At 55.5% G+C, this 924,323-nt stretch overlaps 287 protein-coding genes and 4 non-coding genes across 291 annotated transcripts; 145 read left to right on the top strand and 146 right to left on the bottom strand.

The window, feature by feature from the left end:
- Window positions 1-2,679: 2,679 nt before the first annotated feature.
- Window positions 2,680-4,241, top strand: HUL5 (ubiquitin-ubiquitin ligase HUL5; the record flags this gene model as incomplete). The annotated part of the gene is made up of 2 exons (XM_083191368.1): window positions 2,680-2,684; window positions 2,705-4,241. The coding sequence occupies 2 exons, from the start codon at window positions 2,680-2,682 to the stop codon at window positions 4,239-4,241; spliced, it is 1,542 nt and encodes a 513-aa protein (XP_083052582.1).
- A 314-nt stretch (window positions 4,242-4,555) lies between these two features.
- Window positions 4,556-6,274, bottom strand: ACO1O0_001888 (glycoside hydrolase family 125 protein; the record flags this gene model as incomplete). Its single annotated transcript, XM_083191367.1, has 4 exons — window positions 4,556-4,643; window positions 4,710-5,035; window positions 5,100-5,891; window positions 5,957-6,274. The coding sequence occupies 4 exons, from the start codon at window positions 6,272-6,274 to the stop codon at window positions 4,556-4,558; spliced, it is 1,524 nt and encodes a 507-aa protein (XP_083052581.1).
- A 1,484-nt stretch (window positions 6,275-7,758) lies between these two features.
- On the top strand, window positions 7,759-9,732 carry ACO1O0_001887 (electron-transferring-flavoprotein dehydrogenase; the record flags this gene model as incomplete). The annotated part of the gene is made up of 2 exons (XM_083191366.1): window positions 7,759-9,560; window positions 9,633-9,732. The coding sequence occupies 2 exons, from the start codon at window positions 7,759-7,761 to the stop codon at window positions 9,730-9,732; spliced, it is 1,902 nt and encodes a 633-aa protein (XP_083052580.1).
- Window positions 9,733-12,882: 3,150 nt separating this feature from the next.
- tbp1 (TATA-binding protein) lies at window positions 12,883-13,827 on the top strand (the record flags this gene model as incomplete). Its single annotated transcript, XM_083191365.1, has 4 exons — window positions 12,883-13,133; window positions 13,196-13,283; window positions 13,341-13,755; window positions 13,811-13,827. The coding sequence occupies 4 exons, from the start codon at window positions 12,883-12,885 to the stop codon at window positions 13,825-13,827; spliced, it is 771 nt and encodes a 256-aa protein (XP_083052579.1).
- Window positions 13,828-14,822: 995 nt separating this feature from the next.
- On the top strand, window positions 14,823-16,235 carry ACO1O0_001885 (FAD dependent oxidoreductase; the record flags this gene model as incomplete). The annotated part of the gene is made up of 1 exon (XM_083191364.1): window positions 14,823-16,235. The coding sequence occupies one exon, from the start codon at window positions 14,823-14,825 to the stop codon at window positions 16,233-16,235; it is 1,413 nt and encodes a 470-aa protein (XP_083052578.1).
- Window positions 16,236-16,612: 377 nt separating this feature from the next.
- Window positions 16,613-19,066, top strand: ACO1O0_001884 (SWAP/Surp domain-containing protein; the record flags this gene model as incomplete). The annotated part of the gene is made up of 1 exon (XM_083191363.1): window positions 16,613-19,066. The coding sequence occupies one exon, from the start codon at window positions 16,613-16,615 to the stop codon at window positions 19,064-19,066; it is 2,454 nt and encodes an 817-aa protein (XP_083052577.1).
- A 3,609-nt stretch (window positions 19,067-22,675) lies between these two features.
- Window positions 22,676-23,714, top strand: ACO1O0_001883 (uncharacterized protein; the record flags this gene model as incomplete). The annotated part of the gene is made up of 2 exons (XM_083191362.1): window positions 22,676-22,794; window positions 22,817-23,714. 2 exons carry the CDS (start codon window positions 22,676-22,678, stop codon window positions 23,712-23,714), a joined length of 1,017 nt encoding a protein of 338 aa, XP_083052576.1.
- A 378-nt stretch (window positions 23,715-24,092) lies between these two features.
- Window positions 24,093-24,908, top strand: EFM7 (uncharacterized protein; the record flags this gene model as incomplete). The annotated part of the gene is made up of 1 exon (XM_083191361.1): window positions 24,093-24,908. The coding sequence occupies one exon, from the start codon at window positions 24,093-24,095 to the stop codon at window positions 24,906-24,908; it is 816 nt and encodes a 271-aa protein (XP_083052575.1).
- Window positions 24,909-25,516: 608 nt separating this feature from the next.
- ACO1O0_001881 (uncharacterized protein) lies at window positions 25,517-26,395 on the top strand (the record flags this gene model as incomplete). Its single annotated transcript, XM_083191360.1, has 1 exon — window positions 25,517-26,395. The coding sequence occupies one exon, from the start codon at window positions 25,517-25,519 to the stop codon at window positions 26,393-26,395; it is 879 nt and encodes a 292-aa protein (XP_083052574.1).
- A 3,982-nt stretch (window positions 26,396-30,377) lies between these two features.
- Window positions 30,378-31,616, top strand: ACO1O0_001880 (uncharacterized protein; the record flags this gene model as incomplete). Its single annotated transcript, XM_083191359.1, has 1 exon — window positions 30,378-31,616. One exon carries the CDS (start codon window positions 30,378-30,380, stop codon window positions 31,614-31,616), a length of 1,239 nt encoding a protein of 412 aa, XP_083052573.1.
- A 42-nt stretch (window positions 31,617-31,658) lies between these two features.
- ACO1O0_001879 (uncharacterized protein) lies at window positions 31,659-33,069 on the top strand (the record flags this gene model as incomplete). Its single annotated transcript, XM_083191358.1, has 3 exons — window positions 31,659-31,662; window positions 31,687-32,613; window positions 32,732-33,069. The coding sequence occupies 3 exons, from the start codon at window positions 31,659-31,661 to the stop codon at window positions 33,067-33,069; spliced, it is 1,269 nt and encodes a 422-aa protein (XP_083052572.1).
- A 1,171-nt stretch (window positions 33,070-34,240) lies between these two features.
- On the top strand, window positions 34,241-35,373 carry ACO1O0_001878 (NAD(P)H-dependent flavin oxidoreductase; the record flags this gene model as incomplete). The annotated part of the gene is made up of 3 exons (XM_083191357.1): window positions 34,241-34,283; window positions 34,351-35,162; window positions 35,236-35,373. 3 exons carry the CDS (start codon window positions 34,241-34,243, stop codon window positions 35,371-35,373), a joined length of 993 nt encoding a protein of 330 aa, XP_083052571.1.
- Window positions 35,374-35,542: 169 nt separating this feature from the next.
- Window positions 35,543-37,431, bottom strand: ACO1O0_001877 (uncharacterized protein; the record flags this gene model as incomplete). Its single annotated transcript, XM_083191356.1, has 2 exons — window positions 35,543-36,248; window positions 36,317-37,431. 2 exons carry the CDS (start codon window positions 37,429-37,431, stop codon window positions 35,543-35,545), a joined length of 1,821 nt encoding a protein of 606 aa, XP_083052570.1.
- Window positions 37,432-38,178: 747 nt separating this feature from the next.
- ACO1O0_001876 (mediator complex subunit 13 C-terminal-domain-containing protein) lies at window positions 38,179-41,178 on the bottom strand (the record flags this gene model as incomplete). The annotated part of the gene is made up of 1 exon (XM_083191355.1): window positions 38,179-41,178. The coding sequence occupies one exon, from the start codon at window positions 41,176-41,178 to the stop codon at window positions 38,179-38,181; it is 3,000 nt and encodes a 999-aa protein (XP_083052569.1).
- A 2,432-nt stretch (window positions 41,179-43,610) lies between these two features.
- ENP2 (ribosome biosynthesis protein ENP2) lies at window positions 43,611-45,548 on the top strand (the record flags this gene model as incomplete). The annotated part of the gene is made up of 1 exon (XM_083191354.1): window positions 43,611-45,548. One exon carries the CDS (start codon window positions 43,611-43,613, stop codon window positions 45,546-45,548), a length of 1,938 nt encoding a protein of 645 aa, XP_083052568.1.
- Window positions 45,549-48,621: 3,073 nt separating this feature from the next.
- On the top strand, window positions 48,622-51,331 carry ACO1O0_001874 (uncharacterized protein; the record flags this gene model as incomplete). Its single annotated transcript, XM_083191353.1, has 4 exons — window positions 48,622-49,162; window positions 49,209-49,440; window positions 49,492-49,596; window positions 49,645-51,331. 4 exons carry the CDS (start codon window positions 48,622-48,624, stop codon window positions 51,329-51,331), a joined length of 2,565 nt encoding a protein of 854 aa, XP_083052567.1.
- Window positions 51,332-53,480: 2,149 nt separating this feature from the next.
- On the top strand, window positions 53,481-54,981 carry ALT1 (pyridoxal phosphate-dependent transferase; the record flags this gene model as incomplete). The annotated part of the gene is made up of 2 exons (XM_083191352.1): window positions 53,481-53,871; window positions 53,930-54,981. The coding sequence occupies 2 exons, from the start codon at window positions 53,481-53,483 to the stop codon at window positions 54,979-54,981; spliced, it is 1,443 nt and encodes a 480-aa protein (XP_083052566.1).
- A 317-nt stretch (window positions 54,982-55,298) lies between these two features.
- RPN7 (proteasome regulatory particle lid subunit RPN7) lies at window positions 55,299-56,878 on the bottom strand (the record flags this gene model as incomplete). The annotated part of the gene is made up of 3 exons (XM_083191351.1): window positions 55,299-55,497; window positions 55,557-56,362; window positions 56,420-56,878. 3 exons carry the CDS (start codon window positions 56,876-56,878, stop codon window positions 55,299-55,301), a joined length of 1,464 nt encoding a protein of 487 aa, XP_083052565.1.
- Window positions 56,879-58,731: 1,853 nt separating this feature from the next.
- Window positions 58,732-60,356, top strand: ACO1O0_001871 (uncharacterized protein; the record flags this gene model as incomplete). Its single annotated transcript, XM_083191350.1, has 2 exons — window positions 58,732-58,790; window positions 58,895-60,356. 2 exons carry the CDS (start codon window positions 58,732-58,734, stop codon window positions 60,354-60,356), a joined length of 1,521 nt encoding a protein of 506 aa, XP_083052564.1.
- A 3,688-nt stretch (window positions 60,357-64,044) lies between these two features.
- On the bottom strand, window positions 64,045-65,540 carry ACO1O0_001870 (FAD dependent oxidoreductase; the record flags this gene model as incomplete). Its single annotated transcript, XM_083191349.1, has 2 exons — window positions 64,045-64,637; window positions 64,709-65,540. The coding sequence occupies 2 exons, from the start codon at window positions 65,538-65,540 to the stop codon at window positions 64,045-64,047; spliced, it is 1,425 nt and encodes a 474-aa protein (XP_083052563.1).
- A 4,767-nt stretch (window positions 65,541-70,307) lies between these two features.
- Window positions 70,308-70,933, bottom strand: ACO1O0_001869 (uncharacterized protein; the record flags this gene model as incomplete). Its single annotated transcript, XM_083191348.1, has 2 exons — window positions 70,308-70,405; window positions 70,636-70,933. The coding sequence occupies 2 exons, from the start codon at window positions 70,931-70,933 to the stop codon at window positions 70,308-70,310; spliced, it is 396 nt and encodes a 131-aa protein (XP_083052562.1).
- A 6,769-nt stretch (window positions 70,934-77,702) lies between these two features.
- ACO1O0_001868 (histidine-specific methyltransferase) lies at window positions 77,703-78,879 on the bottom strand (the record flags this gene model as incomplete). The annotated part of the gene is made up of 3 exons (XM_083191347.1): window positions 77,703-77,779; window positions 77,837-78,528; window positions 78,581-78,879. 3 exons carry the CDS (start codon window positions 78,877-78,879, stop codon window positions 77,703-77,705), a joined length of 1,068 nt encoding a protein of 355 aa, XP_083052561.1.
- An 8,523-nt stretch (window positions 78,880-87,402) lies between these two features.
- MEU1 (S-methyl-5-thioadenosine phosphorylase) lies at window positions 87,403-88,499 on the bottom strand (the record flags this gene model as incomplete). Its single annotated transcript, XM_083191346.1, has 3 exons — window positions 87,403-87,806; window positions 87,886-88,377; window positions 88,472-88,499. The coding sequence occupies 3 exons, from the start codon at window positions 88,497-88,499 to the stop codon at window positions 87,403-87,405; spliced, it is 924 nt and encodes a 307-aa protein (XP_083052560.1).
- A 1,100-nt stretch (window positions 88,500-89,599) lies between these two features.
- ACO1O0_001866 (uncharacterized protein) lies at window positions 89,600-92,618 on the top strand (the record flags this gene model as incomplete). Its single annotated transcript, XM_083191345.1, has 3 exons — window positions 89,600-89,829; window positions 89,886-90,280; window positions 90,370-92,618. The coding sequence occupies 3 exons, from the start codon at window positions 89,600-89,602 to the stop codon at window positions 92,616-92,618; spliced, it is 2,874 nt and encodes a 957-aa protein (XP_083052559.1).
- A 998-nt stretch (window positions 92,619-93,616) lies between these two features.
- Window positions 93,617-94,392, bottom strand: RIB3 (3,4-dihydroxy-2-butanone-4-phosphate synthase RIB3; the record flags this gene model as incomplete). Its single annotated transcript, XM_083191344.1, has 2 exons — window positions 93,617-94,254; window positions 94,329-94,392. The coding sequence occupies 2 exons, from the start codon at window positions 94,390-94,392 to the stop codon at window positions 93,617-93,619; spliced, it is 702 nt and encodes a 233-aa protein (XP_083052558.1).
- Window positions 94,393-95,309: 917 nt separating this feature from the next.
- Window positions 95,310-96,167, top strand: COQ3 (S-adenosyl-L-methionine-dependent methyltransferase; the record flags this gene model as incomplete). The annotated part of the gene is made up of 1 exon (XM_083191343.1): window positions 95,310-96,167. One exon carries the CDS (start codon window positions 95,310-95,312, stop codon window positions 96,165-96,167), a length of 858 nt encoding a protein of 285 aa, XP_083052557.1.
- A 664-nt stretch (window positions 96,168-96,831) lies between these two features.
- On the bottom strand, window positions 96,832-97,979 carry ACO1O0_001863 (SUMO ligase MMS21; the record flags this gene model as incomplete). The annotated part of the gene is made up of 2 exons (XM_083191342.1): window positions 96,832-96,954; window positions 97,023-97,979. 2 exons carry the CDS (start codon window positions 97,977-97,979, stop codon window positions 96,832-96,834), a joined length of 1,080 nt encoding a protein of 359 aa, XP_083052556.1.
- A 1,677-nt stretch (window positions 97,980-99,656) lies between these two features.
- Window positions 99,657-100,356, top strand: ACO1O0_001862 (PAS domain-containing protein; the record flags this gene model as incomplete). Its single annotated transcript, XM_083191341.1, has 2 exons — window positions 99,657-99,707; window positions 99,958-100,356. 2 exons carry the CDS (start codon window positions 99,657-99,659, stop codon window positions 100,354-100,356), a joined length of 450 nt encoding a protein of 149 aa, XP_083052555.1.
- Window positions 100,357-101,131: 775 nt separating this feature from the next.
- ACO1O0_001861 (Formamidopyrimidine-DNA glycosylase N-terminal domain-containing protein) lies at window positions 101,132-102,094 on the bottom strand (the record flags this gene model as incomplete). The annotated part of the gene is made up of 1 exon (XM_083191340.1): window positions 101,132-102,094. One exon carries the CDS (start codon window positions 102,092-102,094, stop codon window positions 101,132-101,134), a length of 963 nt encoding a protein of 320 aa, XP_083052554.1.
- A 2,590-nt stretch (window positions 102,095-104,684) lies between these two features.
- Window positions 104,685-105,311, bottom strand: ACO1O0_001860 (Clr5 domain-containing protein; the record flags this gene model as incomplete). Its single annotated transcript, XM_083191339.1, has 2 exons — window positions 104,685-105,093; window positions 105,196-105,311. 2 exons carry the CDS (start codon window positions 105,309-105,311, stop codon window positions 104,685-104,687), a joined length of 525 nt encoding a protein of 174 aa, XP_083052553.1.
- A 1,187-nt stretch (window positions 105,312-106,498) lies between these two features.
- Window positions 106,499-108,059, bottom strand: ACO1O0_001859 (uncharacterized protein; the record flags this gene model as incomplete). Its single annotated transcript, XM_083191338.1, has 3 exons — window positions 106,499-107,710; window positions 107,779-107,904; window positions 108,012-108,059. 3 exons carry the CDS (start codon window positions 108,057-108,059, stop codon window positions 106,499-106,501), a joined length of 1,386 nt encoding a protein of 461 aa, XP_083052552.1.
- A 1,348-nt stretch (window positions 108,060-109,407) lies between these two features.
- On the bottom strand, window positions 109,408-111,296 carry ACO1O0_001858 (or S-antigen, N-terminal domain-containing protein; the record flags this gene model as incomplete). Its single annotated transcript, XM_083191337.1, has 3 exons — window positions 109,408-110,908; window positions 110,976-111,119; window positions 111,232-111,296. The coding sequence occupies 3 exons, from the start codon at window positions 111,294-111,296 to the stop codon at window positions 109,408-109,410; spliced, it is 1,710 nt and encodes a 569-aa protein (XP_083052551.1).
- Window positions 111,297-115,502: 4,206 nt separating this feature from the next.
- Window positions 115,503-116,958, bottom strand: ACO1O0_001857 (WD40-repeat-containing domain protein; the record flags this gene model as incomplete). Its single annotated transcript, XM_083191336.1, has 4 exons — window positions 115,503-115,880; window positions 115,930-116,097; window positions 116,158-116,857; window positions 116,954-116,958. 4 exons carry the CDS (start codon window positions 116,956-116,958, stop codon window positions 115,503-115,505), a joined length of 1,251 nt encoding a protein of 416 aa, XP_083052550.1.
- Window positions 116,959-118,027: 1,069 nt separating this feature from the next.
- On the top strand, window positions 118,028-119,997 carry GEM1 (ERMES complex Ca(2+)-binding regulatory GTPase GEM1; the record flags this gene model as incomplete). Its single annotated transcript, XM_083191335.1, has 2 exons — window positions 118,028-118,037; window positions 118,124-119,997. 2 exons carry the CDS (start codon window positions 118,028-118,030, stop codon window positions 119,995-119,997), a joined length of 1,884 nt encoding a protein of 627 aa, XP_083052549.1.
- Window positions 119,998-120,416: 419 nt separating this feature from the next.
- Window positions 120,417-121,868, bottom strand: ABD1 (mRNA (guanine-N7)-methyltransferase; the record flags this gene model as incomplete). The annotated part of the gene is made up of 1 exon (XM_083191334.1): window positions 120,417-121,868. The coding sequence occupies one exon, from the start codon at window positions 121,866-121,868 to the stop codon at window positions 120,417-120,419; it is 1,452 nt and encodes a 483-aa protein (XP_083052548.1).
- Window positions 121,869-122,390: 522 nt separating this feature from the next.
- On the bottom strand, window positions 122,391-125,579 carry MET10 (sulfite reductase subunit alpha; the record flags this gene model as incomplete). The annotated part of the gene is made up of 1 exon (XM_083191333.1): window positions 122,391-125,579. One exon carries the CDS (start codon window positions 125,577-125,579, stop codon window positions 122,391-122,393), a length of 3,189 nt encoding a protein of 1,062 aa, XP_083052547.1.
- A 1,484-nt stretch (window positions 125,580-127,063) lies between these two features.
- ACO1O0_001853 (Sodium:dicarboxylate symporter) lies at window positions 127,064-128,665 on the bottom strand (the record flags this gene model as incomplete). The annotated part of the gene is made up of 3 exons (XM_083191332.1): window positions 127,064-127,436; window positions 127,513-128,308; window positions 128,374-128,665. The coding sequence occupies 3 exons, from the start codon at window positions 128,663-128,665 to the stop codon at window positions 127,064-127,066; spliced, it is 1,461 nt and encodes a 486-aa protein (XP_083052546.1).
- Window positions 128,666-132,607: 3,942 nt separating this feature from the next.
- On the top strand, window positions 132,608-132,859 carry ACO1O0_001852 (uncharacterized protein; the record flags this gene model as incomplete). Its single annotated transcript, XM_083191331.1, has 1 exon — window positions 132,608-132,859. One exon carries the CDS (start codon window positions 132,608-132,610, stop codon window positions 132,857-132,859), a length of 252 nt encoding a protein of 83 aa, XP_083052545.1.
- A 647-nt stretch (window positions 132,860-133,506) lies between these two features.
- On the top strand, window positions 133,507-136,830 carry ACO1O0_001851 (E1-E2 ATPase-domain-containing protein; the record flags this gene model as incomplete). The annotated part of the gene is made up of 1 exon (XM_083191330.1): window positions 133,507-136,830. The coding sequence occupies one exon, from the start codon at window positions 133,507-133,509 to the stop codon at window positions 136,828-136,830; it is 3,324 nt and encodes a 1,107-aa protein (XP_083052544.1).
- Window positions 136,831-137,878: 1,048 nt separating this feature from the next.
- Window positions 137,879-138,946, bottom strand: PCL1 (cyclin family protein; the record flags this gene model as incomplete). The annotated part of the gene is made up of 1 exon (XM_083191329.1): window positions 137,879-138,946. The coding sequence occupies one exon, from the start codon at window positions 138,944-138,946 to the stop codon at window positions 137,879-137,881; it is 1,068 nt and encodes a 355-aa protein (XP_083052543.1).
- A 6,759-nt stretch (window positions 138,947-145,705) lies between these two features.
- On the bottom strand, window positions 145,706-146,808 carry CDC28_1 (kinase-like domain-containing protein; the record flags this gene model as incomplete). Its single annotated transcript, XM_083191328.1, has 3 exons — window positions 145,706-145,970; window positions 146,032-146,707; window positions 146,772-146,808. 3 exons carry the CDS (start codon window positions 146,806-146,808, stop codon window positions 145,706-145,708), a joined length of 978 nt encoding a protein of 325 aa, XP_083052542.1.
- Window positions 146,809-147,628: 820 nt separating this feature from the next.
- Window positions 147,629-149,180, bottom strand: ACO1O0_001848 (YigZ family protein; the record flags this gene model as incomplete). Its single annotated transcript, XM_083191327.1, has 2 exons — window positions 147,629-149,015; window positions 149,068-149,180. 2 exons carry the CDS (start codon window positions 149,178-149,180, stop codon window positions 147,629-147,631), a joined length of 1,500 nt encoding a protein of 499 aa, XP_083052541.1.
- A 530-nt stretch (window positions 149,181-149,710) lies between these two features.
- Window positions 149,711-150,965, top strand: ACO1O0_001847 (S-adenosyl-L-methionine-dependent methyltransferase; the record flags this gene model as incomplete). Its single annotated transcript, XM_083191326.1, has 2 exons — window positions 149,711-149,853; window positions 149,906-150,965. The coding sequence occupies 2 exons, from the start codon at window positions 149,711-149,713 to the stop codon at window positions 150,963-150,965; spliced, it is 1,203 nt and encodes a 400-aa protein (XP_083052540.1).
- Window positions 150,966-151,331: 366 nt separating this feature from the next.
- On the bottom strand, window positions 151,332-152,560 carry ACO1O0_001846 (uncharacterized protein; the record flags this gene model as incomplete). Its single annotated transcript, XM_083191325.1, has 2 exons — window positions 151,332-152,058; window positions 152,118-152,560. The coding sequence occupies 2 exons, from the start codon at window positions 152,558-152,560 to the stop codon at window positions 151,332-151,334; spliced, it is 1,170 nt and encodes a 389-aa protein (XP_083052539.1).
- Window positions 152,561-155,275: 2,715 nt separating this feature from the next.
- On the top strand, window positions 155,276-156,223 carry ACO1O0_001845 (PhzF family phenazine biosynthesis protein; the record flags this gene model as incomplete). The annotated part of the gene is made up of 1 exon (XM_083191324.1): window positions 155,276-156,223. The coding sequence occupies one exon, from the start codon at window positions 155,276-155,278 to the stop codon at window positions 156,221-156,223; it is 948 nt and encodes a 315-aa protein (XP_083052538.1).
- Window positions 156,224-156,651: 428 nt separating this feature from the next.
- Window positions 156,652-163,362, bottom strand: CDC39 (CCR4-NOT core subunit CDC39; the record flags this gene model as incomplete). Its single annotated transcript, XM_083191323.1, has 3 exons — window positions 156,652-156,693; window positions 156,753-163,049; window positions 163,129-163,362. 3 exons carry the CDS (start codon window positions 163,360-163,362, stop codon window positions 156,652-156,654), a joined length of 6,573 nt encoding a protein of 2,190 aa, XP_083052537.1.
- A 932-nt stretch (window positions 163,363-164,294) lies between these two features.
- HOF1 (tubulin-tyrosine ligase) lies at window positions 164,295-169,173 on the top strand (the record flags this gene model as incomplete). The annotated part of the gene is made up of 7 exons (XM_083191322.1): window positions 164,295-164,301; window positions 164,364-164,468; window positions 164,522-164,808; window positions 164,860-167,077; window positions 167,133-167,203; window positions 167,996-168,192; window positions 168,243-169,173. The coding sequence occupies 7 exons, from the start codon at window positions 164,295-164,297 to the stop codon at window positions 169,171-169,173; spliced, it is 3,816 nt and encodes a 1,271-aa protein (XP_083052536.1).
- Window positions 169,174-170,084: 911 nt separating this feature from the next.
- On the top strand, window positions 170,085-171,925 carry ACO1O0_001842 (uncharacterized protein; the record flags this gene model as incomplete). The annotated part of the gene is made up of 3 exons (XM_083191321.1): window positions 170,085-171,126; window positions 171,180-171,523; window positions 171,578-171,925. 3 exons carry the CDS (start codon window positions 170,085-170,087, stop codon window positions 171,923-171,925), a joined length of 1,734 nt encoding a protein of 577 aa, XP_083052535.1.
- Window positions 171,926-172,987: 1,062 nt separating this feature from the next.
- On the top strand, window positions 172,988-174,688 carry ACO1O0_001841 (uncharacterized protein; the record flags this gene model as incomplete). The annotated part of the gene is made up of 3 exons (XM_083191320.1): window positions 172,988-173,149; window positions 173,201-174,186; window positions 174,253-174,688. 3 exons carry the CDS (start codon window positions 172,988-172,990, stop codon window positions 174,686-174,688), a joined length of 1,584 nt encoding a protein of 527 aa, XP_083052534.1.
- Window positions 174,689-175,633: 945 nt separating this feature from the next.
- On the top strand, window positions 175,634-176,319 carry NTF2 (Ran GTPase-binding protein NTF2; the record flags this gene model as incomplete). The annotated part of the gene is made up of 5 exons (XM_083191319.1): window positions 175,634-175,643; window positions 175,800-175,864; window positions 175,918-175,989; window positions 176,050-176,151; window positions 176,209-176,319. The coding sequence occupies 5 exons, from the start codon at window positions 175,634-175,636 to the stop codon at window positions 176,317-176,319; spliced, it is 360 nt and encodes a 119-aa protein (XP_083052533.1).
- Window positions 176,320-177,727: 1,408 nt separating this feature from the next.
- Window positions 177,728-178,889, bottom strand: rpl8 (60S ribosomal protein eL8; the record flags this gene model as incomplete). The annotated part of the gene is made up of 4 exons (XM_083191318.1): window positions 177,728-177,928; window positions 177,985-178,494; window positions 178,555-178,629; window positions 178,887-178,889. The coding sequence occupies 4 exons, from the start codon at window positions 178,887-178,889 to the stop codon at window positions 177,728-177,730; spliced, it is 789 nt and encodes a 262-aa protein (XP_083052532.1).
- Window positions 178,890-179,417: 528 nt separating this feature from the next.
- On the top strand, window positions 179,418-180,590 carry CTU1 (uncharacterized protein; the record flags this gene model as incomplete). Its single annotated transcript, XM_083191317.1, has 1 exon — window positions 179,418-180,590. One exon carries the CDS (start codon window positions 179,418-179,420, stop codon window positions 180,588-180,590), a length of 1,173 nt encoding a protein of 390 aa, XP_083052531.1.
- Window positions 180,591-181,953: 1,363 nt separating this feature from the next.
- Window positions 181,954-185,281, top strand: SAS3 (uncharacterized protein; the record flags this gene model as incomplete). The annotated part of the gene is made up of 2 exons (XM_083191316.1): window positions 181,954-182,575; window positions 182,751-185,281. 2 exons carry the CDS (start codon window positions 181,954-181,956, stop codon window positions 185,279-185,281), a joined length of 3,153 nt encoding a protein of 1,050 aa, XP_083052530.1.
- Window positions 185,282-185,528: 247 nt separating this feature from the next.
- ACO1O0_001836 (uncharacterized protein) lies at window positions 185,529-186,158 on the bottom strand (the record flags this gene model as incomplete). Its single annotated transcript, XM_083191315.1, has 1 exon — window positions 185,529-186,158. One exon carries the CDS (start codon window positions 186,156-186,158, stop codon window positions 185,529-185,531), a length of 630 nt encoding a protein of 209 aa, XP_083052529.1.
- Window positions 186,159-186,509: 351 nt separating this feature from the next.
- ACO1O0_001835 (nuclear protein 96-domain-containing protein) lies at window positions 186,510-192,699 on the bottom strand (the record flags this gene model as incomplete). Its single annotated transcript, XM_083191314.1, has 5 exons — window positions 186,510-186,620; window positions 186,688-188,502; window positions 188,614-192,377; window positions 192,444-192,542; window positions 192,603-192,699. The coding sequence occupies 5 exons, from the start codon at window positions 192,697-192,699 to the stop codon at window positions 186,510-186,512; spliced, it is 5,886 nt and encodes a 1,961-aa protein (XP_083052528.1).
- Window positions 192,700-193,668: 969 nt separating this feature from the next.
- CDC31 (uncharacterized protein) lies at window positions 193,669-194,309 on the top strand (the record flags this gene model as incomplete). The annotated part of the gene is made up of 2 exons (XM_083191313.1): window positions 193,669-193,794; window positions 193,863-194,309. The coding sequence occupies 2 exons, from the start codon at window positions 193,669-193,671 to the stop codon at window positions 194,307-194,309; spliced, it is 573 nt and encodes a 190-aa protein (XP_083052527.1).
- Window positions 194,310-195,017: 708 nt separating this feature from the next.
- ACO1O0_001833 (ENTH domain-containing protein) lies at window positions 195,018-196,888 on the bottom strand (the record flags this gene model as incomplete). Its single annotated transcript, XM_083191312.1, has 4 exons — window positions 195,018-196,348; window positions 196,405-196,625; window positions 196,688-196,757; window positions 196,816-196,888. 4 exons carry the CDS (start codon window positions 196,886-196,888, stop codon window positions 195,018-195,020), a joined length of 1,695 nt encoding a protein of 564 aa, XP_083052526.1.
- A 1,103-nt stretch (window positions 196,889-197,991) lies between these two features.
- On the bottom strand, window positions 197,992-199,044 carry ACO1O0_001832 (uncharacterized protein; the record flags this gene model as incomplete). Its single annotated transcript, XM_083191311.1, has 1 exon — window positions 197,992-199,044. The coding sequence occupies one exon, from the start codon at window positions 199,042-199,044 to the stop codon at window positions 197,992-197,994; it is 1,053 nt and encodes a 350-aa protein (XP_083052525.1).
- A 54-nt stretch (window positions 199,045-199,098) lies between these two features.
- On the bottom strand, window positions 199,099-200,434 carry ACO1O0_001831 (uncharacterized protein; the record flags this gene model as incomplete). The annotated part of the gene is made up of 2 exons (XM_083191310.1): window positions 199,099-199,656; window positions 199,712-200,434. The coding sequence occupies 2 exons, from the start codon at window positions 200,432-200,434 to the stop codon at window positions 199,099-199,101; spliced, it is 1,281 nt and encodes a 426-aa protein (XP_083052524.1).
- Window positions 200,435-202,034: 1,600 nt separating this feature from the next.
- On the bottom strand, window positions 202,035-203,300 carry ACO1O0_001830 (mitochondrial 2-oxodicarboxylate carrier; the record flags this gene model as incomplete). The annotated part of the gene is made up of 4 exons (XM_083191309.1): window positions 202,035-202,118; window positions 202,171-202,783; window positions 202,854-202,968; window positions 203,255-203,300. The coding sequence occupies 4 exons, from the start codon at window positions 203,298-203,300 to the stop codon at window positions 202,035-202,037; spliced, it is 858 nt and encodes a 285-aa protein (XP_083052523.1).
- A 2,016-nt stretch (window positions 203,301-205,316) lies between these two features.
- Window positions 205,317-210,072, top strand: ACO1O0_001829 (uncharacterized protein; the record flags this gene model as incomplete). The annotated part of the gene is made up of 2 exons (XM_083191308.1): window positions 205,317-205,972; window positions 206,043-210,072. The coding sequence occupies 2 exons, from the start codon at window positions 205,317-205,319 to the stop codon at window positions 210,070-210,072; spliced, it is 4,686 nt and encodes a 1,561-aa protein (XP_083052522.1).
- A 254-nt stretch (window positions 210,073-210,326) lies between these two features.
- Window positions 210,327-211,628, bottom strand: ACO1O0_001828 (ankyrin repeat domain-containing protein; the record flags this gene model as incomplete). The annotated part of the gene is made up of 1 exon (XM_083191307.1): window positions 210,327-211,628. One exon carries the CDS (start codon window positions 211,626-211,628, stop codon window positions 210,327-210,329), a length of 1,302 nt encoding a protein of 433 aa, XP_083052521.1.
- Window positions 211,629-211,968: 340 nt separating this feature from the next.
- ACO1O0_001827 (SDR family NAD(P)-dependent oxidoreductase) lies at window positions 211,969-212,989 on the bottom strand (the record flags this gene model as incomplete). The annotated part of the gene is made up of 3 exons (XM_083191306.1): window positions 211,969-212,191; window positions 212,266-212,545; window positions 212,620-212,989. The coding sequence occupies 3 exons, from the start codon at window positions 212,987-212,989 to the stop codon at window positions 211,969-211,971; spliced, it is 873 nt and encodes a 290-aa protein (XP_083052520.1).
- Window positions 212,990-214,063: 1,074 nt separating this feature from the next.
- ACO1O0_001826 (uncharacterized protein) lies at window positions 214,064-215,109 on the top strand (the record flags this gene model as incomplete). The annotated part of the gene is made up of 2 exons (XM_083191305.1): window positions 214,064-214,431; window positions 214,509-215,109. 2 exons carry the CDS (start codon window positions 214,064-214,066, stop codon window positions 215,107-215,109), a joined length of 969 nt encoding a protein of 322 aa, XP_083052519.1.
- Window positions 215,110-215,249: 140 nt separating this feature from the next.
- On the bottom strand, window positions 215,250-215,333 carry ACO1O0_001825. Its single transcript has one exon. It is a non-coding gene; the product is annotated as a tRNA-Gln (tRNA).
- A 1,567-nt stretch (window positions 215,334-216,900) lies between these two features.
- On the top strand, window positions 216,901-219,854 carry ATG13 (autophagy-related protein 13-domain-containing protein; the record flags this gene model as incomplete). The annotated part of the gene is made up of 3 exons (XM_083191304.1): window positions 216,901-217,119; window positions 217,182-217,277; window positions 217,350-219,854. 3 exons carry the CDS (start codon window positions 216,901-216,903, stop codon window positions 219,852-219,854), a joined length of 2,820 nt encoding a protein of 939 aa, XP_083052518.1.
- Window positions 219,855-220,883: 1,029 nt separating this feature from the next.
- On the top strand, window positions 220,884-223,245 carry HSE1 (uncharacterized protein; the record flags this gene model as incomplete). Its single annotated transcript, XM_083191303.1, has 6 exons — window positions 220,884-220,926; window positions 220,988-221,148; window positions 221,226-221,999; window positions 222,073-222,145; window positions 222,203-222,436; window positions 222,491-223,245. The coding sequence occupies 6 exons, from the start codon at window positions 220,884-220,886 to the stop codon at window positions 223,243-223,245; spliced, it is 2,040 nt and encodes a 679-aa protein (XP_083052517.1).
- A 660-nt stretch (window positions 223,246-223,905) lies between these two features.
- Window positions 223,906-227,251, bottom strand: ACO1O0_001822 (SNF2 family N-terminal domain-containing protein; the record flags this gene model as incomplete). The annotated part of the gene is made up of 2 exons (XM_083191302.1): window positions 223,906-224,259; window positions 224,315-227,251. 2 exons carry the CDS (start codon window positions 227,249-227,251, stop codon window positions 223,906-223,908), a joined length of 3,291 nt encoding a protein of 1,096 aa, XP_083052516.1.
- Window positions 227,252-228,091: 840 nt separating this feature from the next.
- On the bottom strand, window positions 228,092-230,665 carry PCK1 (phosphoenolpyruvate carboxykinase PCK1; the record flags this gene model as incomplete). The annotated part of the gene is made up of 7 exons (XM_083191301.1): window positions 228,092-229,435; window positions 229,890-229,923; window positions 229,990-230,114; window positions 230,187-230,228; window positions 230,291-230,366; window positions 230,428-230,476; window positions 230,542-230,665. Coding segments are annotated over 7 exons (1,794 nt in total), but the record flags the coding sequence as incomplete, so codon positions are not given.
- A 2,988-nt stretch (window positions 230,666-233,653) lies between these two features.
- SUP35 (translation termination factor GTPase eRF3) lies at window positions 233,654-235,923 on the bottom strand (the record flags this gene model as incomplete). Its single annotated transcript, XM_083191300.1, has 3 exons — window positions 233,654-233,707; window positions 233,763-235,513; window positions 235,566-235,923. The coding sequence occupies 3 exons, from the start codon at window positions 235,921-235,923 to the stop codon at window positions 233,654-233,656; spliced, it is 2,163 nt and encodes a 720-aa protein (XP_083052514.1).
- Window positions 235,924-236,769: 846 nt separating this feature from the next.
- Window positions 236,770-238,676, top strand: YRB30 (RanGTP-binding protein-domain-containing protein; the record flags this gene model as incomplete). The annotated part of the gene is made up of 4 exons (XM_083191299.1): window positions 236,770-236,949; window positions 237,005-237,039; window positions 237,092-237,328; window positions 237,692-238,676. 4 exons carry the CDS (start codon window positions 236,770-236,772, stop codon window positions 238,674-238,676), a joined length of 1,437 nt encoding a protein of 478 aa, XP_083052513.1.
- A 338-nt stretch (window positions 238,677-239,014) lies between these two features.
- ACO1O0_001818 (uncharacterized protein) lies at window positions 239,015-239,935 on the top strand (the record flags this gene model as incomplete). The annotated part of the gene is made up of 2 exons (XM_083191298.1): window positions 239,015-239,067; window positions 239,122-239,935. 2 exons carry the CDS (start codon window positions 239,015-239,017, stop codon window positions 239,933-239,935), a joined length of 867 nt encoding a protein of 288 aa, XP_083052512.1.
- A 162-nt stretch (window positions 239,936-240,097) lies between these two features.
- ACO1O0_001817 (uncharacterized protein) lies at window positions 240,098-240,844 on the bottom strand (the record flags this gene model as incomplete). The annotated part of the gene is made up of 1 exon (XM_083191297.1): window positions 240,098-240,844. The coding sequence occupies one exon, from the start codon at window positions 240,842-240,844 to the stop codon at window positions 240,098-240,100; it is 747 nt and encodes a 248-aa protein (XP_083052511.1).
- A 1,002-nt stretch (window positions 240,845-241,846) lies between these two features.
- Window positions 241,847-242,913, top strand: CKB1 (casein kinase 2 regulatory subunit CKB1; the record flags this gene model as incomplete). Its single annotated transcript, XM_083191296.1, has 2 exons — window positions 241,847-242,005; window positions 242,062-242,913. The coding sequence occupies 2 exons, from the start codon at window positions 241,847-241,849 to the stop codon at window positions 242,911-242,913; spliced, it is 1,011 nt and encodes a 336-aa protein (XP_083052510.1).
- A 697-nt stretch (window positions 242,914-243,610) lies between these two features.
- Window positions 243,611-246,921, bottom strand: PAN2 (poly(A)-specific ribonuclease; the record flags this gene model as incomplete). Its single annotated transcript, XM_083191295.1, has 7 exons — window positions 243,611-244,472; window positions 244,524-244,737; window positions 244,797-245,199; window positions 245,406-245,545; window positions 245,600-245,850; window positions 245,903-246,310; window positions 246,362-246,921. The coding sequence occupies 7 exons, from the start codon at window positions 246,919-246,921 to the stop codon at window positions 243,611-243,613; spliced, it is 2,838 nt and encodes a 945-aa protein (XP_083052509.1).
- A 1,335-nt stretch (window positions 246,922-248,256) lies between these two features.
- On the bottom strand, window positions 248,257-249,144 carry ACO1O0_001814 (class I SAM-dependent methyltransferase; the record flags this gene model as incomplete). The annotated part of the gene is made up of 2 exons (XM_083191294.1): window positions 248,257-248,938; window positions 248,999-249,144. The coding sequence occupies 2 exons, from the start codon at window positions 249,142-249,144 to the stop codon at window positions 248,257-248,259; spliced, it is 828 nt and encodes a 275-aa protein (XP_083052508.1).
- A 3,594-nt stretch (window positions 249,145-252,738) lies between these two features.
- RGT1 (uncharacterized protein) lies at window positions 252,739-255,112 on the top strand (the record flags this gene model as incomplete). The annotated part of the gene is made up of 5 exons (XM_083191293.1): window positions 252,739-253,351; window positions 253,397-253,424; window positions 253,481-253,882; window positions 254,030-254,463; window positions 254,526-255,112. 5 exons carry the CDS (start codon window positions 252,739-252,741, stop codon window positions 255,110-255,112), a joined length of 2,064 nt encoding a protein of 687 aa, XP_083052507.1.
- Window positions 255,113-256,485: 1,373 nt separating this feature from the next.
- On the bottom strand, window positions 256,486-257,922 carry ACO1O0_001812 (uncharacterized protein; the record flags this gene model as incomplete). Its single annotated transcript, XM_083191292.1, has 2 exons — window positions 256,486-257,622; window positions 257,695-257,922. The coding sequence occupies 2 exons, from the start codon at window positions 257,920-257,922 to the stop codon at window positions 256,486-256,488; spliced, it is 1,365 nt and encodes a 454-aa protein (XP_083052506.1).
- A 7,851-nt stretch (window positions 257,923-265,773) lies between these two features.
- ACO1O0_001811 (uncharacterized protein) lies at window positions 265,774-266,913 on the bottom strand (the record flags this gene model as incomplete). Its single annotated transcript, XM_083191291.1, has 2 exons — window positions 265,774-266,756; window positions 266,820-266,913. 2 exons carry the CDS (start codon window positions 266,911-266,913, stop codon window positions 265,774-265,776), a joined length of 1,077 nt encoding a protein of 358 aa, XP_083052505.1.
- Window positions 266,914-275,552: 8,639 nt separating this feature from the next.
- ACO1O0_001810 (ketopantoate reductase PanE/ApbA-domain-containing protein) lies at window positions 275,553-277,351 on the top strand (the record flags this gene model as incomplete). The annotated part of the gene is made up of 2 exons (XM_083191290.1): window positions 275,553-275,633; window positions 276,371-277,351. The coding sequence occupies 2 exons, from the start codon at window positions 275,553-275,555 to the stop codon at window positions 277,349-277,351; spliced, it is 1,062 nt and encodes a 353-aa protein (XP_083052504.1).
- A 451-nt stretch (window positions 277,352-277,802) lies between these two features.
- Window positions 277,803-279,496, bottom strand: ACO1O0_001809 (Zn(II)2Cys6 transcription factor domain-containing protein; the record flags this gene model as incomplete). The annotated part of the gene is made up of 4 exons (XM_083191289.1): window positions 277,803-278,549; window positions 278,628-278,759; window positions 278,815-279,366; window positions 279,488-279,496. 4 exons carry the CDS (start codon window positions 279,494-279,496, stop codon window positions 277,803-277,805), a joined length of 1,440 nt encoding a protein of 479 aa, XP_083052503.1.
- Window positions 279,497-280,504: 1,008 nt separating this feature from the next.
- Window positions 280,505-281,449, top strand: ACO1O0_001808 (uncharacterized protein; the record flags this gene model as incomplete). Its single annotated transcript, XM_083191288.1, has 1 exon — window positions 280,505-281,449. One exon carries the CDS (start codon window positions 280,505-280,507, stop codon window positions 281,447-281,449), a length of 945 nt encoding a protein of 314 aa, XP_083052502.1.
- A 1,272-nt stretch (window positions 281,450-282,721) lies between these two features.
- ACO1O0_001807 (uncharacterized protein) lies at window positions 282,722-286,915 on the top strand (the record flags this gene model as incomplete). The annotated part of the gene is made up of 2 exons (XM_083191287.1): window positions 282,722-286,477; window positions 286,532-286,915. The coding sequence occupies 2 exons, from the start codon at window positions 282,722-282,724 to the stop codon at window positions 286,913-286,915; spliced, it is 4,140 nt and encodes a 1,379-aa protein (XP_083052501.1).
- Window positions 286,916-287,616: 701 nt separating this feature from the next.
- On the bottom strand, window positions 287,617-292,488 carry ACO1O0_001806 (P-loop containing nucleoside triphosphate hydrolase protein; the record flags this gene model as incomplete). Its single annotated transcript, XM_083191286.1, has 1 exon — window positions 287,617-292,488. One exon carries the CDS (start codon window positions 292,486-292,488, stop codon window positions 287,617-287,619), a length of 4,872 nt encoding a protein of 1,623 aa, XP_083052500.1.
- Window positions 292,489-293,699: 1,211 nt separating this feature from the next.
- Window positions 293,700-296,222, bottom strand: ACO1O0_001805 (uncharacterized protein; the record flags this gene model as incomplete). Its single annotated transcript, XM_083191285.1, has 2 exons — window positions 293,700-295,382; window positions 295,437-296,222. 2 exons carry the CDS (start codon window positions 296,220-296,222, stop codon window positions 293,700-293,702), a joined length of 2,469 nt encoding a protein of 822 aa, XP_083052499.1.
- A 418-nt stretch (window positions 296,223-296,640) lies between these two features.
- ACO1O0_001804 lies at window positions 296,641-296,727 on the top strand. The gene has a single exon. It is a non-coding gene; the product is annotated as a tRNA-His (tRNA).
- A 434-nt stretch (window positions 296,728-297,161) lies between these two features.
- Window positions 297,162-298,451, bottom strand: MIC33 (mitochondrial carrier domain-containing protein; the record flags this gene model as incomplete). Its single annotated transcript, XM_083191284.1, has 3 exons — window positions 297,162-297,210; window positions 297,281-298,249; window positions 298,435-298,451. The coding sequence occupies 3 exons, from the start codon at window positions 298,449-298,451 to the stop codon at window positions 297,162-297,164; spliced, it is 1,035 nt and encodes a 344-aa protein (XP_083052498.1).
- A 7,330-nt stretch (window positions 298,452-305,781) lies between these two features.
- Window positions 305,782-306,841, bottom strand: ACO1O0_001802 (SDR family NAD(P)-dependent oxidoreductase; the record flags this gene model as incomplete). The annotated part of the gene is made up of 4 exons (XM_083191283.1): window positions 305,782-306,005; window positions 306,071-306,093; window positions 306,160-306,709; window positions 306,763-306,841. 4 exons carry the CDS (start codon window positions 306,839-306,841, stop codon window positions 305,782-305,784), a joined length of 876 nt encoding a protein of 291 aa, XP_083052497.1.
- Window positions 306,842-307,533: 692 nt separating this feature from the next.
- On the top strand, window positions 307,534-309,010 carry ACO1O0_001801 (Bud-site selection protein; the record flags this gene model as incomplete). Its single annotated transcript, XM_083191282.1, has 2 exons — window positions 307,534-307,722; window positions 307,787-309,010. 2 exons carry the CDS (start codon window positions 307,534-307,536, stop codon window positions 309,008-309,010), a joined length of 1,413 nt encoding a protein of 470 aa, XP_083052496.1.
- Window positions 309,011-309,229: 219 nt separating this feature from the next.
- ACO1O0_001800 (uncharacterized protein) lies at window positions 309,230-312,052 on the bottom strand (the record flags this gene model as incomplete). Its single annotated transcript, XM_083191281.1, has 4 exons — window positions 309,230-309,859; window positions 309,984-310,187; window positions 310,314-311,414; window positions 311,591-312,052. 4 exons carry the CDS (start codon window positions 312,050-312,052, stop codon window positions 309,230-309,232), a joined length of 2,397 nt encoding a protein of 798 aa, XP_083052495.1.
- A 1,047-nt stretch (window positions 312,053-313,099) lies between these two features.
- ACO1O0_001799 (thiolase-like protein) lies at window positions 313,100-314,463 on the bottom strand (the record flags this gene model as incomplete). Its single annotated transcript, XM_083191280.1, has 3 exons — window positions 313,100-313,579; window positions 313,646-314,276; window positions 314,333-314,463. The coding sequence occupies 3 exons, from the start codon at window positions 314,461-314,463 to the stop codon at window positions 313,100-313,102; spliced, it is 1,242 nt and encodes a 413-aa protein (XP_083052494.1).
- Window positions 314,464-316,156: 1,693 nt separating this feature from the next.
- Window positions 316,157-317,879, bottom strand: BFR2 (apoptosis-antagonizing transcription factor; the record flags this gene model as incomplete). Its single annotated transcript, XM_083191279.1, has 2 exons — window positions 316,157-317,766; window positions 317,822-317,879. 2 exons carry the CDS (start codon window positions 317,877-317,879, stop codon window positions 316,157-316,159), a joined length of 1,668 nt encoding a protein of 555 aa, XP_083052493.1.
- An 866-nt stretch (window positions 317,880-318,745) lies between these two features.
- On the top strand, window positions 318,746-319,119 carry ACO1O0_001797 (P-loop containing nucleoside triphosphate hydrolase protein; the record flags this gene model as incomplete). Its single annotated transcript, XM_083191278.1, has 3 exons — window positions 318,746-318,923; window positions 318,978-319,075; window positions 319,114-319,119. 3 exons carry the CDS (start codon window positions 318,746-318,748, stop codon window positions 319,117-319,119), a joined length of 282 nt encoding a protein of 93 aa, XP_083052492.1.
- Window positions 319,120-319,648: 529 nt separating this feature from the next.
- ACO1O0_001796 (tudor domain-containing protein) lies at window positions 319,649-320,600 on the bottom strand (the record flags this gene model as incomplete). Its single annotated transcript, XM_083191277.1, has 3 exons — window positions 319,649-319,734; window positions 319,788-320,496; window positions 320,553-320,600. 3 exons carry the CDS (start codon window positions 320,598-320,600, stop codon window positions 319,649-319,651), a joined length of 843 nt encoding a protein of 280 aa, XP_083052491.1.
- A 2,962-nt stretch (window positions 320,601-323,562) lies between these two features.
- ACO1O0_001795 (major facilitator superfamily domain-containing protein) lies at window positions 323,563-325,155 on the bottom strand (the record flags this gene model as incomplete). The annotated part of the gene is made up of 3 exons (XM_083191276.1): window positions 323,563-324,404; window positions 324,468-324,976; window positions 325,034-325,155. The coding sequence occupies 3 exons, from the start codon at window positions 325,153-325,155 to the stop codon at window positions 323,563-323,565; spliced, it is 1,473 nt and encodes a 490-aa protein (XP_083052490.1).
- A 598-nt stretch (window positions 325,156-325,753) lies between these two features.
- ACO1O0_001794 (alkaline-phosphatase-like protein) lies at window positions 325,754-327,094 on the top strand (the record flags this gene model as incomplete). Its single annotated transcript, XM_083191275.1, has 1 exon — window positions 325,754-327,094. One exon carries the CDS (start codon window positions 325,754-325,756, stop codon window positions 327,092-327,094), a length of 1,341 nt encoding a protein of 446 aa, XP_083052489.1.
- A 967-nt stretch (window positions 327,095-328,061) lies between these two features.
- On the top strand, window positions 328,062-329,762 carry ACO1O0_001793 (uncharacterized protein; the record flags this gene model as incomplete). The annotated part of the gene is made up of 1 exon (XM_083191274.1): window positions 328,062-329,762. The coding sequence occupies one exon, from the start codon at window positions 328,062-328,064 to the stop codon at window positions 329,760-329,762; it is 1,701 nt and encodes a 566-aa protein (XP_083052488.1).
- Window positions 329,763-330,294: 532 nt separating this feature from the next.
- Window positions 330,295-332,420, bottom strand: ACO1O0_001792 (ABC1 kinase family protein; the record flags this gene model as incomplete). Its single annotated transcript, XM_083191273.1, has 2 exons — window positions 330,295-330,339; window positions 330,402-332,420. The coding sequence occupies 2 exons, from the start codon at window positions 332,418-332,420 to the stop codon at window positions 330,295-330,297; spliced, it is 2,064 nt and encodes a 687-aa protein (XP_083052487.1).
- A 393-nt stretch (window positions 332,421-332,813) lies between these two features.
- CYC3 (holocytochrome c synthase CYC3) lies at window positions 332,814-333,924 on the top strand (the record flags this gene model as incomplete). Its single annotated transcript, XM_083191272.1, has 3 exons — window positions 332,814-332,900; window positions 332,951-333,591; window positions 333,651-333,924. The coding sequence occupies 3 exons, from the start codon at window positions 332,814-332,816 to the stop codon at window positions 333,922-333,924; spliced, it is 1,002 nt and encodes a 333-aa protein (XP_083052486.1).
- A 580-nt stretch (window positions 333,925-334,504) lies between these two features.
- Window positions 334,505-336,205, top strand: ACO1O0_001790 (uncharacterized protein; the record flags this gene model as incomplete). The annotated part of the gene is made up of 1 exon (XM_083191271.1): window positions 334,505-336,205. One exon carries the CDS (start codon window positions 334,505-334,507, stop codon window positions 336,203-336,205), a length of 1,701 nt encoding a protein of 566 aa, XP_083052485.1.
- Window positions 336,206-336,746: 541 nt separating this feature from the next.
- On the top strand, window positions 336,747-336,839 carry ACO1O0_001789. The gene has a single exon. It is a non-coding gene; the product is annotated as a tRNA-Ala (tRNA).
- Window positions 336,840-337,674: 835 nt separating this feature from the next.
- On the bottom strand, window positions 337,675-338,506 carry ABA4_1 (SDR family NAD(P)-dependent oxidoreductase; the record flags this gene model as incomplete). Its single annotated transcript, XM_083191270.1, has 2 exons — window positions 337,675-337,985; window positions 338,059-338,506. 2 exons carry the CDS (start codon window positions 338,504-338,506, stop codon window positions 337,675-337,677), a joined length of 759 nt encoding a protein of 252 aa, XP_083052484.1.
- Window positions 338,507-340,719: 2,213 nt separating this feature from the next.
- Window positions 340,720-342,507, top strand: ACO1O0_001787 (transcription factor domain-containing protein; the record flags this gene model as incomplete). Its single annotated transcript, XM_083191269.1, has 4 exons — window positions 340,720-341,114; window positions 341,164-341,601; window positions 341,655-341,671; window positions 341,828-342,507. 4 exons carry the CDS (start codon window positions 340,720-340,722, stop codon window positions 342,505-342,507), a joined length of 1,530 nt encoding a protein of 509 aa, XP_083052483.1.
- Window positions 342,508-342,820: 313 nt separating this feature from the next.
- Window positions 342,821-344,242, top strand: ACO1O0_001786 (aspartate aminotransferase family protein; the record flags this gene model as incomplete). Its single annotated transcript, XM_083191268.1, has 1 exon — window positions 342,821-344,242. The coding sequence occupies one exon, from the start codon at window positions 342,821-342,823 to the stop codon at window positions 344,240-344,242; it is 1,422 nt and encodes a 473-aa protein (XP_083052482.1).
- Window positions 344,243-344,556: 314 nt separating this feature from the next.
- Window positions 344,557-345,748, bottom strand: ACO1O0_001785 (uncharacterized protein; the record flags this gene model as incomplete). The annotated part of the gene is made up of 2 exons (XM_083191267.1): window positions 344,557-345,357; window positions 345,416-345,748. The coding sequence occupies 2 exons, from the start codon at window positions 345,746-345,748 to the stop codon at window positions 344,557-344,559; spliced, it is 1,134 nt and encodes a 377-aa protein (XP_083052481.1).
- Window positions 345,749-347,615: 1,867 nt separating this feature from the next.
- On the top strand, window positions 347,616-349,447 carry ACO1O0_001784 (uncharacterized protein; the record flags this gene model as incomplete). The annotated part of the gene is made up of 3 exons (XM_083191266.1): window positions 347,616-347,928; window positions 348,080-348,554; window positions 348,619-349,447. 3 exons carry the CDS (start codon window positions 347,616-347,618, stop codon window positions 349,445-349,447), a joined length of 1,617 nt encoding a protein of 538 aa, XP_083052480.1.
- An 860-nt stretch (window positions 349,448-350,307) lies between these two features.
- ACO1O0_001783 (uncharacterized protein) lies at window positions 350,308-350,562 on the top strand (the record flags this gene model as incomplete). Its single annotated transcript, XM_083191265.1, has 2 exons — window positions 350,308-350,433; window positions 350,488-350,562. 2 exons carry the CDS (start codon window positions 350,308-350,310, stop codon window positions 350,560-350,562), a joined length of 201 nt encoding a protein of 66 aa, XP_083052479.1.
- A 393-nt stretch (window positions 350,563-350,955) lies between these two features.
- On the bottom strand, window positions 350,956-351,857 carry vip1 (uncharacterized protein; the record flags this gene model as incomplete). Its single annotated transcript, XM_083191264.1, has 2 exons — window positions 350,956-351,718; window positions 351,775-351,857. The coding sequence occupies 2 exons, from the start codon at window positions 351,855-351,857 to the stop codon at window positions 350,956-350,958; spliced, it is 846 nt and encodes a 281-aa protein (XP_083052478.1).
- A 705-nt stretch (window positions 351,858-352,562) lies between these two features.
- On the top strand, window positions 352,563-353,249 carry ACO1O0_001781 (uncharacterized protein; the record flags this gene model as incomplete). The annotated part of the gene is made up of 1 exon (XM_083191263.1): window positions 352,563-353,249. One exon carries the CDS (start codon window positions 352,563-352,565, stop codon window positions 353,247-353,249), a length of 687 nt encoding a protein of 228 aa, XP_083052477.1.
- Window positions 353,250-354,360: 1,111 nt separating this feature from the next.
- Window positions 354,361-354,804, top strand: ACO1O0_001780 (uncharacterized protein; the record flags this gene model as incomplete). Its single annotated transcript, XM_083191262.1, has 2 exons — window positions 354,361-354,512; window positions 354,579-354,804. 2 exons carry the CDS (start codon window positions 354,361-354,363, stop codon window positions 354,802-354,804), a joined length of 378 nt encoding a protein of 125 aa, XP_083052476.1.
- A 471-nt stretch (window positions 354,805-355,275) lies between these two features.
- On the top strand, window positions 355,276-357,164 carry ACO1O0_001779 (uncharacterized protein; the record flags this gene model as incomplete). The annotated part of the gene is made up of 5 exons (XM_083191261.1): window positions 355,276-355,380; window positions 355,450-355,803; window positions 355,881-356,100; window positions 356,162-356,244; window positions 356,310-357,164. The coding sequence occupies 5 exons, from the start codon at window positions 355,276-355,278 to the stop codon at window positions 357,162-357,164; spliced, it is 1,617 nt and encodes a 538-aa protein (XP_083052475.1).
- A 233-nt stretch (window positions 357,165-357,397) lies between these two features.
- Window positions 357,398-358,605, bottom strand: ACO1O0_001778 (uncharacterized protein; the record flags this gene model as incomplete). Its single annotated transcript, XM_083191260.1, has 2 exons — window positions 357,398-357,885; window positions 357,948-358,605. 2 exons carry the CDS (start codon window positions 358,603-358,605, stop codon window positions 357,398-357,400), a joined length of 1,146 nt encoding a protein of 381 aa, XP_083052474.1.
- Window positions 358,606-359,931: 1,326 nt separating this feature from the next.
- ACO1O0_001777 (uncharacterized protein) lies at window positions 359,932-363,455 on the bottom strand (the record flags this gene model as incomplete). The annotated part of the gene is made up of 2 exons (XM_083191259.1): window positions 359,932-361,499; window positions 362,309-363,455. 2 exons carry the CDS (start codon window positions 363,453-363,455, stop codon window positions 359,932-359,934), a joined length of 2,715 nt encoding a protein of 904 aa, XP_083052473.1.
- A 3,000-nt stretch (window positions 363,456-366,455) lies between these two features.
- On the top strand, window positions 366,456-367,207 carry ACO1O0_001776 (uncharacterized protein; the record flags this gene model as incomplete). The annotated part of the gene is made up of 4 exons (XM_083191258.1): window positions 366,456-366,576; window positions 366,635-366,686; window positions 366,789-366,972; window positions 367,043-367,207. The coding sequence occupies 4 exons, from the start codon at window positions 366,456-366,458 to the stop codon at window positions 367,205-367,207; spliced, it is 522 nt and encodes a 173-aa protein (XP_083052472.1).
- Window positions 367,208-368,028: 821 nt separating this feature from the next.
- Window positions 368,029-369,520, top strand: ACO1O0_001775 (Homogentisate 1,2-dioxygenase; the record flags this gene model as incomplete). The annotated part of the gene is made up of 2 exons (XM_083191257.1): window positions 368,029-368,096; window positions 368,167-369,520. 2 exons carry the CDS (start codon window positions 368,029-368,031, stop codon window positions 369,518-369,520), a joined length of 1,422 nt encoding a protein of 473 aa, XP_083052471.1.
- A 1,269-nt stretch (window positions 369,521-370,789) lies between these two features.
- ACO1O0_001774 (uncharacterized protein) lies at window positions 370,790-373,859 on the top strand (the record flags this gene model as incomplete). The annotated part of the gene is made up of 9 exons (XM_083191256.1): window positions 370,790-370,894; window positions 370,941-371,876; window positions 371,936-371,992; window positions 372,065-372,491; window positions 372,569-372,888; window positions 372,978-373,061; window positions 373,136-373,415; window positions 373,500-373,585; window positions 373,644-373,859. The coding sequence occupies 9 exons, from the start codon at window positions 370,790-370,792 to the stop codon at window positions 373,857-373,859; spliced, it is 2,511 nt and encodes an 836-aa protein (XP_083052470.1).
- Window positions 373,860-374,096: 237 nt separating this feature from the next.
- On the bottom strand, window positions 374,097-375,951 carry ACO1O0_001773 (uncharacterized protein; the record flags this gene model as incomplete). The annotated part of the gene is made up of 4 exons (XM_083191255.1): window positions 374,097-374,829; window positions 374,886-375,022; window positions 375,082-375,544; window positions 375,608-375,951. The coding sequence occupies 4 exons, from the start codon at window positions 375,949-375,951 to the stop codon at window positions 374,097-374,099; spliced, it is 1,677 nt and encodes a 558-aa protein (XP_083052469.1).
- Window positions 375,952-377,192: 1,241 nt separating this feature from the next.
- Window positions 377,193-379,657, bottom strand: ACO1O0_001772 (uncharacterized protein; the record flags this gene model as incomplete). Its single annotated transcript, XM_083191254.1, has 3 exons — window positions 377,193-379,063; window positions 379,116-379,280; window positions 379,339-379,657. 3 exons carry the CDS (start codon window positions 379,655-379,657, stop codon window positions 377,193-377,195), a joined length of 2,355 nt encoding a protein of 784 aa, XP_083052468.1.
- A 4,185-nt stretch (window positions 379,658-383,842) lies between these two features.
- Window positions 383,843-385,689, top strand: ACO1O0_001771 (uncharacterized protein; the record flags this gene model as incomplete). Its single annotated transcript, XM_083191253.1, has 5 exons — window positions 383,843-383,979; window positions 384,041-384,707; window positions 384,851-384,902; window positions 384,964-385,442; window positions 385,510-385,689. The coding sequence occupies 5 exons, from the start codon at window positions 383,843-383,845 to the stop codon at window positions 385,687-385,689; spliced, it is 1,515 nt and encodes a 504-aa protein (XP_083052467.1).
- Window positions 385,690-386,120: 431 nt separating this feature from the next.
- UBC6 (ubiquitin-conjugating enzyme/RWD-like protein) lies at window positions 386,121-387,163 on the bottom strand (the record flags this gene model as incomplete). Its single annotated transcript, XM_083191252.1, has 4 exons — window positions 386,121-386,127; window positions 386,326-386,943; window positions 387,000-387,079; window positions 387,137-387,163. The coding sequence occupies 4 exons, from the start codon at window positions 387,161-387,163 to the stop codon at window positions 386,121-386,123; spliced, it is 732 nt and encodes a 243-aa protein (XP_083052466.1).
- A 482-nt stretch (window positions 387,164-387,645) lies between these two features.
- ACO1O0_001769 (SAM complex subunit SAM50) lies at window positions 387,646-389,367 on the top strand (the record flags this gene model as incomplete). Its single annotated transcript, XM_083191251.1, has 4 exons — window positions 387,646-387,666; window positions 387,723-387,842; window positions 387,895-388,081; window positions 388,133-389,367. 4 exons carry the CDS (start codon window positions 387,646-387,648, stop codon window positions 389,365-389,367), a joined length of 1,563 nt encoding a protein of 520 aa, XP_083052465.1.
- A 3,421-nt stretch (window positions 389,368-392,788) lies between these two features.
- On the top strand, window positions 392,789-397,661 carry CDR1_2 (ABC-2 type transporter-domain-containing protein; the record flags this gene model as incomplete). The annotated part of the gene is made up of 3 exons (XM_083191250.1): window positions 392,789-393,482; window positions 393,673-394,712; window positions 394,761-397,661. 3 exons carry the CDS (start codon window positions 392,789-392,791, stop codon window positions 397,659-397,661), a joined length of 4,635 nt encoding a protein of 1,544 aa, XP_083052464.1.
- A 5,539-nt stretch (window positions 397,662-403,200) lies between these two features.
- Window positions 403,201-406,443, top strand: ACO1O0_001767 (uncharacterized protein; the record flags this gene model as incomplete). Its single annotated transcript, XM_083191249.1, has 1 exon — window positions 403,201-406,443. One exon carries the CDS (start codon window positions 403,201-403,203, stop codon window positions 406,441-406,443), a length of 3,243 nt encoding a protein of 1,080 aa, XP_083052463.1.
- Window positions 406,444-407,262: 819 nt separating this feature from the next.
- On the top strand, window positions 407,263-408,117 carry ACO1O0_001766 (GNAT family N-acetyltransferase; the record flags this gene model as incomplete). The annotated part of the gene is made up of 2 exons (XM_083191248.1): window positions 407,263-407,316; window positions 407,503-408,117. The coding sequence occupies 2 exons, from the start codon at window positions 407,263-407,265 to the stop codon at window positions 408,115-408,117; spliced, it is 669 nt and encodes a 222-aa protein (XP_083052462.1).
- A 3,308-nt stretch (window positions 408,118-411,425) lies between these two features.
- On the top strand, window positions 411,426-413,778 carry ACO1O0_001765 (hint-domain-containing protein; the record flags this gene model as incomplete). The annotated part of the gene is made up of 2 exons (XM_083191247.1): window positions 411,426-412,051; window positions 412,116-413,778. 2 exons carry the CDS (start codon window positions 411,426-411,428, stop codon window positions 413,776-413,778), a joined length of 2,289 nt encoding a protein of 762 aa, XP_083052461.1.
- A 580-nt stretch (window positions 413,779-414,358) lies between these two features.
- On the top strand, window positions 414,359-414,739 carry ACO1O0_001764 (uncharacterized protein; the record flags this gene model as incomplete). The annotated part of the gene is made up of 2 exons (XM_083191246.1): window positions 414,359-414,557; window positions 414,639-414,739. 2 exons carry the CDS (start codon window positions 414,359-414,361, stop codon window positions 414,737-414,739), a joined length of 300 nt encoding a protein of 99 aa, XP_083052460.1.
- Window positions 414,740-414,916: 177 nt separating this feature from the next.
- On the bottom strand, window positions 414,917-415,702 carry ACO1O0_001763 (fatty acid hydroxylase superfamily-domain-containing protein; the record flags this gene model as incomplete). The annotated part of the gene is made up of 1 exon (XM_083191245.1): window positions 414,917-415,702. The coding sequence occupies one exon, from the start codon at window positions 415,700-415,702 to the stop codon at window positions 414,917-414,919; it is 786 nt and encodes a 261-aa protein (XP_083052459.1).
- Window positions 415,703-416,251: 549 nt separating this feature from the next.
- On the bottom strand, window positions 416,252-418,359 carry ACO1O0_001762 (P-loop containing nucleoside triphosphate hydrolase protein; the record flags this gene model as incomplete). The annotated part of the gene is made up of 3 exons (XM_083191244.1): window positions 416,252-417,469; window positions 417,562-417,820; window positions 417,917-418,359. 3 exons carry the CDS (start codon window positions 418,357-418,359, stop codon window positions 416,252-416,254), a joined length of 1,920 nt encoding a protein of 639 aa, XP_083052458.1.
- Window positions 418,360-419,649: 1,290 nt separating this feature from the next.
- On the top strand, window positions 419,650-421,947 carry ACO1O0_001761 (Zn(II)2Cys6 transcription factor; the record flags this gene model as incomplete). The annotated part of the gene is made up of 3 exons (XM_083191243.1): window positions 419,650-419,775; window positions 419,889-420,926; window positions 421,057-421,947. 3 exons carry the CDS (start codon window positions 419,650-419,652, stop codon window positions 421,945-421,947), a joined length of 2,055 nt encoding a protein of 684 aa, XP_083052457.1.
- Window positions 421,948-422,116: 169 nt separating this feature from the next.
- Window positions 422,117-423,781, bottom strand: ACO1O0_001760 (uncharacterized protein; the record flags this gene model as incomplete). Its single annotated transcript, XM_083191242.1, has 2 exons — window positions 422,117-422,622; window positions 422,725-423,781. The coding sequence occupies 2 exons, from the start codon at window positions 423,779-423,781 to the stop codon at window positions 422,117-422,119; spliced, it is 1,563 nt and encodes a 520-aa protein (XP_083052456.1).
- Window positions 423,782-424,862: 1,081 nt separating this feature from the next.
- ACO1O0_001759 (uncharacterized protein) lies at window positions 424,863-426,472 on the top strand (the record flags this gene model as incomplete). The annotated part of the gene is made up of 3 exons (XM_083191241.1): window positions 424,863-425,723; window positions 425,780-425,861; window positions 425,910-426,472. 3 exons carry the CDS (start codon window positions 424,863-424,865, stop codon window positions 426,470-426,472), a joined length of 1,506 nt encoding a protein of 501 aa, XP_083052455.1.
- Window positions 426,473-427,844: 1,372 nt separating this feature from the next.
- On the top strand, window positions 427,845-428,846 carry ACO1O0_001758 (DUF2293 domain-containing protein; the record flags this gene model as incomplete). The annotated part of the gene is made up of 1 exon (XM_083191240.1): window positions 427,845-428,846. The coding sequence occupies one exon, from the start codon at window positions 427,845-427,847 to the stop codon at window positions 428,844-428,846; it is 1,002 nt and encodes a 333-aa protein (XP_083052454.1).
- Window positions 428,847-429,871: 1,025 nt separating this feature from the next.
- ACO1O0_001757 (leucine-rich repeat domain-containing protein) lies at window positions 429,872-432,935 on the top strand (the record flags this gene model as incomplete). The annotated part of the gene is made up of 2 exons (XM_083191239.1): window positions 429,872-431,203; window positions 431,256-432,935. 2 exons carry the CDS (start codon window positions 429,872-429,874, stop codon window positions 432,933-432,935), a joined length of 3,012 nt encoding a protein of 1,003 aa, XP_083052453.1.
- A 1,527-nt stretch (window positions 432,936-434,462) lies between these two features.
- Window positions 434,463-436,133, top strand: ACO1O0_001756 (uncharacterized protein; the record flags this gene model as incomplete). The annotated part of the gene is made up of 1 exon (XM_083191238.1): window positions 434,463-436,133. One exon carries the CDS (start codon window positions 434,463-434,465, stop codon window positions 436,131-436,133), a length of 1,671 nt encoding a protein of 556 aa, XP_083052452.1.
- Window positions 436,134-436,693: 560 nt separating this feature from the next.
- Window positions 436,694-438,619, top strand: ACO1O0_001755 (uncharacterized protein; the record flags this gene model as incomplete). The annotated part of the gene is made up of 1 exon (XM_083191237.1): window positions 436,694-438,619. The coding sequence occupies one exon, from the start codon at window positions 436,694-436,696 to the stop codon at window positions 438,617-438,619; it is 1,926 nt and encodes a 641-aa protein (XP_083052451.1).
- Window positions 438,620-438,746: 127 nt separating this feature from the next.
- On the bottom strand, window positions 438,747-440,015 carry ACO1O0_001754 (thiolase family protein; the record flags this gene model as incomplete). The annotated part of the gene is made up of 1 exon (XM_083191236.1): window positions 438,747-440,015. One exon carries the CDS (start codon window positions 440,013-440,015, stop codon window positions 438,747-438,749), a length of 1,269 nt encoding a protein of 422 aa, XP_083052450.1.
- Window positions 440,016-440,494: 479 nt separating this feature from the next.
- ACO1O0_001753 (uncharacterized protein) lies at window positions 440,495-443,700 on the bottom strand (the record flags this gene model as incomplete). Its single annotated transcript, XM_083191235.1, has 6 exons — window positions 440,495-440,934; window positions 440,993-441,324; window positions 441,387-441,634; window positions 441,707-443,144; window positions 443,205-443,376; window positions 443,451-443,700. The coding sequence occupies 6 exons, from the start codon at window positions 443,698-443,700 to the stop codon at window positions 440,495-440,497; spliced, it is 2,880 nt and encodes a 959-aa protein (XP_083052449.1).
- Window positions 443,701-445,408: 1,708 nt separating this feature from the next.
- On the top strand, window positions 445,409-446,964 carry ACO1O0_001752 (uncharacterized protein; the record flags this gene model as incomplete). The annotated part of the gene is made up of 3 exons (XM_083191234.1): window positions 445,409-445,584; window positions 445,650-446,181; window positions 446,257-446,964. The coding sequence occupies 3 exons, from the start codon at window positions 445,409-445,411 to the stop codon at window positions 446,962-446,964; spliced, it is 1,416 nt and encodes a 471-aa protein (XP_083052448.1).
- A 387-nt stretch (window positions 446,965-447,351) lies between these two features.
- Window positions 447,352-448,137, bottom strand: ACO1O0_001751 (HotDog domain-containing protein; the record flags this gene model as incomplete). Its single annotated transcript, XM_083191233.1, has 7 exons — window positions 447,352-447,434; window positions 447,495-447,560; window positions 447,617-447,731; window positions 447,785-447,853; window positions 447,905-447,920; window positions 448,004-448,044; window positions 448,099-448,137. 7 exons carry the CDS (start codon window positions 448,135-448,137, stop codon window positions 447,352-447,354), a joined length of 429 nt encoding a protein of 142 aa, XP_083052447.1.
- A 541-nt stretch (window positions 448,138-448,678) lies between these two features.
- TFB2 (TFIIH/NER complex subunit TFB2) lies at window positions 448,679-450,278 on the top strand (the record flags this gene model as incomplete). The annotated part of the gene is made up of 3 exons (XM_083191232.1): window positions 448,679-448,811; window positions 448,872-448,959; window positions 449,021-450,278. The coding sequence occupies 3 exons, from the start codon at window positions 448,679-448,681 to the stop codon at window positions 450,276-450,278; spliced, it is 1,479 nt and encodes a 492-aa protein (XP_083052446.1).
- Window positions 450,279-452,387: 2,109 nt separating this feature from the next.
- On the bottom strand, window positions 452,388-453,428 carry ACO1O0_001749 (NRDE protein-domain-containing protein; the record flags this gene model as incomplete). The annotated part of the gene is made up of 1 exon (XM_083191231.1): window positions 452,388-453,428. The coding sequence occupies one exon, from the start codon at window positions 453,426-453,428 to the stop codon at window positions 452,388-452,390; it is 1,041 nt and encodes a 346-aa protein (XP_083052445.1).
- Window positions 453,429-453,989: 561 nt separating this feature from the next.
- Window positions 453,990-458,496, bottom strand: SNQ2_1 (ABC-2 type transporter-domain-containing protein; the record flags this gene model as incomplete). The annotated part of the gene is made up of 2 exons (XM_083191230.1): window positions 453,990-454,019; window positions 454,087-458,496. The coding sequence occupies 2 exons, from the start codon at window positions 458,494-458,496 to the stop codon at window positions 453,990-453,992; spliced, it is 4,440 nt and encodes a 1,479-aa protein (XP_083052444.1).
- A 4,252-nt stretch (window positions 458,497-462,748) lies between these two features.
- On the bottom strand, window positions 462,749-463,924 carry ACO1O0_001747 (putative methyltransferase-domain-containing protein; the record flags this gene model as incomplete). Its single annotated transcript, XM_083191229.1, has 1 exon — window positions 462,749-463,924. One exon carries the CDS (start codon window positions 463,922-463,924, stop codon window positions 462,749-462,751), a length of 1,176 nt encoding a protein of 391 aa, XP_083052443.1.
- A 595-nt stretch (window positions 463,925-464,519) lies between these two features.
- On the top strand, window positions 464,520-465,173 carry ACO1O0_001746 (cytidine deaminase-like protein; the record flags this gene model as incomplete). The annotated part of the gene is made up of 1 exon (XM_083191228.1): window positions 464,520-465,173. The coding sequence occupies one exon, from the start codon at window positions 464,520-464,522 to the stop codon at window positions 465,171-465,173; it is 654 nt and encodes a 217-aa protein (XP_083052442.1).
- A 59-nt stretch (window positions 465,174-465,232) lies between these two features.
- Window positions 465,233-466,009, bottom strand: ACO1O0_001745 (uncharacterized protein; the record flags this gene model as incomplete). Its single annotated transcript, XM_083191227.1, has 2 exons — window positions 465,233-465,847; window positions 465,992-466,009. The coding sequence occupies 2 exons, from the start codon at window positions 466,007-466,009 to the stop codon at window positions 465,233-465,235; spliced, it is 633 nt and encodes a 210-aa protein (XP_083052441.1).
- A 3,291-nt stretch (window positions 466,010-469,300) lies between these two features.
- ACO1O0_001744 (uncharacterized protein) lies at window positions 469,301-470,479 on the bottom strand (the record flags this gene model as incomplete). Its single annotated transcript, XM_083191226.1, has 1 exon — window positions 469,301-470,479. The coding sequence occupies one exon, from the start codon at window positions 470,477-470,479 to the stop codon at window positions 469,301-469,303; it is 1,179 nt and encodes a 392-aa protein (XP_083052440.1).
- Window positions 470,480-480,116: 9,637 nt separating this feature from the next.
- ACO1O0_001743 (S-adenosyl-L-methionine-dependent methyltransferase) lies at window positions 480,117-481,443 on the bottom strand (the record flags this gene model as incomplete). Its single annotated transcript, XM_083191225.1, has 4 exons — window positions 480,117-480,591; window positions 480,650-480,860; window positions 481,016-481,045; window positions 481,110-481,443. The coding sequence occupies 4 exons, from the start codon at window positions 481,441-481,443 to the stop codon at window positions 480,117-480,119; spliced, it is 1,050 nt and encodes a 349-aa protein (XP_083052439.1).
- A 4,106-nt stretch (window positions 481,444-485,549) lies between these two features.
- Window positions 485,550-487,368, bottom strand: ACO1O0_001742 (WSC domain-containing protein; the record flags this gene model as incomplete). The annotated part of the gene is made up of 3 exons (XM_083191224.1): window positions 485,550-486,152; window positions 486,265-487,009; window positions 487,070-487,368. The coding sequence occupies 3 exons, from the start codon at window positions 487,366-487,368 to the stop codon at window positions 485,550-485,552; spliced, it is 1,647 nt and encodes a 548-aa protein (XP_083052438.1).
- A 2,751-nt stretch (window positions 487,369-490,119) lies between these two features.
- ACO1O0_001741 (cobalamin-independent methionine synthase II family protein) lies at window positions 490,120-491,383 on the top strand (the record flags this gene model as incomplete). Its single annotated transcript, XM_083191223.1, has 2 exons — window positions 490,120-490,882; window positions 490,959-491,383. The coding sequence occupies 2 exons, from the start codon at window positions 490,120-490,122 to the stop codon at window positions 491,381-491,383; spliced, it is 1,188 nt and encodes a 395-aa protein (XP_083052437.1).
- A 399-nt stretch (window positions 491,384-491,782) lies between these two features.
- On the bottom strand, window positions 491,783-492,705 carry ACO1O0_001740 (lytic polysaccharide monooxygenase auxiliary activity family 9 protein; the record flags this gene model as incomplete). Its single annotated transcript, XM_083191222.1, has 3 exons — window positions 491,783-492,346; window positions 492,410-492,510; window positions 492,603-492,705. 3 exons carry the CDS (start codon window positions 492,703-492,705, stop codon window positions 491,783-491,785), a joined length of 768 nt encoding a protein of 255 aa, XP_083052436.1.
- A 2,096-nt stretch (window positions 492,706-494,801) lies between these two features.
- Window positions 494,802-496,043, top strand: ACO1O0_001739 (TB2/DP1, HVA22 family-domain-containing protein; the record flags this gene model as incomplete). Its single annotated transcript, XM_083191221.1, has 2 exons — window positions 494,802-494,830; window positions 495,182-496,043. The coding sequence occupies 2 exons, from the start codon at window positions 494,802-494,804 to the stop codon at window positions 496,041-496,043; spliced, it is 891 nt and encodes a 296-aa protein (XP_083052435.1).
- A 365-nt stretch (window positions 496,044-496,408) lies between these two features.
- ACO1O0_001738 (mitochondrial genome maintenance MGM101-domain-containing protein) lies at window positions 496,409-497,422 on the bottom strand (the record flags this gene model as incomplete). Its single annotated transcript, XM_083191220.1, has 2 exons — window positions 496,409-496,676; window positions 496,740-497,422. 2 exons carry the CDS (start codon window positions 497,420-497,422, stop codon window positions 496,409-496,411), a joined length of 951 nt encoding a protein of 316 aa, XP_083052434.1.
- A 334-nt stretch (window positions 497,423-497,756) lies between these two features.
- Window positions 497,757-498,329, bottom strand: ACO1O0_001737 (uncharacterized protein; the record flags this gene model as incomplete). Its single annotated transcript, XM_083191219.1, has 4 exons — window positions 497,757-497,825; window positions 497,929-497,993; window positions 498,088-498,119; window positions 498,211-498,329. 4 exons carry the CDS (start codon window positions 498,327-498,329, stop codon window positions 497,757-497,759), a joined length of 285 nt encoding a protein of 94 aa, XP_083052433.1.
- A 142-nt stretch (window positions 498,330-498,471) lies between these two features.
- BPL1 (biotin--[acetyl-CoA-carboxylase] ligase BPL1) lies at window positions 498,472-500,688 on the top strand (the record flags this gene model as incomplete). The annotated part of the gene is made up of 5 exons (XM_083191218.1): window positions 498,472-498,508; window positions 498,566-499,199; window positions 499,249-499,824; window positions 499,878-500,149; window positions 500,201-500,688. The coding sequence occupies 5 exons, from the start codon at window positions 498,472-498,474 to the stop codon at window positions 500,686-500,688; spliced, it is 2,007 nt and encodes a 668-aa protein (XP_083052432.1).
- A 385-nt stretch (window positions 500,689-501,073) lies between these two features.
- PAM16 (import motor complex subunit PAM16) lies at window positions 501,074-501,561 on the bottom strand (the record flags this gene model as incomplete). The annotated part of the gene is made up of 2 exons (XM_083191217.1): window positions 501,074-501,493; window positions 501,541-501,561. The coding sequence occupies 2 exons, from the start codon at window positions 501,559-501,561 to the stop codon at window positions 501,074-501,076; spliced, it is 441 nt and encodes a 146-aa protein (XP_083052431.1).
- Window positions 501,562-502,058: 497 nt separating this feature from the next.
- On the top strand, window positions 502,059-504,210 carry ACO1O0_001734 (armadillo-type protein; the record flags this gene model as incomplete). Its single annotated transcript, XM_083191216.1, has 3 exons — window positions 502,059-502,275; window positions 502,333-502,584; window positions 502,706-504,210. The coding sequence occupies 3 exons, from the start codon at window positions 502,059-502,061 to the stop codon at window positions 504,208-504,210; spliced, it is 1,974 nt and encodes a 657-aa protein (XP_083052430.1).
- A 360-nt stretch (window positions 504,211-504,570) lies between these two features.
- rpl13 (60S ribosomal protein eL13) lies at window positions 504,571-505,485 on the bottom strand (the record flags this gene model as incomplete). The annotated part of the gene is made up of 5 exons (XM_083191215.1): window positions 504,571-504,966; window positions 505,032-505,190; window positions 505,258-505,304; window positions 505,373-505,406; window positions 505,483-505,485. 5 exons carry the CDS (start codon window positions 505,483-505,485, stop codon window positions 504,571-504,573), a joined length of 639 nt encoding a protein of 212 aa, XP_083052429.1.
- A 1,171-nt stretch (window positions 505,486-506,656) lies between these two features.
- On the top strand, window positions 506,657-507,534 carry ACO1O0_001732 (cytochrome oxidase c assembly-domain-containing protein; the record flags this gene model as incomplete). The annotated part of the gene is made up of 2 exons (XM_083191214.1): window positions 506,657-506,948; window positions 507,014-507,534. The coding sequence occupies 2 exons, from the start codon at window positions 506,657-506,659 to the stop codon at window positions 507,532-507,534; spliced, it is 813 nt and encodes a 270-aa protein (XP_083052428.1).
- A 695-nt stretch (window positions 507,535-508,229) lies between these two features.
- On the bottom strand, window positions 508,230-509,155 carry ACO1O0_001731 (uncharacterized protein; the record flags this gene model as incomplete). The annotated part of the gene is made up of 2 exons (XM_083191213.1): window positions 508,230-508,964; window positions 509,027-509,155. 2 exons carry the CDS (start codon window positions 509,153-509,155, stop codon window positions 508,230-508,232), a joined length of 864 nt encoding a protein of 287 aa, XP_083052427.1.
- Window positions 509,156-511,126: 1,971 nt separating this feature from the next.
- Window positions 511,127-512,425, top strand: ARO4 (3-deoxy-7-phosphoheptulonate synthase ARO4; the record flags this gene model as incomplete). Its single annotated transcript, XM_083191212.1, has 3 exons — window positions 511,127-511,169; window positions 511,319-512,098; window positions 512,154-512,425. The coding sequence occupies 3 exons, from the start codon at window positions 511,127-511,129 to the stop codon at window positions 512,423-512,425; spliced, it is 1,095 nt and encodes a 364-aa protein (XP_083052426.1).
- A 358-nt stretch (window positions 512,426-512,783) lies between these two features.
- ACO1O0_001729 (putative MFS transporter) lies at window positions 512,784-513,441 on the bottom strand (the record flags this gene model as incomplete). The annotated part of the gene is made up of 2 exons (XM_083191211.1): window positions 512,784-513,231; window positions 513,434-513,441. 2 exons carry the CDS (start codon window positions 513,439-513,441, stop codon window positions 512,784-512,786), a joined length of 456 nt encoding a protein of 151 aa, XP_083052425.1.
- A 238-nt stretch (window positions 513,442-513,679) lies between these two features.
- On the top strand, window positions 513,680-514,894 carry ACO1O0_001728 (uncharacterized protein; the record flags this gene model as incomplete). The annotated part of the gene is made up of 2 exons (XM_083191210.1): window positions 513,680-514,504; window positions 514,568-514,894. 2 exons carry the CDS (start codon window positions 513,680-513,682, stop codon window positions 514,892-514,894), a joined length of 1,152 nt encoding a protein of 383 aa, XP_083052424.1.
- A 2,250-nt stretch (window positions 514,895-517,144) lies between these two features.
- Window positions 517,145-518,980, top strand: ACO1O0_001727 (arylsulfotransferase family protein; the record flags this gene model as incomplete). Its single annotated transcript, XM_083191209.1, has 2 exons — window positions 517,145-517,606; window positions 517,661-518,980. The coding sequence occupies 2 exons, from the start codon at window positions 517,145-517,147 to the stop codon at window positions 518,978-518,980; spliced, it is 1,782 nt and encodes a 593-aa protein (XP_083052423.1).
- A 4,133-nt stretch (window positions 518,981-523,113) lies between these two features.
- Window positions 523,114-524,949, bottom strand: ACO1O0_001726 (acyltransferase 3; the record flags this gene model as incomplete). Its single annotated transcript, XM_083191208.1, has 1 exon — window positions 523,114-524,949. The coding sequence occupies one exon, from the start codon at window positions 524,947-524,949 to the stop codon at window positions 523,114-523,116; it is 1,836 nt and encodes a 611-aa protein (XP_083052422.1).
- A 2,389-nt stretch (window positions 524,950-527,338) lies between these two features.
- On the top strand, window positions 527,339-528,313 carry ACO1O0_001725 (dihydrodipicolinate synthase family protein; the record flags this gene model as incomplete). The annotated part of the gene is made up of 1 exon (XM_083191207.1): window positions 527,339-528,313. The coding sequence occupies one exon, from the start codon at window positions 527,339-527,341 to the stop codon at window positions 528,311-528,313; it is 975 nt and encodes a 324-aa protein (XP_083052421.1).
- A 3,468-nt stretch (window positions 528,314-531,781) lies between these two features.
- Window positions 531,782-532,372, bottom strand: ACO1O0_001724 (acyl-CoA N-acyltransferase; the record flags this gene model as incomplete). The annotated part of the gene is made up of 1 exon (XM_083191206.1): window positions 531,782-532,372. One exon carries the CDS (start codon window positions 532,370-532,372, stop codon window positions 531,782-531,784), a length of 591 nt encoding a protein of 196 aa, XP_083052420.1.
- Window positions 532,373-536,233: 3,861 nt separating this feature from the next.
- On the top strand, window positions 536,234-538,253 carry ACO1O0_001723 (PEX28-32 family peroxisomal membrane protein; the record flags this gene model as incomplete). The annotated part of the gene is made up of 2 exons (XM_083191205.1): window positions 536,234-537,646; window positions 537,702-538,253. The coding sequence occupies 2 exons, from the start codon at window positions 536,234-536,236 to the stop codon at window positions 538,251-538,253; spliced, it is 1,965 nt and encodes a 654-aa protein (XP_083052419.1).
- A 1,155-nt stretch (window positions 538,254-539,408) lies between these two features.
- On the top strand, window positions 539,409-539,940 carry ACO1O0_001722 (uncharacterized protein; the record flags this gene model as incomplete). Its single annotated transcript, XM_083191204.1, has 2 exons — window positions 539,409-539,521; window positions 539,595-539,940. The coding sequence occupies 2 exons, from the start codon at window positions 539,409-539,411 to the stop codon at window positions 539,938-539,940; spliced, it is 459 nt and encodes a 152-aa protein (XP_083052418.1).
- Window positions 539,941-540,393: 453 nt separating this feature from the next.
- On the top strand, window positions 540,394-541,104 carry ACO1O0_001721 (uncharacterized protein; the record flags this gene model as incomplete). The annotated part of the gene is made up of 3 exons (XM_083191203.1): window positions 540,394-540,505; window positions 540,578-540,693; window positions 540,928-541,104. 3 exons carry the CDS (start codon window positions 540,394-540,396, stop codon window positions 541,102-541,104), a joined length of 405 nt encoding a protein of 134 aa, XP_083052417.1.
- Window positions 541,105-541,348: 244 nt separating this feature from the next.
- On the bottom strand, window positions 541,349-544,138 carry prp1 (U4/U6-U5 snRNP complex subunit PRP6; the record flags this gene model as incomplete). Its single annotated transcript, XM_083191202.1, has 1 exon — window positions 541,349-544,138. The coding sequence occupies one exon, from the start codon at window positions 544,136-544,138 to the stop codon at window positions 541,349-541,351; it is 2,790 nt and encodes a 929-aa protein (XP_083052416.1).
- Window positions 544,139-544,470: 332 nt separating this feature from the next.
- DIM1 (S-adenosyl-L-methionine-dependent methyltransferase) lies at window positions 544,471-545,670 on the top strand (the record flags this gene model as incomplete). Its single annotated transcript, XM_083191201.1, has 2 exons — window positions 544,471-544,890; window positions 544,951-545,670. The coding sequence occupies 2 exons, from the start codon at window positions 544,471-544,473 to the stop codon at window positions 545,668-545,670; spliced, it is 1,140 nt and encodes a 379-aa protein (XP_083052415.1).
- A 655-nt stretch (window positions 545,671-546,325) lies between these two features.
- On the bottom strand, window positions 546,326-549,052 carry VAC7 (vacuolar segregation subunit 7-domain-containing protein; the record flags this gene model as incomplete). The annotated part of the gene is made up of 2 exons (XM_083191200.1): window positions 546,326-547,677; window positions 547,906-549,052. 2 exons carry the CDS (start codon window positions 549,050-549,052, stop codon window positions 546,326-546,328), a joined length of 2,499 nt encoding a protein of 832 aa, XP_083052414.1.
- Window positions 549,053-553,336: 4,284 nt separating this feature from the next.
- Window positions 553,337-555,276, bottom strand: ACO1O0_001717 (uncharacterized protein; the record flags this gene model as incomplete). Its single annotated transcript, XM_083191199.1, has 2 exons — window positions 553,337-554,616; window positions 554,676-555,276. The coding sequence occupies 2 exons, from the start codon at window positions 555,274-555,276 to the stop codon at window positions 553,337-553,339; spliced, it is 1,881 nt and encodes a 626-aa protein (XP_083052413.1).
- A 1,163-nt stretch (window positions 555,277-556,439) lies between these two features.
- Window positions 556,440-557,046, bottom strand: RPL30 (60S ribosomal protein eL30; the record flags this gene model as incomplete). Its single annotated transcript, XM_083191198.1, has 3 exons — window positions 556,440-556,538; window positions 556,760-556,914; window positions 556,977-557,046. 3 exons carry the CDS (start codon window positions 557,044-557,046, stop codon window positions 556,440-556,442), a joined length of 324 nt encoding a protein of 107 aa, XP_083052412.1.
- A 2,710-nt stretch (window positions 557,047-559,756) lies between these two features.
- On the top strand, window positions 559,757-561,469 carry ACO1O0_001715 (uncharacterized protein; the record flags this gene model as incomplete). Its single annotated transcript, XM_083191197.1, has 1 exon — window positions 559,757-561,469. The coding sequence occupies one exon, from the start codon at window positions 559,757-559,759 to the stop codon at window positions 561,467-561,469; it is 1,713 nt and encodes a 570-aa protein (XP_083052411.1).
- A 1,097-nt stretch (window positions 561,470-562,566) lies between these two features.
- Window positions 562,567-562,650, bottom strand: ACO1O0_001714. Its single transcript has one exon. It is a non-coding gene; the product is annotated as a tRNA-Thr (tRNA).
- A 648-nt stretch (window positions 562,651-563,298) lies between these two features.
- Window positions 563,299-566,106, top strand: ACO1O0_001713 (uncharacterized protein; the record flags this gene model as incomplete). The annotated part of the gene is made up of 1 exon (XM_083191196.1): window positions 563,299-566,106. One exon carries the CDS (start codon window positions 563,299-563,301, stop codon window positions 566,104-566,106), a length of 2,808 nt encoding a protein of 935 aa, XP_083052410.1.
- Window positions 566,107-566,828: 722 nt separating this feature from the next.
- Window positions 566,829-568,373, bottom strand: VPS62 (uncharacterized protein; the record flags this gene model as incomplete). The annotated part of the gene is made up of 1 exon (XM_083191195.1): window positions 566,829-568,373. The coding sequence occupies one exon, from the start codon at window positions 568,371-568,373 to the stop codon at window positions 566,829-566,831; it is 1,545 nt and encodes a 514-aa protein (XP_083052409.1).
- A 1,962-nt stretch (window positions 568,374-570,335) lies between these two features.
- ACO1O0_001711 (uncharacterized protein) lies at window positions 570,336-570,836 on the bottom strand (the record flags this gene model as incomplete). The annotated part of the gene is made up of 1 exon (XM_083191194.1): window positions 570,336-570,836. One exon carries the CDS (start codon window positions 570,834-570,836, stop codon window positions 570,336-570,338), a length of 501 nt encoding a protein of 166 aa, XP_083052408.1.
- A 1,343-nt stretch (window positions 570,837-572,179) lies between these two features.
- On the bottom strand, window positions 572,180-573,644 carry ACO1O0_001710 (TFIIIC subunit 6 family protein; the record flags this gene model as incomplete). Its single annotated transcript, XM_083191193.1, has 2 exons — window positions 572,180-573,439; window positions 573,492-573,644. The coding sequence occupies 2 exons, from the start codon at window positions 573,642-573,644 to the stop codon at window positions 572,180-572,182; spliced, it is 1,413 nt and encodes a 470-aa protein (XP_083052407.1).
- A 523-nt stretch (window positions 573,645-574,167) lies between these two features.
- HIS7 (imidazoleglycerol-phosphate synthase) lies at window positions 574,168-575,870 on the top strand (the record flags this gene model as incomplete). The annotated part of the gene is made up of 2 exons (XM_083191192.1): window positions 574,168-574,290; window positions 574,347-575,870. The coding sequence occupies 2 exons, from the start codon at window positions 574,168-574,170 to the stop codon at window positions 575,868-575,870; spliced, it is 1,647 nt and encodes a 548-aa protein (XP_083052406.1).
- Window positions 575,871-576,136: 266 nt separating this feature from the next.
- ACO1O0_001708 (acyl-CoA N-acyltransferase) lies at window positions 576,137-577,124 on the bottom strand (the record flags this gene model as incomplete). Its single annotated transcript, XM_083191191.1, has 3 exons — window positions 576,137-576,344; window positions 576,411-576,873; window positions 576,977-577,124. 3 exons carry the CDS (start codon window positions 577,122-577,124, stop codon window positions 576,137-576,139), a joined length of 819 nt encoding a protein of 272 aa, XP_083052405.1.
- A 1,395-nt stretch (window positions 577,125-578,519) lies between these two features.
- On the top strand, window positions 578,520-579,728 carry GLO1 (lactoylglutathione lyase GLO1; the record flags this gene model as incomplete). Its single annotated transcript, XM_083191190.1, has 5 exons — window positions 578,520-578,563; window positions 578,632-578,660; window positions 578,737-579,173; window positions 579,222-579,495; window positions 579,553-579,728. The coding sequence occupies 5 exons, from the start codon at window positions 578,520-578,522 to the stop codon at window positions 579,726-579,728; spliced, it is 960 nt and encodes a 319-aa protein (XP_083052404.1).
- An 824-nt stretch (window positions 579,729-580,552) lies between these two features.
- On the top strand, window positions 580,553-582,271 carry ACO1O0_001706 (uncharacterized protein; the record flags this gene model as incomplete). Its single annotated transcript, XM_083191189.1, has 1 exon — window positions 580,553-582,271. The coding sequence occupies one exon, from the start codon at window positions 580,553-580,555 to the stop codon at window positions 582,269-582,271; it is 1,719 nt and encodes a 572-aa protein (XP_083052403.1).
- Window positions 582,272-583,025: 754 nt separating this feature from the next.
- Window positions 583,026-584,899, top strand: MAM3 (uncharacterized protein; the record flags this gene model as incomplete). Its single annotated transcript, XM_083191188.1, has 4 exons — window positions 583,026-583,252; window positions 583,306-583,532; window positions 583,590-584,259; window positions 584,314-584,899. The coding sequence occupies 4 exons, from the start codon at window positions 583,026-583,028 to the stop codon at window positions 584,897-584,899; spliced, it is 1,710 nt and encodes a 569-aa protein (XP_083052402.1).
- Window positions 584,900-585,133: 234 nt separating this feature from the next.
- Window positions 585,134-586,374, bottom strand: ACO1O0_001704 (carboxy-cis,cis-muconate cyclase; the record flags this gene model as incomplete). The annotated part of the gene is made up of 3 exons (XM_083191187.1): window positions 585,134-585,969; window positions 586,029-586,137; window positions 586,198-586,374. The coding sequence occupies 3 exons, from the start codon at window positions 586,372-586,374 to the stop codon at window positions 585,134-585,136; spliced, it is 1,122 nt and encodes a 373-aa protein (XP_083052401.1).
- A 649-nt stretch (window positions 586,375-587,023) lies between these two features.
- On the top strand, window positions 587,024-588,079 carry ACO1O0_001703 (Intradiol ring-cleavage dioxygenase; the record flags this gene model as incomplete). Its single annotated transcript, XM_083191186.1, has 3 exons — window positions 587,024-587,298; window positions 587,361-587,796; window positions 587,858-588,079. The coding sequence occupies 3 exons, from the start codon at window positions 587,024-587,026 to the stop codon at window positions 588,077-588,079; spliced, it is 933 nt and encodes a 310-aa protein (XP_083052400.1).
- Window positions 588,080-590,782: 2,703 nt separating this feature from the next.
- ACO1O0_001702 (armadillo-type protein) lies at window positions 590,783-593,334 on the top strand (the record flags this gene model as incomplete). Its single annotated transcript, XM_083191185.1, has 2 exons — window positions 590,783-592,305; window positions 592,362-593,334. The coding sequence occupies 2 exons, from the start codon at window positions 590,783-590,785 to the stop codon at window positions 593,332-593,334; spliced, it is 2,496 nt and encodes an 831-aa protein (XP_083052399.1).
- Window positions 593,335-596,806: 3,472 nt separating this feature from the next.
- ACO1O0_001701 (GRAM domain-containing protein) lies at window positions 596,807-597,942 on the top strand (the record flags this gene model as incomplete). The annotated part of the gene is made up of 3 exons (XM_083191184.1): window positions 596,807-596,817; window positions 597,142-597,340; window positions 597,415-597,942. The coding sequence occupies 3 exons, from the start codon at window positions 596,807-596,809 to the stop codon at window positions 597,940-597,942; spliced, it is 738 nt and encodes a 245-aa protein (XP_083052398.1).
- A 722-nt stretch (window positions 597,943-598,664) lies between these two features.
- QCR6 (ubiquionol cytochrome C reductase hinge protein) lies at window positions 598,665-599,507 on the top strand (the record flags this gene model as incomplete). Its single annotated transcript, XM_083191183.1, has 4 exons — window positions 598,665-598,760; window positions 598,893-599,055; window positions 599,184-599,297; window positions 599,443-599,507. 4 exons carry the CDS (start codon window positions 598,665-598,667, stop codon window positions 599,505-599,507), a joined length of 438 nt encoding a protein of 145 aa, XP_083052397.1.
- Window positions 599,508-601,042: 1,535 nt separating this feature from the next.
- ACO1O0_001699 (major facilitator superfamily domain-containing protein) lies at window positions 601,043-602,702 on the top strand (the record flags this gene model as incomplete). Its single annotated transcript, XM_083191182.1, has 3 exons — window positions 601,043-601,327; window positions 601,409-601,870; window positions 601,941-602,702. 3 exons carry the CDS (start codon window positions 601,043-601,045, stop codon window positions 602,700-602,702), a joined length of 1,509 nt encoding a protein of 502 aa, XP_083052396.1.
- Window positions 602,703-602,949: 247 nt separating this feature from the next.
- Window positions 602,950-604,530, bottom strand: ERG27 (3-keto-steroid reductase; the record flags this gene model as incomplete). Its single annotated transcript, XM_083191181.1, has 3 exons — window positions 602,950-603,750; window positions 603,824-604,367; window positions 604,436-604,530. 3 exons carry the CDS (start codon window positions 604,528-604,530, stop codon window positions 602,950-602,952), a joined length of 1,440 nt encoding a protein of 479 aa, XP_083052395.1.
- A 617-nt stretch (window positions 604,531-605,147) lies between these two features.
- Window positions 605,148-609,086, bottom strand: ACO1O0_001697 (uncharacterized protein; the record flags this gene model as incomplete). The annotated part of the gene is made up of 3 exons (XM_083191180.1): window positions 605,148-606,109; window positions 606,168-608,406; window positions 608,463-609,086. 3 exons carry the CDS (start codon window positions 609,084-609,086, stop codon window positions 605,148-605,150), a joined length of 3,825 nt encoding a protein of 1,274 aa, XP_083052394.1.
- A 4,420-nt stretch (window positions 609,087-613,506) lies between these two features.
- On the top strand, window positions 613,507-616,266 carry STE20 (kinase-like domain-containing protein; the record flags this gene model as incomplete). The annotated part of the gene is made up of 5 exons (XM_083191179.1): window positions 613,507-614,337; window positions 614,390-614,579; window positions 614,661-615,719; window positions 615,776-616,110; window positions 616,168-616,266. 5 exons carry the CDS (start codon window positions 613,507-613,509, stop codon window positions 616,264-616,266), a joined length of 2,514 nt encoding a protein of 837 aa, XP_083052393.1.
- A 1,526-nt stretch (window positions 616,267-617,792) lies between these two features.
- On the bottom strand, window positions 617,793-618,890 carry ACO1O0_001695 (uncharacterized protein; the record flags this gene model as incomplete). The annotated part of the gene is made up of 1 exon (XM_083191178.1): window positions 617,793-618,890. One exon carries the CDS (start codon window positions 618,888-618,890, stop codon window positions 617,793-617,795), a length of 1,098 nt encoding a protein of 365 aa, XP_083052392.1.
- Window positions 618,891-625,044: 6,154 nt separating this feature from the next.
- Window positions 625,045-627,978, bottom strand: RSC9 (ARID/BRIGHT DNA-binding domain-containing protein; the record flags this gene model as incomplete). Its single annotated transcript, XM_083191177.1, has 3 exons — window positions 625,045-625,110; window positions 625,177-627,011; window positions 627,060-627,978. The coding sequence occupies 3 exons, from the start codon at window positions 627,976-627,978 to the stop codon at window positions 625,045-625,047; spliced, it is 2,820 nt and encodes a 939-aa protein (XP_083052391.1).
- A 3,423-nt stretch (window positions 627,979-631,401) lies between these two features.
- Window positions 631,402-632,805, bottom strand: ACO1O0_001693 (SYLF and SH3 domain-containing protein; the record flags this gene model as incomplete). The annotated part of the gene is made up of 3 exons (XM_083191176.1): window positions 631,402-631,465; window positions 631,528-632,647; window positions 632,769-632,805. The coding sequence occupies 3 exons, from the start codon at window positions 632,803-632,805 to the stop codon at window positions 631,402-631,404; spliced, it is 1,221 nt and encodes a 406-aa protein (XP_083052390.1).
- A 914-nt stretch (window positions 632,806-633,719) lies between these two features.
- ACO1O0_001692 (SNARE domain- containing protein) lies at window positions 633,720-634,090 on the top strand (the record flags this gene model as incomplete). Its single annotated transcript, XM_083191175.1, has 2 exons — window positions 633,720-633,854; window positions 633,926-634,090. 2 exons carry the CDS (start codon window positions 633,720-633,722, stop codon window positions 634,088-634,090), a joined length of 300 nt encoding a protein of 99 aa, XP_083052389.1.
- A 461-nt stretch (window positions 634,091-634,551) lies between these two features.
- On the bottom strand, window positions 634,552-636,336 carry AGE2 (uncharacterized protein; the record flags this gene model as incomplete). The annotated part of the gene is made up of 2 exons (XM_083191174.1): window positions 634,552-636,149; window positions 636,219-636,336. The coding sequence occupies 2 exons, from the start codon at window positions 636,334-636,336 to the stop codon at window positions 634,552-634,554; spliced, it is 1,716 nt and encodes a 571-aa protein (XP_083052388.1).
- Window positions 636,337-636,781: 445 nt separating this feature from the next.
- Window positions 636,782-637,422, top strand: MSRB2 (peptide-methionine (R)-S-oxide reductase; the record flags this gene model as incomplete). Its single annotated transcript, XM_083191173.1, has 2 exons — window positions 636,782-637,001; window positions 637,064-637,422. 2 exons carry the CDS (start codon window positions 636,782-636,784, stop codon window positions 637,420-637,422), a joined length of 579 nt encoding a protein of 192 aa, XP_083052387.1.
- A 191-nt stretch (window positions 637,423-637,613) lies between these two features.
- On the bottom strand, window positions 637,614-638,669 carry ACO1O0_001689 (glycoside hydrolase family 183 protein; the record flags this gene model as incomplete). Its single annotated transcript, XM_083191172.1, has 1 exon — window positions 637,614-638,669. The coding sequence occupies one exon, from the start codon at window positions 638,667-638,669 to the stop codon at window positions 637,614-637,616; it is 1,056 nt and encodes a 351-aa protein (XP_083052386.1).
- A 3,611-nt stretch (window positions 638,670-642,280) lies between these two features.
- ACO1O0_001688 (uncharacterized protein) lies at window positions 642,281-643,846 on the top strand (the record flags this gene model as incomplete). Its single annotated transcript, XM_083191171.1, has 5 exons — window positions 642,281-642,595; window positions 642,661-643,138; window positions 643,200-643,290; window positions 643,354-643,490; window positions 643,572-643,846. The coding sequence occupies 5 exons, from the start codon at window positions 642,281-642,283 to the stop codon at window positions 643,844-643,846; spliced, it is 1,296 nt and encodes a 431-aa protein (XP_083052385.1).
- Window positions 643,847-644,683: 837 nt separating this feature from the next.
- On the top strand, window positions 644,684-646,160 carry POT1 (Thiolase, N-terminal domain-containing protein; the record flags this gene model as incomplete). The annotated part of the gene is made up of 4 exons (XM_083191170.1): window positions 644,684-644,690; window positions 644,751-644,842; window positions 644,923-645,284; window positions 645,362-646,160. 4 exons carry the CDS (start codon window positions 644,684-644,686, stop codon window positions 646,158-646,160), a joined length of 1,260 nt encoding a protein of 419 aa, XP_083052384.1.
- Window positions 646,161-646,416: 256 nt separating this feature from the next.
- ACO1O0_001686 (uncharacterized protein) lies at window positions 646,417-647,935 on the bottom strand (the record flags this gene model as incomplete). The annotated part of the gene is made up of 3 exons (XM_083191169.1): window positions 646,417-646,792; window positions 646,893-647,631; window positions 647,695-647,935. 3 exons carry the CDS (start codon window positions 647,933-647,935, stop codon window positions 646,417-646,419), a joined length of 1,356 nt encoding a protein of 451 aa, XP_083052383.1.
- Window positions 647,936-649,116: 1,181 nt separating this feature from the next.
- On the top strand, window positions 649,117-650,154 carry ACO1O0_001685 (dihydrodipicolinate synthase; the record flags this gene model as incomplete). The annotated part of the gene is made up of 2 exons (XM_083191168.1): window positions 649,117-649,565; window positions 649,629-650,154. 2 exons carry the CDS (start codon window positions 649,117-649,119, stop codon window positions 650,152-650,154), a joined length of 975 nt encoding a protein of 324 aa, XP_083052382.1.
- Window positions 650,155-652,449: 2,295 nt separating this feature from the next.
- Window positions 652,450-653,914, top strand: ACO1O0_001684 (uncharacterized protein; the record flags this gene model as incomplete). The annotated part of the gene is made up of 3 exons (XM_083191167.1): window positions 652,450-653,083; window positions 653,146-653,237; window positions 653,297-653,914. The coding sequence occupies 3 exons, from the start codon at window positions 652,450-652,452 to the stop codon at window positions 653,912-653,914; spliced, it is 1,344 nt and encodes a 447-aa protein (XP_083052381.1).
- A 9,339-nt stretch (window positions 653,915-663,253) lies between these two features.
- On the top strand, window positions 663,254-664,551 carry ACO1O0_001683 (RNA 3'-terminal phosphate cyclase-domain-containing protein; the record flags this gene model as incomplete). Its single annotated transcript, XM_083191166.1, has 2 exons — window positions 663,254-663,398; window positions 663,464-664,551. The coding sequence occupies 2 exons, from the start codon at window positions 663,254-663,256 to the stop codon at window positions 664,549-664,551; spliced, it is 1,233 nt and encodes a 410-aa protein (XP_083052380.1).
- Window positions 664,552-665,448: 897 nt separating this feature from the next.
- Window positions 665,449-666,805, top strand: ACO1O0_001682 (uncharacterized protein; the record flags this gene model as incomplete). Its single annotated transcript, XM_083191165.1, has 2 exons — window positions 665,449-665,540; window positions 665,602-666,805. The coding sequence occupies 2 exons, from the start codon at window positions 665,449-665,451 to the stop codon at window positions 666,803-666,805; spliced, it is 1,296 nt and encodes a 431-aa protein (XP_083052379.1).
- A 285-nt stretch (window positions 666,806-667,090) lies between these two features.
- ACO1O0_001681 (uncharacterized protein) lies at window positions 667,091-668,488 on the bottom strand (the record flags this gene model as incomplete). The annotated part of the gene is made up of 1 exon (XM_083191164.1): window positions 667,091-668,488. One exon carries the CDS (start codon window positions 668,486-668,488, stop codon window positions 667,091-667,093), a length of 1,398 nt encoding a protein of 465 aa, XP_083052378.1.
- Window positions 668,489-668,985: 497 nt separating this feature from the next.
- ACO1O0_001680 (leucine-rich repeat domain-containing protein) lies at window positions 668,986-670,620 on the bottom strand (the record flags this gene model as incomplete). Its single annotated transcript, XM_083191163.1, has 1 exon — window positions 668,986-670,620. One exon carries the CDS (start codon window positions 670,618-670,620, stop codon window positions 668,986-668,988), a length of 1,635 nt encoding a protein of 544 aa, XP_083052377.1.
- A 462-nt stretch (window positions 670,621-671,082) lies between these two features.
- On the bottom strand, window positions 671,083-671,909 carry PLP2 (thioredoxin-like protein; the record flags this gene model as incomplete). The annotated part of the gene is made up of 2 exons (XM_083191162.1): window positions 671,083-671,791; window positions 671,845-671,909. The coding sequence occupies 2 exons, from the start codon at window positions 671,907-671,909 to the stop codon at window positions 671,083-671,085; spliced, it is 774 nt and encodes a 257-aa protein (XP_083052376.1).
- Window positions 671,910-672,388: 479 nt separating this feature from the next.
- rps27 (40S ribosomal protein eS27) lies at window positions 672,389-672,910 on the top strand (the record flags this gene model as incomplete). Its single annotated transcript, XM_083191161.1, has 3 exons — window positions 672,389-672,391; window positions 672,606-672,668; window positions 672,728-672,910. The coding sequence occupies 3 exons, from the start codon at window positions 672,389-672,391 to the stop codon at window positions 672,908-672,910; spliced, it is 249 nt and encodes an 82-aa protein (XP_083052375.1).
- A 2,019-nt stretch (window positions 672,911-674,929) lies between these two features.
- ACO1O0_001677 (ribonucleotide reductase inhibitor-domain-containing protein) lies at window positions 674,930-675,679 on the top strand (the record flags this gene model as incomplete). Its single annotated transcript, XM_083191160.1, has 1 exon — window positions 674,930-675,679. The coding sequence occupies one exon, from the start codon at window positions 674,930-674,932 to the stop codon at window positions 675,677-675,679; it is 750 nt and encodes a 249-aa protein (XP_083052374.1).
- Window positions 675,680-676,126: 447 nt separating this feature from the next.
- Window positions 676,127-677,681, bottom strand: ACO1O0_001676 (SIP1 domain-containing protein; the record flags this gene model as incomplete). Its single annotated transcript, XM_083191159.1, has 2 exons — window positions 676,127-677,336; window positions 677,437-677,681. 2 exons carry the CDS (start codon window positions 677,679-677,681, stop codon window positions 676,127-676,129), a joined length of 1,455 nt encoding a protein of 484 aa, XP_083052373.1.
- Window positions 677,682-684,924: 7,243 nt separating this feature from the next.
- On the bottom strand, window positions 684,925-687,711 carry ACO1O0_001675 (uncharacterized protein; the record flags this gene model as incomplete). Its single annotated transcript, XM_083191158.1, has 2 exons — window positions 684,925-687,467; window positions 687,534-687,711. The coding sequence occupies 2 exons, from the start codon at window positions 687,709-687,711 to the stop codon at window positions 684,925-684,927; spliced, it is 2,721 nt and encodes a 906-aa protein (XP_083052372.1).
- Window positions 687,712-689,461: 1,750 nt separating this feature from the next.
- ACO1O0_001674 (flavin-containing monooxygenase) lies at window positions 689,462-691,439 on the top strand (the record flags this gene model as incomplete). The annotated part of the gene is made up of 2 exons (XM_083191157.1): window positions 689,462-690,122; window positions 690,193-691,439. 2 exons carry the CDS (start codon window positions 689,462-689,464, stop codon window positions 691,437-691,439), a joined length of 1,908 nt encoding a protein of 635 aa, XP_083052371.1.
- A 468-nt stretch (window positions 691,440-691,907) lies between these two features.
- On the top strand, window positions 691,908-693,419 carry HER2 (glutamyl-tRNA(Gln) amidotransferase subunit HER2; the record flags this gene model as incomplete). The annotated part of the gene is made up of 1 exon (XM_083191156.1): window positions 691,908-693,419. One exon carries the CDS (start codon window positions 691,908-691,910, stop codon window positions 693,417-693,419), a length of 1,512 nt encoding a protein of 503 aa, XP_083052370.1.
- A 393-nt stretch (window positions 693,420-693,812) lies between these two features.
- On the bottom strand, window positions 693,813-694,583 carry ACO1O0_001672 (PRP38 family-domain-containing protein; the record flags this gene model as incomplete). Its single annotated transcript, XM_083191155.1, has 1 exon — window positions 693,813-694,583. One exon carries the CDS (start codon window positions 694,581-694,583, stop codon window positions 693,813-693,815), a length of 771 nt encoding a protein of 256 aa, XP_083052369.1.
- Window positions 694,584-694,866: 283 nt separating this feature from the next.
- Window positions 694,867-695,488, top strand: ACO1O0_001671 (uncharacterized protein; the record flags this gene model as incomplete). Its single annotated transcript, XM_083191154.1, has 2 exons — window positions 694,867-694,924; window positions 694,998-695,488. The coding sequence occupies 2 exons, from the start codon at window positions 694,867-694,869 to the stop codon at window positions 695,486-695,488; spliced, it is 549 nt and encodes a 182-aa protein (XP_083052368.1).
- Window positions 695,489-705,216: 9,728 nt separating this feature from the next.
- ACO1O0_001670 (oxygenase MpaB family protein) lies at window positions 705,217-706,632 on the top strand (the record flags this gene model as incomplete). The annotated part of the gene is made up of 1 exon (XM_083191153.1): window positions 705,217-706,632. One exon carries the CDS (start codon window positions 705,217-705,219, stop codon window positions 706,630-706,632), a length of 1,416 nt encoding a protein of 471 aa, XP_083052367.1.
- A 1,448-nt stretch (window positions 706,633-708,080) lies between these two features.
- ACO1O0_001669 (terpene synthase family protein) lies at window positions 708,081-709,554 on the top strand (the record flags this gene model as incomplete). Its single annotated transcript, XM_083191152.1, has 8 exons — window positions 708,081-708,185; window positions 708,264-708,282; window positions 708,346-708,509; window positions 708,579-708,591; window positions 708,648-708,894; window positions 708,948-708,981; window positions 709,049-709,266; window positions 709,320-709,554. The coding sequence occupies 8 exons, from the start codon at window positions 708,081-708,083 to the stop codon at window positions 709,552-709,554; spliced, it is 1,035 nt and encodes a 344-aa protein (XP_083052366.1).
- Window positions 709,555-709,995: 441 nt separating this feature from the next.
- ACO1O0_001668 (tryptophan RNA-binding attenuator protein-like domain-containing protein) lies at window positions 709,996-710,878 on the bottom strand (the record flags this gene model as incomplete). The annotated part of the gene is made up of 2 exons (XM_083191151.1): window positions 709,996-710,217; window positions 710,273-710,878. 2 exons carry the CDS (start codon window positions 710,876-710,878, stop codon window positions 709,996-709,998), a joined length of 828 nt encoding a protein of 275 aa, XP_083052365.1.
- A 5,780-nt stretch (window positions 710,879-716,658) lies between these two features.
- ACO1O0_001667 (putative secondary metabolism biosynthetic enzyme) lies at window positions 716,659-717,790 on the bottom strand (the record flags this gene model as incomplete). The annotated part of the gene is made up of 3 exons (XM_083191150.1): window positions 716,659-716,687; window positions 717,008-717,194; window positions 717,434-717,790. The coding sequence occupies 3 exons, from the start codon at window positions 717,788-717,790 to the stop codon at window positions 716,659-716,661; spliced, it is 573 nt and encodes a 190-aa protein (XP_083052364.1).
- A 4,829-nt stretch (window positions 717,791-722,619) lies between these two features.
- Window positions 722,620-723,700, top strand: ACO1O0_001666 (class I SAM-dependent methyltransferase; the record flags this gene model as incomplete). The annotated part of the gene is made up of 5 exons (XM_083191149.1): window positions 722,620-722,747; window positions 722,973-723,110; window positions 723,161-723,420; window positions 723,489-723,598; window positions 723,665-723,700. 5 exons carry the CDS (start codon window positions 722,620-722,622, stop codon window positions 723,698-723,700), a joined length of 672 nt encoding a protein of 223 aa, XP_083052363.1.
- Window positions 723,701-724,710: 1,010 nt separating this feature from the next.
- ACO1O0_001665 (uncharacterized protein) lies at window positions 724,711-729,432 on the top strand (the record flags this gene model as incomplete). Its single annotated transcript, XM_083191148.1, is given in 9 exon segments — window positions 724,711-724,719; window positions 724,739-725,144; window positions 725,207-725,748; window positions 725,816-726,035; window positions 726,152-726,327; window positions 726,436-726,577; window positions 726,622-727,095; window positions 728,237-728,552; window positions 728,619-729,432. The coding sequence occupies 9 exon segments, from the start codon at window positions 724,711-724,713 to the stop codon at window positions 729,430-729,432; spliced, it is 3,099 nt and encodes a 1,032-aa protein (XP_083052362.1).
- Window positions 729,433-730,147: 715 nt separating this feature from the next.
- ACO1O0_001664 (Aldehyde/histidinol dehydrogenase) lies at window positions 730,148-732,155 on the top strand (the record flags this gene model as incomplete). Its single annotated transcript, XM_083191147.1, has 4 exons — window positions 730,148-730,309; window positions 730,375-730,847; window positions 730,931-731,880; window positions 731,983-732,155. The coding sequence occupies 4 exons, from the start codon at window positions 730,148-730,150 to the stop codon at window positions 732,153-732,155; spliced, it is 1,758 nt and encodes a 585-aa protein (XP_083052361.1).
- A 1,347-nt stretch (window positions 732,156-733,502) lies between these two features.
- On the bottom strand, window positions 733,503-734,279 carry ACO1O0_001663 (uncharacterized protein; the record flags this gene model as incomplete). The annotated part of the gene is made up of 1 exon (XM_083191146.1): window positions 733,503-734,279. One exon carries the CDS (start codon window positions 734,277-734,279, stop codon window positions 733,503-733,505), a length of 777 nt encoding a protein of 258 aa, XP_083052360.1.
- A 3,558-nt stretch (window positions 734,280-737,837) lies between these two features.
- On the bottom strand, window positions 737,838-738,318 carry COX16 (cytochrome c oxidase assembly protein COX16-domain-containing protein; the record flags this gene model as incomplete). Its single annotated transcript, XM_083191145.1, has 2 exons — window positions 737,838-737,921; window positions 738,052-738,318. 2 exons carry the CDS (start codon window positions 738,316-738,318, stop codon window positions 737,838-737,840), a joined length of 351 nt encoding a protein of 116 aa, XP_083052359.1.
- A 400-nt stretch (window positions 738,319-738,718) lies between these two features.
- ACO1O0_001661 (uncharacterized protein) lies at window positions 738,719-739,805 on the bottom strand (the record flags this gene model as incomplete). Its single annotated transcript, XM_083191144.1, has 2 exons — window positions 738,719-739,383; window positions 739,457-739,805. The coding sequence occupies 2 exons, from the start codon at window positions 739,803-739,805 to the stop codon at window positions 738,719-738,721; spliced, it is 1,014 nt and encodes a 337-aa protein (XP_083052358.1).
- Window positions 739,806-740,976: 1,171 nt separating this feature from the next.
- ACO1O0_001660 (uncharacterized protein) lies at window positions 740,977-743,167 on the bottom strand (the record flags this gene model as incomplete). The annotated part of the gene is made up of 2 exons (XM_083191143.1): window positions 740,977-742,113; window positions 742,166-743,167. The coding sequence occupies 2 exons, from the start codon at window positions 743,165-743,167 to the stop codon at window positions 740,977-740,979; spliced, it is 2,139 nt and encodes a 712-aa protein (XP_083052357.1).
- A 3,295-nt stretch (window positions 743,168-746,462) lies between these two features.
- Window positions 746,463-748,357, top strand: ACO1O0_001659 (Cupredoxin; the record flags this gene model as incomplete). Its single annotated transcript, XM_083191142.1, has 3 exons — window positions 746,463-746,563; window positions 746,611-747,963; window positions 748,012-748,357. The coding sequence occupies 3 exons, from the start codon at window positions 746,463-746,465 to the stop codon at window positions 748,355-748,357; spliced, it is 1,800 nt and encodes a 599-aa protein (XP_083052356.1).
- Window positions 748,358-748,649: 292 nt separating this feature from the next.
- HST2 (DHS-like NAD/FAD-binding domain-containing protein) lies at window positions 748,650-749,937 on the bottom strand (the record flags this gene model as incomplete). The annotated part of the gene is made up of 2 exons (XM_083191141.1): window positions 748,650-749,719; window positions 749,784-749,937. The coding sequence occupies 2 exons, from the start codon at window positions 749,935-749,937 to the stop codon at window positions 748,650-748,652; spliced, it is 1,224 nt and encodes a 407-aa protein (XP_083052355.1).
- Window positions 749,938-750,611: 674 nt separating this feature from the next.
- Window positions 750,612-751,672, bottom strand: NCB2 (negative cofactor 2 transcription regulator complex subunit NCB2; the record flags this gene model as incomplete). The annotated part of the gene is made up of 4 exons (XM_083191140.1): window positions 750,612-750,719; window positions 750,778-751,037; window positions 751,167-751,193; window positions 751,651-751,672. The coding sequence occupies 4 exons, from the start codon at window positions 751,670-751,672 to the stop codon at window positions 750,612-750,614; spliced, it is 417 nt and encodes a 138-aa protein (XP_083052354.1).
- Window positions 751,673-752,847: 1,175 nt separating this feature from the next.
- On the bottom strand, window positions 752,848-753,758 carry ACO1O0_001656 (uncharacterized protein; the record flags this gene model as incomplete). The annotated part of the gene is made up of 4 exons (XM_083191139.1): window positions 752,848-752,884; window positions 752,936-753,306; window positions 753,357-753,515; window positions 753,573-753,758. 4 exons carry the CDS (start codon window positions 753,756-753,758, stop codon window positions 752,848-752,850), a joined length of 753 nt encoding a protein of 250 aa, XP_083052353.1.
- A 221-nt stretch (window positions 753,759-753,979) lies between these two features.
- Window positions 753,980-755,266, top strand: ACO1O0_001655 (FAD dependent oxidoreductase; the record flags this gene model as incomplete). The annotated part of the gene is made up of 3 exons (XM_083191138.1): window positions 753,980-754,020; window positions 754,045-754,447; window positions 754,520-755,266. 3 exons carry the CDS (start codon window positions 753,980-753,982, stop codon window positions 755,264-755,266), a joined length of 1,191 nt encoding a protein of 396 aa, XP_083052352.1.
- A 350-nt stretch (window positions 755,267-755,616) lies between these two features.
- ACO1O0_001654 (uncharacterized protein) lies at window positions 755,617-757,447 on the top strand (the record flags this gene model as incomplete). The annotated part of the gene is made up of 3 exons (XM_083191137.1): window positions 755,617-755,624; window positions 755,894-756,748; window positions 756,799-757,447. 3 exons carry the CDS (start codon window positions 755,617-755,619, stop codon window positions 757,445-757,447), a joined length of 1,512 nt encoding a protein of 503 aa, XP_083052351.1.
- Window positions 757,448-757,763: 316 nt separating this feature from the next.
- Window positions 757,764-759,321, bottom strand: ACO1O0_001653 (enolase C-terminal domain-like protein; the record flags this gene model as incomplete). The annotated part of the gene is made up of 4 exons (XM_083191136.1): window positions 757,764-758,096; window positions 758,156-758,413; window positions 758,468-759,073; window positions 759,139-759,321. The coding sequence occupies 4 exons, from the start codon at window positions 759,319-759,321 to the stop codon at window positions 757,764-757,766; spliced, it is 1,380 nt and encodes a 459-aa protein (XP_083052350.1).
- Window positions 759,322-759,930: 609 nt separating this feature from the next.
- HOGA1 (dihydrodipicolinate synthase family protein) lies at window positions 759,931-760,926 on the top strand (the record flags this gene model as incomplete). The annotated part of the gene is made up of 1 exon (XM_083191135.1): window positions 759,931-760,926. One exon carries the CDS (start codon window positions 759,931-759,933, stop codon window positions 760,924-760,926), a length of 996 nt encoding a protein of 331 aa, XP_083052349.1.
- Window positions 760,927-761,036: 110 nt separating this feature from the next.
- On the bottom strand, window positions 761,037-762,008 carry ACO1O0_001651 (dienelactone hydrolase family protein; the record flags this gene model as incomplete). Its single annotated transcript, XM_083191134.1, has 2 exons — window positions 761,037-761,677; window positions 761,774-762,008. The coding sequence occupies 2 exons, from the start codon at window positions 762,006-762,008 to the stop codon at window positions 761,037-761,039; spliced, it is 876 nt and encodes a 291-aa protein (XP_083052348.1).
- A 269-nt stretch (window positions 762,009-762,277) lies between these two features.
- Window positions 762,278-763,411, bottom strand: ACO1O0_001650 (NAD dependent epimerase/dehydratase; the record flags this gene model as incomplete). The annotated part of the gene is made up of 3 exons (XM_083191133.1): window positions 762,278-763,041; window positions 763,093-763,337; window positions 763,395-763,411. 3 exons carry the CDS (start codon window positions 763,409-763,411, stop codon window positions 762,278-762,280), a joined length of 1,026 nt encoding a protein of 341 aa, XP_083052347.1.
- Window positions 763,412-764,231: 820 nt separating this feature from the next.
- ACO1O0_001649 (general substrate transporter) lies at window positions 764,232-766,182 on the top strand (the record flags this gene model as incomplete). Its single annotated transcript, XM_083191132.1, has 7 exons — window positions 764,232-764,305; window positions 764,358-764,484; window positions 764,544-765,303; window positions 765,374-765,422; window positions 765,479-765,575; window positions 765,630-765,846; window positions 765,917-766,182. The coding sequence occupies 7 exons, from the start codon at window positions 764,232-764,234 to the stop codon at window positions 766,180-766,182; spliced, it is 1,590 nt and encodes a 529-aa protein (XP_083052346.1).
- Window positions 766,183-766,817: 635 nt separating this feature from the next.
- Window positions 766,818-767,867, bottom strand: SAM4 (Homocysteine S-methyltransferase; the record flags this gene model as incomplete). Its single annotated transcript, XM_083191131.1, has 1 exon — window positions 766,818-767,867. One exon carries the CDS (start codon window positions 767,865-767,867, stop codon window positions 766,818-766,820), a length of 1,050 nt encoding a protein of 349 aa, XP_083052345.1.
- A 726-nt stretch (window positions 767,868-768,593) lies between these two features.
- ACO1O0_001647 (HET domain-containing protein) lies at window positions 768,594-770,507 on the bottom strand (the record flags this gene model as incomplete). The annotated part of the gene is made up of 1 exon (XM_083191130.1): window positions 768,594-770,507. One exon carries the CDS (start codon window positions 770,505-770,507, stop codon window positions 768,594-768,596), a length of 1,914 nt encoding a protein of 637 aa, XP_083052344.1.
- Window positions 770,508-772,476: 1,969 nt separating this feature from the next.
- ACO1O0_001646 (uncharacterized protein) lies at window positions 772,477-774,251 on the top strand (the record flags this gene model as incomplete). Its single annotated transcript, XM_083191129.1, has 3 exons — window positions 772,477-772,484; window positions 772,761-773,311; window positions 773,368-774,251. The coding sequence occupies 3 exons, from the start codon at window positions 772,477-772,479 to the stop codon at window positions 774,249-774,251; spliced, it is 1,443 nt and encodes a 480-aa protein (XP_083052343.1).
- Window positions 774,252-774,568: 317 nt separating this feature from the next.
- ACO1O0_001645 (RraA family protein) lies at window positions 774,569-775,442 on the bottom strand (the record flags this gene model as incomplete). The annotated part of the gene is made up of 4 exons (XM_083191128.1): window positions 774,569-774,850; window positions 774,914-775,084; window positions 775,165-775,339; window positions 775,393-775,442. The coding sequence occupies 4 exons, from the start codon at window positions 775,440-775,442 to the stop codon at window positions 774,569-774,571; spliced, it is 678 nt and encodes a 225-aa protein (XP_083052342.1).
- Window positions 775,443-777,124: 1,682 nt separating this feature from the next.
- Window positions 777,125-778,640, bottom strand: ACO1O0_001644 (uncharacterized protein; the record flags this gene model as incomplete). Its single annotated transcript, XM_083191127.1, is given in 2 exon segments — window positions 777,125-778,621; window positions 778,635-778,640. 2 exon segments carry the CDS (start codon window positions 778,638-778,640, stop codon window positions 777,125-777,127), a joined length of 1,503 nt encoding a protein of 500 aa, XP_083052341.1.
- An 838-nt stretch (window positions 778,641-779,478) lies between these two features.
- Window positions 779,479-780,792, top strand: LDB19_1 (Endocytosis regulator; the record flags this gene model as incomplete). The annotated part of the gene is made up of 1 exon (XM_083191126.1): window positions 779,479-780,792. The coding sequence occupies one exon, from the start codon at window positions 779,479-779,481 to the stop codon at window positions 780,790-780,792; it is 1,314 nt and encodes a 437-aa protein (XP_083052340.1).
- Window positions 780,793-790,805: 10,013 nt separating this feature from the next.
- On the bottom strand, window positions 790,806-791,260 carry ACO1O0_001642 (uncharacterized protein; the record flags this gene model as incomplete). Its single annotated transcript, XM_083191125.1, has 2 exons — window positions 790,806-791,016; window positions 791,082-791,260. The coding sequence occupies 2 exons, from the start codon at window positions 791,258-791,260 to the stop codon at window positions 790,806-790,808; spliced, it is 390 nt and encodes a 129-aa protein (XP_083052339.1).
- A 3,736-nt stretch (window positions 791,261-794,996) lies between these two features.
- Window positions 794,997-796,485, bottom strand: MCA1_1 (caspase domain-containing protein; the record flags this gene model as incomplete). Its single annotated transcript, XM_083191124.1, has 4 exons — window positions 794,997-795,022; window positions 795,081-795,250; window positions 795,307-795,745; window positions 795,804-796,485. The coding sequence occupies 4 exons, from the start codon at window positions 796,483-796,485 to the stop codon at window positions 794,997-794,999; spliced, it is 1,317 nt and encodes a 438-aa protein (XP_083052338.1).
- A 1,174-nt stretch (window positions 796,486-797,659) lies between these two features.
- ACO1O0_001640 (WW domain-containing protein) lies at window positions 797,660-798,820 on the top strand (the record flags this gene model as incomplete). The annotated part of the gene is made up of 2 exons (XM_083191123.1): window positions 797,660-797,909; window positions 797,964-798,820. 2 exons carry the CDS (start codon window positions 797,660-797,662, stop codon window positions 798,818-798,820), a joined length of 1,107 nt encoding a protein of 368 aa, XP_083052337.1.
- Window positions 798,821-799,446: 626 nt separating this feature from the next.
- On the top strand, window positions 799,447-800,232 carry ACO1O0_001639 (S-adenosyl-L-methionine-dependent methyltransferase; the record flags this gene model as incomplete). Its single annotated transcript, XM_083191122.1, has 2 exons — window positions 799,447-799,969; window positions 800,027-800,232. 2 exons carry the CDS (start codon window positions 799,447-799,449, stop codon window positions 800,230-800,232), a joined length of 729 nt encoding a protein of 242 aa, XP_083052336.1.
- A 246-nt stretch (window positions 800,233-800,478) lies between these two features.
- On the bottom strand, window positions 800,479-801,734 carry ACO1O0_001638 (glycoside hydrolase family 6 protein; the record flags this gene model as incomplete). Its single annotated transcript, XM_083191121.1, has 2 exons — window positions 800,479-800,954; window positions 801,008-801,734. 2 exons carry the CDS (start codon window positions 801,732-801,734, stop codon window positions 800,479-800,481), a joined length of 1,203 nt encoding a protein of 400 aa, XP_083052335.1.
- Window positions 801,735-805,816: 4,082 nt separating this feature from the next.
- On the top strand, window positions 805,817-808,380 carry ACO1O0_001637 (HET domain-containing protein; the record flags this gene model as incomplete). The annotated part of the gene is made up of 2 exons (XM_083191120.1): window positions 805,817-806,354; window positions 806,972-808,380. The coding sequence occupies 2 exons, from the start codon at window positions 805,817-805,819 to the stop codon at window positions 808,378-808,380; spliced, it is 1,947 nt and encodes a 648-aa protein (XP_083052334.1).
- A 727-nt stretch (window positions 808,381-809,107) lies between these two features.
- On the top strand, window positions 809,108-809,943 carry ACO1O0_001636 (NADAR family protein; the record flags this gene model as incomplete). Its single annotated transcript, XM_083191119.1, has 3 exons — window positions 809,108-809,347; window positions 809,401-809,497; window positions 809,567-809,943. The coding sequence occupies 3 exons, from the start codon at window positions 809,108-809,110 to the stop codon at window positions 809,941-809,943; spliced, it is 714 nt and encodes a 237-aa protein (XP_083052333.1).
- A 1,299-nt stretch (window positions 809,944-811,242) lies between these two features.
- ACO1O0_001635 (uncharacterized protein) lies at window positions 811,243-811,980 on the top strand (the record flags this gene model as incomplete). The annotated part of the gene is made up of 1 exon (XM_083191118.1): window positions 811,243-811,980. One exon carries the CDS (start codon window positions 811,243-811,245, stop codon window positions 811,978-811,980), a length of 738 nt encoding a protein of 245 aa, XP_083052332.1.
- Window positions 811,981-812,797: 817 nt separating this feature from the next.
- ACO1O0_001634 (uncharacterized protein) lies at window positions 812,798-813,959 on the top strand (the record flags this gene model as incomplete). The annotated part of the gene is made up of 2 exons (XM_083191117.1): window positions 812,798-813,845; window positions 813,913-813,959. 2 exons carry the CDS (start codon window positions 812,798-812,800, stop codon window positions 813,957-813,959), a joined length of 1,095 nt encoding a protein of 364 aa, XP_083052331.1.
- A 179-nt stretch (window positions 813,960-814,138) lies between these two features.
- ACO1O0_001633 (sialidase family protein) lies at window positions 814,139-815,287 on the bottom strand (the record flags this gene model as incomplete). The annotated part of the gene is made up of 2 exons (XM_083191116.1): window positions 814,139-814,520; window positions 814,584-815,287. 2 exons carry the CDS (start codon window positions 815,285-815,287, stop codon window positions 814,139-814,141), a joined length of 1,086 nt encoding a protein of 361 aa, XP_083052330.1.
- A 1,626-nt stretch (window positions 815,288-816,913) lies between these two features.
- Window positions 816,914-818,900, bottom strand: ACO1O0_001632 (MDR family MFS transporter; the record flags this gene model as incomplete). Its single annotated transcript, XM_083191115.1, has 5 exons — window positions 816,914-817,364; window positions 817,431-817,540; window positions 817,627-818,162; window positions 818,234-818,621; window positions 818,712-818,900. 5 exons carry the CDS (start codon window positions 818,898-818,900, stop codon window positions 816,914-816,916), a joined length of 1,674 nt encoding a protein of 557 aa, XP_083052329.1.
- A 757-nt stretch (window positions 818,901-819,657) lies between these two features.
- On the top strand, window positions 819,658-821,408 carry ACO1O0_001631 (uncharacterized protein; the record flags this gene model as incomplete). The annotated part of the gene is made up of 3 exons (XM_083191114.1): window positions 819,658-820,136; window positions 820,564-820,778; window positions 820,834-821,408. 3 exons carry the CDS (start codon window positions 819,658-819,660, stop codon window positions 821,406-821,408), a joined length of 1,269 nt encoding a protein of 422 aa, XP_083052328.1.
- Window positions 821,409-821,947: 539 nt separating this feature from the next.
- Window positions 821,948-822,811, bottom strand: ACO1O0_001630 (uncharacterized protein; the record flags this gene model as incomplete). Its single annotated transcript, XM_083191113.1, has 1 exon — window positions 821,948-822,811. One exon carries the CDS (start codon window positions 822,809-822,811, stop codon window positions 821,948-821,950), a length of 864 nt encoding a protein of 287 aa, XP_083052327.1.
- A 1,101-nt stretch (window positions 822,812-823,912) lies between these two features.
- Window positions 823,913-825,916, bottom strand: ACO1O0_001629 (uncharacterized protein; the record flags this gene model as incomplete). Its single annotated transcript, XM_083191112.1, has 1 exon — window positions 823,913-825,916. One exon carries the CDS (start codon window positions 825,914-825,916, stop codon window positions 823,913-823,915), a length of 2,004 nt encoding a protein of 667 aa, XP_083052326.1.
- A 1,990-nt stretch (window positions 825,917-827,906) lies between these two features.
- ACO1O0_001628 (general substrate transporter) lies at window positions 827,907-829,772 on the bottom strand (the record flags this gene model as incomplete). The annotated part of the gene is made up of 4 exons (XM_083191111.1): window positions 827,907-828,011; window positions 828,070-828,168; window positions 828,240-829,498; window positions 829,577-829,772. The coding sequence occupies 4 exons, from the start codon at window positions 829,770-829,772 to the stop codon at window positions 827,907-827,909; spliced, it is 1,659 nt and encodes a 552-aa protein (XP_083052325.1).
- Window positions 829,773-831,695: 1,923 nt separating this feature from the next.
- ACO1O0_001627 (batten's disease protein Cln3) lies at window positions 831,696-833,013 on the bottom strand (the record flags this gene model as incomplete). Its single annotated transcript, XM_083191110.1, has 2 exons — window positions 831,696-832,870; window positions 832,950-833,013. 2 exons carry the CDS (start codon window positions 833,011-833,013, stop codon window positions 831,696-831,698), a joined length of 1,239 nt encoding a protein of 412 aa, XP_083052324.1.
- A 735-nt stretch (window positions 833,014-833,748) lies between these two features.
- Window positions 833,749-835,384, top strand: ACO1O0_001626 (glycosyltransferase domain-containing protein; the record flags this gene model as incomplete). Its single annotated transcript, XM_083191109.1, is given in 2 exon segments — window positions 833,749-833,754; window positions 833,774-835,384. The coding sequence occupies 2 exon segments, from the start codon at window positions 833,749-833,751 to the stop codon at window positions 835,382-835,384; spliced, it is 1,617 nt and encodes a 538-aa protein (XP_083052323.1).
- A 3,773-nt stretch (window positions 835,385-839,157) lies between these two features.
- ACO1O0_001625 (uncharacterized protein) lies at window positions 839,158-840,600 on the bottom strand (the record flags this gene model as incomplete). The annotated part of the gene is made up of 1 exon (XM_083191108.1): window positions 839,158-840,600. One exon carries the CDS (start codon window positions 840,598-840,600, stop codon window positions 839,158-839,160), a length of 1,443 nt encoding a protein of 480 aa, XP_083052322.1.
- Window positions 840,601-841,173: 573 nt separating this feature from the next.
- On the top strand, window positions 841,174-842,079 carry ACO1O0_001624 (uncharacterized protein; the record flags this gene model as incomplete). The annotated part of the gene is made up of 2 exons (XM_083191107.1): window positions 841,174-841,900; window positions 841,973-842,079. The coding sequence occupies 2 exons, from the start codon at window positions 841,174-841,176 to the stop codon at window positions 842,077-842,079; spliced, it is 834 nt and encodes a 277-aa protein (XP_083052321.1).
- An 898-nt stretch (window positions 842,080-842,977) lies between these two features.
- ACO1O0_001623 (glycosyltransferase domain-containing protein) lies at window positions 842,978-844,675 on the bottom strand (the record flags this gene model as incomplete). The annotated part of the gene is made up of 1 exon (XM_083191106.1): window positions 842,978-844,675. The coding sequence occupies one exon, from the start codon at window positions 844,673-844,675 to the stop codon at window positions 842,978-842,980; it is 1,698 nt and encodes a 565-aa protein (XP_083052320.1).
- Window positions 844,676-847,497: 2,822 nt separating this feature from the next.
- ACO1O0_001622 (cation-transporting P-type ATPase PCA1) lies at window positions 847,498-851,070 on the top strand (the record flags this gene model as incomplete). The annotated part of the gene is made up of 3 exons (XM_083191105.1): window positions 847,498-847,570; window positions 847,595-847,921; window positions 847,988-851,070. The coding sequence occupies 3 exons, from the start codon at window positions 847,498-847,500 to the stop codon at window positions 851,068-851,070; spliced, it is 3,483 nt and encodes a 1,160-aa protein (XP_083052319.1).
- Window positions 851,071-851,448: 378 nt separating this feature from the next.
- On the bottom strand, window positions 851,449-853,407 carry ACO1O0_001621 (serine carboxypeptidase S28-domain-containing protein; the record flags this gene model as incomplete). The annotated part of the gene is made up of 5 exons (XM_083191104.1): window positions 851,449-851,881; window positions 851,939-852,086; window positions 852,153-852,261; window positions 852,336-852,435; window positions 852,515-853,407. 5 exons carry the CDS (start codon window positions 853,405-853,407, stop codon window positions 851,449-851,451), a joined length of 1,683 nt encoding a protein of 560 aa, XP_083052318.1.
- A 1,917-nt stretch (window positions 853,408-855,324) lies between these two features.
- ACO1O0_001620 (uncharacterized protein) lies at window positions 855,325-857,493 on the bottom strand (the record flags this gene model as incomplete). The annotated part of the gene is made up of 3 exons (XM_083191103.1): window positions 855,325-856,327; window positions 856,628-857,242; window positions 857,372-857,493. 3 exons carry the CDS (start codon window positions 857,491-857,493, stop codon window positions 855,325-855,327), a joined length of 1,740 nt encoding a protein of 579 aa, XP_083052317.1.
- A 2,277-nt stretch (window positions 857,494-859,770) lies between these two features.
- On the top strand, window positions 859,771-861,119 carry IPI3 (WD40-repeat-containing domain protein; the record flags this gene model as incomplete). Its single annotated transcript, XM_083191102.1, has 2 exons — window positions 859,771-860,106; window positions 860,220-861,119. The coding sequence occupies 2 exons, from the start codon at window positions 859,771-859,773 to the stop codon at window positions 861,117-861,119; spliced, it is 1,236 nt and encodes a 411-aa protein (XP_083052316.1).
- Window positions 861,120-861,903: 784 nt separating this feature from the next.
- On the top strand, window positions 861,904-862,584 carry ACO1O0_001618 (LYR motif-containing protein; the record flags this gene model as incomplete). Its single annotated transcript, XM_083191101.1, has 5 exons — window positions 861,904-861,957; window positions 862,123-862,287; window positions 862,355-862,417; window positions 862,469-862,518; window positions 862,575-862,584. 5 exons carry the CDS (start codon window positions 861,904-861,906, stop codon window positions 862,582-862,584), a joined length of 342 nt encoding a protein of 113 aa, XP_083052315.1.
- An 820-nt stretch (window positions 862,585-863,404) lies between these two features.
- Window positions 863,405-865,614, top strand: ACO1O0_001617 (uncharacterized protein; the record flags this gene model as incomplete). The annotated part of the gene is made up of 4 exons (XM_083191100.1): window positions 863,405-863,416; window positions 863,469-863,520; window positions 863,568-864,298; window positions 864,349-865,614. 4 exons carry the CDS (start codon window positions 863,405-863,407, stop codon window positions 865,612-865,614), a joined length of 2,061 nt encoding a protein of 686 aa, XP_083052314.1.
- Window positions 865,615-865,947: 333 nt separating this feature from the next.
- Window positions 865,948-869,253, top strand: ACO1O0_001616 (ER membrane protein complex subunit 1; the record flags this gene model as incomplete). The annotated part of the gene is made up of 3 exons (XM_083191099.1): window positions 865,948-865,954; window positions 866,265-869,155; window positions 869,209-869,253. 3 exons carry the CDS (start codon window positions 865,948-865,950, stop codon window positions 869,251-869,253), a joined length of 2,943 nt encoding a protein of 980 aa, XP_083052313.1.
- Window positions 869,254-869,773: 520 nt separating this feature from the next.
- Window positions 869,774-874,753, bottom strand: ACO1O0_001615 (uncharacterized protein; the record flags this gene model as incomplete). The annotated part of the gene is made up of 1 exon (XM_083191098.1): window positions 869,774-874,753. One exon carries the CDS (start codon window positions 874,751-874,753, stop codon window positions 869,774-869,776), a length of 4,980 nt encoding a protein of 1,659 aa, XP_083052312.1.
- Window positions 874,754-875,596: 843 nt separating this feature from the next.
- ACO1O0_001614 (uncharacterized protein) lies at window positions 875,597-876,610 on the top strand (the record flags this gene model as incomplete). Its single annotated transcript, XM_083191097.1, has 3 exons — window positions 875,597-876,041; window positions 876,104-876,450; window positions 876,521-876,610. 3 exons carry the CDS (start codon window positions 875,597-875,599, stop codon window positions 876,608-876,610), a joined length of 882 nt encoding a protein of 293 aa, XP_083052311.1.
- A 2,399-nt stretch (window positions 876,611-879,009) lies between these two features.
- ACO1O0_001613 (Metallo-dependent phosphatase-like protein) lies at window positions 879,010-880,906 on the bottom strand (the record flags this gene model as incomplete). Its single annotated transcript, XM_083191096.1, has 2 exons — window positions 879,010-880,675; window positions 880,734-880,906. 2 exons carry the CDS (start codon window positions 880,904-880,906, stop codon window positions 879,010-879,012), a joined length of 1,839 nt encoding a protein of 612 aa, XP_083052310.1.
- A 1,523-nt stretch (window positions 880,907-882,429) lies between these two features.
- On the top strand, window positions 882,430-882,818 carry ACO1O0_001612 (uncharacterized protein; the record flags this gene model as incomplete). The annotated part of the gene is made up of 3 exons (XM_083191095.1): window positions 882,430-882,448; window positions 882,504-882,641; window positions 882,712-882,818. The coding sequence occupies 3 exons, from the start codon at window positions 882,430-882,432 to the stop codon at window positions 882,816-882,818; spliced, it is 264 nt and encodes an 87-aa protein (XP_083052309.1).
- A 649-nt stretch (window positions 882,819-883,467) lies between these two features.
- Window positions 883,468-884,715, bottom strand: ACO1O0_001611 (uncharacterized protein; the record flags this gene model as incomplete). Its single annotated transcript, XM_083191094.1, has 1 exon — window positions 883,468-884,715. One exon carries the CDS (start codon window positions 884,713-884,715, stop codon window positions 883,468-883,470), a length of 1,248 nt encoding a protein of 415 aa, XP_083052308.1.
- A 1,282-nt stretch (window positions 884,716-885,997) lies between these two features.
- Window positions 885,998-889,053, bottom strand: ACO1O0_001610 (uncharacterized protein; the record flags this gene model as incomplete). The annotated part of the gene is made up of 3 exons (XM_083191093.1): window positions 885,998-888,214; window positions 888,270-888,872; window positions 888,922-889,053. 3 exons carry the CDS (start codon window positions 889,051-889,053, stop codon window positions 885,998-886,000), a joined length of 2,952 nt encoding a protein of 983 aa, XP_083052307.1.
- Window positions 889,054-891,109: 2,056 nt separating this feature from the next.
- Window positions 891,110-892,081, bottom strand: ACO1O0_001609 (uncharacterized protein; the record flags this gene model as incomplete). Its single annotated transcript, XM_083191092.1, has 1 exon — window positions 891,110-892,081. One exon carries the CDS (start codon window positions 892,079-892,081, stop codon window positions 891,110-891,112), a length of 972 nt encoding a protein of 323 aa, XP_083052306.1.
- A 1,076-nt stretch (window positions 892,082-893,157) lies between these two features.
- ACO1O0_001608 (uncharacterized protein) lies at window positions 893,158-897,290 on the bottom strand (the record flags this gene model as incomplete). The annotated part of the gene is made up of 4 exons (XM_083191091.1): window positions 893,158-895,655; window positions 895,724-895,942; window positions 895,991-896,062; window positions 896,117-897,290. 4 exons carry the CDS (start codon window positions 897,288-897,290, stop codon window positions 893,158-893,160), a joined length of 3,963 nt encoding a protein of 1,320 aa, XP_083052305.1.
- A 3,938-nt stretch (window positions 897,291-901,228) lies between these two features.
- Window positions 901,229-901,819, bottom strand: ACO1O0_001607 (GFA family protein; the record flags this gene model as incomplete). The annotated part of the gene is made up of 2 exons (XM_083191090.1): window positions 901,229-901,479; window positions 901,768-901,819. 2 exons carry the CDS (start codon window positions 901,817-901,819, stop codon window positions 901,229-901,231), a joined length of 303 nt encoding a protein of 100 aa, XP_083052304.1.
- A 1,783-nt stretch (window positions 901,820-903,602) lies between these two features.
- ACO1O0_001606 (D-isomer specific 2-hydroxyacid dehydrogenase family protein) lies at window positions 903,603-904,843 on the top strand (the record flags this gene model as incomplete). The annotated part of the gene is made up of 4 exons (XM_083191089.1): window positions 903,603-903,940; window positions 903,994-904,046; window positions 904,103-904,190; window positions 904,252-904,843. 4 exons carry the CDS (start codon window positions 903,603-903,605, stop codon window positions 904,841-904,843), a joined length of 1,071 nt encoding a protein of 356 aa, XP_083052303.1.
- A 406-nt stretch (window positions 904,844-905,249) lies between these two features.
- ACO1O0_001605 (uncharacterized protein) lies at window positions 905,250-906,455 on the bottom strand (the record flags this gene model as incomplete). The annotated part of the gene is made up of 3 exons (XM_083191088.1): window positions 905,250-905,594; window positions 905,666-905,975; window positions 906,043-906,455. 3 exons carry the CDS (start codon window positions 906,453-906,455, stop codon window positions 905,250-905,252), a joined length of 1,068 nt encoding a protein of 355 aa, XP_083052302.1.
- A 2,017-nt stretch (window positions 906,456-908,472) lies between these two features.
- Window positions 908,473-910,373, top strand: ACO1O0_001604 (Zn(II)2Cys6 transcription factor; the record flags this gene model as incomplete). The annotated part of the gene is made up of 4 exons (XM_083191087.1): window positions 908,473-908,512; window positions 908,637-909,332; window positions 909,406-909,814; window positions 909,881-910,373. 4 exons carry the CDS (start codon window positions 908,473-908,475, stop codon window positions 910,371-910,373), a joined length of 1,638 nt encoding a protein of 545 aa, XP_083052301.1.
- Window positions 910,374-910,514: 141 nt separating this feature from the next.
- On the bottom strand, window positions 910,515-912,020 carry ACO1O0_001603 (flavin monoamine oxidase family protein; the record flags this gene model as incomplete). Its single annotated transcript, XM_083191086.1, has 3 exons — window positions 910,515-911,272; window positions 911,374-911,641; window positions 911,703-912,020. 3 exons carry the CDS (start codon window positions 912,018-912,020, stop codon window positions 910,515-910,517), a joined length of 1,344 nt encoding a protein of 447 aa, XP_083052300.1.
- Window positions 912,021-912,860: 840 nt separating this feature from the next.
- ACO1O0_001602 (NAD-dependent succinate-semialdehyde dehydrogenase) lies at window positions 912,861-914,470 on the top strand (the record flags this gene model as incomplete). The annotated part of the gene is made up of 3 exons (XM_083191085.1): window positions 912,861-913,155; window positions 913,228-913,829; window positions 913,883-914,470. The coding sequence occupies 3 exons, from the start codon at window positions 912,861-912,863 to the stop codon at window positions 914,468-914,470; spliced, it is 1,485 nt and encodes a 494-aa protein (XP_083052299.1).
- Window positions 914,471-914,694: 224 nt separating this feature from the next.
- ACO1O0_001601 (Mpv17/PMP22 family protein) lies at window positions 914,695-915,441 on the bottom strand (the record flags this gene model as incomplete). Its single annotated transcript, XM_083191084.1, has 3 exons — window positions 914,695-914,865; window positions 914,904-915,284; window positions 915,346-915,441. The coding sequence occupies 3 exons, from the start codon at window positions 915,439-915,441 to the stop codon at window positions 914,695-914,697; spliced, it is 648 nt and encodes a 215-aa protein (XP_083052298.1).
- A 1,342-nt stretch (window positions 915,442-916,783) lies between these two features.
- On the top strand, window positions 916,784-919,317 carry ACO1O0_001600 (uncharacterized protein; the record flags this gene model as incomplete). The annotated part of the gene is made up of 5 exons (XM_083191083.1): window positions 916,784-916,832; window positions 917,496-918,044; window positions 918,100-918,625; window positions 918,713-918,908; window positions 918,985-919,317. The coding sequence occupies 5 exons, from the start codon at window positions 916,784-916,786 to the stop codon at window positions 919,315-919,317; spliced, it is 1,653 nt and encodes a 550-aa protein (XP_083052297.1).
- A 225-nt stretch (window positions 919,318-919,542) lies between these two features.
- ACO1O0_001599 (uncharacterized protein) lies at window positions 919,543-924,043 on the bottom strand (the record flags this gene model as incomplete). The annotated part of the gene is made up of 2 exons (XM_083191082.1): window positions 919,543-923,604; window positions 923,657-924,043. 2 exons carry the CDS (start codon window positions 924,041-924,043, stop codon window positions 919,543-919,545), a joined length of 4,449 nt encoding a protein of 1,482 aa, XP_083052296.1.
- Between the last annotated feature and the right edge of the window lie 280 nt (window positions 924,044-924,323).

Below are 924,323 nucleotides of genomic sequence, written 5' to 3'. Positions count from 1 at the left end.
CGATACTTTCGTCTCCGCCCAAAGGTAGGCACGACGGGTTCTGCAAAACAATAACAGCAAGTCCATCAACAGCATGCTCAACCCCTCGACAATTACGACATACTTCCAAGGTTATCATTCCGGATGTCCTGGTGCACGAACTCAAAAATCTCGCGTCCCTTACCTAGGTCCTAGTCAGGAAAAATCCTCGTGTCCGTACATAGCAGACAATGAATATTTACATCCAGAAGCTGGTGGGGATTTGGGAACCCAGTCGTCAGGATTTGACGTGCCTTGGCACCTGCTTACTTATCTTATCAGGCAACCCATTATCCATACCTAACTTAGGTACTCCGTACTACGTAGAAACTTGGGAACGAGCACCCAGAAGCTGTGGGTCACCTCAGGTCGCACTCACTCCACTCCGTACTGACCTCATCCCAAGTCCGACCAGCCCCACCAACAGCTGTAGTATTCGTAACGCTGCCGTCGCCATACACCAAACGAGGCATCCATCGGCCTTGCTGACTGAGGCCACTATCTGAACCTTCTAGAACAGAGCCACCTACCAACAGCTCAAACCGCTCCAACCGCCATAGGGACATGTCCCCCCCGTTCTCGCTCCACTAGTCGGTCCCATCACGAACGGCGGCCTCTGTCACATCGGGATCATGTTCTCAACCTTCACCGGCGCCTCGCGACGCCCGCGCAACGTCAACCTCAGCGGGCAGGCGGGGAACCCGTTCTCCAACACCTCATGGAGTCCATCATCAGTCTCGAACGCCACCAAGACCGTATCGAACGCACAGGCCGATCGCGAGAGACGGCAGGCAGAGCGCCAACGCCTGAAAGCTGCCGGAGAGATACAGCGTACCTGGAGAGGGCATAGAGCAAGAAGTGAGCTCTCCAACTCGAGGAGAAGCTCATTTGATAGGCTCTATACCAGCAGCAGTCACGCGACTACCGAGAGACTACCTTTTGCCTTCAACCTACTCCTCTCCTTCTTCTCTCCTCGACGCCATGACGACATCCATCGCCTCTTTCTTTTTGTCCGCGACTGTGCGACAATTGAAGTCTCACGGATACCTCCCTCGGATTCCCATCCTTCCCGAATGAGTCGCTTTGTACAAATATTGTCCGAGGCTTTGAACACGGTGGTTGGTGGGACGTACGTTACGCTCCAGTGTTGCTTAGCGAAGAGATCTCTAATATATCACAGTCTTCGCGAACCTCAAGAAGTACTTGAGCTACTAAAGTTGACCGCTCGCATAATATCAGCCTCTCCCAGCACCCTGGGTACAGTGGTGGATGGTTATTACACAGCCCTAGCAGGCATTCTCCAGTACTACCATCTGGATGAAGCATCGTTGGAATGGCTAGCCGATGCGTTTGCAATTCCCCTCACGACAGCCAATACTCCAGGTGAGTCCTTACGGCTAAGATTACTAGATCCACGTTGCGATGCTGACAGGGAGGCAGAGCTCCAGCTGGATGTTTACAAAGCCCTAGCATTTAGCTTCTTGGTGCATGAGGACTTGCGTCTTTTCGAAGGCAACATCGGTCTATTCGCGAAGAACATTGATTCTTCTAACCTGAGTTCAGCGGTGTTACATGGGTATACAGGCAGTCCTAAAGTATCGAACGACCAGTTGCTCTGGCTGTTGGCACACTATATCGATTTGGGATCAGCTGCTGCGAGTAATGGGCAAGTATTTGGCTACTTAGAGGCTCTCCATATGCAGCTGTCTGCCTTATCATCCGATATTAGCCTTCGTCTTCGACAACCATCGGAACAGTCGGTAGAAGCAAGCCCTGGGGTTTCCAAAGTTGTACCTTTGGATCCTTACGTGAGCCGGCAGCTTCTTTCTCTGGTCAACAACGAGGGCATTTCAAGGCTGTTGCGAGATCTCTCGGACAAAGCCGTCACCCAGTCTTCGGAACAAGGGCAGCAAGGGACAAGTCTCCTGGCTGGCTACACATCAACGCTACTCCTCTGCTTCCCGAGCCAAGCTGACGACATACGCATGCGACTATTCCTAGCGACTATACCAACCCCAGAAGGCGAAATCCCCACGCCCAAGTTTTTGTGGCAAGATGTTCGTCGTAGCGCGCTATTTTGCAAGCTAGTAACAGAGTCAGAACGGCCTGTTAACATCTTGCGAAATTACGTCCACGGCACCTTCCCTGCATCAAGGAGAGCATCGGAGGAACGGGAGTGGCGGGTGGTCTTGATGTTCCTCGAACTTTACATATTTGTCTTGAGGCTCAGCGACGACGACGATTTCTTCAGCAGTATCCACCCCGGGATTTTACAAAGCAACCAGCAGCCTTCGCGAATTCGAGCATGTAGTCTATCGCTAGAGGACCTAAAGTCCCTAACGACGTTTTTGAAAAACACTGCTTTCGCGCTACATTACAAGGCGCGCGAGATTGCCTCAAGTCCATCTAGATTCGAGACGTCCACTCCCTCTCGGTTGGACTCATACTTGAGTTCTGGTTTCGGGAACGACCCACACTCTGCGAGATCCCCTTCCGACGAAGCTGGGACGACCCAAAGGGTGTCTACGAGGCTGAGCCTTGAAAGTCTTCGAGAATTAATGACGACGGCGATAAAAATGCTTTATGAGAGAGACTCTCGGAAGCAGTTTCTTCCTCCTAATCATTGGTTAACGGATAAACTTGAGGGGGAAGATTTCATCAATGCCGTACTTGCGGAATACGACAGACAATCACAAGAAGACTTGGACGACAGCGACCTCGATAGCGACAACGAGGATTCCCCCGATGCCTTTACTTCCTCTAGGATGGGTGCACTGAGTTCCAACACATACGCCAGGATGGAGAGGATGCGCATTAATCAGAAGAGGGCTCAGAGGGAGCGCCGACTAGCTGAAATGGGGCCGAAGCTGGAGATACTAAAACACATGCCATTTGTTGTCCCCTTCGAGACACGAGTCAATATCTTCCGTCAGTTCATCGCTCTTGATCGTTCTGAGAGAAGTGGCAGGGCTGCTAGAGACGAGAGGATGTTGATGCCGTTCGGCCCAATGCTTCCATCTGCCAGGCACCATGCCGAGATCCGGAGAGGCAAGACGTTTGAAGATGCCTTTGAGAACTTCTATCAGCTTGGAGACGGGTTGAAGGATACGATCAGCATTACCTTTGTTGATCAGTTTGGTGCCCCTGAAGCAGGTATCGACGGCGGTGGTGTCACTAAGGAATTTCTCACGAGTGTAACAACCGAGGCTTTCAGTCACGACGAAAATTCTCTACGCATGTTCATCTGCAACGAAAAAGGTCTCTTATTTCCCGATCCTATAGCTGTTGACGGACTCCGCGAAAGAATGCGCAGCCGGGGTCTGACCGAACTAGATCCGGATTGGAAAGACACCATTAGCAAACTTCTCAAGCGCTTTGAATTTCTGGGTCGTATCGTGGGCAAATGCTTATACGAAGGCATTCTCGTCGATCTTGCGTTTGCTGGATTTTTCCTACTCCAGTGGCCGTCCACGGGGTCAGGCGAGAGCAACACGTACAAGGGGAGCGTCAACGACCTCAGAGACATGGATGAGGATCTTTACAAAGGGATGCTCAGGCTCAAGAACTACCCGGGCGATGTCTCTGACCTAGGAATCGACTTCACGATCAACGACCAGGTTTCTCCTCCGGGTCAACCGCTCAAGACAACAACAAGGAACCTAATGCCTAACGGCGACAAGACACTTGTGACAAACGATAATCGTTTGCTTTACATCTCTTACGTTGCCCGGCATCGTCTAGTTATTCAGCCTGCCCTCCAGACATCCGCCTTCCTGCGAGGGCTGCGTCAGATTATTCGCCCGTCGTGGTTATCCATGTTCAACCAGTCAGAGCTCCAGCGGCTTGTTGGCGGTGACTCATCTGAGATCGACATCGAGGATCTCCGGCGCAATACCGTCTATGGCGGTGTATATGTCATTGGAGATGACAACGAAGAACATCCCACAATCAAGCTGTTCTGGAAGGTTATGAAAGGTTTCACGGATACACAGAGGCGGGACGTGCTCAAGTACGTGAGCTCCACGCCGCGGGCGCCGCTGCTAGGCTTCTCCCAGCTCAAACCCAAATTCAGCATCAGGGACGCTGGAAGGGACGAGAGCAGGCTGCCAAGCACGAGCACGTGTGTCAACCTGCTCAAGCTTCCGCAATATACATCGGAAGCAACCATGAGGGACAAGCTGCTCTATGCCATCACGTCCGGGGCCGGGTTTGACTTGAGTTGATGAGATTATGAGAGAGGGCAAACATTGCCATATAGAACGGTTTGTTGGTGCCAATATGCATAGGGGCTTAGGAATGACGAAACGAATAAAACAAAATGGCTGCCGCAGATTGCCTTTTTTTGGTTGAATCAGTAGGCACCCTCACCGGCGACGAAGAAGGCCATTTAAAGGGATTTGTATAGCCACGCATAGCTCCATGGAATTTGCGCTGTACCATAGCCCAGATAAAAGGGTATGCTGGAAACCTGCAGAGACAGAACAGCCCATGCCACTGTACCTATCCTATGAAAGCTGTATTAAGGCACAAAGTGTTACTACTGGTAGCTCTTTCGGAGCAAGTGGGGTTTGCGGTCCGCCAGATCGAGAATCATTTGGCCGAATAGGCCGTTGGTCCACGCAAACCTAGGGTATATCCATTAGCTTTGGGCCCAGGATCCCGTGTCTCGGGGCTGGCCAAAGACGACTTACCAAGGCCGCGTCCACCGGGTGTCGTCGTGGCTGTTTACCGTCTCGTGCATCAGACCGAGGCCGCTGGTCGAGCCCATGAGCTGCCTGATACCGGTCGTGATCTCGCCGTCGTCGTCGGACGTGAGGATCTGCGTGATGACGCCCATGGGCCAGCCCATGCCGGGGCCAAGGTGCGGGCCGCCGGTGGCGTTGATGACTGGCCCATGGGCGAAGTAGGGGTTCCAGTTGCTGAGGGCAAAGTCGCGGGTGTTCCTGTAGACCATATCCGTGTTCTTCTTAAAGCCCAGGTGAGGGATGCTGAGAAGCGAGGGGAGGTTGGCGTCGTCCTTGCATGGAAGTCAGTACCGGTAAGGAGTATTGGTGGTAGAAAAGGGGGCATGAGCTTCGTACCATGAGACTGTGTGATCCATAGCCGTTAACCTCATAGGCATACACATGTCCAAATTTGGGGTGGCGGACAATGGCATGCTCCTTGATGCCGTGCTCAATGCCCTGGGCAATGTCCCTCATTTCCTGCGCCGTACCCTCGTCGATGGTGTCCATAATGTCCGCAGTGGCCCTGACGTAACGGGCAAACATCATGTTGCCGGGGATAAAGTACTGAAAGATGCACGAATCGTCAGAGGGCCGGAAGAAACTGCGGATAAGGCCAATGTTGCCATTGACAGGCTCGCCGGTGCCCCTGTTGGCCACCGTCTCGGTAGAGGCCGTGGACTTGCGTGCCCAGGTGTAGGGAGACTTGTTGACGCTGCCGTCCGGAGCGTAGGTGCCCGCCATGAGGCCCTTGGCCACGTCGAGAATAGTACGTACGGCCTCCTTCCAGCTGAACTTGGCGAAGAAGTTGACATCGTCGGTGGCGTGGTAGTAGTCGTAGGACAGCTGGAAGAAAGCAGCGAGAGAGTCGATCTCGTACTTGCACTCAAAAACAAAGTTGGGGTCGTACTCCGGGGTGACGACGTCGCCTTCGGCATGGTCAAACGTAGGCGGGATTCCCGACTCTGGGGGAGGCTGGAAGGCGTTGCAGTAGGGGCTCTTGCGCATATAGCGGGCTTGCAGGTTGATGGCGCCGCGGTAGAGCTTGGCCACCTTTTCATCTTGGAGGACGGATTTGTAGGACTGCAGCTGGTTGGAGCTGTCGCGCATCCACATGGCATTGATGTCACCGGTGATGATGAAGGCAAGCTGCGTACGGAGTATCAGTGAGTGCCATGAGGGTCCTCTTAAGGGGCCTAGCAGCGATGGCTTACCTCTTCATCAGGATTGTCGTCAGAGTAGCCCGTCCACTTGACGGTGGTGTCGACAGTGTTGGGCCATGTGTTGGCAAACAGCCTGTAAAGATCCGGGTCTGATATGGACTTGTTCATGTCCCGGCCGATGACCTTCTCGATCTCGTCGACATTGTAGGTACGGCAGTCCTGGCTGGGACGCTGGTAAGGATATTCGTAAACACCAGGTGAGAAAGGCGGGTTTCGTTTAGAGAAGTACTCGACATAATCTGAGGGGCATTCCTGGGCCAGTGCCGAGGCGGCGATGGTGAGGAGCAGGATGGGGAGGGAACGCATCATGGCAGCTTGGGTATGAGGATGAGGAGGGAGATTCAACGGCGTCCATCGCCATCATGCCCAACGGCAACGGGGGCGCCTATATAGGTATGTAGTACCATAACAGCTATCGCAGGATGCTCCAAATCGCGGAGAAATGCTACCTCAGTTGTCATAGTTTATGCGGGGTTGGTATGGAGCGTTGGATCAGAGGTGGGAGCACGCGACGCGATGTTGAATTGTTGATCGGAGAGGGGTTAGCTTCGGGATGATCAGTCAATGTTCCTCCGACATCCCATGGGTGTGTGGCCTATGCGGCTCTCGCCAGTGGGCATTGGGCAATTCTGATTGCTGCCTCTGGCCATGAATTGTGACTATGAATGCGGGGAACTTGAATCAAGTGTCTGTGGTTAATATTTGTTGGTTGTGATGGAGGTACGAAGTACATCTCCTGCCGTTACGAGCGAGGAGTGCAGGGTAGCACTGTTGCACATGGCCACCACGACGCACAACTCAATGCAAACTGGTTTTCTTTCTTCCAACAAGCAAGTCTCACACCTATTCTAGGACAGGATATACCACGAGTACTCCTGCGAGCGTACACGCAAGCGGCTTTTGTACGCTGTGAATGTGAACATATCAAGCATAGGCAGCCATTCAGATGCAATGTGCGGAATCCCCATCACAAACTCCAAGCAGCATGTTGTACGAGTTACTGGCGCTGCAACAAATCTATGCGGGGTGTGGTCTTTACCCACATTGTTCCAGCATCTCCGCAGAAGTGCCATTGATAGTATCGCAGCAAGTATTTATACTATTATCCGTCTCCTGGTCACACTACCTTGCGCTGATCAAGTCCCATCAAACGCACAATGTAGAGTCACATGTGGGAGAAGATGCGTACTCGTAGGTACCTACGGTCCTGCCGCTATCGGACCTTATTTGCACCAGTACAAACAAGAACGCAGAGGACCAATGCTGAGGGATAAGCTGGTTCGGCCTCTCAGTCCCCACGGTCGGCTTCATGCCCGCCTTCTCCGTGTCGCCGTCTGGAATCGTCGGATTGCCCCGGACGGACCCCCGTTGATGGGGTAGACGACGAGATACATGCAATGTACTAGGGAGACTGGGGGGACTCGGGAGTGTTGGGGGGAGGCCACCACAGAAGCAGGTATGACCGAGGTACCTCCCCACAGATCCACGGCTTCAGTCGGCTATAGCATCTCGGTAGGCTCAATTGCAGCCGGCGCAGTCGCCCACTCGCCGTCGGAGGTTTGGACCGAGTCGACCCGCAGCCTCAGAGGTACGTCAAGATTTGGAGCTTGACTAGGCCCACAGCCAATTGCCTGCCACTTAATTGTCACTCCCCGGCCTCGATACCTCGAGGCTGATACGAATAACCTACCACGAGTACTCCGCACTCTTCTCGACTCCCCTCGAAACTCACCTCGACCGCACTCGACCGCACTCGACCGACAAAAGCCCTCTCGAGAGGCATTCGCTCCACCATGTCGGCCCCGGTCCCTGTGTCGAGATGCGTCCAGCGCAGCAGCCGCACATTTGCGCGATGCCTGCCGAAAGGCACCACCATCCGCCCTGCCTCCCTGGCCGCCGGCTCAAGGCGAGCCTCCCCCGTCGCCCGGGCTATGCTGAGCATGCCAATGACCCGCGGTGTGACCGGCCGCCTCTTCAGCACCACCTCGAGGCTCCGCTCCGCCGACGAGGAGGCCTTTGACCCCGCTACCATTGAGCGCGAGTCGGACGAGGTCGATGTCTGCATCGTCGGCGGTGGGCCCGCCGGTCTCAGCGCCGCCATCCGCCTCAAGCAGCTGGCCAACGAGGCCGGGAATGAGGACTTCCGCGTCCTCGTCCTCGAGAAGGCCGGCGACATGGGCGCCCACATCGTCTCCGGCGCCGTCATCCAGCCCTCGTCCATCAACGAGCTCATCCCCGACTGGCTTGACGAGTCTAACCCGAACCGCTTCGAGCACGCCACGCCCGCCGGCACCGACCGCATGCGATTCCTCACCAAGACGTCCGCCATCCCCATCCCCGCGCCCCCGCAGATGAGCAATCACGGAAACTACATTGTCAGCCTCAACCAGTTCGTCAAGTGGCTGGCCGAGCGGGCTGAGGAGCTGGGTGTCGAAGTCTACCCCGGATTTGCGGCCGCCGAAGTGCTGTACAACGCCGATGGCTCTGTCAAGGGCGTTGCGACCAACGACCTGGGCATCGCCCGGGACGGCAAGCCCAAGGATACCTTCGAGCGTGGAATGGAGTTCCATGCGCGCGTTACCATGTTTGGCGAGGGATGCCACGGCAGTCTGAGCAAGCAGGTCATCAATAAGTTCGACCTCCGCAGCGACAGCCAGCATCAGACATATGGCCTGGGCCTGAAGGAGGTCTGGGAGGTTGATCCCGCCAAGTTCGAGAAGGGCCTTATTGTCCACTCCATGGGCTACCCGCTGCCCAAGGACGTGTATGGCGGCTCCTTCATGTACCATTTCGGCGACAACATGGTGTCGCTGGGCCTGGTCGTGTCCCTGGACTACGAGAACCCGTGGCTGTCTCCTTACCAGGAGTTCCAGAAGCTCAAGAAGCACCCTCTGTTTAGCTCCGTCCTCGAAGGCGGAAAGTGCATCTCGTACGGCGCCCGAGCTCTCGTCGAGGGCGGGTTCCAGTCCATCCCCAAGGTCGCCTTCCCCGGCGGCGCCCTGATCGGAGACTCAGCCGGCTTCGTCAACGTGCCCAAGGTCAAGGGCACGCACAACGCCATGAAGTCGGGCATGCTGGCCGCCGAGGCCGCCTGGACGGCTGTGAGCGAGAGCAGCCAGGGCACCATCTTCCTGTACGACTACGAGGACAAGCTGCGGAAGTCGTCCATCTGGAAGGAGCTCAAGGAGGTGCGCAACATGCGCCCGTCCTTCCACAGCCCCCTCGGACTGTACGGCGGCATCATGTACTCCGGCCTCGAGGCCTACGTCCTCAAGGGTATGGGCCCCTGGACCCTGAAGCACAAGACGCCCGACTACGCCGCAACCAAGCCCGCCGACAAGTTCCCTAAGATCGAGTACGAGAAGCCCGACGGCAAGATCACTTTTGACATCCTGACCAGCGTCTCGCGTACCGGCACCAATCACGAGGAGGACCAGCCTGTTCACTTGCAGGTCAAGGACTGGGACGAGCATACGGATAAGGCATATCCGCCTTTTAAGGGCATGGAGAACAGGTTTTGCCCCGCCGGCGTCTACGAGTACGTCGAGGACGAGACAAAGCCGCACGGTGTCCGGTTCCAAATCAACTCGCAAAAGTGAGCCTCCCTCCCTTCATCCCATCCCTTCCTTATCCTGATATATTGTATGCTAATGCCATGTTCCAACAGCTGCATCCACTGCAAGACGTGCGATATTAAGGCCCCCCAACAAGATATCAACTGGCAGGTGCCACAGGGTGGCGAGGGACCCAAGTATTACATGACTTGAGGCGCCCGCTTACGCTAAATGATATCCCCAGAGCTTTACATACACCTGGTGACCTGCCAGACCTTGGGCATATAGGCTTACACATTGCATTTATCGGAGTTGGGGGCTTTGACATAGACGCTGGGAAGAAACAAGCCAGAAGAGTCGGAAGGCCGGAAAGCTAAAATGCTTGAGGGCCCAGCCCGGGGCTAGGGGTTGTACTTTGTTGTTATGAGTTTACCGTGGCAAGCATTCCAAGTATCGTTCCAGCACCGATGGTGTTTGCGTTGCTCCCTCTCGCCGCGGGACGTTGTGGATTCAGAGACCCAGATTTGGGATATACAAGGGGAAAACAAAAAGGGCAGCAAAATTTGGGATCTGTCATATTGCGGACGGTGGTTGGGTACTAGTAGTGAGATCGCGATACTACTTAGCATCCAAAGTACAAACTGAATTTAATATTTCCCACCGGGCAAACAAAGTCCACGGACCAGGTGCGGTTCTGGTCGGGACTGGAGATTGATGAGCCGTATGCTCCTCGGATTTTTGTGCAAAGGCCTGACGGGTGGGGTTGGAGGTTGGTGGAGGAAATTGTTAGTGCGGTACTTTGATAAGACTGGGTCGATACCTGGCCGGGTTCGTCAAAAGTAACTATACCTGACGATCCTGCCACCATCAGAATTTTCTGACCTCGTTTGTGATGACATCAAATTGGCACGGTCCCCTACAGGCGCATGCATGCTGCCCAGAAAAATGGGCACAGGGAGCGCTCGGGCATGATAAATATCCTTACTGTGTCTGCAGGGTCGACGGACCCGAGTCGCCGAGCTTTTCTGGCCGCCCTAAGTCGTCGAAGGGAGTTGTGATGCTGGGCCGATTGTGCAAGGCTCCAAGTCACCAATACCTGAGCGTCCCGACCACTCAGCGGCCGCAAGCGGCAAGGCTGGGCGCCAACCAAATTACTTGTCCCGAATAACGGGAGAGTCAATGACTCATACGAAGACTCGTACAGTGAGAGCGGCCAAGACTCAACGACGCGTCGAAAACGACGAAACCAGGGCATATTGAATTCCCAAGTTCTGGCGTCGAATCGAACAATCGGTCGGCGTCGTCTGGGGGTGCCACGAAAGCAAACATCTTGACCTGTGGACGAGTGTACTCGGCGTTCTGCCCTTCTGTCGTCGTACAAGACTGTGCACTGTGCGTGACAGTGCCTAGCTGTCGGACACCAGCACAGGGCGCCGATGGGAAGAAGATGGGAAAATTTGACGACAAAGAGCGCGCTGGCGACAAAAATAAAGAAGCGAGACGTCAGGGGAAGAAGAAAAGAAAGAAAGAGACGAAGGGAGCGCAAAGCAAGGAGGAGATTTAGAAGTGAAGGGCATGACGGTGTTTCAGGCGCGTGAATGTGTGAAATGTGTGCATTTGGTGGCGGGAAGTGTATCAAGGGGGCGATTGTTGAGGGTGGGAGGGCAAGAAGTCGCGGCCACTTGGCGCCCCAGCATGACCACAAGCCGCCGAGCCCCATAACAATTTCCAGTCCCACCGGCGACTTCCAGGTTCGTTGTCAGCACAACGCGTCCCGGCCCTCTCACCTCTTCTCAACTGGACTGTCCCATGTTGCCTCCTCTTTTTGACGGGTCCGTTGTTGCGTCGTCGTTCTTTCGATCCTCTCGCATCCAGTGCAGCGCTCCGTCAACATATCATCGCTCGTAGGCATCGGCGACGACGCTTGGCCGTGCTCTGTATCGTGCGGTGTCGTTTAGATCTCGTCTCGCGGAGTCGTTGCTTCGTCGGTCATCCGACTATTGAAGAGACGGGAGCTGCACAGGACGACGTGAGGTGCCCGCTCGGGCGCAAGAAGAGCACCATCATCAGGCAACTCAGGGGCTGATACGGGGGGACCTCCTGCACGCTCCAGCGGTACCTCAGGGGCTGCGGTGGCCTGGCCGGCGGCGCTGGTGGGAAGAACGAGATCAAATCGTCGTCATCCCGTGTTGTGATTGGCTGTAAAATTTTTAGCGCCACCACTAGACCAAGGCGAAGCCTGCCACAGGCCGCACGACGGGTAGTGCGGCTGCCTGGGTGGCCTGTTTGCCCCTGTGAGGGCAGCGATTATAAGAACCCGGCCTTCCCCTCCGGTCTACCATTTTCGCCCGATTATTTTGCCTGGAATCTCCGACCGCCTTACGTACTGTACCCCCCCAAACAGACGTTCGGCATTACAGTTTTTCCTTCCCTTCCCTCCACAAAAATCCACCCCCACTTCTCGACCCTTGCCCCGTTTTTCTTTTGCCCGCCGACGGCGCCACCCAATTTCCACTTCCTCACCACAGATTTTTTTTGTGTGTGAAGTAAAGTGAAGGCATCGCAGATTTCACATCTGGCGGTGTGCGCGATCGTTACTAAGAGAAGTGCCGACGCCTCCTCATTGCGACCCAACCGAGTGAACTGGAAACGTTCCTTCGAGTCGTCGCTCTCCACCCGCACACGATTCCGTTGATATCGACGAAGGGCAAACACGAAGACCATCGTTGTCGTCGCCATCGGGTCGTTGCGCTGCGTAGTCTACCCCATAGAAGAAGTTGATTGAAGTGAACCGACGAGCTGTCTGGTTGTCGTGTGTTGGGTTCTCCGAGCGAGCGCGAAGGAAATATTGCGACCTTCGAGCATCCGACCACATCCACCGTCGTCTCTCGACAGCATCATCTCGTCCTTGAGCTCGCCATCGATATCGCGCGTGCAGCTCAAAAGACCCAGTACCCGCTTGAGCAGCGATTTGTAGGGGAGACATTCACTTGTTCATCTCCCACGATTTGGTAGGTGATTTGTCTCTTTATTGTTGTTATTGTTCACCTCCTTCCCTTGCCCGTTTTGCTCTACAGTCACGCGACCACCGCCACACCGTTCAAGTGGCATTCACAGCCACATGGCACATGCATGCTGCCTCAATCACAGCAAATTCCTCTGGTATCAGTGCTTATTTTGCATTTTCATCTGGGCTCTTTCGCGAGAGCGTCGCAATTATCCGAGCAACGTATCAGCTGTCGTCGTTGGCTCGCACGATGGCATATCATCAGAGTTGAGTCGGTTGCTAACGTGTGGACTTGCTCAGATCTGCTCGGCCTCTCTCGCAGATTTAGACCGCGTTCTGATCTACACACCGTCATCATGGAAGGAATCCAAACGCACCCTTCGAACGCCGCGCAGGCTAAGGCGTTCACAGCGCCAGGCTCGCTGTCGTTTCCCGGAGCGACCAACGAGCTGACGCCTCCTGGGGGAAATGGGGATAATACCCAGAAGCCTTCTCCCAACGGCCAGCAGGCGGCGAACGGAAATGGGGTGACTCCCGCTACTCCTGCCGCAACGCCTGCTGCCACCAACCAAAACCAAGGCCCAAGTGGCATTACTCCAACTTTGCAGTATGTATCCTCCTGGGTAACTTGATATTGCTCGGTGAGGCTTATCTCGCATTTACTTCAAGGAACATCGTGGCCACGGTCAATCTTGATTGCCGTCTGGACCTGAAGACGATTGCCCTGCACGCGAGGAATGCGGAGTACAACCCTAAGGTACTACAGCTCTGCCTCAGCTATTCATGGTTGTTCAACAGATGCTAACCCCGTCAGCGTTTCGCGGCCGTTATCATGCGTATCCGTGAGCCCAAGACGACCGCTCTAATCTTTGCGTCCGGCAAGATGGTTGTTACGGGTGCTAAGTCGGAGGATGACTCGAAGCTGGCGTCGCGCAAGTACGCTCGTATCATCCAGAAGCTCGGCTTCAACGCCAAGTTCACGGATTTCAAGATCCAGAACATTGTTGGATCTTGCGATATCAAGTTTCCTATTCGTCTGGAGGGTCTGGCATCGCGCCATCACAACTTCAGTTCTTACGAACCCGAGTTGTTCCCTGGTCTCATCTACCGCATGATCAAGCCCAAGATTGTGCTCCTAATCTTCGTGAGCGGCAAAATTGTTCTTACCGGTGCCAAGGTCCGCGAGGAGATCTACCAGGCCTTTGAAATGATTTACCCTGTGCTTCAAGGTATGTTGTATCATCTACATGTGCAACTCAACATGATACTAACTGAGACTTTCAGACTTCCGCAAAGTCTAGATGCGCTGGGCCTGGGCTGAGACGCCGAGGCCTATCTTGTCTCAGCGCAAGCCGCTCACTCCTCCGTGTATGAGTAGATCGTTTTACGATCCCTATGGTGGATATGCTTTGCGCACCACCGCGACTGGGGCTGGGGGCATGCTCATTTGCAAACGTGCTCCCAGACTCGGTCTGTACCATTTTGATTTTACTGCATTGCATTGGCGTTGGCAAGGATGGAATGGCGGGGTGTTATTTCTGCGATGGATTGATTCAAGGCAAAAACAAGACTACTTTCTCCCACGACAACTTGATAGATTGCAGGGGGCCTGTCCATGGCTGGCGGTCGACTGGTCTGGCTGGCCTGGTTAATGCTAAAGGGAGAGTCGGAGTGGTGAGCAGGGTTGGGCGGAGCACCTTGGGAGGAAGGGCAACGGTGAGGAGGTGCGAGAAAAGAAGCAGGTGCCGCTTGGACCTGTTGAAAACGGTTGAGATGTTGCTGGCATCATCATACCTAATTTTGATACCCAGGAAGCTGGACCGGGACGTTGTCCTCTGAGGACCCTCAGACGGATATCCCACTGAGCGTGTTCTAGCTTACTACAATGCCAATATCTTTACTCATCGTGATTGGGCCTAATGTGCCATGTGAGGTAAAACAGTGTGTGGTGGCGCACGGAGGTCCCCTTCGCTCTTGGCACACCGTCTCTTCAATAGTCGGAGGGGTAGGAGGGGCATGGCATGTTTTCATTTTCAAAAGCCATCCGATGATCGGGGCCCCATCGTGTAAGCCATACTTATGCGATGTCCCCACCGCCTAATGGGGAGTACTAGTACGTGACAGGGGCGCACATCACATTAAGCTCTTTCGTCGTTCTGTTTAAGCTTTCTTAACCCATCCATTGGCGTTGTTGATACTCATACAGCATTCTCTCGTGTCTTTCACGTGTCGTCTCCCACGGCCCAAGGCAGCTCCGAGACATTTGGCAGCGTTAACTCCTAGTACTCCTCCCGTCATGGACAAGACACCCGAAAGTATTCTCATCGTTGGATCGGGCGTCTTCGGCCTCAGCGTAGCCTGGGCTCTCACCAAGCGCCCGCGGTTTGCCAACACGGCCATCACAGTCGTGGACCACGTCCGCGGTGGGCCGTTCCCTCCCGAGGACTCTGCCAGCGTGGACTCGTCGAGGATCATCCGCGGTGACTACTCGGACGCCGACTACACCGTACTGGGCGACGAGGCGCAGGCGGAATGGAGGAAGGAGGGGGACCACATGATAGGAGGCCAGGGGAGGTACTTTGAGAACGGAATCGTCGTCCTGGCCAACGATCCGGGGACGACCAAGCCCGGAAAGAAAACGGGCATGTACTATGCCCTGACAAGCTGCGAGAACGTCAAGGATATTGCCCGTAGGAGCGGGGTTCCTGAAAAGATTGTGCCGCTGCCGAGCCGGAAGGCTCTCCAGGACTATGTCGGCACGGACGGGTACCCTGGCGACTGGGGGTATCTGAACAAGCTGTCGGGGTGGGCGGACAATGGCGCGGCGATGAGGTGGACGTACGGGCAGGTCAAGAAGACGGGCCGGGTCAACTTTGTCGACGCCGAGGTGAGGCAGCTGGTCACGGAGGGGAAGAAGGTCACGGGCGCTGAGCTCAAGGACGGGCGGGTTCTCAAGGCGGACATGGTCTACGTGGCTGCGGGTGCGTGGACTGGGTCCCTGATCGATCTCAGGGGCCGATGTGAGGCGACGGGCCAGATCGTGGGTTACGTCGACATTACCGAGGAGGAGCAGAAGATCCTGGAGCATCGAGCAACTGTCTTCAACGTCACGACGGGTCTCTTCATCATCCCCCCAAGGGACCGCCTCCTCAAGGTGGGCAGGCACTCGTATGGGTATCTCAACCCCACGACCGTGACGACAGCCCTGCCACCGTCGCCGTCGCACGAGCGCAAGCCCATCGTCACGTCGGTGCCATGGACGGCGCGGGATAATGGCGTCGAGTCGTTCCCGGCCGAAGGTGAAAAGGACCTGCGGTGGGCGATGAAGAACATGCTCCCGATTAAGGGCGTCGAGAATCGCCCGTGGAAGAAGCAGAGGATCTGCTGGTACTCGGACACACGTGACGCCGACTGGCTGGCGGACTGGCACCCAGGATGGGAGGGCTTGTTCGTGGCGACGGGCGATAGTGGGCACGGGTTCAAGTTTCTTCCCGTACTTGGGGACAAGCTGGTGGATGTCATGGAGGGCAAGGGCGGCAAGCTGGGCGACAAGTGGAGGTGGAGGCCCATGGAGGACGATGGGGTGGGCAAGGAGACGAATGGCGTGTTCAAGGGGCTGATGACTGAGGATGGGAGCCGAGGGTATAATACCATGATTCTGACTGACGACTTTAAGAAAGAGGGCGGTCGTCTTCAATCAAAGCTGTAGCCTGCAAGCTGAGGAGGCGTGCTGCTTTCTAGAGACGGAGGACGAAAAGGCGTGGTATCTAGATATATCAGCTAAGCACATGCGACTAAATTAGAACAGAGATAGACATTAGAAAGGTCCCTGATTTGGTTAGACACAAAATTTCATTTCCGTGGCCAATGACTGCCGGTGATGAGCGAAGGCTGATGTACCGTGGTCGTCTGAAGCTGCCTTGCAGTATGCACTTAGTGGGGTGGATCAACTACTGAGATCATCATGAGCCACTCGTAAGATCGATACCTAGCTTGCTTAGGAGTTTGCCCATTATCCATGCGCCCAAACGCAGAGCCAACCACATCCCACCATGATACCGCCTTGATACAGGGCCTCCACGAACCATGTCCTCCGGAAAGGACCTCTCTGCCTTCCCCGACGTGCGGGCGAAGCTGCAAAAGCCGACCAAGCAATCCGCCTTTGAGAAGCAAAAGGCCGAGGCTGAGGCCAAGCGACAGCGCGAAGCGGCCGAGACAGCCGCCGTCTACAAGGATTTTGTTAAGAGTTTCGATGACGACGACGGAGACGACGCCCACAACGATCGACCGTTTGGCGGGCGGAACGCGCCTCGCCCGCGACCCGGCTTGGGCGGCCCGCCCTTGGCCCCAATGGCCTCCAGACGCCATTTCGGAACATCTGCGCTGAAGAGCGGTCCGGGAAGCTTGGGACCGCCGCCGGCGTCGTTTGGAAAGAAGCGTTCGTTCCAGGACTTCTCGCGCGGGAACCGGGATGCGCACGACGACCGCGAGACGAGTTCGCTGTCGGTACCTAAGGCGTTCAACACCAGCGACGACGAGGACGCGGAAGTCACGAAAGATCGCGCCGAGGAGAAGGCTATAGCGAGACCGACCCTGCGGCTGGCCAATCTGCCGCCTGGAACGTCCCCTGCAGCTGTCAAGGCCCTGATTCCCGTCAACCTGACCGTGGAGAATGTCAAGGTCCAGGCTCCTTCTGGCCCTTCTGCGTCGGACAGGAAGTCCACGGTTGCTATCGTGACCCTGTCACAAGAGACCCCTGGCAATGAAATTGAGGCCGCCGTGAGCTCGCTACAGAACAGATATCTGGGCTATGGGTACTATCTGTCCCTGCACCGACACCTGTCCTCCGCCGTGGCGGGTTCCTCAGTTCTGGGGAATCTTGCCTCATCAAACACCGCGACATCTCTTCCCTTCGGCGCCCAACGTGTGGAGCTGCCCTCAGAGTCGGATGATAGGCGAGGGCAGCCAGGGTTCCACCGGGGATTTGCACCTCCTTCCAGTTATAATCAGCCTATCGGGGGTATCAACCGAGGAGGCTTGTTGCACGTCCCTGTCAAGACGCCCAGCGATATTAGAATTATTCAGCTGATCAACATGGTCATCGAACGTGTCCTGGAGCATGGGCCGGAGTTTGAGGCGCTCTTGATGTCACGTCCAGAGGTCCAACGCGAGGAGAAGTGGGCGTGGATATGGGACGCTAGAAGTGAAGGCGGGGTTTGGTATCGTTGGAGACTATGGGAAGTTGTCACCGGAGCCCAAGATGGAAAATCTAGAGGGAAGTTCGTGCCGCTCTTTGATGGAAGCAATGCATGGAAAGTTCCAGAGAAGAAGCTTCCTTTCGAGTACACGACGAAACTGGATGAATTCGTCTCAGATTCGGACTACAACTCGTCTGATGATGAAGACATGGATGGCGAAGCTCATGCTGAGGGTCAAGCGAACGACAACGAGAAACCATTCCTGAATCCGCTGGAGAAGGCCAAGCTCACACATCTCCTAGCGCGCTTACCTACAACACTATCTAAAGTAAGAAAGGGCGACATTGCAAGAGTCACGACATTTGCCATTATGCACGCAAGCCGCGGCGTCGAGGAGGTCGTTGACATCATTGTATCAAACGTCGAGAAGCCTTTCTCGCTGACGGCGGCGAACCCGGACTGGAAACAGGAGCCTGCCCAGAATGCTGTAACAGAAGATGCGCATTCAGGGGAAGGGACCGATATCAGTGGTGCCACCCTAGTCGGCCTCTACGTCGTGAGCGATATCCTTTCCTCCTCGTCTACGAGCGGCGTGCGCCATGCGTGGCGGTTCCGACAACTCTTTGAAGGGGCTCTACGAGATCGCAAGGTCTTTGAGCGCCTAGGAATGATGGCTGAGAAGCTTGGATGGGGTCGCTTGCGAGCTGAGAAGTGGAAGAGGAGCGTGACCCTTGTTCTTAATCTGTGGGAGGGTTGGTGTGTGTTTCCCGCCGAAAGCCAGGAGCTGTTTGCGCGCAGCTTCGAGCACCCGCCGTCGCTCAAGGTGGAAGTCAAGGCGGAAGACTCGCAGAAGAAAGGCAAGTGGAAGGCTGTGGAAGCAGCAGAGCCAGTGGGACTCGCGCCGGGACTCGGGAAGCAGCCGGAACTGGTCATCACCGCCGAGGATGATGATGTGGACGGCGAGCCGATCGAGGACGACGACGTAGCTGGGGAGCCTATTGAAGAAGACGACGTGGCTGGGGAGCCTATTGAAGAAGACGACGTGGCTGGGGAGCCAATAGAAGAGGACGATGTGGCCGGCGAGCCGATCGACGAGGACGATGTCGAAGGAGAACCAATCTTGGACGAGGATATCGAGGGAGAACCAATGGATGAAGACACCGCTGCGGATGACCTCGCGCTACGCACTAGCAAGCTGCAAGACAAGGGTCTTGCGGAGGAGGACAAGAAGGGGGAAGCTGGCCCCGACCGGTCGGAAACGTTGAAAGGCGGCGCTCGTAAGCCCAGGATGCGAGCTGTGGACATGTTTGCAGACTCAGACGAGTCCGATGGTGGCCAATGACTGGAACCGAGGGAGGCAAGATAAGACACAAGCTCTTGAATATACCGCATGCCTAGCAACTCTGCTTTCCATGGCAAGGCACGTTGGCGGGCCTCAAACTGCAGTACTGCCTGTACGTATTTAGGGCAGGGTTGTTGCCTGGACGGAGTCCGCATAGCTCAAGGATCACAACAGTGGGCTGGCACGTTGAGACGTGCACGACGTTGTCACATATGAGGTTGGGATCCCGTCTTAGCTAGCGGACGCCATGCCGCTCGCGCGGGGCGAGCATAGATAGGGTTGGCGGTAGTGAGACTAGATGATCCATATCTCACTAGAGAAGAAGACAATAAGCATGTGCACCGTTGGGCATGTCATGGTTATTAGCTGAGGCTGCAGAGGTCGGGACGACGTGACAGTGGCCGGAGACGGGTAGACGGGGCGCCGCCTCCTGGCCAATAGAAACTTGCTCACCAGCCTGGTCTGATGGTCTGGAGGGCCACCACTTCTTTCCAGACTTTGTGCCACTTGGGATGATGAGAAGAGCCTGCTGCAAGGGGTCCAATACTGGTTTACTGTTTGCCTCATAGTTTGATGTTTGCGTGTTGTGATGGCATTACCTTTCGAGTTGACGGTGATGAGCGTACCTTGGGGGACGCCACCTTGAGTATATCAAATGGTTTCGCAGAGAGGCTTAAATCCCCCCAGAGGACCAAAGCATACGGCGCAAACCCTTGGTTGTGAAGATCAATACCCATGCATTTCATGCATGCATAAGGTGCTTTTATTCTATGTAGGCGCATCATCTGAGAGGCCGCTGTATGCTTGTGAGGTTGCCGGATCGGAACGAGGGACTCGGCCGGTGCTTAGGCCCATTAGTGCGTTATCAGGACCCGGCGAATATAACTCGTGGGGAGGATAGTGTCCCATTCCTGTGCTCCAAGCGACAGGTACTGCCGAGACTCGCCGACGTGGGGCGATCCTCCACAGCGCAGCGCTGAAGGCGGGCGCGATTACTTCCCTACCAAGTTTTGGCTCACGTTGGATCTTGGTCTCCAAGTTGACAACTTCCTTCTCTCACTCCACCTCTACACCCACGTTCACTCGCCTTTTGGCCTCGCTATTTGTGAGTGTTCGATCGCACGTCATTCGACAACTGCCTCTGTGCTGCTGGGGTCGCTACAGCGGAAAACGACCGTCAAATCTCCAATCCTCACTTCCGAAACGCCGTCTCCCCACGTCATCTCAGTTGCGTGCTCAGTCACTGCCGGAGACATCCGAGTCAAATCTCACCACCACGTTTTTCTCCGCAGCGCCTTCATGCTCGCCCCGACGCTCTGACGATTTGGAATTCCAAGGCCCCTGGGCGACCTCCTGGGCCGTCCATCGCCGCCGCCGCCGCCGCCGCAAGTCCCCCGTGTTGATATCTTGCTGGTCGTAGCTCTCTGAGCTTCCATCTCATCATGCCTCTCATCAACGGCCAGAAGATGGCTTGGTACGTGGAACCTTATTCCAATCCAGTGGATTACCCCACACGTAATCTGAAAGCCTTCGTATCCAACGTCTATGGCTGACTTTTGATCATTTCAGCGAGCCTTGCATCCGTGGCCACCGTTCCACCAAGTGCACACACGCCAATGAGCGCCTCATGGTGCCCGTCCGGAAGCCTGGCCGCCCTCTGAGCTCGTGCCCTCACCCCTCGTCAAAGTCGTGTTCGTGTGGCGCCGTCACTGCCGCTATCCCCCGGAAGCAGAAATGCAGCTGCGGATCGTCTGACAAGGCGATGGTAACCAAGACCGAACCCGAGGACTCCAATCCAGTGGCTACCCCACCAAGCGATATCAAGGCCTCAAGCTCCAGTTTCAGAGTTCAAAAGACGACCTCCAGGAGGGGTTCGGCTATGAAGCCGTCCATCGACCCTGCGGGGCTGGAGAGGATGGATTCGAGCCAGCTTAATATCGTGTCTAACCACGACACAGCGCAAACCCCCATAGAGATGGCTAGCACCCATATGCCCTCTATAGAAGAGATGCACTCGTACGGTGCCGCGGGAATGACAACCGCGGAGAACTCGTTTAGTTCTCACTCCATGATGTTTCCCATGTTTTCTCAACCTATGCAGTCTTCTATGTTGCATGCGGGATCCTCTAACCCGAGCACCAACGGCCATACATCGCCAAAACCGAATGGCGTGTCAGTGCCAGCACGAGGAGGATGCTGTGGAGGTGGAGCCAACGGAGACAAGAGCCAAGACTCATCTACCTCGAGGGGACCATCTACGCCTGTGTCGAATGGCAACAACTATTCGACAAAGCAGACTGGGAGCTGTTGCTCTTCCAATACTGTTGACTCGGATAACAGATCCGCCCCTAATGCCACGAATCAACCTCAAGGGCCACATCCATTCCATGGTATGATGATGCCGCCTTTCCAGGGGCCTATGCCGATGGTGAATGGCATGTATCCCTTCTTCCCACAACCAACCGTCTTCACCTATCCACCTCAATACGGCACGTACATGCAACCATTACAACCCGAGCAATGGAGGCAAGTCATGGCAGCACTCAGCTTTGGCCATCCCCCGCAGTCGAATGCTTTCAACAACATGACTGGAGCTGGAGTCGGAACCGCCCCATACACACCTCCTCCACAAGATTCACCCAAGAACACCGGAACTTCGCATCAATGCGACTGTGGCGAGGGATGCCAATGTGTCGGTTGCGCTGCGCACCCGTACAACGAGGCTACGCAGAACTATGTTCGGTCAGCCTGGAACAGTATGATGGAGGAATATCCTAATGGAAACGGGAACTACTCCAGCAATGGAACTTCACAGGACGTCTCCGCAAACCACACGCCCAGCGAGACGAGGGCAGCATCAACAACACCGGCTGACGTCAGTGGCAATGGGACGACTCCGAAAACACCGTCAGACGCAGCGTCTGTCCTGACCGAGGAACAAACCCTATCAGCAAACGACTTTTTCTTCGTCAGCTACCCGTTTGGCGACCCTTGTGCTGGAGACACGGCCAGTTGTCCCTGTGGGGACGACTGCCAGTGTATTGGCTGTGTAATACACAGCAACCCAGACCCGTCACAACCGTCACAAGCCTCGGAGCAATAGTTGAATTACCGGGATTAGTAACTCCTATATTGGCTAATCTCTCTAAATATGCGGTATATGTTGGGATGTGCAAGGCAATGTAGATAGGCATGGACTGGCAATTGTTAAGCTGAGATACCCCAGGGATACTGTGAGCAAGAGTCATAGATATTTCCAAAGCAGAGAATGGAAAATTACCACTCAATATCCACAGTTTCTCAAAGTGATATAAAACGCTGTGAATTGGTGTATTTGTATTGTCGAGTTTAGCATCCCCAGTGGTGTGGTGATATCCACACAGTGTCTAATTATTTTGACACTGTATCTTTGATCACATCTAAAGGTGGCACTGACGACGGTTCTTCCTACCTCCTAATAATATCCACTCAACTTTACCATCAAAGCCTCGCGGTGCCAAGAACCAAGGGTATCAAAGTAACCATGGCAAACAACTACGAGACCTTAGAAAGGCACGTGCCACAACAAGGCTCTCCATCTCAAGGATCGCGCAATGATAGATCGCGTCGATGGGACAGCCCAGACCAGATGAGCCGCGACAGGCCTTCTCGAAGTCCGGCACACAAGCGAAGGAGGACTTCCCACTCACCAGAAAGGAGGCGGTCACGATCGCCGGGGTCGAGTCACCGTCACCATCACCACCACTCCAGGAGACACCATCACTCGTCCCACAAGCACCGGCACCGCGAGAGGAGCGAGCCTGCGGCCGCAGACGTGTCCCTCCCATTCTCAGCGCGCGCCCTGAAAAAGGGGGACTTGCCGATGTTTAGGCCCCTCTTTGCCTACTTTCTCAGCCTGCAGAAGCAGATTGAGCTGGAGGATCTGGACGAGCGGGAGGTCAAGGGCCGGTGGAAGAGCTTTATCGGCAAATGGAATCGTGGAGAGTTGGCAGAAGGGTGGTACGACCCGGACATGTTCTCGCGCATCGCCGAATGGGAGCCCGAGTCTCGACCAAGGAGCCCCGAACCGCCAAGCAGGCGGGACGTCCGCGGGGAGGAACATGAACCGCCGGTCAATGACAGCGATGATGACGACTACGGGCCTGTTCTGCCAGGCTCGGCGGCTGAGTCGGCGCGTCGTGCCGGTCCGGGAATCCCGTCCTTGCAGGACCTGTCTGTCCGCAACGAGATGCTCGAGGAGGACAGGGAGGAGGATCGCCACGCGCTACGGGCAGCGCGAAAAGCCGACCGGGCCATACAGAAGGAGCGTCTCGACGACATCCTCCCGCGGGCGGACGCGGGCACGCGCGAGCGCAAGCTAGAGAAGCGCCAGATGGTCAACGACAAGATGCGCGAGTTCCGGGACAAGAGTCCCGGAGGGGTGGAGGGCGCCACCGAGGGGGAGCTGATGGGGGGCGGGGACTCGCTGGAAGAGTACAAGAGGGCCAAGCAGAGGGAGCAGAGGAAGAAGTCGGAGCGGGAGATTCGGCGCGAGGAGATTGAGCGGGCCAAGAGGGAGGAGATAGAGGAGAAGAGGAGGGCTTGGAGGGAGCGAGAGGAGGGGACGGTGAGCATGCTGCGCGAGATTGCCCGGCAGAGATTTGGGTGAGGTCCATCAATCCTTGGTCGTGGGCAGACAATATACAGCGTGATGAGAATGAATGCCTTGTTGGCAGGTGTCGCTGATCGATGTGAGCCTCAAAGTGAGGCTTCGCACTGTGAGAGCGGGTCTCATGGCAACCTTCTCTCAAGTGCCTCAAGGTCAAAAACTTGCAGACGACAGATGTTACTAAAACTCCAGTCAACAGCCAGCTTTCACGCAGCAGAACGACGGGGATTTACTCAGCATCTCGGTTCCTCGGAAATTTTGCAACAAGCCGGGATCTGTAACATCCGGCGGCATAATTGACTTCGCTTTGCCCAACCACAGCGACCCCTCCTCACATCAAGACCGGCAAAAAGAGAATCTTGAAAGACAACATAAGCGATGGATGACAATGACGACTATGGAACTGGGGGCCTCATGGATGACCCGGAAGACTACTACCCCCCCACACCACCGCCCACGCAGCAGACGTACACCATGCGCAACGGCAAGCCGGTGACGCTGCACCTCGTGGGCGCCAGCCCCACCGAAGCCCACGTCCTCTGGAACGGGGCCAAGATCATATCTGACTACTTCGAGGACGACCCGTCACGCGTGAGGGGAAAGACGGTGCTGGAGCTGGGCGCGGCGTCCGGACTGCCTTCGCTCGTGGCAGCGATCCTGGGCGCCAACAAGGTCGTCATGACCGACTATCCGGACGTGGACCTCGTTGCCAACATGCAGAAGAACATTGACGAGTGCGACGAGACGACAGAGCCGCGGGGACGCATAGCGGAGGTGATCGACGCCGTGGGATTCGTCTGGGGTGGCGACCCGGAGCCGCTGCTGGCACGCCTCCCCAGTAGCGAAGGTCCCGAGGGTAGCAGCGGCAAGACGACACCCGCCAAGTTCGATGTGCTCATCCTCGCAGACCTCCTCTTCCGGCACCGGGAGCACCCGGACCTGGTCAAGACGATCCGCGAGACGCTGCGGGCGGGCCCGGATAGCGTGGCGTACGTCTTCTTCACGTCGTACCGGCCGTGGAAGAAGGACCTGGACATGGCCTTCTTCGACGTGGCGCGGGATGCGGGCTTCGAGGTGGAGCAGGTTGAGGAGAGGAGGCTGGAGAAGCCGTTGTTTGAGAATGACCCAGGCGATCTAGACGTTCAGAAGACGGTCAAGGGGTTTACGGTGAAATGGGCGGCGTCTGCGTACTAAGGGGGAGTTGAGACCACTTGATCTTATTGTAATGAGGTTTAGACATCATCTCTGAAGAGATGTCCTATCTGGATAGAACAATGCCATAGATCCAACCCGGACATCTTTTCCACCCGTCACTGCCAGACCGTGGATTATTCTCATGATAGCTGTTATCATAGCCAAGTAGCCAGTTCCCTCAGCCCAACCGAGCATTTGAAGAGTCCTTGCCACACCAGAACAGAAGGGGGCGTCTGGACAGAGGTCAGATCGGAGATCTTCGATGAGAAATCGCCTGACAACTACGAACTATTACACGCACATGTATCAGTACCTACTTAAGTATGTGGGGAAACGATGCGATCTATCCGCAGCTCCGACTGCAACGTTGCGTATATATTCTGACGATAATGCAGCAGACTAACGCCACAGCGAAAAGAGCCGACGCTTATTTATTTGCATTCATTATGTCATATCGTGAGGGCGCAGTGTTCTGTGATACCATGTCGCCTCTCGCAACTTGATATAAGTTCCCCTCTTCACACCCCTTCCCCTCTCCTACCCCTCAACCCACTCGACTCCAGAACACCAACGTTAAACATCCAAGCATCCATCGCCAAACCGCCAACATGCCTGCCCAGAAATCCACGCCCCATCTCGACCAGCTGGAGCGCGACGGCTTCGTCGTCATCAAGTCCATCTTCAGCGGCGAACAGCTCGCCGCCCTCCGCGAGGCCGCCACCAAGGCCACCGAGCTGGGGCGCAAGGGCCAGTGGCCACATGTGCGCACCGTGGGCAAGCAGTTCCCGCCGTGGGACCCAGTCTCCGAGAAGGGCATCTGGGGTGTGCAGCACCTGATGAACCCAGAGCTGCCCGGGCACGCCGTCTTCACCGAGGCGTACTTCTCCGAGGAGATCCTGCGCATCGTGCGCGAGCTACTACAGTGCAGCGACGAGGACCTGATCATGGAGCTGTTCAACATGCTGGTGCGGCCCGAGGAGGAATTTGAGCTGCGCTGGCACCGCGACGACATCTCCGCCGACGCATCCGCGGCCGACGAGATGGACCGCCTGTCGCGCCCGGCGTTCCACGCCCAGTACAACCTGGCCCTGTTCGATGACGACTCGCTGATCCTGGTGCCCGGCTCGCACCGCCGCGCCCGCACCGACACGGAGCGCGCCGCGGGGCCCTTCGAGAAGACGCTGCCCGACCAGTTGGTGGTGCGCCTGGAGCCCGGCGATATCGCCTTCTACAACAACAACATCCTGCACCGCGGTGTCTACAGCTGCGCCAAGGAGCGCATGACGCTGCACGGGTCAGTGGGCCACGCCGGCGGGAGCAAGCTGCGCGCGCGCAACGTGCTGCAGCACGGCGTCGGGCCGTGGGTCGGCGGGTGCGACTTTGGCCGCCTGGGTGAGGGGGACAGGAAGAGGGCTGAGGCCATGCGCGAGAGGCTCGTCAAGCTGGGGGGCGAGAGCGGCGAGGTCGGTTACTCGCTCCAGGGCTAAGGGACCAGGCGGGCGATGGGACTTACGAAACAGGCATGTTTGCTACCTATGTATGAAATATACCTCGGGCTGGAGAGTTTCAGTTCTCCTAGGAGCCCTAGATGGGATGTATTTAGCTTGAATGATTTGCAAGGCTCGCTGTGTTCATCATGATGGTCTCTCTGAAGGTCGTGGTGAAGTGCCCATGACTGGACTTACTAGTCCAGCTAGGATCCCCAGAGATGCCAATGCAAGGAGGGATGGCAATCAAATACTGATGGCATTGTGATTGCTTCCCAGCCCAAAACAACCAGAGGATGGGTTATGCCGTGGACAAAATTAGAGATTTAACCCTGTATGTACTTCGTACAGGGGACCCTTTGGACATCGGTCCGACCAGGCTTCCATTTTCTTCTTCTTCCATCGATAGCATCCGTGAACCCGACAACTCGATCTGGGGGTCCCTGTTGGGACCCGTGCCGATATTCTTGCGGGGCTTAGAAACAAAGTCCTGAGAAGGAACCTGCTTCCAGATAGCTAGACCAATATTCGTGGTCCCATCCCCCCAGGAATTACTCTTAACCTTACGACTTGTGAAACAGGAGTTGCCCGTCTCCCCGCGGACATACAATTCACGGTGTCATTGATTCCAAATTCGGCAGGGAATAGTCAGACTAGTTTGGAGAAGCAGGGCTCACATGCTTCTCCGACGGGTCGCTGGCACAAGAGAAGGCTGTTCGCAATAAAAAAAAATTTGTTGCCTAGGCAAAAAAATATTCCCGAGGGCGGGAAGCCCCCGCTCCCTTGTGAAGTTTCGCAACATTTGTCAACTCGGGCAGATATCGCGGCGAGATCTGGCCGTCGTCGATACCTCTATGCGCCGCGCCGTATAAGCGACCCAAACATGAGAGCAGAAAGGGGAGAGTGATATCTCCAGCCCCCAAGCGTCCGGAGAATTCTGGGCCGCGCGGAAGTAAAAAAGCCCATATGGTACGGTAATAAGGCGTGGATGAGGGCGCCCGGGATTGTGGAAACGGGGGAGAACACCCCAGGAGCGAAACCAGAGTACCTTACGTATCCGTATTGGTATTCTGCACCAATGACAGGGGTATGAGGAGGGGAGAGGTTTGGGTTGGTGTGGTGAGCCGTGCGATGCGGGGATGGTTGGAGCGATTTTTTTTTGGGCGTGGGTGCGTGGATGGAGGGTTGGAGCGGTGCGGTGCGTTGGAGAGGAGGTTGGGGTTCCAGTTCCTTCCAGTGGGCTGTCAGCAGCCTCAGCAGCCTTCCATGCTACAGCTGTGGTGGCCTATGACTACAGCCCCCATCGCTTGGTTGCGCGGATTTCAAAGACACAGTATCCGTAAATCACGAGGAATCGGTTTCGTTCAGGGAGCATGCAGTCAGTCTCCTGCCCCTTGCTGCTGCTGCAGCCGGATAATGGGCTTGTGGCATGTTGGGTGGTCCATGAGGGAGGGTCCTGGCTCCTGGGGATTTATTTAGGCGGTTATTATTGCCAGTTATTGCTAGAGCCCAGAGGGACGTTGTTTCCCGGATACCCGGCAGCGTCTCCGTGTGCATCGTGGAGCTGCCATGCTATTACGTAGTACGGAGCACCGCCGTGCAAATTGCAATGCATGCCTAGCCCTGGACGCTGCTGCCGAGGGCACAAACGACCTGAAACTTGAATAAAGGATGAAAAGACCGTGGTCGGCCTGATTCGGAGACGGTTAACGGAGTCGTCGTTGGAAACGTGGGAAGCTAGTGCGCATTCTGGTGCAACTGTGCTGTGCTGAGGGCTGAGGACCGTGTGACAGTGCGACAGATGCTACTCCAATGCGGAGTCGAACCCCAGATTGGGCTGCCCCATGGGGGGAAGGAACGCCCGCCATCAAGCCCCACATGAGGCATCCATGATCCATCTCCCTGACTCCCTCTCCAGGAAATACCAGGCTCTCCTGCTTTGCCCCCCCCGGTGACCTCGTTCTCTCGTCCTGCAGAGGGCCCGACTAAGGGCCCGGCCAGTCTGCATCCAGTCTGCATCCACCGTCCACCGACCTGCCCCGCTGCCCGATAGCGTGGGATTGCTGGCAGTCGGCATTGCACGTTACCCTCGTCTCCAACGACCAATTCAAATGGTCCCCGACGTGACTGGCTGAAGGTTACCACCTACCTACCTATCAACTGGTGACATTTTCCGTATCCGTACAGAGGACCAGAGCAGCAGCAGGAGCGCCCGAAGTGCAAGTCGCATTTGTCGTGGTGCGTCAGTGCGTCAGTGCGTCGTGTCGCCTCCCTTCTAGGTTGCTGCTTCCCTTTTGCGCTGCACTTCCCTTTTGCGCTGCGCTTCCCCGCTCGAGAGATACAACTCCCAAACTCGCTCCCCTCCCTCCGCAGCCCGTCCGAGGCCACTTCAACCACTACGCGCGCCCTCGCGATTCCACTGTTGCTACGGAGTACTGTTGCTACCCATCATAGTAATCCCACGTAAGGTGCTCCGCCCGAGTCCCGTCCCGTCAGCATCCGCCCTCACCCGTCCGCCTCCGTCCGCCCTCCGTCACGTCCGTCGCCGACGTCTCGCATAAGGTAGGTAACGGTCCACTGCCTCAAATTCGTGGCTATTTCCTGCTCCTCTGTTTCCCCGGATTTTTACTCCTCAGCCTCATCTCGTGGGCCTTGTGCGTGTCCCTGTCTGCTGGGGCACGCGACCTCTTTCTTCCCCCCATCGCCCATCTGTTCAGCTCCCCCCATTGAATACTTGGCCTCAGCTCAACACATCTTCCACTTTCTCGCCCACGACGTTGGGTCCAAGGGAGCAGATCCACCTCTTAGCTGCCTGTCGTCTATCCCACCAGGCCTCTCATTTCCCCCAACCCAACTTCCTGTCCTCATGTCGTCCTGCCCTCCTCCTGTTCAGCTCTCGTCGCCGACCTGTGCCATCTGGCTCTTCTCCGCAGCAGCCGCGAGCACCTAGCGGCCAGCGGAACAGGCACTTCCCCTCGCAACTTTCTCCCCGCCTCCGCCTGCGCCTCCCCAGTCCGTCCCCAGCCCATTCTCTTAGTACATACATATTAGTGCTTAGCACCCGCTTCAACGCCCCTTCGAACGCCCCTTGGGCCACGAGACCGCCTGAAGTGCCCCAGACGACGCCAGTCGACATATTCACTTCCTACATCCTTCCTACATCCCTCTAGATTCCTTTGCATCCCTCTTCCCTGCCCGGCCAGCCCTTTAAACTGGTCACCTGGCTTCCCCGCTCCCCTATTTCCCCGTGTTCCCCGTCTTCTCCGTGCGCCAGGGACAGACCCAACTGACACCTGCGCAAAGGTGACTTGGCTGCGTCGCTGGCATCCTCGACCATGCTGCCAATTCAGTCCCTGGACGGCTCACCTCGTGCGTCGGGAGGGACGGCTGGGCCCCTCCCTGGCTCCGAGTCCGGGGACAACCGCCAGCAGAAGCCAAAGACATTGCCGTGCAAGTACTGTAGCAAACGCTTTAGGTCAGTCTAACACTCACTTACTGGACGCCCCGTTCTCCCGCACCAGTGCATCAGTTTGCCTAACAGTCACCTCTTAAAACCCAACAGACGAGTCGAGCATGTCCAGAGACACGAGAGGACTCATACAAAGGAGAAGCCCTTCCAATGCCAGTGGGACCGTTGTGGGAAGACATTTGGCCGTCGGTAAGTTGCTTTTCCTTTTACGTCTTTCATCTAGATGTAACAGCCCATGACTTTTGCCGCCCTTCCATCAATTCTCATTCCTCATTCCCCATTCGACAGCCAATATACACTCTTCCTCCTCCCCACCCCCACCACCACCCGCACGGGACCACTTTGCATCATATTGCTCCTACTACTCCCTCCACAACACCGCGAGTCTCTGGCATCCCCGTGACTGCTATTACTTCTACTGTTGTTTCTTTTATTATTTGCTGCTGTACTGAGGGATTAACCATCGCATCCTCCCTCTTCTCCCACTGTTCTCCCCGGCGAAAGCATGCTTACATGGACATTAGTGATCTTCTCGTGAGGCACGAGAAGCTCGTCCACCTCAATGAGAACAACAAGGATAATGGACGCCCGAGGAAGCTCTCCTCCGGCCCGGCTCACCACACCTCGCTTTCCGATAGCCACATCGATGCCAGTGGCTCCATGGGACTCCACCGCCCCCTTGCCCAACAGCCCCAAGCTCCGCAGCACCAACCACCACCACAACATCAGCACCAACTGTCGCAGCATCAGCAACAGCCTCCACGCCAACCGCAGCCTACCCAATATCACCCAAACCATGTATCGCCACCCGGCAGCTCCTCACTCTCCCAAGACCCACGATCAGCTTCGAGGACGGCGGCGTGCAACTTGGACCTACTGTCGGATGCGGCCCTTGCGAGCGAGGTCAACAGTATACCACCGATTGGGGGAGACTCGTCGCAAAGGCATTCAGTCCCAGCAGCAAGAGTAAAGGGATATGGGGACAGCGTTGGTCAGTATTCTGACCGTCCGCGCGAGGACCAGCATTCCTTGGCCCCCGCATATGCCCCCCCCGCACACCAGGGGTTCCAGGATGACTACAACCTCTTCTTGGATGATTTTGCTCCTACGCCGCACTTCCTTCCACCTCACTTCGAGCCAGATCAACAGATGAGCTTATGGTCACGTTCGCCGGCGAACCGAGGACCGTCTAAGCCATCGTCGCAGTATCCATCCCGCTTCGGATCTCTTGCCCCTGACCATCGCGAGCCGCATGAGCCTGGAACTCGGAACGATGATGCTTCCCGCGCGCAGTCGCTCCGCATCTCCATTACAGATCACAACACCATTAAGAATCGACTCGACGAGTTCTCGTCGGTGCTCCCCAACGACTTTGTCTTCCCGTCACGCCACACTCTTACAAGGTTCTTGGAAGGATACATCACCGGGTTCCATGAGCATCTCCCTTTTTTGCATCTGCCTACCCTCTCTCCCGTCGATATTGCCCCCGAACTGCTTCTGGCCGTTTTGGCAGTCGGTGCACAATACAGGTTCGAAAGCAATCGAGGATATGCCCTGTGGTTTGCCGCTAAGGCCGTAGCCATGGAGCAGATCCGCCGAAGGCACAGCTCTGAGATGAATGCCCTCCTACCGACTCCCGCCGCATACAGCCCTCACTCGACGCGTCCATCGCCGAGCACTACTTACAGACACTCGTTTGCCTCTGCTCAGTCGGAGAGACCCATCACCCAAGATACCCACCGCGAGCCCTAGTAGGTTTACTATGTAGTGGAAATATATATACGAGTACTAACAATGCGTAGTTCCCCTAATACTCCTCAAGCTCGCTTGGAGACAATGCAGGCTGTCCTACTGCTCTTTGCAGTCGGCCTCTGGGGAGCCAAGACAATTCTCCACGAATCTCTTGCGCTGCAGAGCCACCTTGCAGTGCTCATCCGCGAGGAGGGGCTAACAGTGGAAACAAGCCAAGCAGCGCTTAACGACTGGGAGGCCTGGATCCGACTGGAGGGGGCGACGAGGACAAAGCTCATCGCCTTCTGCTTTTTCAATCTTTGCAGCACAGCTTATAATATGCCCCCTCTTCTCCTGACATCAGAACTCAACCTCTACCTGCCCCTCCGATCCCGCCTCTGGCGAGCAGAGAGTGCATGGCAGTGGCAAGAGCTCCGGCAGTCGACACCGATAGCAGAGATCACTGTCCACGAAGCCTTCTCCCGCCTCTTTGGCCGCACGAACCAAGGAGTTCCATCGCAACTCTCGTCCCTTGGAAACTACGTCCTTATACACGCACTACTACAGCATGTGTATCTGCTGAAGCAGACTTCTTTTGCAGCCGGATCGCCATACGACGTCCATCGGACCTTGAAACCGGAAGATGTGGAAGAAGTGACACAGGCGCTCCGCGTCTGGCAAACCAGCTTCGAACACCGGCACCAGCTCCGGGCAGCCGAGTCCGGCCACTTTGGCGGCACAGACTCCATACCAGGGGGATCACTAGCCTACAACGCCTCGGCACTGCTCCGCCTTGCCTACATCAGACTTTACACCGACCTCCCACCGAGTCGGGCACTGGAGACTAGGGACACGATGCTGGTTGCATCGTCTCTGAGTGCCACACCGTTGCTCATGCGCAGCCTCAGGTTGCATCGGGCTGTGTTCCAGGCCGTTCACGCTTTGTCCATGTTGGTCAAGGCTGGTGTCAACTATGTTGCACGTACAAAGTCATCAGAATGGAGCATACAACACTCACGTAAGACGATCCTATTCCAAACAGAACAGTACCCAAACCCAAGGCTAATCATGAATAGTGTGCAACTTTGAGTGTGCAATCCTCCTCGCAAAATGGCTCCTCACCCTAGCCTCCATAGGCCCATCCGACCCCCCCGCATCGCCCGAAGAGAAGAACCTGCTCGAAACAGTCCGCCGGATGCTCGACGAGACGGAGTTTGCCGTGCCCATCGACCCGTCGCTCTCTGGGCCCAACCTGTCGTCGGGTCAGATGGAGATGGCGACGAGCGACAGCGCTAAGCTGCGGCAGCTCGCTGTCGCGGTGGTCAGGCTGTGGGGGGAGACATTCAAAGGGACACACATCTTTGACGTTGTCAAGGTTATGGGCATGAGCCTGGATGGGTACGCAGATCTTCTTGAGAAGCCACGGGAGAGGACCCCACTAGGGAGACTAGCCCCCGAGGCCGGCATGGCTTGAGATCTCCAGACGTGATTGGGAGATTTGCCGGGTTCATAACCCTGCCGGCTTATGAATGAATGATGATGGCCACTCAGCCTGTTGATATTGTATCGCGCATTATCATCCACTCGCAGTACAGCTGCGTGAACGGAGCGTGGATGACGACTGATCTGTATTGGAACGAAGTTATACCCAAGGCAGAGCGTGAATAGGGCATTTCAAGGACGAAATGCTGTAGAAAGCTGAGGATTGATGATTGTACGAAGGCTTGGAGGGGGCATATGGAGTAGCAGGTAAACGAGGCGTCAAAGGACGGGGATCTAAAATACCATTATTTATCTATATATTCATTATTATTACAGATGTTCTTCCTTGTTGGTATTTGGATCATTCGGGCTTCTTTCGTAGAACGAGGTTGCGGAGCAGAGTGAAAGCGGCACCGTTGTTAGTACATCACCAGTCGCCTGCCTCATACATAGTGATATATATATATATCACTTGATCACTTGGTCAGGAGTAACAGGGTGTTGTACCTGCTGACCACTGGACTTGCTTACCAATGATTCATTAGGCGACATGTCTGTTTCAATAATATCTGTAATTGATCCACCACCGAAGTTGACCAGCTAGTAGACCGCTGCAGAGCCGAAAGGAATTCGGGTTTGAGGCTCTGAAAGCCGCGAACTTGGAGTTGAAGGCGATGGTGCCATCAGGCAAGCAATGCTCCGAGGTCGACGAAGTACATTCCGTTACCAGACCGATGAAGGCCGACTGGTGGCGCCAGCCAGTCAGCGTCACTTCGCCGCCAGCCAGCGCCAGCCAGCGCCAGCTAGCGCCCACTGGCAAAAACAAGGATAACAAGAACAGCGAGTCGGGTTTCTTCATGTGAGAGCCACTTCTGTGGAGAAGGAGCGCTGGAAGGAGCGGTGCTGCGGGGCCGAGCCGACCGTGGCTGTGTGGGGAAGTTACCTCGGCTTGGGATCGTGCGGGCGAGGGAAGGAACCACCCGAATGACCAACCACTGAGCCGCTCCTCCTTCATCCCTCAGGAACCCTGCGACTGAAATCTGTACCCTTTTTATGTTCGGCGTCTCTTTGTCTGGCTTTCCTTCTCCTGCTTCCGTCTTTCTAGTGTATCGCGACCACGCGCCCCTTTCTTCCACAGCTTCATCCACCCCACAACCACGACGATGCCTCTTGCGACAGAGCTTACCAAGCGGCTGGGCATCCGGGGTGAGTACAATGGCCCCCAGATCTCGTGGATTGATTTATCCAGCCAGCTGACCGTGGCCGAATGCAGTGCCCGTCGTCCAGGGCGGCATGATGCACGTCGGCACCGCCGACCTCGCCTCAGCCGTCTCCAACGCGGGCGGCCTGGGAATCATCACCGCCCTCATCTTCCCCACGCCCGCCGCCCTGCGCGAAGAGATCCGCCGCTGCCGCAAGCTCACATCGAACCCCTTTGGCGTCAACCTGACCCTCCTCCCCTCTCTCGTGCCCCCCGATTACGGCGCCTACGCTCAGGCCATCATCGACGAGAAGATCAACGTCGTCGAGACGGCCGGCAACTCGCCCGGCCCCGTCATCAAGCAGCTCAAGAAGGCCGGCATCACAATCCTGCACAAGTGCACCTCCATCCGCCACGCCCAGAGCGCCGTCAAGCTCGGCGTCGACTTCCTGTCCATTGACGGCTTCGAGTGCGCTGGCCACGTCGGCGAGAGCGACATCACCAACTTCATCCTCCTCAGCCGCGCCCGCCAGTCCCTCGGCGTGCCCTTCATCGCCAGCGGCGGCTTCGCCGACGGCTGGGGGCTCGCCGCTGCCCTGTGCCTCGGCGCCTGCGGCATCAACATGGGCACCCGCTTCATGTGCACCATCGAGGCGCCCATCCACGTTAACATCAAGGAGGAGATTGTGCGCGCCCAGGAGACGGACACGACGCTGCTGCTGAGGCGCTGGCGCAACACCAGCCGCCTGTACAAGAACAAGGTCGCCGAGGAGGCGCTCAAGATTGAGCGCGAGAGCCCCACGGGCAAGTTTGAGGAGGTGGCGCCCTTTGTGAGCGGGAAGCGTGGCAAGGAGGTCTTTGTCAATGGCGACCCCGAGTTTGGCGTAAGTATTTCCCCCACAGAGGCGTATCCGTTTGCATCATCTGCGAGACACCATACTTACGATATGTGCGTAGGTCTGGACAACGGGCCAGGTCATTGGTCTGATCCATGATATCCCCACATGCAGTGTGCTTGTCGACAGAATCGAGAGAGAGGCCGAGGCGGCTTTGAAGGATAGACTTAGCCTGATCAGGCCGGAGGCAAAGCTGTAGACATGAGAGCGATGCGCTTGATATTGTGCAAATAGAAGAAGCGACTGTGCATCTATGGACTAAATAAATCAGAAATCTAGTTACCTTCTATACATGTAATCTCTATTCGCCAACGCCATTCCAATATGTGCTGCTAACTGTATCTATTACTGGGCAACTACCGTCGTAGCTATGCTTCTTTCAGTCCAGAGTAGGCCGAGTCGAGACGACTCCGATTCGCAGATGCTGGGCCGTGAGGTTTATGCCGGTGCTGGTCCCGCAGGACGGGGACTCCCTGCTCCTCGGGCATCCACTCATTCTCCCTGCAGAGACTGACACCCGTTTCCGTAAGGGCAACTTTACCTCGCGGCGCCCCCACGCGCCAGCCCGGAGGAGCCGAGCGGCCCTTGAGGTCCCTCCCAGTCACATCCTCGGCTAGCTTGAGGCCTACCTCGGTGACGGTGCCCTGGAGACCGCAGTAGAATGTGTCGGAGAGATCAGACGCCTTGGCCAGGGCGTGGACGCGGCCTGAACCGCCATCCTCGAGGTACAAGGTGGCATCGGGCCGCCAGATGTCCTGGCGGGACCTGTCGTGCCAGACGCAGGAGGCATCGCCATGGGGATCGCACTGACCGGGGCTGTTCCCCACGTCCAGCGCCTCACCCCGTCTGAACGGCGGAGCGGGATACGGCAACTCGGAGGAGCAGGGGAGGATGTCGGTGTGGTGGTACGACTTGGGGTACCGAAAGTCGTAGAAGCGGATGCTGGCGGCAAGGTTGCTCCCCGCTACGAAGCGCTGGGTCCCGTAGACGAGGAGCGAGCTGCCTGCGTCGTAGGTGCTCCATCGGTCGCGGTACACGGCATCGTATGGAGACGGTGTGCGGATGTCGAGAAGCCTATCACATGGTCAGTTTTACTCACGGCGTAAACATTATCGAAGACCAAAAAAAAAGGAAATAAATACCTGTAGGTACCGTCGTCCCACGCACTGAGCAGGAGGCTCTCACTGCTTCCATGGCCAACCGTCTCGATGGCCCTGACCGTCGTCTTTTCGCCTCTGGAAATCTCGGACTGCGACGCCACATACTCCAGGGCGCTGGCGTTCTCCGCGGCGTCGAAGAAGTCGAGGCCGGTCGGTGTGATCTTCGCCCACCGCAGTGGACGACGGCTGCCGCCCAGGGCGCAGGCGATCGTGTCCCTGCCGAGGAACTTGGCACATCGGAGGAAGGATATCTCGTCCCACGCACCGTCTTGCGAGAGATCGTACTGGTCTGCTGGCTCCAGCGTAGCCGGCTCCGTGTCGTTGAGATCGTGGAGTGTCATGGTCGAATCCCTGCAGCTAGCGACGACGTTGGCCTCGGGGTGCCACTCGGTCCAGGCGAGGGCTCTCCGTCCAGGCGACTTGCGAGATGAGGCATGTCCGTTCACACTCTCCGGTTCTCTCAGAGCGAGGATCTGCGTGGTGCTCCCAAAGTCCTCGCCCGTTGCCCGCACGAGCTTGAGCTCATCGTTGGCCCTGCCCACGATAATCTCCGGGGACGAAGGGTCCCGGTCGACGACAGACACGGCTGTGACATCGCCGAACCCGCCCATGTATCCAGCCTTGTGGCCCTCGAGGCGGAACCACTGCTCCTGGCCCTTCCCCCGCGCGGGGCCCAGCCTGGCGACGAGGTCCTGCCCAGCCCCCCAGGCAACAAGCTCATGGTCCAGCGACGACAGCAACCGCGCGCCTAGCGTGGGGTAAAAGGACACAGACTGCCTCCCACGGGGCCCCCCCAGCCTCGGGCCCCTCTGCGGCTGCTCGGAGAAGTTGCGCACCAGGAAGCCGCGCTTCTCCCAGCACCGGTCCAGGTAGGTCAGGCGGTCGGCCACGGCGCTCCAGCTCGTCGCCCCGTTGGAGGGGGCCCGGAGGGACGGGAAGCCGCGCCTGGCGAAGGCCTTCCAGCCGTCGCGCTGGACCAGGTCGTGGGTGCGGCGCGAGGTGGCGCTGAGGGTGGAGAGGTCCCTGGCGGTGTTGAGGTGGCCGATCACGTCGAGGATGAGCTCGTCTGGGAGCGTGTCCAGCGCCGTGGTGCCCATCTTGTGGGGGCAGTGAGAATATCTTTGTAGCGGGTTCTTGTGTAAGGTATCATGAGAATCTGCAAACAAGACAGGCCGGCTCTTCGGGTCCGGGTATCTAGATATATTTACTCGTATGGAGTCTGGCTGCCTGCTCGTGGGGGGATAGGTGGAGGACGCGGGATACAATTAACCAGAGGGCGGCTCCATGTTGTTGGAGCAAGAGGCTAGACTAAGACAGGGCGTGTCTGAGTCACTTGTTTAAGACGAAGACGAAGTTCTACCCATAGAATTGTAAGATGGTGGCTCGGGCCAATGCAGAATTCTTGAGATGGTGATGAATTTGAGGTCTCAGGTCTTGACTCACCAAAAAGGTCAGTCAGATTATGCGTCATAGCGGGGTCCCCCCACTAACTGCGATTGAAATGCCCCCGATTCACCCACCAAACCCAAGCAGCGCTCTTATTTTAGTACTCCGTAGCATGAGTAGTATTGAGTACCTATATAGGCAGTAAGTGGCCCATGCTTCCACTGGTAAATATGTACCATACGTAGCATATGCTGCCTAGAACTAGCATCATGCGTATATACATGAAAATCGTTCGAAGAAGAACCTTCGCCATGATAATACTCTTCAACCAATCCAGCCTGTGATCCCAAAATGCTGATGTCTCCAGTGCTCAACGCCAAACACCTCATCTCATCTTGTGATCTCGCCCGCCTACCAATGCTGGCCCCCAAGTGTCGCTCGATTCAGCGTAGCGAATTTCACATAAGCATATACAACGCCCGTACAGCCTTCTCCGCTGCTGCTACGTGCCACGGGCGCACGTCGGCCTCTTTTCCCACCACGCCCCTTGCCCGGGCCAGCGTGCTCAGGGCCCTGAAGTTGCTCAGCATTTCCCTTAGTAGAGGCTCGTAGGCTCGCGCCGTCGCCTCCGTGTGCACGAGGTTGACCTCCATCACGACCGGTGGGTCCTCGATCTTGGTGCTCGTCTTCTTGATCAGGTAGCCACTGACCAGGGCAGGCTGGAGCTCCAGCGGTGTGGACGCGTTGTTGAGCCGGTGACCAACTACGGCACCCCAGGTCTGGTCTGTCACGTCCAACAGGGCCGTGTCGGAATCGGACTCGCCCCCTGCGTCGGCCCCTGGGGTCGGTGCAGCTGCGGCGCCAGCATCCCGCATCGGCGTGGCCGGCGTGGTGCTCTGCTCGGGCGAGACGATATTCGTCTGCGGTGTTGAAACAGGCGTGGTGTAGAACCCGACTGTTGATGGAGGCACCTGCACGGTCGGGGGCAGCAATTGCAGGGACGGGCTCGTGTCCACCGTCATAAGTATCATGACTATGTTGGTATTGCTCTCAGTCCGGGCCAGGTCGGCCCAGAACTCAATCTCACGGGGCCCCATGTGACCTGATTTCGTGATGATGACGCGCCAATGAACTTTGCGGTAAGAGATAATCTCCAGTGTCGACTTCCATATCTCATGAGCAACCTCATGCATCGAGGTGGAAAGGGGGCGGCCTTGCCTACCCAAACAGTACGAGGCCGTGGCTTGCTGGCTTCCTCGGTCATCGGTCCAAGCTGCCGTGACCCATCGTTCGTCCACGCTTTGAGCATACGCTACGTGGATGCACGAGTTCTCATGGATGAGGGAGGCCGACGGTGTGCTTGTGAGCTTGAAGTCAATCATCCGCGGAAGAGCCTGCTCGAGGACAATGGCAGGGGCTGGCACCGGTCCACCAAACATGGTGCATCGGTCGTATGCCTCGATACACAGCCTGGCAAGATCAGAGGACCCCGTCATTACAAGGGAAGTTGGTGAGGATACAGCGTCTGCCGACACCAATTGCAGCACCAGCTCCCGCTGAGCGTGCTCCTTCTTCTCCAGGGGCCGCCAGTAAGACTCGACAAACCGCTGGAATGCCAAGCATGCTTCCACAATTGTTCCTGGGTTGCTCGGCGTGTAAACCATGAAGACGACAAAGTTGGTCTCCGTGGTCGACAAAGACGACATGGCAGCTTGCAGCACGTCCATACTCTCAATGAGCGCGGACCCGTGGCCTGTTACACTGGCATCTGGCGAAGTGGAAATCCTGTCGACCTCGAATGGAACTAGGCCGGGCTCTAGTTCGGCGGACAATGGCAGCTTCTCAAAGCTTCCAAGCCTGAGGAGCTCATACATACTCTTCATCCTCTCTAAGAAGGTCCTAACATTGTCCATCATACCTGTCCAGCCAGGGAAGACGCACAGAGCGTGTATGTTTTTGCTCCCAGAGGCCGGTGCCAGCCCCAAGCTTTCCCAGAATGTAACTGCCGTTGGCAGCACAGAAAGCTTTGATTCCGCCCTCCGAACCTCGAGATGATGGCAGGGAATTGGATACAGATTGCTTGGCTTCAGTTGTTCGGCGTTCGGGTCTCGGCCAGGGACGGGACGAGGCTTCAAAAGCGCCGGTTGCCCCACTAGAGGGACATCCTGAACCTCGAGAAACCCTCTCAGTCGGGTTGACTTGGCCCGGTCTAGTGACGACGGCGTGACACTTCGGAGGACTCTCAGCGAGTCTCGTGCGCTCGTTGCCAGGCTCTGACGTTTGTTTCGAGCTACGCAAAAGCTCTCGTCGTTCTTCCCGGTGTCTGAGATATTCAAGAACCCGCTGGCAGCCTGCTCAGTAACAAACTGGGCTATGTTGACCACATCCTGGTCAGTAAGCGGTATTTGAAATGGAAGAGGCTCCGGATCGAGAAAAAACTTGGATAGCTGGATCTCTGGAGGCTCAGGTTTGGATAACCTGGGCAATTCTACTGCCAGTTGCTGGTCGGGCTCTTCCACGGCGTCGACATCTCGGGAGGAGGTGGCCTGGGATACAACATCCTCGTCGAAGGCCGTTCGTTTGAATATTGACTTGACTGGTGAAGTCACATCGTCCGAGGTATAGCTTGTGTCATCCTCGTCAGATTCCACACTGCTTGGCTCATCGTCCGATAGGGATCCGGTCCCCCTCAATGGGCTAGCATGAGGCGTTGGAGCCTCAAGAGCTGTGAGTCTTTTCACCAGTGCACCGGATGGAACCGGAGGTTGTTTCAGCTTCCGGTTACGCTTGCTGTGGCGTCTCAGATAGTTAGTTTCAGGAAGAATATTTTGCTGGTGCACAGATTTGTGCTCTTCCAACTTTTTCTGATCGACGGCAAAGAAGCCGCCTTGCTCATATTTCTTGTCAATCAAAGGTAGCGTTGGACCGAAATCAATCTTCTCAAAGACACTATTCTTTCGTCGAGAAGTAGGCATAGCACTCGGCTGGTCGCTTGTCACACATATTGACCCGCGGACCCGCTTGAAGACAGTCTCGGGATCGAAAGGGCTGGCGCCTCTCTTTGAAGCAGCTGCCTTCTCACCGGCGGCATTGGCATTCTGAGGCTCGGCCAGAAAGCCCCTAGCGTGCTTCAATTCGGGTTTCATGAACTCCTCTGAGTCCTGGGATGGCGGCATTGCAGATGGCGTCTCGCTACTGGTTTGGGGTTCATCAATCTTGGGAGGATGTTGTTTCTGTGGGCTGTTGTTCACGGAGGTGTCGAAATCCGGCATGGTGAGATCCATTTCCCCTGGATGCTCATCGAAAAAACTAAAGTCGGCCTCTGTAATATCGTTCTCACCAAACATGTCGCCCCCTCCCATTAATACATTTTCGGGGTCGTCCAGAAGATTATTGCTGTCACTGCGCTCCCTTTTGGCATCGGGGTGGTCCCATATCTCACCATCAGGATTCGCCATTCCAGGTCCTAGATCTTCAGAGTCGACGGGCGCAGTTGCTGATAGATTATTCCTTGGGGTAGAGACTGCCCCATCAAATGTTGGCGTGATTCCACTGAGTTGTTGGACACCATCCGGGGGGGTTGGGTACATGGTGCCCGCAACAACAGTGTTGGGTCTGCCCAATGCAGCAGGGGTGTGGCCGCTACGGTTCGGCGCTTGTGTCCCATGATTGTCCGTTTCCATAGGTGCAGGGACTGAACGATCAGTTTTCCGTTTCGAAAGCTGCTCTTCTCGATCTGCCGCTGTGTGTAGCCACCGGCCGGCGCTTCCAAGAGGGTCATGACTCTCCTCATGACTGTTCAAAACGGTGTAGCCCAAGCGGCTTGCTGATGAAGCTTCCAAAACCCTTTGGCGAAAACATAGAGGCCTGGGCCATGAGATGGTCATCATGGCAGGTGTGTCCTTGGACCGCCTTGTGTCACTCTTGTTTGCCTGAAGCCGACGGCGGGGGACGCCAATATTTACCCACGGACAGCCCTCCAAGAAGGAGGAGGGTACACCGCGAAGTTGAAGTGCCTTGATACAAGCTTGTCTCCACATCCCCTCGTTGGCATCAGGTGCGCCGCGAAAACTTAACGCTCGAGTGTCGGGGCTCTGAGCGAGACTTGCTGTGCCCAAATCCCCGAGTCCAACCGAGGGGTTCGTCGCCTGTATCCCGAATGGAGCCGCAACGATATTCTGCCCTAAAGAGGTGAAGGCCGTCGCAAACACGTTGTCTAAAGGCAACAGACCTTTGCACTGAGAAACCTTGAAGCTTACCACGAGCGAGCCGAGAGTGGTAAGATACGCCGCGAAGGTGCCTACGACGGCATCATGATCAGGGAGTGAATCTTGCCCATCTTCAGCTGCTGCTTGGTTAGATGGAAGAAGGGCTGTCCGGTAGTTCAGCGGGATAGCACCCATAGCAGGGCAGAAGGCGGTGGAAAAGGCCAGTATAACTGCGGCTATGAAATTCTCGTATGCTGTTTTGTAGGGCACCTGTGGATTCTTAGGTTCCGCACTCGATGAGTCAGGAGCTCTCTCCTGGTCATTTGAATTCAAATTAGGGTTCTGAGGAGATGCATGGGTATGACGCTGCGTGTGCTCCAGGCCAGGGCCTGCAGAGGAGGAGCTCGCGGGTGTATTGTTCGCCGGCGGTACTGGAGAGCGGCCCTTCTGCAGAGTCAGAGGCTGGAATGCCCCATCCTCGGCGACAGATAGAGTGTATCCGGATACATTGAGAGATGTATCAAGGTCGGCCCCAGCCGCATCGGGCGCGGCATCTTTCTCCCTTATTCGGAAATACCATATCCCTCGACGGGTCGTGTCGTAAAGTACGAGATGTCCTTCATCTCTCAGGGTGCTCTCAAGCTCGATGGCAGCTGAAGCAAAGGCGTGGGACTGTTCGGACGACGGTTCGTATAAACAGAACGCCACAGACGAGATGTTATTCTACCCGAGTTAGCATTAGAGAGCTCTGCCGAGTCGAGGCGACTTACAATCACGAGAATGTTGGTGTCATGATCGCCAGTCTCCATTTCGAAAGCTATGCATTTGTGCTCAACGCTCGTGTTCTTGTTTGACGGAGGCTGCTCGGCAACCTAGCCTCTTCTTCAGCAAGGGGGGCTAGGAACGGCGTGATAGAGCGTCGGAGTCGCAAGTCGCAGTATATATGTTCGTAGTCGTTGGCATTGGCTTCCTGGACTCCATCTCCACGAGTCCAGGCGCAAGAAGGGGTGTTCAGCACGGTCGTAAATGCTGTGGATATCTGGGAGGTCCAAAGAGACGCTCGTGCAGTCCGAACACGGGGCAGCGACACCCGTCAGATGGGGAAGCAAGGTATAATACGGCACGCAATGGTGGGGAGCCTTGATCGTGATGAGGCGACGACGGAAGGGGAACGAGGATTGACGCAAGCAGGCCGAGCGCGCGCAGTGGAAGAGCGCTGGGTTGGTAAAGGAGAAGTAGCTGCTGTTCGTGGTTCAGACATGGGCTGGTCAGCCAGATTCCAGACGCACGAAAGCAGGCCAATCTCCACCCTGAGCTTGTCGCCGACTCGGGGCGGCAGAACGGCGCGTGAACCTTCCAGCGAGCCAAGGCCAGCCAGGCCAAGGCCAGGTGAGGCTCGGTGAGAGAAGGCGCTAACATGCCCAACAGCCCCAGTGCCAGAGTGGGCCAGGGTGCTACGTGTGGGGTCTTGGCACCGCTGACCGAACCGTGGCGGGGCCTGGATTTTTTCCTTCACCTTGATTTTTTTCTGCCGCTGATCTCCACGAGTACCAGGGTATCGGCCCAGAAACTTTTTGTACTCCGTGCAAAGTACTATTACCGACCTTCGTTTTGGTGGGATAATTACCACTCGCAACCCAGTCACAGCCTTTATAACCATCGCACACACCCGACTGTCGGCCATGAAGCTTTCGAATCCGGGGACGGTCCCCGTCTACACCGTCTCTGGCGCATCTACTGCTCGTCCCCTTCCAGACTGGCTGGCAAGGCGGCGGAAGCGCAGCTTGAAGAACGACCCCGAATACCAGAATCGTGTTGAGCTGCTGCAAGACTTCGAGTTCGAGGAAGCCAGTAACTGCATCCGAGTTAGCGAAGATGGAGACTGGATCATGAGCACTGGCACCTACAAGCCGCAGATTCACGTCCACAACCTTCCCCAGCTATCGCTATCCTTTGCCCGGCACACGACCTCGCTCAACCATACCTTTGTCCTCCTCGCATCCGATTATTCCAAATCCCTCCATCTACAGATCGACCGGAAACTCGAATTTCACACTCCCATGGGCTGCCACTATGAAGCCCGTCTTCCCCGTTACGGTAGAGACCTGGTGTACGACCGCCAATCCACTGAAGCGCTGATTCCCTCCGTGGGTCTCGACGCCGACCGGAAAGGCGAGGTGTTCCGTATGAACCTGGAACAGGGCCGATTCATGCGATCATACCAGATTGAGGTCGGGGGCGACGACGAGTTGGGCGGTGGCCTACAGGGCGGTGTCAACGTCGGCAGCGTCAACACGGCAGCGATTGCGGAAACCTCTCACAACCTCCTGGCTTTCGGAACCTCGGTAGGAACCGTCGAGTTTTGGGACCCCCGCTCCAAGTCAAGAGTCGCCCTCTTGGCCGGCCACGAAGGCGAGGTGACGGCCTTGGATTTCAGCTCGTCAGGGCTGTCGTTGGCCACTGGCTCCTCGACAGGCATGATGCAAATCTTCGACTTGCGACGACCTGTTCCTCTGCTGAAGAAGGACCACGGCTATGGTTTCCCAGTCAAGAATCTCATTCACATGACAACGTCGTCGCAAGAGAAGAAGATTCTGTCTGCCGACAAGCGCATCATTAAGATTTGGGATGAAGCCAATGGCGACCCCTGGACGTCTGTGGAACCTGTCGTGGATCTCAACGATGTGACTTGGTGCAAGGACTCTGGCATGATTCTCACAGCCAATGAAGGCAAGCAACAGCATGCCTTCTTCGTTCCCCAGCTTGGACCGGCGCCCAAATGGTGCTCCTTCCTCGATAACCTAGTGGAAGAGATGGCGGAAGAGACACGGACGGAGACATATGACAACTACAAATTCTTGACTCTACCAGAGCTGAAGCAGCTCAGCCTGGATCATCTGGTTGGCAAGTCCAACCTCCTACGCCCGTACATGCATGGATACTTTGTGGCATCCAAGCTGTATGATCAGGCGAGACTGATCACCAACCCCTACATGTGGGAAGAGGAGAGAATGAAGCGCGTCAAGGACAAGGTTGAGAAGGAGCGGGCCAGCCGAATCAGGGGTAACAAGAAGGTCAAGGTCAACCAGAAGGTGGTGGACAAGATCCTCAAGAAGCAGGCGAACAGGGACAAGGTTGACACGAGCGCTGGCATTCTCGGAGACGACCGATTCCAGCGCATGTTCGAGAATGAAGAATTCCAGGTCGATGAGAACAGCCGAGAGTTCCAGGTTCTCAACCCGAGCACAGTGGTCGAACAGGCTGTCAATCCTGGTGCTCCCACGAGATATCAAGGCCGGGATTCAGAAGACGAGTCCAGCTCTGCAGAGGAAAGCGACGATGAAATCACAGGACTGCCCAAACCTCGTGACGAGGTGGTCATGCGAGTATCGTCAACACAGAATCGTGGCGGGCGTATCAGAGACACCGCACTGGGCTCGCGACAGCAGAAAACAGGCCGTGATCAAACACAGCGACGTGAGGTTGTTGGTGATCAGCAAATCACATTCACGCCAGCCTCGAGGAGGAGGAATAGGCCAGAAGAAATTGAATCCGCGCCAGCACCAAAGCCAAAGGGTAACCGGAGGAGCGCCAGCGGCAACACGTTCAGGAGAATGTAATACCCGAATATGGGCGGCGAATATATATACACGGAACCAGATATCTGAGGCTACTGATCGGGGTATAAGACCAAAAACAAACTCGAAACAAATCAATCATTCTCGGGGACCATTGCCGAAGCATGGCCCGGTGCGCGTCACACCAATCTACCAGCTCCAGCCACCCGTATCCTATTTCCGCCCCTTCGCCTCGACTGTTGTCTTGCTCAACCCTTTTTCGACGTCTCCCGATCGCCACTTCGGCGTTGGTGGAACGTCGTCTGGGATGCGTGCGCGTCCCCAGCGAGTGGAAGAGGTTTCAGGGTCCTTCAATGACGCAGGGAACTCAGAGCGCCGGGGGGTCAAGGCAGTTTTGACCTTCCGGGCAGACCTCCGAAGGGTTTCTTTCATGGTCCATTCGCGCTTCTTAGCAATGAAGAAGAGCGTGCCAGTGACGACTGCAGAGAGTCAGTCCATGCTGGGAGTCCATGGGGCCTGGGCACTACTCACTTCCAAGAACGGCGACAACAACCACAACAACCACTATGGCGACGAGGCCGCCTGTTGAGATAGAGACAGAGCTGCCGGAGCTGCCTGAAGCACCTGCCTCAGTACCGGATCCTACTCCTGGAGCAGTAGTGGATCCCGCATCTCCAGGCATGTCAGAAGGAAAATCGTCCCTAGGCAGGATCATTGTGTCTATTGGCCGTTCCAGATAGCTGGATCAGTTGGAAAGAGATGGGAAATTGTAGGGAGTTAATGAAGGAAAGGATTGTCGTTTTTGTGCCCAGCACTAGTAAAGGAGTGAATAATGAAAGATGAGGCGCGTACGGTGTACATTGACGACCACCCGTTGTATATATCATTTCTGTGAAGCCTTCAAGCCCCCCTCAATCCATCCACATTGAGCGTCCTCTCCCTGTACACAAAAACTTTATTGCCGCCCAACTCAAGCATTGGCTCCCCTGATCGAGAAATTGAGTCGCATTGCTGGGTAGAATTCCAGGAGCTGGGAAGCAACACCACAATGATTGGCGAGAGGTGGTCGCGAAGCGCCAGCCTACAACACCGCTAGCCAGGCACGCAGCCAATGAGGGGTCAGCACCGGTACCGCACTGACATTATCGTCACACATATGCATCGTGACGGATCCCTTTCTCCTGTGACAGCTGCCGCCACTGGGGTGACAGGAGACTGGCTGTTGCCAGTGTGATGAAAATACACGGCACTTGGTCCTCATCAAACTTGAACACACACGTGGGTCGACCAGGGGGTTTGCTCTGCCAAACTCGACCTCACGAAGCGCCGACGACGACGGAGATCGTTTTGCGGAGGGAGCATGGTGAGACTGTGAGAGGGCCCTGCACGGCGTGGTGCGCGACACAATATCACTGTGATACGGTCTGAGTGCCAGATAAGCGACACCATTGTGCTGCTTTGCCTGCGAGACTCGTCTCTTCGCATCTCTTCGCACTTTCCACACTGGCGCAGACAAGTCTTCATGACGAAACTGCCCGAAGGCCAGCAGAGTGCAGGGAGTTTCTTTCCTTGTAAGCTCTTGACTATAGGGAAACAAAGTTGACATATTTTGTTGAGCTGTCCTCCGGGTAGGCACTACTAACCCACCTGAGCATAGAGACCTGATATGGGATGTTGATCGGGCAGGCGTTCCTTCTCCAGTATACAGGTGCTTGCCTACTAGTACCCTGGATAGGTCAACCGTGACTGCTCCTGAAATATGCTAACCGTAGGGCTAAAACCACCCGACAGTGGTTGTGCCAAACCCTTCGAATCTGCAAGCTTTCCGCGTGTTGACACCATCATCTTCCAGTCCCAGTGTCTGATCATTTACTCGACCCAAACCCCAGTGAGGTCCTATTAGACCTCGCCTAGATGCTTGACACTTATTTCTCTGCCCAAACTCCGCGTCCCCCAGACACCGCTCAATCCTCTGTCCGAATCTTCTGTGAGGTCTGCCATGGCCTCCTTGGTCCATACAAGCCTCCAGCAGGTGTCACCGTGTGCCGCAGGCTCCATGGAATTTAACGATGTGGTCGATGAGAGAGACTTTGATTATCTGTCAGAGGTTATTCCTGAAACACAAGGGATGGGAGGCATTACTCCGATCGAGTCTGCTCTCAAGAAGTTCAGTCCACCCAAGAACGAAATATCTAAATCAGCCTTGGCAGAGGGTTTCAGCTGGCAACCAAAAAGGCCTACCCGACCCGGACAGTTCTCTGAGAGACCCAAACAGAAGGCATCAACCCCGCCTCTTGTGCCTCTACCTAACTTCCACGAAGGCTCGTCATCGAAGGGAACGCAGGCGGGTCCCAAAGCACCCCCACCACGGCCTAAGCACGATGGTGTACAACGCCCCCTGGAACTTCCAGAGCTCAACTTTGAGAAAACTCCGGAGCCACCTTCTGTCCTTCGGAAAGCGGTCGGGGATTCGGTCACGTCCCCTAAGGAGGCCTTCCCACCCCAGAATATGCAGGGAAAGCGAGAGTCTTCACACCACACCACAGACACCACGTCTAGCTCCTCATTCTCAGGACATCAGACTCTGTTTGATTCTTCTCAGGTCCAGAGCACTCATCTAGGTAATACAACGGAAATCAAACGCACAAGCTGCCCTTTCCCCAACCTAACTTCACTTCCTCCGTCCTATGCCTCCAAACTTGGTAAAGCGGGTAGGGCAAACGACACAACAGCCTCACCCCTAGAAAAGATAAAGGCTATATCACAAAGCAAATTGCATGAACAGAGAGCTATCCCTAGGTCCAGCGATCGGCGCCACTCAGACCAGCTGCCATCCCACATTCGGTACATGGCTCAAGAACTTCGACATAACTCTCCTGCAAGCACCTGTGGCGACTTAGAAGGTCCCGTACATCAGACGCCCCGACGATCCCTTCGTCCTCATGGGCGGGATCTGGAATCCACTACTTTTCACCGCTGGGAAACCCGCAGGCAGCAAGGCTGTTCCCGTAACTCAACCCAGCGCTCACAGTCAAGGGCTAGCTATATTTCGAGAAAACGAGTAGGGGTCTATAAACTATACTATGGTGGGGACACTGGACGTAAAAAGGCCCTTATGGAACAGGTCGCCCTGCATTGGAACGAGTGCCTTCAGCTCGCCGAAGAAGAAAAACAAGGAGCTGTTCGCGAGATCAGGCGTCTCCAGGACGACGTTGCTCGGAAGTCCAAAGAACTAGATGCCTCTCAAACGATGGTATCTCACCATCAGAGACAAGTACAGGAAATTGAAGAGCGTTGCAAGAAGATCGAGGAGCAGCAGTCCGTTGTCTCACAACACAATGAGCAGCTTTCTGGTGAAGTCGAAACTCTGCGCAAGGAGCTTTGCGATTCCAAGGGAAAGGCCGCTCAACTAGGAGAGAAGTACAAGACCTACAAGGACAAGATAAATGACGCCATTGGTGAGCAGCAAGACTTATACAAGCGTTCTCAGACGTATTATCAGCATCTATTCAAAGAGTTGGAGCAGGAGCGGACCAAGAAAAATGATAAGGTTGGCGAGATCGACGAAGCTCTCAGAGTAAGTCAGGAAAAGCGATCAGAGATGAAGAAGGTATTTGAAGAATTTCGAGTCCAGATAGGAGAAGAGTCCCGAAAGAGTAAGTTGCAACCATTGAGGTTTGGCCTTTCTAACAAATGGCACAGAAGATGAGAATATCGTGGACCTAAAGGCCAAAATCGCAACCCAAGAGACGGACCTGGTGCGGGAGCGAGACACCGTGGATCATCTTAGGGTCCAGATTGATGAGACGCAAGTTGGTACTTACCAAGCGGTACAAAATCTCGAGACAAAGGTCAATGCCCTGACCGAAGTTTGCGAACAAGCCTGCGGGCAAGGTCAACAGAACCATGAGATAACAAATCAGTTTTCAGAGAAGTAAGACTCATCCCTAATTCTCCAACATCACACTGCTAACAGTGGATCTAGGCTAGCTAGCATTATGGAGTTCATTAAATCCAGCTTTGAAAATGTACCGACTGCAGCCAATGTGGAGTTTGCATTAAGCGGACTCGAAGACAAAATCACATCGCGGTAAGCCATTCTCACAATCGGAGTGGAGTTCCATCTAATACCGAAAAGGGTCGCATTAGCCCTTTCAGAGATTCATTCCCGCCAAGGGCTGTTCGAAAACAATGTGACTTCGTTGGGCAATGGCTTCATGAGCGAGCTGAAGAGTATGAAGGAAGACACACAGTGGTACATGCGCCAAAGGATTGACGAGACGAGTAACAAAGCCGTCAACGCCAGAGTGGAGGAAACTCTCGGGCAGTTGCATCGAGAATTAATGGTATTCAGGGGTATCTACGAAGACCAGGGCCGCCATTTACTAGCCTGCATCCGCAATGAACTAGATACTCTGAAAGCCGAGCACGACTCTCGAGAGGCTGAGATTAGGCAGCAGCTCAGCGACAGAGACAATTTCCTAACAGACCGAGAACAGCAACTCCAGGTTCTTATTGAGGACTACGCAGACTTTCTTCGGAAGTTCCAGGAGAAGTTCGTCAGCAGCGACAAGGCAGGAGATGAGGTTTTGAAAACGGCTGTAAGCCAGTTCCAGGAGCGTCTCGATACTGCTTTGACAAAAGAAAGGGAGTGGTCTGCCCAACAGCTCCAAAAAACCCAAGCAATTATTTTATCATTGCAGGGGCAGATGGAGGGCATGACAACAGCGATGTCTGGCATTGGCGGGCCCCGTGATTCGCCTAGTGTCGAACAGCTGCGCCGGGAGCTGCAGAATGAGAAGAGTAATGTTCTCCGATTGACTGAGGAAGTTCACAAATCTGCTCAAGCGGTTACGGCTACTGAAGGTCTTCGAGAGAGATGGATGCGTGATATCCAAGGCATAGACTCTTTGCGAGCCAAGCTCTCGGCGGCTCACCATAGAATACCCAGAGTCGAAGGTATTGCCGCGAAACTCGAGAGTATCGCCCGGCTGAACGGGTTGATTCACTCGACGACAAACTATCTCTCAACCGAAAAGCGCTGGATTCAGGAGGAGCTAACGGCTAGGCCTCACGCAAAGAGTGTCGATGTCGCTGAAGAAAATCGGGGGCATCACATCCAGCCCTCTGGTACCCAAGAGCATGAGCAACAAACCTCCATGAACGGTAGCCAATATACCGCTGAGAGCAACTTAGAAGTATCAAAACATCTCGAAACCTGGGATGAACCGAACGCTTCCCAGGACAACTTCTCTCCACGGAAGGTGACGGTCCTCAATCCAGCGATGGATTTCAGGTCACCTTCTCCTCCACCATCCATAGAACAAGAGCAGATGCGGCGACGAGAAGGCACAAAGCCTCGCTCGATTCTTAGATCCATACCCGGCTTTGAGAAACAAACAGGTCTATCGGGGGGGGAGGCTCTCAGTCTACCCCTCAACCACAGCCAGTACAACAGGCCAGTGATGGCGACGTGGAATTCAACGTCATCGGGAAACGTCTTTAGGGAGGTGGTGGAGCAGATTCGTTCCGGCCTGCTTTCGGCAAATAATTCCGAACAATCATGGGGTTTTCCTACAGTTGCTAAGTTCGAGCGATCTAGCCAGCAACCTACGCAGTATGCTCAGCTCAATGACAAGCGCAAGGCACCGGTCCCGGTTGACAACATCCATAACATCGCGAAGCGATTCAAATCGGACTCGCAGGAAACATCGCCGGGAGACCTGAAGGCCTCAGTAAAGAGCACGGAGACATCAGCAAAATCCACCAGAGTGCCACTCCATCGACCTGCGCTACGCACATACTCTCGCAAGGTGGGCGAGTAAGATATTCTTCGCAATCCGCTTCCGAGGGGATCATTTTATGATCAAATTTTGCTGCATTTTGTTCAGTTGGTACCAATATTGATGTTGCTTGTTTGCGAGCTGCGATCAAGATGATGACACACAACGGCCGGAGGAAACGATATGGCACCACAATCAGCTCCAAACGATGCCACAAGCCCGTAAGGTTTTAGCTGCCAGTTTGTAAAGAAGAAATAGAACCATTTGCTCCAAGCCAAGCGATCAATGTATTCATGAGCGTGAACTGTTGTACAGATGTATGTACAGGCGCAACCCCGGCGCAATGCTAGTTGTATCCCAAACTCCAAAGATGATATCTTAATTGTACAAGGCCTCGGTATGCCGCCAAGTGACCCAATGTCGGCGACGTGTGCGACTCGCAGCGAAGTCGTGGTTCGGTATATTCGGTCGTCATCGCAAGATTAGGGCGATCATCTGAGTCTCTTTTTCGATTCCAGGAAAAGAACCTTTTTGCGAACTAGGGGAGAGGTCAGCGTTAGAATGGCAGCTGGGTAGGTATTGTTGTTGGGGGATGAGGGAGACGAACCGATGGGGTCGTATTTGAGCATGCCCATTGGTGGCGCCACACGCGGACGCTTGAAGTTGTAGAAGAAGCCAGTCATGGCCATGGAGATCAACCGGACGTTGATAATGCGAGACTTTTTCTTGGCCATGGTGACAGCGGCGACGGGGCGAGCTGAGGGACAGAGAAGGGACCGTTGGGTGTCGCGATGGTGAAGGCGCGGGTAAATTTCGAGGTAAGGTCCGCAGACTGGACCGGAATAATGTAGCCCCGAAACGCCGATATTGTGTCACCACTGTGCACACCGATGTCCTCACCGAATGCTAATCCAGGTCGTCAACACATTACGGCGCATTGAAGTCCATATTACCAATTTTAAAGACGAGTTCCTAGCTACATCAAAGGGGATTCGGCATACTCATCCACCATGAAATTGCCAGAGCAAATACGACAATGGCGGGGCCTCCGGACAGTACTCGTACAAAGAGCTGCCGCTGTCGGGAGCAGGGGTGTCAGATTAAGCACCTGAACACGCAATATCGATTATCTCGTCGCTCCCCTATCGCGTCCGTCTATCTCTTTTTTTCCCTTTTTCTCCCCGAAAGTTCATACAGAATCTACTCTTCCTTTCTCCGTGATAGCAGCTATCTCCTCGTGGTTGTTGGAGTTCATCAACAGTCACCATCTCAGGCCGTACTGTCATTCATCCTGCCAGACGACGTGGTGGGCACAAACCATCAACCACGATGACGACGAGGATCTACGCCGCTTCGCGGAGCTCGCAAATGCCTACACTATCCGCGTCTGGTGGCAGCTTGCTGAGCGGCGCACGCCACTCAGGTACGTGCTCCCTATTGTTGTTCTGACAATTGTCAGACATCCCACGAGAGTGATGAGGCCCCCAACAACCCCCAATCAATGGCACAGGAGCAAATGTCTGCAGCAACAAGTGTTGCCCCCATCGCCTCATCAGCCCATTACCCCATTGCCAACACTGACCCCCAACCTGAGAGCTGAGCATGAAGCTGCGCGCGGGGTTTTGAGCTCGCGTGGGAGGATCTCGGGACGGGGCTTGGCCGGTCTCGGATCGGGACCAATGGGTCAAGCGACCATGTAAACGACAGGCAATATCATCAGCGTCCTACGATGCTCTCCGCTCTTCTCGGGCGTCCCGGCGGAAAACGACGGCTAGGTCGACGCCCATGGATGCATCTACTTTGTCAATCCCAAACAACGGTGCAGAAAAAAAAAAACTCGTCGTCTGTTGGCGCGGTTTGCTCCCCGCTATGACTAGTTCCCTGCTCGTTCCGAGTCCGACACACTCCACCAAAAAGTCAGGCGACGCAGCCTGACTAGTAACCTGATTCTCTGCTCTTAAATCATACTAGTAGTCCTCTTCCCTTGTTGATCTTTAAACCATCTATTGTTTCACCAGACCTAGGTTTTGGGCTTGAAGTCTATCCGAGCCTATCTTCCCCAAAGTATTACTATTTTGGGCTTTAAGTTGACCTTGTCGCACTAGTACAAGTACAACGGCCTCTAGTCGCTGCCCCGCCAAATCGCCTTCGTCAAGTGCACCACCTTTGCCACGCTCGTTGGTCCTCAACCATGACCAGACTGACAGTCGACACGATCAACCCCCGCGTGCGGGCGGCTGAGTATGCTGTGCGCGGCGAGCTTGCCGTCAGGTCGGAGGAGTACAAGGCTGCACTGGCCAACGGCGACACCTCGCTGCCTTTCAGCCAAGTCATCAACGCCAACATTGGCAACCCTCAGCAGCTCGACCAGAAGCCCATCACCTTCTTCCGCCAGGTCCTCAGCCTGCTAGAGAACCCCCAACTTCTCGAGAAGGAGGATGTCCTCATCAACGGCCTGGGCTACAAGACCGACGTCGTTGCCCGCGCAAAGACGCTGCTCCAGCATGTTAGCTCCGTCGGCGCCTACAGCGCCAGCAGCGGCGTGCCCGCCATTAAGGAGAGCATTGCCAAGTTCCTAGAGAGTAAGTGGACGCTTCTCTAACCGATAGCCATGTTCCATCATCTGACCCAACTCCTCAGAGCGAGACGGCTTCCCCGCGGACCCCGCCCACATCTACCTCTCAGCCGGTGCCTCCTCCGGCGTCAACACCCTCCTCAACACCATCTGCGCCGCTCCTAACACGGGTATCCTCATCCCCATCCCCCAGTACCCGCTCTACACTGCCACCCTCGCCCTGCTCGACGCCACCTGCGTCCCCTACCACCTCGATGAGTCCAAGAACTGGGGCACCGACCTAGACACCATCCGCACCTCCTACGAGAAGGCCACGGCCGACGGCATCGACGTCCGCTGCATCGTCATCATCAACCCGGGCAACCCCACGGGCGCCTCGCTTCCCGAGGAGGACATCCGTGCCGTCATCAATTTCGCCAAGGAGAAGAACCTCGTCGTCATGGCCGACGAGGTCTACCAGACCAACGTCTTTGTCGGCAAGTTCGAGAGCTTTAAGGCCGTCCTATGCCGCATGCAGCAGGAGAAGCCCGGCGCCTACGACGGAGTCGAGCTCGCCTCGCTCCACTCCGTTTCTAAGGGGATGGTCGGCGAGTGCGGCCACCGCGGCGGCTACTTTGAGCTCGTCGGCTTCGACCCGGAGGTGGAGGCCAACATCTACAAGTTCGTGTCCATCATGCTCTGCGCCCCCGTCATCGGCCAGTGCCTGGTCGAGCTCATGGTCAACCCGCCGCAGGTGGGCGAGCCCTCGTACGAACAGTACCGCAGCGAGTATGACGGCATCTTCGAGGGCCTGCGCGAGCGCGCCGCCGCCCTGCACGCCGCCTTCTCCGAGATGGAGGGCGTCGAGTGCGCCGCGCCCCAGGGCTCCATGTACCTCTTCCCCACCATCAACCTGCCCGCCGGTGCCGTCAAGGCCGCCGAGGCCGAGGGCCGCACGGCCGACGAGTTCTACTGCATGCGCCTCATCGAGCAGACGGGCATCTGCGTCGTCCCCGGCTCCGGCTTCGGCCAGAAGGAGGACACCCTGCACTTCCGGACCACGTTTCTCGCCCCCGGAACGGAGTGGACCGGAAGCATTGTCAAGTTCCACAACGAGTTTATGGATAAGTACAGGTAGGCGAGAGTCGAAAGGAAATACAGGATAAAAAGCGATCGGAGTTTGAAAGGCGATAACGTCAATACAATTCCATGACATTCATATCATATGCCCGGTCGAATCAATGAATGGGGTCTCCTCAGCGGGATTATTGTGTTCACAGAGGTTCGCAAGAAAATTAGAAAAGAAGAAGTTAACAAAACAATATCAATCCAGTATAGCCGGCGCCGATGAAGACCGGTCTATTCGTATCATACAACATGGTAATGACCTATGCCCTGATTATCCCCATGTTCATCCCTGGATATTTTTGCCTTGCCAGTCGCAAACGCCCGCCTCTATGCCCTCTCGCTACCCCTCAGCCGCACAGCTTGCCCGTACTTTTGTAGCTTTGTAATCAGCTGATCGCCCTGACGGACGACATCCTGGTACTGCTTGTTCTTGTCGTCGGGTCGGTTCGTCTCGATCACGCCCTTGCCCGAGACGCGGTCGATTGTGCAAGGGATGCGGCCAGCGGCGATGAACTTGGCGAGGTCGCTGTATAGAAAGTAAGTTTCCACTCCTAAAGTACATTATTTGAATCAAGATTGGCTTACCGGTCGAGGAAGTCAACAGTAACTCCAAAGTCGCTAGCCATGCTATCGAGCCCAACAACCCGGTAGCTCTGCAGAAGCTGTTGGTACGCACGTAGGCGCATCTCGCGGATAAACCAGTTTTTGTGCTCGTGGAGGTAGCGGTCCTGTGTGAGAAACTGCTCCTCGACGGAAGCGAGGGACTGGAAGAAGGTCTTGTAGTTGCCGTTGTAGAGGCTGCTGACGAGCAGAGCTAGCGGGCTGAAGTCGATGGCCATCTCAGCCTCAGGCTGCTCAGTGCTGGAACCAAGTGTGGTCAGGTTGACGGCTGTGGTGGCAGCTCTAGGGACCTTGTCCCCCGTGGTGTCGTCAGCACCAGGGCCGGCGCTGAGAGCTCCGGTGAGAGCCAGCAGCTTGTCCTCGCCGTCGCCCAGAATGGCCTTGATCTCAGGCGCGTCGACAACCTTGGACTTGAAGTCAACACGCTTGAGCGAGACGGAGCCGGCAAGCACTGAGTAGACGACAAGGTTGGAGTAGGTGCAAAGCTCGTAGCTAGTGAATGTGGAGAGAGAATCGAGCAGGAGAGGCGCTGCAAGGTTGTATGATCGGACAGTGAGGAGGTGGAGGCCCTCGTAGGCCTTAAGGCGGTTGCGGCGATCCCAATCACCACCACTCTCAACGAGTGTCTTAGCACGCTCGACGTGCTTCTTGACGAGAGGCTTATCGCCATAGAAGATTCCCATGCGTATTATGGCCAGGACGAGGTCGATCTTGGTGCCGAGGATTCCCGTCTTTTCGAACACATCCTCATAGGCGGCAATCGATTTATCCTTTGCTGGAGTCAGAACAAAGGACATAAGCAATGCTAATCCGTGGGGTTATCTCACCTTGTCGCCTACTCGGGCCCAGAATTCTGCTCGCTTGCCCTTCGCCGCCATGACCTCTGTGTCGCCCGCCTGCTCCACCGCCTCATCCTCCTCCTTCTGGATGCCCTCAAGCTCCTTCTCATTGTCCTCCGTCAGCCTAGTATAGAGGGCCTCGTCCCAAGGAAGGTTGACGTTGGTGCCGGGGGTTTTAGATGCCACCATGCCGACAAGACTGGACTTCCTGCTGAGGGGCTTCCCAGGCGCCAAGGCTCCCCCCTCGCCGATGGTGTTGAGGATGCCGTCGATGGGGTGGGCCAGGTAGCGGTAGAACGGAGCCATCTTATCCTCAGTAATAGCATCTTGCACGGCCTTGACGGCGGCTTGTTGGGCCGCTTTGGTGGCATAGCCGTTGGTGAGGGTGAAGACCTGCTGCGACAGCGGCAACAAGGGCCACTTGGCGTACTGCGGATCGGACCCCATGGCTGCGGCCGTCGCCTGTGAGGCCTCGGAATGCGCGGCCGGGAACGGAGTATAAGAATTCGAGGAGGCTTTCGGGTGGGCTGAAGGGTCGCTGGCGAGATGCTATCGTGACGAATGGAGGTGGTGTCGTGCGTTGATGGTGATGGTGTGAGGCGGAAGCTGGTCGGAGAGCTCTGTCATGGCACGGCCTGGAACTGGAGAGAAGGCTGACGCTGGTTGGCCCAAGTGATGATACAGTGGGGCCCCGTGTTCTGGCATTGCTCCTGCAAGGCTCCAGCATGACGCGCACGGAATTTCATCACCACCAACTTCATCCCCACGCCTACTCGCCTCCACTCGTCCAGAGTCCCAAGCGCCTAGCAAAAACAGCGAGGCAACACAGTAAACACCACCAACATGTGAAGCATACATACGTATACTGTACATGAAAATATACAAACTGATATTTAGATGAATATATCAGCCATGATCGATTTTTCTGGCCGAGAACACGCATCAAGTCTCATAGACCCCAGTTATCTTGCCTCACTATATCACCGCGTCGAGATTATTGCCTTAACCGTCCTCATGGGAACTGATGATCCTAAGCGAATTTTGAGGTGATCTATCTACTCGAATACCTGCTCGAATACCTGCTGGAATACCTGCTGGAATACCTGCTGGAATATCTGCTCAAATATCTCACTCTTTTGCCTATCGCCTACCTGCCACTTTCGACCGCAGTCTAGAAGTAATCCACCATCATCAAAGGTGTAACCGTGTACGCCATCTTTGTATCGCCATTTGCATTGACATTTCCAAACTATCTTTGTGATTCGATGTGCCATTCAATGTCCCAACTGTACCTTTATCATGCCAGCCGTGCCATCGCCAGGCACCCATTCTCTCAACAAATAATGGCAAGCCAGACTGCACGTGGGAAATCCCGGCTTCAATCTTGGCCCTCGAGCGAAAATGGTGTCGAGCGAAAAGCGATGGTTGACGCCTTGAAGATGGTGCTTGATACCTTGTAGACGGCAATATCTTGCAAGTGGCGCTTGACGTTTTGTGAATGGCGGCTGACGGTTGCAAGACGGTTGATGCTTTGCATGTTGTTTCTATCCCTAAAATGCTACCTTGTATAATCAGCCAAACTACAACCACACAGTGGTGTACATGACATTTGTGTCTGTTTTCAAGGACATCGGTAGTACTTTGTATCCCCAACTTTAATTTATGATTATCTTATCATGGCAGTTTTGGTTTTCTTTGGGGGGTTCTTGACGCCATGATGCTTCTTGCCCGGGCAGTTGAGCTTTTAGGGGAAGGTTCAGGCCGTGATGGCCATACTTCTTCAAAGTATATAAACCCAGCATCAGCACGATGCTCTTGTTCTCGTTTACTTCATCATCAAGAACTCAAATCTACAAAACTGCACCATCCATCCACCCACCATCCATCCACCTTTTCTCTCTTCCTTACAACCTCGAAGCCTATCATGAAGACCTTCTTCACATTCCTCTTCCTCCTCCTGGTTGTCTTCGTGCAACTTTCCCTATCGGTACCTACCACACAGGGGAAAGGGAAGGGAAAGGACCCCCAGGATGCTCCTCTACCGATCCTGGAGCTCCCGTACGGCTCGTTTGCACCGAGTCACAAACATAAAGTCACACAAATGTAAGGCTTTGCCCGTTTTGATGCGGAAGAATTAGTGTTCTAACCCGTTTCTTTCCCACAGATGGACCTTCCAGAGCATTCCATATGCAGCACCACCTGTCGGTGAGCTAAGGTGGGAGAAGCCAGCGCCGCCCCTCAATCATACGACATCCATACAAGGTGGAAATCGTAAGGGGGCGTGCTGCTTCCAAGCCCCCATGGACGGTATGAACATCAAGGAGACAAAAGATCCATATAAGGACCATATGGATAACATGTTCGTCAACCCCGACCCCAACAAAGTATCCTTTCCCGATTTTAAATGACAACGTCGCTTACCTTCTCAAGTCTTTGCATGGATAAAGGGACCTGCGAATGCAGGAGACAGGGCGAGGACTGCTTGTTCCTCGATATCCAGGTGCCGGACAGGGCCCTCAAGGACCCTTCCCTCAGGCTCCCTGTCGTCGTGTTCATCCCCGGAAGTTCGTTCGTTAATGGCCACAACGACTTCCCCCACCCCCGGTTGCCGTTCTACGATGGCGATAGCTTAATCAAGGCAAGTCGTGACGAGATCATCTACGTCACCTTCAACTATCGAGCCGGGGCTTTTGGGTTCCTGGCTGGCAAGACCATCGAGGAAGAGGCAGTCGCCAATGTCGGGTTGTGGGACCAGAGGGCGGCGTTCCAGTGGGTTCGAGATCACATCACCAAGTTGGGCGGGAACCCCCAGCAGGTCACGGCCATGGGACACTCTGAAGGAGCTGCCTCCATCATGTTTCACTTGACTGCCCAGAGTGGCACCTTGGATCCCCTCTTCCACAGGGCCATTATTCTGTCCCCATACCACACGCCCATGTGGGACAGGAACGGCCGTGTTGAGGAGAGGTTCCGACGGTTCGCCACGCTGGCCGGGTGCGAAGACCAAGGTCTCAATTGCCTTCGTGAAGTGGAATCGGGCATCCTCCAGGAAGCCAACAGAGCGCTCCTTCTCGAGGAGCCCAACGGCGTGTTCCCCATCGGTCCCACACCAGACGGCGACTACATCAGGCAACTCCCCGCGGTCGAGCTGGCGTACGGAAACGTGTGGCCGATCGAGTCCCTCATCCTGTCCCATGTTGCTTCGGAGACGGCAAACTTCTTCAACCCAGAATTGGAGAAGGATGGAGGATTTGACGAGTTTCTTCACGGCCTTCTCCCGGACTACATGGTCAATGGCACCTTCATCGACAGGATCAATGAACATTATCCTCCGTCGGTGGGCAAACGAAAGATGGTTTATAAGTCGCAGAACGAGAGGATGCAAATGTTCCTTCGAGACTCATGTGTTACTTGTCATGTGAGGTGGCTGCTCGAGGCTACCGGCCACGAGAATACGTGGGTGATGAGATTTAACTTTCCACCTCCTACCCACGGCTATGATCTCATGGCCATGTTCCTCTACGACGAGCACGATCTCTCGAGATTTGAAAATTTGGTTCTGTCGACTTTGACCTTTTTCATCGGTGCCATTCAGGACGGCATGACGCTGGGATACAAGTCTTACATGACGAGCTTCATCAGGACTGGTAATCCCAACGTCCATCGACGCAGGTGGCGCGAGGCGTTCCCCCACATGCGTGCAAAGACGTGGAGAAATCCCGAGATTCTTACCGAGAGGGACCACGTCAATGCCGTGCTGGAGGTTCACGCGAGTCCGATTGGATACTTTGACCACGTCCGGGACAAGGATATGCCTCGGTCCCAGTGCGACTTTTGGAAGTCCTTTTTCGTCGACGCAACCCTCCAGGGTAATTATACCCTGACAGCTGAGTTGAAGAAGCTCACTGGCGTATACGACGAATAAGGGAATCTGAGGGCGCGGTCGGAGAGGGCGTGGGGATGAAGTCTGATGTCGGGGGCAAAATTCCGTGGTCGTCATACTAGAGCCTTGTTGGGGGGGTAGTCATGTAAGCGATTAGCCAAAGAAAGGGAGATACCAAATGTCGATGCTACTATAACGTCTGCATATCCATCTGTGTGTTGTCGGTATATCCATTTGTGTGTTGTCTGTGTATCAGTGTGCGTGTTGCCTGCATATCCATGTGCGCGTAGTCTCTATATCCATGTGTGTGCCTGTTGTTATGTCTCTATGCGTGTGTTGCCTGTGTCTTTATGCGTGTGTTGTCTATGTCTTCCATAGGTGCGTGTGTGTTGTCTGTGTCTCTTTGTGTGAGTTGTCTGCGTCTTCGTGTGTGCTGTCTGTGTGGTATAGTTATTTTGGTGTCTCGCTTTTCTGTTAACTGGTGCCGCCATAGGCGTTGAGGTCTCCGAAGACGCCCGTGACCGGCTTTGCCAGTCTGAGACTTGCTGGTCCATTGTCCATTGTGAGTTGGGAGTGGCTGCAGCTGTCTGAGACGACAGCGCGGAGTCGAACCTCGCAGATTGTAATTGCCAACAAGTTCTCCTTGGGGAATGAATCCGTCATTCCATGCAATTGCCCATTGCTTTTTTTTCTCCTTCACCTATTCATTCCACCCATCTGTTGTGAAAGCTGTTTCCTCGCTCGCTCAATCTCTTCCGCTGCACAATGGCGGAGACGAACCAGGGCGCCTTCCGGATGCCAGAACCATGTTCTCCCGGAGATTACACAGCAGTCCAAGAATGAGGCAACGAGGTAACAAGACGAGAGACAACGAGAATGCTATGCGGCGGATTGGAAGGGGTCAGATATCGTCATAAATGCGTGCATTTCCCGGGGGCAAGGGCCACATCTAGCTGCCTCCGTGCGCTAACGATGCGGTGCTGCAGACACCGGGGCTCGAGCAGAAGACGACGAATCGGCCGGCGTATGATGGGCATCCCGGGGCGACGGGATGCGGGTGACGGGCAACGGATAATGGGCAATGTGGGGTGCCGGCGGCTGAAGGGTCCAGAGTTCGATATTCCTTGCTCGATATTCCTTGTTGTATTCGTGCCATGTAGCATCGCTTCTTCGCCTCCCATGCATCGCGTAGTGCGTACAGCCCTGGCGGGGGTAAAGAAGGATGCTCGGCGCATAAGCGTCCTTTGCGCCAACGTGCCTCGGCGTCTGTTGCTCTGATCGGGCGATAACCGTGGCGGCCCATCGTGGTCGCTAGGATTCGATTAATGTTAGTTCCCGGATGACAGTGGCACGTCTCCTGAGTCTGCCGAGTCCAGTTTGTGAGGGATGGAAACCTGAAAAGGTGACCTCGGGATCTTGCGGGCCGCTCTTGTCTCATTCGACTGTGAGGACGTTCTGAGGCAGAGAGTGAAACAGGCAAGTAAAATATTCATAGGTACGTACCTGCCTCCCTACAAAGTATTGGAGGAAACCACGGATGGTGCCTCCCCATGACGTTCATGTGCGACAGAGTAGGTACGCTCCATGAGCTTCCCATTGGCACGTTGGCAGGTGCTTCTTCCGCGTACATACTAAGGTACTGTACGAATACGTTCTTTGTATCGCGTTTGCCCATCTCGCGAAGTGAGTTATCGTTGTTCCCGTATTCTGGGTTAGTAAAGTAAGCGGGTACGTAGTATCTAAGAAAACAATTAGTACTAGCAGTGTCTTATATGTCAGGTACCGGGTACTACTCTACTCCTCCTCGTCTCGTTTCGGGCGGCATCGAGGTTGCCAAGAGTACGCATTAGAAGCCATATTATCGCAGTACTGGACTACTACTACTACTACGATGTACGTGTACTACATACCTAGTAGTAGTATGTAGGTACGAAGTACTGGTTAGATCCGGAGCACTCGGGTACTTGAAGATGTTGGGCAGAAATATTTCTTTCTGCGAATGGGGTATCCGCACTCGTACCATGAACTCGTGGCGTGGGTCGTGGGGTCAAAGCAGGATAAAAATGCCGCTCAAGTGGGATTGATGCATTCTCTTAAGAACCAACCCAAGTGCCAACACTTGCCTCTTGAAGACTCCATCTGGGCCAACAAACCGAGCGGCCCGCACCTTGTCACCACCGTGAGACCTTATTCGTACAAGCCCACTTGCTGCGTCACCAAGATCTCTCTCCCCTCGTCCCCCTTTTCCCTTTCCCCATCTTCTCTCTTGTGCTTTTTCACCGCTAGAGTGCGCAAGCGGCCGCTTGCCCAGCTCATCACACTAGGCATGACCAAGAATTATCGTCCGCACTCTACAAGCGCGAGAGCACGCGCTGCGAACCAACGGGCCCCTATACTGAGTGATCGGCGGAGCCGCGGCCAGCAGCTGGGTTAACCAAATCGAGCAAGGCGACAGCGAGCTAGCAAGGGCCCGTACCAGACTACAGGGACGCCTCATCTACGAGTAATAATAATACCTGCAATCCTGCACCAGATAGAAACGCCCAAGGCCCCAGAGCCAGAACCTGGGGGCGCTGACCGTCGTAGGATCCAGGAACGGCGAGGAAGTCAAGCGGGAAGCTGGAGCCTGGAACAACACGATAGCAATTCCACCAGCTGGCAAAAGGAAGGAAAACTAAAATCCCTCCCCGGGAGCCTCGACTGACCCCCCAGCTACGCACACAGTCACATACCCTGTAACCGCAGGGGCTGGTGTATTCGGCACATCTCCAACAACCATCGTGGTGCCGTCAGGCATGTGCCCACTTGCTCCTGTTGGCTCTAGTAATACAAATCTAGACACGTCCCTTTTTGGCTCACGTCTTTGAAAAAGAAAAACTACCCTGCCAAGGTCACAATGTCCTCTGGAAGAGCATGAAACTTGGGGCCCTTAGGAATGATGCCAAGTTTCATTAATCTGCCAAGAACCAGGCTCGAGTCACACCTGATGTTGACGTATGACTTGAAAGGCGTGGCAAGGGTGGCCCCTTGGTGTATCTGGCACCATACTGGTATAAGTAAAGGATAATACTCTTTTGGGCTCTTGGTTTTCTTGATTTGCTCAAGTACTGATAAATCCCGCTCCTTTCTGACTGGGCCTTTTTGACTGGGCATCCAGTCGGCATTTTCGCACACCCATGCTCCACACGATCCAGACAATCCGATCTCACTGTCTGTATCGCGCAGATGGGAATGTACGTACCACTTGCGAGGCTGGGCTCACCCCTGTCAGCCTCCGTGCACGAATCACGCGGCGACAGCCTCATTGGTACCATGAGTCAACAAGGTGACAAGTTGACACGGCGACAAGGCGAAAAGGTATTAACAGTTAGTAACATTGTACGGAGTACAGCAGGTTGCATGCACATGGCTTGTGTTCTCCGGCCTTGGGTTCTCCTCAATCTCCTTACTGTTCATTTATTGATAATCTCTTCTGCGCAAGCACGAGTTGGAGAGCAGTTGAAGCAATTGAAGAAAAAGAGAACCCAGTGTTCCCATGGATATCAATAAAAAAACCCCCAAAAAACCCGACTCCCTTCAGCAGCGGAAGAAGACATATAAAACCCCCAAGAAAATGAAGCGATAACTCCGTGGTGTGAACCGATCTACTATGATGCCCCCCAGGAACTCCTTGCGCTGCACTTGCCCTCTGCCTAACCTCATACGTTCTAACCATTTCGTGCTCGGTGTTTCATTGAAGGAGACAGCTTCTCCTTTCAGACGATTCCTCGATCAAGTTCTCTAAATTACCGGCGATCTTATAGGTTGGGTTGGCCGAGTGGCCATCACCACCCCTCTTGTCCCACGCCCATCGATCGGCGTACTCGGCGGGCAGGGTACCCTTCATCATGTCGACGACGTAGTCACCAATCACAGGGAGGAATTTCCAGCCATGAAACGAACCCCCGGTGGCCACGAAGAGGTTCTGGCAATGAGGGTGTGGCGAGATAAGGAAGTCGTGGGTTGGTGTCGATGCGTCCCTACACCATGTTAGTCCCAGAGCACGCGGGGATGCTAGGGAGATGAAGAAAGAGGCCCACCAGCACATCCTGTAGCCCTTGATGGGCACGTCCTTGACCTCATCGCCGTAAAGTCCGTCAATCGTCTTGCGGGCTCGGTTCACGAAACACTTTGGAAACTCGAGGCCGGTCCACACATTGTATTTGGAGTCGTCGGGGGCAACCGACATCCTCTCCCCTGTGGCGGCGAAGTCGACATTGTTTGTGAAGCACATGTCGCAATTGAACTTGATGGTGCCGTCTGGGAGTATAGACATGCCCTCTCCTGGAGCTCAGCGTTAGCCAGCCATATCTTCCGCTGCGGGCATTCCGCAAAGTTGGAGCGGAGATTCGTACCTTTGACTTTATCAAGACAGTTCTTGAGCACGGGGATGGGCTCAAACTTCTCCTTTCTCGCCCCGTCAAGCTTGGCATAGAAGCTGACAGCACCGGTGGCCAAGAGCCTATCGCCGACGTGAAGTTTCTTGTTCTTGGGGGCGCTCTGCGCCAGAAGCGTCCCGGTCCTGGCACCCGTCGCCATAAGAATCTTGTCGGCCTGCAGCACCCTCCCATCCTTGAGCTCGGCGCCCGTGCACTGCCCGCGGATCCCAAAGGTCAGGCGCGTCATCTCGCCCACCACGTAGTTGACGCCGTGGTCGACGGCAGCCTGCACAACGGCACCCAGAGCCTTGTCGGCCTCGGCGAAACCAACGGAAGGGTTGTAGAGGATCTTGTCGAGGCCGTCGAAGCAGGCAGTTGCAAAGGCTCCATTCCAACGTTTCCGGACATCCTCCACGGAGAGATAATGCGAGTCGTTCTTGATGCCTACGGCTTCATAGGCCTCCATGCTCTTATCCCCAAAGTCGGACGGGTCAGCTCTTAGCATGCCAACCTGGTGGTAAAATGGGCTGTATAGGCGATCCTTTCGCCACATGGGCATAGCCTTAAGCAACATGCGCATGTACAGGGTGTCGGGGTAGTCATCCCGGACAATCTTGTTGACATCGTGAGAAGCTGCCCGGGGGTTCGGGTAGAGCGCCGTGTCAACCAGCATCACCTTAACATTTCCCTTCCTGGCGAGGGATAGGGCGGTAGCGGCACCGAAATTGCCGGCGCCGATAATGAGAACAGAAGGGACATCGTTGCTAAGATGGTACGTAGTACCGTTCGGGGTCCCGTTAACTGTCATGATGAAAACTGATGAGACGTAGGACCTAAAAAAGTAGGAAGAGTCTTTCGAAGGCAACAAGCATTCCACGGACAATGAGAGCACTGTGGCAGGGTAGGCTTGATGTAGTAGTGGTGTAGACAAGAGACTAGGCAACGGCTCATGTGCGTCAAAGTCGGGTACCACGGATTCTTTATACTTGAGGAGGACCCAGTCCTGCGGTGAAGGTTTGGTTGGGGGGCGCAACTGTCTCCAAGCCGGCGGGGAGACAACAAGAGTCGATCCGGCTAGCAGAGGATAGTAAGGTCAGGTATCCAGCCAGCAAGCATATTAGCCCAACTAGATTGGGCTCGCAGCTAACATGTCAATGGAACGACACACAAGCAAACATCCGCGCCGGGTCCTGGTGACACCAACCACAAATCATATCGCGAAGGCCGGGTCCAGAGAGATTGGCGCCGTAGTCCCCAGCAGGAAGCTTGTCTCAACCCTGATGGAAAAGAAAAAAAAAAAGGGGATCCCGACCTTTCAGGCGATGCCCAGGGCACAGAGACGCACCCCCCTCCACCCCCAGGATGGGCGTCTGCTCTCACCCTGCCACCCCCTACGTCAAGTAATGCGGGCATGGTATGGAATATGGCATCGGTGGAGGAGGCGGTATACATACCTATACCGGTTGCGCTTTCGTACCACTTACTATGTACCACCCAAGTTAAGCCCCGTAGTCAGGTACATACTAGTACGAGCATGTACATACGTACTATGGTAGTAGTAGTCAGGAAATAGTCGTCGCGACCGGGGTGTTGGCAATAGGTCAGCGCTGAGGGGGAGGGGAGGGGGACCACCAAAATTGACGAACAGAGCGAGGCGAGGCGAGATTGAACACGAGGGAGAAAATTTAGGGAAAGCGGAGACGAAGATGTTCGCTCAAGTGCCTCCGAGAAGAAATAGTATTGCCGATATGCGAATACATATTACAGTTCGATACCGCCTCTATGGCATTGGCTCCGCATTCGCACATGATAGTGGGCGGTACCTTGTCCCTTGCCTGGTATCCGTACGAGTACGTACAATATTAGCACCAGATCCTCGTGAGGAGAATAATATTCAAATTGGAAGGGGATGGGGGAAAAAGAAAGGACCCATGGTAATCGGCGAACTGGCGCAAAAAGAAACAACTTGTGTGTAGCCGCACTGCGACCACGCTTGTTTCGCTCAACTCGGGTGTGACCTCATATGTGCGAGGGATGACCCCAGTCTCATCTCGTCGGAGCAGGAAAAATTGTCGATGATTACTTTTGCATGGTATCGCCTGCTGGCATTTCCGCGAAACGCGCGCATTTTGTTGGGGATCAGCTCGTTGGCCGAGTTGCTGCTCTCCTGCTGTTGTATGATGGTATCACGCGGCCACGCGCATACCTTGTCAACCTGGGGGGAGAAAAGAGGAATCGGAGTCCGTAGTCACCGGTGAGCAAGCTGACCCATTACCGGGAAGGACCAATGCCTTGGTTCGTTTCCCAACAGAGTAATAGTACGCCCGGTCCCTGGCATGCGGTTCGGTGTCGGAGTTGGACCAGCGCCACCACTTGTCTTAGCGCCGTTGTCTAGCTTGGCTCCAGGTGGGATCGACCCCAACAAGGAAAATCCGTAAATGATCCAAGACGACGCTTGGACATTTCGTCTCTTTTCAGCCATGGCGGCCATCCATAAACATGGACGCCGTTTGGCCGTTGAATGACGCCCGTTGCAGCACCCTGTCAGCTGCCTCCTCGCCTCGGTTGTCTTTCTCTTGTTGTCTCCTCGTGGTCTCCTGCGATGTGGTAGTACGTGCTCTCGGATTCTCAGAACCTACATGTAACATGGATTGCCGGGATCTAAAGTTTGGATCTAAAGTCGGGTTGGAGGAACCACCCTCTTTCTTGTTGTCTCTCTCCCCCCCTTCTTCCTACCCTTTCTACCTTGGCGATCATGGTCCGAGAGTCCTCCACTGGTCAAGGCTCCGCAGTCTGGTGGGCCCGTCTCTGCCTTAGCCCCCCTTACCCGCACCGTTGTGAAGACACGTGCACACGGCGAGCGGTGACGATGAAACCGTGTTCCTCCTGTTCGCGAGTGAAAGCTGCGCGCTGACGAGTGGGGAGCTGCAGATTCGCCAATAAATAGATCCGATCTGTAAAAGCCAAATTAAATTGCCCCAGACTGTGATCCTGGCAGACCTGCATCCCAGCAGTCGCCAGTACAAAGCGTCCCCGGAGTCCCGGGTGCCCAATCAAACCACAATGTCTCCCATGGATCTGTGTCCTTCTTGCTATCGCTGACGTGATGAAGTCGCCCGTCTCCCAATCGAAACCACACCGACGCGTATGATCGACTTACCTTGCCAACAATAGTGGTTGTCTTGCATATCGGGAGCTGTTCTCGTCACTGGTGACATGTGTCCCAAAATCCCAGGGATCTGCCCCAAAGGACTTGCCAGGGAGTCGATCAAGTCTTGGCGGCTGAGGAAGAGATAATCGGATGCTCAATGATTCCGGGAGACTAATGAAATCCTTTGGACTCAGGTGAGAAGACCGTGGGGTCAATCATGTCAAAATCTACTAGTAATATGTAGAGTGCGTGTTGGTGCCTGGTTGTTCGCGTGCCCCAACCAGCGTACCTCGGTTGGACCCTGGACCGGCTAGGATGCGATGTTTCTCTTGTCGTGAACTGCACGGAAGCGCCCTGGAATTTTTCCCGTCTGCAATCTGCAACGCCAGGTTCGATGGTGCTGCGAGACATCAGTTGTCACAGATGCACCACAGTGCGCCCACTCGGTTGTGCGCTGACACCTGGCCTGGGGTTCAGGGCCACGCAGCTGGCAATGACATCGCCTTGACATATTACATAGTAGAGGGCCGCATGTATTACCGCTACTTTGGACCGTGGGTTCACAGTCATGTCCTCCCCCGGCCTCCGAAGGCGTGTTTCGACGATGAAATTTGCCAACGCCGGCATAGGGGCGGCCATTGGGCTACTGTGCTTCTGTCGATTGTGTCAAGTTTCACACACGACGTGGCAACGCTGTTCCCCGCATTCTGGAAACAGAGTGGTGATGTTTGGACGACGTCGTTTGGTGCCACGGCAGCAAGTGTGCAACCCCACGAATACGTGTCTCGGGTAATGTCAAGACCATCAAGGCTGAGACGTACGTAGAGGGATTCCAGACCATCCCATTTACCACCCATGTACTCCATATCCGTCCGGATAGAGGATGTGCTAGGTACCTAGGTAATCATTAATCATGCTCCCTCCCGTTCGGCGGCTAGCGGCAACTCACTACCGGGATCGGGTCTATTGCGCAACTAAGCGCCGTCGGAGAAAACATGACGCTGAGTGTTTCCTTTGGGCTCGGCCACATGCATGGTGACTGTAGCCAAGGATGTTATGGGCGCCCGCAGGGTAGGACTCCGGGTTGTGAGTGGGAGGCAGAGGCAGGGTATTACCCTGAGCTGGTCGATTCCGCTGTGTTGGCGGCTAGATGGCATGATGGCATGATGGCATGGAAGGCGAGCGAGGAGACGGGAAATGTCGAGGCAGCGAGGCATCTTTCGCAAAAGTGTACGTACCCACAAGGTGGCTTGCTGATTGTCTCCTCTCGAGGATGAGTTGGGCAAGCGCGGTGTGGATATCCGGGGGCTACATGGGCAAGAACCGCCAACGTGCGCTGCAGCTATTTGCTGCGACCATGTCACGCGGTAAGAATCGGTCAAAGGGTGCTCTGACCGATGAGGGTCTTTCCTCCATGGATTCGGCTGCATGCATACGATACCTAGTAGCTTTGACCCCCCACCCCCCATGATCAATGTTGCAAGGCTGCGTGCGAGGCCCTGGGTTTCTACTGTTGTATGCAGAAGGTAGGGAAGATCTCGCCTCAAGCAACTTTCGTACTAGTCGTAGATACAGTACTAGGAGGTAGGTAGGGAGGCATGTAGATGCATGCCAAGCCCTCAAGGCACGGGTATCAATGCTGAAGGCTCCTTACCCAAGGCTCTCCTTTCAAGGGGTTATTGACCAGCTTAAGGGAGTCGGCCACCAATTAATCCACGCATTGTCGTCTCTCGTTTCTCTCAGACCCGCCCCATCCTCCGGTTAATCCTTCAAGTCCTTCCTGGACCCCTCCCGAATATCTCGAGCGCCTGCGGTGCGGAGCAATGCATTCTGATTGGACCCTTTGACGCTCCGGCACTCCTACACAACACGGTTGCCAGCCTTCTTCCCTCTTTCAATCATGCCATTCCCAACCTCCCGTCGATACCCGAGCTGTCGCCGAGGTCAAGAGACCGCTGCGATGTGTGTATTCCCGCCACATAGAGCCGAGAGCTGTTAGGTCGATATATGCCCTGCGTCCATCCCTGGCCAGGCCCTGCCCCCGTTGACAGATATTGGGCAGCTTCCAGAGGATGTACAGGTTGCAGTTGTCCTCATCTGTGCCTAAAACCCGCACTTGCCACATAGTAAAGACTATGTTCGCCAAGTGACCTCTGCTGCATGAGCACTGGATGCCATCACGTTGCCACCTGATCGGCCACTTTACCATCATGGGCTGGCACTTTATGCTCACATGACAGTCTCATGGGCCCTTGTCGCTCGCCATCGAACCAGACCCGGCATAATTTTCTCTCCTTAGGACATGGCCCCGCTCCTTTTGTGCATAACGACCCGCAAAGAGTCAGCTCAACTCTGCCTTCAGCATATTGGCATCGGGGACGTCCTGATGTGGGGGAGAATGGGACACCGTATTGAGATGTCGTTCTAATCCATCTCGTCGTGCAAATCTCCGCTTCTTGGGAGGATTCGGGCAGTATTCTCTGGTGCATCGATACGGTTTTCGATGTTTGTTGCAATGTTGTCTGGTTGATGGTTAGCGTACAAGAACCAAAGATGGAGCTGGTAAGTCGCTGTTTCCTAATCATCCGTGAGATACTAGGATGGGAGTAGGATAACTGCCAGGGCCTAGGGGGAGTCACTCACACAAAAGATGAGTTGCGTTCAAATGCGACCATGTTGCCAAATTTGTCAACTCCCCCCTTTGTGCATTTGACCCCTTTGGGACAGGAATAGCTTCCCTTGCCTCTGTTACCAAGAGCCGCCATGTCAATCCTCTGGAACAGCTCATCGTCAGCGTCATCTGACGCATCGGAGCCGGAGCCGTGGTCCTTGGGCGACTTTTGGTCTTTATGTGACCCTCCGGGTAGGGAGCGGCGCATGCGTGATTTGCTCTCGTCCAAGTCTAGAGATGTCTGTGGCGTGGAAAGAGCCTTCATGTCGACAAAAGGAGAAATTGGTGACAACTCGAGCGAAGTCTCGCTGTTCCTTTGCGTTTCCGGGCGCCATATGGCCTCAACGTCTTGCGAGTATTTCGCCGTCAGGTCTCGCATTTTTCTGTGACGAACGACCGCAATGTTAGCGGGTTAAAGACCTCGAAGGCTATTAAGGAAAGATGTTAGCACACGAAGTGGGACTTACCGAAGTCGGTCTAGTTGAACGTCGAAAGCTGCAACAGACGAGAGATCTGAAAGATGGGTTTCATGACGTGCTTTCATGTGTATATTCATGACCGCATGGTTAATATGCTCGCCTGTCACGAGGCCATCGGCGAGTTTGGCCGACATGAGAGCCAACCGGTTCATGTAATCGCCCATTTCCTGGAGCAATGCACTGGTCCCGTGGGTCTGAAGACAAGGAGATGGCGATGTGTTAGGCATGTCAGATGCCATGATGATTCTGTGGGCGGTCTCAAGCTTCTCTCGAATCAGTGCATCGAAGAAGCTAGGGGGAGGGGCTGGAGACGGCGCTGGGGGCAAGACAGACTCGAAGACTTGAATAGGGGAGGGCATAGACATGACGACGACGTCTAATAACGTCTCGGAAGGAGAGTTTCGCAAGGAGAGATGATGAAATGTTCAGTCTCCTACCGTCCTGGACCGGTCAGACACCTTCGCCGGCAATGCCAAGTTGGCATAGCATCGAGAGTTGGAACGGAAAGATTCAGTTGCTTGGCTATCAAGCATGTACCCCGGATTCTTTGGCTCCCTGTTTTGCCTTTTCACCTTCACTCCTTGGGCGGCAAGACAAGTTACAACCACGGTTGGTTTCCCTCATCCACACACCAAGATCCGGATGGATGGGCTGAGGGGTGGGTCTTCCGGAGGCCGGAAGGGAAGTGGACCAACAAAAAGGCGGAGCTGTCGCTGCTGCGACCGTGCGACGTGACGATGGCTTTTGTGGAATCGTTAGGGCCAAGACTGGAGATGGCAAGGGATGGACCGAAGCCAGCGTCGGGCGGAGCGGCGCGCCGCGTCTGGACCAGACCGCCGGCAGGGGAAGGGGGAGGGGAAACGCCGGGTTTTTTTATCAGTGGGCGTCTTTTCAGGTCCGAACTATTTGACAACGGCCTGTGGTTCTCCCGGAGACCTCGTTGATGGTTCTTCTTGAATCGGGAGAACAAGGCGGTGTTCACAACCTTCCTCCTTAGTTCCGAGCTGGATTTCAGGAGAAGTGGGGTTCATGAGAGCCAGAGAGAATGGTTAACGGCCGAGTCAGGATCGAGGAACGTGGTCGACCTGGGAGACGAAAGGCAGCGAGTTTAAGCACAGGGTTCTCGCGGTGGCTGCAAGAGGGAGGTTCTTGTTGTGGGAGTCGAGGAAGACGCATTTGACTTCCACCCCCAACCTCTACAGTTCTGTGTTGCCTTGGCGTCACAAGAGCAGAGCCCGTGAGTTATTAGATTGGGGAGGCAAGAACACACGGCGCCAAATATTACCAAGGTAATCAGGAAAGCCAGCACTCTGGATGCACGAGTCAGGACTCAGATGATGATGATGCGAAGAGAAAAGAGACAACAAGGCTAGTGAGACAAGAGACAACACCAAGCCAGGAATCCGTCCCTTTCCGTACAGTACATCTTGTTACTACTCGTACGGGTCAGCAGGCACTTTACAGGGGTCACGGGTATCTGGACGTACAAATTGACACTGTACTGTACGAATCGTGTGAGGCTGAGCCTCTGAGGGGACACCAACCTGCCCACTCCCTGGGCTGCTCCACTGCTCAAAATTAGCGGTGGGAATACTACTACGGAGTAGTACTCGAATGTATTACTCCTACATAGGAATAACGGGATATGGACGGGAAGACGGGTCAACGGAATTGGCAGGGTTCAACCCATACGAGCAGTAGTATTAAAACTAGTTCAAGGTAAGTATTCCATGGAGAGTCCATCAATAGCTAGTACCTAGGTTAGCAACAGCTGGCAAACTGGCAAGCACTACGGATAGAGCGCAAAATCTGGGGCAAATTTACCGTCTCCTATCGCCTCGAAAACGATTGATTGGTTGCGAAGAGGGCGATTGGAAGAGCAACTACAACAAACTAAGCAGCTGTGGATTTACGGGCGGGGAATGAATGAGGAACAGATCTTGGGACTAAGATCCATGGATGCTGAGGGAGGTGGGGAGTAAAAAAGCAAATATGGGAGACGCGACGGACGATCCTTTCCCAAATATGTGGGCACTGGCCACGGCGATCTGGAAGCACGACGGTTTTGTGCTAAGATCGTGAGGCGAAGCGGCCCGTTGCGTCGTTGACTGGTGGCCGTTCGATCTGGAACCGGCAAGTTGGCCTTCCCGTGGGGATCCGTCGCCAGAAAGTTCAGACGTAGCCAACCGTACGTGCCAGATCACGAGAACGCTGCATCTTCGCTGTGTGGGGAAAATGGAGTCGACGGGCCAACCGCCGCCTGTGGATAGGCTTGGTACAGCAGCCCAAAGGAAATGAAGAGGTTGGACGAACAAATGATTGACCAGAAGGGCACCGGGCACTAGAAGCTAACAAAGCAACGAGCGGCCAAACTACCTTCAGCAGCCCGAAGCAAGCCAAAAAAGATTTGAGAAACCGAAACATATCGGTTTACGGGTAGTATCACACACGGAAACGCTGTATTGGATCGCTCCTCCAGCTTTCTTTAATGCCGGTGGTTTCTCTTTTCTCAACTTCCAATTTGTTGCTCTGACGGGTGCTGCTTGTCCATGCTTCGTCGCACCGCCAACACACTGCATCGCATCACATCGCGCCTCCCCAGCTACCAGTACGACCTATCGTCGCACCTGCTTGCGCCCAACCATAGGAAGGGACGATCCAGCAGCTGGCAAACACGCGGTGTCGTTTGGGCCTTCCCCATATCATCTTCCATTTCACTCCTCCACACCCTTCCAGGTCTCTGCCCGCTCCGGGTTTTCTCTCTCCTCTCGTCTCATATCCACCTATCTGGTCGTGATATTCAGACACGGTAGTGTGTGCGCGCAAGCGGTTATCGCTCCTCCCCGTCTTCTCCGCCGCCTTGTTGTCTCCTCGCCCCTCTTGTTTTCTCCCCAAGCTGCCCAAGTTGCCCCCCCGGGTCCCCTCCCACATTCTACCCTACCCTGCCTTCACGCCGCGCGTGTTGCCCGCCGCACTCTGCGCTCCGTCCCGCTGGAGATCTTTACAGCGACCCTTGGATCACTTTGCCTTGTGGATTCGCTACCTCCCTGGCAGTGACCACGCACCTGCGACACGCCCCCAGCGCCCAGGGCTCACCTACCCACTAGGTACGGTGCCTCCAGCAGCTCCCATCGACCATCTTCGCTCTGTTAGGGCGTCCAGCCACGCTGCTGTGGCCGTCCCCTGCAACTCGCAGTTCACCTCAGGTCCTAGGCGTGCTAGGTACCTAGTCATTGAAGCACTATTATCTGGTATCTGGTGGGTTTGGGCTCAGCAGTCTGCAGGCAGCATCCTGTCTCAACTGTGCCGGGGTCGGTGGCCTACCGGTACTATCGCGTCGTCTTACCGTCAGATGCAATTCCGCCAATCTGCCAACACAGCACAGTTCAGCCGGGCGTTTGTTGGGACCATACCGCAACTGTGGACAGCTGGTAGATACCTGGTACCGTTCCCTGCTCTGCGTCTGCGGGTGGCTCTGGGATCAGAGGCACCCCACTAGCTGCTCTGCGCTGCGCTGTCTGTTCGTCAGACCGCAAAAAGAGCAAAGCTACTGTATCCAAAGAGGCGACGAGCATTGGTAGTTGCCTGGACCTGTGGTAGTCATCTCTGAGATATGGGCTATTCATCGGACTCGGACCGTCCTGCGAAGCGCCTGAAACCCTCGCGCCTACATCGGCGGCAACAACCCACTCCGACTTCTGCCTCCCCGACCTCCACCGCTCCGTTGGTCATGCCCCCCGACTCGGTGTTCGACGCATGGATACCTCCGACATCACCGGGTGATCTCTCCGAGGCGCCTCCATTATTGGGCTATCAGCCAACCTGGCAGCCAACTTCTTTTCAACTTCCGCCCTCTCGCCTCTTCCATGATTTCCAGTCGAGCGAGTCACAAGGTGGCTGGACGGTGTCCATGTCCTCTGTTACTATAGGTTAGTGCTTCTAACGTCTATTGCCTTGCATTACCTTAATACCCCTTTATCACATCGTCGCGTTAAGCTTTGCCACATCACATTCCCGTCCCGTCAACCCCACCTATGCTCTGGCTCTGTCTCAACCGCCCGGCAACCAGGGAAAAGAAATTAGACAAAGAGTGGGAACAATGGAATAGGTCGGCATCGGCCCCCGCATCTGACGTTCTCTTTTCCTTTACCCAACCTTCTGTGCTGTTTTGTTGTGCCTTATCCCTATCCACCAGCAAGGCGCCGCTGGTTCGGTTACCCGCTTGCTTAAAATCATACTTCCTGTTCTAAATGCTGTGCAATGATCCAATTTCGAGCTCGTGAGCTGACTATCAATAAACCAGCGTCACCTGTCGCAGGACACAGTCTCTCGCCGACGACCGTCTATCCAACTCATAATTCCCACCGGCCCGGGGAGGCCGACTCTATTCCAGTGGTTTCAGCCGCAATAGCGGGATCCACGCATTCTGGTGCCGCTCAGACCACATCCGAAAATGTCAGGAATCTCAGCAGCCCCAAGTCAGCGACGAATCTTCAAATCGTCAGCCCTTTCCATGACTGTCTTGGCCAGTTTGGCAAGTTCGCAAAACTTGAGTTCAGGCGACCTAATGATGGATTCGTCAACGGATATGTCAAGATTCGTTGGGCAAACAGGGCTTTTCAGCGCGAAGGTAGTCCCCAGCATGTCTCCGATCCCATCGATACTAGCTTGTGGGGAAACTTTCCTACCAATATCAACGTCGTCACCGGCTCTACGACAGGAGCTCTGGTTTCTGGAATTTCTGTCAGTTCTCCGGTGACTTCTGACTTCTCGACAACGGATACCCTTGACTTCCGCGATTACTCCCCAGTGAAATTTGACTGGTCTCCGACTGTTTCCTCAGCAACTTCACCAGACCTGCTACCTCAAGATGTTGGTGGCGCACTCACACAATCAGCTAAGCCTCACTTGCTGCCACCACAATTTGGATTCCAAGGGAAAATGGAGACAAACACTGACCGAAAATTTTGGGAATTCTGTAAGTTGCATAGCTGTTATCCTCCAACATTTTGCCGGGAGTGCCGGTGGTATCATGGTTTACATTAAGCCTACGATGGAACTTGGAGCTGACCGGAAACAGATATAAAGAATTGGTGTCCGGGTAGGAGCATACTTCGAGACACTAATCTTTGGTTGAAAGACTTTGCTCAGATGCACGAAAATGAGGGCGTACGGGCAGCTATGCAATGTCTCGCTGGTGTCTATATATACGACTACGTGCCACAACAAATCATTAGCAAACGCATCAACGAGCTGTTTAGCATAGCTGAGAGGAGGCTGACGATGCTGCTAAATGACCCAAAGAGCCTTCAGACAGATCAGGGTAGCGAACTTATTACTATCGCCATTATTCTGTCAATGCAGGATGTAAGTATCGATCCCCTTTTCCATGCTGAAGTTGGATTAGATCTGATGTGGCTTTGCAGGTCGTTCTTACCGAGCGTCGTCGAAGAAAGCCAAAACTCCCTCGGTGGCTTGAAGGTTACTTGCAGAGCGAATATGCTCTCCAATTGACCGACCCTGGCTCTCGGTTCTGGTATAGCAGTAATGTCCAACTTACTTCCCTACGAGTCTCACAGTCTATTATTGTGGGACGTGGCGTGATCCTTGCTCAGCCGATGATGGCTCTGCCCTCGCCCAAACACTTCGATCCAGAAAAAGAAGCTTCTCGGTTTGGTTGGCTTCTATATGGGACAGAGGAGGAAATGTACACGATCCATGGAGGTTGCGGGTTTTCGAGGAAGTTGCTTCACGTACTAGGTCAAATAACCTATTGCGCAGCCCGACTGCAACAGGACGGCGGAAGCCCAATCACTCCTATGACTGCTCAATTCCTTCTTACACTACTGCAGGAAATGCGACAATGGAGCAGCGAGTCAACTTCATGGGCTCAGGCCAAGATCAACCCTCCGACAATTGAATGGGTTCGCCAACAAGTTGGAGACTATGTGATTGACCATCGGGGAGCCATGACAGCCGTTACAGCTGAAGCTTGGAGATTTGCGGCCCTGGTATATCTACAATGCCGTGCACTAAGGTAGGCAGCTCATTTACCCAGCTTTATCTTGGGGTCTATGTGACTGATGTCTCATTCCAGGTTGCCGCGCAATCATCCCGAAGTGCTAGTCAATTTGGCGGATTTGGCAAGCTGTATACGCATCATGCCCACCTCTGGCCATTATTTTACTGCCCAAGCGCCATTGTTCCCCGTCTTTCTGCTGGGTATGGTGTCAACCGACCCTCTTCACAAACAAGTATCACGGCGATGGTTCGAGCAAGTAGTGCAAACCCCAGTTCGCAGTGTTAGTCCCCATTTTATATCTCATATTTGTTCTCGCTACCGTTCCACTCACACCCCACTGCAGAGCGTTCCGCCGCTATTCGAAACCCTACACCGTATCTGGTCTTGGATAGACGATGATATCCCGCTTGACAATCAGAAACCGCCCGAATCCATCGCCCTGAGGGACCCATGGTGGGAACACCTCATAGAGCGAGTTGAGAGAGAAGAAAAAGAAACGCTATGTTTGACATAGGGAAGTGGAATCATGACAAGATCTACCCGTTTCCAGCGCCGGCCTCCAACCAAGTTTTCTCAAACCCAGCAGTTGCTGCTCGCTTTTTTATCCTAAGCCAAGGTCACCCGAGCTTGCAGGTTAACTTCCCATTTTAATTAACTCCTGATACAGCACTATCGGCATCGCCTGGTTGATCTCCGTCATTTCTAAGCTTCACTAGGTACTGGCCTACAAAGATGTCAGTATAAGCTAGGGAAGGGGGGAAGGCGGCCTTCGGGAACTCACGAAACTCGGAACCCGGGGCTTGCCAAATCTTGGTGGCAATCAGATTTGACTTCTCGAACATGGTTTCCACGTCATCCTGGCTATACTTGTGGGAGTCAAACCAGTCCATTTCCTCTCCTTTCTCGACGAACCGGCCATTTTCTCCCAACTGAAAGTCATGGTTGGCACGGAAAAAGAACCGGTGCCGAGTGGGATTTTCGAGCTCCGCCAATATGTCCCAGTCTTCCTCCCGGAACCAAGTCTCACCCACCAGGCGATTGGCGTGGTCGAATCCATTCAGGAAGAACTTCTTGTAAAGGTCATCGCGCGAATGGTAGGCCGCCCAGATCTTGTCATCGTCTTGGGAAACAAGATGCGCGTCCATTCCGACAAGAAGCATGTCACTCGGACGAAGAATGTTGGCCCATTGCCTGACCTTATCCAAGGCTTCTGACCACGGGTCATTGCAAAGGACTGAGCCAAGTGACAAGAAGAGACGGGGACCCTTGATCTGCTGGACCCATTTCAGCCCGTCCTCGAACGTGCCCCACAAGCCAGCACATTTAACGACGGACCTCCCGTCAGAATGCTTGTTCTCAAGATATTTGACATTATGCTCCAAAGAGGCTTTGGATATGTCGAGCGCGAGGTATGTAGCCTCGGTACCTGTCCTCTCAAAGGCGGCTAAGAGATGCTCAACCTTTCGGGTATCTCTGCGGCTTGCATGTCAGTCTGCTCCACTCTGTGATACTTCAGGCTACTCACCCAGCTCCTAGATCAATCATGGTAACCCCGGCTTCGACTTGATCAATGATACTACCCCCATTGGCATCGAATATGGCGATCTCGTCATGAGTCTGGTAGAATTCCGGAGTAAAGATGATCTCATTCCAGATTGGGAGGCCGACGTCGTCGTACAGCAGCTCGTCTGGGAGGGTCGGCTTCGCTTGTGGGTTGTACGCAGGCTCGAAAATTCTTTCGAGTCTCTGTTTGACATCTCCCTTCATATTACTTCCTCCGATGTCCTCCACACGGCCGTGGCCAGGCAACTGGAAGTGCCCCATGGCGGTAGAATCGAGTCAACAAGGTATAAACAGGACACCCCAAGCCAGCGATAAAACAAGCCAAGAAGAAGAAGCCCCAAGGTAGCAAACGAGGTGGAGCGAAAGAACGAGTCCAATGCAATGGCACGGTTGTGCGGTTGGCTGATGGCGGCACTGGGTAGTGGTGAACGAGTCTTGGTTGTGTGGTGTTGTCAGAGGGGGGAAAGTTGACGGTCGGCCACGGCTGGCCAAAATTTTATACCCGCAGCCAGAGATCTTCAAATTAGATGGCCATTGACGAGACGAGAAAACTTGGAGCGGTGAATGAGAAAACAAGGAGAACTGTGTGGCCGAAGAACAGCAGCAAACGACGGGGGATCCAAGTGATTCACCACGTCACCAGGTCTATGTCTCGCATTGCCAGCCGATTCACCATAGAGATGGACGCACCGCTGTTATCAAATTAGCAACGAACTAATTCCCCTCCTGCTGGAGACCTGGAAGGCTTTGTTGTGGGACAATTGTTGATGAAGAGAACAGGTCGGAGATGACATGGAATTGTTTGAGTACCTCACCTCAGGCTACCCCAGCAAGTCACCCTCGTAGCCTATTGAGGCGAACTGACCATAACCGGGGTTTGATCCCCCGGAAGGGTGTTCCTCCACATTAGAGCGGCAGCATGGAGGGTGTCATTGCCTCCAACTGTGGCCCTATTGGCAACGTCACCATTGGGGATTTTTCCCCCTCTACTCGACCAGAAAAGGCATCACTCTCCCATTTACTTGGTCGATTCCTAGGTACAGTACTCTGTACATACACGCTTCCCAGCTTGACGAATCTACGCTGGGCCTGAGTCCAGCTTCCATGGACGACGCAATACTGACCGAAACGCCCATTCCCCCGGTAGTGCGGGTTTCCAGGATCATCCCGCCAAACTCCACGTGCTTATCGAGGCCACAGGGAGGACGGCCTCGAAACCTCACAACTTACATATTAGTTGCAAGAGAAGGGGGTTGGTTGGAGGGGTCGGCCAATACTGTGCGAGGAATGGCACCTGCGGCGGTCTTGAGCGGACAGGCAAGGGTGGTGCAGGGGGGCTTGTCTTGCCTCGGCCGCTATTGGAGGAGAGCTAACACATGCAAGTCATGCTTGAGGTCCATCCCAAATGACAGGCGTTGGGGAAGGGCTCGCAGAAAGCTTGATTGGCTGATCCAACACCAGACAATTGATATAGCCACGGCGAGTACGATCTTCACAGCGCGGTGCGACCCCTCCCCCGCCGAGCAGACGACGATCCATCAGATAGCAGAGGATATCCTACTACTAATACTAGTCTGCGATGTACGTAGTAGTAGTAGGACCCAAACCTATCTCCGCAAGAGGCGTACACGACAGGACAACGGCTTTGATCCCTGTGAATATGTTTCTGGGATAGGAATTGGGTTGTAAAATGGTTGACTGGTCGGCGCAAACCCCAGGTCCGTAACCGGCCCCTGGCCGATCCGCAAGCCTATTCCACAGCACTCCTCTGTAAGTACGAAAAAAAAAAGTCGAGATAATACAACGTCTCGAGCCCCATGCGAGGCAACAGGCTACGCCGCTTCGCTGCTGCGCCCAGCGTCTGCCCTAGGCTTGTGGTTGGCACAGTGTGGGGTTGAGGCAAGACCTAAAGACCAAAGGGCAGTTGGAGATACGTGCGCAGGCGGCCGCAGAGGACAGAACATCTCCGGAGCTGTGGAATGGCCACACGTACGTATTCGTACCGGCCAAGAACAGGCGCCCACCAACCAACATCACAACAAAAAAAAATTGAGCCGAACTTCGGACGTGCTGGATACGGTACTGCAAAGGTGGATTGGTTGTTCCCAAAAGGGACCATTGAGAATTTGAGATTAAGGGTGGGTAGTGCAGGTTCAACGAGGATACAGTGACCAGGCTTTGACAGGAGGGAGAGGGGGTGCACCATAGTAGTACCTACTGGTACTATGTACATCCTCCTGCTCGTAGTATTAGTACGAGTAGGTATTAGCTCTCGTGCTCGCAGGTGTGTGCTCAGATGGCTGCTCGTCAGGAGAAAATTCGGGCAGGGTGCAGGTACGGGCACAGCTATGGGCACAGCTATGAGCACAGCTATGGGCACAGGGAGATTCGATTCGGTGTGGCAGTGGCCAGTCGAAGCATCCCTTCAGAGTGGTCTCTCATCAGTGGTGCGTCTTGTGGCCTGTGCGAACTACGAAAACTCCTATTCCCACCTGCATGCGTCCTCGTGCAGTAGTGTCCAAGCGGTCATGTATGTAGGAATTTCCACAGAACCGCAGGCTGCCCACAGGTAACAGGTTGCCCACAGGTTGAATTTTGACAGGATGTGGGCTGGCGCCTGGAGGGCGGAGGTCCGGAGCCCTGACCACATCCGGATCTGGCTCCCCCAGATAAGTGTTTGCGAACCACGGGTACGGAATACTGACATCCGTTTTAGTCCAGAGCTTCCAGGCCTTCAGGGATATGCGATGCGGCTCGTTACCCTTGTGGGATGGGGGACGCTCCTCGGGGAACCCAGGCGCGGACACGCATGGACAATACTTATCATGCCGTTTTGAGGCGAGCACAGTCTCGTCTCCCTGGAACCAAGCACCCAAGCACACAGGCACCCAAGGCAAGCGAGTCTGGGCGCAAACCCTGGGTTGCGTGGAACGGACGCGTCAGTTTTGCGGACTGCCGATGCACGAGAGGCTCAAAAGAGGCGCACGAGCGGACGAACAGGGCATCTCTGCAGGGATGCAGGGCAACGCGGAGTGAATGCGCTTCGCCGGGCGTGTGGTCGCCGCTGGTATGCGCGCCTGTGTGGGTGATCGAGATGGGGCCCTGTCCCCCCTCGATATAATTGGAGTCGACGACCTGCCAATGCTGCCCATACGGGTCCCCATATTACCTTGCTGCTGAATGCTGCTGCCCTGTCCTGCGCATCCATGCGTCGAGATACTGCACAGTATTCTGCGAGCCTTGCAAGCACCCAAGTACACCCACACCCCTGAGGGGAGAGAGCATGGGCATGCCCCAGTGAGGCCAACGTACATACATACACCAGACAGTACCACGTTTGTTGGCAAGCCCGCAGCGGAGATTTCCAGGGCTCGGCGACGGTCATGGATGAAAAAAAAATCTCGAAAAAAATCTCCAAAGGCCTCGTGCGATATTAGCCGGAATACGTACACACAGAACTCGACGCGAGCGCTGTTGGGCTGAGGACGGTGGTTGGGGGCAAACCAATATCAGCTTGAACCATTGCGAAGAGCGAGGTCTGGACCTCTGCTATTATATACTGTGGTCAGTCATTATTACATGGCAATGGGTGCTTATTCAAAATCGCCTCCCCCCCGGGAGCCTTGAAGCGTAGACAGCAACGGGCCAGTACGAGTATGTTTCCTTGGGCTTGGGCAGGGCTGTCGAGCTCGTTGGGCTAACTGGGAGTCTACTAATAGTCTGAGACATGCTGCGGCTGGGCGTGCGTGCGGCATGCGTCCTCGAGACATACATATGCACGTGCCAGGCAGGCGTAGCGCCTCATGACAATCGGGGAATTCAAGGTTGCTAACTGGCGAAGGGCTCTTGTCATGTCAGCATGCACCATGCAGCGGAGGAATGTGTGTGTATCACTGCGATGATGGCAGTGTTGGAGAGGGATTCCTCCAGGTTGCGCCTCGTGGATCAGACAGATCTGTCTTAACGACCCTGAGGCCAGGTCTCGGCACTTACAATGTGGCGCCTAGTATGTAGTATTGCATACTATGTAGTACGTAGGTAGTACTACGTACGTAGGCGGCCGGATAGACTACGAGTACATGTAGTAAGTATGTAGTCACGAATGACGGCGGACTATAAAATCCTCGACTACCCCTGGACGCTGCGCTTAGATCCTGGACCCATGTGCACACGCCATGTCAAGGAGCCGAGAGAAAGTTTTTCTTACACTTTCGTGGAGGGTCGCCATTCGTTCGTCTCCGTTTCGTTCGATGTCGTTACCACCCTCGTCACAGCTGTCTCTCTTGCAGCCTTGCCATGAGTCTGCAGGGTTCGAAGGAGGAAGTTGAGCTGGCCAACCGCTACACCGCCACGCCAGAGATTCCTCAATTTCTCTGACATCTCCTGGGCGAGACAACTACGATCTGAGGGGCGCACATAATAATCTACTGCAATGGGGAAATGTTTCCCCCATTGCATCGTCCCGTGATGCAGGTTAAGCAGCAGGCGACTACTACATAGCATATAAGTAATATAATATGCTTTGGCACCATGGTGCCCACGACGTCGATGGCGGCGGTTGGGGTTCGGCTCTTGTTCCGAGCCGTCTTCTGCGGCCAGCGGCCGGCTCGATGCTCTCTCCTGGCCCTTACAATGGCCGATAGCTTCTTGGCATGTCGGCATCAACTTGGCTTGCCATGGCTGGATGCAGGAATAGGGACCTGCCCGCTCAACTCGATCAGGTAGGTAACAATCGGAACGGAGGCCGGGGTTACCATTCCATGACGCTCCGAGTACTTGTACATAATACTAGTATCTTGGTGTCAAGATGCGCAGGGTTCTCGAACTTTCTGTCGTCTTGGGACTTGCAGCGTTAGACCTTAACAAAGCGAGCTTAGTCCCCCACCAATGAGACCAACAAGGCAGGGGTCCCACTCTCGCACACGGGCCGGGCCTGGCCTCCGTTCCCCGTCAGAAGTCTGACAGCAGCTTGAAACGAACTCCATGCTGATCGACAGAGTTTACGGGCAAACAGACGGCGGAGTCTCTCGACTAGTGTCAACTCTGCGAGTGCGGAGCTAGTGGCATAGCGGGATAGCTTATATGCAGCATGCACGACCCGTTGGCTAGTCGTTGGCGTCGACGCGCCGTCACGGAGTCGACTATGCCGGCGTCGGGAGGATGCTCCGGAACGAACCCGGGGAGCAGGGCCGGGTGGAGGAGTGGATTGCGCAGCAATTGCCCCTACATACAGACTACATTAGCACTATGTACGGAGTATAGAGTACGGAGTAGTATTACTACATCCGAGTAGTTCTTGCAGTACTCGTACAGTGCGACTCGCCTGAGACACGTGGCCGTTGACAACCGGCCGGCAACCTTCGGGGGTCCGAGGTCCTTTGGGTGCTTGTTGGCTTGGTGACTTGTTGGCCTGATGACTTCTTCGCTGTTGGTGTTCATACAGAGGACTGGTTGCGGATACTCCGTACAAGGTACGAAGACAGGAGATCCGAGGCTTGGGCCCCATGTCCCCCTGAGTCCTACTTCTTGGAAAGTGGGGAATGGACTCGGCGCCAGCGGTCGGCGGCGACAATGTCGTGGATTCAGGTGTTGGTAACGGACCATGATATTCTATCTGGCGTCTCAGCTGTGGGCAATGTTGATCTGATTTGGCCGTTCGGCCGCATTGGACTGGGACGAGGCTGAGTAACAATCAACCGGGGGCCCGTCGGCCTCGAATGCACCTGCCACCTAATTACTATGTACATACGGAGTACTGTTAATACTCTTCCGACTTGCCAGCTGCCACTTCACATTACGCAACGGGCAGTTCCTTCTGGATTCTCTCATGCTCGCATTCTGAATTGGTGGATTGGTGGTGGCGCCTGCTGCAGTGCTCTTCAATCGACGTACGTGAGGCGTGTCGTCGATGGACCAACAGCGCGTCGCCATGCACTCTTGGCCCCCTGGGAGTGCCTTCCATTGGAACACAGTTGCATCATTGCATGTTGCCCCCATCCACGACGACAGCCGCACGCACGCACGCACAGTCGCATAGCTCCCTAGGCGGTCGCACACGCTCGCACACACGAGACACGGATGTCGCCCACTCGTACCATCGCACATAATAGTACAAGTATGTGTGCACACACACACTCAAGACACGCTTCTGCATTGCTCGGACGATGAGGTGCTGAGTTGCAGCAGCCGGCCTTGTGCGCCAGATTCGCCGATTCGCAGTTGAGGTGGTGGGGGTGTCCTGCACGCGGCTTGACGTAAGGAGGCGCTCTGCGATATGAGGCTCGACGGCCGTGGCGCTACGGAGCACAGTGCAATAATACTTCATGTGCGTGCTTCGTACAAAGTACGAGTATGTATCTGATTGTTTTCAAGAGCCCCTTCGAGCCCTGTGCAATGTCGATAAGTGTCTCAGCCGCCGGCGGGCTTCCATTGCCATCTGCTCGATGATTCGACACCAGCTCTCCCTAGCTTGATACAATATTATCCAATATCTCTACCAATATCTCGACAATATCTTGCCAGGACCAGGCTATCATCCGTCTTGGCCTAGCCCACCGACCTGGTTCAGGAGCCCAGGACGGAGATTGGGGAAAGGGAAAAGTGACAGATCAACTTGCATTCGTCCAACGTCCAACAGGATCTCATCGTCTCATTCATGGGTTATGACTCGTGGGTATGGTCATGGTCCTGGAGTCGTGGACCAGGGACGCCGCCACCTTGTTGCCTCCGACGAGTACCTTACCAGTTACATACATAGTAGGAGGTATTATTCCTGGGCAGACAAAGTTGCCATCCAGAAACGACTCACATGAGCACCAGCGGCGGCGACCCACCATCTGCGTACGACCTGCGGCGCTGCGATGCTGCGCTGCCCGCGCACCAGCTGCACCAAAGTCGGCAGCTGAACCGTTGAAGACAACTGGTTGTCAATGCAGGGTCCATGTCTGCGCAAGTCACCGCTTCGACACGAGGCCCCCGAATCCATCCCCCCGTCCAACCCGTCCCCTTTCGTCTATGTGCATCGCTAGTGTCGACGCACCACCCAACAACCAACACCACCAACACCACCAACACCACCGTCATCACCAGAAGCAGCGCCATGTACAGCGCAGCTGTGCATCTTACCAGGGCCTTCCCACATCCTACCATGTCGAAGTCCCCAGGGGGCGCGAAGGACGAGTGGGGGGACAGCCATGATCCTCCCGCGAGGGGGGGGTTTCTGATGTTTATCTGGTACCAATACGGGGTACGGATACAGAAGAGGAAATCAGTTGTTGGGCGAAGCTCCTTCATGTTCTCACGTTTTGTCCCTTTGCTCTTGGTTTTTGGTTTTCCCATGGGAAGGCTCCGTGGCGTTTCACGCTAATAGTGTCAAGCAACAGTGCCAACCGGGACACCATCGATACATGGTTGCTTTGTTGATCAGTAACCATAGCCGACGGCCGAGATCTTAACTGATAGGTATCATGTAGATGATCGTGGTGACAACAGTGGCGTGGTGCCGCGGGCGCGCTGCAAGAGGCTCCTGCAGTAGGCCGGTGATCTCCTTTGCATCGCCCGTCATCGTTTTGGAAGATGCCGACCATCGTGGTACGTCCGAGGAGATCTCGCTGCACCTTTCCAGAAGCACCTCCTCCCATAATGACGGGCCAGACACAACTGCCGACTGCCCAAGAGGTTGGCACCTGGCATCACCCCCATCATCTCCCATGTGCATGACGCCTCACCCAGGAAATTCCGCAGAATCAAGCGGTCAGCTGGCAACCCCCAAGATACGTACTTCATACGAAGCATTGCATGGTGAATACATTGTAGCAACCAACGTATGGATATCGTAGAGGTCCTTTTGCATGGGGGCCAGACGAAGGTGTGCACGTTGATGGGTCCCGAAGGACAGGATCATGCCACGCTGTGTAACCTCCAGGGGCAGGCATTCGATACCCCTTTGGGATTGCTTTACGGATGTAAAGACAGAAGTTGCGTGTGGCCCCTTTTGGATGTAATTGCGTTCTGGATCCGAGCTCAAAAGGAGGTAGATAACTCACCAGATCCAGCCAATCGCATCACCAGGGCCCATGGCCCATGGCCACGAAGCATGTCCCCCTTGCGAGGATGCGAGGACAGCGAAGGTCGCCGACGACGGACGTCGTAGGCAGAGACATACCGTATGCCAACGGAGCCCATCAGCTGGGTGCCCGCGTATTAACGGAACAGAGCCTGACATCCCCACGTCCTGTCGTGTCCACACAACACAATCTGTGATGCGGCAGGCAGCAGAAGAGGGGAAGACATTGCACATCATCATTTGCTAGTCGTCAAGAAGGGGAGCGGGAGGGAGCGGGCGCGCGTGCGCGCGCGCGTGTGTGTGTGTGTGTGTGAGTGTGCGTGCCTATCCGCATTGTCCACTCAGGATCTGGAGAATCTGATTCATTCTAGGAAGCGATTGAGTGGTCATGGGCCGTGTTTGCCGTCGTGCGTCGGCTCTGGCTGTTTCCTTCTTCTTGCAAGAAGGCGGTTCTAGACTGTTATCACCGCGCGGGGTAGCCAAGAGGCTTGGACAGGCGCGTGCAAAGGACAAATCCCGCCTTACCATTCTCCGTCTATGAGAGCTAGTCTATCTTGTCCAACGTGAGCAAAATATCACGCGCGTGGAATGTGACAAGGAGTCGCTATGGAGAGAGCATCCCGCACACAAAGGCACAGACGGTCAGTGGCCCGGCAGGTCCAGCCAACAGCCTCTGGGTTTAGGCAAAGACATATCCAGAACCTGGTCTTCTAGGGCACTCACGACTTCCAGGCGTCAGGGAAGAGATACTCAACCCTCTTCATGGCCTCCGGGTCTCTTCCTTCGGCCTTGGTCATGAACTTGAGGCCGCCCTGCGAGTAGCCCTCGAGGTGCTTGGCCATGACCAGATCGCTGTTGTCGAGCTGGGAGAGCTGGTCGAGCACGGCGCCGACGAGGCGCTTGGCGTTCTGGCTGTTGGCCTTCATGAACTTGCCCACCATCTCGACGTTGACGTCCTCGTACGAGTGCCAGCAGTCGTAGTCGGTGGCCATGCAGATGGGCTGGTAAGCGAGCTCAGCCTCGCGCGCGAGCTTAGCCTCGGGGAGGGTCGACATGTTGATGACGGAGCCGCCCCAGGAGCGGTACATGTGCGACTCGGCGCGGGTCGAGAACAGAGGGCCCTCTGTCAGAAAGATGGTGAGTTGGGATTCCATTCGGTCACACAATGCGAGAAGACAGGGAGAAAGAGGGTAAAGACTTACCCATGCAGATGACGGTCCCTTTTTCGTGGAGCACGACACCGTCGCCGTCGAGGTGCTCGGCGCACGTCTTGATGACCTTGGCCAGGTTGTCGTCAAAGGGGTCCGCGAAGCCGACGTGGTTGACAACGCCGCCCTCGAAGAAGGTGAAGGGGCGGATGCCCTTGGTGCGGTCGATGACCTGATCGGGGACGACAAAGTCCATGGGCTTGATCTCCTCCTGGAGGGAGCCGACGGCAGTGAAGGCGATGACGCAGCGGACGCCGATATGGCGCAGGGCGGCGATGCTGGCGCGGTTGGGGACCTCATGGGGCGCGTACTGGTGGTGCAGGCCATGGCGGGCGAGGAAGGCAATGTTGACGCCGTTGTGGGAGAGGATGTGGATGGGCGAGGCGGGAGGGCCCCAGGGGGTGATGGGGTTGAGGACGGCGATGGGCTCGTAGCCTTCGAGCTGGCCCAGCCCGGTGCCGCCGATGACGGCAATGTGGACGGGCTCTGTGAGGTTGAGGGGAACTCGGGGTCAGGAGAAGATCTCACGAGAAGCAGACTCTTTGCCCCAGGCTGCTCCGTGGGTGAGTTGGGCACATACTGTCAAAGGTGGTGGGGAGGTCGCCCATGGTGACGGTCGGCAAGCGGCGTTGCTATGAGATGAGGTGGGATGAGGTGAAAAGAGCGTTGCGGCCGTCTTCGACAGGGCAATCGTATGAAGCAAGTCTGTGATCTTGGTGAGACGAGATCAAAATGAAGGCGTGAGAGGCGTGAGACGGGGTGACTGAGTCGGAGTTGCTTGGGCTCGAGAGTAACCCCACCACGACCACCACCAAGGCGGCAACAATCAGGAATTGCAAGAGAAATGGCGCGGACCAGACGGGGGCCACATAATTGGTGCCTAGTAAATGCCATAATACTGCCCCCGAAGCACGTTGGCCGTGCAAGTGTACGGATATAGCCATTGGTATTAGTGCTTACAGTATTGATACCGTCGTGCTGCTCTACTCAGTACTATCTTGTGTCAGATTCATTCGCACGCGAAGTACTCCGTACCAGAGTGAGACCCAAGCCCCTCCTACACATAATAGTACTGGGTGATAATCATGCCTTGTAATTACTACATAGTATCTCATAGCCTTTGCGAATACGTTTGGTTGAAAGGCTTGGTATATGGAGCCTCTCACTAGTCACGTTTTACAAGGCTCTCCGTGCCGTTAGGTGCTTGTGCTACTAGGCACTTCGCTCCCGTCCCGTTGATGCCCAAGCGGCATCCTGCACCATGAGGTTTATCGGTGGCGTGGATTCGCAACAGAAAAAAATCAGGCGGGGCTTATCGATAAGCCCAACAGCCACCACCGGGCATCCAACGGCCAGGGAAGGAACCACGGCGAACTGAACGGTTTTGAACTTGAGAACCACCTTCCCCATTCACTATACCCGCAGGCTCACAACAGTATCCTGCTTCTTCAACACCATTCTATCCTCCACCTTCAACGGGGCCGCTACAAGGGATTGTTTACACCTAGAAATTCCAGATATCGCTGGCGACGTCACTCATCGAGCAGCTTACAAACAACAGCCCCGCCAACTTACATATTTCTACGCGGGGACGGCCAATTTTTTACGACGCAACGCCTTGACTCAAGACTACCTTCGCCGACTCTCCCTCGCCGGTTCCTCACATCAGGCCCCTTGCCTCCTGGCTTGCAATAGAGAAGTCGTCAATATGGACACCGATAACGCCGTGTCACGGCTCCCGGAGTACGCCAACATGCCCTCCACGTCTCAGTCCACCGACTCGGGCGAGACCATCGAGGAGAGATGCTTCTCCGCCGCCCTCATCTGCCTCGAAGGCCATTACACACAGTCTCCTCCTATGGGGCCCTTGACTACAGCCAGAGTCAACTCATTAATAGCCAAGACGCTGGAAAAGACGCACACGTGCAGGAAATCTCGGTTCGCATCGCCTGGATCACCCATGGCAAACTTGTAGCGCTGACCGTGATACTCAGGGAAGCGCTTTCGCGCAATGTTGCCATCTGGATCTGGCTCACAAGGATATTTGCCGCTGCTATTCCCAGCCTCACCACTCGCTCTGTGGGGCCTCTGTCGAGCCTCAATGACCCAGAGAAGGGCGTCAGTCCCCAGGAGAGCACCCGGTTCATAGTGATGAATCATGCCTCCATCAAGGATGATCTCACAATGCTTATTAAACTCATGCACATTGCACGTAACCTCCTGGTTAATGCCGAGCCCGAGGTTCCCCAGGATATATGCGCTGCTGTTCACTTTGACCAAATGGTCTATCAGACCATCATCCTTTGCGTCAACGTCACAAGCAAGGGCTATGACGGCGAAATCCTAGACGATGCGCAAAGACAGAAACTCTCCGAGATTACCGAACATTGTGAGTAGCTAGTTGGTTGTCTTGGTAACTGCGCCCCCCCCTCTAACCAAGTATAGACAAAAAATTGCTGGTTACATCCCTCCAACAAGCACATAACTGGACGGCCAAGCATGACCGGAACAAAATGTCATTTTGGTTCGACGTGCTTTTCGACGACGATGGCGGCTATGCTGGATCTGACGATGGCTTGGGCGACGGCTCAGGGTTTAGGCCGGATGTTGCAAAACAACAAGTTCAACACTGGCTAGATCGAAACTCGAGAATGTGCGACACGGCGAGGAAGTTGCTCAAAGACTACGCAGATAACCATGCCGATAAACCCCCCGGAAAGCTGGCTCCTATACGACCGCTGGCGTGGAACTGGTTACCTAACGGCATGACGCCAGGCGAGATTGAAGACGGAGGAAAGAAGGACGAAAAATTCAGCCCAGTGTGGAATCCAGATGAGCCCGACAAGTTCGAGCAGGACCGAGCCTACGGTCGGGTCTCCCGAGAGGTCGATACATGGTGGCTCAAAGCTCGTGATCCCAACTATGATCAGTACGTTGTGCCGATGCCGACGATTGAGATGGCTCAGGCACGCCTTGAACACTGCAAGCAGAACCTTGTTCATCGGTATTCTCATTCATACCGGGGAGAGCACTCTCTTGGCTCTGTTGCAGCCGAGCAGGAGTACTCTGACCAAGATCATTGCTCCGACTGCCACTGCCACCATGACCATGAGGATGATGAGCACGATCACGATCATGATTACGAGTGCGATCACGACCACGAACCCGATCAAGAGCACGAACATGAGCACGAACATGACCATGACCATGACCATGAGCACGACCACGAACATGATGAGGACCACGACCCAGACTGCCCACATCATCACCATCATTGTCATCACCATCATCATCATCACCACCACCATGACCACGATCACGATTATGCGCATGAGTACGTCGAGGATATGATGGACGACGACGAAGCCGATGACGACGAGTCCTATGGGGACGGCCCGTTGACCGGCCTGCTCACAGAAATACCTAACATCTTGGATCCTAAACAAATTGAAGCTTTACATATGATTGTGAAGTCTTGCATCTTGGACAATGCTGGGTCCGGGCTGACCCGTGCAGGAGAAAATCTGCAAAAGACGCGGTGCCGCATGTTTTTAGCCTTGGACTGCGGTAAGAGCTTGCTGAGGGAGTTGCTGGTCTTCATCGCTGTGTGGGAGAAGGATGAGCAGTCTCTCATCTTCCAGGTCACCACGCAGATTGTTGAGGCACTTCATCATAGTGCTCTGATACCATATGCCTGGAATGTCCTGCGGATACCTAAGGATATCATCTCGCCGGGCCAGACCGTTCTCCTGCGCCTCGTCAACCACATGTTCCGCGCCCGTGTGAACAGCCCCGTCGCACAGGCGCCCAAGGACCCCGAGTCCAAGGACATCAAAGTGGTGCACTTCCTTTTCAGCTTTTTTCGGACACGCATCGTTCCCGAGTGCGCAGCTCTGATGCATCTTCAGACGCAAATCCGGGAAGGCCAGGTCGACCCATCCGAGTTCCCCGTTGACAGCTGGGACATGGATAGAGCCCTGGACGGTCTGGGCCAGTACCTAGACTTTCTCACCACGGTTGCCGAGATGCTTGACACGCGAGAAGAGCTCATCAAATGGGAGGCCGTCCATGACTTGCTGGTAATCCTCAACGGCCTCGAAGCAGCGGTGCCGAAGAAACCACTTGTCGAACTGCCCAAGAAGTCTTCTTCGGCCGCCGACGATAACATGGTCGAACGGCCTTACTCGACAATTGACGGTCGCTCCCCTTCCCCCCCTCCACCACCTCTACAGGAACCGGCACACAAGTTCCCGTGGGCCGGAATCAAGGGGCAGATCTTCGCCATACTGGCCACCCTCCTCCAGCCGCCGGCGGGCCAGAGCAGCCCAGGGAATCCCAAGGTCCAGATGCAAATCGTCCAATGGAATGGCATTGTCCCGTTGTTGAATTCGTGCGCTTACGACGACCACAATCCCTTCGCCAAGGAACGTGTAACCATTTGCCTTAAATGGCTGCTGGACGGGTGCGAGACGGCCAATGCCTTCTTCCGTGAATTGGTCAGCATGGCGCCGCAACCAAACCTGAAACCCCCTCCGGGAGGAACAACGGTATCGACGATCAAGGTCGACGGCATCTTGGGCGACGTCAAGGTTCAGGTGCGGTCCAATAGCGCTGGTCCTGTTCTCGATCCCAATGGTGCCCATGAGGCCGACGAGCTCGTGAAGAGGACAGCAGGTCTCAACCTGAATCAGCCCACGGGAAATATCGAGGAGGATTTTATGGCATAGGCGCCAGGAACCTCGCCTAGCCAAGTACGCCAGTTCAGCGAGACACCGTGGACAGAGGCCGAATTACTTCGCGCAAGGACGGGGGAAATCACTCTCGAACATCCATTGCCGCCGCGCCGACGGACAGCTAAGCCTCTTTTGATGAAGAAATGGGCAAAGAATGAAGATAATCGCTACGAATATCATGGTCATCATTGGTTAGCGGTTTCACGCCGGTGGAACCACCACCAGTATGTTCAAAGGATACTGAGGCAGTTGATAAACCCCAGCTCGATCGTGAATGCCGACTGGAGAAGCCCTCTAGACTTCGACATACCCCCGATATGGCCGAGGCCAAGACATCACGAATCAGATAGCCGGGACGACCTGGGAAACCCGTCCGGCTCGGACAGCAAGGAATAAATCCCCCCCAGCTTTAGAGTCGCCGAGTAGGGCGGTATGAGGAAAAGACGGGTATTGATGGAGACAGCTGTATATATTGGTACCCTGGATGATACAGAGATCCGGGAAGAGCGACCGGGTGCCGGGCGTGTGTAAATTGGGGGTTGTATATTCACAGCGGAGAACTCTGGACTGGTTTCTCAATATGCATTGTCCAGGGGAGTCGGTGTCTCATCTTCAATACATACTCAAGCGAGTGGTTTAAACTGCGTCAATTCTTTTCCCTTCACGATCAATGACTGCAAAACCTATGATGTCAAGGAGTAAGAGGATGTGGGTTTGCAAGCGCTATCAAGACTCCCCTCCATCTCACCAAATGTGCAAGGGTAGACAGGGAGGCGGAATAAAATCCATTCAAGTGATTCTCCCGGTATAAAAAACGATTCTATGTCCCAAGAAACAACCAAGGAGATGCGTGGGTTAATATGTACCATATGCATATACAAAACGCCGACATACGCTTCTCTCCGCACGCACAACATCTAGTTACTACTCCGCGCGTGATCCCCTCTTCTTCCCCTTCTTGTACTTTCTTTTTTTTTTCTGGTTATTCCCTCTTACTCGCTAGTCCCGTTCTTTTGCAGCTTGCCCTCAGTCTTCTCGACGTAGTCGACCAGGTCGGCGATGGTGCAGACCTTGATCCCCCACTTGCGGCCAAAGGCGACGCAGTCCTCACCGCGCAGCATGCCCGGGTCAGTGTGCAGGGCCTGGCCGGGGACGGGCTCGCCGTCGCTAACAAGCTCGCAGATGACGCCCGCCTCGAACTTACCGGCAAGGCGACAGAACTCGGTGGCGGCCTCGGTGTGGCCGCGGCGGACGCGGACGCCGCCGGGGCGGGACAGCAGCGGGAAGACGTGGCCCGGGCGGCGCAGGCTGGCCGACGTGGAGGCCGGGTCGGCGAGGACGCGGCAGGCGAGGGCGCGGTCGTGGGCGCTGATGCCCGTGGTGACGGAGGGGTCGGCGGCATCGACGGAGACGGTGTAGGCGGTGCTGCGCGGGTCCTCCGAGTTGGCGACCATCTGGGGCAGGGCGAGGGTCTGGGTGCGCGCGGTGGAGATGGGGGCGCAGATAAGGCCCGACGAATGGCGGACCATGAAGCCCATCTTCTGGGTCGTCATGTCCTGCGCGGCCATGATGAGGTCGGCCTCGTTCTCGCGGGACGGGTCGTCGAGGACGACGAGGAACTCGCCATTGCCTGTTGGGGTGGTGGCCAGAGGGCCGAGGTTAGCGATGGGGTGTGGGGAGGGATACGGGGGAGGGATGGCGTACGGAATGCCTCAATGCACGAGGGGATGGAGTCGAATTGACTGTGGTCTATCGTGGTGGAGGGCATGATGACTGGAGGAGGCGCTCGTTCGGCGGGAGATGCGAGGGAGTGTTGAGGAGTCAGATGGCTTCGGCGGCGACGACTTTTCTAGAGCGACGGTCACCCCGCTGTGGTGGTGGTGGATGGAGGGGTAATCGAGGGTCCCTGAGAAACGTGGAGGCGAATAGCGAATAAAGTTCCAACACAGCAGACACAACAGATAGCCAGTTGGAGATGAGGAGCGAGAGCAGGCGAGATGGGAGAAGGGAAGGTCAGCAGGGACGGGTCATCGCGAGAGGCATTGAGTAATGTACGACACTAGCAGCCCCAGGCGCGGGCTAGCAGGCCCGGGGATGCGTATTCAGAAGCATGGCAGGCTGAGGCACGATCACAAGTGACAAGGTCCCAAGGTTGCCCCGTGCCGAAGGAGGAACGGGGCCCAGCGACAAGTCCCGCAGTTCCCGCACCATGACTCCATGAGGTGACCACGGTCCTCGGCCTCCCGGCTCAGGCTCAGCTCAGGGCCGAACATCGCTGTGCTGCACCAGTCAAGTTTCTACGCGTTTCCAGGGTTCCATGTCGGTGAGACTACCATTGACAATGTCAGCTGATACGAGTACTATCACATACTTCGTAGCATCTCCTGCACCGGCGCCTTAGTACTACTACTGGCCAATGGCCCCAACAAGACATGAGAATTTGAAATCCCATCTCATCGCTGACTTGGGTCTGACAAACTGTCGGGTGGAACCACCTGTAGAGGCTCTAGAGCGGGCTGTTGTCGCTGGTGGCCCGTCGCTGGTGGCCCACCAATCCGCCACCACTTGTGCCCGTGTGCTTTGTCATCCACCGCCCAACACCCTGAACCTCCACCGTAGCTAACCATCCTGCGCCGACGCGACCACCACCACCACACGCGTGTCTTCCCCGTCGCTGCTCCCTCAATGGCTGCAAGGTTCCGGTCCGCGGTCATCCGCCTTCCATCTCTGAGGGTAGCAGCCCGGCCGACTCCACTCATCATCCCAACATCACAAGCACGAGCTCCAGTCGTATCATCACGATGGCACTCGACCTCGTCCGTCAACCCCGATGAGGTCTCCCACTTCAACGCCCTCGCCGCCGACTGGTGGGACCCTCACGGCTCCTCCCGCCTCCTCCACCTCATGAACCCGCTCCGCCACGACTTCATCAACGCCTGCCTCGCCTCCCAGCCCGAGCCGCGCCCGGCCTCCCTCTCCTACCTCGACATTGGCTGCGGCGGTGGCATCTTCGCCGAGAGCGCCGCCCGCCTACCCACCACCGCCCACGTCACCGCCATCGACCCGACCCCCTCCGTCCTGGCCGTCGCCAAGGCCCACGCCCGCAAGGATCCCGCCCTGGCCGCCAAGCTATCCTACCGCCAGACCTCCATCGAGCACCTGCCGCCCGCCGAGCACGATGTCGTCTCCGTCTTTGAGGTCATCGAGCACGTCGACCACCCGGCCGCCTTCCTCGACAAGGTGCGCCCCTTTGTTCGCCCCGGCGGCTGGCTCGTCATGAGCACCATTGCCCGCACCTGGGTTAGCTGGTTCACGACGAACCTCGTCGCCGAGGACCTGCTGGGCATCGTGCCTCCGGGCACGCACGACTGGAACAAGTACATTAACGAGGACGAGCTGCGCCGGTACTTTGTGAACAAGGGGGGCTGGAACAGCCCCCGCGTCATGGGCGTGGCGTACGTGCCGGGAGTGGGTTGGAGGGAGATCCAGGGCAGCGAGAAGGTGGGGAATTACTTCTTCGCCGTGAGGAGAGACTTTGAATAATTGGTTTGGCTGTGATGGATGGGAGAAGTCCCCGATACTATGTTCTTCCCGATCTGACCATGAGACGTCGGTCGATGGAGCTTGTATTATCATAATGTACACTACATGTAAAACGTAGGTATGTAAGAGTACAAAAATACGCAGCATGATACCCATGGCGGGTGCTGCGCCCGAAAATCTGACCCTGTAGGGAGATCTTCGAAGCATGAGGGACCAATATTTACATCCCAAACTGATACTACATCTCGTGAGTATCTTGCACGAGGCTACCACTTATGGCAGCAACAAGGCCCTGCCCAGAGCTCAGTCAAGGCCGGCCACGAATTCCGACCCGGAGCAGCCTGCAAATACATATCATGGGCTTTGCCAGGAAGATTTGTCCCACCCCGAGGCCACCCAATGGTGCAACTTGACCCGAGTCCGTGGATATGCCCGGACAAGTCAGCCCTATTCCCTTGCGGCAGACCGCATCCGCATAGGTGTTTCTTGGCCAGCAGCGCCAGAGGATTAAGCCCGCAGAGGGACTCGTCTGGCAATCATAGAGCCTAAGCAGACACCTTCAAAAGATACCCGGCGAAGACACACATCAAACCGTGGGTATCGTTTCTTTGGTCGGCCCGTTATGTACCTTCTTTTTTTTTCCGCACTCCTAACGGTCGTAATCTCATTCTTCCCCGGATTCGACATCCATCTCGTGATTCTCGTTGGCCTGCTTGGCGCGCTGTATCCTGCGGAGGACGACCTGGTCGAGGTAGAAGTCATGCTCAAACCTCTGCAGTGTGAATCTCTGTATCATATGCGTCAGTTCTGTCCTCCAAAAACACGCCAACCAGTTAATGTCAAATGAATACACACCTCTGAGCAGCCCGTCTGCGGACACTCCTTCTCCCCCCAACCGCCATTCTTCAAGTAGTCCAGAATGGCATGCTTCTCAAACGTGTGCTTGCACTTCCTGTTGCTGTACGGCTGTTCCAGTGGCCGCAGCGTCAGCGGGCAGTTCAGACTAAGCACCTCGCGCGCCACGGCCAGGTCGTCGTCCGAGTCGTCGCCATCGGCGCCCCCAGCCGTCCGGCCGTCCGCCCCCATGACGGGCGTGCCGTCGGCGCGGAACCACTGCGATGCGTCGGGCAGAGGAGCATCATCCTCACCGGCCAGACCGTCGTGCCATAGCTTCTTGAAGGAGACGTAGTCGTTGTCCAGGGCGTAGCGCTCATAGTTGGAGATGGCTTCGTATTCGGTCGTCTTGTGGGCGCGGAGATCGCGTAGCGCGTTGAGGGTGCTGGGCGCGGGGGGAAACTGGCCATCCTCCTCCTCGGCCCCGGGTCCCGTGCGCCGGTTCGTCATGGCAGTCGTGTACATCTCGCCCAGGACGGCAATAGCGTCCTCGAGGGCGACGCGTTGGTCGATGGTGCGGCGCGTGGCCTCCTCAGAGCGCTGCGTCAGGGCCTCGACATCGGCCTCGATCTTGGAAATGTGCTTCTCGAGGCGTTCCTCCTCGGCCTGCTTGTCGAGGCCGCGCTCCTGGCGGCGTGTCTTCAGCTGCTCGAGGCGGTGGCGCTGGGCCTGCAGGCGCTCCTGGAGATCGTAGACGCCGTGGCCGAGGTTGCGCAGCGCGTCCTTGATCTGATTCTGGTAGGCGAGGGTGTCGCGGTTGCGGGAGAGGTCGCCGAGCTTGTTAATGGCAGCCTGGCTGAGCGGGAACGAGGGCGGCTCATAGGCGACGGTGGCATTGCCAGACCCGAGGGCGGTCGTCTGGCTGGCTGACTGCACAGCGCCGCCACCGCCGCTGCGGTTGACAGGTCGACGAGGCATTTGGTGATATATCGACCTTTGCAGAGGTTCCCTGGACCCAACTTTCGGTAGTCTTGTGGTCGGGGCCGGCCGTCTCAGTCATTAGGCCGGAGGTGGAGAGGCGAGCGCGTTTCGACGCGTGAATCTTGGAGATTTGTTACAGTGCACCTCGGTGGCGTGGAGAGGCAGTGGACGTCACCCGCCTTTGGGCCAAGAGGTGGTTACTAAGTTAAAAACCTTCAGATGTGCCCCAACAAACCATAAGGTACGAAGCAGATGACAATAGATTTTCGAACTCATAGTGACTTCCATAATAATGGTACATAATATTATATTTAACCCCATATCGAATCCCCGGATATGCTTTGTGCACAAGTGTATAGATTAGGCGTCGTACTGGCAGATGGACCACTACCCTAGAGGAATCGACACATGCTACGCCTTTACACCCACGAATCCCATTGACCGGGTGCTTCCGGTATTGGTCAAGTTGTTATCGTAAATAATCTTCTTTATAGTCGGCTCAGCTTGATTGAGGTTTCTCCGCTGTTGGTTTTGGGGAAATGGTGCGTCTCGATCCCCTCAGATCAATCGGGGTGGCTTCCCGTTTGATATTGGCTGCGAGTGGTCATAATTGCCCGGTGGCTGACAATTCAAAGCCACTCAACAGCGTTGTGTCATACGGATACGGAGGATGATAACTGAGAACTGCCCAGAGGCCTTTAGCGGACGTGGAAGAGTCTGGGCAGCCCGCAATTGGCAGACTGAATGGTCCTTTCGGGACAGACCTGGTCAAATAGGATTCCAAGAGCATAACACCATATATCATGAGATACCAGCACTGTTTCAGATGCCGTACTTGACTACTTGTGCTATTGTGGCACGGTGGCTGCGTGGCACAAGCCCAGAGATTGCCAACTCGTCGAGTGAACCAGGGTCTATTGCCCGTTGGTGAAGCTGGAGGATGGGCATTCCGCGGCTGAGTGCAGGACGTACTGCAGCAGAATCAACCCGACTCACTGGGAAACTTCTGATGACGGAATGGCTGAAAATGCTTTGGAGCTTGACTCACCTGAGTGATGGGATTTTCATGGGATTCTTGGAAAGGACCCCAGATTCTAGGGCGGGAAAAGCGGGGCGATGGACAGAAACCGATGGCGAGCCGCAAGATCGATGGGAAGCTGCATGCCACGCCAGCATATCTCCCGCCCATCGCACCGCATCGATCATCTTCTTCCATCCACCCCTGATCATCGGCCCAATCCGAACAACTTCGGCGGTCGCTGGCCACCGTTTCTTGTTAAGCATGCGGCCCTTCCCCCCACCTTTCCCGGGCCTCGCCCGCCCGCGGCCACTAACAGATCTGTCCGCACTGATACCTACCTCTACGCTGTCTACTGGTGCTGTCGATCGTGGCTTGCTCTGTCCAATATTTGGCATCCCTCCTGTGGCCCACCGAACTGTAATGCGGCTCACACCGCTGGGGCTAGGCGTTGGCGGCGTTTGCTAGGATCTAGTAGACTGCACCATGAGAGTCACCGGGCCCATGGGGCACCGATGCCTTGACACATACAGTGACGAATCCGTCGGTTCTCCATCTCGATCCATGGGCGGGAGAGCAACAAAACCCCATCAAGCCACTTCTCATAAATTGCATCTGGCCAAGAAACTCGATAATTCCCATACCTGCACGCTATCATGGCTTCTCAGCTACCGCCCATGAACCCCTGGGAGGCACAAGCCATCAATGTAATTCTCCCCACCCTGAACTGACTTTGGGAAAATATTGTGATATCTGACCGTCTTCTCCAGCATGGATTTCCTGACCAGACGGAGTCTGAGCAGTTGGGGTTGGACCCATCAATTCCTCGATCCCAGGATCCCCTCATCTTCCCGGGACTCTACTGTCCCAGCGGGTTTGACATAATGTCTATCTTGGTACTATACCTTTCACCATAATACAGACAGCATGATACACGTGGAGCTAACGGTACAGCAGCTGCAAGTCAAGGGCCGGCCATATCCCACCATCGAGCTCGGCCCCATTGACGGCTCTGTCTCTCTCGTCCTCTGCGATCTTGAACTTCCCGATGCCCCCATAGTATACGCGTCCGACTCCTTCCTCGATCTCACTGGTTACTCCCGCGATGAGGTCTTGGGTCGAAACTGCCGTTTCCTGCAGACACCGGGCGGCACGGGTTCAGCTCCCGGTCCAGCGGTGGACAAGGCGGCTGTCCAGCGCATATCCCAGGCCGTCCACGCCAACCAGGAGATACAAATCGAAATTGACAACTACAAGAAGAATGGTCAATACTTCACCAACATTCTCAGCATTATACCTATTGAGATAGGTTCTCACCCCCATCGCTACGCTGTTGGTTTCCAGTGCGAGGCATGAAGGGGCCATCAGTCGCACACGACGATACTTGCAGGAGATATATATAACACCCATCAACGGCCTATCCCTTTGGAAATTTCCTTTCATATTGTCGATTACGAATTCGGCATCGGTCCTAGACGGCGGCTTCCAGGCACTTGCATGATACCAGGGTCAGAACGTTTTTTTCTTTTCTTTTTTTTCTCTCGATACGACATGACTTTATGATATGCATAAGATTACCGGCGCTCCTAGGCGCATATACAAGGCTTGAGTATTATGACATCATCGTGTATTTTTCTGGGTTGCATGTATTGGCGTTATTACATATAGCGGAATTTTCTCCTCATATGCATTGCTTCGGACGGGGAAGAAAGGCCTTAGACATCTGCTTCTAGGCAGGGCGCAAGTTTTGTGATTCAATAGAACTCGGCTGGTATGGCGGTCTGGGCATGGTAGGCTAGAAGTTGACATCTCTTGGTATTTGATATATCACCCGTCTTTGATCGCTTGTAGTAGAGACTCTTGAAACAATGCAACGGGAACCGGTGTGTCACTTGCAATCCATCCAACTCATGATTCCCTCTAACATTCAAATTCCTTGTGTAGTAATATTTAGGGTGAGTTGTATACTCTTTTTTTCTTTCTTTGTTTGTCATTTTGCCCTGTATAGTCATTTTGGGAGCCGAGTTGGTGAACTCGAACTCACCCCTAGTCTATTATACAATATTGGTTCTAAAGCTCTCTTGCAAAATCGCTATCGCTGTACACATCTAGAACGCTCTATTGGAAGAACTCACTTTCTCAGCCGTTTTGATCTCCGGCGAAGAATGCCCGCATCTTCATCTTCTGCTTCCCGCTTCACGAGCTTCGCGGGCGTGGATTCTTGCTTCCCGCTCGTCTTGATCTTACTCTTGGGCTTCTTTGGTAATTCCTCTGCCTCCGCCTCTAGTTTCACACCAGGTACCTTGCGTGGCTTTTTATGCGGCGTGTCCGGGGACGTGGCCTCGATTGGCTCAGTCTTAACCCCCGGCGCGACCCGGCCAGTCTTCTTCTGCACAGCAGGCGCGTAGCAACTTGTGCGCCCTCCGACAGTGATAAAGGCCAGCTTCTCGCCATTCGGCAGCTTTGAGGTGGACCCCTTGGTGCCCTTGTCCCACCTGTGGTTGAAGAGCCAGTGCTCCGGAAACTGGTCGGAGTCTCCTAGTTTGTCCACTGCCGTCTGGCAGACATACCGGATCGACTTAAAGAGCTTCGCGACTTCAGCATCGCTGAAATCATCGCAGTACTGCTCTGGGTGGAGCTTTGCCTGGTACAGGGTCTCATCGGCGACCCAATTTCCTATGCCACTGATCATGGTCTGGTCGAGGAGGAAGGCCTTGATGGGTACGTGTCGTGCTCTCATCTTCTCCTTCAGATACGTCTCTGTGAAGATGTCCAGGTCTACAACGGGATCGGGTCCGTTTTCCTTGAGAGGAGAATGCTTTCGGATGTCTTCGCCTGGGCAATCGACCAAGCGTATCCGACCAAAACGGCGTGGGTCAGTGAAAGCAACCTCCACTTCCGGCTTCCCCTCGGCCGTGAACTGGAGTTTCCAGAATTTGGGGGGCCATTGGTCCTTCTCTGACTCTTTCATCTTGTTGTAGTAGTTGGTGTATGCTGTTTTCTCTCCTTTGATGTGAACCCATCCTAGAAGCTCAGTCAGTGGGGCTCCACGTTCGGCATTGGTAGCCTTAATACCTGTCATTCCAAAGTGCATTACCAAATGGGGCGGTTTGTCAAGAGTTATCCTTGGATCACCTTTAGTAGTAGCACATACCAAAGGGCTGGGGAAGCACTCACCAGAAATATTTCCCCTGATTTCCCGCTGACACAACCTGGCATTAAATGTCAGTCTTTAATGGCGGCTCCAATGTCGAAAGCCGGCTGACCTTTTTGCCCTCAAGGCCTTTCACAACATCCGCACCGGTAGTTCCAGCTTTACCAAACACGTTGGCATCGTCAACGGCGACGGCTTTGCCTATCCGCTTTCCGACTAACTTTTGACGAAGGAAATGGACAATTCTGGCCACTGTCTATTGTTAGTGTGAGTACCGGTAAGGCAGATGGATTGTGAGAATGAAGGTGCTTATACCTTCTGCTATTTCAGGCATCGTGGGCTACTGTTATTGGGTTTCAGATACTGCGACAAAGAAGTGATAAAGGAGGGGAGCGTGAAAGCGATTTAACCTGTCACGGCGCGCCCTTTGCTCTTAACGAAGACACGGGCTCAACACGAGACCACGTGATCCGCTTATGTAATTCGATGGGGGTGCCCCACAACCACCCACCTACATTTTCTCGGCGCGCCAACTTTTTTTCTTTCAGTTTCTGCATCAACATCCAAAGCTCCCACAACAAAATGGTAGGTTTTCTTCTCCTTTCCCATTGCCACCTCACCTCAACCTTCCCCTTCCTTCCTGATGACAGATATAAACCGCAAACTAGAGTCTTTGACCTCTTGGAATGAAACATGTTTTACACGTCAGTCTGAAAGACGTTACCTTCCACGCATCTTATGTTGACAGAAGATTTTTTGAGAGCCTTTTGCTGATATTTTATCTAGACGCCCGTTGCCAAGTGGACAATGGCGGGAGCCACGGACTCTGCTGTCCAATAATTTCGGTATGTTCTATGCCCTTGTTACCTCTCCTTTCCTACATGATGATCATTTCGTATATATATACGCTGGAAATTACCGTCTGAATTTTTCTTGACGACAATAAATGGCTATTTCTGATTCCTTACCCTACCATCTTGTACTTTTGACGGCTCTGGGTGACTCGGATTGCTGACAGCTTGTCAAGTTCATTAGGCAAGGTATGCAGCTTCGCGTCCCTCGACCGACCCCTTTACCAGGTGATGAGATGGCACTGGGCTCCGAATACAACGCATGAGCATGAGACGCCACTTTGCGGCAGGCCTAGAAACCCTCGCCCACTGATTGGATCATGTCACCAGCCAATTTCAACCACATGGGCGATTTCCAAGGCTAACACACCCTGGTAGTGCCGTGCTCGATGACAACAACCTGTCGTGACACATGGGATTAGACCGGACGTCTTCGGCTGCTCTTTGGTAGGTGATATCCTCTGTTATAGCACTGTCCCCATATGATGCTATCTAGATGACGAGTCTTATCCGGGTTTCCGATGCAGACACTATCTTTTAATACCATTCATGCCAAACTGATTTCATTCCCTCTCACACATTTCCTGATGCCTTACCAGTGTCGACAAGACGCTAACTCTCTCAATAGCTAGCAGAATATTGTCCAGTGAGTCTACTCGGAGTGATTGCATTGCCTCACTTTCCTTCGTGATGAACGCGAATACAATGACAAGCATATGTCTGAGCATCCGCAACGACGACACAATATCCGCATTTTTTCTGACCCAAATCATTCTACGCCACTTCGTTAGCACCTCTGGTCGACCCTAACTAACGACTTAAAGCAACTAGCCGTTGCTGGATTTAATCCATATGTGGATCTGTCTGTTATTTCCGGTATGTACATCCTGCGCAACCATGTCCATTTCTTCTCTTCCAATGATGATTTAATTTTATCACGACGGTCAACTTAGCCATATGCATTGATGACAACGCCTGTGACAAGGCATTTTCCTGACACAACCCTGCATAACTTGTTTTGACTTGGATTTTTTTGTTCATGTTGGACCAATGCTAATATGCTACGATAGATCTAGGCACTGCATCTCCTAGGAGGATTCTCCTGATCCAGAATGAGCCGGCGTGTCTCAGGTAGGTCTTCGAGGCTATCTGTCAAGTGACATCAGCTTGACATGATGCGTGGGCGGCGCCCACGATGGTCCACTACATGCACTTTTCAACTCACACTCCGACGCTCACTCCGACGGGCTGTAAACCTCGACTAATATGCGAACATTTTTTTCCTTCTCCGATTTTCAGACTAATATCCATACTTGAAGTGACATAATCTTAATTAGACGAGACCCTAAATAATTACTACTTGTTCCATCCTCTCATACTCTTCAGTTCATAACATAGCCATAATATTCAATATTCGCATGTGACGTACCCTTTCCAAGTGAGTGGTACGTTCCCTGACCTTACATTACCCAATAATTGGAGTCTGCATATATCTTATATCAAGAGGCTGCCCTGGGAAGCCTGCTGCGGTCACTGTTGGCATCTGATGCGGATGCCTCTCCTGATCGAACAGTGACGGAAACGTATCATCTATCGACGGTGGTGACTCCGATGAATCGGGTGTGTACCTGGGGCCGAAGCAGTCAGTACTCGGCATACCCAATGGCCTAGGAGAGGTCCTACCACGAATCGCCGGGCGAAATGGCCGGCCTCTCGTAACACCCTCCCCCGTGAGGCAGGCGTGTCTGCTCATACCGAGCCGTGCCAGGATGGAAGTAACTCTGCTGGCCGATGGATGCCCTACGATGCTCGTCGGAGGCCGTCTTCTGCCCGAAGTAGTAGCTTGTACTATACGAGCCATGTCCGGGCGACAGCGTCGCAGGCTGGGCTCTCCGATCTAGAGGTGCCTGGGAGGGCATCTCGGCCGAGTGCCGTCGCACGGCAGAGTGGCGCCTCAGCGAGAGATGGGGCGTTCGCGGTGGTGAGAGGGGCATGCTCTGCTGCTGCTGCTGGCGGCGCTCCTCTCGCTTCTTGCATTTGTATTTCTGCACGTCCCACTGGTCAAAGTGCTGCCGATAGGAACGGACGCTGCAGGTGCAACAGGCACAGTAAGCCTCTATAACCTAGATGAGAAAAACAAGGACAAAAGGGACGACGAGAAATGTCAAAATTAGGAAGGGGAAAACACACGATGCGTCGAAGTCGTGGCGCTCCTTCATGATGGTCCGGACCTCGGCCAGGGTGCGGCCTTCCTGCTTGTACAGCTTTGAGATTTCCTGGCGGAACTCATTCCAAGGCTTCACCATGATGGGCAGATAAGCAAGAAGAAAAAGAAGAAAAAAAATGCCCCGTGGATAGAGCTTGGAGTGTTCCGCGGTAACGTATTGTGAGATTGATTGATCTAGATCATCTGGTGGTCCTGGTGGTAATGAATAGAGAATAAATAGATCTGCCTAACCTCCATAGCAATTCAAGATTGGAAACAGGGGATTGATAGCCATTAGGAACCAAAAGAATAGATCAACTCTCAACTGTTACAAAGCCTTATTTATATAGCCCGATTCTCCTGTCTTCCACCAGGCGGCTCGATTAGCAGCAGGTGAGGCGGTCGAGAGGGTGGCAGTTGTGTGGCATGCGGGTGCATGGGCGGCCTGTAAGGCTATGAGGGAGTGGGTACATCACAGGGATGTTCAAAATCCATATAACACCTGTTACCTAACCGGATGGATATGAAACCCACCGATGATGGTACTCTGTAGAGAGTAGAGTGTGTGTGGTCTTGGCTGTTTCCCACAGCCTTGTTGGAGACTTCGGTGCCCAGCAGACATCCACCACCACAGTCGGGCGTCACCACGTTGATCTCTTGACTCAGAAATCACCCGAGTAGAGGAAGGTGATTGGCATGCTAAGCCCCCGTTGATCGCTTGCGAACCTTTTAATACCTTATTAGATATGCGGCTGCCTTGGGAGTTTGGCGACTTTGGAGTGAGGCTGACTGCAAGGTGAAGTCGAGTGAGGCTCCGCCCACCCCCGCAGGGTCCATTTCGGTGAGAACCCCTGCATGGCCAGATGTCGAAGCCTGGGGGAGCTCTATCCCCACGTATTCGAGGCTCCCAGAGGTCGGCCTGCTGATGCTGATTCTTGACAGGAGGAAGTCTGACAGTGTCAAGAGGGTTACCTACATTCAGTTGAACACATGTTGCGCCGACAATCGTAACCATGTTGCATTAATAGGTGATTATTCTAGGAAGATCTACCGGAGCCTACTAATCCCCGAGAAGCAGCTCCAGTGATGACGGGAGAACAAAGAGGGTTTTGAGTACGACGCTGCAACGGCTCAAACGGAAAATATGGGTGCGGGACACCGTCAAATAAGAACACCCCCTCCTTTCGTCATGCATCATTCGCCAAACATGGACATGTCCTCCTCCAAGGCCAGCAGCCTGGCGTAGTCGCGCGGGAAGATGGTGCACTCTGCTCGGCCTTGCCCCACCTAGGCAGCGTCTGCCTTCTTGTCGCCCGTGACGCCTGCCTCCTGCGCCTTGTGCTCCCCCGAGGGGCTGCTGGCCTCGGTGGGCGAGTTCATCTCCAGCTTGTCCGAGACCAGGTTCTGGGTCTTGGGCGAGTCGGCCACGGGCGACGTGGGCGCCGAGCTGGACGCCACCGAGGGCGGATGAGCCTCTGCCGAGCCTGTGCTACCAGCAACGCCCGAGATGATGGAGAACCACTTCTGGGCGTCAGCCGGTGTGTGCGCCTTGAAAGCAAGCTCCGAGGAGCCTGTTAGCCTGCTGCTCATGGTCTTGCTGCGGTCCTTGCCCTTGACGTTGAACTTGTCCCCGCTGGGCGTGCCAACGGTGGCGTCGGGCAGGTAGATGGACAGCTCCGGCTTGGGGTCGTCGCGGGTGTTGTCCGAGTCCTTGAACTCGTGCAGGAACCTGGAGGGCGTCACGACATAGTAGCTGGTCGAGTAGCCCCAGGACAGCTTGTTGCGCGACTTGCGCTCCAGGGAGCCCTCGATGAGCGGCCTCGTCGCGGCATGATCCATGTTAGGGAAGGTGATGTTGTCGACGGAGCGCGGGGCTTCGTTGGGCTGGGCCAGGCGGTCGGCGCTGCGCACCGTGAAGTTGGCCCACTCGAACTCTGGCGGCACATTCTGGATGGAGCTGAGCATGTCGCTGTGCAAGGCGCGCGTCTTGTCGGCCTGGCCACCGGCGAGATGCGTGAAGGCCTCCATGGCCTGCTGGATGACCTCGACGACGTGGCCCTCAAAGGTCGCGAAGTTGTTCTGGACGGCGATCAGGTCGTTGTGGTGGTTGTTCTCGGCCAGGACTTGGGTGCTGAGCCGGTGCAGGACGCCGCGGTGGATGACATAGGGGTCGTCGTGCGAGTTGAGCTTGCCGCCGGCCGAGTCATAGGAGGCGGCGTGCTGGCCCAGGAGCTCAATGTGCTTCTGGGTGTTGTTGCGGCACTTCTCGACCTCCTTGGCGCCCTTCTGCGCGCCGCTGGACAGCTCCTTGGCCTTGTGTTTGATCTCCTTATGCAGGCGTTCGAGGACGGGGAGCACGGAGCCCTTGATGCTCTTCTCGGTCTCGATGTTGGTGTTGATGAGGGCCTGGGTGTTGGAGCGCATGTTCTCGAAGAAGCCGGCGACGCCGCCGAGGCTCTGGTCGAAGTGGTGACCCTCCTTGAGGGGATTGGAGATGACCTTTGGGTAGCTGTGAGTGTTCCTATATCAACGTGTGGAGGGTCTTCTCAACTGGGTGCAGAGTTTACCTTGAGAGCCCGCTCGTACTCCTTTGCGTGCTTGGAGTGAATCTTCTCCATAGCCTCCATGTAGTCCTCGAGGTAACCGACAGCATGCTTCCAAGCTTGCAGCCGCTCAGCGAGCAGGCCGGCAGTCTGCGCGTGAGTCCCGATCAGCACTCCGACAACAGCGCACAACAGGGCATGGCGGCGCACGGCGGTGCGGCACCTGGCAGGATCGGGCGGGAGGTTGTGCTACATACATTGGAGGGGTCAATTTCGGGAACGGCATCCTCGCTAAGGATGCTCATATTGGTGGCTGCCCTTGAGGGCAGCTGGGAAGTCGTGGGGGAAGTCGTGGTAGACATGGTCGAGGAGCGTGGCCGTGGCCGTGGGGGGTTGAGGGCGGGCGACGTTTGAGGTAATGCTGCTTGAAGCTTTTGTGGCGGTCAGCTACTCGTAGTTAAGAGCTTTGCAAGTAGAGGCCAGCTGCGAGCCTATCGGGATTGTGCAGGTGTTCAGCGAGTTCAGCGAGTCCAGCGAGTTCACCGTGGCAAAGGAGCCCAGCCGTTGACGTTGATATTGTGCAATGCGGCAGTCTGGGGGAGGAGGGAGCTGCTATGTACAGCACCAGAGCTCCAGCCGGAGATGAGCGCGCGCTAATCTTCGACTACTTGGCCCGTGTCCCCTCTGCCGGCGCGCCTTGGCGGGTGGCTTTGCACCGACTGCAACGGTAGACAATTTGACAATTTCGTACATCAGACCATGATGATAAATAGGTAAATCCTCGAATGCTCAATGCCCCCGTGGCACTGGTCCCGGCGGCCTGGGACCAGGGGGAAAGATGTGTCCATCGCTGCTCAGCCCCAGAAACGAACGAACGCTGTACAACTCACCCACTCGTCGGTGCTCCCACTGGTAGTAATGGCAGTATTTCGTACCTTTAGAGATGTGCTTTTTGGACTGCAGATGGCGTTCCCCGAAAGAATAGACAGCAGGGTTGCGGCTTCGAGGGTTTCTGTCGTGCTCGATTGAACATTCCAAAGATCGACCTTTGTTGGGCCTTTTATTTGCTCGCGGAGGGGAAGAGGGGCTCGAGGGGACCCTTCGACTTATTCGCGCCCTGATCGACAAGTTGATTCGTCTGCATGGAGCCGGGAGTCTGTGACGTCAGGGATATCTCGGGAGTCCATCTTGCTGAGCAACCACTGCCTACCTGAGGTAAACCTGAGGTAGGTATCCTTTTTGATGACCATCCCCCCATTTCGGGATCGCCCTTGCAACACATGGCCGTCAGTCTCGTGCCGTGTTAGGTTCAAAGGTAGGTAACATGGCACCGTATCATTGCCTCTAGTGTCTTAAACTCTCAGGGTATTATCGTACAATCACACAGCATAGCCATCCATATCCCACGCCAAACGTCAGCCCTCTATGGAGAGGAGTAGCCAAGGGCTAGCAAATCTTTCTAAATGTTATCCAACCAGAGTCGCTCAACCCATCCCGAAAAATCAAACAAAGAAAAATCCCCAATAGTCTATCTCTAAACGCCGTGTCTTGTCCATTGTGATCAAATTGGGGTCCGAAGCGTATGGTGCTCGCCTCCCAAGATATATGTTGAAAAAAATTATAAATCCGTCGTCGTGTTTGGAGTAGTGCGTCTCAGACGGCCTGATCTCTAGCTTGGAGAATTTGGACTCTCCGATGCCCGGCGTGGTCGTCGGAAATGTGCCGAGTCGTTCGGAATGCGCTCGGCCGCATCGTGCTCGCGCTGGGTCGGCTAGTGTCCTCCGGGAGGGGGGAGGCCGCGTATTCGTTGGCGGGGGGTGCCCGGGGTGCGTTGAGTGCGGTCTGGTAGTCCGGTAGAGGGGATGATTCAGCAGGCACACGCGTGCGCACGGCTGTCGAGTAGCTTGGCACGCGGGTCGTTGGCGCCATCTCTGTCTCGTCGATATGGATGTGCTGGGGAGATTGGCGTCCGGAGCTCGGCGTGTCCTCCCCGCTGTTACTGCGGGTGAGGGTGGTAGAGTTTGGTTCTGACCGCATGCCGAAGGAGGATCCGATGGTCGAGTTGAAGGCCGTGTTTCGCTCCGTGGGGTCGTCCGAGACGTTGGCCAGCCTGGATGACAGGTCGGCCGGTGGGATCGGTCCACCTCGCATCAAGGCTGCGAGGTTCTCAGTTGACCCTGCCCGCGAATGTACGTAAAAGGGGCTGTTCACGCCAGAGACGCCTCCTGGGGTCTGAAACCCCGTCATGTCATCGTCGTAAAGCTGATCTAGCACATGGTCGCTATAGCTCGGAGGCGCGACTCTATCGTCCTCCTCGGTGATCTGTGCTGCAGCTTGCGGGTTGATAATATCGCCCTGCTCGTCAAGGGGCGCGTTGGGAGAAATGAAAATGGAAACGGGAAGTGTTGCTCGAAGCTCCGAAATATGGCCATCGGGGTTCTTGAGGGCAATGGTCAGCTTGAGCTTATGGCGGACCTTGATGCCGTGGAGGTTGACGTCCTGGATACACTGGCGCAGCCGTCTCGGGAGGTCCAGGGGCATGCTAATGACCCAGCCCTCCTGGCCTGTGTCCTCAATCATGTCGTGCCAGTGCGTCTCTCTCTGGACTTCAATTGCCCACTTGTCAATGTCGCGCTCGATTCTGTTCTCCCGGGTGGTGAATCCAGTCGGTCCATGTATGCAGCACTCGCGGATCTCGACCATATTGACATTAATCCTTCCGAGCTCCAGCCCCTTGAGGAGCGGCGTCAGCCGCATGTCGAGGTTGATCCTGCCACCAAAAACGACAGCCTTCTGAGGGATTATGATGGAGTAATCAATCTTGTTCGGCCAGATATTTTCAACGCTCATGGCATGGTGGAACTCGAGGGCGCCGGGGTCCAGGGTGCGGATAACCCTTAGGTGTTTGTATGCGTGCAAATCGTAGGCCAGCTTGCCGCGGCCGACAGTCGCCTTGAGTCGGTAGGTGATGGAGGCCTCGGGGATTCCCTCGACGCTCTCGGCCGTGTTTCCGGGCATGGTATACTCGAAGGGGTACTCGTAATTGCCGGCGGGAAGCATCATGTTCTTGCCCTGGGCGCTCACGAACGGAGCCCAGCGGTGCTCGAGGACGGTGGTGAGGCGGTCACCCTTCTGGCTCGAGGAACCCGGGGTGCTGGTACCAAATGTGGTCAGCGGCTGTTCCCTACCGCGTGCTGCGCGACTCGGATTTGGAGACTCACTTTAGACGTAGGGTCCCCGTCAGGCGCAAGCGGACATCTTCAATCTTCAAAGATGATGGGAGGCAGAGGACGACGACGCCCTTGATGAGCTGACCAGCAGACTCATGTTCACTGCCCCGGAAAACGACAAAGTCATTGTCAAGTCTGTTGCCGAAGGAAAAACGAAGACGGTTAATGACCAATTATTCCACTATCAAAAGAAGCCGAGGCGCAATCGGGGACATGATCACCCCGCCGCGGGGCGCAAATAACTTACCGAATGTCAAAGAGGCTGGCGGCGTGGCGGCCAGTCACGGACGAGAAGGGATTAAATGACGGCATCGTGGGCGTACGTAGGGCCCAACGACAAGAGTTGAGGGTTTGACGATGGAATGATCATGTAAGAGGGGAGAAAGAGAGAAGGAGGAGAGGAAGGCAGAAGGAGGGTGGTCCCCACAAGAAGGAGTGGACGGAGGACGGGAATAAAAACGAGGCTATCCGTAATGGAGTATGCTGTGAGCAATCATTAAAATGGAGCCCACACACACCCGATATCGTCTTACTCGCCCACCTTCGGAGTCGTTGCAACAGCGACGGGTGACTCGTCGTCGGTGGTTGTCGTGGGGGCACAACCCACGCCGACTTGCGCCGGGGTGTGCTTGGTGCTTTGCTACTTCGTGTTGCTTGAGGTTGGTGGGATGGTGCCAGGTGGGACCTGGTTCACCTATGGAAGCAGTGCAGGCAGTGGAAGCAGTGGAAGTCGGTGATCCAGTCCGGCAACCCGAGCTGGTGGCACTGTGACAGGAGTCTCCTAGATAGGAAATTCCACGGGCCCACTGGTGGGCGGATACTTATCGGCGGGTGTCGCCTATCAGGAATTCGGGATTTCAGTAATATCACCTGTCACTCACTGCGCCAGGTATCGGCTGGTGGGCTGAAAGAGCTGAGAGAGCGAGGGGGGGTGGAAGCATGCAGGATAATACTGCTCATATGTATATTGACAAGCAAGCTGAGCTGGAATGGTTCACAAAGAAGCAAGCTGATGGCGGCCAATGCTTGGTGATGTGGAAATGTGATCAGGCTATTACTCTCAGTGACATGGCTGTTCTAGGTGGTGGTGGGGCACCATCAACTCCGTACTTTACTTCGTACATCATACAGCAAACATAGTATCACAACGAGGCCGTACGGTTCCAGCAATCGTTCGCTAGTGCTACCTAGTATGGATCATCTCCTGCATCGAAGACTCCTGCAGGCCCTGAAAGAAAATTCTCGGCCACTTCTACTGCGAACTTAATCAGGCTGTCAGGGGCAGCCGCAATCGTCAAGCGCCAAAGGCAAAAAGCATGGGCATAAAACTCTCGGTCGATGATGGGCGCTCGTCATCGGCCAAGGTTTTTCGTCGTGGGGCGTGGCTTCGCGGTGGCTGCCACCGGCCTGATCCACAGCATGGCCCACATCCAGGGGAATGGCCAGTTCAAGTGCTGCCAGTTGGCCACTGACGCGCCCTGGCGTCGCCGTACCCGTTGCGGCCGTGCCCGCCGGATTCATGCCGGTAGGGCAGTGCTGGCAATGCTGCATGCTGTGCACATGGGCACGCCGCACATGTGTGTTGTAGGAGCGCAAACGGGACATCCGAGGAGGGACGGACAGCTGAAGCTCAGTATCGCCCTCACCGTTTCGTCTCGTCTTCATGAGCCGCGGATTCCGGCACAACGACAAGGTCACCGCCACTTTTTCACAGTGACGGCCGTTCACTCTGTGCTTCTGCGCACGAGAGATCGGGGGCGGGGACCGTGGGAGCCGCGGGAGCCCGCAAGTAGGACTGCAGACTAATAATGGGCTATGGTTGCCTCCCATGGTGACCCATCTGGCGGCTGGTCTGTTTGTTGGGTCTAGCCATATTATGCCATACCAGCCTGGACAAGTATCATTGTGAGCTTGCGTGAACAGTCGGTGTACCTATTACTATACACATGACAACAGGATTTCTGTGACAAAAAAGAGGCATATCGGACGCTAGTGAAACGGACATCTACGCCTATCTATAGGTAATCTGTCCACCTACTCTCCACAGGGTCCACTGGTTATCAGGTGCTTGGACCCTGAAGGAAGAGTCAGAGGGAAAAAAAATCCAGACCCCATCAACCCTCTCGGTGTTTTGCAGGCGAAACTCACCGAGAGACGGCGAGACCACCAAAGAACGCCGTGCCACGTTCTTGCCCATCTCGATAAGAGTGGGGCGCTAGGCCCTAGCACGCCGGCAAAGCGCCTTCCGTCTTGTTGAACTGAAGTTCTGAACCTCTTCTTTTGCCAGGTGGATGCCAAAAAGCACGCACGTGCCTCGCATAGGGCGGTTAAATGGCCAGCTGCGGGCGGTTTACTTCCTTTGTCATACGATTGCCCGTTGAAGCAAACCCAGCAAAGCGGTTGGAACCATCTTTATCCGTGCGCGTTTTTGGCCCTTCGGCCAAGCCTTCTAGAGCCGGTCTGGGTCCTAGACTGGCAGACTCTTGGACAGGGGATGTTCATTTTCCCTGCACGTAAACAGCCCCGAATCCGGCCATATGGCGCCCATACTCGTACTACGTAACGTCGTCAGTGGCTGTCAGACCTGCCAGCCTGTCGCATGCCCGTGGGAGATGGTGGCATGACTCGGTGGATGGGGAGATTTGGCCGATGCTTGATATTAAGGACAATACGGAGTACATACTATGTTGTGTTATGCAGTAATGGTGGGATGTCCCGACTGCGGCTCCGACACTGCCACTGCCTGCAACCACACTATCGCAGGGGGTTTGACGAGTTCTCTCGCCCCGACAGCTCGGAAAGTCCTGGACCAGTCCATTTGGCTGGCTGGGGGTGCTTCAGGTCAAGGGATCGGCAAGGGTCCATCTCGCGGGCCGTGGCCAAAGTTTTCTGTTCTTCCACCTCGGTCGCCTTCTGGAATTGTCTCGGGTTCTCGGCGTCATATTATTCACGACTTCGCCTCAGCTCCAAAATCATCTGGACCAGCCTTGTAGATCTTTCCCAGGGTTAATGCGCACTACGAGTACTACTACACTGTTAATCCATGGCGTAATATCTCGGTAGGCAATTGCGAGGTAGAATGGTATTAGGTTCCTGACGCGTTGGACGACGCGTTGGACGACGCGTCACACTTCTTTAACTTTGCACCTAATAACTCGAGACCCAGAATGTATACTTTACCTCGGTGCTTCTTAAAATACAATGCCCGTAGTACCGCATAGTATGTACAAAGGCCGTCAGCTACATAGTATAGTCCCTGTACTGTGTATTGTGTACCTTAATACTATCACTACCTTCACGATTGAGCTGTGGAGCACCGGCAATGTCGTCTTCCCGCCGCGGCAGCCGCCTGCGATCCACCCAAGAGCCGCAGCCACCTTGTTTCCAGGCATGGGTCAACCAGTAGGCTATTCGTACAACTTGGCAGCTTGGTCGTGGACTTGTGATAGGATAGGGAACATGGGCTGCACCTGGTAAGTTGGAGCTCAGACATGTAGCCTAGGTACACCAGACAGATTGCCCCAGGGATATTGGACGGGCTAGTATGGATCACGCATTGTAACTAGTAAAAGATTCAAGTATCAAAGTTCGACGCTCTCCATATTGTACAGCAAAAAAAGTGAGAAAGTGTGGTAATAACCGGTCGCTGAGCACAACTTTGACGCGCTTGGGGAAATCAATTCTCGGCCCCTGTCACCTCTGTCTGCTTGCCTGGCCTATTCCACGTCCTGATATGCCCTAAAACCAAGCATGTTAGCACCCGCTGGCGTCACTCTTTTTTAGTCCTGGAGGTACAAAACTCACCCGACTTGCAGCTCGTGATGATGGCGTCTTCTGTGAAATCAAGCCAGCACCCGGGATCTTTGTCCACGAGTTTGTTCTGCATATGCCGCATTAGCTCCGTGAAACGTAAACTTGAAACATGGAGACCAAACTCACGAGCACAGGAGGAAGCATTGGGATTCTCGCGCGGGGCTCGACTGGGTGCGAGACGTCGTTGCAGTCGTCCCCCGGGGTATCAGCTGGAAGATTGGAGCTGCCCGTGTTGCTCGTCTCCGCCCGCTGCAGAGTCGTGTAGCGTGACGAGATGGATCCCCTCTTGTGGTGGATGGAGTGCTGGGATATTCGTCAGTCGGGACTTCACGATTGTATCACCAATCAACAAGGAGTCACCACGTACGGCTCTTGGCCGGTGAAGCATTGCCACGCCAAAGTCCCAGAGGCATAGGCGTCCATCCTCACCAACACTGCCGAACCGGTAATTGCGGTCGTCGCAGCGCCAGGGGTCAAACGCAACAGCAGCCACCCACGATTGGTGTCCCTGACAGCGGGCTACGAGAGCGGAGTCGGCCACTGACCAGATCGAGATCAAGTCGTCTTGCCCGCCTGTGAGGGCATACTTGCCGTCTGGGGACCAGCAAACGCAGGTAAGCCCGCCATAATACGAGTAAAAGATGTCGAGGAGCCTTGCTGCGTGTTAGCCCGTCTCCTTCGGTCTTGAGTTGGCTTTTGGGAGGCTTACTCCTCTTCCAGGTAGTTTATGATCCGTAATGTGCCATCCTCAGAGACGACTGCCAGGTGCCGACTATCCGGCGAGAATGCAAACGCATTGATCCGCTGGTTAGACAGCTTCCAACATGCTACAGGGTTGGTCTTCTGATTCCTCGAGTGCACAGACTTCTGGACCTGGATCTTGGTGCCGTTGGTCGTGCCGTTGGCAGCATCGCCTGCTTCACTTCCGTCGGGCTTGGAGGCTTCTTCCTCAGGGCTGAATGGGGCATCCTCCTTTTCCTTATCGTACACGACCAACGACCCATCCATGTGTGCGGCGAGAAACAAGTTTTCCGATCCGGGGACCCACGTAATCTGTGATACTGGCGTGCTATTGATGACACCCTAGTTTTGTGTTTAGCCTTGCCTTTCACGCACGATGCGTTGACCTTACGTTCTTATTCAAACGAGTATAACGCTGTGAGATGGGCTCCCACCAAATAATCTCGCCTGTTGAGAATCCCATAATGACGTCCATGTGGGAACTGCTTTTGCTAACATTGTTCACGTCGTGGCAAAGACAATGGGCCTTAGTGAAGAGGATCTTTGTAAGATAATCTTGCTATTCGCTTGTCAGCAGCCATGTCGTGGCCTGGACATATAATCGCATAGGCGTACGCACCTTGGTAGGAGAGGAGAGGTCCAGCCACTGGAATGCACGGTTAATATTGGCAAAAGCAAAGGCGCCATCGCTCGGTCTGTCGGTGAGCTTCCTCGCAAGGCTCTCGTTGATAATGACGCGCGATATGAAGGACGAGTTGCTCTTAGTCATGTTATTCTTGGGCTTCCTCTTCTTATTTATGTCCTTGACGGGTGCCTGCGCCAAAAGCGCATTCCCTTCGCCGAACGCCGGAGCGGATCCGAGGGCGGACGAGGTGCCCGGGGCATCGCTGACGGAAGTACCTCGACCATCCTCGCTGCTCAGCCCTCCCTCGGTCGAAAAGCGGTTATCGATGGAGTTCTCTTGGGTGCTCGTGCGGGCGTTGACAGGGAAGGCAGGCGCAGCGCCTTTATATAATGCGGCCGGGCTCGATCGCGAGTCGAGGGTGATTAGCGACACCCTGGTGCCGGTTGTTGCTGGCTGAGGGTTGGTGGCTAAGGGGTTCGGGTTGACGACGGGGGCTTCAGACGGATGGGGAGGAGGTGTGGCGAGGTGCAGGTCTTCCTTGAGCACATAGGTTCCCTCTCCGACCAGGAACTGCCATTCGGGGCCCGTGGGGTTCGACAAGTTGTTGTTGGTCTCAATAACCGGGACCATGGGGATCCCCCCGATGCCACCATAGCCATTGAGGGGGTATCGCGGAGGAGGGGGTAAGACACTACTAAGGCAAGGCGCCGGTCAGCAAGCAGATGAAGCAGGCAGGCCCTTGTCCCTTGAGAGGGTTGTTAGGCTCGGCGGCAGGTCTGAGAATACTCACAACATGGTTGCGACTCCAGCGCGGCCTGGTCTCTATGGGGGGAGTTGATTCGCTTGCCACTTGGTTGGATCGGCCAAGGCGAAGGGGAGCGCGAGCGGTTGGCGACGGCGTTGGAGTCGGACAGAAGATGAAGTGGTTAGGTGGTCGTCATGGGGATCCGTGTGTCGGCGACAACAATGTCGAGATGCCAGAGGCAAGGACTGATTGCGGTAGGCGTTGCCAATTGAGGGTCAAGGAGGACTGTCGGAAACAACGAGGCATGAATGCATGGAGGCTTGGAGGCTTGGAGGCGGGACTGCGGCCAACTGCTCCGTCAGCCATGGCGGGTGTGTTGGTGGTGGTTGCCGTTACGGTGGATGCGCGGTTGTGTGGGGTAGAATGATGGCAGAGGCCCCAGTTACTACTCGTACCTTGTCAGTGGACTCGGTGCACATCAGTGACCGGGGGAGAATGCCAGATAGCCCAGGTGAGTGAGCCAAGGGCGAGAGTTACAGAAACTGGACGAGTCGATTTCCAGATGTGAATATCGGCATCCTTAGTACGACCACAATCGCCGAATTGGCTTTCCCTCGGACCACTATTAAATGGTAGACGGGAGACGGCCTGCGGATGGGAGCCTGCAGCATCCCATCCGGGTAACGCGGTGGGTTTGGTAGCGCCTTGGAATTCGTACAGGTGGTGCTCGTAATAGACTAATAGTTGCCCAGGCCCAACCAGCGCGCTAGGGCTGCTGGGGGAAATCACTGAGATGTGGGCGGGGGTCCTGCAGTAATGGGCAGTGATGTTATTCGTAGGTGGTCACAGTCTGGCAGTGGCGGTCCAGCGGACTGATATCACCTCGGGCTGTGACGGAGGAATGGGCAGATCACCTCACCACACCAACCGCACCTCACCACATCGTAATTTGCCCTCGTCAACCCTCTTTTCGCTTGCGCCCTCGAGCCGCAACGCTGCCCCTTCACGCTTCTACCGGCGATTGTGCCAGAGACTCCACCATCGCGTTGCATAGCGGGGGAAATGGCATCTTTTGCCACTGCATCAGCTGTTGCTTGAGCTCATTGATCGCCATCCAGGATGACTACCGGTATGCCTCCCTTGTCTCCCTGCCCTCAACACCCACCCCCGGCGGTGCCAGTCAGTGGCCCCATTTCTCTAACGCCTCCTCGCCAGTTCGCGTCTGCGTCTGCGGTGACGAGTCCACCGGAAAATCCAGCCTTATCGCCTCTCTCGTCAAGGATCAGTTCATCTCCAACAAGATCCAACCTGTCCTCCCCCAGATCACCATCCCCCCCAGCATCGGCACCCCGGAGAATGTCACCACCATCATCGTCGACACCTCGGCGCGTCCACAGGACCGCACCACACTGCGCAAGGAGATTCGGAAATGTAACGTGATCCTCCTCGTCTACGCCGACCACTACAGCTACGAACGTGTCGCCCTCTTCTGGATGCCCTACTTCCGCTCCCTCGGCGTCAACGTGCCTGTCGTACTATGCGCCAACAAGTCCGACCTTGCTGGCCAGGGCAACACGCCCCAGGTCGTCGAGGAAGAGATGCTGCCCGTCATGGCCGAGTTTAGGGAGATAGATTCGTGCATCCGCACCAGCGCCCGCGAGCACCGGAACGTCAACGAAGTCTTCTTCCTCTGCCAAAAGGCAGTCACCCACCCCATCGCCCCGCTCTATGACTACAAGGAGGGCATCTTGAAACCAGCCTGCGTTGGTGCGCTGAAGAGGATATTCTACTTGTGCGACAAGGACCAGGATGGCTATCTGAATGACCAAGAGATGCGCGACTTCCAAGCTAGGTGCTTCGACAAACCTCTGACCGACGATGATTTGGAAAATATTAAGGCGTCAATTTCCAAGGCATTGCCGACCTTGGATACGGCGCGAGGCGTCGATCAGGCTGGCTTTCTGCAGCTGAACAAGATCTACGCCGAGAAGGGCCGGCATGAGACCATATGGATCATCCTGCGCAAGTACCACTACACCAACAGCCTGAGTTTGGATGACAAGTTCCTCCGCCCCAAGTTTGAGGTCCCCGAGTACTCCTCCTCGGAGCTGAGCCCAGCTGGCTATAGGTTCTTTGTTGACCTGTTCTTGCTCTTTGACAAGGACAACGACGGAGGACTCAACGATGGCGAGCTCGAGGCTCTGTTTGCGCCAACCCCTGGGCTGCCTGCCTCCTGGGCTGAAGCGTGCTTCCCCTCCTCTACCGTACGAAACGAAGCTGGTCACATCACATTGCAGGGATGGCTCGCACAGTGGAGCATGACGACCTTTCTCGAGCCGAAGACGACCATCGAGTACCTAGCATACCTCGGCTTCGAGCCTCCCAACCCCAAGGATTCTGTCACGGCGGCACTCAAAATCACAAAGCCGCGCAAGAGGAGAAGACGGCCTGGGCGTGTGGAGAGAAATGTTGTCACATGTTACATCATCGGTGCCCCAGGCGCAGGAAAGTCTTCGCTACTGGACTCCTTCCTCAATCGCCCTTTTGAAGGCCTTCATCGACCAACCATAAAGCCTCGACGGGCTGTCAACAGCGTAGAGCTTCCCGGGGGAAAGCAAGTGTATCTCATCCTTGAGGAGCTCGGTGAGCTAGAGCCTGCCATCCTGGAGAATAAGGCTAGGCTGGATGCGTGCGACTTGCTCTGCTACGCCTACGACTCTTCCGACCCGGACTCGTTCTCGCATATTGTCGAGCTGCGCGAGAAGCACACGCATCTAGACGAACTGCCATCCATCTACACGGCTCTCAAGGCCGACAGGGACAAGACAACGCAGCGAAGCGAGCTCCAGCCCGACGAATACACGTCGTCCCTTAACATGAGCACGCCACTCCACGTTAGCGTGACCTGGAACAGCATCTCCGAGCTCTTCGTCGCTCTTGCTGACGCTGCCACCAACCCGAGCAGCGCGTTCCCCAAGAGTGAGGAGGACGCCCCCGACCGAACGAGCCTGTACATGGCCCTCGGAGCAACGGGCTGCGCCGCCGTCGCTGCGCTGATGATCTGGAGGCGCTCTACGAATGCCGCCTGACCGCCTCCCGCTTTTTTTCCCTTATTCCTCTGGTTCGATTCTCGGCAACCCTTGTTATTTCGCTACCCTCATTTTGTAATCTTTTCTTTTTGGAAAAATTTGTTTAAAAGTGGTGCTCGCTGGGAAAGCAACAGGTGGGAGGGAAACATCTGCATGGCCAGGAGTTGTTTGACGCGTTCGTTTTGGCTTGGCAGATGCGTGCCGGATTCTGAAGATACCCAACTCCATCCTTACCATCATTTATACATAGAGAAATGTAATAATTTCTTAAAAAATCCACAGATGGATATCACGCCGCACCGTACCGAGTTCACGAGTTGGGTACAATGACGTGCGAAGAAGGTCTTTCCGCATATATTGGTACGAACGCTGACTGAACGCGAACCCTTTCCCGAGGAAACACACAAGCCCAATGCAAATTACACCTTGTAGAAACAGAACCCAATGTAAAAGCTCGCCGCCTCCATCTCATCGTCCGAGACGAGCAAGGGCCCACCGCCCCTCTCACGCACACCCATCCTCTCGCTCAGGGGCCCCATCTCGCGGTCGTCCTTCTCGGCCTCCCAGATCTCGGGGAAGGTGCGGTGGAACTGCAGCTCGAGGTTGTAGTCCTCGGCGAGGGCACGGAAGGCCTCCCAAGGGACGACGTACTCGGGAACCTCCTCGACGGCCTCGTCCAGGAAGAAGCTGTACTTCCAGCCGAACGCTGGACGGAAGACGCCGTCCTCGGGTGTCTTGCCCGGGAAGCGGACCCGGTAGATTGTGTTCCCCCACTCGGCGCTGGGCTCGGCCTCGCCCTCCTCCACCTCCTCCCCTTCTTCCGGCGCCTCCCCATCCTCCTTGGGCTCCGCCTGGGGCGGCGTGATCGAGCCGTCGCCGTCGACGCTGGCTTCCTTCTTCTTCTCCCGCTTGGCCGCCTGCTTCTCGTTGAAGGCACGGACGTGCTCGCCCAGGACGTCAGAGTTGGGGATGCACCCGATGAAGCGCCCGCCCTTCTTGAGCGCGCCGGCAACGTTGCGCAGCATGATGCGCGCGCGATCCTCCGACTCGAAGGCGTAGTGCATGGAGAACATCATGCTGACGACGTCGAAGCCGCGGCGGTTCATGGGCGACGGGTCGAAGCCGACCTGGCGTATGATCTCGAGGTCCTCGATGCTCTCGCCGTAGCAGTCCTTGACGTAGAAGCGCGCGTCGAACAGCCGCGGCGGGGGCCTGCGGTCCCTGCCGCCACGCCCGCCGCGGGACGCCAGGTTGCGGTAGCGGTCGCGCGCCTGGGTGATGCTCACGTCGGCCGGGTCGAGCCCCACGTAGAGCTGGATGGGCTGGGGCGCGGCCTGCCACTTGTTGAGGTCGCCGCCCTTGCCGCAGCCAATGTCGAGCACGAGGAGCTCGTTGCCGCTGGAGCGGCCGAGCTCGCGGGAGCCCGGGGCGTGGTCCTCGTCCGGGGAGTAGCGCTGGATGATGCAGCTCTTGATCCAGTTGTTGAAGACGCGCAAGCCCTTGATCTTGCTGTCCCTGGTGCGCCACTCGCGGCCGCGCTCGGGGACGCTGTTATAGTGCTCCCTGACGACGTCGTTGATGCCCCGGACACGACCTGGGTCCGAGCTCGGAGTCTGCGAGGCGAATTGGCGGTCTCGCTCGGCCTGACGCTGGCGGATAGCCTCTCGCTCCGACTCGGAGATTCGGGCGCGGGCTCCGGGGCGCTTCTGCTTGCGAGGCTGCTCGGAGGGCGATACGGCGCGTCGCTTGGCGGGCTGGAGGCGTTGAGCGTTGTACGGCTGGGGCAGGTCGTCCTGGGCTTCGTGACGGTTGGCCGGACGCTTGCCGTTCCTGTTGACGGCCGCGCCGGTGGGAGACTCGGCGTCTGTCATTGTGTCGATGTCGATTGTCGCTATGTGTGGTGTGTTGGGGAAGCAATGGAGATGTGTGTGAGGCTGGAGGTTGTGAGCAGAGGTGGTGGACAGAGGAAACTAGGTGGATCCACCAAAAGCGAGTTTCACGAGTTTCGTGCAGCAGCAGGTGACTCCAGACGTCAGTCAGCTGTGGCTGACTCGATCTCCCCTGCGCCACCAGCTCTCCTCCCTTCCCAAGTTCTTTGGGCCTCCAAAATGGAATTGGCTGACTGGTAGGAAAAGTTGAAAGTCGAATGTCAGGTTCCCATTTATCCTCGGATCCCCCATGCAAGGGATGTAGAAAGGAGAGCCTGTTGGGCTGTTACACAGCCGGTCCTCTCAATGTACGGATATTACTAGTAGTATTCACCGGCCGACAGAGACAATAATTCTGTAAAGCATATCTCATTTGCCATTGGATTGCTTTTCTATCCTTGAAACGCCTAGCATCAATTCGTCAAGCAAAGTCGTCCAAACTCTGGACGAGGTATCATGTCATATCTAGTAGACTTCCAGCACATAGCGACCCTGCTCCTTGAGCCTCTCAATCTCCTTCTTGGGATCGATCTTCTTGGCGCCACTGCTCTTCGCCTCTGTGGAAATGGCCTCCTGGAGCACCGCAGTCACATCAGGCACAGGCCAGGTAGGGCCGCAGAGATAGAAGCTGCCCTCGTCCTTGATGTACGCCTGGACAATGTCGCCGAGCGTCTGCCTCATGCGGTCCTGGATGTAGATCTTGTGTGGCTGGTCGCGAGAGAAGGCAGCGCCGATCAGCGTCACCACACCCGCCGCCAGGTAGGCCTCCCACTCCTCGCCGTACAGGTACTCCTCCCGCTGGTGGCGCGAGCCAAGGTACAGCAGGATAGAGCCAATGTCCTTACCCTGGGCCTTCTGCATGGCGCGGTACTGCACGAACGCGCGGAAGGGGGCCAGACCAGTTCCCAGACCGGCCATGATGAGAGGGGCCGAGTCGTTGGTGGGGAGCTTCATGACCGAGGGCTTGACAGACGCCGTGACGGCCGTGCCGGGCGCCAGCTTGCTCAGGTAGTGACTGGCATGTCCGTAGCGAGTGCGGCCCTTGGTGTCCACCCAGTCGACCACGACAATCATTAGGGCGACGGAAGTAGGAGTGACAGCCTGGGCGGAGGCAATAGAATACTCGCGGCGCTTGAGGGGGCTGACAATCTTGACGAGGTCATGGAAGCTGGGATGAGCCGACTGGAACTCCTCGAGAATGTCGACGTAGGTGAGAGTGTCGACCTCAGAGCGGCGCTTGAACTCGTCCGCGCCCTCCAGGGTGCCGAGCTTCTCCAGCCTCGTCTTCTCCGTCTCGTCCGTGGCGAACTCGGCCAGGGCCTCGTAGAACCGCTTAGGCGGCTTGCCGAGAATATCGACGTTCTGCTTGAGGGCCTGGAAGACAGTCCGGACCTCGAACGCCGACGGATCATCGCGGGCGGGCACCTGGACCAGCTCGGCAGGGTTGAGGCCGTAGAAGTCGATGAAAGCATTGACCTGCTCCTCGTCGTTCTCAGAGTGGATACCGAGAGCCTCACCAATCTTGTAAGTCAGACCAGAGTTTCCTAGATCAAATTCGATGTGGAAGATGTTGCGATCATAGTCCAGGGGAGTCAACCGCCTGTTCTCCTTGACGTGAATGGTCGAAGTCTTGACGGACAGGTCAGGTCGTAGCTTGGTCTCGGTGCCATAGGCTTCCTTGAAGACCAGGCCCTTGGCGGCCGCCTGCCAATCACGTAGCTCCAGGAACTCCTCGGGCTCCTCCTTCTCAAAGGAGACAAAGCTGTTGGTCTGGATGGTAGAGGGGAGCTCGGGGTCGACATAGTCGGCGTCCACCTCAGCCCAGGAGGCGGGAATCTCGATCTTGCGCAGGCACTGGCTGACAGCGTCAACGCATTCCTCAAGCGTGGGGTTCTGGCCCTCGACAAGGGTCAGCTTGGCCAGCTCCTCTGGCGAAAGATCAGGCCTAGCGGTCTTGAGGAAAGCAATTTCCAGCAAGACCTTGGTCAACAAGGGCTCCTTCTCGAAGGCAGGCGAGTACGACACATCCAGAGTATGCAAGTCTGCGGACTTCTCCTGGAGAGCCTTACGGAACCATGCCGGAAGGCGCTTCTCGAGCTCGTCTTCCTTGAAGTTGGCAAGCTTCACAATGATGTCTCCACCCTCAGCCAGCCCCTTGACAACGTTGACAGACTTGAGCACCTTCTCATCGCCAACGACGACAACATTGGCCTCCTCAATGTTATAAGGTGCCTCCAATGCCTTCTTGGACGCGCGAATATCGGCGCGGAGGATGCCACCCTGGGTGAGATTGTCGTGTGCATCATGAACGTAGATGTTGTCCCGGGACTCCTTGGAGAGAATCTTGCCGATAGCACTGGCGGAGTTGACAGTAGCAGAGTCATCGGCATCCCAGAAGGTGTACTGCTCAGCCTGGATCAGAGACGGGAACTTCTTGCTCTCAGCCCCGTTGTTAAAGATCTTGTGCAGGGTGTCCACAATGCCCTGGGGAGTGATGGCCTGGGAGGGGGTGTACTTGATATCAAGAACATCAGGTTCCTGGGTAAACTTGTCAGAGAAGGTGACAGTCGTGAGGACGTCGGCGTACAGGGCGGACTGCACAGCCTCGTCCTCGACGGCAACCTCAGTCGGCACCTGGCCGAGCACGGCAATGGTGCGAGCAGAGGCAGGGATGACCTTGAGGAACGCCTCCTCAATGAACGGCCGGTAGATGCGGACGTTGATGACGCCAGCCTTGGCGCCGTCGGCCGCAATCTTGCCCAGAACCTGCTTGGCCGTCTGGGACTCGACGCTGCCAAAGGTAACGAGGACGACATCAGGAGTCTCGTGTCCGTGGTACTCAAAGGGCTCGTAGATGGTGCCAAGCTCGTCGTTGAAGAGCTTGAGAAGCTCGAGGACCTTGCCAGCAGTGTCCAGGCGCTTGTTCAGGTTGCCGGCCTCGGCGGCGAGCTTGTTGTACAGGTCGGCGACGCCGGTCTCGCTCAGAGCATCGACCACGCGGAGGGTCTCCCTGGCCACACGGATGCCATCGTAGACGTGGAGCGTGGGGATGATGGAGGCTAGAAGAGTCGACAGGATGGACATGTGCTGGGCCTCGTAGGTCGAGGAGCTACCCACCAGGCCAAGGCCAAGATCCTCGGCGAGCCTCAGGGTAGAATCGTAGTTGGACACCAAGCCCTCGCTGGCAGAGAACTCGGCAGCGGCGATGTGGGCGACGAAGGGGCTGGAGACTCCGTAGAGAAGGGAGAGCTGGTCCAGGCTTCCGCGCAGCTGCTGCAGGCTGCCAGATGTGGCGACGAGGGTCTGGGGAATGTGGCGCTTGGCAACATCGAAATCGGGGGAGAAGATGTATCCCAGGGCGAGGGCGCCAGCGCCGGTCCGGGTCTGGAGAGGAAGGACGGTGGTGGCATAGTCGTGGATGTTCTTCTCGCCCTTGTCGGCCCAGTCCTTGAGGGCGACGTCGAGGTCGAAGGTCTCGGGCGAGTAGGAGAAGATCTTATCCGAGAGCTTGTAGGCAATCTGCTGGACGAGCAGCTGGGCAGTCACGTAAGTCGGACCCGAGATGGATGAGAGAGCCACGGGCTGTCCAAAGGGCAGGGTGGTGGCCAACTTGTGGAAGCCGGTGGGCTTTGTGCCCTGTGCCGGAGACGCCATCGTGGGATCGGACTCGGGTTGGTGGTTTTTTTTCTTCTTCTCAACCAAGACAGGTGATCGGAAGAGCAAGACTGTCTCTCGGAAGCCCCGTGCAATTCAATCGTCAGAAACAAGCGAGTTCGACCACAACAAAGAAGACGAAGAGAAAACGATGGAGAGCAGCAATGTTTATGGGGGAACAGCGTGGAGAAGGTCAACGGCGCGAGTCCCCAGCCGCCAAAGGCTATATTCCCGCAGAGACGCCAGGGCCATGGCTGAATTTTCCTTGTATTCCATGCCTCGGACTGAGGAATAGCAAATGATGGCGTGCTTGGGGTCGCTGAGTCCGCAACCCGGTGTGCTTCCCAGGCAAATTGTCGATGAAGCCCGAGAATCACGCAATAAGACCATGGCCCGATACGGCTTAGCGCCCACGATTCGCCCGCCCACAGATCCCTAAATTCGGAAACCCCCCCACATTGGTTCCTTCCGAGTGCCGGGCATGATGGAATATCTTGCTCGGACCATCGGTTGCACCTGCCCGACTCCCGCAACTCGACGGTTCCGTGCCTGCCTTACTCCGTACACAGTAATATATTAAACCTTATCTCGAGAATAGAGATAGTAGTATAATACTATTTCCCCATAGTGCCATTTTCGGAAATGGATAGGACTTTTATTATCAGACTTCTATCAACCACACAGTTGCTGGCTTGTTCTTTTAAAAACCCGTTGTTCGACACCGGAAATGTCAGACGCCACCAAGAACAGAGCGTAACAAGTTGTCAGCATCATCGACTCATGTTGCTTGGCCATCCGAGAGCCCGACAGCCATGATCAGATCGCACGTCAAGTATATGTCACTGCTGTCCAGCCACCACGTGGAGTTTGTTATTTCTTCTTTCAAGTGTCTTATAACCGGGCTTGACTGTCAGTCGATTATTCGACAGAAAATATCCGTGATACAATTATACCTGTATACGTGCCTAGCAGAAGGAGGCTGTTTTTTCAACACCCTGCAGAGGCCCTTATGCGAATAAGTTTATATGCTGGCATACATGTAACCACAATCGCTTGTTAAGGGGTTGCTAGTTGCTGAGGGCTCTGTGATACCTAGTCACAGAAGTACACGGTGCTGACAGAGCCTTTCCCGTCTTCTGGCCATCACGAAAAACAAAACGCCCTCTACCTGCTAAGTACTCGATAGGTAGAGGCCTCGCTATCCGAGTAACTACCCCCTAGCTACTCGATACCCACAATCCTTGACAATGGAACAACCATCCACACAATCTTATATAAGACTCCAACTTCGCCAGTGATGATGCCAGGGAACAAGATGTCACGCCCACGTGGGAATGTCATACGCCATTCGATGTATATATAAAGCTATTATCGAATTGTAAACCCTCCGCTTTACTCAATCTAAACGCTAGTGCTAAACAACAACAGCTAAAAAAACCAGGTTGCCTTCCCAAACCCCTTACAGAACATGCTCATCGGTCCGTCTAGTCAGCGCGCTCCTCGACGTCACGACGGGGAGGCTCCATAGACTCGTCAACCATGTCCTCGGGATCCTTGATCTTGGTGATATGGGCAATAATGGCCGTGCCGAACAGATCGCCAGACACGTTGATGGCGGTGCGGAAGCGGTCGAGGAACCAGTCAATGGCGACAATGACGGCGTACATGCCCGTCACGGGGACATTGACTGAGCTGGCAATCATGACGATGAGGACGAGCGAGGAGGAGGGGATTGGGGTGGTGCCGATGGATGCGAGCGTAGCCAGGATGACAATGATGACATAGTCAGTGGGCGCGAGCGAGTGGCCCTGAGTGGCAGCCAGGAAGACGACGGCCATGGGGAAGTAAATGGCGGTTCTAAGCTGATGTCAGAGTGTGTGTGTTCTTTTTTGTAGTCTCTCAGGAGAGAGAGATTTTTAGAAGGGGGACCTACCCGTCCATGTTGATCAAGCAACCCAGGGGGCAGGTGAACTTATAGACAGTGATGGGAAGCTTTTCGGCATTGGCACAGCGCAGCGTGACAGGCAGGGTAGCGGCAGACGAGGCAGAACCCCAGGCCGTAATCCAAGCCGGCGAGATCCTAAGCCAGTAGGTGTAAGGGTTCTTGCGCGTGAGGCCAAAGAACAGCGCGGGAAGGATGACGAAGATGTGGATGGCCATGGTGCCGAGGGTGCCGCCAATCAGCATGCCCAGGTTGGCTCCAATGTCGGCAATGGACAGTTTCATGAGGTTGGAGAGGACAAGGAAGAAGACACCGATGGGGGCCAGCTTGATGAGGACGGTGATGATGCGCATGATCATGCTCTCGACCTCGACGACGAGCCTGAAGAAAATGGAGTTCTTGTCCTTGATCAGGTATCCGATGACAACGGCCATGATGAGAATGGCCAGCAGCTCATTCTCGGCCATGGAGTAGAAGATGTTCTGGGTCACAAAGGACTGGAAGAGCGTCTTGACGACGGTGTGTGGAGGGTTCGCGTCACCCGTCGCTTGCTTCTCGTCGGCGGCAGCCTGCTGAGACTCGGAAACCCCGAGGCTCTTGTCGCTGACAACCGAGAACATGGGACCCCACACAAGGCTGGTCATGATGCAGCTCATGACGATAGAGAAGATGGTGGTGATGATGTAGAATCCGACGGTCCAGGCGGCAAGCTTGGTACCGCTGCCCTCACCCATCTCGCGGAGGCGGTGGACAGCGATGATCATGGCGCATACAATCAGGGGAAGGACTGGGAGTCGATCGTTAGCCGGGCATGCCCCGTCGAAGCACAGCCAAAGCACCAGCACTACTTACCGACGGCCTTAAGAGCGCGCAGCCAGAGGTCACCGGGAATGTTGATGATCTCGATAGCAGCCACGGGGACGTTGTCGACCTGGGTCGACACAATCAGGCCGATGGCGATGGCGAGAACAGCCGCCGAGACAATCTGGGTAGCCGATCCAAAGGTGAAGAAGGAATCCTTGACCCGTTGGACAATGGTCTTCTTGGGCGTCTCCGCCTCAACGACCACCGGGTTGGAGGTGACCTTCATGGGCTCGTTGGCCCCCTCGGCCGTCATCTCCTTGACATCTTTGGTCTCGGACATGATGGGCGTGTGGGTGTTCTGCACCGAGGTGGCCTCTCACGATGGGGTTGATGAATAACGACAAGGGACAGGATGAGAAGACAACAGAGGGCGAAGGCGGGAAGAGCAGGGGGGAGGGCTGATCGAGGAGAGACGGCAGGAGTCTGGTTTATATCCCCTATTATATTGTACACCACAGCCTTTTCATCTTTGTGGGGGCCGCATGCGACATTAGGCTCGTGGGCTCATGGACCCCATGGGATGGGCTCATGGACTGACGGACCACTATGCCCTTGGCCCAAGTTTGGCCGAAGCATTTTCCGGAGACGAGGTCCACGACCAGGGACCCGCTAGGGTGTGGCAAGCTGCCAACATGCTGCACCAACAAGAAGCTTCAAGCCGCAGCCTGCAGTTCCCCAACCAGAGCCAAGAGCAGCGAACTGCAGCCGCAACGAGCTTGTCTGGGGGAGATTGCCGAGAACGGAAGGTTGTAGGGATCCAAACGACCAAGTGATAAGCTTAGTGGTTGATACAGGAAGCTTGGCGTTATGGGGGCCAGTGAGATTGGAGGCTTTGGAGTTCGGACTGTAGTCCTACTGTGGATGTAGTAATACAGCCTGGCCAGTGGGCATCGCAGCCGACTGGAGACTTGCAACTCACAAGTCCAGCGCCAGGTGCCAAGTGCCATGTGCCAAGTGCCAAGTGCCACCAAGTCGAATCTGAGCTGGCGTGCTACCCGAGCCCCCATCATCTATGGGGCATCTGGGACCAGGACATGAGACTGGATGATCCCCCCTTATCTCTGGGAAGGCATCTGAATAGGATGCGGATTACCAGACAGCATCTCTCTCAATCGCTAGCAGAAGCGTTCCGGTCCATCCCCGTAGCTGCTCTAATACGGAGAGGTGAAGGACGAGATGGGCAAATGGACAAGGTGGATTTGTTGGTGTTTGATCGTTGGTGTCTCTCGTTCTGTGTGGTGCGTATTGGGATCCGTACCTACTATGTACAAGTACTCCGTACCTTGAATTTTAGCCCCGAGTTTATTGCCTGACCTTATTTTTTGGGGAGCCCTCCGCCAATAACAAGAAGGCTTCTGCTAAGAGGTTACCCGCTTTGCTGCAGCCAGCCGCTTGCGCCACACCTTATTGGCCCACACCGATTCTGAGGCTTGAGCGAGAGCCAGTCTTCCTACCTACTGTAGTTCTCGTACTACGAAGTACGGATACCAAGGTTCCCAACCGCACGTACTTCGTAGGCACGTAACCATCTCTAGATCCTCCATTCAACGATGTCTCGGTGCTATTATCTGTGCCAGCAAACCCATAAGGAGCAAATGCTAAACGTGCGTTTTTCACTCTAGCGGCCTTCCGGATTGTTGTCACAAAAAAATCATGTTGCAGCACCGTTGATGCGCATGGGCCAACTCTTGTACCGACACTAATCCTCAAGGAGGTGTATGAGTAGCACTGTAGGCAGGTGCCTACTACATAGGTAGTGCGACCGTTTGTCTGGAGGTGCGCCACATGCACCTCTTGGTCTTGGCCAAATCAATCCTTGCTTCTGGAAAGGTGGAAAGACGAAAGAGGTCATTTGTCAAAGCATCTCTGGCCGACAGCACCAGCGGCCAGCCACGGGCTTGCCAAGGTGCCTGGGCGCTACGCCGCTGATGCCAAAGTCTGGACCTTCGAGATAAGGTGCAAGGGTATTCGTACCGGAGATACGTAATGCTGCTCCCTAGGAGGAGAGACTTGTTTATTACAAGTTAAGAGTCCCTGATGATCTGCCTGGCTAGCTTCCAGCACTGTCGCAAGATGTTGCCTGTGCAAGCCAGGGTCGGAGTCTAGAAGGCGTCGAGGAAAGGAATGAATTACCTAAGTATTTACTAGTAGTAAATATATGGTGGACAGCCCCATAATAGGTTATGGTAGGTAGGCAGGTATCTGTACATAGTAGAAACATGGACGGATGCTGTTCATCCTAGACTGGCGGCTTGAGGTTGCCCGGTTGATGCGAAGGGAAGATGCCGCCAGATGCGTTTTGAATTCCTTCTGAGGACGAGGTGCCAGTCACGTGATGGTAACGGTGGCAAGCCACCGCCACACAAGCCCACTTGACCGCCACCCCCAGGGTGGAGCCTGGCCACCGGACCGCCCCGTCTTATTAATATTAATAACGGTTTCAACGAAGTCGCAAACCACCATCAACCGACGCACAAATGTCGCATGCCTCCCACCGTAATTTGGTGACAAATCGACCAAGTCTGGGAGCTCGGAAGCGGAGGTGGCGACATCCCTATCCATACATGCGTGTGCAATGTGCATGGTCAGCCGGCTGATCCCTACCCCGCTGATCCGGATCTCTGTTACGGATACTCCGTACCCCATACTCAGATTTCTCGTTCCTTGCTGTTAGCGGTTGGCACTAACCTCGAATACGTAGCGTGGATCCGCATATCAGGGACCTCAACCACCGACTAACGTGCTGCCCCACAACTCTGCGCGCCCCCTATCTCTGCGCAGACAAACCAAGACGCGTCAACATCAACACAACACCTTCGTACAACCAGAATTCTATCAAATCTTATCCAAACTACGTATTTTTTGCATCATAACTAGCCCCTAGTCGGTCCGTAACGAGTACATTAAAAATGCCTGCGATCAGGCATATACTTCTGGCTTAATTCGCGCTGCCGCACGAGACTAGGGTATGCCCGAGTCCACGATCCGTAACCGGCTCAATGGAGCTACCACGATTCGAGAAGCCAAGGCCGATTCCCAACAACTATCCCCAAAGCAAGAGGAATTGCTAGCGGATTAGGTCTTACGAGAGGAATAGTATAAGAGGGCCCCAAAGAAGAAGGAAATCCGCGACTTCGCATAGGTCATCGTATCTAACGGCGGCAGCGATAACCTCATCGGCCGGAAATAGGTAGACCGCTTCATTAACCGTAACCTATCGATTAAGAGGAAGATTAGTAGGGGAGTTAAGGCATCTCGAACTAGCTAGACTACTATTAAGGCCCTCGAGACCTTCTATAACCGTCTAGATCACCTTATTAAGACGATATCTATCGGTAGTAGCCGTATCTATAATATAGACGAGACCGGCATATCCGAGGCCGAAATAAGCGCCGGAAAGGTCGCTGGATCAAGCGTAACGCGATGTTCTATTATCACAATAAGCGATTATATAACTTAGGCCACTATGGCGGAGTATGCGAGTGCTACGGGTCGCCGGTTGACGCCGTTAGTGATCCTCATAGGCAAGAACCTTTAGGGGCAGTGGATGCCGGATAAGATCCCTGACTTTAAGATGATTACGTCGAATAAGGGCTAGATAAACTCGTATATCATAATGAAGTAGCTCCGCGGTATCTTCTTACCGGAAACAAAGCCTGAGATACCATCGCTCTAGCGTATCCTAATCTTAGATAGATTTAAGCCTCATAAGATAGCGGAATTCGCATACGAGGCATATATCAATAAAGTCTATCTACTATGGCTCCCCGCGTATTCATCCCACCTTACATAGCCGCTCGATGTAGCGTGTTTTAGCCCTCTCAAGCACGAGTTCCACGATTAGACCCGCGCCTTCGCCCAATAAAGCACGAGTACTCCTGCTCAAAAACGCCGCTTCCTCCGCGCCTATAAATTAGCAGGCGAGAAAGCTATTTTAAAGGAGAATATCCGAAGCGGGTTTAAGGCCGCGGGAATTTACCCTACGAATGGAGCACGGGCGATTGATGCGGTGGTCGCTCATAGGGATACTCAACACCAAGCTAGCCCACCACATACACCCGAATGATCTCAAGAGACTAATATCCGCTATATCTACACTCCAGAGAACAAGAAGGATATTATCTCGTAACTAGATCCTTTGCGGCGGCAGATTAGGGCCATTGATCGGGCCCGCCGTACGATGCTACATAAGGCTGGTAAATCCCTCAATAAACGGAACACAATGATAGCATCTTTGAAGCGGGAAAATAACTATCTCAAGGATAGGGTCGATGCACTCGAGCCTACTAAGCGCCGGAAGGTGCACAAAGACCCTAATGAGGAATTTGCAACAAAGGCAGACCTGATTGATGCTCGGAACAAGGCCCAAGCAGCGGCCAATAGCTATGTGGATAACCACGGACCTTATCTTGATGATGAGGCCGCAGAAATTGCTGAGTTAGCTGCCGACGACCTAGCCGAGCGACTGCAGTAGTAGATATTCAATTGAAACACCGTGTGTTGAGTTATTCCTATGTAAAGTTCGTTGTTGTGATGGCCTCAATTGCGCAGAGATGGGGGGCGCGCAGAGTTGTGGGGCAGCACGTTAGAACTCCCATCTTCCCATCATCAAAATCCACCAAGAGGCTCAATCGTCTCCCGGTGCGTTCGGCCGAGTGGTCCAAGAACTCGCACTGTCTTTGAATCATTTTCTGCCATTATTTGGCGCTGATGCGCCAGCGCAATGCTACCGCACAATGACCGCACCACCATCCATCCGGATAGCTGCGCGCATTGTGCGTGTTTTAGCGCCAAAGCTACGAAATATGAATCATGTTCTTAACCACCATCGTCAAGTCCTCGTCTTCGTCTATAAAACAGTAACACCAGCCGGGTGGGACAAGAACATTCTCCAAAGCTCCTCAAGTTTCGCTTCTCTGACAAACCATTCATCCCGCTGACCTTACCTTGCATTGTTCCCTTTCCTGCCACATAAATAAGTCGACTATTCCCACACACCACTCCCCAGTCCTCACATCGAATACAACCTCATCACACCATCACCATACATCCTCAATATAACTTCACCACTCACTCACAATATCGGGCACTCGGGTCTCTCATTCCGAGCTGTTGCCAGCCATGCCTCCATCCCAGGCTGTCACAACGTCCTACCTTCTGGACAATCTACACTGTCCGTCATGTGTGACGCTGATCAAGACCCAACTTCGCGAGACCTACGGCGACCGCGTCATGTGGGTTTCGCCAAATCTGGTCACCTCTGTCGTCACGGTCGAGCATGAGGACACCAAGGCCGCTTCCGTCAGCAGCATGAAGAAGACCCTCGAGTATGTCGGCTTCCAAGTCTGCGCCGTCGACACCACAGCCACCTTGGCCAACGATTTGGTGCCCGTGACCCAGGCAGAACCTGGGGAGAGCAGCCATTCTGGGGCACAGAGGCGGTCGACTCCAAGCCCGTGGTCTCGCCTGTGGCTCGAGAGGAGCCCAACGCCCGACCTTCAAGCCGTCCACACCGCTCATCTAGAAAACTGTCAAGCGTGCCGCTCAGCAGCGTTTAGAGGAGACTTAAAGGACAATGAGAAGCAGAGCGCCATGAAGGTTGGCTCTGTTCAGACTGTTGATGAGTCCGGCGAGGGCTTGCAACCACTGCAGTCGGTCGTGTCTGGGCATACCGAGGCCCCATTGTTCCGAGCGACTCTCTCCATCGGTGGCATGACCTGCGCTGTTTGCGTCAACACCATCACCGAGGAACTCCAGAAGAAACCCTGGATTTCGAAAGCGGTTGTCAACCTAGTGGCCAACAGCGCATCCATTGACTTCACAGAGGCAGATCGAGCACCCGACATTGTCACTGCAATCGAGGATCTCGGGTACGACGCCTCCATCGACAAGGTCGTCAACCTGAGTGCGCCCAAGACACCAACCGATTGGCGTGAAGTCCAGATCAAGGTCAGTGGCATGTTTTGCCCCCGTTGTCCAGAGAGGCTCGTCAAGAGCCTCGCGCTTCTCGGGACCGGCCAACTTCAAGTTTTGGCTGAGCCTTCGATGTCCGTCCCCCTCATAAAACTAAGATACAAGCCCAACCCTCCGGCCTTCACAATCAGACACATCCTTCGGGCGATTCCGGCAACGGATGCGTCCCTCGAACCGACGATCTACCACCCACCAACGCTCGAGGAGAAGTCGAGAGCCATAAGAGCAAAGCATCTACAAGCGCTATGGTGGAGAGAGGTGCTCACCATCATCACTGCCATCCCCACCTTTGTCCTGGGAATAGTGTATATGGCATTGGTTCCTGAGACGAATCATACCAAACACTACCTGATGATGCCCTGGAAGTCTGGCGTCTCTCGCCTCGATGTCATCCTGTGCCTCCTGGCGACCCCTATCTGGCTCTTTGCCGCCGATGTCTTCCATAAACGAGCCTTGAAGGAGTTGCGGGTCATGTGGCGCCCCGGCAGCAATGTATCACTGATTGCCCGGTTCTGCAAGTTCGGGAGCATGGATATGCTCATCTCACTGGGGACAACAGTCGCATATATCTCCTCGGTTGCACAAATGATTGCCGTCGCTGCCAGCGGACAGGAGAAGGTCCCCGATGGGCTCATATACTTTGACTCGGTCGTCTTTTTGACCCTCTTCCTGCTCGCTGGCAGACTCATCGAGGCATACAGCAAATCGAAGACCGGGAACGCCGTGGAAATGCTGGTGAAGCTCAGGCCTGACACAGCCATCCTTGTCGAGAAGGACAAGGTCCAGGGGTCGATTACCAGCACGATACCGCTTGACCAACTCGAACACGGCGATATTATCAGGGTCCCCCGCGGTGCGTCACCACCGGCGGATGGCGTCATTATTGTCGGTCAGACAAATTTTGATGAATCAAGTCTGACGGGCGAATCGCGGCTCGTCAGAAAAGCCGAGGGCGATGAGGTCTTCGCCGGAACTGTCAACCAGACATCCTCAGTGACGGTACGCGTGACCGGCACAGAAGGGAAGTCCATGCTGGACCAAATCGTCGAGGTGGTCAGGGAGGGCCAAACCAAGCGCGCCCCCATGGAGAGGATTGCCGACCTTGTAACCAGCTACTTTGTCCCCATCGTCACGCTCGTTGCCATCATCACGTGGCTTGTCTGGCTGGCTCTCGGTCTCTCGGGGTTGATAACCGGCAAGAGCTTTAGCTCCTCGGGCGACTGGGTAGCATATGCTCTGCGCTTTGCCATTGCTGTCTTCGTCGTCGCCTGTCCCTGTGGAATTGGCCTCGCGGCCCCCACAGCAATCTTTGTAGGCGGCGGGCTTGCTGCTAAGCATGGCATCCTTGCCAAAGGTGGTGGCGAGGCTTTTGAGAAGGCACACAAGGTCGACTGCGTTGTATTTGACAAGACGGGTACTCTCACCGTCGGCGGCGACCCTCAGATCACGGACTCGGTTGTCTTCCCGGACGGGCAGATTGATGATATCGATGAGCAGAGCTTCTGGTCGGCTCTGAAGGGACTGGAAGAAAACAGCAGCCACCCCATAGCCAGGGCGATCGTGGGCTTCTGCGGGTCCGAGTATGGCGCCATGGAGGCTGGGGACGTGAAGGAGCTGGCGGGAAAGGGAATGAAGGCGACTTTCCGGGTTGACGAAGACAGGTCGTTCGATATTGCCGTTGGAAACGAATCCCTTATGCGGGATCTGTCCGTCCAGCTACCAGCCAGCGTGGTCTCGCAAATCGAGACGTGGAAAACAGAGGCAAAGTCTCTAGCCCTTGTCGCCATGCGATCTCAAGACACAGCATCGTGGTCCATGGCCGCTGCCATGGCCATCTCGGATCCCATCCGCACAGAAACAGCCGGCGTAGTTAGAGCACTGCAGGCAAAAGGTCTCCAAGTCTGGATGCTGTCCGGCGACAACACGACGACGGCGCGAGCGGTAGCCCAGCAGGTCGGAATCCCGGCATCCAACGTGCTGGCCGAGGTGCTTCCATCCGAGAAGGCAGACAAGATCAAGTACCTGCAGTCGACCTTGACCCCTGGAACTGGCCGAGCCCGCGCCATGGTAGCCATGGTGGGCGACGGCATCAACGACTCACCCGCACTGACAGCCGCCGACGTGGGCATTGCCATTGGGTCTGGCAGCGACGTCGCCATCTCAAGCGCCGACTTTGTCCTCGCGACGTCAAATCTCGCCGCCGTCCTGACGCTGCTCGAGCTCAGCCGCGCCGTCTTCCGCCGCATCAAGTTCAACTTTGGCTGGGCCCTCGTGTACAACACGGTGGCGGTGCCGTTCGCTGCCGGGTGCTTCTACCCCCTCAAGACGGCGGCTGGCCACCGCATACTGCTCCCTCCCGAGTTTGCGGCGCTGGCCATGGCCCTGTCGAGCATCAGCGTGGTGCTGAGCAGCCTGAGCCTGAGGACCCGTCTTCCGATGATGGGATTCCGTCCCAGCCGAGCTGTTTCGTAGGCACCACAAAGACTTCGGTGAAAGGAGTTCTGAGATATTGATGGGTTAAATCTTGGTCGGATATCGTTATATTGACTGATCATGACTGGCCGGTTTGGTGTAATTTGAGCAACGTTTCCTTTTAGTGCGGCATCACATATAGAACATCTAGCATTCATCCACTTAATGAGACCATTCAACAAATAATAACCACACAAAGGAACATCTGAACACTGCCGTCCCTCTTCGCACTAATGAAAATTCCATTGCAGAGATACAGCAATGCCCTTGTCCAACAAACATGGACAACTCACTCCCGTCCTCTCCCGTGGCAATGCAAACGAGCCTGACCATTCCGCCCGTCCCCTTTGTCAAGATTAGCGACAATCAAGCCAGGTAGTCCATTATCCATTTCTTACTCCGTGCTGTTTACCCAATATGGGAATAGCGCGAACATCTCGCATTTTTTCGCGAGGCTCTGTTGAGGATCACCTATTACTCGTACCACGTACCCCCACCCTTCCGCCTCACGGAACGCCTCGCGTACTGCACAATCGCCTAAGGTAGGTTTGCTTCTTACCGAAACACGCAAGAGGCGAACATCGAGATTCATATTTCTAGGTGCACGGTTGTTCCTTTTGGTAAGACGCAGTCGCAGTCAATTGCATCCTGCGCTTGTTGTTTTGTAACTACCTGTACGTACTTCGTACTTCGTACATCGATCCCCACGGCTCTCAGCTGAGGAAGCCGTGGCAGAATCAAATGACCTGTATTACTCTGACGTCCCAGAAATATCCGAAACTGGGTACACCCGTATATGCTCACCCCGTTCCTATACCAATTGCCCTTCGCCGTTGTCCACCGTCCGTGAATGCAAGTCGTGGCCCCGGCCCCCCCAGTGGTATTCATCATCAGCCCAAAAAACGCCATGTCTTGCCCGACACCAAAATGAAACCCAAACCCCTGAAAAATGCCTAACAAGAGGAAATATGGAAAAAAAAGAAAGCGACGCAACGCCATGCTTTTTTTATGACAGAAAATGACAAGTAGGGCTGCTCCATCTCGATCTTCACCGAGCAGCAGCCACACCCCAGAGGCGTCCCCAAACACCTCGCCTCGGGCGCTTCTTGCTCGTCCCGTCGTCGTGTAGCTGATGGTACTCCTCGGCCGAGATCTCGTAAGGCAGCATCCGCCCAGCCGATTGACTACGATAGTGGCCCTTGGCCTCCGCGTCCATCATGACCTGGACAGGGGAGTCGTACAGGCTGCCCGCCTGAGAGACGCTGTAGGCGTAAGCATCAGGCTCGGGCTCCAAGGGCGTGGCGGATCGCGAATGATGCCGGCTTGAGGAGATGGACGACGCGTATGAGCTAGCGGAGCTGCTGTAAGACAGACCTGGAGGGGTAGAACCGTAGCTGGCCGAACGGATGTGCTCGGGGCTGGCATTCCGGGTACGGGAATGACCTCGCGACGAAGCAGGGCTGGGGTACCGCCGAGCAGCATCCTGTTGCCTCCTCTTTTCCTCGCGCTGCTGCATCTTGCGGGTGTGTCGGTCAACAATCTTCTGTCGCAGAGGCTCGAGGAAGAAGTCGAGCTCGCGGTACAAGTCCTCCTCGTGAATTCGTAGGTCCCATTCGAGGAGGAACAGAAGCTGCTTCTCCATGGTGTTGACCTCTGTACGGCTGAAGCCAAACTGGTAGTACTCAGTGGTCATGTTGGTGTAGTTGGCCCAGTGCTTGTTCTTGGGGGAGCTATCGTTGAGGTACTTGGCGGACAGGATGAGAGAGGCGAGGAAGATGCGATGGGCAGTGCAACGGATGCCACGGGCCTGGGGCTGCAGGCGTGCTTTTAGGCGGTTCAGGTAAACGAGACTCGCCATGAGGGTGGGGACCTGGACATTGGAGGAGACGACCAGCTGGGTGATGAACTCCTCGACGGTCGGGAGCTTCTTGTCCTCCATGGATGAAGCGACAGACTCGGGAGTCTTGGGGGGAGTGGGAGGTAGTTGTGAGCGCGAAAGTGATGACTGGTCGCAGGAGATGACATTCTGCGCAGCCTGTGCCAGATATGCGATCATGTCGCGACCGACAGGCTGGTAGACAAACTGCTCTAGAGCAGTCTTGTTGAGCTCATCCATGGTGAGATATCTTGATACCATGCTGGGCGTCGGTTGTGGTTGCAGTTGTGTAGATGGCGGGCGGAGTGCGATGAGTCGTACCGTCTTTCGGGTGACGGGAGTCGTGTAAGTGAAGCTTCGTGGGTGAGAAGGCGATGCAACACTAAAGGGTAACGAGGGCGCGTACGCCTGAGAGGCCTAAAGAACAGAGAGAACGTGGAGAACAAGAGGACTCAAGAGAGAACGCGGGAGGCCAATAGAGGCCTGTTATATCAGACAAGTAAGGAGTTCTTGTGATCACGTTGTCAGGTTGCTGGTCCGGAGGCTGAGTCGCTGGTGCCACACGTACACTAGTGCACCACTAGGAATGCCTGGAGTGGATGGGGCCACGGGGGGTGGCCAGCTGGACGGTTGAACGGTCAGGCCGACAGGGGTCCACACTCCAGGGCGGTTTTTGGGTCTCCGTGATCTGCACTCGGAAACACCTTTCCAAGAGCGTTCAGCTGCGTGTGAGGCCGGCAATACACTTTTGTCGTCCGAGAGAAAAAATGAAGTTACTGTAGTAGTGTCGTTCGAACAGTCGGAAGAGAGTGGTTTTGTTCACTCAGTTCGGTACTCGCGGAATCGTCGCGAAAGCTGTGGCAATACAAATTGCGTGTTCTGTGGGGTGCGGTCGTATGTTGCGTGTCGTCCCTGTGGCTGATGCCGATAGTTGCGGGTGGTCGGAGAAGTCCAACCCCGGGCAATTGCGACAACAAATTCGTGCAGTAAATGACCGCTTTCAAGGCACAATCAAAGCAAACGATAGACAACCACGCGAATGCAGTGATTGCAGATTCAATAACGAGCAGGCTGATCGGGCGATGCTTCCTTTTTGATCTCCAGAACGATCCTTCGGTGACGGCGATGATGACACGAGCGAGTCAGGTAGCGAGTCAAACGGATCGGGTGGCGTAGTCCGTTTCCGAGAGTCGTGGCGATACTTCCGTCCAGCGGAAGAATTAAGGTTTGTGAATGAAGCAACTAGAAGATTGTTCCCCAGATCTGTGATTCAGGGAGACGCAAGGTCCGGCGGCGGGATCGATGTCGCTCGGGTGGTTCTTTTGTGTTTCTCTCCGTGGTCCAGACAACAAGAACAAGGCACAGGAGGCGCAATTGTTCCGGAAAATCCTAGTGGTCAAAGTGCTGTTGTTGCGTTGTTACTGTTTGTGGTTGTTGCCAGCCCAATGATGACAATGGCGGAAGAGTGTGCAGCTGGTATATTATATACCACCTGTTGGAAGATCCCAAGATGCTTTGAAGGGGTTGGGTGGTGGAGTTGATATCCTTAGCTGCGTGCAGGGCACCAGCTGGAATTGAGTGGTGAGCGAAAGGGAGCGATTCCGGCCAAATGAGCGAGCGAGGCAGTCAATAGCCTTGCAACGAGCAATTAAAGAAGGAAATGACAAGGGCGACAAAGAATTGCAGCGCCTGGCAGTTGCTTGAGTGAAGGGCGCGACACCGCGTGGAGAAGATTTGTTGGCGTCGTGGGCGGTCCTTGCAAAGGTATGTGACGTTGGGCTGAAGGGTCTCCAGGCAATCTCGGCGTGTTGGTGACGGGGTGGTGAGGCGAGCGTAAGGAGGAAATAAAGATAAGTGAACACAGGAGCCCGCCCTTGAGTACGAATTCGAATCAAAGCCAGAAAATTTCGACCTGCGAGAATTCCAAGCCGAGAACTTAGGTAAGGGAGAAAAGCCGGAAGGGGGGTTGGAGGAGGAAGAAGAGTCAAGAGTGTCTCTGACGAGATATCAGCGGCAGGTACGATCCTCGGAGTATTACCAGGAGGGCACCTGATACGTTTAATACCACGTCCAACACAACCACGGAAGGTCAGAGACACAGCCGAATGGGGGTTTGTTCCTTCCAACAGTAGTGCCCGCTAACCACTGAAACCGCTCAACTCAGGCAGTCCCCTTGCTTTGTCGTGGCTCGATCAATCGTGGCCATTCAAAACGTCAACACTCGAAGCCCCTGGTTCCTGCTTTCCGCTCCCGTGGCGCCCTGAATGGCGGCGGTTGGGTCCGGCGACAGCGGGGCCACGTCAATGTCCAGACCCTTGGGCTATTGGCCCCGGCCCAAGCCCCTAGCGGCCACTGGCAGTGTGTCAGGCAGGCCTGTCAGGGGCCTTCCAAAACTCGAACCAGCCTGCCAGAGCGTGGTACGCTGGTGCGCCATGAGTGGCCCAGGGAGCCCCGCCTGCCCGTCCCAGCCTCCGGCTATGTGCCTCATTGGCTCAGGCGGCCCCCATCTTGAAACAAGCCAGATGGATGCTCTCGAGCCTCCTCTGACAGAACTCTTGCCAATCAACCCGCGTCAGTTCTCGCCGGCTTCGAAGAGGCGTCCACCACCATCAAGACGTTTGGGCCTCTGGGATCTGGTCGCATCGCCGGTGGCCCTGCACAGCCCAGTCCACCACTTTTTTGCTTCTGACAGGCGCGCGTCTTTATTGGGGTTACTGGCGTGTCAACGCCAGTTGGCATTGCAGGACAGTGGCCAACAAACTCACCAAGGCACCAGCACCAGCAGCAGGCACCCGGGCGAATCGACGCCGTCCCATCCCCAACGTCTCCGAACGACGAGCACATCCGTCTGATGACTAGTTGACCGTCCGACTCCTTACACCTCTCCCGTCTGTCCTCGTATCCGTTACTGTCAACCTAAAGCTCATCCTCCACTCCTACGCAGGGAGCCGTCAGTCACCTCGGATCCTGACTATCCTAACTGCCTCTCTCGGATCGAATGAAACATCTGCCCAAACCGTTTTTTGCCATCCCATAGCTAATGGAGGGTAGCATACGATGTACCCCAACATCCACAGTTAGCTGTAAGTCCGCAATCCTAGGCCAAGCCACCCCACACGGAGGCTTCAGACACGATAGCATTTAATAGTAATACGGATAGTACTCGTATAAGTGCGTAGATCCCTTTCAAATTTGCATCGACGAGTCAAAACTCATGTCTTAAGCTCCTGCAAGCACTTAGCGAAGCTCAGCAGCGTCTCAAACAGAAACCCATCTACTCAAAGCCTACGAGGAGAGACTGAAAGTAATCCGTGCCGGCAGCCTCGTGGTCGGACATTCGGACATCCACCCCACAATCCACCTGACAAGGGCCCATCGAGGGTTCGAGATCTCACCAGTTCACTTGGCTCACGATATTTAATAGGCCAAGGCATTAATATTTGGCCATGCCCAGGCAACTATCGCTCAACAGTAGGATTCCCTTCGTCCAGCTATTGCCCCCTTACGGCTCTAGTTCCGACTCTCTGCATCCGTCATAAATGCTTCCCTCGTGTCTCAAGATATTCCTTTTCTGTCTGGCAGGATGGTCAGTTCAGCTACAGTAATTAAGATTCAACTATGCAAGCAGACGGCAATGCGGCCCCTTTTCCATCCAGGAATGCAGGGCTGGACATGATGAAGAAGTGAGAATGCCAGCTGAGAAACCTATATAGGTGATGTCTCATCGAATAGCGCCAACACGAGGGTGTCAAAAACCACTTAAACCGGGTTTCCTCCTTGGGCGACCATCCCATTCCGCTCGGAGGCAGACGGCGATGCACACTGCCAATGGACACAATGGCGGCGCCCGAGTGGCTCGAGCCTCTCCATCCTACCAACCTGCAGGTTCCTTCAGACTTTTCTAGCACATGGCTTACCCTGTTGCACGAGTAACGGTCCGCGGGAACGACTCCTTGCTAGCACTGCCGGTCAAGCGATATCACCATACATATCCGTGGCTGCTCCGTGTATGCACTCATGACTTCCAGAATGGAGTTTTGCAGGGGGCACTGTGACTTGTCCTTGCCTTGCGGTGCATGATTGCCCGCCAGTACGAATGTAGAGCCGGACCTTCCCTGGGTGGGTTCCTGTCCATTAGGCATTGATTGTTCGTCTCACCGCCCCATTACGACTGCACATCGCACATCGTGGTCCCCCGTCCGTCCAGCTCTCCTCATCACGGTACCTATTTGTGGAGTTCACATGCCAGAATCAGAAGACCACCAAGAAACTCCCGGGTTTCCTTGGAGGGCAACCATTCTCCTTGACCGGGCAGCTGTGATTGGTGGGTGTGGCCCAGCTGAAACAGACAGCTAGACACGCGGCGCAGCCAATCGAGGAGTGCGGAGAGTGGATCGCCGAGGTGTGGCTGAGGTGGACCAGATTGTGGCTGGCCGTATCACCACGGGTCCACTGCCATCCCAGAACAACTGAAGCCAGGCTATCTTTGCATTCGGACACCGATGCATCAATGAATGGTGGCCTGCCAACGGCGTCATCGGGATTCATCATCAACGCCTCACCGGAGGTGTTTTCCCCTCCCTACGACCACGCGGCGCTCCCCCGCGCCCTAGCTCCATGGAAGGAAGCCCAGCTTGCCCAGGCAACCAGGGACCCTGCCCGCCGGCGTCAAAACGCTGTCGTAGATCCCGTGATCTGCAGGGGTTCACCAGGGTTCGAATCCAGGAGAGGAGCGAGAGAGTCAGAGACAGGAGGTCCAAGTCCAGGCTTGCCATCCGCTCTCGTATCTGTCTCGTGCGTGGCGGCAGCACCAGCCCGTGGCGGAGACGTGGTGACGACGCGATGGACGCCATGGCGACCGCCGTCTCCTGACTGATCAGCAGGCAGAAGAATCCGCAACATTCCCAGCACCTGCAATGACCACATGTCTCCCCTCTGCTCGCCAGGATCCAGAGTGAGATTACTACGAGTACAGTATCAGCTGCAGCAAAAATGACAGCAAATTTTTTTTAACCTTTCAATGTTACATGTATGCAGACGCCCGATTCAGACATGGACGAATTACTGCTAGCTGTCACCGCCCATCTTCCAGGCTGGCAACCCTCTCGGCCCTGCCGGCGACTCCGGTCCCGGTGCGCATTCGGCACCGGCCGCTTCCCCACAGTCGGATCCAACAGGAGACGAGAGAATCCAGGGTCCAGCACGGCGACATGCCCAGAATGGAACCGAGAGGGTGGGCAAAAATTGAGCAGCACTTGGATCGGTCTGCACTGCCCGTCTGCAAGTCTCGGCACAGCAATCGACCGGTCAAATGTCGTCATTGTTGTATTTTTGAAAAATGTTCGCACCTGGATGCAAGATGTTTCTACCGACTCTGCACGCTCTTCATAGATTGAAGTCGGTGGCATGTGCCGAGTTATCGGTACGTAGGTACTTCGTTGGTGTTTGGGCTTGCAATTACTACGCTGAGTACCCATTGAGTACTACGTAACCTCCACAACGTCAGTGCAAGGCAATGCTACGCCGCGTCTACGCAGGACAAACAATCAACAAGACCATACACAGGCCTGACGAACCAACGTGTCAATCCATTATTAGAAACCATTCACGCGAACCCCCAAATCCCCAGAATTGCCCCCAGTACTTACGCGCCCGCATTCAAGACCACGCCTCCGGGCGCTTATTTGCAACTATTTGTGTTAAGCGCCCAGTTTCATCAACCGCGTTCTGGGGCCCCATCTCCACGGCAGCGTCTCGCGCTGCGTCCTTCATTTCCCCTCGGGTTGTTAGTAGAAACTCACATAGCGGGTAACGCTCAAGCGCGCGTTTGTCCACGGTACCGTAACTTCTACTTAAAAATAGCAGGCGCTCGTCGCGGCAAGTTTGCGTCTACATTGGGCAGTTACCTGGGTATGCTCGAGACGGTGTACCAAGTATTAGAAGAAACTCTACCCTAGTACCTAGAGCTACGAGTATAAAGGGAACCCATTTCCTACTTGTGTAAACGCCGATGTTTGATCCGCCGTGTGTTCCACAGGTGAACATAATCAGGTTCAACGTACGTATGGACTACTAGGTACTGATAGTAGTTGGGGTGATCACCGGCTGGCGCAGAGTTATATGAAGTGCCTCCTATGGTGCCTCTCATACCCATTGTTGCTACTGTTGGTACCCGACTGTTGGTACCCGCACCGTCAGTACATAGTCTCCCAAGACATCAACTATACCATCTCGTCGTGTTTAGTAAATCATGAGTAGTTAGTTGTCCACTAGATGTGTTCCAGTAGCAATAGTGGATGGAGGTCACCAGCTTCGCAGAGGCTGAAGGCAGAATCGTGATGCAAAACCGAACCTTGATCGTTACATTATGGGTTTGGGGTTCAACAATTTACATAAGCTATGGCTCCCTCGGGGTCAAGATTGAACTCGGATGAAGCCTGAGAGGAAGATTCAAATCACCGAGGCCCCGGGGCACGGGATATTTATAGAAGCTCCACGAGCGAGCCGGGAAACAAGTCCAGCGGGTTACACTTGACGACGAGATCGAAGCTAGGATCAAAGGGATGGAGATACGCAGGCAAGTAATTCCCTTTCCATCTAACCCCATCGTGTATGTCCTCGAACCCCAGTCACCGAGTGTACCATCCCATCCATACAAAGACAACAACCCAGTGCTCGTTTACAAACATCATTCGTTGTCTCTCATAAATCTGTCCTGCAATCGTCAGGCTGGGGCATGTCAGATCACCCCAGCTTCTCGTTCTTTCGTCTAGCCGCAGCTCGCTTGTCGAGATGAGTCTATATCAGCTGCAGAGTTGCAGATACAGCAAGCCAAAATCAGGACCTTGGAGCCTGACAAAAACCCCTTGATGGTCCTCACGATCTAGCTAGACCGTAACCGTATCCGTGCCGGTGTCATCGTCAACATCAGCGCGTCGGAATATGCCCGGCCATTCGACGCGGGTCAATACACAGGGTAGGAAAAGATAGCTCGTGCTACTAATGGAGGCTGTTGGCCTTCCCTTCCACATCTTCCTGCTCTTGGTGATACTTTTCAAAGTACGGGTGGTTTACCGCCGACTTGGCAGAGATTCGTCCAGCCGGGTCGTATACGACCATGCTCTCTAGCAACCGGAGCCCTTCTTCATCAAGGTTGTGGCAGAGAGGGACATCATAGTCGCGAGACCATTTTGGGAAAGTCATCTTGTAGTCTGGATACGAAGTGACACCAGGCCACACCTCCTCGTTGGGAGTGGAGAGAGTGCTGGAAAGTAAAATCAGTTAGCTCGAGCACGAAGGAATAAACTATAGGGACGGCCACCAACCGGAATATCTTGAAGATCTGATCAATCTCTGAATCGCCTGGGAAAAGGGGCTTCCGGGTGCACATTTCCGCAAATATGCAACCAACGGACCACATGTCAACACCGGTAGAATACTGGCGGCCACCGAGCAATATTTCGGGTGCACGATACCATAGCGTTACGACTTCGTGCGTGTACGTCCTAAGGGGGACACCGAACGCCCTCGCGAGGCCAAAGTCGGCCAGTTTTAGGTTTCCGTAGCGGTCGATGAGCAGATTCTGGGGCTTGAGATCGCGGTGCAACACGCGGTGCGAATGGCAATACCGGATCCCGAGACAGAGTTGCATCAAGAACTTGCGAACGACAGATTCCCCCAGCCCCAGATTTGCTACCGTGGATGATGTCCCTTCGGGGAGTGCCTTCCCGCGGCCGCCATCGGATACGGGGAGCGCGTCCATATATTTCTTCAGATCGAGATCGAGGAATTCGAAGACGAGATACAACTTATGACCATCGGCGTGGACAATGTTGAATAGTCGCACGATGTTCTCGTCTTTCATCTCCTTCAGAAGGGAGATCTCGCGAATAGCCGTGCTAGGAACACCCTCATCTTCGGTTTCGAGTCGAATTTTCTTGAGAGCGACAATCTCGCCGGCGTTGGACAAGTCCCGTGCCTTGTATACCACTCCATAGGTTCCTAGAAGAGGTAGGTAAGCAAAAATCCTAGCAGTTGGGAAGACCAGGAGCCAGAAGATGCTGACCTTCGCCGACCTTCTCAAGCTTCTGGTAGTTGTCCATTGTAACGCAGGCCTCTCGATTTCAGATGGGATTCAGAAATCGGACGGCTGTTCTCAATCCAAATGACCCTGCAATTGATGCCGGGATAGGGTTCAGAAACCCAGGCACTGGTCTTGGAAAATGAGACCGAGCTCGATCGGGGATCGAGCTAGGTATGTTGCCTCCAACCGATTATACGAGAGGGTGTTCTGGAGTCTGCGGTTTGACTCGGAGGATGTCGTCACGTCAATCGAAAGGTGAGTGCTTTAGGGGCGTTTTGGGCGACGCTGCGGGTGTGTCGAGTTCCGGGAATGAGCGGAGAAAAGATGCTGATGGAGTTTGTTGACAAAGAAACAAAGTCACGGTTGTGTGGGGGTTACCACGCGTTTAGAGGTGTACCAAGTTACGGCGGGGTTACCAGCTTTGGCAGCCACAACCCCGCCAAAGAAACCGCCATCAACGATGGCATCAGCCACCCTGCAACGACTTCCAGCCTCCAGCTGCTAATGATCACTGGATACAAAGGAATTAATGAGCTTATTGGCAAAGCTCGCGCAGATTAGAATTATATAGCTACATATAGCAAATAATATGGAGACCCAACCAAACATACCCGAGACATGTCGTTAGAGGATAATGTAACCTATCCACGACCCTCTCCCTGAGCTACCCCCGAGCTCTAGAACGGTACACAGAGCGCTCTAAGGCAGTTGTCGAGCAATAACTTATCCACGTAAACAGCCTCAAGGGATTCTATCTAGATAGAAGTTCATGGGGACTAGAAACCCACTCCTAATAAGGGCAGTATCCCACCCCAACGAGGCCCTCCCGGACAATGTGGTCATTGATTGTTCCCTGACCCCTCGGGAGTCGGTTTCTTGCGTCGAAGATCCAGTATCTTGCCCAGATCCAGCGTCCCCTTGGCACCCCAACCCGCCGGGCCGGACTCTACCTCCGGTCTCACCTGCACGTAACAGCTCCAGGCTCTCCTATCCAGCTCGTCGCTCTTCAAAATGTCCGCCCAGCTCGCGAAGAGCAGCCGCAAAGCTCCCAGCAGACAACCCAGGTTCTCCTGCCTCTCCTCGTTGGCCGCCGCCGTGCTCTTCTTCTCGTCGCTTCCGCCGGCCGTGGCAAAGGATCGGAGGAGGTAGTTCCTGGCCCCCTCGGGCCGGTGGATGGCCATTCCCACGGTTGAAGACGCGGGCTTGGTATCCCCCGGGTCGAGTGCCCACACTGCCTCGCCGGAAAGCGTCGCCGTGCGGCGCTGGGCAGAAAGGGCGTCGTTGATACACTCCCGCATTAGGCGCCAGCGATCGGGTCCGAGCATCACCCCGCCATACCACCTCGTCAGGACAACGACCATGTTCGTAATATTCGCCGCGCGCATCAGCTCGAGCATAAACTTGCCACACCCCGACTCTCCATCATCAAACGAGGCTTCCTGGACCAAAGGCGAGTTGCCGTAGCTCGTGCGCACCGCCCATGCATTGTGTGTCGCCGTTTCGAGCTCAGGCTTCTGCGTCATGAGAGTCTTCATCAGTTCCGACCGAAGGGAGGGCGATGAGAGGGGGGCCGCGTGGGCGATAAAGGTGGAAGATCTGGACGTGACTCGCTGGCCGGCCCTCCATATCTGGGGTGGCTGCGGTGATGCCTGGATTGTAGCACTTGAAGCTGTGGATGATGCTGGTGTCATCCCCCCGGACCATGAGTATCCGCCGCGTTTGAGGACGGGGACTTCACGCCCCATGACACGGAGCTTGGGCTGGGCATCAGAGATGCCAGCACCTTCTCCCCCTGGTGGAGCCTTCTCGATTCCCAGGCTGATGGCTTTGGTCTTTGAGTTGGCGCTCACGACAGCTTGCGCCAGACTCAGACGGCTACTGAGCGGTTGCTCTGGCATGGTGAAGCGCAAGAGCTCGACGGCAAACGCGAGGACCAGCGGTGCCCTGTTCGTGACCAAGGTGGTCTGGCGGATAGTCTCCTCATCCTCGACCAGCGGGAGAGCGAGGGAGGCCTCAAGTTCATCGGGTGACATGGATCCATAGTCGAGGTCTCGCTTGTGGGGTTCCAACTTGGGCTTCTTGGTGGGTGGCGACGCGGAGTCGTCGGCTGGCCGTTTACCCTTCTTCACATGCGACTTGCAAGCTGTATGCACGCTCTTGGCCAGCTTGGGGTCACTCAGCACGGATTCCAGATCCGTCAGGGGTGCTTCTGCGATTTGGTCGATGCTATGGATGTCAGTTGGATTCGTTGATCGCTCGGGGGGGGGGCTGCCTATACGTTTTGAGGTTCTTGGCTTGGAGTGCTTGAACATGCTTCATGGATGCCATCATGGAGATCTTGCGTGCCGTGAACATGCGCAAGAGCTCCTGGAGGTCGCCATGGCCAGCCATGGTAGTGGTGGTTCTTACTTCTCAGCTCGTAATCTGCAGAATTGAATGAAAGATCCTTGAAGTTACCAAAGTAGTCTGCTTTCAAACCGTGGTATCTCCATCAATCCGTCGTGGTCAAGTGGGTGCTCCCGGGTAGTTGTAAGAGTGAAGCTGCCCGCTTGACGCTGACGACCCGACCCGTACCAGGCAGCCCTGGATTCCATCATTCCATGAGAGAGAGCCCCTGTGGACGCTGCAGTGCTGCAGTAATAATAGTGCACTGCAGTCTGCGCTGCTGCAGCAGCCTCAGACCCTGCAGCAACCTTAGAAGCTGCCCCACGCTCCCGCATCGGGGCCATGCACACGCCCCCAATCGCCCCGTCGGCTCGCAGAAGCCCGTGCGCGCTCGCATCGCGAAACTTTTCGACGCATCTTTGTTGCCGGCTGGACCCTTTATTTGCGGCACCTCCCAACTCTGGCCAAACTCCCGAACAAAGCCATTGCTGCCCACTCTACGCCAACCCCCGGTCCCGAACCGCAATGCAGCCTCGATGATCTCCTCAACCAGAGGCATCGCCAGCTTCGCCCGCTTGCAATGGCGCCTCGCAAGCTCCTCGGCGCGAACCGCGCGCAAACCGTCCGGCGCCCCCAAGCAGCAGCACCACCCCCCGCGGGTATCCTCTGAGTACAAGCCGTATGCCTCCTTTCCCTTCCCCAGCTATTTTGAGGCGATCTGCTGACCCCAGTCGATGCCCCAGCAGCCGCGCCCGCCCCGACAAGACCTCCTCCCAAGCTCCCCCCAAGCAGGCCGAGACCCTCCTCGACCTCTGGCGCGCCTCCTGGCTCCCGCTCTCCGGCGCCGCCATCCTCGCCGGCTTCCTGGGCTTCTACATCTTCGGCACGGCCGCTGCGTCGCTCAAGGAGTCGTCGTCACCATGCTCCTCGTGCGGCGGCGAGCACACCACGCCCACGGGGCGGCCCCCGGCCCTGACGGGCGACAACGCCGAGCAGTTCGACAAGGAGCTCAACCTGCCCGAGTGGTGGATGGGCATCACCTCGCTGCGCCGGAAGCTCGCCGACCGCGCCGCGGGCAACGTCCTCGAGCTGGCCATGGGGTCCGGGCGCAACCTCGAGTACTACAACTGGGAGCTCCTGAGCGCCGCGGCCGCCTCGGCGCAGGGTGGTGGTGGCGGCGCATCGGCTGCGGGCAAGGGCAAGGGCGCCGCCGCAGCTGTTAGCGGCATTACCTCCTTCACCGGCCTCGATATCTCGGCTGACATGCTCGATGTCGCGCGACGCAAGCTCGTCAAGGCTGTCCCGCCTATGAAGTCCTCGGCGCCCATCGTCCACGCCTCAACCATGTCCGACCACACCGGCGGTCAGCTCTCCTACCTTGACGGGCACCTCCGGCTCGTCAATTCGGACGCGCACAAGCCGCTGCCTCCACCGCCGACCGGTGCCGGTGCCAAGTACGATACCGTCATCCAGACGTTTGGACTGTGCTCCGTGTCCGACCCGGTGGCCGTCCTGTCGAACCTCGCCTCGGTCGTCAAGCCTGGTACGGGGCGCATCATCCTGCTGGAGCACGGCAAGGGTTGGCTCGGCCTCGTCAACGGCCTGCTGGACAGGAACGCAAACAAGCACTTCGACAAGTACGGGTGCTGGTGGAATAGGGACATAGAGGCGCTGGTGGAGGAAGCCGCCGATAAGACGCCGGGACTCGAGGTGGTCAAGGTTGAGAGGCCCAACATACTCCAGATGGGGACGTTGATTTGGGTTGAGCTGAGGGTCAGGAATGGGCCATGAGAAATGCTGACATGACGCCAAGGCTGTACTTTTACCGTATACGCACCACATATACGTAGAGATAAAATGTTTTTGAGTGGCATGTCTTCTCTCTGTTGTGAAGTCTCACAAGTAACAGTCTCGTAACAGCTTAAACCAACCAACTCCGGCTACCCCCTTTCCCTGTTCGCCAAGTCTTCCCAACTTCCGCGGAAAGTGTTCTTCTATATGTACAATCTCTTCCTGAAATTCGACGCTCCGGAAAGAACCAAATTGAAATGAGAATCGCCATCCAGTGGCACATGCTTCCGTGTGGCGCACTACCCCAAACTCCAGGTGCGCCAATTTTTACAACAGTTCTCAACACTCATTATTCTCTCTCCATCATTAACACCCCTCCAAGAGACCATCGAGTTCATCAATCTCAATACTTTCAGCACCTTGATCCCACTCGTAAAGCTTGTTAAGCTTGAGCCAGTTCTCAGCCTCGTCCTCCTTACGGCTGCTAGAGGCAACACTAGGTTTCATGGCAGGACTCGTGAGGAATGCAGTGGTCGCGTTCTCGCCGAACCACGAGTCATCACGGAAACCATACTCGCCGGCCGCGTTACGATCCAACAGATCCGACGAGGTAGGTGCCTCGTTGAATTTGCGTTTTTGGAGGATGTCCGCCGTTTGGGTGAACTCCCGCTCGTCCTTTTCCAGAGGAGGTAGGTCATGGGGTAGGTCACCGATGTTGCGAGAGTGGTATTTGGGTACCAGGCCCAAAGGCGTAGCGGGCATCTCATCGTGGCCGTCATAGAAATCGGGACGCGGCAGATCAATTTCGGGCGACGGGCTAAGTTGCCGGCGTCGGTCCTCCAGCTCCTCCGAGCCGGAATCATCTGTCAAGGAGACGGAGGGTGTGATATCGGAAACCCGATTGGGTCGTTGTTGTACAGAGCCCGAGACGGGCAGAGGTTGGCGGGGGAATGTGGTGAGGAAGTAGTATGTTCGGCGAGGGTGTACGGTCTCCAGTTCTTTGGCCAGGGGGCAAGGCGCCAGGGCGCTCCAGTAGGGGCGCTTCATATATGAGGCTAGACGAGAGGAGATGATGGCACACGGGTTGGCGGAGCTGAAGGATGGTTAGGGAATTTGACTAAATAAGACAGGGAGGCGGAGTTGTTGACATACTTTTGTACAGAGGTGAGAGACTGAGAAAGCACAGTCGCCAGGTCCTTGATGAGATGGGGCCTGTTACCAGTGACCTGGAGTTGTGTAATGACGCCCTCGACAATGTCATCGTTAATGCCCTCGAGATCCACCTTCTTAGGGGCAACATCGACATCGCCCATCTCAACGCTGGTCGCAGGAGTCGGCGAAGGCGGCGGTGTCTGTTCGATGGCCACTGGGTCGGCGTCGGCATCGTGTGATCGCTTGAGGCGCTTGCTCGGGTGGGAGTCGGGAGAGTGCGACCGCGAAGCCGAACTGCGCGCTGAGGCCGAGGAAGTCGACGAAGACGAGTTACGGCCAGCGCTCCTCGAGGCGGCGGACGCGGCGCGAGCAGCGGCAGTCATGGGGACGTGGATACCCAGGCTGGGTAAGGACAGAGATTTGCGACGCGTGTTGTAAGGCATCTTGTGCGAATGCAATGTGTGTAATCACGACGTGTGATGATGGGGAACAAATAATGGTGGGTGTCTCGGGTCGCCTAGTGACTCGCGACGGTTTCCATGGAACCTCGGGTAGGGACGAGGCCGGCGGTTCGTTGCTGGGTGCTATGTACAGAGACTCGAGGGGACGGATATCAGGGACGAGAGGTTTCCTAACAGCGCTCGAACTTGATAGATGGATGGGGATGGAGGGAGGGAGATGGAGGGAAGAGCGACTGGCGATGATTCGGGAGCAGTCGGGGGGCAACAGACGGGGAGGCTGTTGGCGGTCTAAAGGGAGGGCGGTAGGGGTTTAGGTATTGGGGCCGGGGATGTCAGGCAAGAGCTCAGGCGAGCGAGCAGGAAAGCACGAGAGCATTGAACTTTTTTTTTTCTTGCACCATTCCCGAAGATCCCATTGGCTGGGGGACTAGTGCATGGTTGCCGAAGTGGGGGTGTTTAACGTCAGTGGGGCGGCGACCACCCACCCTCGTTGGGCCCTTCCCTTCCTGCACTCCCGATGCAGCGTCACCACCTGGCAAGGGAGTCTCATTCCAGGGAATAGGCCGGGACCCTGTGGTTACCCTGTGTCGCTACCAAGGCTCCGAGAGGCTCCATTGCCCCATTAGGGGATCCTCTAGTCAGTCTGATTGCCGCAAATGAGCGGCCCCACTGCACCAGGAATGACGGCAAAGCGGCGACTTTTGAGAGAATAACAATAACAAAGCTAGGGAGCCACGAGGGAAATAATAGTGCAGAACTGACGAGGTCCAAAAGCAACCATCCGTACGGCCGTACGGTGGAAGAGATCCGTGCGACAGTGCTGCGTCCTTGACTTCTGCATCAAGCCGTGCGGCTGGGTGGCGGCCTGGCGGGTGCCTGGGACTGGGTTGGCTGGCCTGCTGGGCTTGGCTGCCTTGTTTCTTTTTTGCATGCGCTCTGAAGTCAGCGAGTCGCGCACGCGGCGCCTGGAGGGTTCCGGACCCGTCGCCTCGACGTCTTACCGACCGGGTGCGGAGAGCCTCTGGCGTCGTTGGTATGAAGTAATACATAGTATCCGTACATCGTAGAGGTACGGATAAAGCAGTCGCCGTCGCCGTGGCGATTTGTCGCATTCATTCTTTTTGCAGCGTCCATCTAATGAATTCCGAGTGAATTCCGTCACCTCATTGGGCCGGACCCTCACCGCCCTGAGGCTCTCCGCACGGCAGGTTGCAGGCGCCGCAGCTGCCCCCGGCTGCAGTTGCAGTCGCACCTTCTGTCGCATGCGTCGTCTTGCACTCTCGGCGAGTCTCATTGGGGGAGTGATGTGCCATCCCTTACGGCTGGCCTTGCCCAGCGTAGCCGCTCAACCACTCACTTTACATTGATTTTTGCTGCTGGCCCCAGGTTCTGAATTTGTTTGCTTACCATGACTCTCCCCAGCCTCGACAGCAACATCTGCAGCTTGCCCTGGGGATGGGGCGGCTGCATTTACACCCTCGACGCTGCAGTTGTATTAACTCGAGGCAGCGCAGCTCAGTTCCCGTCGCTAGGGCGTATCGTCACGCCTCCCTAGGTGCTTAGAGCTACCTGCCTCTAGCCAAACTCTCCTCAACCCCGTCCCATTCCTAACTCGTACATACAGCCCGTCTCCCCCCCCGGACTCTACTACCTGCCTCCCACCTCAAGGCTCGAGCTTGGAGACGCATGCATGTCACACTCGTCCCCCTCGATCACTTTGAGACACGAACCTGGGCAGTGCTTCTAGCCAAGGGGAATGACATAACGGCGCTGGCCATGGGGAAGCTGGGGTTCAGGGCCTGAGCGGATACTAGTACTAACCTATGCGTCCATCTGGGTCCATTACATCAAATACGGTTGATGATCAATCGCTAGACGCTGATCTCTCCTATCCCTCGCGTTCGGCTCGGAGCTAAAATGCCTATTGTCGCACATTACCTACGTAACCTTGGCAACCCTGTTAGGCTCATCATCCATTCCCAACCGGGACACGCGAGACAAGCGAGACAACTAGGGGTAGTTGCCACCTGGCTGTGTCGCATTCTCAACGACTTGCTAGTTTACTAGTAGTACTACTTATACTAGTAGTACTCGTAGTAGTCGCGTCCGTAGCATGGAGTTTTCATTTCTAGGCATGGGCGCTCGTGATCGTCTGCCTATCCATACGGATACTTGTACTTATGATCAATGCTTTCAAAGACAACTATGTATTATTGCATGTGGGCGACTATATACTACTTCCTTCGACTCAGCCTACAAAGCTGATATGAACTCGTTAGCAGAGGCCTCTGAAGAGTGAAGTTAGCCATTGGGGCTCCACCAAGTCTCTGCATAAACTGTATCCCCTACTATCCGTGCTGTTTTCTGATATCGCCATAGTAAGTAGGTATGTCAGCATCATCACCATAATATAAAGGTATAGGCACGTCTACGCACCCCTTAATGGAATTCCGCCTTGTCGCTGGCAAAATCCTGTTCCAAACCCCTTCTATTAGCTGCTAGCTCTATGAATGCAAGCCTCAACTTAGTCGAGTCAGACATGCATGAGGTCGGAAGAATTACGCCGTCACGGCGCCTGGACTCCATTTACCCCATCTTATATTGGCTCCTCACCAAGAGCACCAGCACCACCACTAACTACTTTGTCGGTCCCTCCTCAACCATCGAACACCACCGCACTACGTAGTACGTATCACCATGGCGCTGGAGCTTCCCTTTGTGACGCTTGACGTCTTCACCACGGAGCGCTACCGGGGCAACCCGCTCGCCGTCGTCACCATCCCCAAGGGCACCTCTCCCTACCCCACACAGGACCAGAAGCAGCGCATCGCCCGCGAGTTCAACCTCTCCGAGACCGTCTTTGTCCACGAGTGTCGCCCGGACGCCGACGACAACGGCTCAAACAGCTCCGACCCCAACCGCCGCCACATTGACATCTTTGTCACCGACGCCGAGCTCCCCTTTGCCGGGCACCCCACCATCGGCACCGCCATCCACCTGTTGTCCCAGGGCATCACTACCCTCGTCACCAAGGCTGGCCCCATCAGTATCCAGCAGCCCCGAGCGGGCTTCGTCCAGGCTGCCATCCCCCACAACACCCACCTGCACGCTCGCCGCCTCGGCGACCTGCCCCCCGACACCGTCCTCCCCGGCGACCTCAGTGCCGTCCCCGCCATCCGCGCCGCCGAGCTGGCCGCTCCCATCTTTAGCATCGTTAGGGGCATGTCATTTGCCCTCGTCGAGCTGCCTAGCCTGGACCTGCTCTCCCGTGTCACCACCTCTCCGGCCGTCTTCCGCGCTGACGCCCTGCTCGACGATGGGTGGAGGGAGGATGGCATCATCGGCCGCTACTACTATGTCCGCCTTGGGAGCCCCGAGCGCGACGTGGTCAGCATCCGCTCCCGCATGACCCTGTCCTTCGAGGACCCGGCCACCGGAAGTGCTGCCTGCGCTCTGTCGTCGTATTTCAGTCTCCATGATGGCTCCAAAGAGGACCGCACAGTCAAGTATAAGATCGATCAGGGTGTTGAGATGGGCAGGGAGAGCAATATTCTGGTCGAGGTTACCACCAAGGATGCCAAAATCGACAAGGTCAGCTTGGCTGGGACGGCCACGCAAGTTATGCGAGGTTACGTTTCCGTATGAAGGCTAATAGCCACAATCTTATAATCAAGTCACGTACGTAGTCCACCGAGCAGTATTCCCTGAGTAGACTTTTATACGGCTCTCATCGGGCAAAGGACAACTCCAGTGTGAATTCAACACATGCCCGTTTTCTCTTTCCTTGAAAATCAAACTACCCTGCGCCTGGGCAATGCCCCAAATGCCATAAAAACATTGCCATGTGCGTATCTTACAAGTACAAGTGCCGCAATGATACATTGGTATAGTGCGCCTGATCTCCCCTGTTAAGAAACCGCTCTTGACCATTTCCATTGCTCTTCATAATAATGATCTATATTAACCTCGGCGGCGCCGAGAATGCGACATGGCACATTACTCAATGTCGTCGCGCGCATGTGCTTCGTTCAAGCTGCTCTGGGGCTAGCTTCAATAAATATTCCAGGGATCGCTCACTGGCCTGTTCGCAAGACAGTCATGAATCGCTCCGTTACCTGGTAGCTGGTTAATCTCAAGCCTTCCTAAAAGACAGGGCATCGAATTAGGTACTTACCTCCGGGTCTGCTTTGATAAATGGGAGCTCAAAGAACGCGTACTTCTCATTCTTGAGAAGTTCTACGATTGTGGTCATCAGCCCCCATGGTTGTGGCCAGTAACCGCCCAATCGCTCAAGCAGAATCCGCGTGATATCTTGGCGCAGCTCTGTCTCTTCCGGATCATTCATGTCCTTCCCAAAAATGTATAGGAGGGCCTGGTGGAAGAACTCGGTCTGCGCGCTGGGTGCCCGCAGTTGATTCGCGATACTAGTCAGGAGATAGTACCGGACTACTGGCGAAACCTCGTGAACCAGCATCGACAGCGTTGCCACCTCAGGTTCCCCGCCGCTCACGTTCACATGGTTACCTGCTTGCTCAGCCCGTTCGGCAGCATGGTTGCCAAGATGCATCACCACGGCCCCGACGACATGCGCGTTCACCATGACGGGTGAATGCCCGTAAGCGGTGTCTCGCCTCGTGTTTTGGGTCATGGCATGAGCGATTTGTGCGACGACGTCTTCAGAAGGGCCATTCTCGATAGCCTGATCGACCATGCTGAGGAGGCCACTGTCTCGAAGTATCGTTGTGGCTTCTTCCGAAGATCCAGAGGGGGCCTTTTCGTCCTCGGCTAGCTTTTCTGGGCTCTGCTGGGGGCTTGCGGCCAGGATCGTGTTGATCAATTGCGTGCAATGTGGCGGAATACTCCCACACAGTTTGATGTGATGGGCAAACATGAATTCGGGAAAATCGTGCTGGATAACCACGAGCAGCTTCCAGGTGGCACGGTACAGCTCTTTCGTAACATCCGAGACGTTGACCGTCTTGAGTTGCTCTCCGATACAGTCGAGAAGTTGGCACAATAGGTCGGAAAAGGGGCCCCAGCCCTCGTTGTTGGGCATCGAAAGGATAGCAGGCAAGAAAGCCCTGTGTTGGATAAGGGATAGCCAACCATAGATAAAGCCTGGCAGGCGGAGCGGGCCGAGGCCGGCGAATCTTCGAGCAAACTTCAATAGCATTTGACGACGCTCCTCGTCAGTGAAGTCCTCTGAAATGGAGAGGACCTGGTGGAGCATCATGGACAGGAGTCGGAAAAAGACCCTCTGGTTCATGTGCTCGCCGCGCTTTATCTGCTGGTGGTAGGCCATCAGAGAAATGAGCGACAGGATAGAGTCGAGGAACGAAGATCGAGAGGTCGACGTCTCGGAGTGGATGCTGATGAAGATGCTGATGAGCGTGGCGAGGGCGTCCACCGTGACATATATATCCGCAATGGCACCCGTGTGCAGGCTGTGCTCAAACCGGTCCACCGATAGGTCGAGCGTGACCCGGACAAACTGGAAAAAATCGTCCCGATCATGAATGATCTGCTTCGCGTGCAGCTGTTGGATGAAGAGAGTGGTGGCCTTCTCTGTTGCGTTGTAGTTGTTGCAGAGTTGAACCCACTCCTCGAACACATACTCCATCTGATCCCGGCGGAACGTTGCCAAATCCTCACCCTCTGATGGCTGGGATGGGGCAGGGCTCATGAGCTTGGCCTTCAACCGTTGAGCCACGGCAGACCCAGTATCCTCGCAGATCCATGCCCAGGCTGCCTCGAGGGTTCGGACAAAGTCTGCAAATAGGGCAATTGGTCGATTGTTCAACAGTGCAAGATCCAGAATGTGCTCGAGGAACTCGAGAGACCCATCTTTCCTTGCCTCCAAAGCCCTGGATAGTGCTAGGTCAATGACCTTCCAGTCCAAGAGGTCGGTGCGAATGAGTGCCCCTAGGAGGGGAAGGCTGAGGAAGCTGTTACCGGGCTGCTGGCTGAAGATGGCACGGACACGGTTGTTAACGCCAGGACCCGAGATCTTTCTCACAGTTTCTAGCACGTGGACAAGGCTCTCAAGCGTCAAGTTATCCTCCACCTGCTGGAAAATGATCGCACTGATCTGCTCCACGGCATAAATGACGTAGTCCTCAGAGCTCTGAGAAGCCTTGATTATAAGCTGGACAAGAGCATCGACGACGTCCAAGACAGGATGGGGCCGTGGGAGACCCATGAAGTGATCTTCTCGAGCGTCTCCGGCAACTCGCAAGAGCTCCTGAAGGAGTTTGCGGACGCGGTCCATGAAGGCCTGCAACTCTATGTGGTAAGTGGGAGTACGGCCATTTGCCATGTTGTTTGTCGCCCCGGAGGGCACAGGAGGATAGGGCTGCATCTGGCCACCAAGATGTTGAACCGAAGGCGTTTCGGCCGGCGTAGGCAGGTTTGGAATTGTGCTGTACTGTTCCTGGAGGACCTCATTCGCGAGAGACCTTGTGGCATCAGAGGTAGAGGGCGCGTGAGAAGGCGCTGAGGTCGCGGTGGTACGGGGCTGTCGCCCAAAGTCCTCGTAAATTGCCATCTGCTCAGGGTTTAGGCCATTCGGATTGGGGCTCAGCTTGTATGGATTTGGGATGGTCATGGACCAGCGGCTAGCGTTGCTGTCGTAGTAAGGCTCATCTGGTCGCGTGGCTCTGTGTCGCCTACGATTCTCGAGATCCCTCTCAATCATATCCTCAATCTCGGGTATGGCCCTTTCCTCGGCCTGCTTCTCGATAATGCTGCAAGCCAAGTCAATGTTGGAGTTGACACACATGATGATAGTGCCTTCTGGCAGACCAGAGGGAAGATCACCAGCCAAGCTCCGAACATAATTGGTGAAGTTGGCTCTGAGTGGTTCCTTGGAGGTAACGAGAGCAAGGCTCCCGGCAGTTGCCTTGACCATGTTGATGGCTGATGTCCGAACACGGTTCTCGTCTGGCTCCGTCACGAAATCCTTCCTGATCATCTGGACCGTGGAGATGGCCGCAATGGTAACGGACCTGTCAACAACGGGCTGAATGATATCCTGAAGCGCTCGGGTGAGCGCAGTCAGGACAATCTCATGTAGACGGCTGGTGCTGACAACCATTTCGTTGGTGGGAGGGATGGTGATCATTGGGCTAAGGTCGGGAATCGTAGGAGCCACACCCTGGGACTGTAGCCCGCCTGCGACGGCGGGGCCGATGCCGTTTAGAGAAAGGTTCTCAAAAGCATCGAGCTGCTCTTGTGGCAACATATCGGCTGGTTCCTCAATGGTAGGGCGGTTGAGGATTTCGCCTGATGGTTCTATGCTCTTGTGATTGAGGTTCAGTCCCTTGCAAAGAACCTCGATCTCAAACTTCAGATTAAGTTTCAACTCGGCATGATGGTACAAGTCGATGAGAAGGTGGATGATGTCCATCAGCCAGGGATTTGGTGGTCGGAAAACGGCGGAGGAAGCGCCCTGGGCGAGGACCTTGCACACGAACGGAATAACCACGATCAACCGTTTGGTGTCATGGGCTTCGATCAATAGCTGCTTGAAAGCAATGTTTCGGTGTTTGATTGGTTTGTCCCGGGCAAGGGTCAAAAGGCCAAGCCAACCACCGAGATTCTTCAAATGTGACCTCTCAGTTGAATTTTGCATCGTGGCATCCGAATTGAGCATGCGGGCGACACTGATGTATGTCTCCCTCAAGATTTCGCCCCAGAGCGAAGTATCTTGGAAGAGCTTGATAAGTTCCAGGTACACGTGGTGGTAGTTCGGTTGCATCTTGGCGCGCTCCTCGACTAGATGGCTGGCAAACCATTGCTGATGCCTGCGTTCGACCATGTCCCGGAGTTCACTACACATTGACTGGATAGTTGCCTCTGTGATATTGTTCAGCACAAACTGAATCTTATCCTGAGCCTCCTCTCCAGGATCCTCATAAGTGATCCCGGGAGGAATCGGGTCAATGTGGATGGCGTTGAACGCTGGGGCCTGGCGATCCAAAGCTGCCGATTCCTCGGGGTTGCCGTTGGTGAATGGCTCTCCTGAGAACCCAATGCCGTGCGGCGTGCTTGTACCATTTTGGCCACGAGCGAGTTCTTCCTCGTGATCGCGCACTGTCTCCTCAGCTTTCTTGTAAGCTTCCGTGCCCTGGAGACCAGGAATCTGCAACAGCTGTTTACAAAAACCCGGCCACTCCCTAAACCGCACGAGCAGCTGCATAAGGGCTTGTAAACCGAACTTATACATGGGGTCTTCCGGCAAATGATCGCGGACGGCTTCCAAGATCATGCCTAGGCCAATTTTCAGTGGCAGATCAGATATAAGCTTGTGAGAAATAATGCCGCCGAACAGAACAGCCGTTGTGGCTAGTGCCTCTAGCGGGTAGTCCACGTAATGATTATACTCGTCGAATAGGCCGTGAATCATACAGGCGAAGACATCTTGCTCTAGGGGATCCCGGGAATGCTTGTAGCGGTCGAGGATGTCGACAATATTGCGGACCTGAAGCTCGTCACCGTACATCTTCTTGTAATGCTCTTCCATTTTGCTGTTGGCTGCCTGTGGCAGAGCATTTCCGTCGCTTCCGTTCGCATCAATGATGTCGTCGTAACCTTCACCGTAGTTGATGAGACGAGGATAGGCAGTGATGCAGTGCCGTTGTACGAGAATGAGGTCTTGGACTGGGGCCTTGGGAAGGAAGTCCTCGAGAATCTGGAGCAGAGCGGAGACGGTTCTGACTTGAAGGGTCGTGCTTGTCTTAATAGGCGGCTGCCCATCAGGTGGTCGTTGATATTGTATCTCCAGTCCAGCTTTGATCATGAGGAATTGGAGGAGGGTCCTGGACATTTCGTTGCTCCTATCCGCGTTGAACTGAGCCCACTTGGTCAGGTCGAGATAGCCTTCGGCGTGGGCCAAAGCTGCCAGGTCGATACCAAACCCGTTGGGAAGATAAACCAGCTCATCCAGCCAATTGTGTTTGACGGCATGTTCGAATATGAGGGGAAGATCAACGGGTTTCACGGCGTGCGCGTCGATGAGACGTTGGGTGACCCATTCTTTGTCCTTCCTCCAAAGGCTATCCAAAACGAAATCGTACTCCGCAGACCGTTTGTACAAGAACGTTTCAAAGAGAGAGTTCAATGTATCAACAGCCATTGGTGCCCAGGTCTGTCGAGGAACCTCGAGCGCGGAGACAAGGAATATGTCCAAGTTAGGGACAACAACCTCTTGGAAGAGGCGCTTCGCCTCCACACTTTGCGATGCATGAACCGAGTTGAGGGCAACATTGAAAATGGATGACAGAGCCGCAACAGAGACTAAAGGATGCTTAACTGCTACTGCGGCTCTGTCTTGTACATTCGGGGGGGAATTCGCGTAGTCCTCAATCGTGATGCTTCGGTGAAGGCCAGGAATAGTGGTCGCGTCGAGCTGGTCAGGAGTCAAGGACGCATATGCGCTGACAAATGATAATTGCGCCTCAGGCTCATTCCAGGCTCCACCCCATAGACGTTGGATATCAAAGTTCTTGTTTGGATCCTGTGCGATGGGAAGAAGAGCTTTGTAAAGCTGAAGGAATTGAGATGACGATATCCGTGCCGACGGCTGGTCAAAGAACAGCACGACGTCGGTCCAGTTGAAGGAAGCAGGAAGGATGCGCTGGAGCCCGGCGACCAGAGCAACTGGGTCGTAGCGCTGGGATTGGCTGATGCAGGCCAACGTGAGGGCTGATGATACCTGCTCGGCGCCAAGTGGTAGGCTATTGGGGCGGTTCTGGAGATAGGAAACACAAGTGTCTTCGTCTCGCGTAGCTTCCGACCCGATCTTCTGAATGTACCTTGCTAGTGCGTTTCCAGGACGATCTGCCAAGACTCTTCCAATGTCGAAAGCCGCAAGCACTTGTGACGGTGGTGCTTGGTCCATGGCTAGATAACGCTTCATCACGTAGTTCTGCAAATCCCGCCTAGACGAAGCGTTGAAATTCGGTGGATGATACTGTAAGAACCGATCGACTATGACAGCGACGAACTGCGGAGTTAGATCGGCATGAGCGTCGAGGTCTGGGCGGGAGAGGATATCCATAAACATGGAGAAGTTGGTGGAAAGGATGGCGTCCGCTGGGAAGAGTTGTAAGCTGAGAACAAAACGATTGGGAAGGCGGGGGGTAATACCTTTTGTTTTCAAGTCTGACCGAGTTCCTAGCTTGAAGGCCAAGGCTAGCAGTGTCTTCTCCAATGCATCTAACTTGAAATGCTCCATGAATGTGGAAAGATCGAATTCGCGAAAGATGTCTTCAGTACCAGTCTCGATGGATTCGGCAATCTTAACGGCTTGGTCGACATCATGTGCAATTTTTTGCATCTCCCCCACTAGTATGTGATAATTCCCAGGGTTTGAGACTGGGCGATTGAGGCCGGGGAATATTTGCGGCGCATTGCCGGCAACTAGCCGCGTAAAGTATTTTGAGAAGACCTCCATACCGTGTTCATCGATAAGCTATTGAGATACAAGGTTAGAATATTGTCACATCAGGCAGGTGAAGAGTGGGGCAACTTGCTTTCTTCAGCTGTTCAACCTGAATCTCCCACTTTGCTCGATCTTTATCTTCCTTGATTGTGCTGAGGAGGAGATAGACCTGTGCGACAACAATCTTAGTCAGGGAATTGGTCCCCGTCGGACTGCTGGTGCTGGGGCTCGCGCCAGCACTGAGAGCAGCCGCGTGGGACGGGTGAGGCGAATGACTAGGGCCTGTCTGGAGGGAGTGTGCAGGATTTGGCGAAAACGATCCCGCTCGAGGTGGTGGGACCATGGAGGTGTATTCGCGGCAACCGGGGATGGGTAATGAAGCACCTGCCTAGAGATTTGTGGCAGGTGGGTGAGCTCGAGGAGGAGGAAAAGCTGTTGAGGCTGGCCGAAGGGAGATATTCGTTGGGAATGGTCCCTTCATGAGCAAGCTGTCAGTAGAGAGAGCTGGTACTGGTCGTAGACGGCGCGAGAGAGGGGGCTCGAATGCAGCGCGATCGAGACAGCGGAAGCTCAACTTGTGTCGACGAACTTTGAATGTACAAATGGGACGCTCGGGAGGCGTGCGGCGGAGAGAGAGATGCCAGTCGACTGATTAAGGTAGGTGGATTAGGCCTTGGGGAGGCTGCGGCACCTGAAGTTAGTGAGCTGGCGGCGAAACAAAGGACACCTGGAAAATGAACACACGATGGAATCGGCGAACGTGGTGCGGTGGCTTGCAGGAGACGGCAATGATGGCGTCGTGGGAAGCGTTTTCGAGGAAGCATCAAAGCCAAGCACAACTAGTTGGGTTGAGGTCGTCGGGAATGTGCCTGGCAGAAACTGACTGTTGCATTGGACGCGGTAGTTGCCGACCGTCTGTGAACTGGTGACAGTCGAGATTGCTGGCAAGGAGGGAATAGTCACGTGACTCACCGCAACCAAGCCAGGACCCACTTTTGGCGAACCTTGTTGCTGGGCCAACAATTCGGCGGCGCATAAGCCAAACAATCCCCCCCAACCTGTCCCACTTTCAAACCTCCCGGTCTCAAGACCCTCGAGCTTACGGCCGTTCCAAACGTGAGCATTTGTCGCATTCACTATACTTTGTCAACTCAACATCCTACAGTGCCGGCATTAGCTGTGCCACTTTATCAAAACTTTCAAGCGACCATCCAGAGCTTTCAGCTCAACCAGGGCACAATGCCTGCGGCAACGGCAGAGGTGCCCGCAGTGACAATGTCATGTAATGAAATTCAAGACCAATTTCTAGATGTATCTAATTGCTAACTTGGCCCTTGGCCACAGTTGCCAACAATTTTTGGGGCAAAGATGACGCTGGCGTCGGCCCTCTACTGGATCGAATGCAGGGCGCGAAACAGACATGTGACGAACTCAAGTCATTCTATAGCAGTGAGTAGAGGGTTGATTTGAACTTTATAATAGCCTCGCTAACAATATTTCAGCCCGGGCATCCATCGAAGAGGAGTACTCGAGGAAACTACTCAATCTCACCCGAAAAGCCCTTGGTTCCCAGGAGACGGGCTCTTTGAAGACGTCCCTTGACACGGTCCGAGGGGAGGTAGAACAAATGGCAAAACAACACCAAAACATTGCTGCCCAAATGAAGAGCGAGCTCGAAGAGCCGCTAGCCGCATTTTCCGGGGGGATGAAGGAAAGGCGGAAAATTATCCAAAATACCATCGAGAAGCTGCTGAAGACAAAAATCCAGCAGACCCAGCAAGTTAACAAGGTTTGTCACACGAGATCAAAAGAGAATCCAGAGACATGCTAACCTTGACAGACGAGGGACAGATTTGAACAGGATTGTCTCAAGATCAAAGGCTACCTTGCCCAGGGTCACATGGTTATGGGACAGGAGGAGCGTCGAAACAAGGCCAAGCTTGAGAAGACCCAAATCAGCGTCGCTACATCCAACACCGAATACGAAAGCGCCGTCAAACTACTAGAAGAGACAACAGCCAGATGGAACAGGGAGTGGAAGGCGGCTGCAGACAAGTTCCAGGATCTCGAAGAAGAGCGCCTCGACTTTACCAAGAGCAGCCTTTGGACCCTTGCGAACATCGCCTCAACGGTTTGCGTTAGCGACGACGCCTCATGCGAGAAGATTCGACTGTCCCTTGAGAAGATGGATGTGGAGAAGGATATTATTTTCTTCATCAGGGATAGAGGAACGGGACAGGAGATTCCAGATCCTCCCAAGTACATCAACTTCTGCCGTGGTGACATCAACGACAGCCAGTCCGAGGCCTCTGAAGATGAAAACTTCTCGGTGGCACAGTTTCCTCGAAGTATCAACCCAGCATTCAGATCATCGTCTCCGCAGCCATCCACCTTCGAGTCGCACCATGATCCAAACTCGGCGTTGGCGAACAATCTTGCGCACCGGGACGCTCTTCCCTCTAACAGCCGAGAGGCGACGGTCACTCCCCAGAAGCAACCACCACCTATGCGGCCCTCCATGGAAGAGCAGTATCACAGACAGCCACCGACTTCTCAAATGTCCTATGAACCGAGTCAGCACGGCCCTGTTGCTTCCGTACCGCACGACCCTTATCCTCCGGACGGCATGACGATGCTATGCCGGACTGGTCCCCCATCAGACCGGAGTTCGCAGGTGGCCTCAAACCGTCCATCTAGCAGGGATGAGAACAGTGACTACTCCAACCCCACCTCCTTTTCAAGCATGGAGCCTCCCAGTGGGAAGACCTCACCTACAAAACAAGACCTAGCCCCGGTCCCAGCCCCGATCATGGCTCCGTCTCCAGTCATGGCCCCAGCTCCAGTCATGGCCCCAGCTCCAGCCCCGGCCCCGGCTCCGGCCCCGGCTCCGGCCCTGGCCCCGGCACAGAGCCCCGAGAAGCGAATCTTCAAGAAGAAGAGTGGTTTCTTCCAGAATCATAGCCCCTTCAGGCGCAAGAGCGTGAAGGAGGTCCAGTCTCCTGTCCGAGCTAGCCGCAACACCTGGCATAGTGCCGCCGCGGCAAACAATGATAGCCCTTCACGTCGGCCACAACTTTACAATGCTGAGCAGCAGCGTACACAAAGCCCTGAGCCGATCGACGCGAATGCCAGTGTGGCATTGGGCGTGGGGCAGAATATCCTTCCTGTTCAGACCAACCGGCAGCAGCCGAGCCAGCCCGCCAAGGAAGATGTTGATGAGAGCGACCCCATTGCAATGGCTCTCGCCGAGCTCAAGGGCGTGACGCTGGGAAAGCAGTCTTCGGTGCGGATGTCCGCGGACCACTATCACGGCATTTCCACTCCAGCACCGCCATCTGATGCTGCCATGTCTCGAGCTGTCCCCGCTCCGGGGAGCCGGGATGCCGCGGCAACCTCGCGCGGAACGCCACCGCCATCATACCAGCAACCTGCCCAACAGGCGCCACTATCGAGACTGGGTGTCCCACCACCAGCTGTTACTTCCAAGGCGATGAAGGAGGCCACTAAGAAGGCCACTACCCAAGCTCGTAGCATTTTCGGAGAGAACGGCCGGAGGGACTCTGGAGGCTACGGAACATCGCCAAATTCTCGCCCAGGTACCCGTGGCACCGACATTCCCCGGGCAGCATCACCCGCTCCGACACGTAGCGTATCGCCTCAGCCGCCGAGGAGCAGTAACGGCCGACGCATGGACTATGGATCTACATCTCCCAACCCGTATCAGGGAAATCAACAGCGTAATTCGTCATATGGGATGCAGTCCAATCGTGGCTCGGGTGATTACTACCGCCAGTCATCTCCGAATGGGTCGGTGAGGGGAGCGTCTCCATCTTATAGAGAGTACCAGCGACCTCAGAGCAGCTATGGTGGAAGCGACATGGCCGTTCAACTGGCCCCTGCCGGTGAAGATGCCCATGGATCTCACCGGGGCCGTGGCTCCGGCCGCCCTGAGTCTCGGGCGATGGGGTTGTACAACGGTGACTCTCGGCAGCGCAGCAAGAGTGTAGCGGACCCATCTCGACTGTACACTCGGGACGGTCGTCCCATCCTTCACTATGGTGAGTACTTTCCTGATGTAGGAAAGATGGGTTTGGTAGCTAATATTTCTTGCAGCACGTGCCATGTATATGTACCAAGCGGCCATCCCTGAGGAACTGGGTTTCTCAAAGGGTGACTATTTGGCAGTCCTTCGTCATCAGGATGACGGGTGGTGGGAGGCTGAAGTTCACAACGGGAACGGTCGTATCGGGCTGGTCCCAAGCAATTATCTTCAGCCATGCTAATTTCACGAAGCTCTAGCGGAGCGTCTAGGTTTGGAGCCATGAGTATTTCAGATATAAGCAGGCATGTCAGATTTGGGGTTTGATATTGGATGGATGTACATGTCACGACTTGCTTACCATGGCGTTCGCTGTTGATTCTTTTGTATCTTGAGGAAGCATGTAAGGAATTTTGAAATTGACGAATTACCATTTGTTTTGTCTACATTTACACGCTTGGCTGGTGGTCAACAACTAGACCACCCACATCGGTTGCGCGAACCACCCTGTGACCGTCCGTACCTCAGACTGCCTGTTATCCCGCTGTATTGTTATCTGACTAAAATACCCAAACTTGTGCCGGTTATTTATTGATACGTGCTTTTTTTTATTGGGGCGGTTTCTTCGTTCCTGTTTTAGATCCCATTCCATTGCTTCGCATAATACCAGGCCTGCCCCACCAGCGTTGACTGTGCGACGTTGGGCTAGCGAGGTGAAGGTGCCTTAAGTACATAGTACTACGTACGTACTTCATACGCCATTCCACATGCCGATCCCAAACTCTCATTGAACATCTCAACATAGCGACGACAATAACATCGCGGCTCACGGCGGATTCGCTGGGTTTGAACGGGTGCTGTTGCCCAACATGGTGCGCAATCCACAGGGTACCCCTTCCGATTGCCTTGACCTGTCCTCTAACAAGCACGTTTACAGGAGACATTACAGGTGGCGGTGCATGAGACTGCCCGCATCGTCACGTCCAAGTCGGCCAAGAGAGCTGTTGTTAACAGCGTGATCCTTCTTGCCGGCGCCTCGACGCTTCTTTTCCTCGCGAGCATTGGCTCCGCGCTCTTCTTTCAGAACTTTGTCCCAGACCAGGTGTTGTCCAGGCCTGTGTACCTGCAATATGGGTATGGCTCCCCTAGGCCGGATCGAATTTGACTGACCGCGGCCATTTCAGATCCGGAACCAATCCGTATGGGTTCGTACCACTCAAATCTCTTGCCCTGAAGACGGCGCAGCACTACGATATCTCCGTTACTCTCTCCATGCCTCCATCGCAGCCCAACGTGGAGCGGGGAAACTTCATGGTCACACTGTATCTCCTGGATCAAGAGGTGCAACCATATGCAGTATCAAACGCTGCGCAACTATTCGAGAGCGAAAATATCATCTTCAGCTCCCGTAGACCAACCTTGGTACCTTACATGGACCCAGTTGTGTCTCTAGCCTCGCGCGTGCTCTTCCTGTTCTACTACATGCTGTTCCCCAGCTCAAGGACATGCGAGGTAATAGTGCCTCTCGCAGAGCGACTGTATATTTCGAAAGGCGCTATTCTTCCTGCATCAGCGTTCATTGAAATTGAAGCTGGACAAACCATCCAGACTTATCAGGTCTTGTTGACTCTCACGGCACATCTCCAGGGCCTGCGATGGCTGATGCACCACTACCGGCTTCCGATGTACCTTCTCTTCACATTTCTGTTCTGGGTCTTTGAGCTCCTTTTTATGGCAGCGGCTTGGAGCATTTTGTTCCCTTCTGCTTCCGCTGCATCTCAGAAAGGGGCCATCAAACCCCCCAGGATAGGTGGGGAGACCCGCCTTCTGACCAGGAGTGAAGATGAGGCCGAGGAGGATCTCTCGGACCATCCGAAAAGGTCACCTGCATATGGTAAACAGCAGGCCCCGAAGGATGAACCAGCAATCAAGGACGAAGAGCATGGACGACCCCTATCAGAAATCCCAATTGCAGGCACCGAGGCCAATGATGAAGGTGATGACGATGATGGCGATGACGGCGAGGGCCAAGTTGATGCTGGGTTTGGGACAAGTTACCATGAGGGGGAAATCGGCCAAATTCGGCGAAGAGCTAGTAGTAGCCACGGAGACTAGAGGATATTGATATTACAGGGTCAATGGTGCCGCTTGGTATGGATAGTAGAAGCTAATATGAGTCTCTACTAGCTGAGAGACAAGCTACGATCTACCGTTACCTAGTACCTTTCGTGGGGAATGCTGTGGGCCGAGGCTGAGCGACGGGTACCTACGCAATGCTTTGACTACCTTACCTACCTGTAGTAAAGTACTAATATCAGTAGTACCTTGGCCAAAGCACAACGCCTGTTCAGAGACGACGGAAAATGCCTTGACTGTATGGTGACGAAATCAAGGTCCAATGCGAATTGGAGGGGGGACATTGGAGCCAAGAAAGAGCACAGTAGCGGATCAATAGAATGATCCGGTAGCGGCGGGATGACAAGCCACATTCCTTTGTGGGCAACCCCTTCACCTTCACCTGCTACCCAATACTGGGCCATTCACTGCCAGTGCTGAAGCAGCGGTGCACCGCACACAACTACGACATCTCCAAGCTCCTGGGTGCTCGAAACCCCTCCACTCTCAGTCTCGAATCCGGATATCCCATGGCCAGGATCGACCTCTTCTACTGCTAGCATTAAACTTGTCTTGTCTCCAACGATCCTAACCCCACCTCAAATTCACAGTGCCAGCTCCGGGCTGGAGCTGTTGGCCTACCGACTTGCCTAGCTTACCGCTGCTTGACATGGGTAGCCTTTGAGCTCTGAATTCCGTCGCGGAGAAAAGAACTAGAGCATAGGCAAACGAACAAAGCGAACGCGAATTCCGGCGGGAGATTTTCCACTACTCTTCCTCCTCCGTCTTTGAATCCCTCTTTCTGTCTCCCAACCCCCCCTCGATCTCGACAACGAACCCCTCCCTGAACACCCGGCTGTGATCGGTGCATTCTCGAGGCTCCACACGACGCTAGCACCACCGCCGCCACCATGCCCTGCTTCAAGGGCATCGCGGTGAGCATCCATGCCAACTCTGCGCCGCTTCCAGAGTATGGCATCCAGAAGCAGTCCAAGTTTTCCCGCATCAGCAGCTACATTCCCGTTCCACAGCCCCAGCTGACTGGGGAGGAGAAGAAACCGGAGCCTGCCAAGTTTGCGATCTCCATAACGCTCCTGACACCGGGGCTCTCGATTCCGTACTCGACCCCGAAGCCTACAGATAACAACCCGTACCCTAAACCCCAGTTTGTAGGTGGCCTAACATCTGGGTCTTTGGGCGAGCGGGGCAGGTACTCAGGGATTGTCAGTCCCTACATACCTATGACCAACTCTGAGAACGAGACCATCGCCGCGTACATATACTTTGATGGGCGTGCCAAAGAGGAGGTTGCTACGCTTCTGCGGCCCGGCGAGGAAACCTGGGTGAACAGTCGCTGGGTCCAGGTCCCCGACACGGAAGGTGGGGGCTTGGCTGAGCGCGAGTTCTTGTTCCGAGAGGTTGGCCTCGAGCGCTGGCTGAATGGTCTGGATCTCCAAGGCCATGATGCAGCAGAGAAGGTGGAGAAGCGGCGGCAGAAGTTTGAGAGACGTCAAAGACGACAAGCTGCCACCCTGGAAGGAAATGTTAGCGCGGATGTCGGGCAAGGGTCGACCAGCCGAAGAGATACCCTGCGATATGGGGCAGATGATAACACTCCCCTCGAAGCTGTGTACGACGAATCAGATTCTCTGTCGTCCGACGACGATGACGAACCCCCAGAGGCAACTGGACAAATCAAGGTTGCTATGTTCCGCGTACTAGCCTCCGGCGAAGTAAAAAAGGGAGAGTACTCGCCCCAGTTTGACGCACACGAGGGCGACGAGGAGGACACGGGGGGGAAAGGCAATGGTATGGGCGCCGATGTCGAGCATACTACGAGCTTCGCAAAGCCCAAGACACTGGATCCGAAGACTATCAGTACTCAGACGGTGACGGGCATTGACGCCCCAGACAAGCCATACGCGGTTTTTACGTTCTTCTACCGTGGAGAGAGTACGTTGGTCCTAGCAATATGATTCTCTACTACTTTACTGACATGTGTATAGAACAACTGCAGAAACTTGGCATGATGAAGTCGTCAAAGAACCCGCAGAGCACGCCGGGATCGGCCAAGAGGCGCTCAGGGCAGTTGGACTTCTCCAACCTAGGTCCCCTGAAAGCAGGAGGGACAGTTGGTTTCTCTGCGTTCCGTGACAAGGATAGCGAGAAGGCACGCAAGTCACGCAAAAAGACCAACGGTATAATGGAAGACGACAGCGACGATGATGACGATGACGATAATGGCCTCGGCAAGATGGACGAAGTCGACGATAAGTACGACGATAGCAAGCTCGGCCCCGAGGATGCGCAGTCCTCAGGCGAACTTGCCGACGGCGTCAATCGAATTCACGTAAGTAGCCAGACCCCATGTATGTAATTGGAATGATGGGCTGACATGGACCAGCTCAAGAGGGCGCACTCGGCTGAGCCAGGCAACAACTCTACCCCTGAAACGTCTCAGCCTCCAGCCTGGGGCGAGTCAGCTACGGTCCAGGACACAGGAGCGTCCAATGCAGTTCTGCCCAACGATCTGTCCCAGAAGCTTTCCGATGTACCTGACGAGGCCTTATTTGGTAGCCCAATGAAGAAACAGCGCCCCAGCGTGGACCATTCGGCAACCAACGACAAGTACTCAGCCAGCCAGAGTATGAGCGCGGCCTTGGACTCTGTCATTTCGGGCAACCGTGGCTCTTTAGAAAAGTCCGGGACTACGGAAGTGAACCCCAAAATTGAAGAGGAGGAGGAGCTGTAAAAATGCCTTATGGTGGTCCCACCTTGGTATGGGAAATTCACAGCGACTTGCGAGAGCCGGCGCATTGCGGACGAGCACTACGTGGCAAGTCGCCAAATATGTCTGGATGTCCCATGCACCAGTAGAGCCAATACACGACGGCAGCGCGTTTTTGGCAAGCGGCTTGGGACATGTCTACTTGCCCACCTGTAGGACTTCAAGGTCTGGGATGGGTAGCGGGGACTGCCACGTCTGTCCAATAAAGAACCGGGAATTGGATGGTGGAATATATATACGCGGTTGATGGCTGAAGAGCGTCGCTGGGCATGGAGGAGCTGTATCCGTACGAGCCGCAGTTATGAGGCTACGTGCCGGTATGTTGAGCGGTGCAGACACTCAGGTTTGAGTACGGAGGCACGAATGACGGAGGCATACCGGCGAATGCATTGGTCTACACGAAGCGCCTGTTTAGGTATCCATTGTGCCAAGGTACTTTTTAAATACAATTGGCATGCCGTGGTAAAAGATGATGCGCTCGTGACAATAACCCCTGGCGATCCAGGTGCTGAGACTGAGACCGAAGTGCGTAAGGTTATGCGTACCTTATTATGCATAATGTAGCCCCTTGTCACGCTGGAGCTCCGAAGAGTCATACGGCGTAGGGATGTCCAACTTCCAAAAGTATCCTTACCCCAGCGCAACACCAAGCCTACCAACTCTGTACTACCTGTACCCCGGCCAGATGTTCACGAACTCCGGCTGCAGGTATGCATACTCGGAAAGATTCAAAGGCCGACTGGATGGCTGTAAATTTCCCGTAGCAGGGGCACCTACGGTCAACCTTACCAGTCAAGCTCTGTCGCGATGCACGTACTATGTTGAATCCGATGGATACGATTCAAAGTCGCCTGACGAATCCGACCCTACCACATAGTAATGGATTGTTTTCTTGTTTAGGAAATAGAGAATAGGAGCAAACACCTCAATGATGACTATATATAATGGAGTGATACCCCCTATGCCACATCGTCGCTTCAAGGCCTCTCCATTATCATTAGCGCCCGTATTGCATAGTACCTTACAATGGCAACTGTCGACAATGAGAATTCGCTGAATAGCAGCAATGCTACTCCCAAGAACCCATTCAACGGGGATTTCGCAAAGTTTGCCGAGGAGACGATAAAGGGGTGGAAGGTCCCGGGGCTTTCCATTGCCGTGGTCGACGACCAGGACATCTTTGCTGAGGTGAGTGCCACGTTATTCACAGGCCGTACTTGACTGAGGGCCTTTATGAAGGGATATGGCTTCGCGACGTTGCCTGACAAGCCTGCCACCCCGGAGACCCTGTGGTGTGGCGGGTCGACAGCCAAGGGCTTCACAGCTGCCAGTATGGCACATCTAATCGACAGCAAGAAGTATCCCTCCTTGTTCAAGGGGTGGGCGACGCCAATCTCGTCCATCATCCATGACGACTTCATCTTGCAGGATGAATGGATGACCACCCATATTACTCTAGAGGACGCTGTGTCGCACCGAACAGGCATGCCTCGTCACGACAGGGCTTGTTTCAACGAGTTGAACGGGGCAGCAGCCACGCCCAAGGACCTTGTTCGGAACTTGAGGAACCTTGCGCTGACGGCGGAGCCACGCACCAAGTTCATGTACAACAACTGGATGTACATTGTGCTATCTCATGTGATTGAGACCCTCACGGGGGCCGGGCTGGGAGATGTTCTAAAGGAACAGATATGGGACCCTCTCGGAATGGATTCGACCTTCTTAGACCTTGACCAGGCAAAGGCCGCGCCAGAACATCTCGCCACAGGATATTACTGGGACGAGGAGGATAACGAGTTCAAGCCTGCCGCGGACATGAAAATGCAGGAGATGCGTGGCACTGGTGCCATCTTCTCAAACGTCCTCGACTATGCCAAATGGTTGAAGTGTCTCCTGCACGAGGGCACACCGTTCTCGAAAGAAACCCACAGGGATATCAGGACGCCGCGCATGATGGGTGCCATGCCCATGGGAGGGAAGGACATCAACATGTACGGCCTGGGCTGGCAAAGGACCCTTTACAAGGGCCATGTGATGTACCATAACATGGGCGGCGTCCTGGCCTACGGTTCCCAGGCGTACTGGTTCCCCGACCACAGGTTTGCAGTTGTCGCCTTTGGCAATACTTGCATGTCGAGCAACGGTGCTGGGGAGATCCTCGCATACCGGTTAATTGATGAAAAACTCGGCATTTCGGAACAGGACCGCTTGCCCCATGAAGCGATGTGAGTATTCCTACTCATGCCGCCAGGGGATTGAACGTGAATGAATTTGCTAATCCCGCAACGCAGATGGCGTGGGATAATCGACTACATCGGTGGGAGTAATGACAAGGCCGTCTCGAGACTGTACCCTGACCAGCCAGACCCGCCCCTACCGCCTACGTTGAACACGAGTCTATTGACGGGCACGTACCACGACCCAGGTTACGGGGCCATCACACTGCGGGAGGAGCCTCATCCTACTAGGCCTGACGAGATGATTCTTCTCGCTGATCGTCCCGAGATGACATGGAGGTACACGCTGGAACTCCATCATGTCTCTGGTGACCATTGGGTCGTCTACGACAAGATTATTGGCATACCTAACAGTCTCTTCAACGATTTCTCGGCAGGCGAGTTTAGAATCGGGGCGGATGGGAAGGTGTCTTCGCTAGATATCCACTGGGAGAGCCATGTCGGGCCGCCAATGGATGAGGGCGTCACGTCTTTCAGGAAGATTTCGTAGGAAATGGTGGTAAATCTGTGCGCAGCGGCATTGTTAGCAGGGCTTCCAATGCGTGATAAAATTGAAAGATGATAGATAAAAAGGGATGCAAGTCAGACTGTTGAGCTTGATATTTGGTAGTCAACATGGGGATTCAGTTGGCCGTTCTTAATGGAAAAAGTTTATCATCATGCAAGTTAGGCAGGGGACTGTAAGGACGAAAAAAGACGTAGCACAAACCTTTTAAGCTTCCGCGAGTTTGTCATTGTATCGATAGCATACCAAATGACGCGAGGAAGTCATGGAAGCAACTCAATTGCATTGCATTGGCGTACCACGATGCGGCCCGTGAATAATGTGAGTGTAGAAGGAGATGGGTTTCTTCCCACAGAACACAAATTTGAGGAACCGACATAGTATGGGACCTCGCCATTAGAATAACCCCGATAGAAGAGCTCTACCTTAACTGTTATGCGATTACAAATTCCGCACTGTGCTGGACAAGGCTGTACCGCCGACGATGTTGGCCATGTCAACATTGACGTCAGGAATAGATACTTCTTGGTTCAGGATTAATCCTACAAAGCACTTCAATCTACCTGTTTGGTCTGTCCTAGGTACTCTCCTTGGCGTATATGCTATAAATTCCGGAGCCCAGTCCGCATGTAAGCGCACCGTGCGCTCTTCGAGAACCCTCGACAGGGCAGCACGTCACCAGAGCACCACGCGCTGCGCGAAGCCCACGAGCCGTCGAGCCCTGCACAACATCTCCGCTGCCCAATTCTGCACTGTGCCCCTCAACCCCACCATCGGGCTTGACTGCTCCCCTCTTCCTCTCTTCGCACATCCCAACCAACTTCTGCGCCAGATTTCATAGCCTAGCCTGTCGAGTCCGACGGACGAATTTCCTTTTCCCTTTTCATACAAAGTCTCCCCTAGCGCAAGCCGACGGCAAATACATTCAAAATGGCCGGAAGTGAGTTCTCGCGACGTATCTGTGACACCACTTGCTGCAACAATGCTAACCGCGCACGAATCAAAACAGACTACGAGGACGTTGCTAGTACGTGATAGACTTGCCTGATGGTATTCGCTGTGCGAACAGACTTCTAATACCGCAGTCCGCGAATAGAGCAATTCATTGAGTTCTACTACAACACATTCGACGCGGACCGCAAGTCGCTTAGCAGCCTCTACGTTCGTCCTTCCTAGTCTCTGGCGATGGTACGTGCAACTAACACCGGGCACAGCGCGAACAGTCCATGTTGACCTTCGAGTCTTCTTCTGTTCTCGGTGCCAGCGCTATTGGCGAGAAGCTTGTTGTGAGTCTAGTTGTCCCGCTCCGTCTCCTTTATACGATGCGCTGACAGCTGGGGTAACAGTCTCTTCCCTTCGAGAAGGTCAAGCATCAGGTCTCCACCCTCGATGCTCAGCCCACCATGGTCGAAGGCGGCATCGTCATTCTGGTGACTGGCCAGCTTCTGGTACGATGCGATCCTAATCTCGTCTAACGTCCTGGAACTAACAGTCGTTCGCTCTAGGTCGACGAGGAGCAGCGCCCGATGAACTATACGCAAGCCTTCCAGCTGGCTCGCGACGCCCAGCAGCAGTACTTTGTCTTCAACGACATCTTCAAGCTGGTTTACGGTTAAGCGACTCACGAATGAAGAGGCGAGGGGCCACTGGATGATCACCTGATAGCGATGGAAACGACGATGCGACGACTCCAATATGCCCGACTTCTGACCCTGTACCTTTCAGGCGGATGTTGATATTTAGTATATGGGGTTAACTGCTCTGGCCAGGGAGCGCGCCCGCCCACTAGAAGAAAATATTCACTCAGTTCCAGCACAAAGGATTACTTCTTTTGACCCTGCCAATCTAAGAACCGCCATTTGCTGAACTTACGCCAGGCTTGCCCAATGATCATTACTGTTTCTAGACTGAACCTTGCTTGAAAAATCAATATAATGCGACACTTCATTGTCATCATAGATATCAGCTAGCTCGCTGCTCATACTACAGCCGCCCCAGCAGGTAGCAGGAACCCGACTTATACTGTACTGCGTTTGCCCGTGTTAAGTATGAGTTCTCGGCATCGAAGAGCTCTTACCATGATATCACTATATTTAAGTCATGCCAAACCCTTGGAAAGACATCTAATTATACGTTGGAGTGCAAATGGAGGTGAGGGAATCTGCGCGCCCACGGGCCTTGGAGGCCACTTGTTATGGAAAGAGCTCACACGGTGTTTCCAACTTTGTCTTACCTTCAGGTCATTCATGCATGACATTTTCACGTCAGTCTTTCACTGTAGAGCTGAAGTATGTTTCACTTATAAAATACACGGGCTGCACTGTGCAGCGCCAGATGTTGAGTAGTTCTAGCGCTCGAGCGTGTTGGCGGGTTTGGTGCTTACGGTTCCAACACTCGTCGTCGAAGGTGTTGAGGATGCTCAGTCAGTCCTTTAGCTTCAGCTATCACACTATATACTTATACATGGGGCGGATATACACGGAAATGCATACATAAATATCACACGAATAAGCCTACAGACAAGTACACATTATATTACCCACATTATGGTGGTGTCAAAATTTTGATGTCTGCGAGTAGCTGTGGTTTTTTCCCTTTTTTTGGGCGAACTGCTTGGCTGGCTTGCTAGACTTTCGAAGTGGCGCCATTACCTACTACAATGTACCTCTGTACTCCGTACTTGGCTAAGGTACTAAATAATACGTTGTTGGTACGTACGTACCTAGTACCTTACGTTGCGGCCAAACCCGCGCTGCCACGATATCACAGGACGCCAAAATGTCGAGTTGAATTCTTGTCGACCAAGGCTTAAACAGGTAACGGCGAGGACCGCAACATAGGAGCATTGCAAAAATGAGGCCAATATCCATCCTCTGGGGGGGTCTGGATTTCACAAATCTAGGCTGGCAAAAACTGTGATGCAAAGTAGCCGGAAAGTCATATCAAATTTTTTTCATGCCCTTCATGAACCCTGCGAACACCGTTGATCCCTTAAACCCCAATGCATGACGGGTATTAGACAGCTTAAATCTTGGTGGCAGCCTCCAGAGCCTTCTGCTTCTTGATGATCTTCATCTGAGCCTTGGGGCCCATGATACCACCGCCCCACTGCCTGCGGCTCTGGTCATGCTTCTCCATGAAGCCATCCTTGACGGCGGAAACGAGCTTAGAGAGCTCGGTCTTGTCCTCGGAGCGGACCTCAGTCAGGGCCAGGACAGCGGCAGTCTAGATGTCGGTCAGTTTTTGCTGTTAGATCCGGGACAGTGGTCGCCAAGACATACCTTCTTGTGGACGACAGTGCCGAGACGGGCCTTGCCCTTGACAATGGCGTAGGGGACACCCATCTTCTTGCAGAGAGAAGGAAGGAAGACAACGAGCTCGATGGGGTCGACATCGTTGGGGATGAGGACAAGGGAAGCCTTCTTGTTCTCAATGAGACCAACAACGTGGTTCAGGCCGTACTTGACGGTGTAGGGCTTCTTGCTGACATCCTCCTTCTTCTTGCCCTCCTTGACGGCGGTAGCCTCCTGGAGGAGACGCTCCTTCTTCTCGGTCTTGGTCTCGGGGCGGTACTTGTTGAGGAGCTTGAAAGCCTGGGCGGCGGTGTTCTTGTCGAGGACGTGCTGGAACTGGGCCAGAGCAGGGGGGACCTTCAGGCGCATCTGAAGGATCTTCTTCTGGCGCTGGAGGCGGACGTACTCGGGCCACTTGACCATGCGGGAGACATTGCGCTTGGGCTGGATGTCCTGGCCGACACCGAAGTTGCGGGGACGCTTCTCGATGAGGGGGTTCTGGGCTTGTTAGCATATGTCGCGAGGGCTAGAGACGGGACGATTCGTAGTATAACTAACCTTAGGGGCCTTCTTGGAACCAGCCTTTCCCTGGGGGAAAGGGGCCGGGGCGACCTTCTTGCCAGTCTTGGGGGGCTGTCATTGAGAAAAGAAGACATCAGCAAGGTGTTCAAGCCAAAAAGTCTTCTCTGAACTCTAATGAGATCACGTCGTGGCATTTCAGCGCACGCCGTGTCTCCAGCCAAGTCCTCGCCTAGTCCATCACAGACATAGAGGCGGTATTCACACAGGTCGCAAGCGACACCATGGATCTGAATCAATTGCACATATGTACAAAAGGATTCATGATACTGTGGCCGTTAGAGCCCAGATGAATTCATCTAGGTACTCACCATCTTGGATTCTGGGTGGTGCTCAGTCGGGGAGAGCGTCCTTGATGCTGTGGTTGTGATCGGGGATGGAGAGAACGAAAGAAAAGTCACAATCGCAGTGGATATTTTGGTGGTGGATGAAAAATTAGGGCTTGGTGCGCCACATTACTTAGCTTGTATGTCGTACCCCACCGTGGTGTGGCGTGTGGTCAATCGCACTGTGGCTGGTGGGCTTCTCTTAGTCACCGGAAGACTCCGCTATCATTGAACGATTCAAGATTCAATGAGTAAAGATTTGGCAACTACAATCTTAGTAGTATTTGGCCTTTTCTTTCATCGCATTTTTTGTCGCCTTCGGCTCTCAAAAGCCTCTTGAACATTTGGCCAAAATTTATATCACGAAGCTCCTCGTCAAGCACCCCTCCTTAGTGGAGCAATTATCAGCGACGCTGCAACCATTTCACGTTGCCAGTGACCACAGATATCCAAACAGACAAAGATATTGGGTACAAAAGTCCAGAATTTCTAAGTTTCGCCAGTCAGAATCTCGACATGCCTCCGACGCCTTGCGTTCGCTGTCAGAAAAACAGGGCTGTCGTCAAACGCCCTAAGAACCACCACAAGCTATGTCGCGAGTGCTTCCTTGCCGTCTTCGAAGATGAAGTACATCACACCATCACCTCCTCAAAGCTATTTTATCCGGGAGAGAGAGTCGCTGTAGGAGCATCCGGTGGGAAGGATTCGACCGTGCTAGCCTCTGTTCTCAAGACCTTGAACGAACGACACAATTATGGAGTAGATCTGATCCTCCTAAGTGTGGATGAAGGCATCAAGGGTTACCGCGATGACTCCCTGGGGACGGTAAAGCGCAACTCGACCCAGTACGATATGCCCCTGAAGATTGTGGGCTATGACGAGCTGTACGGATGGACGATGGATCAAGTTGTCGAAACAGTTGGAAAGAAGGGCAACTGCACTTACTGCGGCGTCTTTAGACGACAAGCCCTAGACCGCGGAGCCAAGATGCTCGATATCAAGCACGTGGTGACAGGACACAATGCCGACGATATCGCCGAGACCGTTCTGATGAATCTCTTGCGCGGCGATCTGCCCCGCTTGTCGCGGAGTACGAGCATCGTCACGGGGGATTCCGCCAGCGACGTGAAGCGAAGCAAGCCTCTCAAATATGCCTACGAGAAGGAGATCGTACTCTATGCTCACCATAAGAAGCTAGACTACTTCAGTACCGAATGCATTTACAGCCCAGAAGCTTTTCGCGGGACGGCACGCAGTCTTATCAAGACACTGGAAAAGGTCCGCCCAAGTGCCATTCTGGATATCGTCAGAAGCGGCGAAGACATGGCCCAGTTGACTCCAGACAAAGGCCACAGTTCCTGCGCCTGCGACGAGGGAGAAGCTGTGGGCGGGTGTGGATCTGCGAATGGACGGAGCTCGGGAAATGAGTTGGCCCAGATGGAAGCGTCATTGAAGCAACAGACACAGCATGACAAGCTGGAGACGGAAGTATCATCCAAGGGGGCGGCCAAGGGAAACGATGTCGTGAAGCTTCCGGTTCGGAATCGGAGGCCGAAAGAGACAACAGGGACCCCGTTACAGACGCTTGGGCAGTGTGTGAAGTGCGGGTATATGTCGAGCCAGTCAATCTGCCAGGCTTGTACTTTGCTCGAGAGTCTCAACAAGAACAGGGCAGATATAACAATATGAGACCTCGTTTCCCTGCTCAATTTTCTCGTAGTCCCTTTAAATGCGTCTCGTTCATGGTTTTAACAGTTCGAAAGTCGGCGTTTGAAAAATGAAATCGTATTGTATCGATGTTGAGCTTTCTAGTCGGCGCGAGCCATCTGGGCCCGATGCTAGATGTTGTACATGTCCCTATTTGTCCCGTTCCTAACCTATTCCCATAATCGGCCGCTTAGAACCGATCAAGTGAAACGCTTCTCCATCTGCCCAACAGTTAGTATCGCATATATTCCATGCATGGCACAAGCAGGATCTCACCTTCCAAGGGTTGTTTAACTCGAAACCAGGTGGTGCAGTGGCATTTGCTACCTGACCCGTCACTTTACCGGTCAATCGGCGATCACGGTCCATCACTGAGATCGGAAGTTAGCTCATGATGCAGATATATTTCGGACGTGTTTACGGATTTGCCATACTTTGCTGTGAGACTGGTTAGCGACGTAAAATAACGAAGTGCATGAAGGTCTTGCGGCACTTACCTTGTCCCACTGATCCAGGGCGTAACGAGGGTTCTTGCCATCATTCTGCCACTGCCTGATAGCAGCTAGACCTGTGCCAGTGACACCAAACATCTGATATTTATAAGCGTCGAAGCTCTTAGAGCCAGAATAATTGGGTTGGACGTACGGCAAGCATGATGCCGTACGGCAGGAGAGCTTCGAATGGAACGGGCATGGTTGTTTCGGCGCCGCTCGTGCGGACTCGTGACGGTAATACGGTCGGGGAATCTAGTCGTTGGGGGACACCTCGAATTGGCCCGGTCAAGATACGCGTTGGCGAGGAACTTGGGCGACAGAGATCCGGCAGTTCAAGGTCGTTTCCGGGATGATCGCAAGTTGGAAGACCAGATTCATGCCTCAGGCCACAATAAGGTTTGGGTGGCATGCCCCCCTGTAAAGAGGACAGTGTAGAGTCTACCACCTAGACACGGTAACGATCCCGCTATATCGTACTGGAAAATGCGTCGCATTCGGTCTCTCGCACTGTAATCCCCATCATGCTCGCGACTTCCGATCGCCAGTTCCCAGGGAGACGCGACTGTCCTCGAATATCGCCCACCTAAGCTCATCATTGCATCTGAACATCATAAGAGTGTTCCTACGCGTGAGTGATCCTTTGAGACGGACTTCCGCTACTTTACTAACGCGCTAGAAGCTCTCGAAGGCTCACACCGCGTGTCGGCAGGCCGAGCTACGAGGATGCACGCCAACTGACGACACTCAACCCTGAAATACCCTGTATTCCTGCGCAAACACAGTTCGCGTGTCGACATGCCGACTACGAAACTACTTTTATACAATATCAGCTGCAGGAAGCCGGTGCGATAATGGCCAGTGCTCAGGCAATGGAGGAGGAGCTGCAACAGAGCGCTCTCCTATCCCAGGACTCCGAGTGGACGTTGGACGCGTCAAACAGCAACGCGAAGTCCCATCTAGCGAATACAGACATTGAGGTTACGAACAAGAGACAATCAAGAAGGGTGGAACAAGATGAGAACGATGATGACGAAGAGAGCGATCGCGACGCCTCGGGGGAAGAGATCGACGAAGATGCCGAAGGCGAGGAAGATTTTGACCTTGTGAGCCCACCAGCTGGAACAGGAACACAAAACGATGCCCAAGACGATGAGGAAGATGATGTGGAGGAGGATGAAGATGCAGAAGGCGAAGAAGACGGGGATGCCGAGGGCGTCGGCGCCGTCAAAATGAGACCCAGCGATTCAGACGTAGACATGGATGGAGACAGCGACGTTTCAGACGTGCCCAGTGCAGCAGACGATGAGTCGGAAGAAGAAGCTGCCTGGGAAGATGCACGGGATATGGCCGAGGACGACGAAGATTCAGACACTGCGCCAACGAACATTTGTGTCTTCTGCAAGCAAGACGAAGAGAATGACCCTAGCGAAGACTTCGAGGCATTCCTCATGTGTACGCGCTGTGGAGAGAACGGTATGTTTTCTTTCCCCGGCCTCGAGCCCGTTTACTAAGGGAAACAGCACACCAGCAATGTGCCCGTGATGCGGCCTCCATGAGTGAACACAATGGTAAGTCAATTGTCCCTGAGGAAGGCTTTCGCTAACAATAGCAGGTGCTAAAAACTGGAGATGTCCCGAATGCTATACAGACGAGTCAGAAGATGATGACGACGCGGAGGACCTGGGGAGTCCCGCCACAGATCCTCGTCCTGTATCCCAGCAATCCGATGTCCCTAAGCTGGCACGAGATTTACTGGCCGCAAAAACAGGAAGCGAGGACGGAGATTCACACTCCATATTCAATGAGCTGGTGTTGGATGAGGATCCGATGAACGGCTCTCGCCTGCTACGGAAGAGGAAAACATCGTCACTCGACCCCGATGAGACTGCAGTGGCATTGAGGAAGAGGAGGCGAAACAGTTCTGCGGAACCTGATGAAGAGGATGGGGACGATGCCGATTCTCCTGAAGCTGCTGGGTCGCGTTCTGCGCGGACACTGCGACTCAAGGTCTCACGTCCACCGCCTGTCACGATCGAGAAGCGCTCACGCACTTCGTTAGTGCTCAGGCTCCAGGTGCGCCCTGGGAATCTAAAGGAAATCCTTTCACGAAAGAAGCGCGACAGGAAAAGGACAGGGGTCAGCACCTCGAGACCATCAAGACCAGCGCCTCAGCCACCAGCTCGGGCAAGCCACACCCCTGCTCCCATGATCGAAACTCCTTTCACTGCCGAGTCATATTCACAACCCTTCTATTCCTTTTTCGACCGAGACACCGACGATGCCAAGGGCAAACCTTATGGCGGCATTCTGACTGACGCGGAAGCCGACACATCCAAGACTTTACCCATGGCAGAGGACCGCCGGAGGTTCGACCAGGCAAAGCAAAAGGCTGACGATGAGTGGAGAGCCCGGGTGCTTGCGATGCAAGCAGAGGCGGAAGTGCCAGTTCGAAGACCAAAAAAGGCCAACGACCATGCCAGTCAAATCGAGTGTATCGAATTCGGCGGATGGGAGATCGACACATGGTACGCAGCGCCGTATCCCGCCGAGTACAGCAGGAACCGTGTCCTCTATATTTGCGAGTTCTGTCTCAAGTACATGAACTCGGACTATGTCGCTTGGCGGCATAAGCTGAAATGCCCTGCAAAGCATCCCCCGGGCGACGAAATCTACCGCCATGGATCAATTTCATTTTTTGAAGTTGACGGCCGCAAGAACCCCGTATATTGTCAGAACCTCTGTCTCCTCGCAAAGCTTTTTCTAGGTTCAAAGACTCTCTATTACGACGTGGAACCGTTTTTATTTTACGTCTTGTGCGAGTTCGACGAGTGCGGGTACCACTTCGTTGGGTATTTTTCCAAGGAGAAGAGACCAAGCAGCCAGAACAACGTGTCGTGCATCTTGACATTACCGATTCATCAGCGCAAAGGCTACGGCAATCTCCTCATTGACTTTTCTTACTTGCTGACCAAAGTCGAAGAGAAGACGGGCTCACCCGAAAAACCCCTCTCCGACCTTGGCCTTGTATCGTATCGCAGTTATTGGCGGCTGGTGCTTTGCCGATATCTGCTGGAGACCATGGAAAAGGAAGGGTGCAAGGCGGAAGGACTCAGCATTAAGCAGATATCCGATGACACAGCGATGACACCTGACGATGTCATTGCAGGTTTAGAAGGATTGCGGGCCTTGGTCCGAGATCCGCAGACGAAGCTGTACGCATTTCGGGTTGATTTAGAGTTTTGCCGGCAGTACGTCGACAACTGGGAGTCCAAGGGCCATGTGAAGCTGAAGCCAGAAGCTCTTGCTTGGACTCCATACGTCATGGGCCGGGGCAACGCTGCTAACCTAGAACTCGGGCCCATCAACACAATCGCACCGCGTGAGGAGGAGGAGGCCAAACTTGACGAAGGCAACAAAGGCTTGGGGGCAGAAACTCAAGCAATGATGAACGGTGTCAGGAAAGCGGCTGCCAGTGCTACACAAGATACCGTTCTTGAGGCTAAGGAAGCGGCTGATCAGCTCAAGATGGAGGCGACTTCACAGAACGCAAAGGAAACCCTTGGCGAGGATGACAAGGAAAATGCCACACCTGGATCGGACTGCCCGGAGAAGATGGATGTGGACGAGAAGGAGAGCTGGGATGCCCCTTACCAAGCCATTCCCCCCAGTCGATTTGAAATTTTCCCAGTCATCTCGGGGGGCCGCCGGGCTGACAGGACACGGCAAAACGTCAGCCGCCCAGCACTTCCGCGGACCACGAGCAGCGCTCCCCGACCTCGACCGAAACGGCCAGGGGGAGGGAGTACCCGACGTCCAACGGCGCCGAGGCCAAAACCCAACTCATCAAAACGCAAGAGCGGCGGGACTGGACGTGGCCCTGGGCGATGGCCTAAAGGAACAAAGAAGGCTGATTATGGCAACGCTGACAGTGGACCGGGTTTCCCGCCTGGGTGGCTTCAAAGGCAAGCGCAGCTCAAAGGTGGGCTCGAGGCTGCCAAGGCCGCTATGGATGCAGGGCTTGCCCAGGAGGAAGTTCAAGTGTTCGTGCCCGAGGGTGATACTATTGGGGCATCGGCGGTTTCTTGCAATGGCAATGGCTCTGGCATCAAGGTGTCCGGCGGACAGGGAGACAACGACGATAACGCAGGGGATGTTGATGCGGAAGGCGAAGATGCATAATGGCTTGATATTTAGCGTGTGTGATTATCAGCGTTCTTACTTTCAGGGGCGCGGATGGCGATTATGATGCAGATATACCTTTATGTACGACTAGGCTGAGCCATCTCGCCCCTTACTTTGTAAACTACAATGTGCGCTAAAGAAGATGCTCTACGCCGAGCACAGTGGCCGGAAGCAGGAGTCTCTTGTAGCTTCATGTCTGTTAGACTTGTGCTAGGGTTGACTGTCCCCAGCACCATGCATATCCTCAGATACCACCCTCCCCTCCCTCTTCCTCCTCCTCCTCCTCCTCTCCTCCAACACCCCTCTGCCCCCAGAACCCCTTGCCGTAGCTCACCAGAATCTCCTCACCTTTCTTGACCCCTCCCACCTTGCCCTTCTTCCCTGGCGACCCCAAGACCCAGAACCCGACACACAGCTGGCCCCAGCGCTCGCACCAGGCGGTGCCAAATTCGGCGTTGGGCCTCCCTCGCACCCCACGGTAGTCGTTGACGAAGCGCCCCTCGTTGCCCTGGCGGCCTGCATCTACGGCTACGTCGGCCTCGCGGTCCAGCCACAGGTCGTAGTCGCTGTGGGGGTCCGTCCCGTCGCGCCCGCCCGAGTGCACGCGGCCCAGGTACGGCAGGATGAAGGCGCCCGGCTTGAGGTCGCGCATGGCGAAGAGGCCGTGCTGGCCGTGGGCCGGGTGCTCGGGGTCCTGGATGGCCTGGATCTTGACCTGCGTGCTCGGGGTCTGCGTGGACGAGGCTGGGATGCTCTGGATGGCCGGTGGCGGCTTGGTGCGCACCGTCTGGAGCTGTGATGGTGATAGCTCTTTGGAGTGGAGGGGTGCGTTGAGATACGGCAGTGCGTCTGGCCAGTTCTTGGGCTTCGACATGTCAGGCTTTGGGTTCGTCTTTGTATCATCTACTAACGGAAGCTGGGTAGAAGTGGATAGAGGCAAGCTTAGGCGTTGAACAAGACATGGAATGCCCAAGCTTTAGTTAATCCGAAGATTTGGCGTTCATAAGCATCACCACCACGCAAAATAATTCGTCAGAGGAAGGTAAACGTCGTCATGTTCACTGTCTACAATGGAACCATCTTTGTTCAGGGGATATACTACAATCATTGCCAGTTCTGTTCTGCGACGCCCTGTGGGTCGACCTTCGCCGTCTATCACCCAGACCCCCTTATTACAGCTGAATCAATCCTTCATCCCACGTGCCATACGCTTTTCCGGCTTAAATCAGTGCGACATCACTTCCCGGTACCGTTCCATGCCGAGATCCACCGAATAGGCCAAGAGCCGGTCTTGCGTAAGTGGCAGCTTCAATATCCGTGAACGGAACTCCATATCCTGGGATCCCGTTAGCTTCAAGCTCATAACATAATCGTGTCTTCGCCCGTTCATCGGGCCCACTCACCTGCTTCTTCCTTGTCAATCTAACAATCTCCTTGGCTGTCTCGTCCGCCATGTCCGACAGCGCTGCGTATCTGATGATCTCGTCATCCGCAATGGTCTCGTTCATGCCATGCAGCCCCGCGAGGAGCCTGTCGAGAACTGCACGAGGTGCGGTTTCGGCTCTGCTGCGATGCTGCAGTAATGTGAGGAATTGGGAGTAGACCTCGCCCCCTTGCTGCCAGTCGGGGATCGAGTCCTCATGGCCCTCGAACTGAGATATCAAAGCCGATAGCTCAGCGTAGCCTCGTTCGATGACGGCTTGCGGTGCAACTTGTTGCGCTAGCACGCGGTGGGCCTCGACGAACGAACCGGCCTTTAGCAGGCACTGGACCTCCGCAGCAGGGTCCTTCTTAACACTTCGCATGTACAACGACAATGCCTCCCAGACCCAAGCGGCGGGAATCTGGAACTTCTCGACCAGAATCGCAAAGTTCGGGTCTGACTCGGTGCCGATCAGAGCCGCGTGACGGCAAAGATGGTCTTGGATCGCCCTTGTCCGCGAGGACGGATCGCTGAGGTGTAGGAGCACCAAGATGGCTTCCAGCCATTCGCCGGCACTTGTCAACTGTGCAGCGTACCCAATCGTTGCGGCGTCAGCCTTCTCCTGTGCGTTCTCGCCAAAGGTCACCTTGCCCGTGGAGACGAGCGCAACACCCAGTTGCCAGCAGAGTCTTGTGTCGAGCGGAGAGAGCTGTGAGTTCTCGGGGCGAAGGATCGCTTCCAAGTCGACTGTTTTGTCCGCATACAACTGCAAGAGACCCCACAGCAGATCCTGCCTTTGATGCGCTTCGTAATCAAACCACAAGGGCTTGATACCTTGCTCCTGGTACCAGGGCTGAGGCATATCCTCCCTGTCTTGGTTGATGTCGATTTGGAACTTGCGGACTGCTGCTCCAAGATCATCTTGCCGGGAAATGGCGTACCAGAGTCGCAGGCCAAATGCCTGCTTCCAGTCCAATCCGAATTTCTTCGAGATGACGAACGACTCCATCCGATCCTCGACCGGAACGCCCTTCATACCGTCGCAGACGCAGACATTGCCACTCAGTAGCTCGTAGATGGCACGTATAGGCTCAGAAAACTCGGACAGCATTTTTGAATCATACCACGCCTTGACTTGCTCCTTCATATCCTGCTTGACCATGTCACTGGTCCCGATGAGCGGCACCAAAGTAGCAAGATGGAAGTCCTTCCCTTCCAGGAGGTGTTTACATGCCTCAGCTATCCGGTGGCCTGCAAGACACGCAACAGCTTTCTCTTCGTTGGTTCCTGCTAGGCCGATGGAAGTGGACGATGCTTGGTCAACCAGCTCAGTCCAGAAAGTACACAGCTTGTTCTTGCGGGAAATGGCGTCTAAATCTTCGTGCCTATCGAACAGGATGCTGGCCAGCTCCCAGACTCGCTTTTCGTGAATGCTGGCCGGGTCGTTCATATCTTGATGATGAAAAACGTCTTGGATATTGCGAGCTCGAAGCGAGGCCACAGGAACGCCGTCCTCGACCCGAATTTCGGTCAGACCGTCCTGGGCGCGCAGGTACTTCTTCGAAGAGTCGGTTGAGAACTTTCCAAGACGAACCGTCTGCCGCTCAGTCTGTATGTTAGACCTTTGGAACGAAAGGATGTCGGAGGGACCACGCGATGACCAGCCATTCTGGGAGCCGAGGGGACGTGTCACGACGAGGGTCTCATCTGGACCCCAGGTAGGACGGCCGGCGTTGTGGAAGGACTTTTCGGACTCCTCTATGGTTAAAACCTTGTCTTGTCGCTCGTAGGGCCACTATAATGAGAGATAATATTTAGCATTCATTTCATTTCCTAACTGTTAAATACATGATCCATTCTTGAGCATTCTGAAAGGGGGAAATCACTAAGCAACCAGAGTACCGACCTTGGGGAAGCCCTTCGTTGCGGCGGCAGACGCCCGGAGATTCAGGGGCGCAGGCTTAGGCTTCTCAAAGAGAGAATTCATCAAGTCGATACTCGTGGCAAACCCACGCCCTTTGTCCAAACTGACTTGCGTGTTGGCTGAAAGTCCGTCCTTCTTGTCCGTCATACTCTTCCTCCAGATCGACGATCTACGCAGATCTGCCGGTTCATCCTCATCAAAATCGACAAGCTGAGGAGAGGGCCAGGACTCGTTAACCTCCTTGAGTAGCTGGCGGTTCCTCTTCATAGGGCTGACACTCTTGCGCAGCATTTCTGTCCAGTCGTCGCCATCTGCAACCTCGAGCTGCACAGGGCCAGCTGACTCCTTCAGTGCCCTCATTCTGGCTCTGAGAATACCACCTGGGGTCTCTGGCTTGACATCCTGACCATCTTCGGACGAGGCATCGCTATGCTCCGCGGCGTGATGCTGTCCGACGAAAGACCTCGTCATGTCTTCCTCGTCAGACAAGTCATATTCTTCGCCCATGTCCTCGACCTGCTCTTCCTCGAGCGAGAGTTGGACATCGTTGGGCGCAGAATCCGCGGAGCTATCCCCTAAAAAAGACTCCTTGCGGGGAACGTCCTCAAGCATTTCTTGCTGCTCGTCGAAAGCGCCGGGCAAGCCACCGGATCGTCGAAATTGGAACGTGTCATCCTCCATCGACGAGTTGATAGAAGCATCAAGAGCCATCCGTTGCGAGTGGGTAAAGGGGGGCTCTACTGCCTGCTCCGTGGTATCCATGTCTTCATCGGATTCATCCGAGTCATCCAATCCGTAGGTAGTGAAATGTTCAACAGTGAACACCCAGACGCCCGTATCCTTGTCGTAGCTAACGAAACCGGTGTCAGGAATGCGCTTGAGCCGTTCAACATGCTTGTTGAACTTCCTCGGGTCGTTGGTGATCTTCTTATCACGGCTACCGCGTGGCCAAGACTGTTCTAGTGTGATCCGTGCCGGGACATTGAGGCCCTTGCCAACTGGAGGCTTCTTAGCCGTCACTGGGTAGACAGTCGCTGATCGTGGCTCCAGCTGGACAATCCCACCGCAGATATCGTCAAGTTCGATCCCACTAAGATCGACAGGCTGTCTGAAAGCAATGGAACCAACATTGTCACGGCCGATCTCGAAGTTGTCGACCTTCTGTCGCTGCACCCTGTTCATGTTCTGGAGCTCCTCCATTGGGGGACGGGTCCAGTACGATCCAGGGGCCATGTCACCAGAGCCCGGGGACCGAGGACCGGGAGTGGGAAGGTTGTCCTCTTCCTGGACACACGCAAGTTCACCGTTCGATTTGTCTGTTTCGGGTGTCAAAGATCCATTAGATCCAGCAGCAGAGCGGTTCTGACGAGGGGTCTCATCCCCCTTGTTATCGGGGGATTCCTCGGGCGCGGGGAGAGCACCACGAATCTGCGGCTCCTCGTCGTTCTCAACGTTGCTGGTGTCGAAGCTCACACGCTTGGATAGCTTTCGTGAAGTCGAATTGGTCTCGGAAAGCTGCTTATCCTTTTGCGGCGTGGAGAAAAGGTCGCTTCGCATGTCACGACTAATGACTAGCTTCTTCGAACCTGTGCTTCCGTACCACCTGGGCCCAGAGCTTGCGGAGAACGCTCCTGGGGCAAGAATGCTGTCTTCCGTGTTGAAGTTCCGGCGCAGGTTATTCGTGGACATGCTCTTGCTCAGCGCACTGGCTGAGCTCGTTCCAAGCAGGCTTCGACCGTTGGTCCCAGGGGTGCTGGTGATGCTACTGGCGGGGCTTCCACCTGGAGTACCATAAGTGCTGTAGGAAAAACCAAAGCCTCTCTTTTGTGGCGTCGCGAACCGTGATGCGGACGATGGGGCCAGCTTATACATAGGAAGGATGGAACCCCGTTTCGGCTTGGACCCGCTGTTGAGCGGCGTGGCGAGCGGGCCAGGATTCGCGACGTCATTGCTGCCGACATTGGAGAACAGCGATGGACTGCCGTAGGCGGATACGTCGCTAAGGTTAGCGGTCAATCCTTGAGGAGCGTTGGCAGCTTGTTGCGAGGCGCCCAGAAGGGAGTTGCCCATCCCTTGATTCTGCTGTTGTTGATTGGTGCTGGCGCCGAACAATCCACCCTGGTTCTGGGTGGCCCCGCCGCCAAACAAGCCCGTGCCAGTGTTTTGAGTCGAGCTTCCAAAGAGACCACCAGGCTTCTGTTGTTGCGTGTTGGCGGAGCCAAAGAGACCGGTTCCGCCCTGTTGCTGGTTCTGCTGGGTGTTCGTGTTTCCGAACAGGCCGCCACCGCCTGTGTTCGTCTGCTGGGCGGGCTGGCCAAAGAGGCCGCCGCCAGTAGCTGGCTTGTTTCCGAAGAGTCCACCACCGCCTGCTGCTGTATTGGTTGCGCCAAACCCAGTCGTCTGTTGCTGTTGTTGATTGTTGTTTGAACCAAAAAGCCCGCCACCGGTTGCCGCGGTCTGTGTGTTGGACCCAAAGAGACCGCCCGCCGGCTTCTGCTGAGTGTTTCCGAACAGCCCGCCGCCGGCCTGCTGAGTCTGGTTCTGACTCTGCTGGCCAAAGCCACCAAAGCCGCCTCCGGTGGTCTGTTGCTGGGTGTTGGCAGTGTTGCCGAAGAGCCCGCCACCGCCGGTAGACTGCTGATTGCTGGTATTTCCGAAGAGGCCACCACCGGTCGTGTTGGTATTGCTGGCGCCAAACCCAGTGTTTGAGGCGCCGCCGAAGCCGGTGCTGGGGGTAGTAGAAGTGTTACCGAACAATCCACCTGCTGGCTTGTTCTGCTGAGTGTTCGATCCGAAGAGACCTCCGCCACCCGTGTTGGCCGCCGCGCCGAACCCAGTCCCGGTGTTGGTGCTGGTGCCGGCGCCGAATCCACCGCCAGTGTTGGACCCGAATCCGCTTTGCTGAGTCGTTTGGTTGCTGCCGAACAGGCCTCCACCAGTCGCCGGCTTGGCACCGAAAAGACCACCGCCTGTAGCAGTGTTCGTAGCGCCGCTTCCGAAGCCGGTGCTCGCAGTTTGTCCAAAGCCGGCAGTATTGCTAGTGGAGCCGAACAGCCCACCACTGCCTGCGTTTGGGGTTGTGGTGTTGGTGTTGCTGCTGCCGAACAGTCCTCCTCCTCCTCCAGTGGAGGTATTCGTACCGAAACCACCACCTCCACCAAAGTTGGAGCTCACACCAAAAGCGCCACCGCCGCTTCCGTTTCCATGACGGCGCCCTTGCACATAGTCGGCAAGCCGAAGCTCGTCCCCGGACCACTTCTTGTATGCATCCTGGAAAAGGATGTTCTGAAAGGCATTGGACTGGGTTGTGTTGCCCTCCTTTTCAGTGTGAGCCTGGAACGGCGTCACGCCGGTGCCAGGAGGATCGCCGGTGGCTCCGAGACCAGGGTTGTTCGTAGCACCAAAACCACCTCCGCCAAAGCCAGTACTAGCTGTAGTATTGCCACCACCAAACAGGGACCCCCCCGTAGCAGCACCGGTAGACCCGAAGCCCGTCGTCTTGTTGGCAGTATTGCCGCCGCCGAAAAGGCCGCCGCCTCCCGCAGCGCCTCCGCCGAAGGGCGATGAGGTCGTAGCCGTGTTGGTCGTGTTGCTTGTGCTGCCGAAGCCGCCGCCGAAACCTGTCGACCCGGTGTTCGTGCCCGTGTTGGAGCCGAAGAGACCGCCGCCGGCAGTGCCTGAGCCAAATGTCGGCTTGCTGCCGAAGGCACTGTTGGTGTTGGCTGTGTTGGTTGCTCCAAAGCCTCCTATAATCGTGTTAGCGCATCGCATATTTCCAACATGCCCAAACTGTGTGGAACACGTGGACTGACCAAACCCACCACCAGTATTGGTATTGCCGCCTCCGAAAAGACCTCCGCCGCTGGTGCTGGCAGTCTGGCCAAAACTACCAGTGTTGCCGGAGCCAAAGCCTTCGTACCATGGCGTTAGCCTGATGGGCTGAGTTGGGTTCGTCCCCATCGCACACTTACCTGATGTGTTGCTAGTGTTTTGACCAAATCCACCGAATCCGCTGGATTGGTTGTTGGTCTGGCCGAAGCCCCCAAAGCCGCCGCTGCCAAAAGACATAATGCCGACGGTTGGGCGTGGGAATTGGGGTTGAGGTTCGTCGCTCTAGTCGACCGAAGAAAATCTCCGGAGGTACCGTTGTAGTTCGCAATCGAGCCGTTCGCAGTACGATACGTATGAGTTATAGAGTCAGAGGTTATCGCATTCGAGACGCGTCTCGCAGACGGAAAGCCGATCACAGAGGTGGTGAGGTTCAATGTCGCGAGCTTATAATAGATGCGACACGGTCGATTTTCTCTGCTCGGACGCGGAGAGAGCTTGAGAAAAGAGCTCAGGCGCTGTAGCGACAACGTCGACGCGCAAACAGCTTGACTGTCAAACAAAAAGGGGAATTATAAAGAAAGGAAATCGGGAGAGCGAGGTACAGCAGGATAAGGGACGGAAGACGCGCCCTTATTCACCTCGAGCTTGTCCCAGCCTAACGTGGCGAATGTGAGGTCAGCTTTTTTTGCCGGGAGGATAACAGTGAAGGGGGAGAAGCTGTCGGGTGGTCGGCTGACTAACATCGGCCAATCACAGCTACGAACTGGTGTACATTATGGCTAAGTCGTTGGTGCCTAGTGGCTGCCTACGGTGAAACCTGACAAAGAAGTACCTTTTTTGTCAGCGAGGCACACTTGCAACCTCAGATCGCGTCTTGGTCCTTTGTTGCTGGTGGGCGCGTCGCATCCAGTCGCATCACCAGCGCATTCTCTTGCTTTCTCACGACAACGAAACCACTTCCTCCCTCCTCAACCTCGCCCAACCAAAAATTCGCAGGCTCTTTAACAGGCACATCTACACGCATTACTAATTGCTTCCGCACAACCTTCCATCCAGCCTACATAGGGGGCCCAATTGCCTTCATCCCGTGCTTCACCCAGCCTCCCCCCGAAGAGTCTGGGTAGCTCAACCCCGTGGCCATTGTGACGTCGGTCACAGCCACCGTAAGGCGAGATGAATTCCCACTCAACACCGCGGCCGTTTCCGATGCGGTCAATACCGGGCGGCTCAGGTCAGCCCCTGCAGCAAAGGCAGCCGGTTGCGCCGCAGGTCTCAAACAATGAGGAGTACAACACAATACCAGAAGAGGATAGGGAGCATATCGACGAAGTTGTGCGTTTACTGACATCAAACATCCTGGTTTCTGATTGAGCGTAGCGACTAACAATTTCCTCCTTCAGTTTGACCTCATGGATATGAAGAAGAAGGGGTGGCTGAACAGCTACGAGTTCCGGCACTCATTAGCGGCCCTGGGTTTCGACATGTCCAAACCCGAGTACTTCAGAGAGCTTGAGGCGTACGGTACGATACCCCCGGACTGGCCGGACCCCCACAGCTGCCCCGTCAACCGCCTGTACATGTACCTGGACCAGTTCAGGCTGTGTGCTGCAAAGCTCATCTCCCACCGCGATCCTCGTGAGGAGGCCACCAAGGTTTTCAATATGTTCGACTACGACCAAGATGGTATCATCTCCATGGACGACATGCGTCACCTGGCGCAGGACATCAAGGAGGAGAGGACAATGACGGACGAGGAAATTCAGACTATGATCGAGCACCTGGATCATGACGGGAAGGGCGGGGTGAACCTGGAGGAGTTCATCCAAATGATGGAGGAGGCTGGCTAAATTATCACGATGGACGGGCCACCGCACTCGAAATCAGTCGATGATGAAGCGCGCGCGAACGGGGGACGTCGCGCTGGGGAGAGGACTTATGGTCTATCCCTCCGGACTGGGCCTGCCGCGCCAGCCTCCCATCCCCTCCGCATTCGCTGCAAACGCGTCCGCCAAAGATGCTGACCTCTGGCTACCTAAGCCACGAACACAACCTGGCCTTGACTAACAAGGGAGCGCCACAATAACGCTGCAACCAACTTTGCTCGACCGTCATTATAACGACACAAGGGCTCGAGTCTGATTCCAAGAGGGAGGCGAGGGGGGAGGCAAATGGGATAAGATTACTTTAAAATGTGGCATCGGGATGAGGAGGGCATTGGATGGTTACACATCAAAGTCGAATCAAATTTCTAAGTTTTGAATCTGGAAGAGCGCGCTATCTAAGAGCCTGCAATCTGGACCTCGTGTGAACAACCTCCGGGATACAGATACGGATACACGACAAGCCAGCCTCTCGACATATGAACCAAAATAACGGCAGGGTGTGCTAGGGGAGTTAAGAGGGCACAGGGGTAGTAGTCCTAGCCCCGTTGAATATGAGAAAGGGGGTGACGAGAGGTATGGACAGAGTCGGTTGATGCAAGGAGAGCAAGCTACGATTGGTAGTGAACCCAAGAACAGCCTCCAACGCCAAATGAAAAAGTTTTCAACGAGATTTTAGAACTGAATCAGGTCCTGATTTTGCTGGCCCGGCTGCTTCTGTTGCCCGCCGAAGGGGTTGTTGTTCCCGTTCATACCGGCGGGGAGTGGGGGCATAGGTGGGTGTGACTGACTACCATAGTTGACAGTCGGCATGCCAGTAAACTGCTGTCGGAGGAAGGGGTTGTTTCCTGTTTGCTCTGCATTGAGCTGGTTGATCCCTGCCCCGGCACTGTTGATAAAGGTTCCAGGGGCGGTGTGCTGAGCAGGGATACGTAGGTCTCCTGTGTTGCCGTACGTGTCCATGCCGTCTCCGCTTGCAAGGAGAGAGTTGAGCTTGGACTCATGCTCGGTCAATTCCCTTTGTTGAGTGTTGTTGGTGGTGAACGATGGCTGGTTCTGGCCGAAAGATGGCTGGGATTGTTGCTGCAGCTGCTGCGGCTGGTTGAAGGTAGCCAGGCTCTTCTGCTCAGGCACAGCACCAAGGCTGTTCATTGTGGGGTTGGCCGAAGAAGGTCTGTTGAACTGGGCGAAGGGGTTGTTTGATCCAGTAGGGGTAGGCTTAAGAGACTGTTGCTGCTGCGACTGGTTGGTTGCCCAGGGATTGTTGCTGCCGGGATGGAGCGTTGAACCGTCAGACGCAGGTGACTGCATCTGTGTCGTCTGTTGCTGCTGAATAGGTTGCTGTTGGGCATAAGGGTTGTATCCCGTAGGCTGCGGCTGGAATCCTTGCATATTGTTTTGCTGGCCGTAAGGATCCATACCGGTGGGTTGGGTGCCAAAAGGTGTATTGTAAGTACCCGGGAACCCAGTGGCCTGGGGTTGCTGGTATCCCGTGTAGGCATTTGGCATAAGGCCCGTAGGCTGGTTCTGCATCTGGCTCTGGTCGACCGGATTGGCGAACCAGTCCACCTGGTTGCCCTGCTGGTATCCTCCGTTGAAGCCAGTGGGTTGTGGCTGGGTCGTCTGGGTGGGGGAGTCGTCGAAAAGGGCGTTGGCGTTGGTCTCTTCCAGCTCGCGTCGCCGTCTTTCCTCTTCCTCTTTGCTCAGCTTGATGGCCTTGGCCAGATCCACGTCGTCAGTTGCATCCTGGCCTTGCCCTTCTCTCCTCCTACGATCCTCCTCCTCCTGGTACTTGCTCGCCTCAAGGGCCAGGCGGTACTCGGCGTCCTCCTCGTCGTTCATTTGCCTTCGCTCGCGGGGGCGGCGGGCAGAGGGCTCTGCTTGTTGTGGAGCGAACTCCTCTAGCCCGGTAACTCGGGATTTCCAGGATTTGCGGTCGCTTCGCTCTGCACGCAGACGCTCTTCGTCGACTATGAGGGAAGTTATTTCCTTGGCGGCGACTCGCACTGGATCAAGTACGTTAGCATGCAACTCTTCACGTGGGGTGCGTGGGCGTGGTTACCATTCTGACCAACATCGCGACCCTCTTCATCGACATATTGGAATTCGCGGAGGGTCTTGATGATATAGATGCTCTGGCGAGCCCAAGTGACAACAAGCTCGGAACCCTCGTGCAGGCAGTAATCGAGTACCTTCAAGGCCTTCAAGACATGACGCCAATTCTTTCCCTTGTCGTTTAGGCGTTTATCAAGCATGTCCATGATATCGTAGAAATCGCTAGACCTGTATTTCGCGCGCGAGTCAGTGTTATAGTCGAGGACCCGGCCTGGGTCAGAGAGACACACGTATTGAAAGTCATTTGAGCGATCTCGCTCATCTGGGTACCGGTAGGGCCCCATGGGTCATTGCTCGTCGCTAGAATTTATGGTCAACAAAATGCTTCCCGAGTAAACGTGTGGGACTATGTGCGAACCTTCCCTGACCTTGATCTGGGTGCTGGAATACCCCTTGGTCACGTTCCTCACACTCCTCATTACCCGCGACATGATGGGCGGTCGGGTGGTTAGCTCTGGCGAGGACAAGATCTCAATGGGCCTAGGTGTGAGGTTTCTATTGGGGCCGAGAAGCAAGACGACGCGCAAGGTCGGAGGTTGTATTCAACAACAAGCGTTTGTCAGACTGGTCGCTGTGGCGCTGACAAGAGGGTGCGGTGGCTCGGTGTGACGTAGACGCTTGCGTGGAATTTGGGAGGGTGACAGAGTTGAGCAAAGTCCGGTCGGGAAAGTCGAGAGCTGTCGCAAACTAAGAACTACAGCTCCCAGGCGACGGCACAGGGGTATTCGCAGTCGGGAGAGTGGTTCGACGAGTAAAGGGGTCGGGGATGCGTGGTGATCAATGGGATGACGGGGATCCAGTGGTGGAGAGTTGCGCACACGGAACGCGAGTGGCTGAGGGTCGTCGCCGGTGTCGCGCAAGTCACACGCGAGAGTGCGAATTCTTCTGGCAATGGCAGGGCGTCGCAGGTCGTCGGGATAGCTGCCCAAGAGGAGAGGGATATTGGGGATCGGTAGGAGGACGGGCGCAACATTGGCGGAACAGAGGGGCGGCACCTTGGAAGCTCGCTTGGCCTCATGCCACGACCATGTGGATACGCAGCCAGGAGTGATGACATAATAATACTCTAGACATGGGAGAGAGGACAGGATGGGGCGAGGCGCAGCCCACCAAATTGCAGACCAGGTACGGAGTACGGAGTACGTACCCTATAGGTACTTTATTTTACCCAGTTTAATTCACTTCCACTACGCAACTCGACACCCCAACACCCGGGTAAACGTCAGACGAAAGACCATTTGATTAATACCCAGTACGTGTTTGAGTACGGAGGGCCTTGATTTCGTTCTGCCGAGAATTTAACCCCCATCCTTGCATTTTCGATAAAAATCACATTACTACTACCTTAAGTAGTTCACACATCCCAACGCAATGAACGTTTCATTCTGTTACCAACTGCCTCGAGAGCCTCGAGCTCCCATCAGCCCCAAACAAAACTGACCACTTCGCCCAAGTGAACCCTTTCGCCAGCAGATATGGCAAGTATAGCAAGTTCCTAGATGTACCCTCCACCCCGTCCCAAATCGTTGTGACTTTAGACGTGGGTCAAATCAATCATCACTTCGTCGCCTTCGTCATCGCCCTCGTCATCACCCTCATTGCCATCATCGTCAGTATCCATGCTCAACGGACCATCCACAAACAGCCCACTCTCGTAACTTCTGCCCCTCTCAACGCCAGTATTAGCAGCAGCAGTATCGTCGCCGTCCGGGGTGGAAACCTCTTGGTCAACCTCCATGAGGACCGGGCCACCCACAAACAGCCCACTCTCAGAACGTCTACCGCTCGCAGTGCCAGCATCGCCACCAACCCCATCACCGTCCAGCCTAGACACCTGTTCGTCGGGTCCATGCTCCTCCAATCCGCCCATTTCCATGACGACTCCCGAGTCAACAATGGGGGTAGAGCGTGAGTCTGATATCGAGTCCTCCTTCTCATCGTCGGAGGTGGCGCTGTCGCTGATTACGATGGCGTCGCTATCCCAGGCCCCAACAGGCTGTACGCAAACAGGAACAAAGCCCTCTTCTGGAAGATCTGTCTGCTGAGGGCCAGTGGATCTGTTATCCATAAAATCCTCCAAGACTACCCAATCCGCATTCGTTGGCTCGTAGTAGTTGGGGCTATCTGGGTCTTCTTGTTCAAGGAGCGGGGTGAGCCTTCTCCATTGCGATAGCTCGTGGTCAACGTCGCTCTTGTCGCGGCTGACCTGATTCATGATATCTTGCTGGAAGGTGAAGTCCCTGACCATGGCGATTTCCTTGGCGACCAGCCACTCGTCGAAATTGAACCAGCTAATGTCCTTGACACCCCGGAGGCATGCGATATAGTCCAGCCCCTGAAGGTTTCTCAGCGAACGAGTTGTGCGACAGTTGGGTTGGAGGGCCGTCATATTTGCCATGTGGCGAATCATGGCCCTCGTCTCGTGCCGCCGGCGCATATAGTCTGGGTTGGTCTCTTGCACGAAGACCTTGATGGTTTTGAGGCGGACAGCCTCAGGAAGATATACCAACGGCTCAACCCGTCGAGACACGAACTTGCCTCGCTGATTCGGTGCAAAGCACAGGTGCTGAGTGCCTTTCCACAACATCTCTATGTGCTGAACACGTTGGAGGCGGGCCCCGATTCCCTTCGCAAAGCGTCCCTATTCGCCCAGCGAGGAGAATACAAAGGTGTTCGCGCCGTAAAAGAGGGTGCACCCCATGAGGTGCCACTTCTTGCAGACATGAAGGGGTGCAAGGAGTCTCTGGGGCTTCGTCGCATATGCGAGGCTCACTCGTGATGCACCGATATGGAATCGATGCAAAAGACTCACATCCCCAAGGGAATTTCGAGGGCAAGCATCGGGCACAACCTCTGGGTCCAACCTGGATATGGCGTGGATAGGCTCGTCGAAGACTAGAAGATGACGGAGTATTTCGACGTGGATGCGGGCGGGCAAGTTGGGGAAAGCTGCCTGGCCAGCTGTAGGGAGAGTGCCATTCGCCATGACTGGCCCGTGAAAGATATCCTCGGCTGTATGGTCGGCCTGAATTTCACGGGTGGTTGGCTCCCTCAAGTTGAGCATAGGATGCACTGATTTCGGACTCTGGCAGATGTTGGACTCCCGCGCGGCCTGCCGGCACATGGCGCGCCACCATTCCTTGCTTGGGGTATCACCCCCAAGGGCCTCGAAGAATGCGGCACTTTCTTGTTTCCATCTCTATGGTCCAGTTAGCTACCAATTGCTTCTCAGAGGGATGGGAATGGTGACGTACAACTTGTGTATGTGACCTGCGTCGGCCTTGGAGACTTGCAATTCGCTCCTGAGCTGTTCGCAAGTCTTCCTTCAGCCGTCTTGATATATTGCGTTCCTCCCTCAATAAGCGGATGAGAACTCTGATTCTCTCTCCATGTTCGTGAGCTATGTGGCGCATGGCCCGCCAGCGCGGTTGGCAGTATTCCTTACAGTGGTCCTTGGTCCATGTAGGCTCCTCTTCAGGGTCACTGGCGTAGCTAGTGATAGATTCATTGGAGTCAGAGGAATCATTACCGTCTCCATTAGAGTCAGAGGAGTCATTGCCTTCTCCAGAAGAATCAGGGTCTGCCGGGTCGCCGCCATCAGGAATTCTTCCACCGGGTGTTGCTCCGCCGGACGTTTCTCCACTGGGAGTTCCTCCAACAGGCGTTGCTCCACCGGGTGTTCCTTGGTCTCCAGGTCCCGGCGTCCCACCGTCGCTGTTATTGTCAGACTCAGAGTCCAGCTCGGGCGATATGTCTTCACCCTTGGGGTTGGTACTCAAGAGCCTGGTATGCTCGAAATGCTCCTCGTCGACATCAATCGGCTGGTCAGGGCTGAAACCCGTCCAGGGTATGAGCAAGGAGCTCTCTTCACGTTGAGGGTCGGGTGTCGCGCCGCCGCTGGACCCCGAGGCCGTTAGGTTGTACATTTCGTATCCAGCGTCGGAGCCACCGTCGCTGTTCCCGTTGACGGATGCCATTCTGGTAGAGTCTCAAGTCTTGTTGTGGAGGTTGTTCTTAGAGCTAAAGAATAAGTACTTGGGTTATGGTCAGGCTGACGGAAAGAATTGCTGACCAAAAAGAAGGTAGCGGGTGCTCGAAGGGCCGAGCGATGAGTTGTATAAGAGCAAAGGGAGTCCCCGAGCGTTGAAGTGTTACTTGAGACGTAGTAGAAGGGACGACGAGAGGAACGAAGAGATGCTGGTGATTTGCGCCACTTGCACTAGTATGGATGTCTTATGCAGACGAAAGAGTGAGGGCAAAGCTTATGATTGCCCGAGAACAAGTACAAGCCGGAGCGGTTGAAGATATGTAAGAGGATGAGAGGAAAGGGAAGAAAGAGAGCTGAGGATGGGTGACGTTTTATAGTGCAGTCCGAAGGGTGTGTAGGAAAGAGCCAATTGTGGGCTCGGGGAAAGAATGAGATGGAAGCTTATAGTAAATATCGGAAGAGAAGAGAGTAAGATGAGAGAAGGCGAGGAGAAAAGGGTTTGTATCTCTTTTTCAGAGATGATGTGGTATAAATGTGGAAGAGTGTGCGTTGTAAGAGATAGAGAGGAGGAAGGATAAAGCTAGATCTCGTGGAGCAGTTGGAGAGGGCGAAGGGAGAGGAAAGAAACGACAGACGTGGGTGTCTGGAGACGAAGTGGTGTAAAGGTGTAAGTGCGTAATATATGTAGATATGCAAGTGTGTAATGCATTATGTAAAGGCGAAAGGACCAGTCAGGTGAAGAGCAAGGTGAAGATAAAAGCTGGAGAAGAACCAAGCACTATACCTATTATGACAACTTCGGCGCACTTCAAGACTTGGAGCTCAGATTCCCCCGGTTGCGTGGGTAATATGGAGGAGTTTGGGGAACTGGATGCAGGCCAACCAGGATATTGCTAGAGCCAGTGTTATAAAGGAGCTCGTCCTCTTGCCAAGGCCCTTAATCTAAATCATTACCTGAGAGATGTGTGCGATTGGTGAGGTGAAGCAGCAACAGATACCAGAGAACAGATGAAGAACGTACTCGCTAATCGAGCTGATATAAGAAATACGACCAGGTAGCTTGAGAGACCTTCGGACAAAAGTTCTGTCTTTCTCTAGGGCTTCAATAACCAGGGGACGGACAAGGGTAGATCTTTGTAAGGAAAGGGGGGGGAGACAATTTGCAGATTCAACCGATCCTAGGATGAATCAATGAACTAATCATATGGCTTATGACAAGATTTACTGACCCTGAGCTTTAATACGACGAGCCGAAGTTGCCTGGTCTGAACAACTGACACCAGATACCACCTGCGGCCACCATTGAGGATTATCAGCCAGGTTTCGGCTAGATCATACCTAATCGGCATTTGCTCAAATGATTTGAGGATGGTTGCCCAAGCGGCGACTAGGGGAACTTATCAACGGCAAGGCTAATAAATTTGTATTGAATAAAAAGATGCTGAAAGCGGTTCTGAAGGACCACATGTCTTCTAAAGACGACGGTCTATTGCGGTGTATCTCGCAAGCCAGATTCTTTCGTAATATCTCGTCTAGGTCTGTTCGTTTCTGCGTTTCCCAACCAATTATCTCCCTCACTACTCTCGTCTCTACACCTGCATCTTGCGGAACATGTCCATGACACCGGTGAAGACAACAAGGAGGATACCGCCTCCGGGGCCAAGACGCAGCACCTGTACAACAATCAGCTTCCATTACTATGCCCGGTATTTTATGAGACCTTACCTTGGGCACGAATCCTTTGTAAAGGGCAGAGAAACCCTCCTCGCGGGCGACAGTGAAGACGGACGGCCAAGCCCAGTTGTACTTGGGCACCTGTCCAGCGACCTTGGGGGTGTTCTGGATTCGGCTCTTGACAACGTCCATTGGCGTGTTCAGGATGGTTCCGACGGTGCCACCGACGGCACCCGAGACGAGATCGTTGGTCACCTGGGCCTTCTTGTTCTCCGCCTTGGGGAGCAGCTGCTTGACCTGGAAGATGCAGCCAAAGTAGCCAGCGTTCCACAGAATGTGGCGCCACATGGTGCTCTCCAGGCCCTGGTACAGGCTGAGGACGCCCTCCTTGCGGACCGTCTTGACCACGCAGTCCAGCGCGCTGGTGTACTTGGAAGCCTTGTCCTGCATGCGGATCTTGACGAGCTCGAAGGGGACGACGACGACAGCCTCGGTGGCACCGGCGGTGGCACCCGTGAGGATCGAGAGGGGCTGGTTCATCTGGGCCTGGTTGAAGACGCGGCGGTAGACCTTGCCCCACTCGTCGTTGGCGGCGAACTTGGTGGCACGCTTGGGGGCCTCCATCAGGATGGGGGCAGAGATTCCTCGGTACAGACGGGAGAATCTGGGTGGTTAAGGTCAGTCAGCATGGACTGGTGCCGGGGAGTGGCTCTCATGTTATGGTGACAACTCACCCCTCATTCTTGACAATCTTCTTGAAGCAATCCACCATGCCATTGTAGTGCTCGGCGCCGCCCGTGCTGGTTTGCAATTGACTTTGATTGTCAGCCTGGTATTCAATCGCCTGGTCTGAGGAATATGTTTACACTCGGGTCTTGACAACGTCCAGAGGGTACCTAGCAGCCACGTTAGTCGACGGTATCTAAAGGGTGTTCGCGCGTAAGAGAACTTACATCACCAGAATCTATTCCCAATCCCAAAGGGTCAGTAAATCAGCGTCAATCTGCAGGGTGACGAAGGTGCCATACCTCCGAGACGCCAGCAATGGCGCCTACAAAATGTTAGCTTGATTATTCCCGATAGGCATCGGAAACCAACCCAGGCGATGGGTGATGGCGGGGCGCGGGGCGCTTACCTGCGGCGAACTGGTAGACGAAGGGGAGAGGCTTGTCGGAAGACATTGTGGATGACCGGCGACGTTATGCAAGATGGAGAGGTTCAATTGTGGAAGAGGAGGACGGGGTTGGGTTCAGGACGGGAAGACGGGAGGTCGAAACATGCATCGGAGAGTCGCGCAGGAACACCCCGAGCGATAATTTCGTGGGTTCCTGGCGGGCCGACAACGGCGAATGTGGGGGCACAGATGCCCCGGGCCCAAGATGGCCCAAGCTGGCCCCAAGCTGGCCCCAGCACGGGGACGCCAGGGGCCTAGTGGCCAGTGGCCAGCCTCCTCCAGCGCCTCCACAACACCCGCACAAGCCGCACTCCCCGAACCCCGAATGGGCGAACAGGCGAGCTGGTCATGGCCCATCATCGGTGGCTGCTCGCCAGGGGATGGGATGTCGAGCCAGACATTATTTTATTTTGCAAGGTCCTACCCAGCACTGGTGGATGAACGAAGAGTTGTGTTCTCACAGCCATCCTAGTTGTGATAGCATCCATAAACCAAAATAGAAGGAGATGTCGAGCCCGCAACTACCCGGTACCAGCCGGAAAGGCGTACAGCTGGCTTACATGCGGACGTTTCTCGAGCCCGAGCAAACGCCGAGGGTGGGAGTATGTTCTTCAGTGATGCCCAAATGTGATATTTCGAAGGGGCCGCATTGGTTCAGGAACGTACAACTAATTCAAAACATCTTTTATCTCCAGACCAGTGGGCAGTCTTATAGTTTTCTCCATGTTGCTCTCCTAATACTATTAGTACTACTGGTAATCGCAAGACTCCAAAGTCCTAACGGGGTTTCTAAACTTAAGCCATAGCCATTCCCCAAACAAGTCACGCGCTATTCGTCATACCAAATAACCTCAACATGGGCTGGTGTATGACACTTCATCGTCGCTTCGGGGACGAGCCGCTACGATTCGAGAGCCAATGCGGGACCAATCGCGGGGTTCACCCCACGCGATCCCGCATTGGCCCATGCCCATGTCCTTGCAGGCTCGCTCTGTGATTTGCACTTTATTGCTAGTATAATACTAAATCGTGAATGGTAAAGGTTGACCGCGTGTCGTTAGTTATTACTGATTGCAGGGTAGTAAATGACGAGGTGTCGGCACCAGCAGAAGATGGAGGGGAACAAACCGGGCCTAACTGTCCAGAGGCTTGATCTCGAACTCGCTCCGTTATGGCATGAACACGAACGCCTCGACACACGTTGAGGGACGCTGCACCCCATTGGCCCGCACGAATTAGTGACCCTCCGTGGTTGGCCTCGATTTAGACAAGCCGTGACGTACACGTAAGTTGTGCGATGCCAGAGCTTGAGCCGACGCCATTGGAGGAGTTGGAATAGTAATGGGATTTCGCGTTTATAAGGAGCAAGGACTTAATGAACTTGGGGCACCAATTTTTAGGTGCGAGGTGTTCCAGAGTGGTGATGAGTGTCTTATCGGTGCGCCCCATTCGACGCTTATCGGACTGGTGTACAGATTCTGTTGCGCTCTGGTGCTGGTGGCGTCGGTGGTGGTGGCACTGGATGCCGGATTTGTGGGTACGAGTATTGGCAGCGCCCGCTGATCCGGTGTGACTGTCCGGGCTGATGCGCACAGGGGCCCCTCCATCGCAAATTGACCTCCCCAAGCAACCCCCAAAATCTCCTAACTCCGGCTGAGCACGTCCTTTCTCCTCACTTTCCAACCTTAGCTTATACATACTAGTAGCTTCTTGTCCGGCTTTCTTAATCACAAGAGCTTCGCTACCCCAATCGAACCGACGCCCCTTGGCCAGAGCTCCGCCCAGTTGCGCATCTAACGCGCCGAACCTCGTTTACGCGATTCCGTCCTCCTTTACCTGTCCTCGACACAAAGACTTGTCGCATCGCATCGAAACCCCGGAAAAGGAGCCCTCGAACGTGCCCCCCGAAACTTCGACTCTCCGACGCTTCGAACCGCACCTTTAAACAAGCCGTGTTCCCCTGAGAACCACAGCGAGGTGCTCCTTCAAGCGTCCGGAAGAGACCCTGCCACCACCCCATCTCATGAGTCACTTGTTGTGGAAATACTACTGGGATGAAGATGTCGAAAGGTTTCGACGTCTACTGGCTCCTTCGGGCCAGAGCTCCCATCCGGTATCCAAGAGCCCAGGCCTAGGCTATGATGGCGGTTATCTAGGCAAAAACTCCATCGCGTCCGGCACCCCGCCACGGGTCGCCAGCAAGGCGCGCAGAGTCTCGGGATTTACGCCAGGTCGATTCAAAGACTCGAGTCACGCGATCGGGAAGCTCGAGATCAACAGTCGAGACCATGCCGGACTGACTATCCTGCTGCGCGCCGCCTCCTCGACCGATCCGAACGCCGGTGAATTCGTCCGAGCTCTCATTCAACACCCGGCCATCGATTTGTACACCCAAGATCCGGAGAGCGGTTGGAATGCCCTCCACCGGGCCTTGTATACTGGAAATGTGTCCATCGCTCGGATGTTGCTGAGAAGGGAGCGCGAGTACCTGACGAGTCATACGGCAAGTTCCCTAGGCAAGGTCGGCTTGCTCATCAAGACCAAGGACAATGAGGGAAATAGTCCGTTCGATGTCTATAACTCCACGATTGCAACAAGGTCTCTTCAACAACTTCAGGAGTCGAGCGCCTCGGACAGCGAATCAGAGGACGGGCATAGCATGGAGGATGCGATGGAGCCGTAAGTACTCTCTAGTGGCCGTACCAACAGTCGTTTACTGATGCATGGTAAGCAGGATAATCAGGCATAGCCATGCTCTTCATTCGACTCTGGAAGGTGACGAACTTTACGTCTTTGGAAGCAACAAGAACCTATCTTTGGGCGTGGGAGACGAGGACGATCGACAATTTCCCGAACGCATCCACCTGCGACGACCAGATGGACTGTTGCACAAACTCTACGAAACATACTGCACTGAGAACGACATGGATACTCCCGAGATGCCCGTCAGTTTGGAGGACCTGCCCACCCTGGTTCAACATTACCCGCTCGCTATCAAGGATATGGTCATGTCTAAGCTGCACAGCGCTATTTTGACCTCCGACCCCGTGTCAAATCTATACGTGTGTGGAGTTGGCCGAGGTGGAAGACTTGGCCTGGGGGATGAAAATACCCAGTTTCGTTATGTGCCCATCCAAGGTCCTCTGGCGGACAAGAAGGCCCAACAAGTTGCTTTGGGTCAGAACCATACTCTCGCCGTTGCAGGAAACGGAGAGCTCTGGAGTTGGGGTCTCAACACCGAGTCCCAGCTCGGCTATGTCCTGCCGCCACCGACAAAAGCTGACGAGGAGCCCATGTGCGTGACTCCTCGCCAAGTTTTTGGCTCTCTGAAGAAGGAGATCGTCCTGGGTGTGGCTGCGTCGGCCATCCATTCCGTTGCCCATACTGGCGCTTCTCTGTACTGCTGGGGTCGCAACATCGGCCAGCTTGCCCTGATGGACTCCGACTCCAGGTCCCTAGACGTACAGCAGTCGCCCCGAAAGGTAGCCGCTTCTTTACTGTCCTCTCCTATCGATATGGTATCTGCCATTGACAAAGCTACGACGGTCCTGCTCTCCAATCACACGGTCTGGGTCTTTACCAACTACGGATATAATCTGGTCAAGTTTCCAGTACCCGATGTTTTCGCTAACTACAACATGAACTCGTCGTACTCGAATCCGTATGAACCCGGCCGCAGGGACATCGCCTTCGTGACCTCTGGGGATGATACGATTGCCGCGGTAAACGCTCGAGGGGACCTCTTTACGATGCAGCTGAACCAAAAGGCGGAGATGCAACCAGCAACCTCCACGACCAATCCTGCTAAGATTAAGGGAGCCTTGACACAGCCACAGTGTATATGGGATTCGAGGAAAGACGGCGTTGTTTCCGTCAACGTTGGCGAGCACGGATCCGTCATCATCTGTACAGAGTCGGGCGCCGTCTGGAGGCGGTTGAAGCGTCTGAAGGGAAAGAGCGCAGCCTTCGCCGGGGCCGCCGACTTCAAGCGGAAAGACTTCAAGTTTGAGCGCGTTCCGTACATCACAAACTGCGCGGCAGCCCGAAGCTCTACCTTTGGGGCGTTTGCCGCGATCCGAACGGATAGCAAGGTCATGTCCAAGGAAATCAAGGTCCAGGGGCAATCCATCTGGGAAGACGTTGGATCGCTCCTGTGTCTAGAGGAGTTTGAGGCCTCCAGGATCACGGGAAATGTGCCGTCGCGAAAAGCGTGGGAGACTGCTATTGCAAGAGAGCGAAAAGGCTCTGTGCCTTACGAGATTCTTTCGTCAGCCGACATCGAAACAGACCTTCTACAGTGGCTGGAGATGAACTCGTTTCGGTTTGAGGATGCCGATTTAGAGATACGCACCTCCTCCGCCCCCGAGATCAGAATACCGGTGCATGGGTTCGTGCTAGCTGGCCGGAGTTCTATTCTGCGCGATGCTCTCGATGAGTTCCGCCAAATGGGCATCTCCCCCGACCCTGATAGTTTTACCCTGGAAGTGGTCGAGCAGAAAACTATGCTCACGCTCGTCGACGCTGACGTTTTCACGATGCTCAACATTGTGGTCTTCCTGTACCAAGATACCATGATTCCTGTGTGGAAGTACACGCGAGAGTCTCCCTCGCAGGCCTATCGATTTCGACAGGTCAGGACAGAGCTCATGAAGTTCGCGACGAAACTGCATCTACCCAAGCTGGAGGCAGCTGCCAGACTCCAGATAGGACTCGAGCGATCGATGGACCTGGACTTTCAGCAAGCTATCAAAGACCCCCGCTACTTGGACGATGGCGACGTCATCATCGAGCTTGATGGCGGCGAGGTTCTAGCGCATAGCCAGCTTCTCTGCCAGCGATGTCCTTTCTTCGAAGGCATGTTCCACGGACGATCACGAGGTCAATGGCTTGCTGGTCGCCGAGAGGACTTAGGTGACGATGCGGACAAAATCCGTGTCGACCTCGGCCATATAAGCCCAGATACTTTCTACTACGTGGTTTCTTTCCTTTATGGAGATGTTGGCCCTGACATGTTCAACGACGTTGCGGCGGCCAACATTGATGATTTCTCCGAACTCGTGTTAGATGTGATGGCGGTCGCCAATGAGCTCATGCTGGACCGGCTGTCGCAGTCATGCCAGTACCTGATTGGCAAATTTGTCACAACTCGAAACATTGCCAACCTCCTCAACGAGATCAGCCCGTGCTCGGTGACTGACTTCAAGAACACGGGGCTGGAATATATCTGTCTCCAACTAGAGTCGATGCTAGAGAACCACCTGCTTGAGGATTTGGACGATGACCTGCTACGCGATCTGGACCAAGTGGTTCGTGATAATCAGCTTGCCCGCCTCCCCTTTGCGCGAAGCGGCAGAGCTGAGCTCCTGCTTCACGAGAGACACCCAGGCCTGGCAGAGGATATCGAGGAGGAACGCCGAATTCGCATCAAAGAACTGGCATACAAGGTCTCACAAAAAGATGAGGAGAAGAAGCTGTCATCATCTTACAAGACGCGGGTCGGTAGTCTGGATGAGATGGCCGGTCCCTCTCCGACCACCGACCGGTCACTACGCAAATCTCGTGTTGGCCGCAACGAGCCTTCCAGCCCCAGTTTACGCCCCAAGCACTCTCTAGGAGACATGATTTTCGATATGGACGATGACCTTACCATGACCAGGGGTACGGCGTCACCAGAGTCCAAGGGCGGTGTCGCACACCTTGACCTCGACACTGAGCCGATGCCTCAGTTGCCAAAATCATGGCAACAATCCAAAGGCAAGGAACCTCAAGGGTTGGACAGTCCAATTAGTAACACGCCGGTACGCGGATCCATGTCACCACATGGAGTCCAGGATGTGGTCACACCTGGAAGTCAGAGTGGCAACCCCTGGGCGTCCAGAGCGCTGCCAACCTCAAAGCTGGATCTCAAGGGCATCATGTCGGAGGCGACCTCGAAGTCAGCATTGACCGCCGGGCTAGCCGCACAGCAGACAGCGGGGTCCAGTGGGAGCAAGCCTCAGAGCAGAATATCACAGAAGGAAAAGAAGAAACAGAGGCAACTGCAGGCCGAGGCCGAAGCCGCCGAGCAGGAGCAACAGGCAAATAGAATTGCCTGGGAGAAGGTTCCGTCTGGGGTCCGGCCGGCACCATGGAAAGCTGCGACTCCAGCTCCCAAGACTTCCCTCAAGGAGGCCATGTCGTCCGAGTCAGCAGCACAAGGGGCCGTGGGAGCAAATCCAAAGCCGCTTGTGGCCTCGGAAGCCAACCCCGGGCTATCCAAGGCGCGCACAGCGTCCCCGGACACCAGGTTCCCAGGCCAGGGCCGCTCGAGCAGCGCGTCCCATGGCCCCAGCGCAGCCAGCTCGGAGAAGAAGCAGAAGCCGCTGGTGCCGCACTCCAAGTCGTACATGACGCCTGCGCACAAGGTGGACGACGAGGTCTTTGGGGCGACCATGGCCGACATCATCGGCCAGCAGGCACGCGAGCAGCAGCTGGCCAGGGAGGCCGTCGCAAAGCGGTCCCTCCAGGAGATCCAACAGGAGCAGGAGTTCCAGCAGTGGTGGGACCAGGAGAGCCGGCGAGCGCAGGAGGAGGAGGAGGCACGGAAGCAGACCAAGAACAAACGACAGGACGGCGGAGGCGCGCAGCGAGGCCGGAGAGGGCGAGGAACCAACAAGCCTCGTGCTGCCGAGGCGGCCAACAAGGCACCAGCACAGGGGGAGAGCAACACTGCTGGCAAAGGCGGAGACCCATCTCATAGAGGGAGGAGTAGTGGTAGGGGCAGGGGCCGCAGGGTCTAGATTGGTACAGGAGACCGAGGGTCAGGCGTTTTCAGAGGATAGAGGAGTTTGCTTCTTGTTGGGCTTAGATATATGGCCCTGTTTGCATTGTTTTGGGCTTTCATGAAAAGCAATGACGGATCATGGGACTTGGTGGGGGGTATACGGAGTCGTATCATACTGGGAAGACTACATAAACAACAGTAAATAAGAACCCGATGGCTAAAGCCGTGCGGCGGCGACGACCAGGGCGATTGTGTTATATCCCCAATCTCTCAAGACTGGGCTTGGACAACCCCTTGATCCTCTTCTCCCATTCCCTTCACCTTGAGAAGCATCCCAACCAGTGGGTTCTGCCGCACTCCATCTGGTGCTGACACAGGCTCAGTATGCGAGCCAGGATCCAATTCACAGATATAGGAAAGATACTGCTGGAGCCCCTCCGAGTCCTCCCAAGGAATCCCCGCCGTGTCAGCTGCGTCGGCAAAAGCATCCTTTTTCGACGACGGAGTCTTGAGTCTTGGATCTGCCCCATGTCTAAGCAAAAACTCGACCACGTCCCATATCTGTTTCCGAGTCGCAACCGCCAACGCAGTGCCATGAGAGTGATTTCTGCCATTGGTGTCCACGCCGTAACGAAGCAGCACCTCCATGAGCGGACGCCACTCCTCCTCTGGCCCCTCCCCATCAGCAAGGCGATGCAGTACGACGCCCACAAACGGCCGCGAGTACTCGTGCTTGGCCCCGTGCTCGAGGAGCAGCTGCACCGTCGCCAAGCTGTGCTTCTCCACGGCCAGATCCAGCGGCAGACCCGACGTCCTATCCATGGGGGGCGCGGCCCTGATGCCTCGCCACGACCAGTAACGACCGTTGAGCGCAAACCTCGCCATGGTGGCATCCGCGCCATGCTCGAGGAGGAGGCGCGTGACCTGCTCGCTCTCGAGGCAGTGCGCCAGAGCCGTCCCGAAGATGCCGGCCTCGACGGGGACCTGCTGGTCGGGATGGTAGCCGTGGTGGAGGAAGACCTGGAAGAGGGGCAGGGACTTGTTCTGGCACGCAAACCGGATGGCTTTGCTGTCGACACGGGCGAGTCCCTGGTCGAGGAGGAAGCGAGCAACGTCGGCCTGGTTGCCCTTGGCAGCGCAGCAAAGCCCGTCCTGCAAGCCGACGGGTTTCAGCTCGTCCCTCTTGTCCGCGACCCAGCGCCTGACCTCGTCGAGCTGCCCCTCTTGGCAGGCGAGATAAAATGGACGTATCTCTTGCGGCTCATAGTAACATGGCTGTGTGGTATCTAGCCAGGGGCTGGACCTGGGCAGCGGCGGGGGTAGAGGAGGCAGATGGAGGTGATCAAAGTAGGCCTCCATCTCCCTGCACAGCGGGGCGGTGCTTGCAAACCAGTCGTCTTCGATTCTGGTGTAAAACTCGGCGTACTGATCCCTATCCTGCTGTGTCTTTGAGGCCCATCCAGGTCCTCCACGAGCCGTCTCGCGTCTGGCGACCTCCGAGATGGCGCCCTCCTGGTACTCCTCCCAGGTCTCCTTTTTCCATTGATGGCGGATTCTTTGGCGCACACTCATGCCTTGTGGAAATCCGGGGCCGTGGCGGCTACGGTATGGCATGGTGGAGGAGGGGTGGCGGTTGGCGGCGAAGATGTATTACTAGTAAGTAGGTAGGTTATAGGTTTGTGAAAAGTTGAAGATGAAGGTGACGAGAGACGGTGCCACATGCACCATGAAACATGCATGTGAGATGCAGAGTTGGTTGGGTCCCGCATGACTGATATTGCCAGAAGGGGGTATATCAATGGCGATGAAGTGAGTCATAGGTATATATGTACCATGGACGTATTCTCACCCAGTTAACATGTTACTACTTACCCATGTATGTACATTATCAAGCCATTGAACCTTGGGCGACTCAGCTCGTCAAGCTGCCCTCGATCCAGCCGCCATCGATGAACCACTCCGCCTTGGTCACGAACCGCGTCTCGGGCCCCAGCAGGTGAGCAATATTGGCAGCCACCTCCTCGGGCTCGACGTAGCGCTTCATAAACTGCGGTAGAGTCGCGGCAGACGTCGTGTAAGTGGCGCCCCCGGGCAGCTCGAACGGCTGGTACTGCATCTCCGAGTTTATGGTACCCCTGATAGACAGTCCCAACAGTCAGACATTTTCAGCCCACAGGGATTTGGCTTGGAAGTTCCAGGAAGCACTCACGGGAAGATGCTGTTGACGCGGATGCCGCGCGCTGCGCCCTCAAAGGCAGCGCCCTTGCTGATGCCCCTGGCAGCAAACTTGGAGGCCGCGTAGGCGCCATAGTAGGGGGCGCCGTAGTGGCCGCTGACGCTGTTGACGTTGACAATGGCCCCGTTGTCGACAATGTGCTTCATCTGGACGCGCAAGAGGTGGAACAGGCCCTTGACGTTGACGTCCATGATTTCGTTGAACTCGTCCATGTCGTAGTCGGTCATGGGGAAGAGCTTGCGCTGCTCCTTGCCTGTTTCCAACCACGTCAACGTAACATGTACTTTCAAACATCAAGGGCACTTGAAGAAGAAGAGGTATCAATACCCGCGACATTGGCGCATCCGTCAAGCTTGCCAAACCTCTCCAGCGTCTGTGCGATCCAGCCCTCCACCTCATCCAGGTGTCGGATGTCGCACTTGTAGGCAGCCACCCGATCCTTGTGCTCTGGCAGCTCTTCGATGACCTCCTCGAGTGCCTTATTGATGCCCTTCTCTGATGAGCTCGACAAGGACACGGAGGCCCCGCGGATCAGCAGGTACTTGACTGTCGCCAGGCCGGTCCCGCGGCTGGCACCGCTGACGCTGATGACCTTGTCCTTGAAGGGAGTTGTGTTGACCTTCAGAATGTCAGTCGTGTACTCGGCTGGGCCTTTGCGGTATGCGCTTGTGTGGCCATTGCTCTGGTCTGTCGACATTGTGTTAGGGGGTGTTGTGATAGCTACAGGTTAATACAGGGGAACAAACAGGATAAGGACAAGGTGCTGAAGTGAATTTCGGCAAGAAAGGGACTTGATAATAATACATCAACTTGCATACAATGCCAGCAGTATGGAGTATCCGTAGTGGAGAGTTGCATCTAGTGTGGACGTCATGTTAGTGCTTATAATACCATGTTTGTAGTCACATCTCAACTCTGGCAGGGGGGCCAACCAACATCATGGTGGATTCAATTCCAGGGTTCATTGTACATGACTCGCTGGCTGTCTCGACCGGGTTCTATCCGCGGATCCCTGGTGGGAACGTTTACCATTGCTCTCTCGTCCACAATGTTAACGAGCTTGGCCCTTTTTGGACACATCAATGGCATCTTGACCATTGACAGGACCTGGTAACTCCACATTCTAATGAAGAGGTATAGCTCTGTGGATCTTGCTGCAGTTCCCATGTTTTGAATGCAACTTTGTATGACTTGTTCCAATCGGAACTTTGTCTCGTCCCTCATAGATAACGGAGACTGGGCGACAGACAGCCTGAGAGGGACCACAGCGAGTGTCCGGGGGATTCTCTCCCAGCAGAACCCAAGTATACGACGTACTCGTATTACATACCTAGTAGTACTGCATAGAATCACATGTGTCTGTACATTGTAAGGACTTCAGACTCCATACTGAGATTTGGGGATGGTGATCTTTTATTCGTATCCGCCGCGCTCGGGTAGTTCGTGGACTCGGCATCGATGACTGTGGATTGCGCTGCCAGACCTCTTCGATAACCCCTAATGTTAATCTGAACCCGGCAGATCTAGCACTGGTATCCCTCGTTCCCGCTTGGGTATACTCGGGCTTGGCTCTAGCTTGTAAGTCACCTTACCAAAGAGTTCTGAATACGTGTGCTGATGATCTGCAGCGATAGAACTGGGCGCTGGTAACCACACGTGGGACGTCCCAGCCGACAAGTTCATGACCTTTATGCTGGTAAGATCCGACTCCTAGCTACTGAGTTGCATGACAACGGCGAGGGACGGATGATAACGCCCCACAAAGTACCAGATGATTATCGCCATCTTCTATTCCACGGCGGTCTGCTTCTCCAAGCTCTCCATCCTCTCCTTTTACCTACGACTCTCCCCCGCGGCAGGGTTCCGTCTAGCTGTGTACACCCTCATAGGCATTGTGACGGCCTACACAATCGCATATGAGTTCCTCAATATACTCCAGTGCAGTCCCGTGGAGAAATTTTGGAAGCCTGCGCTAAAGGGCTCGTGTATGGGGAGGATGATACCCATGATGACCCTCAGCGTCACCAACGCCGTCATCGACGTGGTGATTCTACTCATCCCCCTCCGGGTGGTGCTGCCTCTCCAGATGCCCGCGTGTCAAAAGGCCTCGCTGGTTCTCCTCTTTGCCACCGGCGGCTTGTGAGTTTTCTCCTAGCTCAGACTCCCTTGTGCTTGTTTCGGTTAGTAGTTAACCTCCTGTTCTCCAACCTGTGCAGCGTGTGCGCGGCCACCATCCAACGAACGGTCATTCTCCCGGGCTTCCTACGTGCGAAGGACTACACCTGGGAGGTTCCTCCGCAGATGGTCTGGGGCTTCATCGAAATCAACGCGGGCCTCATCTGCGCCTCCGTGCCGGCTCTGAGGCCACTCTTTGTCCGCTACCTGCCGTTCCTCATCGCATCCACGCTATGGTCTTCTCAGGAGCGGTCCAACGACAAGGGCTCTGGATTCGACTCGCTCCCCAGGGGCAAGAAGCACAAAAAGAGTGGGCTGCTCTCCTTCGAGCTACAGACCCGCGATGATGTTCTTGCTACGGGGTCCAACGAGGAGGATGACGAGACCAAGCTCTGGCGGCGAACGGGGGACATTGATCAGGGTGCTGGGGGTAGCAGCGACGACAACAGCTTTGAGGGTGTCGAGAATCAATACCCTGGCAAGGTCGAGCGCCGGACCGTAGTTTCAACTATGGACAGCAGAGGGGCCAGCCCAGGTAAAGGAATCAGCGTGACCAAGGAAACCCGGGTATCATATGGGTCCCGACAGAGTTCAGGGATCATCTGGGACGAGATAGAGTTGATAAAAATTACACGAGGTTGACGGCATGACTGCTTCCGCTTCGCCCTTCCTCGGTTGATTGACTAAATGAGCGAAAAAAAATCGAGAATAAAAATCACACAAACCAAAATTCGTAAAAGTCGGAAACGGAGTGGTCGAGAGGCAATAAGGGCAAAAAAATGAGCTCTATGACAGATTCGAACTGCCGTTTTCGGAAGAACCTTATGGATCAAAATCCGATGTCCTAACCACTAGACTAATAGAGCGGGTGTGGGCTCTTCATCAAAATCTATTCATATACCCCACACCGGTGCTCGACGTCAGCAGCAGACACAAAGCGCACATGACTTCCCCAAGATGAAACTATCAGAGTCGCTGTTTCGCCACTAAAGGTGCGCAGATGGAATTGAAACGGTTAGATGCATCATTTTTAAAAGGTATCCAAGACAGTAGGTGTGAAGGATCGAGCCGGTTCAAAACAGCTAGCTGCCTGACCTCAAGCTTGAGTTGGTGACCTCCAACTCTAGAGGGCGCGGGTCCCAACGTTGGAAGACTGGCATCAGGCAATGGGAGCTTGACGTGATCTCGTATTTTCGAAACACTAGCTATCGTCGTGTGTGACCGTTTGATGCAATATGATGCTCCGCACTATAAACATCCGTTGTGGCATATTATACTTGGCTGGCTCTCTGCGGCTGCAAGCTGGAAGTACTTCGTACGTGGCGGGCGTGAACAGGCAGCTGGACGCCCTCAGACACCATGAATGACGGGCACGCTGTCGCAGATTCGCAGGGCCCCTCCACCGCTCCACCGCTGGCGCACGCCAACCAACCGGGGGCGACCAGGACAGGCACCCTCTTGAACAAGCACCCTGCAATGCTGCCTTCCAGGTTCTCCTGGCGATGCTGGATTGCAGAGTCACCGTTCCAATCTGAGGAGTCGGAGAGGGGGGGTGGCCAGCTCCCAGCAGCCGCAGCAGCAGTGCGCACGTGGTGGAAGAAGCTCAAGGTCTGCTGGCTGGGTGCAGCTGTACGGATACTGCTACATGCTAGTACTAGTAGTTAGGTCAGGTACATACTACTACCAGTAAGGTCGTAGTAGTAATGGTAATGCCGATGGCGGAAGGCGTCATTGTCCCAGCCCCAGCATCGCCATCACGAGGTTCTGGCACAAGACGCTCTACTGGGCCCGCAGCCTTCAGTTGGGGCCCCTCAACAACAAAGCACCACGGCATCAAGCCTCGCAACGACTGTCTGTCTGTTCATCCGTCGCCAGGTCCCCTCCTTTCCTGCCTGAAGCGAATGAAGCGAAGCGTGCCTGCAGTGCCGCGCTGTACCTTGCCGATTCGGTCCAAGTCAGCCTTAATCGGCGTGCGGGCGACCCGCGACCTGCGACCTGCGACCTGCAACCTGCGACCTGCGACCTTCGACCTGCGACCTGCGAGACGCCCATCGAGATTGCGCCCATTGGTCCACGGCCACGCCTTGCATCGACCTCCAAACCCACGCCCAACGTCCGGACCCTTCCTCCTGTATTCGTGCTCCTAGGACCGTTCCATCACCCATCGCCCGTATAGTCCTATCCTCCTCCTCTACCTCCTCTTCCTCCTCGCCCGCCGTAGGACCTCTCCACCCGCACCCTCCGACACCTTCCTACTCCCCTTCCCTGACCAGAGATAAGGCTTCGACGATGGAAGAGCATGTCCGATCCCGGGACAACACCACCTTCCAGGCCTGATCGATAGCTCAGCAACCCCCGTATCGATCGACAGTCCTCCAACACTACAGCCATATCCACCATCCACGTCTCCATCCATCACCGACGCGGGCCGCCATGCATCAGCAGCCCCGCGTGCCACCCCGGGTCTCGTCCCCGGCCTCCTCGCCCCAGACGAACCCAGCTCGAACCAACAATCCCAGGGAAGCCAGCCGCTCACGGACCGGCTCCAGCGTCTCCGGGAGGGATTCGGCGGGCTCTCCGGCGACAGAACACCCGCCCGCCCATACGGTGCCTCCCGCAGAGTCCGTCAAGAAGCTGGATCAGATCGTTCAGGTCGGTTCCCTGCCAGGCCCTGGTCATCTTCTGGGTGACAGCTTTGCTAACTTGGTCGGCAGAACTTCTTTAGCAAAGTTGCAGTTCTAGTTCTCGACTCCAGAATCAAGGTGAAGCCCGCCCGCTCAGCAAACGGCTCCAGGAGGCCGAACAAATGGGTAAGCAAAGCCACTCAGCAACCACATCATCAAAGCAGTGGGATTGGAAAGAACTGACCTCGGAGTCTACAGTTCCAAATCGAGACGGACGAAATCGACGACTTCCGAGACGAGCTCAAGACGTGGAAGTTGAGCGGCAGCATCGACAGCAGACCCCCTCCCCTAATCCTCGAAGTCTACCTCGACACATCTCGCATAAAGGACAGCCAAAGCCTCACAATAGTCGACGAAGATGGAAAGCGATGGGATGTCATGGAGCAGCTGAATTGGTCAGGCTCATACAATGATAGCACCTCTTCGGGGGGCTCGCAGAGAAATGCCGAGGTCATCCTGGAGAGATGGCGCGTTGAGCTCAAGACGACGGGTGGTACGCTGTCCGACGACTTTGGCCCGATCCTCCCGACCATCTATAAGAAAGCTATTGTCTTCTTCCGGGCTTTCTTTACCACCACAAGGTTGCTGCCGGCATGGAAATTCGCCAGCCAGGGAGCTACAAGAAACCCGCACCCGGCCCTGACGCCCCGTTGCCGGATACGCACCTCGGAGCCCCGCAAGCATGGCCCGGATCCTCTCAGGCACCCCATCGACGGGAGGTCGGACCCGGTGACGGACTACGTTTTTGGGGACCTTGATGTCCCCGTCGGCAGGCTGAACGTGTCGGTCACGTACAGAAACGACTGCAGCTTCCGCATAGACGACTCGGAAGCGCTACTGAGCTCCCGCTTCATGGGCGTCGACGAAAACTTCTTCAAGCCTTCCCTCCCCCAACGTAACGAGAGACCCCGCGGGCAAGTAGCCGAAGTGGGCTCGTTGCGTGACCATCGCCAGCAGGCAAATGTTACCGATGTGCGGCAAACCTACGGTAGTTTGTCCACGTTTCATGGCGACGGGCCCCTAGGCACAAGCCCGTTGTCGGCCCTAAAGTCTGTCAAGCAGCCAGGCTCGGATACAAGCTCGCCTCCTCCATCGTTCCCTGCTCACAATGAACTGGATGCGCCCAACTCGTTGCCAATCTCCAGCCGGCCCCCCTCACGAGCTATTATGAGAGACGATGGGACAGGGAGGAGGCCGTCCGTCTCGTTCCAGCCGTTCAAAGCCGGATCCCTGTCCGGTTCTCCTATTCCGCGACAGACCGAATCCGAGTCACCAGCATCTCCGCAATCGTTGCAGCGACCAAGCGGTCCACCCTCCCTCCAACAACCCCGAAACCGGACGTCCCTGACGGCCGGCATGCCGGCGTCCCTACGGGGTGGACCTCCTGCTCCTGTTCCTCCTCCACCTCAATCCGCAGAATCCGCTGGAGGAAGTTCCCCCCGGCCTGGCTCGACGAGTCGCTACAGCAGCAGCTTCACCCACCGCCGCGGGCGTCTATCCATCGGGGGCACATTCAGGGGGGTAGACGATGAGCAGGGAAGCAGCGGGAGGCAAAGCCTCGCGTCGTCGGTAGCCCAGCCAGGGTCCGGCCTCCTGGCGGAGCCCGGCACAAGCTCCGGCTCCCTTCAAGCAGAGGAAGATAACATCTCCGAGTTCTTGAAGGCGCTTGATAGCAAGAAGACCCTCAAGAGCTTCGAGCAGACCAAGCGTGGCGAGTCGGCCACGAACAAGACGGTTGCTCAGCTGTCCAAGTTCCACATGATGAGGGAGTCGAATAATGCCTTGACTGAATCAATGACATCCTCCATGCAGATGCACCGGTCGTCGAGCTCGTCGAGTCGGCAGCTCACCAGCGTTCCTGGGATGGTCGCGCCAGCGTCAGTGTCAGCCTCATCGTCTCCGAGCAAACCGCACTCACCACACACCCCCCACACGCCTGCGATTCCGTCTCGGCTGAGCGAGAATTCCATCGCAGACAACTCGTCCAACCAGAGGAGGATGTCATCGAGGCATGCTGCCCGACCATCCGAGTCCACTGTCCCCGAGTCAAGCAGGGAGGGAATCATCACCCAGGAAGGCACAACGGCCATCGACATCCCGCTGTCCCCCCGACTGGGATCATATCAGCGGCGTTCGAGCTCTGTCGCTCAGCAGAGCCGGGCAGTGGTAGACGACGACGGGGCAGACCTGCCATTCGCCGCGAACCGCAGCATCAGTCTCGGAGCCGAAGACCGGGAGCCGCCGACGATGAGCGTTCTCCTCGGCCGCCAGCTGGAGGAGGAATCTGCGGCGCGGCAGGGACAGTTGGGCAGCCTGCAGCCCGCGGCCGAAATCCAGACTGCCGAGACATCGGCCGTGATTCAGCGCCACGACTCATCCGAGGACAACCCGTCGGACGCCTTCATGTCGGGCATCCCGTCCAGCTCGCCGTTTGGCAGGCGACGTTACACAGGGATGGGTGCGGGTCGCAGGCACACGCCTCCCCACTCGGGGAGGGGGAGCTTCACGGGCTCGATCAACCGCCTTGTGCGCGAGGACAATGAGTCCCTCAGTGGAGAACCCCTGGTGTTTGATCTCTCGGAGATGGATGCCCAGGGCAGACGAAGCCTCGAAGAAGGCCGCGGGGGAGGGCAAGCTGGGGCCTCCGACAGAAGCGGAGGGTACGAGGGCAGCAGCCGGGGAGCATCAAGAAGGGGCTGGTAAGACGATTGATGGCGAGGCCCCTGGAGAGGCCTCTTCTTTATTTATTTATCTTGGATATGGTCTACTGTATTTGGCGTCGAGGTCATGTTCATGTTTGTTGCATCGGGGACCAGTCCACAACGAAGACATGGCTTGTACGGGGGTTTCCAAGTTCTGGCAGGGTTGGGAGTTCTTGGACAGATGCGACAACATTCCTTAGGTTGATTGACAGACAAGCAAGCTATAGCAGCGGATTTGCTACAAGGGGGGTGCAAGGCGAAGGAAATCCCATGGTTTCTGGGATAGGACCATTGCGTCGGTAGCAATAGCAACTGGCAGGACATTTAGAAATCAAATACCAGCGAGTATATGTTTATCATGAACATGACATGTCTGTCGTACGATGGTGGACATTACTGCTGTGTAATCGTACATGGTAAATAATCATTAGAGTGGCTGTAAGCTGTGACGACCACCCAACGAAGGTCCACACCTTTGGATGAAAAGGGAAATTTGGTGTGCCGTACGAGTCCTACTTGAAGTCGGTCATCTAATTTACGCGTACAAGAAGCTCTATTCACACAGCCATGCTCATGTTATCAACATATTGCAGGCCAGGGACAGTGGTCCAGGGTAAGCCATTGCAGGGCGATGGGAGCAGGGGGCGTGGCGCGTGGCGCAATACGTAATGTTGCGATGAACCTGGAAAGCCGTGGAGCTCACTGGCTCAGCCCCACGCTGTCCAGGTGTCATGCTTTGGATGACGAACTGCTGTCTGTGGCCCAGTGGTGGCCCCCATCCCTCCACGAGGCCCCGACCAAAAGACACACTGCGCTCAACATCCGACTGACCAGCAACCCTCACCCCAACCCTCCTCTTCCTCTCAACACCAAATTACCTGATCGCTGTCAGCTCGGCGCCCCGCAGGCTTTCTGGTGGAAGCATCCCCAATCACTCACCACCCCTCATACACCTTATCACGTCCGCCGTCCGCCATCCGCCATCCGCCATCCGCCACCCGCCTGAACGCGAGAGAGTTATACCAGCGCCATGTTCCGTGCGGCAGCCGCTGGGCCTTACGACGAGGTCGTCGGTGAGTGGTCCTCTGTGCGCCCCACGGGGGTCATCAGTTTCAAGGACTGACCATGTTGCAGCCAAGGCGACGGACGAGAACCTGACGTCGGAGGACTGGGGTGCCATCATCGAGGTGTGCGACAAGGTGTCGACGGAACCTAATGGCCCCAAGGAGGTTGTCCAGAGCCTGATTAAGCGTCTTGCTCATCGCAACGCCAATGTCCAGCTGTACACACTTGAGGTTCGTCTTTATTCTCTGCCGCGAGCGTGCTTTCAAGCGTCGGCTAACGTAACAACCCTCCCCCCCTCCGACAACAGCTTGCCCACGCCCTCTGCCAGAACTGCGGCAAGAGTGTCCACCGCGAAATCTCCAGCCGCGCCCTCACCGACGCCCTCCTCAAGCTAGCCAACGACCGCAACACCCACACACAGGTCAAGGCCAAGATCCTCGAGAAGATGAAGGACTGGAGCGACATGTTCAGCAAGGACCCCGAGCTCGGCATCATGTACGACGCCTACTTTCGCCTCAAGCAGAACAACCCCACGCTTCAGGCCCCCAGCGCGCCGCAGAAGCAGGGCCTTACCGCGACGGACCGCCAGAAGGAGGAGGACGAGCTTCAGATGGCCCTCAGGCTGAGCCTGCAGGAGGAGGAGCGCAAGAAGGCCGGGCCGTCGCGGTCTGGCACGCAGGCGGGGGCCAGCGGGCAGCAACATCAGCAACAGCAACAGCAAGAAGAAGAGCCGGCACCGGCCCCTCCCCAGGGTACCACGGCGGCGACGGTAAGCAGGGTGCGGGCGCTGTACGACTTCACCCCGTCGGAGCCGGGCGAGCTCGAGTTCAAGCGGGGCGACGTCATTGCGGTGCTCGAGAGCGTGTACAAGGACTGGTGGCGAGGGTCCCTCAAGGGCAAGACGGGCATTTTCCCCCTCAACTACGTCGAGAAGCTCACCGATCCCACCCCGGATGAGCTGCAGCGGGAGGCGCAGATGGAGGCCGAGGTCTTTGCCGAGATCAAGAACGTTGAGAAGCTGTTGACTCTGCTCAGCACGTCCAACACGGCTCCGCGGGAAGAGGACAATGAGGAGATCTCAGTGAGTATACGTTATGTGAAAAAAAATGGGAGGTTGATCCCTGGACACTGTTGTCGCTGACTTGTTCGTGCAGAAATTGTACCATCAGACGCTGGCGATCCGACCTAAACTCATCAAGCTCATCGAAAAGTACTCGCAAAAGAAGGGTTCGTCCATGCTACTGCCTACCATATGACATTTGACATTGGCTGACGCGAAAATAGATGACTTCACGCAGCTGAATGAAAAGTTCATCAAAGCGCGCCGAGACTACGAGGCTCTACTGGAGTCATCCATGTCTCATCCTCCCCAGCACAGCTACCAGCAATATGCGATCCGACCTGGTCCTCCCGGCCAAGGGTACCCCCAAGCTGCTGGTGGATATCCCCCGCAAGGACTCCCTCAGCAAGACCCCCAGAGATTCTACACGCCTGGCCCTCAGGGTCAAGCACCTCAAGGTTAGTTGGTTTTTGGTAACACGGGTGGCCGAAACCGTGCTCACCGTCATCTAGATCGCCCATACCAAGCATCCTCACCCCCTCCTAACTTCCCGCCACAAGGCCAAGCCAACCCGGCACCGTTCTATGTTGCTGGTGCAGAGGTGCCGTCACAGCATGCTCAACGACCACCTGCTCAGCAGTACCCCCCGAGGGAAGAAACCCCCCACCATCCCTCCAACGCCGGGCAGCCAGCCCCTATCACCACCTCCTCACCCCCTCAACATTATACCCCGTACTCTCAGCCTCCGGGGCCCACGCCGCAGTCGCCATCATACGCCCAGACTCCTGGACAGGGGCGACCTCAGAGCACCTATGGAGCCCAGGAGCTAGCCACATCGGTGTACGACTCGCCAATTCAGCCACACAACCCGCACAACCTCAACAACCCAAACAGCTGGGGCAGCTCTGCTTACTCACCTGAGGAGAGCGGCCCCAGCGACAACCCCAGCGCACCACCTTCTGGACCATATGGCCAACAGCCGCCATATCAGGGATACAACCCCGATCAGGGTGCCCCACCCGTGCCAACCGGCCAGCCTCCTCAACCACCGCAGGACAGCATGGCACCTACGCCTCTGCAGCCTCCGCCCTTGCAGCCCGGTGGCGCGGCTTACGACGCACGACAGGGGCTGCCGAGCCAGGCGGGAGCAACATCTGGTGGACCGGCGGCACCGCAGCCGCAGTATAAGCCCTACGTGCCACCCGCCCCAGTCGAGGGGCCCAACGCTCCAGCACCCAGCGACTACTACCGGAGCGGCGTGTACTGAATGAGGAGTAAAGATTGGATGGGATCCCAGGTGGCATAATTTGGGTTACGCGGATATTAGCCCGAGGCGGGGGGAAGGGGGCTGCGCAGCTGGAGGGTGGTCCTTCATGTTGTCAGTATATGAGCAAAGCTGTCTCTGCCCGCCTTCTTCTTTTCGGGCCATGTGAATTTATTAGCACGCACGGCTGGCTGGCAGGAATATTCAGATGATTGATTGATTTGGCACCTTGTGCTCCCGCGTGGACGAAACTGTGAGTCTTCCCAACCTGTAAATTTGTACGCAAGTTGGGGACTACGATACGTGTTGCGAGGTTTGTGTAGCAGAAGGGGAGGGGGGTGTGACGGGAGGGGCCCACGTAACGACCGCGTGGCTGGCTTACGACAACTTATCCGATCAGATATTATTACCAGAGAATTTTCAAGTCTTGTTTTCTATCCAGACGTCCCTTTATCTAGTCTCGGATGTAAAAAAAAGAAAGGCGAAAACCAAAACGCCAAGCGCCGTAAAACCATCCGCCATGTCCATCCTGTAATTATCCAGCCGCTTATGCTCTCTTGTAATCATGTCCATCAAGTCGGCCTCCAAGCGTGACCTTGGTTAGCACATTATATATATGTACTCGCTGAAAGTAAAACGGGGAAGAATCGTTCCGCTTCTTGTTCACCACCTCCTCCCGTAAATCTCGCTCTCCTGCCTCTTGACGGCGGGCTTCCTGCGCATGACACTGGCAACATCACGCGCGGCCTGGCGCACGTCGAGGGAGTTGCCCTCGACGTGGCGGTCCGCGTCATCGGCGTGGCCCGGCTTGAACAGCTCAATGATCTCATTGAGGCCGAGCTTGAAGGCGTCCTTCTTCATGCCGCCATCGATGGCCTGCTCGGCGAGTAGGCGCTTCTTGTCCTGGAGTGTCAGGATGTTCTCCTCGATCGTGTTGGCCACGGTGAGGCGGTAGACGGTGACGTCGACGGTTTGTGTGAGGCGGTGGACGCGGTCGATGGCTTGTTCCTCAACGAACTGGATTGCATGTAAGTGGGAGCATATCTCTGCGAAACAATCCAAGGACACTTACGGGATTGAAGAAGGGCTCCATGATGATGACACGCGTAGCCGCCGTCAGGTTGAGGCCTAGACTACCGCACTTGAGACTGCATAACAAGATCCGTGTCTCGGGATCCTTGCGTAGCCTGCACAGGCTCTCCTCGCGCTCGTCGTTGCGCATGCTGCCGTCGTAGCGCGTAAACTGGAACCCGTGGCGGTCGAGGAACGGCTCCATCAGGTCGAGCATTGTCGTGAACTGCGAGAAGATGATGAACTTGTGCTCATCAACCTCCTTGTCTAATATTCTGATCATCTCGCGGATCTTGGCCGAGGCACCGACGTCAACATTCTTGGCGTAGCGCTTCGTGTCCCAGTCCGTCTCAAAGACGGCAGAATTTTCAGAGCCCGAGTCGGATTCGTCTCCTGACTCTGACTCTGACTGTTCGCTCTCGGATAAGGGTTCGAAGTACGTAGGCTCTGGCTTCTTCTCTTCCTTGTCCTCCAAAGTCTGCGACGCCATCTGCTTTGTGAGAGCGGAGATAGAGAGAAGAGAATCATCATCGGAGTCGTTGTCTGCGTTCTCCTTGGCCGAGACGTAACCCTCCTCCTTTCTCGCCGTCTCGTCGTCAACGACAAAGCTCAGGTTACTCCTGTCCTGGGTGGTGTCAGGCTCATCGTCTTCAGAATCCTCTGACCCAATCCAGTCACCACCTCCCTCGGCGTTCTCATCCTCCTCGCCCCCCGCCTTACCAAGCAGCAGACTACCACGCTCGCTTTCTGGTACTAGCCAGCTGCCTTCGGCATCATCCTCATCATCGCTGTCAATCACTGCGTTGCGATTGCGTGGGCGCCGAATAGGCTTCTTCGGACTGTCAGGTTTCGCCTCAGCCGGCTTCTTTGGACTGTCGGGGGTTGCCTCAGCAAGCTTCTTCTTCTTCTTTGTCTTCTTTATCTTCTTGGTCTCTTCCTTTCCGTCTTTGTTGAAGGCATCCAAATCACTGGAGCACTCTAGGCACATTTCACTGCCAGTCTTGTTCTGCTCCTGGCTCAGTTCATTGCCGCATATGGAGCAGTTCCTAGTCGCCGCAATGCCCATTCCGGCGAACATATCAGCCATGGAATCGATATCAGCGTCCTGTGTCTTCTGGCTCGAGCCGGTGGACAGCGCATCCTTGTCCTTTGCCAGCTTGCCTGCCACCAGCCGCGGGTGGTTGCAAGCCTGTCGCATGCGCAGCAGCAACGTCAGGGCACTGGTGTAGCTCACCTTGCCCTGGCCGCCCATCATAGCCTCAATGCTCCTGTCCGCACGCGCCTCAAGTCGTTTGTAGAACTTGCGCTCGGCCGCAGACATCTCCGTGGAGACGAGAACGACGTTGCGCTCCGTGACCTTGAATCCTGTAGACGATTTCCCGTCCTCAGACGGTTTACCACCTGGGTTGAGTGCTCCCGCTTCCTTTAGAATCTCCTTGGTGCGTCTCTTCATGAAGCATCGCAGGATACTGTGGAGTCGACGGATGGCAATGTGGCCCTTACCGTTCTTCATCGGCTGATCAATGTGCTCCTTCCATTCCTTCAGGTTGTCGTAGGGCCTGATGCGAAGAAATCTGACGAGGGACTGCAGCTCATCGAGATTGTTTTGCATAGGCGTGCCGGACAAGCACCACCGGTACTCGGAGTTCAAGGCGTAGCAGGCTTTGGTAGCCTTTGCGTTGCGGTTCTTGATGGTGTGGGCCTCGTCCAGAACGACTCTCCACCAGTGCAGCCCAAAGCAGCCGGCCTTGACGCCGTCATCTGCCGCTGAAGAATGACCGTGCTCGGAGACGAGAATCTGGTATGTGGTGATGACCACGTCGTATAGGGCTAGGTCCTTAAACTTCTTTGTCCTGTTCGGGCCGTGGTGCACACACACTTTCAGCTGGTGAGACTTCTCTAACTTTTCAATAATCTCGCTCTCCCACTGGCGGATCAGGGCCAGAGGCGCGACCACCAGGGTCGTCTTGGCGATGCCCTCGAAGTGTTTCTTCCAGCCCTTGTCCTCCTTCTTGGGCTTCTGGTTCGTGAGAATGAGCGAGATGGTCTGCAGCGTCTTTCCCAGACCCATGTCGTCGGCGAGGATGCCGCCCTTGGGGACCTTTCCACGCTTGATAGGCCCTAGCTCGCGACCGCGCATCCACTCGACGCCTTCCACCTGATGGGGTAGCAGTTTCACCTTAAGACCCTCCACCACCCCAGATTTGGGATCTTTGGCGTCTATTGTATCCTCGACCCCCTTCTTCGGCGCCTCCTCCTCCTTCTCCCCGTCATCATCCATGTTCCCCTCGAGAAGATTCTTCAGGTCCTCGCTGGCCTTCTTCGGGTCAGTGTAGAACACCTCTTCGCCGCGGGGCATAGCCGGGGCAAACGCATGCGACTCGAAGACGGGAAGCGGCGGGGCCCTCCGATCCTTGTACTGGGGCGGTGGTGGGCCACGGACCCTGTTGACACTGCCTAGGTGGTGCTCGGGACGGTGCTTCTGCTGGACGAAGACGTTGGCCTTCTGCTTAAGAGACGACATCATCTTCGTGGGGTGGCCAAACTTGGGACGGTCCGACGCCGACGACGACCCCGATGAACGTGACGGATCCTGCATGGCCGCCTGCACGGCGGGTTTCAGCGTTGCGAGACCGTTCATGGCGCTGATGATGTCGTCGTCGCTGTCGGGGGAATTCGCCCGTCGGGGGTTGCCATTGTTCGCATTTAGGGGAGCCTTTGGGGGCACCCGCTCGTTAACCATGGCGGCGTCTAGGTTCCGTAGCGGAAGGGAGATGGGGGCAGGCTTGGAAGAGTCGCTGGCGAGCGCATCCGCCACAGCTTTCTTTGCCTTGCGTGGCGACTTGGAGAAGTCGGGCTTCTGGGAGGACGAGAGGGTGTTGGTCGGTCTTATAACGAATGCGGCACCCGGCTTGTTGCTAGGTTCCGGGCGACTCATGTGAGCGAGCGAATGCGAGTTGGGGCTGGCTGTGAATGTTTGGACATGGGGCTCACCACGTTTGATGATGCGTTGTGCACGGTTTACTTGTGGCTGTTGGTGGCGGTTGGCCGTGGACGTTATTGCCCCAGCAACTAGTCCATTGGGCCCCTGTGTGCGCTGCAGGCACTTAACAGATAGCAGCCCCGCCGCACTGTGATCAACAGCCAGGGGCACAGTGCTCTACAGTGCTATCTGCATGCACTTGCTCGCGAGTCGTTCCGAGTGCTCGTAAACCCTTTAGCAAGCAGTTGGGGAAAAAAAGAGCAAGATGCTGAAATTTGATATCACATATGCATATATATATACGGTATATTCGTGTGTTCATATACTCACGCATATATTCGACTGCAGATGTATCATATATAAAGGATGTGCGTAGTATAGGTATTGGCTATATCGTAAGTACTATCTACAAAGTACTTGAGTAAATATTACTTGGGTAAATATTTTGACGCCTTGGGTTTTCGCTAACCACCTGGCTACTAGGTATTACTACTTTCGAAGTTTTTAGTCTATCCGTCTAGCAAGGTAAGGCTACGAACACATTCTAATGGGGTCTTCTGGGTATATATAATTTTTTTTTTCCATCTTGTGAAAGCTATCATAAGGCCTCTAGCGGCCGAGGTGCATATTACTGGATCTCCTCCCGTGGGGAATACCTATCTTCTTCATCAAAATGCCAATGTCAGCCGAACATTGGAGCAAACAAAACCCGTGTAGACGCCGTCCCGTGGTAAATGTGGTAGAAACCCTTCATGATGCTGCTGCGACAATCTAATATCGCTTCTTGAAAACGCTTTAAACAACCGGTCCCGCCTTGACGACGTCCTCGGTCGCCTCGCTCTCGTACTTGGCGAAGTTCTCGCGGAACAGCTTGCCAAGCTTGAGAACCTCGCTGTTGAAGCTCTCGTCGCCGGCAGTCCAAGCCTTCTTGGGGTTGAGCAGCTCGTCGGGGACGTTGGGGCAAGTCTTGGGGACCTGCAGGTTGAAGACCTCGTAGTTCTCGTACTCGACATTGGCCAGCTCGCCAGAGTGGATGGCATCGAGGATGGCACGAGTGTACTTGAGAGGGCAACGCTTGCCGTCCTGGGCGAAACCGGCACCGACCCAGCCGGTGTTGAGCAGCCAGGCGTTGGCCTTGTGCTGCTCAATCTTGTCCGCCAGCATCCTGGCGTAGCGCATGGGGTGCAGAGCAAGGAAGGGCTGGGCGAAGCAGCTGGAGAAGGTAGCCTGGGGCTCCTTGACACCATCCTCAGTACCAGCCATCTTGGAGGTGTAGCCAGAGATGAAGTGGAACATGGTCTGGGAGCTGTCGAGCTTGGAGATGGGGGGCAGGACACCACGAGCGTCGCAGGTCAGCAGGATAATGTTGGTGGGCATGTTCGGCGACAGGCAGGGGATCTTGGCGTTGGGGATGTACTCGATGGGGTAGGCGCAACGCGTGTTCTCAGTGAGGGTGGCGTTGTCGTAGTCCACCTCGCGGGTCTCGGGGTCGAAAACGACGTTCTCGAGGACGGAGCCGAACTTGATGGCGTTGTAGATATCGGGTTCCTTCTCGGCCGACAGGCCAATGCACTTGGCGTAGCAGCCACCCTCAATGTTGAAGACACCGCGGTCACTCCAGCAGTGCTCGTCGTCGCCGATCAGGGCGCGGTTGGGGTCGGCAGACAGGGTGGTCTTGCCGGTGCCGGACAGACCGAAGAAGACGGTGACGTCACCATTCTTGCCCTCGTTGGCAGAGGAGTGCAGAGTCAGGACGTTGTGCTTGATGGGCATCTCGTAGAAGAGCACGGTGAAGATACCCTTCTTCATCTCGCCGGCGTACTCAGTACCCAGGATGACCATCTCCTTGGCAGCAAAGTTGATGGACACCGAGGTGGCCGAGGTCATACCCTCGGTGTAGCGGTTGGCGGGGAAAGATCCGGCATTGTAGATGGTGTAGTCGGGGTGGAAGTGCTCGAGCTCCTCACGAGGAGGGCGGATGAGCATGTTCCTCATGAAGAGGGCATGGTAGGCGCGGGCGCAGATGACGCGGACGCGGATGCGGTACTTCTCGTCCCAGCCAGCATAGCCATCGACAACATAGATGCGATTGCGGGTGTTGAGGTAATCGACAGCACGCTCACGGTTAATCTTCCAGACCTGAACGCGTATTTTTGTCAGCAACGGCACGGAAAGAAGCATTATCACATGACGGTTCCGGGCAACCGGGGGAAGGTGGTCTGTGCGCTCTGTGAGGGGCTATGACATGAACACGGGGGATCGGGAGAAGTCGCGACTCGCTGGGGAGTGCAAACTGGGCTTCAATTGCGGGGTGGCACGCCCACAACCCACCAGCTGCAGTCTCTGCAGTCTGCATGATGCGAGGGCTCTGCAACTTTGCAAGCCTCTAGCACGCGACGCCCCGGATGTGTCAGAACAACTGCCTGCGCGCCCGCCAATTGGCGAGGCTACCCGAACCGTCGGGCGGCCTCGCAAAATCCTCCCATCACATGCCGCGACGTGGACGCTAGAGGCAGCCCAAGGGACAAGGGATGAAAAGATGGGGGAAGATGGGGAAGACGGTGAAGGAAGGTCAAGGACTCGGTAAACCTACCTCGGGCGACATGGGCTTGTTTACTGGACCCCACCTGCAGACAGGGCTCGTTAGTGGCTGTTTTGACGCTGGGCAACCTCAAACTTGGCGATTGACTTACCAGATGTCCTTCTCAGAACCAGGCTCCTGGACAATACGCTTGTCCAGGGGCGAGCGACCAGTCTTGGTGCCCGAGTAGGCTGTCAGAGCACCACTCGAGGTGATGGCCGTGCCAGTTTCGTAGACCTGTGGTAGTCCCGCTTGTCAGTCGACGAGTGAAACCACCACGAGCCCATGCGGGCAGGGACATCAACACACCAGAGCATCTTCGTACAGGGCTGCGACCGACGGGTTCGCAATCTGGAGATAAAGAGTTAGCAAGTCTTTTGATGTCTCAACGTGGTCATTAGTCTAAGCCTTACAATCGAAACGTGGTCGTAGTCAATATGAGCGGTCTCATGTAGCTCCTCTTCTAGCTCAGTGTGAGGAACATGAGGCCTATCAAACAACAATTAATACACAATTCGCCGCAGAGAAAAAGGGTACGGTAATTGCTTACTGAACACCACTAGGGTGCAGCGAGGTCTTGTTGACTGTGGGATTGAGCACTGGAGGATATCCGTGTTAGTCAAGACGGACAGGCGTGTCGGTCTGTCAGAGCGAGTCGGCTTACTCTTGGGCAGATCGATTTCGGCTCGCAAGATTGTGGAGAAGGGGTTTGGGACAGATGGATTAGAATAGGGAGAAATGATTCTGAGGACGGGGTCCGTCTTGGTCTTATAGAGTTTCGAGGTAATCTAATCGCCCGATGAAAGCTCAGTACAAGACCAAACTTCGGAAGTGTCACCAGGGGGGCGTGTGTGTTATCAAGCTCCGGTTCTCCACATCCGCCTTGGGAAGCCCACAAACGGGCATTCTTGAGGTACTGGATACATGACTCCCCGTAATGCCGGGCCGTAACTGACCGAGGATAGGCTATGACCCGTAGCTGCAGCCGGAGATTCTGGTTTCCTCTTGGCTGGCGCCGCGCGGAACCCGGGGAACGGTCAAGTCGAGCACGAGGATATGTCGGAACGATGGCAAGGCTTGGAACGGCAGCTTGGGGACAGCCAGTGGGGGGGGGGGGGGGGGGGGGGGCGCAAAAAGACCCCTGCAGGATTCGGGAACAAATACAGAATTGGGGTTGACGTGTGTGACTTACCGAGACTACCCTCCAGACTATTGATGGGACACTGGTCTTATGATCTTCTGGCTTTTCTCGTGTTTGAATGTATTTGAAGCAGGGTGAATGTCTAGATGCACGCTGCATTTGACTACTACGAGTAGTAATACTCCATCACGAGCAACGCTGTTGCGTTTTGGAATTGTCGAGTAACCGCAGCAGGTCCATTTGTCCGGAGTACGGGTACGAATGGCAGGAATGAACCGAAGGCTCCAGTTTCTAGACCAACCTGGGATGGGCAAGGGCGTCATGATTGCCGGACTTGGCAAGATCGCTGCGACACCCCGCAATTTCAGATCGCGACCCCCATCTGGGTGATGAAAAACACGACTTGACCATGGGAAAAGACGATTCAATGTCAGAAAACAAGGCAGGAAAATTCTCGAAAAGGATGGGGCTGTACCTAGATCGATCTCAGGGTGATGCAAAGCCCGAGATCGTTACTTGGGAGCCGAGCAAACGGTACAAACGGAAGCAATCGGCCAGATTATAGTACTCGTTTGGGGTTTCTCCGCGTACTCGTACTGTTGATAACTCCCTGGCCCTGATGGGTTAGCAGGAAGGCTTCAAGGCCCCATTTGGGATTCGCTTCATGCACATACATGGTAATAATAAATGCATTCTAATCCCAATGATTCTTAGCCGTCTCTCCCAAGGCAAGGCTGGGACGATGGGCGGCTTGAGTCTGGGGCTCCAACCGCAAGCGCACCCAGGCCCAGGCCCTGCCTCTAGCCCCGGGCAGCCCTGTGGCAGCCAGCTCCAGCCCTCGGCCTCGTAGTGTACAGAGTACATCTCTTGGTACCTTACCCCACGATTTCTCTGCCTGGGCCTGACTGGCCTTCCAGACCTGAACATTTCCGCTTCACCTCTGCCAGATTCGCTTACACGCGATAGAATAGGTCTTTTCTCTGGTCAGTAGTTTTATTTCCTCACCGTTTCATTTGCAAGTTTTTTTTCTTTATCCTCGGCTTCTGGCCGAACAGCTCGGACCGGGCGAGTCTTTTGCCCCGCCGCAGGCATTCCTATGGCAACATTACGACCAAGGCCCAACCCCGTCGACCCATTGGATCGAGTCACGATAATCATCTGTGACGACCACCACGGCAAACGACGCGTTCCCTTATCCCGGAAAGGAGCTTGGTCCAGCCAATCCCGTCAATGGATTCAGAAGCCGTCCTCCAACCGCCCCCCCCCGGCAGCGCCTGGCGCAGCACCCGGCGTAGAGTCGAGACGCCCTGAGTCATTCCGATTTTCTCCGCGCTCAGCCTCTTCCCTTACGCGACACACCTTGCTCCCAAATGCGTAACAACGACGCAATGGGAGATGCGCTATCCACACACCCTCCCCTCCACTCGGCTCTCCGCATCAAAGCGAAAAAAAAGAGAGAGGCCCGTGATTCACTGGTTTCGAGCGTGTTTGGGCGATTATCTTCTACGCCAGGATTGGCTAGAAACGAAAGCGTTCCCGAGCCACGTTTCTTCGCTACAGTCTTGTGCCGAGACGTACCTTGCTGGGGACTCCGGGAGTCCCTGGGACAAAAAACTTAGCCGCCCCGAACATGCCAGGGCCACACCGGCTTCCATCTCATATCCCCTCCAGCGGCCCTCCAGCGGGGTCCATAGACAGCGCTTCGTCACCATACCGGGCTCGTTTCAACCAGATTGCTACCCAACGCCAATACCAAAGAAATAACTACGGTACATGTACTTCGTACCTCGAAACCAACCAGGCACCAGCCTCCCAGCTGACCCTCCGCCGCCTCTCCACATGACCTTCCGAAGTCCTCGGACGTTGCCCGAGGAGCTCATTCCGGATCCCTCTCTCGTTGCCGTGCCCTCTCCTGTGCCTGTTCCCTCCTTGTTACCCCCGGGGACTCCAGGGCCGTGGCGGCCCCGATCGTCCCGCCCCCCCTTCTCCATCCATCTACTACTATCGCCGCTCCGTCTCGGCCTCAGAAAGGTCTGCGCCTGCTCCCATCCTGGTGCCGCCCCTCCGGCTCATTTTCGTCTGGCCATAGGCATCCCACTCCTGTGCGCCCGTACGGAGTGCATGATGCGGGATTCTGGACCTATTATGTCTTTGCTTTTGTGCTTCCTTTGCTTTTCGCCGAGTTATCGTGCCTTCGTGAAACTGGAAGGCGTGTTTCGTTTCGTCACGTAATACTATCCATCGATGACACCCCACCATGGGCAGAGTACGTGTAAGTCAGTCTTGACATGATCATTCATCCTCAAATTGCGCTGTATCCTGTTCTCTACCAAGCCAATATCATGGTCAGGGGGGTGACTCTTCAACATAGTAGGTATGTCGCCATCTAGTTCCGACCGCCTGCGTCCGGGGTCTCGAGACACATCGGGAGTAGGGTTCCGGTCTTCACCAGTGCTACTATGTACGTATCGTCCCGCCCGTCTTGGCATCGATATAGTTATGGCATGGAGGAGCCCAGTGTCTTGCTTCCCTATCTCAAACCCACATTCCATGATAACGCTACTTCTCCCCGCCCGTCAGTTCTGCTCTATATCTTTAATTCTCCACATTTGAAGACATGCAGTCATGATTCATTTTAGTTGCTGTCCGTAATGAGCTTCGTAATCTTTCCGATGGCAATGGTTTGTCCCTGTTATTCGTGTTAGCTGGCGAACGTTGATTCGGTATACTGTTGGTATGCGTACCTGGTCTCGTAGGGTGAAGCGACCCATCTGAGGGTAGTCCTCGAATCTCTCCACACACACGGAGCCTGCTCCTCCAATCACCTGCATCCGCGCAATGATGCTATCGCCCTTCTTGGCGTGAGTGGGGGGGTTCTTGCTCTTGCGGTTGGTGCCCTTCTGGAGCTTGTGCAGCAGAGACGCGAACGTCACCTCCTCAATCGCAGAGTGAACGTGCAGGACGCAGTTAAAGCCCGACGTCAAAATGGTCTTGAGCTCTAGGATGCGAATCTGCGCCTCAAACTCGGTCACGCAGTGCACCAGTCTCTTGGGGGAGCAGATGACGAACCCAGGGAGGATGTCCTCCTCCTCGATGCCCTTGAGCCTCAAACGCACCTGGTCACCACACTGAGCGATTGGGATCTCGTCCTCCTGCTCGCCGAACACTGCCGACACTTCGAGGTTCTGCTTCCGGGGCATCATGATCAGGTTCATGCCCTTCTTGACGACACCGGCCTCGATCTTTCCGTCAATCATGGTTCCTAGATCACGGTACTTGGCGTTGACGGGCATCATGAAGGGAGCATTGACCTTTCGCTCCAGTGCCTTCATGTCATCAAGGTACTCCAGCAGCGAAGGTCCATTCCACCAAGGAGCCACACCCGCAGGCAGACGGTCCTTGATGTTCATGGACATCTGAGCAGCCACAGGCATGAAGTAGACATCCGTCTTGAGGTTGTATCCGGTTCCCTTCAAGAACTGGGATAGCTTCGTGGTGCACTCCTTGTAACGGGCCTCGGACCACTCGACAGTCGGGTCGTCCATCTTGTTGATGACAACTATCAGCTTGTTGACACCCTGGGTCTTGGCAAGCATGGCATGCTCGCGGGTCTGTCCTCCTCTTTCGAAACCGGTCTCGTACTCACCCTTACGGGCGGAGATAACCAGGATACCAACGTCGGCCTGCGAAGCGCCTCCAATCATGTTGGGGACATAGGTCTTGTGGCCCGGAGCATCCAAGATACTGTATCGGCGCTTCTCCGTCTCAAAGAAGCCTCGGCCAACTTCGACAGTCTTTCCCTTGGATCGTTCCTCCTTGGTCAAGTCCATGACCCACGACAGGTACCAAGACTCACGGCCAAGGTCCTTGGCCTCCTTCTTGTACTTCTCCATGGTACGCTCATCTACCATGCCGGTGGACCAGAGGATGGAGCCACCAAGGGTAGACTTTCCGGCATCAACGTGTCCGATGAAGATGATGTTGACGTGCTCCTTGCCGTAGATTTCCTTGAGGGTATCTTCGTCAACATCAGCGGCCTGCTCCTTGGTGACAGCATCGACGTCCCGCTGGACCTTCCTCTCTCCCACAGGGCTAGACCGGCCGGAGGGCGTGGGTGATGTCTTGCCAGAAGACTTGGCGCTAGATCCAGCAGCAGGCTTTCCAGCCTTCTCGCCGGTCTTCTCGATGGCCTTGGCAGCCGTAGTCTTTTGACCAGCCTCGGGCGCGTTGGTCGGCTCGGGCTTTGTCTCTTCCTTGGGCTTCACTGGGGCCGCGGTTCCTCCGATAGAGAGAACCTTGGCCTTGGGCTTCGCGTCACCTCCGATGCTCAGCACCTTCGCCCCGCCTTCCTTAGTGGCCTGGGGCTGAGGCGCGCTGGGAATAGACGTCTCCCCGGTCGACGGCTTCGGGGCATTATCGGCTTTGGGTCCTTGGGGAGCGGCAGGCTGCTGGGACTGTTGGCCTTGAGGCTGGCCGTACTGGGGGTAACCACCGCCTAATTCAAGTTAGTGCGCTGTATTTTTAATAAGATGAGCTTGTAGTCTTACCGTAGCCTTGGTTGTTGTTGTATCCCTGGCTGAAGCCACCGCCATATTGGTTGTACTGGTTGAAGCCCTGCTGGCCCTGCTGGCCCTGCTGACCCTGCTGACCCTGCTGAGCGCCATACTGGGGGTAATAGCCCTGCTGCTGCTGGTAGTACTGCTGCTGCTGGTATTGGGGCACAAAGTTGCCCCCGTAGGGCTGGCCGGGCTGGAAGGACTGAGCGCCGGGCTGGAAGGACGCGATACCCGGGCGGAAACCTCCTTGCGCCTGGGCGGGGTTCATGTTGAGCTGCTGCTGCGCCTGGCGAGACAGATTCTCGTCCTGAGCAGCAGGATCGTCCTCCCAGGAGTTGAGGTGAGACATGGTGACGGCTTTTTTCTCTCGAACGTTGAAAAGCAGCTCGGTAGCGAAGGGTTGCTGTGTATGAGCAACTTGTCGAAATGCGCGACCTTTCGGTGGTCAATCGAGGGGTCGAAGCGCAACGGAGGGTCCGACGAGAGTTCGAGGGCGACGAAAGGGGGAAAGGGCCTTTTGACGGCACAGGTTCCTTGTCGATTGGGTACCGACAGCACAGGGTCTCGATTTCCCTGCCCGTTGGTTGTTTCTGCCCGGATGGTTGCGAGTCTGGTGGCGGTTGTGAAAATTCAAGCCCCACCAAGATGACGCTCGGGAAAGAAGACATGGGTGGTTTCTGTTGTCGTGGAGGGGCTGGCACAGTGCTTACGCACTGTCACGACACGGTATCTATTTCCTACTCTGTACGGATATCCGTACAAAGCTTCACCACACAGGCCCTTAAGGGACCCATGCCGAGATATATGAGAGTCGAGACGCCAGCATCACAACTCGTGAGTCAAATGCAAGCAAGTGACTGCTTTATTGTGGCGGCCAGCTGCTCATACCAATTCTGTGAGCTCATCTGAGCCCATATGGGTCACATCGAATCCTAGTCTTCTGTGCGAAGTAGCTTGAGAACCAACTTCATCAAACGGAGTTGATTGCCATGTGTGTATTTGAGCCCACACTGTATGCCATGCCCCTCCAGGCTCCAACACTCACTTGTGGGCTAATACCCAACAAACAGAGGGTGAAGAGTCAATCAATGCCAGCCGCACAAAACTTCGAGTGAAGCAGACAGATTCCGGCGGCGTTTTGGAATCAACACCCCTCTCCTTTTCTGAAAGGAGATGCTCAGGCCAGAATCCGACCATGGAGAACTTACTGGCAGCCATCGGCTCCCAGGCCATGAAATACGCCATCCGGTCAGGGATTGTCCTTACCTCGAGATATGCTCTTGGACAATGCTCAAGGCTCTTGAACACTGTCAGTGATCAGGAAACTTACTCTCAGCTTATTTCCCTCCAGAAACTCCTCGACAGCAAGATTAAGGTAAGAAGCGCACAGCTACGCCCCGCCAGGGTAGTACTGACTCCAGCCTCGACAGGTCATCGCGCCTACTATTGACCTCGTAGAGTTCAAGTGAGTCGAGCTTCCTCCGCCGGAAACGAGAACTGCTGCTAACTCCTCTTAGATCTGGCCGAGGCAATGTATTCCTAGACTCCGCTTTGCCTCTGATCAAGTCACTCCACCGAGACATAGTCTCGCTTGGACAGCGAATAGAAGTGATCGCATCGACCCACGAGAATATGCCTCCCGCGGGTTCCAGGTCAAAGAGACAACCGGAATCAAGCAAGCCCGAAATTCAAGAGATCGTATCCGAGATCAAGAAACTCCTCGATCGGATTGACCGGGAAATACCTCTTCTACAGTTAGCCATCACTGCCTCGGGAGAAAGTCTCTCCAGTTCCTTGCCGCCTGGCATATCGCCCTCAAGATTACTGCAGGCAAGCACATTACTAACTGTTAGCGACACGCAATTTTCTCAAACGCCCACTCGAACCGCCCAGGTTGGACCAGTTTTTAGCCTATCGATCTACATGCTATTCCTAGGTCATGCTTCTGCTGCTTAGCAAGCCGCAAAGAAAGACCCATCCTCTGCCGATCATGCTGAACCATGTGTTGATTCGGAAAGAGACGAAAAGAGGCCGTATGGCTTTAGGGAAGGCGACCGCAAACCCATCTGGCAAGAAGTTATTCACAAAGCACGAGTCCGATTGTGCAGAGTCCCCAGGATGGCTCCTGGAGAAAAATCCGAATACTACTACCATCTGGAGATTCTCGAGGACCGAGATGATGGGCGAGTCCATGAAGCCGATTGGAATCCGGACAAACCATTGGAGAATGCTCCGATTGAGGAGCGCGTGCCAATCCATCAGATTTCCAAGATCTTCTACACCGATAGTGGCAGGCTTTTGAATATCGGCCCTGAAGATCATGACGGGAAGAACCCGGTTCTCCTGCTCAAGCGAGATTCCTACGCCTTGCCACCCAGCGCTGAGGTTAAGAACATGCCTGAATATAACTCTGACTGTCAAGTCTGGGGAAAGGATGCCGTGATCGAAAATGAGGGTGATATATTACAGGCCCAGATTGACCGCCAGCTGCAGGAGGAAAGCTTCGCTGCGCCTGCTTCACCTGCGATGGAGGGTATGCGTGAAGCAATAGAGAAAAGGGGGTTTCCCAAACATCTGGATCCTGAATGGATAGCCATGGAAATGTTTGAGGGAGACTTTGACCTCGGCGGAAGTTCCACTGCAGAGGACGCTCCCGAGTCCGTCAATGATGGGCTTGTTCAGAGCCAGGCGAGTCTAGTGCCAGCAGCACGCGGTCGACGGTCACTCGACTCCGAGCTTGAGACTCAAGTCGAGACCTTATCGCTCCGCGCTCATTTGGAAGAGCATGTGATCCGGCCAGACTCAAACAGGTCGCTGCGCCAGTCCGTTCATGGTCATAGTAGTGCTAAGACCATGGTAGCTCGATCGCCATTTGGAGCCATTACGACGTCCCTATCGCTGGTTGAGATGCTGATCCGGCTGACTAGCCTCCAGGAGTTTCAGCAAGCTTCCCACCTCTCGATTCCAGATCACGTCATGACTTTCTTCCTCGAAGAGACGTCAACGACGGGGTTGGTGGGCGAGGCGCAGTGGAGAGCTCGCAAGGATGCGAAGAGAAGAGTTGGGTTTGACCCGTATTCGGACAGCCCAATGGAGCAGTAAAGTTACCAGACCTTGCAGCTGAGTCCATGTTTAGGCTTCCAAGGCGTATCGAAGCACCAGCTGGGTTTGGCTTTCGGTTGGGCAGCTGAGCTAGAGTACTAGTGACGTGATAGACTAATGTAGTACTTACCTTAGGTATTATTCCATCAGGTGACCATGCGCACGTTCATGGATTTAGCCTTGTTCCATTAAGTACCATATATTTAAAGATCCAATTTGCCTAAAGCACTGAGAATATATCCAACCTGGCTCCTGTTACTCCAGTTCTTGGGACCAAACAGCGCTGCGATTACATGTACACAGCCAAACCAGGCCTTACGACAAGAACATCGTGCATCATGGCGCCAGTTTGCCCTCGGATGCATCTCTTTGAAATTGACGACCAGACTTGGTACGACCGACTTATTTTGAAAGCAATGACAATACTGACGACTCATGCTTGTAGGTTCCCGCCGTTTCTACGACGCTTCGTCCAGACAATCCTTCTGAAGACATGGCACATGTCACTGCCGCTCATTCAACCTCTATCTCCTGGTCGTATTATTGCCCATCTTCTTATCCGCGAGTTGGGCTCGGACCTTGGCCAATATATCTTCGTCGACTTCTGCGCCGGCGCCGGCGGGCCCACGCCTATACTTGAAGATGAGATCAACAGCCACCTACGCCGCCGCAACGAGGCCCCTGTCCAGTTCGTCCTCACCGACCTTCACCCCAACCTGGCCTCTTGGGAGGCGATTGCCCACAGGAACTCGCATATCACTTACGAGAGTGAGCCCGTTGACGCGAGCCGGGCTCCGCCGCGACTGGTGAGGCGGGACGATGGTAAGAAGCTGATGAGGCTGTTCAACCTGTCCTTCCACCATTTTGACGATCCCCTGGCCAAGGATATTCTAAGAGACACTGTTAAGACAAGTCAGGGATTTGCCATCTTTGAGCTTCAGAGCCGGGCTATTGAGAGTTTTATTACCATCAGCCTGCTTCCCCTCCTCGCCATGCTGATTTCTCCTCTCCACGCTTGGAAGCATAGGTCTCCGGCTGCGTTCATTTTCACGTGGCTCATTCCCATCATCCCGCTGGTCTTGGTGTGGGATGGCTGGGTATCTGCACTGCGGACCAGAGAGCCAGACGAGGTGGAGGCCCTTCTGCGCAGCTGTGGTGCTGATACAAGCGGATGGCAAATTAAGAATGGGAGACATCAGCACTTGTGGCCAATTGGCTACATTGATTGGATTGTTTGTAGGCCGATGAAGGAGATGTAAGTGTTGGCTAGAGACAAGGTATGTGCCAAAAGAGTGCTGCATGAAAAAATCATAGGCGATGCCTAAGTAGATGGTGTGAATTCGAGCAGTATCTAGTTTGATTTAATGGGGAAAGCGCCACATAGTCCAATATTATACAGTTTTATTTTACACGGGCTTTGTTCACCTGAACCACCAATTTACTGATCCGTTCAGGTGCCCTTGCGAGCCGACGCTCTTGACCGAATGCCACCATCCATTGGGTATGAAGAGAGCATCGCCGACATCCAATTCGGCCTCCTGAAGCTTGTCATCCAGCTTCTCGTTCTCCCATATGGCCTCATGCAGTACAGCCCTCTCAGCGCCCTCCATCATCTCCGCCGTACGTATGCGACTGCTGCTTTGCTGCCGCAGCTGCACCTGCACCTCGAAGAAGACGCGGTCGCCAAGTTCCGGGGGCAGTAGCCTGACCACCTTCTGGCTGCACAGTTGGGAGAACAGATTCGGGTTGGGGTCTCGGTGCAGCGGCGTGTATGTGGGCTCTGTCCCGAGCCATACGCTCGAGTTGTATACGTCCCCCTTGCCCGCCTCCCGAACCAGTTGCGGAACGGGCAGGTCATTCCGGAGTGGGTCTGGTAGATCCGACAGAGATGACTGGGCAATATATAGGAGTAAAGGTGGGAGGTTGTTCTTCCGTAGCTCTTGGTTAAATTCGAGGGCCTTTGCTAGGAGCTTCAGGGGTGCATGGAGCTGGAAGAAGCTCCGAGAATCGAGGTTTAGGGTCGCCGCCTGGAGGATGCCCGCAAGGATTTGGTCCGTAAAGTCTGGGCTCTTGGACAACCAGTCTCGAAAGGCTACCACTGCTGGTGTACCAGCTGATGCGGCTGAGATCAGTTCAAAGGGAAATGGCCATTCCATGAACTCATCCATGTGTGGTGAGAAAACAGACGAGTCTTCGTGGCTCGTCCCCGGGGAAAACCACCTGCTGGCTGCTGGTAGACCTCCAGAAGATGCCGCACCATCGTTCTTGAAGTGGTATGGCCTCTCGGGGAGAAAGGCCTTCTGACGGAAAGCCTCTATATCCGCGCGTGCCTGTGATGAAGGCGCCGATTCGACCGACTGTATGGCTGGTCTGCGAAAGGATGGTGTCTGATGGAAGGCACGGCACCACCTCGTGGGATTACAAATGCTTCTTTTCATGGCACCTAGAGCTGCTTCATGAAATCATTAAAATTAGAACAACATGAGCTGAAAATATTGCAGAAAAATAAGATATTATGCATGATACATTGCGATCAGAGGAAGGATGATGGTCTGGACATGGATTGAATACCCCAGGTGTATCTAGGCTGAGGCCCGGAATCGGAAAAACTGTACTGCCGAACCCTTGAACCAGGGCGCAGCACGCCTGGAAGGAGGGGGATGGAGGATTGGAGGGGCTTCCCACCTGTTTGCGTGTGCACCCATCCCATTCCATCCCAACCGGTCCCAATTCACCATACCTAGCAAATCTCGGTCTCACTTGACGTGACTGTACCTTGCCGACGCAGACCTCCCATCAGCGATACCCAGCCCTGTTTTCCCCCTCTCCTACCGGCGACCCCATCCACCTCGAATCACAACTCCAAATTCTTTCATCGGTATATCACGACATACGTATTTTACCGCCCGGGCGTCGCGTATCTCCTCTCGTCGCTCTCGCGGAATCCGAGCCACGCCATCACGTCAACCTGCGCCGACCATGAACCCTGAGTCTTGAACGGGTCTCTCGGTCTGAATACACTCTTTTCTCTCCCTACCGCGATTGCGCAACATCGCGAACCAAGCCCAAACACCTCCGTCTCTGCGACAGGCCAAACACCGACCCCCCCGCGAAGCCAAGCCTCACCCCGCGTCCTGCCCTACCAACGAGGGGCACTCCCACAGGACGCAATGTCAACATCCTCAGCAGCCCCCGAGTCGTGGATCTCGAGTTTCTGTTCTCTAATAGGTCATGAGTATTTCGCCGAGGTCTCGGAAGAGTTTATCGAGGATGACTTCAACCTGACTGGGTTGCAGACCCAGGTGGCCATGTACAAGGAGGCTCTTGAGGTACGCATTCTCTACGTCTTTTGCTGAACCGATTGCAGTGCTAACACTGTGCCCAGATGATTCTCGACGTTGAGCCTGAGGATGACGAAGAGGAAGACGAGGATGAGGACGAGGAAGACGAGTCGATCCCGGGAGAGGGCGGCGAAATCATAGGACGTGAGCGAAGGCACCACAGCCGAATGGCAAGCGACCTTTCCGTCATTGAATCCTCGGCTGAGATGCTCTACGGCCTTATCCACCAGCGCTTCATCTGCTCGAGGGCTGGTATTCAACAAATGAGTGAAAAATACGAGCTCGGCCACTTCGGAGTCTGCCCTCGAACCAACTGCGAGCAGACTAAGACACTACCAGTTGGTCTCTCCGACATACCGGGAGAAGATACGGTCAAGCTGTTCTGTCCCGCATGCCTAGATGTTTACGTTCCACCAAACAGCCGGTTCCAGACGGTCGACGGCGCTTTCTTTGGTCGGACATTCGGCGCTCTTTTCCTTCTCACCTTCCCCGACTACGACCTGACGAAGCGCAGTAACGAGGTTCTGCAGCAAGTAACATCACGGGTCCCCGGAGATTCTCAAGTTCTGAACGGGTTTTACGCCAAGAATATTGCACCAGGTCTTGGCGCCGGGCGGATATACGAGCCCAAGATTTACGGATTCAGAGTATCGGAGCGAGCACGGTCGGGGCCTCGGATGCAATGGTTGCGTGACCGTCCGGAGAACATCAATGAGTTGGATGAGGCGCGGCTCTACGCTGAGCAGAACCCCGACTCGGATGACGAGGACCACAACATGAATGGCAGGGTTGTGGTCCGGCGACGGGCCCTTGGCAACGCGCGCCTCCGCCAACGGCAACGCCAAAACGGTAGCCCCATGGCGCTCTCCGCCAATGGCGCCGAGTCTGAGCTGTAGCATGGCCCGACCGCAACAGGCGCGGCAGGGCGCAAGCGCAAAGCCCAGGTGACGGCCCAAAATGGTATCATCACCTCGACTTCTACAATCAGCGGGGACAACCCCCTGGCTAGCTCCTCCAAATCAGAGGAGCGCCCAATGACTCGGCGTAAGGTTTGCCGAGATCGTAATGCATAGACGGCGTTGGAAGTGTCAAAAGGCTGCCAGACGAATGGACACGAAGGGATGTGCGGTGTTTGTTTTCTCCATCACTCTCGGTGCTTCATTGTACGAGAGCCCGGCGTTACAGAGAGTCAAAGCTAGTCCATTAGAGGGCCTCACTGGCAATGATTTATCTGGAAGCTGAATTCATGTTGAATATAGCTTAGGGGGATATGGGTACTGCGGGAATAAGCATAGACGCGTCAACCAAGTCTGCAAATATAAGGATATCCATTGTGGCATCCCGCCAGCCAGCCTTACTCTTCGTGATGCAATACGAGATGGTTGCATGCCATGTTGTAGGGAACCTATGAAAACTGCAAGGTCCCGCCGGAACACGTAGCATAACAGCGTCGGACTATTCCATTAGGACAGGCGATTTAATGACATTATCTCATGAAAATATTCATGTAGCCTCCCCGCATAATCGTTAGGACCTACAGTGTTTCCTTACATAATACTATATCGACCGTCCGTGGGACATCATCACCCCTACCTACTTCAACGGCGAACCCTTCCCCGGCGTCCAACTAGTTCCACCTCCGAATGCAGAGCCCGGAGCAACAACAGCCACAGCCTTCCTCAACGGCGTTGTCGGCAGGCCAGAAGTCCCCTCCACGGGCAGCGGTGGCGTGTCCGTCCTCTGAATCCCCTGGTCATCCCTCCTCGGAGGCTTGAAGTTAACATCCCGGCCGACGCGGTAGATGTCCTGGAGTATCGTGTCGAGGATTCCGGCGTCCTCAAACTCGAGATACTTCTTGTACAGCTTGAGGGCGGTCCGCGAGTCCTCAATCGAGTCGTGTGTCTCCATCTGGATGTCCTCCTTGAGTAGATACCATGCGAGGAAGGCGAGTGACAATTTTCGCAAGCGCGACTTTAGGAAAAAGAGATCGATCGTGTCAATGACCTGTGTCTTGGGCACGTGGATGTTGATGACTCGGAAATCCTGCTTCAGGCCATGGCCCAGGAATTTGCAACCGAGATTGAGGAGGATCCAGAGCTTTTTGTATGCCTTCTTCAAGGGCAGGATAGAGTGCTTGGCAGTGCGTGGGTCCAGATCCTCTTGCGTGATACCCGAGTACGATGTCAGGTAGTCGACAATGGGCTCCCGAATAGCAATATAGTCGTCAATGAAGGGGACGCCCTCATCCTCGCCCTGTCCACGCACCACGGAAACTCGAGCCAGGGCGTATACTATCGGGCGAATCGTCTCCCGCTCTCCGTCCGAGTTCATCTCAATTTCCGGCTGCCGAACAGCAACGAACTCTGTATCCAGAGCGATAATAGTGTCGGGACCTGGGTGCTCGCTTTCGGAGGAAAGGATCTGATAAGTCTTGTCGCCAGGCTGGAGAGTGAGGCTGGATACATTTGTTAGAAAGCTTTGAGTACTCATGATGAAAAACACATACTTTTGGTCTTGGTACAGCAACGAGGTGTCGAGATGGTTTCTCCACTGCGTGTCGATCTTGTTGTTTGCCTCCTTTACCTGGTACGTCACGACAGACGGGAGCTTCCAGGCTGTGTTGAACGCCAGAGCCTCTTCTGTACTGACAGAGCGCACCAGGAAATCATTAAACAGATGCCACTGGCTCCGGCCGGGCGCCTCATTCTCGGCGTGTGCAACTATAGGCGTGTGTCAGAACACGATCAGAGCACCAGTTGAGCTATATGGAGAGGGTTACCATTAACCATGGAGACAAGATGCGGTTTCTGTGTCTGCCCATTTTCAATGTTGATGGCCATTCCGATTAACGAGTACACCGTGATGTTGTGTATACCCCTTTGCAAGTGGAGCTTTAGGTCTTCCCCCTCGTAGCAGAAAAACTGGCCTTGTTCCACTATGATGCCGATTTCTTCTGGTAACCATCCAGGAGTAGCCCACAGCATCCTATGTTCCTGGGTCGTGATGGTCGTGTTGAGCACCAGGACAGCCGGTATGTTGTGCACCGTCTTCCTGGTCGCAATCGTTTGGTATCGCTGGCACCTACTGCACCACCCTTTCGAAGTTGTCTCACGCTCAACACTATTCTTGAGCACCTGCGAGAAGGTTATGCGTGGCATCTTGGCATTCCGACCAGGCGCTTTCTATGGCGATGGTAAGTCCGCGTCATTATCGCGCCATGGGGAGAGAACATACGATTGACGGATACAAGAGATCGTTGACAAACGTCGACCCAGGTCTTGTGTACTCGCTCCGGCAATTCATACACCGAATTGAGCTGGTGGCAGCCGTTGTTAAGGCCTTAGAAATTCAGTGTCTTGAATATTTCAGGGCGCCTTATGACACATACCTGTTCCATAGTAGAGGGTGTTGGTGACATGTTCTTATAATCGTGAACAATCTTATCAAGGAAGAACCGTGTTAGGCCTTGCAGCATGACATTCAGCGACGAGCCATGCGGATCTTCTTCCAACAAACCCAGTGGCCCAGCTAGTAAGATTAGCAAATCTACCCCATCAAAGCTGGTCCTCCATTAGCTCTCACCTTGGGGATGGTTGCTGAGAGTTTTCAGCAGGTTTGTGGCCTGGCAGATGGATCCATCGGCCTTTTCCAACATGTCGAAAAGGAACCCCAGCTCGCAAAGCAAACATAGCTCGCCCACACATGCTGTAGCAGTGTGTTGCAGTGCTAGGTTCCGTATCAAGGGGGTGAAGTGCAATATTTGGAGAAGTGCGTTGGCATAAGAATTCGAAATGTGAATCTCGAGGCCAGAGTAGTGAGTTTTGTTATAAAACCTTGAACATATGTTAGCCTAAGTCCTCATCACACAGACAGATGGAAACCCACCCGAAGTCAAAGTCGTCAACTCCAAACTTGCTGTACTTGATCTCGACATTTCGGTACATAACCGGCACCTCCGACTTCTTGCTGTCCATGGTGCTTGTTGCCATGTCCTCGGCCTTGTCGTCCGAGGCGGAAGTCGTAGACTGAGCGGACTCACGTGCCTTTTCGCTGAGAAACTTTGGCGCTTTGAGTCCGGCGTTGGCATTCTTCTCCGCATCACGGGTGTATTCCGCTTGGTTGCGCCGCAAACCGCGAGAGTTGCGGCCGTAGAGACCAAAGTCTGTAGCCTTTAGCGATGCCAGAAACTGCCCATCGTACTTAACGGGAGGTGCGCCGACGTCGCACACGATCTCAGGCCAGGCTGATGCCAACGCTTCACGATAATAAGGCATACCGATCGAGTTCAGAGGTCTTTTCATGATTAGCGTAGGATAATAAAATGCATGAAGCAGAAATACTCACGTGTCAGAGTCCCAATCTATCTGTGGCAGTGGTTCCTCCTGAGTCGCAGAATCGACAGGGCCGGGTAGATCCACAAAGTGAAGCTTTGTTGGAGAGCCCCAAAGGTGAATGTGGCACTCGGCATCTGTGAGGGCAATGGCCTCTCCAGAGGGTGCAATCTCAAACATGTTAAGGTAGCTCAGAACGTTGGCTTGACGGACATTGCTCGTATTTGGATTCATGAGATCCACAATATGCATCTGACCGCTCTGAGAGACGACGATACTGGTAGTCAGCATGCGCGGATGCATGCGAACATAAGCCGCGCCGGCTGGGAAGGGAATGGGGGGCATGGAAGACATCTTCTTGATGTCAAAGACATTGAGAAAGGGGTCCAGGACGTAGTTCTGCCCTTGGCGCAGAGAGAAACCGCAGGTGACGATGAAATCGTGCTGCGCGTCCATGTCATTGATCAAGGCGGAGTGAGCATTCCATATCTTGACGACGGCAAAGCTGACGGGATCCAACAGATGGACAGATCCAGAAGTCGTGGCGGCGCAGATATATCGACCCCGTCTCATGATTGTGTACTGATGCTCGGTTGGTAGCTGCCACGCGATTAGTCTCGAACTGATCCCATCGAGAAAAAAAAGGGGGGGGGGCAAACTTGTTTCACGACCTCGCCCCTATTAAGGTCAACAACAAGCATATTTTCTTGCTGGCCAGCGATGATAATCTCGGCTGTCCCCTTGGACGTGAAGCTCATACATCGTAAGTCTTTCATCTCGTTGTGTCTAACGCCATCGTCAGTGGTCAACCTGCTACCACAAGCGTGTTTGCGCGTCGTACTTGATATGCCATATCGGTGGGCCTCTTCGTAGTGCCATATGAAGATCTTTGCTCCCTAACGCCACAACACCTTTATCGTTGACCAAAATTTGCCGGACCGGTCCATCGGGTGTGGTATGCGCTTTGAAGGAGGTGTACCGCTGGAGCTCGGTGCCATAGAATGAGGTAACCCGACCCTACAGCCATGTCAGAACTCACTTGAGATACCACAATTCGAGGAATGGTGCCATACATAATCGTTTCCGGTCCAGAGAAGCTCTTGGGTGGTATCAAAGGTCATGGTGGTTACCTGCGTCGGCATTGCGTGGACGCCCGGAGGCGGGAACGGGATCCGGGCGATCTATAGAGAGTTGGCCTGTCAGCGGTATATTCTTTTCCACGGGATCGCTTCGATTGAGCCGTATCTAGCATTCGGAAGCTAAGAAGCGACGCGATAACAGCGCGCGGAAATCGGGCTTCGACTACCCACCTCATCCCAGTCTCCGTCCATGGTGACAAGCTGCTCATTCTCCAAAGGACCATAGCTCGGGGGAAAGAGCCGGTTGGGCCAGATCTTCCGAATGGATCCGCGATCCAAAAACACCCAGAGGTAGGGCAAATGTCGAGTAGCACACAAAGTATGTTCTGGTAAGCTAGAGGTTCACTGGCGGCACAAGGTACCATCGCGACGCGAGCGAGGGGCAGTTGTGGTTTGGGCACCCGACATTAGTCCGAACACCAGCGTCATTTCACGATATGACACAAACAGACTGCTGGCTTCGAGGCGCCAGATCTGGGAAATGTGTTCACTTTTTGTGGTGTTTAATAATTCCTATGCAGTAAATTATGGATGTTTGATATAATAAATCGCTAAATAGCTTGTTTTGTGATTTTGGCGACAAATATGTCTGTTGGGGAAAGCCTTGGTTGTTTGACCGTCATCTTTCAGCCCCGCATCCGTCAGTTGTCCCAAACTCGACGCCACCAAGTCAGTTTTCCTCAACTTCTTCCCTCTCCCTCGTCGCGTCCCACTTTCGCAATTCACAGCATCCTGACCCATCGCTTTGATGGGACGCAGGGCCCATCCCTCACGAGATCTGGTGGACCGTGAACTTGACTGCCAGGGTGTCTTTCTCAATGCCTGGCAACTCCGACGATAAACCCCCATCAGGCTCGAATTGCACCGCCCATTTGGTGCCAGTCATATTGCCGACCTCATCCCAAAGCTGCTGGAAGCTCTCTGAGTTATGCAGATACGGCGAGTTTTCATCCGACACCAGGATGCCTGGTTTCAGCGTCCCTGCCTGCCTTCCAAAGATAACGGCATTCTTGGTGCCAGGCTTGAGGAAGCTCACAGCCCGCTTCCCAATGTAAAGCTGCTGCGTCCAGTTGAAGAGATGGAAGAAGCTGTCAGCTTGGACAAGCGTAACTCCCCCCTCCAGTTGCGAAATACGGCAGTCATCCGGATCTATCATGTCACCGATGACAAAGGTCGCTCCGAGGGTGTCTCTGTCGCGGAACATGTCATAACCAATATCGATCATGGTAGGATTTAGGTCCGTTCCGAAAAGCTGTGAGCCATCAACTCCGTCGGCTCGGAGCTGTCGAAGTGCCTGACCCAAACAGCACCCCATATCCAACAGAGCATCATTCGAGTGTGGGAGCGTCAGGCGGAAAAGAATGTGCTGGTAGCGAGCATCATGGCGGTCAGCGAGGTGGAGGAACTTCCAGCGACCTATGCATGGCATGCTCGATGCTTCCCACGCTTTCCTTCTCTAGGTAGTATCAGGGGAGTCAATGACCAAGCAAAGAATAAGATTGAAAACTAACAGAGCAGGACTCACGATTCGGAATAGATGATTGGTAATATCTTGGGCAGGGATTTTGCTGTAATTGCTGAGCAACTCTCGGATCGGGCCGACATGCTGGGGGATATGCGGCATGTAGCTCCAGTTTTGCATCTCCATGAGATCCATACTGAGCAAGCTGAGAGGTTCTGGTACGAGTTTGACTGGATTGTGGTCACCGTTCCGCGGAATATCCCCCCTCTCCACCCAAAGTGATCCGTGCTGTGGGAGGATGAGGAGGTGGGCAGGCTTCGATCCGGCCCACCATCATCTTCAAATGCCAGTATTAAACAGGTGCTCGAGGGATCAAACGACCCTTTAAGAAAACCAAGTGGTGAAGTTCCTAGGCCTTTATATGGAGTAGGGGAGGCTGTGGTTTGTGAGGGTAAGCTGTCAGTACCCACGGGGTGCAATGACAGGTCATGTTGAGATTAGGTACATTATGCTGCTGTTGTGTCTCGTACAAAATGGAGATAGGGTAATACTTGTACGGAGTGGGAAATGCCGCCGAATCCAGTCACGTGCTTGGTACCAAATGTTTCTCCCTCCAGACCGTTGGTGCGAGTATTAGTACGTAGTATTCGTGCGACACGGCAACAGTGTCAATATCTGCGATGATGGCATACAGGCATCTTAGGTACCATTCAACTCTCAGTCGTGACTCGATGGCAAGTATACGTCGTACTACGTACTCGTATAGGCGCGCAGGTGGCTCTCCTACTCCTACCAATCGCGTGCGGTGGATGAGCCGCTCAGCTTCTGACCATGTTGGGTTACCCTGCCACCAACATGAAAACAGGGTGACCCGACCTCTCCCACCCATCGATGAACGATGTTGGTGAGCGTGCCCACCGGCACTGATTCACATCATGCTGCTTCTGGACCAAGAGACTGGTGAATGGGTCTCCAAGAATGAATTGAGGAAGTGAGCCTAGAAACGAGCTAAGAAGGCCAACAAAGAATGAGCTATAGAGATGACGGAGAAATCGGAGAAGCCAAATGCTCCTGAGGCAAACCCCGAGAGTGTAGACACGCATACAGACCCCTATGCTATGTTCAAGCAGGGCTTTCTTGCAGATGTCGTCGAAGAAAGGCCTGTAAAACCCGTCGTCACTCGGTTTCCCCCAGAACCAAATGAACTCCCGCATCTTGGTCATGCCTAGGACATCGCGATTAACTTTGATTTCTCTCAGTTTCATGGGGGCTGGACGGTAAGCATTTAATTATTACTGCAAAGCCTGAAGCTTACAATGGCATAGATTCTGAGGTGTGTCATAGCTTTGGGAGATCGTTTAGCATGTACAGCTAATGTAACCCTAGATACGACGGCACAAACCCCGATGAGGAGGAGGGGATTTGCTTTGAATGGATCTTGAAGATTATCAAATGGCTGGGTTCGTTCCCCCAGTCATTGTCAAAGTCTCTCGTTAACACCGGCCCAAAGGCTTTACGCCCAGCGAAGTCACATATTCCAGTGACAACTTCCAGAAGCCCTACGAGCTGGCTCAGGAGCTCACCAGGAAGGAAAAAGCCTATGTATGCCACTACACGGAAGCTAAGATTAAACTCTAGCGTGGAGGCAAAGAAGGCAAAGAAGGGCCTCGATTCCGATGTGCGCACGCTATGCGCACGCTGTGCAAGACATTCAGACCAATCTTGCCAAGTTTTGCGACATGCATGATGGCAAATATTAACCCTAAGCTGATTTCCTGCGTATGAAATAGGACATAGAAAATGGGAACTTTCAAATGTGGGATTTGGCGGTATATCGGATACTGAAGAACCGGAAGCCACATATGCGAGCCCCAAACCTATGACTTCACACATTGCCTATGTGATAGTTTTGAAGACATTACCCATAGTTTTTGTACTACCGAATTCACGCTTTCCAGAGAAAGTTATGAGTGGCTTAACAAGATACTGTGTATATATGAACCTATGCAACGCGAATTTGGTACGTATCACTTCAGTTCTACGGCTATTTGTCTTCTCAACCCAATTCTGACTGGCGACGACAGGGCGACTCAAAGTTGGCGGGACCGTCATGAGCAAGAGAGCGCTGAAAAAGCTGGTGGAGGGCGGCATTGTCTGCGGCTGGGATGATCCACGCCTTTACACTCTCATTGCTATCCGCCGGAGAGGCATTCCGCCAGGTGCTCTCCTATCCTTCGTCAAAGAGCTGGGGGTGACAACTAATCAAACTATCATTCAAATTGCCTGATTTGAGCAGACTGTTCGCCGGTATCTGGCGAATACAGTCTCTCGCCTCATGCTTGTCCTCGTCCCGGTGCCGGTGACAATTTCGAATATTGAGGAGGTGCCTGAAGGAGACCGACGGTTTTCCTCGGTGCCAGTCGAAAAAACCCCTTACTGCCTTGTTCGCGAAAATCTGACCGGTCGATATAAACAGTTTTTGTCAGACGGACTGTGTGTGAGCCTAGTGTCTGATCATTGGGTAAATACGGTGCCTTTACAACAAGAGGCCACACCCCATCAAGGCTGTCTCAATTACAGAGGATGAGAGTGGCGCCATCACGGGAATTTAGGCCATGTTGACAAGGAGTCCAAACCAAAAACGTACATCCAATGGGTACCAGAAGATTCCATCAAGGTTGAAGCCCGGATTCATCACCCTCTCTTCAAGTCAGAAGATCCCACAGCCGTGGAAGGTGGATTCATAAACGACTTGAATTGAAGCAGCGAGACTGTATATCCAGATGCGCTAATCGAAGAGGGTATTAAAGAGGTTCACCACAGGGCTTCTTAGCCCTCTACAGCTAGAGAAACAGAGGATGAAAGCGGGCTAGAAACTGTCCGATTCCAGGTCATGCGTGTGGCTTACTTTGTGAGTAGAGGCTCGCCAAACTCCATCAGCCCCATCGGTCTGTCTCTGCGGACTAATACCTATGTCCTTAGGCCATGGATTCCGAAAGCACCGACAAGAAGATTGTGCTCAACCGCATTGTATCTCTCAAGGTCACCATGCATTGGCGCAAGGTTTCGACGTTGATTGTTTGAGCCTATTCCGGGCGTCATGGGCTAGTAGGAAGCTCTGGTACGTCTTCAATGACTTGAACGGGCAGAATACTCGTCCTAGAGGTCTGGGTTCTCTCTTGGACCTTGTTACTGAGATGAAGCAGACGGAGCTCTGGTGCTAGGCGGATATGTTGGACAATTTGGCTGGGTGACTAATCACCCCAATTTCATTCCATGGGTTCAGCCGAAGCTTTGCCGGAGCTGCCGAAAATTCTTCCATCTCCGTGCTGGAGCTGGCCACATCTTCCCACGACCAGAATCACCCATCTGCCGGCGTTTTCCACGGGGCCGAGTTCTTCCTATTCCGTTGAGCAGACGCGCCGCGTCGCATTTATCATCATCCGAGTCGAAGCTTGTCGAATAGTAAGTCCCCATCAACATTGGCATGAAACCATGCATCAACCATCTTCAAGTGTGTCGCGTCGATGCAGCCATAATCGTTTGCTGCCTTCGCGAGTGTGCACATGTCTAGTGACATCCCAACACTTGCTAACAATGAGCGCAGTCAATTGCGCCACGGCGTCCCGACCGCTTCCAACGCGTCTCCCGTCTATCTTGTTGCCTCCGTGTCATTGAGAGCTGCTCTACCAATTGCTGTTTTGATCTCGCCCGCGACAAGCGTCGCTCCCGAGCTGCACGAGTGCCTCTTGCTGCTGCCATTCCGCGCGGCGCATTCCACCCTCCATTATGAGTCCCGAGCGAGAAGAAAATGGCGAGGGTGCCAACGATATGCACTACCCGTCGCCTGGTGCAGAGGGGATTGACCCGGGGCCCTTTTACCATGCGACCGCCCGTGATGCCGGTGGAGAGCCCCAGGACCAGACAGACCAGCATCAGCATGTACCTGAACACGTGCCGGAGCAAACTCAGGACAAGGAGCATGATCACAATGAGATGCACCACCCTGAACCAGCCACTCCCCAGCAACACAACTCTCGCCCTCCGAATATCGAAGAGCTCCAGCTAGCTGCACAGCTCGGGCAAGGTCTGGCAGGGACACCCCTCATGCCTACAACGGACCCCAATATGAATGTCGAAGACCCAAACTTGCGCAACATCATGCCGCACCCCGAGCCCGAGCAACAGCAGCAGACCCCATCGTACATGCACGATACCCCTACTTCCGATTCTATGCTGCCACATGGGCTGCCCGTATCTGTGGGCGCCCAGCTGCCTCCGCACTATAACATGACAGACAACATACCACCTAGGAAGCGTTCCAAGGTGTCTCGCGCATGTGATGAGTGTCGCCGCAAGAAGATCAAGTGCGATGCACAGTCCGACACAGGGGAGGCCCCATGTTCGAGCTGCGCCCGATCTAATATCCGGTGTCTGTTTAGCCGAGTTCCCCAAAAACGAGGTCCAAGCAAAGGGTATGAGGTGGCGCCATGTTTGCCCATGAGCGCGGCTGGCTAATGCTTAACTGCAGATACATAAAAGAGCTTGCGGATCGAATCCATAGCATAGAGAACAAACTAGAATCGGAAGGAGGTCTCACCCACGAAGACTTGAGCGGACTCTTTGGAGACCGTTCTCGCCATAGCAATGCGGGCGACGAGAGTAGGAAACGGCCTTACTCGAGTATTTCCGGGAACGAGTTTGAGTCTCCAGCATCTGCGCGCCAAACACCTTGGAGTACAGAACCGCGGCCAATTCAGCCCGCCACTACGGAGAACCACGCTGCAACACCATACAATAACACCTCCCTCGCTCCTCACGCATCGCCTGTCAAGACAGATGCCATATCGTCGAGGCCGGCGGTTGCAACAATGGACGTGACAATGCCTGATGTGGAAGATATACCCGATGTCGATGAGGGGCTACTTCAAGAGTGAGTTTTCCCGCCCCCCCGGCTCCTGATGGATCGTCGCTTATAGTTGGTTAGCTACCTTGTGACTCTTCAGACGCTCTACCCTATCTTGCCGAGTAGCACATCACAACTTCAGAATCTACTTATGGTGTGCCCACCGCTTGTAAGGACTGCGTTTGTGAATGCTCTGCTGGCTGTTGCGCAATCCTCATCGGGGAATGTAAAACTTGCCAACTCGCTCTTGAGCGAATGGGAGAATAGTGATGGGCCGCGGTCACAGGCGATCAACATTGTCCATGCCCAGGCTCTGCTGCTGCTTGCTATCGACGCAGATTGGCGGGGTTCCCCGACGATATCGTCCATCTTGGGACGAGCTGTGGTGCTGGCGAACTCCATGGGACTGTGGAGGTTTACCACGATTCAGCCCGGGTCCGATCCGGATTCAGATGACAACCTCTGCATCCGAATCTGGTGGTCGCTAGTCCTAATGGACCGCTGGCATGCCGTGGGGACCGGAAAGCCAGTGCTGATACCCAATACAAGCGTTGTCACACCACCGGGCCTCGAGAGTGTTGTGGGTGACTCTTGCTACTACCTTATTCGTAAGTTGAGTCTCAGTTATACCAAAGTTCCAAGTTGTTCGCTGACTGGATGTTCCGCGCAGGGTTGTCCAAGGCCCTAAGCAAGACGTCGAGTGTGATTTCATTGTTGCCGCCTGGCACATCGACCGCCGACGCGCCAGTGGCCGGGGTACTGAACGATTATATCGAGAACTTTAGGGAGGATTTGCCGCCACATATCGAACCTTCTTCCCATCCGCTGGTGCATCTCGGATACTGGCACTGTCGACTAATCGTCACTCTCCTTACTCCAGAGGCCACACACACGGAGATTTTGTGGCCGACCAAGGAACTTATCAACCTCCTGTCAGCAAATTCAGACATGCGAAATCCATTAGCCAACCACTTTGGGCTCCTGGTCTCTATGGCCCTGTCCAAGCTGTCTAAGTTTGATAGCTCTCGCGAAGAGGCGGTTCAACTAACGAAGGAAATTCTGGATAAGTCTGGTACCGTCTGGGACGGCATTAGGGACAAGTTGACGGAGCAGATGCGGCCAACTTCCTCGTCAGGCGACGCAGCGAGTCTGCAGCACCTCGCTGACCTGGCGACAGCACACCAGGGCGTCGCCGCGACTAGCGATGACAACGCACCTGGACCCTCGCTAGCGCAGGGGTATTTGACTTTCAACTGAGATACCATCTGCAGCGGCTCCGGTGTTTTGATGTAGGATGATGTACGGTTATATGACGTAGCGGAAACTACGGATACAAAAGCGTTAAACACGCCGGTATACAATAAGGCCGAAAGCCTCTAATATTACCTGCCTACTCCCCTTCCTCCCGAGACGAAGATCCTGACCATGTCCCGCCAAAGAGAACACCGGACCGTATTGTTCAGTTGTCTCCGCCTCATACCCGACTGGACTGGACTTGATCCATCGGCCCACCGAAACTCACGGGCTTCACGACGGAACTAGGAGTTAGCTTACCTGTCGGCAGAACGCACCTGTAATTTTAAGGTGAGCCCTGCCCCATCATCACCCACGCGGAGCCCGGCAGAGCCCAGAACCAACCACATTTTGTGTGGCGTCAACCTTTTCAGCCGTTGGGGTTGTCTGCCCCTTGGGGACAAGGTGGGCAAATAAGTGGCCGTGGGTGCCGTTGGGGAACTAAAAATCATGCTTTTGTGTTTCCAGTTCATGATGGAAATAGGATCCCCGTATCTGTATCCGTGGACAATACGAGTAGGGACTGCGTCTCGTGGGCGGCGGTGCTCTTCCACCGGAGATGAATTATGGGGAGGGTTTGCCGTGGCCCGTGGGGGCTCCGCAACGTTGGGACTGGGCCGGGGGCTGACTCCGAGTTACGGAGTGACGTTACGTGGGCGCGAGCCCTCCCCCTCCATGATAATGATGCTAGCGATCGGTTCTCGGATAATCTGCAACCCGGCAACCCTTGGGGATCATGATCGTTAGGTCTTAGCCTGTCGCTGGGGCTACGGGCTCTAGCCCCTGGGCCGAACTGTGTTTCGGGAGGGCGCCCCTATTTCTTCAGGGCGTCAATGTGGTTACTGTGGCGCCCCAACCAGGAGGCGCGGGAATGACGGTGGAGCGAGTAATGTCGGGTGGCTCGGTACTGGGTGGCGCCCAGCTGGAGAGAGCATCTCAGAAAAGACACTGCGGGCAAAGTGATCTCGATGATCCGAATCCTCTCTGATTATTGTTGTTCTTCTTAAGTTCAGGCCAGGCCGCCAGAGGCCATTTTAAGCTAGTTACCATGCATCAATCCTTCCCCAACGCCATCTTACACATGCTTCCTTCCCGATCGGGCCCAGCGGGGTCCTCCCTGCCCCCTCAGCAAAATAACTCCTTCCCACCCAAGCAAGTCCGGGCCAGCAAGTGGACGCCCCGTCCACTCTCCGATAACTCCTGATGATACCCCTGATGATGATGCTCAGCCATAGAAAAAATAGTAATCACCACGTAAATACCATAAGAGACAAAAGAAAGAAAACAGAACAATGAAACTCTCCGGAGCCTTGCTGTCCCTCTCCTCAGCACCCAGCTCAAATATCTGCCTCAGTCCAATCATCGCCCTCAACGAGCTCACCAAACGCAATGCCAGGCTGACCAATTCCGGGGATCCCCTCTTCTCGGCTCGGGGCCACATCTGCCGGATGAGTGCGAGCGGGTCGGACGAGCTCAGCAGGCCCCATCGTCCTTCCGGCCACCTCGAGGATAACATCTTCCAGTCTATCCACCCTCTGCCTCAAGGCCAGCACCTCGCTCTCAGCTTTCCTGGCCCTCCGTTCGCTCGAGTCCGTTCGAGTCTGAAGAGCCGTCACGGTCTTCCTCATTGCGTCGTTGTCCTGAATTAATCCGGTGACTCGCCCCTGAAGCTGGTGATGGCACTCAGCCAGCCGCTGGTGATCCTCGTGGCCAGAATGAATCGCGTCCCTCCATGCCTGAGTAGTGGTCCTGATTTCGACCACATCTTGGCCCAGCTTACTCACGTCTTCAACAAGTCGCCTCCGGCCCTCTGACATCTGAGTCTTGGGGTGGGTCACATCAGACGGGGCTTGTCGTCCACCAGTTGAACCGCCCATCTGTCTGGTGTCGGCCCGGATCAGGTCAGGTTTAGTAGGTTTCCTTGAGTGGTGTCGCGGATATGGGGTCTCTTCAGCGCGCTTTGAGGGCACGATGAAACAGGCATCGTCTTCCTCATCATCGCCCTCCCGAGTCGGTGGGCAGGTCACCATCTGGAGTTTTTGTCTGGGGTCGCCTGGGGGCAAAACTCGTCCTGGGTTATCTTTCTGGACGTTGATGGCCCCCCCCGCGGCTCCCTTCTCGCGCTTCCTCTTCTGAGAGGGCGGAGGCCTTTCCATTCCCAGGGCACGCAGGTTGCCCTCCGGCGGCATAGTTGTCAGCGACACAACCCAGCCGAACCAAGTCCGCACATCAGACACCAGATTGCTGGACCCAATCTTGTGGTCACCATACAACAAGAGTAGGGCATAGACCAGTACCCAGGTGAAACCTCCAGGCATCACTTTGCTTGTGAGAGGGTGATTGGCGACGTACTGTCCCGTCGTCCGAGGCATGTCAGCCAGCCAGCTGAGCGCCTCAACAAACAGGGTTTTCTCGGGGGTCACCCAGGCAGCAGATAGTCCATCGTAAACATCGGCAGCCCGATTGATTCGATCCTGATGCCCGGCTGATGACGCACCCCCAATCCAGGCTAGACCAACTGGCAAAGGTTGTCTGGGAGCTCTCACCGGAAACCGGGCGGGATCCAACACCGTCTTCTTCGGTTTCACAATACCCGAAGGGGTAGACGTCTGAGGGTCAGGCCGCAAGGTGAGTGTGGGCGCGCGCACAGGTGCAGGCGCGGGCTGATGAACGGGCGATGGTCTTGTCGGTGGTTGATCGTCTCTCTCCTCAGACTCCGGGGGTTGTGATGCAGTCTCCCTCCGCTGGGCCTGCTGGCGGGTCCATGCCTCCATGAGCTCCCGAAAACTCGGCGCCATACTCAGCAAAGTCAAAATAAAGGGCAGTACTCAGCATAGGACAGGGTGGTGGTGAGGAGATTAGGTGGTGATGACAGGGCCTCCCGTGATAGAATGGTGGTTGGGGGAATGTAGAGGTGAGGAAAAAAAAGGCTGAGGCAATGCTGAGAACTTCAGAATAGAGCGGTGCGTGGCCCCTCAAGGCCATTTCGGGACAACACCAGCAGCCCACTCAAAGTCTCCTCCCAGGCCGTCGCAAAGTCTGCCGAGCAGGCAGCTCAGGCTCAGCGCCCGTCCTCAAATACCCTTCCCTCGGCTCAAACAGTCTCAACTGATCCTCATGGAATTCCAAAGGGAAAGATGCCAGCCTGCTCCCATCGAGGTTCACCAGGCGGTAGGAGGCACGTCCAACACGATCAGCCACTCTGAAGGGTCCCCGCCACCGAGGCATCAGCTTCGGGGGTTTTCCCTCCTGGAGGACCATCACCATAGCCCCTTGGCCGAAGGGCAATATAACTCGAAGCTTATGTCGTTCGCGTCTCGCCTGGTTCTCGTCACCTCGGTAGGCGTCAACATCCTTTCGGGTCTCTTCACGGGCACCGAGCCAGGTCACCACCAAGTCAGCATGATGCTCATCATCCTGGTGAGCCCAGTCACCAGCTCGCTCCAATGTTCGTCTCAGTCGAATATCCGTCTGCCCTGGAAACTTGGCCTCGAATCCGGCTCTCATCTCCAGGCCCAGCAGAATCTCACAAGGTGAGAACCCCACTGACTGCATCACCCGGCCGTTAATACTCGCCAGGATTCCTCCCAGCTCCCCGTCCCAGTTTCTCTTGTCCGTCGTCGTTTTATTCATCACCAGCTGACATAACTTGTTCGAGACTTCGACCAGGCCCACGCTTCGATGAGAGGTAGTTGGGGCGTTGGATACCTCGATACCCTTTTGTCTCAGACCATCAACAAACTCAGCTGACCGGAACCCAGGGCCAGGATCAGAGTAGAAGGCCACAGGCCTCACCAGCACCCAAGATAGCCAGGTCTCCAGAAGTCGAATAGCCTCAGTGGCCCCAGTCGTCCGCGAAGGGAGAGCCCAGACGAACCGAGAAAAATAATCAACCAGAACCAAGAGATAGCGGTAACCACTCGTTGACATAGGGAAAGGGCCCAGATGATCCACCCCCACCACCTCCATCGGTTGAGTGACGACCACCGGCTGATCGGGAGCCTTTGCTTTGCGTGGGGCATGCTCAGCACACGGTAAACACCCCCGTATATACGCAATCACGTCCGAGGCCAGTCCGGGCCAGCAAACTGACCTCCCCAGTCTCCGTCGAGTAAGACCAGGACCAAAATGCCCGGCTTCGTCATGGGCTTCAAACAGGGCCGTTGCAACCTCGGCCTTCACCAAGCATCTCAGCCACCCATTCGGCCCCCGTTTCCACAGGACTCCGTCAATGACACGGTATGACTGAGCTCGGCTGACCACTCTCCTTCGACCATGCCGATCAAGCGGATCTTCGGTCTGGGCAAAGAGCAAATACCAGATGACCTCACGGTACCAGTCGTCGTCGGCATACTTCCGGAGGTGACTTGGAACGACGGCCTCAACATCAGCCAGACAGCCAGAGGCAGCAGGCATGCCAAGGTGCTCGGCAGGCCAGGACATAAGAACCATCTCACCGGACGCCTCCTCATATCCTCCCACACCATCTTTCCACACCCACGACTCAGGCGGCATCTCCAGCTGGTTCACACTCACACAGTTCCCCAACTCTTCCCGTCGCCTTAGCATTTCCTCATATCCTCCCACACCATCTTTCCACACCCATACCCCCTCCGCATCCACCTGCCCACAGCTCTCCAGAGCCGGCTCCAGATCACACTCAGCTGACTCAAACACCGTCCGTGATAATCCGTCAGCCGCTGCATTCCTCTTCCCGGTGATATATGTGATTTCCACATTCAGGGTCCTCAGCTCGGTAACCCATCTGGCATAAATACCCTCATGATCAGTTGACGTGAGGAACCACGTCAGGGGCTTGTGGTCTGTGAAGATGGTTGATGGCTTGACTGAGTTCAAATAGTGTCGATGCCTCCGGCAGAACTCAATGATTGCACACAGTTCCCGCTTGTATGTGCCGTAATTTCGCTGACACTTGGTGAATAGGAAGGAGTCGTACAGGATGGGATAGGGAACCCCACCACGCCTCTGCAGGACCACGCAGCCTCCGCCAAATCCACTGGCATCCGAGTAAAGCTCCACCGGCTCACCAAACGCATAGCCATGCATGGCCACGGCAGTCGAAGCCTTCTCCCGCAAAAGAGTGAAGGCAGCTGCCTCGGTTGAGTCCCACTTCCAGGAGACATCCCCCGTCAGCCGGTTCAGAGGCCGGGCTATTTCGGCACAGTTCTTGATCCATCTTCGGCAGGGCCCAATTGCTCCCATGAAGGACCTCACGTCTGTCTGGTTCTGGGGGACAGGCCAATTCCGCAGTTTCTCGGCTCGACCTTCCTTGACGGATGTGAGTCCGCCGACACGGTGATTCCAGCCTACTGCCAGAATCTCCCTCATCCCAATCTTCACTTTCCTGAAACTCAGTTTCAGAAGGGTCCAGAGGAGTCGGGGTAGTAGGTGATCTCGGATAAACGTCCATTGCTCCTCAAAGGCTTGGTGGGTGAGGAATACATCGTCCATGTAGTTTGACACCCCCAACAGACTTTCCGGCGATCCCAGCGTGATAAGGGACGGCTCACTCATCGGGGCCGGAACAGGTCCCAGGCCAAGTCTCATCACCTCAGTCATGGTAAAGCCAGCTGACTGGGATCCCTGAGGCATACGGGTTGGCTGCATCTGAGCGTGTCCGGGGACACTGAACGCAAACATGTGTCTGCAGGCTGAATCAACTGGGATAGACCAGTAAGCGTGTTTCAAGTCAAACTGAGAATATGATCCAATTCTCGGGTCGGAGAGACGGTCATGCAGTTCAGCAAGCAGAGGAATGCCCACACCAGGTAGCTCCTCATCCACATGGGAGTAGTTGAACGTCAGCCGCTGCTCGGCCCAGGGGTCATGCTCATCCTTCTGCACCAGGACGGGCTCAGCACTCCAGCTAGAGAAACGCCCTCCGCTGGCCATTGTATATTCGTACATTCCAGCCTCCAGTCCCTCCGTCACCAGTCGATCAAGCCAGTAGGCTTGAGGCTCAGTCCACCTCCTCTTGGCTGACCGACTCCAGGGTTTCACGCCATCTCTCAGCCGGGGCTGGTGGATATATAGGTCGGTTGGGGGTATATCAGCAATGGATGATGCATTCAGGTCCTTGTACGTCCAGAAGGTCCTCTGCACCTCCTCAATCAGCTGAGGCGGCACCAACTCGCCTAACACGATTCCCACTGATTCAAACCAGGCCTCCACCACCATCAGAGGTGTTGCCCAGTCTATCTCTCTCCTCCAGATTCGCCTCCGTGTCGGAAAGGGAGGGTCCTCCGGCCCAGGCTCAGCCCAGGGACCCGGCCAGTTTGATGCAGTCAGGGGTGGAACTGTGCCCGGCTGATCCGGTCCTCGGCTCTGCCAGATCTCCTCAAAGTCCATCAGGGGTTCTGAGGCTGATCCAACGTCCACCCAGGACACCCCACATCGAGCTGTTTGATCATACGCCTTCCCCAGGCTAGCATTCCTTGTCAGTCGCGGCGCATGAATGCTGAACTGGGTGGTGGGGTCTAGGATCAGCTGAGAGAATGGCAACTCAAGCACCACATCGCCCAGACCTCCACCAGTTGGTTGCACTTTAGTGACTTGCCCAGGTCGTCGCAAGTGACCTAGTTTTTTGACATCTCATTGTCGGTCGAGTCATCACTTGAGCTTAGATCGCCGTCCACATCCGAGGACTCATCATCAGATAACTCCTCCACTCGTCCCCGACGCCGATAGTCCACAAAGTCTTTCAGCACCTCCGGAGTCTCAGGTGAAAGGACCACCTTCTGGTGTTCCGACCTGGTCATGATAGGTCCGGTGATCGTCTGTCGGGTCTCACCCACAGAGACGTCTCCGATCCTTAGGGTACCCTCCCTGATGCCGAATGCAGCGTCGACATCGTAGAGCCACGGGAGCCCAAGAAGCATAAGGGTTGTCTCCCGGCAAGCGGCCCCCGGCCGAGGCGGCCTGACCACCGCCCAGAGTTCTCTCGAAATACCCTCGCAGACAGCAGTGATCTTGACGAAGGAAGTGACAGGCATCCGGTTACCGTCGGCAGTGCTGATCTGAAGCCCCTTGAATCCCACCGTGGATAGGTCCCGGGCAGGTATTCCCCATTCTTTCACAAGATGGTAGTCGATGATATTGCATTCGGCCCCTTGATCCGCCTGAACGGAGCCCTTCGGCATAGCTCGCCTCTCAGGGGCTCCCCTCCTCCTGAATTCAATAGTCACGTCGACCCTGAAGGACTTCAGCCGACCAGCTACCCTGGCTAACTGCCGGGTATTCACATACTCAGCCTCTGTCGACGCCACCAGGACTGCGTTTGCCCCCACGGTATGACTCTTTCCTCTCTTCCCCTTGGCGGTGACCTTGCGGGAGGATAGATGCCGAAACTGCCGCGCACCTTCCGGGCTTATCTGCCAGAAATCTATCAAGTTCAGGGGAACCATGATCTTGCTGGCTAGCGTCTTCCAGTCAACTGGTCCAAGTCCCTCCCGGGCCCAGATTTCAGTCAGCATCCGAGCGCCTCTCCTCACCTGCCGTTGGGCCCTTCTCAGCTGGGCTGCATCGACCTGAGTGCCTCTGTGCACCTTGTGTTGGGGGAGTCCCTCCGTTTCAGTCGCGTCACGGTAAACGGGCTTTTTCCCCTTGGGATCCTTGTGTGGTGGGTCAGTAAGCTCGTCCCCCGAAGCCTCAACAATGACTGGGTCCGCAGCATCACCCCGCCTCTTCGACGCATGGCCCTCCACGCCTGAGGCCAGCACCAATGCAAGAAGGCAAGACTCGGCCAAGGCTGTCTGATCTTCACCATTGTCCTCACCAGCAGCAACATGATGGACTGATATCTCGGGGGGGTCCTCGAACTCCAGGCCTTCAAGTGGCTCCAAGGCTAACGCATGGCCATCCAGTCTCATCTGTGTGGCCTCCATAGAAGGGGGTTGATACCGGGTCAGTCTGTCGCTCGATGCAGGCCGGCGTGTGCCAGATGGCTGCTCGGCTGGTTCCCTCTCTTCCCCAAACGAACAGGGCAGGTCCTCCAACTCCCCGAAGTAGAGCTGGGCAGCCTGTACATCAATGGTACCCCGAGGGGGTCTCCGGCCCTGACTAGCCAAACCCTGATGAGGAAACACCAAGGCTTTAAGGCATGCTTGGTCAAACGTGGATGCCGGCGGGTTGACACACGCAGGAGACCGATGTCCCACCTGGCCACACCGAATGCACAAAACCTCTCCCGGCTGCAGCGTCTGGGCTCCGTTGACATAGGGGTTACCCGAGCTTTTCCTCTCCATAGGCAGCTGAGGGTACTTCGGATTAGCCTGATCCCACCTGGCATTCCTCGAGGGCAGCGGTCGGCTCTGTCCATCCGTGATCGGAGCTGCCATTTGAGGCCTGGGCTGAGATCCCATCTTCTGCCTCCATCCCATGTTCTGGTAAGGTCCCGCTCCCCAGTTGCTCTGACCAGCAGGAGGAACAGTTTGACCCGACGGGCCGCACGGTGCCTGCTCAGAGGGATTCCCCTGGGGCGCGAGCGACATCTGACCCAGTCCAGCCCGCAGCACCTCCACATCAACGGGGGTAGTAGGGGGCATGCCGTTGGCTCCAGACTGGTACCAGGTCGGGTTTCCCATCATATCCTGCTCCAATAGCTTAGCAGCCTCTGGACCAAAGTGCCGTTCCGCGAACTTCTTCCACCTGAAGGCTGTGTCCTGGGACTCCCGCTGTCGGTTGAGCTGTAGCCTGGCGTTAATCGTTCGCTGGGCCCTGTGGACCCCCTCAAGGGCCTTATGAAGTCCGTCAACCTGCAGCACCCCCTGGTTTACTGCCTCCTCCCGCAGCTGATGATCCTGGAGGCCATACACAAACTTTTTGACATACTGTTTGAGGACGGTAGACTCCAGCACACTAAGGGGTGGTGCAGTAGAAGCCTCAGCTGGGAGGTCCCTGCCACCATCCCGTCGTAGAGCTGACTGGGTCCGATTATAGTACTGGGCGAGAGGTTCAGACACCTTCTGCTCCAGGTCATCTCCATCACCGTCTCCAAAGTCATCCACAATTTGAACAGGGAAACGGTCCGTGAGTGCAGTGGTCAGCCGCCGGACATCAGCTTCGGTAGCGTGATCCCCTTCGGCTCGCTGGATGATCTCCCTCAACTGGGGAGAGCTGTCGATAAAGGTGGCTGCTTCGCCCTGGCAGGTGTCGTTGACTGTGCAGATGAACTCATTGGGCTGGATCTGGCCGCCACCAAGGATACGGCTGACTCTCTTGACTCGTCCAAGCCACCGTTCGGCTGGGTCGCTGCCGCTATATGCTGGGATGTTATTCAGGGCCATGAGCTTATTGCTCTGGGCCTGAGGGTCATAAGGGTCAGCCATCTCGGGGAGGGTCTCTCGGTAAGTAGGGTTCTTCAGCAGGTTACCGCCTCGAGTAGCAATAGGGCGTAAGCCGAGATGATGGGTAGGTGGGGTACGTCCAAACTGATGCCACAGCGACTTGGTGGCGTCCGTCTGGGTTAGCGGAGGCAACTTGTCTTGTGAAAGTAGCAGAGACTCTGCAGAGGACGAGGTGTCGCTGCCCTGGGGTGATTGGACCCGCGACTCTGGGTAACGAGTATCGTCACCTATCAAGTGACAAGGGGAATCCGTGATGGCCGTCTTTTTCGACGAATAGCCCGGGACGGGGACAAGATGACAGTCAAACGAGACACAGAAGACGATGACAGGCTCAGGTAAGCGGTTGAGGTCAGGACTCAGCCAGATGATATCCCTGCAGCTCCCACCAGAAAAGACACTGCGGGCAAAGTGATCTCGATGATCCGAATCCTCTCTGATTATTGTTGTTCTTCTTAAGTTCAGGCCAGGCCGCCAGAGGCCATTTTAAGCTAGTTACCATGCATCAATCCTTCCCCAACGCCATCTTACACATGCTTCCTTCCCGATCGGGCCCAGCGGGGTCCTCCCTGCCCCCTCAGCAAAATAACTCCTTCCCACCCAAGCAATCTCCAGGACACTTGATACGTTCGTCGTGAAGGTAAAGAAAATTCATTATTCTACCAAAAAGCTGGACACCATTCGCCATCTGATCCCATATGTGATATATGTTTGTCGTGCCATCGTGGGGCGTCTGGCCGCATGTAACATGGAAATGAAGTAACAAAAACACAAGCCCACACCCTTTGTACCGAACAGGTTGCCGCCGTAGCTCTGAAGCCGTTGCGTAGAAAGACATTTCTTTTGCTTTTCGAGGCTTGATGAAGCCAAATTGTTCCTGAACTCCTTTACCCACACCCTTTGCCCTGATCCCCCCCCCCACCCCACCAGAAAATGTAAGTCCGTGGACCCTTTATGTCTATTGAAAATGGAAAGCCCAGAAAAAAAAAAGCAATCAAGATAAATCAAAGCGAATTTCTCGTCATCGTAAACCAGTGTGGATGGCCATGCCGCCATGCGCACTAGTAACGTGTTGTGACCACGTGGTCGAAGGGACAACCGGGTTGCAGGCATGATGCATTCACCCGTGCGGCAAAGTCCCCTCGGTGAAATACCATCCCGGTCGAGCACTCTGGGCTCGTCTCGAGATAGCCCGGAGCAAGAAATCCCAAACCTCAAAATCGATCCGCTGGGTATTGTTCGATTTCGTCAGTCGGGCCAAGCTCATAGCTCCCAAAAGTTGCCTGCCGTTGTTGAACTCATGGGATCTGGGCTCTCATCCATGATGCCATCGTTATAGTTGGGCATCCAGAAGGCGGGGTCCTCCTCCACCATGGACATGCCTGTGCCGGCTATTGGGTTGTGCTCGGCGTTCTTGTAGAAGCTGTCGTAATCGATGCTGCTGATATCGGCCCCGTTGCCTATCATGCCCTGGCGCATAAAGCCTCCGCCAAAGTCACCCTCTGCACCAGGCATGAAGTCTTCCACTTCCGAGACCTCGCCCGAAGTTGACGTCGTGTTGACGAGGTGGGGTAGGTGCTCCGAGTTGCTGCCAAAGTCGGGGAAGTTCCCGAAGCTCTGGGTGCCGGCCTGGCTATAGCTGGACGGCCCAAAGTTGTCCCCGGGAAGGTCGTAGTGGCTCCAATCCACCGAAGTGGCGCTGAGGCCGGCGCTATACAGCGGTCCATCGTGGTCGGGCGAGAATCCAGCGCCGAAGAGGTCGAAGTGACCGCTGTTTCCATTGGTAACGTATGAAGGGTAGTCAATCGCGGACAAATCTAGCGGCGGCACGGCGCTATTCATCTGGAATCCCGAGCTCGAAATCAGCGGTGATGCCGCCTCCGACTTGACGCGGCGTTGGCCAGCAGCGCCTCGACGGGCATCGGCGATGCTGTCGGATCCAGCACCGAGGCTGCTGGTGCTGGTGGTCGAGTTCACGCGATTCAGCTGGTACGGGCCAACTTTTTGCGAAGTACGGTTGTGCTTGCTAGCAGGCTTGTGGTGGCCATTCTGATCGAAGGAGAGCACGCCGTCGGAGTGAACGGTATTGGCGCGCCGCCGTCGAGCAGCTAGCTTTGGGCGGGCAGCAGCAGCCTTGTTGCGAGCGTCACCTTCGGAATCGGACTCGGGAACCGTGTCGAGGGTGGACTGGAGCTCCTTCTTGTGTGCGCAAGAGCATCGGCCGCCATGGTTACAGCAGCAGGTCTCTGTTAAGGGAGCCGGGGTTAGGATGTGGGATGTCGGACAGCGCCAAGAGGGCGGCGACTCACCAGTGTGTCCCTCAACGGTCGGCTGCAGATGAGCGCACTTGCTCGTCTTCTCGCCGCAGTCACACTTGACATGGGACGAGCGCGACTTGCGCATGGCGCGGCAGTGCGAGCATTGCGAGACTGGGCGTCCCTTCTTGTTGATGTGCTGGAGGGGTCGGTCTGGATTGGGCGATGCGGTTAGCAGGATGGTTCCTTGGTGATGATGTACATGAAGGAAGGGCACGTTGCTTTTGCCACGGCGCGGGACGGACAGCGGGGCAATTTTTGTGTCGCCTAGGATCGGACGGGCAACGTCACTGCAACTCACCTGAATGCTGGCAATTGCTTACGCGATGACCGCGTACGCAGGCCTCGCATGCCCACTTCTCACCGTCAATTATCATTGTTACTGACAAACGGGTATCGAGGCGGGCAGAGGAGAGGAGTGAACGGTGTAGACCGTGTGAGCCGAGTGATGTAAAGTTGTGAAGATCGGGCTGGCGAGGCCGGAAGCAAGGCAATTGGAGGCGAGGTGGGGCCGGGTGTGCTGAGGTAAGGATGGTCAAGAGTCAGGGTTTCCGGTCCGCTTGCGACCGAGGTGTGCCTCGCCGTCTCGGTGCGACGCACAGCCTCTAGATAGCCTCTAACAGCCTCGAGACAGCCTCGAGGTGTGTAGTCTGGGGGAGTAAAGGGTGGGTGAGCGGTCGAACTGGCGGCCAGCAGCTGTTCTGCTGGTACTATGTAGATGTGTTGTGCGATCCAAAGGTTGAGTGAGTCGGAGCGAGGCCACGAGCCAAGTGCTGGCTAAAACAATAGCGGCAAGGGTTCAGAGTTAGGGTAGGCCAGGCAATGTGTTGGCTTGGTGGTGCAGGTGGTGGTGCAGCGGCACCAAGTGTGGATGAGGGTGGATGTGGGTGCCCGTGGCTTTCGGCGGCTGGGCCTGGTCCAGGTTCAGCCTGGTGGGTGAGGTGGTGGAGGAGTGGGAGGATGATGGCAGCTGTTTCGCGGTGCGACAGACGCGGCAAGTGCCAAACACGGGCTAAGCGCCCAGTCGGTGTCCGCGGGCGATGATGAGGCTGCTGCCGTCTGAGTTTGCTCACTGCAAACTTTGAACGTCTTGCCTGTCTGCTCAAAGCTGTCCTCTTTCTGGGGTCCACAGACTTCCCGATGGTGCAGGCAGATTCCTCGATCCGCGCCCTAGTCTTTGTCCTTCTCAGCCGTTTTGAGTCCGCTTTCAGGGCCGTGGATCCCAGGAGGTCGACACTCGACAGGTGCAGAGTGGAGATCTCGGATAGAGTGGAGATTTGTCGGTGTTTTATCCTTTTTGTTCTAATAGCCGCCGTGTATTACTCGCGGTAATAGCCAATCGGCTCGTTAGGGAAAATTGATGCGTCGACGAGCGACGACAGAACGACAGTACAATTGCCCGTCAAAATCAAGCAGAGAGAGCGCTGGAGCAGCGAGGACTGAGGAGAGTTGTTGGCCGGGAGGGCTGGGGGTTAAGGTGCTGCTGGTCTGGTGGGGTTCCGTTCGCGTGTAAGTTGGTACTTAATAACAAGTACATGCGTATACACGCGGGTGTGCGGAATGGGCAGGTCCCCAGTTGAGGCGCTCAGCTCCGCGAAAGAGTCCCAAAGGTGAGAATTGACGGCCAGCAACACTCTCCGAATGCCCTAGCAGTGAAGCCTTGGATAAAGAATGGCCATGGGTGCCAAAGACTCGATTCTTCGGTTTTGGCGGCGCTGGCTGCGGGCTGCGGGTATGGTGCAAGTCGGAAGTCGGGTGGCGGGCCTTGGCTGTCCCGGTTCGTCAGATTCGTCAGACCACGAGTAGCGTCCCAGGTATGATGATGTACTCTAGACAACGTTCGTCAAGGTTGAGGTTGAAGGGGAGGAGGGGGTGGGAAATGGAAGGACATCTATTACAAGGAGGAGGCCTTGTAAAAAGAGAGATTCCAGCACGAGAAGGAGAGGCACGGATCAAGAGGTGGGCTGGTCTGTGGGCACAGTGGGATCGGGTCGTCTTTAATTTGGATGAGCAGATGACGGCTGTTGCGAGCCTCGCTTTCTAGGCTCTCTGCCCGCTGCCACGCCCACGCCCCAGGCTTTGCCAAGGTGAGTAAAGGCGAAGGCGTGGAGGTCACGGTTCTGGTCTCCCACCAACCCCCGAGGCCCCGACATCGACCATCGCGCCATGTACGAGTGAGTACAGAGTAATACCTGCAGGCCAGTGAGTCTTTGCCTGTCTGTGGCATGTACTGTATGTAAGTTGTACGTACTCCGTCACCTTGACCTCTTGGCTCTTGCACCGATGCACCGCGGTGGGGCCCGTTGTCGGCTGCGAATCAACAGAATGACGAGCTGTGGGATCGTCCTAAGTGGGATGGTGCCGCAGGGTTCGACTCTGGTGCATGTCCCTGCCGTTGTGTGCGGGATGCCTATGGCCAAGCCCCCCAGTATGAGCTTCGACCAGAGGGATTGGCTGAGTATGGGCCTGCAACTAGCATACCCCATTGACTGGTTGGTCGATCCGCCCAGTGGTGCAGATGACGAGGTACAGTACCACCTCGTCGGCTTGCCAATTCAGCATGTCTTTGAACGGCCATCAACGATGCGACATGATGCGACATGCCGCGTCAATGACCGAGGGCTCGGTCGAGCGGTGCCATCGCATGTGGTAGAAGAGTCCGTGGTTCATCGCAGCGACTTCCGTGATGGAGGGGCACGCGCTGTGTTGGCTAGAAGCTAAAATCAAAACACGTACTAATATCATTACGGAGGGCTCATCCATATTAACTGCGATTACGGATACATACTCGTACCTTATGCACCAAAACTGGCACTGGTTGTTCGAGATGGGAGGTGAGGTGGATATATTGCCCATCGTGGTATCGACACGGGGGCACGCGCGACAGCGGCAGTCGCGGCCAGCTGCATCAATTCGAGCAAGTGGCCTGCACAGCCTGGTTGCTTGGGCATGTCAAAGGGCCCTGGTGCTTGCCCCCAACGGTTTGCCTACGAGCACCAATTGGGGCCATTCCCTCTCGTCGCGATAGTTCCTTCCACAGTGCAGCCATTGGCAATTGACTTTGTCCCCAGACCGACCGATCGAGCTTGCCATGGCAATCCAATACTATCTAATATTACGGCCCGACAGGCCAAGGAGGGGGGAGCAGGAGCCATCCGGGCGCCTGTTGCTGCTCCAGACCTGCTCCCCAGGTAGCTCCCCGCCACCCAGCCAATGGAGGGGTACTTCGATCGAGTCGGGCTTGGCGTTCTCGCGCCAACAGCAGCCTCCTCGTCATCATGCTCCCGTCACTCCTCCAGGAGTTCTAGCCCTGACCTTCGCCCTTGGCCTGGCCATTTTAACCAGGAAAAATGGCCTTTCTCCATTTGCCCTTTATTATTGTCCCATTGTCATTCTGTTTGTATCGTTGGAAATCGTTGGAAACCGTTTGCGGAAGCCTTGGTAATCTGAGCTCCTACACATGCAGGAGCTCAGGAGAACCGTACAGCCTCCGTTCCAGCTCAACAGCCTTGCCCACCGAACCATTCAATTGGGGTGATCCCTCGTGGCTATTGGCCCCGAACAAGCTACGAGAACAAGCACTAACAATACGTATTACTGCCGACGACAGCGGAGGCGACGGCGCGCCGGCGCCACTTTGGTAACGGACACCAGACCGGCCGAGGAAAAGTTTTTCTGCACGTCGGGTCGAGCCAGTTCTCCTCGTCAGGTCTGCTATTGTGTGCGCAATACTACCTCCAGTATACATTGCACCGGCCAACGACGGCTGATGACACTGCGGGCAGATCCCGATAAAACGCCCGACGACACGGCGTAGCTTCCACGTACCAACTGACATAATCCCGCTGTTCGGAAACAACCAGCCCCTCCAGAACGCCAGCGGCAGCTGGGGGCCCGCCCCTTAAGGACAGCATTCGTACTAGCTTGTCTGCAACGGAGCGTGGTCAGAACTACTACGTCCAATGGAGAGAGGTACTCGTTTAGATGCGACTTGGCAAGCGTTTGCAGGCTGTGGATCGGGTGTGGTCTCCTCCCCAAATGCCCAAGAGTTGTGCACGTCGCGCCGATGAGCACCTCCCAATCAAACCAGGGTTCTCTATGGATTTTGTGCATGGTGCGGCAACAGCGCTGCAAGACACCTGAAGACAGCTCCGGGGTCAGGGTCAGACCTATCTAAATTTGGACAACGCGCCAGTGCACAGCAAAGACGTGACCGTGCTTCTGCTCTCTGCTACGGCGCTCCGCTCGCAGTCAGCTCTTCGACACCCAACTGCTTTACACTTGGCGCTGGACTCGATCTCCTCGTGGGGCCTCGTGGCATTCATCTGCCAAGAGAAGGTTTGGGCGGACAAACGGCCGGATGAACGGGCCTTCCAGACACGAGGGGATACTGAACCACTGGCGTTGTGACGGGGGACGTCGATGGCAGTGCAGCAATGATGATCGACAGTTGCAGTTCATACGAGATTGCAACGACACATCGCGGAAATGTGCACGGGGTACTTCGTGCCTGACGTACTAACTTCTATGTAGGAAATGTATCAAACGCCCGTACGGATATTGTTCCACTGCCCTTCTTCGGGCCGTTGGCCACGTCGCACGGGGATCGGACAGGCCCGGAGAGGTGTCCAGACCTAAAGGCACCTGTTTAGCCACCACGAATCACGAACTGTCATGGCCCGTCCACCCCCCGTTAATTTATATGACCGCTAGCTCACAGGGACCACACTGTGTTGCAGATCTACCCGCATGACTCGCTATCACGGGCACGGCCAAAGTTGGCACAGACAGCAACAGTTCCGCTGTTGAATTCTTGTTGTACTATGCACTTGCGCTGCTCGTAAACCGGACTCGGGATTAAGAAGTCAGCCTAGACACTTTCGGCCTCTTGGCATCCTTTTGCGTCCGGAGGTTGCAGCCAGGACAGAATAGACACAGAGTTGGTGCACAGGTTCGTCACGGCCGTCAACATCAGTATTACGAGTAATATTGTCAGTATCTGCATCAGGTTTTAGCAAGTACATGGTCAGTTCTGCAAGTGGCTTGTTAACGTAATTAGACCGTAAGGCGGCAACAGGACGTCAGCGAGCAATAGAACAACAATGCTTTTTTACCGACTCAATACGCGATGAGCCGGCCCTCCTCGGCTTATTATTACGTGCAGGTCATACGAAGTACCTAGGCCGAGGAGCATGGGCACTGAACCACGGTTGTTCTCCCTTCCGTCTCCCGTCAGCCTTCCGAATTCATTGAATGTCAGTCTCAAACTCCCTATGTCGAAGCTTGTCAGAGCATTTCCGTGCGCCTGTACTAAAGATATGAACATGGTGGTTAGCAACAGCAATGGCGACGTGGCTGCTTCCTAACGTCCGAGGTCTGCTCCCGTGTTCGGTACAAAGGACAAAATGCGCTGGCCAAGGATTCCATGTTTCCGGATCCCTGTGTCCGACGGGCGAAAGCTCACTAAAAGTCGGAATGCGAAGAACAGGTTACAAAGTGATATTGCCTGTTTATTGGCTTCGAGTCAATACTACGGACGTACACAGCTGGTGATGGAAGGCAACTCCAGGCCCAACTCTGAAATAGGGCAATGGCTTTGTTGATCCGAACATAGGCTTGGGGCCTGGAGAAGCATCTTGCGCCACACGAAAAAGCTGGGGCAGCTCCGCTACGTATTTCTCACCCAACCCTCATTGCGTCGTGCAACATGTACCCCGACCTTGAAATGGTCGCGAGTACAATTCATGGCACGCCATGGGCTCTGTTGGCCCTTGTTGGTAATACATAGTAGTACTATTATTAACTCATAATTCAGCTTCAGCCATCAGCAACGGTGGTCTGTTTCACTGATTTATTATCTTCAGGCCCCTTGAGGCAAAGGCTCGGGGGCTGGGGCTGGGGTAGCTCCAGGGTCAGCAGATCCTAGACCCGATTCTCGCCGACCAAGCATTGACACGCTCGGAAGCGTTGCCAGTCAACAAATGGTACTAGTAGTACTGTTACTCGTACGAGTACGAGTATGCCTTATCTTTCAGCTCCAGGCTGTTGTGGGAGACTGCGGGTGGCTGGGTAGCAGACCATTTAGGGGTATCTACGTGTGTACTATGTAAAGAGTATTATGGAAGCATATTCCAACCGTCTATGCTCCCGCCCCTTAGTACCCGCGCAAGACAGTGTTGGGGCGGGGGACTTATTTGGGAATTGCGATTTTGACTTTTGGGGTTGTTACATGTTCATGCCTGCAGGCTGCAGGTGTCTGACAGCCGCACTGCTCATGTGTAGGAAGGTTCCATCAGTCTTCTGGAAGCTAGGGCCCTTGCTCCACCCGAGAGCTCTGACCACCCTGTGTGCAATGTCCTTTCCCTTCAGTACTCGTTGGCTCTTTCGATCTTAACAGCTAGTAACCAGCTGACTGGTTGGCCAGCAAGGGGATTGGGGACAAGGAGCTGGCAGCTCGCCGCGGAGGGCGAACACAGGCCTCAAGAATTGGCTAACAAGAGTTATCGCAGCTTGGGGCGCGTCGAACGACGGTCCGCCAGCACAAAGGAGCTACATAGTACGAGTGACATACGGAGGTATACCCCAATGCTCCACCAAGGGCTCACGGGAATGTCGATCGCGGTACGTACAATGTACTACTCGTACTATGCCTCTTAGATCTTCCTTGCAGCTGAAGTACATACTAGTACCTATTTGTACGGATACCGGGTGGCTTCACGGTCTCGAGTCTTAACCCCTATTGCTACTCCGTACATGGTATAGTATTAAGTAAGCGTTTGACGCTTGGCCGTAAAGGCAGTTCCGCTCTAGAAGATGACAAGCCCTGTGTTGGGAGCGAAGGTCACATGATGAGAGGCCTACCCAACGGCTGGGCATGGCGGCATCAAGAATGGACCTCAGCATGGAAGGGGATCGGAGTCGTCGCTTACGGGACTCCAAGACGGGTTGGCAAAGCCCCTTCATCGTTGAGGCTACATAGTAGGTATTCGCTGCTAGCCGCCGGTTGCGAAGCATGTCGCCCAGGCTGGGACTGTGGAGACAGACGGTGGAAGAATGCCATGCGTTGCTGCCATTCGTCTACCAGCAGACGAGGAGTCGAGGACCACCAGTGGACGGACCCGACCACGGGCAATTCGGCGAAGGCGCGGTTGCAACCCACTTGGGTCCTGCCCAGACTGCCCTGGTCTCCGCCGGACCGGCGCAGGAAAAAATTTCTTCATGCGCTGGGCCTGCAGGCTGCAGCTGGGTAATAGCGATCGAAAAGTGGACCTTGGCCCCCCACCCTCTGCTGACAAGCTCGAATCTCGCAACCGAAATTCTTTTCTCCCATTCACATCTTTCCCCCTTCTTTATCCATCCACCTCCCCCCAACCGACACTCTTCCCCTCCCCCTTCTTCTGCCCATCCAGACGATCAGAGGCGCCTAATCCCGAAGTCGGGATGCCATTAGCAATAGCAGGCGCCTCGGTCGCTTGGCTGCTGCACGTCTTAGCAAATACTGCTTGCGACCGCAGGGCGCGCACCCGCGTCTGGCGCTCTCTCCTCCTCTCGGGGGTGCAGAGTTTTCCAGCCTGGCGGACTTGCCAGATCGGTGCTCTCCGGTGGGCGCAACCACCACGGACTGCATGGGAGCGATGGCTCTCCAACTCGTGGGCGCGACGCCGCACTTGCGGATGACTTGGCCTCCGCGCTTGCTCGCGCCATCCGAGTGGTGTGGCCCAGGCAACGCGCAGGTGTTGCATTCGCTCGGGACCCGTGAGCGTGGCTCTTGCAGTCCTTGCCTGAATCGATCCGATGGACGGGCCTGGACCTGAAGGATGATGGCTGGACTGCTTGTCGCTGTCCAGTCACAGGGTCCAAAACATAATGTCAGCGACAAAAACGGTAGGTACCTTTGCCAGTACACGTTGTTTCTCAACGTTATCGACATCCAGGTTAGCTCTCCATTGACCTGGTTGTTTTCGCTCTGGCATATATGAAGACTCGACGCTGGGCACCCGTCTTTGAGATTTCTCTCTGAGAAGCTGGGAATCGGCTGTAGTGACATTTTATTCTAATGTTCTGTTAATTATTACTGCTGCCGTGATGTATCCGTATTCGTATGTATGTGTGTGTATGGCTTGCCGGGGACCAGTCTCCAACTCCGTCATGCACGAATGGCTCTCCATATTTAGCTCCCGGTCGCCCGCTTCTCGCGATATCACGGAAGCATGGGATTTGAACAGCCGGTCACATGGTAATAGGTGCTCGCAGCCGCTTACTGTGTGTGCCACCCGCAGCTCTAAATGTGCTCGGCAACGTGATCAATCGGTTGTGGTCTTGCTTCGGTCTCACCAACTCCCGGGTGGTGGCGCTGAGGAGGGTGTGCAAGGGGATGGCCGATGCACACAGTCGTCATATCGCATTCGTGGCATCCATATGTTGCCGAGGGGAGCAGTAGTGCTCTATAGTACTCGTAGTATGGAAGTTGGTGTTGGGCCACAAGCGACCGCGGTGAGCACTGGGCACTGAGCACCGAGCACTGAGGTGCCCTGTGATGGGGTTTGCCGGTGCTTGTGAGCCGTCACGGTCCCTCGAATGTCTGGCTTGCGAGGTTCCATCTGTGCCATTTGTGCCATTTTCGGTAGCCATCGAGAGAGGTTTCAGTTGATTCATGCGCTCCCACGCAAGTGCTAGTAATGCGCACCTCGTACTCCGTATCTCACCGTGGGCAACCAACAACCTGCAATGGAGGTTCGTCAGCAGGACCATGGCCAGGATTGGGATCAATGTCTCGGTCAGCGCGAGCTGGACGCCGGGATATTATGGGTACGTTGCGTACGAATACTCATACACTGTAAGTTTGGGCCTAACTGTTAGGGAGCTTGTGCGTACCCCATACTGTACGGGAGATGCGGGGCGTGGTGTTGGTGGTGGCTGACAGTAGTACCAGTACGAGTGGTATTGGATGGTGTGACCAGCCCCAGGTCAACCACCATGGTCCATGGATGATGCATCATCTCACCTTTCCCAGACCTTCAATTCGCCGAGCACCTTGAGGACGCACCGGCACGCCATCAGCGAATCTGCGCTCGGGGTCACACGCACACCGACCGAGCCAACAGACGGCGACGAGAGTCACCGCCCTAGACACCGCCCTGGATATACTGTACTCCAGGTAGGTAGGCAGACACATTGGGAGCATTGGACCGGCCTCGGAGCACCGGTGATGGTCGACGTAATCAACTGCGCCATCACCATGAGCGCACCAACAAGGTGAGACTGCCCGACTTCCGTGTCTCTGCTATCTTCTAGTGTCGGACGCGCACGTTGCTGACGACCGACAGTGCTAGTACGACAAACATTGTCTTTGTCGGCGCGGGGGCCGTGGGATGCTTCTACGCATCGAGATTGCATCACGTAACTGAACCCCCCCCCCCTTTCCCCTTCCCCTCCCCTTTTCTCTTCACTATCTTCTCGCCCCCCGCTGAGCCCTTCTTATCACATCAAGTCGGGGAGGGGGCGGTCTGAGCATCTGTCGCTGACATGGACGGCATCCCCGACAGCCTGAGCATGGCCTGCACGTATCGCTGGTGGCGAGGTCCAACTACCGGGCCATCGAGAAGTCGGGCGTCGAGCTGAGGACGCGCAGCTTCGGTGACTACACGTTCCACCCGGAGGCGGCCTTCCCGTCGGTCGCCGCCGCGGGCCAGGCCCAGCGCCACTGGGACTACATCTTCGTCACCACCAAGGCCCTGCCCGATCTCAGCGACGACTCGGACATGGTCACGCCCCTGGTCGGCCCCCGCTCGTGCATCGTCCTGATCCAGAACGGCGTCGGGGTCGAGGAGCCCTTCCGCAGGCGCTTCCCCGACACGCCCATCGTCAGCGCCGTCACCGTCGTCAGCGCCGAGCAGCTCTCGCCCGGCGTGATCCGCCAGAACCGCTGGACGAGGATCAGCATCGGGCCCTTCACCGACGGCCTGGGGCGAGACAGCAGCAGCAGCGGCAGCACGGGCGCAGCAGCAGACCTGGCCCGCCGTGGAGCCGCCTGCACGGAGAGCCTGACGCGCTGGTGGAGCGACCTGGGCGGCATCCGCGACGTCGAGCCGCACGACGAGGTCGGCCTGCAGACGGTGCGGTGGCACAAGCTGTGCATCAACGCGGCCATGAACCCGTCGGCCGTGCTGTCGGGCGGCCGCGGCAACGCCGACATGGTGACGGACCCGGAGCTGCGGCGGCACCTGGAGGGCGTGATGCGCGAGATCTGGGAGGCCGCGCCGCGGATCCTGGGCAGGCCGTTCCCCGAGAGCCTGGCGGCGCCGGAGAGGATCCTGCGCAGCACGGAGCGCAACGCCGGGGCGCGCCCGAGCATGCTGCTGGATTGGGAGGCCGGTAAGCCGATGGAGCTGGAGGTGATCCTGGGGAACCCCGTGAGGATCGCGAGGGACAGGGGGGTGGACATGCCGAGGATGCAGACGCTGTATGCGCTGCTGCGGTCCGCGCAGGAGGTGAGGAAGGCGGCGCAGGAGAAGGGCAAGCTGTGATGGGGGTTGGTTGGTGGGCCAGGCTTTTATGTTAATAGACTACAGGTAGAGCAAAGCGTAGGTTGCAGCAGAACATATATATACACGTACATAAGATTTCACAAGACCCTATAGATATCCCTAGGAACATAGTCTCTATCTCACCAGTTTACCTTTCTCCTGGATGAACACACAGCTAAGATTGCCTGCTCAGCTGGTCAGGGGAATAGACGTTTAGTTGAGGATGAGCCTAGTGTTTGGCATTAAGACGAGAGCGATGGCGAGGAGATACACGTGCCGGTATTTAAGTATTATCTTAATCAACTTAGCATAGCCCCTGAGTGATAGTTCTGATCACGACACTGATCATTTATCCAGCCGTATCAAATAGCCAATTTAGCCAGCCAAACCCAAACCCTAATTAGATGTATCCCAGTCGCTCGCTTATTCTATACATGAATCTCACGATTTCTCATTGTGTATGGCATTGGGGCTGAAAGACCTCGTCATCCCCGTCGTCTAGAGAACCACCCTCCAGTCTTGGAGGTGTCCTCGCCCTCTTGATCTGTCTGCCGATATGGGCAAATTTCATCCTCCACCACCAGGGTTCCCTCGTCCGATCCGGGTTCGGGAACCCACATTTATAGACCTGCCTGATCATGGTGGACGCGCGGTACATGACCTCGTGGTCGTCCGAGATGGCCCAGCAGATGTTGAGCCCCGGCAGCACGTGCGTGGCCCCCAGGGGCCTGTACGGCAGGGACTGCTCCCCGTAGCCCAGAGTCTCCTCGATCAGCGCGTCGGCTGTCTCCCGGAGGGCAGCCAGGTCCTCGCCCTCAAAGTCCTGGAGTATGCGGTTGTGGATGAGCGCCAGCGCCGTGCCCATGGACAGGTGGACGATGGCGGCGCGGTAGAGCTTGCTGGGCTCCGGGTGTCCCCGGGGGTGGCCCTCCCTGGCCAGGTACTCGTCCAGCATGATCCGCAGCCGCCCAATGTCGGCCATCAGGCCCTCGTAGACGCTGGCGAGCTCGTCGTGGTATTTCCACGGGGCCCGCAGGATGCGCGCCATCCGCGCCATGGACCACATGTCCAGGCTGGGGAACGCGCCCACGCTGCTCCGCGCAGGGCCCCTGAGCTCTTCGCGTGGGTGCAGCTTGTTGAGCAGTTGTGTGAGCCAAGGTTCCAGCTGTACGTTGGGGTTGCCGACGCTCTCCATCAGCTAGCGGGAAGGCAGTCAGTGAGAGTGTTGTTGGAGAGAGAGGGGGGAAATGTATAAGTGCCACCAGTATAGACGTACTACATTGAAGCACATGACGTTGAGCATCTCCAGCTCAAACGGGGATTTCCACTTGCGGAATGTCCCCGTCTGCAGGATGTAAGCCATCGCCTCTACATGCCTTCCGGGCTCGTCCCGTAGAAGACCCTGGCACTAGATCAGAACTTTTGCTTGCAAGAATGAGGGAAGCGGCGCGGTTCGTACGTACCTCGGTGAGCATGGTCAGGTAGATGGCACAGATGGTCTCCGGGTCAGTGGCCTGCGTGGGACTGCCCATTGTATCCCTCAGGGCCTTGAGGGCGTGGCCGTGCTTGACAAAGCACTGGGTGGAGGCGTCGCGGGCGTGGTGCAGGTTGGTGAAGGTGGCGGCGAAGGCATCGGCGGCCGTGTCGAGGGCCTTGTTGCAACCGATGCGCTCGGGGATGTAGCGCAGGAAGCTGCCGAAGCACGACGTGTCGTAGCGGATGTCGGTGACGCGCAGGCGCGAGGCCATGCTGCCGGCGATGAGGGCGTCCTGGCTGGCGGGCATGCGGATGATGGTGAGCGGGCGGAGGGCCGGGGCGGCGACGGAGGCGGCGGAGGGGGTCCGCCCGGAGGTGCCCGGGGGACCCCCGGAGCCGGAGCCGGTGCTCGTGTTAGTAGTGCTGATGTCCTCATCTGTCGGCCCGCTCTGGACGAACTTGAACCGCTGCTGGCCAGCGCCCGAGCATTGGATCCCTAACCGCTTACATCGGGCGCATGCCGGTTTGGCCTGGTCACACTGGCGAGGAGGGTGTCAGTGGGTTATGCCAGGCTGTGAGTGTACGGGGCTGAGTCTAATAAGGGGCCCTAACCTTTTTCTTTTGTCTGCGACAGGCATCGCAGCCTCGAGATGAGGGGACCCCCGGCATGGTCAAGGCACTTGATGCACTAGACTGATACAGTCTGATATCTGTAGATCGAGCCACTCGAGATCAATCACAGGCCTGACAAGGCACGGCGTGTATCTTGTCTGGGAGCAATGGTCCGCGGTGGCGCACTTGGAGACACGCAGAGGCACTCAAAGAGCATACATGCCCCGACAGTGTGGGCAGGTCAATGAAGGAGGTTGATGGATTGCATCACTTGTACAGTCTGGTGTTGCCCATGCATGTCAGCTTGTGTCGGCAGCCCCCCTGGTCATCTGGTGGACGTGGCTCAGCTCATCGTTATTTGCATATCACTGCGGCTTGCCCGTCGCTGTGGCCTCGCCATGTCGCTAATCTGCCTCCTGTTTTCTAAGAAAAGCCTAGCCATAGACCAGGTGGACTCGAGATATGTTCCTCATTGTATTATTTCTCGTCGTTGCTGCTTGTGCTGCCCAGGTTCTGCGTCAACTACATATACACTGTAGGCCGGCCCAAGGTCTAACTACCCACCCAGACGTGGGTGTGAGTTGTCGTTCCATAGTATAATACCTGTAGATCCTGATTCCTGAATCCTGAGCCTTCTTTACTCCAATGGAAAAGACTTCCAATATTTGCAACATCCCAGACAACGGCGGGCCGCTGACGTCAAAACGGCCAGCCCGTCAGTTCTGCCAATCGCAGGTTCATAATACTCTGCGCCACTCTGCAGTCCTGCAACCCTGCGGCTTAGTTGTACTAGCTGCACCACCTACGGTTGGTATTATCGTATATTAAGCGTCATCATTGGCTGGCCCTAGCTGCAGGCCTGTTTACGATATCAACTCTAATTGCTTCCAGCCCCGTTCCTAATGCCTCGACATCTGCCGACGGGGCGGCCCCTGTGTCGCTTGGGCTTCATCGACAAGTATATAAATCGCCCAGGCCCATGATGGTTTCTTTACGTATAGATCATCATCCATATCTTATCGGGAACACTGTCTCCAACAACTCTGATACCAAGCTCCATCAGCCATGGCTTATTATCAGGGGCAGGGTCAAGCCCATCAGCAATACTACGCACCTCCACCAGGGCCGCCTCCACAGCATCTCGCGTACCAGCAACACGCCCAGACACCGGGTCCTCCCGCTCCTCAGGGTTATTACAACTACCAGCAGCCTCCCGCCTACCAGCAGCATCCCGCTCAGCAGCAACAATACCAAACCCAGCACCAGCAGTCCCAGCCCCAGCCCCAGCCCCAGCCCCAGCAATACCAACCTCAACATCAGCGGTACCCAAGCCAGAACGGCGCCGCCGCACAGGCCTACCGGCCCCGGACAGGGTTCACCAACCTCCCTACGCGGTTCCACGTCTGGAACTCGAACCGCGGCATGAACAGCTACATGAACATGGGCGCCACCCATCTCGGCACACTGGCCTACTCGTCCAAGATGGGCGGAGGCAGCAAGACCAAGATCAAGGCCGGCACGTACCAGGACAGCGTACCCGCGGTGGGCGAGGCCCGGAACAAGGGTCCCTTCAGCTCCAAGAACATTATCTCATTCCAGGGCCACGAGTCGGTCCTCAACGGGGCCGCGGGCATGTACTCGGGCGCCAAGTGGCCGATCGACATGCCGGTGCGGGGCCGCTCCGAGCAGTGGGAGTGGCGCCGGCGCAAGAGCAACGCCTCCATGCTCAAGAAGCTGCTGTCCGGGGGCGGCTTCGGCGAGTGGGACCTATGTCCTGTCGGGGCTCCCGCGGGTGCCCAGGGCGTGGCGACGTGGACCAACGGGTCCGGGGGCTCGTCGGCGTGGAGCGTCAACGGTGCTGAGATGGGCATCTTCCAGTTCCACGGCCAGGCCGCGGCGGGGGCGCTGGGCGATCAGTTCATGGCCATCGCCATCATCAGCATAGTGCGCATGATCAACCTGTACGTTATTGAGAAGGTGGCTTCGGCGGTGGGCAGCGCAGCTGGTTAGGAACAGAATGGTAGCAAAGCATAGGCGTTACGGATGGTGGTTGTACGGATATAGGTAGAACACGGAATTCATTTTGCTCCTCTGGTCGAGCTTCAAGAGCTCTGGAATGGCAAGAGTGTCCCACTTGCTCCCGCCTTTTTTTTTGTGTATATCTCGACCGGAACAGATGCTCCGAAAGTGGCCAGGCACAACGCGCGTTCTCATGGTAGCCCTGTGGGGCAAAGCCCCTCCAAAATTCAATTGCAGGGTCAAGCGTTAAACCAACAAGTGTGCGCATGATCTCATAATCGTTCGAGCCGTTATCCCTGTGGCGGCACTCGTAGAAGTTGCAACTTGTCTTTTCTCCTATTTCCCATCTCCTAGTTCCCATAGGCACTACTCCTTCGAGCGATGCTGATCAACTTGCTAAATATCTGCTAATGATCAGGGCGATGAGAGCTCCAGAGTCTGGAGTCTAGACTCGGCATGTTGCTGCACAGTGACACAGTGCCCCACGTCAAGGTCCTGATAAGTGATAACGCACAGGGCCGAGAAGCCTCGAATCTGGATGGGCTTTCGAATTTCCCCATGATGCTCATTATCCTTCATCTCGCGCTTGGTAGCCGTACACTTGCTACACGCTTGCTCTGCATCCTTCAGCCATGCCAGTCGACGCCAATGGCTCAATCTAGAGTTCCGTGAAAATGAAATGCTGTTGGGACAGCGATACCGCCTTCTAATGAGATAGATGGTTGGTTGTAGACTTGCCAGGTGGTGACCATGGGAATTCGGTGCATGAGGATTTGACAAGCGCCGATCGGCCTGGGGTGCGTCCTGCGTCGCCACCCGCTCCACACTGCACCATCTTCACCTCCAAGTCTAGATCTTTCTGAAACTTGGGCACTCCATATCCCTTCGACCTCATTCCCAACCTCATCTCTCGACTCAATTGCCTTCTGTAGCTCCTGCAGGCTACGTAACCAGTGCGACTTGTTGCTCGTAACCCCCCTAGTCCGACATGTCCTGAGCCGTTGACGCTAGCATCCACCCCTCCATACCCCTCTCCTCCCACTTGCTGTCCTCGTGGGAGGGCCAAGTCACGGGCATCAGCGCTTTTGGGATCCATGTTCGCCCCGCATCACCATGGACCTACCACCCGACGGCTCACCGCCCTCGTCAGTGGCCCAGGGACAAGATCAAGGGGGCGAATCGAGACCCATGTCCCCAGGACCTGTCTTGCCACGGAGCGCCAACTCGGACACGCAGCTGGGCAACAGATCAACCACCTCCAACATGTCTGGCGATCGCGTCTTTCCCATTCGATCCGTCATCAGCGTCGACCCTACTACTTCCAAACCGTCCCCCGATGAACACACTCCGACTGCTTCCGACTCCGAGACGAGACCAATACCCGTTCATCGACCAAGCCAGTGGCGCGGAGAATCGAGTTTCAACTCGGCTCGCTCTGAGACGGGCCCATTGTCACCAGTCTCTGGCTCTCCTCGCGAAGCGCAACCGTCCCGGCGCCGAACTGGTACGCTGAGCGGTTCCATCCCTACCGGCCCCCTCCAGCTGAACCTCGCCACCTCCGACAATGATACCGATGAGGAGTCGGGAGTACTCGGCGGACAACAACCCACGGCCGATATGGGAGCTGCTATGGCGGGCGGTGGTCACAGTGCGTCGACGTCGTCCCAGAATGCCTCTCTGGCCGACGTGCCACACGTCACAACTCGATTCACCCATGTGCAGACTGAAGATGGGCATTCTGTCATTACCGGCCGGGACGGGACGCTGCAGAGGTGCGAGGATGAGCCCATTCACACCCCTGGCGCCATCCAAGGATTTGGGTGTCTTTTGGCTCTCCGGGAAGAAGATGATGGCTGCTTCGTTGCCCGATACGTGAGCGAGAACTCGGAACGTCTGCTCGGCCGCTCCCCTCAACAACTCTTCCGCCTCAGGAATTTCATGGACATCTTGACCGAGGAGCAGCAGGACAACTTGCTGGACCATATAGACTTCATCCGCGACGAGGACGCCGATCCGGCCGTCAACGGGCCTGAGGTCTTCAGCCTGTCCATTCGCCACCCCAAAAGGCGGAGCACAAAGCTGTGGTGTGCCATCCACATCAACCCTGCCCACCCAGAATTGGTTATCTGCGAGTTTGAGATGGACGATGACCACGAATTCCCTCTACGGCCACCCGGCGAGGGTACTCCCGACGAGCCCCTGGACACCCTCCAGGCCAACCCATCTATGGAAGAGCTGGAACAGAGCACCGAGGTCCTTAGCAAGCCGCTACGGATCCTGCGCAGCGCCAGGAAGAGAAGGGGCGAGCAGGGCGCGATGCAGGTCTTTGACATCATGTCCCAGGTCCAGGAGCAGCTATCCTCGGCGAAGAACCTCGAGACCTTCCTCAAGATTCTCGTGGGGATCGTCAAGGAGCTCATTGGGTTTCATCGTGTCATGATCTATCAGTTTGACTCGTCCTTCAATGGCAAGGTGGTCACGGAGCTCGTCGACCCGACCGCAACAAAGGATCTGTACTATGGCCTCAACTTTCCGGCGTCCGACATTCCTCGACAAGCGCGTGATCTCTACAAGCTGAACAAGGTGCGTCTACTCTACGACCGCGATCTCGACACGGCCAGGATCGTCTGTCGCACCGAGGAGGACCTGCAAGTTCCACTGGACATGAGCCACGCCTACCTGCGGGCAATGTCACCGATCCATCTCAAATACCTCGGCAATATGGGTGTGCGCTCGTCCATGTCGATATCCATCAATGCTTTTAACGAACTCTGGGGGCTGATCGCCTGCCATTCCTACGGAAACCACGGGATGCGCGTGTCGTTTCCCATCCGCAAGATGTGTCGGCTCGTGGGGGACACGGCATCGAGAAATATCGAGCGGCTATCCTACGCGTCTCGCCTGCAGGCGCGCAAACTCATCAACACGGCTCCGACCGATAAGAATCCATCAGGCTACATCATAGCATCGTCCGACGACCTTTTGACCCTCTTCGATGCGGACTTTGGCCTACTGTCTATCAAGGGGGAGACAAAGATACTAGGGACCATCGAGCAGAGCCAGGAAGCCCTCGCCATGCTGGAGTACTTGAGGATGCGCCAGCTCACATCTGTGGTTGCATCGCAGGATATCAAGGAAGACTTCCCAGACCTCCGCTACCCTCCCGGCTTCCAGGTTCTAGCTGGGCTATTGTACGTTCCGCTGAGCGTTGGCGGAGGCGACTTTATTGTCTTCTTCCGCAAGGGCCAGACCAAGGAGGTGCGGTGGGCTGGCAACCCATACGAAAAGATTATCCGTGATGGCACGGCCAGCTACCTCGAGCCACGGACGAGTTTCAAGACGTGGCACGAGACTGTCATTGGGAAATGCCGCGAATGGAACGAGGAGCAGGTGGAGACGGCAGCGGTGCTATGCCTCGTCTATGGCAAATTCATCGAGGTCTGGAGGCAGAAGGAAGCGGCCATGGAAAGCAGCAAGCTGACCCGGCTCCTCCTTGCCAACTCGGCACACGAGGTCCGGACGCCCCTCAACGCCATCATCAACTACCTCGAAATCGCCCTCGAGGGGACTCTTGACAAGGAGACCCGGGACAATCTGGCCAAGTCGCACTCGGCATCAAAGTCATTGATTTACGTCATCAACGACCTGCTTGACCTGACCAAGACGGAGGAGGGTCAGAACCTGGTCAAGGACGAGATCTTTGACCTTCCCACTTGCATCAGGGAAGCCACAGAGCCATTTCAAAAAGATGCCCAGAGGAAGGGCCTCGAGTACAGCGTGGTCGAGCACTCCGGCCTGCCTAGGTTCGTGCATGGCGATGGCCGAAGAGTACGCCAGGCGATATCCAACGTCACCGCCAATGCTGTCGCGCACACCAGCAGCGGGTTTGTCAAGGTCGAGACGCTTGTCTCTGAGATCCGAGAGCACGAGGCTATAGTGGATTTTGTAGTGTCGGATTCGGGCGCGGGTATGTCGTCATCGCAGCTTGACACTCTGTTCCGCGATTTGGAGCAGGTGAGCACCGAGGAGTCCGACCCGTCCGTCCTCCCCGAAGGCGCACAAAACCCTTCCGAGGCGCGTACGCTGGGCCTAGGGCTTGCCGTCGTTGCCCGCACTGTTCGGAACATGGATGGTCAGCTTCGTCTGAAGTCTGACGAGGGCCAGGGGTCGAGGTTTGTGGTCCAGCTGCCGTTCCATGTCCCGGATGAGTCGCCTTCCAGTGGGGGTGAGAGCGGCAACGAGGCATTGTCGGCAGCGCACCCGCAGAACCCAGCTTCGACAGCGCCCCCGTCTTTAATCGCCGCCCCAGAGGGAGAGATTATGCTGGTCGACCGTGGGAGCGCTGTCAACGTCAGCACTGACCCTGAAACCTTGGCTGTATCTGTAACTGGTGCTGATATGGGGAGTGTCGGAAGCCGTAAGAGCTTCGACAGCGGCCATAGCCAGGCCACCCACAAGAGTGACGCGGAGCGATTGATTGATGCCATCCAAAACCCCCTGTCCTTGGCCGATGAAGAGCCACAGTCGTCTATTTCACGGCAAAATTCGAAGGGCAGCGTTACGAGAACCGCCTCCAGGAGATCTCGGGGGGGTTCGGTCATACCAACAGGCCCTAAAACCCACCGCCGCGGTCCATCCTCTTCAACGGAAGACCATAAGGAACCGGGATCTGCGCCAGTTCGCGACTCGAAGGTCCCGATTCGTCCTGTCAAGGTTCAAGACGAGTACACGGACATGCCGCAACTTCCTCAGACCAGAGATCGGTCAGGTAGTTTGTTTGAGATCCCTCCTGCCACACGTCCAAGGGCCAACACAGAGAGCGTTACCAGCGGTGGGTTTGGCGAGGGCCAGCCCTTGCAAGTGCTGGTCGCAGAGGACGACCCGATCAACATGAAGATCTTGCGCAAACGGCTGGAACGTTCAGGGCACGAGGTCCATCACGCTGTGAACGGGGAGGACTGCGCCCTGGCCTACAAAGAGCGGTCTGCTACCTTTGATGTAGTTCTAATGGATATGCAGGTGAGTTAGAACAGCTACAAAACGTCCATTAGATTTCATACTGACTCTGAGCAGATGCCCATAGTGGATGGCCTTACAAGCACCCAGCGGATACGCGCTTTCGAGAAGACCCCCGATCATTCCGCACACTCAAAGCTTGCGCAAAGCAACGGGCGAATTCCGATTTTCGCCGTCTCTGCTTCCCTAGTCGAAGAAGAGAAGCAAAAGTACATTAACGCCGGTTTCGACGGATGGATCCTCAAGCCCATCGACTTCAAGAGGCTGAACACCCTGCTGACGGGAATCTACGATGAAGAAACACGGCGCTCGTGCTTGTACGCCCCTGGGGGGTGGGAACGGGGCGGATGGTTCCATGGGGGAGGGCCGCAGGCAGAGCTAGCGCCTGCTGAAGAAACGATACCGACCGACGAGGATGGGAGTAAGGGAAATCTCCCCTGAAGCGATCAAGGAACGGGATACAGAATCAAACTCGACGGGGCCACCTTCACCGAGCTGAGACGAAGCAAATGCTCGCCAACGTCCTAACATCCATCAGACTACTCGGGACGACTTCAACGACTCGACAATGACATATAGCTCAACTACAACCACGAGATACGGGCCCTAACTGGCGAAATAGGGGGATACACGAACAGAGCACGGAAGAAGGGAGGGAGGAACGGCGGCGTTTTGCTTTTAGGGGACCGACGAAAACGCCACAGGCCTAATGATTCTTACTTTTAATGTTTTGTTCTTTGCTTAGACCAGCGGATCAAGGGACCATGACACATACACGCATAAAATGGGCCATATACGGTTGCCGGCAGGGTGTTTTATCAGCATTATTTGGTTTCCTTGGGTGGGGGGATTATTTCGAGTTTGGGTTTTCTCCTACAATACAACATGTACGAACTGTGGGTGACGAAAGATGAGAGCTTGTACACGTAACGCTCAGGAAAAGGGGGGCAATTCTTCACAGATATCGAGGGAGTTTGCACTAGAAATACGCGGGTTGGTATCTTGTGGCTGAATGATCATACGCGCTGTCTAACATAGAACTATAAGTAGGGAATACACTGTAGTAGCCTGTAATTCTGTCTAAGACCAAAAAAAAAAGGGGGGGGGGGGGGGGGCAAAGAAAACGCATCCGCAGCATGCTATCATCGCTTCCGGAGGAGAATCTTCTTCCACAGGGGCGTCTTCTTCTTATCTTCGTAGCCCTCCTCCTGAATGTTATGTTTGCCGACGATACTGAGGAAGACCTGATCTAGAGTGGTGGGGCTGACGCTGTAGTGTCCGATCCCTAGGCCATCCCTATTCTCCTCGAGCAGGACAACGAGGTGGCCGATGGCGCTCTGGCTGAGGTCCGCTGGCCTGGAAACCCCAGCCTGGGAGCGGCTGGGGTTGGTCTGGGCGAGGACGTCGGCTGCACCGACTGAGAAACGCAGCTGACCGTGGTACGTCTTCTCCTCGACGTTGGCCGAAGGGAACATGTTGCGGATCCAGCGGATGACATGGTCCATTTCCTCGGGGCTGGTGCGGGGCGCGGCGCGGTGGACCAGATGGACGTGGAGGGCATCGCCAAAGCGGTGGCGTAGATAATCAGGAGTACCCATAGCAAGCATGCGACGGGCCATGATGCCAGCACGGCCGGCGAGGGCATCGGCCTCTTCCATGGAGTGGGTGGTGAGGAGAATAGACCGACCCTGGACGGTAGAGGCGAGGGTCTTCCACATGATACGCTTAGAGGCAGCGTCAAGGCCTGAAGAGGGCTCATCGAGGAGCACAACTGCAGGATTACCCATAAGGGCGATGCCGAGACTAAGCTTCCGCTTATTACCCCCGGAAAGGGCGTGAGCCATGCGCGATTCGAAGGCCTCCAGGCCCACGGCGTGGAGGACAGCAGCCACGTTGTGCTGCACGTCGGGAATGCCTCGGACTTTGGCGTAGAACTCGAGATGCTCACGCACTGTCAGCTGGTCCACAGCATCAATCTGGGGACAGACGCCGAGGTTGGCGCGAGCCGCAGGCAGGTTCTTGGTCACCGATTCTTCCTCGATGAACACATCACCACCGTTGCGGCTAGGCTTGATGTCACCGCGGATGAGGGAGATGGTAGTTGATTTACCAGCTCCGTTCGGTCCCAGAAGCGCAAACACTTCGCCACGCTTGATACCAAACGTCATATTGTCGACGGCAATATTGTCCTTGAAGGCTTTGGTCAGGTGCATGACGCGCAGCCCGTCCTCATGGGTGCCTGAGCTCGTGACGCGTGTCAGCTCGTTGACGACCTCCTCATCCGACTGATCCTCTTGGGGAGCAACCTCGTCCTTTCGGAACAGTCCGCGCAGCGAGGAGCCTACAGATCCGCTGTCAAACCAGAGCAGAAGCCCGAACAGGATGAAGCACTGGACCACGAGGTACAAGATAGGAGATCCGTACTGAAGAAGGCCCCCAGGGTTCGAGGACACCTGGTCGCCGTCGCACGCGGCAGAAAACAAATTCACAGTCAGGAAGAGAGCTCTCGTAGCTGAGCCGATGGGGACCACGGCAGATATAACAAAGTGGACGATGAGCAGGTGATCATCAATATCCCCCACGGGCGAGTACGTGGTGACGCACATGTAGGCGATGAGGTATACCAAAAATCCTATAGCTTGGATGCATGCGGCCCAAGCATATGTCGACAACTGCGTCTTAGTGAATAGCGACACCACATACGACAGCAGGGTGGCCGCCAGGCCATACAGGAACAACACCACAAAGACGTACTCGACGTGGTACCAAATATTGGACACAGCCGCCCATATTGCCGTAGCAATAGCGGCGCTGACAAGGGAAAACATGAAGTCAAACAGGAGGTACGCGACCCAAAGAGGAAAGGGCCGCACGCCGTTCGAGTACTCCAGCCCACGTACAAATCTCCTGCGCTCGTTGCTGGGGTACAGGGCAAAGAAGGCAGGGTACAGGGACAAGGCCAGTCCCATATAGACCACCAGGTTGAGCGAGTCGCCAGTCTGGGGGCTGAAAGGGACGTCAAAGGAAGACCAAGTCGTCTGGATTGTTGTGTTGGTCAGGATAATATCGAGGAGCTGCTGGGCGATGATGGAACTTGTGACGAAGAGGTTGGCAACCCAGGCGAAGGTTGGGGGGTTGTTATCGTCGCCAAGCCAGAAACCAGTCGTTACATTCTTGTATTTTTCCTCAATAAACTGTGTAAACTCGTCGTACGTGTCCACCACCTGGAGATTCTCGAGCGCAGACTGAGCAACAGAACCGCTGCCGCTGCCGCTGCCGCTGCCGCTGCCGCCAGAGAATAAGGGGCCGAACAACTGTGGCAGATTGTCGAGAGCGAGTTTGGAGGCCGGGCCCGCAAGGAAGAGAATCTTTTCATCATCGTCTTGGCTCTGAGAGAACGCATCTTCAGTGGTCGACTCGGATGACTGGTCCGTGGGCGAGCAGCCTGGAGGGTCCTGGTTTTGGATAAAGAGCGAAGTGAGACCAGCAGCGATGATTGGTAGAAGGAAAGCAATGACGTAGGGCAGGTAGTTCCTCTTGAGGATCGTCATACGCTTCATGAAGAGGATGAGCGCCTGCTTCACATAGCCGATCCGCTGGCCATCCAGCAGCTTGATCCCTTGCAATGTGTCCTGAGAATCGTCATCGGCAGACTTCTCCTGCAGTTCCACATCGCGGTCGGTGGTGCGGAACGCTTCCTCGTCCTTGATTTCCTCAGCCAGTTGCAGGAAGACATCCTCGATGGTGGGGCCAGAGAAACGGTAGTCGGGGATGCCAACGGCCTCAAGTTCCCTTATGACCTGAGCAGACAGGCTAGAAGACGGCGAGATGTAGGTGATCAGGTCCAGGGATTCCTTCTTTCTCACCCCCTCAATAACAGGAGTGTCCTTGAGGCCGGGGGACTTCTGGATCATCACCCTGTAGCCTCCACCGAGCTTGTCCTTCAGTTCGACAGATGAGCCCTCCGCTCGGAGGGTGCCCTTGGATAGAATAGCGATGTGGTCGGCGAGGAGGTCAGCCTCATCGAGGAAGTGCGTGGTTAGAATCATAGTCCGCTTTCCACGTTCGGCCAGGAGGATATCCCAAAGCTTCCTGCGTGACAAAGGATCAATTCCACTGCTGACTTCATCAACGCAGCACACAGCACTTCCGCCAGTCAACATCATTCCTAGCTGAAGCTTGCGCTTCTGGCCGCCAGAGAGTGTTTTTGAGAGAGCATTCCGCTTCTTGGTCAGGTCCACTGCTTCGATAAGTTCCCGGATCTCTGCTTTCGTAGCTCTTGCGTCGGGGCTCTTGAGGCGGTTGAAGATGTTGAGATGTTCCTCGACAGTCAAGTCGTCCCATAGAACATTCTTTTGGGGGGCAATACCCAGACCTCCGGTTCCGTCGATGGTGATGGACCCGCTTGTTAGCCTATGCAAACCGGCGATGGCATCGAGGGTGGTACTCTTTCCGCTACCGTTGGCACCGAGAAGAGCGATGATCTGACCCTTCCCGGCATTGAGAGTCAGGTGGTCGACTGCAGTAACCGGCACGGCAGGCTTCGACTTGGTGGCGAACACACGCGAGAAGAACCCTGGGTTATAGATCTTGGTGAACCCTTCAAGACTAACGGCATTCTCACCAAGAGTGTTGTTCTCCGAGTTTGGGTACTGGAACTGACGTCCCTTGGTGGAGGTGCCGTACAGGTGCTTTTCGATGAGGGCACCAATCAGGGGGTAGATGAAGATGTGAATGATGATCATAACAAAGAAGAAGATGCCAGGGAGCTCCCAGGGGCTCTTGGGGGGCATCTCGGTGAGACTGGCGGGGCGGTCCTCTCTCTCGAAGCGAGCCATCAGTGTCACAAAGTAGACAAAGGTGCACGGGGTGAAGAGGACGGAAAGTGCCGCTACGACGCCGGTCTTCGGCTGGGTAATGGACTGGGCCAATATGCCCAGGAGCAGAGTCGCCAAGATGGCCGTAATACCACTAAGCTGGGCCTTTTTGAAGAAGGAGGCATAGAGGATGGACATGGACGTGAAGGCGAGGCCAGAGAGGACGGTGAAGATGAGGACCATGCCAATGTTTGTGTTGGAAAAGACGCCCTGGCGGACAATGAAGGAGGAAATGATCCAGGCCGGTGCGTATATGGCGCTGAAGGAGATGTGGTGAGAAATGATACGCGCGGCAAGTGACATCCACTGGCGGCGGACGGGCATCATAGCATCGACGAGCTGGGACATGCCGCTCTCCCGTTCTGTCGCGATAAACCCCGTCATGTGGTAGGTGACCCAAATAATGGTGGCGATGAAGACGACGCCCATGAAGTTGATGATTGCTCGTTGGTATATTTCGCGGATGCGGTCCTCTCGCTCTTCGGAGCTCAGGCTCGTAAAGGCCAGCTCTCGGGTATCGGCGAGCGGGTCAGAGTTCGGTTCGTCGAGATGGGCGATGATGGCGTCGACGGCGTGCTGCACGGGGACCATGTAGATCTGCTGGGGATTGCTTCCCTTGTCGACCTCGATCTTGAAGGGGCTGCTGGCGAAGGCGGCGTCGGTGCGGATGGTGTAGTTCCAGAGGTGGCCGTGGCCCTCGTCGGGGGATGAGCGCATGACCACGGCACCGAAGCAGGTGGTGACGCCGCGTAGACTGCTGCGACATTCGCGTCCAATATCATCCTCGCTCTCGAGACGGATGGTGTGCATGCTGGGATCGGCGCGGCCAATATCGGCCTCGAGCTGGTCGAGGACGCGGTCGATGTCGCCGCCGGAGAAGCCATTGTTGACGAGGATGACCTTGTCGCGGCCGCTATTCCTTCCTGATTCAAGGGCATCGGCGAGGGATCTGATAGGGCGGGCGTCGCCTATGCCGAACTCTGCAGGAGGGACGAAGAGGTTCTTTGCGAAGCTGAAGAAGGTCGAGAGGACGAGGGGCACGAACAAAGCCATGAAGAAGCATGTCAACGGATGGCGCAGCAGAGTGCAGCGCCAGTTCTTGACCATCAAGGTCCATATCTGCTTGAGCAGGGCCATGATGGGCGGTCGAGGGCGGCACCACGCCCGGAGAGACGTCTATGTGGCACCGAGAGAGGGACAATCGAATCGGCGTCGATAAAGGAAGTTGGAAGATAGATCCAGGAATCCGATATGCCGTCATGAAGCCATGGGTGCGGTACTGAAGAATTGAAGATAGAGAAACAGGAACAGCGTCAAAAGAATGGCGAGGAAGAGAAGGTTATAAAACAACGGGCGACGACACTGCAGCAGCAGCGATGCGGAGGAGGATTGGGCGGAGGTTGAGATCAGATGCTGGGGACGGTGGAGTTGTCGGAAATGGTGGATGCAGTTTTGGGGGCTGTGTCGTCGATTCGTCAAATCAAAGCAACCAGAAGCTCCTTCCCATGCGGCACAGATAAATATCCACCGCAAGGTACTCGTAAGCTGCTTGGCGATGGCGCGTCTTCGGTCCTTGGGGGCTATGGATGCGACTCGGCCAGCTTCATAAATCATGTCCTACCCTGCACTCTGGCCCTCGCATCACCCGACAATTTCACTCCAGCAAGCTCGCCTGGCGATGCCTGGTTGGGCTTATGCCACGAGTACGTGTCGCACTTGCAGCATGCGGACGAGCCCGGGGAATACGGGTCTCAGCCCTAGGTACGGATACGGATAGCCAATTCCAAGTTCAAAACTTCTCAAACGGTGACATCCCGAACGATTGCAGCAAGAATCCTCGGCCCCAATCTGAAACCCAATCACGTCAACGGCCAAGTCAATTCCACAGGCGCCAGTGCGCCACAGGATAAGAGAAAAATTAAGCTTCGTCCCACCCCGGCGCATCGCCATTAATCTCGGTGCATCGGCCCATTGTCTTTATTCCAGACAATATTAAAGCCAATACAAGAAGCCAGCGTTGGGCATTCTCTTGTCACCAGTCGGCCTGTCGCATCCGTATCTCATGGATTGATGAACCCGGCTGGGTTCACTCCTGTCACCATGCACCTACCTACCTGTACTACTACTACATAGTATGTACTTACGTTACGTACGTAGGTACGAGCATTCGTACACGCGTGCCATGTGGGAGGATCCACTAGTCTAATTCGGGCACTATACCACGAGCTACCCTGAGACACTCCAGATCTCCATCTGAGACCTCCCACAGGGCTCTCTATCTGTATCTGTGCCGAGTAATACTCGCAGTAATTAATGGGATAGATCAGTCGGGTCCCCATCCACGGTCGCTAAGTCAAGAACCCGCCTCCACCGTTGTCGCCGTCTGCCAGGAACCCTCCGCCACCCTCGTCGTCGTCGTCGTCATCATCCTCCATCATGTCAAATTCCTCCGTCACATCGCTAGGCGCCTCTCTCATCTCGGCGTCTATCTCAGCTTCTCGCTCTGCCTCCCTCCTCTCCTCCTCACTCACTCCTCCCCATACCCTCTCGCGGATGCGCAGCCCCATCATGAGGCGCCTCCAAGCCTTGAGTGCCCTGAGACGTCGTTTCTCATCCTCAGCCTCCTGCTGTAGGTCGCCTAGCCCCTCAATCACCGCGTGTATAGCCTCCTCGTACTCCTCGGCAACCACGATGCCGCTTAATACGGCAGTTCCGTGCCGGCCCCGGAACGAGAACCCCGTCAGCGCCGGCGCGTAGTCCACCCCTAGCAGGAACGCTGCTCTCGGGGCATACTCATGCTGTATGTGGACTGCGCCCCGCGGAACCATGCTGGGCACGTATACATCGATATTGCCAAACTTGTTCTTTGGCACACGACCATTGCGAACAGGTGGTGGCTGATACAGCTCCGTCTGGTCCAGCGTGTAAATCGGTGTGCCGGCGTCGCCCTGGTCGTCATCATCATCCTCGTCGAATCGCGACCCTCTTGGTTTAGCTCTCTTGGGCAGCCATTTGGCGGGTATTTCGTTAGGTTTCACCTCACGCCCTAGCCGATACCACTTGTCTGCCGTCCTCGCGATTCGTACGTCCCTGCGGCGGTAGATCTTCTCCAGCGGACCCCTGCTCCCCGCGCCGACCGTCCCCGAGGGGGTAGCCCCCGGCACCAGTACTTCGTGCCTCCGCAGGTGCCGTTCTAGCGCATATACGGGGTGATCCTTGAAGTCTTGAACATTGCGTGGCATCGGCTCCCTGGCCTCTGCGCCCGCCAATTCATTATCCTCGATCTGGTCCAGGTCCTCTGGGACCTTTCGCCGGAAGGGCTTCATGGCCTTGCGCCACCACTTGTCACCCCCATCCAGGGCCGTCTCGACTCGTAACCGTCGTGTCTTGGCCGTGTACGCCTTGGCATATCTCCTAGTGACATCCTTTGCCGTACCATCAGCCTCGAAGGCGACGACGTAAGACAAGGAATTTTCCTTGTCCGTAATAGGGGGCTCGAGGGTCTTGGGCTTCCAAAATGTATGCGTGACCACGGCATCCACAGGTTGCCACTTCTGGTGACCCACGTCTAGAATCTCGACCCAGTAGACCGGATAGGCTGACTCCTTGATACGTTTCGGAGTCTTGAAAGTCGGTCGTGGCTCCTTTGGTGGCCGAGTGGGCTCGAAGCTGTACGAGGAAGCGCCCGGGTGGCCCAGCCGGCGACGGGCCGTTGGACCGCCCGTAGCGGCTGGTAACGAAGCTCTCGCAGCGTTTGCCATATCCTTGTAGTTAGCCATAGAGGCACGGACCTGTTCGTCCCTAGACGGCTTTGAGGGTGCTTTGCTAGGCTTGGGCTTGGGCAGTGTCGGCGCTCCCGATGCACAAGCCAGCGGCTGCAGAGAGCAGACCAAGCGTGCTCTCACCCCTGCGCTCCGAAGAAGGGCGCAATACAATTGTGCGCCGACGTCGCGAGAACCTTGCAGTTTCTTGGCTGCGTCCCTGAAGTCATCACGGTCGAGGCAGGCTTCCAAGTCGTCCGGCGTTTCGTACTATTCGATTCCATCAGCAAACTCGCACCAGCAGTGAAAGTTCCATGTACATACGGCCTGCAAATGCTCAGGGTCCTCGGCCCAGAGCGATCGCCTGAGACCCCTCTCAGTGATCTCAAACTTGGTCTTCCACATGGCTCCTGCTTGCTGCAGTCCGTTCTTGAGACTCTCAGTCCGGCCAAACTGCGAGAGATTGGTGCCCGGATTGAGATAGGTGACCATCTTGTCCGAGAGGTGCGGCCGCAGGTACTCTTGGACCTTGGCATCGTTGCACCAGTGGTTTCGCCTGGCGACATGGGAGAGGAGGCAGAGGAGATGAGTCTGATGGACCTGCGTGCGACGCCCCTTTTCCTCCCTGGTGATGGGTTTGCGCCGTTCCGCTGCTCTCTTTGAGGATGCGGCCGCCTTCTCGGCTGAGAGGTTCAGCTCCAGGTCCATGGAGCCCTGCGCTGAGGATCCTGGATCCGTCAGCGGTGCTGTGAAATTGACATCCTCGAATTCGATATCTTCATCCTCATCGTCGTCCTCGTCAGAATCTCTCTCCATGGTCTGCACCGTAGGCGCCGGCAGCGCGACATCCTCAAACTCAACGTCATCTTCCTCATCATCCAAGTCGCTCTTGTCGTCGCGTCTCGCAGTCGAAGAGACTTCTCTGCTAGACGCCTCCCCTTCAGACCGCGTGCCAGCACGCCTCCTCTTCAGCGGCCGTGCTAGGCTACCTTGCTGCTGGTGCTGGTGCTGCTGCGCGGCCACGCCGGCCTCAGCCAGCATGTCCTCGTAAATGTCGGGCGCATTCTGTCTGCCAGATCCCCCAGAAGCAGCACGTTTCGCCCCGGCCATGTTTCCCTCACGAATGCATCGCTGCAACGGACCTGTGCTGCAAGAATTCAACGTGCACAGTGACCCACGTCATCAGCCCCCCCGGTGCGTAGTTCCCCCGTGCGTCATCCATCCGCACGCGATCACCCTTCTAGCGCCGTCGCGGAGTCACGTGCTGCCACCACCCATCGCTCGAAGCCCAGAGATAGAGTTCCGCCAAAGGCAACCAACCACCAAGCTGACGGTCTCGACGCCGCCAAGCTGGTATCGCAGCTCTCCTCACCATCTGGGCCTCGGCGCACCCTTTAGCAAAGCCCCTCAGCACGTCTTACCTAATGGCCCCCCCCAATGTCCCGCATTGTGGAGGGTCCAGACGACTCGTTATAAGCCAGTTCATCGTCTTGGCATCCAACAAGAACCCGCATCAAGCGGATCAACAGCTCGAGTAGTCTAGGTGGTTAGGGCACCGCGTTGTGGTTAACATATCAGAACCGCGGAAACCTGAGTTCGAGTCTCAGCTCGGGCATTCCTTTTTTGCTCTTTTTTGCTCTTGTTGGGTCCTGTCTCGACTTCTTGGCCCTTCGTCTCTTTCTGCTCCTGCAACCTCCTCCCAGCACCACATCGCTGCGGGTCAATTGGTCATCGCCCGGTGGAGCCGCGCTCTGAATTCTCTCACCTCCTCATCCTTCTCCTCTTCACTGAACGGCAGCAGAGACACAGGCCACATTCTCATCGCCAGTGGATGTGCACATTGTGATGACATTGGTATTGATTCCACAAAAGAATACTACTTAGGTATGGATGTTTGCGTGCATAACACTAAACAAAAAAGAAGAAGAACTCGCACCATGGTATAGCAACTACTCCTCCCATCCAGGAGCAAGATGATGCATCCTTCAACGAAACCGAAACGCCAAAAGCCCACTTAATTCCTTCTCTCTAGGTATCGACGCAGCTCGTCTATTTCGTCAAGAACCCGAGGTAGTCGGCCACAATCAGCGTCACCATTCTGCAAATTTCAGAGTCAGCCGATGAACCAGCAAGTCAGTGGAATGCAATGCGGATTCATCATCACTTACGCATGGGGAGCAATGCGGACGTAGTACGTCCCGAACCCGCGGTAGAATCGCAGCATGCCCTCCTCGCGGGCCACCTTGGCGAAGCAGTCAACCATGCCGCGGTACGGCAGCTTCCCGTCAGGACCCTTTTGCTGCTTCTGCAGGCGCGTCTTGACAAAGTCGAACGGCAGGCTGAAGAAGCTGGCAAAGAAACCGGCAATGGCGCTGGCGCTCAGCGTCTGCGTGCGAGTCGACAGGTCCGTGTTGGCCTTGAGCCGGGCCTTGGCCTCGCTGAAGAAGGCCAGCTGCCCAAAGTTGAGCGCCATGGCGCGCACGACGGTGGGCGCGGCGCCCGACCACAACGCCGCAACGCCCTCGCTGCGCGCAATGGAGCCCAGCGCGTCAATGACCGACTTGTAGTTCTTGCGCTCGGCCAGCGGCTTGAGGCCGTCGCTCTGCATGCGGATCAGCGCCAGGTCCGCCGGGTTGCCGACCATGGCGGCTAGACCACCCGCCGTGAGGCCCGCGCCCGCGCGCTCGGCGAAGCCAATCTGCCCGCCCTGGTCCTTGGCCCGCTGGGTCAGGGTCTTCATGAAGGTGTCGAAGAAGCCCAAGCGGGCGGTGGTGTACACGGCCTGGCGCAGCAGGCCGGCCGACAGACCGGTGTAGAGGTCGAGGGCCTTGCCGCTGCTGAGAATCTGTCGAGTGACGGAGAGGGCAGTGGGCTTGGGCCCGCCCGAGGTGCCCTCGCCGGCGAGCTGGATGCGCACCTTGATCATGTCGACGGGCTGGATGACGGTGGTGGCCACCATGCCAGCGATGCCGCCGTTGACAAAGGGCAGGGCGGCACGCACCATGGGCGTGTGTAGCAGATCGGTGGCCACGGCGGCCGTGTCTTGCTTAGCAGCGCCCATCATCTCTGAACTCTTGGTCCGGGCGGACTCGGCGGCTTGCTTGAGGGGTCCAGAAGTCATAAGGATCAACCACGGCCTCCAGAGAGGGTCGTCTATGGAGGAGTGGAGCTAGTGCTGAGGGTTAAGTATTCGGGAGAGGAGACGGTCGAACTCGGTTCCGGTACCAGACGGCGTCGGTGTTCAGACGTCGAGAGGTGGTGGGAGGCGCCGGTGGACCTGGTTCTTTTCAAGGTTGCTTCACGTTAGCCCGCGTACCCTCACGGTGGTGTGGGCGCCATGGCCATTTAATATCATGCCGCATACGAGCCCGCGGAGCCAGCGCGTCACCAGTGTGTGTCTGGGGGTTGATGCCTAACTCGAGAGAGCCCACATACACAGCCGAGCTCGGAAGTGCCTAGTTTCAGTACCGAACAGGACCCGGGAGGTCACCTCGGGCATACGAAACCAGAGGGTCGGCGCTGTGCTCGGCATGAAAGGACGGCCGGTGGCCGGTGGAGCCCTCGTCGGGAAGTGCAGGGTGCCCGCCCGGGATGGGGCTGCAGGGTCATCATATAGTGGGCTCCGTGCGCGCGTTTAACGTCGAGTGGAGCTGATGACTGGGGTTTGCAGATCCCCATGACGACGGGCGAACGACTGACGACAGAAGGAACAGGAGCAGACTCACCAAAACGGCCGCGTTTGAGGATAGATATGCCAGAAAAGGCGTACAACACAAAAGCTGGGAGCTCCAAGCTCGAGCTTGTGACAATCAATAGAGATGGGCGGGGAAGTGGCGGTTTGCGGGGTTGAAACTGCCTAAAATGCGGAGGAGAGAGGTGGAAGGGGGGAGCGAAACAACACGATTGACTCAGGTCAGAACCCGAACAGCGAGAAGGCTGGATACTTGAGCGGCTGCAGTGACAGTCCAGATACCGAGAGATGGGAATTGCTCGGGATCAGCGTCGGCGCAATCGTGGGAAGTCCAGTACAACCAGTGGGAAGCTGAGGATGGTGGTGGTGGTGGCTTACAAGAGGGAGTAGGAGAGGAAGAGGAGGAGAAGTGGTGACAGAGGCATCGAGAAGGAGGGGGAAGAGGGAGGAGGAGAGGGAGGCATGAACGGGAACTATAGGAATCGGGGACGTACACGCGACACATAAAATGAAGCAGTACGCTACGAGGAGCGAGGCTGCCCGAGGTGTGTGCATCCATACTACTATAGTAATTGCATCTCGTTGATGAAATCAACCGCCCGGGATGCTGGAGGCTGCCATCCACTGGCCACCCACCACCAACTGAGATGGGCGACCATCTCGACCACTCACCGCGGCCGGTCTGCTGCGTACCTTGGGCTACAACGGGGAGCGAGCATCACGGCGTACAGCAGTGTCTCTCGTGCCAGATGATGCTGTGTGCGGGGTCTGGAGGGTGGAGGCGGATGGTCGCCGTCGCTGGTGATGGGCGGTTTGACTTTGGGCTAGGGGGCAGCTGCGTACCACGGCTCGCACGGAGGGGGGTCATCTCATGATGGCGAGACGACGATGGCCGCGAAAATCCCCGAAATTGATCAAGTTTTGGGAGCGGGCAATATGTGGTGAGTACTACCCTTTCCTTGCGTGTTAATAGAGAGGGGGGTTGGCTCTGATACGTGCCACTCGGACACGACGAAATGCAACACCACCAGTGGCAGGACAAGATGCAATTGACGCGGAGATAATAACAATGACACAGATCTTGGCATCAATGCCGCAGATATCGAATGGGCGGAAATTCCGGAATGGAGAGCCCGGGTAAGGGCTATTACGACTTGGTGCTTGCAGAGTTCCACTGGAGGCTGCAGGAGTTTGGTCCAGCCGTGGTACCAACGGGAGACGGTGGGGGAGGAGGCGCTGGGCTGGGCAAACTACCACCAGTCAACGGCGTCGCATTTGCGCTCACAGTTGCGACTTGCGGGGGATTTCCCAGATCCCACATCATTCTACATTCTAGCGCCGGGCGCAGGGGACTCCAGAAGCAGGGAAGGCGCCCCAGGCCCAAGGGTACGGTTACTGCGGCACTGCGGCAGTACGGAAGCCACAGATCCTCGGTTAGAGCCTCCGACGTGCAGAGCTGGCCAGTGACGACGACAAGCTCCAGTGCTCGGCGGAGCTCAGCACCAACACGGAGAGGCGGCCGGGCTCGGGGCCACGGGTGGAGTGACGCCAGTCCGCGCGAGTGATGAGAAAATGGCTCGGATTTTTGAATAATATTGCGCCGTCGAGAACGGTTCGCGTCGGGGCACTATTGGCATCCATCAGTGAAACCAAATTAAGGCAACTCCCGTGCCCAATGAGGCAATGACGCTCAATGACGCGCTGCGCACTGGGACGTGCGAGCTGGGCTGTGGCCGGCGTTGGGGGCTCAGCGCCGAGTCGTCCGGGGGTTTGTGGAGACTGTTTCTCTCGGTGATCCGGTCGCCGCTCCGGCATCGACTCTGTTCTTGGAGTTGATGGGCTTGACCGTGGCTGGGTGTGTTGTCCAAATTCGGAACAGCGTGCATGCCGCCTTTGCGCCAGATCTCTCCTCATCCCGAGCTCATATCATACCAATACTCAGTGTATTAATTTACCGCCAGGTTGCATGCAGGTGGTAGGTGGTCAAGGTAGGAGCCACCCGTTGTGGAGGCCGTGGGAGGATGGTTGTAGCTACTTCGTAGGCAGGATCTATTGAAGGCAGGAGGAAGGCACTGCAAGTGGGAAGATATTTAACGCACTGTACACAACTCGGACAGCATTCTTAACATTCTTACCCACACAATCAACACGACATCATCACCTCCTGGCATCAATCCAACTTCACTCTTCCCCCCTGCTCAGACGCAGAGGCAGTGCTTGGATCATGACTGGGCTGCGCCATGTTCGCGGCTGCTCAGCCACAGTCCGCTGCCTTACATGTACAATTGATCCCCGGGGCGACCCAAACTCGGTTCACCCTGTCAGTTGTGCCCACTGCCCAATCGATGAGCTGTGCATCGGCGGTGAAGGAAAAGTTATCTGAGCCAACGGCCGCCTCTCTGCGATGGAACTTCTATTATATAAGTAGGTAGGCAAGTGAGAAGCAAAAGTTTTCTTCCACGCTGGCTTCCCCTAGCCGCTGGATTTGGCACAGCTTCAAAGCGGCCAAAATCACCGCTATTTTTTTCGATTCTAGGAGCACTCTATCCGTCTACCCTTATTTGAAAAATAGGTCGAGCACCACAAAGCTCCACAGACAGCTTTTGCCATGGTGAGCGACAATGGAGTGGCCACCCAGGCAGACATTGTAGGGATTCCTGGAGCAGCACTTAGCACTGTCAGTTTCACCCAAGGGATTATGCGAGCAATTTCGCGGGACAATGTCAATCACTACGCTGTAATTCAAGTCGAGGCAATTGGTTCCTGCTTTCAGTCCAACGGTCCCTGGGCAGCGAAGCTCCCGGATCTTCTATCTAGGGCACCATCTGTCAGGCTGGCGAGGCTGGAGGCCTGGGTTGGGTGGGAAAAGGGCGATACCTCGTCTCTTATGAGCCAGACTCCAGGTGGGCGAACCGCTGCGCTGCTTTGCTGTGCCCTTGGAAGTCTCTACTCGAAAGACCAATGTGGAGCGATATTGCACGGCCTCTCTCAAGATACCCTGCCCCAAGACTGCCAGAATGCTTCACCAAATCAGCTGGGGCGTGTTTGCATGGTCTTGGATAGCAAACTGGCATGTCTCGGTTTCGGAAACCACCTGGCTCTACACGTCACTCGGGTTAGGGAATTATTTTTCGACGCTGGGTTGGAGAGTCCACGAGACCTGGCCAACACTCCAGGCGAGGAGGATATGCACGCCTTTTTGAACCAGGTTCGAGACGCTCTGCAAGACGAAAACCTGATTCTTCAAGTCTCTGGGACGAAGTGTGTAGGAACGTGGTTAGCGTTGGTCCTTGCGATGTGCCCCGATGACGTCTCGGTACTGTTTGATGGAAAGACTATCATATCTGGACGCCGAGATAATATCGTGTTTTCAGTCACCAATTCCCCGCAGGCTGCGACAGAAATTCACCTCGAGAGCAAGCTGGAACCCAACACAACTGATTTTCGAAAAAGGCACATCGTTGAGGGCCGAAACGAACTTAACCAACAACTGAGCTTCGCATTGGATGGTATACTGCCCAGTCACCTAGATATTTTCCTTGCAACCGCTGGTGCCGATCCACGAGTATCACCAAAACTTCAAGGCGCCGTGGCGAACTTGATAGCGTCTATGGCAATCTCATTCACACGACGAGACTACTACGGAGGAAGCTTCGACTTATATCCTGCACAAAGATTCCCAGCGCAGGGGATGTGGATTCTATTAGGGCCAAATTATCGAGAAACCATCAAGGACCGTCTCCAGAAAGTACTTTGCCGTCCTTCAGAAGAATTACAGGCCCCGGTGTTGGACTATTACCAGACGCTTCACAGCATGATCTCGACGGCACTGCCTCCCTCGCATTGTACTTGCGGAACTTGCACTACTAAAGATCCATGGAACCCCCTAGTACGTCTAAAGGACAACACAATAGCCAGAGACAAGCAGAAATCATGCACGGTTGCCCAGCTCTGGTCGGCTATAGGCCAGATTGCAAACTTCGCGCTGCTATTTCTCTTCGTGGAAGCGTCACAGAACAGTTCAATAAAACTCTACGCTGTTAGAAACCGCCATGATGAACAGTTTTCGGAATTTCTCTGGAACTCTTTCAACCAGAATTCCGACTATTACGGCCTTGACATTGACAATATACACCGTCAAATTTTGAATTTTGCCGGTCGAGCGGTAGTTTCTGATTTTGAATCACCTCGAATATGCAGCAGCTCTGGCGCCTCGACCATCTACCCCGGAACTCTTGAAGCCCCGAGGATAACCAATCCATTGACTGTACGGTATAAGCTGGTCGATGGAAGACTATTCTACCGCTCTGATAGCTATGACGTCATCATCTCAGTAATGCCGGAAATAAGGACGGTGAAGAAGATGGCCAGGCAGAAAGCAAAAGCATCCATGACAAAGGGCCCGATAGCTGTTTCGAGGCTCGGTGAGCATAGCAGCCTTCTCATGACTCTACGTCCAGCTTCGAAGGATACTTGCGAGGCACTTTGGCTCCGATGCCAGATCAAGCGAGGCAGCAGCACCGTCGACGTGGATTTTGTTGATATTCACTTGGGCCTTATGAGTCTCACTCCGGGTGACCCTTGTGACCACTCTCTTTCGGCATTGCTCGATCCTAAGGACTACGTAAAACCTGTCAAAACTACTTCTGTCATGGCACCGGTTGCTGCGGGCAAAGATGCGATCGGAATAACCCTAACGCATCGCAATGAGGAATCCCAGTTTCTCTGCTGTACCCAACCAGTTCTCCAGCTATACCAGGGTGACTGCTGCATGCCATGCGCAGTTGCCCAGGCTGAGCGGGAGGGATATTCAGTGGTGATTGGTGGCTCGGAGACTACTCATTTTATGGAGATGGTAGAACGACAGGTCAGGTTACGGACTGATAGAGCGACGTGAGGGACGGCAGATGATTGCGGTTCGGCGAGCAAGTGAGGTAACCCACGCAGCATGCCTTCTGTGCTTCTCATGAAGGAGTTCTTGTTTTGGTAGAGGTAGGTTGAAGCTGTGGCCTAGAGCCAAGATTTCATTAAGCAATAAACTGGAGGTGTCACGAGCGTAGCCTAAGTGATATTAAGGATGCCCACGTGGCTACATGGCTAATTCTCCGTCTTTATCGAAGCCCGGATATTACATGCATTAATGCATAACTCCTGGATATATACTATAAAGTGAATTGTATAACTTCTCTCTCAGAGACATTAATGTTGCTTTTTGCTGTTCGCCGCGCTCCAGCATCCGCACGCATATTTCCTCGGATATCTTTACAATGACCCGGAACCCAGTGTATTTCAAGTGAAATGACAAGACGATGTAGGTATTGAGATCTTTTTACAAGCTTGCGAGCAAGAGCATAACCTTGAAGCTGCTCCTTGGTATATTCTCTAGGCTTTGGCAGCTGACCTATGGCAGTTTGACAGTCGGTAAAAACGATGACTTTGCGGAGACCAAGCGGGCCTTCTCGTCTTTCATTTGTTATGCTTGATATGGCAATTGCTAAGGCGCCTGCAATACCAGACATCTCAGCCTGGAGTTAGTAACGGTTACCACCCCGAGGTACTGAAAAAGATGTGACTGATGTTTGAGCCGCGAGGAAGATATGCTGCACTGTTGTTTTGCGTGGGACCGAGATTTGTTGACGGTAGGGGTTGTTGTTGGATTGAATGTTTATAGATAGTCATGGCGTAAATAATAATTATTGGTGAGTATCCGTATATGCAAAGTTCAAAACATAAGCGCGAGCATCCAGCCCTATTATGTCTATTCCCTAGAGTTTACTAATGAGTCACGTTGGAGATGAAGATAGCTGTCTCGTTCGCACCGAATGAGAGTTACTACCACAGAGCGTTGAGAAAACCTAATGTTCAAGGCTTGAAGTCTACCTACTACAAGTCCTTCCTGTTTGTCTTTGGGATTCCGAATATCCTCGTCGTGGCGAAATGGCCATTTAGGGTACTGCACAAAGCAACTTTCCTTATTATAGTCCTCCAGGCTCTATTTAATGGCAAATAATAAATTCTTCTATAGACATATGCTCTACAGCTTTTCTCAGTTAGAATCACCGTAACGAAGAGACAACGTATGCTGCGTAGTACGTGGTACTTACCCCCTAGCCACCCTGAGGAGGGCCCAGCGCCTATTCCCAGCACTCAGGACTACCATAACACAGGCATTTGTGATTTTCCACTCATCGTCCTTTCAATAATGGCCCGACTTCAAGTGCTGGCTGCCTCTGGGCACCTTATTGTTGCAGTATTACTCTTTGGAACCGGTGTGAGCCGAAAACTTCCGGTGGGGTCCCGTCTGTCCGGCAGGCGATGGATCACCGATAGACGGCCAATCCACCCACGATGAACCCACGATGAAGCCGCTGCGAAGCCGCAATATCCGCATGGAACCCGCGACCTTGAACTTTTCCGGGACCGCAAATCGCGGCAGTCGCCTGCGGTCTGGGCTAATCCCGATAGTACTGATCGCTGCTTTACTGCCAGCTCGGCGACGTGTAGAGCGCAGAACCCCTGCTTCGGCCAGCAGCGCCGAGCCGTCACCACCCATCAGAAAGCCTGTCGCTAATCGCGCTTCCCTCCTTGGGACCTGGGGCCTTGCATGGCGGAATACCAAGGAATACAGATCCCAATCTCAGAGACGTGGGAAACCCGCACCCGATGTCGCTGGACGGGACGCTTCCGATGTAACCAGGGGGAGACCTCTGCGGGATTTGAGCAACATGTTGGGCACCGTTCCGATTGCAACCCTCTGGATCGAGACTCGGATCTAAGTCGGCTGTATGATTTCCGTCTTCATCTCCTGCCGTCCGGTCTAATTCCATGCAACGTCTATGTGCCTATGTATGTATGTATGTCCGTCTAGTCAGGCGGTGCTGAGCCACCGTTGATACCGGGCCTTGCGGTCTATTTTTGTCTTGCATCCTTCACGTCTAAAACGCCCGTCGTAGCCCCCGAGTCACCTCGAGTAACCTCTTAGTTTACCGAAGGGAACGTGCCTAGCCGCCCTCCGTCGAGGACGATAACATCTCCGTTGGTGTACGCGCCGGCCCGCGAGGCCAGGTACAGCAACGTCCCACTCAGGTCCTTTTCGTCTCCCATCCTGCCCTGGGGCACCATCTCCCTGGGAACAGCGCCGGGTATGCCAGTCTCTCCTGCGTAAGCCTTGACAATGGGCTCTGACATTTCGCTGGGGAACACTGCCGAAGGTGAGGCGGTTAGCATCGCATTCTAGGCTTCAAAGGTCTGTTTGTTGTCGACTTACATCCTGGCGCAATGCAGTTGGCTCTGTTTATGTGTCATCTCGTCAGTCTCAAGCTATACAGTTGTCTCGTATAGGCCACTCCTGCTCACCGGATATTCCATTGAGGCAGCGCAACCGAGAGCTGCTTCGCTACCAGCGTCGCCGCAGCCTTGGACTGGCCGTACGGCCAACCCCCAGGTGCCTTCTTGTTGAACCCGGCGATGGAGCTCGTGACGATGACCTGTGACGACTGCTCCACGTTGCCCTTCTTGTTGCCCTGGTCCAGCAGCTTCAGGAACGCCATGGCCGTGAACCACACAGACGCCGTGTTGATGGCGAACGTGTTGACGTAGGCATCAAACGGAATATCGAAGCTCTCGGTCGCCCAGTCCTCCAACGACGTTTCGGGCCGCAGGGGCTTGACCTGGGGACCGCCGGTGCCCGAGTTGCAGATCAACAGGTTGAGGTAACCGGCGTCCTTCTCGATGAACTCGACGGCGGCCCTGAGGCTGTCCTTGGAGGTGACGTCGCACTGGATGGGGATCACGTTGGGACCAGTTGCGCCGGCGGCAGCGTCGAGGACTTCGCGACGACGGCCGGCGATGTACACTTTTGCGGCGCCGTTCTGGGCCAGCGCCTTGGTCATCATGAGGCCGATTCCTTCTCCGACGTCAGTTCTGTCTCTTGCCTTCCAATGCTGCCTGGTGACTCACCTGTTCCTCCACCGGTGACAAGGGCCACGAGGCCATTCACGTTGAAGAGGGCGCTAGCCGAGAGATCGTTGGATGTCATTGCGGGCTTCTATGGCGTGTTAAAGTTATTTAAATGATCAAAAGCGGAATCTGAATTCCAAGTATGCCAACCGACTGCAGAGAGACAGGAGATAATGAATGCTGAGTTTGGTATTGTCGAGTGTCGTGATCTCACCTCGTGGATACCATCACGCTATCATATACCCCGCGCACGTTGCTTCACCCCCACCATGGATGATAAACAAAGTCCACTTCCCAGCTCTGGTCGCTTGTCATCGTATCTGCGCCAAGAGAAATTGAAAGACTGAAGCTCCTCGGGCTGTATCTGTACTAAATCTGCAATGGAGCTGTAGCCGCCACTAATAACTTTCTAGCATCGCCGGAAGAAGCATACAGATATCACCATGATAAGTGTAATTGATAGCTAGGTTTGCCGTCGCAGTAGATACACCAATATTGTCATAGTACAGTGCCAAATTTCACAGGGGTTACACCAGAAATAGTAATTTATAAGCCCGAGTATTCGTAGCTTTGTTGCTCCATTGAAAAGCGCGGCGCACTGTGATGTAGGCGACTCTAGCCTGCGATTTGTGGACAACGCACAGTGTAACTTTTCAGTTCACACTAGTCGACCCTGACGCAAACTAATTTTTTGTAAGCCATCCGACATGGAAAAGCCCATCGATTAATTAGGTTATCAGCAGAAAAAGCCGACGCGCTCCACCGATCACCATGCCGAAACGGAAGCGCAACGCCGAGCCCAGCCTCCTCGAGAAGCTCGACAAGTACCAGAATGAAATCTTCAGAGCGCTGAAGGCCGCAAAGGGCTTCGAGCGCCAGCGCCTCAGCAAGCGGCTCCACGAACAGGGCGTCACCCCGGACAAGCAGCAGAGGCTGGAGCGCGAGATCGCCGTGCTCAAGGTACGACAAGGGCACTCTAGATGCTGTTACTTTTTTCTTTCTTTGCTGATGTCAATGCTATTAGTCGCTCGATCTGCATCAGACTGCGCAGTCGCATCTTTCCTCGTCGCTGCTCAAGGTCAAGTCCATCGCGGCCTCGACCGACCTCCCCGAAGAGATCCGCGCCGGCGTCCCGAAGCCCAAGCTCGCAGAGGAGGAGCGCGCGGCCCTGCACAATGTCACGAGCGGGCTGTACAACCGCAAGCCCGTCAAGGAGGCTGTAGACCGGGCCGTCGAGTTTGTCTGCCAGTCCCTCAACGTGCCCCCGCCGGGCAAGGGTAAGCAGCCCAAGAAGGCCAAGCGGGAAGACCAGGAGGAGCAGCCGTCGGACCGGATACGCGGCGGTGCTACCGAGGACAAGAAGCCGGTGCCGGAAGCGGCGGTCGTGGAGGAGGAGGAGGAGGAGGAGGAGGCGGAAGACGAGACAGACTTTGAGGGCTTCCAGAGCGATGTGGACGAGCCTGGACCTGCGGTGGGAGAGCCAGAGTCGGACAGCGAGGTGGAGGCTGATGAAGAGGATGCGTTGTCAAAGTACGACAATCTCCTAGGGAGCTCATCTGACGAGGATGATGAGGTGGACGAAAAGCTGTACGAGCGATTCAGGGGGAAGGAGAAGGTGAACTTGGACGACATCTCCCTCTCTGGATCCGGGTCCGAGTCAGACGATGAAGAGTCAGCACCGCCACCGCAAGAAGAAGAAGAGGAGGAGGAGGAAGCATCAGGCTCACCCTCGCCCTCACCGCCGCCAGCCAAGAAGAAGAAGGAGAAGAGGAGCGCCCAGCCCACCGGCCCCACGCGGGACTCGACGTTCCTGCCGTCCCTGATGGGCGGGTACGTCTCGGGCTCCGAGTCGGCGTCGGACGTGGACATCGCGCCGCCCAAGAAGCGCCGGGGCCAGCGCGCCCGCCAGGCCATCTGGGAGAAGAAGTACGGCGCCAGCGCCAAGCACCTGCAGGAGACCCAGAAGAAGAAGGGCAAGGGCGGCGGGCGGGACTCCGGGTGGGACATGCGGCGCGGCGCGGTGGACGGCGAGGACCAGGGGCGGAGGACGCCGTGGAAGAAGGGGGTTGCGAACCCGTTTGCCAAGAGGACGCGGGATGGCGAGGGCGGTGGTGCGGCTCAGGAGAAGCCGAGGCCCGTCAAGAAGGATAATGAGGGACCGCTACATCCCAGTTGGGAGGCGGCTAAGAAGGCCAAGGATGCGCAGAAGGCGCTTGGGTTTTCAGGCCAGAAGGTCGTGTTCGATTAGTCGCTTTGCAGGCATCAAGCAGCCGGACTGGCATGATGCTAGCGAGCAATCTGTCATGTACACTGGGAGTTGGCTACCGCCTCTACATGAAAGTTTCACGTAAAGAACATCCGCATAAGACATGGAGATACCCAGTCTGGGAATATACAGCGATATCTTATTTCATCGTCTATATGGCAGCGCTTGGTGACCATGGTCATAATATTAGATCCTGGCGGATTAGAACATCTCGCGAAATTGTGGAAACACGGTGTCATCCGCTCCGTATACACCGCCGCCTGAACCTGGACTGTGCAGGTCGGAGCCAGTACGGGCCCCATCCTCGTCATCGCCCATATGCTGAACACCATTCAAGCCCACATAGCCCTCGAATATCCGAGACATCTCGCTCTGGATCATGGCTCCGTTGTGGTCAACTTGTGCTCCCTGCTGTGAATGTTGTCGCGGAGGCATCGGTGGCCGTTGAAAAGGGGACTGACCCGCAGACCCCGGGTCCATGTGACCCCTAGCAAGACCAATCATCCCCAGTGCTGCTGTCGAATGAGGGTCATCGTCGGGATTGAGCCCGAAACGTGGTGCCACGTCCTTAAGTGACCGGATAGTCCTCCAAAGTCGCTGCGATACCCAGCTCTTGGCTGATAGATCCTTGACCAACTCAAGGGCAAGGTAAAACTCTTCTCGACAAACAGCGCTAAAGCGAACAGGCGCGTGAACTGAGGCTAAAAACACGACCGAGATGGCGGATGTGAGAAACTGGTGATAGAAGACTTGGATCTTCCGGTAAAGGTTTGTCGTGCTGTTAAGGTGATGTAAATACTGTATCGTGTCCCTGGCGAGGTCAATCACACGCTGCGCTTGGCCAGGGTTAGACATGATGCTCGTAGCACTATGCAAGACCGGCGTATATAGCCAGATACGAATCTAACATCTGTTAGGGTCCACCACTAACTACGACCAGAATCGATCGACATACCTGGTTGAGCCTGAGATATGTCCAAATTCGTAGGCGCTGAAGATTGTATGATGGAGTCGAGGTCATATGCCGCCATTCTTTACTCCAATTCCGAACCTTGACTTCTTCTGGCACGGTCTCGTACCATTGAAGTATCTCTTGGTCCAGACGTTCGATTTCCTCATGGCGCAACTCTCGCGCCAAAACGGGCTCGAAATGGGTCACCTGTCGCCATACCTTGGGACATAAACGGGAATACGTGATCATAGCGGACAGATATGGATGCTCGTCCTACATTAGAAGTTAGCTTCACTAAAGCGCTTTAGTTGTTTTGAAGCGTGGTCAGCTTACGGGAACTGGTAGCTGGGGGTCAATCTCATTGTCCTGGACAACGTATGGTAGGCCGGTTCCGAAAGCCCACCTCCGGTCGAGGACGTAGGCAGACCAGAAACTAACAAGAGCATTCTTTCTTTCCTGCTCATCCTTTATTTTCAGGAGACCCATAGATCTGTGAATTCCCAGCTCGAGGCACAGTCGCGCGACCTGGCCAATGACCCTCCAGGCGAGAACCTCATCATTGGAGAGATACCGGTAGCCTCCCAATAATGCTAGCAGAGGAAGGTTAGACACATTGCTGTCATCTGACATGAGCTTGCGATTGATCACAGATTCCATGCTTTCATAAAGTCGGACGGCTTTGTCGCTGTGTCCGTGCTCTTCCACAACAAGCGCACAACACATGACCATTTTGAGTAGTAAGGTCTTGTCGTCGTTAAGTGCCCGGAGCGGGCGCTGGGTTTTCAGTGTGTCGATAAAGGACGCCAGGCTTTTGGCGTGGGATATGACGGACTGGATGTCGACGACGGGATACATAAGGCCCACTTCCTCTTCATGAAACCGGCATAGCCGCACCATCTCATCCTTTCCAAACTCGACAAGAGGGTCAACCAAAATCGTCGTATCTGAAACCTGCGGGCTTACTCCCTCCGAGGGTTGTTGAGCTCGCTGGTCCTCACCCTCTCCAATTCCCTTGTACCCCATATTGGAAATAGTGTTGTTCGCGACGTCCAGGCTGTAAGCCATGCTTGTCGGACCCCTGAATGAGCCATACTTTCCATATGAGGTATCAGCGCGTTGCGCTGGCATAGATTGATATGGCGGGGACGGCGAGACGGCAGGCAATAGGCGATCTTGGACAGCGGCGAGCCGAGTCGGGTCGCTCTGTAGGGTTCGGACGGTCTGATTCAGCGCAGTTACCTCTCTCTGTAGGTTGCCAATCTGGTCCGTGACCTGCTTGAATTCGTCCGAGTCCTTAAAGTTGTTGGAGCAGCAATTCGGGGCGTACAGGCATGCCAGGTTGAGGTTGCCGCATCGTTGGCACGGGGTCTCGCCATTGCACTTGATTTTGCGACGTTTGCACTCGTTGCTGGAGTCGCAGTTAGTCGGGGAATCCTATGCACGGCGATGCGCTTGCGGCCAAATAGCTGGGCCTTTTGCAAGGGGAAGATATATGCGCAGGACGACATACCATGCGATGGAAATGTACTATGCGACAAGAGAGATACCGTTAGCATGGAGGGGTCAATGGCCACGTGAGGGGGGCCCCCGGAATCACATGAAGTGCTTACCCTATTCCTCTTACTTCTGGTCTGCTTGCTGGCGCTGCCGCTGTCGTCGACTGACTTGCGCTTGTTGCCATTGCCTCCGGTCGTCGAAGCTGGAGTCGTGGCACCAGTGGGTGCTGGAGCGGAATTGTCTCCGAGTGATGCGGAACGGCCGACGGGGCTGGGGTGAGGCTGCGGCTGCGGCTGCGGCTGCGGCTGCGAGTGCTGAGCCTCGTAAGGTGAGGCAGCCTCGCTGAGCGCAACAGGAGCCTGGGCAAGGTATCGCAGGTCAGTGACCTGAGTCTCAATCTGCTCCATTACGCGGTTGGGGGCAGGCGGCTGGCCATCGGGAAGGTGCTCAAAACTAGCCTGCGAGTCTTGGAGCTCAGCCGCCCACGATCCGCCAAAACGTGCTTGTCCCGAGTTAGCGTCCGTCCGTTCCTTCCCCAGACGACCCAGCCACATCTCCCACGTGACTCCCGCCATGGTTCCTCTCCGCCTTCCAGGTGTCACCAGAGCCAACTCTAGCCAGCCCCATGAGACGCAAACCCCCACTGCGACGCAATTCCGCCTTCGCACTGACGAGCGCGATGAAGTCCGTGATGGGGAAAGTTCAAGTCGGTCGACCGATCGACAACTAATCGGATGGTGAAACTACCGGTTGTCAACTAGGCCCAAGCAGACATCGTCGGCTTCTTGTGCGGCGCATGTTGGGGGGTTCGGATTGCCTAGCCGAAACCCTCAAATTGCCTACCCGTACGCCATGTTATAAGGCACGAACTCCAGGCCATGGCGCACGCCTGCAAGGATGGACGCCTCGTTTGAGCCCACCTCGCATGGTCGACAGCTCCGGGATTGAGCTCCCAAAACTCGCCAGACGAATTCCTGTTTTCGGGGGCTTCAACACCCGATGGGCCGATCTGCCGCATATGTGCCTGAAAATAACATCCCTGATCCAGGTTTGTCAAACACGTGTGCCGATTTCCACGTTGATTTCTCCGATACGTATTATTCCTGGGCTCCAATTGAAGCCCCGAATCCCCGAATCCCCGGGATCCAAAACGGAGATATACCTGCCTATTCCCGCTCCGACTGATGCGATTGTTCTCACCAATGACCTGATCGACAGTTTGGACGCCAGATAGACCCGACTTGCTGAGCCAGAAGCTGATCCTCAATGACGCTCAGATGGACCCCATCTGACAACATCCCTAATGCGAAACCAACATCTGGTCGAAGCAGTCGCACTCGAAATGAACGCTTCTAACGTCAACGGGCCTTGGGCCCTCTCCCTCATTGTCCGAATAGCGAGGCAGAGACCGCCGAAAAGAGGAGATTGCCATACTTCAGGAAGCTTGTCTTCAGAATTCGGGTCATGAAATGTGTCAGAGCAGTTCAGTGGCTCTGTTTATTCTTTTCGCGATGACCATTACCCAAATATTTGCCCTCCTAAACCAGCCGCTCAACTGCCTCGGCGACAAACTCCTTGCCACTCTCAGACCAGCTCCCCCCGACTGGCTCGCGACCCGCCGACTATCCGCTGTCTGAGAGGTTCCCATTCGCGCATTCAGAGCCCGGCTCAGGGGGGGTCTGCATGCCGTGGATAATTCTAGAATTGCTCCCCCGGCCCGTGTTGCGCTTCAGCATACACATCTCGACCGATATTCCTGGGCCAAATGCACACCCGACGACGTAGTCGCGCACGCAGCCACTGGGTGCCATGGCGTCCATGTCCTTCGTTCGCAGGCGATCCATGACACTGAAGATGGCGGCCGAGCTCGAATTGCCATGGTTGATATAGATGTCATAGCTGGCGCGCATGTGCTCGGGGCTAATGCCCATGGCGCGCTCGGCGCCCGTTAAAATTGTTGCGCCTCCTGGATGCATGGCCCAGTCGAAATGGGAGGGCTGCTGGTATTCAGCAGGGAGGTTGGGTAGTGAGGCCTTGAGATCCTCAAATACAGGTTTGATCGCGGCGCTGGTCATTTTGGGAACTCGGGGTGTGAGAATGACCTTCCAGCCTGTGCCAAGGTTACAAAACTTCTCCAATACTCTTTAGATTTAGTAGTACTCGCCTACAGGATCGACATTGAAGCCGAGATCGTCTTCTGTATCGGGAATGATACGGTGGTCCCATCCGAGAAGGTCGTACACAGACTGGGCAGGTTCACCGATACCGTTGCTCAGCACAACGGCGCCGGCGCCGTCGGAGAAGAGACAAGCACCTATCCTAGTCTCCTGGAGCTCATTGATACTGTCCAACTCACTGCGCACGAGTGTTGTGCAAACCTCAAGTGCGACGCACAGCACGCGCGCGGGTCTCCCGCGGGCGGTATGACCTAGTGCCAGGTTTGCGCCCGTCCGCAGCGTGGCAAGGCCACCACTGCAGCCAACTCCGTGGAGGAGTACTTTCTCGACCTGGTGCGTGATGCCGAGGTCTTTGGCGAGGTAGAAGTCAAAGCCCGGATTGGCGCTGTCGGTGCACGTCGTTGAGACGATGTGGGTGATTTGACTAAGATCGATCCCAGACTCCTTGATGGCCTTGCGCGCAGCACTAACGGCGAGGGGGACGCCATTGCTCATGAATGTTTCGTGGATCTCCTTTATCGACGGGGGCTTGTCCTGATTTAGGAGCGGGTTGTCAAATGTGCCGATGGCTGAGTGGGACTCAATGCCAGTGCACTGGTTCACCGCGAGGACCTTTCTCATTCTTTTATGGGCAGTTAATGCCATGGATGCCAATGAAGAAGTCGGATAGTCACATACGACTCTGTCTCGGGATAGAACTTCTCGCTCAGAATGCTCAACGCGCTGTGCTTGATCTCGTGGGGTGGGTATTGGGTCCCCAGGCCTATAATGGAGAGGTTTATCTCTCCGAACGGTGTTTGTGATGCCATTAGTGTGAATGTGGAAGGTTGATGAGAGGAAGACTGATATGAAAGCTCAGTGAAGCAACTAAGAAGTGGGATCGGGTCGTCGTGAGGATCGTCTAGTAGGAGGTGGGAGCCCAGTCAAGCTTCCAGAAAGAGACCTATGCCGTATGTCTACTATGGGAATATGGAAGGATTAAGGGAAAGGCTGCGACGCTCGGGGTATTGTTTAGTGGTGTGATGAAGATAACAATGACCCCTAGGATCTAGGGTCGTTCTTAGAGATATATATAGATATAATTCTGAATCCTTCTAGCAGCTTCGGATAGCGGCACAGTGATCTAGATTGGGGATACCTTGACCCTCTAGTCTTCAGGTGCGGGATGGAAGAGGCCAGGTTGTCGCTGCCCCCGCGCCTTGGCAACGACGATGACGCCTACGATAACATGTATCTGTCATTGAAAGTGGTTGCGCACCGCGCTTGCAAGATTGTTGCTCGAAAGGATTCCTCGAAAGTCGGAAATCGCCAACAACAGTGGATTGTCCTAACTCCTGGCAATGCGTCTACATACGCCCCAGTGATAAGCTCCTCCCAGCACCTTCCAGGGTCGCCCAGCGGCCATGCTTGCGCTGTCTCTCTAACCAATTCACAGGGCTTAATCGGCTGTGACTAAATTGTGCATGTTGTAGTTGTGGCAAAGTTGCTATATCCTGGAGCCCAAACATCAAGCCCCGGCATACTGTAACATTTCACAATCCCCTGAGTTCTAACCAAAACAAGTTGCGTCATCCCTGGCAACTATGCTGCAAATACTTACACCAGTAATCATGTCTTCTTTTCATTTTCAACTTTTCAAGTGCCAACCTGTGGGTTGTTACTGGTCGAGGGGTTTATCTGAAGCCGTAGATATGGGCACGACGTTGATCGTTTAAGCAGTCAATAGCCAACAAATAACACATGCCCCGCTGATGGCACTCGGGTATAACTCTAATTCGTATATATTACATGAAGTGCGTATAAGCCATGTCAAATGACCTCATGTGGTCGGAGTTACAAACACTGGTGCAGGATTGCCGTAGAGTAGAGTACTTACCGGTGCTACCCTCTTTGTCACACCTCTGCCGCTCGTATTCATATTGCTAGTACTTTGCACATTCTCAGTCCATTCGAGCAAAAATCCGGAGAATATTATACGTTTGTTACCTGATTGGGACAAACGATGACCGAGTTTCGAAGTTCTGCGCTGAGACTAGATCAAGTCCACCCCAGGCAAACTACCAGCCCACGGCCATGATCCCCCTCGCCAGGCTCCCTTCCTCATCTACAACATCGTCTCCTCTCTCGCCGGCCCCGAAGGTAACTCGCCCCACTATCCGACGCCGCCCGCCTAATCCTCCAGTGCTATTGGGGGCTGCCTCCTCTTCACCAACCTCATCAGTCTCATCTTCCTCGTCCGGCCTGGGGTCGATGGGACGATGCGCTTCATCACCTTCTCCCTCGCCTTTAGGCATGCCTAGCGCAGCTACCACCCCGTCGTGAGGATGCAGCGCGGCATCGACATCCAGAGGGGGTTGGGAGGCACCTTGGGCGGCCCGGCAGTGCATCTGGCGGCTCAAGCGCTGTTGATAGTGCCTTTTCTGAACACAGGGTTGACGGCATAACAATGGGACAACGGATTGCAAAAATATTTTGTTTTCCTTATATTTGATCTTCCATCTTTTATACAAACAGGCGCAGGCCTTCGGCATTAGCACTGAGTCCCTCCATGTCCTCATCCTCGCTCTCCTCCTCGTTGAGCTCCATCTTCTGGCCGAACAGCGTCCCGAAGAAGCGGTCAATAGCGCCCTGCTCCCACGAGCGCCGGTCCTCGGGCGCCATAAAGTTCTGCAGCTTCTCGTGCACGGTGAAGCGCATCTTGCGGCCCTTGCTCGCCTTGCGATCCACCGCCTTGCGCATCTTAATATCCTTGGACGCCGTCAGCATGACCGAGGGCACCGCGCTCGACTGGTCGCCCGCTGTGTCGACGGTGCGCTGGTCCACGAGCTCCTTGAGCAGCTGCTGGTAGAAGTCGGCATCGTCGTAGATGTTCTCATCCTCGGCGACCCGCTTAGCCGCCTGAGCGGGGGCGCACGAACGGGGCACCTGCGTCCGCTTGACCAGGCGGTACTCGGTGTTTGCCAGTTGCTCCTCCAGGTTGCTTGTGAGACTCTTCTTTCCCGAAAGGTCGTTGACGGCGCGCACCTTCTGTGACCACTTCTCCAGCGTACTCTTCCGGGCTTTGGAAATTCTCTTCTCATCTGCCTGGAGCTGTTCCCAGATTTGATCACTGGGAGTCGACGCGTCGATGGTACGCTTCCTCTTGGACCCGGCTTGGGCAGAGGGGCCGAAGTCGAACTTGAGGCCGCTGATGGTATTCAGGAGTTTGACGGCAGCCTCCTCGGCGGCCTCATAAGGTTCCGATTCTCCCTCCGGGCCATCCTCAATCGCAGGGAATGTGTTGGCAGCAACGAGAGCCTTCTGCAGGCGAATGCGAAGGTTGAGAAGTCCGTCGTAGATCTTGCGCTGCTGTTGAATCGCCAGGCCCTTTTGAACATCGGCGTTTGCGGATGCGGCACCAGGCGCCTTCGGACCGGAGGCGCCCTTCTTTGATGGACGATCACCTTCGTCCTCCGATTCGCTTTCATCGTCCTCGTCCTCTTCGTCACTGATTCCCTCTTCATCATCCATCTCCGAGCCATCCTCTTCTTCAGAGGATGCTCCTCCATCAACAAGGGCATCAAGCCCATCGTCCATGTCCTCGTCATCCCCCGAATCATCCATCTCGGAGTCATCCATGTCGTCAAGAGCGTCTTCGTCTTCGTCGTCATCCACCTCTGCGCCATCCTCTTCGTCGGATGAAGACATGAAGTCGGCAGCGGTGGCCCTCTTGCCTTTCGGCTTTGCCGGCTTTGAGCTTCCTCGGAAAGCGAAGTCTTTGAAGCGATCTTCATCCGACTCAGCCAGGGCGTCGTCGCTGTCAATTTCGGAATCGCCTGCCTTGGCCTCATCGGCTTCCAAGTTCACCAGGTCCGGGTCCGCATATTCTTCGCTTCCGCTCGACGCCCCATCGTCCTCGTTCTCGTCCTCCTCTTCCTCATCGCTCTCTTGTTCAAGCGCAGCTCGTGAGACCTTCGAGCCCCTGTACTGTGGGCCCAGAGACGCGGCATCCTTTTCTCTCAATTTGCTCTTGCCGACAGCCTCGTAGTGCTCCGTGCCGGCATTCTGTGTTTCGCCGGCCTCGCTCCCGCTGTCCGATTCGACGTCGCGACCTTCGGCTTCGGGGTCATAGTCTGGACGGCTGTCAGCATAAAATTTCGTATCAGGTCTTCCCAATGTGTCGCGTACCTTTGACAATGTGCTCATCGTCCTCAAACAGGTTTGCGCGGCCCTTCAGCTTAGCCATTTTGTGTATTCGGCTTTTTGAGCGTCGTTGTCTTGAAGTGTTGAAACACCCCACGTCCGGATTTTTTTTACGGTCCAAGTTGGGTCTGCCAGGGACCGGGAACTTTTAGGCGGTCAATAGTGGCAGAATTAGCTCGCCTCAAGAAGTGGGTCTCCAGCCTCATCATCACGACGACGTACGGATACTCGTACCGTGGAGATCTCGGGTTGAAAATAAATCCATTGTTACTTGAATATCGACTCTCTACTTTTTGTAATTGAAAGATGTTTCATATTTGTTTATTGTTTTAATTTTAACACAATTAGGTTGGTAATTTAATCGCAACGTGTTATCACAAGTCGCAAGCCGATATGGGTTCACTGCGACCGACTCCAGCTCGGTTGTTCCAAGCTTGTCGAGCTTTACAGCATGAAAACCCCCTTGTTAGCATCTACCATATTCTTAAAGTGAGGGCCTTGCTAATTCTTGCCAGGGCTTACCCCGATCGGGTACGCCACCGAGTTGGCCGAAGCGCCCTCAAAGGCGGAAGATCACAGGAGTCGACAAGGTCATTGCCGTATCCTCCGCAAAGGGCGGAGTGGGCAAGAGCACAGTTGCAGGTATGGATCTAAAGGCCTGGGTAAAAATTGTTTGCTTATAGTTGGTAGCCAATCTGTCTCTGGCGTTTGCCAAGCTGGGGTTGCGGGCGGGTATCCTAGACGCCGACATCTTTGGCCCCTCGATCCCAACACTCTTTGACCTTTCCGGGGAACCGAGGCTATCATCCAGTGGGTCTTTATATCTCAGATTGTGTGGGAGAAGAATGCTAAGCCGCCGAAGACAACCAGCTGGTCCCGTTGACAAACTATGGAGTCAAGACGATGTCCATGGGCTACCTCGTCGGGGAGAATGCGCCGGTGGTATGGCGAGGACCCATGGTGATGAAGGCCATTCAGCAGCTTCTGCATGAGGTCGATTGGGGCGGTCTTGACATGCTGGTCCTGGATCTGCCCCCTGGTACCGGCGACACACAGCTAACCATCACACAACAAGTCATACTAGACGGTAAGATGTCCTCCATCTCGTAACGGGAGGACCATGTGGCTCAAAATCTTCTAGGCTCGGTGATTGTCACAACACCCCATACTCTTGCTACAAAAGATGCGGTCAAGGGAATCAACATGTTCAAGACCGTCGATGTCAACATCCTGGGCCTGGTACAAAACATGTCCCTCTTCCAATGCCCCCATTGCAGTGGTGAAACCCATGTGTTTGGCTCAAATGAGAGAGTTGAGCGGATGTGTAGGGAGCACAAGATTGACTTTCTGGGGGATATTCCGTTGCATCCCAATATTGGAGATGATGGAGATAGGGGCAAGCCAACGGTAGTGTCAGAGCCTACGAGCGAGCGAGGAGTCGCCTTCATAAAAATTGCTGAGGACATCGCATCCAAAGTGGGTAGTAAAATATAGACAGGGTTGCCAGCGGTCACTTGTATATTATTTTATGTACCTTATTATCTAGAACCCATGTTAGACCGATACCCTGCAAAACGCCTCGGAAGCCGGCCATCTGCTTGACATTTCGCCATGTCGCGACATGAAATTGCGAAAGCAACCTCAGTCTGTGTTCTCCTATAGTGGTAGACGGCAGACTCAAAATAGTTAGTGTCTGCATCATCAATCATCAGGCGGGTTACCGTGAAAAGCAAACTCCAAACCCTAGACTACTCCTCCAACGCCGTCCGCAATCTGTCGAAAAGGGTGTCGTTCCTATCAGGAAGGCAGGTATTAGTCCAACTCCTCGTTCATCTGGTAGACATGGCGGCTTCGAGTCGGGTCTTTGCGCATGGCTTGGCCAGAGCCCGTGAAGCCAACTAAAGGCGCTGTTAGCAACTGGAGTATGTCAGCAGGACCCAAAAAGACTGACCTCTACCGCTGACCCCTTCGGGTGTTCGAAACATGCTCTCCTTCTTATGGGTCTTTGCAAACTTGGACTTGGCGTTGAACTCTTGCCACTTGTTCTTCCCGGCCTCCAGCTCTTTCTTGGCCTTGATTTTCTTAGCCTTAGGAGCTTTTACATCGGTGCTCTTCTCAGCATCCTTCTTCGCATCCGGATAGACGGTCGCGCCAGCCGACGAGACGACGCCAGGGGCGGGTGGGGCAACTGCAGCTGGGGATGCTGAAGGCGGGCCTTCCGCCTTCCTCTTGTTTGATACTGGCTTGATATCCCTTGACCTTAGAGTTTCCGTATTGTCGTAGCTCTTGAATTTGACGATGTAGATGGGGTCTGCTGAGGAGCCCGTTATGGAGGTGATTCGAGCAAGATAAAAGCCTTTGTCTCCAGATACCCACTTGGCCATGACGTTGTCGTTGACCTGGTAGTTTACCGGCGCCTCTTCCTTATCTTCGACGGGAGGGGGCCCTTTCTTAAAGGCTGGGTGGTTGTCTCGCGACCATTTCTCGGGCTCGGAGGGTGGGGGGGTGGGCTGCTTCGAGGCTGGCTTAGGCGCCTGCGCTGGCTGGAGCTCAGCAATATTTTCATTTAGAAGGTCGATGAAGTTTTTCAACTCGTCTTGTAGGGCTGAAAGTTCGGCGTTGCTGGGGTCGTCTCGTAATTGCGCGGCAACAATGTCGAGCTGGTTGGGAAGTTAATGGTTTGTTGTATGTGGCGTAACGGGATAAAAGGACTTACCTGTTCCTGGAACTGCTTCTTTTCCTCTTCCATGTTAGCTAGAGACATTTTGGCGGTTAGCTGCGCGTGGGCGAAGACTTTTATGCGGGTGTGGCCGTGGTTGTTGTTTGATGGCGAAGGCAAAGAAGTGTTGAAGATATGGAGGGTCCAGTGGACAATGAGGTCAGTCAGCGCGGAGTCTCCGAGCGCGGGGAGTGGGTCCACATGAGAACAACAGAGGAGATCACGTGAGCCATCGGCATTGCAAGTATGTAGGTAACTATCCGTACGGAGGTATCAACTGCGTACCGATCAAATCAAACGAAGATGTTTGCAATCATCCTAGCAGAAACTCAAGTATTCCTTATGGTACATCGCCAGGCCTTTCTCAACTATGGAAATACGGCTGATTGGCATTTACCCATTTGGACCTGGCATCAAATCTTTTGCACCTCTTTCCGTTACTGATACGCATTTCCCGTTGATCGCTCCGAAGCCGGGGATCGAAAAGGAGACCCTTCGAACGATCCAAGTACCTCCACCAGAGACCATGTCTCCCAGACAGCTCCAGTTAAGTGTATAATATCGTAAAAATAAAAATAAAAGAACCGAAATGCATCGTATTTTTAGCATGCCTTTGTCAAGCAAGATTAAAACATGAGGCAACTCTTTTGTGACTTCCCACTTTGGGTGGCGTGGCGCCTTCCGCTGGGACGACTCTCAGTTGCCCTAGACAACTTGCATCCTTTAGCTCTCAAGTCCACGATGAACCCTTGAACACAGAACCTCGACAACCTCCACACTCTGATTACTTTCAACGGCGGACTATGGATGCTATGGTCTTTTCTGTGCACGCCTAGAGTTTTGAATGCCTTGAATGTACCACTGGGGGTATCCGATATTCTAGCTCTTTCGACCCCTTGGGTATGGTTTTCGCGTACGAGTAGACGCTGGCCGCCACCATGATGCCACGAGATCAACGTCGATCTCACGTGCGGCGTGCCAACGTAACGGCTTGCACAAGATGCAGGTCCCGGAAGCAGCGATGCGACCAACATCTGCCGGCCTGTTCCAACTGCGAGCGAGCTGGAGCCGAGTGTGTCAGCACTGACATTGATGGCAGACTCGCTCCCCGAAGGTTCGGCTCATGGTGCAACCACTGCTTGAATCTCTTTATTAACACGAGTTCAGTTATATGAAGAGCCTCGAGGATCGGATTACTTATCTTGAGACTCGCCTCATGGCACACGGGATTCAAGATACCGAGACACTGTCTGTAGACGTATCTCCCCTTGCCGGCAATAATCTTAGAACTGCGTCGACTCCGCCCCATGAGCCTGAGGGACCATCGCAAGACCTGGTTGGCCATATCGCGCTTGAAAGTCTCCAAACCGACTCGTTTGCAACATCCCTTATTAACCGAAATGGCCTATCGTTGCTGAACTCACTTCTCACCCACCCTATCGCAAAGCTGGCTCGAGGTGCTGGGACATCCGAACATCATACTTTGCTTCATGAACTCCCGTACGAGACTCGTGCGGGTATGCCGCCAAAGGGCGCTGCCCGACGACTTATAGACACGTATTTCGAACACTGCGACTTCTTCTCACCCATCATCTCTTCAAAAGAGGATTTCTTTGCTACGATCGAGCCCTTATACAGCACTTCGGATCCGGGCCGGCCCCTTATCAATGCCAAGTTCCGGGCATTGATTGTATTTGGAACTGCTATCTTACTCTTAAACAGGAGCGACCCATCTGTGCCGATTTCGCGGTCAGAGGGTTACTTCGTTGCGGCTGTGCAGGTCTTCGCCCGTCACTCTAATTCTATCTGTACAGGCGACTTAGAGCACCTCATAAATTTGCTTCTTATTATACAACACTCATGTTTCTGCTCCAACCTGACAGCTGCTTGGCACTTCCTCGGACTAGCAACGAGACTCGCGATAGAACTAAACCTACATAACGAGAAGCTCGTCATGTCTCGGCTTAACCTCGACGCAGCTAACATTAGGCGTTGGCTTTTTTGGGCTACCTATGTGTTTGAGCGCAACCTCTGCGTCATTATCGGACGCCCTTTCTCAATACCTGATGAGGCGATAGAGACTCAGCTTCCGGACGCCCCGGCCGACGAACCTCGGCGTCTTCTTGCCATCCACCTTATCAAAGTCCGCCGCCTAGAGTCTGAGATGCACACTACGCTACACCAGAAACGTCCCTTGAACGGGGCATTATTAGACCCGACAGTATGGAAAAACGATATGCGTCGCCGGCTTTTCGAGTGGCATGCCTCTGTACCACCCTGTGCCAGCCAGTTTGCACCCACAGACCTCTTCCCCGGGTACCTCCACAATGCCATGGTACTTCTCCATTATCCATCACCACTTCTTCCCAAAACCTCAAACGGGGATTTATTTACGTTAGCCGAGCATGCCAGGAGTAGCATCGAATGCTACCGGCGAACCTTCCGGTCCGGTGAACTGCGGTTCTACTGGCGGACGGTACACAATCTTTTTAGGAGTGGTGTTGCCGCGGTCTATTGCTCTCATGTCGCCGAGGTGCAACAGCTGGGGTCGAGCCTCGGCGACTTGACGGGCGCATTGAACTCCTGCTCTTCCATACTTTGGGGTATGGTTGAGCGGTACCCACCAGGCAAGGCATACCGGGACATATTCGAGAATCTTGTCAGCTCCGTCGCCAGGCAGGATTGTGGCACCCTTGGTGCGTACGGGCATGATCATCTTTCAATGCTTGATCATATTTCGGCAGGTCTTGAAGACACCGACCTGCCGCTGCCAGCGATAGATACGATATCCTGGGGCTTTGGGAATTCTCAGCCCCATGATGAGGCCTTCGCTTCACTAACTAGACACGAAAATGTAATATGAGACCAATCACAAGATCTCTTAGAATACCAAGTCGATACACATGGGTTGAAATAGAAATACATTGGCTGGAAAATGGAGTCACTCAAAGCCTTCATATAGTACACTATCTGTCCGCCGAAGCTCGCCGGTAAACTCTTGATGTCATCACAGGTCGAACTTCCTCTCCTGGGCAACCTCATGCTCCTCACTCCCCCCACGGCTCGAACGGACCTTCTTGTTATCCCGCCAGTACACCCACATGATCAGCAGTGTGATGGGAATGGCCGCTACATAGAGCAGCAGGATGGCAAGGAATGCCCTCGTGTAGCGCGGCGCGTCCGACGACCGAAACAGTTGCTGGCCCGCAATGCCGCCCAGGTTGCTGCCGATGACGGCCATGGCCAGCCCGATACTCCGCTTGCTGGGGTTGGTCGCGTTGATGTTGAGCCACGCGTCGTTGAGGCCCTGCGCCAGCGCGTTGCCACCGCTGAGGAGCGTGAAGATGGCGTACCGTGTCCACTTGGCCCCGGATGTCTGCCCGAACAGTGCACCGGCAAAGGCAATGGACCAGAGGAAGGCGACGATGGACCATGGCCCGCGCAGGCGGGTCTTGTCGGAGGCGAGGGAGATGAGGCACGAGAGGACGATGACCAGCACGCTGCTGACGGCATTGAGCAGGTTGGCGTCGGTCTTGCTGAAGCCGAGGCTCTTGATGACGAATGGTCCATACAGCTGCAGACCTCCCTTAGGGGTCAGGCTGACGACGTTGAGGATCATGTGGAGCCACAGGCGGTAGTCGATGATGGCTTCCCGGAAGTCGTTTAGGGTGATTTTGGCCTTGTCCGCCCCCTTGGTCTCGTCGTCGGCAAGCACGCGAGCGCGAAGGATGGTGCGTTCGCGGTCGGAGAAGAAGTCCCAGCGCCGGTGAATAGGGGCCGTGTGCGCCGGACTCCGGGGAAGGAAGGCGACAAAGGCTACGAAGACGAGCAGCGTGATTACTCCCTCGACTAGGAAGCACCGATTAGTTGGGATGTCCTGCCCACACCCGGAAGATATCTGACACCACTTACTTATGAAGAGCCACTGCCACCCTGATAGGCCTTGCCTGCCGCCCATTTTGAGAATCCCCGCGGCGATCAGGGAGCCAGTTGCCGTGGCGCCGTAGTTTCCAAAGTAGAAGATGGCCGTCCGGAGTGCCAGCTCTTGTCTAGTGTAGAACAGTGCTAGCATGTACTGCCCTCCGGGGATGTAACCGCCCTCGAAGACACCCAGGAGGAAGAGGGTAGCGTAGAAGGAGTGGATGTCGGTGCACCATGCCTGGGTCAGGGCAATGGTCCCCCAGATAAACATCTGGATGGTGAGCCAGACCGGGGCACCCAGCCGCTGGAGAAGAAGGTTAGAGGGGATTTCGGCAAGCACAATGCCGACGCCCAGCAGCTGGTTCCCAAGGTTGACATCGTCCGTGGTGATTCCGAGGTCGGTCGTAATGGTGTCGGTCAGGGCGTTGCCGATATTACTGCGGTCGAGCTGAAGGACGAAGAAACCGCTGACGAGAAGCGGCATGAGGAAGAAGTCGAGCCTTGCCGCAATTAGCAAAAAAAGACAAACAGGAAAGGTGGTAACCGAAGGAACCAACTTTTTCAAGACCGAGCGCTCCTCTTTTGGAGTCCATTCTGGATGCTCGACTCCGTCTTTGCAGAACTTGATCGCTGAGTCCTTCTTGCAAACGTCCGCTGTAACGGAAGCCTTGTCTTCCATTTTGGATAGTGCCCCTCTAAGATGTCAAAAAAACCCTGAGAGAGTGAGAAAACGTCCTTTGTGATACCGCCACTTGAAATGCTGGCAACCAAGGCCAGTATTCTGTATTACATGCGAACCAACGGACGCCGATGGACGCCGGTGGTTCCACCTGCCCAGATATAGGAGTCTGGAGGCAGAGGCTACCCTGTCGACCCCCTCCCATGGATATTGCGACATGTCGCTAGTGCATGGCGTATACTTGGTGGAAATGATACTATTCGATCAAGGCATGGAGTTGAGCGATGTTGTCGAGTCATAAGCTGGGGAAGAGATGCTCTGCCGCACTAGTTATCGGAGGTGAGCGTCGGGATTTGGTCCGAAGCGGGTCTCCTGGAGGATCCACAGGACCGAAACGAGGCCGTCGAGCCGTTTCGTCTTGGTCGATCGGAGGTGAGCGATACAGTGGATTCTAGCGACTATGAGAGGGCGGATGGCGTTGATGATGGCCGTCGCGAAAGGGGACAGTTTCTTCTTCAGCTTAGTTAGTTTCTACATCCCTCGCACTCTTGGACCACCAGCCGTGCTACCCCTCTACACTCCTACTTGACAGATCACAATGTCTCGCGACCCAGCTCGACCAAACGTGGTGCTCGCCCTGGCCGACAATCTTGGCTGGGGTGAGTTGGGGTGCTATGGGGGAGGCACTCTCCGCGGAGCTGCGACTCCACGGATCGACAAGCTGGCCACCGAAGGGCTGCTCCTGCATAACTTCAACGTTGAAAGCGACTGCGTCCCGACGCGCTCGGCGCTCATGACTGGACGGCACCCCATTCGCACCGGCTGCCGCCAGTCCGTCCCCGCCGGGTTCCCCCAGGGGCTGACGCCGTGGGAGAAGACACTGGCTGAGTGCCTCAAAGAGAATGGCTACGCCACCGCTCACCACGGAAAATGGCATCTGGGAGATACGCCCGGAAGATACCCTTCTGACAGGGGCTTCGACGAGTGGTTTGGAATTCCAAGGACCACGGATGAAACACAGTTCACATCGGCCATCGGCTACACCCCCGAGGTGGCCGAGCTGCCGTACATCATGAAGGGTGTGGCTGGCCAAGACTCGGAGAACATTTGTGTCTATGACCTCGAGAAGCGGCGAGAAATTGACGAAATGCTGGTGGATAATTCCAAAGACTGGCTGAGCCGCCAGGCGGCCGCCGAGAAGCCTTTCTTCCTGTACCACCCCCTCGTCCACCTCCACTTTCCCACCCTCCCGCACAGAGACTTTGCCGGCACGACCAAGCAGGGAGATTTTGCCGATTCCATGGCGGAGATGGACTATCGAGTGGGCCAGCTGCTCGACCATCTCGACTCCCTTGAGCTCAGAGAGAACACCGTCTTCATCTTCGCCTCAGACAATGGGCCTGAGTTCAGGGAACCGTACCGTGGGACAGCAGGACCATGGTCAGGAACGTACCACACAGCGATGGAGGGGAGCCTCCGTGTGCCATTCATTGTCCGATGGCCTAGCAAAGTCCCCCAGGGGGTCACTTCGAACGAGATGGTGCATGTCACGGACATTTTCACGACAGTCTTGTCCGTGACAGCCTCGCCAGTGCCATCTGATAGGCCGGTTGACGGCATCGACCAGAGCAAATTCTTCCAGAGCCCAAGCACGAACAAGTCAGAGAGGACAGGGTTCATGTTCTATCTCAAAGAGGAGCTGCGAGCCATCAAGTGGAAGGACTGGAAGCTTCACCTGGTGTGGGAGCCCAAGGTCAACCAATCGTCGGGGCGGCTGGAGTCGCCGTACCTGTTCAACATTGTCAGGGACCCCAAGGAGGAGTCAGACATTATGGCGTTCAACACCTGGGTGCTGCAGCCCATGTTCAAGCTCAAGGCGGAGTTTGAGAGGAGCCTCAAGACGGACCCTGCACCTCCAGATCCGCTGAAGAACTTGTAGATGAATTTTATACACGGGTTTGACGGGTAATCACACCGCTGAGCATCACGAGACCAGAGAGGATGTAGCTCCTGTAATATACGTACAGGTACCAAGAACATCCGTCGATAGAGGAGAAGCAAGGAACATGGACCAGAATGCCCACGTGGACCGTCGTGACACCGTGTCGGCATAAGTGAAACCGCATTGCTGGAAACCGTGGCCGGATCCAGTGCGAGGCGAGGGAGAAACCGGGACGGCTCCAGGTCGGTTTGCAGCGTTTCACATGTCAGATGGGTGATGCGCTGATAGAGGTCAGACAGGTGAATAAAAGCCTAAAAAGGCGGCTGTGGATGGATGGTGAAATCTCCAGGAATGTGAATGTGGGTGGGAATCTCGAACGTCGCAGCAGCCCCACGGCTACACACCACTACGGCACTACGGCCAGCACCAAGCAGCAGTTATTAGGTAGGTAGTGACAGCACTGCAACTTGCTGCTGCCACATTCATCATCCGTCCGCCCAGCCCCATTGCAGCATCATCCCCGTTGATGAGCTGGAGCTTCACGCGTTCTGTCGCCAATTGCCCTTCCAGCACTCACCCACTTCCCACGGCCTCGCTATACCCGGTGCGCTGAGTCCGCAATCGGCCCGCCCAGGTGCATTGACGTTGAAGAAGGGCCAGACCTCCCCCAACGCCTGGCAAGCCTCAAATCGACATCCCTGCTTGCCCTCCGTCATCTTGCACTCAGCTGCCACAAACAGAGGCGGTCCCGGCCCGTCCAGCTTCGTTGTCCTTCTAATACCCCGACTCCCGAATCACGACCGCGCTTCCTCAATCTATACTGTAATCCTGCTGCCTCATCCGACGCCCCCGTGGGCACGAGGACCAGGACAACGACAACGACAACGACAACAACAAACGTGATATCTCCCACATCCTAGCCTGCATCTGCACGCCACAACGCCTGGCGCGGCAGTAGGAAGTCATGGCTCGCGACACCAAGGATGTCGACAGCGCATCCTCCACCAGCGGCCAATCAAAACGACCTCCCCTCAACCGTCAAGAGAGCGACTCGCAGAGCGAATCCCATCTGCGCTACAAACAGCACCAGAAGCAGCACCACGTCGGTCGCCTGCACGGCCGCGTCCCCTCCTCCAAGGGACTACACAAACAGCACGCCCACGCCCATCCTCACCAGCACAGCCAGCACAGCCAGCACAACAACCACAGCCGCCGACCAGAGTCCCCGCCACCGGACCACGCTCACCACCACAACCACCACCAACCCAAGCGTCCCTCGTCCCACCGCCGTGCCACCAGCGAGGTCAAGCTCCAGCGCGAGTTGTCGTCCACCAACCTCCACAAGAACATCTCCCAATCCAGCCTGAAGCGCAATCGCTCCCACGGTGATGTCCATAAGCGCTCCAAATCCTCCGAGAAGCTGAAGCGCAACTCGGCTGGCTCTGGAGGCTCTGCCGTCCACCACCGCCCCAAGTCCAGCAAGTCCCAAGTTCATTTCGACCTTGGCAGCGACGGGCCCGACGACGAGGGCGAGTGGGTGGATGCTAGCGGATCCAACTCGCCATACATGTCGCGCAAGGGCTCGATTAACAGCAGCGCCCAGTCCTCGCTGAGGCCAGCAATGAGCGTCAACAATTCACGGCCCGAGACCCCCAACGATCCGCCGCCGCCGCAGGACATGTCGACGCCCGATCGTGAGCGAAATCACCATCAACGATATCTAACTACCCGGCTCCTCCAACGTACACCATCCCACGGCGCGCCGCCCCAGATGACTACCGAAATAGCCCAAGTAAACCCCCCTATGCTCTCTCCCGGCTCAGTTGGCCAGGAGACCACCTCCTCCACATTACCCGGAAGCAACAGGGACGGCCTCACTTCGCGATTTGTCGACACGCCGGGATCGGGCGTGACGAGTGAGGGATCATTCCTACCACCCCTTGCAGACGAGCCGCGTCGTTCCGAGGACCTACCGCGGCGGCCAAATCCACTTAGTGGTTTATCCAGGTCAAACGAGGAGACTCATAGTCCCAGACTGGTAGAGGACAAGGATGACAGTGCTCTTGTGCCCAAGCCAGCCCGGAGGACTACCGGTCAACCAGCTGAGACGTCCCGTATCCAGCAGAAGCTTAACCTCCAGCGCGCCAGCTCTGCTATAGAGCCCGGGCATACCGGTCCCGTCGGCGGGGGCATTACTACTCCCCTCATTGGCGTCGGCGGCCCGGGATACGACGGAGGAGCCAGCCGTGATCCGAGGGTCGGCAAGCTTCTAGAGCGGACCGGCATGGAGTACCTGGTGGTCCGACGGTACCAGAACCCAATTGCCCGCTCGCTTAACAGGCTGAGCCGGGCCACGGACATGAACAAGAAGAAGAGGATCCCGCGGGTCAACACGGGCTCGGTGAGCAGCAGACGCTCTCTCGACCCTTCCCTCCGGCATGCACGGAACGTCAGCATGCCCGACCCGCGTCGGCCGGTCACGCCGCGGAATGCAGCCTCCATCAGGACGGTGACGGGGTCGAGCTTCGAGGGCGATGACGAGAGCCGCCTCAACGAGAGACTCAGCGGGTCGAGTCTTGTGGGTAGCTCAGATGACGATGGCACGTCGGCCCTGCTGAGGAATCTCTGGGAGAAGTCGACGGACCTATGTGCGAGTGGGGATTGAGTGATCCGCGGGTGCTGAAGAATGTGCATTTCAATACGTTTAGGGTGCGTGAACTTGCTAGGTGGCCCCGGTTGCTGCCTGGCGGGCATGCTATTCACGCCACCTACCTCCCCTTACTAGAGGGTGGTGGATCGTCCACGGGATTCCGGCTCGGAGACGAGTCCTCGCCAAACTTTACGACGATACTACAGATACGATCTGTTTTTTTTTCAAGCCATTATCTTGCATCACTCCCTTTGCTCCCAGACCTGCATACTTGGGCGGGTGTTTACGGCGATTTCAGTCGGATATAGAATATTGCCCATGTAGAACTTTTAATCAACTCGCGGCGGCATAGCCATATTGCGCTGGCCACTCAACCGTATGTGTATTTTGTGTGAGATGAGTTCTATCGAATCTACTCGCTAAATCCTAGGTTTGTTGCCCAAATGATGAGGATAAATTATCATATCGTCCATTATATATGTACGCCTGCTAGGTATGTGTTCTACTGGTTTGTATAATCGTGAGTGTTGCGGCTGCCGGGCCCGTTCTAGACGTTGGGTGATAGCAAGTCGTACTTGACACAACGTTCAACCTGTGATATACAGTTAGTATCGTTTCATTCCATTCACAGTAATGAAATGCGGGTAAACTTACGTCTTCTATGCTGGCCTGCATAAACCGCCTGGCCTCCAGGCCCATCCAAACCATGACCATGGAGAAGTCGCCGTGCTTGGCCATCTCGGCGCCGCTCTGGGCGCTCAGCTGGCGCAGGATGGGCAGGGAGCTGCTGAGCAGATCGACGTCCGGGTTGAGGCTGCGGCCGATGCCCTCGAGGAGGAGGATGCTGATGACGACGTTGACGAAGTCGCCCTCGAGGCGGACGTGGTGGCCACGCACCATGCTCAGGACCTGCTGGAGGATGTCGCCAATCTTGACGTTGCCGAGGGCGAGGGTGTGGCTCTTGACGTTGAGGACGAGGTGCTGCATCTTGAGGGCGAAGATCTCCTTGTCCAGGACCGCGTCGGGCTGCCGGCAGCGCTCGCACATGAGGTGGCCCGCCTTGTACCCGTCGAACTCGGCCACGGCCCGGAAAAGATCGAGGAAGTTGGTCCGGTTGGTGGCATTGAGCTCGGTGACCAGGCCCGTGTCGATGAAGACAAGCTGGGGTCGGTACCCCTCCGAGTCAATCTTGGCGAGCTCGGCTTCCCAGCCCGCCTTGTCCTTGCGGTACTTGAAGGGGCGGAGTCGTTCTAGGACCTGCTCGGTAACATCAGACGACTCCGAATGGGTCGCTTCTGCAGTGCGCCGTAGGTGGATATCTGGCTGAGCGGCTTGATAAAAGCGAACCATGATGTTTCCCGGGTGGAGGTCGGCATGGACGAAATTGTCCAGGAGAAGCATGCGGAGGAAGGCGTCAAGGCCTTCGTCAGCGATGTCATGCTGGAAGACGCCGCCCCCGTACTCCATGAAGTCGGAGATGGGCATCCCCTGTGCGAATTCCTCCACTAGGACGTTCCTGGTCGTAAAATCGGTATAGGGGTACGGGAACCACGCCGTTGAGCGGTCTCTGAAGTTTTGGCGGAATGTGGTCAGGTTGGCCGCCTCGATACGCAGATCGAGCTGCAGTTTCATCATCTCGCCAAACTGAGCAACTTCATCAGGGAGCGAGAGCCACTCGATTGTAGGTATGACGTTGAGCACAGACGCAAAAAAGTACATGATGCGTAGGTCCCGGCGGACTGTTCGCTCGACATTGGGGTGAAGAACCTTGATCGCGACGTAGGTAGAGGGGACTCTCTTGGGGGAACTCTTCAAAACAGTCTCCATACGCCGCTTAACATTGTCTTTCAAGGGACGAGCCTGGCGAGAAATGTCTGCATCCGTAGGCACAGCTAGATCGGGCTTCAACTTAGCCTTGTACACCTGCGCGATGGCTCCTACTCCCAGTGGCGTTTCGTTGAACTCGTCGAATATGCCATCGAATGGGCGCCCGTCAAAGGCGGCCTCAACCGTCTTGCGCGTCGCTTCCATAGTATGTGCCTGCGAATTCGAGTGCAGCTTGGACATGATGTCGCACATTTCGTCAGGGAAGACGTCGGACCTAGACGCTGCCCACTGGCCGAGCTTGATGAAGGCTGGACCGGCTAGCTCCATGGCGTCGACAAGAAATCCATACCACCAGAGAGTTCCGGTACGCTCATTGTCTCGATTTGGCTGCCGTCTCCCAATCCAGATGGCTGGCACAGCGACGATGACCGGAACAAAGATAACGACCAACTGTAAGAATCGCAGTCCGGTGCAGATGGGCTCCCAAAGGTACACATCCAGCAAGAAGATGACCTTGTGTGCCAGTCTCGAGACTCCATGAACATCGTCGGACACTTGTTTCCTAATCTCGTCTCGCGAGACTTCTAGCATGCGTTTCTCTCCCGTCCCCTCGGGATCGCCATCCCCGTTCTGAGACAGCTCGAGGAAGGCCCCGGCCCCCAGAGCTGCGGCACCACCGGAGGCGCGAAGGAGGATCCGGCCTGGCCGTGCGCCACTCCATGAGAAGGATCTCCTCGGTATAAATTGCGAGCCAAACCGGCGAGTGAAAAGAACAGGCGCGTTACGACATTGTGGCCTGAGAGCCGACCGAATGCAGAACCGGCCGAGGGAGAGCCAGGTTCGCATCTCGTGAGCGCGGAGGAGGACCTCTATACTCGTGTAGCTCTAACGCATGTTCCGCCGTGAGCATTTAGCGGTGCCGACGGAGCAAGTGTCGCATTGTAAAATCGCACGTCGCCGCCGATGGTAGTTCAAAGCGTTCACGGTTCAGCCTCGGGGTTGCTCCATGGGTGACGTAGATGCGAGGCGGGGATAGCTCGGCTAAACATGTGCACCTACTTCACGCGACCGTCATGGCGTCGCGATTTGGCCCGAACCTGCATTTGCGACTGGAGACCCTGGTAATAATTTTTGTCGCCTCCCATTCCACCACCACCCACTTGCCAACACCTTTTCATCGACACGACACTTTGAAATATCACATTCCCACTTCTCTCATAGTCCTCTATAGCTTACACCATGGGTTGGTTTTGGGCTGAGCCTTCTCCGGCCGCCGTGCAGACCCCCAGCGGCCATCCCGCTGTCGCGCCCGGTCGCGAGCCTCCCGTAAGATCACCTGTGGTCGATTACCAACTGGACTAGGCTAACCTCAGCAGAGCGCATGCCCCATGCACAAGAAGACTCTCGATGCCCTCCACCCCGACTCCAAGCCTCAGACTCCGCAGCCCGGGCCCAGCTCGTCAAGTTGCCCCGTACCGCACGATGCTCCGTCCAAGGCGGCCTGCCCAGTTCCCCATGCCTCCAAGCCGGAGTCCAAGTCCCTTCTCTCCCAACTCAACCCCCTCAACTATATGTTCCCCGATTTATCGCAGAAGCCCGCCGAGAACCAGACCCACAAGCTGCCCACCTCGCGCGAGGAGTCGACCATTCCCAGGGGATCCGGCGACGGCAACTGGGAGTATCCGTCGCCACAGCAGATGTACAACGCCCTCCTCCGCAAGGGCTACTCCGACACCGACATCACAGCTGTCGAGTCCATGGTCTCGGTGCACAACTTCCTAAACGAGGGCGCCTGGGAAGAGATTCTCGGATGGGAGTCGCGCTTCGCCCGCGGGTTGTACAAGGGGTGGCAGGTCTGCAAGCGCGGAGAGCATCATGCGGCCGAGGAGCTCGAGCGCCAGTGGGATGGCACCGACACAGAACCCACTCTAATCCGCTTCCAGGGCCGCCCCAAGGACATGACGCCCAAGGCTACTATGTTGCAGGTGCTGGGATGGATCTACCCATCCAAGTTTGGGTAAGTGGCTACCTGACACTCGCTCTGTCAAGCTTCTCTTTGTTAACATTGATCATCAGTACCGAACCCCCATTTGACCGCCACGACTGGTTTGTTTCGCGCCAGGTCAACGGCGAGCGCAAGGAGGTTCGATACGTGATCGACTACTACTCTGGCGAGCCGGAGCCCACGGGCGAGCCTGTCTTCTACCTCGACGTCCGGCCGGCCGCAACGCCACTGGGCACTGCCGAACGCATCATCCGATGGGGGAGCGATGTTTGGTGGAAAGCCATTGGAGGTGACAAGCGTGAGCAAGACCCGCAGCCCTTGGTTCGCTTCCCCTTCAAGGGATGAATTGGGCTTTATCGTGATAAGCGGCAGCCACAACTGTATTATACAAAACCTCACGACTGGAACGTCATGTACAAGAGTTGGAGCGCCTGATTGTTTGGTGTATCCTAGTATAAATTTTAATGCCCATCTCCCTGATGCACAATGAACCGCGAAGTGAAATTGTTTTCATGGAACAAGTGACCACGACTATGCCACTAATACCCGGCCTGCTTCCCTCAAAGAATACAGAGCCAGTCCAGCTATTCTTAGATTCGTTCTAATTACCCTCGATGTTTCAAGTGAGCCCATGGTAGTACTACCTTCGTATGAACGTTCTACGAGTACGAGGTATCAATATTAAATTCCAGCCAAGGTCCAGATTTCTTTTTTGGACTGCCCCAGTGCAGATGAGGTTTGGCGTGGCAGTCTGGCCCCACGCTCCCGCTTCTTCAAGCGACCCGCTTTTATTTTTATCACGGATCTGCGAAACCTTGATGCACGAGCATCCAAGACAACAAGGCTTTTTCCCCCTTGCTCTTCACACTGCCTCCTTGCGAAACACAAGGACCACAGGCAGCGGTGCGATTGCGCCTTGAAAGACATGCCTTGTGATACTGCGCCTCCTACCCAGTCGGCCGCCGTCTCTTCACAGCAAGATTCCCCCGGCGGTAACGACGAATTCACGAGACTGCACATCACGCCCCTGGACGCCAATCTCCTCAAGGTCATTGTCCCTGCCTCGGCGCTCCCCAACGCGCGAAACATCTCCTACCACACGCTAGCGACGTTCCCCGAGAAGCGCTACGGCTTTGTCGACCTCCCCAAGGTCGACGCAGACAAAATTCGAGCCAAGCTCAACGGAGCGGTTCTGAAGGGATCCAAGATGCGGATTGAGAAGGCGCGGCCTGAGAAGAAGACCGAACCTTCCGACATGGAAGAGAAGAAGAGCAAGAAAGACAAGAAGGAGAAGAAGTCTTCCAAGGACAAGTCTGAGAGCTCGAGGAAGCGGAAGCGCGATGACAATGTTGTCGACGGCGTTGCCCTAACCGATCGTAAGGTCAAGCGGGGTTGGACCGAGACACCCATCGAGAGTGCGAAGCGAAAGAAGAAGGAAAGGTCGGAGAAGGGATCTAAGGACAAAGACAAGGAGAAGTCCAAGGATAAGGAGGAGAAGAAGTCCAAGGACAAGGAGGAGAAGAAGAAGCGAACAAAGTCCAAGTACACCGACCAGGAGGAGTGCCTCCTCAAGACCAAGGTCCCGGCCAACCTAGCGAGCAACCTTCCCAAAGACGACTCGTCGCACAAGAAGAAGAAGAAGAACAAGGGAAGCTCGCGCGAAGTGACGGTGCACGAGTTCGAGAAGACGACCAAGTTCCCCAGCTTCCTCAAGGACTCGGGCTCGAGCTCCTCCCGGCCGGCCGCCACCGAGTATGTGGAGGGCAAGGGGTGGGTTGATGAGGACGGGAACACAGTGGAGGCTGTGACGGTGAAAAAGCCTACCAAGCCTGCCAAGCCGTCTCCCAAGAAGAAACCTGTGCAGGAGGAAGACAGTGACGATACGAGCAGCAGCGGCACTTCATCGGACGGGGAGTCCGAAGTGGATAACCCTGGCAAGAAACAGGCAGAATCTGAGGACGACAGCGACACTAGCAGTAGCGGGTCAAGCAGCGACGAAGATGAGGACGTTCCCAAGTCAGTTGAGCCTACGACACCAGCCCCCGTCGTCAAAGGACAGCCCTCCCAGCCTGCATCCTCCCCCACCTCTCGCAACCTCAAGATCAACATTCCACCGACCGATACCCACTCGGAAACCAAGGTCCACCCCCTGGAGGCCTTGTACAAAAAGAAGCCCACCGGTGAAGCCACCGAAACCCCGGCCAAGGAAGCGGAGCCCTTCAGCTTCTTTGGGGGCGCCGAGGAGGAAGACGCCGAGGAGGAAGACGCCGAAGAGGAAGACGCCGAGCAGGCGCCTCCGATGCCCATGACCCCATTCACGCGCCAGGACTACGAGTGGCGCAACGTCAGGAGCGCGGCGCCAACTCCTGACACGGCGCACCCATCTCGGATGCAGAACATCTGGACGTCGCAGCACGACGATGACGACGACATAGAAGACGCCGGGGCCGCGGAGGATGAGGAAGAAGATGCGGGGCCCAGTGGGAAGAACCCCGCAAGCGATTTCCAGTCATGGTTCTGGGAGAACCGGAGGGATCTGAACCAGTCGTGGATGAGGCGGAGGAAGACGGCGGCCAAGGAGAAGAGGCACCGGGAGAACAAGGCACGAGCATCCAAGGCAGTTTAGGCGCAATTCGAATATAGGCATTTGATGGATAATCATAAGCGGCACCTTCCCTGTTGAAACTTTCCATATGACCGGATCGTGTTATTGCCAGCGGTGGTTCCCCTTGGCCTGTCGACCGGACGACCAGGCCTACCCTGTATAGACATTGCGTATCTGCTTTAAGCGAAACACCAGACAAGGTTCATTTTTCGGATCGCCGCAGATTCCTCGAGAAGATCGACAGATTGCGGAAGTCAAAATATAGTGCCTAGCATTCTTAGGTCCAATTTGCATTCCCTGTCTCGGGCATTCCCGAGACCTGGGTGATGATTACTCGTCATGTCCGCAACCCGGGGCACCTACTATTAATATCTGGCTCCTCAGAATCTGACGCTCACCATCTCCAATTAAAGTTGTAGAAAATAAATCATTGACAAACCCAAGAATAAATACTTTCTAAGTCATTAGTTGAGTTTCTCGGGGCAAGATGTCTGAAGCGAGCTGTGGTGGGCCTTGCAAAAGCCCCTATGATTTGAATTAGCGCAAGAACCTGACACAATCCGGGCGTGTGGTCTAGGGGTATGGCGTCCGCTTCGCATTATTGAAACAAATGTGAAGCTGCGGAAGATCAAGGGTTCGATTCCCTTCTCGTCCATTGTTTTTTTGCATTTTTGTCCTGCGTTTCTGATAAACACGACGATGTATCTTGTTTTATGGCTTGGGGGCTCTTTTTTTTTTTTTTTTTTTTTTTTTTTTTGCCGACGTCACGCGCAATATCTAGCTCATCTTCCTGGTGCCGATTCCTTCCGGGTCAGTCAATCAGCCCACCCTTGTCTCAACCATATTCGTCCGTCTATAAAGCTAGGTATGCACTAAAGAGTAATATTTAAAGTGAGCAAGTCGCTTTTTAGACTTCCCGAACGCAGCTTTAGACATCTCGACCTAACAATTTCTATATTTTTTCTTCTTCACGAAGTTGCTCCGTACACCTTCTTCTAATGTATGGTGGTGGGGACCTCGCTTGTGGAATCTGTGGAGTGGCTGGCGGTGAAACTGGAAACGAGCTCTTCTTGGCTTTCACGTTTTTGGCTCGACACTAATTCCACAAAGGACTAGAGAGGCTTGTGGGGGCGGGGGGATGGGTATGGCGGCATGGCCAAGCCCAGGACCGGGTGTTGGCGGAACTAACATTGCATTAACCTGACGTGAAGTGGACAAACTGCCAGGACTGGGGCGTCTCACGCGGAGGCTCAGACGAGTTCACGCAAATATGCCTTTGGAGTCAATCCAAACGAGCACCTGGGGCCGCATCTCCTTTAGAGACTTAAAAGATGGGGGCAGGACAGGTATATAGTCAATTGCAATGATAAAGATGCCAGTGGCCCAGAGATCCCGCTCTCCCAAAACTTGGTATGCCCACGGTTGTAATCTAAAGCAAATTCCTAGATCCCTTTCACGGAACAGAAACCATGCCCCCCCTTCCTACGCCTTTACGTCCAGCCACCGTCAACCGAGTAGCAGGCGCCACTGACAAAAGTGCTCTCTGGCCCTAGCAGGAACACGATGACGGCGGCGACCTCCTCGGACTTGCCTTGCCGCTGGATAGTGGTGGGCTCATTAAAGGGCGGGTTTTCGGGGAGGCCCAGCTTCTTGAAGGCCTTCTGCATCAGAGGGGTGTAGATGGCCCCCGGCGCCACGCAGTTGACGCGGACCTCGCGCGCGCCATTCTCCTGGGCGGCAGCGCGGGTGAGGCCGAGGATGCCATGTTTGCTGGCATCGTAGGCCGAGTTGTTGACGAAGCCTTGTTCATTCAATCAGATACTTGTTCATGAAAGTTTTTGGTGAGAGTGAGTGATGAGATGTGGCTTTCTCACCTTTGAGACTGTGGATAGACCCCATATTGACAATGGAGCCGCCGTCGGAAATGTTTCTCAGCTCAGACCGCAGGCAGTACATGCACCCCGTGAGATTTGTCGCGATGACCCTGTGCCATTCCTCGTCCTCAAGGTCCACGACATTGGCCTTCCTGTTGATGTTGTCCTGGTTGACGCCGGCAATGTTGGCGGCGCCGTCGAGGCGGCCAAACTGCTGGACGATGCCGCTGATCCAGGAATCGACCTGCTCCCTGACGGAAACGTCGACGGTTGTAATAGAGAAGGGCACGCCCTTCTCCTTGAAGAACGCCTCAGTGCGAGTGATGGCCTCGGGATCCCTGTCGGCGATGCAGACGGTTCCCCCACGTTCGGAGACTGTCTTGGCCGTGGCAAGCCCAATGCCGCTGGCGCCGCCGGTGATGGCAATGACCTTGCCGGCGAAAGACATGGTTAGGCTTGATTTCCGTGGGCGAGAAGGATTCGTGTTTCTTTCTTTTTTTTTTGGCCCTTGACACGAGAGAAGAGACAGAGGGATCGGAAGAGAAGGTGTGGGATCTTTGCTGGCCTGCGAGCCTTTTGGGGCAGTATTGGACAGGCGGGGCCCGCCTCAAAGCGTCCACGTTAGAGGTAGGTAAATCAGCCGAATTGGGGCCCCCTCCCGGAGTGTCGGCCTCCGCGCCGAATTGGCGTTGGGTGTTAGGGGACAGGGGTGGCACTGTTCTTGGCTGTTTGGTCACTGTACTGCATGCTTGCATCACGGACCCGCACCGGGGTTGCGAAACGTCGGCTGGGGGGCTGAGAACTCCCGGCATGCTCGCTCGTCGTTTGACGCGGAAACCCATCAGCTGGCGCGGGCTGAAGGAGGTTACTACGGGGCATCGCTAGGCTCCAGCCGTGCCTCCTTCGGTAGCGGTGCCGAACGTGTGATGCTACCCAAGACCCCGGCCCCGGGTCTCCGGAGCCTCCGCGCCCCACCCCCGCCGCCCGCCCTCCCGTCCCCGTTCCGGGGCATTCCTGGCCCACGAGCCAACGAACGACGGTGGAATGGCCATAACGGGTGGGCGGATGGCCATTTTGGAATCCTCCTTGTTTGGCGATGTCTGGCAGGGGTCGATATAAGGGCTTTTGCGATAGGCACAACCCGAAATGGCACGAGAGAGACTGGGTTGCCACTGGCGCCAGAAGTATCGGCAATGTCGGCACTGGTATTTCGTAACAATATGCGGATAGAGTCTATCACTTCGACTGCCGGTTTGGTCTCAATCCAAATGTTTGCCCGGCCTCTTTGGATCTGGACTGAGAGCCGAGCAGCCGAAATACTTGGCAATCATATGCTACCTAGGCATGTCACATCACGCGCCGTCGTTCACAGCCTAAACATTGAAAGCTGTGGGTAATGATTAATGAACACGTATTTGTCAGGGCAAGGCTTTTGAAGATCCATGGTCCAACAAATGGTTGTAGGCCAGCTAAGGGCCTAAGGCTTGCTCTTATTTTTACTTTTAAGGTTGGGGCGCGCCGTCGCACCGTCTGCCCGACTAGCCGCTCCGCCCCTCGGCGAGATATAATAGCGAGCACACACCTGGCAATTGAGCCCTGGCCAGATATCTTATCAACCACGTGGCCCGCGTTCCGTCTCGACTACGTACAAGTAATACATAGTGCTACCTTCTTCGTATCCCATACATGAAGCATTTGTGATGCCTGCATCTACCTTCTCAACATGGCCCAGTCCATCATCTGGGCCGACAGACCGCAACCCGGCCCTTTCGCGCCTTGGGCCAGATTAACTCGGGCGTCCCGGCGAGAAGCTGGGTTCTAGACCGCACCTTGTCCGCGGCGCCACGTCTCCTGTCTTATCTGCAGATGGAGCCGCGGGAAACCTACGAGTACGGGTACATCCTGGGAGCCTGAGGATTGTGGACCTGGCACGCTGCCCATTCGCCCGTTATTTGTTGCAGCTATCGCGATAAGCAACAGCCGAGTCTAAATCCGACGTCTGTTGATCTGATACCACTCTGGCGCTCTCGTTGTGGGGGGAAAGAGCAACTTGTGGCCAAGTTGTGGGCTTATGGAGAATGGGAAGGTGGGCTACGCGGGGAACGTGAAAATCTGGAAGCCTCCAAATCACCACTTCCCCGCGGAAAACTCCACCCAATCTCAATCCCAAGCTTCAGCATCACGTCCTGGTGTCGTCTTGATGGCGCATCATCGGGATTCTGCGGGGTCTGTTGCCAAATGAAGAGTCACAGTACCGAGTCCACCATATACCATCTCCTACTAGACTTTGCGTGTTGACGAAGCCATCACCAACGGGCCCTAGAATCAAAGATGCAACAGCCGCCTCAGAACCACGGCGAGAGACCGTACAGGTCTCACCTACGCCCAGCATGTCTTTCCTGCCGTCGGAGGAAGTCTCGTTGCCAGTCCGAAGCGGACTCCAGTATCTGCCTCATGTGTCGCGCTCACGGGACCGAGTGCGTGTACCCAGGTAATTCGCAAGCAGAGCAACCATCGTCGGGAAAGGCCACGCCGTCTGCCAAACGCCGCCGCAGAAGCAATGTCCGCCCGAGGACTTCGGCCTCTGGATCTTCTCCGCCTAGAGCTTCTACGCCTCCGTTTCGGGGGGTTCCCGAGTCTGGGACTAACCACTCGTCGGCCATGAACCGCACACGACTGCCGAACCTGATGACACCGGCGCCTCCGCTAGTTGAGACCTCAGCGGGACATGGTATTTCAGGTCGAGACCAGCGCAACGTGTACGATGAGGACCTCTTCGACTCCTCTGCAGACGACCACACGCAGAATTTGCACATCGTTGGGCCGGCCGTAACCAAAGACAGCCAAGTCCTGTCTGACTACCTCTCTGCTATCCCGGGCGCCACCAGGGGCGCACAGATGGTTGTTCCCGTCCCAGCAAACCGTTCAAGGCCGGTGCTCTTCACAAGGGTTCAGAAGCGCCCAGTTGGCATCTCTATTAACCGTAGCCCCTCGGCCGAGAAGCTCGATATAATAGAGCACTTGATTGGTCCTCTAGTCTCGGACGCCATTGATTTGTAGGACAATACCGTGCTTTGTGAGCCCCGTAGCACTGACACCTTCTAGATACTTTCGCAAGGTCAACCCGTGCTTCCCTTTGCTTGATGAGGTGTTGTTCCGCCGACAGTACGAGGCCAATAAAGAACGGATCTCGCCGGCTCTGATAGGATGCTTGCTCGCACATACTCTTGTTCAATGGAATTATTCCAAGCCGCTGTCAGACCATCAGCGCCCGGAAAGCCGGTTCATATGGAACTTGGCTAACGAGGCTGTTTATTCCGAGTTGCACCTGTCCCCTGGCATGTCCATTATCAAGGCTATTCTGCTCAACGTTGGCGGTCTGCCCACCACATCCCTCATAGGAAATGGGGTGCTGCTCGGATCTGCCGTGTCCATGGCCCATTCGCTGGGCCTCAACCATAGCCCCTTGCCCTGGGAGGTTTCACATTCAGAGAAGTGCCTCAGAATGAAGATATGGTGGACATTGCTGGTCCACGACCGGTGGTATGTTTACGTAGACCCAGCTGGACTCGGTCCGATTCTTACATTTGGTACAGGATAAGCCTGGCTCACGGTACGCCACCCCGAATCTCCAACACGCAATACGATGTGCCTCCGCCAACATTGGAATACTTGATGTGCGAGAATCCACCTCTTGAAAGTCAAGCCCGGATAGCTTCCGTATTTATCGCGCTGGTCAGCCTGACAGACATCTTGGGACAACACTTAGAGTATATCTACAACGTGAACAAAGACCAGTCGAACGGCCCGACAAACTTGGAGCTGGCACTCAACAATTGGGTTGAGTCTCTGACAGGGACGGTGCGACTGATTATTCTCCGCGGGTCTCATCTTGATGTGCCCGGCGCCTCCAATATTCGACTTAGCTATCTCACGACAAGGCTGCTTCTCCAGCGTATAGAGCTCGAATCCGACAAGCATACCTATGAGGCTCACGACAGGAGACTTATGAATCGGTACATCCAAGCCCGTAGGACGGCAGAAGATATCCTCCTACTGACCCAAGAGCTCAAGCCAGAACAGCTTGGTGACTTTTGGCTATCCACCCATGCCTTTTCGTATCCCGCCACGGTCAACTTCCTGCTGCGCTGTGGGCTCGAGACGGAAAACTCACCAGCCGAGCTGGTGCAGAGTCCCTCCTTCCGGATCGCTCACGATTTGATCAACACGCTGCGTGCTCACAAGGAGAAGTACTCATGGGAGCTGGCCGACGTGTGTCTGGCACAGCACACGGAGATCGTCGACAAGATCCTGGCCAGCGTGTCGTCCCATGACTCCCAGAGCGTCACTGGCGACTTCGACCCTGAGCATGAGTTTGTGATGCCCGATGCGTCAATCATCGACCAGTTCTACCCGAGCCTTTGGGATCCACTGCAGAATGCGTGGTAATCTCGAGGGGAATTGATAGGCCTCGGGGCAACCACCCCTACCCACAAGGTTCCCACAGGCTTTCCGCGGGAAACTCTGTAGCTTCCTGGAAGCCCCCGACGCCTAGGTTGCAACTAGTAGAACAGCACCGGAGTCGGAGTAGAACTAAAGATGAATATAAAACACGACGTGGCCTGGGAAATATTCTCTTTCTTCTCTCCGTTCTCATCATCACAGACAGACATCCTTCAGTCACCACTCCTCTCCCCCGACACCTGTTGCACCTATTTATACTATCATCTGCCGAGTCACTTGTTACCACACCGACTTTGATATGGCACCTTCTGCGATCGAGGAGGAGACTTATGGCTCTGCCATTGTGTCTCTGAAGAAGACCCTGCCTCCTATGAACGAGGAGTACGATGAAGCCGAGCTAAAGAGCAAGGCCGACAAGTATCTTCTTTACTCCGGCTCGAGCTTCCACCCGGATGTCATCACGGCTTGCGAGGGGATCTACCTCCACACTGCCTCGGGGCGCAAGATCCTCGACTGGACATCCGGCCAGATGTCCTGCCTTCTTGGCCACGGCCACCCCGAGATCGTCCAGGTTATTGTCAAGCATGCCATGTATCTTGACCACCTCTTCTCTGGCATGCTGGCACCACCGGTCATCTCTCTGGGTGAGAGGCTCTGCAGCAACCTTCCCGAAGGCCTGGATAAGGCCTTCTTCCTCTCCACGGGGGGCGAGAGTAACGAGGCCGCCATCAAGCTGGCTAAGTCATATACGGGCAAGTTCGAGGTCGTCGGTCTCGGCGCCTCATGGCACGGCATGACAGCTCAGGCCGTCGGCGCCCAGTACCACTTTGGACGCAAGGGCCACGGCCCTACGATGCCCGGAATGCACATGCTCCCCTCGCCAAATGCGTACCGGTCCGTCTTCCGCAAGTCCGATGGCTCTTACGATTGGGCGGCTGAGCTCGAGTACGGGTGGAAGATGGTTGATATGGCGTCCTGCGGCTCTCTGGCCGCCTGTATTGTCGAGTGCATCCAGAGCTCGGGAGGCATGCACGTCCTGCCGCCCGGCTATCTCAAGGCTATGAAGAAGCACTGCGAGGCCCGCGGCATGCTCCTCATCGTGGACGAGGCCCAGACTGGCATCGGTCGGTGCGGCGACTTCGTGTCCATCAATCACGAGGGTGTTGTCCCAGATATCCTGACGCTGTCCAAGACGCTCGGCAACGGCTTGCCCCTGAGCGCTGTGGTGACCAGCGAGAAGATTGAGCGCGTCTGCAAGAGCCGGGACTACATGTTCTACACAACCCACCTCAACGACCCCCTCCCCGCCGCTGTCGGCGACAAGGTCCTCGAGATCCTCCTCCGCGATAACCTGGTCGACCAGGCCCGCCGGTCGGGCCAGATCCTGCACGAAGGGCTCCAGAAGCTCAAGTCGCGCTACGGCTGCATCGGCGACGTCCGCGGCCGGGGCCTAATGGCAGGCGTCGAGATCGTGGCGGACCGCGAGACCAAGACGCCCGCGCTCGACCTGGCTAAGCGCATCGGCGACCGGGCGTACGAGCTGGGCGTGTGGGCCAACCTGAGCAGCCACGAGAGCTTCGGGGGCGTGTTCCGCATTGCGCCGCCCATCACGGTGACGGAGGAGCAGCTGCGTGAGGGGCTGGGCATGTTTGAGCAGGCTTTGAGTGAGATGGAGGGCACGATGCCTCTCTACTTAATGAATAAACAGGCCATAGTGTGATGGGGATATTTCGATGATTTAGGAGCGTTGATTTAGGAAACCGGCAATTGAACTCCCCTAGGGAAATAACAAAGAGCTGACAGCTTTCCATAATAATAACGGTCCCAGAAGATGTACGAGGGAATTCAGAGTTGAGATGATCTATTAAGATATATCAGTAACTACCCATACGCTCATACCATCTCGGAAAAGACAGCCGCTACCATAAGCCTGTTTAAAATGAATGACCGTCCCCAAAGTGCCTGCTTCACCATCCGGAGCTAGAAAAGAACCAGTGACAGTCTCTGACATGTCATATAAGTAAAATTAAACAATCACGGTTGATTGTTGTTTAGCCCTGAGCTGGCTGCGCTCTCGCCAACCTTTACTTCGTCCTCGGGCACGCCAACGCCGAGGCTCGAGACGCTTTGCGCGGCAATGCTGCTGCGGTCCCTCTCCGCCCTCGATGGAACACTCTCCCGCGGCCCGGCAATGCTTGCTCCGCCAGAGGGTGCGACACTCATGCTCGCCGTTGTGCTCACGCTCTCGCTTCTAGGTCGACTAGTGCTGCTGGACCGCCTCTCCTGGACCAGCCTCTCCAGCTCGCGGATTCGCCTCTTGAGGAGCTCATTCTCAGTCTTGGCCGCCTCGAGCTCGCTCCTGAAGTGCTGCGTCTCTTCATACCGCACAGTGGCTGGCATCATGCCGGGACTTAGCTGATCGCTGGTATGCGGCGTCGCGCTACTGCCGGTCATCGGGATGGACGACGGCGGAGGCATTCTCTGGTGGTGGAAGTAGCTGGACGGATCCAAGCTGCTCTGCGGTGCGGGGGAGCCGGTCCGGCTTCGTCTGGAGGCAGTGCTGCCCTGGCGTGACATGGAGATGGGCTGAGGCGGTCGACCGTGGGTCCGAGCCTCGTACGGCGAAGAGGGCTGGTTAGTGAGACCCTGTGATGTCGATGAGGATGTCCTACGGTGTCTTCGTGTTGTGGGGATCGTGAAACCGGAGCCGGAAAGGAGGGGTTCGGAGATGGGGTCGTGGGTCGAGGTGGTGGCCGAAGTTGAGGACGTGTTGGATACCACGGATGCGTTCTGAGCGGCCCGCAGTAGTGATAGTTCGCGAGTTAGGCGGTTGACCTAATAATTTTCGTCAGTTTACCACGACGAAACACCCCTCTTGGGTATAGATGCTCACCACAGCCTCTTGTTCCTTCTCGAGTTCAACATGCAGCTCTGACGCGGTGAGGGGACGGGGGTGTCGTAGCGGCCCGGGGCCAGACTCGACGGGTGCCTCTCTCAAGTTCAAGGATGTAGGTTGGGGCTGCACGGGATGTGACGTCGGGGGGATCTGGGGCGTGTTGGTGGCCGACGAGGATGGGGTGTCTTGGTTCACGGCATTCTGATTCGACGGGAGGATGTTCAAGGAGGGCGACGGAGGGATTGATGGAGGGGGCATCTGCTGAGAAGACTGGCGGAGAGCAGCGGCAAGGGGTCGGGGCGACGGCGGTACTGAGTTGAGGTCGGGCATGATGGACGCCAACAAATTAGAAGTTCGCGAGATGCACGGTGATCCGTGGGATGGACCAGAAAGAACGAAATAGCAGAGAGGTCAGCGCCAAATGCAGCAGGCGAGAGCGGTGCGACGAGGGAACAAATTCTAAATGGGCGGATGTGTCCTAGACCTGAGGTTTCATTGATAAAAGGCGTGGACTTGAAATGTCAAGCGAGGGAGCTTCGAGACGGGGCCAAAGGTATTAAAGGTGGAGGTTGGATCGAGGGACAAGGTGGAAGGACGATTGATGTCGGGCCGCACTGGGGCTGGTAGCTGGGGGCACACAGGGCGCGGGGTGGCACTTGGCAGTTGGCACCCATCATGCACCGATGCACCGATCGCCGCTCCACTGGCGCTAAAGTATGACACTTACAGGGACGTAAGTACCGATAGGGGTCGAGGGATGGCTTCCACTAAACAATAGATCCACTTCGACAGATGGATATATAATTTCAAAGAGAACTGATTCTAGGTATGGAACAAGCCTTTGCACAGTATCTAAAGGAGGAAAGTGGTATGTAAAAATTGGCTATTGCGTCATTGAAAGAGTTGGTATACGAGTACTAAGAATACGAGTACTAGTAGATAGGTACCTCCTTCCTCAGTACCTGGAGGCGGGGTCAATTGAGACTCCGGTGAAGGAACCAGGAAGACACGCCTAAAAAAACACCAGGAAGGCCCTGGTAAGCATGTTATTAGAAAGCACACATCCGAGGCAGTGAAGTTGCTCTGCTACAAATCGCTTGTCCATGCGTTGGTGCACTTGTGAAAAGAAATTGCCGGGTCGAGGCTGCGAAAGGTCATGGCCGACGGAGTACGGATACATCGTACTCGTACACAAGGTGTCGCAAAAATGCGACGCTGCTGAATGGACGTACCGGACCCTAGGGATAACCTACTTTAATTGTACGACACAAGGTAGTGTCAATGTGCCTTTTCGTACTAACCACTCGCACACAATGAATATACGTTTCCTACTAGAAGCTAATCGGGGAGGTGAAGGCGTTGGGAAGTTGGATAAGTTATTGCAGAATAACATATAAACAACCCATATTTGGCACTAGGAAGTGCCGTGGTTGCAATGACCTAAGGTTGCTCCCAGCAATGTGGTCATGTTGTTGATAGGCCGGTACGAGCAAAGAAGGAAGGAGCACCCTGCGAGAGTCGAAAATGGGGATGATATGCACCACCAACCCTTCCAGCATCATCAGAACCCTTTAGTTTTTGACCAACATTAATTTACGCCGATTCACCCACCTTTTGACTACATATTCTGCGAAAAACAAGGTGGCTCAGCGGGCGACTCAAATCGGCATTCAATATCCGCTGTAGCACGGCCATGATTGCGTACTCTGCCTTGCCTGGCTCAAGAATCCGTCCAACAGCCGCACCCTGAGCTGTTCTAGCGTGTCATCGAGCATCCGACCCCTGGCGAATGCTCACAATTGGAGAAGGGAGAAGTCCCTTGTGGCATGTAGTTGCCCGTTATGTCCCAGGGCGTCAGCCTCGAACTCGATGGTCTTCGAGTCTCCCCGATCGAACTCAGCTTGTCTGCCTTAGCTGCATCTCTGGGTCTAATCGGCCCCCCGCCGGCCAGGGGCTTCATGAACCCTTGTCCCTTAACTGCATAATGACTCGGACGACCCTGGTCCCATTTCTCCCACGACCGTGATAATGTCCGCACATGCCTCACTTTTTCAAGACTGTCCCACCGACAACCCGCCACTCATCAACAGATCCTCGCCAACAGCCCTCTTGTTGCTCTCCGCCATGCTCGTATGCTTCACATAAATGCCCCGTTCTTCTACCATTCGTAACGACAACGACTTCCCTCCTGCATCTCATGACGCGCCGTTCCGGAGACGCCTCAACGAGGTCCCCCGCAGTGTCGCTATCTCGCGCCAAGAAGACGCAGCAGCGCCAGAAGCAGTTGAAAATTATCCCTTATTGTCCAGACGCGCCTCAAAGGAAAACTTCCCGCAGGAATGAATGTGAAAACAGCACTCAGACTGCATCGGAGGCGCCAGAAGACACCACCGTGGCGAAGGCCATTCCGCCACGCTTGGAGCGCATCCCCAGTTCTAGGAGCTGGGACCCGTTTAACGCCTTGGCCGTCCTCTATGTATCCAAGGCAGAGCGCTTCATTCTCAACTATGGTACGACACCTCTGCTAACATCCCAGAACCGCATGTCTGTGCGGCCGTCACAGTGTCATGCTATTCTCTTCTTGTCTATATTCATCATGTTCGATATGGGTAGTATGTGCTGACAGCAGCTTCTCCACAGCCTACACAACGAGCTGGGCAGTATGGGGAGATAAAGTAACGGGGACCAACAAATTTGCTCAGGCCTGGATGTGGCGGTCGATGGAATCATCAGCAGCGTTCTACTCCCAGATCGTTGGCGCCGCGGCTCATTACGAAATCAGCCGTCGCGGAACACCCATCACATCGACGGAGCTTGCTGACGTCCGTCTGCAGTCTAAGGCTAAAGCTATGGAGAGACTCCGGCGAGAGATTTCTCAGTACCATAGCTCATCGGCTACCGTCTCTTTTGAGAGTCTTTTTATGGCCATCTTCACATTAGCAGTTCACGACAATGTCGACCTGTCTTCACCTAATGAGGCTCATCCTCTGTCGCAACTAGCCAAGCTCCGAGACATGCAGGTTTATGGACGTGTAGTCTTGGGGGATGAGCACATGAATGCCATGTACCGCCTACTCGAGGAGAAAGGAGGCCTGAGCGCCATCGACGCGGTTGCCTTTGGCAATGTAGTTCCTTTGTGAGCCCCCCTCAGCATAGACTCTTCTTCTTATCAAATCGTACCCGGCTGACCATATGGACAGGCTCGACATGGTGTATGCCGCTCGAAAGCAAACGGCACCGAGATTACCTTGCTTCCGGACGCTAAGGCGCCTCCGAGTTCCCACAGTCTGGGTGCCAGATGAGAGGGCGGGGGAGCTGTTGGGGATACTCGGCTCCTCATTTCGAGAAGACACTGGGCGGGAGTCATCATCGGCTTTGCCCCTAGACGATAAGTTCAGGGTGATCCTGGGTGTGTTGGCCGAGGTCACTGCCGCGCTTGATCATTCCCAGCGGCTTGGGACTGGGGTGTTCCGAGACCCGCAGATCTTTGTCGGCAACTGTGACTGGGTATCACACAGCTTGCTCTCAGTACCGTCTTATCTCACCAGCGACGACGGGGAGAGCAGCAAGGGACCCAAAGAAAGCGTCATCGAAAGCGTCATCGAAGGCACCAGTCCCATCTCCGCATCCCTGGATACTGTTCTCTGCGAGATCTGCCGACTTGGCGCTTTGCTGTATATCGACATGGTCATCTACCCCACCCCGCCCCAAGCCGGGGTGAAGAATCGGCTCTCGAAAAAGCTCTTCCCTTTACTTCAATCATTAGAGGAGATTACTCTGTGGGAAGAAGAGGTGGCTGGCCTAGTCTTGTGGGCTGCCATAATGGGGGCCATCGCAGCGAGGTACACCGAGCTCCAGGACACTTACACCGAGTATATTGCGCAGAACTGCATGACCGGATCCCGCTCCTGGGAAGACATTGAGCCCCGGCTCCAGTCATTCTTCTGGTTCAACGCGGTGTTCGACGGGTCGGCACAACAAATCTGGCGCGAAGCCCAGGGTATAGCCACTACCCCCGACCACGTGTAACATTGGGCTGCTCGAGATTCTGCGATAACAACCTGATTCCTCATTTATCCAATGTTTTGGGAAAGCAAGCGGTCATATTTGCATTTTCGGGTTTATTAATCATTTCCCGGGCGGAGATTGTTTTAACTGACATAATCACGAACTGGCTGTATATAACTTGGCCTGGCTGTCTATAGTTATTTGATACATACAATTTGCTCTTGAATTTTGGTCAGAGCCTTTATATATCATATCTTGCCCGCTCGGACTGGTGATTAGGTGTCACCATGGTGTTTGTGTATCTGTTAGACTGTCATCGTGATTAGCCAGATACTAGTATTTTGACTGCCGTGACTGTAGCGACGTACAATGACGGATGGGGAGGCATTCAATGGCGGCGGTTAGAAACTTGCGAGTAGTCGTCGAATTAAGAACCCCAATTCTGCTCGGTTGAATACCGCCAGATTTGCAAAAATATATAATGTACGTGCCAAATGAGGTGTTTGGTCATGGTGGTAGTTGGATGAGTATTGAATGGCGAGCCTAAAGGCCGAAGATCATCACGTCCACCGTCTCACCACGATGGGGCGAACTCATCCATGGACTTCAGGAGCAAAAGCTCCCGTTTCCAATCGCTTCCCCATCTTTTTCTTCTCGTGCGTGACCGGTCCCCTGATATTGTCTCGATCATGGTGAAGTCAAACACTTGGCGTATGATGTAACCGTGACCTATGACGGCATCGGCCCTGAATCATAGCGCACAAGACTTCTTCATAAGCAGCCTGAACACCTTCTACAACTTCACCTTTCAATCATTTTATTCATCTCCCAAACTACCTGGTATCCACCCCAATAAACAACAAGATCAAACAGCAGCAATCATGCCTGAGGGTCGTCAGTCTCCCCCACCCGAGCGCCAGACCGGTGCCCAGCAGCGGGACCCCCCTGGCTCTGGTCAAAGAACCGGAAATACCGAGAAGGGAAAGAGTGGGAAATCCCAGCTGGAGGTATGTTACATTGTCGAATAGTTTTTCGTAGGGATTTTACTAATGCTGTCCTAGGGCCTCACCTCGAACCCCAAGGGTGCCATGGATGATACCCTGGATAGCAAATTTGAAAAGGCACCGAGAAAATAATCTGGCGGGGTCATCTGAGGGATTCAGAATGAAGGTGGAAAAGCTTCGAGGCGCAATGTGTTACGATCTCACTGCAAGCCTGCAACTGATAGGTGGATGGAGAATGAAAGGTTGAGCTTGAGGGTACTGCTGCCGAAAGCTGCCAGGCCGCATAATATAAACCAAAACTCACAACACGTCTTTATATTTCCATGTAAACTGCCAAGTCACATTACGGACTGTTCAAATGTGGAATGATGAAACGCCTTATTGTTGACTACCTAGTAACTTAGGGAACCCCACGCAAGTCCATCGTGAGCAAGTCGTAAACTCATGATCAAAGCCTCCGCCCCGATAGTACGGTACTTAATAGTATCACTCATAACTCTTTCCAATGCCACACCGTTTTCTTTTTCAACCAGTCTTCTCGTCGGTAGACTTGACCGCGGGTACGGGATCCGTAGGCGCCACGGGAGCGGGGTCCGCGACACCGGCAGGGGTCCCCTCAGCGGTAGACTGCGAGGGCTGCTCCTCAGCAGGCCTGTCCTTCTCCTTGCCGAAGATGCGCTCGAGCCCCGCGGCCTTGTAGGCGCTGCCGCCGGCCTCCTTCTCCTTGAGGTCGGCGAGGCGGCGGGCCTCGGCGTGCACCTCGCGGACCTGCTTCTCGCTGTCCGTGTAGAACTGGACAATCTTCTTGCCGGTCGGCGTGTTGGAGGCCTTCTCGAAGTACGAGCTCAGGCCGCTGAGGAGGCTGTTGGCGCGCTGCGTTAGGCCGTACGTCTGGTCCGTCGTCTTGGCGCGCTCCGAGGCGTGGTACTTGGAGTCGAGGGCCTGCAGGGTGCCGAGGAAGCGGCTGGAGACGCCGTGGCGGGTGTCGAGCTCGATGGCGCGCTGGATGGCCGCGTCGCCGATGATGTAGCCGTGGGCGAGGTACTCGGCGAGGATGCGCGCCCGGGGCTTCTCCTCCTGGGTGATCTCGGCGTCGTCGCGATCCAAGTTGCTGATGGGGGGCGCGCCGTTGTCGTCGGCGTCGTTGCCCGTGACGGAGATGTGGTTGGCGCCCAGCTGGGTGTTGTTGAGGAGGAGCGCCGTCTTGGCGGCCGTCTCCTTCTCAAAGGTCACTTCGGCCGACTTGGTCTCCCCCTCCTGCGTGACTTTGATGTCGGCAACCTTGCCGCTGGAGGGTGGTTAGTATATGCTGCCCTGCGGGTTGTGAGAGGGAGGAAAGCTTACCAGAAGCTGAAGAAGTCGCGGACTTCGCTGTCGCTGGTCCCAGCAGAGACGTTTTTCACGTGGACTGTAGCTTTGCTAGCCATGGTGACGGCGGCTGGATAGGTCGGTAGGTAGCTTTGAAGGTGGGGTGATTGTTCAGAGGTGAGGGGATGTTGATCGAGGTTGGGTGAGCAGTCTCGAGTGGCGGAAATAAATCAGGGTATAATGATGAGAAGTGAAGCTTCTTGAGGGATTAGAAGAAGCAGAAGGCTTTAGTACTTGTGCTTTGTGTGTGGAATGACGACTGGATCTCCTCTATCAGGACCTCGGTGGACTAGCTTTGGGAGGCAGCTGGAGCGGGGCGAATGCGACGTCATCGTGTCCTGATGCTTGGAGGAGTGGCGGTGCGGAATGGCTAAGCCACAGCGTCGTGGTCTGATAGCGTGTCCGGATACAGAATCTTCAGGAATGCCCTCACTCTTTCCCAAACTCTACAGATTCGCATGTGAAAGTGAGGCAGCCGCTACCAGCTTGGTCAAGCTCTCGCACCCAGCCTCTCTCTTGTACGTGGCCATGTGAACACCAGACGACTTTGTACCGCCAAGACATACACCGCATATGTAGTATTTGCATCCTAAGAGGTGGGGAGCGTGCGTCCCCCATCTTCGATGGTGCAATCGGCGCATTTTCTGGTTCACTGTTTGACTCAAGTCTAGCGTCCGCTTTTAGACTTATCGACGCTACTGGTCCCGATAGTATTGGCGTGGGCATAATCAGAGACATTCCCTTCGATGGTCTCAACTATAGCCATGGCCGACGGCAATCGACCTGCCCTCCCCACATACGTCCTGGAGCGCGTCCCCGAAGCTCGAGTCTGCAGCAACGCCCTGGCCATTGTCCAAGACGCTTTGCCGGAGCCCATCCTCAACCACAGCCTCAGGGTCTTCCTGATCGCGCGATGGCTGGCCGACAAGGAAGCCAGCGAGTGGGCCTCGCCGGAAAACCTGCCGCTGCTCTTCGTGTCAACCGTGTGCCACGATCTTGGGGCGAGTGACCTTCACAACGGCCGACAGCGCTTCGAGGTCGAGGGCGCCGATGCCGCAAAGACGCACCTCATCTCGCATGGAGTATCCCCAGAACGGAGCCACCAGGTCTGGACAGCCATCGCCGTGCACACGAGCCCCGGGATCGCGGAGCGCATCGACCCGTTGTCGCGGCTGGTCCGTCTGGCGGTTAAGATGGACTTCTCCCCGTCCTTCCGGGACGAGATGGGCGCTCGGGATTTCTGCGCGGAGATCCAGACGCACCTCCCCAGGCTGGAGATCGAGAAGGCTCTGGGCGATGCGGTCGTGAAGCAGGCGGCCAAGATCCCGGACAAGGTGGACAGCTTGACGTGGCCCAGTACGGAGAAGCATCCGAGCTCGAGCTGGCCGGGGATGCTCCTCAGGGCGCATCTTGAGAACCCCGGATATGACGGGATCAATCCCGCGTTTTAGTCGTCCGAGGTATCATTGCGCTAGATGTGTAAGGCTGGCGGGCTCGTCGGAGGTCTGATAATAATACCTAGAGGCTTCATCTCGGTCCGGGATCTCCATTGACTTCTAGAAAGATATATGGAAACATTCCAACGTAGGCAACTCGGCCCTGTAGGCGATACTCGTACGTGTAGGGGCCGTGGCGGAGCAAGAACCCAGGCTAAATTGAACAAGGGACACGCGGTACTACTTGGGACCGCGTGGAGCTGCCAGCGTCGTCGTACGGAATGGTAAATCCCCGTCGCCATCCGGGACGACGGGAATGCGGTAGCCGTTCCGGCGATATCCCAATGGAAGCATAGAGCCTGGACTTGAGACCAACAACAACAAATACTTCTGGGCTACCCCGTAGAAATTCAGCAACGGCCACCTTCATCAGAGGAATAAAATGTCAAGGACTTCGTTTTTTACGCGGCGACGTTGGGCGTCGAAGTCGCTGCACTTGAGCGGAGTTGACCAAGTGTCACTCACTGCGCCTGCTGCAAGCTAAAGCAGGGGACCCTACTAGCATTGCTCCGTTACCGACTCTCTCTCAGGTGATACAACAGATGCCTGTGCTTAAGTCGATCCATTATTAGTATTCCCGAGATGGGGAATTTCTCCCACTTTCTGCTTTCCCCCCCCTTGAACCACAAAATCGCATTAACACAAGGGCATCTATTATGCTTCCAGTGCCGCGATTCATGCTACCCCGGATAATCGGCTAACTGACATGCCCAAGACCGAGAGGCCAGAGCCCAGGCCAATATTCATGCAGGCTTAGTACGAGCAGACGGGGTTTGCAGGGCCTGGACGGCGGTGAATCTGGCCCCGTCGAGCCACGCATATACCCCCCGTTTCCCCATAAACCAGCCCAGCGCCTAGATCCATTGCGCCTTGAAGTTTCAACAATCGCTGCAGATTCATTCCTTCACCGCATTGACATCGATCCCACGACGATTTCCCCCGTCCCCCTCTGCTGCCGCCTGGCCCAATCACCACCGTCGCAGTGGCCTCTGTGCCGCGCCTGTCCGAAACTTTTCGTCACCGCTACCTTGGGATTCGAGAGCTACAAAGCACCCAGCCACCCGCCATGGATTCGCTCCTCGATTTCGAGCCCTCGCCAGACCAGCGGATGCTCCTCCTCGGGGCCTTTGTCTTTATCGGCCTCGTCCTCTCTGTCCAGGTGTCGCAGACGCAGACCGACACGCCGCTCCAGTGGACGCGACTGACGAGCGAGAACAGGTTCGTTTGATCGGACTTTGTCAGTTCATGTTTGTTTGAACGCGAAATTGCTGACGCACGGAAAAGCCACATCTGGTTCACGATATACGTCCTGGAGGCGTTCCTGCTGGTTCAGAACACCTATCCTATGCTCTTGGAGATGATGGAGGACTTTGCGTTCGGTCACGAGGAGCGCATTCTCAATGCGGTGTGGGTGGGACTACTGGGCCTCGAGGTCCTCATGGTGCTGGGCGTGGCAGCCCGGGGGATTGCCAAGCGTCTGTCGCCGGCGCCGAAACAGAAGACCTCATAGCGAGAGGGCATTCTCGGCCTGTTCTGTTCTGTCGGTTGCCCGGGTTGGGTCGTCATTTATGATTTAGCAACGCAATTTAATGGGATCAAGACCAGATATCGATGGCCCCTATAATATGGGTGAGCATCTGATGATAACGAAACAGTCGTGGTCTTGCACGTCTATCCGTACATAGAAGTACGATTAATACCAGCATTACCCAATAGCGAGCCAAAGCGGCAAGGCGCATTCATACCCAGCAGCCGCGCCAGACTGCAATTTTCAGCTGCCAGGGGTCCGTCGATGGCTTCAGTGCAAAAAACGCCTGTGCCAAGACGCGCCAGTCCATGAGCGGGATGAAGAGGCCAGCGCGACCTCAGCCGTCGCCTCTCCGAGGCCCAAGGATTTCACCCGTTCTTTGAACTCCCGTCAATCGCCTCCTTGCGCGCGCTATCTTGATCTGCCCCGTTTGTGCTGCGCAAAGTTACCGAGATGCGGCTTCCGGAAGCCCTGTCGCTCCTCGTCGGGCTGCTCGCGCCCGTTGCGCGTGCTGCCGACGCCGAATATATGACGGACCTTGCGCCCTACACGCTCCTCGTACGTACTGTCCTTGCTTGTTAACTCTCCCTGTCCAGAATACGGCGACCCTGACTCCCCTCCCCCCAGGCGCCGTGCGTGCAAGATGCCCTCACCTACGCCATCAACGCGCAGAAGTACTCGGCCAGCTGCGGCGAGGCCCAGGACGAGCTGCAGTCATGCATCTGCTCCAACACGGGCCTGCTGGACGTGGTCTCGTCGTCTGTCTCGAGCGACGTCAATCAGGGCTGCCATGTCGTGGGCGACTCGGACGACCAGCGCAGCGCCTCCCAGATGCTCGACCAGTACTGCGACCCGGACATCGATGTCCACTTCTCGACGCCCACCGACAACAATGTCAATGCCTACATCACCGATCTGTCCCAGATGGCCTGGCTGCCGCCCTGCGCCTCGGGCGGGCTCTCTGCCGCCGTCATGCAAGAGGTTGGTGGACTCCTTCTGCTCCATCTCCACGTCCATCTCCTCGGGCGCAACACCAAGCTGACCCCCGAAACAAACAGTCCATGTCGCGATGTCCCGAGGCCGCCAACCTGTTTGCGCCCTGCGTCTGCAAGAAGGACAATGTCGTCAAGTCGGTGAGCCGCACCATCAGCCTATACGTGCGCAGCTCGTGCTCCAACGACGAGGATGTCACGTCGGCGTACGGCTTCTACAACGAGTACTGTGCCATGAATGACGGCACCACGTCGTTTGCCACGCCCGCAGCTCCTTCAGGGGATAGTCAGTCCCCGGCCCCCCCCCTCTGTGCCCGTGGACGTCCCAGCTAACATGGACATGCCAGTGTCCTACTACATAACCGCCCTGCCCGTATACAAGAGTCTGAGCAAATGCGCCAGATCCGGCGTCTCGGCTGCCGTCTTCGACGTATGTACATGACCTAACCTCCAGTGTCAGCCCCATCAAGAATCTCTGACCGTTTCATTTCGCAGCAAACGTACTCCTTCTGCGGCACGGGGCCCGGAGCCCTCGCGTCCTGCGTCTGCCTCAAGTCGGGCATGCGCTCCAAGGTCTCGTACACCATGACCTCGGGCGTCAAGGGCCACTGCGACGTCACGGCCACCGACGCCGTGAGCGCCGCCCTCGACGTGCTCGATCTGTACTGCAGCGCCGCCGCGGGCGAGGCCAAGCCCGTTGTCACCGAGTCGGTCACCGAGGAGTACCCGGCGGCCGAGTCCGGCACGGGGCCGGGAGGGTCGGGCCCGCAGGAGACGGGAGGAGCCAACGGCGGTGGTGGTGGTGATTCCGGGTCTGGGGACGGGGACGGAGATGACTCGTCTAGCAGCGGCGAGGGGAAAGACGGAGGCGGAGGAGGCGGCGGAGGTTCCAACAAGACGGCCACGATCGCGGCGAGTGTCCTCGGCGGAGCCGTTGCGGTGGCCCTGGTCGCCGGCATCGTCATCTTCATCCGTCGCAGGAAGAAGAAGGCAGCAGCGGCGGCGGCAGCGGCAGCGGCAGCAGACCAGCCTCCACCGGTGGAACCGTACCTCGGCCACCCGGAGCTGCACGGGGGCGACTCGCGTACCGACCTCGTCAAGCTGGGCCCGGACGGCCACGCGCTGACCGTCGCCGAGATGCCGCATCAGCCGCGCACGCCCGAGCTGCAGCCCTACTCCGAGGCAGATCGCTACGTGCCGTATCACCAGGCCCAGGAGCTGGCCAGCACGGCAGGGCCGACGACCCAGGTTAATACTGTGTCGCCCATGTCTGCAGGACAGCAGGAGATGAGGTGGCACTCTGGGCCGGTGGAGTCGTACGAGATGGACTCGACGTCGCGCAGGACCTGAGGGTAGGAGTCGCATGGGTCTTCTGGATGGTGTTTCGACAATGGCGTTTAAGCGGGTGGGCATGAACCGATATACGGAATAACATTGAAGCTATCCGTACTAGTATATTACTATGAGACAGTCATGATTACGTGTATGTGTCAGTGTAGGAAAAGACAGTGCAAACAGGCTGTGTGAGCGAACACAATTCTTTCTTTAATTCTCCCCCCAACAGCGCGCGCCCCCCCTTTTCATCACGCCTTGCCCCTGGCCAGCCTCATGGGCATCTTGAACAGGCTGGAAAGACGCCCCCTGTAGCTCGTCCTCTTCTTGGGCTCCTCCTGCACCACCACAGCCGCCGGCTCACCATGCGGCTGCGACACGGCCGTCGAGATGTCTAGGATGCTCTGGATGTGCTTCTCGGGCGTCCTGCCCCAACCACACTCGGTGGCCACGCCAAACTCGGGCACCGCCTTGCTCGCGGCCTCGATCATGGCGCGCGTGCTGTCCATCTTGTTCTCGTGCACCAGCCCCAGGTACAGGTCGGCGCCGTCCTCCTTAAGGCGCGGCGTCAGCGTCCCCAGTGGCTCGAAGTAGCTGTCCAGCTTGTCCATGGCGCTCAGGGGCACGGGGCAGTGCACAAAGGACGCCGGGCGGTGGGCCTTGTCGAGGATGGCGTTGCAGAAGTCGGCGACGCCCTTGAGCGACTGTGGTTCGATGAGGTGCCTGTGGTCCATGTCGCCTGGAGTTGTACATCTGTTAGCTCGCCCACGTCGTCACCCCGTTTATGTAGAATGATCTCACCGTAGCAGAAGTGGAAACCCAGCTCAACGTCCTTGTCCACCTGGTCCGCCATGCGCGCAACATAGCCCACCAGGTGCTCCCTGTCCCCCCACCACGGATCCCCCCAGGCGCCCTCCCAGTGGAACATGTCGACGGCCAGGTCCAGCTGGATGGCCAGCTCGCCGTGGGGGATGCCCTCCTGGATGTTGCGCATCGCGTCGAACATGGCCGCCTCGTACAGCTGCTCGGCCCGCGGCTGGAACGCCTTCTGCACGAAGACGCTCACCACGCTGCCCAGCGCCGGCAGCGACACCTGGAACCGCACGTCTGCGGGTATCACCCCGTCCTGCTTGAGCTGCCTGAAGACGGCGTAGCTGGCCAGCGCCGCGTCGTCGTACCCGGTCTTCATGTCGGCCTTTTCCAGCAGCCGCAGACCCTCGTTGACCTGCTCGGGCGAGAAGTCGCGGAACTCGGGCAGCTTGTTGAGGTGGAACGCGCACTGCACCGCCGGCGGGAAGAGCAGGCCCTGGCAGGCGATGAAGTGCTGCCGCGCCCCCGTCTCGCCGTCCGGGAGGCGCTTGAGGCGGTTGGGCATGGCCTGGGTGCATGTCTTGAAGACCGTCTCCGTGTCCGCGAGGGGGACGCTGCCCACGAGGTGGCAGCCCTTAATGGTGGCCATATTCGTTTTGCTGTTTTGGAATATGCAAAATTATGTATATATTAAAAAAAAAAGCAACGAGACTTGGTTCCAGGGGTCAGGATGGTGAGGCTGGTATGACTGCTCAGGAAACTCTTAGGACGCTCCCCCATGGGCGCATCCTTCTTATATAGACAATAACGAGACAGTACTCGATACGTATAGCAGTACTCGTACAACATCCCGAGCCGACTCCCTTATGGCACCTATCACATCCCCAGGTCCTTGCATAGCGCTAAGGAATATCTGGTTTTGAATGGATCCTCGATGGAGCTGTCAGAGTTCAAGCCATAGCCAGCCGCATATCGATATTGGGCAAACATGGACGCCGTCCGGTGACTCGAGAATAGACAATCCTCTCCACACCATTGTAGATCAGCACAGGCACACTCCGTATTGGTAATGCACAACAGTGTGATAGCAGTACATGGTGCGTATTGTACATACAAAAGTACTCCTACATAACATGTCTTGATGGCACTGTGGCTTGCTCAATCAATACCCATCTTATCCTAGTCCGATCCCCCAATGCAGTCAGACACACTTTATGATTTGTCGCTCCCTAGGGTACGAGCGGAGGCCTTCCTGTTACTGACACCGGCTGATACGAAGCTGGCAACCCCTCGTTCCCTCCTCTTTTTGAAGAGGACAAATCATTTTTTATTATTAGCAACTTTTCTGTGACTGAGAACTGACCGAGATGGCCCCGGGCGATGATGAGGCGGACTGGACGCACCCTCCTCATAAGAAGAACCAACCCATCGCTATCCGTAATTACCTACGGATACCCTCGGAAAGTTCTGCCATTGGGGCTCAACGGCAAAATTTAAAGCGTGGCGGTGCTTAATCAAAATGCAACACTAAGTCCCAGTGCTCTGGTTGGGCTGTGTCATCTGTTAATGAGCGGCTTGTTGTCTCATGGCCCTGACGAGGTTGCCGTGTTCCTTCATAGGTAGTATGAGTACAGGTGATAATACATCATAGTACTCCGTATTATTCGTGCTTTGCACTCCCAGCAGTCCGTACGCACAGAGTAGCACAGAGTAGCAGGTACTACATGCAGTATGTCGACGCTAATATCACCCAGAAAATCATGTCCATAGCCAGCCCTGTCTCAGTGTAATGCAGCGTTGCGACGACATGTGAGCCAGTGGTTTGCCTGCCCCGGCCGGATGTGGCCCCCGGTCGTTCTAGTCCCAATTTCAAATCCTTCCCCGGGGTTGATCACAGCTGAACCCCCGCCGGCGCCGTGACTCTCCACGCCAAGAATTGTCAACGGGAGGAGAACCTGGCAGCAATCTTGTCTCATCAAAAAAAGCGCCAGACAGAATCTGCTGGCCTGCTGCTCTTGAATCTCCCGTACCATCGACACAGGGGCCACATGAGCAGGATGACGGCAGCCCATGTTGCGAGGAAGACTGTGATGCTATCGATGGCCATTTGCTTTTTCTCAGGTCTGAGTGGGTCTGCGGCGTCCGTCTCATGGCCAAAATGGGCGACGAGAAAGAAGCCAATGGAGAAGACGGGTATGAAATGAAAGACATAGAAGAAGAGCGCCGATGACCCGAGATCCAACAGCAGCGTGAGGCGCCCGGCGACGCTGGGGGGTATTGCCTCGAAGACGGCCAGTAAGATCAAGTTGCCGGCAAGCGTAAAGGCCCAGAAGGGAATGTCAGGTGGATACTTGATGATGTAGAAGAAGGACTCTGGCGAGACCAGGTAGGGGTTCGCGTCTGGATGTGCCCGGTGCTCCGGCGTCTGCATGCAGTCCTCCGAGAGGCTCCCAAATCGGAATACACGGGTCAACACAAAAAGGAGTGCGAAGACAGCCGCCGCAACGGCGGATCCAATAGCAAGGACCTCACGGCTCCGACGTTTGGCGGACAGAATGCGCCCGTACAGAAGGCCTAGAATGGAGAATGAGAGCCAGGCAAGAGGTGGGAATACCGACATAATGCGGGCCTCGGGGTCCGTGACCGGCCAGAACCAGAGTCGAAACAGAGGATTTCCGAGAGTGCTACTCGAGGATTCCTTTGCCGAGCTGCTCGTAGAGTCGCGACAACGGCCACCGTCGGGTGATAGCCAAATGTTCCACCAGATTGTCACAGCTCCGACGACCAGAAGTGAGACATTGTGGACACACCGCGACAGTTTTCGCGCTCGTGCCTGAGTGTACTCTTCAATTTGCTCCTCATGGAGCAACGGTTCCGTCTCCTGGTCGCTCGATGGTAGCGTGGGGAAGATTCGCTCGGCTAGGAAACAAGCAAGTGCCACTTCCGTCTTCCTCATGATGATCCACAGCAATCCGGCGAGAAACAGGTCAATCGCCAAAGAGAACATGACCGCGTTCATGAACCAGATCCTCCCGCCCGTAAACAGGAATCCCATCAGCACCGTGATGCCCGTCAACACGAGGGTTCGCACCGCAAAGTACCTTAGCAGTCTCGCCGACGACCATCCAAGTCTCGAGCGCGACTCGCTTAGGTAGACGACCCCCATTCCCAGGAGAAATGTGAATCCGGGACCACACAGGTGTGTCATTGTGCGCGTGGTGTAGGCGATGGCGCGATTCCACTCGTGGACCACCTCGCCGTCAGCCTCGCTTGTCTGGCCCGTGCCGTGCCTGAAGGTCCCGAGGGCAAGCGGGACATGATCGAGCGCCATGAGGACCATGAGGGTGCCGCGAAGAAGATCTGGTGCTAGAGCGCGTCTGGAAGGCTTGTTTGTGGTTTTTGTCTGGGCGAGTGGTGTACGAGTGCTGTCGACGGGCTGCGTGGTCGCCTCGCCTGACGGGTCATCGGGAGAAGCAAACGAGCTGTAGCCGTGGGCATTGGCGGCGCCAGCGGTGCGCTGTTCAGCGTCCAGTCCGGACATTGCTACCAAGATCGCAGCAGTTCCAGGCGTTCCTCTGCCTGGATCTGAAGAGAGCCACAGGGTGAGGTTTTCTAATGGAATACCATGCGGAAGGTGAGATTGTACTCGGTCGTATGCCCATTTTTTAATGGGTCACCTGCGGACATAGACTGCGGACTTGCGGACGGCTCGTCAACCCGCGCTCCACTCGCTGTGTTACAGTGTTACCACTTTAGGCACATCATGACGAGGAAATACGCGCGGCCAACTGCCGGTAGAAACGCTTCTGCGTCTGAGTCTATTAGTAATAACTGTGCTAGTATTACGGATAGATTGTCGAGAACAAAATGTTGATTCCCATCCCGTAGGGTTTTTTGACGATGCGAGGCCCATGGGCCGAATAACTCATTGGCGTAGCGATCGCCAGGGCAGTCAGGGTATTTACCGGCGACCCAGAGATTTTGTGTACCATGTTTTATATAAAGAGCGAGTCTGGGGTCGTGGTGCCATGAGATTATTTTCCTGATCGTGGGAGACGCCCAAAATGAGCTGCTCAGCGACCGTGCTCCGTAATCCAGCTGTCTGAAAAAGATACTGCTCTTTGGTAAGTTTCACATTAAGTCTGGTGGTATATGCTCTTCTATGGGAAACCCAGGAGCAACGACGGCGCCGCGTCGCTGCTGCAACCATGGTGCGCCTTCGCTTGCTGACACCGCTCGATGTGCCAGGCTGCAATTGACAAATGTTGAATCCTTCATGTGATCCCACTCAGTGATCTGTAGAGCGCACTCCGACACGGCCTCCGGAAATGGGGAGGAGCTCAGTTCTGCACAAGTCCACGCCATCTGCTGCAGAATCTCAACGAGTGCGAGGATCCAGGCCGATACACTCATGCGGATCACGCCCTCCTCAACCTCAACATGGACGAGGCGCAGCCCAGGCGACAGGGCTGCTTGCGGGTCGCCATCATCCCAGACGGACATACCCGCAAATGGCTGGCCCTGTTGGAAGGCCTGGGCTGCACTTGTCAGTGCCTCTCCCACGCAGCCGAGAGCTACCCGACCACACCTCGGCCAATGCTGTCCCACGTATTCGGAAATGGTCGTGAGCAAGCATTTCTGGGCCGTGCCAATGATGGCAGGGAACAAGCCAACATCCACGTGTCCCTCATCCATGATGCGCTGGCGAGGGTCGCACTCGAACCGAAATTGCAGAATGTGGTACCCATCAGGAGGTGGTGGATATTGACATTGTCGCCTAGTAACGATATCCCACACGGCCGAGTCCATGAGGTGCATCTGGACGTAGTGTGGTGTGTAGAGCACCTGTCGCACTTGTCTGACAAGATTCTTAAATGCCTCTCCCGAGACTGTGTGCCGACCGATGGTGTTGGCTATGTCGTCAGGATTCCCTCCCGGCGAGCGAGATGAGTGCTGACGGTGCCACCAGCGGCAGACCAGCTGCAAAGCCAGGCGCAGGTCTATTCCGGATTGCAGCCCTGTCCAAGTGGCCGGTCGACGAGACAAGCCGGGCCCGATACGGTCGAGCACACATCGCGAAAGCTCGGGGCCATTTAGGGCCAGAATCATTTGGCGAACGGGTCCCTCAAAGAGAAGAGACAGCTGCTGTGCATGTTCCGAGTTGGAGGCGTAGTAAAAGTCCCACAGCTCATCCCAGATCTGGCTGGTAAATTTAACCATCAGCCTGTCAAAGACACGATCGAGGTTCACCCGCACCTGCTGGTCGGAGAGGTAGTAGTGTGCGAGGAGCTCATTACCAAGTTCGTCGGCCAGGGTGGCGGCAAAGGCAGAGACAAGAGCGCCGGCGATAACGTGGGGCACCTGGATTTCGATGCTCTCCTCACGAGACCTCGAGAAAGACAGATTTGGAAGCGGGGGCTTGATAGCGACTATCTGTGCGTCATGCTGCAACGGGGGCCCAAGTCTGTGCTCAGACTCAGGGTTGTCTGTGGGCGGCATATCTGTTCATGACGGAGTGAGGGAATACTAGCCCGTTGCTGTTGGCATTTCCCGACGACAAGAGGGTTGAGAAAGGCATATCTCGAGGAATAATATGGAAGAGAATATCGGGAACTGTCCAAAGCCCGCCTCTTGACAGAATTCGTCGGCTCGTGGCCAGCGACGAAAGGGGTGACGTTTGCAAATCGGGTGGGGGTTGCGCGTCCCTCACCACCAAAAGGTGCGATTAAGTTAAAGTTCTTCAACAGGCGGCCTTGGGTGCGTCAGCGAAGGGGGAAAAAATAGAGCCAGTGGAGATCAGGACCGTACCATATGGTTACAGGGCGCTGCAATGGCGAATCAATATTGTCGATGTCGTTGCGACTAGCGGTTTTGAAAGGCAAGGAGGCAAAGAAACTCGCATGGGAAGGAGGATACGCGTCGTCGTGGCCAGTCGGTGGGCCCAACCAAGGGTCCTCGATTGCACGTCGCCACGACTGACGAATCTCTCCGCACCACAGTAGCGAAGCATGCGGGACAACCTTACCTGGCTGCACATCGTCCAGCGACTCCTCGCCCTTAGGTCTTCGAAGTGGTATGCTTAAGTGAGTTTGACTTCAGGGCGAGATCCTCTGAGATCCCTCTACCGATCGTCAGAGGCCAGCGGCCACGAGAGGTTGATCAAGTCTTGTGGCAAGGTCTCACCAGCCACAGCTGTCACTGTGGAAGGGACTTGCCCCATCCCGGAACGAAGTGGCGCCCAGACGGGGGACCAGAACGTCGACCTGCTGGGTCTGGAGTGAGCATCTCCCATGCAGCATTCGGAGCGGTTTAGTTAACACAACGGAGTGGTGGACAATGGTAATTCGGGTTTCATGGCCAGGAGCTCTGAATTCTGGACTGGCTGTGATTTTAGTTCACCCAGTCAGTTGCCCGTCCGCTCCTACCAACCGATGGCGCTCACCATCCACGGGAAGGAGGACCCCACCCGAACGAACAGGTACCCAGCTCCTAACGTAACCCATCCGTACTCGCAGGTGTATGTTACATCAAGCCCCGTTGGAATGGGTAAGGTATTCAATAGATAAAATTATCTAGTCCTTAATGCCTAAGAGATTGGTATTTTTTATGATGTTCAAATCCTGTCCCCGTGCACATTCGGTTAAGGACGTCATATCTCGTGACCTGACGGCTGCATCGGAGCATCACCGTCGTCACCCCACTCGTCTCATGATTTGGCAGTTCCAGTGGCCTGAGCCTGTCACGGGCCCACGACCACTTCTATTGCTGCCCTGGCAAAGACAGTAACCATTTGTGAATGCCCTTAGAGACCATTGATCTATGACCTCGAATAAGGTACAAGACAGGGGTCCCGGAGAAGCAAGTTGGCCACTGTCGTGGCGAGAGCCAGGCGGTTGCACAGATCATTGTAACCCGACGTGGTGTCTCGCTCAGATCCCCATGGCACTCGCAACCTGTTTCCGGGTTGATGTCTACAGAACGTCAATGAGATCAGACCCCGCCGCGGCATCGCATTGAATGATCTGAGCTAGGGGAGATATCTGGTCCACGCAATCTGCTTGGATATGGGGATTATGGTAATAATACTAGCAATAGGAACTAGATCAGTAACAACCTATAGTACTTCGGAATGAGCAGAGACGGGGTGGGCGACTTGTATCATTGGTGACAGGAGTCATCCAGGGGTTCACATCTTGGATCTTGGTACAGGCAGTCAGGCACCATCGCGTGATGCCGTCTCTTGGTGCCAACGATTTCGGCATTCCGCCCATCCTTTCAACTGCGCTGATGCTGCAAATGGGTAGCCTGCAGTCAATGCGGGGAATGATTGTTCACGAGCAAGCAAAACACATTGAGGTCCTGGGCCAATTGAGGCCTCGTCTGTGTCCCGCGCTTGAAGCCGTCAAGGTTTCACTGGAACATGTAATGGTATCATGCACCGGGCGGCGCGGGGTCTGGATCCTGTGCTGTACTGGTGGACTAGGGGCGCCATTCCACTTGACGAAGCCGACGGCTCCGGGAGGGGAGGGGCAACTGGGCGATCTCGCGTCATGGCACCGAGCGTCCAAGCATGCCACACACCACGGGTGACACCAGTGCACCACCCACCCCCCCAAAACATGCTGCGTCCCTCCGCAACCACCTATCTCGAGCGCGCCTATGCAAGCCAGCCAAAACGCTTCCCAATCGCCCCGAAATTCGCTCCAATTGCCTCAATTGACAAGAGATGGCATCGCAGTCCCAGACGTCGTGCTGCACGCTCTAGTTCCGTCCTCTGCGACTCTGTGGGGCCGCGACAAGCTTCCCCGGATTTTACCCCAGACTCTGACAACAACTGCTTGCAGGCCTGCAGTGGTTGCAGCAGCGTGGCGCTAAGCCCGATCGGCGCGCTCCCAAGGTGTGCGTGACGCCTTCCTTTAGGTGGACTCACGCCCAGTACGAAGTACATCCTCAAGCACCGCCTAGAGTCACGCGATCCAGCCGTCCGCACCTGGCTCCCGGAAGTCGCAGCCAGCGAAGCGCTGTTTGGCTGTCATCCCATAGGTATCATCCATTTACCCCGCTCGGTCTGACGACAGCGCTTCAGGGACGCTGAATCGAGGTACCTCTGCCAGCTCTTGGGCTACACCTCTTCAAAGAGTGCAAGTGCAAGTGCCTCAGGTACAGCACTTGCCCGTCTTCGGATACATAACAGGCCCGACCTCCCCCTCTTCTAGTCCATTCCTTCCCCCTCTCCCTCACTTGCATCTCTCATCTCTCTCATCCTCAAACTCACCCTCAACCATTGACTCTAATCCATCAACACCTGCGCATCTCCAAGGTTCGTCGCTCTCCCCCGTAGATATAAGGATGAGCATCCCCAGCCATCGTTCAACACGATGCTGCGGATGAGCTCCGTCGCCCGGCCTGGTCGGACCATGGCTAACTCGGATCTCTCAGCATAGCTTATCCGCGTCATCACCTGGTCATCACCAGATTCACCACAGCCTAGTAGCCAATATGACAGAACCGCTCACCAAGGTCGACTCCGCCGTCGAAGGCTTGTCTACGTCACCACCCAAGAAGGAAGGCCGCCGGCAAAGCTCCGCCGCCCCTGGAGTATACAACGTCAATGACCTCGGTAAGTTCCCCTCATGGTATTGCCGGGCTTGGCCCTTGTTGACACGGGCATCGTATAGAGAAGGAGGGCATTGAACTCGAGCTTGCTATGGAAACCCGGTACACCGGATGGTGAGTAGTACCCCGCCCGAGGTGGCCCCCTAGCGTAGCGACTAGGAGGAGGGAGTCTGCGCATAAAGGAGTCTTGTCGACTGACAGTGATGGGCTCTGCAGGAAGATCAACAAGAGCTCTGCGACAGTGGAGGACCCCGCCATTCTGAAGCTGCCCCTGACAAAACCTCCGGTCAAGCGGATTGACCTGCACTTCCCCTTGGGAATGGAGGTAACGGCACGGAATCTCAAGGGCGTTACCATCAAGGATGCCCTGGACGCCATCCACAAGGCGTACAAAAAGCGGGTGAGTACCACCATCCATTACGTCACCCCGTGTCCATTTGGCCGGATGACAGCTAACTGGCCCTGCCTAGTCGGACGATGAGCTCGACAACCCTTACCTGGCTGGCTTCGAGTGGGACAAGGAGGAGTCGTGGACACGGCTAATTGTCCACCTCCAGAAGCAGCCCACCTCTTCCATGCCCCAAGGCGGCGGCGGTGGCGGCAAGAAGAAGAAGAAGAACAAGACGGAGGAATGAGCACCCTCCCACCAAGCCCCGATATCTGTATCCAATAGTTCCTTCAATGTTTGTTGTTTGGCCTCGCTGGGTTCGTTGCGAGTCGGCGCACGGGATATTGCGATGAGGTATTCTCGGCCGGGTCACACCGAGGCGACGGCGGGGACGCGTCGCTTAGTTGTAACATGTTGCTTTCTTCTCTCGGCGCCACACTGTGGCTGACCGAAATTCATAAATGCCTGGTCCTGGGAGACCAGTTGGACCGCGTCTGCTTATCGATGGTGATGTGGCGAAGAACCAAAGGTGTTTGGGAAATTATCCTGTTCACGCTCCACACTCCACAGTGAACGGCAGCCTTGCAACTCCAGTTTGGACCCACTGTAAACCCGCTCTGTGCCGCCTGGCGACGCGGAAAGGTTGTCCCCAATGGGTATCTCCTTAAACCGACATGACGACAAGCTGAGGGGTCCTTGCGGAATGGCTTCCAGGACCCTCAGAAATATGACCGGCCAGGTCTGCCTCCCGAGGCTGGGTGGCCTTGTTTGATGATCATCTATTGACCTTGGCCATGGATTTCTCCCCTGGCCTGTTAGTGCAGTAGCAGTGCCCTCGGTGCCTGCGGAATGGTACCGGGCGGGCTTCGGCGGCTACTGTCGGGCCGTTGGTGCCCTCCCTCCTACCTCCTCCTTGCAGAGGTAGACGAAAGGACATTGGGTTTTAGTTGTCATCAGTTCTGCTGAGATGAGTCTAGGTGCCATATTATTTAAGCATGAGGTGCCATCACCCACAGACCCCACGATGGGCAGTTCTTACAATCTTCATCAACCACTGACGTCGCCATCATGCCCGTCACACAGTTCGACACCAAGGAGAAGTACCGGTACCAGAATGGCTTCGACAGCCATCTAGAGTGAGTATCTGTTTCCCCCCCATTATATCAGCATATCTGCTCTGCTTGATGCTGACAGTCCCACGTCTAGGTCCGAGGCCATCGCCGGCGCGCTGCCCGTCGGCCAGAACTCCCCCCAGAAGCCGCCCTACGGACTCTACGCCGAGAAGCTGTCGGGCACTGCCTTCACGGCCCCCCGCCACCAGAACAAGCAGACATGGCTGTACCGCATCCTCCCATCGTGCGCGCACCCGCCCTACCAGCCCTCGCCCGAGGACGCCACGGCCGCCGCCGAGGGCACCACGCAATGGGGCAAGGGCGAGAAGCTGCACTACATCCCCAACCAGCTGCGCTGGGACCCCTTTGACCACGACCAGACGCGCCACCTGGACTTTGTGTCGGGCCTGCGGCTGGTGGCGGGCGCGGGCGACCCCGTGGTGAAGCAGGGCATCGGCATGTTTGTGTACGCGGCGGGCAAGAGCATGGACGACAACTCGGCGTTCTACTCGGCCGACGGGGACCTGCTCATCGTCGCGCAGGAGGGCGACCTGGACATCCGGACCGAGTTCGGGTGGCTCCTGGTGCGGCCCATGGAGATCGCCGTGATCCCGCGCGGCGTCAAGTACCAGGTGCTGCTGCCGTCGGGCCCGGCGCGGGGCTACGCGCTGGAGCTGTACCAGGGCCACTTTGCGCTGCCGGAGCTGGGGCCCATCGGGTCCAACGGGCTGGCCAACGCGCGCGACTTCCAGGCGCCCGTGGCGTGCTTCAGCGAGGACCACGGGGCGACGGCGTCGGAGAGCTGGGGCGGGCGGCGGTACACGGTGACGGTCAAGTTCAACAACGGGCTGTTCCGGACGGAGCAGGCGCAGACGCCGTTCGACGTGGTGGCGTGGCACGGCAACTACTACCCGTACAAGTATGACCTGGGGCGGTTCAACACCATCGGCAGCATCTCGTACGACCACCCGGACCCATCCATCTTCACGGTGCTGTCGGCGCCGTCGAGCGTGGCGGGCACGGCAGTGGCCGACTTTGTCATCTTCCCGCCACGGTGGCTGGTGGGCGAGGACACGTTCCGGCCGCCGTACTACCACCGCAACACCATGAGCGAGTTCATGGGGCTGATCCGAGGCGGCTACGACGCCAAGCGCGGCGGCAGCGGTGGGTTCGTTCCGGGAGGAGCGAGCCTGCACAACGTCATGAGCGGCCACGGGCCAGACGCCGAGAGCCACGAGGGCGCGAGGGCGGCGGCGCTGGGGCCCGTCAAGGTCGGCGCCGGGAGCTGCGCCTTCATGTTCGAGAGCAGCCTGATGATGGGCGTGTCCGAGTGGGGGCTGCGCACGTGCAAGAAGGTCCAGGAGGGCTACAGCGAGGAGAGCTGGGGAGGCGTGGTGACGCACTGGGAGAGGCCCGAGGGCGTGGAGGTGAGGAGCCATCTGCTGTAGGGGGGGTGAGAGACTGGCTGCTGGCAGGCATGGCAACTTGTCCAACTCCCGCCTGGGCATGTACCATCCATCTCATAGTAGTAATAAATGACGTTGAGTTTGCCTGTGCCGCACACGCGCAGATGGGCCTGGAGATGGGAGGCCAGGGCTCAAGGCTCAAGGGCACAAGGGGGGTTGATTCCCGGCTCCGTAGACTACATATTAGTATCTCCCAGTAGCTTTGAGTGCCCGATCCCGGCCATGATAAGAACAGTGACCCCAATGGATGTGGATTCCTTTGGCTTCGATCCAACATGTGGACGAAGGGGGGTGACAGAAACTTAAAGCTGACCAAGAAGCAGCGGAACAGAACAGGGATAAGCCCCATTTGGGGCCACCAAATATGCAGCGGTCCAACAATAGCGCAGATCTTGCAAGTATCTTAATTTCGAGCCTGATTTTGTATTTTTCAGGTTGTAACATCTCGAGGGCCTCTGGTAGGCTGTCTACATGTCTATTGGCCCATTCGCTGGGAGAAGGATGATGGCCGCACCGGGGGTAGAAATACCAGCTCGCCCCTGGTCCGCGAATCATGTCTGGTTGCTTGTAAATACAGTAGTAGTAGGTATATGCAGTCATACATGTGTTATTTATGCCATAAAAAAATAGAAGCGTTGTGAAATGTAAGCCCAAGGACTCCTCGGCAGGAGTCGTCGTCCCCTAGCATGCAGATACTGTCTAATTGGTACCATATTTACTAATGCATGGTATGATATAATCTCTCACAAATCAATGGTAATTCCACTACTTCGAGATGCATTAATGCCGGCAGTATTAGTGCAACTAGCACTACTATAGTAACGGTCCCAGCTGCTAATCGACCAACGCCCGTTGGCAACCCCTGTAGGTAGTCTCTCGATCCATGTCTAGCGACGCAGGATCGTGCCCAAGAGTCAAACCCGGTTACCCGCACGTAAGCACGCGGGCCGATAAAGTTAAGCTCCCGGGCTTCCCTCAGCCTTACACGATCCGTCTTTTGTTCTTTCAACTATCATCCGAGTTCCAAACAGTGGCCCTGTCTATAGCAGCCGTGGTAGCTCTGCAGCCATGAGCGAGAAGACGGGCACGGAGACACGGGGGAGCTCGCCGGTGGTACTTCATACCCTCCCCTAGACTTGGGTACATGTAGACAATGGCTGACCACGTCGCTTAGGATACCGGCTATGAGAGCACCACGGCCAAGGAGCTTGGGGGGTGAGAGTTCAACTGTGTTTGCATATATATCACAACATGGTGGCTGATGATCAGTTGACCAGACACCTCGATGCCACTGCAGACGATATTCTCGAGGCCAAGGAGATTGCCAGCACGCTGTCCCTCGACAAAGTCCGCTCGGTGAGTCGGTTATGAGGCTATCATCTCCCCCTACTAACAAGACCAGATGATGAAGCATGTGGTGCGGATCCACGAGGGCGATCAGAACTTCCCCTTCAGCTCCCTGCAGGTCATCAAGGCGTTCCTGGCCAACGACGACATCATGGCCAACCCGGAAAAGCCTGAGCACGACAAGATGATCAAGGAGATGAAGCTCGAGGCAGCCCTGATTCTCCACAACAGCCCCTACGCCGAGGTCCGGGCCGTCGTCGATAACCACGACGACCCAGCCATGCCCGTATCAACGGTGCGCGCCTGGACCATCGGGATGCTTTTCGTGGTGGTCATGGCCATCGTGAACCAGCTCTTCAGCATCCGCATGCCCTCCATCCTCCTCATGACCGACGTCTCGCAGCTGCTGGCCTTCCCTCTGGCCAAGGGATGGGAGCGCTGGATACCCCGAGGCGTGTATCTTACTATCCCTCCATCTGGCCACCGCGTCGAGCTCAACCCAGGCCGCTTCAACAAGAAGGAGCACATGCTCATTGCCATCATATCAGGCATGTCGGTTGCCATGCCCTACAGCAACCAGATCTTCTGGGTCCAGTACCTCCCCTTCTACTTCAACCAGCCCCACGCCCGCAACTTTGGCTACATGCTCGTGAACAACCTCGCCACCAGCTTCATAGGCTACGGTATGGCTGGGGTCGCTCGCCGCTTTCTCGTCTACCCTTCCTACTGCGTCTGGCCCGCCTCCCTCGTCGCCATTGCCCTCAACAGGGCCCTGCACGACGAGGACAACCAGTCCGTCCCGGGCCCCCTAGGCAGGATCTGGTCCATGTCGCGCTACCGCTTCTTCTTCCTCGCCTTTGGGCTCATGTTTGTCTACTTCTGGATCCCCAACTACGCCTTTACCGCGCTGTCCACTTTTGCCTGGATGTGCTGGATCCGCCCCTGGAACCGCGAACTGAATGTCCTGACCGGCATGAGGAATGGCTTGGGGGTGAGTTTTGTTGCTTGTTTGGTCTCTGTGGCTATTTGGTTGACATCGAAACCATTTAGCTCCTCAACCCGCTGTCGACATTTGACTGGAATATTGTCTCCATGTACGATCCTCTGGTAGGTTCATGTTCCCACAACTCCACCCGGCATGAGATAGCAGATAACATGGAACTGACCACTCCCCCCTAGATGTATCCCTCCTTCGTCATCTTCAGCATCGCAGCCGGCATGTTCTGCGGCGGCCTCGTCATCCTGGCCCTCTGGTACTCCAACGCCTGGCAGACCAGCTACCTACCCGTCTTCAGCAGCCAGGCCTACGACCACTTCGGTCATCTCTACGACGTCTCCCAGACCGTCGACGCCCGCGGGCTCTACGACCACGACAAGTTCATGCAGTACTCGTTCCCCTACCTGCCCCCGAACGTGATTGTCGTCTACTTCTTCGGCTTCGCCGTCTACTCAGCCGTGCTCACCCACGTCATCCTATACCACCGCTACGAGGTGGCGCTTGGCTTCAAGGGTTTGTGGAAGAGCCTTGGCTTTGGCCGGGAAAGGGGTGATGATGCCCAGCAGTTTACCGATGTCCATGCCCGCCTGATGGCGGCATATAAAGAGGGTACGTCCGTCCACCGATATTCCTACCCCTGACACCCCTGGGTACCCGTGAATTAAAGCTGACCGACTCCCTGACAGCCCCCGAGTGGTGGTACATGACCATCCTCGCGGCATCCACAGCCCTCGGCTGCGCCGGTCTGGCCGCCTGGCCGACATACACATCTCCCGCGGTGCCCTTCTACGGCATCGCCCTGTGCATCGTCTTCATCGTGCCAGCGGGCATCGTGACGGCCATGACGGGCGTCCCCATCTCGCTCAACATCCTCGCCGAGTTCTTTGGCGGGCTCATCGCCGAGGGCAACGCCCTGGCCCTCAACTTCTTCAAGTGCTACGGCTTCGTGACGTGCTACAGGGCCCTCGCCTTCAGCAACGACCTCAAGGTGGCGCACTACCTGAAGGTGGGACAGATGCTCCCCCCACCCCCTTTTTCCCTCCCCCCCCCCGGGAGACCATGGTCACGTCGATGGTACTAATGTAGTACTGCTAGATTCCCCCTCGTGTCACCTTCTGGGCCCAGATCATTGGCACGTTAGTCTCGACCATTGTGAGCACCGGCATCATGGTCTTCCAGGTTAGCACACAGCCCTCCCCTCTCCCCCAACTACAACATCATGAACCAAACACTCACACACCCAACCACCCCAGATGAGCATCGACAACGTCTGCACCGACGCCGCCACAGGCAACTTCTCCTGCCCCGGCGTACACACCTTCTTCACCTCCTCCGTCATGTGGGGCACCATCGGCCCTCGCAAGACTTTTGGTGCCGGCGCCCCCTACCAGTGGCTCCTCCTGGGCTTCCCTGCCGGATGCGCCGTCGTCCTCCTCTTCTGGTGGCTCAGGCGGCTCTTCCCCAGGGCGGCCTTCCTGCGCCAGATCCACCTCGTCGCTGCTCTCTACAGCGGCAACTACTGGAGTGTCTACAGTAAGCTGTCTACCTATCCCCTGACCTGACCCCCTTCTGCCATGAAGAGCGTGTGGGTGGAATACATGTTGCTGACGCCGGTAGACTTTTCATACGTGTGGCCTGCCGTCCCCGTAGCCTGGTTCTCATGGCACTACATCCGCAGTCGCTACCTCAGCTTCTGGTCCAAGGTACACACCCCCCTTCTCCCTCCTTTACAAAAGTCGTCACTAACAGAACCCTCCTCAGTATAACTTTGTCCTCTCGGCCGCCTTCTCCGCCGGCATCGCCCTCTCGGCCCTCCTCCAGTTCTTCTCGGTCCAGTGGACGGGCGCCATCCCCATCTGGTGGGGGAACACGGTCGCCGCCCAGGGCTGCGAGGCCGGGTCGTGCCGCCTGAGGGTGCTGCCCGAGGGGGGGCGCTTCTATCCCTGGTGGAACTCGGATGCGGTGCCGGCGCCGTAGTCAAGGTCTGGGATCTGTTACATGAGTGTTTTTATTTTTGGCGCCGGATAGCATTGCATGGAGTCGATCACAGCATTACGATATAGGTCTAGGTCACATTCATAGAGTCGGCGAGTGTAGGGGAATACATATGTTATGTTCATTCATCGCAGGATATTCATCGCAGGATATTCATCGCAAGCCAAAGCGCCATATCTAGATCATACAAAAACACAACAACAGCAACAAACAACAAATTCACTCCTCCTTATCCTTGTCAGCCCCCTCCGCCTCGTCCACATCCTCGTCGATGCTCCAGTCGCGCCACCCCTGGCCCCTCACCCAGCTGACGCCCTTGCGCCACTGGCCCTCGCGGATGGCCCGCGCGTCGCGCTCGTACACGACGCCCGTGACCATGAGCGCCAGGACGAACACCCACACGTCGCCGCCGCGCATGGCCTTCCACCAGCGGCGCTTGACGCCGACCTTCCAGAGGCTGTCGACGCTGGCGCGCGCGCTGTACAGGAAGACCCCGCGGCCGTGGCGCCGCTCGACCCACGCCCACAGGCCCGCGAAGAAGCCGCCCAGGAAGAAGCGCTGCGTGGCGAGCACGTGGCGGGGCAGGAAGTTCTGGAAGAAGCACATGGAGGCCCAGGCGGTGGAGATGGCGCCCGTGACAAAGGTGGACATGCGCAGCGAGTTGGCGAGGACGCGGTGGATGGTGGCGACGGGGGCGTGGTACAGCGCCTTGAAGCGCGGGAGGACCGTGAGGGCCGAGTAGAAGAGGAGGAAGAAGCGGGCCAGTGGCGGGAAGGAGTCGATCCAGAAGGTCAGGTAGTTCCGTAGGCAGGATGGGTCGGACGGGTGGAGGGTGGCGCAGGAGAGGGACGTGATGAGCGGGTGTGCTCGCGAGGTTAGGGGCGAGACTCCTGTGAGTGAGGGCGGGAGGACGTTTTCCTTCTTGGGGAAGAGTGTTGGCGAGATGTACGCCCTGATAAGAAGAAAAGGTCAGCTAGTTGACGCACTTCAAGGAGTTTTCGTACTCACGGCCAGTTAAGCTTGGCCATCTCGGCCAGATTGTCAACAATCTGGTAGGTGCCAGGCCACCTTAGGTGCGCCGGCCAGTCCTGTGGGCGCGATTGCAGATACGCCCCCGAGTGCTTAAAGATGAAGTCTCCATAGGGCTGGGCACCGGTTAGCATCAGAACGGCCTCTCGCTGGCGCAATGGGTCTTGGAACGCACCTTGGGGAAGCACTCGCGGTCAAAGACAACCGCGTGGAGGAGCTGCCCAAACGCAAAGGGCTGCAGCATCCAGCTGCCGAACCACCACGGGCGCTCCCTCTTGCGCCCATTCTTGAAGCCCCAGATCAGGCCGTCGCCCTCGCACACGTTCCACCCGAACTCGAGGGCGCGGAACATGGCGTAGATGGCAATGGTGACGCGCAGCTGCTGCGACGGGTACACGCCCAGGGCGAGGCCCGCTAGCGAGGCGCCCACTGCTGGAGCGTAGGGCGATGTGAGTGTGGCGGCGCTGCGCGGGTTGCGCAGCCGGAAGGGCTCGACCTGTGGGTTGAGCAGATGGCCGCGCAGCCTGGTGAGGAAGCGGAACAGCAGCCTGTAAAGGAGTAGAATGCTCGAGAGGGACAGGGATAGCCTCAGTGCGGCCGACTTGTAAAAGGGCACCCTCTGTGCGCCGGTCGTCGCCCTTGTGCACAGCGTTAGCACTGGTCCAGCCCAGAGCTATGGCCAGACAGAGGAGAGTACTTACTCTTTGTTCTTCACCCGCCTCTCCACAACCTCCCATCCCTTCATCCCCATCCAGGTCACGGCAAAGACGCGCAGCGCATGGCGTACGGCCTTGGCATTGTAGTCGTCCTTGCCCTTCTTGGGCCGCAGGGCCTTGTCCACGCTGGCCGGGCTCGGGGCGGCGCGGCGTAGTGTGCGCGAGCGGGAGAGGATGTACTTGTGTAGCGCGGCATACTCCTCGGCCGAGACGGTGTAGCGGAGCGCGTTGCGCAGGACGGGGTCGGTGGTCGCAGTCGCCTTGGAGGAGGGGGCAGCCGACGACGACGACGAGGACGGCGGCTCTTGTGGTGCTGTGGCGGACGACATGGCGGATGTCGTGGCTGTCAATGTGACAGTTCGTAGGTGAGAAGGGGTCTAATTCGGATCGTGTCGCGGTGGTCCGTCGGATTCTTCGCCGGTGAGCTCAAGGGAGCTTCGATGGATGACGCGCACGTGGATCCCAAATTCCAGTGGAGGACTGCATCCAAACAGAGCGCGGCGGTCGTGACAGGTTACCGATTGCCCGTGGTCCCAACTGCTCTCTGTCGCTCGAACCGACACGGTCTAGACGGTGGCACCGCGTGTGAGGGCTCGACGAGAGAGGATGGCGTTGGATGATGATAAAGTAACGTGAAATCACAAGAAACTTGGGAATCCAAGAAAGCCTCGGCTCTGTCCGTGCTCATCTGGGGGTTGCTCCAGTGGGGCTCCTCATTTTGCAGGGTTCCCCACTCCTTCAACTTGGCCCTCCGAGTCTTTTGTCATCGATTCCGTCGCATTGTTCCTCATTTCTTGCCCGCATAAGCCCTTATCGGGTGACTTACTCGTTATAGACTCTTCCTGTCAAATGGGAGTCTTGACCCCGCGGAACAGCACCGGAAATGGGCATACCGTCATCTCTTCAACGCCGAGGCTGCAAATTTCCTCTACACCATCCCCTTGTGCACGCATTACACATAATGGATCAACAGCCATGCGCCCATCAGTTGGATATTACTACTTACTATCCGTACTTGTCTGTCATCATTCGAACGTCCCAAAATCTAGGTCCCTCTACCAACCAGTGCCCGCATAGTCCTCGCCGGCCCTTCTTGTGCTCGCTCAACTGCCCACCACTCATCCAAACTACTCGAGCCAATTTTCCTCCCCAGCCCTCCACTAGGGCGGCATCTTGCCGGAGGGTTTGCTTAGATCCCCCATTAATCTCCATCTTCTCGTCAACTCGCAACTGTCATCTCTTGCTGAGTAACATTTTCGTGTCGGCGTTGCCATTAAAATTCCCGTGCCTCTTTGGACTAATAACATACCATCTGGACCCAGTGTCATCGTGTTCCCCATCGGAACCTCGACTGAATCTGTAAAGGACTGAATAAAGGCTCTGAATCGCACAACATTCGCAAAATGTCATATGTCATGGGTTTCCACCACGCAGACCGAGCGCCCGTCCCTTGCGACGGATCCAATATTGCCATCCCGTTGTAGGGAAATTCTGGGCTCTGGGTCTAGTTGAAGCCCATAACGCTCCTCCAAAAAAAAATGATGGATCATCATATCCGTAGTAGGCCCTATCATGGATACTCTGCGACCGAGCCCTGGTTGTCTTCCTTCAACGGAATCCACTGACGTCCCAGGGTCGGGCCATCGGCGTTGCTAGAGAAGGTAATCCCCTCCTGCCATCCGAGAACCGCCCATGGGTTCGACTGGGGCGGCTCGAGGCCTCGGAGGCTCGAACGATCTACACCCGATACGGGAATCCTCCCGCTGTTTAGAACTGCGAGGGCACGGGCGCGTCGTGCATCGCGCTCCTGTACAGTTTCCTGCACGACTGGGAGCAAATTGCGAGGCCCCGAGTCGACCAGCATCTTCAGGTGTCCGAACGGCATGTTGAGGAGAACCCGCGAAAGAACCACCTGGAAAAGACTAGTTGCTGGCTGGGGCCCTTGTGGAGTATCCGATGGCTCACCAGTGCCTCCATTGCCCAGAGATAGATCGCCAAACTGGATGAGTGGGTGGCTTTGGCCACGAGATCCCTTGCTGAAGTGGCCTCCAGACTGTGGGCCACGAACGACGACCGGCGACGCTGGGTTCGTGTCGGCTGATCTAGCGGGTGAGGGTATGTCATACGGCAGTCGAGCGTACCCGTGCATCTCGGTGACCGAAGTGTCCAGTTGGAAAGTCGATGGCATCCTAGCCACAATGAAGTCCAGAACTGCGTCCAGGATAATCCGGGAACCATCTCCATATTTAAATTCCTCGTGAGAGGCATTATCCTTGTACTGAGTTAGAGCAAAGCTCATGGCCAGCTCAATCGTGTCGAGATCCAGGAGCTGCGCGGCAATCTGGCAGCCCCTGCGGACAACAGGCCCCCAGCCGATGAGGTGACCCGCGGCGGCGTAGGACAGTGCAAAGTGGAACCGATCAATCGCAGACCCAGCAGCGGCCACATTGTCGCCGTCCACCGAGTGGCGGGGAGGCAGGGGGTGAAGGAGGGGAAGCCCGTACAGCCGCTGGCAGGCCATGTAAAAGGTGTCAGGGCGGACCCATCCATCTTCGGTCTCCAGGACCAGCGGTTGCGGAGTCGACTGCTGGACATTGTTCCGGATCAGTTTGTCAAGAACAGAACTGCGGGACAGGACAATACGATGGCCTGGGATCTTTAGTGGGGCAATGCGATGATCCCGAGAGCGAAGCTCCAGAGAGCAGTCGGCGAAGTCGCTTGAGCCAAACTGCTGCTGGAAGTGTTCGACCAAGCCGCTGGCGTCATCATCTGGGGGCATCATGGATGTTGGAGGTCCCTGGGATCCCATTGCTGGAAACGGCGCGTTTCTGGGAATGTTGGCTGGGTGGTTCTGCGAAGCGGCGTCATCCCCAAACCCAGGAGGGCCGTGGACTGGGGTAGTTCCGGCGAAGTGACGATACGGGCCGCTATCATCTGGATGTACAGATGATGGAGAGTCCTGGAAGCTTTGGGGTGTCGATGGTGGGAAATTGCTGCCATATTGGTGGTAGGGGTCCATGGGAGGATAGCTCATGTTCGGTCTACCGTACGCATCAAAGGTTGCTGCCCCCATGATGTCCATGCCAGATGGCATTCCGGGGGGGAATGCGCCGCTAGGATGAGACAAGTAAGGCTGTCGAGTATCGGGCGCAGACATGCCAGGAGGGGGCGCGATGCCTCCGGATAGAGGAGGCGCGGGCGAGGAACCGCTAGAACCAGAGAAGGCGCCGAAATGGATTCCACCGTGACTCGGCCGCGAGTTCTGAACTTGAGCATGTCCGTTCACAACGGGTGGTCGGGAAGCTCTGGCAGCGTCGCCATTGCTAGTAGGGCTCACTAACTTGTCGACAGGCGGGGGGAAAGGAGGGGGGATATGGTGTCGATTCGCAGAGACGGCGGGGCCGAACTCAGAGGGGGCGGGCTTGTCTCCAGGAGCAAATTCTTTAGAGAAATCAGCTTGCATTCAAACAGGCTGCAATGGGGAGCAACTCACCGCGGTTGGCCTTTGGCGGGTTCAACTGCGCAATCCCGTTCGGCAGCTTGCCCATGAACGGCGGGCGGGGGGTTTTGTCGTCGAGCTTGCTATCATCGGGCACATCGGCTTCGGAGGCAGGTCGAGATTGCTGAGCATCTTCAGGCTTCGGGTCATGGTCTTCATCTAGGCAAAAGGGTGTAAGAAAAGGACTTGGACAGCTTGTGAGAGACTGGCAACATACCTCGCGAGTGGCCATTAGGTGCTGCGGTAGATGGAGTGGAAGAAGTGGCCGTTTGGCCATCGGCCGAATCGTTTGCCGCAGCAGCGGTGACGGTGCTCACTGCTGGAGAGCTCCCCTTAGCCTTCACACCTTCGAGCCCATCCCCAGATTTGGGCTCCGACCCCGGCAAGCTCGCGGGTCTCGAGCTGGCGGCAACCTTGGCGGCGGCAGCAGCCTGGCGTTTGACATGAGGAAGTGGGATGGCGGGCACCATAGGCCTGGTTGATTTCTTGCCGGAGGCACCCTTTTGGGCCTTTGCCGTGTTGTTGGGCGGTGCCATCGCGGATGGGTTGATCGAGAACGACGCTGGAAGTTGGCGGGCGTGGGGAGATCGCAAGGTGTTGAGTCCGATCAAGATCCGGAGATCGGCAACGAAAGAAGGAGGAATCTGGAAAGCCTGCGCCGGATCTTGACGAGCGACTCTGATAGTTGTTTTCAAGACTCATAGGTTCCCGTTGTAATTCTCTCGGGCCAGTGCGGTGCAGGGCAACGCGCACAGGAAAAGAAGCGAAGCGAGTAATCAACCCTGGCGACCAGGTAAGTTCAAGCCACCCACGACGTGCTGGGAGGCAAAATGACGAAAATGAGGGTCTCCGAAGAAATGATCCAGCCACCTGGCGTGCGACGCAGCCCTATAGGTCAGTCAATGCGGATGCTTGTGGGAGACCACCTAGCTGGCTGCTGGTGACCGTCCGTGATGCACAGTTGCACACACAACATACACAAGTCGCGGGCGGTGATGGGTGACGGGCAGAAAAATCGGGGCTGCGTCACAATTTTTTTGATTTCCCTCTCGCGAGCCTGCTAGAACCCCGCAAGATGAGCCCGTCCCACTATCCCAGATGTGCCTGAAGCTTCCATGCCAAGCCCTGGAGTTCCGCTAAACTTCGGTTGATCCACGGCTGAACCCGCCCCTGCTGCCTCCCCCTGGCAAAGGCTCCAGTTAATGCCAACGCCACGACGGTACTGACAGAAGCCAAGAAGCCACACCAAGCCACACAGTGGCTTGATATGGTCGCAGTCTTTGTTTTTGGCGCCGACTCTAAGCATCATCATCATTATCTTGGACAAACATTAATCCAAAACATTTCGTCCCAAACATTCCTCAGCATCTGCGTATTTTATTACATAACGTCAGCGTACTTATAACCAAGTTTCCAAGGAATACCCTTAGGTGTTTCAATGGATAAACAGGACAACCCCCCCTTTTTGTACCAACCTGCTGCGTTGACAATCATGGGCAGCAGAAACTCTCCATCCGTCTGCAACTTTATTCACGAAGCTCTACTAGCACCAGAGATTCCAGACTGTAGTGAAGTCATGGGCTGTTGGCCTCCGACCTGTCCCTCTCGACCATACGGCCGTGAAGCTTGAGGCGACCCCTATGGGCGATGATTTGTGTGCTATTTCGGTAATTCCACTACAGCACTAGCGTCAAGTAAGTCAAAGAATTGGAGGAGACAAAGCCATGAGGAGCAGGTGGCTAGATCCGATAGGTCGAAGTTGCGGGTAACTAACTATATGCTTGAGCATGACATTAAGTTTGGCCCAACTGTATTCTTCTTGCCCTCTCAAGTCGTATTATTTTACTGCAGCCAATAGTCCTCCTCGCTTAAATCCCTTAAATCCCAGCTGCTTGCCAGTATTTCAATTAGATCGACCTCCTCTTCTCGCTTTTTCTTCCCTGATAGTATTTTCTGGTCCTTTCTGGCCGTCAACTGAATCTTGAGTCATTCTCTCAGCTCCGCTGCGGTTCTCGCAGGCGTTAGAGACCGATCGTAGAAAGATGTGACTTCCCAAACCCCCCCCCCAAATTCCAGTATCGCAACGACGCCCGTTGACACCAGCCACGGATCTACCAAGCTCATCGAGGCTAGCTAGACAAACCCAGCCTCGGTCATGCGGAGGTTTCGTACAAAGATCCCGACCCCCGACAGCAACTAGGTTATATAGACTGAACGTATTATATAACCTCCTCTCTGATAACACAGGTCGAGCGTGGCCGTTTAAGGAATATACCCGAGCCATGAAAGTATAGGACTCCTAAAGCTTCGGTCTACCTTCGAAGAATCGATCATCTTAAATACTCTTACAGTGAAAAGTATAACCTGTATACCGACCACGACGTCGCTCTTGCGGGGTCTGTAAGGTGGGGTCGTACATAAGCAGATTGAGGAGAATATCAATAATCCGTATACTATCGTTGCAATGCCTAATCTTAGGGCCTCTTAATATCTGGGGCTTATGTTTAAAGCCGAAAGCAAGCAATGGATCGCGCATGCTCGGCTGTCTCGAGTAATTCAGGCTGGTGATCTCCTTGACGAGCTCTTGGAGATCTACCCAGGATGAGAAGGATTGTAAGAACCGGGGGTATAAGGAAGATAGAAAGCGTAGTTCGAACCCCAGATCGAACCCAACAAGACATAAGTTAGGCTTTTAGCTCGAGGATTTCGTTACCTTTGAGAGATGGATTTACCGCCTAAATAATTGCATCTTCCATATCCACAGCATCGACCACGGAAGCTTTCCCCAAAACCGCTCATCACGCGCTGGGTATCTTCCGGAAACTCTAATGCAATGAGCACGAAGAGTAAAGTCCTCAAGCAGAGATTTAAGCGATGTCGGGCGAGGCAAGGAGTTGCCTTTGCCGTCAACGTGCGCAAGTATGGTTATTCCAATCTCAGAAACGTCCATGCCTCTAAGACGCATACCTCTCCTATCTTCCAACAGAGGTAAAGGAGAGAAATTGCTGGACATAAAACCCCAACTTTATTCAGGGCAGGGCAGAGGTCCTGCATTGAAATTCAAACCTACTTGGGTACAGTAGTAGTATTGTCTAGTAGGGTAGGGAGAAGGTTGCCGGTGTCTTAAAGCACCTGACAGTCACTCCCCTTTCGGGCACTACTGCCGTCTGATTTTGAGAGACTTAAACTTCAAGGGCCAATCTGTTATTTTGTTCAAGGCTTGCTGATGTGACACATTCCGGGAGTTAAATCAGGTTACTTCTGCTTGTCTGTGCGCACATGTCTGTTTCCTGTTTTCCCATCCTGTGAAGATCCCGGCGACCAACCAGAGACGGGGTCATTTAGGATTGAATAAATGAGGCGGTTCAATTTGAAGCGAGTAAAATAATAAATATTTACTTCTCATCCGCCTTTCAAGGGTACTTTCCGTATGAATTAACAGCATCACGGAGCCATCATTCTAGCACGGTTCACGTTACCATTGCCTGTGTCCCGGGTAACTCGTGTTGTGCATGCCTCTGTTGTTAACAACTCTTCTCAGAGCTGCAGCCATCCCAAGTTGGATATATAGTAGCATATAAATAGCGAGCTCATTCAGAAGGATCTCGTACTATTTATTTATACGAGGCTAAGAACCCGGTATTTTGATTAGTCGTGGGTGAGGATGGGGTGTGGAGGGTTGACTGCGGGATCTCATTACACGCGATTGGCCAACGGTCGCCATGTCAAACGAATGCGGCAATGAGAGTCTGTCACCACCAGCCAAAGGTTGGAGTTGCAACTAAATCTGTTGAACTGAACATCATAATTTGCAGTGATATCGGCTTTACAGTACCCGCGTTTGCTGGTGGCAACAGGCTCTGGTACATTTTTGAGAGGGTCAAGTTCGGGATTCTGTCTAGCGATCGAAGGAGGCGATTAAAACACTTTCTGTTAGGACCCTGCCTAGTCTGAATCTCACCAAAGATTTTTCTCACAATCTATAAGATGAGTATCCAATAGTTCAACTCCAGTTCGACCTGCTACAGTGGTTAAAACCAAAGTACATGTTATGCCTACGTACCTTCGGAAGATCAACCCAACGTTGGAGACTGCCAAGCCGGCCTTCAGTGCCTTAGGTGTTTAAGGCAATTGAACCGCTCTGACCGCCATGGAGGTCACGGATTTCATCCGAGTGCACCGTCAAGCAGGACTGGCAAGGTGCAACCCCAGCTTGGGAACCAGACCGAAGCCACGAATGCGGCTTGCATGACGAATATTAACCTTGCAAATAAAGTAGGGCATTATAAGTAAGCTTAATCAACTAGGCCACTCTAAATCAGCCCCCTGTTATGGCGTGTGTGAAACATCGAAACCCCTATCGGCCCCCATCCATCGACCTGCCTATTTGACGCTGGGAGATTTCTATCGCACCGGAATCCATTGGTTCACCCAAGGGAACTTTTCCAGAACCCCGCGCGCAGCTCTTGGCTTCCTCGTCTCCAGCAGCGATCGGCCAAATATTATCCTAATCAAGCAAGTGTTGTCGTGCGTTGCTGTGGGCGGCGCGCGACCCAGACCATAAGCCGGCCAACGTGCCGCCAGGCAAAGAAAGCAATAATAAGGCGGCATGTCTTCCAGGTTCCCCTCGCATGTTCTGGACTGTGAGCACCAACTTGCTGTTCCATAATCAAGTAAGGTACAGAGAAGTGTCAGTTCAGTGACAACCCCCATCAGCAGCCATGAAGTTCCAGTCTGTCGCGACGGCGTTGTCGCTGGCCGCAATGGCCTCCGCCTCTTCCGACGCCTATTCGTCGCCCCCCTTCCGGAATCCCAAGATGAGCTCAGAGAGACTCCAGCGCGACATCAAGACGCAGAAGTGAGCAGCCAAGCCAGGAGCCTCCCCACGATCCCAATGGCTAATGCTAATGGCTCTCAAGGCTGTGGAAGCATCTCGAGGCGCTCAACGACATTGCCTTCAAGTACGGCGATGGAAACCGCGCCTTTGGTCTGCCCGGCTACGACGCCTCTGTCGACTATGTCTGGTCCCACGTCGGCAAGGTGAAGGGCACCAAGGCCTGGAAGCAGGACTTCTCCGCGTGGTTCTCCCAGGTCCAGACCATCTCCCTCAAGGTCGGCGGCGAGGAAAAGTACGTTTTCGGCCTGTCGTACTCGCCCTCCACGTCAGAGGAGGGCATCACGGCCGAGCTCGTCCTGGGCCCGGAGGGCGAGGCTGGCTGCGACGCCGAGAACTACGACGGCATCGACGTCGAGGGCAAGATTGTCCTGACGCAGCGCTTCCGCTGCCCGACCGGTGGCACACTGGCCGGTCGCGTGGCCCCCGCTGCTGCGAGAGGTGCTGCGGCTGTCATCGTCTACTCCGATGTCAGCACCAAGCCAACGGCGGGTACTCTGGCTGAGGTTAACCCCGACAAGTACGTGCCGGCTGGGTACATTTACCAGTCGGATGGTGAGGCCCTCAAGGCGCGCCTCGAGGCTGGCGAGACGATCGAGACCTACTTCCAGCAGACGCAGATTGTGGAGGAGAGGGTCACGCAGAATATCTTTGTTGAGACTGAGCAGGGTGACCCGGAAAATGTCATTATGGTACGTACAATGGTGGTGTGAGCAACACAACGAGGATGGCAACCCCCGGACAAGAAATGACGAGGATACTGGTCAATTTGGGGCGAAGAAGATGTCTACACGGCTACCCAACGATCAAATCATATACTGACAATATCAACCAGCTCGGTGCTCATCTCGACAGTGTCCAGGCCGGTCCTGGCATCAACGACGATGGTATGTACATGTGAAGCACCAGATATAAAGTCTCCCTGCTGACACCAGTTGATCTCTTCAGCTTCTGGGACCAGCCTTGTCCTCGAGGTCTTCAAGGCCGCCCGGAAGTACAAGTTCAAAAACAAGCTCCGCTTCGCCTGGTGGGGCGCCGAGGAGAACGGTCTCCTGGGATCCGAGCACTACTGCAGCACCCTCGATGTCAACGAGGCCAACAACCTGCTGGCCTACCTCAACTTCGACATGGTCTCGCGCGGCTACTTTGGCGTCAGCGACAACGACGGCAGCGCCCACGGCTCCGTCGCCCCGCCCGGCTCTGAGGTCATCCAGAAGATCTACCTCGATTACTTTGCCTCCAAGGGCCTCGAGACCACCCCGGCCATCCTCACCAACGGCAGCGACTACGCCAGCTTCTGGGAGTTCCTGAACAAGCCCTTTGGCTTCCTCAACACGGGAACCGGTGTTGCCCAGGACGATTGCTACCACCAGGCTTGCGATACCATCGACAATCCCGACCCGGAGACTATTACTGCTAATGCCAAGGTGAGTTTTGAGCTGAAGCCTCCCCCCCCCGGTGGGATGAGTGTGCGAGGACCCCGACTGACATTAGTTAACCAACCAGGCTGCCGCCCACATGGTCGCGATCCTTTCGATGGAGGGCCATAAGCTCATCCCCAAGAACCCCATCAACTCCACCATGAGCATCCAGAGCCTCGAGCGCCAGCCACTCAACATCGCGGAGCTTGAGGCTCTTGGTGAGAGGCACCTTGGATGTGGCCACGACGTGTGAGGATGTGTGCATGGGAGTCATGTAGCACGGTAACGAAGATATGCAGCATATACTCGTAGTTATTGCAAGAGAAACATGTAGCAAGATGTTTTCTGGTACAAGTCTCAGTTTGATCCGCAGTCCTTCTGCTTCTCCATCCTTCCCTGGATTTCTCAGCACCTTTGAAGTGATATGTTGGCAGGATCCAAATGTCCCAACAACATATGTATTGACAGAACGCACCTATTGGAAACTCTCCTCTTTATAAATAGCCAAGTAGCCATGATGTGACCCGGCTTATACTGTCAATTCAAATGGCTGAGAATTAGTCGCCACGGGGACGGGCGTTGTGGAATCTTCACAGCTTTATTTGATAGATGCCTAGTAACATTTGCTCAGCATGCGACACGCACAAAGCAATACCCCAGACTATCCATTGCAGATTAATGGCTTCAATCGCTTCTCATTAGCCTGGTCGTCAGATCTACACTGAAAGACGCTTCTTTAACCCCAATACAGCGTACAAAGAAAATCTGGAGCCAAATTAAATACAGTTAGATCCAGGGATCCATGTGCCTCACCGCCACTCATGCGAGGCTATCTCCGCTCAACAGCCTCGCAACCAACACATATATGAATATTAGAGCTCCAACGAACAGCAACCTGTGTCGAGATACCCAGCCCCGCCCAGCATCCCTCTGCTGGACGACGGCGTCCACCACCGCTTGGGCTTGGTGTCCGCTCGAGCCGGCAATACTCAGTTGGGGACCACACGGAGACTCCTTGTCGCCGCCCATGCGGCGGCCCGTGGCGGGATCGATGTTGTTGGTCTTCATCCACTCCCAGTTCTCCGCGTCGACTTCTGGCCACTCGGACCGGAACTTGACGCTGCCTTCCTTGGAGTTTCCCTTGTTGGCCGTGTTGCCGGACGAATGCGATCCGCCGCCGGTCGAGTTCCACCAGCGGGAGCGGGCGGCTAGGTATTGGCGCTCGGCGGAGCTGCTCGAGATGGAGCCGGTCGTCATCTCTTCGCTTGTCATGAATGACAGCAGGCCGGTCAGGATGGTCGAGACCTCCCACGCGGGGTTGAATGATTTGGGGTGGAAATCCGAGATCGAGAGGCAGAGGCGAGCCGAAGGTTGGAAGCGACCGGAAGGTGTGTGCATGCGAATGGCCGGAGGAGCGAAGGGGTAGTTGGGCGGGAAGATGAGCGTTCCCCAGAACTGGCCATTGTGGTAGGGAGTGTCTTCAGGGCCCGTGAGGATATAGTGCCATCTTGACCACGCTGTTAGTATCAGGGGTGTAGACGGATCGTGTCGGGGTGGACGCACTCTAAAATGTTGGACTCGGATGGGTGGGCGGTGATGTAGGGCGGCGGATTCTCGGAGATGGTTTTGTACTCGCGCGTCAACTACACAGCACATGTTAGTCCTATCCATCAACTGCGATATCGTGAATACCATCATACCCGCTTGTGAGCAGCCTTACTGGCCATGTCTTGATGATGTGGGGTGTCGTGTGGACGGAGTGGCGATGCGGGCTGGCGACGACGGTGGTCGCGTGACGACGCTGTTGCTCAAAGGGGAACAAACGCTGAAGCGCAGTTTCGAACGCCAAGGCAGAAAGAGGGCCGAGGGCGAATGGCTGAGAGATATTATTTACAAGGGAAAAGGAAGTCCAAGAATGTAACAAGTCGAGGCGGTGTCAAGTGATAAGGTTAGGTCGGCACGGGCCAGACGACGACCTTCGGAAGGCGAATGCTTTCGGGGTGAGAGCCACGCCGCTGCGTTGAGGAATGTGGCTTGTTCGAACTCCCTCAAGCTTCGGGCAATTATCTGAGGCGCTGGTTGTGGCGGTCATAATCACCAGCCACACTCTGCACCTCCCGACCCTTGCCGGCCTCTGACATCAATCAGCCGATCGCAGCTGGACCCAACGGCTCTTCATGCTTTGAAGCTGTGCAAAATGGCAACAAACATGAGCTCGCCTTCTGGCGGAGTAAGTACCAAGCATGTTCCAGCAAGCCCCTGTGCGCATCTAGCTGACGATGACAGGGCCTCGACCCTTTTGGGAAGCTCAATTCCGATCCAAGCGCGCTGCTCCAAGAAGCCGAGTCGACTCCCGAGTTCAAACATGAGCAGGACGTAGCCAAGGAGCGCCGGATAGCGCAGCTGGTGCGATTTCTAGTAGCTGTGTCACTAATGACGCCTGCTGACTCCTATGTAGATGGTGGACCAGTCTTCCATGCCCATGACCGTCAATGAGATTCGCGTCCATGGAGCTTCCAACACGCGCCGCGGGTTCCTCGACCCATTGTTCCACCCCTTGGTCGCGGGCCAGCCTGACTCGCCTTCCACGATTGGAGAGGTTATGGGGAGGTTCCAAATAGCGAGTGCAAAGATTAGCGGCCTGCGTATGTCTGCGGATAGCCACCGACGCTCACCACGTCGCTAACGCGCTCCAGAAATCTACCAGCCGAACCCTCAAATCTTCCTCCAGTCCTCCCAGCAAACAGACCCCTCCACGAGCCCGAACGACGTCGATGTCGATATCAGAATCCGCGAATTGCCGCGCTTCAAGCTTCAGACGGGTACCGATGTTGGCAACGGCGAGGGCTCGGCGTACGGCTCACTGCTATGGCGCAACATGTTTGGCGGGGCCGAGATGCTCTCGCTGAACGCAAGGACAGGGACGCGCACCCGGTCGGCGTATAGCGCCAATATCAGCGCTCCCGTGTTGAGCGATCCCGATATGAGGATCTCCCTGGAGGGGCTGGCGACTGCCGGCGAGAAGCCATGGGCGTCGCACGAGGAAGTGGTCAAAGGGGGCTCCCTCCGGTTCTCATGGCTCGACTCGCAACGAGACACGTACTCGGTTGAGTACTCGGGAGCTTGGAGACAGATCACAGGTCTAGCGGCGGGTGCGAGCCCTACGGTTCGGGGAGACGCGGGGGACAGCATCAAGAGCGCCATCCGATCTACCTTCTACAGAGAGAGACGCGACAATCCTCAACTGCCTCAGAGTGGGTACATGGTGCGATCCGACTGGGAACTTGCTGGCATTGGCCCTCTTGGTGGTGATGTCGCCTTTTCCAAGAGCAATTTCGAGGTGGGCGGTGCGGTTCCGGTGCCATTGCCCGGAGTCTCTGGTCGGACGGGCATCTCCATTGGTGGCGGTCTGCGGATGGGCATGCTGTATCCGTTGCCCCTGGGATTTAACGTCGGCGGCAAGTCTCAGCCGAGCCGTCTTAACGATCGTTTCCAGCTCGGCGGTCCGACTGACATCCGCGGCTTCAAGCTCGGCGGCCTAGGTCCTCACGACGGCCAGGACGCAGTGGGCGGCGACGCCTTTGCCGCCGGTAGCGTCAACCTGCTCCTTCCCTTGCCCTACAAAGGTCCCGACTCGGGCCTACGCTTCCAGGTCTTCGCCAACGGCGGACGCCTCGTGTCGCTGCGGAACAAGGACAAGGGCGCGCAGACGGGGTCGGCTGGCCTGGACGCCAAGACGGTGCGGGACGGGATGCTAAGCGCGATCGGGGACCTGTTCACCGGCATTCCCAGCACGGCAGCAGGCGTGGGCCTGGTGTACGCGCACCCAGTCGCGAGGTTTGAGCTAAACTTTAGCCTCCCGTTGGTGTTGAGGAGAGGAGAGGTCGGAACCAAGGGATTGCAGTTTGGGGTGGGGATCAACTTTCTGTGATACTAGATGCTATTTTACATGTAGGATAATGATTACAACTCATCTTTCTCTTGTTTCATTCTATGATGGGCTTAGGCTCTACTTGCAGTACATCACAAGATGATCGCTGCTGTTTCTCAACTAGCAAGGGGGTTTGAGGACCGGAAACTCTTTGACCCGACAATTAAGGCTGTTCTCTTCCATGACCTAGAGGATTTGTAGTGACGGAAAAAAAACTCAACCTGCAAAAGCTGACATGAGAACTCTGGCAGCTGCAACTACTTGGTATAAATAGGAATCCAAAGGTTAATGGCACGTGATGATTGTATGGATGCAGGATGGTTCGCGGCCCCGTAGGATGCAGCTGGTGTATTTCGTTGGTACGAAAGATCTGGACTGATTGGGCGCATGACTGTATACTACACACCAAGACGACATCGGCTCTCTGTGAGTACTACCTATGTGATGGTATATTGTTTCACATTATCCGTACTAGTGGAACAAAAGGGGTCTGATAGATCTGCTACTGATACCACAATATTTTCCCATTGGGCAGCTCGCAAAGCCACCGAGTTGATAGGCGCCGGGTACTTAAGAATCCGATGGCGAGGGATGGCGCCGGACGGCCCCGCTGAGTCTCCGGGGCTAACTAGGTCGGCGCATTCTCGGGCGCGACGAGAGACTGGGAGCGCGGAGGATTTTGATGTCGTATGAGAGCGGGATTCCCTTTCCAATCAGTTCCGCGGGAGCCATTAAAGATGGCTGGCTGCATGGTCAGCTTACGGGCTCATATAGGACCGCGTAAGCAAGCCCCCAAAGTTGGTTGCCATTGGCCAAAGACCGGCCTTTTGTTTGCATAGCCACGCCAGCCAGCAGAGGCAAATCAGGAGTCAACACGGTCGCGGGGACGGATATTGGTATGGCAAAGTGTGAAAGCATAATAACGGAGATTGTGCCACTCCGTACGGCTGTGGACGCGGTGTCGGGGTGTCGGGGTGCACGCCAAAGTCCGCCCCGTCCGCCCAATGGCAGCCTGGGCCGTTCGCTGGTCCACCCGCGAGGAGCGGAGTTTGTGGACAAGCTCATGGAGTCCCGAAGATGGGCCCATCCCAATTCGACTTAGGGGCAGATTAAGTTAGAGTTGAGTTCGTACTCCGTACGTATGTACATAGTACGGTGACTCGTGCTAGTATGTAAAGATGATCCAAGGGATTGCGAATGAGTAAGAAGGGGTTGCGAGCAAAGCAACAGCGATGGCTAGGCCAGTAAATTGAAAATGAGTCGTTTATGAAATGTATGTGAGTACAAGCACCCTTTTTCGTAGACGATGTGATGATGACGATGATGATGATGGTGGCAAGATGTGTTATTATACTATTCGAATTCGCATTCGTGTTTGCCACCAATTTGACAGTTGACAGTGGACATGGCTATGAGTATTCGTCGGCCTCTGGGACAATGTTATAGATCTGGATAGTATTATTCGTACGTACACCATGCTACTTATGTAATCGGAAGATGCGTTCCCCGTGGGCCCGTGATGCCGTGGCGGCACAGATTTGGTTCCAAGACGGTCCAACGTTGCACGCTCGATCGGTCGGCAACACGCACCACTGCGGGCTCTGTAACAGCCACCAGGATGCCTGACGGCATCATGATTCACCCTGGGCATTCGTGGTGGTGTGCAGCTTGCCAGCCCCGAAAGAATCCGTCCACGCGAGGGCCTCCCGCGCCTCCCCGAAGCAGGCCACCGAGAACCTGGAAGCCAGGAAGAATGGCTTGGAAGATCTGTCGAAATACGCAATGGACGGGTCCAGCTCCGTTAGATTGTTAGTGGTCCTTTAGGGGGGTGAAGGGTGGGGTGTCACGGACTGGCGGGGTGTCGGACTGCTGCAAGACCCCGAGACCGCTGGATAGAAAAATACTTCCCAAATATTATACGAGTAGGAGGGAGGGTATGGCCGATGGGAGACAGCATCCTTTACCATCGCCGTAGACAAGGCTCTGTCATGCCTAACCGCCGCCTGAATGCAGAATATCATAGCGCTGTGGTAAAACGGAGGAGTTTGGATGAAACGCATCAAGATGAGCCATAGTGATCATGATAATTGTGCACGTACGTTGATAAGTATAAGGTAGTACATAGCATGAACTCAGTGCGCTGCCAAATGCGGACAATAGTGGCCATGGTAAGTCTCCTATTGGTCCGCTAGGTTCAAGATCACACGGTAGGGCGGCCGCCAACACGTGCTTGTATCAGTACGACGTACTAGTCCTTTCGTCGTGAGATGGGAGGGCGCCATCTGCATTGCTGGACATCGCATGCATGTTGATGTAAGGAGAATGCGGTTCAGCCCAGACCAGGTGGATGGGTAGTATCAGGCTTGCGAAGCTCTCGAATTATTGCAGCGATATCCGTACTATGTACATACCTCCATCCTGCAATGCACCGTCTCCCAGCACATGTCAATTGGGGGGGAGGGGGGGAGGTGGGGGTGCTGGGCAGGCAGTTGTACGTACTGATACGTACCAAGATCCGAAGCCATGGGTCCTGCCTTGTCAGTTTAATCAATCTATAGCCTGACCGCTGACCAATTTGGACAAGGACTTGGGGGCGCTGAGCTTGGATTGCCACATCGCTTGCGAACAGATTGGTGTTCTTTGAATGTCTCGGAGTTTTGGCCATGAAGACATTCCGAGACGACGACGAGAATAGGTAGTACTAACGTCCACGTTGCTGCCGTTTTTTTTTTCTGTGGCACGCGGGTCATGTCGTACCTGTTTGGTTTCGGGACCCAAACTAGTCCAGTGGGTTGGGTGTCCGCTGATACTGACTCACTACAGTGCCATATCAGCGCTGGAAGGCCCCCAACGGGTGCAATCAAGGCCGACGCTGCGGAGTCACCGGGGTACGTACCATGCGCCATGTCCGCAGGGTGCTGGGCCCAGCGGACCACAGCGGTGCCTCGGACTGTAACTGGACTGCGACAGAGCCCCGGCTGACCCACCGTCTCATCGCTTTCGGGCGTTGTTGGTGTTTCCTTCCTCGTCGGAGAGATCTGGATAGACCCCCGGAGCCATTTTTTTCTCCCTGTTGCTGTAATGGCCTCCAGGCGATGCTACATAGTACATATGTCCTGACCCCCCGGCTCACCTAATCTCCTCTCTCTCCTGTCCTTCTGTTGTCTAAGCTTTGCTTCTCTGTTTCCTTTCATCCCACTTCTTCCCCTCCTTTTCTCCTTCTTTTCTTCGTCTGTTCCCTCTCCTCAGTAATACATCGGATCTGAGGGTTGTAGGCACACAGACCTGGTGAACGCGTCCTCAGTGACGACTCACCACGCTTGCTCACCGAGTTCAATAATCTGACCGTCCCCGAAACATCGGTAATAAGGAGAGCTTAGCGATCTATTTCACCCGGCTGGGTTCAGCCAAATTGCCCATCATGGCAACTCCTGTCAGCGCCAACGCCAACCAAGGCGCACCGATCACGTCGCAAGCCCACGGGCAACACGATGGCCACGATGAGCCCGCCTCCACCGCAAAGAAGGAAGCCACTTCCTTCGCCGACACCGAGACTGGCGACAAGTCTGTGTCTCCCCCCGACACACTTGTCAAGGGCGACCACGATGATGACGAGTACGATGATGGCGCCGAGATGGCCCGCCGTAGCTCCGTTGTCCAGACTCTCGCTAGGACCTACTCGCGCGCTTCGGGCGCCGTTGGTGGAAATCCCTTCTTCGCCGACGAGAACTCGCCTCTGAATCCCAACTCGGAGAACTTTGACGGCAAGCAGTGGGCCAAGGCTATCGTCGAGCTCGTCAACTCGGATGGCGCCTCCTTCCGCTCCACCGGCGTCGCCTTCCAGCACCTTAACGTCCACGGCTTCGGAGAGGGAACCGACTACCAGAAGGATGTGGCCAATGTCTGGCTCTCCGTAGCCGGTATGGCCCGCACGGCTGCTGTTGGCGGCAAGCAACGCATTGATATTCTTCGCGACTTTGATGGTCTTGTCCGTACCGGCGAGATGCTTGTCGTTCTGGGCCCCCCCGGTTCCGGCTGCTCCACGTTTCTCAAGACCATTGCTGGTGAGATGAACGGTATCTATGTTGACGACGAGTCCTATTTCAATTACCAGGGTATGTGCATGATCTCCCCCCCCCTTGCCTGTGAGCCGGATGCAGCTGGAGATTTGCACGTTGTCCCCACGGCGGGGATCCTGTCTCACCACGCATGGGCGCGGGAGCTGGGACGTGGAACACCACGTGCGCAGATCTGGCCGTGTTTCATCAACGCAACGAACAAGAATATAGTACTGACTGTCTGCAGGCATGGCTGCAAAGGAGATGCACACCCACCACCGTGGTGAGGCCATCTACACCGCCGAGATCGATGTCCACTTCCCTCAGCTGTCCGTCGGCGACACCCTCACTTTTGCTGCCCGAGCTCGCCAGCCCCGTCAGCTCCCTCAGGGTCTGAAGAGGAACGACTTTGCCGACCACCTTCGTGATGTCGTCATGGCCATGTTTGGCATTTCCCACACCGTCAACACCAAGGTCGGTAACGAGTATATCCGCGGTGTTTCTGGAGGCGAGCGTAAGCGTGTCACCATCTCCGAGGCTGCCCTGTCCGGTGCACCTCTGCAGTGCTGGGATAACTCGACCCGTGGTCTCGATTCCGCCAATGCCATCGAGTTCTGCAAGACCCTTCGCCTCCAGACGGAGCTCTTCCGCAGCACTGCCTGCGTCTCGATCTACCAGGCGCCTCAGTCGGCCTATGACCTTTTCGATAAGGCTGTGGTTCTCTACGAGGGTCGCCAGATATTCTTCGGCCGTGCCGATGAGGCTAAGCAGTACTTCATCAACCTCGGCTTCGAGTGCCCTGCTCGCCAGACCACTCCTGATTTCCTCACCTCTATGACCTCTACCCTTGAGCGTATTGTACGCCCCGGGTTTGAAGGCAAGGCACCTCGCACTCCCGACGAGTTTGCGGAAGCCTGGAAGAACAGCGCCGAGTACCGTGCTCTCCAGGCCGAGATTGAAGAATACAAGTCTGCCCACCCCCTCAACGGCCCTGATGCCGAGGTCTTCCGTGCCTCCAAGCACGCTCAGCAGGCAAAGGGCCAGCGCGTCAAGTCTCCCTTCACCCTGTCTTTCGTGCAGCAGGTGGGACTCTGCCTCTGGCGTGGATGGAAACGTCTCACTGGTGACCCTAGTCTGATGATGGGTGCCCTCATTGGTAACAGTGTGACTGCCCTGATCATCGGTTCCGTCTTCTACCAGCTCCCGGAGACAGCGAGCAGCTTTTTCCAGCGTGGTGCGCTGCTCTTCTTTGCCTGTCTGATGAACGCCTTTGCTAGTGCTTTAGAGGTATGCTCGCTTCATTCGCATCTTCCAGCCCAATACTGACTATTGCAGATTCTCACCCTGTACTCCCAACGGCCAATTGTCGAGAAACATTCCCGTTACGCCCTCTACCACCCGTCCGCTGAAGCAGTTGCGTCCATGATATGCGATTTACCATACAAAATTTCAAACACTATCGTGTTCAATATCGTCCTGTACTTCATGACAGGTCTGCGGCAAGAACCTGGTGCCTTTTTCTTCTTCCTACTTATCAACTTCTTCACCGTCCTGGTCATGTCCATGATTTTCCGGACCATTGCGTCGTCATCTCGGACCCTCTTTCAGGCGCTTGTTCCTGCCGCGCTCCTGATTCTCGACCTCGTCATCTTCACCGGGTTTGTCATTCCCAAGGACTATATGCTGGGTTGGTGCCGCTGGCTCTCATATATCGACCCGTTGTCGTACGCCTTCGAGTCGCTCGTTGTCAACGAGTTCCACGGTCGCCAGTTTCCCTGCGAGACTTTCGTTCCTCTGGGCCCGGCATACGCTAGCGCTGACCAGACCAACATGGCCTGCAGTTCAATTGGCGCTGAGCCTGGAAAGAACTACGTTAACGGCGATTACTATGCGGAGTCTCAATTCCATTACAAATGGGAGCACCGATGGCGCAACCTAGGCATCGTGATTGGTTTCATTGTGTTCTTCCTCTTCACCTACATGGTTGGCGCTGAGCTTGTATCGGAGAAGAAGTCCAAGGGTGAGGTCCTCGTGTACCGCCGCGGACACAAGTCCCTTGCTGTTGAGAGCGGCGAGAAGAGGCACAAGGATCCCGAGGCTGCCATGGCAAACATTGGTCCCACCGTCACCGCAGAGCGCAGCCGTGGTGACAACAAGGAGGGTGCCATGCTCCAGGCGCAGACGTCCGTCTTCCAGTGGCACGATGTGTGTTACGATGTCAAGATTAAGAAGGAAACCCGCCGTATTCTGGACCATGTTGATGGCTGGGTCAAGCCTGGTACTTTGACTGCCCTGATGGGTGTTTCTGGCGCCGGCAAGACCACGCTCCTCGACTGTCTGGCTGACCGGACTAAGATGGGCGTCATCACTGGTGAAATGCTGGTTGATGGAAGACCCCGCGACCAATCTTTCCAGCGTAAGACCGGCTATGTGCAGCAGCAGGATCTCCATCTCCAGACCTCTACTGTTCGTGAGGCTCTCAACTTCAGTGCTATCCTTCGCCAGCCGGCCCACGTTCCTCGCGAGGAGAAGCTTGCTTATGTCAACGAGGTTATCAAGCTGCTGGATATGCAGGAGTATGCCGATGCTGTTGTTGGTGTTCCTGGCGAAGGTCTTAACGTTGAGCAGCGTAAGCGCCTCACTATTGGTGTCGAGCTCGCTGCGAAGCCTCCTTTGTTGCTCTTTGTCGACGAGCCTACCTCTGGTCTTGACTCGCAGACTTCCTGGGCTATCCTTGACCTGCTTGAGAAGCTGACCAAGGCCGGCCAGGCCGTCCTGTGCACCATCCATCAGCCTTCTGCCATGCTTTTCCAGCGTTTCGATCGTCTCCTCTTCTTGGCCAAGGGTGGTAGGACCGTTTACTTTGGCGACATTGGCGAGAACTCCAAGACCATGACCAGTTACTTTGAGCGCAACGGGGGGCACACTTGCCCCGAGAGTGCGAATCCCGCCGAGTGGATGTTGGAGGTCATTGGTGCCGCCCCTGGATCCCACACCGACGTCAACTGGTTCGACACTTGGCGCAACTCTGCCGAGTATCAGGCTGTCCAGGCCGAGCTCGAGGCCATCAAGCAGTCCAAGCGACGCCCTTCTGTCGCCCTTGAGGAGGAACCCGGAGTCTACGACGAGTTCGCGGCCCCCTTCATGGTGCAGCTCCGGGAGAACCTGTTCCGTGTCTTCCAGCAGTACTGGCGTAACCCTACCTACATCTACTCCAAGACCGCCCTTTGCTCGCTCGTCGCCCTCTTCATCGGATTCGTCTTCTTCAATGCCCCCAACACCATGATGGGTCTCCAGAACCAGATGTTTGCCATCTTCAACATCCTCACCATCTTTGGCCAGATTGTCCAGCAGTCTATGCCGCAGTTCGTTATCCAACGTGATCTCTACGAGGCCCGTGAGCGGCCTTCCAAGGTTTACTCCTGGAAGGTCTTCATGCTTGCGCAGATCATTGTCGAGCTGCCGTGGAACGCTTTGATGGCTGTCATCATGTACTTCTGCTGGTACTACCCTGTCGGCCTGTATCGCAACGCGGCCTTCACCGACTCCGTCGCCGAGCGTGGGGCTCTCATGTTCCTGTTCCTGCTGATGTTCCTTCTTTTTACCGGCACTTTCTCCACCCTCGTCATTGCGGGCTTCGAGACGGCCGAGGGCGGTGCTCAGATCGCCAACGTCATGTTCATGCTCTGCCTCGTCTTCTGCGGTGTCCTCTCTAGCCCCGACGACATGCCTGGCTTCTGGATCTTCATGTACCGCATCTCACCATTTACGTACATGGTAAGCGGCATGCTGTCCACAGCCGTCGCCCGTGCCCCTGTCCATTGCAGTAAGGTTGAGTTCCTGCCCATTACGGCTCCGGACGGCCAGACCTGCATGGAGTACCTCAGCCCCTACATGTATGGCGACGAAAGTAAGAATCAGTCCGCTTTCGGTGGCTACCTGAAGAACGAAAGCGCTGTATCGAACTGCGAGTTCTGCTCCATGAACAGCACTGACGTGTTCCTGTCGTCCGTCAATGCCGACTACGACGATCGCTGGCGCAACTTTGGTCTACTCTGGGCCTACATCGTCTTCAACATTTGCGGCGCCCTGGTGGTCTACTGGCTCGCCCGCATGCCCAAGAAGGGCCTCTTCAAGAAGAAGGAGGATATTGAGCCCGTTGCCGCCCCACAGGTGGTCGAGGAGAAGCCTCAACAACCCGAGCAGTCGCCCGAGATCACTCAGGAGGCCAAATAAGCCCAACCTCCTTTCACACTCATTTCTCTCTCTCTCTCTCTCTCTCTCTCTTCCTCACATGAACTCAAAATATTTATTTCCTGTCTCTCAATGTTGCATACTACTTGATGTATTATGGATTACTAAAGGGGAGTTGTCTCATATGGTGGCACTTCGCACAGATGCTCAGCTGGATTTCTTTTTACCTTCTCTGCGGCCTTTTCTGGTGGCAAGTGTGCACCGTTGATGTGTGTATACCGGATAGAATAATAGATGGTAGATGAGTTGTCACTCACTCATTCAATACAAAACCAGATCATTCAACTTGTCTAGTACCGCAGTGCCTGTTTCGAAGTTAATGCTGGAAATTGTCGCTCGCTGTAGCCGGCTTCCACGGTGGTGCGATGCGCTACAGCCGCGCAGCACTTGATACATTTCGTATTGTGGGGAGTTGCCGATTGCACAACCTGCCTGTTCCTCGTAATAATGGCGAAAAGGATTATTCTTACTTCATACCCGCCTGCATTCCAGTTGTGCGGGAAATGTTCAAGGAGGATGAGAATATTCATCATATGAAGTTCGCCAGAGGAACGCGTCTCATTTTTTGTTGCCCTGCGGCGCGTCGGACTAGGTCACAAGACCTTGGTTCCTTGTAATCGCGATAGACAATTAGTAGACTCCGCTACACGTGGCGTACAGTGGGATAGACCTGCATTCAGAATTGCGAGGGTCATTGGGCTACTCGGGCGATGGCGAAGGACGAGGCAACTACCAGTAGTGCCCGTACAAGATACCTAACATGACTAGTGTCACTAGGGTTTGTCTGTCGACTTGCAAGCACCTAGGTGGACTTCAAAGTCCAATAACTTGCCTTATTAATGCTCGCAAGAACTGGCAGTTGAGTGTGGTTTGGAATGGAGCAGCATACGTAGTAGAAAGGGCTGTTTGAGCTGTCGGGGTTATGCAAGTGACGTAGTTCTGGGCCATGTATGTCTTACTCCACAGCGTCATGTTGGTGAATCATGGCGGATTGACGTGCCAGGCCGCATTCAATGACAATAGTAAGTGAGACTAGCGTGTTGATTAAGAACGCAGAGAAGAAGCATCGCGCCCCACGATCTATGAGATGGTGAAATGTCCTGTAGGCCATCGCACTTTCTACGGACGATCAACATGTCTCTCAACCATGCCTGCGGTTGACAAATGGCATGATTTCGCGTGCTGGGTAATTAGCAGTGGGACTGGCCTTGCCGTAAGGTACGAGGACTCGTACAATTGCGGTTCATCCCTCCTGGTCAGAATCGGTCGATTTCGCCAGAATCGAAGGCATCGAGTCGCTACGCCCAGCTAGCAGAGAGCATATCGACATATTACTAGTAGTTATCTGTATCGATCGATCTCCATTTCCGTTGGCGGCACCGTCACCACCGTGGTCCTGGAGCCCACCCCGGTTTCCTGTTAATAGGGGCCGTATCCATATCATAGCCCCTATTCAATTCGTACCCCTTTGACCTGACAGGTGATGGTTACTGCTGCTGATCTGAGACCCAACGGGATACCAATATGTAGCAGGGTCATTTGGCTCCAGTTCTGCCCCGTGATCCGTCAGGGCCGCCCGCCGCCCGGGGATCAAATTGCAATCCTCGCCCGGCTTCATCCCCGCTGGCGTGGGCAGGGCACCCGGGCCAGTGATCGACTGCGGTTCCGACCCAGCCAAATGGTCACCGTAGATGGCGTCGGGAGCGACAGGGGCGGCGCTCTGTTGCCTGCACCCATGCGACGTGGGCACGCTGCCGTGGTATTACTGATGTTGCATTAATAGTGCCCCAACGGCGCTGGGGATCCCCGAGGCATGGCGGCATATACTTGATGCACGACCAGGAGGACAGTCTGGCTCCGAGGATGCTGGTTCTGTCTGCGGTCGCCGAAAATGAACAACCTCACACTCTACTTCGTACCGTTCCCTCTTCACCCTGTGACAGTGATTGCCCGTTATCGACGGTTCAGGGGGGCCGAGACTCCCTTTTAGAGTTTAGCGTCAGGAACAGAAGCTTGATTGGCTCGCGGGATTCTGCAACCGTGCCGTGGCGCCTGGGGAGAGAGGGGGTGGAAGGAGCGAGGGGTGTTCGGTCTGTGGGCAGCAACAATTGGCCAATAGAGCTCGGCCAGGGTCTGGAAGCTTCCTGAGGGGGAGAAAGCCCCTGAGATGACATTCGATGGTGGTGGAAGAAAATTCTCTGCTCTCGGCGGCCCAAAGAGGAAAGCATTCTGAGGGATAAATTTCTCGCGGCTTCGGCAGCTGGGTCATTATTAATATAATAGCCGTCGGACCTCGCTGCTGAGAATGCCGGAATCGAAGGGATCGAACCTGTCATGTACCTAGGCAGTCGGCAACACAAACGGAGAGCCACGTGCGGGCCTCCAGATTTGCGGGTGCTGGCTGGCGCACAAATGCGGCTCGGGCTGTCAACTGCCATCCTCCCAACTGCATAGCAGCTTTTCGGAATTAATTACCTTACCATGCGGCGAAACCAACAAGAAGTATTATCTGGACGATGAATTTTGACCAAGGCGGCCGACATGCAGCATACGAGTACACGAGAGCCAACCGAGGATTTATGAATACCGTGCTGCAGCATCTGGCATCATGTCACCCACCAGTACGTCTGTGTGGATGGTGGCCTTGCAGCACTCGTTTCACAGGGCCACCTTGACCGATTGAGGGGGCATGCCGGAGAACTGCTGAGATAATTATAGCATGCTGACACTATTCGTACATACTCGTAGTAAGCACCCAGTCGATAGGCAGAGACGTACGGATGGGCCTTGGAGCTCGGGAGGGGGAGGGGAGCCAATGCCATGGCCTGAGTAGGCATTGGAAAAGCAATTGGGTACTTTGGTTCTTTGCACACGGAGACAGAGCCTCAGCAGTACGGGAAGCGTCCTGAAACCATCAACAAGGCTCCAAGGGGCCTTTTCCTCAGCGAGATTCGTAATAGACTCCAGACCGTCCCAAAAGCAGGTTCTAGTCCAGAGGGCGCACGGCAGGTTTTCTCCATCCCGTGGAGGCGAAATCCATCGGTTGCATCATCCAATGATCTTGCATCTGTGGACGTCTTAACAGCTGGTGTTAAGATCCAATTTGCTCTGCCCCGATTCTTGACGGGGAAGAACTTCCCAACCAGCACTCCTTACGACGTATTTATGATTGTATCATCTTCTGCCCTAGTTACATGGTACATAGCTTCAGAATAATTTAATATTATTCTAGAAGCTAATGAATGCTGTACTCGTAGCTGCCCCATCGAAGGGCTTATATGTGGTATTATTAGATGAATCTCCAAGTACTACTTCGTATGAACGGGTTCATTACACAGTGGGGCAGCATTGAGTTCGTTCCTCGCAGATTAGCTGCGCGGGGGACGCCGACCTCGCGGTATTACAGTGGATTCCTAATACAGTACGAAGTACGTATCAGTGCTACGAGTACGAGTACGTACTTGTAAAGCTAGGTAAGTACGTACCTACGTATAGTAAGTACGGAGTACTCCGTGTACGGATACTCAGCTGAAGTTTTGACTCAAACCCTCCGCGATGAACTGTTCTCCGAGGACGGATGTCCGTGCTCTCCTATACTAGTAGTAATCAGCGATGGTCCCAAAGTCTCTTCCGACAGTTGACGAATCGGTGCCGTGACATTGGCCCTTGGTCGACACATGTCACCTTTATTAACGAGAACACAGATACGGATAGTACTACTCGTGCTCGTATGTGCACATGGTCTCCCTGTTGCTATGATATAGCCGCAAGTCGGGTCTCGCCGGGCGTTGAAGGATCATGTTTCGCGTGTGCCGACCGACTAATATATGCCTCTGCTGTGTTTATGGCCTGAGCCTACCACTTTGGGTATTGATAATACGATGAATCCCAGGGGATACCAAGGTTCCAGGAGTGCCACCATGTCTAACAGCACTCAACATGTGGTTGGCTTTAGGTGAGACGAGCATGGCTCCGAGTCGCACCTAAATTTCATAGTGATACTACGTAAGAGTATCATCGTCTCGTCCGTCGGCGATAATGTGGAGCGGAAGCGGGAAGCCCGTTTATGATGAACATAAAGTGATCTTTTGTCGTGTTTGCTTTGCCTGACGGGCGGACACATGAGCGTGAGGTTAGCATCCCGATGTGCTTTTCAGCTTGGTCAACATTTCGAATGGTTAATGTGCTTGATGTATTATTCGTAAGAGCGACGGATCAATCTCCCCGCACGTATGGTGACATCCTGCTCGCATCGCTGTGGGCGGATGAGCAAAGCCATCGTCGAGTTTCAGCGGGCAAGGCCACAGCGATTGACTACCTGGCAGGAGCGATTGACCACAGTGATGGAAATCACTGAACCTGCCCTGAAGAACACGCGCGCGCCCCCGTCGCACCATTTCCCCACACAGCACGCCGGGTGTGTCTGCAACACCACGGTTACCACCACACTCCGCGACCACATCGACTTTGGTGCTATGTGTGGGTAAGTGCCAGCGCGTGTGAGAGGGGAAGTGCTGGACAAGGTAGGTGGGATTGCTGGGATCAGCCCTGCTGGCGCATCACTTTCCAGGAGCCCTGTTGGCTGCGTGGCCAGGCCCTTGGCCCAATTTCTTTTTCCCAACTGCTCCCCTTCTGGGCCCTGGTGAACGAGTTCTCCATTCGTTCCGGACCTCTGCATTGTTGCATGGCTCCCCCTCTCCAGCTTGTCACGATTGTCATCTCTCAATTCTAACTCTTCAATTCACTTCTCCTGTCTCTTGTTTGGCGTCTCGAATCCTTCGTTATCGGAACCACCCAACTCTCTTTGAACCCTCGAACCTACGATTAGCATCACGACGATCAACGCAGCCACCGTCTGCAAGGCATCTCGGTGAAATTGCTTTTTCTTCGGGCCGCTAGCAAGACAAAGAAGAAGAAAAAAATTGAGACAACGGTCGTGTTGGATCAGGGCCTCGCAACAATTTCCCCTGGCCGGTCACAAGGCACCCAGCAACAACAGACGCTTCGCTGCCCTGCACCAGGTCGACCATCTCGCCTATCGCGCAGCACGCCAGCCGTTGCAGGACATCGTGCGACTTCGAGTGGCGTTCCCCTGAGCCTGTCATACGGTTACAATTGGCAGCCATCGCCGCCTCGGACCACCGCTTCACAACCCCTCCTCACCTTGGTCGCACCGAATGACCACGACACGAGATTGAGCGTTCTGCCTTCACCACTCCTGCTTCTAGGTATGTCGACTAGTCCCTGGTTTTTGCGTTTAAGCCGCCCTTGTATTATGACCTCGAGTTACACGTGCTCGTCTCCATGATCATTGATTTGCGTGCGGGCATACGCATTGGGGACATGCTGGATGCACTCGTTGGAAGATATGTAGCTGACACTATATTCCTTGTGTAGATTTCCAGCCCTAGGCTTGCAATCGTCTCTCAGTTTCATGGAAGCTGTCTGAAAAACCACATTCTCGCTGTCTCTTTGCCGACTCTCGCATCCCACGTATCAGTCCCAAGACGTCTACGCCAGGATGAATCGACTTCGGGGCAGAAAGAAGGCCAAGGAGGAGCCGGCTCCCCGGCCCTCCATCGAATCCGAGACAGGCCCTTTCAAGATGTTTGGCCGAGCGAAGAAGCCTGTGGAGGAGCCCAAGATGAATGTTGACCTGACCACAGCGCTGCCCTCCAGCGATGACTTCCGGACGAGTCTGTTGATGACGGGACTGTCAGCTCGGTTCTCGATGCTCCGCGAGCAAGATGACCCGACCAGTAAGATTGGAAAGGCCAGCGATGACAGTGTTCTATTCCCCAAACGTCAGTCCAGGATGGACTTTGGGCTCAGCAGCGGACTCCATGATATTGCCGAGGACAGCTCAGTTAGAAACCCTTCTTTCGCCCGTATAAACTCTTTCCAGTCGTCCGACGATGGCGCCTCCACAGCTGGGAGTGTGATGAACCGGAGCAAACCGACAGAGGGCAACAACCTTTTTGGTGGACGACAAAAGATTTACAAGATCACTGCCAGTGGCAGCGGACGGGCACTCTATGAAGATGACGTCGCCCAGTCTTCTTTCCAGAAATGGAGGCAAGCCGAGAAAGATATGAGGGCATTGGAAGATAATCAGACTGCGGATACCCAGAACCCCCCCTCCCAACGGCCAGAGTCGCCACCTCATGACTTTAGCCGCCGGAGAGAAACCAGCTCGACAACATCCTCGGGTCCCTCTGCAGCTCGGAACTCTACAGCTGCTACCTCTATCACGTCCTCCCAGCCAGCTCCGTCTCTGAAGGACTGGCAACCACCGTCGACCACCACCCCAACTTCCGCAAGCTCGACACATTTGCCGGAACGCAGTGTCACTCGTACACGCCGACTGTATGAGCAGACTCTTAACCAGGACTTGCAAGATCAGCAGTCGTCCGCCTTGTCGCGCATGGACACCCTCTCTAGACAACGCCACTTCTCTAGTGCCCGAACCCTCGACCTCCCTCAGAATGCCTCGTCGCCCACTACAGCTACTGCTCCCGATCACCCGGGCGACCGGCGGCCGCCGATGTTGTCCAAGGCTAGTGCCCCCAACCTGCGATCCTTTAGCCCCCCTACCTCGAGTTCTCCTCAACCATCACCCGCCGAGAGTGGGTCAAAATTTCCCGGCCTGGAGCCCAAGTCCACTCTCACTACATCGCCGCCTCTGAGCCCGCCCATCAGCGAAACTGAGGACAATTCAGCACTTGCAATTGGACCCAATGATCGGGGTAAAGCGACTGCCATGGGCTTTTTCAACCGGCCGGCGCAGCAATACGACGAGACCAGGTATGCCCAGCGGCAGCGGCAGCTCCAGCAGGGACGAGAAACCCCAACCAGTGGCTTTAGACCCGAATCCAACGTGACGGATCCTACCACGCGATCTCGCTCCTCCTCCTCGCTCAATCGCGCACCCGTCGAGAAGACGGATTCTACCATCAAGACGGAGCCGACCGTCCAAGAGGAGTCGGTAAAACCTACGTTTCTAGATGTCTCTGACGAGGACGAGGGTGACATCCCAGCACCCTTAAGCACCCTGCCTCCGCAACAGGCGGCACCCCAGGTGACGCTAGAGCGTCCGGATGACCAAGAACACCCTGCGCTTCGGAAGTCTGCTCTCCCAACGCCGCTGTCATTATCTTCCAAGACATCTGAAGATCCGTCTGAAAAGGCTGAAGATATCTCCCCAGAGGACTCACCGACTCTGGGCCCCGGTGCGGGCCTGAGCGGCATGGTCAGGCAGCACCTGCGAAACGTCAGTACCGCATCATCTATCTACGGCGCTACACAGGAAGAGCAGAACCACCGGGTGTCTGTATACGATCTTGGAGGTCACACGTTGGACCAGCTGGTTGTGGATTCCAACCCCTGGGACGCGGAAGATGCCTACGGAGACTACAACCGCGAGACGCCGGCGGCCGGGGATATGTACGCTGATGATGATGAGCCAGGCGCGGGAAATCCAAGGGAGACGGATGAGTTTGCCCGCCACCTGGCTGATGGGGCAAGACGAGTGCGTGAGCGACTCACTACCTACGTGGAGTCTGACAACAGCCGCTCAGCGTCGCCCGCGGTACCTCACACTGAACAAGCCGAAGACCTTCCTCCTCCCCGGCCCAATGCATTCAGTGCTCTTCGTTCCAAGTCTAGTCGGGGCTCTATTGCTGACCGCCACCGGGAACGCAGCCGGTCGAGAGCAGGCAAGGTGCCGGTAATGGGATACCCGGATATGCCTTCACCACAGGCCAGGCCCCATGCTGACGCTAATGATGGCAACCGGGGGGAGTTAGCGTCCGTGGATGGCCGCAAAATTTCGAGCGATGGTGCAGCCCCTGGCGAGAAGGGGGAGAATGTCCACGCCGGTCTCAAGGCTTTCCGTCAAGCTCGCCGGGAGCTGCAAAGGATGAAGGAGGTAGAGGTGCAGCAGAGATACCAGGGGCCCCCGGCCCCTCAGCATGCACCTCCATCTGCTCCTCAGCATGCACCTCCATCTGCCCCTCAGCATGCACCCCCAGCTGCCCCTATTCGAGAACGGTCCGGCCAGTCGCAAGATCGCGGGCCACCGCCCGTCTCGTACAACCGTATTCCCAGCGATGGGCCGAACTATAACCCAGGCTCCCGACCAGGTTCCCGGGCAGGATCACGGCATGGCTCACGGCCAGGGTCAAGACCTGGCTCACGACCTGGCTCGGAACGCGACAGGAGCGGATCCGAGACGAGCAACGGCAGCCACCCTCATTATCGGCCACGTCTACGAACGGCATCATCCGCATATGATGAAACATTACCCAGTGACATGAGGCGCTCGCCGATGCCGCCGTACTCGAGCTACAGCGACGCTACTCCGGGAATGAACAGTCGACCTGGATCCGCGGCCGGTGGTCAAGTCCCAATGACAGCTTCGACGCCGAACCTGCACGGCAGCCCGTCCGCTGCGCCTCCCCTGCCTCCCATCAACCCTCGACGGAAGGGCATGGGCAGCCCACTGCTCCGAGATGATGACGCAATTCCGGGCCGTCCCAGGATGCCTTTGGGTTACGACAGCTCCAGGGGTGGGCGAGGTCCCCCTATGTCTGATGAAGAGGCTGGACCTGCTCAGTACCGGCAGCGACTTCGCAAGGTGCCGCCGAGCGAGGCCAACGGTGTGCCCCCCCGTGGTCGCCCAGAACGCGCCAACCCTTACGGTGCTTCCCGGCCGCCTCCCCAGTCGAATAGGCCTGGGGGTCACATGCACGGGGGTATGATCTAAACATCTGCAGCATTTTACCTTGACCCTATTTTCTTTCGTTGCGTATTTATCTCACATTTTCGCCGGGCACATGAGCAATGACCAAGATACCTACAACATTTTCCACATATCCTTGTTAATCTAGCAATCGGCGAACCTTAGATAGCGGATGAGCGTCGGTTAGTTGTATATTTTGTCGGATCACCATCGAATTCTCCTTATCTAATTATTGTACTGGACTGGCTACCTTGCTAGAAATACAGAACGCCAAATCTTTGAGCGGCGCAGCGGCTGGATCGGGCTGGCTTTGGATCCATCTACACTGGCTGCGGCCTCACAGCGATTGGGGACATAGGACACTGGACTAGTTCGACGTTCTTGGGGGTAGAGGCATACTCGGAGTTGGAGGGTTAGGATGGGCATAGCAAGGACGTCCAGAGCCCTATGTAATTTTCGTATTTGAGTAAGGTGAATACATATATAACTCACTCAACTTCTGAATATCTGATGTACAAGTCCATATGGTTCATGTCCAGGAACTCGGGGTTCCAAGTGCAAGCGATTCAGAAGGTCACCCTCATCAGTGGATGAATTCAAGGTTCAAAGATATCTATCTGCTCAGCACCTTGGATCTTTGAGACAGTCAGGCTCCGATTCGGAGAGACGGGCCAGAAGTGGAGCTACAGTCGTATTGGTGCACCGAGCTCTACGAGCTGAACTTCCCCGCCTCCCGTACTCCGTATAAGGGCCATTGCTCATATTAGCACAGGAGGACGAGGCATTCACCCTCCATCCAATACATTGGTCACTGCATATAATACGCCACCCGAGCGGAACAAGATGGCTTTCATCAGGCAGTACAAGCCGTCCGACTTTGACGCCACGGCGCAGATTGTGAGTCCAAGACCTACCTAACCTACCTACCTACCTACCTACCCTCGCCACCTACCTACCCTCGCCACCTACCTACCCTCGCCACCTACCTACCCTCGCCACCTACCTATCATGACCCCCATGACCTTTCAGCAAGGAAGGGCGGGCAAAGCAGGCAGGCAGGAAGCATCGCTGACCAGGCGACAGTGCCGCGAGACGCTGGCCCCGTCCCTCGTTGGCTCCGAGCCCGCGTGGCGCATGGGCCCGTACCTCTGGACGCACCAGTACACGCACCTCTCGCCGACGACGAGCTTCGTCCTGGACGACGGCACGGGCCGCGCCGTGGGATACTGCATCGGGTGCCCCGACATCCCCGCCTTCGCGGCCGGCTACGGCCGGTACGTCGACGAGGTCCTGGAGAGGCCCGGCTGCGAGCTGGCCAGGCCGGCCGACGTGTCGTCCGCCAGGGAGCCCTGGGCGCTCGAGGACGGCAGCGTCAACGCCACGTGCCTGGCGCAGCTGGCGTGGAACCCGCGGTGGCTGCTGCTGGACGGCAACGAGGACGTGATTGAACGGGGGAGATACAGGGCGACGATGCACATCGACCTGCTGGAAGGGTGGCAGGGCCGGGGATGGGGCCGCAAGCTGATTGAGAGGTTCGTGGAGGCGGTGCGGGCGGAGAGGCAGCCGGACACACGGGGGATCTGGATCGGCGTCGCGGCGGATAATGGCAAGGTGGTGCCGTTCTACGAGAAGATGGGGTTCCGGGTGAGGGAGGGTGGTGATGGGGGGAGTATTGTCATGGTGAGGGACCTGGACTGATTCATAGACGGCGGGGTGGTGTTTTTTTTGAGTCTTGGGAATTATCCGATGTATATTGTCTCTGCTCTAGCAAAAAAAGATTCAAAGGCTGGCTATCTCTGAAGTCTCTCCCAGGTAGTCTCAACCGTTGGGAGTATCCTCCCCCTCTACCGCCCTCTCTCCTTTACACACTCTAGGTACTTCCGAGTCGGTCCACCAATACGCCCCCAATCGATAATCCCTCAACCATGAAGATCCAAGCCCAACGCCAAAGCCCCATTTCGTTCTTCGCAGGTTGCATAAAACGCCAAAAGTCCCGGTGCGGGACGGAAAATTCAACAACAAAAACTGAGCAGGGGTATCATTGCGTCCGTCGTCGTGGTCCCATGTGTGGTGTGTTCATCCGTGATGTGGGCGGATTGTGGCGAGGAGTTGGGCGTGGGGGTGGGAAAAAGACACCCCTTGCCTGGCTGCTAAGCTGGTCGCACTCCTTCGCAGCTTCTCTCTGTTCCCCCTCTTCGTTTGCCTCTCAATTGAGTTGCCATTGATTGGTCTCGCAGTTCCCTCTGAGGAGCCTTTGATTGCCTTTGGGCTGCTGGCTTGCGGAGGGCGGATCAAGAACGCTGCTTGATGGGGAGACTGCTTAGCAGATGCTGGGCAGGCAGTTGTTGCACTGCTGGTGGCTGCAGCCGGTGCAGGTGGTGCTGATGACAATCATGCCACTGCAGTTGCAGCAGTGAGCGGGCATTTTGGATGTTTTGGTTGAGGTTGGTCTTTTTTTTTTTTGAGTTTCGGTAACGGGTGGTGGCGACAGTCAATGGTGAGTTGTCTGTTGGGATGTAGGCTTCAGTTGTAGGCTTGTGTGGTGTGTTGTCTGTGTAAGACGGTTTTGCTGGAGCTCGACTGGTGTACTTTGCAAGGTGAGGTAGGTAGTGTAGGAACGACAAGAATTCCACGAGAATGGCTACCGGGGAGTGAGGCCTACTTATACTCATAACAAGTGCCAGGGCTTCCTAAGGCGACGTCAAGGCACCAGCGCCCCCATTGAGTTTGCTGAGTTTCGTTGCGTAAAAAGTAACGAGGCTGCCCGAGGGCGGCGGCAGGAGGAACTTTGGTAGAGATAGGAGACGCGGTGGCGAGCGAATAGGTTTGCGGGAGGTAATTCCCTGGGGTCATGAGCATGTGCCAGCGGCAGGGACCCTTGGTTGCCTTGGTCCCTTGGTGCTTGCTGGTGTCTTGGAATGACGCATTTCCATCTGTCATACAGCCATTCTGTCATGGTGGCCCTTTGCGGTCTCGCGGAGGATGGCGGTGGCGCACTGGCGGCTACAGCGGGAGAAGACGGAGAGCTGCGAGGAGCTGCGAGGGCTGCAAAAATGGCTGCAAATGGCCGCAAATGGCTGCAGAGAGCTGGTAAGGGGCTGCGAGGACTGCGATGCCGGGGGGTGCTGTGGGCGCTGTGGTTGGCTGGCGCAGGGGGGAGATCGGTCTCGCGGAGGATGCACGCATGCAGTAGCTCGGTGCTTGCCTGGGACGGCACAACTTGGGGAGAGACCTGCCACAGAGCCACACACAGAGAGAGAGGGACAAGAGGCATTTGAGTTTGGAGGCCCAAGTCTTCGCCGAGACCAAGAGGCTGCATCGCGCGTCATGCCCCCACGCGGAGAAGACGGTTGGGTGTGCGGGGCAGTGCAGGGACTCGACAATGTCTCTGCGTCGTGACTCGCCCGAGCTGCGCGAATGTGCGAGATGTGTGAGATGTGGGAGATAGTGCGATGGGGTACGATGTAGTGCGATGCCCAAGGACGCGGCTCGGAGATGCCTCCAGCGGACTTGCTGCGGGTTGATGCCAGTGGCTGCTAGTCCAGGGCCTCCAGGCTCCAGACCGAGATTGCCTTCTGGCGATCCGGGGTCTGCCTGTGGACGGTGGACCACAGTACCACTGGACTTGTGGAGGTGGCGCCTGGGGCTCCCGCGAATCCAGTCATCGAGAGGCGGCGACCGCCGAGACACTGATGGGAGAAACCGGGATTGGCTTTGTGCTCTGCCGCTGTGTGCGCAAGGGTGGCGGCCTCGAGTTATACGAAGAATGGTTGCGTTGCGCCTTCACCGGTGGCTTGAACTGCGCACACCACCAAGATGGAAGCGAGGGTTCTCGCAGTATTGGGTCAGTCATATGTGATCAATTCTCCAATTCGAAGATCCGTCCCGATGAGGTAATTGCCGGCGTCTCCAACCTCGTCTGCCTCTCGGCATGCCTCTCAGCAGGCCGACTTCGGCCTCAACCGTGGGCTTTTCTACTCCGTACCCTCGCTGCCTTGGTAGGATGCCGTGTTGATGGCGTCCTCCAGAACCTAATTGCAGCCTCAGATGCTCAACAATACTAGCGGCAATGGCTGTCTAATAGCTCTGGACGAGGCGCTGACTAGAGGGAGTCACGCCTGACGCCTTGGGCGTTATTCCTCCCCGCTCTCTTCGTATTTTCAGTGTGCAACATCTCGTACTTCTTACCTCTCTGCCTTAAGCTTTGGCCCTCGAGCCATCGAGTCTGCCGAGCAAGGTAGTCAAGCGTGGCTTTGGACAGCCGGATCACCATCGTCAGCTGAGTGAGGGCTTGGTCAATCCCTTGACTGCCGTCCAAGAATAATTTGGCCATGTTCCCAGGTGGAAATACCCATTTGCACGGAGCACCACAATCCCGGTGCTCTGGTCCTGTGCCACAGTGGCTGCGTCGCCTTGATGTCTGCCTTGGAGGGAGCCAAGAGAGCTGGACAGAATAGCCGGGCAGCTGCCCACCTGGCTTTGGCGGGGCGCTGCGCCTCCAATAGTTTTCGCATACGCCATTTGCACATTCGCCTGCCCCACCTTGCCCTTCACAGCCTAGACTCAGACGTCACCCAGCAATCTTTGCCTGTCTCTCCCGTCTTTCCCTGCTCACCTTGAGCGACCCTCCTCAACGCCCACGAGTGCGCCTGGCACAATGCCATCCCAAAGAGGCCAAACTTCGCCAAGCTGCCTTGGCTTGGCGGCGGTTGCCACATGGTAAACTCTTGAGCCGCGCGTCTGCACGTTGCACTCAGTACAGTCAGCCCTTACAAACCCCTCGTATTGGCTCCTATTTTGGCGTACAATGATTGCAGAATCGCAGTGGATCAGGCTGTTCGCGCCGTCGCGGCGGGGTTGACTCCTGTCGCGATGACCGAGCCAACCCCTTGCCTCGGGTGAGTAGTTGTCATGCGTATAATTTAGCGAGGGCGCCGCACGTATTGCCAGTCACCATTATCGTTTCTTTTTTCCCCTGTCCTACTAATATCCTAATAATCATCACCATGGTATGGTGCCCCAACTCAACCCGACTCCTGAACTGTGCTAAGAACTTGCAGAGGATGCCCATCTTCCATCGCCGGGAAGCCGAGGTCCCTATCCCGGGGAAGAGCACAGATGACTTGACAGATGCCCAGACCATCCGGGAAGATGTGTCCCTCCAGCTCCACCCCGTCCCCTCAAGGGGCGCCCTCCTCGTCAAGATCCAGCCCCCCCAGGAGCCAGCGCAGACGATCAAGCACGTCCCCTGCGACATTGTCCTCGTCATCGACATATCCGGGAGCATGGGCGGGCGGGCGGATGTTCCTGGGGAGGACGCCTCGGAAAGCGCTGGCCTGACCGTCCTGGACCTGGTCAAGCACGGCGCCATGACCATCATCCAGACCCTCGATGAGGGTGACCGCTTGGGCGTTGTCGTGTTTGGCTCCGATTCCAAGGTGGTTCAGGGGCTCACTGTCATGACGGAACAGAACAAGGAGAAGACTCGGGAAAGGATACGGAACGTTCACCCGCGCGACGCGACCAACCTCTGGCATGGAATCCAGGACGGCATCAAGGTGTTTAGAGAAGGCGGTCCCAGCACACGAGTTCCATCCATCATGGTCTTGACCGATGGCAGGCCCAACTTTATGTGAGTACAATAACCCCCCCCCCCCCTCCCCAGTGTCTCGGACGAGCGAGCTGACGCAGGACAGGTGTCCGCCCCAGGGCTACGTACCCAAACTGAGGAAAATGCTCCCTCTTCCCGCTGCCATATCAACCTTTGGGTTTGGCTACAATCTCTCTTCCGGCCTGCTAAAGTCCATTGCCGAGATTGGTGGCGGCAGCTACGCCTTCATCCCGGACGCCGGCATGATTGGTACCGTCTTTGTCCACGCTGTTGCCAACCTGCAATCCACATTCGCAACCAATGCCACGTTAGAACTCGAGTTTAGGCACCCGATGGAGATTGAGGAGACCACGGGCCATACCGTCGACCAGCAGCGGACAGAGGAGGGAGGACTACCCGGGCCCATGAGGATACACCTAGGAAACCTGCAGTACGGACAGTCCCGGGACATCTTCCTCAGGGTCAAGAACATCCCCAGCAAGGATGCGATGAACGCCACGGAGCTCGCAACTGTCACAGCTTGCCTCAGCTATGAGGCCCCCGCGATGCCAGCCTTCACCCCTAGCACCGACTTTGACGACAAGGTCTTTACCTTTGACACAAACCCGGCGTCCACCGCCGAGTGCAGCATGATGGCCGACTCTCCCCTGCCCGATGCCGAGGTGGACTACCACGAGTCCCGCTCCCGCATCTGCGCATTCCTCGCCTCCATCTTCCCCGTCGGCCACAACGAAAACCACGAGCCGATCCCGATAGGGCAGCTCGACAGCAAGATCGACGAGCTCAACCGCCTCATCACCGAGCTCCCCTCCCAGAAGCACAGCGACGCCCACAACAAGTCGCTCGTCGAGGACCTCTCCGGCCGCGCCCCCCGCGGCCAGATCTCCCTCGCCATCAGCAGGGAGTCGTACTTCCAGAAGTGGGGGATGCACTACCTCCCCTCGCTGCTCAACGCCCACACCCGCCAGGCATGCAACTCGTTCAAGGACCCGGGCCCGCTGCAGTACGGCGCCGACAGCCTGCTCTTCGTGCAGTGCCGCGACGCCCTCGACCAGGCGTTCGACAGTCTCCCCGCGCCGACGCCGAGCCTGCCGCCGGCGAGGCCGCGCGGTCTCGTGGCGGGCGTCCTGGGCCGGCCGGGCAGGATGACGTCGACCATCTCCATGTCGCGGTACCGCGACTCGTGCGGCGTGTGCTTCGCGGGCTCGACGCCCGTGGAGCTCGCCTCGGGGCGCAGGGTGGCGATCCGCAAGCTGCGGCGCGGCGTCAGGATACAGACGCCGCGCGGGCCGCGCAAGGTGGCGGCGGTGCTCAAGACGGCGGTGCAGGCCGAGCCCATGTGCCGGGTGGGCGGCGTGCTGGTGACGCCGTGGCACCCCGTGTCGGGCGACAGCAAGACCTGGGCGTTCCCGGCGGCGCTGGCGGGCGGCGTCCCGGCGGTGCGGTACACGGGGTTCGTGTACTCGGTGATGCTGCAGCGGGACGGGGACCCGGGGGCGCACGGGATGCGCGTGGGGGGCTTCTGGGGCGTGACGCTGGGCCACGGGCTGGTCGCGGGGCCGGACGTGCGGGCGCACCGGTTCTTTGGGGACTGGAACCGCGTGGCCAAGGCGCTGATGGTGATGGGCTGTGGGAGGAACGGGATGGTGATGGGCAAGGGGGTGGAGAGGGACAGGAAGACGGGGCGGGTTGTTGGGTTCCGGAGGGCGTCAACTGGGCCAAAGCTGGGTGGATACTGGGAGGCTTAATCAGATACCCCAAATATGTCAATACCTTGTGTAATTTAACAACAATATCTTTCGCTATCAATATCTTTTCACCTTCAACAGTGATGGTGTAAGTACAGTGTACGGGTACCACAAGTTGGCAGTCAATACTAGCAGTATCTTGGGTATTACTCCTATGCGATTTTGAGCTGCGCTGCATACCTACACCTACCTTATCCACTTCCCGTCTCCTCCCCAGACAACCCCAGACTACCCCAGACAACCAAGTCGTTATCAAGACACATGGCGAGGATTACTCGAGAGTCATTTCCTCCCTTCTTTTGACTGCTATCCAACCCCGTGGCCATCCCATCCATCGCATCTGCATGTCTGCCTCTCACCATCCCCACGCGACCGTGACGTCACGCGCACACAGCAACCTCGTGGCGACGTCACGACAGTGTCTTCCATTTCCTGTTTCCACCATCTGATGGTGGTCGTTCAAAAGGAATAGAGGTCCCTTCCGGGGTAAGTAAACTACATCATTTTGTTTCTCTTCTGAACATCCGTCTAAAAACACTGCTCGGTTGCAGAAAAGGTACACCCGCAATCACCATCCACCATGGCCATCACCTCCGCCATCAGCGACTTCCTCCAGTCCCTCTACGAGCTCCTATCCTCGGTCCTCGGATCCGCGTACAGCCTGGGCCACAGCATCCTCACGGCCGTCTTCAGCTTCGTGGGCGGGCTGCTCACGCTGGCGGGCAACGTCGCGGGGGGGCTCGTCGACATCGCCGGGGGCGTGGGCAAGTTTGTCGCCGGTGAGTTTGCATTACCGTCCGCTGTTGAGAGGGGCGGAGGGGAAGATATCCCGGCTTGCTGACGTTGGACTATGTGCCTAGGGAACATTGTGGTCGTCGCGGTGGGCGCGCTGGCGGCGTTTGCCTTTGTGCGGTATACGGCGCAGGGGAGGCAGCTGGCGGGGGGCAAGAAGACGAACTGAGGGGGGATAAAGGGGGAGGGTTAATAGGCTGTGAATAGTGGGAAACTAGAGAAACAGATCGTGGTATTCGTATTTGGCAGATTTTGGCAGATGGCCCAAGGGCACATATACTCGTCGCATCAATAAAACATGTCTTGCTTGTCATCACATAGCCCCTCCCCCCCCCCCTTCTCCTTTTTACTCCATCTTCTTCCCCTCATCCACCACATCCCCCAGCCCCTTCTCATCCGTCCCATGCACCCAGTCCAGCAGCCCAATGACCCCAAAGTACACGCTGAACCGCTCATGGTGGCGGTCGTGCTTCCGCGCCGCGCCCCCGAAGAAGTCGTACCCGCTGTGCACGGTCGCCGTCTCGAGCAGCTGCCAGGCCATGAACGCCCACATGGTCAGCACGTGGGTGCGCAGGGCCATGGGCGGGAGCGCCACGGGCATGGTGTTGGCGACGAGGTGCTCGACCGGGTGGGCGTACTGCGAGGCCAGGCTCACGGGGGCCGTGAAGCGGTGGTGCACCTTGTGGATGCGCGCGTACAGCGGGCGCCAGTGCAGAAGGCGGTGCGAGTAGTAGAAGAGGGCCTCGCGGGCGAGGGCGCAGACGGCCAGGTCGCGGGCCACGTCCAGCAGGGGGGGGGGAGTGGCCGTGACCTGCAGGGTGGGAGGGAGGCCGCGGCGCATGGACAGGTAGACGAGGCTGCCGTGCAGGGCGAGGGCGATGAGCTGGTTGCGCAGGCAGACGACGGCGGCGTGGAGGATGTCGCCCGCGGAGGGCTGCTTGGCCGCGGGCTGGAGCTTGTGGCGAGCCGAGAAGGAGGGCGCGACGTGGTCGAGGGCGATGTAGAGCCCGCAGGGGATCCACCAGAAGAGGACCTGGACGGCAAAGGTGCCGATGAAGTCGATGGTGTGGGGGTCGTACTGGGCGACGGTCTGGCGCCAGAGAGAGGCCATGCCGTCGAGGGGGGAGGACATGGCGGGTGTTGGTCCCTTTTGGAGGTCGATGATGCTTGGCGGGCAGTAGTATTCTGGGGTTGGCGATATGGATCATGGAGGAGGGCCAGATCGGTATTTAACCGCCAGATGCAGGCTGGGGGGCAATCTGCAATCCCCGCAGTCACCCTCGGCGGGTCGCAGACGGCGCCCCGGTTCAACACGGACCCCGTTCCGTTCCGGGTTCTGCCCCTGTCGCGATCCGGGGGCTCCGGCAGGGGTTTGGAGGAGGCGCTGGGGATGCGGTTGAGGATGTGATTGGGATATTCCATCATTCTGTTACCATAGCATTACGCGAAGCAATTGTGGTCGTGCAGTGTTATCCATAACTCGTTCTCATTAGTCTCGTCCACCACCTCGGCCCGGCGTCGTGGGCCAGGGGGGGGGGGGGCCCTTTTGCACGTGTAAGTCATGCATGTGCCTACCACTACCAAATAACTAATACTACTAGTACTACTCCGTACTCTGTATAATGATGTATGTCCTCCTCGTACATGGGTATTATGACATTATAATGATATATCGTGTCTGCTACTTCCTCAGGAAGCGCAGGGCCAGGTACCCCAGTATTCTGTAGCCGGCAATGATGCCGACCATGATGCCCAGCCACGTGCCCTCGAGCCCCGTGTCAATGTCAAAGTTCTTCAGCACGTCGGTGCCGCGGATCTTGCCCTCGGCGTTGAGGTCGCTCCCGTACATGCACTGCCAGCCCTCGCCACCAGGCCCTCGCGCGCAGTCGTACTCGCGCGAGCCGAACTCGTTGACCATCATGCCCTGGAAGACGTACGCCTGGTAGTCGATGTAGTGGAAGACGTACTTCCAGAAGGCGTTGAGGATCGTCATGGGCACCAGGAACCCGTCCACGGCCATCCACAGCCCGTTGGCAAAGGCCGTCACCGCCAGCGCCACCACGAAGACGGGGAACACGCTCGACACGAGCACCACCAGCGACTCGGCCGCCACCAGGTCCAGGAACAGCCACAGCACCGACATCATGAAGGCCGTGCCGTCGGCCCGGAACCCCGTCAGCCAGTACTGGACGACGGAGAAGAGCACCGTGATGATGAAGAGGAACGGCAGGCCGATGACAAAGTTGGACACGATGAAGGACAGGGGCCCCACCAGCCCGTTGGCCCGCTCCAGGTGGAACGTCTGCAGGTCCTCGAGGAAGGCCGGCACGTAGGCGACGGCCATGAAGGAGAGGAAGGCGCCGCCGAAGAAGAGGGCGTTGGTGTAGGGCTGGATGTACTTTTGGGCCGAGTCGAAGCGCAGGAAGACGGTGCCCATGAGGATGGCGAGCCCCAGGTACATGATGATGCGGATGCCGTAGACGACCACGTCGCGGTACGACTTGATCCACGAGCGGTGCAGCAGCGTCAGGGGCACGCGCCAGGCCGGCGGCTGGGGCAGCGAGAGCCTGGTCAGGTCCGTCTGCGAGGGGGCCGTGGCGGCGGTGCGGATCGACTCGTCCAGGGCCTTGCGCTCCAGGGACGAGGACCACTTGTCCAGGACGTCGTGGGTGCGGGCCTTGACCTCGCCGTCGCGGTCCAGGTCGACGTTGATGAGGTCCAGCAGGAACTCGGCTGGGTTGGTGGCCAGGGGGATGGGGTAGCCGACCCGGGCAAAGTAGTCGGGCGTGTCGCTGACGGCGCCAAAGTAGCACGTCTGGCCCTGGGACATGAGGGCGAGCTTGTCAAAGAGCTGGAACGTGGCGGTCGAGGGCTGGTGGATGGAGGCGATGACGATGAGCTGTGGGTTTCCATGTCAGTCGGTGTGTCTGCAAGTTTTTTTTCCATCTCTCTCTCTCTCTCTCTCTCTCCTCGGCGATTTTTTCAACTTACATTGTTCCTGACGGCGACCTCCTTGAGATAGCGGATGACCTCGCCGCTGAGGGCCGAGTCCAGACCGCTGGTGGGCTCGTCGAGGAAGAGGATCTTGGGGTTGGTGATGAGGCGGCTGGCGATGCACAGGCGCTTCTTCTGACCGCCGCTGAGGCCCTTCTTGAGGGGCGTGCCCACGATGGTGTCGGAGCGAGACTGGAGGCCGAAGCTGGCAATGAGGTCGTCGACTCGGCGGAGAGCCTCCTTGCGCGAGACGTTGCTGGGAGTGGAGGTCAGCACAACAGAACTACTACTGCAGGGGGGGGGCCCGGGGGGGGGGGGCGCGCGATATCACACGAGGGGGTAGGGTAGGTACCTGGGCAGGGCGAGGCGGGCGGCAAAGAGCATGGTCTCGCGGACGGTGATGCTGCCAATGAGGGCGTCCTCCTGCTCGACGTAGACGGAGAGGTCGCGGATCAGCTTGGTGGTGGTGGGGTGGCTGTTGACCATCATGTCGCCGGAGGTGCGAGCCCCTGCGGCGGCGACACGGTGGGCGAGCGAGTTGAGCAGCGTCGTCTTTCCGGAGCCGCTGGGGCCCATGATGGCCAGCATCTCGCCGGCACGGACGAGCCCGGCGGAGTCGGACAGGATGGCCAGGTCATCGCGGGTCTTGTGGTCCTTGACAACGACACGCAGGTCGTGCCACGAGAAGGAGTCGACGACGTCGTTGGCCAGGTGGCGGGTGGGCATGGCGCCGAGCTCGACGTCCTGTTCGCTGGGGGAGGCCATGCTGGGCGAGTCCATGCTGGGCGAGTCCATGAGGGCGGTGATGGCTTGGTGTCAGTCAGTCGGTCAGACACTGGATCAGATCAACTGGATGGCAACTGGATGGTATCTGCAGCATCATGCACAGCAAAGTCAACGAGGACGGCGTACTTATAGGGCCCGGACCGGGGAAGGACGTTTCTTTTTGCAAGCCGTTACGCTACGGCGTCCTCGCACATACATGTGCAGCTACGGGAGCACCCTTACTGGCAGTGATACGATGTGGCGTGGAACGGCCACGGAACGGCCACGGAATGGCCAGCGATGGGCCGCGCGAGGGCCCGGAGTGGACGCTCGTGTCGGCGAGCAGCAGAGTTTGCAGAGTTTGCAGAGCTGACAGAGCTGACGGAGCCGACAGAGCTGGCAGAGAGGGTGGTGACTCTGCGAGTGTGTGCTGACGGTGGTCAGTCTGCTGCTTGTCTGGGCCCCTGCTCAGCCCTACGGGTGCTTCACCGATGGGGACTTGTCTCATGTGCGTGCGGCTCGAGCCCACATTGTCGGCGAGGACAGCGCGAGTAATAGCAGGCTACGTGCTTGGTGGGCGAGCGGGCTAGCATTCACCGCGGTACACGAGTATTGGCAGTGCACTACAGAGCAGCGCTACAGAGCAGCAGGCACTACAGGCGGGACGTTGGAGCGGGTAGGCGGTTGGGCGGCTAGATGCAGTGGAACATGCCTAGGGAAAAGCGGGTCCCCGGCCGTTCGCCCACCGGAGGCGCTCCGGCCACGCCGGGCTTCTCAGGAGTCAGGCCTCTCAGGCCCCTCCCAGGCTTCCCAGGCCCCTCCCAGGCCCCTGCCAGGGCTCCCTCAGGCCTCTCAGGCCTCTCCCCCTCCCCCCCAGCTCCCCCGGTCGGCGACCTCGGGGGGAGTCGGCGGAGTCGGCGGAGTCAGCGGAGTCAGGGCTGCATCGGCCATCGGGCTCCAGAACCCCAAACCCTCTCGATCCGTCATCCCATCATCCATCATCCATCATCCAACACGCACCATATTAATACACCACCCCACCCCGCCACGTCGCCGACCTCGCCTCACCGGCACCATTCCCCCTTTAGGATGCCACCACGCTACGCCGACTCAAACGCCGACTCGGTAGCACCATGGCATCTTCTGATTTCTGCGCCTTGCTTCGTCATCCAGCCGTTTGGCCTCGTTTTCCTTTTGGGAACCCACCCGGTCCATATTACACCTGCTCCTCCCCAGCATGTACGGATATTCGTAGATATTACCCATTGCTGCCGCGCACGTACGACGTAGAATCCTGCCCCAGAACCACCATATCCAGAGATGCGTCTCTCCCCAGACCCCAACAGTCTCACGAGTCTCACGACCGCCAACCCCACCGACTCTCCAGACAACCGCCCGCTTCACAGCACGCCCGAGACATGTCTTGCCACGGCCTGTGTCCCCTGTGTACGTTATAATAAAACGGCTTGCTTGCCCGGCTTGCCCAGCCTGACCCTTCCCACTGTGACACTCCAAGTCTCAATCGCCAGTTCACTGACCGCAAGCCCTGACCGCAACAGCGGACGAGACACCTCAAGTGCGACCGCCGCCTCCCCTGCTCTCGCTGCACCGATTCGGGTTCAAGATGCACTTTTGTGGCCTCGCGACGGGGCGTCAACCGCTCGCGGCCCGCCGTAACCAAGCCAACCCACGATCATCCGGGAGGAGCCGTGCCACCTGACCAGAGCCCGCCGAGCCAGAATGAGGTCGTGTCGACACCGCCATCATCATCGTTGTCATCATCATCATCATCATCATCATCATCAGCAGCAGCAGCAGCAGCAGCAGCACAACAACAACAACCACCACCAGGAGACAGGTCATTCCTCAACGGCCAGACCGCCAACCCGTTCCCCGCGTCCCTCCCGTGGTACCATCATGACCAGTCCTCCGCATTCAGCCCAGACCAGCTGTCACTGTTCCTGGACCAGGCGCCTCTGACCCCAAGCCCCAGCTGCTTCACGCCCAAACCATCTCCCAGCTTCCCCTCGTCGCCGTCACTAGCCGACCGTTGCCTCGCCTCCTTCTACCGCAACTTCCACCCCGCGCACCCCTTCGTCCTCCCCGAGCAGTTCCTCCTGGCCCTCGCGCCGCCCTCCGGCCTCCATGTGCTCCTCCCCGCCATGCGCTGGGTCGGCTCGCTGTACATGGGCGTGGGGTCCAGCACGAGGGCAGCGCTCTTCGACGAGGCGCACCGCAGGCTGAGGAGCAGCAGCAGGAGCAGCAACGGCACCGCGGGAGTCCACGACGGGTTCCTCGTCCAGGCCATGATGGTGCTGCTGGTCGGGCTGGACGGGCTGTGCGAGCTGGACAAGGCCCGGAGGCTGCTCCGCGAGGTCGAGCAGCTGGCCGTCGAGGTGGGCCTGAACAGCAGGGCGTTTGCGGCGCTGCACGGCCAGGGCATGCCCGTGCTGGAGGAGAGCTGGAGGAGGACCTGGTGGGATCTGTATGTCGTGGACGGCATGATTGCCGGGCTGCACCGCGCGAGCAGCTTTGCCCTCAACGATGTCCAGGCCGACGTGGCGCTGCCGTGCGAGGAGTGGCAGTATCTCTCTGGTGTAGGTTGCCCTTCCCCCCCCCCTTTTTTTTGGTTTCTTCCTCCCCCTTGCCCCCTTTTTTGTTTTGGCTTCTCCCCCCTCTGCCCCCTTTTCTCACCAGACAACTTGATCCTGACTCCCCTTCCTCCAGGCGATACCTCCCCCCCGCAGATTCGACGACCTCGACACGTCCGTCTTCGCCGACGACACCCACGACGCCAACAGCCTCTCGTCCTTCGCCTACCGCATCCAGAGCGCGCGCACCCTCGGCCAGCTCCTGCGCCTCCCCGCGCACATGGCCCCCGACGACCAGCGCCTCTCCAAGGTCGAGGCCTCGCTGACCAACTGGCGCCTCCACCTCCCCCGGTGCAAGCGCGACGCCGTGGCCGGCGACGGCAGCGCCGACGAGGTCATGTTCCAGGCGCACATGGTCCACCACGCCACCGCCATCCTTCTGCACCACCCTCACTCGCGCCTGGGGTCCCTCCACGCCGCCCGCGCCGTCAACTCGTGCGCTCCCGATAGGCCCCTGGTGACGGCCGTGGCGGCCGCCCACGACGCCGCCCTATTCAACGCCCACACGCGCCACGTCGTCGCCGCCGCTGGCGAGATCAGCCGCCTCATCACGCACCGCGCGTCGCTGAGGTCGCGCACGCCCTTCTTCACGTGCGTCGTGGTCCTGGCGTCGGTCGTCCACCTGAACCAGTGGGCGGCCGTCTTTTCCTCGCCGTCGCCGTCGCCGTCGGCATCGAGGTGCTTCTCCCCCGAGAGCAGCGGGCACGGATACGACAGCGGGGACGAGTCGTTCCTGCGCGAAAAGGTGCGCCTGAGCATCGGCGCGCTGGCCGGCATGGCCGAGGTGTGGCGCACGGCCGCCGTGGCCCTGGGCCAGGTGCGCGGCGTGGCGCGCGAGATCTACGAGGCCAAGAGGAGGAGGCAGGAGACCGAGGCCGAGGCCGCGGCCGTGGATGCGTGGAGCGGTGTCGTGGAGGAGTCGTTTGCCGCCGATGTGGCCATGGCGTGTGCCATGATGGATCCCTAGATGTACATAGGACGGGTTGGGTGGTTGGGATAGGGGTCGTGGGGGGTCATGATATATGTATGTGCTGTACGAGTTTCAATTGATATTACCAATCCCCCCGGGAGGGGGGGAGGGGGAGGTTTACTCTGCGTGAGATAGCCGTGTTTGTTATGTAGCTAGCACTCCCTTCTCACGCCGACCACCTCCCCTCGATCCACCTCTGCAGAATCTGCGCGCTCCCCTCCCTCACATCCCCCGGCACCGTATGCCCCCCTCCATCGACCCCGACGAACACGAGCCGCCCGTCGCGCGTGCCCTTCCAGAACCCCGTGGCGGCCGACACGTCCTCCGGCAGCGGCCCCCACGGCGCGATGCGGAACTCGGCGTGCCCGTCCCACAGGAGGTTGTCGTACGCCCAGGCGTTCCCGGGGGTGTTGACGACGTAGTCCTCGTTGCCGTTGAGGACCAGCACGCGGACGCCCGCGGCCAGCACGGCGCTCACCTCGCGCGTCGTCGGCTTCCAGGGCGTGTCGCTGCCCGTGTAGGCTTCGTTGATGGCCATGTTGACGTTGTCGAAGGTGAAGCCCGCGGGGAATCGCAGCGCCTCGAGGATGCGCGGCTGGTTGAGGTAGGCCGTGAAGTTGCCCTTGCGCTCGTCGTCGCAGGAGGGGAAGTTGTGCGGGCAGCCGATGCCGACTTGGGTTCGGGTTCTTGTCAGCTACAGCTGCTTCACTTCCCTTCTAGGGCACAGATTCACGGGTGTTGTCAAAAGGGGCGGTTTCTCCGGTATTCACTCACTGTTGTAGGGGTTGCGCAGCCCCAGCTCGACCTGCTCCCAGTACCACGCGTCGATCCTGTCCTGGCAGAAGGTGACCATGGCGAAGCACTCGTGCGGGTCGTAGGAGAGGGCGCAGCTGCGGCCGAGGCTCTCGCACTCGACGGCGTCCCGGTGGATGCTCTCGCAGGCCGTGGCGTTGACGATGCCGCCGCCGCGGTAGTCGGAGCACAGCAGCTCGTAGGCGCCGACCGAGGGCGCGGCAAAGTCGATGACGGCGTTGACGAGGATCAGGGACTCGATGTCGCCGCGGAAGGCAGACGGCGAGTCGTACGCGCGCGACGTGAGGATGTGGTCCAGGTACGTGGGCGCGTAGTGGCCCCCGTACGACTCGGCGGCCAGGTGGATGGGCAGGTGGGCCTTGGAGGGGAAGACGTCGGCGAAGAAGACGTCGAGGAACGTCTGGAAGTCCTGGGCGCCGTCCATGTCGGCTCCGGGGAGGGGGGAGCCCTCGGCGAGAGAGGAGAAGCCGACGCCCGCCGGCTGGTCGAGGAAGAGCAGCGAGGCGTTGTTGTTCCAGGCAAAGTCGTTGGGCACCGTGTCGCTGGCGCCGGGGTCCAGCCAGCAGGGGCCCAGCTCGTTGAACAGGCCCATCATGGAGGAGCCCCCGGGCCCGCCGTTGAGCCAGATGATGACGGGGTCATTCTCCGGGTCGTTGCGGCTGTCAAAGTACCAGAAGAACAGGCGGCGCTCGTCGGTCACGTCGATGGTGCCCGTCCACTGGTCCTCGCCGTACGTGGCGCATGTGTCGTTGCCCTGGGGCGTGAGCGTGAACTGGCCAGCCTTGAACGGCGGGAGGTTGCTCTGGGGCTCGGCGGTGTTGAGTCGTTGCTGAGGACCGTCGCCGAGGGAGCTCGAGGCTGGCTTGTAGTCGCCTTTGTATCCGTGGTCCTCGTGGTGGTCCTCGTGGTACTCGTGGTCCTTGGTGCTGGCGGGGCGGACAAGGGGATTGGCTAGCAGCTGGGCTGTGCAAGTCCCCAGGAACAGCGCTGCTGCCAGGGAGTGCTTGTGGGACACCATTGCCAAGTACACTTGATACCTCCTCCAATGTCAGTTGCAATCTAGATAGGAGAGAATGGGAATAAACGAAAGGAGGGGGGAAGCAGCCATTATTAAAGGCATCTCCATTCGGGTATTCTACCCGGCAACGATACAGAATCCGCGTAAGCAGGCAGGGCGGTGGCCTCTTATTTGAACGTATTCAAACCCCTGTCGTGAACCCGAGAATTGGCGAAGCACAAGGCGAGGATCCCTCTTCGCCTCGCTGACGCCCACTTGCAGCCGCCACCGTTGTTAGTGCATGCAGGGCATTGCCAGGGAAACTCTCCGAATACATAGCAGCAATCGTACCCCGTGCTACATGTAGCAGATGCATGGCCTTGGTGTCGCAGCATTTCAACAGATTGATTTTTCATCTTGCCAAGCTGGAATGAGACATGCCATGGCCCTCGTGTGGTGCGCCTCTCTCACTAACCGCCATCGCCAACTCCTTCGGTGGCACACAAGCACACAAGCACACAAGCACCGGCTCGTACCCGCTGCCAGGTGGGCGACGACCAGCCAATCTACCTCCCTTTCTGCCCAGCTATTCTGCCTTCAGTACCGACGAGTGATCAGTGCCTAATGCCTGGGCCCGTGTTAAAATGGTCGCTTCCCCCCGTTGTGGCCTTGACGGCTTTCATCTGCTTTGATCATACCGGCTGCCCTCTGGTCTCCCATCCAGCAAGTCACACGCAGCCTCTCGCCTGACCAGCCGCCAGAAACCTGGCAGTGCGCCTGCGCCAACAGGCCCCAGTCCCACCACTGTTAGTCTGCCACCACTGCCACTGCCACAACTGTCACCACCTCCTCCTCCTCCACCACATCCACCACATCCACCACATCCAGCCAGGGTGGGGTCCCGCATCACACGTCATCGCCCATCATCCCTGTCTCCAAGAGAATATCTATCTATCCTTCTCGTCTCCCTCGTCTCTCCCCGCCGACTCCCATGTTTTCATCCATCCAACGCTTCTTCAACCCCGATTCCGACGACGACCCCAGACCCTACAGATCCTCCAGACCCCCCAGACCCCCCAGACCCTCACCACCCCCCACTACCATGTCCACCCGCGGTGACCGCTGGGACCGCGACCGCTTCGAGTACGAGCAGGACCGCTTCGACCGCCCTGAGCGCCCTCCCTATGGCGACAAGCACTACATGAGGGGCGGCCGTGGCCGATCCCCCTCTGAGGAAAGCCTCGACCGCAGACGGCCCCGAGCTTACGACGACGACATTGTTCGTGACCGTCGCTACTTCGATGACGAGCCCCGCTATGCTCCCCGTCGCGAGTTCGCTCCCGAGTACCAGCGCCGTGGTCCCCCCGTCATGGCCAGGGAGCGTGAGCGCGAGTACTATCCCAGAGAAGCCTCCCCCACTCGCCCTTCCTTCCTCCGCCGCCAGTCTTCTCTCGACACCTTTGACCGCCGCCCCGTGCGCCCATTTCATCAGAGGGAAGAGTATCCTCCTCCAGCCCGCCGTGAGGACATCTACCGAGATGAGCACCGCGACGACTACCGGGCTCCTCCCTACGCCGACATCCCCCTCCCCAAGACCAAGACCAAGGCCATCGGCCCGCCCAGCCGCTACGAGGACTACGAGGACATCAAGGTCGCCGAGCCCGACTACTACGGCGATGACAACTTCCGCCCCTACCCAGACCGTGTGCGGGAGCGTGAGTTCGTCCGCGAGCGACGCGATGAGCGGCACAATGACCGCAGCTCACCCACGCGGTCCGCCCGCACCAGAAGCCACCGCGCCAGCTCCCCTTCGTCTACGACAACCAGTCGGACGTCTTCCTCCAGCAGCGACGGGGGCACCACTGTCAAGGACGAGTACCCCAAGAAGGGCAGGACAAGAATCCCTGCTCGCCTCGTCTCCAAGCGTGCCATTATTGACATTGGCTACCCCTTTACTGAGGAGGTGAGATGGTCCTCTCGTCTCCTTACGCCACGGCATTGCTAACTAGTCGTTCCAAGGGTAACACCATCGTTGTCCAAAAGGCTCTTAGCCAGGATAACATTGACGCGCTCCTCAAGCTGAGCGAAGACTACAAGAAGAGTAAGTCATAAGTTTGGCGTCATCGGAATAAGAGACTAATCGTCATAGGCGAGATGGAGGTTGCCGCAGCCAGGTCATCCGCTGGTAACGTCGTCCAAGAGCACAGAGAAGAAATCTTTGTTCCTCCCCCCCCTCCTGCCCCCGCCCCAGTACCGGTACAGGTTGTAGCCCCGGCCCCGGCTCCGGCTCCCGCCCCCGGTCCAGTTATTGTCGACGCCGCACCACCCAGGGCTTCATCGCCGACCTATACTGCCACCTCCACCACCACAAGCAGCTACGACACCTACTACGCCCCACCCCACCACCACCACCACCATCACGAGTCCTCACGCCCCATTCCCGTAGGCCCCGTCGCCCTAGCCGAGCGCTCCCGCTCCCACTCCCGTGGCCGCCACGAGATCCGCGCCGAGATCCGCGCCCTGGAGCGCGAGCTGGTCCACCGGCCCAAGCACCGCGAGTTCACCGAGCGGGAGATTGTGCGTGCCGAGCGCCTGCCCGATGGCCAGCTCGTCGTCTACGAGGAGGAGGTCGAGAGGGAACACGTGCCCAAGCCGGCGCGCATCGAGAAGGACAAGAAGGGTCGGTTAAGTCTCAGCGTGCCCCGGCGCTAACAGAAAGCTCAAGCTCCCGTGTGGCACCGGGGTACGTCAAGAACAGTTTGAGGGGAATTTTGGCCCGGCTGACCAGTCTGCTGTGCAGGTCCGGACCCGAGGATTGTTCGAGCGATGTTAGCCACGCTGACCTGAAGGGGGCAAGCGACGTCATGTTCCAATACTTTATCATCAAATGGGATGCATCAGTGTTGGTGAACTGGGAAACAGAGGCTGGCGTTTCTCTTTTGAAGCAGCAGGGGAAAAATAAAGACAAGGAAAATACAGGCGGGAGCTACGTTGGAATAGTATTTGGGGAATCTGGGTCCCATGGCTCCAACCTGGTGCTGTTAACATGTCTTCATTGCTGTTTAGCATTCATAGTATATCATGGAGCGTGGGAAGGGCATGTCTACCATCTTACGAAGTCACGGTCTATGGGGTTATATAGGGGTTTTTGTACAAGTTCTTGTAGTACTTTTTTCGGTTTCAATGATGACGAATTCTATTATCAGTAGTCAGTACGGTCTGGCTCAGGCTATTGAGGTGAAGTCAAGATCACAAACGGCTGGGGTGGAGCCGACGTTGCACTCTGGCGCTAGGATCCACATTTTAAACGGCGGGAGTTGAATATTGCCCGAATTGGCAATTCCAACGACGTTTACATCCCTCTGGAATGGTGTTCATCTGTCAGGACCGGAGCATGGTTGCTAAGAGTGAATAACCGGAGGCTATGGGGAGCCGATTATGGGTGATTCAATTGACGGTGGCCGGTAGAGAGCGGGAGTGTTGAGCGGGATGAGCTCCATGGTACATATCAATTCTGTCAAAGAAGGAAAGCATACGTGCAGTACACTCAAGACAACTTGTCAAGTTCATCAATATAATACTTCTAGAGGGGACTGCCCAAATGCGAGAATTGTTTGACCTTGAATATTCATCAGAGTCTACCTGCTTCTATGTAAGTCGCCATCCATTCAAATAATGTCAAACATAGTTGTCAATACCGCAGGGACGTCTTTTTGCTCAGTGCTTCGTAAGCTCATCTCAAATCATGGATGTAAGTAGAAATTTTATTGCTATAGTTATATTTATTTCGCCTCTTTGTTTGTCTTCCCCATCCCTTACATACCGTACCCTCTGAAACCGTGAAGGTGGTGCAGGGTAACTGGTGGGCCTGGTTTTTTTTTTATAGAGCGCCCAACCGTTCCAAGTTGTCTTCTCTCACCTTCATCAATCAACCAACGTCGACGTGTCGCCTCATAGGGGCCGCGTGCTGGCGACAATGATTCAGACAACTTGAGCACATATAAACACATCTTGGAATTTTTATCTACCCTCAATATGGGCACGACCTCGCCCGTGACGCCTCCCGACAAGTCAACTCTTCACCATGGGCAGCCATGAACCAGTCGTCGACGTCAAGACCCCAATGCCCAAGGGCTATGGATTTCTCAAGAAAGGAAACGCCTACCGGACCGGCCTCTGCCGCCGCCTGACGCACGCCGAGGACAAGACTCTCTTCGTCGTCACGCAAAAGAGGACACCCATTGGGCTCCGCGCCCCCAAGAGCATCCTGAGCAAGGTCTTCCAGGAGGACCACGCGACGCGCGACACCCGGCGTGCGGCGGTCGAGAGGCGCGACGAGGCCACGCAGGACGAGTTCAGGGACGCGATCCTGGCGCAGTTCCCGCGCATCCCCGCGGACTCGGCCGCCGCGGTCCTGAGGCACACCCTCCGCAAGCGCAGCGGCAGGGTGGGCAGGACGGGCACGCTGGCGCTGGAGGCCAAGGCGCGGCTGGCGGTGGCAGCGCACGTGCGGCACTGCCACACGGGGTACGACGAGTTCTTCAAGCGCGAGGGCGTGTCGAGGGACGAGGCGCGGGAGAAGGTCCAGGACGACGTGGTGCGCGTGTTGCGGGAGTGGGGAGGAGGCAAAGAACCATTGCAAAAGCAAAACGTGCGCAAGAAGGGACGGAAGGATGGTGGGCAACGGCAGCCAGCGAGGACTCAGGCTACCAAGGCAAAGGGAACGAGGACAACGGGAAGGACGGCGGCAACAAAGGACGGAGGGGCAAAGACGGGAGTTGCGGCGAATACGACGAACCACAGCCCAATGGAACACGAGAGCAACCCAAGGCCAGGCCTTCGCAGGTCTACACGCAGAAGTCAAGGCCAAGGCAGCGGCGCGCAGCTGGAGATGTTGGGTCACCTCTTTAATGATGAAGATAATCCGATAATGATCGACTCTTCGAGCGAGGATAGCGACGCGGAGGGGCTGACAGATGGAAGCGACGTCAACGAAGCAGATCGTGAGGATCTTGACTCGGACTCGGCCGAGTTCATTGTTTTCGAAAGCGATGACGACAGCGACGAGGAGTTTGAGTTGGACTGAATGAGAAGGAACAGATATCTACTCGGTGTGGCTTTACGGCGGAGGGTTAGACGAGGATGTTATAGTATTGTTATACTCCGTAGCATCCGTAGATAGGTAATATCTGTTGCAGAGGGTCATGGTCCACTTGCTATTGGTGAACCCGTGCAATTCAGGTGCTGCTGGGGCGCTGTGACGGACTGACGGTGCAACCCAGGCCACTAAGCGGCCAGCGCGGGCGAGCCGTTGCAGGGGTCTAGCTACCATGGATAATTGCCCGTCAGGGGTCAACCCCAATTTCGTCCCTCATTGATAATCTGGCGATTCCAGCTTCTCTCCACCATCACAAATCCAGCGTCTGTTGACGCGAAAGTCTGAACTCTTCTCTGGGAGATCCACTTCGTCTTCCTCCCCCCGGAAGGCTTGTTTGACTCTTGCAGCGTCCTTTTCCCACTAAAGCTCATGCTAGACTCTGTCTTTGCTTAGCTCGCAAAGCTAGGCACGACGGGACTGACCGAGCTTCCCTCCACGGTCTCAGGAACGGATCGCCCAATCCCACTATCGCGCCTCTTGCGTCTAGCGCATGCTGCTTCAACATGGACGAAACACCGACCCGAGCCAGCGGCATCCCTCGCCCCTCCAGACTGCCCGTTCCGCGACCCGTCTCCGGCATCCCCAAGCCCACCTCGACCATCTCACGCCCGACCTCGATAATACGCCCATCCCCATCCAGAGAGAGCCTGTCGGGCTCCAGGGGGGGCTCAACTCTGTCGGTGGCTGAGCCTCATGGAGAATTGAGGAGCCCAAGACTCCGACCTTCCGCGTCCCGAGACCAACTCCACAGCTCCAGTCTCAACCAGGGACGGAACTCGCGCCTTCGACCCTCGGCCTCGCGTGAGCAATTGCTGTCCAGGAAGCCCTCCAGGGACTCGTTTGCGAAACCGCCCCGACCCCCCGTGTCGAGTACCAATGGCGCTCGCGCGCCCACTACCCCCCGTCGTCGGGCAAGCAACGCACCGCGAGATACTCCTAGTCACCACGGTGACATGCCAACCGAGCCGAACCCCGCCGAGACGGACCAAGTGCTGTTCAAGAGACAGTCGACGCTGACAAGGCGGCCCTCGGAGGTGTCTTCTGGACCACGGTCCCCAGAAGCGGCCGTCAGGAGCGTCGAGACCCCTGTTACAGAGGAGGTGTCAACCTGTGATCCCGTCAACGCAACTCCAGTCAAGTCTAAGCCCTCGCTTGCCGAGCGCACCATGGAAACCCTCGCAAATATACCCTCCTCCCCGGCTATGGGCAAGAAACGCTCGGCATTCTTCGACCAAGGCCGGCCAGTGTCGCGCGGGGCCGAATCAAGACCTGGATCCAGCTACAACTCGGACGGCTCAGGGAGGATGTCCTCGCGTGCGGAAAGTCGTCCTGGGTCGGGCGCAGGAAATGAGGAGCCCAGCTTTGGCGCGCTGACCAATACGTTCAAAACGCCCCTGCCCACAGTTGATGACACCCCTCGTTCGAGAGTCTCCATGACGCCGACTGTAAGGACCCCCGTGATCAGAAAAACAGCTTCACGCCTATCTCTCAATTCAACGTCCAAGTTGGCTGCGGAAAACCTGGCCACCCCAGGGGACAACCGCAGCCCGAGCCCAGTCAAGAAATCATACGGTGATCTCGGACTCAAGTCTGGCTCCAAGACGGTGGGGGCCCGGCCGTCCAAACCCCGAGCGTCCGTGGGTGGGCTCTTCAAGAAACCGTCTTTGCCAGCAATGGACGTCGCGGCAGCTGACAAAGATGATGCTGCTGCGCCGCCTGAATCCACGTTCCGCAAGTCGTCGACTGCGCTGCGTGAGCAGATCGCCAGAGCCAAAGCCGCCAAACGAGCGGCTATGAATCAGCCTTCTATTAATGATTCGCCCCCAGGAAAGGATGTAGCCATTGTGCCGTCTGATGACGGGCCTGACTTTGGCGTGGAGTATGAGGATCCGTTTGGGTTGAAAAAGGGGGAGAACCCTGGGAAGAAAGTTCTCAACCAGCGAGTAAATGCCGCTCGAACTAGCGGAAGACTGAACATTGCGGCGCTTGGTCTGAAAGAGATGCCCGTCGAAGTCATGAAGATGTACGACTTGGAGAGCATTGGCACAAATGATGGCAGCTGGGCGGAGAGCGTTGACTTGACGAGGCTTGTCGCTGCTGACAATGAGTTTGAGAAACTGGACGACGCCATCTTTCCGGACACCGACCCAGACAGCTTTAATGACGATGACTCCGAGGAGGGTAATATTTTTGGTGGCCTCGAGACCATTGATCTGCATGGCAACCTCCTGGTCGAAGTCCCCCTGGGCTTTCGCCGCCTGAGCCATGTGACGTCTCTCAACTTGGTGAGTTCGCTGGGTGTTTCCAAACGAGCTTGAGCTAATGGTGTGGTGCCAGTCATCGAATCGTCTCCAGAACAGCAGCCTTGAAACGATTGCTCAAATGACCTCACTCCGGGACCTGAAGCTCTCCAAGAACCTCTTCTCGGGCCCTCTAAACTCGGAACTGTCCAACCTCTCCTCCCTGGAGGTCCTGGATTTGCATGGCAACAATGTGTCGGCATTGCCTCAAAATGTCGAGAAGATGTCGCGCTTAAGGATCCTCAACCTGAGCGAGAATAGCATCGAATCTCTGCCTTTCGGAGACCTAGCTAAGCTGCCGTTGACAGAACTGCTGGTGAGGAAGAACAAGCTCACGGGGACGCTCATTGAGGACTCCGTCGAGGAGCTCCGCCAATTGCAGACACTCGACGCATCAGTAAACCAGCTGGCGCGACTCGCTCCCCTTGACGTGGCAATTCGCCTACCGGCTCTCCATGCGCTTTCCCTGTCAATGAACCGATTAGACACTCTGCCCGATATGACGATGTGGACGAGCATGTTGACGTTGATGGTCGATGAAAACAGAATATCTGATATCCCCGATGGTTTCACTACCCTCGACAAGCTGCGTCATGCCGATTTCTCGGGCAACGATATTCGTGTGGTGCCTCCTGAGATATCAAAGATGGATAATCTTGCGATGATGCGCCTCAGCGGAAACCCTTTGCGCGACAAGAAGTTTGTATCGATCCCAACGGACGAGCTCAAAGAGATTCTTGCTGGTCGTTTGGAGCCGCCTCCTCCGTACCAGGAGTCAGGACCCGTCGCTGCTCAACCCGGGGTCCCTGATTTTCTGGCAGACTCCAAGGCCGAGATGCTCGGTGGAGAAGCGGACGCAGCTCTGCCCAAGGACGATGCCGGAAATGACAGCCGCTCTGACATGGACGAGGATTTCGCGACTCCCCCAACATCGGCCCCACAATCTCCTTCGCGTTCTCGATCACAGACCGTGTCCAGCCTGAGATCTGGGTCTCAGACGGTGTCAAACCAGACTTGGACTGTGAAACAAGGCGGGATCCTTGACCGCTCACGAACCGAGTCGTCATCCCTGCACCCGGTAACCTGCTCCAAGATAGCGGCAGACAATCGCATCAAGCAGGTCATGCTCCATCACAACCTCTTCCCAAGCCTACCCAACTCGCTGAGCTTCTTTGCAGAGACACTGGCTGTACTATCCCTGGCACACAACCAACTGGTGGGGGAGATGTATCTGTCCGAAGCCATGGAGTTTCCGGCGCTGCGGGAGCTGAATCTCTCGTCAAACCGCATCACGGGGCTCAGTCCCCTGGTCCAGCACCTGCGCGCCCCGATCATGGAGAAGCTTGATGTCTCGGTGAACCGGATCAACGCGCTGTCCACAAACCTCCGGGACGTCTTCCCCCAGCTGACGGTACTGCTGGTATCGAACAACCACCTCGAGGATCTGGACCCTGACATGGTCAGGGGCCTGAAGATCGTCGACGCTTCAAGCAATGACATCTTTCGCCTCAACCCAAAGCTTGGACTGCTTGGAGGGCCGGGAGGGCTGGAGCGGCTGGACGTGATGGGTAACCGGTTCCGGGTCCCTAGGTATAACGTCCTGGAGCGTGGGACTGAGGCCACGCTCCGCTGGCTTCGCGGGCGTGTTCCGGTGGCAGACATGGCTGCTTGGAAGGGCGACGATGGTGACGACGACGACGTGAGTGATGTCGACTAAGCCCGAACTTATCGGGACATGGCGTCGCAGGTATAGATTACTAGAGGTAAGCGCAGGCATAGTGTCGTGTGGGGGAGGCTTTGGCTTGCTACGGCCTTCTCATGGGGCCTTGACAGTGTGTTCTTTATGGTGCACAATCCACATAATAGAGTGAAAGAGGAGGATATACATACCGCTTTAATTGTTTAATATTGCTCTTCAAGGGGCTCTCTTACTTTTAATTCCTTGAACACAAGATACCAATTTAACCGGCGAGCTAATAGAAACACAATAATCTCTTTTTTTGGAACTTAGGTTGCCTCTCAACTCTATTCATGTAAAATGGTGAGAACTAGAGGGCCAACTGTCAACATTTACGCCTCAAACTCAACCGAGAGAGTAGGGAAAGAAGATTGACGCGCAGCTTGGTTCTGGCCTCGAGCACTGCAGATGTCGGTAGTACTCGTAGTCGTATGAATATCCGTACTAGTAGTACGTATTAGTACTAGTAGTAAATGTTCATGAGACAAAGTCTGAATACGGTGTCAGGTGAGGAACTGTGGCCAGGTGGTTCAGCCTCTACCCGCACAATGGATTGCGGGATGACCTGGACCTGGTCCAAGGAGAGGAGAGTTAGTTACGGATAGGTTGATGTGGTCCGACCCCCCCCCTTGTAACCACGACCCGCCCCACTAACTAGGTAGGTTGATGATTAGTGGGGTGACCAGGTCTTTGGTTGAACGTGGTTTTGATTGGGTGTATCATACTTTTGTGGGGTGACCTGGACCAAGCAAGGGGTCTGAGCGTGGAGAGTTAGGTTGATGTGGTCCAGCCCCGCCCCTTGTAACCGCGACCTGCCCCATAATTCGTAGCAGACCAGGTCTGCTATGAAACGAAATTCCAGGTGACCAGGTTAGCCATCTCCTCACCGACACACCGAGCTGTGCAAAGCAAGCCACTCAAACCCCAGTTCTGAGAGTTGATAGGCTGATGTGGCCCGCCCCCCCCTTGTAACCACGACCTGCCCCATAATTCGTAGCAGACCAGGTCTGCTATGAAACGAAATTCTAGGTGACCAGGTTAGCCATCTCCTCGCTGACACACCGAGCTGTGCAAGCCACTCGGACCCCAGGAACAAGCCACACCAGCCACTCTGGCTGGCCCCTTACCGCGCACGGATTTGGGCTAGTGCATCCAACCACTGACCAGCCTCGCCAGTTTCTCCCCGGCAACAGCAATGGCGAGCTGATGATCGCCCGACACCGCAATCTGACTGCTCCTCCACAGACTCGGTTCGAAATATCAATTTCCATTGCTGCCTCTATCATCGCCATCTGGCAACTTATAGCCATCTACCTTGCGTGTCGCTGCCCCTGTGCTGCCCAAATACGACCCCAACACGTTGGAGTGCTCAGGCATCACCACATCCCTCCCTCGCTTGACGTCAATCACGACACCGCTCCCAACACAATAACACGACGATAGCATCGCTCGACTCCCCTCCGCCGAACATTGCCTCGAGCGATTTCTTCACACATTGCCGCCGCCATGTCTTCGGACTCCGAGTCCGAGGTCAAGCGCCCTAACGGCATCGCTACCGATGAAGATGTTGACACCTCAATTGAGCCTTCTACACCACAGGAGATCGGTCCACCAGACTTGTCACAGATGACACTGCCATCGACAGAGGTCCCGCCCTCACCCATCAATGAACCTACCCTATCCTTCAGGACAGATGTCAACGAGGAACGCGCAGCTGCCACCGTGATCCCCTCCTCTCTGACCCCGCCGCCATCCACCCAGGTCGGCCCGCACAACGCACACCAGAACGGCAACCCCCGCCGCTCGAGACAACAGGGTCTTTCGCACTCGCAGGAGTCCAATTTTGTCTCCCCGCCAGCCACGATTCTCAACAACATCCGGGACCGCGACCTCTCCTCCGACTATGCTCCCCCGTCACCCCGAGAGGTCCGCGAGGCCTCATCCGACGAGCTTAGGGCCATGCTCCAGACCTGCGTCGCCGAGCACCAGAAGCTCAAGATGGAGACGGCGCACCACAGGTTGCAGTACAATCTGCTCAGCCTGCAGGCGTCCGAGGACTCGAACCGAGCTGAGGTGGAGCTGGAGATGCAGCGCAAGGAGATTGAGGCCCTCCGCACCGCCGAGCACTCTCGCCAGGCAAAGCGAGAGCTGAGCACCTTCTCTGAGGCCATCCAGACTAAGTATCTGGATATGAAGGCGGCTTACGAGGACGTGGTGGGAGAGGCAGATGCGCTCTCCCGCCGGCTCAAGACGGCCAAGAAGATCATCCAGCAGAAGGACGACGAGGTCATGAGCCTGATGGATGAGAGGCACCAGCTCCTCAACCGCATACGAGAGAACCGCGAGCACATGAACAAGCTGCGCAGCCCAGGGGGAATTTTCCACGGTGCCGTGACGCCGAAGCAGTCCTCTGCCACATCCCCAGTCCAGAACCGCACACCTCGCCAACGTGAGAGCGAGGCTGGCGGGCATAAGTTGTCGACTTTGTTGGAGGTTATTAGCCAGGATAACAATAACAGCGCCCCGTCAACGCCCATTGTTCCCCCTCGCTCTACAGGACGTCGGGCCAGCAAGCATCAGCGAAACGCGCAATCAATGTCGTCGCTGCCTACCACGCCCGTCAACCGACCACGCGGCCAGCATGCCGGCCTCCTCCCCTCGGTGAGCCTCGTACCCCAGACGGAGCCGCCGCAACGGTACCACCAGCGGTACTACGAACCGGGAACGAGGGGACGACGGAGGAGCCGCGAGAGCACCGTCTCGGCGGATGACACAGAGGAGCTCGCGCGGCAGGCCGTCAAGTCCTTCACTTCGCTGGCGTCCCACAGCGCCAGCCAGCGACACCGTGGCGAGGATGACCCCGATGTGTTTGACAGCCAGGCGAGCCAGGCTGCGACAGAATTGCTGCGCCGCGGTGCCCGCCAGAGTTTCGAGATGCACAGCTCGACAGGATCACGGGATGCGACGCCGGGCCCGGCCGAGCAGTCAGCCCGCATGCAGGCCAAGCTGTTTTCGAATCTGAGAGGCGGCGACACGGATAAGCGCAAGTTTAGCGGGCACCATGGATCGGCCGAGGAGCTCAGGCCGGAGCAGGGAAGCCCGCAGAAGAAGTCGAGGGTGGGGAGCGCATCGATGGAACACGGCCGGCTGGGACTGGGTATTCAGTACGGCAGGTAAAGAGGGTGGCTCCATTGGGAAGTTGGTGGTGTAACTGACGATAAGACTATTACGATTTGAACGAAACTTGGTGCTCCTTAGCATTCATTAGGGCCGGGTGGAATATCGGCGGCATATAGGCAACTGGACGGGAATCATGAGAGTTGCTCGTCTACTGGACTCTGGGACAAATGGATGGGATATTGCTCGTTTTAGAGCCCTCAGATTGCTTGCTTGACTCTGGCGCAACATATCTGGTATCAATACTACCTATATAGAAACTGGAATGAAGGTATTTTCAAACCACCCTTTCCCGATGGATACTTGATACCGACCAAGACTTCAACAGCACTGCTATGTATATTAGTGGTGGGGCGGTTGGCGACGGTTTCAAGGCCTTGTCTTTAGACTGAACCTTCCGAGGCCCCATGCAACTGTTTACGTACCCCAACGTACGCAATGCGTAGACTCAGCATGACGTTTCCACTCCAGACCTCGGGCTCCAAACAGTCGCCCCGGGATCGTGGTCCTCCCCACGGGGAACAATCCTACTGACAAGATCGACATCATCAGTGACTGCCATGATTCCCCCGCATATCCTTCAGCTATGCCAGGCCCAGGAGACGGTGACCTCGGTGCTGGAGAAGGATCCTACTGAGCCAGCCGGGCGTATCTTCCACCGACTGTACGGGCATCCCCCACGGCATCATGCCCCATCGTCGTCGTCATCCTCATCATCGCTGCCGACATCCACCCAGGCGCAGGCACTCGAATGCGGCCGCTGGGGCCCCACAGTGCCCAGCCCCTTGTTCCTGGACGCCTTCGCCGACGCCCTGAGCTGCCTCGCCCCGGATCCCACGCTGGGTATGGTGTCTCCGCCGCTGATGGGATCCCACGGGACGGTGCCCCTGGCCGTCGTCGCGCCCCTGCTGGACGTTGCGCGGCACTGCTCCAACCTCCTCGTGCGCGCCCAGGCCGACGTCTTCTTCAGCACGTCGGTGTGGCAGCCGTCGGCGGCGCAGCGGCTGATCCGGAACGCCCTGGTCGAGCTGTCGCGGCGGGCCGGGGGGGAGGGCCGGCGGGTCGCGGTGCGGATCATGTTCGACAAGGCGGCTGTGTGCAATGTCGTCGACCCGTACCGCCCTGTCAAGCCGGCGGAGTGGACGGGGCCCGGGATAGGGCTGCCTGCGCCGGAGGATGTGCCGCATCTGGACCTCGAGGTGCTGAGCTTCCACCGTCTGCCCCTGGGGACGCTGCATACTAAGTTCTGTGTCGTGGACCGCAAGGTGGCGGTGGTGATGAGCAATAATGTCGAGGATAATGATAACCTGGAGATGATGATACATGTCGAGGGGCCGGTGGTGGAGGGCATCTATGATACGGCTCTTGTTACCTGGAATAAGCATGCCAGGCTGCCTGCTTGCCAGGTTCCGTCGACGGATGAGGGAGATCCATCTACGCCTTTCGGCAATGAGAGACCGTCTAGTCTCGAAGAGGGACATTCTGGGAAGAGGAGTGCTGAGGCTGCTGTCGTCGACCAGACACCTTTGAAGCTCCCGGAACATACGCCGGACGATCCTCACTACGACACTGACCTGGCTGCAGAGGCGGCACGCATACAATCATGCTACCTGCCCAGGGACCAGGAGACTCTGTTGCAGGCCGCGAACCGCCAACTCAACGCCACGGCAAAGAATCCCGTCGCGCCCACCGGCCCCGGGATCCTCCCAGGCGAGGAAATGACGCCCTTCATCTACGACCCATCACCCCCCACCGTGCCCATGGCCCTCGTCTCTCGCCCGGCATACGGCCTGCCCGACAAGAGCAGTCTCCATGTGCCCCAGAACGAGGCCTTCCTGTCCCTCATCCGCCATGCCCGCCGCAGCATCTTCATCCAGACGCCCGACCTCAACGCCGCACCGCTCCTCCCGGCCCTGGCCGACGCCCTGGAGCGCGGCGTCGACGTCACCTACTACGTCTGCTTCGGGTACAACGACGCCGGCGAGAGCATCCCCGGGCAGGGCGGGACCAACGAGCAGGCTGCGCGGGCGCTGATGGCGCTTCTGGGGAGGAAGCGGCGGCCGCGGCGGCCAGAGGAGGAGGAGGAGGAGCAGCGCGGCCGCCTGCGCATATACCAGTACGTGGCGAAAGACCAGGACCGGCCGATCCACCAGTTGTTCAAGTCGCGATCGTGTCACATCAAGCTGCTCATTGCGGACGACGACGTCGCCGTGCAGGGCAGCGGGAACCAGGACACGCAGTCGTGGTTCCACAGCCAGGAGATCAACGTCATGGTCGACAGCCGCGCGGTCTGCGCGCAGTGGCGGGAGGCGGTGGAGCGGAACCAGAACACGAGGCTGTTTGGGGAGGTGGGCGAGGATGGCGTGTGGAGGGACAAGGAGGGGAATCCCGGGGAGGGATACTCGGGCGATCCGGGGGTGGTGGACGGCCTGCTCTGGGGGGTGGGAGGCATGCTCAAGAAGATACGGGCCGCGGGGGGGTTCTAGTTAATAGCCATGCCATATAGGGGTAGTAATTCAGATCTTTTGTATACAGGCTAGCATACATACTCATGCAAACTGGTAATATGGACCTCGGTCTCCATCCATGCTCACTATACCATGCTCCCAATGCTTACTCCCGCACAAACAGGCCCGCCATGCCCATGCCAGTGCCCACGCACATGCTCATGACGCCCACCTCGCCCCCATCCCTCTTCAGCCCATGCAGCAGCGTGCTCGCCATGCGCGCGCCCGTCGCGCCCAGCGGGTGGCCCAGGGCAATGGCGCCGCCATCCGGGTTGACGCGGCCCTTCTCCCACTCGCTCTCGAGCCCCAGGTCGCGCACGCAGTGGATGGCCTGGCTGGCGAACGCCTCGTTGATCTCCCAGCGCTGGACGTCGCCGTTCCCCAGGCCCGCCTGGCCCAGCAGCTTGGGGATGGCCAGCGCAGGGCCGATGCCCATCTCGTCCGGGTCGCAGCCGACGGTGACGGCGGAGACGAACTTGCCGATGATGCGGCCACCCAGGCCTAGCTCGGTGGCGGTGCTGCGGCGCATCAGCAGCGTGGCGGCGGCGCCGTCCGAGACCTGGCTCGAGTTGCCGGCGGTGGAGGTGCCATCGGGCTTGAACGCGGGCTTGAGCTTGGCGAGGGCCTCTGGGGTGACTGAGTCGCGGATGCCGTCGTCGCGGTCCACGGTGATGGTCTGCTCGTCGCCGACCTTGTTGCCCTGCTTGTCGACCTCCTGGAAGCGCGTAGTGACGGGGACGATCTCGTCGGCGAAGCTGCCGTCGGCGCGGGCGCGGGCGGCGCGGCGGTGCGACTCGATGGCGAAGGCGTCCTGGTCGGCGCGCGAGACGTTGAAGCGCTCGGCGACGTTCTCCGAGGTGAGGCCCATGGCCATGACGCAGTCGCGGGCGTGGCGGTTGGGCGACTCGCGCAGGGCGGGCCAGACGTCGACGGGGATGGCGCGCGAGCCGTAGTTGCGGGTCATGCTCTCCATGCCGGCGCCGATGCCCACCGAGATCATGCCGGAGCGGATCTGGGCGGCGACGAGGGCGATGGCCTGCAGCGACGAGGAGCAGGCGCGGTTGACGGTGTAGAGGGACGTCGAGTTGGGGTAGCCGACGTGGTTCATGGCCATGCGGCCGGCCTTGGAGCCGCCCAGCTCGGACAGCACGACGCCCACGGCGACATCGTCAATGGCGGCTGGGTCGATGCGGGGAGCGCTGGGGTTGGGCCCGTCGAGGGTGGCGCGCAGGACGACGGACAGCAGCTCCTCGGGGAAGGCATCCTTGAGCTGGCCCTTGTAGGAGCGGCAGATGGGGGTGCGCAGGGCCGACAGGACGACGACGTCTGAGGGCGCCTTGGCCAGCACGGCCTTGATGCCGTGGGGGACGCTCATTTCGGCGGTGGAGAGATGATGGCGGAGGCAAGTTTGGGAAGGGTCAGTCACATTGTGGCGATGGAGGACGGTGAAGGGGAGGTGAAGGGGAGGGAAGTAGTCCGGTTAAGAAATCACCCGCCAAGCACCAGACTCCCCAGATGTTCACCCACCATCGGGATTCGGGTGGGTCTTCACCGCCCTGTAGCCGATGGCTTCCGGGGTCGGGCAGTCAACCACAGTTGCTGGTACATCACGCTTCATGTTCTGGATAAATGAGATAAATCATCGTCTTCATTTTTTTTGCACCCTACCCAGATTAACCTTGATTTTATGTCCCCAATTTATCCCCGCCCCGTGACTACTCCGTACATGCATAGCAAATATTCACCAAAAACGCCTCTGACCAGTGTCGGATACCACCGGCCTCCGGCTTCGGCATTTGGTCCCGGCGCCGACGCTGCTCTTCCGATGTCTTACATGCCTGGCTCGTATAATTTCTATTCCTGGTCGATCCCCATGCTATCGTTGTCATCCGAGTCGCCCTCGCTCTCCGAATCGCTATCATCTTCCTGTTTGATGGTGTCGAGATCCTCCGCGCGAAGCTGCTGGGGAATCGACACGTCCTTGCCGAGAATATGGGACCCGCTCCCGGACGGACACTGCCAATCACTCCGCCACTCGCCGAGGACACTCTGCACCCGGGATTGTATGGTGAGCTTGTCCGGGGTTCCAAGGAGCCTGTGGATCAGCAGGCTAACATGAACGTGACACGCACTCGCCACCTCCTGGGCAATACTTGTGAGATGCTGCTTCATCTGTTCCCCTTTCATGGCCATATCAAGCTTCATCGCTGCCCAAGCCAAGTCGAAGTATCGTGGCGCATATTTCTCCACATGCTGCTCTAGAATCTCGCGTCTTTTGGCGTAGGAGCCAATGCCTGTCTTTTGTTACGTTACGTACAACACAAACAAACATTTCGAGATCCTGGGACGAACCTATAACTTCCTCCGCCTCGGAAAAGCCATGGCCCATGCTCTGGGTGATAGACTCGATAGCAGGTCGGATGGCATTGGAATTCTTGCGGAACGCGCTCAGGATCTTCTCCACCTTGGCCGCAATCCTGTCGGCCCCGAGAACCGGCTTCTTGACGTCGGCAAGGTAAGAGGGGAGAGATGTTTCGATATCTCCCGCAGCAGCCGTAACCTTGTTAAAGTAATCCTCCAAAATATCCCGGACGGCCTTGTTTCGAGGTCCCCACATTCCCGGGAGCTCAATATGGAGCTTTCGATTCCACGGCGCAGCCATGACGCTAATCATGGGTCGTACGCTGTAAAAGTATTAACTCAAAAGTGAATTCACGGTGAAAAGAAAAAGAAGAAGAAAACTCACAGCTTCGGGATCCAGTTGTATTCCTGGCCTGGAGTCGCCTGGCTTGTGAAAGGTCCGCCTTTGCGTCGAACAATGGCTAAGTAGGTTTTCGAGTGTAGGCGCTTGTTGCATGCCTCGTCGTTCGGGAATTTGAGTGACCAAGCGTTGGCAATCGGTTTGGCACACCTTCTAAACATACTCTTGGGCACATCTGGATGGCCGAAAGGATTGACCTTGGAAACCACGCCATGGAACTGAAGAAGCTCTCTCTGGAGATTCTATCACGGTCAAACATTAGCAACGTCGGCACCAGCCTCATCTTTGAGGAGCGCTTCACGTACCTGCCGAAGACTTTCACTCTCGTTCTTCATCGCGCCCTCGATCTTTGCGGGACTCAAGTCAATGACAACATCTCCATTCACTGTCTTGCACCAGTTATCAAGAGCTTGTATGGAGCCGAGGTAGCTCTGGAGGGTGTAGTTCAGACGCTCCTCGCGGCGTTCTGCCGTGGCCCTATAAATCCACTGGATTACTCGGGGCACACCAGTGTATCTCTCTGTAGGAAAGGCCGGCATGGGCCTGTTGTCGTTTTTGATCTGCCAGTACGCTTTGGAGCTGGAGGATAGTACATCCAAACATCCTCCAGCCTGAAGGTCTTCCTGTGAGTAACTCTGCTGGGACCGAGCAAGTCGGCGCTGCCGCCTCTCGAAGTCCTCCTGCATGCGGTCCCCGACGGATGAGTTTCTCTTGTTGACTGCCCAATGGTGGAGGTGCGTCTTCGATCTCTCGATCGCCTGCTCCTGCGCGGCCTGATCTTTTGACAGATTCTGAATAAGCTTTTCGCCGTCTTCAAGCTCAGTTTCGGCAGTTCTGAGCTCATCTTCGAGGTTCACAGCTTCACCAGATTTAGTCTTCTTCTTTTGTTTCTCGAGCTTCTTCTTGATCCTGTTGACCTTTGTCTTGTTCCTCTTGTTGATCTTTTCGTGAGCCTTCTTCCTCACCTCAATACCTCTGGACATGTTACTGGCCTCGTGAATAACGCCTTGGTGGTGTTGAACAAAGGCATTTCTGGCTGCATCCTTGTTCGCCTTGACGTACGCGGCAAAGTCAATCTCGTCCATTTTCGAGAGAACAACACCATAGCTATGCCGGTTATAGCCTGTATTCATCTGCATGCGCATTTCCTGGTGGTCGTTCATGAGCTTCTGGGTGAGCTGCTCATTCACAGCACGATGAATGCCAGCCACAATCATGGTGACCTCGAGATTCTCCATGTAGTCCTGGGCAATTTTGGCTCTGCTCTCCACATTGTCGCCCGCACCAGGAAGGTCGACGAGGCAGATTCCCGTCCGGAGAACCTCACTCTGGATATACAGCTCTACATTCTTGATCAGCGGCCAGGCGGCAAACTCCTCACCGCCACCATGCGTTGCCGTTGTAGAGTCCAGGTACGGCTTGATGTGTTTTCCAAGAGCCCCAGTAGTGGACTCGTAGACCTTCTTTACCCCAGAACTCAGGAGCTCCACAACAGCTCTATTGCTACGTAGGATCTTCTCGGCCTCTAGGGCGTATTCGCTGTTTTCCTGATGGCACTTCAGGGCCAAGGATGTCATCTCGTCCTCGTTAACGGGCCAGACGGCGAGCATTTTGTGCATCCCTTCCTTGACGTCAAATGCGGCAATGGCGCGGTCGTCGATGCGCTGGTCCTCGCTCTCGTACGGAGTATGATTGATAGTTTCCTGCGTCACAATAGCCTTGAGGGTCTGGACAATCTGGGCCCTAATATCGTCGAGTGTTTAAAAGTGAATCTCGGCCCGGTTCTCCCTCCCAGGTGTCGACTCAAAGTTCCAAGAAATCTTGCAGCTGACGGCTGTGGCCGCCTGTTCGTGGCCCGATGGTAGAAGCTCGTATTTATCGAGGATGGCATTTAGGAGCGACGTCTTGCCGGCACCGGTTGGGCCTGCGACGCCGACAAGGACCTCAAACTTGCGGTGTTCCTGCTTGACCTCGTCTAAAACCTGTTTGTTAGCTAACAAATTGGCTCCATGAATGATTATGGAGAGGAATGAATGTGCGAGTACTGACCAACATGGTGAATCCAACTCTGGAGGGATTCGGCGCCGGGTGTGCAGTCATCCTGGGCGTACTTGCGGAGGAGCTCGCAGAGGCGGCTGGTATGGAGCTCGGCGCTCTCGACAGCGTGTTCCTTGAGGGAGATGCGTTCCTCAATGCTCCTTCCGTGGCACATCGTCCAGGCAAACCCAGGAGACTCGTCGTCTTTCCGCGGAGTGGCGGTCTTCAACTGCTTCGCGGGCCGCGGTGATGAGCTGGGCATTGTTCGAGCTTTTCAGAGATGATCTCCGTCTCAATTCAATTTTTTGAGTCTTCGTCCCACGTATAAGGAGAGGTAAAGTATGAAGAGAGGTGGGCGAGGAGATGGATGGATCTGAGGTGTTGTGGAGGAGAGAGGTGTGTCTGTGCGGGGGGTATAGATATGTATATGAGAGAGAAGGGAGAGAGAGATGTGGGAGAGACCGCGGAGCTGGAGAGTTTATTGGGAGAGAAAGAGAACGGGAGATTCCACGAAATGGGAAGGGCTAACGGAACTCTACAGGCAGAAAACCTCTAGAATATTACACAGTTGCTGTATAACCGGCACTGGATGGGGGCGTCTAGATATCTAGCACGTGCTGTCACTGCTGCTTCACTGCCAACTTGTTCGCCCAGGGCGTTTCATGGATCTCAGGCAAGTGGTGGAAAACAAAAACAAAAATAAAAAATGAGACTCAGTAAACTGACTTCATGTGATACAGAAGACACAATCGCACGGAGTAGTTAAGGATCCCCACTTAACATGCTCAGTCATTCTAGTCATGCTAGAAGACATCTTCCTTTCCTATACCCGTCCGGGATCTAATATCATCTAGAAACTCTGATAATTGATTACGCCGGTCGCTACAATTGCTGGCAATAAGTGGTTTCCAGCACTTGGAAAGAGTGCTGGGGAGGAAACCGAAGGTGATAAGAGCTATGAGATAACAAGACCGCTGATTACCTTAGAAGGGGCTCAGGTGGGGGGCCGTTCCCAGTCGCCGCACTTGATGGCTTCCTTGGGGAGGATCCTTCTCATGTTTTGGAAGAGGCGCTGTCTTCTAGTCACAGGCGTAGAAGGGGGAAGGGAGATGTTGGGTGGAGGAAGACTACTTTGAACCCAATAGCACTTCTTTCTATTTCGGAGATGGTTTTAGATTTTGCCCTGTTCTTAGACAGGATGTTTTCCATTTCCAAAGTAAAACGAGAAGGAAAAAAAAACAAAAAAGACAAAGAAATTTAAAATGAATTGGGGTAGGTAGCGTTTATATGGAGTAACCGATGTCTACGCCTACCCATCGCTGGTTGGACGCGTGGGATGCGAGTGATGGGCTGTGAGCCGGGATTCGGGGCATCGGGAGCGCCAAGAACTCCAAGGATGGACTCCAACAAATGCAGCGGCGTTCCGAGACGGGATAACCGGGGTCGACGGCGGCGGGACGGGAGTTGGGTGGAGCAGCCAAAAGGTCCGGTTGGGTGCCCATGCATGGCCGAGTGCTATGAATGGATAAACTTAAAAAGCCTTGAGTCCCTTATGCCAGTCATGGGGAGCGCTCCATCAAGACACTTAGGTACTGCCGTCGAGTCCAGCCGCTGAGTCGCCCAAAGCATGGGCAACAGATATAGGCATAGACGTTTCCACGCCACACTCACAGACGGTGATGGACCTGACAGATGGACCCAATACGTACAGCCTCAGCCACTGATCAGCGGCCCACCGTCAGGCCCCAGCCCAACGGGTCACCAAGGCACAGGACAGGCAGGGGTCACTCCAGTCTCCAGTCACCGCCCCAATATTAACGTGTGCACCCGGACAACCCGCAGACCATCGGAACAATACAAACACCAACCGCCATCGTCCCTCCAGCTCAACTTGGTATTCCTCACTCTCGGCACCAGTGACATCTCGACAGGGCTGAGCGGGGGATGTCCCTCCTCCCCAGCAGCCCACCATGGTCTCCCTGTCCCAGGACGAGCGCTACTTTGCCGCCCACTGCGCCCTGCTCTTCGTCACCTCCATCGCCGCCCTCTTCGTCGCCATCGGCCTCGCTTGGCTCGCCCCTCGCCGTAATGACCCTGCCCGTCTGTGTCTGACCCTCATCAAGATCGCTGCACTCGGCTACATTCTGTCAGACGACCAACCATCTCTCTCAGCCCACTCCCAATTGCAACGTAGGCTGACCTCTGTGCCAGCTTCTGTATCATCGAGCTCACGGCCGATGCCATCAACATCGCCGTCTCCCGCCTCGTTCGCTCCGGCTACAGCGACCCGAACATATTTCATAACCAGTACATCGCAGAGAGCCTAGCAACCCTCATCCAAGCCCGCATCGAGCTCGACGCTGCCTCCCGCCTCGCTGACTGCTTTGCCATCGTCTTCGTCTTCCTCGCCATCGTCTCCCTCAGTTTCGGCGTCACCCTGGTGCGGACCGGCGGCCACCCGACGACCTTGGATTACCACATTAGGCGCGTCTCGCGTGTCTTCGCGGTCGTCCTGAGCGTCATCGCTGTCGTCGAGTGGGTCGTCCGCGTCAGGACCTACCGCATATTGGACACCGAAAACTACGACCTGGACGACCTGGGGGAACCAACGCTCAAGCTGCTCCACATCGCCCGGCAGCTCGACTTTGCCTTTGTGGTCATTGCGTGGGCGCTCTCCATTGCCGTCATGGCCCGGTCCACGACGGTGTGGCTGCCAGCGCGGATGGGCAAGTACCTCGACACGGTGAGTGGGCGGCCTCCCCGGTTGCTGGGGTGAGTCAATGCTACGTATGGATCAAGGTTAATCGAATTGTTCCAGCCCCTGACTCACCCGACGTACCTGATGCTCTGCAGCGGCGCATGGCTCGTGCGCACCACCTACGAGGTCGTCTACCAGCTTAAATACGCCGATGTCCAGCATTTGCAACGGCACACTCGCAACCCGGCGTACATGGAGATCATCAGCGTCGTATTCCACACCTGGCCCATCCTCGCGATACTCTGCTTCATGTTTGCGCTCGGTGCGAAAAAGGAGAATGGGCTGTGGTCAAAGGAGCAGCCGTTCTCGACGTTCAATCCCAACGATAATCAGGGTATCCTGCTGCAACCACGAAATTCATCACCACCGGCGTATAGCTCGTTAAGCCCACGCCCACCGGTACACACCGGATCATCAAATTCAACGAGTATCCCATTATCAGATGACCAGTCACGACAGGCTCACCAAAGTTTGACACGTCCGCCTGGCAACCTCCAGGAGGGACAGTTAGGTGATCATGATCGGGCCCTGGTGGGAAACCTGGGGCCCCCTCAGAGATATCAGCCACCTGCAAGAGACAATGCGTACAACACGGGCATCGTGGCCCCCAGCTCACCCAGCGAAGCAGGTCCTGCGTATGGGTATGGCATCGGCATGAGCATCCCCTCGCAGTCACCGCCTCCCCACGATGAAGCCATGGGGCTGTACCACCAAGCCGACGGCAGGCCGCCAGGAGCAGCGCCATTACCGTATCCCGAGAAGAACTGACACTACATCTAAAATTAATCTTCCTTAGTTTTCTGTTCGCTCATTTACTACTACGCATAGCGAGGTTTCGGGTGAAAACACGAGCGTTTGCAGCAGTTTTGGAGTTCTCGTCTTTATTTTGCGGGACCCTTTTAGATTTGGGGAACACTATAATAGGCAATACCATTGTTGCAAAAGACCGCGTGTCTACTAATAGTCTATCAACATCTATAGATCTAGTAATGAAAGGAGATCGCAGGACGCTTCCGAAACACCCCTTAGTCCAACTCATCGCAGAACTCTGCCGGAGCGACGTACGGGCCATCCGCGCCCATCGTTCCACTCACGAACCTATACCATAAGTCAGCAGGGAGCAAATAAGAATATTTCTCGGGAGGGAGGCGATGATTACTTGGTGTGGCTGCCCCTAGCGGCGAGCTGTCCCTTGCTGTTGGTGAACGTTACGGTCGTATAGGCAAGCGTCTTGCCGACTGCGAGGTTGTTAGCACTGAGCCAAACTCGACGTGACATGGGTGATATCTTATCCATACTCTTGTCGCACGTGGCAACTCCCTTGAGGACGTCGCCTTCTCGGCCGCCGGGGCTCAAGTAGGTAACTAGGTTCATCAGTACGAAATAGACGACAAAACGGCGGGAGACACGTGGTGCATACCATTCAGGTCCGTAGACACTCCGGTCGCGAAGCGGCCCGTCGACGCCACAGCGAGTGAGCCCCCCAGGTCCACCAGACTCGCCAAGGTGCCGCCGTGGATAGTCTTGAGGCGGTTCTAATATGGTCAGTACATAACTCTCAATGAGAAGGTGGCTGGTGAATTCATACCGTGTGGTCTTTGTGGATATCCAGTTCAAAGTCGACCCGGCCGTTGGTGGCATCGAGGATCCGGAATCGCTGAGAGAGGTGAGCAGTGCGCCTGAGATCCTGCTACTGTAGTTCACCCACGTTGGCGCCTAGGAGCCTGTATACCTATTAGCATCCATATACTGACACAGAACCACAAAGGAGATGGGCGGGCTTGCAATGGCCCGCCGAGCGACTGACCTCGGCTCAAGACCGGAGTCTCTCATAAAGGCGCGAACCACCTGCACTGGAAGTTAGATCCAACACGAGATGGTGAAGAGATGGGGGTGTGCTACGCTTTTTGTGAAAGCCTTGGGAGATAGTGCCTTGGCCATTGTGTTTGGGTTGTTTGTTTTTGAGTTGGAGAAGGTGAGGGTACGGAGTCGAGGTCATCCAGCCGTGTCGGTGATATGGCCGGTGGTTGCCGACTGCTGCTCGGTGACGGACTCAATTCGCCGACAGAATTGCCTGCTCATCTTGAACGAATCCATCAACATGTGGCACCAACGTCGACAAATACAAACCAGAGACCATCATAAAAAAAAAGCATTGATAAGTTTCAAAACATACTATTTATATATTTGCGCTCTTGGCTTTGAATAGTAAAACCTCAATTTGTGTTTCAACACAGAAGCTTCATGTCCTCTTCCTTCGCTTCATCGCCATTATGTCACTTGATACTTATTTAGCCGAACCTCAACCGGCGATAAGATTGATGCTGCCTGCATCTTTGGATTCAATGTTCGTGATTCCAACTCGACCACCTTCTATCCATCGCTCCCCCCCTCGTCATCGTGGATGAGGCGCAACATCATCGCCTCCAAGACCATGATATAGCACCTCGATCCGAACTGACTGACGGATTGCACAGCCAAGATGTCAGTCAGCACAACGCCCTCGCTCCAGCTGGCCGAGTACCTGGAGAAGCTGCCGGGCACGACGTTCAGGAAGCTCTACCAGCAGCCTTCTACCGCCTTTGCCATCTTCCGTCGCATGTTGCCGCACCTGGGTACGATTTGATAAGCTGTTGCCGTACTTGGGGATGGCGCGCTGAAACCTTACATTCTAGCCAAAACCTTTGTCATGCGCATGCTCTTCATGCCCAAGCCCATGCTGCTCAGCGACCTCGATGTCTGGGTGAAGCCCGACTCCAAAAGGTACGTCAGGCCATGCTTACCCTTCTCTCGCCTCGCTTCTTCTGACAGTTAGCCCCTCCAGGCAAAAGGACCAGTCCTTGTCCATCCTCCAGGCCCTCCACATTGTCCACATCTCCCCACCCTCGCGCGACAAGCCGCAGGAGATGCAGCTCACGACCAACTTCAAGAACTCGATGCGACGAGCCCTGACCGGTGGCGGCACGCACAACTCGTTTGGTGTCCCATCAAACCTCGTCGTCCCTCCCGAGATCGACATCCCTTTCCTCGACCGCTACGCGCGCAAGAAGTGGGAGGACATTCTCCATTTTGTCGTCTCCAGTGTCGGCTACAAGAGCACCGCCGAAGTCACCGGTCCAAACAAGAGCGTCAAGGAGCTCCTCATCGCCGGTCGCCTCGTCGATAGGAGACCTAACGGGAGCATCGGGATCACGCAGTCCGGCTTCACATTTCTGCTCCAGGAGGCCAACGCCCAGGTCTGGACCCTGCTGCTCCTCTGGCTCGAGGCCATGGATACTAACAAGGAAGCCGGCCTCGAGGCCGTCGACATGCTGTCCTTCCTCTTCGTCCTCGCCAGCATGGAGCTCGGCCGCGCCTACGACACCAACGCCCTCACCGAGCAGCGCAAAAACATGCTCCCCTCGCTCGTCGACTTCGGCCTCATCCACGTGCCCCACCACAAGCGCTCCATGTTCTTCCCGACCCGCCTCGCCACAACTCTCACCACCAGCGGCAGCAGCAGTCTGCGCACCATCAGCGAGGGCGTCGCGGCCGCTACCTCAGCCGCCTCCGGCCCGACCCCGTCGGGCCCCCTCGGCTCCGGGGCCGACCAGCAGGGCGCCGTCGTCGTCGAGACCAACTACCGCATCTACGCCTACACGCAGTCCACGCTGCAGATCGCCGTGCTCGCCCTCTTCACCAAGCTCAGCATGCGCTTCCCCGACATGGTCGCCGGGCGCATATCGCGCTCATCTATCCGCCAGGCTATCAACTTTGGCATCACGGCCGACCAGATCATCGCCTACCTCGCCGCCCACGCCCACGAGCAGATGCACCGCACCGCCGCGCTGTCCAACAAGCCCGTCCTGCCGCCCACCGTCGTCGACCAGATCCGGCTGTGGCAGCTGGAGAATGAGCGCATGAAGACGACGAGCGGCTTCTTGTTCAAGGACTTTGAGGATCATAAGGAGTACCTGGCCATTGCGTCCTTTGCCGAGGAGGTGGGCGTGCTGGTGTGGCGCAACGACAAGAAAGGGATGTTCTTCGCCAGCAAGCATGAGCAGATTCGCGACTATCTCAGGATCCGGAAGAAGGCCGAGTAATGGGATATTTAGGAGTTTATTCAGGGTAATGACAAGTGCATGGGTAGACGGCGTTTGGGGCAGTTATTATTATAGGAAGGAAGGTCAAGCAATGGGGACTTGATTCACACTGGTATGTACAGAATGCTTACCCCTAGTAAAACGATTAATGTACACATGATAGATGCACTATTCCATGCGCGTCCGTGAACGTTGAAATGCTACCGGAGAATATAAACTCTTGAAGAATCAGACCAAACTCGCAGACACCAGTCAATTCATTTCCAGTGCTGCCATGTCCTTTTTGCATCTCTAATCGAATCGAATCGTCGGCGCCGAAGCTACCTTTGCCCAAGAATGCTTCCTTGGCAAGATAAGTGCGCTGTTTCTAGCACCGGCTACTCCAAACATTTATCCTCTGCGCCTGTTCAAACCATGGGCGCAAACGCCCCTCGCACTGCAGTCGGATGTTCCGTTGCCACTCTCCTCGCGGGGCGGGATGAATAGGGGTCTTGCAGCGTAGCCAGACTCTGCCGTCCGGTCTTTTGCGCTCCGCTAAACAGCCTAGACACAATGCTGCGACTGTCACTGGACTGGCCAGGAGGATGTACGCGGGGGCGCTTATGGTATCGCGCGTATGCTTGCTGCCAGTCATGCAGTGATGAGCGAGCTTCATCAGTCTCGCACAGGGTCTCTAGATGGCGAAACACCCGTCGTATTCTCTCGTCTTCCTCGCTCAGTCTAAGAATTGTTGTTGGGGTGCATGCCGGCTGAGTGAGCGCTGGTGTGGTTGTAGAAAGTGGAAGACGCGTCAGGTGAGGTCTCGGCTTGCTCATTGGCTGTTCAGGGGATGAGGTAGGTTCGCAGATATTCTGCTGTGTTTTGTGAGGTGACGAGCCTATCGGCACTGGTGTCAGAGCCTCGGCAGAGAATTTGTCGTATAAGGACATAAAGCGGCCGCACCAGTATGCAGACGGTTGGGGCTCTCTGACAAGGAGAGGGTTCGCCTCTGGAGTGCAAGATCGAGATTTTCCGAGCGACGCCCAAGATGCCTCTCGAATCTGGAGACATGGCGAAGACGGAGGTATACTTGCAAATGGAGATGAGAAAAGTAGCGATGACGACGTATCAGATTCGTGGGTCACGCCCACTCTCGCATTCGGGGATGGTCTAGAGATGGAGTTTGTGAGCTCCTGCAAAGCGCTCATGGTCCGAGACTTTGGAAGCTTGCTTTGCGGAGCTGTTTCTGTCTTTGGAATATTCGTTTCTGGTGGAGTGTTTTCGTCTTGATCCGGAGATTCGATCTGTGGTAGTAAGGCAACCGTGACGGTCGTCTTGAGGCATGTCGGAGGAGACTTGGGCAACGCATTGAGAGAGACATTTCGAAGATGTTTGACCGAGTTCCTTCTCGAGGGAGGCTGAATAGTGTTGCACGCTGTGACAGTAGATCTGGCGACCGTTGGCCTGCTCGGTAGAGGCTCTATGGGGAAGCGGGCGGAGATGGTTCGGGCCTTGGCTCTCTTGGTAGGCGACACACAGTCTTTGATTTCATCAACGATGACAAACCTCTCACTTCTTGAGAAGTCAGGGCCTCTGGAGTTCTTGATGGGCCCAATGGGTGCCGAGATGATGGGTCGCGGCGTCTTGAGCCGAAGTCCCAGTCGCGAGGCAGTCCTCGAGGATGAGGCGTTCCTAAGCCACGAAGCGGTGCGAGACCTCACCTCTTTCGGCACCGTTGATGCGTCCATAATAGATGTTCTTCGCTCCCGCAGAGAAGCAAAGATTTCTGGTGGGAGCAAAGATGTGGAGTTCATAGCAAAAGATATGTCTGTTGCTTGTTGTCATCGGAGGTAGGGTGATGCGAGGCGCGACCAGGATGGCCTGAATATGAAAGATTCTTTGTACAACTTGGCAGTTACGCGTTGGAAAAAGAAGCTCCTTCCAACCTGTAGGTCATAGGCGGCCGCTCTCGACGTCACCAGATGGCCCAATTTAGGGGGCGGCAGTTGACAGCTGTTGCCAGCTGCTAACTGTCCACAGACGGCAGGAGCAACTCGACCAGCCTGTGAGCAGAAACAACATTGTGACGTCTATATATCTAGCGGCCTTCTAAATACGACTCTTCAACAGTCAGCTACTGCCCCATCCCTCAATCTTGAAGCGGAACGTCACGTCGCCCTCGCCCCTGGGGATCTCATGCCCATTCGCGTCCCACAACGCCCTCTCCGTGAACGTCACATTGCCCTCGCGGTCGACCAGCACCACCGTCTGCCTCTGCGTGCCGTACATGCCCTTGTCGAAGCCCTGGTCGTCCCCGGCCGCGCCCGCAATCTCCTTGACGTCGGGCGTCTCCGCCGTCAGCTCTTCGTCCGACGGCCACGAGCCCTTCCCGCGGCGCCGCGCCTCGGCCATCTCCTCACGCTGCTTCTCCCCGCCCAGCGCGGGGACGAAGATGCTCGTCTTGAGGTCGTGGATGTTCTCCGCCAGGCTCTTGTCCTTCTGGCCCTGCAGCGTGTCCGTATCGAGCAGCCCGAACAGCCGCCGCACCAGCTCCTCCTCCCGCGCCCCCTCCTCCTCCCCGTGACTGCGCACAATCTCCTCGAATGGCCCCATGCCGTTGGCTACCTTGGGCCACGCGTTGGAGTGCGCAAACGCCGTGTTGGTCAGCCCCCAGGCCTTGGTCTCGTCGGGCCTCACGATGGGCACATCGTCGAGCGCGCCCGCGCGGTTGCTCACCACGGCGAACCCCTCGCCGCCCTGCGCGCGCATCTTGGCGCACGCCATGGAGAAGCCGCCCACGCCCTGCACGCCCTCGCCCTCCTCGACCAGCCGGGCCACGCTCTCCCGCACCCCTTCCTCGGGAGGCTCGCCCAGCCACGCCGTGACCATGCCGCCGCGGCTGCGTCGCCCGCGCGGCGACACCCCCGTGGCCTGCGTCTCGCGGTAGTTGGTCAGCACGGCGATGAGGCCCTCGCGGGTGACGCCGAGCCAGGTGCCGCGCTCCGGGCGCTGCAGGTCGCGCGAGGAGAGGATCTCGACGGAGCGGCCCGAGGGCGTGGTGTATGTCCACCAGTGGGGCCGTGACGTCGGGCGTAGGACGAACTCATCCCGGTTGTCGATGAGAATGAGGGGGTACTTGGGGTGGGCGGTTGATATGAAGGCGATACACATGGTGACGGATAGATGCAAAAGGAATTTTTTAAAGAACGGCTTTTTTGGAGGATAACTTGAGATTGGGTCGAAGTTAAAAAGTTTCAAGGTTGGCCCTGTCACTGGGGTAAGCCGTGGTGGTGGGCGGGAGGCGAGGAACCGTTCGTTAATGTACCTAAAGATCGAGAGGTGATGAATCACGACCATCGGGCCAACATGCAGGCAGCGCCCGACAGCCCACCACACCACCACCAAGAAGACAAAGTGGTGCGACGTTCCACGACATTCCGCGGTGCGGGGAGTTTTGAGTGGTTGACATGTGTTCCAGGGCAGTCCAGGCACCTCAGGTGACATTGCACCGAAGGCAAACATCACGCCAAGGATACGGACTTGGCACTGTAGAATACTTATTGATATAGGTGTGGTAATTAGGAAAAGTACGGGAACAAACGTGGTGTGACTACTCCGGCCTCCCGCCGATATGACAGACGCCGCGCTCCGTATTTTATGCTATGTAAATGCGAGGGGATACATATAGTATCATGGTACGAAAGAAAAGTAGATGTCCCCGGCCCTTTATTTCTATCTCTTGTTGTAGTTGACGAAACGGCTCTGTGTATATGTTAGCCTCAATATTCATCAGGGCACTTGTTATTAGGGAGATGTGCAGGAAACTCACGGCCATGAAGAGTATGATTAGGTTGCTGGCCATGAAGCACGCATAGATGCCCAGGTCGCGCCAGCGATTGTCAAACGACAAGTTGAGAGGCTCGTAGAACTGGTCGCCGCTCTTGTACGCGCAGTACTCACATTCCTGCGTCTCGTTGGCGACGAGATAGCCACCGCCGCCTGCCTCAAAGAAGGGCGTCATGTACTGGCCACAGGTCATGTTGTCAGGGGCTGAGAAGATGTTGAGCTCCGTCGACTTGCACTTAACCTTGAGACCGTGCAGGGCCGTGGTGACAGTGCCGCCAATGAGACGCGTGAAGGGGTCGAGCTGGTAGAGCCAGGCCTTCCAGAAGCCAGGCATCTGCGGGTAGGGGATGGTGACACCGCAGAATAGGGCAAAGGTGATGATAATAAAGGGGTCGAACTGGGACGAGATGCGAGCCGAGGGCGTCAGCGATGCGAGACCCTGACCCATGGAGATGGCAAAGATTTCGGTGAAGAGAATCATCAGGAACTGGTAGCCGGCGCGTGACGGGTCCGTCTGGAAGCCCGGCATGAAGTACAGAGGCAGGTAGAAAACGACGGCACAGAGAATTGAATAGGGCATCTCGGCAAGGGTAATGGCCGTGGCAAAGCTGATGGGGGAGTACATCTTGGACGAGGCCTCGCGGAAGAAGATGGATCGCTTGATGTGGAACATGACCTCGACTTGGGCCATAATCAGAGCCGGCAGCACCGTGATCTGGAACATGACAAAAACTTTGTTCTGCAGCGATGTTCGCGATTCGTCCAGCTGCAGGTACGTGAGACCGGTGATGCCAGCGACGGCTATGTGGTTGAAGAGGCGGGTGAACAGGTAGTTGGGCGAGCGCCAGAAGGCACGGAACATGCGAGCGTTGACCACCTTGAGCTGATGCAGTAGGGGTGAAGCGTACTCTTTCTCAAGCTCCGGGTTCGAGTTCCTGGCCACAGCCTGCCTCTCCTGCTTCATCTGCTGGATCGCCACCTTGGCTTCGACGAGCTCTGGGCTCTCATCCCAGATGTCGCCCCAGTCACGATCACCAACACGGGGAGCGCTGCCAGCACCAATGGCTTCAAGCATGAACTCAGCAACGTTGTCGGTCGGAGCCGCCTCAGCTCCATGACGCTGGAGGTAGGCACGCAGAATGTGGGCGTCCTCACCAATGTCACCAAAGTACACGGTGCGGCCACCGCGCTCGAGCAACAGCAGTCGGTCAAAGTTCTCGAACAGGGCGGCGTTGGGCTGGTGGATGGTGCAGAGAATGGCCTGACCAGCGGCGGCCAGCTTCTTCAGGAATCGCACAATGTTGAAGGCGCTCTGGCTATCGAGACCAGAGGTCGGCTCGTCGAGGAAGAGGAGGAGCTCAGGCTTGGCGGCCAACTCGACGCCAATCGTAACTCGCTTCCGCTGTTCGACAGTCAGGCCATCCTCGGCCGTTCCAATAATCGCATCGGCAATCTCCTCCATCTCGAGCAGAGAGATAATTTCCTCGACGTAAGCGTGTCGTTCGGGAATGGGCGTTTCGTAGGGCTGGCGAAGATCGGCGGAGAAGCGAAGCGCTTCGCGAACAGTCTGTGTCGGCTCATGAAGATCGAGCTGCTCCGCATAGGAGGTGGATCGTTGGAACTGCTTCCCGGGTTTGGCACTGTCTACAAGGACGTCGCCAGTGATGACTCCAATGTTCTTGCGGGCAGCGAGCACGTCGAGTAGGGTCGTCTTACCAGCTCCCGAGGCGCCCATCAGAGCAGTGAGCTCACCCGGTCGGACATATCCATTGACGTTGTTGAGCAGACGTCGGGTGCCGCCAGGAACAGGGACATCGTAGTTGAGGTTCTCCCAGGTGAGGATGCTCTCCGAGGTCATCTTGAGGTCAGATCCCTGCTCGTTGGACCTGTCCGCTCGCCGCGTCTCCCGCTTCTGGGTTAGAGCCTGGTTGAGGGCCTTGCGCTCCTTGTTTGGCTTGGTAAAGACCTTGGCGGTGTTGCCGCCCATACCATAGCGTACAACTTCTCCTAGAACAATGTTCATGATGAGGAAGAAGACAATAAGAGCCATGATGATACCCCAGTTGCGCCACAGGTCTCCAGGAAGGTACGAGTAGGCCTGAGATATGTATTCGGAGCCGCTGATGAAGGTCGAGCCACCCGTGGATCCGGCGAGGGTGCACACCTGGTGCGAAATGTTGTTGTACACCTCCTGACCAGAGGGAATCAGCGAGTCCGCCGTGCATTCCATGTCGATCCGGCTGAACTCATTGATCATCATACCGCTGAAAGCCAGACCCAGAACGTTGATCCAGTAGATCCAGCGTAGCCAGACCTTCTGGGCATCGTACTGGATCAGGTAGCCAGAGGTCGTGACGAACAGGGTGATGAGGACGACGGCGAACTTGATAGCGTAGTCAAAATCTGGACTCACACAGCCGATGATTCTGAAAAACAGAGTCATGGCAATATTGCCTGACAGGATCATGAGGTAGAAGGTGAAGAAAGCCCCAGCGTCCCGTATCAGGCCCGTCATGAAGTATACAATGATGGAGAAGACCATGATTTCGGTAGCTGCAAAAGCTTGGTCCACGATGATCTGGCCAATCCACAGCGCTGAGGGACGGTGGAAAGCGTACGCCTTGTGCTTGTTGACTATGGAACGACCCATCATGGTTCCAGCAAGCTCCGAGAAGGCCTGGAAAGCGTTGAAGAGCAGAGCCACGAAGAGAAGACCTCCCTTGCTGAAAGCGCTGGCTGAGGTCTTCCCGAGGTTGAGATAGAGGGTGCCAAGGACGATGGCAATGACGATGCTGCGAACCCACGAGAGGGTGAGGTTGAAGCGGTCCTGGATCTTGAGGGTGAACTGGCGCTTCATGAGGGCCCAGATCTGTAGGTGGAAGCCGACCTGGTAGACGGAGCGGTTGGACGACCCACGCTTGCTCTCCTTAACGGCAACTTGAAAGTCGTCGTGCTTCTCCTGCTGCTCGTCGAGTGCAAGCTTGTACTCTGCCATCTCCGACTCGAGCGACTTTTGGTACTTCGACTTCTTGAAAGCCTCGAGGAGAGTGTCGGGGCTGTTGGGAGCGTTCTCCTCGGAGTACCCAGGGGCATACTGGCGCTCCCACTCGTCGGTGCAACCGGTCACATAGTCGGGGGTCGTCTGTCGAGGGCGGGGAGAAAACCCGAGACCCTCAAAGTAACTGCGAGCCTCATTGGCGGGACCAAAATAGACCTGGCGGCCCTCGTCAATGACCATGACCTTGTCAAAGAGGTTGTAGATGTTCTCGGAGGCCTGATACAGCGAGACAAAGGTGGTTGTCTTGTACAAATTGGTCTGGACGCGGAGAGACTTGGTGAAGTCGAGGGCGGTACTGGAGTCGAGACCACGGGTACTGTTGTCCCAGGAGAGAATGCAAGCCTTGGTAATCATCATTTCGGCAATGGACACTCGCTTGCGCTCACCACCAGACACACCTCGAACAAAGTGGTTACCGACGACCGTCTTGCGGGTATGCTCAATGTTGAACATCTTGAGAAGCGTGGTGATGACGTGCTCCTTGAACTCGGTCTTGGACATATTACCGGGTCGCTTGGCCGGCATCTTGGTGTCGAGGGCAAAGCCGAGTGTCTGCTCGACGGTTAGGGTTGGGTGGTGCAGGTCGTCCTCAGCGTTGTACACGGCCTCGCCGCGGTAGCGGTCAAACTCCTTTGAGGTCCAGGGCCCGTAGAGGACGTCTCCCGTGATACTGGTGTAGCCGTAGCGCTGGTTGGCAATGGTCTTGAGAAAGGTGGTGCAGCCGGAACCGGGCTTGCCCAGGACGAGGACCATCTCGCCAGGCTTGCAGACACCCTGGAAACCGTGGAGCAGCGTGGTCTCGACAGGCTTCCTGCCCAGTCCCAGCAGCTTCATGACGGGAGTGATGACGTCGAAGAAGTTGATGAAGGCGTCGGGGAAGGTGTCGACATAGTTGGCCTTGCCGCCAACACCCTTGACGACGAGGTCATCCCAGTAGGCGCCAATATGCTTGGAGCGGATTCCGGCCTCGTTGTAGGCATGGAGGTCACCACGGAGGGCAGTTTCGAGATCGAATACAGATTCACTATCCAAGGTGGACTGGCCCGAATTGTTCTTCTCCTCATCCAGGACAGGGGCATTCCCATGGCTCCTGCGACTGGCGCGCGAGACGCCAGTGAACTCGCGCTGCAGCTCCTGGAACTCAGCCTCGGCCTGCTCAACAGAGATGCCAGATTGCCGGCGTGTCATGTCTTTGGAGATGCGCCCCTCTTCATCCTTGGCCTTAAGGTTGTCTGCATCGTTGGCGGTGGATAGGGAGTCTTGATAGCCGTTATCGGGGAGCGTCTCGATTTCGTCGGGCCGGCGCCCATCAAGCACCTTTTTCTCGTCCGCCATTGATGTAGTAAGGAGCGTTCGCCCTCTTTTCTTTTTCTATCCAGGTTTTTTTTAATGCCCCCAGCCACTGTACTCTGTATCAATTTTGGTCCTGAACCTCCCCCATCTATTCACCTCCAACGGTGGGACGTGCTTAATAATAGAGGTTGGGGCCAGTCGGGTTTCGTTGAAGAGGTTAAGGAAAATGTTTATATAAGAGTAAGGCTTGTGCAAGAACAAGCCCAGGACCACGCAAAGGAGTGAGAAGGGTGGGAGGGGGGGGAAGCAACCGGAGCAAAGAAAAACCCGAGGACAAACTAGCAATTGGAGAAGTTGGAGGAGAGGGAGGTTTTATGTATTCAGGGCAGGAAGTTAGGACTTGGGAGGGATGGGAAGGTCTACCCGGTCACAAACCCAGAAGGCCCCATCCAATGCTTTCAAGTTACAGCTTGGCATTGTACCTGGAACCTGGAACCAAGGCCCCAGCCTGTTGGGAGTCAACTGCAGTGGCGTCTTTGCTGTTCAGGCTGCACTGGCGTGGGGACGCTGGGGGGGACGTTATCGATGTGACAATGATCCATTGATCATTTCCCAACTTCACAAAATAAATTTCAAGGCGCGGCAAAGGGCTGAATGCACCGGCAAAAGCACATGGGTCCCCTTGGCCGCCCGCCAAGACCGCAGGGTCTCCTATCGTGGGCCACTAGATATTACTAGTAGTAGGTACCAATTACTCCGTGCTCACGACGCTCTGGGAAACGTGAGCAAAAATGGAGCGACGGAGCAGTACGAGTACATAGTACAGAGTACCCCGTAAGGTACGCACAATAGCATTACCAATCACCCGGCCGGTGACCCGTCTTGGATCTTGGCAATTAAATGTGCGGCGCGGCCTTTCGCAGATTTTGCTCCTCAATCTTCATCCTCAGCCGCTCCAACAAGCCTCAAGCTCTTCTGCCCCATGCCGCCCCACTGGCTCCGCTCTAGATCCCGGAGCATCTTGTCGCATCTCGCATCGGAATGACCAAATTTGTATGGGCCACAACATATCCGTACATGCGTACCATAGTAAAGCATCAACCCCAGTCGACCTTGATGGCCAGAAGATTGCTATAGCAGCACGATGGTTCATAATGATGACGAGTGCTACAGGGGCACAATGTAGTAAGCCGTAATGGCAAACAGAACCCCGAGTTGAGAAGGACGTACGTACGGAGGACTCCGTAGGAGTATCAGGAATGGCGGTCTGGTGTTGACCGTGGAGCAATCATGAAAGAGATCTGCCACATGGTTGAGGGGTTCACGACTTCGCCTCAGTGGTTGCCGGCCGCCATGGGGCCTTCAAATTTTGTTGGCTCAAAGGCTAGTCAAAGCCGCAGCCTTAACGGGTTTCCTCTCCTGGTCACCGAAAAGTCCTCTCCAGCGTTGTGTGTGGGACCGGCGGTGCTGCCCTTCTGAGAGTCTGAGTCACCCCGGTGCGCCCTTCATCCGGGTACGTATTCGTACGAATGCCCGTATTATCAATATTGACATCGCTTCGTACTCCCGTCTTGTTCGCCATCGCCGCACCGGGGTGAAGGACTGTCGGGTGGAGCAGTGGAGCACCCGTGGGATTGTGAACATGGGCGTCTTGTGGTTTTCAGGTTGTTAGCCGTCACTTACCACTACGTTAAACACCAGGAGGTGATATAGACCACCTAGTTGGATATACTCCTTCGCGCACAACACGGGAATAAACGCCAGTGCTAGTCTTGAGGCTAATGCATCATCTGCACAGATGCAAGTACTCAGTGGGCGAGTGTTGCACGTACCATTGCGCCCGGACACCCTACATGTAATATCACGCCTGCTATGGCTGCCAACATGAGCCCAGGAACTGGAAGAGAAAAAGCGTCAGCCGGGTACGCCATCCTCCCGTACGTCGGGGCCACTATGAAACATGGACTAACATGAACTAACATGGGCCCGTGCACCCCCGGCTCCCTTCCGAGGCCCACCGTCCAATCACAATCGCTGCCCTGCCCCGGCTCGCCAGGATAAACTGCGGGAAAATCTCGGTAGCCCCTGCTTTGCTTGATTTGGTTTTGGGTGCCCCCCACCCCACCTTTTGCCTGCCCAGGAACTCACTTTGACTCATGTTGAGCCACCCCAATCTTCAAATCCTGAAGCTGGACGTCACTCCACAAAAGGTCCGCCCTAAGCCGCCGTCCAACGGCCGCGGGAGTCGGCCGATCTCTGCGAATATGGTCCCCACAATACCGGTTCGCGAACCGCTCCACCACCATTTTGGATCCGAGCCCGGGCGGCTTGGGTACGGATGGGAAGCAAGATGCTCTGTTTACAAAGACACCCCAGCCACTGCATTTACGAAGTACCTACTAGTATCCGTAGTATATGATTTATCTAGGTACAGCTAATGCTCTCTATAGGAGTAGTACATTGTTTATCTGCTTGCATATTTCGTACAGCCATCTGCGCTGCTCTTGAGCCCAAGGCAGAAAGCTGCGTTGGCCCCCAAGACTTTATTCGAGGTTCATGATGTTCGGGTACATATCCTGCCCATTCGACGAACCATCAGGATGCAGTAGCGACTCGGGAGCGTGAAGTCGGGCTCGCTTGGAAATTCCAATCAATAGGTGGGTGAAAATCGGCCCAGCGATCTGATCCAGAAAAGCTCGATCGACGGCTGGGTCAAGCACCTCGCAAATCTGAGCAGCCTGGTTGCCCAGTCGGTACAGTTGGGTCAATCACAATACGATGCAAAGACTAAGGACAAGGAACTTTTTGTCTCCTGTTGAAGATGCTGGATACGATCCCGTTGGACCAGGTTTGCAACCAAATATCATGACGTAGATTCTAGCATCGGACATACGTACGTACATATCCCCAGCAAGCCATGCATCAGCCGTGTCTGCATTTGGCAAGTTTATTCCGATATACATATTAGTATTCCAATGGGGCCTCTTTAACCTCAGCATCTTTTTATCTCCCTCCACCATCGGCTACGTTCCCCCGCCCCTCCCGTCCTTCATCCGATAGACATGGTCTCCTGTACCCCAAGCTCCATCTTTTATAGGCTTAACACAGAGCGCCGCGACAACCACGATCCGCGACTACATGGAATGCCCTCCCGGACACCATCGCCCTGAGACGTCCGGGATGCCGTCTCCAGATGCGTCCCACCCGCCTTTTTCTCGGCCAAGTCCGTATTTGTCTCTGAGGGAGGACCCTTGTCGAATGGATCTGTTCAGAACGCAGCGATTCCAGAGGACGAGAAATGGCAAAGATGCGGAAACCCCCACGGGAATCATCAATATCACCACCTCGCAGTAAATTTATGCATATTGCCAAGGCAAAGCAACCACATATCCCATGACCTAGTTGCCTTGCAGCAAGCCACCTAAAGCTGAGCTGGGCTAACATAATTCTCAACCAATGAAGACGGTCCCAATTTTCAGCCAACCCAGGATATCCAGACATCGGGGAACCGGCAAGATGCTATTCTTTGATTATGGATGGAAGGGCCCCGGAAAGGTGTTTGGTTTGTCACAGTCCAAAGTGTCAGCATGATCATGGGCTCATCTCTCGTAATCAATTCCACCGATGCTACCCTCTGAGTGAGACCCGACCCGACTGAATCAAGTCCGGTTATGTACCTAGTCAATAATATAATGTTCAAGTTTATAACCCAACATGAGCCTACTAATCGTAGTAACGGTTTGATGGCTCCAGGAGTTGATGGTATTTGGGGACAGAAGCTCCCGAGTATGGAGCACAGGTTCGAGTGGTCGAGGTTGCTGTGGGTGTATTTTCAAGAGTTCGGATATGAAGACTCGGCTGGGGTGCTCCAATTCCTACTTCCAGTGTTGGGAGATCTCTTCAAAGCCTTGAGGGGCTGGGATTGGCATCACCGTCGGGTCGTTGAAATCAACACCTCCATTATCTGACTGCTGAAGGATGCGAAGGTTTCTGGAGATCGGCTTCATAGTGGTTGCCCAAGAGTTCCCCGTGATGCTTCGTCACCAAGGATGGTTCGTAGGCAGTGCTCCTCGTCGTCAACGTCGGGTCGAACCAAGCCTGAGCCTGAGCGGGTAGATTTAGAGGCGAAGAGTTCGCAAAGCGAGCCATGCAAAGCGGCCTTGCCCGTCTGAAAATACTCCCAATCATCCCCATGGTGCTATTCAGGTTGTCTCGGGTGCGCACGAGTTCACGCCCAATGACGCTCTTGCACATGCAAGCTATAACCAATTGTGCAAAGAAATCTTCCGCCACATCATGATTTCTCAAACAAGTAGAGTTCAACGCGTTGCGATTCTGCACCCATCACCGGCAACGGGATTGTCTGCTCCTCGAGCTTCACCCACTGGTGTTGGGCCAGCAGGTCGAACACTTCCGTCTCCGACGAGTGGCGGGGCTTAGTAGCCAAGAAAACTTTGGTCGCTGACCGGCCTCCCGCATGTGCCATATTGACGGAATGCAAAGCAGAGAGTGTCTCCACCAGGGCTGGCAGCACATCAACGTTGTAGGTGCAGTCGCTAAACATGATGAGATCCCACACACGTGAGGCGACTGTCGGTCCGAACCGTGCCTCCCTACCGTCCTCCCAATCGAGGTTCTCGTAAAGTAGCTGAACCCCGTCGAGACTAGAGACACGGCCAATGTTTGACCGGACTTGCTCCTCGGCGTCTTCTAGATCGGTCATCAAGACAGTGCGTTCCGGGGATGTATCAGGTCGCATAGCCGAGGCCACCACGGCGGCCCCTAGACCTAGAACCCCGACGCCACAGCCCAACTCGAGAACATTCACAGGCTGGTCTCTGGACAAAATGCCCTTAACAGCCTGCATCCATGGGCCTCGACTCGCTGCGGGAACCGGCTGCTGGATAGTGCCGGCGAGACCACACACAGTGACCACCCCGCCATCCCATACGTGACGGGCGAGACTTTTGGGCTCACCGACATCTTCGGCAATATCCAGGCAGCTCAGGGAGTCCTTTCCTTGGCCGCACTGAATCTTCCTGGTTGACACTTGGCGGTCTTCGTCATCCTGCCGGTTCAAGCTTATCCAAATGGGCATTATTAGGCCATCCTCGGCGCCTGTCTGGGCAATCTTTCGAGCCGTGTCGGCTGAGTGATCCTGGCTCGCGCTAATGCAGATTTGTACTTCATGGCCAGCAGCCAGAGCCTTGGACACAACCGCAGGGGCTTTGAATAGGGGTTTGAGGACACGCTGACCAGATTTCCAAACAACTTGGCCATTCCCAGACAACGGCACGGACATTGATCGCGAGGTATTGCCGATATGAGCCGTGACATTCAACTCCACTGGTTCGTCCGGGAAAAGCAGCGAGTCTCCAAGATCCGTCGATATGATGAAGAGAAGCTCGATCTGGTGGCTTCTCCCCGTCAAAGTCACCTTAGGCGGTCGCAAGAAGCGTATGTAGTGCATGGTGGGTGGGTGTCGACAAGCCGATGAGGGTAGTAGTTTGCGGATTCAGAGCCACTTTGTTTTCTTGCCAAATGGCATGAAAAACGAGATACAAACAATCTAGAGAACTTGAATTTGATTGTAACAGAAGTAAGCTAGGTACCCGGGTTGTGAAACGCTGATTCTTGGAGCATAGAAAGAGGAAAGCGATGCTTGAATTTTGATTGTGGAAGTGAATTCTGCCTTTCTGTGCTTAGTCATTCAGCTAAAAGGGTAGTAGGTGGGTACAGGACGGTGAGGGTGCCTCCTCCTTCAACTTCCATCCTGAGACTATGGTCATTTCACAATTCACGATGGCATCGCGATCGCATTCAAGCCTCGAAATGTTCCTTTCTAGCCTCAGCGCCTGCCCTAATGCTTAAGCTTTCCACCGCACGATGCTCCGGACTCGGACCACGATCGGACCGCGTCGGGTATCCCCATCGGAGGTCGCCGCGTGCCCACTCTAGCCTTTCTCCGTAGTCGCATGCGTTTTCCAATAGCTTGTTCATGAAATTATCTTGAGAAGCACCTCGATTTACCTCATTCAGAATCATATCCTTCTCAATTTGATACCATGTCTGCTGCCCATTCCAAAGCGCTTCTCCAGGCGTTCCTCGCAACCGTCGAGGACGCCATTGTCCCGCTCACCCGCGAAGGCGTCTCCTCCGGCTCCAAGGTATTCGGCGCCGCCATCCTCGACCGCCAGACCCTCCAGCCCCTTACCGTAGCCACCAACAACGAGCGCGCATCTCCCCTGCTCCACGGCGAGATCAACTGCATCCAGAAGTTCTTCACCGTCGACTTCCCCGACCCGGAGAAGCGCCCGGACCCGCGGAAAGACTGCATCTTCTTCACAACCCACGAGCCGTGCAGCCTGTGCCTGAGCGGCATCACCTGGTCGGGCTTCACCGAGTTCTACTACCTCTTCACCTACGAGGACAGCCGCGACCTCTTCGCCATCCCCTACGACATTGACATCCTCCAGGAGGTCTTCCGGGTGCCGGGCGAGGAGACGCCGGAGCAGGTCGCCAAGAGGGACCTCTACAACCGCCAGAACAAGTTCTTCAATTCCAGATCTCTTGCTGACCTGGCCGGGGATCTCGACGAGGTCGATAGGGCGACTTTTGTGAGCGAGATCCAGCGGGTCAAGGGCCTGTACAATGCGCTGAGCGAGACGTACCAGGAGGGGAAGAAGTCTGGCGCGCAGAGCTCCAGCATCTGGAAATAAATTTTGTTCTATGATTCAGGTCATCCTCGCCCCTTTGACGCTCACGCTTTGTGGGATGGTCACATCTTGAACCATTCGTGATCCAGGGCCGCAGCGGCGCTTATCCGCCCCTTGGGATCATACCTGAGAAGCTTCCCCAGCAGATCCGCAAACACGTCAATCTCCTCATGTGGCATCTCCCTGTGGGCGTCCCCGCGTAGCTCTGGAGTATACCAGAGACCAGGTGCCAGCTTGTCCTTGATTAAACGGTCGCCATGAGCGACAGATGGGTGGAATGTGAACACTGTACCCTCCCCCGGCAGCGGCTCTGGTGCCACCACCATCCCATTCTCGTCTATGTCGTCGTCGTTAAATGATCTCCTTCGGCTTTCCCTGATAGTTGACCACCAAGGTTCCGGTAGTTTGCCCATGGCCTGGACCATCGCGTCTAAATAATCATCATCGATATCGTCGAATGGGGCAAAAAGCTTCCTCCCCGTACGGAGTTCGAAGAGAGTACACGCAAGGGCCCAAAGATCAGATCCAATGCCAGCAGTCTTGTCCAGAATTAATTCAGGAGCGCGGTATGGCGCAGGTATGCCGAGGTCCTCTGGTGGGTGTGCTATCTCAAACGACTCCCCGAAATCAATAAGGGTTAGCTCGTCATCGAGGTGCTCCCGTGGCACATCTAGCCACTGTATCGGGTAGATGAGGTATTGAGGAATATATGGATCATTGTGGCGGCTGCTAGCACCCTCAGAGGAAACTTTGAGAACGGGATTCCGCCAAGGTGTGCCTATTAGGGAATTGTGACATACAGACGGACAGACCCTACTTACCACCGTGACATATTCCATGACTGTGAAGAAAGCTTACAGCTTGAACAACGTTGGAATAGATAGTCCTCAATACTTGGACGTAGGCTTCTTGGTTGGATAATGATCCAAAGTCTACCCTTGGGCCAAGAACTTGGTACACGAAGCATAAGTGCTTGCCATTGGGCCCTTCAACAGTGAACTAATCCAGCGGCAAGCATATTGTTGGGGAAACCTTGATATTTTGTGACTCTTGGCTCAGGAGGTGTCTAAGCCTTCCGAGATGAAGCTCAGGGCAGTCCTCGGTTGAGGCATCCGCCCCAAGGATTTTCAAAGCAACATATCTGGTCGTCTCCTTGGCATCGGTATCTCGGCAGAGCCAGACGGTAGCAAACCCCCCGTGACCGAGCTTATAAAGGACACGGTAGCGTCCATCTTTCCCAAAGAAGTCACCCAAGTGGACAGGATGAAGCCCGCATGGCCCATAGTCCAGAAGTTTCTCCAACCTAAAGGGCGCCAGCTCCAAACGAAAGCCAGGCGCTCTAGGAAGACCCATCTGCCACCCAACGCAATGCGGCTTACAGGCCCCCAGAGTTGCTTATTCTAGTAGTAATACGTGAGGAAGGCTGCGGAGGATGCGGTCTTAGGGGAGCTTTTAACATCCCAGCCTTATTGTCCGACAATAGGCCACCGTCAGCTATGGAGAGCCTTGCGAAACGGAGGGGGAGTGCGGGTTTTGCAACCCTCAACGGTGACGACGACGGTGACAACCTAGTCCAAACTGCAAAGCAGGCCGGGGATCGCCGGCCGCAACACGTGGGCCGCTGGAGGCAGCAGGTACTATTACTAGGTAATACTGGGTAATACTGGGTAATACTAGGTGCTATATGCAGGGCCTGCATGAGGGCGCGAGCGGTGGTTGGACGACGTAGCGCCTGCGACGTGCTGCAGCATCTCTTTCCGTCTATTTTCCCTCCCCTATGTCCCCTTCCGTCCCTCACACTGGGTTACATTGTGCTCCTCCAATCCGTCCGTTTGTGATGGAAGAGCGTGAGACAAGGGCGTCGTACGAAAAAGGTAGGGCGGTTGGGCAGGACGGTTTGCTTCTTGCTCGCTTCGTTGCCGAAGGGGCAAAAAAAAAAAAAAAAAAAAAAAAAAGGTCAAAGCAGAAGTAAGACACGGCATACAGGCTGGGCGCTTGGGATGGCGAGTACGGAGTACTACTACGAGTACTAGATGTGATGGGGGAAGCCCATGGGGATCTAGCACAGTTCACCGGTGAACGGAGGGATGGGAAACTCGGATGCATACGTGCGGGCATCGACCGACATGGAAGACGCCGGGAATAATGCAGCCAACGGGTACGTAGGTAATGGCTCAGACATCTCTGGGGCCGTAAGCAGTCCGTGCAGCTCGTTTTTCGTATCTTATTATCGTATTATTACTATGAGAATCCAACCCTATGCTGTCGTGTATACAAGTATCTGTATCCGTGCTCGTAAATCGTTATGGCGCACGGTGGGGGCTGGGTGTGCGACACGAAGCCCTGGAATAGGAGCCCCCTTTTCTCGTACGTGCTGAAGAACGCTGATGATGACAAGAGGTAACACTTCATCCGCAGAATATGGCGAGCAACCCGTGTGCGACAAAACCACATGCCGGTTGGCTCGGCCATTGATGACTCCCCGTGGCGGTGGTAATATGAGCACAAGATGCCCCCTCCTTCTGGTGGTAAGACCAGACGGTAAGACCACCCTATTCGTAGCCCACGAGCCAATGCGAGATCCAATCTGTGTAAACGTCCCTTGGCAAGCATGTCTCGGTGTGTCCCGAGCACTCCGCGAATGCTGAGTTTGCGGCCGACATTTCGAGTAAAGAATTTGAGATGAGAGAGGGGATGACCCGACCCCTTGAGGCATTCTTCCTGGGGATCCCCAGCCTCCGTGTCCACGCGGGCACTCTATTCGGGAACCAACACGCCCCTCGCCCACCGAGCCGCTCACATCTACGAATAGATACTCGCTCACCTTGGCATCATCAATATCATTAATCCCGCTTCTCGCCATCTGCGCCGTCTCTTCAGGCAATAATACTAATAACTGCCTAGGCCTTCGGGCCCCAGAGCTGTGTTCAGCTTAGCAGATGCCTGGAGGGCTCTAAACCCCTGTAGCCCCCCCCCCTCAGCTCCTCCCGCCCTTGCCCGCATCCCCAACCCCTCCCAGGCCCAGGCGTGGCAATGCGAATGACCTCATAAGCCGGGCCGCCGTCATGGGCCTCTACTTGTTTCCACCTATTCCCACGTCCATCCCAAACATGCATCCTGCGCGTTTGCTGGGGGCGGGCCTTGACGTATTACCGTGCCATCGTTCCAGGTCCGCGTGGGTTTACTACATGAACACCAGATACAGTAGCGATGAGATATGGCTTGGTTGGCGATGTCATCATTGGGTACAGGGGCACGCTGCGCTACTAAATGCTTGAAGATATTACTGGGACGGACAGATCGCACCGAGGATCGCACCCATGTACGAATATGTAACCACGTTTCAACATCATGATATCACTGCTGGTACTACGAATGCTACTCATGGTGCTCATTATGTACGAGTAGGCACCTCAGGTAGTATCGCTACAGGGAGAGCCATACGTATCCCGTTTGTCAAGTTTCGATTCCAACTAGGTCCAAAATCCCAAAAGACACGGTACACTTCACTCAATCTTCCTAGTGCATGTGCACACATGGCATCCATCTAAGCAATGTAGCATAGGTAGTCATGCATACACCGTGATTACCGTGAAGTATCTAAAAATCTATCCTCCATCTAAAGCCAACCTCCCAAAGCACTTTTGATGAACCCTGTAGAGACGGGAAACATAAAGACAAAAGACCGCCCTAACCTTCCTCATAACTGCTTCGCTCCCTCGCTCCCTCGCCACTCGTCGTAGAACGAAAACGCTGGGTATCTCAAGGTAAGGAAATGAACTCCCCATGCATCGATATCCCTCTCCTCCGCACGCGTGCATTGTTGACAGTACAGGTCGCCCTGGCATGTCTTGAAAATAAAAAGCGACAAGAACCGCTCCGCCGGGAAAAAAAAAGACTGAGACGCCGAGCATTGTAAGGAAACCCCATATGGACGAGGGGTATTATCCTGAAAGGAAATCCGGGAAAACAATAGTGTACAGTCCTTGATCTTGGCCTTTCCATCCGGCGGCATGAGTCCACTGTTCGGTCCGGATCCGCAGGAGTATAGAGAGAAGGAGATGATAACAAATGAAATAATATGGCCATCCGCTGGAAATCCGGTTTCAGACAGATCCCAATGGTGGCCTTTAGATGGTAGGATTCTCCAGAATGGGAGCAATGTTGGCGTCAAATCGCATGCTCCATGTCCTCACTTTCTGCATAAACTTTTCGGTTCTCATCAACTCTCGGTCTCGGCCGAACAGTGTGTCCACAAATTCAATACCGGAATTCTTGCCAAGGCCAGACTGCTTTTTCTTGCTGGCCTTGAGCATGGGAGCCTCGCAGTTCTTGAGGAGAAGGCGGAGCGTGGCCATGAGCCGCTCGCTGGAGTCGAGTTGTTCATTAACCAGGCTGCGCTTCTCCTTGCTGCGAACCTTGAGGCCGACGTTAATGGCGCGGTTGGTCTTCTCGCTCAGCTCCAGCAAGAGGAGCCATAGCTCACCTGCCATCTCCGCTAGCGGCTCCCGGGATCCGACCTTGTATACTGTCCAGTCGTAGATCCACCTGCCCAGGCTGTTGGCATCGAACACGCTGCCCAGGAGCAGGATGGGCTCCTCACGCGGGTCCCAGTTCTTAAGAGAGTATCCTGGAGGGATCTTGTGCCGGGCAGCATCATCCTCGGTCGCCTTGGGAGGAGCGGGCGGCTTCACCATGCGTGGTGCCGCCTGGGTAGTGGGTCGCACAGTCGACGGTCGCTGGGGAATCGAGGCAGATGCTCGACGCATGTGCGAATGGCTTGTCGGCGCTCGGGGCTGCGCGATCGGCCGGGGAACCTCGTATGAGGGGTCTCGGCTGTAGACTGCATCGTTGTAGTATGGGGCGCCCTGCGAGTAGTTGGCGATATTAGTGTACCATACCCCATCGTAGTCGGCTTGATAGTGGCTGTGTCTGCGAGACCGCGACTGGGCAGGCAGCACATAGGTGTACCCCATGGCCTCGATGAGCTCGTCCTCGTCGGATTCTCCATGAGGGGTAGAAGACCGGACGTGGGAGGTGAACGAGTTTCGGCGATCGCGCTTGGAAGGACGAGGAAAGGACTTGGAAGGTCCCCGCGACGAAAAATCTTTGTAACTCACATCAACCGTGGCATACTCCCCGGAGCTGTTGTATCGTGGAGAGTCCCTCGGAGGGCGGGGACTGAATGCAGACTGCGTGGAGTAGCTGTTGACTCGTGTGTGAGCAGCGCGGGTGGCCGGCCGGCGAGGCGTTTGTTGCGCGTCGAGCCAGTTTGGCCGCGGCGAAGGGGTAGGAGTAGCCGACGACATTCGCGAATACTCCCACTCGTGGACCGGGGTCGATCCGGGTGTTCTTGGAGATGGATAACTGTTCATGATCCTGAGGTCTGCCGATATCCCCTTGACATCCGCTCCTCAACCTCCTCTCGCCCAAGATTTTGTTGTTGATCGTAAATGGTGGTCGTCGGTTCGTATGCCGGCGTAGGTGTGTTGTGTTGGAATCCCTCGATTTATAGTATGGCGTCAGGGATGGGACGCGCGGTGCGGTAAAAGCCCGTCACCTTGGTATGTGGTCGGAGGAGAAGGGGTTGGAAAAGTGTCGAGATGCTGCAAACATGACCGATTTGTCTAGTAGATCAGATTCCCCGCGGAGGAAATGCTGAGTAAAGTCCAGATATCCTGGCACCGTGAATTTTGGGACACTTCGTTGCTGGGCGTCGTCGACCAGCAAACAAAGTCACAGCGAGTGTCGACGTCGGACTCCGACGTACAGCGTATATTTCTAGAGTGGGATGAAGAATATGTTGATTGGCAAGAGCCCAACCTATGTAGGAGAAAGGGAAGAGGCTGGGTGATGGTGGTGGTGTGGTGAGATTATATTGGGTTCCGTTGGCTCTTTCCCTGGCGGTAGGGTAGGAGTCACGACGAGCAAAATTGATCAGGAGCAGGGGTAACGCACGACGAGGCATGCGTGCTGGAGGGGGAGTGCCGCCAGCAAAGGAAAGTGCAACAGGGAAGCTTCTGGCCCTTGCTCATGGTCGAGGGAGGGGGGCGTGAGCGTAATTTGCGCCCTCTAGTTCCCGCTGGATTGGGGCTTAGTCACTTGTACCCATGGAAGCTGCTGGTGGGTGCGACACAGTGCCAGATGCCTCCAGACTACACGGCCTCTCCTTCGTTCATTCCCAGCTTGCCTGCCTAGCTGTCGTGCACTGATTCTGACGCCCAATGGATCAATCCAGAGTTGACCAGTCCAATCCAGTCGCCTTGGTCCGAACAAGATGTGACCACCAAGTGGTTGTCTGTTTCCTTCTCTCGACTGGTGACTTTCCAGTTCTTCGATCGCCGCTGAAATGATCGAGCCGCAGCAGCCCTGTTTGTGACGGTGCCAACAGGCCATCCATCCCCAACCAAACCTCCTACGGATGACGCGGCGGAGACGTCGAGGCCGCTGAATCCACCGAGATTGGCATTGACAGACCGAGCCTCGGCCAACTGATCAGCGTCCGCCGCCCAGGACTCCCAGCCCGTTGGGGTATCAGTTAGGCCGGTCAGTCAACGACTCAGCGTGGTCGAATTCGGAATAATAAATGGGAATGACGACGGTCAATCCAGGACTTCCCGGCTGAGCTGTTAAAGATCCTGGTCGCCGTGGCGGCGCGGAGCCTCTCAACTCCACCGAAGGTGTCGGTCCAATTTGCCGGGAGGGCAAGCGAAATGACCGTCCTGCGTATTGGATCCCCTAACCGCCGTCCCGGACGTCCGTGCCACCGTTCAGGACAGAAAATTTTTCGTTGATTCTCTTGTATCCTGCCCTTGTTGGCAGCTGCGTTGATTTGATTGACTTTGTGTCCTGGTACACTGGCAGGCCGTTGTTTCGGGTGTTTGGACCAGCAGGCGGCAGAGGACTCCTTCACGAGTCACGACACGAACACGACGAGCTTGGCGAGGGAGGGACCAGCACACTCCAAATGGCCAGGTTCCCGGTGGCAAACGGCTCGGTGAGCGGCCACAGTTGAGCACGCACTCCGGATTGTCAATGCGCAACCATGCTGGGCCGGTGAGGCTTTTGGCGGCCGCGCCCCAGGAAATAAGGGGGTTGGCTACACCAGGATACCGATGTTGAGGAGGCTGAAAGCCACGGGTTCAATGTGATGCAGGCGTATCCTGTGTTCAATTAGCCTATGAGGGATGGGATTGGTGCAATGTGACAAGTCACTGGCCGAAGCCACGAGGCGCTGAAGCAATCGAGGAAGACACATGCCTCCGTGAGGGCACTGACACGAGAATGATATGAACCAGCAAATAATAATACTCGTACGAGTACGAGTACGAGTACCTACAGCCGCAGGATGGATTCCACCGAGTATTCATGTGCTCTCGACCGAAGGATGCCACTCATTCACAGCAAAAGACCGAGACATGATTCCATCACCGAGGCGTGACCGTGCACACCATCTTCGAACTCGGAATTCTATAGCAATGATGGATGGCTCACGACGTTTGCGGAGTGGTGTTCTGTCACAAGCGCGCAACCCGGTGTGATAAACACGCTCCCGTGCAGCTTCACCAGAAGGGGCAGTGTTCTTTGTCGCTGCGATGTGCAACATCAGATGAGCCACGCGAGACTTTTGATGGATGACGAGGTTTGGAGCTGTCACCATTGTTCATCCCGAGACATCGTCCATGCCGATGGTGCGCGGCCCTGCAGGGACCGAGGAGCGGTTCTGCGAAATAGCTGGGTTTCTCGACGCTAATCTTGGACGTTCTCGTGGGTGCACTCAATCATTCCAATTGCGCAGGCGGTTCCTTATGCACCTTCTCCGCATCGCATCACATCGCATCGCATCGCACCGTGCCGCTGGTGGAGGTGGCGGGCGGGACGCGTGGGCACCACGCTGGAGTCCACCGAGCCATACCCCAAAGGCGCAAGGGCCATGCTGCCGACGAGGCTGGCAAATGGGGTCTTTTCCATCCATCTGCGGGTGATGAAGCGTTTCAATCCAGCCCGGCCTCCTGCCTGCCGAAGTTCTGGAACCTTTCCAACCTTTCCCCAACCCCATATTACGGCACTGGTAGATGGCATTGGGGACCACGATGTTGAAACTTCCCACTACGTCGTATCATGCGGCAGAGCAGGAGGCTATCCACAGCAACGACCATTTCAAGCACCCCAGCTTGACCCACTGCCAGCATCAGGTTGGTTTCTCCTACTCGTATATATTACTGATGTGGGATGCTTAAAAAAAATTCACCAGCCCTCCGTCGGCCACCTTCTCTACTACTCGCACACATTGGTCATGGCTTATAATACGGCCCCTTGATATATTGACAGTCCACAAGTCAATATTTCCGGTCCGTAAGGACATTCACAGGCTAATGCTTGATCATTCAGCCAATGGGACGTTTCTGTGCTGGTCCGACCGTCTGCGACCATGACAGAACAACCCCGGGTATGTGTAAGTGTTCGCTGCCACAACACGACATGGTCCTTATCAATATATATATATCACGGTCATTAATTATGCTGTCTAGTGGCAGTATCCATGCAGGGTCTTCCGTTTTTACTGAGGGGAAGATTTACAGCAGTCGCTCGCCGCTCAATTCCATCTGATGTTAATATCCGTGCCGACAAGGCAGTCAGTCGGTTCAGGTGCCTCCCTCGATCCAGGATTACTCGCCGATTATTTTATGGTTTGAATCATTTTTACGGAAACAAAGTTTGCTTCGGAAGGTGGGCTTCCGACTGCCCGTCTCTCGCACGTGCTATAGTACGGCGTCCCACAATCATACGAAGTATCATTGTTACAGTCCTGGAGTGACGCCTCGTTCGCACGGGTGAGCGGCTTCCAGGCCTTGTCCTCCGCAGCCCTCGCAGGTCAGTTACCATACTTTTCTCCCAGCACCGGAGAATCAGAACAGTCATCAAGCTCCTCGGCGTGGAGCCAGCGCACAGTACGACGCCGACTGTCTGGTCTGTGCCAGCTTCACCTTGCTCGCCCGAAATTACGGACACTCACAAAGGCACTCCCTAGACTTTGTTGTTAAACGCCCTCTGCCTATCCTTGCCAAGCCATACATCCCAGAATCTCATCTGATGAGCTTTTCATTGGTTGAAGGGCGTCTCCCCCTGCTCAACTTCTAGAAAATCACCCCCCCTCTGATGTCTTAGCTCAGGGCCCAGTGCGATGATCCCTGAGCACACAACGTTCCGCGTCGCCAGCTATATTCCTTGTCATTCAGCAAGGGCACGAAAATTTTTTCTCACATTCTTATTCAACCACAACTCATTTTCCAAGAGAGCAAACAGGAGCACAGCCAGGAGAGGAGATTGCCGCTTAATGAATGAGAGCAGAGGTTGAATTATTCCGACCCCCTACGAAGCACTATGGGATGACTCACGGAGCGACCAGTTTCATGTATGGGGTCCCAATGAACTGGGCGCTGTGCTGTATTGATGTCCAAAGCGCGCCGTGTCGTCGAATCGGGGCCCAGCTGGAGTCATCCCGCAGCATCGATTGGCACTCCCGCTATCCAAACAGACACGTCTGCGGCCCACCCTCGGGGGGCGTCTGCTCTGAAATACTGAGGCCCGGTGCCAGCATGGCCACATGTTGCCGCCCAGGTTGAGGAAGGACACCCATAATAAGGGCCAGAAGGCCAGTCAAGACAACCCCAAGAGATACCATTACCGTGTTCCGCGCCCAAAAATAGGCGCAGTTGGTCTTAGTATATCACGTAACTTGGAGCAACCAGGAGGAGTCCAGGACGACACTTGGATAGGATGCTCACCGACTCTTGTTGTGCGTTCTGGGTCTGGGTGTCGCGGTGTCGCCCTCCGCCGACCGGAGAAGTGCGCATTTGTTACTCGAAGGAGTCGCAGGATCGGCCCGGCCAGCCAGGACAGGCCGTTGTGTGTTCCTCCTAGTATAAAATGATGACACCGGCGAAGTATCATGGCCTATGGAAATGTCTTGAAATCTGTCATAACACGTCCCATTTTCCACCGCGGCCCCTTGGTCCACAGAGGGGCACGCTCAGCCCTAAAGATTGCCCCCATCAACAGCATCAAAAACCTTGGAGCACAGCGAACAGTGAAGACACAGACGGGGGCCTTCTCGAAGGAATCATAATAATACCATTCGCAGTACGCCAAATGTAGGAGGATAGAGGGGTATTAGGGCAGCGCGGCACGGTGACGTATAAATTCCCACAATTAAAAAATAATAATGGGAAATTTGCCCTACCCGATGCTGCGGCGGACTTAATAGGACTGGGACTCTGGGAGGCTTGCAGGCAGGCTGGCAATCCTGGCATTGTTTTCATTTGGCAGCAGCCGGCGGTACAGGGGGGCGTGCAAGCATGCCACGCTTGCAGAAGTTGCACTGTTAGTCTGTTGCAGGCCCAGCCGTGCGTCTAAAACACTGGTCTGAGTCTCTCAGAGAGACTGATGAGGCAGCGGCACGGTACACCCTCCGATGCTCCTCTGTTCTGTTGGTGCGAGTCCCAAGGGCAACCAGAAGCAACTTTGCTGGCCCCTTCTGGCGCGCCAAACAACTGGCGGTGTCGAGCTTTCCAGCTCCCCGAGACTCGAGCTATGTGACTAGCTACATGCTACCTTACCTGACACGGAAGTATATGGCAGACGCCAGGGAACATGGGATGATTTTTTTCGTCGCGGTGAGGCAGCTGGTGCCCTAACTATGGGGACAGAAAGCCTGAAAGGGGAGAGAAAGTGCAGCCTATTTTCCCGGGACGAGAGACGGGATGGAGGGGGATGGAGGGGGATGGAGACGGAATGCCACGCCCGGCCCCTCGTCTCTCGATCCAGGACTCCAGAGAACTGACTCCAGAACTGCCTTTGCAGGTGGTGCTCATGCGACTGTGCCCAACCCAGAAGGAGGGGCTGCAATGCTGCATCGGACGCGCTGCAGCGGGCATCAGTGTCGTGCTGTACGTGCGTCGCCGTCATCTGTATGTGTCAAAGGACCCTGCCTCCGCTGCGCTGCGCTGCCGTAAAACCGCTGCGTGCCCCTCTTGCTCGTTGCAACTTGCGGCTATTATTCCAGCTTACGACGTATTACTTCGTACGTCTGTGCTGCTCAATGACATGGCATCGCCTTAACGCTGTCCCTCCCCTCTTCGTCGGCCCGCACCCACTGAGCCCACACGCCCGGTGTCGATGATGCCCAGGATATGGCGTTTTTTTTCTTCTCGTTTCTGCCCTTTCCTTTGGTCCTTCTTTCCGTTTCCTTCTCTCGGGCTCCCAGGATACCGGGACGTTTCGTCCATTGTCCAGTCGATGTCGCGAAGCTAATCTTGGCCATTCCACCGGATGCTTACGGTCGGGCTGACACCGAACGCCCGTGACCAATGATTTCTACGTGCTGGGCTTGTCATCTGTGCTTGTGGCCCCTTTTTCGGCGTCAGGAGGACGACTCACCCTGAGTCGGGTTTAATACGCCATGCACAGAGAATAAAGGGAGCCTATCGCCGTGATTCGATTACGAGACGTGGCTCTTGTCTCCTCTTCGGGTCTGAACTAGCGAACAGTCTTTGCGCACTGTCTTCGACGAAGATGGTGGATGGTCTAGGAAAGAGGCAGAGAGAAAGAAAAAAAAAAGAAGTGACCAGCTGGCCAGACATTGACCATATGCGAGCAACCATGCGTGCCCAATGGATAGACGCCTGAAATGCGACTCGTTCCAGCAACGGCCGGGACTTGTAGGCTTGCACTAACATTCCCAGAGGTAGTGGTGTCGTCGATTTACCCTGATGGGCCCGATCCTGGGTAGGTGTGGCGCTCATTTGGGAAACGACAGGCTGTCTATGCAATATTGGCATATGCCGTGGTGGTTCTTCAGATGAACGACCAGGGAATACATGTCAGCTTTTATTCCTCTGTTCGCATTATTTCCAAGGGACATGATCCTGTGCAGTGTCGAAGCAGCTTTGTGTATCGAGAGATGCCTCGATTTCTGGGATTAAAATGAAATTTGCGTAGGATGTATATAGTGTTTCTGCGCTCTAACACTGACGGCCACACTTAGACGCAAAGTGCAAGCAAAGCTTTTATCGTAATTCTGTCTGTTATTAGATAATGCAACGTTACCGACATATTGTCGGTCCAGGGCAGTTTTGTACCAGATATCACAGGGTACATGTAGCAGCCACTTGTTGGAGATGGATTACGTTGCCTGAGGTATCTATTATGTACTGTGCCCAGAATTCCCCTTTCCAACTTATCCACGACGAGATGCTTGTGTGTATCGCGTCCAGCGGTAATCAGTGCCTGTACGTCGGTGCTGTCGAGGTTGCTGGGCATGACGACAGGCGCGTCATAGGTCGATGTGCCCGGCCTCATGTCGGTCCAAGACATGCGGCCCGCCGAGAACGAATACACTTGGCGTCGAGGGCATTTCTAGTCAGGAACCTGAGCTGTGGCCTCGTCGTGTCAATCTGTCAATCTAATGGTAGTGCCTAGCTCGGAGTAGACGTGGGCCAGGGTGGTTCCAGGTTGGGCTGCGATCCAGAGGCGGATGAAGATGGACTTGGACGCACTCGACATCCCGATGGCAAGACTAGATGAGAAAAAATAGTCCCCATGCTGGCTCCTGTTGACTCAACGTGACTCCATGCGGACGTCAAATTAGCAATTGATAGGTATCCACCGCTAGTCCCTTCAAATTTACCCCAGAATCGGATGGTCCACCGGACCGGGGATGGAGCAAAATCGGTCCCGGACTGCCGGTATACTTCCCCACAAGACAACTACGTAGTACTGTCTTGAATCCAACGAGGTTTGGAGTATACTCCGTAGACTTCCCCGTGTGTACACAAATCAGCAACACAAGTCTAAGCAGGTCACCGCGTATCCGTAGTAATCTAGAAATCTTCAGTGGCGGTGCAGCGAACCCGACAGGCCGGGACGGCGAACCCGCCCCTGCGCCACCACCCGGAGCCACCCGGTCCCGCCCGGCCGGCGGCGAGTGGGGAACACCGGAGACTCCGACCGACTTGGCTCCCTCCTCCTCCCGTTGGGCCGCAATGGCGCCTGCGTGGGTTTCGAGCTTCCTTGAGCTTCCACCACCTACCATCGTCTGACTTTTTTGATGATTCAGCCCGCTCAGATAGCTTGGGGAAATGGCAGACGGAACACGAGGCACCATGTTCTTGGCTCAGCCACCTTTTTTGGAAGAGTGCGTGCTAGACTTTGATAGCATCTCGACTCCCTGATTTACACGTTTGCCACACCACGCTCCTAGGCATGGGCGACGACATTGGACGGCGCCAAATTCATGCCTCATTAATTTTTTAAGTACACGCCCTCAGATGCCAGGATATAGCGCCAGACTTCGCGAGTTAAAAAAAAAATGAGTCACCAATGAGCGGCTGGACGACTCCTCGAGGTACCGAGGCTATTCGTCCTCGATCCTTCTCTTCGTCCTCGATCTCTCTCATGATGGTATCGCCACCTCCAGTACAGTAGTCTGAGCGACACACATCCACCGTCATGACGGCTTGGCGACGAGCCGGCATGGCCACTCCACGAAATCGCCCACCGTTCACCTCGGCACGACGGTGACGCATATCCAGGGCACGCCACCGTGAACTTGCTTCACCGCAGGGTGCACAGGCAGCAGCAGCAGAAGTGCCTCGCCACTCCCGGGCATCATTAGACTCTCGGCCCAATAGGGTCCGGCTTCCCCGCGGGGACTGGGCAGTGACTTCTCTTCACGTGCTCGGGTATGGCTGCTGCGATGACACTGCGCCGGGCATCATCGGCCAGTGAACGCGCACGTATGCGACGGGAGTGCCTTGTCTCCTCCACGGAGCGTCATCTGTGCTCAAAAGAGGGGGGGGGGGGGGGGGGGGGGGGGGGGCACATAAAGGGTCTGCCTGATGAAGTAATACTCACTGGACGGCTGTATCGATACCCCCCTCGGTTCGTAAGATGGTCACTTGACGTATGTAGAAGCATATAGTGCCGTCACACTGTGTGACTGGTAACGCGTTAGGAATGTTTTAGCTTCTGATTTTCTGAAAGTAGTCGCCGTGTAGATGGATCAATCGTCTCGTCAGCCAGGTGTGGCAATAGCAAGATCTCGGTGCTTCGTCATGAGGGAGCACCTCCTCCTTGTAAGAAATGAAGGGGGGTATATAGTTTCCCCATTCAAAATATCCTCACTTAGAACATCTATTGCCACCTTCAACGTATTACTCACCCGTTGGTACTACTTGCATATTCTTTCTCCTAAGAAGGCAGCTCACTCGCCTAGGAATGCCCTCGACAGAGCGCTCTGCGTAGTGCTCACGGCCAAGTAGAAGGGGTCTAGCCATCACCGGGGCCGAAGTGAGGCTTAGCATGGGGTACAATAGTCTGCATGGTGAAGGGAGGGCAGGCAACAGAATCAAAATTTACTACTGGAAGTATCTTAATGATAGTGCTATATTGGCCAACTGGGGTTGCCACCAAACCACAAGTAACTATCTAGCAGCATTGACACTCAGTTCCCATCCGACCAGGTCAACATCGTTGAGGATGAAATTTTCCCCATAGGCAAAATGCAATATTTGAAATTCTTTTTATTTGATTTTGCTTCTTTCTTTCCAAAGGTAGTGGCTTGAGTAGTCTTCATGTACGAGTAGTAGCTCCCCAACCTACCGAGGCCTATTTGGCCCATCCTCCTTCTCCTTTTCTCCTTTTATGTATCCCCAAGTCCTCCGCTCATGAGAAAAGTCAAGTCTACCATAATGTATCCCTAAATGCTCCGAACCTAGGCCGTGATGTTCCTCGCTGCATCCCCAGACATTGCATGTCGTGACCCAACTCCTGCAAGAATGCAAAGCCTCTATCCCCCGTTAGGCTCAAATACCGCCATCTGCATTTGTCCCAAAATGAGAAGAAACGCCTTCCCCAAAGATTAGAGAGCCGAAAAGACGTCGGTTCTCATGTCGCATTCAACGGCTTGCGGCCGCGAATGCTGTGGAAGGGATAGTAGGTGTGGAATTTGGGCAGTCCGTTCTTCTCCTCCGTTAAATGTTTCCGGACGTCGACAAGAAACATTTCGATCTGAATATCAGTCCAATGAAGTCCGTCTCGTAGAGGCTTCCTTGCGAGTCCATGGAGTCCCCACAGAATGACATCTCGTAGAATATGTCCACATTGTTGAAGCTTGGCCTTCTTTGCCCAGGGTCCTACTGGGCACTTTAAGTTCTTGGAGTTTATCTCCTCAAAGCCGGCAGCGTCTAACTCTCCCCGGGCCTCTAGGATCGCATGCAACTCGGAGCCCAAGTTTTTCATCCCCATGTCGAGGTAGTTCACAAAGTCGCGCCATGCGAAGGGCTCGTCGCATGAATCGTCGTCGCAAGCCGCAGTGTAGTGGAACTCCTGAATCTCAACCCAACCGCCGGGCTTCAGGTGCCTAGATCTTGATCAGCCATGTAAGCTCGCTTAAAAGCACCGCGTAAGGATAGCCAAACCGGAATATTCTGTCCCATAACTCTGAGCGGTCCCTTATAGAGTGTACAGTATGCCTAATGTGAATATAATCGAAGTGGTTCTCGGGATATGTCCAGCCTGCCTCGTGTTCAATGTCGTCAACAACGAACGAGACGTTTTCAGGCACCCAGTCGGGCTGTATGGGCGACAGGTCCATCCCGTGGAACGTTGACTTGCGATAGATATCGGCCACTACATCGTCTGTCAGCCACATCGCATGGATGAAGTCTAGTGCGTGATGAGATCTGCATGTGCCAAACCCGGGAGCTTGGGTCACAGACTGCGGCCGAATCACATACGGACCAATGAGGTCCTAGATAGAATGGAAAGACGGTGAGACAACGTACAATCTATGCACCATTTCCCAGTTCCCGTACCTGCAAAGTCACAAATTAGTATTTGGCAGGTGGGCGATTGGCAGTAATAGTGCTCGCCACTTACCGAGGTCAAGAACTTCAGCGCCGTCTTCGAGCCGGTGGTGAACGGGGGCATGGAAATATTCGCCATCGCACAGGTAGACAGTGAGATTGTGCTTTAAATCGTCGCGGTACTGCTCCGTTTCGTCATTGGGAAAGCAGTACTTGCCGGCGTGGTACGCGTGGTATCGAAGGCCCCCGTCGACAATATGCTGGCGGATGCTGTCGGTGAGACTGCGTGTGTCGTCGTCGAGTGGAGCGAAGTCGCCCTTCTCTATGCTCTGGATAACTTCCACATCAGCGGAGCTGCCAACGGCAATGGCAGAGCCACTGGTCAGGGATGGCGAGGGAGGTGCCATGGTGTGGGTGTCTGAGCCGGAGTCGCCGTCCAGGGCGGCCCTGGCGGTGTGCTGGACCTCGATACCCGTCAGAGGGCTCGTATGAGGATCCGGCCTCAGGTTCGCCACTGGCGGGCAAAGACGGAGGGGAAAGCGGAAACGAAGGCGGAGGCGGAGACGACACGGCAAGACGGAAGAGATTCAGGCGGGGAATTCATCGCAAGCAACAGAATGCAGAGGACATCGCCGAGCTATATGGGACTCCGAAGGCTATCATGGGCTGCGAGTGGATCAAGGTCAATCAGATGTTCTGTGGGACGACGGAGAGCCGGACATACTGGGGTTTTGGACCTTGTCCGTGCTGTGGGTATCACCAGGTCTAGTCCCGGCCACAAATGATACCTTGCAGCCTGCACAGAAAGCTCAGCTTTGCCCTTAACAGCTAGGCCAGTCGTGGACTCTTCATAGCACTGGATCCCAAGCGTTTGAGATAGTTGAGGCAGAGTGCTCCCAGGCACACGGGCTCTAGCAGGCGACGGCTCGAGACGAACGTTTCAAGAGCCGGTTGCACACCTTGTCTGTAGGACACTAGGATCCGGGACCCGGGGCCCTGGAGGTTCAACCCCCCGGGCCTGATGAACAGGGGCTTAGAACGGAGACGGGCGAGTCCGTAGCAAGTACGGGCTATTCTTCCAGCTCAATGAACGCGGTCGATTGATCTCATGAGTCCAGGAAGCTGGCCATGTGAGGGCTAAGCGAGTGCCAAGTGAGGGGGTGGCCGCCTTCCGGCTTCCAGCCCCGTCTTCTCCGTCTCTCCTTCCCAAAGATGGGGTTTTGGTGCTAGAGGCAACCTAGAAAACAACGCAGAAGCCCGCTACAGGACCTTCCATAGGTACCTGTCTGCACCTGCCTCGTGCGCTGTACCGCAATGCTGGATCACTAATAATTGTTTACAGTCCACTACAGCCTCGAACTACAGGGAGCAGGGCACTGTAGTGGGGTTGACGTCACGCTAAAGTAGCACTCGTCTTACCCCAGGCCCTTGAAGTTCCCATGCTCCCCTCGTCCATTCCCTCGAAATTTCTCTCTGTCACTTTTGACGGCTCACACGACAGAGATGCCTGCTCAAGACAGCCCAAAATGGCCGAGGCTCGGAGAATTCAACGCAATACAGTAATTAACTCGTCCACTTCGTCTACCGTTCGGCTTCATCAAACGGGCAGTCCCGAGCCGGTGGTTCCCCGTGGCCCACCTGCGCAAGCACGCCGGTCAGCCCGCAGCTTATGGGGGCCACGGAGTTTTTGAGATGCATGATGGATGGGGATGGTAACGCAAAAAGGGGGGGCTGGAACCAAAGCTTCGGTTCAGGAGAGACCAACCCTCTAGGGCCCTCGTTTCCCACTAGCCACCGAGACCAGCGACTCGCTTATCTGGGATGTTCCTACGGATACTCGGAGGTTAATAGAGGATGCGAGCCTCTATGAGTCTAAGAGTATTGCTACTACTTACGATCATGCATGTAGCCTCCCTCACATCGACAAATGCTGCCGTTGGCAAACTACTTTTTTTTCGCTCATATGGAGGTTATCCCACGGTGAATCACCCCGACACCATCAGCTCCTCAAAAGGGGCCGTAATACGGACTAAGGACGCAGTCAACCCAGTCTTCCCATTAATGGGAATTTAGTGTTCCGGACCCCAACAGGGATCCGTCAACTGAGAATGTCGGGATGGGAGGGTTGGCCCTGTTGGGGGCGGGGACACATCGATTGAAGTCCACGTTGGGTGAGCCATTCTTCCAGTCGTGTCTCATCTACTTTAGCGCTCGCGGCGGTGAGCTCTTACATAAGTAGCACTCAGCGTCTATTACTTCGCACCTCCCAAAAGGATAGTTGCTCAACCACAATCGCAATCACAATCACGACATCAACACGCCGCAACAAGTCCAACCAACGTACTTCAAGACACCCCGGACGGAGGTTGAAGGCCCCAGAATAACGACGCAGTAGGAGCCACTCTGTCGGTAAGAATGTCTAGCCAGGGCAGTACCAGCAGTCAGTAGCCGATGCGGCGGCCGACGCAGCGCCCCTGGTGGCGCAACCTGAACCCGGTGGCTGGGTCCATTCGGGAGAAGGAGGGCGTTGAACAAAACTCACATGCAGCAGACTACTGCATCTCACATACTCTGGTCCACCCATCGGCTGCACCGTCATAATGGAACGGAAACTACCAGAGTGCCAGACTTGGCAGACTGAGGGGTTGTTTAACGTTCCTAGGTGCGACAGCCGACTGACAGACTGAGAAGGTGCGCGAAAATGCGCTGAGATGCATATATATACACCGCAGTCCATCAACAGCATGCAGGCTAATCTGATTCCATTCGACAGTAGGCTTCATCATGGAGGGCACTTGCCGCATGTTGTGTAAACTACGCCTACTTGGAGGCAAATTCAGAACAGACAAAGGACAGAAAATGGAACAGGCGGGCACATCCAAGGCGAAATATCCGAAGAAGCACGCATGACGGGAGTTCGCATCCAAGGCGAAAGCAGGGGAAGTCCCCGTGGTGGTGGTGCAAGTGCCCTGGTCCCCTGTCCCAGCCCTGCGGTTCTAAACTTCCGAGCAACAGGGCGACACAGAACCAACATGCGTTAACGCTAAAAGCCTCAGACCAACTCCCTCTCCTGGCAACCCTCGTCCAGGGGCCGAACTCAGCTGAGGTCGCATCGCTCAACCCTGGTTGTACTACCGCCTACAGATATGGAACTCGGCAATCGCCACAAGAGAGCATGGGCCATCAGCAATCCATCAAAGCAAAGTCTGCGGATTGTTATCGCCAACCCAAGATCCAAGTGCATCCCTCCGAGCACAAGTCATTGCTACGACGTAGCACACCGCTCCGCGCTTCATGCGGTCTCCACAGGATGTTGCATCCATGGATTTTAGTCCCTCCCAGCCACAACTAGCCATGAATAGTGCCCAAATGCTGCATTGTTGTACTTGCACAACATAATAGTGCTATTGTTTGGCAATTCTCACCAGACCCCCCCCCTGGTCCTGCGGTGCCTCATCTGCCTCCTAGGCTCCTCAGCTAGTCCCAGCAGCTTGGTTTGAGCCATCCACCTTGTCATATGCATGGGGGTCCCCGCCAACAACCACCAGCCAACACCGTGTGCTCGGGAACCCCCGACCAGTTAGAGAAGAAGGCTCTTGGGTACTAGCCACATGGTGGGCAAAGTACCTATTAGGTACTCTAAGGTACAAGATGGCAGAGATGCTGTGAGCCGATAGTCCCATCCTCTTTCATCCCTACCTCGAGGAACCTTAGCATGACAATAGGATAATGCCGACACCTAAATTCGTGGGTCATGTTTGCCCTCCAGTGATGTGTCCGGGCTCACCCTCTCACCTTTATTTGTTCCTGTGGACTGTTTCCGCTGCTCTTCGGGTCGACTCCCTTTCTATTCTCTTCTCCCGCCATGAACACTGAGACCTATACCTTCTCCCAGTCAGCTCTAGCGAGCAGATGTGCTGTCGATTCAACTTTATCACCAAATACAGGGCTAGGAGCACATCTAGAGAGCTTACACGGAGCAGCCTCGCTTCCATATGTCTAACTCACTGAGCATGGTTTTCCAGGTCCAGGGCACAAATCAGTATGCGCTGCTTCAATACAGTCAGTGGTTGAGCATACTGCCTCAAGTGGCCTCTGAGCGAGGGTTCACCAACATCACAGGGGTCAGCAGTCAAATGCATCAAGAGGAGTTTCGAAAGACAGCAAGTTCGAGTTAATAATGCCTGGGCTCAACAGCCCCTAGTCCAGAAATGAACCAAGACTCCATGTGAAAGGCTTCCTGTCCCTCCAATTGATTGTGCAACCCATCCCATCCCAAATAGAACCACACTCCATATACATGTGGAAGAATTGTATCCAAAAACCCATCACCTCCCTACATCCCCTCAAGGGATATGCACCGCCATGCGTTCTCTTTACAGGAAGAAGGCAAGGCCAGCAACGGCACCGATGCCGAAGGCGGGCACCATTTTGCCGACGCCAGCAACAGGAGGCTCAGGGATTCCCGGGGGCGGGATGATGCCGCCAGTGGGTCTGGGGATATGGGCGGGAGTCATAGGGGGGGCAGGAGGGCAGTTCGGCCCATTGCAGTGAGGAGGGCAGTCCGGCCCGTTGCAGTGAGGAGGGCACTCCGGCCCGTTGCAGTGAGGAGGGCACTCCGGCCCGTTGCAGTGAGGAGAAGGGCAGTCCGGTCCGTCGCAGTGAGGGGGGCAGTCTGGCCCGTCGCAGTGAGGGGGGCAGTCCGGTCCGTCGCAGTGAGGAGGGCAGTCCGGTCCGTCGCAGTGAGGAGGGCAGTCCGGTCCGTCGCAGTGAGGAGGGCAGTCCGGTCCGTCGCAGTGAGGAGGGCAGTCCGGCCCGTCGCAGTGAGGGGGGCAGTCTGGTCCGTCGCAGTGAGGAGGGCAGTCCGGTCCGTCGCAGTGAGGAGGGCAGTCTGGCCCATTGCAGTGAGGAGAAGGGCAGTCCGGCCCGTCGCAGTGAGGGGGGCAGTCTGGTCCGTCGCAGTGAGGAGGGCAGTCTGGCCCATTGCAGTGAGGAGAAGGGCAGTCCGGCCCGTCGCAGTGAGGGGGGCAGTCTGGTCCGTCGCAGTGAGGAGGGCAGTCTGGCCCATTGCAGTGAGGAGAAGGGCAGTCCGGCCCGTCGCAGTGAGGGGGGCAGTCTGGTCCGTCGCAGTGAGGAGGGCAGTCCGGCCCATTGCAATGAGGAGGGCAGTCCGGCCCATTGCAGTGAGGAGGGCAGTCCGGTCCGTTGCAGTGAGGGGGAGGGGGGACGGGGCAGTCCGATCCGTCGCAGTGAGGCTCAGGCTTGCACTCCTCACCCTTGCAGACGACCTTGACGTAGCATAGCTCGTCCTCGCACTTCTCGTGGGCGCACACGCCGTCGTGGCAGACGAGGTTCGCGTGGCACTCGTCACCGATGCACTTCTCGTGGGCGCACTTGTCGCCGTAGCAGACGACCTTCTTGTGGCAACCCTCACCCTGGCACTGAGGCGGGTAGTGGCACTTCTTGCCCTCGCAGATTACGAGCTTGTTGCAGTGGACGTCGTCAGGGTGGCACTCCTCGGGGTGGCAGTGGTCGTCGACGCAGACAACGCGGTGGTGGACGCAGGCTTCCTCGTGGCAGGGGCGAGGGGGGGCGCAGTGGTCGCCGTAGCAGACGATGGCCTTGTGGTCAGGGGTGGGCGTGGGCGCATGGGGCGAGGGGCAGACTTTCGAGGTGACAGTGACCACAGTGTGCTGACCGATGGGGCAGTCGGGGACCTCGGGCGGGCAGGAGGTGATGGTGGTCGTGGAGGTCCTGGTGACAACGACGGGAGGGGGGCGGTCGGCCTTGTCGACACGGACGTAGACAGTGAGCAGAACCGAGAGAGGCGCCGACTCTCCGTGCGCCATGCGGAGGCTCCCGGTGAGGCCACCGCAGTACTCAACATCATTACCAGGGCACAGGGTGTTGCACTGGGCGTCGGGGACCTTGCGGATGGTTTCCTCGTCGAGTTCCTCTCCACAGTAGCAGTCACTTGTCGCTGGATTAGCAAGCCGTTGTCGCCATTGGGGTCTCACTGTCTCGGCTACTCACTTGTTGTGGGCACTGAAGAAGCGCGACTTGCAGCTGGCGGCGCAAAAGTCCAGGCTCATGTCCTCCGTGGAGCCAGTCAGGAGGAAGCTCGGGAAGCGATCCTCCGACTCGACACAGCCATAGTATTCGAAGTCGCCGAGCTGGCTAGGGAAGCCATCAAAGGAAAGGGGGGACTTCAGGGCCTCGGGCGACGCCGAGAACGCCGTAGGCGTAGGGGTGGGACTTCCGGGGCTGGTGATGGAGTCCTGGGCAAAAACCAGGTTGCCCAGGCCGAGGGCAAGAAGAGAGATGAATCGCATGTTGGGCGTCTGCCTAGATGGATGAATGAATGACTTGGTGAGTGGTGGGTAAAGACCGACAAGGCTCTCGGAGCTTGAGTGAGTGAATCGAGGCTGGGGAAGAATCCTGCTGTGCTGAGTACTGACTAGGAGATCATCATGGACTGGCTCAGGCCCCTAGATTTATACCTGGGGCACATTGCTAAGACGCGACTGGTGATCTCTGTTTTGTTTTCGTCAATCCATGTGGCTGGGTGAAATATCCGGACCTAACGAATGCACAAGCAGTTCGCGACTACAAGTCTCTGGACTGGAGTGTTGAGACAGTAGTGGGTGCCGTTCGTGGGCGAAGAATGCTTCGCCCTCGATGATGCTCATCGGTGAGTGGCCACCGGGTGTCTCAGTCCATCTCCCCAGACAATATCAACAGTCAATGGTGTTCGAGTCCGCAAATATGGACATCCACGGAGTAGGGGCCCATCTCTGGGTGTGGTTCCATATTCCCTCGGGCCAAATCTCCCCGGATTCCAAAGCCGCCTGGCTGTCCTCCTCAGATCTCCAGAGTGGCTGGACCTGTTCGTAGATGCAGCCCAGACCCGGGCAAGAAACATGACTGGCGAGGGTATACTACGATTTCCGACATCCCTCTTGGAGCTCTTGGAGCAATCGTGATGGAAGCCAGTTGATGCGGCTAGTCGAGGCAGCTCAGTCGAGCACTAGCCCCTCGCTTGGAGCTTCATGCCCATGTCGGGACCACTTGGCCGACTATTTGTTGCCAACAACACCCGAGATTCAATTTCCCACAATCATCTCGTGTCGCGCTTCACTCTCCGTATAGAGGTGGTACTCCTAGGTGAGACCGACGCGGCATCATTCCCCAGCTTCGCGAGGGGCCTCGTGCGAGCCTGCCGAGGGCCCGACTGGTCCCTCACATGGGGACCAGCTTGGTCTCCTCGCATACGCGGGGACCGAGACAGTTCTGGTGGCGATCTCCCGAATTCCCAGGACTCCCTGGAGCAGTGGAGCAGCCGATGGCCCGACCCCGGCAGGCCACAGTCAGAGGGGCCAACGTCCATGGTTCCAGGTCGGGGGCACCAACCGCGACATTGCAGGACTCTGTCAACCAAAAGGGACGTGCCGGTTGTTAGAGCAGAGGAAACCGAATATTGGATGCCATTGAGAGGGCTGGTCGCATCACTGGCGTTCCCTTTGGTAGAAAATGCCCAGGCGCGAACACAAATTATGCGTAGCCAAGGGTGAAACGAGGAGGTTGTTTTTGGGAAATGCATTGTGAGACATTACGCGACGGCCCTCTCTGGCTGCCCAGACTGGGTGCTTATTGCCTACCTACCCTAAACACCATCGTCTTCATCACTTTCTACCCCAGAACCATTCGATTGTAGGTAAATTAGGTGTTTTTTATTTATTATAGGGAAATTCACTGGGTTCTCTTTGCCTTTTTTGCCACGTGTTGATCCGTAGACCCGAGACGTCGAGACAAATGCTGGCTGAATTGAATTTGGTAGACCACTGGCACTTGGTGTTGATTATCATGTTAGATACTACGGATAGTGTTGGGGCAAGAAACTTGCACAACCTGGAATACACATCCAAATTACGTACCCAAATATATATTAAAAGAACTCATTATAGATTTGAATTTCCATTATCCTTGCAACATCCATGACAAATATGACCTCTTCAAACAATAGACTGGTTACTAATCCAGCTCAAGATTCATCTTGTCTGGACAGCTTGCACAGCACACACGGAAACCACCTATAGTCCCTTGGTGGTGCGGGATGGAAGTTCCCCTCACCTGCAAGTTATATGGAATGTTTCGCGACAAGGCTTGATTGATGCCTCAATGCTGCAAGACTCGGTGCTGGAATGGCATCTGAGACATGCATACCCTGCCTGACATGTGAGCCTAAAACGTACCCTGGAGGTGAACAACGATAGTATTTATAAGATCAATGGAAAATAAATGCTTATAAGGAATATGGGGGGGAAAGAAGAAACAAAAACGCCACTGTTCACAGAGGGGTATCTGCTACCTTACCTATGGATCTCCATTTCAACAGTATCACCTCCAATATTCCACCCCGATTAGCGAGTCACCCCCGCACCGAATTAGATGGGGGGGGATGTTAGTGTCGACTGGGATCTTGTTCTCCAAGGCACATGGTGCTAGTCGCGACAAGGTAATTATCATCTGCCAAATGCTGTCAGTTAAGCCAAATAAACCGGCGCGTACTCGTACACAAATTCATATCGGGACTAGATTGGAGACCCCAAGGTTTGCATGGTGTTTACGGAGCCTTTGATACGTGGTTTCGAGGTGGTAAGTGCCGAATCTACAAGCCGGTTAAATCACTAATATATTACCCATCTGAGGGGAACGCCTTTTCCAGGAGGAAGCCTGCTGATTGGGGCGGGAACAATTGCACTGAGGAGATTTAACTCGGCTCTGATTCGAGGCAAAGACCGCCAAGCATGGGGACATGGAGAGGACCCTTATTAGCGGTGCCTTGCCGTGGGTAATGGGCATCGTGGGACGTGGGGACTGCACCGTGGAATGGGGGCGATGAGGAGCAAGCCCCGAAGCCCCCCTCAGAGGGGTCAGTCCATGGGATTCTATATAAAAATTGCTCAGTTCTGGGCGATTCCATTGTTGTGTTCTGCGTCCCAGGTTATCTATCATTGACCTGTTGAAGTTATCATCAGTATCACCTCATCCCCTCCATCCTCCTCGCATCCACGTCGCCCAGAATGAGACTACCCTTCCACGCCGACCACATCGGCTCCCTGATCCGCCCGGCGTCGCTCTCCGAGACGCAGGCGAAGGCCGACAAGGGCGAGGCCACCGCGGCCGAGCTACTGCAGGTCCAGCAGGATGCCATCAAGGACATTGTGCAGAAGCAGCAGGCCAACGGCGTGCTGGCGCTGACGTCGGGCGAGTTTGACCGCAAGTACTACTTCTCGGGCTTCTTCGAGAAGCTGGGCGGCTTCCGCGAGGTCAGCCCCGTGCCCTGGGAGCTGGCCCGTCTGTCCGCTCCCCCCATCGCCGCCCTCAAGAAGACGGGGCGCCAGTACCCGATGGCGGCCGTGTGTGAGTCCAAGATCCGGTACGAGACGAGCCCCTACCTGGCCAACTGGCGCCTCCTCAAGGCCCAGGTGCCCCAGGACCAGTGGCATCTGTGCAAGTTCACTATGCCGCCGCCGTGCTACTTCCACCTGCGCCTGGCCCCTGGCAAGTGCTACAGCAGCGACGCCTACGCCAACGACGCCGACTTCTTCGCCGACGTGGCAGCCGCCTACCGCCAGGAGCTCAAGACGCTCTACGACGACGGCCTGCGCAACGTCCAGATCGACGACCCTACCCTGGCCTACTTCTGCTCCGACGCCATGCTCCAGTCGCTCCGCGATGACGGCGTCGACCCGGACCAGCTGTTTGAGACCTACCTCAAGGCCCACAACGACTGCATCGCCGACCGCCCGGCTGACATGCACGTCGGCCTCCACATCTGCCGAGGTGAGTCCATCATTCTTGGGCTAGTAGAAGCAATATGACATATCCACAGAGGCTTACCCCTAAAAAAACAAAACAGGCAACTTCTCCAAGTCGATGCACTTCAGCGAGGGCTCGTACGAGAAGATTGCCGAGCGCTTCTTCAAGACGCTCAACTACGACACCTTCTTCCTCGAGTACGACAACCCTCGCTCGGGCGGCTTCGAGCCTCTGCGCTTCCTGCCCAGCCACAAGAACGTGGTGCTGGGCGTCGTCACCACCAAGGACCCGGAACTCGAGGCCGCCGAGGCCATGAAGGACAAGGTGCGCGAGGCCGCGCGCATCATCGCCGAGGGCCAGGGCCGCACCGTGGAGGAGGCCATGGGCAACATTGGCATCAGCCCCCAGTGCGGCTTCGCCAGCGTGGCGGTCGGTGCCGATGGCATGACCGAGGAGAAGATGTTTGCTAAGCTGAAGCTGATCCAGGATGTGGCCCGCGATCTGTGGCCCGAGACCTCGGCCTGAGCGCCTCCCGGGTATCAGGGGACACTCGGTGACGGGACTGCCTCTGTGCGTCGGTCGCCTATCGCTGCATTAGTAGCTGGTTGGTAGTATATAGCGGCTTCCCGGGAGGGATGCAGGAGAATCAAATCAAGAGTATTAATCGGATGTAAAACACCGAGTCCATCCTGTTTGGTTATTACTGGGTAATTCAGGACTACTACGCCGACTGGAGAATGCTCTGGGCGATTTGAAGAACAAGTTTGGGCAGAAAGAAGATGTCATGAAGAAGAAACCGGGCCATGCGTGTGGCCAATAAGATGGAAGAAAGCACCGAATCAATTTCATGTGGTGAGCCCGCTCCCGCTTATGCCGTGAACATGCACCCATCCCTTCGTGAAATTCTGTCGCCTATTCCACTGCTCAAGCCGTAGGAGCGGCGGCGGCGCCAGCCGTGCAGGTGGCTTCACAGCCAGTGCAGTCCGAACCAGCCTCCCTGACGGTACCAGACTCAATGACATCGGGTCCAGGGGCAACGTAGCTATCCAGCGAGGAGTGGATGTCCACGAGGATGCCAGGGTCGCTGGAGGAGTAGGCGCCGGGGAACAGGACCGTCTCGGGCTTGGAGCTGCCGCTGCCGTCGACGGTCAGCTGGAAGCAGGTCATGTAGAGCTGGGCGCCGCCCTCGCCACCAGCGGTGTGGAGGGCGATGACCTCGGCGCGGAGGAGGTAGTCGCCAGCAGGGGTGTCCTCGGGGATCTTGACGTCGACCAGGCCGCAGCAGGTGTTCATGTCCTTGGAGCCCCAGAAGTCGTCGTCGCCAGACCCACCAGAGGGGTTCTTGGCCCATGAATCCTGGTAGATCTTGTACCATCCTGTCGAGCCATCGGCGGCGGCAGCATCGTCGACAGCCGTAAGGTAGACCATGACGGGGCCGTAGTGGGCTCCGCCGAGGGCCTCGTTATCGCAAGACCTGTCACCGGGTTGCTAAGAAAATTAACATCGGCCCCATGATACCGTATATCCTACGAACGACGAGGAGAAAGATACCTGGTGCATCTCGACGGTCACGACGTCTCCGGCGGCAACAGCGCAGTTGCCGGAGGCAGTGCCAGGGTTGGCGTTGCATCGAAGATCGTTGCTAGTGACATCTGTGACGGGGCTGTTGCTCCCGGGAAGACGGGCGCATTCGGCACCGTGTAAACTGTAAGCTAGAGCCGGGAGGTAATGGATTTCTTGTGACTTATCTTGTCAACGCCGTTGACCCAGAGATCCTGGAAGGTGGCATGGCCCATGGCCTGCTTCGCAGCCAGAGCGGCAAGAGCAGAGAACTGGAGAGACTTCATTGTGACTGGTGATGGTGACTGGTGATGGTGACAAAGATACTGTAAAAGAACCGTTGGTAATAGATTGCGAGTACGTCAACGAGGCCTCCACGATGGGTGAAGGTCCTCTTATACAACTCGGCGCCCAGACCAGTGGGCCAGCGTCCGAAAGAGACAGCAACGGAAGCTGGATTGCAGCACTTTACACGAACGAATCACAGCCCCTGGCAAGTTGAGAATATCAGGCTCACAGCTTCTAGTCTGCCAGTGAAACCCGATGGGCAGGGCAATCCCAGATCCAATTCGAGGCCGCCAAGGCACTGTATATGTTGCAGGATGCCCACCCGAGTTACAACTCCAGAGTCAGATAAGATTGTTGATTGGTGGGCTACTTCGGGGCAACGGAGTCGGAGCGGTACCCCGGGGCCAATTTGCAAACTCGGGGGCAGAGGGTCCGGGAGCCAAGCCGGGGGGTGACACTGGGATATTGAGGATGCCCCGCTGGCAGAATCCCATGTCCAAACAGAGACATAGCTAAAACGAGCCCACTGCGGGTGTTGACGTTTCATGCTCTTGTCCGAGCACCGCTAGGGATCGTAATAGGAATGAGACGAGCGAGCCACCACCAAGCTTACGGTGGACAGTCCCCGAGATGGCGGGGTTTGGAGTCCCATGACATGGCTTTGCCGGGACATGCGGGCAAAGCATCCGCGTGGAGCAGCGTTTTGCATCTGAACGACCTGAATCCCATCCCAGCATTCGACTGCCACCCGGAGAAGAACCTTGAGGTTTCGGAACCTCGCTGGGGTAGCGATGGCCACTTGGCCAGGGCTGGAGGCACTCTGTTGATGACCATTTGACCAGAGCTGCACCTCGTTGACGGCCATAATTGTTGACAAGTTGAAGCGTTGACGCCTCGTATTGATGGAATCGGACCGAAGGTTGAAGGCCCCTCGACGCGAGTCAACAACCTGAAGAGCTCCAAGATGCCCAACCCGAGATGCTCAACCCAACGTGACAAGCGCCCCTCTCCGCCAAGAACGTCAACGATGGACTGACCAAGTTGAAGCTAGACGTCAGCAAAGCTTATGGCGTTACGGCAGCCTGGGATAAATTCTTTGTCTGACGAATGTTCGATAATCCACGAGTTTATTCACTTGATGGGGAATGCTGAGGCGTGATGCGTAGTGTGAATGAGGCATCGCGTGGGATATATGTGTACGGGTACGTAGCACCAACGCGGGTCGCGGTGGAGAGGACCTGACCAGCCCGTTGCGTTTGGCGAGCAGGCAGTCAGGCACATGGCTGCGAACGGGGATGAATCGTGAATGGATGGCGATGCGGGGGCGATGTGCCATGGCGCCACGTCCTCCTGCCTCGTGAGCTTCCTGTGAGAGGGCAGCGAAGGAGAGTTCAGCCGGGTTGGCTGGAATGTTTTGGGCCAAGATGGGAATGCTGAGGGCTGGGGCTCGGGAATCAGGCAGCCCACTCTCACCAGAGCCAGTCACGGGGCCACCAAGCAGCGGGCAGCAGCGGGCCAGCGGCACCAGTGCGCATCAGCGGGCATCAGCGCGGGCTTCCCGCCCATCAGCAGTCATCCATCTACGGCCCGGCAGACGTCTCACAGGACCCAGGCTTGACCTGGCCAAGGCTTGACGACCCATGGAAAGTATCCTGGGAAGATGCGGAAAAGACCACTCGAGGCCCAACAAATACCAAAAAGCCGCATTTTAGCCTCTTCCTGCCGTTTGTTGTCGATGCTTTTGGCGTTTAACTGGCCTCTGAATGCACCACATGCGACCCTACTGAACCCCAAGCGACGGACCTAAAAACCCCCCACTGTCCGCATCCGGGACCCTCTGCTGATCTCCCCCGCCGATCCGTCACCCACAGTGGCCCAGTTGGCAACTTGGCACGCTCCAAGAGCGGCTGGCAGCCTGATACCTTATGAGTATTCGTACTTATCTTTGTCGGCACGAAGCAGCTTCAACTCAGCAACCTCATGCCTCGCAAAGCCTCGCAAACACTGACCTTCGCAGGGGCCGCTCTAAATCCATCATCACCACCCGCTTGAACATCGTGATCCGAGGGCCAGGCCTCGCCCACCGCTTGAAGCCATGTTCGACCTCTTTGCTATGCTCTTATCGTGAGTCCCATCCTACTGCCCCCGCTGTATCCCCGAGTGCCCCGCCATGCGTCACGTCACAGCGCATCGCATCGCATCGCATCGCAATCGCCTTGTCGCCCAGAATCCCATCTCGAGTAATACAGCTAACCGCCAGCCCTATCGTCGCAGCTCCATCGCATCCTTCCTATTCCCTATTTTCGCTTCCTACAAAGCTCTCAAGACCTCCGATCCCGCCCAGTTGACGCCATGGCTCATGTACTGGGTTGTCTTCAGCTGCTGCCTTCTGGTTGAGTCCTGGATGTCCTTCATCCTCATGTGGTACGACCCTCCCTTTTGTTTCGCACACCGCCATCTGCTAACTGTTCCCAGGATTCCCTTCTACGGTTATTTTCGCCTGCTCTTCCTTCTCTACCTCATCCTCCCGCAGACCCAAGGCGCCCGCATCATCTACGAGGAAAGTATCCACCCCTTCCTCGAAGAGAACGAGTCCCAGATCGACGAGTTCATCTCCAGCGCCCACGACCGACTCAAGGCTGCCGGCGCCGCCTACTTCAAGCAGGCCATCGAGTTTCTCCGGACGAATCTATTTGGCTTGCCTCCATCCAGGAACCCGCCGCCTGCCCCCGATACTACTGGCCCCCAGAGCTACACCCAGTCGCTCCTCGCCCGGTTCAGCGTTCCCACCACGCGATGGACCAACCCCACCAACGCCGGAGCTGACTTCTACAACATGCTCGCCAGTGCCGTGTCCGCCGCCACCGCTGCAGCCGGTAGCGGTGGCGCCGCGCGTGCGGCAGGCGACAGCGGCATCCTCCCTTCCAACCTGCAGTCCTCGGGCGAGAAGATGACCTTCATCGCCGCCCAGCGCGAGCGTCTCAACATCCTCCTCTCGGCGCTCGACAATGAGGCTAAGGAGCTCGAGCGCGACGAGACCTCCGAGGTGCAGACCCCTACCCAGCATACCACCCCCCGCAAGTCGTCCCTCAACATTGACAGCGGCGACGAGGCCGAGGAGGGGACGCAGCGCCCGCCCAGCGGCCTGAGCATGTGGAGCGGCCTGAGCAAGAGCCGTAGCGAGATCGATTTCGTGAAGGTTGAGGTTGACAACGGCATAAGGGTTGAGAATGACCTTCGGAAACGCAACATCTCGGGCAGCAGCACCGGCAGCTGGATGCCGTGGAACTGGGTCGGCTCTGGGGACGTGGAAACGGAAACGGAAGTGGATCAGTAGGACTTCCACAACCAGCAGCAGTCCTGGCGGGAGTATGGCGCAATGTATTAGATTTGAGATGTTAGTGGCCGCAAGGGCGGGGGACTTGATCATCATGCTTTCGTGGCACATTGGGACGACAGGAGGTTCTGGCTTAGCCCTGGTGCCTCTAGGTTACTTTGGTCATAGACGCCGAATTTCGCTTCAAATTCAATGTAGTAATGCCGTAGTAATGCCGTATGAAGTGTTACTGACCAGATAGATGGCGGGATTCCCCCAACGAACCAAGTCTACGCCAGACAAAGTTGAAAAACAGCTCGCCCAATATTGTACAATGTGTGTGATTGTTATACAAGCTCTCCACCCCGTGATACCGAACGCTCCTCTTATGTTTGCCTCCAGGGGTAGCTGACGTGGACAAGGCCAGTCTTGAACCACATGGCACGCTTCTTCTTGGTGGTGATGTGCTCGACCCAGACCTCGGTCATTTGGTGCTTCCTGAACTTGCGGATAAACTCGGGATCCCAGAGCTCCGACGCGATGCCCAGGTCCTTGCAGCACCGCATCAGGGCGTTGGACTTGCAGCCCTCGACGGCCGAGGGGAGCTGGTCGTCGTTGAAGTACGTGTTCTCGCCCTGCGCCTGGGAGACGAACCTGCGGGGCATCCCCGTCAGTAATACATTCGCGAAGAAGACAGCAGGGGTTATTAAGGCTTACCGGCCACCGACGATGAGAGCGTACTCGCGCGTGACGATGTGGGCACCCACATTGACTTCTCCACGGGGAATGAGACCCCATCCCATGGGCCCAAACGCCTCGTTCAGCCGCCTCCTGTACTTGATCTCGGGGAGGTACAGCACGCCATCGGGCTTGACCTCAATGTCCTTGTCGGGGATGCTACGGATCAGGATCTTGTACTGCTCCGGGGAAACGGGCTTGGTGGCAATGCCATGGTAGCTGCTCGCCCAGTCGATATCCGTGTTGCCATCCGCCACGCTCCTGACCGCCGCCGTCCATATGCCCGCGCTGACCTCACGCGGTTGGTCTTCTGGTACGGGTGCCGCCTGTTTCTTAGGAGGGTCGGGTTGCTTGGGCTGGTTTTGCTTGGGCGGAGGCTGCTTCGACTTCGACTTGTTTGTCGCGTACCTGGGCGCAGGTTTGCTGTCTGTCTTCTTAGGCTCCTGGGTCTGTGCGGCGGGCTGCGCTGCCTCTGTTGCGGGCGTTGCGGGCGTCGCGGGCGTCTCTGGCTTGGACTCTTGCTGCTGCTCGGCGGGAGCTGGGGACGCAGCGTCGGTGGAGTACAGCCGCGGAATGGCCTGCCCTGCGCGAGGGACCTGGCGGACCGCTGGTCGGAATGCTTTCCGGGGCGCCGCGCTGGCGGCTCTGCGGAGGAAAAACATTGTCGATTGTGGTCGTGAATGGTTCTATGTTCCAAGATCCAGAATACAGAGTGTAAGGTGGTGTGGACTTTTTTCGCGTTGGCATTCGCATTCACCAACCACCAACCAGGGTCCAAGCGTTTGCGCGCCGCGGGTACGGGAATACAGCGGGAAAAAAGAAGGTCAGCATGTTCTGTTGGTCCTGTGGCATCAATCAGCGATCAGGGAGGTGACGGGGGAAATGGTTGATTGAACAATTGCATATTATTATAGAGATGGGTTTCATTAAATTCATTGAGCTGGTTTATCATCCTTAATAAATACACGATACTGTACAACCATGCAGCCAGGCGCGTCACGCATCTTTGCTACCTGTGCGCTCGTCGTTGCCATGCTGCTTCCAGCATCGCTTGAACTGCTCCATCTGCAATGCTGTTAGCATGGGATCACAGTGTCTAATTCCAATGTCGAAACCGTCAAGCAGCTGCTTTCCGTTGATACGGTATTATGAAATGAAACAGACTGACCTCTTCCGCACAAGCCCTCCAGTCCTTCTTCTCAAAGTAGCAGTCCGTCATCTTGGCATTCTCGTCTGCGAACACCGGGTCAGCATGGTTGCTGCTGTGAAAACCATCTCTAGCCAATATCTTGAAATTGGATAAAGAAAACAAATGAGAGAAGCTCACCTGCACACCCAGTGCTGAATATGCGCTTGTCCCTACAAGTTCGGCTGTCAGCGGCTGGAGCCTAAGTTGGAGGGGAGGCTGTAGAGAGAGATGGCCGATTCGCCCTGGCATGACCACACGTACCACTCATCTGGCTCATCGTCCTCTTCGACCACCGCTGATGTCGTCGTCATCGTTTCATCCTCTTCGTTCGTCGGAACTGGTGGTGCCTCCTGTTCCGGTCGAGACGCTTGCGAGCCCATTGCGTTGATTATTTGTTGCTGCCCGTAAGGTTTGCAGAGGACAAAATTTCCACGGCAATAGACAGAGTGTACGGGGAAAAATGAACTGATCCCTTCACCCCAACGACATAATAATCACGCCAACTCACCACTGGCCATCATCATGGCCGTCCGAAAACTCAATGTTCTCGTGTACACAGGTAAACTTTGTGGCCTCCTCTCTGTTTCCAGAATTTCCCCAGCTGATCTCCCACTAGGCACTGGAGCAACCTCCGAGTCTGTGAGGCACTGCATCTTCTCGCTGCGCCAGCTCCTGTCCCCCAACTACGCCGTCATCCCCATCTCCGAGAATGTCATCCTCAAGGAGCCCTGGGCCCCCACCTGCGCCCTCCTCGTCTTCCCCGGCGGCGCCGACCTCGGCTACTGCCGCGTCCTCAACGGCGAGGGCAACCGTCGCATCGCCGACTATGTCCGCCGCGGAGGCTCGTATCTCGGCTTCTGCGCCGGCGGATACTACGGTAGTCGCAGGTGCGAGTTCGAGGAGGGCAACGGGCCACTCGAAGTCATTGGGAGCAGGGAGCTGCGCTTCTTTCCGGGCACGTGTCGGGGCGCTGCCTTCAAGGGGTTCGACTACCAGAGCGAGAAGGGTGCACGAGCGGTGACTCTCAAGGTGGAAAGGGGAGTGCTCGGTGAGCATGCTCCCTCCGAGACGACATCCTACTTCAATGGAGGTGGAGTGTTTGTCGACGCCAAGTCCTTTGGGGGTCGCAAAGTCGAGGTATTGGCCACCTTTGAGGACGATATCGACGTGGACGGCGGAGATGGCAAGGCCGCTGTGGTGCTCTGTAGCGTGGGCAACGGCAAAGCTATGCTCTCGGGGCCCCATCCCGAGTACGTATCCCCTAAACGCACCGAAACCTGCTTTCTGATCAGTTAAAAGATTCGCCGCCATCAATTTGAGCCCGAAACCCCATATCCCAGGCTACGACCATCTCGTGGCTAGGCTCGCCGCGGCAGACGAGTCACGCGTTGGTTTTCTCAGGGCCTGCCTCAAGAAACTTGGCCTTGAACCCAACACGATAAGCCACACAGTTCCCTCGTTGTCTACTCTTCACCTTTCGGCCGTGGACAACACCCAAGTCACAGAATTGCTCAGTTCATGGGAGGCCATCATGGACAAAGAGAATGGCAAGGAACTTATCAGGGCAGAGGCCGACACATTCTGCATCCAGATTCAAACTAGTCAACTAAATATGGACGAGCTACGCGCCTCATTGCCCGAGGATGACCGGGCTAACGCCAGGGACGACGGCACCATCGACTATGGGACAATCGTGAAGAAAATTGTCGCTCACGAGACGAGCTCACCTTCAATGAAGCAGACGCCACGATTCAATCACAAGCTATACTATTCTAGCCTGCAAAGATATCAGGTTATGGAGCCTGACGCAGAATCATGGGGCAACGTGCTCCTCTATGGCGACGTTCTGACGAGTACAAACACTATCCTCGACAAGTTGGTCAATCCAAACCCCCATTCCATCGTCCGAGTTGCTAACATACTTCCAGGAACCCGAAGCTTCTGTCCCACGTGCCAACCGGGTTCACTGTGGCAGCGTCAACTCAAGTTTCTGCACGGGGCCGTGGAACGAATGTGTGGATAGCCCCGCCAGGAGCTCTTCTCCATTCCACCGTCATCAACCACCCAGCACATCTCGCCATGACGCGGCCCATCGTCTTTCTTCAGTATATCGCGGCAATTGCCATTGTGGAAGCCGTTCAGTCCTACGGTGAAGGATACGAGAAGATTCCCATCAGGATTAAGTGGCCAAACGATATATGTGGGCTCCCTCAAGTTTGCAACCATGTTGTTCCATGCTAACTCGTACCAGATGCAAAGGACCCGAAGAAACCAGACTCGGAAGAATATGTCAAGATTGGCGGCATACTGTCCCAGGCTGGCTACTTTGACGGCGCCTACCAAATCGTACTTGGAATAGGCGTCAACACCACCAACCCCCGGCCCACAACCTCAATCTCCGACCTCCTCCCCCCTGACGCTGCCCCTCTTCACATCGAGACGCTCCTCGCCCGCCTCCTGACTCGACTCGAGGCCATACATGCTCAGTTCATGCGAGAAGGGTTCTCAGCAGATCTCGAGAGACGGTACTATCGCCACTGGCTGCACTCGGGCCAACGCGTAACCCTAGAGGCCGAGGGTGGCGTCCAGGCCCGGGTAACTGGCATCACCCGAGACTGGGGTATGCTCCGCGTGGAGGAGACAGATAAGGACGGCAGAAGCACAGGTAAGATGTGGGCGTTGCAGAGCGATGAAAACAGCTTCGATTACTGGAAAGGTCTGGTCAGAAGGAGGCTGTAGTGGAGTTTCCCCCGAAGAATCCAGTTCGGTAATAGTAGTTTAGAATAATTGCGGGCGGCCGCAGCTTCAATTGATATCTTACAGGGTATTTATTAGGCTCACAATGTCCCGCTCTAGTCTAGCCCAACCACCAGTTCAACGACCTGTAAAGCCAGCCCCCCTTATGCCCGCCCAAGAACGCCGTGCCATGCCGCAGTCGAGTGAAGATGTACATGTAATACAAAGGAACTCCTTGTTTCCTTTAGAGGCCTTGACCTTGCGGTGGCCCTCTTGTCATGGGGAGTCGCCAGTTTCTCCTTCCTCGAGGTGTCCTGGCGATGCCGCTCGGGAGATCAAGTCGATCGTCGTTGCGAGAAAATTTCGTCCTGGCTGCGCCTCTCGCGCACTACCGATCCTTGTAGACCTTTGGCTTGAACCCTTCCTTTATGTCGGCTTCGGCCTCGGCCTTCTCCCGTATCGGACCCAGCTCCCGCTCGAACCTCTCCTTGGCGCGCACAATCTTGCTCTGCAGGTAGAAGCTGCCGCCCTTCTGAGGGTCGTTGGCGTCAAACAGGCGCTTGTAGCGCTCCATGACCTCCTCGACGTTGGCCTGCCCGCCCGCCGGGGGCTTCACGTTGAGGATGCGGCAGGCCTCATCGAGAGTCATACCCGAGGAGAGGGACGCGCCACCCGAGGAGCCATTACCGGACTTGGCCTGGGCGCGCTGGTACGCCGTCGAGGCCTGGGCCTGCTTGTAGGCGGCGACGAAGGAGCGGCCGAGGATGCGGGAGCCGGTGAGGAAGGCTGTGATGACGAATTTGTGCGCCTGTGAGGCAGCGCATTAGCAATGACGGCTTTGGAGGCGGTTGTTACCGGCAGAGGCAAATATTGCATTGAAAGAGATTAGACGAAGAAAAACTTACCATCTTGAGTAGAAAAAGGAGGGAAAGAAATGAGGGATAGTCCCAAAATCCTTGCAGACAGAGGGGAAAGGTGAGTGTTGAATGGGGGGCCTCGGAGGCGGAATGCGTCGCTCTAGTCCAGCGCGACAAAAATGGAGTGTCTGGATTTCGCCGTCGTGGATTTTTCTAGCACGAGTCTGCGACACGGCGAGTGTTTCCGAGGTCGGGAAAGCCGGCCGGTTCAGCCGAATATCAGCCGATGCCTCGGGGATCTGATCTTCACCGAAGCTTCACCGAGAAGCTTCATCCGCCCCTCACAGCTGTGATTGGTCCCCGCCTGCCACACCAGGTACCCATCTGGTGAGCAACCTAACTGAGGTGAGACTCGATGCCAGGGGCTGTGCTGTTAGACTTATAAGAAATTCTAGATCGCGGACCTGGAAGTATTTAGATTTCTCGAATCCGAAGTACTCTTCACCGGAGAGAATCATGGCCATGACTGTTGAGGATATCGCCTCCTTACTCTCCCGCGAGGGCAGTGGCCTCGCACCTGACGAGTACGATGAGTCGGTTGAGACAGACGAGGCCCGTACGCGTCGGACAGAGTTGTTAGCCCCTGTGCTGGCCACATGCCAGCAGCTCTGGGATTCTGGGTCAGAAGAGCTAGATCTTGTTGCTCAGAAACTTGGCGACGGCAGTCGAGATGGTAAGCACATCTCAGTAGTAGTCATCTTCGATAACACTCAACTAACGCTGGAAATAGTGGCATGGCGTGTTCCCTTTGGAGATTCGGGTATTCTGTCCTTCTTCCTCGAGGTGAATTCCAAGAATACCTTGAGGCCTGCACTTCAGGTCCATACGCACCGCATCATCGGCAATTCGTGCGCAGATACCGACGAGAACCGTGCCCGCGTGGCGGAGGGAAAGCACTTGGCAGCCATCATAAGCCGGTTAAAAGATGATTCCCTCATCCCTTTCACCGTCCCTGTTCTTTACAACATTATGGTGGACTACGGTTAGCTTGATCTGCCATCGCCTCCTTCTTCTCACACTGACCATCGTTTAAGAACCGGCACAACTAAAGGCATCGCAAGAAAATTTGAACCAATCTCTCACAGCGCTACTGTCATCTCCAGATATTTCTGATAATGCTCCATTTGCGCCCTACATCTGCAAAAGCCTCATTCTCCTGAGCACCCAGGAATGCGAGGCTGGACTAGCAAACCCCCTTACCGTCCACCTTCTCCTCAACCTCGCTCAAGACCCGACCTTCGCCAGCGATCCTGAAGACTTCTCCGTAATTGTCACAGCAGCATTGGGATACCTTGCTAGCGACATATTCCAGAGAAACATAATCATGGGCGATGATCTGCCCCTTTTTCTCAACACAGTCCACCAAGCACATTCGAGCTTCAGTCTTGACCAGATCGACGATGATGATGCAGCCACATCTCTTGAAAAGACACAGTCAGGTCTTCTGAAGGCTCTGTCGGATGTCACTGCACACGACGAGTTTCCCGCACACCATCCCCTCGGAACACCCGTGCCGCAGACGCTCCTCTCGTGGCTGAATGTGCCCAACCAAGCGCTCCGGTCGGCAGCTTGTCTTGCCTTGGGAAACCTCTCCCGCTCTGATGAGACCTCTTCAGCTCTTGTTCATATGCACGGGGCTCACACGCCAGTGATCAAGCTCATCGCCGACCCCTCGACAAGTAGTCCCCAAGTACTCCATTCGGCACTCTCGTTCCTCAAGAATCTCGCCATCCCCGCGCAGAACAAGCCCGCCTTGGGCGGCCTTCTAGACCCCATATGCGTCCCACGCATATACTCTCTCGACACGCTGCCCCAGGTCCAATTCGCAGCTGTCTCCCTGACTCGCCTCCTCCTCATCAACTGCCCTTCCAACGTTCAGCGGGTATGCAGCCGCCTCAGCACCGACAAGTCAACTCCCTCGTATGAAGACACCACCGTGTCTGAGCTCTGCTCCATCTTTGGCCGGACAGATGCCGAGCCAACCAAAGTGGAAGCTGCCCGCGCCATCCTCACCATCTGCCGCGTGCTCCATTCAAACTCGGTGAGATCCATCCTAACGGACTGGGAGCCCGAGAATCCAGAAGATGTGGACGACGACGACAAGAGGCGTGAGCTGTTCTACTCGAAGAATCAACTCGGTGAACCCCTCTCCTTCATGGTCACTCAGCAAAAGTGGCCCATCCTCCGCTCCGAGGCTTGGTTCGTTTTTGCCCTTATGTGCCGCTCCAAGGATGGAGGCGGTATCATCAGCAGTGTCACAGGCAGCAACGCTGTCATCGCCGCGCTAGCTGAAACCATCACCGGCCGGCCCACCAGCCCGTCGACTGTCGCCTCCCAACTCGGTGAGACGCCCTCATCCGTTGTGACCAACCCCGGGACTGCGACGGGAACGCCAAGTGTGCCGGGGATGGCTCTCGAGCCGCAGCAGGTCGACCCGGCGCAAAAGGCGGGTATGGCCCGTGTGGACCGCGAGAACGCCGTGGTCATGTGTCAGGAGATGCTACGATACTGCGCTGATGAGTTGCACCAGGTAAGAGTGAGCATGATGCAGGACTTAATCAGGGAAGGAACACAGATTATTGCGGCGGAAAGGGGGCAGGCTGCTTGATTTCCTCTAGTTCATGTTTCCAGGCAGAAATAGAAAGCCACTGCTGCTAAAGAGAATTCAAGGAAATTTCACGGCCTCGAGTGTATGGTACTGAGCGACCCTTGTAAGATTTACGACAGAGCAATGCAAGTAGTCATGTGATGCTTTCATTGAGCGTCTGAATACAGAGCATAGTCGGTGATCATTCCGTAATTCTTCTACCTGGACCTAGAGTAACCCTCTCCACCCGAGCCCGGGTCAGAAATCCTCATCAAAGCCGCGAACCGACGTTGCTCCTCTCCGTGTAAAGAGACGCAAAGAGCAAGATGACCCTCAAACACCGATTCCCTTTTTGTGCCGAAAAAAACTGTCTGAGATTGTTTATTTCTTAGCAGTCTCAGCCTCGGCCTTGTCCTTCTCGCGCTTCTCCCGAGCACCGGCGTGGCGCTTCCAGGCGCGGACGTTGCGCAGCTTCATGTAGGCACCGCCCTCAATGGGAGCGGGCATGTCGCTCTTGCTGATCTCCTTGACGGCAATGTCGGTGGGGGTGATGGGGAGAGCGGCGGAGATGAGGGTGGTCTTCTCAACCTCGCGGGGGTTGGTCTTGGTGTCGCCCTTCTTGGGGTTGTTGGACTTGCGGGGGAAGACGATCAGGCGCTCCTTGTAGGCCTTGAGACGCTCGACGTTGGCGGCGAGAGACTCCTCGGAGAGGTTCTGGCGGCGGCCATCGACGGCAATACCGACGGTAGCAGCGAAGTTCCTGGGGATACCAGCCTCCTATAGACGATTGTCAGCCAACTATCCTCCAATCACCCCCAACACCACCAGTCGAGAAACCATACCTTCAGCTCAGCGAGGGTGAAACCGCGGCCCTGGCGGACACGGCGGTTGTACCTAATAGTCGGGCATCGCACAATAGGGCGGAGCTTGTCGAGAGGACGGGGGGCGACGGCGGCAGCCTTAGCCTGACGGGCGGTACGTCTCGACTTCTTCTTGCCGGGCTATTCGAGAAATATCAGAATCCGGGTCCAAGGGCAATCCAACGCATCTTCCTCAGAACTCGCATACCTGGTCGAAGTGGCATCGGACCCGACGCTGCCAATCCTTGCGGAAATCTGTGTTCGGGGTCAGTCGCTGTCACATCGCATCGTCGCTATCCAGCGTGTGTCTCGGCGGTGCTCACGGGTCTTGACAATCTTCTGGTTGTGCTTGATCGCCTGTGAAAAAGAAGAGAGCGGTCAGCAATTAATTTCTGTAACGGCGCAATGCGATCCATTATCGCTGTCGACGTACCATTGTGCCTGCTTGCGATCAAACCTGCTCCTGTGGTCGGTTAGTCGGTCGTGAGGCGTTGAAATTTCGGAGTTGGGATGCTCGACAATTTGATTGAAGGGTTTCTGTGCCCTACGGTACGGACAGGCACCTTGGTGGGGGGGCCACACCTGGCTGGAAATTTTGTGCGAGTCACGTGTTTTCTGAGCCCCGAGTCTTGGTGCCTGACAAATGAGAACGGCGCCAGGCACCAACTAGTGCTATAAAACTGCGGCGCGGTCCCGGCCTTTGCTCGTTTTCTTCCTTTCTTCTTCATACTTACCTTGTTCCGAATTCCCCAGCTCAAGATTTGGGGAATTCAGTGTGGATGGCCTGCATTGCACAGCGCGGAGTCGATCCTCACTCCATTGTCCTTCGGGGCCATGGGGGGCGCAATTTTTGATTTCCCACCTGTTTTCATTGTGCGCGTCGCTTTACGCAACGTCATGAAGAAGACTACAAACCTCTGGAGGTGCTGTCGCCATGTCTATGATACGCGCTGTAGAAATGTTGTCACCACCATTAGAACGTGTGTATCGTAGCTGAACTGATCGGCACTTGATCAAGAAGAATCATCATCGCCTATGAGTCTTATGACTAGTTGATGCCCTGGCAACTTCGCAGCACTTTGTCAGTGGCTGTCGACGGGCAAGGGTCCACGGAGACGCGTCGTGAAGCAAGTACCTTGATGTACGGATGATGCTAGGCAAATCCGATAGCACAAATACAAACTTAAGAAAGTCTCGGCCATTTGGTACCCTTGGCTTTGCAATACACAAAGTCTGTTTGGCCTTGCTAAGAGTGTCAGGATCTCCTACCGCCGGCGCACTTTCGACCGCCCTGGGGTTCCTGTAGGCTCTCGTCAAAGTGGCCTGATAAATGATTGAACTACCCCTGTACTATCGGGAATTTCTAACATTCAATCCCGTTCGAAAAAGTCTCCTAACGGGAGCCACATTCCCAGCACCACGCCATCGCGCCCATCGTGACTTTGTTCTCCTCGGGTTCTCGCAGCCAGTTCTGATAGCCGAAGTTATCCCGGACCAATCACAGCATCCAAATTCCACCTCTCCCAGAACTCGCGAAAAATCTCATGACACCACGACTGCCAAACCATCCCATCACCCTCACGCCCACCAGCCCCCCATACGGAGTCATGGCGTCCAGAGTCGGGCCCCGGAGCGTCAAGGACGCCACGCGCTTCACATCCAACATCCCCCACGCCACCTCCAAGGCACCCGGCCGTTCCGCCGCCGCCACCCCGAAGCCATCAGCCAGCTCCCGCCTGCCCGGCGAGACGCCCGAGCAGCGCGTCCGGCGATTACGGCAGGCCCATCTCGCTGCCCAAAATGCGCAGATCAGCAAGGCTGACCGGGCCATTGACATGTCCCGGAGGTTTCTCGATGCGGCGCACCGGTTCACAGTAGGGGGCGTCATCCTATTCACAGGTAGACTACGAGATCCCGTATTCGAGTTCAGAGATGGTGCAGGGTGTGCTGACCACGCGCAACAGCCGTCGCCGGTGTTGTGAGCATATACTCGGTCTGGGACATGCTCCGCTACAACCGCGCTCGCCGCGCCGAGTGGGTCGAGGCGCAGAAGAAGCTTGAGGCCGACGAGCTGGCGACCGCCCGACTAGCGTACCTCAAGGGCGAGGCAACCGAGGACCAGATCGCTCTTGTAGAGGAGGCGAACAGTGAGGCCGAGCGGACGGGTGTCAAGCTGCCCCCGCTGCTGTCCCCGCCCGAGCACCGCACACATTTCGAGGAGCACGTCAAGCCGGCGTTTGGGGGCGAGACGGCGATCGAGAAGGTGGGAAGCCAGAGCAAGGGAATTCTCGGATTTTTTGGGCTAGGTGACGGTAAGGAGGGGGAACAGACAGCCTCATCGAGTGGAACGATCGAGGATAAAGCAAAGCAGGCGTGGGAGAAGGAGAAGGAGAACCAGCACAACGGGGGAAGCCTCGATCAGCTAGGACTCGAAATAGGCTCCCAAAGCCAGGGCTCGGCAAAGAAGGGGTGGTGGCCATGGTAAACTAAGGACACCTACATCGTACCACGGTCGTACCACGGCTAGCTGGCCAAACAAAACTGTATCATACCTCTGTAGATCAGGCAGTGCATTAGAAGGCGCCGGGGGGTTGGGTTTTGTATATGTATCATTACGGAGTCCTTCTCCAGTTCATTACAAATATGAAAGCGAATATGTTAACGCAAAAGCGAAGAGAGTAACCGTGAAGTGAAATACAACGCTATAATTGTGGTATCTATCGAGATGCTGTCATCCACTGCTAAGAGTTCGCAGCATGGCTGCCATACTGAATGCGCCCTCCTTCGGTCCTCCAGATAGGACGAGGATCTATGTTACAGGTGAAAAGTCCCCCGTGAACGAAACTCAAAAAGGAAATTCGCCAGTGAGTGTCGTATGCAATAAACCAATTTTTTCCCCAGTTCCGCTGAGCTTTCCAAAGCTCCTATGCATCAACCAGTTTAATGCATGAGAGATGAGCAGCCCATACTCAGGGTAGCCATCTTTGAGCCAAGTGAATAGACTTGGCCAACGCGCCTCCAATGGCACCGAACAGCATCAGCTGGACTCTCCTCCTGGCCAAGAGCTGATGGGTATTTCTGTTTCGGCTGGCCTGATTCCTCAACCTAGTTCGACCACCGCACAGCCTGCTTCCGCAACCAAGGCTCTGTCTCCGGGTCCACAACCATTGACCGTCCATTCTATGATATGACAATGTGGTTGAAGTGCCCTGGTACCTTGAGCCTACACTTCTCACAGTCTGCCCGGTATCCGATGCTGAAGCTCTTTTTCATCCCTGGCTGCCATGTCCAATTGTTGATGGTGTGCTTGCTTCGCATGTGGCCCCTGCGCTCAGGCGAAGGGCCTGGAGAGTCTGTATCGCTCTCTGGCGGCTGAGACGCAGCGCGAGGTTCAACATCCATCATGGCGTTGGGGTGTTCCATATCATGGGGAGGTGGCTGTAGCGAGGCCGACATCGAATGTTCGTACTCTGAAATTGGTGATGGCAGTCGCCGGTTGTTCTGTACCGTATGCCAGTCCGCTTCTGTTGCCATGATCCGAGGTACAGCTTGGTCGTTCGCAGTGCTGGGGTGTAGGCCATTGGCAGTCCATTCGCGCTGCTGTCCTCTAACCTGTGCCGCAAAGCTAGGCTGGATCGGCGTAGGCATGCGATTCGTACCAGTCGAATGGCCACCCTCAGGAGCGAGGTGGGTAGAATTGCGGTGAGGGCCCGGAGGTTCCCCCGGAGCATCCATCATGTCCATCTCCGCATCTTGTGGTGGCCGAGGAGCCGTAGGCGCCAGGTACGGCGAGGTTTCTATGTAAGAGTGGTGAAGTTCTCCCGGGCGAGCGTTGAGGGGAGTAACAGCACCCGACGATGACCATAGCTGGGTCTGACTAGTCGATGTGCGAACGGGGAGGCTTTGGAGGCGTTTCTGACGCATAATCAGTTTCCAGTTTCTTAGCACGATGTAAGGCATTCCGAAAAGATACTCACGTTTCGGTGCTCACTAAAGCTGGACACTCCCATGTGCAATTCCTGCTCGTCGTCCCGGCCCCGCTTCTTGGGGTGATCCGACATGACATCCATATAGTGTTGAGTTTCCAACATGTCGGCTGTCTCCATGGTATATGCTTGTTCCGGGAACTCTGTGGATGGCACGAGTCTAAGGTAGTAGTGGTCGGAACTCAAGTCGTCGTTGAGAATCGCGACCGGTGTCGGCGGGTGGGCTGGAAAGCGGGACTCTGGGCTGGAGTGCTGGACTGCGAGGCAACTCGCCGATGCGGGGCGCCCAGATAAACGAACAACGGGTGCAGATAACCTAGCTCTTGGCCTTGAGACAGGAGGAAAAGGTATAGTGGAGTGTTGTCTCCGAGAGAATGTGGTCGTTGTGGAGGTTGTGTTGAGGGAGGCTCGGGTCAGCAAGGTATCGGCGTGAGGGGAAAGATGGCTGGTTGCTGCCGTGGCCGTGTGGCAAGTCGCATCTGCGCAGCACGATCCAACCTTGATAGAATGATGGGAAGCGAATTGGAAGAGCCGAAAAGATGAGCCCCCAGGTAAGCGAACTAAATTAAAAGGTGACAATCGCACTAAATTAAAATGTAAAGAAGAAAGAGAGGGCAAGAGATTCCGTCGAGAGGCGATGTCGTCTTCGCTTCCCAAGTGGTGCGTGTGGCCGTGCGAGTGAGTGGCCACTTGGGAAGGAGGATTGGGCTTGAGATGCAGATCAAGAAGGAGAGGCGGCGGCGGCGTGCACGGGTGAGTCCAGCACCAATTAGTGCTGCTTACCTGCCTTATAAGTCAAATTACAATATAATAACAAGGCCCGGTATAATAAAGATGGGTAGAATAGCGCGAAGAAGGACAAACGAATATGTCCTTGAGGATGATGGAGAGGTTTGAATGTCGAAGCAGGAGTCAAGGACGGGACACATCAAATCACGGTGGTGTTTGGCGCCACTGCCGAAAGGTTCTGGTGAGGCTTGCAGGGTCCACCAGGGAGAGACCGGGGGTTGCACGGGAGTGACAGAATACAATCTAAGGGAGAGTGCTATCATTTGGCCCTCAGATGAAAATTTCTCCTTTTAAAATGGCCCACGAGCCTCTCATGCAACTCAATGACGGGTTCCCGATGCCACTTAATGGCTGTATCCGTAAACTGCCAGGAGATGTTGTCTCACGGCAGGTACGGAGTAGTGGAACCTCCGACCTCGCCAGCCACCCTGTACCAGAAAGTCTCAGAACCCATCCAGAGTGTCTTTTTAGTGACAAGGAAGAAGAAAAAAAAGGTGTGAAGGCAATCGGATGTTTCATTTGTCTTCTAGATACTTCCGGCTGCCCCATTGATCGAAGTTGTGCCCTACTTTGTAGGACGTGTTGTAATGTTCGTGAGTGAACAAAACTGCCGGAGAAATACTAAGTAGACACGAGGTTGTCCAATTGGCACCCTCTCACACCAAAATTGGGGGGAAGTAAAATACCCAGCCAGTACGAGATACGAGTCGTAAGAGAGAAAGACCCAGGTCGCTCTTGATAGAATAATTTACCCCCCTGTACCTCCAAACTGGGCATGCATGGCGTTATCCATATATTGGTTAGCAATGGCACATGATCCCTCTGTCGCCATGGCCTTTGATGCAGCTGATGATGTAGTACATAGTATTCGGCTCCCCCGCTGCCCCTCGGTGGGGGTTCTAGTCCGAAGACCCTCCGACCCTCCGCCCTCTGGCAGCCACATCCACACCCATCTGCTTGACCACGACGTTTCTGACTCACGAGTGGACTCCGTCAACCGCCAGGTCCACCATTACCTCATGAAACTTTTTTTCTCGCTTCCTCATCCGTGTGCTTCGGTTATTGAAGATAGTTCGTACTTCACATTCTGCAGCCATTGCGACCCGTACATCTCTCAGACGCCTGTTGGGACACTGCAGTCAAGAACGCTGAAGGTTTCTGCCCCGCCTTTCCGATATCGAATCTCCAATTCCTACGTTGAATAGTCGGGTTCAAGGATCAACAAACTTGCTAAGCTCGGTTATCGAGCTTCTGACTGGCTGTAAACTTCACGGCTAAGGAATTTTCCACACGCAACACAGCATGCCTTCAGTTGATTTGGGGCTCGTCGCCGACGACACCAGAGGTGAGTACCTACTGTCAAAGTTTTGGGAGTCGTATCTCATGGCGAGGTGGGCAACGGGGTTTCACAAATACGCCGTATCTCTTTGCTCATATTTTCTTGAAATGATTCGTCCCGTCTGTGATTCAGGATGTAGCTGACCAGATGAACAGTTCTGGGCCAGGATCCTCTAATCCCTCCCGCTCTCCTGACCTCCGAAATCCCTCTCCCCGCCAATGCCGTCCAGACCGTCGTCAAGGGGCGCCGCGAGGCTGCTGAGATCATCACTGGTGGGAATGACCGTCTTCTTGTAGTTGTTGGTCCCTGCTCCATCCATGACCCCGCCACTGCTCTCGAGTACGCCGCGCGGCTGAAGGACCTGGCGGACAAGCTGTCCGACGACCTGTGCATCATCATGCGGGCCTACCTCGAGAAGCCCCGCACGACTGTCGGCTGGAAGGGTCTGATCAATGACCCTGACATCGACGAGTCCTTCCAGATCAACAAGGGTCTCCGTGTCTCGCGCCAGATGTTCGTCGACCTCACCTCCAGCGGCGTGCCCATTGCCAGCGAGATGCTCGACACCATCTCCCCCCAGTTCCTTGCCGACTGCATCTCCGTCGGCGCCATCGGCGCCCGCACCACCGAGTCCCAGCTCCACCGTGAGCTGGCGTCGGGTCTGTCCTTCCCCGTGGGCTTCAAGAACGGCACCGATGGCAACCTCGGTGTCGCTATTGACGCCATTGGCTCCGCGGCGTCAAAGCACCACTTCATGGGTGTGACCAAGCAGGGCCTGGCTGCCATCACCCGGACCAGCGGAAACGAGCACGGCTTCGTCATCCTCCGAGGTGGATCCAAGGGACCCAACTTCGACAAGGAGAGCGTCCAGGACGCCAAGAAGACCCTGACGCAGAAGGGCCAGAAGCAGGCCATCATGATTGACTGCTCTCACGGTACGGTGTATCACTCACACATCCAGTAGGCAAATTTGCTAATACACCCTACTAGGCAACTCTCAGAAGAACCACAACAACCAGCCCAAGGTCGCCAAGGTCGTCGCCGAGCAGCTGCGCGAGGGCGAGAAGTCCATCATCGGCGTCATGATTGAGTCCAACATCAACGAGGGCAACCAGAAGGTCCCCCCCGAGGGCCCCTCTGGCCTCAAGCGCGGCGTCAGCATCACTGATGCCTGCATCAACTGGGAGGACACCATCACCGTCCTCGAGGACCTCGCTGCCTCCGTGCGCGCTCGCCGTGAGGTCAATGGCGCGAGCAAGTAGGAAAGCCAAGGTCACACACCCGTGGAGGAGGACTGGATGCCTGCCGGGAGTTAGCACTAGATTGGGAAGGGAACGTTTAGGTGGGTATGTTGGATTTAACATATGGGGGAACTTGAAATGCGGTGCATTCAGGCGTTCAACATCAAAGTTCCGGGATCGGGAAATATAGCTGGGATATTGACAGATGATCAACAAATGTTGGAGATTTGAGCATCATGTCCTGTTGCATGTACAAAATCATGGACTCTAACCGGGCAGTCCGATAACCAAGGACCCAAGAACTCCATAAACGCCGTCCCGTGTAGTCTCCCCTTTTATCAACACGGCATGATCGTCATGATCGTGTACCTTGTCAGTGTCACCTCCCTCCGGCAGAGATGGGAGCGTAGCTCATATCTTGCCGAGCGAACCTCCGGCCCTCCCGCCACGCCGCCAGGTGTTTGAAGAGAGCCCAGCCCAGGAGGGCGCAAGTGCCGACGATGAAGCCCCAGACAATGATCTTGTCCTTGTTGCTGTCGCGCTTGAAGCACAGCGTCATGACGTCGTCCTCGTCGGCCTTCTCGCAGATGTCGATGCCCTGGTTGAGGCAGAACGACTTGGTGCACTCGGAGCAGTGCGTGGAGGCGGTCCGGGGGCTGACGAGGATGGAGCCGGGGTCGGGGCCGAAGAGCCCCGGGGAGCGGCGGAGGGCGGATGCTGACGCGTGGGCGGCTTCGGACTGGTGCGCTGGGCCTAGCGGGATGATTGTGCTATTCTTGAAGCATGTGCATTTGCAGAATGTGGGCGCCTCTGTTGATGATGACGTGCTAAAGTTAGCCGAGCTCTGGGGTCGACTTGGGGGTGGTTTGGCTCCGGAGCGGCGTACCAGCTGAGACGAGCGAGATCAGAGCTGCGAGAAGCAGCCACAGCAGAGTTGTTCGCGCCATTACGATGGTAAGATGAACCGGCCCGCGGTGTATCTGTTTGGTGATGGGAAGTATGTCGAGGGGGCCGCCAGGTCGTTCTCACCGGGTCATCGCTTGGTCGCGATGGGGCAACGTGGACTTGTGGCTGACCCTGTGGCTCGACCCCTGAGGTGACGCTCCAGCCACAGCGAAACCCACCCCAGCACGCATCTTCGCCTATGATTGGCTCCAAGCTCCACGGCCGGAAAAGTTCCCATCGCGAAACTCATCTGGAGTGGTAATTTCTCTGAACCTGGAGAACAACCTTCCGGACAACGCTTCACCGCCCCAAACCTGCCCCCCCATCACAATGCCCCGAATACCGCGTGTACGTGGCCTCCAGTCCCTGAGCCGGGCCAGCCCCTGCTCGGCGGCAGCCCCGAGCAGGACGCCCTTCGCCCTGAGCCGGGCCATGTCGACCACGGCTCCCGCCCAGGCCGGCGGCGGCCTCCGCAGCAAGCTCTGGAAGGGCGGCGACGCCCCCGGGCCCGAGGACCCCTACACGCAGCGGCCGGAGCCCGAGGACCCTTCCTCGAACCTGCCCCAGGAGGCCGCACAGCAGTCCCGCAGCGCCCGCGATAGGACCCCGCGCCCCGTGCGCGAGACGCGCCTGGCCATGCCCCCGAGGCGCACCGAGGCGACGACGGAGAAGGAGATCGGCTCGCTGGACCCGCACTATGAGCCCGCGAAGAGCATGGACGACCTCGTCGAGGTTGAGCCGCTGGACAAGTGGTGGGACCAGCCGGGCCACTGGGGCCCCGAGAGTCAGTTCCAGGGCTTTGGCAGGGCGGACAAGGTGCTGGACAAGGAGGTCGTTGAGGTGTACCTGAGGAGGGCGGTTGTCGAGGTGCTGGCGCTGAAGCAGTCGGGCAAGCTGTCCGAGTGGGCGACCAAGAAGTGGGCAGAGGGTTCGCGAGCGGCGCTGAATGCGACGCTGGAGGCCCCCATCACCGTCGGGGAGGGTGCTTCTGCGTCCCTGGGAGGGGATGCTGCCGCTGTTGTCGAGCAGCTGACGAGGGAGTCCGACGAGGCCGAGGTCTCGGAGAGCATCTCGGTGGAAGAGGCGCAGGAGATGATCAAGGCCTGGGATCCCTCGTGGAAGGACATTGTGCTGGACAACGAGGCCAAGTTTGCTGTACGCTCTACGCCGTGCTTCCCAAGATGACAGGTACGATGGATGCTGACATGTTTCTTGCAGATTCGCAAACGCTTATATCAGCTCACCGGCAGCCTCGTGCCCGACGCGAGGCTCGGGGCCACGCGGACCGTCCGCCACGTCCTGACCATGGCATCCAAGCAGCCCAAGCCTAAGAAGCTGGCTGAGATCCTGGAGCAGCGCGACGACCTGGTCGACCTGCCCAACGTCAGGGTGCACAGCAAGAAGATTGGGCCCATCGACCGCGAGATCGAGGTCGGTAGGTGGAAGGTGATCAAGGAGGAGCTGGAGAAGCGCAACCTGCCAGTCACGGGTACGAACGATATGCCGGGCCACAAGGAGAGGAAATGGATCCGCGGTGTGGAGTAAACGGGTGGGAGGATATTTGTGGAATAATATGTGTACGAGGCTGTATACTGTACCATATATGTATAACATCTATCATACAAGACGTCATTTCTTCAGGAGGACCGCTCCCGGCCCTCGTGGGCTGTCTTTGTGCTCGGTCGTAGGTTTGCTAGGCTTTTCTGTGTAACCCCATCTTGACTTGATCTAGGTACTGCTCGTCTCACAGCACTTCTCGCGCGATGCTCGTCATCTGCGGCGCCCTATACGCCTGACTGGCTTGCTGGTCTAGTCACCCTTAACCGACGCTGGTGCGGGTTCTTGTTGGGTTGGCTTGTACTTTTTTCTGTCTGCTTTTACAGGAGGAATCGCCCACTAATACCCACCCAGCGAATTGGTGTGAATTGGTTAGTATTTCGCTTGGTGGGGGCTTGCCGTCGATGAGCATGTGCAGGCAGCCTCCTGGATTAGCAGCAACAGCGTGCGCCTGGAGCAATTGGGGAGGAGATCCGAGGAACCCAATGGGGACCTGCTCAGTTACGGAGCAAAGATTATAACCCAACCTCGTATAAAAGTTTTGCAAACCGACCCCGATTGAACATGCAATGCCATGCATGAGATTATCTATGATGATAGATACTGGTTGTCGGTGAAGGCAGCCTAGGGACCGTCATTTAATAGTATGGGGTGGACCCCTGCGGCAAGTTCCGACAACCGTTGACATTGGCAACGTGGTGGAGGATTCATGGGACATTCAGGCACAATGCAAATGTCAGGGGAGAACACAGGGATGGGGGACCTGATCGGCTGAAAGCGCAGATTGACTGTTGATGGCTGCACTTTTGGTGACAACAGCAGTCAATCTACGTACGTCGTATACAGTGTCGAAGACAGCGACGATCCAACTAGGCCTGTGGCGGTAGGTCGGAACAGTGCTGCCGGCGTCGCGGAGGTCAACGCATCGAGTTTCCCAACGAGGGCAGCAAGCAATGTTTCAAGTGTGCCCAGGAAGGGCTTGTTCTGGCGAGGCCAACCCTGTTTGGGGGCCTTGGCTCTGGTGGCGACCCGGGTCAATGACGAGGGGCCCCCTTAAGCTTGGCTCCCCTGCGATGGCCTGATAGGTGCGAGTAATTAGCGCGCACTTGTGGTTCTGCAACTTTTTGCTCTTTCGCCGCTTCAGTTAATGAAAATCTGTGACGTGCATCCGTGGCTTGCAGGTTCGACCTGGACACAGTACGGAGTACGCGGATGGACACGCGACACCTGCTTCTGGAGCGCTGGACGATAAGCACTGATGCCGGGAAGGAGGCAAATGCTATCACGTCTTGGCACAGTTATGGTATCCCGTAGCGCCAGCTCTATTTGAGTTTTATGAGTCCCGACGGTGTGCCTGGCTTGGCCCGAGGTGGCGTTGAACTACTAGGTATTACTCCATACTCCGTATGCTAGTAATACTAGTACTATGTACGTATCCGTACCGTAGACATGGATGATGGGTCCCATCCTGTCCAGGACTCCACGTTGCGCCACTGTACCATTACTAGGTGGCACACACAGGTGCCACTCTTTTAGGCTCTTCCTGCATACTGTATCTGGTCTCTCTCTGCGAGCATGACTGTATTGTTGGAACCTTCCCTACTATAGCAGCCAAGGCATATGTACGACGTATACGTACTCGCCTACTACGGCCATTCCAATGCCGCCTCGTCTATTATCATATTCATACACATGGACAAGTAGTCGGGAGGCTCATGTACGAGTACTACTAGTATCAAGTACTATGAAGTACGTACGTAAGTAGCTCGCGTTCAGGAGTGTCGGGGCGCCGAGTCGCCGACTGTCCGACGCTGGCGGGGCCGCCCACACTTGTTAGTCCTCGGCGCATCCACCACCAGGCCCTCTCTCTCCCTTGTCTTGAGCCGAATGACAGGGTTTCGTTCCACCAGGCCGGCGCCCTCTCTGGCCATCCCTCATCAATGACCAGTCTGTTTCCGGTTCAGTGGTTCCTTGCTCCAGTGTTCTCCAGAAGGCACAGCCTGTCGCTAGTAACAGGTAGTAGTTTGGTGGCCCCGATCATGGCCCAGGACTGTCTCTCCTGTTGGCGCTCTCGATGCCCTGGAGCTCTCCCTTTCTCCTGCTCTCCTGCTCTTCTGCTCTCCTGCTCTCCTCCATTGTACATCCGTAGCGTGACATTTCTGCTGCCTGGAATTTCCTGATATGCCGCATAATAGGACTGCTACATGTACGGATAGATACCCCCCCTCCGATATAGCCATGTCTCCCGACGCCCCGAGGCTTGCCGGGTCACGGCCTCGCACGCTGCTGGCGACGTCGCTGGCGCTCCTCGGGCTGCTGGCGGCCCCGATGGCGGCCGCATCCGACCATGCCGGAGCATCGCTCAACGTCCAGAACTCGTACTGGTATGACTGGGGCTGGTACGGCGCCTACCCTCGGGCGAGCTACGAATCCTTCGGCGCCCAGTCGCCCCTCGTCAACATTGTCAAGCACGACGACCGCTGCGACGACGGCCTCATCTTCTTCGAGCCCCGAGGTGCCTACGTCGAGACCCCCGGGCCCGTCATTGTCGACAATGCCGGCAACCTGGTCTGGACCGAGACGAAATGGGGGCAGGCCATGGACGTCAAGGTCCAGCGGTACAAGGGCAAGGACTACATTACCTTCTGGCGGGGGACCGACCGCGGCGGGTTTGCGGGCGGCAAGGGCTCCTACATGATGGTAAGATGATCTTGTCTTCAGCTGATTGTAACTGGCCGACTGACCTGCCGGTAGCTTGACGACAAGTACGAGGTGTTCCGCGAGGTGAAGCCCGTGGGCGGGCTGACGGGCGACCTCCACGAGTTCCTCATCACAGACGAGGACACGATCCTCATGACCATGTATGAGTCGACGACGGGCGACATGAGCGAGTACGGCATGGACGAGGGCTGGATCTTCGACTGCCTGTTCCAGGAGCTCAACCTCGAGACGGGCGAGGTCATCTTCGAGTGGCGGGCGTCGGATCACTACCCCATCCACGAGAGCATGCAGCCCCTGTTCGGCACGGGCGGCTACCCGGACAACGGCTTCGACTTCTTCCACATCAACAGCATCGACAAGGATGCCAACGGCGACTACCTCATCTCGGCGCGCCACATGTGCGCCGTGGCCTGCATCAGCCACGTCGACGGGTCCATCCTGTGGCAGCTGGGCGGCGTGGCCAACGACTTCGAGGACCTGTCTGACGGCGGCGCCACCAACTTCACCTGGAACCACCACGCCTCGTGGCACGAGCCCGGGCGCACCATGACCATCTTCGACAACGGCTCCAACGGGCAGGTCACGTCGGCCAAGCACAGCCGCGGGCTCATGGTCGAGCTGGACCTCGACGCCATGACGGCGCGCCTGCGGCACCAGTACATCGCGCCGCTCGAGCTGCTCAGCCAGTCGCAGGGCTCCGTGCAGGTCCTGCGCGACAACGAGACGGTGCTCGTGGGCTGGGGCCATACGCCGGCCTTTACCGAGTTCAGCCTCGACGGCAGCGAGGTGCTGTGCGACGCGCACTTTGGCGTCATCTGGCTGTCCATCTTTGGCTGGGCCAAGAGCTACCGCACCTTCAAGTTCCCCTGGGTCGGGCGGCCGTCGACGCTGCCTGACATGGCGGTTCGCCCCCGCCGCGACGCCGTGTACGTGAGCTGGAACGGGGCCACCGAGGTGTCGCGCTGGGTGCTGCAGAGCGGCGAGACGGACGCCGAGGACGGCGAGTTCCAGGACCACGACGACGCTCCCAAGACGAGCTTCGAGACGGAGATGCGCATCCCCCACGACGCGGGCGAGTTCCTGCGCGTGGCCGCCCTGGACCGCGACGGCCGCGTGCTGGGCCACTCGGCGCCCGCGTCGCGCTTCGTCAGGACGGAGACGGTGCTGCTAGACGCCCCCTGGCGAGGCTGGCTCCCCGAGCCCTTCACCATCTTCCTGTGGTCGCTGTGCGGTGCCGCGCTGCTGGTTGTCGCGACGCTGAGGCTGCGTGGCCTGATGACCAGGACGGTCAGGAGGGTCGTGTGGTGGAGGAGTCCGGCGTCGCCCAAGTACGAGCGGCTGCCGATGAAATGAGTGGTGTCAAGACACATAGAAAGGGGCTCTCTGTCCTCTGTACATATATAATAGTAAATATACGAATGATATGCTAGTACCATCATCAAGAGATGTCGTTGGAATCCCTGTGTGTGGGGGGCCTCTCTCGGCGGGTCTGGATGTGCCAAGAGCAAGGGACTGGCATCACCAAGATGACCAGTAAGAAGGCTCTCCGTGATCGAACGAGGAAATAACCCATTCTGCTGGCTTCTCCCGTTTCCAGGTTGACAGAATTTCTCTTTTGGCCTTTCGGTGATTGCCCTATTTGGCGTCAAGCTACTGGACCAACTCGGGGGGCTGTGTTGTGTGGCACAGTCGGCATGACAGTCTGACAGCAGCGAAGCCACAAGCATGGGCAGGTAACTCAGCGTACAGCTGTGTATGCAGGTATTTGTGGACAAACCATTCCGACTTGCTGTAAAGGAGACAGTTATGAGGACAGATAACTCCACGATGACCTGGAACGCAGTCACACATGTTGTATATAGAAACTATTTGCTGGACCCTCTGATTGGGTCTTCCAACGACTGTCACTGATCGACTATTCGGTAAATCGTTGCTTGTGAGAGGCAAAATACCCGAATTACTGATCTTTCTTTGAATCCGCAACTGTTCTGTACACATTATCATTTTTTTTTTGGCATGGCAACATGAGGGAGAGACGTGAGTATCGACGTCAGGGGGGACACTTGAACTTTAATGTTGTTTCTCCTCGAGACAGGATTGGCTTCAAAGACCACATGTAGTTGGGAGAACAGACTCAGGTTGGCAGAGTTTGGTTTTGTAAGACTATATATAGTTTTCCTTTCGTTGTCTAGGTACTAATATCAGGCTTGGTGCCTGGGGAACGTTTAGGGGTGCACATTAGGTTGGCTACGAATGACAAACAACTTCGCTGCAACCACAGCATAGGGCCTTGGAGACGGATATATGACGCCTTGTGGTTCTAATTGTTGCTGATTTTCAACGGTACCCACGCCGTTGCGATGTAGTTACGACCTGGGCAACAGACCTGTCGCACACACAGGTATCTTGCCTAGCATACACAACACCCGAGCTGCCAACCCGAGGCCGACCCCGAACACGCAAATACGTCATAAATACACAAAGAAAGGCTTACAGAACCCTCAAAATGCGCAAACGAGAATGGCTCAGGCCTATCTGCGAAAGCTGCGGGGAATTTCAACCCATGTTCCTCCCCACCGAGACTCTCTGCGACTGGGTCAAAGAGAATGGTGATGGCTACGGCGCATGCAATAGTAGCAGCGAAGCCATCGGCAATCCTAATGTGAGGAAGTGCGGTAAATGTAAGCGTAAGGCAAAAAAGGCTAGAGAAGAAGCGAGGAGGCGCAGACTGTGACGTTGGGAGGGGAGATGCTAAGCTTCAATGGTGAATGTTGCTACTCGGCGAGAGACGACTTTAAAGGAAGAGCTACCGAAAATGATAAATCCGGGTTTGCTTCCAAGTTACCATTTGCATCAGAATCTATGAATGTCGGATTATAGGGCGAGCGACTAACTTTTACCTCTGAATCAGCAACTATTCGATATAACTCACTCTTACTATAATAGGTATTTGAGAAATTTGCTCTTCTCCTTTTGAATAGAGTCTAAGTTCTCTGCTTACCAACAGCAGACCTACCGTTATTCTAATTATTTTGCCTGCCACATATAACATCGAAGTTGCCAACCCGAGACCAATCCAGACCACCCACACACAAATACACGCACGCAAGCAGACTAATGTGCAGAAGATTGTGGATGATGCCCGTCTGCCAGGGCTGCGGGTTCGCCCACCCCATATACCTATCCAGCGAGACTCTCTGCGACTGGGTCAACCGGTGGGTTGGTGGTTACGACGCATGCAAGAACAGCACCGAAAGCATCAACACGCCCAACATTCGGTGTCTTAGATGGAAGTGCAGGGAAGAGGCCGAGGCGGCGGCGGTGGGGAGACGAAGATCGTGACGTCAAAAGGGGGCGAGCTACTCACATGCGAGCTTCAATGTTGAACGGTGTTTCTCCTCAAACAAGGGCGGTTGCAGTGAGTTCGGAGAGGGTCGACTATTACGGGAACACTGTCGATAAAGGGTCAGTATGTATTTGCTTTTAAGTCGCTATTTACTCTACATCGGAATCTGTGAACAAGGACTACAAGGAGTGCAATGAAGCTGCCAGTGTCTAACTCTAACCTCTGAATCAGGGGGTACTGCCAGAAATGATATGATGGGATTTGCTCCTTAATCACTATTTACACTGGCATCTAGAAGTAACTGAGTATAAGACGTATCATGAAACAGTCGGGAATTATAAAACTCCCATCCCTGAATCAGTAACGGTCCTGTATAACTTGATCGTTCTTTGCCCAGTATAAAGCCTCCTCTCCCTTCCCGCAACGTCCCCGTATATTCTCAAATACACCAGATACCTCTCCTACCGTTTTCTACGATACGAAACAAACCACTCCATTAAAACTCTCCAGTAATAAAATCTCCAGGCAGCAACCACACAGCCCTGTAAGCAGACAGTCGGGCAACATGTGCGAGAAAGTCAGGGTCACCCCCCGGTGCAGCTGCGGCACCGTTTTTCGCTCGTACCTCTCCCGAGACTACGTCTGCCCCCAGGCGGTACAGAATAGGGGCACATTCGGTTCCTGCGGCTATCCGAACATACGGAGTGTTACCCCTTACCAGGAGTGTGATGGTTGCCGGAGGAGAAGGATCCAGGAGGAGCAGGAGAGACGTGGACGTTGAGGGCATGGGAGAACCCAGTCCTGCTTCTCTCGAAAGGGGATGGAGGTGGACAATACTGCTGGGAATAGTAACACTTGCTTTGCTTCTGGTTGTGTAGCTGGGAGGACCCTTGATGGAGTTGCTATGCCTAATCGTATTGTTTGATGAAGGTGCCTCATGAACCTATGGCAAGTACACGCCCTTGGAATAGAACCCTGGGCTCCTTTAATCTAAGAAATACAAACGCTAGTCTTCGCGTAAACTCGGCGGCACTGTGTCGAAAAAGCTTCCCGTATAGTCATACTTCTGGAGGCAGAGACTGTCGGACAGCGGGGACAGCTCTTCCATGATTGCGCTCTGTTTATTACTCAATAAATGATCATGTATAGCAGGAACCACGAGTAACTTAACCCGAGATGTATAATGATACGAAGCAGACATTGGTAAATCACTGTATAAATTAGATTCACGAACAGCTGAATCTATAGCATAAAGCACCTGGGAGGCAACTTCGTCCCTGAATGGACAATCGTTTGCCACAGCTCACTGTCATTATGGAAAGTATATATAGCAGAATGAATGTCCTTCAACTTTCAAGAGCATCTCCCGAATATTCCAAAGTGAACCAAACGCCCCCTCAGCCGTCTCCCAAGGTACAGCAAAGTCTCACATAACAAACTTCCCCATAGCAGCACCCCACGTAGCTCGAAAAGCAGACAAACCCTTCCAAAATGTGCAACGTGCTGAAGATCGTGCCCATCTGCGAGACCTGCGGGCGCCTGTTCCCCTCGTACGTCAAGAACGAGTACATCTGCCCCCGGGCACTGGACAAGGGTGGCAGATACGGGGCATGCGGGTTCCCCTGCAAGCACACCAACTATGAAAATATCCGGGATTGTTTTGAATGCCAGAGAGCCAGGGCTGAGGCTGAGAGGGAGCGGATGAGACGTTGAGCGTAGCGATGCCGAATGGGAAATCAAGATTGACCTTGACTGCTTCTCCTCGGGGGGAGGACGAAGGTGGCCAGGCGGGTGCGCCCGCAGACAAGTCGATTGAGGAAAGGCTAAGGGAAGAATGGCTCTAGCAATTAATTACAGGACTAGCTTTGCTTCTCGCTGTCTAGCTAGAAGGTTAATGGAGGTATTTTCAAGCACCATTGCTAGGGTGGATGTGATTCGGAGAAAACCCCAGTACCGGCACCCATACTTCATGGCATAAATAAAAATTCGAATATCTATGGCACAACGATAAATCTACATAGCACACGCAATCCAACATCTGGCATTTGACGGCGCGTTTTCGAGCCCTCACCCAGGCGAAACCAAATACTAAAACGAAACTCCGCCGCTTGCTGTCCCAGGTTAGCCCTGATGCGGGCCCTCATTCCACCACGTACCTCTCCACCCTCCTCCCGACTGTCGTGCTCCAGACGTCGATCTTCCTGTACCACAGGTTGGAGAGATACAGCGTCAGGCTCATCAGCGAGATCCAGCCAATCATATAACCACCCATCCGGCCGAAGTGGTCGAACAGCCGCGGCATGATCCAGAAGCCCAGGCTGTGCAGGATCGGGCCGTGGACGAGGTACAGGGAGAAGCTGATCCTCCCCAAGTACTGCGCCACCCGGCCCTCAAGCACTCCACGAATAAACGGGTCGCGCAGCACGCAGGGGAGCAGCAGAAGGGCGCCCATCGCCTGGTAGAACATCCAGCCCGATAGGGGTATGTAGTACTTGGGCACCCACGAGGACAGGAACCTGAAGCCCGGGGTGTACTCCGCGCCCGAGTCGGGGTACGACAGCAGGTAGAGGGCCAGGACGATCCCGGCCCAGCGTAGGGCTGCTGCTCGACGGGGAGTCGCCGAAAGACTGGCTAGGCGACCTCGTCTGGCGCCCATGGGCAATCGCTCGTCTTCAGACGACTGTTGGATATCCAGCTCCGACAGGGTCGCGCCCCCTAGGAACGTGGCCATGTCCCAGCGTGACATTGTCAGGCTGTAGGCAACAAGCACTCCTGCAAAACCCAGGCGCCACCTTGCCTTGAGGGCCGCCGTCGCTAACAGGAAGATGTAGATGAACATGGAGCCCCGCAGCTCCATGGGGATAGTGAATGTGTGCGGGTCGTACCGCGGATGGTAGTGACCAAAGTTGAAGGGGTTGGCCCATTCCGCATAGGCCCTGGTGAAGTTCTGGAGGGCGTAGGTGATATTGTCGTGGATAAAGGGATGCTCCTCCCAGGATCCGCCAAACTGAACAAACTGGAACTCGGTGCAGTTTGTAATATTGGAGCGGCCGCGGGTCAACGGGACAGGGCCCTCGTATGGGATCTCGATCTCGGGACCGTGCATGTTCAGGTAGGTCTGCAGCGCATACGTGCTGAGTCCCTTGGTTCGGTTCGAGAATTTGGCGATGTTTCCATCGGCCTTGTCCACCAGGGTGTATAACTTGGCGGGGCTAATGGACTTGGACGTATCATTCAGGCAGAGCGTGTTGTCGATCCAGCCGGTTATGTTGCTCAAGTACGTCGAGCTCTGCAGGCCCAGATAATCAGCAGCGCCCTCGGCGCCGACGACGGGGTGCGTGTAGTTGCGACACTGGTTGGACAGGGTGGCGAGAGTGACGGTGCCGTTGATGTATGCCGAGTCGGGGCCCTTGTAGATGTCGTCCTCGGATCGAAAGGCACCCATCTGGGCCAGGATAGCAACTATGAACATGCTGATGGTTGGGGGGATGTAGAGGCGAAAGGCGCGCCTAAAGACGGAGGAGGCGAGGCTCTTGTAGGCGGCCTCGAGGCGGCGCTCATGGATGGCCCTCAGGATGTGTCGACAGAGCACATAGCCCGAGATGGCAAAGAAGATGGCGACCATGGGACGGCCGCGGTGTAGCAGGCAGATGATTGGCAATTGGTGCCAGCCAACGTAGGGCTCGAGGGCGCCGGGGGGCGTCGCACCGTGGCCCATCATGATGGACGGGGTCCATGGCCAGAGGAAGTGGTAGTTGAAGACGAGGAGGCAGGCGATGCCACGGAGCCCGTCCAGGCATCTGATCTTGTCTCTGTTGGAGCCGGCATTTCGTGGCGCCGAGGCTGAAGCGGAGGTGGAGGCGGAGGTGGAGGGCTTCTCGTCGGCGTCATGCCCCAAGGGCTCTGACCGGGGCAGCATCTCTAGATCATGTCCCTCGTGCGGCCGCGAGGACTCGCCCCGGCCGCCAGAGAACATGACTGATGCGGTTCGCGGGCGTTGGGGCACGTGGGGGACACGTGAGGGAGCGGGAGGGACGCGGAAGGGACGCGGAAGGGACGCGGAAGGGGATGGGATGGCTGGTGTCGAGGCTACAAGATGGGAGGTGAATGACGAGGCGGCTGGGCGGTGCTGGAGTTGCGACTGTTGCCCAGGTGGCCTTGTCTTTGAAAAGCGTGCTGGAGACTGACGTAGGTGTTGGGGGCTTTAGGGGGAGGGGCCCACCTCCCACCCTGTTACATTCCAGGTTACCCAATTAAGACCCGGCTAAGAGACTGGTATCAACACAAGAAGGTATCCGTACCTACCCCGTACGTTGATCCCCATTCACTCATCCAATCTTACGCATACAACGATAGTTGCACTGGGAGCCTGGTCGGTCAATTTGAAATTCCCATTGAGCCCCCCCGTCACCGGTGTAGCGTGCTACCAACTCAGTCTACAAAGAAACGGAGGCTCTTGGCAGTATCACAAATTCCCGGGGGGGGCGCCCTCCTACGTACAAGATCGGCAAATGACTAATTTTCGATCCAACAGCAAAGCTATCGAGAATAGAGTAAAATCAATATCTCACGACTAACTAAAAGCATTAAATATACTTCTTATAATAACCCTCGCAGAGGTTTTTTTTTTAAAAAAAAAAAAAAAAAAAAAAATTTTCTTAGCGCTTATAATTAAGAGGCATTAGAGCGAGACTCGTAGTCAAAAGCAGCCCTCGCAGTCAGAGGCAACGCTTATTATTAAAGGTAGCATTTGAAGTCATGGCGTTATCAACGATATGGACATGATGTGCCGTTCCAAATACTCGAAGAAACTTGCTCTGCGTCTCATTTTGCGCTATGGTGTTCCTGCCGCACCTACTTAGGTGGCTGTAGCCTGTGGGTTGGATTTAATCTAGCCCCGTCTATTTTCCTAAGAACTACAACTTGAAAAGATTTTTTTTAAAAAAAACTCGCGACAGGACCTCAGTGTACTTGACCATCAAGTTACCATGGCATAGGCAGAGAAACGTCTATAGGGTAAATATTAGTACTGAGCAGAGATCCTACGCACATCCCGAGCCGACTCGCCATCGAGTGGTCTGCCACCTGGCATAGACAGCCTTCATCTACGGTAGGATCGTCAGGCTCGAGCGGTACAGCTTGATATCAGCAAACTAGCTCTCTACTAGATCCTTTGTTGGAGCCAGCCTTGCGGGGCACCAGCGAGTCTGCTCCTACGTATTATGTATGTACTTGTATCCATAAATAGGTTAATGAGTTGGAGGACAGCCAGTCTTAATTGGATTCCTGCCCTCGGATACCCACACTCTTTTATCCCGCCCCCCGCCGTAATATCATATCACTTGGTGCGGCAGCTGCCTAGATCATGAACCCAAGACAGGCAAAAGCTGTCGCACAACCCTAGATCTAAATCATGCAGGCCAACAGCCACGAGCCACGAAAAATAGCCCGACTAGCCCTCGGGAACGGGAGCGCAAGGCAGATCAGCCCTGGCGATCTTGACTGACGCCGCCACCAGATTGTAGGGACGGCGGGCAACGTACCTGTGGGCATCATTGCCAAAAATGGGCGGGGACAGTCAGCAGATGCTGAAAGGGTTTACATAGCATGTATTACTATATATATAGTAAATAGTGTATAGTACTAGGCATATGGCATATGCAGGCGCACAGAGCACAGCAAGGGTAATGCAGCAAGCTTTATGGGACACCCATCCGACGCGGGACACATCTTTTGAGCGACCAAATCCTACCAGAATTACAGCTGTTTCCGAGCCCTCTCACTTCACATAGTTTAGCCTTGTCAGCTAGTAAATCAATAGGCGGAAGAAAACCAGACCGAAGGCATCGTGGAGGTGGGGGGTCGGAACAGCGATAACGCCGAGACATGGAGAACCGAGACCGGAGTAAGTGGTGTTATGATGCGGTGGCGGCCAGACGTGGCCATGTGTTGGCTCGCGGTCTGGGAGAGGGATTCGTGAGAGGCCCTGGGTCGAATAGCAGATGTATCAGATGTGTCAGTGCTTTCTCCTCATTCGACGTTCCAGAATAGCACACATAAAAGCATCGGCTCAGATCCCGAGTATCTGTGGTTCCCCCGCACCGACCAGGGCGGGTGGCCGGAGATGTGGGTCCGGGGACGGGACAAGCTCCGATACTAGGCTTGGGTATTACTCCTTTACTCCTCGTCACCACCACATCGGCCTCGTCCTCCGACCGCAAACATACATTGCTCCCAGCATCCCCCCTACTGACAATACCACTTCCACCCCGCACCACCGATCTCCCCTTTGCCTCGCCCATCCCACCACCACCAATCCTCCTCCTTCTCCTACTCGTCCTCCTACCCCTCCTCCTACCGCAGCCATGGGCTTCCCCCACGTTCCCCCCGCCGGCGTGTGGTGCCCGGCCATCACCTTCTTCGACCATGACGCCGACGAGGTCGATCTGGACGCCCAGGCCAAGTACTTTGCGCACCTCGCCCGCTCGGGCCTGACCGGGCTGGTGTGCATGGGCACCAACTCCGAGGCCTTCCTCCTGACGCGCGAGGAGCGCTCGCGCCTCATCTCCACCGCCCGGGCCGCCGTCGGGCCCGACTTCCCCATCATGGCCGGCGTGGGCGCCCACTCCACCAAGCAGGTCCTGGAGCTGGCCCAGGACGCCGCCGACGCCGGCGCCAACTACCTGCTGGTCCTGCCGCCCGCCTACTTCGGCAAGGCCACCACGCCCTCCGTCGTGCGCCGCTTCTTCTCCGCCGTCGCCGCCCGCTCCCCGCTGCCCGTCGTCATCTACAACTTCCCCGGCGTGTGCAACGGCGTCGACCTCGACTCCGAGACCATCACCGCCATCGTGCGCGAGAGCGCCGCCTCCAACCCCCAGGGACGCTCCAACGTCGTCGGCGTCAAGCTGACCTGCGGCTCCGTCGGCAAGATCACCCGCCTGGCCGCCACCCACGGGCCCGACGAGTTCTCCACGTTCGGCGGCCAGTCCGACTTCCTGGTCGGCGGGCTGGCCGCCGGCAGCGCGGGCTGCATCGCCGCCTTCGCCAACGTCTTCCCCAGCCTGACCAGCGAGATCTACCGCCTGTACGCCGAGGGCAGGCACACCGAGGCGCTGGCCCTGCAGCAGAAGGCCGCCCTGGCCGAGAGCCCCTGCAAGAGCGGCATCGCGTCCACAAAGTACGCCGTGGCCTGCTACTCGGCCAAGCTGGCCGGCATCGACGGCGCCGAGGAGAAGCTGGCTCCTCGTCACCCGTACGAGCCCCCGGGCGAGGCTTCTAAGAAGGCCGTGAGGGAGGTCATGGCCGAGGTGGCCGAGATGGAGGTGAAACTGCAAAAGTAACGGTCCAAGGGGTTCGTGGGTGTACTGGCGAGCAAGGTAGCCCAGTCAAAGCCGAAAAATGCAAAAGACGCCCGATTTTTATCATTGTAAGGACCAAGTGGCGAGAGGCAGTGAATTCAAAATACTTAACCGAGAGTCATCATACTTGCAGAAGAGCCATCAACTATGAGATGCTTGGCTTCATAACTAAACCCACAAGACCATCTATGCTTTTTTTTTTGTCTCTCTTTGCCCGACCATACCGTCAACTAATCAACGCCGCTGCAACGGCCCTCTGTAGACATGTCCCCTTTGTCCCTCGGTCAATCAAACCAATTGAACTCCTCTTCGCTCGAGTTGGGCGGTTCCCCGGGGGGTTCTCCCAATAAATCATTTAAATTATTGGACATGGTAAGACCCCTTGGACCAGATGCGGCAGCCGAGCCAGACCCGGACTCCGGATTGGAATCTCCTTCAGAAGGACGAGTGCGAGAGGCTGCTCCGTCCCTCAATTCCTGGACTCTGGAGACCCTCCCGCCGTTACTCTAGACTGGCTGGCGTTCCTGATGTCCTTGAACCCTCTGGCTTCTCTGAGTATATAAATCATTATGATAACGGATCCCCGTTTGGGCGTTTCGCGGGGGATAGGGATTTAATCTGCTTGAAACTTGCGGCGCTTGGAAGGGATGTGGCCGCCTTTGGGTATTTCTCGCCATGCTCGGGTCTGGCGCGTCGTGGGGAGCTGACTGCCTTTGGGCATCTGCCTCGATGTACGAGCTCGGAGCTCGGTGAGGATTTTCCCCAGTGCTAAGGTTCGGCGCAATGAAGGGATCCCCTCCTATTGGGATATTCCCCGCCATTGTTGGGTCGCGCGCGAGGTAGGCTAGGTTTGGCGCATACGAGTAGTGGGAATTTGCCCCGGTGTTGTGAGTTGACGTACGACGAGAATTTGCCCCGGAGTTCTGACGTAAAATACGAAGAGTATTTGCCCATTGGTTAGCGGTTGGCCCGAGGTAGGGATTTAATCCGATGGGGGTGTCTGGATCGTAGTAGTGGTAATGTGGAAACGACTCCATTCGGGCGTTTCCCAGGAGGCTGCGGTTTTCCGAACGATGGGGATTTGTCCTAGTATTGAAGTTTGCCTGAACGCTCTGGTTTGGCCCAATATAGGGGGTTTGACTTGTCTGGCCTGTCTGGAGATCTAGACCGTTGTGGGCGCTAAGGGTGGACGGGCCGGGGGCTTGATAATAAATAGGTCGCTGTGGGAGTACCGGAGGAGCAGTATCTTGTCTGACTGAAGGAGCTACCAGAGGTTGAGCCTCAGCAACTGTCCCAGTCGCGGTGCCAGGAAGAACCCCATTTTCAACGGAAGTGTGGCCGTTCATATGAAAGACAGCAGGCCCTGTGACATCCTCGACGGCCTCCTGAACGCCCTCCCAAGAGGCGTTCTCAACGGCCTCCCGAAAGCCCTCCTCAGAGGCATTCTCAGAGGCATTCTCAGAGGCATTCTCAAAGACATTCCCAACGTCCTCATGAACGCCTTCCCCATGGGCATTCTCAATGGACGCCCGAATGATCTCCTCAGTGACCTCCTCGGCGAGCTCCTCACTCATCTGAGCGGCGTTGTTATTAGGATTCTGGCCGGGGATAAGAGTGGTATCCGGGACGAGGTGAAGAACTGCCAGAACTCTGGGCCCCTCTTATTGTACCGGAAGAATTGCTATCGTAACCGTACACGATCCTTGGCTCGAAGTTCCGCGATGTCAAGGTAACAACTCGAGGGACTATATGCGGCCGTGGGGCACCTTCAAACCTGGGCACCGAAACTTGGAATAGTCCCCGGAACCGATAGCCGGAGCAGTTGTGAACTTCTGTGAAGTGCCTCGCACAGCTTTTGATTAGATGTCGGTAGTGGTCAGGTACGCCTTGTGTACAGGCCCGGATTTCGCCCTGGTAGTTATATTTGCAGTAAGTGTGACAGCGGGGGCACTGTCGCAAGGCAAGCGCCATTCAGCACATCGGAGGACTCCGGTGCCGACTCGGGCGATGTCTTTCCCGGTATTTGTCTGGTTCGCAAGATGTCCTGAGGATCTCCGAGTGCTGGGGAGGGTCTTTGTCCATGGAACAACCGCAGTACAGATGATGCCGTATATCGAGCGGTCGGAGGGGGTGTTTTGCGAGTAGTCGGATTGTTGGTGGAATTTGCAGATACAAGCGTAGTGAATATGCTGCGAGAAATAATGTATACAGGGATTCGCTGAACTGATGTTGTGCTGAGCTCGTGGTTCGTGTCGGTGGCGATGACTCGATAAAGACGAGGAAAAGAGGGGGAACAGAGGCCAGACAATAGGCCGCAAAATAAGCAAATAATCAATGCCTCATAGCCGAAATTGGGAAGAAAGAGCTATCTTACATATTCGCACCGTAGCTGAAGATCGTGCCTGCTGCCGCCAGCGCCATCAAGCCCCTTGGCCTTCTACCTGCCACTTGGCGACAACCACCCTCGCCACAATATGAAGAAATAACAGTTCATTACCGTGAACAATTCCCTTGTCCAGAGTGTTTTTGTCATTCAAGACAGAGATGTCGGGAACAGCATTATGTCTTGTCAAAACAAAGCCCATTATCTCATCTGGGCATTCCGAACAGGTGAAGCGGAACAACGGAGCAACAAAAGACAAAGGCACGGAAACGCTCCTCTTAAACACTCGGTCTGCCCCCCTTGATAAACCTAAAAGCAACAGGGAAAGCAAGCACCTCAATCAAAGAAAAAAAAACACCATGAGCAGATATACGAACCATAGAACGTGACAACAATACGATGATACCCCGACGGGACCCCCTGTGTGTTCCGCACTTTCTCGAGTTTGCCGAGGACAACCTAGTCGAGCACTTTCCGATTTGTATATCACCGGCTGTCTGCAATGGTCGAAGACGGAGAGCAAAGGCAGAGTCATCGGCGCCAATTCGTATCCAGCCCCGCAGGGGGGCGAAAGATAGGAGGCCGAAGTCTTATGCAGACACGCCACCACGACGAAGACGCTCAGCCGCTGATACAACAGCTGATATCGGCTACATCACAAAGCTCAAATGCAGACGCACCATGGCCGACCTACAGAGCAAGGTTGACGCTGTTGTTGGGCAGATCCTCGCCGAGAAAGAGAGAGACTGCCCCTATGGCTTCAAGCCATGGGTCTGTCAGCGGTGCGAGGAGGATGCCATGGCAATTAGTAGAGTCGGGACTATGTGGTTGGCCACGAGGGCCTATGACACGCCGGAAGGGGCAATGGGGCCAGATCGGGGAGTTTCGTTGTTGCTGGACTGGGAGGGCGTGTTAATGCCCCAGGAGCGGGTGTTCCATTGGGGAGGAAAGGAGTTTGCGGTGGATACGTGTGACAAGACCATGGTCTTGATGCTATAACTGAAAAAAAGACCAAGGCGAGTGGGAGCGAAGCCGGCGCGATGGAAATGAAAGGGGTGATACGAAATTCATTGCAGCATTTTGATGAAGAAGCTACAGTCCCCCTTTCTCCCATCCGCAAATTTAGCATAAATGGGACAAATCCCCCATTCACGCCAACCCGTCCGGAGATAAAAGTCTCTTGCAGGTGTTTCGGTGGCTGTGTCCAATACCAGTATCTCGAGCCCGAGTTCGTCACGAGCGATATGCTCAGCCGCCTCCATCACCCGTCTCCCGACGCCACCGCGACGGTAGGAGGGGTGCACAAGCAGCTTGCGGATCTCGCCCTTGTAACCTTGCGTCTCCTTGGCCATGCGAGCGATCTGAACAGTAGCGACAACGACAGATGAATCATCAGCGCCGGGATGTGTAGCGACGAGGACGGTAGCTAGAGGGTTGGGCCCTAGCACCGATGGGAGAAGGTGAAGCCAGTAGTCGATGGCATTGTGGTCAGACAGCGGATGGAGAAACCCGATGGAGGAAACGCCGGGTTTGTCGTTAACGCAGGCCTGTAGCAGGCGGCGCAGGGATGGGAGGTATTTCTCAATATCTGAGCCATCTTGGATCTTGGTGATGAGGAGCGGTGGCGCATCCTCGTTCCTAACCGCCAGTTCCCCCATTTTGCTGGCAGCGATCGCTAGTGTGCGTATACAATCGGACTAAGCCCCTAAGGTACGAGTGGAAGGCTATATATGATCATCGCGAGGTTTTCAGCTTTGTTGACCCATTCTGTCTTTATATATCGGTCAAATCTGACGCCGAGGCTATCGAGGGGTGGGGTTCGTGAAGCTGATAACGATATATTATGAGCAATTCTGCAATGTCAGTTCAGCCGATGCCGACGCCGGAAGGTAGTCGCGTCATGTCGTGGAAGACATTTGGCTCGCCGGGTAAAGTTGCAGCCGACATTTCAATGCCTCCTGAGCCTGATAGGTGAGCAACCAGTTAAAAAAATAGTAGGAGTCATAGTCCGCATAGATTTCGTATCCCCCGAACAGCTCAACTCGTGCCGCTCAACCAGCCTTGGTCCGAAGTTGAACATCGCTGGACCATAATATCTGCCCCTATGAGGTTCAGGCTTTCCATAGGCTTCAATTGACCGAATAGTCCGAGTAATTCCAACAGATATAGAGTACGAATAAAGCCAAGGAAAAGGACGATAAGTGAAGCTAAGTCGCAGTGTCTCACGTCTATGAGGTGACGCTAAGAGGGACAATTCGTCGCAGAATCGCAAACTTTTGCATCTCGAAACGAAGCGGACGCACTCGCTTACTAGTACGTACGAAGTACTCCTTACGTAGTATTCGTAGTCCGATGGGGCCATGCTCGGGAATTGACGGCAGTGTTAGATGTTGCGGTGGCTGGGAAACGACTCGATCCCTTCAGGGCCTCGACAGCAGGCATATGACGAATGCAACGGACAGTTCGTACGGAGGATTACCCGGGTCTGACCTCCTACCTGCCATCCTCCACATGGGCCTCATGATGCTGGCGCTGACAATTAGCGGGAAATGTCACAGCGCAAGTGACGGTGGCGCGGTGGCGCGACGCGTCAGGCATCGGCGCATCAGCATGCCAGCTAGGGGTTTTGAGAGATTTTGAGAGGGTTTTCCCCTTCTCTGAGCAGTTGGCAAAACTCGCCGATGCCAACCACCAGAGATCGATCCATAACCGCCGAAGGATATCGCTAACCGTAAGTTGACGGGAGGCGCATGGTGGATTGGACATGATTGTCCAAAAGGATGGCCTCCTCGTGGCCGAGAGGCCTAAGAGGGAACCACTCCCAACCAAGCAGTGTTCCACCAACCGCCCACGTTGCAACACGGGGAGAAAGGGGTCCACTGGCGCCTATTTCGGGCAAAGGCGGGAGGCGGCCGGAGAGGATGAAGTAATTCCAGGTGGTCTTCTTTTGGTGGTAACGTTCAAAGGCGGTCAGTCTTTTGGGGGACCGAGCATGTTGGGCGTCATGGACCAACCACCCATGGCCGAACTGTGAGGAGCCTTGGAGGTTGGAGGCTTGGAGCCTTGGAGGTTGGCAACTGGGCATGCGGGAGGATGGAGACAGTCGGCGCTAGCCAGCTCAGCACAGAATGCAGCAGTATAGCAGGTTCATCACTAGCGGTGACATGGGACAAGATGAATCTGTCCATCTGGCACGAGCTGCAAGAATCAGGAGAAGGGCGGGAGGGAGAGAGGCGAGCAGAAGTCTAGAAGGGCTCTGACGTGTACCTATCTAGGCCCCTGTCGCCGATCGTACCTGCCCATCGACAAGTTACAACTTACACGGTATGCGCAACTACTGGCAGGAGCCCCCTCTAGAACCCAGGAACAGGCTTAAGATAGGTACCTAGGTAGGTCAGGCCAAGTTGCTACTATCATTCAGAACATGTTCGCCAAAATAAATCCGCGCTAGCAATAGGCTCGGGTGCAATGCACAAAGCACGCGCCTCTCTAGGTGCATCCCGCTCAACTTGTCCATCTTGATTCTTGACCGCATCATTTGATCGCCAACCAGCTGTCAGAAACACCCTCCTCCCAACCTCCTGCAGGGTGCATCCTGCGGCCCCGCTCGGTCCAAGTGGGACCGTCTCATTCAGACCCCGAACGGAGGCCACGGCGGCCACGGCGGCCAGAGCGGCCAAAGCGGCCAACGCAACAAGCTCCAGACCGACAGTTGGCATGTTGGCGTCGTGAAAGACGCTGCGAACGCCTCGTCGTCTATAAAAGAGGCCTGTCCCCCCCACCATCTGGACTTCTCTTTCTTTTCTCCTCAAGTAGACTTATTAGTCGAAACGAAAACATCTTCCAACAACTTTCCAACAACTTTTTAGGTTTTTACCTATCCCCAAACAACTCTATCAAAATGGCTGGCAACTGTGGATGCTCTTCCTCTAGCTCTTGCAACTGCGGCACCAGCTGTGAGTCCCGAATTGTTGTCTTGAAAGAGACGTACTATGTAATATCGCCGTTGCTAATAAGTACGTGCCAGGCTCATGCTCATCGTGCGGTCACTCATAGCGGTGCGCCCTTTCACTATGTTCAATCTACCATAAACAACAACCACCCTGAGACTTAGCTCTTGATTGAGTTTGAGCTCAAAAAACAATCATCGACAATCAACCTCGCGTTGGCAATTGCCGCCATTCGCATCAGCCCACGGATTCGGGAGTCAGTTTCTGGTTGGACGCAGCGGGTCACGGATTTACGAGCCATGGGAAACGAATTGGTCTAGGAGTTGGAACATGGGGTTCACTAGCCGCTAGTCTATCATTTTAAATTTCTTTTGTAGTTTACAGCTTGTCCCTATACCGTGGTGACATGTGTGAGACTGTGAGTTGGCCCCAGGCTCCCGTACTGAGCCGTCTCAGTGCCAGGTGGCACCATGTGGTGCTGTCCCACAGGCGGCTGCCTAAGGGCTGTTGGGGCTCCCGGGTGAGATGGATGCGCTCATTAGGTATGTTGAGATGCACTATTGACAACAGCGACGGCTGGGGGATCAAGGCATATTTTTGGAGGAGATATGCGAATAGCATGGTGGTTAAATCCCGAACAAGTAGTACTGGTACCATGTACTCCGTACCAGCCACCAATCTAGCCACCAAATACGAAATGCAGAATTACCCAAGGCGGAAGTCTGCTCGTCTACTCGTCGTACTTACTTGGGCGCCGTACTGCCGGGCTCACATGTGATTGCCGATAATGGGTACAAATACTACGGCACGTACGGTTAATGGTGGGGGGTGGCAGCCTGGCAGCTGGAGCTTCTCCGCAGGAATGTGGTCATCTGGGTGCCATGGTTGCAAAAGACAGCTAAGCTCCCTTACCAAGTTCCCTCGGCTCATCTCAGCACCTCCTCAGTAGCTCCCAGCACATCGCCATCGCAGCCCATGATGGCCTCTTCCATCTTGTCATTGCCACAATAGCACAATAACTTTCGCCTCTGGAAAGTCATTCTGCATCAACGCTTCGCCCTTGACCCCCAATTCTCCCCAGGCAGACACTACGACTCGCCCACTCGCCCAACTGCCATGTGCGCATGCGCACCCGACGGGCCACCGCGACACCAATGACGTTGGACGTTTGAATGTCACGGCCACCGTCACGGCGCACCCGGAGCCTGCGGAGCCTTCGTTCTTAATGGCTGCCTTTGTGAGTCCCGTGTCCCGCATCTACCAAACCTCTGCATCACATATCGCAAGCCGCGTACTCGCTGCGTACTCCGTACCTTGCTGCATTTTCTGCAACCACGTTGCGAATCGTCAGCACGGCCCTCATGCCCTGACATTGGTTGGGCTTGGCGGCATCATCACCAGAGCTTCACCAACTGAGGCCCAACCTCGCCCCATCACCAGCACACACCGCTGCCCAACACTTTGACCAACCTACATTATCCCCGGGGAACAGCACCTGGTTCACCTTGCTGACTCCGGCCTCCGGGCCGCATCCAGGAAACCCCGTTCCTCTCGCAACTCGGCCCGCCCATGTCTTCGCGCGACGACACCGCCCTCGGCGTCACGCCGCCCGACCAGCAGGGCACCTCGTCCTACTACACCACCGCCGCCGCCGCCACCGGTGCACCGCCCACCTACGCCTCCTTCTCCCCCGTCACCCTCTCCGCCAACACGCCCTCGCGCTCCGCCCGCCGCTCCACCATCCTCGTCCACCAGAAGAGCCCCCTGCTGCTCGCCACACCGCCGCAAATCACCCGCGCCCTCGCCTACAGCCATCCCTTCATCCTGCCCCTCAACACCTTTGTCGGCCTCGTCACCTGGAGCTCGGGCGATCCCTGGCAGAGTTTCCTCCTCCTCTGCGCCTTCTGGGCCGTTGCCCTCTACGGCGATGTCGTCCTACGCTGGGCCGGCCCCGTCGTCGTCGGCTTCAGCCTTATAGCCGGCATGTACGGGCGGCGCTATAGTCCCCTCAGCACCAGCGGCTGGAACGAGCCCGCTCGCGATTTCAAGGATATGGTCTCCAAGGCGGCCGGTGTTGGGGGCGCCAAGGGACCAACGACGTCGGGAACCGCCGCCCAGGCAGCCAAGAGCGCCGTCGGAGACAAGCAGCCCAGGCATATCCGGGCCAGCTCCGAGGTGACCAACACGAAGCACCAGAAGACGCTGGACGAGATCGTCGAGACGCTCAAGGAGCTGACGGGCCGGTGCAATGTCCTCATGGAGCCGCTGCTCGAGATGACCGACTTCCTCAGCACGCAGCGGACACCCACCAGCGCCACCACCAAGCCGGCCCTGACAGCCATGTTCATGCGCCTGCTCATCGTCACGCCCTTCTGGATCGCGCTCACGGCCCCGCCGTGGCGCGTCGTCACCACGCGGAGGGTGGTCCTGGTGGCCGGGACGCTGGTTCTGACCTGGCACGCTAGGGTCATGAGGGTCACGAGGGCCATTCTCTGGAGAAGTGCGACGGTGCGGCGGCTAGCCTCCGCTATCACGGGTCTGCGCTTTGACAGCCCGTCCAAGCCCAAGCCATCCGCGTCAAATCCGGAGAGCCTTACAACTATACAGAAGAAGAAGGAGTCGGAGATATCCAAGGCGTTGGGCCGATCGAAACTGGCCGTCAGCCACCGTCGATCCGGAGGCGCACGGAGTGCGGGCGTCAAGTTCACCTTTATAATTTACGAGAACCAGCGACGATGGGTCGGGCTGGGTTGGACCAGCAGCCTGTTCGCGTATGAGCGATCAGCGTGGACCGACGAGCACAATAATGCCGTGCCCCCAAAGGACGTTTTCGAGCTGCCGGAAGTGGAGGACGGCAGCAGCATGCGGTGGCGATGGGCCGAGGGCAGCCGGTGGAAGGTGGACGGCGTGCCCGATGATGGCGGCCCGGTGGACTATAATGGCGACGAGGCCCAGAATGGATGGATCTACTACGATAGCAAGGTGAGCCTTTTCAAAACTCTACGGCAGAGTGTTTAGTGCTAATTAGTGATCATAGTGGCAAAACGGCCGCAGAGGACAGGATGGCTGGGGCCGTTGGACGCGACGACGAAAGTGGTACCGCGACGCCGAGCTCGTCGAAGTCGACGATAATGAGGCTCTCGAGCTGGAAGCCGGAGCTCCCACACCTTCAGCCTCCACATCCGCCCTTAGCACAGCAGTGAAGAAGGACAAGGGGCTCTCGCCCGTACGCTCCGAGCCCGCGCTCCCCATCCTCGACCATACCGCAGCCCATACCAGGCCCGGGACCTCAGACTCCAGCACCTCCCACGCAGCTGACGACACCCTGTCGCTGCAGTCGACGTCATCCCGGTCATGGGGGTTCGCGTCGCTACGACGACGCCCCGTGGCGGACAGGCCGTCGATAGACACCAGGAACGAGAAGGAGCGCAAGAGAAGGCCTAGCGAGGTGATGAGTGAAGTCCTGAGCGAGGAGGGCGAGGACCAGCTGAGCGGGCTGGGCATCGAGGTGGAGATGGAGCTGCAGAAGCAAGGCAAGGAGGGAGGGGCGTGGGGGATCGGGGACGAGGCGAGGATGAATCTCGAGTGAAGGGACACAATTAGTTTTCGAATTCGATGAAGCAAGCAAAATGAACCTCTACATGCACGCGTTTGCTATTTGCAAGAGCAATGAATAATCGTACCATAGCATGTAGGATGTCTTTGCGACAATGACTTGGCGTCGTCATAAGACAATGGCGTTATCGTTATCCCTCCCGGGCGTCTCCCCTTGTTCAACGTGAACTGCTCAATTGAACCACGCAAACAACTCGCAATGAAGTGAGCCCAGGACAAAAAGGCTCTGAACAAGAGAATTGCTCTGCTGAGCTTCCTGGCCCACCCTCTCTCCATTGTCAGTCCCCCCCCCCTCCCCGCACTTTTTGCCAGCTCGACAATGGCGGAGAATGGGGTTCCAGGTTGGTGGTGTGATTAAGCGCACGCCTCCGTTTCACCATCTCTTCAGATCGGGATATCTATCTCCACGCGCCTTATCTTACCTGACAGTCAGTTTTCTCCTAGCCAACAGGCACATTTTCCTCACCACTGTGGGAAATAGTCTCCATCTACGATACGGCAAACAAAAAATCACCAGGAACGATACCATCGATCTAGTCGCTAGTCAAGGTTGTCCATGGACAGGCACAGTCACGAAGGGTCATGGGGTCGCTTCCACAGCTTCAATGGCACAATGCAGCGCCCCAACGCTCCCCCCAGCCTCACACTTGCGTCGCCCAGGTCTAACAGGAGTTACACACTCAACACCCCGGGCCTCGCGTCGCCGCGACAGTCCCCAGCTACCCCTAAGACCACACCGCTGAATGGTCGAGTCGTGCCGGGCCTGCGTCTCGAGCCCGCCTCGACGACCAGTTCAGACTTTCCCGTGGGGTCGGTGACAAGCCTCTCACAAATGAGCACTAAGAGCAGCTACGAATCCTCTGGCCTTGGGGGCCGGTCAGGTTCGAGCGAGACGGTCAGAGCGGTGGCTGCGAGACCAGAAGATGAGACGACGATAGACACACCATCAACACAGAGATTTGATGTCGAAGAGGCTTGCGCAAACGAGAGGAGCCCTCTCCAAAGAGACTATTCTCCCTTCACTCATCCTAGGAGGGGCTATGGATCATTGATCGGTAGGGGGTCACCGTCGAGGGGTCCATCTTCGGTCGTGATGAGTACGAAATGTCGGCGAATGTTGCCATCTATCATGCACGGCGTCATACTGGCCATTCAGGGTGCAGTGACCCTCGCAGTCTTCAGCGCCCTCATCTGGGTGACCATCTGGAAAAAGAGCGACTCCGATCCCGAGTTCTGGAACTGGTAAGCCTGCCCTCTCTCTAGCATCTTCGAGAAGCCGACCCCCCGCTCAAAGGCTGCTTACACCCTATATTAGGCTCTGGACCGTCGCCGGGCCTGCCCTCGCAGCCGAGTCGCTCCTCTGCTTCGCAGCCCTCCTGGCGCACGAGCTACGCGGCGGGCTCTCGGCCGTGGCGCTGCTGTACGTGCAAGCGGGAGTCCTGGCCATGACGACGTGCACGGCGCTCGCGCTGACGGTGCGGTCGTTTGAGCAGGAGAGCCGGGCAGTTAAGGGGGCGCTGATGGGGTGCGATGTGCTAATGTGGGGGATGGCGTTCGTGGGGTTCGTGCGGGCGGTGGTGGTATGGAGAGCGACGGGCGAGCGGGGGGATGCAGAGATGCACAGAGGTATCGCGTACTGCAGATCTGTTCCGTGGAAGTAGTGAGACTGCACCGGGGTCTGTATTCAATAATTGTACAAGAGAATTCAGTTGAAAATGGCTAACAAACGGATGTTGGTAAGGGAGGCAGTTGGTGATGTGCAATTGTGCATCGTCGAGGAGCGGGGACAGGTGGGAACTGGGAAATGCGGGGTTGCCCAAAGCGGGAAGATCATGATTCCAGTCATCACGTCACCATTGCTACAAGCTCCAGGCGAGATCGAAGACATGCCCTAAGAGACCGTGGTGATGTGCTAAAACAAGCTATGAGTAGGAAAGCCGGACGGCAAGTGACGACAAGACCCAGCCGCGCTTTTCCGTTCAAATGGGAAATTAATAAAAAGACCATCGCACCCCCGATCTTCCTCATCTTCCATTTTCACATCCCACACTCATCATCCCACCTCAAACGATATCCGTGCAATTCAACCAGCTCATCTACTAGACACCGCCATCATGTCCAAGTCAAGAACCCCCCTCATCCTCGGTCTCGGTGCCGCAGGCGGTATCGGCTACTACCTCTACAGTGCAGGAGGCAACGCTAAGGCCGCCGAGAACAAGTTCGAGAGTGCGTCCACGATCCACGATCCACGACACTCGCAGTCAATGCGAGCCCAATGCTAACTAAGTCTCATTGCAGGTGATGTTCACAAGGCCTCCGCCTCAGTCAAGTCGCATCTTCCCGGAAGATCCCCCAACGTCGAGAAGGAATTCAAGGACTACGGCGCTGAAGCCGGCCAGAAGATTGACAAGGCCGTACGTCTCATGCCCATCCACCCACTTTCCCCTTCATGACATTGAAGCCCTGCACACCACGATCCATTACGAATTCGCGATCCTTGAGAGCGAGCGGGCCGGAGACTCGGGAAGCGGTTCGTGGTGGATCCCCCAGGAGCGACAGCTCCGGCACTATTCTCTTACGTCACCGGGCTCCCCCAAATCACCACCAACGTTGCAACCTGATCGCTAACAATTCGATCCCGCCTGCAGATCTCAGAGGCCGACCAGCAGGCCGCGCGCGCCAAGAGCAACGTCGAGGCCTACGCAAAGGACACCAAGGCAGAGGCGCTCAAGGCCGTCGACAAGTTCGACCACAAGGTCGAGGAGGAAGCCTCCAAGGCCAAGGGCGGCGTGTCGAGCTGGTTTGGCAGTGGAAACAAGAAGTAAGGCGGGAGGAGCCCAACCCTTCGTTTCCCTCTGTACATTACATCCACAACGAAAAGTTGAAAAAAATAATTCTCCAGCCATTGATTTGACCGACTAGCTCGATTTGATTCCATCTGAGGCCTTACCCCATCCGCATATGAATAAAAAAAAACGATGACCGTCCCAGACTCCCATACTATGTTATGTGTCTTTCGCCCTGCCGTAATACAAGATCGTACAACCCTTGCTCGTCTACCTGACATGACTACTGCTCAAGTTCTGCCGCGACCAGCTTCAGGATCTCTTCGGTTCCCTTCCTCGCGTTCTCGGGATTCTTGGCCACCGCCTGCCACACCTCGCCGTGCCGCGGCTCGTTGAGCACGCACTTGGTCACCACGTCGGCCCTCTTCTCCTCGGTCCCGTGCTGGCACAGGAAGCGGTAGTACCACGCCCAGCTGTCACCCTGGTCGCTGTCCAGCACTAGCGCCTTCTCGAACCAGTTCTGCGCCTTCTCCAGCTTGCGGTCCGCCCAGAAGATGCGTGCCACCGCCACGAAGAGCACTGCGTCGCTGTCCACCTTTTTGATAGCCTCAAGACTGCGCGGCTTGCGCTGCGTCCGCGGCTCCAGGTGCCAGATCTGCTCCACCCACAGCAGCCCGCTCTTCGGCACCTCCTGCAGCGCCTTGGCCATCATCGACTTGGCCTGCGCCATGTTGCCCGCGCGCCGCTCCAGCCGTACGGATTCGCACCACAGCTCGGGGCTCTTGGGCACGGCCAGCCGAGCGCGGTCGAGCACGGAGCGCGCTTTGACTGTCAGGCCGGCGTTCTCCTCCAGTCGCGAGTACAGCAGCCACAGAGGCACCGACTTGGGGACGGCCTTGACGCCCGTCGCGTAAGCCTCCCTCGCCTGGCCCGTCTTGCCCGAGTCCTCGTAAATCTGTCCCTTGAGCATCCAGAGCTTAGGCGCAGCAGGGAAGAGCTGGAGCGCCTGCAGCGTCAGGTCCAGAGCCATCTCTGTGTTCCCGAGTACCCTCTCGAAGACGACGCTCTTGGTCCATACACGGTCGGTCGGGGCCTGCTCTCGTGCAATCTCCAGTAGCTTCCTCGCTTGCTCCTCGTTGCCGTTCTCAGACTCGAGCTTGACGGCGGCGAGCCAGATGTCTTCGTTGTTGGGGTTCTGGTTGAAGGCACGTTTCAGGACTAACCGCGCGCCGTCGACCTCTCCTGCCTGCCACTTCTCCTTTGCCAGCATCATCCACAGATCCTCACTCTTTGGGCACGCCTCCACTGCCTTCTCGAGGACCTGCCATAGCGATTCTCGTGTTCCGTGATTCCTTTCCAGATCCGCGGCCGCCGTCCACATGGTCTTGCTGTTGACGAATACTCGTAGGGCGTAAGCATAGATGGCTCGGGCCGTCTCGTATCTGCCCCTGTTAATGCTGGCACGGGCATCCTCCATCCATGTATCCTTGCGGTCGTCGTCCTCATCCAGGCCCCAGCCCAACGTCTCCCAGATAATATTTTCGCAAGTGACCGTGGCTCCCTCATCCTCGCACTTCTCCGCCTCAGCGATCCACTCCTCGCGCTTGGGCATGGCAGACTCCTTAGCCAGAACTTGAACAGCACGCTTCATGACGTTAACCTTGTTGCCCTGGCCGAGTTGCTCCTGTAATCTTGCCGCCGCGATCCAAATTTCGTGTGATGTAGGTACCGCTTTGCGGGCCCTGTTCAGGACCTTCTGGGCGTTTTCGGGTGTTTCGAGACGTGCCAATGCCAGCCACAGGTCCACCGACAGGGGGATAAGTTCCGTGGCCTTTGCTAGCATGAGCTTCGCGTCGTCGGGGTCCTCTTCCAGGTTCACAGCCTCTTTCCAGAGAGCCTCAGACTCGGGAATGTAGTCGAGCGCTTGGCGGATGACCCTCTTCTTGTTGGCCGGAAGGTTCTCCAACCTCATCGCCTCCACCCATAATCTCACTGAGCGCCCGTTGGCTTCGATAGCTCTCTTCGCAATGACTTTGGCGTTGTGAGAATCATGGTTCAGCCGGATATTCTCAAGCCAGGCATCCTCGCTCTTCGGGCACCGCTGACATCCCTGGTCGATAGTCTTGCGCGCCGACACAATCTTGCCTGCCAGCTCCTCCAGTCGTGCGGCGGCGATCCATCCTAGCGCATTGTTGGGGTTCGTCTTGACGACAGATTGCAGCAGCTCTCGCACACGGTTGATGTCTCCGACCTGGGCCTGGGACTCCGACATTTGCATCTTGTTGAGATTCGTAATATAGCCCTGGGGGTCGATGCTCGTCGAGCTGCCGCCAACCGAGTCGCTTCCCGCGCTCTGCGAGGCCTGCTCCAGCCTCGACTTGAGCACCTTGTCGCGCGCAGCGCCAATCTCGGCAAAGTTGGTCATGGTACCATCCGCCCTGTCACCGCCGGCCGAGGACGCCGCCCCGTCGTCCGCCACCGTCGTGCCCAGCTCGTTCGAGTCCCTCGCCGCGGCCAACACGCTGTCGGGCACTGCGTAGAACCGCTGCCGCAGCTGCTGCTTGCTCCGCCGGTTCTTACCTGTCAGGTCGCCCACCTCGGGCAGGTTGGCCCACTCGTCGTCCGACACGGTCGCCAGCGCCCGCTTCAGGTCGGTGAACTGCTGCTGGATCTTGGGGTTGTTGCGCTCATACTCCTCACGCTCGGCCTGCTCGCGGGCTTCGCGTTGGCGCTTGCGCCGATCCATGCGCTCGTCTACCCACTCCCATATCTTGTCTGCCTCCTCGTCATCTTTGTCGTACACGCCGCCCGCAAAGAGGCCAACCTCGTTGTCCGGGTCCTGGTAGCGCTCGTCATCGTCGCCACCTTCGTCTTCCTTGTCCTTTTTCCCTTCCGGAGCTAGACCCAGCTGGGCGGCGCGCTTGGCGAGCGCCTCCTTGATCTGGTCCTCGCTGGGACCGTCGCGCGCCGGTCCAAGATCCGATCGAGTTGTGAAACCAGTAGCACCTCGACCCAGACCCGCGACGTAGTTTTCGGGAGCGGGCTGGCTCAAGAAGTCCCGTCGGCCTGACATCGTGTCGACGCAGCTCCGGAGCTGTCTTCGATGTAAGATTGGAGGGTTGTTGAGAGGGTGAGGTTGTGTCTAAATGATGGGCGAAATTGTTATGGGCACTGACGATGCCACCAGGCAACAGGGAGTGGTGCCAGGAGCCCTGACCCTGTGGAAATTTTGGGACTTTTTATTGTGATTCACGACCAGAAATCTTCACAGCCCCCAGTGGATTTGCACGTTGCCAGTCACTCACGCTGGTCTTATCGATAAACTCACCTCCCAAAAAAAATATTGCCCACCGCCCCTCGATCCCAACGTCGAACCCCACGATCTCACACCAAGCGCATCTCGCCATGGGCAAAACGAAGCAAACCAAGCGCAGCAGCGCTTCCAACACGCCGTACGAACGGCCGGGTGGCGGCGGCGCAGCCGCCGGAAACTCAGCCAAGAACAATGTGTTCAAGTTCAACACCAACTTCGGCCAGCATATCCTCAAGAACCCGGGTGTCTCAGACGCCATCGTGGAGAAGGCCTACCTGAAGCCGACCGACACAGTCCTCGAAGTCGGCCCCGGTACCGGTAACTTGACGGTCCGCATATTGGAGCGCGCGCGCAAATGCATATGCGTCGAACTAGATCCCAGGATGGCGGCGGAGGTTACCAAGCGTGTGCAGGGAACGCCTGAGCAGAAGAAGCTGGAGGTCATGCTCGGCGATGTGATCAAGACGGAGTTGCCGCCTTTCGATGTTTGCATTTCAAATACCCCATACCAAGTAGGCCCCCTCCCATGCGCCCGACACCGACTTCAAGTTATACTAACCAGGGGTGTGTAGATCTCGAGTCCCCTCGTCTTCAAGCTTCTCGCCATGCCCAACCCGCCCCGAACGTCAGTCCTCATGTTCCAGCGCGAATTCGCCCTCCGCTTGACGGCGCGCCCTGGCGACACCCTCTACTGCCGGCTGTCAGTCAACGCGCAATTCTGGGCCAAGATCACGCACATCATGAAGGTGGGCAAGAACAACTTCCGCCCCCCGCCGCAGGTCGAGTCGTCGGTCGTGCGCATCGAGCCCAAGACGGGCCGCGACCGGCCCAACATCAGCTGGGACGAGTGGGACGGCGTGCTGCGCGTGTGCTTTGTGCGCAAGAACAAGACTCTACGGGCCAACTGGCTCGGCACCAGGGAGGTGCTCGCCATGATCGAGCGCAACTACCGGACGTGGTGCGCCATGAACGGCGTGCCCATCGACGACAGCATCGCCGAGGACGGGCAGGATGAGGATATGGAGGTCGACGACGCCGAGGAGGGTACGGGCATGGATGTCGACGAGGAGGAGGAGGCACCCGAGTTCTTCAAGGAGATGAACGGCGCGAATGTACCCAAGACCAAGAGCAAGAAGAAGAAGACCAAGCTCGCCCAGCTGGTGCGCGAAAAGGTTCGCAAGGTTCTTGAAGACGTGACGGAGCTGGCCGACAAGCGCGCAGGAAAGTGTGACGAAAACGACTTCTTGCGGCTGTTGAAGGCGTTCAACGATGAGGGCATTCACTTTTCATGAGCGGAGCGGAATGTTTACAAAAGCAGGGGAGTTGTCAGATAGGGTGATCGGCGTTTACGGGGCAATGATCATGAGGTAGTATGTTTTGGTCATCAACGGAATATATTGTGGTATCTTTGGTATCAATTTCTTTTGGTATCATGCCCCTTGCTCCCTTCCCATTATCGTGCGTGCCACGATCCCTTCGCGGGACCGGGTGGGAGTTTGCCTCCTGATCTTCTGTGTCGCTTGGTGTCGTAAACGGCGTTACTAATACAGTGGGCAGTTGCCACCACTCCATCTATCGCTATGAAACAAATGAAAATGCCTCCCCGAATAAATAAGACCCTTTTCCGATTTGCTTTTTTTTTTGGTCGTGTAAGTCCCCATGGCGAGCCTGCTGTCCGACGTCTCGGCAGGGCTGCAGCTGGGAAGGAAGAAGTGAACCCCAAAACACCTAACAAGGCTCAGACGCCCGTCCATAACCTATTCAACAAGTTCGTGAATCAGAATTACCGATTCGATGTTCATCCATGATTGTGTTGGAAATGAGCATCCAACGCCGATGCTCCCTGAGACTCCATGCCACGCACGCTCGATATGCACTATATAAGTAGTTTTAACAAATGAAAGCCCACAGAGGAATCCGTCTCGAGCGAGAGGTGTTCATCTGTGATTAAGTGTCCAGTGTGCCGTTTGGCTTCAGGGACGGGTCGTTGGCGGAGTTGGGCTTGACATGCGTCCTTCCGGCAACTGTGGCACTTCGGAGGCGGGCACTCAGAGGCAGAGTGTACTTGACGACGCCCTTGACAATGAGATCAAACTCATCTTGGTAGATGCGTTCCCATCGCTCTGAGCCTCCCGAAGTGCCGTTGCCGGGGTATGCCAGCTGCATCTCTCCCGTTGACGACGAGGTTCCCTTGTGGAATAGGGAACCCTCAAATGTCAGGGGGCTGTCAAACTCCGTAATCCGTCCAAGAAGCACATTCGGTTTCGAATCGTCGTCATCGTCTGGCGGCGGGTCGTTGATGGGATCGTCCAGGGCGTGCACATCATCTGGGCCATCCAGCTTCCTCCACCAGTCTGAATCTGTTCCTGCGTGTTCAGACTTGGCAAAGATTTCAAGATTGGCCTGGTCAACAGTGACCACGACGATATTAGGGTTGTGCGCCTTGACGGTCAGGTCAAACATGAGAACCTGCTCGCTGGTGACGACGTTCTTGATGGAAAGAATTTCAATATCGCTCATCGGCTGAGATGTAGCGAACATGAAACCAATCGCACCAGTAATAACTAGCAGTAACATCATGGTGAGAACCAGACATGCTGCGAAACGATTGAGGTACGATGGCCGGCCATCGAAAGACTGCGACTCGGCCTGTCGCAAATTATGGGGCCCGCGTCTGCTACGGCCAGATCGGCGGGCTGAGCCCATCAGAGGGGTGCGCTCGTCGTCAGCTCCAGTGGTGTCATCCATATCATAGTGTGACATTTGATAATTGGAGCGCTTATGGCTCAACGAGTGGTGATGCATCCTAGGGCTTGGTGGTCCAGAAGAGTGCCGTGACTGCTGCCCGTTGATCTTGGACTTGGCTGCGTGCGGGAAGGGCGACTCGTTGTCGAAGAGTGAGGCGTGGCCATTGCCGGGCTGGCGACCCCATCGACCAATATGATGATGGTGGCGCGCTGTGCCTCTAGCTGATCCACCAACGCTTCGACCGGTTCCTTTACCGTCGTCCTCAGGGTTCTGGTTTTCACCGCCGTTGTTAAGCGTGTTGACGAATTTCATGCCCTTCTTGGGTCCGTGACTCGGCCCGCCCTCCATAACACTGTAGATGGAACGCTGGCGGTCCGCTTGACTGGCCATGGATGTGGCACTGGGCGTGCGGGAGTGAAATCGCCGTGTTGAGCGATCTCCGCCATCGGGCGGGTTAGAATCGTACACAAAGGTCTCCTCGGAGTCCGAGGTGTTAGCTTCATCAACCGCACTGGCGATCTTGGCCTCGAAAATATCTGCCTTGGAGGACGCTAGACGGAGTCTTGTTAGCAAAGTATTCATTGGCTAGAATCCTAGACTTTGTTTTCGCGACCTCGGCATCCCTTGTCGAGGGCTCAACCCGCTGTCGGCCAGGGGCAGATACCCGCCTGGCCTGGTCGGTGATAGCCCAGCATCAGATGAAACTGACATTGATCTTGACGACCGGGGATGACGGAGGCTGGGTCAGACAAAGCTAGTCAATAGGCGTGTATTCTCACCATTTCCGGAACTGACCGCCGGTTGTTTCCTTGAAGTTTTCTTCTTCTCCTTCTTAGGTTTGATCGTTTCCGTGCTCGGCTTTGCCTTGAGCGTACCATTTGCCCCCTCAGTCTTTGTGCCTGTATTCAGAGCAACCTGGGGTACGCTTGCGACGGTCTCTGTCTCGACTGTCATGTTTTGCGAAGGGTTGTCAGACTTGCCCTTGCCCTGCTTGGATGACATAGCGCTGGACTGCCGTTGCATCGATGGTGGTACAGAAGTCGGCCTACGGATCTCGGGCCTAGCGCTCCCCGTTTCACTCCCGCTGTCCTTCTCCTGAGCAGAGTAGTTTGGAACATTGGGCTTAGCCTTGAGTACTCCGGCATCATTGACAGCACTGTCTGATTGATTTCCCAGTTTTTCCCCGACACGTGCCATCAATGCTGCGTCACTCGAAGGGCTCGGGGAGTTGGGGAGACTAACTTCCTGTACAGTCTCAAGTGCTCCCCGGGCCGGCGTACGAATACCAGACTGGAGCTGGGAGTCCTCCGTATCGCTCCCTGAAGTAGCCTGTTGGGAATGATCTAAGGGTTGTTGAGGCGTAGGACTCTGTCTCTGAATATTGATGGACGGCATCTCCTGTTCGTTGCGACGAGAGGCGCCGGGGCTAGGCTTGTTAAGCTGTGGTGGCGGCGACCGTAAGCGCGGCGAAACTGGCCATCGCGGACTGTCTTTGAGATCGGAGACGATTGGTTTCTGGGGTGTCGGCGCTTGGATCTGTGGCTCTTGCGGCGTGGGAGGTAGCACGGGGGTCGTGGTGGATGATAGACTCCTTGACGATGGCGTCCGACCGGGCGCACCCGAGCGCATCTGCTGGCGGGTAGGGCTCAGATCCTGCTGGCTGTTCTGGCGCGACCGCGAACCACTCAGCCGGGTCGACGATGTCGTCCTTCGCGCGTTGCGACCCGGTGACGAGTCCCTTGAAGCCAGAGGTGAGTGTGTGGCCGAGTTGTTTGCTGACGATTGCTGAGACGTCTTCTGGCTGTCGGCTTGGGGGACAGCCGGCTCGCCGACAGACGGATCTGGAGAGGAGTTCTGACGGCGCTTCGACGTTTTGCTGGGTCCCTGGGCGGGAGTGCCGTCAGGGACAGCTGCTGAGCTGTCCATGAGGGCGGATGTAGAGATGGGGGGATCCGTGGGGTGTTTGACGATCATGCATGCCAACAGTGGCGTGCGTTAACAGGATAGTCAAGGTCGAGCGATGACGGCGTGGGACTGGATCATCGTGGCTGGATCGCCATTGACGCACAGGTGGCCGAGTCGAGTGGACGAGCGTGGTGGTGCCCAACTCGAAGGTGTTGCGGTGGAGGAGAAGCGTCTTGTTGTCGTGCCTGGTGAGGTGCCGCGGATTGTAGCAGAGCAACCACTACTGCAGGTTGCGCAACGGTCGGTGTCGTGTGGCTGATCAAGAGCGGCAGGAAGCGGATGTGGCGCGGCGCTGGTGGACGAATGGGCCGGCGCGCTGCTGGAGATGGGAACAAAGAGCGAATGGACAATATGGTACTGCTGCAAGGCGAAAGTGACGAACAGGTGAAAGACAAGGTGAGGAGTCGTCGATGCGAGAGGCTGGAGAAGGGGACGATGATGGAGAGGAATGGGGATCGAGAGACTGCGACTAGTGCGCCAGCATGACACAATATGTCGGATCGGGCTGTTGTTGTGCAACACCAAAGTGCCCTGGAGAGTGAGAGTGTGAGACCAACAAAACTTGACGGGGGCATCGGTTATGAAGCGACGATGCGGTTAGCGTGGCGTGTGCGTAACGGTGGGCGCATGGGTAATAGATGTGGATGGGTGGCGGATCTTGCGCCCCTTCGGCTCCCACTCTCTCTTCCAGTTCTAGGCGGATTCCAGGCGGGTTCTGGCTAGTAACTGCGCTGCCAGACGGTGGACTGCCAACTGACCGAGGTACGTATATGTACGTGTCACACCGCGGTGCAGCTTACCACAACAGAAGTATCGGCTCGTTGGGTCACGGGCATGTAATGTCCTGCAATAAGGTATTATGTCCACCAAATCTCTTGCCGGAACCATTCCGAGCATTTCTCTAATTAATTCTCTCCCTCTGCTTCGGTGAGCTCCGCGGGTCTTCAGCCCTGGCGATTCATTACGAGAAGAATTTGCGACGCCGGGTATTCACCCGTTTGGCAAGTCTGGTGCATCTGGCAAATCGGGCGCCTTGGAAGGGAGAGCCGGCACTCTGGGCGCAGTGTGGCCCAGCATCGCAGGGTGACATCCAAAAAGGCAACACAGTGGTGAGCCGTCAAACAATCCGAATTGGCACCAGGCTCTCGACCACGTCCATCAGGCCCCTCCATCCTTGCCGTGCCCTGTGCCTGAGCCCGGCGTCAGACCATCATTCGGCCAACCAGCCTGCAATAACAACAACAACACAACCCACCCTGCCACCATGTCGTGCGGTCAGCCTCGAGGAGCGTACCATGTACCAGGGTACTTCGTACGCATGGGCCGTTCACAAAAGCCGAGCGGGCTGAAGAGGCCGCAGTAACAAGCCTCAAACGGTGATGGCCCAAGTTAACGGACGGTGCACAGCCGCTAATAATGGACGGGTCGGTCCTGGTAAGACGACGTCCGATTTGTGTTCACTTGGAACGGTGACAGGCCAACATCGACCGAGCCTTCCCATCACGAGACTACAGCAGATGAGTCTCGCGGTCTCTAATTTCGAAAAGCTGGGCCAATTTGTTGTTGCAATTTATTAGCTCTTGAGCGACAGCTCAGGGGGCGTCATCTCCTGATGGACACCGCCTCTTGAGTCTTCCAAGTTCCCACCGCTCTGTCTGGTAGGTTTGCTTTGTCGCCCTATCCAAGACCCCTCCAGGTTCCCACAGAGGGTCGTGATGTGGCGCTCTCAACACCAAGCGATAGGTATTAGGCGGTGATGAACTGGCACCACCACTGCCATGTCTCTACTAGTACATGTAGTATGTAACATGCTGCCACCTTGCCCGGGCGCCGGGGAGAGCTAGACACGTTCCGACGCTACGGTCCGAGACCATCCATCCTAACTATATCCGAGCCATTGTGACAATGGTCCTCTCAAAAGGCCAACTAACTAGGGTCTAGGGAAGCTCGTTGGTGACGCAACCTCTGGGATCAATTCTGTGCTTGTCAAGATTCCGGACAGAAGCCTCCTTCCTATATCATGTCTGTGCCCCGCATCAGACGAAGCCCGTAGATTTTGCTCCGGCCACGGGGTATGACGGTGTTGGACGGTGAATCGTGATGGAGATGTGTGGGAATCAGGGATTGCGGCACGGCGGCGGGAGCACTGCAGCAGCCCGCCCTGTCAGGCAACGCCGCAACGGGCCAGCAGGTTTCCCCAGCTCCCCCGCCTATCCAAATCCTGATGGCGTTCAACGGGCGGCAGCAGCTCGACCCTCGATGCCGGACAAGCCCGCTACCTGCGACGCCTCGTGTCTCGTGATCCGGGTTCTGATCTTACACACTATTATTTAGTACGTACATATTAGGTACGTGCTACGTTAGTGCAGGGAAACACTTGTTCATGCCCTGTGAGACTTGCGTCCCACGGACACGGGGCTGGAGTCTCGGAGCTTTCCAGGTTCAGGTTGCTGCTGCCAACTGGCGTCCACGGGATCACGGGTTTCAACACACTTGCACAACAGGGTCCGTCTTCGCCTGTGTCTCTCAACCACTCGTCTGGACTCCGGAGGCCTCGGCACCCTGCTGGCTGCGAGTCTCTCAACACCATGGGACGTGGAAACCAGGCAACCGGCACATCAGCCTCCCGAGTTGCCACGACTCGCACTGGCGTGTGTGTGTCGCAAAAAGGTCAGCCTGTCCCGTAATGTACCGGGCATGGTAATATTCTGCATCCCATGGGTGGCACCCCTTCCCAGGCAATTCGCGCCGGCACAGCCTGTGGAGGATCCGAGGATCTCCAATCCGTCCCGTTCGTGCAGCCGAGTGTGAGCCCACTTGTCATCCGCGATCCCGCGCGCGAGTCCATGACGGGCAGCCCCAAGTTTTCTGTCAGGGCCACGTCGACACCCGGGGCCCCGCTGTGTTGTGTTGGGCATCAAGCACCCCCTTGCGCGCATCCCAAAAGGGGAGCATGGCAAGGCGATAAAAATGCCGCCTGTCAGAGGCTGTCCCTGAAAATGGCGCGCCTTCCAGGTTCTTGTCCATTCCAGCGGGCAAGGAACAGCCGGGAGGAGCAGCTTGGAAGTTGTCAACTGGGAAAGCGCAGCCCTGTCCACAGCCCACCACCGTGGTCCTTGGGGGATTTTTGGCGTTCCCCCCAAAGCCCCCCAAAGGGGCCCCCACCGAGGCGCCCTTCTCACCGTTGAACTTGGGCCTCTCAACGCTTGACACGACATCCCCCCTCCCTTGCACCACATGCCAAAAACATTCCACATCCCCAGGTTCATTTCATTTAGCTCAGGGGAATATGTTAGAAAATTCCTGGAGATAAGAAATTGTGTACGAGTATGAATAGTGATTCCTCGCATTATTGGCCTCATGCGGTGGTCCAGGCGGTGAGACCTCCACCATCGGCTTGCCAACACTCCGTTCCTCCAGGAATCCGAATGGAATCATCTGTCTATCATCGGGGAACAAAGAAGCATCCGATATAACAGCCCATACGGTTGTATGCCCCCTTCACGTCACCACAGCTGAACCTCTATTGGGGTGAACAGCCAATAGTCTTGTCAGCCCACACAACATAGGGTAGCACAAGCCATGCTCCCCGACCGGCGAGGGTATTACAAGAGTGGTCTGACCGGTCGGGCTAGCGGGTTCCTGCGGACAGCTTGTGATAGCTCCTCCTCACATTCGAAAGGTTGGGTCGGGTCGTCCCTGTAATAGAACCCCTTCTTCTCTATACTGGGGGGGTGTTGGGGGCCGAGGAGTGGTGTTAGGCGTGACAGCTCTTCGAGGAGTATTATTAAGGCACCGTATGCGGATAATTGATGTACTCGTCAAGTTGATGGTTGAGGTTAAGAGACCCATGGGAACCGAGATTCGACCAGAGATTCACGATGCTGTAGAGACATCAGAGGGTGGCATAAAGTGACAATGTTTCCTAACGTTTGATACTGTACAGGAATAAAACCTCGAACCCTCCAGGCACAACTCCGAGTCATCAACCGTAGTGTTAGGAGCAGAGCAGCAGCACTTCTTCCAAGAGACAAATCCATCGTCTATGCGCGGATAGCCACTGCCCAACCTCATTTCGTGCGTGTATATATGTATATCCGTCGAAGCGCTCGATCCAGTCGTACAAGTCCCATGTCTATTATGCCGACCAGACGCCTATCCAAACTGTCATGATCCCACCATGGCACAGTCGCAATACCTTGCCGAGTTGTGACATTCCGCTGGCCATTGAATCACTTCCGAATGCTACTCCGGAATGGGATTGCCGGCCGACGGCGGCGTGTCCTCCTTGTTCTCCTTCTTGCCCCAGCTCCAGCCGGTCATCCAGCTTGCCCGCTTGTTGTCCCTGCTGTCCTTGTTGAGGTCCGGGTTCTCCTGGACTAGCCTAAGGGGCCGGGGCTTGCCTCCAGTAAACGTCGTCTGCTTGTCGCTGTGGGACCGCGGGGGTGACTGAGACGGCGGCGTCGAGAGCTCGCCCGAGTCCCCGCTGATGCTAGACGTCTCGCTCCTCATGCCGGGGAAGTTGCCACTCGATGGTGCCTGGCTTCCGCTAGGCATACGGGCGGCCGCGTTGGGGTTCCCCCCCATGCTGGTGGAAGAGAAGAAGGACTGTGAATGCCGCGTATTCCCTAGCGTCGGCGAGACAGGACCGTCTAGCCCTTTGTACATTTGGCTGACGAGGCTTGCTGCGCCCGCGCCAGTGTACTGGTCGCTCTGCGGGCGTGTTCGCCGTGTGCTCGCTGATCGAGTCAGATTATTGATCGGGATCCGCGGGGCCGTCTCAGGATCAGTGTGTGCAGAGTTCGTGCTGGGAGTGAACGAAGGCATGACAGAGAAAGGTCGCTGCTTTGGCTTGGAAGGCCCAACGGCTATGGATTTGGCTCGTTCCAACAGAGATGGACCGTTGGCCTTGTCCGAGGGTGCTGGCGGAAGATCCTTGTTGGTGTTGGCCGGTAGCTTGATTTCCCCCGACTGATCCAGGATGGACTCAAAGTCTTGGTGCTGCAGTAGACGCTCAATGATCTTGTTAATATACAGCGTAAGCGCCTTGTTCTGCTCTTTCATAGCCTTAAGCTCGGCCTCCAAGCGTCGCTCGCCGTCGCCTGCCTCGTGTTCCTCCGTAGCCTCGGACAGCTCGTCAGCCAAACTGGAGCCTCCCGTTTTGCCCTCCAGAGCGTTCAACGCATCTTGGTTCGAGTTAGAGCCCATGTAGCTGAAATCGCTCTGGCCGAAGTCGCCCTTAAGGGTCTTCTCCTGGAGGAGAAGTTGGTAGCTCTCGTTGTCCTCCATTAGTCGCGCGTTTGCCATTCGGGCCTCCATGAGGAGTCGCTCGACCTCCTGTAGCCTACCGCCACCTTGGTTCTCAGACTCCACGAGCTTGATCTGCGCCTCGGCGAGTTCGAGCCGCAGTGACTCGATCAATTTATCCTTTTGTAGTATCAATTTCGAGCTGTTGCGCGAGTCACTGCGCTGAAGCGAGGAGGGCGGTGCGAAACTGTTTCCATCGAGCGAAGGGGAGGAATTGACTGGAATGCTGTCAGCACCAGGCCAGATCTCGTCGTCCGGGGTGATATGAAACACTTACTTTGCCTGGACGGCCGGCCGTCGTCATCGCCGTTGTTGCGCTGAGCAAGGCTGTCCTTGAGTCTTTGGATCACCGTCTGCATCTCTTCCTCCCTGTTGGCCATCTCCTCCTTCTCCTTGAGAATCGAGCTCTTCTCCGCCTCGTATATGGTCTCCATCTCCCGAATCTGACGGGTTGCTTCGCGCTTCTCGTTCCTCAGGGTCTCGATCAGTTCTTCGAGTTCGTGGGCCTTCTCTTCCATCTTCCCCGACTCCTTCGTGGCATCTTCCAGCTTGGACTGGAGGACGTCGATCTGTTTCTTGTACTGCTCCGACAGCTTCTCCTCCTTCTCGAGTCGCTGCTGCAAGTCTTCGACTGCCGAGGCAGCCTCGGCCCTAGCATCTGATTCTGCGCTGCTCAGGCCGATAGTGTCTCGTCGCGCAATGGCTGCACGGGCGGACACGGGGGCGCCCGCGCGGACGGAGCGCGTTCGAGCATGTCCGGGTCCGGTCGATGATCGCTGCGAGCTGCTGCGTGATGGGGAGGAGCCGGGGGAGCTCGCCTCAGAGTTTGTGACTCGCCCGACGCCTCCAGATGGAGGTTTCTTGGCGCCTGTCGACATGGTTGTCTAATATACCTTTGAACTCGGCAAGAAATGGATGCTTTGAAGGGTAGTCGGTGTGTCGAAAGACGGTGACGGTGGATTACGCTGGTGGTGGCGTAAACAAACTGGCGCAACGAGCGCAAAACCTTCTGTCAAGGCCTGTTGGGCAGGTTAAATGCAGGACGACAGGACAACTGTCGCAGGTTGATACAGGAGCGCGAAACGAAGGGTCGATAGACCCTGGTTCATGAATAACAAGGTGTCGACTAATACTGCGCCGGTTCGGCTCCAACAAGTTGGGCGCCACACAGTGTCACCCCGCCTAACACGTTGTTATGGGGTGTTTTAACAGTTGCTTGCTGATCCAATGGATGCTGAAATTCAGAGTGGGAGAGTTGGAAGGAGGTTGTTGCTAGGTAATGATGCCACCTCCTTCAGACTGCTTTAGTCTCAGGCGCAAATGCAAATGGGGCACACCAGGGTTCGACGTTGTCCGCATTGATCCTTTCCTCGTCATAAGCATGCAGAGTGGCAAGGCATTATTATGCTTTAGCTTAGTGTAGCCTCCGGAGACCAACCCAATTTAGTAGCACCTGTGGCGGTTAAAACACTGCCACAGTGAGAAGCCCCCTGTATTTCAAGCCAGGAGGGGCGCGTGCCCAAACAATTGATCAAGCCGCCTACTAGCATCAGTGAACATTAGATAATAGTAGTAGTAGTATTTATGCTGAATTATTCCCGTTTCCGTACTAAGTAATAATATTGTTGTTTCAGCCGATGGCGTCTCAATACGCCCGCCACTTTGGATAAGCATTTGGAAGGGATGGGTGGTACGCCGAACTTCCCAGCCCTGTCGTCTCTTCGCCGTCACATCGTCTTGCCGTCACCAATTTTGTTCGCTCAACGCGTCGCAGCATAGCGTGACTCTCACGGACCCGGGCAGTAGTATCATATTGGCAAAGCTGCATTAATGTGGCGGGAACAAAGATCATGAGTGTGTATTGTATCATTGTGACTAACTACGCATTGCGCGTGTTGCCCTAGATCGTGACAAAAGCTCAAGTCCGGGAAGTACTAAATCCCGGTGCCATCTCGCATCGTATCACGTTGACTGGTATCTTGAGTGCCCGTAACCACTTGCCCCAACGCCAAAAAAAGCATTCTTTTTGGGTTTTGACCGCTTAGGCCTGCTGGTCGGCAAGGATATCGGAGTCACCGGCGTCGAGAATAGCCATGGTGCCGCAGCGGAACATCTTGCCACAAGAAACACCCAGTTCTAACTTCGGGAGTGTAAGCAGAGTTCACCCTCCAAAGTCTAGAGAGACTTCTTCTCTGGGAAGGCTGCTGATTGCTCTCTAGCAGCATCACCCTCCGAAGTCTAGGACTTCTTCTTTGGGCAGGCTACCGAGATCTCTCAAGCAGCGAGAAGCTAAAGACTGAAAGAAATTGGCCATATCCCGAGAGATATGGCTCAATCAGAAAAGCGACGTAGGAAACTTACGTTGTTTCCACTGAAGTGGTGGATGGGGGCCTTCGACAGCATGCTGTAGTACTCGAGCTCGCTCTTGCGGAGAGGAGGAGTGTTTCCGGCGATGATGATCAACTTGGCCTTGCCGGCGCGGAGGCTCTTGAGGGTGGACTTGTAGCCGAGAGTGACTGTGGAATCAGGTCAGAAGTAGACCTTCAAACATTCGAAGTGAGGAGAGACTTGCCTTTACCACTCTTGATGACAAGCGCAAGCTTGGAGTTGATGCTGTTGGCATCCCTCTTGCTCTTCTTGATGGCCATTTTGACGGTTTGGCGGGGTGGTGATCCTTGGGAATTGGGCGGTTGTCGGTTGATGGATTGCTTCGCTAAGGTCTATCCTCACAGAAAGTTCTTGGATATCGATGCCTCTGGCGCAAAAAATAAGCGGGGCAGGGCTCAAGCCGGTCGGCCAATGAAAAAGCGCAAGACCCTGGAGCGAAGCCCTAAACAACCGTAGTTTAAGCGACAACACCACTCGATGACCAAGATTGCTTTGAAATCAATACTGAGGTGGGTTTGTGATTCAGGGAAGAGTGATCTGGGATTCTTCTGACGAACTTTCCTCCTCCACCACCAACCATTTCCCCAGGAAATCAACCCGGAAATCCGTCAAGATGGCGCGTCGTCCCGCTCGTTGCTACCGCTACTGCAAGAACAAGGTAAGTTTTGTCAACTCTGGCGACTTCGGTACTTTTTTGAGGAAGGCATTCGGGCTGGGGGAAGCTGCGTGGCGAACGTCATTCAACACCGAACGGAGGATACGAGGAGACACGTTGCTGCGTCAAGGATCTTGGGTATAAGACCTGGCACGAATTTACTGACAATCTTCTTAGCCGTACCCTAAGTCGCGCTTCAACCGTGGTGTCCCCGACCCTAAGATCAGGATCTTCGATCTCGGCCGCAAGCGTGCTAACGTCGACGACTTCCCTCTCTGCGTCCACCTCGTCTCCAACGAGTATGAGCAGCTGAGCTCCGAGGCTCTCGAGGCCGCCCGTATCTGCGCCAACAAGTACCTGGTCAAGAACGGTGGCAAGGAGGGTTTCCATCTCCGTGTCCGCGCCCATCCCTTCCATGTCGTCCGTATCAACAAGATGTTGTCTTGCGCTGGTGCCGATAGACTGCAGACCGGTATGCGTGGTGCCTTCGGCAAGCCCAACGGCACTGTCGCCCGTGTCAACATCGGCCAGATCATCATGAGCGTCCGCACTCGTGATTCCAGTATGTTGAATCCATTTCCCCGCTACCCGAACAGTATCACTAACGAGTAAACAGACCGTCATCTTGCCCTTGAGGCCTTCCGCCGCTCTCAGTACAAGTTCCCCGGCCGCCAGAAGATCATTGTCTCCAAGAACTGGGGCTTCACCCCTCTCCGCCGCGAGGACTACCTCGAGCGCAAGGCTGCTGGACGCGTCAAGGTCGACGGTGCCTACGTTCAGTTCCTCAGCAACCACGGCTCGCTGGCGCAGAACATGCGCCGCTTCCCTGAGGCTTTCCAGCAGGAGGCTTAGATGATGATGGGTGTTGGCATCTGGGAATAAGGCTGGCGTCAATCAGGCATGTCAAATAGACTCCTTCAGATGAGGAGTGTCGTGTGACAAATCGATCATCTTGCTTTCGGGACTTCGTTTCCGTTCATATCTTATGCATTGAATGCTCATGAAATCGTCGTGAAATTGACCACTGCTATCCCATCCGGCGTCCTCGTACCTGGACTAAATGAGCATGCCGCATTTATACCGGCCTCGATGCTACCCGTATATTTGCTACAGATGCTCCAAGTACTGAGGAGTGTATGTTCGCTTATGTATTTGTCCATATGGTCGATTCAACTTGGGGGTAGCACATATTACTGACGTGAGCAAAGTAGGAGTACCTGTTTGGGTTTGGGGTGTCGTCATTGTGAATGAAAGAGCATGATTACAACAGTGCTTGGCTGAGATGATGACAACGAGGCTTTTGGTTAAGGAATCCGACTTTGGGTGCAAAGGGTGGTTTCCGGTCTTGGGCTGGTTATGCCCAAGCTCTCAGTGAGACAATCATGCGAGAATGCGATGAGGATGATGTGGTGAGGATGACAAGTCAGCTATTATGAAGGCCCTACAGCTGGTTTATCGTTTCGCATCTCCCATTCACCCCGCCTTGGTTTGACTGTCGTCTGAGACTCGAAGACGTATGTGTACCTTAGGTACGGAGTACGTCTAAGGGACAATGTTACATAGCCAATATAATTGTTATTTTAATTCGGATACGGGCTTATGCATAGTAGTACGGATACTCAGGTGTTTCATTATTGAAGAAGAGTAGGGTAAGGTACGTATTGTGTGATATTATCTATCTGGGCCACTACGAGCACGAGTGCCTTATGCAAGGGTGACCTTTTAGGCTCTTGTATGCACTACTGAGCCCCGATTGCGAGGCGGCTAGACGCCCGAACTTTGGAAAGCAAATCAGGTGCAGCAACAAGTCACGTCGCCTGCATCCCTGGTCCGCACGACAGCTGTCATTTGTTGTTGGCGTCTCATCATCAATAGCTAAACACGCGATCAGGACCCGCCAGCACCAAACTGGCTGGTGAGCACTGGTTGAACCCCCACCGCTGATCTTGCTCCCAAGACCCTTCGCCAAATCAGGGACCCCCCAACAGGATTCCGGCCTCTCTGTTCCGTCTCCTCGCCTCTAGCCCCTCAAGTCTAGTCGTACAAAGGCATCATCTCACCGCTCCTGCAATTTCGGACAGGGCCATCTTCTGTCGCTATATATCTCCTCGACTTTCGCGATTCCTTGGGAGACGTTGCTTGGCTGCTTTGGCTACCGTGAGAGTTGAGGCCCACTCGAGTGTCGCACTGTCGTCATCCGTCCGTTATCAGCAGACCTCCCCCGTCAACTCCCGATACGTACCGCAAGTGTCACCCAAACTTTGAGACCCAGCAAGATCGCATCGATTTGATCTTGCCGTCATCAAACACCTATCATGGCCTTCCATCAGCCGACTCGCCCGTCGGTTCAGCGCGCGGTACGGCTTCCCACCGACGAGCGCGAGGTTCCCACTGGGCAGTCGCAGGCTCGCCACCAAGACAACCAGCAGCTCGACCAGTCCCAGACGTCCTGGGTGCTCTTCTCGCCCGTCACCGAGGGCACGTCAACTTCTGAATTCAGCGAAGTCACTCCAAGCCTGCAAACTCCCGGCCGCTCACGGCTGAGCGATGTCGGCAGCCTCAATACAGTAGCGAAATCGGATCACCATGGCGAAGGTAGCCTGGCGGCCCCGCCGTCCGCCGACGACGACGACTTTGGAGAGGATGATGGGGAGCTAGACAGCCTCGACAGCCACCTACCCTCTTTCAGGTCATTGCCGGAAAGAAACTCGCATTCGCAGCCCGGGAACCAGCATCCAGAAGTCACCGTCTTTCCTAGTCACGATGGTCTGGGCTCGTTCCATTTAGACCACCCGACGTCGGGAATGGAAACTCAGGACCACATATATCAGTTTGAGCGGTTCAACCCGCAAAGGACGCGCCGGAGGCGCGAGAGCATCGACCGTATGCAGACAGAATGGGAGAATGAGTACATGAGAGAGGCGGAGAAGCGCGACCGCATTGAGGCATGGCGCTTAGAGAACAGCCGAGTGCTTATAGACGAAATCCAGCGGGAGACACGGAGGCGGCGGCGCTCGCGGGCACCGTTGCGGCATGTCCAGACTACCAACGCAAACCCAGGGCAGACCCAGCAGCCGGGTGGTGCTGAGTCGGATAACATGACTTGGCACGACGAGGATGCGGCTGTGTCCACGGACAAGCCCGAGAGCTTCATTGCCAGATTTACACACAAGGTTATCAAAGACCTGCTGGGTATCGATGATCGGCTGCTGTCGATTCTTCTCGGCGAGGCAATTCCGGAAGAGGATGATCTTTCCAGGACGCCGCGAGCGTCGCAACTTGTCGGTCAGGCTGTTCAACCGGCCACCGATGATTCATCCTGGCAGATCCAAATTCTGGAGAGGGTCTCGCGGGAACTCGGGCTGCTGGTTAATCAGCTTTCGCAACACCCTGGAGCATTCTCAACCTACGCCAAAGTGCAGCAGATGTCTCTTCCGTATGCTGGTCTACCGGTCATACCAGAGTCAAGCACCCCCGTTACTGCTGGCGAAGTGGCAGGCTCTTCGCAGTCTGAGCGCCCACCGGCTTTGGAGTTTCAGCCAACGGTTAATCAACCAGGACGACCTATCAACATTCCTGGCCGCCAGGCTGAGACTACGACGGGTGGGGACGTTGATATGAGCAACTCCTTTACCCAGGAAGAGTGGGAGCGTGATCTGGATATCAAACTCGTCTTCAGGTATATCCGCTCTCGTTTCAGCTCGCGGACCAGCAGCTCTCAGCCAGCCGGTAGCTCGCACATTGCCACGTCGAGCACGCAAGACGCGGCGGCCAAGGCGGCTCGGGTCAGACAACACCACCCCCTCATCTCGCGCTCGCGGGCCACAGAGAGGCGATCGTTCAAAGCAGCGGCTCCGAGCAGCCCTGTTGCGCTGCGACACCACAGCAGCTGTGCCAGTCAGAGTACGAGGCGCTCGGCGCGGAGGAGCAGCTGCTCGTCCAGGCACTACTGGGACATTGGCGGCTCGCTAGGGACCGGATCCCTGATTGCGTCGAATGGCCCGATGGGCAGCTGGGGTGAGGTGTAAGAGCGGGGTCTGTCGTAGGACGACCGCCCTCGATGTACATTTAGCCGACACATGTTGATGATCTGTTGGGAGTTGGTATCGGATTTATGGACTTGTGAAGGAGCTTTAGGGATTATTGGGTAAATCTCTTATATATTGAATTGGTATGGATATAATGCGTCTCTAGATGATCATCTTCACGTAGGGCTTGGTGAAAGTGATAATGTTGATACTAGTAGTATGACTCCTGGGTTTGTAGAATCTCTACTAAATACAACGACAAACGCCCAGAATAGCTTGATGCGGCCGAAACAGGCCCGGAGTCCTTCACCACTCGTATCCCAAGGCGGAGAATATCATCTTGTCGCCTCACTCTATCTCCGTATGGCAGGTTGCAAGTCGTCCGAGGCCGCGGTAGGGTCTGGAACTCTAGTGAGTACCGTGCGTCGAGACCAAGACACAGCAGCCAATAATGCACCAGCCTCGCTGTTTGCAATTGACCAGTCATGCAGAAGCGCTGGTCAAGTGCTTCACCAGTCATCGCAAGATGATTCACGGTGCTCCATCGTCGTGTGGAGGTGGAGGTGTACGGACAGGTAGCTGTTGCAACTTGATATGGAACCTTGGGCAATGGAGGCACACCGCCGTTGAGTCAGAGCCGCTGCCTGAGCGGCGCAGTTCCTGCCAAAAGGCCCACAGAAGGCTTATTGGCCAGACGTTGCTGGGGTGGGTCGGGTACCGCTGGGAGAGCGTGCACCGCGTAAAGCACTGCGGCGCGCCTGAAATGGGTGGGAGGGGCTGAGAGTCTGGGAGTTGGTTCTCCTAGAGATACCTGAGGGCATTCCTATGTGAAACGCGGACACGGACGCTGCTTTAACATCGTTGAATTTTGGCGAAAGGGCCTCCCATTGGGAACAACCATGTGGGTTGAATGTTTGTTTGTCGATCAAGGCCCGCGTGGACTGCATGGACTCGTCAACGGCAAGGTAGGAGCAACACAGCGCAACCCACCAGAGGAGCCTAGACTATCACGATCTCGAAATATAACATCAAAACGATGCAGAACAAAAATGGTACCAATTCAACCTCCGAAAAACATAAGCAAAAAGCAAAAAGCGTGCCGACACTCAGATTCGAACTGAGGATCTTAGCATTGGTCGTTTTGGTACGAGTGCTACGCGTTACCCCTGCGCCATGTCGGCCTGCGGTGCATTTCGAAGTGGATCTGGCTGTCTTGTCAGTTATCAAGACTACCTAGATGGATCCAACTGTCGAAGCGCGAACCTTTTCGCGACACTAAGAGCGGCAGCGGAAGCTGGACGCCCAAACGCCATCCCACCTCGACTCGGGCGCCACTCCCACCCGCCCCAGCTCCACCAGTCCACCATCTTGTCCACCACCTCCACATCACCGTGGTCCTGCCTGCTCGCCTCGCCTCGTTCGCATCCTGCATAGCAACATTCGTTGAGCCTTGCCCCCCCGCATACTTCATTTTCTTTTGCGCGCGTCACTTTCATTCGTGCCCAGCCACCATTGCCGCCGCGTATATAATACCACCACCGGCCCCCCTCCCAATCCATTCCACTGTTATCTCGAGATGCTTCCCAGGTCTGTCGTCGCCTCCGCTGCCAGGGAATTGATCGCTGCGCGTGTCGCTTTTTTCCTTTTCCATTCCGGACTGACACTTTGTATTCGCAGGGCCATGAATTAAACAGCCAGCGGCTTCATCGCACGCGAGTCTGCTGGTCCATTGTGGACCGCGTGACAGCTCTGGCCAGCTTTTTTGCCCGGTCGCGATCGATACCGCCTCAAAGAAACGCGCAATAAAGAGATGACCTGCCGAGGACCCAATGGCGGCAAACCCATTCGACCTAGCCTATACTGGAGCACCGCTCTTCGACATCTACAATGATCCGTCGGCCGCCCTGCCGCGGGCCAGCACCCCGAGCTTGCCTGGAGGAGCTTGCAACTACGTCGACCTGAGCCCTGGCGCTAATGGTGCAAAGTGCGGGTGTCGTCGCTTCTGGATACGCTCCGCTGTCGGTAGTCCGACGGTCGACGGCGGTGGCTGGTGCATGTGCAATCACCACGCCTGCTTCCACGATGAGGGCGTCCGTGATGGACCGGTTGCCGAGATGCGAGCCCCTGGACAAGAGAACGAGAGGCCGTGGACAGGTCGCGAGCCTCTTAGCCCGGTTGTGGACTTGACCAAGATGCTCCCTCCCATCCAAGGAACGGACCTGCCCATCTACTCAGTTGATGACCCGTTGTCATTTATTTATAATAGCCCGGAGGACCATGTCCGGGATTCTAGGATGCCCCCAGCCGTGGATCAGTGCCCTCCTGGATCGTTACCTGATACGTTAGCCTGGGATACGGTCCGGTCCCAGGCGCATTCAACTAGGCTTGCCCCCGCCATTTCGCAGGGCCTTATGCCCTCCCAAGCGACATCTACTACGTCCTCAGTTCGGGCCAAGTATCTCCGGCCGTTTGCCGGAAAAGGTCTTCAAACGCTTGCCGGTCCCCCAGGACCCAACGCAGGACTGACTTCACAACTACCACAAGGTAAGCCGGAATCAGCGGCCTCCCCTTTGGATCCGGGAGCCCCAGATGGATCGTTTGTTTTGGTTGCCCAGGATCACAGCGGTACCCCTACACCACAGGCTGATGGTGACACCCAGGCTGAGCCACGGGCCGGTCTGACGGAGTCGGTGACAAGGGAGGCGTTCAACAACCTATCTGAAACCGTGGGAGGCCACGAACAGCGCCTAGATCGCCTAGAGACAGTGTCCTTTTCTGCTGGCGGCCACGATGAGTGCCAGGAGAAACATGATCATATGGACCTTCGTATCACCGACTTGGAGAGCCGTATGGAGGAGGTAGAAAAGTTAGACAACGAGCAAGGGACAACGATAACACGCTTGACGGACAAAAACGACGATGCGACTACTCAAAGCGTGGTTTCGTTCTCCACAACGGGTACGAGCCGGCCAACATATTCGCAGGAAATTTACAGCCAACTTCAGTCGCTCCAGGCCCAAGTCGACTCTCTTCAGTCAGCTCTGCCTTCTCACTCTCACCCATGGGAGGTGGAGGTTGTCTTCCTCCCGTTTCCTCTAAAGAAGGTGTGGCAGGAATTCCTTCAGTTCAAGACAGAGCCGGGTGTTGGCAGCGATGACTGGACACAGCTTCCTATGACGTACAGCGCTAGGGCAATGCGCTCTCAGTCGCCCTTCCCTGGGGTCTGGGGAGCAGCGGATCACGACGCAGAGTGGCTACTGCCGCGAGCCTGCGGGGACAAGAGCGTCATTGATAAGAGACTTCGGAGCCGCGGGTTGATCAGAAAGGTATCGGTTAAGGGATCCGACGCCCGGAGCGTTCAACTCGCAATGGATCTAGCGTTTGGCGACTCATGGAGAGAGATGGAGTTGCCCACATACCAACACTCGGCTGATCCCCGACTATCCCAGTTCATGGGGTTGCGTTCGACATGGGTGCCTCTGCGCAAGATACATAAGGACTCCCGGCTACGTTTTCTGAGCCCAGCGGAATTGCTCAACCCTACCCTTTGGGACGTGCAGTTTCTCAACTCGGTTATGATGAGATCGTCCGAACCTAGGTTGTTTGTCACTCATCCGGAAGCCTACCTTCAGGACTTGGAGGCATATGAGATGGGCTGGACATGGCAGAAGGTGCGGGAGATGACGCGCGTGTACCCCGGCTTGCGTGACTCCCAAGAGGTGCCCGAGGCCGACGCGCTCGAGGAGTACTGGTCGTGGAACGAGCATATGGATGAGGCTCCGAATGCGAAGGTGTCGATCGCCCAACGGAACGAATGGCAGCGCACGTCGACTTCATCACCTTCGCAACACCACCTTACCAGGGCTCAGTCTTGGCGTTCCTCGAGTCCTGCCGTTACTGGGCATGGCCAGGCGTCCATAACAAGGAATCGACGTGGTTCCCAACCCCCCCACATACGCACTGTCTCGGGTCCTGTGGGTGCCCCTGGCCATCCCTCTCCGGCGCTGAGCAGACGCCGTGTCGTGTCGAATGGCCAGAGTCGACGATCCTCACCCAGTGTCCGAGGCACCTCGCAGTTTGCCGTCATGAAGAGACGCCGGACAAGATCTCCAAGCTACCCTCGATTTACCCCACGTTGGACTGCCTCGCCGACCCCAGTGCCAATGAGCATAACAGACAGACAGCACGTTCGGGGCACTACCCCATTCGCATACGCCACGCCACACAGCAATGTGCCCCTTCAGGAAGTTCGTGGGGTTCGCGCTGGCAGCGCAGCACCGATTCCGCCAGAGTACATGGTCGACATGGACTACGAACCAGACGAGCTCTTTGAGATTGAAATCTATGAGAGCGAGTCGGAGGACTCGTCGTACGACGACGATGACAGCGGGGAGGTTGTGACTCACGGCCAAGCTAATGCACTCCGTGACTCACACCAGTGGCAGCTGCCTGAGGACGAGCCCTGGCCTGGAATTGAGGACCAGGAGCACATGTCTGACGGGGAGAACATCGACCCCAAGGAGACGGACCGGCATAGCGTCGCCAGCAGCCAGCCGTCCGAGTACCCGAGCACGCAGAGGGCCTGGCCAGAAGACGGGGGAGCTGGCTTCCAGATTCACGAAGACGATGAACCATGATGCAGAAACGGGAGTGGGTGTTGGGATGAGCGTTGCGTGTCGAGGCCATCATTTTTTTTTGAAACCATCATCTGAAAACCCCTTGGGGATATATTTCTTTGTTGTTGTTGATTCCTATATACAGTTACAGGCCTGGCGTTTAATGTTGTCGTTGATAAGGAGTTCGGGGTTCATATAGGAGCAGCGGTTTCGATATATAGGCGTGCCTGCGATAGCAAGGTGATAGGTGTTCGAAGAGGATGGGAGAGCTTAGTTGGGAGATTTGATATCCACTCCATGTACTATGCTACAACAGCAATGATAAGACTCTCCACCACCAAATTCATGTCTCGGCGTATTTGTTGAAAAATCAATGTCAACTGCTGTATGGATGAGGAGGTTGTCCTCTCTAACGCTGGATGTCGTAAGGGTATCAAAGCCTACCTAGTGATTCCAAGGCACGCAACGCCAACACACACAAGGGCCAGACTATTAGGTTCGCCCTCGGTTGCCGAGCTACACTGCCCTAGTAAAGATAAGAAGTCATGTCCAAAAAAAATACACCGTGAACCGTTCCATCATCTAATGATACCCATCCCAATCCCAATTCATAATTTACGCCGTTCCCACTTCTTATCGTCTGGTATTTCCCATTCCCCAGTCTCCTTTGCTCCGGTATTGATAAATGGATCTTTTAAAAGGAAAAAATATATAGAAAAGGTCAAGACGCCGCCTAACCACGTTTAATACCACTTCCCGAGAGGGTCAAGCTCGTACGAAATGTGGCAACTTTCCAGCTGGCATAGCTTGGATCGGTTGAGGGCCTTGAACTTGGGACCGTCCGGACCGGTGACGTAGTGGTACTGACCAAAGAGGCGCCACTGGCGCGGGTCAGCAAGGGAGTAGACCTCGTCCCCCCAGCGGCCGGCGAAGTGGAACCACGATGTCGGCGCGGAAGGGTTCTCGGCGGCGGGGACGAGGCTGCCAGAGTCCCTGGACTCGCGCTCGCTGGGCCCCTTTTCCGAGTCGTCTGCGTGGCCCTTGTCAACCACGTAATCATAGTGGTAGGCATACTTGTTGAGGCTAGGGTCCCAGAGGGGGCCCTTGTCAGTGACATCCTTGAGGAGGCCGAAGGGGATGATGTATGGGTGCGGCCCGGGAAGCGGGTACATGGCATGGGAGCCGATGGCCGAGTATATGACAGGACGGCCATTGGCTGACTTCTCGACGGCCTCCCAAGCGTATGCCTGGCCACCCTCGTGTTCGGAGAAGAAGACGCCACGGGGGACGCCATTCTCAAACCGCACCATGCAGTGCTCCCAGTCGCCGACGTGGTTGCCAAAGCGTAGGCCCAGGACCGTCTGGCCAAGATTGTAAGAGTAGAAGAAGAACCAGAAGGCATCGACGATCCCCGAACCCTTATCCACGACAATAAGGACGGCGGGAGCCTTAGAATAGCCGTCGGCGTCTGGCTTGTGCCCACGGGTCGTTAGGCGTTTAGCATGCTGAGTGTCGGACCCGCGGTGCCGGGGGTCGGAGATGCGATGCATCGGATGGTTCTTGTCAACGTCGTACCAGGTGGTGCGCTCTCGCTCTATAGGCAGGCCGCCTCCGTGTGGGTGGGACGGTTTCTTGATAGCCTCGCCAGGCTTCTCTTTGAAGGGGTTGGGGATGTTTTGATGGCTATGAAGCCAACTAGGACGAGACTCGACATCGTCGTTGCTTCGGAGCATGATGAGGTCGCCAAGGGGATTGAGTTTGTGGAGGTTGTGGAGCGTCCACTTGTGGTCGCTCGTGTTGAGAGGCTCGTCGTCGACGAAGACGGTCATGTGCTCGACGTGCTCCTTGATGTCCGACGGCCAAAACTCCTCACCCGAGTAGAGGTGCACCAGGGGTGCATATCGCGTGACGTACTCAGGAACATCCTCAAGGACTCTCCTCCTGTCGTGTATGTTCCGCTTGGGGTCCAGCTGGGGGCCGCCTTCCTCCCAGTTGGCCCGCTTTCTCAGTTCCCCACGGATCTTGTCGTTGTCGTCCCAGTAATAGCCGCTGTTCGCCCCGGACGGGGGGTCTCTGCGCAGGTGATGTAGTCCACAGAGCCCAACCCATCGGCAGGCCTGGCGGTCCCAGAAGTAGGGACTGCTCTCAACCCAGCGCTTATCCTGGGCACGCTTCTCCGCGGTGCGGTCGGTGGGATCGAGGGCACGAGGCACAGCCCAGGCGCCAAAGGAAATGAGCAGCGAAAAGACCAGGAAGATGGCGATGCGCCGCAGCCATTTTGCGGCCATCTCTACCCTAGCCCGAGTGCCGTGAAGACTCTTCGCAAGAGGCTGTTTAAGGTTCCGTAGAGACTGGTAAGGTTCAGGGAAGAGGCCGGAGGCCGCGGACTGCTGACAGAAGATCTCTAACCACTTCGATGGTGGTCAACACCTAAGAAGCAGGAAAAAGGGAAGCCCTGCAGATCTTGGACAAGCAAATATCACGAAGGGAGGCGGTGGTGAGGCCTTCGGGTACGAGAGAGGAGGGGGGGGGGCGGAGGGGTGGGAGTAAGAGAGGACAAAGTGCGGTATAGTCCAGCTATAGTCGCATAACGAACAGATTGAGGGTAGCAAAGATCACGATAGCGTAGTGGGCTTGCCGCAATTGCAGATGAAGAGAAGAGTAGAGAGAAGAAAATACGATGGGAATGGGATGAGATGGTGACAAGCCAAAGAGGACGCGCAAGACGGACAATAGGCGGGAGTGGGATGGGAGAAAGGGCTCAATGCCAGGGGTGGGGCCATGACGAGCCTATCAAATCCTATCACATGGGACACATGGGGACGGAATAGGGAACTTTGGGAAGGGGAGTCAAGGGACGCCCTAAAAAAAGAGCCTGCCCGCCGATCCCGCCGCGCCTGACTGACTTGCTGGTGTTGGCGTGCTGGTCTGACTTGGTCTGACTTGGCCCGACTTGGCCTGACTTGGCCAACGGTGGTCAGACGCCCAACAGCAGCCCCAACGTGCTGGGACACCTCAGAGGTACCTCAGAGACACTCAGGGCCACATGCGCAACTCACGTGTGTTTGCCGACAGCGCCAAATGGCCGCCATCCGGTGATTCCATTTATCCCGGAGGCTCACCGTCCCTCGCAGGTGCGTCTTGGGTAGGTGATCCGATTCGGCAGATTCCTAATACTAGTCAGATGCAGTACGAGTAAGCCCAGTGCCGCTTTTTATCCGTTGGCTGGACTTGATTCCAGCCACAACCCGAGCCTCATCGGCGAAAACGGCAATGTTCAACGTCTATTGAGACAGATCCACCAGCCAATGTTGGCAGTAGTGCTATTATACTTGTTACGTGCGCACAGATAAATAGGAATGCAGCGCCCCAGGAGACCCCGTCCTGCTACCTGGAGTGATGTTCGTTGTCTCTCTAACAGTTTGCTAACATTTCAGACGGCGACGCCGCTATACTACATCCGTCATGGTCCCATGTCTACCGGCCCCCAGGCTGGAGGTTTGGCGGGGCATCACGTCACCGAAGCCGGGGTTTGAAGTCCTTACCGCCCTCAATTGTCTCCGTCTCCGTCAACTGTCTCTCCCAGGCTACGCGTGCGTCAAGATGTTCTCGAGCCTTTTAAAGAGTCACCGTAGGATCAGCAGGGGATGGAAGAGAAACCAAAAACAATTTATGTCTAGAAGCAGGGTCTTTCTGGGTTGGTTGCCTTGCAGGCCTTGCAGGCCGGGCATTAGCACGCATGCACTGCCCCTCCAACACGCCACGTCGCAGACCACTTGAGAACTTTTCCAGGCCGCTTTGCATTCTTCTGTACTGGAACATGGGCCAAGACCGCCAGGAACCCTGCTGGGAACCACTTACACGGCGCCTGTCATGATCGGCAATGCCCCGAAAGACCAACAGGAAGTGCCAAACCGCTGCAGTCTTCTTGAATGCCTACTCCTTCCTCCGTACACTGAATACATTGATGTCCCCTAGCCACCAGCAGCCAGTCTCAAAGTCGCCCCAGCGCACGCTGCCTGCAGATATACATACGGAAACTTTGTAGTACGAGTACTACCTGCATCCTCTTCACCTCCATTTCTCCTCTCTATCTAGGGCCCACTTGTCCATCTGTTGTTGGGGAGACTGGCAAGGTTGCCACATGGCACCGCTCGGGTTCCGCACCCCGCTCTCAATGAGGACCTATGTACTACGTACTCGTATATATTATCGATGGAACGTGAATAGTGCAACTAGTCCCCTCGAAGCTAGAGATACCCAAACTCACTTCCTTTCCGAGTGATAGGCTCCTCCAAGGCTGCATACTCGGCATCGTCCCACGAGCTCAAAATCTCGGAGGGGGGAATACCGTAGTCTGAGAGTGAGGAGCGGCCGTGTATCGAGACCTTCAGGACGAACGCATCCAAGTCCCGGAAAACGCCCAGCGCGTCTCTCAACCGCGCCCAAAAGTCGTGCGGATCCGACGGCTGACCATATGCCAGAGCCACCTCCACGGGTAATTGCTTGAGGCTCGGAAATTCGTCGCGGACCGTCAGGATGGCCTTCTCCATTCTGCGCTTCAGGGCCTTGAATTTCCGTTTATCTGACTGCATAGACAGCGCGACATGGCAGAACCGCACGCGACGCAAACCTTCGGGACTTGCATTCCGGGTGAAGAAGCGTATCAGTTCGGGCCCCAACAGACATAGCGTGATGTTGGCATACAGCATGTCCAGCATATCGGTATATACGATGCGGCATGAGGGCATCAGATTTGTATATTTTGCGGGTCGACGTCGCGAGTGGACGTTAACATAGGCGCACAATAGCCTGGCATGCCGATTTTCGATGACGCGACGGTGCTTTCGACTTGGGATTGGAGCCAGGTGCAAGTAAGAGGCCCTGTAGCCGATATTGAAGCGAAGTCCCTCGCTGGGAGGGTCGGTATCTCTGCAGATATGCTGCCCTCGCTGCCACGAAGCTGGCGCCATGCCTTAGTAAGGGCTATAGATGCCGGGCTCCACCAGCAGCACATCACTATCGAATGCAAGTTTGTAGGTTCGCAAGTGGATTTCAACCGGTAGATCCAAGAACGATGTAGAAGCTGTGCTAGCAACAACAGGTACTACCTCTACCCTAGTCGTCTCTAGTTTAGGTCCGGCTAGAGGAGTCGACTTTGGTAGCCGCTCGGAAACGCTTCTTTATGGCGAACTTGAGGCTCAGCATCCGTCCGTATATTGCTATCGCCGCACCGAACACTCGAATATAAGATAAAACGGTGCAATGGCGAGGCAGATTAGTATATGTTTCTAGTTTTTGGGGCGTAGCTGAAAATAATAGAGTAATGTTATTTTCTGCATGGCTGAGGTTCCGGTGGATGTGTGGGATATAAAAGAGAGAAGATTTGTATTCAATGTTTGCCAGTGTTTAGAGGTGCCTTACATACCTAGTAGTAGAGGTTGATCAGTGGATTCGGTATGAGTAGAAAGGGGCTTAGTGCTGTGTAAATGATGGACCAGGGTGCGTGTTGGCCAGTGATGGACCTATAGTTCCACATACTACGAATATATATAAGGGAGGGTGGCCGAATCTAAGTCACCCCAAGTACACAAGTCTAAAACGCAGCAGCCAGTATGCATGGAGACTCAGAACATCAAATTCTAGTGATCCGGGATCATAGCCGATATAAAACGGCAACGAGTAACGGGGCACCCCGATCCCCGATCCCACGATCCTCGGTGGGTGTTAAAATTTGGATTACGCTGGGCATCTATTCCTTCCCGATTCTACCTGTTACCGCGTAGTTCAGCATCACGCCGCCTCTCCACTTAGAATGCCCTTCACTCGCTAACGGCGTGTTACTACCTCATCAAATGCTCGAATGATGTCAGGTGCCCCAGTAGGATGTAGTTCCGCGACACCACACCATTGGTCTGGGGTAAGAGAGCCCATCTTAATGCTTGGCTAAGTATGCTGCACCTCAACGGGTTATGCCATGTCGAAGAGGTGCTGACGGGTGGTGGGGAATGACAGACCCAGATATAGATGCCAGGTAGTCGCGTATATCGGAGGAATTCAGAGCTTCAATAGTCGCCAATAGGTGACTTTAAGCTTAGTCTCGTGTCATTACTGTGTCGCCCTCCTCCCCAGTGTCTTCGTCATCGTCGTCGATATCGTCCTCCTCATCGTCGGCATTTTCCTCAATTTCGTCTTCTTCGTCGTCGGCACTCTCATCACTTTCGCCTTCGTCGTCGTCGCCTTCACTGGAGAGATCCTCCTCCTCCTGCTCCCCTTCTTCATTCTCATCGATGTCCTCCAACTCCCCGCCGCGTCTGTCTCCGCCCTCTAGATCGGCCCACCGCACCGGGGTTGGTACGGACAATGCCTCAGGGTCCGTTTCCTCATGCGATATTGGCCTTGACGTTTCTGAGACTGTCTTGCGTGGCCTGCCGGGAGGCCTTCCCGAGCGACGCCTCTTCCTCCAGGATTCGCCTTCTTCCCCATCCTCGTAGTGGCCTGAAATTCTTTTCCTCCTTGGACGATAGCTGGGGTCCTTATCATCTTGGAAATGCTTGCCCTCGCCGTCTCTTGCATAGACCGTTACCTTATCCTCCTCGCCCTTTTTAATTTTGAGCGCAATCAACTTCTCTAGGAAATCCGCCTGTTGTGCCCTCTCCCCACTCTTGTGCTTACCAACAGGGATGTTTATGTTCCACTCTTTGCGGATAGGCTCTAGGGTGTCCTCCTCAGGCACCCTGGGCTCCAAAATCTTCTCAGTAGTCAATATCCTCGAGGCGCTGGCTGCCAAGATGTCGACATCGCCAGGGAGGTTGCGAAGTGCAGGGAGTTGGCTCTGAGAGTTGGGATCATGACGAGCCAGTATAAGGTCAGTGCCTATCATCTCTCCCCATTGTCCCTCGAATACACGGCCTCTGTATGAAATGATGGGCCGGCGAGAATGGAGATCCAGAATTTGAATATCTTGCAAGGGAGCCAAGTCTTCCCGCTCGCTTTGTTCCGCTTCGTCTTCCTCTTCCCGTTGGTTATCTTGCCCGGGTTGATCGGTATCGCCCTCTGGGGCCCGACCGGTGCCGCCGTCTGCTTCCATCCCTGCATCGGTTCGAAGGTTAGGATCAATGTCGAGCATATCTTCTTCGGCTCCAGGCACCGGCTCTTCATCATTATCATCGTTGTGGTCTGGCCTTGGGGGGTTGGGTGCACGACTATACGATCGCGCTGCCGTAGTAGGTTCGGTGGCGTCTTGCGGTTGCGTCAACCATTTTTTGTAGTAGCCTCCACGGCTGTGATGCGGATTCGGGGGGGCTGCGCTTTTGAATTCAGGATAAGAGAGCTCGACAGTCAGGTAGTAGGTCTGCAAATGTTAGTCTCGCCAGGCGCCGACAACTTGGATGCTTGGGGCGTACCTCGGTCTCCGTAGAAGAGTACTCGTATTCCCATTCGCTATCCCCATCCTCCTCTGTTGGCCTCGAAGCCTGTTCCGCACCTATGGCTGCGGGTTGGTCTGCCCCGAGGGCCCCGTCTCCTAGGACAGCCGAAACGTTCGACTGTTCAGCCATTGTGATTCCCAAAGACGCGTTGACGAGGGAGTGTTTCACTCCCTAACCTGGCAGCGACCGTGCCGATTGCCATTGGGAGTGCGTTGACGGGTAGATCCTGCAATTAGCGGCAAGGTGAGAGAAGAGAGGAATTGCAATCAATGGGGGCGACAAGTCGGGGTGAAATTCCAGAGGTCATTGCCCTTTACGGAGCCCTCGAAGCCGGTCAAGTGTGGCACAACCTAGGCAGTACAAAATACATACCAGTACGTACAGACGCCACGAGAGTGCAGGGGTTTAGCAGGCGGGGCAGCGCTGTCCGTCATCGCTAATCTGCCCTGGCTTAACTAGCTGCCCCGCTATCGCATCGCGAACCTAGTTCTCGCCAACAATTTTGACTCACACTGCCGCCCCATCATATTCTACTTCTATGCTATGACTTGTGCCAGACCCTCTCGATACCGGTGACAATTGATCTGAAACATTCCGCCGCCAGAGTATACACGCATCTTTCTATCGATTATTTGATCCAGAGTCGGGCAAGATGCCCACCGTTCACCTACTAGACTATGTTGCCGGCAACGTGAGGAGTCTGGTCAACGCCATTGAGAAGCTGGGATACCAGGTCGACTGGATCAGGTCTCCGGAAGACGTTCCCAGGGCAGAGGTGAGTCTACGTTTTGTTTCGCATCTCTTTACTCCATGGCAGCTAACTTGGTATAGAAACTCATCCTACCGGGCGTTGGCCACTTTGGCCACTGCATGTCCCAGCTCTCTCAGGCCGGCTACCTCCCCGCCATACGAGCCCATATCGACTCGGGAAAGCCCTTTATGGGCGTCTGCGTTGGCCTCCAGGCACTCTTTGAGGGCTCAGTGGAGGATCCAGGCGTCCCCGGTTTGGGAGTGATCAAATCATCACTCGGTCGATTCGACGACTCCGACAAATCTGTTCCGCATATTGGATGGAATAGCGCCAACACCGCCGGAAAGCCTATGTACGATCTGCGACCAGAGTCGAAATACTACTATGTCCACTCATATCGGGAGGCGTATAAGAAGGGAGAGCTCGAAGAGCAGGGCTGGACCGTGGCAACGGGCACATACGGTGGAGAGACGTTTGTCGGAGCTGTCGCCAAGGGTAACATCTACGCTACGCAGTTCCACCCCGAGAAATCTGGTATCGCAGGCCTGCGCACAATTCGCGCCTTTCTTACGGGTGAGGGGGCCAGGAATCTAGGATCCCCGTCCGCCGACGCTTCAGAGGATCTGCAGTTCAAGGACGGCCTGACTCGCCGTGTGATTGCCTGCCTCGACGTGCGCACCAACGATCAAGGCGACCTCGTCGTTACCAAGGGAGACCAGTATGACGTCCGCGAGAAAGGCTCCGATCGCAATGTCCGCAATCTCGGAAAGCCAGTCGAGCTCGCCAAACGCTATTATGAGGACGGTGCCGACGAAGTGACCTTCCTCAACATCACCTCCTTCCGGGACTGCCCGCTCGCCGACCTGCCCATGCTCGAGATTCTCCGCCAGACGTCAAAGACTGTCTTTGTCCCCCTGACAATTGGCGGCGGCATCCGTGACACCGTCGACACGGACGGCACCAAAGTCTCGGCCCTCGAGATTGCCACCATGTACTTTAAGTCCGGCGCCGATAAGGTCTCCATTGGCTCCGATGCCGTTCTCGCTGCCGAAGAGTACTACTCGCTGGGCCGCAAGCTGTTTGGAAACACGGCCATTGAGCAAATTTCGCGCGCTTACGGCAACCAAGCCGTCGTTGTCAGCATCGACCCCAAGCGTGTCTATGTTCCCAACGGGCGCGACGCCACGCGCCACGCCACCATCGAGACGCGGTTCCCCGGCCCCAAGGGTGAGCGGTACTGCTGGTACGCCTGCACCATCAAGGGTGGCCGCGAGACGCGCGACATGGACGTCGTCGAGCTCGTCCAGGCCGTCGAGGCCATGGGCGCCGGCGAGATCCTGCTCAACTGCATCGACAAGGACGGCACCAACAGCGGCTTTGACCTAGAGCTCATTGAGCAGGTCAAGAGCGCCATCAAGATCCCCGTCATTGCCTCGAGCGGCGCCGGCAACCCCGGCCACTTTGAGGAGGTGTTCAACGAAACGAGGACCGATGCCGCTCTGGGCGCTGGCATGTTCCACAGGGGCGAGTATACCGTGAGGCAGGTCAAGGATTACCTGCAAGAGAAGGGGCTCGTTGTCCGGCAATTTGAAGGCGATCTATAGACACTAATAGAAGGAAAAGGTGGCAATAGACAAGACTCGGCGTTCAATTTAAGTTACTTCAAGCTATGCTACTATTAAGTGCAATTGTCCGAATGCGCCTGACCGACATGCAAAAGAAAAAAAGAAAGAAAAAAGTCGGTTCATGTCCTAGTACTCCGGTACGACCAACACATATTACTGCTAATCAGTCTGTATGGGATAATAGAGTGCCAGGAGAAGGGGAAAGAATGGGAAGAAGCAACGACAACTCGGCATCTCATAAAACACTAAACTTCCATGCCCATCAACACCCAATTTTTGCTAGTGACGTCCAGGTCACCAGCCCAGTGGTCAAGCGTGGTCATTTCGAACCCAACCCACTGTAGACTTTTGGACAGCTCGAGAGCCTCCTGCGCAGGCAAGCGGCGGTCGATGCAAGTCACAATCTGCGAACAGTCTAGAGGACCGTCCGACAACTCGATGAGAGCCATAAGGCTGTTTTCATGTCAGCATCTGAGACATACAAAAAGAAAAAGGAGTCAATTAGGATAAAGCACTCACGCTTTCTTCAAGTCTCTTCCAAGGGTGCCTTCGATGTCAAAGAAGACGAAGAGGGTCTTCTCCTCGCCGTCGTTGGCAACAAAGGCACGGAAGCTCGCGCCGCCGGCGTAGTCCCAGACTTCCATCCAGGCGTCCACCTCGAAGCCGCGGCCGTAGTGGCCGGACTGGGAGTCGCTGGCGTGGCGGAAGGACGCCGGGAAGTGGTTATCCGGTGGCGGCGTCGGCAATAAAGCACCCGACAGGCCGGAGCCATTCATGGACGGATTCCGCTCACCTTGGAAAGCCGTCTTCATGGTCTCGCAAAAGAATCTCTCACATTCTTCCCTGATCGATAGTGCTGCCCCCCCTCGTCGCCCCAGGCGGCGGCCCGGGATGTCGCGCTTCTTCTGCTTGGGCAGGAAGGCGAGCTCGTTAGACGAGGTTAGCGCGGCGAGGGGGGGGCTTGTTGGTGGAGATGGTAGTCCTGAGGAGGGGACCTCAGGAATACCACTCGGCCCCTGCAGGAGAAAAGTCAGTATCTGGGATGATATATGGAGATGCTGCTCTCAGATGGGGTGAGTACATACCTGCAGCCAGGGTAGTGCAGTAATGGAGGCCCTTGAGGTTGGCGCCGGCGTCGACGATGTAGCAAGAGGCAAGGACGTTGACCTTCTGGACAGCGTCCTCGCCGTAATTACTACTTAAATTACTACACTGGTAATTCATGGGCGCCATTGCTCTTGATTTCTCGGGGTTGTCTTTGGGAACTTGGTTCGAGGTTTGTGCGGTGGCAAATCCAGCGAGCGGTATCGGCTGGAGAGGTTGAGTTGCGGCGGTGGTGGGCCTGTGCAGAAGGTTGCAATTGATATCGAACTTGTGGTAAGGGAAGAAGCTTCTGTTGAGAGCTGTGGGCTGCGTTGTGGACGGGTTTGTATAAAACGTGGTGGCTGATGACTCGGTCGTTGGTGCGTGGTCGGTCAGAGAAGAGGAGAGAAATGTCGAGAGGACAGAAGGGGATTTGGGGGTTGTGCCAGGTGGTCGACCGGATTCAGTGGAGCCGTTCTCCTGCAGCACTCCGCCCTGCTTAGTGCCACCAGAAGGGATTGGCGTCAGCGGCCTCAGGGCACTGGCTGTCGGCCGGTCAGGTGCTCTGGGAGGCTGCGTTCGGCTGCAGCGGAGCGCGGGGTCCGCGGGGCTCTCGGTCTCCCAGCCAATCCGGATGCGGCCAAGCACTTGGATTCGTTTGCTCCAGTATCCAGATCTCGTTCAATTACCAAACAGGTTTGCCTTCGATGACTCAATTGAGAGTTTATAGAGCGATCCGTCTTCTATTGGGGGTGTGTGTCCTGAGTGCCAAGCCATGTGACCGTTGACATGTCTCAGGCGGCTCAAACTTGGCACCGCACCAGTAATACGGAGTACCCTATACCTCTAGGTTGCCGACAGATGTGGGTTTGAGATGTGTCCAATCTGCACCAACCTTCCGATGGTCGGGGTCTACCAGGTCGACATTTGATACTACTATAGGGCAGTAGTAGTACTAGTATATATCAGTGGGCGGACCCTTGCTGCATAAATAAAGGCTGAGCCGGAATGGATGCCAATGCTGAGGCCGTCTTGTTTGACCTTGCGGTGAATATTCGTACTTGACGTCCCCATTCAAAGTGTACTACAAGCGACAACTACGTGGACAGGCCAGTCTTTCATAGCATAGAAAAATGAATTGTTTTGCTATGGCATAGAACCCTAGTGAGAATAGCTTAATGGAAGAATCCCAATTTTTGATTGGTTTTCCCTCTGCCTAGGTATTCATCCTTGAGCTCGTTATCACTGATGCTTGGTGGGGCAGGGTGAGGTGGCGGGGCAACGGTTGACGTAAGGCCGATGAAGAACTCCAAATGCGATTTGAAACCCCCGCTTGAGGACATCACCATTCTAGAACGCTGAACAAATGACCCTTTGGCAGGCAGTGAGTCGAATTCGAGCTATCCAGAACATCTTGACCATCCCTACAAAGCCGGCGACTGCCCCTCAGCTACCGAGTGAGTCTCGACTCGTGACCCCTCTCAATGATGCGCCATATTCGCTAATTACTTATTGGTAGAGCAACAAGCTCGAAAGCTAGCCACCATGGCCACCACGAACCCACAGAACTACAAGTTTAACCACTCTATGTTAGTGATACCGTTTCCATTTGGGCGTTTCTTGGGGACGAAGCTTGGACGCTAACCCAACGGCCTAGGATCCGAGTCAAGGATCCCAAAGAGTCGGGTACGTATGGGAGAAAACACCTTGATGTCCACCCTCCTCCTGATAACCCCGCTAACCGGCCGCTACCCTATGAAAGTCAAGTTTTATGAGTTCCTGGGCATGAGCCTTATCAGGAAGCTCGAGTTCCCCGACAGCAAGTTTGACCTCTACTTCCTGGGTTATGATGGACCCACGGCTGTCTCACATGGCAACTCGGTCTTTGACCGGGAGGGCCTCATCGAGCTGACTCACAACTACGGGACGGAGAATGATCCCGAGTACGTTGTCAATAATGGCAACAAGGAGCCCCACCGCGGCTTTGGACACACCTGCATCAGCGTCGACCATATCCAGGCCGCCTGCCAGCGTGTTGAGGATGCCGGGTACAAGTTCCAGAAGAAGTTGACGGATGGGCGCATGAAGAACATTGCGTTTGCGCTGGATCCCGATGGCTACTGGGTTGAGATTGTGGGACAGAAGCCGCTAGAGGAGACGGCGGATATCAAGGTGACTGACGTCGGGACGTATCGCATGGTAAGTTGGTTGCAGTTGATGGGAGTTGCAGTCTTCTGACAGTCGCAGAACCACACCATGCTCCGCGTCAAGGACATTGAGAAGTCTCTCAAGTTTTACCAGGAAGACCTCGGCATGACTCTCGTCCGCACCATTAAGAACGAAGCTGCTGGTTTCAACCTCTACTTCCTCGGCTACACTGGCGGCCGCCCCGTCGTGCCGGAATCCGACTCCCCTATCTTGGAGGGTCTGCTCGAGCTTACTTGGAATTACGGAACGGAGAAGGACGAGAAATTCAAGTACCACAACGGCAACGACCAGCCGCAGGGCTTTGGACACATCTGTAGGTTCCCACTTCAAACACACAAGTCTCAGAGTCGAGCTGACTGTTTCCCATCAGGCATCTCGGTGGATAACCTTGATAATGCATGCAAGCGCTTCGAAGATCTTCAGTGCAATTGGAAGAAGAGACTTACGGACGGGCGTATGAAGAACGTGGCCTTCCTGCTGGACCCTGACGGTTACTGGGTTGAGGTTGTCCAGAACGAGCGGTTCAGTGGCAAGGACAACTTTTGAATAGTTGGATGGTAAAATGAAGTGTGTGGTTATTAGATATAGTGGAATATTTTGAATGGGTGTATTCTGGGCAGCGTCTTTGAATTGGGAATGATAGTAGGCGAGTTGACTGTTGACCATTGAGAAGTCGACCACTGCACCTACCTCGTGGATTGGTGGTATCGTTCTTGCAGAAACACCCACCGTGGCGGGATTCTTGGGCAAAAAACGCCCCGAACTACCAAGCCCAGCCTACGAGTCGTAATCTCCAACATTGATGTCGGAACTCACTCAGGGTCCCTGGATGGAGCCCTAGATCCCTGGAACAGGTACCTGCCCCACCCCCATCGGGCCCCTCCGTGTTAATCGCGGGGGTGGCTCTCCCAGCAGGGGTCACCATTGAAACGTGGGGATGGGAGGGGCATCTTCCGTGAGTGGTGCTTTTCCAACTCTATCACCACCGATGCATGCTAGCCTAGCCTGTGGCTTCTCCCAATGGAGAGTGTGTGCTTATTGCTGTGCAGGGCGACGTGGGGGTCAGAAGTTGGATAATGGCATTAGGTATCATCACTGGGGGAAACTTGCTCATCATTTGTGTCACTTGCCTGCCACTTGCCTGCCACTTGCGCTTCATGACGCGACAAGACGGCCCATTGGGCAGCATCACCTCGTTGCACCTAGACACGGGTGTCAGTCCTGCCCAAAAATCGGCTCGTCTTAGCCGCCCTCTAAGCCGTCATTCCCCTCGCAAGATTTCAACGCATTTGGGAATTTCTCCAGCACCAAACAGGAACCTGACCTAATTCATCCCATCCAATACTTCCACTCCAAGATCGACTTCCATTATGGCTCCTTCGGCACTCGGCCCATCACCTTCTCAAGCGGGCTCGGCGAGACCGCGTATTTTCGTCCCCGAGAAGGTCTCCCCAGACGGTCTAGCATTGCTAACACCTCACTTTGACGTGGACAACATCACTGGTCTGTCTGCAGACGAGATCATCAGCAAGATCCCCAACTACCATGGCCTCATTGTGCGCTCCGAAACAAAGGTGACAGCCGAGCTTCTCCAGGCGGGGAAGAAGCTCAAGGTTGTTGCCCGCGCCGGTGTCGGAGTCGACAACATTGATGTCCCAGCCGCCACGGCTCAGGGAATCATCGTCGTCAACTCGCCGGCCGGAAATATCGTGGCCGCTGCGGAGCATACAATTGCCCTGCTTATGTCGACAGCTAGGCATGTCGGTCGTGCCGATGGAACACTCAAGGAAGGCAAGTGGGAGCGAAGCAAGCTCGTAGGCATCGAGGTGGGCCGGAAGACGCTGGGCATCATTGGACTCGGCAAAGTCGGTCTCAAGGTTGCCCGAATGGCCAAGGGCCTCGGGATGAAGATTGTCGCTGTCGACCCTTATGCCAGTGCCGATATTGCCCGCCAAGAAGGCGTTGAGCTGCGGTCCTCGCTGGCAGATATTCTCCCCGAAGTCGACTTCCTCACCATCCACACTCCTCTTCTCGCCACGACCCTCGATCTGATAGGGGAGGAGGAGCTGAAAAAGATGAAGAAGACGGCTAGGGTACTCAATGTAGCAAGAGGGGGTGTTTACAATGAAGCGGCACTCCTGAAGGCCCTGGATGAGGGCTGGATCGGCGGAGCCGGGCTGGATGTCTTTACATCCGAGCCTCCTAAGCCTGACTCTGTCGCTGCTCAGCTCACCAAGCACCCTAAGGTCGTTGCAACGCCCCATCTCGGAGCGTCGACAGTGGAAGCCCAGGAGAATGTCTCCTTGGACGTATGCACCCAGGTGCTGGAGATTCTGCGCGGTGGACTCCCAACCAGCGCCGTCAATGCACCTATCATTCTGCCCGAAGTGCACCGCAAGCTCCAGCCATCGGTGCAGCTGGTCGAGAAGATGGGCCGTCTGTACACGCAGCACTTCGTCGGAAGCAAGGGAGGTATGGTCGGTGGCCGCAAGTTTGAGCTGACCTACCACGGGGATCTGGCAACAATACCAAACACCAAACCTCTGTTTGCAGCCCTGGTCAAGGGGCTCGTCGCTTCCATCAGCGACTCGCACGTCAACATTGTCAATGCGACCCTAATTGCCAAGGAAAAGGGTATTGTCATCAACGAGACTTACAACAACGAGACCAAAGACCTCCTGTACGCCAATCTCGTCACATTGAGGGCCCACGACAACGGTGACGGCAAAGAGGGTAGCGAGCAGATCATCGAGGGGTATACTTCCGACCAGAGGTCGTACATCTCCAAGCTTGACCGTTTCAACGCCACCTTCTCACCTGAGGGAACCCTTATCATCTTGCACAACTACGACCAGCCAGGTAAGATTGGTGGCGTCGGTACGGTGCTGGGCCAGCGTGGCATCAACATTCGGTTCATGCAGGTTGGCAGCCTTGACATTGTCGCGGCGAATACAGAGGAAAACGGGAATGGGCAGGAACACCAAGAGGCATTGATGATTTTGGGAGTTGACGCACAGATGAGTGTCGAGGTCCTGGAAGATCTGAGGAAATCCGAGGGTGTTCTGGATGTCAGCATGGTGAGGCTCTAGATACGCACAAACGTACCGCGGTCGAAGCAGTAGATGATTTCTTCCTAACCTATTCGGTCAGCTTCTTTCAACAAGATACCTTAGTTATTATACATGGCGCAAGATACAATTCCAGTCAACAACGTTTGATGATTTGGTGAAGGTCAGTCGCAAGTGTCAGGCGTGAGGTTGACGAGAGCCACTTTTGAGGCTACTCGCGTGGTGACGTCTTTTGCAGCTCTGATCCACTGGAGCTGCTCGTAGCTGCGAGGCTAACCAATCAAAAAACACTATCTGAGCCCCACCTTGGCTGTCGTTGGTAGGGTACAACTCCACTGAAGCCCAGCCAATACGGGCCCCGGCTTCAGGGCGCTGCACCGGATGCCAAGCATCAGTACGCGCAAGCTCCAGGCCGTCCTTGGGCCTGGCGAAACTTTGAGACCATCAACCCATCTTCCAAAGCTTCTAATCGATTCGATTGCTCATCGATCCAGACTCGCTGTGGGACCGAGTTGCCTTCTGACGGCCACTACGGTATCGGTGGAGTTTTCGCCTTATTCGCACGTCGATTGAGTCTTGTCTCCATCTGCCGGGAGCTTGGAGTTACTGCTTCGGCGTCGCACGAGCAATTTTCCGTTTGCTGGTTGGCTCCCTCCCTCCCCGCCAAGATCGTCGAGCCCTCCCATCAACGGCTTCGCGTTCATCATCTCGGCCTTAGTCCTATCGACCGATCATTGACCTTGATCCATCGACCGCGGGCAGAAAACTCGAAGGGATGCGACGAAGCGGTGCTTCGAATGGAGCTGGGGCCTTGCGTCCTGCCGTGCTTGGCATGGGACGGCTACTGAGCATTGGCTACACTACTGTCGCCGCGGCGCCCTTGACGGCACGGGGGCATGGCGAAGAGGAGGCTGAAGCTGGGGGGACGCCTCTTTGGGTCCTTGCTATTGCCTCCCTGGCCCTGACATTGATCGGAGGCGTGTTTGCGGGTCTGACCATCGCGTACGTTCCTGATGTTTGCCAGAGTTGTTCGCATGATGGCTGACCATTTATAGATTGATGGGACAGGACAGCATCTACCTCCAGGTCCTTCAAGGAGATCCTACGGAACCGCAGCATAAGAATGCGAGGAGAGTGCTGGATCTTCTAAACAAGGGCAAGCATTGGGTGCTTGTGACACTTCTGCTCTCTAATGTCATTGTCAACGAGTCGCTTCCTGTCGTCCTCGACCGAACTCTGGGCGGAGGTATCGCAGCCGTCGTGGGCAGTACCGTACTCATCGGTGAGTTGTGCCGTTCTGCATCTATGGCTGATGCTTGGCTAACGTGAGACCTCATAGTCATTTTTGGCGAGATCGTTCCCCAATCCATCTGTGTCCGATATGGCCTGCCCATCGGCGGCTACATGTCGAAGCCGGTCCTCCTTCTCATGTATATCATGAGCCCTATCGCGTGGCCAACTGCCAAGCTTCTTGATTGGATTCTTGGAGAAGACCACGGAACCGTGTATAAGAAGAGTGGCCTTAAGACCCTTGTGACACTGCACAAGTCCCTTGGTGAGCTGTCGGAGCGTCTGAACCAGGATGAGGTGACCATCATTACTGCTGTGCTCGACTTGAAGGAGAAGCCGGTACGCGAGGTCATGACCCCCATGGACGACGTCTTTACCCTCTCGGAGGATCACATCCTGGACGAGAAGACGGTCGACAACATCCTCTCGTCTGGCTACTCGAGAATCCCCGTCTACCGCTCCGGCCACTCCTCCGACTTTGTGGGCATCCTGCTCGTGAAGACCCTCATCACCTACGACCCCGAGGATAACATTCCTGTCCGTGACGTGCAGCTGGGCGCTGTTGTCGAGACCCGGCCTGAGACAAGTTGTCTGGACATTATCAACTTCTTCCAGGAGGGCAAATCCCATCTGGTCCTGGTCTCCGAATTTCCTGGCGAGGACCACGGAGCTCTTGGTGTTGTCACCCTGGAAGACGTTATTGAAGAACTCATCGGAGAGTAAGTTGGCACTCGGGCCACAGGCTATGGTGACCGCCGCTAACAGAAGATTAGGGAGATTGTTGACGAGTCGGATGTGTATGTAGATGTCCACAAGGCCATTAGACGTCTAACCCCTGCTCCTAGGGCTCGCCGAATTGAAGCCGCCGCTGCAGCCGCCGCTGCTAAGAAGACAACGGAGCACCCTGTCCTCGTTGACATTGCCGAAGATGGCGAAGGCAACACGATCCAGGTCGGGTCGTACAGCGCACAGAGCGATAACGGCGGCCATGAGAGCAGGCCAAGGACGGCCATCTTCATGAAGCGCCGCAGCTCGGCCGGCCCCGATGGACGCATGGACGGGGAGCCGGAGCCGATGAGGGGATCGCTCAAGGACGTGCGTCCGAAGCTCCGGCTCGGCCCCGCCAACAGCGCTGCCAAGCCCCTGCACACGCGCGGCCAGGTCTTCAAGACCAAGCAGGGTCTCGGCAACTCGCACTCGACTGCCAGCAGTGTCAGGGTGCCCCAGCGGTCATGGTCGGCGGATGGGTCGGCTGGGCTGACAAACGGCGGTGCTACCGGCGAGAGGACGCCACTGCTCAATCGGCGTGGCTCGGAAGATGGAGTGAGTCACCCTAAAGCAAATGGGGGCCAGAGCTAGTAGATAGGGGTCCCCTAGGCGCGGCAGCGGGTTATATTGGGGACGCAAGGGGGGTCTAGCATTCGGTTGTGAGATTTATGTGTTTGTTATACCAGCGATAGGAGTCTTCCCCGCAGGGCAAATGTACATGTAGTCATTATCATATTCCAATGTACTTCTAACATTGTCTCCCTCGCATGAGTTCTTTTTTTTTTTTTTTTTTTTTTTTTATATATAATTCAGTCCTACTGGATACTAATCGTACCAGATGGTGTTCATGCCGAACCCAGGCTCGGGCACACGGACCCGGGCCACCCTGGCGAGGAACTCGTCCTGCCAGCGGTAAATCTCCAGCCAGCCCTCCTGGTCGTCGGTGATGGCGACCCACTCGTCGGACCAGTCGCACGGGATGATGGCGTTGCTGTGCCCGCCGCTGGTCGGCGTGGGGTTGAGGCAGATCTGGCGCTCGACGCTGCCGCTGTCGGTGAGGCGGAAGGCGGCGACGTAGCCCGTCAGGTCGAAGCTGTTGGCGCGCGACGAGGCGAAGAGGTAGCGGCCCGAGAAGGACAGGGAGCACACGTCGGCGCGGTACTGGGTCCAGCGGTCGGGGATGCCGGGCGGAATGAGCGGCCAGTGGCGGTGCGTGTACACGGGCAGGCGCGTGGCCGGGTCGACGAGGTACTCGCAGATGCGGTTGCCCTTCTCCATGAGCGCGTAGAGGTAGTTGCCCGTGGGGTGCATGGCGACCCACCGGGGGTGGTCGCGCGGGTCCGGGCACTCGACGGAGCCGACGAGGTCGAGTTCGGGGGAGTCCGGCTGGCGCTTGCGGTGGACCCAGAGCTTGTTGGCCTTGAGGTCGGCCGAGTAGAGGTAGGTCTCGGTGGGGTCGAAGACCATGCCGTGGATGCCCGAGTTGGGCTGGTACTCGTAGTTCTGGACGTTCGCGTCGAGGGCGCCTGAGGGGGAGACGGAGAAGATGGAGCCGTGGCCGGCGTGGGAGTAGAAGGGGTTGCAGTAGACGGCGTAGGGGGGCTTCTGGGCGGCGAGGAGGAAGATGGCGCGGGTGTTGGTGTCGGGAGAGGCGGCCAGGGCTGGGAGGTGTTAGTACATGTCTTCCAGTGACGCGGTTGAGGGTTGGGGAGAGACGGACGGTGGTGAAGCATGGGGTGGGATGCCTGGTGGACGATGGAGGTGGGCGACTCGATGGCGAAGCTGGACCACTTCTTCATGGCGGCGCCGTAGATGTTCTTCTTGGCATGCTGTGATAATTGTCAGCGAGGGGGTCCATGGTGTGGGGGTCCTGAAGTAGAAGAGCCTACGTCAAAGGTCATCCACGAGATGGGTTCATCCTTGGGGATCTCTGTGCGCTTGACCAGCTCGAGGCTGAGGGTCTCGTCGTTGAAGGCAAAGGTGAAGATGGCACCCGGAGGAGTCCAGGTGCCGACCATGAGGTGGTGGATAGGCATTGTGCGAGCTCGGGTAACGAGGCCACGCATGCGATGGGTTGGTCGGGGTGATGTAGTGGTGGTGATGACGGGGTGAGTCGACGATGTGGTGACGGAGGGTTCGAGACTCGAGTCAAGGGCATTCTCGACCCCGGATTATGGAGCTGGTCGGCCCCTCTGGTCGGCGCCGAAGCCCAGGATGAGCGAGTGTATCTTTTTTCCGGCCGGGTCGGGGGAACAAGCAGCAATGGGTGCAAATGGCAGCGCAGTTGGCGAGGGGATGAATCTTTACCCCCCCTTTTGGGTTTGGCGGGTTGGTTTGGGTGGTGGGGTTGAGGGCAACTCGGGAACGAGCACGGCAATGGGCAACGAGTCGCGACTCGCGCAATAAGGGCCCTCTCTTGCGGACACGGCCAGACTGAGCCTCTAAGGTGCTCAGAAAGAGTATCGTGGGGAAACACGTTTCGTCCACGCCCCATGGCGTCTCTCGAGACCGGAATTGAGCAGCTTCATCCGGTCTTACCTATCAGCGAGGACGCATTACCATGGGATGCTCCATGTCTCCCTTGACGATATTACTATGTATATATAAGCTGTAGCCTCCAGGTCCCGCCTCTCCATCTATGCCCATCTTCATCCATCCTCTTCCCTTACATCTCTCGCCTCCCATCCAGCCTCGCTCTCATCTCTAACATTCGCAATGGCCTCTTCCCAGCCCAACGGCGCCGAGCGCACCAGCCGCTTTGACCCCCAGTTTACTCAGCATGTCATTGACACCATGGGTTCCAACGTCACTCCTCGCAATCGCCAGCTCTTCAGCAGCCTCCTCAGGCACCTCCACGACTTTGCGCGCGAGGTCGAGCTCACCAACGACGAGTGGATGACCGGTGTGCACTTCATCAACGCTGTTGGCCAGTGCTCTACCAAGACTCGCAATGAGGCGCACCGCGTGTCCGACGTTCTGGGCCTCGAGTCGTACGTCCTTTTTGTTCCCCTCCCAGCATATACTATGGTAGTATAGTATACTGACCGTTCAGGCTGGTCGATGAGATCGCCAACAAGATCATCGCCGAGGGCGACATCGACCCCACCTCCTCCTCCATCCTGGGCCCCTTCTGGTCGCCTAACGCGCCCTTCCGCGAGAACGGTGGCACCATCATCCAGAACCCCAACCCCCAGGGCCGCGTCGCCAAGATGCACGGCACCATCACAGACCTGCTGACGGGCAAGCCCATCCCCGGCGCCGTCTTCGACATCTGGCAGGCCAGCGCCAACGGCCGCTACGACTTCCAGGACCCCGAGAACCAGAGCCCCAACAACCTGCGCGGCAAGTTCAGGGCCGATGAGAATGGCCAGTACTGGTTCTACTGCTACCACCCCACTGCCTACTCGCTGCCCACCGACGGGCCCTCTTACGACCTCCTCAAGCTCATGGACCGCCACCCTATGCGCCCCGCCCATATCCACATCATGGTAGGCCTTCCTTCCGCCAATTCTCTAGTCTAGCAAGAAATACTAACAAAAGACTCCCCAGGTCACCCACCCCGAGTACAAGGGCTGCACCACCCAGCTCTACCCCAAGGACGACCCCTGGCTAGCTACCGACACCGTCTTCGCCGTCAAGGACGATCTTGTCGTGGACTTCAAGCCCCTCGAGGGCGACGACAAGGCCACCCTCGACCTCGAGTACAATGTCATCCTCGCACCCGCGGGCTACAAGGGCAAGCAGTTTGGTGCCACCCAGTCGCACCTGTAGAGGGGGGCGGGATGGAGGGATGAGGGGTAGCGAATTCGTTTTAGTGTACATTACTAGATTGGGGCGATCTCCAGAGAGACGCAAAAAAATTAGGAAAATATACCCAAATTGGCCAATATCTCAATTTCAATCGCAAACTGCGTACGGAGTAAATGTTTTGTCTTCCATTTTTGTTCCTCCCAATGTTGTCCCCTCAACCCAGCCTTCTGACCTTGTCCTCCAACTTTGCCCCTCCAATTATGTCCCTTGTGGCTTCGTTTCTCCAAAACCGTCCCATCTCCAACATTATCCACCAGCTTCGTCCCCAACCTTAGACTAAACTTCTTCCCCGTGCTCTCCACAGACTAAACTCTTCCATCAGCTTGCGCCGACTCAGCGAGCCGCACAGGCGCGTATTCGAATAGCCGGCCGTCTCGAGCTCCTAGCTTTTTGGGAAGTCCACTGACTTCGGGCGTCCCGCCTCCGATTGGTCGCCGATGCTGCCCCACCCACGCCCTGGGGGGCGTGGACTCATCTTCTCCAGAGCACCCGAGCAGAATGCCGCGCACGCCACATGGTGATTACACAGATCCAGATTGTATGGGGTATCTTCCCAGGAAGCCAATGAACTTGGGTCACTGGCAATGGCTGGTTCCAGAAGGGCGTCTCGAATTTTGGGCTAGGTTCCGGACTCCGAGAAGCTGGAGGAGACCGGCGATTAGACATCGGCCTCGGCATCTCCACCACGGACTGTGACGGCCGTGAAGCCCCGATATACCCCCGCTATCCCCCCGCTACATCCCCGATACATCCCCGATACTCGGAGGCCCGTGTATTCCAAACCACTATTATCTATGCCTTTAGAACATTGCAGTACTGTTTTACATCGCCACCCAGAGAAACAGACGTGCTTATATACATGGGTATACATATCCCCAGCGCGTCTTGTTGCTAGTAGCTGCTGTAGGTTCTGGCATCTTAACCCGTGCCTATGCACTCATGATTCGCCAGTCAATCAATCAGGCATCCAGAAATCGGGGCCACGGCCGAAGTTGCACATACCCGGATCACTGGTTCCAAGTGTCAGTATTTTCCGCAAACAGTGTTTCCTCGCGCCCTCATGGCCGTGCCGCTGGGTCGCATGTTCCTATGGCGGGATACGGTAGAGACTCGAAGACTTGATCCTACGGGTAAACCGGCCGAGTTCAGCTAGCCGTTATACGTGCTGCGCGGCATACTTCCCGTGTTGTAGTTAGCTGTTCCTTGGTTGGCTTCGCTCCGTGATGTGGCGCGTTACTTAGAGTCTCCCAACTACCCCACGACCTTTCATTGGCTGTTTTCTCATGCGGATTTCCGGATGTTGTCTGATGATGAGAAATCGTTGCTCAAGCTCTACCAACGCGTGTAAGACTACAAGTGTTATACCGCTTTCTCGCAGTGTTGGTTCGAAGAGCCACTCGCTCCAGCTTTAGAGGAGGTATATAATGCAGTTGGTTTCCTTCTCAAGTGGCGCGCTCTCTTGAGTCTTGCCTCGACCAGAGCCCTCTCGAGTGCCCACATACCCACTCCACTCGTCCTGTTATCAAACACACAAGCACTCGTACAGCGTAGCTAGGAATACGAGTACTCGTATATCTACAATGCGCTTCACAGCCGTCCTGGCAATATTGCCCCTGCTCGTGGCCGCTTCACCGGCAGGCCCGGGCGAATACCCTTGCGACCCGCCCGGATACTACGTGTGTTTCTCCGACAAAGTCATGGTCTGCGGCTGGGACTATGTCCTCCACATCTCCGACGACTGCAGGGCTAGGGGAATGAAGTGTGTGAAGGGTTCGCAGCACAACACGGTTTTCTGCCGCTAGGCGAAATGATGTCTCTGCTCAGCGAGGATACACGGAGAGCGGGGTCCAATGGATTGAATTTTTAAGCATGGGGAAGGCTGCTTGGGCGGACAGCCAAAGTGTCTGTTGTTGGGCTCGACAACATTATTACCGTGCAAGACATGTGAGAAGGGTACCTATGACGACGGACAAGGCCCGGGGGAGAGCAATTGGTCCCCAGAAACATTGAGTAACAATTATACAATAGTGTCGCGTCAAAATGAACTGTACGGATATTACGGAGTAGTTCCTTGGCAATTTATCAATGAGTTGTGAGTTGTCGATCGAAATTGTCGGCGGTCAATGCTTTCCGGCTGCGCCGTCAGTGCATCACCGTGTCATTTTGTCCAACCTGCCGCCCGGAGCTGACATCGATGAAAGCAAAACACGCGGGAGAGTGAATCAGTTCATCTCGTGTTGTTCCACGTACTCTGGACTTACTTTTCCTGCAGGCAGTGTGACTCTCCTGCACTGCCAACGGGGCGAGGCGTGCACGCCACAGTGGAAAGTTGACAGTTGACATGCCGCCTGTGGGCCCGATAAGATAGGTGGGTGTAGCCTGTAGGTACGTGTAGCGTAGCGCGTCGCCACAGCAACTGTCCCCCGTAAACAGACCACTCCACATCACTCCACACTCCCAACCTTGCATTGAACCCTCAACCTCGACGCAGACCGACTCTGGGGCTCGCGGTAATTCTTCAACCTTTGTCCCTTGACAATGGCCTGATTCCTGCCCCCTTGCATCCTCTTTTCTTCGGCAGGAGCTTCTTTTCCCCTTCTTCGACACAGCCGCTTTCCCCCTCCTCTTCCATATCTTGACTGCGGGCTGTTCCCAAGACCAGCTATGGCACCGGGCGACGGTGCTGCTACTCCTCAGCATGCAGGGCAGCATCTGAGAAGCAAGTCCTCCGTCATCAAGTCCTTTGTCCACCGCCGCCAGCCTTCCAAGGGAGAAGCCCTCGTCCCCGAGCCGCTGTCCGCAGAGATCCAGCACGTCACCGAGCAAGACGCCACCATGGGCGCCGGTCGATTCGCCAAGAACAACCCGGGGGCACTGGGCGAGCTGCAGAAGAACCAGCAGGAGGCCGCCCCCCGAGCCCCTCGGGCCTCGCGAGACGAGCCGAGAGACAATACGCGGGAGCGTTCGAGGTCGCCCACCAAGAGCGTCCTGAGCGGCAACCCGTTTAAACCATCGAGCACAAGGGATCTATCCAAGGAGGCAAAGTCAGCACGCGAGCTGTCTCCCTCCAAGAAGAAGAAATCAACTGCCAGTCTTGCGGGGCTCCTGACGCGGCCCAAGTCGCTGAGGAATCTGTACAAGATGGCGTTCGATGATGAGGCTCAAATGGCCAAGGACAAGGAGAACAGATCCCCACACGAACCTCGGGACATGACTCCCCCGACCCCCATCTATGCCCAGTTCGCGAGTGATGTGTCGGCGCGTCACTACAAGCCGGCAGGTCGAGCGAGTGCCGACATCAGTAGACATGGCAGCGGCCATGATTCCTACAGGAGCGCAAGGCAGGCGGTGAAAGAGAGACCCAAGTCCTATCAAGTTCCCCCCACCATGCACCCACCCCCCAGATCCTATGTACCGGCGGTGGATTCAGCGTCGACCCACGCCTCGACGAGCAGCCACCGAAGCAAGGCGTTGAGCGCCCTGACGGGAGGAAGGAGAGGTCACAGCCGGACCAGGTCAGCCGCGCCCACTCCGCCTGTGGAGAGGCAGGAGCCGGTACTGGATCCCAAGGATATTGATGCGCATCTCGAAGCGATGCTGGACCGTCGCAACATCCCCGAGAACCAGCGGTACAAGATGCGCAACCTCAACGACACCATCAAAATGGAGTTTATTCGCCAAGACTGGGCAGAGATGCAGGCTGCTAAGACGGACCGTCCCAGCAGGACGGACAGCCTCGATAGCAAGGACGACGAGGGTGCCGTCACCAACGGCTCCGACGGCGAGGGCGACCGGTCGAAACACTCTCGGGGGAGGAGCTTCACCTTTTCTCGAGGGCGTAAGGACAGCAGGTCGCCGTCCAAGAAGACCGCCAAGGAGGGTACTCTTGGGCGACACTTTCGAAGCAAATCAACAGAGAGTGTCGTGAGGGATAGGCCAACGTCATCATCGGGCCAGTCCACTTCCACCTCTTTCCTGTCCAAGATCAAGCTTCAGCAGGGTCCTGCAGACTACGTGGGTTACCTGAGAAAGGTTCAGAAGCCGGAGGTGGTCGAAGTGGGTAAGCTTCACAAGCTCCGCCTCCTGCTGCGGAACGAGACTGTCTCGTGGATCGAGGAGTTCATCCAGCAGGGTGGTATGAAAGAGATTGTGGGATTGTTGAACCGTATCATGGAGGTGGAGTGGAGGTAGGTCGTCTCTAACGTACAGTGATTAGTAGATGGGTTGCTGACCGGATATCCAGGGAGGAGCACGAGGATGCGCTTCTGCACGAGAACCTCCTATGTTTGAAAGCCCTCACCACGACGGCTGTTGCGATACAATACCTGAACACCATCCACGCCGACTTGATCCCGAAGCTTTTGCACATGCTCTTCGACCCCGAGAAGAAGGGACCGAGCGAGTTCACCACCCGAAATATCATCACGTCTGTCTTGTTCACATATATCGAGTCAGGCAGCACGACGGAGCGAGTGGTCCGGGCCAAGAATGTCCTGCGGTATCTGAGAGACCCAGAGCCCAAGGAGAGTGATCGCCCGCTACCTTTTGTGCTAGAAATGCACCGGGAGCGGCCGTACCGGGTATGGAACAAGGAGGTTGTCAGCGTGACTAAGGAAGTCTTCTGGATCTTCCTCCACAATCTGAATGTCGTGGCACTGCCCTCGGACAAGAAGTATGGGCCTGTTGACGAGGTCTCAACGCCAACGACACCCGTCTGTGCGGAGCCGCAGACATATATGCAGCGGCACTTCCCTCAAGAGCGTCCGCCGGTGCCAGCTGCGCCATACGTCGGCGGCGTGGAATGGGATGCTACCAACTACCTGGCGTCGCACCTGGACCTGATGAATGCCATCCTCGCGTGCACGCCAACAACTCAGGCACGCAATGCCCTCCGCGGAGAGCTTCGTATTTCGGGATGGGAACGGTGCATGGGAGGCAGCATGCGGCTTTGCAAGGAGAAGTTCTACGGCAGCGTGCACGACGGGCTGCGGACGTGGGTCGCGGCGGCGGCGGAGGACGGGTGGGATTACAAGGATGTGAGGTTCGGGCCGCCCCCCACAGTCTCGGCCAAGACCTCGCCCAGGAAGGGTGCCGGGGGCAACAAGAAGCCGGATGAGGCGCCGCCCAAGCTGGACATGCCCCGGCTGGACTTTGGACTGGATAGGGCATCCCCCACGTCCCCCGCAACGGGGGCGGCAGGAGATGGGTGGATCTAAGGGGAGACATGTACTCTGCACTGATCGGATGCTCGTCTCGGTGAGCCTTGTGGTTTCCTTGTTTCGGTTTCCTTGCCTGGTCTCTGGGATGTTTTTGTGTTTATGGGTTCACCGGGAAATCACAGGAAATCATCTGGCATTCAAGGAGGGGGGGTATTTCCCCCTTCCCTGTTGGGTTGGTTATGATGACATGGCATATTAATGAAATGATGACATTACTACAGCACCTCTTGTGTGTCCACCGATGGCCGATGTGGCGGTCATGATGATCAACACGACCCCGGAGACCTGTGAAGATCGTGGAACTTTTGGCATGGGGCCTCCCGTTGCCCTAGGGGGCGTGTTCCCGTGTTTCTTCCCCAGCTAGCTTCCGTGACTATTTGTGACTACTACTGCAAGCTAGGGATTACGACGCGTGGCAGGTATCAGGTACAGACATGTTGAGACATATTGGTGAGTCTGCAGCTCGGGGAATTCTCGCTGAACAGTAGCCATTGGTAGCATGACCCCGTTACCGCTACTGGCCTTGGGGATCTCCGATTGGAAGGTGGCAGGCTGATTAACAACAGCCGATCCAACCACCGGGACCACAGCACCTTGTGGTGCCATGATGTCAAGTGGCGGGGGAGGATCGGGGGAGAGATGAGGGGGAGGAAAGCCGGTGTGAAGGGGAAGCTGGTGATGCTGGCCGGGTGCGAGGAACCGGGGGGGGGGGGGGAGGGGATGATGGGAATATGAGTAGTGACAGTAGGAGTCTGGACTAGGGACCAGGATGACGGGAGCCGTGTTCCAAAACACGATAAGGCACTCGTACTATAGTACTACTACTTGGTAGTACTACTCGTAGGTCTCGGTAAGGAAGGGGACGTCCGGTGGCTCCCGTGTAGGCGCGGGGAGGCGTGGCCCCAAGTCGGTGAGGCCGCGCGCCCCCCGCGGGAAATGAACCGGTCGGGCCGCCCGTGTTGGTCCGGGCGGGCGTTGCAGGCCGTGCACAACACGACTAAAGGAATTCCTGCCCAATACATGACCGCGTGGCCGTGTCGCCAGGAACGGGAAGGGATTGCGAAAGAAAGAAAGAAAAGAAAGAAAAAAAAAAAGGCCGCGGAGGGTTGGCACAGAGGGCGCAGAGGGCGCCGCGGGCCAGCCCCCAATTACACCATTACACCATTACACCATTCGGTGTGACTCCGTGTGAGCCCGAGCAACCCACCGGGACGCCCCGACCAATCGGCCCCGGCCTATCGGTCCCAGGGCTACGGATTGCATACTAGGCATGTACATGGCCATGTACACCGCATTGTGATTTATGATTTACCAGGCGTGGGAGGATTGAATGGCTGGCCATTCGGCTCTGGATCTCTGGATCTCCTGGAGTTGGGAGGCTAGCTAGAATCTCGATCAAGGGGGATGGTGCTCTCCTGCTCCTAGTGAGCTCAAGTACTTCGTATAGCGGAGGAAATATCGAGCCAACTACAGTATCAGGATCATCCCTTTCAATCACTCGAGGTATGTAATCTGGAACGATGGCGATGATTCAGTACGATATATCGCACCCACCTAGTTGCTATCATATGGACTGGAGGAGATAACCGTACTACTACTGCTATGTAGTACGAATATACATGGATAAAATAGGCGAATGTAGCAGGGGCAAAGTACCGAACCGGCAGGCATCATCGAAGATAACAAGCATCCCAAATACCGGTGTGACGGCGAGTCTCTGCTCTTTACCAGGTACATTACCACCAGCCAGCCCTACAACCCTGCTTAATATCGAACCCCTGGCGGGGAGCAAGGATCAAATCAAGAGGCTAATTCAAGGTTGCGAGATCCTACGGATACTAGTTGCCATCTACGAATACGGAGTACTCGTATATCTATCGTAATCCTGGGCTCGTGCCTTGGAGCCTTGGAGCCTTGGAGCCTTGAAACCTTGGGCCGCAATGGGATACTGCGTATTGAAGGCGCAGGTGATTATGAATTGGTATGGATGGATTTTCGCACTTTTAGCAACGGTTGGGCACAACGACGGTTTGAAGGGATCATCATTGTAGAAACGTCGAATAGAATCGTGCTGTCCGCCTTGCTTCAGATATTAGTGGCCGTTATGCCCTGTGCCTTAGGCATTGCAGACGGGACGTCGTCATCCATGGATGTTAGGGGAGAGGCAGCAGGAGCTTGGGAGGTGCAGTTGCCTTTTATATGCTGTAGGCACCCGACGAGCACCCCCAGGTGACATAATAGGGTGATGCATGCCAGCTCCACCCTGCATAGCTTTCTGCGGCTGCCCCTCAATCCGACTCGTTTATTCTGTCTCCCTTCGACCCCTCCATCCGCCCATCCGGATGTGATTGAACCCTACCTTAGGCATTTGGGCAACGTAATGTAGGCAGCTTCATGTCCTCAACTCCCGCTGCCCGAAATCATCACCTCGGACTCGACCGACTCGTCTTCGCCCGACGTGCCAAACCACTGCTCTCCTCCGGCCGCCTCTGCACCACGGCGGCTGCACCAACGGCGGCGACGTCCTCCCTTGTGCTTGTGCTCTAGCAGCCTCCAGCCAAGTTCAGTCCACCGGCTACAGGCCAGGCCCGTTGTTGACTCTGGCCTCCACCAGGCGCGGCGCTTGCTCTGTGCTAGCCTCCAAGGTCGCTTACCTTAGTTCGCTCTGCCGGGCTGCCCCGGACCATCGTCCCCCCATCAACCACGGTCCACGGTCCACCGGCAGGTTTAGCAAGATTAGCATCCACGGTCCACGCTTCGAAACCATAGGGTCCATAGCACCACAGCCGTAAGTCGGGAAACCCGCAACACCAATCGACAATCGTCGTCGGGACCCCACTCGTTGCCGCATCGCTCCCCAGCGGCCCAGCCACGGCTTTCCTACAGGCTACGGCGACAGCCTGAGCCCTTGTTCCCGCTCTGTCCCGCCGGGCACTACTTCCACCACTACCAACACCAGGCGCCAGAGCCGCCCCCCCCAAGCCAAGCTTTTGTCGCTCGCCGCGTCAACATAAGCCCTGCTGGCGCTGCTCTCCCAATAGCCTCCCAGAGTCCCATCAGCACGGGAAGCCTGAAGCTGAGTCGCCCTCGCCCTCTGCCTCTGGTCCACCTTGCTGGCCACCGCAGGCTCCGTTTCCGACCCACCCCACCAACCCTGGACGTCCACCAGGCAAGCCAGGCACCCCCAACGAGGCGCCAGTCTTGATCAGCCCAGCACTCACTCAGGCCACTCAAGATCCTCATCGCCGGCCAGACCTGCACGTCCTCCCGGTACGCTCCATACCTCTGGCCTCTACTATCCTCCTCCACCCGTGCCTAGCAGCCAGACCGAGCTCCCGAGACCCCAGCTGCCCGCGCAAACGCCGCAAAGAACCACACTACCTGCACGTACCGCATACTCCTCCTAGCTAATATCCTTCCGGGCCGGGCTAGCCAGGGTCGTCCACAAACCCTGCCTGCGACCTTTACAATGTCAATAAAGTAAGCATCTTCGCGGGTTTTGCGCCATCTGCTCTCGCTCTGCTCTCGCTACCAACGACCCTCCCTACTGTCTTGTTTCTCAACCTCACTCGCGGCACCCCTCTCCCCCCCCCTTTTCATCTGCTTGCCGCCTCGTCCCCGCCCCTTGATCTCGTCCCTGTTTCCCATCTCTCTCGACCTTTGAACACTCTGCCCCGCCTTCACCCGTTCTACACCCGATCCCCCTACGTCTCGTGTCCCCGGTCCATGAAGTCTCGGTCATGGAATCGCCAGCACGATGAACAACCCTCATGACTACCTCATCACTACCCCTACTCCCTCCAGGCCGGTAGACCCTGACAATGCCGATAGTTGGGTGATGCTCAACCAGGGCGGGTTCGTCAAGCTGGGCAACGAACGGATCCTTCAGAAGCTCGATTCCCGGATATCATGCGACCTCTCCGTGCCCTCGGAGCTCAAAGCTCGCTGCACCCCCTTCCACCGGAAGAGTGACCGAGGGACCCTCTTCCTCACCAACAAGAGAGTAGGTTGAAGCCTGAAACCCCCCTTCCCCCGTCTGGCCGTATTATCATCACTGGAGCTAACTCTCGCCTCCAGATCGTCTACCTGCCCGCGAAGCGGAACCAGGAGCCCAAGTTTGAGTCCTTTAGCGCGCCCATTCTCAAGTTTCAGGATTCGAGTACGTCTTCTTCCATGTGGTGGGGCTGGGTTTGGAAGTCGGACTGCATACCCGTCTCGGGCGGCGGCATTCCCCCGGACATTCCTCGGCTTGAGGTCAGGTTTACCTTCTCAGATGGCGGCATGATGGACTTTAATGAGTCCTACATCAGGCTGCGGGAGCGCCTCCACCAATACCAGGAGATGCGGAGGGAGATGGGGCCCGGGGCAGATATCCCAGACGAACCTCTCCCAGCATACGAGGCACAGACACCACCGGTGCCGGCGCCGGTGAGCAACCTGGCTGCGCCGCCGGCGCCACGCGAGGACCAGTCGGAGAACGCGGCCAGCCGCAGACCGGACGGCCCCCCACCAGACTACGACGAGGCACAGGCCCAGCAGCTCAGCATACGACTCGAGGACCACATTCGCGACGGCGTGAACCGCGGCGAGACAGAAGACGACTGAACCTGCCCGATTGGCAGCTTGGCACTTTGCCGCTTCTCAGCATGGGATGGGCAGCAATCAGTACTCGGATGCCATCCCTCCCGGGCTGGTATCGTGCTTCCGTCATCACATGTCACCCCCTGCACACCCTTGTGAGCATTTCAGCATGACCGGTACGTATTAGGGAGATTTTGTGTCGGCGTTTTGGGGAGGATTTTACATGATAAAACATCGGTCTCGGAGCGAGGAGCACCTTTAAACTTGGGTTTATCTGTTGATTTAAAGACGTCAAGGCAACACATTGGTCGCCAGGTCTCTCTGGCACGAAGTAGTAGTAAGGTGGTAGTGTCTGGACTTTTTGTGGTGAAATCCTCAACGGATCATGCATCAGACATAAATTAGAGCACTCTTGAACGCATGTAGTCCATCACAACAGGAAGGTGCCTCGAATTGACAGATGCTGATGAGGAGAAGTTGGTGTGAGTGGTACCATGTGTAGAAGAGGTACAGGAGGAGCTTGGACCACTTTGATCATGTGACTTTATCCGTGACTCTCTCCAGGCCTTTCCAAGTGGGACCAATCAAAATGCCTCAATTCCAGATCAGTTTTCGCAGTCAGGCTTTGGCCGAGAGCTCCCGAACAGCGAAGCGACTGCAAGGAAAACCAACCTCCAACGACACGCCGCACATACAACAACCCAACCACCTCCACAACCGTTGTGCATCTTTCGCCATCCGTCACAATGGGTATCTGGGACGCCTTCTCGGACATTGTCGAGGCTGTGACGCCATGGAGCGTCGTCGAGGCTGAGGCCCCGGCCGCCGAGGAACCCCAGCAGGTACGAGAAACACAATTTTCCCGCCCGCGGCAATCACCTCCCCCCCTTCCCCTCCACCCGGAATGGCTGGGGCCGCGTGTAGCGCCGTGGATGATGGCGAGGTGGACGGACGAATGCTGACCGGGACGGCAGGAGGAAATCACCGAGATTGAGGTCAAGACCGAGACCGAGGCCACCCCCGAGCCCGAGGAGACCGAGGCCGAGGCTGAGGCTGAGGAGGAAGAGGAGGAAGAGGAGGAGGAGGAGGAGGAGGAGGAGGAGGAGATCGTCGACCCCAAGGAGACTCTCGAGGAAGGTTCGTCTACATTCTTCTTCCTTTGCCCCCACGCGTTGGCCCCGTGGTGATTCACCGCGTTGGGCCCGACGAGGCATTTCGGTTCTCGGCATGGAGCAATGACGGCTAACCCTTCTGGATCAACACAGAGTGCAAGAACTCCCCCCAGTGCGCCCCCGCGAAGCACCACTTCGACGAGTGCGTCGAGCGCGTCCACCAGCAGGAGAGCGAGGGCGGAGCCAAGGAGGACTGCGTTGAGGAGTGTACGTTTCCCACCCCCGCCACGAGCCGGCAGTCCCCGTCTGTCCTAGACTATAAAGTACTCATGGATGGGACGGGGCATGCTGGTTTCTGCAGCCCTGCGATTGTCTATATCTTTTTGTTTTTGCTGACGAAGAGTAAATGTAGTCTTCCACCTCGCCCACTGCGCCACCGACTGCGCCGCTCCCAAGCTCTGGTCCAAGCTCAAGTAAAGGAGAGACGAACCCGCCCCTCATTGGCAACGAGCGGGCTCGCGTGCCCACGACGACACCATTTCGCAACTGATGGCGGACATTTGCGTGTGGCCGCGGCCCGCCCCGAACGGTTTGCGCGTTCATGTTGGAGGAGCGCCCTGTACAATCGACCCACGGGGCTTGGGGGCCAGGAGGGGGACAAGCAGCCCAGCCCTCTGGGTGCCCTCCCTCTTGTCCTCCGTCGCTGTGGTTTGATTCCCCTTTGTATACTACGCTGCAACGCCCTACAATAGAAGTCATTTTTATACTACTACTTACCTACCTTACGTACTTCTGCACGCTAGCCTTCGCGTGAGACAGAATGCTGATTTGTTGGAGTTGGTCAGTGGGCATCAGCTGTCACATGGGTTTCCTGCAATGTGCCGTCGACGCCACGGGGTTTGGATTTCGTTGCCCTCGCAGTGCATCCGTACCACCGGAGAGCTGTAACAACCCCAGCAGTGCTATTAGTATGTTGTACCTCGTGGAAAAACTCGCGCGAGGGCCTTTTGTCGGTCTTTGCGGGGCTGTTTAAACCCAAGAAACCCGGCGACAGCTGCAAGTAAGGCGCGGCGCGTACTGCCTTGATTAATACTAGGGAGGCGTTTTGTCTGCGGGGTGAGTGTGTAGACGTCTTGTCTTTTGCCTAGGAATCGGGATAACAGTCGCAGGTTGTTCGTTCATAAGGTTGTAGACAAGGCCGATCCAGTTGCTGTGATAGCAAATCTGCCTAGGGTAAAAGCAAGGGCTCTGCTCGCCATAACATGTCTACTTACATAGGGTTATGGTTCTTCATGAGACGTGTTATGGCCATTTTCTGAGCCACGGGTGCGATTCCGAGGAGCATGTGGGAAACATATCCGGAGATAATAACCGTGTAGCTGTCATTGGTCGCAAAGGATGGCAATTTCACGACAATAGTGAGATGGGGGGAGGGAGGGGTTGGATTGAAAGGGAAATTGGGATGGCATGGTCAACAAAGTCGCCTGTGAGCTGGTATTCTGCTGCAGGCGCCCGCCCCAGCTCCGCTCGGAGCACATGGTCTTGCCTTTCGGTCCTATCCTGGCTCTTGAAGGAGGGCGAGACTAGTCGGACCAGTCTCCGTCCGACCCCTTGGGCCTTGGATGGTGCTGAGATGGAAGCCGAGGATCAACAGCCGCTGGGGTGCATCAACTGCATTTGGCGCATGCCGAATACGTAACAGCCCTTGCTGTTTCTGGGGAACCAAGCAGCCAGGATTCCAGGAACCTGTGGAGAAGACCCCGAGGCCTGCATAGGAGAGGTCTTGTGCTACTATCTGCTGACCTTTGTCGTCGCCATGGACTAACCTGCCCATCGCTCTTCTCCTCCACGCCATCTCGCACTGCTCACTTTGGCCGTCTCTGCAAGGCCCGTTTGCGGGACTCCCCCTGCTTGCCTCGCCTCAACGCTGTCGATTCAGCAGCCAGTGGCACCGCAAGGACTGATCGGGTCAGGAATCGATTGCGCCGCCGCAATTGACCACTGTCACCATAATGAGCGACGAAGATAAGCAGAATGAGACTCGCCTCCCGGTCGTGATGAGCAGCAATGGGGGCGACAACGACAAGAGCGGCTTCGCCTTCAAGTTCTGGCGCCGCGACAAGCGGAGGCTTGGATCACAAGACATCACGATGCGCGAGCGTCCTAGCAGTGGCCAGGGTGAGACTGGTGTCAATGGCAGCGTTGTGGAAGGTCACGCGCACGAGTACCGCACCTACAAGCGCCGCTGGTTCGGGCTCGTCCAGTTGACGCTCATGAACATTGTCGTGTCGTGGGATGTAAGCCATCAACACCCCTTCCCCTTTGTGGTAACATTGTTCGAGTCGTCGACAATAAGATGCTGACATGACATGCGCCAGTGGCTCACCTTTGCGCCCGTCGCCAGCAAGGCCGCGACGTACTACGACGTCCCCGAGTCGACCATCAACTGGATCAGCACGGCCTTCTTCCTCGCCTTTGTCGCCATCTTCCCCGTCACCATCGTCGTCCTGCACCGCAGCGTGAAGCTCTCCTTCATCGTCGCCGCCGTCCTCATCCTCATCGGCAACTGGATCCGCTATGCGGGCGCGACAAAGACCAGCGGTGGCAGCATCGCCCACGCCATGGCTGGCGAGATCGTCATCGGCTTCGCCCAGCCATTCATCCTGGCCGCCCCGACGAGGTACTCGGACCTGTGGTTCACCAACCGCGGTCGCGTCGCTGCGACGGCCGTCATGAGCTTGGCCAATCCCCTCGGCGCTGCGCTGGGGCAGCTCATCAACCCCTTTTGGGTGTCGGAGCCTGGCGACGTGTCCAAGATGGTGCTCTATGTGTCCATCATTGTAAGTCGACGCACTACCAACCAACCCTGTGTGGTATATCCCCCTGATATTCTGACATCGTGTGTCGCAGTCGACCGTCGTCTCCGTCCCGGCCGTCTTCGTCCCAGCAAACCCACCTTTGCCCGTCGGTCCATCCTCCGAGACCCCCAAGCTCGGCCTCCGGGAATCCTTCGGCGTCGTGTCCCACACGCTCGAGCTGTGGCTCATCCTCATCCCCTTTGCCGTCTACGTCGGCTTCTTCAACTCCATCTCCTCGCTGCTCAACCAGATCATGTCGCCCTACGGCTTCTCCGACGACGAGGCGGGCATCGGCGGCGCCGTCCTCATCGTCGTCGGCCTAGTCGCCGCCGCCGTCAGCTCGCCGATCCTGGACCGCACCAAGAAGTTCCTGCTGGCCTTCCGGATCCTCATCCCGCTCATCGCCGTGTGCTTCCTGGCCTTCGTGTGGATGCCTGAGACGCGCGACATTGCGGGGCCCTACGTCGTGCTCGCCGTCCTCGGTGCCGCCTGCTTCGCCCTCGTCCCCGTCGCCCTCGAGTACCTCATCGAGCTGAGCCACCCGCTGAGCCCCGAGGTCACCTCCACCACGGCCTGGGCCGGCGGCCAGCTGTTCGGCGCCATCTTCGTCATCATCAGCGACGCCCTCGTCGCGGGCGAGGACGCCTCCCCGCCCAAGAACATGAAGAACGCCCTCATCTTCCAGGCCGTCATCGCCGTCGTCATCGCCGTGCTGCCCCTCACCCTGGGCCTGTTTGGACGAAAGGATAAGATTGCGCTTCGGCGGGTAGCGTCCGACGAACGCAACCGCGGGGAGGCAGTTGTCGAGTCATGAGTTTTTTTTTTGGATTGTCTGATGGGAAAGTACGTAGGTACCTGGTCATGATGGTCCATTCACGCAGATGGAACAGGAGGACGCTGCGAGGCTTTTCTGAACGAAAGGAGGCGTTCCGATGCGGAAAGTGCGTGTGTTGCTATGCGATTTACTTATACTATACCCCAAGATAACGCTCTCGTCGCGCTAATTCCGTGTTTCTGTCTATATGAGCCATAGTCAAAAATGTCTTTAAAATCTAGTTAGTTTATAATTCTAGCTCCTCCTCCCACTCCTCTCTCAGCTCCTCCATCTGCTCCCAGCACTCCCGGCCCAGGTCTTCAAACTCGGCCAGCTCCTCCTCAGTCACGTCCGCCCCGCCCCTCTGTCTGCCAACGCTCTTCTTGAGCACCCTCTCTACCACGCCCTCCTCGCCTTCCTCCACGCTCTCGACCTTGCCGGACCAGCCCCAGCCCTCGACCTCGGTCTTCTTGACAAAGGTCTTGTTGCTTCGGTTCGAGCTGCTGCCCCACTTGCCGCGCTCGGCGTCGAGGGCGTCGAGGGCGGGCTGCTCCTGCATGGCAACCCACGCGGCGGACACGGCGCCGCGGTACGAGTCGGTGACGTGCCAGGGGGATCCGAGCATGCGGGCCAGCGAGAGGGCGAGCTGGTACGCCCAGAAGAGGAACGCGGGCAAGGGGAAGAGGGTGGAGGCCACTATGCCCGGGTGGGTGAGGTACATCTTGGGGGGCAGCCTGTCCTCGGTGGCGCCGTCCTCGCGCAGGTAGGAGGACGAGATGGGACGGACCGAGGGGAGGGTGTGCGAAAGGGCGAGGAGGTCGGTGAGGCGCTTGGCCGACTCGTAGGGGGTGGAGGAGGGGTTAAGGGCCTGGATGTCGGACGGGTCGAAGACGTCACGGACAGCCTCGATACTGCTGGACCAGACGATGCGGCCAGGGGCCAGAGAGGAGGTGGTCGGGCGGCTGAGGAGCGGGAGAAGCTGGTGGGCGAGGAGGTAGTGGCCGAAAACGCAAGCGCAAAAGACTTCGCCGAGACGCGGTTTGGTGGGCTGTTCGAGCCAAGGTCAGTGTGCTGTGTCGCACAACATATCCTATTAGGGTTGGAAAAGGGGGAGTACATACGTATCGGTAGGCGGGCTGCTGGTTGAGGATGCGAGTAGGGTAGGGGATCTTGCACTTGGGCCACGTCACCGACTGGACGAAACCGTCGACAAGGATGGTCCAGATGAAGTAGAGGTAGCTGAGGCCGGACCATCCACCGTAGGCGGCGTTGAAGATGACGGTGTCGAGGCGCGGGATGGCCACATCGCGCAGCTCCGCGTCCGGGCCCTCAACGCCTTCCGGGTTGCTCAGCGTGCTGGTGCACATGCGTTTCGCGAGGTCATATATCCCCCGAATGTCGCAGAGGTCGAGCTCCACGCTGAGCACATGTATCCTCCCCGCATGATCCTCCCACTTATACCCATCATCGTCGCTCCCACCAGCACGCGACCGCAAGGCCGTGGATGTCTGTGCCGCACGGACAGCGTGGGCGCGCAGGGCCCGGATTGTTTGTATCGACTTGGAAGCGGACCGCGTGGTAGGCAGGAGGACGAGGTGGGCGCTGAGGGAGCGCGTGGCGAGGAATTCGTCAATGAGGCGCTCGCCGATGCCAAGACCAATGCCGCTGTTGTCAGGGGAAACTTGGTGTCAGCCAATTCTCGGCCTAGTTCGTCAGCGCGAAATGTCAGTTACCTGTTGGCACCCGTGATGAGAACGAAGAGCTGCTCGGCCGGAGGCGCAGCATCCCAGGGCGTTGGGCGTGCCGCGGTTCTCTTGGGTGGTGGCATGGGAGGCGAACAAAGGGGCAACGAGAAAATGAAGGGACAGATTGGCAGTGGTGCGTGGCCGCTGTTCGGGTATAACACCCGAATTGAAGTCGATACTGTGAGACACGAGGTAGGGAAGCCGAGATTGGCTTGCCCCAGGCCTAAGGAGAGGGGAAGGCAGCTGGGCGGTGAGCGGTGGGTGCAAGGGAAAGGCACTGGGAATTTTGGTCGAAACTGCCGGTGTTGGTGAGGTCGTCATGGCTGGCACTTCATGGCACCACCCACCACCACCACCATCCGAAAGCCGGGGAAGTCCGTTTCCATGTGGGGGCTGCCACTCACAACCTACCTGGGTAACTAGAACTCCCCAGTCCTCACTCAACAACTAAGTATACATGGTAGTCTCATGCACTGTTGGGGGTTCTTGATTGCATTTAAATGCTCTATCTATGATGCAATTTCATATTGAGCGTACATTATCCATCTGAGCAAGTGCTCTCTGCAGTGGCCTGCTCAACTTATGCAGTAGTCGGGAACTGATTCTGGTTTCCTTTTCTTGTACCATCACTCCGCAACATAACACCGCACCATCAATACTTAATTATAGTCTTCACAACAGCGCCGCCGCGCATCGAACTTCATTCCCGAGCCTTGCTCAGCCCCTCACGCACAGCCGCCAAGATGAGGTCCTTAGCTGTCTCGACCCCGTCAGCCGTTCCGATAATCTCAATAGCTTCATCCTTGGCCTGGTCACGGGGCACTTGGATCTTGCAGTTGCTCTGCTTGCGTATCGAGTTGACCTTGGTGCCGTTCGGTCCAATAACATATCGGTAGGTGCGGGGATCGGGGAGGACGAGGTAACCGGTGGCATCGTTCTTCCCTGCTTGCTCGAGAGCCTTCGCGATCGCCTCCTTGGCCTTGGCCACGTTCTCCGGTGTTCCCCGCAGGACCCATGGGATCTCGCCGTCCTCGCCGGCCGAAGCCGTGACAACCTTCCACGAGTGCGCGTCGGCCGTGGCGTCATCGTCATCCGTAATCAGCGGCAGAGCGCCACCGTTGGCCCTTGACGACGTGTCCGGCTTGGCCGGCAGGGCGTGCCCGGCGTGGTCCACGGTCACCTGGTGATTGTTACGGAGCTGGCGGAAGAACTGACCGCCGTTGGAGATGACGTGGTGGACGTTTCGGGGAACCTGAATCGTCTCGCCCTGCTGCGACTTCACCAGATTCTGGATGTGACCCTTGGCCTTCTCCACGTTCTCGGGCAGTCCGGTAATCTTGACGCCCGCCTCACCACCTCCCTGACGTGGCACGTCGAGGGACACGGAGAACTTGCTCTCCATCTGGCGCTTGGCATCACCACCGCGCCCAATGAGGGACCGGTGCTGGTCGATAGGAACATCAAGGACCTCGGTGACCTGGTTCTCACGCTCTGCCACAATCTCCTGGATACGCTTGATAATGTTCGCCACAACCTCGGTGCGTCCTTCGACCTTGATGGCGTTGCCGTCCGCATCTTGCTTGGGGAACTGAATGGTCCGGGCCAGCTCGCGGCGGTCATCGGAGCCGCCGGCCTTGACCACAATGTCTCGCAGGTTGGCGCCTATTGTGTATGTTAGTAAAAGAAGTGCTAAAAGTAAGAGTTGATGTGGTAGACGTACCGCTAGCCCCAATAAGTGCCTTGTGATGCTTCTTATCAACTTCAACAGTCTGGACAATCGTATCGTCAAAGACAGCACGCTTCTCCTCAAGAATCTTCTTGGCCTTGGCAACCTGAGAAGCAGTACCCTTGACGACAATCTCCACCAGCGGAGTGTCACGGTCCGAAGGGACGTCAATTCTGGCACCAGTCACCTGGCGGAGCTCATCTAGAGCCGCACCACCCTGTCCAATCAGCGAGCCAACTTGCTTCTGCTGGACAGGAATGGCAGCGCTGTGAGAGTGCTCCTCGAGGTATTTGAACAGCGAGAAGAGTTCGTCGCGAGCCTCGTCAGCACCCCTCTTGGGGCCGCGCACAATGACTTCGTCAGGGCCCTGCTGGCGACGGTTCTTGCCAGCCTCGCTCGCCGCATCAGTCGTCGACTGATCATCCGCAGCATTCTTGGCCGAGCGCGGGAAGAAAATGAGCACCTTGTATCGCGTCTGAAGACGGTTGATCTGAGCTCCCTGGGCTCCAATCAGCTCACGGTGGAACTTGGGGTCAATCTTGAGCACGTGGGTCGTCTCATCCTCGAGGCTACGGCCAAGATTCTGGATGTACGACCGTGCCGACTCAGCCTTGGCCTTGGGGCCCTTGAGCTCAACTTTGCCGTCCTGCACTTGGATCTCCACATCGAAACGGTCGCGCAGCTCCTTGATGTTGCTTCCACCCTTGCCGATGAGATGGTTCGCAAACTTCTGGGGGAAGTCAAAAGTCAGAGTGAAGCCACGCTCCTTGTCATCCTGCTTCTCCTGCTCCACGAACGCCTCGGCTTTCGACGCAAGTGACTTGACGGCAGACGCCGGCCCACGGAGGGTAATGGTCGTGCCAACCTTGGTCACACGGACAGGAATCTGGTCGGCCGGGCGGGTTCCCTGTTCCTTCTTGATAAACCGCCTAAGTCTCTCGTGGAACTTCAAGGGAACATCCAAAGAAACGGTGCTCAGTTCTTCTTGCTTGTTAATCAGGTCGAGAATGTGCTTCTGGGCATCCTCGAGCCCCTGCCTGAAAGCCCGGATCTGATCATCATCTGGCTTGCTGCGCGGGAGTTGGTAGGGCCCCTCAGCGGGGTCAGGCCCCTCATACACCAGAAGCACAGGGGAGTCACCCTCAGACGCCTCCGGGACCACGATGTGCACCCCAAAGTCCTTCTTCACCTTGGGGGTGATATCGTTGCGAAGGTGCTGGTGGAAGAAGGGATCAATGGTGACGGGCTGCAGACGGGACGGCGGATGGGCATTGATGATCCCGGTGATCTCCGACTGGGCCCGGATAGCGTTCTTTCCCTCACGGGAATAGAGCTCCCAAGGTAGGGCACCTCCCGAGGATAAGGGAGTGTTGATGTGCGTGTTGTAGAGCTTCTCGAGGCGCTCAATCTCTCTGCGCTGCCTCAAATAGCGGGTAACAAGACCGGCATGAGTGGCGGCGCCGCTAGGAGCGCTCCGGTGGAATCTCGAGATGTCGATATTCGACATCTGCATGCCCATAGCCAGGTCCATGGCCTTTTCAACACCATTCTGAACCTGGTTGGCGGGACCAATGATAGTCACGAGGTCATCCTCATCATCAGTCGGGAGCAGGATGGCGCAGCCAGTGTCGGCAAAGAAGTCATCTGTGTGGACTCCTCGATCGCCAATGATGAACTGGTGCCGTCCTCGCTGAATCGACAACTGCTCCATCTGTAGTTGCCTAACGAGCTCGGCCGCCTGGCGCTCAATCTCGGCACGGGCCTTCTGGACAGCAGCTCGGTCACCTGCAAGCTGGATGTGGTTATCTTCAGTAGGCACGAACTCTGGCCGCTGGCCAGATCCGAAAGCGGGGGCCGGCGTGTAGGCCTGATGGGGAGGCACGCGGACTTGAATGCCGTTCTCCTCTTCCAGACCTTGGGCACAGGAGTTTCGAGGGCCGGCGATGAAGGGAAAGAAGACTGCGGGGATCCCCCGAACCTTGGTTTGAACGTTGGCGCCTCGCTCACCCGCGATCTTCAGGATCTCATTACGAGCTGATGCAGCAGAAAGGGCGTTTCCTTCAACAATGACGTCAATTGTGGCCTCGTCGTCATCATCTTGAGCCTGGTTTTCGTCCAGTTTGGGAAGCTGAATTTTGGCCCCCGTCTTTTCTTGGAGGGCTCGGATCATTGAGCCACCCTTCCCAATGATGTGCGCACGGGTTGACTGGGGAATCGGCACTTTGATAGTAGTCTACCAGATGTTAGCAATTCACAGCCAAAAAGATAAACAAAAGCCAACAAACATACCTTCGTTCCAATCTGCTGGATAAGGTCTTTCAGGGCTTGTTGAGCAATCTCCTGCGGGCCGGTAGCATCAAACTTGAGGCGGCCACCAGAAGCCGTAGACATGGAAACATTGGCCCGAGACTTGCGGTTGATGTCCTTGATAGTGTCCAGGATGGGCCTCTTGAGCTGGCCTCGGGGGAGAACGTACTGGGGCTCAATGGTGACCGACTCGACGTTGCGGCCGGGGATGGACATGGAAGGCTTGGGGGCCTGGGCTGTCTGAACAGGGGCCGTGGCGGTGGAGGCTGGAGTCGAAGAGCGCGATCCGGCCTCCGGTGAGGAACCATTGGCCTTTCCATTTGCACCGGGCTTGGCACCCCAAACTGGGGGGACGTTGGTGGCTTTGCCCTTGGGGGCTCCCAGCTCTGGGAACACCTCATGCGATTGAGTGTCCAGAGGGGCCTTGCGAGAATTTACCTGAGCTGGCTGCGCCGTGGATGTTCCTTGGGTGGGCGGCAATGGCAGGTCTTCGTCCACGGCGTCCTCGACAGTAACATGGTGAGGCACCTCAGCGTGCTTCTGGAGGAGCTTCTGGGCAGCAGAAGACTCCGCGCCGGTGGCAATGTCTACAGAAGACGAGGCCATGATGATCAATTCGTTCGATTGGGGTGGAATCCGGAGGTCGATAGGTTCGGTGGGGAGACGAAAGGCAATCTCTGACCCGAAGTTAGCACGTCACGTCATGGCATCCCCAAAATTGGTGCGCCAAAGATGGCAGCGGCAGCGGCAAAGGGGGAGAATCCTACCAGAATTGTATGCCTCAGAGAGAAGAGTCCTGTGCGCCAGGTAGACGCGACAAGTATTATGCTATGCGAACTCGTAGGGAAGATCGAGGATCAGAAAAGCGGTTGAAGGGGATTGGTTCTAGAACATTGTCCAGAGACCAGAATGCGGGAACCGGTGACCAGAGGGAACAACCAAGAGATGAAGCTAGCCGACACCACCGGGTGAAGCGGGATGGTATCGGGGGAAGAGAGGAGGAGGTGGAGATGGCTTGGGGGTGGTGTTTTTGTTTACGGCGGACGGAGAGGATGAATTGAGGGTGAGGTGGAAGTTTGGCATCTTTCTCCGGCGACGTTGCTTGAGGCTGCCCCGGCGACAGGGGGCCTGACCCCCTCAGGCCCCTGTCACCAGCGTGAGCGCCACACAAGATGCGCCACATATTTTCCTCTCAGCCACGGCTTTGCCCCACAGAACTCTCACGAATCTTCTCTATCTTCGCCCATGTCAGATCACGGCCGACCGGGCCACCGGGCCTGCCCGAATTAGGGTTCTGTCGTGATAACTACCAGGTTGCCTTTGGACTCGGTAGGAATCAGGCAGGTTTCCGGTAGCCCGGCAGCCCCAGTCACTAGCACTTTGACAGATAAGAAAGGTCGTAGTATTACTATGTGCTTGTACGGTGACAGTCTCTGAAACCTGTATGTCGCAGTAAAAGTACGTACTACTATATCTACCTAGTCGTCCGTACCTTCCTGGCATCATGAGCATTGAATCTGGCCATGCGAGCATGAGACAATCCACCTGAACTCGCTAGAGATAGCCCGATGATGATTTCACCGAAGGCTTCTGCTGCTGCCATGGTGCACCGTCAAAATCGGCCTTTGATGAGACCTCGTACATGTGCGAGCATCATCCCAACCGGAAGGCCGCCTACAATAAAGGCAACCAAGCCCCTCAATTCTAATTTTTTTCCGGAGGAGGTATTGAAGATTTCCGGCTTGAAATAAGGACTTTTGTGTCTATGCAATGATTGGGTCAGCCTGAATCTATGATCGTATAGAATACAGTGGCTGCACAACCACAACCTGCGACAACGTGGGGGTAAGATATTGATGATCCGGAGGTACGTACGTAGTACGTAGTAGTACCATCGACTTCTCAAGTACCCCACAATACCTAGAGTGAAGATGTAGGTAGGTATATACATGCATGGTATGTGTACAACCAAGCATAAGGTGCGCGGTTCGAATACGAGCTGTAGGGTGGGCATCAAACTTGTTCAGACGCGGCTATTAACCCATCGGAATATTTGTGCGGGCACATCCCACCTTGCCAATGGCTCGTCAACTCGAGAAGGTAATACCAACAAAGTGGTTCTCGCCGGTTCCCCAGTTTGGGAATGTCTGAGAAGCCGCGTGTGGTGGGGACATGGAATGGACGGACCGGATGGTGGATGAAATGCCTCAGATGTGGGAAGCGTGACGCGAGCTGTCTCAAAATAGGCTTGCTTTTTTTCCTCGCTGAACACTCGGTGACTTTGATGGATAGTTCGTTCTGAACCATGACCTATGGGGAGTCGAAACCTAAAAATACTAGAGTAAGGACCTAGCTGTTGGGACCCGGCCTTGTAACTTTCAGTAATGTGTAGAAAAAAGCTTCATGGTCCGTATAATCAGACATTACGATTCAACTCGACTTGGAGTGCGTAAGAAGAACAGTTTACGACCAGCGTTTCACTGGCCCCGCGATGCAGCTTTGACTCCTGGTCTGTTAGTGGGTCACCTTGAGAGAACTGCTAGTGTTTGGTTTGTCTTCTTGGAGGTGGTTTGTTGGTGCCATTGTGGCTGTTGGGTTTGACCACCCACCAAGAACCTTGCCCAAGTGATACTTGTACAGTAAGACGCCACAATCGCCTGAAATTCGCGTACCAATTTGCGTTGAATTGGCAAAGGCCCATCATCATGCATGTCGCCGTGCCATTGTTCCAGATTAGAGAGGGAAGAGAGGGAAAGGGTCCCTGCTTTATGCACAGTGCGTTTGGACTTGGGCCTCTGTCGTGAAACGTGTGTCCCCGTCACGGATCCCGCTCTGTTCTAATATGACTTCTCCTGCGGAGTACGGATACCTCACTTTCAATATACATACACAGGTCACTTATCGGAAGCGAAACTTAATACCAATCTCTACCTTGTGTGGAAGGGGGAGAAGAATACCAGGAGGGTCAGAAGAAGGAACGAGAGCAAGGATGTTATGAACGGGATGAGTAGCAAAAATAGAAAAAGGAATACATAGAAGTGCTCGTAGAGGCAAGAGATGCAAGGGGGGAAGACGTGAGATGGAGGGCAAAGAGCGAGGAGGACTTGGAATATAGCAAGGCAGATTATTTAGTATCTTCCCTAATCAAGACGTCGGTAAGTGCAGGCATTAGGAGTATCTGAGTAACTTCATTACGGTGGCAAAGCTACAGTTACCGTGGGTAGTAGGGAATAACTCCTGTTATTGTAGGCAGTATCCGTTCTAGATAGTCACTGGGCTCTTCCGACTTGGAAGGCAGTGGCATGTGGCAAGGGCCCAATGGGACAGCTCCTATAGTAGTAATTATTGCGGATAGTACGGAGTACCCCTAGAAACTTTCGGGAGAAACTACTAGTGCAGTGGACTTGGGAAGGGACATGCATGCTGGACGTGGGTACGGAGTACTACTTACTTACTATCAACCCCGGTCGGCACTCGAAGATGGTGTTTGCGGAGCCCAGGAATTACGGCCGGAGGTCATCCCACTTCGCGCTCAGGACCGCGATACGCTGTTTGGGTTTGATTGTTTGATTCCATAGCCACACAGTAGGTAGCGAGCGCACCGGTTGACGCGATTCTGCATATGAGCGCGGGGTTCAATGAGGACAAAACACCGTCGATCTCGGGGCGCCGAAATGCCAGCGCATCTGTGGCATTTTTAGTTGCTTGCAGGGTCTGACAGAGACAAGTCGCTAGCCTCAATTCTCACACGGTAGCCCCATTCATATACAGTTCAAGGAGCTTCCTTTCTGCACTGTAAAGAGACACATGTTCACTCACTTCTGCCATGTGCGAGGACCTCGGGAGCGGCTTCCTGCAGACCCTTCATCCCGTTCGTCAGGCTGTAAGGCCGATACTACTGAGAGTACGTACTAGAGCTCACATGCAACCAACGCTGGGCATCTCTTGACCCCCGGGCCGCAATCATGGCGCCGCACGTGTACCTCAGAAATTGTTGCCTCACTGGCGGCATTGTGCTCTCGTTGAGGTGGTGATAGTTGTCAGTACTACGTAGTATATGGCTAACAATGGGCGGGCTGTCTCCTCGCCAGAGTCGGATGTACGAAATGGCCATCAATTATCCCCCACAGAGCTCCTGCTCGAGGCGGCGCACTGTGCCTCTATATCACGTTTGGGGGGGACCTTGGAGTTTTATCTAATCATAGTACGGATACTACTACCTATTCCCTCCCAGTTTGCCGGGTTTCCAGACATTAATAGTTCGTATCCGTACGGGTGCTTCGTACCTACGAATGTTATTACATGGCTGCCAATATTACCAGCCAGCGTCCAGGTATTTTGGGGGAAGTGCCTGAGCCGATTGCCCCTGGACCCCCCAATTGGCAGGCCCGCTTCCCCTCCATAATGGCTCTGTGACGGTGTCAGGAGGTGTCGGCTTGCCTGCATTTCCATTGCTTTCGACCTTGCATCCAGTGCCCACGGTGCCTTGGGCGGGTTTAATTGCCTGCTCTGCCTGTCACCTGCAGTGGTTCGACATGAAACGGCACCGATTCCACACGTCCACCCATTTTTACCCAACGGCCTCAAGGTCTCTGCCCCTTCGCTTGCCTCCCCGTCCCCTAATAAATCTAAACTCTCCACTATCTGTCCCCCGGTCGCCAGTGCTCCATGGCCTGCCGATACCGACTGCCAGTAACTGCTGACTGCCAACTGCCAACTGCCAGGAGCCAAACCTGGAACCCGTCGCACTGTCCACCGCACTTGTAACGTGCGAGGCTCACCCTACGGCTCTGGCTCCCCCGACCTGATTCGTGGTGATTCGCGAGCCCACTGCCCACCCGCCCCGTCTTTGTCCACGACCACCACAGTGAACAAGTCTGGTTTACTTACGGCGCCGCGTACAACCTACTCCTTGTTAGGTAAGGCAAGGAGGAGACACCCAGCGGGTCCGAGGTCCTCTATCCGGTAGCAACCTCAGCCAACAGCGCTCAAGGGAGGCGACTACTATTCGCTCGCTGCCCGTACCATGGATACGCCTTCACTTCACAGCACCACCTCGCAGCGTCGCAAACTCGTCAAGAAGAACCCCTCCCAGTCCTACACCACCTACACCTCCTACACCACCTCCACCACGCCGGGCCTCGATGCTGGCTTCGACGACCAGTCCCCTCAGAGCAGACGCAGCTCCAACAGCTTGAGGCGCGCCCCCAGCGCTCCCCACGCCCGCTCGACCCATTCCCGCGCCTCCAACTCTTCCTCCCCTCGCCATTCCCCCGCCGTCCACCGATCGAATCCATCCCCTATCCTACCCCAGGGCGAATTCGTAGCTACTGGCGGCCCATTCGCTCCCCAGGATTCACACCACCCGGAACGCCTCAATCAGCACTCTTCCGACGATCTCATCGGCGCGCCTTTCGACGGCGCCGCGATCCTCAATCGCCTAGACTCCTCCAAGCCCACGAGCCCGAGCTACGGGCAACCACCACCACACTCGCCTCAGCGCAATCCTTCCCTCCACCGACCGCGCGTGCCCCCTCCGTTAGGAAGCTTCGGTACCGACGCTCGCCTTGCTAGCCCACGGCTTCGGTCATCAGCAAGCTTCAGCAACATGGACCCCTCCATCTCGGAGAAGGTTCAGGGCGGGCGGTCTGACCGGTCGGGAGATAGCCCGTACGGGTCCAAGCGATACTCGGACGATGGCAAGGATCTCAAGTCCATGGTCATGCGTAAGAAGAGCGGTCTCTCCGGCTTTGTGAACAGCCTGGTAGGATCGCAGAAGAAGCCCGTCATCTCGGCACCTGAGAATCCCGTCCACGTCACTCATGTTGGCTATGACAGCTCGACCGGGCAATTCACGGTATGTGCAATCTTGTCCGGCCTCGCGGCCAACTCGTGCTAAACAAGCGTAGGGCCTGCCTAAGGAATGGCAGCGATTGATCAATGAGAGCGGCATTTCAGAGAAGGAGAGACGAGAGAACCCGCAGACCATGGTCAACATTCTACAATTCTACAAGGAGACCACCGAGCGCGGCCCCGAGGATAACATCGAAAAGTTCCAGGTGGCTCCCGGAGACCCCCGCCAGTACGCTGCATCCCCAGGTATGTATCCTTCCAGCTACACAGGTACGCCTCTCGATTGTTCTTCCCCTCTCGGGTTGCAGTCGCCTAACTATCACTTAGGAAGTTTTGAGAATCCTCGAGCACCACCACCCGTGCCCGGCAGAGGATACGGAGCCGGGCCACAGAAAGACCTCCAGCCAAATCGTCCAGCACCGAAGCCACCCGTCTCCATGAGCAACAGGCCATACCCTCAAGCCGCATACCCGCCAAAGGACTCTGGTATTGGCATGTCCCAACAGTCCGACGAGTCTTCCACTGGATATTCGACCCAATCACCCAACCAGAGTGCGGACACACTTCTATCCAGGTCGAGCTCGCGTGCCACTGCCCACTCGCCCTACGCCCAGCAGCCCCATCAGCAACCCAGCCCGGTTCAGCCCAGTCCCTATCAACAGCAGCTGATGCAGCAACAGCAAGAGCAAGCTCTTGCCCAGGCGCAGGCTGCCATGTCTGGTCAGATTGGTCGGTCCGCTAGCAAACGACATAACCAACAGCAACCTCATCCAGCTGCCCACATCGCACAAGGATACAGCCGACCTCAGGATGCCAACGGCGCCGCCGGTGCGCAAAGGCCGCAGCAGCCTGGTGCCACTGGCGCCCCTGGCGTTGGTCCCCAGCCCCGCCATCGGCAGCGTCCGAGACAGAGCAGCAATATGGATATCGTGCAGTCTCTGAAGCGGATATGCAACGACGGCGATCCCCGCGAGATTTTCCGGGGGTTTACCAAGATTGGTCAAGGTGCTTCTGGCGGCGTGTATACCGGACACGAACGTGGCACCAACCGACTTGTTGCCATCAAGCAGATGAATTTGGAGCAGCAGCCGAAGAAGGATCTCATTATCAACGAGATCATTGTGATGAAGGAAAGCTCGCACCCAAATATTGTCAACTTTCTTGACAGCTATCTCTGCGGAGGGGAGCTCTGGGTTGTGATGGAATTTATGGAGGGTGGCAGTCTCACGGATGTCGTCACTTATAATATCATGACCGAGGGCCAGATTGCCTCGGTTTGCCGGGAAACGCTAAAGGGTCTGCAGCACCTCCATTCCAAGGGCGTTATTCACCGCGACATCAAGTCGGACAACATTCTCCTGTCAAACGAGGGCAACATTAAGCTTAGTAGGTTACACCAGAGCGTCCCCTCGTCTGCCCAACAGACCACTAACCTGAAGCAGCTGATTTTGGCTTCTGTGCTACCATCAACGAGGCTCAGAACAAGCGTACAACAATGGTGGGGACACCCTACTGGATGGCTCCAGAGGTTGTCACGCGAAAGGAGTACGGCCGCAAGGTCGATATCTGGTCTCTGGGTATTATGTCTATCGAGATGATCGACGGAGAACCTCCGTATCTCACCGAGTCTCCACTTCGCGCCCTTTGGCTCATTGCCACGAACGGCACTCCTAAGATCAAGGATGAACAGAACCTGTCCCCCGTGTTTAGAGACTTCTTGTCATTTGCATTGAAGGTGGACCCCGAGAAGCGAGCCAGCGCTCATGATCTTTTAAGAGTGGGTTGACTCTTACCATTCCTATGTCCCAGATTTGCTAACAACCCCTTCTTTCAGCACGATTTTATGAAGCAGTGTGTCGACCTCTCACAGTTGGCTCCCTTAGTCCGAGCCGCCCGAGAGCAGCGGGCACAAGAGAAGGCCCGAAAAGCCTAAGATGCCGGTTTGAGGTTGGATGGGCGGTCAAGCAAGCCGCTATCACTGGGGCAAGAATGAGCAACAGTCTTCTGGCTCAGTTTTGGTCTCACTGTATCCCTAACTAATTTGGATACATGTCCGCCCTTTTTGCTTTCTGTCATCCCTTGGTCCCGTCACCCCGAAGCATCAGTTATCGCGGTCGGACCCAGGGCTTTATGCGGAAATTTGGATGCCATAGCGAGTTGACGTCGTTGAACATGGGAGTCATGACTATTTCCTGCCCTCCTCTCGATTGGAGAGTTCTTAGCTCCCCTCCGAGGGTGTATATGTGAAAAGGGTCAACATTTTGGCAATAGACGGAGCGTGGGAAGTTTTCGTTTTTCTATCATCTTAACCTTGATGACGATGGATATACCCACCATTTCGGCGCATTTTCTCAATCACAAGACTGCGCTCCCCCAGATCTCACCTCCGTCTTACTCTCCGAAAAACTACAAGAGGAAATCGATATTTTTACTTTTACTATTTTTGCGTCTTCACTTCGTACTTATGGCTGGCTGCCTTGCGGCTTGGGAAAAGACTAGCGGAAACCTTTCTTTTTTCATGTATCGGCTTTTTTACTTTTTCTACTTCCTGGCCTCGCTCTCGAAAGGCACAACAACCGGCGTCTCCGAGTCAGAAACGGTTGGGAGAAGTTGGGAAAGGGCGAAGAAGGAAAACAAGGTGACGGAGGTGTCACCTGGGGATGGATTCCTGCTCGGGGTGAGGCTAGGGGCTTCTTTAGTTCCTTACTAGGGAGTACTTATAGATGGAATAAAGAGAAACCTCGTCTCTCCTAACTGTTGATTTCTTCCTCCCCACACACCTCTCTCTAGGAGTTGCCTCTTTGAATGCCAGGATCTCCTCCCAGTTATTGATTATTGTTTAGCTAGCTTAACAGGTGCTAACATTATGTCTCTCTTAGCTTACCTACTCCCCCCAACTTAACACCAAGCTTTTCCCCAAGGTTTACGCTGAGAAGGTTGACGATCTCAACCAGAGCCCGCCCACTGTTCAACAACTTATAACTAGAGAGAACACATAGATACTATGTGAATTTGGGAATTACACCATGGTATGAAAACGACGATGATCATGCATCGAGGTATCTATTACTCCCCTCGTGTCTCTATGGATGGGGCATATCAGCTTTCTGTACTCTGTAGCTGTGCCATCTATCCTCTATCTGTTGTCGAATCGCCATCTACCGGAGGCGCAGCAATATCCGCAGGTCCTGAACTCCACGCAATCAACACTCCATCTCTGGCACAAATAAAAACCAAAAGCAGCCCGGGTCACAGCTAAAATCGCCGTGGCTGGCATCTCCTCAAAAGTAAACAAAGAAACGAAAGAAAAAAAACAATCCGGTCTGTGTGCTATCTTTTGCAAACCTCTCTATGCCAAACTCCCTTGCCTTGCAACCGATGATGTCCTGAATGGGCTATGCAAAGGAATGCGAAATATTTCCATGGGAAGCGAAGCGAAGCGCAATCCGTTCAAGTTGCTTAGTAGCAAGAGTAGCCACCATCAATGAGAACGTTGGAGCCGGTCATGAACTTGGACGAGTCGGAGGCAAGGAAGACGCAGAGGCCATTCAGCTCGTCAACACCACCTAGGCGGTTCTGGGGGGTCAGGGATTTCCAGATCTTCTTCTGGGCCTCAAGAGCGGGGACACGGTTCAAGGCGGTGTCCATGTAGCCGGGGGAGATGCAGTTCACGCGGATGTCGTACTTGGCCCACTCAGCCGCGATGGACTTGGCAAACTGCACCACACCAGCCTTGGAGGCGTTGTAGCAGCTCTGCTCCTGAGGGTAGTTGACGACGGAGCCGGACATGGAGGCAACGAGAACCAGGCTGCCGGGCTTGCCGGCGGTCATCATGGCGCGTCCGACGGACTGGCACATGAGGAAGGTGCCTGTCAAGTTGATGTCGATAAGACGGCGGAACATGGCGGGGTCGTATGTCTCAGCCTTGATGTTGGAGTCGGCAATGCCAGCAGCATTGACCAGAGCATCGGGGCAACCGTAGAGTTCGACGACAGAGTCGACGGCAGCGTTGATGGCAGCGCCATCACGGACGTCCACCTTGAAGAAGGACACAGGCAGGCCAGACTTATCGTGCAGCTCAGCGGCAGCCTGGTCACCAAGCTCCTGGTTGGCATCGAAGATGACAATGTTCTTGGCACCGGCCTCAGCGCAGGCACTGGCCATGCTGTTGCCCAGACCGCGGGCTCCACCGGTGATGATGATGGTCTTGCCGTACACGCTCATGTTCTTCATGGTGTGAGGCATGGTGTCATATACGCGCCTGCTGAGCGGCTGGATGGCATCGTGGTCCGCGGGAGGCATGGGGCTCTCGTACGGAACTTGGGCGGCGCCGGGGGGCACGTCGAGTGTGCTGCGCTCGCCCTGGCCCTGGCCAGCGCCGTAGGTGGTGACAGGAACTTCCTTCTCGCGGACAACGCTCCTCTTGTTCTGGGTGTCGGAGACAAGGTTGGCGCGGGTGATGGAGAAGGCGCGAGCCGCAGTTTTGGGGGTAGCCAGACGGGTTGAAGGAGCCGCAGCTCGGGTGAGCCGCAGCGCATTTCGTGCAGCGAAGGCCATGGTGATTGTGGGTGTGTGGGTGGTTGGAAGGAGAGGTTGGAGGGAGGCGGTAGACAAGATGATACTCTGGTGACCTTGAGGAAAGGTAGCAGCCAAGAGTACAAGAGGTAGGAAGAGGGAGGAGGGATGTGAGAATCGAGGAAAGTCGAGGAGGCGAAGTGCTGGTCAGGCGAACTGATATAGGAGCCACGGACTAGAGAAGTGGGGCAGTGAAATCTCAGAACAATAAGGCGAGGCGCAAAACGGTGCTAAGTGAACGTGGAGTTGAGAGCGAGGTGAGCGACTCTGACAACAGGAGTCAGAAGGTGGTGACGGTACCAAACTGCTGGAGGCGTGAATGCAACAAAATCTGGGTCTCGACTCAAAAGGGATGGCAAGAAGCGTGGGTGGAAACCCTGTTGGGTCTACTACTGCACGCCCTAGCGTGGCGGTCGGCGGTCTGTCCGGCAAGCGGCAAGCCCTGGGCTGGGGGGCGACACCTGCAAAGCTTTTTTTTCCCCTCCCCTGGTGGGAGCTCAGGAGTCAGGGTCCCTGTCCTCGCTTGTGGTTGGCGTGTTTGGGGTGAACGGGGGGTCCAGCAGTGGGGCTTCGGGATCTGCCCTTTTGCTCAGGCCAGTGGCCAGGTGCTGGGAGGCAAATGGATCTAGGACGGACAACCTGGAACTCTAGCGAAAGCTCTTGACCAAGGTCGTAGACCGTGCTGCAGAACTGTAGATCGATGTAGTCGTACCGGCGTGGGCTTGTCCAGTTGGCTCTTATCTCTTCTAGCGGGGGCAAACCACTGGACGTGCTCTGTGGGATGATGAGCTGATAGGGTCGGAAAGATGGGGATGATGTCCAGCAAGTTCGGTGAAGGCGAGAAGAAGTACGAGTACTCACAGTCATAAAATGGTGGGGGTTTTGAGTCGTGTTATTATTAGGGAAAATCGTACGAAGCACATGTAGGCCAAATGCGGCTTCAGGATATGAGTTGTGAGATTCTGGGCAATAGGCCAAGTAATAACACTACTAGTAGTGTGGCAAAGCCTATTCATGCGTGTCCGTTGTTCGCTGGTTGCCGATGAAGCCGGAATCAGCACCAGCAAGGAAGCCACTTCTGGTGACCGTCCTGCCTACTTCGTAGTAACACATAGACGACAAATACGGGTTCGGACAGCCCCAGGTCTAGACACTGGATCTGGTCTCAGCCGAGACACGGCGCAGCCAGCCTGGAACAGGTCTAAATTGGGGTTGTGGCTGCACGCAGTCAACTGCAGACAATTGGTGTCACGCAGGGCCTGTGCTAGTGGTACCTATTTCCACCCAAGGAAGGAAGGACACTGTCTCGAACGCGTCGTCGTCATGATCGTGGCCCTTGTCATCCGAACAATTACGGATGCGTACCCCAAAGTGCCGTCGAGAAATTTGTGCCCACACTCGCAGATCCAGCCCGCACCCGGACTTTCAAGCCTCAACAATGGGCTGCCCCACGATCTTACCAACGGTGAGGAAACGGTCGTAGCCGGGCGTCCGACCCATCCCCGCCCACCTGTCCAGCTTTCCTTCCAATAATAGACCCACAATTTCAATGACGGCAGTTGGGGGTGGCCGATTTCGCTCCACCAGAGTCACAAGAATCGCGGAGATGACGGACACCATGAGTGGATGTTGGAGGAAGGCAAAGGCTCTAATAGTGATGTTATTAATACCAGTATCCAATTGAGGATGGGTCATGCTACATACAATATGGTCACGAGGCTGCAATGGATAAAGATGCTGAAGATGAATTTCGTCATGACTCGACACAGTCGCAGCATGCTCCTTCCATCTTGCATCCATGCTGTTCCTTCTCCTTACCAATTTCTCAAGCTCCTTCCTGGAGAGGCTCTTTTCTTGCCAAAATGAACCCTTGTGGGTATTAAGTACGCAGGTAGGAAGGGGCCAAAACGGACTCACACAGAAGAAGAAAAAAACATGCAATCAAACGAAACGGCCAACACACCCCCAGTCCCCTCGTCCTAGACGACAAGTTTTTCTCAATCCTCTTTCCCAGCCTGTCCAGGCTCCGACTCAGCAGCAAAGAGCGACATCTATTTGACGAGTCGTGTTGCGTGCAACCACGGAACACGAAAAACCATACAGTCGCCTAAAGTGTCATTCGTGAAAGCAGCCATCCCCCCTCGTACGAGTACATCGTTGATCTGTCTGCACGAGTACGAGTCTACAGCATTATCCGTACTTGCTTGAATAACCAATCCCAAGGTCAGGCCTTCGCCGTCTGTGTTGGCTTCCCCGTAATATTGCACTTCACTACATCGGTGCTTGCTAGAGTGGAATGTTTGTACGAGTGCTCGTATGAGTACGAGTACGTACAGGCAAAGGAACCTCCCCCACTGGCCCCCTTTGTTCCCTGGCTCCGGATACGTACCTAGTAGTAACAAAATTACGACACAAGATCACTTCCGCCTCTGCACGGATATGCAGCCTGCAATGCAGGCCTGCAGACGTGCAGCCGCGCCTTGTCCCCTCCCCCACGATCTCCGACTCCCCGAAGCACCAAAAATTTAAACCCACGAGGCCACTCGCATAGCCCTCGGCGCTACGAGTACTAGTAACACATGCCATGTAGTCACCGAGAGCTTTACGAGTGCGTTCAGCACGGCGATTGACAAGCGGACAAAGTCGCTGTTACAGAGAATGGGATCCTGATGCCTCGAGCATCCCTGCGATATTAGCATCGGGGTCAAATGGTGAGTACCATCATGCCGAAGTAAAGCACGGTATGTATTATGTACTACGAGCATGTGTCTGTCCGCCTGTCCCGGATGCGTCCCGCCGCCCCGTGTCCGGACCGGTGCTGGGGTCTTGAAAAATCAGCCTGTCCGCCTGACCCCCCTTCAGACGTCCATGGTTGCGAAGCATCAGCCTGGTCTAGCCTTGAATGAAATTGGTGAGCCACGGAGTGCGCCGTACAGGGAGTTTGGCCCCTGCGTTAAGCTTGATCCCCCCACGTTCATTGCTGCTGCTAACGCAAGCTCATCTCACCGTCTCAGACACAGTTTGAACTCGTAATAATCTCATTCCCAGCCATTCGGTGCGGTGTCACAATGGGTCATTAATGGTTTTCAGCGGATCTGCGTCCGACGGTCTTTTCCCAATGGCTGAACTCGGTAATCTGTACTCGTAAGCAAGTTCGCTTGACCCCCTTGTCCGGACTTGGAGGTTGGTGGCAGACCACAGAGGGCGGTGAAGGATGGGTCGCCCATCGGTGGGATGGAGACCAGAAATTGGCTGCCTGGGCCCTGGGGTCAGACCAGCTTTCCTGCTGCTGACGCCAACTGGCCATGCTGTTGTCTGAAACTTTGACGCGGGTCATTTCTAAGCACACGGGTTTCTATTGTACGTACATAACTAACCCATCACCAGCTGCACGAAATACCCCCACGTTGTCGACGCCATTCACTAATACATAAGGTAGGTCCTAGGCGGTGGAGGAATAACCCCAAAGTTGTCCTACCGTTTCATCAGATTTTGCTTCAGGGGCATGTACTACCGGCAGGATGGCAGGGTGCCCAGGTCAGATGGGGACACCCCGCAAGCGGAACCGCCAAGCTTCATTTGGCCCAAGAGATGTGCGACTAATGCTGGCCATCCGGCACGGCACGGGTGGCTGTATGCATGTGTCAGGAACCCACAGTTGACCGTTTTGGAACATACGGAATACGCACCTACCCTATATTATCTGGATGAATGCGATGCGATTTCGGAGTCGATGTCCATACTATATCCCAATCAGCAGCAATAACCCTTCGGTACGATTGCGTAGATCTTCTTCTTCTTCTTTCTCTCGTACCCATACAGGGTAGACCCCCAGAACTACGGGTAGCCCCCCACCAAAAGGCTCAGGTCTGTGAAGTAGTATTTGTGGTTTGTTTCTAGTAATTCGGACTAGGTTCATGCTGTCTCACAACTGAGACACCGGATTTTCGGGACTGGCCTTCATAACTACTAGGTACTACCAGTATTCACTCTACGAGTACGTACTCGTAGTATAGAAAATAGCAATTGTTACCATGGAACTCGAGAACCGGATCGTCGAGAGGCCTGTGCCGGACCGCGCTGCTCCTAGCCGTCGTAGGGGAATATTCATAGTGTTTCGCAGCAGCAGACTCCTATCCAAGAACAGATAACTACTACTTATTGAGGATTGGCAAAAATGTATCCGTAGACCCTTTTCTATCCGCTCCCAACTAGAGACGTGGGGTTGACTCAGTCGAGCGATGGGCGTCCAGCCCAGCTATTAGTTCTCACAAAGCAGTGCTTGGGTCGACTACAGCCGATCAAGCCAGTTACTCTCTTATGAGGATGCGTGACTGCTTGCCCCCCAAACAGCTAGGTATCGTCTTAACGGACAAGGATATGCTCAACTAACTGCCTATTACGTACTATATTCCTACGAGTACATGCACGCCCACTCCTCATACCTACTTACTATTATGAGGTAGTAGTACGAGTATAATACTCCGTATCCGTACTCGTACGTCGTAGTTTTTTTTCCTTTTTTTTTTTCCAAACCCATCGGCTCGAGGCAGGCGGCAAAGAGGGGAATCCGAGCTCCAGTTTGTCCAACAACCAAGAAACACAGAGAAAAGTTGGAAATCTACTCGTATGTTGCTGCCTAACCAGATGGCTATATGCCGCAAAACCGCGGTGGATTCTGCACCGTATGTCTACCCCGGCGTCTCACCGAGGGTCGAGGAGGGTTGAGGCAACGGTGTGTTATCCATAACGGTGGCATGCAGCAACACATCACAGGTAATGATGGATGAGGCGTAACGGCGCCCCTTGGATCGACATCTTTGTCCACACCATCATGGCCAATGGCCGAGGGCCATGACAGAACGCGCGGGAGCAACGATGATGGAAGGGTGGGTGGGTGCCCTGGCTGGACGTGGGTGGGATGGTGGGGTCGCTTTTCCAGAAAACGTGCAGAATCGTTCCTTTGCCGGGCCTTGGCTGTGAGCCACCTGCCTTGTTACAATGTCACCTGTGACTTGCCAACGTGGGGTCGCGGATGGGCCATGACGGCACGCCCCTTATCTCGCATAACTGGCGGTTCCGTCTCAGAGATGACGATGACCCAGATTTACGGTACGGAGTATGTATACGGAGTACCGGACGGTGCGTAGAGGCGCCGGGTGTTTCGTATCCCGCGCTCGGAACCAATGATCAACACTGGTTAAGGCGACCTGTCTTATTAGCGTTACTATCTAACGATAAGCAAAGCTGTCGAGTTGGCGACTCTCCTGTATCGGATTTGGCGCGGTACCAAGTACGAAGTACCTACGGGTAGGTGGAGCCGCTGATGACATTGTTTGCCTTTGACAGTTGACATGGCTCGACGGGCCATCGATTAGCTTCAGCCGCCACCGATGGGCATCACCGATATCGCCCTATAGCAAGCACGCATACGGATACACAGCAGTACATGCACGCATGAGTCGAGATACTATGAGTTGATGAAACACTGAATAAGTACTCCGTAAGTAGGGTGGGAATAAGGACGCAAAACCAGATATCTGGCTTACTTCGTAGGAGCTACCGTTATATGTTTTGTCTTCTCACAAGCATGTCTTTCCTCTACTCCTCTTTGCATCCACTCCTCTCGGCTTATATGCACGTACGTTGGGTTCCGGCTGGGTAGATACATAGTAGTATTACACCTAGCCAAGGCTCTGCTAAACTGACAATAATCATAAATCACCCATACGGGTAGGTATCTTACAGATCCGGCCGTCCTTGCGCCGCCAAACTCCGGGCAACCCGACGTCGACCTATTCCCTCTTTCACCGGTCCCTAGGTCCCCACCGCTCGTCCTCGAGCAAGTAGTACTCGTTATCAGCTTCGGGATTCAATCCCCGTCGCCGCCTGTGCCATGTCGGCGGATCGTGCGGCATATCCCGTCCCGCCGGGACCACAGACGGCACCGTGGCGACTAAGAATAGCCCCATCCTCGCGCATGTTCATGTTGCCTCCCTGATGTCGTCACATCCACGGCGGCGTGCGACGCGTACCACTGTCCCCAGAAAAAAAAGTCCGAGCCACAGGCCAGGGGTTCCGGGTTCTGGACTGGTTCGGGTGTCACTGCCGGCCAATAGTGGATCGTGACAAGATCTTAGTCGCTGGAGTCCACATCTTCTTCTATCCTTATCAACTCCAGTAATGACGCCATGTATGGGGCCTGATATATCTGATTAGCACTGTACTACACACAATAGCTTGCGCTAGTAGATGTTTGAGGACTCACCAACGCTCTGTTTTCAGCCAAGATCTCGAAGAGACGTGGTAGGACCGGGCGGAAGAGTTTCTCGTTCCAGCCACCGCGCTCGTCACGGCCGGCATTTGCCTTTGTGAGCTCCTCCTCGGCGTCCGTCTTGACGACGTTGCGAGCAATGTTGCGTAGGATGAGAGCCGAACTTAGGGGAATACCGGCCGCTTGAGGCGGGAGGTTGGGGTTGCGCTCGTCGCGTACGGTCAATGTCTCCTCGAAGCTGATACCCATCGTCAGCGCGGGAATGACCCAGGGCTTGTGGTTATGTCTCGTGAAATTCTCCGGACCGGGGAGCATGGATGTGATATGCGTATTGATGTGGCGCGCAAAGTCCTGAAGGTGTAGCTCGGTCGGAGGGTCGTACTTGGAGCATTCGCCCCAGGTACACCTGTATTCACGCTGCACATTATCAAACTGGCCATCCTCGTTCCTCTTCTCACCCAGGTGCTCGGCCATGATATGATTCCACATCTGCTCTGCCTTGAGGAAGAATTTCCCGCATTTTTCGAGTCGCCTGTCGGGGTTGGTAGCCCAGAGGCAACGGCCGTATTCTGTGCCGTCGAGACTGAGGGGGCGGGGTCGAGCTCGAAGGCCATGTATGATGAACTTCTGTTGCACATCACCAGGCTCGCGTAGAACCTGGGCGTTTGAATCCTTGTACACCGACGTGCTATTCCTAATGAAGTCTGCAGGGGTTATCAAAGGCTGACCGATGGCCTTGAGCGGGCCAACAAAGGCATTCTGATACGCCTGCCACGCCGCCAACTGTGTGACAAAGGAGTCGCTGTCCTCTTCAAAGAAGCACTTGACCCAGCGATGGACGCGGTCTGGTTCCTCCAGCTTCAGCATCTCCTCGAGGAGATCCTGGGGCATCGGTGCAATGTCGTCACGTGCGGGTATCTTCCTCTCCGGTACTAATGTGAACTCCCTGGTCACCTTGCGTGCGCCATGAGCCAGCAGGCGGACTAAATGGTCCACCAGAGTATGAAGTGGCAATGAGCGGATGAGGTTGTCAACGTTTGGCACGACGGCGGTGTACTGATACAGGAAGTCGAGGCATGCATCTGTGAGCTCGTCGTCATTAAGGAGCAACCAGCTTGCGATACGTTGGAGGACAGGTTGGGGAACATGTCCAAGCTTGTTCGTAGCGTCGAGGTTAACTGATATACGGCCTAGGGCCCTCAGTGCCGTTAGAATGGTCCCCCGATCCTCGGATGTCATCTGGGAAAGCAGGGTCCTGTAAAGGGGGTCTTCGGGCTCCAGCACTAGGAATGGGGTCAACTGCTCGGCAATGTCTAGGGCCAGGTGCTTGAGCTCGGTGAGTGAATCCTTCTGCGGGAGCAAGACGAGAATGCAGATGAGATCCTTCAGCGGGTAGAAGTCGGACATGTGATATGCGTTCTCGGGCAGGGTCATCATGTTGCGTATCGTTAGGACTGCTTCTGTGACCAGCACCAGATCATCGGAATACTTCTCCGTCTGCAGAACGTCTGGGACGTCCTTTTCGATCAGGTTGTGGATCCTCTCCAGAATGTCAGGTGTTCCGTTGTTTCCGTCTAGCACCCCAATATCTGCAGAGTCGCAATTGCCCCAGGAGACTGTCCAGTTGACATGATAAAACATACTGCCAACTTGCAAAGCTTTATCGACAAGCCCTTCGGCGAGACCCGGAAAGGAGTCGAACTTGTATTTGTCGCCGCGCTCAAAGGATATCTTGACGAGATGGTTGAGAGCAAAGGCCTGCTCCGATGGTATGTGCGAACGAAGCGCATTTAGGCATCGCGTGTAGATGTTTGGTCCGTCATAGCCAGCTGGGGAGTGTTAGCTGCGTATAATTTGGATGAGGCCCTGGTACTCACTGCCTGGGAGCATAGGTTGCCGACTTGCTTCCGCCTGTTGGCGCTGCTGCCGGGACTTGTAGAACTCATTGGGCGCGTTGCTGGGGGTAGCTACGGCCCTCAACGCCAACGGCTTGAGATGCTTCGGCTGATAGGTGGTGACCTGATGCGAAGTATTTTCGCCATTGGGAGGATGGTGCATGATGGAAGGGCCTCGGTTACTATGGTTCCCTTGAGGTGTTGGAGGCATACCTGTATGGTGATGCGGAGTTGGGGTGTGGTGATTCATGGCTGGCGAATTGGTATGATTCTGAGAATGCTGGGCTGATGCTGCCCTCGTGCGCGACGGCCCCGTATCGGGTTGGAAGATGACACGCTGCGGAGGAGCTTCACGTAGCCCTCGCGATGCTCTGGCACTCGCAGCAGCATCGAGTGCTGGCTTCTCACGCACAGGTGTACCGTCGTCTCCCGAAGCAGCAGAGTCACCCGCACTGGCGCCGATGTTGCTTTCGCGTTTGCCCCGGAAGTTTTCCCGCGTCCGGGTCAGCAGGCCTGCTCCCTTTGCGGTAACATCTTCTAGAATATCCTTTGGTGGAGGTTCCTTGCCGTGAATGGTACTAATCTCGAACGCGGCGAGGTTCTTATAGAACTTCTCCTTGAGGGAGAACGCGGTCGACGCCTCGTTGTTTGAGTAGATACCCAGTTCCGATGCCATGCGACGCCACGCCAGCTTTTCCTCGGACACTTTATCATAGCCGCCGTTGGCGACAATGTGGTTGAAGACTTTATACAAGTCGAGATGGATCGCGCCAACTTTGGGTTCAGGGTCAAGAGTGGTCCCTCTCTTGATGTGGTATTCTCGCAATCGGCTCATGAAGTCTTCATATTCGGGCGTCCTTTCGATTGTGTGCAGAGGCACCTCCGGCTCGACGGGCGCCATGATTGCTCGGTCGATGCGACGTGCGCCAGTCGCGTGGGGCCTCTCTGTACTTGTGGTCGAAATGCGATGGACGCGACAGCGGGCGGCCGTGAGGCAGCTGTGGGATGGAAAGGTGCTGGAAGCGTCGCTATGATAGGCTCAGCAAAGGACACTGTATGTGCCTCTCGTGGCGCATTCGCGTTGATGGTGCCGTCGTCGTGTTGAGGGTGATGAGACGGAGTACAGTAGCACGAGACTCTAGGATCTCGAGGGAGACGGGTTGTCGCGCGCCAGAAATCCCTGGCGTTGCAGGACCCAGACTATCTTATCGACACGTGAGGCTGGTGTTGGGCATGCGGGCCAATCGGCAGCGTTCCCCTGGACCCACCAACCTAGAAGCCCTCTGAGTCCACCGTGCTTCCCCAACTCTCTCAGAGCTGCCACGACGATGTCTTCAATTCCTGTCTGGCTTTCAACCTAATCCAGGCTTGGGAACGCCTCGAAGAATCTAAATAGCCCCTCCATCTCTTTTCAAGAACACCGCTATATCTCTCCTGCGTGCCTTCATCTCGTGAACAACAACATGCCTGGCCCTCCAACCCCCGTGTCTGGGTGCGCTCTCAAAAGGCTAGAGCTTCGCAACGGCATGAAACCCACGCTCTACGAGTCTACTGATCCTTCTTATGCATTGTCTCTCACCATTGACAAAGAGAAAGCGGCTGAGACGGGCAAAGAGGCCCTCGTTCTACTTGTACACTGTGGACCCCAGCGCATGGTGAGTTCACCACTCCTGTGGCTTGTTAGCACCACTTGCTGATCTTTCTTGGAAAGCTGTCCATTAGACTTACTGATCTGTTGGATTCACCCAAAGGAGCATCTGAAACCATCTCCACTGACAAAAGGCTTCAACAAATCCGCATCCGAATCCATGAGCAGAACCACACAGTTCTCGCCGACTTTGAGGAGAAGAGAGACTTCAATGTAGCCATCTGTGTGCTCCAAAGATCCGGATTTTACCTGAAAGACCATATGAGTTACCCAAACATTCATGTAGCGGAAGCTAGCACTCCATCTCCCCCCTCTGCGCTCTCAGCCGAGCCAGTAGAGGGTCTCGGACCACGTCTTTCCTCCATCACTCAGCTGCCAGACTTCGATTTGCAGGCAGGACTTGTCCCAGTACAAGATATGTCGCTTAACCTCTCGACACATCATCAATCATCTCTGTCAGGCGAACCACAGAGTTTGGCGCTGATGGGCAACAGTCAATACCAAGCTTGGGCAGGCTCATTCATCGCTGGTCCTCCTTCAGCGCAGCCTCAAAGTCTGTCCCAAGTGACGGCCTATATGCCCCACCTAAATCCATACAATGTTTTCCTAGGAAGAACACATTACGAGAACTACAGACCCCGAGTGAGCTCGCCGCTGAGAACTTCGTTTCATCCAGAGGAGATGACTCGCCCAATGTCAATCCTGGATTACAACTCGAACCCTTACTCGTCTCGCCCGCCCCAACTACCTCAGCGAGCGGTTTCATTAAGCGCAGTCCCAACTCCAATGCAGAGAGAGCTTTGTTGGCCATCTAGTCACAACCAGTCAGTATCATACAATCACGTAAACACGACTGTCGAAGATGTCCCCAACTCTATTTCAGTAGACAAGGATTCTATGGGAAAGGGAAAGAATTATGGTGAAGGCATTGAAGAATTTCGCAGAATGATGCCACAGCCACGCAGTCTCCCGTTTGTGCGACCTGTTGAGAAAGGGGGGTCAGAGGGCCAGGAAAACTTGGGTGAGCCCATGAAGACAAAGCTGCCAACGGAATCAACCCCAACAAAGCCACCTCAGACCAAAAAGCCACCGCAAACGAAGCCTGGAACTATAGAAAAAGAGAAACTGTTTGGATTAGCCGCGACTTCTTCGTCGAAATCGAAGATGGGAACCCTGCCTGAGGCCGAAAAGACTAAATCAACTGTGGCAGAAACCCAACTGACTCCAGCAAAGAAACGAAAGACGGGATCTCCAAGGCATGTGGGACATTCTACGGCTAAGTCCCAGACTAAGACATCTTCTCCTAGCATTAACACGCGAAATAACCTGGCTAAGAAGAAACTAGACTCTCAAAAGCACGCGCGAAGCTCTCCGGGCGAGCGTCAAACTAAGACACCCTCTACCGGTGTTTCCACTCCAAATATCCCAGCCAAGAAGAGGAAAGCAGATGCCCATAAAAGAGTTGAAAGTTCTCTGATCGAGCCCCGATCCGAGATGCGGTCTTCTGGTACCCCTACACGAGGTACTCAGGCCAAGAAGAGGAAAGTAGATCCTCCAAAGCATGGGGCAAACTCTCCACCCGATCGCCGAGCCAAGGCACAATCTGCTGGCGTTTCTACGAAAAATGACATGGCCAAGAAGATGAAAACAAGTCCTCCAAGGCAGGTAGAAAGCCCTGTGGCTGAGCCCCATACTAAGATGCCGTCTCCTGTTACTTCCATACGGAGTAGTCTAGCCAAGAAGTCGAAGGTAGCTTCTGTTAAACCAACGAAACGAAATACACACGAAATTAAGGAAGAACCGGCCAGAAAGGGGCAATCACGCAATGCCGCTTCCGCAACTAGCAAGAAAAAAAATGCCGACCGGTCATCAGAATCAACTCCCCGAACGAGTTCGTCGCGTAGAAGCAAAGTTACGCACGAGACGAGGGCAGCTCTTGGGCCTGTCGATGCTGAGTGCCAGACAGACTCAGAAATCCCTATCTCGAGTTCCCCTGTATTTAGGGAGAAGTCTCATGAACAGCCCACCATGACGGAGCTGCCGATATTGGTCACAGAATCGATGTTACAGCAGGTCAACGAATCTACGGTTACGATTTTGGACCAGTATGAGCTGGACATCAGCGATACAGCCGATGCGGAAGCGTGTGCACAGTGCTACCTAGATCAGCTCACGGCTGCTCGGCGAGACATTTGGTACGCGAAGCTCTCCGAGCTCGAGTCTGTATCGTGGCTTGCACCTGTTTGAGTACTCGAATCTTGCTTTGCCAAACACAATGTTCTTGCTATTGCTTCTTCTGTTCACATGGAACTCATACCACGTAGACTAGGAGATGTTTGCGTACTAAGGTAGTAGATACAGAAATACTACTCGTACAAGTTGATAGATAAAACGCGATGTAAACCAAAACCACTTTGCATTCCAAAAATAAAATTGCAGTCCGGGAGTATCATGGTGCGGCAGAACCCAAAACACGCGTGAAGCCCATTGAAAAGCAATGTCCTAGGTATATATATCTCTTCTCTAAGCCACCAATTCATGACATGACAGCGTCCATATCATTTCGACATGTCAATGGACGGCGCTCCCCTAGCTGGAGATGGGAGTGTCCTGTCCCTGCCGTCTTTTCACGACCTCTGCCACCTGCGTCCCATAAGTTCTTCATGATCTGCCGACTCATTCCGTCAACTTGACGTAGTTGCTAGGGAATATTCCCTGCCTCGTCCCAATCATCCCGGTCCTATAGACGTGTTAGCATTCTACCCACAACTAGCAAGTACCTGGCCAGAGGAAAATACATACCACCAGTCGTTGTCGCTGTCCGTTTTTTTGAGAATGGTAATAATATCGCCCTTCTTGAACCCCAAGTCACCCGGTTGGTCCGCCTCGAAGGTGAACATAGCAACGGCCTCGTCCTTCTTGAGGGTCGCCGTCCTGTTTACCCCAAAGGCGGGCTTCGGGGCCGTCGGCCGTCCGGGACCCGCCCTCTTCTCGGCGAATCCTCCGGGGCCGTCCTTGTACTCGTCGTCGTAGCGGCTGACAGCACCAGGCACATAGGTAGTATTAGAGCGAGAGACGCCTCCCCCGCCACCGCCGTAGCCGTAGCCGCCGCCGCCGCCGCCGCCGCCGCTCGTCCGATCGTACACGTCGTCCTGCCAGGTGTTGGAGCGCTGGGGTCTGCCGAAGTTGTCGGTGTTGTTGGTGCGGACGCTGCTGGGGCGGCTGTTCCAGGCCACGTCGTCGCGGGAGTCGTTGTAGATGGGCATGTCGTTGTACATGGAGTCGTCGGTGGCGCCGACGCGCATGCCGCTGAAGACGCGCGAGTTGAGGACGTTCATGAGGGGTGCCGCCTGCGGGGGCGGGGGCACGGTGCCCGTCAGGAGCTGCTGCGCCGTGTAGCGCGTGCCGTAAAGCTTCTCGTTGGCGTCGCGGCGCTCGATGATGCCGGAGCCCTCGAGCGACACGCCCGCGAACAGACCCTTGGTCCTGGAGTAGCTGAAGATGCCGGCCACGCTCTTGAGCGACGCGGCGCCGGCGGCCTCGGCGTTCCTTCCCACGGGGCCGGCGGCCAGCGACACGTTGCCGCCGAGAGTCAGCGACCCGGCCTGGGCAAACGTCTTGACCGCGCTCGAGTCGTTGAGGATGAAAACAAAGTCGGTGAGCTCGAAGCCGATCTGGCCGCCGAAGCCGCCGCCCACGGTGGCGATGGCGCTCGGGGCACTCCAGGAGCCATCGGGGAGTCTGGCGACGACGAGACCGCTACCGAAGCGGCCGGAGCCGAGGAAGCCAGCCTTGAGGACAGTGATGATGGCGAGCCCCTTGGCGTTTTGTAGGATGGAAGGCGGGATAATCTTATCGGGGCCAAAGGCTTGCCGGGGGTTGACGAAGGAGTTGAGGATTTTGCCACACTTTTTACATTCCGCTGCAGAAGGGCGTCAGAAGGGATACGAAGGGCATAGCCGGGAGGTGGAACGATGGGCGTGCGCTGTTGGAGCAGTAACAGGCGCCCAATGTCCAACCCGAGAGATTGGGGGCCAACTTACACGCCATAGACGACGGAAGGGGATTATTGAGGCCCATCTTGGATGGAGGCTAAAGCCTGGTGGGTTAGGCTTCCAAGTGCGAGTCCGAAGGGACGGGTGTGCGGTATCTTTGTCGCTTGGCAGTTTGGTACTCGAAGGGAGGAAGCGTTGGCCGGGTGCCTCGTCGCTTGCTTCACCGAAGGCGGGGTGCTTCTGCAGCCCGAAGTCTATGTCACCGGCGATGAGAAGGAAGAAGCTGGCGATTTATGCGCCTAGGTGATGGCCGGGGTATAAACGAATGGGAAAGAATTGCGATCGCCCCATGCGTAGAGAATGAAGGGGAAAAAAGGAGGGATGAAGGTGGCATGTAACGTGCACCGGATACAGCGGGGAACAAGCGGTTTGGAGGAGAATGAGTCGACGACAGCGGCCAAGATGACGGTAGTCCACGCGGTCAGCACAGCCCACTCGCGTCACTGGGATCCGTAGCGCTAGGCTCTGAGGTAGCGATGAATTGCCGCCACACTTAAGCTCACAGCGCCCACTCGAGGTTCGGACCAAACGGTGTGGGGGATTCCCCCGGTGGCGTGGCGGCTTGTGGCGGTGCTCGACGACTCTCCAACCTCCGACAGGGTCCGACAGGTGTTCAGCCTTCCAGTTCCAGGCCGTTTGTTGGCCTTGACCACGGCCCTGCGTCATTGCTTTTTCTCGCGCCCCTTTCCCGATAACGACCCAGACGACCAAACCCGACAACCCACATCGTTGCGAGGACATACGGCCGATCCTGATCCTTCTCCGGGAATATTGTGTGCTGCGACTATTTCCTCCAGGCTACGTCGCCCTATCCTACGACCTGGGCGGTCAGCTCTCTTCTCCCACGAAGCGCGAATAGGAGACCGGAGACCTGGCCCAACAACCCGACAAGCGCCCCCTCGGTTCCACCACTACCACCACCACCATCCATCGCCCGCCATGTCCGAGGCCTACGAGCGCGAGCGCCAGAACAATGCGCGCCTGGATGAGCTGTCCAACAAGGTGTCCGCGCTGCGCGGCGTCACCGTCGGTATCTACGACCAGGCCAGCTCGCAGGGCCTCATCGACACCACCGTACGGCTCCCCTCCCCCCCCCGGCAACCGCAATGGTTTCGATATCGCAGCCCCGCTGACTAGATTTCCAGACCGATACTTTTTCCACAATGGGCACGCAGATGAAGGGCTCCGCCGGGCGCCTGACTCGGATGGCCGCCTCGGGGAACAAGGTGGCGATACTGAAGCTCTCGGCCATCATCATCGGAGTGTTCCTGGTGTTGTATTATGGGCTGAAGCTGATTTTCGGCTGGTGATGGACGGATTCCGCCATACATCAAGGGTTGCAGTTATTGGGGGGGGGGGGGGGGGGGGGGGGGTTGTTTGAGCGAAGGGAATATACTTGTCACGATAGACTGGGCCGGACGATACCCGATCCTCACGGCGACGGGAGTCATGGTGTGCAAGGAAAACTAAGACGGGAGATTTGTCGAGTTACATCGGTAGCAGCATGTGTTTTGGGCGTTGGTAGTTGGAGTTTTCATGCGGTCTTATTTACAATGTTGAACACATCCGACACCTGGATCTAATACTTCGTGTTGTATTCTTTTTTTTTGTATGAAATCTAGAGGAAAGATGCCAGACACGTATAAAAACGCCAATCATGTATGCCTGCCTGCCCGCTCGCCCTTCTCACTCAAATCATCATTCAGCCTAAACCTGCGTCGCGTTCCGACGCCCCTTTCTCTCAGCTCTACAGCTCATGCTCATGCTCAACTCAACTCCAGACGTTAGAGAACAAGTCTTCATCAGCCCCACCGAATCCGCCACCTTGCTTGGAAGCTGGCTTGCTGCTGTTTGAAGGGCCCGTGCTGCTCGCCCATCCACCAAACTCCTCGTCCGCGGCAACCTTGGGCTGCGGGTTGAAACCACCGCCAGAGCCCGGAACGATGGCGGTCGTGGCAAAGGACCCACCAGGGTTGCCCCAGCCAAAATCGCTCGACGAGGAGGCAGCAGCAGGCGGGTTTGCCGGTGCGGGAGGTGCGGCGGTGGGCGCGGTAGGCTCGGGGGCGGCCCACGCGTTTCCTCCCCAGACGTCGGCTCCGGAGATACCCGGCGTAGCGAAGGCAGGCGCAGCAGCATTCTTTGGCGGCGACTGTTGGGGAGCCGGGTTGGACTGAGGGGCCGAAAGGTTGAAAACGGAGCTCGAGGAGGCGGGAGGCGACATGGTGGGCGGAGGCGGTGAAGTGGTAGTCTGGGTGGGGGGCGCGGCTAGATCGAACAGGTCACCGGCGTGCGAGGCAGCGGGCTGGGCCGGTTTGGGGGGCGCCGCGGCTGCCGGAGACGCAAAGGCGCCCCAGTCTCCAAAACCGCCGTCGGATGGCTTCTTCTGGTGGACCGGCGGGGGCGAAAACTGGGCGGGCTTGGAGTCGAAGAAGCTGCCTCCGCTGAGGCCGCCGAAGGAGTTGTTGGTGGCGGGCTTCGGCGGGGGAGGGCTCCTCGAGGAGCCTCCTAGGCTGGCGAATGGGTCGGCAGGGGGAGGGGGGGAGCTGGTCTTGTTGAGGCTCAGGCCGCTGAACGCATCGTTGAAGCCCCCAATGGAGCCTTGCTGCTGGTGGCCGAGTGGCGGCGAGCTCATCCCTCCAAACGAGCCCTGCTGCTGGTGATGGGTCTGCTGCGGCTGCGGCTTCGGTGCGGATGCGTACAGGGACAGAATGGATTGCTTCAAGTCCGGCCGCGACTGGCCTCCTGGAGTGCTGGATCCTGTTGTGCTCGCCGGTCGCGGAGGCGCCGACGATTCCCCAAGAAAGTCGAGGCCGAGTAGAGAAGAGTTGGAAGGGGTGGCTTTGGGAGGTGCGGGCTCTGCCTTGGAGGGGACTCTGTTGGATGTGCCAGTCGGTCCTGTGGTGTTCGCGCGTGGAGGGGCGCTGTCAACGCCGCCGATCAGATCGGGCACTGGAGCAGCAGCGCGCGGAGCAGAAGAGGGCTGGTCGGCAGGCCTCCTCGCTGACTGGCTCCTATCAATTGTCTGCTTCTCCCTGACTACGCCTGTGGTCACCTCATTGTCGGTGCCGACATCGAGGGTCGAGGGATCCGGTCGTGGTCCGTCCATGGCCCAGCGCTTCAACTCGTACTTTGTGCGGATAAAGTTCTCGATCTTGGATTCGGAGGGGACGTGGCCGGGGGCGAGCTTGGCCTCCCAGTACTTGTTGGCGCGCGCATTGCCCCAGCTGAGGATGCTCTGCATCTGCTCGTCGGTCCACGAGTCGAGGTCGACCGACTTGACGCGGCTGATGTGGGTGCCCATGCCGCGGTGGATGCCTGAGCATCGGATACAGACAAAGACGCCGAGGTTCCAGCTGGCCCATCGCGGGTCTGTGAGGGATCAAGTCTTGGTCAGATGGGTTCAATGAGGGAGCCTGGGTGTTCTGGTTGTGTACGTACGCTTGTTCCTCTTGCAATCGGCACAGACCTTGTTGGGCTCCAACTTCAGGAGACTCTTGAGGGTGGCCAGGTTCTGCGCCGCGCGCTCGGCGGCGGGATTGGGGGCTCTCCTAGACATTTCGTGGCGGGCGAATGCGCTGTGGTCGATGGGAGATTATGATGGAGATGGTAGCGTTTGGGGGAGACGCCGGGAGTGGGAGTGTTGAAGATGCCAGCTTGGAAATGGCAACCTAGTCTGGCGGCCCCATAAGATAACTCGAGGGTAAATTCGGCGGTGGTTGTCCCCGCCAAGTGGTCCGTGCATCTATGCATGCGTCGAGGGGGTGTCTAGGGTAGCTAGCTGCCTGGGACAGCGTCTAAGGACCATGATGCAACTCTTGCAATTGGGGTCTCAGTCAACCCCTCGCCAGTCGCCACCGATTCACTCGATCCGGAGCTCGGCATCGCATCGTCACTCATGATTTGTCACCTCACTGCCGACATGATTCCATAATTGTTCTCAACTTGCGAGCCTCCCTCATCTGCCCTTTAAAATCCCCAGACACTAATTCATTGCCGCCTTGATGCGCTTTTCGCCTCTCGTCTCCCACTTCCTCCGCACCGCGTCCAACACCACCAGGGCAAGACCTCCTGTGCAGGCTCATCTCAGTGCTCTCCGACCGCTCGTCCCTGTCCGTTCCATGTCGTTTCTTGGAAGCCTGTTTGGTTCCTCCACGAACAACTCCAAGATGACCTTCCCCGACCAGCGCACCAACGACGAGTGGCGCGCCGTCCTCAACAAGGGTATGTGTCATGTCCCCCTTGAATGCGTAGCATAAACTGCCTGGTGCTCACACCATCTCTAGAGCAATTCCGCATTCTGCGGGAAAAGGGCACCGAGCCTCCCGGCTCCGGCACCTTCGACAAGCACTACCCGGAGGAGGGCGTCTACACGTGCGCCGGGTGCGCCGCGCCGCTGTACAAGGCGCAGCAAAAGTTCAAGTCGGGCTGCGGCTGGCCGGCCTACTTTGACAGCATCCCTGGCGCCGTGACGCGCCACGAGGACCGCAGTCTGGGAATGGCGCGCACCGAGATTGTGTGCTCCAACTGCGGTGGCCACCTGGGCCACGTCTTCAAGGGCGAGGGCTTCCCGACGCCGACGGACGAGCGGCACTGCGTCAATAGCATCAGCTTGAACTTTACGCCAGAGGAGAAGAAGGCCTAGGGAATCCGCGAAGGATGAGGTATGGGTTGGGTGGACTAGGCTTATATATGATAACGACATACTGTAAAGAATTGTCATAAAGGGTAACGTTTTCCAAAGACCAGCTATCCAAATTTTGTATCAACATATATATACAAACAAGATCGTCTTCAAGTAGAAATCCATGGTGTAAAGGTACGTTGTACATTGGTTTAAAGCGTGCCAACATACTGACTCATGTGGTAGGCATTATCGTTCCACTTGGATACCATCAGATGCAGATCACCCGGCTTCGATGTTGACCAAGGATGGATAAAACCTCCATACAAAGCGTCCTCCTGCTGCCAGGTGACCTGCGCCACAGGGTCAGACCACACTTGGTCCGGCCCCTTAGCGGTGCGAGAGACAATAGTAGGCGATAGGCCGCCGAGATCGAGATAAACCATGGCCCAGGTGCCGTCGCTGAGCTTGCGAACAGATGGCTCACCAAACTTGCCCTCGAAGAGGGGAGTGCAAGGTCGGTCCCAACCCCAGTCCTTGCCGTCAAACCCCCAGCCCTGGTACGCGCCACGGTCCAGCATCTTGTCCCAGGGGACACGCTGCAGCATCATGGGCCCGTGCTGGCGTCCAGAGCGCACCGAGAAGACGTACACCCACTCATCCTCGCGCTGCATGGTCCACATCTGGAACGGGTCCGTGTTGTCCTCGTTGTTGGGCCACTTGGCGTCCATGCGGTTGAAGTGGTGCCCGTCGGTGGTATGGGCCAGGCCGGCGTAGTTTGTCACCCAGGGACCCTTGTGCTGCATCCAGTCCTTGATGCTCATGTAGGAGACGATCTGCTCGCCCGTCTCCGGGAACCCGATGCCATCGTTGGGGATCACGGTGAACTCGGGGACTCCTGCCTGATCATCGCCGATGTTGTGACCGTTGTGCATGATTTCGGGCGTCATACCGTCTCCGTCAACACCAGCAGCGCTGTCAAAGATGATTCCGTCCGCGTCCCCTGGCTTGACAGCAGAACGCAGGAGCACGGGGGAGCGCCAGTCATTGTTCTCGGCCTCGGGCCGCGGGGTGGAGAAGGTGTCGCCAAAGAGGAACCCGATGGACCCGTTCTCGAGCACATATGGGATGCCCAGGTCCGTCCCGGCGACCTTCCAGCGGCTGCTGGTGTCGAGGTCGGCGCCCGTGAGGCGTTTCTTGAAGGTAGACCTTCCAGTCTGCGCGTACGCCAGAGTCGTGGAGGCGAGAAGAAGTTGAACGAACCGCATTCTGATGGAGCAGACAACGAGTGATAGTGAACTAATAAGGTATATACTAAATAATATATGATGTTGCTGCTAGGAGTAGGAACAATGAAGCATATGAATTGTTGTCTTCGGTTGACCGAGTCTACCTACAGAATCCATATCGTCGAAGGTTTTTGTAGCTATTTAATATTTAGCATGCCTATTCGTTGATCGGACACCATCTCTCCGGCTTACGGTGTGTTTTATAGGAGAAATGCACCAGATGCTTCAAGGCGAATTCAGGATTGCCTCGAGCGAAGATCTTAATCTTGTTTGAATCCGCCACCTGCACGCTACGGCAGATGCCGTCCATATATAGTACTACTATGTAATACTATAATACTATGCATGTATGTAGGGTTTCCTTCGCTGAAAAACGTGGCGTCCTGACGTTGCATGTCCGATACCCATGACAACGCTGCACATGTGCATGGGCCAGGGGCCTTGAGCTTGCTGCTGTGCTTGTAGGGGCTAACTGTATTATGCAGGTGATAGGCCCATCAGACTCCGTACAAAGGTACGTTCTAGTAGTTTCGAAATAATTAGCTTTCATGAAATGGCATCATGTGTTCTATGAGTAAGTCTTTGATAGATGGAATGTGCCAGACATGTAATACAATGGCACAGATATCAAAGAACATGAACCAGTCGGGGGCTGTCATGGCTTAAAGATTCCGGGATGTTCCGGCAGTATACACTGGGGCATGACAGTACTATCAAGGGTACGTACAGGATTACTACTAGTAGTACTAGAATCAATTTGATGATCGACGCTAGACCGGACATCCCAAGGGATATTCCCGTCGCGGAGTGTCGAAGGATTTCCGCAGTCTGGGGTAAAGCTGCGCCTCCTCTGACGCGGAAAACATGCAGCCTCCCCCTTGCATCTTGACAGGATCATGATTCATGGTGCTTATCTATAGGAGAGTCCTAAAGTCATCTGTCTTACCTTCCTAAACTGGGATGGGTTGCATCTCGAGCTGAGGAAGCTGATTCTCTCTCGATGCTGTCATACATGTAGGTTACAATATCTGGTTTCCCCGCTTCGTCCGACTGAAGTAATTCGTGTATTCGTCGAGACACAGGGATTCCTCAATGTACAAGCTGATAGTAGCACAATACACCAAGCCGCCCTTCTTGGTCGATCACCCTGAGACGAGGCCGTATGGGACTTGGCCCATCATGTTGAATAGACAGACTAGCGTACTTTCTGTCCTCGGACCGTGTACAATAATCAATTCAATTGAAATATACATTGATGGAAATTATAAATTGCTTTGCATTTGTGACATGGGCTTTCTTGTTTGTGCCAGCGTTGCCCGCATGGCCTTCGCAGGTTCCAGTACAACAACAATGCACACACGGACGCAAGTCTTCTAGACACTCGTGTCTCTCTCAGCTTTTACGGTAAGACAAGTGTGCCCGAGGTCCCTATGGGCGCTTTCTTTGGAGCCGGTCTGGCCAAGGCTCTAACTCGATCTTTGCTGCTGTCCGTTGACTCGCCTCAACCGGATGGTGCCTAGACGACATATTCCCCCATGCCCTTTCACCGAGAAAGCTTCCATCACGCCGCAAGCGGCAACAACAAGTCTCTCACGCCATCATTGGAACCTTCATACAGTTATGAACTATAATTGGCGAAGCGCCGTCTGTAGGCCTAGGGCTACTTCTCCTCCGTCGTTTCTTGTAGCTGCCCCCTGGCCCTAGTGGGTAAATCACATTTGCGGTAGATCAATAGGGAGGGTGGGCAGGCTGCAAATTCGGAGCCTGCACTTGACATTCGTCGGTCCATGTAATAGTGGAAAGATCATGCATACTTGCCCAGGCACTGCTGATATATAGACAACATCTATTCTCGCCAGTTCTGGGACCAGTACTGGCACATAGAGGTGGGCTTCGAATATAGGATAAAATGGTCCCTGAATCTGGGGGGAGGTTGTATTTCATCTTCAATGGGGCTAAGCGTCGAAATGACAACCCTTGATTTCATCAAAGCTACCCAGGGAGGAAGTTTCCCTCCTCTGGCACCCTAGCCCAGTTCTGGGGTCAGAATGGCACAGAGCCATTTGACTAGGGTGGGAGATGCTCCTAGTAATCGAACCGCGAGAGGGTTATTGTGCGCGTCTTTCAGCGGATGTAGTCGGTGGCGGGTGTACTGTACTTGTCGCCCTTGCATCTCGAGGAGTTTGACCGACAGGATGTATGACCAACAAAGGGTAAGGACAGCAAGGCTGTCGGCTATTTTTGACTGGCCGGGAAGAGAGGATGCTTCGCGCGAGAATTGGCAACGTATTGGACTCTCTACTTCGAGGCAGAGATCGACACGTCCATTAGCGTGATATACGGGTCTAGAGACCTAGCAGGCTAGAGACCGGGTGGGAGTTTCGTAACCTCCGCCGTGAGATCCGCCCATGTTGCCTCACCATCATGGAAAATGCGGTCAAGGTCGCAAGTCACTGGAATACGTTGATTGTTTTCACCACCAATAAGGTCGGCCACCGAAGACTGACATGAGGAGGCCGTGGTTGCTGATGAAAATGAAGACCCGCGCTTGCTACCAGTCGCCATAAGCGCTATAATCACCAGCTTAATAACGCGGATGAGAGTGTAGGGGGTTGGATGAACGGCTGTTCTGGATGTACTTATATGTTGTGCACATGTGCTTTCAGCTTGCGGCAGTCGTCTGTCATTGATGGCTGCGGCTCACTTTCTTTGGCTGATGACGCCGACATCATTTCGGTAACTCGGGTGAGTGAAGTTGGGCTTTGGTACGACAGATTGGACTGCTCGTTGTGCTGAACAATAGGGGTCCTGACCCTCCTTAGCTACCCCAGGTTAAAAATGCACTAACAATCCGCTAGAAAGCTCTAAAATCTTTCTAGTAACCCGTTTCATGTAGTGTAATATCTATGGCTGTCCTCCCGCTTGGGGGGGGGGGGAGGAAGTTAACAACATGCGACTCCGGAGCCAGCATTCGGCATTCGCCGATACGCGCGTTGCAATTTGCCGGCGAGCATCCGTGCCAGTAGCTACATGTATCCTCGCCGGATGAGTCTTACACCTGGTGGGCTTATCATACTCGCCCCGCTCTATCACTGAATGATGTGCTACTATCGAATAGCAGATTAATAATGCACGCATGGTGCAGGATGCCGGATCCGGTGTACACTCAAACCCCTGTTTGATTCAACTATTATGAATTTTTGAAAAGGAGCTAGAGTACCTAGTTGAGCAAAGAACCACAAATTGCTGTCGGCGTACTAGGTATGCAATACCAACAACGCCTAACCAGGCTAAGTGTACGATCTGGCCAGCCCGCGACAGTGGATCCGAAGTCGTGGATATACGGAATACGGCGTGGTCTGGTCCCTGGATCGGAACAGGGGTACTGGGATTTTTACGAGTATTTTATCTTAAAAACAACTTCATCCCATCCCACTGTGTATGCTGCGGTCTGGTCTGCAACTCCAATGCCCGGCGCCTCTCCACGCCGTCCAAGCACGCTTCGCATTTAGACTGGCAACCTGCCGGGTATTATTCCATCTCGCAGCATGGCACCTCACGCCCAAGACCCCGCACCGGCATCCCCAACCATGGAAAGCAAATCACAGCCTGGTGAGCCTAACATAGTTGATGTGACGATCGAGAACGGGCCGTCTCTTGCGCTAGACGAGACGCGGAGCGAGCGCACCTGGCCCGCCTGGCTGACTGTGGTCGGCTCCTTCCTCGTCTACTTTGTCGCTTTTGGATACATGAACAGCTTTGGCTTCTTCCAGAACTACTACGCCAAGCATGATCTATCCGAGTCCTCGCCGGCCATCATCGCCCTGATCGGATCGCTGCAGCCAGGTCTCATGTACCTCGTCGGCCCCATCACCGGCGCCGTCTTTGACGCGTACGGACACAGGGTGTGTGCCTCCCACGCCCTCCCCCCGTGTGTCGGGTCTGCATCCCATCTAACGGCGAACTCGAGTGGCTGTACTTTGCCGGAGCCGTCGGCGCCATCATCTCCTGCCTCGGGCTCTCCTTTGCGCAGCACCAGCACATCTGGCAGCACTTCCTGAGCCAGGGCCTGCTGTTTGGCCTGACCATGTCCTTTGGCACGACCGTCGCCCTCGCCGTCGCCAGCCAGCACTTTGAGCGCAACCGGGCCCTGGTCATGGGCATCATCGCCACGGGCAGCAGCGCCGGTGGCGTGTGCTTCCCCATCATGTTCTCAAGGCTGGTGCCCGCCATAGGGTTCCGGTGGACGGTCCGCGTCATGCCCATCTTCTTCCTGGTCTGCTACGGGACTGCCATCGTCATCTCCCGGCCCAAGATGGCGCCCCGGAGCATGAAGTCGCTGCGAGAGATCGTCGACTTTGAGGGTTTCCGGGATGTCCGGTACTCGGTGCTCGCGGTTGCCACGGTCATAGGCAACCTAGGGCTGTATGTGCCGTACAATTACATGGGTAGGCATCCCCAGAGCGCCTGGGACCCATCCACCCTGCTAACACAAGGCCTACTACATAGAGCCTTATTTTGGTCTGCATTTCCCGGAGGCTGCTATCGGAAGCTACTCGCTGACCCTGGTCAACGGCGCCAGCTTCTTCGGCCGTGTCCTGTACGTATTGATCCTGCCATGGGGATTCTAGGTGTGTGACTTATCTTTGTGTGTATTCCCTAGCGGGGGCCTCGCTGCGGACAAGCTTGGGACGCTGAATGTGCTCTATCCCATCACGACACTGTGTGGCCTGCTCTGCCTGACCATGTGGCTTCTCGCCGGGAGTCCTGCTATGCTGGTGGCTTTTATTTGCCTGTACGGTGAGTTGAAAAAAAAAATGAATAACCGAGCCCACCACGGAAGCGGAGGATGATGAAAACCATGCTGAACTTTTGGCATAGGCTTCTGCTCCGGCGTGTATATCAGCATCATGCCCTCCATCATCGTGCGCATCTCCCCGGCCAAGAAGACGGGGGCCCGGCTGGGCGCCTTCTTCAGCCTCAGCGCGATTGGCGTCTTCACGGGGACACCGATCGGCGGCGCGTTCCTGCGCGAGGGGACCAAGGGTGAGTTCCGGAGCCTGATCCTGTTTGCCGGCTCGACCATGGCGTGCGCGGGGGTGCTGCTGTTTGGGGCCCGGCTGCTGTGCCAGCGTGATCTGCGGACCAGGTGGTAGATTGGTGTCTTTTTCGTAAGGACGACATCTAAAAACCAGGTATGGGCTCTTCTAGGGGTTGTCCATGCTGGGTATCTTTGGCTTTAACCCTCCCCGAGAACATGCGAGGGTTCAGATAAGGGAGGCGTCGTAGAAGTAGAAGTCGGTGTCGGTTGAATTTGCCTCCGATGTCGGCTAACCGAGGTGCCTACGGAGGCGGATACCGATGGACTGCATGGCTGATCTGTAGACACTGAGCCGTTTCGTAAAATAAAAAGAATTGTATCCTCTGCGGTAAGCCGGTGTTGAGTAATTTGAGGGCCACTGGCGAATGGCCGGTTTTGTGGCGAGTTGCGAGGCCGTGATCAGATGCCAAGAGATCTCCCGTGCCTGGGCAACGGGGAGTCGGGGACTTCAGGCTGGGGTATGAAGGGGGGGATTGAATTTGGGTGGATTGAACCAATTTGGGGGAGGATGCACTGATGCAGCATGTGAAAATGGATCGGCGCCAGCGCCAAGACCGAATGTGCACATGCCTCGGCCGAGTTGCCAGGCGCTGACATCAGCGCTCGTTCGCCCATCACCTGCTGCTGGTGGTCGCTGTAGCGGCGGTTGAGTGGGCACATGCACACATGCACAGCAAGCTCAGTCCCCGTTCTGCCACACGACCTGCCTCGCCATTGATATCCGAGGCCTACCGAACGGTATCTTATATTTCAAACCGCTCGGGCGCGATTCTGCCAGCTTCATCTCTTCCATCTTCCATCTTCCATCTGCCATCTCGCACCTCCTCTCCTCCCACAAACCACTCCATACTCCCCACCTTCTCCCCCCCCACACAACTTCACAACCAGCAAAATGGGTGGTGAGCTCCTCTCGGCCCGTCTCCCTGAACTGTCCTTGTTGCGATGCTAATACGGCGCAGCTCTTGACCGCGTCTCGCAGATCGGCGGCCAGATCTCTGGCAACCCCACCGCCGGTGGCCGCGAAAAGATCCTCGAGAAGCGCCCTGACGATGTACGTCTGCCCGACCGTCACCTTCACACTGGTGTAACCTCTGCACAGCCAGCACTCATGCTAACGCACAACCCCCACAGGTCGTCGTCACCGCTTGCTGCCGCAGCGCCTTTGGCCGTGGAGGCAAGGGCTCCTTCAAGGACACCCACTCCGCGGACCTGATGGCCGGCGTCTTCAAGGGCCTCATCGACCGCTCCAAGATCAACCCTGCCCTCGTCGAGGACATCTGCGTCGGCACCGTCCTCGCCCCCGGCGGTGGCGCCACCGAGATGCGCGCCGCCAGCTTGCTCGCCGGCTTCCCCGAGACGGCTGCCGTCCGCACCCTCAACCGCCAGTGCTCCTCGGGCCTGCAGGCCTGCGTCGACATTGCCAACCAGATCAAGGCCGGCATGATTGACATTGGCATCGGTGCCGGTGTCGAGAGCATGAGCACAAACTACGGGTATGTTCTTCCTGCTGGACTCTCTTGACTCTCATATATATTCTGCCGTGTGAACCTTGTCCTGACCAGCCCTGCAGCCCCGCCGCCGTCGCCGAGTTCTCCGAGGCCCTCGAGTCCAACACCGAGGCCGCCAACTGCAAGGTGCCCATGGGCATGCTGTCCGAGAACATGGCCAAGGACCTCAACATCACGCGCGCGTCGCAGGATGCCTTTGCCGCCGCGTCGTACCAGAAGGCCTCCAAGGCCCAGAAGGAGGGTCTGTTCAAGGAGGAGATTGTGCCCCTCAAGGCCAAGTACGAGGACCTCAAGACGGGCGAGGTCAAGGAGGTCATCGTCGACAAGGACGAGGGCATCCGCGACGGCATGACGGTCGAGGGCCTCGCCAAGATCCGCCCGGCCTTTGCCAAGGACGGCAGCATCCACGCCGGCAACGCCAGCCAGATCTCCGATGGCGCCGCCGCCGTGCTGCTGATGCGCCGCGACGTGGCCGAGAAGCTGGGGCAGACCATCCTGGGCAAGTACGTGTGCGCGTCGGTCGTGGGCGTCAAGCCCCTGCTCATGGGCCAGGGCCCCTGGAAGGCCATCCCCCGCGCGCTCGAGCTGGCGGGCATCTCGCGCGACGACGTCGACATCTACGAGATCAACGAGGCCTTTGCCAGCCAGTGCCTCTGGTGCGCCAACGAGCTGGGCATCCCCCACGAGAAGATCAACCCCAAGGGCGGCGCCATCGCCTTCGGACACCCCCTGGGCTGCACCGGCGCCCGCCAGGTGTCGACGCTGCTGTACGAGCTCAAGCGCACGGGCAAGAAGATTGGCAACACGTCCATGTGCGTGGGCACGGGCATGGGCATGAGCGCCGTCTGGGTTGCCGAGTAAAGGGTTCCCTGAGAAGAAGAAGAAAATTCAAAGGGGAGCGAGTGAGCGTGTGTGGGTGGTGTGGGATTGGGTTAGATATATATATATGCATTTGATGGCCACTTTTGTATGAATACCATTGTGTTATGATCTGGAAGAGAGCAGAACACGTCGAATATAAAATATCCGATTTCGCATTCAACTACCTTGGGGTGGAATATAATTTCTTCCAAAAAAAAAAAAAAAAAAAAAAAACCTCCTGCCGTGTAATACTTTCTTAAAACCCATCGATCTGAGTCCCGATATTCTTCTCCCTCGCCAGCTTGACCAGGTGGTTCCCGCAGACCAGGTCCATGAGGCCCAGGCCGACGCTCTTGTAGATGACGGTGCCGTCGCGCATCCAGTGCGCCAGGCCGTCCTCCTTCTCCTTGTCCTTCTTGTTGCTGGCCGACTCGGACGAGCTGCTGGACCGCTTGTGGTGGAAGGGGATGCGGATCCCGCCAGCGGGGCTGCGGCTGCGGCCGCCGGACCCCTGCTGCTGCGAGGGGGACAACGACTCGGCTGACTCGGTGGACGCGGCGATGGAGGCGCTGTCTAGGGTCGTCTCGGAGTCCTCGGTGGCCATGCGGTGCAGCATGACGAGCTCGCCCAGCCTGGGGGAGGGGGGGAGGGGGCAGGATGTCAGTATAAAGAGCAAAGCAAGCTAGGATTTGGGGGGGGGGGGGGGGGGGGGTTAAAGTAAGGGAAACTCACTCGACCAGCTGCCTCGGCTCAATCTTGGCGGCAATCAGCTCGCCGGCCTCCTTCAGGGCGCCCTCGAGGGTGTCGACGACTATGACGCCGCCGTCGTCGGCGTGCTTGTGGAAGTGGCGGTGGTGGTCGTGGGTCTTGACGGCCTGCAGGAGCAGCTCCTCGGGCAGCTCCCTCATGCCCGGGGTGAAGCTCCCCACGGCGACGATGAGCCTCCCGCGGCGGCGGCCCTCGTGCGAGGTGAGGATGTCACCGTCGAAGATGGGCTCGCGCGAGGGCGTGCAGCAGTAGATGACGTCCGAGGCCAGCAGGTCCTCGCGCAGCAGGCGGTCGTACTCGTTGTAGGCGCGCGTGAGCATGGAGAACTCGGCGGCCTCCCAGCCCTCGCGGCGCTTGACGTCGGCGGGGATGAGCGAGAAGCGGCGCAGGATGGAGGCGGCGGCGTCGGAGAAGCGGCGGTTGACGACGTGGACGCGGCGGATGGTGGAGCCGCGCAGCATCAGGGCCAGGCGGACGTGCCAGTAGGCCTGGGCGCCGGCGCCGAAGACGGTGATGGTGCGGACCTGGCTGCGGCGGGCGAGCAGGCAGGTCGAGGCCAGGGCGGTGCGGAAGGCCGTGAGGGTGCTGGCGTGGATGAGGCCCAGGGGCTGGCCGTCGGGGGCGAAGAGGTTGACCACGCCCGTGGGGGGGATGGGCTTGACGGCCGGGTCCTGGGTGACGTCCGAGGTGGTGAGGGTGACGACTGGAAGTGTTGGTTAGAGATGGTGGTCTTTGGCAGAGAGACAGAGACGGCAATGAAACACACTCTTGCAGCCCATGCCCTCGGGTCCGCACGAGGGCATGTACAGGCTCGTGGCCTTGGTGGCCGGGTGCATGGTCGAGATGCGGTGCGGCTGCTGGTACGGGCCTCCGGCACTGGCGTGGGCGTTGGTCGAGAACTCGTGCATGGCCTCGGCCAGGACGCGTCGGAACTCGACAATCTCATCCAGGGACAGGCCCTCGAGGGTGTCCCGCACCTGGTCGTCGGACAGCACGGTGAAGGTCATGGCGCCTGGTCGGTTCAGAGTTCTGGGGAGAGGGGTCAGTACGGGATCAAGGTTACTTTACATGATGCGCGGGGTAGACGGGGGGACATGATGAGAGGAGGGCCTACCAGAGTCTAATTTGTCTTTGCAGTCGCTTGCGGTGGCGAGGGTGCTCTAAGGGAGAGAGGGAGTAGGTGAGTGAAGCAACTGAAGCGACCGAGATGGCTGAGACGACTGAGACGACTGAGATGGCTGAGATGGCTGGGACAGCTGAGATGGCTGACTGAGATGGATTGAGATTGTGGAGATGCGATGAGGCGGGCTCTCCGGACACGGAGGTTATGTCGAAAGATGTGGCAATTGAGGATCCCCAATCCCCACCTCGTCCCAACTTCAAACATCTCATGTCCGCTGGGCGGAGTCGGCTTGATGCGGTCTAGCCATTGGCGCCGACGGTGCTCGGGGGTCAACTCACGACGATAACCTCATTTTCATGGTGGAAAGGGATTACATAACAGACATTTGTCGCGGGGATCATTGATGGTCTCATGCTCTCCCACGCATGTAGTCTCACCAGTGACATACACGTGCGGGATTCGGCATTTCACCGTGACAGTGAGGGGTCGATGGACACAAACTGGGACCTTGGCATTGTCGAAGGAGTAAAATACGTCCAGAGGGTGAAGCAGCAGAGGATGGGCTCGGCATTGCTTTACTGGGGACACCATGATCTACATAGCACCGGTCACCGGTCGGACACACAAGCATCAAGACAGGCGTGATAGTAACTAACAAACACCTGCTGCAATGCCGAGCAACGGAACTGGATGCGGGGCAGAAGCCGGTGCGACGCCGGAGATGCTCCCGGGATACCTAGACACACCTAGACCAACCGGACATGCATCCTGATAATACTGTCTAACTACATGGTACTCGCACTCGCGCATGGCGCTCCTCGGTGCAATAGCAGCCGACTCCAACTCTGTCCCGCTCGCTCGCACCCCGCCGGTCCCGCACCATGGCCACCATGGGGATGTGTATTACTACATATGTCGGGCCTTGCTGAGGAGGGGGAGCGAAGTCTGCTGTCATTCATCCAAGTGCAGCCCCCATCCCTCCCATCTGTGCCCGACATCTCCATCCTTGGCCTATTCACACCTCATCCATAGCACATCCTTCCCGATATCACCACATCGCCCAGCATGGCCCCCACCACTCCCCCCGACGGCGTCTTCGTCCCCGTGCCCACCTTCTTCAAAGACAACATCGAGCCCCCAGCCCTGCAACCCGCCGTCGACGTCGCCACCCAGGCCGCCCACAGCGTCCACCTCGCCAGGTCGGGCATCACGGGGCTCGTCCTCATGGGCTCGACCGGCGAGGCCGTCCACATGTCCGGGCCTGAGCGCCACGCCCTGATCGCCGGCGTGCGCAGGGGCCTCGACGACGCCGGCTTCCCCGACTACCCCATCATGGCCGGTGTCCTCGTCAACAGCATCGACGAGACCCTCGAGTGGCTGCGCGATGCCCGCGATGCTGGCGCCCAGTGGGGGCTGGTCCTCGCCCCGGGATACTTTGGTGCCGCGGCCAGCCAGGAGAACCTGGTCGAGTGGTACACCGTTGTCGCCGACCACAGCCCCATCCCCATCCTCATGTAGGCCACACTTGACGTTTTCCTTTCATACACTAGATATTCGGTTCTGACAAAAGGACCCAGCTACAACTACCCCGGCGTCACCAACAACCTCGTCGTCAGCATCGACACCTACGAGAAGCTGGCCGCCCACCCCAACATTGTCGGCTGCAAGATGTCCCACGGCAACGTCAGCCACCACGTCCAGGTCTCGCTCCACCCCAAGATCGACCACTCGTCCTTCCGCGTCTTCTCCGGCTTCGGCCAGCAGCTGGGCCCCATCGTCGTCTTCGACGCCGGCGGCGTCATCGACGGCCTCGCCGCCATCTTCCCCAAGACGGTCTCGCGCCTGTTCGCCCTCGCGTCCACGCGGCCCCTGGACGAGCCCACCCTCCAGGAGGTGCGCCGCCTGCAGTGGAAGGTGTCCGCCGCCGAGGAGTTCATCGTGAAGAACGGCATCCTGGGTATCCGCGAGGGCATCTACAAGGTACTGGGCTTTGGCCACCTGGCCGGTGGGAGGCTGCCGCTCAGGGGGAGCATGGCCGTGGGTGTGTATGAGCAGTGGGGCGGCATCTTGGAGCAGATGCTGGAGGAGGAGAACAAGCTGTAGTGTGAAAGTTGGACAGTTCATCAATGAAGTGAATGGGTCCTATGAGTGAAGAGGATATCTGTCAACCCAGTGGCGTATTCACAGATCCGACCCTGTTCTTCTGTGTTTCTCACTGCTTCACACCACCATGCTAGGAAAAGATGACTCGAATATCCATACCAAGGGCATGGACTAACCCACCTTCATATATCACACACACCCCCTAATACACGTACAGATTGTCCACATCCGGCTTCTCCTTCCTTCCCGAGCTTCCTATTCTTCCTCCGCAGCGAGGACCGCAGCACCCGTGCGCACTCTTCGACCTTTTCAATTTTGGGCATCTTCTGGAACTGCTCCTCTGTGCTCATGTTAGTGTTCCCTAGCCTCTATTTGTGTTGCCGGGGCCGAAATAATAGCCGCGGACATCCCCAGGCTCCTGGGTACTTTCCCGACTCTGGCGCTGGTGACATGTGTAAGTTGACCACGGATCTTCTTATCCTTGATCTCACCCTTGCGTCGTCGGCTGTCCAGCGTTGGCCACAGGATGTCTGTGGAGAATTATGGGAAAAGAGACGATAGATGATCCGATGTAGCCTAGCTCTCCTTACACCCGAACCGAACTGAGTTGATAATGGAGACGGATCAGTCTCGTGTCGACGAAGCTCTCCCGTCAGTAGTATTCTATACCCTGCTAGTAAAAGACCAACTTGCCGACTTCAACTCCATAACTGTACCATAGTCCGTAATCCGTAATAGCCCCCCAAGTCCATACTACATTGCTCTTTGAAAATGATGCCATCACGACGCCTCTGACAATGTTACACCCTCACCGCGAGTGGCGTCGCTGCCCACGAGCCCGCCCACGAGCCCACCCACGCCACCATTTGTCGCCCACGGCATTCTGAGCGCGGTCGTGTCGGGGAACATCTTCGCCTCGCCTTTCGTGTCGCGGATTGCCGACACCGAGCTCGCCGCGGCAGTCACAGCAGCCTGCAAGGCGCTCATCGCCGCCGAGCCCGGCATCACACATACAGCGACCGCATCGTGGGGGACGGCGACGGCGACGGCGACTGCAGCTCAAGCGCTCTCGCGGGGCGCATCCGCCACCCTCGCAACGGCGTTCACCAGCGCAAGCGCGGCGGTTCTGCGCATCGCTCACGCCATCGAAGAGAGCATGGGGCAGAAGGCGTGGTCGCTATCGTAGAGGCGCTCGCTGCAATAACAGGGTAGTTGGGGAGGGCATATCATCATAAATTGAAGCTGAACTGGACTCTTGGGCATTCATGGATCCGAAAAGAATCGAGATGCTGCATGGGGTGTTGCAGTGGTTCCGTCGCTGGCTGGTGCGAGGTTGACTGGGGAAGTTTTGACATGCTCAATGAATTGAAGCCCCGTTGGTTACATGCAGGAAGGAACATGTACCCTGTGCTCTCTCACCTTGAGTGAGCAAAGCCAATCAAGCAATTCCAGCCACCTGAAAGTCACATGAGGAGAATAGGGCTGGCCAACAATCCCATTGCATCGTAACATGAACCCTCTGTCCCCTGTGCCTGAGCCACCAACGTTGTGACACAAACGAGGCGCCGCCACCACCCACCACCGCAGTGGACAAACTAGAACTGGGCTTGGGTGTCTCGGAAACATCCGGCACTTATTGAACCTAAACTTAAAAGGTTGTGCACCCTGTTGCTGGGATACGCTGGTAGGTGACAGCCCGGCTCGTCTCGCGACCATCGTGGTTGTTCGCTGGTATCGAAGACTTACGTCTTTATTCCCATCTTGTATCGACATGGATTGTCTTGTCCTCCCCCCTGCCAGACATCGGTGGTGGGTATCCCGGAACCTCGGTGTTGCTCCGGGGATATGTGGGGCTTTCGCCGGGAGACCCTCGGGCGGCTCCGGTGTCAGTGACATGCCGCAACAAATATAAGGTATGCTAGATTTGACCCAAGGGTGTGGTTATGATCGGCCTCAACGAACTAATTTTGATCCAATCGCGTGTATTTGCTTGTTCTACACCCAGCAACGTGTTCACGAGTATACCCGGCTACATGTAACTTCATCTCAGGTGGCTTGAGGACATACGTATATGCTTTATGGAAAGTTATAAGGGCTTTCTGCGCGGTGGCGTAAAGGGCGGCTGTACTTGAAGATAAATTATGAAATTTTTCGCCTATATCATCCCCCCTTAGATACATCTTTCCGTCTTGCCTGCTCATTTTCCTCACTCAAGATTCTCGCAACGGTTGGTGCACAGTCTAAACATCACATTGTGACTACTGTCGCCTACCCACACGGTTCCACCCCGTGACAATGGCGGCAATCAATACCCTGCCGTCGGAGCTGTCGGCTGCCATCCTCAGCTGCCTAGAAGATATAAAAGACTTGATCAGGGCCATCTGCAGCTGCCGCAACTTCTACAACTCCTTCAAGGAGCACCGCGGAGTGCCGGGAGCCATCGTCCACACCTTCTTCAACCCGCGCTTTCTCCCCCTTGCCATGGCCACCCAGCACGTCCCTCGTCTCCCGTCCCCACGCACCGCCAGCGCCGTCCGGGCCTTTACCGACGAGCTCGCCAACCCCGACGGCAGGCTGCTCTTCAAACTGATCACCCGCATGACGCTGCCTGAACTGTACAAGATGCTCGACACCCACAATGCCATCGCCTCCCTGGCGTCGGACATGTCCAAATACGCCTGGCGTATGTATGACTACATCTCTGGTGCCCGCCTGGGGGATCTCAGGATCTCCCCCCGCGAGAGCGAGCGCTTCCTCCGCGCCTTCTACCGCGTCGAGATCTTCTTCAAGGCATTTCGCACCAGCGCCTACATCCCAGACCCGGAGGTGGTGCGTCAGAGCCAGCTGTGGCTCGTCAAGAGCTTTCCTCAGATCGAGATTGAGCAGATTGCCTGCGTCAACGAGTACCTGGAGAGGATGTTGCGCGTCTGTGAGTGCTGCTTGACATTGCCTTTATAGAGAAAAGAAAGTATCATGCTAATGAGGATCTAGGCGGGAATGATCTCTTTGCCTATGACCTCGAAATGGCTGCGATGGGGGTTGACTATTGTAGTTGGAACGACAACCCTTGGATGCAACGCTGGGTAAGTACATTGTTAATATATCCCAATTCCTCGGGCCCTCTCGCTGATACATGGGGCAGATATCGCAAGGAGCCCTCTTCTGCTGGAAGTTCTCCAAAGCCATCGAAGCCACGCAGCAAATAATGCTGGTGTCGGCCCTGGAGTCGGACACGGCCCACCTCTTCAGGGCACTCCAGACCCAGAGGGACGTGTACCGCGAGGACCCGTCCCAGGCACCTACCCGGCCGCGGGACCACGGCGACGACAACGTGGGCCCCAGATACGCCTACGAGTTCTCGCACCTGGACCAGTTCCTGGACGCCAACTCGATGCCCACGGGCAGACCCCTGGTGACGTCGGTGGCCACGCACGACCGCGGCCTGCGCGAGACGGCCTACGTGATGTGGGACATTCAGCGCATGGAGCGGTATAAGCTGTGGTACCATATGGAGCACGCGACCGCGTATGGCGGTGCTGACGCCACCGAAGCTGACCATGTCCACATGCAGAGCTGGTGGCGCGTCTGCGGCGTAATCTGGAAGAGGAGGATGAGGGCGGGCTTGTGGAGACGCAACGCCCAGTCCCTGGAGGAGGAGTCCCCGGAGGTGGAGTCCCCGGGGGTGGAGCCTTCGGAGGTGGAGACTTCGGAGGAGGAGACTTCGGAGGGGGAACCCCTGGAGGAGGCACAGGGTGAATAGGAAAGGTGGCTTACAGGTATACATACTTCTTCTTTGCTCCTTCTGGCAGGCGGATATGCCAAAATTTTGCATTAACATCTTACGCGTGTGTTAGGTGGCTCCTCTGGAAAGCTGCTTACGAACACTTGGGCCTTGTGGTTGCACGCAATAGGGCTGACACGCGCGGTGGACTCGGGGGGGGGTCGGTTCATCATAATTACACGCTTACTACGGATATGTACAGTATGTAAGTAAGTAGTGGCAGTGGCGCAGTCGCCATCGTGGCCACGTATCATGCATTTTTGGGGACCCAGCTTTAATAATACTTCCAGCATATCACCTCTCATTTCATTAATACCATCTAGATCGCCTTTGCAAACGCATGATAATACAATTTCCGCGGACATGATGGTCTTGTGACGCCTTTACCGATACCTCGAGAGGGCCAAGCCCCAACCCCCCCCCCCCGGTTTCTGGAGGCATTGCTGCCACCGCTACCGAAGACGATGCGACGAACCGGCCTGCTCAGTCTGGCCTGCGGAGATACTCGAACTCATCTGCGCCAGTGTCTGCCTGCACTGACTCCGTCTCCTACATCTGTGAGCGGAGAGAGGCGCTTGAAGAAAGAGTCTTCGGCGTTGGGGAGGTTCAACGGCGGAGAGGTCTTTGCTCCCTGACACCGGCGTCGAGATGACACCGCTAGGTCGCCCTGCCGGTCTGCGCCATGTGTCTCACTGTGTGTTTGCTCTTCGGTGATGGGGAAACCATCTGTTTGGCTACTCAGGACTGTTTGAGACCCGGGAGGACCTGCGCCATGCGGCCAGGGCCATCCCCATGGACCACCCTCCTCACAGAGTAGAGGAGCTACGTTTGGTGGAGAAGGCCGTCATCAAAAGACTGGCTAACAATACAGGACGGACTTACACTGTCGGAGGGAAGCCTTGGCAAGGAACTCCATCAACAAGACCATGATGGAGTTTTTTTTTCTCTTCTTTTCGACGTTGCCAGCGCTCACCGAGGTCCACCTTGTCGTCTTCTCCAAATGGAGCTTTGACGACATCGCCACGTGGTCATGCAGTGGCCCTACGGAAACCGGCAGGAGGCCGCGGGAGGTCCAGGAGGCGCTGTGGTCGCGATGTGCCCATTCCGTCCCAGACATGGGGAGGCCCCCTCGAGCCATCTGTTGAATTTCGACAGTTTGTGGAATCCGCCGCGAGATGGGAGTTAATATGCCATGGGGGTGGGTGGTTGCTTGAGGAGTTTACGAGGCCCAAGTCTCTCGCGCCCAGTGCAGCCATCTGGCGCAGCGGCTAAGGGTCGCAGTTCGGAACGGGGTTGTCTCTAATTTAGATCCCCAGAGTCGGCCGAGTTCCTCCGCCGATGGGCCGCAGGAGGACCAGGTGGCCCGTGAGCCGCCTCCTCGTGGCGGCGAGGACTGGCTGGAGCATGGGAACTGGTGTGGACAAGGTTCTGCACAAGGCCGTGGGCGTGGCCTGGTGTTTTTCGCACAGTGCTAACCTGAATCCAGGGCGAGGAGGAGCGTGACGATGGGCAAGACTGATGGCTGCCTGGAGCAAAGGGGACATGAATTCTCTTCCCTCGCGCCCGAGTTGGAATTATTAGACTTCGTCAGGCATATGGGCTGCCAGGACCGATGTTCTCAATCCCGTCAACCCCCCTGGTCCTTGCCACACGGGTGAGGACGGCTCGGCTACAATCTCACGACAGTGATGAGGGATCTGGCCGCTTTCACGCCTTGTTCCCTGCGTCGATCGCCGACGCATCAGAGTTTTTGATCTCGAATTTGCCACCTGGCGCCACAACCCCATCCGGGATCAGTTTCAATTTGGGGGGGGGTAAGACGGCTGAAACTCGCGCCGGGATCAGATGACTACAGAGCCGTCACAACGAGGCTGCGGCTGCTATTAAAGGTCAACGACGTCGGCGTCTGAAGACGACAAGGTGAGCATGCGCGAATACGAGCACTACCAGAGAGAATGTGGAGAGTGTTTCATTCGGGCGACTGTCGGTTTGGTTACATCGTGGTTTGGACCGCTGGGCGTCGTCACTCGCCACGCTCGAGCGTTCTACTAGGCGAGGCTGCGAAGTCGGGCATGGAGTTCTGCTCCATCAATCGATTCCCCAATTACACCCCGAATTACACCCGACAAGCTCCCCACCTTCCAACTGGGGGTTCAGCCTTTTTTCTGTCGTCTCAGGAACACGACAGTAATATCAGGATTTGAGCGCCAATGCTATGTGGGTGGCCAAGGGTGGGCAAGACACATGCACCAACCGTTGCTGCTTTAAGCGCCCTACAGTCGCAGGCTACCACTCGGTGTATTTACCTCGTACCAGACAGCACAGCTCTCACACGCGCCCTCGGCGTCGAGCCCACAGGGAGAGAAAGGCGACAAGAGGAAACAACCATTCGTACTACGGATAATAATCCAATTTCGAAGGTCCATATTTGGGCCTGCGCTAATGTGCCAATTGCAGGATCTGGACAAAGGGCTTGGACTAGTTAGTCGCTGCACCTTGAGACGCCACTACATTGCAACCTGCAGCCGGCAACATTGGACATTCATTCTTTGGACATTATTACTGTCACTATGGGGTAGCTGAGATGAGAAGGCTGAATGTGGAAGACTTGTTAATGTCTTACGTTCTCAACGGCGCGGTGGACGTTCAGTTCCTCTAGCCATCAAGTAGCCGCGCTCATGACGGCATCCAGGGCCACGGCTAACACAACACGATAGCCGCCTGAACCACAAATCTGCAAGACCTCATACTCTACTTTCCAGAAAGAGAGGCTGTGCTTTTGCTCTACATGTGCTTGATGTAGTGTGGCGCTGCCATCTGTCCGTCTTCTTGAAGAACCTTACCGAGTATCCCTGAAGAGTTTGGCTCGATCGACCCGCGTTGGCATCCAATCCGGTGACCTGCTTCGATTTCTAACGCCCAGATCTATGAATGTGCATCCCTGGCTGCCTAGACCTCCCACCTCGCGGCCCCCTGTCCCCTCCCCCGAGGCCGAGCTCCGGATGCCTTGAGCTCCAAGCCACCAAGCATCAGCCCAACGACTGAATATCGATAGATATTAACTACAATTGATTGTTGTCGGTGCTAGCCTTTTTGAGGCGGGGTCAATGTTCGTCAAGTCAGTCCGTAAGGCGGCATGGAAGGAGGGGGATGGGAACGCGAAAGGGGGGGCCCAAGAGACGGCCATCCACAGAGCGACAGAGGAGACCGCTCGACAACCAGGCCTTTTGTTGTCTTCCAAAATGAGCCGGCAGATATTTCCAACACTTGCAGAATCTTTGAAGGATGCGTGGAGATCGACACCGCATGTATGTATATGCAGTTAGCCAAGGTTCCCTACTCCGGCAGATGGACCAGGCTCCGGCCCAGGCACGATGGGGTTATTATTGGAGTGTCCCCCTCTGTTTATTTTTGAATAGTTCCCCTCTACAACCTTGCCACCTCCCATCAGTATCTACTACTGCCGTGTCAGCACTGCTACTCCTTGGGCAAACCAGGCTTCGAAAGCCTCGTTCTCAACAGCAAGTCTCTTGCAAGCATATCGTGCCTCGTGATGAAACCAGGGAGGTGATTCTCCAATCATGCTGCTAGGCACATCCGCTCCGCGTTAGCCCCTGAGGCTGGTGAGCAAACTGACCTCCAAGGCTCACGGCAATACCTCCGTCATGGTCAACAAACGCCCGGGCCCTCGAAGGACCCGCAGGGCACTGCTTCATACCCGTACGAGGCATTCGGCAAGGCTTCCGGGAGTTGAGCGTCATAGCGGGGGGCAGAATAGCAGTGCTACACGGGGCAGCTGTAGCTGGTCCGCGAACCACCCTCCCAATCGGTCACGGCGTCGAGTCGTTGCTCGCTGCGCATTACCCATGCCTCTTGTGCGGGAGCCTCCCCAATATCCAGGTGGCGGAGCGCTAAATTCCAACATCTCTCCGTTGCTGGAGGTGGCGGAAGCATCTTGGTCTTCTTACATACGTACATTAACCTGGTGCACCTTGCAGCCCCTGCCATCAACATCTTGCTGCCCAGGGGAGAAGGGCGTCTACAAAAGCTGACGCGCCATTTGGATCTAGTCCTGATCTTGATATACATGGATGACAACCATGCTTTACTTTGTTGGTGATTCAACAATTCAAGCTACTAGCACCTCGCCCGAGGTCAAGTTCTCGACACCGAAGTTGTTCAGGCTCACCGTGAGGCTTGCTCCCATCTACAAACACCTTATTCACAGCCACTTCCGAGGTCAATCTTCAGGCGTTCTCCTCACTTGTGGCTCTCGGGAAAGTTAGGCCTCTTGGATCCGGCATCGGATAACGATAAGGTCTGCACTGTCCCTACCATTCTTCTTTGGGCCTGTCACTGACCACCGAGTTCAGAAGCAAGTTACAAAAGGCGCCACCCTTCCCTCCTCTCCAGTCGTCACTTCGTCTCGTACTCCAAACTTGCCCCAGATCTATCCTCACCTAAGAGCTCAACAACCCCCAACCCACTCCGACATCCCGAGCCTTCGAGGCCCGCTACTGAACAGACCGACTAAATACAAATCAGCTTTCTACCTTCCCTTCGTACATCATGTCCAGCCATCGCAGCGGCTCAGACCGTCGAAGCCGGCACAGTCGACGCCACGATCAGACGTCCATGCGCGACGGCCAAACACCTTCCGCCGATTTGAACTACTCTAGCCGGCGGGGCATGCCGCCCTCTTCAGGTGCTCACCACCGCCGGGAAGATAGCTTATATGGAGACAATGTCGACTCGCAATACGTAGACGCTCCTTCACACCAGAGTTGGCAGCCAGGGAGTGGTGATCGGTCCCACCCCTCGCAGACTTACTACGCAGCCACCGCAGACTCCACTAGCTCTACCAACACCATGGGGCGTTTCCACCACCCACCCAGCATCTCAATGCAGCATGGGCAATCTCAAAGGACCCAGGCGTCTTCCAGCAACCGGGGCTGGGACGGGTACCCTCCAAGCAGTGGGAGCCGCGATTCGTTGACTGCCTATACTGGAGCGTGAGTGAAACCTTCCCCGCGGCCGCTCTCGCCGCATCTCTGCTAACAGCATGTTGCAATATAGGTGGACTTCCCCCACGTCAGATAGCCACCATTCCAGCTACCCTCAGTCAATGCGCCTGTCCTCGCCTCCCGCTGACCATCACCGAAGCAACTACAGACAGCAATCCGAGTCAGAAAGGGCGATTCAGGCTCACTACACCAGGGACCCCCATGATACAGTGGGTAGGGCGGAAAGAGAATTCGATAACATGTATTATGGGCGGTCCAGACGCGGAAGAGATTGAAGCGCTTCGTCTTCGGGATGGAGACATACCTTGGTGTAGTTGACCCTATTGAGCTTGGCGAGTGGGGATTAATAATCCAAGAGACGAGTTGGGACAGGCACTGTTGGTTTGTGTCGCGGTCAACCTGTATGCATCTCATGCACCAGGGTTGGTTGTCGTAACCAACAGGACATTATGTCTGCGGGGCGCCTGGTGCTGCTGTTTCATTTTTGTTTTGCTTTCCCGTTGCTGCTTCTGCTTTCTCTGACGGACACCATTTCCTTTCTTCCTTATGTCATGTTCAATGTTCTCTGCATTACTCGATGTCACATAGATGGGCGCTCCCACGACAGCACAGCATTTACACTATATAAAATAGACTGAGATATCCATAAACCCGCCACCGCCAATCGATATGTATACCTAGTCTGCTCCCTCAATTCCAGGTCCCCATCCAGCGGGCCCACATGCATGATCCATCATCTGCAGCATACATAGACGCGCTGCCGCTGTCGCTCCTCATCCGTATTTCCGTCCCATGACCACCCGTGGGCCGTGGCGCCCTCATGCAGGAAAGATGCCAGTCTCGTGCATCCGAACTCTGCAACGACGGCCATTGATCGTTCGTCCGATGGGGAAAGAGGGTCGGCTCTCCACTTTGTCACGTATGTTGGTCGCGTTCGAGACATGGGTGCTTTCTCTCCCGCCCCCGCCTCCCACGGTGTTCTATTCGCCCATTGAGGGTCAGAGATGCGCTCTTCCGTACCAAGTTCGCACCAGGTTCATAGAGTCGCATACAAAATGACGCATGCGAGAAGTACGGAGTACTGGCCCAGGGATGGGGAATCGGTATTATCCCAGGTGTGGTGTGTGGTGGATTGACGGGGGAGCTCTGGGAGCGCTTCCTTTCGGCAACGGGCTCAGAGAAGGATGCGTGGGCAAATGGGTTGACGAAACCATTTTGACGGGAATCCCCTCTGTTCCCAGGCCTCGGTCAATATGCGTTGATACCTGACGTATGGACAATTGATTGTTGGTTGCCTCGAAGCTCGAGGAGTCGGGCCCAGGAGACGGGACGACAGCGGACCGGGAATCGCAACTTGCAACGCCCATACCCGCCCCCAGATGCTACTCTGAGGTTTCTGGTATTTTCCTTTCTCTCCGACACCTACCACATGCACGATCAAAGCACGAGATGCGTCAGGGTCCTCATTTCTCTCATTTCAGATCAAGATCCTTTTAAGAGCTGCGTTAGGGTCCTAGGGCTGGCATGTGGCCTTAAACCCAACTCTCTTCTCCACAAAGCCTTGCCAGCCCAATCGGCTGTTCCCTCCTGTCCTCTCTCTGCTCTCTCCTCCCTCCCATCCCTCGCCTCCGTCTGTTCGCTCTCTTCCATCTAATATTCCATCTTTTTCTGCCTGTTCCCTCTGTTGTCTCTATGCCGTCTCTCTGCGCTCTCTCCCCCATCCCCTTTACTCAGCCCCCTTTTCCCGTCAGTCTGTCTCCCTACCTCTGCGCCTCTCTGCCTCTCCGCCCCTCCGAGTCTTCATCGTCACCGAGGACCTACTCCTGCTCCTGTCCGCTCGCTATCGTCATGTCCACGTAGCAAGCAGATCTTCGGAGACCCCATGACACGTTTCAGCCTCCCTGGACGCGGGGAGCTAGCAACCTTCTCCACACCTACCGGAGTTCCGATTTCTTTCCACGACATTATCTTCATGATATCCCGACCTTGTGACTCTCTGAAAAGTGAAAACCGGTGTGAGAATCCCGTCCATCATTTTCCACTCTGGTCAAAGCCTTACTAGATCTTTACACGTGGTTCCGTTGAGACTATCAGCGCGGTAGGCTCGGCTCTAACTCCCTCAGCCTTACTTACGTATACTACGCTTGACCGATAATCGCAGAACTTTTATCGTCGACCCTCATTGCCCAACTCACCATACATACAATCATAGCGCCCCGAGCCGACTAGCAACATTTTAGCAACACTCGTTTGACAGCTCTCCCAAACATATTCGAGCGAGGCAACCACGTCTATCGTCGCCTTACATGTATCCAGGCAGGTCCAGAGCCAGGGTCAGGCATCAAGGGCGAATCCCGTACACCCTAAAATGGAGCGGTCAACGCATCGACTCTCCAACCCGACGATATCTCCCCACCGCTCTTTCATTATCGAGATGGGAACCAAGAGAAGGCTTTGTCGGGCGTTGCTTTCCTTGGCAGTTGCCTCGCGTGGCACACCACCTTTACAGCCCCATACGGATTTCCTGGTGTCTTTCTACGTACCCGACTGTTGAAGCACATCTTCAAGCTATTCTATAGTGATTATATGGACTAGGTACAAATTCTTCGGGCTCCTTTGCCTTGTGTCACCACCACTACTGGGATCTGTATCACGTTACTTCCATCATACCACGACATTCCTTTAAATATCCTTCATTAGCCTCTCTAAAAATTCTACAGCTGTGCGGACATACACTCCTTTTCTTCCAAAATCCTCACCATTATGCATTCTTATCTTTCCTTGTCGTCCGAGCACCACGTTGCGTCAACCAGGATGCCCCCTGACAACATGAACGTTTCGCCCTCCGGGGCGGGGGACCACCCTGAAGATGTCCAGATCCGGATCTTGGAACGTGATTTCCCAGATATACCCCCCATTATCGCCTATTCCGGCAGTTTGTTTGATCATTCCGGGACCGGAAGGGTGGGGAATCAGCAACCTCCAAGTCCCGGCGGGAGTGATGATATCCTCACATCCATCACTCCCTCACCGTCCGGCAGCGAGAATCCCGCTATTCACCTTAGTCCGCCCGCGACTGCGGACCAGAATGGCTCGCATGGAACGGAATGCAGTAGCCTAGAGCCAAGCTTGACAATGGGGGCCAAGACCGCCTCCACGGACTTTACAAGTGGAGCTCTATCCGCACAAGCGGACCAAGAGTTCGAACACTATGACTATGACTCTTGGCCGTTGCTGATTCCAACAAGTCCCATTGATGGGTATTATCCGTCCTCCTATAGCGCACCAATAAGGAATCAAGGACTAACGCAAGTCTCAGACCTGTGTCCCCTCTGGGCGCCGAATTCCCCCTGCGAAACCACGGACAGGAGCAAGAGGCGCGCCCACAACACTCTTTCGACGAACCTACTCCCCATTTCGAGCCCATTGCCGACTTTATCGAGGGCCTGCCTGTATTTGGCCGTGGAGCGCATAGGGCCGACGAGGTTGGGCAAGCTCTAGAGCAACTACACAGGGCCTTTCCGCGTGGTCATTGAGACGACGGACCCCGTCTACAATCTTCATCCTCTGTATTTTTCTTGTTTGATTCAAGAAGGGAAACTGCCAGTACAAGCACAATCTCACGGTTGGTTGCTGGTTCTCGCCGTGGTTTTCCTTCCTCAGAGGGCGAAGTTATCTATTGTCTAGCCACACTCGCTTTTGTTTCTTTTGTTACAGAACTCTCCTATAACCTATATTGAAATACCCTGTTCTTCTGTCACAATCTCGGAGGAATTATAGAGAAATATCCTGTTGTCCTTTAGACTCTGTTAGAAGATAAATGTATAGGTATCTTGGGCAACCTATTATTAGTGACTAGCGATTACATAGTGCCAAACTAGGTACTAGCAGCCAATGTATGCCCTGTGCTCCCACGAAGTCCGTTTAAGGACAATATAGTCTTTTCGAAGGAAATTCCTTGGTTCGCCTTGCTCTGTGTCACGTTTCACGACACCATCACTGCCGCCGCAGCATATATGTGCGGGTTATGCGAAGTGAGGGCTGCATGATTACATCTCGGGATCCGAGACCTCGGCGGAGTGAGTCATGAAGGCTGTGCAGCTACCATGCAACCTCGCGATAGAATAAAATAGCAATAGCCTCCGATTCACCTAGAATGATCATTACCCAACCGATCTTCTCCGCTTCATTTTATACTGTGCAATTGTCGATAAAGAACCGGATCGCCTGAGACCCAGCATCCTGCGCAGTACGCCTGATAGACACATACTTACCCAATCCATCACCGCCCTCCATGCGGAAACCAATCGAGTTGGATGGCCGCACAGGCGAGGGTGGCGGTCAATTAGTCCGTGTAGCCGTCGGTCTTGCAGCCTTGACATCCCAGCCCGTTAAAATCACAAACATCAGAGGAAACCGTCAGGGTGCTCGTGGAGGGGGTAGGCCGCCCAACGCTTCCCAAGGCTGTGTGTCCTCGTGCAGAACTAACACATGACGATCCCAGGCCTCAAGGCCCAGCACGTCACGTCGATCCAGTGGCTCGCCGAGGCGACAGACGCCGAGACTGAAGGCCTCAGTGTGGGATCCAAGACGTTGACATTCGCGCCCAAGCGTCCCCCCACGGAGCTCCCCCAGCGACACGTGCAGATCTCCGCAGCCTCGGGGGCTGCCAGCACGCTTCTCATCCTTCAGGCCATAATGCCGTTTCTGCTCTTTGCGGGGAGTGAAAGTCTGGAGCCCATCGTGCTCGATATCTCGGGCGGCACAAATGTGTCCTTCTCGCTCAGCTTCGAGTACCTCGATCAGGTTCTTCTACCGACACTGGAGGAGCGATTCGGGATCCGCGTGGAAAGGCAGCTGAGAAGCCGCGCCTGGAGCCTTGGAAAGAGCAGTCGAGGAGAGATCTCGCTGAAATTCCACCCGCTGGCGCCTGGTCAGACGTTGCAGTTCCGGTGGCCGCAGCGATATTCCTACCCGAGCTCGTACGAGGTCAAGAGTGTGGATGTCAGCATCATCACCTGCGGATCACCGCACGAGGAGCTCCAGAACGTGCTTGTCCAGAATCTTGGCGAGCTGTTCCCGGATGCAGATGTCCACTTCAAAGTAGTCGAGGACTCGGGGAGCGAGGCGCGCTGGTACATCCTCCTCGTTGCGACGTCAGCAGCTGGCATCCGCTGGGGGCGGGACACGCTGTTGTCGATGCCCAAGAAGATCAAATCACCCAGCGCCTTTGCCGAAAAGGTCGCAAGGCAGGTTTGCAAGGACCTCTACGAAGAGGTCTCCCTCGCTGGACAGGTGGACAAGCATCTCCAGGACCAGGTTGTGGTCTTCCAGGCTCTCGGCGCCGGGTACTCCTCGCTACCCCGAGGGGCTTCCCCTAATGAGGCACCACCGATTGGGCAGCTGATCGACGCGCTGGGAGACCTTGAGATCGACGAGTCGGGCATGAGAAGGGAAAAGACCCACGAGCCATTTGGCCATGGAGACATGCACGCCCAGACGGTGCGATGGGTTGCGAGTGAGCTGCTGCCCCAAGTGAAGTTCTTCAACAAGGGCGATGTCGTCAAGGGGATTGGGTTTTCTGTGGCATAAGGCATCAAATGTGACTTATTATGCGAGTGCGGGTTGTTCTCCAGACGAAAGTGACATGTCCCTTCAAGGGTCTATCTGGAGCATCGGAAAGTTGAAATATGTCATAGAAATGCAGGACATTGGCATCCCCAGGGAAGAAAACCCGCACCATGGAGGAGGGTGCTCTCAATGCAGGTGTCATTTGTACAGATAAGGATCTGGACCTGCTCCGATGGGCCCTCGCTCACCAATAAGTTGAGTCCGGGAGGTTTTGACCGACTGAAGGGTGCGATGAACCTGTCTAACGCCTAATAGACACGTGGAATGATGGGAGTTTGTTCAAACATGAATTGCTGCAACTTGGGCTCTTCAGGTACTTAACACGCGCAGAGGGGAAACTCCGAGCTTCTGCTCCTTGTAGGAGCATTCATTATTTGGTAATTCCCGGGGAGAGATGACAATTCCTCAGTGACGATTTTAGTGATAACCGAAGAATCTACCTTCTCGCGAACAGCATATCTGACCTGGACTAGTCAGACGGTCAAGGCGGTTTGATCAAGAAGTTTGCGCCAAATTGAAGGATTTTGGGAGTTCTAAACCAAATTCTAAATGAATACATGGGCATTCGCAAGTGGAAAAGTTCAGATTCGATGAAGGATACTTGGTTGGGGGACGTTCAAGCAGGCATAGGGTAGGCGCTTGATAACTACCTAAGTAGTACGGAGTAGGTGTGATCGGCGTCGGAGAAACCCTAAGCCACGGAGGACTATGGAGGACCCTCCCGTTGCCTAGCAGCCAGCCAAGACAGCATCCCAGAAATTCTGCGGCCTACCAATTGCGGCGCATGTGAGCTTTGATTCTTTATTCCACCAGCGCAGACAAGGACGTTTTCAACGACCAAACTGCCGACAAGTCACCATGGCGCCCCTCATTCTGCATAATGTCCCCGATGATGAGTGCTACATTGGCGAAGACGGCGTTAAAAGGCCGTACGCCATGATCTTCAACCAGTATGGATCCATCAACACCACACCAGTTCACCGCCGCGTTCCCAGCTGACAAAATGTCCAGGCCAGACGGACCTACGGGCAGCACTCGCTCACGACGTGCCGTTGCAGAATCCGGCTCCTTCGGCAAATCGACGCGACGTTCGCGATCCCGCACAGGCACTCCCGCCCGCGGGCGCGAGAACCCAACCCTCGCCGTCGCTGACAAGTTGTTTGGCGACTGGATGACGAACCAGCAGGCGACCGCCTCGGCGCAACAGAATGGCAATTCTCAGGCTCAGCAGGATGAGGCCCAGTCATCACAGCAGTCCTCCCAACAGCAGCAGCAACAGGCGCCGCAGAAGCAGAAGCGCTCCCAGCCAACCGAGGTCATCCTACGGGGCTACCGCTCCACGACCCAGCAATACGCTGCCATCGCCCACTTTGAGTCCCTCGCCGGCACCGTCCTCGAGGACTACCCCCGCGAACCGCCTGCTTCCCAGCGTCGCTACAAGTCTCAGCTGCGCGACTCGGCCTTCACACGTCGGAGGACGCTGTCTCGAGACGAGCTCGCCTTGGTGAATCGCGCGGATGCAGGCGAGCACTGGGTCAAGGTCACGTTCGAGAGCTCGGAGGATGCAGAGACAGCGGTTTACGCGAGCCCACAGAGGATACTGGGACACCTGGTCTACGCAGAACCCTACCGAGGAATGCCTCCCGCTAAGGATGAGGCGTGTCCGGACCTCGATGCCCTATTCGATGGCGGCCACGAGCGCTCAAAGAGCATGCCCGCGGCGTTTGGTACACCTACACCTAAGAGGGGTAGCACGAGCGGCCCCACGTCATGGCGCAGCCGGCTCATCGACAATCAGAACTCGCCTTCCAGCTCCCAGGTATCCAGCCAGACCCTCGAGACGGGCACACTCTCCAGCGCGACAGCCACAGAGACGACGGCCACCAAGACGCCACTAGCGACATCGACCGGCATCGAGCCTGTTGAGATCGAGGATGATGTCTTCTGCCGACGTATCCCCACCGCACGCCGCGCGCGCCTCCTCCCCGCTGAGCAGGCACTTCGCCCTCAGCAGTCGGTCATGCAGCGATTTGTGACCGCGATTCCCTTTCTCAGCTGGTTTGGAGGCAGCATCATCGGCAACGAGGTGCCACGGACGCAGACGGGAGAGTTCGACTGGAACCGCGCCAGCCTGTACTGGAAGATTATATGGTGGCTCGACGTGACTTTTGGTCTTTTCAAGGGCGACATAAGCAGCATCGACAAGGATGACTGATGTACGGAAAGTGTGTGTTTATGGGAGGTGGGCACTGGCGCAGGGGCATGTATCGAGTACAGGTTCCCGGCATATCATGGCACCGGCGTTTGGGGAGTATTACGGGGTGAGATTACTGGTTTCGTAGATTGAGGCCACAGCCCCTATGAGATATGTATACCGTAATTGTACATGACGACGATACAATTGAGGCAACCAACCCCTATGCAAATGAGCCACTAGGCATAATTCGCAACAAAAAAGAACGCTAAGACTATGCAACCCGTCTATTCCTCCATCGATATCCTATGACACCCATCCATTGGAGTCGGGCGAGCTCTCATCCGTAATGAACTCCGGGGACTTGCTTTCTCCAGCCTCTGGACCATCTTCCCCCTTGTCCTTGTCCTTGTCCTTATCCTCATCCTTATCCCCATTCTCCACCTCGTGCTGATGCTCGTCCTCTTCCCGAATCTCCCCTCCGATAGCCGGCATCCTGAGCTCTGAACGCTCCATGTCATCGTCGAACACACTCCTCGACGACGATGCCATGGCTCCGAGCGAGTCGTACGTGACGTCCGTAGATATACGCCTAATCGGCTGCGGAGAGAAGGGTCGTGCGTTGCGCGGCTTGCTAAACTCGGCGGACATGACGCTATCGGGGTCGCCCGCCGCGGCATGGGACTCGACCACGGCCGTGAGAGGCTGGTACTGGTTCGCCTCCATGATCAAGCTGTCGCTCCTATGGCCCCGGTCCGACGCCGAGTCCGCCAGTATGCTCTTGGGCGGCAGGATGGAGAAGAGCTTGGCCGCCTCGGAGCCGCTGTGCACCGCCGCCGCATCCTCGGCCGCGAACAGGTCCCGCCCTTTCTCCAGGATGTCGTCCAGCCCGCCGCCGCTCCACCCCTTGCGTGCCAGGCTCTCGAATATGTCCACCTCGGCTCTGACCAGGCTGCAGCTCGCATCCACGATGCGCCCGCTCGTCTCCTGGCTCTCGCGCAGCAGGGTCCTCGCGTGGTCGGCATGTAGCGACGTTAGGCCGTCGAGCTTGTTGGTCAGCTCGACGAGGTGGGCGCGGAAGCGCGCCACGTCCCGCTTGCGCTGCTTGTGCAGCTTCATGCCCTCCTTCTCGAGGCGCTTGATCTCCTTAGTCTGGGCCTTCATGCGCTGCTGGTACGACTCCTTCTCGTCATCAATGACCGTCTGCCATTGGTCCAGGTCGTCCAGCAGTGGCACCTCGAAGGACCGGTACACCGTCTCGGAGAGGATCTGCTGGTGGTTGGCGATGAGGTGCTGCACACCCGAGGCGGACATGAGCGTGTCGGCCGTGCAGGAGCCCTTGGTGGTGTAGCTAGCTGACATGTTGGCTGCGGCGGAGGGGCCGACAGGCTCGGCGCGGGCTTCCTTGAGGCGAGCACATGATTCGAGGGCAGATCCAAAGGTGGATGCCGCGGTGGATAGTGAGGCGAGAGCGAGGCGGTAGGCCTTTGCGGAGGCGACGAGCTCCGAGTATGCTTCCTGCGAGCGCTCGAGGTCGGTGGCGGTGAGGACGGCATGGGAGGGGCGCGGCGGCGGCGGTAAGGGGAGGTTGAACGATGATAGAGGGTTGGCTGTCGAGGCGACCGAGTAGACGGGCGAGCCTGGGACGGGCGGTAATTGTGAGGGCGTGGGCGAAGCCGGGCGTGATCCCGTCGGTGTGGCCATGACGACGGTCAGGGGGAGGCGGCGTTTGTTTAGATTGGGGCGAGATAGCGACGGCGTAGCAACGGGGGCTATAATGGCTGAATCATGTCGATAACTGCGGAGAATCGGAGCGGGCCGTGAGTAGCTGGGACGATTTAGGGCAGAATACCGTAGCCGGTGATGGATGAGAGAGGTGCAAAAGGTGGCAGCCGTGTGGCACCTGACTGACTCGGTTACCAGGTGATGATAGGCGACCCCCACGATTGATAACTGCAACATATGTGTGGGGCCATAGCAAACACAAGCAACATTGATGATAGTGACATCGAGAGAATATTTTTGATGGAACAAAGCGTAAGAAGAGCGGGCCTCTCAAAATTCCTTTTGTTGAAGTTCGAATCATTTATACACTGTTTGGAGCATCGCTAGAACGAAGTCGCAAAAATACAGATATCCGCCCGCCAAACGACACCCATACCAGGACTCCGCCCATACCTGTACATACTTCTCCCAAACCCTCACTCCTCTGCCACTGGAGGACCATTGTAAAGACAGTATCCTATTGTCATCCCCTGGCAGCCCGTAGGAAACTCCCAACCACTGTTCTCCTCTCCTGGCCCGCAGCGCCAGGAGCAAGCCCGATGGAGGAACGGCACAACCAGCTCGTCCTCGGCCTCACTCAACGGGTCCAAGCGATACTTCCCACGGATCTTCCTAAATTTGGTCAGGGTATCCACCTCCCGCCACTCTATCCACTCAAGAGCTGGCACAACCATGGTCTTGCGGCAGCGGGAACATGTCAAGCCGCCCGCTTCCTTCTGGCGCACCGCCCGATCGAACAGCTGGCGGAGGTTGGACAGCTCATCGGGTATGAAGCCTTTGAACTCCCCAAGGTACTCACTCCTGTAGCAGGTTCTCATTACCGTCTCTAGCAGACTCGGAACGCGAGTCGCCTTGGACCGTTCACTGTCCTCGGCTACATCTAAATACGGGTTGGACTCGCCCCCGATAGACGTCAGTTTCTTCTTGTACACCGCTTCTACTTCGAGCGGTTGGGAGGTCGGCTCCAAGGGAAGGTTAAAGCGGGATACGATTCGTCCGCTCGAATCTGAAACCTGAAGCGGAGAACGTGCCAGTCGACGACTAATAATCCGTGGCAGCATTTCCACAGGGATTTCGTCCATGTGCCAGACTGGAACTTCTTCCGGTTCCATGTCTAGGTCGTGATCGTCGTGGACCTCTGGGTCATCATCCTCCAGTGTCTCGAACATCTCATCACCCTGGTCGGGCTTCGAGAAGGGATTCGGGTGCAGGAGCAAAGTCCGGAGCTTGGAATCCACACTCAGGAGGTTGAGGATCTCGACAGGAAGCCAACTCAGGCGGTTTTGTGAGATATTTAGCTCTTGCAAGTTGCAGAGCTTTCCAATGGCTGGAGGGAGCTTCTGCAACTGATTCCCACGAAGGCTGAGGGTAGTGAGGTGTGTAAGATCGAAGAGAGCGCCAGGTAGTCGAGAAAGGCGATTTTGTGACAGGTACAGTTTGAGCTCTGGGTCCTTCTGTTCAAAGGCCACGTCTCTTGTAACCTGGGGGATGCATGTGAGATGAGAAAGTGGCATGACAGTCTCATTCGACAGTTCCTCCAGGTCCATAGACATGAAATCAATCGTTTCATCGCCATTTTCCAGGCATAATTGTATCCTTTCTTGAAGAAGGCACTCGGATTCTGACATTCGCGGCGCAACCGCCCTCTCCAATTGAGGCAGTCTTGGTGGAATCTCCAACTCCAACATGTCGTCGCATTCGGTGCCATCACTTCCGAGAAAGACACCGCTGTCCAGCTGTCGGGCCAGCGTCCGCTTGGTTTTCGGCTGCGGGACAGGCTCGCCGAAGGCTGAATCAGACGAGGCGGGTTGTTGTTGAAACCACGATCCAACATAACGCTTCTTCCGCCGCCCTTCCACATAATTGTCTAACGCCGGATCATCGTCACTAGAGAAGACTGCAGGGTCGCTGGAGTTGAAGGACAATATTGACGCGCCGCTTTGTCGCGGGGGGAAGCGGCCGCGCTTCTTGGGGTTGTTGGAGAAGCTCTGCGAGTGCTCGTCCCAAGATACAGCCGGGAGGCGGGGCAAAGAAGGCTCCTCCGACGCCATGGTTGGAGTAAGACCTGATTCTACAGCAAGTGTCTTAATCAACAGTTCTCCCTTCTTTGGCTGAACCCGCCAGCGGTCGATTGGCCGTTGCGCGGGCTGCGGTGTAAGAGTCGAAGTGGGAGACGCGTAGGGATCACGCGACAGATGTAAATACACGAACCAGGGTCTAGCTGCCCCACGTCATGGATTTCGCGGCAGCCTCTCGCCCCCCACCACGCTCGAGCCAACACATGGACCAGCTGCCCCGGAGCCCTCAGCTGCTCCCAGCTCCGCAGCAAGACCGTGTTCGATATGTAGTTTGTGAAGTCCAGACGATCTGAAATTCTTCAGCCTCCAATTCCTTCCAGCCATCCCTGTACATTGTTCACTCCATCAGGGGCAACGGGTGATCAAGACCGAGGCGGACAGGCCATAAAGTCGATTGGCCTTGCGGCAGTCGTGTATCGTCACGAAATAACATGCTTAATCCCAATCGCTATCATCAGAATCATCTCGCCCTGCAGTTCCCGTCTTGATGGTCTTCCCTGCTAACCGTTCCTCCTCTGCGTCTTCCGCCGCGCGCCGCCTCTTCACCACTCTCATGTCCGAATCGGGAACCGCACCGACCTCAACTAGCATGTCGTCAATCTTCAGCATATTGGTTCGAACTCCGCCAATTGTGGCAAGAGTGACAAGCTGCTTGACAATGTCCCCATTCTTGTATACCAAAATGGTTGGGCAGTTGCGTTCAGGGTAGTTCTCGATAGCCTGGTTGGCTCTAATCTCGCAGAACTTGATGTCGCCGTATTCCTGCGCCGCTTGGCGCCACAGCTCCGACAGTACCCTCGACTCCACGTTTGTACCCATGGAAGAGGCCAGGTGCACAAAAACGAGGCCTTTACTGGAGGCATCGGTGACTTCGCGCTGGTACTCGGGCTTCGAAATAGGGTAGACGCTTCCATGGACAGCCTTCTTCTGCAGCTCGTTGAACTCAGCCATGCGCTTTTTCCTGTACTGCTCTAGGAACTCCTCTTCCTCGTCATCCTCGAGTTCGTCAAGTTCATCGAGGTCTTTTCCCTCCAGCCGGTTCTCGTGTGCTAATCTTCGCCCTTCAAGAATCGCCTCCTCAATCATAGGCGTGGGACTTGGTGGTTTCTCGGGGATGACGCCTTGTTTCCGTAGAATGTCGTTCCTGATGTCGATGAGAACCCCGCCATCAGCGATAGAGGGGCAGAATAGACATACCACTCGGTATCCGCATCGGGGTCATCTACAGGGACAGCGATGCGCTGGTCTGCTGGCGCTGCCATGCTGACTAATTCAAGGGAGAATTACCAGGTGTGAAGGTATCGGAAAGAAGAGGCAAGATTTCAAGATCATGAGCGCCACACTTGACATTGGAGGTTGGGAGAACCCTCAAGGCAGCAAGTGCAGGATGACGGAGCTGCCTGGCATAAGATGCACAACATACTCCACCAGTCTTGGCATCTCTGCATAACGGCACAAAGCTCCTCCCAGAGTTGGGTCGTTGATCCACCAACAGATATAGAGCCAATAGACAGTGGGCCAGCCTTGACTCACGTGCCAGTGGGCAGCAAAACCCTACTACGCTAGGTACCTAGTCCACTTTTGCCAGAATTTTCGAGCTAGAGGCAGCGAGGTGCCCCCCCAGAGACCACCGAATCTTTTCTTCGTCTGCCCTCCTCCCACGACCCAGAAGATTCGTCGCCAGAACCCGTCAAGCAACACGACACTCGAAGCCAATTTTATCCCGAATCAATCAGTCACCATGGTAAGCGAAAGACGCCTTCAATTTCCGACCGATACGACAAATCCCGCCCGAGACACACCGTGGTAGACACCGACGATATTTTGGAATTTTGAGCGAGGCGGATCCATCGGTTTCGATGGAATTCTACCACGGAAATCATCGCGGCACGGATTTCGATCATTTTGACCGGTCAATATGGATGTTTTGGATCAAATGCTGATGAAGTTCTGTCCAGGTTCTCGCCGTTGATCTTCTGAACCCGTCCCCTGCGGCCGAGGCCAAGAAGCACAAGCTCAAGGTACGATAATCGCAGCCAGACGAGCTAGCCGACGACAGCATCTGATGAATTTTTACCAGACTCTTGTGCCCGCCCCCCGCTCGTTCTTCATGGACGTCAAGTGCCCCGGCTGCTTCACCATCACCACCGTCTTCTCGCACGCCCAGACCGTTGTCATCTGCCAGGGCTGCACCACCGTCCTGTGCCAGCCCACTGGTGGCAAGGCCCGTCTGACCGAGGGCTGCTCTTTCCGCAGGAAGTAAATTGCTACTCGCGTGGCAGTTTCTTTCTTTGGGTACTCACGACTCTTACGGTTCAATCTCACGGTGGTCATCTCGGATCTGCAACACAACATCAACATGGACGTGGGCGCATAGACAACCTGCCCTTGCGAAACATAATCAATCTCGTTTGCAGATAGAAGATGGAACACCCAAAACAGGGGCGTTTGGGGTCTCCGGATATCTTGCATGGCACTTGAGCTTTTCTTGTTTTTCCGTCACGCGTCTTGTACCAAAGAGTCGAATCTCGGGAGGCAGGAAGGAACACAAAAGCACTGCATGGGGTGGACAGCTGGAGAAGGCATTTCATGAGCACCCGGGATGGTGCAATGACGTGGAAACGCTGGTTGATGATCGCTCATACCCGAGTGCAGTGGATAGGGTTGGAGCACTGTGCTTTGCGAAATTCAATTTTTTCCACGATTCTTCTGTCCATGCGGCCAACGTGAATGTGTCATTTGGGCTTCGTGTGATGCTGCCAGGGCTGATAATTTGACTCATACTCGCATTCAACAGTCAACACATCAATAGCCGCCAGTCAGCTGATATGGGGAAACTGCATGCATTACACCCGTTCAGACCACACTGGCACGCTTTTGAGTCACCCCGAAAGGAGTTCCCCGCACGGGACGCATGAGGCAATAGTTGGAAGGCAAGGACCTATGTCCCTCAGTGCTATGGGATGAATCTTCAGCCGAAACAGAGGATTGTAACGCCATCAGAAACCCGAGACCTTCCAGCTTCCATGCAAGTCGAGCTCACAGGACCCCGCGGCCCATGGCTTCTCCAGCGCCCAACACCCGTCAACCAGGATAGCCCCGCATACCGTGAGGGTAAAGCGAGGATAGCTCTCTCATCAAATTTTGCTAGTTTGATTACCTCGGATGTTGAAAAATCAGCACTTTACAATTCTAAACAGGGATGGGGACTAGGAGCATGGTAGGCAACACTGATCTCATGGCTACCTTACCTATTGGTTCCAACCAGGAGCTCTCGGTAGCACTGTATTTCAGTCCTGATATTTGATGGAAGTTAGGTACTTGATTGATAGTTATATGAAATTATGATATTCTATCCAATGGCTTTGTGCCGAGGTTGTGCAGTGATCAAAGACGTCACGGTTTTCTACAAGTTTATTGGACATGTCTTCCATGTAACACGTCAGACTATCTGATTACAACAGCAGCCAGACCTTTCACGTCGCGCGCCCTTCTGATACGTGCAAACAGTTGATAAACACGTAATGCAGTGCTTGGACTTTTAGGACCACATGCAAAGAGCATGTCTAGGTAAACCTTATTGCTGTGTCGGAAAAAGGTGTTCTCAAGTCCGTGGCTGGCTTCAGGGTAGGGCACGCAATGTATACAGTACCACATGTAGTCGGGACAGTTTATGGCCTTGAGATAGCCTGATCTTGTTCCTGCCGGCAATTGAAAGCGATCCTCGCCAAAATATTCAAGAAAGCATTGCCTCTTTACTGACCTTGATTTGAATCTTGACCTCGGTCACTGGGTGATTGAAGTGGTAATGCTGACTAAGAAACAGCTTTACGCGAAACCTGCGCGACAGGAACGCGCATAAGGGTCCTGGCCAGCCCCACTTAGGTCCCTCCCGCAGGCTCTTGCATACCCCCTTGGCTTCCCAGCCTCTCGCATTGAACCTATTCCACTCCTTCCTCACCTCTGACGCAACCGTCATCTCCTCAACAACCTCCAAAACCAAGCTTTAATCTCCCGTGCTCAGAATCCTCTCCAATCCACCGATTTAAAATTTTTGACTGCTCTGTCTCGGGTTTGCGTTTGTTCTGTTCTTGGCAACACTGCCAATTGATGACGCTGCCCATTGGACCCCACTGTTCCCGAGACAAAAGAAAGTTATACGAGTACGACACGTTTTTGAGTACGAGTATTCCAACGACAACTTGCGAATTGTCAGGCCACCAACCTGAACCTTCACACCTGCCTCTCGAACATAGAGCACCCTGCGCTTTACGGAAACACCATGTCGAGCCCTCGAGTCAAGCGCCCCTTTGCTGGCGCCGCCTCTGATCCCTCGCAGCGGCAGATCACCTCCTTCTTCAACACCCGCCCTACCGCAGACCCGTTACCGGAGGCTGTCTGCTCCCCCGCTCTCCCTGCGAATGTCCAGTCCAACCTCCTCTCCGTCGGCATGCGCGTCCGCAAGTCTGTCCCCGAGGGATACAAGGTCGTGGGGCCCAGTGCCTTCAAGCTCTGGACCGATAATACCCCGCTGCCGACGGCATCGAGGCCTGCTCTGCCACCCACTGCGCAAAGGGCCGCCGCACCGAGGGAGCTGCTGCCGTTCTGCGGTATCAACAGTATCGGTGGCCTGAGCAGCCAGCCCGAGGTCCATACCGATGCCGAGGAGGACGATGACGTCCCAGGGCTAGACGACATCCCTGAGCTTACCCTCTCTCAAGAGTCTACCGACAGCACGGACTCGAACGCAAATGCCCGCAAGCGTTTCTTCACAGACGACACTGAGGACACTGTCGACCCTGTGTCGACCTGGGTGGCCACCGAGGGGGATGTTAGTCCGCGGACCCTCACACCCAGCGGTTTCGGTAACGCTAGAGTCATGGCCATCCCGCGATCCCGCGCAGCGAAGAGGATGGGAATGTCTCCGATGAAGGAGCCCATCGACCAGGAGAATATGGAGGTCGATGGGGACTTTGAGGAGGCAGAGTTTCTGGTGTACGGCGAGGGAAGAGAGATGGACACGACGGCTTAGATGTTATGAGGCAAGAGATGGCGGCAGAGATGTACAGTGCGGCATGTTATCGTATGGGTTGATCCTTGGCAAGGCGTTTACGGACAATGAGAGGGCCCAAGACTCAGGGATGAGCTTGTAGAGGGCACGGATAGCATTGTATTTTTGGTTGATTGATATATTTTCGCCTAGAGAATGATGGATATATTCCATAATTGAACGAGGCACAATGCGACATCTTAGACAAAGCTACTCCGTAGTATTCTTACTATTTGTGCCTACGTAGTGCTGACGGCTCGCTGAACATCGGTAAGGGTTTGTAAAAGTGAGATAGCAAAACAACTGTCCACAGGATACCTAGTACACAACACCATACCTACATATACAATAGGAACATTATACAATGTTCACGCATTGATGCGATATCCAATCTTTGGAATCTCGCTTTTTGCTAACAGTCTGGCCGGTTCACATACCTACAAATGGCTCGCGAAATTCAAGTAGATCCCGCTGCCCATAGAACTCACCCGCAACCGTAAGAATCATGTTGACAGTCGCCCGCATGTTCATCCGCGCGCGCTCTCTGGCGGCTTCCTCGGCGGTGATGCGCTTCTCTTCGGCAGCAGAGGCATCGAGCTGGGAGAGGAGTCGTGCCTTGGCGCCCTCAAGGTCCTCTTGGTCGTCTGGTGCTTCGCCCTCCTCCACCGACGTGTTGGATGAAATCTCCATGGCAACATCCTCGTCATCATCTGCAATCTCGCCGTCTTCCTGCTCTGGGTTCTTAGGGGGCTTGAGTTCGTCGGGCGCAATGTCAGATGTGGGGGCCGTCACATTGGTCTGATCCCAGGGACTTTCAGCATCTTCGAGGTCTCCGGTCACCTCGCCCGCAACGACGTCCTCGTCACTGCTGCTCCTGTCGACACCTTCATGGACGCCTAGAGCACCCTCCTCTAGCTCGTCCCTCAGCGCCGCCATCTCCGCCAGGCTTCTCCCCAACAGCACTGCCCGCCGGCCCAGGTCACGGATCCACCCAATCTCGGCATAGTTGAGCTCTCCGCGGTCTGGTAGACGGGCTAGCAGAGCCCACAGCCACCGACTCGTGCGCTCTTCAATATTGTACCCCCTGCGGAGGAACTTGCCCCCGAGAAGCACACGAAGGACGCGTAGGACCGAGTCCTTGGACATGAGGGCTAGCTGGAGGGGTAGCGGGTCTGAATGGCGGAGACGACGAGACCAGATTGATGTGGTAGGCGAGTTGCGTCCAAAGGGGGCGGCGTCGACGGGGGTGGACCGCGGGAGGCGGGAGAGGGCATCTGATGGTGGCGGTGTGTTGAGGATGCTGCGTAGGTGGATGTACTGGTCGAGAAGAGAGGCGAGGTAGGCATCATGGATGGCCTTCTCCGAAGCTTCCCCGGCGTCCTCCGATGCTTCGCCTCTGTCGTAGTAATCCTCTTCCTCGGGGTCGGGCGCGGCCATATATGCGCCGTCTTCGTACCAGCCTCTGGGGTCGCTGACGCCATCGTTGTATATACTGCGATCGATCGGTGCGTAATCATCGTCGGCGTTATTGTCGGCTTCATCGTTGAAATCCACACCGGCCTGGATATCAGCCGGTAGCTGTGGTCCAATCTGGACCTTGGGTGCAACGAGCAAATGAGGGATACCGTAGGCTTCTTGTCTATTGAATACTCACCACATCAGCACGTGGTTCTGCCACTTCAAGCAATAGACTCGTTCAGCGAAACATGAAGACGAGAGGGGTTTGCGCGTAGGCCTACCTTACGGACATGAGGTACGCCATGGCGTCGGCGTCGTCCTCAAAGTCAGACTCTTCGCCAGGGGGAATAGTCGTGGCATCCTGGTAGTTGGAAAAGACATATTTCTGACCCCATGTTGGGTCGATGCCTGAGTTTTGGTGTTGGCGCGACTTGGAGGAGCTCTGGGCCTGCTGCTTAACGCGTTTGGGGACGGGCTCAGGGATTTCGCCGTCGTCGAGGTCGGAGTGGTCGCGCTTGGAGGACATGATGCTACCGGGTGTGCATATTCAAAATGATGCCAACTGTTCAATGTTGGTTTCTCTGCGCAGGCGATCTTTATTTGAATGGGAGAGTTGGCGCAGATTGAGGTTGAGAGTTGGCGTTGATGCCTGGGGCTGGGAAAATGTCCAAGGTCCGCGCGCTAACATTTCCGCTGGCGGAACCACTGGTGCCAACAGCTGCTCCCATCCCCTTAGATAGGCAGCTACCCGTATAGTATCACCAACCTCCCATCCTTCTCCTTACTGACATCTCTTCCACTCGATCTTATTCATAATCTCTTGTATTTAGCGTTGGCAATTAGCTCCCAAAGATGGCACCCTACGACAACATTGCTATGAAGACGGCCGATGACGAACGAATAGCGTTTGCTCGTCGACTCCTCGATGCGTGTGATGATGTTGCGTCCTTTGTTGACCGCTGCCTAGGGTGGAATGGGACTGCGAGATATGTCCCCCCTTGGAGTTTCTTTCAAGATCAGTCTGAGGGTGGAACGTGGGGAGAGCGGTGAAACCGTCATCATTCGCTTCCCATATCTAGGGAAAGTATATGATCTATGGAGGGAAGAAAAAGTCAAGAATGAAGCCATGGGCATGGCCTTACTGCGGGAGCAAACTAGTATTCCCATACCGCGTGTGCACTCCTGGGGGGCCCGTGAAGAAAGTCCGCTCGAACTAGGTCCGTTCATCATTATTGATTTTGTCGAAGGCGAAAACTTGGGATGTTTCCTAGCGAAACCAACTGGGGAGACGAAACATGAAACCGACCATTCTAGACCCAGATGCCGATAAGGAACCGCTCGACGTAATCTACGAGCAAATTGCCGGCTTCATGTTGGAAATCTCGCGCATCCCATTCACGAACATTAGAGCCATCTCAAAGGACACCGCATCTGGGGGGTGGTCGGTTGCCAGTCGACCCTTGACATACGATATGAACGAGATCGTCACCGTCGGTGGTTGCTCTGCTAAGCATTTGTCTACCAAGGCAAAATTCGATCGCGCCAGCGAGCATTTCGCGGCATGCGCGCATATGTTCCAGTTCCACGCTGGGGAGCAACGCAATATTTCGGGTTTCGATGAAGACATTGCCGGGACGCAGTTTATCGTGCGCCACCGCTTTCCCAAACTGGTCCCTATTTACGGCACTGTAGACGATGCAGGACCTTTCCGGCCCTTTTGTGATGACCTAAGGCCCTCGAACCCAAGACTCTACGCATTACTGGCATTTTCGATTTCGAGTTTACAAACGCTATGCCGGCACAGTTTGCCCACGACGTTCCACGGTGGCTACTGCTCCACCCCCCGTCTGACTGGCTGGGGGATGGAAAGAAGGAAGAATTACTACGCCTTTTCGAGCCAAGGAAAGACCAACTCATTCGCGCAATGGGGCGGGTTGAGAGCAGGTCATCATCGTCTCACGAAACGTGCCTCTCGGCCCACATGAGAGACTCGTGGGATAGCCAGAGTTTCTGGTTTAACCTTGCCTCACGGTGCAGCTTTAGTGTGGATGACTACTACTGGCAGATTCTGCATGAACAACATTTAGGGGAGGCCATGTTAGATGATGCGATGTTGAGCGATAAGCAGAGGTTTATTGAACACAAGATGCGCCAAGTCCGGAATTATTGAAACGACAAGGAGCAAGATAAGCGCTTCTCCAAGGAGGCTCCCTAGGGCTGTGTGTAGGTAGAAGTTGCGGACAATGGGCTTAGACTAAATGTCACTAGCACTAGGTAGCTATTGGATTATAAAGCTACCATGGAATACCCATTTTGGTTGTACAACACTATGGTCGATGGCCAGAATCTTCACAAAAGGAATAGAGACAGTTGGCGCTGTTAAAATCTGTAATGTCACCAAGTGGCCTACGGGAGTAATAGATGATTTGTGACCACCTTGCCTCCCCTAAAGGCGATAGATCTACCACCATTTAAGCCAGAGGATAAGCATCTAAGAACCTCCTACCAATAACTTACGTATTAAGGCCCCCATATAAAGGTTCATAACTATCAAGTAATTATTTCCAGTAAGATTGAAGACCTATCTATTATTTAGGTACCAGGCAAATCTAGATACTTTGCCTAGGCCACTTGAAGTTATCTGAATAAGCCTTTAGGAAGTGGCTTTGCCATAGTAATTAGATGCTCTTCGCATGACAACTTTGGGAAGCGGTCCCAGTGTTCTGTGGCTTTTGTTTTTATTTCCTCTTCTTTTTTTGCCGCCTGTTCCTCATCCGGGCGCTTCTTCGTGCCCTCATCTCAGGCCTTTCGAGCATTATCACCTCTTGCAATAAGTTCATTTATCTTGTTTGGCTCGACAATATGACTAACCCTTCGATCAGATATGATAATTTCTTGATTATAGGTTTGGAAGGAAAGCTCATAGTTACTACCTAGGTTGTATGAGTTCGGAGATCGGTGATGATCAGCTAAAGTTAGCAGCTGCAATAAAGTATCTATCGCTTTTTGGGCTATAGTCCAATCCACTAGTCTAATGTTTTGTGTGATATACAGGCATAGAATAGAGATGGATTTAGCCTTTCCTCGGTTCTGCGAGGCTTGTGTTGGTCTTGATACCACAGTATCACATTTCATAGTGTTTGTGTACAAATAGGGGAGCACCTTGCTGGCCTCATCATACACGGTCAGCTGAGTCAGTAATTTCCTCAAGCAAGGCTTCGAGGATGAATGCAAACTTCAGAGGAATATCCTAATTACTCTGCCGCCGCAACAGGTTTATCAGCGCTGTCGACATCTCGATCTTGTACCGGCGTGAAACCGTGAGACTGCTCAAAATGCGTCGCAGTGCCGAGCACCGGACAGGGTTGAGCTCTGGCATGGCGAACTCAGTTGGCTGCGACTGGGAATCCGGGGTATGTATATACATCAAGGTTGTGTGGAAGGTTGAAAGAGGAGCGTTATTTCTTCTGTTCTCCTAAGTCCTTCCTAGGATCTTTGCGAAGCTCACCTATGTGGCCGAGCTCCGATGGAAAAGAGGACTTTTGGCACCGGTGTCGATGCGGAGTATGTATATGACACCCTGATAGGTAGTAGGTAGGGGATCTGCCATATAGGGGCCAGTTCAAATATCGACCAGCCGAACCTATAATGTAGGAGAAAGGGGTCTTACAACCAGATACAAAAATATTCTCTGTGCAACGGGTAATCCGAGAGTATTTCAATATCTTTGATCATACATACTGGCATACGGAGTATATACACATAATCTTTCAGTGCCAGATTGACCATTGCTATAGGCTACAGCGCGTGTTGCGTGACACAGACGCTGGAGTTATTGAGCTGGGGTATGTTTGTAACGCTATGCCTGGGCAGTAACTTTGAAACAGCCCTCGACATTACCTGCCTCAACTTTCCTGATCTGCCCTAATCAACTAGACTAAGGTACGAGTTCCCAACGCCCATCCAGGTACATGTGGTCTAGTTAACCTCATTTTGTGCCACTTGTTGTGGTCTGGCCATCCACGTGGGCTGAGTTTGGGTTTTGGTGGCGGCGTTTATTCTTTCGAAGTTTGTGTTCCGGCCTAGGTATATTAAGCAGCACGACCAACTGTCCACAACATTACACCCTCCATCCTCTTCCAAATAAACATCATCATACAAAGATTGCCTGCAATCACCAGCCTTACATTTTCCTTCTCACACAACGCTGAAAAAACGACCAACACACCTGTGTACCCACTATTGGAGGGTGCCCAACTATTGGATTCATTCCACTGTTTCGAAGGGACGGACCGGCTGGCAGCCGGGAAGCAGCATGTCCGAAATGTCAACAGTTCACTGCTCCGAGCAGGGTTCGAATACCCACCTGAAGCCGGTGTTTATATACGGCACACTCTGCGCTATCCCACTCCTTGCGTGGGCACTGACAGGCGATTCCTCCCAAGTCAGCGCCGTCTCGCCCCTGATCCGCCGAGCAAAGGTCGATGGATTTTCTCGATACCGTCTCTCTAACCGCGACTACCCTGCTGCTGTACATCGCGAGGGCTCTAAGATCTGCGGTTACCTCGTTACCTTCAGTCACCAGTCCCAGCGTCGAAAGTTGGACGATTTCGAGGGAGCGATATTTCAAGAGATCCCCGTTCAAGCCAACATTGTAGACCAATGCGGGAAGCCAACTGGGGAAACGGTGGAGGCGGACATGTACCTCTGGAATGGGCCTATGGATGGTGTAACTGATGAGCCTTGGGATTTGGACGAATTCATCGCGTATTGCTTGTCTGACTGGCTTGAAATATTTGATGGGATGGAGCTAATTGGGCAAATAGAGTAGAAACTACTTAGGCTATGATAAATCTCTAATCTGGCTTTAGTCTCAGCTGTTCGCTAAACTCGAATATTTTATTTCCTGAACTACCAATACAAGGAAGCATACAACTTAGCACCGCCATAAAGAATAACTAATATTATGACGATCTTAATGTTAAGATAATTCTTATGATGATATTTCCCCGTTTAACATACTATACCCCGTCATTAAATCACATCTAGTTAGTGGAAGTTATCTGGGTACCTTAATTTAAGGAGCGCTCATATTATTCCTCGTCATGGTAATAGACAGGGACTTGTGTACCTTGTTTCCTAAAACACCTTTTATGCTTGCGTCGTCCAAAGTTATATAGACTGATGAGACCTTTTATGTCTAGAGAAACTTTACGGAGTACTGTAAACCTCCTTCTGGTGCGTGTGATTTTTAAGGTTGTCCCACCCGCTCTGTGTGCGGCCGTCGCGGCATGAAGTCTTCTTGCAAAACGCCCTAGAACTTTTCCAAACCAAGTCCTCCAGGTTCTGGAGGCATTCAATTGGCCTTCTAAAATTATGTTAAGTCTCTATGGGGAGTGATTTTCCGGAGCTCCTCAATAGTATAATCAAGCGATCTAGGTCTCGCTTTCGTTTTCGAGGGCTCTGAGACAATTCTCCTTGATAAGCTGCGCCTCTTCAATTCTCTTGTTCAATAGTTTCTGTTGATTCCAACAGCAAGTTCATTCCTGATTTATGAAAATGGCTCCGCATGTTCTTGATGTCCTTGGCGTATGTTCCGATGTCCAAGAACCATGAAACTCTGATCCACATGTTGAAGAGACTAGTGTCCGGTTGGAGGACTTGATCGTAATAAGACTTGAACATCATCCGTAAGACTAGATAATCCTGAAGCGAGTAGGTTTCTGCGTATGGGAAGAAAGTTCGGGCTGAATATTTTCTGCACATATCTAGATGTTAGTGCGACTTGGTTGTTATTCCATGTTGGGCAGTCTGTACCATCTTCTTCAAGCTCGAATATTCTAGATATAACTCATACAAATTTTGAGGAGAGTTTTATTTGTCTCTTCTAGTGTGATGGGCTGCCAAGTTCTATCGCAATTGTCCACCCGGGTGGTCTCTTCAATGGTGTGACTAAGGGTTAGAACCCGCGAGCAGTCTAACTTGAAAGATACCTTAATTAAAAAAGAGCGCGCAGTTTGGTGGACGAAGTATATCTTGCAGATCGGTATCCGAACAGAATGGCCGCAAAGTTGGTGAATATCATTGTCGAAGGGGCTGTGAAGTTGTTGACCAAGAATATCTAAAGATTGCACTCTGGGCTGAGGAGATTAGAGCCTGTCCTGATGCCAGTTCCCTGAAAATTTTCGGTTCTCTACATTGATTTCTCCCTCTAACCGTGCTGATGATTGATGACTGGGGGAGTTAGCTTTCTCTGCAACACAATCCCCGTCAACCTCCACAGCCACCCACATTTCCTCGATAGTGAGTGGGCGGACTGATGTCAGAACAATTGACAAGAGCTTCCTAGTCTTCTCAGGAAATGCTTTGGATGCCATCTCTAGAAAATAAAGATGAACTTAATTGAAGTTTATCGTTTCGAGAATCTTTTCCGGCAATGCCGCAGATATCCCACTGAAGGTTGAATCTTCGATCATCTTAACCACCAAGGATATTCAGATAAATTTTCAGTCAGCCCCAGTAGCAAGCTTCCTGGGCAAATTCTCTAGTACAATTCTTGGGAGAGCAGAAACCAGTTCAAGTTCCTTCATCTTCCACCGGGCAAATCGAAGAATGTCGGGCCTCAGGGCCTCATTTTCATCCTCGATAGACAGCCTGAGTTTGCTGGCCTGGTAACTTCGGGGTATATTCGTCTCCATGAATAGGCTCAGGATTTGATGTATCAGGCTGTTTGAGTGACTGAGAATAGAACTCTTGGGACAGCACCCGGGGAGCTGGGTTGCGGCTTCAATCCTTGACTGTGAACATAGTGCGGAGTAGTATGTACGAAGACCTAGTATACTGTGACTCATCTTTGGCTGGCTTGATTGTGGCAATCTCGGCTTGATGCATGCGACAGGGGTGACGGTTTATTGAGTACTTCCAAATTCAGGATTCCTTGGTTTCCCAGGTAGTGAATCATCACTAGTACTTACTTCGTACTCGTACTCCGTACCAATCTAGGACAAGGTTCTTTGCGTCGTTATGAACAACTCAACAACTAGAACGTCGATGTTGTACACTCACAGGGCTACACCCACGACATTACACATGCTTCTACTTTGGGTAATGGAACATTGGGCCTTTGCCGTCGTTGCCTTTCCGGACGCTTGCTGCTGTGTGCCCCCATCGGCTGGTTAGGGATCATATTTTGATACCCTTCTTGATTCCCGGCCTTTCCACCTTCTCCGACTTCTACGAACAAATCAAAAACCGAGGAGAAGTTTTAGACCCGCAATTTATTTTTCTGTGGCTTGAGCTGTGCATGGAAGGGTTGAGAGGGTAAAATTACCGCCTCAGGATTGCGGCAGAACAGAAGGGGTAAAAGGGCACTTTTGACTCTCTCCTTTTTCTTCTCCCGAAATCTCCGCCAGCCCTTCCTCCGTTGTTAAGCTCAGGAGGATAATTGGGATATTTCATACTAGTGTAGGTACGACATATGTATGAAGTATGAAGAATGCCCACATGCATGTAATCTGCCGCACGAGGACCAACGCACATGTTAGCTAACCACGCCTAATGTGTGAGAAACGGGCCTTGCAACTTGTCCAAAATAATAATAATAAAAAAATCTCTTTTTAACAGGAATTCAATGGTATTTTAAGGGTAATTTAAGAGCATTCAAGGGTATTCAACCGTATTTGACCATACGTACCGACATATGGAGTATGTATATACATAGTACACACAATCTTCCAGCGCTCGATCAATCGTTGTTACTACGAGTATTATTACAGTACGTTGCGCGACACTGACACCGGGGTTATCGAGGTGGGATTCCCCTGCAGCGCCAAGATCTGCCTGGTCAGCAGCTTTGAAACCGCCCTCGACATCTCCGACTTGGTCCCCAGGTACCCCAGCGCCCGGGCGCAGCTCTTGGCGCGCCTCATGCTCACCTGCAGCTCCTCGCCGCGGTGGCCCAGGGGGTCCTGCCACTCGTGCCTCTGCAGCTCGTCAGATGACTCGATGTGGAAGATGCATGACTTGGTGAAGGCGCGGATCAGGAGCACCGTCCAGGGCTCCGTCAGCAGGGGGCTCTCGCTCACGGCAAAGTGCAGACCGGGGAGCTGCTCCTCCAGCTGGCTGACGCTGCCCATGTCCCGGGGCGTGCTGATCTCCGCGAGGTCCGCGAGCTCGATGGAGCTGGAGTGCCTGATCCGCATGACTATGTTGGCGTCGAGGCGCTCCGCTCTGCTCTGCTCGAGTCCGAGGTGGTTGTCGTCCACCAATTCGATAAGGTCAGCTAGCGTTAGGCAGGCAAGGTGCCAGTGGATTCCGATGCACAGAAACCAGCCCTTGATGCGCGCCGGAACTGTGTCGTAGTTCTTGACCAGGTCGCGGAAGAAGCACCCGTGTGTCCTGTTCCAGTAGCGGTATATCGAGGTCGCCGACTGAATAATCTCCTCGATGGCGTGGCCGTGTTCCTGTTTCCTCAGGGCGTTCTGCAGGTACGAGACGTAGCGGAACAGCAGGACCTTGATGGAAGTTGATCTGGCAACCGCCCTGGTTGCTTCCGAGTATGGACACGGCCAGTGTAACGGCGAAGGTTGTTCGGTGTTCTCCTGCGCGTACAAGTCGAGCTCCCATCGCCGACTCAGTGTCCGTGTACTTGTGGGCTCCCTCTTCACTATCTGTGCAGAATCATGCTCGCATTCCTCATCGGGAACAACCACCGGGCGGTGATTCACAGACGACGAGACCGTGTCAATCATGACAGCCAACCAGTATAGGAGGCCAAATGTGCGCGTCTCCTCGATGCCAGCGCGGGGGAACCCGTCGCCCTCTCTCGTCTTGCGGCCGAGTCGAATTGCCTCCTGGGTGCTCGTCTCCCGTGCCTCGAACCTGTACTTCAACGCGTGGATCTTGCGCGCCGCCCGCTCTGCGAAGATCGGGGGTCCCCCCGCATTGATAATATCCATAGCCTGCTTCATGATGGAGGCCATGAAGTCCTCGTCGCCGTCGATGGATTCCGCTCCGCGGGGAAACCCGTCTCGGTAGCTGTCTACGACCCAGGGCTTCTGCGTCAGCCCAAAAATCAGTTCGGCATAGACCACCCGGAAGCACTCCACGTCCGACACCTCCTGGAGAGCTTTCTTCGCCTGCTCCCACACTGCGTGCTGGAGGGTCTGCTCAAACTCGTCCTCGTCGTGCCCGGACTCGCTCTCCGACCTGCTGTCGTCGTGCCACGATTCCGTGTTTAGCCTCTCCGAGCGTCGGGTTCCATGCGCCCACTGCGTTGCAAAGGCCATGATCACCAGGTCGAGCGTCCTGGACGCGGCCTGGCTCTCGGAGCGTGAAAGTCGGACCGTCCCCGTCGCCTGCGCGACACGGTCTAGCTGTCTGACGCGGCGGTACATCCGATTCGACCAGGCGACGCCCCATTCTTGCTGTACCTGCGCTCCGGGGCTGCTACTGAGTTGCTGGTGCGCAGGGACAATGTCCCGGGGCCGGAGACTTTGCATCTTGTATGGGCAGGTGTCCTCTGCCAGCCAACACCCCAGGTTGTTCTCCAGGACGTCGTGGTAGATGCGCAGGAGGCCGCCGGAGATGAGGCTCCTGTTCGAGGTGGCCATGACAAGGTGGGATGCCGCAAAGGGAGACAGGGACATGCTGCAGTTGTTGTCGCCCCAGGGGTCGGAATCTCGACGCGTCCTGGGGTCGCTGGACGGCCTTCGCCTCTTATGGCGATGGGAGGCTATGGAGGACGTGGAGCCACCCGGCACGGAATAAGATTCGGAGACATGGAAGCTGGCGGTCTGGGTGTCGAGTTGGGAGAGGGTTGAAGCGTAGTCCGTCACGGTTGGGAGGGGAAAACATTCGAGACTGGTGTTTGGTATCTGTTCCGGAGGCCCCTGAGGTATGAACTCCCAATTCTCGAGGCATGGGTTTATGTTGTTGTTTGGAGTAGTCAGCCCGTGAAAGCTCGGGTCAACCATTGAGCCGCTGGAGGAAGCGGTATCTGTCCCCTGCGGCATGGCAAATGGCGTCTCCCAGCAGAACGGGTCATGAGTCTGCGCAGGATTATGGAATAGGTGCACCAGGGTATTATCCGACTCGCCACCCATAGTCAGGGGAGTAGGCAATTCGGGCTTTGGATCCCTCTGGATCTCGATTCTTTGGCGCTTCCCGGTCGGCTCCTCAAGCGGACTCTCGTTGCCGGGCGTGACCAGGCTGAGGTCGTCGTCCCCGGGCTGGGGCTGGGTCCAGTGGGGGTTCAGACTGCATTCCTTCTTTGTCCTCGCGCAGTAGGAACATGGGAGGAGGACACCAGGGCCTTTCCCCAGGGCGCACGTTAGCTGGCCGGCTCGACTTTAGCTGAGGAGGGCGGGGAAGATTTCACTTGGGTGGCCGCCGTGCGTGGACACATGCTGTGCGACGCCGGCAAGACTGCCCTGGCTGCTGCTCTGGATGCTGCTCCCCTGGCTGCTCGGGCTGCGGTTATTAATGAAGAAGCCATCGCAGGCCTTCTTGGAGCGGCGACACTGCTCGCAGGAGTGGTTCTGGCGCCGCTTCTCCATTGCTGGGTGGGGATGAGGGTCGGTTGTCGCCAATGCCGTCGATTGTGGAGTGGCCGGATAGGGGTAAAGCGGGTTCGGGGTGGTATAGCAGGCTTAGCAACGTACTAGCGGTTATAACGATGGCCTGTGGGTGATTGGGTGTGGACTGTGGAGGTTTGAAGAATGTCGAGATGGGGGTTTGAGGACGAAGGCACGAGTGACGTCGGCCGGGCGGAAGGAACTACCTAGTAGGCTCCTCCCCTCTCCTCAGAGCCTTCTCTTCTCCTCCTGCCTGTTCTAATATTATCTCTCATTCAAGGTGCTGACGAGAGGATGCGCTAAGGTAGCTGGAAACGCTAGTCTCAGGTGAGGCCTTGTACATTTTATCTGCACAGTGGCTGGTTTGTGGCCATAGTAGGTTAGCAAGTCCCGACCCCTCGCCTATAAGGTGACAAGGTCCAATACGGAGGCGCCATGATGCGTCCCCGCGGGGTGAGATCTGATGCACACAGGGGAGGAGGCGATCGTTAGGATGTGGCCGAGGGTTAGGGCTTATGATCATTGTCCCCGGATTTGCTTCAACGACGCACCGTCGCATTGTCGGCAGTCGTTGACTCGTCGTTGGTTTTTGGTCTTGGATTTCGACCCATGTCCAATTTGGGCACCCCCTGTTGGGTCATGGCCCTTGTAGGAGCATGTCCCTGGAAACAGTACTCGTACGAGTATTACCTGTGGCTGTTCTTGTGCCTAGCAAATTTTGATTCCGTCAAGAGTAGTGGTCAGCATGAAGGAATGGGTTCGATGTCATGCCAACGAATGTATAAGGCGAATTCAGTCAGCATGGGAGAGAAGTCTAGTGTACAATATCGAGGACATTGTTGGATGGAGGAGGCCTAATAAACCTTAGGGCTACTATAGATGTTAGGCCCCCCACTTGTGAAGCCCATGGAGAGGAAGAGACGTCACCAAGTTTGGTGCTTCGAAACACTCTGGATGAAGGATAAATAGCCAAATTCAAAGTTTTTTTTTTTTTTTGGGTTTGAGCATTCAATGTTTGCAGTGGAACCTGGGGAAGTGGGACAAGCTCGTATTAATGTACCAAGGCAAACGGGCGCCAAACCGCCAACCGCCATAATAAATACAACGACCCGCCTCTATCGGTTCCGTTGATAGTATCCATTATTAGATGGCTCAGAAGCAAAGTCATCGTGCCGGCGACCCGCTCCGCCGAGACCGGAACCGACTCCGGCTGTCGTCTGAGACGGAATGCCTAGACTGAGTATCCCGTTCCTCGACTGGCTCGAGGCCTCGAGTCTAGTCACTCCAGTGTCCACTGCCCAACGCAACGACCCCGCCTAGTCAGTGGTGCGGGGTTGAAGCTGCGTTCTGGGGCACGACTCCGCTTGAGGGGCGGAATATGGAGGAGATCCAGTCAACAACTGGCGACTTGGGGTTGCACGATAAGAAGCCCCTCTCGATTCGTGCCTAAACCGTCTTCCCCGAGACACGGTATCCGCATGTACGGCCTACTCGTACGCGTCACATGGCCCATTGTTGATGGATCAATGTCCGCAGAACCCGCCAATGCCGCTACCTCCGTTTGACCTAGACACATATGTTCTCGCTCAGCAGCTTGCCGATTATTAACTTCCCCAAGGTCTTACATATATATCTGATCGACATCGGCCCCCTCATCGCCGAGACACATATCTCTCTTCCATCTTAGATTAAACCGTCATTGACTCACATCTACACTCTGATCACATCCATAATGGCCACTGCAGATGTGCAATCGGCGATCCCCTCTCACATGAGGACCGTCCCTGGATCCGTCAACATCCACATCGCCCAGTATCCTTCTCCAGCAGCCGCCGCCCCAGCCACAGACCCCACCAAGGTTGCTTCCGATCTGGTCAGCACCTTTAACCAGGCTCTTGAGAAGAATGACTTTGCCACCCTCGCCGGTCTCTTCGTCGAGAATGGCTACTGGCGTGACCATCTCGCCCTGACCTGGGTCTTCCGGACCGCCCGCAGCCCTCCCGCCATCCTCGACTACCTGCAGAGCTCCGCGCGGTCAAGAGATGGCTTCCGGCTCAAGAAGATTGCCGTCGACGACAGCTCGGCCGTCAGGGCGCCCAAGCTGGGCCCTGTAGACGTTGCTGGAGAGGTTGTCGGAGTCCAGTTCTTCATCACCCTGGAGACGGCCGTTGGCACCGGCTCCGGGGTCGTCAAGCTTGCCCAAGAGGGCGGCCAGTGGAGGATCTTCACCCTGTACACCAGGCTTGACCAGATCCGGGGACATGAAGAGGCCATCAACGGGAGGCGAGCACAGGGCGTGCAGCACGGAGGACAGCCTGGCCGCAAGAACTGGGCAGAGAGGAGGCAGGCCGATGCTGAATACACGTCCACTGAACCGACCGTGTTCATCGTTGGTAGGTTACAAACCAATATGGATACAAAGTCCTGAACATTCTAAATATGCTAACGAATAATCCCACACAGGTGCCGGACAAGCCGGTCTCACCGCCGGCGCCCGCCTCAAGATGCTGGGTGTCGACGCCCTCATCATCGACCAGAACGACCGCGTCGGCGACAACTGGCGCAAGCGCTACCACCAACTCGTCCTGCACGACCCGGTCTGGTACGACCACCTGCCGTACATGCCCTTCCCGGCGCACTGGCCCGTCTTTACGCCCAAGGACAAGCTGGCCGACTTCTTCGAGGCCTACGCCACGCTGCTCGAGCTCAACGTGTGGATGCGCACCGAGCTCGTTGAGTCCAAGTACGACGCTGCGAGCAAGGCGTGGACGGTCAAGGTGCGGCGCACGCGAGCGGACGGCACGAGCGAGGAGCGCACGTTTCACCCGCGGCATGTCATCCAGGCCACGGGTCACTCGGGCAAGAAGAACCAGCCGGACCTCAAGGGCGTGGAGAACTTCAAGGGGGATCGACTGTGCCATTCGTCCGAGTTCTCGGGGGCCCGGGAGGGCGGCAAGGGTAAGAAGGCCGTCGTGGTGGGCTCGTGCAACTCGGCACACGATATCGCGCAGGACTTTCTCGAAAAGGGGTATGAGGTGACGATTGTGCAGCGGTCGAGCACTAATGTGGCCTCGTCCAAGTCTATCACTAGTATCGCCTTTAAGGGGTCTTACGATGAGGACGGCCCCCCCGTTGAGGACACCGATATGCTAATTCTCGGCATGCCTTCTTCTCTATTGAAGACTGTCCAGATTGCCGTGACCAAGGCGCAGGCCGAGTGCGACAAGGAGATCCTCGATGGGCTCGCACGCGCGGGTTTCAAGGTCGACAAGGGCCCTGATGACTCCGGGCTGTTCATGAAGTACATGCAGCGTGGCGGAGGGTACTACATTGACGTGGGCGCCTCCAAGCTCATTGCCGACGGCAAGATCAAGGTCAAGCAGGGCCAGGAGATTGACGAGGTGCTCCCGCATGGGCTGCGCTTTGCGGACGGCACGGAGCTCGAGGCCGACGAGATTGTCCTGGCAACGGGGTACCAGAACATGCGCACGCAGACGCGCATCATGTTTGGCGACGACGTGGCCGACAAGGTCGGTGACGTGTGGGGTTTCAACGAGGAGGGCGAGATGCGGACCATCTGGCAGAGGAGTGGGCACCCTGGCTTCTGGTTCCACGGTGGGAATCTTGCGTTTTGTCGATACTATTCCAAGCCCCTGGCTCTGCAGATTAAGGGGCTTGAGGAGGGATTGTATGAGGATGGGGAGATCTAGGTCTAGGGGATCGGGATCATTGGGTTTGCCAACTGCGCTTCATAATTGTATGGAGGAACGTAAAGGAGATATCTAATAAATCTTGGCTATAATTATTGAAATGCTCATACTCACTGTAATAATTCACTTTTATCTTGCCGTGTGTATGTATCCGTACATAGATATCATTGTATTCAAACGACGTCCGTGCCAGTTGTAGCGTGCCCAGCTCGAGCCTGCTGTATTATCATATAACTATCAAATGTGGATTGAAAAAAAGAAGAAGCAGAAATCTCTCAAAATACCCAAAGTATAAGCATTAATTTATTTGATATCACCATAGCGTGTGTGCAGTTTCAGTCCAAGGGGGACGTCCAGGCGGGGGGTCTGAACTGTGGGGTGCAAGCCAAGCTGTAGATCTCCAGTTCTTTGCCCACGGCATTTTCCAACTCAGCGTCACCAACGCAACTCTATGGTCCACGACCCAACATGAGGGCGGCACTCGTGCGCCGCGCGGCGATACGCCCACAATTGACCCCGAAGCTTCCATCGAGTCTACGCCTACCTACAACACAATGGCGCCTCCAGAGCACCTACAATCACTTCGTCCAATGCGCCACTGACCTCGATTCCCAACCACCGCCGTCAAGCACCTCCCCCTCGCCATTCCGCCTCGCCGTCAAGGATAACATCACCACCTCCGATCTCCCCACACAATGCGCCTCCCGTATTCTCGCTGGCCACCCGTCGCCATTTGAGGCTACCATCGTTCGTCAGCTGCGCGACCGCGGCGCCTCCGTCGTCGGCAAGACAAACATGGATGAGTTTGGCATGGGCTCGCACTCGGTCCACTCGGCCCATGGGCCTGTCCGCAATCCTCTAGGCGAGGATTTGTCACCCGGAGGCAGCTCCGGAGGTAGCGCTGTCGCGGTGAGGGTGGGTGATGCCGACGTTGCGCTGGGCACCGACACGGGCGGCTCCATCAGGTTGCCTGCGGCGTACACAGGGAGTGCCGGGTACAAGCCGAGCTACGGTATGCTGTCTCGGTTTGGTGTCGTGCCGTATGCCAATTCGCTTGATACGGTTGGCCTGCTGGCGAGCAAGATCAAGCCCATCCGCGAGCTCGTCTTTGGGACCGGCCTAGACAAGGAACACGACCCCCAGGATCCTACCTCGCTATCCCCGGAAACACGCCAGCGCTGTACCAAGGCCTGCCCGACGGCTCTTCCCGACCTGTCGCATATCACGGTGGGAATACCACTCGAATACAACATTGAGGAACTCGACCCTTCCATAAGGGCTGCCTGGACGGCAGCAGCGTCTGCGTTGGCTGAGAAGGGCGTTCGTATTGTACCTGTATCTCTACCCACAACCAGAGAGGCCCTCTGCGCATACTACGTGCTTGCCCCCGCCGAAGCGTCCTCTAACCTGGCAAAATACGACGGTGTGCGCTACGGTGTGCGCGGCGACGAGAGCGACGCCGTCGGCGAGACGCTCTACTCCGAGACGCGAGGCATGGGCTTCGGCGAGGAGGTCAAGCGACGAATCCTCCTCGGAACCTACAGCCTCAGCTCTGAGGCCATGGACAACTACTTCATCCAGGCCCAGAAGGTCCGGCGGCTTGTCCAGCGTGACTTTGACCGCGTCTTCCGCCTCGACAACCCCCTCTACGAGCCCGTGCAGTTTGACCTGAGCGACATGGCCGAGACGACGGGCCTGGAGGACAAGCAGGGGCCCGTGCAGGTGGACTTCCTGCTGTGCCCGACGGCGCCGACGTTCCCGCCGCGGCTGAGCGACGTAGAGGGCCAGAGCAGCGTGGATGCGTACGTGAATGACGTGTTTACGGTGCCGGCGAGCCTGGCGGGATTGCCGGCTGTGAGCGTACCGGCCAGGACAGAGGATGGGAAGCTACCGGCGGGTATGCAACTTATTGGGCAGTACTGGGATGATGGCAGGTTATTGAACATGGCAGAGAAGCTAGAGGAGCTGGTGGCACCATAGATTTGTTGTATCATTACTGTGTGAATAAATTGTATAATACCACAAGAGTTGTAGTCTTGTTGGATTCCTTCTGTATCTCGAGGCACCCCGGCCGTGCTTGTCCGAGACAGCTTCTTTGGGAAGTGTTCCTGAATGCTACTCTGCTAAGCTTTGTCTCAGAGTTTGCGTTGATTCCAAGTCCGGTCTGAACCAACCTGGGTAGCGGCGCTCTGGTCTGTGGTCTGGTAGGTGTCTGCACGCCCCTGGTTGCGAGGATATTCCGAATCCCATCGCGCAGCCACCTAAATTGTCGGCGCGAAGCCCCTAAGGTGGTGTTCCCTAGGGCCGGGCGACATGGGCTGAGCGTCCTCGACGGACTGTATGCTTGACTAGATCGTTCGCATCGTCGGCTGTTCAAGGCGATCGACTTCGCGTTCTCGGTCTTTCGTCGCCCTCCACTTCCATCTCCTCCTTGACCTGGACCTCGCCGCTCTCCTCACTCCCCTGCCTCTCGCCATTCATCCCATCGTCGTCGCCACTCTTCTCCTGCTCATCATCCTCCTCGAGGAGATCCTCCAGGTCGCCCAGCGGACTCACCCTCGGCTCCAGTATCTCTAGATCCTCCAGCACTTCACGCTTGGGCATCTTCCACAGGCTCGTCGCGCACACGCGGTCCTTGGTCAGCAGCTCGTCGACAAACTCGTCGACAAACGTCAGCGACGTGCCCAGCCGGCCCTTCCTACGCAGCTTGCGCCTGTCCTCGAGGAAGGGCTCCAGCGTCTCGTACACGTCCTTGGCGGGCCGCGTCAGGCGCAGGTAGAAGCACGTCAGCGCGCGCAGGTACTTGAAGTGGTCGCCGCCCACGCGCAGGTAGGCGTCGAGGACGGCGTCGCTGGGCGCCAGCTCGAGCAGCTTGAAGGCCAGGCACAGGAACGGGCTGGGCTTCTGGGAGGCGCCGTGGGTGCCGCCAATGTAGCGTACGTGCTCGACGACGCGGTCGACAATGTCGGCCTCGTTGACCGCGAAGCACTGCTCCTTGTAGAAGTACGAGTCGACGATGCGGTCCTTGACGGCCTTCTCCATGATGGTGGCCGGGTTGAGCCCGTTGGGCGCCAGGGCCGCCGACGTGCCGCGGTCATCGAGGAAGCGCCGCGCATCGGCCTGTACGGTTTCGGACTGCACCATGGTGTCGGCTGGGTCTGGTGCTCGGGGGGTTCGAGGCGTGTGGTTGGTGACGCTGGGGATGTGGGGTGTGACGTTGAGTCTTGGTGGTTGCATTGAAAAAAAGGCTGTTGGTCTGGGGTGGTTGCTCTGCCAACACTGTCAACACGCCACATGCATGAACCATCATCCCCCATCGGCCATCATCACCACGCGGCCCTCGCGGCATGGAACGTCAATCCATCATTGAACTTCATTATTTTTATCAAAGATAGCGAAATTGCCGCACCAAAAGTCACACAGCAAGATGCGCCGCGTACTGCTCACATCGTCCCAAGTGTCCGTCCTCGTCACCAGCCTGGTTGGTAAGTTTCACCCACCCCACCCATCCGCGACACACAAGCAATCGGAATGCTGACAATGCTTGCCTACCTACAGTTGTTTCTTGCACTCTCGCTCTCTTCCTTAGCGGATACGTTATTCAACAACGCACACTGCGCCAACTTCGCGCATCGATCCGGCCCCGCGAGCGCCGACCACAGCCGCAGACCTACCTGCCCGAGCAGTTTAGAACGACAAAGGTCCTCGAGGATGGGACAGTGGTAGAGGTTGAGAGCGAGATTGAGCGGGAGAGGAGAGAGCAACAGGAACGTCTAGAGCAACAGGTCATTGAAGTCGCGCCGACTGTACCAGACGAGGTGCGGACAGCCAGCCGGGTCGAGGGAGGGGCATCGAAGGAGAAGCTGGCCATGGTGGAAGCTCTCCAGTCACAGGCGGCACAGAAGTCGTGGGGTGTAGAACACCCTGATCCGCTGGCCAAGAGCAAGGTGCCTGTCACGAGGGCGGAGAGGAGGAGGCTGATCAAGGAGGAGATTCAGAGGCTGTCGCAGGCTAATGAGCCAGTCTACTACCAGCGCCGACTGTGGTAGATTTCTGATGAGAATGAATCTTTTGGGAATTTGGGCTTGTGGAATTGGAATACACTGATGGGCGTTCTGGTATTTAGCGTGCTAATTGGTTAGTGATGGCTGTGGGATGGGCTTGCTTGGGGGTTTACTGCTTTTGAGAAATGACGAACTTATGCAAATGAATCTAAAATGTTGCTGGGGAATCTGTGTGTATTGAATCTGTTATGGTGAGGTTGGTGATGAGTGATGGGCTCTTAGAACGAGGGTATGGCGATATTCTCGGAGGTCTGCATGAATATATTAATACCAACCAAGTTCGTCATTGCAGACCGAGACCCCTAACGGTACAAGCTTTCATAGTAGTAGGCGAGCACAATATTGCAGCGTTGGATGATAGGAATTTCCATATCCCTTGTTGGGAAAGGTTATTAGGCAAGGTGTTCGGTACCAGACTAGCTGTGCTTAGTGTGAACCACCCTGGCTCGCACTCAACATATGAATTCAACAAATGATATAAACCTGGTTGTGCCGCGTTGAAATTCGCTAATGGGGGTAATCCTTTGGTAGTACATTCTCCTGAATCACTACCGGTGTCTCTAGAATGTTGACTGCCTCCCCAGCCTTGAATCTGGCTAGCTAGGTACTGACAGGCTCCTGCTGGGATTCCCAAGAATTGTATTTGGTCTCCGGTAGGGTCTTCTCGTGAACCGACAAAACATCTGTCTTAATCATAAGCGCCTCTGGATAACGACCATTCTTCGGCAGACATGTCCCTACCTGCGTCCCCAATAGGCCGCCCCCAACAAACCAATAAAGACTCAGGGTGTGCTGCAAATATTCCTGTCACAAGGCACTATTTTCCTAGACTGCTTAGGGGATGTCATTATTGTTCATGTAGTTGGCAGCCTGTGCGACCGCCAATGGAAGACTGGTGAGGTGTTTCAAGAGCTCCCGCACCATCTCTCTGTCTCGTAGCTGATCCTTGTGACGCAATAAGCTTTGGAGTAGCTCGACTGCCTCACCTTGGCCCATACCTTGTAGATCAACAAAGTCAGCACATGGTATCTGAAGGCGATTTTCCGACTGCGTGTTGTGAAAAGAATATGACCTGTGCTGCTCTGTGGAAGATGCCGGCAAATTCCATCGGATTTACCAGAAGACCCAAACAGAATCTCCCTATCATCGGCATTGTGACTTATTAAGAGCTATTGATCAGCTTTTTTCGAACTGAAATATTCCCACATAACCTCCTTGGCGTCCTTACGGTCGCCTCGTCGTATAGGGAGCTCCTGAACAAGGCGAGCACATGCCTGCTCAAAGCCTGCTAGAGTCACCGCGGGTAGCCAGATAACAGAATATGCCTCCTTTTTGTTCTTTACGCGGTGGCCAAATTCCAGTGCGATTTGAGTCTTGCCCATGCCGCCGCCCATACCAACCTATACAACAAAGTCGCAATTATTCTCGAAGAGAAACTTCTCTAGTTGGGCTAGCTCTTTCTCACGGCCGACAAAACGCTTTCTCCGATCAAAAGGGATGGAATATATAGTTACCTACTGGACGTTGAGCAGTGAGCTAGCAACTAAATAATGGCGTAACTGACTATCTCATCGGAGGCCGCAAACTCCTCTTGCCACTATCCTGTGGATCAAAATACATCTCCAGTGGCTGTCCAGTTTCTTCAGGAGCGGGAAGGAGCCGGAGTTGATTCATACCATGGACCGGAACAGGGAGCTCATGCTGATCAACCCTCACCTGGCTCCACGGTTTCTGCTGCTGCTGCTGCTGCTTCTCCGCCGCCCGTCTAGCGAGCCGGAGGAGCGTCACCCGAACCTTGGAGTACTCATTGTCGTTTGGACTGAACTTGACCATATCTGAATGATCCCGGCTCATAGCACAAACGTGGTCCGCCTCATCTTCCCACGGGCGGCAATGAGTCGCCGAAGTCTTCGTAACCAGCATGAGACGCTTTCCTGTCAAGGAATACCTTCCAGTCACCTCATCCTGTCTATGTTAGTAAAGGCACAAACGTTCAGGTAAGGACGGGGGTAAATACCAGTTGAGGCGTTGGAGTAGTCATTGTCTCATAGAAGCAAAAGACCTCTCTCTGTCCCTCCAGGCCCAGTGCGCGGCGAAAATCAATCTGTTCTGTGCAGAGAACCTGCTGGTTGATATGGCTGAGCGATTCAACGAGGAAACGGTTCGGCCCATCCCCGACCATGGGGACGAGCGCCGTGACAGCCATTCCATTGTGAGGGACTCCGAAGAAGACGATCCCATATGCTGCGTTTAGAAGCGTCTGGTCTCTTTCCGTCTTTGATCTAACCAGAAAAACAAGTGTCTAGGAAGGGAAATAAGTATCAACGAGAGAGATAGTTTTGTTGATTCAAAATAGAAGGGACCTTACCTGTTTCACAATGAGCCCTCCCAGGCTATGGCCAATAAAGATGATCGGACGGCTATTTTGGGCCCTGGAATTATTAATCAATTCGTATAGGCTGGTGCGAAATGATGTGGCTAGGTCTTCCAAGTTCTGTGAGTTCTCGCTTGTGGCGACTATGGAATCATATCCATATACCATGATCCGTGCGATTTTGTTGCCTCGCCCATCACTGGAAAGATCGCGCGGCAGAGTATCTCGTAGCCACATGTAGTCACTGCCCTCATCTTTGAACGAACCAAAAGCATGCCCGCCGAGGCCGGCAATGGCCACCACACTATACCGCATTGTATTTAGCATAAGCTGCGAGCCAGAAAAGATTGGTCCTGTACTTACTCAACTTGGTGGCTGTCATCAGGTGGCGCGAAGAGTGTGGTAACCCCCAAAAAGTCAACGTCCAGCGTTATGTATTTGGTTTCATCGTCATAGTCGGACTCTGGGAGAGCAAAAGACCAAGATTTTCCAGAAGTAGGCGTACGCTCGGCGGGGAATTCTTGGAGGGTGACTGTAGCGGTCAACGAGCTCCCGTCGATTTCTTGGGCAAGCGACTTGACAATAACTTTGGCAGCCGGCGACTTTGATTGTTCTAGCAAGATGGACTGTAGTTTTTGTCGATTCCAATCCTTGGGTATGCCGCGAACACGGATCGTCTCGCCCTGTCGACCCTGACTAGTGGTGCCATTGGTATTATTGTTCTTTCCTCGACATCTTCGAGGCATGTTGAAAGGTCCAATTACCATTACACGACGCTATGAATAGGAGGAAACTGGGTGTAGCCTGGCTGTGAGAGAAAAGAGGCGGCGGCTGGATGATTGGGGTCCAGCCTAGAGGGAGCGATTGACTGGGGCGAGGCGTCCGAACTTGGTCGTCTGCAGCTCGAGATGCGGTGCGTATCCAGTCTCTAAATAATGTGGCCAAAACAAAGGATGAAGGGTAAGCTCCAAAAGAATTTATACCTCGCTTCAGGCTGAAAGTTCTCATCCTTTGAGGCTCTTTGGAGAGGGTTGGGTATCAATATTTGATTGATGCACTTTACAGATATGATGTGGGTATTAACACACTCTCTTGCGCTTGACAGACATGACGTGTTCCCACTCTCAATCGCACATCCAGCATCAGGAATATACATATTGGGCATGGTAAAAGTTCATCCAGAGCCTGATCCTCCATGGCCCGACCCTCAAGGAGGGTCACGCCCGCCCCTGACCGGCAGAGCTCTTTCTTCCCTAGTGCCAGTATTGACGTGGACAATGCGCAACTGCGGAAATAGAACACCAGGTAATTTCGGTGAAGTCATGGAGACTCAACCCGGACACGTATCTCCAGCGTCCTCCAACTGCCCGTCGCCGGGCCACGACGTGATTGACACGCTACTGCATAGTGACACCGAAATCCAATTTCACGCACTATTTATAGGCGTTTCCGTTTCATTAAAATTTGACGAAAGCCTAAGACCCTGTCAGAGAGCACTGGATTGGGTTCAGGTCGGAGAGTAAGATGACAGGTAGAGCAACTTACCCCTCGAGGCTGTACTTACGCCGCAGGGCTGCTTGGCCCCTCTCGGCTGCAGCGAGGCTGCAGCGACCGATTAAACCCGTCATAATGTGCGAGGGCAAGCGCTTTTGGGGTTGGCCCAGCCCGTTTTGGGCATATCCTTTTACCACATATGGGCTCGCCCATATATGTAAACCCGCTGATATGAGCGAAGCGCTAGTTAAAAGCTTGCGGAGGTGGAAGGTCTGGGAAACATATGCTGCGCTCTTGCGGGGTTTGCCGTGATTTACTCATCGAACAATTTGTGAAATTCAGCACTTTGGGAATCTTAGATGCGTTACATTTATCTCGGTCTTCTTCTAAAGCAAGTCCCTAATCTTGGCCCAGCAAAGGACAGACAGTGTCATGAGAGAAGTGGTGATCCATGGGCCACTCTGAGGCAAGAAGCAATAGTAGAAAAGCTCCTCGTGATATAGTATCAGCTATTGAGTCTCCTTTTACTAAATCAGGATGTTCGGCAAAGGTCGCTCGACTCGGACGCCGGGCGGGAGCCCCACAACGGCGACACACGGACCTCCGGGGATGGCCCACCCGGGATGCTATGGCCGGGGCCAGGGGCGATCAGTAGTTCCATCATAAAGAATACACGATGTGACCGTCAGCCTCTCGACGTTGAATCTGCGCCGCCACTAGAGGAATTCATGATTGTTGCCTAGGGGAGACTAGAGACGGCATCTCAAGAGGTGACATCGGCAAGTTAAATATGATAATCAGTATATGCGCACCGTCTCATCTCTGGTACTCCCCAAGAACCCTAGCAGGTCACTGTTACCGGATGCCTCAACGACTAGGGGGGGGGAAATCGACTTCGAAGTACGGACTAGTACTGAAAAGGGGCTGGATGTAACTCAAGGGCATCAAGGAGGACAGAACAGAACAGTACAGCTAGTCAATGTGAACAGCGGGGTAAAGTCAAGCAACAATGAAGCTAACGACGGCAGAGATGTCATGCTGCCAGGAGTGGTCGACAAAAGGGGCACCCACGCGACTAAGGGCTGGTTGCAAAAGACACGACCTTCCGGCAGCGGCAAGTTGAGACCTTGGAGATCTCCCCTCCTTGCTTGCCGCTATCAACTAGCGGTCCTCTAGTACCTGAGATGAAGGTACGATCTGGGCGTAGCTCCTCACTCTCTTCATCCTCTACCCCGACCTCTGACACATGCACTGTGCGGCCAGATCGCGTCTGCTACACACCCTTGACCAGTGGGCGTCGATCATAGGGGCGACTAGAAACAAACTCATGTATGGAAGGTTGTCTGAACGTTGAGGCTTTGGGAGATGGAGGATGTGCAACATCAGCAGTTTTCACATCGAGATTTTCGGCGACTCTGATCACGAGCAGGTTGCTGATCGTCTATGATACATGTACAACTGACTAGTTCTCATATCCCACGTATGGCCAATGCTGCTGTATCGACATCCCTCAGTTTGAAGATGCTTTTAGGGAACTCTGTTATTAGAGAGACTCGGCAAGATACCTGGTATATTTGCCGGGTTCTTGATCTGGGATGTCGGGTAGACGTAGCAGGGGATCGGCCGTTGCAGACGCGGCACAGATCACCATTTCTTTTCCTACTAGCTCCCGCTTAACACAACGGTCCTCATCACGACGTTGTATTATAATCACGGCATTGTGGGCTAGAGAGATGGCGATGCTACTGTACTACTGCTGATCTTTCCCCTTGAGCATGTGAACCTGGACATGATGATACGATGAAGAGACACTCAAGTTGGCTAACAGTCCATGATATAATGGGTTGGAAACGCCCGTTATTTACCTTCCCTATCAGTAAAATAACAGACGTCGAGACTGTTCTTCAGATCATGTATTGATACAGGCACATTCGCCATAAGGTCACATTATTGATTGACATGCGGGATAAAGATGCTGAGACCTGTCGATTTTTTTCGGTCTGAGCCGCCTATAAAATTTTGGGACCATCTTTGTCCAAGGACAACTATCCTGTCACACTTGCACGAGCTTCCTGCCTCCCGAATATCCCTGTTCATTCGGATTTTTCCACCACGACCGGTCAGGCCCTCGCCACCAGCGATCGGTGCCATTGATCCCCTTCCAATGCCCGCTTAGGAGGGCACCAGCCGACAGGATATTGCGAGCATACCCGAGAGACTGGAAAGGCTGGGACATGGCGGCTCGGACATTAGAGGCGTCGGAGCGGCTGAGGCCCATTATGCTCTGAGATTTGGAATCATGTGCGGTGACCGGCCGACGCGCCCTCGGTCTCCTCACATCCGCCCCCCCTTCTTATCACCAACGGACGTCCGTCTGTCCCTCAGGGCGCTCTTGTCACCTGATAGAGTCTGGTGAGGCATTACTCCCGGGTGAGACATACGGCGGGAGCGCAGGACGGAGACGGAGGGGAGGGAGGTCCGTTGGCGCAGCGAGGAGCAGCATGCAGGATGCATGTGGGTAGGTGGTGCAGATGCGACGCCTCACCGTTGGAGTGCCGTTGAAGAAAACGCATGCATCTAACATGTATACTCGTAGGTGGTTCAGGGCCGCGGCAGGGAGGCTGAACGGTGTGTCACTGAGAATAAAACAGGTGCTAAAAAAAAAAAAAAAAAGAGGGAGAGATGCCGTGCGCATGTTGGTGCGCGCGCCCGCAGCTTGCATAATCCCACCTATCTGTTTATGCAGGATGTTGCCAAAAGTGTGAGCGAGGTAGTAGAGGTATGGTAAGGAGTGCTTCTGGAAGTCGAGCCGGGGATCTTGATTTCGCGAGGACCATGGTGGATTGGTCATGGTTGGCCAGGTTGGGATGGAAGCCACGTTGTAATCTGATTATGCTCCGCCCCAATCAGGCACCGTATGGGGCCTCTGAGCTAAAAACACCCTGAAGATGGAGGCTGTGGGGTGAAAGCCCAGTGGTGCTGAAGAATCCCAGACTACATGTACCAGTAGGTAGGTATGATGGGTTATGAGGTGTTATTGGTTGGAGAGCGTACGGGGCTGACTGGCTGTGTACCTACATCCAAGTTTCCCCTGTGATCCCTTCGCCCGGAAAACGAGCAAAGTAGTATTGAGTATAGGAGTGGTTGGCAGTCGGCAACCCCGTGGTATGGATTTGTAGTATTACTTGTGGTGGACTGTGGATTGTATCACCAGCTAAGTACTCGTAGAGGCATAATGTTCATGGATCCATCATCACCCATGTGCCCAGCTTTGGGCGAATATTGCGTCTGGGGGCCAATCAGGAGGCGGAGATGTTGTTTTCTCGTTGGTTGCGCCTGAGGGTCGCGTTGATCAATGGCACAGCCGGATCTTGGCAGCTGTGCGGATTATGGATCGGATTATATGCATGCGATGGGGCCAGGGATTCTTCTGCCCATGTTCATGTCCAGCTGGGGGTGAATCGCGATAGATCACATCATTCGATGGGATTCTCCAACGGACGGCAGTTGACGGTGGGCCTGTTGTCGGACTTGTCGGGGTCCTCGTTGGCCTTGCCGGGCTGACTGGCCTTGCTGGGCTGACTGACCTTGCTGGGCTTTGTTGTTAGCTGGGCTTGCTGGGCTTGTTGTTAGCTGGTTACCTGGCCTTGCTCACTCGATGAGTCGACGTTGTGGCCTGCGCTAGCAATGCGCCACCAGCGAACTAGAGGCCATCCTTGTTCCGTCGCGCAGCCTATCGCGGTACACCTTTTGGTCCTCAAGTCCCGCCAAGCTGGCCATGCCCTGGAGATCATCAGCCCACCGACGACAAATCATAGCGCACCATGTGCCTCCGAAGGGGCTGTATTGATCGAGTCGTGCTGGGCGTACTCCGTACGGAGTGCTCGGCACCCCAAGGCCAGGCCACTCGCACTCGCCCACACCTGCTCGCACATCGTACAGCGTATATCAGGAACTGGCTGCTATCGGCGTAGGCCCGATGGAGTCTCGGTGGGCGTCGCCCGCATTGGCGTGGTGGCATGTCTCACTATGGCTGGCGCTATCACAGTCAAATTGCCTACTTGGTCTACGACGTCGTCGACATGTGTCCCAATTCTGCTCTTGTCTCAGCTGGGCCAGCACCTGGATGCCCAGATCCGGTTTATCACACGAGTACCCGCACCGTCCAGCTTGACAGGGGCAGCGCCGACAGACCGGTCTTCGGGCAAGGCGTAGTGTCGCATTCTGATGACATGATAGCATGCATGGCGAGATCTCCGGAATTTCCCCACCAGAGGGCATGGCATTCAGCTGCCATCAGGTGCGAACCACAAGGAATAATAGAACCTTCTTGTTGGTCGCTGGGAAAACATGGAAATAATATGGGCTGTGTACATAGTAGGCAGTGCCGATTTGGGTTGAGCTATTTTAACGTGCCGCCGCTCAGAGTGGTAGATTTGGTACTCGTTGTAGTACTCGTACCTCGATTACCTATCATTTGTGACATGATCGGCATGGTCTCGCCACGGGCCGCATGACTCCATTCTTGCCTGGTCACTGCCAAACTGGTGGCCCGTGGGTATGATGGGGGGTCCTCTGTCAACGCAGATTTGCCAGATTGATATCGCGGGAGGACCCGATTCGTTCACAATGCCTGCTAACGACTGCCGAGTTGACAGTGGCAAAGACAGTAAACACCCTGCAAACACCCTGAAAACACCCTTCACCACGATGGGACGCGCGACGAGGGCATCTTAGTGGAGGGCTAACGTTGGCCCAGGGTATCAAAAAAAGAAAGGCCGACAATGCTCGGGAGAGACATCATCGCAACCGGGAAATGGGGTCATGCACCAGGCAGCATGAGAATTCCTCGACGATCAATACCACCATGCATGCAGTCACATGGATTGCTGCATACATGGACTAAGGTATGTAGGTACGGTAGGTACGGTAGGTAGGTACGGATTCACCTTGCTGTGCCATCAATGGTATCCCAAGCTCTGGGCTGTGTTGTTGTCAGTGAGGATACTTCGGACAGGTTTCCAATTTAGGTCGTAAGAATATTATCCTGTCGAGATAGCCGCAACATGTCTCGAATATCAGGAACCCAACGGGATAGTGCAAACATCATGAGATCCGGAGCTAGGCAATCGTCATCTGATCAGTGGTAAATGGTGGGGTGGATGTATCTTCCCAGTGGCGAGGCTCCGGGACCTGACTACGCCGCTCGGCCGCACCGGACGTCCTCTCTTCTTCTTTTTTTGTTTGTTTTATTTTCGGCGGTATTATACATGGTACAGATCCCGGTCTTTGTCGGAGGGGGGTGATGCCAAGACGGTGTCCAACGCCCCCCTTTGGTTGACCCTCGGCCGGCGGAAACGGACAGCCTGAACACCCAGCCATGTGCCTCAACTGCACAACGCCCACGAACCATGATGCCAAACTCCACAGTTCCCACTCACACGTTGTTGTCTTGGCATAGACACTTCTCTCCGCGTGCCTGGCACGCTACCTGCACTGATCTGCGCAAGGTAAGCCTGCAGGGGACGAAAGTCTCGGTACATGCGCCTGGGCGACCTGTAGAAGTTGGTGGTGGGCAGCCCGGATGATGCGCCTGACTACGTACATGTACACAGGAACCAAGAACACACTGCCTATCTGTTGGATGATCCCGAACTCTCCATCTTATGACTGAGAGCGCCTCCCCTTTTTTTTCCGGTCTATTCTTGCCCCCCGGAGCTTGTCCAACTCGCGCAACCCGACTTAGTCCTCCGTCTCGTGACTGAGATACTCTGCTTTCTTCCTGTTCATTCTTACTCTCCAAGTTTGTTCAACTCGTGTACACTTCTACGTATCAGCCTTCATCATGTCTTTCCACAAAGTCAACAACTATACCTTCCAATGGACATCAGAACACATGCCCAAGGAGCAGTCAGATGCTCTGAAATATGAGTATGACGAACTTGGCAGCCAAGTCGTCAACAAGCTCCAAGAGATTGCCCAGAAGAACAAGACCAGCTCAGAGAGCGCCAAGGGGCCTCCCCAATGCCCCTTTAATGATCTTTATACGTTGCTCCGCGACCACCACACCGAGGACGAGACTCTCTCCCGGTTCTGGCACGAGACTCATACCGTCCCTGAGTGGGTAGACTGGGAGCAGATAAAGCGCGGCCAGAACTTCTTCTACCGCTATGCTCCCGGGAACCTCATGGGCTTCGGCCTCCAAGCTTTCATGGGGGAGAACACAGTCGCGCCGGGCGTCTCGGAGGTGCTGCTACGCACGGGAGGGTTCTCCACGCGCACGCTGCTCCGGAGGCTGCTCGAGACCTTCCAGCTCATCCTTCAGGTGACCGACTCCCTCGAGTCGGTGCAGCCAGGGGGCGAGGGCCACAGGACCATCATCCGCGTGCGGCTTCTCCATTCCAGTGTTCGCGAGCGCATCATGAAGATCGAGAGGACCCGCGGGGACTACTTCGACATGGAGAGTCTTGGAGTCCCCATCAGCACTGTTGGGTCCATCCACTCCATCACCACCTTCTGCTGCAATCATTCGTGGCTGCAACTCCCCTTCATGGGCATCCACCCCACGGAGCAGGAGACGGCCGACTACATCGCCCTGTTCCGGTACGTGGCCCACGTCATCGGGACGCCCACAGAGCACGTCGAGACACCCTCGAGGGCCAAGGCCACCATGGAGAGCATGCTCCTCAACGAGTACCGCCTCAACGACACGACCTACATCGTCTCGCACAACCTCATCCAGTGCCTGACGGACCTACCCCCCTTCAACGTCTCGGCCGGCTTCATCGAGGCCGGCAGCCGCGTCTTCAATGGCCACGAGTTCTGCGACAAGATCCGCCTCGGCCGCCCGGGCCTCTACTCGTACGCCTGCTTCCGGGGCTTCTGCTGGCTGGTCCGGGGCCTGGCGCTGCTGCAGCACAACATCCCCGCGTTCGACGCCCTGGTGACGGGGTTCTTCAAGAGGAGCCTCCACGAGGGCGTCATCCACAGCAAGGAGGGCCTGGCAGGGGGCTCGAAGCTCGAGTTCAAGCACGTCCCGCAGGCGGGCAAGCTGATTGGCAGGGAGGACCACGGCAGGTTGTCGCCCCGCGGGTCTCTATTTGCGAGGCCCGTGGAGGCATTCCTGTTTGGGGTTTTTCTATTTGGGTGTCTCTTGCTGCCTGTCGTCTTCACATTTATCCTGTGGGCGTGCTCTTCCATGTACGGGGCCGTGGAGCATAACCAGCAGGTTGTGATGAACTGGGTGCATTGGTCCGTCTAATTCTGTTTTGAGATTTCTGAGGGTTTCTATTTAGCGAGTGTATGGAATTGGAATTTGTGTGATACTAGGAATAAGTTGAGACTGAAATAAAAATAAACCATGGAAAAAAATAAAAAAATAACACGCATGATGCAATTCAAATCGGTGATGCCGCGCAGCACGCTTACACCGTCTGCATATGGAGTTGTTACACGACTCACGAGTTGCAAATCTTGGGGCCATAAGCAGCTAGCTACTCGTACGTTCTGTCAGCAAGCCCACCTTACGCAGATCTCGTGATAGGGAACATGCCAGGCGGATGAGAAAACGGGGCTGGCGATGGAGCATGCTATCCGATCGATGGGGAGCCCGTGAGCATCACAGCGCACCTCGCCTCAAGAGTCACAAACACACGACCGCCTGGAGCTGAGCCTGCCAAGCCTCCCTGGCCCCCTCAAGTGATGTCTACTCGCCGCCCGATGACATTATTACTACATGTACAACCAAGGTGGGATCTGATTGGGATAAATGGCGCTTGTACCAGTACAAGAGACCCCTGGTCCCTGGGCGGCTGTGGCGCCCAAGGTTGAAGGGCCCAGGCAACGCCGATTTGCATGGTTGCAGGGCGTCTGCATGGGGCACCGCCGCCAATGCGCACACACCACCAGTTCAGTCTGAATCGGGATCTGGAACTGTCTACAGATGGTCCAACGGGGGCATTCAACGGGCCCTGGTGGCCAGCTGACGCTGCTCCAGGACCGGTCGGCGACCATGAATACACCTTAGCGCAGCTGTCAGAAGTGCAGGGTTTTACCAAGATGGGGAATCCCCCCCCCCCCTCTTCCCCCCTCACGAGCTTACCCATGAGGTACAGCCCTGGCTCCAACTCGCATCGTTCATGGCCTGTATTACTGGTCTTACGGCCGTTCCAACTAGTGCTATCATGTCTCAGATACCCATGGGATGAAGTCATGCCTTCGGACAAAGTCACTTCGGGGAGGTGATTGAGGTGATTGAGCCCTCCCAACGCCCAGTTCACTAATCACATAAGTACGCGTATGGTGTTATCAACTTCGACCGACGTTTCCCTTCACCCAGGCTGCGAGTCCTCAACCTGTTCTTATATCCTTGATCCGTGTCTGCATGGTCGTGGCCTTCTTCCCGTCTTGCTTTTTCACACTCAAGTCTCAACCTACTGCAGCAGCCATGCATTCGTCCAACGGCAATACCACCGCTACCAACCGGGTCGCTCCAGAGGCGGCCACCAAGACACATACGGACAAAGTTCCAGTTCAACTTCCCAACTTGTTCCAGTCGTTTCTCAAGGATGCCCCGCCTGTCAATCCCCATTATGAGGAAGTCAGACCGGAGTCAGAGCAATGGCTCACCAGGTAAAGCCCATGTCCATCCCTTCCACGTCCAGTCTCATGGTAGTAACATGTCCAAGTTTCTGTTCTCTCTCCCCGGCAATGCAGATGAAGCTGCAGAAGCTTGACTTCTCCTACTTCTGTGCCATCATGGCGCCCAATGCGCCGCGGGACGAATACCGCACCATCTGTGACTGGGGCAACTGGGTAAGTGCACTCATATACCCCTCCTATCCAGAGACTCCTCGCTATAGAGTCCAACGCTAACCTGGGCCATGTCTAAAGGTGTTTCCCTACGACGACAGTAAGTCATATCTGAAATCTGTCTCTGGGAGGCCCATGAGGAAGGCTAGCTAACATGTCTCAGTGTTTGACGGCGGAGACCTCGGCGGAGAACTGAGTGACGATCCCGTCGAATCTAGGCGCGTCGTGGAAGGTCTTCTAGAGCCCTTCTTCAACCCAGAGGCGTCCACAGAGGGGAGGATGCGCATCGTGGAAGCCCACGATGATGTGGCCAAGCGTGTCTTTTCGGTAAGAAGGACCCACCCAAAACGCTCATGATTCATCCTTTGGAGCTACTTTGCTAACGGGGACTATCAGACATGCACACCAGGTAGCTACTACCCTATTCTCATGCCTGGATTATCTGGACACTAACTTGTCTTCCAGGTGTGAAGAGACGTTTTCTCCATCGCATGGATCTGTACAGCAAGGGCGTCCTAACCCATCTCGATGATCACTTTGACGGCCGTAGGCCAACTCCCGAGGAGATGATCGAGACTCGACGCGACTCTGCCGGTTCTGGACCGCTGTACCACCTCGTCGAGTATGGTCACCGTCTCAATGTGCCGGAAAAGGTATTCAAGGACCCAATTATGCGCGAACTCGAGAACCTCGGGATGGAGATGGTGTGCATGTGAGTTTCTCCCCCAGTTGGCACTCAGAAAGTTCCATCTAATACCCTCGCAGCACGAATGACATGGTGTCGTATCCCAAAGAAGAGGTGAGACAGAGCGCACTTATACACTCCGACTTTCTACCTTTTTGTTTCGGCACTGACTCCCGCCTAGGCTGATGGATACACCGGAAACGTCATCTCAGCCTGTCGCATGGACGGCATGACCGCGCAGGAGGCCTTCCAGTACGTGGGGGGTCTTCTCGAGGACCGGTATCGTCGCTGGGAGGCCGCAGAGTCCCATGTCCCGCTATGGGGAGACGAGACCGACGAGCAGGTTGCCCAGTACATCGAGGGCATCAAGTCCGTTGTGCGAGCCAACCTCTACTGGAGGTGAGTCATTGTCTCCGTGGTCATCTGCAGAATGTGAGCTGACATTTTTGAAGCTTCCGATCCAAGCGCTACCTGGGGCAGGACCCCGAGGAAGTCCGTCGGACGGGAACACTCTACGTTCTGGAGAATCCTCCCTATCTGGACGAGAGTGCTTCCGAAGATGGCACAGTTGTTGATCGTGAGGTTGAGAAGAAGCTCCAGTCAGCCCAGAGAAGGGAGACATTGGAGGAGGCAGTCAGACGGGTTGTCACTGCTATCCACTGCTGGTTTGCCAGTTTCATCATCTAGTGCTCTTGCCGCGTTTCTTTTGTTGCTATATTGGCCCGGTCGCCGGATACTCCCTGTGTATATACATGTAACTGTACAAGCTCATCGAATATGACCATGAGGATTGATTGATACCTCGACATCGACTACAGATAATAGTTCCAATTTCTAGTGATCGACCTTGTACATGAAGACGTGGGAGAGCCTAGGACGTGTAAGACCAGTCACAAAGAAGGTGGAGGGGGGAACCAACCATCCAAGTTAAAGTGTGCTCATCGAAACCCTCCTTCCGCAGATATAGCCAGCCCGTCTCTTCACGGCGCAATGAATGTCGCAAATATAATGGGCTGACTACGCAATACCGGAAACGATTTCTTTCACCGCAAGATCGGGACCGAAGGTAGCAATAGCACTTGTGTTGTCTATCGCCGTATCACTATATAATGCAATACTGGCTTTACATCAAGAGCCTCCTCCAGCGGAATTAGCCCGAATAAAGCTCTGGAACTCATCCATATTCCGCGTCTGAACATATACAGAGCCAGGGCCAGTGAACCTACACACCAGTCCCTCGCCCGTCTTGAGCCCAGTCATGGTACCCCCACCGGCCCTCTCAATTTTGTAGTCGCAGCTCCAGGCCACTAGGTGGCCATTGTCTACAATGTGCTGCTCCCCAGGTTGAAGCTTCTCAAAGTGTCAACAGAGTTTTCATGCCAGCACATGTTGAATAGCAACTTACATCAATGCGATCAACGGCGCCAAAGCTCGTCAGCCACAAAATGCCCTGACCCAAGACGTTGTAGACGAACAGTGATTCGCCCGAGAACATGGCCTTGCCGAATCCTTGAGACTTGGTCTCTCTCAGGACGTCGGGGGTGCAGGCGAGGAACGAGTCCTTGCCGATAGTCCACTGCTGGCGGCCGTCGATGTGCAGTGTGATGATATCGCCAAACAGCGTCGGGCCCAGTGCCACCCGCCCTGGCCCGACGTACGTCGACTCGGACATGTCGCCGCCGGTGAAGAGTTTCTTCATCGAGAATTTGACCTTGCCCGTCAGCTGCACAGAGCCCGACATGTGGATCATGGCGCCCGACTTGGAGCGCACATTGGCACCCTGCTGGAGGGTGACGCTGAGCACTGCGTTGGTGTCGCGGTGTGTGATGATGTAGCTCCCGCCGTTGAACGAACCACTGTCGCTCTGCGTAGGGGCGACGGTCGTAGCGGGAGGGGACTGCGCAATTTGCGCATGTTGCTGCGGTTGATTCTGGGGATGCCCACCTGGCGGAGGAGCATAGGCGTACTGTTGCTGTTGGGGCGGTTGCCCGTATGGCTGCTGGTACGACATGGTGCGAGAACGTTGGTCCTGGGGTCCAAGGTAAGGAGACAGCCGTTGAAGCGTACACGTCCCTTTCTATCCCGGATAAAGGGGTGCGCACTCTTATGTAGTCTCGAAATCTTCAGGACTGCGTGATCCAAGACCCCTTACACCGCCTACCTACGCAGCATGTTGATCTCTCGTCAACCAGGACGATTGAAGTCTGCCTTGTCCAATAGTACCACCCGAGTTGTGAAGCCACAATAATAAAGTAAGCTTCATCACGTAGCAGGGCGCGAATATTAGCACCTCATTAGGTATAGTATAACGTATTACATTTCTACTAAGGGAGATAGCGGGGTAATGGTAGTGGCGCAGGGGTTTTTTGAATATCGACCAGCTTAGTTTGAACTGGGTCCTTGCTACTATTGTATCTGAAAGCGGAAGTACTTGGTATTTGCTGGTAGGAAGGTTACGAAAGGAGTTTGGAAGGATATCTCGTTATTTATCGTGTCGGGTAACGTGATTTTACGCCTGAAGCCACGTCAGAAGTCATATGCATACATACGCTAGCCCGAGAGCCAATCAAGGGACTCTACGTGTCGCGCCTTTGGGGGCCCAGGGGAGACCATGTCGCGATATTGAGGGCTGGTCCTGATGCGTATCGTTGATTTCAACCCTGTCCGCTCAAGTTGTTGCTGGATGGGGAGAAGGTGTGCTTCCACCTCCACCGTTCTCCGGCGGTAGTCCGAAAGGCGCCGATGACGATGTGTTAGCCAAGCGTCTTCGGATTTTCTTGGTAGCGTTTATCATACCGCTCTCTCTGCTTGTTTAGTCGTGCTACGATAGTATTTCCAGGTTGCTGCCTATCTGGCATAGACCTTTTGTCGGTGCTCTGCTTTAGCCCTGGCTTGGAAACGTGACGTTGGCGGACGGGAGACGCAACCTTGCAACGTTTTTGTCCCAGGATATATTCGTCATGGCTGGCACACTTTTCCAGCCCTGGCTCTCTGCATAATTGTTGCCAGGCGGCTCAGGAATTAGGCTGAGGCCACACGAACATACATATGTTGGTGGGAGTCACAAAGCGGCCTGCTAGACGTTGGAATTTCATCAGTCTTTTATCCCACACGCCCCTAATTTCCAAGAACTTTTCTCCTAAAAATTTTCCATTACGTGACAAAACTATCCAATATGCTTTGCAAAATATACCAAGGAATTTCCCCGGAAGAAATGCAGGGTACGGGCCGCGATAGGATGCAACGCCACCAGCCTTCGTATTTGGCGTTGAAATACTCCATGGCGCGCGGATGTCAGCTCTGTGGCTTCATTTGGACTACCCTTGGACAGTATGTCTCTTTTGATAACGAGCTCGGAGCTGATTCTCTAAAGTATGTATCAGAAGCTTATCCAGGCAGGGAAATCTCATTGGTACGCTGGGGTGACTCGAGTTCTTTCGTCGATCGCATCCATATCATAACTTCAGGAGACGTGCCTGATATATCTTCGGACGACAGACAATTTATCGGCCCACAGAAAGGCCATTCCCTTGACATCTATGCCCCCAACATTCAGGCAAGCAGTGCATATATCAAAGAGGCTGGCCATCCAGTACCTATGGATAGACTCACTATGCATTCTTCAAAACTCCAAGGACGACTGGGGGAGAGAAGCATCCAAGATAGTAGATGTTTATAAGGGAAGTTACCTGACTAATGCTGCGCGAGCAGCCAACAGCGCCGAGGTCGGTTGCTTCATTGCCAGACGAGAGGCCTCGACTTGCCGGATTAAATATCAAAGTCCCGATAATTCTTTGTCTGGGAGCATTTCTATTTTGGATCCCGCATTCCAACTAGAACGTATTACCGAGACCCCCCTAGATACACGCGTTTGGGAATTTCAGGAGAGGATTCTATCGCCCTATATACTGCATTACGGAGCCCAGCAGATATATTAGGAGTGCCGCGAAGCTACTATACGTCAAAATGGTAAATACCCGGACATCAATCAAGATACTCTCAGGCTGCATGGTTCAAAGCAGTCCTCGGATGTCCATGTCCCCATGCGAACAGATATTTTACACCAACAATCCACGGCAGCGGGAGTGGACGCCCCAAAAAATTGATTTATGTGCACTAATGGCGCAGCGGTATTATCTAGTCTCAATGTACACTAGGCGAAGGTTAAGCTTTGCCTCTGACAAGTTACCAGCGATAGCAGGTATTGCTAAAATAACCGTTGTGTCCATAGGATACTCTTATATCGCTGGCCTTTGGCAGGAGGATATTCTGGCAGGCCTGTTATGGTATAGAGAAGGAAGAGAAGGGTCGAATGAGGCACTAGCTTCTCTAAAGCTTCCATCATGGTCGTGGGCACGACTCAATGGCAGGATTCAATCCAGGGGCGGCAAAGCTAATGGGATGCTGCGGGTTGGTGATGATTCCTGCCAAGCAATCGACAATAATTATCGCTCTACAGATATTCTGGGAAATTATGGCGAGGTATACAACTCGAGGATTAAGCTCCGACGCCAGTTTATCGTAGTCACTTGCCGAATAGTTGGTGATTCTGACGACGCTCTACTTTCTAGCGAATATCTATCTGACACTAGCGGCATCCAGATTGGTAAGATAATCAGGCACCATAACCGCGACTATGCTCAGTCCCACAAATTGGTTTCTCTCCTGATTCGTGCGGGAGAAGACCCTGCGAGGCTTGCGCTAGAGCGAGTGCAAGGACAGAGCTCAACGTTCGAAAGGGTCGGGTTTATTACGTTCGATATAGATAGATTTGAATAGGGAAGATATATTAGAGCCCTATTTCAAAACACTAACCCTTTAACAGTTTATATTATATAGAGCATTGCCTATATTAGTATTTAGAGACCTGCTAAAGTTATTAGTTATTATATATTTATCCCTTACTATATATGGCCTACTCCGGATCCAGTATAATGTAGTTAGTTTAGAGTTTATACATAAATATTATACGTTTTTACCGATAGATAATAGTGATAATCCTACATATATAAACTTAGACTTGTCTGTATAATTAATGAGCTAAGGCTTTATCTCTATAAGTAGGGCTTCGAGGCCCAATATGTTAATCTATTTTAAACCTCAATGCTATCATCATTATTCTTGATTATCAATTTACGCGGTTATCCCCTATTTCTTGTATGCTATCTTATTATCCCGCGAGCCGTGACCTCCGGGTTAATCTAACCTTCTAGCTTAGACTAAACGGATTCTACCATACATTTAAGAGGTTATTAGGTTAGAGGGTATAAATAAGTATAAATAATATAGGGTAATCCGTATATAATAATCTAGTCCTATTATTCTCTTTTTTAGCTTAGCACTGATTTCCTCTCATAGGGGGGAATACTAAGATTTTAAAAGGCTCTTCCGTCAGCCGGTCCGTGTCCCCCGGGCCGAATTGTCAATTAACTTGCCGTATTTGTATAATGATCTACATGCACAGTAAGCCCTTCTTTTCGGCTTTTGCCGGCAACCTTCTAGCGGGGGTCTACATATCTCCCTATAAGCAGAAAATGGAACCACCCACCCCCGCCTTTTCCCCCATTTGTCAACTGTAACTTCCTCTAAATTTCTTTGAATAAGTGCTTTACCCTTTTCGTCCAGTCGCGTCGTTCCGTCGTTGCCTGTGATGGCTCTCAGCAGTCTTGATGTCCTCCAAACAACCCTGTCACCGCTTTCTCCGCCGACAAACATGAGCTCCAAAGACGTGACGGACGCCCGGGCGGAGGCGAGCGCCAGTCGGGATCCCAACATTGTCGATTGGGACGGGCTAGAAGATGCTGAAAATCCAATAAATTGGGGACGAGGCAGAGTAATTGTGATCATATCGCTTGTTTCTGCCCTCACATTCCTCAGGTTCGTCAGATGTCGTGCCTCTCCCGTCTAGCTTTATTGGAGGACTGACATACTCAGTGCTCTGTCATCGTCCATTTTCGCGCCCAGTATCCCGCAAGTTCTGGAAGACTTTGAGTCTACGAGCTCGATGCTCGGCTCCTTCACTGTCTCGATATTCGTCATTGGCTACGGCGTAGGGCCACTATTCATTGCGCCGCTCTCCGAAATCTACGGGCGCCTGCCCGTCTACCACGTCTGCAACGGCATCTTTGTTCTCTTCAGCGCCGCATGCGCTTTGGCCCCCAGTCTTTCCGCCTTGCTAGTCTTGCGCTTGTTTGCTGGTCTGGCTGGCAGTTGTCCTTTGGCTCTGAGTGCTGGGACTATCGCCGATGTCATCCCCTATAAGAGACGCGGTACGGTTACATCGTGGTGGACTGTGGGTCCCCTTATAGGCCCGGTCATTGGACCCATTGGTATGTGTGACTAGACCTTTGCGAAAACTACCGCAGATATCCATGTCTAATAAAAGGCTACACTCGTAGGTGGGGGTTATCTCATACAGGCGAAAGGCTGGAGATGGTCATTCTGGCTCGTGACAATAGTGGTATGTCTCTCTTATCCAGAACATGTCGACTCTGGGTCCTAATCTGCGATGGCAGGCTGGTGCTGTCTTCGTACTTTCCCTGTTTTCTATGCGCGAAACCTATGCATATACCATTCTCGATCGCAAAGCCAGAAGGCTTCGCAAGGAGACTGGCAATGAGCATCTTCGCTCCGCCTTAGACAAAGGAGGCTCGGCAGAAGAGACGCTAATGACAGCTATTATTCGACCCACAAAGATGCTCGTCTGTTCGCCAGTAATCCTTCTTATTTCTTTCCTCATGTTCATGTTTTATGGCTACTTCTATCTCATCTTTACTGTTCTGCCACCCTTGTATGAAGAACAATACGGCTTCTCGACTGGCCAAGTCGGCCTTACATTTCTCGGGCTAGGCATAGGATCATTGATTGCTACGACGATTTCAGGGTTAACTGCTGATAGATTGGCCCTGTACATGAATAAGGCGGGCGGAGAGCCGAAGCCCGAGTATCGTCTACCTTTGCTTGTGCTTGCATCCTGCATCGTACCAATTGGACTATTCTGGATTGGCTGGACTGCTGACTCCCACCAACATTGGATTCTTCCCATAATCGGCTCAGGTGTCTTGAGCATTGGCATTACTTTGGCTTCCGTACGTCCAGGAGTCGCTCATCCTTGCCCGGCCACGGGGAAAATTCACTAACTTTGGAGTATATAGAATGGTAGCACGCTATACCTTATCGACGCCTATGGCGCATATTCTGCCTCTGCCGTGGCTTCATGCATTATCTTACGCTCCATGGGCGGTGCGCTGTTACCGCTCGCGGGCGGCCCGATGTTCGAGGCGCTGGGCTTAGGTTGGGGAGGCTCTGTACTGGCCTTCATTGCCGTCGCTTTGATACCAGTCCCTATCCTCTTTTTGAAGTACGGAGAGCGTATTCGCTGGAAAATCCTATTCAATGCCCAGTTTTGATGGCACGCGAGGAAGAGAGGAAATCAGGACGTTTCGCAACCAAGAGAGCGATGTAAGGGGGGGCCGACCTACCTAACCTCACACTAGTAAACCCCATCATTAGTGGAGGTTTAGAGATTGACTGGAGCTCTTGAGGTGTTCAATCTATCCCTTAACCCCCGGCATATTCCTTTTTCAGGGGCATAAACCCTACCCCCCATCTTAATAATACTATTTTACTTTATCAAGTCTTTTTAAGAAAACCCTACAATAGCTCTGCGAAGTAGAGGTAAGAATTTCCTAAATATGCTAAACTGCTTATTTAAACAGTATAACAGATATATATATCTACATATCTATAGCTACTTCTAGTAGGGAAACTCCTGTCCAACCAACTTCTCACTTAGTCGCCAGAGTCGTTCGGCTTCAAAACTACTAGTAGCCCATGGCTTAACAGTATCCACAAGCGGATCGGCCACATGACAGTCGATGAGGTATGCCCCATTATTAGCTGTAAAATAGTAGATTAGCAGTCTTCACTTCGGGGATAATAAGGAGGGTTTAAACGGGGTGCATACGCTTGATACTAGTATCAAAAGCCGCATATATATGGGTTGCGGTTCCTCTCTCCAGGGGCTTTGCATTGAACTCGTTCCATCCTTCCACGTTTCCCAGTGACTTGTCAGCGGTTCCTTATGAAAGGTTAGTCAAGCCACATCTGACAAACGATTTTTGAGGATTTGAAATCTTACGCAATTCGTCCATCTCGACGCTCCAGTCAATATGGCTGCCCAGGTTGGTCCAGATGACCCCCGGATGAAGGCTGAACGCCTGAAGGTTATGTTTCACTCCAATCTTCTGGGCTAGAGAGATGGCAAATAGCATGTTTGCTGTCTTGCTCTGGCCATAGGCGTACCACCGGTTATATGTCTTGCCCTCCTGCGTCGTTCCGTTAGTGAAAGGGGAAACTCTGTTGCCCAGGCAGAGTGACTTACATCAAAGTTATAGTCGTCGAACCTGATGGGGTTTAAACGATGACCATCACTACTAACAACCACAACCCTTGGTTCCGCTGCAGCTAGGAGCTTCTTCATGATTAAATTGGTGAAGAGGAAAGGCCCCAGATGATTTGTGGCTAAATGTGACTCTAATCCGTCAGGAGAGAGCTTATAATCCACTGCCATGATGCCTGCATTATTGACAAGGACGTCAATGGCCGGGATATCATTCCATGAGTTGACCTGTGCGGCCGCATTGCGCACGTTCTCCAAGGAGCCCAAGTCAACTTGAAGTATGCTGACTTTGATCCCTGGCTGGGCGGCGATGATTGCCGCCTCGATCTGGGAGAGTTTGTCGGCGTTACGACCCGCTAAGATGAGCCGGCTTGGCTTAGCCTTGGCGATTGACTCGACAAAGAAACCCCCTAGAGAGCCCTGAGACACGCCAGTGATTAGGATGACCTTGCCATTGATCAGGGAATCATAATCCGCGACGAGCTCGCCTGTGGTGGTATGAGTGTCGTACGGAGCTGGCATGATGTGATGACGATGAGAATATCTAGAAATCGAGAATGTCGAGGGTATCCGGAACAACCAGGCGAAAATAAGGCAAGCAGCGGCTCGAGAGAAGGGATAGGCAAGTTTCTGGCTATTAAGGACAGGTGTAGGGAGGATTTGAGACTCTCCTAGCCTTTCTTTTATAATTAATCTAATAGCTGGGACAGATCATTTGTAAGCCATCGCAATTAGTTTAGCCATACCTTGCCTAGGGGGAGATATATGCAGAATTACGTAGTTGCCTCCACTATTTAAAATTTAGTGATGGTCTCTGAACTTCGAGAACCGGAAATAGCGGCGTTAGGAGATAATTCAGCCACGCGATTATGCATCATAGACTCGTAATATTTCTGTCCGGAGTTAACGAGGTTTTACTCAATGGCCTATTCACGGCTTATTTCGCAACGGTAGCCTGATTGTTTAAGAAGAATATCGAATTCTAGAAGCCCAGAGGAGCGGCGAGTGCCCAAGTGAAAGATACGTTGAAATCGTCGAGTAATTCTTAACACTTCAAAGGACGATTTTTATGCCGTGGACAGATACTACTTGAATACTCTACTAGTCATTACTAGATGAGGGGCGTCGACTTCCCGCGTCGCTATGGACGAGCTGCCATGGCGTCGCCTAATTCAGGTACAACATGAAGTTGCAGCTCCAATGAATTTGGGAAGCATCAGACTAACTACTACTAAGGAATTCGGTTTGTGGCATGGCACCATGTCTGCGATTGCTCTTCGCGCCGATGGCGTCCACCCCAATGACTTTCGCCGTTCTTTTATCCATATCGCCTTTAATCGTGCCGCCATATCACTCCTTCTCTTTCTGTCTTTGACCATATATAATCTATCGCGCGGCCCATCATTCCTGGGTATTTCCTACCTCAGCAATTCATCCTAGAGCGATGCCTCTATTTTGTCCATTTGCCCTCCACATCTCGGGCATCTAGAGATGAGACAAAGTGCGCTGAGCCTTGATTGGGCGCCACCTAGAGCTATCTGATGTGAGGCCATGTTTTTGTTTCTGCACTTTCAGACCATGGTGCTCAACCTCCTCGTTTGCGAAGTCCCGTTCATCAATCTTCTTCTCCACACATAAATCAGCCTTGAGATTTCAACTGCGACGTCGATGGATGGCCATCAGCGCGCATACATATCCTTTAGTATTTGGTTACGAACGTTCTGAAAGGGGGTCCTCTCTAGCCGCATCGAACTGCTGTCGAGACGCGGGGAAGAAGCCAAGCCGTTTGCGAGTCAATTACGACTGACGACGATCGATCTCCACAGCGAATCATTTTGTTATTCTGGTAGAGACTTTTCAAGAGACCTGGAGTGCGATTGAATACAATGGCGGAAGCCTTGGGTATCGCCGGTAGTGTGGCCGGCTTGATCCAGCTAGCGGCGGTCATCATCGCCCAACTTGATGATCTACGTGGTGCGTTTGACGAGGTTCGGCACATTACCGATAATGTTCAGAGCCTGACAGGTGTATTAGAGTCGGTCAAGGAGATTTGTGGCAAACACCGGCTGGAGGTCGACGCCCAGGCACTCACGAAAAGGCTTGGAACATACGCAAAAAGCTGTGAAACAACGTTGACGAAATTGGGCCAAATTTTGGACTCATTTGCTTCCAAAGGGATAAAGACTCCAATGGGGCGCATAGATTGGGCAAGAAAAAAGGGCCAACTGCGAATCTTGCATGACAGATTGACCGAGGGTAAAGTGACCTTGAGTCTAACATTGACCGCTCTCAACGGGTAAGTTAAGTGATAGACCGACACAATCCTTTGAAAAGCCGACACGCGGTTCCAAACAGAGTTCTCGACCGGAGAGATCAGGCAGAGATCAAGGCCAAGCTGACCAGCCTCTATCAAGGCTCCAAGTCTCAATTTGGCCACCAAGGACCCTCTATACGCCAAGAGATTGAGGAGGACATTGAAATAGACTCGGTGGAAACCCAGACAGCGAGATCTTTGACCACGGATGTTCCATTCGTGATGGGGAGGTTTCTCGACGAAAGCACACAGTGACGATACCCTTTCTATGGTTGTTGACGACCAGGGTTTCGCGCCATTGATCACAACGGCCAGCCTCCTGGAAGCTGTTCGGAATCAAGATGTCAAGCGCGTGACAGCGATTCTCTCGAGGGATGGAGATTTCTCCAGCCGAACCACGGAAGGGTTGAGTACTCTCCATTACTGCGCCTTCCATAATGACGCCGGAAATGGCTGAGCTTCTGCTGAGCCACGGCGCCGATGTTGATGCGAAGGATAGTCAGTTAAGAAGCCCTTTATGCTAGCTATCACTTGCAATGCTCTCGAAGTCGCAGTGGTTCTTTTCAGTCATGGATGCCAGATTGACGATGCACCTCGGGTGCTCGCTCAGACAGTTCTTCGAGTGAAAGACAGCACGGTATCAAAAGAGTACCTAGTTTGCCTCCAGTCGCGTCTTAGCGTGCGAGAGCAAGGTGCATTGATGCAGTCTGCGATCCTTGCCGATGATATTCAGACCCTCGAGTTATTTTTGCAAAGCGGCTTCGAGGCAGCTGGGCGAGATCATAAGGGTAAGTCGAACTGCTCATTCGTAGCTTTAAAGATACGATTGTGACTGGAACTCAACTAGGATTACCGTTATTGTTCTTTGCGTTGATGCATGAAAAGACCTCAGCCATAGGCCTACTTGTCAAGTCCGGCGCCAATGCCAACGAATAAGTTTCAGCAACAGTGTTCAAAGACTCAGATCCAAGTCTTCCCAGACTGCACGATGTGGTCGCCATGGAGGGCGGTGTGTTGCCTCTCGAAGTGGCCACGCGGGTTTTCAACTGCGTCAACATGACAAGACTCCTGCTGGACCCTGGAGCAGATCCGAATATCCGGAAACATACACCAAACGGTGCGCCTCACGCCGACTATTCCTTCAAGGCAGTCTAACATGATACTCTTAGGTGAATCAATCTTATCTTTTCTTTGCGCTCCACAGTACCTTGCTGTTGCAGAAGAGCTGATACGCAGAGATGCAAATGTGACTCTGCCTGGCACCGGTGGGATGAGCCTGATATTCCGGGCTACTAGTTGCAGTAACGAACCGCTTTTGAAGCTCCTCCTCACAAGTGGTGGTGACATCAAAGCTCGACGCAAGGATGGCGGCGGAAGTCCGCTGATGAATGCGGTATTCAACCGTAACGACAGACTAGTTAAGATACTTCTGGACGCTGGGGCGGACTTGAGGGCAAAATGCCTAGCAGGGAAGACACCGATGATTCTCGCAGTGGAGATGCAAGACTTGAGAGTTATCGAGACACTGCTCAGGGCTGGGGCGGATGTGGAAGCGAAGGGCAGCCGAGGACAAACGCCAGACTCTGTGGCAAAGTCCAGGGGAGACGAGCGAATCATCAGGCTGCTTCATAGAGCGCGGGATGGGAGAATCTGATGAAAGCTGCCAGCATGGCCAAAGGAAGGGTGATTATGGCAAGGAATGGCCAGGGGCAGCCGTTAGTCGAGGCTCTTAATCAAGACCGACTGTCTCAGCAAATTTGAAAGCCGGAAGGTGAGGTGATCAACAAAGGTTTCACAACATCGTAGGATAATCACCTCCCAATCATGCCAGGAGAGGATGATGTTCTTCGCTAGATCGAGCTGGGGGAAAACCGAACGCCGGGGACGCCCGATCCACCTGGACGGGTGCGGCGCTGCGTGGTGTTGTGAGCTTGTAATAAGCGTGTGTGGGCTGTCTGCTCCGGTGCTCCCCGGGGCCTGCCGGCCCACTCCGGGAGCAACGTAGGACTCCCCGGGTCCTCCGAGACCCCTGTGGTTGTGTTCCATGAGACCGTTACCCTGTTTGTGACCCTGTCTCTGTGACCCTGTTGGTGGGCAAGCGGGGTTTGGCTCATGTAGATTGGTACCATCAGATAATAATGGATGGCCCCTTAGGGCCTGTCCTCTCTCTCGAGGGGGCCAAGAGGTCCCTTTCCCTCCCGTTGTCACAAATCCTCCCTTCACAAAGGGCGCACACTGCATCCTGCACAACCAAAATAATACTCAAAAAAAAAAGCAACTTCCACTACCACGAATCACGATGGCGACGACAGCCGAACTAGGCACTGCCCCCTTGCCTCCGGCCGACGACACTCCCCCAGTCGAAACTCCTGCTGTGCTCCCCGGAGCTCATCTGGAGGCCGAAGTGGGTGCGCCGGTGTACCTTGTTGGTCGAGATGCTGACCGTGGTCGTTTGATTCCAAGGACGATGTTGCTGACGATGACTCTTCATATGACGCTGTAAGTCCTGCACGTCATCATCATCCCATCGCGCTAAATAAACACGAATCCATCCCGTCGGGTCCTCCCGCCCCATCTGTTGGCTCCTCAATTAGCTTCCTTGATAATCCATTAGCTCGCTCTTCGGATGATTGACCCCCATGTTTAACACCGCCTCTAGGCAACCCTCCATTCCGAGACAACATCCCTAGCCTCTTCCATCGCCAAATTCCGCCACGAGAATGGCCGTCGCTACCACGCCTATAAGGATGGGGGTGAGATGCTCCGTTGTTGCTGTTCTACTGTGGCGCTCTGCCCTGTCAATTGACGCCATGTGCTGACGCCTGTCCCAATCTCAGCGTACATTCTCCCCAACGACGAGGTAATATTAGATCCTGCTCCGCCTGTCATGCAAAGAGCCAACTGAAGCTAAAATACCACACCTTGAACCCAGGTTGAACAGGAGCGATTGGGTAAATAAACATCCCCGTCACCCGGACGTCTTTCTAGATGTGTGCTCACATTGGAATATGCAGACCTCCAGCACAACCTCCTGGACATGACCTTCAGAGGAAAGCTCTACACTTGCCCTGCCGGCCAAGACAAGCCTCTTCGGAGGGTGCTGGATATCGGTACCGGTACTGGAATTTGGGCCATGGACTTTGGCAAGTCTACCAAGGAAGTCTCGTATCCAGCGGCAGCAGGAGGCTAACCGTGCAATTTGAAGCTGATGAGCATCCCGAAACTGAGGTTGGTTCCATCTTTGAACCCTAAATTTCCGTTGGAATCTAACACATCACGCCCAGGTTGTTGGCGTTGATCTGTCACCAATCCAGCCGGCCTTGTCAGTGAAATCTGAACCACCATTGCTCCTAGATGAAAACAATGAGCTAACATGCTATAACCACACAGCGTTCCCCCTAATGTCCAGTTCTTTGTCGATGATGTCGAATCGGAGTGGGCCTACGTCTCCAAGTTTGACCTAATCTATACCCGTATGATGACGGGCTCGCTCGGCAACTGGCCCCAGTTCATCAAGGAAGCCTACGAGTAAGGACCGCCAGTGGCCTTTTAAATTCCCCGCTGATAGCTTGCTGCAGAAACCTCAACCCTGGGGGCTGGGTTGAATTCGTTGATATTGGGTACATATCGTGCGATGATGGCTCTCTGCCCGCTGATTCTGCTCTCCAGAAGTGGACGCGATACATTGACGACGCTGCGGTCAAGATTAATCGCCCTATGAATGCCGCCAAGTCTCACGCAAAGAATCTTCAAGACGCTGGCTACATCCACGTACAAGAAACGCACTACAAATGGCCCACTAACCAGTGGCCCAAGGATCCTCACTTCAAGGAACTAGGTTTGTTTGCGCCCAGCTCGTGCTTCTCTGCACTCTGAGACTTGGGGGCTAATCAACCGCAACACCAGGCCGATGGACGACCGAGAATATGGGAGGTGGTCTCCAGGCCATCTCCATGGCCCTCTTGACACGTGTGCTTGGCTGGTCGACAGAGGAGGTGGAGGTCTTCATCGCCAAGGTTCGCGCGGATATTCGCAATCAATCCTATCACGCATATTGGCCCATGTAAGTACACACATGCCAGACTTGGGAAAGGGAGAAGTGCGACCGTGCCCATTGATACTCACACACTTAGCATCGTTATATACGCGCAGAAGCCGGACTACGTTCCTCCCGAGTCTCCCTCGGGCAGCGAGAGAAGCAGCTAGGGCGGGTTTGTTGGGAAGAGGTTATCGACAGCCGGATACGTATTCCATTCTTCAGTTGAACGTACACAGCAAGCAAATCAGACCTCCATACCATGCTGCCTTATTCTCGCTCGCTGCGCAAATCAGCTCCCACCAAGCCATGGTACGGCGCTTCCAGCGTCCAGGGCGCCAAGGATCCGCGTGAGGAGAACGGAGCAGCTCCGCATACGGATACTACCTAGCAACCGAGGGGGGGGAAGAGGGTGGTGTCGGTGAGCATCAAATGACAACACGCCGAGATATTCACCGCATCTTGGCCGACCGACCCGTGTTATCTGTCTCATGTAGCCAGTCCCACTTCGCCCACACCAATGTCAGATAACGCAACGCATGGGGCATCCTCTGCATGTCGGTTCGGTTCGGTTCCCACAGGCACGGCCCAGTGAGCTTAATATGCGGGGGTGGAAGGCCAAATACATGGAGTGACACATGGCCACCAGGTCAGCAGCCAAGCAGACTAGAACCCATAGACACGCTAGAAGAGACAAGTGGCCCAATAATGATCCAACTATTACCTTATCGCCGTCTGGAAACACATCCCCCAACGGCGCGGGGATCCGGTAGTATCGGCTTACAGCGTACCAACTCTCTCCCCGCAGCGGGATGCTGACACAGTGACGCCGATGGTCGGACGTTCGTTTGGGGGCCTTGAACCGACCTCAACCACTTACGTGTAGTTCCTGTGCCTCTACCAGCCTACTCGCAAGCTGAAAAATTCCCAAAGATGGAGGCCCAGTCGCGGCAGCGTGTCTCGAAGCGGTCGTCTTACGCGTCAGTACCCGCCACATTACCCGGAGAGCCGAACGCATGCCATACTCACAGGTGCTTGGTCTAGATGCTCGCGATGCAGGAGACACAAGATCAAGTGCTCGGGGCACCATCCATGCGAAAGGTGCACTCAGCGCCGACAGGCTTGCATCTTCGATGACCGGGACTACAAGGTCATGGTAACGCGAGGGTCTGCATTGATTGCCCCCATTGACCAAGGCCAGCTTCTAATCATATCTCGCATCGGCAGGCACCTGGCTGATTTGATGGAGAAGATTGCTCAATTGGAGAATAACCAGGCAACAGATGGCACCGATAAGAATTTGGGACACCTCAACCGCAGGGTTGGCGTAGAGATGGCGATAGACGACCAGATGCCTATCGAAGAAGGCCCAGATTTTGAGCATTTCCAGCCCATTGAACGTAGCCCAGACCAAGATGACGGGCAATCTCTATCTGGAGACACGCTCGACGCTGGGGATCCGGAGGTGACAAATCCCCTCACAGCAACACCGTCTCGATATCTGTCTGCGTCCGATGGGAAGGCCTGTAAGTGCCATTAAATCTCATAGCCATAACCACTGGTCACCTTCTGCTGACCCAAATGCAAGTCTATCTTGGAACATCGTCGAACTGGTCCTTCTCGCGCCGGGTTCTCACTGCTACTCATAATCACATCCGCCAATCACCCCTTCCAACCGAAAGCCTCCTCTTTGATGGCTACGCCTACCGCCTCGAGCTCGACCAGTTAGGCTCGCCGGCCTTTGACACGCGGTCCATCCCCAGCATCGACCACGCCATCTATCTCTTCAACGCGGTCAAGTTCCACTGCTGTCAACTCTTCCATCTCTTCGAGGAGGACGAGTTCATGGCTAACCTGCACAGCTTCTACGCCAAGTTTGAGCACCGTCAGCTGGACGAGTCCGGGCTCTGGTATATCCAGTTCCTGCTCGTCCTGGCCTTTGGGAAGAGCCTCGTCCAGCGCAAGACTGACGCCAAGAGGCCACCTGGTGCCCATTTCTTCCTCAGGGCGGTCCGGCTCCTGCCGGATCCCGTGACGCTCGGGAGGGAGTCGGTTCTGTCGTCGGAGATTCTCTGCGGCATGGCTTGGTACTATCAGGCTCTGGACTTTCGACACGCATCCCATAATCTTGTACAGAACCCTTTGTACTCCCATTGATGTCATGTACTGAGTGCCAGGGCTGAAAAGTGTCTTCTAGATCGGCCAAGCCAAGAGCGTAGCGATGAACTACGGCATGCATACCGACATGTCCGTCGCAGACCTGGGAGAGAAGCTTGTGTCCAGGTGTCGGAAGATTTGGTGGACAGTCTACGTTATGGACAGCCAGATGACATCCTTGATGGGACTTCCGCAGTCGCTATCATATGAGGCCATCAGCACCCAGCTACCGACGTATCTAGGCTCTACACAGCGCACAGGTGCTTGCGCTATGCATATAAAGCTAACACAGATACTCTCCGACATCAGCACAAGTAGGTATTTGAAATACACCTTACCAGTGTTGCCAGCTGCTGACCTTGCTGATGGTGAGTAGCCATCTATGGTGCCAAGGGCCAGTTGAACAGAGACTTTGTAACAAGCACCAGGGCCGTGCTGGAGAGCATCGCCAGCGTAGCCGACGAGCTCAGCTCAAAGTTCCCGCTCTATACAGACGACAAATTTCATGGGATCTCGAGGCTGGTTGCGCAGTTGCATCTTCTCTACTACCAGGTCAGACCCCTGCCACCACGACCTGTTGAAATCCGCTTCGAGCACTAACAACCATAACAGTGCATGATCTTGGCTACTAGGCCACTGTTGCTCTGCTGTCTGATAAAGATATTCGAGACACCCTTTGAGGCTGATGCGCGGATTGCTTCGCCAAAGGTGCGCAAGCTGATGCAGATGTGCGTTGAGTCAGCGCAGCAAATTGTCAACATTCTCGACTGCCTGCGCATTCAGGACCTCTTAGGCAAGCTAGGTTCTAATTTTCCACATTCAATATAAGCTAACCTTTTATCCAAGAGACGTTTCTACCTCTAGACCTTGACCCCCTCTTCTCCGCCACCGTCGTCCTCCTCCTGGCCCGCGCCGTTGACGCACGGTTTGTCGACACGGAACCGCAATGGTTTGCAAAGTCGGCCACCATAGTCGACGAAATGGTATCCAGCGGGAACCAGATCGCGGTATTCCGCAAGGCCGAGATACAAAAGATGAAGGAGCTCATAGACGAATTCATCGCCCTCCGTCATCCCGCTCCGCGCGGGACAGACGCTACACAACACGAACCCAACACGCGCTGGACCCGATCCTCGACACAGGCAGCTAGTGATGTAGTCGCTTCTACAATGGAAGAGACTCTACATCCAAATACCATGTCGCTTTACAGCGGTGTTGACAGCGATGGTCAGGTTGATGAGCTGACGGCGCAGCAAATTCTGGATGTGGCGAGCTCGATGGACTGGGGGGATATTGAGTGGTCTCTTACTGCGGGTGATGGTTAATTAACATTGAAACTGGGAATTTTTAAATTATTTTATCTATATTTCTTAATTCATCCTTCAGCATGTTTCTATCGGGACATGGTCGTCTTACACCATTCTTGTCCAAGACCGAGTGAGAATTGCCATTAAACTCAATCCACATGACCTTTTCTGGTTGCAAAAGACTCTCAGAGTTCTGGTGGAATTCAACACACCAGGAGGATTTCACCGCTTCTTTACTCAACGAGCTGTTGGGTCTTCGTATCTACGGTCCGGCTTCCATCGGGCAGCCTCCCGATGGTGGGACGGGAGCGCCTCCGCCTGGGAACCCACGATGGAGCTAGAGATCAGTATGACATGAACATGGGGTAATAATGTCTGACAAGCTCCTCTCCTTTCTGCATACATCCCTAATATTGTCTGCCTTATCGGGGCATCATCTGACCTGTCGCAGAGGTTTGCAGCCACATCCAGAGATAACGGGACGGGCTGGGTCACGGTATCGTCTCCGGATGTGCAGGATGCATGGCGCTCTCATCCATTCACCCCAAAACGAGATACACAAGGACCTTTCGGGATGGTTGCAGACACGTGTACGTGCTGTTGATTTGCAACTCACAGTCTAAGCGATTGCCACGTCCGACGACCGGAACAGGTCTAGGACCCTCGATGGTCTCTAGTCTGCACATATGTACTCCGTCGTGTATCTCCGACTACGGAAGATGATGAGATATAGTTGGGTAAGCCATCTCTGAGCGTCTCGAGGACTTCAAAGTTACCTACACGCAAAATTCTCCTTCTTCTATACGCCAGGATGGCAGGACTACCCAGACTCGCCGTGCCACTCAGGACTCATCGTATTGGCTTACATACCTCTGGATTTGCCAAAGCACCATTTTGCGTTTCCTTCACTCGATCAAAGTCATCTCAGGTCGCGAAATATGACCTGCCAACGTCCAAACCAGAGCTAGATTCCCTCAACTTCGACCAAGGGCGCTTAAACCTCGACCGGCCTCCATTAGCGCCCTTGTCCACTGGGGCGCTCATCAGATCAACGCTTATCTCAACCATCTCTTCCCATCCCCTTCTACTAACTCCAGCTCTCCATACTCTCTCCTTTCTATGCAAACCCATCGGCGGACCTTTGTTCGATGTAGACCGGAATCCCATCCTCCGCGGCATCCTGAGGGCAACCTTCTACCACCAGTTCTGCGCGGGCGAGACGTTCCAGGAGACAAAGGCATGCGTTCAACGGCTCAAGGACCTTGGGTTCAAGGGGATTATTATGACCTACGCCAAGGAGACGGTTTATGATCACCGCACCAAAACGACACATTTTATGAGTAGCCACGCGGCCGCCTCGGGGAGTGCCATGGAGCAAGGAGTGAACCTGGATCCCGATATCCAAGATTGGAGGGAAGGGGTCATGAAGACTGTCGGTTCCGTCGGCCATGGAGACTATGTTGCCCTCAAGTATGTCGAAACCCAATACCTTTTTATTTCGGGAGGATGGCATGTGCACTAACATCTTGTGACTAGGCTTACCGGTGCTGGTCACGCCGTTACCACGGCTTTAGCAGCCGGCAAGACTCTACCAAAGCAGATGCTCGATGCTGTCAATGATATTTGCACCGAGTGCAAAAGGCGTAACATCGGCATCCTTGTGGACGCCGAGTCACAGCATTTTCAAAAGACCATTGACAGCATCACCCTCGACCTCATGCGCAGATTCAACCGCAACGGCACGGCCGTCGTGTACAACACATACCAGGCCTACCTCAAGAGCACCGTCGGCAATGTCATCAACCACCTCTCCGCGGCCAGCGAGGAAGGCTTCACCCTAGGCCTCAAGTTGGTAAGGGGAGCGTACCTCCTCTCCGACGACAGGAGCTTGATCCACGATACGAAGGAGGACACAGATAGTGCGTACAACTATATCGCCCAGGGAGCCCTCCGGCGGCAGATCGGCGAGGTCGGCAGCCACGCCACCGGCTCGATGCCATTCCCGTCCGTGAAGCTACTCCTATGCAGCCACAACAAGCAGAGCCTCTTCGCCGCGCTCCGCCTGCACCAGCACCGCGTCGAGGAGAAGCTGCCCACCGTGGACGTGACGTTTGCGCAGCTGCACGGCATGTCGGACGCGCTCAGCCTCTCGCTGCTGCAGCAGAATGGCAGCGGCGCGGCGCCGCCCGCCGTGCTCAAGTGCTCGGCCTGGGGCACGCTCGGGGAGTGCCTGGCGTTCCTGGTTCGCAGGGCGGTGGAGAATAAGAGTGCGGTGGTGAGGACGGGGGATGAGCATCAGGCTCTGAAGGAAGAGTGCTGGAGACGGGTGAAGAGGGCATTCTCTGGGTGATTTCCTGACATGAGAGCTTTGTCTTCTATTATGAGGCATCACAGATCAGTAGGGGGTTGCGAAATAGTACGAAATGGCAGCAATTATAAGCTTGAATGAATTCACAATGGTCCTCCAGTGAATTACCACACACAATTATTAGTTGTCTACTTGCTCCCTTATCAGCGATATGACTGAACACCTTCAACCCAATTGTCGTTGTAGCTGGACGAACCCAAAAGTCGGCCTTTCATACACAGACATTGAGTAATCCCTCAGTTGATCCATTATCTGCTATATTTCTGAGTACTTTCAGACCGACTATCGTCGTAGCTATACAGGTCCGAAAGTCGGACTTTCAACTGTTTCGTGTATCTTCTTGGCGCCACAGTTGGTTACACAGGAATACGAATGCCCCTCGAGACCACGGTCACGAGGACGCATAAATTCAGACAGGTCGTAATACTAGCTTCCGCTAACGGGGCCAGCCCATTTCGCCCGTATCGTGTGTCTCATCCAGACGCAAGAGTTTCCATGTTGGTCAGATATCGGGAGACCTTCCGATGCGGGTCCACTACCTTGCTGGCACCGAGACTCCAAGCCCCGACACTCGGATGACGTCTAGCCAGTATTCCAATATAAGAGGGAACTTGACATGGAAATACTCCAGCATTCCAACAGCGGTTACAGAGTCTATCCGCTTCAACTAACTACCCCATTGATTCGTTCCACCATCATGTTGTCCCGGCCAGTTGCAGTAACGCTGGGTCGCTCTCCATATCGAGTCTTGCCTGGCTCACTTACCAAGTCAAGCTTTAAAATCGGAGTTTCTGCACTGCAATTTCGTGGAAAGACTACGATACCGTTCCGAGTGCCAGATGAGCGCAATGAGCCTAATGTATATACACGCCTTTGTCCCAGACCGACGGTGTAAAATTCCACACTAACCCGATCTCTTACCAGCCCCTCTACAAGCCCGGGTCTCCAGAGCGCCAGAAGATCGAGGAATCACTCCATAAACTGCGCTCACAGCTGCCTCTCAAGAGTGAAATCTTCTACAATGGCGTCTCGCAGAGCGCTCACCGCACCGAACCCCAGGTGATGCCATCAGAGCACGCAACCACGCTCACAAACCACCCCATGGCGTCCAAGGAGCAGGTCGCGGCGGCCATCGAATCCGCCCTCGCGGCAAAGCAGAGCTGGCAGGACACGCCCTTTGTCGACCGGGTGGCCATCTTCCAGCGCGCGGCCGAGCTCGTCACCAAGAAGTACCGGCACGACCTCATCGCGGCGACCATGCTCAGCCAGGGCAAGAATGTGTGGCAGGCCGAGATTGACGCTGCCGCCGAGCTGGCCGACTTCTTCCGCCTGTACTGCAACTTTGGAGCCCAGATCCTGGGGCGGCAGCTGGAGCGGGGGACGGAGGGAGTGTGGAGGTGAGAGGCATTCCGACGCTTATCCCAACATCATATGTGACAACCCCCCAGGGTATATGCAGTACTGACTAGTCCGACATCAGCCGCATAGAGTATCGCCCCTTAGAAGGCTTCGTCTACGCCATATCTCCATTCAACTTCACCGCACTAGGTGGCGGCCTTGTCGCCGGGCCAGCCATCATGGGCAACGTCGTCCTCTGGAAGCCTTCGCCCTACAACATCTACCCCAGCACGCTCGTCTATAACATCCTCCTCGAGGCGGGGCTGCCCCCGGACGTGATCCAGTTCGTCCCAGGCGACGCCCAGGAGGTCACGGACGTCGCGCTCAGCCACCCGGGCTTCGCGGGGCTCAACTTTGTGGGCTCGTCGGACGTCTTCCGGCGCATCAACGGCAGGATCGGCCAGGGCATCGCCGACAAGACATACCGCGAGTTCCCCCGCGTCGTCGGGGAGACGAGCGGGAAGAACTTCCACCTCATCCACAGCTCGGCCGACATGCCCAACGCCATCAGCCACACGATCCGCGGCGCCTTTGAGTACCAGGGCCAGAAGTGCTCTGCCGCGTCTCGCGTCTACGTCCCCGAGTCGCGCGCCGACGAGTTCTTCCAGGGGATCAAGACCTCCGTCGGGCAGATCACAATGGGAAGTCCCGATAAGGACCTGAGTGTCTTCATGGGCCCCGTCATTCACAAATCGTCCTTTAAAAAGATCAAGTCCATCATCGACAGAAGCAACAATGACCCCTCGGTGAAACTCGTCGCGGGAGGCGCCTACGACAGCTCTGTGGGATACTTTGTCCAGCCTACCGTGTACCAGGTCAGCTCCCCCGACCACCAGCTCTTCCACGAGGAAATCTTCGGTCCCGTCATGGCAGCCTACGTCTACCCGGACGCTGAGTGGAAGTCCGTCCTGGAGACGGTGGACCGCGGCGGCGGCGGGTTCGCCCTCACGGGGGCAGTCTTCTCCAACAGCCGCACGGCCATCCGCGAGGCCGAGGATGCTCTGCGCTACTCGGCCGGCAATTTCTACATCAGTGAGTCTCTCTCTCTCTCTCTCTCTCTCTCTCTCTCTCTCTCTCTCTTTCACACACAATATTACTATCCGCTCGGCAGATGATGCTAACGGTGTGCAAAAGACTGCAAGTCCACAGCGGCGGTGACGGGGCAGCAGCCCTTCGGGGGCGCGAGGGGGAGCGGCACCAACGACAAGGCCGGGACGGTGGATACTCTGCGGCGGTTTGTCAGTCCGAGGGTGATCAAGGAGGAGTTCTTGCCGCAGACGGGGTTCATGTATCCAAGCAATGAGTAGGTAATAGGTATTAATAGCAGCGTTTTCCGGCGACCAGATGCTCGGAATTGTTTCTCCCATGCCTCGCTGAAAAAGACTTGATATTATTAGAAAAATGACTTGTCCAGGGACCACAATCCCAGCATTGATAAAAGAGTAATAATACGTCTCCGCCCCGAGTTTCACGGTCTTCGGTGAGGTCGGCGATAAGCACTAGTGAGACACGATGAGATTGCGGCAAAAGCAACAGAGGCAAACAGGGAACAGGGCGAAGCGGCAGTCCCGACAGCCAGGAAGAAGGTTCGGGTCAGGCAGCAGGGGATAATAGCAGACACGTTGCAAACGAGCCAGCCGGTATGCACGCAGCCTCATTAACGCGCAGCGTGAGAGAGGCGTGAATGGAGCCCGGCGCCCGGGTTTGATGACCCCAATCTCGGTCCGAGGCACGCAGACACATTCCGGCGCGCGCAGCGGCCTAGAGACGCCGCCGCCCTTTTTGTTGTACTAATGAATTTGGTGGTCGCCCAGCTGTTGCCCTGGAATCCCGATGACTATCGGGCGGCCAGTCAGCAAGAAGCAACAGTCAGACCCCAGCAGGCCCAACAAGGCGCTGTTTGTGAGTCTTGGCGCCGTGAACCCCCGACAAAACCACGTGGATCGCCAGGGGCACCCCTCAAGACCCTGGTCACACCGTCAGAGTGGCGAGGCCCCTGTCTTTCTTTCTCGTTCTGACTGTCTGCTGAGTCACTGGGTCTGAATCTGACGGATGGGTCATGATAAGACCAGGCAGAAAGAATGCCGAGGCTTGTGAAGAGGGGCGGGGGGAATTGCTACCTCGTCGTATTCTTGTAGTAAAATTATACGGCGGCCACTCTGCCCTGTTTTTTTTTTTGCTGCCCGCCGGAGCATCACGCCCTAGGAGGTACTAGTCACGAGGGGGAAAATGTGGGCAAACCGAAAAGTGATGACGATGCCGCGCCGGAACAGAAATGCAGATCCGAATGCCATGCCGAGGATTGCTAATCCAACTTTTCAGACGATTTTTTTTTTCACGAGTGGGACGCAGTGAAATGCCAGGCAAAGTGTTGATGTTAAAGCTCGTCTCATAAAAAAGACGAGATAATTAATTGGTAATTATAATTACAAGAAGTAAAGTAGTGAGGTGAAACCCATTTTATCGTCCCGTGGTATCCATGTTGGGGGTATATTCCGAATGCCGCCAAAATCCCAATGCCAAACCTGATGTCGTTACCCTGATTCCATTTTAAAGAAAACTCCATGCTCTTGTGAAAACCCAGATTGTAAAAAAAGACAAAGGGAAAAAAAAGATTGGTGAATCATCTCGCGCAGAGATGATGTGTGTAAGTCTCATAGAGACAGTTCGTTGGCATCGCAGTCCTCCTGGTTGAACACCACGCCCCTGCGCTTCCACCCGCCACGCTTGACAAACTCGTTAATCGAGTCCATGGTCTTCAGAGGCGGCCTCCTCCCAGATGTTAGGGGAGCCATGCTTGTCGGCCCCGGGGCCGACATGGCGCGATTGTAGCTGAAGTTGGGAGGAATCTCAACGACTACGGGCGGGCCATGGTCCTCGCCGTGCTCCGACTCGGAGGCGGCGGTGCTGATGGTGCTTCCAGGTGTGGGAATGGCATCGACAGACTGGACGGACTGGATGGTGGACTCGGACCAGCGCGAGCGAGGCATGGGTGGGCGCGTAGCCAGCTGGAAGGCGAAGTAGTCGGTGGGCTCGTGGCAGTCGTAGTCCGTGGACTCGGGCTGGTCGGCGTGTGGCGGCATCTCCATGTCAAAGTGCGGGAGGTGCTCGTCGTCTTCCTCCTCATACGGGTCCGAGTCGTAGTCGGAGCCAACGGCCGCCCCATCGTCGTAGAAAGAGGCCGAGGGCTCCAGGTGTGAGCGGGGGCTGCAGTCCTTGAAAGCCCTCTCGTGAAGGCGAAGGGGTGCGTGCTCGGCGTACTGGGGTCGGAGGATGGCGGTGCAGGCCGAGGCGGTCGAGGTGGTCGAGTCGGAGGAGAGAGAGCAGCCGGAGAGGGAGGAGCCGGAGAAGGAGACCTTGCGGATGTGGAGATCGCGGGGGCGCTTGGAGCCTTTGCGCTTCTGGCTGAAGCTGTGGCCGAGGACGTGCATGGTGGGCGTCGATGATTTGAGTTGAGTTGAGTTGTTGATGCAAGTTGTTGAAGCTGGCCAGAAGTGTGGCGTGGGCAGCGTATTATATGAGTAGGTAGATGGTATAAGTGAGCAGCGGTGATGGCGATAGACAGCGGTGAGGTGGCGGTGATGGGTATAAGCGGTCAAGATGCTGTCGACAGGATGCCACTGGAGGGTTGCGATTATTAGATCAGGTATGGATGGGTCATGTCGAATCCGGGAGGGTGGGAGGCGATGATTTCTATATGTATGTATTCGGCGGTGGGTACGAGAATCGATCATGGATGCCTGTGGATGACTGCATGTCCGAATACGTACCTTTCGAACCGGGTTCGGGGGACGAGAACTGGGCTGACAGAGTGGATCCAGATGATGAGATGGTTGACGACAAGATGATGTTCAGCCGCCATGGCCAAAGCTCCCCCCGAAAAGCTCCCAAGGCCAGACCAGACGGCCAGGCCAGTCTTGGCCCGAAAAGTCGATGATCAGCTGGCCCTCCTCACCCAAGCTTGCTTGCTAAGATGCTCGCGTCTCCCCCACCGCCAAGGCCCCTCGTTGCTGGCCAGCAGCATTGGCCAGCATTGGCCTCTTCTTGGCACTCGTATCATTCACGTTTGCACCACGAACCACACCCGGGCATTCCCAGATATCGTCGTCATGATTTCTCACTCAGCATCTGAAACGCCGAAACGCCTGAACGGCCGCCGTGCACATGCTCGCATCATCCACATGGGCATGGGCGTCTCGACCCCGGTCTCCTGCTGCGTCCGCGTGAGCCTGCGTGAGCGTACCTGAGTCTCGGAGAGAGACAAAGTGATATAGGTCTGAGACGCAGCTCTGCGCGTGCCCCCGTTGCGTTGGAGGGGAATGGTGGCCGACCGAGACACCGCTTCCGACCGTTCCAGGCGTTCCTATGTAGCACTCGAGGTCTCGTACTCGTAGAGTGGTATTCCCAGCGGTTCCCAGCGGGTTCCCAGCAGTTTCTGGCACTCTGGCAGCTGCCAGCGTTGCAACTGCAATCAGATGGCGTTGCCCTCTTCTCCCCCTGGAAACCACCAACTCCAGCCTCTGCCAAAAAGAGCATTGCAGGGAAGACCCCTCCAGACTGCGCCCAGCCGCCTCGCCAAGACCCTGAGACATCCCAGACGGTGGCAGCGTCGCTGCTGAGCCACGGTGGACACGAGGTGCCAGCGCAATGGATAACTGGGCGCCATCCCATCTGGGACTGTCGGTCGCAAAATCTGGATGCGAAATGTGCAAAAATGGACAATTTTCGGACGTGCACAGCCCACTGCTGCAGGTACCCTCTGCTTGCCGCGCCGTGTTCCTGCATCCATCGCCTCACATGATCCTTCACAGCTTCCAGAATCTGGAGACTGGCCCAGTGCCATCTGGCCCATCTACGGAGTACTACCACTGATAGTCCATCTGGCCCAACTCGTCCTTCTCACCGCCCATCGCTTGTCGTGCCATGCATCTGTCCATCACAGACATTCACGACGCCACCACTGCACCAAAAGGCTTGGTCATGATAGATAATCAACGGCGGTGTTCGCTTCCCACGAGCCCAACGCCATCACCGCCCACGAGCCTGGTGTCCAATCCCAGTGTCCACTTCAGCCATCCATGGACGCTCAATTCCGACAGTCTGGACACCAGTAGCCACTCTCCTTTGCACGAACCCCTCGTCAGCTGAGTCCCTCTATGCTAGCATTTGCGCCATTCCCCAACAGCTCGGATATTCCCGGTGTCCAACTTTGCGCTCTCCCTTTTTTTTTTTACTTGTCAGTCTTTATTGACAAATACAACCGCCCTTGAAATGTCGGGAATTGACATGTTGAAGCAATCAAATCTTCAGCCGGCCGAGGCCCTTGTCGAACTATTATGCAATTGACTCTCCGCGCGGGATCGCCGACCGTTTGCGCATATCGTCGCCGCTGCACTCCGACGACCGTCGGATATTCGCCGTAATATAATAATAATGCCTACATAATATAATAATACCATCCCCCCCTCAGCTGCAAGCCGTTTGTGTCCCCCCCCCGCCGGCCGGCTGTCGCTGCGTGTCTGGGTTCAGCCTCCACGTTGGTATTAGCTTCCCACCCACCAAGGCACAAGGCACAGGAACAAGAGACAAGAGGCGCCCGCGCGATGGCCCAAGGCAAAAGAAAAAGAAAGTTTCGCCCTGCCCATCTCCGCCGCCACCGTAACGCTGGTATATTGGCTTTCCCCCTCCCCGCGTTCTCATGACATACCCGCCCGAATTCCCACGTTTGCTCGGAATACCCCGATGACACCCTCTTGACATGGTCCTAGCATCAGATGATCAGAGCTAACTAGGGGGGCCCCCCTGGCTGATCGCTCGCTAAGTGGCGCTTGGTCCCGACTTGCCTCCCTTCCATTGCTCGATCTCATCTCATGATCGTCGCTTCATCAAGTGAGCGGGGTTGGGACTTGGCGCCGGCTCAATCAATGCTGGCTGCTGGGTACATGTCGAGATTATTCCCAATTCGTAGTATTGTACATCGATATATTGGCTCCCTATGGATAGTCTAGTGCACAAGCCAATGCTAAGAATGTGCCTGAGATGGTCATCCTGCAGAGGCCCGTCGCATGGTCGCTGTTCCGTTCCATCCACCGCTTCAATTGCCCACTGATCGACTCCCACGAGCAGCCCAATCCTGAGCTATCCCCAACAAGCTCGCCGGCCAGCCCCTGGGCTGAAAGTAAGGCCCAAGGCCATGCCACATTCATAAATCCGAGCTTGCCGTATGCCGCCCGCCGTTCATCAGTCCCGGTCCGCATAATGTCTCTCTTCCCCGTAATACTCCTCGTGTAAGCAACCCATGCATGCACTCGGTGGAGAGACAAATCCTCCGCTAGCACCTTCAGCTGTAAAGTGCATGCATCAACCCCTCAGAGATACTAATACTGCCAGTATGTATCCGTAGGACTATGTATGATGTACCCCGCGGGATGGACTTCCCGTCGCACCTGCCATCGCGTTGCTGCCATGCATGTCTTCCCCCTCTGGAGCAAAAGAAACGAGAAACGCGAACCGTTGTGAAACGTGCGATTCCTGAGACAGCAAAGGTCACCCGATGCCCTCCCCTCTCCACGGAGAAACACTCGCCAAACGTGAAAAAGGGGCCCCTTTAGTTCCCGCAGGCGCTCTCGCTCGGCCCGCCGGCTTCTTAGGACTTAGTCTGGAGGACTGAGGACACAAAGACGCTGTGGGGTGACATCGGAGTTGGGGGCCTGCCACTCAGTCGTCGCTCGCTCGTCCGTGCGGAGAGCGGCACTGGCAGAAAGAAAAAAAGAAACGTGCGGTGCATGGCATAGCATCGTGACGATGGCATCTGACACGATCGACGTGTGCGGGCAAGCGGGCGGTGGATTCGGACCCAGGCTCCCCTCCTTTGCACAATATATCCAAAGCGAAACATGGTGTTTCGTATCGTCCATTCATGGTGGTAGTATCGAATGGACATTGGCGGCCCCTGGTGTGTTTCCGTCATTCCCATGATGCGGCTGCATCTACCGGAGGATGCCGTCGCTCTCGCCCGGCAGTCTCTCCACGCGCTTCTGCTCCCAATCCTCGAGATCCCGACCTGCGAGACGCTATCGCAAAAAAAAAGGTCAGCATTTCCCCCATCCCAAAAAGCTATCATCTCCTCCCCCTTGCAGCTCCTCCTCTTTTCTCTTCTCCCGCAAACTCGGGCCCATATCCCAGAAAAAGGGGGGGACTTACGTAGTACTCCTCACGCATATCGACCCTGCGCGGGGCGCGGCGGACGTTGAGCTCCTCCTCCTTAGTCATCTGGCGGACCTTGCGATCGTGGCGCTCGTAGCGGATGGCGGCCGCTGGGGTGAGGACGAAGGAGCCGGCGATGATGACGGCCAGGAAGGGCAGGCCGAAGCTGAGGAACGGGTGCTTGTTCATGATGGCGCGGTAGCGCATCCCGACACGGTTCATGTCGGCCGCCGAGCGGAACTTGTTGTTCTGGAACGCGCCCATGATTACTGCGAGGGGAAGGGTTCGTTATCGTCCAGGACGGGGCGGGAGGCTGCTGATAGTCGAGTGTCGGAGATGGTGATGACGGCTGCTACAGAGAAATTGGAAGCAATTGATGTCGGCTTTGACGGCGGCTTCAATGTTGCTGCTGGTTGGTCAGCCCATTTTGTCGGATCAATTCTCCCGGACCGACTCTTAGCCACTCAAAGTTCCGACTCGCCGACACCAACTAGGACTTGATACTGCCAAGCAGTGAACACCATTCGAGATCCTAAATCGTGAACGTCGTCATCAATCATTCATTCAATTTCCGATCTTGAAATCAACACCATTACATGCCACAATCGCGAAATATCCCGCCGCCTCAATCTCCCCATCCCCGCTCGTCTGCACCATCACAACATTACACCCCAACAGCCACAGACCCCGTAATCCTCTTGAACTCGCTCTCCAGGTGCTCCCACACCTTATCCACAAGCCCATCACCCCGGTGCTTCTCCAACACCTTGATCGCAGCCTCCGACGCGCTCTCTCCAACCCCATCAATCGAGTATATCCCACTCCCCATCCTCCCATCCGTTCCCCTCGCAACACTCAGCCCCTCCTCCAAGCCCACGCCTCCATCACCTCCCTTTGACGGGTACATGCCGCTAACACACAGGTACGCGTGCCGCTCGCCGCACTCGTCGTGCGAGAGGAAGCGGCCCCAGAACATGATCTTGAGTACCCACCGCAGCGGCTGCATCATCAGCCCGGACTCGGGCCGGATCAGGTCCGTTTCCACTGACCCGGGGAAGTTGTGCACAAACGACACCTCGGGTGCCTGCCGGGCCAGCGCCTCGAGCCCCAGCGTCATGGCGCTGGCAAAGTGGCCGCGCCCGCCCGCCATGGAGACCGTGCGGCCGGGGATGTCGTCGACGTAGAGGCGGCCCTCGTGGCCGCCGGCGAACACGGAGACGACGCGTCGGAGGGTTGGCGCCCGCCGGATGAGCGGGAGGAGGTTGTTGGCCATGCGTAGGCGGGAGTAGTAGCTCACGGCGGGCATGTATGGGAGTCCCTCGGGTGTTTCTGTAGGCGGCATGTCCCATCAGTGAAAAGTAGCCGTGACGGACTCGTCAACGCCATCTGGGGGCCCACTTACTGCCGCTCTTCAACGTCCCCTGGCTCATAAACAGCACATTAATGGCCTTCTCCCTCGCTGCAATCTCCTTGCAGACTTCATCCACATTGGCCAGCAGGCTCAGGTCCTTCTTCAGGAAGACGTACTCGCCCTGCGGGTTGGCCCCGCGCATTTGGGTTGTGAGCTTAGCGCCCTGCTCCTCCGACCTGCCGATGAAGTAGATGCGCGGCCGGGATGCATATTTGGCAAAGGCAAGCAGCGCGGTGCTCCCGATGCCTGTTGTCGCGCCAGCAAAGATGGCCACTAGGTTGGGCGGCAGCGCCGTGGCTACCCGGGAGTTGGTGGACTGGACCTGTGTGAGCGCGACCATCTCGGCGATACTCTAGAAAAAAAATGGTTGAATCTTCTGGCTCGGTATGCAAATATAGACGAGTGATAAGTGTAAAGCAAAAGTTATACTGAGATGATCTGTATGATGTTTGGAGATGGTATCCCTTAGGGGGTTTATATCCAACCCTCCTGGGCAGAGTAGCAATCGTCAACTGCTAGTATTATTACCCGACACAACAATACACTGGGACGCGGGTTGGTTGAACACTCGTTGAAACGGATAGATTAAACCCCGGACGTAATGTTTTCAAGTCTCCTAAACTCCGCTGTCCTGATTTTGAAGACACGGATCTTTCAGCGTCATTGCACAATCCAATACCTGGCTTACCCCCGGTAACTCCGCCTTGGGGGCGGAATATGCGCGTGCAGCACACCGAGGACTAACATGTGATAGCTTTCACCAGGGCCGCATCTAGTTCCGTATGACACGCTGAGGTAATTGGGTGGGAGAGTGATGGAGTGCGAGTGGCTGTCCGCCACCGGGGGGATGCCACTCCGACTCCGACATGTTTGTATTTGACGGAAGCTCGGTGCTAGAGCTCGCCGACTTCAACTTGGACATCAACCACATCATTTCAGCGGCCCCACTAGAGGTCGTGCCTGTCAAATATGGCCATTTACACGAGTAAAGAACGGGGACGGGAGATGCATATTAAGAGTAATGTCACATGTCGTGTAATATGTGTATTGACGCTCATGCCGCTCAAAATCCATCCATAATACACCATACACCATCCCAGGCGGGGCCAACTGCTCCCGTCTCGTCTCTCATCCGCATCGCTTCTTTTATCCCGTCAAGTGCTCAAAACGATGAAAGAATTCAACGCCTGTCGTTGCGAATGCTGAGCCCCTAACCCATTTCCCTGTGGTAAAGAAAAGTAAACGTTGAAAAGTCTCATCGGGTCAATATTGTCGGGTCGCCGCCATTTTACACGTAGAATAAGACACCGGAACAAAAGATTCAAACCAAAGTAGGTTATACAAAGGAAACAACATAGTTGCGGGGTATGATTGTCGTGAACCATCTCATCTCGTCGTTCCGTGTGACCAAAAGGTCGGTGGCTATGTTAATGGACGATGCTGGCATGTGGTTTGATATGCTTGAATGCGAGATTCGAGGCCAAGGAGCCGGTGTTCGCCGTAACTCAGTATCATCGGTCTATCCGGGATGGTGGAGCCTGCCACCCATTAAGATAGGCCATCAAACCCATGCCAATCAATACCACGCCTAGTGCCGACGCATAGGGCAGACCAGCCTGAACTTGCTGCTGCCCTGGCATCGCCCTCTTCTCGCGGTTCATGGGCGTTATCGTATTGGCTCTCGAGAGTGTTGGTTTGTCACTCATGTCGTCGTTAGAGCCGGTACCGTCGGCCGGCGGGATCGTGGGTGCGTTGGGAGTAACCGTTGAGGTAGAGTCGGTGTTATCGTCGGTTGCTTCGTCTTGAGTGTCGGTCTGTCGCCCTCGTGACCTTGATCGCCTTTCCTCCTGTGCCGCCGCTCTAAGGGCCTCTTCCGCTCGGAGCTGTGCAACCATTTCCGCCAGAGTCTGGCGATCAGCATCGCGCTCTGACTCGGCAACTTCGCAGCGCTGCTTCCACTGCTCCATCTGTTCTCTGAGATCCTTCATTTGGTCTTCCATTGAGTCTATGCGGGCCTGGAGCGCCATGGCGGTCTCATTCGCCGCATCCGACTCGGGAACTGTGGCCTCTGCTGGAGCATCCTTCGTAGCGTCGTCCTCAACACTGAGTTCCTTCATCGCCTCTACTACTTCGGCGGCAGGTTCCGAGGGAGCCACCGCAGATCCATTAATGTGGGTGTTGGCCGACTCTTCGAGACGCTTAGCTAAGCTCTCTGCGAGCTCTCGTGCCTCCCGCTCCCTCTGCAACATGGTTTCAAGCTCCCTCATGCGAGCGGTTTGCGAATCAATATCTCGCTTTGCGCTGTTCAAGGCTTCCGTGAGCTGCACAATTTGAGAATCTTGCCGGACAGGTGATGGCGCCTCAGGTGGACCCGATTTGGGTCGTTCAGTTGGTCCTCTTTTCAATGAGGGGACTGTAGGCTTCTCCGGTAGTGGTTGTTGCGGAGGTGGCGCTGGTGGTTCGGAAAATCGTGTCTTGGGATCGGGTCGGAAGGGAAGACCACCGTTCACCATGTGTGAGGGTTTTGGTGGCTCAGGAGCTTCGGGTTTCTCCAAGTCTTTGACGTCGTTCTTGGAAAGTAGAGTATTGACGAACTGACTCGTGCGATTCAGATCCTGGCCCTGTAGTCGCGCACTTCGCATCTCATTCTGTTTCTTGTCAGCACCCTGCAGACGGGTACAGGGATGTCACGGAGCTTACCGATAGCTTCTTCAGAATCTGGTCTGTGGCGATGGGTGATAGGAAGAACGGACGCTGTTGAACCATGTTGTTTCCCTGGCCATTCATATGTCCGGCATGTGGCATCATGCGCCCATTGCTAGCCATAGACGAGTTGCTTCCGGTACGACCACGCGTCTGCACTGCGCCGGCCGGAATCATCATGGAGCTGTTGGCCGGGTCGAGGTCTCCAAAGTTCATGTCCAAGACATTACTCGATGAGCTCATGAAGCCTGCATGCTCGACCTTTGCAGCCACTTTGTGGTGAACTACGGTTTTCTGATCCTCACTAACGATATCGATACCGAGTTCGAGGTGGTCGCCAGTCTGGAGCTCATGGGGTTCTGATTCGCGGTTCTCCTGAGAGAGACGCGTCCCATTGACGAATGTACCGTTGGAAGATTTGACATCTCGAATATATATCTTGCCGTTCCGTTCGGCGTATATCTCGGCGTGCTGTCTCGACAGGACTTTACTGTCGAAGAAGCCATTGGTGGCAGTAGGGATGGTCTTCTGGTTGGTCTGACGCCCTATACGGAGACTGTCGGGTGTAAAGGGCACCCCGATGGTTTTCCTCTCGAATGTGCCGTTCAGTGATAAAAGGTAGAGCACAGGTAGCCCCGGGGGCAACTGTTCAGCAGGCATGGGACGTGCCATCATGCCCTGCGGAGTCATTTGCACTTGGTTTGGCCCGGACTGTAGCGAGCTATGCTGCATGTTTATACCGTTCGGCCGACTTGCGGGGAGTCTCGAAAAGTCGGCCTGCACCTCCCCTTTCGTTGGGGGCCAGGGCTGGTTCCGCGGTCTCTTTCGTGACGCGGTGCTGGCTGACCACTGACTTAGATCCGAGGTGACAGACGAGGGTGTGCCGGTAGACTGGGCCCCATTCGTGAGAACGGTCGAAGCAGACGAGTTGGATGAATTCGAAGACACCGAGGAAGATGAGTTGGTTCGCGAAAGTGTCTTTCGCGGTACACCAAACATTCCTCTGACGTCGTCGGGGTTCATCGAGTTCCCGTCAATGGAACCCCATCCTGGTCGAGATATCTGGGGGAAACTCGGGGGGTTTGCGACTGCCGTCATGGGTCTTGATACGGAGAGGTGCTCGTCGAAGAAATTGCGGCGTGGCGAACGCTTCTCGATGGTTGTCGATGAGAACAGTAAGGGGGCGTGTCGACGCGGATATCCGACCACCCTACCAGCAACCAGATACTCCGAGGCTAAAACAGCCGAGCTGTGGTTGCTTCAAGAGCTCCCCAACAGCCGTTGATTCGTGTTGTTGGATATAGTGGATAAGGGGCCGAAGGGGTACTCTGATGATGGACGATCGGTTAGCGTGAGGTCCTGTCCGGGCGCGGCAACGGCCTGGTCAATTGAAGCGCGGCCCTGCGGCCTGGGCGTGTCCAACCAGAGCTCGGCCCGAAGCCTGTCGATGCAGAAGAGTCGTGACACCTACAGGGAGATAAAAATTCGCTGTCGTAGGCGTGTGGACGTGGGTCGTGGTCGAGGACTCGACGTAAACTGCCAGCTGGAAGGAAAGATTTGGGTAGGTTGTCTCCAGGTCTCCCCTAAGCGCCACCTAGCGTGCTGAACCTGGAGGCAAAAAACAGTGGGGCGGATGGCCTGACCGCCGCAGTACGGATGGGAGAGCTTAGAATGTTCGCTCGCAAATAAAAAAAGGATGCTGACCAAAATGTTCCGCTAGCGATTGATTCTTCTACACTCGATAAGCGACACCACATTATCCCATCTGCGAGTATCGCCGCTTCCCAACGTCCGACTCATGATCACAATTCACGTGATCCATTGTCAGTTCCAGCCGTCTTGACGATGGTTGGCTGCGATTGCTGTTCAGCCCCACTCTGGCCGTTGCACGCATTAACTTTCTGCCGATCCGGCGCGAACCACTAATTGGCGCCGGAAGCGAAACCTGGGGAACCGAAGTTCTAGTTAGAGGGCAGAAGCTCAAAAGAAAAGCCACCGACATCCGGCCTTCCTGGAATACCCTCGTTATTGCACACCATTTGTGTTGTTGAAACGACAAAATGCCTCCCGTTGCGGCTGTGAACGCTGGTGGCCAGCATGGGCCTTCCAACTTTGACAAGCGTACGTCTGCTCATCTGGAGGCGAAGCCAGGCGGATCTAGCTAACTTGGAGTTTTAGTCAAGATGGGCGCCATGATGGGCGGAAGTACGACACCGAAAAGACCCGATCCACCGAGACGAGCTTGTTGCTGACGATAATTTAGCCGTTGGTTGCATCATCGGGTTCATCTATGGTACGATGGGACGTGTTTGAGATTCGGGAGTGGAAGCTAATCGGTCATAGGAACCGTCAACATCTTTCGTTACGGCGCTGGTTCGAACGGCATCATGAGGACGCTTGGGCAGTATATGCTTGGATCTGGCGCAACCTTCGGGTATGTACTTGCTTCGTGATTCTCTTGAACAACTGCTAACCGAGCTTCCTAGCTTCTTCATGGGCATTGGTAGCGTCATCCGCACAGACGCCGACCCGAAATTCCACGAGATGTATATGCAGGCGCAACGGCGACCGATAATCTGGAGAGCACACCCTGCTTGGAGGAAGAGTTCGTAAACCATTGTAGGCTCAGCCCTACCGTCGATCGACAGCGGTCGATCGTGTACCACTTTGACATCATGTATTATACATCAGATACCTTACCTCGCCAACTTGCGTTTATTCGCATCGCATTTGTTGTTTCCCCTTGCGCCCCTGACTCGACTAGCGAGACCCCTTGGAATCGGGTAAATGTGGCGGTGCGTTTTGAGAGGCGCTGATGCCTGATTTATCTACAGGACATGGGAACCTGTGACGTGCTGCGGGTGACTCAGCTGACGACCTGAAGTGTGACAGAATAACCACATCTCTTCTCTTGTGGTAGTATTCCAACACCGGACATTGATTGTATCGGTTATGGCCGATATCCACTTTGGGTAACCGATACGATGCTACCTTATTTGAAAATCCGGATGTCGGCTTCTACCTATCGATTTGAATACTGAGTTACTCAAAGACCATTGGATACGGCAAGCATGGCCGTAATCGCAGGATGGGCAAGTAGCGGCCCGATTTGCTCATCAAGTCGCACATGGCTGATCTGTGAGATGGAAGAAGTCCAATACGGCGCAATCGCCAGCCCTTCACAACTTCCGCCGACTCGGGTCTGGGGCTGAATTGAAAGCTCCAGAACCCTGTCATTGGAACAAGTTAATACTGAGCGATGAATTGGGTGCCCTCGTGACGATATAACGAACGGTCTGGGCGAGCCGCGACCGTGGCTCCCATCTCAGCCTCTCGGGGGCGTTCATATAATCTGGCAGTTGGCGTCGTTTATCTCGTGTACAATATTCGTACACATCTCAGGGATTCGTTGTGCCGGATCGACAGATTGTTCGGTGGCCCCGGCTCTCGTTGGGGGAGAGTGATGATCGTCGAGTGGCTGGGATTTCTACCAGCATATTGCTTTTGTCGTCTACAGAAGCGAGATCGGCCAGGCGAGGCTTGTTTCCAAGGCACCTAATTTTGTTTTTAGACGTCTATTTTAGCATCCGTATTGCATCGGTTCATCCTCAGGCTGGGGGGTTTATGATTAGGGACTCTGGCACCACAGTCGTGTTGCGGCGTCGCTGGTGCGGGTTGTGCGACGACTCGCGCATTGCTTTCATGCTTCTATTCTCGGGGATTTTACTGATCGTCTGACAGTGTATCCGTATTGTCTATGGAGCCATGTTGGTTCCTCCTGTGGTATATCGTATCCGAACCACACGGCCAACGGGAAATGCGGTGGCGTCCCGGGAACTCCCTGTAGACCAACCTTGGGCTGCCTGACCATATCTTAGTTGGAGGATACTGCATGGATATTGGTGTACAGAGTCCTTAAGACCTCGACCTAGCCCTCCTGGACGGGGAGACTTTGATCTTTCCTCAGGAATATGTATGCTTGGGGCTGACTTGCATCAGCCATCTTGCTCACCACCATTTGCTCACCACCTCATCCCCGTCCGTGAGACGTGCGCCACACCGAGCGTTTGTGATCGAAAGTATCAGCGTCTCTGCAGCCTGATGGCTGAAAGAGATGGACAGAGCATAGAACCGGCTCGCAATTACTTTGAGGGTGGCCAGAACCTATATAAACAGCCGTGTCGCTCTCTCTGAGGAGGACCAACCTCAACAACATCGCCTTTCGCTTTTGAAACTGCATACCAGCTTTTGCTTTCATTCCCTTAGTTCGATAAACTTCTTCACCCAATTAACCATGGGGAACTTTCAAAGTCGATCGATTGTTCCCCCAGAGAGCCCAGGTATCTATAACTTGGGTAGTCTGGGTGGTGATATAGGGCAGCAAGTCACAAACGGGTAAGGTCTATATAGAATCAAGGATTTCCTGGCTAACGATGATGTAGAAAATCAGTGTTAGGTACGTTTGAGGCGGAATCACTACCTCCGTTCCTCTCCAACAATCCGCTCCCTAATGGGTATCCATGGAGTCACTTCGACAACCGGACCAACTACTACCATGAGACGCCCTTTACTGGAGTTATCCGCTCCTATGACTTCACAGTGAGCCGGGACTACATTGCCCCAGATGGCTACGAGCGCTCAGTATTGCTCATCAACGGGGGGTTCCCCGGTCCTCTCATAGAGGCGAACTGGGGAGACACCATCCAGGTCACTGTCCACAACAACATCACGGAACCGGACGAAGGGGTTGCCCTCCACTGGCATGGCTTCTTACAAAAAGGCATGCCTTGGCAAGATGGAGTCCCGGGCGTCACGCAATGCCCCATTCCGCCAGGGAAGAGCTTCACTTATCAGTTCCAGGCCGATATGTACGGCACTACCTGGTACCATTCGCACTACTCTGCTCAATATGCCGGCGGCCTCTTTGGACCCATAGTTATCCATGGCCCAAAACACCACGAATACGACATCGACATTGGTCCGGTGATACTTTCGGATTGGTACCACGAGGAGTACTTCGATTTGGTAGAGCAGACAATGGCTCCCGATCCAACGAACTCGACACCCCCGGTCTTTGCTGACAACAATCTTATTAATGGGAAGATGAACTTTGACTGCTCGACTATCGCACATAATGACCATACGCCCTGCGTCAACAATGCGGGCGTGTCCAAGTTCAGGTTTCAACGTGGCAAGACCCACCTCCTCCGTCTGATAAATGCTGGCGCAGAAGCCCTCCAACGATTCTCAATCGACGGCCACAAGATGACAGTCATCTCCAACGATTTTATCCCAGTCGAGCCCTACGAGACAGATGTGGTTACTCTGGGTATTGGCCAACGGAGCGACGTCTTGGTCGAGGCTAACGGCGAGCTCGACACGTATTGGATGCGCAGTAATATCTCTTCCATCTGTAGCCTTGCTTATAACCATGATGCCATGGCCGCCATCTACTACGACGATGCGGACGATACCAAGGAGCCTTCGTCTGTTCCATGGCACGCCCCTGAACCTGGGACGTGCGCAAATGACGACCTGCACATCACACGGCCCATCATGGAGCAACCGCTTCCGGAGGCGGATCTAACATATAATATGGAGATAAAAACGTTCAAGAACGAGAGTTATGTCGACCTATGGACCCTTGACGGAGTAGCTTTCAGGAGTAACTACAACAGCCCAACCCTACTGTTGAGCAACCTCGGAAACTTCACATTCGAGGAGGAATGGAACGTGAGAAACACGAAAGCTGCAAAGAGTGTGAGGGTAAATGTTATCAACCACAGCCGCGTTGCGTAAGTTTCTACCCAATCTTCAAGCGAACCCTACTAATGCTGCTCCAGCCATCCCATGCATCTCCACGGCTTCAACATGTACATTTTGCACGAAGGAGACGGCGAGTGGGATGGCACAGTCATTCACCCTGAGAACCCTCAGCGCCGAGACGTCTTCCAGGTTCGCCCGAAGGGGCACCTCGTGATGCAGTTCGATGCCGCCAGCAACCCAGGCGTGTGGCCTTTCCACTGCCACATTGCCTGGCATGTCTCGGCGGGCTTCCTCGTTCAGTTCCTCACCAATCCTGACGAGGTCCAGAAGATGCGAGTCCCAAACGTCGTGGCTGAGACGTGCCGACAATGGGGGCATTGGACGAACACGAATATTCCGGACCAGATTGACAGCGGGCTTTGAACAAGGCAACCCCAAGATGTGCAGGGATTTTGGATAGATTATCAGTGACTTTGGCTTACGGTAGACGGTCTCTGGAGTTTTGAAGGTAGCGAGCATAGCGGTCTGGATGAATGCTTAGTGCTTGGTGAATTTATTGGTCCGATGGACGCTTATATCAATGTTTGAAATATCCTTAAAATTGAGCATGATCACTACTCCGCCTCGGTGCTATATGGTCTATATTCTCATCTTCTATCGTGATGGGCTCTGCATGAGCCAGATTTCCGTATTCACTGCAACGCCGTGTAAATTCTCATAGCACTGATTTCTCAACGTCTCGAGCCCCTTCCGTATCCTTCTCTTTCCCATCTTCTCCAGGCTTAGTCTCCGATATACCGGTCTCACTAGGCACTGGATTCTTAGACTCTGAATCTGGTTGGGTCTCTCCTTTCGGTGTCTCTGTGCTCTCCGTGTTCGATGGGCCTTCTTTCAATTCCAGTTGCTCTGCATCGAACCTCTTGCCCTTCGCATCCGCCTCGCTTTCTGGACCGGGGGAGTCCTCAATCCTCAGGGCCGCCTCAACCTCCTCAGTCAGCTTGTTCACCTCCTCCTCCACTTCCTCTTCATGCTTTTTCAGAGTCACCATTTGTCGTTTCGCCTCCTCCTCACCGACAACGCTCTTCCACAACTCTTCAAGCTCGTCTCGCCACCCAAGCTCATCCGCCAATTTGCGGATACCGCTGTCGCAGTCGCCCAGGGCGAGGACATCATCTGCGCGAGTACCCATATTGCCCACCCTTTCCAGATTGAACAGCACTCGCGGCTTGCTATCGCGAGCCATTTCAGGTAGCCCCGCGAACGGGTACACCGACAGACTTGTCCCAATGACGAGCACTAGATCAGCCATCTCTAGCAGGTGTGACTGTTCCGAAAACGCTGAGGGCAGCGCCTCCCCGAAGAAAACAATGTCTGGCTTCACCAGCCCGCCGCATGCCTCATCCTGGCACCGCGGCACAGAGCCCCGTTCCACATGCTCCAGCATCACATCGTCCGGGAACTCGCGCTTGCAGTCGATGCAGCGCTGTGTAGCGAAGCTGCCATGGGCCTCGACAATCTTGTCGCCGGGGACGCCGGCGCGGCGCTCGAGGCAGTCAATGTTTTGGGTGAAGAGCTGGCGGAGGAGGCCCTTGCGCGCAAGCAGGGAGATGAAGGCGTGGGAGACCGTGGGGTGGAACTTGCCCGGGTAGAGCTCCCGGGCGAGGACGTAGAAGGGCTCGGGGTTTTCGCGGAAGTACGAGATGTCAAAGACGGCTTCGGCATGAGGGAGATTGAGGCGCGCGAGATTGGCGTAGAGACCTGTGCCCGGTGATCGAAAGTCGGGGACTGGGAAGAATTGGTCAGTCCGGAATCTTGGGCCTTGATGGCGCGCGGGGTTGAAGTAACATACTGCCAGCGGCCGTGGAGATACCAGCGCCCGTGAGGACGACAATATGCTTGGCCTTGCCATTCTTGATGTATTCAGCGACGGCGGACAGAGTCCTGTCTGACAGAGTCTCAGGCGGGACACTCTCGTCCACGAGCGACGAGGATTCTTGTCCCATGATGCGACCAAGCCAGCGAGGGACACGAGGCCCTTTCTTGGGCTTGTGGCGGTCGCGACGTCGTCTACCTATGATGGCGGTGGGGTTGCTGAAGAGAGATGATAGGAATGAGCTGTGCAGGGGCATATGAGGCCGAGATGTGATGTTCGGACTGTTGCTGGTATGTATCTTCGCGGGCTGATAGGGCTGAGTCGGGATGTCCCACAATCGGTGCCTGGGCTGGTGCGTTATCGATTAAGGAATGGCGTTCATAAGTACGTCAGAGCTGCCAAAAATGATGACGATTTTTCATCGTGAAATACCGCGTCAAGTGTCCCCAGCATTTCTGTCAGCTAAGTCTGAGGTGAATCGAATTTCGATCCCGGGTATCCGTCATCCTCAACATCTCAACAGGAGCTTTAGTAGGATGGCGTTTGTTCACAACACTAGGTTGGCGTCGGACAAACATATTTATCTCACTGATTTATTAGTTGTAGCCTCCTTCAGTCGCGGCGTAGTTACCATGTGATCACCTGACGAGATGGGGTCCTTTCATGTGAGAATGATGAAATACGTCCTCAATAATACTTCGAAACCCTCGATTGATCTCTAATTTAGGATCCCCGTTCAAATCAGTCGTGAATCTCAACGCCAAGCAATGCCCATACCCCAAAAGAAACCAAACTATAATATTATCAGCCGTGCCGCTCCCGCGCCTGGGCAAACTGCTCCTCCTGCAGCCGGGCCAGCTCTTCCATGGACATCCCACTGTTTGCAAATTTATCTTGCTTCTTTTCACGGCCCTGAAGGATGCAGTTAGTATAATTTGATGATTGTGAGATGGTGAGTCTGGCGTCTCACCTTTTGGACCTCCTTATGTTCAGCTGCAGCCTCAACCACGGCGGGTACGTAGTCCGAGAAGCCAAGTTGTTCGAGAGCTTTGGTGATGTGATCGCAAGCAATCGTTTTCTTGGCCTCTTTTTCAGAAATCTCGTTTGCCTCGGATGAGATCAGGGTGATAAACTCGACACAGCATTCGATAAGCAGATCCCTCGCCTCCTTCGCGAAACCAATACCAGTCTGGCTGGGTAGGATCTCGCTAACAATTTTCTGAACCGTGGCTAAGGCAGGGGCGGGTTAGCGGACTACAATGTTGACTGATCCTGGAGGTGTTGCCGGCCGCCTCGACGCAGTAAGTCACCCACAGCGTGGCGAGATCGTGGTCTAGGCATCACCGTCAACGTACGTACCCTTCGGGAGTGACAAGTCATCGTTGCCTGTGTGTATAGCGTTAGTCCTGGTTCCCACACGCAGCGACTAAACGTTGGCCTTTCCAACCTGTGGAAGAGCCTGGTTTATCAATGGCATCCCAGTATTTGTCCTGAGCTCGGACGGGGGGCTTTTTTTCTCCCTTTTTCCTACCCATGTGGAAGGAGACAGATCGATGGCGAGGGTGAGGGGGAGTACGGATGGAGGACTGCTCCAAGCAGAATGAATGCAAACGGCGTGCAAAACGCCGAATTAATTAAATTGAATCGTTTTTTTTTTCAATCTCAAGTGGGATGCCTTCGATAAACATGCGTGTCTGTTGTTTGCAAAGCAAGGCTCGATGGCTCCTTCTTCATGGCATCTGTTGGTGCTGTATGCGCCTTCCCGCCACTCGGCGATTTGAAAAGCCATCATGAACGAGAGAAAAGGGGTGTGCGCAGGTGTAAGAGTAAAAGATTCACTTACCACCAAACTCGTGATCCGACATGTCGTTGTAAATGCGCCCCGACTCACGTGTGAATAGCTGATCTAACTGTGCCTTGTGGCGTAAACTTGGACAATGATGTAATATGCCCCAATGCAAGTAGTCGATTTGAACAACAAAGAAAAAAGAACTATTAAGGGGTTTTGCCAGAGATCAGAGGGTAGATGATAGGCGGTGATATAGACGATGTCGCGATTCGCGCCGTGTGGTGATGAGCTCCAAAAGATGACCTCAAAACCTCGAGACTCTTGGGGTGGGACCGGGCAGCGTTCATATAAACGTGGGAGTCGCGCTGGGTGCTGGCAGCTGGGGACCTCGCTGTTGTTAAGGTTCCGGGCAGCGGATTGGCCCGGATCGTGCACGGACCACGGGGGCTCTGCTGCGCGTCTCCATTCCAAGCACCAACAAAAAGGAGAATTCTCGTTTTCGTTTCTTTCTTTCTCTTCCTTCCACAACACTATCAGTCAACCATGACCTGAACACCAGCTGTCCTCTGCATCCACGACAGCGCCTTCAATGGCAGCTATGACCCATTGGTAAGTCTTTGCTGTCTTCTTCATCGTGATTCTTTTTTTTCAATGATGATATACGTTGTCGCCCCAGTCTTAAGAGGTCTCTGACAAGCCTCTGGTGCTGATTGACAGTCTTAGCCAATAGACGTACCTGATTCAACCTCAGCACACCTTCTTTGTTGTCTACTGTTACGTCGGGAGCATCTGACTAACAGACAATGACAGATCGCTCCAAGCTGTTGGCTCATCTCTCGCGCGAGCACTCGCCTCGAGCCGAGCTTGTCATTATGCTCTTCCGATCTGGTGCTATCAAATATCGAAGTCCTACGACGGAGATCATTTGATAGCCTGTGTGCAATGCAGGCACAATGCATGGGCAGCGAAAGAGCTAATTCCCAACGCAGCCCTAGGGTGACGCGTTGGCATCCTCAGTTGCATTTTTTTCCGCACAACGTAAGGTAAGGAACGACTTTTTTTCTTCTTTTATCAACCTCATTGCGTGATGATAATACTTATTCCATGCTAATCCTGAATCCTGTGATGAGCAAAATAAGAGCTTTTCATCTTTCGACTGACTTGCAATTCTTTATTTCTCGCTTTTTATCTACATCGCTTGGTACCTTGGCAAATGGCTAACAACTCCAATGCACAGATATACACGAACCATCACTGCTGGTAGGCGGCCAGCTCCTGCGAGTTCCAACTGTCGTCACGTCAGTATACAGTGTCATCCTTTGTGAGGTGTGATACATACGCCACGAACTTCCCGCTTAGTTCCTTAGAGGGGTTGGCAACAAATGCTGCAATGACATTGCCCGGCTGCTCAGGCTCCAGGAGCTCTCCTTGGTTGAAGGCATCGACGAAGCTATCATACTGGGCTCGGTTCATGCTCTCCTTGCCCTCGGCTCGAAGTGTCGCCTGCATATCGGTATTGACGCGGCCAGGCGTAACAGTAATGCTGGTAATATCTGGCTCCTCGACGGCAATGTGCGCCGAGATTGAGTTGATGGCCGCCTTGGATGAGCCGTAGGAACCCCATGCAGTATAGGACTTGACTGCGGCGCCTGAGGATACCCACAGGATGCACCCCTTGCTCTTTCGTAGTTCTGTGAGGGCTGCTTTGGCCTAGAGTCTGTTAGCGCTCCTCCCGGATGGCGATCCCTGGAACACTGTACAATGGCAAGATTACTAAAGACGTTCACGTCGAACACATGGCGAAACTCCTCAATTGAGGTGTCCGCGAGCCTCTTGGGAATAAGCATTCCGTGGTTGATGATAACACCATCAACTTTGCCAAACGCCTCGACTGCGATGTCAACAATCTTGGTGGCAGTCTACATATATTATTAGCAGATTCTCGGTAGAACGAAAAAAAAGTATTATGAATTTACACTGGGATATGTGAGATCGCCCGCGACATATTCCACCTGGCCAGGATGCGACTTTTTCACAGCCTCAAGGGGCTCCTGCGATCGTGCTGCGAGGACGACTTTATGGGATTGGCTGAGCAGGCGCTGGGCGATGGCGGCGCCAATGCCCTTGCTGGCGCCTGTGATAATGAAGACTTTGGGAGCCATGGCGAGTCGATTGTGTAACTTGGGTAAAGAAACTGAGGATGCAAGATTTAGGGACAACTTCGGATTGAGATGTTGGCGCTTGATTTGTGCCTCGTTGGGTGGGGCCCCAGCAACTGGCGCGTTGACACAACTGGTGGTGGGGCATAGCTGCACTCACGTCATGCCTTCACACTTACACCTCACGACACTTTACCGTCATTTTGGTCTTTGAGTCGGATACGATGGCAACAACAGTCATTCTTGGTAGTGGAATCATCGGCCTGTCCACGGCCCTTCATCTCTCCAGGCATCAGCCCGGCTCTTCCATTCACCTCGTGGACTCTTCCCCCCAGCTCTTTGCCTCCGCCTCTGGTTACGCTGGGGGCTTCGTGGCAAAGAACTGGTTCCAGCCCAGCGTCGCGTCGCTAGGGAAGCTGAGCTTCGAGGAGCATAGAAAGCTTGCCGAAAAGGAGGGCGGCAGGGAGAAGTGGGGATATTCAGAGAGCGTGACGCTGAGTCTGGAGTCATGGAGGCACCGACCGGCTGGCAAAAACACCGAGGACTGGCTCCTCGAGGATGCGAGTCGTGCTGAGCCCGTGCGCGATAGTGAGGACGAAGGAGAGAGTGGAGATATCCCGCGATGGCTACGGAGGGTCGACGGGGATATCATCAATGTGATGGATGATGGGAGTGGGACGGCCATTGTGCACGTTTACCCTGTGGCCCTTCGAATCTCGCTTACCTTCCTAACTTGACACAGTGACCCCTTGAAACTATGTCAGTTTCTCCTGGACAAGTGCAAGGCAGCAGGTGTACAGCTCCATCATCCAGCAACACCCCTTCGCATCGGCACCGATGTGAGGGGTGAGCTCGCGAGTATCCGGGTCGGCTACACGGACTCATCTACCGAGACTGAGATTCCCGCCACCCGGATGTTGCTCTGCTGTGGCGCATGGACCCCGCAGGTATTCAAGCGTCTGTTCAGCGACGCTTCGGTCAGCATTCCCGTGGCGACGCTGGCTGGACACTCGCTCGTTGTTAAGAACCCTTGTGACCACGGAGGAATTGACAGCTCCCACTCCGTCTTCTGCACCCTGGGGGATCTGTCGCCGGAGGTGTTCTCCAGGCCTAGTGGATTGATTTATCTCTCGGGCGTCAACTCGTCTGCAACCCCGCTGCCGCAGCTGGCGACGGGGGCGGAGACGGTGCAAACATCTCTCGACGAGCTCAAAGCAGTCGCTCGACGGGTGTTTGGGCTAGGGGTTGGCGAGGAGCTACAAGTCGTGCGGACGGGGCTGTGCTTCCGGCCCATCACCAGCCGGGGCACGCCGTTTCTCGGACGGGTCGGCGATGAGCATCTTGGCACGGGAGTTGGAGCGAGGCCCGGGGCGGAGGGAGGGGTGTTTATCGCGACTGGTCATGGGCCTTGGGGGATCAGCCTGAGCTTGGGAACGGGCAAGGTGATGGCGGAGATGATGCAGGCAAGACCGCTGAGTGCGGATGTGAGCAGGCTGGGTCTGTACGAGTAGCGATGGTGTCTACTATCTCTCTTTCCGGAACATTCGGGGTTGAGGGGTTTGTCACTACCGAAGAATGCCAAGATAGAAAAACCGACACACTGGTACTCGTACTCATACTACACCTAGTTGGATGGGCTGATGATCGTGGGGATCACGTGGAGACGCGGTGAGGCGGTCGGTCTGTACGTCGTACGTAACTAGCCGCGCCTTAGTCTCAGGCCCAGACCCTCCACACCGGAGTCGGACTCCATCCGTCACTCCAAGCCTCCAACCACTCACCAAGATCTTGGTTCTCTCGACAACTTCGGCCAGGTTCCTGACCGGCATCGATGGGAATGAGCCCTGGCTACTGCATAGACATGGCTATGTACCAGAGCCCATCATGAGCTTCGCCCGGAAGAGAGCTGCTCTAGCCTGCACTTTCTGTCGCAGCAGGTTGGTCATTCTCCACTCACATTACAATTTGAGAACACAGAACTCTGACACTTCTTTAGAAAGCGTCGGTGTGACGCCCGCAAACCATCATGCTCCAACTGCATAGACTCCGAAGTGGAGTGTCAGTACGATGATCTCCCTTCACAGCGGTAAACACCCTGGGCATTACTCTAACTGGGCAAAGGGCTAATGAGTCCGCAGAATTGACACCTCGGGTGGAACGAGAGAGATCCTCAGTCGATTACGCGACATTGAGAGCCTCCTCCAGAGCCAGGGAGAGAGGATCGCTTTTTTGACTTCCGAGGCCAGGGGCGTCCCGGCTGCCCACCCGTCGCACAATGAGACCTCGCCTCAGAGCCAGGGCTCAGTCCCCATGACAGGCATGCAGCCCTCGTCCAGTATGCCATTCACGCCATGGGCCTTCCCTGGGCTCGATGTGCAGTCTTCTATGCCCGATCTACCACCTCTCACTATACCCGTTGGGCATAGAACCTCCTCCAGCTATCTTCTGAGCCTTCCATCCATGAAGGCACTTATTGGAGAGTACCCAACCGACCTATTGTACCTCCTCGAATCGAAAAATTCCCTACCAGACGGGCTGGCGTTTGACAGAGTGTCGGTGCCGCAGCCGCTGATTGAGTTGAACAAGGAAGACGCAAACGATCTCGTCTCATCCTTCTTCTCTGTCGCCCATCCCCACCATCCCATCCTGGACGAAGCCGAGTTTGGTGAAATCTATCGGCAGTTTCTCCAAATAGGGCCTGATTCAAGCATTGAGAGCGCTCTATGCATGGTCGTCCTCGCGCTCGGGGACGTTTGCGCTTCTCTGCCTACGAACCACCCTGAGGAATTCGGCAACTCACCTCCAGGGATGCAATACATGCAGCATGCCATGCCGACTCTCATTTCTCTCTCCTCGTGGTCTTTCTCCTACAGTCTTCTACTTCCACAGGCGCTGGTGCTGGCAAGTGTGTACTTTGCCTACATTGTGCGGCCCTTGCACAGCTGGCGGCTCATCTACTCGGCGTCTACCATTCTACAATTCAAACTCTCAGGGTAGGTTGCTAGCAATTCAGTATCCTTACTGGGCACTAATAAGAAACTAGAATTGACTCGAGACAAGAGGGACCAAACTCCAAAGAAAGCATCATCCGTCTCTTTTGGTCATGCTTTCTTGTCGAATGTGATCGCCTGGCAGAGCTCGAGCTTCCCCGAAGTGGGCTCCAGCAGCTCACTGATGAGATCAGTCTCCCCAGCTGCGCCAATCTCGGACCGATGCAGTCTACATGTTATCTGGCCGAGATCTCCATCCGGCGGTTGCTGAACAGCGTGCACAACTCGCTTTATCCAAGCAAGAAGCATGTCCTCACACTCTCCGCAACGTCCCTCATGGCGCCGGATGATTTCTCGATAAGAGACATCGCCTCAATGATGTCAGTCTGCGATGAGCTACACTCCCAGTTGGAAACATGGCACTCGTCCATACCGGAGCCATACCGACCAAGCCTCGATGCTGGACAAGGCAGTGAGCATGGCGACCGTCAAGATATTCTACGAATCCGATACTTTGCCGCGAGACACATCATCTATCGTCCCTTTGTCCTCTACATGGCAACTCACGGCACGCAGCACGCAACGGAAGCCATGATGGACAAGGCCGCGCTGTGCCTTGACAGCTGCAGACAATACATACACAATACCACCAGGGTTCTTCGGAGACCTGGCCAATACACTTGGACCTTTTCCGTGTCGTAGGTGGCCTGGCAATCAAGAGTGCGGACTATGCTAACTTTCCACAGATCTCTTGGTGCTATCATTATCCTGACACTGGCATCGATGAGCCCAGACCTGAGACATATGGTGCCCGACATAGACGAGTTGCAAAGTGCTGCCATCGAAAATATCAGGCGCTGGGCCTTCTCCAGTCTCGAAGCAGTCGTGTCAATATTGGAGGATGTACAGAAGAAACAGCGAATTCTATCCCGTGTCTAATCAATGTGGATTTTACACTACCCATCCATATGGAAAACGAATAACACTAGACGCCGAAAATATCTCTCCCAGAACTAATTTACAACTCCCCTCCCGTGGGCTGAGCCATGATCTGCTGCCCAATCTCGCTACTCCAGAAGCTTCCGTTGGGGTAGGTGTACTTCTCCAAGGCCTCCTCTGTGTACCCGGTGGAGTAACCCGGGGCCAGGGGTGTTACATAGTGGGCGTTCTCAATCTTGGACGGGTGGCGCAGGTTCTCGCGGTGGCTGTCGGCATTCTCGAGCATCGACTTGCGGCCGCTGACGGCGATGTAGTCGATGGTGCTGAGGTGGGACGTGAGCTCGGTCAGACCCATGGCGCCGTTGTGTGGCACGCAGGGGACGTCGAACTTGAGGGCCATGATCATGACAGCCTACAAGGGGGTTAAGGGGGTGCGCGGACGGGGGGCTTGGGGGAGGTGCTTGAACATACCAGGCACTCGTTGACACTGCCCAACCGGACGGCGTCAATCTGGCAAACATCGGTGGCCTCGGCCTGCAGCAGCTGCTTGAACGTGACTCTGTTCTGGGCCGCTTCACCGGTCGCGACGCCGACACCGTAGGGCTTGAGGGCCTTCCGGATGGTGGCGTGTCCAAGCACGTCGTCGGGGTTGGTGGGCTCCTCAATGAAGACGGGCTTGAATTCGACTAGGTGCTTCATGTACTCGATGGCCTCGGGAACGCTCCAAACCTGTGGCCTTGGTTAGCATCACTATTCCGCCTTCTGACGTCTCCGGATACGTACCTGGTTGGCGTCAATCATAATCTCGTGGCCCTTGTCGTATCCCAGCACTTCTCGCACAGCGGCCAACCTCGCACGGTCAGCCTCGATGCTTGTGCCGACCTTGAACTTGAACACGGTGTAGCCCGCGGCAATGGTCTCCTCGAGAACCTCCCTCATACGCTCGCCCGAGAAGGCCAGCCATCCCGGGGAGGTGGTGTACGCAGGCACGGCGCGGTTCTCGAGCGCCTCCTGCAGACGGGCCTCCTTGTTCTTGTGCGTCTTCTGGAGCATCTCGATGCTCTCCTCCGGGGTGATGACGTCGGTGATGTATCGGAAGTCGATGCAGCGGACAATCTCCTCGGGCGTCATGTCACAGACAATCTTCCACACGGGCTTGCCGAGGATCTTGCCCCAGAGGTCCCATACGGCGTTGAGCACGCCGGCCACGGCGAGGTGCGTGACGCTCTTCTCCGGGCCGACCCAGCGGTACTGCGAGTCCGACACCATGTACCGCCACGTCTTGCCCATGTTGCGCGTCAGCTCGTGCATCGTCTTGCCGACGACTCGCTTGGCGAAGATTTCGAGGGCCATGCAGATCAGCTCGCTGCCACGGCCGTTGCTGAAGGCCTGTTTGACGGATTGGTTAGCTGAGCCAAGTTTACCAAAAACGAGGTCGTCCCCGTCTGACGTACAATTCCCTCTCCGACGAGGTCGCCGTGGTTTGTGTTGAGTCGAATGTACGGGTGCGAGCCGTTGGTCCCGACGTGCATGGCATCAGAGCCGACGCCATCGAGGCTGGTCGGGAACCTCAGGTCAACGACCTCAAACGAGGTGATGGTGACATTGCCCTCGGTGGGAGACGATACGGAACCCATTGTGAAGATGGTGTGGTTTGTGATTGATGTCCGAGGGGAGAATGGAACAGGAGGAGAAGTCATGGCTCCCGATCCCTCTCGATGAGACGACTGGGTTTTGTTGCCATGGTTCCTCAGCCGTCCGGGTTTCGGTCCAGATCCTGCGAGACCCCGAACGCGCCATCGGTAGAACCGGGCACACGATGCCACTCTCCCCCGGCGGAAACAGGCATGCTGGTTCAGGAGGAGCCGTTTGGAGACTGCGGGGATGTGCGGAGTCACAAGGGTCGCCTCGGGGGGGTGGAGTGGAGTTGCCGCCTCCCCCCGTCGTGTATTTGTTCACGAGGTGCGTACGTGGAGACCTTGGCGGTCTATTGGGACAAGATGGGCAGATTATGGTTTCTGAATGGGAATCACAGACGTAATTCTGCATTGCCAAGACTGCGGGCCAGTTGCAGAAATTTGGAGAGAGAGAATGCGCAAGGGGATGGAATAGGCCGACATGGCCGGGATCGGCCCTCCCGGCCATGCCCATACTGACAATACCGTCGGCCACGACTTGATTTACACAACGGCAATCTTGTCCAATTTGTGTCTGTTCCAAAATCTCCTCGTTCAGATACTTTCAATATGCCTCGATCACTACTTCCGGGCATTTATGCCCCTACGCAAATCTTCTACAAGGACGGCAGCGACGAGCAGCTCGACAATGAAGCCATCCGCAAGCACACCATCCGTCTCGCCAAAGCCGGCGTCGCGGGCATCGTCACCAACGGTTCCAACGGCGAGGCCGTCTACCTGACCGCCGCTGAGAGGATCGAGGCCACTCAGACCACCCGTGCGGCCCTCGACGAAGCCGGCTTCTCGCACCTCCCGGTGATCGTGGGCGCATCCGACCAGTCTATCCAGGGGACCCTGCGCCTCTGCGAAGATGCGGCCACAGCAGGCGGCGATGCCGTGCTTCTCATGATCCCGAGCTTCTTCAAATGGGCCATGACGGTCCCGGCGACGATGGAGAAGTTCTTCACTGACGTGGCCGACAAGAGCCCCCTCCCCGTCGTCATATACAACTACCCCGGCGCCGTGGCAGGCATCGACCTCGACTCGGATCTGCTCATCCGCCTGGCGCGACACCCCAACATCATCGGCACCAAGTTCACCTGCGGCAACGTGGGCAAGCTCGCGCGCGTCGCCGGCGCGACCAACACCGTGTCCGAGGTGCTGGGCCCATCATCCACAACCTCGGAGGACAAGCCATACTACGCCTTCTCCGGCATCGCTGACTTCATCTCGCCGGCAGTCGAGGTCGGCGGCACGGGCGCCATCGTCGGCGCAGCCAACGTCTTCCCGCGGGCCTGCGTCAACGTGTACAACCTGGCGGTCCAGGGGAGGCGCGCGGAGGCCATCAGGGCGCAGCAGGACCTCGCGCGGGCCGACTGGGAGCTGACGAAGCGGGCCGTCCCCGGCTTCAAGGCCATCCTGGACAGGTGGTGCGGGTACGGCGGGATCCCGCGAGCGCCCATGCCAGCGCTGGGCAAGGAGGAGGAGGCGCGGCTGATGGAGGACATTGCGTGGATGATGGAGATTGAGAACAAGCTGCAGGATTTTGGCGTGGCGAAGAACTAAACAACAGCGTTTGCTATCGAACATCAACAATAGTTATAAGAAAAAAGAATTAACACAGAACAAAAATAAAGCAAAAAGGCTCATCCGTTACTTTCATCCCCGGGTAACAATCATGCTAACCACCTATTAAACCAGCTCAGAGCCTGCTGCTCAGCCCTCTCAGCACACTCGACCTCATGCTTGTCCTCCGGGTGCATGCGCACCGCGAAGCCATGCTTGGCCCCGGGCTCGATGCGCATCTCGTGGTCGTCGCCCCTGGCGTCGAGCACCGCCTTCATGGTGAGCGCGTCCCGGGTCCTGAGCACGGCGTCGCTGTCGCCGACGACCACGCTGGTGGGCACGCTGGCCATCTCGGCGTCCTGGGGGAGCTTGACGAACGAGGGGTGCGCCGTGAAGGCGGCGTCGATGAGGCGCTGCGGCTGGTCTTGGTCCTGGCCGGGGGCGGAGACGCGCGTGGCCGGGTCGTCGTGGGACAGGAGGAGGACGTGCTTGCCGCCCCAGCAGAAGCCCGCGGCGCCGATCTTGAGAACCCCCCCGGCAGAGTCGAAGGGGGCCGGAGAGCGGCGGAGGGCCTGGAAGAAGGAGAGGACGCCGGGCCAGGTGCGGCTGATGTTGGTGCGCAGGACCCAGGGGATGGCGATCAAGGCCGCCCTGACGATGCTGATGGGCTTGGCGAAGAGGCTGAGCCAGGTGGGGGCCGGGTTTATGATGTGGTCCATGAGGGGGATGACGGCGGGGTTGAGGGAGCGTCCTGGTTCTCGTCAACACCAGAGGGATCAGTTGGATAGTGACTGAAGGAGGAGGATGAGAGGTCCAGGTAACGTTAGGGTTGGTAGTTGATGCATACCCTTCATAAAGTCTGGCAGGTACACGAGGTAGCCGCCCTTGGCGTAGCGGTCGGACAGGACGCGGCAGTTGACAAAGTCCCAGCCAAAGGCATCGGGGATGAGGACGATGAGGCCCTTGGGGGCGATGCCATCGGGAGGCTGGGCGACGTAGGTGGGGAGGCCATGGATGGTGGTGACGGTGCCCGTGGGCTCAGCGGTCGCGACGCCACCGCGGAAGCAATCTGGGCAGGACATTGGTGATGGAAATCTGATGATAATGTCTAGAGATTGTCGTTTGGAGGTGGGGGGAGACGGGGTGGACGGTATGAGGTATCATGAAATCACAGGCGTCCTGTTCTCACAGCATCGTCACGCAAAATCCGATATCTCCGGAGCAGTATGGACGGGACGGCCCAAGTGCACGCCAAAGACCACTTGCATATGTCTGAGACACGCCAGGGTTCATTGTTAAGAACTGATACAGCGTTGAATTCATTGTTGCTATTATTGATTTTATAATCACCTTATTTATCCATAGCCAGCGCCTGGGCGACAAGATCCCTCACCGTCTCACGGAACGGGTGGTACTGGAAGCCCAGCTCCCGCGCAGCCGTCTCGCCATCCAGCCCATAGCTCTCATCCAGTGGCTGCTTCTCCCGCGACACCTTGGCCTCGAGCTCAGGGAACTCGTCGGCCATGATCTGCGCAGCAATGCCATAGTTGAAGTGCTCCGGCGACGCCACCGTGTACCGTCTTGAGCCCTTGTCCTCGCGCAGCAGCGCTCCCACATGCGCCGCTGCCAGATCCCGGACGTCGATCCAGAAGGGCACGCGCGACACAGGCAACGGCGTCTGGCCGCTGGCAATCTTCCACAGCATGGCGTTGGACTCGTTGAGCTGGCCCACGCTGGGCACGGGGTGCACCACGGGGCCAAAGGTCATGGGCGGGCACAGCGCCACGAGGTCGAACCCGGGCTTGTGGTCCTCGACGTACTTCCAGGCCGCGGCCTCGGCGAACTTCTTGGACCCGCGGTACGCGATGACGGCGCTGGTGGCCTTGTCGGCGGCCTCGGCGTACGTGAGCGGGTTCCAGTCGGCCCCCGTGTAGGAGAAGTAGGGGGGCGCCTTGCGGTCTGCATCGAGGACCGACGCGAAGGATGAGGTTAGCACGATGCGGCGGATGCGCGGGTTGGTCGAGGCGGCGGTGAGGACGGCGCTGACGCCGTTGATGGCCGGGATGATGAGCTCCTTTTCGTTGTCCGTGGTGTCGTAGGTGAAGGGCTGTTTGTCTGCCTGTTAGCGGATGCGTGTAAGTGATGGCTATAGTGCGTGTAGTATACTGACGCTGGCTGTGTGGATGATGGCGTTGACACCCTTGACGGCCTCCTCTAGGCCGCCGGGGCTGTTAAAGTCGTTGATCTGGACAAAGTCGAGGTTTCCCTTGTGCTGCGGTCGGCTCTTGATCATCTCCTCGCCTTTGGCTAGGGATCTGGTGGCGCCGCGGACTTTGTAGCCCTTGGTAAGGAGCGTGTCGACGATATGCGCACCGATGAAGCCCGTGGCCCCGGTGACGAGGACGTATTCTCTTGGTCTGATCAGCATGTCTAATAATCTAGAGGATCTAGAGATGGCAAATGCTTACTGTGTCGAGGAAGACATGGTGTTGTTTGTGTGAATGGGTGTTGGTCCCGGGTAGCAGTCCGATTCAGCTAAGCTTGCTTGAGTGTAGATGAAGCTATCAGGCAAATTCTGAACAGATCAATATGCTTCGTACAAGATTCAGACTCGAAATCCATCTACGGATACAGAATTCCTCGAATCCATCTCCGCCCGCAATCGGAGCGCCCAGCCGCGATCGTAAATACGAGTATCACCCACACCAATGACACGACATCACCACACCCAGCGGCTGTCGATGCCGCTCATCCCCGCCAGAAACAAAATGGAGAAACTGTTGGAGAGCCATGGAGACGCCAAGTGGATCTGCCGCCCTTCCTCGCCGCCTCTCGTCGATGCCCACCGGCCGTGACCGGGCCAATGGCTCCATTAGCCTCCATGAGTCGCACCACTCTGCCCAGTCTGCTGACTCTGGCTTCTCTACCGGTCTCGACGTTCCCCATGGGGCGCTCACCTCGCGTGTCAAAGACCCCAGGACCCGGCGGCTCCAGCGTCCCGGGGTCTCCAGCCTCCTCATCAACCACCGAGATTGGACCCAGGAAACCGGATCCCGGGGGAGGAACGTGTTCTTGGCCCAGGATTAGGACGACCTGGTACCAAGTCTAGCCAAGCCTGTGGTCGACTTGTTGACCTACCACCCACCTCGGCATCACAGCCAGTCCTTGCAAGGAGCTTTTAGTATTTAGTCCTCTGTCTCTCGCTGCCCTGCTTCTGGGGAAAGTCGACGCTCCACATTCGACGACTATCGCCTACCCTTTCGGCACTTCTCAGTCTCTCGCAGTCTCAGTCTCATTTCGACACCATGGGGCTCCTGGGCCTCTCCGAGCGCCTGTCAGGCACATGGCTCATCGCCTGGATCACCGTGGCCAATGCCTGGTAGGTATCCCTTGGAAATCCAAGTCCACGTGTCGTAGCTGACACGAAGCAGCTCCATGGCCTGGTTCGGCTATGATCAGGGTGTCTTCTCCGGCGTCCTCATCTCGGCCGACTTCAAGAAATACTTCCCCGAGACCGAAGACCCCAACATCTCGGGCATCACGTCCAGCTGCTTCTCGGTGAGCACGACTCTTCCCCCCCCCTTTCTGATGATCCTATCTGACATATATTGTGACAGCTCGGTGCCTTCTTCGGAGCCATCTTCGCCTTCACGTTTGGCGACCAGCTCGGGCGCAAAAAGTGCGTCGTCATCGGCCTCCTGTGCAACACCATCGGCGCCGTGCTGCAGATCACAGCGTTCCACCTCCCGCAGATGATCATCGGGCGCGTCATCAACGGCTTCGGCATGGGCCTCACCTCGGCCACGTGCCCCGTGTACCAGGCCGAGTGCTCCAAGCCCCAGGTGCGCGGCAAGCTCGTCGTCGTGGGCTCCCTCTCCAACACGGCCGCCTTCTGCCTGTCCAACTGGATGAACTACGGCCTCTACTTCCAGGGCAGCGCCCTCCAGTGGCGCTTCCCCCTGGGCTTCCAGCTCATCTTCCCCCTCGTCGTCGCCATCGCCCTGCTGCTGGTCCCCGAGTCTCCACGCTGGCTGCTGCTGCGCGACCGCCACGACGAGGCCCTGGCCGTCATCGCGCGCCTGCAGGGCAAGGACGTCGACATCCACCACCCGGACGTCACGGCCGAGTTCCTGTCCATCCAGTCGGCCCTCGACAGCGAGCGCCGCGACCGCGTCCCCGTCGTCGACGTCCTCCGCTGCCGCGACAAGACGCAGAACCTGCGCCGCCTGCTGCTGTCGTGCGGCACCCAGTTCATGCAGCAGTTCAGCGGCGTCAACGCCCTGGGCTACTATCTGCCCACTCTCCTCCAGCAGAGTGTCGGCCTGGACGAGCAGATGAGCAGGCTGATGACGGGCATCAACGGCACCATCTATCTGTGTAAGTATCCTGGGATAGTATATGCAGGTGTAATTGTGTGTATGTGACATCTTGGCTAACAGGTGTTTAGTCTCCGCCTGCTGTTGCTTGCTGATCATTGACCGCTTCGGTCGCCGCAAGTGAGTATCCATGTGTTTTGAGACCATCGAGTTCATGGGCTGATATCAATGTGTAGGATGATGTTGTACGGCTCTGTTACTATGGGATCCTGCTACCTCGTTGCCTCCATGTGCCTCAAGGCCGCTCAGAACGACCCTTCCAAGGAGCGCATGGTAAGCGATACCCTCTTGACCACACAGCATCCATGGTAGACTGACAGTCTCTAGCTCGGCCGCGTCACGACAGCCATGTTCTTCCTCTACTACTTCTTCTACGGAACCAGCTTCGCCAAGGTCCCCTGGGTGTACAACTCCGAGGTCAACAGCCTGGGCTGGCGAGTGCGCGGCGCTGCGGCGGCCACGGCGACCAACTGGATGGGTGGCTTCATCGTCACCCAGTTCACCAAGGTTGGTGTCAACAACCTGGGCTGGAAGTTCTACCTGAGTATGTTTTCCCCTCCCCCCATCAACCCCCCATCGATTAATATCGTCGCCCCTCTGACCATAATATGCAGTCTACGTCATCCTCTGCTGGGCCTACTTCCCCGTCGTCTTCACCCTGTACCCCGAGACGTCGCGCCGCACCCTCGAGGACATGGACCAGATCTTCATCCAGAACCCCTCCGTCTTCGTCTTTGGCAAGTCCGACCTCACCCAGCGCGCGCGGCCACAGGCCTTCATCGAGGCCGAGGCGCAGCGCATTGCCGAGGCCGAGGAGACCAAGCTGGGCAGGGAGATGCTGGGCAAGGGAGGGGAGAAGACCGAGGTGGAGCGCGTGTAATAATGAGTCTAATCTTTGGGGTCATGGCGGCGTGTTGTGTAGACTTTTAAGGTCTGGGCACGGCTATGAATGTGAGCGTGTATAATAACGACTTGAGGAGTGAACCTCTCATGTCTGTATAGGATTCCCAACGCTGTGCTATTCTAGCCGGTGAGGAATATGGATCGGCGACCCTGGAGTTTGATTGACTGTATAATATTTAATAAATGCTGTCGAGCAATCCCTGTCTTGACATCTCGGTAGCCAATCTCATTGATGTGTTAATAGAGGAGTTAGTATTTGCGTACTAAAGTATTCATGTTGGTGGGTAGATGACTATGAATCCCAAGTGCATTAAATGGTTCGTGTCTTTTCATAGAGTCTCACTGGCGTGCTTACGGGGTATTTGTAATTTCCTATCCGAGGTAAGCTTACGTAGAGATTCGCACTTGTTTACAAGAGCTGTAAGATATCGTAGTCGTCACCACAGACTCCTCCGAATACCATAACTTGTCCTTGATGTTTACGTGCCGAGCCCCGTTTCCCTGGACTGGTGATCTTACAACATGTCCAAGTCAGCACTTTCCTGTATTAGTGATTACGCCCGCATGCTCCGTGGCTACCAGTATAAAATGCACAAATCTGTTGTTAGGCTGTTATTCAGGCAAAAGAATCTCCCGGAGCCGTCTGATGTCTTCGTGCGAAGCCATGCAACACCCCCCTACGATGATCTGCCTCCACTCCCCCCTCTCCCGTGTACACTTCACCACTTCGGCGACCTGACTCTCCCATGACCCTCGGGCATCCCTCTCAGTGCCAGCTGGGAGCTCCCACGTCTGCGTCTCGGTATTGTACACCTCCCCGTTGGTGCCGTCCGGGTAGAGCACCAGCGCCGGCCACGAATCGATACTGCCATCCTCGACAAGTCTTGAGATAACCGACTCATACCGCCGGAGCAGCGAGTCCAGCTTCCACGTCTTTGTGCAGTTGATCCCCACCCCCCACGGCCGCGGTCCCGGCACATCCGCGTCCAGCATCGCCGCCACCGCATCCTCCGCAGTCGTCCCATCGGGGAGGACATCACCCTCCCCCGGAAACAGACACGACATCCAGAACGGCAGACCAGAGATGGGCTCCCCCCCGGCTAGCGACCCGAGCGCCCTCCGCATGGAGACAATCTCATCCACGCGCGGGACCGTCTCGAGCGCGAGGAAGCCCACGCGGGATCCCAGGTCCGCGACGCTGCGAGAAAACAGCTGCATGCGCTCGCGGTGCCACGCCTCGAGCGCGGGGGCCGAGTCGTGCGCTGCGTCGTAGGAGCCCGTGTACTCCTGGCTGGGGGTCATGCAGGCGCCGTAGGGACCCATGCTGAGGGCCACGGCGGCAGCGGAGGAGGGGCGCTTGGCGGCGTGCTGGGCGATGGTGACGGCGTTGTCGATGAGGTGCGGGATGGAGGCGCGGGGGATGCCGTTGGGGTGGTCTGGGGTCTTGGTGTTGGCGAAGCCGTGGATGGAGATTTGGTATGTGGCTGTGAGGATGATATCGATGGGGACGGCGCCAAAGTCGCGCTGGCAGGCGAGGAGGGTGGCTGGATCGGAGATGAGGAGGTGGGAGGACCAGAGGGGTGTGGAGGGGGTGAACTGGACGTGGTAGTTTTGCTCGAGGGAGGTGCCCAGGCCGCCGTCGAGGATGAGGATGTCGGGCATATTGTGAAGTTGTGAAGTTGTGATTGTGTGGATGGAGGAGGGAATGGAGGAACAAAGAATTGAACAGAGTGGAGATGCGAGTTGGAGACGGATGTTGGAGTCTTGGAGAGCCGCCACTTACACGATATGAGCAGCAGCACCGAGGGCACATATTAAATGTATGGCAAAAATACTTCGATTCCATCAAGTTAAATATTTCAAATATCAGTCATCCGAAATAAAATACTGAGCATCGCTCTCCCTCTCGAAAACAGCCACACCCAACGGTCTCGTCCAGCTGCTCCCATCCCCATCCCCAATCACCACCTCTAGACGCTCAATACCTGTCTCCTCGGCCTCATACGTCGCCTTGCTACCACTCACCGTCACCATCCCTAGAATCGTCCCCGCAGCCTCAAAGCTCGGCTCCACGAACCCCGCCGCCAGACCAGCAGCCAGATCGACCGTCACGCTCGCCCCCGGCGCGACAAACACATGCGGATCGGCCATAAAGTTGAGATATCCCTCGAGAGCCATGCGACGCCTCGCTGTACAATTTCCTACTAACGGAGGCCGTTTCATGTACATCCCACCCTGGCGTTTTACCCACATACCGTCGATGAAGAACGATCTTGCTGCCAAGGATAATCGGAGGTCTTTATTTTCTGGGGTAAATTCCCGGCGGATGGGTTACTCTGTACGGAAGACCGAACGTACCTAGCCGACCTAATCGCCTCCCTAGTCAGGTCACTCAATCTCAATCACTCTGCTTCGAGCTTCGCCTCCATCGCGCAGTGCCTCTCCTCTCATAATGGGCGGCACGATGGTAGGGCCAAGTATAGTGAATCGGTCTCTCTTCCCCGTTATCGGCCTCAGTATCAACGGCATACGACATCCAAAAATGATCCATATCTGATCCCCCGGGGCCACCGGAGACGTCCGCCGTGTTCTCCCCAGGCGACCGCCCTCCGTTCCAAACAAGACGTTGCTGTTAATCTCAGGGCCCATGGGAAGTATCGACTCCCTGGTATCTTGCGGGAGCACGTTGGTGGGTCGGTACCCTCCGCGCAGGATCCTGTCAACACTGAAATCCCCCGGGTCGTCTACTCGGCCAGCCGCCGCGAGCATGTCTCTCAGCAGCTGTGTCCTTCTCTTGGCGTCTAGCTTCTCCAACCGCCCTTTGTTTGCTTTCCCGTAACGGTCTTCTGAGAGCCAGGGGAAAAAGAGCGAAGTCACATGGTCCCTCTCGTAGAGTGGGCGGTCCTTTGCGTGGGGCCACAGTCGTTCGCAGATGCCTTCTACCTGGGCCAGCCATTCCGGCACGGGGGGCTGCTGCTCTTGTAATGGATCTCTTCCCGGACCCATAAAGCTTATCGTATCGCAATGGAGTCCCTGGGCAGATAAGATGAGAGATTTTGTGTCAATGGAAGCGCGGTCTGCTAGGGCTGTCCCGCAGGCTCTGCTGTTGTTGATAGGGCCCCAGGACATGGTGGCATGGGGCATCCACGATGGAAGGTCATCTCGCCGAGGGATCCTGTCCTGGAACTTGTCCGACTCAAAGGGCAGGAAGCTCAGGCTCTTGTACTTTGTGAGAAAGTGCTGGAAGACAACAGCGAAGACGCTCACGACGGGCGCGTTGTAGTCCACATTGATGCTCTGCACGTCCACATCTGCGGCCATTCCTAGAACGCCGTACACACGGTCCCTCTGATCCACCATATTTAGCCCTAGGGACTGGAGGAAGAGGTGCAGGAGAGAGGACCCCAAGACTCGGTTGGTGATCTTGAGCGTGTCCACCACTTTATCAGCCTTCTCGCCATGTATCTCCCGTCCTTGCCGTAGATTTTCCCGAGATCGGATGATGCCCCCACCGAGAACCTGGGGATGAACGGCAATTTGGTGTTCCGTGCCGTCAATATAACGTGAGATGATCCGTTCAGGGCTGCTGTACCCGAGCACCTGATAATACACATTGTTCACCCTGTGCTGGAATTCGAGCAGCTTCTGCCCGTCAAAGCTGTCACGGCGGCAGTAGATTTGGATCCTGGCGGCAAGGATGAGCTCCTGCTGGATCCAGAGGCGCCGCCAGTAGGGGTTGCGGAATATGTCTGCCACGGGGTACCAGTATGAGGGATCGTGGAAATCGTTAATCTCGACGCCCTCGCCGAGTTTCTCCAGATCCTCAAACACCGGGTTCATCAGCGGGACGCTGTGGTCGATCCATGCGCAGACGACCTGTGCGCAGCCGTATATCGTCCTCATCAGCTTGATCTGGTGGCTCTTCTCGTCATTGTCGGTCTGGTTGATGCACACGGCGTCTGTCCACACTACCCTGGGCCTATCCGCAAAACGCAAGTCGTCCAGAGCCTTCCTCAGGTTTCGGCCAACGGTAAAGGGTTTACCATCGATGGCTATATCGTAGTTTGGCCGAGGGGGTCCCCAGGTGTAGCTCAGTGCCTCGAATTTGGGACTGTCATCTAGAGATACGTTGAAGATGTGGGCGGCAATTCGACTGTCTGGCTTCCCAGGGGCCAGCTCGAGAAGTCGAATCTCCCGCTTTAAAGGATCGAGGGGCTGATACTGAAATGCCTTGACTTTGCCCCCTCTGTTCCTGGTTGGGACTGGGGGTGGCCCCGCTGATTGTCGTGCTCGAAGCTGCATACCCAGAATTCGGTGGAGTGACGACGATTCTATTCATATGACAAAATCCAGCCTCGTTCTGGGATGAAATGTTGAACTAGTGCCAATCCCGTTGCCACGTTGCGGGTGAGTTCTGGATACCCGTAAACAGAGGCCAATGTGCATGCACTCTGACACAAATCCATCACAAAGGATCAAGCCAAAAAATATTCGCGAAGGCGCTCAGCCTACCGACAAGGGTCTGGTTAGGCAACGTCTCGGAACAAGGCGCATCTGCAGGTCATCTCCACCTCCAGCTGAAACCCAAGCTACGCCCAGCCACTGCTTTTTAACTTGAGATGATGCATCATTTTCAGAACAGTGCAGATATGGATAGACTGTGTGAATGCCGGTTCGACATTTCCTTGTGTCTTGAAACAAAGTAGAGAGACAATACATGCCTCATATCGTATGTTAGCTAGGTTCAATTTAATGTATTTAAGTAAACACATCAGGTAGAATAAAAGTCATAAATACCAGGAACTGCTGTTGTGGGAGCCGTGGTATATATGGGGCAGATTTGGCAAATGAGTGTAGCACTTCGAGGTCGGAGTGATAGCACCAAGCCCGGCCATAATGTCTAGTAAAAGTTTGACGTTCAAGAACAACATTGTGTACTATTAGGCATTCACCAGAATCATCCAATATCAAAGTGAATGGTCCTTTTGAGAACAGCCTTCTCGGGACTATAAGTTCAGCATCAACTCTGGCTGCATTTTGCCTCCTCAGACCACACGGTAACTCACCCAAAGAAAGCGCATACAAGGCTCACTTCAGCTATCTGCAGTTTCACAGACATCATGGCCAACTCCGATCAGAGCTTCTTATCTAGCAACGAGCCCAAGACTCCCCAGAGTGCAGGAAACTCTGGAGTTGTTCCCACTGAGGGGGGCGAAGTCACATTCAAGGAGGTCTGGAACCGCCATCCCCGTTCCCTTTCCTCCCGCCCCAGAAAGCACCGCCAGCATGAACCACAGCATCATCCTGTCCGAGATGCCCAGGGGAATCCCAAAAATCAAAATTCTAAGCTCCCCAAATTCATGAAGCACGTAAATGACGATATGGGGGACATTGAGGCGTTGGGCAGTGGTGGCGCCGATGCTCATCGGAGGGCAGGATGCGATCGGCCTTGTTCTTAGTCGTCGATTAAGTAGTATCAAATAAAATGATAGTACTTATTTATCGAACGTTCTGATATCAAAATGTGAGATAATGTCAAATTTGCCTTAACGAAAAGGAAGATATGGGCTATGGCCACGTACACACTGATATTACTAAATGGGCGTTGTGTCTACATATGACAGATGTATAGGGATCTTCCATTGTTTATCTCCTTGTGTGATCATTCCTTAGTTCTAGCTCCCCCGAGTCCCTGCTGCTAGGGTTTAATAATCTTGGGCTGGGTAGGCCTTCATTTGCAGTGGAGAAGAACCGTTGATATAATGAGGGTAAGGAGGAACATACTAGATGGGTACCTGGACGTATTTGACAGCCACTGAGCCTCAACATTCTATTCAGAGCTTTCGTAAGCCCACGTGCACCCTCCTGGGCCCCCCCTATGGGTTTGTGGCAGAAGGAAACTTTACGCCCAAAGTCTCATAAACACGGATGAGATTTGGATACTCCATGAGGTTTTATGATTTTATACTCCCACTTCTGCGTCTGCATCGCCCAGTCACTCTTTTCTCACTAAATCCTTCTTCTCCCCAAATATTCACGATGTTTCTCTTCGCCCTCTTGCTAGAACTCCTCCAAATCCTTCTCCCTATGCCTCTGAAACGCCATATCCAGACCCTCAACGACCTCGGGCGCAACCACAAGAAACAAAAATTCGTCTCGGACGGAGCGTCCTGGGCTTCTCTCCCGAAGGAAATCCAAATTATGATCCTGGAGGTAGTTGCCCAATGTCGGCGTCCTACAGCAGGCCACTCTCCTGGCCGCATCGCGACCTATGCCACCGTGAGCCTAGAATGGCAAGGATTTTTCGAGAAAATTACCTTTCGGCGCCTTACTCTAGATTTCCCAGCATTGGAATTCTTTGGGGGCGCAGTGAGCGGAGAAAAACATATCCATCGACTCAATTATATCCGCCATATTTGGCTGCGCATCAAGTTGCTGGACTATACGTGCTTGACTTGCTCCGAAGCCGAGAACGGATATACGATTTATCGGTATGGCTTTCCTAATCCCTTACCTGTTCGTATTTGAATACTCTGACCTGACGTGTAATTCTAGGAACAACGAAGTATTTACTCGCGCGATGCGAACCCTACTTGGCATCCTCTCGACTTGGGATGGGCATGCTGCCGGTGGCCTGACGTTGGAGTTCAGCGCACACTCTCCAAGCGACATGAAGCACACGTTTTGTGACCTGAAGCTCGCAGACAACTACCCTTTCAACCACGAGGAGGACCTGGAGAACTATACTTTTCTCGGCGACAACAGCAGGGAGGTTCTCAACCTGCGCCATTATGCAGACCCTGCGCCCTTCAATGGGGCTAGACAACGCACCACGCCAACACTGGGCGAGATGCAGAGGCTGTATGGTACACCGCTGCACTTGTATTGCGATACGTGCAAGACGAACGGAGGCTATACAGACTCGGTCGCATGGCTTCCCCGCGCGCCAATTGTGAGAGGCCTCCTCACCCGTTACCAGTTCTACAGGGAGATGGCCCCGAACGCCCTGGCCAAGCTCTTTCGCGAGAGTCTCGTGTGCTTGGAGTGGGTCAGACTAGAGAGGCGCTATAGGCCCTCATATGAGGACGAGGTCACATACTTGAGAGGTACGTTCGAGCCAGCCGCCTGAGAGGTAGCATGCCATACTAATATTCACGACTAGGATTCCAACGATACGTCCTTCCGTCCTTGCCCCGATCTCTGCGCCGATTCACATACTTCTCGCAATCTTCCGTTGGCGTCCGGATGAGCCAGAGCGCCGTCCCAGACCTAGCCATCTACGCAAAGGACGCGCTGTCCGGATCCAACACCGGCTTAAAGGAGCTGTCCGTCTGCCCACTTGGCGGGACGTTGAAGTTCCTGAAGCAGTTTAATGCCGCGGAGCAGATGAAGGTGTCCCCCCCGTGGAAGGAAATCATGAAGGAGTGTCTGGAGCATTTGGACGAGCGAGAGCGCGACAGGCCTCCAGTGCCATCGTCCGACGTAGCAGTCGGCATCGACAAGAAGTCAGCATGGCAGAAGTTACAACAGCACTACATGGATCTCAGCGAATTTGGCGCACCGGAACTCAAAACGCTGGCCCCCTGGCATACGTTAGAGCAGCTGTGTATTGGACCCGTGGATCTGATACCAACGTTAAGCCCCAGCTTCATCGACCGAATCCTCACCAGCGCTGCCGTTGCAGCGGGCTCTTTACCGAGGCTGAGCGTCATGGAGCTCTGGAACGAGGACGAGATGGACTCCTGCCTTCTTCGATACACCTATAATTTAGGAGAGCCCGTTCTCACCTGGCGGAGCACATGGCAACGCACTTCAAACCACGACCTGGAGTTCTCGCCCAGCGTCAACCAAGCCTGGACCACAGCCGCGTTGAAGCGTACCCACCGAAGCCTCGCCATCAAGATCGATCCGCTGCCGGACCGCACGAACAAAAGCCCCACGGCCTCGTTCGTCCACGCGCACTTGTTGCTTAAGGACCTCGTTGTCCATCCTGTCACGTTGAGACAACTGGAGAGCCCGTGCAGCACCATTTTTTTCCCGCTGTAGAGCATTGGTCTCGTTGCAAGATTGTATGGCGCTTGGGCTGAATGGAATGTTTCACAAGGCTGCAGGGTCAGGGACGGATCTCGACAAAGGTGGCACACGACGAGGATGCGTTGCGAACAGTTTGGTAGCTTTCCAGGGCTGATGGATAAGTTAGATGCAATCAAAGTAATAAACCACACTCTCGTAATTGTTTAGCCATGTATCATTGCTCCGAAAAATCGATCATGAGGAGTTCATTAACCAGGCTGTGGCAAGATATCGTATTTCATCATTTCTAGCCTAGACAGTTACATGGAATCGACAAAGACCGATTAAGTCTAGGGGACTCTGAATTTCTTGCTCGCCTCAGCAAAAGTCATACCCTCCCGAATAGCCTCTGCCACCTTCTCATCCGCCTTGACGCTCTTCTCCATGAGCGGCAACGCCTGCTCAGCCAGGTCCTTGGGCAAGACGACGACACCGTTGGCGTCAGCGATGAGGTAGTCGTCCGGGCGGATGGTCATGTCCTGCTCCTCACTCTGCAGCTTGACGGGCACGTTGACGGCCGTGACCTTGACTAACTCGTACGGGGGGGCGGTTCCCACATCGCGGGCAAAGACCTAACCATGATCAATTCAGCATTCGGAGGAATCTTTAAAGACGGGGCGTGTGATGTGACTTACCGGCCACTCCAGGGCACGCTGCTCGTCAATGTCGCGGAATCGCCCGTCGACAACAGTGCCAGCGGCCTTGCTGAACTTGGCGCGGGTGGACATGAGACCTCCATACACGGCATTGGGGATCTTGGGCGGGCATGACACAAAGATGACTGCGCCCTCGGGGACGGAGTCGATCTGTGCACAGGATGCGCTGGTCAGAGAAGCGTGCCAACAAACAAACACGAACTCGCAGAGGATGAGGAGGGGGGACCTACATAGTGGGTTGGGTGCTTGGGCGCAGGATCCGAGTTCAGCGAGTACTGGACCGTGTAGGCCGGGCCGACAATCTTGGTGTCGCCGTCCTGGCGCTGGGGGGACCACATGGTGAGGCCGGCGAGGAAGCCGCCGTTGCGGTATTTGAGCTTGCACAGGGCGTCGCTGACATCGCAGCTGGGGGCCATGTGAGTTCTTTTCTCATGGCATACGGAAGAGTGATGGTTCACCTTGTGTAGTTCTGCAGAGCTTTGACGATAGGGTCTGATGGTTGTAACATGGTTATGTTGCCGAGGTTGACAGCTAGGTGGTGAGAGTAGCGCTTGTGCGGGATGGAGTAGTGATTGGTGATGACTCGAGGAGTGATATCATTAGTGCAAAGCTGGCGGTAAATCAGGTGGTACGCTTGCAGTCGGGACATAAACGGGCCGTAATAATAGTTAATCTATTATTGAAGCTATCATAGAGATGACAAAGGATAATACTATTCTAGAAGGGAGATATTATAAGGTAGAATTAGGTATATATATAGGTTCTTAGTTAATTAAATGCCTAAAATTCCTTAGGCGCTAATAATATATAAAATAACTTATTCCCTAATTTATATTGAGTTGGGGATGGACTGCTATGCACAAGAACACGAACAAGGGACCCACAAGAACAAGTGCGTTGTAGGTGGGGCTCGAGGAGGCGCTCTGAGACAGAAGGGGGGGGCAGGGGCTGAAGCCATCAACACCACAACAACCGTGACAACAACATGAAGACCATGAGTTTTTGGCGGGGCTGGTTGGGTGTAATATCGCTCGTACAGATGATCGGTGCATACGATAAGTTGTCTTAGGCCGTAATCACAGCCTGAGGCTGGATTGACCCGAAGGTCGTGGCTCACGGAGCAACAAGGTCAATGTGCAGGATTGGGCAACAAGTGCTTCAACTGATGATAGAAAAAGGATAATGTGGCATCAATCATCTATGCGATTGATGCCGGTCTTATATACATAGTGAAAACAGTCTCGAGACCTCGCAGGTCGGTATCTTCCGTCGTGGCCCTCAGGTTATGGCCTTCTAACTTCGCAAAAAGCAACGAAAGGAGGGCATCCCCAACATAATAATATCGCCTTTTTTAAGATTAATCCCTTTAATCTTTTCTTATTATAATACTTTATTATATATTTATATATATATTTAAGCTCCTAGATTTAGCGTAATAATCTAACAACGTGATATAATAATAGTAAGGTTACGGATATCTAAAGGTAAGCGAATAGAGGAAGAGACTATGAGATATCTGGGTAGCTTAAGAAATCCGCCTACTTTGTAGAAATGTTGGGGGGTGGCCCCCTTTTCGAAGAATCCCAGGCCCTCAAAGACCGATAGAAGCTACCTCAGCCGACTCCTACAATGGCTGTTTCCTCGCATGCGGCTTATTCTCTACTCGGATAGGTACGGGTACAAAACACGACTCTTTCACGCCTCTGAGCTGCATCTGCATCTGGCTCATGTCATCAATGCACTGATGATCTTTAGGGGCTGGAGGGAGGGTGTTCGGAGTGTGCCTCGTTAATTGCAACGTGCGCTTAATGAGGCGAGCCACATGCATCTAGCACGACAACCAGATAAGCTTTGTAGACGAGAGAATCTAGGTTGAGGTAGGTAAGGCGAGGAGTTAGGGAGCACCGGGGGAAGAGAATAAGGGCGGGGCTAGGGTCTACTTCGAGGAATTTCGGCTGGCACATGCCAAGGCTCTGGCTCCACCGCGGGGCCGCCCTGCACCAGCTTGTTGGTACTCTCCACACACACTCTTCTGGGTAAGTATGCTATGCATGTATTTAGATGCTCCGAAGACGTGCTGGTGCTATCCATATATCACTGATGTATCACATATTTACCCCGTCGATGCTGCTCAGTCTGTTGCATGCGCCTACATACTCGTACATGTACATAAGATGAGGTAGTAGCGATTCACGGCGCTGCCGTCTCAGCCTCGGCGTCCCGCTGGGGTTGGCTGCTCTTCTCAGCCTCGTAGCGGAACCCCTGGTCCGTTTCTTGCGACCTGTCGACGGTCAAGGCCCTGGTGAGGGTGCTGGTCAGCAGACCAACAGAGGCCAGCCCCGCCATGATGGCCCAGATGACGCTCAGGCTTTGCGCGTAGGCTTTCACAATCATTGTGCGCTCCGATGACCCGTGCTCCAGGCTCTTGACGTATTCAACCAAAGCACTGGCCTCCTTGGCTAGGCTTGTGGCGCGCCCAGCAAGCTCAGGGTAGGCGCTCAAGTTCTTCTCGAGCTGTGACTGTAGGATAACGCCCCCAGCTGCCACACCGATACTCTGCCCCAAGGCCCGCGAGAAGATGTACATTGACGCTGCGTAGGCGGCGTCCTTCTCCTCCGCCGACGTCAGAATGCCGTAGGCAAGACTGCTGTACAGCATGCCTAGGCCGATGCCTGGGACGAGGTTGATGAGAATCCACTCCCATGTCTCCGTCTTGGGCCCCAGCTTATAGAGGAGCCCAAATCCAAGAACTGTCGCGGCCCAGGCGGACCAGATGGCCCAGCGAAAGGTGCCCCATCTACTGATAAGAACACCCACAATGGCGGATGCCGGGGCCACGGTGAATGTTTCGGGAAACATCGCGACGCCCGACATGGTAGGACTGAAGTCCAGGACACACTGGTAGTAGAGAGGGATGTAGTACATGAGACACCAAGTCACAATACCGTGGATGACCGTGCCGAGGTAGCTCACGACAGCGGTGCGATGGCGGAATATCCGAAGTCGCACAAGTGGCTCAGCGGGGACGTATGCCTCGTATAAGATAAATGCCAGGATCCCACAAAGGCCGACCGCCATAGGGACGATAGACTGCCACGACGACCATGGAAAGACAATGTTCCCCCACGAGATGGCGACTAGAAAACCCGTAAGGGATGCAGTGAGCAAGAGCACGCCGGGCCAGTCAAAGCGGACCAGCTTGGTAGTAAAAGCACCGGGGACCTTGTGCAGTTTGAGAAATGCGACGACGGCCGCGAAGCCCAGGGCACAGAGAGGTGCGTTTATCCAGAAGATCCATTCCCATCCGATCGAGTCAGTGAAGCCGCCGCCGACGATAGGGCCCACCGCAGTGCCAACAGCAGCGACTGCGCTCTGGTATCCAAACCACTTGCCTCGGTGGCGTAGGGGAACGAGGTCAGTGATGAGAATCTCGACTAATGTCATGATGGCACCCCCGCCGGCGCCTTGAATGCTTCGTCCAACGAGAAGGATAGTAAATCCCCCTGCGGCGGCGGTAATTATGGAGCCAACAACGAAGAACACAATGGCGATCAGAATGAGATTTTTGCGGCCAAAGGTCTGCGACAAGCCTCCGAATGTGAGCTGGGACACAGTGCTTGCCAGGAGGAACGATGTCCCAGCCCAAAAGGCCTCGATAGCCGTCCCGCCTAGCTGGTGGGACATGACCTGCATTATGCACCTGCATTAGAAGAGTTCCAATCCAAGGCCATGATCAGAGTCATATAGGAAATTGAAGAGAATCGTCATACAGGAATCGCCGCACCCAAGGCCATGGCATCTAGGGCGGTGGTAAATACTAGAATGCAGAGGCTACCGAAAGCGGCAACGAAGCGGCGGCTGGGTTTGAACTTGTCATTGCAGACATCGGGTTGACTCGGGGAGTCCATACTTTCTCGCAATCTTCTTGCCATGAATTGTAAATGAGAGAGAGCTTGAGGTAAAAATAGAGGAGATGTGCGAGGAAAGATGAGTTCCGAGGGTTAGCGGGCTAGAAGACTCTCGGTCAATGCATGCGTGCGTGCCTTATTTATACGTTAATAGCTTGGTCTATCGTCGACACCTCCAAAGTAGTAAGTCAGGGCACCCTCATCCCGAACACACACCCCCCCCTTCCCCCCAAACAAATCATCGCGCCTCCGTTATCTTATAAAGCGATTGGATTATTAGTTGCGACCACTGCACTCCCTACTCTACCCAGGAATTCTCGATCTTTAACACCCACGCAGCCACCAACCAGTCTTCATCTGCCCTGCAGTTGACGGCTCCTGGAAGTCACACGACCGGGGCTGTCACTTACAACCGGGGATTGAAAACTAGCTCCCCTCCTCTCCTACTCTTCTCCCAAATTGCTCGACTCGGCGAAGACCCCCGTTCCGTCACCATGCCTGGCCGCGTGACGAGCTTCTTCCACAACACTTCGGGCAACATTGCCCGTATCAAGAAGGCTACTGTCAACCGCTCGCGCCATACGAGCCCCGACGTCTCTGACACCGAGGACTCCGACCACCACCGCCACCACCACTATGCCTTTAATGCCCGACCTCGCCGACGCTCTCAAGTCTCATCGCCGCCTCTCCGTCCCCTTCGGCAAGCAGGACTCACACCCCTCCGCCGTCTCCCTCAGCTGGAACATTGAGAGTCCCCCTATCATCTTCCACGGCACCGCCAACGAGAGCACCGGTGCCCTCGTCTCCGGCACCATGATCCTCGAGGTCAAGGAGGACATAGTCGAGCTCGACTCCTTTAACGCAGCTCTAAATATCCACGTCACCCATAAGCGCCCCCACCAGAACCACTGCCCCGAGTGCGCAAACCAGTACACCGAGCTCCAGACCTGGATATTCCTCGCTTACCCGACTAACCTCTACCGTGGACGCCATCTCTTCCCCTTCTCTACTCTCCTCGACGGCCACCTCCCAGACTCCATAAGCTCGTCTCTCATATCTATCGCCTACGAGTTCAAGGCCGAGGCTACCGTCGCCCCGCTTACCCTTCCTACCCCAACCAGCCCCAATATCATCAAGTTCGAGCGTACCCTCTCTGTTAAGCGCGCCTTACCCAGGTCCGAGGTACCCTACCACTCGGTCCGCCTCTTCCCGCCTACTAACATCAAAGGCAGCATCTACTACGATACCGTTATCCACCCCACCGGTCCTAATAAGGCTACCCTGAAACTCGACGGGCTCATAAACCTCAACGAGAAGACGAAGATGCTCGACATCTGGAGGCTCAAGAAGGTCACCTGGAAGCTCGAGGAACTCACCAAGACCATCGCACTCGCATGCGACAAGCACAGCGCCGGCGCGCAGCAGATACAGGCTGGCGACGACGACGAGTCCCCAAAAAGGGGCATAGCACGCTCCGAGGTGCGCCTCTTAGGCGAGAAGAACCTGCATGAGGGGTGGAAGTCAGACTACAGCGGCACGGATGGTACTGTGGATATGGAATTCGACTGCATGGTCAACCAGCGATGCCGCAAGGGCCAGCTTAAGTACGCCGCGGATAGCAAGTGGCGCGATGGCACCGAGATCACACACTCGCTGCTCATCGAGCTGGTTATGTCTAAGGAGTTTGCGCCCGAGGGAAGACCGTACCAGGCAGCGCGGACGGGCATAGGCTGGACTCTGCGTATGCATTTTGTTATCGTCCTCACAGAGCATCCGGGCCTAGGTGTCAGCTGGGATGAGGAGGCGCCGCCTATATACCAGGTGGTGCCGCCGAGTCCGCCGGAGTACCAGCTCCCCGAGCCGCCGATTGAGTATGAGGACTTGGAATTTTTGGATGCGCGGCTGTTGAGTACGGAGTCGCCTTCAAGGCGGGCTTCGAGAAGCGAGTAAAGAGGGAGTTTATAATCATTTAAGCGGGTCTTGAATAGCATTCTACTTTTGCGTCGGCAACGATTAACCCCGAGAATTTAATTAGGTTTATGAAGTATAATTACTGGGAAACGAAACGGTATTCTTTGTTTCTGGATATAAAAGGTTAGCGAATTGGTTTATATAGAGGTTCATTTTGGATAGGGTATGCCATATGGCTTGGAACGTATTTAATAAACAGACAAACCATTTAAACTACCCCTAGGCTCACCTCACGTCGACTTGGAGACAATGTATATGCACATCACGTAGGTAGGTGTGCTGAGTGCTGGATAGAGATGACTGACTGCGACCTTAGGCCGGCCGTACAGAACCTGGTCTTTCGACTTGTCCGATTTGACATTCTCCATCGAGTCGATAAAATCTTCTCATAAATAATTCCTCTATATATCTGCTGTTTTGAAGGGGAGGCGAAGCCAGAGCAGTTATTCATTCGTGGGAGGCATATTGGACAAGCAAAGTCCATACGAGGGCCACACGATGAAGATACACGCGTCGCGACCTTCATCGCAACCGATCTAACGTCCGTTAATGGTTCTCATGTGGCCCCTCAGCTAGGCTGTGAGGGTGCTACTCTAGAGCTTATATACGGACCCCTCTGGTGTCCATTTTGAGTCCATTTTGTGACTATGCCTAGGCTCCCCTTCACCCACTCACCAGTGCCCGGAGCTCGATTCCACTACGGTCGCCAGTCCTTTTCGAGGGACCTTTTATCCATCCTGGTTGTGGGTGACTCGCAACAAGTGGCGGTGATACGGATTGCTATAACCTACTACCGCTGCCGGGCTAGGAATCCGCCGGCCCAGAACCTCGGACCCGCAAGATTGGTAGCGATAACGCCAAAGCAGAAGTGTGGTCGGTTACAGCCAAAAGCAATATGGGCCGCCTCGGCTAGTGGAGGAAAATCATGGCAAGGACAACCGCAGAGAGCTTCGGACTGTCGCGATTCAATTCAGTAGTACGCATCGATTGTCGAATAAGCTCGGCGAACGCGGAGACATAAATACCACTACCTGGGTGAGCGAGATCGGTGGTTGATCGCGGAGATGCGCTGGAGCGAGGGTTTTAGTCCAGGGCTGACGGCCCAAGGTTTTCCCCTACACTTAGAACCGTGGATAGACTGGCATGTCTTAGGGCGAGGGCCACGTAATATTATTATTATTATTATATGTGCGTATTTTCGCGTATCTTCTGAGAATACTAATAAACGGGAGTTGTCAAATCAGCATCTGGATCTTCGTTACTGGGGGCGCAAGAATGATAATCACCATATCCACAACATGCCGTCTAGCTAGGAGTTATTATATAGATATACATTACTTGAATCTGTTTTCAGAGGCCAATAGCATTGATGAGCTATCCCTAGACGGTCGTTACTAAGGGTGGTCATGACCCGCCAGAGCAACGTAGATCGCCAGCGTGCTCGGAATAAGTGCCGCGGGACCTTATTAAAACACATATGTATTTTGTTTTTACTTTCAGTTACGATATACTTTAAGTAGCTGAACTTGTTAGATGGCAGGCTAGGCATTCGTGTCAGCCCCTCTGATTTCCGACTTAAATTCTCGGATAAATGATCCGTACTCTTGGAAGGTTCTAAGCGGCAAAGACATAATATTTTCTTAGATGTTTGCTAAAGGATTGAGCGAAAATTTAGTTAACACCTACCGCATGCTACTAGGAGACGTTGGTAAGTCTTTTGAGGCTGTGTCTACCGATACGTCATATAAATGGCCAAGCTCTATAGTTTCAGTGAGTGTATCTACCATTTAACCTTAAGGTCTCTAATAATAAGTAGTTATTAACGTCTTCGGAAGGGTTTACGTCTCCTATTGATTAACGTAAGTGCGAAACAACGAACTACCTTAAAAGCTTCACTAATCGGATTAGACTTGGAAATACAACGTCAAAAAGTTGCAGAAGAAGGCAATCTACGATTCAGGCTCCGACGGACAGTGATGCCCTCCTAATACTAGCTCACCTGCGAAGAACCGCGAGACAGCTACCAAAGGATGCCTTCAAGTCCTGGTGGGAAGCTGCTGCGCCCGCTGAATTTAAACTGCCTGGCCAGCTGCCTAAAAGAGCTTTCGCTCCCTCGATCTAGGCTCCATCACCTGCTGGCGGCGAGGACTCGCCATTCGGACTTTACCGATTATCATAAGCGATTCAACCATAACGATATATATATTAACTACTTATACGGCCGACAAAAAGCGCTATATTATCTCTATCACTGCCGCAAGATATCGCCGCGGCATCGGATAAGGCTGGCTCCCTTACCGATGGCGACGATCTACGGCGTAATAAGCAGAGATCTCGATAAATTCGTCAAAATGGCAGAAGCAAGTGCGTTCTTTGGAGCGCCTCTGAGCCGGTGTAATGTTGGATGGTGAGTTGTTTCCGGAGCAGGGATCCGGAAATTCTCTCGCGGTGGATAAACTCGCATTGGCAATAACCGCGGTCGGACCTATAATCGCGGCCCTATCGTTCTACTACCCGGAACCATTCGAGGTACACCCTCCGTGACCAAGACCCGTTGATGGACGAAGAAACCACTCAAGTTGCTTGAACATGCATATATCACTGTCGCACTTGGAAAGGCAGAGCCAACCTAACATGACCATTGATAGAGCAACAAACCACTCAAATTGCTTAAACGAATATGTATCACCATCTTGGTTGGCAAATCAGAGCCAACAGAAGCAGACCCAATGCAAAAGTCCCATTGATGGACCAACAAACTTCTCAAATAGCCCGAAATGACATGGTTGGCTCATGGATGTCAAGACAGAACCAACGCAGGAGAGAGCTAACCATCTACCGTAGAAGAGATAATGTGGCGCTTTTAGACTTGAGGGGGAGAGGACGAGAGACGGATGCACCTTGTCGCCCACATACGGCTCCCAATGCCCCGACAGACAGGAGCTTGAAATCGACTTCCGGCCTCAAGCCACCCAAGCGTCTCTCAGCACACCGAATGCAGGATGGGGTGGTCGCAGGCAGCATGCATCGCCCTCGGGCACAATCAGATCAAACTGCAACCCCTCAATCCCCCATGTTGATTTGTGGGCACGTGGGTGGAGGCCAGCGTCTTGAAGCTCCAGATGGTCCCCATTCTACGGTTCTACCCCGCTGGGGTGGACGACCATTTTCGATGGGCTGACGGCGCCACCACACACACACGGCAAGAAAAGTCCCCATGTCCGCAGGGATATGCCCTATGCTATGTATTAGGGGGTCGCAGGACCCTAGTCTACTCAAGGTTCTGGTGGTTGCACCGCGGCCACCACGATTTGCGACTAATGCGGGTCCCGAACCGCCAAGAAGTCCCACAACGCAGGTTATGGTCCTGTTCCTGACTTTGAGCAGTGTGCGGCCAGGACTGGATGCAGCATGTGGATGCAGCATGGGTGAATCATACGGGAAAGCGCGCAAGCTTCACGAGGGGGGCGTGCAATTTACAAACGGGTTGGAATCGGGTGCAAGGGCTTCGGCGAGAATGGACCACAGGCGGCATGCCTTTAGTGATGGACCAACTCAGGGTCTCCAGAGACCATCAGAGATCGAGTTTAGGCTTAGATTGGGGTGGTTGGGTATTCTAGCAAGGGTAGAATATGGATGGATGTAGGGTAGAGATTGGAGATTGGGCTTTCCTGCCGTGGTCCGTGGCCGCCGTACACTTCATGCGTGTGCCTGCTCCAGTACGACGCGGACAAAGCCCGTGGGCAAGTCGGTATCCCACTTTCTACCGAGCCTAAGACTTGGGGCTGGCTCTTCAGATGGTGCTCGATGGTCGTTCCGCTGAAGAAACGCTCACTCAGTCAAGCCGGGCAGAGCTTGAGGCAGATCGAGGTGTGGATAGGGTGATTGGCCATGGCAGGACAGTTCTAGTCACCCTCGGCCATCGAGTTCAGGCCCATACAAGAATCCTTCGCACACTCTGATTGATGGACATTGCTAAGGGCAGCGAGATGCTACCGCTCACCTCATCACAAAATTGACTTCTGGGGTTACAATTCGTTTGCTATCGACATATGCTCCCGCTATGCCGATACCAGCACAAGTTGCCGTTATAGCAATCACCTGATGAGTGATAGCCCCATGGTTTCGATTGCCGGTGAAATTAGCCGCCTCGTCGCCCGAAGTGAAAAACGTATGACAATTTGAGACTCCTCCGATAAGGTGGGGGATCTTGGACTCACCTAACAAGAAGCAGGCCATTACTAGAAGCAAAATCTGACCGGGCCCATTGCCAAATGCAGCCCAGACGAGGAGCAGACCGACTCAATGACACTACGCTGCAAGAAACACTACATATAAAGGCTCGGTCTCGTACTTGGAGGCCCTTCTGCACCGTATAACTTGCACCTGATTCAAGCTACTTGGACGTCCGTTCATTAAAGACGAGCATCAGTTGCATCCATAGCTTAGAGAACTTAATCTTGTCCATGTCTACAATACTCACACCAAAGGTCATATCAAATATGTGATCGGTAAGTCGTGGTGATTCCGTTACGGCTCCCTCTACGTCAGTCTCCTATAGGCCACCAAGGGCGCTAGTCGGAGCAAGAATGTACCCTTAGGATCGCACAATCTACCCACTCAATCTAACTCAGATCCGAGTTTGGTTCCGGCAAAGCGCAGCCAGACGGCAAAAACTGGGCGTGGGTATCTCCATCACCATGTTAAAGCTCTGGCCAACGAGGATTTGGCAAGGGATACCAAAGTTTAGCAAGACTTGTAGTAGTAGTAGTAGTAGTAGTAGTAGTAGTAGTAGTAGTAGTAGTATATGTAACACCAAGGGGGCGCAAGGCTCCCCGGACCTCCCACGGGGTATGTGGCGCGCGGGAGATTATCTCGTAGGCTGTCTAGGAGAATATCCCGCGAATCGTGCCTTACAAAGGGAAATAGGTATCCTAGCCGTATCCGTTGGCTCCTCCATTCGACTCGTGCCCGGTCTGTCTAGTTGTCTGTGTGGCCTGGGGTTTGGACCTTGGCCCTGTATTGTCTATAGTAGAAGACAAGGTGTTCTGAGGTCCGGAGCCCTCGGCAGGAGCAAGGGTCATTATCGTCGTGGTTAAAGTTACGGTGGTAACAGTGGAAGCTGCCGTAGCCTGACCTTGCTGCGAGCAGGTTATGTAGGACTGGGAGTGGGAGGTTGAGTTCTTCTGGGTAGGACAGTGAGGCCGTCGTTAGACCGATCTCTCCGTATCTCTTGATACTTGGTAGCTTTGCCTGCCACCACTCTATGTGTTAGTCTCTGATATTAGACTTCCGTAGTCTGCTTACGCCTGCTAGGGTGGCTTGTTTCTGAGGGTCTGCCAGGAGCTCGGCGCTAGTCGGTCAGCTTGTTCATTTCCGACTATTCCTTGATATCCCGGAGCCCAGTAGATCTAGACTGCGGTTGTCGCTATGATCTAGTGGGCGTCTAGGAAGGCTTCCTGGGAGCTACCTGGCGCATCTCCGAGGAGTCCCTGGATGACGGGTATGCTGTCAATGCAGATATGGACTTGGGCTATTTGGTCGATGATCGGGCGCCTTCAGCCTCTACGTCGAAGACCTCTGCGGCCCTTGATATAATGAAGTAATAGGTCTAGCTACTCCCTTTAAGCCTTCCGGCTTATTTCTCTTTATTAATATCTACCTCTAAGATAAAAAAATCATCCAACGCCTAAGGTCCTAAGTACTTTCCTTTCTTAGATTTATAAGGAGGCTATATAGGGAAATTATATAATATACTTTCGAATCTATTCTTCTCTATAGGTATTATTAGAATAATAGTATATATAGTATATACAGAGAATTAATTATCTGACGAAAATATATTTTATATATTAAAGCGAATCAGTTTATAAAACCATCAATAATATTAGCAGCTGTGTCATAGTTTTGTCCAAAAGTTCAAACACAATCACTTGCACGTTTCATACTGGATGTATTCAGGTACTTGTACAATGAATAATCAGGATTACATGTTCCATGTTGGTTGGGAGCTTGGAACATGGACCACACAAAACATTGAACACGTGAGCGGGGTAAAGGACGGGATTCTCGTAATATGCGCATGCGTGTCCATTGACGCATCCGACGCTGGTCTCTTCTCTACAAGTCGAGGGACGTGATAGCGCATGACTGCACAAGTGATAATGGCGCATTGGCGGATGGCATGGCCCGAACATGCCCAGGCGACGAGAAATGGCGCGCTCATTTCTCATGAAGACTTACAGCAGGCTGCTGCACACGTCCAGTCGCTCTACGACAATGAAAAACCTCTTTTCAACAAGCAGCAGCTCCGCCGCCTCGGACATGAGTTTGCTGAGGCCTCTAGGGCTAGGACAGCCCGCCGGGTCCCCGTCATCGGCCTCGATGGAGTCTCCGTCGAGTTCGAGGTCGACATCGGAGGAATTTCCCGAATGCCCAGACTCGGCCAGGAGACTGTTATGTAGGTGCTTGTTACACCCGCCGCCCACTATCGCTTATTCTGATGATAGCCCAGCCAGTCAGCCTCACTTTCATACTATAGCCCCGAACATCTAGCCAGGTTCTCAGCCAGATACCCAAACATGGCCTACTGCAATCTGCAAATAATGCACCGGGTAGCCGTGCGGAGCAGCGAACCCGACATATCCCTTTCTCGACAAGAGGCGGAAACCATCTTGAACCATAGTCGACAGACCTGGGAGGCTAGTGAGCCATGTAGGAAGTTGAGAGAGACGCTGGCAATGAACACGGCACCGAAGAACATCACCAGGGTCATTGGACTTGCCTGTGGCTCCTTTGTAGCCCAGGATCCCCAGGACAAACAGACTGTTCGGTCTGCAACGCAGCACGCACTACTCCTGACCCTAAGGGATATTCTAAGTGAGTCAGGGGGACAAAAGGCGCAGATACCGTGCTTTGTACAGGACCCAGGGTACACTGCTGTTGACAAGGCCGCTCTGAGTGAGTCCGGCTTTACCGTTCTGGACGATCCCATGGGCTTCGTGGAGGTTGATGATGAATCTGTGCTTGTGTCAATCGACTCGGGCTGTCCTGTTAAGGAAATCATCTATGACCTTGCGAAGCCGGCATTGATAGTATGGGAAGAGGCATACGATCACACCGTAAAACCGCCTTTGTAGGATTCCAACGCCCCTATTCGCCATGTTTCTTGACTAACAATGTTTAGATTGCCATGTAACCCCGAGGGACCCCGGGTAAAGAAGTGGCTTCAAGAATTCTATAAAGAGCTAGAATTTCCCGCTGATGAGAACATTGGTAACTCCCGTATGTATGTAAGACGGACAAGTATGGCGCCGTAATGCATTTGCTAGCTCAGATTATCTCTACCGCAACTTCTGTATTTCAATCGTATAGTGAACATCGGTTCATCCCTTCTGTACCCTATTTAACATTATAGGCCCGTAAGTGTCCACGGTGTACTATAGTAACAGTGTTGGTTCAACAAATTGAATAGAGTTAACAGGACTCTGATTATCTAGATGTAAAGACTGTAGGATAGGTACATTGCGCGCAGACCTCCGTTCTATCTTCGAGAGCCGGCTCTCATAACAATGGGACTTAATAACATCTTCGCCTTCCATTTAAGGAGGTGGAGTGGTGCATCTAGGGGCTCCACAGGGTTCAGTAACCGTCTGTGGAGTGGTGTTCGCGTCTGTAGCAGGGTGATTTGCAGGGCAGTGATTCGTTTTCTTAGGGGTGCTCACGCACCCACAGAGGAAAACGTTCTTCTCGTATTCACACATTTCGGGTTAGGATAAGTTCTTTAGAGCGGTTAGCACCCGAGACGAGAGGCTTGATCGAATGAAGGAAGACTGACTGAGATTCCTAGAATGGCGTTGTAAACTTATGGCTGGGTTGGTTTGATGAAGGGTAAAAGGTTGAGACAACTATCCCAGGTAAACGTGCGTCTTAAATACTATTTGATCTCGCTAATTGCTTCAATTAATATGTAGTTTCCGAGCCTGAAACAGCCTTTGTTCGCATCAGGGTATGACGGTGGTCCCAAGGGTCAGCCAGCGTCATGGTGGGGATAGACGCTGTCAGTTCACATCGCCCAATTTACCATCGGCTTGGTACCGTATACACTTGAGCTGGTATGTCGTCTGACATACTGGAATGTCACGCGCTGATACTGGGAGAGAGAGATTGCGATTGGGCTTTTCCTCAGCCCTGCGTTTGTGCTGCTTGAGGCAGTTCAAGTCCGAAGGGAGGTGTAATCAAAATCCCTTGTTGGTAGCAAACTACGCTTACAAAATATTATCTGACATATCAAGTGACTCTACGTATGCTTCGAAAATGGATAATGACAGGATTTCGAGTAATAAAGCTCTTAGGATCAAGGACTATTGTTATATAAACAATAGCAGGCAAGCAGGCAAGCAGGCAAGCAGGCAAGCAGGCAAGCAGGCAAGCAGGCAAGCAGGCAAGCAGGAAGAAAGAAGGATATTAGGGAGGCAAATAAACTATAAAACACTAGCCCTCACCATAAATATACGGCGCAACTAGTATAAGAAGGATATATTCCCCTGCGTGATTAATATTATTGGGGGGGCGTAAAGAACGGGTATTGTTCTTTACCGAGGATACGCTTAAGATGTTTCTCGAGGTTATAAACTCTATTCCGTCAATCAGTAAGACGGATAAGTACTAAGATATTAGTTTCAAATTTTTAATAGCCCTTGCTAATATAGATTATGTTTGGTTTTCTACCTGGTAATTTCAAGTGTCGCTGGCTTCCGGACCTGGACCGGACTTGGCCCCGAGACTCGGATCCGGGTGGGGCCGTCTGCTGGGTGTATGTGTGATGTGGCATATTGGCTAGACGTACCAGCTGCTACTACATAGTGGCAATAGTGCAGCTATGGAGTACCTAGTATGTACGCATTAGAGAACCCGAGTTTTACCAGGCCGGTGTACACTGCAATTTTTGGCGTCAATTAGCCTGCCTTCATCCCATCTACCAATGGAGTCAATTCCTGCAATCCTAGCATCTCCTCGTTGCCTGACCCAAGAAGCTCGGCGGCGCGGTGACTAGCCCGCAGCGGCCGCAGTCGTTCCATTTGATGAGGAGCGTGACCTCGTCCAGTAGGTGCCCGCACAGGAAGACGGTTCGCAGGATCAGCTCTTGACTCATCAGACGGTTTACGTCTTTGATCGTCAGCGTTGTATTTAATTTGTTGGTATCAACGCTTATCCCCAGAGGTAGCAGCTACCTTGTGATATTACGGCTCGGAATGGAGTATGATCAATTTTTGAAAAGAGGAGGACGTTAATTGAACCAAACTACTGATTGTAGAGAACTCATTCGTTTTATTTATTTACCCTTTGTCGGACAGCCCACGGCAACCAACGTCGACGTTATGGGGGCGTATGTTCGAGGTTGAGTATTCACGGCGGAGGACACGAGCTAACGGAATTCCACCACTAGCTGGATGAGGAAATGAGCCATAATACCACCAGGCGGATTCTTCTTGTGCAAACATGCTGTAGTTATGCCTACTTAATTATATTGACCCACTCTCAAAAACTCCATTCGATCATTCTTTTTGCACTCGATATATACTCGCCTTGACCTCTGTCACGGCCTTTGCCTCGTGCTCGAGCAGCAGCCTGCAAATTTCGTAGTATCATACATTAATTGTAGCGACGTATAGATACATGAAGCCATCGTGCATTTCAGCAACAAAATCAACAGCTTGCAATGTGAGCCCGTGTAGCGGGAACTGCATTTGGACTGGTTTGTGGTAGACCCATTCCAGGTCATTAATTGTACGATATTCCATTTCTCATCCACATAGATATTTAACCGGTAAAGTTTAGTGTTAGGTGCCCAAATTGACTGTATTAATCTGACAAGAACCACAGTGGCTTCATCCTCCATTATAACTATCTGCTACTCACATGGCGAGTAATGCTTGGGCTATCTTGTTTGCCCATGACATAACCAGAGCCGGGGGGGGGGGGGTCTTTACTCAGCAGCCGGAAACCTGGTCAATGACCATCTCGCAACCGTCGTCATACTTCTTAAAGCCGCAGATTCCGCAACCCGAGTCGCGAATCTCCTGGTAGTCATGCCACATCTTGTTTCCACTAAACTTGCAGTGCGAGGGTCCGCGGATGAAGACGCCGCAACCATTTCCAAACGCCGCTCCATAGCACACGCCAGTATCGGGGAGGGAGCTCCTGTATTCATATTTAGTGATGTGTTTCTTATTTCGTTCAATATAGTAAATTCTTGAAATACGTACTCGGGGGATCCGTAGTTGATATCGTCGTTACGGGTGAGTTTATCGTTGACGGCTATGTCGCACCACTTCTTGAGGTGCAGCTGTGAGCCGCATACAGCTTGTCCTTTGCAAGAGTACGAAGGATCGGCCAGTGTGATGCCAAAGAAAGCGGCGGCCGCAAGAATGGGAGTGAAGCGCATGGTTGCTGAATAGTAAGAAGAAAGGGCGTAGAAGTTTGGGTAGGCAGTTGTGATAGTCTTTTTCGTTTGCTGCGAGAATGAAGCGAAGAGATGGGTTAAACCAGGCGTCGTCCTAGCACTTTATACTTTTCATGATTTGTGGTCACTCAACAAACTTGGATATCATCCTCCCCCTTGGTGGGTACCCAAGAACTTTGGTGCTTATCTGTTGCGGCGTAGCAGCCTCCTCCTCCGGCCTGATATAGCCCATAAGGATCTCAAGGGTAGATTCCGGCTTTGCAGGCTCTGTTCTCCAGTTTTTGATGCCGTCTAACCGTCTCGTGTAAGTATATACCTTGCGGTAAGTTCCCAAAGGGGCAGATGCTGACTGCGGGGCCGGAGCCAACTCTGGAGTAATATCTCGAAACCCCTCTTTGGATCCTCCAACTCCTCCCTGGAAGTCTGGATCTTATCCTGATTGAGACCTTGGCCCAGATATCTTGGTGGATACCATTAGCTGGCCTGGTGCAGGTTGTAATTTCATAAAAAAAACCCTACTGTCACGTTCAATCTCATAGGCACAGCAAGTACCGATTGGATAACATCCTTGTTAGACCCTCTTATAATCTTCTTATCTCGCAATCAATAATGTTTTTTCTATCGCCGGCGAGCCGATTACGATAAACATAATCTATCTAGGAACTAACATTTGAGATCCTTACCAAGTATGGGTTGTAGAGAGAATAAAGTCGGTCAACGTGGCTGGGCGAAGGATTAGATCTTCATGGGGTAGCCTTATTCGGTAGTGGCCGAACCAAGGAATTAGAATAGAATTTAGATCCTAATAGTGGATCTCTGGGATCATTGAACGACTTTATAAGACCTGACCAAGTTGCTAACTACCAAATTGCATATCTTAATGCCGCCCATCACTACGTCATACGGCATAGTGGTTACACCCTAGTGCCTGACGATCGATCGGGGCCGGAGCAGAGGGTGCTCGTAGGCCCTACGCCGCAATCACCCCCACTCCGAGCACCGTACTCCCCGCCACGCAAACCATTCGGCTTCGGCCTCCAACCAACTCGTTTGGCTCGTATTAAAGGCGCTACAGATGATGGCCTCTGCCAAGAGCCGCGTCGAGCTTCTGCGGTCTCATCAACCATCCATCGTGAAAGACACAAGACGGCGTGGCGGCTGGGCACTTGGAACACCACCGTCTGACAAAAGCTTGATCTCGAAGTTTCAATGCCGTGCCGACGGCTAATAGCAGCGGAACGTGCTTTCGCGTGGGGAGCGGCCGCCCTCGGCATTGAAATACGACCGAACGCTGCGCAAGCTGGCCCACACAAGCGGTCAGCCGCCTTCAGGGGTAGCTGCTGGGTGACGTCAGGAAATTAATCAAGCCCATAAAAGCACACCGGCTCTAGTACTAAGAAGCCACTAATACGGTTTGTACAAAACTAGCTCTTTTTCCATCATTGTCAAGCATCACCAGCATAGCCTCGTACATGCTCAGTAACATAAAGCCATCATTCCACACAGCCCAGTAGTTAGAACCCTCGGAGGTTTTTCACATCTGTATCTGTAGTTCCGGGAAATCCTCGACAACCATCTGGGGTCAATTGCTGGCACAAAGTACGTAATTAGACACCCCTAGTAGCAGCCTCCCTCGGTTTAAATCATAGAACCACTACCCTACCTTCAAAACCTTAAATACCATTGCTCTTCGCATTACTTACGTCGCCAAAGTCGACTCAAATTCTTAGTCACCCTGCGATTAGCTCTACCTCCTCTCAAATCTATCCCTGACGATTCATAGGATACACACGCTAATACTTGCAGTTACGTGAAGGCAAAGCAGACTCTTACCATGCCATCGTATTTCGGCTCTAGCGGAAGGTCTGGAGGTGAATGGCGAGCCGACCCATCTTGCTAATATTGCGACGGAACTGGTTCCTACACTGTGACAGAGGCGGTTGACGTAGAGGTTGATTGCTAAATGTGCAACAGCAGTGGAATTGAATGCACCTCGACGAGGCATACTTATGATTGCAATAGGGCTGCAGATTATTGGGGTACGAGGAACTGTGAATGCGCTCATTGCGAGGGATCAGGCAAACGAACGCAAAGGCAGCAGCAAACTGTTACACGAACTTGCGACTGTTTTGGGCACTATTAGCTATATATGGGGTTAATAGTCGCAATCTTATATGATGAATCGGTTTTGGGAATTCTCTTTTGTCGGTCAGGTTTGTGCCTACTTCTATTGAGTTGGGCCGGGAGGAAGCGCCTGGGTGGGGAGTGTGCTAATTAGATAGTTGCTACGTTCGTTGCGTTCCATTGATTCGAGTATTGTTCCAATCGTACCAAGTGACCTATTTTGACCAGAGCACTCTATAGTGGCTATCCAGTGTTCTCCTCCTCGACCTTGAGCCTTGAGAATTCGGTGGGTCCTCCGTGGGCAACCTTCGAGGAATCAGAACTTCAGCGACTCCGATAAGCGTCAATGAAGGCGACCGAGTTCTATTCTTATTCGCTAAACGCCGACTGCTGGCGTTTTCTATGTGAGTTGATGTGTTTTGCCTGATCGGTGATGCGGGATATGCTAGAGGCCAAAGAAAGATGGGAACAAAGGGCCAAAGCTGCTATGGCAGATGAAATGTGTGTCTTGAGATGTTGTCTTGATGGAGGCACGCCCTGGACCGTAGGCTATTACATCCTTCCAGCCACGTCAGGAAACCACGTGATATACCCACTCCGAGGCTCCACGCATCAAAGTACCTCGATTTAAAGAGTTGCGCTGGACTTCAACGCTGTGAAGGATCATGATCATGACGTACTTTATCAACTTAGCTTGCATATTCATGAATTCAATGAGTCTGCAATCTCCCTTGCTTCGCGCAGAGTGCCAATCGCTTCATTTTGCTCCGGTCAGAAGAATGCCGTGTTCGGATTTGCATTTAGACAACTAACTAGTTGTGGGATATCCAGGGCGGAAGTTCGCTGGCCTGCGGTGGACTGAATATCATCATTGGGATGGTCATATCGAAACGAAGTTTTGATCGAATAATCTGGCGATAGGTTGCTGGATCAAACCCTACAGGCGTTTTGCTTCGCAAGCGTTGGGGCGGTGGCCTCGAGAATGGATACTTTCTCAATTTGGTTTGTATTTTCGCAGGTAGGGCTTGCTGAATAGCAATGCTACTCAAGTGTTGGTAGACTGATTTATGGCTGCACAATACCGCGAGGCTCTTCTAACAGTGATTTTCCCGTCCACTTGTACCACAGAACTGGCGGATCTTCAGAAGACTCGCTATGACCATGATCGATAAGGAAGTAGCAGTTACGGTTATCATAACTAAATTGGTCGCCGTATGCCAACGATCCTTGTCCCAATCAAAGTCGCGGTTCTAGTGGTGCTGACAGATGAGGTTTCGCATAAACTCGACACGTTCCCCATAATCGTTTCTCGGGACAAGATTTGTCACTGTTTGAACCAGTATCCGTACCGGTTTCGCCGATATTTCCCCCGCATCTTGTAGCGGCGCGTTTGGTCCCACGGCGGATACCTCCATGACACCTTCTAGCGCGGGCCGCCACGACTTGGGAGCTCGCGGTGATTGTGCGAAAATGACTAGCTATAAGAGCGTATTATCATTCACGTGGCAAAGAATAAGAATGCAAATTGAATCGTGGACTCATGAGAAAAATTTGTCTCGTTTTAAAGTGTTCATAGCATGGTATATTCTTCCCTTTACATGACGAAAAGAAGCTCGGTATCTAGAAATGGTCAGCTGGTGTCGTTGTATACCGTAGGCTACTAGGTAAATAAACGTACCAAGGGGATGGCTACACGACAGCTGGGGCTTCTGTGAGTACTCCTTCTCCAAAACGTCCCGAATGCTGTTAAGTAGCTCCACGTAGCTCTGCTTAGGGTCTTGTTTGAGCGCCGTGATAAAGGCGTATGACATGGCGCCCGTCGCCTTCGCGTTAATGGTAGCATCGGCCCTGGTTGTCATCAGCAATCAAAAGAATCTCAGATTCTCATCAAGGGCGCAACTCACGAAGTCTGGTCGTCCTTGCTGCCAGACCACATGACGACATCGGCCGGCGACGTCCGCGTCTGCTTGGTTTTCTCATACGCATCGTCGCCCTTGTACGCCGTCTTGGCGAACTTGAAGACGGAGCTGGCCACGCCGCCGAGGTCGCCCGACGCGTACGACGAGATGGCGTCGAGGAGACCCGCGCCGGCCTCCTTGGCCAGGTTGGGCTCCTTGAGGACGCCCTTGGTCGAGTAGATGTAGGGCAGGTCCAGCACCGAGGCCGAGTGGCACGAGTCGAAGATGGCCGTCAGGCGCACGCCCGGCTGAAGCGGCTTGACAACCAGGTCGTGGAGGTCGTCATCGACGATGTGGCCCTCGCTCTGGTGGTCGACCGGGTAGATGACCTCGTCGTAGCCGTCGTCCTCGTCGCCGTCCAGGTCCTCGGTCTGACCGCCGTGGCCTGGGAGATCATTTGTCAGCTAGAAAGGGGCGGGAATTCAAGCAGTGGCAGAGCATACCAGAGTAGTGGAGGAATAGGGAGTCGTTGGGCTGGGCGTTCCTGACAAGCCAGCCTATGGCGCGGATAATGTTGGCCTTGGTGGGCTGCATGACGGGGTTAGACTGGTCGTCAGTCAGGATGACCATGTCTTCCCTCCTGTACCCATGGTTCTCGATGAGGAAGGACGACAGATTGTGGACGTCGTTGATACAGCCACGGAGCTCGCCCTCCTGGCCAAAGTAGTTGATGCCGATGAGAAGGGCCTTTCGCTTGCCCGTGCAGTTAGAGTACTGGAAGGTATAGCCGTCAGGGGCGCCATGGCCGAATTTCTGGGGCTCCGTGGGCGGGGGAGGGCCGGAACGAGCGTGGTGCGCAGCGTAGCCGGCGTGTGGGAGAGGATATCCGTAGGCATCGAGACCGGGAGGAGGAGGGTGCTGAGGGGGTGGAGGCCGGCTGTAGGAGTGACCCTGGTACCCACCACCATGCTCTCTGTATCCTCCATAACCGTCGCCAGGACGAGGTCCGGGAGGGGGAGGGCCCGGAGGAGGCGCGTACTGGGAATGCTGCTGGTATCCCTGATAGCCTGGCTGACCTTGGTATCCCTGGTACGGGCTGCCTCCTCCTCCTCCGTGAGAGTACTCTGAGCCGCGGTATCCTTGGCCCGGGTAGCCGCCGCTGGCGCCACCGTCGTAGTAAGACATGGTTGGTCGGTTGCTGGGGTGAGAATTCAAGTTGCGGCGATGGGCCGAGCAATGGAAGAGAGGGAGAGGGAAGAGAGAGGGAGGGCAGAGGTCAAGGCAGTCGAGAAGTGGTCCAGCTCACGAACTCAGCCACGGTGGACATCCATTGTCTGGGCGCATACGCGTACTCTGAGGGGTAATTCAGTGATTCAGTAGCCGCCTGACAATGGAGGGGCAGCGAGGGGTAGCGAGGGGCAACGAGGGGCAGACTGCAGCGGGCTCAGCAACGGTTTCCAACTCCCCACAGGGTCCTGAAAGGGTCCTGAAGGCGGCTGAAGGCCCGGAGCCTCCGGGTGACCCGTAGGGCTGGGGGTTGCGCTGTTGCAGCGCCATGCCAGCGCCATGACAGTGCCTGCCAGTGCCTGCCAGTGCCATGACAGTGCCATGGGCCCATGACAGTGTCATGGCGGGTGACCCCATCGTGCTCCATCGCGCACAATGTGGTTACGCGGCCTCTCCAGACGACGCCTGGTGGTTGGCCAGCGCAAACATCCTGGCGAGGCCTCCAACTGCAGCTGCGGAACATCTGCAGCGCCAAGAGCGATCCCAAGTGGTGTTTTCTTGTTGCCAGTGGATCATGCGTTAAGGTTGTTTTGACTCTTGACTCACCCGATTAACCTTCGTCGGCGAGACACCGCACGCTTAACAAATCATCCCGAGTGCCTGATCATGACGATATGGGAGGCATCCAACGGGGATCCGTGGCCGACGGTATTGGACAATGCTGGCGTGATTTACTGCTGGCGTCATACTACTACTATCTTTGTACGGATACTCGCTCGCAGTAATTAAAAAAATTCCCGCTGCTTTCTGGCCTGTGCTCTGTTATGAGGCAGTGGGGCTCTGGCGCATACATACGTGTACTCGCTACGGTGTAATATTATTCATGTTATTCCCATCCACCTGACTCCATATCCCGCGGGTCCTAGTCTTCCCCATCTATATCCGTCCCGTCCCGGCTTCTCCCTCATTGACATCTACTCGTATCCCCATTTCCATTTATTACCAGGATCAGGCAGTCCCTACCTCATTGACCGTCTTCACTTCTACTGATTCTTCTCTTGCTCTGTTGGCTCTGCTGAGCGAGTCCGGGACCCCGCACACCCTACTTTTTCACAATCTAAGATTGTCCACCATGTCCTTCTTCAAGAAGATCGCCAAGGACTTTGAAGACTTGCGCCTGGGAGGCGACAAGAAGGAAGAGGAGAAGGAGAAGGACAAGGAGCCCAGTTACGGCGGCTCTGAGGGCTATCGCGGTGAGGGCTACCGCGGCGAGGGTTACGGAGGTGGACATGGAGACGGCCATTACGAGGGCCACCGTGGTGAGGGCTACGGAGGTGGACATGGAGAAGGTCACTACGAGGGCCACCGCGACGGTTATGCAGGTTCGTTGAGCAGCACACTTGAGCATCAAGAGCACACACTGACAAAGAGTCCAGCACCACCTCCCCCTCCCCCATCCTACGGATATCACGGCTCCAGCGAGGCTCGTGACGGTCCGCCCCCGCCCGCTCAGTACCACGCCGCTCCTCCCGAGCCCTCGTACCAGCCCCCCTCTGACAAGCCTCCTCTGCCCCAAGGCTGGAAGCCCCTGTTCGACCAGCGATACCAGCGATGGTACTACGTAGAGGAGGCCACCGGTCGCACCCAGTGGGAGGCCCCGGGTTACCAGGGCGGTGACCACTCCGGGTCTAGGGGTTATGGAGGCGAGCAAGGCGGATACGGAGGTCAGCCTGGATACAGCGCCCCGCCGGGCTATGGCGGTGGTCATGGCGACGGTCACGGTGGTGGCTACGGCGGTGGCTATGGAGGACATGGCGAGGACCCTAGCCGTGGTGACCATGGCTATGGACAAGGAGGCCCTGGATACGGAGGCCCTGGATACGGAGGCCCCGGATACGGAGGCCCTGGATACGGACACGGCGACTCTGGATACGGGCACGGAGACCCAAGTTACGGAGACCACGATAGGGGCGAGCACAAGGAGAAGAGTGACAAGAAGGGCATGCTCCTGGGCGCAGCAGGCGGCCTCGCCGTGGGCGCCGTGGGAGGCGCCCTCATCGCCGACGCCCTCAACGACAGCGACGATGAGCATCAGGAGGTGCACCAATACACACAGACCACGGCCGACGGCGGCGAGATGACTACGGTTGTGGTCGAGCAGGAAGGCTCCAGCAGCAGTGACGAGGGTGAGGTCGAAGTGCATCAATATTACCAGCCGCCACCTCCCGAGGATGATGGCTCCAGCTCGAGCAGTAGTGATGAGGAGGAGGCATATGAGGAGTATGACGAGTAGGCTTGGGTGTTTTGGGCTGGGTGGTTTTCTGCGTCCTATGGCCTTTGATTGCAATCATCTGCACTCTTTTTATTCTACATTCACCGTGGTGGGAACCTTTTTCGGATGATGACCCTGGTGTGGTCGAAGCCAAGATATGAGTTTACGGCCTTTGTTCCCAAATTCTACATATTCTGGCGCCTAAGCTAATGCTGAAGTCGCACGCATCTACGGATACCTGACCGTACTGACATATTGAAACAGATCACAGGATTGTGTTTTGGTGCCGTGCTTCTACCTTCGCTCCCCTCCTTCTCCTTTGTCTCCTTGTTTTCTTTTTTTCTGGGAGATTCACTGGGCAGACTCACGAGAGTCACGGCGGTGTCAAAGCGGGCTTGGCGGTGTCAGAGCCGTCGCCGATCGTATTATATCCGAGATCAGGTACTGGTCTGAGAGCGAGACATCAATATTGGGGTTAGGGTTCAAGCTGGCTGTAGACCGCCAATCCATGCGGGGTTCAAGAAGTCGGGACGAACCGCCGCCGACCGGCAATGAGTCACTGACATATACGTATGTATATGTTTGAAACAGTTCCCACCATTCCCCGACCCTTTCGAGTCGAGCACCCTCAAAACATCACCAGCACAATGGTGTCACCAGAATCCACCCAGGCCGTCGAGGCGAGCCCGCGCGTCCACGAGCTCCTCCATCGCCTGCATGCCCTCTCCACCGCCCAGGAGTCGTCCCTCTCCCAGGGCCTGTGGTACATCTCGCGCCTTGCGTCGTACTACCTCCTCGGCAAGAACTGGCTTGCTTCTTACAACGCCCGCATGCTGGACAAGTTCGTCAGCCTGGACCAGGACAAGTGCCAGCTCACGTACCTCCTCGCGCGGTCCATTGGCGCCCGCAACATTGTCGAGGCGGGGACCAGCTTCGGTGTGAGCACCATCTACCTCGCCCTGGCGGTGGGACAGAATGTCGGGCCGGGAGGCAAGGGAAAGGTCATTGCGACGGAAAAAGAGCCGGTCAAGGCGGAGAGGGCTCAGAAGTATTGGGAGGAGGCTGGGGAGGAGGTCGAGCCGTGGATTGAGATGAGGGTGGGAGATTTGCTGGAGACGCTTAAGGATGAAGAGGGCATGCCAGACGAGATTGACATGCTGCTTCTCGACAGTGAGACTTTCCGTTTGACTCCTCGCCTGCTATGCTTACAGCTAACAATGATTGTAGTATGGACCCCGCTCGCGCTGCCGACGCTGGAGATCATCCGGCCTCGTCTGAGAAAGGGGGCGCTGGTACTTGTCGACAACACTACTTGGGGTAAGCCAATGTACAAGAGTCTCTTGGATTACCTCCATGATCCCAAGAACAACTTCAAGACTGCCACAGCGCCGTATGGTGGGGGATACGAGGTGGCAGTCTATCTTCCATCCTGAGTGCGAGGGAGTGGGCGCGCCAGAGTCATAAAGAATCTACAGCTCCTAATCAGATTACCGGAGACGGGAAGTAACATGGTCCATTGTGAGACAGTAATTGGATTTACGATATCGGGAAAAAGAATTGAAATCTAGCCCATTATTCAAGAGCCCCTTCTAATGAAATGTAGGTATAGTGATTCGCAACTACACCCTCAGTAAATACGGCTCTCAGTTTCTAGGTAAATAAATACACCTAGTCTACCATCAGGCCTTGATGAGAGGATCGGCATTCTCAACGAGCAAGGCGGCATACTCCGGGAACCACTCGCCCGCGGGCGGTGCACCTTCATATCCGCACTCACCATCACTCTCACCACCGGGCTTGACCCAGACGATGCTGTCAACGTGCGTGTTGTTGCTGACGGAAGAGCCCGGCGGCTGGCCGTACCCAGCAGGCGCGACATTGCACCACTCACCCCACTCCTCGCGGGCATCCGGCAGGGCAACGCGGCCCTGGTCAATGATGAACCGGGATGGCAGACCGGCGGCCTCGAGATGGGGGGACAGGGAGTTGGCGTAGCTGGACTCATCGTACGAGTTGGAGCCCTCGGTGTAGGGGGGCGGGACGGCGGCGTGGAAGGGGTTGTAGTTGGAGACGTTAGTGGAGAAGCCCCGGATCTTGGTGCTGTTGCTGGACTGGACGCGGGCCATCTCGACAATCTTGGAAAACTCCTGGGCAGCTATAATACGGTCAGTGAGTGGAATCTGATTGTGATTAAGACTGAGAACATACCAGGCTCGAGGACGTCATCCCAGCCGAGCCAGCCGCCGTGGGAAGCATCAAGGTAGAGGTGGACGTTGGGGAGCTGAAGGTTGGCGATAGCGTAGGAGATGCCCTCCTCGTAGACGGGAGCAGCCTGGGCGCAGAAAGGAACGGCCGTGTTGGTGACAATGTTGCCAATGGCATCGGGCTCGACGACAAGAGCAAAAGTCAAGTCGGAGGCGGCCGCCAGCTTCTCGGCGTACGGGGTGATGTACTCGGCCTTATAGCGCTCAAGGCCATTCTTGTCACTCTCGAGCTCGCCGGAGCTCTCCCCACCACTGCAGTCTCTGTCGGGGAGATTGTAGACGACGAGACCGACGATCTGGTCCTCACCGGTGGACTCCTTGGCGGAGCGAGCGGCGGCAATGGCGTCGTCAATGTCGGGGAGGGAATCAATCTGTGACACCCAGAAAAAGGTCCCAATCTCCTGGATAGCCTGAGTCTTGGCGGCATTCTCCTGGTCTCCCTCCTCGATGAATGAATCATAAACATCTTCAAGCTTGGTAGCGTAGGAAGGATTGACAGTGAGCTTGCGCCCATCGAAAGGATTGGTGAGGGCATCTCGTCGCCGAGGCTTAACTCCTTCAAAAGGCTTGACAATCTTGCGCGGGAAGTGGTTTGAGTGCGACGCCTGGATGTGTCGAGCCAGATGGGGGTAAGCGACGCGCTCCTCTCGCCGCCCGGGCGTAGAGGACATCTTGAAAGGAGTGGCCGCAGCCATGCTCGCAGCCGACAAGGCCGTAATGAGTGTAGGAATATGCATTTTCAAAACAAACCAATGAGTGCTGTATTCACAAGGAGATATAAACACAACGACGGACGCTAAAGTGAATGATCGACGTCCCAGAAAGTGATGTGGCTTCCAGAGCATACACACAATCGAAAACTCAACGCTTGGATCCCATGGGAGACACCTCTCTTATACTTGTTTCAACAGCCGGCAGGATAGCTCCTTGGCCAAAAAGCTTGAGCGGCACATCTACGCCACCGTTGGAGTTTAACCGTTATTAGATTGATGAAACCCGTATGGGGGTACGATCGATCGATTCCTTGGAAACAGCCATCGTGAAACAATTTTCCGGTGGATATGCTGGTCCAATCTGTCACGCTTCTCCGCCCGCCGTGTTAGGTGTAACAGCTTCCGGCATGCCAGATACGGAAACGGAGTCATGGTAGAAGATGGATCGGGAAGAGGATCGTCAGGGGAGCCACTTTTGGTTGTAGGATATAGAGCAACGGCGTGGGGAACGAGGAGTCGTATAACGTGGAGATCCGGAAAGGTTCGACGGCCCGCCAGCCATGCAGATGGATGGCTGATGGCAGAGAAACTTGTAGTATTTTTTTTCCGTCTTGTTTCTCTATGAATCGACGGACGGTGGATATCAGGAGTTTGTCGTGACACCATTTGTCGATACTCTGCTAAGCGACCTAAGCTATCGCTTGTTGTCAAAGATGAGATCATTTCACATGGAGAAGCGAGTATTTGATTTTCCATGATGGTCCGAAGACCCGAATTCAACGATGATCTCGAGTGGTGAAGTCCCAGTACTAGTGTAATGTCAGTGATCGGCATCTTGCAGTGTCGCAGCTTCAGGAACGGGCCCACGGATACTCAAACTTCCGCCACCTGAAGTGGAAGTACGGCCCACGAGCACCGCTTTGTATGAATAAATTAAATAAGGAGGCAATTATGGGATAGGAGACGATGATGACGTTACTGCAATATTATTTACCGGTTTTTTATGACCCACAGCGACCTACAATGTGGCCCCTCATAACATTGAACTTATAAATAAGGTACCCGTTGCTGTCGCATTGTTTAAAAGCTAGCACCTGGTTTCCCAGATCGATGTATGTTGTGTAATATCCCTAATAGAACATTTGGTGACATCTTTTGCGCATTCCCCCGGGCCCATATACAATGAGAGCACCGATCTCCTTGATTAAAATGGCTACTCTGAAATGGGCTGTGTTTAATCTTATTGTTGATACCTGGAACAACTGCCGGTCTTGCCGCCTGTTGATAATACCCTCATTTACAGCCTTCACTTGGCTTGATATTTACATTTACCTTCAATGGTGAATTCGGATGTTTAGGCATTGGCAACATTGATAGTTTGCACTTTCTAACCCACGAGTCACCGCAGGTCCAAATCCATGCATGGTGCATGGTGCATGTACGTACAAGGGCTCCAGTAGTGTGTCACAGCCCCATTATTGCCATGGGCACATTTGCAGGCAGACAGCTGAGCTGAAGTGAAGTCAGCCTAGCTATGCGCCTGATCATTCATCGTGGCTGGAGCCTGGACCCTGAACGCACCATCGCCGAGTGCCGTTTTCACCGGGCCATCTCCTCATCATGGTATTTTCACCAGGATTTTCGGCTTGAATTGACGCCTCGTCGTCCTTACCATATTATTCTATCGACTGCAATTTGAAATTGGACCAAGATCAACGTGGAGTCTTGGCGCGTTTCAACAGCCATCAGTTCCGTCCTGGACGAGAAGAGTCATCTAAAACAAATAAAAATTGCTGTGCCCAACCAGTCAAGAAATGCCATCCGTCGATGGCGCAGACCGCCTCTGGAGGGCAAAGCGCCTGGGGGCAGCCTCTGCCATAGGCAACCTCGACCTTACCAGGGCCTTGCTGGAATCACGCATCGACGATTCAGTTACAACTGGCGACGGGTGGACCCCAATCTACATTGCTGCGCACAAGGGCCATCTAGAGGTTCTCGAACTGCTGGCTAAGGCCGGAGGAGACATCAACATCTCTGACAACGGCGGTCGAACCCCTCTATACGTCGCCGTTTTTCGCGGACATTTCCAGGTAGCGAAGCTGCTTGTTGATTGCGGAGCCGACGTATCACTGCCAAATAAGCATGGGGAGACACCCCTCATGCTCGCGGCAGACTATGGATATCTGGAGCTGGCGAGGCTGTTTCTCGACAAGGGAGCGCGTATCGATGACTCTGACGAGGAGGGGTGGACTGCGTTACACGCGGCCGCCACCACCGGCAGTGCTGATATGGTCAAACTCCTTCTCGACCGTGGCGCCAACATTGAGGCGTGTAACGACGGTGGACGGACGCCATTGTTCTCCGCCGTTTCCAGGCGACATATCGATGTTGTCAAGCTGCTTCTCGACCGCAACGCTAACATTGAGGCTCTCAACAACGAAGGCCGGACACCACTTTGCCTAGCATGCATCAAAGGAAATGCTGATATTGTCAAGCTCCTGATTGATCGCGGAGCCAGTATCACAGTGACAGAGTTCAAAGGGAAGACTCCCTTATTCTTGGCCTCACAAAATGGGCGCGCTGAGGTCGTCAGGGAGCTCATCGCTCATGGGGGCGATTCCTCGATACCATGCGATGAAGAAATAACGCCGCTGATGGCAGCATCTTATCATGGTCACATACATGTAGTGAAGCTACTTGTCGAGAAGAACACAAGCAACAATTTGGAAGCCGTGGATAGCCTTGGACAGACAGCACTCGGCACTGCATCAAGGAATGGGAGAACAGAAGTGGTCGAATTCCTCATTAACCAGGGGTGCAATATATCCGCTACAGATCACAAAGGTTGGAGTCTAATAAACTTGGCTACGGAAAGGGGCCACATAGAGGTGGTCGAGACGCTCCTCGAATACGGGGCTGATCCGACAATCCCGAATGATGAAAGAGAAACGCCTTTAAACACAGCTCTGCAAAACGGACACACCGAGATAGCCAGGCTCCTTATCGATCATGATGCCGGCATCCACGCTACAGACGAGATCGGTAACACCCCACTGTCAATCGCCTCTGCCAAAGGTTATACGAACATGGTCGCACTGCTTCTCAGCAACGGCGCCAATCCATCCGCCGCCAATAAATTCGGATGGACGCCTTTGATGGAGGCTGCATATTCTGGGTTTCTCGAAGTTGTTCGGCTACTTCTCGCGAACGGCGCCAGTATTGAAGCTGCAAACGCTAAAGGGGAGACTACCCTAAAACTCGCGAGCAGCTCTGGACATCTCGAAGTGGTCAGATTTCTCCTCCAGCATGGGGCTGATGCCACGACCGCTGATACAGCTGGACAAATGGCAATCGGTGCGGCCTCATTCCGTGGGTACTATCCAGTTGTTAAGTTGCTCCTGGGAAGCAGAGCGGACTGCTCAACCCAAAATGCCTTCGGATTGTCTCCATTGCATCACGCTGCTGCCGAGGGACATGACCAGATAGTCAGACTCCTCCTTGGAACAGGGACTGCTCCCATCGACGCGAAAACACATAGGGAGCTGTGGACACCGCTCAATATTGCAAGCAGCAGAGGATATTGTAAGGTGGTAAGGCTCCTACTCCACCACCAAGCGAATACCGAAATTGTGAACAGGGCTCAAAGGGGTCCGCTCGTCTCCGCTATTATAAACGGGCATGTTGAGGTTGTTCGAGCACTTCTGAGACATGGAGCGGACATTTCCGTCAAGAATGAGGCGGGAGCAACGCCTGTTCATTACGCTGCTAGGTTTGGACAACTTGAAATTCTCAAGCAGCTCATCAGAGAAGGAGCCGATATCATGGCTCTTAGTAAGGATAACATGACTTCCCTGCATCAAGCCTCTCTGTCTGGTCATGTCGAACTGGTCAAATTCATCTTGGACAAAGGGGCCAACATCTTATCACCAGATGTCAAGGGGAACCTTCCAATTCACGCAGCAACTAGAGCAGGGAATGTTGAAGTGGTCAAGCTGCTTCTAGAACGGGGGTCGCCTTTGATAGTCGCCAACAAGACGGGGATGACGCCATTGTCATTGGCGGACGACCGTGGACACTTTGAGATTCTTCAACTACTCATTGATAAGTGCGCCGATGAGTCCATTGCGCGAATCGATGGAAGGCAGCCCATCTTGAACGAGCCCTATTTGACCCGCTACATGTACCCGGCGGACATGAACTCCCCCCAAAACCGGCCGCCGGCAGGGTCAGGGGCACAGATTCAGACTATCCCAACTCTCGAAAATGCCACTGATTATACCTGGGAATTCATCCAAACATTAGAGCACGAAGTCCGTTCTATTGTGGACCCCGAAGGGCCGGCGCCTTTCCACACGTCCGCGCCTGTGCAACCGTCTGAGAAGGCTGATATTACCATCACCCATGTCAAAGAGCACGAGGTTTTGGCTGCCACAGATCCTAAAATTGATGGGCCTGTGTCTGGAACCCTTTGCAATACCTGCAATAGAATGTTTAGGAACCAAGCTGGAGAAATACATCCCGACATGGGACCAAGTTTCGGGAACCTGGGCCGGTCTGTGGCTAGCGATGCCGCCGAGGGTACTCCAGTCCAGTCGCGTTTTTTCAGACATCATCTATCCGCAAATAACCTACACGAGGCTTATTTGGAAGGATGCTATATCTGCAAGAGGGTATGGGGTCGGATTGATCCGGCCATGCGGCGAGTACTTCTTGACTTTGAGTCTACCATGCTAAGTCCATGGGGACGTACCACCCCCATCACATGCTGCTTATCTCTGGACTCTATCCCTCCCCCAAGCTTGAGTAAAAATTCAGATGCAAAGGACCCAGCCAAGTTAATATGGGCTGTGGTGTTCCACGAGGATGCTATAGAGATGGCGAACCTGAGCCCTGACGTTGAGATGCAAGTCTTCGCATTGACACCATCAGAAGGTAAATATCAACCTCATTACTTCCACTTCTAGGTTTCGGACTTGCAAAAATCTAATTAATTTTAGATACAAAACATTATGAGTATTCTAGTATTTTAAGTTCCGCTGCGAACTCCGAGGAGTCTCTAGCTTTCGCAACCAGTCAATTTCGAAATTGCGTTCAGAACCACAAAGCCTGCTCAGGACAATTCAGAAAAACATCTTGGCTTCCGTCTCGTCTGATCTGCGTTGACGACCCCGAGGACAACCACACCGTTCGCCTAGTCTTGTCCCAGGATGTAACGCCAGACAATTACTGCACCCTCAGCCACTGCTGGGGATCGGCACCGTTCCTCAAGTTGACCAAGGACAACATCGGCGACCTTCTTCGCGGGATACAAATCTTGGATCTGCCCAGGACCTTTCGTGATACTATTCTTGTCTCACAGAAGCTTGGGGTTCGCTATATTTGGATCGACGCTCTATGCATCATCCAAGATGACCCGGACGACTGGTTGAAGGAGGCATCTCAGATGGACATGGTCTACGCGAACTCGGTCTGCAACATCTGTGCTACTGGCTCTCAGGACCCAACAGGTGGCCTTTTTACCGTGCGGGATCCCAAGATTTCTCAGCCGTGCCATGTGGAGGTGCCGTGGTTCGAAGGCAGCGGGAGTTTTCGAATTTGGGACCTCCAACTGTGGAAACACCAAGTTGTTGACGCGCCTCTCAATAATAGGGCTTGGGTTGTCCAGGAGCGCCATCTATCTGAACGGAAACTTCATTTCACCTCGTCTCAGGTGATTTGGGAGTGTTTAGAAAGGACCGCAGCAGAAGAGTTTCCAAATGGCTTGCCAGATAAGGTAAAGCTCCGCCATCAGAACACCCGCTGTCTGTTCCGTGAGCCCCGACATAGCACCGAGACCGAGGACACATCCCGAATTCTGCTTTATGAATGGCCAGAGATTGTCGGAACCTACATGAGATGCAAGCTATCCCGGTCCGCAGACAGGATCATTGCATTTGAGGGCATCAAAAGAAGATTTGAAAGCATATTGGACGACAAATGTGTGGCAGGGCTCTGGGAAAAGAACTTGGAAAACGGGCTGCTCTGGTTTGTGAAAGACTGCATCCAAGGCGATGGGACACCGTCCACACGACCCGATATTTACCGCGCCCCTTCATTCTCTTGGATGTCTGTCGAAGGCATCGTGGGTCTCGACATGGAGAAAAAGTCCAGCACACTCCTAACCAAGGTGTTGTCGTTCTCAGCTGAGGAGTCCCGTGGGATTATCGCGAATGCCCGCATACGCCTCAAGTGCGTCCTGAGGCCTGTTCAAATCCTCAGATTTCACTTGCCCAAGGAGGAGAAGTGGTATGCCAAGTTCCGGCTGAGTAATCCCGAGCTGGGAAGCATACTCGCCAGGAGTTCCGCTGTCTTCATGGACGTGGATAGGGACTACAATGGGACATACTACGCCATGCTCGTCAGGACGAAGGATACGGGACCTGAACTGTTAGGACTCATTCTGGAAGAGAGTGGGGGCGCGGTTGGCGAGTTCAAGCGAGTAGGGCTCTTTCAGGCATGCGGAGAGGAGAGTGCTCTACTGCGTGGTCATTATGGTGATGAAAGCACGTATCCGTGCGAGTCATATGACGAGGTTGAACGGAAGCACATTGTGTCCATCATTTAGCATAGCACAGGGGTTTATTACCAACCAGGGTCTTTCGCCTAGCTTCCAAGATATTATTCAGAAACTTACCATATATTATTCAATCGTCCCAGTTCCAATTTGTCTATCCCACCCCATCTCCCCTGGTCTACTACATCCTCGTCAATTTAGCTTCATAGCTTCGAGCGCCGTGCCATTGATTTGGCCCAAGCCTTCATCGCTGAAAAGCTGGTCGTAACATATTCGCGCTGCACCTTCTCAATCTGTCTGGCCACCTCCACAGTACTAGGCTGCCTGCAGGATCTTCTAGTGTAGCAGATGGCTCAAAGACCCTTAGAACATTTTCATGGCCGTGTTCAACTAATACACTACCACATTAGCAACATTAATTCGATGCATACGCGTATAAAGATGGTGATTTCGAAGGATGGATTGGCAGAAGTTGGTGTTCGTTGGGGACTGCCAAGCGAGATGGGGCTTAGAGGGTGGCTGAGGCGGCCATCCGCGCAATGAGAACCAATACAACGGGAACACTGCACAGCGTAGCAACATCCAGGCCAATAAAAATACCATTTCAGTAGGCAGACGCCAAGGCTCTCTCTTTGTAGCGTTGAGCGAGGTGTCTGTTAGTGGCGGGGATCCTACTTCAATCATATATACAATCTCACTCCCGCTGTCTGGCCTAGGCCTGTTGCAATGTAAAGCTGCTACTCCCGTCATACAGGGATTGTGCTACAATTAGCCGATCATGCCTCGACAACGAAGAAAGCTCAAACGGCCCACGGCGTCGAGACCTCGCCGAAATAACTTAGCTCGAGAGGCTCCAGTGTCTCAACAACCCAAGCCCCTCTATTTCTGGAAGGAAACGGACCCTGCGACGGGCTTTCTCGCGCCTTGGTACCAGTCGCCCTTCACGGACGGCGACGACGTCTGGATATCTGTCGGCGAATATGTAACGCAAGAGAAGGCGCGGCTGTTTGGCGATAGAGTAAGTCAGGCTCCAGTGCCAACAACCCCGGCACTATAAATAACCAAACACAGGAAGCCTATAATCGAATCGGAAGCTCTAATGATATCAGTGAGCAGAGATTCATTGGAAACAACATTAAGAATTTTGACGAGGAAGTCTGGAAGCAAAGTATGGCGCCAAGAGCTACTGGATTGTACAAGTTTTTCATAAAATCCACACATCACTAACCTATAACAGAGTGTTTCGAGATTGCTAAAATAGCAAATGCTCTGAAATTCCATTTCCCCGTGGATAAAGACTCCAATATCCGCGAGCGCCTCGAAGCCACCGGAGATCGTGAGCTCGTCGATGCTACTCCGCACGACCGGCTCTGGGGCATCGGCTTCCGAGCTGCGGACGCGAAGAAGACCGATAGGAAAGAGTGGGGTCAGAATTTGTACGGTAAGGCGGTGATGGATATCAGACGAGATGGAATAACAGATGGCGATCCGGTTATGGAAGCCATTCTTCAGAGGAAGGAAGCGCTGAAGAAGAAGCATTCAAAGCCACAGTCGTCCGTTGAGATAGATGTATCCCAGTTTGACGTGGGGGGTCGTCTTTCCATATGGTGGTAGGAGACATAGGCCAGCGGCAAACAACGGGATTGGTTTTATGGTAGTACACTATTCACTTCATACTTTTGTGTTCTAGATGGCGTTGGACCCTCCAATCACCAAGGCCAAGATGTATTTACTTCTCTTCCACCATAATCAAGGATACAATATGGGATGTGCGCAGTACGGCCGAGCCCCATCTCCATACCACTTACGAATATTCTCTCTACATGTGAAGATGCAAAACCCAATACTCTGAACAATGGGTGTGATTTATATCTTATCGAGTCTAATCTGCCCTGGCTACATAACCTCATGTGTACGGAGTAGGATGTTGAAGCCATCATAGTAGGTTTAGGGTAGTAGACTTACAGGTAGAAGCATCTAGGAGGACGCGCAAGCTATTCAAATGACGATTAGCAGAAAACAATGTGACCTTCTCGCTTTGAAGCCCCCCCCCCAAAAAAAAATAAATCATTGGGCTCATTGCATAAATTATTGCACCGGATGGTGGTCTGCTCGGGACTTTTGGCGATCTTGGAGGACGTCATAAATGCATGTGGTCTGCTGGACAGTTTATATGCCGAACCTGCGAGGGACGGGCTAACAATCTGAAGTTGTCATTGCCGTGAATTTGGGGATGCAATTGATAGCAAGTACCTTGATGGACGAAACGGGCAGGCCAGTATTCCTAGTCCAGGTGCAACCCAACAGACGAAGCACTGAAGCAGGAAGGTCAAGACATTCGCCACAGAGACCTATCGATTTGGCAGGAGTTGCGATGGTGACATTAAACGGGAACCAGTCAGAAATGGGTCAATATCTGTCCGCCCAGCCAATTTTACGTACAGGCGATGGATATTTTTGGGTCGGAAATGCCTTGGGGGCCACTTTGACTGCCGATCAGCATCAAGGGCAGCCTTGGGCCCCACTGCGATCTCCCAGCCGAGTATTGAATGCGGTCAATGCGATCTAATGCGACCCAATGCGATTCGAAGCCATCTTCAACTCCATGTGCCGGCTCCGTCGACAATCGGTGAAGATGCAGGTCCTGGGCCCTCCACGTTTCGGGTGTCTTACCTCTGAAACATCTCTATGATAAGCTCAAGGGTTCGATGTAGCATGATCGTCGAGGCGCAGCCAACCCAAGACTTGGTTTCCGCGACCCATCGGCTACCAAGGCGTCCCACAACGTAGCAAGCCTGGCATAAATATCTCTGAAGATCGCCCTTGTTTCTATCCTTGTTCCAAACCATCATCAACAGCCTCGACAAACACCACCGGACCATACACCAGACTCACACATCAACTCCTGCCACCATGCAGCTCACCACCTTCGCCCTCGCTGCGGTTCTGCCGCTCATCAGCGCCTACCCCATCACTGCCGACGATGTCAACTGCCGTGCCGGACCCCGCACCAGCGATGAGGTCGTCAAGACCTACGCCCTGAACGACGAGGTCGAGATCAGCTGCCAGACCTACGGCGAGCTCATCTCGGGCAACGCCATCTGGGACAAGACCCAGGACGACTGCTACGTCACCGACTACTATGTCAAGACGGGCTCGGACGGCATGGTCACCGACAAGTGCGAGGGTACCGGCGGCGACGACGACTCCGAGTACGAGGGCCCCATCACCCGCGACCAGATCATGGCCCGCGCCGACTTCTGGATCCAGCAGCACATCCCCTACTCCATGGAGGCCTACGAGCCCGACATGAACGGCCGTGACTACCGCACCGACTGCTCCGGCTTCGTCTCCATGGCCCTGCACGCCAGCGCCCCCGGCTACTCCACCGTCACCATGGGCGACATTGCCGAGTCCATCTCCTACGACGACATCCAGGCCGGCGACTTTGTCGGCACCCTCGCTGCGGGTACCGGCGGCGCTGGCGGCCACGTTGTGATTTTCCACTCCTGGGTCGACGACAGCCACTCCGTGTACAACACCGTCGAGTGCAAGGGCACCGACGGCTGCGTCGCCTACCAGCGCGAGGTCGGCTGGGGCGTTGGCAGCTACGTCGCCGAGCCCTTCCGCTACATCCGCCTTTCGGAGTAAGCGATGGGAGATTGGGGGATGAGGAAAAGATGGACGCACGGGTGGCCGTGGATGTATGATTTGACGGGCTCCCTATATAAATACATTATTCGATTCTATCAAAGTAGACTGAAACAACGAAGTTATCAATGCTGCGCATGATTGTCTGCCCCTGCAGTCTCATTCCGCGTATATGTACTCGGCAATATGTACCGAGATACTACGGATACTGGTAGTGGTGACCGGCACGGCCCCACTTTTCTTTTCCGGGGGTCGGCGCCGAATGCCCAGGCCAAAGCCCGTACCGCGACGTGCTCCGAGCCCCGTGCACCTGTCTACCATGCCACTTGATGCCGCTATAAGGGAGAGGGTGAGTAAGCTTGATGATATTTTTCTGGTACTACCCTGAGCTTTGCTACTAGTAACAATGTCCCAAGTTCCCGTGCGCTTTCGCCCATAGTAGTTACTCTGACGTTGGCTGACGTCTTGGTGACGCAAATGGCGTCGACTTATGAGATATGGATTTGCACACTCGCACGCCAGAAACGCAGGTATAGACGCAATAAACGAGTAAACAGGTGGCAACATGCAGAGTTGAAGTTCTTTCCGCGACTTGATGCATGAAGCACGGGCAGGGTTTCAGCGTCTCTCAACATAGTAGCGTCAGGGCCGGTTATGATGAATCCTGATGGCAAACTTGCTAGGTCAATGTCAAACCCCCCGTCACTTTTCGTCCGCCCTTGGCGCATTGAGAAGAGCTTTCAGTCACAGTTTTTATCCGCAAAGAATCTTCAATCCACGCCCAAGTGCGCGGTATCAAGCAATAATCCATTCCAAGATGACTCACACGGGCCCCGAGGGTCACGCACTCGATGCGATGCGGGCCGTCTATGGGCCTTTCGACCAGCTAACCCACGACGAGGCCAGAACCTGGGTCGCGCCCGAGAAACCTGGTGCCGGGGGCCACCACGGGCGATATCTGTGGACGGATGCCTTTGGGGTCGTCAACTTGGTCACACTGTCCGTCGAGAACTCGTCGGCAAAATACATGACGCTGGCGAAGCGCCTAGTTCACACTGTCCACGATATACTCGGCAGGACCAGAGACGGCACCGCCAGGCTCGAGGGTGCGACAGATGAGAAGCCCCTGGATGGTGGGCTGAGAATTGGGAAGACTTTGGACCATGGCGATGACTGCGACGGCCAGTACCACCATTATCTGACACTATGGATGTTTTCGCTGAACCGCCTTTCGGTGGCGGCCAGGGAACCCAAGTACAACGATCTGGCAATACAGTTAGCGAAGGCCATTCATCCACGATTTCTCATCCGCCGGAGCTCAGGACACCTGTCCATGGTGTGGAAAATTTCCATGGACATGAAGACTGTCCTAGTTCCCTCCGAGGGACACCTGGATGCTGCCACGGGATATGTCATCTGCCGACTCCTGCAAGACACGGCAGCTAGGCATGGACACGGCGATGATCTTTTGCAGAAGGAAATAGAAGACTACTCAAACATCATGGGCCGCAAGGAAAATATCCGGCCCAGCGGCGACCCGCTCGATCTAGGTATGGGGCTATGGGTCTCTCAGATCTACCCAGAGGACAAGTGGACCAGGTGGTTCAAGGGCAGGGCCCTGGACATGGCTGGGGAACTACTGGACGAGGAGTCGCCAATGATCCATAGACCGGCCTCACGAAGACTGGCTTTCCGGGAGTTTGGTGCTTGCTTGGGGATTCGGTGCTGCGATGACACCACGCCCGAGCTTGGTTCAAAGGTAGAGGCTGTTTTGGGGTTCTGGGAGCATCATGTCTCCAATGGCCTTGAGGGTGACATTAGGCCCATATCCCAGGTCATGTATGCGGCTGCTCGCAACCCCGGAGGTGAGTTTCCTTTATTTAAATATTAACCGCGGCCTACTTAGTCTTGTGCTGATATCTGTTACGGTAGCTTTTCGCATCGCGTTTCTTGACCGACTGTCGACTGAACACTATTGAAATGATCAATCAAACGAGCAGCGGGCGTTTTGTGTGGAATGGTCAATCTGATACTGAGTAAATTTCGATCAAGAATATCCCGAGACTGCGTACTCTGAATGGAGTTTTGTATTTTACGTTATACGAGACTATAAATCCTGTTGAATGAAGCACATCGTCACCGAAACTCGGTGACTGATTTATACAGTGTGCTTGTGGCTCACGAGTCCAACGCCATTAAACGAGTAGAGCGCGAGGAAGGTCTTATCGTCGAGGACCTGCAAACCAGGCCAGTGGGATCCGAGGCCAGAGATGACAGTATCGTCGGACCAGTTTGCGCCACCGTCTGTGCTCGTCACGACCTTCATTTCCCCGCTGTCGACACCAGGACCGCTGCCCGCCTCGTTGGACATGAAGGATACAACTAGGGTCCCACCGACGTTGATGACCTGTGGCGCGCCGGCCTCGAGGTTGTTGACGGCGGTGTAGACGCGCCCGCGCGAACCCCAGTTCTGGCCGTCATCCGAAGATAGGACGTAGTCGACGGAGAAGGGGCCGGCGGCTGTGTTTTCAAAGACGGCGCTAGAACAGAATAAGTACTTTGGAAACCATCAGGCCTCGAGGATCTTTCAAAGAATGGCTTACATGAGATTCCCGTTACCGACATCAGCGACGCCAATCATGCCATCTCTGGAGGCAACACCGGCTCCAGACACGGTGATGGCCGGACCCCACGTGCGACCACCATCTGTGGAGGTTTTCATCAGATTGTCTTGGTCAGAAGCATTGTTCTCCGCCGAGTAGTACGCCTGGATATTCCCGTCCTTTGCGACGCGCAGGAACGGTTCCCAGAGCCCATTCTTGTTGGACGCCACCGCGCGCTGGTCGATCTGGGAGAGGAACGACCACGTCTTGCCGCCGTCCTCGGATACACACACGGTGATGCGGTAAAAGGTAATGGCGCCATCCTGGTTCTTGTCGTGGTTCCGGAAGGAATACAGGATACGTCCATCGGGGAGGGCCAGCGGGAAGGCATTGTCGATTTGGCGGGCAGTCGCTAGAGCGCTGTCGACGACGCCGATTCGCTGCCAAGAGTCGCCGCCGTCGGTGGATTTGACGACACGAAGGACGCGGTTGGCGCCGTCGGAGGCGGCGTAACCGCCAATGAGGCTTCCGTCGGCGAGGACGGTGGTGCGCATGTAAGTGCCACCCGAGTCCACCACCACACGGTCCGCGACGGGGGAGACAGCCACCGACACTTGCCGCTCCGTTTCACCAACGGGCAGACCCTGCACTAGGCTGCTGAGAGCCACAGCGGCGGTAAATAGTGATCGGAATGGAGAAATCATGGTGAAGGAATATCTCATGTACCGGTGGGTGTATGGTTGCAGAGGAGACGTGAACTTTAGCAACTAGGCCCCCGAGCCAACACCATCGGCATAATGCCATCTTTATAACAAAGCAACGGGGCAGCACAGTTAGAACCGGACCTGCCGCGTACGACATGGCCGCAGCTCTGATATGGTCGCAGCTCTGGTATGACCGTCATGTGTGTGTGCTGTGTCCCACGGTTATTGGGTCGTGGTTACATGTCCTGCAGGATGGCATGCCAAGACAAAGGGTGACCATCTTGCACAGTCCAGTAGCGGCAGGTCTCACTCACCCTTCTCGGCAGTCAATGCTTACCAACCCCAGTCAAAGTTGATGGGCACTGCTATCAGAATGCCATGTGCGAGCTGTCTTGCATTTACAATGGCATTCTGTCGGGGTATGGTGGGGCCCGGCTTGGGTGGGCTTCAACATCTCTCGGATAACACTGGTTAGATGGCCCTTCTCGGCCGTTTCCACTATCGAGCATGGCCTTGAAATCACGCATAGATTCTTACATCGTGTAAGGTTTCCACAGCCGATTCCGTCATCGTCTCACACTGGTCACAGCGTATCGCCAGGGCAGCATGTGGCCTGCGGGGAAGAGTCTCACTGGGAGTGCTTTCAGTGCCGCTGGCTGACCCAGCGCAGCGGATCTTGGAGAGTAACTAGATCAACGATAAAAGTCGGATATGATCAACTGTATTGGCCTCATACGGCGCTTACCAACTGAGAAGCGACCGAAGCCATGCTAGCCGACGAGCTGGCACTACCACGACTTTACCAAGTCCAAGGGACCAACTTCTGGTGGGGTAAAGTGACCAGTTGTGCGGGTCAGGTCGCTTAAATTATCTCGGGAATAAAAACCAACAAATATCCGGTGAGGAATAGTTGGAGGATTGGCGACGTTACATGTTGGCGTACCGTCATCTTGGGGAGTCTAGACTCAATCCTCGGCCAAGATCTCGGACGGAGACACCGTGATGCGGGCGGCGATTGAGTCCGGGGGACCGGTTTGGAGTTGGACGTCAGCTTTGCGGATCCGGGTCTAACCCGGATCGGCCGTGAAATAAAGCGTAAAGGGAAGGAGACGATAGATTCTTGTTCTCATTTCCTCATAGGATTCTTGGCCGGCTCTCGGCAGCCTCCGAGTTGGTCTAGATTCGGGACATGACACCCTTGTTCCAGAAGGATCTGCTCCTAAATTCCCAAAGATAGCACTTATCAACTCCAATGCAACTACAAATGTGCTTGGGTTGAAAAGACCATTGTACGGGAGATGGAGGCACTGACAATCGGCTGTATTGATGCTAACCTCTAATTACCTTCCTCTCTAGCTCCGGGTATATGTTATTGAGGGGTTTATTTGTCTCGGGACACTCCGATGCCCTTTCATGTCTGTCAAAACTGGAACGCTGCGCATGATAACACCTTGCGGAGACCGAGTCATCGGCCAGATGGACGGGTAGGCATCTGCATGAGAACCCCAACAGATTATATTATATACGTCATGTTCCTTTCTGCTGCACAGCCTTGATAAGAATTCTATCTAATGCATTACTTCCCGTCTATGGCCTATGATTGTACACTCATACCACCGATGGAACCTATTCTAAATTGTGCTCCTGCGCTTCCTTGGCGCTCTCAACCTTGACATTCTTCCATTCCATGAAGATAGGTCCTACTATCGACAGGCAGGCCAAAATAAGGCATACCAAGAAACATTTCTTCAGCGCTGTGTTATACGCGTCGAGCACTCCCCTGAATGCCTCTGCGCCATACGCCTTCTTGATAACCGAGTCCAAGTTAGACACTCCAGTGTGGATCACCACCCTCGGATCGACACCGGGCACATACACACCCAACGCCCGTATCAACTCGGTCTGGAAGAGGTTCTGGCCGACCGCCAGGAAAATGGTTCCGGCCAGAGTCTGGATCAGGATAAGCAAGGACGTGCCAAGGGGAATATCGTTCCCGCGCAACACTGTCTGCGCGGCGGTGATTGGCATTTGCATGCCAATGCCTGCGCCCAGGCCGAAAAGGACCAGTGTTGCAGCCCTGTCGATGGACCTCAGTCAGCACATCGCTCCATGACGGGCGTATTCTGTGGATAATATGACTCACCAATAGACGGTTGTCGTATCCAACTGGTACCTGTGGACCAGCCCAGCGGATACGGACATGAGCACGACGCTGGCATACATTTGGGGTACGTAGTAGCCAGATTTCGATGTCTAGGGATGAAGAAAGCATATTGTTAACAACGCCGTCCATTCAGGCTTGCCAGGTATTGTAAATTTTAGTGGAAGCAACCACTCACCAGCACACCGCTCAGAACCGCAGTAACCGACATGGCAGCCGTCGAAGCCAGGAAATTAATGCCCGACTTCTCCGCAGACGCGGACTGGACGGACTGGAACCAAATCGGAACGTAGTAGACAATGACGAACAAGGTTCCCGATGAGCAGAGCGCAAAGGCAACACCGCTGGCAACAGACCTCTGCTTCAAGATCCGCAGCGGCAGTGTGGCCTCGTCGCCCCTCCGATACTGGATGTAGAACCAGACCACTATGAGGACGGCAAAGATGACGAGGCAGAGAATGACGCGCCAGTTGCCCCACGGGTATTTCAGGCCGCCCCACTGGAGGGCCAGAAGCAGGCAGACTATGCTGGGCATCAGGGTGAGCGTGCCTGGCAGGTCGAGCTTCCGGAGGAGCTGCGCATAACTGCGAGGCGTGTCTGACTTTGGTTTCGGCGGGAGTTTGACGAAGAAGATGACGACCACGACGGTGACAGCGCCAAGGGGTAGGTTGATCCAGAAACACCAACGCCATGTGGCCCGGTCGGTAAATACACCTGTGATCATGGCCGCAAGTCAACAGAGCTGGCCCTGGTCTAGAGAATAGATATATTGAGGTATGTCTTACCTCCCAACGTCGGGGCAATGATCTGGCTTATACCAGAAACACTTCCAATAAGACCCGTGTACACTGGACGCTTGTGTAATGGCAGAACCAGCGCAATTATGGTAAACGCGCCAGTTAGGACGCCGGCGCATCCCACTCCCTGGATGGCGCGGCCGATGATCAGGGCTACCGAGTTGGGGGCGCAGCCAGCGACAAGGGAGCCTATTTCAAAGAGGGCAAGGGCAGCAGTAAAGACCCATTTGACCTTGAAATCGGCGTACAGCTTGCCGAACATGAGCTGGAAGCAGCAGGTGGTGAGTAGGTAGGACGAGCCGTACCAGGCGACGTCATCGAGAGAATTGAATTGGCTCGTGATCTTGGGGATCGCAGTCGCAAGAATAGATCGATCCTTTGATTTTGCAAGTACCCAAGTCAGCATGGCATGGCACGAGTCCTAAGCAGGGACAAATAGGGCAATAGGGCCGGCCGTATTACTTACCAGACCGAGACAGAAGACACCCAGAGCCAGGCCAATGCAGACGAGCACAAGGGGAACACCCTCAAGATGGCGGGAAGGTTGAGCATTCGGGGTTTCCACCGCGTCTCCCTTTGCCTCCTCTTTTACCTCCCCCTTTACCTCTTCTTGGGCCGGCAAGGTTGGAGTGTCGGAGATGGTGGCTGAAGACATGGTCGACAAAGAAGCAGCGGAGAGCCACTGGAATTCCAAATGCCCGTAAATAGTTGACGACACCGCAACCTTGGGGGTTCGTTATTTATTTATTGAGCAATTCGTCGGATGAACCAGAGGATACCGGAGCTTAAGATGCCACCCGAGGCCCACCGATCTTAGATGAGGATTTCCACTTTAGGCAGAGCAGTCCCACTTCTACCGGAGCTCGGAAGTCATTTTGCTTCCCGAGTGGAGTCGCTCTCTGCCTCTTCCCTCCTTCATCAATCATCATACCATCTTTCTCGGGCAGCAAATATCGCCTCCCGACTTTCATGGGCGCCGGAGTAATTTGTCCTTCCGCCGTCATCGATCGGATCTCCCTGTGCCGCCTCCGTTCCATTGGTGTTTCCCCCGGCTCGGCGACGCTGGTGCAGCCGACCAACGCTATAGGCCTCAGATCCTCGATGGCGCCCGACAGACAGCAAAGGGCATGCATCAATTGCGCTCGCTCAAAGACCAAATGTGTCTGGCGAAGTGAGGGCGAGACACGTTGCGAACGGTCAGTCTTATTCCCAAATGGGATACATGGACTCTGTTGGTAGCTCACTGTTTGGACCAGATGTTCCAAGGGAGCTCTCGAGTGTGCTATGCCGGAGTGGGCGCCCAGGAAGAAACGGGGGAAATCCAAGTTCGTTTGCCATCCAGTGTTCCCTACTGCAGGGCATTAACTCGGTGCAGTCGCGTCAAGACCCTCGAGCAAAAGGTTGAGAGCATCATGACCATGCTGTCCACAAATGAGCGTTCACCCAGCGCCGCCAACTGGCATCATCCAGAGACCCCTCGGAGAGTCGGAGGTTATAGCGCGACTCCGCCAACGATCCCCGAGGCCCCCCTACCCCAGATGACGGCACAAACACCTTGCAGAACTGCCAGCAGTCTTGAACCGGAGCAACACGTCGACATTGTTCCGGGTTTCAGCGTCTCGCTACCCGAAGCAGCCCAGCTCCTCAACGAATATAGGACCGAGATGCTCCCGGCATTCCCGTTCTGCCCGGTGCCCAATATGGGGGCTCGGCAGATGCTCCAGGAGCAGCCCCTGTTACTGAAAGCCATCATAAACTCGTGCAGGCCTCCACTTTGGCCTTTGAAAGGTGTTGTGAATGAGTGGTTCCGGTCGCACTTGGCTCATCGCATCGTGGTTGTCAACGAAAAGAGCCTGGAGCATCTCCAAACAATTCTTCTCTTGATTGCATGGTAACATCTCCGCCATCCTCTGTTCCTCGTTCCTCCTACTGACCACGATCTCTGACTGGCACCCACTAGGAACGATTGGCAATTTACTATTGCCGCCCATAATTCAAGTCTGTTGCAATTGGCTGTTGGTCTTGTCGGCGACCTGGGCTTAAACAGAAGACCCGAGGACCAGGTCACACCGGCCAAGTCTATTGCTGACGATGCTCAAGTTCAAATACGCGGATTTAACATTCGCAGGGAGCCCACGAATGCTGGCCGAAGAGCCTTCCTGGGCACTTTCTATCTGGGTTCAATGTACGAAATCCCACTCTCAGCAGAGCCACCCTATTCTTGTGTTCAGTTTCTGATGTGATTGATCTAGCTTGGGCACGGTCTTTCGACGTACTGAGCCCCCAAACTATTCCGACTACATCGACCAGTGCTGTAGGGAGCTCTGCGAAGCGGACGAATACCCAACCGACCACCTCGCGGCTGCATTAGCCCGGATCCAGAGGCCATACCTTCGGGCTGTCAGTCTGTCTCAGAGCTACGCAACCGGCATTCAGTCCACCTTCGGAATACCATATGAGATGGCCTACGCCACAATACACAAAGAACTCGACGGCATGGTTCGGGGACAGCCCGAAAAGGTGATGCAAAGCTGTATGATGATCCCCATGGTAGTGCGGGGAGGGACTCGGTGGCTGACCGTCAGCAGATATTGTCTGGGGCCATTACCACATGGCTCTTATCCGATTGTACGAGCCGGCAATCTTTATGGAACCCGACGCAAGCGAGGTCCAGACCAACGCAAGAACCCGGGGCCTCTGGGCCTACTTCCAGAACGCCAAGGCACTCCTGGAGCTGAGTCTCACCGTTCCGGCGGAGGCTTTCGCCACACACACGATTGCTTTCGTGGCCCATATTTCGTGCGGGAACCACGCCCTCACAAGGGCACTGTTGTTGGAGGACAGGGACTGGGACATTGCCACAGCCAGGGAGATGGCCGACTACCCGGGCCTGACGGACCGGCTGAGTATCCATTTTGAGGCTGCCCATCAGCACTGGTGCAGCAAGCGACCGGCGGCGCCATACGGCAAGGGACCGTTCTTGAGGCTGGCGGAAAGGATGAAGTGGGCAAAGGGCTGGTACCTCTCAAAGGTGTCTCCGGACCCCCCGATGACGCCCACGATGTGGGACGAGTCAATAGCATTGGGTGAATTCGAGGACGGCGCGTGGCTGTCGCTGCTGGACGGGAGCCTTGACGCCGATCTCATGCAGAACGAACCCTGAGTGTGGAATATAATAACGCGCGCGGTTCCTTGACTATCGCAATCGAAACCAATGCACCTCTTCGAGGGACTCTTCGAGGGAGGAAAAGTGTATATACTTGAAGACTGATGACGACGGCAGCCAGATGGAGGTCCAGCCGATGTGGCAAGGAGGACACCGGAGCTCGAGACTAAATGCCGGCCCGATGGGCCCACCGTACTCTCGGCGAGCAATTTAGATCAGCTCCGTAGCTCCGATTTGAAGGGGTACCCACTCATTGCCTGTTGGGGCACTCGTTCAATATATATGCGACGACCCAGTAGCCAGCAAAAACTAACTAGTACCATGTACATAGCAAAGACTGGGTTGAGGGGTCCTGGATCCCAGAAGCTGTAGCTGCCACGACGGGAGCCGCATGGACAAGACGGTATCCCCGTAGTATTATTAGTGCAGGTTCGACATGGCACATGAAGTTACTGGGTGGAAGTATGATGACAAGTTCACAATTACCCTAGTAACAAAGTGCTCTTTCGCAAATATCCACATACGCCAGATCTATCTCACCGGAGACCAAAATCCCTGCGCTCCTTATTTCCTGACCTCCAGAGCCTCCAAAGCGATCTCGTCTTGGGCCGCTCGGCGGGTGGGGGCGAAACATCTTCTTGTTCGGATTTGCGCCCCATACCGAAGCAGCCCAGGGTGGCAGTGCAGCTGGGCGCCAGCAGGGTCCCAACCTGCACGATGAAGAGCCAAACAGCAACCCAGTCCGTCTCCGACTCGATGTTGTTCCGCTGGACGATGAGCTCGGTCCACAGAATGAGAGGCCAGCCGATGAGGAGCATGGCAGCGGCGCCCAGGGGAATGGCCGGGTACCTGAGCCACCAGGGGTACTCCCTGTCCTTGTCCTTGTTCCGGATGACAAAGGGTATGCTGAGGGCCGTCATGAAGCAGACAAAGGCGAAGAGGGAGTCGCTGATCTGCCACAGGAGTATGAAGGTGTGCCAGCCTTTGCTGAGCTTGCGCCACCCGAAGAAGAAGAACTGGAACTCGCCATAGCCCTCGCGCATGTTTGTCGCCCACGCGGTCCAGGCGGCCACCGTGTTGAGCACGATGACGCCCGCGGAGCCGAGCCCCAGGAACAGCCCCATGAAGATGTTCCCCGAGGAGACGCCCGCGAGGTATGTGAAGCTGAAGAGCATGTTGACGTGGACGAGGACCAGCGACACGGCGTGCATCTCCTGCGACTTGGCGGCGTTGTACCATTTGACCTGGGTGTACCAGTTGTAGGCCAGGAAGCCGATGTTGCTGGGGCAGTTGTTGCCCAGGCCCGACACGAACTGTGCGGGGGCGAGCATGAAGCTCGTGTAGAGCAGCCATCGGTTCAGCAGGCTGAAGCCGTCGACGGCCGCCACCACCGCCGACATTGTCGGTCAATGAGAATCGGAATCCGATGATCAAATGGGATGAATGTAGTAAATAACCGAATATAAACTACCGCTGGCCAAGTCTTGGGTGATGAATGATCGTCCCAAGGGCCGGGGCCCAACAGGGATGGTTGGGGTATTTATGCTTGGCGACAGACCTACGGCGTACTGCGGCGCTGCACTGCAACCCGCTGAATGCCATGCCGTAGGGCTCATTCAGCCCTGGAGGCATGCGTGACGTGGTGAGGCGTTCAATGGTCCACCTACCGACAACGGTTCACATATCGCATCCTCGAAGTGGCTGTGTGCTGGAGGCGGAGTAAGGGTAGCTGAGTTCAATAGTCGACAGCCTCATTTTGGAGCCACAGTCGCACAGGAGCGGTATGGCAGGTCTAGATTCCCGGTGGGCTCCAAGTCAGGATAGACAGGAATCACGAGCTACAACGTATTCTTGCCGATATGCCCGTGACTTCACGGCTGGATACTTTGCTGTGCTTGGGCGGGAATACTGCGCTCCATTTCTCAGACTTGAGGTCCGCTCATCGTGCTAGTCTATATGCAATGCCAAAATACCACGGAAATTTGGAAAATTAGCTACGCTCACAAGAAACGTCCATGCTTAAAAGTTCAATCTACGCACTGAAGCTCGTGCTCCGCCTGGGTTGTTATAAAGATGGTCCCCATATCACCCAAGTTGTGTCATTCGACTAGTCTATAACATTCTGGCCCGCCAGCCGTAGGCCTATGACATCAGTCCCTGCTTGCAACTGCATTTATAACCGTGTGGCAAGAGCAAGCACCACCCTTTCTTATCTCCCCGGTGCAGAGTGGAGTTGCCTAGGGTGTTTCTCCATCAATACAGCCACATACTAGTACAGATTCTTTGTCATCAGAGGGATAGTCGGGAGCACCAAGCTATAGGATTCCAACTACATCAAAACGGGGTGACCATAAAGTTTCTAGGTATGCTAATTTGTATTCAACAAAAGACGTAAATAGCGCGTGATAGATATTTGGGTGCCCTGGCTACAACACTGAGCTCGATGACCTCGGCCGTCCAGCCGTTGATAAATAGTTTTGTCCTACTACAGCCCCTTTACTCTAAGCTATGCCAGCCTCGGTAGCAATACCACCGCTGCCGCTATGGCTATCGCTATCAACACTAGCTGAGATAGAAACACCTTCATCAACCTCATTTGGAGATATTTGAGGCTGTCTGCTGTGCCCTCCGTGCCGGGACTTCCCACTTGTAGAAAATGGGATTACATGTTCCGGTATAGATTTCATGGAGTGGCCGTTTTCAGCGCCTTCGTTGGAGTTTTCGGCCTGCCCCTCTGTCACAACTGCTTGCTCAATGTCGGCTGCCTCGCTGACAGACTCTACCGTCTCCCCCGACGTTAGTGAGGGGCTGGCCGAGCCGGCATCAAGGCTCCACTCATTCGCAATAGTGCGGAGCCCGTCTAGGATACTGGCCTCTAGCAGGGCGGCACTGTGGTCGTGATCATACCCCCCCGCTCGGAGGGCTTGCGCCCTGATCGTGTTCTGGATGATCTGAGGGCCGCGCTGGTACATCAGGTCCATGAATCCAATAAGTTCGTGGCCTAGGCCGGGCTCAATAAATGGAGAGGATGGAAGCGGATGGTCCGGGAAAAGGACTTTGTAGATCCCATACCACTGCTCCTCAATAGACTTGTTAGCAGGAGCTCGGGTCCTCTTGAGCTGCATGACTTGCTCCATAGTCACGCCTTCGAAGACAGGGACTTGTCTGATCTCGCAACTGACGACAGATGTGGCGTGTTCATCGAGCTCCTCTTCGGTCTTGAACGTATCTCTGCATCGTCGGCAGTAGATTGGCATCTGGTGGTGTCGCCAAAGATGCTGCTTGACATCCTGGATCCTCGAGATGACGAATGCATAGCAATGACGATACTTGGAGGGGTGTCTCTTCGCAAATGGACAGGCAAGAATATACCTTGGTCCAACTTTTGGGTTGTTTGCCGCGGTTTGCCTTTTCCGTGGCGGTTCGTCGTCACCATCACCGTCTTCGTTGTTGCCGTTGCTGCGTCTCCTCCGACCTTTCTTCGCGGACACTTGGGAGGAGCCCAGGCGGGCCGGCGGACCACTAAAGTCCACGTCACCAGCTCTTCCAGACTGGCCCTCGTAACTGGAGGGACTACCCACAGTCCCAGTTCCGTCGGTGCTGCCTGGGTGCCGACCGGGATCACGTTTCCATTCCCCATACTTCTGTAAGAAGGCTGCGGTTATATGATCCTTGAGAGAGTACAGCGCGTGTGTATGGTCGATTTCATCACCTGCGTCCGAGGATGCCGATATCCAACTGCTTTCTCCCCAGTAGGACTCCTCATCTTCTTCTTTCGTCTCTGAGGATCTCGAAATGTCATCGTGATCAAGGCTTAGGTAATTTTGAGGGTTCGCACTGGGACTGTCGAGTTGGAATTGAGTACCAGCATCGATCCCTTGGTAGCGATCCACCCTTATTTCATTCGCGGGCATCTTGTCGCTGGATGGGGTGACCTCGAGACAGCAGTGCTGCTCAGAACTCCATCGTAGCGGCGGATGCGACTTCTCAGTCCCAATCGATATCCCGCTGTCGGTGTTTTCGCCCGTGTTTGATTTGGGTACTTGGCTGATATCGCTACCATTATTCAGGTACCCATTCCGTAAGCTGATCAGCTGTAACACTGAAATCCACGATTCCTGTGACGAAGAGGAGGGGCCCGGGAAATTCAGGAGAATATCCCCAATTCTGCGAATGTCACGGTAGGTGGTGCTGAATAATGGATCATCTCGCCCGTCAAGAGGTTGAGGTAGCCCCTCAGAGTCGAAACCTCCAGTCGCGGAAAAGACAGAATGGTCCTCGGCAAATGGGCGGGACCTCATGAGACCTGTAGCGCGGGCCATGAAGCTGTGGGTTTCGGCCGTGGTGCTGCTGGGATCGTTTCGTGCAGCCGAGACTGCCTGGAGGCTACCGTCGTCAACACCCATCCTGCGTCTCCCCGCAGTGGCAGCGGAGGTTGTACTCGAATCGGAACAGTAAACTGGCTCTGGCTGCATCTCCATGTTCGAGGAAGAGTCTGAGTCCATCTTGGTTTCTGCTTGGTAGGTGGAGGCTGCTGAACGGCCACCTGCCTAGTACCTAGTTTGGGGGGAATAGTGCGAGTGGGAATGGGACCAGAGTTGGTGGGAAACGGCCATTCTAAATACTTGACGTAGGTACGAATAATACACTCCCTGTACGACGAGTACCTGGTACTTCGGGCTGGCCCGCAGATGACCCACGCAGACAGGCAAGTTTCCAGCGCTCCCCCTGTTTCGGTTTTTTTTTTTTGCTTACAGGAATAGTATGTATTACTTTCATACTACTACCAACAAACACGCAGCGAACTTGACTACCCGAAACTGTGAGAGAAGAGGTGATTGAGGAGCCAAAATTGTTATCCTTGTTGCTGCTGCCCGCCTGCCGTCTGTTCCCCAGGCGTGCTCCCCATTGCCCCCTCCAAGTTCTCCAGGTCGGCGGCCAGCTGATCGTCGCGAAGCGGCTGAGCTGTTTGTCCGCTCACGAGAAACAACGATAGAGGGTCCTCGCTCGAAAGAAAGCGGTCAATCATTTCGGGTGTGGTATTATGGGCGGTGGTCTGACTAGGTCTACAACTCTCAGTAGCTGGCGCGGATGGAGGCACACGGATGATGCTGAGCGGCACTCGATAACTTACCCCCCGTCGGCGGTGACTGCCGCCGACGCATTTGTCTTGTTACTCATACTTAATGCTGTAGGCCTGGAGCCATTTGAGGTTGCAGTCGGGAGATCGCCACCGTTGTCTAGGTCTACTGAACCAGATGGGCTGCGCTGGAATCACTGGTGAGAATGGTAGTAGCCATGTAGATAGGAGACGGTCTGAAGTTATGGATTAAATACCCCATTTCCACCCGTGAGAAGAACCGTAGCCATGCAATGTATCGCCCATATGTACGTAGTATATAGGTTCATGATGAGACGAATTGGTACGGTCCTTGTACGAAATACCATATTGGTAACAGGAAGGCGCGCATGTACCTGTACAGCACAGAACACACTGGCTGGTGTGCATAGCCACATAATGCGCTGTACAACGTCGAGCGCACAGATGTGCGTTGGATAACTGGAAAAACAAGGCAAGCCCAAGCTGGAGGTTGTGCTTTGAGACCCGTATTGCAGGCGCGGGGGGCCAATACATCCCATGGATGCCGCGGGTGCCTAGGGTGGGCACACTCATGTGCGTTGGGTGCCCAACACTGTCTACTATTACAAAGCCCGATTCATACATGTAACTTCTCAACCCACAGCAGTGGCTTGGAGCAGTCTTAGGTTGGGCTGTGCTGAAGCAGTCGGATCTGCCCAATCTGGCCCCTCCACGCGTCGCTACATCCGATCCTGCAGGATACGGTGGACGATTTGAACGAGTCACCTCCCACCGTTGTTCCCCCGATCAAATTCTCACCCGCACATGCTCTCAGCTCAAGGACACCTCTCCAATCATTTGATCAGGACAACCGCCTCGCTTTGTGATATCAGACCACTTCAACAAAGGGTCGACAGTCTGTTGTAGATGGCGGCATTGATTTACATCCTCAACAACTTGGGACTAGTCAGAATATATCAGAATGTACTTGTTATATCAGGAGTTGCTGTGTAATAATGGTCAATTCCACGGGTGTTGAGGCGCCGCTGGCGTCGGGAGTCCTTCGTGAAGGGCGAACATCAACACGATCGACGACGGCGGCCTCCCTGTTCAGCCGACCATCAGGGCGGGCTTGCTTAACGCCGATGATGTGCTACAGGAGGCACGACGCGCATATTTTGCCCTGTTAGCACTCGCAGTGCTGCTCAAAGCTGAGCAAACTAAAGTCTGCCTACCGCCAAAGGGGCTATTCATGCACCAATAATATGAAATACGGCTGATCATCGATCGGATAACCTCAGGTTGTGATGGGTCTTGAATCCATTGAACGCTATCCATAGAACAAACAGTCCATTCTCCCAGTGACCAACCAATCAATTCCTAGTCTACCTAGCATCATCCCTTCCAAGATCAGACTAGTCCTGTGTCTTCTCCCGGTCCTGGACCGCCTGGGTCATGTTGATATCCTCCTCAACAATCTGGTACTTGGCCGATTTACGGGCAGACACCCCCTTGTGGAACTGCATGATCCGTTAGCAAATAGTCCAAAAAAAATGACGATAATTGAGGACAACGTACCATGACATCCATCTCACCAAAGGTGCGATCCTTGGTCTCGAACAGACGGAAGTAGGCCCAGATGAAGGTCAGGGTAGCCAGCACAGCCCAGAAGAAGGCCTAAAAAAAATATCAACCGTTAGAAACAAAAACTCAATACCAGAAGCCATCAAAGGGTTGCCAATGCTTACCGTCTTGCCCTTGAGGTTCCAGTCACCCGGGGACATGAACTTGGGGTTGAGGATGCCACCGCAGATGATGTTGCCGATGTAGTAGACGCTGCGGGAGAGCACGACGGTCTGGGTGCGCAGACGCGTGGAGCCAATCTCGGCGACGATGGTGTAGACGATGGGGCCCACGGACATGGAGTAGGCGCCCAGCCAGACGACGCAGAGCAGCGACTGGGCCCAGGCCAGCTTCATGGTCTGGTTCGCGGGGATGGCCAGGAAGCCAATGGTCCAGAGGAGGACGACGAGGGTGGCGAAGCCGTACATCCAGATGGTGCGGCGGCCGAAGCGGTGGATGTAGAACCACGAGATGATGGTGCCGACAAAGGAGATGCCCTTGCCGCCAAGGGTGATGGCGTAGGCCGTCTCGTCGGGGATGCCCGTCTGCTGGAAGAAGAAGCTGCCGCTGTAGCACAGGGCGCCGCCGTTGGTGATCTGCGACAGGAAGGCCATGCAGGCGATCTCGGTGCGGCGCAGGTTGGTGCCGCGGAAGGCGTCCCACAGGTTGGCGCCGGACTGCTCCTCGAGCTCGAGCTTGTTGGTGTGGACCATGAGGGCGATGGCGTTGTCGTAGTTGATGTTGTGGTCGGGCTCCGACAGGCGCTGCAGCGAGCGCTTGGCCTCGGCGAGCTGGTTCGTGCGGACGAGGTGCCAGGGCGACTCCGGGGCGAAGTAGGCCGCGATGCCCAGGGGGATGGGCCAGACCCACTGGATGGCGAAGGGGATGCGGTAGCTCAGGGACGTCTTGTTGTTGACGAGGCCCTGGAGGACACCGGCCGAGATGAACTGGCCGATGACCCAGCAGAGGTTGATGTAGGAGGTGAGGTAACCACGGATGGCCAGGGGCGTCACCTCGGCGGCGTACGAGGGGCCCGTCGTGGCGAAGACACCCCAGGGAATGTTGCAGAGCGTCTGGCCGAGCAGCATGATCTCGATGTTGGGGGCGAAGAAGACGACAAAGACGAGGGCCGAGAGCCAGACCAGAGACCCGATCAGGACCCTGCGGTGGCCCCATCTGGAGGTGGCCCAGCCGTTGAGGAGCGCGCCGACAATGTTACCCAGGGCTGCGAGGCAGTTGAAGCGCTGCTGCCACATGGACGAGATCTGGAAGCCGTTGTCGTCGTCGAGCCACTCGCCGTACTTCTCGCGGAATCGGGGGTAACCGTAGAACGAGCTGAGGAGCGTGACATCGTAGCCCTCCATGATGACCGTCATGGAGATGACTGGCGGGCAGCTTTGTCAGTCACAGAGTCCCCTCGTTCACACGTGCCGTCCATAGAGGGGAGGGGGGAGCCACTCACGAATAGACCAGAAAGCGGCGCGCTTGTAAGTCTTGAAGCCCTGGACGAAGCCCATGCTGTGCTCCTGCGCGGTGGCCTCCATGGCCCCGGCATTGAGCGTCTTGTCGGAGAGGTCGACATTCTGCAGGCGGTTGACGTCGGGGTCTGCGCTCTCGACATGGAGGTCGCTGGGACCAGTCTTCTGGTCGGTCGACATGGCGAGGGATTGTCTTCCCTTGGGGAGGGGGATGGAATGTCTGGGCTCAAAGTCGTCGTCTCTCAGGCTCGAACTTCGCAGAGTTGGAGAGGAAAGTCCGGGGGAGCTGTGGACAAGACTCCCACGATGCGGGACCCCCATGTCTTTAATAAGCCATCATGCTGAACAGCACCCGTCCCCTCGGTCTGGATGTAACCCAACAGCCCATACGCAAAGAGGCTCCTTGAAGCATGGCCCGATGCTCCCCCGTCCAATGGCCGCATGATCCAGGGACCTGGGCCCATGTCTCAGCGTTGGAAGCTCTACTATCAGCTCTCGCTGGGGAGTCTGGGCCCGTTGGTTGCGTAGAAAGCGGCATCTTTTGGCCGGCCGCGGTAGGAACGACGGGCCGCGGAAAGCCACCTCTTCTCGTTTGGTTCTCAGATGGATGCCGCCGCTGAGGCTCATTGGTGGAACATGGACTGGAGAACGGAGCATGGCGAGGGTTTGCGGTTTCGGTTGCATCCCGAGTATGCGGCGGAGTGGGCCGAGTATCTGACAGAAGTTCAAAACCCCACACTAGTGATTTTGAAAAACTGTCCCCCCCGTGGGATTTTCTCTTGGCTGGGGAAACGGGGCCTCTCGGTGGCATTGGGGATAATGGGGAATGGGCCGAATGGGGGTAATATTGTCTGGGGTAAAATGGGGATATGGGCTTCCGTCCACTCAGAACAAGTCCTACCGGCTCATACCTCGACTTGGGGGCGCCTGATTTGTATCATCCAAAAAATACGGTTGAATGCACATTCGATGATCCTGCTGGAAGATCCCATGTACCATGGCTGTGGGCCGTGTTGGAGATGTTGGTGATCAAGGAGTCCGGATGGTCCCATTGTGTGGGCATATATTGTCGCAAGCATCAATATTTCTCCGCATGCCAAGGTGAAGGCGCTCGAATGCCCCAGCCAATATCAACAAGTGCCGGAGGTCTTGCACTTTGGGATACCACGGCCGTCATGGCCAGACCGCCGCCCAACGCCTTCACAGCTTCAGCCGGAGACTGCTATTCGTCTTGGATGTGTATCCATCGGCGTTGGAAAGTCGTATTACCACATATAGACCCATCAGCAACTTCTGGAGACTCAAATCCCTTTGAATTTGGGAAACATAATGTTCGATCTGATATTACCCCGCTCCACATTGGCATTGGGTTACCGGGACCAGGTTACGACTCCCCAGGATGGGTGGTGGCGTTGGAAGCTGCAAATAGCCGGCATTAACGCACTCCATGGGGCTGACGAGGACCAGTAACCACACGTGGTTCGTCTTTGCCGGCTGTTTAGCCTGAGTATCCCCTGGCGTTTCTGGCTATTTAGCCTCAATATCCCCTCACCAACCCCAGGATTTCCTCCAATGTTGGAGAAGACATCACTTGGAGGGCTGAAGTCTCGCTTTGGGTTCGGGTTTGGCGCAGAGAAACTCGGACATCGCGTCTAAATCCATGGCGCTTTCACGGGACAACCAAATATCGAATAGGCTAATTGTCATGGCACATTATACTTCCGTACATTTGAAGAGGTGTCAGGCTTTTTGAGGAAATCCGTAACACGAGAGGCTCCGAAGATCGTACCACCCTTGCGCATCTCTTCCAACGACTTCACTCTTCATGACTACGTTGGTCTAAAACCAGGGTCATTATATGACCGGAAGTGTATGTCTGGGAGTTAGTATCACTTCCTTGTTTATTGGAGCCGTTTACCAGCTCCATGGTACGATATCAACCAGTCGACAAACGACAACGCGTTGGGTACTACAATTATCAGATCGGCCACGTTCTTCCCATTTGACAGACGGAACATTCCCTGGAGCTCCTACGTGACAGCCCATCACAGTCGTGGTGGTTGCTTGAGATGGCTATACGCATGTATTCAGGAACTCGCTCCATTACCTCGTGGTGTCACACCACCTCTCGCCACCCTCGAGCGGCATGCCACACATAACCGCCTCCAATGCTGCGCCCGCCATGGCCCCCAGGATCAGCCCAGCAGACTCGCCCACCCCAATGAACCCCAGGCCGAACTCGTGCTGCCCTCTGGACTCGAATCCCTTGTCCTCCACCGCCGCCGCAAAAGTCCCCATGTAGGTCCCCCCAGCAGCCAGACCCGCCAGGAACACCAGGCCAAACACGAGTGCTGACCCGGCCAGAGCAGGAGACGAGGCGCCGGATGCGAGAACATGAAGGCATATCACTCCCACGGCCAGCACCAGCAGCGTCGCCCGTGCCCTCGGCGGCTTCGCGACGACGATGGATGCCCGCGCGACGAGGTTCCCCAGCTGCAAGGCCAGCCCGTACGCAGCGACAAAGGCCGCATAACTGCCAAACTCGTGCGAGACGGGCATGGCGCGACTGAAGCCTGGAAACACGGCAGACTCAGCAGCAAAGGCCAGGGCAAGCGGGAGTACAAATGGTCGCATCAGGCGTTTCGCGAGGCCCCAGTTCGCCTGGGCATATTCCAGCGGCGCGCGAGGCTTCGAGGGAATACGCTCAAGAAGGCGCCCTCGGATCTCGCCGTCCAGCTCGATATCCCCCTCCAAGCTTGATCGCCCATCTCGCCCATTTGCCAATGAAGGTGAGGGCAGGATCAAGTAGTGAGAGACAAGAATTGTCGGCACGAGATACCACGCGTATCCCAGTCCGTACCGGACGAACTGGCCCATGTGGACAGTCAACACGTACGGGAGCACAGCGCACACGACTCCTCCCACGCCGGTCCCAATGCCCCAGCCAGCCAGCCCCGGCTTTCCATAGTGCCTCAGCCGCCCGAGCCAGAGGACTTCACCGACCGCCGCTGTGATCGAACTCAACGTGACGCCGAAGATGCGTAACAAGGGCGTGACGTTTGGCGGACTGACGTGTATCACGAATGTGCTGACGGCCCAGCCCAGCGCCACGGCGATGGGAACTCTCCGGTAAGAGAACCACGGCAGGAGATGCGGGACGAGCACCTTGGCCAACACAGCGGGGAAGGTCTGGATCAGGATAACGGCAAGTCTCGGATACGGGACGATCAGGTAAGCGCCAGAGAAGACGACAGAGGGTAGTATGGTGTTGGCGAGGCCTGGGATGTGGCGTTAGCTTCTGCCTCTCCTCCGGTTTTGTTTCTCCGTTCAAGCCCTAGAGAGGCCATCGCGACGCACCAATTAGGCAATACGCAATGGCGGCTCGAAGGTGAGATCGAGCGGGAGCCGACGCTGCTAACATGTTCGGGCTCATTGCTCTCCACTGTGATGATGTATGAGGACGAGGAAATACGACTCGCGACAAGCCAGGAACAGAGCTTTTGGCCATCTGCTTGCATCTTTATTTTTTCTTCTTCGCACATTTAGCCACATCGGGCCAAATTTGACAACGCGACATGGGACCCCCCAAGATGCTAAGCAGCTGTCCGTCAATCGGGTTGCATAGATGGTTCCACGTGCCAGATTCCCCCACGTTGCTCATCAATCCATTCTGATTCGACTCTTGAACAGCTTGAGGCCGTCACGCAATGAGCGGTAGCCTCCTGAAAAGTCAACAACCGTACAATATTAGGGGCAGGACACTAGCACGGAGTGGCCCCAATGACGGACCTGGGGGCCTGGTGACGATACATTTCAAATCAGCGTGCTGGGCAGTACACATATTACTGGTCAAGCCAAGGCCGCCTGGATTGTTATCATGGGGCAGTCCATCATCGAAATGTGAGACGCAGCGTGATGGCGACTATGAACATGCCCTCATACCATCATTCCTATCAAATCTGCCTTAGACTGGACTTCATGCCCATCCCATGGCTCATCCTTGATTGAATGGCACGAGCTATCTTGCTATAAAATGCCTTGTCGCGGGGCCAGGTGGCCGGCCTCTGTCTTCTTTGCTGCCGTCGCTGCTTGTTTGATCCTCTACTACTCTGTACGCCCACTGCCCCATACGTTGAAATCCTAATCTCCGTGACGGATGGATGTTAATGAACTTGCCGCAGACGCAATCACCATCACACGTCGGCATTCCCTCGCCGTCGCACGACTCGCACTCCATCATCCTGACCGAATCGCAACTGTCGGGTCTCGCAGTACCCAAGAGCAGCAATGACGCTTCAACAAACCGCCACCTGCGTGTATTTATGCCCGCCGACGGACCAAACATCAATCTCTGCAAGACCGTCATGTCTAGCGTTGCGCTGGGCTACCCGCTCCCCACGCTCCTCAACTGGGACGGCGACTTCAACCGACCCGAGTGGCACTTTGGCGGCAGCCACATTGCCAAGCTGGAGAGCTTGCTGGCGGTTATCGAGGAGCTTCTGGACAACTCGCAGGATGCGCACGAGGACGACCTGGCCCTGATGGTCGACGCCTACGATATCTGGTTCCAGCTGCCGCCCTCGGTGCTCATCCAGCGATACCACCAACTCAACCGCGAGGCCGACGAGCGCAACCAGCGCCTATGGGAGGATGCCATGCGCAGACACGCCGACCAGGAAGAATCAGAGTCTCTCAAAGACCGCCCCGTCTTCCCCATCCCTCCCCCTCGCCAGTCCATCGTCGTCACCGCAGCCAAGGACTGCCACCCAGACAGCAACTCCGGCTCCAACCCGCACTATGAGCTCTGGCCGCCCTCGCCCATGCCTACGGACCTCTACGGTGACACGACCGACGTCCCCACGCCGTCCCTCTTCGACACGTCGCGCACCCACAGCCGCATCCGGCCCCGGTGCCTCAACAGCGGCCTCATCATCGGCACCATGGGTTCGCTACGCGACGCCCTGCGCCGCGCCGAGGAGAAGATACAGGTTGCTGCTCGTGCAGGCCGCCAGCTGTGGAGTGACCAGGCGCTCCTGGCCGAGGTCATAGGCGACCAGCACGCGTGGCGGCTGTGGGCGCAGGGTCTAGCGGCGACGTGGAACGGCACCGCCTCGGTGAGCCGCGTGTCGACGCTGCACGAGCATGTGCGCATGGTTGGCGCCGCGGCCGTGGAGGAGGGAACACGGTTTGAGTTTGGGATTGGGGTGGATTATAACTTCACGATGATCCCGCCGACGTGTTCCTCGGAGGAGGATGGGTACTTTGCCCAGATCAACAACAAGGTCGACCTGATGTTGCAGTCGGAGAAGGCTGGTGTGTCCGGCGAGGTCCGCGTCAAAGACATCCCCCCCGAGCTGGAGAATGCAGAGGATGTCAAGGGAGGACCCTGGGATGAGATCCACTGGGGGTATGAAGATCTCTACTCCGATTTTTTCTTTGGGGTGACTCCCGTCGGTATCCACCATAACGCGTACCGCAATGGCCTCAAGGCCTGGCGGCTCAAGCACTGGTGGCCGCGCATGTGGTTCTACAGCAGGCTGAGAGACCTGGTGACTTACAGCTTGCGTCTGAGGAACAAGTGGGAGCGGGTGCTGGTGTCACTGCCGCAAGGAGATGGTGAGGCTATCGTGTACAAGGCACCGAAGGAAGAGTCAACCACTATTTTCAATCCCAGGAGGGAGGGTTCTCCGGCAGGGTTTGAGGAACTAGGGTGGGATGCGGTGTGCCAGAAGGGATCGACTCCATGGTACGACGAGCTCTTTGGCGATAATGAGGGGCCCTTGGAGGTTTGACCCTGCATTCAATGTTGTCTGTGCTTGTCCTACTCATATCTATCAACAGCAAGGGAGGCTTTTGATCAACGTACCTACCTATCCATAGCCTTTAAATGTCCCAAACCTTAGGATACACCCACATCCGCACAACACAGAACAATAACCTTAGCAGACCTGCCATTTCTACCCGCTTGGGCAAACTTTCTCTCCTTACAGTAACCCTTGCATCTGCCGCCTGGTGTGTTTTCGATCTAGACCACCAGACATCTTCTTCCAGCATTCCCTCCGACACTACAAAAGTTCCATTACTTTGCAACAAATTTCCCCAGAAGTCTAGAACTCTATACAGCCCAAGACCTAGTCGAACATTCATCCATTTCTGCTGCAGAAATTGGCCTTCAACACCCCAATCCTAAGCCGGGACAGTACCCAAGATGAAGTTGATCACCTGCTCATGGGCGCAGCTTCCGTTGCTGAGGTTATGCCCAAGCTACGCTTACTAGAAATATGGCAATTAAGCATCCTGCAGCATCAACCGGCGAATGGAGGCGATGCTGATTTCTGTGTATTCAGCTCCATGATGAGCCATCACCAACCTCAGATAAATTGGTTCAGTATCCGTACATGGAAGGGAGCACCGACCCTCACGTCTCGGGTTATCACTGCTTGGTTTAAAGCTGTTTCGGAGTATACCCATCACCATGTTAGCGTGGATATACTGCTTCCTACTGACATAGCTCCATCGAGAGCTTCCAATTGCACCCGGAGATGAGATGGCGGACTTGGCGGCATCCGCAGGTTGGAGGTCTGGCGACTCGATACAGATAGTACAAAGAGCACATGCAATCGAAGTGGGGTACTGTGGATTGTACAGCCCCAGGAGATTTGTCCTATCTACTCGTACTCGTACGTAGTATAAATATTCGATCTCATCTTCGCAGCTTTACACCTTCACATCTCGCAACCCCACTCCCCACTTCACCATCATCTCCGCTCATCTAGACTATACCAACATCTTCTTGTATCCGGCGCAGCACCAACAGACATTGCCATGACAATGTACGGCACAAAACTCCCATACCGGAAGACCGACCGCAATACAACAAGGACGGACGCGGCTCGTGCCTGGACACCTGAAGACGTGGAAAGATTCTTGGATCGGATTCGGACCGGCTGTTATACGCGCCCATATGCTTATCCATCAGTCCTTGTCGAAATTATCGATCCAGCCACCGGCGATTCAGCTCTGCATATAGCTGCTAAATCGATCTCACCGCTTAACACCATCAATACTATCATGTCAGGCTTTCCTCCCGGTTCATGCGATGGTTGTGGTCGACGCTTTTTTGACAGGTGGGCACACCATGCATTACTTACTCACCAAAATCATGATGGCGACACGGTGCTCCATGTCGCTGCCCGCTCGGGCAACAAGCTTCTATTGACCATGCTTTATCGATATGTCGCTGGCCATTGGTCGGCCCGTTACCCGGAGGAAATCGAGATGGATGACGGACCGCCAGAGCATGATGTCTACCCTCATGATGCGGATGACTCGTTATCCACGCCCTGTTTGCTACTTCTTATTACCAAGAATAAAATGGGGCGTGATCCCGCAGCCGAGGCACGATGTTCGGGGAATGAAGATCTAGCGGAGTGGCTGGATGCTATCATACCGAGGCTGGATCCTGACGGCACACGACTGACGGAAGCTAATGTGGCCAATATGATCGAGCTTGTGAAACAGGAACATTATCACAACTGGGCGAAGGAGCAGGACACACATAACCAATTTGGTTCTTAGTCATAGAACTTCACCGTCAGCTACCCCTTGTTGATGAAATTTTTGTTGGAATTACTGCCTTTTGTCCTAGTTAGCTGCAGGAACAACAAAAGTCACTACTGCCCTTGGCCGGATTTTTTGAGAGGAGACTGATGACTGTATAAAAGCCACAGGTGTGATTAATATCTCTCCAATAGTATCAATTTAATTTTGAGTTGTGAAACCAGAGTAGAACTCTACTCTCCATCCCCCCCTGGTCTGGTTTGCTATGAAACGTGTAATCATATGCGATAGCAACCAAAGTAAAAGTCTCAGGATTTGCCAGCGCCTTCAAAAAATAGATTTCGTCACCATCCACTTGTGTATCATCATTACCCAGCACAAGGTGAAAAAGCTCATGAAAATAAATTTGCTGACGTAGGAAGAACATGGGTAATATCCTGATTGCCCAGTTTTGCTGCGCTCCGGCCTTTCGGGTTCAGAGCTGGAGCTCGGAGCTTAACCACATTGCTAGTTGTCAATTTATCATTCTTGGCCCCAAATGACGACAGGAAGAGTGTAATAATGCTCACGGTTGTTTTATGCTGGGTGGCCACCTTGCGTTCTTCCTGACTGCAATATCCCATGTTCGCGCCGTACGATCTGTCAAGAATGTACGACTGGAGCTGTTCGCTCCAGTACTACAACCCTCTTAGCTGGCTCAATACAATCATAATAGGCATGCACGCAACTTACGGGATAAGCCACGGGATTCCTTAATCCGTCGGCGACCAGTGCAGACTCCTGATCCTTCTGTTGCTGTACATACTTCTGGATGTCTTGAATACGCACGGGACGCTCCTGCCTCCCGACTTTTTGTGTTATATCGTTTCCATTGGTGTCGCGCGCAGTATCTTCCATATTTCCCCTCGTCAACCACTTGTGGTGACAGTATAGATGTGGCTTTGTGTTGGACTGTCCCCCGTTAACTGGGCCGCCATTGGTGAGCCAGCCACGAAGCTTAACGAAGCGTTATATGCGTCGAAGGAGTGTCAATGGAGTTGTAGCCTTTGCTTTCTTGGATCTCCGTACCTTTGATCTGGTATCGCTTGTCAATCTGAAGCGCGACGTTTTGTGTGAAGTAGGCATTTAGGAGCCGTTGAGCCTCAGGCTTCCTATCGAAGTCGTCGAGAAGCTGTACCCCGATGTCTGCAAGGTTGAGACATCCATTAATCATCTCGTCCATGAGCTTCTTGCCCACCCATCCACAGCCACCATAATCTTAAAATTTTTGAGATGAAAAGGCCTTGTACATGGTATTTGTTTGGGCGTTGGTTCGAGCATTGCAGAATGTTGACGGAGGGGAAGTCCCAACCAGACAGGGTGGATGTGCAGGTCGACCCCTACCTAATCAAAGACACGGTATTATCCAGCCTTGGCGCCTTGATAGCAGGTTACCATGGAAAAGAGATCAAGCTGAAGGCAGCTGGCAAGGAACTTATAGTTGCCAAGGCGAACTAACAACGTGAATGTGGTGCTGTTGGTTCTGTGTAGACGGTGTTGGCTTTTCTGGGTAGGGTTTTCCAGGTGAGATTATTGATAGCTGACATACCAGAGTATGCCATGATCAAAGAACTCGTACAAAAGATCCGAAAGACTAGGCGGATCTTGTACAGAGCGCGCAGGTGCCTAATGTGCGCTCCTAACTGCAACTCTGTGTAGGTTTAGCCGAATAGCATCTTAGAGTTGGTTGGAATTTCTCTCTCGTCACAAATGATTATATATCCGACTGACCTAAGTGCTTCATCATCTGACCATCGCGAAACAGATTAGATATCGTGGAATTGAAGTTGCAAACAAATAGGGGAGGGAGAAATAGTACTATTAGCATCAACGTTGGCCGAAAATTACTACCGGTGAAGATGTACAGAAGCTAGGTTTCTTCACGAGAGTCTACTCATTAGGCACACATGCAATTAGCGCGCTTCGATGACCAGACTAGGATCTACGCTCAAGTATAACCCTGATCCTATGCATCCGGGTCCCATGTCATGGGCTCCCAAAGCTCAACTTCGTCAATAGGCGGCACGTCGTACGATGCCTCCGGATCAAGACCTTCGATCCGACCCTGTCCGGTAAATATGGGCTTATCAGAACCTTCGCACTCAAAAGTACTCCGAGTTCCTTGCATAGCAAAAGGCCCGTAATAATTTGAATTGAAATAGGCGTCATCCCAGAATTCTGCCACGAGATTGGTACTCTCGCGCATACTATCATCCGCATCAACGGTCCCGCTCTTTGATCTCTCACAGGTCATATCCCAGCGAATTCGGAAGAAGAGGCCTGGATGCTCCTGCTGCATAGTCAGGAACTGGACCGTGTCGTAGAGCTGTCCCATGGTGACACCTCCAGCATCATCGTTCCGAGGACTCAGCGAGTCAATGCGAATTTTGTTTCCCCCCATCGTACCGTCCGGGAATCCGTTTAACCAGGTGAATCCGAGGAAAGGCGGCGGGGGCTGGGATACCAACATGCGTCTCCAGCTCGCGCCAGCCCTGGTGAAGCTACGCTGGCGGCAGGTTGGCTCCACGCTGAGGATGCTGCCGTTCCCTGCCCTCAGCTTGAGCAAAGCCTGCGACGACCAGGGCAGCTTCCAGAAGTACTCTGCGCGCCGAAAGGAGTGTTTCCCGGACTTATCATGGCTTAGGTTAAAGAATGCGTCGCCAAAGGCCTCGAGGAGAAGAGGATTTATGTGAGGAGGTTCTTCTGACGATGTGCTGGGGGGTTTCTCGGACTGGAAGAAGGAGGCTTTTCTGACCAGGGGCGACTGGTTAAGGGTATCAAGCCAGAATTTGCAGACTCGGGGAGCAGAGACGACACGAGTCTTGATATCAAGGTGGAATAGGACGAGCTCAAGGATCTCTGGGGTACCCAGCACCAGCGTCGCCGAAAGTAGCTGTGATTGTGACTGGTTGGCCAGGAGTGTCGAAAGGAGGACCGGATCCTGTTCATTCGATGAGAGGCGACAGTCTGTGGCACCACATGTCTGAGTATGGTCAAGAGAGCGCGGTGGATAAGCAGAGGGTATCAGCGTCAGAACCCTCCAGGACGTGAGTAGCGTATCCTGAAAGACCACGACAGGGCCATCCTCCAATATAGCCCTCTCCATCAGGATACGATAGTCTCGAGACGGTAGTTCAAATATTTCCACGATCTGCGCCTCCTCTTCCTCGTCGTCCCCCTCGGCCTCTCTCTTGGGGACCGTGGTTGTCCGGACGGTCTTGGGTGGTTGCTCCAGACAAAGTATCCCCTGGAGCTCCTCGGCCCTCGAGACGGCGCTCCCTGAGTCCGATAAGATTGGCATCACCCCAGCTCCCTCTTCCGTTGCAGGATGAAACTGTATCTGACCAGTCAAATCGGACAGCCCATGCGGCGTGTAGTTGCCATGCTGTTGATCCTGGTCGGTGGCCATGGCGATTTCCTCTGTGATAGCGTGTGCCGGGGACAATCGGTAGAGTAGTTGTTATAGGTATCAATGCTGAAGATTTCGTCGATCGCCCCTTGGAGAAATGGCATGAGATGATCTTGATTGAGTGCTATCTGGGTGTGACGGTGGGCTCAATGTGAGAGCCACCTGAGGCCGTCCGTGAGGGCCTGCTGCCTGAGAGTGGCCCCGCCTTATTAGGCAGCCTCAACACCCCTCAGCCGCAAAGAGGGTGGGCGGTGGCGAGCAGTACTAGGCAATCAAGCTGACGATCAGTGACGCCCGCCCCCATTGAATCTAAGAATGGGACAATCAACAGAGGAGTACGGCGTACTATGTGGCCCAACATATGGAGTACGAAACACAGCCACAATTATGCAAATCATGTGGTGGGATGGCTTCTTCATTGTCCTCGTTCAGCCCTCACTTGACCCAGCCGGCCGTTATTCACGAGTACATGTATGCTTTGCTATTCACAACCCCATTTATTCACCAGCGAGACCAAAATTTCATATGTGGGCGCTATGACCGATGGTGGACGACGGCAAAAAAGCCCTCGAGATGGACTCTCCGAGTCTAGATCTGGACCCCAAACCCAGAGATCAAGACGCAGAACAACCACCTCCCTCGTACGAGGAAGTCGCCGAGGATCCACCAAAGTACAAGATCGAGCCCACCACGCTCGTACTTGACGGCGAGTCCATCTACAGCGAGTCGTCGCCCAGCACGCCTCTCTACCGTCTGAGCCGCAGAATCACCGTCGTCGTGCAGAAGAGCAGCTCCATCAAGTTTGAGCGCGTCGAGCAGCACGCCACGCCAGACAAGCCCGACAGCACTACAGCAGCACCCGTCGAGAGGAGGCACCACCTCTTCTACCTGGTGCACCCGCCCAACGCGCGGTACCGCACCGATGTCCACCCGTACTTCATGACGTCGAGGAAGCCGGGCATGCTGGGCAACGTGCGCCTCGAGACCGCCAAGTCGCGCCTGCAAAAGACCGAGTTCAGGGCGCTGCTGAGTCCCCGGCGCAGTGCCGTTGACGACCCCCTGTTTGACGACAACGACGGCGACAATGTGCTCTTCTCGGCCAAGGTCAAGTGGATGGGCGGGCGGTGCAACTGGACCGACGCCGGGGGCAGGGGGCTCGCATTCGAGGACGGGAGGAGCCACAAGCCGCGGCTGGTTATTACCACGGCCATGGAGGCGGACATGAGAGATGCACTGGTGGCCGTGTGGTGCCTCAAAGTGTGGCACGACAATGCCGAGACGTCGGCGGCCAAGAGGGATGGTGAGTTCGCCCTCGGTGCCCCTGCAGGTTCTGCAACGATGCTAGTACGCTGATGCTGACCCTTGATTCCAGAGCTTGAGCAGCAGACACCGGCTGAGTCGCAGCAGGACTGGTCCCTCAAGTTCATGGGTAAAGCTGGGGGATTCGGGGCCCTCGGGAGTGTTGGAGGCGGTGGTTGATCTGTTTCATCATCATGTACGATGCGGGAAAGTTGTAGTTTTCCAGACCGAGAGAATCGAATCAAGGACATCCTACCTCATCGGTTATTTATTTCTCGCTAAGCACACACGCATACACACATAGACGTATACATAGACTCCAGAGTTGAGGTGGGTGGTTCCAACAACGTACCTCTACGTGATCCCATTAGCTGATGGAAACACAATGTGCCGATTAGCAACCAGATGCCAGGGCGGATGATGGCGCCGGAACGTACTCGGGCAGACTTATTACAACAGCACCACGGAAGCCCGTCGCCGAGGAGAAGTTGGTAACAAGGGCTGACCAGTCACTTTAAATAAGTCTGCACTTGAACTAGAACCGACCCGTCGTTCGCCTCATGCCACTCCTGCTACACGAGCCCTAGCTATTCTGACACCAAACGCGGCACTCAATGACTGCCATGCGCCCATATGAGTGCCCTGCTGAGGATTTGGGCAACAGCCATCGGCCGGTTAAAATGGCTCTCTTGGAGGCATCGACTCAGTAACAGCCGGCAAGTCTGGACGCGTGACAGGCCGACACCGATCCTGCGGTCGAAGCATTGGAAGCACAAGGACGAGACCGGTTCACTACGACCGCGTACTATGTATGCCCAGCAAGAATGTGGAATGAAGGGAGCTTTTAGCTATCTGACTGTTTATCCTCTAGGAGTCTCCCAGCACCGGCCTTCTACACCCCTCGTGTATTGGCCAATAATTACAATACGCCTCAGCGCTATCCCGCCGTGTCCGTGTGCCTGCCCTATCCGATTAAGTCCAAGAAAAGAACAAATCGTGTTCTTTTACTGAGGTAGTGTCCAAAAAAAACCCAACAGATGCTATAAAACAAAAAAGCGTATATTTCGGGAGTTTCGTTTTAAATGTCGCCCTCACCATCCCTAAATACCTCATCGTACCAATGCTTATCGTCGCGCTCATCCTCGTAACGGCACAAAGCGTCAAGCTTGACCGTGCCGAGCGTCTCTCCCGCAGACCCCAACTTGTGGAGGCGTGGCAGGCGTCGCGCCGTGTCAGACGCGGGCGCCCAGTAGACGACGTCGCCGCCACCCTGGACGTGCATGCGGGCGAGAGCCTTGAGCTGTCCCTGGGGCATGAGCTGAGCCTTGACCAACTCGCGCAGGTGGGGGAAGAACCAGGTGCGGTCCCACCAGCGAACACGGCGCTCCTTGGCGCCGCCGTTGTGATGCAGGATGACGGGGACTGAGGTCGTGAAGAAGTCCGCGTAGAGGGAGAAGTTGGCCCAAGCGAGCGACGGGAACTTGTGGGTGATGAGTTTGTTGTCGAGAGGGTGGTGGACGTCCTTGATGTCTTCGGGAAGACCGGTTAGACGGGTAGGCGAGATGCCCAGGGCTTGGGAGTGCGCATCGATGGCTGTGCGGTTCTCAAACACGACAAAGGTTCCATCGTCCTCGGCAAAGGCGGTGGTCATGGCGAGGTTCTGGTAATAATCCAGCCCAACATGATACTCAAAGCCATGGTCCATCAGCTGAACGGCGGCGGGAGGGTCTTCGGCCGACTTGGACTGGGTCTTTCGGCGCCACTGACGATAGACCTCCTGCTCACCAAAGACCTCGCTGAAGATGCCCTGGTCACTAGATATGGGAACCTCGTACGTTGCGATCATCTCATCCATCTTGGCCAGGACGCGGCGAAAGTAGCGCCTCACATCGCTAACCGGCCCCATGATAGTCCCACTATTGACGAACTTGGGCCGAATGTCGTGGTAGCCGCCGGCATTGACGGCCGGGTCCCCGTCCGTGTTAGGCCCGTAGGTGTCGATAGGGAGAGGACTCTCGGGGACTGCGTCGCAGTGTGGTTCGAAGCCCGTCTCAGGAGGCGGGTAGCATCTCTTTTGTGATGAGACGATGATGGTCTGCTTCATAGGCATCTCACCCGCGTTGTCAGGCCACTGCTTAGCGAGGCGGTCGTTGGCCCAGGCGTTGGCCTCGTGGTACCGGTGTAGGAGCACCTCGGGAGGCAGCTGGAACCATATGTCGTAGGGATCGACGATTAACACGAGGTCATTGTCGCTCAGCCTATCCTCCTCCGAGGCGCCCGTGTTGCTGAGCTCGTCCAGGTACGCCAGCGTGCCCTTCACCTTGGCCAGGTGGGACCCTCCGTTAGTCCTGTGGACATTGGCGCCCCAATTGACCACGACGGGCATGGGGTAGCCCATGGCGAGGGCACTGGTGACGACCTTGCAGAGGTCGGGGCTGGAGCCATCCGTGGGCAGCACGATGACAAAGCGGTGGTGGCCGGACGAGACGCCTCTCAAACCTCCAGGCGGCTCCTCTGAGGGCGCGGGCGGCGGCGGCGGAGGATCATGGCGGCGAAATGTGAGTATGCTGGTAAGGATCAAGATGCAGACAATGACAAGGAGAAAGAGGCGCTTGGGTGCCAGCAGCAGCACGCGTCGCAAAGGATTAACCCGCCCCTCGGCAGCGGTCGCGTCGCGCTCCTTGGAGGCGATGGGCTGGTAGCGTAGTAGCAATCGTACTCGCAGTTCTTCCCAACGGCGCGTCAGGTCGGCAACGACGTGGCGCACCGCATCCATGGCTTCACGACGTGGAGGGATCATTGGAAGCAACCATCATCTCACTGCGAGACGACGATGAGGGTGAGACTGATTGAAAATTGTCAAGATCAAGGAGGTTCAGGCCTGAGGCCCCAGGCTGGAAACTCGCATGAAAGCAGCCAGTGCCAACCTGGACCAACCACTGGTGGCGCCCACAGCATGGCAGCATTGGCAGGCCAGCCAGGCAGGCACGGCCTGCCTTGTCAGGGGTCGTGTGCGAGACGGGCCTAGACCTTCTTTCGTCCTCCTCCCTCCTCCCACGGACCTCGTCATAAGAAAATGGCCTAGGCGCCATACTGCCCCTTAACAGTCCCTCAGCATTCAGCCCCATCGCCCTTGCCGGGAAGGGTCAGGCTTGGCACGACTTTATCGATACATTTCCTCTTGGCGGTTGGCTGAAAAATGTCAAGGCAGGGGACAACGGGGACAACGGGGACAGCGCGCATCCATCATTCCACACTCCGCGTTGCCTCATTCTTGGCCCATCCCCACGCCATGGCCCCCTCGTATTCACCGACCACGACCCCTGCCTAGTCCTTGCCTTGACAACATGAAAACGGCAACATCGCCAGCAGCACGGAGTACATAGTACCAGTGTATCCACGATGCTTAGAATTCCCGACTGCCCGAGCGACCGTCGGTCCGCGCGGGGGGGTTTTCTCCGTAATTTTTGCCCCCTCAGGCCGCTCTGTTAAAGGCAACTCTTCGTTAATCCGGATCCACCGTCGTCTTCATCTAGATCCAATTTTTCTCCGGGCATGCATGTGATTGGTGGCCGACGTCCAGCAGTGCGCAACGGCTCAATCATTAAGAGTTTCAGGGGTCCCGTCGCCCTGATCCAGTAATAATCTCACCTCCGCGTGCTTCGCAGACCAGAAAATCCCCCTGCCTCCTGGCCCTCCGAGTCCCGTCTTTACCGTCAGCTTTGGCCCGGCCTTTCCCGCCGTCCCGCCACCATCCGGCAGCCTGTTGGCCCCCATATCGTCGGATTATAACAGCAGAGAAGCCATCCGATCGCCTGACAATGCCGCCAGTGCATTACAGATCTCCGACCGGACGTTCCCCTTACCCGCCTCGGCGCCGGCCAAGAACCCGGGGATCACGTACCGCGCGCTAACCTCCCACTACCAGGGCACCTAGTGGCCCGCCAAGCCCATCGCCGATCCGTTTTTTTTTTAATCTTTATTGATTGTCGGGTGGCGTCTTGGACAGTGAGCTGATTGTCTTTGTCTAGAGCACAAACTCGCCGGATGAAGCTCTCGGGCGAGACCCCTCCTCATAAGTCCTTCCATACTCCGGATATGTAGATTGTGCTGCAGAAAAATAACAGAAAACAACGTAGGGCAAACGGAAGTAGAAACTGTGCACTCCGCACGCGTACAATCAATTGGGGCCATCTACGCACGACTTGCGCGACTGGCAGGGAATGCTGAACGCGGATCATCGGCGTGGGTCCCAGTATTCCCCGGATGCGTGATTCCCTTTGCTTTGCGGAGAAACCAACGTCGCCTTCGCGAATCTAAGACACAGAACGAGCGACACCAGGTACATGAATCTGGACCTCATATCATCGGTGTCCATGAAGTCTCGGCGCAACACTATAGTCACTGCTCACGATAGTATCCCTACATCCTCATAGTCCCTCTCCAATCTCGTCTTCCAAAGCCACAGCAATATCTGCCCCGACCTGATTCCATGACCTTGTGGCCCATCCTAAGACCGGTACGGACGAAACGGATAATGAGCCACCGCGAACTGACGCATGCTGTGGAACTTTGCCATATTGCCCTCGGAACCTCGGAATAATGCACCCGTGGAAGTCTCTCAATCTACGTGACCGTTATAAATAAGGCGTTGTTCAAAGATGAGGTCAGGACTGCCAGTATAGCTGAGCCTGCCTGATGGGCCACATTGTCGGCATCGCCTTGTCACAGAAGATATAACTTACTCTTGGTGCAGCATGCCACCGTAGCCTGACAATATAGCAAGGAAGGGAGAGGGCCGCGGTATATCTCAAGAACCTTGGTGCCTATGCTAGACAAGAGTTTTAAGTATGAGGCATTAGAAGACCTTGGATGAATATAGATTAATGATAGGAAGCGGCGTTCTGCCTACTAATCGGGCGGGAGTAGCCGCTTTAGGTAGTCTTGGCACTAAGGGGTAATAGTTGGTAGCCGGAAACTATGCGGTATCCTATATAAGTAGAGATATGAATCATGGCTCTAAATCTGTCAGTGAACTGGCGCATCCTAATCAAGATGCTATCATCAGTCTAATAATTTATTAGGTATAGATCTTAATATAGCATAGAAAGGTAATAAATATCATTCAGGTACTATAGCAGCTGGTGTTTGCATAGGATTAGCTGGAATATAATTATCACTATCTCCTAATACGTTAGTAATTAACAGTGCAGAACAAAACCAGCGACTATCCTGTAAGGCATAAGAAATTCTGAATGTAATATATACGGGTGTGATTTATAGCTGAGGGGAGCTAAGCCCAGTGTAAATATATATTTTTCCGCAGTTTCAAATCAACTCCTCTATCCGTTTCAGTCTCCCGACTTACAACTCATTTCTTGACAACAGATGCAGTGGATGTCGGGAGTTTTGATAAAGCACTTTCTTTTGTGTAGGTATCACGTGACTCTATAGTTGTCAGATTGCTTTTCTTTACGGAATAGTAGTAAGGGGTTCTGTGTATCCTGGCCTTGCCCGACTTCTGACCTAACCCAATTCCAACAACGCCACAAGCATAACGCAAACCAATCGACGTCAACGCAAGAGACCACTTCAACAATGGCACGCGACCTTCGCAGCCCTCAAGCTCCAGTCTCTGAGCCAGCAGTTGTGGCTGCAATTACGGAGATAAGTACGGATGCTGGCGGTTGCCCAGATTCCTGCTGCAGTGGCGGCGATACCGAGAGTGTCGACACCAAAACTCCCAGGAACGCCGGGGGAGAGCCCATGCAGGAGAAGGCAGATGATTGCTGCCTTTCTGGTCAATTCTGTGGCGACGATCCCAAGGACGAAGTCAAGGCGCCCGGTTGCCGCTCCTCCACTGGCCAATCTGACGATGCTGAGGATGATGCCAATGCGCCTGATTGCTGCCGTGACAAAGTCGGCCCATGCTGCGACGTGTCCTGCATTGACCGCCTAGCTATGCGCGAGTGCGAGGGAACCGCTGCTACCGCTAGCCCTGACCCTGACCATCAGTCTCACAGTGAGTATCACATAGCAACACTTGTTTGGGAGTCAAGGTAACCATTGCTGAGTTCGACTTCCTTAGCTTGCAGCGGTGCCTCGGACGGCAAGGCATGCAGCCAGCATGTTCTATCTGCCCTGAACCGCTATGGAGATACTTTGGAGGCACTAGGATGTATTTGCCGCGCTCTCATCGCTCTTGGTCAGGAGACCTGCTGCGACATTCGTGACCGCCATTCGCGGGCCAGAGGTCAATTCCCCAAGAAGTCGTCCACCACATCCCTTCGTCGCACCTCGCCGAACTCCTACGGCGGAAACAGTAGCAGCGGATCCGTGACCAAGCGGCTGGCCACCCAGAGCCGCTCTAGTCTGCGCAAGAGTTCTGGTGAAAGCACCAGGCCTACCAACAAACCTTTCAAGGATGCATGCGCTGGCTCTTGTTGCTCCACGGGGGGCAAGCCTGTTGTTGAATCTCCAGCGGGACAATGTGCAGGACATTGCTGTGGAATGGCTAAGACTGCAATCACCAACGAGGGCACCAATGTCCCCTCTTCCGAGCCCTGCTGCAAGCCACCGGAGCGGGATGTTGTGAAGACTTCCGGGACTGGTTGTATTGACTCTTGCTGCGTAGAGGAGCAGCCAGCCAATCATCAATCTTCTTGCGCCGGCGCCTGCTGCTCTGTTGTGCCAGGACCTAAGCTGGAGATTGAGAATGCCCCGACTGATCCCATCACAGACATAGAGAAGCAAGGCGCCGGCAATGAACACGTTGTTCTCAGCATTTCCGGCATGACTTGCACTGGTTGCGAGACAAAGCTCAATCGAACACTCGCCAATGTTCCCGCTGTCAAAAATTTGAAAACTAGCCTGGTTCTCTCCCGAGCCGAGTTCAACGTTGATCTTCGCCTGAGCTCGGTAGAAGAGGTGCTAAAACACCTAAAGCGAACGACCGAATTCAAGTGTGAGAGAGTTCGTAACCAGGGATCTAGCATAGACCTTCTCGTCCCCAATGACCATTCCAAGATCATCAGTCAACCCTGGCCCAGCGGTGTTACTGACATAGAAGCCGTGGACAAGCAAACCGTGCGCATTGCCTTTGACCCGAAGATCATCGGAGCTCGAGACCTCACTGAGAAGATTTGGGGTCCGCCAATTCAGCTAGCTCCTCCGCCCGGTGACCCTTCGCTGGAGGCTGGCAGCAAGCATGTTCGACATGTCGGTCTTATGACACTTCTCTCCGCTGTCTTGACAATCCCAGTACTGGTCATGGCATGGGCTCCGCTTCCTGAAAGAGAGGTGGCATATTCCTCGGCTTCGCTTGCCTTGGCCACCATTGTTCAATTTCTCATAGCGGGACCTTTCTATCCCAAGGCTTTGAAGGCTCTGGTTTTCTCAAGGGTTATTGAGATGGACCTCTTAATCGTCTTGAGCACCAGCGCTGCCTACATCTTCTCCGTGGTCTCCTTTGGGTTCCTCATCGCTGGGAAACCCCTTTCAACTGGTGAATTCTTCGAAACAAGCACCCTCTTGGTGACCTTAATCATGGTTGGACGATGGGTCGCCGCTCTTGCTCGTCAAAGAGCTGTTGAGTCTATTTCTATCCGGTCCCTTCAGGCGTCGACAGCTGTTCTTGTCGACAAGGAGCATGGGACGGAACGTGAGATTGACACCCGACTTCTTCAATACGGCGACACGTTCAAAGTCCTCCCCGACACCAAAATCCCGACAGACGGTACTGTCATCACAGGGTCCTCTGAGGTTGACGAGTCCATGCTCACAGGTGAATCCAGACTTGTGGGGAAGTGTCCCAAGTCTGTTGTGATTGCTGGGTCTTTGAACGGACCTGGAGTTATGACTGTCCTATTGAACCGTCTGCCTAGCGATAACACCATAAATGTCATTGCTGCAATGGTCGACGAGGCCAAATTGTCGAAACCCAAGCTGCAGGAACTGGCAGACCGCATAGCATCCTACTTTGTCCCAGTTGTGGTGGCATTGACCGTCATCACATTCGTCATTTGGGTTGCAGTGGGCATGACTGTCCGTGGGTACAATGGATCGGAAGCCACGATCCAGGCCATTAGCTATGCTATTACGGTCCTCATCGTGTCTTGCCCTTGCGCTATTGGTCTGGCCGTCCCCATGGTCGTCGTGATTGCCAGCGGAGTCGCGGCCGAAAGGGGCATCATCTTCAAGTCTGCAGATGCTATCGAAGTCGCTCACAAGATGTCTCACGTCGTGTTTGACAAGACAGGGACTTTGACCCAGGGAAAGCTCTCCGTTATCGCGGAGAACGGTGTCACCGAGGACAAGCTACCCCTTCTACTAGGCCTCGTTGGAAACAGTCGACACCCAGTCTCCATCGCTGTGGCTGCTCACCTTAAAAGAGCGGGGATTGTCGCTTCGACTGTTCCTGAGCCCAAGAGTCTTACTGGCAGAGGTATTGAAACCTTCTTCGGTGGTCAGACACTTCGAGCAGGCAATTCTCGGTGGCTGAACTTACTGGAACATGAGGCTGTTCAGCCAATGCTTGCGCAAGGACACTCCGTCTTTTGCTTCACCATCGATGATTCCTTACAGGCGGTCTATGGTCTCGAAGATGAGCTTCGGCCTGACGCTGCGGGCACGGTCGAAGCCTTGCAAAAGCGTGGCGTCTCGGTACACATGGTCTCTGGCGACGATGACGGAGCTGTCCAGGCATTGGCGCCCCAGATTGGTATTGCTTGCGACAATGTGCGTTCTCGAAGCTCTCCTGCCGATAAACGGGACTACATCCAGACACTCCTTGCCACCTCCACAGATGGCAAGAAACCGCCAGTAGTCGTCTTCTGCGGTGACGGCACCAACGATGCCGTTGCTCTCGCCCAGGCTACCATTGGCATCCACATGAACGAGGGCACCGATGTCGCGCAATCCGCTGCGGATGTCGTCCTCATGCGGCCTTCCCTGGGTGGCGTCCTCACCATGATGGACGCCAGTCGGAAATCCGTCAACCGCATCAATTTCAACTTTGCGTGGAGTTTCGTGTATAACACGTTCGCGGTCCTTCTCGCCGCCGGAGCCTTTGTGAATGTGCGAATTCCCCCAGAGTTTGCAGGGCTGGGCGAGTTGGTCAGCGTTCTACCAGTCATAGCGGCTGCGGTGCTCATGCGGTGGTCGACGATCTAGATTCAGAGGCACTGATCAACGCATAGGAACGACCCCAGAACTTCCACACACTTTCCTCGATGCCAGTGGGAATCCTCGTTATCAAAGAAACGGCGGAATAAATCCTGTCATGCGCTGCTCTGCGATGCAAATCGCCGACATGGTGCAATTCTAGCCCGGGTTTGGAGCTAACTCTTGATATGGTTGTTACAAGTTGGACATATGTTAACACTGTAAGCTGCCGATACAGTCATGGCAAACGTGAGGTTCTCTACGAGCTTCATTGCTGGCTTGTGGCCTCAGACTGGTGCTGCAAACATGTACATGGCTTGTTCAGAATTATTTATGAAACATGTGAATATCTACATGGTAGATTTTCAGCCAGGTCGAATCCCTCGCCTAAAAGGGCCTCCGCTTGAACTCCTTGATCCACCTCTTCAAGGTGGCCACCTCCTCGTAGGCAATCCTCTTGACCTCCTCGTTGACGTCCCAGTTCTGGCCATAGTACTCGGAGCAGTGGGTGCCGCCGGGGATGAGGTGGACGGGGTGCTCCGGGGTGCTCTCGAGGGGACCTCCAGGGCGGAAGATGGAGCTGACAGTGGCGTCGCGCCAGGGGTCGAACTGGCCGTTGGCCTCGACGAGGCGCTTCGTGTGCTTGACGCTCCAGCCGCCGGTCCACTCGTTGAGCTGCTCGACCGTCTTGTTCTTCTCCAGGCCGTAGCCGCCCTCGGGGAAGAGCAGCGGGCACTGGGCCTCCCAGTAGTCGACGTTGACGAGGCGCGACACAAGGCTGGGGCGGCCCTCGGGGCTACCGTCCTGCCACCACTTGAAGCTATGGGGGTGGGTTAGAATATCCTAATCATGCATGGGAAGTGGTGAAACAACGTACGGCTCATTGCACAGCATCCACACCCACTGGCGGTTGATCCAGTTGCTCGGGGTCCAGTCCTTGTACGCCACGTTGTCGGGGTCGAGGTTGGCGAAGCAATCGGTGTTGTACGTGCCCTGCCACTCCTCATATCCAGCGGACTCGCAGTCTAGGAAGTGGAAAGTAAGCAGCTATCCGAGAGTGAAGCATTTCTCAGCATGGCTCATGAACTTACAGCCTGGGACGAGCAACTCCCTGGACCACTTGGCGTAGCCCTCGATGGCCTTCTCGGTACCAACTCCCTCCTCTCCAGGGATTGTGTTGGTGGTGTTGGGGAAGACGTTCTACCATGATAAGTCAGTAAAAAGGAAGCCCCAGCGAAACGCTCCGAAGCGAGAAAAGGCCATGGGATACACACCTCGATGTAGTCGCAGAACTGGTGGTACGCGTTGTATCCCACGACGCTCTCAGAGTAAAACTGAGTCGACTGCAGAGACCACGGTCCGTTCTCAATAGCCCTGTAGGAAGCCGTGTCAGTATCGCATATCGTAGCAAGAATTAATTCGGGCATGCTCGCCCCCTCCTGCTGTAACTTACGAAGCAAAGTCGGCATCCTGCAGATCGCCGAGCTTGAACCTGTCCTTGAGCTTGAACTTCTCCTCCTCGGTACCGTGCAGCAGAATGTCGTCGATGTAGTCGATGGCGCCAGTGAGGTCCTTGGTGCAGTTCTGCGGGGTGGCCTCGAGCACAGGCTGGAAGTAGGTCCAGAAATCGCCGACGGCCTGGACGACGCCGCTGGTGCCGTGAAGGGCCCAGAAGGTGCCCGGCTCGAGGGCAGCGAGCCATCCGGCCAGGGCGCCAGAGTAAGAGCCTCCGGAGAAGACCCAGGGGGCCTTCTTGGGCGAGCTGCGGCCGCTCCGGTCAAAGGGGGGCTTGAAGTGCTTGGCAAAGTAGATGTTGTCCTTGAGGCTGTTCTCCAGGGTCAGGTACTGGAGGTTGGCCGAGGTGAGGTTGTCAAAGGGCGACGACTCGCCCCAGTAGCGGTGCTCCATGATGACGACGGCGCCGCCCACCTCCTGGGCCAGGAGGCCTGGAAGGCGCTTGGTGGTGGTGTACGAGGCATTGAAGCCGTCAGCGCTCTGCTCGCCCGGGTTGACCATGATGATGGGCGAGCCGGGGCCCTTCCAGTGCTCGGCACCATACCAGTACCTCTGGGAGAAGGTCCCCAGGCTGGGGTTGGAGTGGTCAATGAGCTGCTGGAAGGTTCCCCAGCCATTGGTACCAGTCTTGCTGTGGACGGAAGCGATGGAAAAGTCGTCATCGTCAATGGGGCCAATCTGCAGTCCATTGCCACGGAAGAAGGCAGCGGACGCGAGGCCGGGGAGCAGCAACAGCTGCGCTGCGGAGGAGGCTGCGTTCAGTCTCATGGTGCTTGACTGCTTGGAGATTGGGGACCAGGGACTGAGCAGGACAGAAGAGGTGCAGACCATTCGAGATGGGGTTGCCGTCTACGTCTACTATTATGTACTCGCACCTTATCTCCAAGGTGACATTACCCGCTGTCTTACATGGACGTAGAGCTGCCAATGCCCCTGTTCCGAGTTCCGACCCCATCTGCCCCTCTCCCCCTTGGCGAGCCTACATCTTGGGGACCCAAAAGGCACGTTTCGGGCCTCCAGGGTCCCATAGAAACGCCCCATCTCGAAAGATCCCGACCTCGCAGGTGCGGAGAAGGCAGCTGGAACGGGTAAATCGGGAGCGGTTGGTCATCTCCTTCCACAATCGGGCTAGACGCGGTCGCACGGCATCGTCGCCCAGCCGATCTCTGGTGACTTGTTGGCCCATTTGTCGTCTCGAACACAAACGGGTGCATCAATTGCTGGATACAAGGGTCTTCTGGAAGCCCGGAATTGGGCTGTGCGGAGTAATACCTGCTGAACATACGGAGTACAGAATAAGCATATTAACTGTCTGTCGCTGCTCGCCCTGCAACATGCATGGAGTATACATGTACTCCGTACACAACCATTCATTGCACCCCTAACTTTGACCAGGGTCCATGTGAGAGCGAATAATAATATTAATCTGTCTCAAGCGGGGATGTTGCAACTTAATTCATGCTGGGCGCTGCATTGACACAGAGCGTACCGACAACTTACAAGGCTGAGTGATCGACGGTAATATCCGTACATTCGGTCGCATCCACAGAGCTGTGTCTGTGAGACAGTTGGACCGGCTTACATATGGCAAGTCATCTTCACACGTTACGCATGAATACCCGACAATTCGACCCAAGTTCATCAAGGGACGCATTCATTGGTGCTACCAGCACGTTGCTACGTAGAGTCTGAGCTCCACGAGGACATGCCCAGACATGGGGATACGCCATGGCACGGCCATGTCCACGGCGAGCGAGATAGCAAGGCCGATGAATGCATCCGATCTCATCCAGTCCAGCCCATAACTGTGATTATCGAAAATTCCAAACTTCCACCTGCCTAAGGACCGCGCCCAGATCGTCCATGTCTCCCACCGACCTCTCAACCGCCCAGTACAATTCCTCATCAAACGACGCCAGGATCGCATACGACACGCCCGCCACTTCCCGCGCGGATAGGGTAGTGGGCGGGTTTCCAAACACGTTTATCCCACATGCCCGGAACATCCTCATGGTCGATGACGGGTGATATGAACTATCAGATGGCCAGGTATAAATTGAGTGTCAAGGTGATGGGCAATCAGAGCGGTCGGAGTAGGAGTAAACTCACGTTTGATATATATGCATTGGTTCCAGTTAATTGTGCCATTTGATTGTGTGGCAATGTTTCCCAATTGCCATTTTCATGTTGTGAGGGCCAGCATTGATGTTCGAGTCGGTTTTGTTGACAGAAGACATATTTTAACGTTCCATGTCGGATCATTCCACGTTTGGCTTGGTTTAACAGGATTACTCTTTCAAAACAGATCAATGAAACTAAGAAGAAAAATAGATTGAGTAAAAATCATCTCTAAAATGATCAAGCATAGTAGATGAGCCACAAGCCAGCCATGTTGTCGTCGTCACTGTATCCGTAGGGTAACAAGGTATTCCGTTGCCCCCATAAATCCGAAGGGGGTACTCGTACTTCACACCACACCATCAAACTAATACGCTTGAACAAATCATTCTATTTATCACGATACAATCATGCTAATCATATTACATCTTCCCTCGTAGTCCAAAACAATTGCTAGTGGGGATATACAGCTGCCAACACCTCTGTAAAACAAGGGTATGGGCATACAGGCACACAAAGAGAAAGGCACTCAAGCGAGTACCGAGGAGCCTAACATCACGTGTACATCCTCGCCAATATCCAGCTTGTAGTTTCTAAAAGAAGTTGTCAAGAGGAAAACCATATCAGGGTTCAATGAGAGTCCTCCGCCATCCTGACAATCTCGCAGAGACTCCGGGTGAACAGGACATCAACTTCGCCCGTCTCCATCTCTACCACACTATCTTCGGTGGTCCCGTTTTCTGACATCAGCTTGGCAGTGGCAATAAGTCTCATGATACATCGCATCAAGCCGGCCTGGATGTCCCTCGTGGTGTTCTCATACACCACCGAACGGGGCGACTGTTCCGTGACCATGCTATCCTTCACGACCCAGGAGAGTTGAGAGGTGGACTTTCTGCCCACATGTTCGGCATTCGCTCTCATATCCCGGGAAATGGCGAGCCCAAGCAGCGTGGCAGCCTTTTTGGGGATTTCCTCATTCTGGGAGTCGTGGACGGAGCCGCGCCGCGGCCGTGCAGGTATGCGAGGGAGGAGCGCAGAGATGTAGTGATATGCGACAATGTGCGCCCACAGAGCATCGCATATGTAGTCTGAGCAGCACCCAAACACGTTCTTCAGCGGCGCCCACGACTTTGGGGCCTCCAAAGAGGCCGAGCTGGAAGATTTGAGATTCGACCCGGGAGTTGTTGAATTGGGGAAGGATCCTCGTTTGTAAGCGACAACTCTTTTCCAGAGAGACTTTCGGGGACTCCCTCCCATAGAATCAGAGACCAGAGTGCTCATCATGTCGGCCCCCGGGTGCCTGAGTTTCTTCGAGTAGTTGCGTATCGTTTCTACCGTCAGGCTCGAGGTGAGAAGCATGGTTTCTGGGAAACAGGCGATGGAAACTCGCAGTGTCTCCACAACATCCGGAGGCAGGGGCACCGCTTTTGCTAGGTCGTCCCCGGGGAACTGGGAAGCATAGGGGCTTGTGCTCCCATTCAACCACGACTGTACTCTGGGTACTAGTGGCGATGATGGAGGGGAAGACTGGATGGAAATCGGCTTCGTGAATGGCCTCTTATGGGGCACGGGGCTGGCTTCATCGGCCACGAGGCCAGCGTCGCTCAGGGCGGGCTCCGTGCGCGGCCGTCTATCGGATGGAAACCACAGCAAATGGCTTGCTCTACTGCGAGCGCTTGGGAAACGGTGTATGTGATTATGAAATGTCTGAAGGCTGGTTGCACGCGGGCGATGGTCAGATGGTGGGTCCGTATGGCGTCGGATTGTGGGGGAGTATATCGGGTGAAGGGGCTCGGTGGGAGACCAAGCTGGCCGTTGGGCCCCTGATTCTGACCAGCGCCCTGATTGTCGACGCGGAGGGGGAGAGACGACCGTGGTCCCACTGAGCGAATGTGATTTCAGATGGAGTATTCTGTTGTAACGGCTTGACGAGCCCTGTTCTCGACCGGCCGCTTCGGTCTCATTGTCGGAATCAGGGGGCGTCGGCGGGCGTGGTGAGAGATTCGCAAGATTGTCTTCGTTGGGACTGTCACATGGGTCCTGCTCATCATCATCGGAGTCAGGTTCGATCCAGCTGTGCTCCGGTACGAGATCGCACGGTGGCGAATCCTTCGGAGAAGGTATCCAGTTGGATGATCTCAGGGAAGTAGCTGCAGTTTTGATTGACCGCTCGCGGAAACTCATCGATGGGGCAACTGGGCCACGGGATATCTCAGTACCGGATAAGGATTCCGGGTCTGTCGATGTATCGTCATAATTGGTGTACTGGTGGTCGAGATTAGAGGCGTCGGAACTGCGCTCTTGGATAGGGCCAAGAGACCGGACCAGTCCTGACGAGCCGTGGTAGGTTGCGGTGGCGAATCGGTGAGGCCCTGGTGTTCCTATGAACCTGCCTTTTCCAACAGGGGACAGACCAGGATCTGGAAGGCCGGACGTCATGTTTCTGGATGCGAAGACCGAGTTTGATAATTCCAAGTCTCTAGCTAGCACCTCCGGGAAGTAGCCGTCCACTTTGTTGGCCATGCGCTCCTCAGCCAGCGAGGGACTGGAAGAAGTAGAACAAGATGGCGATAGTGTGAGCGGCATGAGCCCCTTCATGCTCGAGACGGATCTTCTCTTAGATGCTGATGAAGACGAGGACGATCTCTTAGATGCTAATGAAACCGACGATGACCTTTTGCGAGCTGGGTCGAACGTTTCTGGAAGGGTGTTGAGGCCGTCGACTGATGAGGAGCGCACAGTAATGCGGCGGCTGGGCAGAGACGAGGAAGCCTTTGCACGATCGAGAGGAATCATATGGTCGATCGGAGCCTATACAAGAGACCGACAGGCAGTCTCTCTATCAATGGGAAGTGGTCTTTGTTTTATGGATGGGGCAGGTTCTGGCTGGTTGGTAAGGGGGTGAAGAAGAAGAAAAGCACCGTCACCAGTGACTAACTGGTGATGGAAGCTGAAGCTAGACACCAAGGCCAAGGGAGATTTGTGACTGGTAGTGGCAAGGAAACTAATAGATGATCCAGATAGCTTCTGGCCAAGACAGCCCGAATGGGATGGCAACGGGACTGTCGCACCGTTGGTACTCGTATCCAAAAGCCATGGCGACGGGAGCACAAAAAAAAGGAGGCCCAGCAGTGAAGTAATGAATGACACTGTATTCAAGATGAGCTCGTCTCTTTAGTGGCCGCCAATGGTGCATTTCCTCGAGCCCACGGAGACGTGGTTGCACAAGTCCAGAAGAAAAAGCAATGTCAGGAGGTGGTGCTCAAAACAGGGGTCTGTAAGGCACGGTGGCCCGAGCAACAATCAGGGACGGCATTTGTACCAAGTATCCTTGGGAGCCGCGAACACTCGAGTTGCATTTGTGCTCAGAACAAAATCAAGCCGACTCATGTCTCTCCCATGCCCTCCACTGTTTCCCACGGAAAGGAGATGAGCATGACGTTGCTGCATATTATGCAGTAGATTTAGCGACTAGATAAGTCCGAGAACACGGTGCGAGGCGGGTGGTTACACGAGAGCGTCGGCGATGGGCTTGATAAAGGATCCTATCTACCGGTTACTGGCATCAAGTCGCCTCCGAGTCTGTGTCAGGAGAAGCCGTGGAACCTCGAGTGTCGGCGACAGTAACACCAGCGGCGTCTCGACTTGGGACCATGTCTGGGCTTTCGGAAGGCTGCTGTTGATCGGTCCTCGGCCGGCCATCCAACGGACCAAATCTGAACTTGCCTCTGGCAGATGACCCATGTGGCTGGCAGCGGCTGAGACAAGCCCGGCTGGCAGCGGGCATGGGGCCTTGGGCCTTGGGGACGAGTGGCGGAACGACGCAGCCAAAGGAGGCTCGACAGGAAGGGGATTCCTGAACATGGCCCAATGATGCGAAAATCCGAGTTCAGTTTCGCTCCCACTGGTCCATGCAAATAGGCCGACGTGGACAGCAATGTATATGATACTACGAGTGCTAATAGTAATAGTAAGTCTGTAAGTATGTCTATAATAAAAAACCGTTGAGCTTCTGGGTGAGTCCATATTAGTGCTCTGAGTGTCGTGGCAAACCGCTCTATCGTTCTGCAATTGACGTATCATATCCATAGCGAGGCGAGGCGGCCAGCCGTTAAAACTTCAGCCGGGGAGCCCTCAGTTGCAGGGCTATCAGTCCTGATGCTAACAACATCAGGAAGTCGCGTGGACGGTGCCAATTCTTCAAGCCCTGCTGTATGCGATGAGCGGCGCTACGACAACGACGGCCAGCTCAGAATCAACATGATAGTAGCTAGGGTAGAGCAGATTCGCCGATTTACGTGGATGGTAAGTGAACTTAGCAAGATACTTAACGGCGAGGTGATTAAGTAGAGCCCTCGTGGGCCATGGCTCGGAGACCGGTGAGGTGTTGGCTATCACTGGTAGTCAGGGGGGGTAAGACAGCTTTAACGCGAAGCTGTCTAGGGTGCGGTAGATGGTGAGGAGGGAAAAGAAACGAGGCGGTTGAGAATGACGATGGGACTCATGGGAGACGAATTCGGCGGGAGACGACCTGAACCTGAGGATGCAGGTGCGGGAAGGCGACTGTTTACGAGTAGACTGTTGGAGGCGACTGCTAGAGTCTGCGTTCTGCATGCAGTGTGCATCACTGCATCACTGCATATTATTTATTATTGTTGCGTGCTCTGGAAAGCTCTGGAAAGCTGGAAGCTAAGGCGGATCCACTGTGGGAGGCGGGTCCAACCTGCCAACCGAACCGTCCTAGCGCCCCGCTGTAGATCAATGGCTGCAGGTGCAATCCACAGCGCCTTGCAACGCGACTATCACAGGTTTTTTTTTCTTCATCTAGTGCCAACCAACAGACCAGATTCGTTACGTTGTACAACTTCTGGGCCACTACCGCCGTCATTTGATATTGGAGCCATCGCCACTTTGGTTCTCGCTCTTTGTGCGCATTTGATATTGCCAGAGTTTCGCCCTCTTGATTGGGTTTGGAGCCTCCAATCCTGCGGTCTGGCCTTCGGTCAACCTCAACATCGCTCACTTCAATCTACTCCACCACCTCAGCCGTCCGTATCGTATAGAGCGGCCAACATGCTCTCGGAAGGGTTTATTTCGTCCATTTGTGGACCCCCTTTAGCTGCCAACACGGCCATATCCAAGGACATCGGCATCTACTCGCAGTCCCTGACCCCGTCGTACGCGGTCAAGGCCTCGTTTAAGAAGAGCTCGTGCCCTAAACATGGCCTAGCAGTCAGCGACACACATATTTTTGCCGCCCAGGATCAAAAGGCTCAGGTTCATGTCTACTCGCGCTCGCGCGGCAACCAGGAGGCACTGGTGTCTTTTGCGGAAAGGATCCGGAGCTTGGCCTTGGCTGGCAATGTTCTGGTCGTGGGATCCACCGAGGGGAGGCTGATTCTGTGGGAGGTTCGTTTCTTTTGCATTAGCTCATACGCAGCAACGTTGTGGAAGGTGGACGCTGATAAGTGACACAGACCTGCACTGGGCGACAGGTTGCAACGCCTCCCTGTCATGTTCAGCCTGTATCATGTCTGGCGGTGACCCCGTACCATATCCTATCCGGCTCAGATGACTCCAACATCAATGTCTGGTCCCGCGCTGGACTCCTTGATCTCGACGCTCAGAGAGAACCGGAACCTGACCTTGTCCTCTCGAACCACCGAGGTGCAATTACTGACCTCGTCGTCGGACCTGGCGTGAATCGAGAGACCAACATATGCGTGTCCGCCAGCAGGGATAAGACATGCATCATATGGAACTATCAGACAGGTCATGTCCTCCGAACGCTATTATTCCCCTCAGCACCTCTTTGCCTTTCAATTAACCCTTGCGCCCACGCCGTCTACGTCGCCGCGGAGGGCGGGGCAGTTTACCTCGTGGAGTTGTTTGGCGCCAAGCCTCTGCTTGGGTCTCGGGCCCCCGAACCAGCATCCATTGTCGTTCAAGTGAGCGAGCCTCTCGCCACGGCTGAGGAGGGTACAGGAGAAGCCAATTGCATTGCCAGCAGCTATGATGGCACATCAATCCTCACCGGCCACACAAGCGGCCGGGTTCTACGCTGGACCCTTGCTCCGAATGCTCCTCCAACGGAACTGGCTAATCTTAATGCCTCCGTTACAAACCTCATATTCACCCCGCTCTTGCTCACCGAGCAGAAGGTTCGGCCCGTGGCGGTGGTGAAGCCGAACCAGGCTCAGCGTCAGCATGTGTTCACAGCGCAATTGAGGGATGATCCCTCATCGTACTCTCGGTTCAGCGAGTTGTTAAACGCTCAAGGATTCACCGAAGAGACTATTGAGGAGGCTCTCTTGTCGTTTTCGGCCTCCGGTTCGGCCGGGGATGAGGACTCTTTCGAGATCCCGACAGACGTCATGAAATCAATGAAGGCCACCACTTTTCAATCGTCCCTAAATACTTGAGCAGGACGAAGATGTGACTCCATACGAGTCTCTATCCAACATCACTTTTCTCGAAGCCAGGTTTTCCAGTCCTCGAACAGCCATCTTGGTTGGGTAGTGTCCCAGATGACTACTTCGATGCTGGTGGCGCCCAAGCAAGCCCTGATTACTCTGTCCACTGTCAGCCGTACATCTGGAATTGACATCAACCCCGAGCTGAAACTCTGAGTGATGAATTACGACCCTAACGATGATTCAAGACTCGGCTCCAGGTCGACATATTTTCAGGCGGTTGGCCTGATAAAGATAAGGCTAGCCTGCAGCGTCTTCAGTAATACTGCAGCCAGAGGTATCAGGGCAGCATTGGAGGCTCGTAAATTCGGATCCAATAATCATGGAAGAAGAATCTTGTGGGATCTGATCACAAACAACACCGGACACACTACCTACCTGATAGATATAGGATTATCTTACCATTTGAATACAGGAATTGCCGAATATGTTTAGTGCTTTCGAAGTCATTTTATAACCTGCAATATACCCTTCGAGGGCCCGACCGAAAAGGTGCGTGAAGAAGACCATAATGCGCACTGTAATGTACTGCGACATTTTGAGGAGCTGCACAGTGTCAACTATTGTAGACACTATGAAATAATACAGCGTTGATCGGAGGCGGCAATTCTCCGCGCCGACTAACACCGAACTTTTCCCCCGAGTCCGGCTTGATGCATCATCGCGCCCCCGAGAGAGTCGCCCGCTGACAATCTTTCTCTCGTGAACATCACATCTCCCCCACCAAATCACAATGTCGGCCGTCGCAACTTTGAAAGGCGAGATGCCGCAGCAAGTGCGCTCACTCGTAAGTTCTCCCTTCCTCGTTCCTGGCGATCGCCGCGTTCCCACCATACCTCGCCCAGGGCAACCGATATGCCACCGGCGTGAATGCGCGCGCAATGTATCGCCACCAGCGGCCCGCGGGCCCTATGCCCTTTTTACAGCATTGCTAACCCATACGCTTCGGCAGTACCGCCAACTACTGCGACAGGGTACCCAGTTCCCCGCCTACAACTTCCGCGAGTATGCGAAGCGACGCACGAGAGACGCCTTCAGGGAGAACAAGGCGGTAGACGACCCGCGCAGGGTACAGGAGCTGGTGCAGAAGGGTCTCAAGGAGCTGCAGGTGATGAAGGTATGCTGGGAAACCCCACGATGGCGACGAGATGTAGGGACGCTGGGACTCACGCGCCATGTTCTAGCGACAAACAACCATCGGCCAGTTCTACCAGTTGGATCGTTTAGTTGTCGAGGGTGGCATTTCGGTACGTTCTCCTTTCGAATAAGGTTGAGAACTAAAGCTTACGGATTCTTAGGGCAAAGAATCGGGTAACGAGGGACAGGTGGTGAGGCAAAAGGAGCCAGGGTAAGTTGCATTCTCTCCAAACACTTCATCAACAGCTTGTCTGACTGCGGCATTAGATACGACTAAGGAATAAACATTGAATCCAATAGATCCAAGGTCATGGGCGGCGCTGTACAGTAAAAGGATGGTTGGTCGACATTGTATACCATATTGATACCACTCTCCGGGGCCTCGCGTCGCGGTTGCCGACGTGGGTGGTTTGAGCTCCCTGGAATTTGCTACTCGTCAAATCTCAACAGAATTATACTCTCCAAGGCGATTTGGTTTTGACACAGTGTCGTGAAGATATCCCTCAAAATCATGGAGCACGCACAGGCATAGCTACCTGTTTGTTATTTACCTACAGCCAGCGCCTCGTCTAGGTAATCCGTTACATCACGCGATCACTCTTGCAGACCTTAAAATAGGCCAAGGATGGATTTAACCAAGGTATTCATAGCCCGCCGTGGATTATTACCCGCTGCATGATTTTTGCTTAGATACGGATGGTGATGTCAGCTATACAACTGATCGACGAAAACGACGTAAATACTGAGGAGTTAGGGGTTTCTTAGTCAATAAAGCATCATGAGAATCACTAACACTAAGCACACCAATTCTATTTCTATCTATTTTTCGCATATTTTACCGTGTAGCGCGTCTAGATCAAACGATGTGTAACCGTCAAGCTTCTATCCCAGGTTCTTCGTGAAAGTTGGTACCTATGCTTACGTAATGTCCCAAACGCAAAGTCACGACTCGCGATCAACACCAAGCATCCTCCAGCATCATCGCAAAGCGAGCGCGCTTCCCGCGATTGGCCTGACAACAATATATTTCTTTTAGTTTAGAATTATTACCTCTGCATTAGGGCAAAGCATCTAGCTTGTTCGGATATTGTGGCGTCATGGCGCCCGGCGTAAGACACTTTGGTGGTTATAATCCGTTGCGAAGCTGACCTCCTGTCGCAGACTAGACGCGCAGCCCACCGTGGTGCCTACGCTGAGCACGATGACTTCGAAGGTTGGTAAGATTCTACGCGACATCGCGCATGTAGCTGACCATTGAAGGGTTACCCGTGCGACAATGGCGACAGGACTGGGTCACAGTCGCCCCTCCAGAGCAACAGGAGACGCAGCAACAAAACGACATCTGGGCCGTCGAGCTGATCCACGGCATGCCGAAAGACTCGAATCTCTTGCCTCCGCACACCCAGGAACTCCTCCGCGCCGCTCGATCCGGCCGGCTCTACAAGCGCCCGGCGCCGGTTGAGGAGGAGGAAGCCGACCCCGAAGCCGCCCTGCCTGAGAAGGCGGAAAAGAAGGAAGAGGACAGCTCGCGCAAGGGCTTTGCTATCAAGATGTGGAAGCAGATCCCGAGGAACATCGAAGCCTCCGCCCCATCGCATCTGGCAAAGCGCAGAAAGGGTACCGTCACCATCGCCAGCAAGACAGTGGAGGACAAGGTTGTGGGGCCTACCGTAACACGAGCGACAGTCAAGAGAACTGATGCTGCGGGAAATCCCTACACGGAAGAAGTGACTCTTGCCGAGGGTCAGCATGTCGACGGCGAAATTATTTCCACAAGGGTCGAGCCTGCGGCTGCGAATGGACAGGCCTTACCACCGCCGCCACCTCCGCCACGGCGGCGACCACCCCCGCCGAAGAGAAAGGCAAAGGCTGGTCCAGGACGTGGAAAGAAGAAGATCAAGCTTCCCCTTCCTGGCACCGAACATCCAGCGGGCGCTGCTCCAGGCCCAGATGGTGTCGTGGCTCCGAAGGCTGAGGGTGAAGACGCCAATGTAAGGATATCATGCCTCATCGCTCGCTCGGGTTTACTAATTATGGATAGGGCATCAAGAAGGAAGGTGAGGATACAGTCGTGGATAGCGAAGCAGCCGACGGCGATGATAACGACGATGACGACGACGAGGAAGACGGCGAAGAGGGTGAAGAGGGCGAGGGCGAAGAGCTCACTGATGCCCAACAACGCGACACGACCGAAGGCCCCGAAAATCAGGATAAGGAGATGACGGACGCACCACAAGTCTCTGAACCCCAAGTCTCTGAACCTCCTGTCTCTGAACCCCCCGTTTCTGAACCCGCAGATGTGGAGATGAAGGATGACGATTCTGTATCCAAAGAGTCCACACCTCCCAACCCACTCACCCTAGCTCCTCCTCTTGGCAGTCTGGCTTCAGGATCTCCCAAGGTTGAGGGCAGCCCATTGAAGAACGTCTCCGTCCCATCGCCTCCAGAAACTCAGAGTGCCGTGGCACAGGATTCCTCCTCCGTTCCCGAGCTGCTGCCCCCCACGCTACCCGCCGAAGACTCCACTATTGCCGAGCCTCCGTCAACAATTGTCGGCGAGGCACCCGAGGCAGCCGCGGAAAGAGATCTACCCCTTATGCAGCCGTCAGCTAGCACAGATGAGACTCTCCTACCGCCGCCTCCAGACCAGGTAGGCAACATTTCATCCCCCAAGGCCTCGCCTAAGACGGAGAGCGTACCGGAACAAACATCTGAGGGTGGAGAGCCCGCCAAGGAGGATGTTTCATCTAGCGGAGAGGCAATGCCTGAGAAGCCCCCTCTTGTCCATCATGAGTCTGCCATGACAGAAGATACCCTGAAGCCGGATGACTCTGCGTCAGTAGGAGCTCCCGCGACAGCATCTGGAGCGCCCTCAGAAACGGCCCCTGTCTCTACAGAGCCAGCGCTGGACTCTAGTGCCTTTACTGAGGCTCCTGTCGAAGCACCCGAAGTACCCCAGGTGCCTCGGGAGATCCAGACGACTCAGGAGGCGCAAGAACCACAAGAGTCTCCGAGGGCCCAGGAGACCTCAGAGTCTCAGGAACCCCCGCCAGCTCCCAATCCAGAAGAAGAGGCTGCTCACCCCACGAGTAATGAGCCAGACCTCCTAGGCGGTCTTATGGGTGAGCTAGACCGCGAGGCTTCTAAGGGAGAACCCGCCCCACCAGCCCTCGAACCCGCACAAGAAACAACCAACGAAGCTACCCAAGTAGTGGCCGAGACCACCCAAGAGCCAGCAGCAGAACCTGCTATAGCAACAGCAGAACCAGCTCAAGGATCTGAGAACGAGCAAGTCCATGAGCCCTAAGAGAGTGAGTCCTCAGAGAGGATACCAATACCTGAAGAACATGCGACAGTTAGTTGGAGGACGCAGTTCTGGGCCATTTCTTTTCCTTTTTCCTGGTTTTTTTTTTTTTTTTTTGGTTAAGCCTCTCATAATTGCACATGCAGTTGGCTGGTTCTCTGGGCTAGGGCATCACGAAATGCAAGAATGGGGTCCGCTGTGTATATTTGGTGATGAGGTTGGATCTGGAGTTTGGTAACAGGGTTTCGAAGAGGAGTCGCGTACAGTGATTGCGACAGCGCATAGCAAAGTTCAAATAAACTTCCGTTGTTACATTTAAGTTTTTGTTAGAGAATCATGTGTCGTTTTCTACACCCAATTTGAATGCCTTGCTGATGTAGGGTAGACAAGCCATATCTTTGATCATGTTTCTTTTGCTTGGATGATAAGTTATATATAGGATAGGGAAATTCCTATGTCCTGAAATATTCTCATGGCAATACCGAAACCTCTCATTTTTTGCTTAACGTGCTAGGGGTTGATATTGTTGTCGCTGGAAACTCGGTAGCTTCCAGGGTTGGAGCTTGGAGGACCCTAGTGGGTGACTAAGCATTGTCCAACCCACGCCAAGCGTCACGTCAATCAGCTCCAACAGCTCCTAACTTGACGACAAGCTGCCGTCAAGCCCCGAATCGACGACATGCGGCACATTTTTAACTCGCTCCTGCTATTGGGGCTCTCGTCGCTCGGAGCGGCCGTCTTTCAGGACGAGGTCGGCGACGTCGACTTCCACCACGCCCTGTTTGGCGTCCCCCAACCCGACACGACCTTCTTCCACCGACCGCGGAAGGACGATAAGGCCAGCCTCCTATATACCCTCGGCGATGTTGGCGTCTTTGGCGCTGTGAATCCCAGCAATGGCGCTGTTGTCTGGAGACACCAGGTCTCGAGCAACATCACTAATGGTGGGGGGCACCTTCGCGCGCCCGAGAACGAGGACTGGGTGGCTGCGGCGTACGGACAGTCCGTGCATGCGTGGAGTGCCATGACGGGTAGGAATGTCTGGCATGCCGAGTTCCCGGGCGAGGTGAAGGACCTTGAGATCATGGAGATGACGGAGACTTCGCGGAAGGACGTTCTGGCGTTGTTCCACGAGGATGGCGCTACCGTGCTTCGACGACTGCACGGCGCTCTGGGGACGGTAATCTGGGAGTTTCGCGACCACAACAAGGACATCCCTCTTCAGGTCTCGACTAATATTGCCAACATCTATGTCATCAGCCTCCACGGATCGCCGTCCTCTTACAGCCTCAAGGTGACTTCTCTCGATACTGCGACCGGTGCGCGAGTCAACGATTGGACTGTCGGTACCAAGGGCGATATCCACGGACCGAGCGATGTCATGTTTGTCGGTGCCAACTCGGCAGCGCCAATCCTGGCCTGGACTGACAGCGGCTTCAAAAAGCTCAATGTCCATGTTCTCGGTACAAAGGGGAAGCAGGAGTTCCCGCTGACATCTGATGCCACCGATGTTTCCATCCACGCGCCTCACAAGACCCAGTCGCAGCCACACTTCTTGGTTCACATGAAGTCAGCCGAGGGCAACAGGGCAGAGGTCCACCACATCAACCTGAAGAATGGACAGATCACCAAGGCGTACGACCTACCCCTCCTCAAGGCTCAATGTGCCTTCTCGACAAGCTCAGAGGGCGCTAATGTGTACTTCACTCGCGTGTGTGAAGACGAGGTCAGCATTACTTCATCTGAATCGCACGCCGTTCTGTCCCGCTGGCTCCCCAAGGAAAGCCGCAATCTGAAGCCCGTTCACGCCGTTTCTGAGGTTGTCAAGAAGCCTGGAGGCGACGAGTTCGCCGTCCGCTCTGCCGCTGTAACCGTCGACGAGGACTGGGTTATGGTGCGCAATGGAGAGAAGGATTGGTCACGCCCTGAGGGCTTGAGTGGCGCTGTTGCTGCTGTTTGGGTTGACATCCCCGAGGACGAGGACCTCGCGAAGGTGCTCGAGCAGGAGGCACACACAAACCCACTGTCTGCCTACATCCACCGCGTGAATCGCCATATCAACGACTTGCAGTACCTCCCGGAGTGGCTGCAGTCTATCCCAACCCGGCTGATGGATAGCATCCTTGGCGATGGTGCCGTGCACAAGGCGCAAGGATTGCGCCGCGACAGCTTTGGCTTCAACAAGATCATTGTCGTTGTCACACGCCGGGGCCGCTTCTTTGGTCTCAACACTGGCAACCGTGGCGAGATTATTTGGTCTACTGCTGTGCTGCCCCAGGCCGTAGGAGTGTCCTTCGATGTCAAGGGAATTGTGTCCAAGGATGGCGTCGAGCCCATTGTTACGGTGTCTGGCTCCAGGGGCGAATTTGTCGAGATCAATGCTGCCACTGGCGCACTTGTCAGTACAGCGTCTTCCGGCGGCCCTGTTGCTAGCACCGCCATTGTTGAGGGTGCCAATGGCCCTTGGCTTCTCCAACTTGGACCCGACGGCAAGCCTGTTGGATCCCTCTCCGCTGAGTCTGCTCCCAAGGACACCGTTGTTATCCGAACCGATGACAATGTCTTGAAGGGATTCAGATTTGTAGTTGATGGAGACAAGGTCACACAGCAAGAGGTTTGGCAGATACAGCCTTTCCTCAAGCAGCGCATTGTTGAGATTGCTACGCGCCCGTCTCACGACCCCGTTGCATCCATCGGCCGTGTCCTCGGCGATCGCAGTGTCAACTACAAGTACCTCAACGCCAACACCATTGTCGTTGCCATCTTCGACGAAGAGTCTTCCACACTTGCCGTCCAGACGGTCGACACCGTCTCCGGCGAGATTCTTTCCACGCAGCGCTTCGAGGGCGTTGATGGTAGCAAGGATGTTTCGTGCGCCATGGCTGAGAACTGGCACGTCTGCTCCTTCTTTGGACAGTATAGGCTCAATGACGGAACCAACCGTCTCGTGAAGGGATACCAGATTGTTTCTACGGATCTTTATGAATCCCCTTCGCCCAACGACCGCGGACCCCTCGGAGATGCGGCCAACTTCTCATCTCTGGAGCCTGTGGACACGCCAACTGGACCTCCACTCCCGTGGGCTGTTTCCCAGGCCTGGGTCATCAGTCACCCTGTTAGTAAGCTGGCTGTGACCCAGACCCGCCAGGGCATCGCCAACCGCCAAGTCCTTGGCTTCATGCCTGAGTCTCACGCCATCATTGGTATGCCACGTGTAGTCATCGACCCCCGCCGACCCGTTGGCCGGGATCCCACCCCCACCGAGCAAGAAGCCGAGGGGTTGGGCAGGTATATCGCCTCCATCGAGGTCGACCCCCGCGTTGTCATCTCACATGAGTGGGATATAGTGGGCGTAGAGGGCATCGTGGCTTCGCCAGCCATCGTCGAGAGCACAAGTCTGGTGGTCGCCTACGGAGTCGACGTGTTTGGCACGAGGGTGGCGCCCAGCGGAGTCTTTGATATCCTGGGCAAGAGTTTTAACAAGACTACCCTGATCCTCACTGTTGTCGCGCTGTTTGGTGGCGTCATGTTCCTGGCTCCCATGGTACGCACCCCTCTTGTTGATGTGAGGCTGAATGATGCTAACATTGAGAATAGGTTCGGAGCAAGCAGATTAACAGGGTATGGGAGGGCCCGATGTAGGGGGTTAGGTACTCATAGAATGGCTCGGACATCTAGCGATACGAATAAAAGTGTAATTTGCTTAATCTGAATTCCGTTATGGCTAATCTTTACATAGCAAGTGTCCATCTTGCTCTTTGTGCACTGGCTCCGTGGAACGTTGGTAGCTACGAAGGTCAGTAGAACTCCGAAGCCCCCAACCCTCTCTGAGGTGTATTAGAGCGTGACATCCGTCAACACGTATTTTATTTTCCACGAGAATTTAAAGTATGGCCAACTGTCCGGGCAAGTAGTGGGTAAGAAAGTGGGATGCTAAAAAACTACGTACTCGCGCAGGTATAACGTATCTTCACGGCTATCTTATTACTCATCCTCGTCCCTAGACGGCGAGAAGCTCTTGGTGTGGTTGAATTACTCCTTAAGAGGGGAGCTGAGATCCTGAATCCTGCTCTATACCTAGACCTGTACCAGCCATCCTTTCTCCGAAACCTCGATGGTTCCGCATTATGACACAGACAGGACGGTAGCCTTTTCTCCGCTGTCAAAGCCAATTCGCCAACGCAGACTCCTTCCCAGACACGTTCCCTCGCACTGCTACTCTGAGCTTGTTGGCCTGCTCCCTCAGGAACTCGATGGCGCTGGAATCCCACGCCTCGACCATCCTCCGTACTGCCAGAATGTCATTCTCCTGGCCAGGCGGCGCTTGACTGAGCTTCCCCAGCAGCGATGCGGCGAGCTGGACGCAGAGGAACTCTGTAAGCGTCGGCCTCTCGGGATCACGGAAGCGATCCGTGCTGCCAAGCAAGCTGGCCATGTAGAGCCTTGGCCCAACCTGGGTGCTCACGTGCTTGTGGATGGCCGAATACTGATCGAAATACGGCAGGCCACTTTCCACAACCTCCTGGAGCAGCTTGGCAATGCGGTCGACGGCCGCTGGGAGATGTCTCCTGGGGATGTCTTCCCCTGATGGCATCTGGCGCCTCCTCCGGGGGACTGGGATGAGCTTGAGCCGGAGGCTGAATGTGTCAGGAAGCTTGGATGGCCGGCGGTTGGCGTCGGCTTGCCACTCGGGGGTCCTGAGGGAGTCAATTCGGTCAATCAGCCGCCTGAGGACTCTACCGGGGCCTCTGGTCTCGATTGCAACGCCTTGGTCCGGGTCAAACTCGGGACTCAAGCTGTCAACAACCATGTACATGTTGTTCCAGGCCTGTCTGTACATGTAAAGCTCAGCCATCTCGAAAACCGTGTCCTCGAGCATCTCGCAAGTCACAGAGCCAAAGGGAGGAGGGTCCTTTTGGCGAGCTGACAAGGCGCCGAGAGCCTTGCACATCCAGTCACCTCCGTCGTACTTTTTCTTGAGATCGGGGGGCGTCCAGAGGTTCAGCCAGTGCTGTCCCGCATTCGACTGAGCGAGTTTTGCTGAGGCCTTGACGGAGTTTTTGATGGCTACTAGGGCCTCTGGGGGGTCTATGAGCAGCAGAGTATACCGCTTCAGGGTCTCAAACTGCGGAATGGGTAGCGCCGGGGCTCCTGTTTTCTCGTTCACAGAAAGCAGGAACTCAACCATTTCCGTCAGTATCTCGGGACAGGCCGGTATACTCGGGAGATCGACATCGCCCAACGTGAAACCGTTTGCGCGAAGGAACAGCTCGGTCCACCGCTTATTGCCCTCTGCCGAAGCCTCCAAACTCCGGAGAGTCAAGTCACGCATATCATTGCTAGTTTTACTCTCCCCAGCAATCCACCTCAGGACAGGGCGAGCCGAGTCATCCGGGGGCGCAACTTCGGGCAGCGATCCCCCATTCTCGGCCACCTCCCAGTCTGCTGCGGTGGGAGGGTGTCTCTCGTTCAGGGCTCCAGCAACCTGTGGGACCCAGTCTCGGAGCGACTCCCAGGCAAGGATTCTTTCCTCCTCGTTGCTGGCAAGAGCCTTGATGATCTCGAGTCGAGTGTCCACCTGGGATGTTGCACGCGCAATCTTCACAAGAACATCCACAGACACCTTGGGGTCGATGAAGAAGCTTCCCCTAAGAAGATGCGCAAGAAGTTTTACCGTAATCACCTTGACAAAAGGGCGCTCTCCTTCGGAGCTGCCCTTGCTGTGGCTTGACTGTCCTTGAAGCCTTTGGATGATGGAGTCCGAGAGAGATGTGAAGAAGTGCTCAAAAGTGCGGGCGTCAAAAAGTCGTAGCATGCTGGGGCTTAGAAGCTCTTGGTGATAGTAGCCTTCCCCCGGAAACTCCAAAATGAAGCGCTGAATTAGCGGCGCCGCTAGAGCCGGACTGTGGTGGGCGAGCATGTTGATGATCCCAACAAGGCGGGAATAGTTTCGCTCCGCTGGAACCGACGATTCTATGCGGGCCATTATCGACGTGGCGAGTTGGGCGAGTAGCTTGGAGGGGACAAAAGAGGAGAGGCGCCAAAGAGCAGACCATGCATCTGAGGGGTCTTGAGGCCGCTGCAGAAACTCCTGGTCCAGATATACTGCTGGGAAGCGAGGCTGTTGGTCGTCAGGGAATGGTCTCATGAGAAAGGACGCATCTGCCCCCCATGAGCTGTTGACAAAGAGCATTGCCGCTGCGGCGACGGAATCAACAGTAGACTCCTTGAGAGTCAATATTCCTCTGTCATTCGTTTCCCCTGAGAAGGTAAAGTCCCAGAACCCAAGGGTGCCGGGGCTTTTTGTTGGGGTTGGCCATAGTTTGGATATCTTGGGCATCCCTCCTCCATGCCGGTGAGCTTGAAGCATCGAATCGAGGCAAGTTGGCTCGCCCAGGTCGGTCTTCATTTTCGGAGCTGCGGCGGTTGCGGTGATTCTGGTCGGGTACTCTGGATCCGGATCCCATTCGCTTGGGTTCCCAGAGCCATCAGGCTTAGGAAGGTCTGAGAGTCTTCGCGAGGATAGAGCGTTGTTCTTGGAATCAACCTTGGACTCAACAAGGCGCTCAAAGCCCGCCGGACGGAAGCCATATTCAAACCAGTAACGCTGAGCCTGTGGCACAGACATCTGTGTTTCGGAGAGGCGACTTAGACAATGTTCCCAAGCTTGCGAGGCACGGCGCTCACGCCCATCCCCGTCCTCATCGTCTAACTCATTAAGCCACAGAGACAAAGCCACGGTCCAAGAGTCGACAAAAACCCCCACGGCTTCTGTCAAGTTGTCATCGTCAGGCATAGGCTGCAGCACAACAGCAGGGTCGCAGAAAACCACTGCCTCGATGCGCCGATGCACATACGGACAACCCGCCCCCTGTCTCAGACAACTGGGGACGAGATGCTGGACGGCGAGGCCTCGTGGCCATGGTGCTGGAAGGGTGACGACGTCTGGCCAGCGCTGCGAGCGCAGCCTCTGCCACAGGTCGTTACGCTCCCGGGCCAGCGTGTCAAAGAACCGGAGCACGTGTGGGCCAAGGGGCTTCTTGTGGTAGATGCCTCCGATATATACGAGAATCCCAAGAGGGTCTTGGGTTTTCAGGCCCCCGTATTCCGGCTTCAGTGTGAATGACTCTGCTCCAACCAAGAGGTCGATGGTTGGCCTTAGGACCATCTCATAGGCATCGTCGTCGCTGATACCCAGGGATTGCTGTCGTCGCTCAAGCTGCGTGAGCCGCGCCCTGGCCACACCTGTAATGATTCGAGTTCTATGGGGCCAATGGGGAGTCTTGACTTTGCCCTGGGGCGCTGCCAGGGGGGCAGTCTCGAGAATGGCCATAAGGACGGCGTTGGCCTTTTCCATCCTTGTCTTGAGGCCGTCATGGGGAGCATGCTTCGCCTCCATGGAGCTCAAGGCATTGACCAGGTCATTAGAAAATATACTGGCAAAGTCTTCCAGGTCCCTGAAGACCAACTGGTCTCTGACATAGCGACGGATCCAGACAAAATTCTCTCTCAGCTCGTCCAGGTCGTCCAGAGCAAGGGCTAGCCTCAGGGCTGAGATAGCCCAGAAAGACCGAATGGAGGGATCACGGCCCTGTGCGGATTTCTTCCTGCGATCATCAAGCTCCTCGGTGCGTAGCTGGCTCAAGACAGACCTGGGATCCTTTGGTAGGATGGGGGGACCCTCTCCGAGACGCTGAAGAAGGACAGCGCGCAAGATGTATATATCGGGGCCAGAATCCTTTTGCATTCCCATCTTTTGACTGAGGACGCCGGACCCCCGAGATGATTCACCCCAGCAAAGGAACGAGAAGTCTGGATTTCCCTCCAAGCAGCGTTCGAAAAGCATGAGACCTTGTGCTCCTGGAAGACACGTGAAGGTTGTAATGGACAGCTTGATCCCCCCGAGTCCTTCGCTGCTGGTATCGTACGGGTCACCGATATTGAATTCGCGGCCAGGGGACTCTAGCAGGAGGAAGCGCAGGAAGCGATATCGAACACTGGGTCTCTGGGATAAGACCCTCCTGTCGATACTCGGGGAACGGAGCTTCTTGATGGTACCATAAAGAATTTCAAAGTCCATGTCGTTGCTAGTATCCCCCGAGCGCGAGTCCCAGGAGCTATCGGCAATGGAGACGAGATTCCTCTCGGCCCATTCATTTCCTTGGAGGCTTGGCTTACTTTTGATCAGATAATGCTTCTCCAGCCAAGAGTTGATGTGTCGCCAGAGCTGCTCGCGGGCTTCAGCATTGTAGTGACCATTTCGGCATCGTCTGGCCAGGGGCACAATGAGTGATGAGAGAATCCGCCCTAGAGTCTCCCCTCGCAGGTCTTTGCTTTCTGTGAAGGCTTTTAGGACCTTGATGCCGAACTTGAAGCTGCTGTCGGTGAAGGGCTCTAGTCTGTTCATACTGCGCTGGGGCTTGTTCGAGTGGAATACCTGGTCAAAGGCATGGTTCTCAAAGGCAGCCCAGTGGCCCCTGCACATCATCATATAAAGCTTGTCATATCCCATGTCGGTGTCACGGGCAATCAATAGAGGGCTGTGTTTATTCGTCTCTAGCCTGTCGGCCCATTGCAGGGCTCGCTCGACTGTGCAAGAGGGCAGGATACGAGTATAGATGGGCTTCACGGGCCGCTTTTCATATGTGTTTCGCTCGTCATCCATTAGATGATCAAACAGGTCCGTGATGCGCCGTTGCTTCAGGCGCAAGTAGGAGTTTTCTCCATCGGCATGGCCCGTCGAGGTGCGTGCCAAGACAGTGCACAAACGGCGTAGCTGATAAATGCCGAGTCCAGCCATGGTGTGCACGAGCACCGGGACGCCCCCCAGCGCATCCCATGTCTCATCAAAAGCAGGCCCAGGGCGTAGATGCTTCGCGAGATGCGCAAGGGCAGCGTCCCAGGTGAGGGCATTGTGGCCGTTGCGGAGGAAGACCAGCGCTGAGACGTGGGGCCGGTGGGCGACGGCGAGCCATGTCTGGATGGTGGGCGAGGGCAGGGCGCCAGACTTGTTGGCGGCCAGGAGGGTGCTGGTGATGGTCACGATCTCCCCTTTGGCGCTGTGGAGGGCTTCGCGCAGAAGCTCGGCCTGCTCTGACGGGGTGGCTGTACGCAGACGCCGAACGAGCAAGTCTGAATCCATCAAGTGTATATATGAAAAACTGGGAATGGGACTTCAATGAAGCTTGACAGCAGTGTTGGGTGGGACTCGAGACTGGAGATGGAGAGAGACAAAAGGGGGGGGGGGGGGGGGGATTGCTTGAGCTATTGCTGACCCGCATGACGATTGTCGTTAATCATTGGGTCAACAATGTCCTTCAGGGGTGCCATTGCCACCATCAGTTCAACAGCCAAAAGTTGGAGACAAAGCTCCGGTTCGTATTGACAACGAATGTCGCATCCAAAAATAGAGCACGATGGTCGCCTACGACATGGTCTTTGACACCAGGCATGTTGACGTTCATCTTAAAAAAAACATAGTAGTCAAGGGGATACTAAATGCCATCATCAACGCTGGCTGAGGAGCACCTTGGCTGTTTGAAAGGTTTGGTGGAGAGACCGAGGGTTTCTGAGCATGTAGCTGACATCTAGCATAGTGCTTTAGACCCTAGAGGACGACATGGTAGTATCAGTTCCCAGCAGAGAAGCACCGTATACAGATTACCGACCCACCGGAGCTCCGCGCAGCTCCACGCCGGTCCTCCACCGAGTCCGTCGACGGAGTTGTGGACCAATCAGAGGCCCTGTTACTCCGGTCCACGCCGGACTTGCCACCAATTGTCGATTCGTGATGCTTTGTTGAAGTCCGCCAGGCGGAAGGATATACGTGATTTATTCATTGAAAGGACCCATGCCCCGAGAATAACATCCAGAGGCACCGGCATGAACCCGCATATATAAGGACACCAGCCATGTTTGCAAACCACACCAGCCTCCCAGTCACTCCGTCTTCTTCTCCATCTTCAGTCTAATCCAGCCTTACACGATGACCGCAACTCGAAGAACGTGCCTCATTACAGGCTGCTCCGCCGGTGGAACGGGCGCAGCCCTCGCCGAAGCTTTCAAGGGAAAGGGCTACCACGTGTTCGCAACAGCACGCTCGCCGTCCAAGGTGCCAGAGACACTCCACGAGGATTCCAATGTCACGGTGCTTGCGCTCGACATCACCTCCTCTGATTCCATCGCCGGAGTTGCCGAGGCCGTGCGGGTACAGGCCGGCGGCAGACTTGATGTCCTGGTCAACAATGCCGGTAGCGGGATGAATATGCCCGGTCTCGACACCTCCGTCGCCGCAGCCAGGAAGCTGTTTGACCTCAACTTCTTTGCGGTGCTCGAGACGATACAGGCGTTCAGGCACATGCTGGTCGAGGCTGGGGGCTGCGTCATTAACAACTCCTCCGCGGGTGGCGTTCTTCCATTCCCATTCTACAGTATGCCACCCCCTACCAAAATAGAAGCCTTGTGCTGACCCTCGTGTGCGCCTGTTATCCAGGTGTCTACAACGCGAGCAAGTCAGCCCTAATACAGGCAGGCGAGGCCTGGCGCATGGAGCTGGCGCCTCTCGGTGTGCGCGTCATCACGCTCCTCACGGGTGGCGTCTCGACAAACTTCCTGGCCAACCTGCCGCCCCTCGAGCTGCCCGACGACTCCTATTACCTGCCCGTGAAGGACATTATCGAGGAGAAGACCGATGAGGTCCTCTTTGGAGTCAGCCCGGAGACATTTGCCCAAGATGTTGTGCGACACGTCGAGAGGGGGGCGACAGGCAAGATATGGGTTGGGGGCGGTGTTGGCACTGGTCGCGCGATGCTGCTGTCGCTCATGCCACAATGCGCGGTTGTAAGTGTTTTCTAGACGCGTTTCACTTTGCCCAGTCTTTGAATATTGCTGATGATGCAAAAAATCACAGGACCGAATTTCGTTGATGCAGAAACCTTTTACCAAGAAGCTTGCCGAGGAGCACCGCAAGCTGATCGAAGGGCTGCACAAGTCAGGTTGAGGGGAGACGAGCCATGGAGCGCCGAGGGATAAGGTTATAGGGTTAATTGTTGAAAAATAATCATCTGTATCACAATTTGTAAAAATGTGTTTCATCTTGGCACAGAGGAATAAATATGAATACGGAAGTTAATCTCGGATACGCGGTCGCTCTTTGCTTCTTTCAATTCCTATACCCGAGGCATCGCTCTCCGCAAGGCAGCAGCCCATGGTGAAAGAGTTAGACTCGGAAAGTCAGAGGTAAGTTGAGGCAAGGTTTAAGGCTTGAATTGTTCCTGTGAGCCAATTTGCACTCGAGTGGTGGATCGGTGGATCTGACACGCAAGAGAGGAGAGAACACACCACAAGCCACACAAAGTCAATGGCAACGAGTGATCGCCTAGATCGGTCGATGGCACGAGGGCCCTAGAAACCAAAGGTGTAATATAGGTAATTTCTATACAAGAGGTAAGTAAGCAAGTAGGTGCGTTGCAAGGTTTACAAGGCCTCGCCTGCCTCAAAGGCTCTTGCAAACAGCACATCCAGGGACGCCCTTCCCCGTTTCCAACACCACTCCCGCCACTGCTCCCACCACCACTTCCCTCTTCAGCTGTCAACATGGCCTGGCCCAATTCCTCCCAAGCCATCTTCGTCAACGACTCTTCTTCTTCTCTGTCTTTATCCAGCATACATCATCATCAGTAACACTGCTACCAAGCCACGGGCTTGAGCTCCCACTGGTCGTCACCGCGTGCCCCCGCCTCAACAAACCATCTATAAGACAATCGTTTCGTCTCCCTGGAATCCCCCATAACCCGTATCTTTTATTTTCTTTTATTCTCAACACCACTTCCAAGGGCTCTCGTCAAACACACAGGATGAAGCTCTCCGCTCTCACCGTCGCCTCCCTCGTGGCCCTCGCGGTCGCCGCCCCGAACGGGCCTCCCTATCCCTCCTACAATAACCGGAGGGAAAGCAGACCGCCCGGCCACTACGGAGGAAGCAGGCATCCCGTCCACCCAGGACCGTCTTACGAAGAGGATCCGTCACCGGGCTACCATCCCTCTGGCGGGAGGCCCTCGGGTGGACATCACCACTCTGGTGGCAAGCCTCCTATTCATTTCATCGAGGGCGAGCATGAGGATGGTAAGCAACATGGTAGCTACTCTCCGTCTGGCGGAAGGCCCTCTGGTGGACATCATCCCTCCGGAGGCAAGCCCCCTGTTCACTTTGTCGACGGCGAGCATGATGGTGGCAAGCAACATGGTGGCTACTCTTCGTCCGGTGGAAGGCCTCCGAGTGTCCACGTGCCCCCCGGCGGTAGACATCACGGTGGTCACGCCCCATCCGGCGGGAAGTCCTCTGGAGGTTTTCCTCCATCGGGAGGTAGGCATCATGGTGGTTACTCTCCCTCTGGCCAGAAGGGAGCCCACGTTCCGTCAGGAGGCAAGCAATCTGGTAGCTATTCCTCTCCCCCTGGTAGAAAGCATCATGGTGGCACCTCTTCTCCATCCGGTGGAAAGCAGCACGGTGGTTACTCTCCTCCCTCCGGTGGAAAGCATCATGGTAGTTACTCTCCTCCATCTAGCTATAAGGGAGGCCACACCCAGTCAGGAGGCAGGCCATCCGGTGGCTACTCGTCCCCCTCTGGTGGGAAGCAGCATGGAGGCCAGTCGCATGGAGGCAGACCTCAAGGACAAGCTCCTCAACACCAGCCTTCCCCACCAGCTCCCCAGGCCAAGACGTCCCAGAGCAGCGTCGCGGCCACCAACGGCCAGTGCACGCCCGGCACCTACGCCTGTACCACCAACCCCAGGACTGGTGTTCCGGGATGGCAGGTCTGTGATGTGAGCAGACACTGGGTTGTAAGTCACTCCACTGCTCTGCACCTTTGGCCCCTTACTTGCGTATATTGATTGGAATGAGATGGCTGACTTGATTAGTATGCCGGTGACTGCCCACCCAACACCGTCTGCAAGTTCTACCCCCCGAGCAAGAGTCCGTACTGTGTCCCGGCGGACTTCCAGTTTCCCTAGGAGTGTACTGGGGGGATGAGTGTTTGCGAAGCTCCGTGAAGAGGCAAATTGTTTTTTTTATCTTGCCCCATGATGTTGCTGCATCCTGTAATGTTGTTTGATTGGCAAGGTGCTCGCGGGACAGAATTTCAGCGGAGCTGGATGGAAATGGGGTCGCGAGAGGTTCACCATAGGTTGTTCGGTCCTGTAGTAATGTTATCCAATCGGACTAAGGACCTTTCGTCACATCAATCAGAGTTGTGGCCACTGGTGAACTGAACAGTTGGTTCTTTATTCGAGTATTCGTGATCCGTAAGCACCTGGTTCCATGCTAAAGCCAGTACCCAACCTAATATGCGTAGCGAAGTTCGTATAATACCATTGTGCGCCTTCTACCGGATGTAAATCAGCAATCTCCCTTCCAGTTCTCGCTGATCCACTGCGACAGCTTGTACGTCAGTATCCCCTCCATGTAGTCCTTGACATCGTCATCAGTATAGTCGCCACCGCTGAATTGGAGCGCCGGGATGATCCACGGCTGGACAAAGTCGATGAAGACCACGTCGACCGTCTCGGGGTCCGACCCATCCTCCGGGAATGCAATCTCGGACTGGATGCAGTTTGGCTGGACGTGGAAGTCGAGCTTCTTGTGCACCGTGTCGTCGCCATCGGTGCCGAGATCATCCTTTGTCGTGTACCCGCCAATCAGATCGGGCTCATCGTGGTGGCTCAGCGCCTCTTGTGCATCGCGAAGCTCGAGATGAGGGTCCTGCTTGTCACGGATGGCCGAGGGGATGGGGAACATCTGGTCGGGGTTCGCCATGAACCTGGGGTCGGCCCCGTTGGTGGCCAGAATCCGGCCACCGCTGTTGAGAAGATCGACCACCTTGTAGGCAACCTTGTAGGGCACATCGGGGACATATCTGAACCCGCTGGTGAAGGGGCTGATGATGTAAGTCGTGCCACGGGTGAAGGGGCCTTTGAAGATGTCGAAGCGGATGCCGCCAGTGTTCATGAGCGCCACGCGCGGCTTGTCCTTGCGCTTCTCGTTGACAATGACATCCGGGAAGATCTGATCAGTGATCAAGGAGTAGATGTTGTCCTTGCTGGGGTACTCGGCCCGGCTCATCCAGTAGTTCTGGGGAGCGCAGCCAAATTTGTAGTCAAGGTCGAGAGCCTGTCGAGATTGGTCGATCATCTTGCTCACTCTCTGGCCGTGCTTGGTGTGGAAGGTGGACTCGTTGAGGCCGGTATGGTGGTACATGCCATAGAGATTGTTGTCCATGTACTTGCGGGAGAATGTGGGCGTGCTGCCAAAGTACTCGGGCTCAACAGTGCCTGAAACGCCTTTGCTCCTCTTCGGGATGTCGTCGATGGACATCCAGCCGATCGTCTCCATGTATCGCCCGCTGGCCATGGCGAAGGACCTAGAGTCAAACTTGCGCGCATCACGGACATGTGCGTGCCCGCCAAAAAAGGCAATAGGCGTGTCCCAATCCTCCTTGCGTATAGCCTTGAAGATGATCTCAAACTCCTCCATGCGGAGCCCAACGTGCCCAATGACGACAAAGAGGTCAGGTCTCTCTTTAATGACGTCCTGGAACCAGTGCTCCTTGATGGTGTCCTCAACACGCTGAACAGCACTATTGTTCGCGTTACCAGTGAAATCGAAAATGAAGCCCATCGCAATAATATCCAGGCCCTGGTTCTTGGTCGTGAACCTCCGGTAGCGCTGGGCCATGGGGGACCGCTCGCCCGTCTCGACATCAACATAGTCCAGATTTGAGGCGACGTATTTGCCCTTGAAATTAGGGACAGTCGTATTGTGTTCCCGCTCGATCGAGTAGGCTTGGTACAGCTCGTGGTTGCCTGTGCAGATAATATCGACATCCTGCTCGGCGTAGATATCGTACTGGAAGAGTCCTTTGGGGACGGAGGCATCGTACAGCCCGTTGCCCTCGATTCGGTCACCGGTATCGATGAGGAGGAGGTCGGAGCCCTGATCGTCGGCCTTCTTGCGCAAGTGGTGGGCGAAGGAGATGTAATCGCCCCAGTCAGCTGAGTACTGGGGTCTAGCAGCTGTCAGTACGGGGAGCTTCCGTAGTCAGCCGATAGCAGGATGAAACTCACTCCTGAAGATGGCCTCCCAGCCATCCGTGCGTATCAGTTGTGTGAAGGAAGTTGAGCTGACCCCAGGTCAAGTCTCGCATGGGGGCCGCCACGGGCTCGACAGCTCCAGGCTGGGCAGCGAGAGCGACGCCAGCGACGGACGCCCCGAGGAGTGTGCTCCTAGGTAATATCATTTCGAGGTTCGGTGCTCCCGATAGGTCTAGACCACCATGAGGATGAAGAGTATGCCCCGGCGGTGGGTCAGATTTTGCGTTGATGAAAAGGAGATCAGCTCTGCGAAGGGAGCTTGATGAAAGCGACGAGGGCGCGACGAAGCTTCCCCCGTCGTCAGCTGGCCCCCAGGCACCTGACATCCTGACATCAGCGTCGCAGCACAGGTGGGGTCAGACGGCCCCGTTCAGGGCCGTCCAGAGCCGCCCAGGGCTGTCAGTAACCCGCTGCAGGAGGGGTCAGGGCCCACTCAGGGGACCCCGTGCCCCTGGCTGCCGACGACGTGTCAGCGGATACGTGACACAATAAGTCAGCAGTTTCCCAGCAACGACATGCTGTGCATGGAGGGACTGGATTTCTGTCACCTATTCATCCCAACTCTCCCCAACCTTCAATACCCACGTTGACAAAGCGGCAAGCGGCAACATGATTACAAATTCCCCGCGATACACCCATCGCCGTAGGCTCCAAATCTATTTCTCGTAAACGTTGCATTGACTCTTTCAGTTGGAGATGAAACTTGGGCGAGGCGAATTGCCACAGCAACATTCCCCGAACCTCTCTACGACCCCTTCTCAGCTGTAATCCACCACCATGATACAAAGCGATTCGGTGGGTTCCCTCGGGAGCCGCCAGGATGCCACGCACATGGACAAGAGACAACGTGGCCGATGTCAAACGATCACCAATGGGGGAATAATCAAATTCCAGCCGCAATTCCACGCGGACGGTTGGCAATAGTTTTTCAGCCTCGCGAGGGATCGGGGATCATAGTCCGCCTGTCAGCAACGGTCGCTTAATTGTCCGACTCTATCGCTTGATACCGATGACCGAATCCCGACTAGAGAAGGCTGTTTTCTTAAGAATGATGGAAGCGAGCCGGTCAAGGAATATAAAGGTCTTCAGGTTCTCGTCTGGCCTATATCATCAGGCCTCGGCTCGTCAACGATCTCATCGACTTGGGTTACGCTTTACCGTACGCATCGGATCGCCAGAGAAACAATCCGAGCTGCCCAAAGTACACATCCAGAACCTTCCAACTCGTCGTCGCATTCATCGGAAACGCCTTTAACAAAATTCTAGCACCTGAGTCTAGATCGAGCGCGTTCCAATTCCTAACACCTGTGCACCAACCTTGTGCGGGGTCAAGTTAGTGCCATCACGCTCAGGGTCCCCAATCTAGCATCGCATTCTGCGCCGGTACGAAATACGAAGCACGCCCCCCCACCTGCAGATCTTGGTACTCCCGGCTTCTAGCCAAGCGACTTGTCTAAGGGAGGTCAGGAATATTGGATGTGTAAGTATAAGTGGCGGACCCTAGACTCCATCCAAGTTGGTGTTGCCATCACTTCCATCGCCCATATCAACGCTTCTTATCCGACATCACTGGGCATCTGTGTCTCGACGCGATCCCACACTAGTTGCGGCTTTTGGCTCTCTTCCAGTGCATTCTGGACTAACGTTCGTCCCAACGTAGTACACCAAGATGCCGGCATCCAAAGATGGTACTTCCACTTACCCCTTCTCAACGCCTTTCAAAGTCATACTGACATCTTACAGAATCTCCATCATCCCAACCCGCTACGCGGACGGATCAGCAGTACCTGGAGATGCTCGCCAAGGAGTTCAGCTCCATCCCAGACCGTGAGGTGCCCCCGCCAGAGCCTCAAGACGAGGACCAACTAGCGGCCATGAACCGTACGTCTACCCCTGCATGGCCTTTGCAAGACAGCGAAACTAGCAGAGTGACTGATGTGCTCTTTCCCAGAGACCACCAAAATTACCCCCAGGCCAGAGAAGGAGAGCATAGATTCGAGAAACGTCGTCATCGCCAAGACGATCCGCTCCGCCATGGCCAACGTCCGCCTCCCTTAGCCCACGATTTTGGGCACTGAACTCGAGACCCCCCTGGACTGTATCTGGCAATGTCCCTGTGGGTTTGACGGACCGTCCATTCTGCCTACGCCAACTGCCACTGGTGATGAGTAGCACACGACAGGCCACGCCAACCTTGTGGTAAGATGACTCTAAGGAGTCCGGATCCTCACTTGGCCATCTGACCAAACGGACAACCGATATCAGCAACAACCACCCTTCTATTCATGAATCACCGCTCAAATTTTTCTTCGCCGAGCATTGTACACTAGGGGCAGAGAGAGGTACAGAAATGGAGGTTTTCAACTGGCGTTAGGGTCAGCGGCATGGATCGCAATGTATGGATTATAATCCACTCTGTGACGAGGCGTTGTAAGATTTGGGGAGAGCTTCAGGTAATAGTGTAGAGTGTACAATCATATGAATGCCATTAAATGCTTGTCAGCTGCCCTCCCCCAATAGAATACTGCAGCTCCTATATCTAAGGACAATCTTACTTGGGATATGACTGTATACAGTATGTTCTATGCTACCGTTGATATTCACCATTATCAACGATCTCATCTAGATCCCTAGAAATCATATACGCAGATGTATATAACCATCATACGGCCACGTCTCCCGAGACCCATTCATCGGTATCCAGGGTCTACCGCGACGGCCCCGCCTCCGGCTCCTCCAGAGCCTTCCGCGCCGCGTTCAGCGCCTTGAGCTTGGCCGTGCCCACACCCAGAACGCCCCCCTCCTGGTTATCCCCCAGCCACGGCTTCTTGCTCTCGCCCAGCATGCTCCCGGAGAGGAAGTACGTCACCAGCCCGAGGATGATGCACACAAAGGCGATGGGGTACATGAAGTGCACTCTGAGCTTGAAGATCTTGACGCCGATGATGACGCCCCAGAAGTTGGCCGTCAGCAGGGAGATGTTGTAGAAGCCGGCGCTGGCCATGCGCAGGACGAGGGGCACGAGGGAGTAGAAGAGGGTCAGGCACAGGGTGAAGCCGACGAGGTAGCCTGCGACGTCGCCGTTCCAGGTGGCGCTCTGAAAGGCGGCGCGGTCGAAGATGGCGGCCTGGACGCCGTTGATGATGATGCCGAGGAGCCCGATGAAGGACAGGACGTGGTACATCGGGGCCTTGGAGACGAGCCACTCCTCGAAGACGTTGCTGAGACCGTAGCAGGTGGCGCCAACGAGGGCGAACATGTCGCCCTTGATGAGGTGCTCGCCAGGTCCGCCGTTACCACCGGTCAAGTGGTCGGAGCCGATCAAGATGCCCATGCCGCCGCAGCAGATGAGGATTCCGACGATCTGGAAGATGCGGTAGCGCACCTTGAGGGCAAGGAAGGAGATGATAACAACTACGACAATGGCCCAGAAGTTGATGAGCTGCGCCGAGAGGATGTTGGTGTACCGGTAGGCCAGGACGGTGAAGTAGTTGCCCTGGACGTCGAGAAAGGCCATGATGAGGTACTTCCACCCATGACGCCAGGCGACTGACCCCCATGCCCGGGGACCCTCCTTGACCAAGAAAGTGGTGGTGTAGATGACGAAGATGAGTAGGTAGTTGAACATGGTCTGGAAAGCAGGGATGCTCGTCCCGGCCTCGGAGAGCAGCGAGGTGAAGGTGTTGGTCGAGGTGATGCACAGGGCGAGGACCTGGCCGATGGCGAGGACGATCCAGAAGTCGGGCGTGGCGAGGTACGAGTACCAGTGAACTGACTTGTTCTCGAGAATATGGATCCCCTGGCCGACGACGGCGTCTTGGTCGGCATCCTGGTCCGTCTGACTACCAGCACTGTTGCCAGCTATCTCCTCCACAACGGGAGACTTGTCGGGCCCAGCGTCGCCGTCAGGCACAGAGGGGGTCTTAGCCCCTGTGGTAAGATCTTGAACCGCCATGTTTTCGTCTGTATCCCCGAGCAGAGGCTGATATGTATACCGTTCGCGATCGGAAGGTGGACGAGTCGCGGAGAGATCGAACGTGCGGTAGTCTGTCGAAGGCGATCCCATAGGTCTGTATCATCATAAGTCCATGGTCGTGGTTCCCACCTCGTGAGGCCACATACTCTCAATGTTCGGATTCTGTGTAGCACACTCTTTTGACAGTGCCTAGTAATGATACGTAATGGTTGATACTTCAGGTATTTATATGCAATGGTAGAATTGCAAGTCTTTCTTCATCCCCAAAAAAGACAGCAAGCGCAAAGACTTCAAGTCGCTTGCCGTATGTCCTATTGTGTCGCGTACAGCATGAGTCTGCGCGACCGGGGCGCAGAAGAGGAGTCGATGTCGATGGGGGAGCTGGACATGGGGCGGGGTTATCGGGGGGGATTTGCTACGCCGGCAGCGGTTCGGAGCGAAGCGCGGGGTAGGAGAAGAGGTGCCGCGAGGGGACCTTCTCTATCGTTGGAGGAGGACTATATGCTCGAATAGGAGCCGGCAGAGACGCGGCAGAGGACAAAAAGGGTGCACAGCCTGGGATGAGGCAGCGCGGGACGAGATGGAAGAGGGAGGGGGGAGGAGAGGAGGGGGGGGAGCAGTGGAAAAAGAAGCATGCGAAAGCATGGTAGCGTCCACAGCGGGTGGTTGCAGCGGGTGGGGGCGTCCCCCCCCTCCCCCCCCCCTCCCAAAAAACTCGCATTCCAGGTGCCATGAACGCTGCGATTGGCTGCTATTAGACTGGAGGTTGAATCCTTAACTGTATTTCAGAGCCTGTAATTCGACGGCGACTCTCGACGTCCTGGGAAATGTTACCGAATTCCATGCTGGAACAGAGATGATCATGGTTGGAATTCCGAATCACTGGCACGTGGGATCTCACTAGCGCCACTCAGGGTCTAACTTACTTTATGATTCTATCAGGGTCTTATCAGGGCCGCAGGGCATAACCAAAGTCATGTCCAAAATCCCACAAGGGTATCCAAGTGATATATAGTACTACGTATATATCGTCACACCGCCCCGTGCAATAATGATCCAAAAAGACTCCAAGAAAGAGCAAAACGCTTCGCTACGCCGGCATAAATGGCATCAACATCTCCTCCGGCAAAAAAAAAAAAAAGGGTATACGGTCCTCGTCCAACAACAAAACATCATCCCCCAATTCCACCTCTGCAAATATAATCCCACATTTCCATATGTAAAACGCTGCAGGTGTGACATGTATAATAACACATATAAATCACTTGGTGGCTCGCGGGCCTCCTCCGCCTCCGCCATTCCTCTTGAGATGTCTCAGCGCACGGTCGTGCTCGCTGAGCAGCTGCTTATCCTCCGTCACTACCAGACTCTTGTCCTCGAGCCCGTCCGTGAAGGACTTGTCCCCGAAGCGGAATTTCTCCCGCAGCCCCTCGCTAGGTGGTGTCGGCGTGGAGGAGCTGGCGGCGTCGTCGTCGGCGTCAGGCCAGAGGATGCGCCGCGCCTCCTCGTCAGTCAAGGGCGGCTCCGACACGTACTCAGCGTAGGTGACGGTAGGCTTAGAATGGGTCTGCTTGGAGGGGCCGCTGCAGGATCCAGCACGAGGTGCGGGCCGCGTGGATGTGATGACTGTTGTAATCCCCGGCGGTGTGATAACGTCGCATGGTGGAGGTGGGTGAGGGGGCGGCACAGTGTAGGGAGCTTGAGGAGGGCTTCTCGCATTCGTCGACTGATCTGCTGATTGTGACCTTACCTGGCGCATCCTGGCCTCCCTCCACAGAGACTCGGTGATGGAAGGCGCCGGCGTCCCGTTAATGCTCTCCCCGTCGTCAAACTCCGAGTCATCATCCACGTCCCCAGGCAATGTCAGGGTATCGCCGCGATCCTCCGGTCCCGTGGCCCGCATCTCGTCCGATATATCCTTCGGGACCTTCTCTTCGGCATTGCTGATGCTCTTTGGTAGAATAGGCTGCTGCAGACCAGCTTCCGATCGGACACGTCCGGCACGGAGAATGTTGCGCATGAGGTACAGCTCGTGCGTCTTGTACGTGTCGTACCACCGACGGTTGATCATGGCAGCCGTGTGCAAGTCGTCCAGGTCATCTATGTAACTCAGCACTTTGAGCCGAACATGCTCATGGAATTCCGTCGCAACGCTGTGGTGGTTCCGGTCATTGGCCGCCATGCGATCCAGGCCCCAAGTAATCACCTCCTGGGGCTCCGTCTCGCGGTGCTTCGATAACGCCCATCCGTGGCTCTTGCCGCTGACGTCGTGCAGCGTCAGCCCCGATACGCTGTTGAATATGTCGTTTACTGCCGCCCTAAAAGAGGTGCTGGGGTCGCAGACGCCACCCCGGTGTATCGGTGACAAGGGACTGGGTACGCGTCTCAGAGCCTCCACTATCTGTGCGAGGCTTCGAGCCGGCTGCTGCGCCGAGTCCGGCAGGTGCGTCAAGACGCTGGGGCGTAGGATATGGGATAGAAGATTCAGCTCGTTGTATACAAGCATCATCCACCCCAGGTTCCCTGCATCGCACCAGTGGCTGCCCTTCGGGCACCGAGGCGTCGTGCTGAGTACCGAAGCCGCCGGCGGAGGAAGTGAGGTGCCAAGATGGTTCCCACGCAGATCGGAAGGATTGATGGGCTGTACATCGTCCGCCGGGTTCCTGGTCGGCGGGCGGATGTACTCCTGGATCGCACTCGTACAGCACGCGTACACCTGCGCCACCTTGGCGCAGCGCACGGCCCAGAGCTTGTCTTTGATCTTTTGCGGCCACGGTTTGCTCTGCAGGTCCCTCTCGTCCACCAGGTTCAGTATGGCGCTCTTGGACATGCGCGTGAACAGAGTCCGAAGGCCAAAGGCGTAGCTTATGGCCAGCATCCCATCGGGCATGTCGTCAGCTCCCTTGTGCATCCACTGGGGCAACCAACGGTGTTCGACGACAAGTTCCAGCGGCGACGTGCACTTGTACCTCATGCAACATTCGGCAATGGCGACAAACTGGTCGAAGGTGACTTCCCGGGGGACATTCTCGTTGTGCAGGTGTGCGCCATGCAGCAAAATCTCCATGCACTGCAGGTTATTTGTTTCAAAATGCGGCATACGGTATAGCTTCGCCTCGGAGCCATCCTTGCATATGTACCGCGTCGCCGTAGAGAGTGGCAGATGGTCGTGAATGTCGTCATTATCGTGCTGGTAGACGCTTTTGGCGTGGCTGGAGAAGATGCGTGCAAAAATGGGGGATGTCTCGGCAAGCATGTGAGACGTGACCCGGAATTGCAAGACAGGCTCGCTATCAGTCGACTCCGGGTGGATGTTGGCGAATTCAAGAATGGAATCGCCACGCGGAGAGATGACAATTTCCTTAATCTTGCGATCGGGCGAGATGCCAGACTCGCCCGCTTGTACAAGGCCGCGGATTTCGACCAGATCTTGCTTGACTCTCTCGTAGTTTCGGAATCGGATCTCGTAGCGAGGGAACTGCCAATGTCAGTCACTGGGGCCCACGGCAGCCACGGAGTCAAGTCAGACGTACGAATTGAGGATCAGCGGACATGACCCTTGTCACGCTGGCGTTGCGCATTCGATGAACCGCCTCCCTCCGAAACCGCTTGTTATTGAACAGCGACTCCATCATATCCGGCGTCGCATCTGGCTCAAATTTCTTGTACGTCTCGGCAAGGTTGATCTTGAACCACTCGGCCAGCGATTCCAGTTGCCCTCTCCACTCCCGCACGGTGTTGAGCCCGGCCTCGTTCAGGTGAGTGCTGCGGCCCCCGCTTCCCGTGACAATCTCGGTGAGGCTGCGCCCGCTGAACGAGCTCCTCTGGTCGTAGAGTGGATTGGGCGATTCTAGTGACGAGTCGCGGCGCAGGTTCTCCGTCGCATTGGACGCATGGCGCGCGGGCTTGAACTCCTCGTGGAGGATGGCATAGCACAAGGCGTTTGCGCGATCCTTGTGCTTGTTGTACACGTCGTAGGCGCCGTCTACCTCCTTGGGCCCCGTTGGCCCCGTGCGCATGCGCTGGACAATCTCTCGGAGCTGGCGTTGACTGCTATCGGAGGCCTCGTGGATGATGGAACTGCCCGTATCGGCCCTGAGGCCAAGAGAATCGTGGGAGTCGGTGTCGTTTGAGCGCTATTGATCTTGTCAGCGATAGAATCAGACAGACGGGGGTCGTTCCTACCGTAGCCCAGCTCTTCACATCCTTGGAAAGAATGCTAGGCTTCTTCCGGATCATCGGGATCATCCGCCATTTCTTACTATGGCTGCCCGCGGTGCTCGTGTCGCTGGGCTGCCGGTGGAGCATATCGGGCATCGCGGTCCGGGGTGATGCGGGTTCAAGGGGCCGCGACCGGACACTGGAGGAAGACTTGAGCATGAGCTGTGGTGTGGAGGGGACGTATATGGGTTTCGCGTCGTTGGTTGGGTAGAGGTGGTCCTTGGGCAGGATGCTTGGCGGACGGAGCAGTCGCGCGAGGTATGGTTAGACGACAGTGACCACAGGGGAGCCAGAGCTAGGTATGGCTAGGAGCATTGTAGCCTCGAGCCGGTCACTGCGAGGCAGCGCACGGCGCAGAGTTTGGAAAAGGTGATAATGTCGATGTCGGTGATGCTCCACGAGTTGTGTCGAGTCGGAGTCGGGAGTCGAAACCGGGATCTCGGATGATCGTCGCTTTTTGGCTGCAAAGGCTGGAGTGAGGAAACGGTCGGGTTGGGGTTTGCAGATCGGCTCGAAGGGCTCGGGAAGCTTGTATGAGTGGGTTGACGTCGTCGGTCGGGTGTCAAACGGGCTCGCGTACGTCGGAGGAGGGGTGAGATGAGGCTGCGGAAGTGGCGGCGGCGGCGGCTGGAGAAGGTCACCAGACGCAAAGGAGTCGCTGGTTGGAGGAGAAAGCGATGCTGTAATAGGGACTGTTACTAGAGCGACACCATTGGAGGAGTCATTTCGTATCGCGCGGGTGCCTGGTCGGAGTGGCAGAGTGCGCAGAGTGTGCAGAGTGTGCAGAGTGTGCAGAGTGTGCAGAGTGTGCAGAGTGTGCAGAGTGTGCAGAACAGGAGAGAAGCCCAGTGGTTGCTGCTTTTGGGGGAGATGGATGTGATGGGGAGATGGAGTGACCACCTAGGCGTGGTGGTGTTAAGCCTTTGGGGCTAGGAAGGTGCTGTAAGCCTGGTTCGGGGAGAGGCCCTCCACTATTCAGTGTCTCTCTGCCGAGAGCACCCGGACTCTGCACTGGGGGGGACGGGAGGTTGGCGAGGGGTTGCGGGGGTCAGCTGTTAGAGCGCTAGTAGAGGTACTTGCAGCCCCTGCATTGTGTGCGTGTTTCACCAGTACCTGCAGTATAACCCTAATCCTCGTGGCGCCGAATCTGGGGGCGGGCCAAGCCCCAAAAAATAAGCCCCCCTGCACCCGCGCCCAAACTCGAAGACGGGAATTCATTCATCACTTTGCACCAGCATTCAACAGCTGCCTAGAAACGGCTGACTCGCTGAGGCTCTGCCGCCCTGACCAAGCCGGCCAGCATTAGAGCTGGGCCATGAACATTGCCGCCAGAGTCAGCACGGGAAGTGTACGAGTAGGCCCAAGGCCCAGCTGCTGACTGCCTGGTTTCGTCTCAGCCGTCCCAGGCCAGCCAGAACCCGAAACCGAGGGATCGCCGATTCGCGGAGGCACCGGCGATCAAGAACTCGTCCTTCCGGACACGGCATCCTTCGATGCACTCGAATGGTTTCTGTGACGAGCTCGCAAACCCCTCCCCATCGCCCGAACTAGGGCTTGAAAACTTGGCCTTTAGGGTCGTTATTGGCGTCAACCAAATCAATGATTGGTCTGTGAAACAGGAGCGGAGCTCTGTCCTATCACCCTGGCGCGCTCACAAGACAATACTAGTACCCAGTACTAATACCGTTCGTTTGTGGAAGCTTTAAACTCGAAACAAGTCCTGCATGTTCTACACGAGGCGACCCGATGTAACGGCCCCCCGTCTGCTATGGAGCACCACCGTCGCCGTTTCACTCGCAAAGCCACGTGGTCGTGGTCGTAGCAGAGAGCAGACCCCGTGGCTTTCTCATTGCTCACGATTGAGGCGGCCGCCAGATCCTTGACTCCCTGTGCACCTGGCCAGCGCTGAATGCGGGCCCATGCGGCATAACACTGGTGCTGCTGCATGGGTGGTGCAGCAAGGATCCCGATATACTAATAGTATCCGGATGGTATATCCACATTGTCGTCGTATACAACCCAATAGGCACTACTATGTAAGTTAAAGTGGTAAGCAATAGTACGGATACGTCTCGTAACATAAACCCATTACCTAGCAATGTTCGCAAACCACAGTGTAGTTAGATTCGCAAAAGTCCTCCCAGCCCACCCATCAGCCCGTCTTATCCGTGCCGTCCCCAAACACAAACACCACCCTCTCCTTCTCCTTGCGACCCCAGACCTCCTCCACCTCGCGCACGTCAAACGCCCTCACGTCGCCCTCCACCATGCCCTTCACCTCGGCCAGCAACTCCATCATCCCCTCCATCTCCTTCCCGTCCATCTTTTTTCTCCCCCAGCTCGGCGGCCCGGACCCCCGGATCGTCACATCCCTCCACCGCAGCACCGGGCCTGGCACGCCGGCATCCGACCCGGCCACGTTCCCGATGCTCAGCCACGTCACCGCCGTGTTCACCCCGGGCTGCGCCAGCACCACCCTCGGCCACGGGCCCCACAGGTAGTCCAGCACCACCTCGGCGCGCGCCGCCTCGCCAAACTCCGTGTCCCCCGGCCGCTCCCCGTCCAACACCACCCGCCCGTCCAGCCCGTCCACCTCGGCCAGCGTCGACTCGCGCCGCGCCGCCCCAAACACCCTCCCGGCCCCGAGCTTCTTGGCCACGTGCACCGCCAGCCGGCCGCTCATGCTCGTCGCCCCCAGGATCAGACACGTCCACCCAGGGGCCAGGTCCGGCGCTCTCGCCCTCAGGGCCATCCAGCTGCTCATGACGGGGTTCATCAGCGCGGCCACCAGCACACCGTCCATTTCCGACGGCACCTCACACGTGCTCTGCCGCGGGATGTTGACGTACTCGGCAAACGTACCCGTGCCTGTGGGCGCCTCGATGGTGTGGAAGTAGACCTTCCTACCGCTCTGCACCTCTGTGCCCACCCCGTCCACCCCGGGCACCTGCGGCAGTGAGCCCGACGTCCAGTGTCGGCCCGTGGCCCTCGTCCTGACGAGCTGGTGCAGACCGACTGCCTGGATCTTGATCTGCACTGTGGAAGGAGATGTCGGGGTTTCTGGGCGGGCCTTGGTGGTGAGTTTGGGGCCCGCCGCCCAGTCGAGGATTTGGACCGCCTGCATGATGCTGAAATATGTGTATCGAGTAAGATGGTAGATTTGTTTCACTTTGGGCAAATTAGACGGTCTCGACTTGTATTCCATTTATAGTTTTCTTTGTTGAAGGCGTGAGTGTAGGATCTAAGCCTTGACATCAACGTCTTTCGGATGCACCGGGCAACCATATTAAACGTTACTAACTCATACTTTGATCTATTTCAGCCACATAAATCACCATGAACGCGTCAAAATAAAAGGAGCACTCGCTGAATTTGCTACAATCTCCCTACATTCATTGGTTGTGTTTCGGCCTTTCAAACCTACCGATACCTTGGCTTCAAGTTGTTATCCTAGGGTAGGTAATTGGAGGTCCCAGCCAACACGCCCCGTCGACGCACCACCTCGCTCAGGCGAGTTTAAGAGCACAAAGTCTCAGCAATATCTGCTGGGGACAGCTAATCGGGGCAAAAAGCTGATTTCATTTCGCTTTATTATTCGCTATGTCTGCCAATGCTTTTGTTTCTAGTCACATCCATCTATACTGCTTCATCCACCCGTTCCATAGTCTGTCTGTGTCTGGGGAGGGCCATATGAAACCCTGAAAATCAAAAGTAACCGCGTGACGAATAGACGCCTCCCCTTGTACCATATGTGCTGTTCTTGGCAAATGCAAACGCCTTAGTGCTGCCGGCCCTATATAGACGCCATGCCTCTCCCTAGTCTGCGTCTCTTTTGCTTCCCTCCTTGAAAATCAATCATTGCTCCGTCTAAGACCTCTTCGAATGCGCATTGGACGAATCAACCTGCCAAGCCATTCAATACCCTGGTAAAGTCATTCATCACACACTGGAACCAGATACTGTCAAATGTCCAAGCCCTCGCGGTCTGTCTGCCGCCTTCAATGGGGTTATCAGCCGACACTCGTGGCGTCGACTTGCCACGGGTGCGTCCAGCTCCATTACCGGAGGCTGTTCTATCCAAGATCGAAAACACACTTCCAACTCAGCCAACAATGTAGCCCTGGAAGAATCATGGGTACGTTTCCAGAACGCAAGTTGTTCTTGAACAGATTTTGATAACTGTATGAGCGACGGGTCGCCCTAACCGCCTTTGCGCTCCGATGTATGTTTCGGCTGTGGTTCCGCATTGCCCGGCTGGGTCGTCGACGGTGCTTTCTTCTTTCCCTTACCGGCCTTTTGCCAGCCTTGGTCGGTCTCGCTTCGAGCACCTCGGACATGACCGCCTTCCCTTGAGCCATTAACCTTGGGTGTCGGGACCACTGCCTTCGCATTCTTGGATGGCTTTGTAGCCTCTTGGCTTCGCTGGCCTTGCTCGTCAAGTTTCGAATTCTGTCTGGCAGACCCGGCGGAGCTCGTATGTTTGGCATCTTGGGAGTGGCTCGCCTTGCTTGTTTTGCTAGGCATATCGGGCTTTCGTGCAGACGTGGGGGACGGAGCATGCGTCTCATAGACGGGGGAGAGAACCTGGCTCTCTGGTTCGGCCGGCCTGCGCACATGCCTGTTGGAAATCGCGAGATCCAACGGGGCAATCACAGCATTCTGATGCTGCGCCCCCGGAATCATTCCCCCGCTCCCGGCAAACGTGGATTCTTGCGCCAGGTAGCTGGGTGTCATGTAAGAGGCGCTCATCAGAGCCATGCGTTCCCGGAAGGACTGATCCTCAGCACCCTGAGCGGGATTGGAATTTGATCCGTTGACAATGATCGGAGGTTGGTCTGCCGCTGTAGGGGGTCCCTGGTCTGTTGACTGCGGTTGTTGGCCGGTTGTTGGCTGGACCTGCTGGGTAAGCATATGATGACCAACAGCTGGGGTAAAAGCTTCCCCAGGGGCCGGTCCCTCGGTGGACGATGCCAGGCGCGAAGCGGCCGATATTCTCGCCTTTGGACCAGAGCCGTTAACTACAAGTGGCCCGTTCTGATTCCGATTAGGAGTACTAGAGCCGGGGACGGCTGCTGATGTTGAGGCCGAGGTAGTCCCAGTTGAAAACGCCCGTGAATGCCCCATGGGTGACGGAGATCTTGATGTCCTCTTCATCCTCCTGTCAAGAATTGTCTGAGGCAATTGATCGGTCGATAACCGCCTCCTTCCAGGGTTCGATGATGAAGGCTGATTAGCTAGGTCCCCAAAGGCGATGCCGTTAGATGCCATCTGAGGCTGCTGGGCAGCCCTGCTTGTGCCGGGGCTCTCCGAAATGTACGTTGCGTACTTGGTCTCCTCCGAATGCGGAGGCGTGGAGCTTGGCTTTGGCGTCTCGTCAAACTCGGCGTCGTCAGGCATAAAGCTCGGGATCGGAATGCCGTTAGGGTTCCTGGAACCAACGCTAGAGACCTTCGTGGCCGACTGGCTCGGTGATAGATATTGCCCTGGTAGGGTCGGTTGCGCTGCAGATGGAGAACGCGCCGCCGGCTGAGATTGCGATCTAAGCGAGCTGCTGGAAGCCGCGGCACCTTTGTCTGTTGTCACTGTCGACCTCTGCAATGGTCGACGATAGTCCTGACCTGTCCCACTCGTTGTTGCGGGCGAAGTGGGATATCCCGCATATCCGGTACCTGCCTGGGTAAATAGCGGCGATCCTAGGGTCATGCCATAGAGTGTGAACAGATCTGGTCTCAGCGGCGCGGCCATCGGTGGCTGGTTATCGAACGAATTTGTCCTTGAGCGGTCGGACGACTGGCTCTGCCCCGTCGAAGCAGATGCCATCATTGGGTGACCCATGCTCTGTTGCTGACCAAAGGCAGGGGCCTGTGCGTACAGGTGCTGCATTTGTCGGAAATTCTCCTGTTGGTGTAGGGCCAGGTGCGTAAGAAAATCTTGAGGATACTGGATGCCTAGATGGCCATTCGGATACCACGACAGATCCTGCTGAATATTGACGGTCGGTGCAAACATGGTGGTGTTGTCGTATCCGGCAACTGTCGTGGACGTTCTCCTATTCGAGCCGGGGCCGCCGCCGCCTCCACGGTGGTGATTGTTATGCCGGCCACCTCGATGGCCACCGCGGCCTCCTCGTCCCGAGCCGCTGTGAGTCTGTGAAGCGCTCCGTAGCAAGACGGGTCGAGGTTGTGAAGGTGGTCTGGTCCACACACGCTCCTCCTCCTTGGGGAAGACGTACTCCTCGCACGCTTCTTCAAATTTTGCGGCCGAAATGAGGTCGAAAGCTCGCCGTAGTTCCATGTGCAACCCTCTGAATGAGTACTCATCGGCTGTGTTGCCTAGATTCCGTCCATGGTTAAAAGGCTCCTCGACGCAGAGTTGGTTGTTAACTGCGAACTGCCAATTCTTGTCGGTCTTGGGAATCATGTTTCCGAGTCGCACAACAAGGACATATTTATCGTAGTCAAACTCGTGCGCATAGAACCGAAAGAATTGGAACAAGAGTGCGGCTTCGGAAGACTTATTCTTAGCGCCAAATCCCCGCAACTTCTTAAGATTATCGGCGAAATCGCTGTGGGCACCGTTCGGTTTCTGGGTCTTGTAGGGAAGTTGATGAAGCGAGGGAAGGACAGATGGAGTACGAAGCTGCAGGAAGGCGATGATGAGACATATCCAGGTATACGAGCTCAGAGTGCCGCCAAAGGCTAAGGCACAGGTTAGCGACAAAGTCCGGGTCACGCTGATGCGCCAGCAAACGGGTGCCAACACCTACCCGCATCGTTGACGATCCTCCTCCTTGTCCAGTACTTGATGATCATCATCAACTGTCTGACCCGCGGATCGATCTCCACGTATACTCGGATCATGCGGGTATTTTCAAGGGCGAGAGTGTTGTTGACGTTCATATCGCAAGCCAGGCCAAGCTCCGGATCCCATATTTTGACGATAGGCACTTTGGCGGCTGAAATACACACCACCTTTTCCATACCCCCTACTTCTTGTTAGTAGCCATCGACGGATTCTCCTTTGGATGACATACGTCGTGCGAGGAGATCCGCAATGATGCAGACGCCCTCCATTTCCTTCCATGTCGTGGTGATGCAAATGTCCACTGTGACAAGGTTAACAAGGGTATGGATGAGGGAACAATAGGGACGACACTAACCATCTGAATCATCTGAGCAGAGCAGGTTTCCAGACGAGCCGAAGAGGTGCGCTCTGATGTCATGTCCCGGCCACTCGTCGTTGAATATCTTTTCTAGCTTGCGCACCAGCTTCTTGCGCTTCTCCTCTACCTTCTCGCTCGGTAGTAACCTGTCGTAGACTTCGCGCATGTCCGTTGCCACTTTGCGCTCCTCCTCTTCCGTCAACTTTCCCTTGATCTTACCCAAAGGAATCTTCTCTAACCGCTCATTCCCAATCGAGTAAGGCATCCTCCTTCTGGAGTTGATCTGAGAAGTCTCATACTTGCAACCACCTTGGCGGGGCGGTAGAGGCCGCAGCGACGGGATAGTGCTATTGTTCTCGGAGTACGCGGAGCGAGGGGACGGATTGGTAGTAGCTTCGTTCGGGGACGGATCACGAGACCCGAACGAGAATTGCCGACTGCGCTGGTGCGGAGTTGAGGGTACTGAGCTCGATTGCTGGACACCCTGCGACTGCGGCGGCGACGTGGCCGCAGCAGCTGACCGATTTGTCTGGCCCTTCGGCTGCTCCGTGGTCTGAGGCTGTGTCTGCCCTTGCCTAGGATTCATCTTGTTCGACTGGGTCTCCTTGGGCTTCATAACGGAGCGATTCTTATCCGGGTTGTGGTGTGACCGACTCCCATGGCCTCCAGCTGCTGTCCCCTTTCCGGAAGAGCTGTCCTTGAGCGACACCTTGCTAGAAGATCGTGATCGAGGCCCAGCGTGAGCGTTGGATGATGAAACGACAGGAGGGAGGGGTGCCGCCTGTAAACCCCCGCCACGGGATGGCGAGACGAGTCTATTGTAATGGAGGAGCTGGGCGTAGTAGACGTTCGACTGATGGGGCAGCCAGTAAGCGTATGGAAGTAGGTCGACGTGTGAGGAGAACTGCGTTGAGCCGACGGTAGAAGGAGGAGCGGCGGCGACGTCTGTCGAGCCGCCCAGAACGTGGGCGTACGTCGTCGAAGATGTCGTCGCGGTTGTGGTCGCACGGTTGATCGAGGAAGAGGCAGGTTTGGCAGAGGAGGCAACCTTGGGAGGCGCCGTCGTCAAGGATGAAGTCGTAACGTTCGCAGAGGAACTGTTTGTCCAGGCCGCAATGGGAGGATAAGAATAAGACTGCTGGGGGTTAGCCGTAGAGGTGCTGGAGTCCATGAAGCGAGTCCTGCTCCAGCCAGCTGTGTCGAGGTGCGACAGACCGTCAACGCGTGGCTCGGCCAGACTGGCAGCGATTATTCTGATGAAGAGACAGGGCTTGGATCGACTGGTTGACCGCCTAGGGCGGGGCGTTGACGCAGCACCGGAAACAAACGCGAGGGAACCGACTCGTCTCGCTCGATTTCAATCGTAGGGCACGTCGCGACCGACTTGATCGGGCTGGATTTATCACCGAGATAGGCGGGAGGAAGTATCGTCGTCGACCAGCGGACGGCTGCGGGGAGGCAAGCGAGCGGCAGTTCCAACCAGCCCAAGTGGTTCTCGGTTTCTTGGAGCGCGCCAGAGAGCAAGACGCGGACCGAGAAAAGCAGAGACTTTGAAGTCTTGCGCGGACCGAGTAGGGAAGCGAGAGCGAGGGCTCGGTGCGTCGTTCGGTGCGAGGAGTCGAGGACGAGGAGAAGCGGAAGCTGCCCAGGCCGCGGGACTGCTTTGGAAGACTCTCGAAGTGTGGCAATGCAGAGCAGAGAAGAGCACTCGCTAGACAGGCACGTAAATGGTAAGAATGGACGTCGGCAATGGGTGCAAACTCGCTCTGCGGGATCCTGGTAGGGTCGGCGAATAGAGAGAGAGAGAATGGGGATGGGGAGGCCGATCGAGCGTAGAAGAGAATGGTACAGTGCTGGAATGAACAGGTGATGTCTGGTAGGAGGTACAATGCCGTCCTGGATCCCCGATGGTGGTGGATTTGGGTGGATGGTTTGCCAGTCCTTAGCGGCGGCGGTGGTGGTGGTGGTGGTCGTGGGTTCCAGTATTGGTGGCACGGGTAACTGGGAAAGGGGGTTCTTGTTCCGACTCGACGCGTGGGGCAGCAGCCAATGTCGACCTGTGCAACCTACAATTATGTACCTGCGCAGCGCGGCCTACTAATAAAAAGAGGAGCACCACACACAACGGGGCAATCGGCAGTCATCAACAGCAGCCCACAGCGAGCAACTGCGAACGGGTGGTGACAGGCTGACAGCTGGGTGAGGTGGTGATGGGTCGGTGATGCCAGCGCCTCATGGGAAACAGCCGACCGTTGTTGATACTACTAAGGTACTTGCTCGCAGGTACGCCAGGCACGAAATGTAAAATTCACCAATGGTGGCACACACTCCCAACATCGTGCGCCTTGTCTCGAACCTTGTCATCTAGGCAGGGAGCTACTCAAATCCGGAACGCTGTATGTGAGTCCGTGCAGGAAATTTGAGCCATGAACTGTATGCGAATCGCTGAGAGCAAACGTGACAACCGGAAGGCCAAGCGCCTGGTGGCCTGGGTTGCCTGGATGGCAGGAATCCATGAACAGACTCAACAGTAGGAAGTGATCGGGGGATACTAGTTGCGGACCCCAAAGCGGGCCAGAGCCAACCCACTGCACTGCACTTTGCACGTTCGGATGGAAACTTCAGGCCCAAAACCACCCAACGCTGCGCTTTCAAGTTCCAGTTTCCAGTCTGCCTGCAGGTAGGTGGTGCTTTGATGGCCTGCCTGCTTGCAATCAGGGCTTGCCGTGCCGTGCCGCGCCGCTTGCCATTTCTCGTGCTGTAACCTGGTTTATTCGCGCTGCTTGGCCGAGGGGGTCTTCATCTGTCACCGTGAGGTCTGCAACGCTCCTTCTACTACATTACCTGCTGGCCAGAGTGCGCCTGCCTACCTAGTAGCTACCTATCTACTCCGTACTCCGTACCTTATCCCTCTAGCTTGCCTCAATGTCCGACTGTGCAGCAACTTCCCACAGCGGGCTTTTCACTGGTTCGCTTTGGTACCTGCCCGACAAAACTACTGCTGCAACTCCACCGCGTACCTGAACCAGAGCACATATCTCAGCGCTTCCATCGCAACGACAGCAACAACAGCCCTCAGTTGCTTTGATATATTAATAGCAGCGAGCCTCAGTACTTCTCCGCTAGTAGGAGGCTGTCTGGCGCTATAGAGGCACGATGCTTTCCGATGCCACCTCTAGGGACATATCTTGAGTGCCCGGGTAGACCAGTCAATTTGCCATTTTGGGCATCCTAGGAATCCTAATGTTTGGGGCGATGTGCACTTACCTGAGAGGAATCGCGCACCTGCTCCTTTCACCACCAAGAAAGGCACCCGTGGACAAGCAAGAAGGATCCCGAAAAAGTCCATGTCTCTCCATCTCCGACTTGGCGACAATAGCACGGTCTAATTGCCACCGGCAGCCGCTTGCAAAGGCCGTCATTTGCGCGCTCTGTGAATCAAAGACGGGGCTGATTGCCATTCACCATCATTAATGATGGCTGCAGGGGTCGACGTTGGCGCCGCCGAGATCTCCGCGACCCTGAAATGTCCCAAAGCGCACTGTTTCACAGTGACTGCGGCGCCAAGTCCACAGTGCGGGGTAGAACCCCTAGAAAATACCTCTGCTATCGGTAGCCATCTATCAATGAATCCATCGATGACTTGGCGGTGCGTTTCGACATGTCTCTTCATCAATCAGCACTTGTCTGCAATCTCTCTCCACCATCTCGTTTGCCTTGACCATGCGCACCCACCTTTGCCACCTGGAAACGCTTGTGTTACAGATATAATTCTTTTTTCTTCTTTATGACGTGCCTTTCTCGTGGCTCTCGCCCCTCTGCTCTTGGTCTCTTGTCTGCTGTTTGCTCTTGCCATACCACCCTGGGCCCTTGGCGGGCCTGGGAAATCGGACGGCCTTGAAACAGCATGCACTAAATGGAATCAGCGGCCTGACTCATCTAATACTCGTGCTACCTCTATGCGGCCTTGCCGACGCATCTTCTCCTCCTCCTGCTCTAAACGGGACGAATGGGAGACTGATGCCTGGCTCGCCAGGCCAAATACATTTACCCCCAACACCTTGTGCGTCTCGTGAGGCTCCCCAGCTGAATCGCCTTTGATGCTGCTGAACACAGCCTGTCAGCTGTGACTCTGGGAAACAACCAATCCTCCACTCCGATCCTCCGCTGCAATGCGCCCGGCGACGTTCCCATTGAGACACGGTCGATCACAGGGCTGGTTGTTCCAAGTTACATGTAAGCTGATGATACCTAGTACTTGATGTCCCGCGCCGTGATCCATCTTCATTCCCTCCAAGCGTTCGCTTTCCAAACTATTTACTTGAATCCCACACTTGAAAGCACCTGGAATTCCGGTTTTGGACCCGTCCCTGAAATGTGGTCTTACCTGTCTGTAGAGGTGATGCGCCTTCCCTTCGGGGCTGCATACAATATGACCTCCCCCGCCGTCTTACTGCGTCAAACTTCGGGCTTTGACGCCGCAAATGGAAATCCCGGGCGATCCGGGATTTGTCGACCATGGGAAAGCGAACTTGTTGGTTACACTTTCGAGACCCTGAAGTAAACCCTGACTCACCGGATAGAGTACTATGATGACGATGTAACTGCTGATCCTGGAATGTTGTGTTGGATGGCCGAACCTTTCTTCCAAGGATTCGCACACAGATGACACGGTAAAATGATACCTAAGGAACAATGATATTAAGCAACAAAATCACCACAAATCCATTCTACATCCCGTTGGCCATCTCCATACGTTGTCGACCAACAAGTAGCAACTCCCGCCCACTAACAAACCCCTAGGCTCCAGCAGGAGTAAAACCTCGTTGGCAACCTCATCTGCTATTCCTTGTCGTTGGGAGGTAATGACCCCAATTTTATCGTCGTCGAAGAGAAGGATTTCACGAGTCACCACTTGCGTCCAGGAATTGGCCACGGTCGTCCTCAATGGGGCTGAGCTCTGGTTCGCAGATAGAACGTTCTGCCCTTGAGGGCAATCTTCCCGCGAGACTCACGCCTATGATGTTTTCCCCCAATCATCCGCGTTCATCACTTTTTTTTTTTTTTTTTTTAATATCCAACTAAGGAAACAAAGCAGCATACATTCGCTTAGCCAAACTGGGGCTCCTGCTTGGCCCCGTCGCACCCGCCGAGGTAGGTGACGCGATCCTTGCAGTAAAACTCAACCCCAATCTTGCCGCTGAGGCTGGCAGCTCCACCGTCGAGAGCTCCGGCCTTGACGCACGTTGCATCGGGCATAAGCTCGAGCTCCGTGTAGAGGCTGGACCCGCAGTTGGAGCAGAAGAAGTGCTTGTTCACCTTGCCCGACGCGCCGATGGCGTCGTAGGTCTTGGGGGTTCCTGCAAGTAATATGGTTAGAACATTGGACCACGAAGCGTATGAAGATGGAGTATGTACCCTTTGTAACACTGAAAGAGGTTCGAGGGACGACGGCGTTGGAGGTGAAGGCACCTCCGGTCCACTATTCGGGTAAGTATTGACATATTCACCTGAGGAGCAAGACTATTTCCATACCTTTTGGCAGTCGGTGCAATGGCAAAGCGCAGTAGCTCCAGGCTCGCCTTTCCCCAAACCCCATGGTCAGCACACCATCTTCGGTCGTGGAGCTCATCGAATCGGAACCCTACCGGTGTACTGGAACTCAATCTCCCCACATAGGCAGCTCCCCTTGGTAGTCATGGTGTACGTCGGATGAGAAAGGGTAGTTATAGGGCAATATTGGGTGTATCAGAGGACATCAAGGTTCTCATGCTGCCTAAGAGGTAGAGTTCATAGACGCCAGCGCCCTTTATACGTACGGAGAGGCGGGGAAAGAGGGGTTTGGGGATGCATGTAATACGAGTGTTGGTACGTAATTGCCTCGTCCCTTCTGGCTGTATTACATCCGACGTTAGTGGGTGTATCCATGCACCCGGATCGGCTCCGCAGTGACGTTCCGCATATGGCAATGATGACATTTCGGGCATGACCCCGTTCAAGTTCCGGAGCCGCCCATATCTCGGCTCCGGGTTCGAGGGCTGTAAAAAAGGGCCCAGGATGATTGATTGCATTTTAGATCCCGGAGGGAAGAATACCTAGGATGCTTGTTCGAGTCGGTCATCCACAGTTCTAATGTTCCTCAAGCCAAGTTTGATACTGTCAACAGTGCCAGGAGGTTTAGGGAAAGGTGACCTAAGAAGCAGGCAATTTCATGGTTGGCGGTCCCTATGTTACGAGCTTGCTAATAGGACAACTGTTCGCCATGGCCACATGCCAAGGTGAATTATAATCAAAATCAAAGAGTTAGTCTAAGAAGAAGAGCACAAATTAAGGAGCCCGGGAACTCTCATCTAGACACTTGATATGTAGCAGCAACCTCGAAATAGCCATCAATCTCTAGAAAAGCTCATGTTATAAGATCAAGAGATTTGTGTAAATTTTAGTAGCGAGTTGGCGAACAAGGCCTCTTATGAGAAGGTGCGGGCTAATACTCATACTGTAGCCATCCCCTAGGCTTGGGAACGACTTTAGATAGATTTCGGGTACTGAGTCGAGATGTGATAAAAAGGCGTCTACATGGGCCGCGGCGGGTTACCACAAGCAATTGACGCCAGAGAATGGCCATGAGAGCTTTGGCCACCAGACCGACATCAAATGTATGGATTCCTTTTCAGACCCAAGTGCAGCATTTTAGGTACGAGGATGTTTCAATATAGCTCAAGACCAAATCAGTCAGCGAATTGACGGACCCCGCTGGGAGGCTTGATGAGATGGTGTATGTATATAGTACCCAACCCACCCAACGCAAAAAAGCCCAACACGTGGTCTTGCATTATTGTGGCAACCTTGGGGCTTTTAGTTAAACTTTGACTTCTATTGTGGCATCTGGCTTTCGGAAGTGAAACATGGGGTAAACTATGTTCCCAGAAGCTAGCATCCCGCGTGGTCCTCCCCTCGTATCCTGACATGGTTTGTGCTACCGATTTAAGACCCCATCCTCTGGATGGAGTACGACGGTTTAGCCACTTGAACGTTTCGCATATTCGTCCCTGTGCTCATATGTTCTTGTTGTCGAGGATGATAGAAAGGGGAAACTGGGCGTGGAGCATACAGAGTCCCGATGTGGCTCTCATCTGTCTTGCCGGATTAGGCAACGACGATAAGCAGTTGAGCGTTGGCAACCATGAGGTGCCGATTCCAAGGTTGGAACCCAAGGCCATCGTGATTCACTACTAGTATCTCTTACGTGTCTATCTGCCCGTGCACCTGGCAACCGTGCACCATACACGGGGTCAGCCGCCACCATTATGCCCGATGCACCTACCGGGGCACGACGACACCGAGACCGGCCATCCTTTAGCTTTAAACACCAGAGACTGTTCACGGGGTCGATCTGCGATGTTATCATTTGTATCATTTGAGATAAAACTACGCTAACTCATCTTTCTATCGTTGCCCCTTTTGTGTTATCTTCTACGCAAATATGACAGATGACGCATCCCAAAAGCCTGAGGTGCTCCTGGCGCTGATGCCATGGGACCTCCCCGACTGGTTCCTAGAGACGGCTTCAGCTGCTAGCCCGGGCATCAAGATTATCGGTCACAAGTGTAGCATGTATGACAAGGTTGTCCCGGCTGAAATTTCCGAGGAGACGTGGCGGTCCGTGACCGTCTACTTCACGTGGAATGCCGTCCCAGCCAAGGAGCTCGTCCCCAGGCTCCGGTACGTGCAGCTGCTGAGTGCCGGCTGCAATCATGTCATTGGGAATCCCCTCTTTGAAGAGACGGACATTGACTTTTGCACCGCCAACGGGGTTCACCCGTACGATTATCTATTGGCCTAGCGAGTGAGTTGGTCCACTGACACAGATGCAGACCTCAGATCGCGGAATGGGTCATAACCACGTTCCTCAGCTTCCAGCACCATAGTGAGTTATTCTATTACAGAGATATGAAGTCGCCTTATATGATTAACACCTACCAGTCTTTGAACATTGGGACAATCAGAAGATCGGAAACTGGGTCATGCCCGAGTCAGACGAAGACACGGAAGATGCTGTCGGCATGCGAATGTGAGTTCATTGATACTCTTGTTGACAGGAATCTGTCTTAGCATCTCTAATATCCTGCCAGGGGTATCCTTGGATACGGCTGCATCGGCCGTCAATGTGCAAAGCTTGGACAAGCCCTTGGGATGGATGTACACGCATTTACTCTGCACGAGAAGGCCACACTCGAATCTCGGAAAGATGAATCGTTCACCGAGCCGGGGCTTGGAGATCCCAACGGCGAAACTCCCTCTAGATGGTTCCACGGCAAAGACCAGCTGAACGAATTCCTCAGCGGCCTCGATCTTCTGGTCATCACCTTGCCTCTCACATCCCTCACCCGGGGCATGATTGCGCAGGAGCAATTTCGAATTCTGGGCAAGAGGAAAGCATTTGTGAGCAACGCAGGTAGAGGTCCCATTGTGAACACGGATGACCTAGTTGATGCGCTGAATGACGGGACGCTCAAGGGGGCAGCGCTGGACGTGACTGACCCGGAGCCGTTGCCCCCTGGGCATGCGCTGTGGAAGGCGAAGAATGTCATTATCACGCCCCATGTCAGTGGAAATTCGACGCACTACAACGAGAGAGCCCTGAAGATTTTGAGGGAGAATTTGAAGCGGAGATATGAGGGCAGGCCTGTCATCAATAGGGTGACTCGGTCGTTGGGGTACTGACAAGAACGGTAATTAGAAATAGCTGTATCCTTCTCCAGCTATGAAACGACTTTTGAACATCCAAGTTTATGGTTCTTATAGGACTGGACTATCAACTATGCACCAAACATGCATTCAGGGATTCTATGTAGCAAACACGCGACAACACTTACTGGACGAGCATCTGTTCGTAATGCCTGGATCCCTAACCTGGTCAAAGACTTGAGGATTTTGGAGGAGCCTATCATCTGATGAGGTGAAAATGAATTACAAAATCAACGAGAGAAGACTAGCAACCAGCGAAACAGAAGAACAATCAATGTCAAGATTACATTTGGCTATCTAGTAAAATCAAAAATCGGGAACAGGCATCTTTCACATCAGTCATCAGTCATAGCCACCCCCATTTCCCCCCGATTACCCCCAACTACTCAACCAACTCCCTCAGCGTCGCCTCCAAAAACTCCCTCTGCTCATCCACAAACCTCCTCGCCTCAGCCACGTCAAACGGCCTCCCCGACCGCTCCCGCTCGCGCACCCTCTTCTCCTGCGCCCGGATGCGCTCCTCGAGCACCTCGAGCCGGTACTGCGTGTACTGGCTGTACAGCTCAGGGAGCGTGCTGATGGCGCGCACGCCCGTCAGGACAATCTCGTCGCGGATCATGGGGTTCCTGGGCCGGAAAGACGTCACCATGGAGATGCGCTCGCGGCCGCCCAGCGCCTTGAGGGCCTGGTGCTCAATGTACCGGCCTTGCATGACGACGGCTGTGCCCTGTATGCATGTTAGACAGCATTGTTTATGGGGGGGAGGGGGGGCTTTTGGTGGAAGATCCTAGGACTCACCATGGCCGGTCCGCGGACCTTCATTATCTCACCCGTGCCGGTGCGTATAGCCGTCTCGCCGCCAACCATGTCGGTGCAGTCGGAGAGCATGGTCACGCAGACAAAGGGGTAGCTATCCCGGTGCCATGCAAACGCGGAGAGATCCTCATCCTTGCCGCCCTGGACAACCTCAGTGTTGACATCGTTGATGGAGATGTTGATGTGGCCGACGTCAAAGTCAATGGCCGGGAGCAGCTCGATACCGGCAATCTTGGACATTGTCTCGAGCACCTCCCGGCTGTTCCATACGTCAAAGATGAAAGGGGCAAGCCTTGAACTGTTAGAATACCAGGAAGGACTGTTGATGAAGGCAGTACTAATAGTGCGGGTAAACTTACTTGGGACCAAACCCACGGATCATGTTCTTGGCAAAGTCGGATGAATATTGGCAGCTGTCGAGGACGGGTTGGCTGAAGATCTCGGCCCTCATCTGCCTGACCGCGTCAGGGGTGAAGACGGAGAAGGGCTCTGAGACAGCATTGGGAGAGATGCCCTGGCCCTCGAGTCCAATCTCCTTCATGCTGTAGATCTTCCCCGGGGCCACAATGTTGAGGTGCTTGGAAGGGTTAAAGGGGACCCGTTCATGGCTACGCGCCTCATCTATGAGAGACTGGGGAAGCTGTTTAGTCGGCCTTGTAGGTCCCTTGATCCTGGGCCCTACGATTGCGGGAGGCGTTGTTGGGCCGAAGTTAGAAGTGAGGGTAGTGGAGAGAGTGGCAGCATGAGTCGCTGTCAGGATAGAGGTTGCCATTATGGTGTAAGTGGGAACACACGAGAACGGAAGATTCCAAATCTGACTGTAGTTTCTACAAGATAGTATTGATAGATGGTGTAGATTATAGGTGAACTAAGCTCTTTCTAACAGTTATATACCTGTGTTCGCCGTGGCCATGAATCTAAAGGGGCACTTGAGGAGCCGCCTCGGTGGAAGCCATCACCGATGCCGGTATGAACATAGGGGAGCAGGAGCAGAACCAAGCGCAAAGCCTAAGCGCCAAACCTGGAATAGAAATTCGGGAGAGAACAGATATCAAAGGCACAAATGTGGTGGGAGGAACCAAAGACATCATGATAAGGTCACATGGCATCACAGGAATTTTCTTCGTCCCCCCCCGTCCCCCCCTCGTCCCCCCGACACGGAGCCCTGCTGACATGGCAAGCCTTCCATCTTCGCCGCTGCAGAGAACAAACGACAGGAGATAGAAGCTATCTCGACCTCGGCCCATTCATACATACAGGTCGCGAGGGACTGCCGTGTGCCGCCCGAGCGTCTTTCCGGGCCAGCCTCAGTTCTAGATCGGGGCCAGCGAAAACCAATTTGTCAACTGTGGGCATGATTGGCCCCCCTCGGCATTAAACACGGTTCCATCAGCTGCAGTTATTGTCGTTTCACAACCCTATTCGGCCATGAGGCCCCCTTGGATTGGTGGGAGGCGCCCCTCAACACATCCCATATGGTATCAAGGGTCCCAGACACGAACCCCAGAATCGGCCAGTCGGTACGGTACCACGCTGACATGGCCACCCTGGAGGACAGCAGTTCGTCATCCAAGTCCGGAGCCTGGCAGAGTCTGCCAAGGTAGGCCTGTTGTAATCAAGTGGCTAAAAAATACCAAGAAGTGGGAATGGCTTCGGGCATCAATGTGAACCATCCGGAGGTGCCACTCCGTTGGTTTATCGCATTGATGTTGGGCGTCTAGGTCGCCACTACTTTTGTAGCACACCGCTTGGACCCTTGGAGTGATTCAAAAAGGAACGAACACGGTGCGCCACTCGATAGCGTGGAAGCAAGTTGACGTGGTCCCCCCACGCTTTATCCCATCAAAGTGTTTGGCTGCGGTCATCGTTGGCAATGACAGAGAAGGTCCCGGGACCCAGAAATGCATACATGGCAGATCACCTCCTCCACGGGCGCCATGTAACTTGCAGAACTAAGCATGCAGGAACCGGCATGGAATCATTGAAGAAAACTGCCCGCTGGAATTGCTTTTCTCCCCCCCCCCCCCCCCGGGGCTCCAGCTAGATGGATATATGCCTTGGCAACGTTGCCCCAAGTCAAGTATTGTTATGTTGCAGATGGATGCGCTGGGCCGTCTTGTGTGTGATTGATGCTACAGTCGAGACTTGTTCACGGCCATCTGGCATACTCCAGTGAACGGGGTGGGAGCAGGACCCCGCTCAGGTGCCATCTGAGATACGATACGAGGGGACACTTGCCGGGTATCTATGGAAGCAGCCTGGACTATCAATGTGTACTATGTGACAGTGAAGTGGGCATTTCGCTGATAAGGGCTGAGGCGGCTGGGGCCGCGGTAGAGGAGCCGGAGATCCGGGGACCGTGGAATCGTGGATGGTCTCAGACTTCTCAGACTTCCCAGGCTTCTCAGGCTTCTCAGCGCGACCTGGAAGACGGCGTCATGCAGCTGCCCAGCCAAGCCTGGGGCCTTGAGGGTCAGCAGACCATAAACTCGAAGCCAACGACCGGTGTGTGCTGGCGAGTGGCAGCCCAGCGAGTTTCTATGACTGTCGGTTGCGCGTATAGAGCGGGGTAGCACCAGCTTATTACTGCATTATGCATTCCAAGGGCCATTCTACCAGTACCGTGTGCCATCCACCATCCTGAACCCACACACATCATCCCACCGTCCCAGTTTATTCCAGGGCCATCAACCGCCATATCATACCTTACTTGGCATGCAAAGGAAGCCTCTTGATTTATCCAAAAGACCCTACAAAGCATCTCGAATTCCTGGGGGCCGCCCCTGAAGATGGCCCGTAGGAAACGGCCCTATGTCCCCAAAGTAAAAGGTAAGCCCAGATCATAAGCAGTAGTAGTAGTACACGCATGCAGGGCCCGTTGGGCGGCAAGGCATCATCCATCATCCTCCATCAAGCAAACCCGCAACTGACCCGACGACGACCGCAACAACAGGCTGCTACGAGTGCTCGCAGCGCCGCATCGACTGCGACAGGACAGGGCCCTCGTGCAACAAGTGCTCCTCGAGGGGCCTCAGCTGCAGTGGTTTCGGCGTCAAGTACAGATTCCGCAACGGTTTTGTCCCGGGACCCAGGACCCCCCGCAAGAGGAGCACGTCTTCTAATTCGTACGCGAGTACCACTTCACAGGATTCACCGGCGTCGACTTCGTGTTCCTCGGATGCCGACTATTTCGGTCATCATGGATCTGGCGCCTTTCGCCTCGCGGCGGGCGAGGAGGGGACCTCTTGTTGCGGAGGCGGAGTAGGCGTGATGGATCAGGGCACTCAGGGAATTCGAGGTAGTACCTCGACGAATGGTAGCTCTGACCTGCTTCGCGAGGTGGACCTAGGTCAAGGAGATGAATCTATCGACGTGTACTTTGCCCACAGTGGCGCCGTGCCCGAGTCTTCTCCAGAATGCGAAGGCCGAGGTGTCTTCAACGTGCTTGTCGACTACGCCTCGCGTGTGGGGAATGACGAGGGAGAAACCCAGACACTCCGCTCAGAAGACTCGGACCCGGACTGCCACGGCAGAATCCGATGCTTTAATGAGTCCCCCCCATCGCCAAGAGTAAATTGGTACGGCCAGATCTCTCTTAGACGTCAGGTCAGCCTGATCAGCCCCTCCAAGCAGTTGCTTCTCAAACACTGTAAGTACATATAGTGTGCCCTCCCTTGATAATTGCCGTGGTCTAAAGGGGAGAGTAGTTTCAGATAGAATAGCCCCGGAGATGGTGGTCATTGACGGCGAGTATAACCAGTGGCGCCACCTCGTCCTCCCCATCGCCCTGGGCGACGACCTAGTCATGAGCGCCGTTCTCGCCGCCTCAGCCTTCCACCTTTCAGGTAACGCGGCACCTGACAGGATTCTTGTGGCAGATCCAGGGAAGCTATATGGCCAGGCCATCCAGAAGCTGCAGCAGAGGCGAGAGCTCAATGGATGCGACGCGCACGAGAGACAGATGGTGATTCTCGCCATCGTCGTGCTCCTGGTGGCCGTCATGATCAACGGCTGCTCCGATTTCCCAGTCATGTTCCGCATGCTGCAGTCGGCGCTCGATGCCATCGGTGGGGAGGCCGGGCTGCTGGAAGGGGGTGAAGTGGCCGAGTTCTCGCTGCGCCAGATTCGAAAGTCAGTGCATTGATTGATGTACAAAGGACGGTCAGCCATATTGCAACAGCTAACAGTGTTATACAGAATGCGAGTCTACGCAGCACCGCTCCTCAGCCAGGATGACGGACTCCACGCCATCACCTCCCAGGCCAGCGAGAGCTTCGACTGCCTCTACTACTACCGCCGGCTGTACCCCCAGTATTCCCTTATTTTTGACACCCTGGCCGATCTTCGACAGCAGGCTTTCAACATCTACCTAGTGCGAGTCCTGACCCCCGAGGGAGCCCAGGACGAGAGTTCCTCGGCAGGAATCACGAACTTCATCAGCACGCTCGGATATTTCCCCCCGGGCTCGCTAGGCGAGCATGCCCTCATCTGGTCGTGCTTCATCGCTGCATCCGAGAGCAGGGAGCCCGAGCACAAGCTCTTCTTCCAGCAGTTCCTCTCGCGGCAGTACATCCGCAACGGATTCGCCAATATTCTCATCGCCCTGGATCTTTTGCAAAAGATCTGGGCGCGCAGCTCCAACGTCGACTGGCCGGCGCTGCTCCCAGAGCCCCGGGTGTTTATCATGTAAGAGAGTCACAGGGGGTCCAGCAACAGGAAGGGGGATATAACCACAGAGGGGAGATCACACTCCCAAAACATGTTACGAGTGCTCAGTATAAGATATTGTTGAAGAGATTGAAGATGACTTCCCAAAAAGAAACAAGAACTCCTACAAATGAGCCCTCGGCGACGTCCTCAATGCCTCTTGCACCTCCCGCGCCCCCTGCTCACCCGAGCACAGCGCCCCCTCCATGTACCCCTTCCACTCCCTCGAGTACTCGGTGCCAACAAAGTGCACATTCCCAACCGGCCTGCCGTACACGTCGTCGTACCTGGTGTAGTGCCCCAGCGCCGTGATGGGCGCCAGCGCCCCCTGGCTGTACGGCTCGTGCTTCCAGATCTGGTCAAACACCTCGATGGGCCTATACGCCTCCGAGTCCGCCCCCACGCCGAACACGGCCGCGATCTGGTCCAGCACCGCCCTGCGCCGCTCGTGCGGGGGCAGCCTGCTCCATTTCTCGCCGTGGCTGCCGTTGACGAAGCACGTCAGTGAGAAGTGGCCCGTCTCCTCGACGGAGGTATCGCGCGCGACGGCCACGGGGCCCTCGTAGCTCATGAAGAAGCCGTTGTAGCCCAGGTCGCGCCACCAGGGGCGGTCGTAGCACACGAGGGCCTTGTTGTAGTGGCCGAGGCGGCCCGAGTCGGTGATGTCGCGGAGGGGGGCTGGCAGGGCGGGGGAGATGTTGAGGCCCTTGTACATGGCGCTGGGGATGGACAGGATGCACTTCCGGGCGTGGAAGGTCTTGCCGGTGGTGGTGGTGATGGTGATGTGCCGCTTGAGGTCCTCGATGGAGGATACGGGCTCACCTAGGTAGATGCGGGAGGTGCCGATGAGCTTGGCGATGCCATTGGCAATGGCCTGGGTGCCTGACATAAATACATCAGTCCTCATAATTCATCATACTATACACATGTTCGCTGCTCCGTGGTCTCACCTCCAATTAGTCGCTGATGGTTTCCTCCCGTACGATCATCAGCCCGGATGGAGAAGAGTCCTCCATTGCGACGGCAGTAGTCGATGAAGAAGGCTGCAGACTCCTCGGTGGACTCGACGCCGTGCATGACCTGCACCCAGATGTTGATCATCTTGATGGTCTTGGGTCGCGCTCCGAGGTTGCGAACATACTGATCGAGAGACACCTCGTCGTCCTCGGCTCGTGGGGCCTCTGCCTTTTTGGACTTGGCCTGGATGTGGTCCCGGATGCGCTCCAGGTCGGCTTTATCCTCGGGAGAGAACTATCTGAAAGTGAGATTCATAATCTTTATGTCTGTTATAAAATAAAGGAATTGGACTCACATCTGGGGTGATGCCAAACGGGAACTCGATCCTCTCGCCCTTGGACACCTGCATCACCGCCTGGCCCACGATCCTCTGCTCAACAACACCCAGCTTGAACTGCCTGATGTAGGAAGATATGCGCTTCTGCGTCGAAAGATTGACCCAGGCAGCCCCGAGATCAGCAAACCCCCTCCCTGACGCCAATGGCACGCTCCAGACCTTGCCTCCTACGCGGTCCCTGGCCTCGACGACAGCGACAGACAGGCCGGCTTGCTGGGCAGAGTGGGCAGCCTGGAGGCCGCTGAGGCCAGCACCGACGACGACCACGTCGAACATGGCGACAGAACTAATAAATTCAATAGGAATGATAATTTTTTCCTGGAGAATGAAGGCTGAGTTTCGGTGCGCGTGGACGAATCGTGCTCGTTATGAAGGGGACGACCTCGTCGTGACAAATTACCCGATTAGGAAATCTGGATGAGAGAGATGGGGGCATCCCAGCTAGCAGGACTAGAAGCCATCTTGGGCTCACAAGAACATGTCGTGGCCCTTCGCTTTCTCCGCAGATGGCGTACGAAATCGTGACCAAGGAGTAGTTTGTGGGGAGAATGGTTCTGGGCAAATGCATGCAGCTATGCGATGTTGCCTGTCTCGACCAAGAGCCGCCCACGCCACTAAACTAAACTTGGAGATCTTGGTGAGAACGTCACTCTATCGTGGCGCGGGGTACCGCAAATGCTAAATGATGCCGCTGGCGGACATCGTATAATCTATATCATGATTCGCTTGGCAGCGGCAGGAGGGCGCTTCTCATTATGGTGTCGCCCAATCCGGGCCAACCTGATCTGTCGTGAGAGGGATGTTCGTGAGAGCCATGTGTACTCAACAAGGAAGTTTACCGGAGAGTCGGATATTTGCCTTTGGGATCGAGGCTCAATTACTGGCTACAGAGCATTTATTCGTTCCCGAAAAGACCCATATTCTTCCGAATGTACTACGTAGTATGGAAATTATCGCCTCTCCCAATTTAGGCTGCCCGTATGAGACCCATTCAAACGTCGACTGAGACGTACAAGAAAGAGTGGGAGGGAAACTCACATTAATCGCATATACTTCCACGCTGCCAATTCCCAAAATCTTTCCCTCCCAGAGCCTACACGGATTGTGTTTGAAACCATGTCGCCCAGCCTCGAGATTTCCATCCCCATCAAAGAGCCATCTCTGCTCGAAACCCGCGGCCTCATCGCGGGGGACTGGCGAGATGCTCCCAATGGCAACACATTTCCTGTCTTTGAACCTTCGTCGGGGCATGTCCTGCGCCACTGCTCCAACTATGGCCACTCGGAGTTTGTCGAGGCGATTGACTGCGCCGAAAAGGGCTTCCGGCAGTTCTCGTCGTCGACGACAGCCAAAGAGAGGGGAGCCATGTTGAGGAAGTGGTACGAATTGATGATGGAAAACCTAGAAGACTGTAGGCCCGCCCAGTTTCTTGTTCTCGACGGCAGCAGCAGAGTACCCAGACTGACATGACACCCATGGCCAGTGGCGATCATACTGTCCCTAGAAAACGGAAAGACCCTCGCCGAGGCTCGCGGAGAGATCACAACCGCTGCGTCCTATGCATCGTGGTTCGCCGAGGAGGCCACCCGCAGCTACGGCGACACGATCCCCTCGTCGTTCAAGAACACCACCGTCCTGACCTTCAAGGAGCCCGTTGGCGTCTGCGCCATCATCACCCCCTGGAACTTCCCCGCCGCCATGATCACGCGCAAGATCGCCCCGGCCCTCGCCGCCGGGTGCGCCGTCGTGATCAAGCCCCCGAGCGAGACGCCCCTCAGCGCCCTCGCCCTCGCCAGGCTGGCCCTGCAGGCTGGCATCCCGCCGTCGGTGGTGCACGTCGTGCCCACCACGGACCGCGACGCCTCCAGGGAGCTGGCGACGAGCCCCAAGGTGAGGAAGCTGAGCTTCACAGGGTCGACGCGCGTCGGCAAGATGCTGACCCAGCTCGCGGCGGGGACGATGAAGAAGGTCAGCATGGAGCTGGGCGGAAATGCGCCCTTCATCGTGTTTGAGGATGCCAACCTCGACCTTGCGGTTGATGGCGCTGTTGCGTGCAAGTTCAGGTGCTCTGGCCAGACCTGCGTGGTGAGTGGAACATGATGTAAACCCTGGGCACGAGGAGCGCTGATGAATGGCAGTGCGCCAACCGAATCTATGTTCATGAAACAGTGGTCGAGGAGTTCACATCCAAACTGGTCGAGCGCGTCAGATGCATGAAGCTAGGCAGAGGCATCGACGACGGGACCACCAACGGACCCCTCGTCAACGCCTCGGCCGTGGCCAAGGTCGACGCCCACGTGCGAGACGCAGTATCCAAGGGCGCCAAGCTCCACATAGGGGGGAAAGCCCCCGAGCGGAGCGGCTTCTTCTACGAGCCCACCGTGATAACGGGCGCGACGGCAGACATGGCCGTGGCCACGGACGAGACCTTTGGCCCACTCGCGGCCATCTTTGCCTTCCGCACGGAGGAGGAGGTGATTGGGCTTGCAAACGCGAGCGAGCTGGGACTGTCGGGGTACTTCTTCTCGCGGAGCATCGGGCGGGTCATGAGGGTCGCGAGGGCATTGGAGTGCGGCATGGTCGGTGTGAATACGGGGCTGATGACGGCGGCCGAGGCGCCCTTTGGGGGTGTCAAGGAGAGCGGTCTGGGGATCGAGGGCAGCAAATACGGCCTGGCAGAGTATCAGAACATCAAGAGCGTGACTATCGGGAACTTGGATGACTGAGGGGCAGTCAACCCGGATAGCTATGCGGGTGTTGCTGGAAGGTCTCGCGAAATGCCGGGATGGTCGGATGCGCCGGCAGAAGAACCGGGTTTGTTGAAATTCGTGGTTATTATTTACAGTATGACTTATTGTGTACATGTGCCCCAGCATCGGTGGCATATGGCTTCCGCGAGACCAGCTGCAGGGGCGGCGGATGTTAGTGGCCGTATTTCTGGTGTTTCCCGTTACACCCTCGAGGCGACGAGGCTCATGTAGATGCCCCAGAGAAGGCCGACGAAGCTGAGGAAGACGATGCGACGGTGGACAGGGATGAAGGAGAAGCTGATGATGGAGGCAATGGGCCAGATCTTGTAGCCTGCCACAATGATGGGGATGGTTTCCTTGTCTTGCGTCAGCTTGTTTTTCGTGATTTGCAGATCTCATGAGAACCCACTGTGCGGATGTTGGAGCCGATCTGGTCAGCGCCCTGTCCCTTCATGATGCCCATAATGACAAGGAAGGCAATCGTGTTCATGATGGCGCCGGCAGTGATGCAGTCAACAAACCACTTGGTGAGCGTGTTGCGCATGCTAAACTTGCCCTGGCCAGTAGAGCTCGGCTGCTGCGATGCGCCCGGGTCGTCCTCAATGACGCCGTCGCGGGCGCCCGCCTTCATCTCAATGTCATCCTTGGAGCGCTGCTGGGCCGGCGTCTCGACCGGATATGCAGGAAATTTGCGCTCAAGGAACTGCTGCCAGTGGAAGTTGGGAGGTGCGGTGAGGAGTGTGAGGCCGACGAAGCGGAGCAGCTGGATAGTATCGAGGGCAACGGGGCGCTGGGGACGTCAGTCAGATGGTGGGATGGACTGGGACTGGGTAGTGAGAGAGGGCGCTCACAGCCTCCTGGCGGGCTTCGATGACTTGGGCGCACAGATTGGAGGCCGTAGACAGGGCAGCGGCCTGCAGAGTAGCGCTGACAATGGGCGAAGGCATCGCGCTGGTAGTGATGGTGGTGAATGGCGTCGAGACGGTTCAAGCAGTGCGGCGACGCCGGACAGGTTACATGTCACCCCTGATTCACTGGGAGAGGGAGAACTGCAACGTGAATCGAAGGAATGGACGTGGCGGTAACAAATTTGATCAGTAAATAGTGAATAGTGAACGAAGAGGCGTGAGAGAATCCTGGAGGTGACAGATGGTGAGACTGACCAGATTGAAGTCACGTGTGGGTGTGTGGGCTCCGGTTTTAATAGGAGAAGTCGCGCCGATCTTGGACAGTTGCAGAGCATGCGAATAAATCCTCCCTCTTCAATCCGCCTCATACGCGTTCGGTCAACAGTATGTAGTATCACCAGCTTTTCTCGGAAATGTTGCATCCGCTGGGGGCCCTTTCAAGTTTCAAGTAGCAAAGACTAGTTCTTGGCGCCGTCTCTCGCCGTGCGCGACAACAACGACGACCAGTCCACCACCGAAGGATAGCGGAGAAACGGTCCACGATGTTCGCGAGTACTACCACGCTGCGCCTGCTACGTTGATGGCCTCGCGCTATAGTTTGTGGCTGTTTCATCGATAGGTTCCGGGTCTGACAACCTTTGGCCGATGTCCTGCGCCACGAGAGCTTTCGAGGACGAAGCTAGCTAACGAGTCAATCGCATGCCAAAAATATGGACGAGTTGTCGTAGTTGTACGCGCACCGGTACTGACTACTACTACCACCTCTAGATCAGCGTGGGGGCACATAGAAAACCACATCGTTCGGTATAGACGGCCGCTTAAGAAGTAGCACCCTCGATCCGACCTGGGAGGCTTGAGCCTCCACATACTGTAGCCCCAAGATATACTTGGTTCCTTTGATTTGGGTTCATCCTGTAGCTACACTGAAGCAACGTCATTGAGGGTGGATAGGGCCCTGATAATGTACAATGGCCCAGAAACACCAAGATGTAGGCGAGATCAAATCGGCAGATTCCTCCCTAGGGGAACCACCAAATTCTGTTATTTAATCCGATCATGCATCTGCTCGAAATGGCCTACTGCGATGGTAGCTTCGGCTCAGTGCCAGGCAACATTTTCGAATGCAGATTCGAGATGCCAAACGTCAACCACTGGCTGGGCTGCCGCTTATACAGCTTAGGGTTGCAATTGATGCATCTCGCCCAACTAATTAACTACAACTCCACAGCCGTTATCCGATGGCCCAAGCAAAAGCAAAACGGGATTGCCGGCCACTTCCGAATTCTCCAACGGAAAGCCGGACGGGGTAGCTATCCCTGCTATCCCTGCTATCCGTACGTCTCCAACGCGCGCTGCAATAGCCGCTCCTCCTCCCTGCAACATGCTGTCCCTCCAGGAAGCTGGTCGCAGCCTCGGAGGCTCGGAATACAGTGATGCTCTCTGGTCTCCTCCTCCCAACATGATCACGACATGCTACCTCGAGTGGGAATAGCGCACCCCAGCTTTGCCGCTGCCAAAGAGCGGGCGAGCATGCATGGATTGTCCTCCACAGCGCACACTGAACCAATCACCACTGCTGTCGTCCGCCCTCTTGCAGGAGGCGACGGGAATGGCGGAATGCCCCAATGCTGGGTGACTGGGTCCCCAAACTCCCCTGTATCCTTGGGACTGCGGGGAAGCTGGAGCTCGACCGAGGCTCGGTCAGGGGATCGGTCTTTGAGGGCGGGAGGCGTCATAGCGCAACAGTGTGGTTGGTCGTTGGGTGCAGAGGTATTGCATACATAAAGATGCCAATGGGGTCGAGGTGGTGGGCGCAGGATGATCCCGTCGTGGAATCGTGGTGCTCAAGTTCAACAGCCATCCTTTGACTTCAGTTTGCTCTTCAGCCAGATTTCCCGCCTGATACAGATACTGCCCAGGCGAAGCTTGGCCCATCGCAATACAGCATGATCTACAACCAAGGAAACGTGGTCCCCGTCCCCAACCTCGATCTCCTCACTCTCCTCTTTGGCAGGTCCCCTCTCCCCTGACACATTCCCATTGTGGTCGCGCGCGACACTGACGGCGCAGGACCAGGAGCTAACTCGCGACAGACTCGGAGCACTGCGCTGCCAAAGAGGACTCGCCCCTCCACGCCGAAGCCAGCCATCCCGAGTACGTCTTCACCAAGGCTCGAATCCGCACCCTCTCCAAGCAGTTCGCCGCCTTTCTCCGCGACAGCTACGGTATCGGAGCCTCCGGACCTGGGAAAGATGTCGTCGTGACAATGTCAACGGGCCAGAGCGCCCTCGGGTGCTTCTTCTACGGCGTTATAGCCGCCGACGGTGTCTACTCGGCCGCATCGGGCGCTGGCCTGCCCAAAGATATCGCGAGGCAGATCCGCGATGGGCCGAGCAAGCTTCTCGTGTGCAGCAAGGACCTCTCCAAGCTGGCCGCCGCAGCGGCCAAGGAAGCAGGGCTGCCGCTGAGGAACGTCCTCATCCTGGAGAGTTACCCCGAGGTGAAGCTCACCAGCATAGACGGGAGCGTCGTGTGCGACTTCAAGAAGGAGTTGTCGTGGAGGAAGATCACCGACGAAAAGGAGCTGTACGAGAGCAAGATCTGCATCCTCTACTCGTCCGGAACGACAGGTCTGCCCAAGGGTAAGTCTCCCAGTACACCATCCCACCTCCCCATCCACCAACACGCATGCTGCAGGTGTCATCATGTCCCACATGACCATGGTCTCAGCCGTCGCCATCCCGGCCACCTTCAACCGCCCTTACTGGGCCGAGCGAGAGCGCCTGGGCGAGGCTCCCTACGAGCGCCGGACCCTCGCCCACCTGCCCTCAGCACACATTGCCGGCGTCATGGGCTACTTTGTCCACCCCTTCTACGAGAACGGCCTGGTGTACTGGATGCCCGGCTTCAACTTTGACCAGTTCCTGGCCCACTGCGAGAACCTGCGCATCACGTACTTCTTCACCGTGCCGCCCATCTTCATGGCCATTGCCAAGCACCCGGCCGTCAAGGACCAGTTCCGCCACATGAGGTCTGCCATCAGCGGCGCGGCGCCCCTGACGGGCGAGCTGCAGGACGCGGCGGGCAAGAGGATGGGCCTCGACGATGCCGTCACACAGACCTGGGGCATGAGCGAGACGACCGGGTCGGCCACGTATTTCCGCCCGGGGCAGCCTGTGCGCATGGGCAGCCTGGGCCCCCTGCTCCCCAACGTCACGATAAGGTGCGGACCTCAAATATGCTTATATACATAGTATATACATATATACTACAGCTAGGGGGGGGAAGATGCTGACTCTAGAACCCACAGACTCGTGGACGACAACGGCAACGACGTCAAGCCCGGCGAGCCTGGCGAGGCCCTCATCAAGGGCCCCCTCGTCACGATGGGGTACCACAACAACGACGAGGCCAACAAGGGCGCGTACACGGCCGACGGCTGGCTGCGCACCGGCGACATTCTGCGCGTGGAGGACAATGAGTTTTACGTCGTGGACCGGAAGAAGGTATCTCTTCAACCCGCCCACCGACCTCTCCCGTAGATACATATCCAGTGCACCCGACTAATGATAACACTCCCAGGAACTCATCAAGTACAAGGGCCTGCAGGTCGCCCCCGCCGAGCTCGAGGGCATCATCTCCTCGCACCCGGCCGTCCTGGACGCGGCCGTCATCGGCATCGAGCAGAGCGACACCGAGGTTCCCCGGGCGTACGTGGTGCTCGCGCCGCCCGCCGCGGGCAAGTTCAGCGAGGAGGACCTCCTCCAGTTTGTGGATTCCAAGGTGGCCAGCTACAAGCGCCTGCGCGGCGGCGTGAAGTTTGTCGAGGCCGTGCCGAGGAGCCCGTCGGGAAAGATTCTGAGGAAGGACGTGCGTGAGATGAGGAAGCTCGAGGAGCGGGAGGCCAAGCTGTGAAGGGTTGGTTGCTTGCGTGACGTGGTTACATGTATAGATCTACACAGAAGCAGGTGTCGATATGCATAGCAGTGTTTATACATTAGAAGTGAACGGCAGGTCGTGTCTAGAAGGGATATGCAAGTCTATTCGCTGCGGAAACATTCAAAAACTAACACTAGTATATGCTTCAATCTTTCGTCTAATATGCCCTCCACCAATAGTACCAACAATCATACATCCAATCTACCTCGGTGCGTTGGGGGATATGGGGGTCCTCACGGCCACCGAGCCCTCCCACCTCTTCCTGATGCCATCCTTCCATGTCATGAACCTCCTCACCTCGCCGTCCACCAGCAGCTCTCCCGTGTGGAGCACCCTCGCCAGCGGCGGCACCTCGAACCACTCGTGATCCGCGCGGCACACGACGCCCTCCTGCAGCTTCTTGTCCGAGGGCTTGATGACCGTCTTCAGGCACCGCCGGCAGTAGCTGTCGAGGCAGTACCAGCACATGAAGAACTCGGCGTTCGGGGCGATGATCTCGAGGCACTGCGCGCAGCTCCGGTTCGACGACTGGATGTCCGGCAGCTTGGGCTCTGCCTGGGCGCGCTGCTGGACCGGCGAGTCGCCCGGCGTGGTGATGGACGCCTCCGGGTTGAGCCTCCTCATGGAGACGGCCAGGGCCCGGGCATTCTCCTCGTCCCCAGCGGCGATGAACAGCCGCAGCAGGTTCTCCAGCGCGAACTCGTCGTTCCTCAGCTCCTCGTCCTCGAGGATCTCGCAGCTCTCCACGATGAGCGAGCCCAGCAGCGCCTCGGCCTCGGCCTTGCGCCCGCGCAGCCGGTAGAACAGGGCGAGGTAGATGGCCGCGGCGTTGACGTCGGAGCCCAGCATGGTGGCCGGCATCTCCACATTCTGGTGGGCGCCCTGCTTCGCCTGCACCGTCTCGAGGCGCTGGATCCAGCGGTCGGCCTCGTGGCTCTTGATGCCCGCCTGGAGCACCATGTCCTTGTACAGGGACGCCAGCTTCTGGAAGGAGATGGCGTGGGCCTGGCGCGTGGGCACGTTGCCCCGGGGGCGGTACTCGACGAGCGAGATCTGCTCGAATATCTCAATGGCCTCGTCCACCGCGGTGCGGCTGTAGACGAGGGTCGTGCCCAGCGCGAGGCGCAGGTACAGCTCCTTGCGGGCGTCGCGGCGTGCATGGGCAGCGTCGATGGCAATTTCCAGGCGCTCGACGAGGAACTCGGCCTCCTTGGCCTTGCACGCCGCCTTGGGGATCCAGTCCATGACCAGGGCCTTGTTGTGCTGCGACAGGAGAAAGTCCACCAGGCGGCTCTGCTCCTTGCGCGGGCCAGACGCCTGCAGCGAGAGGCTCTGGACCAGCTTCATCATCTCCTCGTGGCGGTTCTCGGACGCGAGCACCTCGAAGAGGCCAATGTGGGGGTCGAAGCGCTCCGCGTACTCCAGCTTGCCGTCCTCGGAGCTCTCGATGGCCTTGTGGAAGTACTCGATCGACCGTTCCACGTCGCCCACGCGATAGTAGCACTGGGCGATGAGGAAATGGTCCTTGTGCAGGCGCCATTGGCTCGCAGCCAGCTTGGCCTCGGAAAGGCCGCCCTGGGAGACGAGCTTCGACTCGGTTTCCTCGCACTTGAGCGCCAGCTTCAGTGCCTCGCCGTACTGCCTATCCTTGGACAGACAGTAGGCCTTGCGGCCAGACGTCTCGATGCTGCCGCGGTCGAGCTTGAGGGCCTCGTTGTAGATCTCCAGGGCCTTCTCGTGCATGCCCAGGGTGAGATACGTGCTCCCGACCCGGCGGGCCCAGTGCGCCGTCTTCTCACACCGCGCCCACTCGGTGGCCGTGGCGATGCGCTTGGCGATGGGGATGTCGGTCCAGTAGCGCTGAGAGTCGGACCATTTGTAGCCGGCGTCCATCAGGGCGATGGCCTGGACAATCTTGAAGCAGAACTTGGTGGGGATGTACCGGTCAAAGGACTCGTCCAGCCAGGCTCTGGCGTAGAAGCGTCCAATCTTCTCAAACATGCCCATGGGCTTCTCGACCGACTCCTGCGCCCACTCCTTCGCCTTGGGGTCGAGCCCGGCGAGGACCTGCTCGTCTGCCATCCACTTGCGCAGGGCCCTGATGTTGCCGTCCGTGAGCACCTCGAGACCCTCGTCGTTCTTCTCGTACTCGATGCTCCAGTCGTAGATGGTGTCACCGTCCGTGAGCATCTTGTACACCTGCGGGCCGATGGCATGCCTGTCCTCGGCCGACACGGACGCAGGGTCGATGGAGGCGAGATGTTCCTGCCAGTACCACGCAGCGTACTGCTTGATCGAGTACTTCCTCTTCCCGAGCTTGTGGGACTCGAACCACCTCTTGTCGTTGAAGATGCGCAGGCACGTCTTGAGGACGTCGGTCCTGGCGGCCACGGCGTCGAAGCCGATCCTGGGCCCCCCCGTGTCGGCCGTGACCTGCGCCGTGTCCTCGTCGCGGAAGAACTCGCGCACCGACATGTGGAAGAAGGTGACAATCGTCGACGACTTCTTGGAACGGAACTCCATGTCCTCGTCCGGGTCGAAGAGGTCGGGGCGGCGGATGGGGCTGGGAGACGGGCTGAAGCGCCGCTGGGGGCTGGTGGACAGAGCAGCCATGGGGCTCGTGCGGCGGCGAGTGGTGTCGTTGAGCCGCTGGGCAGGGCTGATGTTGCGATTCGGGCTCTCCTTCTTCCCGACGGAGCTGGACCTCCTGGGCCGCCCCGTGGGCGTCGAGTCCCGCTTCCTGTTGCGCTGGAGTCGCTCGTAGTCCTTTACCAGGTCGTCGGTCGTCAGGCCGTCCTCCCTCTCGAGCTCGAAGAAGCAGGCATATTGCCCACGCAGGGAATCTTCGAAGCGGAATGGGGGATCGCCGAACTTGAGGATCAGGGCTGCCTCGAGCTGCTCGAGGGTGAGAGCCTCCTCGGCGCACGACACCCAGCGCAGGATCTCGTTGAGGTCTGCTGCATCCTCCTCGGTGATGGTAGCGGAAAGATTGGCCAGAGTCGTCCTCAGCATGCCATTAATCTGGGGAGGGAAGGACTCCAGCGAGCTGAGGATGGATGCGGGACGCCGCTTGCGATTCATGTCGGCGAGCATGAACTTGGCGAGAATAAAAAGGCCGTCGACACGCTTCACCATGGCATCAATGACCTCTTTCTTGAACTCGGGTTTGCTCCGAGCAAGAATTCGTGAGCTGTACACACCCTCCTCAATATACTGCTTCACATCCTGAGCAACGCGATCCGCGGTGATATGGACGACAGTCAGGTTGTGCCCAGAGTTGGGAGGGTCCAGATACGAGGCAACAAGATCGGTCATGTAGGATCTCCCAATCAGGCAGATCTGGACTCTTGAGCAATTGTTCCCTTGCCCTGGATCCTCGTCCGGGGCGAGCTGCATGAGGAACTCCTCCACCTCTTCCGGCTCAATCTCGTCAATGCCATCTAGGAAGACGTGGAGCGACCTGCCCCGGGAATCATCCTGAAATGGCTGGACAAAGAGCTTGCGGTATGCGCTAGGGATGGTCTTGATGTCTTCGCTGCTGTGGACCGTCCGCGTGAGCTGTCTCCCATAAAAGGGATCGCTCTCGCTCAGCTGGTAGGCAACGTCCCGCAGCGCTTGCAGGACGGATCTTGTCTCGGGGTTGTTGGCGCGGAAGTAGAAATAGGCGAGGTGAGAGAGGTTCTCGGTCCCCCAGGAGATCAGCCTGGTGGCCAGGAACGACTTTCCAGAGCCAGGGCCACCCGACAGCCACAGATGCTGAGTGTCCCCCTTGGCCCAGGACCGCAGGCCAGAATCCTTTAGAAGCCATTCCCCGGTGTCATTCACCCGGAACTTGCTAAAGGACGAGTAGTAGTCCTCGGGAAAAGGCGAGGGCCCCAGGATCTCCCTCAGCTTTTCCTGGTGCGCGACCGTCGTACGCTCGCGATAATCGGAGCGGAGCTCCTGGACATTTTGGCTGACTTGGCTGACAATGGCCTCGACCCGGTCGGTCTTGGTGTCGATGCGGGCAACACCTCCATAAGTGTCGGCGATGACCTGGCGCTCCTCCCCGAGCGTCAGGTTCTGGAGGCGCTCCAGGGCACCCTGGACGGGGCTGTCGGCGCCAATGATGCTCTTGAAGTAAGCCTTGACGCGTCCCCTGCTAATCTCCTTGGTGGCGATGACAAGGACCTCGAAGAGGGCGGCAAAGATGTTGACCACCTTGTCACGCAGGGCGGGAGACATGTCATACTGAAGGTAGACATCGAGTCGTGAGGTGAAGTCCTGTGAGGGTTAGCATAAAGCGTGACGTCGGAGCTGCGGGGGGCTATGGTACCTTGAGTTGCTCGAAGAGCTCTAGGATGGAATCATATGTCGATGAGACGTCATGGGCGGCGTTGACAAGGAACATGACGGCGGAGAAGATGGACTGTGTAGGCGGGAAGACCTCGCTGGCAGGGCCCGAGACGACCTCGCCCAGGGTCTCGACGGGCTTTAGCATGGCGCTCAGGGCGCCAAACAGAGAGTCGCGCTTGGCGCGAAAGGAAGAGAAGCGGTCATTGTGAGCATCCAGGTGGTGCTTGAGGTCGTCAATGCCGCGCATGGGCGGGTTCATGAATTCGTCAATGGTCTGGCCAGAGGTCTCCTTGTATAGCTTGGCGGCGTCCTCGAGGACGGCCTGGAACTCGGCCTCGGCGCGAGGCCGGTCGTCTTTGCTTCCCATGGTGTCTGGTGTCTGTGTGATGGTCTTCACATATGATGATTCTTGGTGTTTGGTGCTGGGAATACCACGACGAAGACGTCGGAAAATCCATGTTCGACTGGCCACCACCCTTATATAGGACCAGTGTAGCCCCCGGCGCTGCTGCATCGCAAAATAAGGCAGCGACTGGGAAGATGTTCAGACAGGCAAGGCACGGCGAGGAGGGATGGATGGCTCTGACTAAGAAGAGGGTGAGCTGTCCTGAGAGAGAGCCCTGGCCTGCGGCTGATGATGCATCATG

This window comes from Amphichorda felina (genome assembly GCF_050947745.1).
Source record: "Amphichorda felina strain 45539 chromosome Unknown scaffold_2, whole genome shotgun sequence".
NCBI classification, from domain to species: domain Eukaryota; kingdom Fungi; phylum Ascomycota; class Sordariomycetes; order Hypocreales; family Bionectriaceae; genus Amphichorda; species Amphichorda felina.
Note: the sequence above shows the minus strand (reverse complement) of the source record. Positions and strands in the feature narration are given on the sequence as shown.